General features: G+C 41.6%; 13 protein-coding genes, 4 long non-coding RNA genes, 1 other non-coding gene and 3 pseudogenes across 44 annotated transcripts; 12 read left to right on the top strand and 9 right to left on the bottom strand.

The window, feature by feature from the left end:
* Positions 1–9,002: 9,002 nt before the first annotated feature.
* On the top strand, positions 9,003–10,315 carry LOC131486203 (transmembrane protein 59-like; annotated as a pseudogene).
* Positions 9,947–10,391, bottom strand: LOC131486204 (uncharacterized). Its single transcript, XR_009249233.1, has 2 exons — positions 10,284–10,391; positions 9,947–10,037 (listed from the first exon to the last, which is right to left on the bottom strand). It is a non-coding gene; the product is annotated as an uncharacterized LOC131486204 (long non-coding RNA).
* Positions 10,392–43,572: 33,181 nt separating this feature from the next.
* On the top strand, positions 43,573–134,768 carry ARHGAP25 (Rho GTPase activating protein 25). The gene is made up of 10 exons (XM_058686391.1): positions 43,573–44,022; positions 85,271–85,628; positions 100,627–100,772; positions 114,483–114,690; positions 119,419–119,551; positions 124,206–124,279; positions 125,788–125,909; positions 126,739–126,935; positions 129,489–130,021; positions 132,811–134,768. Exons 1-10 carry the CDS (start codon positions 43,962–43,964, stop codon positions 133,016–133,018), a joined length of 2,040 nt encoding a protein of 679 aa, XP_058542374.1. The 5' UTR covers positions 43,573–43,961; the 3' UTR covers positions 133,019–134,768.
* Positions 134,769–163,555: 28,787 nt separating this feature from the next.
* On the bottom strand, positions 163,556–174,319 carry BMP10 (bone morphogenetic protein 10). Its single transcript, XM_058683858.1, has 2 exons — positions 173,862–174,319; positions 163,556–169,282 (listed from the first exon to the last, which is right to left on the bottom strand). The coding sequence occupies exons 1-2, from the start codon at positions 174,193–174,195 to the stop codon at positions 168,342–168,344; spliced, it is 1,275 nt and encodes a 424-aa protein (XP_058539841.1). The 5' UTR covers positions 174,196–174,319; the 3' UTR covers positions 163,556–168,341.
* A 49,730-nt stretch (positions 174,320–224,049) lies between these two features.
* On the bottom strand, positions 224,050–550,257 carry GKN2 (gastrokine 2). Of its 5 annotated transcripts, XM_058683854.1 has the most exons (9): positions 550,107–550,257; positions 537,421–537,499; positions 460,558–460,680; positions 337,635–337,739; positions 229,649–229,699; positions 229,081–229,218; positions 226,950–227,060; positions 225,919–226,075; positions 224,055–224,790 (listed from the first exon to the last, which is right to left on the bottom strand). In XM_058683854.1, the coding sequence occupies exons 4-9, from the start codon at positions 337,647–337,649 to the stop codon at positions 224,708–224,710; spliced, it is 555 nt and encodes a 184-aa protein (XP_058539837.1). In that variant the 5' UTR covers positions 337,650–337,739; positions 460,558–460,680; positions 537,421–537,499; positions 550,107–550,257; the 3' UTR covers positions 224,055–224,707. The 5 variants fall into 5 exon arrangements, with proteins under 5 accessions (XP_058539835.1, XP_058539836.1, XP_058539838.1 ...); XM_058683855.1 differs by lacking the exon at positions 460,558–460,680 and having other exon boundaries at positions 224,053–224,790; XM_058683852.1 differs by lacking the exons at positions 337,635–337,739; positions 460,558–460,680; positions 537,421–537,499; positions 550,107–550,257 and adding an exon at positions 272,896–273,631 and having other exon boundaries at positions 224,050–224,790.
* GKN1 (gastrokine 1) lies at positions 248,518–254,129 on the top strand. Its single transcript, XM_058683857.1, has 6 exons — positions 248,518–248,643; positions 250,584–250,637; positions 250,967–251,104; positions 252,057–252,167; positions 253,076–253,223; positions 253,881–254,129. Exons 1-6 carry the CDS (start codon positions 248,632–248,634, stop codon positions 253,970–253,972), a joined length of 555 nt encoding a protein of 184 aa, XP_058539840.1. The 5' UTR covers positions 248,518–248,631; the 3' UTR covers positions 253,973–254,129.
* On the top strand, positions 284,994–507,541 carry ANTXR1 (ANTXR cell adhesion molecule 1). Its single transcript, XM_058683850.1, has 18 exons — positions 284,994–285,537; positions 310,487–310,558; positions 315,776–315,847; positions 338,009–338,090; positions 338,667–338,700; positions 339,918–339,997; positions 343,128–343,196; positions 344,970–345,050; positions 359,339–359,399; positions 370,138–370,236; positions 389,138–389,207; positions 390,701–390,779; positions 419,965–420,060; positions 437,012–437,053; positions 445,095–445,190; positions 445,708–445,875; positions 456,774–456,854; positions 503,384–507,541. The coding sequence occupies exons 1-18, from the start codon at positions 285,386–285,388 to the stop codon at positions 503,642–503,644; spliced, it is 1,695 nt and encodes a 564-aa protein (XP_058539833.1). The 5' UTR covers positions 284,994–285,385; the 3' UTR covers positions 503,645–507,541.
* Positions 550,258–550,298: 41 nt separating the features above from the next.
* Positions 550,299–554,722, top strand: LOC131484979 (uncharacterized). Of its 2 annotated transcripts, none has more exons than XR_009248552.1 (2): positions 550,299–550,887; positions 554,120–554,722. It is a non-coding gene; the product is annotated as an uncharacterized LOC131484979 (long non-coding RNA). The 2 variants fall into 2 exon arrangements; XR_009248551.1 differs by having other exon boundaries at positions 554,117–554,722.
* A 13,555-nt stretch (positions 554,723–568,277) lies between these two features.
* On the bottom strand, positions 568,278–620,784 carry GFPT1 (glutamine--fructose-6-phosphate transaminase 1). 2 transcript variants are annotated; one of them, XM_058683848.1, is made up of 20 exons: positions 620,572–620,784; positions 609,658–609,765; positions 607,677–607,784; positions 603,336–603,461; positions 600,278–600,336; positions 598,592–598,726; positions 596,631–596,692; positions 595,701–595,780; positions 595,443–595,496; positions 592,089–592,194; positions 590,022–590,185; positions 589,000–589,095; positions 584,300–584,397; positions 579,909–580,029; positions 579,359–579,516; positions 572,444–572,558; positions 572,056–572,183; positions 571,325–571,492; positions 570,252–570,413; positions 568,278–569,604 (listed from the first exon to the last, which is right to left on the bottom strand). In XM_058683848.1, exons 1-20 carry the CDS (start codon positions 620,576–620,578, stop codon positions 569,560–569,562), a joined length of 2,100 nt encoding a protein of 699 aa, XP_058539831.1. In that variant the 5' UTR covers positions 620,579–620,784; the 3' UTR covers positions 568,278–569,559. The 2 variants fall into 2 exon arrangements, with proteins under 2 accessions (XP_058539831.1, XP_058539832.1); XM_058683849.1 differs by lacking the exon at positions 595,443–595,496.
* A 5,477-nt stretch (positions 620,785–626,261) lies between these two features.
* On the top strand, positions 626,262–626,687 carry LOC131486315 (large ribosomal subunit protein eL32-like; annotated as a pseudogene).
* A 5,375-nt stretch (positions 626,688–632,062) lies between these two features.
* NFU1 (NFU1 iron-sulfur cluster scaffold) lies at positions 632,063–659,168 on the bottom strand. Of its 4 annotated transcripts, none has more exons than XM_058683846.1 (8): positions 659,058–659,168; positions 655,695–655,795; positions 649,817–649,952; positions 644,262–644,328; positions 640,015–640,129; positions 635,472–635,532; positions 633,812–633,986; positions 632,063–632,225 (listed from the first exon to the last, which is right to left on the bottom strand). In XM_058683846.1, exons 2-8 carry the CDS (start codon positions 655,783–655,785, stop codon positions 632,181–632,183), a joined length of 690 nt encoding a protein of 229 aa, XP_058539829.1. In that variant the 5' UTR covers positions 655,786–655,795; positions 659,058–659,168; the 3' UTR covers positions 632,063–632,180. The 4 variants fall into 4 exon arrangements, with proteins under 4 accessions (XP_058539829.1, XP_058539827.1, XP_058539828.1 ...); XM_058683844.1 differs by lacking the exon at positions 659,058–659,168 and adding an exon at positions 658,608–658,737; XM_058683845.1 differs by lacking the exon at positions 659,058–659,168 and adding an exon at positions 658,608–658,737 and having other exon boundaries at positions 649,817–649,889.
* On the top strand, positions 638,515–638,621 carry LOC131486423 (U6 spliceosomal RNA). Its single transcript, XR_009249332.1, has one exon. It is a non-coding gene; the product is annotated as a U6 spliceosomal RNA (small nuclear RNA).
* Positions 659,169–659,265: 97 nt separating the features above from the next.
* On the top strand, positions 659,266–663,712 carry LOC131484973 (uncharacterized). The gene is made up of 2 exons (XR_009248550.1): positions 659,266–659,526; positions 663,093–663,712. It is a non-coding gene; the product is annotated as an uncharacterized LOC131484973 (long non-coding RNA).
* A 4,065-nt stretch (positions 663,713–667,777) lies between these two features.
* Positions 667,778–668,631, bottom strand: LOC131486314 (large ribosomal subunit protein eL15-like; annotated as a pseudogene).
* A 12,253-nt stretch (positions 668,632–680,884) lies between these two features.
* Positions 680,885–847,914, bottom strand: AAK1 (AP2 associated kinase 1). Of its 15 annotated transcripts, none has more exons than XM_058683825.1 (22): positions 847,745–847,914; positions 847,068–847,458; positions 768,673–768,791; positions 753,028–753,136; positions 751,126–751,268; positions 741,799–741,920; positions 740,389–740,470; positions 739,753–739,885; positions 735,659–735,762; positions 733,363–733,442; positions 728,797–728,951; positions 727,640–727,959; positions 723,527–723,802; positions 719,078–719,320; positions 717,652–717,817; positions 715,589–715,693; positions 709,032–709,127; positions 696,544–696,645; positions 695,421–695,522; positions 693,912–694,022; positions 692,061–692,171; positions 680,885–682,121 (listed from the first exon to the last, which is right to left on the bottom strand). In XM_058683825.1, the coding sequence occupies exons 2-22, from the start codon at positions 847,228–847,230 to the stop codon at positions 680,992–680,994; spliced, it is 3,972 nt and encodes a 1,323-aa protein (XP_058539808.1). In that variant the 5' UTR covers positions 847,231–847,458; positions 847,745–847,914; the 3' UTR covers positions 680,885–680,991. The 15 variants fall into 15 exon arrangements, with proteins under 15 accessions (XP_058539808.1, XP_058539810.1, XP_058539809.1 ...); XM_058683827.1 differs by having other exon boundaries at positions 717,652–717,809; positions 719,088–719,320; XM_058683826.1 differs by having other exon boundaries at positions 719,078–719,317.
* A 670-nt stretch (positions 847,915–848,584) lies between these two features.
* Positions 848,585–1,011,953, top strand: ANXA4 (annexin A4). 3 transcript variants are annotated; one of them, XM_058683842.1, is made up of 14 exons: positions 848,585–849,102; positions 915,929–916,002; positions 976,001–976,055; positions 984,669–984,756; positions 989,321–989,415; positions 991,561–991,674; positions 992,924–993,014; positions 995,033–995,112; positions 997,192–997,248; positions 1,002,590–1,002,683; positions 1,006,458–1,006,553; positions 1,007,325–1,007,383; positions 1,008,594–1,008,716; positions 1,010,880–1,011,953. In XM_058683842.1, the coding sequence occupies exons 3-14, from the start codon at positions 976,053–976,055 to the stop codon at positions 1,010,937–1,010,939; spliced, it is 960 nt and encodes a 319-aa protein (XP_058539825.1). In that variant the 5' UTR covers positions 848,585–849,102; positions 915,929–916,002; positions 976,001–976,052; the 3' UTR covers positions 1,010,940–1,011,953. The 3 variants fall into 3 exon arrangements, with proteins under 3 accessions (XP_058539825.1, XP_058539826.1, XP_058539824.1); XM_058683843.1 differs by lacking the exons at positions 848,585–849,102; positions 915,929–916,002 and adding exons at positions 949,456–949,899; positions 983,045–983,142; XM_058683841.1 differs by lacking the exons at positions 848,585–849,102; positions 915,929–916,002 and adding an exon at positions 949,456–949,899.
* LOC131484971 (uncharacterized) lies at positions 991,640–1,002,579 on the bottom strand. The gene is made up of 3 exons (XR_009248549.1): positions 1,002,457–1,002,579; positions 994,331–994,442; positions 991,640–991,734 (listed from the first exon to the last, which is right to left on the bottom strand). It is a non-coding gene; the product is annotated as an uncharacterized LOC131484971 (long non-coding RNA).
* Positions 1,011,954–1,015,894: 3,941 nt separating the features above from the next.
* On the top strand, positions 1,015,895–1,053,880 carry GMCL1 (germ cell-less 1, spermatogenesis associated). Its single transcript, XM_058683824.1, has 14 exons — positions 1,015,895–1,016,394; positions 1,022,742–1,022,865; positions 1,024,683–1,024,779; positions 1,026,130–1,026,227; positions 1,028,564–1,028,676; positions 1,029,324–1,029,389; positions 1,031,183–1,031,267; positions 1,033,659–1,033,749; positions 1,034,863–1,035,000; positions 1,037,576–1,037,645; positions 1,041,072–1,041,147; positions 1,045,722–1,045,867; positions 1,048,074–1,048,161; positions 1,052,751–1,053,880. The coding sequence occupies exons 1-14, from the start codon at positions 1,016,135–1,016,137 to the stop codon at positions 1,052,877–1,052,879; spliced, it is 1,581 nt and encodes a 526-aa protein (XP_058539807.1). The 5' UTR covers positions 1,015,895–1,016,134; the 3' UTR covers positions 1,052,880–1,053,880.
* Positions 1,053,881–1,060,558: 6,678 nt separating this feature from the next.
* SNRNP27 (small nuclear ribonucleoprotein U4/U6.U5 subunit 27) lies at positions 1,060,559–1,071,476 on the top strand. The gene is made up of 6 exons (XM_058683823.1): positions 1,060,559–1,060,705; positions 1,061,707–1,061,827; positions 1,063,560–1,063,672; positions 1,064,494–1,064,573; positions 1,069,429–1,069,493; positions 1,070,505–1,071,476. The coding sequence occupies exons 1-6, from the start codon at positions 1,060,672–1,060,674 to the stop codon at positions 1,070,557–1,070,559; spliced, it is 468 nt and encodes a 155-aa protein (XP_058539806.1). The 5' UTR covers positions 1,060,559–1,060,671; the 3' UTR covers positions 1,070,560–1,071,476.
* Positions 1,071,477–1,081,433: 9,957 nt separating this feature from the next.
* On the top strand, positions 1,081,434–1,107,767 carry MXD1 (MAX dimerization protein 1). Of its 2 annotated transcripts, none has more exons than XM_058683822.1 (6): positions 1,081,434–1,081,751; positions 1,082,496–1,082,595; positions 1,087,480–1,087,509; positions 1,102,182–1,102,296; positions 1,103,906–1,104,065; positions 1,104,297–1,107,767. In XM_058683822.1, exons 1-6 carry the CDS (start codon positions 1,081,679–1,081,681, stop codon positions 1,104,479–1,104,481), a joined length of 663 nt encoding a protein of 220 aa, XP_058539805.1. In that variant the 5' UTR covers positions 1,081,434–1,081,678; the 3' UTR covers positions 1,104,482–1,107,767. The 2 variants fall into 2 exon arrangements, with proteins under 2 accessions (XP_058539805.1, XP_058539804.1); XM_058683821.1 differs by having other exon boundaries at positions 1,081,441–1,081,751; positions 1,104,294–1,107,767.
* Positions 1,107,768–1,123,750: 15,983 nt separating this feature from the next.
* On the bottom strand, positions 1,123,751–1,125,369 carry ASPRV1 (aspartic peptidase retroviral like 1). The gene has a single exon (XM_058683817.1). The coding sequence runs from the start codon at positions 1,125,129–1,125,131 to the stop codon at positions 1,124,352–1,124,354; it is 780 nt and encodes a 259-aa protein (XP_058539800.1). The 5' UTR covers positions 1,125,132–1,125,369; the 3' UTR covers positions 1,123,751–1,124,351.
* Positions 1,125,370–1,129,195: the final 3,826 nt, after the last annotated feature.

Below are 1,129,195 nucleotides of genomic sequence, written 5' to 3'. Positions count from 1 at the left end.
TTGGGCACAACCCTAGCCAAGATCACTCCTGGTCCATGATGACCTGTAAGACACCAACCATCAAATGGTTACTTGAACAACTGAACACTTCAATGGCAAAAAATGAACATCAACACATCAACTCTTATCTCTCTATGTGAACAAAAATTAATTTCAGATGGATCAAAGACTTAAAAATATTAGCAAGAACTATAAGGATTCTAGAAGAAACAGAATATCTTCAGAATCTTGGGGTAGAAACAGATTTACTAGGACATGAAAACTATAACATAAAATAAAAATTTAAATTCAATTCATCAAAATTAAATATTTATGCACATTTGAAGGCACCTTTACAAAAATAAACAGGCAAGCAAGCACAGACTGGGAGAAAATATTTGAAATACGTGTATTAGAGGGGCGCCTGGGTGGCTCAGTCGGTTGAGTGTCCGACTTCAGCTCAGGTCACGATCTCGCGGTCCGTGAGTTCGAACCCCGCGTAGGGCTCTGGGCTGATGGCTCGGAGCCTGGAGCCTGCTTCTGATTCTGTGTCTCCCTCTCTCTCTCTGCCCCTCCCCCGTTCATGCTCTGTCTCTCTCTGTCTCAAAAATAAAATAAACGTTAAAAAAAAAAAAAGAAAGAAATACGTGTATCAGAAAAGGACTTGGGTAAAAATATGTAAAGAGCCCCTAAAAATTAACAATAAAATGACAAACAGCCCAGTAAAAAATGACAAAAGACTTGAACAGATACTTCACAAAAGAAAATATACAAATGGCTAATAGACACATGACAAGGTTCTCAACATCATTATCATTTAGATATCAGGAAAATGTAAAATAAAACCAGATGATGCTAATTCCCACCAACTAGAATGGCTAAGGTAAAAAATTGGCAAAATGATACATTAGCAAGAATGTGGAGAGACTGCAAATCTCATACATTGCTGGTAGGAATGTGAGCTGATACAACCTCCCCCAACCCAAGATGCTGACTTCTGGGTCCTTATCTATAGTTTCCCATAGAAACGATCCCTCTAAATACCTCCACTGTCACATTCTGGACCATCAAGCATGTATAAGCACACAGCTGTATATGAGTGTTGTGCCCCTATGCTACACACACAGAAGGAAGTATGTCTTAGTTACTGTGTATTTGCAGAAAAATACAACATTTCCATAAAAATTTAACCAAATTTATGGTGTCAATTTCAAGTAAAGCTGACTATGACTGCCTTGCCTTTCACCATTTACTCTATTTTCTCCCCTTCAAACTAGATCGTGATCTCTTCATTTCTGAACCTACCATAGTTCCCAGATTATAATGAGGCACAATAATTACGGGTTTGGTCACTTTCATGTGGAACCCACATAAATGGCAGGAAATAAATTGGTTAGAAATGTCACCTGCTTGTATTATTCACTTATTCAAAAATATTCATTGAATTGTTATTTTCTGCATGTTAATTTAAATAAGACCTTGGGCTGTTGGAAGAAAGACCACATATCCACCATCTCTCAACTACCAAGAAGAACAGAAACCAGTAATTAGAAGAAATGTGTTTTATGTGCAATTTTATACTCAAATGGACACTGTAACTGTAGCTGGAATTGACATCATATTCTAAATAAGGAACTAGGTAATTTCTGTATGAAATGTAAGACTGGTGTGAAAATTAAGTGCTCATCAATAACACTTCTAGGGAACCATTTCCTTCCAAGGGGCCATTTGGTTTGCATTCTGGGTCACTGCTGAGTTCAAAGCTTGAGAAATTTAGGTCATAAATTCCTGCATTCCATATGACTTCTTTTACTTCAGGTTTCAGAGTTGGAAGGGATCTTAGAGACCACCTGGTCCAATCCCCCCCTTTTTTCATTGAGGAAACGCTCCAGGGAGGTTAAACACAGACAAAGACCACACAGCTAGTTAGACTTGGGAAACGAATCTGGTCTTGCAACTTTTGGTTCATTCTTTGTCCTCTGCTTCAAGCAGGTAAGATGAGAAATCCTGGGAACAGCTTATTTTGGGGGGCTTTGGGGGACAGAGTGTCAGCTTTGGGGAGAGTAGTTTTATTACAAAGCTTCCCAGAAGCCCTATTCCTCAGAAGCAAACTGCACATGTTCTTTCCTCCTGCCATGGACTCCAGTCTCCTGTGCACATTTAGGTCAAGTGGTGGCAAGGGGGTGTTGGATACTTGGGGGTCTAGAGAAAATGAAGTTCAGCAATTTATTTCACAGAAGAGGAACTGAAACCAGAGAGGTTAAGCAACCTTATTCTTTTTTTTTTTTTTTTTTTTTTAAAGCAATCCTTCTTCACCCTCCTTCTTAGTAAGAACTAATTCTGTTGAAGCTGATTTTGACAATTGCATTTAATCATGATCTCTGGACTATGTGCCTTATTGTCATGAGGCTCTCATTTTACTGATTGATAAAGCAGAAAAACAGAGAAGTGGTGTACTCTGATGAGAATTCTGGCAGGAAATGAGATGGCCATTACCACTTGTGGTTCTCCTCTTTCCCCTCTCTGCAAGGCTCCTTTTGAAATCTTGCATTGCCTTCCCATGGAGTAATTTAGCAGAGCTTCATGTAAATTGTGCTCATTTGCATTAACTTTCATAACGAAGAAGCATATTCCCAACCGGACTGGAACAAAGCCTGTGGTTACTTTGTGCCTTCTGCACTGTGTCCATTCCCTGGGAGCCCTGGGGGGTCTGAATCCATCATCAGAGTTAGAGCAGAGGAAGGAGGTGACTGGCAGGAGCAGGCCATGGGTTCAATAGAATAACACAATATGTGCCCTGATGCCTAGTATTCAATGTTTGCAAGCGCCTGGTTTCATTGCAATATTATCACGAAGCATAATACAGCAAGTCATTTGGTTCAAAGGTGTCAAAAGGCCTTGTAACTATTAGCCAATCTAATGAGCTAATGTTTTAGTCTGTTCTTTTGTTTTAAAATGTGAATATTTCGTATTAATTCCAAACAGATATTTGGTCATTTGTAGGAATGTTACAAGAGTAGAACCTTCTGGAATTGACATCGGACTGACTAAATGAAAGGCCCTTTGAGTCACACATCCTAACTAGTAGTGATTACTAGTAATTACAAGCTCAAGGTCAGTAAGACATGCTTCTTAGCCTCCAATGGGGTACAAGTAGGTATTCAGCAGGGAACTATGCTGTTCCCAACACACCTGACCTGGCCTGGGCTCTGTTATGCAGGTAAAGGGTCATTTCACTGTACTGAGACCCTCAGGGGTAGAACATCTGGGGAAAGAAGCCAGTTCTGTAATGTTGCTGAGTTTGGGGAAGGTCTCTAATTGATTCAGGTGCTTAGCTGAGGACAAAGCTTTCCATAAAGTGATGTTCTCTCTGCACCTGACCTGTGAGTCCTTAGTGTGGCTTTAACCAGCAGGAGCAAATTAGTGAGCCTGACTCCCTGTTGGGGCAGGAGGGTCTCACTCTTGTTTCTCATGAGGACCTGGCCTGAAAATTTTTGTGTGGGTGGACATAATAGCTCTGGACTGTTGTATAAATATGCTATTGAAATTTGAGGGGCCAGGAGCAAATAACAGAGGAGACCAGACCTTCCTGGGTCATTGGTATGTATGGTTCAGGCCACTCAAGGTCTCTGGGACCCCTTGATCAGTAATTTCACTTCAGTCCTCACAGTTTTAAGAATTCTCATACTCTAGGTTAAAGCTTTCATTAATATGGCCCCTTCTATTATTTTTCAGTAAAGCCCCTTCCTTAACAGATATAAAAGAAATGTTTCCTCCCTATTAAAAAAAATTGCACCTTGATCCTTTCCAAGAGATCCCATTTTCCTTGTACAATACAGATGAAATCAAATAATACATATGCACTCATAACCTCTGACCCTCCCTCTGAGCCTCCCCTTGCCCATAAGGAAAATTCTGGAAATTCTAGCATGATTAACTTGATACTTTTCCTTTGATCATGCTCCTCCCACTCTCCTTATCCTCCTTTCTTCTTGCTCCCTCCCCTTCTCCTCATGGTCATTTTTATTCATATGAGGATCTAGTTTATGAGAGAACAGAAGAAATGTTAGCTAGAGAATTTATAATGGAAGTGAAAGGAAAAAGCCAATAAATCTAAGAATGAGGTGAAGTACCAGAAGAACCCAGTAGGGCAGATATCAGAGTTTTAAGTTGGGAGCTGAGTGTGGGAGACAAAAATATTCCCAGGGAGAATGTTGCATCTATATGGAAGATACTGAGGATGGAAGAACTGAAGAGAGAGTAGGCTTAAGATGTTTGAGTCTGGGGTATCCTGGGTGGCTCAGTCGATTGAGCGTCCGACTCTTGATTTTGACTCACGATCCCAGGGTCATGGGATTGAGCTCTGCATTGGGCTCTGTGCTGAGTGTGAAGCCTGCTTAAGATTCCCTCTCTCCCTCTGCCCCCTCCCCTGCTCTGCTCTCTCTGTCTCTAAAAAACAAAACAAAACAAAACAAAACAAAACAAAACAAAACAAAACAAAAAAGATGTTTGAGTCTGGACTAAGAAGGTGGCTCCTCAAGAGTTGGAACAATGTTTGAATTAACTTGAATTGTTTTTAATGACTATTTACTTGTCTAACTGTTTTTCTTTGAATTTGGTGCTATTTTTGGAGTTTGGTTCACTGGTTGGGAGAAATTATATTCATGTTCTTTAAAAAAGAAAAGCATAGTGAACCTATCTTTGCCCCAAGTGCAGAAACTCTGTCTGAAGAGAGAAAGGACATGTCTTCCAATAAACAATCAGAAGTGTGGCCAGTGCCATTGCGTGCAGGGACACCCTGCTTCACGGCTGTTGATGATACTTCTCTGAGTGTGCAGAGGTGCAGTTCCTGGCCAAGAACCAACGTATGCCGTTGTCAACCTGTCCCTCCTCACCTAACTCCTCTCCGGATGGTGCTCCAAAGACTGCTCCAAAAGAGTCAGTTAATCTAATACAATGTAGAAAAAGAAAAATATCAAGGAAAATTTACAAAATTTTTCAAAATATGTTTTAAAAACCTGGTACTCTGAGGGGCACTTGGGTGGCTCAGTTGGTTAAGTGACCAACTCTTGTTTTCGGCTCAGGTCATGATCTCATGGTTCGTGAGTTGGAGCTCTGTGCCAGGCTCCGTACTGACAACATGGAGCTTGCTTGGGATTCTCTCTCCCTCTCTCTGCCCCTCCCCTGCTCATGCTCTCTCTCTCTCAAAATAAATAAACATTAAAAAAAAAATCCAAACATCGTACACTGAAAAAGAGACATAGGGAAATCCACAATTATAGTTGAATATTTCAACACTTCACCTGTAGGAATAAATAGAACAAGTGAGTAAGGATATAGAATACCTGAACAGTGATATCACCTAATTTTACCTTGTAGGGACGCCTGGGTGGCTCAGTTGGTTGGGTGTCCGACTTCTGCTCAGGTCATGACCTCACAGTTCATGGGTTCGAGCCCCGTGTCGGGCTCTATGCTGACAGCTCAGAGCCTGGAGCCTGTTACCGATTCTGTGTCTCCCTCTCTCTTTGCCCCTCCCCTGTTCACACTCTGTCTCTGTCTCAAGAATAAATAAACATTAAAAAAAATTAAAATAAATTTTACCTTGTAAATAACCATAGAAAAATCCCTCGCAAAAACAAAATACACATTCAGCTGTATATTGATCATTCATCAAAATAGACAATATTCACAAGAAACTTAAAAAATTCTAATTATGCAAAGCATACTCTCTGAACAAGTTGAACTTAAGCTAGAAATAAAAAAGTAGAAACATGCCTGAAACATCTGCAAATAATTGAAAATCAAACAATACATTTTAAATAACCCGTGGATGAAAGAATCACAAGGGAAATTAGAAAATATTTTGCATTGAATGAAAATAAAAACACAACAGTAAAAGCAGTGCTTAGCGGGACTATATAGCATTAAATATTTATTTTGGAAAGAAGATAAAAAGTCTTAAATAGATGATTTAAATTTCCATCTTAAGAGACTGAAAAAGAAGAGCAAAAGTAAGAATAGTAGGAAATAATAAAAAATAGGAAATAACAACATTAAGAGCAGAAGTTAATAAAACAGAAAACAAAATACAATAGAGAAAAATCACTGAGAATCAAAGAAACAGTATCTTGTTGCTGTGAAAAGGCACATAAGTCACCCTGACATTCTCATCGGGGCTCTGATTTGCATGGGTCCATCATAAGCGGATTTTGACAGATGTTTAATTTTGTTACCATTCCTCTTACAGATTCTATTCTTAGGGGATCTGTCACACCCATGCAACTAATTGAGTTGTTGAAAGGCTATCCCTTTTCTCTGTGTGCCAATCAGTTCAGTATTAGAGTCCCTCTATAATACTGGCCAAGAGGAATCAGACACGGACAAATCTTAACCACTTTATTGACCTGAGAGATGGTCTTGGATGAGCATATATAGTGAACAGCTTTAGAAGTTACCAAACACCCAAACTTAGTTTTTAAAAGACTTCCTTTTGAAGGGATTACATGTAAAACCTGACTGTTCTATATTCTATTAATGACTTCACAGACATTTCTTTTTTTTATTTGCCCAACATTATTTAATCAGTTTAATTTGCCAATCACAATAGCAATTTAGGCACATCCAAAGTCTGTTGCTGGTAAATAACAATTTTAATGAGAAAGTGTGCTAAATGAATTTATATAATTATAAAAATAGTACAGTTAATTTTTCCAAGTTAGTCTATAGCTATGCTTACTTACATGGCTATTGAGAATTCTGTGGACTTTTCATCTATTAAATTTTTATTGTTATTAATAATTATTGATATTTAAATATGTGTGTATTTCACAGACATTTCAAACTTCTCACATCCAGATGGACCTTTGGATGTCCTCTCCCCCCACTCCCAATTTGTTTGGCTCCCTGTCTTCATTATCTCAGTAAAGGACATTAGTAAACACCTACTGCACTGTGAGAAAGAGGACACCAACTTGCTTTCTCCTTCTTTTTCTCCCTCCTTAAGTTCAACAGCAAGGCTTGTGTCTCCCATTTCCAATATAGGTCTGGGATCTCTCTCTCTGTTCCCACAGCCGTGGCTGTGATCCAAGCCACCATGATTTCCCCCCTGAGCTAGGACAATAGCTTCCTTAGTGGACTTCTCATATCCCTCCTTGTCTTCTTCCAGTCTATTTCCTTTAAACACACAAATCAGGTCATGGTACTCTCTGCTTAAATCTCCACATGGCTATACAATGCACTTAAAAATACTTGAAATTCCTAATTATGGTCTACAAAGTCCTGAATGGTCTGACATCTACTCATATCTCCAAACTGATCTCAATCTGCTTTTCCTTTAGCCAACTGTGTGCAGGTATCATTGGCTTTTTCTTCTCTTCCTGGAGCATGTCAAGTGATCTTCCAGGGACTTTGGCAATACTATTCTCTGCCAGGAAAATGCTCTTGGCCATACCACTGTTCTTGATAATATCATCTTCCAGGTGAATGTATCAGCTCTCCCAAAGAGCAGTCCTGACCATTTTAGGTATGTTCATTTCACTCCCACTCTCATAAGTACCCTTTCATATCACTCTGTGGGCCCCCTCCTCACACGGTTGATAAGTGCCATGACAGTGGAAGTTCACACCCATTTTGCTCATTATTGTATGTGTGGCATCTGGCCAAGTATCTGGAAATCAGCAGTTGTTTGGTAAAGACTTTAGTGTCTTCATGCCTATTGTTTCCTGTATTGAAGAACTCTTCCTCCATCTTCAGAAATCCTGCTACTTCACAGCAGTCCCCTGGACTCTGCTCACCAGTCACTTACCCAGAGAGGTCTTCCCTGACCACCCTGTAAGCCTTCCCATCATACCTATCCATCACTCTCTTTTGCCTCGTTAGCCTTCATTATCTTTGTTCTTACCACTTGATATTTTGTGAATTCTCTTGTTTATTGTTGATTATCCATCTTCCCCTAGGGAATGTGACTCCACAAAAGCAGTGACTTTGTTTAATGCTGTATCTCAGCACTGAAAATAGTGCCTAGAACACAGTAGAGACTTGATAGATATTTATTGAGTGAATGAATGTACAAAGCCAGGCAAGGCCATGCTAAATTCCATAATGAAATGATTTTGAAGAGTAGAAGATGAGTTGGCATTGAGACCCAGTTAAACCGTAAGCATTTGGGGATTTAAACCCCTTTCCTTTGTTTCCTGGCTTCACCCCTGTGCTGTAAGAGGAACAAAGGAAATGATCCAGAGTATCGGTCTCCTCAATTCTTTCTAGTATCCAGTGTATTTTCCCTTTACTTTGGCAGCTCTGTGTGAGTGTGAGTTTTGCATTCATCTTTTAGCTGCTGGGAAGAAAAGATAAAGTGAATGAAAGAATGAACATTTAAATGAGTAAATAGGAACGTTCTCAGTGGATGCTTGAAGATGTGTATCGGTCATCCCCTTGGAGAGTCACAAATGGCCTGCAAAGCATTGTTGAAATTATAAACAAGATTCTCCCAAATCTGGTACATGACAGATCTATAGTATATCTGTAATAAAAATACATGTTTTAAAAAAGATATGTCTTTGAAAAACCCAGAGATCCTTATCTATATTTATCTCAGGACTCCTTCTCCCATATAGAACCTAGATCATTTCAATGTATTGCTATTGGTATTTTTCAGAAGGTCACTCACAGGGGATTAAGCTTGGGTCCTTGTGCATTGTGCCATTAACTGAGTCCGTACAGATATTTTGGGTTACTATTTGTCAAAACTGAAAGATTATTTTCAATAATCAAGAAGCTTATCTTAAAAATATTAATGTTTTTCAAAAAATTTCCTGATTTAAAAGTTATATGAATATATATAAAATGCATGTTTAAGAATACATATATACATATATACACATATACACACAGAGAGACACACACAAATCAATTATAAAAAGCTGTTGTAACAAATCAACATGTATTTGTGGTTGTGAAACTTGATTGTAAAACACATATTAACTTGCTTTGTAAAGAATGAAGGGTGGTCAGAGGGAAACAAAATGGCAGCGCCAAAGGGGAGCCTCTGGATCAGGGCCCAATTGGGGTACCCGCCACTGCTGCTGCTGACCATGGCCCTGGCGGGAGGCTCGAGGACCACTTGGGCTGAAGTGTTTGACTCGGCCTTGGGTGATACGGCATCTTATCACTGGGCCTGTCAGTTGACCTTCCTCTTACATACCTACCCCAAGGAAGAGGAGTTGTATGCATGTCAGAAAGGTCGCAGGCTGTTTTCAATTTGCCAATTTGCGGATGATGGAATTGGTTTAAATTGGACCAAAATGGAATGTTGAATCTGCATGTAGAGAAGCACATTCTCAATCTGGTAAGCAATATGCTTGACATCTTGGTTGCCAGGACCAGCTGCCATTCGCTGAACTGAGACAAGAACAGCTCACGCTCCTGATGCCAAAAATGCATCTATTCTTCCCTCTAACTCTGGTAAGGTCATTCTGGAGTGACATGATGGACTCTGAACAGAGCTTCATAACCTCTCCATGGACGTTTTATCTTCAAGCTGATGATGGAAAAATAGTTATATTCCAGTCTAAGCCAGAAATCCAGTATGCACCACAGTTGGAGCAGGAGCCTACAAATTTGAAAGAATTGTGCCTACGCAAAATGTCCTATCTGCAAACGAGAAGTTCACAAACACATAGGCAGTGTCTTGAAGATGGAGAAAGTGATGGCTTTTTAAGATGTTTCCCTCTTAACTCTGGGTGGATTTTAACCACAACTCCTGTCCTCTCGGTGATGGTATTGCTCTGGACTTGTTGCGCAACTGTTGCTACAGCTGTGGAGCAGTATGTTCCCTCTGAGGAGCTGAGTATCTATGGTGACTTGGAATTTGTGAACGCACCAAAGCTAAACAGATATCCAGCTTCTTCTCTTGTGGTTGTTAGATGGAGAGCCGGACTATGAAGAAGCAGGGCCTCTACCTACAAAAGTGAATCTTGCTCATTCAGAAATTTAAGTGTTTTTTTTTTCTTTTTTAAAGTAAAGGGTAATAGACATCTAAATTTCCATTCCTCATAGAGCTTTTAAAAATGGTTTCATTGGTGGGGTGCCTGGGTGGCCTAGCTGGCTAAGCATCCGACTTCTGCTCAGGTCATGATCTCACGGCTTGGGTTTGAACCCCTGTCAGGCTCTGTGCTGACAGCTCGGAGCCTGGAGCCTGCTTCAGATTCTGTGTCTTTTTCTCTCTCTGTCCCTCCCCAGCTCATGCTCTTTCTTTCTTTTTCTCAAAAATAAATACACATTAAAAATTTCTTAAATAAAAAAACAAATAAAAAATGGTTTCATTGGATATAGGGCTTAGACATCACTATAAAATGCAAATAAATTTACCCAAATCTGTGAAGACTATATTTGCTGTAACTTTATCTGTAAGTTTTTTTTTCTAGTAATTTAAGAGATGGGTATTTGAGATCACATTTTTTTACTTATAGCTGTGGCTATTCTATTATTTACATTGTTTTTCTTTGTTTTCTTTCTTAGCCAAATTCTGTGAGCTGATCATTGCTCTTTCCCATCTCCTAGACCATGATACTGTCACTTTAGTTAATAAATTGAACACTCAGTAGGATTTGATGCTTCTGCTCAGAAATGGCCCACAAGCTGTATTTTGAAATTTAGCAGGAAATGCCCTTTTATGACACTAGATTTTCAGTTGTACTGATGGAAATCATTAAAATTTTATTTGAAAAAAAAAGAGAACAAAAGGTTATAGGAAGGTATTATATTATGTGTGTATAATATTTTCCTAGATAGAAGAAACTACGTAAGTGTTTTGTTCTGTTGTCTTGCGTGTACTTTGACCCATGATTATTTGGACAGATTTTGAGTTATTTCCCTTGGTAGGAAATAACCAAGGCTACGCATCTGCAAGGTTTCAGGCCAAGGTCATGGATATAGCCTAGAGCCCTGAAAGCTTTTTCTTGGGGCAGCTCCCCTGAGGTATAAAGAATTTGAGTGTAAATCATGCCCTGGCTAGCAAGAAGCCATCTCTTAGTCACTGAGCTGACGTGCCAAGACCTCTTCTCTTGCCAGGGATAGGTTTGATGTGTAGACCTCAGGACTGTGGGTTCAGTATGCTGTGTGTGTCATTCAACACCATGCCATATCTTCCCTGTCATCATGCAAAATGAATAGCATGAACATTTTGGGAGCTGTGACCCTTCTGTCATTGAATGGTTGCTCACCAGCTTCAGAAGGAATGCACTGACATTAGCAAAATCCTTAAGGAGAAGAAATGAGGAAACCAAAGATGAGAAAACAGCAAGGCTGCAGAAATGTGAGTGCACACAATGCTAAGTGTCTCTCTGGATTGCTATTATTTATTCCTGAGGATCTTTCAAGAGGATAGAAACTGCAATAAAAAATGAGGGAATTTGGGGGTTTTAGCCTGAATAAGCAAGGCTATAGGTGCCATTTAGATGGCCATTTAAATGGGTCAGGTAAATGCGGATTCTTCCCTGCTCCCAAAGCCTGTAGAATAGATATAAACTTAAACTGTAGCAGCCAGAATACACATTAACTATAAAACATAACTTTTAGGACCTGTAGTTCCCAACCAGGAGGTGCAACAGAATCATCCGGGATTCTTTTTCAGAATAAACCTGCCTGGACCTCATCTCAGGTTAACTTTTTTGTAAGGTGGACTGGAGAATCAGCATTTTAGTTTGGTTTTACCATTGGGTTGACCCCTCTTCCGTTTTCATCTTTTGAAGCACTGGGTTCCTTGACAAGATTTTCCCAGTCAATGTGGACTTAACTTCCTTATTGGCTCACATGTGGCAGGAAGTTGGCCCACTACATATACCCAGCACAGGACCTGGTAGTGAGGGGAGAGATGATTTTTTTTGAAAGGCCAGCAGAGGGAGCTGAGAAACAAGTTTTCCTCTTGCCTCCTATTCCTGTGGCTGTGGATGTCGACAGGTAATTTTTCTCTCCCAGATTATAATTTGGAACAAATTAAATCAAGATCCGAATATTCTGGAATTTGGCAAGTGAGTGCGCCAGGTATTTCAGTCTCACTTTGCCTCCTTGAGCCAGCCATGTTGTCCTTGTCTCTGAGGGATACAAGCACAAATGTAATACACTGTGTCACTGTGGATGTCTGCTCTGCCTCATGACCCTCTTCGGGAGGGAGACAAAGACAGCAGAATCAAGACAAAATGGCCAATACGTTTCTTTTCTCTTCAGGTTTTTTCCCTAATAAGTTAAAGAATGACTTTCTTAGAGTGATAGTGTTATTCTTTTTTGAGAGATGCCTTGTTGACGATCCTGACTACAAGCTCCTCCATTTGACCCAAAAAGGAAACAACAGCTAATTACTCGAGACAGAGAGCAGGTTGCATTTTTGCTACGTCTGAAGATAAGTGAAATAGGTAATTTATAAATGAAAAGGAGAATCAGCCACAGAATGGGAGGAAAAAAAAAGATAATAATTCAACCTAGCCTTACAGTTGCAAAGAGAAATGAAGAAACTTAAAAAAAAAAAAAAAGATAAAACCTGAATTGCAAAATTCAGGTTGTGCTGAATGTGCTGATGAATAGAATCCATTCAATTCCTGAGCAAATGGAATAATAACAGTAAGCTTGTACTCATGGTAGATCTTCAGATTATTTCCTGGGTATTAGTGGGAAATGACCAGAACTAAATGGAACATAAGTATTATTTGAATCAGCATCCCTATTCTTTGGATGGTGAATGCAACAGTGATTTTAGAGTGAATCAGGCTAAAAATAGCTATAGGGCTTTTTTTTTAAATATGAAATTTACTGTCAAATTGGTTTCCATACAACACCCAGTGCTCATCCCAACAGGTGCCCTCCTCAATACCCATCACCCACCCTCCCCTCCCTCCCACCACCCATCAACCCTCAGTTTGTTCTCAGGGTTTTTTTTTCTTTTTTTCTTTTCTTCTCAGTTTTTAAGAGTCTCTTATGTTTTGGCTCCGTCCCTCTCTAACCTTTTTTTTTTTTCCCTTCCCCAATGGTCTTCTGTTAAGTTTCTCAGGATCCACATAAGAGTGAAAACATATGGTATCTGTCTTTCTCTGTATGACTTATTTCACTTAGCATAACACTCTCCAGTTCCATCCACGTTGCTACAAAAGGCCATATTTCATTCTTTCTCATTGCCACGTAGTATTCCATTGTGTATATAAACCACAATTTCTTTTCTTTTTTTTTTTAACCACAATTTCTTTATCCATTCATCAGTTGATGGACATTTAGGCTCTTTCCATAAATTGGCTATTGTTAAAAGTGCTGCTATAAACATTGGGGTACAAGTTCCCCCATGCATCAGCACTCCTGTATCCCTTGGGTAAATTCCTAGCAGTGCTATTGCTGGGTCATAGGGTAGATCTATTTTTAATTTTTTGAGGAACCTCCACACTGTTTTCCAGAGCGGTTGCACCAGTGTGCATTCCAACCAACAGTACAAGAGGGTCCCCGTTTCTCCACATCCTCTCCAGCATCTATAGTCTCCTGATTTGTTCATTTTAGCCACTCTGACTGGCGTGAGGTGATATCTGAGTGTGGTTTTAGATTTGTATTTCCCTGGGGCGCTTGGGTGGCTCAGTCGGTTAAGCGTCCGACTTCGGCTCAGGTCATGATCTCACGGTCCGTGAGTTCGAGCCCCGCGTCGGGCTCTGTGCTGACAGCTCAGAGCCTGGAGCCTGTTTCAGATTCTGTGTCTCCCTCTCTCTGACCCTCCCCCGTTCATGCTCTGTCTCTCTCTGTCTCAAAAAAAAATAAACGTTAAAAAAATTTTTTTTAAAGATTTGTATTTCCCTGATGAGGAGCGACGTTGGGCATCTTTTCATGTGCCTGTTGGCCATCTGGATGTCTTCTTTGGAGAAGTGTCTATTCATGTTTTCTGCCCATTTCTTCACTGGATTATCTGTTTTTCAGGTGTGGAGTTTGGTGAGTTCTTTATAGATTTTGGATACTAGCCCTTTGTCCGATATGTCATTTGCAAATATCTTTTCCCATTCCGTTGGTTGCCTTTAGTTTAGTTTTGTTGCCTTTTAGTTTGTTGTTGCCTTTTACTTTAGTCCTTTGCAGTGCAGAAGCTTTTTATCTTCATGAGGTCCCAATAGTTCATTTTTGCTTTTAATTCCCTTGCCTTTGGGGATGTGTCACGTACGAAATTGCTGCGGCTGAGGTCAGGGAGGTTTTTTCCTGCTTTCTCCTCTAGGGTTTTGATGGTTTCCTGTCTCACATTCAGGCCCTTTATCCATTTTGAGTTTGTTTTTGTGAATGGTGTAAGAAAGTGGTCTAGTGTCATCCTTCTGCGTGTTGATGTCCAGTTCTCCCAGCACCATTTGTTAAAGAGACTGTCTTTTTTCCACTGGATATTCTTTCCTGCTTTGTCAAAGATGAGTTGGCCATACATTTGTGGGTCTAATTCTGGGGTTTCTATTCTATTTCATTGGTCTATGTGTCTGTTTTTGTGCCAATACCATACTGTCTTGATGATTACAGCTTTGTAGTAGAGGCTAAAGTCTGGGATTGTGATGCCTCCTGCTTCAGTCTTCTTCTTCAAAATTACTTTTGGTATTCAGGCCTTTTGTGGTTCCATACAAATTTTAGGATTGCTTGTTCTAGCTTCGAGAAGAATGCTGGTGCAATTTTGATTGGGATTGCATTGAATGTGTAGATAGCTTTGGGTAGTATTGACATTTTAACAATATTTATTCTTCCAATCCATGAGCACGGAACGTTTTTCCATTTCTTTATATCTTCTTCAATTTCCTTCATAAGCTTTCTATAGTTTTCAGCATACAGATCTTTTACATCTTTGGTTAAGTTTATTCCCAGGTATTTTATGCTTCTTGGTGCAATTGTGAATGGGGTAAGTTTCTTTATTTGTCTTTCTGTTGCTTCATTATTAGTGTATAAGAATGCAACTGATTTCTGTACATTGATTTTGCATCCTGCGACTTTGCTGAATTCATGTATCAGTTCTAGCAGACTTTTCGTGGATTCTGTTGGGTTTTCCATGTATAATATCATGTCATCTGCAAAAAGTGAAAGATTGACTTCATCACTGGCAATTTTGATGTCTTTGATTTTCTTTTGTTGTCTAATTGCTGATGCTAACACTTCCAATACTATGTTAAACAACAGCGGTGAGAGTGGACATCCCTGTCGTGTTCCTGATCTCAGGGGGAAAGCTCTCAGTTTTTCCCCATTGAGGATGATATTAGCTGTGGGCTTTTCATAAATGGCTTTTATGATGTTTAAGTATGTTCCTTCTATCCTGACTTTCTCGAGGGTTTTTATTAAGAAAGGATGCTGAATTTTGTCAAATGCTTTTTCTGCGTTGATTGACAGGATCATATGGTTCTTATCTTTTCTTTTATTAATGTGATGTATCACATTGATTGATTTGCAAATGTTGAACCAGCCCTGCAGCCCAGGAATGAATCTCACTTGATCATGGTGTATAACTCTTTTTATATGCTGTTGAATTTGATTTGCTAGTATCTTATTGAGAATTTTTGCATCCATATTCATCAGGGATATTGGCCTGTAGTTTTCTTTTTTTGCTGGGTCTCTGTCTGGTTTAGGAATCAAAGTAATGCTGGATTCATAGAATGAGTCTGGAACTTTTCCTTCCCTTTCTATTTTTTGGAATAGCTTGAGAAGGATAGGTATTATCTCTGCTTTAAATGTCTGGTAGAATTCCCCTGGAAGCCATCTGGTCCTGGACTCTTATTTGTTGGGAGATTTTTGATAACTGATTCAATTTCTTTGCTGGTTATGGGTCTGTTCAAGTTTTCTATTTCTTCCTGCTTGAGTTTTGGAAGCGTGTGGGTGCTTAGGAATTTGTCCATTTCTTCCAGGTTGTCCAGTTTGTTGGCATATAATTTTTCATAGTATTCCCTGATAGTTGCTTCTATTTCTGAGGGATTGGTTGTAATGATTCCATTTTCATTCATGATTTTATCTGTTTGGGTCATCTCCCTTTTCTTTTTGAGAAGCCTGGCTACAGGTTTATCAATTTTGTTTATTTTTTCAAAAAACCAACTCTTGGTTTCGTTGATCTGCTCTACAGTTTTTTTAGATTCTATATTGTTTATTTCTGCTCTTATCTTTATTATTTCTCTTCTTCTGCTGGGTTTGGGGTGTCTTTGCTGTTTTGCTTCTATTTCCTTTAGGTATGCTGTTAGATTTTGTATTTGGGATTTTTCTTGTTTCTTGAGATAGGCCTGGATCGCAATGTATTTTCCTCTCAGGACTGCCTTTGATGCATCCCAAAGTGTTTTGATTGTTGTATTTTCATTTTAATTTGTTTCCATATATTTTTAAATTTCTCCTCTAATTGCCTGGTTGACCCATTCATTCTTTAGTAGGGTGTTCTTTAACCGCCATGCTTTTGGAGGTTTTCCAGACTTTTTCCTGTGGTTGATTTCAAGCTTCATAGCACTGTGGTCTGAAAGTATGCATGGTATGATCTCAATTCTTTTATACCTATGAAGGGCTGTTTTGTGACCCAGTATGTGATCTATCTTAGAGAATGTTCCATGTGCACTCGAGAAGAAAGTATATTCTGTTGCTCTGGGATGAAGAGTTCTAAATATATCTGTCAAGTCCATCTGATCCAATGTATCATTCAGGGCCCTTGTTTCTTTATTGATCCTGTGTCTAGATGATCTATCCATTGTTGTAAGTGGAGTATTAAAGTCCCCCTACAACTACCACATTCTTATCAATAAGGTTGCTTATATTTGTGATTAATTGTTTTATATATTTGGGGGCTCCCGTATTCAGCACATAGACATTTATAACTGTTAGCTCTTCCTGATGGATAGACCCTGTAATTATTGTATAATGCCCTTCTTCATCTCTTGTTACAGCCATTAATTTAAAGTCTAATTTGTCTGATATAAGTATGACTACTGCAGCTTTCTTTTGACTTCAAGTAGCATGATATATAGTTCTCCATCCCCTCACTTTCAATCTGAAGGTGTCCTCAGGTCTAAAATGAGTCTCTTTTAGACAGCAAATAGATGGGTCTTGTTTTTTTTATCCATTCTGATACCCTATGTCTTTTGGTTGGAGCATTTAGTCCATTTACATTCAGTGTTATTATAGAAAGATATGGGTTTAGAGTCATTGTGATATCTGTAGGTTTCATGCTTGTAGTGATGTCTCTGGTACTTTGTGGTCCTTGCAACATTTCACTCACAGAATCCCCCTTAGGATCTTTTGTAGGGCTGGATTTGTGGTGATGAATTCCTTCAGTTTTTGTTTAGTTGGGAAGACCTTTATCTCTCCTTCTATTCTGAATGACAGACTTGCTGGATAAAAGATTCTCGGCTGCATATTTTTGCTGTTCATCACATTGAAGATTTCCTGCCATTCCTTGCTGGCCTGCCAAGTTTTAGTAGATAGATCAGTCATTAGTCTTACTGGTCTCCCTTTATATGTTAGAGCGTGTTTATCTATCGCTGCTTTCAGAACTTTCTCTTTATCCTTGTATTTTGCTAGTTTCATTATGATATGTCATGCAGAAGAGTGATTCAAGTTACGTCTGAAAGGAGTTCTCTGTGCCTATTGGATTTCAATGCCTTTTTCCTTCCCAGATCAGGGAAGTTCTCAGCTCTGATTTGTTCAAGTACACCTTCAGCCCCTTTCTCTCTCTCTTCCTCTTCTGGAATTCCTATTATACGGATATTGTTGTGCTTCATTGCATCACTTAGTTCTCTAATTCTCCCCTCATACTCTTGGATTTTTTTATCTCTCTTTTTCTCAGCTTCCTCTTTTAGCATAATTTTATCTTCTAATTCACCTATTCTCTCCTCTGCCTCTTCAATCCAAGCTGTGGTTGCCTCCATTTTATTTTGCACCTCATTTATAGCATTTTTAGCTCCTCGTGACTGTTTCTTAGTCTCTTGATCTCTGTAGCAATAGATTCTCTGCTGTCCCCTATACTTTTTTCAAGCCCAGCGATTAATTTTATGACTATTATTTTAAATTCATGCTCCATTATATTGCTTAAACCGTTTTTGATCAATTCGTTAGCTGTCGCTATTTCCTGGGGTTTCTTTTGAGGAGAAATCTTCCGTTTCGTCATTTTGGATAGTCCCTGGAGTGGCGCCGAACTGCAGGGCACTTCCCCTGTGATGTCTGGAGTAACTTGTGTTGATGGGCGGGCCGCAGTCAGACCTGATATCTGCCCTCAGCCCACCACTGGGGCCACAATCAGACTGGTGTGTACCTTATCTTCCCCTCTCCCAGGGGCAGGACTCACTGTGGAGTGGTGTGGCCCTTGTCTGGGCTACTTGCACACTGCCAGGCTTGTGGTGCTGCTTCTATGGGATCTGGCATATTAGCCGGGGTGGATCCTCAAGGTGTACAGGGGCGGAAGGGGCAGGCTTAGCTTGCTTTGCCGCCGGTGGTCCCTTGCGGGAGGGGCCCTGCGGCACCGGGACGGAGGCAGACAGACCCGTTGGAGGGATGGATCCACAGAAGCACAGAGTTGGGGGTTTGCGTGGTGCAAGCAAGTTCGGTGACAGAAACTGGTTCCCTTTGGGATTTCGGCTGGGGGATGGGTGAGGGAGATGGCGCTGGCCAGTGCCTTTGTTCCCCACCGAGCGAGCTCCGTCTTCCAGGACTCAACAACTCTCCCTCCCCGTGTCCTCTCGCCCTCCCGCTCTCCGAGCAGAGCTGTTGACTTATAACATTCCAGATGTTAAGTCCCGCTGGCTGTCAGAACTCATGCAGTCTGGCCCCTCTGCTTTTGCAAGCCAGACTCGGGGATTTTGCCTTGCCGAGCTGGCTGCCCCTCCACTGCCCCAACTTCCTCCCACCAGTCCGTGTAGCGCACTGCCTCTCCGCCCTTCCTACCCTCTTCTGTGGGCCTCTTGTCTATGTTTGGCTCTGGAGAGTCTGTTCTGGTAGTCTTCTGGCTATTTTCTGGGTTATTTAGGCAGATGTGGGTGGAATCTAAGTGATCAGCAGGACGTGGTGAGCCCAGCATCCTCCTAGGCCACCATCTTCCTCATAATCGATGATCATCTGTCATGGATGCTGTCTGCAGGCCCCTTTCCACCGCCAGGCCTGGGCTCCAGGCGGCGGGCACCTAGTCCCCTGAGTGGTCTGGGAGAAACCTGAGGGCACCTGCGTCCCCTCAGCATGCAGACCCGGAGGGCGTGCAGAAGCCCCGTCCTCCCTGAGACTTGAGGGCCCAAAGCCTGGACGCCGTGGGAGCCCCCGCGGCCCCGGAGAAGCGCCCTCTGAGGCCCTTGTGCGGCTCGTGCGGGCCAAGGGCCACCCATGCACGCGCCCATCTCCTCGCTGCCCACACAACCCAGGGCTTTTATTTATTTATCTACTTATTTATTTACACAGAAAGACCTCTGTGATGGGTCAGATTTCACTTCTCTGTGGTTTCTGTGTAGATAAATGCCAGCTGAGGAACTCTCGGAGTTGTTCTATCTGAAGGACACACTCAGTTTTTGGCCTAAAGTTTCCAGCACAGGTGACTCTGGACACTGGCAGCCCACCACCTCTTCCAGGAAGATGTCTCTGAGTGACAGCTCCTTCTCAGGAGGTCAGGACCCTCAGGCACCTGGAAGCTTCATAGCGTTGAAATATTTGCTCCCTGATGTGAGCTTGGTGGCCTTTTCTAGAAATATAATATATTATATTACATATAATATATTATATAATATATTATATTACATATAATATATTATATTATATAATATAATCTTATATAACAGGGTGACAACTGGGGGCTAATGTGCTCTTTGAGATGTAGGTGAAATACCTTCTCTGAGTCTCCTTGGCCTTCTGTTCCCTCTTAGGTGGTCTGGGGCATCCCATGTCAAATGTGAAACAGAGATGCTTTAGTTTCCACCACAAAATATCACTCACACAGCATGGATAAGACTCTTAGTTGAAGAGGGTCCTGGGAAAGTGATGAAGGATGTCCATGCGAGCTCAAAATGCAGCCCATTCCTCCCATGGTACCCATTTTTCTCTCTTCCTCCTCTCTGTTCTCCACTGGATTTCCTGGGGAGGTCTGACAGCTTCTCCCCTTGTTTGCAGAGTGTTTTAGCCTTTTTCTCTTGAGCCTGGGTGCTGGCCTTCATGGAGGTATGTGGTGGTGGTGGTGATGGTAGTGGCCTGGGAGGAGTGGAGGTGAACTTCTCCCTAGGTTCTTTTCAAATTATTTTTCCAAAGAGAAAGAGTGCCATTCTTTATTTTTTTCTTTTAAATTTATTTATTTATTTTGAGAGAGAGAGGGTGGGTTGGGGAGGGGCAGAGAAAGAGGCAGAGAGAGACAGGGAGAATCCCAAGCAGGCTTCTCACTGTCAATGCAGAGCCTGACTTGGGCTCGAACCCAGGAACCACGGGATCATGACCTAAGTTGAAGTCAGATGCTCAATGGACTGAGCCACCCAGGGCCCCAAAAGACCGCCATTCTTAAGACAAATTTTGATACAAACCATAGGTTAATAGTTTGTCAATCTCATTATGATGATTTTAACTCAATGACTGGTATCCTTGAAAGATAACTACCCCCACATACATTAAGCTGGATTCACAACCTTGATCTCGATATGTACATAGAAATGGCTGGTTGAAACTCCCCACTCATGCCCTCTCTCTCAAAATAAATAAATAAACTTAAAAAAAAATGGCACTCTTTCTCTTTGGAAAGATAATTTGAAAAGAACCTAGGGAGAAGTTCACCCCCACTCCTCCCAGGTCACTACCACCACCACCACCACCACAGACTTCCATGAAGGCCAGTACCAAGGCTCGAGAAAGTTGAGACTATTTAGTAGGAAAAATGTGCACTACAAAAGTATTCTTATTAAAGAATTAGTATTCAATAACACTGATGAAAAAAAGCCAATCAGTTCAGATGGGCACATAATCATAATAAAATATGTCATCACTTCCTCTCCCCCCGACCTGCTTTCCTGAGGTAGCCACTTGTGACCATTTCTGCTTTTAGCTCTTCTGATGGTTACAATCATAACTTCCCTGAATGAGAGAGATGACTAAGCTTTGAGCATGAGGGCGGGCAGTGTGCATGCGAAGGCTTCACTTGAAACATGTGGGCAGGAAGTCACATTAGAGCCACTCAAAATCCTGTAACAGGATGAGCCCTTTCATTGTTGGTTGTCTCCTTAAGTCCAGGGATTCTTAAACCAGCACCATCGGCATCATCTGGGGACTGGCAAAAAAGGCAAACTCTCCAGCCCCACCCCGAGACTCACTGAACCAGAACCTTTGGGAGTGGTGCCCAGAAAGTGGTGTTTTCACAAGATCCCCAGGCCATTCTGAAGCCCACTCAAGTTTGAGAAGCGCAGCTCTGAGTCAACCACAGAAATTCCATTCCTCTTGCTGGTGACTGGTGTAGGGGCAGCCACGTGACCCAGTCCTGGCTAATGAGATGTGGCAGGAGGTCTGTTGGGGAGGCTTCTGGGAAAAGAGCTCTTGCTCTTAGAAGAGGGGCGTGGAAGAGTGGGAGCCGTCCTCCGTCCTTAGCCCGGAAGTTGTCACGTCTTGCGGTGGGGAGGAAGGGACTGCTGCCGGCAACTTGTGGTCGTGGGTGAGCTGACGCGCTGAGCGGGGCGCCTGAGAGTTGGGAAGAATCTGCAGGCCTGATGATATCCCAGGGCCCTGAAATTAACCATCCTGGAATCATCCTGCCTTGGACTCGTCGTGTGAGTGGGTACAGAGAATGTACAGGAAAATGAATCTACTCCACCATTTGTTCCAGAGGCATCTGTTCTGTTCATTTTCATACCTGCCGTCCCTGAGTTCCTGGGCCTTGTCCTTTGCAGCTTTGTCTTGGGCATGTCCTGAAGCTGATATCCCTTTTGCCAGTGTTCATCCCTCAGTATAATTCTACCTAATGACTGGCTTCCAGAGATTCACAAAAAGCCCTGGTGCTGATCCTCTTGTACCTTCCATTCTTCCTGGTCCCTCTAATACTGTCATGTAGATGTGATTTGGGGAGGGCAGAGAAAGGAATATGCATAATTTGCCAACTTGAATCAGAAGGCCCTTCCTTTGTTTGTTTGCTCTTATTGAGATTTGACACCCATTTCAAAAGAAGGAAAGATGAAGTTTATAAAGAGAAGAGTTGTTCAGTGAGGTCACTTCTGGAACATCCATGTAACCCTTGTGGCACACACACTGATGCTTTGGAAATTATTCTTAACTCTTAAATGCTGTGGCTTCTCCTAAATGTAGATTCTACAAAATAAACAGGGATGCTGCAGTGAGGCAGCAAGGCAGTGAAGAAGGCCAGCTTTTCCTGGACCTTGGGTCAACATCCTTCCCTCCCAAGAAGTAACTCAGAAGATGTGGAATATGGGTTCTTTTACCTTCATAATTCTGTGAAACTGAAGTTTCAGTTGTCCAGCACGTGATGATTGACAGTGTATATATAGTTTTATTCAAATCCTCACCCACATGATGTAATCTTGAGGTAGCACTTACATTGGTGAGAAACCACCATGGGGTCTCTAGGGCCATCTCAGATAGGTATCTGCACTCTACTTATAGTTTTCTGACATAAACTTCCTTCAACCTGATGTGGTTTTGCCACAGCTGCTATTTCACTGTACTCTTTGACCCTCGTTCATCGAACAATACGTGCGATTCTCTCTCTCTTTAAATGTCAGAATGTGACATTCTGTTTACAAGTATTTGTTTTATGTGTATTCCTTACTGCTTCTCTTATTGTTAAGTATATGTTAAACAATTGGTCTTTTGCTGTTTCTCATCAGGGACCCCCTTTAAAGGGTAAGGCTTGACAGAGGCGTCAGATCTGGGATGATCACGTTAAGGCTTTTACTGGTTCTAGAACCGAGTCAATTCACTCCTTTCTGTTTGAGCTTCAAATTCTTCCTCTGCAAAAGACAGAGATTAATCACAGCCTCTGACAGGTTTGTGGTGCTGAGGCTTGACAGGGGTGGTAGGTAATAACTGCAGTGTTGTGTAAGGAAAACCAAAGGTCTAAAGTGTAAGCGAGTACATCACCACCACCACTGAGAATGGCAGCAGTCATTTGACCTTTAATTGTTCACTTAAAACCCAAATGCATATCCTTAAAGCCTTTCTTGTCTAAGTGTTTGTTATCTGTAATGCACTCACAGGGAAATTTTGGTTTCTTTAAAATGGGAGTGAAAGGGCGCCTGGTGGCTCAGTTGGTTAAGCGTTGACTTTGGCTCAGGTCATGATCACACGGGTTTGTGGGTTCGAGCCCCGCATTGGGCTCTGTGCTGACAGCTCGGAGCCTGGAGCCTGCTTCGGATTCTGTGTCTCCCCCTCTCTCTGCCCCTCCCCCACTTGTGCTTGTTCTCTCTCTCTCTCTTGAAATTAAATAAACATTAAAAAAATAAAAAATAAATAAGTGAAATGGGAGTGAAAATTTGAAGGCATATTTTAAAGCATTCTAAGTGTAGAGAGTTTTATAATTCCCCCTCCACTTCTCCATGTGTGACTTGACATGTTTTATAGTGATGTACATTTTCTCTTTCCAAATCTATTAACATAGAACCTTTTTCTTTGCACTCATATTTCATTGGTTTAAATAATCAGCGTCATCATATAATTAAAAAGGTAAGTACAGCTTATATTACATTGGGATGCATTTGCTTGGGGACGGATCCAACTGAGAGAATATGTACAATTCGTTTGGTGGGAGTGGCAGTGAATGATGTTCTTCCAGACATGAGCCTCTGCAGACCCTCAGCATCCCTCAAGGAATTTTACAAAGGACTGGATAAAGTTGGGAAACTGGTTAAGAGTAAGTCCATTAATGGAGCCTCTTCAGAGTGTGTTCCTTCAGCGTGGTCCTCTAGAGCCTGACTAATCAAAGTGTGGTGTGGGGACAAGCCATATAGTGTCATCTGGAACGTGTTAGAAATGCAGAATCTCAGGCCTCACCCCAGGCCTCCTGAGTCAGAATCTTCCTTTAAACAAGAACATAAATGTTTCAAAATCACAGGGAAGTCTAAGAATCACTGCTTTAGGGTCTGCTTTAGGACCTCTGTACTTCTTGCTCCATAAACTGTCCTCAGTGAGTTCATCTACTTTTGAATCTGGTATGAGATAGATATGTCAGAAATATGCGATACTCTTGTTCTGAAAAAGTGAGAAAGGTTGTTCTGTTGGAAATTGCCTCCAGATCCAGCTTATGGGCTACACAAGAAAATACGTTTTATAATTTTTGTCTGAGTTTCTGCTGGCTATTGTAATAAATTACCACAATCTCAGTGGCTTGAAACAACACAGATTGATTCTTAGAGAGTACTGGAGGTCAGAACTCCAAAATTGGTCTCACTGGGCTGAAGTCAAGGTTGTCAGCAGGGTGATTTCCCTCTAAAGGCTCTGAGGGGAAATCTACCTCCTTACCTCTTCCAGCTTCTAGAGGTCATCTGTGTTCCTTGGCTTGTGGGCCTTTTTTCACCTCCTTCCATACTCACATCCATCTCTCTTTGCTTCCTTCTTAGGAGGCCTGTGTGGTTACACTGGACCCACCTGGACAACCCAAGTTGGTGTCCTCATCTCAAGATCTTTGACTTAATTGTATCTGCAAAGTCCCTTTACACATTCTCAAGTTCTGGGGATTAGGATGTGAACATCTTTAGACAGCTATTATTCAGCCTTTCACAACCTTGTTGTCAAATACTGTTTAAAGAAAACTTAGCATTGTTATTATTACTATTTAACAATGACTGCTATGTCTCTAGAGCTTTCCACATACATGGATCCTAATCCTCATAAGTATAGCCCACGGGAGCTATCATCACCCTGCCCTTGTAGATGAGAAGCCTGGGGTTCAGAAATCGTAGTGGGACAGGACAGGGACTGGCACCCAAACCCTGATGAATCCAGGTTTACTGAGCACCTCTTGGTCCCTGGCTCATGTCACCAACACAGTCACCTGATTTATTTCCAAACTTAGCATGCATGATGTCAAATAGGCCAGGGTTGTCCAGTTACCTGTTAATGTCCACGGATCTGAAGTCCATGCTTATTTTGAGAAGGAACCTTTAAATGTTATGCAGAGACCAAAGTGATAGTTTTGGTGAAAAGCCCTAGCAACTTCCTGTACACTATCAGCTGACTGATCAGGACTCATTTCTAGAAATCACACACCCAGACAAGACAGGAAGGGTCCCCATCTTTAAAATCACAGGAGCCAGACAGAAATGCTGTCCCTTGGCAAGAGGTGACTTGGGAGATGCCACTTTGATGAGCTTCTGTATAAATTGTGGCTCAAACTTTTGGTGGAGCAGAGGAATGAAGCTGGGTCAGAATAGAGATCACAGACATGGAAATATTTCAGAAAGCTTTTTTTCTTTTTCTTTTTCTTTCTTTCTTTTTTTTTTTTTTTTTTAAATCATAGCTCCTATACTTGCTCTGGGAACTTTACTATGGGCAGAGACCAAATTCCCCTCAGTTATGTGGCTATAATCACTTTGTTATTGGAATCCTCCAAAAGAGCACGTTCTTGGTGCATAAGGAACACAGTGTGCTTTCACTATTTCCCCATCTCCCAGATTCAAGTGTCCTTTGGTAAGGTGGACAGAATCTATATGGCTTTAAACTGTGAAGGCGAGGGGTGCCTGGGTGGCTCAGTCAGTTAAACATCCTACTCTTGGGGCACCTGGGTGGCTCAGTCGGTTAAGCGGCCAACTTCGGCTCAGGTCATGATCTCGCGATCTGTGGGTTCGAGCCCCGCGTCGGGCTCTGTGCTGACAGCTCAGAGCCTGGAACCTGTTTCAGATTCTGTGTCTCCCTCTCTCTCTGACCCTCCCCCGTTCATGCTCTGTCTCTCTCTGTCTCAAAAATAAATAAATGTTTAAAAAAAATTAAAAAAACAAAACAAAAACAAAAACATTCAACTCTTGATATCGGCCCAGGTCATGACCTCATGGTTCAGTTCATGAGTTCAAGCCCCTCATCAGGCTCTGCACTGAGAGTGCAGAGGGTGCAAAGTGAGAGTGCAGAGAGACCCTGACTGGGATTCTCTTTCTCCCTCTCTTTGCCTCCCCCCGCCCTCGGCTTGTGTGTGTGTGTGTGTGTGTGTGTGTGCACAGTCTCTCTCTCTCTAAAGAAATAAACATTAAAAAAAATAATAAAATGTGTAGGCTATTTTCTTATAAACTATCTCCCAGCCCCTGCCAGTGTTTTGGAATATTTGAAGGTGATCTTGACTCTTCTGCTTGATCAATATCTTTCTAAAAGGAAATAAATTTTTATAGAAATCAAGTTATGCTCACAGATGTGATTGAATGCAGAAATGCTTGAGATACCCCCAGACTCCAAAGCCTTAGTCTTTTTTCCTCATTCTTTTTTCCTTCCCTCTGGGTCTGGAACCACACATGACGTTTCTTGGTAATGACTCTAATACCAATGTTGCATTAATACCACAAGCAGTTATGTTCCAGGTAAAAATGTGTACAAATTTTAATTGCACGGGCTACTCAAAATTCCATAAACAAAGCTTTTTTTGAACAACAGACAAAGCATGACACCGACCAAAGCATGACACCGACTTTATGAAACCGACCAAAACTTATTTGCTCTTTTTACCACAAGAACTAACAATCAGAAATCAATTCCTTGCTTTATTTTGAATTTTATACTTTATTTCAAGGGTTCTATTGTACATTTTCTGACCATTAAGGTTTGCAACAACTCTTGGACAAAATATAGAATTCTGACTTGGCCCTTAAGCAAATTACCTCTCCTGTCCATGCCTCAGTTTTTTCTTTTTAATCTGTAAAATGGATGAATAATATTTGCTGTATTTACATGAGGGGAAAATGGGTTTGCAATGGGTATGGAAATCAAAGTGTTCTCTTTGCCAATGCATGGAATTAGGTTAAAGTGAAGTTACACACTTACAATGACTCTTCTCTTACCCCCGTGGGGTCTGGCTGTTCTTTGTGTAATTTATTGAACGTGAACTGTGGGTTTCATATCTTTGGCGAAATCAGCCGCCTTTGTCGCTTCCTGTTCTGGCAGCGCCCTGCTGAGCATCTTGTGATCTCAGGAGTGGAGAAGCAGGCTGGCGGAGCAGTCCAGGCGCGGCTTAAAAATACAGTTCTCGGACTATTGGTTCAGATTTCCTCCCAGCGAATCCCTAGGTAGACAGATTACAAGTTTGCTTGTCTGCATCTTGGATCCCATTCCCTGCTCTGGTTGTCAGGTTTACAACTCTTCCTTCCTACCTGCCTCTCCCCACAGTACCATTTCCTTCCCCCCTGTATGTCCAAGCTGACAAAATTGGGTGTGTCATCATTTGCACATGTGCCGGCTGCTGGGCGTGTGAGAAGGGGATGTTTAAACCACACCATGGGTTTGTGGTCCAGAATCAGTCTCCATCCTCGGCATCTCAGCACTGCAGAGCTTTGTGGACAGACAGCGGCCTCCCTCACACCCTTCCACACCCCTCCCCAACTGGCCTAAGTTGGCTTTGCAACTTGATAAACCTTTCAAACAAGAAAGGGCAGGTCCTTCCTATTCCCCAAGTTGGAGCAGATATAGCATATTTTGACTTGTTAGTGATCAACTTATTTTCTTATTAAGTCACATGAAATGCAACTTCAAGTGTTCTTCAGGACACATAATGTCACCAGTGGAAATGATCTTCTTTTCTAACATTTATTAAGAGCTTGCTACATGTTGGACACTCTGTTGAGTGCTTCCATTGTGTTATTTCGTTTGATCTCCTCATCGGTTCTATGAGATAGATATAACTCCCTTCATTTAACACTGAGAAGAGTAAAGCCCAGAGAGGTTAGTCAGCATGCACACTGTCACACAGGTAGATAGTGAAGAAGTAGGATTCAAACCCAGGAGGCTGGCTCTGGGGCCTCTGCTCCCAGTATGCTTCTCACCCTCACTCAGGCTCCTGAACTCCCTGAGACTTCCCCATCATGGTGGGCACATGAGTGCTCAGAGACAGATTTGTAAAGCACTGTGCAAAGGACTCAGGGCGAACACGAGCAAGTGTCACTAAGTGCCGACACTCCCAGGCAGGTGGTGAAGAGGCCCATGGTTTTTTCTGGTCTCCAGATTGGGGGGCAGTGAGCTTGGCCTGGGCTCAGCTGGATGCACATGGGTCTGCACTCCAACAGAGGGGCATTACCTCCTCTTTGCTCTCTCTTCTTATGGGGCAACTGTGACAGTGGCTAAGTTTACTCTTGGGCTGGCCATTCCCATGCTCATTTAGATGCATTGGCTATGGTTGGTAAAGAGTGTGGAATAATCAGCAAATTCTATGATGCTGGGCCCACTGGGAGGCAGTGGCCATAAGTGGAGTTTCTGTAGTCAGAGATTCCCAGCAAGTGACAAAGGAGGTCATTTATAATCTAACAATCTGTGGCCATCTACTTGGGAGAGGCGACAAATTCCTGCCCTGAGAATGTGTTCAAGAAAGTGAGGTCCCTGTTAGGAGCAGGGAGCCAAAATTTAATCTGCTAGCTGTGGGCCAGGCTCAAGCATCAGGGGATTAATCCCTGCTCACATAGCTGGGCAAACAGTGCTTCTCAGTGTCCAATAGACTCCTTGTGGGTCCTCCCAGCCCTTGGTGGCTGTCTCATCACTGTGCTGGGTCTGAGCAGGCATCCTGCAGGCCTTTGTGGTCTGCTGTGGGTCTGCTGTGGGTATACACAAATGGCTGCTGCACAAAGCCTCCTTGGGGTTTTCATTCCAAATGCTTTTTTTCAGAAGTGGTCCCTTCTGTAGAGCACAACCCTATACTTGTAGCTGAGAGGAGGGAGACCCTGGGTACCTGCTGACCCCTCCCGCTGTGGTCCCAGCCTTCTATGGCAGAGTGTGCTGATGCGGAATGAACGCTGCCCAGCTAGGCAGGTGTGAGGGATTGACGGAGTCCTCCAGGGTGGAAGATATCTCCCCCAAGGGTGACCGTAGAACAGAGGAGAGTGCTCACAGGGTGACCACAATGTCCGTGAGCACAAAAACCTCTAAGAAGGCAGGTCACTGGCAGTAAGGAGGGTTGTGGTCTGGTGGCCATGTTGTCAGCTGTGGACCAAGCGAGACCTAGAAGGAGGGCCCCTCAGAACCCCTGAGTTGCAGATGATGTGTAGAGGGAACTGGGGCCATGGGCTGTTGCATTCAGTCTTTTGGTTCATCCTCACGAATGTGAAGGACTAGGAGAAAAATGGGACGAAAGGCACTTGCTGGGATGGAGCAGTTACTGTGCAGTTACACTCTGGGGCCTTCTGGGGAAAGGAAACCGGGACTCTCTGGATGGACTCTCTGTGCAGTTGAGTAAGGCCAAACACCCATAGTAGAGGGTTAATGCAGGGCCCTTTATGGCAGAATGAGGTTTCTAGACTGCCGACCTGGAAAGGGCAACACACCCGCCCTCATCCTGAGCCAGACTCTGAGTAATCAAGTTTATACACCTGTGTGGGGTATGTAACTTCCCAGAGACCCTGGATGCAAAGCTGAACACCCCTGCTAAGACCACAGGCATCATACAGACTCAGCCTTACTGTAAGATCCCAGATAGGACGGGTGCAACTGCCAGGCCTCTACCCAGGAAAGAGTTAGGAGACGAAGGGTAGAGGACGCTCAGAAAGGGAAAGTGGGTGGGCCAAACCTTTCTGTGAGACAGCCCTTCACAGAAAGCAAGATGGCTAATGCATTTTTGATAGATGGGAAATGGAGGAGTTTCTAATTCTTAAACCAGGGGAAAACACTGAAAGTCTAAAAGAAAAAACCAGGCTCAGAAGGGTCTGAGAACTGAGGCAATGGCACATGAGTGCTGTCTATCTGGGCACTTGGCCTGGTTGGCCTGCACAGGCCAGTGGGCTTGTGTTCAAGGCCAGGAGGACAAATCTGAGCTTGAAAACCTGCTAGGCACCTTCACTGTGGCTGCTGGTTAGTGGCAGTGGAGGCAAGATGAGGAAAGGGGTTGGTTATGCAGAGTGACAGGTGTTCCAGTGGACTTATGACCCTGGGCCTCTTGGGCAACCTACTTAGGCCCGTCCCTACTACAGGACCAGCTCCAAACAGAAAGCCAGTGTACTACACCAAATTGCAGAGGGGCCTTTGGAAAATCACAGGAGTGAGCTACATTTAGTGAGAACCTGCTTATAGTGGTTTGTAATAATTAGGACAGAGTAAGAAGGGGCAGATACATACTTAGAGGAGTTATTATAAAAGAGGATGACCATCCAGAACATGGTCAAGGAGGAAGAAGGGTAATAAGGGCTCCCTTCTTGCCCTAGGGTTCCATCTAGGGACCAGTGAGCAAGCCCCCACTCCCTTCTGGGTTACAAGGACTTAGAGGGAAAGAAGGGGGAACTGAATCTTGGCATCTTGACCATTTCAGTCCATTTTTGGGATCTGCTGTGAGCTGAGTGCTTTGGAAATGCAGATACAGAGGGCTTGCTGAGGGGGTGGTCACAAGGCCTAGACTCCTCTGCCATAAGGAGACTCCTGGACATTTGAGTGTGGAGATTGGAGGGATAGGAGATGGGAGGGGCTGTTCCCTCAGCTGCTTGCTCACCTGCTCCTCTTAGCCAGGTTGTCCTGCAGCTTGCTCTGATCCCCTGTCCTGGAGGTTAGTGTCTATAGCTTCAGGGCACTTTTTAACGTTGCTTGAGTGTGGGTGAAGGGGAGGAGACAGGCACACCACTGCCTATAGTCTGGGATGGACACAAACTAGACATATCCATGTGCTTTGGGTGATTTTACTAACACACTTCCTGGTCCCTGGAGGTCACCTGTGGTGGCAGGATGGAGAGTCCCAGATCCCCCCAGAACTTATTGCTCCAAAGAGATGAACAATCTGGCTCACTTCGGCAGAAGTGAAAGACCCCAGTTGGTTGGGCATGGACACTTCCAACACTGGCAAGAGGGTGGGGTGGGATACATAATCTTCTTCCTAATCCAGGTACGACAGAGCTATGGTCCTGATTGATGAGCTATTGGGGTCAAAGAGCAGAACCATGAGCTGAGCAGGACTGTCTGATGAGTGACCTGAGGAGCCCTCTGCACAGCCAAGAAGGGTGGCTTCCTTCCTCAGTGGGAAAGTTGAGACCCTCTTGGACTCAACTTCCCAGTGTCCTGGGGCTCCCAATTCTCCCAGTGTTAGGTTGCTGGCATTACCCTAAAGTTCCCTAAACAGCTGGCCTGTAATTTAGACCATTTGATATCTGAATCCATAATGTTTATTTCTCCAGGGCAAAACCTCTCTCATCCTAGCCCCGTAAAAAAAAGAAGAACAACAGTGGACAGCCACCCTGCTGTCTCTTGGTCGTATTAGGCTTGCTTCCACCTCTGGTGAGGCTCTTACACTCACCCTTCCTTGTGCTGGAAGGTTCTTCCACCGATATTTACCTGGCTCAATCCTCCTTCTCCTTAGATCTTTACTGGAATGTCACCCACCCGATGGAGGTTTAATTCGCCAGCTATTCAAACTGCAATCATCCCTCCTGAAACCCACTTTTTCTCTCACTTCCCGTGACATATTTACTTTTCTCCACAGCACTCACCATCAACTAGCTTATTATGCTTATCTCGCTCATTTATTGTGTCTCTTCTCACCAGAATAAGCTTCACAAAAACAGGAATTTTTGTCTCGCTTGCTTTTGGCTGTAGTCTCTGCACCTAGGACAGTGTCTCGTATGTAGTAGGTGAACAATTCATTTGATATTTGTTGAGTGAATATGTGGCAGGAAGCAGAGTGGGCCTCTTACAATGAACCATATGGAACTTGTGTTTGCAGGTTAAAAGTAGTTAAATAACAGCAACTTCATGTGGTTCAACCAAATATATAACCCATAATTGGCCCAAAGGAGGTGTTATGTGGGAGAGCATTTCCCCCTTATTTGCTCTGTGTGCTCTGGTTCAAAAACTTCAGGTTCTGTTTATAATCCCTTGGTAATAAATTTCCTGTTTAAATAGACAGTCCTCTCTCTAATGCCATGACCCATAGAACAGTTTTTGTCTAGTTAGAGCCTTGGCAGCAATAATGCCAGTCAGGCATTGGCCTTCAGGACTCTAGAAAGATTTCTTTCTTTTTCTCTCTTTAGCTGTGGGAAAAGTAAAGGTTAATAGACTATCAAACTGTGACCAGACATCAGAACTTACACCAGGGGCCTTGGCAGAGATGAAATCAGTAATGAGTCACGTCCACCTCAGACCCCAAAGAACAAGACTCTGAGCCAAGATGCTTGTACCTCATCCCCTGAAGTCAGACAGAGTGTTCAGAGGACAGAAATCTCTTCCCCTGCCAGAGTTTTTTGTTTTCGTCTTTGTTTTCTACTTTTCCCAGATAGCCAAGGGACAGGGAATAAAATCTGGAAATTGTGACTCCTAAATTCAGCTTTCTTTTTTTTTTTAAATATTTTTTTAGCGTTTATTTATTTTTGAGACAGAGAGAGACAGAGCATGAACAGGGGATGGTCAGAGAGAGAGGGAGACACAGAATCTGAAACAGGCTCCAGGCTCTGAGCTGTCAGCACAGAGCCTGACGCGGGGCTTGAACTCACGGACCGTGAGATCATGACCTGAGCTGAAGTCGGACGCTTAACCGACAAGCCACCCAGGCGCCCCTAAATTTAGCTTTCTTAAAGATATAGACTGTTAAAATCCACATGAGGGATGCCTGGGTGGCTCGATTAAGCGTCCAACTCGATTTTGGCTCAGGTCATGATCTCACGGTTTATGAGATCAAGCCCTGCATCAGGCTCTGCGCTGATGGCTGGAGCCTGCTTAGGATTCTCTCTGTCTGTCTTTGCCCTTCCCCCCCCCTCTCTCTCTCTCTAAAATAAATAAATAAAAACTTTTAAAAAACCCACATGAAAAACATCTGTCTTTTGGTGTTTCCAAATGCCGGTCACATGTACAAGCAGCAGCCATTGGCTCTATGCACTTTAGTAGCAACTAGAAGTGAGGTGCTAGCTGAGTGCACCCCAGTGTGGGACCCCACTCCAATGCCTGCAGAAGACGAGTGGAGAATATAAACAAGTGAAACTGGCCGACTCACATCCCCAAAGAAACATGTTTTCTCCCCACTTCTATGACCTTTCTCCCAACTTTTATGACCTTCTCAGACTACCTTTTTTCTCCCCACTTCTGAATGGGACATGGAAGGGTACAAAGTATTACATTTTTTCTTCTTAAATCTATTCTAAAGAAAACGACAGTACAAGTGTGACTACAAATGGCATCTTTCTCTGCCTCTAGGGAACGGAAGGGTTTTGGCCTGCTCCACCTGTGTGAGGAGGGTCCGCCTCTATTGAACTTCTCCTGACTGTTGTGGACATGCAGGTATTGCATTGTTGGCTGTTTCAAGATGCCAGAAATCTACATTCCTATATGAATCTCCTATTTAAAATCATGGCAATTAATTCTAATGAAGGAAAAAACACCAGGTGAAGAGACATGGGAAGGGATGTCAAAAAAGTGGGTGCTAGGGGCGCCTGGATGGCGCAGTCGGTTAAGCGTCCGACTTCAGCCAGGTCACGATCTCGCGGTCCGTGAGTTCGAGCCCCGCGTCGGGCTCTGGGCTGATGGCTCGGAGCCTGGAGCCTGTTTCCGATTCTGTGTCTCCCTCTCTCTCTGCCCCTCCCCCGTTCATGCTCTGTCTCTCTCTGTCCCAAAAATAAATAAAAAACGTTGAAAAAAAAAAATTAAAAAAAAAAAAAAAGTGGGTGCTCTACACAGGGGACTTCTAGGCCAGTAAAACTACTCTGTACAATACCACAAAGATGGACGCATGTCATTACACATTTGTCAAACCTGTAATGCGTAATACCAAGAGTGAGTCTTAATGTACACTATGGACATTAGTTAATAATAATATATTAATATCTGCTCATCAATTATAACAAATGTACCACACTAATGCAGGATGTTAATAAGAAGGCAATGCAGAGTGTGTGGTGGGGTTGAGGGGGGAGGTGATATACGGGAACTCTGCTTTTCCATTCAGTTTTTCTGCAGACTTCCATGTCCTTTAAAAATAAAGTCTATTAATTAAAAAAAATAGGTGCTCTACTCAAATTGTTAGGATAAACTCATGAAGATACAGTCTTTACATATATATATATATATACAAATATATAATATATATTATATATACATATATGTGTGTGTATATATATGTGTGTGTGTGTGTGTGTATATATATATATATATATATATATATATATATATATAATTTATTGTCAAATTGGTTTCCATACAACACCCAGCCCTCATCCCAACAGGTGCCTTCCTCAATGCCCATCACCTACTTTCCCCTCCCTCTCACCCCCCATCAACCCTCAGTTTGTTCTCAGTATTTAAGAGTCTGTTATGGTTTGCCTCCCTCCCTCTCTGTAACTTTCCTCCCCACCACCCCTGGTCTTGTGGTAAGTTTCTCAGGATCCACATATGAGTGAAAACATATGGTATCTGTCTTTCTCTGCTTGACTTATTTCACTTAGCATAACACTCTCCAGTTCCATCCACGTTGCTACAAATGGCCAGATTTCATTCTTTCTCATTGCCAAGTAGTATTCCATTGTATATATAAACCACATCTTCTTTATAAGATACAATCTTTTGCAACACTTATTTTTATTTTCTTTTTTTTAAGTTTTTATTTAAATTCCAGTTAGTTAACATACAGTGTAATAATATTAGTTTCAGATGTACAATTTAGTGATTCAACACTTCCATACATCACCCAGTGCTCATCACAACAGGTGCATTTCTTTTTAGAATGGGGTCCTACAGGCTTTCTGACTGAGCCATCTAATTCAGATTCAAGGCTTATGGGACAGCTCACAGTAAGAGAGGGTTTCTTAGACTACCACTGGGGAAAGTAGGGTAGGGGCTTGGATAAGTGTTCAAATCCTTGAGGAGCTGGGGTGGGAAGGAGTGGGGAGAGTGTGGTTTTGCAGGTGGGTGTGTAATCAATCAAAATACACAACACTAGCAGGTTCCACAGTGAGGAGAGAATTCTCCTGTGGAAGAGGTGGGATTATAATCGTCAAAGGTTGTGGGGACCTATCATAGGAGTAGGGATTGGAAGTGGCCCAACTAAAGGGAGGGGTATTTTCCACAGACATTATTTAGAGTTACTATTCAAGGAGATGGTTTTATTTTATTTTTATTTATTTTTTATTTTATTTTATTATAATTATTTTTAATGTTTATTCTTGAGAGAGAGACACACAGACACAGAGTGTGAGCGGGGGAAAGGCAGAGAGAGAGAGAGAGAGAGAGAGAGAGAGAGAGAGAGAGAATCTGAAGCAGGCTCCAGGCTCCAAGCTGTCAGTGCACAGCCTGATATAGGGCTTAATCTCACAAACTGTGAGATCATTACCTGAGCTAAAGTCAGATGCTTAACTGACTGAGCCACCCAGGCACCCTGCAAGGAGATGATTTTAAAAAGTAGATGGCTTTTAGTTATGTTATACTTTTAAAATTCTCTATAGATAATGCATTCTACTGCCTAATTAGGGAAGGCCCCTCCCATGGTTTGCCCTTCCTCCCCCACCACACGCTCACCACTGAAAAAAGGAAGATGTTAGATTCAAGGAGCTACCACGATGGTCTGGGCCTTAAAATTTCACCAAGTGACTCTTCAAGGACTGTAGGAGACAAGCTTGATGGAGCCCATCCTTAGCCACCTCTTTGTATTCCAAGAGTTTTTCTGGTTAAGTAGTAAAATGGAAAGTCCCTTTTGTTTAAACTCCAGCCCCAAGAGGCTCAAGATTCATCTTTGTTCATGTCCTTCCCCCAATATGCAATTAATTCCGTTATAAACAGCATCAACAATGTCATTTGGGGAGCACTAGCAACAAAATTCCTCTTTGTTCTTGATAAGGAGAAACTTACTGATCATAGGGAATCATCCAACTACACAAGGACCCTGGTCCTGAGAAACCTCCTTGAAGTTGTCTCATGAGCAGAGACCTCCTGACAAAGGTGAGCACTCACGTTGTGACTCTCCTGGAGTCTACTCAGAAGCTCACACTGTGGAGAATCTTGAAAACTGAACTCCCTTTCCCTGCTGCCCATTTCTCTGATGCTGATCAGTGAGGCAGCTAGTGTATAGCTCTTCCATCCCTTCCAGGTATTGTTACAAATCCTTGCAGAAAACAACAGCTACAGTAGTAATGCTAATGGAATGATGGTGACAACCACACCTGGAGCAGGCAATGGGGAAAAAGAGGGACAGACCTGGTGGCAGGTGGGTGTCTCCAGCAAATCTAATTGCTGCTGATAAGGTGTGACTGCTTTTTTTATGCAAAGCATCTCTTAAAAATTCTAGAGAGCCATATAGGGGGTTGGGGAAGATGGCACTTCAGTGGAGCAGAAGTACGTAGGAAAAGACTGCTGGAAATCTGGGATGTATGTAACACATCTTTCCCTAAGGAAGGGTTGAAAGGAAACCAAACAGAATAGAATGTAAGTCAAAATTGGAGGCTTAAGTTTTAACATAATGCAGTCTCATGGAAATGCAGGTTCCCTGTGGCTACATCTTTGGACATTTCAAGAAGCAGAATTTATGTCTTGGAAAACCAAACCAGATAAGCACATGGAAAGATGCTCAACATTATTAACCATCAGAGAAATGCAAATAAAACCCACAATGAGGTGCCACGTAATACCCACTCGAAGGGCTAAAATAAGAAATACAGATGATAACAAATGTTGGGAGGATGGATGTGGAAGAAACGACACCTCCTACATTGCTGGTGGGAATGTAAAATGGTGCAACCACTTTGGAAAATGTTCTGGCAGTTTCTCAAAAGTTTAAACATGAGTCACTATATGACCTAGCAATTCCCCTTCTAGGTACATATCCAAGAGAAACAAAAGCATTATGTTCACATAAAAACTTGTACCTGGATGTTTATAAATAGCATTATTCATAATAGCCGAAAACTGAAAACAGCCCATCAACTAAAGAACAGATAAAGTGTGCTACAGTTACACAATGGAATATTATTTGGTCATAAAAAGAAATAAAGTTCAGACACATGCTACAACATGGATGAGCCTTGACAACATTATGCTAAGTGAAAGAAGCCAGAAGCCACATTATGCTCAGTGATACTAAGCATCATGTATTATATGATTCTATTTGTATGAAATGTCTGGAATAGGCAAATATATAATGAAGCTAGACCAGTGTTTGCCCAGAGCTGGGTTGAGGGGAATGGGAAGCGGCTGCTAATGGGCATGGGGTTTCTCTGGGGGGGTGATAAAAATGTTCTAAAATTGACTATGATCATGGCTGCACGATGCTGTGGACACACTAAAAATCACTGAATTGTACACTGCAGATGTGTGAACTGTATGTTATGTAAATTATATTTCAGTAAAGCTGTGAAAAAAAAAAACCAAAACCAGTGAGATGAAGGATAAACATGAGAAATTGTCTCAAAATTCAGATGATAGTAATACAGGTGACAAAATGAAAGACAAGGAGGCAACAAAGTGGAGGGCTAGCATGCAGATAACTGGAGTTTCTGAAGGAGATCCTGGAGCCAGGAGCATGAAAGTCACCAGTGAAGATTTAAGGCACCTCTCCCCAACCCGTTTTGCTGATTCCTTGCAAAGTCGCTCAGACACACAGACACCTAGATGTATCTGCCCCTACAAATGGCCAATAAGCACATTCAAAAATAACTTGAGTTGCACTGTTTATTCTTGGATTGTGAATAACTTGTTCCGTGAGTGTTCCACAAGACAAGCAAACATTTCTAAAAAATTTTAACTTGATAAATGAGTGATGTCTTGCAATGCAAGTAGTATGTGATGTCAAACATCACATGACTCACAACTCACATCAGTTGGCTCACAACTGAGCCAATTTTTCCTCTCTCTCTCTGTCTCTCTCTCTCTGTCTCTCTCTTTCTCTCTGTGGGATTGTGAGTGATTGTCTCCCATGCTTGGATGCTTGGTCTCAGGCCAGCAGAAATGGTGTTTGGCAGAAATCAGTGATTTTTCAGAACGTTGGGAGGTGCCCACAACTGGCACTAGTGTATTTTTTGCCACTTCAAAGCACCTAAGGACAGTCCTTTGCTTTTCCATACAAAAGTAAGCTTAGGAATGCTTCGCTTCATTCTAGGTCAGGCTTCCTGCAGATATAGACCCTTTCCTCTGCTGCCTTATTGCCAGTTACATTAAATACAGTATAAGACAAGAGTTTATTAATACTATACTGTAGTCAGCATCTGTGCGAGCATACACAATGGCCCCCATGCAGAAAAAGGTTGAAAAGAAAGGTGGTAAGAAGAAGGAGATGATTATGGTAGAAGTTAAGAAGGAAATCATCGAGAAGCACAAATGAGGTATGCAAGTGGCCGAAATCACAAGATTTTATAAGAAGCCTATGTCTGCATCTTGTCTGTAGAGAAGGAGGAGAAAAAGGCAGAGGAAGCTCTCATTTCAAATGAGAGTAAAGAGATGTGTAAAATGCGGGGAAAATTTTGTGGAAAAGCACCACCCAAATATGGCTGTAGCAGTGTGAGCAATGAATCTGTTTAATGACAATGCAATGTCATATTTCTGTGAAATCCTCAAAATGAGAAAAAAGCAAGTGTGATTGGATAGATTCCTTGTTAAAGTTGCATGAAAAGAAAAAGATTCCATAGAGTTAATAGACAGCAGTGATTCCATTAACGTTAGTGAAAGTCGTCCTACGCAATAACCCTCCTCTCTTGTCTCCCTCACACCAGCCACAAAGGTTTTCAAGGTAAGTGCAGGTTAATTTGTTAATTTTCCTTATATTTTGTTTTTTCTTTATTATTTTATATTGTATTACAGTATTATAATCATTTTTATATGAATATTTTGGGTTGTGGAACAAGTCATCTGAGTTTCTATTATTTCTTATGGGGAAATTTGCTTTGATATACAAGTGCTTTGGATCACAAGCATGTTTCCAGGATGAATTATGATCACAAACCAAGGTTTTACTGTATTTAGTTACAAGAATATTATGAAAATTTGTATACATCTCACATGTTCAATGATACAGAGATTTGTTGAATAAATTTTGCTCTCACTGTATAATTATGGACTATGAGGCGATTAATGATGTTTTGGGAAAATAACTTAATAAGATAACTATTTATGCTTTTTTTTGGTCAAGGGAAGATAACAGCTTATTAAACAGCATATACACTAATTTTTAAACTTAAAATACATAATCATACGTTATATATATATACATAAATAGAAAGTGTAGGAGAGATGGGAGATTGAGATGGGAAAATTCTTCTTGCACATTAAATGGTAACAGTGATTTTTGTGTTCTTTATGCTTACCTAGAACTTTGAAGATAGTGCATGGACTGACTACTGTAATGGTAACATAACAATAAAAGAGACGTTTCAAAAAGCTTTCCAAAGACTGTCACCTCGGAGTGGAGTCTACTCCTTCAGCCAGTGCATCATGCCTGGGCCTAGCAGCCCTGGCAATCTCTGTCCCTGTCCCCCTCTGGCCTTACCCTGGTACATCATTTCTGGTACTTCCCTAAAAGGGTTCTGTGTTTTGGCAGCCATCTATTGTTTCATCTGCCCGGACATCCTCCTCCTGCTCCCCAACCTTGTTTTGTGCCTGGCTACTCTCTTCTGGGTCATCTCTCCTGGGAAGCTGTCCCTGACCACCCAACTGAGCCCACTATTTCCTGCTATCATCCTATCCTGTGCATGCACTATTTTTATACCGCGAACAGCACTGCCATTATGTTTACACTTCTCTCTTTCATTGACTCATTTGAGGATTAGGCCAGGATCTTAATCATCCTTGTTTACTCAGCATCCAGCCCAGCCCTGGATAAATGTTTATAGAGTGAGTGAATAAATGAATGGATGAATGAATGAATGTGTCTACTGAGCTCTGGGCTCAGGACAGTTGCATCCGAGGGTACTGTAGGTCTCTAAATGCAACATCCCCCAAACTGAGCCCACCCAGCTTCTCCTTGGGGTAACTGACTCCCCATTTGTCATTAGCAACCCTCACTCTTTTTGTGCACTCTTTGTCTTTGTGATGGGAGCTCCATCCCCCTCCAGGGACTGGAGCCAGGGCATTTGAATCTCTTTTCCTTTTGATTCTCTTTGAGAGTCTCTTTTCTTCCCACAGAAATTTCCCCAGGCAGTCAATCCCACCACCAGAATGGCTCTTGCCTCTTCTGCCTCTTTCCCTGCACACTGCTGCTGACTTCTCTCTGTCTCTCAGTGTCTCTCTCTCTCTCTCTCTGTTTCTCTTTCCCTTAGCTGGCTATCTGCCACACCCCTCTTCCCAACCCCAATAATAACTTCTAAATGGCTTCTCTTTCCTCCAGGGTAAAGTCAAAACTCTTTACCAAGACTTACCAGGGATCCAGCTGCTATCCAGCCATCTCTCCATCTCTCTTCCCTTCTACTCCTTTCATCCTTTTCAGGAGGAACCTGATGAGTTCTTTCCTTCCTCTGAGCCTCTTGCATGCTGTTTGTTTTATCTGGACGCCTCTCCCAACCCTCTTGCTTCCCTAAATCATTCATCAAACCTTAATGTAAAAGTTGTTTCCTCCAGGAAGCCTTCCTTCACTCCCCAAGTCCCTATTAGGCACCTCAGATATAAATTCCTATAGCTTCCCTCGCTTCTCCCAACATAACCCTTCTCATGCTATATCTCACTGTTCTTCTTTCTCAACAAACTGTTAGTTGAATGAAGGCAGAAACAAAGTCTGCTTGTTCATGGACATTCCTTCAATGTCCAGCAAAAATTAAGTCCTTACTCAAGAAATGGTTAATATTCAGTAAGCAAATAGATGAATGGATTTTTTTTTGCCTTTGTTTTTGCTACTGCAGATGCCGATTTACACTTTGGGACCAGACAGGACACCCATGTCTTCATTCTCTGAAGGTCAGGAAGAAGGGGAGCAGCCCTGCAGCAGACAGCTGCTCTCTAACCCTGCCCAGGCAGCTGGCTGACCCAGAGCAGGCTCCTCACAGGGAAGGCCGCTGTGTTGGGCTTTTCCAGAGGTGCTTTTCATCTGATTGCCTTTCCAAGTATTCACAACCAACTTCCCCAACAGTCATGAGTTTTTCCAAGACTTACAGGAACCTACCCTGAAGAGCAAAGGAAGTTCTCTGTATGTTTCTAAGTGCTACCTTCAAAATATTTTCAGGGTTCCTGAGCTAAAGGTCCCAGGACTGGGACTTTGGATGGTGTCAGCCTCCCTGTGAAGATGCTGCTGGGTGGGGGCTCAGGATGATTATCCATTGCCCCTCCCCTCCAAGTTAAGAAAGAAAATGAGCAGTGGTGTTAGGCAATAATGTACAGTTAGGTCTCTAAAGTCTCCAGTTGGCTGAGTCAAGTTCAAAGGAACCCAGGACCCCTGGGGAAGTTGGAGGGTAGTTGGGTAAACTGGGTTAGTGTGATGGATTGGAGTCTCGCTCAGCAAATATTCACTCCCTCTTCCCTCCCCCACCACCTCAGGGCTGTGTGTACTTCCTGCCACACTGCCTTTGGACTTGGCCACGTGATGTGTGTTGGCCAGTGGAATGTGAGCAGATGTGATGCAAGCAGAGCCTTAAACTATGTTTATGTGGTTCTTCCCTCTGAAGGCTCCTTTCATTCACAATGAGAATATGCCTGAGGTCACCACTGCTCCTTCAGCTTGGTCCCCCTGAATATAAGTTTTGGACATGTATGTCCAGTATGAGATGTTGTTAGATATCTGAGTGGAGATGTGTATGATTTGGAGTTTGGGGGTGGTCTGGGCTGAAAATCTACACTGGCATGATCAACATACATGGCATTTAAAATCTTGGGACAAGTGAACTCACCAAAGTGTGAATATGGATAGAAAAGAAGTCCACTGGATGAGTCTTGGTTTCCTCTAATATTTAGTGGTCAGAGAGATGAGAAGGAACTAGCAAGGAAACAGAGATGGAGTAGCTGGAAAGGCAGGCAGACAACCAGGCCAATGAGGGGTTCTGGGAGCCAACCGGAGAGAGGTCTCAGAGTTGGAGACAGTGATCAATGTGTCCAAAGCTGCTGGTAGGGCACTGAGCTGACATGCAGAATTGACAGTGCATTTAGTGACAGGGAGGTTGTCAACGTCCTCGATAAGACTATATTCTGTGGAATCCTGAGGGCGAAAACATCAACAGAAGGGATTCAGGAGAGAATAATAGGACAGGCATTTGCAAGTATAGACAATTCTTACCAAAGCTTTGCTTAAAAAAATGAAAGAAAGAAATGGAGTTGTAGCCAAAGGAAGAAGTGGGGTCAGGAAATATTTTTTTAAAACAAGCTTGAATGCTGCTGGGAATGATCCGAGAGAGAAGGAATTGATTCAGTAAAGATGAAGGAGTGATAACATGGTTCATCCATTGTAACTAGGAGAAGGTTGAGTGTGTGGGCTTACATGTAGGACTTAGATATAGTAGAGTGAGCTTGCAGACATTCTCTTCCAGTCGTATCGACTTTCTCAATAAAACAGGAAGTCAGGTCATCAACAGAGAATGAGCATATGGGAGGCAAAGAAGAAAATATGACAGTTATCCAGGAGGGTTGAGGAATGAATGGACCAAGGATGTATAGCTTGTGTGCTGGCTAGCAGTGACCCTTGTGAGCACTTTTACCTACTATCTGACAAAGCCCTACAACTGACATGTGATGTAAGGCCTATTATTTGCCTCATTTACAGATGAGGAAATTGAAACACAGAGTGATCAAGAAACTTGTCCAAAGTCACACATCAGGAAAGTCACACAGGATTTGAGCACAGGCAGTCTGGCTCTGGACTCAAATACTTAATCACTAGATTAAACTGACCCAGTTAAACATAAGAAAGCCTTTCACAGAACTGAAGTAAATGAAATAAAGGTTGAATTAACATTTGTGGTACAACCACCGTGTGTCAAGCTCTGTGCTAGATGCCTTCACAACTCTCTGCAGTCATGGTTGTTATCAACCTCATTTCACTGCTTGAGGACGAGGCCCAGAGAGTCAGTTGTTTGTTAAAAGCTACAGAGCTAGGAAGTGGAAGATCTGCATTTTGAACCCATGTTAGTCTGATTCTTAAACCCATACTCTATACACAATGGCAAAGAACCATTATAACATGTGAGTGGGTCTACCAGCTAAAGCTAACTTATTAGCTAAGTACATCAGAACATTTTCTGCATGAGTCTTTACCCCGAGCAGGTGGAGAACTTACTATTTAGTCCTTAGAGCAGGGAGAATTTAAAAGAAGGAGACTTGGGGCACGGTGGGGGGGGGGGGATGCAAGCTGTCTCATGGACCATTTTTAGACACCTGATCTGCTCAGTTAGGAGGAGGGCTTAGAGGTATATGGTGGGAGTCTTGGAATTTTGCATTTTTCTTTTCACCAAATAGCCTTATTTATATCACAAGAACACTCATTCTGCTCATATAAGCATTTCCAAAAACCATTTTCTCAAGAAAGTGTGCTCATAATGCACCATCTACACTGAACGGCCACCCACTTCCTCAAATGCAAGGAAGCAGACAGTTAAAAAAAAAAAAAAAAAAGCCGAGAGGCAGCAGTTGTTTACCACTACTTCGCCTCAGTGAGGCCTGAGATTCTTTTGAACAGGAGCTCTGCTTCCCATGAGGCAGAGTGAAGTATCAGCTGGGATATTTCTGGTAAAGCTGAAAAGCAGAAAAAGCCAAGTGCACACTTCAGGAAGTACCAGCCCCTGTGGGACTATTGGGGCCTTGGGGAGCCTTGGGGGGATTTGGGGGCCCTTCCCAAGTGACAGATGGATGGACCTTTCCTCTGAAAGAAAGGAGGACACACGTTGGCAAATCAACTTCAAACCCAAGCTTGCTTGTGAAGACATCATAACGGGGAACACGCCCACAAAAGCTAGAAGGAAAGATCGAAAAGGCAAGAAGGGCGGGAATCGAGACAGAGTTGTCCCTTCAAGCAGCTACTCACCTGAACCGGGCACAAAATGTCCCTGAAGTTGCCAAGAAACTGGGATTTCAACCTGAAAGTGGAGGCCGGGAAAATAGGTATGGTCACTATCTTTTTGTTGCCCTCATGGTTCTTATATGTGAGCACTCGCCATTTGCATGTTGGTGGGCAGGGAGCTTAATCTACTTAGAAATGGATCTCTCAGCAAATCTGAGTTTGGGGAAAATTTGCATTCAAACGGATGTGTTGGCTCAAAGTTCCCAAGCACCAGGAGGGGGTTCTTTTCTGTTTGGAGGTGGTGTTGGAATGGAGCCCCCCCCCCCCCCCCCCCCCCCGAGGGCTGAGGCTACAGATGGTGTACTTGAGATGGGCTAAGGCTACAGATCGCACATAAAACTTCACTGCTTGAGCTGTGAACAAACTCAGGGTGTTCTGCTTTGTGAGGCAAAATGAGCAAAAAGCAAACAGTGGAGACCGGGCTGGAACACAGAGACATCCGAAGGTGGAATAAAGACACTTTTGGTTAAAGGGACAGAATGGAACAGAATTCTTAGTGAAGTTGAGAAAAAAGAGAGATGTATTGTAGATTAATTATCTTACGGGATGCTGGCATGTTTTCTGAGATATTCTGGCCTTTAATCTATACGTCTTCTTATTAATGGTGAGGGTGACACATTGATTTTACACTGCTATATAATTGTCACCATGAGTTTCTTTATATGGGTTTCTTTTATTATTAATTATTCTTAATCGATCACAGTAATTTAGGGCAGAGCAGTGGGCTGAAAGTGATTTCCCTGTCTTTCATACTGACACCTGCACAGTGAGCTAACTTCCTTGACATTAAATATGTGGGGAGGTGTTTCTTGTGGGTTGGAAAAGTTTTGCTTGGAGCAAGGTTTAGATTTGGTCTTCTAGTGGTGGTTGATATGTTACTAAAATAAGCGGTCCAATGCAAAGTTACATAATGAAGGGTTAAAGATATAGGTCTGAGAAGAGATTTGAAAGAAAATTGAGGGTAATCAGAGAAGCCATTAATGTTGGTGTCTAGGAAGGAATTAGTGGTCCCTAATGAAGCCAGGAGCTATTGCATGCTGAGGTTGATTCTGAGAATACATAAATAAGCAAGAAATTTTTATCCTAATTACTGTTGATAACTGTGGGCAAATGTTCATGTTATCGTATGGCATAAAAATTAGTTTTTAGAAGTAAAACTTCTATGATTTTGTTCCCTTGTAAGTTCCCTTGTATGACAAGGGGTCATTCTACCATCTCACCTTCTGTGTTTGAACAGGTCTTATTCTCCCTCTGTTTAAAAGTAGGAAACACGAGATTAGTTAATAACTAAATGACTAATTGATTAAATGGTCAAATAATTTTTTCTTCAGGGACATAGGAAATTACCACATTAGAGTATACATCTGCATATTCTCAGACCTGGGATTAGATTGGGTAGGTTTCATGGTTTCTACCTATGTTTATTCAATCACGGTCACCTCAAGTGCTTGCTAAAAATGCAGGGTCCTGGGCATTATCCTAACTCGTGAAATCAGAATATCTGGAGGGAAGCTCATACACTTGCAACTTAACAAGAACCCACCACTCCATCACACCCGATGAAGAAGTCCTGCTCCAGGGGCTGTGGTCTAAGTTAGTAGACTGGAAGAGCTACGATTCATCCAACATAGAGCACAGTGTCTGGTCCTAGTGGGCACACAAGAAGCACTTGTTGACTGAGTGAATGACTGTAAGCAGATGACATTATTTAGTGTTATTTAATGAAAAAATAATAATTATTTAATGAAAAAAAAATCACATAATTACATAAATATTAAGAAGCCCTTCTCATTATCCATGCCATTTACAAGTTTGTCACCCTAAGAGATTGGACCGCAGTGAGAATAGCTTTCATGAGTGTCACATTGATAAGGATTCAGATCATAAGCTGAGTTCTCCCAGGAGAGAGAGTCACTGACTCAGCCACAGGACCACTGGTCCCCTCACCAGCATCCTGTGTCCAGAAGCAACTGTAAGAATTAGCTTAACAGTATATCAAAGAATCCCATAGCTATTAAGAAGACGTGTGGAACATGCAGCAGTGTCAGTGAAGTCAGTGACCGATCTGGGTAGTGAGGAGGAGATCAGGGTTTCTCAACTTGGATAAGATTGATATTTTGGACTGGATCATTCTTACTGATGGGGGCTCTCCTGTGCATTGTAGGATGTTAGCCAGCAGCCTTGGCCTCTACCCATTAGAAGATGGCAGTATTCTTCTACTACCACCAGTTATGACAACCAAAAATGTCCCCAGACATTGCCAGATGTCTGAGGAGAGACATCTGCCCTAGTTGAGAACCACTGGAGCGGATGATCATCAAAGGGTGGAACCCAAGTATTACCTCATGATTCACTGCCTAGGTCAATTTTAAAGAGAATTTTCCTAAGATATAACTTCAGGGGGATAAGCATTAGCATAAGGAGGATATGAGGACCAGCACTTGCTTAGGGAAATAGCAAGGCTCTGACACACGAATGTGGCCCAGGAGGGGGTCCCAGCTATTTCTTTTTGGCCAGCTGTGTTTCCAGTTTCCTGTAATTCTTGTGAGTGCTGAGCCAGGGCCAGAGTGAAAGTGAAAGTCTCTGAGAGTGGGGGAGGGGCTCTCCACTGCATTTTCAACTCAGAGAGCTGAGGTGGAGAGGGGCACTGGCTGGCAGAGCTGGTCCAAGGATCACCACCAGGGGCCTGACAGGGCTGGGAGAATGTGACCTGGGCCAAGCCGCATCTCACCTGGTGATCTTGGTGAACCACCCCTGGAGGAAAGGGGAATGAAAAGCAAACATATCTGACTTGAGGTGGAGCCCAGAGCATACATTTCTTTGATCCTTTATCATCTTCCATTTAGTTCAACAACGAAACTCATGAGAACCTTCCACTGCATTCATGCACTGTTACTCAAATATTCTACTTTCCACATATTTGTCTTTCTCATTGAATCATAAGCTTCAGAGGGTGGGTTGCAGGGCTTAGCATCTTCTCTCGCACACTGTCTGAGGGTCTGGCACATCCAGCGTGCCCAGCATGTAAAAGGGTATTGACCATCCAGGGAAAACCCCCTTCTGCCCTGTGGGTTGGGAGCGTTTAGTTGGAAGATCACCTGTGAATTTCAGGACAGCCCATATTGCATCTGGCTCAGATACATCTTGTCTTGTTTTCAGGTCCTCCAAGTCCAAACAGGAAACAGAACCTAGAGAGCTTTTGGAGCTGAGACACATAATGACAGGAATTGTGGACTGGCGGTTGTTTTAAAGTTTTTCTCCCCTTGAATTTAATGTTGGAAAAAAACTATTCAGAAACAAAATGTCATTATTCTAGTCTCCCAAGTAGTAAAATGAATAATGACAATAGTGGGGTTCCTTTTCCCCACTTGATTTTTTTTCTATTTGGTAAATCATTATTTGTCTGATATGGTTTGTCTCGTTTGGCCCTTTAGAAAATCAGAGTAAAGGGAATGAAAACATTTAGTCCTTAAGACCTCCATAAGTGGGGGTGCCTGGGTAGCTCAGCTGGTTAAGCCTCTGACTTCGGCTCAGGTTATGATCTCATGGTTTATGAGTTCGGATTCTGTGGTGACGGCTCAGAGCCTGGAGTCTGCTTCAGATTCTGTGTCTCTTTCTCTTTCTGCCCCTCCCACACTTGTGCTTTGTCTCCCCAAAATAAATAAGTGTAAAAAAAAAGACCTCTGTAACTAGACCAATTCATAAGACCTAAGGCTTTATGCAGTGGAGGTTATTTTTCTTGTTAAAAGAAGTCAGAGTTGAAAGTATAGTTTTAGATAGAGGCACTGATATAGCCACAGATACACAGAGATAGAATTAATATATAAAACGGTCCTATGAACTAATAAAAATGATAAAAGAAAATAAACAACAGGAATAGGAATTTTACAGAATAGGGATAATGCCACCAGTGAACATATGGAAATATGCTTAATCACAATAATCAGGAAATGTAAGTTAGAAGCTCAACAAACTAGTTCTCACCCACCACATTGGCTAAAAGGAAAGTCTGACAATATTAAGTCTTCTTGAACACATGGAACAATAGTAACTCTCCTACACTGAAGGTACAAACCTTTTTGAAAAACAGTTCGGCGTGTCTTAGTGAAATTGATGATGTGTAAACCCTTGGAAGCAGCCATTTCACCACCACCGAGATGATCCCCTGGAAAAGCTATTGTGCATGGAAATCAGAGAAACTATTGTGCCTATAAATAAGAATAGATGTACGTACATTCCCTAGTATATTGCCTGTAATAATAGGGGACAGGAGGCAACCCAAATGCCCATCAATAATAGATGGAAAAATAAACTGTAGTATTTTTATTATATAGTTAAATGAGATTGAATAGCAAAAACTTAATATTTGGTGGAAAAGAAAAGTCACAGAAGAGCAGAATGGGAGTTATTTATATTAAGGTTAAAGAATAATATCTGTGTCTGGCAACACTGTAAGGAAAAGTGAAGGAGTTGACTAATAAAGTCAGAGTGATGTTTACTTCCAGAGGGAAAATAAGGGAAATCCATTTGGGGAGTTTCAAAGGTACCTAACAACAGTGGTAGATACATAAGAGTTAATTTTATTATTGTATAGAAATTGAACAAAGAAATGAACATGTATATAAGCCCTCAAATATCCAGAAGGATGTACACAATTTATTAGTAGCAGTTAACTATGGGTGAAGGATGTATGGGTAAGATATACTGACCACACATATATATTATTATTACTTTTTTGTGCACTCCTTAATCCCCATCACCTCTTTCACCCATACCCCCCACCCCTGTCTCCTATGGTAACCATCAGTTTGTTCTTTATAGTTAAAAGTCTGTTTCTTAATTTGTATCTCTCTGTCTTATTTTTTCCCGTTGCTTGTTTGTTTGGTTTCTTACATTCCACATATGAGTGAAATCATATGGTATTTGTCTTTCTCTGACTGACTTATTTTGCTCAGCATTATACTCTCTAGCTCCATCTATCTTGTTGCAAATGGCAAGATTTCACTCTGTTTTATGGCTGAATTATATATATATATATATACATATATATATATATACATATATGTACATATATATATATATGCATGCCACTTCTTTTCTTCTTTATCCATTCATCAATTGATGGACATTTGGGTTGCTTCCATATCTTGGCTATTGTAAATAATGCTGCTATAAACATCGGAGTGCATGTATCCCCGTGAATTAGTGTTCTTGTATTCTTTGGGTAAATACTCAGTAGTGCAATTGCTGGATCATAAGGGAGTTCTATTTTTAACTTTTTGAGGAAACTCCATACTTCCACAGTGGCTGTACCAGTTAGCATTTCCACCAACAGAGAGCCAGGTTTACTTTTTCTTCACATCCTCACCAACACCTGTTGTTTCCTGTGTTATTGATTTTAGCCATTCTGACAGATGTGAGATGATACCTCATTGTAGTTTTGATGTGTATTTCCCTGATGATGATTGATGTTGAGCATCTTTTCATGTGTCTGTTTGCCATCTGTATGTCTTTTTTGGAAAATTGTCTGTTCATGTCTTCTGCCCATTTTAAAATTGGATTATTTGTTTTTTGTGTTTTGAGTTGTATCTGTTATTTATATATTTTGGATACTAATCCTTTATGAGATATGTCATTTGTATATATCTCCCATTCCGTAGGTTGCCTTTGGTTTTGTTGATTGTTTCCTTCACTGTGCAGATTTTTATTTTGATGTAGTCTCAATAGTTTATTTCTACTTTTGTTTCCCTTGCCTCAGGAGACATATCTAGAAAGAGGTTTCTACAGATGATGTCAAAGAGGTTACTGCCTATGTTCTCTTCCAGGATTTTTATGGTTTAAGGTCTCATATTTAGGTATTTAATTCATTTTGAATTTATTTTTGTGTATGATATGAGAAAGTGGTCCAGTTGCTTTCTTTTGCATGCTGCTGTCCAGTTTTCCCAACACTATTTGTTGAAGAGTCCGTCTTTTTCCCATTGGATATTCTTTTCTGCTTTGTTGAAGATTAATTGACCATATAATTATGGGCTTACTTTTGAGTTTTTTATTCTGTTATTCTATAATAATAATTCTATATTATATTATTCTATAATAATTATAGAATTATAATAATATAATTCTATTATATTATTCTAAATAAGACCTATGTGTCCATTGTTGTGCCAGTATCATACTGTTTTGATCACTATAGCTTTGTAGTATAACTTGAAGTATACTTGAAGTATAACTTGTAGTATAACTTGAAGTATAACTTTGTAGTATAACTTGAAGTCTGGAATTGTGACGCCTCCAACTTCGCTTTTTTTTTTTTTTTCAGGATTGCTTTGGCTATTCAGGGTCTTTTGTGGTTCTGAACAAATTTTGGGATTCTTTGTTCTAGGTCTGTGAAAGATACTGTTGGTATTTTGATAGGAATTGATTTATTATCTTATAAATATTTTCCAAGCTTCCTATAATGAGTAAGTATTAACTATGCTATTAAAAATACTTAAAGATGAAACAAATTCCATAGTGCTTGGTCAAGCATGTTGGCATAAGGTCTTACAGGTGACATGTGCTGTTTGGCCGTCCGTAGACTTCCTGCACTTCTAGACTCAGGATAGAGGGTTTTCCTGGAAGAGCTACATGGTCCCAAAGTGACTGGGGAAGCCTGCTTGAGCATATTTCTTGCTTTCTATGAACACAGAAATGCTGGTTCCCAGGTTGGAAGCCCATGGTGAGCCTGTCTATACTAGTTGGCATTCAGCTTTGGTGAACACTCTCTTTAAAATTCATTGCTAAACTTACCATGTCCTAATCTGTATCAGCCTGGGTTTGGGACCAAATGTAGTCTATTTTGCTGTGGCTGAAGCCTCTGTACTCCCTGGGTAGCTCCTGGTCCCTGATGGATAAAGATCCCCACATGTGCAGGCAGGGTCAAGGGGAATGCCATGCCTTCATCAGACAGTGAATACTGACATGAGGTGGTGTTCTTCTCAGGCCTCATACTTCGTTTATTCTTTGTTCAAGTAAAAATATTTGTCCTATGTTGTCATCTACTTACCTTTAGGCATAAAGTAAATTCTTTCTGCAAAGTGCATGCCTCCTGTTGCCCAGTGAGAGCCTCCTGGCCATTTGGGGAAAAGAGACTGATGTCATTCTAAATAGCAGCAGAGTGAGGACTGACTTGAGTGGTGACAGGAAGCCAAAATCTTGTTTTCCGCACACTCATTGACAAAGTCCTCCCTGCAGATGCCAGGCAAGGTTGATTTAGATTCTGTACTTTGTTTTTGCTTGGGAACCGAAATATACTTGGTTTGGCAGGGGTGAGCTCAGTGACTTGGTGCGTGTTCTTTGAAAATGGATCCAAAACGAGATACTCCATGGTGCTTGCATGGTATACACAGCCCAAAGTATCTTCCAATCAAGGTACTACTGCTGTGTTGGGCTCACAGTTTATAAAGCATCTACACAGAGTGTCTAGTGGGGCAACCATGTGGTGACTCCTCCTGTCTCTTCAGAGCTGGAGTGTGGTCCTGTGAATAAGGAATGTGCATAATGGGGGTTTTGGAAAGATCGGAGGAATGATCAAGAAGGATAAGTTGATGGTAATGGACCCTTCACACTCAAGATCATTTGAAAGGAAAGAAGTATAATCTCTCATGAAGCAGCACCATGGTTGGCTAACTGGATGCAAGAGAAGGGAGCGTGTGAACAGCTGAAATGCAGCTCTGGCCGTGGCCACAGTGATTAAGGCCAACAGGCAATGGTGAAGAAGCAGGGGCAACATCAGGGGACACCCATGGTCCTTGGAGACAATCCTGAATCGAGGGATTCCATCCAGGGGATGGTATGTAAATTTTGCAGAGTTCCCAGGCAGGAACTGAGATATGGAAGTTACAAAAAGAGAAAAATAATTTACATTTCTTGTTTTATGCTTTACTTGTCACCATTTTTTCTCCTTGAACATTTTTTTCCCTTGAAAGTTTTCTAAAAAACCAAAAATCACTTTACCAATATATATAATACCCATAGGTGTGGTAGCCAAATAGAAAGACAGTCCTGCTCTCTGCTCCTGCATGGCTTACAGGCTAATGGGACACAGACAAGGAGACAGTTACAAGACACCAAGACAAGTCCTGTGATGAGAACAGCTGAGGGGCCAGAGGAGTGTGGCTGTGAGTAGGAATTTTGGTCCAGCCACCTCTCCCCATCACTGCCATTCTTTTCTTTAAGGTACAGACCTGTGCTTTCTTCAGTGAGTCCCACACTTGCCCTCTTTTCTGGCTGGTTTTCTTATACATAGTTTCTGTTTCTTTGGAGAAGAAAAAAATCTTTGTAATTTTGTATGGGTCCTCCTGGTGAAGGAATTAAACTCAAGTTTTTTAGGATCTGGACCCGCTCACCTCCGCACTTGTCCCCGGCTATTTGTGCTTCCCCAGGCACGCTCACACTCCTACTCTAGACCTCAGCCCTGTCTTAGCTTTCTCAGTTCCCTGCTCTGTCACATCTGCGTGAAGCCCTCTCTACTCAGGACTCCCTTTCTATCACCCAGTTCCTACCCATGCTTTGGTCACAGCATAGACATTTTGCCCTCTAGGAGTCTCTAAGTCTGCAAATCTCTGGAAGGAGAGTAAAATAATCCCTTCTCAAGCTGTTTAAACAGAGAGGCTTATAGTTTAGACACTGTGGACTTCCTTCTAGATGAGTTCAATGAATTTTCCTCAACTTGCATATATGAGTCAACTCCACCAACATATGGCTTGGTTTTTGAACAAAGAAATTTGTCCTAATCTGAAAAATGCAACACCAATGTTCTAGGCCCTCCCTAGAGAAAATAAATTTGAATTGCCTGTAAAAAGTGGCATTGACAGAAGATTGTCTAAAGGATAAATTGTTCATTGACTTTTCTCAATAGGAGTGTAGGCGGGTAGGAGGGTGTGTGGTAGAGAAAAAAATGCCTGAGGGGTGCCTGGGTGGCTCAGTCAGTTGAGCGTCTGACTTCAGCTCAGGTCATGATCTCACAGTTCGTGGGTTTGAGCCCCACATTGGGCTCTGAAGCAGGGTCCAGGATCTGAGTCTCCCTCTCTCTCTCTCTGCCCCTCTACTGCTGTGCTCTCTCTCTCTCAAAAACAAGTAAATAAACATTTTTAAAAAAGGGTGCTTGGGCTTAAAACCCTTCTGCTAATTTGCAGTGAATCCCAGGGCAAGTAGCTTACTTATTAAATAGGATAATAATACATGTATTGAGAGGAAAAAAGTATTTTGTGTACATAACATGTTAGATGTTCAGCAAACACAAGTTTCCTTTCTTTATAGATAATCTCTTTCCAACTCCAGATCAAATTAGAGGCTGTCCTTGGACTACATTACCTTGGCACCTTCACAGAATGGACTCCCTGAGTTATGCTTTAATATTACACTCTCAGTTTTTATCTTTACTGCAGGAATGATTTCATGAAATTTGTGCCTGATTGTGTTGTAAAAATGAGAACAAGGAATGGACAATGCCATTGACTCCTAATGAAACTCTGTGAAAAAATTCTTTGAAAATTCAGTGCTTGGTAATACTTTGTCTCCTTTGAGGGACTGATGTGCTTTCTCCTTTCTGCACATTTGTGCAAGTTATTGTGTTTCTCTTTTTGTCTTGGATGCCAGGAAGCTCAGAGCTAAATTGAAGCTCAATCACAACTTTTACTTATTCAGTTAACACACTTATATTTTCCTTTGTCTTTGTTATAAATCTATGTGTTCATTGCAAATGAGTTTTCTACTTGAAAATGAAGAGCCAATTAAGTCTTTGAAGAAGGGTTAGTATAAGCAATATATTAGTACACAACTCCTCAGATAGGCTATGTTTCATACTTAGTAGTAGTAACTGGGCATTACAATTTTTTTTTTATGAAATGTATTGTCAAATTGGTTTCCATACAACACCCAGTGCTCATCCCAAAAGGTGCCCTCCTCAATACCCATCACCCAACCTCCCCTCCCTCCCACCCCCCATCAATCCTCAGTTTGTTCTCAGTTTTTAAGAGTCTCTTATGCTTTGGCTCTCTTCCACTCTAACCTCTTTTTTTTTCCCCTTCCTCTCCCCCATGGGTTTCTGTTAAGTTTCTCAGGATCCACATAAGAGTGAAACCATATGGTATCTGTCTTTCTCTGTATGGCTTATTTCACTTAGCATCACACTCTCCAGTTCCATCCACGTTGCTACAAAAAGCCATATTTCATTCTTTCTCATTGCCACGTAGTACTCCATTGTGTCTATAAACCACAGTTTCTTTATCCATTCATCAGTTGATAGACATTTAGCCTCTTTCCATAATTTGGCTATGTTGAGAGTGCTGCTATAAACATTGGGGTACATGGGCATTACAATTTTTTAAAGAATGTTCAAAGAATGGCAGTGCTGAGAATTAGTTTTTTATTCTATAAATGAAAATGCAATTCTTTTTTTTTTTTTAATTTTTTTTTTCAACGTTTTTTATTTATTTTTGGGACAGAGAGAGACAGAGCATGAACGGGGGAGGGGCAGAGAGAGAGGGAGACACAGAATCGGAAACAGGCTCCAGGCTCCGAGCCATCAGCCCAGAGCCCGACGCGGGGCTCGAACTCACGGACCACGAGATCGTGACCTGGCTGAAGTCGGACGCTTAACCGACTGCGCCACCCAGGCGCCCCTGAAAATGCAATTCTATGACCATTTATATTCTTTCCCTGGTATTGTATAAAATGATGGCATTTTCAGTGCATTGGGATCAATCATTTCTCTCATTCATTCATTTATTCATTCATTTATTCATAAAACCTTTATTTGCTGACGTCTATATGATAGGTCCTTTTCAGGGGGCGTTCTGGATGTTATACTTCTCACACTGATAACATACTCTCACCCACACCTCCATCTTTCTAAAAAAAGTGTTTTCGACTTTGGTGCCACCACATTTTCTCCATAAGCTGTGAGGTGTCAGTCACCAGGACTGTGACTGACTCAGGTGACAGCTGCTTCACTTCCTTGCTTCCTCCTTATGCTACCCACTCACTCCCAAAATGTACGCACACAGATCTTAGTTCCAGATGGGGCTGGTGATACTCTACTGCTCGAGCCCTGGCCTTCGGCTTCCAAACCATTTGTGTGCTTCCTTGTTGGTTTGGGAATTTCAAAGTGAAAGAGGAAGTGTTACAGTATGAAGATTTTAAGTCTCTGTAGAGTCATTTTCATATTTTTATTTTTAATTTTTTTTAATATGACATTTATTGTCAAATTGGTTTCCATACAACACCCAGTGCTCATCCCAAGAGGTGCCCTCCTCAATACCCCTCACCCACCCTCGCATTTTCATATTTTTAAAACAACTCTATAAAGATTCTAAAAAGAATTTTCTGACAAAGTCAGAACTAGCTATAATAAAAGGAGCCAGCTGTGTGTGTGTGTGTGTGTGTGTGTGTGTGTGTGTGTATTACGGTAGTTAGAACTCTAGGTTTGGAGTCAGACTGCCTAAATGTGAATCCCACCATCACTAATTGCTACCTATGTGACTTTGATCCTCAGTTTCTTCATCTGTAAAATGGGCACAATCATAGTGCTAAGCAATACGGTTATTGTGAGGATCATGAGGACATGATCTTTGTAAAATCCTTAACAGAATAGCAGGCATTGGTATGTGCTTCATAAATATCAGTTGTAATCATTACCACATGGGCATTACTACAGTATAGATATGATATCAACTCCTTTTAACATGTCAGTGCTGAAAGCCACAGCCAGCAGTGCTAGGGTTTTGTTTGTCTTGGTCCAGTTAAGTTCTGTATTTTCTTTAAACAAATGGTCTTTAAAACATCTGCTGATCCACTTTCCTGCCCAGTGACTGTCCCTGTCGCACAACAACTGAGCTAGGCTGTTGTTGACTAGTCATTTCTTATTTCTTACTCCTTCTCTCTCCAGCCTTTAAATGAAGAGTCCTTCCTTCATGCATACAAGTTTTATAAATTATGTTTACATAGCTTCTTCTTTCCATTTTCTTTCTTCTTTCTCTTTCTTCCTCCCTCTCTTTCTTTCTTTCTTTCTTTCTTTCTTTCTTTCTTTCTTTCTTTCTTTCTTTCTTTCTTTCTTTCTTTCTTTCTCTTTCACCATCTCTTTCCTAAATCAGGAAAGTACCTGAGTTATAACTTCCCAGGAAGCATTAATGGGGAGTTTCTGGTAAGTTTCCTGCAGAATGCCTGCTACAGAAATGTCACTGTCACTGCACTGTTGTGATTGGAGAAGTTCCTCAAACTTCCCTTACTTTGGGGAGGAAAAGAGTGACTCTGGGCTGTGCATTGCCTGAGAGACCCTCCCCCATCACTGAGGAACCACTTCCTCCAGAGCTGTTAACCTCTGTGCTGTCACATGTACCTCTGGCCACTAAAGTGAGGTTGAAAGTTGTTTGTTTGGGCCTCAGTGGAGTCAGTGTTTAATGTTTGTGATCACTTACATGTGGGTTACAGCACCAGTAGGCTAGTTTTTCCGGTGTGCTATAAGAATCCTACTATTGTGGCTTACTATTCATTTTTAGATAATTATTTTTAGATATAATTTTGAGGAACCAGCAGGACCTTTGACACGAGACTCCCATCTTCCCTTAGCCTCATTTCTGTTGTTGCAATCCAAGGGTTTTTGTGTGAGTGTGTTTTTCCCCTCTGACTATCCTTCTGCATTGTTTTCTGTGTGTTTGGTCATTTAGACTCAGAAACCTGTTTTGCTGGTGGGTGAAAAATGTCTCACCACGCACGCAGCAGAGTTATGATGATAACAGGTACAGAGTATAGTTGTCACCTCTACACCCTTCTCAGCCAAGGCCCTTTGTGCCGTGTTCTGACACTAACCTCCTTCTCTTCATTTGGTACTGACCTTTTTGTGAGCCAATCTGAGTCCCGATTTGCCTGGAACTTAGGGGTTCCTGAGATATGAGAGTCTCAGTATGAAAACCAGGAAAGACACCCTGGTCCTAGTGCTTTGTCTGAGAAAATAAAAGGTATTTTGAGAAAATACTGCCGTCGTTGTGATAGGTGCTCTGTATATCTATTGAATTGAGTTTCAGTGAGGTCACACAATTTAGGGTAAAAATGAAATTATGGGAAAACTTCTTTAAACCTTGAATTGTTCTTTTTTTTTTTTTTAATACCCGTGGTCAGAAGAACTCCTTCCAAATTCTTTCTTCAGCTTATCTGCATCTTCTATACTAGCTTCCTCTATCTGTTTTTATGAAATTTTTTATTCTGGCTCATACCTTCTCTGGAAGGATTGGAAGCCACACCTGTTAGCCAGATGGCTGAGTACTTCCTTCCAGAATCACACAGAAAATCCCTGCCCTGTGGGATCTCTATATCTGCCCCCTGGGATGGCCATTCTACTTTCTGGATTTTCTTTTTGATTCTACTCCTTCCCCCCATCACCATGGCCACACCCATCTCCTCTTGGAAGCCTTCCTGAATTGCCCAAGTAGGATTAGTCCCTCCCATTCTGTGGGATACCGCTGTATTTATTGGGCACGTATTATGTGCTGGGCACTTTACTAGGCTTAGAAGAGAAGATAAAAAAAATTAAGATCTTGACCTCAGGTAGCTGACAGTCTCCATAGGGAGACACTCAGAGGGAAGCAGAGTTCTCCCACTAAAGAGAATCAGAAGTTCCTAAGCAAAGCAACTGCAATTGTGAGATTTTAAAAAGCTGACACAAGTCTCTTTCTGTAACTACAGCTTCCTTGCCCCACTTGAACCACAGCCCCTAAATATCTAAAGGGACAAATTTTTACTTGGTAATTCAAGTCTATTCTCTCCTTCAAAAAAAAAAAAAAAAAAAAAAAAAAAAAAAAAAAAAAAAAAAAAAAAAAAAAAAAGACAAATCAAGTTTCTGATTCCAGGCTGCCATTCTGATTAACTGCCAGTAGAGGGCGCCAGCAGACAGTGTAGTTGCACTTCTATAGGTAAACTTAGTGGTTTCTATGGTTTCTGTCCAGAAAGCCTAGGGTTTAAACCAGTCTCTGGGCAGCACAATGCTGTCTTCATATCTTATCCTTCTATGGCCTGAAATGCTCAACATTATGATGAAAGCAATTAATAATTTAGTCACGTTTGTGTCTTTACAGACAAAAGATGAGGTTCCAGATAAAAAGTGTTTCTTAAAGGAGAAAAAAACGCCACAAACCAACTCAACTAAGAAGCTAGACCTGAGTGTAAGGAGGGGAAGTTCTTTAAGAACACAGCCCTTGAAGTCAGATAAGCCTGCATTTGATATCCAGCTCAGCCTTTGATCTCCTTTTTGAGTTTGGGCAAGTAGCTATAATCTCACTGTGCCTCGGTTTTCTCATCCGAAAAATGGGGGCAATAGTCCTGCCCACTTTACAGATTTGTTATAAGAATCAAATAACGTATGTACAAGTCACTTAGCAGGGTGCCTGGCAACAAACTGTTGTTTTTATTATTGGTAGTATCTCTCGTTTGATGGCCTTATCTCCAATACTTTCTCCACCTAGCTCAGCTGCTCCTAGTCACAAGTAAACTGTATCATCTCCTATAACTGTACCATCCCTGAAAGCTCACTTTCAGGCTTCCCGTGCTGTGGTGCCCAATTTGCCCACTCCAGCAATTCTCTTATCTCAGTGAGCCCCCATTCCATTGGTCCTACTACTTTTTCACTATTAATCACCCATCATGGCCTCTTTACTATAGTTTCCTCATTCTGGCAATGTGGCACTGCTGAATAGATGCCCTTGAGCCTTCTGCCTCTCTCCCACTGCTGTAACCATGGGGAAAATCCCCTAACCCTATTTAAACCCGACAACCCACTTTCTGGATGCCTGTGCGTGGGCAGCTGAACATCACTGGGGAGAATCAGACTATTGAGCTGCCTGGATTTACTTAAAAATTTTTAAAAATGTTTATTCATTTTTTGAGAGAAAGAGACAGACAGAGCGCAAGTGGGGAAAGAGCAAAGAGAGAGGGAGACACAGAATCCGAAGCAGGCCCCAGGCTCTGAGCTGTCAGCGCAGAGCCCGATGTGGGGCTTAAACCCACAAATCGTGGGATTATGACCTGAGCTGAAGTCAACGCTTAACCGATTGAGCTACCCAGGAGCCCCTGGATTTACTTAAATCTGTAACCAATCATATCAGGTGGATATTCAATAGTTCCACACAAGCCTACCACGCCTACCCAGTGAATTTACTTTCTTTTTCCCAAAACCTTTCCTTCTTTCTTTTTTTTAAAGGTTCATTTGTTTATTTTGAGAGAGAGAGAGAGAGCGAGAGCAGGTAGGGTAGGGACAGAGAAAGAGGGAGAGAGAGAGAATCCCAAGCAAACTCCACACTGTTAACACAGAGCCTGATGCAGGGCTCAAATTCATGAACCATGAGATCATGACCTGAGCTGAAATCAAGAGTCGGACGCTTACCCAACTGAGCCACCCAGGTGCCTCATCTTTTTTTTTTTTTTAATGTGTATTTATTTTTGAGAGAGAGAGAGAGAGAGGCAGAGAGAGGGAGGCACAGAATCTGATGCAGGCTCCAGGCTCTGAGCTGTCAGCACAGATCCCAGCGTGGGGCTTGAACTCATGAACCGAACTGTGAGATCTTGGCCTGAGCCAAAGTGGGACACTTCACCAACTGAGCCACCCAGGCGCCCCCCCAAAACCTTTCTTACTCTCTTCGAGGCCTTACTGCCTCGTCCTGCTTTTACCCTCACTTTTATATTTCATAGAGAAAAACATGGGCAGCTGTGTGAGAACCCCCTTCCTTTTCTACCACCGGATGCTTCAGTCCCCCCACACCTTCACCTCCAGCACTAACCCTTAGACCTGAACAAGAGGGCCCCTATCTGGAGGCCCGGATCTTGGAGAGTCCTGCTCTCATCTGGCTCCATCTGTGTCCTCCTTCATGGGGTGAGGTGCCTGGCCAACAGGACATGCCCTACTTGCTTCTAGACCGTATGGGGCCGTGAAAATCCCTACACAGTTAGCCAGAGCTGCTTCCAGAATTCGCACGAATGTTTTCCTGCCTGCCCGCCCCTCTTCCCCCCCCCCCCCCCCCACACACACAAGTGGTTGATTGCAGGGAGGCCCAGAGCAGAGCCTGCGTGTCTGCGCTGATGTATCCCTGGGCATGTGTGTGAGGCCCTCCCTGTGAGAAACAGAGCTGGGGGTGGGAGGAGAGAAAGGGCACGGGCTGCAGGACAGGGCCTCCATTTGTATTCTCAAATGTCAGGGGTGGATCTGGGCATGTCTTATTCTGCGGTAACCTAATTAAGCATCAATGCACATCACTCCACCAAGAAGGTCCTCATCAAAATAGCTAATATCTGTACCTTGGCAAGCCAAGGGTGAACCAGAATTTCACATAGCCATTTCTTCCTGGAGATGACGTCAAGTCTTCCTTGATAGCACACTCCCTGGCTTCCCTTTACCTCATTAGCCACACTTTCTGACTCTTGGTGATGGAGTCTCCTTCTCCACCAGACCTCTTAACTCCGAAGTGTCCCAAGCAGAACCAGCTACTGAGGGGCCTGGAGCATAATGCAAATGTGGAACCCCTTGTGCCAAATTATTAAGACTTTCAAGCGCGTGACAGCAGAGCATTAAACTAAGCACAGGGACGGTCTAAGTGTGGGGCCCAGACTGTACAGGCTGCATGTCTACAAACCCAGCCCTGGTCCCAGGTTTCAATTCCTTTGTCCGGTCTCTCTCCTCACTCACTGGGTGACCTCATCCCTTCCATGGCTTTAAATTCCATCTGCACTCTTCCATGTTAGCCCTACCTCTCGGCTGGGTTCTAGACTCCTTGCTACCTTTACGTGGAGGTCTCCACCTGGAGGTCCAACACAATTCATGTCCAACACAGAATTCAAGAAACTCTCTTCCCACTCTACCCCACGAAGTGCACCTACCTGAATAAAGTCTCCACCATTCACCAGGTTGCACAGGCTGAAAACCTACAGTCCTCTTCCGTCTGACTTCTTCTCTCCTATCTTGCACCTAATCCATCAGAAAAACTTTTGGATTCATTACTAAGTAATGCCTCCGATCTGATTATTTCCATTCCTCGGATACTATAAATATATCATTTCTTGCCGAATCTACTGCAATCTTTTGCTAACTAGTCTTCCTGCTCCTACTCTTGTCCTGTATCTTATATTCTCTGCACCATGGCCAGACTCAATATCTTGAAAGTAGAAATCAGGTTATGTCATGTTTTCTTTGAAACCTTCAGTATGCATGGAATGGACTTCAATCTAAGGATCCCTGGCTATGGGATCTGAACCCTGCCTCTGCCTCCCCACCCATCTACCACTCGTTGGCTTTTCTCACACTGCCCTTCAGCCACACCCACCTTCTAGTTCCTTCAACACGGGTGCTCAAAGCTACTGCATGGCCTGTCTGCTGCTCTCTCTGAAGCGTGCTCCCCCAGATCTTACCATGGTCTTTCCTCTACCCCATTCAGTTTCAGTTCAAATATTGTCTCTCTGAAGTGGTCTTTCCTGACCACAGTATCTAATATGGCCCTCCTACTCCAGTCTGTCTTTATCCCATTATCTTACTTCATTTTCTTCATAACACTTTTTATACCTGAAATGATATTTACTTGTTTGTGATCTGTGGCCTCCAGCCTCCACTAGACTGTAAGCTTTTTGTAGGCAGAGCTTCATTTGTTTTGTTCCCTTTTACATTACCACTGCCAAGAACAGCACCTGACATACAACAGGTGATCAAGGGATGTTTGTGGAATACCTGGGGACTGGCCTGTGGCCAGCTTTCTTCCATCCAGTGAAATGAAGAAAGTTAAAATATGACTAATGCGTGTTTTTTTTCTGCTCTTATTATTGTTGAGCAGCAATTTGATCCAGAGAGACAATTTTGATTTTCTTGTGGAGAAAGAAGTAGGACTTCTGGTGTCTAAATCTAACTTGGAAAGCGTGTGGGTGACTGAGCATTCATCTATTCTTGAGAGAGATCACAGGGCTCAGACTGCTGAATAGGGTCACAAGGGATACTTCTTGCCCCTATGATCAATCTTCTTGATGACTGGTTCTATAGAGTGGCCAACAGATTCCTTTACCTCTGACTCAGGGGGCCGGGGAGCCATGTTCAGTAGTCTGCTTCCTTCCCTCTTCTCTTTAACTGGACGCCAGTTCTCCTCTTTAGCATCCAGGGAGCTCCTAACTCATGCACAAGGCAGCTGTACTCAGGAAATGCAAATATTAAAGCTATGCATTGGTGTTGTCATACAGTCAGTTAGTACAGGTTGAGCTAAGGGGTGAGGATGAGCAAGGGAAATGAGGAAAGGAAGGAAGAGAGTCGGAGAGAGGTTCTAGTCTCCTATAATAACCCCAAGGAGCACTTCTGTGGGTCCTTCAAATGACAGAATCATCAGTCCAGTGGCCTTCATTCTAGTCATCTCTCTCCATGCACCCCCTGCTCTACAATTGGCCGAGATGCCCTCCTCAAGGCTGGCTGTGCAGACACTTGACTTGTGCAGTTGCACATGGCCCCATGCTCAGAAGAGTCCCAAATGTGCTTTAATGCTCTGTTGTTGCTGTCTCGAAAGTCAGTAATTTTTGAACAAGGGGCTTCACATTTTCATTTTGCACTGGGCCCTGCAAATTATACAGCTGACATTATTCCACTGTTTAATCTGGGAAGTGGGTCCTCTGTGAGCCCACTTCTGACCTTAGGACATCTTCCTCCCCCGAGTAGTGTCCATCAGTCTATTCATTCTACCTCCTGACTGTACTGCAAATCTGCCCACTTATATTCTCTCCATTCCAGGCCCAGATGATACTGCAGGCCTCCTAGCCATTGTTCAGCCTCTGGTTTTCACAGTCTTGAACTCGTTCTCTGTGAGCTCCCCAGCGCCTCTTGTGCCAATAGTGTCACTGATCACAGCAAAGCTCCCCAGGGCTCAAGGGAACCATGCACAGGTGACATCTGGCTCTGGAGTGGAAGGTCCCTACACCTCCTGTAAATCACTGCTCCTCAAACTTGGCTGCTTGCTGGAATTGCTGGGGGGGGGGTCTTTAAAAATTCTGCTGCCTAGTTCCCTTCCAGAGATACCAATTTAAGTGACAGAGTGTGGTCTATGTATTTGGACTATTTATTATAAGCTCCTAAGTGACTAGCTACATAGCAAAGTTTGGGATCTACTGCCATGAGTGCTTCCAAAGTGCAGGGCCGGCTGACACTTCACCTGCTCTAAGCACACATTGCCTGGGGAGGGTTCTAGAAGGACTTGCTTTTGGAATAGTATTACAGACTCCAAAAATTGTAGGCCACTTCTCTTTCCATGATTTTCACTTGTACACAGTGTCTCTTCTATCCCCACAGGGAATAAGGAATGCTCATCCTCAGTCAGAGCACAGAGGTGGGGGGCTGACTGACTCATGCCCACCTGGGTGACTTGGGGTGCTGGCCTAGCCCCAGCCACTCTTCCCACTCCCAGCAGCCTTGCTGTTGCTCTGCCAGGGACTCTGGACAGAAACCAGAGGGAATGGGAACAGCCAGGAGAAACTCAGGTATGTCAACGGGGACCCAATGTGAAGGGCGAAAAGGAAAGGTGGAGGATACATAGTGTGAGTAAATATGGCTGAAGAGTCCTATGGGCGTTTGGCACATTCTAGAAGACAGTGAGGGGCTTTAGATCCTTAAATTAGCATAGATTTAGCCCCTGACATTTTCCACTTCTGTTCCAAATGACTTCAGAGTGGCTTATGATTATACATTTAATACCCAACTAACATCCTTATCAGGCCTGTATTTGGGGTCCTTGCCTTTGTGTCCTGGATTGGCTTCAGTAAGCTCACAACCTTCCCCAGATTGTAAGAAAAATTATATATGTACATGCAGATTCTCACAGAGATCTGTAATCTTATACAGGCTAAAGCCTCTATGTTTCCAAGCTCAGAAACGCATCTCAGCAAGGAACTCTGTGATAATTAGGTATAATGTGATGGGCAAATGACTCCCACCCTCTGCCCTGCCCCTCCAGCCCAAAGGTGTTTTCTGGGTGTTGTGTGAAGAGTGATGTGGAGGAAAAGGTAAGGTTGACCGGGAAAACATCACACAGGTTCCCCTGTTCACAGTCTTCTCCTGACCCAGTCTTCCCGGCTTGGGCCAACAGGAGGGCGACAACAGTTGGGAAATTCCCAGAATTGCTTCTTGTGGCTGAACTGCAAGTCCTGGCCAGCCACAGGCCCGCATCCTGTCCCTTGACCGGTAAACTGAAGCTGACTGTGGCCACCAGAGGGCAGCACGCCCAGCCAGGGCCGGGATGGATCCGCAGGCGCCGCCAGACCGCCCCCCCCCCTGCCCCCGCCCCCGCCCCGGGGCTGCTGTTGGTAAACTGAGCGGGTGCCCGGCGGCCATTTCATAAGCTTCAAAAGAACATGACCTTGTGTAGTAGATGATTGAATTTCAGTCCCCACTTCTTGTGTTGGAGCTGGGATTTACTGTACTTTCTGAGATCTCACTTGGTCCTTCTATATCATAAAGGGTAGATAGCAAAATTACCCTCCACAGCTCTAAGGTGTCACTTGGGACAGCCACTACATATACAGAACTTAGTACAGTTCATGCGATCAGCTGTACAAACCGTGAAACATCTGTTCTGTAGCAGTATAAAAATTGCAAACTATTCTTCAAGACAGAAGAGGAAAAAAACAAAAAGAAAAATGAATTCCATTTCAAGGAGAGACCTGCCATTTCCGCTTCCTCCAAGTGACCCGAGGTCCCCAGTCATTTGTTTAACGTTAGGCTTGTAGAGGTTCAGTGGTATTGTTATCACTTTACCGATAAATGTAATAGGCCTCCTTGGGGCTGTTTCCCAGCCCCACCCCTACCCCCACCCCTCGGAAGGCTTCCAACACGGTCTCCGTGGGCGGCCACAGGCTTGGCCTTTGTAACCCCGCCCCCTAGGACAGGACTGACTGGAGCAGGAAGAACAGTCGAGCTGCGTCTCTGGTTTTCTCTCAGCCTCAGGCTCGCAGAGAATGGGCTCACGGAACTGAGCCCTGCAAATCACAGGGTACTAAGAGGAAAGCCCTTGAGCTCTATTTGGAGCTCAAAACTCACAAAATCTGCCTTGATTTCTACACATCCTAATCCATGGGTTTTTTTTTCCCCTGAAATTTCCTTTGATTTTGTTTTGAAATACTATATTATCCTTAAAAAATCATAGGGGTGTGTGTGTGTGTGTGTGTGTGTGTGTGTGCGAGCCTCATCACTATTGCCGTTTTGGGCTAAACAATTCTTTGTTGTGGGGGCCGTCCTGTACATCATAGGGTAGTTACCAGCATCCCTGGCCAACATCCACTTGATGTTAGTAGTAGCCCTCCCAGCTGTGACAACCACAAATGTCTCTAGACACTGCCAAATATTGTCTGGGGAGGGAGGGTAACTGTCCCTACTCTACAGCCAACTGATGGACTGACCTATCTGTTTATCTATCTATCTATCTGAAACCAGTTTGATTCAGAATCTGTTTCTTATAGCCAAAAAATTGTTGACCAAGGCAGTGAAAAAACATGGCAGAAATTCTGTGAACTGCCCAAATCTGAATACAGCAAATTAGCAGCACAACTGGGATTTGATCGATATTAGGTCTCCTGAACGAACACTACCCAGTGGATTACCTACTGCTTTTCCACAAGAGAACCCTATCAACTTGCTTACTTACTGTTGTGCCATTCCTTACACTAAAAACCCAGTACTACTGAAATTAGGAGAATACGTTTATGGAAGGAGACATCCCTGGCTGTATCCCCTTCTTTGTTTGGAACACCAAAATGAATAATCTGGATGAAGATCATGGTCGAACTTTTTCACAGGAGTGTGAGCTTGTTGCTGGGAATGGCATGTCATACCTTCCCTAGCCCCCATGACAGGGACATGCTAAACGAAAGGCATTCCCAGCCCCACTGGGATCCTGTTCCCTTACCAGCTGGAGAGATTTAGCTTGGCATGTTAATTTTCCCCACATTTCCATGTTTTCTGAGGCTACTCACCTCACCCAAGTCACTGCGGGATGGTAGAAATAACTGTTTTTTACATTCAGGACTCCTATTAGCCATGGAAATTTTTGAAGGTCAAAAGGAGGTGAAAATGCCAAATAATTCTACGTAACAAGCATGCAACAAATTTGAGCAGATGAAAAGAATTATTCTGAAATTGGCATCTAGTAAAATCTATTCAGTTTGGTCTGCAGTTATATGACTTTTGGCAAATGCCAGGAGTGGTGTGACAACCACAAAATCAAGATACAAAGGAGTTCCATCACCAAAAAGAACTTCCTCCTATTGTCTTTTCTAAGTCAGCTCTTCTTCACCAACCCTAGGCCTAGGCAACCACTCATCTGTGCTCTGTCCCCATAGTTTTGCTTTTTCCAAAATATCTTATAAATAGAATCATAGAGTATATAGCTTTTGGAGCCTGATTTTTTTTTTACTCAACAGAATGCAGATTCATTCATGTCACTTCTTCTCTCAATAGCTTTGTTTTTACTGTTGAATAGTATTCCACCGTATGGATGTGGCCGTTTGTCAGTTGAAAGACATTAGGGTTACTTCTAATTTCTGGAGATTATGAACAAGCTATTTTAAATATGTGCCTACAGGTTTTGGTGTGAACATAATGTCTCGAATCTCTTGGGCAAACTTTGAGTAGTGGTACTCCTGGGGTATATGATAAATATGTTTAATTTAACTCTGTAAGAAACTGCCAAAATGTTTTCCAAAGTAGCTGTGCTATTTTGTGTTCCCATCAGTCATGAATGAAGATTCTAGTTGTTTTCCTTCCTTATCAGTCCTTGATATTGTTATTTTGTTTTAAAATTTTATTTTAGTTATTCTAGGCACGTGGGTGGCTCAGTTGGTTAAATGTCCGACTTTGGCTCAGGTCAGGATCATGCAGTTCTTGAGTTCGAGCCCCATGTTGGGCTCTGTGCTGACAGCTCAGAGCCTGGAGCCTGCTTCAGATTCTGTGTCTCCCTCTCTCTGCCCATCCCTCGCTCACACTCTGTCTCTCTCTGTCTCTCAAAAAATAAATGTTAAAATTTTTTTAAAATTTTATTTTAGTTATGCTAATATGTTTATAGTGGCATTTCATTGTAGTTTTACTTTATGTAATGACTAATGGTGTTTAGCATCTTTTCACTTGGTGAAGTGTCTGCCCAAATGTTTTGTCCATTTTAGAAATTGATTTGTTTGTTTTTTTATTGTTGAGTTTTGAGAGTTCTTTACATTATTATGGATACAGCTCCTTTGGCAAATATGTGATTTGCAAATGTTTTCTCCCAATATGTGGCTTGCTTTTTATTCTCTTAGTACCTTTCATAGAGAAAAAGCTTTTAATTGCAATGAAGTCGAATGTCAGATTTTTCTTCTATAGATTGTGTTTTTAATTCGAGTTGTTTTTGAGAATCTCAATCCAGGATAATCTGTGGATATCAAATATGTTTTGTAAGTGTTATGAATTCTTTGAGTTTCTCATTCAGCTCCTGCCTGCAATGGTCTGCAAACACTTTCTTTCATTTTTCTTCTCCAGCACTGCCCACATGAACACACCCACACACTTAACCCTTACAAACACAGATTTCCTGTGTCACTCAGAACCCTCAAACCACCCTTTCCAGGCTTCCTCCCAAAGATCACAAAAGTCACATTTTCCAAAGTATGTCTTTTAAAAATTTTTTTTTTCAACGTTTTTTTTTTATTTTTTTATTTTTTTGGGACAGAGAGAGACAAAGCATGAACGGGGCAGGGGCAGAGAGAGAGGGAGACACAGAATCGGAAACAGGCTCCAGGCTCCGAGCCATCAGCCCAGAGCCTGACGCGGGGCTCGAACCCACGGACCGCGAGATCGTGACCTGGCTGAAGTCGGACGCTTAACCGACTGCGCCACCCAGGCGCCCCTAGTATGTCTTTTAATCATGCAGGGGCAAGTGTTGGAAGTTTGGAGTGATCAGTGCTATGTTTATAGTCGAACACTCCAGAATGTCATTCTGGATCCTTTTTCTCAAAATTATGCAAGTAGAAATTATATTCTGGAAACTCATCCCCCTCCCCCCCTACAAAATACACCCATCCCTGCTGTAACGAAGTCATGCTATAGATCAATGGACTTTAATGTTCAGTCAATTAGTTAGCTATGTTTATCTATTTGTTTTTTGAAACATTTCCCATATATTCAAAAGAACAGATGTTTTCAGAGGCTGCTCTTACGTCTGGATACAGTGCCCTCCCACTTAGGTTGATGAGAAGTCAGCCATTTCACAGTTGATACAATAAAGGAATGCCGGGAAAGAAAAGGAGAGGAGAAAGGGTGGAGTTACTGTGTAGAAGAGGAAAAATATGATTCATCCTTGAACACAAGAAGTCAGTCCTTTCTTCCATTTTTGTACTCACATTAATACAATCTTTAGCATTTCTATTGTAAATGTGCCCCATGCCAGTTTATTATAAGACATGTCAGTTATTTTATGTTTGATACATCTCCATTTAGTGCCTCCCTTCAGTTCGGTGAAATTATTGTCTTAAACCCAACCCAACTATTACAAGTTATTATTCATCTTGAAAAGGTCCCTTACACTATAAGGTGTTCCAGGCCAGAGGGACTCAGAATGCAAGTGAATCCCTCATGTCACGGTGTCAGTCACCGAGTCACCCATTCATGGTTCCCCTTCTTCCACTTCCTGTTTGTCCATTTGTGCTTCCTGCTTCTTCAGCGTCTGCACCCAGAACTTCAAAGCTTAGTTTGTCCTTCAGGGATCAGTGGCTAAAAGCAAACAAATGGATAAAGAAAAAAGAAAGAATGATATTCTTCTCGTTCTTCTGTGGACAAGAGACTCGGTACAGAGACTGTGAGAGCCATCCAATGTGGCCAAACACAAAGAGACGTATCAGGGCAAAGGTCTGTGTCTGACCACCAACAAAGCTTGGGTCACACAGACACACTATGGTTGCTCACAGATGCATACAAAATAAATCCTAACATTTTTGTGAGGTCCTTGGGTGATAAAAGAGAACTCCCCCTCCAAAGCATTTTCTTTTCAGACAGCTGATAAAATTTGACAGCTTTGAAGAGGAAATGACTGCAGGATGTCGGTAGCAGAATCACAGGGGAAATGCTGCACTCTGCAAAGCCTCACTCGAGTACCGTGAAGCATAGCTTGAAATGGATAGAGACGCTGGTAAAGGACATCATTTTATAAAAAACTAAAACCTCAGTAATTTCTTACAAGTCAGCAGCTGTAGCCAAGACATGGACATGGATATTTTTCTGTTTGACTGTGTTTCATGAATTTTAGAATGATTTCTTCTGTCAGACCCTAAGATGTTTTTTACCAGCATTGCAACATGCCAGGGCAGTGGAAACTTTCATCCACTCGACAGCCCAGAAGTGCTGCACAGAAGTGCAGAAATTTTCTGCTGTGTCATTTTCTGTTTCTTTGACATACCTCACCTGTACTTCTTCGTTTTTCCTTACATAGCCCAAACAGCTAACACTTGATCTAATTCCCAAGAATGTCGGGCGCTTCCAATCTTCAGGAGTTGACTTTTTAGGAACAGAGTATTCTCTCAATCCCCTCCTATGGGTTTGAGATATACATTCTTTACCACCGAAGAAATATTCTTCCGTTCTTGATAACTGACTTTCTAATATAAATCAGAATTGAACTTTATCAAGGGTAGCTTCACAATCTTTTGAAAACATACGGATTTTTAGTTCTTTGACTTATTGATATAATAAACCATTACAAAACGCTTAGAATAATTTTTCTAATATTGAAGTACTTTTACATTCCTGGAGTTTTCTAGACACTTGCGGTACATGAATGACAAAACAGGCAGCTCTCTAACTTTGTGGAGTTTATGGTTTATTTAAAATGATTTTTATAAAATGAGTGGAATTACTCTATTTTTCTATGCAGAGACTGTTTTGATTTTTAGTCCTTCCAGGTGGGTTTTGTGTGTGTGTGTGCGTGTGTTTGTGTGTGCATGTGCATTCATGTGTGCATGCATATGTGTGTACGTGTATGTGCGTGTGTGCGTGTGCATGTATGTATGTGTGAGTGTGTGCACGTGTGTGGCAACTAAATATACATAGTTCTTGATCTTTCCTTTTATAGTTTACTGAGGTACAAGTTTTTATGGTACAATGCCGTAAAATTCTTCTACTGTCACTATACAATTCGATGATTTTTAGTAAATTTATAGTGCTGTGTAGCAATCACCACAAACTCATTTTAGAACACTTTTGTCACCCCAGAAACTTTCCTCCTGCCCATTTGCAGTCCGTCCCTGCCCTCACCCTTGGCCCCAGACAGCATGCTCTCTGTCTTGATAGCCTTGCCATTTCTGGGTATTTCTTGTATATGGAATTGGAATATGCTGGCTTGTGCATTCGGCTCTTTTACTGAGCACAGTGGTTTTGAGGTTCACCATGCTGTAGCACGTGTTGGTACTTTATTCCTTTTTGTTTTCGAATGGTGCTGCATTAAATGTCACTGTGTTAGTCCATCCACCACGGGATGGACTCTGGATTGTTTCCAGTTTGACCATTAAGAATAAAGCTGCTGGGAGCATTTGCATCCAAGAAATGTGCTTTCACGTCTTCGGGAGTTGATTCCTAGAAGTGGAATTGCTGGGCCCTGTGATAAGCTTACGTGTTAACTTTTTAAAAAGCATCCAGTGTAGGGACAGTGGCTCCCCTGGTGGAGAGTTTCTTTTTTTTCGCCTGGTGGTGGCCCCAGAGAAGTTGGAAAAGTGTCCCCTACTCTCACGGGTACAGTGACCCAGTTTAGGAGCCAGCAGGATGGCACCATCACTTTTTCTCTGGCCAGACTTTCCGCACCTGCGGTAAGCTGGAAATGACACACCCCAGCCAGACTTCTGATCGCTAAGCACTTCCCAAAGTGATTCTTGGGGTGTTCATTGCTCCTTGTCTCCAGCGCCGGTGCCCCTGTCTCAGGACTCAGTGCAGATGCTTTCTGGGACCTTCCCCTCTGGGCGGGCAGCTGTTCCTCTACTTCTATGGCATTGCATGTTGGTCAGCCCTGCCTTCCTACGTCTTACAGAAATCCTCCTCCCCCAAATAGCAGGCAGATAGCATTCTTCTTTGCTTTTGCTTTCATTTCACATTTCCCCATATTGTTAACTGAAGTAATTTTTTGGTCATTTCAATGAAAATTTGGAAATGGGTCTGTTACGCCATGAGGTAAAGCCGCCTGAAATTCTAGGTGGTTCTTCCTTCTGGGCTCCCTCAGTGCATCCCCTGTGCTCCCTTTGGCCTTCACACTGCCTTTTTCTCTCTCCCCAAGGACTGCCCCTGCTTATCCACAAAGAATGTGTTCAGATTTTATGGTTCCTGTGACGTCTTGGCTGACAGCTTTCAAGCCATACGGATCCCTTTCCTTCCCTGAATGCTTTCTTTTTTATTCTTTCCCAGATAATGAATCCCTCATTTCTGCTACCCTTGTCTCTAACTGCAAACTCTGCATGCATTGTGGTATTAAGTAGAAACTGCCGGTAAACAGAGAATAGAAGAATTTGGGGGTCGAGGAGGACCTTAGCAAGCATCTTGTTAAACCACCTCGTATTATATATGTAGCAATGAAGCTCTTCAGAAGTAAGTTCTTCTCGTTAATGATAATAGTAATAAAGCAAAACCTATTTTACATTTAAGAAAGGATCACTTATATATTGTATCCTGCTGGCAAGTAATCCCATGAGGCAGGACGGGGTCATGTGCCCAGGATGACATAGCTCGCTCCTGAAATGTTCTATTTCAAAACTTTTGGAATTCACTCTGGTTTATCTTATGTAAATTCTTCCTAACACTGGGACAGATTCTCCTTAGTGATTTCTCTCTCTTGACTCATTTAGTCTTAAAATTTTCATTTTGAGAGACTCAGCCTGAAGGTCATTGAAGAGAAAGCTAACACAGAGTTATTACAAGTGATTTTTGTTTTCTTTATTAAAAAAATGACAGCAAAGGGAAGACATATACACTCCCCATACTCCCACCTCTCAGGAAAATAACCTTTAACTCTACACCTTTCTGGTGTGAATCTTGCTATTATGATTTTCTGTGCTATACCACATTTGTGCTTGCGATTTTCCTATGCTACACTGTGTGCGTATATGGGTGTGCATGTGTATATTTTTTTTAACAAAATGGAGTCACCTTTTATGTACTATTTTGGAATAAGTGATTTTTAACGCAATAGTATACATTCAACATTTCCCCACGTCCTTATAACCCAATAAAGCATCATTTTTAAGTCTACATAGTATTTTACTTTATGGGCATACCATACTTCATTTGACTGATTCCGTGTTGTTGGACATTTAGTGGTTTATGGTTTTTACACAATAGTGCTGTAGTGAATATCCTTATAAATAAACCTAATACACATACATTATTATCTCCTTAACTAAATTTTTAGGTTTCTTTGGTTGAAAGAGTGTGGATGTGTTTGCAGTTTTTAATATGTAAGGTCTGGTTTAGAGTCAGAGAGATATATCCAGAAGATGATGGGTCCATAATATTTGGGAGCTAAGATATTACTCCAGAAGAAATTGATCACACAGCCTGTTGAACTGTCAGTCCTTGAGTAACAGTTACAGTGGCTTTTGTCTTTGTGCTTCCTGCTCTGTATTATCACCAGGACTTCTCAGGGGATCATCTTTAGCTTAATAATGAAACTCACAAACACTCTACCCAGGGGCATGCCATGCCACCTGTGTTTGATTAAAATCGCCCAGATTATGTCTTTTGCCAATTCCATTTTTCTTGATCAGTTAAATAAATGCATTGCTAGAGGCCTGTGTTCTTGATATCGGATCCAGAGTCCTGCCTGAGTTGACAAATTAAGTTAGACCTGTCTCACCTAAAATAGGATTACAACACAAATCAGGTGCCTGATGGATGTTTTGTAGGTAATCAGAAAACATTTAGAGGTGGAAATGTATTCAAGATGGTTTATTTTCATCCTTTGATTTTATAAATGAGGAAACGAAGGTTCAGGAAGGCCAAGAGAATTATACAGCTGGTTTGTGTCTGAGCTAGAACTTGAACCCAGGTCTCGTGATGCCCAATCAGATACACCTTCCACTACCCTACGTTGCCTGCCTCTCAACCTCAGGGGTAGGGGAACAAAGATCAAGTGGGCTATCTACCATGCTTCAGTGGTGGCCTATGGACTATCACTTTCTCCAACTTCCGTCATTGCAAACACTGATAAGCAGTCACTGCATTTTTCCCATTGAGCCTGTACTAAGCCTCAGACATCCCAGACATCCCCCCTAATCAGAAGGAATTGTCATACAAGATGGAGACTCTCTGCCTTCCTTGCCACAGCTGTTTTTCACAATGGGGCTGTCCATTCTTTCTCCCCCTATGCTGGGGAAGTGTGTGTGTGTGTGTGTGTGTGTGTGTGTATGTATACACATGTGCACATATACACGTGTACACATGCACACACCATCACCACGGCTAACAGTTCCAGTAAAAGTTGACTTTATGGGAAATACTATCCATAACTGGAAGTATCAGGAATCCCTCGTTCTCCCCCTTCATTAAGTGATAAGTGACAGTGCAGTGGAATGGAGGGGCAGGGTCTGTCCGGGAAGAATGTGTCCATGTGTGGTATAACATCTGTGTAGGATCATTCTGCTGTGCTCAGAGGAATAACTAACAGGTCTGGGAATGCAGGCCTGGGAAAATGAGCAAGTTGAAGTTCAGGGCAATAGCTGATGTGTGGAAAAAAAAATAAGACTAATAGAATGTATGTTTGAAAACTTAATAGAATCTTGAAAAAGATTGCTTATTATATACACATTTCAAACACCAATATAGAGTAAGTTCAATAAACTCCTCTGAATGTCCATTACTGAAATTAAACAGTTATCGAGATTTTATCACATTTGCTTTTACTATGTCTTTTTTTTCTTTGCTGGGACATTTTAGAGCAATTCCCTGATGCTATGTAATTTTATTCCTCATCCTTAAACATACATTTTTAAAAATGTGGACATTTTTGGGGTGCCTGGGTGGCTCAGTCGTTTAAGCCTCTGACTCTTGATTTCAGCTCAGGTCATGATCTTACAGTTCGTGAGTTCGTGCCCCATACCAGGCTCTGTGCTGATGGCACGGAGCTGGCTTGGGATTCTGTCTGTCCTCTCTGCCCCTCCCCTGCTTGTGCTTTCTCTCTCTCTCTCTCTCTCTCTCTCTCAAAATAAGTAAATACAATGAAAATTTATGGACATTTTTTTCCCTAACCACATTGACTGATCACATCTAGCAAAACTCATTAATAATTTTTTGGTATCATTTATACTCTATCCATAATCTAAATGCCTCAGTTTTTAATAGAATCTTTTCATCAGGTTGTAGAATAAGAGAAACATATCATGACTTGTATGCCAGGCCCATCCCACCGTACGAATTTTTCATTGTCCACATCCTTAGTAGGACCGCAAGGTTAGAAATCACTGAAGACCAGGTGAAGGCCCTAGAAACACACACATTATTGTTTGTGTTTCCACAAACACACATTATAGAATGGAGTGACATCTATAGGATGGGTGACCCTGTGCTTGGTCATGGGTGCCAGGCTTCAGCATTGCCCTGGCTGGATCACTGCTGTGAAACACTGGAGCCCCAGAATTCATTTGGGCTTATAAAATACAAATACGTCAAACCTTTGAATGTGCTATTTATTTATGAATGTTAGTGACTAAGCAAAACCTGCTAACTAGAAAAAAATGATGAGCAGTGATAATGAAGGATCAATAGTTCTCCTAAGTCCCTTTCTTGCTTTAGCACACCACATGAACACCCAGCAGAATTTGCTGTGCTAATTGTCCCACAGTCCTACATGATGCAAAGTCCTTCCTCACGCTGATGTCTGGGAAGGCAGTTGGCTTCTATACACAAACAGCCACATTCTCAACCCAAGAAACATTTACCACCCGATTGCCAAATCTCCACTTCACCTTGTGCTGAGGAAGAGGCAGCCCTGGCAGTGCTAAGTAGGAAGCATTCACAATTCTGTAAGCTTCTTGTTATTACAGTTGGCTTCCTGTTATGCAAAGGTAGAAAGAGGGGGGCCCTTAAACTATTGCAATGGATGGAGACACGCGCCCACAAGAGGCAACTGTACTCTGAATTCCCAAGAAACATACAAGCTCCAAAATGTGGACACCAGAGGGGTGGCCCTGGAGAGGTACCCTAGGTTGAGACCATTTGTGAGTGCAGGAGACTTTGCAAGCCCGAGACACAGGAAGCCACTTCTCTCCCTCCCTTCCCCCTGTCTCCGCCCCCTCTTCCCTCTCTCTCTCCTTCTCTGACACCACCCCCCTTTCTTCTCTCACTCACTCTCTCTCCTTCATATTGCTACTGAGACCACATTTTTTAACCTCTTCCTGCAAAAGACAGTGATCTGGCCTAAGTGGCTTTCCAAAACAAAATTTGCCTTTTTAGGTTGAAGTGCTTACTTGCCAAAAGATGAAGGGCAGGGGCACCTCGGTGGCTCAGTTGGTTGAGCTCTTGATTTTGGCTCAGGTCATGATCTCACAGTTTGTGGGTTTGAGCCCCATATCAGGCTCTGAGCTTAAAGCATGGAGCCTGCTTGGGATTCTCTCTCTCTCCCCCCACTCAAAATAAATAAACTTTAAAAAAAAATTTTTAAAAATGAAGGACATTTCTACAAGCTATAGAACATGGGAAAATTAAACCTGCTCAGTTCCTGAGTACGGAGGCAGGCGTTCAGAAAATAACTTTTAGAGATTTCTTTGATTTGGGTTATGTCAGTTTGTTTCATTTCAGGTGCACAGAGAAATCCCCTTGGCTATCCTCATCTTATGGCTTGTGGCTTTTGGCAGGTGGAAAAGATTTTCATACTAAAATTAAAAACGAAGCTTAGAATTAAAAGAAAAATCTAGGAGAGTAACCACAGGATACACTTTTCCTAAAATTTAAATGCCAGGTCTTGAAACTGAAAAGATTTTAAAAGTTTCCCATGTCCCGAATGGTATGGGCTTTAAAATGGAGGGCAGTTTGCCTTGGAGAAAGAAAAGAGAAAAAGAATAAAGAAAGTGAGTCTGAAGGTTCTGAGGTTAAAGGCCTAACTTTCTTCTAGGAGGGCCATCTTCCCACAGTCTGGTAACCGGATAGGCAGGTGTGCGTGTACATGCGTGTGTGTGTGTGTGTGTGTGTGTGTGTGTGCGTGGGCGTGCACGCACATGTGCCTTTCACATGATTTGTGTGGCTCCCCACAGCCCCTTTCTCAGCCTGGGTGGTCCACTAGCTGTGAGCTGAGGTGTGGGCCTGAGTAGAGGGCTAGCCTGGGTTAACTCCTCCCTCTCATAGGTCAGTCACCATGGGCTTTGGTCGGAGTCCTTAGGTCTCTTCAAATGAGCTTGGGCAGAGAGCTGGTAAGACATGGCAGGACCACCTAATACATCCATCTTCCTGTAAGACTGTCAGGACAGTCTCCGTGATGGGCTTGGGCTTTCAGCACTGTCTTTTGTCACTGTTTTCTCAAGACCTATTGAGGCTTACAGAGCCTACAATGGACAGGAAAAATAGCACAAAATTATTTATGCATAATATTGAGGCAAAATGGATACAGGCTGAAGCAGGTGTCCCACATGAAGGGCTGGGAATAGTGCCTTTGTTCCCTTGCCCAGGGCAAGGGTAGCACTGTCTCTTCTTCACTTCCCATTTACCGTCTGCCCCTGTGAACTGTTACACATTGGTTCCCAATTTAGGTGCCTCTCTTTACCACTAGAATACATGCTTCCCTGTGGACAATGTAGTCTACATATGGGCATTGGGCTTTGAAATCCAATTTCTAGCAGTATAACTGGGGCCATTCATTTCACCTCTGTGAGCTTCAGATCCTTGTCTGTAAGACAGAGATGACCTTGTCTGTAACACAGCTATTGTGCTTCCCATAAAGAGTTAGCATGAGCATTAAATGAAACTAGATTTATGAAGTGTTTGCACTGTGGCTGGCATGTGGTAAACACTCAATAAATATATCACTATAGATACACATCATTATCAGATCAGGCTTTCTATCTTCTATTGGTCACTCTGCTGGAGTGGGCGCATGTGAATGCATCTAGAAATCCCGTGAACAGGTAAACTGGCCAATATTTGTTGCATATACACAATACCTGATAGTGGCTTGCTTTTCATTCTAAAATGTTTATTTCACTTAACAAATATATATTGGGAAACTTCATTTAACCAGATACTCTTCTAGAAGGTATGTTTAGATTGGTGAAGAAATTGGTAAAACCACCGGGCCCTTGGGAACCTACTTGTTGATGGTTGAGCTTTGATTCCATTGTCTTCATCAGTGCAACTCTTTTCCCATTCTAATTTTACCAGAAGGAAAGCCTCAACTAGATGCTAATCTCTCCTTAACACTTCTTGATTCATGACTGATTATGAATCCCCCTATTTTATACAAGGAGAGTGTGACATGGCTGATGTCATCAAGAATTAGGGCTGGGACTGGGGCAGCCATTGGCAACAGGGGGTGGTGGAATGAATTTTTGTGTGCCAGGGTGCACAGTAAATATTTGAAACCCTACAAGTCTCAATCTTAATTTAGAAGGTTTCCTCTAGTTTTTAAACCCGGCCCATTACCTAGCCCTCTGCCCTGCTTATAAGAAATGCCCAATAAAATTTTCTGATTGGTTAATTAAAGAGATAAGAGAGAAAGGGTTTTTGTTGTTGTTAAAAATCCATGCTATGAATCTTTTATTTGAACATTACTCAACATTATTTTCTCTCCATAACTCTCTCTCTCTCCTTCTCTCTCTCTCTCTCTCTCTCTCTCTCTCTCTCTCTCTCTCACACACACACACACACACACACACACACACACCTCTCACACACACACACACACACACACACCTCCCTAATTTCTTCATTCCTCCCAGTTAACTTTTCTGCGCCAGACACTGAAGCTCCTCGGGATACTGAAATGAATAAGACACAGTTCTTGCTCTCAAGAATCTCTTTATAGTTCCAGCAACTTATCACCTGCAGACTTGTGATAAAAACACAAAGATGTTTATCCCTGAGGCCATGGGGCCTCCAGTTTACCTTTGTAGCCAAATATACCTTTCTGAGAGAAAAAACTGAGATCAGAAACTCAAATACTTCTTCAAAAAGAACCTCTTGCTTTTGAATGGTGCTTTGTATCCTTAAATGAACTCTTGCCGAACATGTGAGGTTGTGTAAGTGTGCACTGTACCAAGGCCTTGTCGGAAAGGATGAATAGGGCTGAAACCCACTGGTGCTCCTCTCATCAAGCTATTTCTCTGGTGTGGGGCTGCATCCATCCATCCAGAGACAGAGGAACCTATTTCTCCACTCAAAGGCACCATCTGCTCCAAACACTGCTCCTGGCCCAGAGATGTGAAATGGGCCTGAACTGGCCCTGGATTTTGCTTGGCACAGAATCACAGCCTCTTTCCTCTCATTTTGCCCTTCCAAGTGGTAGCCCCTGCTCTATCCCCAAACTCTTGGTGATCATGGATTTTCTTGCTACACTTCCTTTTTCCCATATTTAGACTTTCTGTAAGGTCTTTTTAAAGTCCCAAGGAAAACAGTAACCTTTTCTATCCCTTACCTAAGTTTATCTCCATAGCCTAGATTTAAAAGTGCTTCCCTCTGTGCCAGTGCCCTGTGTGCCCAGGCTTTTCTTTGGTTTCTGAACATCTGTTGTGCTACTTTTCAGATCTGAAATTTTCACAGCACTCCAATCTCCTGGCATTCACTTGCACCTCTCCCCCTAATCTCTTTCTTAATTCCCAGGCTTTACCAGTCAACACCAGAGCTCTGGAAAAGTCTACAGCTCTTGGTCCAGCCTTGTATCCTTCCATGCCAGGAACTGGATTCCCCTGTCTGTTCAAACCCACTTTGTCTTCTGACCTCCTTCCCTGCCTCTATGACTAGGTATTCCAGATCCTTGAGCTATTTGGGGACAGGGTTGTATCTGGTTGATCTTCTATCCCAGAACTGGACATGGTTCCTGGTGCACACCACGTGCTCAGCCAATGTATGTCACACGAACAGATGGAGAAGGCTACCTTACTCGAGGTGACCCCAACGCTCACACAAGTCTTCGCCTCCCACTCCTCCTTGTTTGGCCAGGTGCTGAGGTCTGGTGGTTCACCTCACAACTGCCTCTCCTATTCTATCTTTCTCCATTACAACCGTCCAAATTAGGCCTCTGGATTTGCACCTGGAATATTGTACAATGTCCGACCAGTCTTCCCTTTTTCCTTTTCTCCCTCTCTCCTTCCTTTCATCCCTTCTCTCATCTTTGTCTTTCCTCCCATTTAACATAAAATCTAGTCCATTTTAATAATAATAACCTCCATTTAATGCCCATGTTCTAAGAAGCAGACAGTGGTTTGGGTCTGTCCACCCATCATTATTCATTCTTATAGACTAGCCACCAGCATGGTATATATCATTATCACAATTTCACAGAGGAGGAAATGGGTCCTCACAGATTGAATATGACTCACCCAAGGCTACATATGTGGAAGCCTGTGCCCTCTGCCTTCTCTTTGTCAGGCACTGTGTTAGCTGCTGGGGATTCAAAGATGAGCAAGTCCAAAGGAAGAGCCCCTATGTCCTTACAGCATACATGGGAAGGGAAGACAGAGTAAGAAAAAAGGACCAGGCAGGATGAGAAGTGTTTTGATGGACATGTGTTCCCAGTTAAGAGATAACAGAGCCCACGGAGTGACTGAGTCTGACAGGGCTAGGAAGGCTTCTCATGGGAGATGTGGCCTGAAGTAAGTCTTAAAGGATGAACAAGAGCTTTCCAAGAGGTCAAATTGGGGGTGGTTGGGGATGGGCAGGGAGAAGTGCAGTATGTGTGTGGAAAAGGAGCAGGAAATGCAGGAGGAAAAATATGGGCTCAGAACTCCTGGTAGGGAGTTTAGCCCACATCTTTTAGGATGAAGGGGTTGGAGGGTCATCTGAGACTTTAGGCAAGAGAGTAACATGAGCAGATTTGTGTTTTAGAAGGACCATGTCATAGATAATGTCACCAATGGACTGGAGGTGAGACTGGTAGGAGAAGAGACACATCAGGAACTATTGTGGAAATCCAGAAAGAGAATAGAAGGGTCCACAAAATCAGGGAGAGGGTGAATAGAGAGGAAGGTTAGATCAGAGAGAGAGCGTTGTTGGTTGTGGTGACTCTGTGGAATGGGGCAGCTTTCTGGTTTAGTTGGTTGGCTGGGAAGACATCACTCACAGCACATCATGGAGATCAGGGGAGGTAAAGTAGGTTTGGGTGTGTTTGTGGGTGCAAGGCAAAGGGAATGGTGGAGGTAAGGAGGGGAAGGTGATATATTCACTAGCAATGTGGTGACCTTGAGATTCCTACCGAGGTACTTGCAGGCAGTTAGATGGTTGAGACTGCAGCTCAAGAGAGGGTTTCTGGGGGGTGAAGCGTGTAAATTCTACTCTTTTTTCAAAGCCATTTAAACATGGTTCTCAGACTAATGCACCGCTCATATCATCACATTAAGAAAATACCCAGCTTTGAATGAACTATTAGCATCTCACCCATAGATTTGAAGCCATCTAAAATAGAAGAAAAACTGAAGTGGAGTTGAGAGCAGATAGAAGAAATATCTCAAAAGTTGGCCCTAGAAGATTTTGTGATTGATTATTTTTGGGGTTAGGGGTCAGAAGATGGGAAGATGAAGAAAGGAAGTGATCATGCTTCCCAAGATGACTTCTCTGTTTATACTTCTGTCTTGAATTTTCTCTTGCTCCAACTTGGGGCAGAGAGTAGGTAACTTCTACTGCAGAAGCATCATCTGGCACTTCTGGGCATGTGGCATTTCTTCCATTTCTCTTTTCTTTTTGGTGCCCTCCCATAATGCAGAGTAAAATTCAGCATACACTGTATGTACTATTATGTAACTCATCCATATTTTCTCATGGGCCTCCCTTGCCAAGGTACATGGAGTGCCTCCATAGTACCTCTCAGATCAAGGCTGAGTTCCTCACTCAGCCACCTGAAGATACTTCTTCTCAGGGACCTCTAGCTTGATTTTCTATTTGATGAAATGCTGCCCCATCATTTATAATCCATTTTTGTTTCATGCTTAGTAATGATAACACTCAGATTCCAGGAAGTGCTAACCAGTAGAACTTTCTGTGATGATGGAAATATTCTCTATCTGTGTTGTCCAATACTGTAGCTGTGAGCCACATGGGGCTACTGAGCACTTGAAAGGTAGCTGGTGTGACTGAGGAACTAAATTTAATATATTTTAATTCATTTGCATATACATAGCCACTCACAGCAAGTGGATACTGTGTTGGACAGCACAGTATTAGGGGGTCCTTCTTTCTCTCTCTACTAAAGTAAGGGTGGGCTTCTGATTTTATGGAAGCCCTCACTTCCCACTTCCCCAGAGCTTTCTGTAAACACTTAGCAACTGCCTTCTGACTTCCCACCTTGCCTCGTTTGTCCACAGCCCCTTCTCCAGCCCACAGCCTGGCTCAGATCTCCTTCCCCCAGGGCTGGGAGCATGCACTCTGTGTGCAATGACTGGCTCACAAGCAAAGCTTATCACAGTTTTTATTTTCATTATGAGAAACAGCTCCATTAATAGTAACAGATTTCTTTGTTTACTTTATCTGGGAACAAGTCACACCCACAAAGAAGAGAGACTGTTCAAAGGAGCTAACAAGGAAATTTAGCCCCAAACAAGTCAAACTTAAAGCCCATCAGGATTCCTTCCTTGATATTTGAATAATTTCATGATAGGTCTGGCTGGTAAGCAATGCTGAAGGCCAAGGTGGGAGATAGCTCTGACATGGTATAGAAAGCTCCCTTAGCCTTAGCCACTGGCTCATTGGAGCCCTAGCTGTCACTTCTGCAGTGTTTGGGACTAATTCTAGCCTTGTGGAGGCTTGTACAGAGCTATCCACACTCAAACTGTGGTGTGTAGCCATACCACTCACAATGAGGATGAGAACAGGTACTCAAGAAGCATTGGGTGGAGGTGTGGGTGAATGGTATCACTTCTGGAATATAAAAGATGGTCAGTCAAGGCCTTGACCATAATGCAGGCAGACAAGGTGGTTGCCTATAAGGCACACAGGCATCAGAGTCCCTGTTGGCCAGGTCTGAGAACATAAGCTCTCCATACCTCCTCTTGCTTTTGCCAGGCCATCCTATGATGCACAGATATTTCTAAAGGATGTTTTGTTTTCACATATTTGTCATTGTCTTTGCCACAACAGAGCATAAACATTTCACAGAACTAACCGCAGATGAATATCCCAGCAACTAAGTGCTGTGCTGAGTTAATTCTTTTCAATTATAGTGTTTTTTTGGCTTCTGTTTCCTCCATCCCACTCCTTCAATGCTGTTTGAGACCTGTGGTTTCTCCCATTGTGGTTCTAACAATTTCTTTGGGTCTCTGGGGGTGGCTCAGGATGCCTGAGTCCTCAAAACATTCATGTGACATCTGCTTGTTTCTCTTCCTTCCTGGGCTGGCTTCATGTGGTGACATCACCTCAGAAGCCAACTAAAGGCTCCTCATTATGCCCCTGTTAGGAAGGTGGCCGTCCCTCCCAAGTCTGATGCTGCTTCAGGTGAATGGTCACATTGGGCTAGGCTATGCTGAGGCTATTAAGCTGAAGAAGAACTCCCCCAAATTTGCTGGAATGCCTCACTCTTCCATTTTTAAACAAATTCTGTGTGAACCATTCTTTTCATTTCTGCCTACAATCTCTCCTCTTTCTAGGACAGATAGGAGTCTTTGCAAGTAATGGTCTCTGACCTAGAGAGACAGAGCTGTATACAGTTATTCAAATTCCTTCCTCCCATTGTATTCTTGCCAAGACCCTCCTATCATTCTTTTAGATCATTTACACAGACTTACAGTACGTGACTAGCCTCAGAGTGGCTGTTCTTTGAGTGACAGGTGGAAGATTGGAAGATCATGAAGACAGTAGTTAACTGAGGAGCAAGATCTAAGATAAAATTCTTTTTTTTTTAATGTTTATTTTGAGAGAGAGAAAGAGCATGAGCGGGTGAGGGGCAGAGAGAGGGAAAGAGAGAATCCTAAGCAGGCTCCGCCCTCTTAGCACAGAGCCCAACGTGGGGCTCGATCTCACTAACCGTGAGATCATAACCTGAGCCGAAATTAAGAGTTGGCTGTTTAACTGACTGAGCCACTCGGATGCTCCTAAGATAAAATTCTTAACTGGGGTGCTAGGACGCACTGATACAAAGCAAACCCTTTGCAAGCATGCTGCCAAATTGGCATCAAAATGTCAAATGACTTTTTTCTGCAACTGAGTTTCTGCACTGTTAAGATGATATCTGTCTAAAAGGAGGAAGAATCAAGTATGCTTTGTCCCCTGGTGTACCACATGGTATGATCTCTCCAATCTCTAGTGGGAGGTGAAGGGTCACTGCAAGTTACAATGTATGTGACAGGAACAGAGGCTCCTTGTGAGGATCAAGGGAACAGAGTCCTCTGGAGACAGCAATACAGGACTGAAGGGTAAAACATGTAAATAGGGGGATAACTCTGAATACAATTAGTCTGTGATGTCATATAAAATTCTGGTATCCGGAAGTATGCCATGAGCATAGATAAAGTTTGAAAACCACAGGCCTAGAAGCAGATAGAAAGAAAGGAGTCAAAAGCAATAGGAAAAGTTGTCGATTCAATGCATTAAAGATAGGAATGAAGGAAGAGAAGAAGTTGATTACAGAGCAACATTCTCAAATGCAGAGGGAAGTTTAGGAAGCTGTCAGAGATGATCTCCAACCTTGTAGCAGGAAGTAATGTCACCTGTTAATAAAACTAACAAGTGATTTTAGCTTGCTTTGGATCAGGTACTGTCCAAGTTATATATATTTATATATGTTAGCTTGTTTAATCTCCACAATAATTCCATAGAATTATTATCCTGTTAACAAGCAAGGAAACTGAGGCTCAGAGAAGTTGTGTAATGTACTCAAGCGTCCAAGAGCCAGAAAAGGAAGAGCTGGTCTCCAACCAGGCTGGGTGAAATGGGTAAGAGTGAAGTTGGCTGCATTCAGCTGCGTCAAAAATGTTCCACGGACCTGCAAAAGCTGAAGAAAGGGGCTGTAAGACAGAGACTTCTTCCATCAAGGATAGGAGTGCAGGCACTGGGGGCTGGCAGCATGTAGCCAGGATGGCACTCTGATGTGGTGGAACTCTGTAGAAGGGCACTGTAGAACTGGCAGGAAAGAAGGGAGGTGGGGCTCAGAGGATATGTTCAGCAGGACCACAGGCCTGCTGATGGATTGCTGGGGAGGGAAAGAAAGGAGACAGTTATCCCACCCCAGAGTTACCTTGGAGACAAGCTGTGGACACTTGGATCTGATCCAGTGACAGCAGAGCTCTGGTGTGAAAACAAAAACCAACTGCGAGATAACAAGGGTTGAGGGTCTGAATTCAAATTCCCCTGCTCTTTTCTGCTGGCAGATTTCATTTTCCTTTCTAGTGCTTGTGTGTTGTCAGCGCATGGAAGGGCCCATCTGGCTGATCCTGTGGTAGGAAGGCAGCTACAGTGAGGCCCCTGGTGGAGCATAAAGGGCTGTAAACACTCTCAGAGGGCAGGGGACAGAGCGGCACTCAGGGACACTGGGCAGGAGCATTCAAGGAGGTGCCAGCTTCCTGCACGTTGAGGGCGTGGACTGGGCAGGGGGTTCGGGGCCTGCTGGGGAGGCACGCTGCCGGACGACGCGAGGTCCCAGCAGGCGCGCCAGCTCCTGCTCTGGGGACAGTGCCCGGCCAGCTTCCGGCTGCCTCTGCAGCTGCGTGGGAGTCCCCGAACCCTCCGAGCGGGCACTGTTTTCTCTCTTGTCAGATACCGACTCCCACGCAGGAAAAAGGAAGCACCTTTTGTCAGATGCTGCGGCCACTTCCTCTTCAGAAGGCTCCAGCCAGCCTTTCTCTTTGCAGAATGACGGGGCCGGCCTCGGGCTCCGGACTTCTTACGCATCGGGCCTCCGGCTGCCTCCGGCTTCCCTGTCCCCGGCCAGCCCGCGTCCTGAGCAGGCCCCTCGGCTGCCCCTTGGGGGTTCGGGGCTTCGTCCCTCCTGCAAGCCCGGCCCCGTGAGCCCGGCCTGACTGGGACGCGGCCCCCTGGGGCTCCCTCTGTGGCCTCGGCGCCCACCCTCTCTGCACGCCGCTTCATGTCCCTCAGCCAGCCTGCCTGTCTGTTCCTCTCCACAGCTCGGTCCAGGAGCGTGATGACCGGCGAGCAGATGGCCGCCCTCCACCAGCCGTCCGCCCCCAACCCGCTGGAGAGGCCCATCAAGATGGGCTGGCTGAAGAAGCAGAGGTCCATCGTGAAGAACTGGCAGCAGAGATACTTTGTGCTGAGGGCGCAGCAGCTCTACTACTACAAGGACGAAGAGGACGTGAAGCCGCAGGTACCAGACCGGCTAGGCTGTTGGTCCCTGTTGGCAGGGCTCCCCTGTGTGCGCATGCAGTTGGGGGAGGCACCCGCAGGCCTTCTCCCTGGGGCTGGACCCGCATCCATCCGAGAAGTGTTCCCTTTCTCCTTTCCACCAGTTTTTAGGCAGGTAAACTGAGTCGCAGAGATGACAGGTGATCCTCCACGGCCAAGATCGGGGGTGCACACTGAGGAGCTTCCCAACCGCAGCCCTTAAGTCAAGGCTGGCGACATGGTCTTGGAGGGGTCACGGTGTATGAGGGCTCAGAGAGTGGATTTGTGTTCAGGAGAATTGGTTTGTTTGATTGACCAATATTTATTGAACATCATTTATGTACTGGACATAGGTACATATGTCCAGGATGTTCTGGACAGGTTGTTCTGGATACTTGAAATCAACCAGTGAGTAAAACAGATAAAAGTCCCTGCATGTAGAAATTAGAAGATAAGGGGAAAGACAGAAAGTAATAAATAAGGAGAGTATGTGGTTTGTTAAGAAACAACTAGTTCCAAGAAAAAAAAAAAAGAGTTAAGGAGAGATCAACAATTTGGGGGATGTGGTACAATTTTACAAAGGGTGGTCAGTATGGCTGAGGAAGAGAGGCAATTAGTCAGGTGGGTCTCTGGGGAAAGAGGGCTTCAGGCAGAGAGGAAAAGCAGTGCAAAGGCCCGAAGGTGGAACATGTCTGCTGTGCATTGGGAATAGCAAGGAGTCAACATGGAGGCAACAAAACTAGGGAATGAGATGGGGTCAGAGAGGGGAGGGCAGACTTGAGGGTCACAGTGCAGATAGCAAAGAAGACCACTACACTGAGGGCTATGGGGAAGCACTGGGCTATGGGGAAGAAAGGGGATATTCTTTGGCTTATGTTATAAAAAGATGGCTGTGGCTATGGTGTTCAAAATAGATTCAGGGCCAGAGGCAGGAGGCATGGTGGTAATCTAGGTGAAAGGTTGTGTCATTTAGAATGTCGGTGGGAACTGTGGGCTAGAGGAAGATGATCAGGTTCTGGGTATACTTTGAAAGTACAGCAAACAGAATTTCCAGATGGAATGGATGGGGTCAGAGAGGACTTTGGTCCTAAATCTTGGGACTAGTGATTCCTCATGGCCAAAGTAGTGCATGAAAGTGAAAGGGGGTGCCATTAACAATTATCCTGGGACCCCAGGTTTAAACTGCATGTCTTGGAGCAACCAGGATGACTGGCCACCCCATCTAGAGCTCATGTTTGTGGAGGTGGAAGAGCGGGGTTGGCCAGAAGGAGCTTATTCGGGAAGACAGATTCCAGAACCTTCTGGATTCAGAAAAAAAGCCCCAAGAAGGGTAAGGATATTGAGGGTGGATGGCGGGGTAGGTAAAGAAACTAGACAGTCATTTTGGGAGAGTACAGTTCTCTTTAAGAATAAGCTTCGGGATCTGTGACACATCAGCAGCACCTGGTTAAGCAGGCCCTCCACTTGAGGGCTGTGGGTGTTGGTCACTGCAAAGGTTGGAGAAGGGCCAGAGACCCCACCACAGACTGGGTTCTTGCTCAATGTCCTGTGCCTGGTAGCCAGACTTTCTTTTACTTTACGAACAACCCAGGCCCTATCAGAACCAAGCAATTATAGGCTAAGGTGATGGTGAGTAGCCGATGTATGAAGTCTTCCCCTGTGCAGATTGAGGGAGGCGGCACTAATACATTAGCCTTCCCAGATCAGCAGAAAGGATGGCTCAGTGGGGTTTATTTCCACGGGGTGTAGACGGTAAGAGGTGTCATATGTCCAAGCTTGTGTTCTTTTCCTGGCTCTTCTACTGTCTGGCCGTGTGATTATTTCATTGTTCTGGGTCCTTCTTTCTTCTTTTGTAAAATGATACAATCATACCTGGCCTGCACTTATCACAGGCTCAAAATAATATGAAGCATGTGTAAAAAACTGTTTTGTGAAAACATAAACTGATGTCAAAGGTTAAATAAATTATTGGAGGTCCTAGCTTCTCTCCTTTACTTCTGAAGGAGGCAACTCAAAATCCTCTCAGGATTAAAGTAGCCTAGGATAATTAGGTAAAGCTTCTTCTAGGATGCCAACTATGTTTTTTTTTTTTTTCCTAAAGGAAATCTGTTAATATAATACGATCACTAGGTTGAGATCAATAGGGTGAGATCAATAAGTCAAATAAGGAAAAACTACACAACCCCTAAATTGTGGCTACAAGAAGCATTTGATAAAATCAATTACTCATTTCAGATATAAAAAGTTTTTAAAAGCTTTTAGGAGTAAGATGATAATGTATTAGAAAGAAGACTTTATTTTATATAGATGTGTTTTTTTTTATCACAAAAGCTATCTGTGTGCATGGCAGAAAATTTGGGAGATGCAGAGAGCACAAAGCAGAAAATGAAAATTATCCCATTAACAAGAAATAACCACCTAAATCCTCACTTCTTCTAGTTCTTTCTATACATATATAATTAGAAACTCACTTATTCTAAATACAAATTAGTATAATATTCTTTAATTTAAAAATTAATGATAAGTCATAAGTTATTATTAAATATTCTTTTACAATATAATTCTTAATGGTGGCTGAACGGTCTATTGTATGGACATTGTATAATTTATTTGGGCTGTTGTTTTTATATTATTATTACAAATAAGAGTTAACTGGGCATTCTTGTCTGCTTTTTGTATATCCATAATTATTTCATTAAGGTAAAGGAAAATCTATTAAAAATAAGGTACTTTGGGGGTGCCTGGGTGGTTCAGTCGGTTAAGCGGCCAGCTCTTGGTTTTAGCTCAGGTTATGATCTCACAGTTCGTGGGTTCGGGCCCCGTGCTGGGCTCTGTGCTGACAGTGTGGAGCCTTCTTGGGATTCTTTCTCTCTCCCTCTCTGTCTCAGCCCCTCCCCTGCTCACACACACACACACTCTCTCTCTCTCTCTCTCAAAATAAATAAACTAAAAAACAAACTTAAAAATAGAGTACTTTTTTAAAAAAATGTTTTTATTATTTATTTTGAGACAGAGAGAGACAGAGCATGAGCAGGGGAGAGGCAGAGAGAGAGGGAGACACAGAATCCAAAACAGGCTCCAGGCTCTGACTTGTCAGCACAGAGCCTATCGTGGGACCCGAACCCACAAACTGCAAGATCCTGACCTGAGCTGAAGTTGGACGCTTAACCAACTGAGCCACCCAGGCGCCCCCCAAAGAATAAAGTACTTGTTAATGCTATCATTTAATGTTGTTTTGAGATTCATAGACATTGCAAACATCTAGAAATGGCATAAAAGTTACAGACATTAGCTAAATTCTTGGAAAAAAGTAAAGGTATATTTCTATGCTATGTTTCATACCATTCATGATTCTGGATAGACTAAAGACTTAAATGTAAAGAAAAAAAAGTTCATAAAAATCCTAGAAGAAAATGCAGTTATCTGCATAATCTTTGGAAGGCAGGTGTTTTTTAAGCATAGCATAAGCAACAAAGACAGCACATGGGAAAGACTAATTTAATTGCGTAACTAAAGATGTCTGTATCTTAAAAACCAACATCATAAAGTGAAAAGGCAAATAATAAGGAAGAAAATATTATATATATGAATATCATAAACAAATATTCCTAATATTTAAAATATTCTTTCAAATCTATTTAAAAAAATTTTTTTAACGTTTATTTATTTTTGAGACAGAGAGAGACAGAGCATGAACGGGGGAGGGGCAGAGAGAGAGGGAGACACAGAATCGGAAGCAGGCTCCAGGCTCTGAGCCATCAGCCCAGAGCCCGATGCGAGGCTCGAATTCACAGACCGTGAGATCGTGACCTGAGCTGAAGTCGGAGGCTTAACCGACTGAGCCACCCAGGCGCCCCTCAAATCTATTTTTAAAAGTCCAAATAGTTCAATAGAAAAATGAGCAAATGACACAAATAGACAATTTACCAAAGAAATATAAGAGCCAATACGTGTATATAAAAAATTCAGTCTCAGTAATAATTAAAGACATGCAATGTAATCTAACAAGGCATCACTATCCCCTTAACAAATTAGCAAAGATTTTCCAGAAATTTCAGTGTTGGTAAGGACAGGGAACAGGAATTATAATGCACAGCTGATGAAAATGAAAATCTGTACAACCTTTCTGGAGCGTAATACATGCCTTTTTAAAAATGCAAACTCTTCAGTGCACCTGGGTGGCTCAGTCAGTTAAGCATCCAATTCTTGGTTTTGTCACAGGTCATGATTTCATGATTAGTGGGTTCAAGCCCTGCGTAGGGCTCTGTGTTGATAGCATGGAGCCTGCTTGGAATTCTAATAAATAAATAAATAAATAAATAGACTTAAAAATTTTTGCAAAATCTTAGACCTTGCATTTCTGATTCCAGGAATTTAACCAAAGTGTTTGCTTAAGACTGATGTAGATAATTAAAAATCCCTGTACAGATTTTTACCACTGTATTGTTTTTAATAGTGATATTGAAAACAATGCCCAGTAGTAGGGGCTAAGTTATATCAAGGAATTTTTATATATTTATACAATAGAATACAATTCTGCTGTTTGTGTCCTAAATTTATATTTTTTGAAATAGAAAGATATCCATAACATTGCTTTGAAAACAAAACCAGAAAAAGCCAGTTTACATCAGGGGATGATGTATGTACTAATCCCATTATTGAGGGAAAAAATAATGAATCTGTATTTATGGAAAAAGGCTGGGAAAGAAATACACAGACCCGTTCATGGTTATCTTTGAGAACTGGAATTTCACACAATTTTTAATTTTCCTCTTTTTTGTCCATTTTCTAATTTTTCTATAACAAAGGTATAAATTCGTTATAAATTTATTTATTTTTATTAAAATTTTTTTTGATGTTTATTTATTTTTGAGAGAGAGACACACAGAGCATGAGTGGGGGAGGGGCAGAGAGAGAAAGGGAGGCACAGAATCCTGAGCAGGCTCCAGGCTCTGACTTGTCAGAACAGAGCCTATTGTGGGGCCCGAACCCACAAACTGCAAGATCCTGACCTGAGCTGAAGTTGGGTGCTGAGCTGAAGCAGGCCCCAGGCTCTGACCTGTCAGCACAGAGCCCAACATGGGGCTCAAATTCATGAATTGCAAGATCATGACCTGAGCTGAAGTTGAGGTTGGAGACTTAACCGACCGAGTCACCCAGGTGCCCCTAAATTGGTTGTAAATTCAAAAAGAACACGCACACATTCTACCCCTTTAAAAAATCTCAAACAGAAACCCCAGTGATCTTGGAGCATTCAGATGAAAAAGGCTCTCATGTACATTGATGATATGCAAAAAAGTTGGCAAAACTTTCTAGAAAACCCTTTTGGCCAGATTTCTAAGAGCGACAAAAAATATCATATGCTTACACCAAGTCAGTTTGGTTTTAGGAAGTGATCCAAAAGAAATAAGATACATGCAGTGCTGTTTATAATGAGAAACTTTGAACTTAATGTCCAACAAAGGAGAATGACTAAATAAATTATGGAACCTATATGACAGACTCTTGTGCATACTCCCCGGGAAGCTTGGGACTCAACAGAAGGCAGTCTAAGTGCATTTTCTTCCCCTGAGGTCTCAGCAAGGTCTGTCCAGCTTTAACAGCACAATGCTCTGTAAGTCTATAACTTACCTTCATAGAACTCATTCCCAAAGGTTCTTTGTTGGGGAAACTGTTTAAAACAGAACCTCAGCAAACTGCCCTCAAGTCCCTACTACAATGATGGTTCTAGACAATCCTCGATTAGTTGTCCCCTTGGGTCATCTCCCGGCTTTCTGGGACGTTCCCGCAGGTGGCTGTCTGTCACTGGTGGGAAAGTGTTTCACAAAAGGCTTTCTGGTGGTGAGCTGATAATGATGCAGCATTAGCCAATATCCGTGGTGTAAATGCCCCATCATGGCTGATTCAAGCTGCCAACATGACATCACTGAACACAGAGTTGAGAAGAGACATTCGAAGCACAATGTTTCACAGTACTTTTACTGCACAGATAGATGTAAATAACCACACATACAGAAATAATAGTAAAATCTAGTAAATAATTAGGAAACTATGAATTCTGAGTATTACCTTTTTTTTTTTAAAATAAAATAGTTCATTGTAAGCTTACAGAATTTAACTTTTGATACCAGCTGTGGTTAACAGCTGGCTCACATTGTTCTTGAGAATGTAACAGTTTGTTCTTGTGAGCTGCTGTGAGCACACCACTGCCAGGCTGTCCACTCTGCTTCATTGCCCTAGGACTTGTGGCCTCCAGCATACGTGCCCACCTCCTTCCATCTTTGTACAGAGTCCACCCCAGTCGACTGGCTGTGCAGGTGAAAGGGACAGTTTGGTCCCTTCCCTGCCTGGGGCCATTTCCCTCCTCCCCATCAGTGTCCCCACCACCACTACTGTCTCTGTTACCGCTTCCCACTCTCCTCTCTTCATTTATGATGTTCAGGGCTCTTGTGCTCAAGCTGAGACAGGGCTAGGGGCACCTGGATGGCTCAGTCAGTTGAGAGTCCGACTTTCAGCTCAGGTCATGATCTCACGGTTTGTGGGTTCGAGCCCCGTGTCGGGCCTGTGCTGACAGCTCAGAGCCTGGAGCCTGCTTTGATTCTGTGTGTGTGTGTCACTCTCTCTAACCCTCCCCTGCTTGCACTCTGTCTCTCTCTCTCTCTCTCAAAAATAAATAATAAACATTAAAATTTTTTTTTATTTAAAAAAAATTTTTTTTAACGTTTATTTATTTTTGAGACAGAGAGAGACAGAGCATGAACAGGGGAGGGTCAGAGAGAGAGGGAGACACAGAATCTGAAACAGGCTCCAGGCTCCGAGCTGTCAGCATAGAGCCCGACGTGGGGCTTGAACTCACGGACCGTGAGATCATGACCTGAGCAGACGTCGGACGCTTAACCGACCAAGCCACCCAGGCGCCCCTAAAAAAATTTTTTTTTAAAGATGAGGAAGGGCTTGCAGTTTTTCATTTATGTCTTGGTGGGAATAAGTTTAACTGATGGTTATTTCTTCTAGCAAGTAAGTGGGACTTGTAAGTAAAGCCTTACTTGTCATTCTGAAATTCCACTGACTGGGATTTGAATCACAACTTTCCTATTAACTTGCTTTGTGATCTTGGATCAGCTCAGTAACCTCTCTGACCCTTACTTCATCTCTCCATTGGGGAAAACAACAGTCTGCCCTTCACAGAGTTTTTATGAAGATTTAACATGATAGTGTATTTAGGGCATTTAGCACAGAGCCTGGCACCTCGTAACTGGTCAATAAATGGTACTAATATATTTTGTATTTTATTTTTACTGTTTTGGGATGAAGGTGATTTGGGCATATCAAATAATAGTGTAGAGAGGTATTTAGAAGAGGCAGACACCTCTGAAATTATACTTTCCTTTTCTTCTGCCAGGCAGTGCTCTTTCTTGTTTAAAAATAATACAGCTTTTGGGGTGCCTGGGTGGCTCAGTTGGTTAAGTGTCTGACCTCAGCTCAGGTCATGATGTTGTGGTCTGTGTGTTCGAGCCCCGCACTGGGCTCTGGGCTGACAGCTTGGAGTCTGGAGCCTGCTTCAGATTCTGTCTCCCTCTCTCTCTGCCCCTCCCCTGCTTATGCTCTGTCTCTCTCTCTCTTTCTCTCAAAAATAAATAAACATTAAAAAAAATTAAAAAAATAATACAACTTTTTATTCTAATGCCATCACTCATGCAAAGTAGGCCAGCTGCACAATCTCAGGGTCACTTTTTTTTTCTGAGGCCATTGATATTATTTAAAGATGATGATGATCATGTAGGTGGGAGTTATTTTTAAGTAATAAAATTAGAGAAGTGTAGAAAAATGCAGAATTCCCTTTTATAGATATTTTTTTCTTTTTCTTTTCCTCCTTCTCCCTCTTCCTCCACCCCATCCTCCACTTCTACTCTTCCTCTTCTGTCTTATTCCTCCTCCTCCTCTTTTTCTTCTTCTTTTTCTTCTACTCTTTTTCTCACTCAGTCTTAGACATTTTTATTTCTAGACTCTCAAGAAACATTTAGGGGCGCCTGGGTGGCGCAGTCGGTTAAGCGTCCGACTTCAGCCAGGTCACGATCTCGCGGTCCGTGAGTTCGAGCCCCGCGTCAGGCTCTGGGCCGATGGCTCGGAGCCTGGAGCCTGTTTCCGATTCTGTGTCTCCCTCTCTCTCTGCCCCTCCCCCGTTCATGCTCTGTCTCTCTCTGTCCCAAAAATAAATATAAAAAAAAAGGTTGAAAAAAAAAAAAAAAAAAAAAAGAAACATTTAGTCTTTCAGGCTCCTGAGCTGATGAGAGTTTGTTAAGACTGTCAAAAGTTCGGAAATAGCAGAAGTAAAACCAATAAATCACCAAAGTAGTAATTAGTACAAGTTTACTGTGTACACACCAGAAAGACAGTTTGCAAACTGAAAGTACTGAAACCAAAACGTGGAATGAAGCTCAGGGATATATTGTTATAAAGCAACTTTTTAAGTGAGAAAGCAGTGACTGTTTATTCTTCACAGTGATTACTTACAATGTTAGAATTTCCTTAAATGATAGGGAATTGGTCAGTGATTACAGCTCAAGTTTTGCTTATGATTTCCAGAGGCATAAGCAAGAAACGATCCAGGTCAAGTTTGTCTTGCAAAGTCAGTGAAATGGAACCTTGTTTATGACTAAATTGGTTTTATTTGCTCATGGAATTTTCAAGGCTGATCTCTGTTTGTTTTTGATTTTAATAGATTCTTTGATGCCAATCCTGTCCCTTCACACTCTGTTCCAAAGACACATATGTTTACCCAGCTAGCATCAGACACGCTGCTATCATGGCCAGTGAGAAATTCTGACAAGCTAACCCTACAAATAAGCTGTGTCCCTTTGTGTAGTCACTTAGACTTCCAAAGCATTGGTTTCCTCATCTACAAAAGAGAAGTGACAAGTTTTGCCATGCTTCTGATACGGAGCTGTTGTGGGAATCTAATGAGATAGTGCATGTGACCGTGCCCTGTAAGTGGTGGAGCACAGAGCAAACACGTGCTGGAAGTGACTTGTGTTTCTGACAACATATTCGCATAGAAGAGGCCACATGTCCTTCGCGCCCTCACTCTCTGCCATGGATCCATGATCCTCCTCCCCCCTTCCAGGGGCCATTGAGCTGATGGGTCCCCACCACCTCAGCTTTAACTCACTTCTGAGATGAATTACCATTTTGTCACTTACTAGCTCTGTGACACTGGGCAAATGTCATAGAACCTTTCTGATTCCCAGTTTCCTCACCTGTAAACGTGTGTAACGATACCTTGCTGGGAGGATTGTTGCAAAGACTAAATGAATAATACATTCAAGGTGCTTAGCAAAGGGGCAGACACTTGGGATGTGCTGCTCAGCAGCTCTTGCTGCTACTAAGTACCCCCATCTTCTTGAATGGTTACCTGTGGTTCAGCCCCCAGTGGACTCTCTGGCAGCCGGGCAGGTAGAATGGTATGCCACACTACCTCTGTATACTATCTCTGCAAGGCCTACTAGTCTCTGCCCTGCTTACAAAGATCAGATGTCTGGTTTGGCCAGGAAGTCAGGTGGTTGGAAAAGTACGAGGAGACAGGTGTCAGCGATGACACCCTTTCCCCTCATTCTTCTGTCAAGATTCGTTCTTTTCTCTCTAGGCACCTAGCTTACTCTCAGATAGCTGTCACTTAACTTGACAGAGACCTGAATAGCAGAAGGGCCCCATTCAAAACTGGGATGCTAGCTTTTCATGTTCCTTTCCACCTATCTCCCTCACCTATCCCGTTGTTATCCTATCTGTCCTTCAACTTAATTTTATTTTTAAAAAAAATTAATTTTAATTAAAAAATATTAATTTATTTAATTATTATAAATTAATAATATTAATATTATTTTTTATTTTAAATTTTTATTTTAAAATTTTTATTTTTTTTTTAAAATTTTTTAATTTTTTTATAATAAATTTTTTTTTTATATTTTTTTTATTGTTTTTTTTTTTTTAAATTTTTTTTTAAATTTTTTTTAATTAATTTTATTTATTTTTATTTTAATATTTTTTTTTTATTTATTTTTTTTTTTTTAATTTTTAATAGTTAATGAACCTATACTAGTTCATTAGCCTGCAGGCAAACTAAGTGGGCACATACTTGTAAGCCTTTCGTCAGTGCACGCTTGCAGCCAGGTGTTCCCTAGGCCCTGGGACACTGCTCGGAAAAGTACATCATTCCCGTTCACTGAAAGGAGCTCGGTTTTGAAGCTGAGTGAGACACTAAAATTAATAGTTAAAATATGGGGCCCCTGGGTGGCTCAGTCGGTAAGCGCCTGTTTGGCTCAGGTCATGATCTCATGGTCTGTGGGTTCGAGCCCTGCGTCGGTCTCTGTGATGTCAGCTCAGAACCTGGAGCCTGCTTCAGATTCTGTGTCTCCCTCTCTCTCTCCCCCTCCCCTGCTCGCGCTGTCTCTGTTTCCGTCTCAAAAATAAACGTTAGGAAAAAAAAAGAATCAGAGATTTAAAAAAATAGTTAAAATATAAATTGAGTGATGTGAAACTGTCATTTTGGTAGGTCAAAAATGGTCTACAGTCAGTAGTCACATATGGTTCACCATGACCTAATAAGAAATGACAGCCCCAAATTACGGAGCACTTAATACATGTCAGGTGCTGAAATTCACCTATTGTGCGTGTTAGCAGCGTACTAGAGGGTGCTTTTTCCCAGGCTAGAGTTACCTTCCTCAAATACATCTGGGTCAAGGGGAGGCTGTCTTTGTCTCAAGGGGAATCCATGTTTGTGTGAGCCTAGCATGCAACTCTTCCTCTGAGGAGGAGGAGAGATGGATAAACCATCACATAAAAAAGCAAAGGAGTGCAGTTTGGAAAGGAGACCACCTGGGAAGAGCTGAACTTAAAAAAACAACTTGTTTTTCTTTGTTTTCTATAGTAATAGCCGGTTTTAGGATTGATTTCTACATTATAATTTCCTCTAGTTATCCCCCAAATACCAAACATTTACATGGCACTAACTCTGTATCAGTCACTATACCAAGTGTACCAAATATATTTCTGCTTCCCCCTGTCTCTTGCTCCTTTGCCGGCCCCAGCCCCACCGGGAACTCCAGAACTGCTGGTCTGGCTATGCAGCCAGGCTGACACAGCAGGGGAGGCTACGAGTCCCCTGAGTGGGCTCTCCTTCCCTTAACTGCCTCCTTACCACTCACACAAGGCAGCCGTGTGCATAAGAAATGACAAGGAAGCCAACATAGCAATGAGTTTAGAGTGCCTGGTCTGTAGCCATGCCACCCAGCTCCAAATCCTGGCCCTGCCACTTTCTATTTGTGTAACTGTGATCAAGTTATTTAATTTCTTCCTGCCTCTGTTCCTGTATCTGTGAAATGGGGACAATGATGATGACAGTGAGGGCTGATGAAAAGTATATTTGGCACACTGAGTATAGTGACTAATAGTGCCTTATAAATGTTTGTTATTTGAGAGATAACTAAAGGAAATTATAATGTAGAAATCAATCCTAAAATTGGCTATTACTATAGAAAACAAAGAAAAACAATTTTTTTTAAGTTCAGCTCTTCCTAGTTGGCCTCCTTCCCAATGGGCACTCCTTTGTTTTTTTATTGCATTGTATTGTATTGTATTGTATTGTATTGTATGTATGTATTTATTTATTTATTGTCATGTTAGCTAACATACAGTGTATACAGTGTGCTCTTGGTTTTGGGAGTAGATTCCTGTAATTCATCGCTTACATACAACACCCAGTGCTCATCCCAACAAGTGGTCTCCTCAATGCCCATCACTCATTTCCCCCCTCCACTGCCCCCCCCATCCCATCAACCTTCAGTTTGTTCTTCTCATTCAAGAGTCTCTTATGGTTTGCCTGCCTCACTGTTTGAAACTATTTTTTCCCCTTCCCTTCCCCCATGGTCCTGTGTAAGTTTCTCAAGTTCTAAAACATATGAGTGAAAACATATGATATCTGTCTTCCTCTGATTGACTTATTTCACTTAGCATAAGACCCTCCAGTTCCAACCACATTGTTGCAAATGGCAGGATTTCATTCTTTCTCATTGCCAAGTAGTATTCCATTGTATATATAAACCACTTTTTTTTTGCTTTTTAAAAAAAATTTTTTATTACATTTATTTGTTTTTGAGAGACAAAGTGAGACAAAGTGAGAGTGGGGGAGGGGCAGAGAGAGAGGGAGACACAGAACCCGAAGCAGGCTCCAGGCTCTGAGCTGTCAGTACAGAGACTGACACAGGGCTCGAACCCACAAACTGTGAGATCATGACCTGAGCTGAAGTCGGATGCCTAACCGACTGAGCCACCCAGGCACCCTTCTCTTTTGCTTTTTTTTATCTGAAGGTCTTCCCATCTCTCTTCCTCCTCAAAGGAAGAGTTTATTTTTTTTTCAATCTCTCCTCTCTGAGAAACCCCGCTTCTTTTCCCACAAGTTTCTTCTAGTCCTAGGGATCCTTTCCCAGAACAATGCGTGGGATGCAACCATCCATGGTAACATGTGTCCCAGAGCCTGAATTTTCTGTCAAGGGTAGCCCTACCAAGAGCTCTGGCTGCAAATTTGTGGTGGGCTTTGCACCAAAAGCCCAAAACCCTTGAAGATTGCTGTGCTAGGGTGGGAAGATCTAGCTTTTCATTATCAATTACACTTGCTGTGGTCTCCTGATATACGTGCATCTGCACGTACACACATCTCATCAGAACAAACAATTCTAAGGCAATAATAAGGTAGGGAACCATTTTCCGGAAGGAGCCATGATTCTCAAGTCTTCACCCAACTTAAAGTGAGGTACCTTTTGTATTATGATGTAGAGAATGTTTAGTTCTTCTTTTTGTCCTGCTCTTATGCAGGATGATTTCAGGGGCCAGTGCTGGCATAGGAAATGGCCTTCCTACTCAGGGCCCTCTCTCTGTGATCACCAGTGTTAGTTGCACAAAGGCCATGGAGAAGACTTTCACTGTATTCATGCTATGTTTTTTTTTGTTTGGGGAAGGCAAAAATTTAGGACAAGCTTCCCTCTCCCTACTTACCTCTAGCAGAATAAACTGTTCTCCTTCCACCAAAGGAAGTCATCAGGGATAGAGAGAGTTATTCCTTCTGTTGCATTTAATTCTTATACTGCCTTGTGGGTTGTTACAAGTGTATTGAGTACCTGTTACGAACCAGGCACTATTGTAGGAATTGGGAATCCAGAAGAGAAGAAAACAGCCTACATGCAGATTACAGTCTGATGGGGAAGACTGACAACAAACCAAATAAATGAGTAAATGGAACAGTTTTTATGATGGAATAAGCACAATGGAAAAAATTAAAGGAAAGAAAAAGAAAAAATTCTGATTGAGGTGGGGATGGTTGTGGTTCACTTATCATTTTGAACAGAGCAGGCACTCCAATGTGCCCAACATTAATTGTTCTGTAGGGCAACACGAGATTTTTGAATTCTCTTTGGTTTTGATCTCTTGAGCCTATCTAATATCATGGAGCTTCACCTTTTTTCACCCTTTGGGATCAGAATCCTTCCTGTTATCAGGTCATCAGCTTTTTTGACCAGAAAGGTCAGTCCATATAAGCCCTGGCCATTCAGGAGCATCCTGAGAGCTGGATGTATCTCAATGAAGTAGAGACAAAACTAATGACAAAACTAAAAGATCTCCCAGGAATCAAGGTAAACTGAAAAGGCATGTTTTTGATAGCACAATAGAGTGGAGAATAGGTATTATGGTGGAGAAGAGTACCAGATAAATTTTGGCCAAGGTCGAATTGAAAGCAATAAGGGCTAGTGGCAATTATTGGGAGAAAGACCAGGGGCCTTGACTTGAGTTTGGTGGTAACTTACTGGATTCCAATGGGCAGGTCTCTTTGCATCTCTGGACTTGAGTTCCATTAGCTGTAGAGTTGAAATGATGCTAGAGCCCATTCTATTTCAAAGGGATATTGTGATTCTTACTGGATTCTTTACTTTTGCTCTGAACACTTTTTACTTCTCATTTTACTTCTGGAAACACCTAGCTCACAGGAATAGTCAGGGCCTCATGGACTGACTGTTCTGGTCAAAAGAGCTGATGACCCAATGATAAGATGGATTCAGAATCAGGTTGTCCCAAAGCATAAAAGAAGGTGGAGCTCAGTGATATTAAGACAGGCTATGTAAGGAAACCAAAGGGAACTTGAAAGTCTTTTGTTGCCCTGCAAGAATATACAGGTTTGGGCACAACTGGGGTGCCAGGACAGGCTTTTTTTTCTTTTTTTTGAGAGAAATGCCCTGACATTGTGAGAAGAATGGGTTGATGTTTACACAGACACTTTGAAATTTAATAGTATCCTGTAATTGAAAGAGGCTGCTGTTATGTTCTTATCCTTCCCAAGACCTATGTTTGAGGCTTTTCTGCCCCCTCACTTCTCCCTCTCTGTCCCAATTTTTCTTTTTGTCACTTTCCCTTTCTTTCTTTCTCTTGGTAGTCTCTCCTTGCTCCACCCCCTTGTCAATTCCACCACCCTTTTATGCATTTGGTAACAAGAACCCAGGAAACATTACATATGTCTGTGAATAATCATGGGTTTAAATTGAAAATTGTAAGGAAAGTCTTAATAAAATTCATTTGTCCATCAACTATCTATGGAGAATCTACCATGTGCAACGCCTTGTGTAGGCAGGAGAGTAGAAATTCTGGATAGGAAGCACTGATTTTGTGAGTAAGACACACATGTGCTCATTGTCTCTCCTTTCTGAGTTGCTGTTACCCTCCCCATCACAACAGCTGAGCTTATGAGTAGCTTAGGAAAATGTCTGTGATGGTGTGAAGGACTAAAGTCCATCTCATACAGGCTGAGCCTGTCTCCTCTAACTGACATTGCCCCTTGAACTTCCTCTTCCTTTCTGGGAGGAAATCGCTTCTGTCATCCATAGGAGCAGATCTCAGCCCAAGGCATCCCAGTTGCAAACCACTGGTGCTCAATAGTTTATCTATAGAATTAGAGTTTCAGGTGCATAGCTCTTCAGTTCCCTTGAGGATAAGTAGACAATGCTTTGTGTTGTTTGACTGGTTGTTTAATTGAACCAAGGAAGCAGCTGAAGTTTGGCTTCCCTTCACTTTCCTTGTCCTGGCCTCTTACCACTTGAAGACCTTCATTAGTGTTACTTCTTCCTCCAGCCTCATGGGACCAGAGTCGCACTGGACAGGACTCCTATGTCCTCATGGCCAGCTCTCAGGCGGAGATGGAGGAGTGGGTTAAATTCCTTAAGAGAGTCGCTGGCACGCCCTCTGGAGGTAAGGACCCTGCAGGCTTGCCTGGGCAGGTGTCTGTGACATCTCAAAGATGGGGAGACCACCAGAGGACAACTCTGAGGCCACACTCATTGCCAAGCATCTAGCTTCCCACCCTCTGTGACCCCAGAGAGCCAACTCTAGATTAGCTGGACAGACTGCAGCCCTTTGTACCTCATCGGCAAATGTGTGTGATGCCCTGAAGCAGCCTTTTCTCCTCTCTGGGCTGCAGTGTTGTCATTTGTAAAATGGATGGGTTGGACCAGTTGACCCCAGTCCCCAGCAGCACCAACATTCCGCGGCACCATGATTCTGCCTGGTTATGGCCTTGTGGGGCCACAGAGGATGGATGGCAAGAGCTATGCTGAAAGCTAAGAGGAGATGATCAACACAGGACAGTTGAGTGGCTGGCCAGAGTAAGGGCGCTCAGACTGGGAGAGGTTCAGGAGATGCGTCCGGACTCTCAGGTTCTCGGTGAATTCAGGGTGAGCACTTTTCTGGGTTCCATAACTCAGGTGTTTGAGTTTTCTGGGAAACCTGGTGTTGGGTCTGCACTAGAGGAAAAACCGCTGTGAAAAAAGAATCTGCAATTAACAAACAAGTGAATCCACTATGTGTTTTTTCCTTTTATAAAAATATGAAGAACTGATACGGGTGATCTCCACTGACCACTTTCCTTCAACTTTTTAGGAATGCACTTATTTGTGTCAGCTCCAGGATAACTGTATATAATTGTTTATCGACTGTGCTGACTGTTATTCTGGAAATCATGGCAGTGGCGGGGGGAGGGGCTCTTACAGCTCAAATATTAAATATTTATTGGATTGCCCAATGGTTTCTTTAAAAAAATTATGAGCACCGTAACAATTTTGTGGAAATCTGAAAAAATATGGGAAAACAGTCACCCCTACAGCCAGCAGAGGAATTTTTACGTTTTCTATCCAGTTGGTATTCATATATACATTTCTGTTTTTCCCTCAGAATGACAAGCATGGAATATATACAATTTAATACCTTTTATTTTATAGCTAAAGGGGTTTTCCCATGTTGTTAGATACTCTTAACTCATTCCAGGGATTATTTGGTTACAAAAAATAGAAATTTCATCCAATGATGTTAGGCAACAAAGAAGGATTTACTGGGTAGGTACAGTAGCTACTCAAAGAAACCAAGGGAGAAGTGATAAGAGGGCTCAAGAGATTAGGGCCCAAGAACTGAACCATCAGCCCAGAACTTACCCTGTCAGTTTCTCTGGGGCCAATCAGCTTCGCATTCTGCTTTTCTCTGCCTGCCTGATTTTGCGTCCTTAGCAGCGCTCTGGAACTTACTCCTGGCCCAATCCAGCTGTGCCAGCCCCAGCTTTCCTGTATCTCTCTCTTGAGCACAGCAGAGGCCGAGCTCAGCCTCCACCACCCCATTCCATACTCCTGAGAAGGAGGATCCATCTGGATAGCTGGGGGCAGGAGAGCACTTTAAGACTCAGGAGCTGGGGAAGGGAGGTGGTCCTGTAGCTGGTGATCTGCCCTGCTGGGCCTGGGAGAGAAGTTACTGATAGGACACCCAAACTCAAGAGTGCTTGCCATAGCCATCGTGAGCAGCCACATCGTATTACAAAAAGAATAGCTTCCTTTCAGTAACCATTTCCCAGTTCCCAAATACGGTGTTGTTTTACTGTGCTAATCAGTCCAAGATGAGGTTTTCATTTATGAAAGCTCTCTTGTATACCATTCAGCCTGGATAATCTTAGCTGTGACCCTCCTTATTGCCCCAGATTGTAAGACTGTGAGCCCCATCGACGTTTCCTGCTTTCTTCAGTCCAGTGCTTTAGGCAGCCTGCATTGACAAGGGTAGTGGACATTGCCTAATTATGCACTTATTCTGAGTCAAAATGCTGTCTCTGTACTATAGCAGTCTCTGTGCCTTATATGGTGCTGGGCTCAGCCTTACCATGATGAGCTGCTGTACTGAGTCCTAATCTACATGGGGATTTCTTCCTTACCCCACCTCAAAAGGCCACCACTTGAGAAGCAAGTCAAGCATAAATCCTGCAGTCAGGGGAAAGTCCAAGGGACGAGAAATAAGAGCACAGCGTATTTACTTATTCAGAGAACAGGATTTGTCTCTGACGTGGCATTTCGGATGTTTCTGAAGCCTCTCATGGAATCTGAATGCTAGATCTCAGGATGAGAAGGCATTTTAAGACTGAGGCCATGAGGCAAGCCAGACATTTGCTCTTCCTGTTTGTAAGTCAGGAAACTAGTGTCCTGAGAAAATAGATGATTAGTCCAAGGAGCCCAGCTGCCGAGGAGCGGGGCTGAGTCTCCTACCTCTGTAGGCAGCTCTTATCACAGGCTGGTCCCACTTGTAAAGTGCCTCCGATCTGCGGTCCACTAGGTCTGCAGGGCATGCCCCCTGAAATAGTGGGAAGACACTGAGATGTGTTGCTGCTGCCTCTTTCCAGCCCTTCCTGAAGCTTTCTATGGCTTTCCCCACCCAGAACCTGCTCCCTTCTTACCATCTCCACTACCACCATCCTGGTTGACGTACCATTCTGTCTCGTCTGAATAACAGCAATGGTCCCCCAACTTCTTTTGCTCTTCCCCAAATACCCTAGGCATGTTCCTGCTTCAGGCACATTGCGGTTTGCTCTGTCTGGAATCCTCTTTCCCTAAGTAGCTGTGTGGTTTGGTACCTTGCTTTTTACAAGTCTTTGCTCAAACATTACCTCAGTGAACCTTCCCCCAATCATCCCATTTGACATCGGACCCCTTCCTTGCCCTACCCCCAGCCCTTACTATCTCTCTTTCCTGCTTAATTTTTCTCCTTAGTACTACCCTCTTATAACATGCTAAATATTTCACTCATTTGTTCATAGTTGGCCTCCCCTGGCTAGGAGGAAATCTTCAATCTACTTTGTAGGAATTTTTTTCTCTGTTTCATTCAGTGCGGTATCCCAGAATCTAAACAGTGTCTGGCACAGTAGATGCGAAGGAACGGCCTTCTCTTCCCATGCTGGTACTATGTTCTACTCCCATTGGCTCTCTTCTTTGCTAAATGACCATGTGGGAAATTATTTAGTCAATGGGTTGCTGCCTCTAGAATGATCTCCTCCGAGTGTGGTAATGGTGAGCTTTGGTGAAACTCTTCATGGTTTGTAGACCCCTTAGAGAATCTGATAAAAGTTATGGAAACTCTCCCTGGAAAAATGTTCAGACAGAATAATTTTGTGTTCAACTGCATTCGACTGCAGATGCCTGTAGTCCATTTGTATGACCTGGATAATGGGTCCAAACTGTTCTAGAAGTCACTCTAGTAACAATTTTGCAGAGCTAAGACCCTTTTTGCCCCAGTCTCTGTCTGGCTCCCTTTCTCCCTTGACAAGAGAAATGGCCCACATAGTTCCCACGGCACATCCAACTTTTCCCCCTTGGCTCCTCCTGCCTCATAGCTGGCTCTGAACATTCCTCTCACTTTGTCCCATTCTGTGACCAATTCTAGTGTATTTCTCCACACGTCCCAGAAATTCTTGGACACCAGCTGGATGTCCTACAATTTAACTAAACTCTGACGCCATCTACCTAGAGATAACATCAGATTCCACAGCCTAAGGGCTCAGTCCTGCAGGACGTGTCCCCTTCCACGCATGTCAGGTGCCAAATTCAAGTCCAGATGGTCACTTGTACTTCTGACCCAAAGCTGTAGATTGGAGGTTCCAATGATCCCCTCTTTGTCGTCAATTAATTTGCTAGAGGGGCTCACAGAATTGAGGAAACAAGTTTACTTATTAGGTCATCAGTTTATGATAAAAGGATATAACTCAGAACAGCCACATGGAGGAGATGTGCAGTGAAGGCTGTCTGCAGGAGTACCACTCTTCTCCAAATCTCCACATAGCATCAACCCAGAAATTCTCCAAACCCCATCCTTTTGGGTTTTTATGGAGGCTTTACCGCATCTGTATGATTGATTAAATCATGGGCCATTAGTGATTGAACTCAATCTCCAGCACCTCACCCCTCCCTGGAGATCAGGGGGTGGGACTGAATGTTCTAACCTAGGAATCACTAAGTTGGTTCCACTAGTCAATTAGTCCCTTATCTTAGGTGCTTTTCAAAACTCACCTCATTAATGTAATAAAAGATACGTTTATCTCTCTCATCACAGGAAATTCCAAGAGTTTTAGTTAGGAGTTCTGTGCCAGGAAATGGGTGAAAGACCAAAAATACATTTCTTATTATAAATCACCATGGAAAGCACCACCTTGGTGTACCTTGCTTTTCCAGCCTTTTCCTTCGTAGCCAGCCAGTTTATCTCTTTTTCCCCCCACTATTCTTTCCAAAGGACCTGACTGGAAAAGTTAGATTAATTTTTTCCCATAAGTTCTGGATGTAATTCCAAGTTTTCCTGATTTAAGTAGAAGAAAGGGAAGAGAGGTGATCACATCTGGACTTCTAGTGACTTGTCCCCTGGCTCACAGCTGCCCCCTTTTCTATAAACCACCTCCTCCCTGAGTAGGAGGGCTCTGTCCTTCCAGGATCCCCACACTGAAACCAGGTGTCTGTCCCACTCCCAGGGAGCAGGCAGGCCACATTGCAAACTGCTGTTTAGTGGGAACCTGCTTTGCTCTCTTGCTCTGGAGGCTGGCCTCTCCGTCTTTTTCTCAGGCTACTGCTGGGTATATAAGCACTGCACTGAATTGTGCCTAGCTATTCTCTGACCAACCCGGTTGTAAGACCTGGGGCAAGTCCCATGTTTTAAGCATCTTTGTGTGTTTGCCAACACTGAGCATAGAGTATATAAACATTGTGCTTTTACATGCCGTGGGTTCCTTTCCTTCTTCTCATTTCTTAAGTTGTCTGCATCCTTCAGAGCATGATTTCACAATCTACAGCAGGGTTTAGGCTGTGGGAGTGTGGTATCTCTGTTGATTCATTGTGTTTCCAGGTATTCTGATTCTTTTTCTTTTAGCTAGAGCTAAACTGGTCGTTACCAAGGATGATTTTTACTTATTTTTGGTAATCCCCCTCTCCCCAGATCCTAACACAAGACACAAGCCAGTTATTTATTTATCCATTTACTCAACAAATATTTATTGAGCATGTGTCTTGTGCCAAGCACTGTGCTAGCCCTGGGGGTACAACAGTGAGAAAAAGACTAAGTCCCCTCTCTCGAGGAGCTCACAGTCTAACAGAAGACACAGAAATGAATCAACCCCCAAACCATAATGTTACAACTGTGAAAAGTACCATGAAGGAAGAACATATAATGCACAGTGGGGGGAAAATGTCTTTGTCAAGAAGTTCAGGGAAGCTTCCCTGAACTAGTGATGATTAAGCTTAAATCTGAAGGGTCAGTGGAGGCTAAGTAGACAGAGGAGGGGAAAGAGGAACAGTATATTCCTCAGTCAGAGGAATCGCATATACCAAGGTCCTGTGACAGAAAGGAGAACAGACTCTAGAGTAAGAGGAAGGTGAAAACAGTGAATATTGCTTGCTAACGATGTTGGTCTTCATCCTAAGGTGGCTTAGATGAGGGTGGTGGTGGTGAAGATGGAGAGAAGTGAGCAGGTTTGTACAATGTTTCAGAGGTGACATTGCCATGACATGGGAGTGAATTTGACATGGAAGGTGAATGTGGTGTCAGTCAAGTCCTTTGTTCCCAGCCTATGGGTGAATGGAGGGATGAACATTTGGCTGGCAGCATCCTGGCATTACTCCTCCTGGCAACCCTTCCCTGCCCCCGCCTGTCCCTTCATGATGCTAAGAGTCCATTTCAAGTCTCCTGGGTATGTCTGGCAGGGTTGCTGCACTATTTGCTAAAATCTCCTCAACGAGAGGGGGGCAATCATCTCAGTTTGCCCAACAACCCACCTCCAAGATCATTCTTTCTGAAGGCTTGACTGAGCACATGCAACTCTGAAAGCACATGCACTCAGAGAAGAGTGGGCTGGCTTCATCAACACTAAGTGAAATCCTGTGTTCCTGCCAGACACTTTGATATATGGAGCAATGCTGGTAAGGGCTTGTGTGGGGGATTTTTTTTTTTTTTAACCCACCTACACGGTATCCCTTGAATGGCAGTTGACAATTAGCTGCTAAGTAAAAGGAGGCACTTATTTTTATTGCGGGCCCTGACAGCTTTATGTTCACTCTTTAAAAGCCAAGACTCATGTGTGTAAAGGTGAGTGGGGAGGGGAAGTGGTGTGGGAAGGAGGAAGGGAGGGCCAGGGGCAGGTGCCGACAGATCCCATGATTTCCTGGAGTCAGAACCTGAGCAGTATTTACAAGCATGTGCTGATCTGGAAGCGAGAGAAGATGGTTCTTCCAGGTTGGAGAGGAGGGAAGGCGTGAGGCTGGCTCTGCAGAGACTGTGATTCCTTGGCCCCCACCATGCCTCATATTCTTAGGATGCCGCGGTGGGACTCGGGCTGTGGCTTTACTGCCCTGGCCCTGCTCTTTTGCTGGAATTTCAGGAAGAAAACACCCAAGCACCGAAAGAAAGGTATTTCGTCCCTATTTTGTGATTCAGTTTTTCCACCAAAAGAAACTTGCCCAGCTCCCCTTCCCTCTCCTGCAGAGATGGGGATGGTCCTGGAACTGAGCCCCTGGGAGGCAGGTATCAGTTCTGGGCCAGTGGGAAAGGGGGGCAGGGGTGGGGCGGGCCCTTCTGGGCACCTGGGCTGGACCAGAGGCAGGGTAGGGGGAGGAGCTCTTGTCCTGAAACTAGGAGCATCTGTGTGATCAGAAAGGGAGGATGAGGTTAGAAAGGAGGTGACAGCTAATCCTTCCACTTTCGCTTCCCTAAAGCAGTTCAGTGTCCTGGGGCTGCCTAGCAAATCTGAGGAGGGGGCTTAGAAGTAAAGGGTGGAGGATGCCCATGAGCAGAGATTAGGCAGCCCCCTATGCCTTTCTTCTTCCCCTTGAGACGTAGTGATGTCTGAAGTTTCACCTAGACAGTTGTATTCCACTGGCTTTAAACAAGAGAAATTAAAGTGTTGAATTTAGAATCACAAGGCAAATATGACAGTGGACAAATTCCTAACCTAAGTCTCAATTTATCAGTCTGCAAAATGGAACAATAATATCTATTTTGTAGGGCTCTTCTGAGGACTAAACAAGAGCACACATGAAAACTTTTAGGGCACATAAAATTAGTGTAATTAATCAAATGTATTAATAATTATTACATTATATATTATAATTAATCAATTAAGATTTGTACCTATGAAGATGGCAATGCCTCTATTAATAGTGACTGGTCCAGAGTGAGGAGGTGTTCTGAGTAAATGACTTGCTGGCCAAGGGCAGGAAAAGCAGGGGCACCAGTTCCCTGAAGGAGTGGGTGCAGCCTGGGAGGCATGGCGCCGATGATGGGGGAGCCTGGGGTGGAGAATGGTCTCCAAAGACCTCCCACACCACTGTCTGCTGTCTTCCTCCTTCCCTAGTTCCCTTGGGGTCTAAGCCTTTTCATGTCCACCCAGGATCAGAAGGGGTGATCAGGACTGAGAAGTCAGAGGTACGTGCAACTCAGGATTGAGTCTTTGGAGTTCCAGGGAGGTACTCCAAACTCCTCATATGTGATCGGAGATGGAGATTGACAAAGCCTGATTGAGACAAACTAAAGAAAATCAGGATGCTCTTTCTCTCCTGTTGGTCCTGCTGTCTCTGCAGCCCATAGTGCCCATTTCTTGTTGGAGGGAATAGCTCTGACTAATTTCCAGGCTGGAGGTATGCAGTTTGGTGTCTTCATTGTATGGGTAACATGAAAACAGTGGGTGTGCTAAAGAGCACGTGAGAATGGGGGAAGGAAGTTCCGGGACACTCCAATGTTTAGAGGTCAGGGAGAAAAGGAAGAATCATCTGAGGAGACTGAGGAAGCATGGCCCATGAGACAAATTGAGAACCAAGTGGGAGTGCCAAAAGCCATGTGAAAAGTGTCTCAAGAAGGGGTGATTTTCTGTGTCACATGGTGCTGATAGAGCAGTTCTGAGGAAGACTGAGAATTTGAGTCCTAGATTTTAAAAACATAAAGGCCATTGATCTCCTTGACCAGAGCAAGTTTGGAGAAGTGCTGATCAGAGTACTTTCAGGAGAGAAGGGGCGGAGGACAAGAGGAATGGCAGACAGCCGATGACAGCTCTTCAAGGACTGGCCCATCATGTGCCAGGCTCTGTGCCAGGACATAAAAATAGATGGTGAACCAGACAGGCTGTCTGCCTTTGAGGAGCTCATAGTCCAGTGGAAGAGAGACATGTTTAAAACTAAGCTACATGAGAAGTAGCTCTGTGTGCACAGAAGAGAGAGGGATCGGTTCCCTCTGAGGAGAAGACAGTTGGAAATTCTGCTGCAGGAAGATCAGGTTTCAAGGTGAGGAGAAGGAAGGGTATTAGCTCCAGAGTTTGCAAAAGCAAAGACCTTTCTTCATTCCTTCTATAATAATCTCCAGCTACCCAAGAGGCAGGTACTCAGTCTGTATTTGCCGAATGATTTTGTGAATTCCAGTGGAAGGAATTTGCAAGAAACAGACTTGCAAAAGCAACCATCACAATAATTTTGACAGTAGCAGCGAGGACAGAGAAGAGATGGTTTAATTTAGAAAGTGCTGATCTGGGGCACCTGGGTGTCTCAGTCTTTTGAGACTTTGGCTCAGGTCATGATCTCACAGTTCGTGAGTTCGAGCCCTGCAAAGGGCTCACTGCTGTCAGTCCAGAGCCCGCTTTGGATCCTCTGTCCCCCTCTCTCTTTACCCCTCCCCTGCTCATGCTTTTTCTCAAAAATAAATAAAACATAAAAAAAGAAAAGAAAGTGCTAATGTGTTTGGAGGGAAAAAGAGGATAGTGCAGATAATCCCGACACTCACACTTTTGCAGATGGGGTTTGTCAAGTGCAGGTACCTTGTGTTAATGGTTTTGTATTATCCATGACTAGGAAAGTGCCTGATGCTTGAGTGCTTGACTGACTGAATGCTATTGCCTGGGAAGAAGGCTCCAGGAGAAGCAGTAATTTGGGAGTGTTGGGGGTGGGACAAGAGTGAGACTGGAGAAGACACTGGGAGAACTGCCATTAGATGTTGAATGAGGAAGGATAGATAAATAGATAGATGATAGATAGATAGATAGATAGATAGATAGAAGATAGGTAGGTCTGGCCCAGACATGTGGATTTACAAGTTACCAATTTGTAGGTGGTATCCAAATGTATGGAATCATATGACCTTCCTCAAAAAGAATGTCTAGAGGGAGGGGACAGCTAAGCTGGAATGTCGGGAAGTGACACAGGAAAGGAGCAGGTGGAGGAAGGAGCACAGGAAAGGAGATTGCAGAGGAACCAGGAGGCAAATGGGAATAGAATGAGAACGATGATTTTGTCATCATGTCGGGAGAAATTCATGAGGAGAAAGGAGAATCAACACCATCATGAGTCTTCAGGGAAGACCAGTGGGGTGTGGAATGAGCATAGGCCATGTCTGGCGATTAGAAAGGCGTTGGAAATTTTATCGAGTGGATTGGGTGGAAAGATGCAGACTGGTGAAACTAGACTGGATGGGTTGAGAGGTGGAGAGTTTGATAAGCAAAGAAGTAGAGCCTGTGAGCATGGAAGTAGACATGTTCTTATGAGTGTCCTGATGAAGAGAAGGAAGGCAAATAGTGGTTGTTTGAGAGCTAGGGTAGGAGGTTATTGTTTGATAAATTGGCAGACTTAGGCTCACCTGGGCTCTTTCAACTAAAAAGAGAAATATTTAAGATACAAAAGTGGGGCGCCTGGGTGGCGCAGTCGGTTAGGCGTCCGACTTCAGCCAGGTCACGATCTCGCGGTCCGTGAGTTCGAGCCCCGCGTCGGGCTCTGGGCTGATGGCTCAGAGCCTGGAGCCTGCTTCCGATTCTGTGTCTCCCTCTCTCTCTGCCCCTCCCCTGTTCATGCTCTGTCTCTCTCTGTCCCAAAAATAAATAAAAAACGTTGGAAAAAAAAAAAAAAATTTAAGATACAAAAGAGAGGGAGTGAAGTCCTAGAAGAGCTGCAAAGGGATGGAACCCACAGGTCAAAAAAGCATCATTTTAGATGAAAGCACAGGGTCCTTTTCTTCCTTTGAGAGAAGACAGACAGAGGAGGAGGGACAGGAAGGGCAGGGATTGGGGATAAGAGAGTTCATTGATGATTTCCTCCACTTGAGGAGAGAAGGAAAAGAGGAGACCAGGTCACCTGCCGAGACACAGAGGGAAAAGGAGTGGGTGGTGAGAGCAAGAGGAGTGGGGGAGATTTGGAACCAAGGTCTTCTGATTGGGAATAAAAGCCTCCGTGATATGGAATGCTGTGTTCCCTTGGGGCTCTTGGTGACCTGGTGAAGGTGTGGAGGGGGTACTAAGAGTCCACAGAGCAGAGATGATGGAGGAGAAAGGGGGGATTGGGAAGTGGGTTTACTGGTGAGAGTGGTATTACAATGACTGACTGTGGGGCCTGGGAGGGATGAAGGAGGAGCACAGGACAAGGCTGAGAGGCTGGGATGGGGAGAAAAGTTACAGGACTTGCTACCGAGAGGATTCCAGGTCACCTGCAAAATGGAGCATTTGCCTTGGGACCTCAGGAATGGGGCTCCCATCTGACTGCTCTGACATCTCCATGCAAATCCCCACATTGTATTGGAATATCTCTCCCTGTCAGGGTACAAGGGGCCCCTTGAGCCTAAGTCTTCAACTGCTCAGAAACACATCTGCCTCCCCCCTTGAGATGCTCCTCAAAGGAATTTTACAAATGCCATGTGGCCTATGTTTTAAGTCAGATTGTTTCAAACTTTTCCTTCCAAGTGTCTATCCAGCACCTTTCACAGCCATATAGGAACCAAATTCTACATTGTTACTGCCATTGTCTAATTGTGTCTCATTATTTTGCATGTGGTCATTTCATTTTCATAGCTCGAGTGTAACTTAATTGAAAGCAAGAACCATATCCTATGTTCTCTTGTCTGTATTACCTATTCCACGTGAGCTGCTGCTGGCACTCAAGAAATGTTAGTGGGAAGCTGAATTCTTCCACTGAGGAGGTCTCTACCAGAGCTTACTCTAAAGAAATGCCAAACTTATCATTAATCATGGAAAGCACTTGCTTAAAGATGAAATAATTCTTTAAGTAATTCAGCAAAATGTGCTACCTACCTTGTGCCAGGCCCTGTGCTGAACACTGGGGTTGAATAGAGAGCACCCCCATATTTCCAGCTCTGGGGAGCCTAGTCTTGCAGAGGGTGTGGGTACATATAGATAATTACAGTATGGTGTCGAAAGGGATTGGGGTATTTGAGAAAGAATACAGGTGCACAAAGTAGGGACAGAATCTCTCAGGCTGGGGTCAAGGAGAGCTTGGCAGACATGATGGTATTTGAGCCAGGCCAAGGAAGACAAATGGAATTCCAGCAGACAAGGAAGGAGACATGCACAGACTGGGCAATGAGAAGACCATCCAAGGGTTTTGGGAACATCAGGGTGAGGTGCCTGTGGGGGCACGACAGGAAGTCAGGCTGGAAAGGTAGGCGGGGGCTAGACCAAATGCGAAACTAAGGAATGCCAGCCCCAACTTTCAAACTGCAGCCACAGAAATATTTAATCAAACAGTGTCACTGAAACGCAATAAGTATAACAGACAACAGCCCAGCAGATGTGGTTGGGAGTAGGAAATACAGGGACCACTCCCATGCTCAGCTCCTCCCAGATCCACTGCTCTCACCTCCCAGCATCTGAGGGTCTGCAGAAGAAGCCCCTAGGACTTTGAGGAGTAATTTAGAAAATGCTACTGTGGCAATTGGGGAAGAAGTGGGTGACAAAAACAGGGTTGGGGGCGGGGAGTGTGCTTAGGGAAATTGGAGACGGTTTAGAAAGGTAGGCAGCAGGAGGGCTTTGAACATGTCAGAAGAGAACACCACAGCTGTCATAGGTGAGAGAATAGTCCAGCCTGGCTTAGGGCAATGGGTGGGAGTGCAGAGGACACGGCAGATTCACGAGCTCAGTATAGCTCTGTACAGGTGAAATCCACGTTAGAGACTGGATACAGGGGACCAACCAGAGAGCGAACCATGGGGAACACCAAAGGACTCTGGGAAGCAGTGTCCTGGGAATTGAAGTGGTCAGTGTAACCAGGTCCTAATTATGACAGAGGGAAAATCAGGCAGGACAGAGCTGAAGCCATGACCTGTCTTCTGAGCCTCCAGGAACCAAAGGGAATAGGGGCCTGGTGGGAGAATGGGTAGCCAACGATTGTCCTGATTTAAAAACTAACCTTGTGGGGCGCCTGGGTGGCGCAGTCGGTTAAGCGTCCGACTTCAGCCAGGTCACGATCTCGCGGTCCGTGAGTTTGAGCCCCGCGTCAGGCTCTGGGCTGATGGCTCGGAGCCTGGAGCCTGTTTCCGATTCTGTGTCTCCCTCTCTCTGCACCTCCCCTGTTCATGCTCTGTCTCTCTCTGTCCCAAAAATAAATAAAAAACGTTGAAAAAAAAAAATTTAAAAACTAACCTTGTTATACTGCTGGGGTGGGGAAATTATAGAGCCAGTACTGACAGGGCTGGGGTGGAGCTGGTCCACACATGCTTTGCTGGAGGCAGTGTAATTTGGAAAAATATTTTTGGACAACAATTTGCATACCACTGAGTCATAAAAATGTTCAAAACACTTGACCTAGTAATTCAACTTGTGAGAATTTGCCCTAAGGAAATAGTTCAAAAGAATGAAAAGCCTGTGATCACCTATCCAAATGTTAATTAATTAATTAAGCAATTAATTAGAAATTATACATTGTGCTGAATACATTCCAGGAACTCTGCTCGGTGGATAAGCATGTTCACTGTAGCTGTTTTGAAAATAGTAAAACATAATAAACAATCTATATTATTAAGAATGCCACAATGGTTTAATAGGGTATGAGACATCCGTGTGATAGACTTATTTTTTAATGCTGTATGACACAAGCAGAATTCAAAACTGCCTGCTTGCTGCCATAGTTAAGAGTACATTCTCTTGAGTTTACTGCCTGGGCTTGAATTCTGACTACTGTGCCCTGGCACCTGACCTTGGCAAGTTCACCAGTGCCTCTAAGGCTCAGTGTCTTTAATGGCAAGGTGAGTATAACAATTCTACTACCTCGTGGGGTTGCTGTTAAGATGAAATGAGAACAGGTGTGCAAAGTGCTTAGCACAATTTCTAGCAGACAACAGGTATTCAGTAAAAGCGAGTTGTTATTTTGAATATGTAAAACTGTGGGTCAAGAGAAAAAGACTTCCAGAGACTCTCCCAAATTTGTAGCTCCAGGAAATATTATGGATGGCTTGTCTCCTATATTTCGTTTAGTATCATTGCGCTAAAACTTTTTTTTTTTTTTAATTTAAAAAAAATTTTTTTTTCTCAACGTTTTTTATTTATTTTTGGGACAGAGAGAGACAGAGCATGAACGGGGGAGGGGCAGAGAGAGGGAGACACAGAATCGGAAACAGGCTCCAGGCTCCGAGCCATCAGCCCAGAGCCTGACGCGGGGCTCGAACTCACGGACCGCGAGATCGTGACCTGGCTGAAGTCGGACGCTTAACCGACTGCGCCACCCAGGCGCCCCGCGCTAAAACTTTTGAGGTTATACACAACACTGGCAAATCTAGAAATAGGCAAAGAAAGCACTTTGACCTATCATTTCATCCAATGGAAGTCAGAATGATGGGAACATCCTGTTTTTCTCTTTCTAGCTGTGTTTGGCCAGCGTTTGGATGAGACCGTGGCCTATGAGCAGAAATTTGGCCCCCACCTGGTGCCCATCCTGGTGGAGAAGTGTGCGGAGTTCATCCTCCAGCACGGCCTGAATGAAGAGGGCATCTTCCGACTGCCTGGGCAGGACAACCTGGTGAAGCAGCTCAGAGACGCTTTTGATGCCGGGGAGCGGCCCTCCTTTGACAGGTACCCTGTCCTCACCATGTCCTCCCCCTGCCATATGTGGGTAGGAGGACCTCTCTCTACCGGCTGAGCTACCGGACTCACACAGAAGTTTCCAAGGCCCTGGCTTGCAACAAAGAGAGCTTTTTATTTTGCTGGCGACTTATGTGAGGAATGAAGTGAACTAGAAGTAGGGCCTTGCTGAGCAGTCAAGAGATGTTTAGGATGTAGGGGAGGCCGGGAGGATGATGGGACCTAGCTTAAGGCCTACACCACTGGGCAGGTGAGGAACGTTGAAGAGTGAGCAGACTGTACAAACAGACTCAGTGTGGTAGAGAACGTAGCACACCTATACCCGAGGGCTCCGATGCTCTCAGCTTTCCAGAAATGGCCAGAAGCAGCACTTCTTGTCAGGTTGGGAGACCATAAGTAATGTGCGGCTCTGAACTTAGTTCTGAGCCTTTTTGGAGAGAGTACATACTGATATCGTGGCAGCCTGGCGTCTTCTTAGGTCTCCCCCATGGAGGTTGCCCAGGTTTGGTTGGGGAATATCAGTTGTGGTGACATTTCTTCTCACCATCGCCTACCTGCCCCACCGCCTCCAGCTACCCAGGCGAGGTTTTCGGCTCTGCCACAGTCAGCTAGTACAGCACCCACGTCGACATTGTACGCACTCTCTGCCTATTGTGCAATATTTGCCTCGGTTGCCTGTGCGCGCTTGTCCCGCTGGCAAGAAAGAGCCATTGTTCTTTCCAAATCAGCAGCCCATAAATCAAGATTTGGTAAGGCAGGCCCAAACTCTGTCCAGTTTCCAAAGGTTGAAATTCCCCAAGGGGTTATTTAGGACCTAGGAATAGGGGTGATCCTGGGAAAATCATGAACAGCTAAGTGCCATTAGTCCCCTCTCCCCACATCCACCCCAGTCACCAGCAATGCCCATTCTCCCTGTAAAGCATCTCTGTTCACTCCAATCTCACCGCCACTGTCTGAGTTTGGGCCACCGCGTGTCTGTCTTTGCTGCCTTCGGCACGGAGTAGGTTAACTCACCAAGGGTGCTTTATTTTTACAGGAAAGCAACGGGTGGAGTTGTTACTGGAACTACAGCAGGTTACGGGCATCAAATTTACAGACCTCTCAGCAGCACTATAAATTGCATTTCATTGTCAGGCACCTGATCAATTAAGCTCACCACCTTTTTATATTCAGTTTCCTTCTTATGTTTTTAATTAGCTTTGAGTTGATCAAAAGATACAGGTGGGTTGTTGCTAAAGCCATGTGAAGAGTCAGCCAGGAGGAATAGAGGTGATTGCAAGGGTTTGTCAGATACTTGCCCTAGGCTTGATTTTATGTTCCTATAAAGTCAGCCTGGGTGGTGGAGTCACAGTCTTGGATACCTATGAAATATTTGGGGCAGGAAGGAGGAAAGTTACCACAGCTTGTCATGACCTCTCCACCCCCAGAATTAAGGAGTAGCGTTTACATACCCAGAAATAGGAACGGTCACCTGGGGTTCTTCAGAGTCTTCCCAGGGCCGATGCTTGGGTCTACATAATCCTTGTGGGTAGTCATCTAGATCCCCTATGTTGGTCATATGTGTGGTTTCACCATGAGATCTCCCAAACTGTCTCACTGGAATGAAAAGAAACAAAGGACCTTTTATTTGGTAGGTGCTAGTGCAGCTGTATCTGATTCTCATTAAACATATATGAATAAAATTTAAAATCTCTTTGTTGAGTTTCTGTTGGACTGGATACTATCCAGTCATAAAGCCGATACACTTCTGATACCTATACTTCCATGAGAAACATACAGATGTGCCATGTTTTAAGGTCGGTGCCACCAGGGAAGTGTTGGCAGAGCCATCGGTGGGGCCTGGGCTAACCTCTAGTGGATCAGGTGTTGAGCTCAGAAGTTCAACCTGGCTCCTGACTTTCTCTTAGTCCTTGACTTAAAAAAAATCATGTTTAACTTGACTTAAACATGTTTCATTGGGTCGAAGGAATAGCAAACTCAGGAAAAATCATGCTGGAAATGTAAACTGTAACAGTGACAAGTGAGTCAGCTCTGACAAAATTAGGGCACAGACATTATACTAAAAATTTACAAAAATAATTGTATAATTTCCATTGTGTTAAGTGCTAAAATGGAAAACTAGATGGTACTATGAGGACTTAGAATAGGGGCTTTTTGCCACCATCTGGTAGATTTAGGGAGACCCCCAAGAAGCAATGACGTTTACACTGAGATGCCTTAGACAAGCATAAGGAGTTAGCCAGGACAAGCAGCATTATCTCCCCCTGATAAAATGAATCGGGAAGGTTTCTCTGGTTTTAAATGTTCCAAGATGATTTACATAGATAATTATGTTCTCTGGTTATAACACTGAAGCATCTACACTATATCAGTGGTTATAACCTTTTTTTCTAATGTTGGATATTTTTGCTGTCATAGTTTCTTCTGATTGAACTATCTAGTAGTTTGTGGTTTTTGTTGTTGTCATTTTTCTTTAAAAGATTCTGTTTTTTGATTCATTGTCTCTACTGTCTTTCTCATTTTAATTTGTTGTTTGCAACACTCGTTCCTTGGGCATATTTTGCATGTTGTATTTTGCCAGGCAGTGGACAGTGCATCAGAAAATGGAACTGTGGAGGCAGAAGGCCAGCTAGGAAGCTGGGACAGAATCCTGGCAAAAGGCCATTGGCTTTTGAAATAGGGCAGTGGAGGGGGGCAGGACTTAGAGCGATTCACGTGACATTTGGATAGATTTGAGGGGATTTGGGAGCCTAATTGGGTGTGGGGTGAGGGAGAGGCCCCGGATTCTGACCAAGACCATGGAATGGATGGTGATGCAGGGGCATGAGGAGAAGCCTCATGGCTCCTTTTGCAACTTTGGGTGAATGCTCCTCCTGCAAAGTGTTAGTTGGTTGTCATTCTGCCATTTTCTTGGGAATGTCTCACGTATTTTGACAAGAGGACTTTGTCCAGGGATATTTTTAGGTAGTGACTCAGCAGGGAAGGCTTTTCTAGAATCCCCACCTTAAGTGAATGGTTCCCACCCCCGTTTCCTGAGGCAGCAGTGGAGCACAGACAGGGCTCCGTGCCAGTTCATGTTCTCATTTTGAGGTAGAGAGCTGACAGGCTGCAAAGCTGGGGCCTTTTCAGAAGACATCTCCAAACACTGGCTGTCAAAAACAAACAAAAAAACTTACTCAGGATACCAAGACAGAGCTTTACAGTCAAGTCCTGATGCTCTTATTTCTGCTTCCTCCAATGCCTCCCTTCTTTTCCTTCTGCCCAAACCAGCCCATCCTGTCCCTTCTCCAGGAGGCACTCCTACCCAGTGAATTCTATATTCCCCATCGATGAAACTGAGGAGCCATTCAGATTGTCTGAACCTCTCAGCACATCCTCGCTTTTCAAAGTACTACCAGGACAGTCACTTAAGAATACCAGTTTTTTGGGGGGTTTTTTGATGTGAAGTAAATAAATATGAAGTAAATAATTTCTTCACTAATGAGCTTTAAGCATATGGTAGATTCAGACTTATTTTCTCTTATAGAGTTGCATAATAAATGCAATAGCTCTATAAAACAGGGGTCAGCAGACTTTGATAAAAGGCCATATATGACATATTTAGGCTTTGCAGGCCAGAGTGTTTCTACTGCAACTATTCAGTTCTGCTTTTAGCAGAGTTATAGCTCAAAATCAGCCAAAGACAATCCAAAAATGAATAAGCATGGCCATATCACTTGATGGATGCTGAAATTCAAATTTCAGATAATTTTCACATGCTATGATATCTGCTTCTTTTGAGTTTTGTTCCCAGCTATTTAAAAATGTAAAATCCATTCTTAGCTCATAGACTGTACAGCCAATGGGCCAGATTTGGCTCCTGGGCCATACTTTGCCCACTCCTGTTATAAACTGGACAAGCTGAACTGAAAAGTCCAAGCTTCCTTCAGTTAACAGGAAGTCATCTGAATGTTGTCTGTGTTTCTGCAGCTGGGCCTCTGCTCCCCACCCTCTAGGCTCCCTTCCTCATACTGTAACTCCTTGTCATTCTTCAGATCTTGTCCCCTATGGATCCTCAGCTCTGCACTGGGTGTCCCTTTTACACACCTCCATACAGTCCCAGGTTAGTCATGGCACTAGCCTCACAATTTTGTAGTGACTTGGTAACATTTGAGTCTGCACAGCTCTGTGGCTCAATGAGGCCAGGTGTCCTGTATATCCCTCAGGTTCACTGCTGAAATCCCAGTGCTTGAGGTAGTATCTTTCACCTAGTAGGTTCTCTCAATGCTTATTTATTGAACAATTGCACAAATATATGAATGAATCCCAGAACTGTTTTGAGCTCTCTGAGGGTTTAAAGAGATCATGGGCCATCAATATAAATGAGTTATCACATGAAAAATTAGAGACTAAGCAGAAAATGCAAAATTGTGAGGTACTAAGTGACTTGGAGAAAATAGAAAGAGATGAAGACTAAAATAATTTAATAGGATTAATGAAAAAGTAGACCTTGAACTTACTTTTGAGGCAGTTGGGTGGAAGAGATAAAGAAAAAAGTGTTGAGGGTCATGATTCCAGAAGATTAGCAAAGATGTTTTGTTTGGATACATCTTTATCAGACTCTGCTCCTCTGCAAAACTCCCCTTTGGAACCTGGGATTCTATTTAGTGGACCACAAAGGGGAAGGCAAGGAATGTTCTGGAGCTTTATTTTCAAACAACATTGCTTATTTTCTTGCAGAGATACAGATGTACACACCGTGGCCTCCCTGTTAAAGCTTTACCTCCGAGACCTCCCAGAGCCAGTGGTTCCCTGGAGCCAGTATGAAGGGTTCCTGCTGTGCGGGCAGCTCATGAATGCAGATGAGGCAAAGGTTTGTATCTCATTAGAGTTAGTTGTCCTGCTTTGGAAGGTGATAGTTACTGAACACTCTTCTGGTAGGCAAGCAACAGTGGGTCAAGGGACTCATACCTTTTAGTGAGATACTTTGTCAAACTGGAACTTTGTCAACAACAGAAGGCAACTGAAGCCAGTCATCGTGACAGCCTTGCTGGGATGTAACAATCCAAAAAAGAATTGACTATAATCAAATATACCCAAGCCACTTTAATGAGAAAGAGAAAGCTTCTGAGAAGGCTTTCAAGCAATATGGCCTTGCTGAGATCACCCAGTGGACACAAGGACAGGCTGACCAACCTGGAAGGCTGGTGAGAGGGGAGAATGTTCTAGTTCCACCATGATCAGGAGTGTCAGCCATGGGCATACAAGGAATGCAGACACCAGAGAAAGGAAGGACAAGGAACTTTTCTTTGTTCTTTTCAGCTGCAGCTGCTTAAGGGGGTGTGGTCAGTGTCTGCAGCATCATGCTTGTTAGAGTTCACAAGTTTGCCTGCAGGATTTGTGTTCCCAAGTAATTTGTTTCCTGAAAGGTCTTAAAGTCAACAATCACCACACTAGAGTCATGTTAATTAAACAAATTAACCGACCAACAAAAGCCACCAGGAAAACCCATCTAACAACAATAAAACCTTCCTGGTTTTTAACCAGGATTTGCAAAACCAAATGCCCCACGAATATGTTTGTGTTATACTGCTGATAATTGGGGTCTAACTCCCCACTTCTGGGAGGTTCGCTTTTAGCACTCCTATGTTTAAAATTTTTTTTTAATGTTTACTTATTTTCGAGACAGAGAGAGACAGAGTGCAAACAGGGGAGGGGCAGAGAGAGGGAGACAGAATTCAAAATAGGCTCCAGGCTCTGAGCTGTCTGCACAGAGCCCAACGTGGCGCTCAAACCCATGAATCACGAGATCATGACCTGAGCTGAAGTTGGACACTTACCTGACTGAGCCACTCAGGCACCCCTAGCGCCACCATGTTTAAAGCTCTCTCTGCCAAAGTGTTGCACAGAAAAGCCTACAGTGAAGACATGGATTTAACTTTGATTTTGCCATTACACAAATTAAGCACTTTCTGTGAGACTCAGTTTATTTCCTTAGACCAACAGAACGTTCTATAATGGTGGAACTGGTACATAGCTACAGTGATCAATATGGTAACCACTAGCCACACATCGCTATTGGGCACTTGAAATGCGACTAGTTCAACTAAAGAAACAATTCCTAATTTTATTTTATTTTATTATTTAAATAGTCACATGTGCCAAATAGCTGTTGTGTTGGATAGCACAAGCTTAGACAAATTTCATAATAGCATCTGCAATACTTAGCATTGTTTTGAGGACAAGGGATAGGAGATAGGTGAGTGATATTTTTAAAGTATCAGTTTAAGGAGAGGCTTATTCTCTATTTTAGCATTTATTATATAATATACTCCCAGAAATATATATATATATATATATATATATATATATATATATAATAATTATTATTATTACTATTACTATTATTATTTTAAGCAATGGAGTGCCCTAGACCTGGTAGAAAACATAGCTATGAGAACTTCTCTCCTAAGAGTGAGGAGCCTCATGATTTAAGTAGATCTCAGCACAAGAAAAACGGCGGTTTTATATTTCAACGTTAGGAAAGGAAGGGAAGAATAATGATGCAGCTAATTATGCTGTAGCTATTGTAGCTATTTGCCTGCACAAAAATGAGGTTGCATGATCTCATACAGGTCTTCCTCAGCAACAAAAGGCAAATGAAGCCAATCAGGGTGACAGCCTTCCTGGGATGTAACGATCTAACAAAGAAAGGGACTATAATGGGAAATACAAATCAAAACCACAATGAGATACCACCTGACACCTGTCAGAATGGCTAACATTAACAACTCAGGCAACAACAGATGTTGGCGAGGATGCGGAGAAAGAGGATCTGTTTTGCATTGTTTGTGGGAATGCAAGCTGGTGCAGCCACTCTGGAAAACAGTATGGAGGTTTCTCAAAAAACTAAAAATAGAACTACCCTACAACACAGCAATTGCACTACTAGGTATTTATCCATGGGATACAGGTGTGCTGTTTCGAAGGGACACATGCACCCCCATGTTTACAGCAGCACTATCAACAATAGCCAAAGTATGGAAAGAGCCCAATGTCCATCGATGGATAAATGGAGAAAGAAAATGTGGTATATATATATACAATGGAGTATTACTCGGCAATCAAAAAGAATGAAATCTTGCCATTTGCAACTACGTGGATGGAACTGGAGGGTATTATGCTAAGTGAAATTAGTCAGAGAAAGACAAAAATCATATGACTTCACTCATATGAGGACTTTAAGAGACAAAACAGATGAACATAAGGGAAGGGAAACAAAAATAATATAAAAACAGGGAGGGGAACAAAACAAAAGAGACTCATAAATATGAAGAAGAAACTGAGGGTTGCTGGAGGGGTTGTGGGAGGGGGGGTGGGCTAAAAGGGTAAGGGGCATTAAGGAATCTACTGAAATCATTGCTTCACTATATACTAATTTGGATGTAAATTTAAAAAAATAAAAAATAAAGTTAAATTACAAAGTTAAAAAATAAAATAAAATAAAATAAAATAAAATAAAATAAAATAAAATAAAATAAAAAGAAAGGGACTATAATGGGGCACCTGGGTGGCTCAGCTGGTTAAGCGTCCGACTCTTGGTTTTGGCTCAAGTCATGACGTCACGGTTCGTGAGTTTGAGGCCTGCCTCAGGCTCCGTGCAGACAGTGTGGAGCCTGCTTTGGATTCTCTCCTTCTCTCTCTCTGCCCCTCCCCTGCTTGTGTGCTTTCTCTCTCTCTCAAAATAAATAAATCAACTTAAAAAAAAAAAAAAGAATGGGACTATAATCAAACACCTCAAGCCACTTTAAAATTAATAACCAGGGGCACCTGGGTGGCTCAGTTGGTTAAGCGTCCAACTTTGACTCAAGTTATGATCTCACGGTTTGTGAGTTCAAACCTCTCGTTGGGCTCTTTGCTGACAGCTCAGAGCCTGGATCCTGCTTGCGATTCTGTGTCTCCCTCTCTCTCTCCCCTTCTCCCACTTGCACTCGGTCTCTCTTTCTCTCAAAAATAAACATTAAAAAAATAAATAAAATAAAATAAGTAACTGAATGATTTTGTGCATGATTTATAAATTTTTGGGGGAGAGAGTGAGATGAGGACATGCGAAGTCTTAATTAATATAGGTATATCAGCTCACCCTTGTGAAATTAATAACATTTTATAGAATGAGGTTTAAAAGTTGGCTAAAAAGCATCATTGTTTCAGGCAATCTCTCACCCCATAGCTCCAGGAAAAGCAAAGAGGTATGCGGATGCAGATCTGACAATAAGACTCCCACCCCTGAACTTATTCGCTTTAGACCTGCTTCTCCCAACTTTTCTCCATCTCAAAATATTTGGGTTTCTTTTTTTTTAATTTTTTTATGTTTATTTATTTTTGAGAGAGAGAGAGAGAGAGAGAGAGACAGAGCGTGAGCAGGGGAGAAGCAGAGAGAGACGGAGATACAGAATCCGAAGAAGGCTCCAGGCTCTGAGCTGTTGGGTCTTGAACCCACAAACTGAGATCATGACCTGAGCTGAAGTAAGATGCTTAACTGACTGAGCCACCCAGGCACCCCTCAACATGCTTGAGTTTCTGATCTGTGGTAACGCACATCTGGGCAGGGCAGAGAGACCACAGCCTCCCTGATTGGTGAAAATGTGGCAGGAGTGGTAGTTGAGAGCAATGAATCTATAGCAACCTTTACAAAGAATTCACTCATTAAGCTGGAAGAGGGAATCCTAATATGAAGCAGGCATTCTAGATACAGAGGGTGTGCACCAAGTCACTACATGCAGGCTGACAGGCCATAGGGTGCGTTTTCTCCAGGAGGAGCTGCTCAGGTTTGAGGGAGCCTGCGTGTCTCATGTTAACTGGCACACTTTTACAATCGCGATGTTACTGACAGTGACTACAGACCCTACAGGCAGCTGCTGGTGAAAAGAACTAAGAAAGCTCTCTGTCCTTCCTCTCCCTGGCACATGAATTTCTTCTCTAACATTCATGGTCGTCATGGAGGTAGAACATTCCAACATTACCTGCCTTTCCCACGATTGGTCAGCTTGTCCTGTGTCCCCGCAGATCTCAGCAAGGCCATAATGCTTAAAATCCTTCTCTGAAGCTTCCTTCTTCTCTCACTACTTTTAAAGTGACTTGGGGTATTTGGATGTGATCCAGTGCTTCACTGGAGTGTTATTATCTTAAGCATTCGCTAAGCAAACAATTACTGTGAGTATGAGCTGTCAAATCGTCCTTGCCTTAGAGTAGTTCTGAGTTGGGGAAGAGGGCATGATGAGAGACAAATAAAGAAATGTGCTGTATAAAAACCTGTGAGCTTCTCCATACTATTTTTGCAACTTCCTGTGAATTTATAATTATTTGGACATAAAAAGCTTTTAAAAAACACACAAAACTATGGGAACAGGAGTGAGTACCAAAGTGTTGCTTTCTGCACAGATACATCAGTTATGTTCCCTATGTTCCAGAGTCTCATTGCTGGCAAGTGAGCAGGCTCATTTAGGGTGTTCAAAATCTCTTCCCAGGCTCAGCAGGAGCTGGTGAAGCAGCTGTCCATCCTTCCTCGAGACAACTATAACCTCCTGAGCTACATATGCAGGTAAGAGTCCCCTGGTATCAGTTTCCAGCCATATCAGAAAGAAGCACCTGGTTAGAGGAGGAAAGAGTGTTCCTGTGAACTCAGAGCTTCTGGTCCAGACTTTGGGAAGGTCAACTGTATTCACATAGCACTGAGTTTGTTCCCTATGTCCACAAGATAATTTAAAAGATCCGCTGAAAATCTGATTGGCACATGAAGTGAACATGTTCCTCTTCCAGGCCTGCCCAAGTGCTACCTGGAGTCCTGGGACATGTATTAAAACCCAGAATCCTTATGAATGTTTCTAGAATGATCTTCCATCTTCCTGACGCTGGACCATAACTTAGTGCCCTAGATTCATTCCTGGCCACCCTTCTTATTTCCCTTTCTGAGGACCTGCGTGCCTTCTCTGCGGCAACATGTAGTGTGTAGATGGACCCAGGTCTGTCTGAGCTGGGAATCTGGGTCTTCTTGCCAGACAGAGCTGAAATTTGCTTTTATTTAAAAAAATTTTTGTTGTAGTTTCTAGATTATAAAAGTGATGCATGCTTTGCAAAAGGAAAATACAACATACTGTAAATAAGAAATAAACATAATGCCTTTTCCTCACTCAGCAAAGATCACTATTATTATTTGGGCATGTTTCCTTCTGGACGTTTTTCTTTCTATGATAGATCTTTACATACATCAATATAAATATAGGGGAACGATTTCTTGTACATATTTGTGTCTTGCTGTTTTGGGCTTAATATTATATTGTGAACATTTCTGCCTGTCCTAAAGTAGGATTATAAATGAGTCTGTAGTATTTCATAATGTTTCCTCATTTGAAAACACCACCATTTATTTGATAATTTCTATGTATTTGGAATTCTATGTTGCTTCAGCCTATTCATTTAAAAATGGTTTTTAGAGAGAGTAGAAATTCCTTTGCTGATGTTTTCAGTTTTTTTTTTTTTTAATATAGTGAATCTGAGGAGAGCTTCATGTCTCCAATGGGTAGAATTATAGTAAAAATTCATTGCTAGTTATTGAGCACCCACTGAGAATTTGAGATGCTTGGTGCTATAATCAGAGGATGAAGCAAGAGTCACTTCTTCATTCCCCTCTGTGACATCTATCTCCTCATGAGAAAGTTTTCTTCTCTGGAAACTTGGGTGGGATGGATACTGAGAACCTGGGAGATAAGCCTAGGAAATTGGGACTAGGGATAGTCAGATACCCATTTGAGTCCTTCTAGTTTCCTTTTAGCTCCCTGCATTGGACCCTGCCTCCTGCCAACACCCCATCCCCAGCCCCAATGCCACCACCAGAAGCTGGACAGGCCCCTCTTGGCTTCTCTTCTACCTTGATCTTGAGTCTTTCAAGGTGAAGCTAAACTCATGTGGGCAGAGCAGACCAGACTGGTCCCCTTCCTGAGACTAGAAGGAAGGAGATGAGATCCATCTCTGAGATCTCATTGATAGCTGGAAGTGCTTCCTTCTGGCAACTTCCTGTTTCCTACTATGGGATTTCCTGGTTGCCCACAGGTTCCTACATGAAATCCAGTTGAACTGTGGTGTTAATAAAATGAGCGTGGATAACCTGGCTACTGTGATTGGTGTGAATCTCATCAGGTCAAAGGTTGAAGACCCTGCTGTGATCATGAGAGGTAAGACTGGTCCTGTGGGGAAGTCGAGTGCAGAGGAAGTAACGACAATTACACAGCTACCGAAGTGCTCTGCAAATTGCCAAACATTTTCTGTTGACTAACTTGCCCAAATTGTGAAATAGCCCTGTGAAAGGAGCAGGGCAGGAATTATGTCCATTTTCCAGATCACAGCAGAGCAGAGAGATTCAAAATTTACCCAATGGTCACACAGTACAATAGGCTAGCACAAAAACAGCTAGTGTTTCTTAGTCTTTAACTACTTTTAAATAGCCTTAGCCAGAGAAAGCGAATTTGCAAGAAAGTGGAGAAAGCAAGTTTGATTTTATAAGACAATTCACAAAAAGGCCACTTGTAAGAATTCACAAAAAGGCCACACTTGTGGCTTCGTCTTGGTTAAGTGAGCAAAAGTCCTGGCATAGAGTATTGCTGTCTACCATGCATTTGGGAAGGCAGTACTCCTAGCACATATTTATTATGTGTGCAATAAGAAATCAGATGTCATGTTGAGGACCACATGAGGGGAGAAAGATGTCTTCATTTTCTCTACTATTATACTGCCTATTTTCTGATCAAAGACTGACTAAAGGACCATCCAGGCTGAAAATAACCCTCTTTTACCCACTCCTGTATCCTTCTTCTATCTCTTCTCTTCCACCACAATCTTCTACCTCAAGCAATTCAGAAGTGTCCCATGAGGAGCAAAATGACGTTTTTTTCGGACTCTGTGGTTTTAGAGCCAAGTTTAGAGACATCCCATGATGGAGACCCTTAGGAATGTCTGCCTCCTGCCATGGTACAACTCTACAGATCTCTTTCTTCTTTCTTTCAGGGACTCCTCAAATCCAAAGAGTGATGACCATGATGATCAGAGACCATGAAGTTCTGTTTCCCAAGTCCAAGGATACACCCCTGTCACCCCCTGCTCAAAAAAATGACCCCAAGAAAGCTCCAGTGGCTCGAAGTTCTGTGGGCTGGGATGCCACTGAAGACCCCACGATGTCTAGGACAGACAGCTTTAGTAACACGGTAAGTGCGGAGAGCCTTCTTTTTGCACCTGACTCTTCCTTTAGCCCAAGTCGTTCTATGTAAGAGCTTGTCTAGTGTGGCAATATGGGGGAGTTTTTGATGATGCTGTGACAATGGGCACAGATGGTAGATCCCCATTTGAATACGTCTTGAAAGTCTGGCCTCTTTCAAATCTAGTCTCTGTTGGCATCCTGGAGGTGGGATTAGTGGCATGTGTGCCAATCTCCTAATGGCTGAGCAATGGGAGTCCTCAGTAAAGTCCACTCAGAAAGGGAAGCCATTCCAAGCACAGTCCAGGGAATTTCAATAGGGGAAATTATATATCACATTGTAAGTGTTTTAGCAAGAGTTGTTGAAAACTCCGGGTGAAAGTCCAGAGAGAACTGGTTTCCTGCTAACCCATGAAACGTGATTTCTTTCTCAGAGTATGTGATGTGTTCGTGTAATATTTCTCATTCCCTGATAAGCTGTCTCAGCAATGTCAACCCCCTCATTTGTACTGAAGTGTTGGGGCTCACGTTCCCAATGTCAAAAAACTCTTCAGCCTCTGAAATGTAGACTAGTTACAAAGCTCAAATATTTTCATATATTGATGGAGACAAATACTTTTAAAAAAACCATGAACTTGATGTAACAGCTTGGTTCTTTATGTGTGGCCAAGAAATGAATTTAAAATTTCTGACTGACTTGGTAATGTCAGTTGCCTGCAGTACTATTAATCCTAAGGATAATTAAGAAAGTATTGGGAAAAAAGGTAGATAGTGGTACTGATTTTTCTTAGGTGATGTCTATACACAGTGCATTTTACTAACACTCTCAAATGAAATTAATATTTAGAAATGCTCATCATTCCTATAATGAAGTCCTACTAGCAGTCCTTGAGAGTAGTCATTGTCAGGCTCATATGACAGGTTTCTGCTATTTATTATAATATTGTGGGTAGCTATGAGCAGCCACTGTGATGACAAACATAAATAGGTCACCTCTGGGGTTCTCACCATAACTTTGTAGGGCAGGATTTATCATCCACATTTTATCATTCAGGAGCTGAGTCTCAAGGAGGTTGACCAGCTGGCCCAAGGTAGCAGCACTAGGATGTTGAAGAATGGGATTTAGCTCTGGTTCTCACCTTGAGGCGCAGGTGATTCTGACTCCAGGTGGGGTTGCAAAAGCTGGTGATTAGCTAGAGGGATTAGAAGGAGAGCTTGAGTCTTGATTTTCTGATTTTAGGGCTCATTCTTTTTCTTTTTCCTTATCTTTTTTTTGTTTTAAAGTTAATTTCAAAATATATATACACATGGTTAAAAAAAATAAGAAAGAGAAAAAGATATAGATTGAGAAAGCTTGCTCCCTCTGCTATCTCCATCTACCCCATCCTTCCCCACCTTCATTAGTTTCGTACTTACCCTTCCAGTGTTCCTTTATGCCAATACAAGCAGATATGAATGTAAATTATTTACTTCTTTTTTTTTTATACAAATGTAAGATCTCTTGCTCTCTCTCTACACACACATGCACACACACATACACACACGCTGCTCATGTCTTGCATTTTTCTACTTTAGAGTATATCCTGGAGACCCTTTTATGTCAATACATCGACAGGTTTCTCATTTGACCAACTTGTTTTCATTCCTTTGTACAACAAACAAGGCTGCAATGAATAATATTGACCATACTTCATTTTATACTCAGGAGATGTATTTCTAGGATAAATTCCCAGAATTGGGATTGCTGAATCAGAGGGTAAGTAGATTATTGTGTAATTTTTATTAAAATTGTTAAATAGAGGTTGTGCCATTTTGTACTTCCACTAGCAATGCACGAAAGAACCTGTTTCCCTACAGTTTCACTAGCAGAATGTGTTTTCAAATTTGGGGACGTGTCCTATCTGAGAGGTGTAAACTGATATTCAGTAGTTTTAATTTTGATTTGGGTTTCTTTGATAATGGCAGAAACTGAACATATTTTCTTATGTGTAAAGGCTTGTTGCATTTTTCTTTTTCTCTGTGAACTGTCCGATCTTGTCCTTTGTCTAGATTTTTGTTGGTTGCTGGTCTTTTTCTTTTCGAGTTTTAGGAACTTTATATATCAGAGAGAGTAGCTTGTTGTCTGTGATATGTATTGCAAATATTTTTGCTAGTTTGTCATTTCTTTTTTGATTTTATATGCAATTTCTTTGTTTATTTTTTTAATTTAGGGGGTCATGGAAACCCATGTGGGTTGAATTTATCAGACTTGCATTTTATGCCTTTTGGATTTTGAGTTCTAGCTAGCAAGATCTCCTCATCCTAAAGCTATGAAAGAATCCTAGTTTGAGACTCTCTTAACCACTAATAAACCATTGATTTGAGAGCATGAATTCCTCTTAAGTGCAATATCTTCTTAAAGAAACACCACACAGATCATGCACATCTAACTAACGTGATGAATTAAGAGATGGTCTTCTAATTAAGAGTTTCACGGGTGTGCAGCCAAGTCACTACTCCTTATCTTGGGAACATGATACATATGGGAAAAACCCACATGACATCCATGGCCATTTTTTTCTAGACCAGCGACTCAGACGTAGGAAGCCCCACTGGACAACAGCCGAGTGATGGGTATTTGGAAGAGAGCAGTAAAGCCCCCAAGGAAAAGCTAGGAGATTGGAAGCTGCAGTCGAGAAAAAGGACTCAGACGCTCCCTAATCGGAAATGCTTCTTGACATCGACGTTTCAAGGTGCCAACAGCAACAAAGTAGAGATCTTTAAGAATGAGTTCTGGTCGCCCTCTTCAGGGGTAGAGGCAGGGGAAGGGCACCGGAGAACAATGTCTCAAGGTATGCCCCACTTTTCTGACTCCCAGCGGACTTCCACCTATGATAACATCCCTTCCCTGCCTGGGGCCCCTGGGGATGGGGCAGCTGCGGTCTCTTCCCATGCTTGTGACTCCAAGAGAGAAACTCTTGCCAGCCCAAACTCTGAAACCGGACCTGGAAAAAAGAACTCTGGAGAAGAGGAACTTGAATCCTTGCAGAGGGTGGTCCAGGAACTGCAAAAGGAAATAGAAACACAGAAGCAAATGTATGAGGAACAGATCAAAAAGTAAGTCACATGCAGAGGGGTCCTGAGCAGCCACCCGGCCTCCATCTTCAGCAGTAACAGGGACTGTTCTCATCTGCTAAGAAATGATGCTAGAAAGCTTGAGCTTAGAGAACACACTAATCTACAGCAATTGGGCTTAATTACGGGAAGGGGTAAAGGGAGTAATGAGATGACCAAATTAGTGAAAACTCTATTTAGGTTAAATTCATGAGAAGTTAAGTATGTAGCTTACAAGGCTTAAGCAACCATTTCCAAATAGTTGTTCCTTAAGGATCGGCATGCTGTAATGAATGAAGAGGAACTTTAAATTTTGTTCATCTTAATGTAATACATCCATTCTGAAAATATTTATTGAGCACCTATAGTGTGCCAGACACTATCTTGGCTGTTGGGAAACAGCACTGAACAAAACAAACAAAAGTTTTGTCTGTGCTTATAGAATTTTCCTTCTATAGGAAGGCATAGCATAATTAAAATATATGCTATGTCAGAGGATGGAACATGCAATGGAGAAAAATAAAGCAGGGCAGGAGTTGGGGAAGGGTTCAAGAAGGGGGTTCCTATGTTAAATAATGTGGTCAGGAAGGCTTCACTGAGAAGGTGGCATGAGAGCAAAGGGCTAAAGAGAAGAGGGAATGAGTCAGGTCCACATACTGGGGAAGATCAGGCCAGGCAGGGAGAAGCAAAGGTGCAGAGTCCATGGAAGGGAGCAGGTCTGGCATGTTAATGCACAGGAAGAGCCGTGGTGAGCTGGAGAAGCAGGGGGTGACTGAGAGGAGAGAGGGCAGACAAGTGCAGGAGGCCTTTCCAGCCCCCTTAAAGCCTGTGTGGAGCAGAGTTTCTAGGAAGATCTACCTGACTAAAGCTTCACTGAATCACTGGCTTCCTACGGAGTATAGGCTGCAGGGGTGAATGGAAGGCCAGTGAGGCAGCTCATGCCACAATTTTCATGCACATCCCTAAGATGTCTGGACACAATTTGCTCTCTTGGGTAGCTAAACTACTTTCTTGAAATCTTTTTCACACCACTAACTTTTCATGAGAGGAAAGCTCAATCCGGCTTAATCCATATTAACATTAATCATGACAATGAAATATGAACTAGTAGGGTTTTCCCAATCATGACCACTTTTCAGTCCATTGAGACTCAGGTACATGACAGGAAGACTTTTGTGAGCCCTCATTCTTTGTTCCCTACATAGAGGGGTGCCCGTCTAAAAGCAAAATGGAGATCCTTTGTCTAAGATCCTGAAGTCAATCATCTGTAGGGCTACAATACTCATGTGCCATCTTGACTCTGAGGGAAGCAGCCCCAGAGAAGTTTCCCACTGCACTCTGACCTGAATGTCACTGACAAGGTAGGGAAAGACCCAGCTGCCATGGAAGGGCTGCTCCTTCTGAATGGAACCAAGTTCTCTGAATTCACCCATCAGAAGGGTCCTCCATTTTCAACAGAGAGAGAGTTAACAGTCCATAGTGCCTGCTCTGAACTTTGTGCCCCAGATACACATTTTCATGTAATCCCCACAGAAATCCTGCAAAATAGGTAATATCCCCATTTTATAGAAGAAATAGGGGCTCAGGAAGTATTAAAAGATTCCTCAGGGTCACACAACTAATCATCAGTATTTGGTGTAATCAGGTATTTGAACCTGAATTAGTCGGGCTCCTGAGCCCGCTCAGATTCTACCTCTCCACTGGAATCAGTGGTCAAAATCTGGCAGTATTCTCTCAATTGAGATTTCTCCCAAAGCAAGATGGAAGCAAGAGTAAACTCTGATAAGAAAACTAGATTTGTAATGAGAGGGCCAGAAGGAATGAGACTAGATTATCTGTAGGAAGAGATAGGCAGGGGTAGGCAAGGCTCCAAAGATGGGCTGTTACATGCAGAAGGGGCCAAAGCCCCTGAAGATAGAAGCCAGGCTGGGCTCAAATGAGAGCTCAATTTTCCATACAAAATATGCCATTTGGAGGCAGGTGGGCAGGGAGGCAGCATCTCATAGAATGGAATTCTGAAGCAAACTTCCAGCCACACAATCTCCCCACAGTCCTGAAATTTCCTCTTTGGGCTTAAAAATGGCATTGTACTCTCATTCCTAGGAGTTAATTCAGCATAGCCTGCAGAGCAGGGAGCACCTGGGACTAGACTAAGATTTGGACCAGTAACAGTGAAAATTCTGGGAATTCGGGAACCCAACAGATTTTTCACCTGGAGCAGATTCAGAAGTGGGGGTGGGGCTGTCAGGACCTCTGCTTCCAAACGGCAGTTCCCCACACTTCTCCAAACCTCCACCCCTAGGGGGTCTTGATAAGAGATGGAGCTGGTACTCTCCATGGAAGCAGGATGAGCAGGTCCTCATGTGTGCAAAGGTGTTGGGAATCTGGAATACGGGGCCTCAGCAGTCAATTAACATTTCTGTTGAGCAGGACATGTGCAAGGTGCTGTGGAGGTGAAAATATACATATGTTAGAGGTGGTTCCTTCTTTCAAAGACTTTATTATCTGCTGGAGGATACAAAACATAGAATGACATGAGAAGGAACAACACAAGAGATGTCACAAGATGGTACTAAAATGACAAAAGAGAGGTTCAGACATGCCCTGGGAATTCAGGCTTACTGAGAAGTCTGCGTGTGTGGGGGTGGGTGGAACATTAATAAGAGGTTCAGGTTGGCTATAGGTCTTGTGATGTAGAAAGGAAAATGGACAGAGGGTGTTGTGAGCAAGGGTGAAGGGACAGTCTAGAGGTCCTACCCTGTTCTTTCATTCTGCTATTTTCTTCCTTGCAGCCTTGAGAAGGAAAATTACGATGTCTGGGCCAAGGTGGTGAGGCTCAATGAAGAACTGGAGAAGGAGAAGAAGAAATTCGCGGCCTTGGAAATCAGCCTCCGCAATGTGGAGCGCTCCCGGGAGGATGTTGAGAGGAGGAACAAGGCCCTGGAAGAAGAAGTCAAGGAATTTGTCAAATCAATGAAAGAGCCCAAGGCCGATGCTTGAGGGTCCCAGGAAAACATGGAGACAGCCCACAGAGGCCCACCTGACACGCTCCCTTTCTCAGCGCTACCTGATGACTGAGAAGCAAAATTACTCCCTATGAGGGAGAAGAAGACATTTTGGGGGGAAACACCACATTTCCCAGTAAAATAAATCAATGGAATTTGTAGGAAGATGAGGGTGAGCAGGGACATGTGGGGACATCTATGGCCCCCTGTGGCTGTATTCAAAAGGATTACATTATTCCACCGTGGTCTCAGGCTGAGTGAGATGGAACCTTCCATGGTTGGGTGACTATGTCCAGTGGAGACATTTGAGGCCATGTGCCAAGGACCTAGGCAACATGTTGGCCCCAACCGAAGGTGGACTGAGGCGTTAGTTCTTTTTCTTTTCTTCTTTGTGGAACAATTCATCCAGTCAGATGGCTTCATGGTGTCCCTGAGACATAGGGGCAGAAAATGATATTTAGCTTTCTTGTATTCACCTGTGGTGAGCTGTATTTTGGGGAGCTGCACCTGTTGACTGGAGCCCCATTCTGCCACCCCCTCCATGATGCACACTTTCCAGGGACTGGAAACTCAAAATTATTATTAGACTAAGACAAAACAAGCAATAAATGTGTATTTATGAGAGCAGGGCTATTGGTAATCCTTCCAAACACCTTTGTGAGCCTTAGTGAAAGGTGCCCCTTCCTTGAAGCAGACACACCCCTCTCCAGGCGCAAGGCTTGGTGAGCAGGACATGGGCTGGATTACATTGCCTTTCCATGGCCACAGTTGTGTATGGTCGGCCTGTGAAAGAGGCCTTCTCACCACGATGTGACTTCCTCAGAGGCTGGCTGGGGGTTTTAGATAGTAGTAGTCCCAATAATATTTTTTCTGTTTCACCAAAATGCCAGTGATTTCACTCTTGTTAGGGATAAGAGGCACTAGAAAGTAGCTAGGAGAGGAGCCTTCCTGGCAGATTTTTCCTCCTAGAGTGAAGCCAGCCTGGCAGAGGGCCTGGGTGAGGCCCCAAGCCTCGCTAGGAAGGATAGTGGAGGCTTTAAAAATTTTTGTCATTATCCTGATTAAGTGGTCTCCAAGCTCTTTTGACTATGTACTCCATGAGTAGAAAATATTTGAGCAGACACCCCCCCATATATTTCTTTACTTATAAATTATATCATGTACTGCCACATTGCTATATCGTGTAAATCATAAAACATATACAGGACAGACATTGAATAAGGGTAAGAACAAATGTGCTTTCAGCTTTGGGGGCCACTGGCCAGATTTCCCAGCAGGTGTTACCTGTTCTCGTTTCACATACGTCATCCCCATTGCTGTCATACATTGACTTGACTCTTGAAACCACATGACTTCATCAGAGGTCTGAAATCCATGGTTACTGCGGTGAGAGTTTAGTCTTCCCAGCGTGTGTCTCCTCAATTATTTCTTTTTCTCCTTTTGTTTTCTCACCTTTCCTCCTCTTCTCTTTGTTCTCTTCGCTCTGGTTGTTTCCCCCTGCCCCACCCCTGCCTGTGGCCATGACACATTAGCTACAGACCTAGTGGTACAAACAGTGACGTCAGTGTTGCTCAGTCCTGCTACTCAGGTCCTGTTTCTCCTGCCACCAGTCACCAGACTGATGGAAGGCAGGGACAAGACCTGGCATGTTTGTTTTAGAGACCTGCTAATGAAAGATCGGGGTGTGGGAGGGGGTTGATTTGGAACATCATTAAGTAAAGCAATAAAATGTTTGATTTCCTGGGGTTTACTTGTTTTTTAATTAGAGTGGCAAGCAGGGAGACACTTATTGAACACCTCATTTACACCGATGAGAGTCTACAATTCTGCCATAGTGCCCATTTTCTCCCATGGATTCCTCACCCAGACTCTTTAGGTGTTGAAACACAGCTGAGCAAGGAAGCAGTTGGCTTCATAATTCTAAAGGGAACATTTGTTTGAAGGTGCAAAGAGGAGGACCTGAAGACTGTTTGCTTGCAGGTCCATATTACAGGAACTTGCTGGGCATGGGAGCATGAGCTCAGACTGAGCAGAAGGGCTGCATTTGAATTCCAAGCTCCTCCTGGCCAGGTGATGCCTCTTGTTCTATTTCTTCCACCAGTACTATGAGATACCAGAGTGGCCTCTCCGCTCAGCCTGGGAAGCTGGAGTGTCTATTCCTCTTCATGAGCAAGAGGGGAACCTGGCTTGCCTAAGCTAACACTGTCCATATAAAGAGAACATAAGAAACAGAGTTTTTCCAGCACTCTATACCCTGTGAGTGCAAGGAAGGGCCAGGGAAGAAGATCTGGAGTCTGATGTCACTGGCTTCAATGCCCAAAAGACTACATGTGAGGTAGACAACAGGATAGCTCCAGATCTCACCTGGACCAAGGAGCCAGGATCTGGGAAGCAGCACCCAGAGACAGACCTCTGTCATTGGTGTTCTGCTGACCCTGGAGCCCCCACCTTCAGCTCCTCCATGGACAAGATCTACTCAGTCTGCCTTTTTCCAGCCACCCACCTCCTCTTCCCTTTACCTCTCTTCTACCTGTGCAGATGTTGAGAAACTAAAAACGACCTGCAATATGTACTTTAAAACCCCTGGCCATCTTCCCTACCAAAATTTTTCATTTACCACACAGCCCCAAGCATGGTGCATATCAGGTCACTTTTGTCTCAAGTTTGAGGCAGAGCTGATGGGTCTCCCAGTAAGTCTGTGCACTGGATAGGACATTTTGCATTAAGGGATTGGCTAAGATGATCCCTGTCTTCATGCATGCAGGCTGCTATAACAAAATACCACAGACTTGGTGCCTCATAAACAACAGAAATTTATTTCTCACAGTTCCAGATGCTGGAAGTTTGAGGTCAGAGTCAAGTGTGGACCTCTTTGGGGTTGCAGACTTCTTATTGTGTCTTCACATGGTGGAGGGATTAGGAATCTCTCTTCTTTTATAAATCATTAATCCCATTCATGAGGACTCCACCCTAAAGATTTATACACCTTCTAATGCCATCATCTCTGAGGGTTAGGATTTCTACATATGAATTAGGGGTAGGGGCACAAACACCCAGACCACAGCAATTCCCTTCCAGTGAATTCTGGTCAGAGTCTGAGGTCTGGAGACATGGAGCATGACATTCCTAGTACAGAGCCTGTGCAGAGGCTGTAAGCACCAAACGTGTTTTTGTTTTGATCAATTCCTTAAGCCCTTTTTCACAGCCCATCCATTGAAAAAAAGCGCAAAGCAGGAGACTCCAAGGCAGCTCAAGGCTGCCGAGATGGGGCAGACAGGGAGCACCGTGGTACAGTTGCTGTTGGCTGGGCTCCCTGGGCTAAAGACAGGAGGATGTGCGCACACTGATATCGTGTAAACTTCCGCATTCCAGCACTTCCTCTGCAGATAGCATCAGTGGTCAGGCGTGTGCTTGCTGTGGAGCAGAGAGATCACTTAGAGGCTGCCCCTGCAATTCAAATGAGTTGTCTTTATAAGAATTGCACACAAGCCTTCATCCTGCTAGAGAAGGCCTCATGGATGGAAGTCTTGCTACTGCTGGAGGAGGCCAGGGTGGCATTTGGCCAGCAGCAGAAGAGCTGGAGCTGTAGGGTTTGTGGTTCAGTAGGCTTCCCAGGGTGGGTGACCTCAGAGGAGGAATGAGCAGAGAATACCAATGCGTAGGTGCATCTTTCCTGTGACGCTCAAAAATTATCTTAGAATCAGAGAATTACAACATTGGAAAACACCCAGGAGCTCAGGTAATCTAATCAAATCTGCTCATTTAATGGATAGGGAAACTGAGGCCTGAAGACAAGCTGAATTGCCAAGTGCTCACATAGCGATAAGGAAAAGGATTAGTTAGGTGGTTTTTGAGCCTCCTCTAGCACACTACCTACTGATTCTTGACTTCTATCCAGGAGTTCTTTCCCCTAGGCCATGACCACCATGTGAAACCCATTGAACGTCACTTGCTGAGTACTTCCAGAATAGAGAGCCAGTCTCATATCTTGGTCACAACCAACGTTCATCTAATATGATGCTAGTTTCTACCTCCTTTGTATTACTGATGCTGTTTTAAGACAGTGGTTCTCAGTCTTGGCTGCACTGTAGAATTACCTTAAGGAGATTTTCAAAAAATCTGATGCTAAAACCCCATCCTATGTTAATTGAATCAGAATTTTGAAGGGTGGAGCCTAAGAACTTTTAAAAAAACATTTTTTTAACGTTTATTTATTTTTGAGAGACTGGAAGAGACAGAGCACGAGCAGGGGAGGGGCAGAGAGAGAAGGAGACACAGAATCTGAAGCAGGCTCCAGGCTCAGAGCTGTCAGCACAGAGCCTGATGTGGGGCTTGAACCCACAAACTATGAAATCATGACCTGAGCTGAAGTTGGACGCTTAACCGAATGAGCCACCAGGCATCCCAGAACTTTTTTCTTTAAAAAACTTTCCAGTTAATTCTAATATGCAGACAGAATTGCTAAACATGTTTCTAAAACTGGTAAGTTTGGCTCAGGTCATGACTAATGATAATATTAAATCTACCTACTCCTTTTTTCTATCCCCAGGCAACACAACTACACGCTCTGTCCCTCCTATTTGCTAGTTTATCATGTGTCCACCCATTTAGGATAAGAGATGCTTAAGCGATGGAAAATGGATCTATGATATTTATCCATTTTTCAAATGGGGAAAAAAATGAACCCAAAGACGTTACCTAAAAAATCTCAGTATAATAATAGCTTAGTCATGAACAAATTTAAGGATCTTGAGATTTCCTTAATATACAGGAATTCTCTCAACTTGCTTTAAGCCTTGATCCTATACATAGGCAAAGAAGGTCAGTACTGGAGGACTTGATTTATAGAGTCTCAAGAAAAGCTCTGATTAAAACCATCTTCCTTTCAAATTCATAGCAGGTTGAGAAATTTCTATCAGGAGCCTTAGGGGAATTAACCATGAATGTGATATATCTGGGAAATAACCATGAAGCTTCCATTAATCATTAATACAATCTTAATATTAGTATATTGATTCCGAGCAGAGAGCTGTGTAATGAAATGATGACAGGAGGATAAGATGCTTGTGGGTGGAGGGATAGATGGAGAGTGTGAGATGTCACCAAGGAATAGTGTCGTGTAGGGGCACTGGCCACCTGAGAGCACAGGGCATATGATCTGAGGTGAGGCGAAGGGGCAGGGCTTTAAAAGGGGTAAGGGGGATTTAGGTAGCAGGGTGGAAAGCTGACTTGCCCTGCAGAAAATCTGACAACTGGTCCGAGTTGGCACTTGGACTTCTTCCTCTGCCCTCTGTTCTTGATTAGCACCATTACCAATATCATAAGAGGAACTACCATTCATAAGCAACAAATGCCATTTGTTCTCTGTCAGGTACTGTGCCAAGCATTCTGTGAGTGTCGTATCCTTTAAATCTTAAGAAGACTCTTTGGATTAAGTACTACTCTACCTATTTTACAGATGTGGAAATGGAGGTTTCAATGCAGCAGAGCTAAGAGCTAGGTTGGTCCAATTTGTTCAATGCTATGTTGGCCTCGCACTCGTGGGGAGGGAATGCAGCACAGCTATCTCTAAGTGATGATGGACCAAAATAAAATTTCTAAGGTCTTTTTAATTTTTTAAATTACTTTGGTTATTTTTTATTTTTTAATTTTATTTATTTATTTATTTATTTATTTAATGTTTGTTTATTTTTGAGAGAAAGAAGGAGTGTGACTGGTGAAGGGACAGAGAGAGAGACACAGAATCCAGAGCAGGCTCCAGGCTCTGAGCTATCGGCACAGAGCCTGACTGGTGGCTCGTACTTAAGAACCGTGAGATCATGACCTAAGCCGAAGTCAACGCTTAACTAACTGAGCCACCCAGGTGCCCCATGGACTTATTTTTTTTAATTTTTTAACTTAAAAAAATTTTTTTAAATGTTTTATTTATTTTTGAGAGAGAGAGGGAGAGAAAGAGGGAGTACACGTTGGGGGAGGGGCAGCGAGAGAATGAGACACAGAATCCAGAGCAGGCTCCAGGCTCTGAGCTGTCAGCACAGAGCCTGACATGGGGCTCAAACTCACGAAACCGTGATATCATGACCTGAGTCGAAGTCAGATGCTTAACGACTGAGTCACCCAGGCATCCTGGGGACTTTTTTTTTTTTAAAGAATACTGGTGCAGATCCAAGAAAGAACCACTAATTTTGCTCTGATTCAGCATCAAAGGGGAGAAATATCTGCAGGCAGATACCTTTGCCACAGTCCCAAGACACAGCCTGCCTGCTTGCCCTGAGAGTGGCTGGAGGCCACGCGCCACACCAGGCCCTTGCCCGGAGTAGGTTCAGTGTCCTATGTTATTAGCTCCACACTTGAAAAATCTCTTGGGGGCGACTGAGTGGTTCAGTCAGTTGAGTGTCTGATTTCAGCTCAAGTCAATCTCATGGTTCATGAGTTCAATCCCCGCATTGGGCTCTCTGCTGTCAGCGTGAAGCCTGCTTCAGATGCTCTGTCCAACCCCTCCTCATCTCTGACCCTCCCCTGCTCATACACAATCTCTCTCTCTCTCTCTCTGAAAATAAATAAACATTAAAAAAAGAAAAGAAAAGAAAAGTTTCTTGGGAGTAACTCTGGGATCAAGGTCTCTCAAGAGTCTCTGCTCCACAGTGCTAAGGAGTGAGTGCCTCACATATTCTCCTCTCTCCTTTCCATTTAGAGAGAATTTTTCTCTTTCCATGAGCTTAGAAGGGCCCTCAAGTGGGCTTATTGGATAAGCTTGAAGGATGTACTGCCACTGAGTCCTTTAAGAGAGAGAAAAACCTCTTCCTATTCCACGTAGAAACTTTAGGGCTTCTGCGTGAAAGAGGTGGTATTGGTGGGAGGAAATAAAGACACAATTCCCCATCCTTTCCGTATCTTAAGATGTGTCGTAAGTTAAATATAGGCTCTGCCCTGTGGATGTTTACAGCCTCAAAGAGCCCATTCTGCCTGGAGGCTTGCAGCTTCTGAGCAAAAAAGCACTGGAATGTCTTCAGCTTGTTTCATGTGGTCTGATTGTTTTCAAAACACTGCCAGTAGATCAGCGAGCAGAGCAAGTGTCAATACATGACTCCTTGGGAGACAAGGCCCATCTAATGATGCATTTACTTGGACTGGCCCTCTGCTTCTTGCATTTTATCATTACTTATTTTCAGCTAAGCTACGAAAGCCTTTATTTTCCTTAGAAGTCACTCTTTCCTGACTGTGAAAGAAGGCAGTGGTTTGCCGGTCGGTGTCCTTTTAGGGAAAGAGCTAGATGAGCACGTGGCCCAGCTCAGCTGGCTGGGTAGACATCAGACACATTCTGTGGGAATTTGAACTTGATTACCAGGAAGCAGGTGGTTTGGATTACGTACTGTGTCTATTTTAGGGCTGGATAAATGGAAAACCAACCCCAATCAGAAAAGGCCAACACCATGCTCTGCAATACTGAGTTTACTGAACTGTTAAAATGCAAAACTAATACCCTCAGAATTCAAGCTACAGCCTTCATTAAGATTTCCTACATAGGGTTTCATAGACTCGGTTGGAGTCAGTTAGGTGCACATCAATTGTCTGGCTTGCTATTCATGCTACTTATTTAGTCGCTGACAGTCACTCTTGTGTGTCTTTCTTACTGTTCTGAGAGTATTGGGATCTATCTCCCAAAGAATTTGAGGGTTACTGGAGAAATAAAACACATGAAAATCACACAGCATCTGGTAGCTGCCACACCAGTCTTGAGAAAGCTGATCTCTAGTATCTGAGAGCTATGTTGCCAATCATATCTTTACTTACCACAAGCAAACTGCACTCATGATGCAGCAAAATGTTACAACACCAGTTCTTCCTCCTGCAGGTAAGTGTTTTAGAAGAACTACATTTAACTAGGGACATTTAAATAATACACTTATTGAGTGCTTTCTATTCCTGAAGCATGATATACTCTGCTTTACCTGCAATGTGTCAATTAATTCTCACAGGAAACTATGAGGTGGTTGCTAGTTTTATCTCCATTTTATAGATAAGGAAACTGAGACTTTGAGAGGTTAAGTAATTTGCTCAGACTCATAGGTAATGTCTTATTTCTGAGACACATTTTTTTTTCATTTGAACACTTTTGAAATTAGTATGTCCAATGAGTGTTTTCCCCAACATAGCCAAGCAATTACCTCAAGTCTGACACTATCTACCTGGAAACAGCATCAGACCCCACAGGTTAAGAGCTCGGTCCTGCAAGAGTCCCCCTTGCCCCAGATATTTCAGATGCCAGTTGGGAGTCCAGCTTGTCACCTGTGCTTCTGACCAACTGGCCATAGATCAGAAGTTCCCTCGAATTCCTCCTCCAGTTTGATTAATTTGCTAGAGTGGCTCACAAAATTCCGAAACGTTTTACTTATTAGACTACTGTTTTATTATAAAATGATATAACTCTAGGGCAAAAAATGGGGAGAGTGGCACGGAGCTTTAACGTCCCCACGTGTTCACCGACTTCAAAGCTTTCTGAACCCTGTTCTTTGGTGGTTTTACGGAGGTTTCATTACATAGACATGGCTGATTAAGTCATTGGCCATTGGTGATTAAACTCAGTCTCCAGCCACTTTTCCCATCCCCAGGTAAATGATGAAACCAAAGGTATGGACCACTGAAGTGGCCCTAGTGATTTCTATCCATCCTCTTTCCCAACATTCCCATTTAAATTTGTTTTGCTTTGTTTTGTTTTTAAGTAGGCTCCATGCCCAACATGGGGGCTTGAACTCATGATCTTGGGATCTAGGAGTTGGATGCTCTACTGACTGAACCAGCCAGGTGTCCCTAAATTGTTATCTTTATTTTTCATCTAGCATATAGTTTAATTCCTATAATTTAAATGCACATGAAAAAGTAAAAGTAAAAATTATTAGTAGTAATTGCTAACATTGAGTGCTGAATATTGCCTGCCAGACTATTCTAAGTGCTTTATCTGTATTAACTGAGTTAACCCTAACAAATCTCCCTGAGCTAGATAGTCATATTCCCTTTTCACAACAAAGTAAATTGCTTCTGCTTTTGCTCCTGCCTTTGGCTGTGGCTCTGCTAATTGTCTCCCATTTGGAGGAAAACATTTTTCTGACAGTTTCTAGGGTTAGAGACAGAGCTGGGGCAGGTTTAGGGCAATGTTAATGCTTCAAAAAATCTCCAGTAATTGGGTGAAATGCTCATCTGACAAATTGGCTTTTGACAAAGTAGTCTGCTTTCACATATTAATAGCCAAGCCGGCCAACCAGAAACAGAGATTTACTAGAAACCAGAGTGAAGTGAAGAGGGAGGCAACAACATAAGTAAGTTTACACCTGACGGAGAGACACACACAGTGTACAAGGCAAGGCTGAGACCTCTTCCAGGACCACTGAACTGAAGGTCTGGCCAGGGGTGGGGTTGGGCGGGGCAACGGTTAGGAACCCCCCCCCCCCAGAAGGTGGAAGGAGCTTGCCATGTGGAACTGGGGGTGAGCGCTGCAGCCCTGTGCAGCTGTACAGCTGAGGGCATGAGGGCAGCTCCCACTCTGCCCACACTCTGCCCCTGAAGCCATGGGCCAGATTACTTACCCAGGGGGAACTTTCCTCCACACAGAGGTACAGCCAGCTCAGTAAGCCCAGTGCCTCAGGGCTGAGCCAGCCCACAGCGGGAAGTTTTCAGCTCACACCAAGGAGCTTCCAGCAGACTCTCCAACAGACAGCCTCAGTGGAGCAGAAATGGCAGCATAGCACGTTGAGAACAAGGAAGTTCAGGCCCGCCACCCTTGTTGTAAGTAACTAGGTAAAAACTCAGAGACAGAGGGGATAAGAGGATTCTTAGATCTCAAGAGATTTTCTAAGAAGTCCATCTTAAGATAACTCTTTAGAGGCGCCTGGGTGGCTCAGTCGGTTAAGCATTCAACTCTTGATTTCTGTTCAGGTCATGATCTCACAGTTCATGAGATTGAGCCCCCACACTGGGCTCTGCACTGACAATGCAGAACTTGCTTGGGAATCTCTCTCTCTCTCTCTCTCTCTCTCTGCTCCTCCCCAGCTCATGTTCTCTCTCTCTCTCTCTCTCTAAAATTAAAAAAAAAAAAAATAGCCTTTTAAAAACCATTATTGTGAAAGTCATTGTTTCAAAGCAGCCCTAGGTGGTAAACAATTAATAACATTTGCCATATATGGAAAGTCTCCAGAAAGAGAATTACCTGAATTTGAATCCCAGTTCTACTCTATTCAATGGTATTATTTTTGACTTGACATCATCATTGGTGATGAAAAACTCCCAACCTTGGTGCATTAGTTTTCTGGGGCTGCCATAACAAAGTACCATGGACCCGATGGGTTATTTACTTCCTCACAGTCCTGGAGGTGGGAAGTCTGAGACTGAGGTGTCAGCAAAGCTGCTTTTCTCTGAGGTCTCTCTCCTTGGCCCCCAGAGGCCACCCTCTCCCTGGGTCCTCACATGGCCTTTCCTCTGTGTCTGTCTGTGTTCTGACATTTTCTACTTATAAGGACACCAGTCATATTGGATTAATGTCGAATGACCCGTATGACCTCATTTTACCTTAATCACCTCTTAAAGCCTTGTCTTCGAATGCAGTCACATTTTAAAGTACTGGAGGTTAAGATACCAACATGAATGGGGAGGAAGGCGCAATTCAGCCCACAATACTTGGTAACATTTAAAAAGTATCATCACTTAGATCTCCAATGAAGAGAGATCCTTATCTCTCACAATTTCTGCAAATCAGTAAAAATTTCAATATGTTCATAACTAGAAACTGTTATTGTTGCATTTTGTTTAAAATTTTCTACACAGAAGATCAGTAGGAGTAGAACTTTAAAATCTTGCTGACCCATGTGTGCTGTGAAAAGGGCACTGAATGGGGGTCAGGAAACCTGGCTTTAAATGATGATAAACAGCATTTTTATTAGATTATTTATTAAACTATTATTATTAATACTTTTATTGGTTAGCTGTAATGAGGCGGTACCTAACTTGGCCCAGGAACCCTGAATGCTGAACTTATACTTACCCAGTTCTTACTGTGGTAGGTTTGTGGGGATGTGCCAGACAAGAGCACATTCTTTATTTCTACTAAAGTTTTGGCCCAAACTACGGTTTAATCCCCCTGTGTCCTGGGCTGGACATCATGGCAGCACCAGGCCCTTGGTCCCTGGGCTAGAGGTGGGTTTGCAGCCTGTACTCTGAGAAGGCTGGGCGGCCTCCTTGGCCCCTTCCTGCTCCCTGCTCCCCACCTCTGCCAATCTCACCACCCTGACACTGAGAAAAAGCAGACCTATGAAGAAGCATCAACAAGAAAAGGAGGGGGTGGGGGAAGTACTTTTCTTAATCCCTGAGTGGAGCTTTCCTAAGCCACTCATTGCAGACCCCCCCAGCAGCCCTACCTATCTCCCTGCTGGTGGAAGGCAGTGTGTATGTGTGTGTGTGTGTGTGTGTGTGTGTGTGTGCAAACTCCACATGTCTTGATTCTGAACAGTCCCCATAAAAAGAAGGGAAGAGAGGGGAGGTGGTAGGGATACGGTGACTTTATACTTTACTCCTAGTAGCTTTGGCTTTGGGGGTCAACAATGGAAGTGACATTCATAAAAGCCTGGAGCCATCCATTGTTCCCTGAAGGTCTATAGAAAACTGCCAACATTTGGGTAAATGTCCACAGAAAAGTGAAGGCGGCATTTTTGAATATTTCTGATAGACCATCAGCCTAGCTGGTAAACTGAATAAGAACGAGGGAAGAAACAAATGGCCAGTCAGGCAAGGGTGGTGGCCTCCTCTTGCCACTAGTGGGAGCTCTAGGTTCATGTCTCTCCATCAACCCGAGGAGAGTTGGAGCTCAGGGTGAAAATAATTTTGGTGGGCCTAGAAAGAGGGGCTGAGAAGCTCAGGTCAAAACTCTCCTCTGCAGCATTGTCTTCTGCGAGTCATTACTGCACACAAGTAGTTTGGTAAGAGAGACCTGGGGCCTTCCCTCACCTCTTCAGCTCCTTATACATTGTGAGTTTAAAAACTAGAGACCTAGAGAAGAGGGCAAGAGCCTAGGGTACAAGGGCTCGAGATGCCAGGCAGCCTGCTTCCAGGATGTAAGCTTTAGCCTGTCCAGGACCTGGACAAAAGGCATCCATCCTAAGAGGCCCAGACATGCACCCTGGCCAGACCTGTAGGATTTGTTGCGAAAGGCTTGTTGAAATAGTGATTATTCCCCTCTGAATGTCTTCCCTGAGAACCAGGGGTAATGAGATAATGCTGAGGTAGGTAGAGTATCCTTGACCCCAACAGATGCATCTCATTAAAGCTGACATTGCTGTTTTTAATTTCCTCGTTCTAGGCACACCAGTTTTCTTCTCTGTCCAAGTCATTGTTTAGGACGGATGGTGCTGAGTACAACTATAGGTTTGTAGCTGCCAAAGGAAATACCTGCTGGACCGGGGCGCCTGGGTGGCTCAGTCGGTTAAGTGTCCGAATTCGGCTCAGGTCACCATCTCGCGGTCCGCGAGTTCGAGCCCCGCGTCGGGCTCTGGGCTGATGGCTCAGAGCCTGGAGCCTGCTTCCGATTCTGTGTTTCCCTCTCTCTGCCCCTCCCCCGTTCATGCTCTGTCTCTCTCTGTCTCAAAAATAAATAAACGTTAAAAAAAAAAAAATTAAAAAAAAAAAAAAAAAAAAGGAAATACCTGCTGGAATCAAATGAGGACAGATTCTCCTCTCAGGTCTGAGAACAAGGCCCAGCCAGGAGCAGGCTGGTTTCACTTCACTGCACTTGGTTTGTAATAATGGACTTTTCGGTAAGATTCTTTGATTAATGTTGGTCTCATCCAGTAACGTGTAAGAATCATGGGGCACGGACTGTATCCATCTGGTTCATGCATTAGATCCAGTGCTGGCAGAGTACCTGGGACATGGCAACTGACCCAACTGGTGGTTCCCAAACTGTGTGCTGAGGCACCCTGCCCTCGGAGCTGCAAGAAATCCACAGGGCACCACAATATCTTACCTGTCTGAGGGAAACACAGTGATCCTCAACATCTGTGGGACCCAGAGCAGACTACCAGCTGGAGGTAGTGCACAGTTTCAACGTCATATCACCTGCATTCCTTTCGATGACGTCAATGACATCATCTTTGAACCTTGGCTTCTGGCTGTTCCTGTGACAAAATGCGAGAGTTGCACAAAATCAATGTGGAACAGCAAACGGGGGTGGTGGGTCCGAGCTCATGCCAAGGTTTGGGAAAGCAGACAGTGCCCAACAAGAGCACAGCCCGCTAGTAATTGTGGTGATTTAAAAGTGAAATTAAAAATGGTATTGTTTTTGTTTCAATGTACGAGCATTTTTTTTTTCCAAACAGCTACTACATTATTAGATAAATAAATAAATGCTTACTAGTTTGTTTGTACTTAACTACTCAATAAATGGTGCCATTAGGTAGTTCTTTTGGCCCAGGGACACGGAGAACCACTTACTGAGAAACTAACAGCACCGGGAACTGAGAAGGTCTGGGAACCTCTGGCTTGGTCAGGATTGGTTGATTGACTGATGGCCTCGGGATTGCAGTCCTGTGTCTACAAAACAACTCAGAATGAACAAAAAGACACTGTCAGAGAAAAAGGGTCTCTGAACTCTTTCCTCCCAGAGGAGAAGAGACTTCTGTCGCTGAGCTCTCTCTTTGAGCAACTCCCTGTTTATTGAACACTTAACTATTAGCCAGGCCCTAAGCTTTTACTTATTTGTTTTTAACTTGCCCTCCCTTTATCCTCTCGCAGTCTTCCGAGGGTGATTGTTGCTCCTATTTGCATAGGAGGAAAAGGGCACAGAGGTGGTAAGTGGTAGACACAGACTCAGAAGCTGGTTTGCTTTATACCAAAACTCATTCTCTTTTTTTTTTTTTTTTTAATTTTTTTTTTCAACGTTTTTTATTTATTTTTGGGACAGAGAGAGACAGAGCATGAGCGGGGGAGGGGCAGAGAGAGAGGGAGACACAGAATCGGAAACAGGCTCCAGGCTCCGAGCCATCAGCCCAGAGCCCGACGCGGGGCTCGAACTCACAGACCGCAAGATTGTGACCTGGCTGAAGTCGGACGCTTAACCGACTGCGCCACCCAGGCGCCCCCAAAACTCATTCTCTTAATAATTATCATAACAAGGATGATGGTGGTAAATCTTGATAACTTATCATGCATGATTAGCTATCATTTTGACTAATTGTATTTTTTTATTACTAGTGCTAAAATGTAAGCTTCAGCGGTACATTAGACGTGGTAGAACGAGTTTATGTGGAGTATTCCATTTAATAATAAAATCTTAAGAAGTAGGTATTATTAGGACAATGACTCCTATTTCACTAAGCGATAATACACGAGCCAACAAGAAACGAAGGAGGTTTGGCGAGGCCACATGCTTAGCCCAGCATCGCACCCTGTTGCAGGTGCAACCAGCTTTTAAATTCAGACTGAGTGTGCTCTGTGCTAACAAAGCAAAATACGAGGAACTTCCAGCGCAAATTTGGTTACCAGACAGAGAAATTACTACTCGTGTCAAGAGTGGGGGATAGAGAAGTAAGATTCGTTAAATTCTAGTATTTTGACGTAGTTCTGGGTGCTGCAGTCCCAAATGAGCTGGAAGTCTCAAGAAATATGAAGGCAAGGGAAGTCAAAGTTCTCTTCTTAAGAGTTCAGTGGCTCTTTCAGAGTTGTAGAGGCATCTGGGAGCACATGGCACTTAATCTCAGCACCAGGGCACTTAATCTACGTACAGACTTCTTTGTTCTGGGAGAGTGATTTGTGTTAAGTGACCAGGTAAGACCAATGAGCTGGGCATCCTTGGGGCCTCTCCTCATCCCACCTTCTTCTACAATCTCCTGGGCAGTACCTTAAATGACAGTTATACTAAGAAAAAAGTACATAGAAAAAAATCATGTCTTATCTACTCCATGGTGACAAACAATATTTCTCTTTGCTGGAGGAAATATTGAGGAAACAATCATTTCCTGAGTTCGTCATCCGCACCTAAATAGGTAAGTGGAGGTGAGATCGTAGATCGATAGGGTATGGAGCGTGGGGCTGGAGTGAGCCTCACAATTACACCAACACTGGTTACAGGATAGGCTCCTTGGGCCCGGCCCTTGCTCTAAAACCTAGAATGGAATGCCCAAGGGTGTTTCCAATAGTTTTAGAAGGAAGGGATTTTAAAGACAACATGTTTTGTCTCAAAGCTCTGAAGAGCCAGTACTCTCCAAGAAGCGTGCCGCTCTTGCCATTTGCAGATGCCATCACACCGAAAAAGCCTTTTGCAAGGTTTCCACCTAAACATTTGTGTGTGTGTGTGTGTCTGTGTGTGTGTGTGTGTCTGTGTATCATATTAATGATATTGGTTGGCATGAAATAAGAGTTTTCCACAACAAAAAAATGCAGATAATTAGCTTTTGGAAAGATATGCAGTAAAGCAGCTCTGGATTGAATTCTAGGCATTTTTTACTATTATGCATGTGCAGGGCATGTTATTATTTATTCTAGCTAATATTTTTGGAGCACTTCGTGAAAGCCAGGCCCTATGATGGAGATGAGAAAGCAAGGTCCTTGCCCTCACCCAAGGGTCCTTCCAAAGGGAGAGAGAGATGGATGCTAGAAAGCTAACAAAAGAACTGCAGATGATGATTAATGCTATAAAAGAAGTAAATAGGGTACTCTGCAAGGGAATAAACGGATTTTCAGAGTGAGCCTTAAGAAGGGCATTCTGTCAAAGGAGACAGCAGAGACAAGTTTCCTGGTAGGTATGGGATGAAATGATTAAAAAAAACAGTCCTTTTGAGAAGGCTTTTCCAGATCAACAGGACAGGTACTGTCATGGAAACATGTACAGGTTGCAGATAGGCCACACAAAAAAGAAGAACCCAACACCAAATGTGGGGGAGCCACCCAGGGACGATGGCACTTGAATGGTAGTCTTTTGGTGGGTGGTGGTTCGAGGTGGAGACGATTACACATGCAAAGCAGAGCAATCAATTAATTCAGAAACCAGCCATCAATCTGGCTGGATGGTTCTAGGTCCCAGAAGGAGTAAGGAAGATTGGATTGAAATAAAGGTGGCAGGATTTCATGCCAATTATTCAAAATTCACATATCTGAAGAGACCATTCACAGTTCTATGCCCTTACTTCCCAGCCCAGACTTTTAAAAATTGGCCACTGAGTAAACTGGTGCAAGTCTGGAATTTCAAGGCTTTATTTTCCCTTTTTGCTAATTGCCTGGTGCCAGCCAGATTTTTTTCTTTCTTTGACTCCGTTGTCATCTCTCTTCACTCTGCCTGTGGCGATGCAGCTGGAAAAGTCACACGGTCAGATAAGGAATTCTGGGGAATAAGTAATTACCTTAAGTAAGTCCAAGAGCAAGTACAGTCAGTACAGTCAGTCAGTGAGGCAGAGAGAGCACTAAAAGAGTGGACAACTCAGCCAAGTGGCTAGAAGGGCAGACCAGGCAGAATCCCTTACAAAATAAGAACTAAATACAGTAAAACCTTGGACTGCAAGTAGCTTGTTCTGCAAGACAAACAAACATTTTAATAAATTTTAACTGGATTAATGAGCCATGTCTTCCAATATGAGTAGTTATGTGAGTAGCCTAATGTCACATGATCACAACTGAGCCAATGATTCTTAAAATTCACTTTAATATACAAGTGCTTTGGATTACAAGCATGATTTCATAACAAATTATGCTCACAAACCAAGGTTTTACTATACATCTATTTCTATCCGCCCATGTCACACATCACAGATCTACTTGGCTTGACATCTTCTGTTTCTAAAAAATTGTTCACAAGTGTCCATTTTTCTATCAAGATTGACAAGTGCCCACATATTTTTTTAACGTTTATTTATCTATTTTTTTTTTTAATTTTTTTTCAACGTTTTTTATTTATTTTTGGGACAGAGAGAGACAGAGCATGAACGGGGGGGGGGGGGGCAGAGAGAGAGGGAGACACAGAATCGGAAACAGGCTCCAGGCTCCGAGCCATCAGCCCAGAGCCTGACGCGGGGCTTGAACTCACCGGACCGTGAGATCGTGACCTGGCTGAAGTCGGACGCTTAACCGACTGCGCCACCCAGGCGCCCCATTTATTTATCTATTTTGAGAGAGAGAGAGCATGAGCGGGGGAGAGGAAGGGACAGAGAGAGAGAGAGAGAGAGAGAGAGAGAATCCCAAGCAGGCTTTGCACTGTCAGCACAGAACCTGACACAGGGCCAGAACCCACAAACCGTGAGATCATGACCTGAGCCAAAATCAAGAGTCAGACACTTAATGGACTGAGCCACCCAGACACCCCTCCCACTTATTTCTATCACATTTTCACGGATATGTTCCACCTCCTGTCACCTCACCAGCAGAGCCAAGCCTGATAATGCTGGAACCCCTGCCTCCTCTGGGATCATGGTCAGGGATGAATCTTTAACTGAGGCTGGGCCAAGTCCGGTGGCTTGACCTGTCTTTCCCACTGAGACTGCCATAACCACTACCTTACTTGACCCAGAGACCACAGGCACTGTGGTCATTTATCAAGAGAGAGGATCTAGGGTCCCTACCCCAGGATCTTGGGTAAAGAGCCAGGTAGTTGACTATGAACAGAACATCCTTCTAGGGGTAATTGGCAGTTTCCCCGTATAGGTCTCCAGCCCTGACCTGTCTCCAATCTCTGCATTCATATTTCTAACTGTTGGACACACACATCACAGCAGTGGGGATCTCACACTCAATATTTTAAGACTGGAGCTCTTGTTTTTCCCCTTCATATATCCTCCTCTCTTTCATCATTCTTAGTTAACAGTGTCCCCATTCAGGCAGTCATCCAAGCTACAAAACACTGAACTGTTTGGGGTTCTCCACACCCTGATCTCTATTCCCATCACATCCATTCCCTCACCAAGCTTAGGTGACTCTCTTCCTCAAAATATTTCTGGAATTCATCCTTTACTCTTCTCAAGCACTTTTGCTGACTCACATCAGGCATCCCCTCCCCCCCTTTTTTAAATCGACTTCCTTGCTGGACTCCTTACCTCAAATAATTCTCAACTAGGAAATAAGACAATCCTGGGCATCAGTGACCTTGGTGGTAAGACATGGCCAAATAGCCTGAGTCACAGTGAGAGGCCACTGGGTCTGAAGAGTCAGTGACCTGCATCTGTTTTAGCTTCTGGAAGTAGGCAGCAGGAGACACTGGCCTGTATCTGGTATGAAGTGAGTTGCTGATATTCTGGCAGGCCAAGCACCATTGTTTCTGGATTGGAGCAGAGTAAGCCAGGCATCTTCAATTACTACTTTGCTTGGCTTAGGAAATTGAATTCTGTTTTAATTAAACACTATTTATTACCTACCATGTTCTAGGTTCTGGTCAAGGCATCAGAGATATCAGGTATTGAGACCAACATGAACCACTCCTCACAGAGAAAACTGACAGCATAGCTGGGAAGGCAGACATGAACCAAGTGTGTTGAAGGCTACAAGTTAGGAGCGCAGGTTTAATAAAGCATAAAACTGGAGGATTTCTCTTAGTCTGGAAGTTCAGGGAAGCCTTTCTTGGGGACAAAGTAAGAAAAGGTAAAAGATTATGTAGTTAGGTGGAAAGGGGAGGAATTTTGTCCAACAGAGACAAGAGAGACAATGTTCTCATTCATCCCATTTCAAAATACAATGGATTTTGGTAACATATAGAAACATGGGGCACAAGGCCACAGTCTAGCTGCTTCTTTGAGGCACCTGGTTTTAGCATCACTATGGTCTTCTCAAATATTTCCACTGACATATCTCTAAGGCCTTTGTAAGCTACATTTTTTGATCAACTGTGCACACAGCTGCATGGCTCAAGGGGAGCACATGGGCCCCAATTTCAAGAACCCTGGAGCAAGTAGTAAAAAGGGTTATGGTTTGGACGTTCTTGGCTCAGTCTTGCTATGAAAGTGATTTCTGATCCAGGACATTTTCATGTCAAAAAAATAATAGAGTTCAACTAGATGAATTCTGAGGCCATCTCCAGTCCTGCAAATATATAAATGTATACATGTACAGAGCTGGAAGAGACCCTCAACTTGAAGACACCCTAAATGTATCTTGCCCATTAAGTACTTAAATTGGTCATTAGTAGTATCTTGAGGAAAGAGTAGCTAAGTGTCTGGGCCACTCAAAACAGACATGAGAAATACAGACCGAGAAGCTCTACTTAAGAGTGTTTATTCAGAGACACACATACACAAACATACAGAAGCTTTGCTGTGAGATCACCTTCCTCTTATCTCTGCAACGCGGATGGAATATACACATCTGTCAGAATTCTTCTCTCAGGACTCCGTGAGCCAGCCGGAAGTCAGATTGCAGATAGGTCCACAGTCAACCCAAGAGGTAGGTGCCTTTGCTTTCTTATCTCTTCACCACCCTCATTTCTCTGGTGATGTGAAAGTGTAAATTCTCTGGAGCCCAGGGGGAGGTTCTGCAAAGAGCAGAGTGCGCAAATGTAAATCAATTTCCGTGTTTCTGGAGGAGGAAGAGGAAGACAGTCGACCTCCAGGATTCCCCTCCAAACCTTTTCCAGTGCTTACTGTGGAAAAGTCCTGGCAAGGTGGTCTCCCTGTTAAATCTGGAATTTTCTTCTCACTGGTCATTTGCGAAGCCAAACATCTTGGGAGTTCCATTTTGGTCTGTTTCTGTGGGATTTTCATTGCCAGCAGAGACAATTTCAGATCAGCCCCATTTAAACGTGTGTGCTCCAATCCCCCCAAATTCTGGTGCACCAGCTCTACTGGGCTTTGGGAAATGTCTCTGCCTTTACTTAGCGTGGACATCAGGAAAGCAGCCTGAGATCTCTTCACTGAAACCATCCAGGGTTATAAACATGGAGTTTCTCCCTTTAACTGTGCATGTATTCACATGAAAGTATGATAAAGTCAGCTTTATAGTCAGCCTTATGAGAAAAGAATGGAAAAATGTAACAAGGAAAGGTAAACAAAAGTTTTTGTTCAGAGGGGGATTTTCAGCAGAGAGCAGTGGGCTTCCTGCCTTTACTTATTAACACTATCAGTTGGCATGTATTGCTTCCTTACCCACTGGCACACGCTGTTCCAAATACTTCGTATACGTTAGCACACTTAATTCTCACAGTAGGTCTATAAGGTAGGTGCTTTATTTTTCTTGCTTGGCAAATGAGGGAACACAGGCATAGAGAGTTTAAGTAACAGGCAGGCAGGCTGGCTCTGGCACTCAAGCTTTTAGTCACTTCACGCACTGCCCTTTCAGGAGCAGAAAGAAGGCAGTGTTGGCTGAGGGATGTTTATGTGGCTGTCTACAGGTTCCCCAAAGTTTGGTAGTCTAGGGAATCTTAGCTCTCTCTTCCCACCCCTCTGGTCAGCTGCACAAGTGATTGTACAACACACTATCAACTATTAAAGATTTTAAGAATTCTTAGTTTGTAAAAATGTGGCAGGAGAATGTGAATATCTTTCCTACCCCTCTTTCCCCTTCCTACCCCCACTCTCACTCCTCTAATTATGTTACCTTCTATGTCACTAGACCAAAATGGTCATGAACATTTGTTCAAGTCAGGTATATTTAAAAAAGAAGTGTACACACACACACAAACACACAGAGTCATGCACACATACACACAGAAAGCAAAGGAGAAATTCAAAATATGTTAAATTATTTTAGGTCATTTTCTCACTTTTTAATAGAACTGGTTTCAGAACGAAAAGGAAACTTGAAGTTCATTTAGTCCACTAGATCTCAACTGGAGGCAATATCGCCCTCTAGAGGGTTCTCTCCAGGGTTCTGGGTGTGTTACAAGGATTAAATACGGGCTGTGGTACAACTTGTGTTTCATGAGGGAGACAGAGATGTGAACTATCCCACAACACGAGAGACAGTTCCTCACAACAACACATTTTTCTGCCTTGAATGCCAATGGTGCCCCACTGATAAACACCAACTCCAGTTCCAAACTTCCATTTTAAAGTTGAGAAACTGCCATAGAAAGGTGAGGAAACTGTCTTAAGGTCACTTAGCTAGCTTGTAGCACCATATACAGTAGACTTATATAGTTCTAGAAAAGGGCTCTTTCTGATACACCAGAAGGTCTGTAGAGGTCAAAACCATGTTTGCAACAATCCAAGATATTCCCTTTTACTGTTTTCATTCTCTCATGGAATGTGCAATGCACTTTTCCAGAGGCTACGTGATGTGTGATGATGTCTATGTATAAGGAAATGTGTCAACATGTAAAAGATCTGTGAACAAATATTTTCCAAGTGGCAATGTGTGATGTTATAGAATCATTCTTGGGTAAATATGCATTAAAAGTGCAAGAAGACCTCCAGTCATGGAATGAATAAGGCACAGAAATAAAAGGTACAGCATGGGGAGTATGGTCAATGATACTGTAATAGTGTTGTGTGGTGATAGATGGTAGCTACACTGTGGTGAGCACAGCACAACATATAGAGGTGTTCAATCACTATGTTGTACATCTGACACTAATATAACACTGTGTATCAACTATAGTCAAAACATTTTTTTAGAGTAGAAGAAACCAACACTGCTGACACCTTTATTTTGGACTTCTAGCGTCCCAAACTACTGTGAGACCAAAAGAGAAAGAAAGAAAGAGAAACAGTGCAAAAAGGCCAGTGGATTTTAATGTAACTAAGTTCAGAGTTCATTAATATGATTTAAGATTTCACTTTGCCATTAACATTTAGGAAACTACCACTCACTGAGTTTTAGTATAGTATCAAAGAAGAAGATCCACAATGATCTGAAGAGGCTATTAAAATGTCTCCATTTTTTTAACTGAAAATTTGTTAGGAGGTCAGATTTTCTTCATCCCTTCAACCAGAACAACATATGGTAATGGACTGAATGCAGAAGCAGATAGGACAACCCAGTTGTCTTTTATTAAACCAGACATTGAAGACATTTGTAAAATTGTGAAGCAATGCCAATCTTCCCATGATGTCAATTTTGTTTGGGAAAATATATCTATTATTCACAAAATACATTCTTTTAAATTAACATACAGTGAGTTTATTAATTTTGAAATGGATCAATGAATATATGTTTAAATTTTTTCAGTTAAAATTTTAATATAGTAAATATAAATAGATATAACCCACATAAAGTTCTTTGTAATTTTCAAAGATGCAAAGGGGTCTTGAGGATAAAACATTTGAGAACAGCTGCCCAAGATCATACTCCTTTGACTAAATCTGATTCTCCTGGGTAAGACCAGAGACTCTTTCTTAAAAAAATATTGCTCAGATGATTCTGATGTAGCCTGAGAACAATTGGAATAGAATGCCTCTTTGTTGGAGAAAGTCCCATCCTAATGTTGAGCTGTAGGAACAATGCCAGGATCAAGATCAGGCTTTAACAGGTTACTGGGACTCTAAAGATGCTGCTGACTTTGCATCACCAAGGAGCAGAGGTACTCCCCAGCACTGGGGAGCAAGGAAGTACCCAACCCAACTGCTGATTCTTCTTAACCAAGAGAAGCAGCTGACAGTCAAAATGAGCCTCAAGAGGAACAGTTCCAGCTCTGGACACAATTGCCAGAGTATGGGCTTGGTAGGAATCAGGGGGATTGCAACTCTCCCATGTTTCCAACCTCAATGCCAGAGGGGTAGATTGTGGGCCAAATTTGGCTCACAGATATGCATCATTTGTACTTCCCAGAATGTAGACACTCTCTGGAGTCAGATGGAAGCATTCAAAAAATTTTAAATTCCAGATTCCTAGTTTGCCTTAAAAATTGGGAGATCTTGGGGCGCCTGGGTGGCGCAGTTGGTTAAGCGTCCGACTTCAGCCAGGTCACGATCTCGCGGTCCGTGAGTTCGAGCCCCGCGTCAGGCTCTGGGCTGATGGCTCGGAGCCTGGAGCCTGTTTCTGATTCTGTGTCTCCCTCTCTCTCTGCCCCTCCCCCGTTCATGCTCTGTCTCTCTCTGTCCCAAAAATAAATAAAAAACGTTGAAAAAAAAAATTTAAAAAAAAAAAAATTGGGAGATCTGGTATACATGGGCCTAAACCCTACCATGGCAACAGTTGCCTGGAACTGTACTGGTACTGTTGCCAACAGGTAGAACCTAAGCCCTTCACAGCCTCCAGGTCACCTCACTGCTTATGTCACTTGCTTGGCCCCTCGGGTTGCCAGCCCTCCTCCAGAAAGCTCAAAGAGAATGATGGGATCCTTTGGTGGTCTAAGAAGAAGACAAGGACTAGGGCTGTACCAGTCCCTATGCTGTACTTGTCCAGAATGACAAGATGGCCACACAAACTCAGGGTGGCACAGCACAGTCTAAAATCTGGCACTAGAACTTGAGGTTGATCTAATATGTGTGGTGTAAGGGTTAGAGGCCAACAGTTTGACCTTTCTATTATTGATTTTTTTTTTTTTAAGAGAAAGAGAGCATGAGGTGGGGAAGGTCAGAGAGAGAGAGAGAGAATCTTAAGCAGGCTCCATGCCCAGCAGGGAGCCCAAAGCAGGGCTTGGTCTCACAACTGTGAGATCATGACCTGAGCAGAAGTCCAGAGTTGGGTGCTTAACCAACTGAGCCACCCAGGTGTCCCTTAATAAATAATAATAATAAATAATAATTGACTTTAAGTTATTGTGGTAGTTATAGCACTAGTAATAGCTCTAAAGGGCTCAGATTAGCTGTATGGATTAATTGCATCTTATTTGTGAATATAAGAGTGCAGAGAAACCAGTATTCTCTATTTAGTGTCTTTTTGACATTAAAAGAGCAGTTATAATATACCCCTTAATATCCTCTTTCTAGAAATCTCTTGCTCTGTTGCTTCATTTTCATCTTCGGCCTTTGTCAATCCAGTTCAGAAAAGCCACCTCCTCAAGTGTCAGCTGTGGATCCAAACACATCTACCAAAGATAAGCTGTTGTCATGGCAAAACATAACAAACCTAAAGGTGATGCATCACGGGACTTGGTTACTGTACTTGCCCTGTGAACCCACACTGCCTCCAACCTTTACTTAACTCCACATGTAGCTTTTCAACACCATGCTCCTGGGTTGTTTCAGAAGCACTTTGCTTCTCACTTTGCAACCCCTCAAGCCAATGGCATTCGACCACATTATGGAGATCCGTACTCTAAATAATAATGCTTGGCAATATTTATTTGTTAAAATCTGGCTTTTGTTCAAATACATTCATAAAAGCTTGGAAAATACAGAAGATAGTCTATTAGGATCTGGAATTTTTTGTTTGTTTTCTGCTTGTTAAAAACAACAACAACCAAGTATTGAGGCAAATCTTAGGATTAAAAGTTTGCTAAAAACATCTTGTTCGCGTGAGGTTGAATCCTGATGTAAGAAGTTACAGTGTCTAGGTCTTAATGATTAATTCTTCCATTGACTAACTAGTTGATTTCAGTTAACTTGATTTTTCTGTTATTCCTTTGTCCAAACAGCAAGAATTCCAAATTAGAATTTTTTTTACATCTAGTAAGCAAAAAGAACCAAAAGAGGCCTACAGCTCTAGATTCAACATCATGCTTACCATGTAGAGACACCAAGGTTTTAAAACCTATCACAATTTGACTTGATTTCAGAAAATATTTTCCTATGAAGGAAATATTTTCCATGCCTACATGTATGCAAAACATGATTTGTGACTGTGAATTCATTTGGACTGTCTCTGCATTTTGGAATTAAGGGGAGGGAAGCGCGCCTGCCCTAGACTTGAAGTTGAGTAAGAGTTGCTTCAAACTGTGCCTGGCAGAGAACTTGATAGGCTATTCCTAGGTTATGAGGAGGGAGATCAAGGACTCAAGTCTGAGCCCCACCCAGGAAATCCAAGTTCAGGAGCCATGATGGTGACTCCCTCTGGTGGAGGAGAATAGAAGTTACTGTTGAGCACCAATGGGCTGGCTCTCTCAGGGCTAACAGGGCAAGGAATTCAGGAGTATCCCATGGACCCAGGAAGGACAGTGCACAGAAGAGAGAGAATCAGTTTAGAGAGTTCTTAGATACTATTGATGGGGGTTTTCTAGGATGTCTGAAAAAATCATCAGCATACCTCTATTCAGAAGATGGGTCTAATTCCCATCCCACTAATCATGAGCTGGCCTTAGTGACTCACTCCTACCAAATAGAATGTGGCAGAAGTGATAGCTACATGTCTTTCAAAGCTAGATAATAAAAGACAAAACAACTTCTGCCTCACTATCACTCTTGGGACAGGCACTCTGGAAACCTTCTGCGACCATACAAGAAGTCCAGTTACCCAGAGGTAGCCATGTAAAGAGACAGAGAAGTGAGAGAGACTCAAAGAGCCACTGGCCAAGTGCCACCCCTGTGAGTGAGGAAGGCTTCCACTTACTGTTACCGGTCTGAGCACTGTTGGGTCTGGTTTGTTACCCAGGGACAGATAATGGGAACATCCTTCAGTAAGACCACCTAAAGACATGATGGAACATTAGCACAGGAGAACCCGGGGTCAATTCCTGGTTCCCTGGGCATTGTAGGAGGAGTAAGCAACCAGCTCCCAGGTCATAGGGACTGCAGACTGAGAGGCAATTGCAAAATTGGAGATTTTCAAAGAACTTAGAAGAGAAAGTGAGACTTTAAACTTCTTCCAGGCCCAGCATGAAATTGGTTTATGATGGTCTGAGTCAGGAAAAAACTTTCCTATTCCCTCCACCTCTTCTTCCTTTGGCTGTTTCACTAAGCTAGGCCAAACGTTCCCTTGCTGAAAAAACATGTCCATAATTTTGAGACTGAAAAACCATTTCTGAGCAAGATGCATAAAACCAAGAAGCCACAAAGGAAAAGACCACATAAAACTGTAAAACTTTTGAGTAGCAAAACACAATATATTTGAAAAGTCAATAGATGAGCAACAAATGGGAAAACAATTGACAGCATATAATGAATTGATTGCACACAATATATATGGCATAACATGTGCCAATGAATCAGTGAGAAGAATATGAACAATGGGTGAAAGTCAGGAAGTCTACTGATAGAATGAAGAGAATTAGTCATGAAATATACGCAAATATATTTAGACTCACCAATCATTACAGAAATACATTTAAATTTATTCATATTTATTGTACTTAGCATCTGCATTAGTCTTCTAGGGCTGCTGTAACCTAGCACCACAAACTGGGTGGCTTGGAAAACAGAAATTTATTGTATCACAGTTGTGGAAGCTAGAAGTCTGAGATCGAGGTGTTGGGAAGGTTCGTTCCTTCTGAGAGCTGCGATATAAGATCTCATCCATGCCTCTCTCCTAATTTCTGGTGGCCTGCTGACAATCACCAGAACTCCTTGGCTTGGAGATACACCATGCTGACCACTGCTTTTATCTTCACATGGCGTTCACCCTGTGTTCATGTCTGTCTCTGTGTCCAAATCTGCCTTATTTCATAAGGACCCCAGTCATATTGGGTCAGGGTCTGCCCTGAAGACCACATTTTAACCGACTACTTCTTTGAAGACCCTGTTTCCAAATAAGTTCACATTCTGAGGTACTAAGGGCGAGGGCTTCAATGTATGAACTTGGGGGAAACAATTCAACCATAGCAGCATCCATTAAGAAAAGGGGTAGTGTTGGGGCACCTGGGTGGCTCAGTCAGTTAAGCGTCCAGCTCTTGGTTTCGACCCAGGTCATGATCTCATGGTTCGTGAGTTCAAACCCCGCATTGGGCTCTGCACTGACAGTGCAGAGTCTGCTTAGGATTCTATCTCTGTCCCTCCCTCTCTGCCCCTCCCCTGCTCTCCCTCTCTGTTTCTCTCTCAAAAATAAATAAATAAAAACTTTTTTAAAAATTAAAAAAAAAAGAAAAGGGGTAGTGTTGAATGTTGGAAACTGTATAGAAACAGTACTCTTGTATACGGCTGGTGGGGTATAATTTGTGTAACATTTTGTAGATGAACTTGCTAGTATCTCTCAGGATGATATATTTTAAACGTGCATGTCTTTTCTCCAGCAATTTCATTTTAATGAATATAACAAAATCTGAAACAGGCAAAGTCACCATGAAAAAGAGAACCTTTAAAGGTAAGATCTGGGGGGAAATGGGGGAGGAGGGCGTGTTAGGTAATGCTACTGTTTTTGGTATAGCATGTATCATGCTCAAGTAGATTTCAACTTCCAACCTCAAAGCTGTTCTTTAACAATGAACTCTGCCAGGCATGATTTGTGGTCCATGTGGGAACAGAAGGACAGTTACTTTATTTTCCTCTGACTCTTTCCACTCCTGTAACCTGCTGAGCAACATCTGGCTAAGGCTGAAATTTGAATTTCAGAAAAACAATGATCCTGTTTTCAGTATAAATATGTCCCATGCAATATTTGAGACACACTTATACCAAACAAGTTATTCATTGCTTATCTTAGACTCAAAATTCACTGGACTCCTATATTTCATCTGGCAACCTGATACTTGGCTCCATACTGCATGAAGCAGGTGGGCATGGCCCTTGGGAGCTAGGATGCTGTGATGTGATTCCACTATATATATCCCTTATTTGGGCAAGGTCGCAGTTCTGCTTTTGCAGGAACTTTATAAAAAAACAGAGAATGAAACATGTGACAGTTGCAGCAAAAGATGTACCAGGAGCTGGCCTCATGTAAATATTATGTTAATTAAAACAGATGGGTCCACTGCATAAACAAAACAACCGGAGGGGGCTGGTTTTCGTTCTGTCTGGGTTTCTTAATATAGTAACTCAGTTCCCCTCTTGTTCGCACTCTTTCCTTATCAAGCATTGAACTAGGGTATAAGGAAGTTTAAATTACCAGGGATTGGAGATCTGTTTTCTAAACAGTTGAAACAGATGGTTGATTGCCTGAAAAGCATTCTTTTTGGGGAATGGAGGGTTGAGCTTGGTTCTTTCAGGAAAATGTTTTGTGGCAGTTCATGTACTGACGTCAGGTTCGCCACGCTGATTAAGTGCCCCAACCCCCCCCCCCCCCCCCGGCTCTGTTCCTCCCATTGAGTTCGCCTACTGGGCAAAGGTTTCATTTTTTAGTGCAGCCTGCTTGCTTCTTCAACATCAAATTGGTCAAAAGCCTGCTTACTCCTCCCACACAAACCTCTTACAGTTTCCAAAAAAGAGCAATAACCATGCAGGAGATTTTTGCAGGTGAATGTCACTTGAGAGTCTACAGATGATAAAGCTGAACAGTCTCCCAACTGAGCTGCAGTGAGCCTAACAAAGAGATAATTTCCTTTTTGCCTATTTTTTAGCGATCTGGGATCAAATCCAGGATCACACGTTCCAGTTAGTTGTCACATCTTTTTCATCTCTTTCAGTCTATAACAGTTTCTCAATCTGTCTTTGCCTTTCATGGATGTGTTTTGAAGACTACAGTAGAATGTTCTTCAAATGGGCTCATGTGATGTTTCTGCATTCTTGATAAGGTTAGGTGAAGCATTTTAGGCAGAAATACTCATAAGGTGTTAGAACTGGATTTTCTAACACTATTCCCGTGCTGCACCAGAAATTTGGCCCTGTGTCCCGTGAGTGAAAATTTTCTGCCAAATCCTGATTTGACCGTGGTGCTTCATGCTTCCCACCAAAAATCTCAACTTGAACTGAAGAGCCTAAATCTTGTGTAAGATTTTCAGAATCACATTTAAGAGTGAAAAATGGATTGAGATGTCCATGTGTTTTGGGGCTTCCTTCTTGGAAAGATGAGAATTTTGGATCTGTGCTAACGGTATGAGGAAGGTTAAGAGAGGGCAGGAACTGGTTCTTGTAAACTGACAGTTCGGGAGAGTGAGTTGGAGATAATCGCATAATCCATTTATAACCACCCAAGTTAACAAGCTCTCACCTTCTCCAAATAGGCCCCTTATTTACAAATAGTCACTTCTGCGCAAAAGTGGGCTCTCATCCGTGTGACTGGAGTCACATGCAGCCCGTCTCATGGCATTATTTTCCCCCAACACCACGAAGTTAGACACTAATAATCTGAGCTTTGAAAACAATTTTTTCTCTTACTTTGTAAACACACCACCCCCCAAAATAACTTGCAGCCGTGTCTTCCCAAATCGGTCCCGTGCTCTCTCTGTAGATAAGAAACTCCTAGAGCAATGGTGGCTGGTCTTATGCTGCCATGGTCAGGTCGACCACAAATGGAGAATGGGTCCAGGCACCATGCTGTGAGAGACCACTGTAAACAGAATTATTTACAGAACAGAATGAATAGGTTGCTACAGAATTCAAAATCAAGTAATAATGATGGGTTTCCAGGCCTTTTTAGTCAAGGCTGGCCCATGACTCATCTTTGGTTCTTAGCTCCCTTTCCTCCATGACTAGAACTCTTATCTTGCCCTTGTCATTTCCCCTGATACTGAGGGACAAGAACTGTGTGCTCTCTGTTGAGGCACTTGCCAGATAAACCCTGCCAGTGGGAATATAGAGGATTCACCCCAAAAGCGGTACAGGATGATGGTCTGATGGAAGGAATTTTAGTTCACGTGGCTCTGTCTCCATGCCCTTCAAATCCCACATTTTGCCACAGAAATGAACTTCCTTCCAGAGCAGGCAGCGGGATCTTTCTGGTCACCAGACCTGCTACCCACTCAGGGGGCAGGTCTAGTCCAGGTACAGACATTCCATCTATTTCCATCTGGCTGAGGGAGTTTACTACGTGTGACTGTGTTCAGACACACACCATTGCAGGAAATGGGGAACAGGGGATCCAGAAGAACAGGAGAACTATTTGCACGCCAAGGGCTGTCATAAAGATGGATTCGACGCATACATGCCGCCCCAAGAGTTGTGAACTGGGAAGTTATGAGGGACAACAGGAGACACATCAATTTCATGTGAAAAAGAGCTCCCCACAACTTTCTGCTTATCTTTGTTTCTCCTGCAGTGACCTGTGTGCATACTGACCTACACCATTGGTTAAATACAGTACAATTGAAGCGGTGCCTCTAAAAATGTAACAGGTGCCTTTAAGGAGGTAGGGCACTCTCTTCTCCTTACTGATATTTGCAGTAAAGATTAAAAGTGCTTTGGTCGGCTGCTGGGGGCAGTGGAGCACACTAAATAATGTTTACAAGTCCCTTGTAGCCTGAGATTCAATGAAGTTCAATAATCATATTTCAGTGAAACTTAGCCTGAATGTTCTTCCCAAAGTAATCGCTCTTTAATCTGTGTCATTCTAAATTCGAAGAAGAAATATTTCCCAGTTATTGACAAAGAGGAGCTCATTTTGTTTTCTAGGTACGTCTCTGGCATTCATGGGATTTATAGAAAGCTGTGTGAAATGGGATAATCACATAACACTCACTCTCTGGTGAAACCACTTAGAATCTAGAGCCAACACATTGTTTTCTCAGGCCATGTTCTACTAATATAGCATGAAGTTTTAGTCCACCTGGATTTACTGTGAAAGAGAAATGTAAAAAAAAAAAAAAAAAAAAAAAAAAAGGCCAAGGGTGGTGGGCGGGGGGAGCGCAAAAGACATTTCATCCAAAAGAAAAATAAGTTGCAAATAATAATCGTCAAAATAATGGTTCCATTTTATTTCACAAGATGACTCTGAATGTACACTTTTGGCTTATGAACACAGTGTAAAGTATCTCCATCTTCCTTTCAGTCTAGTAATTACTACATACATTTGGAAATAAATGATGAACACATTTTACACAAGAAAAGAAATGCGTGTGCTTCAGCTGGTTCTGTGTGACTGTGGCGTTAGCTGGTTTCCCGTATCTGTGGAAGTTCGTCGGGTGGGCACGATCACCCCCACTTCCCAAGTGCAATCAAGCCAGACACACACAAAACAAGCGTTCATGTGCGAGAGAAGCGTGTTGATCACAGCAAACGGTCATTCCTAGATGAGGTTATTAACTTACGGGTACATTTCCACACCCAGAAACACTTTTTTCTGCTGCTGGTGTACAGTGTTATATGCTTTCCTTCCACCTAATGTGTGAAGTCAAATGCGTTTGTCGGGAATGAGAAAATGCAGAGAAAATGCACAACAGCGTTCCTTTTTCACCGGAACTGCAAAGGGCCAAGTATGACCCATGGTGACTCTATGAAAAGATCTACAGTCCTTAGGAAGGGCAATATCCACTATGCATTACAGACAAACTGTAAATGGTTTTGCCACAACGCTTCTGGGCTTCATAGGCTGTTGATGGGTCCAGTAAGAAGTAATATGTAAAATTCCATTCTGTGAAAATCTGTTTTACTTGAAGAATATAGATTTCAAAGAATAGCAAAACATTTACTCACAGTGCTGGGAAAAGTATTTACCATGAATTCCTTGGGTCAAAAATTACACACAGGGAAAGAATGAAGCATTTCGAGGCTGATTCTTGGGGGAATCACTAACTTAACATTGTTTCTGCTTATAGAGTAATTGGACTAATTACAAATGGATTTGTCCAACTGGGTCTCTACATTGCTGGTCAGTGAAAGCAATGGATACGGTCAGGAGGAAGCACCTAGTTTGGGGAATGAAAAACCCCCATTAAACACTGCCTCCGCTCACTGGCAGGCAGTCACAGTCCCTCACAGCCTGACAATATTTGCCTGTTGTGGAAAAATGACAATGTCAGCCCAGGAAATGACATGACAATGCATTGGTTAAATGTTTTCTGGAACACCTACACTATTCAGTTAGAACTGTACTATTTGCAAATGAGTAAATATGCCAAGGGGCTCACAGCATGCCTAACAGACGCAAATATACACAGTTATGGCAAGCTTATTACAAGTCCTCTTAAAGTAACAGGAAATGTTGATGCAAAAAAGACGGATGAAAATACAGGCCGTAAATTGTAAAGGAGCCATACTCCGAGGAAGGTATTATTTGAAAAGCACAGAAGACTATTTTATCCAAGAGGGAATCACAAACATTAAAAATAAAATATTTGGTATTCTACACTATATTACAAAAAATAAATATATCCATCAATAAATAGTAAGAAGCCTAGAAACTTTTACAGGAATATTTTGGTTGTGGGCTGTCAAAATCCCTCTGCTACAATCCTCCTCAAGAATCATTTAGGTGTCAACTTCAGTGATGATAATTCTTCCATAATAAAAAAGACTGGCACAGGATGCAGCCAAGGTCTGTGACCAGCAAGGACGTTAGTGACCTCTACCTCCCGAGGATCTGACCATTTCATGGCTTCGTATTAGCGTAGGGATATAGGAGAGGTGAGACACATGGCAAGAGGCCTGATGGGGGTCCCTATTTAAGGCTTGTGCCTTTGCATTTCTTGACGAGAAAAAAAAATGCAACTAGCAACGTTTGAATAACCAACGTGTGACTTGCTCTACTCTTTTTCCATAGTGAAGAAGCAAATCATAGAAATGCATGATTACGTCTGGCCTGTAGTAAAAGGACAAACATCTGGGATACACAGCCTAATCACTGACGACCTAGACGTTCACGTCTCTTTAACAGAAGAGTGTGCTTGCCACAAGATTTCCCCCCAAACCCGGCTGAGTCAGCAGAGGGCGTGAAGGAAACAGGCCCTGGCACATCTTAGTGTTCTACCGTCAGCACTCTAATAGCAGCGGGGTGTAGGGCCTGTTCGCGTGGCTCCTGAGAGCAGCCTGCTGAGTTTTCAGGAATTTTGCAAGCCGTTTGACATCACACTGGTAGCTTGAAATAGGCTACAGTGAGTTACACCTTTGAAACCTACAAATCAGGATTGCTGGTTGCAAAGCATTCACCAGCACGTCACTGTCTTATGTATTTTAGACATAAAGAAAATGTTGCTGGATTTTTATCTAACCAGAACTATCTTGTTCAGCTGAGATTTTACTGTATGTCTATCATAGACAGTGTCCTTTAGAAAAGAGAAGCAGTACCATAGAGTAAGTGAGGATAGAGTGTGTACCGTGGATATAAAGGATGCACTATGTCCCTCTGAGGGCTCTAAGTGTCACTATCCAAAGCCAGTTTCCCATGTGCGCGCGTGCACACACACGCACACACACACACACACGCACACATGCACGCCACTTTATATGGAAGCTCTTTCATAAACGAATGACCTGAGTTGCGTGGCCAACTCAAATTGTCAATCACTGTATACTCACTGAAGGTCAAAATTCCACTTTTCTGGGGCAGTGATTTCCCAGAATCTGCCCTCTGGACATCAGTGGACAATGGATATACAGAGCAGAGGTCCAAATCGGACAAAATGTCCTTCTAGCTTCCCTTACCTCTATTTTCTAGTGCAATTTGAGTTTATCACCCCAAGAGGTTTGTGAAAGGGAGGCTGCTGGTTTCCCATGGTAAAAAAAAAAATGCAAGACTTCTTAAGGAAGCATTCAATGGGGTGAGTGGGGGACAATGTACTGGAAACCATATTCCTAGAAGTGTGAACCTTCAGTGTCGGCTTCCTGGAGGAGTCAAAACAATTTGAGACCTATACTGCTCTCGTTCTTCCCGCACAAAGCCCATGATATCACATGGATGGTGGTGCTGGGAGGAGCTAAGATCAGAGCCTCAGTGTCCCTCCATGTAGCCAACTGCTGGCAAGCCCATTGGACCATCTGTATCAGGAACACTTCCCCATTACCTTAGCCCTGGCCAGTTCCAAACTGGGAGACTGCAGCATGGGAGAGTTGGGAAGCCTACCAGGGGGCAAACCTGATTTCAGAATTGAGGCTTAGCTCTTGAGTCATTAGCTTGTGTGTCTCTTTATGAATCCATTTATTTAGGTGTATCTGTTTGGACCCTGGTTTTCTTTTTTCTTATACTTAAGTATTCTTCATGAAAAAACCTTTCATAAAGAATACTTATTAGAGTAAGGTCAAATTAAATCTTGGGAGGAAATCTAGAAATTAGAGCACTAACCCCACTCACCCTGACAGCAAATGCTTTTGGGTGTTCCCTCCCAACCCCACAGCAAGGGCAATAAAGGCCAATGAAGACAGGAGAAACAAGAATGACAGAAGGGTATGAGATGCTGGGACAAGAAAAGAAAGAAGGAAGGAGAGGGGTGGAAAGAAGCAAAAGCAGGGGTGCAGAGGCAAGGGAGAAATAGTAAGAATTAAAGAAAAATATTAAGAAGAGTCCAACAAACGGATCCCTTCTGATTTTCCTCCTCTTGGTCTTGGGTAATTTTATTTTGTCCAAAAGATTTAAATCTCCAGTTAAAACTGCTTATAATTTTACAAACACATCCTAGGTTAGCATCTATATCCTTTTCTCTCTTCTCCTGCGAGCACCGTCCCACCTCCCACCAGTAAAGGCCAACACACATGGCCTTGCTGTCCTGTTATCTCAGGAACATCCTGAAGTTCCCTCTTTGTTTTTTCTTTCTTTTTTTTTCTTGACCAGGCGCTGCCCTCTAGAGCGCAGTGGTGTTCCAGGGACTCATTCTTTGGTAATGTAGCTTAAGGCCACTGCCTCTTGAAGCCCTTTGATTTCTGTATCAGATAACCCCTCTCCTTAAACAGGCAGCACCCTTTACCTGGTCCTGTTGCCCTGAGCAATGGCACAAACTCAACTGATAAAAGCTAATCTACATTTCCGGGCGCCTGGGTGGTTCAGTCAGTTAAGCCTCCGACTCTTGGTTTCAGCTTAGGTCATAATCTCGCAGTTTTGTGAGTTCGAGCCCCACATCGGGCTGTGTGCTGATCATGCAGAGCCTACTTGGGATTCTCTTTCTCTCTCTCTCTCCCTCTATCTCTCTCTGCCCCTCCCTTACTCACACTGTCTCTATCTCTCTCAAAATAAATAAATAAACTTTAAAAAAGTTAAAAAAAAAAAGCTACACCTACATTTCCAATAGTATTTAGGAAATGTCATACTTCATAGGATGGTCAAATTCCTGGTGCAAATTATCTTGACATAAATCCTACTCAGAGAAGAGTTGACTGAGAATATACCATCAGTTTTTAATATATACACATTTGATTGAGTCATGCATATGTGTGAGTATAATGTACCTCTATAGAACCAGGAGAATTTTGTAAGTTTATCTCTGTACACATATACATACACGAGTATCTATCACTGACACTCTATTTCTGCTTAGGGCCTGTTGTTTTCAAATTGACATAGAGGACAATTAGTGTGGCTTGCCACTTGCTATTGGAAATGGCATTGACAAGAAACGGCAAGTCCAAAGAAAAACATATTGGAAGGGATGATATTGTATTAGCAAAACATGCATTTCCTACAATAAACTGACCTGCCCATTTCCCTAAGGCAGCAAGCCTCTATCATCTGTACACTCTTATTAAATAATCTCATTAAATAGGAACACAAAATATACACATTTACAGTTATTAAATTAGCACAGGACTCCTCTTCTATCTACAGCCACATTCAGAGACTGCCATGCCTTCATATTTGAACTTGTAGGTGACCACGCCTTTGTCTAAGTAGAGGATGGAGATGGGCTCTAGCTTGGTGGGCACACAGCAGGCTTTGGAAGCCTTTTGGGAATTCTTGAGGTGGACCAGGGCCTGGATAATCGCATGCTTTGTGGGTGTGAGATGCTCTGCAAGGGGGTAGTTGCAAACCCCACGGCATTCGTAGGCTTCATATCCAGGTGGGGCGATGATCCAAGAGTCCCAGCCAATCTCCTTGAAATCGATGTAGAGCGGGGTCCTCTTGCAGTAGTTTCCTTTAGCATTCCTTCTGATGCGGGCAGTGGAGTCATAGATGATGTTTGACCTCATTTGCAGCAAAGCTTCTTCTCCGGGTCCGCTGGAATAACTGTCCATGCCCAAGTTGTCAAACTCCAGAAGTTGCTCATGGGCGATCATTTCATTCAGTTCTTCTGTCCGCTCCTTCTCGCTGCTTTGGTCATCAGAAAACACGACAAGCAAAGGGACATGCTTATTCCTGGCACTGGTGTCTATTTCCAGTTGTCCCCTGCCAGCATCGTCAACTCCGTCGTGTCTACTCTCAATGTGGACCTCCAGCTGGTGGGTGGATGAACCTGACTTTTGCCAACGTCTAATGGCCTCAGTGACATCGAAAGTCTCCCACTCACTGTTGGTTCCATAGATCTCCCCTGACACCAAGACCAGCATGCTTCTTTCACCCTCACTGTCCCCTCTGCTCTCTAGTACCTCAAAAATGGTAATTTTTCGGTCTACTCCATCATAGATCATGCGATCTCTTTGCACCAGCGTGTACAACCTCAGTTCAGCCATGATAACCTCTTCATGGTGAGGAATGGACACATTGAAGAGGAGAGGGTATTTTCGGAGCCCATTAAAACTGGCTGGCTGGGAAAACAGATCTGAAAAAAAAAGACAAAAATCAGAATTGCTGTATGTCACTGAGAAAAACAGATGCTTATTTATGTGATAAAAGGGCCTGTCTGCACGAGAAGCTTGACACTGAGAAATCAATGAGAACAAACACAATGTTAACATTCTCTGACAGAAAACACTGAAAGGTCAGTGGTAGAATACTAAGCTGACTTTCGCGGCCAAGGCTAAGATGGAAAATGGCTGCCTGATGAATGGGACACCGCTCTCCCGGCCTTGCTTGCGTAGCTTATCAGCCACAGAATGACAGAGCTGGGAGGAAGCCTGGAGACTGTGCAGGCAAGCCCCCAGTTATTCCAACCAGTGAGGAGCCGTCAAATTGGACATGGGGTGGTTGTTCTTTCTTGGAAGTTTTTCAGAGATGAGGACTTCATGGCTTTTCACATGTGCATTTGTAATGGGTGGAGATTGCCCACATGGTTGGCTGAGCATTAAAAGACCTCCAGCTATATTGGGGGTTGGCAAACTATAGCCCATGGGCTATATTGGGCTCTACCTCTGGAAATAAAGCTTCATGGGTACATAGCCTGACCCGTTTATTTCTGTGTGGTCAGTGGCTACTATTGTACTACAATGGCAGAATTGTGACAACAACATGGCCCCCAAAACCTAAAATATTTACTATCTGTCTGGCCCTTTACAGAAATATTTTGTTGACTTCTGCTCTAGACGCCAAAATCTGACAAGGTAACCAGACAGCCAAATACCAAGGGGGTCACAGTGGATGAATTTTGGATGTGTGGTTGTCAACAAGGAGGAATGGGAGGAAAGGAAACTTGGGATAGAAGTCTTCTATCCCAAGGTTAGTCTTCTACCCTTAGCAAACATCACGGAGTTTGGTACATAAGAATCACTCGGAATGTTTATGAAACAAATTTTTAAAAGTCCTTTAGTCTCAGAAGCATGCCTCCAAATGTTAGCATGTTGACTTCCTATCTGAGAATTTTACGGGAGCCCAAAGCCTCTGTACACTTGCCCCCAGGAAATACATGATTACAAAATGTCCCTGAAGGCATTTGTCAACCAGCAAAGGGTTCCGTGAAACCAGGGTACTAAGGACCCACCAATGGAGGGGTTCTCTATCACCTCTGGCAGTTTTCCCAACTCTGTAACCAATTCCTGATTTTAGTGTGGTCCTTGTTCCAGATTGTACCCTTTAATATTCTTATTTCACTTTGTAATATTTTTTTTAGTACTTAATATCTCTTTTAGTTCTGTCCTAAGCAACAACATGCATGAAATGAGGGCATTGAGGTGATAGCCATGTGGACTTTTTTCTGATCCACGTTAATGAAAATATATAATAAGGTCTCATAATTTACAGCTTTCTCTGGGTACCACTAAAATCATCTCAAACACCAACAGTGGGAAATACTGGTCAAAGGAATGAATTTGAATTCTCTAACATGACTCTTAAAAGCAGCTATAACCAGGCCTTAACCTCCTGATCGACGTATAGCTGCCATTCATCCCCTACAGTACATGGAACATTGTAATTGGCCAACTGATATTTGTTGAAAGTTTAAATCATAAAAATTCCTATCGAAAGGAGACTGAGGGGTGCCTGGGTGGCTCAGTCAGTTAAACGCCCAACTCTTGATTTCAGCTCAGGTCATGATCTCATGGTTTGTGAGTTCAAGTCCCACATCGGGCTCTGCACTGACAGTGAGGATCCTGCTTGGCATTCTCTCCCTCTCTCTCTGTTCCTCTCCCACTGTGCTTGCTCTCTCTCTCTCTCTCTCTCTCTCGCTTTCTCTCTCTCTCTCTCAAAATATATGAATAAATAAAAACTTAAAAAAAAATAAAGTAGGCTGATATCTTCACCATTTGCCAAAACATTCCTTTGCCTTGTTGTGTATTGCACCTTTGGAGATGTTCCTCTGACCTTTTGGGTGTGTGGCCCTTCCTCGTGGGCCCCTCTTCTCATCCCTATCTAGAAGTTCACTCCCTTCTGGGTCCCTTGAATATTTACTCTCTGTCTCTCCTTTGAGCTTTGCCATTTATATCCTTCAATTTCAGGTTTCTTTTTATGAATGGGTCTTCCCAACTAGATCATGACCAAGCTGGCAGGTACTGTGCCTTAAACTCCTTCTGTGCCTCCATGCTACCATGATGCCTTAAACAGAGGCAACACTTTCAAAATATTGATTAGTTGATGATTGTGAACATCAGATCAAACTGATTTATGGGCATGGCATATGTTCTTAATACATCAAGTAACTTGGGAGTTGTCCCTCTTATAAGAATAGAGAGACTTGACTCTCCTTGGACAGGGAACATGAGAAGATCAAAAATAGGAAGGTAGACAGGTTGCTCCATCCATGACAAAAGTGCAGGATAAAAGCTTATGGTGGTGGGTGGAAGAAATTCCAAAGGAGCACAAGGAAACTTTGGGTGGTGATGAATATGTTCATGATCTTGATTGTGGTCATGGTTTCAGCGGATGTTTATATATGTCAAAACCTGTCAAATTATATACTTCAAATATGTGCAGTTTATTGTATATCTATTATACTTCAATAAAGCCATTAAAAAAAATAAGTTCGCAGAGCATGTACAAATATACTAAGTAGTGGATGGAGGTGTTGCATTCTAGGCAAGGGAACTGACATTAGTTGAGCATATTGTAACGTGCCAGGTGTTTTGAAAACATTGTTTTATTTAGTACTTACAATGACTCTTTATTGCTATTGTGCTCATTTTACACCAGAACAAATCAAGCCTCAGTGCAGAGGACTGACTTCCCCAAAACGGTGAAGTGAGGTCAGCAGCGGTAGGAATTAAAGTCATGGTTTTTTTTTACCCTAGAGGTGCGCTTGTTTTCCCCTGATTAGTTAGATTTGGAGGAGGTTTTTTTGTTTTGTTTTGTGGGGATGGAGGGGTTGGTCTTTGTCTCCTAGGCAGCTGCACTGTGCAGACCCAAAGAGTCAAAGGAGGTACAGTTAACAGCCACTAGGGCTAGCCCAGTGCACACTCCACCCGCAGACTGGCAGAGGACGCCACAGCCGGGGCGTCCACGGAGAGATCCGCTCCGGCTTTCGCTGGTGTCCAGTGATCAGATGCTCTGTAAACTCCACTTCCTGACCTGCCTCACGCAAATCCTCCACGGAAGAAGCGAGAACTGAAGCACTCCTGTTTTCCCAGGGGATGTGAACACTTTCCCACCTGCACTCTCAGCCAGGCACCCAGGGCTCAGTGCTTGGAAACACTAGGAAGGTTTCCCATGGAAGGAAGCTATTTATTTTCAATCCAGACTCACCCCCAAAAGGAATCTGTAACTTCAGTTTGCCATTTCCATTATGTTACTAAATGTTACTAAGTAACATTTCCAGTGTGTTACTAAATATCTGAAATTTGGGCAGTTACCTAAATTTTAAAGGCAAACGATATCTTTAGCACTGAGGAACACCCACTCCCCGTTTCCTCCAGTGCCTAGAATTTAAGGAATTCATTCGTAATATCTGACGTTTATTCAGCAATTCATAGTAAATGCAGTGCTTTCTTACTCAGAACCTCTTTGAAATAGCTCAATTATGTTACATAGGTATATTATACCCAATTTACAGATGAGTAAATTGAGGCCCAGAGAAATTAAACTAATTATCTCTAGCTACTAAGTCAAGCGTATCTCAAAATTCCAAATCCTAAGCTATTACTTTGCTGTTGCCTTTCTGCTTTTAAGAACGTCTGGTCAATATCAGTCAAAACCCTCTTTTCTACCTGGTCAATGATTATGGTAAATATTAAAGAATTCATTTCTTTGGATCTACAGCTTTTACCATACATATGCCTACTAGTACCATATTAACTAAAAGATTAACTTGCTAGGTCATTAGATTTAGTCACTGAATAAAGCTGGGGGAGATACCATAGGTTTCCTACTGATATTTAAAACTTGCACATTACTATTCATAAAGACATTGAAATAAGCTGGATCATTAACTGGGTCATACATTATTCCTGGGCATTATAAACAGTGATTCAAGGATAAACATGTCACACAAACACACCAAAACTTTAGGAAGAACCTCTAAAACATACATTTTCAGCCTGTCTGAATATTTCTTCAATAAGGTCAGAAAATAGAAACTCATTCAAAATTCGAAAGAAACACAAATCACAACTTTTGGGTGTTGTCTGTTTTCATCATTTACATTCCAAGCAGAAGTTCATGCATTTTTGAGTCAATCAAAAGACAAACGGAAATTGAGATGTATCTGGACAATGACACGCACAAGTATAGTGGTCGACCAACATAATTTTTTTATCAGTTACTGTTCAAACTTAAAAAAATTTTAACAACCCAATCATGAAGTCAAAATGGCTTTGGATTAAAAGATATTCTTTAGTACCTTTTAATAACATTTGGGAAATGACCATGAAAATGGTATAGACCCAAAATGTGAATTGTTTTTGAGTATCTATGTACATACACCCTTATACAGAGGCATTCACCCTTATCTATATTATTCCCACGCATTGTAAATTTACTTACCCGCCTCTTGAAAAAAAATCCAAGCAGAATCTATCAATAATATGTAAACTTACCTTCATTTTTGAAGCTCCTAATGATGTTGGCAGATGGCATGGAGGTCCGATCTGTTGCAAACTTGTTGTAGAGCTCCAGCATGTACTCTGGTGGGTCAACCTTGGCTGAATCCTGCGAAGGGATGTCGGAGAGGTTCAGTGTCTTGAGGAATTCATTCTTCATGCTCTGCAGCAATGTGTTAAAGTCGACACCATCTTGCTCTGAGAAGACATCATCGAAGAGGGGCATATCTTCTTCCAGAGGCGACTGCTCCAGACTCATGATGGGGCTGCCAGAAACTGAGTGAACCACCAGGCAGACGAGAGCGCACAGTTGCAGGGCCAGAGAACCCATGACTCTGCTCAAGCCCCCAGGCCAACCCGGGAAGGTTTAGCTCTCCTGGGCTCTAAGTGGCAGTTTTATCTTGTAGCGCGTTAATGTCTCGTGTCACTGGAGACAAGTTTGGAAACTCTTCCCCTCTCTCTCCCTCCCCCTACCACTCTTCCTCTCCCCTCAAAAGTCAGGTTGCAGTAATTGGATAACAAAATCCCCTATAGGGGCCTAGCCTTTCTTATCTCCCTAGTGTAAACTTGTGCACCAGATTTTGTTTCTATCTTGCGATCCTTTTTTCTTTTAATGAGCATTTTGTAAACATTTCCACATTCTGACACTGGCGAAGAGATAGGACAATTTTCTCTTCACAGAAGCTCTGCTTCTCTTCCTTTCAATCCACTTCCTTTTGGCAGGAATGTCTAAGTTCTGCTTTTATGCGGTTCACTTTCACACATGCCTAGAATAGATACTAAGAATCAACACAATACACATCAGTGGCAACACGTATTCATTCAAGTGATAGGGCTTCCGTCCTCACATCAACATTTCTGAAGTCAGATCAAATATCCAGCATCTCTAAGTTAAGCTAATAGATATAAATGAATTTATATAAATTTTTAGAAGCTTACGTTTTTAGAAACAGGGAAGTATAAACTTTGTGGTCAAGGGCCTTTTCATACAGATTTAATCTGGTTAAATGGCTTTTGAAACATAGGGTGAGTGTTTCATTATAATAGCAACTAAAATTTCTTAGGTGCTTTCCTATAAACAGGCATTGTGCTAAGTGCTTTGTGTATATCACCAAATGTGCTCCCTCTAATAACCCTATTATTATTCCCATCACAGGTATGGGTCACTAAAATTCAATAACTTGCTAGAGGTCACAGAGCTACAAGGTGATAGAGTCAGGATTTGAACCTAGGCATTCTGACTCTTATACAAGGAAGAAAACAGACTTTTCAACCGGTGTTCCCTGAGGTTGGGGCAAGGGCTAAGTAAGCCCCAGCTGAGCCTTCCCTAGAGAGTCCACAGTCAGGAGGCAGGCAGCGATTTGCAGCTGGACGTGAAGCCCAGGTCCTTCACCCTGGCAATGAAGTATCAGGATGGCCAAAATCTCTGCCAAATCCATCTTCATGGCTAAACCAAACTGATCAGGTGGTTCCAAATAAAATTTTGGCAAACAACATTATTAGGCAGATGAAAAATGCCAAATGCCTTTGTCTGAGAACCTGGTGAAACTGATTGTGTGCCTGGTTTAGGAAGGACAAATCAAGTTCATATCACTTTCCAGCCCTAGTTAGTGGCAGTATTGGTGTGGTGCGGTCAGGCTGGGTGGAAAATTCCAGGGAGTGCTCTCTCCCCTGAGGTGGTGGGACTGGTGTCTCCTGACTTGTTCAGTGCACTCCCTGTGCAATTACAGGCAGCTGGCGTTGTGTCCAGAAGACTGGATCCAGGTATTTGATACACTGGAATACTCTCCTCGTTTCTGAGTTAAACTTTCCTATGTTTACCCCAATAGGTTAGCTACAATATCTCCACTCTCCTTTTTCTTGTAAGCTCCCTGCGCAACCATTCTTTCCTCCCCTAAAATGCAACTTTACAGCAGTTTTCTTGAACTACCATAGAAAGACTTGTATTTTGAGGAAAAGTCTCTCCTCAACATTGTGCCTTTGTTGAGTAGTTGTTGATTTTGATTCGGTGTTCTATCTTGGTTAAGGCTCCGGCTCCCACATTAAAAAGACAATTGTAGAGTAGAAATAGATTATACCCTAACAGGTCCATAAGCAAGAGAGTCCAACCCGCCCCGGGGATGGGCTTTAACATGAGGTTTCTGACAGCATACCAGCGGGGCCCTTGTATCATGTCCTGCATCAAAACAAGCACCCGTTTCTCTTCACACACACAGAGATGTCAACGCACACTCCAAAACTCTGAATGGCAGGCATGTGCGTGTAACTGCCTCAGGACAGCAGAGTAAGTGACGGTACTTACAGCCCGGGCGCACTGGCTTCAAAGGTCAGGAGGAGGGACGGACATCCCGCATCACAGAACTCCAGCGTTTTGCATTCTTAGGGGGAACACATGCAGCGGAGATTTCCATGAATCCTCCATATTCGGTGTTGGAGTAACTGTTGGGGTTGAACATCTGGACCAGTTGCTGCATCAAGAATGTTTATATTTTTGGCTGACTTAAATGTAAAATAACAAAATGTCTATAACCACATCTCAATGCCTATGACTTCTTGAAATGCAATGTCCCTAAGCCCCACATCTGTGCTGGGGGTGGACAAGGAAGGAGATTGGACTCCATGCATGGAGGAGAGAGGCAGAAGCCTCACCCTCTTCTAGGCCTGGGATACTTTGCATTTTAGCTGCAGAGTGTCTTTATCCACATGATTTTACCTAGAAGCTTCTCCTGATGGCTCTCACCTGACTTTAAAAGGTCCAAATATCTCCACATTCCTTCCCCTATCTTGATTTCCCAGACACAGTCTATTCTATTACTTTGCACTGTCTCATTATTTTGGATCCCTTTCATTTGGAACGTGTTATAACCCGTTTAGAGTAGATGGAAGATGACTATTTTCTGAGTCAAAGATGAAAGGCACGTCTAGATGTTTTAAGAGAAGCTCCATGGGTGGAGAGCAAAATATTAACTAGCATCATGCTTATCAAACCCACTGTAAAACGCTCCAGAGTCTCCACTTTACAAAGTGTGGGCCAACTTTTAAGACTAGTTCTAGTTACTGTACATACTCGAAGGATCTGACTGAGCTCCATTGGAGTTTTCAAAGGGATCTGTGATCCGGGGAAGGTAAGATCCATTGGGCAACACCCATGTGAATGCTGCTGTCCCCTGTTAGGACTGAACATGTCCTGAATAAATGCGATCAACAAAATTGTCTTGACTGACAAATGGTCAGTGAAGTCAGGAGATCTTTGGACATGACCCCACCTTCCACCTTGGACCCTACTTCAGAAGCCTGACATTACTCTTGCTACTTAGGAATTTTCAGGACTTTGAGGTATACCTTCTCAAACCAAGTATGATAATAAAAACATTCAGCAAGCCATATAATGGGTCCAAGCCAATCAAAACAGATACAAGCCAGAGTGCCAGAGCAGGATTGCAGAGGCCTCAAGTTTCCCTTAATGAGCTCTAGATCTTGGGGAGTTTGGGGTGGGGTACTGGTGGAGGGGCTTAGGCAACAGCTATTTACCAACCTGTATGGAAATATTTTGGTATTTTAGCACTACATATTACCGTTGTACTATGTATAACAGGTGCATGTTAAGTATTGCCTAAAACTACTAAGCCAGAGCTCTGCAAGCTACATGCCGTTAGAATTTGCTAACTCAACACGAGGATAGATAGTCTGCACTGATTATTCCCTTCCTGCTACTAGAATCTGCTTTCTGGCTGCCGTCTCGCTCTCCAGTCCAGATCTTGCCCATGGTACCGAGACTTAGGAAACCATTTGGGCTGCCTTTGTCCCTCGGCTGGGTCAGAGAGCTCCTGCTCTTCTCCTCTGATGTCATCTCCCCCAAAATCTCCTCTAGGATTGGAAGCTGCCTCGACAGTGGCATTTCTCATCAATTCATGTTTCAGAGTCCACATTTTCAGTCAAGGAAGTGTTTCCTTGCTTCTTCTGAGCCCTCAGCATTTAGGTTGCTGCTTACCTGAGGCTTGTCAGTCTACCAAGTGGTTCTCACACAGCAACGCACAGGGGCCATCTCCTCAACTCAGCTCCTCCAACGTCTGTGGTTTAAGTAGTCCCTTACCTCCTTCTTTCTATAACCTTCCATATGAGCCCTTCATTCACCAATCAGGCTTCTCATGTGAATTTTCATCAATAATTAGGCTAGTAATAGGGGCGCCTGGGTGGCTCAGTCGGTTAAGCGTCTGACTTCAGCTCAGGTCATGATCTCACAGTTCCTGAGTTCTAGCCCCACGTAGGGCTCTGTGCTGACATCTCAGAGCCTGGAGCCTGCTTCGGATTCTGTGTCTCCCTCTCTTTCTGCCCCTCCCCGCCCCCACTCATGCTGTCTCTCTCTCAAAGACAAATAAGCATTAAAAAAAATTGTTTTAACTAGTAATTAGGCTAGTAATAAAGAAATTCAGTTCTTTGTCACAGTTTTCCCCTCAAGATTTCTTGTACATACCTACTATGTACGGATCAAAAACAAAACCTAAAGAAAACAGACCAAACCCCTGACCTTATGGAGTTTACTTTCGAGCTAGGAGAAGAGAAATAATAAACAAATATACAACTAAAATGAAGTGTCTGTTTGGTGGTGATAAATACAGTGGGGGGAAAAAAAGTAAGAGGACAAGGAATGCCAAGGGGAAGGGGTTGCTATTTAATTGTCAAGTCTAGGGAAGGCCTCCCAAGTGGAGGTGAGGGAGCCAGCCATGCAGGTCCACGGAAGGAAGAGCATTGCAGGCAAAGGGAACTGCCCATGCAAAGACTGTAAAGTGACAGCATGTTTGGGAGGCACAAGCATCAGTGAGAAGGGCAGGATGGTTATTAAAATCAAGTGAGGGGGAGAGTTACAGACGATGAAGTCTAAGAGGAAGCAGGCAGGGGCTGGACCACTTAGGAGGTCCTGGATTCTTAACAAAAAATTTTTTCTAATGTTTATTTATTTTTGACAGAGAGAGAGAGAGAGAGACAGAGACAGAGCATGAGTGGGGGAGGGGCAGAGAGAGAGGGAGATACAGAATCCGAAGCAGGCTCCAGGCTCTGAGCGGACAGCACAGAGCCCGACCCGGGGCTTGAACTCACGGACCATGAGATCGTGACCTGAGCTGAAGTCGGACGCCCAACCGACTGAGCCACCCAGGCGCCCCATGGATTCTTTTTAAATAGCCATGCTACACAGATACATAACTTTGCCTTTTCCTTTTTTGTCACTCACCATTTCATCTCAAGGGTTTTTCACATTCCCACATGGTCTTCACAACCAGTAATGTATTCATATATTTGTTTACTTGAAATTCAGGTCTGTAAAAGAGAAATTATGGAGTGGTCAGATAACATTTATTCTCCATACAATACCGCCAGTCTCAGAAATACATGGAAACTAATAGTCTGTGCCACATCACCTCTTGCCTGGATTGTGGTAATAGGCTACTAACTGCTTCTGTCCTCACCTCCTAGCAGTTCATTCTCAACATGGCACCTAGATCCTGACATGACATCATATCATCACTCCTTTCCTCACTCAGAGAAAAAGACAAAGTCTTACAAAAGCCCACATGGCCCTCTATTACATCTCTGATGTCATTGCCTCTTACTCCACGCCAGCCCCAGTGGCCACCGTGGTATTCTTTAAACACCCCACGCGTGTTCCCGCTTTACAATCCTTGCTTCAATTGCTCCTCTGACTGAAACAACCTTCCCCCCTCCTCCAAATCCACATAGTCACTCTCACCCCCTTCTAGCCTTTGCTCAGAAGTAACCTCCTCCATGAAGCCTGCTCTGAACACTCTATTCACAATGGCAGTCCGCCAAGCAATCTTAAACGTACTTACCTGCTCTAGCCCTCCTAATCACCTCCCAACATAAGATACAATTTATTAATATAATCACCTCCCAACATAAGATAAATTAATAAAATTTAATTAATATGCACACGTTTTTCTGTCTATCTCTCTCTGCCACCCACTCTTTATTCCCCGGCAGGAATACATGTTCCGCAATGTCAGTTAAGTGCCTAGAGCTTTACCTGGCACATAGTAGTTAATTAATAGTCATTGAAGGAATAAATCATAGCAAACATCCGAATATTTTCTTCCTTAAGATTACTTACAATATTTCATAACAGTACAAATTCCATTTAAAGTAAGTATCCATTATTAAAGTAGGCATGCATTTCCTTGAGACCCCCTTCGACATATCTGGATCGGTTTTTATGCCATCTATACTACTCATTTAAAACTGCAAATAATTAATTTGTCATTCTAAAATCTTATTACCATGTACACAAAGTGTTTATATGAAGTACATAAAAATTAAAAAAAAAATTTTTTAACGTTTATTTATTTTTGAGACAGAGAGAGACAGAGAATGAACAGGGGAGGGGCAAAGAGAGAGGGAGACACAGAATCTGAAACAAGCTCCAGGCTCTGAGCTGTCAGCACAGAGCCTGACGCAGGGCTCGAACTCACGGTCCGTGAGATCATGACCTGAGCCAAAGTCGGACGCTTAACCGACCGAGCCACCCAGGCGCCCCTAAAAATTTTGATGAAAATAATAAAACTGAAATAACCGTGGAACCAACACCCAGTTTATAAGTGGAAAAGGCCTGGGGCACTTGGGTGGCTTGGTCAGTTAAGCGTCTGACTTCGGCTTAGGCCATGATCTCACAGTCCATGTGTTCGAGCCCCGTGTTGGGTTCTGTGCTGACAGCTCAGAGCCTGGAGCCTGCTTCAGATTCTGTGTCTCCCTCTCCCTCTGCCTCTCCCCTTCCTCTGTCTCTTTCTCAAAAATAAATACAACATTTAAAAAAAGTGCAAAAGCCCAGTTACCTTTAAAACCTACAGTGAAACCCTTCCCAATTTGTCTCCTTCTCCTCATTAGATATAACTACTAGACTGAATTTTCTGCTAATCAATCTATTACATTTTTATGATTTTACTACATATGAACAAATTCCTAAAAATATGAAGTTTAGTTTTGCCTATTTTAACTTATATATAAATAATCATGCTGTAAAGTCTCTTATGTGACTTGATTTTTTGCACTCAACAGGATGGTTATTGGTTTTATAAATATATAAGAAAGATTTATTTGTTCATCACTCTGTTGATAAGACACTGGGTTTCTTTTCTCCCTATTCCATACAGTGCTACTACGAATAATCTTATTGCCAAAGTGTTTGCCAAATGATTTTCCCAGTTCTGTTTCTCGTGGGAGTTCTTATTTTTCCACATCCTTGCCAACATTTGTGTTGGTTGACTTCAAGGACTCTGGTTGAGCCTTGGGGGCTCTCTCTTCTCTTGCTCTCCCCATTCATTCCTGGTATCTGCAACAGAGCATGAGATCGTCTTCTGGACAAAAAGCATAATTTGAGTTGGGAAGCAAGCACTGTTTTAAAGTATTGTGTTGGTTCCCACAACTCTATAATGAATGATTCAACCCATGTAAATTGCGGTACCCAGGAGCAAAAAATAACGTCATTGAAGGACAGGAAAGGAGACTTACATGAACGGAGCAACATTCCAAGTTCACGAATAAGGCAATATAATAAAGATGTCAATATTCCCTAAATCCCTACATAGATTCAATAAAATTTCAGTGGCAATCCTAACAGGACTTTTAATAAAACTTGGAAAGACGAGCCTAAAATTTAAGTGTAGAAACAAAGGGTTAAGAATAGCTAAGGCAATCTTGGGAGAATTCGATGGCAGAGTTTTCTTACCAACTATTAAAACCCATTAAAAATCAGCAATTATCAAGACGATGCTGTGTTTTTGTAGGAAGAGGTCAAAACAGAAAAAAGCCCAGAAAAAGACTTCCAAATATGAAAAAATGATACATAATGGCTTGCATTTTGCAAGTAAGTGGGAAAAAGAGCGATGATTTGATAAATGGTGCTGGGATCATTTATTGGAAACACTGATTGCCTACTTCACTCTTTATGCAAAAATCAAATCCAAATGGATTAAGCCCTTACTATGAAAGAGCAAGTTTGAACCTTTCTCTTGGTGCTCTAGAAGCCCTTGGGAAAAGTTCTGAGAGAAGGGTGCCTCTTTTCCTAAGAACTAGTACCCCACCTGCTATCTCCAACTCTTGAAAATAACAAGAAGATAAATGATTATCTTATCCTCCTTTGCTCAAAAAGGAAGAAAAGACAGCCCACATTCAGAAAAAGTATATAAATTGATCCAAAAAGATAAAATATTATGCTGATGATTAGCTCAAAAAAAGCTTCACAAAGAATGTCTTAGAATAGTGAGGGGGCCCCTGGGTGGCTCAACTGATTGTCCAATTTCAGCTCAGGTCACGATCTCGCAGTTCGTGGGTTCGGGCCCCACGCGGGGCTCTGCTGACAGCTCGGAGCCTGTAGCTTATTTCGATTCTGTGTCTCCCCCTCTCTCTGCCCCTGTCTCGCTTGTGTTCTCTCTCTCCTTCTCAAAAGTAGTAAATAAACATTTAAAAATTAAAAAAACAAATAGAATAGTGAGTTTCCCAGTTGCATTTTAAATCGGGTTTCTCACCTTTCACATTTATTCATTGAATGAGGCGAGCTTTTACATGTTACAGAAGATTGTATTATCTGTGCCTTAAGTGACATTTTCACAGTTCTTTGAGCCTAACAAAATCTTTTTGGGCATGTGCTTCTTAAGGAGTAAATACTAGAAATGAAAATGCCCGCTGGCCTAGGAGATCCTACGAGCGGAATAGGCTGTCCATCAGTGTGCTCTTGGGATCACTCGAGGTGTTTGACAGCTGTGGTAAGCAGCCATGCAGGGTGCAAAGACAAAGACGCACACCCAGCCAGGGCTCTCTGCCATCACACTGAGATAAGTCAAGCCCTTTAACACCAGAGGCTGCTAAGGGTTTATTCCACACTCTCAGCAAGATAAGCTGCCATTCACGCCTCACAAGACACTCAGACCTGGCAAGCAGCTTAGAAGAAAAACTAAGAGACACGAGGTAAGGAAATTAGTGGATTTCTAGTTGTTTGGACTCCAGTTCCATGAGGAACCATGAAGAGCATGTTTTCTGGGCTTTCCAAAGCCCATGTTAATGTGGAACAGGGGAGAGGAATAACCCCAGAGTTCTACACTAAGTCCCGCAAGGTGTCAGCCATCTGCCCTGGTGACCTAAGCCTCATTTTGTGAAGGTGGCATTTGTTTCCCCATTTTACAGATGAAACTCAGGTTCAAAACAATTGAGTGAATCCCCCTGACATCACAGAGTTAGGAGAAACTTAGATTTAAACTAACTTCTCCCTCTGATTTGTCCAAACAGGCTGATAGTCCATATAGTTGGGCTTTGAGAAGGTGGATAGGGCATGACCTAAAACCTTGACTGCATGGTTATATGCATAAATCAGGTGTAGGGCTGTGGGCTTCTCTGTACTAGCTGTTAATGTGTACGCCCTGAAGGCGGAATGCGCACTTAAATATTTTTAGATTTCCTAGGAATGTTTCAGTTTTCAAATGTTCTCTCCTGTTTCCCAGAGGGACAGGCAAAAAATGAGTTCCCCTTTCTTTTTTCATTAAGAAGATAGGGTCAGGTCTATAGAATTCGGTGTGCATATATTCAGAATAAGTGACACACACTCCTTCTTTGAGATTACCACCAGGACCGTCCCTGGAGAGCTGCAAGGTCTGGGCAAACACACTCATGATATTGAACTTGGAAAGTGACTAGTATAAGATGATGGATACCTGGAAGAAAAAAAAATAACAACACATGGTTTTATTTAAAAAGATTTGTTTCAGCCAGATCAGCGTGTGAATATCGGTGTCATAGTCTGAGAATGTATAACCATATAGAATGTTACAAAGTAACCCCTTGTTCCCCAGTCTCCCGAGCCACTGAGGCAAATCCCGTAACTGAGAATCGTTGCCTCTCAAAGTGGGAAGGAACATCAGAGGTCAGCCCAGCTGGACCCAGATACTCTGCAGGAAGAGAGAAGGAAGGAGAGAGAAATAACTGAGACCCCCTTATCAGTGGGCAGCCACTCTTCTGAATACTTTCACTTGACAAGTTCAGAAGGTTGCATGCCAGAAGGGCTTCTTGGAGAAGGTCTTCCGTATCAGCGTGATAGCCTAAGTGTGTTGTGACAGAACCGTTGCTGGGCATCATACATTTCCTTGTGAACTCACAGTCTACATGTGACCCATCTTCATTAAATGTCATGCATACAACAAAGAAAAAAGAAACTTGAAGCAATGAATAACCTTTGGATTTATAGGTAATGTCGGAACAGCATATCTATTTGCAGAATCCAACTTCTGTTTTCTAAACAAAAGGAGATGGTCACTTCTGCCTTAAAAGGCTCAGTCACTCCCAAGTATATCTCTTTTTGTTACTTCCCTTCAATGGAAAAAGGTCAGGTCACAGAGTCAAGTTCCAACCTAATTATATGATGTCATAAGACAGCAATTCTGTGTAAGCAATCTTTACAAAGCGATGTGAATATATGACTGGAAAAATGATAAAGTGAATTTTAGATAAGTCCCTTCAGTGAAGCCTGTTCTGATGCAATTTACTTTGTGTGGAAGTCCAGGAGACCAAAGCCATTTATATGGACCTTCACACGCTCTCCAAAATTATTATTAGTGATAATAATTATTATTAGTAATAATAATAATAATAATATTATTATCAAGGTTTTATGTTTAGGACTTGTTGGTTAATTGTCCCTGGGGATTTTGTGCAGTTGGGATTGGTAACAGCATCTAAAAGGAATTCTAGTAAAGAATAACAACAGAATTCTTTAAATAGTCAACCAGACAGCTAAATGGAGTTTGGATAGATGAACAATAGACAATTGTAGGATTTTCTTAAAGGAGATTTCTGTGGTCACCTGATTCTGCCACTCTCACCATATAGCAATCATTGGCTTAGCTAACATGAAACACCAGAGCAATAAAGCCAAGTGACCAAATCTGTGATAAAGCAGGTTCCAAAATATGCAGACCCAAGCTGTTATTCTAGGCACAAGAATGGTCATTCTCTGTTGCATGGTTAACATACTTGTGAGTTGTATCAGCTTCCCTGAGATAAGGTTAGAATGCCTGTCTTCGAATACCACGGACAACTTAAAGGCAGAAGCTGTATTCCATTCATTTATCCTTGGAAACTAGTATGAAGCTTGGCACATAGTATCTGCTCAATGAAATCAATAAACAAAGGAGGACATTTTTGATGTGACACCATCCCATATTTGTCTGCTTGGGTTTTATATAGTACAGAAAATTAAGCTGAAGGTTGTTCAGAAGAATCTATATTTAAATTAAGGATACTAGCATCGCTAAATGTCTCAATCTTCCTCAACTCTATGGATGCATTCTAACCTCTAAAAGCACTTACATCTCTTAACTCTTGCCATCCATCCACCCACTTTCTGTCCCAGGCCATACCTACCTACTCTCTTTCCTTTGAGGGGTCTCCTTTGAAAATATTGAGGTTCTCTTTTTGACCATTTTTAAAAATTGATTATGTTAGTTATCCTGGCAGGGATTCACGAGAATTCTGGTCCTCACATGACTGATGAGACAAGAAGGGTCTGGGCATCTTCCAATTAGGAGGACACATCCTTCCCAACCTACCACTCCTTTTCCTAAGTCTTAAAGATTAAGGTCTCTGGACCCCTTTTTGTTCTTTTGTTAAAATTAATTAATTTGTTTATTTGAGAGAGAGAGAGAGAGAGCATGCGCGGGGTAAGGGTAGAGAGAGAGAGGTTGAGAGAATCCCAAGCAGGCTCCTCTTGGGATTGTCAGTGTAGAACCTTATGTGGGTTCTAACTCATGAACCTTCAGATCACCACCTGAGCCAAAAACAAGAGTTAGACACTTAACTGACTGAGCCACCCAGGCACTCCTGGACCCCTTCTTGTTCTTAATGTGTTTTCTACATGGTTGTTTTTCTTCTCAAATGGATTGAACTGTGACCCACGGGGAGACAAGGAGACTGTTGCTGCCCCCTGAACTTTGAACCTGTATACAGCCAGAGAAAAGGTATTCTTCTGCTTGGTCTAGTCCAGCTCACCAGGAGACTGCATTAGGTTTGGGGAAAAATCCTCATAGAAATAAAATGGTTTTGGCTGGAGCATCCCCTTGCTGCATAAATGCTGCTCTCTGGAGCTTGCAGTGGTGACATCAGGCAGCTCTCTGAGGAGTCAGGAATCTTGAGTCCCAGCCAGAGGCAAGTTATCATGGCTAATAATTCATCATTCACCACCACCACTAGAACAAATGTTTGTTAAGCACCTACACTGTGTAATGCACAGTGGCACGAGGCTGGCAACCCTAACAGACATAACAGTAACAAAAACAGCTGCTATTTATATAGGTCCTTCTTTGTGCCTCGCATTGAGTCCCACGCTTTTAGGATCAAGGTGCTCCCCACCCATCGTCTCCATTTTGCAGATGAAGAGTCTGGTCGGAGGGCCAGGGAGAGGCAGATCTAAGATTGACACCCGCTCTCTTCAACTGCAAAGCCCAGTCATTCCCTTCAACACCGCATCCCCCAGGAGGGGGCAACTTGATGGAAGGAGGCAGGTAGCAAAGATAGCACAGCCAGGAGGAGGAGGAGACATCATAGAAAGGGGAACGTTGGCTGTGATGGAGGGAAAGAGGAAAAGATGGGTGGAGCCAGAGTCACATGGAAAGTGGTGGAAGTTAGGGAATTTCATACCTAATACCCTCCATTTCCTCTGGGAAGTAAGAGGCAGCACCATCGGGTGAGTAAAACGAGTGTAAGGATGGAGCAGGGATGATGATGGTGATAGTAATAATAACAATAATAGCAACAAATGTTGAGTCCCCTGTGTGTCTGGTAATGTCTCATTTCTTTACACGAGTGATTCTCTTTCATCCTCACAATGCCAAAAGATAGACAGCGTTTCGCCACTGGAGGAAACTGAGGCTCAAAGAGGCGAAATAATATACCTACTGTGGAACATGTACCAAGTGGTGGGACTGGGACTTTAACCCAGTTGATAGTTGGCCTCCAGAGCCCAAGCCACTGACGGGCAAGTGAGAAGCCTGTTGGGGACCTGTGGAAAGATGACTCCTAACTTGCTTTTCGCTTAGAAGATAAAAATTGGGGAGCACCTGGGTGAATCAGTCAGTTGAGTGTCCAACTCTGTTTTTAAAATTTTTTTTAAATCTTTATTTATTTTTGAGAGAGAGAGAGAGAGGCAGAGTGTGAGCTGGGGAGGAACAGAGAGAGAGAGACACACACACAGTATCCGAGGCAGCACAGAGCCCAACACGATGCTCAAACCAACAAACCAGGAGATCGGATCTGAGCCCAAGTCAGATGCCTAAGCGCTGAGCCACCCAGGTGTCCCATGAGCATTCAACTCTTGATTTCAGCTCAGGTCATGATCTCACAGCCCCGCGTTGGGCTCCACACTGAGTGTGGAGCTTGCTTAAGATTCTCTCTCTCCCTTTGCCCCTGTCCCCAGCTTGTTTGCTCTCTGTCTCTCTCTCTCTCTCTCTCAAAAAATAAATATAAATAAATAAATAAATAAATAAATAAAAATTAGAAAAATAATGGTCTGAGAGGTTGAGTGGAGGGCAATTTTTAGCTTAGCACACTTGAACTGAAAACGGCACAGCAAGGCCAGCATGTCAAGGAGGTAGCTGAAACTGAAGTTCAAGACAGAAATGAGATGTAGGGTTTGCACAGTGATGCCACGTCATATACATAGGATACATTGTGGGTTCCAAGATCTCAGCTTAGTGAGCAATACAATTCAACACATACATAAATCCCAACCTTCGTGAACACCACTAAAACCTATTTCCATCCATAAAATACAGTAAAATGTAACGTAAATTTTAAGCCACCCCTATAGAATCTTAACCAGTCCGTACAAGTAGGACCAGAGTCAATTCTATATTTACCAAAGCCAGCCCTGCTTTGAGTTTCGGTAATACCATAAACTTCAGGAGTAAACTGGGCCTGCGGAACCACAGGGATGATAGCAAATATTGTGGGCTCCTCTGAGAGAGTACCTGAGCTGAGCAGACGGCTGAAGAATGTTGACTAATGGGCTGTAGCACCAGAAGCAGTCAGCTGGCCGCAGGAGGCAGCCCTCAGTGGAAGCAGCCAGAGATCAACAGTGAGGAGAAGAGGCGGGAGGGCAGCTGGGCAGGAGGAGGGCAGGGGCCAGAGGCCTGGAGGGAAGGTCTTCTCCTTCCCTCAGATAAAGAGCAGATAAAGACAGGCTCCCGCTTTATTTCCTTTACTACTTGCTGTTCGTTACTTGGTATGGAGCCAACGAGAGGTTAACTTCCCAATAAAAAGTTCGTCTTCAGTGCTGGATTATTGTGGATGAAAACGCCAGGTTCCAGTGTCACTCACTCAGGTGTTTTATGAACACCTCAGGTAAGAACTGGCAAAATGCTTTAACACGATCTTCATTTTTTTTTCTTTTTGTCCTTATCGTTGCCATTTCTCAGCCTGTTTCCACGTGCTCCTCCCGGCCACCCTCCACCAATCTCCCATTGTTCCCAGACAAGGCCACAGACCCCCTCGGGCCTGCACACGTGTGGCACACCGCCTTCTGAGCTCCGCAGAAGGAAACTTCTGCAGGGCCTCACTCCTTCTGTGGGGTTCTCAACAAGCACACGGCATCCCGGTGTTCTTTGCCACATCTCAGTCTTGGTGAGGCCAGCATGTGGTGGCACTCCCACGTCAGCTGTTAACTGAATCTGTAGATAAATTTCTACTTTTTTGATTCCTAGGAAATTCTTCTGAAACTGTAAAGATTTTATTTTCACCTTCATGGCTTGAAACCCCAGTTTGAAATGTATTGCCCAGGGTCCGACACAATTTAGCTCAGGACTTCCTGCCCTTTGGAGTGTAACCCTGTGGCCAGGTAACCTTGATCCTCGTTCTGATTGAGCAACTTTCTTAACCCCTCAAAGCCTTACTTTCATCATCAGCAAATAAGGGGAAATAGTGCTGGAAATGATAAGGCTTGGTCTTAATTAATCATTGTCATTATGAAATTAGAGATCTATTCAGCTCCATGCTTTGAAACTACTTATTCTCCCTTTTAGGTATAATCTTATTTTAAAATTTACTATCTTCTCTATCTTCTATCATGTCCTAAGTTATGAATCAAACCCTTTTTAAAACTCCTTAGAAAAAAAATTTTAAATCATTAAATGAATACACAGCTGACTCTCATTTAATGAGATGGTTTCATTCATTGGAACAGCCTACTTCACTCATGCTGGCTAATGTAGCCATTAGGATATTCCATACGAGAGAAGGTAAAACCCTGAACTCCAACCAAGTCTCCATTTTGTGTCTGCAAAGGGAAAAAAGTTAATGAAAAGCTCAGTCTGCAAACCCAGGAGAAGTATAAAGTATCTGCCACACTGTCCTCCCTAGCTGTGTGGGTGAGAATGATATGATCAGAGCCAACAGAGGGGAAGTGAAGGAGTGAGGGTATAAGAAATCCACAACCTTTACCGTATCGGCTTAGGAGTAATTTATTTGTTATATCCTCTCTCCCTCCTCTCCTTCCCTCTTTCCTGCCTTTTCTCCTTCCTTTTTCCTTCTCTTATCTCTTTCCTTCTATCTTCCCTCCCTCCATTCCTAAATATATGCTCTGAGTGTTTCAGGTTGTTAATTTTTTTAATGTATACATCAAGGAAGGAAAGCTTGCCTAGTACAGTACTCTCTGTTCACTTCCATGTCATTGGACCCTTACAGTAATCCTATGGAATAAGCAGGCCAGACAAAATGATCCTCTTTATGTAAATAGGGAAACCAAGATGGAAAAAGATGAAATGACTCTTTCCCAATAAACCCCTTGTCAAAGACCTCTTATAGTGATCATAAAAGTCAGGACTGAGGGTTAACAGTTAAACTAGATCTAAGCTAAGTGAATGAGGAGTTAGGCAGGGATTTTATTTTTTTAAGCAAAAATAAAATGTGCTGGACAGCATAAGAATAATAAATGTAGTAGGCTGGTTAATGGTTTTAATAATTTCAGATACTTGATATAGGTTTCAATATTCTCCAGAATGTTTGCTGACTGTATTTTAACACTTGAAATCAATAATTCGGGCAAAACTAGGCACAATGACATCCCATCTCCCTCATATATATGACACCTGACTTTTCTCATATTATTCTACAGATATATCTCACATACTATGTTTCATATAAGCCCAAATATAAGGTAATTCCCCCTGTTTTTTCAATGAAAGGTTAAAAACAGAAATACACTGGGGGGAGGCATCTTGAATACATATCTTTTAAGAATATAGATGACTGTAACAAGAACCATAAAATACCTAGGAATAAACCTAACCAAAGATGTAAAAGATCTGTATGCTGAAAACTATAGAAAACTTATGAAGGAAATTGAAGAAGATACAAAGAAATGGAAAAACACTCCATGCTCATGGATTGGGAGAATAAATATTGTTAAAATGTCAATACTACCTAAAGCAATCTACACATTCAATGCAATCCCAATCAAAATGGCACTGGAATTGTTCTCGAAGCTAGAACAAGAAATCCTAAAATTTGTATGGAACCACAAAAGATTCCAAATAGCCCAAGTAATATTGAAGAAGAAAACCAAAGCGGAAGCATCACAATCCCAGACTTCAGCCTCTACTACAAAGCTGTAATCATCAAGACAGCATGGTATTGGCACAAAAACAGACACCAATGGAATAGAATAGAGACTCCAGAATTGGGCCCACAACAGTATGGCCAACTAATCTTTGACAAAGCAGGAAAGAATATCCAGTGGAAAAAAGACAGTCTCTAACAAATGGTGCTGGGAGAGCTGGACAGTAACATACAGAAGGATGAAACTAGACCACTTTCTTACACCATACACAAAAAATAAACTCAAAATGGATGAAAGACCCAAATTTGAGACAGGAAACCATCAAAACCCTAGAGGAGAAAGCAGGCAACAACCTCTTTGACCTCAGCTGCAGCAATTTCTTGCTCAACACATCTCCAAAGGCAAGAGAATTAAAAGCAAAAATGAACTATTGGGACCTCATGAAGATAAAAAGCTTTTGCACTGCAAAGGAAACAATCAACAAAACTAAAAGGCAACCAATGGAATGGGAAAAGATATTTGCAAATGACATATTGGAAAAAGGATTAGTATTCAAACTCTATAAAGAACTTACCAAACTCAACACCCGAAAAACAAATAATCCAGTGAAGAAATGGGCAGAAGACGTGAATAGACTCTTTTCCAAAGAACACATCCAGATGGCTAAAAGACACGTGAAAAGATGCCCAACATCACTCATCATCAGGGAAATACAAATCAAAACCACAATGAGATATCACCTCACACCAGTCAGAGTGGCTAAAATGAGCAACTCAGGAAACTACAGATGCTGGCAAGGATGTGGAGAAACAAGAACCCTCTTGCACTGTTGGTGGGAATGCAAACTGGTGCAGTCACTCTGGAAAACAGTGTGGACGTTTCTCAAAAAATTAAAAATAGAACTACCCTACAACCCAGAAATTGCACTACTAAGAATTTATTCAAAGAAACAGGAGTGCTGATTCGTAGGGGCACATGGACCCCCAGGTTTATAGCAGCACTTTCAACAATAGCCAAATTATGGAAAGAGCCTAAATGTCCATCAACTGATGAATAGATAAAGAAGATGTGGTTTATATACACAATGGAATACTACTTGGTAATGAGAAAAAATGAAATCATGCCATTTGCAGCAACGTGGATGGAACTGGAAGGTATTATGCTGAGTGAAATAAGTCAGTCAGAGAAGGACAAATATCATATGTTTTCACTCGTATGTGGATCTTGAGAAACTTAACAGAAGACCATGGGGGAAAGTAAGGGGAAACAAATAGTTACAGAGAGGGAGGGAGGCAAACCATAAGAGACTCTTAAATACAGAGACCAAACTGAGGGTGGATGTGGAGGTGGGGGAGAGGGGAAAATGGGTGATGGACACTGAGGAGGGCACTTGTTGGGATGAGTACTGGGTGTTGTATGCAAGCGATGAACCACGAGAATCTACCCCAAGAACCAAGAGCACACTTTACACACTGTATGTTAGCCAATTTGACAATAAATTATATTTTTAAAAATTAAAAAAAAAACACAAAAAACCCAACAAAAAAGAATATAGATGATACATTGGTATGTCTGGGTGGTTCAGTAGGTTGAGCATCCGACTTCAGCTCAGGTCATGATCTCAGGGACCGTGAGTTTGAGCCCCGGATCGGGCTCTGTGCTGACAGCTCTGAGAGCTCTGAGTGTGGACCCTGTTTCAGATTCTGTGTGTTTCTCTCTCTGCCTCTCCCCCTTTCATGTGCGCTCACTCTCTCGTTCTCAAAAATAAATGAACATTAAAAAAAAAAGAATATAGATGAAAGGGTCAAATGCTTACTTGTAATTTCATTTAATAATTTTAATGCACATACATTTTTAAAAATTTTTTTTAATGTTTATTTATTTTTGAGACAGAGAGAGAGAGACAGAGCATGAATGGGGGAGGGGCAGAGAGAGAGGGAGACACAGAATCGGAAGCAGGCTCCAGGCTCTGAGCCGTCAGCCCAGAGCCTGACGCGGGGCTCGAACTCACAAACCGTGAGATCGTGACCTGAGCTGAAGTCGGATGCTCAACCGACTGAGCCACCCAGGCGCCCCAATGCACATACATTTAAAATGTTATGGGGCATCTGGTTGGCTCAGTCAGTTAAGCCTCCCACTTCGGCTCAAGTCATGATCTCGCAGTTTTTAGGTTCGAGCCCTGCGTTTGGCTCTGTGCTGACAGCTCCGAGCCTGGAGCCCGCTTCTGATTCTGTGTCTTCCTCTCTCTCTACCCCTACCTCGTTCACACTCTGTCTCTTTCAAAAATAAACATTAAAAAAATGTTTAAAAAATGCTACATAAAATAAAACGTGAGCTTAGAATTGTTTCCATTTTAAAAATGCGTTCAAACTCTGCATGTGAATCTTCAACATCAGTATCATGACTTGAGCCATTTTTGGGGGCACTTAGCATAGCATCTAGACTTCCCCGTGTCATTTGAGACATCTGCAACATCAGCCTTCCACTAGAAAACTGATCCCAAACATGAATTTGGTAAACACTCGCTGTTAGATTTTTCAGCTGTCCTGTGGGTATATGTTTATGACTTACCTAAGGTGACTACTTATTTTATTGTTTTTTAAGCTGACCTTTAAAAGTCTTCTCCCCCCCCCCCCCCCCGCTCTTGTAACATTCAATGGTTGCAATTGGGAAGCATACTTCCAGGAATAATTACACAATTTGGGTTAAATTTCTTTGCCTCTTTTTTTTTTTTAATTAATATAAACAGATAGACCTCAGTACGTATCCACCTGAGGTTGTTACACTGTCTGAGCAGTACTTTATTAGTCACAAAAAAGTAACTGAGGCACTAAGTGTAGACTTTGTAAGACCTCAGGATTTCAGTTGCTTCTTCAGAGAAGTTGACACCTAGGTCTCTGAATAGGGATTATTTCAGAATGGACCATGTATGGGGAAAAATGTGGATAATGACAGTCATCCCAGAGAAACAGAAATGAGGATCTCAGATTGGAAACTAATTTTAGTTATCCTGCACATGCTCAACCCCCTGTCACACTCCTCTGTATCTCTCCTCTCCCTGAATGGTTCGCTCATGTAGCAGGCAGTGCCTGATAGCATTTATGGACATCTTCGCGATGCTCTTCCCAGAATGCTTTGAAAGAACTTAGCGTTGCCCTTTGGTACTAATGACTTATGAGAACGACTTGTATCATTCCATTGCCCAAAAAGCATTGATAGATGTCAGGATTCTGAAATAGCTGCAGAAGCAGTTGCCAGCACGCATCTCGCGAGCAAAGCTTATAGAGTGGTGGATTAGAATGCCAGAACTTTGGGAAAGTGGGTTCATCACAAGGTGGAGTCAAGTGGCTCACACATTGGTGTTTTATCAGTTGTTGACTGTTGTTAATAAACGCAGAGGTATCCTACCAAGCAGATCGCCTCTGCCCAAAGACTGCCTGAATCATAGATGCAGTAGAATTCCAGCCAGGATGTATTAGTCAAGATGGGACCCCTTCACAGTCACATATCTCTTCTGATGTTTCAAACTGCTCCTCAATTTTCATGAGCATATATCTCATCTCTTAACTAGTTTATGGTTGGATCCCAGGACTGTCTGAGGCCCATTGGAAAGAGAAAAGCTTCCTGTGGAAACTCTTGCCCAACAGGTTGAAGATTCTTGGTAGTGATCAGAGATTGCTCACTAAAGGGGAATTGAGTGAAGCCTCCATTTTTCACAAACTTTGGGAAAAAAATCAAATGGAGGTGGTGCCCCGTGGGAGATGTTACAGTGTGAGGGGACAATGTTCAGTACCTTTTGGAATATAAAAGAAAGAAAGTTAAGGAAGAGTTTTCATATTTGGGCATTTTTTATTAGCATTAGTCATGCCTTACTCTGGCTTCTAATTGTATTAAACACACATTACACACCAGACACTTGGATAAGAACTACTCTATTACTTAGCCTTCGCTTCTCTCCAACTCCTTGAATGTTTTCTTTAGTACGGTACTTAAGAGCATAGTCTTTTTGTGTCACATAGAGTTTTTTGTGTATCATGCAATAAGACTGCTTATTGGCCCTATGAACTTGAACTGATTACTGAATCTTTCTGAGACTCTGTTAAGTCATCTGTAAAATGGAGATCAAGAAGCACTTGGCTAGCTCAGCTGTTGGACCATGTGACTCTTGATCTCAGGGTTGTGAGTTTGAGCTCCATGTTGGATGTAGAGATTACTTTAAAAAAATAAAATTAAAAAAAATAGATAGATAAATAAATAAAATGGAGATCAAAATACTCCCTACCTCATGGCGTTGTTGTAAGACTAAATGAGATGATGCCTATAAAATAGTTTAAGCCCAATGTGCGTAAATGGTAAACATTGGTTTTCACTATGTGGTGCAAAGTTTTCATTTTTCTATTAGATTGAGCCATTTGAAATTGCCATTTTCATATGTCAAAAATGACAGAATATTGGTGACTTCATATGGTTCAACTTCATGTATGTTGTGTTTCCTAGAAAGACATATGTGGGTTGTCATTCCAGTCAACTAGAGGTCTTTTGTAAGTTTGTTTCAAACTGTAAGTCTGTTTCATTCAGGATTATTCTTCTTTGTACAACTACTTACTCGGCGTTCTTTACGTAGGGGATGAGTAATAAATATTAGGGCAATGAATTCATATATATCAAAAATCTGCACTTGAGGAAACAGGGAACTACTTTTTAAAAAATGACCCTATTTCCTTGGTTATAAAATTCTATTTCTGATACCTAAGATCAAGTTGACACAATCATTTCAAAAACATGAATATAGGGCATATTTCTGATTTGAGTTGACCTGGCGAGTTTGGGCACTAGATCTATCATATACAAACCATTTCAGTCCAATACAGTGATTCCTGATAAAAGATAAGGCCGCGCAACCCACAGCATGGAAATGAGTGTCAGGTTAAGGGTGAAGGTTGCAGTCATATCTCTGCTCCTCTCCAAAAAAAAAAGAAGAAAGAAAGAAAGAAAGAAAAGAAAAAGAAAAAGAAAGAAAAAGGAAAAGGAAAAGGAAAAGGAAAAGAAAAAGAAAAAGAAAAAGAAAAAGAAAAAGAAAAAGAAAAAGAAAAAGAGACCCCAGATCAGGAATAGAAGAAACCAGAAGTTTACAAAGCTCTGTCTCCAGCCAGGAATGAGAGTACCATGGAAAATCAAAGTGGGCTTAGTTTCTATACTCCTCAACCTACATGTCAAGCGGCATTACTGAAAGGTCTAAAACCACTCATAATAAGAAATGCAACTTTGGTCCCTGGTTTTGGCCCAGAGGAAACAGTTAAGTGATGGTTGCTTTGATACGTGATCATTAGATGCATTCAGGTGAGTTCCAATGAAAAGCAAATTTAATATATAAATGTGAATTTAGGATATAAATCAAGAGGGTGTTGGTAAATCTATAGAGACAAAAAATAGATTAATGGTTGCAAGGGGATGGGTGGAGGTAAGGACAGCCAAAGGATGTGAGGTTTCTTTTTTGTGGTGTTGGAAACCTCTGAGGTTGCATAGCTCTGTGACTATCCTCAAAAGCCCCAGATTATACACTTAAAAAAAAATTTTTTTTTAATGTTTATTTATTTTTGAGAGAGAGATAGAGCATGAGGAGGGGAGGGACAGACAGAGAGGGAGACAGAGAATCCGAAGCAGCTCCAGGGTCTGGGCTGTCAGCACAGAGCCTGATGTGGGGCTCGAACTCACGAACCATGAGATCATGACCTGAGCCGAAGTCGGATGCTCAACCAACTGAGCCACCCAGGTGCCTCTGGATTATACACTTTAAATGGGTGAGTTATATGGTTTGTGAATTGTATCTCAATGAAACTTTTTTAACAAGCAAAGAAAAAAGTGAAAAAGAAATTTATTTTACAAACCCTTACCCCTACCATGAAGATATACAACCTTGGTAAGCATTTTGGTGTGTAAGCCTTTTGGAATTTTTTCTTATGCTATGAGCTCTGCTCAGTAACCTGTCTTTTTAAACTTAACAATATAATTTGAATATTTTTATGGCAGTGTACATTTCCATTATCATTAAATGGCTGCATAAGACTCCACTTATTTATGTATACCTATACTTGCCTAGCCAATATCTTATGATTAAATATTTAGATTGTTTCCTCTTCTTTTCTTTACTATTAACTTAGTTCTTTGGACCTAAAAAAGAGTAACAAGGAGAATCTCTGATAAACAGACAGACGAACGCATAACATTGTCAGTGGCACAAGCAGAAAAGTTGACGTTCTCTTCCTTTCAATGCAGCTCGCGCATATGCACATGTCTCTATAATACTAAACATTTAACTGTGTTCCAGGCATGGTGCGGAGAATTCTACAAATCACAGTAATTGTCTGTCCTTAGTTCAAGCCTAAATTACCACTTCATAGACAATTATTTTTTAATGTTTATTTGCTTTTGAGAGAAAGAGAGAGAGAGACAGAGCTCAAGCAGGGGAGGGGCAGAGGGAGAGGGAGACATAGAATCTGAAGCAGGCTCCAGGCTCCAAGGTGTCAGCACAGAGCCCGATGGAGGGCTCGAACTCATGAGCTGTGAGACCGTGACCTGAGCCAAAGTTGGACATTTAATCAACTGAGCCACCCAGTCTCCCCCACAGGCAATAATACTAATTCATTTTAGGTAACAATTCAGGATAATAGTACATCATAAACCAGACGGTAGCTCATTTTCTAAGGCATATTTTGCTATCACAGTCTACACCATAGAATCCAAGAATGTTAGTGACCACAGATCATCTTTGAACCCATCATTATATTGTAGATGTGAGCCTTCAGGCGGAAAGCTTTTCCCAGATGACTAAGTCTCTAACAGAGCTGAGATTTGAACCTAACTCTGTGAGTCCGGGGCGTTTCTACCACATCACATTGGCATCCCACAGCTAATTCCTGCTCTGGGTTACCTCTCCTGCCACTGCCTGCCTCTGGAACCCCTCTCACCGTCAACTGGTGGTGTGAGAGTAGAAGCTGGATCTGAAACAAAATTCTCTTTTTCCCACTGCTAATTATAGTTACGAATTGGGAGAGTGCTATCTGCTAATGCAGCTAACACTAAGATGTGAATGATAATAGGTTTAAACCTCCAGGAAACATGCGAATTTTAGGAGAAGTCACCAATGATAATTAATACTTCTTGCATATTTGTAGCCATGGGTCACTTACAAAGCACTTTCCTATTAAACTGAATCATAGTAGGGTATTTATTGTACAGATGGACTAATCTGAGGCTCAGGGGCAAGTCTTCCTTTTTCTAGACAGAAATAGCACGTGGCAAAACTGGAACAGACACCAGATCTTCCCTCACTTGACCCAAAGCTCTTTCCACTAACAAAATATCCTAATGGATGCGTGGGACGCCTATCAGGGCATTTTTGGGTGGTCTACACTTTCCCTTCCTCCAACAAGAATAGGAATCAACCACCTGGCTCTTTACTTCAGAAAAGTGTTACCCTCCCCACTGCTAACCTGAAAAATCTGGGACCTGTGGACTGCCGTCTTGCAGAATAAGATGACAGACCATTTCTCTATCTCAGCAGGACTAGTGTGGTCTTTATAAAGTCCGCCAATGAGCGTACCAGGCATTGCTAACCTTACGCTTATTTAAAACTCAGTTTTAGTGGAGGCCAGGTTGAAAGAGTCAAGGAAAATGGGTATGAAATGTTAAAAAGAGATAGATTTTGTATTTCTTTAAAAAAAAAAATTATGCCCAGGGAAGCAAGAGTCCCTGAGCCTCCCTGCATTCTTCCCCACGACCCCGGCTGCCACTTACTGCCCGCATGAGGATCACGCCCTTTCCATCACGGGGAATCATCCGCCCTGACACGTCCTGGGCTCTGCTTCTCCTTCCAGCCTTTCAGCACCAAATATTGGACACACATTCCTTGAGAGGCTGCCGGCTGCTGCCCCGTGCGACAAACGGCCGCGCATTTTAGATGCACAGCACAGTCCACCACGAGTGGCGGAACGGGTTATCACAGATCAAATTCCTGCGGCAGTCACTTCCTCTCCTTATCGGGGAATCGGGGCTTTTTATGAGAGATGGGCTGGATGGAAGCCCTTGCAGTGCACCAGCAGTCCTAATAAGCGTGACTTCTCGGCAGTGGGGTCTGGGAGGGAGCCCTCAGCTGTGCTAACAGTGGATGCTTCCAGAGAGGGAGACCTGGCGAGCCTGGGGCCATCGGTTCTGCACTCACCCACAAAAGCCAACTGAATGCTTGTATTTGCCAGAGCCCAATGGGCACAGTGGAGATGACATTGAGGCCTGGTTCTTGCCCTGCAGGAAGGTGGGTGAACAGTGTGATAAATGTAGAGTGCCCTGGGGATCCTAGACCCCCTGACTGTAAGGGGATCTGGAGATTATCAGGTTTTTCTCACAAGAAGATGGGCACTCAGCGGTTAAGACTCTGTCTCCTGGCCTACTTGAATGGGTTGTGCAGTTAAGATTAGAACCCAGAGCCCAATCTGGCTAAGCACACTTCCTACCTTCGCCGCAAACAGCAGTGGAGGCCAAGTCTGAAGGACAAATCACAGAGAGAGATTCTCACAGGGTCTTTATTCACAAATTGCTTTTTACCATTTCTGGTTCAGGTCATCACAGCTTGTGGAGGCTGTCTTTTGAACAAAGCTTATCTTCTTGGTAACACTTTTTGGTGTAAAATTGTCAGGGTGTCATTCGCAGATTTATTCCCTTCAACTCCAAGCCAATTCAAGCAGTCACCATTACAAACATTCAAATAATACAGTGCTAAAGAAGAAGAACTCTCCTCTCCTTTATGTTGCAAAAAATAAATAAGTGTGTTCTTTCTAGTGTCTTTCCTTCCCTTCCTGAACAATTTCTTCCTAAATCCATTAGTTGGGGCCCAGCAAAGTAGGCCTCCATGCCAGGGAGCATGGAGAGAGGAGGGAAGCTTGGTAGCCCAGAGCAGGGATCCTGGGTCTGAGTGGGGTGAGGGGGTCATCCCACTGGGGAAGGAGTGGTGGCTATGGGGAAACAATCAAATAAGCAAATATATTAAAAATAACCAGAGCCAGGTCCCTCACGGTCAGAGAAGGGAGTTACAAATATGGAAAGAAAGAAACTAAAATGAAATCTGTGGTGTTAAATTTAAACTGGAGGTATTGTTATAAACTACAGTTTTCCACAGATGTTGATACAGATATGAATAATATACGATTGATATGGACGATATATAAATTATCAGCATCTATAGAAATAAAATGTGACACATTTACATCTCTATGTCTCCATCTAATTCTAACTATGTATGGATATTTCTAACTATGTGTACACATACATATACTCCCCAGCTCTGACCACTGAGAAGACCTGAGAGCAGAGGCACTGAAATAACAATGAGCACATCTAGACCTCAGATCGGGGCTTCTGAACACCTCCTCCAATAAAAGGAACCAGTATCCCTTGAAGAAATGGCTCCAGGACTAGACCAGAGAAATGACAAGATGAGCCATCTCAAAAGACAAAAATCGGTGCTCAAGGAATGATGGGACACCTAAGAGGAAATAGAAGCCAGTGTGAGGCACTCCCTCTGGCCAAACTGGGGAGAGTTTGAGCATCAAATAAGTAACGATTGTGATGGATTTCAACCCATTGAATAAAATAGGAAACCAGAGTCCATACAGTAGAAAGAAAGAAAGAAAGAAAGAAGAAAGAGAAAGAAAGAGAGAGAGAGAGAGAGAGAAAGAAAGAAAGAAAGAAAGAAAGAGGTAGGGAGGGAAGAAGGAAGGAAGGAAGGAAGGAAGGAAGGAAGGAAGGAAGGAAGAAGGGAGGGAGGGAGGGAGGGAGGGAGGGAAGGAGGAAGGAAAGGAGAGAGGGAGGGAAGGAGAGAGGGAGAGAATATTCGATGAGAAATGGAATATTTACATAGTTCCCAAGAATCTCTCAAAGGAATCCTCATTAAGTATAAAGAGGAAAAAGAGTAACCATGGTGGAAAAGCTTGACAGAGGCCACCTTAATCGGAGATCACAGTGAGCATGGTCACTGATGGGTGCAGCAGGAAGAAAACAGCATCACTTCAGTGATGTTCCTACTAGTGAGGTATACTATGAAAGTAACCATAAGGAGACATCAAATAACTGCGAATGGAGGGATGCTCTACAAAATAATTGGCCTATAACCTTCAAACATGTCAAGGTCATTAAAGTGAAGGAAATACGAATTGTTCCAAACTACAGAAAACTTAAAGAGACATGACAACTAAACGCAATTTGTGATTCTGAACTGGGTCCTTTTTCTATAAAGAACCTAAATTTGACGGCAAAAAGTGTTTGAGGGCTTAGGGTTAGGATAATAATGTGCCAATGTTCATTTCCCGATTTTGATGGTATATTGCATTTATGTGTAGGAAATACAAATAAGGTTTTGCGGGTAATGGGCATCAGAGTGGTAATTTACACTCAAATTGGTCAGGAAAATAAAGTGCTATTTTCTCTGCTTGCAACTTTAGTATACCTCTTCTATTATGTGAAAATAGAAATAAGTTATAAATAAATAACATGGAACTGGTACTCACCTGTGGGCAAATGTAGGCAATGCTCTGCCTATTGTCCTGTATTTACATTGGCATTTGAACACCATTGTTCCCAACAAGTGAGACCATCAAAATGGGGTGTTAATTCATTTGATCAATCTTGTGGTATTACTTTGGACAATGAAAACCCCTAAGTGGTAAGGGTTATAGCATTTACCTTTTTAACAAACGTATGAGAGGGAAGAACATTTGAGCAGCCAGTATTCACTTTTTAAAATTAGACCTCTCAACCAAAGATAACTAGCTGTGGTTCTCATTTTTGTCTCAACACTGGTGAATAAATCTGAGTAGACCTCTTGGTCGGGATATAATGATCAACATGGGAACAGAGTGGAGCTCTGTTGGCTCCCTGAGAATGTTTTTCTCTATGGCAGATGACATTGAAAAATCTGTGCTCCGTGGGTGTGTGTGTGTGTGCGCACTTAGGGTCATTGTAGAGGAAAATAGGGGTGGTGGGGAGGCCCTGTAGTGGCAGGCACTCAATGTCTTCCAGCTCTGACATTCTAAAATTCTCAAATCTCTTTTTGGTTGTACAGGATCTGAATTCACATGTACATGGTACAGGGTAGCTCTCAGACTCGATTTCTGAGTTTTATAACATGGTATTATGATTTAAAATTTTTCCAAGTGTTTATTTATGAAAGAGAGACAGAGTGTGAGCGGGGACGGGCAGAGAGAGAGGTAGACACAGTATCCAAAGCAGGCTCCAGGCTCCGAGCTGTCAGTGCAGAGCCTGACGCGGGGCTCAAATTCACGAACCGCAAGATCACGACCTGAGCCAGAGTCAGACGTCTAACCGACTGAGCCACCCAGGCGCCCCGGTATATTGTAATTTTGTGATACTAAATTTTATAATACAACTGTATAGAGTGGGTGATAGAATCAGTTATGGAATCAGATTTCAAGCAAGCTATAAAAATTTTCAGAGTCTCAGTTTCCCCATCTTCAAATTAATAATAAGACTCACTTCACATAGCTGGTGTAAGAATTAAACGAGATAATATATGACAAGAGGTTAACGTGGGATTGCATCCATAAGGAAACATTCAATAAATTGTCACAGTTATTATTTGGCTTGAAAGGAAGCATAGAAATAACAGCCATGTGGCCTTCAATAAGTCACATGACCTCTCTAGCTCTCATTTTCAACATGAACATGTATTTAATGTTATTGAAAGCTATTGTCCTATCCCAATGGAACAGCCTAAACCAATAGCTTTAGTAGCTTGGGGTGGAGGGTGCCACGCAGTGGTCTATTTCCACCACCACTCAGTCTTCCTGGGTTAGTTCCTCAGAGGGAGGGAAACATGACTGCTAAGTGAGGCAGATGACACATATTGATCTTCTAACTGAATGGACCTGGGCCAAGAGGTGTGAACCAGAGGTGCAGTCCAGGACCTCTTCAACCATATATCTGAGTCCTTATTTTGGGTCATTGAAGCAGTTTGCTGAGGGATGTCATAGCAAGTCAGAAACACGATGCCTTCTGAGTTTTTATCCATCACAAACAACAGCCCTATGATCCCCTACATGGGCAGGTTCTTTTCTCTGGCGGTCAGGACAGTAACAGCTATCCAGCGTGTGCCCTCTAGTGTTTATGGATGGCCCACAGATCCCCTAGGAACAGCTTTAGGGATGTCACTGAAGCTGTATGAGAAGATGGGGGAATAGAGTTGGATCACATAAATGTTGTATATTGGAGTCTTAGGGGGCAAATATATAACACCACTGTTTCCTAGTTCAGATATGAGAGTTAGACACAGGACCGGATATATAGAGATTAAAATATCATCTTTTCATATTAAAAGCTGGGTTGGTTTAGATGTTTTCCCACAAGACTTCTTAGTATTTTACCAACCAACTTGCTGTCACCACCGGTCACCACAGGCCAGCTCCACAGGGCCTATTCCTGGGACTTACCCACACAGCTGAGTACAGGAGATGCCAGTTCCCTGTAGACAGACAGATCCTGACAGGAGCCTGGAAAGAGTGAGCTGCCTATGCCAGCCCATCTCCCTCGTAACAATCAGATAAGATACATCTCTAGGGAAGAGGCTGGAGGATGGGGAAAAGCTGGGAGTGTCTCTACTATATTGCTTCCCTGCTGAAGAATGGAAGAAATGGCTGCCCCTCTGTGCAAACCTGAGGAGTTGAGTCAGTGCATCCTCCTGCCACCATGCTGCAGGAAAAAACAACCCCAAAAAGCTGAAAACAAAAGTGTGTTTCTTGTTCATAATGTATGTCCGTCATATGTCACCTGCCTATCTACTTGTCATCTTCACTCTGGGATTCAGAGAGACAGAGAAGCCTCTGTTTGAAATTCACTATTGCTTGTGGCGGAAGGAAAGGGAATGTGGTGGAATGAATCTGGCTCTTGAAACTTCCACGTGGGATTCCCACTTGCATGCAGGGGCCAAAACGAGTCATTTGGGCAAGTCTGACGTCAATGGGGCAGGGAGAGAAAATGCTTCCCTCCATTCCCCGGAAGGGCAGTCAAAATTTGGAACAATAATAATACTCCTATACTATCCTTACACTGAGATAAGGGGAGATCTGGCTGGGTGAGCGCAAGATGACATCGATAAATTCTTCTGTGATGAAGAGGCTGGAACAGTCCTATGGGGACAGATGGTCTACCCTGGAAGTGTATCTGTTAGCCTTGGATTGCTTCCCTTGACAATTAGTCTGAAGGTCACAGGCAATGGACTGGTAATTGTGAAGGACCGTGAGCAGCACTTTCTAAACCAGGACGCAAACTAGGGACAAAGGTTGGATATTGAGTAATGTGGAAATCCTGGGGATAAAAGAAAGGGGTGGAGGAATATCACACTAACAAGGAGTTGCAATGTGTGGCTAGGCAAGGAGATAAGACGGACTTTCTTTATAGGAACAGTTATGGGAGAGTATTGAATGTTGGGTGGATACCTTGGATCTAAGATACGAAGTACAGATATCTCTGGACCATGGATACGGGCAAGGCTTGCAGCCATTGTCTGGGATGCCTGAGGTGGTCCTTGACCTTGAGCAGGGACACAGGTGGAGCTGCACTGGCCACAGCTGCCAAAAGTCTCCATAGGCCACACCCAGTGGTTTGAATGGACAGCACTGTCTATGCAGGGAAGTGACCTGATCCAGGAGAAACACTTGGGTTTGGGTTTCCAGCCCTAATAGTTCCAAACCTCTTTGTCCTTCTCCAGGAGCCAGACGATTCCCAGATTAACTCAACAAATCATCTAAGACCTGCCACTGCCAGGCCACAGAGAAAACTGGATCCCAAAAGAAAGAGGGGAAAAGGCTTTTTCAATCTCTTTGTTTTATTCCACTTACCTAGGGTACTTGCTAAATGATGCCAAGATTTTGAATACAGGGTTGATGGTCCTGCACCCATTCTCCTGCTGTTGCTTTGGATTTGAGTTTCCATTTATTTTGTATTCCTTTCAGACACTGTGGAGAAGGGAAACCTGAAATTTGCAGTTGGATGCAGTGGAAAGAGTGATAGGCTTGATGTGGGTGGATGTGGGTTCTGCATGATACCGTACTGGCTGCATAGCCTAGAGAAGCCGTTTTGTTCACTTCTCTCGGCTTCATTTTTTGTCTCTAAAATGGGGAAATGCCACAGCTGTTGCCTATTCCAAGGGAAATAACAGAAGTGAAATGTTTGTAAGGTAAACAGAGTATAAGGTATCCTGTGCAGATAATTCTAACCTCATTCCATCCAGGGCACTCATTTTCCTCTCTGAGTCTCTTACCAGGCATCTGAAGATGGGACTGAGCTACACCTTCTTTGTTCCTACACCCACCTTGTGGCTGCTTTGTAAATGGCATTCTCCATTTAAGGGATGAGAAGGAGGAAGAAAGAAGAAAATGACAAAATTTATAGCAGGAAAGTATATCATTCTCTCCAAATTAGTTAATCAATCAATGCATTGCTAATCCAAAGGTCTTGATAACTTGATTCCAGATTCATGTGGAAGACTGAATAGGAAAGAACAGCCAAGACAAATCTGAAAAATAGCTATAAAGCGAAGGGGAAAAATAAATTAGAAAGACGTAGTTCTAAAACCTGCGGTACAGTCACAAGAGCAAGCAAATAGATCCATGTAGCACAGTGAAGAGTCTGGAAGCATATCTGCATATATAGGAATTTGGCATGCAGGAGGGATACAATTTCAAATCGGTGGGGAGAGAATTTAATATACGGAATTGGAACAACTGACTGTCCATTAAAACCTAAGTCACACATTCATAAAACTAAATCCTAAATGAATTATAGATCAAAACTCACAAAAGTACTAGTATTAAAGAAAAATATTTTAGGGGAAGGAAAGGCTTTTAAAGAAAACAAATTTTTCAAATGCAAAACTAAGCCTTATACTAAACAATTGATAAAGTTGATTACATCAGAGTAAAAGAATTCTGTGCAACAAAAGACCATAAACAAAGTTAAAAAGATAAGTGAAATTCAATAGAAGAATTTTGCAACAAAGGAATAGTATATCAAGAAACTCTTATAAATTAATTTTTAAAAGACCCAATTGAAGAGAGCTAAGGATATTTTTTTGGAAGTGTAAGCAATTTACAGAAGAAAAGTAAATGGCCCATATAATTTTTAAAAGACCCAATTGAAGAGAGCTAGGTATATATTTTTATTTATTTATTTTTTTTTTTTAAATTTTTTTTTTCAACGTTTTTTATTTTTTTATTTTTGGACAGAGAGAGACAGAGCATGAACAGGGGAGGGGCAGAGAGAGAGGGAGACACAGAATCGGAAACAGGCTCCAGGCTCCGAGCCATCAGCCCAGAGCCTGACGCGGGGCTCGAACTCACGGACCGCGAGATCGTGACCTGGCTGAAGTCGGACGCTTAACCGACTGCGCCACCCAGGCGCCCCTATATTTTTAAAGTGTAAGTGATTCACAGAAGGAAAGTAAATGGCCCATAAACTTATGAAAAGATGTAAATATTCACTGATAATCAGAGAAATGCGAAGTAAAACAATTGTGTCATTTTTACCAATGTGACTGGCAAAAACTGAAAATATTGTCTGTAACTGTCAGAGGGAAGCTGGAAACTGGCATTCTCAGTCTCTGCTGGTGACTCAGGGAATTATTCAGTAAATTAAGTTCTATCTATATGATGCTCAGATGCAAAGGATAAAATAGATCTCAGTGTGTGACATAATACAATGTCTAGACATACTGAGTGAAAAACACATTGAAATGAAATACATACAGCACGATACTATTTATGTGAAAGGTAGAAACACACTACAGATTTTCCATGTATGTAGGCACATACAAACAACGTCCACCAAGCAAACTACGGCGGTCACCTTCGGAAAGGAGATTGGAACTGAGGTGCTGGTCAAAAGAGACTTTAGGCTTAACTTACATGTTTTAACAGGCTGCGTTGTTTGTGCAATTAGAGACTTAGTTAAAGATAAAAATGATTACTGTGACAGATGGTATGTTTCCATCTACATGGATGGATACATCCATGGCTCCATTTCCCCTCTCTCTTGGCAGTGTGACCTTGCCTCCCCCCATCAGCTTCCAAATGTAGAGCCAGCATCCAACACCAGGCTCAATGACATCCAAACTAAGCTTGTAACCATCACCTAACCCTGCTTGATTAGTCAACCCTCACAAAACCCTCCAAGGTAATGCTGCCGGTATCCCCATTTTACAGAGGAGCAAGCTGAAGCTCATTTCAGGAATCAGAGAGCAAGCAACCAGGAAAAAAAGAAACAGGAAAAAAATCATATGGAAAAATATTCAATCATCTCATCAATCATCAAGGAAATAAAAGCAAAACAAAGTTTTTGTTGTCACACTTATTAACCCATAAAACTAAAAAAAAATGATAATATTTATTACTATGAGATTTGTATACACAAACATAGGTGGAAATGCAAATCAACACAATACTTTGGGAAACAATTTGGCAATGTGCATCAAGAATCATAATGTGTTTTGGGGTGCCTGGGTGGCTCAGTTAGTTGGGCATCTGACTCTTGATTTACATTCAGGTCATGATCTCATGGTGCATGGAGCTTGCTTAAGATTCCCTCTCTCCCTCTTCCTCTGACTCTTCCCCACTCACGCTGTTGCTAAAAAAAAAAAAAAAAATTAAATCATAATGTGTTTCAAATAATAGATTTCGATCTACTTCTGGGAGTTTATCTTATGGAAATTATACAAAGAAATAAAAACGTTTTCACACAAAGATGTTCTTTGTAGTATCATGCATGTAATTAGGGGAAAAAAGTCCTCTTTGTCCTGGATTTGTGTATTTCCCCCTTCTTTGTTAACTGCTTTGAATGATTAATTGAAATATATAACTATAAAAATTCAGGACACACATTTTTTTTTTTTTTACAAAAGTTGGGGTTTTTTTTTTTTTTAATAGAAATGATGTTAATAGTTGAATGCCCATAAGAAAATACCAGGAGGGATTACACGAGAATAATCAAACTTTATGAGAGTGTTAGGGTCCATTTTCTTTTCTTTTATTTAAAAAAGTATTGTTAATGTTTATTTATTTTTGAGAGAGAGAGAGACAGAGCACGAACAGGGGAAGGGCAGAGAGAGAGGGAGACACAGAACCTGAAACAGGTTCCAGGTTCTGAGCTGTCAGCAAAGAGCCTGAGGCAGGGCTCGAGCTCAGAAGGGTGAGATCATGACCTAGGCCAAAGTCAGACGCTTAACTGATTAAGCCACCCAGGCGCCCCGTGTCCATTTTATTTTCAAGAAGCTTAGTAATGTTGTCATCCTGCTTAAAAATTTATTTTTAAAAGGACAAAATTGTGTGGATGTTGCTTTTCTGTCTACCAGTCTCTCTTCCTAGATCACAGCTTATGCCTGAGAGAGTCCACACCAGGATATCTGTCCCTACAGTCCAAAGCATAATGGGTTTCTCCCTGCCCCCTACGGTAAAATGATGGCAGCAGGACAGTAGGTGCCCAGGCCCATCCGGGAGTTCAGGGCCCTGCCCCTGGGCCCATGATGGGGAGTCGGGCCTGGAACATCCACGGTCTTGCTGCATGAGTCTGGCATTCATCATCCAGGCCTGTCTGCTGGCGGCTGAGGTCCTTGACAGTTGGTTAATCTGCAGTGCGATTTAAAGCCAAAGTCTGCAATTGAATTATTCTGTTATCTAGATTGAGGATTAACACCTCTACTGATTTGATGTAGAAAATGGCTCAGAAATCCCCCTTGACAGTCTCTCTCTTTATCAAGAAACCACTCCGATCTCACCCACTTAGCAATTCACAGTAAGTGTCTATATTAACCGAAATTAGGTAGGTCCCAATCTGCCCACTCTGTCCAACCCAAGGACAAGGTAGTAATAACATACACCTGCCACCTCCCCACCCCCTACCAGGGCCTGGAATGACTCTGACCTGAAGTTCATAAAACGCAGACCCTTTCATAACCCTTGCTACCAGGAGATAATAAGCCTCCACACGGCACTCTTACCAGCCTTCCAGCTCATTCTCCCAGGAGAGCTGAAAAGGATTTTTTAAAGATCCTCTGGTGGCTTCCCATTGCACAGATAACAGAAACCACCCCTGGCCCAGCCTCCAATGGCTGACCGGCCTGGCCTCTGGGGCCTCCCCGGCAGGCATTTCCAATTGTCCCTGCCTCTGCTGGGACAATCTTCCCTCTCCTCCAGAGTGACCAGGACGCCCTGGTTTGCCTGGCACTTTCCTTTTACCACTGAGGAAACCTCTCAGTCTCTTGCAAACCAAAATGGTTAATCAGGCTGCTTCCCCCCTCTCCCCACACTAACCCACACTCCTAACCAGCCATGCTCATGCTTCAGCAGGTCTTAGACCTAATGCCACTTCTCAGAGAGGCCAGATCCCTCCCTACCACAATCCCTGCATCTAAGTTGGGTCCTCATTGTGATTCTCTCTCCAGACACTCTTTTCTTTTGCCTGAGGGCACTTATGCTAATCATTCACAGTCATTTATTGAAGGTCTCCTAGGTGCTATGCACTGTGTTCAGGGCTGGGGATAAAGTAGCAAATATGCAGAAAGTCCCTCACTTCATGGACCTTACTTACATCCGAGTAGAAGAACCGGGTCTAATTACATAGGTAAGATGACATGGTATGTTAGGGTGTGATCAGTATGACAGAGAAAAGTAAAGCAGAGAAAGGGACAGAGGGTGTGAGGAGTGGAGTCTGCAGTTTTAAACAGGGTGCCCAGGGGAGGCTGACTGAGGTTACATCTTGAGCCTAAAAGATGAGGGGGGCAAAGCAATGATCCCTGGGGGAAATATTCCAAGCAGATGGAACAGAACATGCAAAGCCCTGAGCAATGAACAACAAAGAAGCCAGAGTGACTGGAGCAGAGTGGTGAGAGGAGAAGCAGGAGGTACAGTTGGAGAGATAATGGAGGTCTGACCCTGTAGGGCCTGGTAGGTCCCTATAGCTCATGTGGTTTTTACACTGAGGGAGACAGGAAGCTATAGCTAGGTTTCGGTGAGGGGAAGAACATGATCTGCCTTAGGATTTAATAGGGGCACTCTGGCAGACACCTGATAGGAGGCTTTCAAACTATTCTGGTGACAGATGGGGGTGAATTAAACAAGAGTAGTAATAGGAGAGTTGAATTTGTCTAACCCTGTATTGTGAAGGTAGAGGTGAAAAGGTTTCCTGATAGATTGGATATGGGTGGGAAAGAAAGAAGAGTCCAGAAGACTCCAATGGCATTGACTTTGGTGAGCAGATGGTGCTTCCATTTACTGAGATGAGTGGGAAGGGCTGTGGGCTGTAGACTGGTTGAGAACAACTGGAGCATGTTGATCTTTAGATAATTCGATATCAGGGAGAGAATTAGATAAATGAGGCTACAGGTCAAGAGAAAGATGGAGTTGTCAAAATATAGATTATATTTAAGGCCATGACACAGTAGATGGAGTCATTAAATGAGCTAAATGTAGACAGAAAAAAGAAATGTCCAAAGACTAAGGTACAGGATGCATCCACATTTTGAGGTTGGAGAAATGAAAGGGAGAAGGAATGGCCACTGTGGTGGGAAAAATGTTGTCCTGGAGACCCCCTGAGGGAAGGGAGGGGGCTCCATGGAGTCAAATGCTGCTGCTTTGTCCAATAAGAGAAGAGCTAAGGATTAACCCACAGTTATTAGACTTGTTCAAGGCAGTTTCAGTGGAGTGTTTGGGGTTAAGCCTGATGGGAGTGGGCTCAAGGGGAGTAGGGAAGAGATAGTATGGATCTTTTTTTCAAGGAATTTTGCTCTAAACGGAAAGAGAGAAAAGAAGCAGTATTTGGAGGAGAAAATGCTGTCAGGAGAGGAATTTCTTTTCTGTTTTATTTCTGTCATTTATTTCATTCGAATGTGGGAGACACAGCAGCGTGTGTTTCTGCTTATGGGAAGAATACAGAACAGAAGCAAATATGGATGACGCCGGAAGAGAAATTGATGAGATAGAGACATGCGTAAATGGGAGGGAAGAAAGGAGACCTAAATCAGAAGCGGAGGTGGGCCTTACGTGGGAACGTGCAGAGTCAGTCCTTGGGACTAGGAAAGAAGCTCGAGTGTCCCGGCCACACACACACACACACACACACACACACAAGGTGGTGGATGAGCGGACCCGGCGGTGGGAGCATATGGAAATTCTTTTCAGATCGCTTCCATATTCTTAACGAATAAGGAGCAGGGTTTGTTAGCCAGTGTCCAATATGGAAAACAGGAAACATTCTCAAGCAGAGAGAAGTTTAATGCAAAAAACTGGAAGAGCTGAAGAAGTGGTCCCTGTAAGGGGACTGTTGGTTTGCTGGTGAAGTCACCGCCAAGGTTGAGCAGAAGCCACCCTCTCCATCGGCTCCAGCAATGCTGATTGCCTGGGGCCTGCACCTGTGAGCAGCTGCTATTGCACGAGCCCAAACTGGGATGACCTCTCCCCTCCTCCTGCCTTGCAACCTAGAGTCAATGCCTCCTCTTGGCGGAGGCTAACAGCAAAGCAGCTAGAGAAGGTCTGGGAGACGTAGTTTTGAAACTTCCTGCCTGCTGCAATCCGGGAAAGATCTTGGAAGACCACGAATGGAGTTAAGTACTACCAACCACACAAGATCATCATCCGAGAGTGAGGATGAGGGAGAGATATTGGACGTTTAAGGAGAAGACAAGGGCATGCGGTAGTTGTCTAGCAGAGAGAAGGCATGGCTGGGCCTAAGGAATACAATACAATTGCTTGCCAGTTTTAAGGCACACTAGAGGTCAGTGAGCAAGCTTTTAAAACTAGAACACTTAGTGTATCCTCCTCCAGCTCTGTGTCCTACTCAGTGGAGTAGGCAAAGGTGTGGTTTAATCAAGAGGTTCACTGCAACAAGAGTAGAGCAAGGGAATTGAGGGTGTATTTAAGGTAGGGATTAGAATACCTGGCTGGAGAATTTAAGCTGAGTAAGGGAGGACGTGAAGACACAGGGAGGGTCAGACAGTGGACGTGCTTATGCACTAAGTTCCTATCTCTTCCATAACCGAGTTTCTTGTCATTAAAGACCATCCTATTCAGCTCACTGCTGTATTCCTAACACCTAGAATGTTGCCTACCCCCCAGTAAGAATAAATATCCTTTGGATAAATAGCCAAGGGGGTAAATGGATGAATGTGTCCAATCCTATGGCCCCTTCTAGAGTGTCAACTCTGTGAAATCACAGACCATGTCTGGCTTGTTCATTTCTGTGTCCTCAATATGGTCATAGCGCCTAGCACATTGTAGGTATTCAAATGTATTTGTTAAAATGAAATGAACCATTTTGAAAGGCAAGAAAATGAAACTCGGCAAGCAGAAGCAGATTATGTCATAAAGTATATGGGCAAGCTGTACAGGACCCATAGACTCCAGCCGGGGAGGAAGGGACAAATGGAGGCCTGGTAGTAATCAGCATAAGCAAGTCAAGTGCCAAATTCAAGTTCAGGGTAAGCACACCTTACAATTCCCAATCCGTTTAAACTAAAGGAATGAACAGAAATATGGCAGCACCAGAATAGGCAGGGGTCACTTTTGTGCAAAACTGTGTTAGTGGCAAGGATGAAATGAAGTGTGATCTAAAGCCCAGGCTCAGGGTTTTGGAATTTGGAGTTGGTACAAAAAAGCCAATTCTTTCTCCCACTGACTGCCCCGACTCTAGACCAACTCCAGCCAAGCAGGAGTATTGTCAACCGAGCTGTCTTCCAGCACAGAGAGAGCCAAGTCCAGCCCAGGTGAGTTGAACGTGCCAAGAGGTGGGGGAGAACTGAGGTGGGGTGCCATAAGCACGTGCCCATTCATTCAGCCTGGGAAGGTGTAGCCCTGGACAAATTTGTGAATTTGGCAATGTTGCTTCATGAACTTCTAGAATCTTGGCTCCAGGCTTCCACCCAGGTTTTTTAACTGGTCTCCTTAATGTGAGGTTAAGTCCGCCAACACTTCCTCACATATCCTTCAAAACTGCTTGTAGTCAGGATAGATTCAAAATTCATGTGAAGTTAAACACCTCATTTCCCCGGTTGACAGCAAGCTTTTTGGGGGCAAAGACTTCACCTTATTCACCTTTATTCACCTTGCCCCAACTCACATTCTGTCTCTCTCTCTCTCTCTCAAAAAAAAAAAAAAAAAAAAAAATTAAAAAGAATTTTCAATAAAAATAAAATTAAAATAAAAATTAACTTTGTAGAAGATGCTATCAGCTGCCTATCAAGATAGGGTGCACTGGTGATCCTGGCTGCCAATTTACCTGAAGTGAATTTCAGGAAGAAGTGGGAGCAATCAAGCAATTGCAAGTTGGGTGGATGTGGGGAGAGGTAAGTAGCTCAGGGTAGATATAAGATGTAGCAAGATAATGTTTGCTAGAAGGTTGTATTTGCTCAAGAAATAGAGGCTCAAAGTTGCCTGCTTTGGAGAAAATATTTGAATCTGGGGTCCAGGGAGAACAAAAGAAAGGGCAGAGGCAACATCCAGGGAAACTGAGGCAGACAGGGAAGAAATAACAGGAGCAGAGGGGGGCCTTGGCAGTCAGTGTCCTGGAAAGGCAGATCCTGGATTCCAAGATGTATGAAAGGATGCTCTCCTCCTCATAACAGGCCCGTGGGAGAGGGTCCCAAATTCTTGCTTTACAGATGGGAAACTGAGGCTCATGGAGGCAGCTGAGGACATTGAAGGCTGCTCCATGGCAGACAGGTGATGACCACCGGTGCCCCTGCCCCCGACCACCATCTTCTAGGCTCACCAGTCCTGCAGCACTGGACAGGACCACGGGCCCCAGGGGCAGCAGAGCTCTGTGTGCATTACCAGTCCTGAGGCTCGCCCTTCCCTGGGAAGCACAGGACCACACTCTGTCCGGTGCCCTATGTCACAGTCTAAAGAACAGCTATGTGCCAGCACTAATGGTGAGTGGGAGTCCACTAATATTGTGACGGAGTGAATGACATGGATCTGCTATGTTGCTTTAAGGACCTCTGGGCGGCTAAGCTGTTTAGCAAGATAGCCTGTGTCCTGGCCGAGATGGACCAAGCTTCCTTCCCAACTTTGGCTGACAAGGCTCTGGACCACCAGGTAAGGGAGACCAGCTCACTGTGGCCCCCTCCTTGTTTGGTACTTTGAACTCTGCCTCCAGACCTGCTAGGATGATGCTGAACACATAAGGAGATCTCAGTTTATAAATACATACACACATATTATCTTTGGTTGAAAGTAAGCCCAGGACTGCTGAAGCTCTCTTCCTCCCAGTCTCTTACATGACAAGGGTAGTCAAACAAATTAAACATCAACAGAAAGTCCTTGGCAAGTCATTGAAATCTGCCATCATTTGCTTAAGTAACCGGGCCAGCATATTTGGACAACACTAATGTCCATGGCAGGAGGGTCACTGATTCTTGAGAAAAAAAGATGGACTTCAGGGCACATAAAAAAATATTAAAATATATATATATATATATATATATATATATATATGCAAATATATAGCAGAATTGTTTTGTCATTTCTAAAAAGGTGGTTTTGAAGTATTTAAGTTTACCTAAAAAAATAATTATCGAATTTTTAAAGAGAGAAACTATTCCACTCACCTGATTTATAGCAAGTAAAAACATAATATAGATGCGAAGACAATTTAAAAGCATTCTATGTTGTCATTAGAGATGAGAAAAGCATTGGAGGCTGGAAAAGTTGAGAAATTAAGGGTAAAAGGAATATATAGGAGTCACGAGGATATGCAGGCTCACGCTCAGATTTTTTTTTTCCTAGAGTAAGGTCGCCACCTTGTGGCCATATAGGATATGGCTGCTACAGACAGAACAGGGGCAAGTTTGAGTTCCTGCCAACTTTTATAGATTCAATCCTCTGGATGCACTGGAATGTGTTCTCTCTTCCTCCTTGCTGTACCACTTCTACATACGGTCTTACCGTTTTGGAATGCTACCTATTCCAGGCTTTAAAGCATTAGCCATGCACCTGTGGCCTGACCTACACTGTATTCACTGCTCAGCCAAGTCAAGAACTTAGCCCAGTATGGAATGCCTTTCAAGGACATGGGCCAAGTGGTCACCACCTACTTTATCCAACAGCAGAAAGAAGGTGTGTTAATAATTTGACTAGAAACCTAAGACCATGGGCGAGACCAAAAAAATGCAAATTTTAGGTCACTGGCAAATTCTAATGAGCATTTTCTGGTCTATTTCATTTCTTTGCTACTTGGTATAAAAATAATGTGGCTTGGGATAAATTTCTCTCTGGTGGCAGAGATAACTTCCTGATACCAGAGCTCATTGAGAACAAGAGGCAGGGTTATCTTAGCTTTCCCAGAAGGTCAAGGACAGCCCTCTCATTTGTGGGATTTGACAGTTAGTGGATACCCTCCCCTGACCCAAAGGTTCATCACCATTCCACCATTAGAGGCCCATTGCCTTGGGGTTTGGGGTCCTCCACTTTCTCATGCTGCCCAGAGGTTAGAAGGCAGGACCCTAATAGTAGATTTCACTGGGAAAGGAACATCTCAGTGGCCAGCATCCCTGCTGGGAAGACGGTGGGAGATCAGTGGTGACTGGCTTGGAAAGCTATGGGATAGGACTTCAAAATCTGCCTGCCATTTCAGATACAGTCAGTATTCCATTAGGTTGCTGCCAGTCACTTACATCTTAGTATAAATTAACCTAATGAACAAAGCTTCTTCATAACGGAAGGGTCCAGCAGGAGAACAGGGAGAACTGGCGGGGCTGAGGTGGGGGAAGGGGTCAAGGAGGGTGATTACATGTCAGTAAAAGAAATAGAAATAGAAATAGAAATAGAAATAGAAATAGAAACAGAAATACAAATACAAATACAAATACAAATACAAATACAAATACAAAGAATGGTGTGAGGCCATTTACTGCAACACAAGGGCAATTCTTCCAGGTTAGGCCCACAGTCTCTTGATAGTAGAGCTGTTCTGATCACCTCATCGGATTTAGGTGCAACTCAAAACATATCCATTCTACTTTGGGGTCTTAAAGCAATTAAATGATCTTTTTTATAACATGCTTCTCTTTCTCTTTAAAGGTACTGCACTGGAAACTGACCCTGGTTCCTGTTTTGTAATCCCACTTCTGTCCTTTATGGGACTCTCCATCTGTGGTGAGGTACTTGGGCTCTGAACCTCCAGGAGGGCTGTGGAGAGGATGACCTCCCTGGACAGGGCGACCAGCCTGGAACCAGCGCTCAGGGCCCCAGTCCCACCTCTGCTGATGGGAAACTGCTCTCTTCAGTCCTCTACCTTTTCCTTTCGACCCCGGATCCAGCTTTGTAATCGGGAAAATTGGGTATGCTTTCTCCCTCCAGGTTAGAACAATAAAGTTTCTTGCCTCATTGGGCCAGAAAGCCCCCGACCTGCACTCCTCTCTCTGGACTTACCAGCCATCTCAAACGCATGCAGTCCACAGCAGTGCCTGCCAACGCAGTGTGAAGGAGGTGCTGCTCTGAGAACGCCTCCTTTCTAAGGGCCTCTCTCCAGGATGTCCCTTGAGGAGTCCCTCAAGAATTCAGAAAGACAGAGCGCAACACAGACTTAAGCCATTAGGTCTGGGACCACATCTCTGGTGCCAAGATTCTGCATAAGCCTATTCACTGTGGTGGCCCAGCTGCAACCATGAAAGCCCCTGAGAGAGATCCAAGTGAAATGAGGCTTCCCAGACCTCCTCTTTGGAACTGGCCTAACCCCCTTAGTGGCAGCCCCCTGGTATTTCTCTCTGTTACCAATGAAAAAGGGACCTGATCTCTTAGCACTGGTTCTTTAACTGCCCATTCCTACAGCTGGAGGGACAGAGACAGCCCCACCCACCACACAGAACACCCCCGGCTCCTTTCACCTCAGAAGCAAGAATAAGTGAGGAAGGAGTATTGGGGATACAGACAGATGTCCATGGAAGGTCGTGTTGGAGTTTGGAGGACTTTACGTAAGGTGGGGCTGGGAGGGGTGGGGTGGGAATATGTGTGCATGGAGAGAAGAGTCTAGGTGGTCCCAGCATCAATTTGCAGGTGACAGAGCTGAGCACCAGGTCTCAGAGTCGTGATGTGGTGGATGTGGTGTGGCCACCTACAGTCATGAACTGGCAAGGCCAGAGATACACCTCTAATTGGGCTTACACAGGGTCTGGAGGAGCAGGCTAGAGGCTCTGAACCTATGGATTCAGTCACACACAGCTTGTCAAGGGCAAGGAAGGTGGGGATATGTGCATAAACACAGGGCAAAACCATCACATGTGACAGGCCAAGGCTTGGTCAACGACAGGCCCTAACTGGATCTCAAAGCACGGCCTGGGCTCTTACAGCTCTGTCCTGAGAAACAGCAAGCACAGTCCTCCAGACCTGACAAGGCTTGTCAAGGTGGCTTTTGGTCCTTTGGGTTACAAGCTCAATTTTTATCTTATGAAGAATCGTCCATGCATGCACCAAGATTAAGTCCTTTAGGATTTGGCACTGGGGTGGAGAGGTGTAAAATTCAAAAATTCCATGCATTGGGGCTTACAAATGACAAACGTTTATTCCTCACAAATCTGAAGGTGGGGAAGTCCAACATCAAGGCACCAGCAGATTGGGTGTCAGGAGAACTCTCTTTCTACAGACAAACATTCAGTCTACAGCCCCCATCATGCTGATGACCACTGTCAGTGTTGGTCCTTGAGGCCATCCAGTCTAGCACTCAATGAAATTTACCATATCGGAATCTCAAGCCAGCACCCCTGACCCAAACATATTCCATGTTTATGAAGGCCACCAGCCTTCTGTCTTCAATACGATCACACTGTCATTAATAACAGACGGTGTCCTCCACTTGTGATGGAAGGACCCTATCTTCTTGCCAAGTCCATTGTACTAACCTCAGAGCCTCCCCGGCAGTGCCTAAGAAGTGACTAAGACTTGTCCCATTGATCTTCCAAGTGGGAAAATCTATTTTCTTTCCTTTCCCGCCCCCCCCGCCCCCCTTAGGGCGCTTGTTGTCACTGATCTCTGAGAACGGGGAGAAGGGGACTGGGAACCCGCAGCCCCCAGTGCCCTCAGCTGAGTTGCCTCCCTGCCTGCTGTGTGGACCACCATGCCTTCCCCTGACTGGGGAGCCGCTAGGGGTCAGAGGAGCAGAAATCGGGAGAGGGCGTTGACACCATTGGTGTGCATGGTTCACGCTGCTGCACCTGCTGCACCACGTGCCTAGTTTCTTGGAGAAACTGTAGTGAAAAAGGCTTTCTATTCTGTCACTTCTGTGGTTTCTACTTCAAGCCCCACTCACCACCCTGAGGCCCCTAGCATGATCCCACGGGGGACCACTGGGGACAAATCTGAGCATGAGACCTCATGATGTGGCTGGCCTCCTGCAAACAGGCACGGGGAGGGATCACCAGAAGTCTTCTGTCAGGACTAAATCCCAGCTGGAACCACACAAAATGCTCCCTCCAAGAAGTCACTGAGATTCTTGCAAAACTTCCACCCTTGCCCACAAGGCGCTTCTCAGAGAGCGGAGATCCAAGACAGGGGTCAAGTGCCCTGGCCTCCTTGTTTGGAGAGTGACACTCCACTTGCAGACTTCCCTTCAGGGGAACAGTCTTATCCCTCTGTTGCCCTTGCACCCTGGGCAGTGGTGCTCCTAACTCTTGCCACCATCCTTCCTCTCTGCAGCTGAGGGAAGAACCAGCTGGCCTGGAGGGAGCCTTGGGCCTGAGGGTATGGGGGCCGCCTCGCCAGCCAGGGGTAGTAGCTGTTGCATGTTGATTCTCTGCTTCCCTGCCTGCTCCATGCCTTGGGTTCCCAAGGTGTAGGTATGGAGCCCCTTATCCTGCCTGGAACGTGCCTCATCTCCTCGTCCCGCGGCGGCCTGCTCGGGGCAGAGAGACTAGCTCCACCGTTTCCCCCGGCTCTCCCGGCAGCTATTCCTATGGAGCCTTTTCATCGGCCTGCGCCACGTTTGGTGGTGCTTCCCATGCAGGCTGTCCCCCAGCCATCCTCCTTGGGCAGAGCTGCTGCTGCCCATGGGCCCACAATCCCCTCACTGCACTCAGCCCTCTGGCCTGACTCCAGGCGTGAGCATGAGCCTTGCAGCGCTGCTGTGGCCCATCTACAGCAGTGGCCACCTTGTGGTGTCTCCTGAGACTGCAGCAGACTGGGTAGGCCTCTGTATTCAATTGCACTTTAATTAAAAAAAAAAAAAAAAAAAAAAAAAAGATATATATATATATATATATATATATATATATATACATATATATGGGGGGGCTTGGGTGGCTCAGTCAGTTGAACATCCAACTCTTGGTTTCAGCTCAGGCCATAATCTCATGGTTCGTGGGTTTAGGCCCCGTGTTTGGCTCTGTGCTGACAAAGCTGAGCCTGCTTGAGAGTCTCCCTCTCTCTCTGCCCCTCCCCTGCTCATGCTTTCTCTGCGTTCCTCTAAAATAATATATATGCATATGTGTATATATACTCACATACATATATATGTATACATATATATTTGGTGAGGTGAGATATAAAGTGCATAGATTTTAAGCACGCAGCTCAGTGAATTTGTACACGAAGAGACCCTTGTAGCTGTCACCTAGGTGAAGATGTGGAATGTTCCCACCACCCTAGAAAGTTCCTTCCTGCTGCTCCCGGGCAATGCCCACCCACACCCTGGTCTCAAGGGAGTGGAGAAGGCCAGTAATAGAATATTCTGAAGATCTCCTGGCAAAATTCAAATACACCCTGGCAGTATCCTTGGCGTGGGGGCCAACTTCAGACTGTTCCAGGCCGGCAACTACCCCAGGATTTCCCCCTTATAACAATTGAATCGGGTCAAATGGGAGAAAAGTGAGGCTGCCGAAGTTCGTTAATAAGAGAACAGGATGGTTGGCCATTGTCCTGTGTACCTAAGACCATGCCCTTATGCATGCGGCAAAGGGAACTTTACAGAGGAAGGCCAAGAGGTGGTCTGCATCATTAAAAGCATGAGGGGGTGACTTCTCAGGGGATCGTTTCATAGGTCACATGTGACAGCATGAGCAGGAGGGACCCCTGCTCCAGCCAGAGGGTCCTCCCTTGCAGTTAAAAGCACACTGAGCAAGTGGGCTACCACCTTACAGTGAGGGTAGACCTAGACCCCAGAACTCCAAGAAGTATTTGATTCAGTTCCTGTATGTGTCCTGAGTCCTTTGCAAGAGCCTTGCTGCAGCCTCATACACTGTCTTGGAGCTGAGGGAGTAGCCAGGGACGGTGTCTGGACCAACAGAGGGAACAGCAAGCAGGCAGAGCCCCCGAGTACAATCCGTTTCTCGGTTGTTCCACGAGAGGTGCATAGCATCTGGTTTCTGCAGTGTGAGGGCAAGCATGTGGTAAACCTGGAACTTCCAAAGGAGTCGTGGGGTGAATAGAATGGGGGCACTGGTGCTGGGTTGGGCCCAGATCCTGAGATATGTGTGCCGAGTGGACTAACTCCACCTCTTTCGTGTGTTTCTGTAAGAAAGGCTTTTAGCTGCAGTCACAGTGACTCAAGCATCGAGACTTTGTTCTGTCATATGAATCCAGGGAAAAGATAGTCCCAGCTGGAGCTGCTCTAGAATGATGTAATAAGGCACCCTGGCTCTCTCTTCCCTGAACCTTTCCTCTCCAGGATTGTTGCCTGGTGGTCCCGAAATAGCAGATGCATCTCGTGGAATCAGCGTCCTGTCCACGTTAAAGGAAGGATGATGGGAGAGAAGAAAGGGCAGATCTGCATGTTGGCTGAGTCCACCTGTTTTTATCAGGAAAGAAAGACCCTCCCTGGAAGTCTCCTTCTGCAAACTTCCACTTAGATCTCCTTGACCAGAACAAGGTCACCCACAGACCAGCCACAGACTGAGGACACCTATCCTACCTTATCTTCTTAAGGGAAACAAGATAGATGTAGCCCAGGCCCACGCTGCCTCGGCACCCCTAACAGTTATGCAGCTGCCATTTGAACAAATGGAGGTTCTGTTAGCAGGAAAGGGGGGCAGGAATAGAGACTAAAAGGGGGAATGAGTACTCAGTGGATTTTTGTGCTGTGTAATACTGGAAAACTCTGATCAACAATAGATGATAGGGTGCCTGGGTGGCTCAGTTGGTTAAGCATCTGACTCTTGGTTTAGGCTCAGGTCATGATCTCATGGTTCATGAGTTTGAGCCCTGTCAGGCTCTGTGCTGACAGTGTGAAGTCTGCTTGGGATTTCCTCTCTTTCTGCCCTTCCCCTGCTCACGTGCTCTTTCTCTCTCAAAATAAATAAATAAACTTTAAAAAACAACAACAACAGCAGATGGTGAACGTTTCTTTCAAAGGTCTTATCCTCTTTAGTTTCTGCTGCTTTGGGTCACTCTCCTGTGCCCCCAAACACCTATATTTTTAATGTCTTATCCAGGTTTGTAATTGTTATGTCAGTAGGGTTAGCCTATTATGAGTTAATTCATCATTATCACAAGCTAGAAGCCTCCATATTTTTGTGAGTTCATCAGTTTATATTTATTACGTTCGGGTTAACTAATGCTTAAACTCATTCAATCAGTTGTCTAAACAATGACTTTGCATAATAAAGTATTTGTTTGGGCTCACATATTCTACTCCTGGGAGCTCTGAATGAACAAATTACATTTGGTTCTACCTCAAGGAGACCAAATGAGTATACAGGACATATCATTTACTGTGAGGAGAAAAATGTCATAGGAAATAAGATCTCCACCTGCAAGCCTTACGAGGATTCCTAAAATCCTCCGTTGGCACTCGTGCCATGACCATGCCTGCTCTCTCAGGCCAACTCTGGTAGCCAGATCAACTCTTCCAGTAGCCTTGATGTGTGTTGTGTTGGGTCCAGACTTGCTTCTCCTCCCCAATGGCCTGGAGAAGGTCTGTGCGCAGACCTTGGGTGTATAGTGACTTAGCAGAGTAACTTAACAGTAACTGAACAGAGCTGATAGCCCAATAAAAAAATACAGGGTAGATAAGTGGACACACACCAAAAAATCCAACTATATGCTATCTACATGACACTCACTTTAGATTTAAGCACACACATAAGCTAAAGTTGAAGGGATGGAAAAAAATATTCCATAAAAATGGTACCTAAAATAGAGTAGGGGTGGCTATACTTATATCAGACAAAATAGACTTTTAGTCAAAAACTGTCACAAGAGAAAAGAAGACCATTACATAATGATAAAAGGGTCAACTCACCAAGAAGATATAATAATTATAAATATAAGTGCACTCAACATTGGAGTACCTAAATATGAAATGTAAACCTGGGTAGATCTGAAGAGAGAAATGGATAGCAATACAATGATAGCAGGACACTTTGATATATCACTTTCAATAATGGATAGATCATCCAGACAGAAAATCAATAAGATAACAGCAGAGTTGAATAGACCAAAGGGACCTAAGAGACATGTACAGATCATTCCATCAACAACAACAGAATAAGATTCTTCTCAAGCTCACATAGAAGAGATCATATATTAGAAGAGATCTCCAGAAGAGATCATATATTAGGCTACCAAACAAGTCCTAACCAATTAAAGAATCATTTCAAGTATCTTTTTCAACCACAATGGAGTGAAACTAGAAATCACTAACAAAAGGAAAACAGGAAAATACATAGAAATTAAACAGCACACTCTTGAATAACAACCAGATCAGAAAGAAGTCAAAGGGAAATTAGAAAATATCTCAAGACACACAGAAATGAAAATAGTTGATATCTTCCCTCCCCAGCCCTTAAGAAGGAACTCCTTTTAAAAAATTTGTTTTCAAGTGTATTTATTTTTTGAGTGAGGGAGAAAGAGTTCACGTAGGAGGGGAGGGGCAGATAGAGAGGAAGAGAGAGAATCTCAAGAAGGCTCCACACTGTCAGCACAGAGCCCGATGCAGGGCTGGAACTCATGAACCATGAGATCGTGATCTGAGCTGAAGTCAAGAGTTGGACATTTAACTGACTGAGCCACCCAGGTGCCCCTAGAAAGCACTCCTTTTGAAGAAGGTTTCATGGAGCCCCATCTTCCTTGTAACTTCTGTTTGGACGCATTCCTTTTAGGCATGTGCTGGCCCACTCCACCTGCTGCCCCTAACAGGTATGCAGCATGATACCAGCACTGAGCAGGGTTGACTGACCTGATGAAAGCAGAGTCAGGAGAAAGCAGAACTTAAAAGTTCTGCTTTAACAATGGGACTAACTTTGTAAAAATGGGACTAATGTTGTAAAAATGAATGAAGATAACATAGTTCTAAGCAGTAAATTCCAGAGTAGGTTGCCAATCATAACACTCCCTCTGCCCACCATCCTCCACCTCCCACCAGTCCTGGCCACAGGAGTAAGAATGTGCCCCAGGTGGTTCAGTCAGGCTCCTTTCCAAAGATTTTTAAAATTAAAACTAATTGAACTTAGAATGAGGAAAAACCCCTTCCTTTCTGATAATGACACTAGGAAAGTAGGGATGTTGGGGCTCCCAGTGGTGGTGTTTCTATCGTCCTGGAGAAAGTTAATGTAAGATACCAAGGTTGACATGCAGAGAGGAGGAGAGTCCAGAGTGGGAGAAGAGTCTGGCCACCTTCAGGCACCTAGGTCTAGCCACCCAAGACCAGAATATCCCTATCTGTCTACAGCAAGATAAGACAATAAATTCCACCCTCCTTGCCTTAGTTAATTTGACTTGGGTTCCATCACTTGCTAACACCAAGCTCCCAGCTAGTACACTGTGCCACTCATTTGGCATGTTATTATACACTCTTTACTGTTGCTAGCAAATGCTTTCATGTAAATGTCTCACTTCCCCAAGAAAATAATTGCCTTGGGGCGCCTGGGTGGCTCAGTCGGTTGAGCGTCCGACTTCAGCTCAGGTCACGATCTCACGGTCCGTGAGTTCGAGCCCCGCATCAGGCTCTGGGCTGATGGCTCGGAGCCTGGAGCTGCTTCCGATTCTGTGTCTCCCTCTCTCTCTGCCCCTCCCCCGTTCATGCTCTGTCTCTCTCTGTCCCAAAAATAAATAAACGTCAAAAAAAATTAAAAAAAAAAAAAGAAAATAATTGCCTTGACAATGGTAGTTTGGCCCTCATACCTATCCCAGTGCTGAGCACCACACGGGTAAGTGCTTGACATATATTTATTAAAGGTTACTATGAAGCAGATGCACGGCGTTAGGAATAGGAGCAGTCAACATCAGGAATTCTCGTTCAAGTAATTCCTCTGTGTTCTGAACCTGCGCCCAGGTGGCCAGTCCACAGGAGAACCAGCCATGTGATCTGGGAAGGTGCCCACATGACACAATTTATTTGGAAGATTGGGAATTGCTTTCCTTCCATATCGTGACTTGGCATTCCCGGTTTCTCACTCCTGTCAAGATTTTCAGTAAGGTTCATCTTTCACTGGGTCATGGGTGTTCCCCACGACCTCTCCCCTCACTCTAAGACCAAATATATTATAATAGTATTTATTAAGGTTGAGTCTAGCGTTTTGATGAGCTAAAAGGCATTTTCTGAAAGGCATGTGAATGGCCCTCCGAGCTGGGTGCCTTGTCATAGAGGATAGTTTCCTTCACCTGAGCAGTCAAGCCGTTTGATAACAGTACGGCAAACCCACCCCCCTCCCAGGGTGGAGGCCGCTGCCTCCTGCGGCCTGTACAAGTGGTTGTTTTTTGTTATTTTTAATGAATATTTTGTTTTCTTATTTTTTTATTCAAGTACAATTAACATACAGTGTTATACCAGCTTCACGTGTACAATGTATTGATTCAACAATTCTATACATTCCTCAGTACTCATCAGTATAAGTGTACCCTTAACTCCCTTCATTTTGGTGGACAGATGGGTGGCTGGTCTGGTGGGCAGAGACAAGATGTACACTTGCACCCAGCAGACCAGCCTGCAATGACTCAGCGTTATTATCTGGGAGCTTTCGCACCTTTTGTGCTTCACTTGAAGTTCTGGTAAATTCTTTCCTTCTGTAGGTTGACATCAACATTGTTTGGCTTCCCGTTGCTGTTTACAAAAAAAAGCAAACACCCATATATCTGGAAATATAGGATTTATGTTTTACTACTGAGTCTCAACATTAGTTAGGGTGTTGGGAAAGAGCTTAATTTGGCTGCTGAGTGGAAACCAAGGGGCTGTGTCTTTGAAAAGATGACACCAGTGGGCTCAGTGCCTAAGCATCAGTGCCCGCGCAGATGGAGATTCCAAGGATACCCAGGAGTCCGGTCTTTGCGCAGGCTTCAGCACGGATGTCATCTGAAAAAGGGAGACATTTTTAAAGAAAGAACACTAAGAAATATATTATTAGAGCGCGGCAAACCAATGCCTTTTTGTTAATGTTTTGACTGGGGGTGGGGCTGTACATGTATTTTCATGATCCCCAAGTTTTTAGCTATCCTTGTATTGCAAAGGATAGTAATAGCTTAACTTAAAGAAGACTGACAATTCCTAGAAGTGCTTTCTGGCTCTCTTTGATTGATGCTATGACATTCTGCATTGGGGACCTGCCTGTGTGCTTTTATTTATGAGTACTAATGACCCTATCAAAAGAAAAATGTCTTAAATTTTTTTTCCTGGAGGGTAAAAATGTCATAAATGCTAATTATTGTCTTTTTTCTCTACCTTCTGCTGTTCTGGGGAGTTTACCTTTTTGCGTTCTCCATCTGTGGCCTGGCCTCTCTTTCCCTCTGGCCACTCTCCTGTGTTTGGAAACTTTGCATAAAATGCTAGTAATGTCTGTAGTGATACACGTTACCCGGATGAATCAGGGCTTTCTACCTGTTGGTCAGTGCACTTTGCTTGCGCTTTCTAAGACTATCCTAGATTCCTAAATGTTTTTTAAAACTTTTTTGAAGAATAATTGACAAATGTATTTGCATGCATTTAAAGTGTACAAGGTGATGATTTGATATACAGGCATATTGTAGAATGATCACCAAGATCAAGATAACACATCCATCACCTCACAGAGTTAACGTAAGTAACTTGTTTGTATGTGTGTGTGGTAAGAATGCTTAAGATCTACTCTCAGCAACTTTCAAGTATACAGTACTGTTTTATTGACTCTGGTCACTATGCCTCATATTAGAGAATACAATAGTTTTTCCTTGGCACCCAGGACATTTTTAAATTTCGTCCTCTATGTTAACCCATCAACTTCTCCACCAGACTATGTGTTCCTTAGGGGCAGAGTTGTATTCGTCTCTGCATCTCCCTAACATTTAGCACAATTTCCACACATGGCAGGGGTATGAAATTCCCAAAGTAAACCGAATTGGGTCATGTTCCATGTTGATTTGCATTTCACACAACACCTAGCAGAGCACCTCACACATTGGAGCTTTCAGAAAATACGTGATGAAGGATTAATTTATTGGTACTCACGTGTCTTCTCCACCACGTCTCCCTTATACAGGGGGACATGACTGCAGAGCTGCTTGATGGGGGAGCCGAACAGGAACCAGTCTACATGAGTGATCAGAGACTGCAGTGGGCTGTACTTGACCCAGATGTATTTGTCCGAGTACATGTTTGTCAGAGCCTACAGTAGTATGGTAGGAGGGGATAGGATAAAGTAAGCTGACATCAACATGTGTGCCTTATGCTAAACTGACTTTTTCTTTTTCGTTTAATTAAGCAGAAGGCGGTCGGGAATCTCAAGACACCATCACTTTCTGAGCACTTAGTCTGCAGAGGGACCTCATTATTACCAATGTTATTTTACTGCTGGCGACAATAAAACCCAGAGAGGGTAAATCCCACGGCAAAGGTAGCACAGATGGGAAATTAGAGAGGGAGAATTAAACACCAGGTTCCTAGCCTTGTGTAGGGTTTGCTTATTCTCACTACCCTGTATTGTTTCTTCGCACCTTCATGTTGTTGGATATTATAACTTCACTCATTTTTCTGCCAATCACTATTTCTGAGAGTCCTGCTGTTCAGTCCTTTCTACAAAAACACTGGAATTTATTATAGGCTCTTGTATCGGGGGCTGTATGGTAGAAGTCAAGCTAAGAGGGGTGCCTGGGGGGCTCAGTGGATTAAACTTCCAACTCTTGATTTCAGCTCAGGTCATGATCTCATGGTTTGTGAGCTCCAGTCCAGCATCCGGCTCAGTGCTGACAGCATGGAGCCTGCTTGTGATTCTCTCTCTCCCCCTTATTCTCTACCCTTCCCTTGCTCTCTCTCTCTCTCAGAATAAATAAATAACCTTTAAAAAAAAAAAAGAAATCAAGCTAAGAGATGTACTCCTGCTCCCAAAAACAATAAATGTGAAAACACTTGAACAGGTGGAAAGTACATAACCATGGTAAGATATATATCATGATCTTCCCCCTTACTCTCTTTGTTCCCGTACAGGTACCAGTTTTCCCCTGCTCAAGAACAGGAAATATGCAAGGGTACCGCAGAGTTACCTTCCTCTCATAGATGTATCGTTTTAGTTGGTCCAGAGCAGGGATGGCTTTATGTTTCATGTCCAGGATGTAGCAGGCTCTTCGGGAGAGCACCCTGGATGCGATGTAGCCCTGAGACAGCAAGAGCACAGTTACTGGCCTTCCTGGTTCCCTGGGTTCTGAACTGGTGGGGATGGCATTTGAGCCTTGAGCTTGAACAATGAGTGCCAGTGACTGCTTTTCAATCTGCAATCCATTCCAGCCATGACTTCTTTTACACAGTAGTTTTGTTTTTTCCCTTGCCCTTTCTATCTCTAAAATTGTGCACCCCACTAGTCATGCTTTGCAACGAGGGCCTGTAGTTTGGGTTTAACAATTAAGAAGCATCAGCTCTCCGGAAGCCTGGGTGGCTCAGTCCGTTGTGCGTCTGACTTCAGCTCAGGTCATGATCTCACAGTTTGTGAGTTCGAGCCCCACAGTGGGCTCCCTGTTGTCAGTGCAGAGCCCCCTTCGGATCCTCTGACCCCCTCCTACCCCCGCCCCTCCCCTGCTTGTGCTCTCTCTCTCTCTCTCAAAAATAAATAAATATTTTTTTTAAAAAAAGAAGAAGCAACTCTCTGTCTCTTTCTGTTGATGTTGTTCTGCCTTTTCCTCAATTTGGAGTAAATTCAGTATTCTTTAGAACTGTGCTTTCCAATATGTTAATTACTAGCCACATGTGCTATTTAAATTTAAATTCAAGTTAAAGAAAATTTAAAACGTATTTCCTCTGTCACATATCTCACGTGCTCAGTAACCACAAGCACCCAGTAGCTTCTCTACTGGAAAATGTAGATACAGGACATTTCCACCATCGTAGAAATTTCTACTGGACAGCGCTGCTGTCCTTGACATAACTTACCGCTAACACACACACACGCTTCATCTATTCTCCCCTCCTTCACTGTCTTCTCTCCATCCTTTCTCCACCTCAGACCCAAGCTGGCCAGACAGGTATGAGCTGGAGGAAGGTAGGATGAAAACAGCAATGGTGCGTGGGGCCCGTGGAGCCAGAAGGAACCAGAAGCCATCTAAGCTTCATCCTGAATGGAATTCTCTCTATGGCGTTCCAAATAATTATACAGTCTGTGAGGCTGCAAGTAATTAAAAAAACAAATTCTTCTAGTTCCTATTTTTCAATTCTCACAAACTGACAGTTCCTAAAATTCAAAAATAGACTGAGGCAAAGCCTGATGACAGTTGAAAAGGCTTAAACCAAGTCTTTACCACTCTTTTTTTTTTAAAGACCTTTTGGGGATTTCCTTGAAATCTGTTTTTAAAAACAACTTCAGTACAGCTTCCTTTAAAACTGTGTCTTCCAAAGATTCTATACTTTCAAATGTGTCCTAGAACTCCCAACGCCGATGAGGGGGAGGAAGTAAGGAGGTTTCTACAAGAAAAGGAGAAGGAAAGCGTGTTCAAATGGTCAGTCAGAGGGACTACAACCACAGCACATAGCTCTCTCCTGCAGGTCCCTAGTCAGGTGGTCCAAATGGAAAACAAACAAATAAATAGATAAAGGACCGAATAACCTTTCTGAGCACGTTTGAGACTTGTTGTTAATACCAGCAACTGAAACTTGAAAATAGTTTGGAGTTGTTGGTTAACATGCTTTCCTTCTTCCCGAAGAAGTATGATTTATTGCATATCCTACTTACATAGTTAAATGTGTACAGTTGTTCTGGATTTCTGCTATTCTGTGATGGTTTATTCTATAATCATTCTTTTTCTGCATAAGTGTCTGTATTAGAAGCCCTAAGTCATTCATTTATCCATTCAATGAATATTTCTGAGTGTGCCAGGGCTTGCTTTGTGCTTGGTCACCCTTCTAGGCACTTTCTGAGCCTGTAGTGAGACAATATCATTATGCTTCCAATTTCCACCTGAAAAGGTCAAACAAGTGTGTATGTTTCCTGTCACACTTTTTTTTTTAGAAATGGTTTTGTTTGTTTTTCCATCAATCGCTTGGTTATCTAAAGGGAAAAGGAGAAGTCAGAAAATTCTGAAAGCATTGCCAGTATAGTTCTTGGAATTCAGATGCATAGGAAATGGCTACCCCATCATCCTTGAGAAACCCAGTCTTGGGGAATGCAAAAATTCCCTTGCTGCTTACATGTTTATAGTCAAAAACTGTGGTAGAGGAGCATGATCCTGCATGGATGTTAATGATGGCGAAATTTTTTTCATTGTCAACTGTCACTGTCTCCTGAAGATTGCCGCCATTATTGTTTGGGCTGATGATGTTATAAACCTAGATTAACAACAAAGACATAATGGTTTCTCCATAAATCATATGCATTGGAAAGGCAACCCACCAGGTAAAATAAAGTCATCCACTTGCTGTGAATGGGAGATCGAAGCCTGAAACCTCTTCCCTGGCATCCTATACCAAAAGCCCATGCTTAAATAAGAATGTGAGGCTCTTCTTCATCGTTTACTATGTTATATATGGGAGAAGTAATGACATCACAGGAGAAATGAAATTGACCACATTTTACAGCAATGGGTTGCATTTTTGAAGGCATTCCAGTTAGAAATAACCAACCTTATTGATTGCACTATTGGGTATTTCTAGGATTCCATCCCAAACAGGGCTCTCTCCTGTCCTTCAGATTATCTTGTATCTTCCTTTTCTTCTCCCAATATCTCCAAGATATAAAGTCCATAATGAACCAACTTACCTCGTATCCATGAGATTGTGTCCCAAAGATGGCTAGCACCAGGCATACCACCTGAAAAACAGACGAGTTGCATCAATTCCACTGAGGGCAAAGACATAAGGAGACACTGGACAGGACAAATACAAGTATCTCACAAAGTATCTCACACCTAGAGACACAAGTGGGTGGTCATGAATGGTCAACAGTACATTTCCAAAATGTGAAAACGCATTCACTCATTTGACAGACATTTATAGAGTTCATGCTATTTGTCAAACATAAGATTCTACCTTTAATACCCAATTCCCAACGCTTCCCAACATTATAATCTTCTAGGTAGCATATGTTCTTACGCCAAGAACAACTTGGAGCAGGTGAATAGTGAGGAAGGATTTATTTTACTATGGGAATACCCTGGTGTGATCCACACTAGATTTGGATTATAGGAGTCAAGTTGTGTTTTCTGGTCAAAAAAAGAATTACTTAATTCCTTGGGGTTGAGAGGGGAAAATAGATTTAAAATGGATTCATGGGTGACAGAAATACAATGGATTCCCAAGGAAAACATGACAATAGGGTGCTTGGAGGCATGGTTAATTTTTGAGGCTGACATTAAGGAAAGTTCTATATTCTTCTTAGTGATGCCATCAGACAAATAAATGTTAGGTTAACCGGCTGAGACTGACACTGAGGCAGTTCTGAAATTTTGCTGTAGTTATGTTAAGAATTATCCAACATGTTGATCCTAGTTTTGTGCTCTCTTTTCTGAACATCACAGTGCATGGCACTTTCATTGCAAACCGTTTATGAAGGGAATCTGCAGGGAAGCAGATATTTTTAAGAACCATCAGTAGGACTTTTCTACTCCCCTAACAATCACCAATAACATTTCTCTTCTGATGACTGGGGGTGAAGTGTCTGACGAAAACCTGTGTGGAGATATCCAACCTGCATACCTGCATAGCCACATACCTTCTCTGACTCCAGGACAGCTCTAGTAACCTTTGATGCTCCTCTGGATACTATAAAATGGGTCTACAGAGGTTTGAACAGATGGGTGGAGGACTGACCACCATAGTGACATAATTAGAGAAAGCTCAAAAAGTGTCCCCTGCCCCCAAATAACCACCCACCCAACATCATGATTAATACACCACGGTTACAGCTTTGTTTCGGTGATAGATCTCCTCTTGGAAAATCAAGAGACGCCTGGGGAGAGGGAACTTTTTAAGTCAACCATCTTGAACACTTGATGGGGAGGAACTTATCATTTTGCTTTTTCCCTCAACAACTAAATGAAAATAGGGGATACATGACTGGGGAAAGGAGTTCTATTCTGGATCAAAACACAGTCCTCTGTTCATGGAGCACAGCAGTGTGGAACCATGGGAGACTGAGACCAGGGCTGGGATTGGCAGGAGGAGAGGTGGTCATAGCAGGAATGTTCCTGCCAGTGGGGTCTGCGAGGGGTACATTTCAAGTCTAAACCTCACATTTACTGGCATGGGAAAATCACATTCCTCTGTGCCTCAGTCTCCTCATCTGTGGAATGGGGTAATACTACTCAGCTCACAGAGTTGTGGAGTGAATAGATCAAAGTATTTATGTGAAGTGTGTAGCATAGGACCTGGTATGCACTTAGAAAAATGACAGCTATTATCTTTTTTTTAATTACCACTTCTTTTTTAAATAGTAAATGTTGCTGTCCTAAAATGCCTACAATCTTCCCAAGCTAATAATTATTTAAAATTCTCCAAATTAAAATTCTCTAGGTATTTCCAAACTCTTTCCTTGCATTTTTAAATAAACATCTCAGAAAATAGACGATGGACAAGTAAATATCTGATTTAATATTCAACACTATCACTGCCAAAGATACTATTTAATTCAATCATAGAAGCTTAGAAGCATGCACAGTGTTCATCTAAGTCTTCTGAAATCAAAGGCACATTGGATTTGAACATTCTCTGCAAGAGCCACCACAAGAGTATAAAGAAGCATAAAAAATACTCACGAGGATTTTCATTTTGCCTGATGGGAAGAAGGTGCCCAAGCAAGTGAGGCTACCGGTGCAACTTCTACACTTTATATTAGCTTTAAGGTGTGGAAATCTCTTTCCAGAACAATTAATTTGGAAAAGGCCATGTCCATATATCTGACACACCCCAGCAAACACCTTTATCAGGATTGAGACCCAGTCACATAACCTGATATCAATAAAGTTCATTAGTCAGTAGTAAAAATTTACCACTTGGTCACTCAGTAAATATTCCTTGCTTATCTGCATTATGTTGCAGTTAAGATTTCAATTCCACCCTTTAAAAATATTACAGGATGCTTGTTCTACACCAACATCTTATAGACATACAAGGACACAGTCCTACTATCTGCCCCTAATGTTAAAGTCCTCCCTTAAGAATCTTCAATGTCTTTTCGGGTCTGTCCTGCATTTTGAATTCTTCTGCCCAAAGACTGGACATAAGACAAGAGTTGAACACTGGCTGGGGGAGGGGGTCCCTATGACCTTATTTCTTCTCCCTTTTGAAGTTGGTCCCAATTTCCAGAGATTCATGAGAAACAAGATTCAGATAGCACTCTGCCCGATTACCAGGATTAGCCAAATTTTTACATGTAGCATTGCCCAAAACTCCATAAAAACTGTGTTATATATCTCTAGTTATCCTGAAATGCACTGAAAATTTCTCAAATTCAAAAAAATAGAATAAAGTTGGATTTGTGTAATTTTTATAATGCCACGATAAAAAAAAAATTTGGCTAGTGTTACGGTAGAATCATTAATTCAGAAGGCGGGGAAATACAAAAACAAACAGTACCTGTAAATGACAAAACTGTTAAATATTGAGAATCGCTATGGTCAGCAGAGAAATAACGTAAATGATGTTCCTGTTCTACAGCTGGCATCACTTCCTAACTAGCTGCTTAAAATAAGAGGTTTTTCAAAAGCAGACATTGGGCATTTTGGGGGTTACCGACTTTACTGGAGTTCCCCTACCCTGGTTGGTTAGCTGGCGTGCATGTAAAACGTGCTGCTTTATTCAATCTTTTTGAGATACTGGCAGCAAGAAGGATTCCAGTGTTGTAGTACAATTGCAAATTTTCTCCCCTATCTGGTTCCCAAGCCCCCCAAAATCAAGCCAGCTCCCACACCTGAGGCAGACAGAGGTATTACATACTTGCATTTCTTCCTATCTTTGTCTGCCTTCTTTGTATTGATAAAGACTTCACATTCTTTTTTCCCCTTTTATTTCTGGAAGTTTTCAACTTTTTTATTATTTAGTTCTAACTTTGATATTCTAGCAGGCATACTTAATTGATCACATTCCTTACAATCCAAAAGGTATCCTGCATTTTCGTCTTCTCAACAAAGACAAGAACTCAGTAACCTTTGACTACCGAGCATTTTTCCATCCCCATATTGGTATATTTGTGCAGCATTTTACCTTCACCTTTATTAATTTATTTTTATTTTTTTTAATGTTTATTTTTGAAAGAGAGAGAGAGACAAAGTGTGAGCGGAGGAGGGGCAGAGAGAGGGAGACATGGAGTCTGAAGCAGGCTCCAGGCTCCCAGCTGTCAGCACAGAGCCAGATGCAGGGTTTGAACTCACCAACTGCGACCAACTGCGAAATCATGACCTGAGCCGAAGTCAGATGCTTAACCGACCGAGCCACCCAGGCGCCCCTTACTTTCACCTTTAAAAAATAGCACAAAAGGGGCGCCTGGGTGGCGCAGTCAGTTAAGCGTCCGACTTCAGCCAGGTCACGATCTTGTGGTCTGTGAGTTCGAGCCCCGCGTCGGGCTCTGGGCTAATGGCTCGGAGCCTGTTTCTGATTCTGTGTCTCCCTCTCTCTCTGACCCTCCCCCACTCATGCTCTGTCTCTCTCTGTCCCAAAAATTAAAAAAAAAAAAAAAAAAAAAAAAAAAAAAAAAAATAGCACAAAAATACTTGTTTCCCATCAATAGATAATTAAATTAATCAAATTTTTGTGCTAATTCTCATTTTTTATATCCCCCAAGGTTTGTTTCCTCTTGGCTTAAGTATATCTTTTATAGTTCTTTTATTGAGATCCAATAGATACTAATTTTTTTTGTCTTTTTATGTTTAAAAATACCTTTATGGGGGCGCCTGGGTGGCGCAGTCGGTTAAGCGTCCGACTTCAGCCAGGTCACGATCTCGCGGTCCGTGAGTTCGAGCCCCGCGTCAGGCTCTGGGCTGATGGCTCGGCTCGGAGCCTGGAGCCTGTTTCTGATTCTGTGTCTCCCTCTCTCTGCCCCTCCCCCGTTCATGCTCTGTCTCTCTCTGTCCCAAAAATAAATAAAAAACGTTGAAAAAAAAAAAATTTTAAAAAAAAAAATACCTTTATGTTTTTATCATCCAATATTGTATTTATTTAAAAAAAATTTTTTTTAAGTTTGTTTATTTTGAAAGAGAGAGTACAGGCAGGGGAGGGGCAGAGACAGAGGGAGAGAGAGAGAATTCCAAGCAGGCTCTGCACTATCTGTGTGGAGCCCAATGTGGCACTTGAAATCATAAACCACAAGATCATGACCTGAGCAGAAGTTGGACGCTTAACCAACTAAGCCACCCAGGCGCCCCACCCCCAACAAGATTTTATTTAAATTCAAGTTAGCATATTGTTGGTTTCAGGAGTAGAATCTAGTGATTCATCACTTACATACAACACCCAGTGCTCATCACAAGTACCCTCCTTAATGCCCATCATCCATCTAGCCCATTTCCCCACCCATCTCCCCTCCAGCAACCCTCAGTTTGCTATCTATGGTTACGAGTTTCCTATGGTTTGCCTCTCTCTCTTTTTTAATCTTGTTTTATTTTTCCTTCCCTTCCCCTATGTTCATCCGTTTTGTTTCTTAAATTCTACACATGAGTAAAATCATACGGTATTTGTCTTTCTCTGACTGACTTATTTTACTTAGCATAATGCATTCTAGCTTCATCCATGTCATTGCAAATGGCAAGATTTCATTCTTTTTGATGGCAGAGTAATATTCCACTGTATATTCCACTGTGTGTGTGTGTATATATGTATATATATATATATATATATATATATACACCACTTCTTTATCCATTCATCAGTCAATGGACATTTGAGCTGTTTCCATAATTTGGCTATTGTTGATAGTGCTGCTATAAACGTTGGGGTTCATGTGCCCTTTTGAATCAGTAGAAAATGTCTTTATTTTCTTCTCACTTTAGAATTGTAGTTATAGGTTGACAGGTATTTTCCTTCTAGCACTTTAAAGATGTTACTCCATTGCTTTCTGGCATCCACTGTTGCTGATGTGAAACACGATATCAGCATGGTTGCAATGTTCCTAGTTTGTTCTTTTCCACAGTAATATGCTGTTCTATTTCTGCCAATTTTATTCTCATAATTTATTGGTCTTTTTTACAAATTTAATGCCTTCATTTATATCTGAAAGTATCTTAAACACATCCTTAGTTAATGTCTTTTTCTTACTATTTTGTTGTTCAAACCAAATAGTAAATCCATTTATTTCCACCTATTTACTGGGTTAGTTACCTTTATGTAAGTTGAAATCCACTTTAACTCTTACCTTGTTTTTTATAATCTTTTCTTTATTATGACTCTGGCCATTCTTTATCATGGTGCAGCCAATGAATTTATTACCAGGTCATTTTTGCCATATCTAAGAAAGGGCTGAAAACCTGCTGTTAGGGGGGAAAAGAGTTTCAATTCTAAATGGCCCTGGGATGAGGGTGTAGTTATTTAGGCAAGCTAATGTAGATCCTACCATAAGAAAAAAATTAATTCCAAGTTAATTTTTTAAATACATATAAGCATTGTACATATAATAAAAGAAGTCAAAAACAAAAGGAAAAAGGAACAAACTAGAGGAAAATACAGGTGAACTTTGATCTGATTTTCACAATGCGAAAGATTTCCTAAGCCTAAAAGTATTGGAATATATCACAAGAAAAAAATGTATAAGCCTCACTAATAATAAATGATCATTAGTTATTTAAAAAAAATTAAAGGCACATTTGGGACACCTGGGTGGCTTAGTCAGTTAAGCATCCGACTTCGGCTCAGCTCATGATCTCACAGTTCATGAGTTCAAGCCCCACTTCAGGCTTTGTGCTGACAGCTCAGAGCCTGGAGCCTGCTTCGGATTCTGTGTCTCCCTCTCTCTCTGCCCCTCCCCCACTTCTGCTCTGTGTCTCTCTCTCTCTCAAAAGTAAATAAACATTAAAGAAAATTAAAGGCACACTTAAAACTCAGGAAAAATACTTTTAACACATATGAGAGACAAAGAGTAATATTTTCTTTGTTTATTTTTTTAGGATTAAATAACCTTTCTTATTTTTATTATTAAATAAACAGCCAAATGTTTATTAAAAATCTCCAAAAAATAATAGTTTCAAGTTATAAACGGCTTTTACAAATTCAAAAGAAAATAGTGAATGCATGCAATGTTTTTTAATGGGCAAAGAACCTGATTACAGGAAGGGGCATTAATAGGAGATGATACAGAGTGAAGCTCGGAAAACACTCTGCCCAGATTTGAATTTCGAGTTCTCTAATTTCTCACCATGTGCTTCAAAATCTTCGTGAGGACAGAAGGAGAACAAAGTGCCTCTTCAGAGCATCCTTGGGAACGTGGATGAGCTCATATACACAACATACTTATAGTAGTCACTGGCGCAGAGTGAGCTTGCAATAAAATTTACCCAATATTATTAAACTATTTTCATAAGTAAAACATGTTCAAACTTGTAAATTATTAAATAATTGCAAATTCAAGCAGCTTTACTAAATTAAATATAAATGGAACTAAGATATCTGGAAAATCCCTAATTATCTGAACACTTTTTTAAAAACCACTTCCAAATAAATCATGGGTTAAAGAGGTAGTCACAAGGAAATTAGAAAATATTTTGAAGTTAAGGAAGTGAATATGCAACATATCAGAATTTGTGGATACAGAGAAAATCGTAGCACTGAATACTCATATCGGAAAAAAAAAGACCTAAAATAAATGATCAAAGTATTCACCTTAAGAAACATGAAAACAAATATCAAATTAAACCTAAAGCAAGCACAAAACAAGAAATAATAAAGATAAGGACAGAAATAAATGAAATTGATTATAGAAAAATCAGGAAAAAAATCAATGAAAAATGCCAATGGTTTAAGTGATCAATCGATAAATCTCTAGCCAGACTGTTTAAGAGAAAAAAGGCATGAATTATTAATACCACCAATAAAAAGGGAGCATCAATACATCAGTGCTGATTTTATACCCATTAAAAGAATAAGAGAATATTCCAAACAACTTTATGTCCAAAATCAACAATCACATGAAGTCAACAATCTAAATGAAATAGACAAAATTCTTAAAAACCACAAACTATCAAAATTTACTCAAGAAGAAATAAATACCTTGAGTGAGCCTATATCAATCAAAGAAATTGAATTTGTAGTTAAAAACTTTCCAGGGTGCCTGGGTGGCTCGGTCTGTTACTCTTGATCTTGGCTCAGGTCATGATCTCACAGCTCCTGAGATGCAACCTTGTATTGGGCTCTGCGCTGATGTCACAGAGTCTGCTTGGGATTCTGTCTCTCCTTCTCTCTGCCCCTCTCCCACTTATGTGGTTTATTTTCAAAAAAATAAATAAATAAACTTTAAAAAAAAACTTTCCCACAAAGGGTACCTGGGTGGCTCAGTTGGTTAAGTGTCCGACTCTTGATTTCGGCTCAAGTCGTGATGATTTCAGAGTTGTGAGATCGAGCCCCATGTGGGGCTTCACGCTGAGCGTGGAGCCTGCTTGGGATTCTCTCCCTCCTTCTCTCTCAGCCCCTCCCCTGCTCACACATGCAAGCATGCCTGGGTGGCTCAGTCAATTGAGCATCTGACTTTAGCTCAGATCATGATCTCATAGTGAGTTCCATCCTGCATCAGGTTCACTGCTGTCAGCACAGAGCCCGCTTCGGATCCCCTGTCCCCTTCTCTCTCTGCCCCTCCCCCACAGGTTCTCTCTCTCTTTCAAAATAAATAAATAAACTTAAAAATAAAATAGGCAAAAGATTTATATGGTGGTTTACCAAGAAGGTATACAGATTGCAAATAGGTATATAAAAAGATGCTTAACCTCATTGGTAATCAGGGAAATGCAAATTAAAACCACCATACACCTATTTTGAATGGCTAAAAACCACAAAGAAGCAAACAAGAGTGAACATTCCAAGTGTTGTCAAAGATTTGGAGCGAATAAAATTCAAGATATTATGACCACTTTGAAAAACCCTTTGGCAATTGCTCATAAAGTTGATATAATTATCATAAGACCCAGAAAACTCACTTCTAGGTGTTTACCCAAGGGAAGCAAAACTATACGTGCACATTGGAACCTCTGGGTGAATATTTGTAATAGCTTGATTTGTAATCACCGAGTTTAGGAAACAACCCAAATGCCTTTCAACAGGTGATTGGAGAGTTAAACTGTGATATGTTTGTATAATGAAACAATAATAAAGGACCAACCCAATGATACATGACATAGTTGAATCTTAAATGCATTATACTGAGTGAAAATAGCAATAACAAAAAAGGCTCCCTACTGTTTAATCCCATTTATATGACAATTTGGAAAGATAAGAGTAAAAGGGCAGGAAACAGATGAGTGGTTGACGGGGCTAAGGATGAGGGGTAAGATTGGCTCTAAAGGGCACAGGGAAGCTTTGGGGGTGGTTCATGTTCTGTACTTGTTTTCCTGGTGGTTCATCACTGTGTGCATTTGCTAGAACACAGAACCATAGAGTCGTAAGGATAAACTTTACTGTTTACAAATTCTATTTCAATAAACCTGATTAGAAAAATACTATTCATTAAGTATAAAAATATAAGCAACATTTAAAAACAAATTGAAAGCTGAAATATTCAACATATAACAGAAACAAATGGTACTATTCTCAACTTACTAAATGTTTTCTAAATCCACAGGAGAACAAAAATGAACACAGGTAATTTTTTTTTAATGGGCAATGACCTGCTTTGAAGGAGCAAAGTAACAGGAGATGGTTAAGAGTTGAGGCTTCTGACATTCTGCCTGAATTTAAATTTTTTAGGTACTCCCTGTGTGATCTTTGGCAAGTTATTTGGTCTCTGTGTACCTCAGTATCCTCATCTGTAGGTAAAAAGCAATAAAATGGCTCCTCACAAGGTTGCTGTAAAGATTAAAGGAGGTCATGCATCTAAAGACTTGGAATAGCAGCTGACATGGTGGGTTCACAGTAAATGTTGTCAATTTATTGGTCACTATTTATTATAAATAAATATTTTTTATAAATAAAAAACATTCAATACCATTAATTATTAAGAAACTGAAATTCAATAATTTAATAAGATACCACTGGTTTTAATTCTATAAAAAAATACCACACACTCAACATATGCATGTACATGCTAAAAATCAGATTTAAAAAAAATATGCAACTTCAGGTTTTCATTCCAACATATAATAGTGCTTAGACGTGACCACTCCTCTCCTTGCAAGAAATAAGCCAAATGAAGATCAACCAACTTTCCTTGAACCCATCAGAGAGTTGAAGTCACTGGGCACACTGCCATGGCAAAATCGGAAGAGACAGGTGAACACAAAGAATCATAGCTAAGAGTACCTGGAGCTGAAGCCACCAGAGCCAAACTGATGGGAACATCTAAGTGGTAATTTTCACAAGCTTTTGAAGTCTGAGTGTGGACCAGGGTGAGAGTGACAAATTCCTGAACACCAAAACCATTTGTGGGTTTTCACTCCGGGAACCATACCAGGTTCTCATGGTGAAAAGACAAGAAAACCACCTCGGTTCTCTGTCAGGGAGATAGGAAAAGTAACCATCTTGAAATATGCCAAGAACATTCTCTACAGCAAGACCTGATCTCCAGTGAAAAAAATTTCTCCAGAGCCTTATCTCATCTAGATAGAAAAGGGCAAATACCCAACTCCAGTGCCCTCTCGCTTTCTTGTTTCATCTCATCTAAGGAAAATAAGAAAAGAAAAACCTGGGGTGCCTGGGTGGCTCAGTCGGTTAAGTGTCCGACTCTTGACTTCGGCTCAGGTCATGATCTCACAGTTTCTGAGTTCGAGCCCCACATCGGGCTCTGTGCTGCCAGCCTGGGATTCTCTCTCTCCCTCTCTCTCTCTGCTCCTCTCTCTCTCTCTCTGTCAATAAATAAATAACTAAACTTAAAAAAAAAAAAAAGGCTAAGAAACACTTGTGAAGGTCACAGCCCAAAGACTCAGGCCCACTAAAAGACTGAGATTCAAATTATAGAACACTTCTCTTTTGCAACTTCTTACTACTTCATTAACAGGGTTCAAGTTTCACAACAGTGAATTACAGCTTTAAAACACTGCAAGGCACAGACTCTATTTAAGAAGAAGATTTTAGAGAAACACAAAGGTGAGGGGGGGCTGGGGGTGGGGGACAAAAACTATGGGACTAAAGAAATTTAAAGCCCCTGAGGAGCAAATCTTAGCAACAGCAAACAGTTAACAGAGCCCAACTCCAGCCACATTGACATAAAGCCTCATGCAAAAGGCTTATTTACCCCAAATCCTGATACCTTATGTCCTGCTTTCAACAAACAATGAAACATGAAGAGAAGAAAAGAACTAAAAGAAAAGATGGTGGAGAATATCCAAGAACTGTGGGACATTTTCTTTTTTTTTTATGTTTATTTTTGAGAGAGTGCAAGCAGGGGAGGGGCAGACAGAGAAAGGGACAGGGGATTCAAAGCAGGCTCTGTGCTGACAGCAGCGAACCTGATGCAGGGCTTGAACTCACTAACTGTTAATTGTAAAGTCTGGACTTTGGGTGATAATGAGTTGTCGGTGTAGGTTCATCAGTTGTAACAAATGCACCACTCGTGTTGACGTTGATAATGGGAGAGGCTGTGGATGTGTGGGAGCAGGGGGATACGGGAAATCTCTGTACCTTCTGCTCAATTTTGCTGTTAACCTAAAACTTCTCTTTTAAAAAAAAAGGCTATTAAATAAAACTGTTTTTAAAAACAGAAGGTGAAAAAGAAGAAACAAAAACCAAGGGCAACAAGTACAAAACACACCTATCTTGATTGTCTAGCAGTTAAAAATGGTAGATAATAGTCCAGCTATACCTATAATCCCTTAAATGTGAATGATCTAAATACACCAAGTAGAAAACAAAGACTGTTTGAATGGATCAAAAAATAGGGCCCAACTGAATGCAAACTGGTGCAGCCACTGTGGAAGACAGCATGGAATTTCCTCAAAAAGTCACACTATTGGATATTTACCCAAAGAATACTAAAACACTAATTCAAAGGGATAACTGCACACCTATGTTTATAGCAGCATTATTCACAATAACCAAGATATGAAAGCAACCAAAGTGTCCATTGATTGATGAATGGATAAAGAACAACTGATACATATATGTGTATATATATATATATATATATATATATATATATGTGTGTGTGTGTATGTATATATACATATGATATATATTATATATATATATAAAATAATATATAATAGAATATTATTCAGCCTTAAAAAGGAATGAAATCTTGCCATTTGCAAGGATGGATTTCCATGGATGGATCTAGAGAGTATCATACTAAGCAAAATAAGTCAGTCAGAGAAAGACAAACACCATATGATTTCACTCACATGCGGAATTTAAGAAACAAAACAAATGAACGAAGGGGAAAAAAGAGAAAGAGAGAGACAAGCCAAGAAACAGACTTTTAACTATAGAGAACAAACTGATGGTTGCCCGAGGAGAGGTGGGGGAGGGGGGCGGCATGGATGAAATAGGTGATGGAAATTAAGGAGGGCACTTGTTGTGATAAGCACTGGGTGATGTATGGAATTGTGGAGTCACTAAATTGTACACCTGAAACTATTGTAACCGTGTATGTTAACTATACTGGAATTTAAAATTTAACAAATAAAAATAAAAAGAAGACCGAACTATATGCTATATACAAAAGAAAAAGCCCTTTTAATATAAAGACACAGATAGGTTAAAAGTAAAGAGGTGAAGAAAGATATACCATCTAATGTTAATTTTTTTAAAAAGCAGAGGTGCTTTTTTTATATTAATTTTAGACAAAGCTGACGTCAGAACAATAACAACAGCAACAAAAAAACATGATCAGGGATAAAAAGGGTGAAATCTTCAGGAAGATATGATCTTTGATACACATGTACCTAACAAAAGAGTATCAAAATACAAGAGGTTAAAAACTTAAGAGAAATGCAATGAGAAATAAAGAAACCCACTCTTCTAGACTTTACTACCTCTTTTTCAGTATTGATAGATCAAACAGGCAGAAAATCAATAAGGAAATAGATGAACTGAACAGCACCATCAATCAATTGCATCTAATTGATTTGTAGAGTATTGCATTCCGTAACATCAGTATACACATTCTTCTCAAGCTCTTAGGAAACATTCACCAAGAAAGACCATATTCTGGGCCATAAAACACACCTTACCAATTTTAAAGAGTAGAATCATACAAGGCATATTCTCAGACCACAGTGGAATTAAATTAGTGATCAATAACAGAAAGGTAACTGGAAAATCCCCAAATATTTGAAGCCAAAATGATATACGTCTACATAACACATGGATCAAAAGAGGCTCAAAAGAAGTTAAAAGGAAATATGGTAAGAAGTTAATGAAGATTATTTCTCCATTGTAAAATGATATGTCTATTATTTGCTTTGATAATTTTCCATATTCTCCACAATTTCCTATGAGTTACTTTTATGATCGGGGGGGGGAAGGTTTTGATTATTTTTAAAAAGAAACACTGAAAAGGTAGCATTTACAGGCTCTGGGGACCAATTGTGTAAGGGAGAGAGGTGGTGAGGAAGCAGAGTTGAGGACAGCTGAGGTGCTTGTCTTGATGCGCTAGTAGTTAAAAATGCTATGAAACTAAATATAAGTTATAGAAACACAGCATGTTGGGGAACTAATGAAAATGTTTTGGTTTGGAGTCATCTAATATGCACATTTGTAAACTCATATCTGAAGCTTGGTAGGGTCTGATCTGTTCTTCAATCACATAGAGGTGGCTCATGTGTTCAGAATGGAGGAGCTTCCAGGGAAAATAAGAGGGAGGAGGATCAAGGGTAGGTCCAACACCAACATTAAAGGGACAGATGGAAGAAGAGAGGCAAGCAATTGTTCGGGTGGTGGAAGGAGCAAGTGGAGAGCAAATAGGAGATGTTAAGAGAGAAGAGAATTTCAAAAAAGAAGAGATGATCAGAGCAAAAAAGGAGAAAGAGGTCTAGTCACATGAGTACTGAACAAATTGCAACACATCCGAGGTTTCAGGGTCAGTCTCCCTGCCCTGCTCGCTCTGAGTCCCAACATCACCAGCTGTGCCTGGGAGGTGAGGAAATGGAATCAGAAAATCTACATGATTCTTTTAAGAGATGTAAAGGGAAGTGGAGAAATAAGCTTCCTATATGAAGAAGGCAGGGTTAAGGGGAGGTTTTTATGTTTGGCTTTGGTTCATTTTTTTAGTATCGGGGAGATTTTCCATACAAACCAAAAAGAAGTAGCAAACCAACAGGCGGATATTGAAATTTGAGGAAAAAAAGACATTTCCTGATGGAGAAAGGTGGGAATCAGCGGTGGAAGAGACAGAAAGTGGAACCACTTTCTGGTGCCTCCTCCATTGTCCCATTGGATTTAGTTATAAAACACAAACCAAAAAAAAAACAAAAAAAACCAAAAAAAAAAAACAAAACAAAAAGAAAAATTTCCAGATGGTGACTGCAAAGCATTAAACTCAACGTATAGGGCTCTGAGTGTGAGTGCCGTGTGACTGCACTGGTCACATGTCCAGGAAGCCAGCCCTGTCTCTCATATGGATTGTAGGATCTTGGGGCATGAGCACTGGTTGTTTGGCAACTTTGAATCTTCTGTGGCATTGCATTAGCTGGAGCATGGCGAATTGTATTTAATTAATTATTTTTCAGTATGAGGAAATGAATAAAAGGATTATAGGCTTGGTGACCCACTGCTGAGCAGCAAATGAAAAAATTTTTTCCTGGCCTGGATGAGGGGAGTTGGCTCTTTATTTAAACCCTGTGGGATCTCAGAAGAAAAAGTACACTCCAGAATAAGCCCCAGTGGATACGTTTCGTTAAGCATTTCCAGGAATTGGAGGCTGGGGTGTGGATAGGAAGAGTACATAATTGAATAAACATGGGAGCTCAGAATTCCCTGAGATACCTCTGAATATCCAATATGTTCATCTGAGCATGTGTTCCTCCAGAAGTGAAAACATACACGTGTGTATATTTTCGACCTGGGATGTAGAAAGGAAAACCATTTCAGGTAAGTCACCCTGCACGAAACAATGATTCACAAAATCATGCTTTGCTGCTCAGTGGCCCTAAGGCAAGTCCTTTGCTTTGGCCTTCTTCTGCCAGGAAAGCCATGGAGGCAGTTCATTGCGGGGGTGCTGGGTCCTCACAAGACCTGGGCCCCAGGCGTGGCCCTCACAGCTGCTGCACGGTGGTCCTCCCCATTTGGGATCAGGTTTGCATCTTCCATGTTGAGTTGGGCTCTTCCCACACTTCCCTTCCCACTGCTGTGGTTGAAGGAACACACCTTCTGCGTGAGTGTTTTTACACCACTCTCTCTGAATTACTTCAGGGTGAACACTGAACAGGGAATACTTGTTCTTATTTCTGAATTATCTATGAAAGAATTATAAAAGCAAACATGTTACTTATCACTTTGTGATTCTGTTCCTCATACGGTCATATTTTCTCCGACTCCTTTTTAGGATAGAAGTACTTAACCAGGTTCGATTACCCTTCCTGATGATGAAAAATGAAGTTATTTATCAATTTTGTCATTATCCCTATTTTCATATATTTTATACAGGTGATGTCATCACTCAGGAGACCTTTTGGCAAGAATTTTCCAAACCATGTTCAAAATACTCTAACGCTCAAGGTTAACAACCGATCTGAGGCATAATATATCATGGGCTGCCTCGAAGAGGATCCCAAAGCTCTGGCAAATGCAACTGGACAGACACGCAAGCAACGACAGAAAGGCAGAGTTACATATATTTTGGAAAGCAGTGGTCTCTTGGAAACAACAAAAAAAGAAGGGCTCTAAGATGCCACAGGGGAGAGCTTCCTCCACTTTGCTGTAATTTGAAAAGAATTTCTTTCCTATACAAAAACAACTATGTAATAAGCATGGCTTTTCTGGAATTAGAAGCTTTCTAGCAATGATTAGTAATATGCTATTTTACACGTCCTTATTGCTATTTTTTTAGACATGACGTTCCTGTGGCCACAAGTACGTATGGAATATTTGACACCATAGAGCACTGGCCAGAGCCCTAGAAGCTGCAGCCATGGAACCATAAGGAGGGTCTGAGCTGCAGGCCAGTACAGCAAGGCCTTGGGAGCAAGCAGGAGTTTCCTACTCCCCCGGGGGGGCCAAGTGTGTTCAGACCTCACAGTCACCACCTGACTTGGGACCGTCACAGGAATGTCAAACGGGTGTGAAGGGTGCTCAGAAAACAACAATAAAGGCAAAGAAACTGAAAAAGAATCTTTGCAGGAAGGGGCTTCCACACTCAAGCCAACACATTATAGAGGAGGTCAACTAGGCCAAAAGCTAACTGAACCCTAAATTTTAGAAAATGGAGGAACGGTTAAAGGGAAAAGCAAGATTACTAAGGACGTCATGGATGCTAATCACTGCAAGGTCCGCCCATTAACACGTCTACACAGGAGAGGAATCTTGAATGAGGAGACTTAATGATGGAAAGGGCCCTGTAAGTAAACATTCCCTTCTACTCAGAGAAAAAGAAGGAAAATAAAAGGTTGATTTCTGGGGGGAAGTTCTGAAAGGCTCTCCAGATCTATGGGATGAGCATATCACATGCAGACTGCATTCACTGTTTGTTCCACATGTAGGGAGTTCCCACCCAGCTTGACACGATAGGGTGTGGGGTAAAATGAGACCTTGGGTGTGTGAGCCCTGAGATAAAATGATGATAGAGGCTTGCTCCGTGATGTGGCTCAGCAGCCAGCTCTGTGGGCAGGGCAGGCCCTATTTACTCATGGGTTGGTTTGCCCCACACTAATCCTGGGGCACTGGGCCACACCATCTTCTGGGACTCCCTGGGTAGGTAACCACAACCAATGTAGGACAGCACCTCTTCAGCTGACTCCAAAAATCAGAATAAGTAAACATAATGCTCTTTTAATTCTTCTAGCCTGAGCACTCCCTTTAAGCAATTCTGTTTTTTTTTTTTTTAATTGTTATTGGGAGCACCATGCATGTGCCAGTATATTCTAGGTTCTATGGAGGTGACAAAAAAAATTCACATGTTCTGTCTTTCTCCCATGGAAGGACAAGAAACATACAAACATAGGTGGGAGGGAGCAAGAGACTTGCTCACACTTCCTTAGGACTTTTGGCCTTAGACGAGACAAGGGTCTTGCGGTTAGGGTTGATCCCCTAACCCTCCATCCACCGCCCAACTCTGCCACATTCATAAATACCACACCAAGTATAGAGGAAGACGTTCTGGTTTCTGGAGCCATTGAAATAATATTGTATATAGGAGGAACTTCTTCTCTTTTACCCATAGGGAAACTAAGGCCTTGAGGGTAAAGGAGACTCCTAGAAAGGAAGCAGAACAGACTCTAGGTCTCCTGGCCCTTAGTTCCAACCAGTAGCTCCCCAAATGGATTTTCACATCCAGGATACATCCTCAGAGGCAGCACAACTTGTTGTTTCCCTAACGAAGTTACCCCCCAGGGATACTAACAGGTGTTAGGAAAAATAAATCAATAAAAAAGAAAAACAACCAGGTTCTATGGTCCATTAAGTTTAGGGGAATCTGAATGAAACAACATGACATAGATTTCTCCCCTAAAGATTTCACAGCACATTTGATGTATCAATGTAAATTGTCAATCTCTTAGGAGGGGCATTATTGGACTTTGAACACTACCTATCTATCTATCATCTACCTATCTATCTATGTTACTGTCTGTCTATTTCATGGCGTATCCTCCACATCAGCATTTCACAGACCTACTGGAAAAAAATGTCAACCTTGAATCTTTGGTAAGGTATGGCATGCAAAAATTGTACTAGAGTGTACCCATATACCAAAGTGAGCTGGGCTTGAAGCCACCATGCTGTCCCCTCTTTGACTTTGCAGTGATGTGGCAGTTCCTAAGGCAGATGAAAATCTCTTCACATATGTCTTCACATATGCCTACTGATCTTTCGCAGCTAAAGGATAAGTTTGAAAGAAATTAGTGGACACATTAAAAAACAAAATCTAACCACAGCGATACTAATCCACTTACCTTTTCAAACAGGTGTTGCTAGTAAATCAAGATTTTTAACTATGTAACCCCATCCTAAGGTTCCAGTCCACACAGAAGAGGACAATCATGAACTCAAGAAGGCTTTCAAAGAGGAAACTTATTAATCAGTGATGACTGAAATACAGTTTTCCTCTTTAGCAAGTTGCTTTACTAGGTTCAGTGTATCAGAGAAGGTAGAAAAAAATAAAAACTTTAATTCAACCCCGAGACTGTTTTGAGCATTTCCTTGCTAGCCCAAGTGACAGTTTCTACTCTATGCTTCTGATGAAAACATTTTTTAATCATTTTAACATAATTTCTGAAAAGCAAGTTTTCTATAAGTGAATAAAAGAACAGAGATTGCTTTCATAGCTCCAGGAAAAAAAAGGAAGGTCCCCCTGAGATATGGGGAAGGTGTGTTGGGAGCAGTGGTATTTAAGCTGGGCTTTGATGAGTGAAAGGAAGTTTACTAACTAAAGAAAGCCGAGGGGGTAGTTCTCCAAGGTGGGAGAACAGCGTGTGCAAAAGCATAGAAGCATGAAACATCCTGAATATTCCAGCAATAGTGGGAACTCTGGTGTAGCTGGAATATAGGAGCTGTATCGCATGGAGCGATACAGCTGGGGGAGGGGCTTTGAAACATTATTAGGGACATTCTATGCCGTTCCAATGAGTATCATGTCCATCTCGCAGGCTGCCAGTGAACATTTCTAAGCTTCGTAGAGTCATGTTTATTTATAGATGTACTTTAGAGAGATAACTTTAGGGAAAATGGAGACGAATGTGCTGGAGTATGAGAGACTGGTGACCAGAGTGATTCATCACACAACTATTATAGAAGTTCTGGTGAAGGAAGCTGTAGGCAAGACCAGAGTTGAGAGGCACATCTGGGACCAAATGACATGGTTTAGCACCTGACTGGATGTGGTGGTCAGAAGAAATTGCTGAAGACAGCCCCCAGGTTTACTGGCGGGAAGTACGGTACTCTCTGTGTACTATGTGTGGTACATGGAACCACTGAGAGAGCTCAAGATTGCAGAAAAGGGTGTAAGTTTGCTGGGAGTAGCTAGTAGAACATAGTTTGCTTAAGCAAAACCATCAGATGGGTTCGCATAAAGGTACAAAGAGGAAACCATTCCCACATCCTTATAGGAGCTATCTGCAAGGCCCAGCGTACCCACAATTTCTCATCTGCAGTCTTGTTTGATTTTAGGGATTATTCTTCTCCTGAATCTGAGTGATCCCAATACATAAAATGTCCACACCCACAGCTTCAGTTGACCCAGAGGCTATCATTAATCATATTGAGTTTGCGGTGATATCTTCAACTTCAACCAATGATGAGTCAGCTCAGCTCCATGTCAAAATGCCTTGCTGACCAAGGAGATATTCCCAAAGGCTTCCTGGTATGCTGGATCATGGCACAGATATGGAAGCTGGAGAAAGATAAATCTTTGACCCCACCTAGTCACACCTAGTTTGAGTAAAGCTGGTTAAGTACAAATATGAGAAGGGCTCTCATCTGAGTTCATACCTGCCTTCTTCTCCACTCCATTGCTTTGGTGAAGCCAAGATGAAGCTCACAGTGAGTAGATTTTTCCTTTTGAATTCATTATCTGATGGCTAGAGACTGTTAATGTTCTGAGCTAAGTGGGTCTGCTTCTTATGACAATCTCACCATAATGGAAAATTTATTTTGAAAAGAAAAAAAATCTCCTTTCTTTTCATTGAATTGTGGCAAGTAAAAACATCTCTGAGGGCAGCCATAGTTATACTGGGAGCAGACAGCTCTGTGAGCATCGTATACCATGCTATCTTAATAAAATTACCTTTCAGTTCTCCTTGTTCAGGTCTGGTCATAAAGCAAGCAGTCCCTAAGTCCTAGAAAATATCAAATCTTTCCCCACATTGCTGAATACCTCTTTTGACCAAACTCCTGAACATATTCAGGCAAGATAAAAGCTCATTATCAAATTAGATGGGTGAGAGACTTATTGTCACATTCTCTGCTGTGAAACAGAGGTCCAAGTGAGAAAGATTTGCTTGAACCCTGTCCATAGTCATTTACCCATGAAAATACCTGAAGCGTGAAGCTAGTACAGTCTCTCACCTATGGCTCCAGATAAAAAGCTAAGAGTGGAGTAGGTACACCGTGAAATTCCACCAAAGGAACTGGTGGTGCTGTGTGTCACTTATAACAAGATGCAGAGGGGCTAGAAACCCGATGAATATTTTCATGTTTCAACATACTAAACACTATGTTACAGCAGTGTCTGCTTCGTCGTGGAGTTGCAAATGTAACATAATTATCCAGAAATTAGTTCTAATAACAGCAAGGTCAAAAAAATTAAGAAAAAAAAAAGTTCCCAACCCGGGTCAGATCTGGTTTCTCTCCTGGTTCTGCCGTGAACAAGGGGTACAATCTTAGCCGATACAACCTTGGCCACGTTACTGAACATCTGAAGCTCAGTTTCCTCATATGTGAATGGATTGTTATGTACTAGAGGATCTCTAAAATTTCTCCCATCTCTCACCGTTTAGGAGACTAATTTTTACCTCCTTCTTAAGCTATCAGGAGAAAAATTAAGCAAATAAAAGAATTACCTTAAATCACCAGGGCAGATCTCAAACCATTTTGTCCCAGGTAAAGGAAATGAGAACAGGTACTCAGAATTGGGCCCCTGCATAAAGCTCCGTATTCTGACAACTAATGTCATGTACCCGATGACAAATGACTAACCTAGGTATCCCGGGACAGTTACTGACTGCCTTTCTGCTAACCACACTTGACAGCCGGACCTTTCCATCCTCGGTCTCTCAATAGCAACAGCTAGCCTGCTTACCAATCCATTGCTTTGAAAAAATTGTTTTAGATAAGAAGAGTCTTTTTTTATTAGGAGGTCGATGAAGGGAGGAAAGTATCCCAGATCAAAGAGGAAAATTAAATCGTTTTCAGACTTAATTCTCAGAATGTATATCCATCTTCATGTTGTATATGCTATTCATTTTCAAATGTACTTTTCAATGTACTGATACTACATCAGTTTTTTATAAGACCTACATTGACAATTATTATTTTTCTTTTTTTTAAAAAATGTTTATTTATTTGGAAAGAGAGAGAGTGGGTGTGAGCAGGGGAGGGGCAGAGAGAGATGGAAAGGATCCCAAGCAGGCTCCGCACTGTCAGCACAGAGCCCGACATGAGGCTTAAACCCACAAACCGTGAAATCATGAGCTGAGCCGAAACCAAGAGTCAGATGCTTAACTGACTGAGCCACCCAGGTGCTCCTACATTAACAATTCTAAAACTATATACCACAATAACATGATTACTACAGTAATTAAGCTATAATCTTACATTATCATTAAAACTTTCTATGGTTGAAAAAAAATACAAGGTCAAAGAAGAAAGACAGATCATTTGACAGAGTGGTAAAATCGGTATTTTTTATAAGCTTGGGTAGAGAAAGAAGAGGACATTGTTTTGCCATGCGATAGTAAACCAATGTTATTTATGATTTTTAGATTGTCTTTGCCGGACTTCTTGGAGTCTTCCTGACCCCAGCCCTTGCTTTCACTGTAAGTATTACACTTTTTATTTTTAAATTTTTTTTTCAACGTTTTTAATTTATTTTTGGGACAGAGAGAGACAGAGCATGAACGGGGGAGGGGCAGAGAGAGAGGGAGACACAGAATCGGAAGCAGGCTCCAGGCTCCGAGCCATCAGCCCAGAGCCTGACGCGGGGCTCGAACTCACGGACCGCGAGATCGTGACCTGGCTGAAGTCGGACGCTTAACCGACTGCGCCACCCAGGCGCCCCAGTATTACACTTTTTAAAGCGTATTATTAAAATGCATTTGCAAAGAAATGTGGTCTTAAATCACCGTCAATTTCTTGTAAATTTCAGGATATCAACATTGGCGGTGCCAGCAACAGTGGTACAAGTGGGCAGCAGTCAGTGAGTGTCAACAATGAACATAATGTGGCCAATATTGACAATAACAATGGATGGGACTCCTGGAACGCCCTCTGGGATTACAATACTGTAGGTAGCCAACATGCAATTTCCGTTCTTTACAAATATGATGTTTCTTTTTTTATAACAACAACAAAAATGTCTGCTAACCATAAAAGAATTTAAAATAAAATAATTTCTAACTGCACATAAGCATAGAGTTGTAAGTCAAAGTGCCTACTTTGGTCACCCAGTTTCACTACTAGATATAACACTATTAATGTTTCCCACAATCAGTTAAAATTCAAAGCAACGAATTAGGGTCCACTATGCCCACAGAATTGTGGGGCTGTTAGACAAATACGAACAACCTTCTGCCTTCTCTCGAGATACCCTCAGTAATGAGGAAAAACCTGCACAATATTACTGCTCCCTATTTCAGTCTATCTTCAATTTCCTTCCAAAAAGCCAGAGATGGACATTTCACCTGTAACTCGAAAGAAAAAAACAAACAAAGGAAATGTAGGTGACAATATTAACTGGTAAGAGAAACATAAAACAAAAACCAAACAAAAACAACACTTGCCTCTGGTTAGGAGACCCACCTCTGCAATCACCAGCTTTGTATGTAACAAATTTTGTACTTTTAATAAGCCCATTCTTTATTGTTTCAGTTTTATCCATGTGGTCAATTAGCAAACTAATCCCTGCCTTACCTGTCTCCTAGAAATGTTGTGAAGATCAAATGAGACTCAAATGTGATAGCAATTTGAAGTTTATTTCAGCAAAACGGACATATGTAGAATGACTCCATGTTAGAACTTGAAGAGAGAGCAATGAGTTAGACACTAGGTTCTTACAAACGTTAGCTATAGACATGATTGCAAAACAGGGCCAGATCTGATGTTCTTATCTAGGTTCATCCTTGAGTTCTATTTCCCTCTGCTGGTAAAACTGATGTCTGATAAAAAACAAAAAAACAAAAAAACAAAAAAAACACCTCCTTGGAGAACCTACTTCCTCCTACCTTTTTCTTTAACAGAACTTTGCTGCGATCAGACTCTTTAAAAAGAAGGTATGCATTGTGCACAGAATGAACAAGGATGTCATGCCCTCTCTTCATACTCTTGATGCACTGGTCAAGGAAAAGAAGGTATAAATAAAAGTCTTTTTGATTTTGTTCAAGGGAGGTCTTTTGGTTGCCAGTAAATAATGAGGTCACAGTCATTTCCTCTTGACCACAGTACGTTGTAACGTGCAGCACAAAAAGGGAAGAGGAACTAGTACTTTCCTGAGGAGAGGCAGCTGCCACCACACTCAGTGCTGTGGCTCACACCTGCCTTTACTGTTCAAGGAGCAAAGCTCTGCTCAAGCCAACGGGAGCTGCCTGCACTTCTCCACTTGGAGTTACACAAAGTTACACAAAAGTTGGGTTGGGGTTATTAGATTTAGAAATAAAAATAGAGGATACCCAGTTAAGTTTGAGTTCCAGATAAACAATGGATAAGTTTTTGTTTTTGGTTTTTTTTAGCATAAGTATATCCTATGCAATATTTAGGACATACTTACACTGAAAAAATGATTTGTTTATCTAAAGTTTAAATATAACTGAGTGTCCTTTGTTTTACCTGGCAACCCTAGTTGGGTGGGGACAGAAGATGCATTGCTCTTTAAAATGTTTGCTTGAGTTCATATTTCTGTAACTGACAGATAGGTACCTTTCACCAACACAGTAGAGAAGATAAACTCCATTCTCAGAATCTGATTATTATATAGCTCAATCCAAAAAATGCCAAATGACCAAATGAGGTCCAAGCTTCAGAATAAATTTAGCCTCAGATTTCTGCTTTTATGAGAAACTGAGGTTTCACACCAGCTAAATCTTTTGGGACACAGAAATTCTGAGATACACGGGGTTGGAGTTGGCTCTTCAACTCCAACAGTCATTTTGATTATGAGAAAACGATAGCCAAGCAATACCCCGTATTGGCCTTGTACCCGTCCCTCATCAACAAACTACTGAGCTGGGCATTCATTCCCTCTTTTCCTTTCCACACTCAGCTTCAGGGTAAAGGACCAGGGGGACCACCTCCCACGAGTCTGATATACTCAATCAACCCTAAGAGAGTCAGTGATCTGGAAAAGTTAGGAAAACCCATCGCTGGCATGTGCAGAGGGATTCCAACATACACAGCTGATGAGATTGAAGGTAAGTAGGCTTTCTATGGTGCATTGTGAGTTATTGCTGCTGATATGGTCAGACTATTCTCGGGCATGTCTACAGAAGACACCGGTTACTTAGCACTTGCTCTGTGCTTTAAGTGTGTGAAATTATTAACTCCTGCCAGCAGTCTTATGTGATAGGTATTGTTATTCCCACTTTCTGGATGAGGAAACTGAGGCACAGGGATAGGTCACAAATCCTTTGTCTGGGTCAGTCCCACGCATTTTGGCGTTGGATTCTGTGCTCTTCACCATTTGGAAATACGACCTTTCAAGAGTGGATCTGGAGTTACCACAAAATATATTTAAAGTGTTGCATGAATTTCTCCGTGAAAAAAGAATGCTAATAGAATCTATTGACTTGTTATAGCTCATTCACTTAATTTCTGGGCCTTCAAAGAGTAACTTGCACAAAAACAAAGTATCCACCTACTTAACCTAATGGCAACTTTCCAGATCTCTGAAGTGATTGATTTAATCTAAATAGATAGATGATAGATAGATGGATAGATAGATAGATCTTGAAATCTGTGCATAGCTAGTTTGGAAACTGTAACCCCTTCCCCCCCCCCCCAAAAAAAAAGTCCTTGAAAAGACATTGATATCAGTTTCTTTTCTTTTTCTTTTTTTTTTTTTAAATCAGGGGCAAGCCTGTTCTTTGACTCAAAAGCATGCCTCCGTGCTGATATACTCTGGGTTCTGAGAATTTCCTTATGTGGAGAATTGGAGGTGTAAAAAGAAAAAAAAAAGTCACTTTGAATTTAATGATCAGAATATTTTATGCAAAAAAAACCACATTGGGTTCTAAAGGTTTTTATCATGTCATTCTGAAATGTATTCTTCCAGTTATGTTTGGTTTCTTTAACTTTCAATAAATCTACTCAGCACTAAATTCCTTATGATTTCTGTTTGGAATGCATAGGATCAAAAGTGCCATGTGGTGGTGGGTAGGCCGTCCAAGTGTATTAGACCCAACTGTTAGCCTATATTCAGGGCCTGTCCCTTATAAAGAACCCCTTCAGATGCTTTGGATACGACTAACCACGGTTCTGGGAATGAATCCAAGGCAATCTGACTGCTCTAAAAACTGTTCCACAGTTGATGTGCACAGTAACATTTCAGATCAGCAAGGGCAGAAATCCACTCACACAAGCTTACGCCAGAAAGGGAGGTTTACTGCAAGGATATTGGAGTATCTAAAATAATCTTAGGGCAAGAAAATCAAAGACACTGGAACCAGGAACCATATTGAGATCAAGACCCAAGTCTCCTCTCTCCTGGAAGCCACGTATTAGTTCTTCTCTGCTCCTCTTTAAATTCTGCTTCTCTCTTCAATAAACATTTTTTTTTTTTTTTAATATTCTTTAGGGGCGTCTGGGTGGCTCAGTCTGTTAAGCATTTGACTCTTGATTTTAGCTCAGGTCATGATCTCACAGTTCATGAGATCAAGAACCCAAGACCGGCTCTGCTCTACAGCACAGAGCCTGCTTGGGATTCTTTCTCTCTCAGCCCCTCCCCTGCTCTCTCTATCTCTCTCACTCTCTCAAAATAAATAAATAAATAAATAAACGTTTAAATTCTGCTTCTATCCTCTTTCAGTCTCGCAGATGGCTCTTTCCTTACTCATGCCAGAAGATGGCTGAGCCAAAATGTTAGCCTCACCTCCCATATTTCTACCTTTCCAGCTCAAGAGGTAATGTCTTATTCTTTTGACTCTCAATTCCAATTTTCCTTGACGCTGTTAAGTTCAAGGGCCCACAGCCTCCACTCACTGGCCAGTACAGATACAGCAATGCAGTCTCCAGTGAAGGAAAAAGATCTCAGAGAAAAATAGTCTCCGAATATTGTATGTGACGGTATGAAACTACCATTCAGTAAAAACAAACAAACAGGGGCGCCTGGGTGGCTCAGTCGGTTAAGCGTCCGACTTCGGCTCAGGTCATGATCTCACGGTCTGTGAGTTCGAGCCCCACGTCAGGCTCTGTGCTGACAGCTCAGAGCCTGGAGCCTGTTTCAGATTCTGTGTCTCCCCCTCTCTCTGCCCCTCCCCTGTTCACACTCTGTCTCTCTCTGTCTCAAAATAAATAAACGTTAAAAAAAAAATTAAAAAAAAAACAACAAACAAACAAACAAACAAAACCCAAAAACTCCTACGCGTACTTTTTAAATCCTGATGCCACAAGAGGATAACTAATCCATTCTAATGTTTTCAGATGGGATACCCCTAAATAGCCATAACAACAACAACAAAAAAATGAGGACACTGATTCTCGTCATTTGTAAAAATGCAACATTGACCAGGCCTTATTGGAAAGCAATTACAATAATTTTCTTTATTTTGAGGCAATTTCATTGATGTTCACATGATGTGTACTACCGGAGCAGTAGAAATTTCAAAGTACCCTGAAGCCATGAAATGAGGACACCCATCAAAGATCAAGGCTTAGATACTGCCCTATCCCTGTGATCGAGAGACAAAGAAACCTGCGAGTCACAAACTGGATACAGTGTCATGTATCTGACTTTTGGGAGCTGATGAATCCCATGTTTCCTAGAATTGTCTAGTCACTATTTCAGGATAGGAAATTAAATTCACTAGGAAGATACAACAATTCTAGATTATATACACCTCTCAGAATATATTACAGAAAAGTTATACAAATTACAGGAGAATTTAATAACCTAACTGTTCTAGTTAAAGATTTTAACACATATTTTTCAATGACTTACAGATAAAGCAGCTAAGGATATAAAAACATTCAACAAAATTAACCAGCTTATTTTATTTTTTTTTATGTAAAAAAATTTTTTTTAATGTTTATTTATTTTTGAGACAGAGAGAGACAGAGCATGAGCAGGGAAGGGGCAGAGAGAGAGGGAGACACAGAATGTGAAGCAGGCTCCAGGCCCTAAGCTGTCAGCACAGAGCCCGACGCGGGGCTCGAACTCACAAACTGTGAGATCATGACCTAAGCTGAAGTTGGACGCTTAACCGACTGAGCCACCCAGGCGCCCCAACAAGCTTATTTTAGTGAACATATGTATAACACTTCAGAATACATATTATTCTAAAGTACTTATGGGACATTTGCAAATACTGATCATATGCTAAGACAGAAGTCAGATCTCAAAAAATTTCAAATGATTGGCATTATGAAACACACATTTTTCTAACTTCAATTTCATTAAGAGAACAAATATTCCCTTCCAAATAAAACAAGATAGCTGCATTTGTTTTGAAATTAGGCAGCATATTTTTAAATAACAAATGAGCCAAAGAAGAATTATGATGAAAGTGGAATGCATTTGAAACTGTGCAATAAGGAAAGCAGTACGTAGCAAAACCTGAGTAGTGGCTACAGCAAAGGATAAAAGAAATATTATTGTCTGAAATGTTCTATTCATCAAAGAAGAAAAGCTGAAAATTGAGTCAAAAATTCAACTTTAAAAATGAGGAAAAGCATAAAATATCCAAAATAAGTAGGAAGAAAGAAGTATTATTGACAATATCAGAAGTTAATAAAATAGAAAAAAAATGTGCAATAGTTAAGACTCAACAAACAAAGTCAAAACTTGGTTCTTTGGAAAGGCATAAAATTGACAAACTTTAGATAGAATTGACCATAAATAAAAATAAATAAGTGGAATCTAAACAAAAACAAAAACAGGAGCTCCTCGGTGACTTAGTTAAGTGTCCAACTCTTGATTTCAGCTCAGGTCAAGATCTCAGGGCTCGTGAGATCGGGCCCTGCATCCGGCTCTGTGCCGACAGCACTTAGGATTCTCTCACTGTCTCTCTCTGCCCCTCCGTCTCTTTCTCTCTCTTATAAATAAGTAAGTAAGTAAGTAAGTAAATAAATAAATAAATAAACATTTGAAAAAAGTGGGGCGCCTGGGTGGCTCAGTCGGTTGAGCGTCCGACTTCGGCTCAGGTTATGATCTCACAGTCTGTGAGTTCAAGCCCCACGTCGGGCTCTGTGCCGACAGCTCAGAGCCTGGAGCCTGCTTCAGATTCTGTGTCTCCCTCTCTCTCTGACCCTCCTCCGTTCATGCTCTGTCTCTCTCTGTCTCAAAAACTAAGTAAATATTAAAAAATAAATAAATAAATAAATAAATAAATAAAAGAAAAAAGTAAAAAAAAAAAAAGCTTAAAAAACAAAACCAAAAACAAATGGATAAACAAACAAAAACCAGAATTAGATCTAGAACTACAGAGAACAAACCGAAAGTTGCCAGAGGGGTCGGGGTAGGGAACTGGACAACACAGAAGGGGAGGGGGTGGCCCAGGCTTCCAGTTCCAGGATGAATAAGTCACAGGAATAAAAGGCACTGCCTCAGGAAGACAGTCAATGATACTGTAACAGCAACATAACAGGACAGAGGGTAGCTGCACTTGCGGTGAACAAAGCATAATGTACAAACTTGTCAAGCTGCTGAGTTACACATCTGAAACTAATGTAACATTGTGTGTCAAGTACACTCCAATTTTTTAAATTAATTAATTAAAAAAAAGAAACACTAAAAAAAAGGAGATAATTCGCAAGCAATGCTAAAAAGGAAAAAAGGATGCTGAGCTACAGATGCCATAGATTTAAAGATGTTCATAAAATGATATTGTGAACACCTTTATATCAATGAATTTGAAAGCTTAAGTTGAATTTCTTTTTTTTTTTTAATTTCTTTTTGTTTTACTGTTTATATTTGGAAGAGAGACAGAGAGCGAGCAAGGGAGGGGCAGAGAGAGAGAAACAGAATCTGAAGCGGGCTCCAGGCTCTGAGCTGTCAGCACAGAGCCCGACGTGGGGCTCGAACTCACAAACCACAAGATCATGACCCGAGCTGAAGTCGGGCTCCCAACTGACTGAGCCACCCAGGTGCTCCCAAATTTCCTAAGAAATAACCTACCAAAGATCACCCAAGAAGAAATATAGAGCCTGAATAATTCTACAACCAGTAACGGAAATGGTTCAGAAGTTTAAAAACTTTACACAAGAAAATTCCAGACCGAGGTGGTTTTTATACTGAGATTTAACAAACATCGAAAATACAGATTATTCTAATCTTACATAACTATTCAAATGTATAGGTTTGGGAGGAGGGAAGAGCGGAGTACTCTCCAATGCATTTCAGGAGAATATGAGTAACTCAATTCCAAAACCTGACAAGGATTGTATGGGAAAAGAAAAATACAAGGCAATCTCTGTTATGAATACAGATTACAGATGCAAAATGCCTTAACAAACTGATAGCAAATGAACTGAGCCAAGTGTTGAAAAAATTGAATACAGCACGACTATGTTGGATTTTTCCTAGTAATGCAAATGGTCTGATACTAGGAAATTAATAACGTAATTTGCCACATTGAAAAATCAACAGACAACAATCTTATACCTCAATAGTAGCAAAAATAGTAATAAATAAACATAATAAAGTTAAATATTCATCATAATAAACAAGTATTCTCAGAAGACTTAGAATTAAAAGAAACTAATCTAAGATTATCTGAAAATAAAAACTACTGTATCATGTAAAACAATGAAAACATTCCTCTTAAGACAAGAAATAAGACAAATGCCCGTCATCAAAACTTCTAGAAACATTGTACTGAAAGTTAGTAAAGAAAAAAAAAATTAAATATAAAGATTCGAAAGGAAGGAGGGAAGAAAAAAAAAAACTATCCTTATGCCCAAATGACATAGTTTTCTGTGTAAAAATACAAACAAATCTGTAGATAATTTATGGGAATCAGAGCATTTAGAAACTTGCTATCAAATATGAGCTGCATACAAAATTTGCTATCAAATATGAGCTGCATTTCTATATATCAACAAACATATAGAAACTTTATTTTGTTTGGGTTTCTTTTTTAAATGCTTACTAATTTATTTTGAGAGAGAGAGAGCACACACGCACATACACAAGGGGGGAGGGAAGAAAAAGAGGGAGAGAGAGAATCCCAAGCAGGTTCTGTGCTATCAGCAGGGAGTCCGACATGGAACTCAATACCACAAATTGTGAGGTCATGACCTGAGCCAAAATCAAGAGTCAGATGACCAACCTAATGAGCCACCAGGCACCCCCAGAAACTTTATTTTGAAATAGTGTTTATATACCCGGAAAATATACGACAAAATTTGGAAAAAAATTACTTAATTTAAGTAATGTTTCTTAAGCAGTTTCTACATGCATAGCACTATTGCACACACTTGAAATCCATCAGCAAATAGAAATGCAAAGATCCTTGCCTCGTGTAGCTAATATTTTAGTTAAAGGAGGCAGAGATAAACAATCAATACAATTAAAATATAAATGAACAAATACATAAATGAACGGTGGGAAATTTGGTAGGATAGTATACTGTCCTACTATAGGCATGTAATACTATCCTACCAAATAGAAAATGACAAATACTAAGGGGAAAATGCAGAGCAGGGTAAGGGAAATCAAGAGTGACAGGAGGGAAGAGGCAGTTTGCAATTATTAACAGGTATGTAGGATAGGCGTCATTGAAAGGTGACATTTGAACAAAGACTGAAAGAGATTAAGCAGTTAGCCATGCCAATATTTCTGGAAAAAAAAAGCATTATGGGCAAAGGAAATAGTGCTACATGCTAAGACAGAAGTGTGTCTGGACAAATTAAAAGTACAGCGTGGAGGGCACCTGGGTGGCTCAATCAGTTAAGCATCTGACTTTGGCTCACTTCATGATCTCCCAGTTCATGAGTTCGAGTCCCATGTCAGGCTCTGTGCTAACAGCTCAGAGCCTGGAGCCTGCTTCAGATTCTGTGTCTCCCTTTCTCTCTGCCCCTCCTCTGCTCACACTCTGTCTCTTTCAAAAATAAAAAAATTAAAAATAAATAAATAAATAAATAAATAAATAAAATAAAAGTACAGCATGGAAGTCAGTGTGGCTGAGGAAAATAAGTGAAACAGAGAGCAGAAGGAGATGAGAGCAAAGAGGCAATCGGGGACCAGATTGTGAGGAGTCCTGTAGGCCAGTGTTAGAACTTCAGGTATTATCCTGGGTAAAAGAGGGAGACACTGCAGGAATTTGAGCCAAGATAGGATATGATCTTACCAAGTAATATATTAAGCAAAATATGTGCTATACTGCTCTGGAAACTTTATTGAGAGATATTAATGTAGACTAAGTAAATGCAGAGAAACCATGGCTATGAATTAGAGGACGTGTTACTAAAAGAATGTGAGCTCTCCCTCAATCTATAGATTCAAAGTGATTCAAAACAAATTCCCAGCAGGCCAAGTGTGTGCATGTGTATGTGTGGACATAACAAGCTAAATTTATAATATGCATTCAAGATCAAGGGGCCAGTTGGAAGACAATTCTCCATGCATCCTTGATGGTTCTATACATCTTATGAGTAGAAGCACTGACTCCTCTTTGTTCTCAACTTTTTTTTGCAAGGATGTTTGTATGATAAGCAGTCTTGGAAAATAGTGATAGTGTCTCTTTGGAGAGCAAAAAGTAGGCATGTTTACTGCCTATTATAAAATATTTGAGTTCTATAAGCTTACACCCTACTATGTAATATACCCCACAGTGTGTGCAAGCTTCCCTCTGGGAAGCTCATGGACATGCACTGCCCTGTGAAGCTCATGGACAAGGAACCCTGACACAGACATGCTCCGGTGCAAACTACTTGCTGGGCTGTGGCTAACAAAGTCCTTTGTGTCTTAGCCAGGGGGCTCATGTCTTCTGTCGTCAACCATGAAACTGCAGCAGGCAACTTTACAGCTTTCAAGTAGGGTAAAATCTCAGACCCTTCTTGAAAGGGTCAAGAATAGCCAAATTACTGCCGTAGAACAACAAAATGGGTGAACTTGACCTACCATAATTATCATAAAGACATAGTAGTTAAGACAATGCAATGTGAGTACTGGGATATACAAATATATCAGTGGAATAAAATAGAAAGCCCGCAGATAGATCCACACATCTATAGGTGACTGAAATAGGATATAGACTGCCTTCCAAGTCTGTGGGGGAAAGATGGGCTTCTTCCATAAGTGATGTTAAAATAATTAGGTAGCCATATGGAATACAAAGAAATGGGAAAATACCACCACACACCCTGCCTTATACCATATATTTAAAAAACAATTTCATGTATGTTAAAAACCTAAATAAAGAAGGCAAAATAAAAAGCCTTAGAAGATAATATAGAACAATAACTTCAGGACTATTGACAGAGGGAAGGATTTGCTAAACTTTACAGAAAAAGCTCTAGCCATAAAGCAAAATATTAATAGATTTCTCTACATTAAAGATAAGAGTGTCCTTTTATCCATAGACACCAAAAATACAGCAGAAAGATAAGCTGCTGTAGAGATATATGCAACACATAAAGTGGATAAAAGTTCATTTAAAAAATTTCATAAAGAATTCCTACATATCAACAAGAAAAAGATGAATAAGAAGTAGAAAAGTAGATACAGGTATGTTTCTAGAAGAGGAACCCTGGATGGCGAATCTAGACAGGAAGAGATATTAACTTCATTATTAATAAGAAAAATGCATATTTAAATCATAGCGATAGATCATGTTATATGCAACCTATTGGCAGTTGAAAAAGTCTAGTATCGGGTGTTGGAGGGGGGTACAGAGTAACAGTACATGGCCAAGGCAGGCATGAATTGGCATAACAATTCAGCATTGTCCAATAACCTGAAGATATGAATTTCCTGCGATCCAACACTACCACTTTTAGGTATAGACCCCAAAGAAATTCTTGCCTATGGGCATCCAGAAACATGTACAAGAATGCTCATAGCAGCAGTGTTTGGAACAGCAAAAAAACTAGAAACAATCTGAATCTTTGCCAATAGAAGCATAGATAAATAAATTGTGATATGTTTACTTAGCAGAATACTAAACATCACAAAAAGAAAACCAAATTAATCACAGCCATACACAACAACATGCATGACTCTCTGGAAAACAATGTTGAGCCTGCCAAGCAAATCCTATTTACATAAAGTTCAAAAACATGCGAAACTAAACAACACATATATTCTATTTTAGAAATACCTTAATATGCGGTAAAACTATGACACAAAGCAAGGGAATGCTAACACAGAGCTCGCTATAATTGTGCACCCCTGAGGGGGATGGAAGGGTCCATGGAGGGGCAAATGGAAGGCTTCCAAGGTAACGGTAATGCCGTCCCTCTCCCTCAAATTAGATCGAGGGGAGGGGTGTTCGTGGGTATATGCTGTGTCATTATTCTTTATACTCGGCCTACATTCCTAAATAGTCTTATGCACTAACTCAAGACTTAAGGACAAGTTTTAAAAGTTAAAAGCACAAGAAGTAAGATAATGTTACGAAGACAAACAAGGGGTACACCTTTGGGGAAAGAACTGCCCTTTCTTTCCAACATAAAGCAGAGACCTCTCGCCTCTTGCTCAGCTCTGAGGCTTGTGGTTCCGAACACGCAGCGTTTGAGTCACGTCCCTGGAAGAGTCAAGTAAGCGAAAATGTGTTCACTCAGCACCAGGATGCCAAGAGGTCCGTGGAGAGAGGCCACCGTCCCTGTGCTGTGCTAGTGCCAAGCCTGCCCTCTGCAAGGCTCGAAATCGCTGCTTGGAAGCTTGTCACACAGGTTCCCATTTGCAGTTTTGTCTGCCTTGTGGATAACCCAAGTGACTCATACCGAACTTTGGCTCGCCCTATGCGCCTCGGCCCACTGGGGTCAGGAAGAGATGTAGGGAGCATGCAGGGCTGGCTTGCAGGGTCTTCAGAAGTTTTAGTGACTTCATAACCCCAAGAGGCACCAGAGAGGAGCAGACAATATCCTGTTACAAGCCCTTGCCCATTATTAGAATATCTTTCTGGACCTCCTCCCAACTGCACTTCTGATGTAACTGAACAGTTTAAACCAAACCTCCGGCGACTGATCCTTCTAGAACATCAACGAATAAATTTTAACCTAAAGTCAAATTTTCCAAGGAACTTTCATATCAAGAGACACATACATCCATTAACTTATTTTTACACTCACCAGATATCCAAAATAACCAATCAAGAATATCAGGAAGTACAACCAAATTAGAGCGAACGTATGCCAAACCTTACAGTTAAATCACTGCTACCCAGATGTTCAAATTAGGCTTTCATCATCCTCTTTCCTGGTGTTGCTTTGGTCCACAAGATTCAAATCAGACAATAAAAATCATGGCTCGGCCCCCTTAACTAAGAGCATTATCAATAGCACACCCCATTTCAACTCTATGCCATTTATCTATCTATCTATCTATCTATCTAACAAGTATTATTGAGCACCTCCTATGTGATAGACTTTTCTAGGCATAGAGATAAACTATGGGGAGAAAGCAATTAAAGTGCCTGACTTCACAAAGTTTACATCCAGTGGTGAAGAGAAACAATAAATACATAAGTACACAATACGAATAATGATGAAAACTCTTAAGAAGGGAACAGAATAATATGAGGGAAGAAGAACCATCAATAGAAAGTTGAGATGGGGGAAGGTTGCTGTTTTGTACTAGACAGGCAGGTGTATAATAAAGAATTTGGCTGGCCCCTGTCCCAGTTTCCTGGGAGGTGTTTTTTAAGTGATTGAGCATCTTTGTTATTGGGTAGTGGTCCTCTCAGGCCACACCTGATAATTTATCTTAATGATGTGACTCAGGACCAGAGCAAGTTATGCCAGAAAGATTAACTATGTGATTAGACAGTTGGGTCTATAAGTCACATGTTAACAGCCAGGAGGCTAGAGACTGAGTCACATGACCAGTGATTTAATTAATCATCCCTATATAATGAAACCCCAATAAAAACCAGGGACACCAAAACTCAAGTAATCTCCTCTGGTTGGCAATAGTCCACGTCAATGTCATGAGGGTGACAATTTTGACTATTGAGAAAAGCAAAGGTATTAACTCTACTGAGAAAGGACAAAGAAAGCTTCCCAAAACTTGCCTTATGCATCTCCCTTTGGCTATTTCTGCTTTGCATCCCATTGTTATAATAAAACTGTTATAGTAATAATGCTTTGCTGAGTTCAGTTGTTCTAGTGAATTATTGAATCTGTAGGGGCAGTGGGAACTGCTAAATCTGTAGCCAGCTGGTCAGAAGTGAAAAATGACCCAGAGACTCTGGAACTCAGAACTTATATCCAAAGTGAAGTCATTCTTATAGAGATAATAAAATGTACAAATTTAACCATGTTGCTTTCTTTATTACATCATTTATAGTCCATCTCTTCCACCTCCCCTGCCAATTGTATTGGCTAGAACATTAGGAGAAATATAAAATACAAAGCTAATAGCAGATATACTCAACTTATACCTCCATTTTTTTCACCATTAAACAGCATGCTAACAATCAGTTTGTCAAAGATGCATTGTTTTGTCTCATTTATGTAATAATTGTTAGATTGCCTTAACTTGGAAAAAAAGAAATTAATAAGATAACTCTAAAAAGTTTATATTTGGAATGAACTATCTTAAGTGATATAGGAGAATAAAACCTTGGTCAAATAGGAAAATGTTTTTATGATTTCAGTATCGTTAAAAAGTCTATTTCACAAAGCAAGATAAAACATGTAACTTAATCAGAAATGGGTCACAGCTTCTAATGAATTGTTCTTACATAATTTGACTGGCCTGTTATGGGGCAAATAATGGCTCCCTGATCATATCTCAAAGTACCATACTTAAACCCCTCTTCCAACATTAGCAAAATTCCAATCTTTTTATCTCTATGGGGTCTTTCCCCTTCTGTATCTTGACTGTGCTGGGGGTGTACTCACATTAAAGAGTTTTATTGGTTACTCTTAACTTCTGCATGGAACCAGAGCCCCAGACATGCCTCACTGAGCCTAGAAGACTCTTCTATGGCTACTAGAACTTACTGAATTACAACCACCACTGTGCCCAAACAGGAGGTCTGGTTTGATGTGAAAATCTGGATACTCAAAAGAGGTATCTTTGTCTGCTCTCGCTTGCCACCCACAGTGGAGTCAGTGCTCAAAGCTGATTCTTCTGAAACTTGTAACTGTCCAATGTGAGGCTAAGGCTGAACCTCCAGCTCTGCCAAGGTTTGGCTCCTGGTGTAGATTCCTGCTGAAGCTGCAATATAGTTCATCCAGATGACTTCTACAACCAAGTATGTGTCATCTAAACATTGGGCTCTGCTCCAAACCAAAGAATTAGCTCTAGGGTTTCTTTATTAGTTCTTCGCTTCAGTTTTATAATTTATCAAATTGTGCTTTTCAAAATATTATTTGGTAATTCTTACTCCCCTTAAGTTTATTTTGTTCCTTTCCTAAATTGTTGAGTTGGCTACTGAATTTATTTTTGCCTTTCTTTTCTTGGTTAAAGAATACAAAAATTTACCATTATTAATTTCTTCCTATCTGTAATTTGACCTCCTTCCTTAATGTTTGATATATATTCTTGACATTATAGTTATTTATTTAAATAACCAATAATTACATTTTTATTTCCTCATTGACAAAAAGACAGTATCTTGAATTCTCAGTTTTTTATATGTTATTTGTTCTTTAATTATTAATTTATAGTTTTATTTCATTGTGGTAAATGAATGTACCCTGTGAAATTTCTACTAACTGGAATTAAAAGAGTTTTTTTTTAAGCCTAGGCTATTAACAACTTTTGAAAACATTCCAGGAATGTTTCTTTTTTTCTTTGTTTTTTATTTTATTTTAGAGACAGAAAGTACATGTGCAGGCAGAGGGAGAGGGAGAGAGAGAATCTTAAGCAGGCTCCACACTCAGCAGGGAGCCTGACATGGGGCTCAAACCCATAACACTGAGATCATAACCTGAGCCAAAATCAAGAGTCAGATGCTCAACTGACTGAGCCACCCAGGCTCAGGCACCCCCTTGAAAAAGAATGTGTGTCAGCTCCAAGATTCAGAGTAGAATGCAGAGTTATACAAGGTGGATCCCTTGAACATGGTTTGACTCAGTGACTTGCTTCTAATAAACAGAGCATGGAAAAAGAAAAAGAGTAACTTTACAGACACCACCTTAATTAACTAAGTGATCATGGTCGACATCACCAGTCATGTTGATATCATGCACCCTCTGATATGATGTGTCTTTCACCAGTCTGGTATTCCTCCCCCAAATCCATAACCCCAGGACAATCATAAGAAAACATCAGACAAACCCAAACTAATGGACGTTTTGCAAAGCATCTGGTCGCACTCTTCAAAGTTGTCAAGGTCTTTGTATTCGTTTTTCAGAGCTGCCACAACAAATGTGGCTTAAAATAGCACGTATTCAATCTTTTATAATTTTGGAAGCCCAAAGTCTGAAATCAAAGTGTCAGCAGGGTCACCTCCTTCCAAAGGCCGTAGGAAGAATCCCTCCTGGCTTCTTCCAGCATCTGGTGCTCCTGGTATTGCTTGGCTTGTGTCTGCATCACTCCAATCCCAGCCTCTGTCTTCAGGTGGCTTTCTTCCTTCTGTTTCTATGTCTCAAATCTTCCTTTCCTTTCTCCTATCAGGACAGCAGTCATTGGACTTCAGGTCCACCCTAAATCCCAAATGATCTTATCCTAAGATCTTTAATTACATCTGTAAAGACTCTTTTTCCAAATAAGATCATATTCACAGGCATCAAGGGTTAGAGAGTGGCCATATCTTTTTGGAAGACCCAATTCACTCTACTCCAAGGAGTAGGAGAAACTCTGACAGATTGCAGGAGACTAAGGAGATAGATGAGTCAACACAATGTGGGATCCTGGATTGGATCCAGGGACAGAAAAGGGACATTAATGGAAAAACTGGTGAAAGCTAAATAAACTCTGCTGGTTAATTAATAATATTATGGCAATGTTAGTTTCTTAAATTATTTAATGTCATCTTTTTAATATTGCCTAAACATCAATTTCATGCTTCTGATCATCATGTTCTCTGAAAGATGTTCAGAAAGATGCTCTGAAAGATCATCATGATCTCTGAAAGATGTTCATTTATATCAGAGGAAGCTAAGTGAAGGGTATATAGGAACTCTCTGTACTATCATCACACTCCTCTAAAAATCTAAAAGTATTTGGAAATTAAAATTTTTAAGTGATAATATTAGACTATTTTATTAAAAGATAAAGACTCAGATTTTGTTTAAAAATCCAGGTAGTGGGGCGCCTGGGTGGCTCAGTTGGTTGGGCGTCTGACTTCGGCTCAGGTCATGATCTCGCGGTCCGTGAGTTCGAGCCCCGCATCGGGCTCTGTGCTGACAGCTCAGAGCCTGGAGCCTGTTTCAGATTCTGTGTCTCCCTCTCTCTCTGACCCTCCCCCATTCATGCTCTGTCTCTCTCTGTCTCAAAAATAAATAAAAACGTAAAAAAAAAATCCAGGCATTAGACAAGAAGAAACTAAAAGAAATACTGATACATGGAAAAAAATGGCAACAATATAAAAGTACATTTTAAATAATAAAGTTGGGGGTTAATATTATTGTCAAAAAAGTACAATTTAGGGCAAAATCAGTAAATAAAATAACAGGAAGTCATTTATGATGCTAAAATATGCAATTCACATTGAAGACCTACCAATCGTAACATTTATTATAGACCAAATTATGCAGATTCAAAGTATATAAAACAAACAAAAAACCCTGTTGGAAATGCTAATAGAAGTCAGCAAAACTACAAAAGAGGGGAGACCTCATCATACCTATCATTTTTGACAGATCAAATACCCAAAAAGAAAATACGAAAAACTTTAATATTTAGGTGTTTTCACCTGGACATGGAATCACCATGAAATGCAGACTCATATAAATATCTGCAACCAATAGTGGGAATAATATGAGCATTGGTGACGATTATCCTCAAGTGGCAAACATTTCCTGATAGAATTCTAAACTAAGAAAGTACTGTCTTCCTTCAATTTACACCCCTTCCTGCAAGTTACAGTGCCAACTAAGTGATTACAAAGTATCTTTATGTTTAAAACAAATAAGTATCCAGACTCAGAAAACCATAAACAATCACAAAGGACAAGTCTTCTCGGCATGTGCTATTAAGAACAACTGAATGGGGGCGCCTGGGTGACTCAGTTGGTTAAGTGTCTGACTTTGGCTCAGGTCATGATCTCTCAGTTTGTGAGTTTCAGCCCTGCATTGGGCTCTGTGCTGACAAGCTCAGAGCCTGGAGCCTGCTTCAGATTCTGTGTCTCCCTCTCTCTCTGCCCGTCCCTTTCTCGTGCTCTGTCTCTCTCTCTCAAAAACAAACATTAAAAAAAAATGTTTTTAATGAAAATTTTAAAAAAAGAAAAAAATGAACTGAACAGAGTTCACAGAGCATCCCTCCAAATGACTTTAGTATGAGTTTCCCCCAATTTAATTTTGACAAATAAAATTCCCCTACAATTTTCTTTTCTTCTTTTTTTTTCCCTTAACTTTCTTCATATGTGTTACCTGTGAGTAGTAAGGAGGAAGCTCCAAAACACAGCCTTAGAATGGTTGGGATATTTCAGTTGGGCACAAGGTTTTCTTTTTATGTCTTACTGCTTGAAGTTACCTGGGTCTTCTAATCAATAGGATTCTCTAGTTAGGGGATCATTGAAGCAATCGACATACTTGTTTTCTTATCATACTTTACCTGGTTGACCTGAGTGTGAAACTCCATCGCACTCTGTATGTCTTTTACTCTTGAGAACTCTGAAATAGCTGGCAGAACCATGCTTTGCCCCAAAGCACCTGCTCTCAGCTCCATCCTCCGCCATTCTGAAAATGGCAGTTTTTGCATTGGGATAGAGATCTGGCCAGAGGCAGCCTTGGTTCTAGAAATGTCCACACTCCACCAGATGTTTTCTTTACTAGGCTTTGGTGGTAGTGCTGAAGTTAGCTTGGGCACTGGGCTCTTCCCTGCCTGGAATGGCAGTTTTCATTACAACTCTGTGGTTGAAATGTCTTGCAAGCCATCTGAGTGAAATGGAAACTAGGTTTGTTACTGTAGTCAGATGTTCTTGGGCCAGCATGGACCCATTCCTGAATCATTTTTATATTAGAGATTTGACTACATCTAAATATGCTCCTCATTACACCTTCACTTCCAGCCTCCTGGATTTGGATATTTCTTTATATCCCATAAGTGCACTGTTTAGGCAATGTTTTCTTTTCTTTGCTGGAATCATGAATTGGTGGGTACTTCTCTCAGTCTGATCCTTTATCATACTACAGGTAACAACATCCTTCCGTCTTTTCTACTGCTAAAACCAACACTAGAGTTTGGAGGACTTGGGAAGGAGAGCCTTCATGGGGTTCCTGCAAGCATTTCTCGGATTAATGTCACAGCTAAGGAGACATTCAAGTATCAAATCCTCTAATGTAAATGTTATCATTTTCTTGAGGGGACTCTCAATGCTATGATTGGACTGAGGGGGTCTGGGTTCCTAATCCCTTCCAAGGACCCCAGTGGTCTGGAAGAGATTGATTGGCTTTCCCAAGGTCCATAGAGATAGATAGATAAGGTTTAGAAGTAACTCCTCTGTCTCTGAAACTCAATTTTTTGGATTATTTGGTCAGTTCAAAGGGAATCTGGAAGAGACAGGAGCCAATATATAGGCTTTCAATGCCACCTTGGACCAAGAGCTGAAAAGGAACCGGAGCCAATGTCAGATCCCACCAAGGCCTTGCCAAGGGGCTTTGAGGATGGCAAATGGCCAACGGGCCCAGAACCTAGGACAACCTGTGGTGACTCTGGAGCTGAGAGATGGGAGGGACAATTGTTAGAGCTGCTGATGTCTCTGTCTACAGGTCTTACCTGGCTTCAGTGGACAGTGACCATATTAGCATTGGCCTGAACAGACTGAGGCCAGATAACAATAGAGGTAAGCCCCAAATGCATTTAAAAAAATGTTTTAATGTAAAATAAGATAATTAAAAATCATCCTTCTGGGTTCTTGATATCCATTAATACGTTTTTTCCAGAAATATACAGATTCACTCACCCACTGGCAGTTTGATGAAGGTTTTATTTCTCCATCCACGGTGTCGTTTGCCCTTCATGGTGTTGGGTAGTTAAGGCAAGCATCATGATGCTTGAGTGGAAACTGAGCCCCCATGAGGTTAAAGGATCCATTCAGAACCAGGTAAAGGGATTTCTCTCACACACTTCATCACATAACATCATTCACTGAGAGAGCGAGCATGAGATGTGGAAAAGAGAACTTTAATCTGCATACATGTTAAAAGCCATGCTTAGATGAAAGCCAGCTCCTCTGTTTATTCTCATTGTGTACAGTATCAATGTTAGAGCTATAAATTCCCAATCACACACACACAGAGTTATTCTTTATGAGACCAACGCCTTCCCAGGGCGTTCTGAGTCTTTTAGTTAACCACACAAGGCAGTCAAATCAACAATGCTGTCTTTCATGCTTGAGCTCTGTAGACGGGCCCTCCCTCCTCAGCTGTTCATCTCTTCAGTGGAAATTCCTCAGGAAACAACAAAACTCAGTGCAGCATCCCCCCAAAACCACACACACCCCAAGATAAAAGTGCTCAGCAATCTTTAAGAACTTCCTAGGGAAGCAATACAGAGAGGAGCCTTCCCACTCAGCTCTCCTCCAGCTTCCCGCTACATGCCCACCAGGGCTGGGTAGGAGCTTGGTCACACTACCTTAGCCCATTTCCCGGAGTATCAGTGTAGCAGACAGTATGGGCTGCTAGATTAAGCCTAGCTGGATTTAAAAGCTGATCGGGGCCTCAGGGGGAAAAAAAGGAGCTAATAATGCCTACTCTATTACTCAACAATGACAAACAACCACAGAATCTGAGTAGCATTCAATAATAAGCATTTATTTTCACCCATCTATGGTCAGCTAGCTGGGAATTGGCTGACCTGGGCTGGGCTGGGCTGAACATCTCTGCTTCGAGTTATGAGTCCAGCTGGCTCTCCAGTCTGTTCCACCTGTCTGCTCCAGCTGGAAGAGGCACCACCTCCCTGGGAGGAATTCTCATGGTAAGGACAAAAGCACCAGAGAGCATAGCCAACCATACTCTCAGAAACAATGCAAGCATATTTCAAACCCCTGTTTGCCTGACATCTCCTATCTTTCCATGGGCCAAAGTAAGTCATATGACCAAGCCAAAAGTCAAGGAAGTACAGGGACGTACAAGCCCTGTGCTTTTGTACAGGGAGATAATAATCCCCTTGTGCATTTCTCATGTGAGAAGCACTGAAAGGTTACATTGCAAAGAGCTTGGATCCAGGGCCCAGTGAAGAATTGGAGCTGAAAAAAATCAATCTGCCACACTATTTTTTAGGGCTGTTGAAAATGTCAAATGTAATAATGTATGCAAAGATGTTGTTGCATCCTGAGCATTTAATGACCATTTGTTTCATTCCATTCCATACATACGCTGTTACTCTCTGACTGAAGTTTATTCAGGCCGCAGTAGATGCCTGAAATCTGGCCTCCATCAGTTCCTGACGTCACTATTTGGGCATGTTTTTCCTTGCCTCAAAAAGTAGAGCTTAATTCTCACTTTTCAGATCTAAGGTGACCTTAATGACTTCCCTTAACCAACAGAGAGAATCAGAAGTAATGCTCTGAGAATTCTGAAGGTCACATATAAGAAGACTTCCCACCTTTGCCTGAGTCCCTTGGAATGCTCACTCTTGAGCCACTTTCTCAGAGAACCCAGTCACCAAGAAGCCCATGCCACCTGTGGAGGACACATGTACACCTGAGCTCCCAGCCGGCAGCCGTCATCATTTGCTAGTCTTATGAAGGGGCCATTTGGACATCCAGCCCAGCTGATCCTTTCAATGGCTGCAGCCCAGCTGATACCTTGCTGTGACCACATAGGAGACCCCAAATTAGAGGTGCCCAGCTGAGCCCAAGTCAACCCACATTGCTGTGAGCAATGATAATCAATTTCCATTAAAGTCATTACATTTTGTAGCAGTAGGTGACCAGAACGCTGGCCAATGCTAATATCTCCACTGGCCACTGAAGTCAGGTAAGACCATGGTGGACAGAGAACCTGACACTTGATAATCTTCCCTTTCATCTCTGACGCACCACAGTTCACTCCTCGTTCTGGTCCTGCCTCCTTTTTACAGGACTGCCAACGTTTTAGCACTAGCTCAGCTCCTTCCCCAGCCATTTTACTTCAAAGATAGCGACAGTGTCCACAACGTGCGAAGTAAACACGATTTGTTTGGCAGAACTCAGGGACAAGTGGACACACACAGGTTCAGTCCTCCCAGGAGCTGAAAGGGGACGGCTGTTGAGAGTTCTGTAAGCATGTACATTTCCCCGTCACTCCTCCTACAGGAAGACTCAGCCTCAGATGGACTGAACTGACCCTTAAGGCTTTTGACTCGTAGACAGTCTTTGCCTTTGACCCCAAACATACTTACTGCCATATTCAAGAGGCACTCTGAGAAGCTGATTCTCCAGAATTCTACATTGACCTTTCCTGTTTGATATGAGCTCTGAGAAACACAGGCTGACTTATGCGCAGCCATACTGGGCTCCACGGAGTGTGTGACAGCACCAACAAGGCCCTGGTGGATCTGGCTGCCTCTCAGACTCCATGAGGCCTCACCCGTCAGACTGGGGGCAGGGGCGGGGGTGTCCACAGGAACCCATTGACATTCTTGGAACCTGATGCAATTAGAACGCTTACCTTCAAGGGGTTCTTCCCTGTTTGCTTGCTCTGTAGATCTGCTCTGCAGAGATGATTTTGCAGTAAAGAAAGCAGCAACCCCATGTTTGAATTCAAGGATGTTTGGCCCTGAGATAAGCCAAAAGAAGAAGCTTCTTCATCCACTTACCTAAACGCAATACAGTCATTTAAATGATTGAAAACATTTAGGTAGACTGTACAATGACGAGACAAAACCAATGTCCTGGCAGTAGAATAAAGAAATGTTAAAGTAAACACTCTGTTATGCCAAAGCACTGTGCTATAAATGGAATCCAGAAAGCAAGTTCCCAGGAACTCAAGTAGTGGATGAAAATTGCACAAAAAAGATTATCAGGTTTAAACTTAATCTTTCAAAACGTCTTCTGTTCCTCATCTTCCCTCTTACAGATTTGTCTGCATCCTGCACACCGTCTCAAAGGGTCACACGGTGGAAAGAGCATAGATGAAAAAGCACAGGCCTGCATCCCAGCTCTATTGCCTATGGGCTGCATAGATGTTTAGAGAAAGTTATTTGACCTCTCTGAGCCTCAGGTTTTCACTCATGAAATGAGGATCGTAATGTCGAAGTCATAGTTGTTATGAGTGTGACATGAAATACAACATCAGTGACCTCCTAGTAGAATTCCTGACATATACCAGTTCATTTCCTTGGCCCATGCTAACCTCTCCTTCTGTGCTCTGAAGGTCACCTTCCTCTTCATGCCAGCACTGCCTCTCTCCCCATCTCTCTCCCTGGTACTCTTTTTTTCTCCTCCTTCTTCTACCTCTCTCTCTCTCCCTTCCTCTCTCCCTCTCCCTTCCTCTTTCCCTCCCCCTCCCTCTCTCTCCCTCTTTCTCTCTCCTTTCCTCTCTTCCTCTTTTCCTCTCTCTCCTCCCTTCCCTCTTTTCCTCTCTCTTCCTCTCCCTCTCTCCCCCACCCTCCCTTTCCCTCCTTCCCTCTCTTCCTCTCTTCCTCACTCTCCCGCCTCCCTCTCTCCTTCCCTTCATTTTTCTCCCTCCTACCCTCTCCCTCCCTCTTTTTCCCTTCTTTCCTCCCCTTCCCTCTCTCTCCCTCTTTCTCTCTCCCTCCCTCTCCCTCTCTCTCTCCCTCTAACCCTCAGCTGATACATTCCCTTCCTTCCTTCTCCAGTCCTGAATAGCAACTAAAGCAATCTCCCAACTTAACAAAAAATCACATAAATGAGCAAACACAAAATCTCCTTCAACCTTGCAGGAGTGTTTCTTTCCCCCTCCACCTCCGTTACCCCAGCCGTTACCCCTTTACAGCTACACAGTTAATCTGTGACTAACTACATCCACGGTCTCTCCTTCAATTTACTCTTTTTGTTTCCCAAACTATTTGATTTGTAAAACTTACTTTTGTGCTCTTATCTACATGAATATTTTTCCTACTTGCCATCATAACCTACATATATTCTAAATGTTTCATGTAATAATGCACCATGAACACTTCCTCATGTTTTAGTCTTCATGTGTTTTATTTTTAATAGCTGAGTAATATACCATTTTGTTAATGATCCAAAACTTTTTATTTATTTTTATCATATTATTTTTTTTTATTTGAGAGAGGGAGAGAGAATCTCAAGCAGGCTCCACGATCAGTGAGAAGCCAAACATAGGGTTCGATCCCACTACCCTGGGATCATGACCTGAGCCAAAATCAAGAATTGGATGCTCAACCAACTGAGCCACCCAGGTGCCCCATGATCCAAAACTTTTTAACTTTTGAAATCATTCTCCTAATGTTAGGAATTACTTTATATTTTAATTATAATTGGGTGTGGTTTTGTGTGTGTTTACTTATTTATTTACATATATTTACATACATAAAAACAGTAACTTATAAATATTAAAGGCAACACTAAAAATCATGTATAGAGTCATATATACTATGTATACCTATGATATATATATATAAATAGATTGTTTTTATGTTGCTTTTTAAGGTTGTATGTTTCCTTTAACACATACATATATATGTGTGTATGTGTATAGATATGGTTTTTATTGCTTTAATGTTTATAAATTACTCTGTGCTCCATGTTTCAACTTTTCCATTTTTTAAGCCATATTTTATAAATATCTCTGTGTATTGATATCTGATCCATATGATTGTTACTTTTAAAGACAACATGGCATTCCATTGTGCTAATAACTATATAGAATGAAGCAAACTTAGCAGAATCTTTAGCAAAATCTGAAATATCCCATTTTAAAAAATATTTTAAGTTTTTACTCAAAATAATAAAAGCACATAGTTTAAAAACCAAACTGTCTAAAAGCACTATAACAGTGTTGCTGTTTTTTGGTCCCATGAACTCCATGGCTCCCAGGCCCCATCCCCTTTCCACAATTTAGCTAATTCTGGCATTTACACATTGCCATGTTTCCAAATGATATGTACACACTGACCTCTTTTCATTCATAAATCTCAAACATTCTCCACTGACTTTCTATTTTAGAGGTAAGATTTAGCTCACCTGTGTCAATCACATCAAGGTAACTATGGGTTTCTTTTTCCTCTGTGGCAGTATACTTTTAGATCTTTGTTCTCCTATGTGGATTGGCACTATCAGCATCCTGGGAGGTCCCTTTGCTGTCATTCTAAGAATTCTTTGCCTTTGTCTTCACTTGATCTTAGCCAAAAGGCCGAGAAGCGATCTTTGCCTTTGTCTTGAGTTGGTACATTAGTCAGTGTTCTCCAGAGAAATAAAACCAACGAAATATATATAGAGAGAGAATCTATTTTGGTGAGATTTCTTTTAAGGAGTTGTCTCATGCACTTGTGGGGGCTAGAAAATCTGAAATACGCAGAGTAGGCCAGCAGGCTGGAGCCCCAGGGTAGTGTGGAGGCAGAATTTCTTCTTTTTCAGGGAACTTCAATCTTGTCTCTCGAGATCTTTAAATGATTGGATAAGACCTAACCACAATATGAAATGTAATCTGCTTTATTCAAAGTCTATTGGTTTAAATGTTAATTACAGGGGCGCCTGGGTGGCGCAGTCGGTTAAGCGTCGGACTTCAGCCAGGTCACGATCTCGCGGTCCGTGAGTTCGAGCCCCGCGTCGGGCTCTGGGCTGATGGCTCGGAGCCTGGAGCCTGTTTCCGATTCTGTGTCTCCCTCTCTCTCTGCCCCTCCCCCGTTCATGCTCTGTCTCTCTTTGTCCCAAAAATAAATAAAAAACGTTGAAAAAAAAATAAAAAGAAATAATAATAAATGTTAATTACAACTAAAAAATACCTTCACAGCAACATCTAGATTGATGTTTGACCAAACAACTGGGCACCATAGCCTGGCCAAGTTGACAGATAGAATTATCCGTCACAGTTGGGCTCTGTGTTTCCTTGGTATTACATCTTCCCTCTTTGGTTTACTCCTTTATGTTGTTGGAGCTCCTCCAGTACCATCTTGAGAAAGTATATAAATATGTGGCAGGAAAATTTCTTGATATCTTCTGTGTTTGAACATGTCTTATTCTATACTGACATTTTATTGATAGTTGGCTGTGTGTAGAATTCTGGGCTGTAAATCATTTTCTTCAGAAGTTCAAAGGCTCGATTAACTAATGGATTCAGATGTTACTGTTGAGGAGTCCAAGGCTGTTCTGATTCCTGTTCCTCTGTGTGTGACCTCATTTTTCCCTTGAGAGTCCTATGAAACCTTGTATCTGTCCCAAATTTCCTTAAATTTAATAATGAGCTTGAAGTAGATCTATTTTTAGCCCTCGTTCCAGAGACTCAGAGGGTCCTTTCCAAACTCCAAACTCATGTCCTTCATCCAAGAAATTTTCTTTGTGATGATTTCTTCTTTTCTCGCATTTTATAATTCTGTTATTCAGATGCTGGAACTCCTGCCCTTGTCTGTTACTTACTTAGCTTATGTTCTCTTGTCATCTTCATCTCGTCGCTTTTTGTTTGTTTGTTCATTGTTTTTTGGTTTACAGTTTTTGGGGTTTTATTTGTTTTTATTTTTTTATTGTATTTGTTTTGCTCTGTCTTCAAGACTATTTTCCATTTTTTCTGTTGATTTTTTTCTTCGATTTTACAATTGTGCTTTAATTAGTAAGAGTTTTCTCTCTCTCTCTCTCTCTCTCTCTCTCTCTCTCTCAATGCTCCTTTTTTCCTGGCATCATTTCTACCTAGCTCTTTTCATGAAGGTCACCAAAGAACTCCTCGTTGTTAAATATTTTTTAAAGTTTATTTATTTTTGAGAAAGAGAAAGCACAAGTGGGGGACAGGAAGAGACAGAGGGAGAGAGAGAATCCCAAGCATGCTCTGTGCTGTCAACGCAGAGCCTGATGTGGGGCTCGATCCCACGAACTGTGAGATCATGACCTGAAATCCCAAGTTGGATGCTTAACCAACTGAGCCACCAGGTGCCCCTCCTAGCTGTTAAATCTAATGAATAGTTTTCAGTTTTTATATTCTCATACTCTCTACCCCAACTGAGACTCATGACGATTCCCTTCTAGAAATGTCTTATTTCCCTTCTTGTTTCCTCTCTGTGGAGCTCTGTAAGACTGCTAGTATATTCCCCTGGGCTCTATCCTTGACTCTCATTTCTTATCATTGTCTTCACTAGCCCAGGGTAATATGCAAGCTTCCACTTATACACTCATGGCTTCAGCCTAAGCATCGTCCCTGTGTATAAGAATCACATATATAAGTGTCTTTCGGATTCTAATTTTCCAATTAAATATGAATGACTATCAATTAGGAGTGAAGGAGGGAATATTGAAAACTTTGAGAGTTTGAGAAAACTTTCTCAGAGAGGAAGGAAGTAACCCAACTAAAGATACATAGTAGGACCATCAGTATATAACTGAACTATCGCAGTGATGAAGACTAAAAAATATAGCTATTGCTGCTTGCATTTTATGTTAGGAGAACCTGGTTTAGGGGAAACTATCAAAATGTGGAAAAAGTATTCCAAAAACGCTACTATATATGCATAGAGTTTGCCAGATTTGGATGTTTTTCTTCCTCTTTTTTTCCCCCTCTTTCCCACAGTCTTGGAATTGACCACGTGATTAAGAACAGCATTTTAAGCTGATCTTATTACTAAATTTGTGATGAACTCCCTCCATACTTCAAGTTTATAGTTTCTGTTTTTGAGACACCAAATCATAAACTTTTCTTTTCTACCACTTGATTTCCCCCTGCCTCTGGGCAAATCTGATTTGTAGAGGACAGTATTCTGGGAATGGATTTTATTTCTTCCTTGTTAGCTCTTAGATTTGTAACAATGACATTGGATTTTTCCTCCATTTCAACTCAAAATGATTCTTCTGTGCTTTAGGGGCTTTTAGTCATTTTATGTGTTTATTGACTGACTTTGCTATGTTCTTTGGCTTAAACTCACACTTTAAGTGTCTAAATTTATGACCATGATTAAGACTTCACAGATCAGTCCTCAAACCTTGATGACAAATATGATTGAAAAGAAAACAAACCTGGGTAGTAGCACCATCCATGTCTTGAGCTCTATCTATTTTGAAAGGAGACGTCTCTAGCTTTGGGCATCAGTCCTATCCTAGCAGGTGTAGAGGCCCTCTCACAATGAACGACATAGGACTTCCCCACTGTTACTTTGGCCACAGTAAGGGCAAATGCTTTCATACTTGAGGTTCCAGGATGAGCCTGCTTCTTAGACATCTACCTTGGACACACATTTAATGGAGCCTGAAAACCTATGCCAGAAAACTAACCTAGGTCTGACTACCTGCCAAGCAGTTCCCTAAGGAGTCAATGCTCAGAGGCAAACTCATGAGGTGAATGCATACCTTGTTACTAGTTACAGCTGTACCCCCAAGCCCTTCTGTACCCTGGTGAGCTGTGATGGATTATGAATAGGAACAAGGATCCTGGGGATTCCTTAAGTAGCCCAGGCCTTGCTCTCTTTGCCATGGGCTCCTTCCTGATCACTTTTGGATCTACTTAAGGAAGGAGTATCTCATTACCAGTAGGAAAAAACATTTATCATGTCTTAACTCATTCACATCCTGAGACAATCCAAAGAGTTATGGTTCAACAGTGCATCTCTGAAGATTCCATTATGTCAGACCTAGTTATCCTTGGAATTGGCATGGTAGGGCAGAAGGGACATGTTGAGTTTCCTCTAGAAGAGAGATTAAACACACTGTTGTACCAATACCTTCTTATGCATTTGTATATCCCAAGTAAATTATGCAAAGTCCAAGTTTTATTCATCGTTGTATCTTCATGTAGGCATAGGGCCTGCCCTAGAGTAGTATCCAAAAACAATTTTTTTAATGAATGAATGAGTTAATAAAGAGAAAGAATAAAGATTCTTTTCTATGGATTGTTAGATCTCAAAAAAAAAAAAACAGCATCGGAAAAAGTGTCAATTATTATAACATTAGATCTCAAAAACCAGCATCAAAAAAAAAAAGCACCACTGATTATAACCATTTTCTCAGACATTTCTTTAGAGTTTAGCTATGTAGCATTCTTGGCTAGCAGAAACAGCATTGCTGCCAATAGATTTTTGATAGCTCCAAAGTATTTTTTCTGTTTGTTTTCTGCATGTATCCTAGGAAATCTTCAATTCCCAATAGTTCCTAGATGAGCCCAAATCTTCACTTTTGCATTTCTCAGAGTTGATAATATGAATGTCCATGGTACAGAAACAGCTTTGTTTCATGGGTGGTAGAAAACTCAAACACCCTGAAAGTGGTTCTTCTAAATTATTCTTCCCAACTCTAGAAGAATTTCACATGCTATTTCCCAGAATCTCACAATAACAATAAAAGCCAACATTTATTGTGTGTTTCCTGAGGGCCACACATGACATGCATGATCTCACTGAAACCACGTAACAACCCAATAAGGTAGGTAGTATTTTTAACTTCATTTTGCAGATGGGAAGCTATGTTATGGACACATCACGTAACTTGTTAGTAATGTCACCCTGTTAGTAATTTGCCCCAAATAGGCTGGTGTGCAATTACGATGTTAATTAGTATGCTTTCCTGACCAGTACACAATTTATGGGAATTACCATTAATTCTACAATAAATCTAATCAGAGCTGTGTGTGTGAGGCAAGAGGGAAAAGAAATTGCTCACTGTAAGATTGTGTGTGTCCCTGAAACCCCCATATCTATTTCTGATATTGTACAGATACATGAATCTTGAAAAAGCTTCCACTGGTTATTACAGAGTGAGTAAACTTCTTTGTCTCCATCTTCCCCGTACCCCTTCCAAATATTCTTATCCATACACATATTCACACATGGTGAGAACCACTGGATTCTCTGGCTTGGGCGTTGGACACATTAGCAAAAGTGTCAAAGGAGTTATGGGCTTGACAGGCTTAGGTAGATTTCTTCTGATATATTCCACAGTAAAGTGGTCTGAAGTCTCTGAATAAGACTTTGGTCTTAAATATGCTTAAATATGCCAGGGTTGAGCAGAACTAGGCAAAAAAAAAAAAAAAAAAAAAAAAAAAAAGGGCTTAAATTGGTCTTGTGTTTTGCTTTTTGCTAGCCTTGAGTTGTCTGATATAGTCTTTCATTGGACATTTGTAAACTCTGGGCTTGTCAAGACCCTAGACTATACTGGTCCATTTTATCCCTCCTCTGGGTTCTAGGTTGGATTGGCCTTGTCTCTGATCTAGATGAAATGAACATTTTATTCAGCGAGGTTTTGAGTCCTTATGAGGATCTGCAATGGATTTTTAGGATATGTTGGCATGAGTTATGGATTATTCTCTTGGTTGAGACCTTGTAGGAATGTACCTTCCTACAAGCAAGCTGTGTTTGCTGTGTTAAGCTTTGAACTTTGGCCAGACTCTAGCTAGATTGGGCTAAGAGTAAGTTGGTGATTAAACTTCATGCTGGGCTTAGATGTGACTTAGGATGGATTGTGATGGTCTATAGGTTTAAGTGAGCTGTGTTGTAAACCAGATTAAACAGGATCTGTCTCTGGGCTGACATTGAATAATATATGAAATTAGCTCATTTTTTTTTTTTTTACTCTGAATTGATCAGAGTTGGGTTGAGGCTGTGTTTAATAAGTTCTACTTATGCATTTGGGTGGCTGTTAACAGGATTTCAGGATGTGTATGGAACTGCCCTAAATTGAATCATGGGAGGTACTGGATTAAACTGATTTTCAAGTTAGACTGGGCTGGGTTTTGGGTAGGGTTATTAATGGAATACTGGATTCAATGAGGCTTTGTTTCTGAGCTGAGGTTGTGAATAACCTGGCCTATGCGATGCCATCAAGGTATTTGCTCTAGGTTACGATTTTGCCCTTGGGCTTAGAGTCATTACTAGCACCTTTGCTTTTCCTTTGACCAAAAGGAATTATTTAGCTAATTTAGATTCTTTAGAAACTTTGTTGTTCTGAATGATAAATTCCTTCTAGGAAGGCTGCCTTGGCTTTTTGCAAACAGAAGTCCTATGGAGGACAAGCATGAAGGAAATATCATGACAATGAAAGACTATTTTTACTAACTGGTGTTTTGCCTTAGGAAGTTTTGGGGTGCCACCAAAACCCAAAGACCGGTGGGACCTGCAAGAACTTGGCAAATATTGGACCTACTTGGTTGACCCAAAATATGGTACAGGGTGTCAGATATGTACATATTCTGTTCTTATTGTGGACAAATATTTCTAAGGAAAAAATTTCCCAAGTTTTCTTGGGTAGTGTGTGTTATCTGGAGCATTTTCCAGAACTTGTGTCAAGAACACAGACAAACGATTTAGTGTCCCTGAGACTCTTGAAGGTTTTTTTTTAACTTTTTTAAATGTTTGTTTATTTTTTAGAGAAAGAGAGACACACACACAGAGCATGAGCAGGGGAGGAGCAGAGAGAGAGGAGACACAGAGCTCGGAGATCTCACGAGCTATGAGATCATAACCTGAGCTGAAGTCGGACACCCAACCAACTGAGCCACCCAGGTGCCCCGAGACTCTTGAAGGTTAAGTGGCAATGTTATCAAGACAACAAAATTTGCTTTTTGACAGCTTGGCAAAAGGGGCTTAGTCACATTTTGGAGGTGGGGGGCAAGTATGGGACAGCAAGTCGCTGGAGGCCTGTAAACAGGCAGGTCATTCTTAATTTCTACCTCAAAGAAGGGAACCTGGAATAGTCAATTACAACAGTAGTGCACGACCAAACCCTTAAGATGATCAGTCTTGTAAGGCAAAAACTCTCCAATCTTTTGGAAGGCAGGGAACTTGAAATTCCTGGTATCCCTAAGTATCCTGGGATCCTTCCTTATAGCATTTAAACATTCAAACATTCACAAGTTACCACCTTATCCCACTCTATACTTGAAAGAGAAGTTCCCCTTCCTAATAACCCAGTGCAGTCCAACATCCAAAAGCACTACATCATTGGAATCTCCTTGGTGACACAATGACACGTTTCACATCATTGGGTTTTTCTTGGGGCTTATGTCCTTGACTTACACGACATGCGACACTCTTGACTGCTTCTTCCTCCAGGAAACTTTCCTTTGCCTTAGTTTCCAGGTTACCATTCAAATGCTTCCATGTACATGATTAGTTTGCCCTTGCACTTCTCTAACTCCAGAAACTTTTCTCCATAGCCTCAGCATCACAGTCTATACCATTCTTCCACTGACTTGACTTTGAGGGGCAGAGGAGTTACTTCTAACTCCTTATTTACTACTTCAGATTCCATGTCTCCCCCTCTCTCTACCCCTCCCCTGCTCACGCTCTGTGTCTCTCTGTCTCTCAATAATAAATAAACATTAAAAGAAAATTTAAAAAGTGGGGGGGCACCTAGGTGGCTCAGTTGGTTGAGCAACCAACTTCAGCTCAGGTCACGATCTCACAGTTTGTGAGTTCGAGCCCCACGTCGGGGTCTGTGCTGACAGCTCAGAGCCTGGAGCCTACTTCAGATTCTGTGTCTCCCCCTCTCTCTGCCCTCCCCTGCTCATGCTCTGTGTCTGTCTCTCAATAATAAATAAACGTTAAAAAAAATTTAAACCTTATCTATCTATCTCTGTGGACCTTGGGAAAGTCAGTCAATCTCCTCAGAACACTCCTCCCAGAGCACTGGGATCTTTGCAAGAGATTAGGAACTCAGACCCCCTCAGTCCAATCATAGCATTGAGAGTCCCCTCAAGCAAATGATAACATTTGCATTACGGCATTTGATACTTGGATGTCTCTTAGCTGTGACACTAATCTGGGAAATGCTAGCAGGAAGCCAAAGAAGATTCTCCTTCCTAGGTCCTCTTCCACCCCATTTCTCGACATGCTTTAATTATAAGGCTGCTATACCCCAACAACCAAAGGAAAATGTTGCCAGTTCAAAGAAGCTGATGTCTCCCCCTGCAGACTTGTTGAGCCATCATATTGCTAGTATACCAGGAGCTTCATTCACCCCTGTTATTGACTCTGGATATCTTTATTCTACTTTAAAGATATGGAGGAGCAAGAGTTGTGCAGTTTAGAGTATTTTAATCTTCTGCCAATTATTTTTTCCTGAGAGCAGTGATTCCCAAAGTGTAGGTGTCAATAGGTGTTATTTGAAAAGAACAGTTTCAGGATTGAGCAAGTCTAGGAAATACAGTTAAAGTTAAAAAAAAAAACTATCAAAGCTTTAATGTATAGGTATTTACTAGCTATCTATTATTGCATAACAAATTAACCCCCAAATTAGAGGCTTAAAACACCAATAAACCATAATTATCTCAAAATTTCTGTGGGTCAGGGCTCTGAGATTGGCTTAGTTGGGTGGTTGTGACTTGGGGTCTGTCATAAGACTGCTGTCAAGATGCTGACCAGGGCTGCAGTCATCTCTCAGCCTGACTAGGGCCGGAGGGTCCACTTTCAAGATGAGTCACTCACATGGTTGGCAAATTGTTGCTGGCTATCAGCAGGGCATCTCGGCTTCTTGCCACATGGATGCCTCCATACAGCTGCTTGAGTGACCTTTTGACATGGCCACGGGCTCCTCAGAGCAAGTTATCCAAGAGAGCTAGAAGGAAACCACAATATCTTCTATGACGTAGCCTCAGAAGTCACACGTCATTTCTGCAATACCTTATCAACTACACACAAGTCAGTCTTATTCAGTGCGAGGAGGGGAGGGTGTGTTTGAATACCAGGGAAGGAAGGACATTGAGGATCATTTCGGAGGCAGGGTAGTGCAATGCTTTATGAATCCCCGAAACTTATCTGACAACAAAATTATTGTTTAATGAAGCATTCCGAGACACTAGGATTCCATGGTACACTGGTGGGGGGAAACCACCATGGATGGTAAGTGTCTTAGAGGATTACAAATGGAGGGGAGAAATCATGCTGGAAAATGGAGTGTAAGTGTGCACTGAGGACTCTCCAGGGGGCATCTATGAAGCTAAAACTGAGTTCCTGCCTTGATCAGCTCTTCCCTGCCAGTCCCAAACTATTCGGAAGGTCTATACTCTTGTGAGCTGTTTACTCTCTCTGCCCTAATAGGGTGAAAAAGTCAAAGTTCACAGGCTGAAAAGAAGAACTTCTCACAGACTCTCTAAAATCTGGAGATGGAGACAATCTAGAATGCCCGGCTGTTCCACGCCGGGAGCAGCCTTTTCTTTGGGACTGTTTATGCTATTCCCAGCCACGTCACTGGACCCCAACAGTCTCTTTTATGATCTGCACTAATAGTGCAGTAAGGTCACTGGAATGAATCAGATCACAAAGGCACCGTTCATCTCTACTTCATTTGCACAATGGCTCCTTTGCAAAGGTCCCAGCCCCAGGGTCGGAGCCAAGGTGCTTGGAGGAAGTAATTTCTCATCAAATGTTTACAGTGACCTTATCAACAGACGCAGCGTAGGAAAGCAGAGGACTGGGATAAAAAGGCTAGAGAGTGAGCAAGAAGTAGGAGTGGGGAAGAAATAACGGAGAATGAAAGGGAAGGTGCATGAGAAGAAGGAAAGAATGAGAAAACACGCACAACCACACTCACGCGAATGCCAAAGGGCGCTTTCGCCATCTTCGGCCACAAGGTGGCACCCTTTGAACTTTCTTTCCGCCCCCCAAAAAAGGAGAAAGGGAGGAGAGAGGGGGGCAAGAGGAGGGAGAAAAGGCAAGGCAGTCTCCCAACCAAGAACAATCTGAAAACCCACCCCATAATATTTAAAAGCTGGGACAAAGAAGCGTCAGGACGAAGCTGCTTCCATTGCAAAACGTCAGCGCAGCCTCCCGAGCGGTCCGCCGCCAGAGTCTGGAGCAGCCCCTTTAAAAAAGCGGAGTACAGTATTGGGATTTTTGAAAACTGAAACCTAGAAACAGAATCGAAGCGGAAACCAGAAGGAAAGCCTTGAACTCCTCCAGACAATTGCTTCCGGGGAGTTCCAGGAGCGCCAGGGGGAATAAAGGGCCCGCGAGCAGGGCCCCTCGGATGGCGCGTCTCTGAGGGTCCAGACGAATTCGAGGCGCGTGGGAAGCAGAGGTCCCTACCCTCTCCCTGGGCTGCAGGTCATGGCCACCGTGGAGCAGAAAGCCCTCGGCATTGGCTTCAAGTGTCTCTCCTTGGCCACTTTTGTGCTCATCTGCGCCGGGCAAGGGGGACGCAGGGAGGAAGGGGGTCCAGCCTGCTACGGGGGATTTGACCTGTACTTCATTTTGGACAAGTAAGTGCCATGAGTTGTTGCACCCTGGGCTCGGCTGATGATGCTCGCTGCCGGGCTGGGCTTGTTGGCAGCGAGGCTTTGAGACAGGCACGCGTCTCCAGGGACCCAGAGGGACCGCGGGGGTGGCCGAGGCCCCGCGCTGCGCCTCTGTCGGGGAGCGCGCTTCCCCATCCTTCTTCGCTGCAGCGGGAGCCCGCAGGGGCGTCGCTGCTGGTTCGAGGGGAAAACCTACTTTCCGCCTAGCTTTCTGTGAATGAGGAGCCTGCAAAGGAGTGTGAGGATGTGTTGACCTAATACGTTTCTGTGAATCCTTTCCCTTTGCTTTAGAAACCTGGTGAGAAGGGCGTGCTTTGGAGAGGCAGAACTTCCAGGCAAGGCTGGAGTGGGCTTTTGAAAGTCAGTCCTGTCTTTGAAAACAAACAAACGACAACAAGAAAAACCCCACATTCTGTCCTGCATAATGCATTGCCTTTGTTCCTAATAATACAGTGCACGCTGACTGGGCAATTAGTGAAAATATAAGGCGGATTTCTCAACTTAGACACTATTGGGTTTTAGGCTGGGGAATTCTTTGTTGGGCACCCTTGGCCTCTCCCAGTAACCCAGTACTTCCCCGCTCCATGCTCCCTCTCTTCTGCCCCCTTTCCCCCCTGTCCCGCATTGGTAACAACCAAAATTGTTGCCAAACATTGCCAAAAGTCCCCTGTGGGTAAATTCCCACCTGCCCTGCCTTGGCTTGGGACCTCGGATACAGACTGAGTCAAGTTCTTGGTAATTCCACTGGTGGGCTACCTGGGAGGTGCAGGAGCCCTGGTTTCCTTAACAAAAAGGATGAGAGTTAGACTTCAGGTCTGCTCAAGGGAGAGCTGAACTCTCACCAATTAAACATTTCCCAAATCCCCTTAGATTTGCCAAGCCCACAGTCATTCCAGGAAGCTTTATGCTATCTACTAAAATCCAGCTTCAACAATAAAAAGCCCCTCAGAGAAGATCCATGCTCATTAAAGCTATGTGAGCTCTCCGGTGCCAGGAGAGGCGCTTGCTGTTAACAGTGGTGGGGAGATGAATTTCACAGACTGGAAAGTATTTGGGAGTTGGAAAAAGAGTCCCGCAAAATAAGCTGGCCAGCTAGACACCAAATGTGCTTTGCAGTTGCCCCTGGAGTTTGATTTTTCCGTAAGGGCTGTTTTGAACTCCAGATTCTTTGGATGAAAAATGAAATCTCTTTCTTAGAGATTTATGAGAAGGTGGATACTGAGAATATACTCTAATACTAAGAAATGGAATTTCTTTTGTTACTTCTAGTGGCTGGGGGCAGAAGCTCACAAATTCAGAGACTGTCTGAAAGCAGTCAGAGGTGCCCATCATGGTGCTTCCCCCCCACCCCAAAAAGGCAGTTCAGAAGGACAAACAGGAAGACTTGAAAAAATGGACAGAACCACCATGCCCCTGAATGGATTGACTCCACACGGGAGAGATAATCAGTTCTCCCCCAAATTAATTTGAAGTGAATTAAACATTTAAATCAAAGTTCTGTAGGAATTTATTTTGGTGGTGAGAGGAATTTAATAAAATGACTCCGAGTTTATCTTGGAGAACAAAAAAACTGGTGAAAAAGAGGTAAAACATTTTTAGAGAAAGATAATGAAGAAGTACTTATACCTCCAAATATTAAAATGTATTACAAGGCAAATGATTACAAACAGGATGGTAAAGGCCAAAGAATAGGTAGACAGAATAGAAAATCTAGAAGGAAATCCAAGAACATGTGAGCATTTAGTGGAAGTTCAAGTCAGTGGGGAATTAATTTGTTACTTTAAAAAATGATTCTTGGACAAATGGTTGGTAACATGGGGGGGGGGGAGGTGACATTTTTGTTTTACACCACAAACCAAAGTAAATTCCAGAAGGACTGAAAATTTAAATGTTTGCAATGAAAGGATGAAACAACCGGAAGAAAATTTAAACAAATATTACTGTAACCTAGGGTTTAGAGCTTTTAAAACAGGAAGACAGAAACAACAAAGAAAACTATGAAAATATTTAAGTATGTTCAAATTTTCCATTTCTATAAGCGAAAATATGTCAGAAATAAAAGATAATAAGAAGCTACAAAAACTTTGACAGCATAAATTATTGCTTAAAGATTGACCTTAATATATAAAAAGCAGTTTTAAAAAGATGATTCCAGGAGAAAATAGGCTTCGTACATAAATAATTCACCAAAAAACATATGAAAATCAGTAAATAAACAAAAAATTTCAACGTCACTAGTAATCAAAGAAGTGAAAAAAGCAAACAAGATGTAATTTTTATTAAGTTAGTGGAGATTTTTTTTAAATTACAATATTCAATATCGGCCAACTTGTGGGAGGAAAGCACTGTCATATCTTACTAAGGAAAATACAAATTTGCAGGGTCTTTCTAGACTGGTGATGTCCAATAGAACTCTCTGTGATGATGGAAGTGTTCTATACCTGCTCTGGCCAGTATGGTGTCTACTAGCCATATGTAGCTATTGAGCCCTTGAAATGTGGCTAGTGTGAACAAGGAAGTGAACTTCTTATTTTATTTATTTTTAATCAATTTAAGTTTAAATAGCATGTGGCCACTGTATTGGATAGTGCAGGCAAAGAGGTAATTTGGCAACATGTATCAAATGCTTTTTTAAAAAATGGGGTTCTACTTTTCCATCTAACAATTCTGTGTCCTAAAGGAAAAGTCAAATATACTCTCCAGCAAGTGACTAGATGTATGTTCATGGCAGTGCTGTTTATAATAATAAAGCTGAAAATTACCTAAATGTCTAACAACAGTGGATTTATTAAGTTAGGCATGATATTAGCAAAGCATTGAATATGCAGACTGTGCATGCTTGTAAGATATTTTAGGAGAAGTATCTAATGCTCATGATGTACTCTTAGGTGAATATTATATTATTATGTACTCTTAGGTGTATTAATGTACCAATATTATGTACATTAAGATTCTATCTTTGTAAAAAAAAAAAAAAAGGTAAACACACACATGTGTATTTCTTGATTTACCTAATATGTAAGAGTATTCCTGTCTGGAGGATAAGATTTTTAAATTCTTTTCTTGTGTTTTTCTGAACTCTCAAAATTTTCTACAATGGGCATATGTTACTTCTGTATCCAACAAAAATAAGTTACTTTGACTTAAAAAAAATATTTCAAGTGTGAGGAGGTCTCTAACCAGCGTGCTGAGCCCCAAGCATATGATAATTATAGAGGCTGCTGCTTCTTTTGTATTTAAACCTGGAGAAAATTTCTAAATGCATCATAGGATGCTCTGCAGTGCATTGGGGACCCAGAAATGCTCTATGAAAAAAATGATGGGGGCCCCTTTGGAGGCACCTGCCTTTATATTGAGGTGGACTCCTCTGACTTCTTTTAGTTGTCCAGTGGCTTGAAAAGAGAGGGTATTTTTGTGCTGAATGAAAAAATTGCTAGCACTTGATGGTGTGCACACTTCAGCTTGTGCTCTTGACCCAGGCCAATCGATACGATTGTTGAACATAGGTGGGGGATGAGCCCAAAGGCAGTGATTGCAGGAGGCCCCTGGTGGTCTCTAAGACATGGTCTTCTGTCCTAGAAAGAACAGTGCTGTCCAGCACCCAACCACAGCAGAGCGGAAGGGAAAAGAATGCTGACTCACTTTTTCCTTGGGCATCTGAGATACTTTGGCTGGCTAGACACTGTCTACAGGCTGAAACTAAGGAATCCCAGGGCACTGAATTCACCTTTCTTCTCCCCACCCCTCGACTCCCTTTTCCCTGGTGAGTGGTCCTCTTTTTTTCCATGACATTAAAACTCAGCCCATTCCACCTTTAAGCAGGATGCATCTCTGGCCTGGAGAGAACCCAGATTATACATTTAATGGAACGTCGTGTTTTCCCAACCAGGAGCAAGACTTCATAATGATAACCTAGACTACCACAGTAACACAATAGGGCATTATTAGCGGCTTTGGCGATGGGGCTGGTGGACTGGGCTTCACAAGGCTTTATACTGATGGAATTTCATCTTCATTTAAACATGCTTTTCTGGTTACAGTCAGGAAAAGTAGATTGCTGGGAATTCAATCAGGGATTTGAGGAGTCAGATTTGGAAGGCTTTATGCAGACAAAAACAAGGAGAAGCTAGCTTCCTTTCACTTTTCCAGGGGTCCTCTAAGATTCATGCATCCTGTTGAGTGGTCCATGGACATAAATGTACCTTTCCTCTCTCCCAGGACTCCCCTGCTATGATACTATACATTTATGTATCATACATGGGTCAGTTTTATAGGGAATGGTTAGTTACTTAAATGGAAAAAGTGGATTTTCCATCATGAGTCTTGGGAAAGTGCTGGCTATATTCATGAGTGCCCTAAAGACTTCAAATAGGGGCAACTGGGTGGCTCAATCTGTTAAACATCTGACCAGCTCAGGTCACGATCTCACAGTTCGTGAGTTTGACCCCCATGTCGGGCTCTGTGCTGTCAGCTCAGAGCCTGGGTCCTGCTTCTGATTCTATGTCTCTCTCTCTCTGCCCCTCCCCCCACACATGCACTCTGTCTCTCTCTCTCTCTCTCTCTCTCTCTCTCACTGTCTCTCAAAAAAAAAAACCCACATTTTTTTAAATAAAAAAAAGGACTTCAAATATAGGATGATGTCGATAGCAGGAGGCGTGGAGGAGACAGGGGGCTGGAGGGGACAGTAAGCACCAAATAACTTTATTGATAGGACTTTCCAAAACCACAGCCAATAATATATCCTTACATTTGTAAAGGCTCTCCACAGGCTCAGCATGTCTTCTTTTACCACTAGAGCCCTCTGCTATTTCCTTCCTGTTTGGTAGGAAAGAATTTTCTCTTTCTCTTCTCCCCATACAAGGAGACCCCATTGCCGCTCACCCAGAGTTCTACCCTCAGCACCACAACTGGATGATCCCATAGTGGTGATGATCTGTAGGACCATTACCATGTGTTATACTCCAGGGACTTGGCCGTTAAATAGATTCTTGTAGCATTAGACTGGGAACTTCACCACCGGGTATGGTATCGTTTTCCTGAGAAAATACTTCTGGGTTCCCAACTACCAACTTACAAAAGAAATCTTTAGAGTCAAAACTGAAGTCTCCTGATACTTACACATTCTCACAAGTGCCCCAAAGACAACTTTTCTTGGTAGCTAAGGCAAGCACTAGTGTCCTTAGTTTACTGATGAGCAAACCGTTAAACCTTTGTTCAACCCACTGGATTAAGTGACCTGCCCGAGGACCTAGGATTAGCTCATGACAGAGCTGGGCTGATGTCTGATCCTGACTCCGAGCCCCGCTTTCTCCACTCATCGCTGCCCTGTGTACTTGGGTTATAATGAGAAGCACATGGCAGTCCAACTAGAGGAACTGGGTGGGTTCCAGGAATGAAAAATCCCTGCATCAGAGTTTCAGTAAATGATGGTACATAAGGCAACCAACATTACTTAATTGAGGAACTACTGCTTTGCTAAATCAGCTATAGTTGATTGAAAGTTTCAAGGACTCCAGCCCCCTGCAGCCCACAGAGATGAGAGCTGATGGATAGGACTCTAAGGTGCATTCAGGATATCTGATTAGGATGCAGTTAACGGTCCAATAAATTGTTAATTTGTTCAGATTGAATCTGATGGAAAAAGGAAATTCAACTCTTGTAGACGTGTTGAATGTTTTCAGATGTAGCTTGTTTTCAGGAATACCTTGAAAGAGGGCTTTGAGTAATAAAAATGCAAAATTAGCTCTGAATAAGGAAAACAAAAAGTCCATTATAAGATATCTTGAAAATGCTACAATAATAGTTATGAGAGGCCTCATTTAAAGAAAAAAAAAATTTCCTCAGGGGCCAGGAATCAATCAATCTCTCCCTTTCTCTTCTCTTTCTTCCCTTCCTTTTTCTCCTTTTTTCCCTCCTTCCTCCTCCCTCCTCCCTCCCTCCCTTTCTTTCTTTCTTTCTTTCTTTCTTTCTTTCTTTCTTTCTTTCCTTTTCGTATTGAAATGGACTTTATGGTTGGTTTTAAATGTTTCTCCAGTTAGGCTCCAGGTTTGAAAAGGGCGTATTAGACTAGTTAATAGTTGGTAGAGCTGCCTACAAATTGGAGATTGGCATATGGGTCAAAAATAAAAATAAGGCATAGGTGTTTTGTTTTGTATTTCTGTCTGGATTAGCCAAGTAATTGCTTCTAGTTTCCTTAGCTATGGAGACCTGGTAAAACCCAGTGTCAAGTTGAGAATAGAATCCAAGAGTGTTGGAGGAAGGCGCCTGTCCTAAGATAACCTGTAATCATCTTCAAGTGCTAAAGGACTCCCAGAGGTCCAGAAACAAACTCTGGCATCCCTTAGCAAGGTTTGGCTGTCACATAAATGCAAATGGGATTTTCTCTCTGCTAATTTGGAATGTATGTCTATTTTTGATTTGTGGCCAAGAGACTGGATTTTGCCTTTCCCAGCGATCACTCAGCAACAAAAGACAAAATAAGTATTTGGACATCTCCTGACATGTTTCCCAGACATGCCAGTTTCATACTGAAAAAAGTAATCAGGTTTCTTCATTTTGGCTGATTCTTTCATTCATTTGGCATAAATACTTTCTCAGTTCCAATCACAAGTGTGTACTCAATTAAAGATATAGGTAACACAGTGTCTATTGCAAGCATGTCCCGTTCTGGGAGCTGCAAGGAATGGAAAAGAAGCAGGAAGCAGTTCCAGACTATTTGCTTTTTAGGCAGAAGGATATTAGAAGGATTCTAGGCAGCCAAAGCTAAAGGCTCCTGAGGATTTGGGGCAGGGGGCAAGTAAAGTCAATTTTAGATCAACAATAAAAAAAATAGTAAGTAACATTTACTGAGCCCTTGCTACCTGCCAGACACTGTGGTAAGTGCTTTTCTTGTATTACTCCATTTAGCTTTTACAACCACGTAAGGTTAGTACAGTCATGATCACCATTTGACACATGAGAAAATTGAGGTTTAGAAAGGTTAGCCAAGGTCACTCTAAGTGGTGAAACTCAGCCTCAAACCCAAGCCACTCTGACTCACGATCTACGCACAAAGCTGAAAAAAATCTAAACATGCAAATGAACGTTGAATCAATCAGGATAGGTTAAGTTATGCTGTAATAACAAACAATTCCCAAAATCTCAGTGACTGAAAGCAACAAAGGTATAAACTTTTGTTTATAATCTCTGCCTACTCCACATGTTGGATGGGAGTCAGCAAGGGCTCTCTGCTCAGGGTAGTTGTTCTGGGAGCCAAGCTGGTGGAGACGTCATCTTAACACCAGCTTCCACCATGACAGCTACAAGAGAAGAAAATGCTGGAGGGTCTCTCACTGGCAATGAAATGCTCCAGCAGAAACTGATACACATCCTTCCACTCACAACACATTGGTCAGAACTAGCTACTTGGCCTCAGCCTATGGAAAGAGGGTGAAAAAGGTCATCTTCCCATGTCTAAAAGGAGAGGAAAGCCAGATATGGGTGGGCATTAAAAGCCTCTACTGCAAACCTATAATTATACACGGGTTTGTCCTGAGTAAGCAAGAAAGGAGTAGTCACTGAGAGAGGGCAGAGATACATAAGACAGATGGGAAACGGTTGGTTTTGAGCTAGATCTTGTATTTATTCATGAACCTGGGATTCCTGTCAGACATGATAGTTCAATCTGCCCATGAGGCAGTGATGGCTCCTGCTCTTTTCCCCCCTTCCCCATTCTTCCCACATCTTAGTGGGTAAGGAGTTAAATTAGATTAAATGGAAAGCAGAAATGGAGATTAGACAAGCTTTCCTGCCACCTTTGTATTACATGAACATCTGAAAACTAAGAATCTCTTTTTCCATAGTTTATAGGATATGAGGGAACTTGGGAGGCTGGCAAGGGAGAGCAGCCCCCGGACACTGCAGCAGCTGAGCCCAGAGGATGCCCATGTATTGAATAAACTTATCCAAAGCTTAAATCAAACACCAAATGTGTTTCTCAGTGAGGGTGCTGTTGACAATGTTAGTAGGACATTTTTTCAATGTGGGGATCTGTAGGATGCTTAACATTACTGATCCTTGCTTTGTAAATGCCAGTAGCCATATTGATCATTGTGATAACCAATAAATAAATGCTCCTATATTTATTTCTGAATGTCTTCTTATGAGATAGTACTGCCCAGGTCGAGAACCCCTGACTGAAAGACGGTCAGGTAGAGCAAGGCATGGCAATGATGTTGATTCCTAGCATCCCTGGACTGCAGCTGAGCAGGACGAGCATTTTGTCTGGAAGAAATGGGAAGGTTTCATTGATAAGGACAAGTGGAAATTGTAGACCTTGGAAATGAATGTCTTCAACCAGTAGTTCTTTTTTTTTTTTTTTTAATGTTTATTTATTTTTGAGAGAGACAGAGTGTGAGCGGGGAGGGGCAGAGAGAAAGGGAGACAGTCTGAAGCGGGCTCCAGGCTCTGAGCAAGGTGTCAGCACAGAACCTGACACGGGGCTCGAACTCACAAACTGTGAGATCATGACCTGAGCTGAAGTCAGACGCTTAACCGACTGAGCCACCCAGGGGCCCCTCAACCAGTAGTTCTTAACCAAGGGCCAGATCAGAACCTGAGAAGGCCAAGGCAAGCATGTATATTTTGGAAAAAATTCCCAGGTGATTCTGATGTGGGTCTCCCTCCCATAATAAATGGTAAGAGTGAACAGGAAGACAAGGAAAGCTGCCCCATAATGATGTCCTTTCTCCTCTATGGTGAGATGTCGCTGAGGCAGCAGGCACCTCAGAACTGGACACCAAGCAGAGTTCTTATTTTAGGCAGTGGTAGAAAAGTCCAACCTGATGAGGAGAAGGAAGAGCAGAGATCAGACAGACTATGCACTGCCCTTTAGTGTTACCAGGCCCTATCATGTATGCATATATATCTAAGCCGTGTATTTGCCAGTACAGTCCTTTGTTCCCTTTCTATTGAGATGTCACACATGAAATGTGGCTCCAGTGCCTCAGGAGAATGAACCAAGGCTCAGGCATAAGCGTTAAGAAAGCCAACTTTGGAATCAGACATTTCTGGCTTTAAACACCAGCTCAGCCTTTTCACCAAGCTTTGTGACCTTGTCGAAAATTACTTAGCCTCTCTGAACCTCAGTCTTCTTATCAATAAAATAGGCCTTAAATTTCTGCCTCACAGAAGTGTTATAGAATAACATTAGATTAAAACATGTAATGAAGCATTTGGTATGTGAGTACCCAAATGACAGATGGTAATGGTGATGGTGATGCTGCTGCTGGTGGTAATTACCCCCTGGAAAAAGAGGATGTGGGTCTCTAACAAAATACACCTCCCTAGATTCCAAGCAGGACTACCTGGCTAGGAGAAGGGATACACCGATTTAATGCAGAATTTTCAAACCGTGCTAAACTTCTGGAGGTCTCTGGTTCTCAAAGATTTCACATTTTGGTAGAAGAGACAAAGGGCTAGGGAAACAGAGTTGGTAAAATAATTTTGGGTGAGATGTGAGAGGCCTAGGAGGCTTCATAGAGGAGGTAACTTTGGAGCTGGAACTTGAACATTGAGCGGGATTTTGCCAGGTAACCAAGTAAAGAAGAAGACATTGCTCGCAAAGGGGTAACATACAGGATAGCAAAGTGACCCACCTCCCTTGTGGTGTAAACATGACAGGGAGAGTGACAGGGAAAGAATCTAGGAAGAGTGGATTTTTTAATGTCAGCAATAGGTTATGGGATTAAAGTTTTCTAGAGACAAAAGTGGCAAGCTTCTATCTATATCCCACCTATTCTTGTAGTAGGAATGAGGAAGAGAATAGATGAAATTGAGAGCTCTTTTGTAGCAACAGGACCTGATGAACATGGGATGTGGAAGAGGAAAGAGTCTTGAGAGAGTAAGGAGGAGGTTTCAGAAGGAAAGAAGGCTTGGTGTGGATGTGTTGAGTCTGAACACGTAGGGCATTTGGGTGGAGATGCTGAGCAGGCAGTTGGATTTATACCCTGAGACTGAGAATAAAGATTTGAGTGTTGTTAGCCCAAGGGTAGTAGTCGAAAATGTGGATATGAATAATAAATAATACCGAGATGATACCAAGATAATCTCAGGATTTTTAAAATGTCAAGAAGAGGTGGAGTTTATTGACAGAGATGGCCAGGGTCCAACCTTAGAGGAGTTGCCAACAGGAATATCTGTGCCAAAGAAGAAACTCCACTAACTGAGAAGAAGTTTCCAGAACAGTCAGAAGAGAACCAGAGAAGAATTGTACCACCGAGGCAAGGAGAGAGAGAATTCCAGTGGAAGAATAATCCACTGTTTACCCCTTTATATCATCTTTTCCTCTATTTCTAGTCTTGGTGAATGACATCACCACAAACCCCAGCCACTTACACCAAAGATCTGGGAGTATCTTTCTCATACTGCAAGGCTGGACAACACCTGCCCTGACATCTTTCCTGTGATCATCCCACATGACCCCATTCTCTGCCTCCTCGGTGCCTTAGCTCAGGCCTTTCCCTTTTCTCAACCAGTTCGCTGAAAGAGTCTCTAAATTGGTCTCCTTACCTGCTTTCTTCGCCCTTCCCCCACCCCATGTATTCTTGACAGTGGCACCAAATTAATCTTTTTAGAACACACATCTAATCTTGACATCATCTGACCCATCCTTTGACCTTTAAACACTTACCCAGAACTCTTTTAGAGTAAAATGTGAACTCTTTAGCAAGGTATTCAAGAGCCTTATTGCTCAGGCCACTATTTCCCTAGTTTCATCTCTTACCACAACCTATACCTTTGTAATTTCCAACAAAACTGTACCATGTGGTTCCCCGAACTAACTCATGCACTTTCTTGCCTTTAGCTAATGCCCTTTATCACCACTCCCATCTTTACATAGGTGATGCCCTCTCACCCTTATGAGATGATCATTAGTACTTGGCCCCCTCCTATCACTAGTTGTGGGCTCTCTGTAGTACAAAAAAAAAAAAAAAAAAAAAAAAAAAAAAAAAAAAAAAAAAGAACAATCACCTCTCTACATCACATCTTCATTCAAAATCCCTTCCTTATTCAGAATGTCTCAACTCCATAACAACTCACATTGCATGATAAGCAGCAGGATGGTTGATTATCAAGAGATGGAAAGGAATAACCCTTAGTGTTCATCCTCTGGGGTCTCATTCAGTGGCCTTATCTTCTTTGCCTCAAATCCTGATGCTCAACCATGTACAGCTCCAGTTAATAAATACCTGTAGGAACCACCTGGAACAGAGCTTTCCCAAGATCTTGGTGGCAAAGGATTATGATCAGAATCATAGTCATTCTGACATCATTTCTCACATACAAGGTAATGCAAATACCAAATTTATGGAAATCACATAGCAAATTTAAAAAGTGAAGTATCCTAACTGTACCTATACACCAGTCAAAATAATAAAAGGAAATTCAAGATGCCATTGGACAGCCATAATCTAACCACTAATCAATAAATCACGGCCCAGGACATTACTGGCTTATGCTTCTTGTCCCAGCACAATTATTAATGGTTTTATTTTACTTTTGAAAATGTCCGTTTGGATTTTAACGTATATGGCCATCCTGATTGTTAATTGTCATAAAAGACAATATCAAAGAAACAAAAGGGGAGATGATTAAAGGCCAAACTGGTGAAGCTCCTTGTATGCTTTACTCCATTAAAATGGTCAACCAATACAGCACTCCTGGTTCTCCCCAAGTGCCCCAATTTTCCTGGGATACCCACTCCCACATTCCCATAAGAATTTGTGGAGATTTTCTAGCACTTCTCACTATTAATAACTAGCATTATAAATTGTAATTGTGCATTTCCTGACCCCTCCATGGGGAGGCAGTGTTGCATAGGTGTTAAAAGCCCAGGTTTAAACACCAGAAAGGAGACTGAACAGTGTTTAGACTAAGAGTGTGGACTCTAGAGCCAGACCACCTGAGTTCAGATTCCAACTCTACCATTTAACTAGTTGTGTGTCCTTGAGCAAGCTACTTAACCTCTTTGTGAACTCCGTTTCCTCATTTGTAAAAAGGGAGATAATATTATCACATGGGGTGGTTGTGCCTAGAACAGAACCCTATGAGCATGTAGAAAGTTCTCATGAAGTGTTAGCTACTATTACTAAGTGGTAATGTGGGTAAAGTGCTCACCACAATACCTGCTGCTTAGTAAGTACTTAATAAATATCAAGCGTTGGAATTATTAATCTTTATAGGTTCGAAAGGACCTAGTAGCATTCAAAAATCCATTTGTTGAAACAATAAATAGAGTGTGTTGTATTTATGCATATTATAAATACATCCAGCAAGATGAGAACTGAGAAAGGCCATATATTCTAGCAGAAATAAAGCATTGGCGACTTTTGGAAGTGCACTTTCAGGGTATCATAAATGCTGGAACTAAAATTTAATGAGCTGATGGTCTTAGTAGGAGATAAGAAAGTTTGTTTAGGATTTCTGAAAAGAAAGATGAACATACACAACTTCTCCTTCACCACCTCCCCCACTATCATCTACAACTGCCCCAATCCCCTAATAGAGAAAGTCTTAAGGAGGCATCTGGGGGCGGCCTGCATCAGGTCCAAAGACTAAAGATAGTGACATTGACATGCAGCACACTTGTAAGAAATTCCACTAGAAACAAAACAGATGGACTGAGTTTGAAGGATGTTAGCCAGGCTCTACTTTCAACTCTGTTGCCAAGTTGTAGAAAACAGGGAGAGTAAGATTTGGGAGAAGGTACAAAAACAATCCCAAATCTAGAAGTGAGTTTGAAGTAAAGAGTGGGACATAAGAGTGATGAGAACCATCTCCTTGAAGCCCTTCTGCATTGTACAGAAGCCACTACACTGGATAAGGAAGGGACAATTAAGCCACAAAAGAGAGATCCCATGAGCCCCAGTCATCTTCATGACCCTGGTTCTGTCCAGCTTCACTGAGTCCTCCCCATAGATCCCGGACCTTCATAGATCCTGGACCTCCAGGGAAATGGCAGAGTTCTGTCTTTGATTCTGTAGATACAGTAAGGGCCAGGAAAGATGTCTGGTACAACAAAATATGAACCTGAAGTGAATACCAGGCCAAAAACCCCTACCAATGACAAGCTGGAATGGATGTAACCATGTCCAAATAAAAACATGCAAACCTTGTGAGGATGAAATTCATCTGTGGCAAATGATAAGAGTCTATTCCATTCCCTATTCTTCTCTAAGTGATGGAACAATAACCTAAGCTTATTTTAGCCATCAAAAGCAACTCCCTTCTTCCGGATTAAGTTCCTAGAGAAGTTTATGAGTGTGAAATGAGGCAAAACAAAAACAAAAACAAAATATGAGCAGTTAACAAAATATGAAATAATAGGGAAAATGTAAACTCACCTTAGAAGCAGTAAAGAGCCAAACCAACAATGGAGAAAATGAAATGAATTGATGAAGCCTTGTTTGAGAAATTCTCCAAATTTGAATAGGAAAATGGGTTAGATAAAGTGATAAGAGAGAAGGTAAGAAATATTGAATGATGAAAATAGATATCCAATTATCCAACATACTGGATAATTTCAGTTGCTAAAGAATAGTCTAGAATAAACACTCAAAGATTGAATAGAACTTTCCTGATTTAAGAAAAACCTGAAAATGAAGATTGAATAGGCTTATCAAGAAGCAATAAAAGTTAGTTAATTAAAAGAGATGAGTACGTAGGTATGTCCTTGTGATCCTTTTTAATTTCAAAGACAAAAGAAGAATTTTACGAGTGGTAAAGACACAGGTTACCTACAAAGGTTCTGACACATTAAATGGTGGAGAATTTTGATGGATAAATTTATGACCTACAATGTTATATTCAGCAAAGATGTCACATGTGAAGAAAATAGGAAAACATTTTCAAATACATATGGATTCTTCTAAAAAAAAAGGGAGTAGGGATAATTTTCAGGAAATTACCAAAAAGTGAATCAAGATTAAAGAAAACTTTAAATATAATAGTTATTATATAAAAGAAGTGGCAATGACCATTGAAGCCATTTAAGCAAATATATGTCCAGTTAGTATCATCAGTAAATTTTAGATAATAATACATCAACAAACAAGAGCAGCCTGTCAGGAAAAAGGAACATGCTGAAAATAAGAAGATTTTGGAAAGTATATTTCTGACTATTCAAATCGATTGGAAACAATGACCACCATACTGCAGAAAATAAATTCAGTTCATCAGAAGACAGTTTAAGAAGTTATTCCCAGAACTCAAGCAGAAAGAATATAGAGTTGAAAATGATGAGACAGGGCGCCTGGGTGGCGCAGTCGGTTAAGCGTCCGACTTCAGCCAGGTCACGATCTCGCGGTCCGTGAGTTCGAGCCCCGCGTCAGGCTCTGGGCCGATGGCTCGGAGCCTGGAGCCTGTTTCCGATTCTGTGTCTCCCTCTCTCTCTGCCCCTCCCCCGTTCATGCTCTGTCTCTCTCTGTCCCAAAAATAAATTAAAAATGTTGAAAAAAAAAATTTAAAAAATAAAAAAAAAAAAGAAAATGATGAGACAGGAGATAGGTGCTAGGAACAGGATATATAAACACACACACACACACACACACACACACATATATATATATACACAATAAAAAATATATCTATATAAACTATATACAATATATTTACTATAAAAATTCTAGGAAAAGAGAACATTTAGAGGACCTACCAAATACTCAAACTAATTAATTTTTAAAAGGATCCACAACATACACAACCTTATAGATAAATTCTTAAAATATAAGATTAAATAGAAATGTCTACATTCCTCCAAAAAAGAAAAAAATTAGATTTCCCTCCCCCCCACAAAAAAAGCAAGACTCAGACTGATACTAGATTTTTTTTCTTTTTGGCCTACAACATTAAATGCTCAAAAAAAAAAAAAACCCTCAGTAATTATAGAGTTCTGAGTGAAATGTGATATTTAAATTTCATAACTAGACTTTCAAAATTCAAAATGTATGCCATCCACATACCCTTACTGAGAAAAATTGCTAGAAAATATTGACATCAAAATGTAGAGTATATTGGAAATAAAGAGCAAGAAAAAGATGTAGCATAAAAGAAACAGAGGTAATTGGCCCCAGAGAAGTTAATATGAGGTTATACAGACACGTAAAACTTAATGGATAGATTCTCAAAAGAGGAAGTGAAAAATAGAAATTTTTTACTCAGGATATAAAAAAAATTACTTCCACTACATTCATATACAAACAAAACAAAACAAAACAACAACAACAAACCAAAATGTAGTTTACTTTTAGCTCCCCAAACCCTCTTCTTCCTCCCAGGTCCACCTACTGAGTAGTAAGAGTTATGGAAATCCCTAAATTTTGAACCAAAGTGATAATAAGAGTCCAATGTTGCGATTTTAGAAAATTCAGTTAGGCAAAATGCTCGATCTTTCCAACTTTGCCTCCTCCACCCCCTCCCAGTAGAATGTGGACATTTGAGAGGGACTAGTTTGCCTTTGTGAGTAGGTCCTTTGGTTTTGGACCAGTGGGGTTTCATGGAAAGTTCTAGAAAAGTTCATCTTCAAGGAACAGAAAATTTCAGTATCACACTTTTCCAGAAAACAGAAAAAGATGGAGTCTCCCAGTTTATTTTAGGAAGCTTGTATATATCTGATATCAATATCTACTAAAGATAACATGTTCATATGCAAACCTTCTGACCAAACTGAATAAAAACTTTAAATCCAAAATCAAATATCATCAAAATAATACTAACAGTGTAGTAGAAGAAGAATATACCAAGACCAAGTAAAGTTTATCCTAGAAATGCAAGGGTGCTTCAATATTTAGGGAATGTATTAAGATAACTCTCATCTATTCTTGACTGCCGCAGATGAAAAACAAATCATTTTCTTAGTGGAATCTGAAAAGACATCTCTCTGAACACTTAAGTGCTCAAAGGACATAGAGGGTATGAATAATGAGGCTGTTTTAATACATATATTTTGAACCATATACCCCACAGAGAATAAACTTTCTTTTCAAATATCCATGAAATATTTATTAAGTTGCAAAGAATGCCTCCGTATATATCCCAAGGCACAATTTTTCTAGTCCACATTCTCAGCAATAAATAACAGGAAATAAGTAGCAAAATTTTAGCTACCAGGAAAAATACACTAAAGTTTAGCTACACTCAAACTTTAGCTACCAGGAAAAATACATAGATTTTTGTGATGAGAAAAACTGAAAGAAAGTCACTGTCTAGGACAGAGGTTGGCAAACTATGGCCTGCAGACTGTTTTTGTAAATACAACTGTAGCATCACCACACTTTTTAAATTTATGTATTATCAGTGGCTGCTTTCAATGGTTGCTTTTGTGCTACAACAGCAGATTTGAGCAGTTGCCATGGGGACCATACTCTGCAAACCTGAAGTATTTACTGTCTGGCCCTCTACAGAGAGTTTGCTGACCGCTGGGCTACGAAAACATTTGCACCCCAGTAGAAAATGGGCAAAGGATATTGATGGCAGGGTCAGCCTCACGGGCACATGGGACCTGTGCAGTCACCCAGGAGCCCGCACTTACAAAGGTCAGGCACTTGGTTTAATGCTGTGCTGTCACCATCTTGAAATTTTTAGTAATTTTTGAACAAGAGGCTTTCCTTTTCATTTTGCACTGATTTCTGCAAATTATATCGTTGGTACTAATTGATATTCAAGGGACACCTGGGTGGCTCAGTCGGTTAAGTGTCGGACTTCGGCTGAGGTCATGCTGCGGTCATGATCTCACAGCTTGTTGGTTCAAGCCCCATGTCAGGCTCTGTGCTGACAGCTCAGAGCCTGGAGCCTGCTTCGGATTCTGTATCTCTCTGTCTCTGTGCCCCTCCCCCGCTCACACTCTGTTTCTCTCTCTCTCTCAAAAGTAAACATTAAAAAAAGAAAAGAATGCTTATTGATACTCAGTGTTTTTAAAACAGAAAGTGCACAATAAATATGAAAAAAAATCTGTGGCTTATAATTAAGTCCATCCAAATAAAAATTGCAGTGAAGATCCATTTTCATCTATAAAACTTAGAGATATTTCAGAAAGAGATAATCCCAGGTGTCAGTGATGGATAAGAAACAAGCACTTCAGATCTTACCCCTGGGACTTTAATAATCATGATGGTGGGAAGGGAGGTAGAGCGGCCACTGTCCTGTGTGCTCACTGTGTTTCAGGCAGGATACTTGGCACCTTGGGATCATTAGATTTAATTCTTAAAACAATCCTTATGAGATAGATACTATTATCCCCATTGTATAAAGGAGGAAGCTGAAGTGTAAGAAAGGAAAACATCTTGTTCAAATACCATACTAGTAAGTGGAAGAACAGGAAGGAGTCTGAACTCACATCAGGAGTTTAAACTCACATGGGCATTCACCAAGTCAGTGTTCATAACTGCTGGTCTGAACAGCCTCAAGAGTAAATTCCTGTATAAAGAAATGCAGTAATTACAAATATATGTATCCCAGGGTAGAAAAAAAACCCATTTTTACTGTACTTGGATATATAGAAAATAGTTTAAAGCTGCTTTTTTAATCCAAAAAGACCTTCCTGCTGGGTGCAGGTGGGGTGAGCAGAAGAGACCACTTTTTTCCAAACTGGAAATCATAGCCCAGTGCAAGAATTTAAACAGTCAGTATATCAAATTTGAGGTTTTGTCCCTCCCCGCCCTCCACTTCTCTCACTCACATGGCTTATTGTGTCCTCCTGGCATGCATGTGAAGGGGGCCTCTGACTTCCCTGGCAGCCACGTTACTGTCCTTGTCTGGTCATGGTCACCTAGTGGTCATCCACACATCATGTTGGTGGCTTTGGCTGGTAACCTGGGGGGGGGGGTCTCACCTATCACATCTTAGTGTTCATTTTAATGAGGGGAAATACCTTTTGGACAACTAACCAATTTCTGTTTTCCAAACAACTATAGTTTTGTGTTAAATTTGCACCAAACGTACGAATAGTTGGTATCAGATAATATTTTAGGTTTTTCCGTGTGTGTGTGTGTGTGTGTGTGTGTGTGTGTGTGCTGGAAAAGTCAAATTAATAGAGATGAAAGGAGTACTTATTTTGCTATAATATCCTTTTGCTCTGATTTGCAAGAGAAAATAACAGTTTACATCTATCCATCTATCTATCTATCATATTACTTACATATAATTGACAAGAAGTTCCACACAGAATTACGTTCTGTTATAGCATGCAATAGATCCTAATATTTCTGTTCCATTCTGCCTCATTTTGTTTTTAATGTTGGCAATATCCTACCAAAATGATTTCCCAAATCACTAATAGGTTGCATTCTGCAGCTTGAAAGTCATTGTTTTTACAGCCATCAGTTAGATTGACTAAAGGAAAAATTCCTCACAAGTCAGCAGGGTGGGGCTGGGTGTCCTGGGCTGGGGTCTCCACAACATAGAGAGGAGCCCCCAAACTCAAAGTGGAGTGCTCAATGGTTTGGTTTGGGTCTGGACTGGTATCTGAAGAAGTTGGAATAGAGGCAAGAGTCAAGGTCAAGCTTTTTAAGCATGAGGAAGGCTTGGCCATGAACCCTGTCAGTAATAGGAGGATAAGGCGTGGGCTGGGTTTCGGGCTCCAGCCAATTTGAGTGCAATGTGAGGTTAGGAGGAATGAGGGAGGCCACAGAAGAAGCTGGGGAGCAGAGGGAGGGGGCCAATGAATGCTGGGCCTTTGACGGACTAACTAATTGCTTGTCCCACTTAGTGGCGCCTGAGCCTGCGCACCCTTCCAGGATTAGCTGGGGACCTGGGTGGGTCACTTAGGACATCAGTGACTTCAGTTGGGTGGGGCTAAGGAAGAGTGGGACTGACAGTTTTATAATTTCCATCGTTAGAGCAACTCTCTCTTCCAGGATTAAAAGACTTGTGGGTGATGGCTTCAAAAATAAGCTCTGTTTTCCCTTTCGTCTTATTCTAACCCATGCGCAAAAGAAGGGGAGACAATTTAAACTCAGTTTGGCCCACTTGATTCTTTCTGACTCTGGTTGTGTGTGTGGCTAATGGAAAGAGCCTGTGTTTTCTAAGGAGCTTAACCACAGGGAGGTTTGGAAACTCACATAAGCACAAAAGAATGTATTTCAGAAAACAAATCAGAATGAGATTTAGAGTTCTTATTTTGCTCCTACTCTTTGCATATTAGACCTTTGGAAGTAATTGAGCAGTAATCTGAGGGTAATGCCAGGTTACATGTGAAATCCCTTGCTGGGAACTCATAATGAATGCAATGACACAAAAGTTTGTTGATTTCTTACTATGTTCCAAACATTGGAGAGGGCACAGAAAAACAAAAATAAGTAAGAAACTTTGGAGCTGCCCCCAGCACTTACTTCTTGTGGAGCTAGCAGTAAGGACTGGTGGCTTTGCCATCCCATAATCTGGGAAACCCTTCTCAAAGTCAAGTTAAAAAAATGGTGTGAAAAGGCATTGACTCTGATTTTTAGTGGACCCATGTGTATCGAATGGATCTTCAAGCACGGAACTCTGTAGGACTGTATTCAAGCAGAATTCCTGGAGGCCCCTTGAATTCCAAATTCTGCTGAGACTTATACTGAACCAAGGCACAAAATCCCAATAAGGAGCCTGAATCCTCCACATTGTCCTGATACCCAGCTGAATTATGGAAATCTTCAGGGACTAGAATTGTATTTGAATTAAGATTTAATTAAGTCAAATATCAGGGACATTTCACATCTGCTGATTTTCTACAACATGGACATTTCAGCTCTCCATGACTATAGTTTGCCACCGACTTTGTCTTAAAAGCAGTTTTTTTAAACCCATAACAGAGTCCAGTGAAACATTTGCAAGTTCCTACATAATCTGGGCTAAGAAGCAGTTTTTATTTCTACCTTGGAGCTTTGGTAACAATGGCTGGGTGAGCCATTACTGCCTGAAGAGAACATCAGGACTCCATAGCTGGGATTTTAAGATCATTAACTATTAAATAGGTTGATATGATTAATGGTATGTTTTATACATTGTAGGGTGGATAGAAGCTGGAATTGAATCCACTCTCTACCATTTCCCCATCTAACACCCTATTTCTGGCTATGACCAGGAGGAATCCACTTAAGTCCTCAGGGTTGAGAGGAAGCCAATGATCCAAATATGGACACACCACCCTGGGTTGTACCTACTAGGTACAACTAGGTACTGGGAGTACCTACTAGGGCATATTCCAAGCCAGAAAACCAATTCATAAGGCAAAGTACAAGTGACACATGCATCTTTTAACACAAAGTCCAAATTCAGTCAAAGACCTATATCTATCCTAACATATCTATCCCATGTGGCAGAATGACAGAAGTCTGGATGAGGTCACAGTGGATGGTTTCCAGAGGCCCCATGAATGATGTATTTAGAGTTCAGGGTTAGGAAGTCTAGCTATGACCACTGGGTGGTGATGAGGCAGGGAGCAGGACTATGGCACCAGGCAGTTAAGCCTTTTGCTCCTGCAGATTTGGGTTAAAGAAATACAAGCAGTACCCCCAACAAGCTCACCTCCATGGCTAAAACCACAAGCAACTGACATGGGGTTCTTTCCCTTCCCAGCGGGTAATATAACCTTGGGGTGAGACAGAGTGTGATTTTGCCAGTTAAGAAGACTCAGTAATAAGGACTAGAAGGATTCCAAGGCAGCGATATAGATAACCCTATATTCCTCTGCTCCTTGAGTAGGTTAGACCCCTTGGGGTCCCATGGTAACCCAGAGAAGACAAAACCAGTTTGGTTCCCAGAATATGAGAAGGTTATATTTACCCACACTTGAGGTAACAGACTAGGTACATTTCAAGTGTGTCCCCAAAACGGTATATTTTGGTCAAGGCTTATATAATTGCATAAAGAATGATGATGTTTAAGTATGAAACAACAAACTTCAACAGTCTCAGGGCAATTATTAGCAGAGTTGGGATAGGAGAAGCAAGCCTATCAAATATCTCCTTGCCTCCAGTTTTGTCTCAGGGGTCTCATTTTATTTTCTTCTTGAGAAAATACAGTCCCTGCCCATTAGCAAGAAGGTTTTCAGATAGATACAGACTTTTCTTTAACACCCGAGGTGATTTCTCAGATCTTGCCCTATTTGTGGCATCAACAAATCACATGAATACCAAATTGCATACATTTTACATGCCAGTCAGATAGAAGAATCATGAAAAAGGAATGTTTTAAGACAGTGTGAAAGTATGAGTTATTATTGAATGACCTATTTAAGTAAAGGGATGCAAATAGATTTGTAGCTGTTAAATAAAGACCATCCTTGAGAACAAAGAAATGGTAACCTGAGAATTTACTCCAAACCTCTCCTCCTTAGGCAAACAACCAAGAATAGTGCCTCAGTTCTGATTCAAGTCCCTATTTCACCAACACTTTGCCTCCTCCTCTCCCTCCTATAGAATTCCCATGCTGTAGGACTTCTCTACTAATGAGAAAATCAAACTTGGGATGAAGAAAGTAGGGGATTCCTCTCTAATCACTAGGCATCTTACACTATCCCTCAGATAGACCTTGTCCTGGTCACCTGGACCAACATACAACACTACATTTCAGAAGAGGTCACAGATGACCAGTGTTCAAGGAAATCTCCTGGTTCCAGTGAAAAGGATTTGTAGATTTCTAGATCGGACTATGGCTTATCATCAGTCATGTGTTGCCTCTTCTGAGGCACTTATATAGCATTAACCCCAGAACCAGACCATTTACCCCATGGCTGAAGGAAAGCAGCTAGGACCAGTCTTTGAGATTTGAAGTATACAATTGAATCCTGTCCAGGATGATGTCCTGGATTCTAATGAAAGAGGATTTCCAAAGTTTTGAAAGCCCAGGGCTAGGATATGCAATTCTGGTGAGCTCTTGGGAGACTTCCAGCTGCCAGTAGGTTCTTCTGTTGATGATTAGGTAGGTCCATTGACCAAGGAGCTGTGCTCTAGAGTCACTGGCTCATGTGGGAAGGCTTCTCGGGTTCACACAGGGTCACAGGAATTGGCTGGAGCTGTCTGAGTACCAAATTCAGAGTGTTTACCTAAATGAGGGCTGAAGAGCTGGTGTCCAGCTGGCAAAAGATCAAGAGGCTTCCTTGAGCAATCAAGGCTTCTTCTTTTCATGCTCTTCTTTCTTCCGCTGTACAACCAGGTTGATGCTGGAGAGGCAAATATCCCTAAATCCCTCACAGAGAGAGCAGATAGTAATGACTGAGAGATGTACATGGTTCTCCGAGAGCATGGAGCAGGGGCGATGAGCCCCATCTATGTCAGTCAAAGGCAAGAGGCAGAGACTGAGTTGAGTCTTAAAGAATCAGTAGGAGTTTACCAGTGTGGACCTGGAGTGTCCCAAGCAGCTGGAATATGTATAAAGGCTAAGAGGCCAGAATGGAAAAGGTTTATTTTTGAGAGGAGGGGTCCCCACCCCTCTCCTTGCCAGATTCCTTTCGCCATCTGTCCATCTCTTCACCCCCAACTCTGCAGGGCTCTATGCTGCCACCAGAGGAAATTTCTTGTTTTTCCCCAAACAATTGTTTAAATATGTATTTCTGTATTACCTAGAAGAGTTAAATGTTGTTCAAATGCTGATTTACTATCCTTTAGGGGATTGTGTGTTCTGATCCTTTGTCTATTTTTCTATTGTTTGCCTTTTTAATATTTACTTGTACCAATTATTTACACATCCTGGACACAAATTTTGTCTTTTTTATTTGCTGCAGACATCATTCTTTTCTTTTCTTTTCTTTGAACCTGTTTATGGTACCAATTTTTCATTCAGAATTGTAGATGGTTCAGGTAGTCAAAATTATCCTTTTCATAAAAAATAATTCCTACTTTCTGTACCTGGCTGGAGAAACCCTTCACTAACCTGAGGACATAAAAGCCTCCTTCTATAATTCACTCAATGGTTTAAAGTTTTGTTTTTCCCATTAGGTTCTAATACATCTAGGGTTACATTTGGTATGAGACAGTGATCTAACTGGGTTTTTTCCCCAATTAGAAATCCACTGTCATAACATCATTTATTAGGGGGTTAGTTCTCTGTCCTCAGTCTGAGTTACTTTTTCACTATATAGCAAGACTTCATGTAGGTTGAGGTTTGGGTTCTCTCTTCTACTCCATTGGCTCTACAGTTATTTCATGTGTCATGCATATGGGGTCATTATATTGGATAGGGCAAGCTTTCCAGCTTTATTATTATTTTTCACAATTTCTTTAATTATTTTTAGACATTTAATCTTCATTTCATTTTTAAAGTCAGTTTTTGAGTTTTACAAAACATCCTTTCAGAATATTTCCTAGAATTGAAGTTACAGATTAAGTTGGGGAAAATGAGATAGCCTTATGATACGGAGTCTTTCACTGTATGACCATAACATATTGTGCCCCTTTCTTCAGGTCAGATAAACACATCATTTTTGGATGTGGGGCAGAGACAAATAAATTCTCCTTATAGAGATGGAATATACTCAATCAGAAGAGAATTCTTGGGTTGTTGTGCCATGAAAATGAAAGCACAAAATCTATTGCACAGATCCATCTTAAATTTCCATAGGCTAGGGATGCCTAGGTAGCTCAGTCAGTTGAACGTCTGACTCTTGATTTCAGCTCAGGTCATGATCTCAGTCATGGAATGGAGCCCCACAATGGGCTTTGCATTGAGCGTGGAGTTGCATGAGTCTCTCTCTCTCTCTCTCTCTCTCTCTCTCTCTCTCTCTCTCTCCCTCCCTCCCTCCCTCCCTCTCCCTTTGCACCTCCCCTGTGTGCATCCTCTCTCTAAAAAAAAATAAAATAAAAACATTAAAAAATTTATAAAATAGTCTGAAACAAAGGAAAAATAGCAACGAATAACCCTTTAGAAGTTAAAATTAAGGTAAATGAGTGAATAAAGTAATCTGAAACAAGTGGAAACTCTTTGTACAAAATGTCAGGGTAGAATGAATAAACTCTTAACCTCAACAATTATTAGAATGACAGGCAGAAATGCAGTGCTCAGCTGAAACATATCCTCAAGTGAAAGGAAGTGCCAGCGTAGCTACACAAAGAATGAGTTAGAACAGAAAAACCTACTATAAAGTCACTGCAACAGATTGAGAGTATTGGCATTGTGGAAAATACAAGCTGAACTGAAGCAGTTAATAAATGATATCAGTAAAACAGAAGTCAATCTTGGGAAGTAAAGAAGCCCCCTTCCAAATCTAAAGTTCTATAATTCCATATGTCCTAGAGAAAGCTTCCCTCTGCTTTAGGAAGAAGATTCCTTTTGAATATAATGAAAGGCTGTATAGTTTTTCTTCGTTTTTTATTATTATAAATAGTTACATTAAATGTTCTTAAACGTTGAACCATCCATGCATTCCTGAAATAAACTCCACCGGTTAATTAATCATTATTCTTTTGGATTCCTGCTGGATTTGTTTTGCTATCATCTTATTTAGAGATTTTGCATCTGTATTTGCAAATGAAACCTGACTCTTTGAGGAAGGGGATTTGTTTGTCTTTGTGTCTTTGGGCATCTAGTTTGTGCTAATTTCTTTAAATAAACTGGAATTGTTTTTCTTCCCTAATCAATGAATAATTTAAATTGCACAGAAACAATGGTTTCTTAAAGATTTGAAACCGACCTGTGAATCTGGGTAGGTCCAGGTATTGTTTTAGTGCATTAGTGTGTGGAGTGGAGGTGGAAGGGATGGAAGGGGGAGGGAAGGGAGATTCTTTAACAAAATTTTCAAGAATGCTAACATTGAGTCTAAACACCTTTCCAAATGATTGCCAAAGTTATAGAAGCTTCTAATAATGAGCCCAATTAATGTAAGATAATAGAACATAAAGAGAAATGATACAAGGTAAGGATGAATGAACACTTGATTAAGTGCCATCTGCTTTTATTTTCCCAGATCAGGAAGTGTGCTGCACCACTGGAATGAAATCTATTACTTTGTGGAACAGTTGGCACATAAATTCATCAGGTGAGAAACACAATGTATATATATATATATATATATATATATATATATATATATATATAGTGCTCTGCCATGAGTAAAACTAGCCTACGTTTGCTATTCTGCTAACTACCAACTACTTTGGGCATGCTTTTTGACAAAGGTAGACTCTCAGATCTTTGACCAGAGACTTGACTTTGTTTTAATCTTTGCCGTGTTAGAATAACTTTTGGCTTTGTGCTTTCAGAAGGACCCTGATTTGGTTATAAGACCAAAATTTTACTGCTATCTCTCTTATTGAACAATATATTCTTTCAGAAGGATCAGTAACATTTTCTTCCACAGTGCACCACACTGGGCCATTTGGCTTATTCTAGCTGGACTCAGGTGTAAAAGGTGTAGGGTGAAAGGTGACCAATTCATTCCAGTGTGCCCAGAACTTTCCCTATGATAGCGCTGAAAATCTCACATTTTGAGATCTCTTCAGTCCCAAGGAAACCACCATGTTGGTCAGCCTGGCTGTGTGTCCTAACAGGTAGAATTCTCCGAGCATTCTTTTTTTTTTTTTTTTTAATTTTTTTTTTAACGTTTATTTATTTTTGAGACAGAGAGAGACAGAGCATGAACGGGGGAGGGGCAGAGAGAGAGGGAGACACAGAATCGGAAACAGGCTCCAGGCTCTGAGCCATCTGCCCAGAGCCTGACGCGGGGCTCGAACTCACGGACCGCGAGATCGTGACCTGAGCCAAAGTCGGACGCTTAACCGACTGAGCCACCCAGGCACCCTCTCCGAGCATTCTTTATACCACTTTCCAAGGGAGGACAATGCAGTTTTGAATTGCACTATAAACGTTGCAGAGCCTGGGAGGTCCTACTTTCCAGTAAGTATCGATGTCCACTGGTAAAGAAAAGGAGGTCATTTTACCCTCCTTGGGTATAGTCTCCAAGGGAAGACACAACTGTGATAGCTTTCATGGATGTGCTTGAAGCCAGTTGTCAAGGTCTTTGGTAAAATTGTTCTGATCATCGTGAACTCTAAAGCAGCCCCACTCCTGTGTCATGGCATCGGTAAAGTCTTCCAGCCCATGTGAGTAACCATAAACTTCTTCTTTGAATAAGATTCTTTATCTCAGAAGACCCCTGAGACCAATATAATGACAAACACATTCCCTCCAAATTCAGTTGACCTCTTACCTGCTTGCCTGATTGGAGGGGAAGGGTTAGGAGGTATCCGCTCTGTGATGTCAAAAATTAGAAGCTGCAGCAGGCAGCATCTAAACCCAGATTGTTGGAAAAAGCAGATGCCAAGAGGAGAGAGAGGGAGGGGAAAGAAGCAAATACATGAGTGGTATTAAAATCAAAATATTTGGGAGAATTGTAGAAGCCTACAATTGAAAACAACGACTTCCCAAACTATCCTAAGAGACATTCGCTACCCTTAACTTGAATAGCGTTGGTGAGAAACTGCTACCTTTGGAGGCAAACAGCTCAATAGTTGGACAATTCCAGTTTCCAGAAAAGTCTTTTTTTTTTTTTTTTTTTTTTTTTTTAAATTTTTTTTTTCAACGTTTTTTATTTATTTTTGGACAGAGAGAGACACAGCATGAACGGGGGAGGGGCAGAGAGAGAGGGAGACACAGAATCGGAAACAGGCTCCAGGCTCCGAGCCATCAGCCCAGAGCCTGACGCGGGGCTCGAACTCACGGACCGCGAGATCGTGACCTGGCTGAAGTCGGACGCTTAACCGACTGCGCCACCCAGGCGCCCCCAGAAAAGTCTTTTTGTCGTTGAGCCAACATGTCCTTCCTATACTCCCATCCATTATATCCATTATATCCTTTGAAGTGATATAAAACAAATCTGCCTCTAGACACTTGACAGTATCTGCTCTGTTTCTATTTGCCCTTCTGGTCTTCTGTTCTTTCTGAAGCTGAGGAGTCTACTGGAAAAGGATTTGAAGTTAGGCAGATGTGGATTTGAATCCAAGCTCCATTGTGCAACCATAGCAATTGACTTACCTTGGTTGAACCTTGGTTTGCATGTGAAAATTAGAAGAGAAAACATGTGCAAACCAAGTAGCCCAGCACCTGGCTTAGAGTGGCCACTCAGCACTTATCTCTCGCTGTTCCTTCAGCAATTCCAGATGCCTCACTGTCTTAGAATCAAAGACACTGAGAGGTAGGGGTGGAGGAACTAAGAAACTACTTAACCCAATCCTTTCATTTTATTGATAAAGAAACTGAGGAGGAGAAAAGTCGACATGGCTTAATCCAGACCACAAGACACTTTCCTCTGGTTGTCTCCTCTGGCCTTTCTTGTCTACGGACGCCCTCAGAGTGTAGCACCAAGATATCACTGTCACTGTCATGCAAATTCCAAGATTGAGGTACTGTATTTTGACTGCTGCGGCCCAAGTGCCTGTAATAGTATCTGACACATAGTACATGCTCAATCAATATTTTTGAATAAATTGATAGATTTTGAAAAGGAATGAATGATTTTTGTTTATTCACTCTTCTCTGTTTCCTTCAAGACCTCAACCCACACCTCTCACCCATCACTCTCAGCAAAGAACTTCACCTCCCGGTTTCACCAAGAGCCCTGTGAATAACAGAAAAGTGATTTCCTAAAGTTCCAGTCCTACTCTTAAAAGATGCATGCATGTCCTTCCCCTTACCTCTGAGATTCAAGTATTCCCCCTTTGAAGGCGACCCCTCCATTTTAGTCCATTTCGTCCCATTGTCTCCAATCTTCTCCGGGTCTTTGTTTTTCTCTTGTGTTTTTCTCTACCATTTCTACATCAATAGACATAAACAAATCTCACCTGCCCCACATCTGAAAAAAAAAACACAGAAAAAAACAAATCTCCAGATTATGTTCCTCTGTAGACACTATAGATACCTATTTCTTTGCTGGTTTCTCACTCAAATATCTTTAAAGACTCAGTATCACCATATCCTTACTTCCTATTCATTCCTTAACCCACTGCCATCTGGCTTCCATCTCCCCCTCCACCTGCTTGCTCTCACCAAAGTCCCTAACTAATACCCTAAGAGGACAAAGACAGAGAGTGTCTTGCAGTGCTTATTCTGCTGGATGCAGGAGCTTCGTTTGATTGAGAGCTCCCTCTCTTCGAAATTCTTTCCTCCATCTTCTGGTTCTCCTTTCATCTCACTGACTAGAGCTGGGCCTTTAAATGTTAGTGTTGGTTCTAGATTTGGGTCACTTCCCTTCTCACTGCTGACACTGTCTTCGGACAATTCCACTCACATTAGTATGCTGAAAACTCCCAAATTATGTCTCTAGCCAAGACTCATATATCAAATATACTAGTTGCCTCTTGGAGCTGTACATTACCCACATTTCAAATTCAATTTTTCTAGAGCTGAACTCTGTATAATTGTTTAGGAGCCCAAGTTCTAGAACCAGGAGCTTGGTTTTAAGTCCTGGGCCCACTACTTTCCCACTGTGTGACCTTGGGAACATTACTTTGTCCTTTAGAGTCTCAATTTCACTTTCTGGAAAACAGGAACAATAATAGTACTGATCTCATAAAGTTGTTACTGGTTTAATGAGCTAATATGTGCGCATCACTTAATGATAGTGCCTGATACATAGTGAGCACTTGATAAGGTTGACTGTTATTATATTATTATGATAATTATGGTGTTTTGCTGATTAGCGGCAGTGAGGTGGTAATAGGAAGAATTGTGCCATGGACAGAGAACCGAGGTCTGTTTCAAGATACCGGCATTCAATTCATACTCCTTAGGCTCCTACCAAGTATTAAACACCATGATAAGGGTTTCCAAAGATGCATCAGATGTATGGTATTGAATGTAGACTTTATCCTAGAGGCAGTAGGAGCCATTGGAGATTTTTATAGCAGATGGATGACAGGTCTGACTTATATTTTAGGAAAATAGCTCGGGAAGCAGTGTGGAGAATGAATTGGAACAAAGACTGTTGACAGGCAAGGTCACTGGCCAGGAAATAATTGCAGTGGTCACATAGTTGAGGGCAAAGTCCTAAGCTAAGAAATGGAAAAGGAGGGAGGGTTTAGGAAATGTTGGAGGAGGTGGGAACTATAAGATATGGGGGCCAGATCAGGGGTGGGAGGGTACTGCATGGTGAAGAAACAGGTTGACATTGTGACAGATGAACCAGTTGGCCACCCAGAGACAGTGCCTGACAGACAGCACTCTATTGGTGAATCCACTACAGTCTGATAGTCCATCTTTTCTTTTCTTTTTTTTTTTAATGTTTATTTTTGATAGAGAGAGAAAGAGAAAGCATAAGCAGGGGAGGGGGACAGAGTACCTGAAGTGGGCTCTACACTGACAGCAGTGAGCCCGATGCGGGGCTCGAACTCATGAACCATGAGATTATGACCTGAACCAAAGTCGGATGCTTAAGCAACTGAGCTCCCCAAGTGCCCCATCTTTTCTTTTCTTTTTTTTTTTTTTAATGTCTGTTTTGCTTTTGTTATTTCTGGACAGTCCATCTTGCAGACAGAGAAACACGTTTGGTCCTCAACTGAGAGTTGTTCTGCCTCTAAGAGTGTGGATTTTACCCAGGATAAAGCTCCTGAGCACTGCCATAAACAAGCCATGCCACCATGTTCATTAATAATGAGCAGTATAAAACTACCAAGTGGAATAGATATTCTTGTGGCCCATCAGCACCTTCTCTCCTTCTGGGATCACCTCCTTGGGAAACCGAGCAGAAATTAAAAGTTGATGGTGATCCTGCTTTCAGAGCAAAGGGTGTTTATAGTATGATCTTAGCGGCTGATGGCACCAAGCTGCAACAGGTTTAGCCACTCCCCTCGTTAGAGGATACACTGGACTGCCGTGGAGACACTATCAAATTTCACCAATCAGGGTCCCCTTTTTATAAACACCATGCAGACCAGTCGTCTTCTAGAGTTACACTTCTTCAGACAGAGCATGGGGCAGTGATGAATGTTAGCTTTCCTATTTGTCACCCGCTGTCACTGAGCGGTGGTGTCAAATTCGAAGCAGCGCCCCCGGAAGACACTGCAGGTCTTCCCACTGGTCCACAGTTTCAAGTCGGCTACTGGCTAAATACTTGCGACACCAGCTGCGGGGTCTCTCTTAGGGTTGTAGGTCCTCAGCTCTGGCAGCCAGATAGGAGAGGAAAAACAGGGAAGATGACTGGAAGGAAATGGCATTCTATAGTCTTTCTATCTGCCCTAATAGAATTTCTTTTCCTTTCCAGCCCACAGCTAAGAATGTCTTTTATTGTCTTCTCTACTCGAGGAACAACCCTAATGAAGCTAACAGAAGACAGGTAAGGATGCTTCCCTTCCCTGTTGCTAAAAAGCCCACGTTTTCCTGAGTAGTTCTGGTATATGTGCCCTAGTGCCAGCCTTGACTGTCAGTCATTTTAAATTTAAATTTTTTTAAATGTTTATTTATTTTTGAGAGAGAGAGAGCACAAGCAGGGGAGGGGCAGAGAGAAAGAGGGAGACACAGAATCCAAGCAGACTCCAGGCTCTGAGCTATCAGCACAGATAGCTCGAACTCAAGAACTGAGAGATCATGACCTTAGCCGAAGTCAGATGCTTAACTGATTGAGCCACCCAGGCGCCCCATCAGTCATTTTAATCATATAGTTCTTTCTTTCCACTGAAGCCTTGAACTTTGTACATTGACCCATCTGCTAGTTTACTCTGTGATGACTGATAGAATTTCCTGATGTTGGTGAAATTCTGTAAATGACTAAATCGCATTAAGGTAAATCTTACATTTGATTGGCAACTCAGTCTGCTAACTTCAAGCAGAATGTTAGCAAGCCAAATCCTTGGAGGATTATAGTTTCTTTTATTTAAATTAGATTTATTTTGTGGGTTAAGGTTTCAGAGATATAATAAGCATACTGTGAGAGAAGTAAGAACGTGAAATATTATTAAACATAATTGCCAAGGCAGGGAATAGAAAGGGAGGGTTTATGGTACCATGGAAAAAAGGAAATTTGAATCAGGTGTGGCAAAATGTTGTTGACATACAAGGATTACTTAGACGTAGCTTAACAAAGATATTATTTGGGGTTTTACCACTTACCCATGAAAACTAGCAAAAATAGAGACATACCATTTGTTCATAATTAGGATGGTATGTTGGAAGTGGAGATAACAGTTTTCTTGAGTTAATAACACTTTTGTCCACTTTTTAAAAAATGCAATAGTGACATGAGAGAAACATCATGGGGTGGGGGAGACACATGTGGGACTACTGACAGACTGTGTATGGACATGTAGGGAAAAGGAAAGGAGGAAGGGCAAGCACAGAGGACAGGGAGACTTTATAACAGTCTTCTTCCAGAAATCAGACTAGGACTAACAGGATGGAGTAAGGTTTTCTGGATTTTGCACTAACACAGCAAATCTGAGTTAGTCCTCATTTTTTCTCCATGTCTTTGTTTCCCATGTGTAACAAAAAGAATTCTCTGTACCATGTAAAAGTTTTCAAGTCCTATTTCTTTTTTTTAAATTTTTTTTAACATTCATTTATTATTGAGAGACAGAGAGATACAGAGCATAAGCAGGGGAGGGGTAGACACTCCCCTCACTCTCACTCACTCCAGGGGTAGAGAGGGGGAGACACAGAATCTGAAGTAGGCTCCAGGCTCTGAGCTGTCAGCACAGAGCCCAATGTGGGGCTCGAACTCACGAACTATGAGATCATGACCTGAGCCGAAGTCAGTCGCCTAACCAACTGAGCCACCCAGGCGCCCCTCAAGTCCTATTTCTCCTTCAGCAGTATCCATTATTCATGCATGCCATTTGAAACCCCATTTTAAAAACAGGGGTTTCTTATTTCCTATTAACAGAAGAAGAAACTGAGGCCATATCGTATTCCTAAGGATACCAAGCAGAATGCACACTAGATGCAGGCTCCACATTCCTTCCACTCTCCCTTGCTGCCTTCTGTTAAACAGAGAATCTTAAAGCCCAAGAAACTTGAGAGATTTTTCCATCACTATTGGCCAAGGATTTTAAGAAGCTCTGAGAAAGTGTCTCTAGCCTATGAAAGACTCCTACTTTCTCTCAGTCTTTACATGATGACATCCATTATGCAGAGATGGCTTTGTTCAGAGAAGACTCCCTTCTCACCCATTCTTCACATCCTCCTACAACCCAGGCCGCCCGGTGCTGCTTCGCGCTGACCCCACTCACTCCATTATTGAGTTTGGCCCAGAGACCTAGATCTCACACCTCTTGTGGGTATTTTGTGTGCTACTGCTCACAGCCTCTGGGAAGTGGGGAGGGCAGCCGAGGGGGTTACAGATTTATAAACGTTGTTAAAATGCTTAGGCTTTCAGACTCGTTTTGGTTATGCTAGCTCAAATTAGTCACCTGAATCCAATGTTTTTCACTTGAATCTAATGTTTTATGCCTTAACTTCACTACTCCTAGTTTCCTGTACCACGGAGAAGACAGAGGTTATGATCTCCACTTTGCTAGAAACAGCACTTAATATTTAAGGGCTGCATATGCATCAAACAGCCAAAAAATGCCTTCCTAAAAAGGATGTTTTGGTTTCATGTGGTGACTGCTTGGCCTAACCTATGGGTCAGCTGGCAAAGCATGAATGGATTACTGACACATCCCCAACATTATCAGCCTAGGGAGAAATGTGGACAAGCCTTCTCTCTCCAAAATACTTTTTCATGAGATTGGCTAAAAGAACTAGGCTTTCGGAGCTTCCAAACTGGTACTGTTTCTGAAAGATATGACTTCCAGTGTTTTAGTTGGTCACAGGAATGTTTACGTTTTTCTCTATATCTCATCAGATTTTCACAATATCCCTATAAGACAGTAATAGATGCATTATTGTACCGATGTAATGACTGAGGAACCGTGTAAGTTAAAAAAACTTGCTCAAAAACAGGACGTGAATTCAGAGACTCTCATTTCCACAAGAGCAAGAGATTGTGGGTAAACCACAAGAAATAATATCAAAGACATATTTGCATCCAGTTCTTGGGATCAAATCCATATAAAGGAAACCACAGGAAGGCTGAAGAAATATAATAGAAAATAAATATGGTGTGTTGAGAGGTAGTAAAGGAATTACAATTCGAATAACAATACTTACCATTTGTGTCTTTTATCTGCTGAACATTTTACATATCATTTCTCACTTAACCTCATATAACCATTCAATCTCTAATGGGGTCTCCTTATTTTATATGGAATATACTATTTATCACTAACTGCTTTCAGCATTTTTTTCTTTAGCTCTCAGCAGGTTGATGTGATCTATCTAGGCATGGTTTTCTTGGAGTTTTTCCTATTTTGGATTTGCTGAGGTTCTTGAATGTATAATTTGTCTTTCACCAAATTTGAGAAATTTGCAACCCTATTTTTCAACTATTTTTTCTGCACCACTTTCTCCTCTCCTTCTGGGACACCAGCGACAGAGATGTTAGACCATTTGATATGATTCCACATGTGCCTGAAGGTCAGTTCAGTTCTTTTCCAATCTTTCTTCTTGCTATTTTTCAGATTAGATCATTCCTATTGATGTGTCTTCATGTTCACAGACTCCTTCCTCTGTCATCTCCATCCTGATGCTGAGCTCATCTATGGAATTGTTTATCATAGACATTGTGACTTTTCAGTCCCAAAATATCTATTTTGTTCCTTTTAAAAATTTTACTCCTCTGCTGAGATCATCTATCTTTCCACTTATTTCAAATGTATTTACCTTTACCTCATGGGAGCATAATTATAAAATACATATATAAATACTTAAATATATAATATATAAAAACATATAATAAGATATAACATATAATGAAATATATCATATATATTTAGATATACAATGAGATTACATATGAGGTAAATATTTATGAGATCAACTATATGTAATATAATTAAATATAATATATAAAAACTATAAAGTAAACATATAAACCTTATATGCTTTAAATGCTTTGCCTGACAATTTCATAAGCTCAAGATTGGCATCTTAATTGTTTCTTTCCTGAGAATTGGTGCATTTTCTAGGTGCTTTGTATGTCGAGTAATTTTAGATTATATCCTAGAAACTTTTAATATTAGGTTGTTCAGACTCTTGAGTCATTTTCAAATCCTCTAGAGAATATTAATTTGTTTTCTCTGTTTGCACGAGGTTCAGACAACATGTTCTCTCTCTTCTTCTGTGGTTGGTGGTTTTTTTTCAGTTCAGTTTTCAAAGCCTTTGCTAAGCAGCTTCAAGCCTGTCCTACACATGTGCAGCTCAGAGATAAGCCCAGGACTTACACAGCTTCATACACAGAATTATTGGGACCCCCTTCTCCAGCTCTCTCTTCTGCAGGATTCCCCACACACTGTTTCCCACTGAGGCCGCCCTTTCCAAGTCCTCTAGTAAGAAAAGTGGGGTTTATCTTGGAGTTTGGCCTCCACATTGTCTCGTGTAGTTCTCTACTGAGGTCACCCATGGGGCAAAGGCAGAAGTAATCAAAGAGAAATGAAAGTTGGGATTCTCTCCACATTCTTTGAGTCACAGGGGGTCCCTTCCCCAGGGGCCTGATATATGGTGACCTCCCAGGCCACTACCATGTGACTGAGACCCACCCTCAGGTTAAAGCCATGAAAGAAAAGAGCAGGGGGAATGTGGAATTCATACTTGTCTGGGTTATTTGTCCAGGTTTTAACTACTCTTCCCAATCCATCTGCTTTGTTTACTTTTCATAGTCCTTATTTGTTTGCATTTTTATTTTGTCCAGAGGTTTTGGCAATGATTGCCAGGAGAGATGAGATAGCCAGTAGCAAGTTTACTCCATCTTGCCTGCTATTGCTTCAATTTTGTAGATAAGGGGCACCGAGAATCTGATTCTAGATAACTTGCTATGGCCAAATAACAAAAATGGCAGAATTAGTAGTATGATTCTGGATTCTGGAATCAGTCCGACTCATATGTTTTGCATCATATCATGTTGCTCTTCCAAGATTTCATAGCTTCATCCGTTTGCAAAATGATTGATAAACTGCAACACATTTTTCAGGTTTCTTCAACAGCATCATAAAGGATCTGATGTTAATTTAAGTACTATTGGAATACATTATTTTAATGTTAACTACTGCACATGATTCCTTATGTACTCCCTGGACAGTCTTTTTCCTGATCTTGATTTAAATATTTTAGATGTCTCATCATTTGGAATGAGATCATGTCAAGGAAGTCCAACTCTTCCTTTAAAAGAAATCAGGAATAGATATTCAATTTAATCAAATGCATTTTTGGCATATATTAAGATGATCCTATTTTTTTCTTTGACCTACTAACACAGTGAAATGCATTTAAAAAAATTTTTTTAATATTGGATCATTCTTGCATTTCTGGTTACACTTGGTTGTCATAGATTATTATTTTAACGTAGAGTCGAACTCTGTTTTCTGCATTTTATTTAGAAATTTAACATCAGTGTTCATAATTGTGATTGGGCTGCTATTGTCCTTTTATGACTACTTTTACTTACAGTATTTTTTTATACTTTTTTTTACACGTAGATCATTACTTCTAGAAATTCATCTCATGTAAGGTATAAGGCCAAGATCCATCCATTTTCTCCGAGTGCTTAGCCAGTTTTTCCAACATCATTTGCTGAATAATCATTTACTACCAATTTGAAAAATTAAACTCTTTGGTAGGTGTGGATCTACTGCTGTGTTTTCTATTCTGATACACTGCATTTCTGTTCCTAGCTAGGGCCACACCATTTTTATTAGTTTTAGCATCTGGAAGACCAGTCCTTCTTCATTTCTTTTCTTTTCTTTTTTTTTTTTTTAACGTTTATTTATTTTTGAGACAGAGAGAGACAGAGCGTGAACGGGGGAGGGGCAGAGAGAGAGGGAGACACAGAATCGGAAACAGGCTCCAGGCTCTGAGCCGTCAGCCCAGAGCCTGACGCGGGGCTCGAACTCACGGACCGCGAGATCGTGACCTGAGCCGAAGTCGGACGCTCAACCGACTGAGCCACCCAGGCGCCCCTAGTCCTTCTTCATTTCTAATCATGAGTGAAAATCTCCCTGGTCTTTTGTAGTTTGTTTTTTTGTTTGCTTGTTTTACCATGGGAATTTACATAATTTGCTTAATGTACCAAAATATTCTTGGGGTTTTCACTTGAATTGTATAGAAAGTACAGAATCATCTTAGCAAAATGGCATTGCAATTTTATTGTATATATTTTCTTATTTAAAGATATATCCCTTCACTTATGTCTCTTACTAAGGTTTTATTGTTTTTTATTCAAATCCGTCTCATACAGTGTTATTAAGTGTTTTCCAAAGGCATTTTTAAGTTTTCCTTCCATTGTGAATGAGTTTCTTTTTTGTTTGTTTTCTTTTCTAAAATACTGGTTTATGTAATTTCTACTTTTAAAATTTATTAATTTTTGTTGGTTGATTAGTAAGTGATTAAATTTTACTTATCATCCATGGATGTTAGACCATATGTATACCTGATGGATAAAAATTTTTATATAAGAAATGTATTGATTAAATTTGTCAAATACCTTATATTTTTGTTTACTTGATCTGTGAGGACAAAGAGGTATTTTTCAACTTTCCACCATAACTTTTATTTGAATCTCCAACACATTGCTTTATAATTTATGTCATATTGTTTAGTTCACATGGGTTTTTATTATGGACTATATGTCTAATCAACATAGAATACCTTTCTGTTACCTTTCATGCTTTTTAAGTCCTTTGTCAAAAAAATTTTTATAAACTTAAATTTTTAAAAACATTTTTCTGCTATATCTGTGTCCACTCATTTATCTTTTACCCTTCTTTGATATTTTAATTTTGCACCAGAAATTTGAAAAGTAGAATTTGAAGACGTATAATTTCATTTTTATTCTAGCAACAGTTCCCAATGAGTTTTGCTTGTCTTTACAATGGCAACAATTAAGTAATCTCATTTATTCTCCTCGCTGAATTTCTTTTTTTTTTTAAGTTTATTTATTTATTTTGAGAGAGAGAGAGAGACAGAGAGCACGTGCATGCAAGCAGGGAAGGGGCAGAGAGAGAGGGAGAGAGAGAATCCTAAGCAGGCTCAACGCTGTCAGCATGGAACCCGACATGGGGCTCAATCCCAAGAACCATGAAATCATGACCTGAGCCAAAACCAATAGTCAGAGGATTAACCAATTGAGCCACCCAGGCACCCCTCCTTGCTGAATTTCTTAAGAACTATTTGCATTATGTCTCATAAATACATACACATGCACACATACACATACATAGTTCCTTTCCAGTACTTGAAATTTTTACCTGATTTATTTTTTAATTTTTTAGTTGGCTGAGTCTTTTTTCAGGTAAAATCTTCCTGAAAGGTATGTGAATATTAAGCTTTCCAAGTCCCAACTTATTTGAGAATTATTGCTATTCACCTCCATATAAACATTTTAATTGAATATGAAGTTCTTATACTCTATCTTTTCCCCTAAATTTACTGACAATGACACTATGCTAACTTGCGTATATCCTATTCTACATTGCATACAGAAAAATGCCAATTTAGTACATTTCTCCTTTGTGAATAGTCTTTTTCTGCTTCTGGATGGATGCTTGTAAAAATATACTTCCTTAACCTTGGAATTAAAAAAAAATCAAGAAAAAATATCTAGGTGTATGTTCTTTCATTAATTTTGGATAATACTTTGTATAGGATTTGAACCTTTTCATCAGGATATAACAAATATCTTGAACTTCAGAAATATTTTTCTATAATTTTTTATTATTACTTTTCTTTCATCCTTAGGATTTTTAAATGTATTCTAAACTTTTTTGTGTTCTAGGCATAATTTTTTAATCTTTATCATTTTTCTTTGAGTTCTTGGAGAATTTTTCACTCTTGTCCTGTAATTCACCAATTTTTAACTTTGTTTGTATTCAACTTATTGTTTGCAGCTTCCACTGAAATTTTTTTATCATAGTAAAATATACATGTCATAAAACTTACTATTTTAACCATTTTAAGAATACAATTCAGTGGCTTTACGTTGTGCCACCATCACACTACTATCCATCTCCAAAACTTCTTCATTATCCCAAACTGAAACTGTTCCCAGCTCCTGGTAACCTCCATTCTACTTTCTGTCTCTATGGATTTGTTTAGTTACCTCTTATAAGTGGATTCATATAATATTTTTTTCTTTTCAATCTGGCTTATTTCACTTAGCATGTTTTTAAGGTCCATCTATGTTGTAGCATATTTCAGAATCTCATTCCTTTTTGAGGCAGAATAATATTCCATTGTGTGTATGTTCCACATTTTGTTTATCCATTCATCTGTCAATCGACATTTAGCTTATTTCCATCTTTTGTCTGATGTGAATAATGCTGCTATGGACATTGGCATGTAAATGTCTGTTGAAGTATCTGCTTTCAATTCTTTTGGGCATGTACCTAGAGGTAGAATTGCTAGATTATAGGGTAATTCTATATTTAAGTTTTTGAGGAACTACCAGACTGTTTTCCACAGTGGCTGCACTGTTTTACATTGTTACCAGTAATGTACAAAGATTCCAATTTCTCCACATCCTTGCTGACACTTGTTACTATGTTTCTTGTTTTTGTTTTTTAAATAACAGTCATTCTAATGGATGTGAAATGGTATTTCATTGTGGTTTCAATTTATATTTCCCTAATGTTTAGTGATATTGAGCATCTTTTCATGTGTTCATTGGCATATTTGTGTATCTTTAGAGAAATGTCTGTTGAAGTCCTCTGTCCATATTTTATGTGAGTTTTTTATTGTTGTTAACTTCTAAGAGTTCTTTATATATTCTGGATATTAATCCCTTAGTAGATATATGGTATGCAAATATTTTTCTCCCATTCTGTGGGTTACTTTTTCACTCTGTTAATGGTGCCCTTTGACACACAAAAGTTTTAATTTTGATGAGTCTAGTTTCACCAGTTCGTTACTTGTTGCCCATGCTTTTGGTGTCATCTCCCAAGAAACTGCCAAACCCAACATCATGAAGCTTTTTCCCAATGATTTTTCTAAGGGTTTTCTAGTTTCAACTCTTACACTTAGGTCCGTGATCCACTTGGAATTAATTTTTGTATATGCTTTAAATAGTGTCCAACTTCATTTTATTGCAAATGGACATCCAGTTTTCCCAGACCATCTGTTGAAAAGATTGTCTTATCCCCATTGACTGGTTAGCACCCTTCTTGAAAGCTACTCAACTATATATGCAAAGTTTTCTTTTTGGGCCCTCTATACATCTGTCCTTATTCCAGTACCACACTATTTTGATTACTGTGGCTTTGTAGTAAGTTTGAAATCAGAAAGTGTGAGTCTTCCAACTTTTGTCCTTCTTAGACAATTTTTTGGCTATTTGGGGTCCCTTGAGATTCCATATAAATATTAGGATAAGTTTTTCTATTTCTGAAGAAAGATGTCATTAGAATTTTGATAGGGATTGAACTGAATCTGTATATCACTTCGGGTAGTATTATCACCTTAACAATTTTAAGTCTTCTGAACCATGAGCACAGGCTGTCTACTCATTTATTTATGCTTGCTTTAATTTATTTCATCTTTCATTTACTGTTTTCAGTGCCATTGCATTTTTACCTGACAAATAATCTCTATGAATATCTATGAATCAACCCTATGAATATTTTTCTGATCCTAAATTTTTCCTTTTGTGTATGTGTGTGGCACCCTGCTGTTGTGTTGGAGATGGAATATCTTCATCATGAATATGAATTAGAATTGCTTTGTGTGCTCCCCTGTTTTTCAAATGAGTTTCTTTCAAAGGGGAAATTTTCTTAAATTCCTCAAATTGGTCCTCTTCTTCCCAACTCCTGAGACTTTCCTTAGCATAGTGACTCAAAACAGGAGCAACCAGGTTTTTCAGCACTGGCATTTGGGGTGAGTTCTGTCAGGGGTCATGAAAAAAATCTTTGTTGAAAATGTGAAGATCCCAGGCGAAAGACAATGGGCTAACTTAGATGTGGTATAATTTTTGCTTGGAAAGAGTAGAGACCCAGTAGTGTGTCCAAGGTAAGAGGGAAGCTGGAGCCAAAAGAAGAATGTCAGGTGTAGGTTTTGGATCACTGTGGTAAGAAATGAACCCATCACCAACCGCGGGCTTTTCATGTCCTAGAATTCTGGGCTGCTAGGCCCTTCCTCAACCTGATCTCAGCAACTCTACTTCTTGTAGGAATTATCCCAGGTACCTGGCATGTGTGTGGCACTCTTACCTATTTTCCACCATGGAAAAAACATTTCCCTGTATTAAACTAGTTTAGCTGTTTCTATAGCCTTTTGGAGGGAAAAAGGGGGGAAGTTAAATGTGTAGACCCAGAGCCACTGTTTTTACCTGGAAATTTCACCTTCCTTCTAAACTTTGCAAGATTAAAAAACAAAGCATAAGCAAACAACCATGAGGCAAAGAATTATTACATCTTATCCAACTCTCTCACTGGCCTCATTTCACTGCTCAGGAAAATTATTCTCAGAGAGATTGAATTATTTGCCCAAATTCATACAAGTCGTCAGTAGTGGTAGGATTTTTTTTTAACCAACAAAATTAAAAATTTTTAATCTAGTGATTTTTTCTGCTACATTATTATATAATCCACCCAATCCACTGTGCTGCTATCTTTGGTTTCTTGTCTGTGAAATAGTTAAACAGAACCAGCCACTATGTATATGTGCAAATGCATGAGTAAACCTACTTTTGTGTCTATATACAATCTTTTATTAATGAATTATAATGTACCAATAACCTAGAATACTTTTCTCAACTCTAGTAAGAGAAAATTGGTAATACCTACCTTGTTAGGTTGTTATGAGAATCATTTATTACATGTATTATGTAGATGGAGACTAAGTCAATGAATGCACAAGACCACTCTGCTGTAAAAGTGTAGGAACTTGGATTTGAATCCAGGCATGCTGTCCCCAATGTCCACATTCTTAATCACTATACTATAGAGTTTCCCACAGTTTTACAATTACATACAGTTTTAAGTTAAAAACAATTCCTAGCATAGACAATTCACCACCCAAACCCTCAGACTTCTTCCAGAAAACACGTCTCTGAAAACACATGCCCTCCACACATTTTATCTTCAGGATTTTGTAACAACTTGAGCTTGGAAATACTCCTCACAAAGAGGTAAAGAGGTAGCATCAGCATTTCACAGATGGGGTTAAGAGGTTAAGCATTTTGCCTATTGCTTAAGGAGTTGGAGTGAAAGCCAAGAACTCTTGGCTCAAACTGCTGAGTGGAAACCAAGAGACCACACTTCTTCATCCCTCTCAGTCATCCTTTGGTTTGGTTGAGAGTGTGGTTTTGCCATTAGTGTCACAGGGGAAAATGACATACTCTGAACACATCGCTTGATTCCTGGAGCAGAATGATTACAGGCTGTCATTACCAAGAGACATAGTTCTAAAAGCCTTTTCTAAATTTAAAAATAACAAGAGAGAAAAAGAAGCTCCAGATACTTTGCACTTGAAAGAACCTGGATTTGCTCCATTTTTAGGTACTCTTTATTTAGGTACAAGAAGTTTGGATGGCAAAATTAAGAGAAATAGAGGGAAGCATGTGTTTATTCTCTTGTCCTGTTGACTGAGAGAGAATATCCCAGGAGCTGGGTCCATGGGAAATTTCCTTACCTCTCTGTGCCTGTTTCTTTGTCTATAAAATGAATATAATGGTAGTCTCTGCTGCATAGAACTGTTAGAAGGATTAACAGTGCCAGGCACACAATAAGTATTGTTACTGTTGTGGTTGGGGTTTTGACAAACAGCTAAGGAATCACCCCAAATCCTCCTGGACACACCCTACTCAAATCATCATAGTAAATCCAACAGCAATCCAGAGAGCAAGCTCCCAGTTCTCCGTGGCTCACATCCTTCTCCGAAGTTTCTAACATTTGGCCAGTCTATCCCAATATAGCGGGATATAGTTAGAAAATACTGCTTCAGCATGAGGCTAGAGAAAAGGTTTTTTTTTTTCTTTTGTGTAATGGTTCTAGCAAGACTTCTTCCAGACAGGAGCTCACAGGCAATATCTCTAGAGGAAGTTTGTCTAAGGCCTCCTTATACTGAATCTCAGTGATGGTAAAAAGAACCCACCTTGAGGCAATTCAGCTGTTCCGGGAGCAGACTGATTTGTGAGAGTAGTGAGGTCCTGTACTTCTCACACTCTTCCTCTGGGGGTACCCTTATTAGGAGAAGAAAGTAAAGTATACCCCTGGGGCCCTAGCATATAGTTTGAATTGGCTTATCAAAAGTAAACTTTTTCTTCAATACCCTTTCATCTTTAAAATGCATGTACATTTGTATCCTATTTAATAATATACCAGTGTTTAGATTTTATATAAAAATCATGTTGAGGTCTTTCCCAAATTATAGAGTACAACTTACACTCTGAAAAAAATACATATACATAGTGTGTGTGTGTGTGTGTGTGTGTGTGTGTGTATCCTGTGTCTTTGTGTACAGTAAACTGTCCCTAGTCCAAGTATGGACACCCCAGATGCAGTAGAGACAATACAGACTTTGTACCCAGATCAGTTTGGGTTCCAGTCTGGGCTCCCCCAGCACAGCATGTTACTGCACTTCCCTGAATCTCTTTTCTCAAACGTACGATGAAGATAATGACGCCCACCTTGTGGTGTTGCTGTGAGGCTTTTGTAAATTACTGTATGGAAAGTGCCTGGCAGAGACCCTGGCACAGCCCAGATGCTCAGGAAATATCACCTCCCTTCCTCACCTGCTGTCCCGCGTGTGGCAGGCACACAGAAATAATAAAATCTGACAGAGCAGCTTGCAGAAACATTCTTGTCAGGATGAAGCCAGCAGGACAGACGACCCAAGTGGGCAGTGGAACCAGAGAACGGCAGGGTGCTCATATCTGAATGAAGCAAGACAGCCAAAACCAACTGGTTCTCGGTGGCCTGGCAACGGCAAACCGCTATCGGCCGACATAGGCTAGCGCCACAGCACCGCCTGCCCATCACCTCATAGCCCTTGGCCTCTAGGGCTAAGCCTAAGATGTCCTGCTGCCCTTGAGCAGCTCTGACTGCCTCCTCATGAACTGCGGGCTCAGCCGCTGCTACTCACCCTCCACAACTTTTTTAAATTATTAAATATTTCAAATGTAACAAAAGTATACCAAAAAAGCATAGTAGACCCATTATTCACCACCAAGCTTATGAAACAAAATATTACAGGGGTTGACACCTCTGTGTACATTCCCCTTTCTTTTTCCTCACCAGAGATAATCACCATCCTGAATTTGGGGCTTATCATTCTAACGGATGCTGAATATTTTTGTATACCTGTGAGCAATACATTATATTTTTCAGATGAAACTCTATAATAAATGGTCATATTGTATGTATTTTTCTTGAACATGCTTTTACACTTAACATCATGTTTTTAAGACTTTTTCTGTGAAGATACACATAGCTGTGCTTGGTTCATCTTAACTAATGTATACTTTTCTCTTGCATCATACTGTATGGCTATGAGGTACCATCAGGTACTTATCTGTTCTCTTCTTCATGGACAGTTAGTTTATTTCTAACTCTTTGTTGTCATAAACAAACTTGCAATCAACATTCTTATACCTGTCCCCTTGGGGGTCAAAAGCAAGAATTTCTCTCTGATATACAACTAGGGATTGAATTGCTAGGTCTTGTGGTATGTGAATGTATAGCTTCACTAGGCATGATTTCATTGTTCTCCAAAGGGGCTGCACCAATTTTCATTCTCATTAGTGATTTATAAGAGTTCTCTTTGCCTCTCGACATTTATTTCATCCTCCAACTCTTCTTTTCAAACAGATTGTTCCCACCTATGACTTGTGGGTTGGGTTATCTGGTGTGAACATAACTTCTACCTCCTCCTGCCACCAGCCCAACATTGCTCCAAAGTGTGACAGGGAAGTCCTATCTTTGGAAGAAACTGTAACTCCCACCAGCCTATACTTAAAGAAATGTGGTCTGACCAAAACAAGATGCTTGCCTATCATCTCCCCTGGGGCACTTTCAGCTTCCATCCAAGAAGGCGATTCTGGGCTCCACAGTCTCTGTTGCACAGGACTTGGCAGAGTGCCATTCCATCTTATGCCTCTGCAAACACTTGTGGTCAGTGGTCCTGGGCTCAAGTACCTCAACCTGACCATTTTAGTTACTACCAGCACCCAAAGAGATCTAGCCCCTATTGAACTAAGAGGAACATGGAACAGAAGGTTCTCACAGGAGAAAGCTATATATTTGTGAAACCCTAAATACAGAACCCACTTTCCATCACTCCCACCTGCAGAATTTGGCTCAATAGGGGAAAAGGGATTTAGTGATGGGAAAGTTACAGATTCATTTTGAAAGTGAAGTGGTACCATAGGGACCTGCATGGTGAAAACCACTGCATGAATGAATAACCAACCAAAACAGAGTTGTGTAAAGAGGAGTTTCTTTGGACAAATTCATCATGTTGCCCTGTGATTAAACCGTCACTCCTATTCTTTATGCCGGCTTAGGCTTAAACCTTTGGAAATTCCCTGATGGGCTCCTCTTAGTGAACTTCAGTTACGGGTTTGCACTTGACCCTGTGCCACCCTGTGGACTACTCCTATCTGCCAAGTATAGCCTTTCCGGTTCCCAGCAGATGCCCAGGCTCTTTAGTCCCTGCATAAAATCAGATACAGTATTCTGAGCTGGAAGGGAGCCACTATATCTTACAGTTCCACACCTTCATTTTTACATTTGAGAAATCTAAAGTTGACATCCCTAGGAAGTGGCAGAAGTAAGATTGAATCTTAAGTCTATCTTCTTCTGCAGGCCATGCTCCCTTGATTAGCACCAAAGTCTTGGGAAGAATGAAATTAACTACCTTGTAAAACAGTGTAGGTGTTGGGAATGGGGGAAGTCTGAGGGGAGTTCTGGGTCACTCAATCTTCAGAGTTCTAGAGGAGAAGGAAACCCTACAAGTGAAATATGAGAAAGAACAACTGATGAGGGAGATAAAGAGTGCACACCATAATGGAAATCAAGAAAAGAAAGCATTTTAGCTTGAAGGAGAGGATAACTGTGTCTGATGTTATAAGATGTTGAGTAAGAAGAAGCCAGGGAGGTGACTATTGGGTTGGCAACGTGGAGGTGGTTGGAGACCAGCAGAGACGTGGAGATAAAAGTCAGAGAAGAATGGGTTAGAAGGGAAGGTTTTCCATTTTCGAATGGGGATAAAGACATTTTTACCCTTTCACATTCAGGAGAATGTGAAACAAAACCACAAAGCCCATCTTTGAGGACTCTAAGAAATATGTAAGCCATAAGAACACTATACATATGAGGGCAGAAAGAGGACAGAGGAGTGACAAATGAAGCAAGCAGTGTAGAGAAAAGTCAAATATAATCCTGCAGAATGAGATGCTGAAGAGAAACAAGTCTGAAGCCTAGAAGAACCCTAGAAAGATCAAAACCTGGAACTGTCAGATACTGCAGAAAGCAAGGAAGGGCTAACAAGGTGAAAACTGGACTATTGTTTCAGAGTTTATCTTAGGAGCTGTTCAACCTTCAGAACCACCACCTCCACTACCTGTGAAAATTACCTCTTCTCTAGCTGCACCAGAGAAGAGAGGTTTATTCTCTGGCAAAATTAGACAAGGATGGTTTCACCATCAGACACCAGGCCAGGGAAAGTTATGAAGACATCTGCATAACAAATGTGATTGCTTCCAGCCCTCCCCCTTGCCAATTCCGGACTAACAAGTAAGGAAAGAGTTTGAAAACTACTTTTATGTAGAAATAAACATCTCGGGGTGGGGGGCAGAGGAATTTACATACACTGATGTTTGAGGGTCCCCAACCAAGAAGCCTGTTGAGAAAAGCTGGCCATCCACCAGTTGGCATGCCCCACCATGCACGCAAAGCTTTCAGCAAGTTTTTCTGTCTTGCTCATGTGCTATGAACAGACAGAACAACAGTAATCTCTGGATCACTCTACATTTGAAGAAAGTCTGCACCAAGAAAGACAGGGAAGTGGGGAAGCAAGTACTATTTCAGGAAGTTGTGCTGTGAAGAGAAATGCAAACAAATTGGTCAATAGCTAGAAGGAGATGTGGGGTCACAGATGATTTTTTTTAAGATGAGAGATACTAGAGTATATTTATATGCTGGTAGTCAGCCTCTAGTTTTTTTCTTCCTGACTTGAAACAAATGTGTAGTCACAAATATTTAGAAAAAGCCTTCACAGTATTTCTGCTTCTGGTTAGGATGTAGAGGAATGTGAAGAACCTTCATTTCCATGGTCAACCAGAGAAGTCCTGATGAAATAAAATTCATATGGTTCTATGGGGCTAGCAGACACACAGGAAGCACTGGTGAACAAGCCCTTTATAGCTGAGCAGAAATCTACAGAAGCTTCCATACTTGGTGATGGATGAGGTCTGGGTATGGGCAATTGGAAAAGTAGTTTAGCCATGGACAGAGACTTCTCAGAAATGAGGAAAAGTCAACTGAACTGACATTGTTAATCAACAATGTGTGCCAGAGGGATGGATTATCTGAAGGAGCCCCAAATGAAAAAAAAAAAAAATCTGACAATTCTCCAGCTCACCTGCACCTCTGCATTTTTTCCAAGAAAGTAGCAGTGGAACTGCTTTTTTACTTTTTTGCTGAAAAGGAAAGAGAAATTGCATGATCCTATGGATCCTTGCAGTGCTTGAATTCTGGAGTTCTATCAGGGCTGAATCCAAAAGCCAAGCAAAAAAATAACTGAAGCTGTACCCAGCTCACTCCCAACTCAAATACTGAAAAGACCACAAAGGCAGGGCAGGGCAGAAGTCTGAGAATTAGGCTAATAACAGGGAACATACTCTAATTAAAGCTGTGACCCAACCCAAGCTCAACTTAACTCAGGGAGGAATCTAAATAATCAGCTCTCCCAGCCCCCACCACCCTAGCTCACAAAGATAAAAGAGTCTGCAGTGAGTGAACAAAACAAATCAATGTTGTACCTAAGTTTCCACTGTTCTGTTTTGTTTTGTTTTTATTCACAATGTTTGAAACACAAATTAAAAGATTATGAGGCATGGGAAAAGAGCAGGAAAATGTGACCCATAATCAAGAAAAAACACAGTAATGGAAGCAAACCACAGATCATTCAATGGTTGGAATTATCAGACAGGGATTTAAAGCAACTATTATAAACATGTTAAAGAATTTACAGGAAAAGGTGAATATAATGGAGACACAGGATATCAGAAAGAAAAAAAAAAGAAAATTCTGAAGAACCAAGTGAAAACTACGGAATTGAAAAATACAACATCTGCAGAAAAGTGATTGATAAACTTAAAAACAGGTTAATAGAAATTATCGAAACTGAAAGAGACACGGAACACCTTGATGGCAGTCAGTTAAGTGTCTGACTCTTGATCTCAGCTCAGGTCATGATCTCACAGTGAGTTCAAGCCCCACATCATGCTCTGTGCTGATGTTGTGAAGCCTATTTGGGATTCTGTCTCTCTTTCTCTCTGCCCCTCTCCCCCACTCGTGCTCTCTCTCTCTCTCAAAATAAATACACTTAAAAAAATTTTTTTAACTGAAAGAGACAGAAAAATGATCAAGAGGCAGAGTGGGGAGATGAACCAGCTCCTATGATTTGTGGGATAATATCAAGTGGTCTAATATATGTGTAATTGGAGTACTTTACATGGTATTCTGCACAAAGATTCAAAAATCTCAAAGAACCCCAAGCAGGACAAATACAAAAAATAAAAACAAATAAATAAATACCATCACCTAAGTCAAAATAGTTGAATTTCTGAAAACCACAACAAAGAGATAATCTTACAACATAGGGAGAAGGGAAAAGATATATTACAAAGAGAGAAGCAACAATGAAAATCACTTACTTTTCATCAGAAAAAAAAAAAAGACATGCAACCCAGAAGACAACAAATTGATGTCTTTAAAAAGATGAAATGAAATAAAGACAACTTAGAATTCTATATCTAGTGAAAATAACCTTAAAATTACAGACAAAAATTAAGACATTAAAAGGAAAAAAAGCCTGAAAAAGTCATCACCAGCAAACCTGCACCAAAAAAAAAAAAAGACTACTAAAGGAATTCTTCAGGCTAAAGGAAAATGATACCAGATGTAAACTAGATCTACAAAAAAAGGAAGGAGGAATAACAGAAATGATAAACATTTTCTTAGTTTCATAAAATGATGATTGTTTAAGATAGATATAATGACTGTATTTTTGAACTTATTTCATATACAAAAGTAGAATATATGACAATAGTAGCATAAGGGGTGAGAGGTGATATATGGAAGAATATTAGAGGGTTCTTTAATTATATGAGAAGTGGCATAATATTAACTTACGGTAGCCTGTTATATAAAGTAAGGATGGAAATTGCAATCCATAGAGCATGCTACAGAGAAGATGTTACTACAGATCCTACAGATGTTAAAAGGTATTGAAGGAATATTATGACAACTTTATAGAAAGAAATCCAGCAATTATAAAGGAAATGAATAAATATCTGTATGGATTACTGTATATAAATTATAGCTCACTAAAAATATATATACAGAGACAAAAAAGGATCTTTGGTTCAGCATGCATCATGAAATTATTAATCATGTTGGCGTCTCCTTAGGTAAAAGTCCCAAAGAGGCTATGATTTATATACATTATAAACAAATTATTAGAGTTGACTGTGAAACATTATGACTCCAGAAGTAGCAAGAACATGTCTTTAATTAATCTATGATCTCTTGTTCTGTTCACTCTGTTCTGCTCACTCAGCAACTGGAGGCATAAGTCCATCTGGAAATGTTGTAAAGGCAGCATTAGTGGTAATAAATAGCGATGTGTGCTTACAATATAAGTTGAGGCTCCGAAGCCAATAACTGCCGGACAGTTGAGAAAAGTCCAACTCCACAGAAGCTCTTTTACTAAGAGGCAAGAAGTCGACAATGCAGAACTGATGTTGGGTTATTTTGGGGTGGCAGTGGAGATTGTTTTATAGACTGAAAATGTGGTAGACATTGCATAAGCCCAAGGAGGATTTTGCAGTAGGAACATCACTAGGACACTTAGGAGAAAAGCTTGTTGAATGAAATGCTTCTTGACGTGCTTAAGTGTGTTGATCCTTTAATGTTTTCGTCGGAAAAATAATATCTAAATGTCACATCACTACCAGAATCTCGGAAAGTAATCTTCATTAAGTATGGGAAAATTCACTGTTCCCAAGGCAACAGAAAGTACAGCAGACACTGTGACTGTTCCTCCCACCTCCTACCCCTACCAACCAGTGTGGTGACGGGTGCATGGTGCATGCTCAGCAAATAGTTGGGGAAATGAAAGAATGGATGCATGGATGCATCTAAGCTGGAACCATTCATTCGACAACAGATCATCTACTCTGTGCCCATCATTAAGTGTTGCAGGGATTGTACAAGAAACACAAGACATGTGGCCTGAAAACCCTTCACTTATATGTAGGAACACTGGCAGACATGAAACCGCTAAGGAAAACAGGAGACTCTTTAATAGCAGCCTCTCTGTAGGATTCCCTGCCTCTCTCATTTCCCAGGAAGATAACATTTCATTTGGTAATAACCAAATCCTCAGAGAGGTTCTTATCAACCCCTTTCAAAGATCTTTCTCCCAGTTTGCTTCCGTTTCTAAGAGAGCATTTAAAAAAATAGGCCCTTATTAATAGTTCTATTGTCCCACAATTAAAACCAACCCACCATTCCCATGAAACCGTCTGTTTTGTTTGCTTAGATGTTGTAGGTGCTTTTAGAGAAGACGAAGGGAGTAGGGAGGTGGGGGCCGTAAGTCATTTGATCTTCTAACGAGGAAGGGTATTTTATGGAGAGATTGTGATCACTGCCTGGGCCTCGTGAGCTCCTATCTTGCCAGGCACCAAGTGTCAAGGAGAAGGACATTTTCCAAAACAGCTTTCGCTTGTTCTGGTACCAAAAAAATGGAAAGCTCAAGAAAATACTTGTAAAGTAAAGGAAATAGGCTTAGAGAAAACACCCCGGTTCCCAGACTTTATTTGGCAAAGAAAAAATACAATGAAGCCAAGGAACCTTTTCCACACCCCCAGGATGCCTTTTTTAACCCTCTTTTTTTAAGCTTCAGCCTTAACGTAATATTCCAATTTTAGTGTTGCCAAAATGTCCCAAACTTCACAAAGATAAGACCACATTTGCTTTTCTTTTTCACATTTACTTTTAATTCCCAATCTTTCTCACCTAATTATCAGATTAGCCCCTCCTCCTTAGTGCTCCCAACTATTCTAAGGGGCTCCATGTGCCACCTCTGTGTGCTCGGGAACCATTTTCCTATCCCAACCTCACCTTCATATCCCAGTCTCACCCTCTTGCCACACTGCCATTGTCATTACCCTCACGAAACTGCTGACTGGCAGGGCAATACTGCCTCCTGCCGGGTGACTGATAATGCCACCCTCTTCCCACCCAATGGTGGTAGCAGTGAGGGACACGGCTTTCATCTTTATCTCCCCTTCTAATGCGCAGATATATGCCCTTTCCTATCACCAAATAACAGCGTTGAATTCGAGTCTAGAACTGGTAAGGGGAGGGGGGTAGCTAAACAAATCATGACATAATCAAATGTTATTGGTCATAAAATGCCCTAAGTGCTATGAAACGAAAATTGTTGGGTGCCATGAGAAAGCCTAATTGAGGGAGTAAATCTGAATAGGGGAAGTCAAATAAAGAAAGCTACTTTGAGCAACTGATATTTAGGTTGGGACTGAAGTCTGGGTAACAATTAGCCCAGTGAAGAGCTAGACAAATGGTATCTTCGGTCCACAGGCAGCAGTGATTGTAGGCGTCAAGGGCCTGTTGAAGAAAGTTGCTTGGGAAGACTTGGGTGGGGGGCACGGGGCTCAAGTGAGGAGACTGGGGGCAAAGTCATACAGATAAGGCTGAACAGGGATGCAGAGAAGTCATCCCATATAGACCCTGGAAGCCATGGCAAGGATTTCAGATTTTATACCAAGTGTAATCAAGTGCTATTGAAGGATTTTGAGGAGGAGAGTGAATGGCATGTTTTGATCTGTATTTTAAGAATATTATGACAGCTATGTGGAGAATGAATGGAAGAAGGGCAAGAGGGCGGTCAAAAGATAGCAAGTGTCTTAATGGTCTAGGAAAGAGATGCTGATGGCTCAGACCATGGCATTGGCAGAAGAGATAGAGAAGTAGAGAAGTAGTCTAGAGTAGCACTGATGGACTTGATGACAGATTATGTAGGGGAGAGGAAGGAGAGAGGAGAGTGAAGGTGGACGATCCAGGAAGGCTTCTGGTTTCTGACTTGGGCAACTGGGCATGTGGTCTGATATCTGGGCACTGATAAGAAAAGTAGACAGGAGCACCTGGGTGGCTCAGCCAGTTAAGCATCCGACTCTTGATTTGAGCTCAGGTCATGATCTCATGGTGGTGAGATGGAGCTCCACCTTGGGCTCCCTGCTGACAACTTGGAGCCTGCCCCACTTGGGTTTTCTCTCTCCCTCTGCCCCTCTCCCCTGCTCATGCTCTCTCTCTCCACAAAAAAAAAAAAAAAAAAAGGAAGGAGGGAGGGAGGAAGGAAGGAAGGAAGGAAGGAATAAATTACACTTTCTTGCCCTTTGAGCATGGTATGGAGCTATTTAAAAGACAGGAACATGGATATAGAATCTTAAATCCCAGAGAGAATGGTCCACAAAGATTCATTTTGGTCCCCAGACCATCCACATTTCCCACTACCAGTTGGACGTTTTCCCAGTGCCATAACCACTTCCCCTTTCTACCCTCCCCCACCACCTTGAGCAACCAGAGTAAGAAAACACAGGCACCAGCCCACAGAAAACACTCTTGGTTGTCCTGGAAAGCGTAGATTGCCTGGACTTTTATTTTCAAAGCTGACTACATGGTTTCCTTTGGCACATCCGTGCGGGTGGCAGAGTTTGCTCCGGACGCCCGCCACTCCCAGCCGCGGTCCCTGTGGCAGCCTTGCCCTGAGCTCTTGGTGTTCCCCTCTTTCCAGCTCACATGAGCCATTTGCATCTTGATACAAAGTTGCCCGAGTTGTCATGTGTCCCCTCAGGAGCAGTTGCATTTTAGGATTCATCTCCAATGTAGAATGAAAACTTTATCCTGTTAAGGACAGAAAACTCTTCTGAGCAGGTGGATATTCCTGCAAAAGGCTCCTTTCTCTCAATCCTTGAGATTTCACTTACCCCGCACTACGGCTGACCCTGAATGGATAACGTACTATAAAGACTTTTTCTCCGATAGGCTTTTGGGGGACCGTTGGGATAATATGGCAGTACCCACAGAGATAAGATAAAGGTTAATGCATCTGTCTATCCACAGGAAAGCATAAGAGGCTCTAAGAAGACTAACAGGGTGTCTTTGGATTTCAGGGAACAGATCCGTCAGGGCCTAGAAGAACTCCAGAAGGTCCTGCCGGGAGGAGACACTTACATGCATGAAGGATTTGAAAGGGTAATTTTAAAACCGTTTTCCACTCTAAATATAAAGTGTGACAGGGAAACATTAATATAAGGTTGGCTGATGAGATAAGACACATGTACCAGAACAACACCCAATGGCAAGAAGGTAAACAAATTTTTCCCGCAAGCTTGTACACTGTTAACCCTATCCAAAAGAAGTGAGTTTCCTTGATTCTTCCCTGATCCTGGTAAAGGACTTGTTAGCTAATGCTTGGCTGACACTTACGAATCATGCCACACACAAGTCCCCGGCATTCCCGGGGTAAACTTTTCTATATGGTGCATCGGTGGTTGAGACAGAATGTCAATGACTTCAGTCTTAAGGAAGACAGGTCCAAGTCTGTGACAAGTAAGACATGGATCCACATTCACAGGTATACGGGTTAAGTGTCAGGGTAACTTCAGATGAATGCCGTCGATTGATATTTGAGCGAAGCCTGGGTGCATCGCATAAAGAATCAAGACCGAGCCAGCCTATATATCGAGCATCAGAGCCCGCTGCCCACTATGGCGCTCGGAATGGCAAACAGAGGCTGTGTGTCTAACGTCTCTTCCGTGTGTTTTTCAGGCCAGTGAGCAGATTTATTATGAAAACAGTCAAGGTGAGACAATAATATGAATTATCCAACTTTTTTTTCTGTGTTTGCTTCTGATAAAGTGTCTCAGTAATTTCATGTTACAACAGGTTTATGTGACATTGCCCATAACCCTACACAGATCATCACATAGAAGGAAATGTATAGCAAGGTGACGCACACCAGGTCAAATTCTGTCTTGTTGATGCCAAAAAAAGTTATATAAAAATAATGAAAAAATTATGGGCCACAGTCTATAAGGCCCATGAACAGCTTGCATGTTGAATTCATTAAACTAATAAATACTTGGAAAGGTTAGTAAAGTCTTGGATTCTTATGTCAAATTTAATTTTTTTTGTCCATTCCCAAGCTCCAAGCCTCTTCACTACTGTGATTGGCTATGATATTAAGAAGATACCAGTGTGATTTACATGAAAAAAAAAATGCATACGATGTACTTAACAGAGTATTTAACATATAGAAAAAATACTTGTTATAATTTTAGCTGTTATTACTATTACTGCAGTGTCCTTCAGGGATAGTATTGCTTTATCTGAGGCAAATCTTTTGAAAGAGATCCAATATTACAGTGGGGACTTTTCTCCCAAGCCTGTAGAGGTATCTACTACCTATTTCCCTCTCAACTACAACAAATAGAACAGACCCGGTATCGACACAAACACTTGTTAGTATAAACCAATCATCAGCAATGTTACTAGAAGTCTAAAAATCACTGAAAGAATTCTAGTAGGTTTTGCCAACTGCTATGATAACTTCCATTCAGCTTGTAAATCATGACGGCTATAACTCCTTGCCCACTTCTTCAAGGGGTGATGTATAAGGTCAACTACAGCATGTGAGAAAGACTCCTGAACAGCCCAGGTGGTAGAGTTTCCTCCCAGGCCTTGACCTCAGTCACATGTGCTGTTAATAGAAAATAATAGAAATTTGATTCACTGAAGCTACTCCCAGATATCAGTCCAGGGACCATTCCAGCAGGTTTGGCCATTTTTTGGGATAAGACTGAGAGATCCACAAACAAAACCTACTCCCCCAAGAGTCGTCCCCACACGAAGATGCATGCTTCTCCATGCTGAACTTGCTTCTAGTCCTGAAAAAAAAGTTGCTGGTTCTCACGATATTGACCTCAGGTGATTGAGCTTATAAGAGATCAACCCCAGGGCTGAGGGGGTTTCCCTGCGTGCGGCGGGATGGACTGAGTGGGTCTGTGTTGTGTTGAGCAGGATACAGGACGGCCAGCGTCATCATTGCTTTGACCGATGGGGAACTCCATGAAGACCTCTTTTTCTATTCAGAGAGGGAGGTAAGCAATGGCCTGGCCTGTATCTAACACAGACATGGAAACAAGGCTTCTTCCTCCTCAAATGGGCTGCAATCTTTCTACTCAGACAACATGATCGGTGTCTTTGTAAAATCCCTGGGTAAAAATAGTGTGTCATTTGTAAAAAAAAAAAAAATAATAATGATAATAGTAGTAATAATTCATTTTTAAAAAGTGAACCCTTGTATCTTACACATGATAGGTATTTTTCCCCTTTCAAAATATTTGCCTATTACTCTGTGTTTGGGGGGATAAAAGTTGTCTACCATGACTTTATTGAAAGCATTATATTTATCCGGCAGTTTTGAAATACTATATATCACCTTTAAACAAAAACATTGGTACCATTTTCTCTCCATTTCTACTAAAAACAGGAGGAGGGAAAAGAAGTACTTGACATATGTAAGAGCCAGTCTTGTTAGAACATATTAATCATGGAGATTCTCACTCTGAGAAGCAAAGTCGAACATTAATTGGTACAAAGGACATTGTAATTGCTCCTGCGGTGTTTCTTCTTCCTTTTCTTTATGTTCTCAAAAAGTACTCTTCAAAGCAAGTGAAAGAAAAAAATACTGTTTAAAGCAAGTGAAAGATTCTACATGAAGCCTTCGGTTTGTATAAAGAGTTTCAGGAAACTCTTTTATATTTATGTATTTATTCAGGAATTGAAAAGTAATGCTTATATTTAGGAAATCCTTTCCTTTTTAGTCTTAGATTTGAACTACATGTATAAGTGGCCCAAGAAGCTAGTTCACCATTACCGACAAGGTGACAAAGGTTCATTCGGACCAAGTTAGAAAGAAATACAATAAGGAAAAAGGCAGTGAGGAAGGACATGCTGGCCTCTGGGGGAGCAGTTAATTAGAGCATTACACTTACCTCAAGTTCTTGACCATTGTTTGATTTAAAATTTTTTTTTTTTTTAATTTTTTTATTTTTGGGACAGAGAGAGGCAGAGCATGAACGGGAGAGGGGCAGAGAGAGAGGGAGACACAGAATCGGAAACAGGCTCTAGGCTCCGAGCCATCAGCCCAGAGCCTGACGCGGGGCTCGAACTCACGGACCGCGAGATCGTGACCTGGCTGAAGTCGGACGCTTAACCGACTGCGCCACCCAGGCGCCCCTACCATTGTTTGATTTAAATTCAGCTCTCTTGGCAAATAAGTATACATTCATTCATTCGTTTGTTCATTCATTCATTCAGTGTTAACTGAGAGCTCAGCCATGTGTTGGGCACTTTGCCTGATACTAGGGAAATAGGTGAAGTTGCTGCCCATTACTTACCATGTAATGATGTTTGGCTTTTGGAAGCCTCTTCTAGGAAAGGGCATGAGGAAATGCGGTAGGTAAACGCGTTCCTTCCCCCCTACCCATAACTAGTACAAAAGATCTTTCACAATGGGGAAACACACAAGTAAATGTGACAGACCCTGCCTGAGCATTTGGAAAGTAATATATTTCTATACTCTGAAGTTGAAACTAACTATACAATGGGAATGCAGAATGCTTATTTTGGGTGCTAAACAATCATCAAAATAAAGTGAAAACCCTAATAAGGAAGTAACTGAATATAAAATAAATGATGGATGTCAGAGGCTTAAAATAGGGGTTAGTAGAAAAGAATTTTAGGTATGGCACATACAAATTTGGAAAAATATTTGGAGTGCCAGTGCCAAGAGAAGGAGGCTTTCTGAAAAAGAAAGATAAAGCCCAAGATATATAAAGAAATAAATCATCCCATTTTTGATAATCCTATATAAAATCCAACTAGAGGGGAAAAGTCACAGAAGTTATTACAGATAAGTCTGAAGCTAGACTGTGTCTAAACATTTGTTTTATCCTTAAAGCAACAAGGCATATTTGGAACATGAAGGAAAAAAGATATATATATATATATATATATATATATATATATATATATATATCTGAATACCAAGTAGGTCTGAATAATAAAGTGAGGGATGGGAGAGGAGCACAATTCAAATCAGTATGCATACATTGAGCACCTACTACATGTTTACTACCAATGATTTATTAAGCACCTACTATGTATTCCAATGATTTCCAATTTTTATTTTCTATTCTGAAACACAGAAGAACCTGGAAATAAGATATCAGAGCCTTTACTAAAGCAAATATTAAAATCAAGCCAAAATATGGATGTTAATTCATTATGTTGTCCTCACAATACTTAATTGTAAATAAGGTCATGGGTTCACCTATTCAAATATAGACCGTAATTCCCATACCATTAAGCCAGTGTATTTTATGGGAACAAAAAAGGCCTTATTCACAAAGGGTGCTGACATTTATAAGTATCTGTGTTGTTCTAGGACTTGTATAGGGAGTTCTGCATATGTTATCTTGTTGAATCTTCAAACACTTTGCAGAGCAAAGCCAAACCTAGGTATATCAGGTTCCAAAGATCACATCCTTTCTATTAATACCATGCTGCTATTACAAAGGAAGAAAAATATGTCAATAAAAATTCTTCAGAGGAAAAGAATAATAATTTCCCCAGAATATTTTGTAAGACTTACCTTAGCCTATAGTCCCTTTTCCTACCCTCCCCCTCCCCCCCCACCCCACCCCCAGTCTTTCAAATCTTTTCATCAAGACTCTACTTCTATGGCTCTTTCCTAGTGCTTCCTGTTAGACTAATCTCTCCCCTCATGTCCATCACACATTACATTAGGTTGTGATGTTTACTGGAGAATGAGCTCCCTGGGAACAGGGATTGCCCTCCTCACGATGGTATCTGGCACATGGGGAGTGCTTAGTAAAAGCTGATCATTGGGGCACCTGGGTGGCTCAGTCAGTTGAGCATCTGACTTCAGCTCAGGTCACAATCTCACAGTTCATGAGTTCAAGCCCCGCATTGGGCTTTGTGCTGACAGCACGGAGCCTGGAGCCTGCTTCAGGTACTCTGTCCCTCCTCCACTTGTGCTCTGTCTCTCTGTCTCCAAAATAAGTAAACATTAAAAAAAGTTTTTTTAAATAAATAAATAAATAAATAAATAAATAAATACCTGATCATGGAAGTTAGTATGGTTAATCCAAAAGGAGTATGTTTGCCACTTCTCCTTCTAATGGCTTTTCTTCATTGACCCAGGCTAACAGATCCCGAGATCTTGGTGCAATTGTTTACTGTGTCGGTGTGAAGGATTTCAATGAAACACAGGTAGGTGCATGGATTTCCTCAGGTTAGGGAGTATGCTAAGCTTGTGAAGATAGAGAACATGTATTCGTGCAGAGGGTATATCAGCAGCATAAACAATCCTTAGATAGGTTATTTTTCCACAAATGTTGAGTAGATGAGAATTATTGGATGTGTAAGGAACATGAAGCCACGCCAATGCACTTGGGGCCTTTGCACACAGACTATCCAGGCAGCATCTTCCTTGGTTGACTTTCTTGGTAGATATTAAATTGCCAAGGTGTCAAAACAGAGCTGAATACAATTAGAAAACTTGTTGGTTGGGTTTTTTTTTTTTCATTTAATTTAATGAATCTAATTTTGTTTAAATGTCAAACATCTCTTTTCTCCCATTAGAAATTCAGTGCATTTTCAATACGAGAAAATAAACATATGGTTGGGTCTTGAACAATGCAGGGGTTGGGGTACCAACCTCATGGCAAGTCAAAAATCCATGGACAGCTTTTGACTCTCCCAAAACTGAACTACTAACAGCCTACTATTGACTGGAAATAATATATAAACAGTTGATTAGTGCATATTCTGTATGTTATATGCATTATATACTGTATTCTCATAACACAGAAGCTAGACAAAAGAAAATGTTGTTGAGAAAACCATAAGGAAAATGCATTTGTAGTATTGTGCTGTATCGATTTTTAAAAAATCACATGTTAAGTGGACCCACTCAGTTCAAACCCGTTGTTCAAGGGTCAGTTGTAATTGGTAAGTGGACAAAAAGTATGTACTAGTATATATATGCAAAATGTGAAATTTTGCTAACAACTTATAAATGTTCCTCGATGTAGTTCATCATTTCTTTTTGCTTTAATGACATGGAAGAATGCTTATAATAAGTTATTAGGTCAATAAAATAGGGTTACAAAATAGTGGGAACAGTATGAATACACTTTTAAAATAAATGTGTACCTTTGGGTAGGGGAAGTATGAAAGACTACATAGTGTATCAAATTAACAGTAATAGAAAAATGATGGATGGATGTTAGATAGATAGATGACAGATAGATAGGTAGGTAGGTAGATAGATAGATAGATAGATAGATAGGTAGGTAGATAGAAACTTTTTTCCTTTATAACACTCCTGGGTTTTCTGAAACTTCCCATTGATTATGTGTTACTTTTGCAATCAGTGAAAGTCCTGGAACTGACTATGACTTATCAGTGACAGAACTATAGAGATTTGGAGCACAAAAGTCCACAGATCAGATATTCCTTTCTCCTGTCCTCTGCTCCATAAAGCAGGAGAGCCAAACCAACTGCAAGGGTCCTTTCCTCAATGAGCAATTTGGGCAAAAGGTAAGGGTCTCCATTCATTGACCTCACCCAACACCAAAGCTTGAATTTATTTTTAAAGTTGCTCTGAAAGGAAATTTGAGTCTATTTGATTCAAGCACAGTTGCCAACAGAAATTTGAGTGAATGGGAGAAAAATGAGCCAATGGCCAGTCCCCAAATCCATAAATACATCAACCCAGGCCAAATGTTCATCTAGCTGAGCAATCTTACCTCTTGTCCCAAGGAGAAAAGTATTAAAACAAATGTAAAAGCTGGAGCCAATCCTCTAGTCCTGCTCCAGAGAGGCTGCTGGTAATCTCATTATTACTAAGGGCTTTTCAGTGAGGCCCAAGGCCTCAAGTTCCTCTGGGTTCTAAAAGTAGATGGAGCCCCCTAGACTAAATTCTCTGTGGCCAAGCCTGACATATCTCCATGTGTGTTTGTACGTTTGATGTGTTCTCAGCTGGCCCGGATTGCGGACAGTAAGGACCATGTGTTTCCTGTAAATGACGGCTTTCAGGCTCTGCAAGGCATCATCCACTCGGTGAGTAGAGCACTTCCTCTAAAACTGGACATTGGGCACATTCTGACCCTTGATCCACTGAAAATTCCCCAATCTCCTCCCTGGTGTTCTCTACTTGAGACAGCACTCCTCTGAACATCTTTGTTATCTGTTATGTCTCACTTCTCCCTCCTGCCTTTCACGCATGTCTCTCTTCTCATTTTCCTATGCCAATTCTACCCTACAAGGTAAATTAAAAATTGAAGGAAACTGTGCTGTGGCAAGCCAAACTTCAGGTGCCTCCAGTTCTCATACTAGAAACATTGGTTGATGGTGTGCACTTGACCTCAGCTTTCCCAACCATGACTGAATGCAAACTGCCTTCAGAGCATTTGCAGGCTCAATCTATATCTTTTGATCACTGGAGGTAGTTTTGACCAGTGGTTCTTTACCTTGGCTGCCTACTGAGGTCATCTGGAGCAGGATTTTTAAGATCTTCTCAGGTGATGTTCCTGGAACCACAGCTTTAGACCTATCGTCCCCACATATGAGGGCTTCATTGTTCTCCAGGTTTCACAGTCACCATTCCTTCTTTCCACCCCAACCTAGGTTGGATGGAACAATCCCTCACACACAAAAGTGGTTTTTTAGCACCCCTTTCCTGTCAGTGAACTAGACACTGGCTTCCATGGTTTCTCTTTTCTACTGCCATACGTAAGCCAGGCCCTTGGTTCAGCTGGACTATTGAATGATGCTGGTCTTGAAAGCCACAACCAGAAGGCCTGTTTGTGTGCTGGACCTGTAATGAAGTCTAGAAGCACTGTTTCCTCCACTTTTAGGTTTTGTGATTGGGCAGACGGCCAGCAGTTTCTCTAGTGGAAGCCCACCAGACTCTAGACTCAGGGTCCAGAACGCAAATTCAGAGCTCAGAGGATCACTATCTCCTTCAGATGTCAAGGGGGTCTTAATCCAGAGGTTACTAGACAGTACCAGGATCTGTCCAGCTCCCCCAGACTGACCTAGGAAACCTCCGACGTGGCTGTACCATCAGGCCCCCTCTCTCTCCCTCCAAGGTTTGCAAAGAACTCCTGCAGGGTGAGAAATAAAACCTTTGGAGCTGATCATCTGAGTTTAAATACTGGCCCAATGGCTTAACCATTTGTAGATCCTTGGATGGGTTATCTCACTTGTTTCCTTATTTTAAAAAAAGGGATTGGTGGTAAGTCCTGTTTGAGGATTAAAAGGGATAACACTGGTAAAATTGCCTAATATTTTTCCAGGCACATAATAGGTACTCAAGACATATGAATCATTTCCTCTTCCACTTCCCTTCCCCATCATAAAATGGACGTTAATGTCAACTTCCCCCAAACCTCTAGATTTTCTTGAACATACATAAAAATCACCTGGGAACCTTGTTCACAATACCAATTTTCAGGCCCTACCCCAAAAGACTCTATTGCAGACAGTATGAGATGGTGCTCAGGAATCTGCATTTTTTTAATGTTTTTTGTTAATAAATCCCCCAGGTGCACTTTCAGAACATTGATACATGTGACCTTAAGTTTTCAGAATTGTGAAAAATAATCTCATCTCAGGTTGGGAACTCCTACCTTAAATATGTACAGATGACAGTCATCTTATTCAAGGTGTGTTTATTTATAAGGAACAGAAATCAACTCGAACTGCTTTCACCAGAAAGTGGCAATTATTGAGAGATAGAGAATTATCAGTCCCAATAATGGATCCCCAGGTGAGGGAACCTTGCTCCGAATAATTTCTGGGATCAGTGTGGCATACTTGGTAATGTAAGCAACAAGAACTGCAATAAACATATAAAACAATACCCACATGGTGCAAAACATGATTAATAGCAGGTTCGGGGCTGATCATGAAGCTTAGAAGTGGATTATTGTGGGCTTGAGCCATCATGAGAAGGTGGGGCAGACCTGAATCCATAAAAGACCAAGGAGGAATGATGGGTAGCACCAGGGAAGAGATGACATGACCTCAGCCCAAAGTCTGGGAAAAGGAAAGGTATACTCTGAGGATAATAATAATAATAATAATAATAATAATAATACCTGTGTGTCTGGGGGTAGAGTTTGGGTAAAGGATCAGGAGTAATAAGAAATAAGCCTAGACATTGGTTTGGAACCAGACTGATAAAAGCTTTGAAGGAATTTTGATTCCAACTTAGTAGGTGTGATCACTGAAACATTTGGAACATCTAACAAGTGATATTTAAGAAGAGAATCTGATGGTGGTGTCCATGTGTATAGGAAGAAGAATGGGAGGGGGTGGGGGGGGGGAGGGGACATCTAGAGGTAAGAGCCCCCTGCAGCTACTGCACAGTCCTGCCTTCAGATGGCCGGATTCTGAACAGGGACAACTCTTACCTCTTCAAAGGTTCCTATGAACCATGTGCCCACATCATTCAAGAGTCAGTTCCTACCCAAAGGATTAGAATTGATGTTGTCCTTGAATATTTCAAGCTAAGCAACTCACCCAAGCTCAATGTGAGCCCGGATGTTTGGAAAGCTCTTCCCACCCCCAAAAGGAAATAACTCCAAAGTTGTTTAAGGAATTTCCACAAAATGGTCTCCCAAAAACAGGGGGGAAAATAATAATTTGAGACTCCAGTCTCCAAACTTGAGCTGAATGATAACATTCTTATGAGCTTTTATCTGGGAGTTATGCTTGTGGTTTCCTTCCTTCCAACACTTGAAACCCGTGTTTATGGCAGTTGTTAATTCATTTGCTTGGACAGAGAAAAGGGGACAAGTATGGCAGGGCTCATCTTTCTCAAGCCAGACAGAAATAATTAAGGCCTACAGTTGGCTATTTTTAAGACGTGGGTTCATTTCTCCTCTGGATACTAAAAAGAAAGCTCTTGTTTTCTCCCACCCCCCAATCGGAAGCATCCACTCCAGATTGTTCCCATGGATGTTGTTTTGTGGCTGGTTATTTTCTCATAATAAAATAGGGCTGGGCTTAATTATCCAAAACAGGAGTACAGAGCAGCTCTCAGCAAGCTCAGATGGTTCATACGGTTTCCAGCCCATAATGACCTTATGTTTAAATCCCAAATCAAGATGCAGAAGCTAATATATACTCTTTTATCCAGTACTCACTGAAAACCTTCTAGAGTACACTCTTGCCATTCAGCTACAAGTAAAGCAGATGGAGCCCCTGGCCTGGTGGAGCATAGCAGCTAGTGGGAGGGATGCATAGAAACAAGTAACTAAACAAATATGTACAGTTAACATGGTGATAAAAGGCATAAAAGTAGTAACAAACTACCAAGATGGAGAGTAAAGGGGTTGCCAAAGAGCCCAGGCCCCTTTGAAGAGATGACCTGAAAAAAGCGGTAGCACCATCCCCTGTTCATTCCTGGCCGAGCACAGCCCTATGACGGAGCAGAGCAGAATCAAAGGAGAGCAGTGCTGAAGCGGAGAATGGCAGGACCGGAAGTGAGAAGGCAAAGGCTCGATCCCACACAGCCTAGAGGGCCATGCTATTTTACTCTAAGGACGGTGGGAACCTGTAGCCTGTAGCCAATACAAAGTCTGACAATAGAACAGTGATGCCTGAAATGAAGACTCTCAGGGAATCTAGAATCGTGGCAGTTTATCCGTATCTCCTCTAAATAACGAATAAACACACACTCAGTATCAATAGTGACGTTAGCCTGTGAAGAAAGGAAACTCGCAACGCCTGATAGAGCATCTTCTGTCCACCAGCATTTCTGCTACACGCTTCCACAGCCACTCTCTGAAGAAGGTTTTATCCCAGTTGTACAGGCGAGGAATCTGAGGTGCAGGAAGGTCGGAGAAATTGCCCCAAGTCTGCCTGCCTATAATGGTTGAGAGGGGGAATTTGAACCCCGGCCTGGTTCCAGAGATCCTGCTCTTTCCATAATACTTAGCCGTGAATGTCAGGAAGTGGAAAATTACCACTGGATTACCAAGAGCTGATTATCCAGGGCCTGGATTCAGCAAATCCCAGGATTCTCTGCTTCCACAAACTGGTTCCTATGTTTTGGTCTCTCAAAGTTCCCCAGTCCTTTCTACTCTAAGGGAGATATACTTACCTATTAGATTTGTATAATGTGTTATTTTCACGTTCTCACTTGTTTCCCGTTTTAGTCTTTCTTCATTAGGACATAGGGAAAAGGCAGAGAGAAATCGACAGCTGCAGATAACGTATTTGGGACCAGACGTTGTTCATTTATCCCATTTCATATGATCCCATTTTAGCATCATAACAACACTGTGAAGAAAATGTTCTTATTCCTATTCCACAGATGAAGAAACTGAACCTCGGATAACTTTCCCAAGAACACATAGCTGTTAGGGGTCTGGGTTCATCCTGCCTCTATTGCCTTAGGAGAGTAAAAATGACAGTGAGTTCTGAGGTTCTAGACACTGTGGAGATCATTTTACATAGGCATCTCATCAGATTCCCACGACCACCGTTTAGCGTGGATACCATTATCTCTTCTACGAAAGTAGATGCCATAAGGACAGAGATTAGCTAGCTTATCCAAGGCCACATGGCAGTGAGCAGTGATCCAGAATACACTCACCTCCATCTCTAATGCCCACAATGTGAATGGCCAAAGGGCTCTACTCAATAGTGTGGGTAGGCCAGGAAGTAGCTCCATTTCAGAGAAGGGGACACTGAGGACCAAAAATGTGAAATGATGTGATGCAGTGCACATAGGCACAGCAGAGGCAAGGCCAAACCCCACGTGGTCTGACCAGAGTGCACAGTGGGTGGGCAGGGGAGCTCCTCACCTTTTACTATTAGATGGGGGAGCACTTTGGAAAATATCGATTTCTACTCAATAGATGAAGTTCTACCACCATGAGAAGCTGGCAGCTCAACACAGGCTGAAAAGAACGTCTTTCCTTCCACACATGCTCAGGACTCTACCTCTGAGGACAGAATTTCTACTTGCTTTTGCAGAATACGGTTGATAAATTTTAAGACAAACTTTGGGTGGTTGAAAGATTGTAGCCTTTAAAGCCGGTAAAACTGTAAAGGAAGAAACTATTCCTTTGCCTTCCCTTATTGTGGCTTCTTCGGGGAATTTCCACTGACCACAACTGGTAAGTGTAGCGCCAGCCCTCAAGCAAAAATATGAAGCAAAGGTCCAGCAAGTCTCCTGGGTCTTTGTTTGCCTTTGCAAAAGTGCTGCAGGCAGTGAAACGGGAACCTGCATGAAAGCTGGGTTCAGACACCACTGAAATAGGTCTTCAACTTTGAATCCCAACACTTGGCCTGGTTACCATGATGCCAGCTCCTCCCCCAAGCTGTGCCCACTTTGTGTGCAGTCTATGAGAAGGAGAACCCAATGGCCGGCACCAAGCCATGCCCATCTAGGAGTATTTCCCTGGAATAAATATTTCAGCCTGTCTTGGGCTTCCTATTAAGCGAGGGTAAATCAGTGCATAGAACATTCTGCATGTTTGATCAACAATAAACAAGTATTGAGCAAACACAACTATATTTGCAAGGATTTCTCACAAGTTTTGGCACAAACATTCCAGTTATCAAGGAAGCTGTAAGATCAGTGAAACTGAAGAATAAATCTATTCCATGATGCATATGAAATAATTTTATTTATGAAAACCAGATTCTGTGCTGATTTCTCCCTTTCACTCATGGGAACTAGAAGACCTGTACCCCCTAGTCTGGCCCAGGTCCTAACAAAGCTATGACAAAAGGCAAAGCCCATCTTCCAAGACCTTTTCAGGAATTGCTAAGGGTTTTCCTCCAATCAAAATCTACATCGGATTCCCACAGTCCTGGAAAGTACCTGACTTTACTGAACAAACCCTTTTTCTAGAGCTAGCAGAGGGCGAGTCCCAATTCAGCAACAGCAGCCATCCTCTTAAGTCAGGCTTGTTTGTGATCAGAGGAAATCCCCTTCTTTTCCTTTGCCCCATCTGAATCCTGTCCCAAAGCCTGTCTGGACCTCAAGGCCCTACTGAGTCCTGTCTTCTCCAAGGAGCCTGCCCTGGGCTCTCCTCTACTTTGAACCCTCCCTGCCTTGAACCCCAGTGGCACTAACTGTTGGCATCATTGGCTTGGCACTTGGACCTTTTTCATGCTACCTGCTGTTCATCCTGGTAAGATGCTAAACAGTGCAATCACAGAGACTGCCCCATTTGTTATATTTTTCATGGTGTCCAAAGCTATGCTTTGCATATTTATTCATTAGAAAGCAGCCCAGAGGGCTGCATGGCATTTGTGACCTACACTTCATGACAAGTGGGCAGCTTTGTGGCTGTTTCTTGCAAAATCCTCTCGGTCCTCCCCCCACCCTCTCTTCCAAGACTGCATCTATAAAACGATGGCATTTGGGGCTCCGTTCACATTAGCAGGCCTGGATACAAAACATAAATTAAGAATCAACTGTAGTTTCTGTAGTGAGCAGAAAATCTTTCTAAAAAACATTTGCCTCAGCAGTTACTAATTAGACTCAGGCATTGCAGACATTCAGGCCATTTCAACTAAGCTATTATTTCTATTTGGCTTATTGAAGGGTCCAAATGTAATAAAAATTCCCATAGCTTGACACAGCTCCCAAGGTTGCAGAGGGGATGTTCGGTTACTCCTCAGGTCACCCCCACTCCTCCAGCGATTCCTCCTCGTATCTAGGAATCTGTTAAGACCCATTGTAAAAGCAACACCAGAATTCAGAACAAAAACCGGTGAAATGCTGCAGGGTTCAGCTCTCAAGGAGGGCCACTGACTTTCCCAATATTCAGGAGGTCAGCAAGCTCATCTTCCTAAATAAACCACATTTTGGAGTTCACAGCTATCTGAGCTTTCCTCCTGCAAACAGGAGAGGAAAGTAGTTTAGTGGGGGGGAAAAATGAATTTCCTCAGTTTCATAATCTTGTTTGCGCTATGCTCCTTCACACCAGACCCTCACTGAATGTGAAGCTAATGGAGAGAAGAGTCGTATTTATTTAAGTGAGCTGGGTCCTCTCCCCTCAGACAAAAACTTGTGCATATTTTGAGGATAAGCCTTACTGTCTAAAATTCAGTAATCCATTTAAATTGTGTTTCTTGTGTCTTAGAGTATTTATTCAGCATAATGTCTGAGTATATGTAAAATCATATGTGAATCCCAAAAGGATGAGGGTATAATAGTAGGTTTTTATTTTAAATGCAGATTTTATACAACAGACAAGGATCTAGGATAATATCCATAGTTAACAATAGCTCTGATTATTGGTTTAAAGTGTGGAGTGGAATTTAATTAGGAAAGGTGACTATCTTTTTTAAAAAACACTTTGTTAGAGGGGCCCTGGGTGGCTCAGTCGGTTAAGCGTCCGACTTTGGCTCAGGTCACGATCTCACGGTATGTGAGTTCGAGCCCCACGTCGGGCTCTGTGCTGACTGCTCAGAGCCTGGAGCCTGTTTCAGATTCTGTGTCTCCCTCTCTCTCTGACCCTCACCCGTTCATGCTCTGTCTCTCTCTGTCTCAAAAATAAATAAACATTAAAAAATAAAATTAAAAAAAATAAAAATAAAAAACACTTTGTTAGAGATCAAATAAAGTGAAAATTCATGGAGGCAACATTGCAAATCCTGAAGGCATGAATGACACAGTTGTATGTCCTAAGCGTTTTCTAAAAGCCGTGGTCCCCAGGCTTAGCCAATGTGCATTCCACCATCAGCTATAATAGTGTATGTGGCCCTCTGTGAGAGCCTGAGTCTCATCTCCCAAGCCCAGAGCTCTCCATTTTTCTCAAGCAAAGGGGTCAAGGCCTTTTACAAAATGGGCCAGTTTAGATCTTAGACATGGGGCCATGATAGACCTATAGCATTACTGTTTGAGAAGATAAGCCATTAAAAAAAAATAGAGTTATTGAAATAGGTCATCTGGGAAAGCAGTGCCCAACAGTGGTGGTGCTTCATAAGAAAAGCGATGTGTGGGGGGCCTGGGTGGCTCAGTCAGTTAAGTAATCAACTCTTGATTTCAAGCTCAGGTCACGATCTCACGGTTTGTGAGATCAAGCCCTGCATCAGGCTCTGTACTGACAGTGCAGAGCCTGCTTGGAATTTTCTCTCTCCTTCTCTCTTTGCCCCTCCCTAGCTCATTCTCTCTCTCTCTCTCTCTCTCTAAATAAGCATATTTTAAAGATTAAAAATAAGAGGGAGGTGTTACAAGTATAGTATATGGCCCTGTTATTTAAAAGACCCTAAAATTGCATTTATAGAGAAAAAGGAAAACCAATACCTAATATGCTAGAATGCCAGTTTATGAAGCCATGTAGATACAGCATTTATTCATTTATTCAATAAATATTTATTTAGTGGGGCGCCTGGGTGGCTCAGTCGGTTAGACGTCCGACTTTAGCCCAGGTCACGATCTCGCGGTCTGTGAGATCGAGCCCCACGTCGGGCTCTGGGCTGATGGCTCTGAGCCTGGAGCCTGCTTCTGATTCTGTGTCTCCCTCTCTCTCTGCCCCTCCCCTGTTCATGCTCTGTCTCTCTCTGTCTCAAAAATAAATAAACGTTAAAAAAAATTTTCTTTTAATAAATAAATAAATAAATAAATGAATATTTATTTAGTGCCTCTTATGTTCCAGGTAGGCATTGTGATTGTAGTGATGGCTAAAACAAATGCAGTCCTCACCTCTAGAGTTCATAGTCTAAGGAGAAAGATAGACAATGACCAAACAATCAAAAAATATATATATAATTATAAACTACAATAAGTCCTCTGAAGGATGACAGTCTATACGAAAATGTGGATGGATGCAAAAATATTTTATTGGTAAAATCACCAGGGCATAGGCGGGGTGGCAAAATCTATATTCGGTTTGAAGGGTGACGGTGAGGTTAAGGACAGCTGCTAAGTTTTTTCTTGGAGAACCACATAGACGTAATCAGTCAAGAGGTGGTTGAACCACACTTGGACCAGCCTACTTCACGCTCCAGACACCTTAAAACCAGAATGTGCCTTTCATGACAATTAAGGCACCAAGGAACATGCTCTGAAAGACTTTCTGACAGATGCATGGAAGCAAAAGGCCCTATACTATGAATGGGTGAAAGAGGCTGGTCTTTATTACAGACATAAAAAAATCTTTTTTAGAAAATGTTTATTTATTTTTGAGAGAGAGAGAGAGAGAGAGAGAATAAGCAGGGGACAGGCAGAGAGAGAAGGGAACAGAGGATCCAAAGCAGGCTCTGTGCTGACAGCTGAGAGCTCAGCGCAGGGCTCAAACTGACAAACCTGAGCTGAAGTCAGACACCTAACTGACTGAGCCACCCAGGTGCCCCAACAAAAAAATATTTCAACAGAGGGGCGCCTGGGTGGCGCAGTCGGTTAAGCGTCCGACTTCAGCCAGGTCACGATCTCGCGGTCCGTGAGTTCGAGCCCCGCGTCAGGCTCTGGGCTGATGGCTCGGAGCCTGGAGCCTGTTTCCGATTCTGTGTCTCCCTCTCTTTCTGCCCCTCCCCCGTTCATGCTCTGTCTCTCTCTGTCCCAAAAATAAATAAAAAACGTTGAAAAAAAATTAAAAAAAAAAAAAAAACTTCAACAGGAAATTACCAAGTAGATAAAAACCGGTTGTTTATTGGGAAAGGAGGCAGAGTAATTAGGGGGAAAAAATTAGGTGTGTGTATGGTAAGGGAGGGGTTCCTGATAACTCTATGTGAATATCCACAATTATTTAAGGATTCTTCAGAAATCCCTGCAGAAACTGCAAACTTTATAAAAAAAAGGACACTACAGTTTTAGGAACCAAAAAAAATAATAAACCTTTATATACAACCTGGACTGGTCCACAATAGATTTCACTTTAAATATATTAAATAGCTCTTATTACTTGGCAAAGTTCTTTTATATCTGTTGTTCCTCTTACTCCCCCAACAATCTAATGAAGTGAGCAAAAGTAACCATACCACATTGCATTTATATAGTTCTTTGTGGATTTCAAACGTGCCTCCCCATATCTCTTCTTTTTGAAATTGGTCCAAAAGGTGGCAGGAAAATACTATTAGCCATCTTTTGGGTTTCTTTTTCAGCAGATATGATTAAGCAGGAGCCAGGGATGGGTGATGGGATAGAAGCATAGAATGAGCTACTGTCTTTGCCCAAGAGAAGTAGAAATAATAGTATTAACAAAAGTAATAATAACAGCTACCATTGTTTGATGGTATATATGTCAGACATTCTCCCAAGTGCTTTACTATTAAGATTGTTCTGATCACATTTCTTGGTACCTTATTTTCATGAAGGACACTTGTTGGCTGGTGGCCCAAGAGTCATTAAATGACTATCTACTGACCCTTTACATCTGTCTAGATCTGTCTGTAAGACCAAAACCCTTGCCAGTTTTCCTTGAACTCACTCCCTTCCTGACTCTCCAATCTGATATGAATTTGACCACCAAAGTCCAGTTGAGTTTACAAACTAAATGTCTCTGCATTTATGTCAGTCATTCATTTTACCATCATACAGCCCTTTGAGGTCAGTGTATTTCTTAATCCCCCTTTTACGGAAAAGGAAACTGAGCTTTAATAACTTGCCTAAGTCCACACGGCCAGTAAGTGGTAGCTCAGATTTGAACATAAATCTTTTCAGAGCTCAAACCTATCTCATCTGTCTCCAGGGCCCAAGTTCTTCAGAGTAATAGCTACCATTAGTTGAGAACTTTTGGGATTCCAGGTACTGTGCTATGGGCACTGCTGGTATTCCCATTTAACCATCCCAACTCAACAACCTTATGCAGTAGGTACTGTTTATAAATGAGGAAACAGAGACTCAGAGAGGTTATGGAACTTGTCCAAGGTCACACTGCTCATGAGGGAGTTAACCCAAGCCATTTGATTCCAGATTCCAAGCTATCCTCAGTATGTTAAACTGCTCTCCAAAATTGGGATTCAGAGAAGTGAAAGGATTTGTATGACGATAGTTTAGGGCTTACAATCAGGGCTAAGACCCACTCCTCACGTTGGATTATACTTGAGACATATAGTGGTCTTAGCCCAGTCTCCATAAGAAGCCAGTTATACTGTCACCTCTAACATCACCCTGACCCTGTATGAGTCCATTCCACTCCCTCAAGCAATTTCCCAATGTTCTATGCGAATCCTCCATGGCTACCACTGTTCAAGGTGGGGACAGATCCCCTGCCCCTACCACTCCTATCCAGTCTCCAGACCCTAAGCTAATCTATTGTCTACTGCAGCTCAGACAGACTGATTATAGTCTGGGCTGCTAATAACCAAGGGAACCCCCCAAATCCACCTACTGCCATTGTGACTTCCTACCTTTTGAAACCAGACATTTCAAACTAACATAAGCCGCAGTCCCAGACAAATCCTGCCCATCCCCCTCACTGATAAATTTTGCTCTATTGGCTGCAGTGTATCCCTTCCAGATGTTTTAAATTAAGATTGGGAAAGCTGTGTTTTTACTGGATTGAATCATAGAGCTTGGCTGACATTTTTTGGCCCTTCATACACTCCTTAGATTTATCAACTAATTGCAGACGCTTTGAGAGAATAATACAGCATGTGTTTATTATGACAAAACCTGCTAGTGTGTCTTTGTGGTCAGAGATTCACGGGTGTTTCCTCTACCGACCCCTGATTCAGTATTAAAGTTGGTTCAAAAATGTTGGTTCCAAGTCAGGAACGTACATGGGTGAAAATTTCATTTGTGTGTTTTGATGGAGATTGGGAATGGGGACAGGATAGATCCAATAGCTCAATTTTTATTCTTGGGCTATTTTGAAATCTTTAGTTGTGGATGATAAAACGATTTATTAAGAGATGCCATGTGCCTGAGGAATTTGATTTAAAACATAAAAAAAAAATAGCTTTGTGTTGTTCTGATGCCACTGTTTACTAAGTTTCTCCATATGGGTTAATTCTGTTTCTTCCAATGTGGCCTGTTTGGAGGTTTGTGCCTCGGGACATGTGGAAAGGGGTGGCTACCTCCCTCAGTCAAGGCATCCACCAGCTGAAAGCAGGAAGAGCCCAGTGGCAGCAAATGTGGTTGGGAGTGGACAGTCATCATGATTCAAGTAGGACAATTGTCTTCTGGGATATGAGTCCCTGCACGCCAGTATTCTAGCAAGCCCCAGCCCTAGGATGTTGCTACCTACGTAAGAGACCTAAAGGTCTGGATAAACCATGGAATGGGAAAGGTGGAGAAGCCGGAAGGGAAATACAGATGCCACACATACACCCTGATCTCAAGTCAAAGTGACAATGAAGGGGACTCAGGAGTTCAGTGGTGATACCAGGTACCCAGAGCCAGGTGTGTGAGGACCACTCACCCTACCCAAGATGGACACAGACGTGGGAATTTCGTTCTGCTGTCAGAACAGTCCCCGGCACTGGTGGGGATCTGAGGCTCTACCTGTGTTTGAGGTGGGCAGGAATGGCTGGGTAAAGCAGAAGCCAGAGAAACAAGGCAAATGCGGACAAAAAGGAATAAATTGCTGCCTACTGTGGTATCCTGTAGAAGCTGAAAACAAATAGAGAAATCAATGTACGACAATGCCTTTAAATTGTACAAGAGCGGGAAGGAATAAAAGTAGCTGGAAATCTGAATTCTAGAACTGTCAAAAAAAAAAAAGAGATATTACTTCTTAGGACTTTTGGGTCTATAGAATTACTTAAAACACATGATTGTGAGAAAGCCTGTTTCAATGACTAAATTTTAGTGTGTTGTCATCTGCACATGAGATAAAGATTTTCTGAAGTATGGTCTTCATTTTATCCATTTCCTTTCACAATGCTTCTCTATGAGGATGCCCAGATTTCTCTCTGGAATGGGTAAATATTATCTCTTCTGAGAAACTGATTTGTTTTTTATTCCAGTGATTGAGAATCTCATAAAAATTGCCTGTCCTTCTCATTTGCTACTGGAAAGCTTAGAACTAAATCCATGAGCCATTCCTAGCAAGGACATAAGTTCTTCACAGTATATATTTTTTATGCTCTTCTCATTCTTTACTTCATCTTCCCCTTATTTTTTTCCTTTAACCCATTTTCTCCCCTTTTGTAATTTATTGTGTCTTATGGTGTGTGTATCACTTAAGCTGGGACAAAGAAGCATATATAAATACATCAATGCAAACAAATGGGTGTTTCCTAAAGCCAAAAGAAGCTTTTTTCCTTTTACAGATTTTAAATGTTATAATTTCACTATTAATTCCTTCAACAAATGCCCCTTTCATAAATAGAGACATAGTTTCCTTCAGCCCTCCGAACCATCTCAATTTCCAAATTAAGTAAGGCTCAAATAAGGAGATTTCATTTACTTGGTAAATTAACTCAGTGTCCTATACTTGTTTAAAATGCTTGGATGAAATTTGAGAATCAATATTCAACCAGACACAAGATTCATTAATGGTGGAGAGAAGCTTATGCCCTACCAGTCAGATAACCTGCTTTGACCAGAATCAGCTTTGATTAACTCCCTGTGTGGTGATGGGGTTGGTTCCTTGACACTCTTCTCTCAACCCTACAAGCACTCTTTTGGAGGGAAGAGTCCATTTTCATTTAAGGGAGGCTATCAGGATCCAAAGAGTGAGGCACAACAAGCAGCCTTAAGTGTCGTCTCTGGAAACTTCTTTCCAGACTTTTCTAACAAAAAGGGAATTCTGAATGATCTGAAAATGATTCTCCATCTTACCTCTCCAGCTTTATCTATTATCACTCTTTTATTTTTACTTTTCAAGCTCCTTGAAAGAGGTTCAGCTAAAGAGGTTTATATATTTCTACTCCCTTGCCTTTGCTTAGGCCATTCCATGACTGGATCCCAACCTTCCCCTAAACTCACTCCTCTCCACCTGACAGAGTCCTACCCTCAGCACCCACCTCTTCCATAAAGTCCTTCCCAATTACTAGCCCTCCCTCGGTGATTTTCCCCCATGAACTCCACAGTTCCTAGTATCTGCCCTTTCACCCTGCACCTACCACAATGACAAGGCATTGTTATTTATCTTTTCAAGTGTAAGTCCCATTTCCCCAACTAGATGTTAAACCTTTCATAACCAAGGCTGGCATATCTTAGACTCCCTAAGTATCTGCTGAAAGAACAAATGAATGAATAATTCTCATGGCATTTGGGACACCCAGAGGCATCTATCATAATGTTGGCTCATTAAATGTTTGATGTTGGCTCATTAAATGTTTGATGTTAATATTAGTAAAGATGTTACCACCCACCCACCCACTACAACATAATGTCCTTGAACCTTCCTATCATGGTAACTAAAAGCAAAACTCTGCTTCTAATAAAATAAGCTGTGCTTTGACTTTTTGATTTCCTCTCTTTCTAGATTTTGAAGAAGTCCTGCATCGAAATTTTAGCAGCTGAACCATCCACCATATGTGCTGGAGGTAAATTGAAATTAAGTGTTAATTGGTCTCATACAAATGATGGTATTTTGAGTTCAAATCACATGTTTATTTCATTGGTGGGGAGAAGGGGAGGGTGGAAAGAGGAATAGAAATTGCTAAATAAATTTGCTCCTAGGGAAAAAAGAAAAGAAAGAAGCAACATGACAGTTGTTTGACAAAGTCTGTCCAAATTCTCTTCTTTCACGGGAACTAATTACGAGAGTATCGCAGAAATACTGCATTCCCACACATCACCACCAACACCCTGCTCTGACTAGACGTGGAACTGATCCAGAAGAACCTGTTAAGAAAAAGAATCGAAAAATCCTACCTTCTCAAATTTGACAAAAGCGTATGACCACATGTACCCAGTGCCAGGGCCTTCTAAGAGGTCTGTGCAGTGAGGAGCCTCAATTAGGGGTCATTAGCTCAAAGTAAATCCACCGTCCCAATTTTTATACGTCCTTCATTTTAAAATAATTAGAAAATAGGGAGGTTCCTTAATTACGCAATTACCGCATTCATGAAGAAAACCCAGACTTGCAGTTTAGCAATGTGCAAACTAGGTGTGTGGCAACCTTTTAGTGAATCAGAAAGTCTAAAGACAATTAAAACAATTCCTGTTAATTCATAACATAATCAATTCCCCTTCTGTAGGGTTCTTGCAGACAGAGAAAGAATCTTACCTGCCTAACAGAGTACCTGGCACTTAATAGATGGTCAGTCACTTAATGTTGGCTGAGTATCTTGATTCATTATTTCTCCAACAAACAATGCACTGATTTTTGCCTATTTGACCCTTACTAACTCCTTTCACTTAACCACAAGAAATTAACCTAGTACCTTTGAACTAATTAAAAATGAAGCAAAATCAGAAACTAACAGTCAAAGAGAGAACAAGGCCAAAGCAAGCAAACAACAAAAATCCCAACTACTTGGGCAACAGAGAATAATTCTTGAATCACAGAGTAGTCAACCAACCTCTCCTTTATATATCACTGAGATTTGAGACAATGAAAATACCACATATATAAACTTGATGAAAATGGCACAGAAATATCAGAGTCTGATCCTAGCAAATTCACATATTTCAATGTTTCTTATGAAATGGAAAAGAAAAATAAGTAATTAAGAATGAAGTAAAAGATTTTTTTTAAACTAAGGAACTACAAGGAAAAAAAATTAAAATGCATTAATAAATTTAAACAGATGAGACCAATTCAACTGCAAATCATTGCAAGAGCTATTTCTTTGGTAGAACCCATAAAATAGACAAATCTCTGGTCAATCCAATCCAAGGGAGCTTTCTTTCGACATTTTTTAAATCTTTGGCATATCTGCAATATTGCATATTTTATAAACAAACAGTAATTTCCTGTATTAGAGTAAACTACCCAATTCGGTTTTCTTTTATTTTTTATAAAGAAAAAAAGATAAGACACAATAATGGAAGCTAGCCCTTGCTGTTGAAAAAGGCAAGCTCCCATCTCTCTTAAATGAGAACCATAAGGATTGAAACATGCTAATTAGAGAATAATGTTACTAAGAAGAGGAAACTTCTGAAAGAAAGATATCCTTACACCAAAAGTTCTTCCATGGATTTTCCTGAAGGGCTACTGCTGATCATTCTCTAGAGTAAGTTGGGCTTTCCTGAAGGACTGGCACCCTTTTTATTGTCCACGGCAGTGAGCATCTGTCAGATAGACCTGAGCAGACCCACTGTGTAATTTTCATTAGGCTACTGCAAAGATCCAGGGATTTACATCAAAGTGCTTTGAAAAACATAAACTGTTGTACAGAGCAAGGTGACATTATCATCAACATCATTGTAATGAGGATTGAAGGTCAATGCAAGAATCATGATGTTGATAACATACTTAGATGAGAAAAACATGCCCGTATTTTTTCTTTACTTTATTTCTTTACTTTATTTCTTTCTTTACTGAAAGAAAATTGGGGAGAACATCAATAAAGCTCAGAGTACCTGCAAAAGGATGAACCCAATATATGTGGGAGGTAAAAAGAAACAAGAAGTAACTGATTGTTCACATTTCTAAAGTAGAATGGTGGGACTGAGCCCTAGAAAAATTTGTGAAAAAAAGTAAAATTCACTTTCACCAGAAATCTTTCTTCTCAGCCCCCTCCCCTCTCTATGAATTGCGTCCCTTCCCTGGTCCCCAGAGCAGCCCCTGCTTCAGAGCTCCACCCAGGCCTGTCCTGGTCAAGGCACTCTATGCTGACAGTCCTGTTCCCCCAAGACAATGATCTCAGCTGGCTCTCACCGACAACTCAGCAACAGCCATAGTTCTGACAGCAAACTGAGCTCTGAGAGAGGCAGAGAGATAATGCACTGGGCAGGCAACAAAACTGAGATCCAGCAAGATCTTTATATGTCAGGCTGCAAATAACAGGGTGAAATTTAATGGGGCAGATACAAAGTGTGGAACTTGGGTTCAAATGCCAATTTAGGGAAACCTGACTTAGTAGCAGTTCATGCAAGGAAAAAGAAAAAACAAGGACAGATAGCTATCTTCATAGCCAAAAAGAATACCTCTGAGGGAAAAAAAAAAAAAAAAAAAAAAGCTGACAAGATCTTTGGGTAAGTGTCCAGGGTAAGAGAGCTAATTTCATGTCTTACAATTCCATGTTTTTTTTTTTTAATATGAAATTTATTGTCAAATTGGTTTCCATACAACAACCCAATGCTCATCCCAAAAGGTGCCCTCCTCAATACCCATCGCCCACCCTGCCCTCCCTCCCACCCCCCATCAACCCTCAGTTTGTTCTCAGTTTTTAAGATTCTCTTATGCTTTGGCTCTCTCTCCCACTCTAACCTCTTTTTTTTTTCTTCCCCTCCCCCATAGACTTCTGTTAAGTTTCTCAGGATCCACATAAGAGTGAAAACATATGGTATCTGTCTTTCTCTGTGTGACTTATTTCACTTAACATAACACTGTCCATATTTAGACCATGGCCCAAGTCACACATTTTAAAAATGGCATTGACAAAGACATGCCCATAGAAAAGGTGGTGGTGGATCTGGAAACAATACTAAAAATTCATTCACAGATTCTTTCCTTCCTTCCTCCCTCCCTCCCTTCCTTTTTTCCTCATCCTTCTTTCCTCCCTCCCTCCCTCTTTCTTTTCCTTGCTTGCTTTTCTTTTCCTTTATTTCTTTCCTTTCCTTCTTCTTTTCTTCCTAGCTTTCTTTCCTCTTTCTTTCCATCGATTCTTAGTGTCTACCATGTACCAAACAACATGAAAAGACATGAGTACACAAATGCATAGAGCTTGCTCCCAACCACCCACGAAATTCACAGTCTACTCTGTAAGATAGTCTTATGTTCAGATACAGTAGAAAACCACACATGAAGCTCTGCCGTGGAGATCTGCTCAAAGAGCAGTGAAACAGTAATGAGATGCTGGTGGACTGAGGAAGGTCTGAAGTAACCATGGAGATTCACACACAGGATTGAGACCCTTGCAAGAGCATCTTCAGAAACTTAAAGAATCCCCATGTGGAAAGGAATTATTATGCTTACTATGTGTAGCTTCTGGAGACCACCATGGAGAAGCTGGGGAGGAAATCAGGGAGGCGAATTTGGGCTTAACATTTACAAGGGAACATTTACAACTAAAGCTTTCTAGCAATGGAATGGATGGTCTGAATTTTCCACCCTTAGAATTATGTGAGCAGTGGCCATCTGTAACTAGATACTATCCCCCTTTGGGTGTCCTTTATAATTTTAAGTTTCTAAAGTCTTAATTCAATTTCAGCTAAGGCATAATTTCAGCTAATGGCTGATTTTTTTTAATGGCCAAGAATCCAGTATACCTGGAACTATTTTGCATTTTAACACAAAGTCCTAATGGGGAAAGGGAGTGAGAAGAATATTAATCTGCTCTGATCAGAAAGAATTTCATTCAGGGGCACCTGGGTGGCTCAGTTTGTTAAGGGTCCGACTCTCAATTTTGGCTCGGGTCATGATCTCACATTCATGAGTTCAAGCGCTGAATAGGGCTCTGCACTGACAGCACGGAGCCTGCTTAAGATTCTGTTTCCCTCTCTCTCTTCCCCTCCCCCACTCACTCTCTCTGTCTCTTTCTCAAGATAAATAAATAAACTTGGGGCGCCTGGGTGGCGCAGTCGGTTAAGCGTCCGACTTCAGCCAGGTCACGATCTCGCGGTCCGTGAGTTCGAGCCCCGCGTCAGGCTCTGGGCTGATGGCTCGGAGCCTGGAGCCTGTTTCCGATTCTGTGTCTCCCTCTCTCTCTGCCCCTCCCCCGTTCATGCTCTGTCTCTCTCTGTCCCAAAAATAAATAAAAAATGTTGAAAAAAAAAAAAATTTAATAAACTTAAAGAAAAAAAAGAATTTCCTTCAATGTCATGGGTTTAACTACTTGGAGAGAGAACCTTCCCAGAGGTTACAAATGGGCAGCCTATAAGCCCTCTCTGGTCTCCACACAGGTTCTTTTTGATCCACACTACATTTAAAAAAAAAAAAATCATAACTTAACTTTATTACCAACATTTAAGAATATGATTTTGCCTAAAAATTCAGATTTCTATCATGTCTTGAAAAATCATATCTAGTAACACTGGGCTTGTATTTATTGCAAGATAAAGATTATCGGAGACTGAATAACTTCCCTTTAAAAGAAGCATGTATTCTTTCCAGTTCACCATACTCCCCACCATTCCCCACTGTCACCCCAAGACACGGGCCAAGCATATGGTTAATATTTAGCACGGTGCATATGTCACTGTATTTATAGTTCATGTTCTAAAACATGTAGGAATTCATCTGCTCAAGCACCTTTGACATTACCTGCATTTAAATAATTCTGTTTCCCTTCCAACATAGACTCTTTTAAAAAGTTCCTAATCAATATTTTTACAGATTAGCCTCTGTAATTAGGAGAGTTGACCCCTTGTTAGAGTGGCCCTGCCTAATTTAGCTCCTCCTCAGGAAATGCATGCTTTTGCCTAAGTACAATTTTCCTCTGGTCCCACTCAGTTGGCCTCAAACTTGAATAGCTCACAGTGTTCGATATAAGCAAGTTCTCCAGGAAGGAACTAATTGGAATCAAGTGTGCAAACTGCCAACTGTTCTACATTTGATGTTGTTGTACTCCAGAAACAGAAGATCATATTTAACTCCTCACATTGTCCTCACCATTCCTACTGTGCTGTTTCCCACCGTTGGTAGTAAAACTGCGTGGGTTCGCACAGAAAGAAGGTAGTTTTAGGCTTCATGTTTATCATTTGGAATTGGATGCTTAAAAGAGACACATTTAAGCTACATCAAACAGTGGTTTCATTTCTTTGACGTTTCATTGTTTTTCAAAGAGCTCGTGCCTGGCCCTTAGGCACCTCTTGGGAATGGCTTAATTCTCGGCTTGGCCTTTCCTTCTCATTTAAAGATGTTTCTGTTTGGAGGAGGGACTCTCACACACTATTAGTGGAAATGTAAAATGACACAATCACTTTGGAAAGTAGTTCTGGCCGTTTTCTTTAAAAATGAAACATACACCTATCATACGACCTGGCTGTTCTACTCCCAGGTATTTATCCAAGAGAAAAGGCAGTCTGTGTCCAGACGGAGACTTGGACACAGATGTTAATAACTGCTTCATTTTTAATAGTCAAGAACCGTGAAGAACTCATGTTCATCAACAGGCAATGGACAAACAAATTGCGGTTTATCCATATAGTGAATGATACTCAGCAATAAAAAGGAATAGACTATGCATAAATCTCAAAATAATTATGGGTGAATTTTTAAATAATTATGCTGGGTAAGAGAAGCCAGACAAAAAATGTATTTATTGTATGATGCCATTTACATAAAATTCTAGAAATTGCAAGCTAATCTACAACAACAGAGAGGGGATCAGTGGTTGCATGGTCATGGGGAGGGGCAGGAGGGAGATCTTACGAAGAAGCACTTGAAAACTTTTGAGAGTGATGGATGTGTTCAGTGTCTTGATTGTTGTATCGTCCATGATTATATACATATGTCAAAATTTGTCAAGTAATATACTTTATATGCAAGTTACTTATGTCAATTATACCACACTAAAGCTTTTATAATTAAATAGCTATAAAATCAGAAAGTTCTAGAATAATTAAGACATCAGAAGGTACTTCATACACACCAGTCTCTATTATATTTATGTTTCACATCACATTAAGCATCTAATAGGAAAGAAAATTCAGACTAACTCACAAGGTGAAATATCAGTAACAATAATTTTGCACAAGTCTTAGGCAACCAGAGCAAATGGAGAATGTAAAGATGTCTCATTTTCAATACAGTGAATAATAAGTGATCTTTACTGAGATCATCGCAAAACTATGTGTTCCACATTTCAAAAAGAAAAGAAAGGAAAGGAAAGAAAAGGAAAGGAAAGGAAAGGAAAGGAAAGGAAAGGAAAGGAAAGGAAAGGAAAAGAAAAGAAAAGAAAAACAAAGGGAGGGAACAGAATAAATTAAGTTTATCCAACTATTCATGGACTTTATTTTTTATTTTTTTAATTGAGCTATAATTCACATACTATAAAATTCACCCTTTCAAAAAGTGCAATCCAGTGGTTTTTCAAAAAGTGCAATCCAGTGGTTTTTGTTACATACACGAAGTTGTACAACCATAACCACCATCTAATTCCAGAATATTTTCATCACCCCAAAAAGAAACCCTATACCCATTAAGCAGTCACTCCCCATTTCCCTTCCCTCCAGCCCTGGCATCTGCCAGTTGAGTTTCTGTCTCTATGGATTTGCTGAACTTTTCGTATGGAAATGAAATGGAATGGAATCATGCATTATGTGGACTTTCACGTCTGGCTTCTTTCATTTGGCATAATGTTTTCAAGATTCATCCATGTCATGGCATGTGTCAGAACTTCATTCCTTTTATGGGTGAATAATATTCCATTGTATGAATACCATCTGCATAGTTGATGAACATTTGAATTGTTTCTGCTTTTTTGCTATTATGAATAATGTCATTATGCACATACATGTACAAGTTTTTATGTAGACATGCACTTTCAGTTCTCTTGAGTACAGACCTAGGAGTGAAATTTCTAGGTCATAAGAGAATTCTATGTTTACCTTTTTGAGGAGCCACCACACTATTTCACAGAGCAGGTGCCCCATTTCGCATTCCCAACAGCAAGGTAGAAGTGTTCTAATTCACTCACCAATGCTTGTTTTTGTCCATCCTTCTTATCACAGCCATTGTAGTGAGTATGGAGTGATATCTCATTGTGACCTTGATCTGCATTTCCCTAATGACTAATAGTGTCAAGCATCTCTTCATTCATTGACCTTATTAAGCCTCAGAAAACAAACAGGATTAGACCTGACTGTACATGAATAAATGACCATCTTTTCCCTCCTATTTATTCCCTTCCTGTACCAAGATGTGTCATTTATTTATTCTTTCAATACTGAGACTGGCTCAGCCCTGGATTAGGCACAGTCAAAAATTTTAAAGAACTAGGAACAATGGCCTCTACTCTCAGGAAGTTTAAATTATAATTGAGAATGAAGTGAAGAAAGAATCATAATAAACATATATCTTAAAGAATGTATATCTTAAAAGATGAGATTAAAGATCATTTCCAAGTAGAAATTCCTCCCTAAAGCCCTACAATCCCTAGGCACTTCTTATAGGAGCAGTTACCCAACAGGCAAATCGCCTAAAAACACTTGGCTGTACATATTGTGAAAGGTGGGTTCGGGGCTCTCTGGATAAATGCACTTAAATCATCTGTCCCGGTTCTCGCTTACTGGCAGATTCGCGAGACAGAGTTTTGTTACATAACTTGCATGTGTGAAGAGCTGACATTCCAGTCGGGCTGCAGGGGCAGATGTTTGGGCCCTTCTGGAAACCAAATGTGCGCACGAACACAGAAACCATACCCGGCAGGGTGGGAGCATGCCTCTGCTCTGGTGTGGCTCCCAGAGTGTCATTTCCTCCATCTTCTCCCCGGGGCCGAGGGGGTTAAGTTGTTCGCTTTCCACCATCGCCACGTCATGGATCGCGGCTGCCTTTCTTTCTAAACACCCTGAGGTCAGGCCAAGCAGACATGTGGGCAGCCTTTTTTATAGAGGACTCAGCAGCTGAACTGGTAATGCTAGAACATGGTGTTAGAGAAGAGAGGTTGGCATGTGGCCTGCATTTCCAGAGTCTTGTCCCCCACTGATGTTTGAGGAAACAAGAGAAGTAGCACAGCAGTGAGGCCGAAAACATTTTGCATCAGCAAAAGTGTCCAACTGAGGATTTCTGGATGTCTAACGTTCAAAATAAAAAACAGGAATAGGTTTCTATAGGCTTAAATGAGTAAAGGAGATACAATAAGATTCTTCCACAATGTTTGACACTTAATAGAATGCTTGTTGAAGTAACTGCATCATCAGTCACATGCCTGGCAGACATCTAGAGAAAATCAAGTCCATCCTTCTAAACTTAGCAATTGCATAAAGATGCATATGTAAATTCTTAGTATTCATAGGACTTGTGGTCCTGAAAAACCATTTGCCCATGACCTTAATTACCATAGTTCAATACTAAAGCAGTGAACACTTGGATAGAGTTCCAGTTTTGCTGCCTACAAATCACATGACCTTGGGCAAGTCATTTAAAATGTCAGAATCTCAGTTTTCTTATCATTAAGGTCCTTTTTACTTCTACAAAGCATTCTGTTCTAACTTGTACTCTTTGTGGCCATGTGGTGCCTCTGGGTTCTCTTGCTTGGGTTTTAATTTCTTGCCTCCCTATCCAGGCCAGCCCCACTTTTCTGCAAAACACCAAACCCGTCTAAAACGAAAATAAAATAAACTTTTTAAAAATCGCAACTTCAGTCTTGAAGCTGATCATAGGTCACAAGACAATGAAGATCCTTTTCAGCCTAATGGCTGAGGCCTGGGGGGATGGCATTTGATGCCTGCCTGACAGACCAGGATTCCGGCTCACCTCTGACAGCTGCTAGCCTGTGATGTGGGACCAACTACTTAACCTCACTAAGATCAGTTTTCTCATTTGTACCTCTCTGGACTGTGGTGAGGCTGAAATGACATTGGACATATACAAGGCTTATCACAGGGCTTGGCACACAGTGAGGGTGCGATTAGCATCCAGTATTATTATCTTGGCAAACACGATCTTTAAATTCGCTTCCTGGGAATGAAGGGGACTTTCACTCATGACATTTATTAAGTCTGGGAGTGATCCCTATGCTAGTTCTCTAACCCCCTTCTTCCTCCAACAAAAATGTCCATTTCGTATAGCAATTTACCATTCAAGATCCACTTTCACAAATATTGCATTTTCCTCTGACTTTTAGTCTATTTCTTTTTCATATATCACACATTTTTAAAGTTTATTTATTTTGAGAGACAGACAGAAAGCGAGCAGGGGAGGGGCAGAGAGAGAATCCCAAGGAGGTTCTGTGCTGTCAGCTCAGAGCCCAATGTGGGGCTTGAACCCACAAACCTGTGAGGTCGTGACCTGAGCCGAAACCAAGAGTCATATGCTTAACTGACTGAGCCACCCAGGCACCCCCTAAGCCCCAATTTTTATACACAAAAGAATGAGAAAGAAAGAAAGAAAGAAAGAAAGAAAGAAAGAAAGAAAGAAAGAAAGAAAGAAAGAAAGAAAGAAAAGAAGGAAGAAAGAAAGAAAGAAAGAAAGAAAGAAAGAAAGAAAGAAAGAAAGAAAGAAAGAAAGAAAGAAAGAAAGAAAGAAGAGCATGGACTATTAGTTACTATCAAACTTACGCAAATATTTCTAAATATTTAGTTAACAAATTAGCTGTTTTTTTCTTTTTGTAAGACTATCATAAAGGATCATGTTTTTTACTTCATAAGAATTTTCTCAACCTACATGAGTTCTACATGCATTATGCCAATGTGAAATTGATAGGCAGGGCCAGAGACCTGCAAAATATGTTCTTTCTATATAGAGAAAAGCAAGTACTACATTGAAGGGCCAAAGTCAGTTCAAGCAGATAAGGCTGGACAATGACCACTAGATAAGCAAGATTCTAATTTGTCGCTAAGTACAACTATTCCTACATAATCCTAGGTGTGCCCAGTAGAGACAGGAGGACCTGAAGCAGCATCAAATAATTCCTGACCTAATGTACCATTTTGCTAGTTGTGGAAGAAAAGACACCACCTGACAGTTACATAATCACCTGCCACATCGTTGAGGACGGACCGTGAATGCCATAAGGCAGTGATTTTCAAAAAATTTGAGGCACCTTGGGCTCTAAAGAAAGCCTTTCAAGGGAACCCAGTATGTAAAACAGACACAAGAAATGCTGAGTTGATTGGAGGAGAGGTGGAGAGCCCCCTCCTCTGTGCCCCCACCCCAGCTGCAGAGATCACAGTTTCTTAAGCTGCCAGGACTTGAGAGATAGGTAAGATTTGAAGGGACAGAGAAGCGGGGAGGAGGGCATTCCAGTAGGAGGGAGAAGGCAAAGGCAAGAAGGCAGGAATTTAAAGCAAGAAATCATACACCTTCCCCATGTGCATCTGATGAGACAGATGTGGTAAGCAAGTGGTAAAAGGCACCCTCGTGGCTGCTTTAGGTTTCCAACCTGAACCAACTTCCTAATATTTTAAGCCTGGTGAAACAGTTAACAAATGCCCTGCATCAGGGCAGATGGCAAACTTAAGGTTAACGGTCTGCAGTCAGATGACATGGCTTGTCCTTCCTCCTTTCAGAATCATTCCAAGTGGTCGTGAGAGGAAACGGCTTCAGGCATGCCCGAAACGTGGACAGGGTCCTCTGCAGCTTCAAGATCAACGAGTCAGTCACGCTCAGTAAGTTCTTGCAGACTTGTGGGTTTCTTCAGCCAGCTTTGGGGAAGGGTTTCCCAGCTCTCCATCTGCCAGCATGGCCTCCCACAGGGGACCACACAGAGAAGGGCCTTCCCCACCAGAGAGGTGTCCCGCAAAGGCATAGGTAGCCCTTAAGGTGTCCCATCAGGAAAGGCAGCAGGGCACTTGTTTCTCAGTCCACTGACGTCTATGCTAAGCTACTCCCTCTATGGTGGCCATGCCGGTGCTGCTTGGTTAGAGCTTGGGAAGCTTGATGTTCCTGAACAAAGTACTAGGTACTGTCAAAAGTGAAAAATAGATGGTCTAAATTCATTAATTCTGAATAAACCAAAAAGCCAAACTGTTAGGCTTGCATGTGTAGATTCTGGAAGTCTTTCCAATCTGGATGATTCTTGCCTGGAGTAGCCAAGAAACTCTCATCATGGTGAATACCTGACATGAAATACAGGAATACGGAAGTAAAACTAAGGGCATTTCATGCGAACAATGAATTATTATAACACTGGCACTGTTACAAGACATTTGTAGCAGGCAAGTTCTTAATTTAAAGACATGTGTGATTCATGTAGCTGTCCAGGAGAGGTGGGGAAGTCTGGTTATGGAGGGGACAGATGGCCAGGAGCCCTGGTTATTATTCACATCTGACATCCATCACACAGATAATTATTGATTCAGTATCTACAGTGATAAATGGTAATACACTGCATTTTGTATAATGCTATGTTCTTTTAAATGCTTCACATCTTTTTGCCACAATAGCACTAAGAGGTAGAAAGATCAAGGAGTATGGACAGACACATGTTTACTGACTCAGCAGTGGCTCCAGTGTCGACCTGATAGCCTTATAGCACAGGTGCTATTCTGCTTTTAAAAAGGAAGAATTGGGGGTGCCTGGATGGCTCAGTCCACCTCTTGATTTTGGCTTGACCTTGAGCATCCACTTCTTGATTTTGGCTCAGGTCATGATCCCAGGATGGTGAGATCAAGCCCCACGTCAGGTTCCACAGTGAGCCTGGAGCCTGCTTAAGATTCTCTCTCTCTCGGGGCGCCTGGGTGGCTCAGTCGGTTAAGCGGCCAACTTCGGCTCAGGTCATGATCTCGCGGTCCATGAGTTCGAGCCCCACGTCAGGCTCTGTGCTGACAGCTCAGAGCCTGGAGCCTGTTTCAGATTCTGTATCTCCCTCTCTCTGACTCTCCCTCACTCATGCTCTGTCTCTCTCTGTCTCAAAAATAAATAAACGTTAAAAAAAAAGATTCTCTCTCTCTCTCTCTCTCTCTCTCTCTCTCTCCCTCTCTCTCCTCCCCCACTTTGCCCTTCTCCCCCGGTCATGCTCTCTCTCTAAAATAAAAAATAATAATAATCAAAATAAAAAGGAAGAATTGAGGGGTATGTTTTTTTTCCTCCTTAACATCTTAAAACCCACTTAAATATTTAAACAGAGATAGGCAATGGCTTCCTTACAAACATCTGGAATTCCTGGCCTTGGAATAGTTCCAAACATTTGAAACATTCAGTTAGTTTTCTTGATACTTGCCTTGAAATGCTCTCACATATCTAAAAAGTACATGCTATTTGAAAACATTTTGAAAAGTCCCTGAATAGCCATAGTGTGAAAGTTAAATGTGTGCTCTCTACTGAGTTCTTCCTTTTTCTCCCCTTTCAACTGTGATGTTGCTCAAGTACACATTCCCTCTCTTCTTAGCCAAAATCTCAAATCTAACTAAGATCAGAAACTCTTGAGGGTTAACCTCCAAGACATCAAGCCTTCAAAGAAGGTTTCACACACAAGTGAGCCTTCAGACCCAGCCCTTCTATAAGATGGATGGAAATGGGGTGTAGTGTTGCTGTTGCCTGAAAGGTTAGACAGAGATGCTATGTTAGCATAACATGAAATGCAAATTTACTTTGGATTTGTAGAGTGACATTCTGAAGGCCTGTTTTTCTAGCTTGTCCAGGAAATTTTCTTTCTTGGGAAACCCAGCTCATTCTCTTTCCCCTTCTTCCCTTCCTTTTCTAATATATCCTTGTAAACACCTGCACAGGCTTTCCATCTCATTCATATTCAAAACAAATAAAGGCCATAGCAGTAGGGATTTGGCTGAGGCCACAAGCCTAACTGTGCTTGCTGCACAGTGCTACCAGTTTGGAGCAGAGGAGGGCAGTGACTCAACCATATTTCATCCCCCAAGCAACATTCCCAAACTCAAACATATGATTATTAGAAACATTCCAAGGGGGAGGGGGCGCCTGGATGGTTCAGTCAGTTGAGCGTCTGACTTCAGCTCAGGTCATGATCTCACAGCTTGTGGGTTGAAGCCCCGCATCAGGCTCTATGCTGACAGCTCAGAGCCTGGAGCCTGTTTCAGATTCTGTGTCTCCCTCTCTCTCTGCCCCTTCCCCACTCATGTTCTGTCTCTGTCTCTCTTTCTCTCTCTCAAAAATAAATAAACATAAAAAAATTTTTAAAAAGCATTCCAAGGGGAAAATGTTGGAATTTGAAAAAAAAAAATTGTCCTTCATATATTAATTCACCTGCTCATGTCCATTCAGTAAAGAATATGAACAAGAAACTACGGTGGACAGAAAAGATAAATAAATTTTAAAATACAACATAGTCAAATCTACACTCTTCTCTCAACCTTATGAACGTAACAGTCTCTATTGAGTCACCTCTGTGAAATAAAACAAATTTAGACCCCTTCACTTTTCCCATTCTCCTTTCCTATCTCTATATCCCAAGTTTTAAAATGTTATCCATTTTCATTTTTACAGTATGCATTTCCTCTTTCAAGATTTTTTCCTAAATGCTGCATTACCTTTTGTAACAGAAAGAGAACACAATGCCATTATTGATCAGAAAAAGATTAATTGATGGCTCAGTAATGAAGCTAGGGATGTTGTGACTCCAGCCAATTCAAACATGATTCAGGCCCTGGAGTCCTCCACAAATAACACAAAAGCAGATTATATGAAGCCAAACTGTTAAACAGAAAAGAACAAACTGAAAAATTATATTTATAGTGGGAGATGCTAACATGACTTTCCAAGTCTTTGAATGAATAATAAAAAATTAAAGATAGAGAGCAGATATATAGATATGTTTTTAAATGGCTATGAATATCCTTAAACATTTATGGCACTGACACAAATAAAATGCCAACATAGTAATGCCAAAAAGTAGAAGTTATTTAAATATGGTCTTTGATGATAAACATAACCAGAAAATAAAAATCATAGGTTAATACCTACTTCTCTCCCACTTTCCTTGCTTTCGCTTAAAAATAAAATAAACAAATCAACCACTTAGAAATCTAAAACAATTTCTGGACTTGCATTCAATATAATAGATCCAGGGGCGCCTGGGTGGCTCAGTCGGTTAAGCGGCCAACTTCAGCTCAGGTCATGATCTCGCGGTTCATGGGTTCGAGCCCCATGTCAGGTTCTGTGCTGACAGCTCAGAGCCTGGAGCCTGCTTCAGATTCTGTGTCTCCCTCTCTCTCTGCCCCTCCCCACTCATGCTCTGTTTCTCTCTGTCTCAAAAATAAATGAACATAAAAATTTTTTTAATATAATAGATCCAGAAATTCTGGATGAAATATGATTTTAAAAATCGTAATGTATGGCCCTGCTCAAAAGAAGGAAACCCTCAGGTATAGGAAACAAAAAGAAGGGAATGCAAAATCTAAGCAGGAAGCAAAGCCATGGAAGGTCCAGTCCTAGTGGTCTGAAGGCTGTGATCCCAATGCTGATGCAGACATAGAACATCAGCCTGTGCAAGGCAGTGGGCAAGAGCAGAGCAACCCTGCAGAAATCCAGCTCTAAGGGGCTGTACTGTACATTAACTAAGACTGGAAAAGTTTCTCAGTGACTCAAATAAGCAGAGGAATAAAGATAAGATATTATACTACTCACATGATACGGAAACACCAAGTCAGGGCACAAACCCCAAAATGTGTCCACGATCATTCTGATCCCTGTGTCCCTGGCTGTGGCAATGCACAGCTAGTCCAACCTCCAGCACTCCTGCAGCCAACAACCCCCTCTGAGGTAGGGCTCACAGCACCAAATGCAAACATATGAAGTTGGATGGAAGAAACAAGAGAACAGGCAAGAAAAAGGGACTGGAGAACAATTTGAAAGAGAATATAAATAAACACATTTGAAGTATGTAAAGCGATTGCTTAGACCAAAGGGGAAGAATGTTCAACAAAGGCAGAACTGCAAAGAACCTAGTATAAATTCTAGAGCTGAAAAAATGTATTCACTGTAATACAACTTAATGTATGAATTTAGCAGTGTGATTAGACACAGGTGAAGATGAAATGCATGAACTGGAAGAGAGAGACAAGAAAATCCAGCTAAAGCACTGAAGCCAGATTTGTTTTACCCAAGTTCTACAAGACTTTAAGGGACAGACGACCCATATCTAAAACATACAAAAAATAGAGAAAAAGCATCTTAATTCATTTTATAATAATTATATAATCTTCATTTTTTAATTGGACAAACACACTAGAGGTAGAGAATATTTGAGGATCAAGCTCATTAATGACAAACACCTAATAAAATACTGACAAAATCCAATGATGTATCTAAAAAGAACCAGAATCGGTAAGACAATTTTGAAGGATGAGTGGGAATTTGTCTCTCACAGAGAAAAACTTTTTCATGCCAAGAAGATATGAAAATTCATTATCCATTCCAAAATTTAAAAATATGTGGTTTTACAAAACTAGGAATAGGGTCAAACTTCTTCAGCATAATAAAAAAATATATCTAGATATTTGAATTCAAAACCCAACATCATTTCATAGTAAATCACTATGTAGAGGTATTTATAGTTGGGAAGAAAAAAACAGGACAACCCGTTTCACCATTATTATTTAATGTGGATGTGAAAGTTCTAGCAGCTGTCCAGTAGAACTTTCTGTGATGATGTAAATGTTCTAAAATGGTAGCTAACTGGTCACCACAGGCCACATGTGGCTACTGGGGACTTGAAATGTGGCTAATGTGATGGAGGAACTCAAGTTTTAATTTCATTTAACTTCAGTGAAATTTAAACTTGTGTCAGTAGTCACGTGGCTAGTGACTATTATCACTAACCAGTAGTCACTGGGCAATGCCATAGGTATCACGAGAACACAAGAAAACTAGTGACAGGTGTCAGTACAGGAAAGAGGTCCAAACATCCTTACTTTAAAATGATGGTTGTATTCTTCTGAAGAACTAAAGAAAATCAATAAACCACTAGACTAGTTTAACAACTGGATGATTTCAAAATAAATACCTCCCTTATAGTAATCAATAGCTTTTCCAGAGTTCAGTAATAATCAGTTAGAAGGCATCCCAGGAGAAATAGAGCCACAACATAAAAAATTTAGGGGCGCCTGGGTGGCGCAGTCGGTTAAGCGTCCGACTTCAGCCAGGTCACGATCTCGCGGTCCGTGAGTTCGAGCCCCACGTCAGGCTCTGGGCCGATGGCTCGGAGCCTGGAGCCTGCTTCCGATTCTGTGTCTCCCTCTCTCTCTGCCCCACCCCCGTTCATGCTCTGTCTCTCTCTGTCCCAAAAATAAATAAAAAACGTTGAAAAAAAAAAAATTTAGTAAGAACTAATATAACCAAACTTGTGAAGATATAGAGGAAGAAAATCACAAAAGTTGGTGAGGGGTAGGAAGAAAGTGTAAATAAACGGAGAAACAGTACAGATTCATGCACAGGCACTGGAACCAAACCACCCAGGAAAAGAATCCTGGCCTAAGCCAATGTGACCATGGCGAGGTATTTAACATCTCCATGCCTCAGTCTCTCTCTCTGTAAAATGAGGATAGCAGTAACCGCACCTCTCTCATGGATTGCTTTGAGGTTTAAATGTGGGAAACAGGGCTTAGAACAGGGCCCTGCACACAGAAAGCAGTCAGTCAATGTTGGCTGCTGGTATTAATTAATAATTATGATTATCACTTTTATTATTAAATTATTATTTAATTATTAAATAGGGCAGCAAATGAGTATTGTGAAGACATCGATTGTCTTCAAATTAATATTTACTTTTAAAACAATCTCAATGAAAATTCCAAAGGGACTTTTTAAGTTAACAAAATAATTCTAAAGTTTATATGGAAGAATAAACATTCAAGAATGGCCAAGAAAAATGTGGAAACCTGCCCTTGCTGATTTTAAGATGTATAAAAGAACTGCCGTAATTGAAATGATGTATAAACTGGTGCCACAAAAGGCAAACTGAGCATTGGAGCAGGAAACAAAGTCCATAAACAGAGCCAAACACTTACGTGAATTTCGTATAAAATAAAGTGACCTTTACAATCAGCAGGAAAGGAATGGATTATTCCCCCAAAATGGTGTTGAGACAACTGGCTAACCACTTGGAAAAAACAATTCAGTTAGATTTTTATCTCACACCTTACATCTAAACAAATTCCAGATGAAAATTTTAATGTGAACATGAAACTATAAAAGTTTTAGAAGGAAACGAAAATAAATATTTACATAATTTTCTAGTAGGGAGAGGCTTTTTAAGCCTTGGAGGGGAGATAGAATAAAGGGAAATTTTAATAGTTTGAGTATATATCTTTTTTTTATGTTTCTGTTCCCTCCCCCTCAAAATCTAAAGGAAAAAAGAAAACTACCAAAGTCTCTGTAGGGCATATAACACACAAAGAGTCAATAACCTTAATATATAGACTGCTCTTAAAATCAATAAAAAAACAAACAAAAAACAAAAAAGTAAGCACACCTCTGGGTAAAAGATATGAAAAGGAAATTTACAAGAACCATAGTGGTCAGGAAGCATATGGAAAACGCTTACCATAACCAAAAGAAATAACCAAATTGAAATAATCTATCAACCTGGCAAAGATTAACAAAAATACAATGCCTGGTATTAGCAAAAATATAGAGGAACAGGTGTTTTCATTCATCATTGGTGAGACACCACTAAATCTTTTAGAAGGCAGCTCTTAAAATGAAGCAACTCCTTTTATACATTTTTGACCCAGGATTTCCCTTTCAACTTCATCAAGAAGAAATGATTGGGAATGTTTACAAGGACTTGGGTACAAGATGTTCGTCCTGATACTACTTATGATAGCAAAAGGAAAAAGAGAAAAAGAGAGAGAGAGAGAAGAAGGCGGAGGCAGCGGAGAAGGATAAGAAGAAAGAGGAAGAGGAGGAGGGAGAGAAGAAAAAAAGGAGGGAGGGAAGGAAGGAAGGGAGGGAGGGAGAAAGGAAGAACTGGAAGGAAGGCTGACCTGGGAAAATGTTAATAATATAGTTACAAAAGTTACAAAACAATACCTCCATGTTATTTCTGTTTTACGCACATACATTTATATACAGAAAGAGACTTGAAAACACATCAAAATGTTAACAGTAATTACCTCTGAATGAGAACACTGTTAATTTTTTCTGTTTTCTAAGTTTTCTACAATGTGTCTCTTATGTAACAAGAAAAAAATCCACAACAGTTGTTTAAAATTTAATTTTAAAATTCTTCTTAATTATTTAGGCCTAGCACACATCTTTAGCTCTCCAATCACCAGGCTGAACTCACTCCTGTCCAAGAAAATATCTTGGAAATCTTCACACAAACTTTATTTATTCTGGCTGCACTTTTTCCTACTCCAGGATTCAGCATATTGTGCCAAGAAAAGATCCACTTTCAACTGGACATACATTTGCAGAGAGATCAGAATGCTAAAAAGGAGACACTGGGATATGAGCTGAGAAATGATCCACTTTAATAAACAGTAAATTAAAAATGGGGTTTTTATTGATGCAATAATGAAAAACAACCTAGACCATCCCGGTGCTGTGTGGTGAGGTAGGAAGTAGGACTATAAACAAAGAGACTGATTTTTAACAAACTCACTAAAATTCAACTTCTAGGCCATGTGAGAAATCAGTTTCCTGGTTTTGTAGGCACACTTACTTTTTGATACAAAATATTATTTCCCAGCTTGATCTCCAATCTTATTCACTACGCATGGCTCTGATTTACCTTTTGTTCACACTCAAAGGATAAAACTTTTCCTCCTTTGAAGATATTTTTTTCAAACTGAACATTGGTCATGGAGGCAGTTCTAAGAGTTCCAAAGAGGGGCTCAGCTTCCCAAGGGGATGAGAGACAACACTCACTCAAATGCAGAAGTTCCAGTGCGTTTGTTTTTTAAAATCTGTCCAATTATCTAGAAGCTATACTTCATCTTAGAAAACATCTGGGCCGTGGGGCTGCAGTGGACACCCTAAGGAGATCATTGATGTGCACCTCTGGTGGCAGATGGGGAGGGAAGACAGAGGGAAAGAGAATATTAACTTCCCAAAGTTTCCCTTCTCACTGGTTAGAGTATTGCATCTGTTGGTCAAAGGTACTTAGTGCAATGTGGATGCGTCCCTGGGGGGTTGATGTCATATGAAGATGGTGGAATGTCACTTTGTGTAACATAAAGGAGGATCTCCTCTCGTGGTGCCAAATCAGGCTGCACATCAGACTCTCCAGAGACCTTCATCTAAGTGACAGCAGCAATTGATTGCTGGGCCCTGTGCATTATTCTGTCTCATTCTGTCTATCTCTATCTCATTCTGTCCTCACAGCCCCCCAGTGAGGGATGAGTTATGTGTATTGCTTTTTGCGAAGTAGGACATGAAAACTCAGAAGTGCCCAAGGTCAACCAGATGGCCAGAGGTAGAAGCAGTTTGGACCCTTGGGTGATCCAGAGGCTTTTGGCTACTTCTTGACTTTGCTTCCAAAACGAGGATCCCCACAGATCCTTGGGTCCCCTGATCCCAAATGCCCACATAACTCTGATGTATACCTGATTGGGAGGTGCTGATTCCCATGACTCCCCCACATTTTGTAGACAGGAAACGTCAGCTCAGAGAGATTTAGCTACTTGGCCAAGGTCACAGAGCACATTAGTAGGGAGCCAAGACTAGAACCCAGGTTCAAGTAAAAAAGCCCTGGACCATGGAAGGAAGAACCCAGGCTTCAGCATGTCAGTGTGTGCAGCTGACTGTATGTTCACAGGTAAAGCACATCTTCCGATTCCCTGACTGGCCTCTCTTTCTTGAACGTCGGGAGTTTTGTGTTATCTGGCAGTGTTTCCCTCTTGCTCCCACTTTCAGAATGACTGGCTTTGCCAGTCATTTTGAAGTGGCTCCTGCCAAGACTGTATTAGTGGGTGTTCCCATCTTTAAGGTCCAAACAAAAATGTAGATAAGTGGAAATTTACTGGAGTTTTGCTTGGTCAGACAAAAGCCCCGGTAATCTCGGATGGAGTAGAAATAAAGGAGGAGTTGCTACCGGAGGGTAACTAGCTGGTAAAGATTTTCATTCTGGGGCAAAAGACCTTCTTGCAGGGGTGAGTTGACACAGCCCAAAGTTAGCTACAGCAGCGCCTGATAGACTCACCCTTGACAGTGCCCCTGCTCTACCACATGTGCAGTTGCCTCCGAGCGAAAATTGTAAGCTACACATGGACTTAGCGTGCAGTGCACTTCTTTTGAGGCATGCCTAGAGGAGAGAATTGCTTGTGAACTTCCTGAGACAGTCATTGCCCCAGCCCTGCCTATCCTGCTGGGGAAAGTTGGCGCCCTCGACTTCTGCACCAGATGGCTGGACTTTCATGAACGCTGCTTGTTCTCACAGAACACTGCTCCTTTGACACTTCAACACAACGGGGGAAGAGAAGGTGGCAAACACAGAGCTGGGCCAGACTTGTGAGAACCCCAGGCAGGCTAACAATCCATGCCACCTTCCAAATGACATTCTTTAAATATTGGCCCAACACCCATCTAGAGGAAAAGGTGGGGGCAGCTAAGGGAAAGGAAGAAAAAGAATGTTCTCTGTGGACCTCTTCCCCATGCCATTCAGCTCTTGCCCCCAGCATGCACACTGCAGCAGCTTGCTGGCACCCACTATTACTCATATGTGTGCCTGGGGTCTCCTTCCCACCTCTTCTTTGAGTTTCTATATAGGTTTGTGTTCTTTAAAAGCAGTCCACATTTGCCATAATTAATAGTCATGACTGCATGGAGGGCTCTAGCCATTTTGGTAGACTTGCCCCTCAATACCAATTCCAAAGGTAAAACCCTCCCGAACCTAATTGGGCACAGCTGCAAGAGTTTGTGTGTCTGGAGACACATACCTTGTGCATGAAGCCTGAACTGTCTCCAACCAAGTGAAAACAAAGCTTTCAAAAATACATTTACTCTTAGTAAATTATAGCTGTCCTGAGTGCACCACTTGCTCTGACCTCAATTTTTAAAGGTTGGTGCTTCGCTTAGAAGATAATTTGTAAATTTTATAAACGCCAACCAGTCAAGAATTTTTTTGGTGTAGATTTATTGAGAGGACAAAATATTTTGCAAGAGTCCTGGGCCCTGTTACCTTCATTTAGTTTTCTTGCAATAACCCACACTGCCCCTTTTAACTTCAGATGAAGATGAGTGCCAGATACCACATTATGGGTACTATGATCCCAATTATGCAAGAAATGATATGCATAGAAAACAATTCTGGAATAGTATATCCCAAAGCATTGACAGTGTTTGTCACTGGAAGTTAGGATTACCAAAGGTTTTCATTTCTTTTTTGTAAACTTCTCTGTATATCTCAGACTTCTCACTTCTCACTTCTCTCACTCTTCTTCTGAGTCTTCTATCACTAAACATGTATTACTTTTATAATTAATAAAAATAACAGAAAAATATGAGCAGGAAATAATTTACATCCCAAGAAATCAAACTAATTGTGCCAACGACCAGTTCCAAAAGCTGATGAGCCTAGGACCACAGAGGTCATAAGCATGTGTGGGACTGGGGAATGTATAAGCCCAAAAAAGGCAATCTGGAGGCCAGCAAGGCTGCTGGATCCCATCCCTGCACTCCTCTGGGAATGGACTCATGGTCCCTTGCTATTTACTTCCTCTCTTTCTGGGGCCATGATGTAATCTTGATCCTCATGTACACAGTGACCAGGATGACACTTCATTTTCTTCTAAGACTGCACTCAGCTCTGAGTCCTATATTACTATTTATAGATAAGGTGTTCTGACTCTACAGCCTTCCCACTCACAGCAGCTTAGAACCTTGGGCAGCAATCTAAGCCCCGCTTCTGGAGTGCCCCCATTTCAATTATAAAGCCCCACCAAGCAGAGTGGCTCAGGTGCTATCCCACCTACCTACCACCAGGAAAATCTGGACCTATGAAAGCCTGCATGGAGGCACTCGTCCTTACCCCAACCAAGTGTCTTGCAGTAGCACTCAAGCTGTTACTCCCTCCTCTGTCTATCACTTTATGACACCTCTGAACTTGTCTGGACATTCTAACAGTACCCTGGGGGCTGTGAACCATCCAGTAATACCTAAAGGACCCTCTACAATGGGCAAAATAGATATATAAAGCCATGATAGACATTATACCAGGATTTCTGACCTTGGTACTATGGGGCCAGATAATTCTTTGTGGAGGGAAAGAAGGATGCCCTGTGTAGTACAGGATATTTAGCACCATCTCTGGTCTCTACTCACTAAATGCCAATATCACTTCTCCCCCAGTTTGGCAACCAGAACTGTCTCAGACATTGCCAGTTGTCTCCTGAGCTGCCATCAGAGAACCACTGCATTATATACATGTCCACACATCCTATTTGGATAGATGACTTGCCTCTCGTCACGCCTTTACCATATAGCCCTGACACAAGCTGGCAGATAAGTTATAAGACATAGTTTGCGCACGCATTCACATCTCGTGTTGTACAGGTGCCTCAGAGAAGGAGCCTAGTGGTACCTCACTTTAGTAATAATAGTTGACATGCAAGTGCTTATTAAGTGTTGAGCATTTAATCATATCATTTCATTCAAACTTACAACAGCTTATGAAATGAGTATGATTCCCATCTGATAGGCGAAAACTCTGGGTTGCAGATGGGGTGACCTAGGCAGTGGGTGGCAAAGCGGTGATGGAACTGAGCCTTGGCTCTTCATGTGCTCATTATTTCTCCATCCTAGTGCAATCTGCCCCAGAGAACAGGGAGGGAAACTAAAAGACATATCCTGGATACCCATAACCTACAGGGACTGGTAAAATAGTTACACGTAGGTGCACGGGACTTATCTGGGACCTGTGGGCCAAGCTCTTTGCCTGAGCTCATAGTAGTAGCCACTGAGGGCTTCCAAGGAAACCTTGCAACAATTCCAGGCTAGGGAAGGGGTGGGTAGATGTGGGTCATGCCTGAGGCAAAAGATGGTGGCCAACTCAGGTCTGCAACATTCAAGGTACTCCTCTGGCTTCAGCCGGGCATGAGAGGACATGCCAGTGGATGCACTATGTTCTGAGGATCATTCCCAACTTAGTCCCACCCACCTGCGCTTCACTACCATCTCTTCCCATTCTGTTTTGACTCTTGTTTCTCATTGCTCTGACCTCAGAACCCCTGGTCAGCCTCTCCAAGTAGAAGCCACTCTTCCACTTTCAAAATCTCTGCTCTGGCCCCTGATGTAGTTTACTGTTTAATGTCTTTCATCAAAAAATCCATAGGCTTGTTATCTCACCCGTTTATGAAAACCTCCCCACCCAGGGCCTGACACGTAGGACATGCCCAAAAAATATTAATCTCCTTCCACTCTAAGCAGTGGGTTCCATTAAGCTTGGCAGTAAGATCCCCGTGTTTGTGAATTATCATCGCAGGAGCCCCAAGAGGGCAATCAACCACCTCCTTTCTGGCTGGGGCTCCAGAAAGCTCAACCCAGATGCTTTGAATTGCACCAACTTGGAGTCCTGCTGAATATCAGTTTATTTCAGGTTTTTGCACAGTATTTTAAAAACTTAACTTTTTAAAAAGCCGGTTACTTGAGAATTCAGTGAGAAGGTAGAAACATCCAGCGTAACTCCAGCCTGTCTATTCTCCATTCAGACACATTCCCAAACCAGCTGATAATTTGGTGCTGAACAGTTATGCTTGGCTCGAGGATGCCATGAAATGCTCTCTAGACCCAGTGGAGATTGGGAGAAAGAGCAGAGTGAGCTCATTTAGTCCCCTAACTTTCATTATTTTGTAACAGTAGGAATGTAAACTCTACTTTGGAACTTACATCAGCTTTTGGAGGGTTTCAACAAGCTCTCCCTGATAAGGCTAAAGGTTTTTCTTGTGCTGTTGGCCAGAAATAAATATTTATATCAAGAAAAGATTGCCAAGGCTTGAAAAGCATTTGAATTATTTAATCAGCCTGTAAAAGGATTCACTGTGATTGGTGTTTGAATTAACTAATGAATTTTAATCCTGGTTTTATCTCAAATCTATTAGATAGTCACCAATGGCAGGGAAGAATTCTGGGAATTCCTTCAATCGTCTGAAAAGAATTACATTGATCCAAGGTCAAAACCTGGGAGTGTACATATTTGAGTGTATGATTCTGGAACATGGGTTCATTACCGTAGATCACTGTCTCTCAAAAGGTACCTGAACCTTACCACAGAGCTTTTCAATTCCTGTTCCCCTCTCATAGAAGACATGCCTCCTACGATTATCCAGCCTCACCCATGGAGCATCTTGACCATTTGCCTCCAAAGTGGTCAGGTATAAAAAGACTTAGCTCCTAGTATACTTCAGGCTAGCTATATCACAAAATTAGCTGTGACATTATGACAATGTAAGATGGCTAACTAGTTTAAATTACATCTGTAAAAAAACTAGCTGGGTTGACCTTGGGTAAATCATTTCAACAAAACCTGGGTTTGACTTTCAGCCCTGACATGTACTAGTGGTGCAACACTGATTCAATTAACTAACCTCTCTGAGCCAGTTTCCCAAATTGTAAATAATGAATAATAATAATGTCAAATGAGGCCATGAGTATCGTGTCAGACAGAATCAGAATAAATATATAGATATGGATTTAGATGTAGTGGATATACACATTTGTGGGAATATAGATGTGTGTGTGTGTGTGTGTGTGTGTGTGTGTGTGTGTGTACTCTGCCCCCCTCTGTGCCCTCTGTACTCATCTTCGGGGATGCCCAGCTCTCAAGCTTTGGGTGTTTGGCAATTTGGTATAATGATACTCATTGATCCCCCAAACCTGGGTTTAAATCAAGCTTCTGTTCTATTATTAGACTCTTACAAGCAGGTGTTTTAGATTAACCTATGTCGAGTGTATGCACTGAATTCTGAAATATCTTTGGTAAAAGGCAAGGAAATTTATATTTACAGATCATCTAAAAATTCCCTTAACTTCTGGTTTCAAACTCCCACCCCTCCCTAATTCTCTCCCCCTGTTGCCAACAAGCCAAGCGCTGGTCTCCTAGGTCCTGGTCTCCACTCCCCTGCCCACTCAATGCTAACGAACAGTGAAATGGCTGCCCACTGGACAGAGGAGCTGGGACTCAGTCGTCCTTGGGGTGGCTTATGGCCCCATAAACACCACTGGCTTTGGAAGAAGTGGCGGCAAGGTTGGCAGCGTCCCTGAGCCAAACGTGGCTCAGCCGAGGGGGAAGGCTTTGTGCCCTGCTTCCCAAGAGGACGTTCCAGGAAGAAGTCAGATGATCTGCGTTATGGAAACCAAATGGCCCTTCTTTGTTTAGAAAGAGAGAGAGAAAGAGAGAAAAAAAAGTCACTCATTTTTGTGGTAAAGTGAAAACAGGCTCCAAATCAAACAATCCCTCTCGGAGCAAAAGATGCCAGCTCCCCAGAGCAGGCCCACAGGCACAGAGGCTGATAAACTGACAGAAGGCAGTGTTAAGGCTGCACCACAGCCTCAGCAAAGTGTCCTGAGTCCTCCCAGTGAGGTTTTCCTCTGCTTCGCTCCAGAAATATTTGGTCTCCTAAGCAGGAAAGGAAAATGAAGGGAGGGGGGAAAGAACCATCTGATTGACCTAGGCCAGTCTTGTCCTCTCACCCCCTTCCAGTGGGATGGAGGGCAGGGAAGGAGCTGTTCAGAGAAAGCTCTAGAAGTGGCTTGGGCACTAATAGCCACATGGGCATACTGGGCCCGGAGGCCTCCCTTGTGTCTCTGACTTGGATGCCCATTCTGTGTGACCAGCTCTTCCCACAGAATGCAGCCAAGAGTCACGAGGCCTCCTGTGGCCACTCTGTGGCTACCCCGTGGCTCCATGGGCAGGGATCTGCACTCCCAGGTATTACTAGCGCATGTGAAGCAGGATAAGCCATGGCCAAGAGAAAATAAATACAGTTTCTAGTCAGCCATGCCTGTCCTGAGTTTGGTTTATTGTCTAATATAAGCCTTTCCTGGAATAGAGAGGCTCTTGGCAAGGGAAGAATAATGGAGAATTCACATCTAGTCCCGGCTTTGCCTCTGACTTGCTGTGCAACCATGGGTCACTGTTGCCTCTCTGAGCCTCCATTTTGCATCTGGGAAATGCGCCCAATGCCCTTGCCTTGCCTCAGTTCACAAGATCGTGTAGAAGGTGATAACGCATGGCTCTTATCAAGAGGTGGCAGCCAGACTGCCTAGGTGTGGATCCAAGCTCCCCTGGGTAATGTTGGGCAAGTTTCTTCACCTCTCTACGTCTGCTCCTCACCTTTAAAATGAAGGGAAGTGGGGCGCCTGAGTGGCTTAGTTGGTTGAGTGTCCGACTTCAGCTGAGGTCATGATCTCACAGGTTGTGGGTTCGAGCCCTGCGTGGGGCTCTGTGCAGACAGCTCAGAGACTGTGTCTCCCTCTCTCTCTCTGTCCTACCCCACTTACTCTTTCTCTCTCTCTCTCTCTGTCTCTCTGTCTCAAAAATAAACATTTTTTAATTTAAAAAATAAATTAAATAAATAAATAAAATAAAATAAAGGGAAAAATATTCTTTCCTGGGAGCACAGCTAGCAGGTTATAAATTCAATTATGTAGTACGCTCAAAATGCACGGAGAGCACCGACACACAGGATGCCCTGGGAGAGTCTCACTGCCATTATTGTCACCAGAGACTGGGAAACACCCTGAAAATAAAAATGCTCAGTTCAGGATTGTATAATCCATCACTGTCACCATAAAGCTTCATAATTCCATTCAACATGCCTCCACTGCCCCAGCAACATTCCGTAATCTGCAAATGCTAGTTCTAAATATGAGGAGGGACCTCCAGTACCTTCCTGTCGCCCCACCATGGCCCACAAGGCCTTGATCATCTGGCCCTGCTGCCTTTTCTAGCCTCATTTTGAATCACTGTCTCACTCAACTTCAGCAGCCTTGTTGACCTCCTTTTAGCATTCAAAGCTAAAAGGCTCCTTCCTGCCCCAGGACCTTTGCAGGGCTTCCTGCCTCACTCCATGTCCTCTTCACCTGACAATGGGTGTTAGCTTATATGGCTTCTCCTCTGGGAAGCATCTCCTGACCTTCTTTCTCTTTCTTTGCGCTCACCACAATTATAATGAAATAGTAACTTGTGTAGTTACTAGCATGTCAGCTCCTTAAGCGAGGTGCTTTCATCTGTTTTGTTCATTGCAAGGCCCTGACATGTGGAAGACATTCAAAAGAATATATTTTTCAATAAAAATGAAAGTACTCAATAACTATCCCCCCCCGCAGCTCCTATAAAATCCATTAAATCAGAGACCATGTTTCTCTTCTCGAAGCCTATGTCTCTAGCTCAAAGTAGGTCTTTAATAAGTATTTGTTGAACGAATGAATGAACAAAAGAATGAATGAATGAATGCATGAATAAATTAATGAATGGTTTGGAATAACCGAACTTTTCACCACTTGGAAATTTGCTTAGACATCAGAGGAGACTGTAATGGACCATCCTCTTCTTCCTGCTTCTATGGAGACACAGTGCTTAGCACTCAGACGTGTCCTCTAACTCCCACCCCCAGTGGCTCTGCTCCTTCAACCCAGGCATGGAGGGCACGAGGCTTCCTAATCCCCACTCAGGCAAGCATTTCGTGTCTGCCACAGTCCAATGTCATTAGACACATCAGTTTCATAACATGCCAATAGCAGAATACTGTCCTTCAATTATACATGTATTCCTTTCTGTCTTCTAGTGCAGGCATTCATATTCACAGCTGATTAAAGGGACTCGTTTTATTCATCTCCATCTCACCCACAGGTCCTACCGCAATTCTTGGCACAGAGCATGCACCCTTAAATGTTGCATCATGAAGGAACAAGTGCTATATACTGACTATAGTCAGTAACTTCTCAGCCCTGCTTCTGGCCCCAGAACCTGGGACACAATGACATTTTTAAGGAGCTCAAGATGAAACCTGCTTAAGATTTCCCCAGTCAACCCATAGAATAAGAGCAAGAACTTCCCACCTCTAGTGTCCCCCCACTTTCATCCATCTTTCACAGCTGCATCTGCTGAAACTTCTGAAATCATCACTTCAAGTTTTTCTCCCAAAGTCTCCAAAGATCTCTTCATGGCTAATAGACTTATGTCCAAATGCCTCAGTCTCATTCAAACTTCTTCCTATACTGATCTTTTCAAATCCTACTTCCCTCCTACCCTGGCATATGTCTTCTTTGTGCTCTGCCTTTACTCATGCAATTCCTCTTGCCATTCTCTTCACCAAAGTACATCTCAGGTTTTGTGTTTCCTGTCGCCTCACCACATCACCCACCTAAAGGGAGCTCTCTGTCTCCTGAAGTCAAACGATATTTTGGCTTAGCCACTTCTAATATGTCAGCAAACTTTTTCTTTTTTAAAAAATTGAGATACAATTGATAAATAGGTTTATGTTAGTTTCAGATATACAACATAGTGATTCAATATTTGTGTAGAAGGCGAAATGATCACCACAATAAATCTAGTTAACATCCATCCCCATACATAGCTACAAGTTTTTTCTTGTGATGAGAACTTTTAAGATTTGCTATCTTAGCAACGTTCAAATATGCAGTACAGTATTGTTAACTATAGTCACCATGCTGTATATTACATCCTCATGATTTATTTGATAACTAGAAGTTTGTACCTTCTGACCACCTTCTCCCATTTCGCCCATCCCCCACCCCCACCCCCACCCTGGCAACAACCAATCTGTTCTCTGAATCTATGAGTTCATTTTTTTTCTTTTTTAGATTCAACAAAAAAAGTGAGATCATATGATATTTGTCTTTCCTCATCTGATGTATTTCACTTAGCATAATGCCCTCCAGGTCCATCCATGTTGTTACAAATGGCAAGATTTACTTTATTTATGACTGAATGATATATGTTGTGTGTGTGTGTGTGCGCGCACACACACACGATATATCATTGTGTGTATATATATATATATATACACAACTATATATATATATACACTATATATATATATACACACAATATATATATATACCATATGTGGTATATATATGATGAAACCTGCTTAAGATTTCCCCAGTCAACCCATATGTGGTATATATATATATATATATATATATATATATAGTGTGTATATATATATATATATATATATGTAATATATATATGCCACATTTTCTTTAGCCATTCATCCATGGATGGACAGTTGTTTGCTTCCATATCTTGGCTATTGTAAACAATGCTGCATCAGCAAACCTTCTCCATGAATATGACTTCTCTCTCAAACTAGACTCAGACCTGAAGCTCCCCTGGGGACCAGTCTTGTATCTTCTGGTTTCCCCTTCGTTATGCTTGGTCTATGGTAAGAGCTCAGTTTCTATTTGTTCCCTGATTGACTCATCTGGATGTATGAAGTCAGAGACTAGTGTTCTGGCAGGAGACTGTAAGTGCGTTCACTTGAGTGGATTTTATGGCTCAAGGCTAGTTTCTATTTCAAATAGTTACCGCTTTTCTAGTGTCTCCCAGGAGTCGGTCTCTAGGAGTCACTGAATATGAAATTATAAAGTCACTTCACTCCTCTTAATCCAGTGACTTCCTTTTTACAGATGAGAAGCCCTTCACTGTGGAAGATACTTATTTGCTGTGTCCAGCACCTATCTTAAAAGAAGTTGGCATGTAAGTTTCCACCAGCAACTGAACCTCACAGCCAGGGAGGAGAGAGAAGGTAGAGGGGACAGAGGGAGAAGAAAACGTCTCTCTTTATTGTCATAATGCAGTCTTTGTCTAGACCTTTCCAGGTAATGATGATGGTGCCCATGTTTACAGTGAGCAGGGCACCAGGACAAATGTTTCACAAAGGGGATCTCACTTTATCCTCCCAAGTTCCCAAAGAACCAGGTACTCACGTCATCTCAGTTTTACAGATGTGGAATCTATGGCTGAGAGAATTTAAGTAGAATTTAAGTAGTTTGCCCAAGGTCACACTGCAGTAGTGGAACTGTCTAGATTTGAATAAAGGTGTGTCTCACACAACTACATTTCTAGAAAGCTCTCACACTTCCCTCTCACAAACTTTACCTTGCCCCGTCATCGTAATTTCCCTGCTAGATGATTATCTCCTCCTTAGAGATATGGAAGCTCAGAAAGGAAGCTCAAAGGGGCTAAGTGGGTCCAGAGCTGGTTGAAGACCCCAGGTTCAGACCTTCTGAGGCCAAGCTCAGTGCTCCTTCCTCTGGGCCTCTGCAGGACATTGGGTGTTCACCCAGACTGCACAAGGTTCTGTGAACTAATTTATGGGGGGAAATTCCATGGCAGTGCTATTATAATAGGTGGTGGTGAAGTGTGATGAAAATATTCAACAGAAGCTAGACAATTAGTACCCTAAGCAAGAAAAGAACTATGTGGGGAAGCAGAGAAGCTGTGTTTGTCAGAGAACACAAACTCATTTCTCTGTAAACATGTCTACAGCAGGCTGAAGATAGAATGGTGGTCTTGAGGAAACAATACTAAAAACATTTTCATCTAAATTCTGCTTTCGATCATTTGTTCTAATGGTAAAGCCTCCAACTCTGGTTGCCTAACACTGGTCTCCAAGTCCACTGATTCCACCAACTAACCCTGTATCCATACGGCCAAGTACAAGCAAAATGCAAGCTCAGGTTTCAGTGAGTCTCACAGAGATGGAAGGTGGGTGGAAGGTAACTCACCCACTGCTGTACCTCCGTGAGTTTGCCAGGATGGTCACAAACCCCCTCATCAGAATCAGTTACTGATAGCCCCAATAATAACAACAGAACATTAAGTTTACAGCGTGACAAGTTTATCCCCATAGACTCGAGCCATGTTTGGGGAACACTTCTTCCTATGACAATGTGACAGGTAAATTAAATGGCAGCAGGCTTTTCCCATTCAATGCAATTTGCTGCAATGTAAGAAGGGCCGAATGCAATGCCTTGATACACTAGCCAAGGGTATCCTGACGTCTCTAGAAGGTTACAGTCGATGGGCCCTAGAGACCTCTTCTACATTTTACAGGCCCCAGGGGAAGAGACCACAGTCTTTCCCCTGGGTAGTGAGGAGCAGGGCTTACAGGGGACCTCAGTGTCAGCTCATGGGCCCCTGCTCTTTGTACACCTTGCTGAGCATCTCTGGCTCCTTTGTCATTGCAGGAAAGCAGCGCTTCAGGTCAGCATGAACGATGGTCTCTCTTTCATCTCCAGTTCTGTCATCATCACCACCACACGCTGTGTAAGTCACTTTCCCTTTCCTGAAGGCTTTATTGTCATTCTCATTTCCCTGGGAAGTTTCCAGTTCTGCATTCTGTTCACTGAGCTTTGATCCCAGCTCCGCAGGGCCAGCTGTAGGCTAGACTCCAGAGGGTATCGGGAATGCCTGTGCTGGGCTTCTCCAGGTACCTCATCTCTGAGCAAGGGTGAGAGCTGAACACACCTGCATGTCTGGATGGTAAGATAGGGCCATTGTCTGTGCAGTAGTGACGGGAGATATCTGGGTAGACTGTGTCTAGGAGGAATTGTGCAGAAAGAAATTGGATGGCACACACAGAAAGCACATCTTAGGGAGTTTTTCTCTAAAAGGAAGCAGGGCAATAGGGCAGTAACTAAAGGGCAATGTGGAGTATAAGGAGAGTCTTGTTTAGAATGGGAGAAATTGCAGCTTGTTAATATGATGGTGGAAATAATCCTGGAGAAAATGGAAAATTGATGAAGCAGGGTGGGGGCTATGCCAAGGGGATTGTGAGGCAGGAGTGGGATTGTATTCTACCAACTCTTCAGACACTCCTTCTCTGGATCCTTAATGGCAGGTGGGTTTTTTTCTGGCTACATATAAAATCACCTGGAAGACTTAAAAAAAAAAATTATGATGCCCCCAGACTCGTCCCAGAACAATTGAAGCCAAGTCTGGAGTGGGCCCTAGCTTTGGTGGTTGCAAGGCCTCCTGGGAAGGTTCTTGCGTGTGACCATGGGTGGGAACCCTTGCGTCAGTGCAGCTGCTCCCTCCCGCTGTCAGTATGTCAGAGCTCAGCCCATCAGAGGACTGTCAGGGCTAAGTTAGCTTTTATACAGTCCTCAGCCCCTAGCATGAGTAGTTCCAAAATAACCTTTGTCTGAATATTCAGTTGTTGTCACCAAGTGCATTTCTTCCACTGAATCATTCTAAAGGCTAATGTGTTTGACCTGATGGTCAGCGTGGGCAGATACTATGGTCACATTCTGCCTGGGCACTGGAGGACATGTCATTAGAGCCCCCCACTAATTGGGGCTTGTATCCTTCATACTGTCACAGGTGGACAAGAACTAGCAGGCATGCACTGAAGCCAGACAAAATAAAAATGAGTCATCTCATAAATGAGCAGGAGATCCGGCCTCAGGATGGACAGTCTTCCCTCCCAACTTGCCCCTCTGCCCACCTCCCACAACACAACACATTTCCATCCTGTGTTAGGAGCAAACCAGTTTTCTTAAAAGCAGGGTAAGCCAGTGCAATGGGTATGGAAAATGGAAGTTTTACTTTTGTTTTTTAATGTTTTATTTACTTTTGAGAGAACACAAGTGAGGGAGGGACAGAGAGAGAGGGGCAGAGGATCTGAAGTGGGTTCTGTGCTGACAGCAGCAAGCCTGATGTGGGGCTTAAACTCATGAACTATGAGACCATGACCTGAGCTGAAGTCAAACACTCAACCAGCTGAGCCACCCAGGTGCCCCAATGGAAAAGTTTTACTGGACCAAAGTAAGAAATTAGGGTTGTCACAGAAAAGTGTCACCACTGAGAAATGTCTGAGTCTCAGACACCCCTCAGTGGAACATCAAATCTGGAAACCAAATATGAAAACTTTCTGGAGAAGCAGTGAAATTTCAAGTGTACCCGCCTGCTTCTTTTAAAAATTGACCCTTCTGGAACTTGCCAACCTGCAGGAAATGATTAAAATACCCCAAACCTAACAACTCCATTCCAGATTCCTCCCTGCTTTGGAGTGATCCAGCAGTTTGGGCCTGCATTTCTCATTATGTCTGACCATACCACAGAGAAACAGCCATGCCCTTAAGGCCACAAGGGCATGAGGAGGCGGAAGGGAAATATCTCAGGACCAAACTTGTGGTATGGCAGATATAGGACTATGACTGATGGCTTAAGTCCTGGGCCTGTAAGCCAAGAAGAAAGGGTGTCCTCTAATGTACTGAAAAATGAAAAGAGCTCAGAGCCAAGTCCCCTCTACCTTCCCATCCCACTCCAGCCTTCATTTACATCTTATATCTCCCTTACCTGAGTGCTCATCGCTCAGTTTTCTGCTCAGTTGACCCTTGATAAACACCACCCCATCACATCTTATGTGCTATTGCCCTTTTCACCTGAAAATGCTATATGTCTACAACAAAATTATGAACACCCTAAGATTTGAGATCCAGGACCATTCATTCATTTATTCAACAAATATTCATTGATCATGTATAACATGCCAGGCACTGTCCTGGGTATCTAAGTTGACTTTCACTGTCAGTTAGTTGTGTGGCCTTGACCAAGTGATTTAGCCCCTTTGTGCATCAATTTCCTAATCTGTAAAATTGTAATAATACTACTTTATCACTCTTAGCAGCATCATGAATATTAAATGAAATGAAAAAGTTCTTGGCAGAAGGCCTGGCTCGTAGTAAGTGCTTAATAAATGTTAGCTGCTGTTCTAGTGGAAGCTGAGTTAAAATTATTGAACTCTTTGGAAATTCTCTCCAGAGAGTTGGCTCCCACTTCAGAGTCCCATAATAATAAAGGAACTCTTCTTAGATAAGATGGATCCCTAGGGGTATATGTTTGTTACTCAGCCAAGTCCAGGTGATTGAAAGGAGGTAGGCGAGATGGTCAAAATCATCCAGAGAAAGAAATGGACCTATATTCAAACATAAAACCCCCATCCCCAGCAGGACCCTACACAGAAGCTCCAATTAAAAAGACTGAAGCCACCTCTGGGCAAAACAGAGATGCAGGTGGAACGTGTGGTCATCCAGAATATGAAGTAAGGTCTTGGACTTGACGTTTGTTTCTTCAGCAGCTGGTTTGGAGGACAAGGTTTTTAGATCAGAAGTGATCCCCTGAGTCTGAGTAAAGGGTTAGTCCTGTCTGTGCCAGTCACAGCCTGCCCAGCCCATCACCTGGAACCAAAAATAATTCTAAAATATGTAGTTGAGTCTTTTCTTTTCTCGCTTTATTTGGTGCCCATTTGGATAACCATGCCACAGTTTTCAAGATCCACAATGAATAACTGTCACCCCTGCCAGGAGCAGAAATTCCATGAAGTTTTACAGGAAAGAGTTTTTTCCATCCAAGAGCTAAAAGATTCCTATACAAATGGTAAACTTTACTGAGCTCCAGGACTCTAGAAAATGGTTTAACATCCAAAGTCCTCTTTCACCGGCATATGTGAATACATCCCCTTTCTTCCCCAACCTCTAGCAGTTGGGAGGGGAGGATCACTACTATGGTGGTGCTTTAGGGGAAATAGTTAAAAGAAGTTTGTCCTTTTTAGAGCAGAGCAAACAAATGTTAGCCCCTTAATGAAGTGTTCATGAAAGATTGTCCTCATTTAGATAAATGCCTTCAAATTTGATGATTTCCCAACCGAAGTGTATAAAAATCAGAATCATTCAACAAGTATTTCTTGACTTCCTACTGTGTCATCAGTGTTCCATTTACTTTTACAACATTGCTACCCTTAAGGAGCTTAAAATCCAGTTGGAGAAAGGAGCCCAACAAACACGTAAAAGAATATGTGAATAAAGAACAAAATTGTGTGAACCAGGTGTAAATGCAATAGAATTTCAGAGCGGGGAACAAGGAGTGAATTCAGGAAGAGACACAAGGGCTTCACGGAGGAGACAACCCAAGTGGGGACTTGAAAATGCTAGTTTCAGTTCGTGAAGGTGGGAAGAGGCCATCCACTAAACAGAATCCAATCTGAGCAAGGACTAGGTATGTCTATGAGCACAGTTTGTTTGTGGTCCCTCCTAGGGACCATTAACTCTTTTTCTCTTTTTCTCTCATTTTGTATCAGTTTCTGGTGCCTTCTGATTTGGGGCCGTCTCTCAGGTTGGCAACCATTTTCCTGGGATGCTCTAGTTCACACAGTATGTACAATGAGGCCCAGCTGATGCTCCTCCCTATTAACTATGATCAGGCTTTGATTTGTGTTGGTTTCCAGTGTATTAGAGCATCACCATCTTTGAAGAAAGGAAAGAGACAGAACATAAAGTTCTAAAATCAACACTAAATCAGCCAAGAACTCTGCCTTTTCCCCACTAACTTATATGGAAAACAGCCTGGCTTCAAGGGGCAGCAAGGTTGAGCAAATTTGAGAGGACCCATGTCAAGTCACTGTTCAGAGAAATTCTTTTCGAATGAAAATTAAAATGCCACCTACTCAGCCTTGAGAGATCACAACCAGAACAACTGCTTTGTAATTGTAGCACAATGGAGGAATAAAGAATACAGGATATTGAGTCAAAGTCCTAATTTCGAATCCCAGCCCCTCCACCTTGTAGGGTGATCTTGGGCACATTTGCCTGAGCTTGTCTCTGAGCCTGTCTGGCATGGTTGTTGCAAAGATTAAAGGCAAAGTGTATAAGGGGCTTAAGGTACCTGGTAATAAGTCAAAGAATGACAGTCGTTTACTAGTTTATTAAGATTGTCTTTCCTTGCCAAGTGAAAGTCTAATGGCCTGTCTCATTAAAAGATTTGCTGCTCATGCCCTGCAGAATATAAACAGGCAATGTTTCCCTGATGAAAAGTTATGATTCCTTTTGGGTCTATGATAAGCCTGTAATCTAGGAAGAGGCTAGGGAAAACTTTGAAGATGTTGCCTGCAGGCTAACTAGGGGAAACACCAGTAAATTAGATCTGGTGGTAAGTCAAATAGGATTAGGTTGCAGTCTCTTCACCATTTTTGAAAAAAGATTTTCTTAGTAAATGAATCATGTAAATAGTAACATAAGGGGAATATTTAGACCATTTCAAAGAATGAATTGAAACAACTATTTACTAAGGTTTATGCATCATTACCAAGTAAAAACTATTATCATTTAAAATGTTCTATCACGCCGAGCATGTTGGGGGGCATTTTATCAGAGGAGGTAACATTTCATGCAGAAGAGAAACACAGCTTCAGGAGGCATTTCACAACAGACTGAATCTTCCAGTGTTCCCCGAAATAGCCCCAACTCACCATGGTTTGGGAGTATGGTTTGGTTTCTATGAGGATGAACAGGATATTAACTTATTTCCCAAGGATTTTTTGAACCATTTTATCCTTCATATTTTCATGAATTCACACTGTTCTTTCTGAAGCTAGTAGTATTTTTCTACTTATATTTGTTTGAAAGAGAGAGACATCAACAATGCACAGGTGGGCCCCCACCCATGACAAAAAATTATCTTGTCCAAAATGTCAATCTAAAGAATCAGAATTTCTTGGAGGGAGCCCTGGATTCTGCATTCTTTTTTTTTTTTTTTTTTAAGTTTATTTATTTATTTTGTGAGAGAGGGAGCAAGAGAGAGCATGAGCAGGGGAGGGACAGAGAGAGAGGGAGAGAGGATTCCAAGCAGGCCCTGCACTGCTAACGCAGAGCCCAACGCAGGGCTCGATCTCACAAACTGTGAGATCATGACCTAAGCCAAAATCAAGAGTCAAACACTTAAGCAACTGAGCCACCCAGGCGCCCCCAGGATTCTGCATTCTAATAAGCTTGCCAGGTAAATCTTGAACACACAGGACTCTTACATTATACTTACCTGACACTAATTGTCCTCCAAAGTTTAAAAAAAATCATTAAAATCTATTTAAGAAAAATGATTTATTCTCTTGATTCACTCCCAATCCCATTCATTTAAGAATCCCAAGATTTTAAAATCAGACCCTCTGTTTTATGTTGCTTCTTTTGGACAATATTTTCTGGTATAAAAATAGGAATTTGCTGAAAAGGATAATTTTAGCTCAATGTGACCAGTCTAGGATCTTCTCCCTTTTGGGTTGCCAGGCACAGACTGTAAAACTTTGTCTCCAATTGCCCCTTTCCCATGTTCCAAGTCTTCCCTTTGTTTCCACCTCTCACACTAAGGCTTAGGGAGCCACAGACTTGGCTTCTTGTTTCAGGAAGAGAGAACCCAGTTAGCCTCAGTATTGTTTTTAACACTGAATGGCTCCCAATATCTCACGAGAAAGTGGGCCTCCAACTGCCAAACAGAGATAGATTATAAGTTTGGAAACAAGTGACGACTTGAAGTAAAACAAACAAAACAAACAAAAAACTCACAGACATTGGAAAGAATAATTGTCTCCCATGCACAGCATAGCACATGTGCTTCTTGAGGAAAAAAAGCAAAGATTGTGTCTTGTTCGCCATTGCAACCCAGCACCTGGCAGAATGCCTGCACATAGTATTCAGCAGATAGTTGATGGTTGAATGAATGAATGGACTCAATCAAGGGTCATACTGAGATCATGATGGTACCTGATGGTAGGAGAGAAAGGGAGCCAGAACACAGCAGGATTAGAACAGGGAGCACTGAGTTGGTTGAAAGATAGTTCAACAAAGAGGATGGCCAGCCAAGGAGCATGGTGCAAGATGCACATCCAAGGAGCATGGGGAGCTTGAGCATGATTTAAGAGGGACAAATCTATCAGCTAAGAAACTACAACCAGTGATTCCAGACAGGGCAATAGTCAAAGACCTCCTCAGAACAGCACCAGCTCCACTAGGAGCAGACTCTTGTCAGGGGGTACAGACCTGGAGAAGGGGTCTAGAAATAGCCTTTTCAACTGGATCAAGATTCAGGCAGGCCTCCAATGCATGAAGGTGTATAGTACCAGGCTGGAAGCAAGGCAGAAACATAGAGACTGATACAGAATCTAGGTAGCTACATTTTTTAAATTATTATTTTATTTTTTATTTTTTAAAATTTACATCCAAATTAGTTAGCATATAGTGAAACAATGATTTCAGAACTAGATTCCTTAATGTCCCTTACCCATTTAGCCCATCCCCCCTCCCACAACCCCTCCAGTAACCAAATGTTTGTTCTCCATATTTATGAGTCTCTTCTGTTTTGTCCACCTCCCTGTTTTTCTATTATTTTTGTTTCCCTTCCCTTATGTTCCTCTGTTTTGCCTCTTAAAGTCCTCATATGAGTGAAGTCATATGATTTTTGTCTTTCTCTGACTGAATGATTTCACTTAGCATAATACCCTCCAGTTCCATCCATGTAGTTGCAAATGGCAAGATTTCATCCTTTTTGATTGCCCAGTAATACTCCATTGTATATATATACCACATCTTCTTTATCCATTCATCCATCGATGGACATTTGGGCTCTTTCCAAACTTTGGCTATTGTTGATAGTGCTGCTATAGACATGGGGGTGCATGTGTCCCTTCGAAACAGCACACCTGTATCCTGTGGATAAATGCCTAGTAGTGCAATTTCTGGGTCATAGGGTAGTTCTATTTTTAGTTTTTTGAGGAACATCCATACTGTCTTCCAGAATGGCTGCACCAGCTTGCATTCCCACCAACAATGCAAAAGAGATCCTCTTTCTCTGCATCCTCGCCAACATCTGTTGTTGCCCGAGTTGTTAATGTTAGCCATTCTGACAGGTGTAACGTGGTATCTCATTGTGGTTTTGATTTTATTTCCCTGATGATGAGTGAAGTTGAGCATTTTTTCATGTGTCAGTTGGCCATCTGGATGTCTTCCTTGGAGAAGTGTCTATTCATGTCTTTTGCCCATTTCTTCACTGGATTTGTTTTTTTGGGTGTTGAGTTTGATAAGTTCTTTATAGATTTTGGATACTAACCCTTTATCCAATATGTCATTTGAAAATATCTTCTCCCATTCTGTCGATTGCCTTTTAGTTTTGCTGATTGTTTCCTTCACTGTGCGGAAGCTTTTTATTTTGATGAGGTGCCAGTATAGGTAACTACATTTGTTAAGTCCAAGGAGCACAAAGATATGAGACATGGGAAATAGACAAGTCTGGAAGGAATTGCAATTTAATGTGATAAGTTCTCTAATAGACAATTTAGCAATGAAGTAGAGTGTCTAGGAAATCCACAAACAGAAGAGATAATAAGTGAACTCAGTCAGAAGAGAGTAGGCATGGGCAAAGGCATGCTTTGGGCCACCATGGCTGTGATTGGTTGGGATGGGGTATTAGAAGAACAGGTCAGAGATGAAACTACTGGGCCCAGTTGGAAAGGCCTTCCTTATCTGCCATAGTTTGGAGTTTCTTTAATATTTAATTTAAACATTATATGTGATGCAGTTTTCATGTTAACTTCCAGTCTTTCCTAATTCAAGAAATAAAAACCTCTTATCTTCAGAAAAAAAAAAAATCTAAGTAACTGCAGAAAAGCTGTGACTTGGAGAGCATTGGCATAGCCCGAGCTCACAATGGAATACCAGAAACTTAGGCTGTGGCAGTTTACCCAGTCTGGATGCTGCCAATAACAGCTGAGGGGTGCACAGATTGCCCTGGTCGGGGCTGGCCCTGAAGGGGGTGTGCTGGAGCTCACAGGTAGAGGCTGCAGTGGCTTTACCTAAGACAGGCTGCAGAGAGGGGGTAAGGACCATTCCCCAGAACTGTCTTAAGAGTTCTGTCCTAGGCACCTTCCCAGGTTCACTTTGTAAATCAGTTCAATTCTGTTACCAATTGCTTTGAAATAACTTGGGAAAATACAAATCCAGCCTGGTTTTGTAGTCATATGGCTATCTAGGTAAACAGACAGTTGGCATGGCTGTCCTTGCCAAAATGTCTTGAATTTCACCAGCCTGTTAGGGAATGAGTCCAGCAGCCTGTGCTGAGTGGCAATCTAGCCTTCCAACATAATAAAATATTATTGCATACTCCTCAGAAAAAAAGTAGAAATCATAGAAGACTTTTTTCTTCTATTTCTTTTCCAAGGTCAGCAAAACAGTCCATCAATCAAAATAGGTAGCTATCTTTGGGATAGATACTTCATACCAATAGCTATGTAGGTCTCTTTAGTAAGGAAGGATGGGAAGGAAGGAGGTTGCTGGTGGCAAATGGGGCCAATGATCAGGATCAATGGGTATTAAAACAGTACTATAGGCAAAATGTTAAGGACTCAAAGAAGAATAGCCATTCAATACCCTCCAGAACCCTACAACATAGGTGCCAAGGCAACATATACACTCCAAGAGGTAAATATTTTACACTTTGGGGTACAAAAGGCAAATATCACACAGGAATCAGAAATTCCTCCATCTGTTCCAAAGACTCAGGAGGCTCCTCACAGGCCTTTGGAAAACTCACTTGATACAAGCACTACACACTTTGAGGAGTGTCTACTTACTGGACCTAGTGCATTACATCACAGTTACCCAAGAATGTGTTCCCCCCATTCTTGCAAGAGAGAGCTGGACAAATGATTCCAGAAATTCAGGGAGAACAAGTAAGAAGCTCATGATTTACTCAGCCCAAAACCTTTACCCCATGAGTGTCCTTTCCCCAGTAAGACCCTCCCCAAACTGTTTCCCAATTCTAGGAAATGGCCCCTGGAGAAGACAAGTCCTTTCCAAACACCCAATCAAGGAGGACAGGACTAGGGCCCACACTCTGACTTTCCCCTATAGGTTTCTTCATCCTAACATTATTCTGGTTCCTGTGCAACTCACTCCCACACCCACCTCTCTCCTTGTTCATTGAGCTGCTGCCTATTCACACGGCCTGGAAGGGTAAGGGGAGACTGGATTGGAGGGAAAATAGGAGACTGACCTTGAAGAGGGTTTGAATGACAAACAGAAGGTGGAGTTTGGACAACGGGAAGTCATTCAAAAGAAGCAAAAAGCAATATTTTAGGAAGATCAGTCCCTAATTCGTATGTTCCAAGTATATTAACAAAATAGCATTAATTTGGATTAATTGATTTATAAATGTGTTCATTTGGAAAGGGAATAGGCTCTAGTTTACTTTTACATTATCTGAAGGGAACTTTGTACCAAAAATGGCCAACCCACCGCCCCAGGGCTACAGGTGACTCATTAACGTTTCACACTCAGCCCTGAAAAAGGATGGCCTTTACTTTATTGTTGTTGTAATTATAGGTAATATGTCCTTTGAAAGATGTGGCTTAACAAAATGTAGGAAACAGACTAGTTGGAGAAGTAAAGTGGGAACGAACAAACTTGGGATCAGATCAATGTGGTGGCTGAAATCCTGGCCCTTAAACAGCTGGCCTGGTACACAGTAGATACCCAGAGTTGGCTTCCTTACCCTGATGTTGTAAGCTCTGTGAGAATCAACACAGTGATGTGGTTTCCAAAGAGGCTCTGGCTTCTGAATTGACAGAAGTATCATATCCATGACTAAGAAAGTGACAGAACCTCTCAACTTGGTAGAGGTAAAATCTCATTTGCGTATTGTATGAAATACCAAGACACTTCAAGGGAGATCCTAGAGAAACTGAATATGTGAAAAGTATTACCAAGTATGGTAGGTTATGTAGAATATTCTATGGAAAAAATTAATAATAATAATAATAATAATAAAGAATATTCTATGGAATTGGGACTCTTTGATCTCAAGACAAGGAAAGACTTTGGCTATTTTTAGCATTTGCAGGGCTGTCCTGAGACAGGAGTGTCTGCTTTTATTGTATAGATCCAAGGACTAGAATAGGCTGATAGACAGTTTGTGGCTCAGTTTTTATTTTTTATTTTTTTTTTATTTTTTTTATTTTTTTTTAATTTTTATTTTTTAATATATGAAATTTACTGTCAAATTGGTTTCCATACAACACCCAGTGCTCATCCCAAAAGGTGCCCTCCTCAATACCCATCACCCACCCTGCCCTCCCTCCCACCCCCCATCAACCCTCAGTTTGTTCTCAGTTTTTAACAGTCTCTTATGCTTTGGCTCTCTCCCACTCTAACCTCTTTTTTTTTTTTTTCCCTTCCCCTCCCCCATGGGTTTCTGTTACGTTTCTCAGGATCCACATAAGAGTGAAACCATATGGTATCTGTCTTTCTCTGTATGGCTTATTTCACTTAGCATCAAACTCTCCAGTTCCATCCACGTTGCTACAAAAGGCCATATTTCATTCTTTCTCATTGCCACGTAGTATTCCATTGTGTATATAAACCACAATTTCTTTATCCATTCATCAGTTGATGGACATTTAGGCTCTTTCCATAATTTGGCGATTGTTGAGAGTGCTGCTATAAACATTGGGGTACAAGTGCCCCTATGCATCAGTACTCCTGTATCCCTTGGATAAATTCCTAGCAGTGCTATTGCTGGGTCATAGGGTAGGTCTATTTTTAATTTTCTGAGGAACCTCCACACTGCTTTCCAGAGCGGCTGCACCAATTTGCATTCCCACCAACAGTGCAAGAGGGTTCCCGTTTCTCCACATCCTCTCCAGCATCTATAGTCTCCTGATTTCTTCATTTTGGTGTGGCTCAGTTTTTAAAACGGTCTTTATAACTAGCTGCTTCAGGGGGGAGTGAGCTCCCTGTTACAGCTGTAGTCAAGCACAGGTGAGTTGACAAGCTGGCAGAATTATGTAAACACCATTCATGTATCAGACAGGCAATTGGACAGGAAAAGCTCTCAGACTCCTTCCAACACTGAGAGTCTATAATTTTAAACCTAAAAATCAGCTGGTGAAGGAGTAAGGTGAACATTATCAGTCCTATATAGTATAACAACTGAGTTTGGCTTTTGTATTCTGAAAATAAATATGAGATCCTTTTGTTGGCAATGCTAGAGACAGTGGGTCTTAGTGCAATTCAAATTGGCCAACCTCCACCTAATACAAAAAGAGATTATACTTCAGACCAAAGTGTGGTCCTTCTGAGCTCCTTCTGAGAACATCTTGTTTTCAAATAACCTCAAAACACACTTTCTAATTTACAAACATTGATATCCTAGTCATAAATCATTCTCATCTCTTTATTAGTCTCAGTAAAGCCATACTTAATTCAAGGTCTTTTTCACAATATCTAGTATTTTTTATTATTATTTTTTTAACAAAATGACCTGTGGTTTCTTGTACTGTCATTAGAAAGGGCAAAAGACCACAGGAGTATCAGAAGGCAGAACTCAGATATCGAATGTTGTTTATGAACTGAAATAAAAATAGTTTGCCAACATCTTTATTTTGATAACGCTTGTATGCATAAAAAATATCTTTTCAAATATGTTTTGGAGGATCCGAGCCGATTTGTTTTTCTTGGATGTTTGAGCAATTGACTTTCAATATTTTTATCTCAAAGTATTTTAAAGAATATGTTTTCCCTAAGTTTGAAATTTCCTTGTGTTGAGAATAAATGAGGGGGAAAAATTTTCTGAATCTATACTCTTAAGAAACTCTGAGATAAGCACATATAAGATAGTAAAATTTATTTTTAGAAATAAGAGTTAAATCCAAATAATCCATAACCAACATAAATATAAAGGACCAAACTCAACAGTTAAAAAACACAGATTGAGGGGCTCCTGGGTGGCTCAGTCGGTTAAGCGGCCGACTTCGGCTCAGGTCATGATCTCACGGTCCGTGAGTTCGAGCCCCGCGTTGGGCTCTGTGCTGACTGCTCAGAGCCTGGAGCCTGTTTCAGATTCTGTGTCTCCCTCTCTCTGACCCTCCCCTGTTCATGCTCTGTCTCTCCCTGTCTCAAAAATAAATAAAACGTTAAAAAAAAAAAAAAAAAAGATTGAAAAGTTGTGTTTAAAAAATATGCCACTGTACACTGTTTACAATAAAAAAATACATTCAATAAAATATAAGGGCACAGAAAGGTTGAAAATAAAAATATTAGAAAATTTATATCAGGAAAATACCAATGGAAAGCTAGTGTGGCTATATTAATATAAGATAAAACAAACAAACTTTATAGTAAAAAAAAAAGTTATTGGTATAAAGAGAACCATTACATAATATTAAAAGGAACACTTAACTTAGAGGGTATAATTCTGATCTGAGCTTAATGCTATATCCTCAGCATATATAAAACAAATATTGACAGAACTACAAAGAGAAATTGATAAATCTGCCACCACAAGAGATTTAAACACAACTCAGTAATTTATAAATTAAGCAATCCAAAGAAATTTAAAAAAATATAAATGTTTGAATAATGCAGTTAAACATGATCTAGTAGGCACACAATGAGGCTACAGTAAAATGTTCTAAGAAGGGTCCAAAATTTTTTGGTTGCATAAAATAGGGCCTATGCAATTACAAGATTAATGGGAAAAAAAACTTATTTTATACATTCTGAGACCCACTTTTTGCACATTTTAACATCTCTAAAATTAGGATGTTTCAGATAATCAATAATGTATCATGATTTAATTGGCCGTGTTTTTCCCTAATGGCTAATAATCGGTTATGCCACAAGGATGCATTTTAAATTCAGTGAAATATTTCCCGTCGGTCTATACTGTGCCAAAAGTAAAAGAAAACTTGAACAAACGCTGAACAAAACTGATCAGTCACCTCCTCTCCACCATCCACCCCATCCACCATGGAAAAAGAGAACTCTAGCCACTATATTTTGGACAGTGAGAGATAGACAGAGGGCAGGAGCTGATCACCTACCACATTACAGCCAACTTCATGAGATAGCCGGTTAGCACTATTGCAGGGCTTACCATACTTAGGAAAAGCTCACATTTTTTGAAATACCAAACAGACATCTAACTTTTTTATAAGTCAAAGCAAAGTCATAATGGAAATTAGGAAATACTTAAAATTAGTCAGTTATGAAGATGCCACATCACAAACCTTGTGCATGCAGCTAAAGTGGTTCTTAGAGGAAAATCTATAGTCTTAAATGTTTATATTAGAAAGGAAGGAAGTTGTAAGTCAATTAGCCAAGCACTGAACTCAAGACATTAGATAACAACAGAGTAACCCCTCTAAAAAATAGATAAAAGTATGAAAGTAAGAACAGATTAGAAAACAAGATAAATGGAGAAGGGGGCCCCTGGCTGGACACAGTCAGTGGAGCGTGTGACTCTTGATTTCAGGGTTGTGAGTTCGAGCCCCACACTGGGTGTAGAGATTGCTTAAAAATAAAATCTTTTTTTTAAAAAAAGATACATAGAGAGGTACATAGAGTAGTACATAGAGAAGTAATAGGAAATATTATTTATTATATGTATGTAATAGGAAACTATTAGTTGGGGGCAAGGTAGATAAAAAAGAAAAATAGACAGTGTGTCTGATAACACACTGGTCAGTTCTGGATGGGGGACAGGTCACACTCACTGCTGTTACAGGTTGGATCAGTGCTGGAGGGAGATCATTAACCAAGGGAACCAAGAAAACACATGCTGATTGAGTTTATCTTTCACCTATGTCTGGGTCTATGGAAGCCTTTGTACACAAAATGGATGTTATAAAATACTGTACAGTGTTTACATGTTACTCTCCACCATTCTTATCATGAGCTATAATTTGCCAGGTTACTACAAAACCCCCGATTTCTGAGGCTGTTTGCCCTTCCAATCACTATGGTTTTTGAAGTTTATGGTTCTGCTTTTTCCAGCCTCTCATCTCTCAGTATTATACATGTGTCTTCTATTCTAGATGTCCTCTTTCTAATTTGACAGTTTAAGATATCAGATATCAGACAAGCTTCTATAATTTGTATATAAAGTGAGAAGTCCTAGTCTCTGACTAAGAAAGAACTTGAGACAAAGCGTATGCCCTAAGTATACAACCTTTAGTGTATGATCAGTGTGTCCATTCATGCCCTGCTCCTGGGTTATTAAGGCTATTACGAATGCTTGAGTCTTTTGGGTTGAGTGTTCTAGATTAACGAATCCAGTTGTGACAGACACAATTGTAGGAAGACGTGCACAATTTAAAGAGGATCCAAAAAGTGTGTATGAGTGGAAAGGAGGAGAAGGAGAGGTGGAATGACAGGGAGTGGGAGAGAGAAAGAGAGAGAAGAAGGAGGTGGTGGAGGAGGAGGAAGAGAATAGAGGTGTTGTAAGGAGAAGGAAGGAAGTGGAGGAAGAGGAGGAGGAAAAAGGAGGCGGAGAGGAAGGAGGAGGCAGGAAGAGGTGGAGGAGGAAGGAAGAGGTGGAGGAGGAGGAGTGGAAAGGAGGAGCAAAGGAAGGACTGATTACCAGTTTGGGAAATGGGCCAAAAAGAAGAGAGAGCCTGAAAGGATCTCCTTTCTGCCAACACTGAAGTAATTGCCAGTTCCTTAAATGGTCCAAAATTGGCAAAATCCATGGACTAGGCTATCACAGAACAGGAGGAGACAGCAGCCAAACCCAAACCGTATCATCCTGGTTGGCAATTTATGGTCACATTGCACCAAATCACAAGCTGCGCCACGGTCCTCACATGTCTTCTGATCTGGACATTGTTTGGGACTGATGTGACTTACATCATTTGCAAGCTCTTCCTTCTGCTCCCTACAGAATGATAAAGTCTCACAAGAGTATATAAACACCTTTCCTTTTGCAAAGCAACCAGCTCTCACCTATTCAGTAGGAAATTCAAAGGTCAGTGATTTAATTTATATTTCCCCAAAACAAGAGTCAGTCTGTGCCACAGGCAATACATAACTAGCATTCCTTTGCCATTACTGTGGTTGCTAGAACAGATGTTAGTGTAGTGCCCAAAGCAGTGGGCTTAATGTTTTGTTTCTTTAAAAAAAAAATTAAAAAGTATTTGAATAAGTGACAACTAAAATATTCCTGGGTTTCTTTTACACACAACCCGGTGTCAGGAGAACTACTTCATTTGCAGGCCAAGGAAGTATGAAAGGTAACTTATTCTAAATTTATTAAATTGCTAAGGCAATTTATTTTACCTTCATTGCCCAAATTCATAGAATTGGAAAAAGATATCTAAAAGCTCAAGGTTTTGAGCTTGTGTATAAAAGGTACAAACTCAACCTAAATGAATATATAACAAATGTGGCTGATAGAGTCCAATCTGGCAACCTTAGGTGGCCTTTACCTGCTAGGCTTAAAATTTGTCAATGCACTGACTCCTAATAAAGATGTTTGAGGATGATCAAAAACTTATATTCCATACTTCCTCACTCTAAGTAAAGTGATGTCTGTCCCTCCTTCGGTGCCTTTGATCACATTTCACTTTCCTTCTGGAATGCCCTCTCCTTTTCTCCACCTACCCACATTTCACTGTGGCTTCAAGGCCTGCCAAGTACTGCCTGGACCTGCCCCAGGATGCCTCACTGACCTTGGCAAGCCTCCTGAATGCTCTCTGCTCTGAGCTCAAGCATTGTGGTTTGTAGCATCATTTCAAGTTTAAGCACACATACCCCATAACTGCTCCTTGAGCGAGCTCTGTGAATCAGTCCTGAATAACTAACTCGACACTGGTGACATCTTCCAAGAGAGGATACTGACTGTGTTCATCTTTCTGTGTCTCCTGCTGCTGACCATGTGTTAGAAACTCAACAGAAAATGATTAGTTGGTTTCCAGATACTCTGTAATTCAGTTTAGAGACATAGTTTTGAGGAATCAATCATCATGGTCACCAATGGTAAGCATCTATCTCCGTGAGGCACCATCCAAATCATAGGCCTGGCTTCTACCTTTCCAAGTTTATAATCTAAGGCTAACAGTATACAGTAGGTATGCTTACTTGCTGATAATAGGTAATAATGATACTAATATGGGAGGGATGGCCAAGAAGGCCAGTTGAGCACATACATTAAATAAAGAGCTACATTAAAGGCAAGTAGACCAGTCCCTGTAATGGAACAAAAAATGAAAACAAGAAATTAGCCTTTCTTTTCCAGTGTCATCATATTTGAATATTACCAAGTAACTTTCTCTCTAATCCTATTTCAACAGCCCACTCACAGGAACTAAGGCATTTTGAGTACTAACGAGCCACATCTTGTCTGCATTATTCTCTAAAAACTGGTTTTGATTAACGAGCTATATGCATTTTAGGGAGAGAAAAGAAAGTGCTGAATGAATCCAAGATATATTTATTATCACCCTTCCCATCATAAGTGAGATGAAGTGTCTCTACTAGGTCAGGGTGACAAGAAGACCAAGATGATACTGGAAAACCTTGATATGGAGGGTCCTTCCATGACAAAGGACCTCAGAGCTTGAGTTTGAAGGAATATAGCATCAATTTTTCCCTTAATTGCATACTGACGATGGCTTATCTAGTGCTTCTGGTATTATTCATATAAGGCATAAAGCCATAAGATTTATAGCAAACTAGAATTTGCACATCCAAATGATTGCTGCTCCTTCAAAATATTTACCTTGGAAAGCCGTATACTTTGTCCAACAACTCTGTCACAATGCCAACTATGTTCTGCACTCCTGCTCTGAGATGACCATAACTTCAAAGTCACATAACTTTGAATATCCTCAATAGGGGAATAGGGAAACATCATCATCTGATATGAAAACCATCTCTAATAGTTGTGGGAACTGGGTCTAGTGAATGGTAGTTTATCAAGCTGGGAACCTCCTTGGTGAAAAGAAAAGCATGACTAAGAAGGTATAAGATTTTCTTTTCGTGGCCTACAAATTGGTTTCAGAAACAGTTCCAAGGGAGGTGTTTCAGAATGGCTTTGAGCAATGGCTGTGTCACTGGAGAGTCTCCAGCATCCAAAGCCACTAGTTTAGAGGGAATTAGATTCACTTGGATGTGGGGGGTTTGCTACAGCACTATAAGAACAACCTCATTACTTTATAGCCATACTTTTTAAGAAGAGTTCCACTAGGGTTTAGGTAATTCTCACCTCATATTTTCTCTATACTGCTTACTCTGTGGGTTAAGGAATCCAATGTCTTCGATGCCTATCAATTTGATTGCCATTTCTAGCCCAGGTAGATTACCTCTCAGGTGGCAGGAATGAAGCATAATGTTTGCTTATGTTTTACCAACATTAATATTTGATCACCTTTAATGAGAGCTATTAAATTTACCATCGGGAAACCCACTTGTGCTTCCCTTTCCTTGACACTGGTATGGATACCTGAGGTCATGTGGTTTCCCAAATACCTAACCTGCAGCCACCTAGTGACACCATAGCTCCAGCCACAGTTAGCAAGAGATTGTTTACAGGAATCAAATTCATTTGCCTAGGCCAAGCCCGGGCACATCACCAGGAACATGACGTGGTGTTGTGTGAAGCAAGGGGTGAAGCAAGGGGTGAACAGAAAGGGAAATCAGATCTATTGAAGGATGGCCATGTGTCAGGAGCTTTACATCTCTTACCTCATTAAGGATCAAATCAATCCTGGGAAGTAGGAATTATCTCAATTTCATATACATAGGGAAAAGGAAGTTTAAGAGAAGTCAAGTAACTTATCTAAAGTCTACATATTAATAAGTGGAAGAATGAGGATTTAAATGATCTTTTACTGGGTTACCTGGGCAGCTCAGTCAGTTGAGCATGTAACTTCTGATTTCAGCTCAGGTCATGATCCCAGGGTCATGGGATCAAGCCCTGCATCAAGCTCCACGCTCGGCGTGGAGCCTGCTTGGGATTCTCTCTCTCTCTCTCTCTCTCTCTCTCTCTCTCTCTCTCTCTGTCTCCCTCCTTCCCTCCTTCCCTCTGCCCCTCTCTCCCACTTATGCTCTCTCTCTTTAAAAAATCAATCAATTGGGGCGCCTGGGTGGCTCAGTCGGTTAAGCGGCCGACTTCGGCTCAGGTCACGATCTCGCGGTCCGTGAGTTCGAGCCCCGCGTCGGGCTCTGTGCTGACAGCTCAGAGCCCGGAGCCCGTTTCCGATTCTGTGTCTCCCTCTCTCTGCCCCTCCCCCGTTCATGCTCTGTCTCTCTCTGTCTCAAAAATAAATAAACGTTAAAAAAATAAATAAATAAATAAATAAAAAAAAATAAAAAATCAATCAATCAATCAAATAAATAAATAAATAATCTTTTCCTGATTCCAAAACCCAAGCTCTTTGCAGTGAAGTTAGTTTCCAGGGACAGGGCCATGGTGGGAGAGGTGAACAGCCTCGGGCGACATCGGCTCCAGTGCCACTTCTGCCACCCACTAGCTATGGAAGGTGTTAGCCTGCTAAATTCGAATTTTCCTCCGTCGAATAAACACTTGAGTGACTGGCCCTTTAATGTTTGAAACACTATGCTATGTCTCAAAATTACAAAGATGAGTAAAGTCAGACTTGAGTCATCTAGGGGCTCAGTGAGAGAGACAAATACGTAATGATATCATTTCTATAATATACAGTAGATGCTAAAGTAGACATATAAAATGAGAGCACAGACTCAGAGTTCATTGGTAGTATTTACTTGTCTGTGTTCCCCACTCAACTACAAGGTCTGCGATTGCAAAGACCATGTCCATCTTTTATGCCAGTGCCTGTAGAGGGCCTCACACAGTAGATGTTTAGTAAGTAGGCAAGGGAGGAATTAAAGGAGTGTTGCCTGAGCTAAGACTCGAAAGATGAGAAACAGCTACCCAAACAATACAAGGAATAAAGGGTGTTTCAGGGAGAAGAACATGAGAGAACAGTACAGTAAGGTGTGCCTAGGTTTACTTTTGTCAAAGCACAAAGTATAAGGAGGCAAGTGAAGAGGAGAGGAGGTTGGAGGAATAAGAGAGGCCAGGTGGTGTAGGGCCTTCAGGTAAGGGCCCATAATGAATTCTGGGGATTTGATGGACGCCCTGAAACTGTCATCAAAATTTGCGAGCTTGTGCGTAAACATGAATGTGTACTTTTCTGAGCAAAGGGGTGTATCACTTTCATCAAATTCTCAAATGATACAAACCTGTGCAGACAATGAGGAGCTGTTAGGGCTATCAGAACAACATTCTAGACAGATGACTCTAGATGCAGCTGTAGACGATGGAATTTGGGATAGCAAGATGGTGGCAGAGAAACCAGTGGAGAGCTGCCACTGTCCAGGAAAGAAATAATAAGGTTCTAACCCTGACCCGTAGTGTTGAGGGGGAGTAGACAGAGGCAGATCCAAGAAGAGGTTAGGTTGATAAGTAGTGCCATTGAATGAGGAGAGGAGAACAAGCAGGCTTGAAGGGGAGAACAACGAGCTCAGTTGGTTGACTCTGAGGCATCAGTAAGACCTGCCAGATACTTGAATGACCCCGATTGTAACACTGAAGCATAAAGAGAGATCTAGGCTAGAGATAAAGATGCAAGTCCTCAGTGTTGAGATGATAGTTTAAACTCTGAAGGGAAATGAGACAGCCCGTGGAAAGTGTCACACACAAAAAAACCAGCACAGATCAAGAGTGCATCCATGGGTTGCACAACACTGTAGATGTACTGAACGCTCCTGAATTGTACACTTGGAAACGGTTAAAATGGCAAATTTTATGTGTATATTTTTTACCATAATTTTTCAAAGCGAATTTAAAAAGCAGACACACTTCAAGCAAAATAAAAAGTATATACCTTTCTAAAAACAAAAAATGGATCCATAGTGCATGCAAATATTTAAGGGACTGCGTACAAGGAGGAGCCCGTGAGGAAGGTGGGTAAGGGATAGTCAGATAGGAGGAATGAAGTTCAGGACAGTCCAGTAACTGTCACAGATGCCAGAGGAATAGGACTCCAATAAAAATGCAGGGCGGTTTGGGTGGAGATGTTAGATAATCGCTAAGGTTGCTTCCAGAAATAACAGTCAGAATATATAAGCTATGAGAGAGAGAATCTTGATCTCTGGGGCTTGCCTATCCGGACCATCTCAGCAGCAATAAAATGACTTAAATTTCATCTTACAAAATAAAACCTGCCCGTGCTCCGCCAGTTTTGTCTGGGCAGGAAACAGAGCTCAGAGCAGCTGCTGAGAATGGTTCTATATTCCACTTCAGAGCACTGGAATGTGACACCTCCCAAGCGCCAGCCTGTGCCCTGGGAGGGAGGAAAGGAGCCTGGAGCCAAGGGGGCTGCAACAGGGAATGTAGGACCCCACCCCCCACCCCCCACAGCCTCCGTGGGGTCTCTCATCTGGAGAGGACAAGTCTCTTTGACTCTGCACATTTCCCTCTCGCCACGATGGCCTCTTCGGTATTTAGAACAAGCAGGTTGCCATGAGATCACAAGGTCATAGACCAGAACTGCCCCTGGAGAAAGGGTCATTTTCCCCTGAGGGCTTTCCAACAGTGCTTCAAACTCACCCTCACTCAGTACCAGAGAAAGAGGGTCAGGGGCTGGGGCGGGGGCGGGGGGAGAAGATGAAGAGGGGCCACTGGGTAGCCTCATGCAGTAGCAAACCCACCCCCCGCGTCCTGGACTGCCCTGTGGCATCATCAGTTACCAACTGAATCCAGGGAAATAGCATTGCCAGCTTTTAAGAAGCTTGAATGGATCATCAGCTATTTTCTTGTCATATTTTTGGCAGGGTTTGGCTGAGAGCCCTTCAATGTGGCAGAATAAACCTGCTAATTCATTCTTTCGTGTTAAATGTTTAAAAGATAGCCTAGTCTAACCACGTGGAAGGATCTGATATCTTCAGTAATTCAGTGTTAATACGCAGGATCTGTTAGACCTGGCATAGATCATTTAGAGCGACCGCAAACCCACCACCGTCACTGAGGCTCTCATAACCACTTGGTTAATAATCCATGTGAGCTGTTGTCAAACATAATAGTTACCATTGCCAGGGCCCATCCTGGGAGAAGTTAAAATAAGATATTAGAGGGGACATTGTAGCGGGGGCAATAGAGCATGTGAGCAAACAGAAATGAGACACTCCCCCCCAAAATGATATGTGAACTTCAGTATTGCCTTTACTATGGTAGGCTAAAGACTGACTGAGTGTGGCAGCAAATGGGCTGGAAACTGAAGCCCAGGATTAAATAAGTTTACCAGCCTCATCATGGGCAGGGGGCCTGTCCAGGGAAGACTTCAAGCCAGCAGCAGAGTTACTGGACAGCCGAGGTTTGAGCTGCAAGGTTGCTTATTTGAACGGGTCCTTCCTAGTTCTCCTACAGCTCTGGGAGGGGCCCTCATAATTGTGCAATTATACTTTTATGTTCTTTCTCTTAAAGAGGCACCCCCCTCAAAAAAATTGTATAAGCATCAGACCTCCTGGCAAAACCAGCTTGATATTGCAGAAGAGGAGAGAAGGCCCTGTCTCAGATGGCTAGCTCACAAGTTCAATGGGAGCCAGCCTCCCTGGGGGCTGCTCCCTGGGGGCAGCATGTTCTAGGAGTGACAGGGGGAACAGATCACATCATGCTTGGTTTACTCTGGCCTTCTTTACCTAATGAGTAAAGTGGAAGAGAAGGTCTGCACACAGAGGGAGCCCTCAACATGGAAAGACGCACAGCAGTGGGGAAGAATGTTCCCTCCTTACCTAAGACACCTCACTGGCCACATAATAACCCATGCCGGGCAGCAGGCAGGATCCCAGTCCAAACCCAACTGTGAGATGGGGAATAGCACAAAGTTTCTTTAATTTGAGTCTCCCCCAGTCTCCCAATGATTCTTCTCAATGTTATCCTCCTCTCTTAACCATGGCAACCCACAAAACAAAACCGAAAGGAGCAGCAATGCTTGGTGCTCTGTTGTCCAGAGGCCTGCTTCTCTCTCATCACAGCACAAACAGGCCCAGGCCAGATCCCTCACACTCATGCCCTGCATCAGAAATCCAAAATTACCTACAACCTACCAAGTAAGAGATGCTTCCATTATTCAGGTTTCCAAATCTATATCCTTGAAGACAGTGCTTCCTTGTCTTAAAAGAGATGCCCTCATTTGGTGAGCTGGCAACAGAAGGAACTAAAGAAATCTATGATGCAGGGATTTGGACTTTCAAGCCAGGCAGCCCTCCGGGATGGTTACCCTAACAATGAGGACCTGGCTGGAGGAAAGGAGCAGGGCTGAGCACCACGCCTTCATATTTAAGAAGGCATGAAATTATTCACCGAAGGAAATGGATGATTACCCTCCCCCCGAACTGGAAGAGGCACCACCGTAGACTGCCTGCGTTCCCACCTGCCTTTCAGCTCTATTCACATACCCCAGAACCACCCCCCCACACACCTGTAATTATTGTTTAATTAAAGGGCCCTGTTGGTGTTTTACAACTTTTCATTTTTTAAATAAAACAAGAATTTAACTTGTGTTGAGATTTAGGCTGTCAGAAAAATCACAGTGGTAGGAATCAATCTTTGCTATTTATCTGCTTCTTTTTTTTTCTCTGAAATCTTTTGAAGGTTTCCGGAAAATTACACACAAGAGCTGCCCAGCAAGGGCAGGCATCAGAGTCTAAGAGTTTGCTAAGCAAGTCAGCTCCTGCTCTCTTTGTGTCATAAAATCAGGTCCCTTCCCCTCCCCAGTGAGGGCTCTCAGAGAGCTTGGAGTATGTGTCTACGTCACCCTGGAGGCTGGTACCTGTTGAAATTACAAGGTCTCAGAAGCCACTTTGCTCTCTGTCAGCTAGCCATCCACAACAGGGCCTGTACAGACACAATTCCATAACAGGGCCAGACCTAAATGGCCCCACTCAGTCCTGTGGTGCGACCGTGTGGGCCTGGGGGCGAGGGGGTCTCTTCAGTCTTGACCATCTTTGCCCTGGTGAAGGGGGAGAGCAGAGGCTAAGCCCACACACCTGTCCTAAGTCAGGATGAGAGAACAGACAGCCCACAACCCTCCTGGAATTATCCAGCAATAAGCTTTGGGGAGCAGGCCCACAGGGCATGCCAGCAGACCGTGAGCTGGGACACAGGAGGGCAGGCTAGTGGCTAGAGCCCAAGGAGTCAAGGCAATTGGTACCAGAGCAAAAGAATGGAGCCGGGCTCCATTGTGGGGGCTCTGAAACATTCCACATGCCTTCCAGCCAATGGCAGAGCCTGCTCCTTAGCACCCAAGAGGGTTCTTCATTTTGGGACTTGGTAAAGATGCAAAAGAACTGGTTTAGAATAAGTGGCTAATTTCGTGAATGAAGCAAATACCATTTACTAAACAGTGCAGATGTGTACGTGTTTGTATACTATATACTGATACATATTCAACAGGTTCTGTAGGGCCATCCTCACGTATGTTGTCAGTCCCTCCTCAACAAGGTAACGGAGTGAAACTGCAAGCCAAGACTATAAGGGGAAGGCGGGCCCTGCTGTGGTCCATTCCAGTTTTGCAACATTAAAATTGTGGGCATATAAATATGTCTGTAAGTGGTTTGTATGTGGGAGGTCCCGGCTAAGGTCTTCGCTGAGTTTCCATTTTCCTCACCTGCAAAAAGGGAGTAACAATTCCTATAAGACTGCTTTCACAAGGTGCATTTAATTAAATGAGATAATACATACATCCACTTTACATAGCACCAGCAACACAGGCAGCACACAATAATGGTCAGCCATTGTTAGTAAAATCAGGGCCGAACTTGTCCATGAAAATGTAAACGTTTCCAAAGGGTGACCCTGTAAAGTGTCATCCTGAAAGAACCGGACAGCATTGTGGCAGGCCTCCACCTGGGCCTTTGACCCCCAATCTCTCCCTCCTTGAGGCCATACTCTAGAATGTCGAAAGCACTTCCTTCCCAAGAAACAAATCCAATAACGGTGCACCGGAGTCCCTTTGGCTCCAAATAGAAGCCATGCTCCTCTGCTCAGCTTGCACAGCCTCTCACAGTGACGTCCCCACTTCCCTTCCACTCCTACCCAATGCCTTTCTCTGCAGGAATGCCAGCTTCTCCTCCACCCTGCAGGCCCAGAGCTCAGTGCCACCTCCCCTCGGAAGTAGTACCTCCCAAGCACTCGGTTCTTAGCACTTGCTGAAAGCAATAGACTGCTGGTTACACCTGTGAAGTGTGGAACCAAACATCCCAGGTTCAATTCCGCTTTCTTCCTGTGACATAGCGAAGTTTCTTTACCTGTCCTTGCCTTAGTATTTCTATCTATAAGATGTGAGAAATAATATTATTAAATTCATTTGGTTGTTAATGAGAATTAAGTGAGGTAACATACAGAAAGCCTGTTAGTACATACAGTTAGTCCCTGACACATAGTAAGTACTCAGTAAATATTACCTGCGCTTATAGTAATTATCATCATCATCATCATTCCACAAGAATGTAAATTCTTTTTTTTTAATGGTTATTTATTTATTTTGAGGGAGAGAGAGAGAGAGAGAGAGCAGGGGAGGGTCATAGAAAGGGAGAGAGAATCCCAAGCAGGCTCCACACTATGGGCACAGAGCAGATGAACCGTAAGATCATGACCTGAGCCAAAATCAAGAGTTGGATGCTTAATCAACTGAGCCACCCAGGTGTCCCGAAAATGTAAATTCTATAAGAATAGAGACTGTCTATATCGTTCACTGCCTGACACATGAAAGGTGCTCAGTGTACAGCTATTGAATAACATCCAGCCCCCAGCATGTGGTTCACTGTTTCTACAACTCCCTCAGCAGACTATGAGCGCCTTGGTTCTGACTAATCAATCCTGCATCTCTGAGGTCTGCTCAGTGGGCACAGAACAGATCCTCAATAAACGCTTGCTGAATGAGGATGCGAAGGAACTCTGAGGTTACATGTGCATGCTATATCCCAGGAAAACATTGGCTCCAGGTCTAGGTTTATCAAAAATTCATTCCCTAAGTTTGATGGTGACCCTTTTGCACTTGGTATATATGTAATGGTTGCGGGAAGATCTTGAAAAGCAGGCGGTGCATTTGGGGGCTGCTTTTGGGGCCTGTCTCCAGAGCAGGACAAAGTGCCTCCAGGAGCTCCTGGCCCTGTGCATGCTCACTCCCCCCCGCCCTGCACCTTGCCCCCTCCTGAGCCCCACAGCTGTGCTCCTCCACAGCCGGGGAGAGCTGTGCCTGGTAAGGGGCAGACCAAGCCTGGCTGGAGGGAAGCCAAACATAGGTGGCTTCCTGGTCTCAATCCAGGAAGTCTTCCCCCAGTATGGAAGCTTCCTCTCTTTCCTGGTGGGCCGGGTCTTTCTCCCTGCCTGCTTCACAGGAAACCTTCTCCTTCTTCCAGAAGGAAGTATAAACATTTCCCCACAGTATCTGAGCTTTTCTGCTTCGGTTCTTCTATGTAAAGTAAAAAGAAAATCAGGAGGGTGGAGAGATTGAGTATAATGTGAATAAATGCAGTCTTTGCTAAATTATAACTCAATACCAAAAGACTGCTGTTTTATGAGACTTTCAGTAACCAAAACTATTTATTATTCTAAGTGCAAGCAGATTTATGATCTGAAACGCCCACCACGTTTGCTGTTCTGAGGAACTGGAGGGAGGGCGAGGTACAGTGCAGTGTTTGACATGATAGCCTCATGCCAGCTGTGCAGCTGTGTCTACCGGCCCCTGAGGTAGCTCATCTGTCTTCCCGTCGGTGCAGTGGGGCAGCTGAGGGTTAGTATCTCCATTTATGGGTGTGGAACATAGAGACTGAGAGGTTAAGAGAGTTGTTCTTGACTAACAGTAAGTTTGGGAAACACACATGTGTCTCGCCGAGAGCATCCCTCTTGCTCATGCATAAGTGTTGTGGGTCCAGCAGCATCCTCCATACCATGGCCATGTCCCTCCTCCGGCCCCTGTGCTCTCTCCCCACCCACTGCCCAGCCCTGCACCTGCACCTGCGAGGGTGCACCTCCCTCAGGGGCCATCTGGCATTCCCAAGCCTTGGCTGGGCGGGGCCAGGGTGTTTAGTTCCCTGGCTTTTTGGTCAAAGACATTCCAGGGAGTAAGAGCTACCTTTAAACGGCTTCCAGTAGCCCCCGCCAAGCGCTCAGAGTGGGAGTGAGTCAAGTCCCAACTCTGCCATTAACCTGCTGTGCTGCCCTGAATAGGCCACCCAACCTCGCTCCTCATAAATGGGCTAGGGGGTGGGGGGCAGCTTGGAGAATCTGGTCATGCTGTGTGCAGTCTCCCCCTGAAAACACAGGCCCTGGAGATCATGAGTGTAATTTCAAGAGGGTCACAAGCTTCCATCCCCTTGAGCCGCTCTGTGTACCCCATAGGTCCACTGGCCCTGCGTAAGAACCTCTGGGCCAGTGAGCTTGGGCACCAAAGCATCCACCTGGAGCCCCAAGTACAGATTTTTAAAGAACAACTTCAGTAGTTTATCTTCTTACTACAAGTTGTTTTAAAAAAAAGAAAACGAGGGGCGCCTGGGTGGCTCAGTCGGTTAAGCGTCCGACTTCAGCTCAGGTCATGATCTCGCGGTCGTGAGTTCGAGCCCCACGTCGGGCTCTGTGCTGACCGCTCAGAGCCTGGAGCCTGTTTCGGATTCTGTGTCTCCCTCTCTCTCTGACCCTCCCCCCCCCATTCATGCTCTGTCTCTCTCTGTCTCAAAAATAAATAAACGTTAAAAAAAAATTAAAAAAAAAAAGAAAAAGAAAACGATTGGGACACCTGGAAGGCTGGCAGTTAAGCATCCGACTTCGGCTCAGGTCATGATCTCACAGTTCGGGAGTTCAAGCTCCAAGTCAGGCTCTGCTGATGACTCAGAGCCTGGAACCGGCTTCAGATTCTGTGTTTCCCTCTCTCTCTCTGCCCTTCCATCCCCCTCAAAAGTAATGAACATGAGGGGCGCCTGGGTGGCGCAGTCGGTTAAGCGTCCGACTTCAGCCAGGTCACGATCTCGCGGTCCGTGAGTTCTAGCCCCGCGTCAGGCTCTGGGCTGATGGCTCGGAGCCTGGAGCCTGTTTCCGATTCTGTGTCTCCCTCTCTCTCTGCCCCTCCCCCGTTCATGCTCTGTCTCTCTCTGTCCCAAAAATAGATAAAAAACGTTGAAAAAAAAATTTTTTTTTAAAAAGTAATGAACATGAAAAAATATTTTTTTAAAAAAGAAAACGATTTACAAAAAAAGAAAATTATCATAAACCCACTGCCTGCAAAACTACTATTAATAATATCCCTCAGTCTTTCTCTCTCACTAATTTATACATAAATCCACTTATGTCAGAAATGGTTTCACATGTCATTTAACTATTATTTGAAAACAGAAAACAATGTCTATACAGTAATTGGTTGCATGGGAGTTCTGTAATGTATTGTTAGCCATTCCCTAATTCAAAACAACATTTAGGTGGTTTTCCATGGCGATGCTTATGATCAGTTGTCATCATCTGTGCAAACATACCTGATTATTTTGGGGAACTAAAAGTGGAATTTCCAGCTTTACTCAGAAAGGGTACCATGACAACTAATACCTATGACAGTTTGCTCCTCAACTTGCCCTCCCCCACCCTCACCCTCAAAAGTTGTGCCCCTTTTCACTCCCGCCAGCTGGAGGTGAGGGCGGGTGGAGGGGGCTTAAATCTGCTTCCTTGAACCAGCAGCCCTAGAATACTGACACCGAGTGGGATCTCTGCTAAAAGGTAACAACCATCTCAGACACAACCGTGTCTATTTGCAGTAACAACCGTGTCAGTAACAACCGTGTCTATTTGCAGGACCGGCCTAGGCACGTTTTGAAGTGGGTAAAATTTGTCTTTGGTGCCTGCCTTGCCCCCTGGCCGGAACTTGACAGCCACTTGATCTGACAGCAGCCTTGACTCAGCCACCACTCCCCTTGCCTCCCGGGTTCTCTATCAGCCGCGCCACCCCCCGTGCCTGGAATCCATCTGCCCTTTATTTCATCCTATCAGCTGGCTCTAGACTTTGCCTCCTGGATCAGTTCTGGGCATCCCTGGGAACGGGATGGGGGGAGCAGGCTGAATCCTGAGCAGAACTGTCCACAGCGCAAGGCAGGTGGTAGCAGGAACAGCAGACCCAGGGAGTAGGAGGATGTCACCAGGCAGAGGGTGATGGGCCAGAGGCAAAGGCAGTCGTCGGCCACCTAAATGCCTGGTTATGTGGGCAACTGCCCGCCCTGGCTTTTGCAGGGTTGGTCCTTCAGAATGCTGTTCCTAGAGGGGGCGCCTGGGTGGCTCAGTCAGTTGAGCATCAGGGCCTCCGACTCTTGATTTCGGCTCAGGTCATGATCTCACCATTGGTGGGATCGAGCCCCGTGTCGGGCTCTGTGCTGACAGTGCGTAGCCTGCTTGGGATCTTCTCTCTCCCTCTCTCTGCCCCTCCCCTCTCACTCTTTCTGTCTCTCTCAGAGTAAACAAAATTTATATTATAGATGTAGATATAGATATAGATATAGATACAGATATAGATAGATAGATAGATTTTGATATATATATCAAAATAAACAAACATATATATAATATATATATGTGTGTGTGTTCAGAGACGAGCAGGGCCTTCTGAAAAGACAAATGAAGGGCCATTTCTCGAGAGAATTGGCTATGTGGAGTGTGTTGTCCAGAATGTTCAGCAGAGTTTCAACCTCCTGTGTTTTTTGGGTTTTTTTTTTTTTTTTGGCAAACTCTGCTCTTCTCTGGGCCTTAAGTCTGCATATCAGTGATGGGAATGCGGGGAGGGAGAGGCTACAGGTGTCTCTGGCTGCCCACATGGCCGACCCGCTGCTGACCACCCTCTTTCTTGGTCCCACAGTCGGATGGCTCCATCCTGGCAATTGCCCTGCTGATCCTGTTCCTGCTCCTGGCCCTGGCTCTCCTCTGGTGGTTCTGGCCCCTCTGCTGCACCGTGGTAAGTGCCCCAAGCTCCTCTTCCTCACCTCAGGCCTCAAGCAGAAGGTGACACAAGGTTAACAGGACCATCAGTAGGAGACGGTGACAAAAAACTACGTAAAGCTTGAGGACAAATTTTGCATTGTTTATGTAATTTGTACAAAGTTGGCACAAACTAACATTGCTTGACGGAGCCACAAGTCATTGGGAATCAGTACGGGTAGGGAGTGAGACTGCCAGCCTTTAGGTAGGGCCGCCCAGGTGGCCGCTCTGGTTCTAGTGCTCAGGAAGGACCCCCAGAATGTTGTAAATGGCGAGCGTTATTTGACATGAATCTCACACACACGCGCATGCACGCATGCACACACACGTTGAGTTGCACCCGCTAATACTCTTTCAAGACGACGCTGGCCTTAGCAGCCAGTCTGCCCATCTGCGGGAGTGCCGTTGACCTCTTTATTTTTAATAACAATGAGTGGCACCTGCCTTCATTTCATTACTTTTAGCTAACATTTATAGGACACATCTACCCCGTGCCCAGACTAGTCTAAACACTTAGGCTACGAGATGGATAAAAATCTGTTCCCTCCCCATCATGCTCGTCAGGAGCCACCACATGGCCCTGGCTAGTGTCTCCGCAAATAGCTCCAGGCCTGGCATAACCTGCCATCACCTGCTGCACCCAAAGGAGGAAATATGCCGGTTTATCAATTTTTATTCCCTGGCCCCTAGACTAGGAGAAGCCCAAACAAAATCATATCCAAATGAAGGAAAACACCGTTTGCTTTCACATGCCTACTCCCAGCCCACACTCGGCCTTTATGTAGACTCGGAGGGTGCACTGTAAGCCCAGGCGGATTTGAAGTGAGCGCTGCTGGTCTGCCCGCCATCTGCCATTCCCTGTCTCTCAGTTCTTCCCCAGAGGGTCCCTCAGGGGAGGCAGTGAGCCTCTCCAGGCAAGAACTTGTCCTCATTTTCTCTCTGAGCATTCAGTCCACAGCGCGAGGAAACTCACATCTGCGTGTGGAACTGAGCTCAGCAAGGGCCCCAAACTCACAGAGCGCTGGGCTCAAAAAGGCAGGGAGAGGGCTTCGAATGACATTGGAAAGAGGTGGTGAAAGAAGGAGATGAGAAGCTTGACCGGGATGTGGATACATGTGGCAGGGACTTCTGGAAAGAAAGAGGCTCTTGCACCAGCAGAGGCCCTGGGTGTTGAGGGAAAGAGATGACTTTCAGTAGATCGGAACGTGTGCGCAGGCGGGACCCAGGACAGACTTAAGTCTCTGGTCAGCCGGTGCAAGCCAGACTGGACTGACTGGACTGACTCACCGCGACTGTGCACACATTCTTCCAGCAGCAGCCCCAAAAGTGAAATGGTGTTTTCAATACTTAAGGCTACACAACTGTTTTATTTTGAGGATAAAAACAAAACAAAACAAAACAAAATGCCATGAGTCAGCCAGGGTGCTTTCTATGGTGATTCAAAAACAATTTTCAAGTCTGAAGTTCTAAGGAGGGAAAAACCCCCCTCAGTGGGGTTCTTAAAGAAGAGGGTGGCCAGGGTCAGTGGTAGTGATGGTGGCCGGCAGTGAGCACCAGACCTTCTACTGGAGGCATCACCCTGTTCACTCAGTCCCTTGCATTCTTAAAAACAGTTAGTCCTGGGTGGGGATAGCTGGGAACAACAGAACAGCTAGCAGTCCTCCATCACGTATTAGCTGTGTGATCTGGGGCAAGTTACCTAACCTCTCTGAACTTGTTTCCTCATTGTATAATGAAGAGGATAAGAGCATCTCCTCCTCATAAGGAGATGGTGAAGATTAAAGGAGTCATATATACACTGCTTAGAACAGTACCTTTGCACATAGTAAATGCTGTGTATTATTATCACTATTAAAAAATGTTTACTATAATAGGAATATACTACTGTATGTCATGGCATTCCATTCATATTGGTGCAAAATGTCTCTTTCTGACATATAACATTGCATAAGTTTGGGGCGCCTGGGTGGCTTGGTCGGTTGAGCGTCCGACTTCGGCTCAGGTCATGATCTCACGGTCCGTGAGTTCGAGCCCCGCGTCGGGCTGTGTGCTGACAGCTCAGAGCCTGGAGCCTGTTTCGGATTCTGAGTCTCCCTCTCTCTGTGACCCTCCCCTGTTCATGCTCTGTCTCTCTCTGTCTCAAAAATAAATAAATGTTAAAAAAAAATAACATTGCATAAGTTTAAGGTATCCAACATAATGATTTGATACATGCATATATTGCAAAATGTTTACTATAATAAGTCTGATCAACATCCATCACCTCACAGTGTCACAAAGTTTTTTCCTTGTGATGAGAACTTTAAGATTTACTCCCTTAGCAGTTCTTAGCAGCTGTCAAATATACCATACAGTATTGTTAACTACGGTCACCATACTGTACCTTACATCCCCAGATTTTATTTATCTTAAACGTGGAGGTTTGTACCTTTTGACCCCCTTCTCCCAATTCCCCCACCACCCACCCCTCCAACCCCACCTCTGGCAACCACAAATCTGATCTGTTTCTATGAGTTGGGGTTTTTTTTAGATTCCACATATAAGTGACATCACACAGTATTTGTCTTTCTTCATTTGACTTACTTCACTTAGCATAATGCCCTCAAGTTATGTCCAGGTTATGGCAAATAGCAGGAGTTCCTTCCTTTTTATGGCTGAATAATATTCCATTATATGTGTGTACTACATTTTCTTTACCCATTCATCTATCGATGGACACTTGGGTTGTTTCCATGTCTTGGCTATTGCAAATAATGCTGCAGTGAACATGGGGGTTCAAGAAGAAGATACTTCTTCAGGATAATGATTTTATTTCCTTTGGAGATATACCCAGAAGCGGGATTGCTAGATCATATGGTAGTTCTATTTTTTATTTTTTAAGGAACCTCCATATCCAATTTATATTCTCACCAGCAGTGCACAAGGGTTCCCTTTTCTCCACATCCTCACCAGTGTTTGTTATCTTTTGTCTTTTTGATGACAGCTGACCATTCTAATTGTTGTGAGGTGATATCTCATTGTGGCTTTAATTTCCAGGGAAATGTCTCTGAAATAATGTCTTTTATTACTGGAAGCAGTGTCACCCAAGGCCAGATGTTTTGCAATATTCAAAATATTTTTCAATGAATTTATCTAGTTAAGTCCATGTTGCTTTGGAAAGCAGCCAAAATGTCTTAATGTGATCTGCTTTTGTAAGTCCCAAAGGATCTCTTTACAAGGGAAGATCTTGGAGATTAATTTTCCTGTTTATGACGTGTATAAAAACTGCCCTCACCCCTATTTCTGAAAGCTGGCCAGGGCTCTGATGCTTGGTATGCCCCCAGAAACTACTTGTTGACCAGTGGCTTTCTTGAAGAGTGATGAGATACGAGGCGACAAGATAAAGTCATGTGTTTTCTAACGGGAGTACACAGGAAGAGGGCAAACATCACCTCCCACCCCATTCCAGGATCCTGGTTCAGAAGATGCAGGAAGTTTCTCTCCCTTGAAGGATAACACCTCTAGCCACAGCTCTGGGACTAGCAGAGAGCATCGTTGTAAATGACAGTCCTGAAAGCTTCCTCTGTCATTCTCCCTGCCTTGTCCCAAGGAAATGCAGGAAATGCCCCCTGACCAGATACTAAAGCAGCATCGTGATGATGGGAAACAGCCAGGGAGCAGAAGGTCTTGCGAAATGTGGAGTACAAGAGGTTTGTCTCTGTTGCAAAGTTTTCTCCAGGAGTGATATGCAAAACATTTAACAACCTGCAAGGCTCTCCACCCCAACTGAGCCAAATATCAACCCTTTAGTGGCTGGATATGGGGCAGGGGTGGGGGGCAGTCCACAAAATCCTGGAGGGTTGCTGGGGGTAGAAGGGCAGGCATTCAGATTGCTATTTACTGATCATAAGGAGCATTTTAAAATGTAATGACCAGTATGAGCAGACCAGACACAGTGGTTACTATCAGTCCTGCCCTCTGCCTCAGCATCCTTGCTTCTTGCTGGCCTTGTCTGGCAGAAGAAATCGGAGGGTGACCTGTGCTGCCTATTGCATTTTGTCTTTCTTAAAGGACCCCATTCCCTCTGGGCTCTTACCCTCCAGCTGAATGGAACCTGGGGTGACTTACTGCCCACATAGCATAGTATTGTCTATCCATCACAACTGATGGGAAGAGACAGGTAATTGGCCAGATAGATCCTGAATCAAAACTTTTCAGTGTTTCCCGAATCGGCCCTCAGGATCCCCAGGTAAAACTTTGGCTTCTAAGATTTCTACATTGATTCACTGGCACAAAAACACCCACACTGAAAGGGAAAGAGGTATTGGACTATATCACACTGGACTTATTTGCATTTTCAAAAAGGGAATTCAAGGGTCAATACTTTACCAGAAAGAAATAAAGCTCTGCCTCAGTTCCACAAGGGGCATTGCAGAATGCCCCTTTAAATCAGGTGGTGGCCACTCCATCTACTCATAAGTTTGATCCAATATTACTGAAATCTCTAAGTTGAACTTTAAAAAGAAGAATATTAAGAAACCTAAATGAGAAGAGAATCATGAAAAAAAGAGCTGAAATATATTAGAAAAGTAAATGTTTTGAATGACTTGAATGTGTAGAGAAAAAAGGTCAACAATGAATCAGTGATATGAGAGCACTACTATTCTAGAAAATGCAGGCAGTCCTGCATTTCATAAATTACATGGATGTTGCAATGTAATGTTTTATATGTATCAAATTACATAACAAAAGACATTTATGGCAGTTTCTTAAATAAAATCGTAGAAATGTGCCCACTTTCTTGGGAGGTTAATGGTATATCAGGAATCCCAAGTAAAAAGATCTTGCTGTATTTTGCCAGATAAAAAATTCTGGTGAGGCAGCTGGCTGATTCAATCGGTAGAGGATGTGACTCTTGATCTCAGGGTTGTTAGTCTGAGCCTCCTGTTGGGTGTAGACATTACTTAAAAATAAAAATCTTAAAGGGGCACCTAGGTGGCTCAGTCGGTTGAGCATCTGACTTTTGATTTCAGCTCAGGTCATGATCTCACAGTTCATGGAATCGGGCCCCTTGTCAGGCTCTGTGCTGACAGCGTGGAGCCTGCTTGGGATTCTCTCTCTCCCTCTCTCTCTCTCTCTCTCTCTCTCTCTCTGCCCTCCCCCACTCGTGCTCACTCTCACACACTCTCTCTCAAAATAAATAATAGACATTTTTAAAAAAATAAAATAAAAAAATAAAATCTTAGGGGTGCCTCAGTGGCTAGTCGGTTGAGCATCCAACTCTTGATTTTGACTCCGGTCATGATCTTGCCGTTCGTGAGATCAAGCCTCACTTCAGGCTCCGCACTGACAGTGCAGGGCCTGCTTGGGATTCTCTCCCTCTCTCTCTCTGCCCTCCCCCCATTTATGCACGTTCTCTCTCTCTCTCAAAATAAATAAACTTTAAAAAAATAATAAACTCTTTTTAAAAAATTCTGGAGATTGGTTGCATAACGATGTGAATATACTTAACACTACTGGACTGTACACTTAAAAATGGTTAAAAGGGGCGCCTGGGTGGCTCAGTCGGTTAAGAGGCCGACTTCGGCTCAGGTCATGATCTCGCGGTCCGTGAGTTCAAGTCCCGCGTCGGGCTCTGTGCTGACAGCTCAGAGCCCGGAGCCTGTTTCAGATTCTGTGTCTCCCTCTCTCTGACCCTCCCCCGTTCATGCTCTGTCTCTCTCTGTCTCAAAAATAAATAAACGTTAAAAATTAAAAAAAAAAAAAAGAAAAAAATGGTTAAGATGATAAGTTTTAGGTTATGTGATTTTTATCACAATTAGAAAGAAAAAAAAAAAAAAAGAGACCCTGCTATAAAGTTACAGTTCTTCTGATCTTCTGAAATCCAACTATTTAAATGATGCTCTTTAGGTGAAATCAAATCATTATATTTCTGTTCATATAAAGGCAAATATTTTTATTCAGTTTGTTGAGATAGGATAGTGTGCATGCATCCAGAGTTTTTCCCTATATAAGCAAAATTCTGCTCTGTTTTGTTTTGTTTGTAATGGCTTCGTAGGTATCTTATGAACAGTTTTTAAAGCACCGTAAAAAAGATCATGTCTCATTCACTTTATTAAATTTCAAGAACAGTTTAACAAATTAGGTCCCTTCGACATCCCCAGTGACAACTTGCAAGGGAAAAAAATTAATCAAGAACTTGATATGCCTTATTGAAATAAAGTCTTCAAATAATGCTTTCCACACCTTAAAGTATAATATTTAATTTGTAGGGCCAGGCAGCCAAGCTTAACATCAGCAAAGGGATTTACTGATAGTCTGTTTAATAGAAACCTGACTGGTGCAAACAGCTCCTTAGCCAAGCATCTTGAGCCTAGACTCATCCTTCTCTTTAGGTCCCTTTCCAGCCTCCACCCATTTCCATCTGGACACTCCTCACTCTGCAGCTTACAAGATTATTTCTCACTAGCACACGGAACTCTGCCATGGCCTGTCCTCAGCCCTGCAGCTCTACACCACACACCGCATACACCCAGTCTGTTGCCATCTCTACCTTGCTTTGTGGCTTCCCTCATCCCTGCCAGGCTGGCCTTGTGACTTGCCTTATAACCCAGCCACTGCCATCCTCCTGCTTGCTGGGTGAAATGAAAAGAGGTGAGCTGTCATTAAAGACAACTGGGTTCCAGGAGGTATCTGCCTCTTCACTCACAGGATTGGGCAAATCCTTCCACCTTAACTTCCCCACTTGGAAAATGTAAAAACTGGAACCATATTGTCTCTAAAGTTGCTTCTTTATATTCTTACCTCCTATAAGTAAATCTATTCCTCCCTTTCGAGATTCCCTGGCCTGTGGTTCTCAAAACTGGGTACACATCAAATGACCAGAGGATCATATGATGTAAGTAATCAGGACAGCATGTCCAAACTATGTCCATGGAACAATAGTACCTACAAGATGTGAACAGGTATGCTTCAGAACAGGAGTATTCAGACAATGAGTTTGAAAGACACTATTAAACTAGATTGAATAACTGCCTTCACTGCAGGACTTCTCAGAATGTTTCATAAGATAATTTGAGCTGTGAATCCCCAAACTTATTTTGATGCTGGAACCCTTCCTTAGCCTGTCCCTATCCCCCAACCCTTCCAAATACCTATTAACATACAGACACCTGGAAGGGCACTAGTATTCTACCAAACACTGTTTGGGTAACATAGTCCCAGAGAATGCTCAAACAGTAGAAAGGGCAGATTCCTGAGTTCTGAGGGGCTGCCTCCTTCCTGGCCTGCTCAGAGGCTGCATCGAAGCCAACAAGCTTGACATGCTACGAACATCATTATGCCTTCCTGTTCCCTATGTGCCCTGCTCAGATCCTATAGGCACTACTCATGGCTGGAATCACCTTGCACGTAACCCAGGCAGACCAGACACTCCTTCTCCAAGCCTCAGGGAATCTGAATTCATGGATTTCTTTGAACTGTTTCACTTAATAGAGTTTTGTGGTGATGGGGACATATTATCTGATGGGGAATATACACAGTTATTCTTTTAAGTTACCATATAAGCCACATAGGCCTAATTGACTAATGTAAAATGCCTGCCACTCACTACTCTCATTTTAATTATCGAGACATTTGCCCTTTTAAGGCAAATTAGGCAAATAAAACCAGATGAGTCTTAAGAGAGATGAGTTGGGGGTGCCTGGGTGGCTCAGTTGGTTAAGCATCTGACTTCATCTCAGGTCATGATCTCATGGCTGGCGAGTTCAAGCCCCGCATGGGACTCTGTGCTGACAGCTCAGAGCCCAGAGCCTGCTTCGGATTCTGTATCTCCCTTTCTCTCTGTCTCTGCCCCTCCCCTGCTTGCTCTCTCTCTCTCTCTCTCTCTCTCTTAAAAATAAATAAACATTAAGAAAAAAAAATTTTTTAAGACAGATGAGTTGGGAGGCCAAAAACATTTGAAGTTTGAGTTCCAAATGCAAAAAAAGAAAAAAGTTGACCTCATTTCTTTGAAAATTTCTTGTACTACATTCTAGATCAACACCCTTGGCATTAGCCTTTGCTAAACAACAGGGTAAAATTACTGGGTCCAGGCAGTACTTGGACAGCACTAACCCACTCCAGTCAGCTGTGAGGTTTCTATTACATTTAGGTTGTTCGTATAGTAGAAAGATTGACTTCTCTGCCATTAGCTGGAATATCCTACTTCCTCGATGTTTTCCACATCAAGTTGCCCATTTTCCCTTGTTTTTTTTAGTTTTAATTAGAAGAATAGTTATTATAAAGTTTGGGTATCAGAATGGAAGTCTAGAATTTAAAGCATGAGAGCAAGCATCCCCTTCTACCTGTGAAATTGAAGCCCTTGTTAGATGGCTTTCAGAGCTCGACTGGCATTTCTTGTTTACACAGCTCTGTTCTGATAGCTTCTCCTCACACAGAACCTATGAGGCCATGAGCCAGCAGAAGAGTTAGTGCTAAGAGATCAAGCCAGAAGTCTCAAGATAAGCAGTGTTTTAGATCTAAGGACCCAAAAATCTTTAGCCATCTACATACAATATTTATTTGAGCTAACCCCTCTAAGCATGCAAGAAGTAATCATTTGTGAAAAATAAATTACTCTCAATGGTGATGTAGTGAGGACTACATAGCAAAACAAAGAAAAAAATTCCTACAAAAAAATATAATAAAAGTTGTTTCAAATATATATCCAGGCTCATCAGAAAACAGAAGACATTTCCAGGGCCAAAATAAAGAAGGATCTGGAAATCAGATGGTTTGCTGACCCTATAGCAGTGGCAGTCCTAGAGGGGGAAGATTTTCTGATCTCAATAACCTAGACATTTGGTTTAATAGTATACATAAAAGTTTGGGAGTTGGAATGGAGTCTTCTGCCTAAAGCTGGGAACTTGCATATAAGGCTAGGCCATGGGCTTGGTGCATGTGTACATGTATGTCCCTAAGAACTCAAAACCATAATCTCTCAGTTTTAGAGTTCAAATGTGTCTTACCTGTGATTCTGTAAATTGCAAACCGAGAAAAGTTGTCAGTTTGGAAGTACTTAGGAATCTGCAGAAGGAAATTCGAATCCTCTGTGGCATGTTGATCCCTCAATGCAATCTTCATAGGATTCCCATAGGTAAATGCAAATTACCCATGAGCTCACGATCCCAAATTACCAAATACCCAAGGAATATTATTACTCAGATTCCTTGAGGTTTTATAATACACATGGAAAGCACAAGGACCAGACTTTAGATAAGGAAGTCATGCCCAGTGAGTGGTTCCTTTGTCCTCTCCAGAGTTAACAATGGTTAAGTAGCAGGTACATCAAAAGTTCTCTAAATACCATCATCTCTCCTATAACATGTGTCCCTAAAAATACCACTGCATTATGGAATTTGGGCTGCATGAAAATAACAGGACTAATGGGGGAAATGAGTTCAGAGGAGAGCATTCAAACCTGTGTAGTCTAATAAAACAATACACTTCAAAAAAATGAATAATAAACCCAATAAAACTCCACCATTTTAAGCATCTTAGATTCTTAATTTAAATTATGCTACAGGGGCGCCTGGGTGGCGCAGTCGGTTAAGCGTCCGACTTCAGCCAGGTCACGATCTCGCGGTCCGTGAGTTCGAGCCCCGCGTCAGGCTCTGGGCTGATGGCTCGGAGCCTGGAGCCTGTTTCAGATTCTGTGTCTCCCTCTCTCTCTGCCCCTCCCCCGTTCATGCTCTGTCTCTCTCTGTCCCAAAAATAAATAAAAAATGTTGAAAAAAAAAAAAATTTTTAATAAATTATGCTACAGTAAATATACCACTTTGCCTCGATTTGTAAAAATAAACTCCTGAAGTTTCCCGGGGCATGTGAGTATGATGTAGCACTGTGGCTTTGAGTTACGGAGGCAGAACGGAAGGAAGGACATTCTTAGGACGAAGTGTCACGACACCAGAGGTGGACGGCTGTGACTCACTGTCTTGTTATTCCTTCTGCGCCAGCTTAAAATAGGAGTCCAGCTTTTGTTGTTTTGCCAGGTTCTTCTTTTCATAACAAAAAAAGACAATTTCTGTGGTTTCCAGTCAGACCTCATGCCACGAAAGTGCTGTTCTGCTGCTCACGGTGCGATAACCTTTTCTTCAATCCATGGCACGTGCCTCAATCCTCTTTAAGGCCAATGATGGCTCCCATTGAGTTCCATTCTCCTTTCTTTTGGTTCTTCAGTGTGGCCTCTGACGAAGCTCAGTGTGGGCACTTTTACTCGTGTTGGTCACAGGATGCCCCATCTTCTCTCGTGTTACAAGCTTCTCCTCCACACGCTTAAGCCTCTCCTCCTTCATTCAATCCCTGGATTCTTATGAGCAGGACACACACTGGTTTTGAGGATGTATATTCAATGCTTTCATGAGGAAAAGCACATAAGCTCAGGAGCAAATATAACTTGCATTGAACAAGGGTAAACGGAAGTGAGAAAGCAGCCACGGTGTGTGGGGGTTTGTGTGTCCCTCCCAGGCCACTGCTGGCAGCTGGACAGCACCTTCACATTCACCCGATGCTATTCAGTGGCACCAAATATAATTCCCTCACACTTTAATATGTTTAATGTTATGTTATGCGATTTTTACCACACAAAAAAACTAATATAGGGGGGCCTGGGTGGCTCAGTCAGTTGGGCGTCCAACTTTGACTCAGGTCATTATCTCATGGTTTGTGGGTTCAAGCCCCACGTCAGGCTCTGTGCTGACAGCTCAGAGCCTGGAGCCTGCTTCGGATTCTGTATCTCCCTCTCTCTCCCCTCCCCTGCTTGTGTTCTATCTCTCAAAAATAAATAAACATTTAAAAAGCTAATATATATATTATATATAATAAAACTATAAAACTAATAAAACTGTAAAAACTAATATATATATGTATAAAATATTCTCTTTTGCCTCATGAAAAATCAAATTTTGAGGTACACTGATCTCATAGTTTACTGATTTTATGCCAAGTTTACCTACCACATATGAACAGATTCACATATTACATACCTGTATTGTAATAAAAGAGACTGCAATTGTCACCTTCAAATTTTCAGGAAGCCTTAATAGAAATTTAGTTTGGGACACTATGCTTGGAAAGTGGATTCTTGAACTACAGGCAAGTGAGCTTACTCAGAGGCTGGGGCTAGGGAATAGAATGGGGTATAGATGTATCCAATGAAGTACTATAATTAATATAAATCCAACCTATGACCCTAATGAGATCCTCGTGATGCATCTAAGTGTCACAACCGACTCTCGGCAGTTGGCACTGTTAGCATATTAACTGCTAAAGAAGCATTTATATGGACAGTTGAGAGACCAGTCCTGAATCTTGAATCATTCAAGTGCTTATCTGAGAGGCAAGGAAGTTTAGAATAATAAGGAATGCTTTCTTTATTTACCTTTTCCTCCGTGGGAATGCAAACCCATTCTTCCCAGAAATAGTGACTGAGTAACAAGCATTGAGCCCCATGCCAGGAGATAAAAGATGGCCAAGAACACACATGTCTTCTAGGGGCTGAGAGTCCAGTGCAGAAGAAAGATGCGAAGATGCAAACATGAACAGTTCAGTGAGTTCACTGCTGACAGTGCAGACTGTGAAAGCTAAGATCTGTGTCCTAACTCCCAGGGAACTATCTGGCTAGGATTGCTCCAGGGCCAGGTCCAAGAATCCAGGCCCTGCCAGCTCTGCAGGCAGATGAGCACAAATGCTCACTAGAGGAAGCAAGAGAGTGCCTGCAGGCAGAGCTGAGAGATTCCTCCAGAAACAGTTCCATGTCTTCCCCAGTGCGCTGACAAACGGGCAATCGAGATCCCATAGTTCCTGACAATAGAACAGGACACCATAATTGTTAGACTGAAACATTTTCAGAACCAGTGTTTTTAATCAGCCATAAGCAACTCTCAACAGGAATGTCTGACCTGAAGCAACAACATACCCCTGAATACCTAACTGAAGCTAGCATTGTTAGAAATAAGCTAATTCATAATTCTCAAAGTGTGGTCCATGGACCAGGAACATAAGCGTCATTTGAGAATTCGTTAGAAATACAAGGACCTCGCTCCAGACCAACTAATGAGAAACTACAGAATGCAGCCCAGAAATCTGTGTTTTAAGAAGCCCTCCAGGTACCTCTGACACTCAGTGAAGTTTAAAATTGAGTTCAAATTAGAGGACATGTTCCTAATTTTGTTAGCAGAGTAGTATTTTTTAAGCGGTTCTCTTGAACTTGGTCTGGACAACACAACTGGTTGTGCATCAAGGAAGTGTCTCCTTTGCAACAAGAGAACCACACCTTCAGTGTAGAGGGGGTTGCGGGAGATGCTTCTCATCCAGGTTGTGTAAGGATACTGAACCCCTAAATACAGTTTATGGAGAAAGGGAACCCAAAAAGAAGTCCTCTGTTTTGTCCCACTTCTCAAGCCATAAGATGAACATCTGTCTAAAATGAGCTCATACAGCTTAGCCTACAGCCAACTGCTGCCACAGAGAGGAGTCAGAAAAGATAAAGAGGAGAAATGTGAAATGGTGGTGGGGACATAGCAGGGGACCACGTGGGAATAGCCCGGCCTGGCATCCTCCTGCTTCTCATGAGCATGTTGACCTGACTCACGGCTTTAAATGGAATGTCTGGTGAGCCGGTGTGGTTCTCATCTGGTAGAAGAGAGGTGCCTGTGTGAAAAACTGCATAGATTACATTCTGCATTCCACTACACAGGACGGTAGCAGTAAAGTTAGCAAGAGCAAACAAAGTGGCAATGATCAAAATATACAAATTAGGAGCAAAACTTGAATACTGCTAGAGGAAAAAAAAAATAAGCAAAATAAACTCACCAGGTGCTATATTTCACCTTAACATTGTATACATTAATTTTCAAAGAGAGCATTACAGAGACCTAAACGGTTGAACTTGACTCATAAGACCAGAGTAAGGTTCCTAGGTATCAAACAGGACCTGGGTATATATGATCTTCCTACTGTGTTCATATCATGCCAGCTCTACCTCCACACCTTCATCATTACCATTTCCAGTAGCCAGACTCAGGGGTGTAAGCAAAACTTTCATTTGTTTTGACTCAATGAGAAGTTGTCAGTAAGATTTCAGTTTAGTAAGTTTCTACCTGGTCTTTTCTTTCCTTTATCCATACAACAGCCTCTGTCAAATCCAACCCTATCTCATGTCTACCTATGCAAACATGGCTAAAACTGATAAGAGGGGAGAGGGGGAATTTCTCCCAAGTCACAGCAGAGATAGTTTCAAGAAATTCTCAGATAGCAAAGAAACACTAATAGAATTCAGAAGTCCATATTCCATCTCATTTTTCTTATCCCTTTTACCTCAAGACAGAATTTACATCAACGCAGAAGGATTTCCAGGGCAGTTCTCCCAAGGAAGCAAATGGTCACCTTCTACCCATTCAGAATACCCAAGCTAAAGACGGTAGTAGGTGGAGAAGTGCTGCCGGCCTCTGGAGGAAAAGCATGTCCCCAGATTTACCCCCAATTCAGTTCTGCCATGTTATTCCATAAATATGTTTATTGAATGTTCTCCTTTGAAACATTAATTAAGGAGCTCTTCAACCTACCATCTTCTATGTGTCCCCCTAATGGGGAAGGATCTGACGAGCCCACTAACAACCAAGAGGAATCTCCCAGAACCTTCTAAGCAGGGCAGTGGGCCAAATCAAGCCTTCTCTTGGCAGTGCTTAGCGCTGGTTCTAACTTGCGTTCTAGTTAGAAATAAACACTTTCTAGTCACACTAGTTGGAAGCAAAGAAGTGTTGAATTAATCTGTTAATTAAAAGTGCTACAAAAGACACTGGGCTATGTGAGATCCCATAGAGGAGAGCTTGAGGGATAGCAAGCATTTAGGCTACAAGTGAGAAGCAATGGGGTGCATGGAAGAAGCAGAAAGGTGACCGAGACGCTGAAGCTCAAAAAGTGAAGGGAAGAGTGAAGAGGGGTGAAGTGGAGAGGTGGGGCCACATCACACAGGCCTTGTGGAGATGCAGTTTGAGTTTTATCTGGTGGGCCCTGGGCCACTGTGCAGCAAGGCTGTGGTGGTACCGCAGGCTCAAGAGCGACACGGTATGTTGCCCGGCTACTCTTCTAGGCATGAGCTCTGGTCTTCCGCAGGGGTGAGGTGGTGAGGGCCATTGTGCAGAGCACTCCTTTGGGGGGCCCATGTGCCGGTCTTGGCACGGGGCTTTGGCTCATTCACAGACAGCCCATCCAGCTTCGCAGCTTGGAATAATCATGTCATGACTTCAACTTTGCCTGTCTGGACCAAGCTTTGAAACGCTCTCCTGCTGTCCTATGGCAAGCTGCTCCCTGTCCCAGGGGAGGAGGCTGGGTGGTGGTGGAGCTTGAAGCACCAGGAAGACTTCTTCCTCATTCCTGCTCAATGCAGCCAGACACCCAACCGGTAAGGCCAGATTGGAGGTGCCTAATCCTGTTTACCTGAACATGGTGGCATTTTTCCAGAAGCTCAGGTGCCCATTCACAGTGCGTAAGCATGGAATCTGGATTACAGATTAATACTTAATAAATTTTGTATCTTGGCATTGTCTTGTAGGTCCCCCTTCGGACATTCAATAGTGGATGTAGATGTAGAATTCAATAAATACTCAGTAAGTGACACTGAATGGCAACCGCAGTTGGGTTGGTCTGAGTGATAGGCCACGTGGTGCTGCACTTCCTGGCTGATGTCATGTGCCTACACATATGTGGTGAAACGTACTGATGCTCACCACCCTGAAGTCCCTGGTCACTCTCAAGCCCCCTGACCACTTTCTGAACTCCAGCCTCCTGTCTTACTCATTTTATGAAGCTCTGGCTTGGAAACCACCACACATAGTCATTTAGTATACGCAGGGAGTCAAGTGAAACCTTCCTTAAAGGGGTAATAAAGGAGAGACAGAGAAAGGAGAAAGGAAAGAAAGGAAAAGGAGAATAATAATGCACACACCATTTACTGAACACCCACTCTATACCAGATGTTTTACAAACGTTATTGTTCATCGTGACGCTACAAGGTCACATTATTCCCATCTAACAGATTAGGAGAGTAGAGCTCGGGGAGGTTCAAGGATTTGTCGAATCTTCACAATCAGAAAAAGGCAGGTCTGGGGTTCACATTGGACAACGATGCTGCACTTCCATGCAGTGAGGGAGGAAGCTGGTAGCACTGTGAAGACAGAAGCCCAGCTCTTCTGCATGGAACCTCTCTGTATGCCCAGCATACTTGCCATGCACACTGCCCACAGCACCCTTGTCAACATCTGTCTGGGTTTCCCAAATATCCTGCTCTCCCTCTCACTCCCCTCCTAACCCCGCCCTAAGAGAAGAGATGCATTCCAGATTGCCATCCCCAGCTCCTCACTCCTCCCTCCAATTTCTGGACATTTCCTGTTTTAAAATCATCACATTTCCTGTTTTAAAATCAGGAATGGCCCTCCTCAGAGATTTCCCTTAAGGAATTCAGAGCCAGTGTTGAGTGGGTGAGCAAAATCATGGCTTCGTGCTTTCCAAAGACCTTCAGAAGGCTTCCCACAGTGGCCAGGAAGTGGGGGCAGATGAAATGGCAGCTTGAAACCCCTGGAGCCCTTAATCTCTGCCTCTTAATTAATTGAATACCATCCTTTTAGATGGCTGGAGTCTTCGTTCCCTGACTGGTGTTAATACAACGTCAAGTCAGTAGCCTGTCTCAACATACAGAGATGACATTACAGATAATGGTAGTGTGGGTGAGAGCAGTGGGGATCAGAGCCCAAATGAGGCCCCAAATAATCATCAAATCAAAGGAGACATGTGCTCGTGAGGGAAAGGTGAGGAAGACCTTGATGCCCAATAGGCAGCCAGGTCAGCAACCGGGAGAGCTCTCCAACTAGAAGATTAAGGATCTGGTTCGTCCTGTGGGCAGTGCCTGAGCATCCGGGCACAAACAGCCCTGACACTAGGACATCAAGAGATATATAATAAGTCTGTATTTACCAGAATTGCCTAAGGAAAAGACTACACGTAGGGGACTCAAAATTCTAATAAGCATGGGGGGAGAGGAGGGAGCCCCCAGGGGACACGGCCAAGTCGCTATGTAAAAGACTCTAATATAATTAACTACAGGGGCTTTCCTTTTATGCATGGGGTGAGCAAACTGGGGACAAGCAAGAGGAGAAGCTGCTCACTGTCACAAACCATCCTCCTCCCATGTGTCGATCATCCTCTCATTGATTAGAAGGGGTTCCAGATCGCTTTCCCTGCCCAGACTGTCCACATATCTCTCTTCAGCCCTGATGATGGGGAAGTTGCAGCATACAATCTTATAGCATTGTAATGTAAATCTTTGTACCCCTTAAATGTCAGGGTCCTGAGAGAAATCCCTGGTTATCCATCCTTTGCTGCCCTCTGTCGGGAATAGATCTGACCATCACACTCTCCCTCCTGGGGCAGGTACCATTTGGGGCCGGCGACAGTTAACAAGACTGCCAGTAGTTTGAGTGTGGTCCATACCTGACCCATTTCTTCAGCATCATCTTAACTTATATTGGGTGTAGCTCTTTGTTAAATGTGTAGCAGTTTGGATGGGTAGATAGAGGATTTGATGCATGAATGACTGGATGCATAAGTGAGCGAATACATTTGCAAGATAGCAACCCTGGGATAAGAGATGAAACTTACTTGTGGAATATTTTTTCTCTGTATAAAACAGACACAATTGAAAATGGAACCCTCAGTCTGGATCATGCTCTAACTAACTGAGCTATTCTGCCCAGAAAGACACATCATGGCATTGATTAAGCCTTTCTTGCTTGGGCCCATTGTGGTGGTAATTATGGCCATACTACCAAGGCATTTCTTGAGGACAGGCCTGTTGGAGAGCAGGTGGCCAAATATTTCCACTGACTTGTTCTCTTTTTTTTCCCCCTTTTCAGATTATCAAGGAGGTCCCTCCACCCCCTGCTGAGGAGAGTGAGGTAAGTGACCAGAGCAGGGTGCAGCGGGATGGACAGAGTGGTAAAGTGGAGCAGAGAGTGGGCTGGGCTGGCCCAGGACTCAGGCCCCTGCAACACAGAGCTGAGTCAGGCCCAGGCTCCCATTGTATCTGAGGTAGCAGGGAGGGAAGTTTTTGGCCCTTTCCAAACCAAGGTTGAACAAACTGAACTGACCAAGGTTGAACAGAAACTGAACTGAACTGCAGCCATGGACAGAATAGTTTGGGAGCGTTTTCCACCTGCAAAGATAAAATCTGAGATGCAAATATAAATATTTTTATCAATACAATTTTTCCCTTTAAAACGGACATTTTAGGTTTCTCTTTTCCCTGCAGAGACTATGCTTCATGTATGTAGATCAGGGCAAATTTGAAACATTCTCCAAACAATTAGTGATTCTAGGAACAGCCTGATGCTGAAGTATTCCATTTTTCTTTAACACAATGCCTAAAGATTAGCCAGGCAGTAATAATAATGTAAGGGAGGGCGGGGGAGGTGGTGGTGGGAGAAGATATGCTAATATCCTGGCCTTGCTCCCAAATCTTCATCATTTGAGGGGGGAAAAACATCTTAGACTCCACCATAAATGGGCCAGTAAGCAGTTCTGGTGCAAGCGTGGCCTAGGGCAGAATATGGTAGAGGCATTAAAGGCTAATGGTGAGAAGGAGAATCCCTGGGCAGGAGTACCCGGCTGGTGGCTTTTCTGATCCTCTGATCACTCTCAGAGCAACAGGCCTCCTTTGGATGCATCACTCACCAATTTAGAAACCAGGGTACAGGTCTGAAAACTGTGGGCTCAAAAGACATAGGGGTGACGATTCAAGTTCACAGTCCTCAATCCCTAAGGTCTATTGTATGCAAACTGAGCACTGCCCCCTGGCCATTCCTCTAACCAATGCTTTCATCAAGTTTCCTGCATACAGAAAGAATAATGATTGAATTTAACATTCCACGAGTCTGTTATATCCCGAACCATATGCATGTAAGCCAAGGGATTTAATAGCTGCACTCAATTAAAGCACATATTGTTGGAATGCTAACTTTTTGCCCAGAAATCAAGGGAGGAAATTACATTGCTGCGCAAAGAGGGAGGATAAAACCCTCTTTACATCCACAAAAGCCTTTCTTAATCCTTCAAGAGAAAGCACCGTGGCTAGTTCCACGGGTTCCAATTTGGCTGTGTTTCTGTTTTGTGCAGCTGTCTCTTATATTCCCAAAGGAAAATAGGGCAAGAGGCTTTTGCTTGATGAAGTTGCTCTGTTTGCCCCGAGGTGAAGAATGTTCCCTCCCCTTATTATGTTCAGTTAAAGGAGCTGTTGCCCTTTTTTCTGGTGCTGACTCTGCATTTGCCTTTGGAAGCAGCCACTGTGGTCGAAACACACCAGGAGACTTAGGTACAAGACCGTGGGGTGTGGTTTACCCAAAACCACCTAGTTTCATCTAATATTTCTATAGAAGTCCTACTTTTACCTGAAGAAGGCAGACCTGGCTTCTGAAACAGAAGGACAACCCTAGGATGCTTGAGATCTAAAGGGTTGTGTTAGACCTCAAGGAGCTTCTGGGCTGGCTGGGGCAGGCTGCAGGCTGTGCTGATCACTCAACATGTGTGTTGGCCTTGAAAGTTCCTTGGCCTTGTGAGTTAAGCAGCCCTAATCTCCTTCCTAATATGTTTCAGCAGAAAAAAAGAAAGAAAGAAAGAAATCCCACAGGAACAGATAACATAATCTATACCTACATAGTATCTTACACAGTGCCCTGAAAATCATAGTCTGAATCTAGACTTCTAGAACCCTCTCCATTCCAGCTCCCTGCATTTAAATCCTGTCAATCCTTCAGGTACAGCTCATGTGCTATTATCTCCACAAAACGCTCTATAATTCCTTCCATCAGGACTAATTTCTCATTTCCCCCTTCTCTGCATTCCCAGGGTATTTTATTGATCTTTTCTTCTGCATCAAAGGTTAAGTTCATTAGCTACTTGAAGGTCAGGATCTATATCTCATTAATCATGGATTTATCCCCGAAGAGCTTAACACAGTGTCTAACACTCAATAGCTCTCTGAAGTCAAACGCTCTGCCATATATGTGAACAAGTTCAGTATTATTTATCCAAGCTTTTATCAGTTCTATAAGCTTCATATCCTAAGGGAGACACATGTACTATTTAAATAGCTAAACTTAGAATGAACACAACTTTATAACGAGCTCTCAGTGGTCCTCTTTAATAAGGAATTATCAAAATGCATAATATAAAAAAGCATGACTCTTCAAGATTCCATGCAACCAACAGTGATACTTCTATATAAAGAGAGGACAAAGAAAAATTTTGAGACCTCAACAAAAGCAAGAAGGCTCAATTTTAACAACTAAGATGCGTATTTCTTGGGTTGAGAATCCTCTCTAATTGGCAGCAGAGTGAGGATTCCTCATGAAGCCTCTAGCTACTCCAAAATACTGGCAGCTTAAGGGGGAACCCAATAGTGGAGTACTTCATCTGATGATTCAGTTCTAAATCACCTTCAATGGTTTTTCTGTTGGGGAGGGAGAGGGATGCATATTGAAGGCATTGACGGTGGGCATTCAATTAACCATAAGCACCTGGCCTTGAATAATGAACTTATTTTTAGGTTCATTATCATGCTCACTCATCCTAACAATTTCTCTGTGGCAAGAATGTTTTAGATGTGAAAACCGAACTATGGAAAAATTATACAACTTGTCTAGGAACAGACAAGTTGAACCCCTTCACAGCTATGTCTACACAGATAGCCAGAGTAGACCCCCACTCTGAAAGGTGGAAGGCCAAGCTACTGCCAGGCATCTTCTTTCCAGTGGTCATCAAGTACACACTCTCATGCGCACACACACACACACACACACACACATACACGTACGCCCCAAGCAGAAGTCCTAGAACAGTCCCAGAATTCAATATTCTGTATGTCAATAGTTTGAAAAAGGAACATCATTATTAAAAAAGTAAATACACTATCCTTCACTGAAGAATACAGGACAATCACAGTGCTGTCCTTAATCATTGCGTGTATTTGAAGAGATAGGATATGGGGTCATGACATGTTAAATGCAACTCAGAAGGGGGAAATCTCAAGTCAGTTGGGATTTTTTGTATTTACATAGAGAAGTGTTGTTGGATTTTTCTGACTTGCCAATTCACTCCTAGGAATTTATCTCCAAGACTGCCATTGAGGGTGACTTCTCTGGCTTCTCCCCAAAGACTTCAGATGAGACAGGATAGCTAGTTCTACCTCGGGTTCTGCCCCCCCCAGAGCCTTGTGGGCCTGGGAGTTTCAGTGGCCTTGGTCCTTTACTCATGTCATCACCCTCACCAAACATGTTCCTCTATAAACGTGGACAATCTTGTTGACAGTTGTATTCCTTCCGTTGTCTTTATTTTTCTCAAAATATAGCACTGTGCTGGCAAGCAGTGGGGGCTCAACTCCAGTTGCTTGAGTGAGTAAATGAAGGAATAGACAAATAAGGGGCCGTTGTCGGTGGCCATATAGGGCTTATCATAAGGGTTTAAAATGTGTTACAGGGGCGCCTGGGTGGCGCAGTCGGTTAAGCGTCCGACTTCAGCCAGGTCACGATCTCGCGGTCCGTGAGTTCGAGCCCCGCGTCGGGCTCTGGGCTGATGGCTCGGAGCCTGGAGCCTGTTTCCGATTCTTTGTCTCCCTCTCTCTCTGCCCCTCCCCCGTTCATGCTCTGTCTCTCTCTGTCCCAAAAATAAATAAAAAAGGTTGAAAAAAAAATTAAAAAAAAAAATAAAATAAAATGTGTTACAGGTCAATGAAATGTTAAATGAAACCATTTCCTTGGGCTCAATTCTGTTTCAGGTCCATTCTCCTTTCCATAGATCATTCCCACTGGTACGTGCAGTGCAGTGAATTGAGGGTTGAGAGTCTGTTTGGCCCATGATAGAGCACTGAATCAAAGACTTCTTCACAGAATAGGTTACATGCCAGCGATATTCTAAATGATAAGTAGACGTAGAGGAAGGATGTTCTGAGCATATGGAGCCATGAATGCTGAAGCATGTGCTTGTACCTAAGCCTGGTATGACTAGAAAGATGGCAAAATTCAGTGTCCAAGGGCAGCACAGGACAAATCCAATTACGGGCTAACCAAATGCCTGTGTCAGATTCCATGTTCTAGAGCTATTTCTTCTGGGAGCAGGGCTGCCTGAGGACAAGCAGTTCAGAAGGGGCCTCTACCATCTGAGTAATGGTGCAGCCACTTTTACCCAAACAGCAGCCAACTACATGTCTGGGGCCACCACATCCGTTAAGATTTATACACAACTTCCCCTGATGGGAAACCAGCATCCTTCCCTAATCTCTGCGGTTTCTTCCGGCACCACTGACTCCTACCTCTTGCTTAGGCCTTATCTCATCTTCTTCATTTGCCAAACACCATCTTGCAAACCTGATTCCCACACTCCCCCCAAGGGATCCCTGGCACAAGACCGTCTGCAGAAGGGCCTTAAAAAAAGTACAAGGGTGAGTTGCAACACAGTTCACCAGGAGGCTCTTGGGGCCCTCTTCTCAGGTGGACCCTGGCAGTTTCCTGGCATCTCAGCTCCACTCTCTTGTGCCCATTTCTGCTGGCTGCCCGCAAACCCTCCATCCTTACTACTTTGCTCACGCAAAGCAATGTGGCTTAGCCTGTCTGTCCTCCAGTAATCACAGAGGATTTGTGTACCAGAAGTTCTATCTCACCCTGCTAATGTTCTTGAAGGGCAGTGTGAGAGGGCCTCTGCAAGAGAGACTTTATACTTCATTCAAGGTAGAGATTCACTTCAGGTGCCGCCGATTTTCTTTGTGGCATTGCTGGGGACTGTGATTTTACTCCATCAGTTTTTGGCCAAATGAAAAGACACATCAAAGATTCCCTTCTCTTCTGAAGATTGCAAAACCCTCCCGTCTCTAGAATGTGTAAACAGAGCCATGGTAACTGCAGGGAAATTCTGACTCTCCCGTTGGTCAAACCCTGGGCCTTTGTGTTGTCTTTGCTGTTGTTGTTGTTTGAGTTTGGCAGGCGAGCTCGGGTCAGGGGATTACACGGCAGGCTTGGTGGAGCAGATTGAAGTCCCGGCATTTCCTGTTGTGGGAAGGCCAGCCCCTGCTGCACATGCTCAGGAGAGCGCAGACCAGAGGCTGCAGCAAGTCCGTGGTGGGAGGGAGGATGTAAGGAAGAGCAGCTCTGGGTGCAAATAGGGGGGAGATCCAGGCATCAGGGAACAGGACCAGAACTTCAACTCCACTGGTCCCTTCATTTCTCTGGATCTGACTGTCCTCTCCTGTGCAACGAAAAGGCCCTAGTAAATGGTCTCCAATGTTTGTACTCCTGTTCTTTAAAAAAATTAGGAGACTCATGAGACGATTTCAGTTCCCTGCTGAATAAGTCAGCTTTATTCTTGGAGTTTCTTACACGCTTGGTGCTGTTATGTTCAGTTTTGGGTGATATCATTTCATTTATCTCCTTTGGGAAAGAAACTGCACTAGACCAGGAGTGAAGCCACATTTCCTATATGACACACAGACACATACACCCACCTCCAGGGATACTTGAACCGTGTGTGTAAGATACGTAAGGGTCTTGGTTTAACATCCTAAGCCTTCTGAGATTCTATCATAAAGTAAAATAGTGTGAACGTGTTATTTGGGGCCCTTTGGTGTTATTTTACTATTTTATCATGTGCTATAGTCATAAATCTTCAAGATTAGCAGGTACAAGGGGGAAGAAGTAGAAAAGTAGCATTTATTTGGTACCACCAAATGACTGGAAAAGCAAAACCAAAGGACAAAACCCAGAACTTTGCCAACACTGAGAAACAAACGGGAGTGAGGCTACCTGGACTCGAAAGCAGTTCTGTCACCTATAAACTGGGTGACCTGAGACCCTTAACCTCTCTATTCCTCCTCCCTAAAATGAACATAATAGCACCACCTACCATGCCGCCTGCTGTGAGATTAAAAGGTTAATGTCAAGCACTTGGAAGAGTGACTGGCACATACATGGTAAAGATTTCCTAAATTCAACTGGTTATCATGAATTCGGTATCTGGTTATTGATCACCTCCTGTGAACCAGCTCCATACAAGACCTAGAATACAAGGGTCAACAAAATACACTCTGTGTTCAGGACCCACAGTCCCTGGTGAAGAAAGACAGATCTGTTTTAAAGAGACAGAAAGACCAGCCCAGTATCAGCTGCCAAGATGTTGCAAATCCTCTGGTCTGCTGTGATCGTGTCTTTTAAGATATATAAATTTTTTTGATTTTCTAAAAAGAAGCCTGCCCACCCCAAGCACAGTAAGTCACCCAGAGAGTCTCCATGTGTTACTGTTGTGTTTTGTCATCTCTGGGTCTCTGTATTGCTGACCACTTGTCCTTGCTTTGTTCCTTGCCTCCTGCATGGGATCCCCTTTCCACCCACTGATAGAATTGGCCCTACCTAGGACTCCAGTCTGAGTCCTGGACTCTCCAGTACCACCAACACAGGCTGTGGGAAGCAGGCTTGTTCTGAGGATTTTCAGCCTCTTTGGCTTATTCTTCTGTTTTGCAGACTCCTTTTTTGCAGCTTCCTTTCTTTACCCAGGAGGGAAATCATGCTACTCCTCTGTCACCCACCTGTGACTGTAGACGGTGGAGATTTTTCTCCCCTCAACAGGAATAATTACGGTGCCAGGATAAGGAGCAGTTTTGCTAATTATCCTTCTCTTTTCCATCCATAAAGTTACAAGTTCCTCTTGTTTTCTCCCTTCATCTTAAAAAATACAGTAAGTGCTAGCTTCCTGTCACTGAACTAAGTGGCAGACACTGAGTTAACTGCTTTATTTGAATCACTTCATTTAATTTGTTTGTAAATTCAACAGATAACTCTTGGGCACCTCCCACATTCTAGGTGCCATTCTAAAAGCTGAAAATGCAATGGTAAACATGACGAGTAAACAGAGGCTTCCATGGAACTTACACTCCAGCCAATAGTAAATAAATATGAAGGCATGAAAGGGTCCATAACTGAAACTGAAACAGGCTGATGGGATGAGGAGACTGGGGCTGCTTTAGACGGATGTCCAGGGAAGTCCTCTCAAAGAGTGATAGGAAGGATCCGGCCATGAGAAGAGCAGGGCAAGAGCATTCTTGGGTCAGGGGACAGCTTGTGCACAGGCCTCGAGACAGGAATTTGCTCTTTGAGGGACAGAGGGAGGGCAAGCAGGCTGGAGTACAGGGAGGTGGAGTGTGGTAAGGAAGAAGGCTGGAGAGGTGAGCCAAGGCCAGAGCTCACAGGGCAGAGCTGGGTTTGGATTTTCCTCTGCTGCTTTGTGGAGAACGGATTGTAGGCGAGGAGCACAGCAGGGAAGCCAGTCAGTGGCTACTGTAGTATCCTACAGAAAGCGGAGGGGGCTTGGGACCAGTGTGGTGGGGTGGGGATGGAGGTGGACGTGGAGAAGTCATAGCTGTGGGGTCTTTTAGAAGTAAGGTCAACAGAATCTGCTGGCAAATTGAGATGAGGTGGGGGGAGGGGGGATTCAAGGGTGCCTCCAGGCAGTGGGGAATACTGCAGGACGAGCAAGTTTAAGATGAGGAGATGATGGGGAGACTCCTCTTTGACGTGGTACTACTGAGATGGCTATTAGTCCCCTGAAGGGAGATGTCAATGTCGAGTCAGCAGTTGGGTTCAGAGGAATCGGGGATAAAGATAGAAACACAAGTCATCAGCATGTAGATGGGATTAGGTGAACTGCCCTATGAAAGAGTAGAGATGCAGCAGAGAATGGGTTCCTGGATTGTGCTACAACCTAAGGAGGCAGGAGTGCTTTTACCCCCGCTTTACTGATAAGGAAGATAAACTCAGATAGCTTAAGTGACTTGCCCCACGGACGACCTAGGAAGCTCTGAGGTTTAACCCAGGCAGTCGATTCCCATCCACTTTGCCAAAGTGGACACATACGTACAGCAGTGGTGCTTTGCTTCCTTCATATATGACAATCTCTCTGCAGGAAGAAGATGACGATGGTCTGCCCAAAAAAAAGTGGCCTACTGTAGATGCCTCTTACTATGGTGGGCGAGGCGTTGGAGGCATTAAAAGGATGGAGGTAAGATACAGCTTCAAGCACTCACATCTCTGTGCCGACTACTCCGTGATGGAAAACCAGATAAAACTGGTGAAAGCTCATACTTGAGGTCTGGTGGGAATTTGGATTATAAGGCGTCAGATGGAGAGATGCCAGGTACACCCCTTTAACTGTGCACCCCCATATCTTGCCCACCACTTACAGTAATTTATCTGCTCAAACACCTCAGTGGTTTCCTCTCCCACTGGAATACAGTCCAAAGTTCTTTCCTGGGCCTGCAGGGCCTTTGCACATGCTGTCCCCAGCCTGGACAATTCCTCCCCTAAACATCCATCTGTGTGATTTGCTCTCCCTGCCCCTTCAAACCTCTCTCTTTCCCTTTTTCCACACCCTCCTCTTCCCTGGCCCTAAAAACCCAAAGGAATTGGGGAGTGGGTAGCACTCACATTGCACATCACACATGTATGTATGATGCCCATCTCCAGAGGCATTTTACTGTATTTTGTCATTTTGTTTTATTATATGTTATTTATTGTAGGTTCGCTGGGGAGAAAAGGGTTCCACAGAAGAAGGTGCTAAGTTGGAAAAAGCAAAGAATGCGAGAGTCAAGATGCCAGAGCAGGAGTACGAATTCCCCGAACCTCGAAATCTCAACAACAACATGCGTCGGCCCTCTTCCCCCCGGAAGTGGTACTCGCCAATCAAGGTGTGTCCCTTTCTACTCAGAAACCCATCATCTCTCCCGATAAGACGCTCACATAGTAAGACTCAGATACTTTTGACATGATAAAATATCAAACCAAATCCCAGGTATCACAAAGGAACAAATTTCTAAAATCATGGACTTAAAAGTACACGTACTTATTTTCTCTATTTCCACATTATCAAAGTTGAAACTAGGCTTTTTAAAATCACCACAGCTGGGGTGCCTCATGGTTCAGTTAAGCGTCTGACTCTGAGTTTGGGCTCAGGTCACGATCTCACGGTTGGTGGGATTGAGTCCGGTATCAGGCTTTGCACCGACAGCACGGAGCCTGCTTGGGATTCTCTCTCTCTCTCTCTCTCTCTCTCTCTCTCTCTCTCTCTCTCTCTCTCTTTCTCTCTCTCTCTCTGCAGCTCCCCCACTCATGCTCACTCTCTCTCTCTCTCTCAAAATAAATAAACATTTTTTAAAAATCACCATGGCAAACTAGCAGAATCCAAGTGGACTATGAGTCAAGAGACCGGAGTAGTAACCCCAGAAGATCACATAAATTCCTGTAACATCTCTCAGCTTCATTGGAAGACAGTTCCACTATCTAACAAAAATGGCAGCATTCCCCTTGATGCCTTATCTCTCTTCCTCTTGCCATAACACAAGCCAATTCCCCTTTCTCCAAGCTTCCCGCCAGTGCGTCATGTGTTGGCCATGGATTTAGGACTCACTCGTCCTGTCTGTGAGCAAAACCACCCCCCCCCCTTTTCTTTTCTCCACTATCTCTCTTCCCCTGTATATCTCCAGAGCTTAAATCTCTTTGGCTTATTAGGGAATTTCAGCTATAGAAGGTAGCTAGTGCTTCCTGAAGACTTCTTTTCTCTTCGTCTTGTTCTTCCTCTATTTCTATACTGCAAACAGAAACTGGGCCAATTCCAAGGCCTCAAGTCAGAAAGACCCAGTTTAAGAGCCAGCTCGCATCACGCACATATACACATGCACCCACACAGTCTTACCCTTCTTCCAGTAAGAGCAAAAATACTATTCATCATCATTCACTGAGTTATTTGCTAATTAAAAAAAAATTTTTTTTAATGTTTTATTTATTCTTGAGAGGAAGAGAGACAGAGCATGAGTGAGGGAGGGGCAGAGAGAGAGAGGGACACAGAATCCGAAGCAGACTTCAGGCTCTGAGCTGTCAACACAGAGCCCGACATGGGGCTCGAACTCACGAGCCGAGCAGGGAGATCATGACCTGAGGCGAAGTCAGATGCTCAACAGACTGAGCCACCCAGGCACCCCAGTTATTTGCTAATTTTAGAGCAGCACTTCTCCTATGAAATCAAAAGAAATACATTTTTTTAAATTTTCTTTATTGCTTATTTATTTTTGAGAGAGAGAGAAAGAGACAGTATGAGCAGGGGAGAGGCAGAGAGAGAGGGAGACACAGCATCTGAAGCAGGCTCCAGGCTCTGAGCTGTCAGCACAGAGCCCGACGCAGGGTCGAACTGACAAACCGCAAGATCATGACCTGAGCCAAAGTTGGACGCTTAACTGCCTGAGCCACGCAGGCGCCCGCAAAAGAAATAACCATTTTAAACAATGGAGTGACATTTCATTGGTAATTGTCTCTTCTCAGCCAAGCTGGCTCATGCTCACGCTAATTGCAGTGTATTTTCGTTTTGGTTTGCTGTGTTTAAAGCAAGGAGATTCTTTTTTAAGATAAGTGTACCCACCCCCTCCCACCCCACCCCACCTCACCCCACCCCAGCCAATGGCTTGAACTCTGGAAAGATGTGGGCGAGACGTAGCTTGCTTAACTAACAGCTGGTTGCTTCTAATTATTTTCTAATGCAGAACATGCAATGGCGTGCAGACAGGAAGGAGCCAAATAGAACCTCAGAGATGAAGGAGAAAGGGAATTTTCTATTAGGTCGTTTTTAGGCATCTGTACCTTGTGACTAACATGACATATTTGGTTATCGCCAGGTTTTCATTTCTGTAATCCTGGACTTTGAAAGAACATTAATTCTGTTTGAAGAATCCAATTTCTGCTTGAGAGAATGTTATTCCTCCATCACCAGTGGTTTAGGACTGAGTTTTAGGAAGTAAATAGGGATATAAACAACTAGATGCATACGTCTAAAAACATTCCCAACACCCACTTGGAGTTAGCATCAACGAGCGTTTGTTGTGTACCTAGTATGTGCTGGGTACTGCCAGATACTAAGTATACAGAGGTTCTCAACCCTGGCTGAGTATCAGAATCACCCTGAGAGCTTTAAAAATACAGATTCCCAGGCCTAATGACTTACTCTCACAAAAGGCTTTCATAGGCACACAGGCTGTCTGTCAAAACTTGCTTTGCTTTTTCTCGGTGAAACTCCTTTTCCCCCCAGTGCTTCCCTTTCTAACATCAAAACTCCCTAAGCCACACCCCTCTGTGGCCCCCAATTATCGTTACCTCCACAGCCTCTGCTCATGAGCCTCCTCCTTAGTCATTGTGTCCCACTGCTGGTTCTCACAGTGTGGTCCCTGGACCACCAACATCAACATCCCCCAGGAACTTGTTGGAAATGCACATTCTCAGGCCCAACCCAGATGTACTGAATCAACAACTTCAGGGGTGGGGCCCAGCCATCTGGGATTGAACAAGCCCACTTAAGAAATTGTCACCGAAGAGGCGCCTGGGTGGCTCAGTCGGTTGAGCGTCCGACTTCGGCTCAGGGCATGATCTCACAGTCTGTGGGTTCGAGCCCCGCATCGGGCTCTGTGCTAACAGCTCAGAGCCTGCAGCCTGCTTCCAATCCTGTGTCTCCCTCTCTCGCTGCCCTCTCCCCCACTCTCACTTTGTCTCATTCTGTCTCTCAAAAATAAATAAATGTAAAAAAAATTAAAAAAAAAAATTGTCACCTAAGGTTCCAGCCACACTGCCGTATAGAAGGTTCCCTGAGGGCAGGAACCTTGGCACCTGGCCAAAAGATCATGACCATACCTCAGTAATTTGTCAGAAGTCTCTGCAAGGAGGCCCACGTTAGATTGCATAGCCTATTTCTACCACAGACGCAACTGCGGGATTAATGTTAAATGGTTGAGAATCTGAGTGTCAAGGAAGCCCCGGACAGCCAGATGGGAAAGACGTGTGATGTCAGTGGACGGGCACAGCCCCTCAGCAGTACTGTCATATTCTGACATGGGAACGGTCACTTTGCCTTCCTGCTGGTGGAGCAGCTCAAGCCAAGGCCTGCTCGGCTCCCTCTATACAACAGTCTGCTAGTGTGATTGCTCATGTGTGAGTCTTCTCTCCACCAGATTTGACCCCCTGGGGGCACCACTTCTGCTTAACTCATCTTTGAACCTGCAGGAAACAGCACTGTACCTGGCATAGCACAGGGACTCTGCCATCTCTTGTTACAGAGCTGACACATAAGTTTAATTACAAAACCACTCCCAGAGTGTCCTGCTGGTGAGACTATCTCCTGTGACGTGCACAGATCGCTTTGGTACCATCAGTTCAAGGAAGGTGACATTCTTCTTGCCATCCCTTTGAGGGGAGGAGAGAAAAAGAGGTCACCTTATGTGTTGAGGGAAGGGTGAGAACAAGGAGGTTTCAGAATAGAAGCACAGAAAGGAATTCAAAAGTAAAATTGCATACTGTCTCTCGAGAAGAAGGGCAGACTTGCTCCCAGAACGTCAGCATTCATATTGTTTAACAAGTTTCATGCTCCATGATGAGCCCCATCTTAGCCATGGTGCCTGCGGATGTCACTGGGCCTTGGAGAAACATTTAGCCTCACATAGTGCTGTAAACTCTGCTTCCTTTTCATGAACCCTCTCGCTGGATTTGTCACAGTCTGGGCAGGAAATAGAAGCACACTCAAGAGGGTTGAACTTTTGGTGAGGGCAGGGTTAAGAGAACCCACAGAGATGGCCAGGGATTCAGGGACTGGCAACCAGTGAGAGCTGTTACCTCCCTAGGCCTGAAGGATAAGGACGGGAGATGGTATCATTTGAGCCAGTGACCAGAAGAGGCCACCCAGTGGGAGCTGTGGCCATAGCAAGGGAATCAGCAATCTAAATCTGCCCTACCGCCTGTTTTTTATATGACCCACAAACTAAGAGTGGTTTTTATTATTTTTAAATGGTTTTGTAAGTTCCTATATAATACCCTAGAGTTTGCCTCAAGCTACAAAGCTTAAAATATTTACTCTATGCCCTTTACAGAAAATGTTTACAGATCCCTCTCCTAAAAGAATGCAGCCACCGAGGAAGGCAGGGGGTCAGGGAGGGAACAGAAGGAATAAATGCCCTGACCTCTCCTTCATCTTGCCCTCATCTCCTTCTGGTACACCTATCGGCCAAACCAAAGGGCAACCAGGTGGTGTTTTCTGTAGAGGTCAGGCCTCTGGGGCATAGAGCTAGGAGGACAGAGAAAGGCAGAGAGTGGATGGGGGCATGCAGCTCATGCAGAATGACCAGTCCATTCTCTGCCCCCACTATAAATAGGGAGAACACTCCCACCCAATGTAAAACTTTCAAGAGACACTGGAAAGACTTAGCTCCCCAGGGAAAGTGGTCAGAATCATACACATCTTTAAATGTATTGCATTCGACTCACTTTTTTCATGCATGTTATAAAATCGATATGAGAAGCAGAGAGGCAGGTGAGCGCATCTGCTAAGCAAACCCAGGAGGAACTCATCAAGAGACGAAGTCCACATCGGGCTTCTCTCCCCCATTCCCCAGTCTGATTTAGGGCACTGACCACAGCAACCACACTTCACCCTTTCCTCATTCCAGGCTCATGACCAGGAAATTTTCCGATATTCGGCCTTAATTTTCCTTTGCTCCGTTTTCACCCCCTGGATTTACAGTACCCCATGCTTCTCATTAAATTGGGACTGACCATTTCAGACAAGTGAAGTAATGCCCAGATATATGGCCTCCAGATAGATTAAAACCAGGACTGTTTTCAGGTTTGCTGGAAGGCTTGCAGCCTTTAGAGAAACCATTTTCTCCCTTTCCAGTAGCTCCTCCACAGGACTGAAAATGGCAGAAGTGACAGCTGAAGGACAAAAGCCAGACCCTGGATGGCCAGGAAGACTGGCTGTTCTTTGCACGAGAGCCAGACCATGAAGGGGCAGGGTTAGGTCATACTCATTGTGAGGCCTGGGAGGGGGTGGGGGAGGGGTCTTCTGTTCTCTTCATTTTCTGTCAGGCCAACCTTCATCCCTGGCCTACAGCACCTTGACCTTATAATCAAGCAGCATTCAGTCATGAAACCATACTGGATGGAGCCCTATGTAGCCCAGTAAGACATACCAAAGCCTTAAGTATTGTCAGATGGGCTGTTGATGTTAAACAGACGTTTTTTTATCCCTTTCTGGCTACTTTTTATAATGGCTCCAAACTTTTTTTAAACAAAGACCAAAACTAAAAAAGAACAAAACAAAAATCACCCTGTGTGAGTGTGTGCTAGTGTGTGTGTGTGTGTGTGTGTGTGTGTGTGTTTCCAACGTTATGCATTAATTCATTTTATCTGAGGAGAAGCATGGGCTGCAATATTTACCATAGATTTTAAAGTGTAAAAATTCAGATGTTAGTCTCTAACAGCTCTATCGTTGACCTACCCTCAAAATTCTCCACCTCTGACTAACTTACAAGCAGCTCAGGCAGACAACCCAGAAGAGAAGACACAGCTGCTGCTTGGCCAAATTTTTTAAAAAGGAGAGAAAAAGAAGCTCAGCCACAAACCCCAGGCACCACGATGCTTTGAATGACGGCTGCGTAAACATTCCCCACCCTGCCTTATTGTTTAGGAAGAAACAAAATGGAGAGTTGACCTAGAACTCCCAGTTTGCCTGCCTTTGTGGATTGGAAGGTAGTCTGAGCATGAGGTACAGTGTGGAAGCCTGAAATTGGTAAATTTCTCATTTTATAGTGAAAATGTATCAATTTCCTATGAAAGAAAGCTATATTTAAATTCCAGCTAATATATTCTGACAGAGGGTCCCAAGGTTAATAGGGAAATCTTTATTTCCAGCTTCACAGAAGCAGTTGGGCATTTCTCCTGGGGAGGGACCATGTCTTGAATTGGGTCCTATGTAGAGGCCTGTGCATGATGTTCACTCAAATCTGAGATAAATAGGGAGTCAACTCAAAGGCTCCTTCCCTCCACCCCCAGACTTCGGGTAAATCCCAGGAACCGGTTGGAAAAATCCCCTGAGGCTCTTCACACCCCAAAGGGATATTATTAAAAACCTCATTAGCTGCTGTCTTGAAATGACAGCTTTCTGCCTCCATTCAGAAAAATAAAGGCACCAGCAGCTTTTGTTATGCACTTCTCTTTGACCTTAGGGGGTAATTTTGTATCCTCTTCTTGGTTAGAAACCCACTTTTCTAAAACTTCCTTCAGCTCTTGCATAAAAAGCTATAAAAAGCTGACGAGGGAGCAGAAGGAGAGGTTGGGTGTGTGGATTACCCAGATGGTGTCCTATGCCACAGAGGTGGGACTTTGGGCTCATTGGTGGCACCGCCAGAACTCAGAACACTGAGAATACAACTGGAACTAACTAACTGGTCTCACCTTGGCCAGAGGAACCCAAGGACAGCAGCTCACCTGGGTGAAATGCATACTGCAGGCCGGGCACAATTCCAGAGGCTTCCCACACACCACACTCTCGCTCCTTTATTTTACAACAACCCTCAAAAGTAGAAACTACTACTACTCCCATTTACAAATGGAAAAATTAAGGCACAGAGAGGTTAGGTGACTTGCCTAAATTCATACTGCTAGTAAGATGTTTCCTGGTTTATTTTATTAACTGCAAAGCATCCATTAGAGCTAGCAATGAAATCCATCATTAATCAAACAGGAGAGAGGACTGGGGGGGTGGGGGTGGGGGGTGCCCGGAGGTAAAGGACCAATCAGGAAACCGTTGGCAGGATGAGTGACAGATGATGAGGGTCTGGGCCAGGCAGTAGCCATGGAGACAGTGGGGCAGGATGGACAGGAAGCAGTGACAGGAGAGCTGTGACAGGGAGAAAGTCCACAAGACATGGTTGGAGTTGAATATGAGGAGGTGGCAGAGGGCAAGGAGGTGACAGTGAGTCTCTGGTGTCCAGCTTGCCCGTGTGGATGTCGGCAGTGCCAGGAACCAAGCAGGGTATGCAAAAGGAGGAACGGGTTGGGGAAAGATAGCTAGTTCCGTTTTTAATACCTGTGATAACTTCTGCATGACAACTAAGATTTGGTAGGTGACTGGATTGGGAGCTCAGGAGAGGACTAAGCTGAAGGTAGAATTTGTGAGCCATCAGCAGAGAGATGGAAGTTAACCCCAGAGACTAGGTGAGAGCCTTCCAGGTGGATCACTCAGCCTGAGGGAGAGGCTTGAAGAGGGCTGAAGGGAGGACCAGGTAGAAGCTGAAGAGGCCTGTCCGGGGAGGAAGGAAGGAGCAGGCAGAGGCTGATGGCACTGAGGCCAAGGGAAAGTGTAAAGAAAGGACAAGCCCAGTGCATCAGATCGAAGAATCAAGTAAAATGCTGGGGCACCTGGGTGGCTCAGTCGGTTGAGCCTCCGACTTCGGCTCAGGTGATGGTCTCATAGTTTGTGGGTTCGAGCCCCGCACCAGGCTCTGTGCTGCCGCTTGCTCAGAGCCTGGACCCTGCTTCAGATTCTGTGTCTCCTTCTCTCTCTGCCCCTCCCCCGCTCACATTTTGTCTCACTCTGTTTCTCAAAAATAAATAAATGTAAAAAAAAAATTAAAAAAGAAAAATGAGACCCAACGGTGGCCAAGGCACTTGGCAGTTGGGATCCATTGGTGGCCTTAGCAAGTGCAGCTTGGTGAAGCACTGTGGCCAAACGCTGCAAGAGAGGCCAGCCCACAGCATGCTGGAGGGGAGTGAGAAGTGTGGCCTGAAGGAAGTGGGCAGGGGTTGGCCGAGCACAGAATGGAGGATGGGTGGATACACGCTTGTCAAGTTCACATTATTGATTTCTTACACTCTATATTGCATTCTTTTCCATCTTTCTTCAGAGCCTCCCAAGTGATCATTTTCATGACTTTGCCATGATCATAGGTAACATTTAACGAATACTTTCTTTGAGCTAAGTATCTAACTTCAATATCTAACTGGGTAGTTACCTGATAGGGTAGATAGTACCATTGTGTCCATTTTAAAGATGAGAAAAGTGAGGCTTAGGGAGATGAAACAGCTCATCCACAGCTGCAGAACTGGGAGGGCCAGACCCCAAATACCAACTCAGGCAGTGTGAATTGTCACTTTTGGCTTAAACGTCACACTATGACCTGTTGCCACAAGAACACCTAACTTACTACCGATTCTCATGGTATTATGCATCCAGGTGGTCTCTGCTCTTTTGCTCTGCCCATAGCTTCAGATATAAGTTTCTGCAAATATTCTTCCCATCCCCATCTTACTGCTCCTCATTTGTCAAGCAGTTGAGTGATTAGCACACAGAACGCTGTGGGTGGGCTGATTTACAAGGCTGAATACTGGGAGTCCCCCCAAAATAGGGAAAGAAAAAGAGGCATTCATCCAGGAAATCCACCTGGTTTCATCCTGAAATATAAATGCTTACCCCAAGGAACCTTCAAGGAAAACACTTAACTGATGATTGAAATGGCTTAATGCAGAAAACCGTGCTGAACCCAGCAGCAGTCCCCTCCAGCTTTCTAAAGTCATTTCAAAATATTTTTAGAGGCTTTTGTAAATACTTTGCCAAAAGAGATGAAAAACATAACACTTAGCAAGACAAAGTTTAACCCACAGAACTTGAGCAACAGTTGATAGAAGTTCAAGAGCACATTTTATTTGAATCTAACCCACCAGAAGAGAATGCCAGAACATGAAGTCTTCAAGATGACATTCTTAAATTGATGCTTCCTCTACAAAAGCTTTGTATCAAGGAACTTGAAGTCTCTGGACTTCCCCAGCCTCTCAGCACCATCCTTCAGGGTCCTCTTCCAGATCAGTATCTTCAAACATGCCTCACTGAGACCCAGTAGGAAATACAGTTTGGCTCAGTACATAAGTATGTGTGCGTTGAATGTGCGCTAAAACACTCACCAATATACACACACCCATACACATTTAACTGATACAAATTTGTCGCAAAATAATAGTTATCTTCGTCGTGTGCAAGTGACTCAAATATTCTCTTTCCTATTCTATTTTGTTTCTTAAGAATTCTGGTCCTAATACACAAAACTGCCTCATGAGGGATTGAAGAGTTGCAACCTACCATTTAGAAACCCTATTCTAAAGGATCTAAGTCCAAGTACTCCAGCCAGAAGATCTGCACAAGGAATATAATAGAAAGTATATGAGCTCTGGAATCACACAGCCATAGGGTCCAATCACACCTCCCAATTTACCAGCTGTGTGCTTTAGGCAAGTTAGTTGTTAGTCTGACCTTCCATTTCCTCTCCATAATCCTTTGGGAGTTTGGGAGAAGACGCATGTGAAAGCACCTAGCCCAGCACTTATTCAGTAGCACTGAATGCATGCATTCATCCAACCAAAATTTACTGAGCACTAGGGCTGGGAGTACAGCAACTAACAACCCAGTGACACCTCCGCTTTCATGGAATTGACATTCCAGGTGGCAGAGACAGACAATAGGCAAATAAACATAGAGTACGTCAGGGATCAATAAAGCCTGTATTTGTTTCCTATTGCTGCTGTAAAAAACTACCACTAACTTAGTGACTTCAAACAACACAATTTTATTATTTTACAGTTCGGGAGGTCAGAAGCCCAAAATAGGTCTCACTGGGCTCAAATCAAGGCAAGGCCAGGGTTGCATCTCTTTTGGAGGCTTTAGGAGAGAATCTGACTCTTTGTCTTTTCCAGAGACTAGAAGCTGCCCACACTCACTGGTTTATGGCCCCCTCCCTTCCCCAAAGCCAACAACTGTGGGTTGAATCTCACTCACGTGGAATCCCTCTGACTCTGTGTCTGTCGGCACAACTTCTCTGACTCTGATCCCCCTGCCTCCCTCTATCAAGGACCCACATGCTTAGGGTCCACCTGCATAACCCAGGATAATCTTCCCATCTCAAGATCCTGTATTTAATCACATCTGCAAAGTCTTTTGCCATGGCAGGTAACATATTAAGGGTTAATACGAAGAGCAAAATTCAATAAATGTCATTGTTGCATTTTAGTATTTGAGACAGGGGAAATGAGCCTCCATTCAGCATGTCTAGGGGACAAGAATGGCTAGAGGCATTAGGCTCCCTTCATCATATGCTGTGAAAACTTCACTCACAGACTCACCCTTCTCACATTCAGCCAATTACCTACAACTCCAAAGGGGTTGTGATTTTGGGTATTCTGAGATTTTGGTAATCTGTCCCTTGAGCCTGGGATTCCTGAGCAAGTCATAGGTGCCGAGTGAGCCCAGGGATCTGCATCCCAGGGGCCTTCAATGGGTCTGGCCCCATCAATAGTTCTGTTTAGTAGTTTTCCTGAATTTGTCATCATTGTTTCATTTGTGAACTCTGGGCATTAAGTGGGAAGAAAAAAACTTCAGTGGAAGTTGAAAAGATTGACTTTGGTGTGAGGATATGCCCAGAAACGCAATGAGAGCAAAAGCTGAGAGCCTGAATGCACTTCTCTGCGTTAGCAAATTTGGGACAGTACCGAAGTCTCATGCATGTATCCTGCATGCACATCAGGGTCTTGTTACATGTCTCTCCTGCAGCCCCCATTTTGAACTTAGGGCCTGGAGAGTCACTTACCCCGTTACGACCACATTGCCAGCGGTACGTTGTTCCCATGGCTGAAGAAGCATGGAAAGTTCCACATGTCTCTGTTGGCCACTGCTCTGGTTTCACTTGTAATCTTGATGCATTTGGTGTTTTGTTTTGTTTTGTGTTTTCAGGGAAAACTGGATGCCTTGTGGGTCCTACTAAGGAAAGGATATGATCGTGTGTCTGTGATGCGTCCACAGCCAGGAGACACGGTAGGATTCATTAATGGTGTCATACATACTTTGTTTTTCTCTCTCACTCTGAATTTGGTGAGCTAGAATAACTCCAGATATATCAATCTAGCTGTTATTTCCTGTTGTGACAAATCAGATACTAATTTTCAAAATTCTGGGTTCTTTACAAGACCTTAAGTGTTGACTTGCTTTTCTGGAAAGGATCTTGACAGAAATAAGTTGAGTTAAACTTCCTAGGACTTGAGCTTCTTATGTTATAGGTACAGCGAGTGAAAGAGGCAGGAGTGGCCCTTCCCTAGGCTGTGCCAGGAGAGAGGCCTGCTGCTCCCCAGCAGCGGTGGCCGGTGGTGACCAACAAGATGCACAAGATGCCAGAGATACAAGGTGGGGCAAGGGAATGGAGGCCACAGAAAACATCCACCCTCTTCCAGCAGGTGTCAGACCCAACTGGTCTAAGACCTCAGGAGGTCCTTTTACCCTGGTAAGGATTTGCCCCAAAACTGTCAGGGCCAAGCTTAGAGTGTCTCCAACTACAAGGAGGCAGAAAAGGAGGAGTCAGTAGAGACCGCTAGGAACCATCTAGTCCATCTCCATTTTGTGAATGAGAAAACGAAGGACAGGAGAAGCTGAATAACTTGTTCTGTTCCCAAAGTAACAGTGCTGGAAACAAATCCTGTTCTGCTGAAATCACACTGTTGCTCTGTCTTCTCCCTAAATTTTACAAAACAAACTTGGGACGAAATCCTCCCTCAACTACCAGCAAACCACATCTTCCATCCACTTCTCTGGATGTCAGGCACATAACCCAAAAGCAAAATAAAAGTGTCCGATTTGAAATTCCTTTCAAATCAGGTAGAGAACTTCCTTCTTGGCGGAAAAATTCCAGGCAAGTTACTTAACCTCTCTGAGCTCCATCTTTATAAAGTAAATGATGCTGTGGCTGTTTGGAGAAGATACTTGTAACGAATCTGGCCCAATGCTGAACACCTAGGAATGCTCAATCAATGGTGATTATGATGATTATTTACGTCACGCTTTTCTACTGCCTGTGAAGGGCTGATACAAAAATTCAAAGCATATTGCAACTGACATGTATCAGGTAAGCCCACAGCTTTACTTACCCTGCCCACTGTTCAACGAGGCACAGCTCGTAAAACACAAGAGCACAGCCTGTTAGGCAGGCCCCTCTTCCTTTGCACTGATGACAACGGGTGGTTTGTGGCTGAGGGGATTTGGTCTAAAGTTTCATAGCTTGTGCAATTAGCTTTCCTGCCCCCAGGTTGTGGCAAAAAGAAACCAGGTCATATAAATGCAGGGCTGACTTGGCCCTCATGGCATACGGAATTTGTATTTTGTCTGTCAAAGTCAACAAGAACACACTGCAATGGCAAATGGTAAAGTACAAACTCTCCAGTTAACAAAAATGAGCCCAGGCCATAAACTTTGTACTCAGGGTGGTATTTGGCCTTATAAGTTATACATCTGGTTTCTGTGGGAAATTAAGGAATTGTTTTAGCATGCATGAGACTCATCTAACAGATCAAGAAAAAAACAATAAGATACCCTAAACTCAGGTTCAGCCATACTATTTTTCCGTGGCAGACTATGCTGGTCAAGCGTACAAGAACATTTTTTTCAGAGCACCTGAAAAACATCTCCACTAAAATTTGTTAACGTTCCATTCTCCACTGACCAGATTGGCAGAAACAAATTCATAAGCTGAGTCAACCTGAGAAGGAGTAGGGGATGTTATCACGGATAAGATACAGAACCAACACTGTTTGGCATGAAAAGGCTAAATGGATAAATCCAACAATGGAATGCAAACCGATGGAATGTCCTCCAATGAATCACGCCTAAACGGAATCTCTTGCTTACTAATTTTGACCAAACGTTTGTATTAACACTTGAAGATGTCCTCTACACTTTTGAGAAACCCAATGCCACCTTGAATTTTCATTCTCCGATCACACAAAATAATAGACTTGAAGTACAGAAGGTCTATGAATTAGGATACCTTTAACCATATGCTCAGCGTTGTCACAAGGTATGATTGTCCAGCCTGCTTTTAAATGGGCTTGCTTTATAGAAATCCTGATAAAATGTTAAGACACGTGGGAGGAACAGATGCAGAGAACTTTGTCTTTGTAGGTCACGACACAACGATGGCCACAGACATCTTGATGTACACGGAGTTGTACAACAAAGGTCACAGATTAGGAAGGAATGGGCATTCAAAGCTGCCTTGTGGCAACTCAGGAAAGAGTTCCAGGTGAGGGAGGACTATGTCATAGCTGTGTCTACATGTGTATTCTTTTTTGTCCTGCATAACTGTAGGAGACTCCCTACAGATCTCCATTACTTGCATGGCAATGACTCTGTAAGAATTCCTCAGCACTGATTTATGGGGCTGACCACATTTTCCATAAACTCAAAATGACTACATCTAGGCATGTGCTCGTGAACAAGAGTCACAGGTTCTGAATTTTTCCTTTAAAACAAAAACAAAAACAAAAATCACCTAATTACATTCTCAGTTACATTCTGAATGGTTTCAAACACATGTTGACCTCACAGAAACCTGGCAATGCTTCCTCCTCTGTTCCTGTGTGCCCCATCCTCCCCACAGTTAACCCACCCCAGCCCTACAGATGCAGACAGGGGCCCACCAACAGAGCCTTTGAGGCTGCCTGCCGAAAGGGCTGAGTGCCTCCAGCCTCTACCACAGAGTTGAGGGCTGGGGGTGCCTAAGCCCAGAGCCACACCCTTCCCTGGGACTGGCGCCCACCTCCTCAGAGCCGTCCAAGCCCCAAGTCAGGGAAAACACGAATGGGGCCACAGCAGGAGACATGAGCCTTCAGTCTGCCATCACCCTGTCTTCCTTCTTTCCGGGGTGGGCTCACAGTCCTATTGTTCCTTGGTACCCACCAGGAAATCCCTGAGCCAACATCCAACATCAAGTGCCAGAAGAAACCACTTAAATAGCAGGCCAGCAACACATCTGATCCTACAATGTAAAGAGTTCGCTAAGCATTTGCTGAAACCATCCCTCTGCTTCCAGTATATAGCTATGCCATGCTCTTTCTAAAACACATATGTGAACATGACATTCCAAGCCTTCAGACTTGCAAAGACCAGGAAAAAGCCCCCCGAAATTGCTTGATTTAGAAAGGCTCACCTAATTTTAAACAGAGATGTAAGGGAGCTTCAGAAATCAGGGTTCGTGGAATCTAGTGGTTTTCAACCTGGTTGCACGTTGTGATAACCTGAAGAGCATTCAAACGCTGATACTGGGATCCCACCTCAAAGGTTCTATTTCACTTGTCTGAGATGAGGTCTGGACATTTGGGATTTTAGAAGCTCCCCAGGTGGTTCTAATGGCAACTGGGATGGAGAATTAGTGATCTGGTCCAATTCCCTATTTTTCATCCAAGACTGCATCTTCTCTTTCCTTCCCCACCAATTTGAAGGCAACTGTCCACACTGCTCCAGAGACAGGCATAAGGGAAATGGATGATTACCATCTTCATGGGCTTCCACCCGTCCCTTTCCTTCTAGGAAGATGATTAACACGATTCAGGCTACTATCTTATTGTTACTGCTTAGGGGGAAAGGATGGAGAAAAGGAAATATAACTCTGCCTCACATGTTTGGGTTTTTTTTCCCGGATGGAATTCAATCAATATATGGACCAGTCTAAACCCTCTCCAGTTGTTTTTACCTCAGTTTGAGCCATCCCACTTCACGTGCTCTGGGAGGGACCCACTGGAGTTGGATGTCTTCTTTGTTTTCAGCTCCTCGGTTTCTCCCAGATCTGACATCAGGAGGCCGGTACATTCCATGACTATCAGCAAGAACAAAAAACTCAGGCACATTCTGAGCTTGTTTTGCAAGGCTGGGCCTCCTTGCAATCAGAAGAGACCCAGGAAAAGTACACACATAAATGTACATAAACAACGTTTGAAACTTATTTGAAGCTCAGCCCCAGAGGTTGTGAAATCCTCTCCTGGAGCTCCAGCCTCAGGCTGCTGTCTGTGCAGCTGCTTCCAGTAAGGGAGCTAGGCCAGTCACATGGGCACCATGTCTCCCTGCTGTCGCTGAGGCCGGAGTGAGCTGGGCAGGTTATCTCGTGCTCAGCCCAGTCCTTCGAAAGCAGATGAGCCTCCCGTAACATAAGCAAGTCAGAGAAAAGTGTCTGCATTCTGCTTCTCTCTGTCTCTTTTCTCCATTTTTCACATTCCCTGTGTTGCCTCTTTCTTCTTCCCTCTTTAACTTGGCTGCCTTCCCTCAAACATTCTTTGATCAAACAGCTATTATGTTCCCACTAGGAACCCATCATAGGGCCGGTACTAGGGATACCAATTAGAACGGGACTGAATTCTGGCTTCCTGGAGTTGAATGTAGGACTTGGAAGAGAAGAAAGGGTCAAGCATTGTCTCAACTGAAGAGGCTTATAGAAGCACAAACCCATTCAGAGCAACTTGGGGAAGGATGTCGATCTCTGTTTACAGAGCAGAAACTGGGGCTTAGGGTATGTTATTAACTTTCTGGAGGGCACACTGCTAGTAAGGGGCAGATGAGGGGCTTGAATTCGGGACTGTCAGAGACTAGGGATTCCTGAAGTCCTTTATGCATTCGACAGATCCTTGTTGAGCACTTTCTATGCGACCAGCACTGTGGTTGTGCTGGCTGCTCACTTGCAGTGTCCTCGCCCTTGAAGGTCAGGGACAACAGTCAAGTCTCCAAACATCGCCCATGTGAAAGGCTGTGTGATGGAGATGAGCATGTGAGGTATGAAGGATACACCTCATGTGGGTGTGAGAGATACACCTAGGAAGGGCATTTCACCAGACTGGAATCAAAACCGACTTCTAGAAGTGACATTTAAGCTGAGAGTGGGAGAGTTAAAAAGGGACAGTTATCCTAGTGAGAAGGAAGCTTAAACAAGGACCCTAAGGGGTCCTTCTGGGAGACACCAAGAGCGGGGTATGTTGGAAGACAGAGTGTGAGGCAGTGACAGCAGGCCACGTGGGGTGCTGGTCGTGGGGGCCCACTCTGAGGACAGTGGAGAATTACACAAGTGTTTTAAGCAGTGAAGTGATCAGATTTGTGTTTTAGAAAAGTCCCACTGGCTGCAGCGTGGAGACGGTGGCAGTGAGGGATGGTGAACAGAAGCAGTGGCGAACAACGAGGAGAGTCTGGATTCCATCCAGAATGCTGGATTTGGTAACCGGCTGGCTGTGGAGGATGAGAGAGGAGGAAGTGTCAAGAAGGACCCCCAGAGTGTGTCTGAGCCAACAGTGATGCCACCAGGATGAGGGCGGGAAGACAAGAGCTTTGGGGCTGAAGACGAAGAATTAGCCTCATAACTTAGCAAGTTTGAGGCACTGTGGGAGCATCTCCAGGCAGAGATGGCCAGGCATGGGGCCAGGAGGCACTCATTCTCAGGGCCGGCACCTGCTGAGACCCAGGAAGGAGCACCTCCTTCGGGTCTGTGCCCTAGACGCCCCACCGGCCTCACGCTAGTCCCCGCCTGTGTCGGAGGCAGTTCTGCTCAGTAAGAGTTCGGAGCTGGAGGCAAAAATTTGGGAGTCGTCAGCATGGCAGTTGTGACCAGTGTGAGTAGATGGGGAACTAGGGAGTGTGCGTAGACAGAGAAGAGAAATCGGTTAAGCAGTGAACCCCAGGGCCATGTCCTTTAAGTCAGGGTGGGGAAAGAAAAAGGGAACAAGAAGAAAACTAAGAGACCAGCCAGAGAATGAAAAGGTGCAACAGGAGAGTCTGGGATCATGGAAACGGAGAGAAGAAGATACATCACTGAGGAGGTCAGTGTCAAGTGCTATAAAATTTACACACAAGCTGGCACCGGTTCTTTAATTACACAAGGTTATGGTGACCTTGGTGACCTTGGTGACCTAGGTGACTTAGGTTCGGTGGAATGAGAGGGGCAGGAAGGAAGCTTTGTGGAAAATGGGAGGGGAGAGCCAAAGCAGTAGCTGGGATAGCGCTGGAGTTGAAATGTGTTCTTCGTTTTATTAAGATGGGGCAGTAGAGCTTGATTAAGTGCTCGTGACAGGCCCAGACAGGGAGAGGTTGAGGAGAAGAGCTCGCTGATGGGCTGGAGCCCTTAAAAGCAGGGCTTAGAGGACCTGGAGCCCAGGAAGTGCCACTCTTCCATGTGAATTAGGTAGCAGAGCCCAGGTGGGCTCTCAGATGTGGGTGAGAGGGCAGGAAGCCGCAGCACCCATTTGATGACTTCTGTCTCTCCCACGATGATGCTAGAGGAGAGGGGTGAGTGAGGGCCGAGTTCCTGAGAAGGTCGGATGAGGAGAACCAGCCATACATTTGGAATCCCGTCGCTCTTGTGGGTCAGTGCCTTCTTTAGTTCCAGGGTGGACGTCTCCACCGCATGCAAGAAACATGAGTAATTCCGGATGCAGTGTTACAACCAATTCACTTCAAAACTCCACCCCCAAGCGAACCCACTTTCTGGTCCCTTGAATATATTGCTGTAGGTTTTATTTCTCACACGCAGAATGGAAATAATGACCTAGTTTACCCACAACACTTAAAGAGCAGTGCTAACTGCTTTGGGGCTTTTTGTTTCGTTTTGGCACCGGAGGTCTCCCCCTGTCTAAGAAGTTAAAACCGTAATACCTGACAACTACTAACAAACTAGTTTCATACCGGTTTATAATCAGCTACGGTATAAATTACTAAAGAATGGGATCCTTGTCGCATATAAATACTGTGACGTAGCACCGTGTCCCACAGAAGAGGCATCAATAACTATTCTTGATCAGGATTAGCTTAAAGCAGCGATTCTGGAATCACTCCATTGCTTTGCCATGTACCAGCTGGGTGACCTTTTCAGCTCACTTTCCTTTTTAAGATCACTTCCATTTTTCCGAGGAGTTGTTTGCAGGGCACACGGGTGCCTAGTAATGCAGGCTGTGCCCATGTCGGAGGGCCAGCCTGTGCACGGCTACACATACAAGCTCCCCGGTACGGGCACACATTCCGCCTCAGACAGGAAGGCCTTTTCCTGATTCATTCAAAGGTACTGTGTGGGTTAGCGGTGGCCCCCACCATCTGAACACAGAAAGCAATTAATTTCCTCCCAAGCATTGCTTTAGATAAACATTGGAAGATATTGCTCAGTCCAGTGGGTTCTCCCAATATGATCATCCCCGGCAACATTTTTTTCACTATTTCTTGTGCTCACCAAAAAAGTGTTTGCTTAGTTAATAGAGTTTTTGCCCTATCTTATCTTTTTTCTTTCTTCAGTTGTGATCATACTGCAGATGAGTTAGTATTGCATTCTTTCATTTTATCCTATAGGCATAAGGGGGAAATAATTTTTTAAATCACTTTGTTTCCTAAGCAATTAAAATAATTTAAAACTTTTATGTGTGCTGATAAGACGTCCCTTCCTGAATATTGGCAATTTTAAAGCAGATGCATGTCTGGGTCAAGAAATAAACATTCCCGTTTGAGTTGCTTGTTGGTGAAACCACAGATCCAATTGGCTTATGTGCGGACACATCAAATTTCTAACACACGCCCAAACAAGCTGGTGAAAATTGATAATGTGGGCATCCAGAATAAAAAGGTTGGTTGACATACTCTAAGAAGTTCACCTAGATCCTGCAGTTCTTTTTTTTTTTTTTAAGATTTTATTTTTAAGGGGCACCTGGGTGGCTCAGTTGGGTAAGGCTCAGGTCATGATCTCACGGTTTGTGAGTTCAAGCCCTGCATCAGGCTCTGTGCTGACAGCTCAGAGCCTGGAGCCTGCTTCGGATTCTGTGTCTCCCTCTCTCTCTCTGCACCCCCCCCCCTCAAAAATAAATAAACATTAAAAAAATCTTAAAAAAGAAAAAAAAAGATTTTATTTTTAAATAATCTCTGACTGAGCTAACCAGGCACCCCAGACCTGCAATTCTTGTCTCATTTCCCTTTCACAGAGAAACCTTTTGCATCTGAAACTCCTACCTTTAGTTTTCCTCTGAATTTGCTTCATTGCATCTCTAATAAACTCTATTCTGACAACACTGATTGTTGAAAATAAAATGGAGGGTGGCTCAGTCTGTTGAGCATCCAGCTCTTGGTTTCAGCTCAGGTCATGATCTCACTGTTTATGAGTTTGAGCCCCAATTGGGCTCTGTGCTGATGGTGCAGAGCCTGCTTAGAATTCTCTCTCTTTGGGGCGCCTGGGTGGCTCAGTCGGTTAAGCGGCCGACTTCGGCTCAGGTCATGATCTCACGGTCTGTGAGTTCGAGTCCCGCGTCGGGCTCTGTGCTGACAGCTCAGAGCCCGGAGCCTGTTTCAGATTCTGTGTCTCCCTCTCTCTGACCCTCCCCCGTTCATGCTCTGTCTCTCTCTGTCTCAAAAATAAATAAACATTAAAAAAAAAAAAAAAAAAATTAAAAAAAAAAAAAAAAAAAAAAAAGAATTCTCTCTCTTTGCCTCTCCCCCACTCATGCTTGCTCACTCTCTCTCACTCTCTTTCTCTCTCTTAAAATAAATAAATAAAAACTTAAAAAAAAAAAAAAACGAACAGGGCAAATCCAAAAGCTGGAAATATTTACTCAGTTGGCTAAGTATGATCATTATCAGCAAATGGCTGCTGAGGTGCCAGGAAGGGCTCTGTGGAAAACGCAGACAAGCATGAGATGTGGTCGTGACACCAAAGATTGGTTCAGGATATAGAACAGATGGCGGTCAAGGTCACTCCCTGGACAGACCAAGAGAGAGCTGAAGGAAAGGAGAGCAACAGAGAAAGGGCAATCACTGGCAGCCTAAAGGGACAGGAGGCCTCCCTGGGGACTGGAAGGACTTGCCCTGGTGTTGGAGGCAAGTTGGGACTTAGTCAAGCAGACAGGATATAGAAGGGCTGAGGTCACAGGGCTCCAGAACCAGGATACAGCCCATAAGTGCACATGGCCGACAGTGAGGACACATCTCAGGCTGGAGTGGAGGGAGTACATGGTCCCCCTAAGGCTGCAGGGTGCACATGAATGAGATTTCACCACCTTGAAGGTCAGACTAAAAAGTGTGGACCTAATTCTGTTACCATTGCGAGCTAATCTTCATCTGGGATAAATATTACGGTGCCAAAGTATATTGTATTTTAAGACATTTTATCTAATACAAGTTTAACTAGGTATTAATAGTGTTTGTAACTTATATATAAATTTTGGCCACAGATGTTTTGTCTTATAGAACAGCCAGATGAAAATTGTTCTACAACTCAGGAACAGTGGGTCTAATAATGTTGGGAACCAGTTAATAGGCTATTGTGATGAGCCAAGCATGGATCATGAGGCTTGAATTTAAATGGTGACACAGGGAATGAAAAGACAGATGGCAATGTCTGAAACCGGCTGCAACATTGCATGGAGAAAGAGATAAAAAAATTTTAGTATCGGGGGTCACCTGGGTGGCTCAGTCAGTTGAGCATCTGACTTCGGCTCAGATCATGATCTCACAGTCTGTGAGTGTGAGCCCCGCGTCGGGCTCTGTGCTGACAGCTCAGAGCCTGGAGCCTGCTTTGGATTCTGTGTCTCCCTCTCTCTCTGCCCTTCCCCTGCTCACATGCTCGCTCTCTCTCTCTCTCTCTCTCTCTCTCTCCCTCTCTCCCTCAAGAATAAATAAACGTTAAAAAATTTTTTTTTAACTTTTGTAAGAGTAGATCATTTAAGAAAAAGAAAAGAAAAGCAAATTATAGGAAATGTTCCTAGAGGGTGTGATTTATTTTGGCAGAGCACCTTCCCTGAATATTTGAATTCTCAGTAGTATTTATCCAGTTCTCACCCTTGGAAATCTTTCCTTCACTGTCTCATTGGAGAGGGACATGAGTACTTGGAATTCTTGGCTCACTTTCCTGAATTTAAAAGAGAAAAAGTTCAAGACACCCTATGTCCACAGCAAAAACCAAACTGCACCCAAAAGCTGCAGTTAGCTTTTTTCAGAAAAGTCAAACCCAAAGTTGATGCTGCAAAATACACCATCAAATATACATCTTGAGGGTTTTTTTTTTTTTTGCACCAACTTCCTTCCCTACAGTAGGAGGTCTTTCCAAATAAATAGATGGGGAGGCAGCTGATGTGGTTGAAGACTCTCCCGCCTCCCTCTGCTCCCTCTACCTCTCTCTTCCAGTCCCCCACAACTTAACCTCCCTTTTTCCACATGCGCGCGCACACACACAGACACACACACACCCATCATCATCATCATCATCATCATCATCATCATCATATTATAGCTCCTCTTAGGACTTTCATGTTTGAATTGCCTCATCTCCCAAACAGCCGCAGCAACAGAAGCTCATGTCTTGGTTTCAAGTTGCAAATAGCAAACAGAGGAGAAGTAAATACTAGAAGCTGAACAAGACAGGGCTGGGTGATAAAGACATTCCTGTTCAAATTATCTGACCTCACTGTTTCCTTCCAAACAGAATCAGGATTGAGCAGGGCTTGGTTCTAGAGTCAGAATTGCACCCAAGTGCGTAACATTTCAGGAAGTTTGCTACTTTCCTCAAACACGATGTTTATGTCTAGCCACTCGGCTGCCACGAGCCTGTCCCTCCAGCTGAGGGCATTGGGAAAGATCATCTCTAGGGACAGCCTGCAACTCTGCAATAGGCTTCGGTTGAGAATCATCCTAACCCCAGCTGATGAGGAGTTCTGTTCTGGCTAGAAGTGTGGGTTGAATCATAGATGACAAAAGCTGACCCAAGAGATAGCCTTCCAGAATTCACAGTGTGGAGAGGAGCCAGCCTCCTGTGGAACATCCAGCACTCCCAAGTACATTTCTTAGTTTCTCCCTACCACCACCTTACCTTATCTCCTTTTTACATATTGGGAAGATGAGGCTTGGATAATAAGGTCCTTGCTCTGTTCAGGGTCACAAAGGGAATTAGTGGAAGTGGCAAGACTAGACCCCACCAGCCCTATGCTGCCTGGCTGTCCTGTGTCCTCACCCCAGGCCAGGAGAGGAGGGTAGGGATCGTGAGTGGTCTTGATCTCTCGAAGAGAAGGTAGGACAAGATCCAATTTTGGAAGGCAGGGTGAATCCATGCCAGCTAACCAACCACCTCCTTTTCTGTCCTTCTCCCTCTCCCACCTCCCAACACCTTTCCATCTGCATCCTGCCTAAGATGACATAACCACTGGTGTTCCTTCCACACTGGTCTGCTTTCCTGCACAGTGTGCTGTGCTCGCAAATTACCTCATGTTCTTTGCACTTCCTGATTCCACCTCTCCCTGTCTCCCCTTAACCACCAACACCATGACTAGGACAGAGTGCACCCACTCGTTCAACAATTAGATCTTGAACTCCTACTACATAGCAAGCACCAAGCTCCACAGCAGGGATTTCGCATGAATGAGGTGGAGTCCCGACTACTACAGAGTAGTCAGGAAAGGACTAAGATATACTCAATGTGATAAGTGGTGTGGAAGGGGAGAGTTGGGGATTCCATGGGAGCATAGAGCAAGGAGAGGTAACCCAGACTAGGGGATCAGGGAAGACTTACAAAAGCAGAGATCATTTGTGACCTGAAGAATGAGCTTTCCCAGTGAAGAAAGGAAAAGGACTTTCTGGTTGGGAGGAATAGCATGTGTGAAGCCCCAGGTAGGAAAGGAACAGAAAGAGGAGGCCCAGGCTGACCTTGGAGAGAGGAAGGGAAAAGCAGTTCCACCCACCTCCTGGCTCTGGCTTCTCCACCCTTTTGTCTCCTCACATGTTTCGGGTGCTCAGCACTCAGCTGCAGCCCCACTTCCTCGAAGACTCTCCCCTCATCCCCATCTGGCCCCTCCTTTCTCGGCATTCACAGCTACTGCTGCAAAGTTCAGCGCCATTGTAGTTTAAAGTCAATACTGACTTTCTTTCCTGGACACGCTGCGATTAGAGGAAAGAGACCAGGGCTTGTTTTCCCCCACTTTCTCTCATGGCAGTGAGGATGTCTCACTTTGCCTTCTTGTCCCAGGGATTGTGACTCTCTGCAACCCCCAGGTGGTCACAGCTGATTGTCAACTTTTATGATGTTCCCATTTGTATTTTCATAGTGGGCAAAGATGTTTCAATAAGCCAAATCCTCTGCCTTTTAAAGAAAAAGAAGGTTCACACTGTCTTCTAGGGTTAAGCTTTCTAGGGCGCATCTTCCAGTAAAACAAGTAACCCTTTAATAAGGGTTATTAAACATTAAACTTTCATTACAATTGCTAGTCATATTTTTTGTCACTGCCATTTGTTAATAACGTTGACTTCTTAAAAAGTTTAGTAGAAAAACAACTCTCTGACTTTACTAGTCTCACTTTACAGATTCATTCTTATGATATTTGCTTAACGTTTCAGTGTTTTTCCATTTTTTCTTTTTGGCTAATACCACTGAAAGCAGTCATGTTCAGAGTCCACGATGCTAGCAGAGTTAGGTCCAGGGATGCTTACTCCTCTAGCGTTCGGCACCTCTGTGCCTTCTTGTGTTTCCTCCCAACATCTGGACTGGGATGCCTCATTGAAGAGCGTGGCCTTAGAGGCTGACACCTAGGCACTGGCATATCCACTTTTCAAGGACTCTGACTTGAATACAAGCCCTAAATGGGAGTGGATCTTGAGTAAGCTTTTCCATATTTCTGCTGCTCACTAAAGGTGATTTGTAATGGCAAACTCTTAAATGTCACAGAGTCTGGAAAATTGGACATCATAACAGACATCCATTCGCCTTAGTGGTACAACTAACAAAAGTGAGACCACTGGAAATTCCACTGTGGGATCATCCCTGTTGCTACACAAGGTAGTGTACCCCTTCTCTTTCTAGCAAGGAAAGCAGTTCTGATTAAGAAAGGTGGAGTTTCTTAAACATGGAAGTAGACAGAAATAGACAGGAGACTGAGTGTCTTGCCCTTTGGTAGTGGAGGCAAGCTTACCAGAATCTATGAAGCCATTGCCTCAATGCCCCCACCACGCCTATAGACTGAGGGGTGCTATATGGTTCTCCAGAGATGGCCAAGGTACCTGCAGAACTGAGGCCACCTTCCGTGCTTGTAAACAGTAAGCATCCCTCTAAATGAGGACTAAGTCCATGAGAACTCCCCAGAGGCCATGGTCCCCACTGCAGCCCATCAGCAGCACTACACTAGATCCTCTGTTGGTGGCCTAGTGTTGCAGGTGTGTTTGCTAATGGATCAAAGCAGAATCTCTTGGCAAAACTGGGCCTTCCGGGTAATTAGCATCAAGCAAACAACCCACATGTCTGCCATCCACACCAGGCCACTCATAAGCAACGTGAACAGAGGCTTCCGAAAAGGTTAACATGCCCACGTGAAAATTCCAGGCTCATCCAGCAGGGCAGCTGTGCTTTCAGCTTGCTGTAGACTCTAACGCTGGAATGAGTCTTCGGTCCCTCAGAGGATCATCCATGGCCAGGCTGTGATGCCTGTCCTTTATAAAACTCACCCAATCCATATCTAAACGGTCCAAGACAATTAATAAGAGACTTTTGTGTCAAAGGTGAACAATAATCTCTGGATAATTTTATTCTATAATAATTTTCTTGCTCTCTCCAGCCCATTCTGTTGATGACATGTTTAGTTCTAATCCATTTCCAAGTTGACTCTTTTTTAATAGCAACAATTTGATTAGTGAAATTCTCTAACTTTGTAAACCATGGAACAAACTGTCCCTCCCTGAAGAAACACGGCTTCTCATAAATCTTCCCCAGAAACACCAGAGTTAGAGGAGAGAAACACGATTTGATTTTAAATGAGTAGTCTTCCCAACTGTCACTTCCAGAAGATAGATAGATACATAGATGATAGACAGACAGATGCAATTTCAAATATAGTTTCACATGCCTTTAAAAGTCCCTGGAGATCAGAAGAGTACAAAATATCTTTTCAGTAATTTTTATATCGATTACATGTTGAAATGATAGCCTTCTAGACATATTGAGTTAAATAAGCTATATTATTAAAATTAACTTCACCTGTTTCTTTTCACTCTTCACAAATGTGGCTATGAGAGCCCTGAAAATTACCCACGTGGTTCACACTGTTTCTTCTGGACTAGAGGACTGACCTGGAAAATACTTATAAAGAGTGGGGGTGACATGACTTCATACAGGCCTTAAGTCCTCCAACCACTTGTATTTTGTGGACACAATGAAATTTTCAGAAATTATGAGCATCTGCCTGCCTTTCCTGGTTTTCTACTAGGTCAGCTGTGACTTTGCCTTTCTGGCCCAGTTCCTGTCCCAAACTTCATTTTCTTAGCCAGAAGTCTTGTACGCTCCAAACCGGCATGTTAGGGTTTTGTTTGATGCAAACAAGCATTTAAGGAGGTCTCTCTACTGCCTCTTTTCTCCACTATCATCACAGGGAAGAAAGGGCTTGCAACATTTAAAACTCTCTTCTAAGTATGAATAATGGGACTATCTTTTCTATCTTTGAAAAATTCCTAGAAAGCAAATATTATCCCCATTTTACCAAAAATGAAACTGACTCAACTTGAGCAATAATGTTAACTAGGACTTGCCAAGAGCCTTATAATTTGCAATTATTCTTTAATGTATTTTCTCTGATAACCTTTTGATGTAGGTGTTCTCATTCCCATTTTACAGATGAGGAAATTCTCCTTACAGAGGACTCAAGAGCGTAGGCTTTACAACTAGCATTTATTCATTCCACATGGGATTTATTTGTCATTCTAAGCCCTGGTGAACCAGGGGAGCTATGGTCCTTTCATGGCATCTATACTCTGAGATTCCCAGCACCCCAGTCTTCTATTAAGAACTAAATGACAGTTGTCTCCCCACCCTAACCCCAGGGGATATGTCCCAAGACCCCCAATAGATGCCTAAAACCATGAAACATACTCTCTATTGCTTTTTCCCATACATACATACCTATGATAAAGTTTCATTTCTAAATTAAGCACAGTGAAAGATAAATAACAATAATAAAATAAAACAATTATAATACTATATTGTAATAAAGTTATGTGACTGGTCTCTTTCTCTCTCTCAAAATACCCTATCATACTGTACTTACCCTTCTTGTGATGACATAAGAGGATAAAATGCCTACGTGATGAGCTGAAGGGAAGTGAATGACACAGGCACTGTGACAAAGTGTTAAGCTACTACCAACCTTCTGACAATACATCAAAAGGTCTGCTCTTGGAGCAGTGATTGGTGGAGGGGGTGCAGGGGGGGAGGGGACCAAAACTGTGGAAAGCGAAATCACAGAAAAGGGGGCACTACTGGAGGATGACAGGAGAGAAGGAGAATGGGTATCTTGCCTGCATGGTGAGAAAAGCCAGCCATGTCTTTGGAGAGTTTGACGTTGAAGGTGAGATCGGAATGACCAGAAGGAACTGGCCACGTCAAGATCACAGGACAAACAACTAGTGCAAAACCTGCAAGGTTAGAGAGAGCGTGGCACGTTGGAGAAAGTCAGAGGCTAGTACTAGTCAAGTGTAGCGGGAGACAAATGGGCAGGAAGGCCAAAGAGGAAGGCAGAGGCCATGGCAGGCAGGGCTTGTAAACCCAGGAAAGACATTTGGATTTTACTCTGGTTGTATCATGAAGGTGTGGAGGATTGGTGTGGAGGATTGGCACAGGAGGGTCATGATCTAATTCATATTCTACAAAGACTGCCCTTGATGCTGTGGGAAGAATCAGTTGTAGGGAGACCAGAATGGAAGCCAGGAGAGGAGGTCTTACAACTGTCCTGGGTGATAGGCAGTGATGGTGCCCTAGCAGAGATGGAGTGGAAGCGACCAGGAGTGGATGGATTCTGGAAGTTTTGTGGAGATACAGCTGATAAGACTGGTTGATGGATACTTTATCTTTCTTTTGACCTGATGGTCCATCCGGTGCTCCTGCACTGCCCAACCTCCTGCGGCTCTCTTCCTGACAGGCTCTGCTCTGGGAAACCTAATCCCCGTTCCCCCAGTAGTGGCCTCGCAATAATGCCTGAAAGCAGAATGAAACTCCAGCAGATCGTGTTGTCTATCACCCCGTTTTTTTTTTGCTGTGTTAATTCATTGTCCTGCCTAGCTGTTAGCCTCTTCATGGTTCATACTGACCTTCAGAAACATATCCATGATGAACGAGGACTTGCTATATTCCAGAATCACTTCAATGGAAATAAAGCGAAGTGATTCCATTCTTTCTGTCTCATTTGGGGCTAGCAGGAGAGTGGATCCCTCGCACATTCACTTGCCCTCAGCAGTAAAGGTACTAGACCCCTGGGGGCACAGCACAGGGTAGGCACTGCTGAACTGGGAACAGAGAGGAAGGGGAAGGGAAATTGTATTTAAGAACCAGGTGGTGTATCATAAAGTGATTATTCGTGGGCTGCTGATAGTAAGATGAAGAAGAGCGAGACTGTGGGTGGAAAGGGCAAGCCAGAGGCCAGGATCAGTCCGCAAAGACTGCAGAGAAGAGAGATGACTTCAGCTTTTCCTTAAAGGATGCTCAGGCTTTGGCTAAACAAGGAAAAGCAGGAAGGATATGAGATCCAAAAGAGTTGTCAGTCAGCAAGTTTACATGTGCATGCGTATGTATACGCAACTCCTCGGGCCAGTGAAAACATTTTCTTGGCTTGTGCATTGAGTTTTCATTAATACCCCAGGGCAATAGATGCTCTCAGTGGTAAAGAAGGAAAACTTGCCCTTCTTCACCTACACAACGCAGTCTCTTCCCAGGAAAACAGAGGGCGATCGACCGCTGTGGTAGCAGGTGTCTGACTCATCTGCATACACTCCACACCCATCTCTCAGATGAGAGGGAGTTTTTATTCCTTCACAGCAATGAACTTCGCTCCCTCTGAAACCTTCACTGGCTCCCACCGCCTGCCCACACAAGGTGTGTTTTTGCTGAGTGCTTATTCCACAACTGGTCATAGGATCAAATCAATTTGGAAAATGCCACACTTAACAATGTTAAACAGGGTTTTTCCTTTCCTCTGTCGGACATTTAATAAGCCAGTGTACGGTATTATCATGCAGGATTTCCCAAGCTTATGAATGACCGATCTGTTTTTATAGTACATCACTCGGGACTAATGCCCTTCAGAAGGCACTCTGGGAAATACTGGGCTAATCGGCATTTCGTCCATCACCCTCCACGGTCAGTCAGACCCTGCCTGCTTCTCCACAAGTCCCGACAAAGAAAACTGCCCTCTGAGGCACTGTTTCAGCTGACATACCTTACGTATCCCCACCTCAAGAGCTTCACCAATGCCGTGTGCTGGCCCAAATTATCCTGGCCCTTCCTCCCCTCTCCTTGTAACTCAAATCAAGTCCTATCTTCTCTAGAAAGCTTCACTGGCCCCTTCCAGGACTTGGAGATGCCTCCTGCCTGTGAACCCCATCAATTGCTTCATGTCCCGTAGATTTAGCATTGCATAGCTGGTTTCTACCCCTTTCTGTCTCTAGTACCTTGCACATGGTAGGTATTAAAGAAGAGTAGAAGCAGGAAGGAGCTAAAGGAAGTGGAGAAGCACAGGGAAAGAGGACAGGGAGGAGGAGGACAAGAAAGAGGTAGAGGAAGAGCAGAGAAGAGCACAGGTGACAAAGTGAAAGAGAATTCCATAGGATCTTGGACGTGGCACTTCCAGTGAGTGCAGGTGGAAGGGACCACTTCTGGAAAAGAAGATCCATAAAGTTCTCTTCTGTGACCCAGGGACATGGATCTGGCCCCAGGCCCCACTTGTAGGGCATCAGCTCTAACCAGAGGTGCTGTATCTGAGAATGGCACCCACTATGGTCCCTTAACCTGTGTTTAATAATAATAATAATAGTAATAGTAATAATAATAACACTGTACATAAATGCACTATTAAGAAAAGTCTATGTATCTCTTTTTGTTTTTGAAAACAACATAATACAGTATACAATACACGTTCAGTACTAGTCAACCAAATAAATAACCTTCAAAGTAAAAATTACATAATCCTGAAGCTATTGTTTCTGCTAAAGCCAGTGCCTGCCTTTTACACAGGAGAGCCTAAAACGCATAGAGCAGCTTGAACTGGGGCTTAATCCTTGAGTTTGTAGACCAGCACACTCACTACCTAGACTGTTTGAAACTCTGCTTCCCATGGCTGAAGAGTCTGTGATCTCTCTCTTGGTCAAATGGCCACCTGCCAGAGACAGAGACACAAGAAACATACCCATGCCTGCTTCACGCTTCTAAGTCACACAAAAGTGGCCACTAGTTTAACAAACCTGCTTTCCTAAACCAGACATTCTCTTCTTTACCCCTGTACATTTAGAAAATGCCAAACACAATGGCGTATGTTGTAAATAAGATTAAAAGCGCATCTTCCAAAAGAGCCCATCCTTTGTAAGTTGTCCGTCCACTTCCATTGACTTAGTTACCTTCTGCAAAGGCCAGGGGCCTTGCCAGGGTTCCACCCTGGAAAAGCTCATCCTATGGAAGCATAGCTTGGCGGGTTTACTAGACCCCGTCTCCAACACTCTGTTAAATGCCCAGATGTATTTCTTTTATGCTTGTGCAAAAATTCCATTTCAGAGTGTCAAGGCAACACCTAAATCAGTCTCCCAAATGTGGTTTGTGGAAAGAGCCTGAATGCCAAAAGGCCTGGGTTCCAGTCAACATTTCCTCTGACTTTTACAAGTTGTGAGCAGATGACCATGGCCCAAGTGCCAGCAGCCATGGGACGTGGGTGGGGGCACTGAACCCCAAACATAGTGGGCCAGTGCGGGGCGTGGGAGAGCGGTCGGCCCAGCTCCTCTGGTCCCTCCACCGGTCCCCAGAGGACTCGCAGTCAGGCAGGGCTCCACTAGGGCAGGATTGAGGCCAGAGTGAGAGCAGTCTCCACACTAAGTCACAGCCAGCCATGGAGGAGAAAAAGAGTTGAATGTGTGTGAGGAACTGAGTGTCTGTGAGAGCCTAGTCCCAGAGAGCATTTCTGTGCTGTGAGGAGGAAGAAGGAAAAAGGACACTGGAGTCTTCAGGTTCAAGGAAAGCAAGCCATCCCCCACCCTGTGGGTTAGATTAGTTCCTTGTTACCAGTACCACATAACTGTGGTTCTCTCCTTCTGAGCCCTGCTACCCTGGTATATGGAACAAGAAGACTTGTAACATGATCAAAATAAAACTTTCCTTTGTATTTGCTTGTATGCTTTATTCGCTGAGAGATTTTTCTCCAGCCATCATATACAAACTTGGCAGGCACCATAACTGTTCAGCCCACTTAGGTTTCAGGCAGGTCCGCAATCAAAACCACACTCTAAATTCAGTAGTTAGAAAGTCCAATCTGAGATCAATCAAGACCTCAAACCTGACTTAGCATTAAATCTTCCCTCCTCCCCCAGCTGGGCTGGACTCCCATTGTAAAGGAGGCCGATGGGTGTCTCTCTGTTTCTCCACTTTGCTTTTCTCCTCCCAGCCCCCGTCCCAGCTTCTTGGCCACTTTCTTACATCTCCTTGGCTGGGACAGGTGAGCAGAGGTAGGGAGGAAGTAAGCTCCTCCTTGAACTGGGACCATCAAGCTGGCTTTGTGCTCTGTGGGTCCAGCACGGGTTTAATGTTGACTTGTTTCTCCTGTGGGGTGTTCTTTGGAGCTTCCTTCTGGATCCTCTCTCCTGCAATGGACAGATGTCTCTTTTTGACATGGACAGATGTCTCTTTATACCCAATGTTTGCTTGTGGCTGCTTCCTCAATCTCTGGATTGAGGTGGTCACCTCTATCTTCTTGCTGCTAAAGTCCTTCTATCCTAGTCAGTGGCTTTGGACAGGATCCAAGAAGACCCCACATTGACCTCCTTCCACACGGCCACCTCTGCTCCACAGGAGACACACACACCACACGTGGCCAGGCTAACCCTGTCACAGCTGTCTCTATCCAGTTCCCACAGGCTGCTCCTGCTTTCTCAGATATGAGACCTCTGTGTTCACTCTGGGATCAGTCTCATTCACCTCCCTGGGCTTGAGGGGAAGCCCATGGAAGCCTGCCCTCCCTAAGCCCCTCTACCTGGTGGCAGAGCCACTGGGGACTCACAGCACAGGGGCAGCTCTCTCCAAGAAGTACCTCTGCCAATCCTCCCCACCCTGACCCCTTTTAATATCTTTCACCTGGCTGAGGGGTCCAAGCATCATGGGGCCAGTTTACAGACGTTGCCTTGGAATCTGCTTTGGGTGATTAGGCTCCTCATCAGAATTGTTTGCACCTTGGAGCCTAGTCAAAACTTCCATTTTAACATTCATTAGACACTTATGTCAGATTTTTAATTATGTGCTCATTTAAATATAAGCCCCATGGGGGCATGAACTTCATCTGGTTGATTCACTGCTATAGAATAGGCACTCGATGAATAATTGTTGAATTAATTAATTTTTAAGCAAAGTTGGCCACCTTCCCCCAGACTATAAGCTTTGTGAGCAGAGCGACTGCAATTATTTTTACTCAATTTTTATCCCCAGTGTTTAGTAGCGTGCTGGCCAATAGTAGATAATTTAAAAAATAATCTTGAATGAACTAACAAACCTGGTGAAAGCCCATATTTCTCTAAGCAAGATTCATGCAGGCTCCACTGGCTGGCCCAAAGCATCCCTCCCTCCCTTCCTCAAATTCTTCACATGGCCACATGGCTTAAAACTCTATCAGTCAGAGATCCTCTCTGCCATCTGAGTCTTCTTTAACAACATAGCGGCTAAAGGGAAGCCATCAGTCGCTGACACTTAAGAAAGGCCATTTGCTACAAGGAGCTTCCAGGAACCTAGCTGTTGGGGACCTGCTAGGAGGGAGCACTACCAAGAGAGGAGATGCCGGCCTAGAGGTAGGGACACCTTTAGAGATTCGCCAGAGAGGCCAAGGACCAGGAGGTGAAAGGCAAATGGGAAATAAAGCCAATATTTCTTTGGAGACTGCCTTTAGCATTCTCTCCTCCTCCAGTACAATTTTTAAAAAGCACTTAAGGAGCGCCTGGGTGGCTCAGTCAGCTAAGCGTCTGACTTCAGCTCAGGTCATGATCTCGCGGTCCGTGAGTTCGAGCCCCGTGTCGGGCTCTGTGCTGACAGCTCAGAGCCTGGAGCCTGTTTCGGATTCTGTGTCTCCCTCTCTCTCTGACCCTCCCCTGTTCATGCTCTGTCTCTGTCTCAAAAATAAACGTTAAAAAATTTAAAAAAAAATAAAATAAAAATAAAAAGCACTTAATTTGGGGTGCGCCTAGGTGGCTCAGTCGGTTAAGCGTCCAACTTCAGGTCATGATCTCGTGGTCCATGGGTTCGAGTTCTGCGACAGGCTCTGTGCTGATAGCTCGGAGCCTGGAGCCTGCTTCAGATTCTGTGTCTCCTTCTCTCTCTATCCCTCCCCTACTCATGCTCTGTCCCTGTTTCTCTCTCAAAAAACATAAACGTTAAAAAAACTTTTTTTAATAAAACCACTTAATTTTTAGAGCTAACAGGAATCTTAGATATCCTCAGAGTCTGCAGTTTTCAGGCATTTTTAGCCAAAAAAAGAACTCCTTATTTAAATGAAATCTTACCAGAACCCCAGTATGAAAAACAGATAAGACAGATGATCTGGTTCTAGATGGGCAATGGGCAGGAAACCAAAACACACACATGCAATCTTCCCACAGTGGGTCTTGGTACCTCCCCCTTAGAATGCCTAAGTGCTCATGAAACACAGCGTGTCCTCACATGGTACGAGACCTGTGCTCGTCCTGCCTGGATCATCACCATGACTGCGAGGCTGGGCACCAGAGGCCAAAAAAAAAAAAGACAGTACTAGACCCAACTTCTCTTTCCCTTTGTCAAGAATCAGACCTGCTATTCCCTCCACCTCCCAAACTCATCTATTCTGTAATGTTTGCTAAATCAAAGAAAGAGCCCTTTCACGGGGCCACTGAAGACCTCCCCGGGAGTTTAATATGACCAACAAATATTTACTAAATGCTTGCTACACCCTTGACCCTGTGTTTGGCCCTCAGAACAAATGCCCACTGCTACATTAATCAGCACTCTGAACCTTCTCAGAATCATCTCAACTGCAACTGCAACATCCAACCCACATCTATCCATCTTTTCTCTAAATGTGCTGTGAGACATCGTGTGAAACGATTTGCTGAAACACAGATAAACTCCATCTGTCAGCCCCCATCTACAAATCTAGTAGGACTTGCAAAACTAAATGAGGTTTGGCACGATTCTCTCTCTGCAAACCTTTGCTCACAGGGATGACCACCGTTTCCTGTCTTTGGAACTTAGAAGCCATCTGTGTAATAATCCGCTCTAGTTTCCTGCCAAGTTCTGACGTCCCTCTCACCAGTCAGCAGTTCCCACCAGAAATGCTCAGGGCCTCAGGGCCTCCCATCCCTCCACTGGCCCATGTCCAGGTCACAGAAATGGCTCCCTTGTCCCTCTTCATGTAACAAGACTGCAATGTGAAGCGTGGAGAGTTCAGTTTAGTGTGATTATTTCTGTATCAGCTCAGGATCGCTCAGCATAAGAACAGACTTCACCAGGAAGCACACTAGCTTTGAAATCCAGCTCTGTCATGCATTGTGCAGTTTTAGCTAATTACCCTCCCTCTCTGACTCCACAAAATGAGCGCATGAGAAGGTTGAAGGATTGAACACAATATCGTACATGAAGTGCTTAGCACAGGAGTTGGCACATGTCATTGTCACTATAAGAAAATCACCTATTACAGGTCAGGGATGGAGACCAGGCAAGGCACAGGCCCAGAAGGAGGGTGTATGTGGGAGGGGCATATTCACAGGTATGCAATTTACGTATTTTTCTACACGTTAGTAAATCTACAGAAAAGACCCTCTTCCCTATGAAGCCTGGAGTCTCATAGAGAACAAATGATGAAAGATGTCTGCCCCCTTTTAGTCACATGGTTGTGAATTTACTGTCTTCAGGTCAGACTGAAGTCCTCAAAGACTGCCCCAGGCTGGTTCCTGGAACTGCTGTTCAGATGGGCACATGGGTTATTTCAAGGGCAAGTTCTTCAGGTGGCTCCTAAACACCCAGAGAGCTCAGTACAAGGGATTCAGTGCCTTTGAGCACTCCTAAGGAGACACAGAGGAACAGGGTAGAGGCCTCTCAAAAGAATGTCAACCCAAGAGGCAAAAGCTATCACAGGCCATGCTCCCAGTCTTCATGGGAAAACTGCAAAAGAGACATGCTCTGTGCCTTTGTTGATTACAGTTAAGTTGGCAGGACTCAGCTACAGTGGATTTTAGAAGGTCTGGGTCTGTTTCTAAAGGTCATTTATCTTAAAAGTACTTGAACTAAAGGCTATAGTAATAGATAACAGCTGGGAATTTTAAATTTCATTTTCAGTTCCGAAAAAAAATAAGAGGGTTGGGTTTCCATTTATATTTTCATACTGAGGATAAGTCATAAGGGAAATTTCATTGTGTTTGTCAGTCTAAAAAACCATCAATTCAGTGTGCATAGTCATGGATTCAAGCTGCTTAGAAAACCCAGGAGAAGCAGCACTCCTCACCAGTCGCCATGAAAGTGACATGCGGAGGGTAAGAGCAGCAGATGCAGGGAAGATCCTCTGAAGGGCAAGAGTCCCTGCCAGGTCCCTTTTTCATAAAGCTCCTCCTATTCCAGAACACCTGGAAGAGCCTGGAGCTCTGCTAGGAGGGGTGGTACTTCCAGACTTGACTTCGACCAACTTTATCAGGAGCCAGAAATCACAACGGGAACCAAACCACAACAGCCAGGAACCCAGCACCAACAGGGAGCCAGGAGCAGCCAGGTCCAGCCAGGAGCAGCTGGCTGCAGTGACTTACAGCTGTAGTGAAAGGCTAGCAGAAAAGCAGGGCCCTGCCCCACCTAGACTCACCACCTAACTGAGAAGGGGGCTCTCAGGGCAGAAGGGATATAAATGGTCCCAAAATCTAGAGAGCTTGGTCTAAAAGGCCCAGGTCCAATGAAAACAAGCCTGGAGCCTTAACAGCCGCCCTATTGTGACATCAGAAACCCATTCTTAGTTTTGCTAATGGCTGAAAATGTACAAAGTTTATGTTTTTATTTCATGGACTTAATGCTTAAAAGAATTAAACCAGTAAGGCCCAAGACCACAGCTTCCTGGTCCACCATGGATGGGCTACTTTTCCCAGAGCCTGCCTCTTACTGAGAAGTCCTCCTGTTCCTTCTCAGGGTTGTGGTAGCCCTACTTTAAGATTTGAGGTGTGGTCAGAGCCTGCGTGAGCCCAACAGGCTGTGGGCCCCTGCTGTGATCAGAAAACTTCTCTGTACATATGTATCTCCTCAAACTAATTACCAGAAATTCTCCAAAAGAAGGGTTCATCTTCTTGACTTAAGGACTTGAGCCTAGCTAAGATCCCAGTGTCCACCAGCAGGAGAAATACACACACACACACACACACACACGCACACACACACACACACACACACACACCACTGAGAAAAATTAGGGTATCAGTTAGTCTCCCTTAACCAACTAGCAGAGTAAATCTTGTTCTTTTATTCATTCACCATTTTTTATATAGCTAATAATTGGATCCTTTACAATGAGCCAGGGACTATGCTATCTGCTTAAAAAATTTCATGATCTTCATGTATCACAAAACTTTCTGATTATAAGTACTTTCAGAGTATACCGAAGTGACAGATCCCCTTGGTGATCCTGATGCTGTAGGTCCAGGCTTGGGTTTGGGCATTTGCGTTTTTAACAAGGAAGCCAGGTGATGCTTATGATCACGTAGCTCTTCTGGGAGGCTTCTCAGTTTGTCCACCTTGCCTTCTTGACTGAGGTGCCCCCAGTTTCCCAGCAGGTGTGATCTCATCACTGCAGAGCAAAATAAAGAAGGCTGGTCAGCTGAAGGAGGAGCGCCTACCTCCCAGTGTGGTCTGAAAATCCATTGGCTTCCCTTGGGCAGTCACACAACAGCCTCATGTTGAACAGACAGCCTGAAGCCCCCAGATCTTCTTCTCCTAGGCTGGGACTGGGCTGGGAGTCACCCATAACAGTATCGATTTTCTTTACCTAAGTGGTAGACCTGGCTAGTAATCCTAAATAAAGAGTGGTCTCACAACCTCTGGCTCCAGCTTGTCCAGTTCTCTGCAGCATCCTTACTCCATTCTCCCCTGCATGAGGCTCCTCTCACCGCCAGGAGTCGTCAGTACATGTGGTAGAAAATGCCCATGTACCCTGTTGTCCATCTGAAGCAGGAGCTGAACTTGGCCACAGCCGCCTCCACCATCAGGAACCTGTCCAAAAGCTATCCTTCCTGTGTATTTTTTGAACAGGCTTTTAGCTATTAAAAACCAAAGTAGTACTCTGCAAGGAAATTTTTAATGGAGACAAACTATCCCAAACTGTACATACTGCCTTTTTTGATCTTATTAAATTCTCAGCATTAGTGCCATGATTTAAGGAAACGAAAGGCCAACTCACTTGAAGTCTGTTTTGGTTAACGTTTATGTTGTTGATGGTCCCACCTATTGAAAAGGCAAAGAAATGTCTACGGAGGGAGCCAAGACAGTCTCATGGCTGCGAAGAAACCTTGGACCCGTGCCCTACCTTCCTCTTTGTGGCTCAGTTTTTCCAGCCACGTAAGGGAGCGATGATTCCTGTCACCTTCTCCTCATGAGGAACTCCTGAGGTAGCCATATGCAAGGCCATGCTGGACTTTGAATTTCTGGGGCAAAAATTCAACAGTTGCTGTTGTAGTGTGGTTCCCCGAAACTGGGTTTCTTCATCCACCAAGTGTTACCACTGGTGTCTGGAATGATGAGAAATGCCTCAAAGTAGGTAATCAGGCAATTGAAGGAGACTTTTCCCACATGTTGTTGATGGAGCAACAAGTCATTGGGTCTGAAATCTCTAGGTCTGAGACACTAGGAAAATTACAGCTTGTGTCTATAACAGAAAAGGCCTCTTTGAATTATATAACATTTATAAATTATAATAATTGCTCTCAAAGCAAGTCTGTGTATATTGTTCTTTATTTTTTTAAAATAACTTTTCAACATTCCTTAGCTTCCATTGAATGTACTGCTTAGAATGAATTTGTGTAGCAAGCATGTGACTCTCCTCTGATGGAAGGTGAGGCCAGTGTCCACTGTGTTCTCTCTGAGCAGAGACTGTAAGGGGCCGATCCTAGCTAACTATAAAACTGAAAGATGGAGCAGGGGACCCCTGGAGGTCCCTACGCTCCAATGATTCCTCTCCTCTGTATCAAATCTCTTAAAGAGATCATCATTACCTCAAATACAAAAGGTGATTTCATTTGATATGTTCTGGGAATACAGCTTATATGAACCATGATAACAAAATGATGACTGATTAAATCTATTAAATAAAACATCATTCAAGCAATATAGGAGATGGATGGAATGCCACAGGAGACTTAAACAATATTTATTCACTTATACACTGAGAAGTGGAAACACCTGGGAAAACACGGTGTGAGGCTTTTAAATAACACCACACATTTATAACAGCTGCTTGTTGACCAAGCGCTATAAAGAAACCCACCCTCAATTACAGAGGACCAAAAGCCAGTGGACACTCTCCCACAAAATAGTCATCACCCACTGAGACCTACTTAAGTAACCTTCCAAAAGTTTCCATATAATTTCATGCATCTAAAGTACACTAAAATCTCACATTAGGAGATATCAGAGTCTGGAGGTTTTATTAGTCGCTGTACCCAAATGAAAGATTATTTCTTTTAAATTCTCTAGATAAAGCCCCATCTTGTTCCCATATCATAATTCAACTTTTAAATTTTTTAAATTTTATGTATTTATTTTGAGAGAGACAGAGCAAGCAGGAGAGGGGCAGAGAGAAAGGGAGAGAGAGCATCCCAAGCAGACTCCACACTGCCAGCACAGAGTCTGATGCAGGGCTTGAACCCACAAACCATGAGATCATGACCTGAGCCAAAACCAAGAGTCAGACACTTAACCGACTGAGCCACCCAGGCAGCCCTCATAATTCAACTTTTAATGTGAGTGAGAGTAAAAAGGGGACCTATATATAAAGTAGAACGCATTCAGTGGGGTCTCAGTCCTAATCCCAGGACAGCTTATCCAAGAGACACTGTCAGTTAGTCAATTAAATTTTGCCTGGACTCAGTTTCCCATCTAGAAATAAAAAAAAAGAAGGAGAAGAGGAGGTGGATCCTTGTTTCCCTTGCATCACCCAAAATCAGTGGATCCACTGAAATGTGAAAATGGTGAGATGTGGAAATAAACAAACAAACAAATAGTCCCCAAATATTAATAGTTGTCATGTTAGAATAGTGAGCCTGGGGTTTTCTTTTCTTTTTCTCCAAAAAATGTTAATGCCCTTAATTGCTTTTATCTAATGAGAGTGATGGTAATTTAAGAAAAGAGGGAGAAAGAAGCAGATGTGAGCTTTAAGGCATGATTGTAGAACTGGGCCTATGATGTCTGAGCTAGGCTCCCCAGTGGGTAGAAAAATGTTCTGGCTGATTACATCAGAAGGAGGAGGTGTGAGTGGTTGGTCATGCCAGGACACAGTGGTTCTCAGCCATGGTCCCCTCTGCTTACAGCACATCCAGCCTCCAGCACCACCTTTGCTCCCATGGCCCAGGTCTCCTAGGACTCTCATTTGCAAGGTCACTGTCATTAAAACTTATCCTCTGGTCTTCTTGTCACTCTATTTGTTTAGTGGTCTCCACGAGAGCCCCACTCAGAGCTGTGGGATGAAATTCAATCTTCATTCAGTTCATAATTTTTTTTTCTTTACCCAGGGACAGAGTATGATGAGGTAATATTTTCTGGTGTGCTGGCCCAAGATCTGAACCGTTAAAAGTGAAAAATATTGAGAGCTTAAAAAGCCAGTGTCCAGTATTCTTTCAATGGTCTTGAGTGGACAGTGATGTTTTCCCAGATGTGAATTCCAGAGTCACAGAACCATCATTGTCCCCATCTGCCCCCATTGCAAAATGATAGTCACTGTCTATAACAGTAGCAATGAACTCTAGTAATGAACAAACAACCCAAGAAAATTCTCCTTTCCCCCAGAGTCTGTTTAGTGGGCTATTCTAATATCAGTCAGAATAATAGCAGACTGGAAGGGAGTAGGGAATGACCCTGAAATCACTTAATGGTGAGGAAGAGGATGAAGAGTGAAAAGGTGCCTACGTAGACCAGTAAATGCCCTACTTCAAAGTTTCAGAAAATGGGCTTGCATTCCATTCTTCTAGAAAGTGCCTACAACTCCCCACCATTAACTTGGGCACTCTCTCCACAAGAACATAAGGATTGTCAGATGTCCTGCCACAACCCTGCATAGCAATCCTCAGATGCATACATCTCTTCGTTCATGTCCTGTTCTTCCCTTCTGGAAACATGTAGATGTGACAGCTTTGAAAACGTCATTTTCCTCCGAAAAATGACACAAGGGGTGGAGGAGTTCAACCCCGATCCCTTTGATGAAAATATTCCTAAAATATTAACAACTTTGTGACTAGTCCACATTATACTGTGTGACTAACATAGGAACAAAAATCTCCTTGGAGATTAAACCAGTCTCTCTTGGGTCTTTGAACAAATTTGGGAAGGTAAGCACTAGATCGAAAGACGCATGGAATCTCTTTGTCCCCCTTTGTCTAGGACTCTCCCAGCAGAGGTGGATGAGCTCATGTGCTAACTTCCTTCAAATGCTCACCTCCCGCATGTGCTCACTCCTCTTTAAGTGCTCTGTGGCACACGTTCATCCTTTGCCTCCCCTCCATTCCCATCCACTGGGTCACTTTCACCACCACTCCCAGATTTAACGATCCTGAGTGACCTTTCCTTGGCCTCAAAAGGATGGCTCATTGTGCTGGGTGTCAGCATTGAAGGGGTTTTCCCCCCAGGTAACATTTTGGCATTTTAAGAGGGATCTCCATGAGATGCCCACAGAGGACCCCTAATATTGAAAACAGCAGACCCAGTGACAGGCTGGACTTGTCTGGGGTGAAGGGTAGGAAGAGGATGTCTCAAGGCAAACAAGTTGGAGTTCTATTCAGCCGACTCCCAGAGGCATCCACATCCTACATGGGGAAGGCAAAGGGGAGAGGCTGGGGGAGAGAGCTGAGCTGAGAAAGAACAATGAGTTGGGAGAAGCCAACAACACAGGCCTCTTTGCAATGTGGTCTGTAACCCCTGTCAGACAGCTTATTTCTTGAACCCCTAGCAAGTGTCTGATGCTATTCCAGAAGCTTCTTTTAGACCAAATAATATGACAAAGTCTCTGTACTCAAAGAAAGAAAGCTGGAAAACATGGAGGGACCAGGTAGAAATCACGATGGCCAAAAAGGGGATAAGGATTATTGCAATTGCTACTGGGCTTTGTGCTGATTCCTTATTTTACCACTTCACAGCTGAAGCTCCCAGAAAAGCAGATAAGCTGTGGAGAACTGTGGCGTGTCTCCAAACTGCCTCAGTTTGCATTGCATTCTTCTGCCTCAGTCCCAGCCACATCTCTCAGCCTCAAGAATCCTCTTTCTCTCTGAACTGGGAGGAGGTGGTGAGCATGGCAGCAGAAGGGGGAGTGGGCCAAACCACTATACCCCCTGCACATTGCAGGGTCTTTGGAGACAGAACAAAGATGGCTCTTACTCAGCATGAGGTCACCTTTCTTTTCTCTGGACTGTCTGGATTCACAGGGTTTATTTGAGTTCTCTGCCTGAATTCACTCTGGAGCTGATCACTGTGAACAGGCCCGGGACCCAGCTAGGAGGCTCCCCTCCAGGTAGACACACATACACAAACACACACGCGCGCATGCGCGCGCGCACACACACACACACACACACACACACAGAGTCTGTAACCAGGAGGCTGGGAAAGTACGAAGGGACACAGTTCAGAAGCAGCAGCATTAAGGGGAAAGCACAGAAGCCCCAGAGTCAGACCGACCTAGGTTGAAACCTGTCCCTGTCATTTACTATTTGTGTGGCCCTGGTCCTAGCCTTTGAGAGCCTCCATTTCTTTGTCTTTGAAATGGGGATAGTAATTCCTACCTTACAAGGTTGTGGTGAGGTTTTAGGATAACATAGATAGGGATTAGATAAATCATGGCTATTATAGTTATAACAGTGACCACCCTGTGCCCATTAGATAGGCTTTTAAGAGGCACCTGGGTGGCTCAGTAGGTTGAGTGTCCAACTCTTGGTTTTGGCTCAGGTCATGATCTCACGGTTCGTGAGACTGAGCCCCACATCAGGCTCCACACTGACCATGCGGAGCCTGCTTGACATTCTCTCTCCCTCTCTCTCTGCCCCTTCCCCACTTGTGTTCTGTCTCTCTCTCTCTCTCAAAATAAATAAATAAACACTTAAAAAAAAGATAAGCTTTTTTTAAACATTTTTATTTATTTTTGAGAGAGAGAGAGAGAGAGAGAGAGAGACAGAGCATGAGTGGGGGAGGGGCAGAGAGAGAGGGAGACACAGAATCCCAAGCAGGCTCCAGGCTCTGAGCTGACAGCACAGAGCCCAATGAGGGACTCGAACTCACCAACTGTGAGATCATGACCTGAGCCGAAGTCAGACGCCTAACTGACTGACTGAGCCACTCAGGTGCCCCAAAAAAGATAAGCTTTTAAGCTTGTTCACAGGATACAAATAGGATCATAACATTCACAGGGCTTAATGCAGTATTTGACAAATGTTGCCCCATGTTCCTGGAAGCAAGACCTGCTCCTTCATTGCTATATTTTCCAAATGCTTTGGCAGCCCTCGGTGTGCCAGGTCCTGGGTGGTGAGGGGAATTCAATGGTCCAAAAAGGGCTCGCAGTATCATGGCAAAGAGCAAGACAAATAGACAAATAAATTATGACAAAGGTTGAAGAGGAAAGGGGCAGGAAACCATGAGAGAGATTACCAGGTGGGCCTGAATGAGATAGGATGTGGGCAGGCAAAACCTCTGTGAGGAAGTGACTAACCTGAGACATGAGTTATGAGTAGAATTTAGCCAAGCAAAGTTTGGAGGTAGCATGTTCCAGGAAGTGTATACGCAAAGGTCATGAAGCACACATGTCCATAAATTTGAAAGGAAGCCACAGGGCTGGCAGGTGAGGAGAAGGAGGGAGCATGGCAGGGGGTAAGGCTGATCATTCAGCACCTTGTCAGCCATGTTGGCATTTGGGATCTCAGCAGTAGGATGGACTGGGACAGGAGACCAGCAAGGCCTCAGACAGGCTAGCCAGGAGGCAGGAGATGATGGCAGATGGACCAGCTGGAGGAACAGGGTCTTTACCTTATGCTCACATCCAGTGTGGACCAGAGCCCCTTGGAAAACATGCCTATCTCATGCTCCTCAGAGGTGAAGAACTTGGTCTTTACCTCTTCAGAGGTAAAGACAGCGTCTTGGAGACCTTCGCGTTCACACCTCTTACTGAGTCAGGAGGTGAAGGCTCTGTCTCCTGTGGTCCATGCAGCCTCCCCATCCCCAGCTCTCAATCCTTCCAAATCAGGTGAGCAGGAAGATGGCTTCTTTCCGCGTGGCAACTTACATTCCCAAACTGCCCTCGCCACACCAGCAGATGGATGTGTTTATACAGTCTAGCCTTCCTGAGTTAGATTTAAATTGAAGTAAGAGCCGAGGGGGCACAAGGCACATTAACCAAAAGTCTGGTTTGTCTGTGTGTCTCCGAAGCAGCCTCATTCCCGGCAGGTGAAAAAAAAGCCCCTGCTCTAGCCCAGTCCGCAGCCACCCTCCCATAGAGCAGGGCCTGGTGAAAGGCTGGTTGACTGGGGAAGACACAGAGCAGGTCATGAAGCAAGGGGAGGCAAAGCTCAAGCTGGTTCCCAGGGTCTCACCGACATGCAGGAAGGGCAGAACCTGGGAGCCAGAGCAGTGTTCAAGAAGTGTGAAATGTTACCAGTCAGAAGCAGCAACATAACTAGTTGGCAGGAGACTGGGAAGAATTCTGAAGTCAGGCCCACGCAGGCCCCTGGGGTGACTTTTGCTATCCTTATTAAGGCTTTGCAACCAGGAGGGAGCATTTAAATAGACGGAAGTGAAGCGGGGGATGCAACTCACGGTCTCTCCAAGTGGAGGCCTCTGTTGAGTCCACTTTTTCTGAACAAATAAGATTAACTGGTTATTGACAACATCTTTGATTTACAGTTAAGGTGCTGAGATCCCCAAAAGCTTTGCTATATTTGATAGTCTGCCTCTTTCCAAAGGATTCAAGGTGTACTATTTCTTCCTCTTAAAGATTCTTCCTACATTGTCACTAAATTATTAGTGTAACAGGCCATTTCTTCCAGACCCTACAGAACATAAGCTCAGGTCAGCCTGGGGAGAATTATCACAAATATTTCATTAGTGCAGCCTGAATTCGTGAGATGTTTCCAAAATGGAAAGGAGGCATTTTGATACTGGGTCATGGTCTCACTTCAGATCCAACTCTACATGATCTCGTAATTAGGGAGAATATTGGGTCCCAGTGGAGGCCTGAAACCAATTTTGAGGTTGGATAACTTAAATTAATACTTTTTACTCCTAAATGAAACCCAGATTTTGAGTGCTATAAATTTTCCATTTGTGTGTCTGGCAAGTCTCAAACAGCAGCCATGATATTTCAGGGTTCTGACTACTGTCTTCCTTTAGTTTAGATTTGAGAGGCACTCTGGCAGGATCATACTAGCCCTTACCTGAAGAGAAGATGAGTCCAGGAAAATTGAGAAGGCTTCTCCAGGCCAGCTGGGTAGAGATCAGCCTATGTAAATTTGGACTAGGTACCCAACTACACGGTCAAAACTGAAGGGGCATGCAAAGGCCCAGCTAGCTCCCAGAAGACCAACAGGCTAGCCTGCCACAGCACTCCAGATGCCCAATACTGGGGAAACTCCTTTAGAATACCACACTGTGTTCAGGAGGTTCCTTTTAGGAATAGTATTATTGAGGTTAGAGGTCCGGCTGATCTAGCAAAATCTCAAAATAATATAAGGTTTGAACAGGATAAAACTTTTTTTCTCACACACATAACCCTCTGGGGAGAAGCTGTCCAGGGTCGGTATGATGGCTCCATGCTATTGGGCACCTAGGCTTCTTCTCATGTTTCTTCATCCCTACAGTGTGACTCTCATCTACACAGCCAAAAAAGAAAAAGGAAAAGAAAAAGAAAAGGGGAAGGTATACCCCTTCGATTTAAGGCACAACCTGGAATTTGTACACATCACTTCTGCTCATATCCAACTGATGACAACATAGGTTACATAGCCACACGTCAGTGCAGAGGAGGCCACCCCCATCTGCAAATTCATGCACCACAGTAGGTCAGACCTTTGAGCATCATTCATTGCCTCTTGAACTGATCTGTGCAAGGGAGGCTGGGAAATGTAATCAGTGCTAGATGGCCATGTGCCCAATGAAATTCGAGGGTTCTACTACTGAAGGAAGAATGTGAAAATGGATATGGAAGATAACTGGCCATCTCTCTTACATGGAAGGAAAGCACCTTTGAGGAATAAACCTTCATAGTGGATCCAGCTCACGGATCAGATTAGAGATATGTCACATAGAAAGTAGAGAGAAGGAGTGAAAGGGACAGGCACACAGGACAAGCAAGCTTTGATTGAAAGGAAGAGTAAGACTCTGGGGCCCTTTTCCAGGAAATACAGCTGAAGGGCACTGAAATTCTGAAGAAGGAACAACCAGAGACGTGGAAAAAGCTGGAAGAGAATGATGGCAGCGGGGAAGTACTGGGACCCAAAACAAACTCTCCAATGTATATTATTACTGGTGGCCAACTCTTTTAAGTAGCCGTACTTCTTGATGCATTTTGCCCTACATGCATTCCAATCTAAAAGCACACGTTGCTCAAAAGAAAGAGAGTCAAACAGACCTGGATTCAAATCTCTACTCTATCATTGACTTGCAGAGAGACCCTGGGCAAATTCCTTTGTGTTCCAAGCCTGTTTCTACATTTTTAAATTGGGGTAGTAGTACTAACCACTCTTTCTATTAAGAGGGCAAAATGAGATGATGTATATAAAACAACTAGTGTCCAGCATGGCACAGTAGAAGCACTCAGCGAAAGGTAGATGTGGTTAGCATGAAACTTTTTGCTTCATAACCAGCACCAGTCTCTCAGATAGGGGGCTTAGCCTTGCAGACAGGGCTGTGGATAGGAAAATGGCACGTGTGTGAGGTACCGAAAATCTAAAGAACACATACCCATTTAGGATGCCACTCACTGGCACAATATAGTCATCATAGAAGTAAAATTGTTATCTTTTTAAATTAATATTCCCTCCACTCTGGGGAAAGCACTTTGGCAGCAACAGGCATAAGGGAAGAATTCATGCCTCACATTATACAAAAGAAGAAAACAGGGGCGCCTGGGTGGCGCAGTCGGTTAAGCGTCCGACTTCAGCCAGGTCACGATCTCGCGGTCCGTGAGTTCGAGCCCCGCGTCAGGCTCTGGGCTGATGGCTCAGAGCCTGGAGCCTGTTTCCGATTCTGTGTCTCCCTCTCTCTCTGCCCCTCCCCCGTTCATGCTCTCTCTCTGTCTGTCCCAAAAATAAATAAAAAAACGTTGAAAAAAAAAAAAAAAAAAAAAGAAGAAAACAGCCTTCATCCATGAGCTTATATAAATGGAGCAGGATGAGGTTGGGGCTATACAGCAGATGAATAAGTAATTTCATAATTTTACATTTTGACAGCCAAGCTAAATAACGCTGTTGGCCAAGCCATCTCTGTCAGCTCATCTTCTGGCACCAATTTTTTTTAATTTAATTTTTTAAATATTTATTTATTTTTTGAGAGAGAGAGACAGACAGACAGACAGTGCACGAGTCAGGGAGAGGCAGAGAGAGAGAGAGGGAGGTACAGAATCCAAAGCAGGCTCCAGGCTCCAGTCTCTGAGCTGTCAGCACAGATCCTGACCTGGGGCTTGAACTCACAAACTGTGAGATCATGACCTGAGTCAAAGTCGGAGGCTTAACCAGCTGAGCCACCCAGGCGCCCCTCACACCAATTTTTTAAGGCAAATACATCAACACAAATGAAATAATGATTGTATTAATGACAGTTCTAAGTAGTCAGAGCCATTTAACTGGGGGACAGGGCAGTAAAACAAATTCTCAGGATTATTAGCTGGGAGAGAAGACTCTGAAAAAAATTAGTTAGTCCTGGGTCAGTCTTCCACTCCTCAGCATGACCATGCCGCAGTGTTTTTTTAAATCTTAGAAAAGTACATTAAAACAACATTATTTCTCAGACTCATCCAAAATGTCAATTAAAACCAGGCTCTTTGGAGAAGTCACTGCTGCACTGCTTAGCAGGACCCATGGGGCATACGGCGGACTCCATGCAACCGAGGAGGAGAGGATGGTCAAGAGCAACGGCTGGTTTTTAAAAAGCAAAATGAAGAAACAGTATTTAGAGTATACTACACTGGCTCAGACCTTTCAGACCTACTTCCTCTTGAGCCAACAAACGTTTTCAACGAATTCCACCTCTCAAGCGTACTCTCCATGGTATCTCCGCACACATCTCTGTCTTGCTCTCCTGAAAGGGCTGAATTTTAGAGCCAGTCCCACTAACGACACTTTGGCCACCTGATCACTTTTCCTGGATCTCCTGTCTCCAATTCTATTTTGTCTTCTTTTTTTAATTTGTCAGAACCAGACAGATGCAGACGAATGTGCCATGGTTTTATAGGATGATGAGACTTGAAAGAGAGAGTATTTAAGCATCAGAGTGTGAAGATTCATTTATAAAAAAAAAAAAAAAAATTCCTTATGGTACCATGTGTGTTTCTGTCTTTGTCAGCTGCAGTGGTTCACTGAACTTTAAAGACTGTCAGGCCTGAAGGGCAATTTGAACATACGTGTTTCACTTGACTGCAGAATCAGGGCAGACTTTCCAACCTGGAGCTACCCACTGGCAGATAGGGTGTCTCCGGCCCAGCTCACATGAATGCATTTGCAGGTGTGGACACAGGCAAAGTCTTCTCATTATTGCAACACCTTTCCCAGTCCTCCCCCAGTTCAGCCTTTACTCATCATCATAACAGCCTATGTTTCATAATTAATAGCACGGGGTAATATCAAGAAACAGAAGGGGAAATGTGTGATAGTTGCCTTTGAGGTACTATCTTTCTCTCATCCAGTGATCTTACCTCTCTCCAGGCGGCCCTTGGATTCTAGCGATGTGATTTTCTAGCTAAGGAGGCAATAAGGAGAGCGCACAGATCTGGCTCCTTCCCAGCAACTTTGGAAAAGGTGCCAAGTTAAGAGTCCAAAAAAAAGGGGGGAAACCTACAACACCTCCTATTTTCAGCTCCACAAACCAGGAATGACCCTCCTAGACAAAGACAGGAGTTGCTGCTTGTTTCTGTATTACTCTGTAACAAACCACTGCAGAGCACACTGGCTTAAAATAACAATTTGCTGTTTTCTCTTACAGTTCTGTGGGTTGACCAGAATCAGCTGTATAATCTCGTTTGGCATCTCTGATGAAGTTGTAGTCAGAGAGTGGCTAGGGCTGGAGTCATCAGAAGGTAGATTGGGGCTGGACGTTCAAGAAGTTGCTTCCCTCACTTCTCTGTCGTCAGTGCTCCTCCACACGGAGAAGAGGAGAATAGAGTAGCCTCAGGGCACCAAATCCAGGAAGCAGAAAATTCCAGGCCTCTTTTTATTTTTTATTTTTTAATGTTTATTTATTTTTGAGGGTGTGGGGGGAAGGGCAGAGAGAGAGGGAGACCGAGGACCCGAAGCAGAGTCTGCGCTGACAGCAAAGAGCCTGATGCAGGGCTTGAATTCATGAACCATGAGATCATGACCTGAGCCAAAGTCGGACACTTAACTGACTGAGCCACCCAGTCACCCCATTTGTTGAAAATTCCGGGTCAGGCACAAAGCTAGCATATCACTTCCATCACATTCCATTATTCAAAACTCTTACAAATCAACCCAGAGTCAAGGGAGTGGAGAAATAGACTCCTTCTCACGCAGGAGAGAAAGAATTAATGGCAGCCATCTTTTCAGACAAGCTACCACCAAACAGGAAGAGAGAAATTTTTAGAACATAAGAAATTCTCTGCCTCAACTGCTCTGAGGGAGGCCCACTCCCTGCTGCTCTTGAGTGGCCCGGTGACTAAACAGCAAAGTAAAATTTGAGCAAATATAATTGTTTAAAATATCAACAGGGAGTACTTAATAAACCCTTAGACTTTACTAGATCAAGCAGATTAAGTAAACAAACAAACAATATAAAGGCTTTACTCTAATAAACAATGATTAATGAATATTTATTTAATAGTGCAGCCATCAAATTAAGAACTCACATTATTTCTTAAATTTATAAAAATTACTAAGTCTAAGAGGAAATCAAAACTATAGTTACTGGGATTCTAGAAAATAATGACAGTTGGAACACCACAATTAAAAACTTCTGGAATTTGAAAAAAATCATAGTCTTGAATTATTTCATTATTAAACAAGAAAAATGAAAATAAATGAGCTAAGTATTCAGTTAAAACTTAGAAAATAATATGGAACAAATCTACAGAAAGCAGAAATAAGGAATCTATGAATATAAGAACAATTAATGAAAATAAAGCAAAATCTGTAGAACTGAGAAATAAGTCTTAAAATTTTTTTGGAAATGCCAATATCATTGGCAAATTCTTGAAAGCCAAAAAAAGAGAACATACAAATATGTATATTAGTGATTACAAAAGAGGTAACACCACAAATAGATCTAACTGTGAGAAATTTCCTTTGTGCAAAGCACAAACCTATGCAAATGCTTCAAAAGTCTTGATAAAATGGGGCAACTGGGTGGCTCAGTCAGTTGAGTGCCCAACTCTTGATTTCAACTCAGGTATAAATCCCAGGGTTGTGGTCTCAAGCACTACTTCAGGCTCCAAGATGAGTGTGGAGCCTGCTTAAGATATTCTCTCTGTCTCTCTGTCTCTCTGTCTCTGTCTCTGTCTCTCTCTCTTTCTCTCTGCCCCTCTCCCCCATTTGCATGCTCGCTGTCTCTATCTAAAAAAAAAAAAAAAAACAACCTTGATAAAATGAATGGTTTTCTAAGAAAGGATAAATTATGGAAATGGACTCAGAAAGGGTACAAAACCTGAGTAGGTCAATACCTATGGCAAAAACTTTTAAAGTCATCAAAGAACTGCACTCTAGAAAAACAGCATGTCCAGGAGCACCTGGGTGGTTCAGTCGGGTGAGCGTCCAACCTCTGGTCCGGTCATGATCTCACAGTTCATGGGTTCAAGCCCAGCATCAGGCTCTGTGCTGACAGCTCAGAGCCTGGAGCCTGCTTCTGATTCTGTATCTCCCTCTCTCTCTACTCCCTCCCCTGCTCACACTTTCTCTCTCTCTCTCAAAAATAAATAATAAACATTAAAAAAAGAAAAAGAAAAACAGGACATCCAGAACGATTTTGAGAGAATTTTCTCATGCTTTTAATGAACAAAGAATTCTTACACTATTTCAGAAATATAGAATATATTAGAAAATGAAAATCCTCCCCATTTCTTTTGTAAAGTTAACATAATCTTGATGACAAAAATAGCACACAACAAAAGAATAATGGCCAATCTCATATGTGAAATTGGATACAAAAATCCCACGTCAAAGGTTAACTGTTGATTCTAGAGCTTACCAGAATTTATTACAGATGTGTTAGGGGAAAATTAGAAATTAGGTGGACTCTTAATGCCCACTAAAGAATTTGATAACTGCATTTTGTGCTTTCATATGATAGAAGATTATGCAACCATTGCAAATCATATTGAAAATGGCAGGGGAGAAATGGTCACAGCATAGTATTTTAAAACTGGTTCAGAATGATCCCATTTTTGTAAATACATGCACCTGTGTGTGTGTGCGTGTGTGTGTGTGTGTGTGTGTGTGTGTATGTGTGGCCTGAAAGGAAGAGCACAAATGGTAACTCTCTGAGTGTTAAAACTTAAAATTCTTCTCTCCTCCTCTTCCTTCTTCCTTCTTTTGTACATTTTCCAGATTTTCCACAAAGAAAATGTGTTACTTTGTAATCAGATGAAAAACAGGGAATTTTATTCTTAAATAAGTCTTATCTCAGTAGTAATCCTTAACAAGTCCTATGTTTGCACGTCCCACTAAAGATGAGCCATTTCATTTCTGCCCCTTCGTTTTTCTAGTTTCCTCTTGTTACCAAATATTTCCTTTCTGCTTTCATCTTCCCCTCAGTTTTGGCATCCAAAGAGGTTACTGTGGAAAGCGTGCCAGTATGTGTGTCAGCAAAATGAATCAAACAACTGAAAGAATTGACCTTGGATCCTTTTGCATGAACAGCACATAAAAGGCAGGCTGCTGTATGAGATTTATAGACAGGGCAAGTTTGAGGTGGAGGAAAGGCAGTCAAAAAGGACTCTGGCATCACCACTCACAACACACCCTTCCCTTTGGCCCCGGCTCCAGCTTTGGGGAAGGGGAAAGAAGCAAGACAGGTGTCTCTGTGGCATTTTGTCCCTGTCATGGGCCCGGGAATGAATGCTGTCAAACAAAAAGCCAGAGTATGGTGGCTTCATTTCAAATGATGGACGAAAGCTGAATGTAGGGTTCAAAGAAAGAGGAAGAAATAGGATGGCTGAAAAAAATGCAAAGGGAGCAGGGACCTGTGCGTGCTGAGGACCTTGGTGATTTTCCTACAGAAAGTGGGGAGGCATTGAAGAGTTTATGCAGGAAGGCAACTTTGAATGTGCATCTATGTATAAATGTTTACATATATAGGCATATGTACATCTTACATACATGTGCAAACATGTATATATGTATGTACATACACATTCTTATTTATGTGTGTATGTGGATACATTTTATATGGAAACCAAAATATAACTGGAAAAGAGAAAGGCTGAAAACAGGAAGGCCAGTTTATGTAGTAGCCCAAGTTATAGAAGACTGGCCCAGGTTGGGAGAAGTGAATGGATATAAAGGATCTTTTTTTTTTTCCTTCTATTTAAAATTTTGATTTAAATTCTAGTTAGTTGACATATAGTATAATATTGGTTTCAGGAATAGATGAAGGATCTTTTCAATATAGAATCAGAACTCTGCTTCTCCCTGACTTTGCAGAAGACAGCCACCCCAGTTCCTACTTTCATCCCCTCTATTCAACGGATCAACCCTAACCGACTGCCTCAGCTGGTAACTCAGTTGTAATTCCAAACTCATAAGAGAGAATCTGATTGGCCTAACTCAGATTAGGTGCCCACCTCTTGTCCAATCGACTACGGCCAAGGCCAGTGTCACAGAATGCAAACATGGTTGCTAGGGTCCATTTGTTTGTGGGATTAACAAACTGATATCTCTCTCCACCTGTGGACTACATTCTTCAATAGGGCGGGGACTATTTTTGGTTCCTTATCACTGAATTCAGCACCTTATTAGGTACCCGGGATGTAACCGGCACTCAGAAACCATTTGTATTTGTCAAAAGGATGAATGTACAAATAACAAATGGAGAGAAACATAGATGGGATAGAAGGCACTATTAAGTCATCCAATCCAGCCCTCCATCCATTCATTACTCATGTGTCTCGTTTATCACTGGAGCACCAATTTCAGCAGGATTACGTCAATTGCCTTCAATACACCAGTGAGCTTTTGTGGTCTAGTCTAAGGACCAACCCCCATTTGCAAGAGTGACTTAAATGAGAAACTATGCTCCTAATTCTAAACAACTGACTTAAAACAAACTGTGGAAACCCAATCCATTTGTAACTTAAAAAATACCTCCATACAAGACAATCAATGGAAGAACTAAGCTGGAGAGAAAAGGTATCTGTCAGAAGAAATTTGGCATACATGTTACACTTTTTCCATCTGATTCTTTCAGTATTCTTCCTGTGGAATCCAATTTCCTTAAGTGACCTCTGTTCATAGGAAACTATTTGGTTTAATCTCTGGGAGCCATGGCATATTTTTAACCATCTCCAAAGGCCAGCTCCGTCTCCAATGAGCATGCCTGATACCCAAACAGATGTTTTATAACACTCAGCACACATGAGCTCACCACTGGCAAGTCTTTTGCACACAATCAGCCCACAGCTCTTCTCAATCTCCCCTTTCATACCACAAACTAAATTCAGGGCTCACAGGCAAGCTTGAGTCCTTACCACAGTAACCAAAGAGCAGAAGATGGAGATCCCAATTTTGAATTTTCAACTTATAAATATTTTAGAAATCTAATGATGAACCAAAAACTATGCAATACAAAGAGTTAGCCAAATTCAGGAGTATAAAAAGACTTGCAAACTGGCTGCCCCAAAAGAATTCAGATTCAAGTATCTGGGTAAAAGGTTCAAAAGCAACTCAAATTTTGATGGAGTTATAAAGCATGTTAACATTTCTAGTGTGGAAATCAAGGAGACCACATAGGACTCTTGCCACCCCTTCCCCAAAAGCCTAAAAGATCCCCAAAGAGACCACAAGGGGGTGACTAAGGAGACCTAAATAAACAATTGCAAGCTCATGGGGCTTTGATTCCTTGAGAACCTAAACCTGCAGGGAAAAATCTGAGCTTTTTAAGAAGGCTTGCTCCACCTCAGAAACCCTCAGAGATATAAGCAGTAGTTGTTGAGCACCAACTTAAACTTGAACCTATAAATATTTCAAGAGGAGAAGACCCAGAGGCTGCCTCAGAGACACTCATCCACACGTTGGGACCTATATATAAACTGGCACCTTAAAATGACAGCTATGTCAAGAGCTGATGGCTTCTGGCCAAGAGCTGTACGTTGTGTGATACCGTCTACAAGTGATCAAGAAAATATTTGCAAAAAAAAAAAAAAAAAAGGAAAGAAAGAAAATATTTGTGTTTTTAGTCTATATTCAGGATAATGGAGTGAAGAGAGGATAAGTGCCTAAGGCAAGCAGAGCTGGTTTTAATCCCACTTTAACCATTTACCGCCATATCGTCTTGGGTGCAATATTTAAATAAGCCTGAGCCCTCGGTCTCATGTCTGTACAGCGAAAATAATGAATAAAAAATGACGTGCCTGGACAATTCTAATAATGCTTTCAACACCATTACATTCAGTCGTATCAAAATGGAACTTTCCAGCCTAGGAGAAAAGCCACCTAGCATCCTGCTAAGCCACCACTGAGCAGGAGATATTGCTGCATTTTCTCCTTTGAATTTAACCAGAGTATTTTGTTGCTAACGTGTGACAATAATTGGCACTCATAACTTTGTAAATGAGCAAGCTGAGGTAAACTGAGGTCAAAGCCAAATGTTGGATCTGAATCAAACCACCCAAAAGCAATACTGCAGAGAATTTAACAGGGTTACAAAGACCAGTGTGCAGACTGAGAGCTTCGGTCGTCCTAGCAACCTTTTGAAGCAAACACTGGTGCAGATTTGCTGGCATATATGACACTGAGAACATCTGGTCTTTCTATTATCTTCTCACAAGCAAAAAATGATGTCGTGTAAACTGATCTTTAGGCCAATTATATGGTCTAAGTGTTACAGTGTTTGTGTTGGCTCTTCTGGCTCCAGGTTTTAAGAACTTAATCTGTAGCCACACCCCTCCCTGAAGTCCTAATTGCATCTTACTGTAACTGACCCCAAGGATTTGTTTATGCCAAGTCTGCACCTTCCTTCAGGACGATAAGTATGTGTAAATGCATCATCAGTCAACTGTGCGTGCAAAGCGTGGTGGGAGGTCCTATAAGAATCAGTTACAGGAGTTTTGTGCAATGGGAAAGTAGAGACAGTGCCTAAGAGAGGAGGCTCTGGGGACTGCTCTGGTCATATATCCAATGCTACATTTTTTCCCCTGTATACCAGTTTTGTTATGGAAGCCAGGTGTGGAGTATTGAGGCTCTAGTCTGCAGCTCACTTAGAAGGCACTAAACTAGGAGTCAGAAAACTGATACTACCTCCCACCTGGCCTTCCTACCCTAGACAAGGTCATTGTTGTGTCTGAGCATCTGTTTCTCCATCTAGACTCAACTTCATTTACAAACTCAACGTGGCAGGCACTGTTCCAAGGCCTTCATCAACATTGATTAAGTTAATCCTCATAATGACTCTAACTGGCAAGCAGTATTATTATTCCCACCCAATGTCACACAGCGGGGGCATGGCAGAGGTTGTGAGCTTGCCCCCCACCCTGCTCCAGCTGCTCGCTAAGAGCTCTGGGCTTCTGTGCTCAGCCCTAATGGACTGGGGTCTCTAATGAACCACAGCCTAGTGCTCTGGAGCAGGAGACCCATGGGTGCACCCCTGGACTCGTACTGACCACAGGAAAGGGGCTTCTTGCCTCTCTCCCTCCTCATCCCACCCCATCCTTCTGTTGCTATGGCCAAGAGGCCATGGCGGCAGCTGATGGGGCTGACCTAGGGAGGTCTTTCTCCCACTTCACTCCAACCCTCACCCCTACAGCCCACAGATAGATGTGAGGGGCCATCTTTTATTCTGTGGATCCTTTCCCACCTTTTTGAAGACATCTGGGGATCCTAATCTGGGTTATGAACAGAAGTATTGGTAGAAGAAGGCAGGGAGCTCCTGATTTTGTCTTTGGACAAAATAGCCTCTGGTAAATGTATTAGCATTACAGTGTGTGAAATAAGTAACTAGGCCTCTGAATTAACATGCTTCCTTGATCTACCACAGCCCCTCCCCCATCACTGACCCCTAAATGGAGGAAGGGAGTGCGGGATGGCCAGCCCTTAGGGAAAACTGAAGCCTTATGGGGACTTGACCCCAGGCTCCAGCAGCACCATCTTCAGGACCAGAAGTTTCCTTCACCTTTAGAGGAAATGAATCCCTCGAGTCTCTTTGTCTGACTTAGCATGTCTAGGAACAAAGGGCAAAATATGTAGTACAGTAAATCCCAACTCTGAGCTGTCCATTACAGGAATTTATCACAGATGGTAACCATTAGGACTTTAACATTCTTGAAGGAAAGAGCTTTATCCAGAATTATAAATAAACTATTCCCAAGGCTTAGATTTATAAAGCTGTGCTAAAAAAATAAAATTCAAGTGAATAAAATTTAAATATCTCATTGGCTTTATTTAACGATTCGTGAATCAGGCTGCATCACATCTAGCAAACAGAAAGGAGCTCCGAGAAGCTGTACTAAATGGGAGACTTTTATAGGCAGAAGCGGGCAGGGATAGGGACAGGGAAAGAGTGGGTTACTTCATATTTCTTTGGGGGACAAAGGGGTCTATCAGGCATATTACCTCATTTATGCTAACCAGGAAATCCCAGATTGACTGGTTTAAGATTACATTTCTAGGAAAGTCTGAAACTGCAATTAGCCTAGATATTGAGTCTTAGTTTGTGGACATGGGGCTTAGCACAAGTGACTCCATTTGGAGCCTGTTGTTTCTCTCTCTCTCTCTCTTTTTTTTTTAACAGCTGTTAGAGAGGGTTGCTTGGACAACTAGGACTTTACAGCCTGGGTTACAAAGTCAACCTAACTTGTGAAAGCTTGGCATTGATCTGGGAGTTCTGGGTAATGCCAAGAGAAGATGGGAACTTATTTTCTGCAGTTAGTGGGCTCCCAATCAGAACCTAACAACGTTAGGTCCTGGTTTAAGCTCATGAAATGGAAGCTCACAGAAAATGGGTGCCAGCATCTAAATATGGCATTATAATTCCTAAACCAATAGTGGAGCAACAGTGTGCAGAACAAGGATGCTGCCTTCCAGAAGTTTCTCATCTAGTCAGGAAGGTAAGGCATTTACCAACCAAACAACTAGAGTTTGTAGGCTTCTGCATGTGGCATAGACTGTAACTAGAGAATGCAGGGAGGAAAGCAAAGGACACATGGAGGCTGGAGTCATCAAGAAAAGATGGGGCGGTGGGGGAAGGGACTGACTTAGGACTTGGATGAGTGGGGTGTGCACATGTAAGGCAAGGTTTGCTCAGCCCCACACCTCCGACAAACATGCATCACGTCCCTGCTGTGACTCTCAGTCTGAGCCAGGTCTCAAATCACACACTTGTGTCTCCTACAGGTGACTGAGCCTTAAATTCCAGACTCACCCTCTTCATTCCCCCTCGAACCTTCTTCTAAAGGCCTGAAAAGGGAAACTCCAGCCTCTCTGGACATATCCTATGGGGCAGATGCCACAGGATGGGCATCCATCCTGGAGGGTGAAGCCAGGGGAAAAACCCACACGCCAGCCACAGGCCCAGTGTAGAGCTGTATGGGGTTAGGGTGAGCAGGAGAGGGAGAAAGGGACAGAGCAGCCTTAAAGGCATGTGCCCCCCTGCCTCAGCTTCCGTGTGGCAAGATTCTGTAGGCATCCGGGAGATACAGTTGAGGGGACAATAAAATGCCCTGCAGGCACAGGAAGTTTGAAGGGAGGCTAGGACCCCAAAGGGTGGTCCACAGCCTGTCCAGGCAGTCCAGGAGGTTCTGATGGGAAAAGTGAAGGGCGCACAGGCACCAGAAGGAGAACGTCATCTGTTGGGGGTGCAGGGAGTGCAGGACTGACTTTGAAGCGCCAAGAGGTGACATCACAGAGGAGAATTACATAGGACTGGCTGCAGATTCTGGACTCTCTAAAGGCTGCTGTAGGGGCTCTAGGTATCTTCTCTGCATTGTCCAGTCAGGTGCCCAGGAAGGATGGGGAGAAAAGTAGAATTCAAGGTAGATGTGTGCTTTGCAATAAAATGTCCCCAGAACCTAAGGGTGCCTGAGCAGGTGCAGCAGTATCTGGAAGAAGAGGGACTGCCTCAACCAGAGCAAGGGGAGGATAAATTGTTCATTACAGAGCTTTGGAGAAGGCAGGGGCATGGAGGGAGAAGCTGTATCGACTGGGGTCCTATTCACATCAGTAGGGAGAGCTGCCTCCTTAATTTACTACCCAGCACGAATGGTTGAAGGGAGCAGATGTTGATGAGGAGAGACAAATGCATGAGCGCCCCTGAGAATCACCCCAGTTTGCCATATCGGTGACAATGCAGATCACAGATTGATTCAGCACCCTTGAAGTATAGTATAGGAGAAGCTCGTGTTGTTAGCCTTCTACTGCCTCCAGAAATGTAACTGAAATCAGTTGAGACAAGTTCCTTTCATTTAAAAAAAATTAGGGAACCCTCCTTAGAAGACATTAAAGTGTGGCAGGAAGAAGAGAGGTTCTGGAGCCTATCAGGGATTCCAGTCACCAACCCCACCTCTTCCTGGTTGTGTGGCCTCGGGAAAATGATTTCATCTTTTTGAGCCTCAGTTTCCCCATCTATGAAATGGAACATATGATAAAGGTACCTGGCTGGCAAGGCTATTGAAGAGATTAAATTTGATAACCTCTGTACATAGCTTGACCGCATGCATCCAACCTAGTTAAGGTCAGTCCCCTTCTCTTCTTCCTCTTTGAGAGAGAGACTCCAAGAAAATGAATTTTGACAAACAATTTTACACAGAAAGAAGAAATTTGTTGTCAAGCTCTATGGTATGCCAGAAGAGCACTGCCATAAACATCACGTCTGCTTTCTACATATTTCTTTCAAGCTGCCCACCGTGCTTCCCAGCTGCCCTGCTCCAAACAGCAAGCATCAGCTCACATCCTTCTCTCTGATTCTCTTACAGGGGCGCTGTATCAACTTCACCAGAGTCAAGAACAATCAGCCCGCCAAGTACCCCCTCAACAACGCCTACCACACCACCTCGCCGCCTCCTGCCCCCATTTACACGCCCCCACCCCCTGCTCCCCACTGCCCTCCCCCACCCCCCAGTGCTCCCACCCCTCCAATTCCATCCCCACCTTCTATCCTTCCCCCTCCTCCTCAAGCTCCACCTCCCAACAGGGCGCCACCCCCCTCCCGACCTCCTCCCAGGCCTTCTGTCTAGAACCCAAAGTTCACGCTCTGGGCTCTTAGAAACTTTGGGGAGGAGGCTCCTCTGTGGTGTTAGAATAAGTCTTTCCAGTTAGGGGAGGCTTCTGCTTTGGAAATGAGTGGTGATAAAGCCCACTGATCTTCACACACCTTAAAAATTGGTTTGTAATGCCAATACATCGACAATTGTGATCAGCAGAAAGAAAGAGAAATTTTGAAATGCCTCTAAACAAATGATGAGGCAACTACAGTCACAATTATAGCCAGCCAGCCATCACCTCTAGAAGGTTCCAGAGACAGTGAAACTGCTGAGATGCTCTAAATGGGATTGTGTCTCATGGAGACCAATAAGAAAATCATTTCTCTGAGGGTGAAATGCAGAGTCGGATGGATGAGAAATAACATTGCTGGGTTTCTAAATGCTGCCTTCCCTCCTCCACTCCACCTCCATCACTTGACCCTGGACCCTTGGCCTAGGAACCAAGGAACCCTCACCTAAGAAAGTGAAAACCCTTTGCCTACAACTTTGGGAAAAGCTTGGGTTCTCCACTGTGGCAAGAAACTCAACATCAGACAGGTATCTGACAGGTATCTGAACAAAAGCATGTTCGCCTGGGATTTGCAGAGGAATAAAAACATATGCTTTATTTTACTTTCAAATTCTCCCAGTTTCCAAGTGAGGGAGAGAGCAGGTGTTTACAGATGGAAAAAGGTATGTTGCCACGTTGCTGTGTAAGTGAAATCAGGTGTGTGCATTGACAGGAGAGTACTGATGAGAGCATCAGACAGTTTCTAAAACCCACAGGCCATCAGCAGCTAGAGGTGGCTGGCTTTGGCCCGACATGGTCCGCTAAATCAACAGACATGGCATTGTTGAAGAGCAACCCGTTAATTATTCATCTTAAAAACCAAGATTTGGCTTCAGTTTAAATCACTTAAGATACGAAGAAGTGACTGATCCCATTTTTTAGAGACAAACATGAGTTGATCTTCCCAAAATGGTGTCACTAGCACCTACCATACAATTTTGCTGGGTTTTTTTTTTCTTTCTTTTTTGGTAAAGTTGTGTACCAGAGACTTCTATTCCAGCTGAGAGACAAGGGTCCTAACATAATATGGAAACCATCCCCACATGCTTTAATTAACCACCAAAAAAGTCATGTATGTGTAGATGTAAATATATTTCTCCTTGGCTTTTCAACATTCTCATAAATATCAGCTATCAACCCAGGAGGAATACACTAGATGTTCTGCCTGAAATTCCCACCAGGCCTGGGATCCACCCCATTCCTCCAAGTCTTTCTGAATCTGTTGTCATAAGTAAATCCTATAATCACTTTGTAAACATTGGGCTTCATCAACCAGGGTAAAAACAGAGGGCCATTGTTGAGCACCTCCTATACAATCCTATTCAAAATTATCTTCCCCTCCAGCTTCCCACAGGTCTTAAAATTCCTCTCCCAAAGTGCTCAAAGACTTAAATCTTTTCTGGAACAAAGCAGAATATAAAATAAATATGAACCTAGCACTTTGGGTTATGGTCTCCAAAGATCCTTTAAGAACCCATCAAGCCAGCCTGATTCTTGGACCGTACTTAGAGACATAAGGACCTGGTAGGCATTCCATAAACACCAGTTCTTGTAGACATTGTAGATATGGCAGACATTACTTATCAATCACAGCACTATCCATGAAGCCCAACAATTTCTTCAACAGTCCTCAGATCACAACTACAAAGAGCCTCCATTCATCAGTCAGAATTGAGAGAGAGATGAGCCCTATTTTCCATCCCTGCTTTAGAAATCAGAAACAGGAATTGCATGGAGAAATGGGGAACTCTTGGGCAGCAAAGGTACAGTCGGGGGAAAATAGATCTAGGCAGAGTGCCTTATTGGGGGGCCATACGCACTAAATCTGCAGTGCCAATGCCAAACTGACACTTCTCCAAGTGTACTTCAGACCAGCCCTTCTCCTGACCTGCCACTTCCGAAGAATCTCCCAGCCATCGTCTAGAGCGAAAATCAGATATGGTTTCCAGGACTTATGAAAGCAACCTCCCTTTGGCACCCCCTCAACCTGGCCTACATTATCTATTTTTAGAACACTAGGCTTCTTCTTTAGTATAGTCCCTCATGAAGCAGGGGCCAGAATGTCTCAGCCAACTTGCAGTGACATTGCTGGACTCCAGAAAACCATTCCATAGGAGAATGGGTTCCCCAGGCTCACAGCGTAGAGACGTTGAGCCCATGGCAACTGTTTTGACTGCTGGCAGTACAAAACGGTCGACCCCCCACCACTAGCCCCATGACTCACTGCGGCCATAAGAAAGTTCAAGCCAAGATGCTGACGTCATACAACAAGATGGCGGGCATCATTCAGGATCTCAACAGCACATCAGTCAGAAGCCCTGTGCAGTTTCCACAATGTTTTGGTGAACTTTTTGATGAATAGGGAACTGCAAATATATGATGATTTTGAAGAGGATTAGCAGGGTTTGTCCTTCAAACTGACTCATCATGTCATCCCTACTCATTTAGAATTACAGTTAAGAAGGTGAAACTTCTAGACTGTATGAACAAGGCAATAGTAGGCTAGTACAGACAAGAAAATTCTTTAACTGGTTTATAAAATCTATCAGTACTTGTGTCATTCCCTGTCAAAGGCAGCAGACATATGATTGTGATCAGACAAGAAAATTCTTAACTGGTTTATAAAATCTATCAGTACTTGTATCATTCCCTGTCAAAGGCAGCAGACATATGATTGTGATCAGGAAACTGCACAAAACTATTGTTTCAACCCCCATGTTATTGTCCTTGTGAAGTTTTTTTTTAATAAAAGCCAACTTTTTGTTGTATATATTCGTATTCCATGTGTTAGATGGAAGCATTTCCTATCCAGTGTGAATAAAAAAGAACAGTTGTAGTAAATTATTATAAAGCCAATGATATTTCATGGCAGGTTATTCTACCAAGCTGTGCTTGTTGGTTTTTCCCATGACTGTATTGCTTTTTGAAATGTACAAATAGTTACTGAAATGACGAGACCCTTGTTTGCACAGCATTAATAAGGACCTTGAGTTTCGTGGTCCCCTCTTTTGAAGACCAGCTCACAAGCAGTTTCTGGCCTGGAGCTTTGCACGTATTCCAGTGAGACTGGAAAAGTTCTCTGTTTTACCAAGATCAAGAACAGAGCTGGTGGACAAATTAATTAATAGTCTTGGATATCTGGCCATGGGTAACTTCATTGTAAATATCACTAAAATGGGCAGAGATGATTTTAATGTCTCATAAACACTAGAGTCCAAACACTGTCAGATGAGAAAAAAACCTATCAAAGAACTAGGAAAAAAATAATAATTATTATGAGATAGTGAGCAAGTTTCAGCCCAATGCCAACTCAATAAAAACAATTAATGCTGTGTAAAATGGGTTGAATTAGCTTGCAAACTATATAAAGATATATGCAGTGAAACACCTGTTAATGCACACAAGATGGGAATGAGGTGTTCTAGTCAATTGCCTTTTCTAGTTATCTGAGCTCTACTATATTATCATACTTGGATAACCAATTTAAAACAATTAGAATATGATTTTTTTAAATACACTTAACATTAAACTCTTCCTCTAATTCTTTCTCCTTTCTGTGATAATTCAGAACACAGTTATGGATCTCCAGTGAGTCATTGTTATAAAAAATGAGTTATCACTGTACTATGCTATAAGAGACTGGGCTAACCCTGCACAATGACAAACTCTGGAAGTTGCTTTTAAAAAAAATAATAATAACAATAAAATACTAAAATCATCTCTTTTACGGTTATTTGTCTCTTTGTTATAAAAATAAAGTGTAGACTGTTCAACTACTTAACATCTTGATGATAATAAAACAACTGTTGTTATGCAAATTATATTTCTGAAATCATTATTATATTTCCAGTAAGTTCTTTACTCCCTTGATTATTGTCATTTTTTTCCTTAGCTGTCCAACATTCAAAATATTCTTTATTTCTTTTTTTTTTTTTTTAATGTTTACTTATTTTTGAGAGAGAGGGAGAGAGGCTGAGAGGGGAGGGGCAGAGAGAGAGGAGAACAGAGGATCCAAAGAGGGCTCTGTCCTGACAGCAGAGAGCCCAGCATGGGGCTCAAACTCACAAACTGTGAGATCATGACCTGAAGTTGGACATTTAACTGACTGAGCCACCCAGGCACCCCTAAAATATTCTTTATTTCTAGTAACAGTTTTTTGTTGTTGTTTTTTTTTTCAACGTTTTTTATTTATTTTTTTTGGGACAGAGAGAGACAGAGCACGAACGGGGGAGGGGCAGAGAGAGAGGGAGACACAGAATCGTAAACAGGCTCCAGGCTCTGAGCCATCAGCCCAGAGCCTGATGCGGGGCTCGAACTCACAAACCGCGAGATCGTGACCTGGCTGAAGTCGGACGCTTAACCGACTGCGCCACCCAGGTGCCCTTCTAGTAACAGTTTTAAAATTTAAAATGGAATCCAAGCTAAATGAAAATATAAAGTAAAAAGTCGAGACGGAGAAGCACACAGAAAAAAAAAAAAATGTAGTGGACCAATCAGGATTGTTTCTGGCTGCCTGTAACAAGATTTGGGGCCATGACTGATTTGATTCTCACAGCAAGGACTCCAGAGGTTTGCAGCTGCTCAAGAAACCAGGCAGCATTACAGCCAGTGCTGCAGTAAGTACCTTTCCTTCCGTATACATCTCAAAATATTTTTATTATATCTGCAATTCTGATACAAACCACTTGATTCCTAGCATCTTCAATCCAGCTCCTTCATTGAAATTTTTGTGTAGGTAAGAGTGTCTCTTACTAGTTCCTGAATTTGTTTCTTTTACAAGTCTTCCTTCAACCCTGAATTCATCTTAATTGGAATAAAACCATCTGCAAACAGAAACCCATGCCACATTTTTTCCCAAGATTGCAATAGTATTTACTTTTTAATAGCTTTTTGGGCACATGCACATTTTTAAATTACGTTCTTAATCATTAAATGGTTTTGCGATAACCAGCTAGCAATTTGGAAGGAAAAAGAAAACTTGGAGCTCTACTGCACTCCTTACACCAAAATTAACTTCAGCTGTATTTAATTTAAGTGTAACAAATAAAATGAAGAAAGTACTAGAAGTGGAAAAAATATTTACTGGATCATATGAAGAATTCTTAAATCCTGCATATTACCAACCAACCTTCTCATGAAATCGCTTCAACTACCCTGAGTAATGCTCCAATGCATTAAGTTGAATAAACAACAGAAATAAGGTCATTGATCAGGTACCGTGAACTTGAGCAGATCTACAATTTTCCATCACTAAATCCAATGTTCTGCCCTCAGATAAATGTATGTTTCTCTGGAGTCTCATTTAGGTATAGAACAACCAATACAACACTTTGTCCCTCTAAATACATTACAAACAAGGTCTAAGTGCTTACAATTACCAAGCACTGGGTATAAAGCTATAGAGTTGGTATCCACAAAACAGATGAGTTTACTCTGATTACAATTGTTTTGTTATTTTATTCTGATTACAACTGTATTATGTTGGTTTGAACCACCACATCCTCATCAAATTTATACCTAAACAAATTAGAAGTAATCTCTGATTCCTCCCCTTTTTATGTAACATTCAAATAGTCAGTTATATAGATTCTCCCATCTCTACTAAAAATGGGACCATTTTAATTGTTGGGGTTCGAAACTGTGCAACATCTCCTTTATTTAGTTTTAAATATCATCTCACAATGTACTTACAAGGCAACAGCTAACAAAGCTCTGCCTAAGTCACTTGAGAGCTCAAAACAAAGTTCTGTGTACCTTAGCTGGCATCTTTAGTTGCTAGTTGCTTATAAACATTAAAATAAATACAACTCGTAAAAGACATTTTCCTTTGTGTAGTGAAGTGGTTTGCATTCTTGCAAAACATTTTAAAGTTTATTTATTATTTTCGAGAGAGAGAGAGAGAGAGAACCAGTGGGGGAGGGGCTGGGGGTCCAAAGGATCTGAAGGGGGCTCTGTGCTGACAGCAGAGAGCAGGATGCGGGGCTTGAACCCATGAACTGTGAGATCATGACCTGAGCCGAAATCAAGAGTCAGATGCTTAACTGACTGAGCCACCTAGGTGCCCTACAAAACTTTTCTAAAGTACAAGAAATGTGGGGTATGAGTGCTAAGAGTCCAGAAAACATTAATTAACATTAATTTTCTTCTGAAAGAGAAGTCATAAGACAGGCCATCTCTCAGCCACCCATCACTAGTCCCTTTCAAAAATGCACCTTCAAGAGCCATGGAAGAATTACAGCCCTCTATCACATTTTTTAAAAAATACAAACATTTTGGGGCGCCTGGGTGGCGCAGTCGGTTAAGCGTCCGACTTCAGCCAGGTCACGATCTCGCGGTCCGTGAGTTCGAGCCCCGCGTCGGGCTCTGGGCTGATGGCTCGGAGCCTGGAGCCTGTTTCCGATTCTGTGTCTCCCTCTCTCTCTGCCCCTCCCCCGTTCATGCTCTGTCTCTCTCTGTCCCAAAAATAAATAAAAAATGTTGAAAAAAAAAATTTAAAAAAAAAAAAAAAATACAAACATTTTAACTTCCCCCTCCCTCTGAGGCACACCCTAACTTTGCAGGATACAGACCATCTGTCTTTTTGCTTAGTTTTACTCTTGAAAGTATTACAGGACACCTATAGATTCTCTAAGAGACTGGCTCAAAATTAATGATAATCTTCATTTTCAACCAACATCTTATAGAAACAGATAAATATTCCACATGAATGGAAAGAGTGTTTCATAGATACGGTGATGCAGAAGCACTGACATTCATCTGAACTTGGAGGAAAGGGCTTCTCCCCAGCTGGGGTGGATTCCAAAAGGGAAGCAACCTGTCTCTGCCGCGAGTGGCCCACAGCGGTATTCAAAGGTCAGGCTCCAGGGGCGCCTGGGTGGCTCAGTCGGTTGAGCGGCCGACTTCGGCTCAGGTCATGATCTCGCAGTCCGTGAGTTCGACCCCCGCGTCGGGCTCTGTGCTGACAGCTCAGAGCCTGGAGCCTGTTTTGGATTCTGTGTCTCCCTCTCTCTGACCCTCCCCCGTTCATGCTCTGTCTCTCTCTGTCTCAAAAATAAATAAACGTTAAAAAAAAAAAATTAAAAAAACAAAAAAACAAAGGTCAGGCTCCAAAGGGTGGAAGGAAAGACAGCAGGAGCTAGGAAGGTGAGAGGAGCCAATCCAGGCAAGAGAGGCAAGAAGGAGGAAGTAGTGAATGAGGCTGCATAATTTCTGGCAATCCAAAAACTGGAATTAAGTAGGGTGCAGATAAACTAGGGCTTGGGAGGTAAGCTCAGCTACATGTCCTGCTGGCTAAAAACATCAGGCATGGTAATATAGTCACTAGCATATAACAAAAAACCAGGGCACCTGGGTGGCTCAGTCAGTTAAGTGTCCTGACTCTTGGTTTTTGGCTCAAGGTCATGATCTCACATTTCTTTAGTTCAAGCCCCTCCACAGGCTCTGTGCGGACAACATGGAGACTACTTGCGATTCTCTCTCTCCCTCTCTCTCTCTCTGCTCCTCCCCCCTCATGCAGCCTCTGTCTCTCTCAAGTAAAACTTAAAACAAACAAATAAACAAAGAACCAAGGGACTATTTTTCTGGCAGCAATAACCATACTGTTGAGTACGCCCCGGCTGAGAACAATACTGACATCTGATGACGTTGAGCAAAGTGAAAGTGCAGACAGACCCTGTTCATTCCTTTCCTTTCAAATGGTCCTATAAAACCTCAGGTGAATAAATCCATCCTTAAGGGGAGTAGTGTGAGTTCAAGTCATCTCTTTAGGAAGAGAATTTTCTTTCCTGCTTCAAACAAGCATGTAAGTTTTTGCTACAAATACTCCCTTCTAATGCCTCTGTTGACTGCCTTCTCCCCTCTCTGTGCAGACCTGGGTGTGGTGATCACCTCTAGGTGCTCACACGGACACATGGTCAGTGTCTGTGTAACACATGTTCCATTTCTGTGCTTTTGCTTCCTGTGTTTCATTAAGGCCATACAGACTTTCAGACCCATTTACATTTGTATCTCCTCCAATGATGTAATCACTGCTATAAGGAATATGACCTGCAGAGCTCCAGGAGAATTTGATTCCAACCTGACCCTTGTCAGACATTTCCAAGAGCCCCCAAAGCTACCAAAGTGAATGCTCACTCTGAATAGGCCCCTCCCACTCCCTATGTTACTTGCTGAGACTGTTGTTTCTTATAGCATTTTGATGTTTAATTGGTTTTTTTAAATTTTTTTTATTTTTTTAAATTTACATCCAAATTAGTTAGCATATAGTGAAACAATGATTTCAGGAGTAGATTCCTTAATGGCCCTTACCCATTTACCCCATCCCCCCCCACAACCCCTCCAGTAACCCTCAGTTTGTTCTCCATATTTATGAGTCTCTTATGTTTTGTCCCCTCCATGTTTTTATATTATTTTTGTTTCCCTTCCCTTATGTTCCCCTGTTTTGTCTCTTAAAGCCCTCATATGAGTGAAGTCATATGATTTTTGTCTTTCCCTGACTAATTTCACTTGGCATAATTCCCTCCAGTTCCATCCACGTAGTTGCAAATGGCAAGATTTCATTCTTTTTGATTGCCGAGTAATACTCCAGTGTGTGTGTGTGTGTGTGTGTGTGTGTGTGTGTGTGTGTGTGTGTGTATACCACATTTTCTTTAGCCATTCATCCATCGATGGACATTTGGACTCTTTCCATACTTTGGCTATTGTTGATAGTGCTGCTATAAACATGGGGGTGCATGTGTCCCTTCAAAACAGCACACCTGTATCCTGTGGATAAATACCTAGTAGTGCAATTGCTGGGTCGTAGGGTAGTTCTATTTTTAGTTTTTTGAGGAACCTCCACACTGTTTTCCAGAGTGGCTGCACCAGCTTACATTCCCATTAACTCTGTTTTTATAGGCTTTTCAATATTTGTTTTTAGGAGGTTCCTAAAAGATAATTATCTTTATTTAATTTTGAACCATTAGTAAAAACAAGAAGAGATCCTGTCCAGCACTATGTGCAGGATATATTTTCTTGCTTTTAATTAATAGGAAATGGTAATTGATTTTTTAAAATGACTTTAATTTCCTTAGCAAGTTAGGAATAGGGGAAGAAAAAAAAAAGCTTCCTTAACCTGATAAAAAGGTATCCTCCGAACATTATACTTACTGTCGAATGCTAGGAGTATTCCCTCCACAATAAAAAACAAGAAAAGATTCTAACCATCACCATTATTGTTCACCTTTGGTTCTAGCCAATGCAGTAACAAAAACAAAATTAAAAAGCAATTATAAATATCAGGAAGTAAAAAACTGTCATTATTTTCAGACAACATAACTGACTACCTGAAAATTCCATGGGAACCAACTTAAAACTTACTACAACTAATAAAAGAGGCCAGTAAGCTGGCCAGGTAAATGATCAGCACCATCACTGACTGTGACCAGTTAGAAAACTATCCATTCAGAATAGAAAAAATACATCAATCGTACATGTTTATATTATTAAATTATATGTAAATTCTATATAATTATATTATATAGTTATATTCTATATGTAAATTATATAAATATATAGATTAATTAGAAACAAACCTACCAAAAAATGTACAAAACCTATAGGAAGACAACTATAAAATTTTATGAACTCTCCTTACTACATGGAGAGTGGTACTGCATTCCTGAATTGGAAAACTTAACACTGAAATGACATTAAGTTCTCCCACAAATAATCTACAAATCTGAATGAAGGCCAATAAATCACCAAGCAAGATTTTGAAGTAATTTCAAATGCAGATTCTAAGTTTTAATTAGAGGGGTGCCCGGGTGGCTCAGTTGGTTAAATATCTGACTTCGGCTCAGGTCATGATCTCACAGTCCGTGAGTTTGAGCCCCACATGAGGCACTGTGCTGACAGCTCAGAGCCTTGGAGCCTGCTTTGTCTCTCCCTCTCTCTCTGCTCCTCCCCTGGCTTGTGTGCTTGCTCTCTCTCTCTCTCTCTCTCTCTCTCTCGTCTCTCTCTCTCAGAAATAAATAAACATTTAAAAAAATTAAGTTTTAATTAGAAAAGTAAATGGACAATATAGCCAGTATATGGTAATACGACAGAACAATTTTCAGAAACAGACCTATAAATATATGGAAGTTTGTTTATGATAATGGTAGAATATCGAAGGACTAATTCTTTAATAACGAGCTATCTAACCGGGGAGAGAAGATGAAATTTCTATCTCTACTGCATAGGAAAATAGATTTAAAAGAGAATACAAAAGAAGTACTTCTAATTAATAGTGACTGTGCCCTTAGAAGCACTATCCTGTGACTTGAAGCTTCATTTAATCTTACCAATTAGACAGGTCTCAACTCCTAGGAAAAGCAAAAAAAAAAAAAAAAAAAAAAAGGGTAGAGAGAAAAATGGAAGGGCAGAAGTTGTCAAGGTGAGGGTAAGGAGGAAAAGAAAAAGGGATCTCTCACCCCCACACTCGGGCACTATACTAGAACATATATTGGTGTAGCCTCTCCAGTAACAATTCTACACAATTGGTGCCTGTCACATGGTAGTTAACCAATGTTAGTTAAATGAACAAACATATAAATGAAGAATCTCAACATGTCCAAATGTTTATGAAAATCAACAATAGGAATGGAAGCTGTATCTGAGACAACGTTTTCTTTCAAGAACCAGAGGTAATAAGCAAGTTCTCATTTCCCCATTGCCTTTGAGCAAATATTCAAAGCATGGACTCTCACTGGGTGGTATTGAATGAATTCCTATAAAAATTCATTAACTTCGTCAGCTTACTGGATTGCTTTTCAATGCATACACATTCTTCCACATGCTATGTCAGTTGAGGTCAAGTCCTTTTTTGCAGTTGGTCTGGGAGGAAAAATAAGAATAGATGCCAGGAAGTTAGGGTAGGTGCCAGAAAGAAAAAAAAAAAAAAAAAGGCGCCAGCCCTGGCAGTCACCAGAACAATCCACTCCAATTTGCCTCGTTTGTTTATCAGATGTCCTGTCTCAGGACCAGATTCCCTGCCATTCTACAAATGTATAGAGCAAGACCCAACAGTTGTGTAATGGCTCATTGAGGAAACAGCAAGGATCCAGAATCAGCAGTCAAGATGTTGTGATCTTCATTAATGCATCCGTCAATAAAGCAGCTGTTTATTTGTAGATTTATCTTCTGATACTTCACAACTACCTGAAAGGGGCTTTGTTGAGCCCATGGTAAGGAGATCTCCTCACCTTGGCTTGCTGAGCACACCATCTATTAAATTCAGTCCCAACTACTGCTAATGTTGTTGCCTCTAGAACAGAAACTGATACTCACTTTCTTTTTTCTTTTTTTTTAATCAAAAGATTTTGGTTTTTTAGAAGAGTTTTAGGTTTAAAGGAAAACTGACCAGATAATGTGGAGAATTCCCACATATCCCCTCTTCCCTGTACATAGTTCTCCCTATTATTAACATCTTGCATTAGTGTGGTACATTTGTTATAATTGATAAGTCAATATTAAGAGTCCATAGTTTACATTTGAGTTACTCTTTGTGTTACAAATGCGCATGTATCCACCATGCATCACACAGTATCATGCCGAATAGTTCCATCACCTGTTCATCCTGCCACCTCTCTCCCCTTGAATCCCTGGAAACCTCTGATAGTTATACTGTCTCCATAGTCTTGCCTTTTCCAGAATACCATATAGCTGGAATCATACAGTGTGTAGACTTTTCAGATTGGTTTCTTTCCCTTAGCAATATGCATTTAAGCTTCTTCTATGTCTTTTCAATGCTTGATAGCTCATCTTTTCACTGCTGAGTAATATTCCACTGTCTGGATGTTTATCCATTTACCTACTGAGGGACACTGACATTCACTTTCTGACCGACTTGAACAGCTCATAGAGAGGAATCAGTGGTGTGGCTTTATGTAGTCCATAAACTACCTAAGATGTGTGTGTGTGTGTGTGTGTGTGTGTGTGTGTGTGTATGTGTGTGTGTGTGTGTTTAAAAGATACAGGTTGGGAGAAAATGAAAGTTATCCGTTATTTCAACACCAACACAAAGCCTCTTAAACATCTTACTTTAACCCCTCTCAGTCCTTTTTTTTTATACATATGCCCATTTTAAAATATTGAAATCAGGAGCAATGGCTGGCTCAGTCAGTAGAGCATGGCGACTCTCAATCTCAGTGTCATGAGTTTGAGTCCTACACTGGGTATGGAGCCTACTTTAAAAAATAATAAAAAGTAAAATATTGAAATAATATTATAAATACATTTTTAACCTTGTGTTTCTTAACATTATGAAAATGTGTAGTGGACAGTAGGATACTCTGCCCAGATCCCCTCTTCAAGGCTAACAAATGACATACCCACCCCCGGTTGCTGGGAATATCAGCTGCTGTCCATAGTATTTTGTATTCCCCAGTCTCACTGCTATTTGTCTAAGGACAATTTTTGTTCCTATTGCTATAAATTTATTGGGCTTCCTGAAACTAAAAGTATGTATCTGTGTATTCATCAATATGAATAGTTTTCAGCCATTATGCCTTCAAAAATTGCCTTTCTTCCTTTCTCTTTCCTTTCCTTCTGGACTTAGACCTATGTTACACCTTCCCAGCCCGTCCTCCATATCTCTTACCCTGTATTTCATATTTTCTACCTCTTTGTCTCTCTGTTAGGCATTCTAGATAATTTCTTCAGATCTCTGTTCCTGTTCATCAGCATTTCACCTACATCTAATTTTCTCTTTAAATCCTCATTTGAGGTTTTTTAATTTCAGTTTTTACATTTGTCTTTTATTAAAAGTTATTTTTTGTTGGTTTTCAAGTATGCCTGTTTATCTTTCATAATCGCTGTACCTTACCAGTTTTCTTTCTTTAAATATATTAAACATGTTTAATTTGCATTTTATATCCAATAATTCCCATATCTAAAAGCTTTGCTGGCCTGATTCTGTGGTTTGTTGTTCCTGCTGACTTTTGCGTATAGTGCCTTGTCTCCTTAAATGCTTTTTGACTTTGACTCTGAGCCTACATTCCTCAGAACTTTATTCATGGAAAACTCTGAGGTTTGTGTTGTGACTGCATTTCACCAAAGAAAATTTATGTTTGTTTCTTCCAAATATCTGGAATCATTACCAATCCAGAACTGTTTAAAAACAAATTCTAACCTAAAGGTATTTAGAATCATGCAGGTAGTGTAAATTTGGGTTACAAATTTGAGTTAATGCCAGCCTGTGGTTAAGAATTCTCAAGAGAAAATTTTCTCCCTCAACCCAACGCTGGCAAGCAAGCTATTCCTTGCTATTACTAGGAGGAATAGTAGAGTAAGGCAGAGTATATTTCTAGTTCATTCATACACTAAGTTGCCTTATAGGGCCCCAGCTTGTTACGTTGGCTCTTGTCTCCTATGCACTCAACCAACATCGATCATCAAAATGAAAGCTGGTCCTTGAAGAAATGACTTATTCCAGAGTTGGTACACAAAAAAGTGCAAGATGAGCCTGGAACATAGATGTGCAATACAGATAAGTAAATGATGAAGATAGATAGATAGATGGATGGATAGATAAAAGATCTTCCCCCCATAAAAGAAAAAAAAATTCCTTAAAATAGAATGTCCACAAATAAATGCCAACTACAGAAAGAATGATATAATTAGACAGTTGGCATTTTGGCAACCACAATAGTAACAATTGTTTCAAACAAGAATGATAAATAGATATTTAAACTAATGAGCAAGAGTATGATTGGGAAACAGGATATTTAGTGACAAAATATATCACCAGATATTCTTAGTAATTACAAATTTATAGTAACTTTATCATGGAGAAACTTGACACACACCTTCAGCAAGTAATCACAGATGAAAAGTTGGCATCATGTGCTTCTGTATATGACGCACTGAGGACACAACATCGCTTCCGTGATACTCTTGCCAAAAATGTATAAGCTAAATCCAATCATGAGGAAATATCAGACAGACACGAATTGAGGGAAATTCTAGAAAACAGCTGACTGGTGTTCTTCAGAAATGTCCAAGACCAAGGAAATGCAAAGAAAGACTGTAGAACTGTTGTAGATTAAAGGAGAGTATTGAGATAAGAAAAGAGATGCAGCCTGTGATCCTGGGTTGGATACTAGATCAGAGGCTTTTTGTTGTTATTATTATAAAGGACATTATTGAAACAACTAGAAAAAAATTGAATGAGGTCTATATATTGGATAATAGTATTTTATTCATGTTAATTTTATGAATTTGATAACTATACTATAGTTACATAAAAGAATGTCCCTGTTTTTAGGGAAGGTATACATACATACATATGTATGTATATGTGTATATGTATGTATACACACACCAGTATATATGTATATGTGTGTATATATATACACATACAGAGAGTGTATACACACACACACACATATACACACACAGAGATGGATAATAGATATAAATACAGATATAGATGTAGATATTGGTATACAGAAAGGGAGGAAAGACTAAAGCAAAGGTGGTAAAATATTAACCACGTGAACACATGGGAATCTGGTGAAGAACATACTCCAGGATTCTTTGTACCATTATGCTATTTGGAACATTTTTGTAAATCTAAAATTATTTCAGAATAAAAGTTAAAGACATGAAAGCTGATTTGGACAGTCCAAAACCAGGATTGGAATCAGGTCTGGCCTTGGTCTCCAGTCTTGCTCATCTCCCAGGGCAAGGCTGTGCCAAAGTGGAGGAAGACTAAGGACAACCGGAATTTTACAAAGTCAGAGTCAGTGAAGCTGGAGAATGATGAGACTGAGTGAGCTATGAGGCGAGGGACAATGAGGGGTGCAGGCGGACGTGCCACAAATACCTGGTACTTATTAACAGCAAGAGAATCACAAGGATATGCTGACTACAAACAGCAGATTAACAGAAGCTCTCGGAGAAACAATAGTCTGTACAATCGTTTCCAAACTATCCAGTTTCTTATATTACCTTCAGATTTCAGGGGGAAAAAAAGCAAATAAATCAGTTGCAATTTAATATGATCTCATTTGATTTATTAAGACTTGTTGAAACTCTCCCAACACATATTGGTCTAAATACAGTAATCATTAGTCCCATGGGGATATTCTAACTTAAATTATTTTTAAGAATTAAAGAAAATTTAAAATTCAGTTCATCAGTCACACCAGCCACTTTTCAAGTACTCAGTGGTCACATGTGACTACTGACTAAGAGCTACTGTTCTGGGCAGCATAGCTATAGAACATTTCCATCATTGCAGAAAATTCTGGACATCCTGGAATTCTGCAGAAAACATGGTACCTCACTGTTCTAGAAGCTGAAGAACTCATCACTGATGAAGATGGCTGTGATTTTTTTTTTTTATTTCATTGTCTTTGACTCATGGAAAATACCAGGCAAAACATGAGAAAAAAATCTTCAATAAAAAAACCCTCAAAAACCTTTAAACATTCCACTTCCTGTAGGATTTAATATTAGGAGAGTTCTTTCTGCCAGATGGGAGAAACTCATCGAGAAGAAGTGGGAAGAACCTTGAGACTGTTGCAAGCATTGTCCAGAAGATTCTGGTGCTCCTATGTCCTCTGACTTCTTGGTTGATCCACATTTCCACCCACCTTCCACACCCACCTCTGCTCTTTGGAAAATATTGTTCATGGTTCATTCACTACACAGAATGGTTTGGCAAGAAAGGCTTGAGCAAGACAAACTACCCATAATAAAGCCTGTAATATTATCGAAGGAAGTAAGGAAATTGACTTAAACATCCAAATTAGGAAGCTAAGGAGTTAGAATCTGGATTTAACAGGACTGGAAGGGAATTGTGAAACATGACCCAACAATGGCTGATTGCTCAATGCACAAAAATATAAACACTTGCATAGTAATAATAAACATCAACTTCAAATAGTAGTTATTTCTAAAGAGAAGGAGGAGAAAAAAACATCAGAAAGGGACATACGGAGAGCTTTAACTGGATTTGTTAATATTTTCTTTTAAAAATCTGATGCAGGGGTAGCTTAAGGTTAAAGTCTTATAGAGCTATCATATGGTATTCTTGGAATGTTCCTCTGTGTTTGAAATATTTCATAACAAAAGAAAAGTTTAATAAAATAAATTCTACTTCTCCTGCTTAGTATTTGTGTGATCCTGAGTTTCCTTTTTTTCTAGCTGCAAATGAGACCAATATAATATCTACTAGATGGGCTGTTGGGACGGGTTCAGGAGACACTCAGAAACCAATCAAGACACCTGTGTGGAGTCTGGCAGGAGGCCTCGGGAGTGGCCGGGCACCAGGCTGTGTGGTGGTCCAGACCAACCAACCGGGCATGTGGCATGGAGTCGTCATGCTCTGCTCCAAAATGTGAGACCAGAGATGGCCCATTTTCCTTTGGACTGGAACAGATTGGAGGAATGAAGCTGGGTCTTGACGTTCCAGTTTAAACAGAAAGGAGGTTTGGATTTGTAAGCCTCTCTGCTTATTTTGGCTGCCTGCGCTTACTGTTTCCACATCTGTCCTGGGGTCCGGGGAAGCCAAATATGTGGATGTAAACGTACACATCAGCACTTCAGGGACCCAGATTCAACGCCACGGATCTATAAATGCAGCGACAGGCAGCCACCTGAGTAACTAGAGGCTGGAAATAGCTGAGAGAAGAGGGGCCAGTTTGGAATGGTTCCCAACCCTCCCTCAGCCACCCTCCATGGTGCCCTTGGTCACTGAACTCTCAGTCAAGTGACCTCTTTCCACCCCAACACTTCTGAACGCTATCCTCCCTTTCTTCTTTTCCCCCTGGAGTCCTCATTTCTGGGAAAACCTCTCTCCATCCGTGCTTCACCCCTGCCCCTTCCCCCTGTCCTTCAGAGACCTGGCTCTCCCCTGAGGCTGCCTCCCTTACAGCCTGGCCCCACACACCAAAGCTGCCCAGAGGCAGTTCTGGAATCTTCCTAACTTCTCCCACTACCCAAACCCCTACACCTCTTCTTAAGTATGTCATCAACCAGCTTTTTGGCCATGGTCTTCATAAATTCTGATGCTTCACAGGACTCTGACCTTGGCTTTCTTCGTACCACATACTCTCTTCATATCCATTCCCATGATTTCAATTTTCCTTATGGGTTAGTGAATCCTAAATCTGTAGCGCCAATGCAGACGTCTCCCCAACATTCCAGATCCATCCTTCCAAACACGTCTGGACATGACTACCTGAATATGATACAGTCACCTCAATGGCACATCCTCTTCCTCTCCCATCTCCAAAGAGTGCTTATCTTAAACACCATTGTCTCAGTCACCTAATCTTGACCCCATCTCCTCCTAACTCTCACATCTAGTTAGTGACCAAGTTCTGTTGATTTTGCTTCAGGAATAAATAATAACCTCTTCCACTGCAGCCCCATGTTCCTTCTAAATTCAGGATTCATCATCCATTCCCTGATACATGAAGCAACCATCCCCTACTTTGCTCTATGGTTCTCTCACTTTGGCCTTCCAAATAGGGGCTCCAGAGTTATGTCTCTAAAACACAACGTTGATCTTGTCTCACCCCGACCCTAGGGCCTGTTTGTAAAAATAAGCCCAAACTCCTTAACAAAACCCTTGATCATCTAACCCCTAAACAAAAAGAATGAGCTCTAGAACCAGACTGTCAGGGATCTAACCCCAGCTACCCCACTTACAAATTGAGGGACCTTAAGGTCAGTTTCCTCATCTGTAAATGTGTATGATAATTGTACATATAAGACATGTTAGCTGCCATTGTTAACTTTCTAGTCTCACTTCTCATCCCTCCTGCACTAGCACCTATGCTCCATCCAGTTACATGGAATTATTACATGTTCCCTGATAGCACCAAGCTCTGTCATGATTCCTGGTACATCTTATCCCTCTTCCTGGAATGCCTTCCCTCTCCCTTGTCAATCTAGAGAACTCTTATTTAAGCTTACATATTACCTCCTCTGTGAAACCTTCCATGATTTCATCTTCCTCTATTATCTGTTACATATCTCTATCATAGCACTCACCGTAAAATCTAATTATTTTGTCTCTGCTCAACTCTTACCCCAACTAGCTGATAGGAAAGGACTGTGACTAATTCATCTTTGTTTCTCCAGCACTTAACGCAAAACCACATATGTACCAGAGGTTCATTAATTGCAAGAATGACTTAAAAGTGAGGAACCTGGGCCCCAGAAAAATGAATTGTTTAGCTCACTCTTCTCAGTGCTTCTCCAGTCTTCCACATAATAGCAATGTTGCAGCGAGAAGGGATGAAGTAGCATAAAAATGCACTGAGCTATGTAACTGCAACCCAGATCTGTCAATAAACCCAAGATCTATCAAAACTAACAGGGTTTCCAATCAAGATAGCATACTACTACCTTTCATTCCCTTGAAAGACCTCATTAAAATGACAGTAAAAATATTTAAAAGTTCATCACAATAAAGAGAGTGGGAGTATCCATCAGTGGACAATGGATTGCAATACATTTCTGAAGGACAGAAGACAAATACATGAGGAGCTGGCAAAGGATGAAACAAGATGGAGGATGCTATGGTCTACAGGACCCATGGAGGGGATGGAGCTGAAGATTGAGACCCCTGCCCTGAATAGCCCCAGAGAGGGTCTCAACTCACAAATGCCAGGTGTTAGAGAATGGGAGTAAGATGAAGGGCTGAAAACAAGGAGATTAATGAAAAGTCTGTATACAAAGAGTTGTCCCCAACTTGTGCAGAACTAGCAGACTTGTATTCTCTAATCATACCCTCTTTACTCCAAACAAACACAACAGAGGGTTCTTCCCTTTAAAGAGTAGACAAGCTGGGAAAAGCTAGGGTGGCCAGAGTAGGGCATTTGGAGTCTCCTTGGTAAGATCCAACTTCCTGCCCACTCTCATTCTTTAAACAAAGCCTACCAGTTGAAAAGCTCCTCCCTCACACACAGACTTCCCAATCACCTTTTTCTATTGCTTCATCCTTGAATATAACTAAAACCTCACTAGACTTTTGAGAGAAGCCTAGACTGTGAGAAAGACCAACATAAACATTAAGATATGGGTAACTCAGAGACAAGAAGGTCTCTAACTAGTATCCTCAGTAAGATTTGTGACATCACATAAAATAATAACAAGATACTATGAATAAAGGAAACAATTCAAAAAGAAATTTAAAAATCATCAGAATGATTGGAAAATAAAGAAAACCCCCTAGCAAAGAAAATAAAAGTAAAGGGAAATATTATATAAAAGAAAAAAGGGGCACCTGGGTAGCTCTGTTGATTAGGCGTTTGACTCTTGGTTTCGGCTCAGGTCTGATCTCACGGTTTGAGTTCGAGCCCCACGTTGGGCTCCATGCTGACAGTGTGGAGCCTGCATGGGATTCTCTCTCTCTTCCTCTCTCTCTGCCCCTAACCTGCTTGCTCTCTCTTTCAAAATACATAAATAAACTTAAAAAAAAACAAAATTCATAGAAGATCAATCCATCTGACCCATAGAAGTCCCAGTGAAAAAGAGAGGGAGTATAGGAAACAGAAAGGGAGTAGAATTATTTTTAAAATAGTACCCCACTCACCCAGATTTGAAGGATACAAGCCTTCAGATTGAAAGGTCAACCAAATGCAGTACCAAAAATGAAAAAGAAAGCAAAATAGACAGAGGTGAAATTTCAAGACCCCCAAGGATAAAAAGAATAATCCTAAAAGCCTCTAGAAAGGAAAAATAAAATTGTCTACAGGGGAGCAGGAACCAGACTGGTATCAGAGATTACATTAGAGATAAGGGTTTCTAGAAAACACTGGAATAAAGCCTTAAAATTTCTGAGAAAAATTTAGTTTCAACATAGAATTATATACCCTGTCAAACTATCATTGAAAATATAAAATTAAGACAAAGATATTTTGAGACCTTCAAGGAAAGAAAATTTTACTACCTTTCTATTAATATACTTGAAAATGAGCTCCAGCAAAAAAAAAAAGAGTAAAATGAGTAAGAAGATGACACAGGATCCTAGAAACAAGAGATTCAACCCAGGAGGTTAAGGATCCAAGATAAAAACTATTTAGCACAGTGAGAAAGAAATAATTCCAGATTCAAGCAAGATAGCAGAGGACCCAGAGAATGAAAACCAAGGAAAAGGGTGGATTCTATACATATGATACTATTCTTGATTACTTAGAAGAACTTAAGCTTGTAATTCAGAAAGACAATGCAAGAAGAAAAGAAAGTTCATTGAAAATTCCAGAAAAAATTAAAATTGAACAAAAAAATATATATAAAATATAATCAGAATGCTCTAGTTGAATATGCAATGAAAATATGTACATATTTATAATATAAACAATTTTTATTATTGTTTTTAACTTTTGGATCAACATATAGGCAAAGCATAAAAATTAATGATGGTTATAGTTATGAATATATTACAAATATATGAATATATTAAAAATACAAAAGGAGGGGCGCCTGGGTGGCTCAGTAGGTTGAGCATCCGACTTTGGCTCAGGTCATGATGTCACGGTTCTTGAGTTCGAGCCCCACGTAGGGCTCTGTGCTGACAGCTCCCAGCATGGATCCTGCTTCAATTCTGTGTCTCCCTCTCTCTCTGCCCTCCCCCCATTCATGCTCTGTCTCTCTGTGTCTCTCAAAAATAAATACACATTATGGGGTGGCTCAGTCAGTTAAGTGTCCAACTTCAGCTCAGGTCATGATCTCAGTTTGTGAGTCTGAGCCCTGCATCAGGCTCTGGGCTGACAGCTCAGAGCCTGGAGCCCACTTCAGATTCTGTGTCTCCTGCTGTCTGCCCCTCCACTGCTTGCATTCTGTCACTCGCATTGCCTCAAAAATAAATAAACATTTAAAAAAAAATTTTTAATAAATAAACGTTAAAAAAAAATTTTTTTTTTAAACACAAAGGGAAAGGGGCACCTGGGTGGCTCAGTCGGTTAAGCATTCGACTTCTGCTCAGGTCATGATCTCACAGTTTGTGAGTCCGAGCCCCGCGTCAGGCTCTATGCTGACAGCTCAGAGCCCAGAGCCTGCTTCAGATTCTATGTCTCCCCTTCTCTCTGACCCTCCCCCACTCATGCCCTATCTCTCTTTCTCTCTCAAAAATAAACATAAAAAACCTAAAAAAAAATACAAAGGGAAAAAATGCAAAGGGAAAATTATAGATGACAAGCTGAAAGACATAAGTGAAAGAGAGGTAAATGAAAAAGAAAAGAAGCAAATCATATATATATATATATATATATATATATATATATATATATACACATACACACACACACACACACACACACACTGTTAAGAGATGCCATCTATAATTGATAGAAAAAGAAATAAAAAGGTGACCAAAATCTTTAAAGTTACAAAGATAATTAATGACCTAAAAATAGTGCTATAACTATGTAACTGCGTTCAATTTTCATCTATTATTGCAAGAAGACATTAAATAATGTCTAATTTACTAAATCAGAAAGTGATATGTAGATATGAAGTAGATGCTCTGATGATATATGACAGATAGAATACATGTGTTAGCCTCCACTAGCTTCCAAAATCCCACTACAGATGCAGTAAAAGACGTTTTAAGGCATAAACACACCAAGAAAAATAAATCATAACATTCTAAAATTGATTGAGGTGATGGAGGCCCCTCTGTGAATATATTAAATCCACCGAATTGTACACTTTTTTTGAGAGAGAGTGTGTGTACCAAGCAGGGGAGGGTCACAGGAAGAGGGAAGGATATGATATTAAGCAGGCTCCATGCACAACGGAGCCCACCTTGGGGCTCGATCTCATGACCACCTGTGACATCATGACTTGAGCCAAAATCAAGAGTCAGTTGCTTAACCAGCTGAGCCACCCAGGCGCCCCCCACTGAACTGTACACTTTAAGTGGTTGAATTGTATGGAATATTAATTATATTTTAATAAATTTTATTTTAAAACAAAAGAATGGATGATGAGAAAATAGTGACAAATTTTCAGAAATTAGCAGATGGATGAGTGAGAAATAACCCAAGGGTCACCTTAAAAAAAAAACTGTATTCCAAGACCACAGTGGAGACAGCCTCAAAACACATTTCACTACTCTTGATGCCTCAAAGATCTAGAAATCAGCCATGCCTGATACTGGAAGTGGGGGTGAGGGAGGGAAAAAAATAGGAGGCTGACCAACTAAGAAACCTTCCTTCATGCCACACAACTGAGCTGCTACCCATGGAGTTTTTGTCCTAATACTGATGTAAACACAGAAAACTGAGCTAACCAAAATATTAATAACACTGTATTAGAAAGATGGAGGATGAGAAGTGTGCGAGTAGAATGGTAGGGGCCAGGGTAAGTAATATGAAAGAAGGTTAAAACCTCATCTTTTTTTAAGTCAATAGTAAATGACTAGGGGTGCCTGGGTGGTTCAGCCAGTGAACCCTCTCGCTTTGACTCAGGTCATGATCTCACGGCTCATGAGTTTGAGACCCGCATCGGGCTCTGTGCTGACAGCTCAGAGCCTGGAGCCTGCTTGGGATTCTGTGTCTCCCTCTCTCTGCCCCTCCCCTGCTTCACACTCCATCTCTCTCTCTCTCTCTCAAAAATAAACATGAAAAAAAATTTGTTTAAATAGTAAATGACTAAAACCGAATAATCAAGAAATAGCATTGCAAGCAAATCAGTTTAGAAACGTGGAGGAAAATATCACACTAATTGAAAGCGGTTGCTTCCGTGAAGTGGGAAAGTGGTTGGTGTGGGGGAGGTGGTCAGGAGACTGCTTTTCTTGGAAGTATTTATTGTCCTCCCTTTTCTTAACAGCTTTATTGAGATATAATTAACATGCCATAAAGTCCTTCCATTTAAAGTGCACAATTCAATGGGTTTTAGGGTATTTACAGAGTTATGCAACCATCGCCACATTCTAATTTTAGATTATTTTCATCATCTCAAAAAGAAACTTGTACCGCTATTTTAATAACAAGCCTTGTAGAACTAGTTCACCCGTTAAACCTTGATAAAATAAAATAAAATAAAAACTAAATTTAAAAAAGAAACAAAGCAACAATTAAGAGCGGTTTCCTCTGGGAAGCAGGGCTCAGGGTGGGTGGCCATGGCCTGAGAGACAAGAGCTTTCCATTGTTGGCTTTCTGTAACATTGTCTGCTTTTTTATTTTAAGAGCATACATGTACTGTTTTTATTTTATCATTTTCTTCCAAAGTTATAGCAATTCCCTAAGCACAATGGAAAGCGATTACAATTGAGGCAGCATGTGAGGCCTTTCAGAAGCCCTGTGAGGTGAGAATTGTCCCTCTGGCTGACTTGAGCAGAAGTCACCACAACAAAGGTGCTTCTCAGAGTTCCCTGGGGCCGGAGTCTGGGTGAGTCTGTCTTTGGAGAGGATGAGGCAGAGGACCGAGCCCCAGAGCACTCAAATGTGCAGCCTCCACCATCAGACACCCAGGCCAGGGACTGTGATGTGGGAACCGAAGATCCTCCTCCCAGGAGGAAAGAGAAATGTAGCATCTGACATCCCAGCCACAGTCTTCTCTCCCCAGAGGCAGTTTTCACTCCTCTGGAGATTAGGCCCTTTTTAAGTTTTGCATTTTCCTACACTTTAAAAAAAAAAAAAAGACCAAAGAATGTCACTGGCCACATGGGCATTGTTCTCGCCTCTGCCTTAAGTTCTGTTTCTCATCTGGCTGCAGAGAGAGGTAGCCATTACTTGCCAGCAAACTGTCTCTGGGAAGAAAGGAATGGAAAATGTGAGGATATTTTCTTCCAAAATCCCAAAGAATCCTCACCTCAGCATAACCAGTGAGAATTAGCTACCCAACGAACCACACTGGAAAAAAGAAAAAACAGTCATAATTTCTCAGTGCCTGATGGCATCTGAATTTACAGCAAGATCTCTCTTCCTGGACCCCAAGATGCTGCCATGTAAGGGGAAGGCTTCCCAGATAGGACTAAAGGAGTGAATCTCTCGGGTGAGGACCCCTCTGCAGGCAGAGCCTGGATGGAGAGATAGGATGAGCCGCATCAGAAATGACAAGGAATTTGAGACTTGAAGTTAGAGGTGGTAAACTGCTCATAACCTCCAAATCGTGACCAAGCCTGCCCAGTCACAACCGCTTCTCACTTGTTCCTAAGTGTAAACCCCACCACTCCTGTTCCCAGGCTGTCAGCAGTGCAGCGTTTGGGAACCCACTAGGGCTATAACACTATATGCCCCAGGAAAGTTCATCTCATAAATTTTTTTTTTAACCAGGATACCTGGGTGAAAACCCTGTTATAAGAACGGGACATAGAACAGATAAGTTTTTACTGGGGAAAAAAGAAAAACAGTGGGTAGGAGACCTTATTAGGTGGCCAGCCCTGATGAGATATGGGTTCCAGCTTTGGGCAATACTCAGTGGAGCAAATAGCAAGGAGGAAAATGGAGCATGAGTGATACAATACAATAAACATGTGATAGGGAAAATAAGAGAAAAGTAAAATGATGTACTAATTTATACATTATTTTTCCTTTATTTCATTTTTTTTTTTTAATTTTTTTTTTTTCAACATTTTTAATTTATTTTTAGGACAGAGAGAGACAGAGCATGAACGGGGGAGGGGCAGAGAGAGAGGGAGACACAGAATCGGAAACAGGCTCCAGGCTCCGAGCCATCAGCCCAGAGCCTGATGCGGGGCTCGAACTCACGGACCGCGAGATCGTGACCTGGCTGAAGTCGGACGCTTAACCGACTGCGCCACCCAGGCGCCCCTTCCTTTATTTCATTTTAATTACTGACAGCCATTTTATCTTAAATATGGTTCTTGAAAATAAGAAATTTATATGCAATGTGAATATGCAACAAAAGGATTAAACACCATGAAGAAGTGGGATTTATCCCTGGGATGCAAGGATGTTTCAACATACATAAATCAATAAATGTGATACATCATATTAAAAGAATGAAGGATACGGGGCACCTGGGTAGCTCAGTCTGTTAAGCATCTGACTTCAGTTCAGGTCTGATCTCATGGTTTGTGAGTTGGAGCCCTGCACTGGGCTCTCTGCTGTCAGCACAGAGCCTGCTTCAGATCTTCTGTCCCCCTCTCCCTCAGCCCCTCCCCCACTCATTCTCTCTCATTCTCTCTCTCTCTCTCTCTCTCTCTCAATAAATAAATAGACTTTAATAAAAATAAAAATAAAAGAATGAAGGATAAAAAACATATGATCATCTCAATACATGCAAAAAAAAACATTGGTCAAAATAAAGCATACTTTCATGATAAAAACTCCCAACAAATTGGGTACTGAAGGAACATATCTCAACATAATAAAGGCCATACATGACAAGCACACAGCCTACATCATACTCAACAATGAGAGGTTGAAAGCTTTTCCTCTAAGATCAGAAACAACACAAGGGTGCCCACTCACACCACTCATATTCAACATAGTACTGCAAGTCCTAGCCAGAATAATTAAGCAAGAGTGAGAAATAAAATTCATCCACATTAGAATGGAAGTGAAATTGTCTCTGCAAATGATATGATCTTGTATTTAGAAAATCCTAACGAATCCACAAAAAAACTGTTAGAATGAATCAACAAATTCAGTAAACTTGAGGGATACAAAACCAACATACAGAAGTCAATTGCATTTCTATACACTAACAATGAAATATCTGAAAAAGAAATAAAGAAAACAATCCCATTCACAATAGCACCAACGAAAATGAAACGCTGAGGAGTAAATATAACCAAGGAGGTGAGAGATCTATAGAATGAAAACTATAAAACTTTAATAAAAGAAATCAAAGAAGACACCAATGCATAAAAAGGTATTCTATGTTCATGGATCAGAAGAATTAATATTGTTAAAATGTCTATACTACCCAAAGCCATCTGTAGATTCAATGCAATCCCTATCAAAATTCCAATGGCGTCTTTCACAGAAAGAGAAAAAACAATCCTAAAATTCAAATGGAGCCACAAAAGACCATGAAAAGCAAAAGCAACCTTGAGAAAGAATAACAAAGCTGGAGGCATCATATGGCCTGATTTCAAAACTATATTGCAAAGCTATAGGAATCAAAAGAGTAAGGTTTTGGCCTAAAAATAGACACACAGACCAATGGAACAGAATTGCAACCCCAGAAATAAACCCTAACATATACAGTCAGCTAATATTTGACAGGGGAGTCAAGAATACTCAATGGCGAAAGAATAGTCTCTTCAATGAATGGTGCTGGAAAAACTGAATAATCATATGCAGAAAAATGAGATTAGACTCTTATCTTGTACCACTCACAAAAAATTAACTCAAATGGATTAAAGACTTCAACATAATACCTGAAATCATAAAACTTCTAGAAGAAAACATAGGGAAAAGCTCCTGGACATTGGTCTTAGCAACACTCTTTTGGCTATGACATCAAAAGCACAAGCAACAAAAGCAAAAATAAATAAATGGACCTACATTATAAAACACACCTGCACAGCAAAAGACACAATCAACAAAATGAAAAAGCAACATACAGAATGGAAGAAAACTATACTGCAAATTGAAAATTATATATCTGATAAGGAGCTAACATCCAAAATACATAAGGAATTCATACAACTCCTAGCAAACTAACAATTCAATTCAAAAATGGACAGAGGAAATGAATAGACATTGTTTTCAAAGAAGACATCCAAATGACCAAGAGGTACATGAAAAGATACTCAACATCACTAATCATGAGGGAAATGCAAACCAAAACCACAATGAGATAGCACCTCACACCTGTTAGAATGGCTATCATCAAAAAGGCAGAGGCAACATATGTTGTCCAGGATGTGGAGTAAAGAGAACTCTTGTGCACTATTGGTGGCAATATAAATTGGTAGAGCCACAATGGAAAACAATATGGAGGTTCCTCAAAGAATTAAAAATAGGACTACCATATGGTCCAGCAATCCTAATGCTGGGTATATATCTAAAAAAAAATGAAGTCATAATATCAAAGAAATATCTCCACTCCATGTTCACTGCAGCATTATTCACAATAGCCAAAACATGGAAACAACCTAAGTGCCCATCTACAAACAAATGGATAAAAAAAAAGATGTGGTACATATATCCATGGAATATTATTCAGTAAAGAATAAGAAAGAAGGGGCGCCTGGGTGGCGCAGTCGGTTAAGCGTCCGACTTCAGCCAGGTCACGATCTCGCGGTCCGTGAGTTCGAGCCCCGCGTCAGGCTCTGGGCTGATGGCTCGGAGCCTGGAGCCTGTTTCCGATTCTGTGTCTCCCTCTCTCTCTGCCCCTCCCCCGTTCATGCTCTGTCTCTCTCTGTCCCAAAAAATACATAAAAAACGTTGAAAAAAAAAATTTAAAAGAATAAGAAAGAAGGAAATCTTGCCATTTGCAACAACACAGATGGAGCAAAATCTTCACACCCAGACCCCATGGCTTCTTCTTCCCTCTCACTCCAGTGATAACCACTATCCCAACACTGGTATTTATCACTCCCATGAATATTGTGGAATCTGTAAACTTATAATATTGTTTCACACTTTTTTTGAGAGAGAGAGAATGCATGTATGAGAGGGGGATGGGGAGAGAGACAGAGAGAGAGAGAGAGAGAGAGAGAGAGAGAATCCCAAGCAGGCTCTGCAATGTCAGCACAGAACCCAACATGGGGCTCAATCTCATGAACCATGAGATTATGACCTGAGCCAAAATCAAGAGTAGGATGCTTAATGGACTGAGCCACTCAGGTGCCTTCTCACACTTTTAATGTATAAAAAACGGTGGCTTTTGTATTTCTCTACCATATTCATTGTAAGAAATGCATTTTGCATTTTGGTAAACACACACATGTACACACATGTATATGTATCCATATATACCTGTATGTGTGCATGTGGATGTAATATAAAACAACACTGTCATTGAAATACTTACTGTTTAACTACTTCTAACACATTCAGATATTTTCTTTCTATTCTAACTTTATTTTGTAATGCTGGCAGTGACCCACTAAACTGATTTCACAACTTATGGATGAGTCATAATCAACAGTTTGAAAAAATAATAGGATGTAACTATAATATCATCTTACAGGTTATTTTCTCACTTCTAATATTCTTTGAGAGTTAAAACTATCTTGACATAGGAGATCTAGTTCATTCATTTTTATCTAAGTAAGCTCTATGCCCAACACTGGGGCTTGAACTCACAACCCAAGAGTGAGAGTCCTGTGCCCTACCAACCGAGCCAAAAAGGCACTTCTCAAAACTTTATTCTATTTATGGATGATTAGATTGATTCTCTATTTTCTCTATTCCAAAATGTCCTGTGGTGAACTCTCTTACACATAAACACCAATGTTTGTCTAGAATACATAAGTGGGGATGAAAATGCTTAAGTCAAAGGCTTGCATCTCTTTAACTATAATAGATACTGTAAAATTTTCCTAGAAATTGGTGTATGAATTTATATTGCCACTATGAAAGAGTTTCTATTTCTCCCCATCCTAACCACCACTTAGTGTTATCAGACTTTGCATTTTTGTCAATCTGATGATATTGTGAAATTATTTTATTTTGCAATCACCTCATTAACTGACAAAGTAAGATTCTTCTCTTATCATCAGCATCCATTCAATTTTCCTTTCTATAAATTTCCAATTTTGTTGCCTGTTTCCTTATTACTAATTTTCAAGACTTTTTGTATTTCTGCACACTATTTATTAGCTGTAGATATTGCAAACTTCTCTCATTTTCATGAAAGTTTATCAAAATTTTCTCTTTAACTTTTTTGCCTATTTTGTCTTGTTTAATTTTGCATTTTGCATACTCTGAAGTTATAAAGATATTTTTCTATATTTTCTTATTAAAATCTTAAGTTTTACATCCTACATTTATATTTTAATCCAGCTAGAAGTGTGTATGTGTCCGAAAAGATGCTCAACGTCACTCATCATCAGGGAAATACAAATCTAAACCACACTGAGATACCGCCTCACACCGGTCAGTGGCTAAAATGAAAAACTCAGGAAACCAGGTGCTGGTGAAGATGTGGAGAAATGGGAACCCTCCTGCACTGTTGGTGGGAATGCAAACTGGTGCAGCACCTCTGGAAAACAATGTGGAGGTTCCTCAAAAAATTAAAAATAGAACTACCCTATAACCCAGCAGTAGCACTACTAGGAATTTACCCAAGGGATACAGGAGTGCTGATGCATAGAGGCACATGGACCCCAATGTTTATAGCAGCGCTTTCAACAATAGCCAAATTATGGAAAGAGCCTAAATGTCCATCAACTGATGAATGGATAAAGAAGATGTGGTTTATATATAAAATAGAATACTACTTGTTAATGAGAAAGAATGAAATCATGCCATTTGCAGCAACATGGATGGAACTGGAAGGTATTATGCTGAGTGAAATAATCAGTCAGAGAAGGACAAATATCAAATGTTTTCACTCATATGTGGATCTTGAGAAGCTTAACAGAAGACCATGGGAAAAGGGAAGGGGAAAAAGTAGTTACAAACAGAGAGGGAGGGAGGCAAACCAAAAGAGACTCTTAAATACAGAGAACAAACAGGGTTGATGGGGGGAGGGGAAAATGGGTGATGGGCATTGAGGAGGGCACTTGTTGGGAGGAACACTGGGTGCTGTAAGCGACGAACCATGGGAATCTACCCCAAAAACCAAGAGCACACTTTATACCCTGTTATGTTAGCCAGTGCAACAATAAATTACATTTAAAGAAGAAGAAGAAGAAGAAGAAGAAGAAGAAGAAGAAGAAGAAGAAGAAGAGGAGGAGGAGGAGGAGGAGGAGGAGGAGTGTATGTATGGTGAGGTAGGAATCCTATTTCATCTTTTTTATAGTTTATTGTCCAAGACAATTTATTAAATAGTCCATTCTTTACCTGCTGCTTTGTAATGTTACCTCACATAAGCCAAATCCCTGATATACATGAGTCTGTTCCTAACACTCTCCATTCTGTTCCATTGGTAGATTTCTCTATCCTTATGCCAATATCCCACTGTTTAAATCACCATATAGCTTCATATAATTTTTTTAAATTCGGTAGAATAAGTCTCTTATCATCATCACGACTTAAGATTTTTTGGATATTTTTGGCCTTCCTTCTTTTGTTTGAATTTTTGGATCTATTTTGTCAAGCTCTGTGACAAACTCTCCTGGGAATTTGTTTGGAACTAAATTAACTTATTTAATTTGGACAAAAAAAATTGACATCTTTTATGCTACCAAGTCTTTCTGTCCATGAATATGGAATTTTGTCTCTAACTCCTTAGGTCTTATTTTATAATCTTTCAATAAATAGTTTTGATTTTTCCATAACAGTTTTATACTCTTTTATTATATTTATTTCTAAGAGCTCATAGGTTTTTTTTGTTGTTGCTGCTGTTATTATAAATAGTATTTTTAATTAAATTTTCTCAATTTTGTTACCAATGATTTTGTGTATCAATCTTGTTCCCAGTGATCTTTTTCAGCTCTCATTGTTTCTAACATTTTGCCTATAAGTTCTCATGGATGTTCCATGTTGGCCATCATACAATCTCAAATAATAATCGTTTTTTCTGCTTTCCCACTTTCTTCTTTGTTCTACAGCCAAAATAATCCCAACCAAGCTCAGGGTACTAACAAAAGTGGACTCTAAATCTAGCAATACTATAGTGGAACATGAGCTGGTAGGGGAGGTAAAGCTAACACTGATTCATTACACTGATGGTGGCTGATTATCAGGCATGTACCCACATTCTCTACTATGTAAGCTTGAATTGAACAATTATACAATTTTTAAAAACAACACACTAAAAATATATATATAAATGAAAATCAATCAATCAATAAATAAATAACTTTTTTTCCATCTCATGACTCCACTCAGATTCCCCATTCATTCTCTCCTACTCTATACTCTTTTGGGGCTGCTCATAGGAACCCTATTGGCCCAGCATTTCCAGATCTTTCCAGTATCATGTCTTTATAATAGAAAGATTATTTTGGTGTCCTAGGCAACCAAGCTTAGTGTCTACATTCTTATCCTCATGATAATCGTAACGCTAGCTAGCTTATTTTCCAAGAGTATATAGACCATGCTAAGCCCCAGTGGGTTGAAATATGCCAGGACAAGAATGTATGCCTCCCATTTTCTCTTTCCAAGTTCTGGCTTTTGGACTTTTTTGGTACTTTTTGGTTTTGTTTTTTTGTGGGGGGGGGGAGAGGGACACAGTTCAGAGGATGCTGAACCTTTTGTGTTTTATTGTTTTGTTGGTTAGTGGCAACCTGTTTTCCTCAGCTTAAGTCTACTTATTTTCAAATCTGAACATGAACGTTAATATGTTTTATTATCAGTGTTACTTCCGATCTTTCCCATTAGTGTTAATACTTCCACTGTGGCTTCTATTTTTCCCCTTTATCTGTATAACTATTGAAACAACCCTGTATCCATGGTCCCTTTCAGATTCTATGATTTCAAGTTTGGGGTTGCTGATCCTCCGGCTCGTTGTGCCTGCAAGTTCTTGTAGTGGATCTTCCAACAGCTGTTTTGTAATTTTTTACTGAAAGCTCATCTTCAACTGAGCTTGATTTTTCAATGGAAATTTCCTATGACGCATGATTTTCTATCTGCTTCTGCATGTGACCTAGCAGTAACATAACCGGGACCAATTTTTATGTGCATCTCTTAATTTAGGATGTCTACAACTCATGAACAGTATACACTCAGTCTCCAGAACCTCTCAAAGCACAATCACAGGATTTCATTTTTTTTCTCAAAAGGCTTTTATTTTTTTCTACTCGGAACCCAACCAGAGGCAAACTTTCCTGGCTTCTTCCTGATTCAATGGCTAGATTTTTTTTCTAGTCCTCCTTTCATGGAGAGTTCAGCCCTGCAACTGCCCCACCTTTTTGCTTTCTTGTTCAGGCCTCCAAATGGCACTGGCCCAAGGCCTTAACTCTCATCTCTGCATGGGCCCTACCCCAGCCTAATAAGAGCAGAGGCAGACACACTCACATCCCTGGCTTGCTGTAGCACCACTCACCACTTCCGGCTATGTTTTTCTATTCCTTCTTCACTTCCAGCAGCTGAACTAATTTGGTTTTTGTTTTATCCCATTTTTCTACATAGTAGGAAGGAGTCCACGTTAGCCCTCTCCTGAGTCCCCCTTTCCTTCACAGAGGCCCAGAAACCAACCAGACCTCAAAACCTCTTAGACCAGAAGCAGATGCCTCTGGGGTCTCAGGTAAATCCTACCTGTAAGAGTGTCTCCGGAATTTGACCAGAATCTTTTTGGGAAGAAGGGTCAGGGCTTGTCTGATTACTGACTGGACAATTTCTGCTTAACAACCACCTTTCTGTTCTTGTGCTGGAACGAAATCGGAATGCTTCTTCTCTGCCAATTTCAGAGGGTGAGATCATCCTTACAAAGTCCTTGGAGAGATATAAAGTCAGGAATCCTTTACAAAAGAAATGCATGTAGCATCTGAGACTTGATGAAGGACTGTCATCTTGAGAAACAGACCCAATGGGTCTCTTTGTTGTTGTCATTATTGTTGCTTTGCGAAGGAGGCTCCCCAAGTTGTTTCTTTTTTTTTTTAAGTTTATTTATTTTTGAGAGAGAGTGTGTGTGTGCATGCGAGTAGGGGAGGGGCAGAGAGAGAGGGAGACAGAGAATCCCAAGCAGGCTCTACACTGAAAGCACAGAGCCCAATGCAGGGCTTGAACCCACAAACCGTGAAATCATGACCTGAGTCAAAACCAAGAGTGGAATGCTTAACTGACTAAGCCACCCAGGTGCCCTTTTGTTTTTATTTTGTAAACAAACATAGCAATAAACCAGGGAGCTTGGCTCTTCATGGAGGGAACACGTATGTTTATGGGTCAACAGGCTAACGGGTCACAGCAAAGTACTCTGACAGTGTTCAAAATGATCTCTTTCAAACAGGATTGTTGTGGAAGTCAAGATGAAAGTCAGCAAGTATCTCAGGAAAGGAGAGTCATGAAAAACAGAGCCCAGCTTTTAAAGTCCGTTACAGAGACAACTCCCTTACCAACATTCCCAGTGATGGCTTGCTTCCAAGGGACATGAATGTTTAAAGCCCAGTGAGCACCACACCTATGCACCCAGGCTTGAGAGTAATCAGCTGGAGACTAAATGTGAAGAAATCTCCTTAATAGAACTTCTGGCCTTTAGCCTTACTGACGTCTTCCTCTCATGGTATTTCCTCCAGTCCTGTTCTTCAAAGCTCAATACCCTCCTTAGAGTCAGAGCTGGCTCCAAGGGAAAGTTTGAGTAATCAGTCATCCACACCTTAGTGGGAATTTAACCCAATGTATTATCCTTCTAGAGATGCTGTCTCTTGAAAATTATCATCTCAGTGAGATAAAAATTCTCCTGAAATTATATGGTGTAGTATGATGAATCAGATGAGACACTCCAACTCCAAATCCCAACCTCTTTCCAAACCTCACCACTATGCCAGAAAAAGTAGGTTGGAATCTCTTCTCTGAACTATGAGGCTCAGACAGGCCTGTAATCATGAGCTTTCTCTGCCTCAGGGAACTGCAGCTCTGGGCAGACATTGGTGGTGAACATTCACAGGCTTAATTTCTACCAACTTCTCCACCAGTCAGATCTATCTGCTGGAGTCACAGAGAAAATAGGAATGATGAGAAAACTCACTTACTTTTTCTTAGTGAGTTCCACTTCATGGTGAAGTATCTTCAGGGAGCCATCAGCTAACTGCTGAGGGAGATTTCAGCATCCTAGAAAAATAACCAAAGGAAATTTCCTGAAACAATTATATTCACAGCAATCCAAAGCCTCATGCACTGAACTCTTTTGAGGGTGTTAATCTCCTTAGGAGCCTCTTATATAAACTTGCTCATACACCATCCACAATTTCTGCTGAAGGGCGAGTCTGTGGGCCCATGTTTGTAACACTTGACAGGTGGGCCAGAGCTGACTGAAACATGAGTGGACACCTGGCTCAGGAGAAACCAACCCACTGGCTCAGCTGAGCCAACCAGATTCTTCCTTTTATTTATTTTTTTTTAATTTTTTTTAACGTTTATGTATTTGTGAGACAGAGAGAGACACAGCATGAATGGGGGAGGGGCAGAGAGAGAGGGAGACACAGAATCAGAAGTAGGCTCCAGGCTCTGAGCCATCAGCCCAGAGCCCGACGCGGGGCTCGAATTCGCGGACCGCGAGATCATGACCTGAGCTGAAGTCGGACGCTTAACCGACTGAGCCACCCAGTGGTGGCTTCTAAAAGAGAGGCGCACACAATCAAAAAGAATGAAGTCTTGCCGTTTGCAACTACATGGATGGAACTGGAGGGTATTACGCTAAGCAAAATTAGTCAGAGAAAGACAAGTATCATATGACTTCACTCATATGAGGACTTTAAGAGAAAAAATAGATGAACATAAGGGAAGGGAAACAAAAATAATATAAAAACAGGGAGGGGGACAAAACATAAGAGACTCTTAAATATGGAGAACAAACAGAGGGTTACTGGAGGGGTTGTGGGAGGGGGGATGGGCTAAATGGGTAAGGGCCACTAAGGAATCTTCTCCTGAAATCACTGCTTCACTATATGCTAATTTGGATGTAAATTTTAAAAAATAAAATTAAAAAAAAATAATAATAAAAGAGAAGCCCACAACTAAGATGAAGGCAGCCACTGGATCTGGAATTCCAGACCCTCCAGAGTTCTGTCATGGTGAGCTAAGCCAAATGCAAGATGCAGACAGATGCCCACAAATCTGAGAAGGGGAGCTGCAGCCTAAGGTCAGCCAGCAAGCAAACTGCTGGGGGACTCATGTGCTCCACCATGTTGGAACTGAGGGGGAAAGGAGGAGAAATCTGAAAGACAAGTCATTACCCCACAAAGGCAAGAGCCCTCACAAGGACAGTGCATCCACTGTGGAACGCTGTGGCAGAAGCGTTCTCTCCATGAGAGGAGAGAGAATGGGCAAATGCATAAAGGGTGCCTACATGGCGAAGAGATCAGGGAGGGATCACAGAACACAGAAAAGTCCCCGTGGCTGCTACCTCTCGGTTCATTTTCCTTCAAACGTTTCTGGTTTCCCCCCTAACAGCTTTTACTAAACTTCTTCCCCACCCCTATCGCATCACTTTAAGGTGGAGATCTGCTTCCTTGTCATTAAAAACTCAAAGCACCCAAGAAGAGGTGCATCCATGCTCCTTGCCCCTGCACAAAGTCCCTGTTTCCTCACTCATCCATCCTTTCCTCCTTATCTGAAGAAACACGCCTCCTCCTTTACAAGTCTGAATCTTCCACATTGTGCATTGATCCTGAGGTCTTGGACCCCTGGGACCCTCCATCCATCTTCCATTTCTCCCTCTCTGACAGCACCTTCCTGTCTGCCTGTAAGTGTGCTCCAGGGTCTCCAACTCTACACTCCCCTTCCTCAACTCCAGGATTCCTTCTGCTGACTGCACAGTTTCCCTCAGTCTCCTCAGAGCTGAACTTTCTGAAGGAGTAGTTAGTCTATGTTTCCCCAAGTCTCATTCAACCCTCAACTCACTATGCCCGTCGTATTTGGGAAATGGCTCTGGGGAAACCAGGAGAGCTCTCCACTACCTCTTGCAACATCTGACCCTGCGGACCCTCCCCTCTATATTGGTTATGGTCCAAAAGGGACATGGAGGATACACAAGCTTGGTTGCTTTTCTCAAACCAGTGCACTCCTCCACCAGTAATCCCTTCAGTCACAAGGAATGGTGCAGTATACTGGGGCCAGTTACAGAGACCTACCAGAGTGAGCAGCTGTGGAGGGGGTTACTGGCAGGAGCAGAGGCCTGTGATGGAGGGGGAGAGCCCGGCAAATACACTCTCCAAAGTCTCCTCCTTCCCACCAGCCTCCTACCTGCCTTCCCCAAGGTTCCCTTGCTGCCGTGTGGCAGGCACTCCTCCCGACTTCTCGACTTCTCACTTGGTTTCCGCCCTCCGACCTGGCTGTTCTCCTAATATTCTAACCACTCCTGGCCAGTCTTCACTCATCACTTTTCTTCCACCATCTTAAATGTCCTGTCTCAGATCCTGTGGCTGTTCTTTCTTCTCTTCATAAACTCCTCTCTCTCTCTCTCTCTCTCTCTCTCTCTCTCTCTCTCTCTCTCTCCCGCCACCTCTAAGCAATTTCATTTCCCACAAGACACCCACCATAACCTCCAAGGTGGTGCTGACCCAGAACTGCATCTTCACTGTTGACTTTTTGCTGACCTCTCGCTGACCTCTCACTGACCTCTCACTGACTTCTCACTGACTTCTCGCTGACCTCTCGCTGACCTCTCATTGAATGCTAACCCCACTAGTCATCATATAATTTCGCACAGGAAAAATGTGAGTGCCCTTAGCACTACACATCCCAAACAAAATTCATTCTCTTCTCCCTCAGACTCTTGTCCATGTTCCCCCTTCATTAACCACAGGCACCTTGCTTCTTTGCCCTTACAAACTTTTGCTACTCCACGAGTGGTCCAAACCCTGTGGAACAGATGTCCTCTGGGAACTCGTTAGAAACGCACTGTGGAACAGATGTCCTCTGGGAACTCATTAGAAACGCGAAATCTCAGGCCCCAGCCAGCTGACTGACTCAGAACATGCACTTCAAGAGACCAAGGTGGCCGATATTCACGGTATGATTTAGATGTGCTAGCTTACAGCATGTGCTGCAGCCATTCCTCCTTCCACGTAACACTGGGATGAATATTCCAACTCAGAGGCATGGCATTCAGACAATTCTGCAACTCGCAGGAACCCCTCTACCCATTCACCACCCTGGCCTGGAGGATGGTGTGCTGACAGACTTCCTATTGTTTTTAAAAATCTTCCCTGTCCCCTCAGTCCTTCCTGCCTATATCCTTGGAGCACTCTGAAAGTCACCCAGATTACCCTTTTGTGAAAGAAAGGAAAGAAAGAAAGAAAGAAAGAAAGAAAGAAAGAAAGAAAGAAAGAAAGAAAGAAAGAAAGAAAGAAAGAAAGAAAGAAAGAAAGAAAGAAAGAAAGAAAGAAAGAAAGAAGAAAGAAAATGAAAAGAGAGAGAGACGATTTGGGATTTCCAAAATGAGAAGCCCATCTGTCTGAAAAAGCCCCAGCTGACATTTGTCACGGGACACCCTGTAGAATACAGGACACTCTACTCAATTTTATCAGGATTTTTATCTCTGAGCCTCAGTTTCCTCATCTATGAGGAGATTATAGTAGCTCCTTTATAATGTTTCCACTTATAAAAGTGGCTGAACGTGTAAAATATGCCCTCCACATGGAAGGTGATCAAATATTCACTGAATGAAGAAAGGAAGTTATTTAACATATCAAAGCCTCTGGGGCGCCTGGGTGGCTCAGCCATTAAGGCTCAGTTCATGATCTCATGGTTTTGTGAATTCGAGCCCCACATCAGGCTCAAAGCTGATGGTGCATAGCCTGCTTAGGATTCTGTCTCCCTCTCTCTCTGCCCCTCCACTTGCACTGTCTCTGTCTCTCTCAAAATAAATACATAAACTTAAAAAAATTATTAAACATATCTTTAAAAAAAAAAGATATCAAAGCCTCAGTTTACTCAAATGTAAAAGGAAGAATACGAGGGTGACTAAAGGTAGGCTCCCCAGCCCCGCTATCATACCCTCCCACAGTTCCCACACACGCTCACATACATGCACAAGCATGCACTTCAGGCATGCACAACCCACATGCATGTGCACACGTGTGTGCAGGCACATGCACTCACACACGTGTACTCGCGCTCATACATGCACGTGTACCTGTGTGTACACACAAAACAGCCACAGGAACTCTGGCCCCTTTCCCCTGATGTCTCCCCCATAGCCTCCTGCTCTCCAGATTCACTCACAGGGTCCATTACAGAGCATCTACTGGCCTACCCACTGCTATCCCAACCCTCCAGCCCTCCTTCCACAGCGGACACAGTGATCATTCCAGAATACAAGACTGAATGTTCATTCCTGCTTGAAGTCTTTACACTAGAGCCAGGCCAAACCCACTCTACATTCCCAAATGTGCTGTGAGGTGTCAGGCCTCTGGGCTTTCACACACATTACGTTTTCTCTATTGAAAATCTTTGGCTCCAGGGAGCTAACTCCTACTTGTCAAGACTCAACTTAAGCATGGCCTCCTCTGGCTTTCCCTGCTGCCTCCCACCAGAGTGGCCCCTCGAGGCCCTGAGCACCTGTAGCAAGAGATGCGACACTCTTGATGTCACACTGTCCTTCTATCCTTAGACTGTGAGGCTTCTGCTGAAAGGACGGGCCTACGCCAGCTGACTCCATCTTTTTCTGTGCCCTTTACCTTGACCACACCTCCTCCCCTTGAGTAACCGCCCCCCTTCACCTGCCTAACAGGACTCGGACCCTTCCCCAGCCAATCGGCTGAGGCCACAGCCATTACCTCACCAACTGCCCCTAGGCCCCAATAAAACCTTTGTCCTTTTGAAACTCGCTCCCCACCCCCCCACCCACCCCCCCCACCCCCCCCACCCACCCCCATCTCACCGCTGCATCGGTGCAGGTAGGGGATTGAGCTCGAGCTAGCTCGAATAAAGGCTCTTTTGCTTTTACATCGGACTCGGCTCCCTGGCGGTTTTGGGGGATCACGAATTCTGGGCATAACACCGCCAGAGCAAGGACCCACTATCTCTGACTGCGTGTTTCCAGTGTCCACCATCCCAAAGCAGGGAGCACAGTGGGTGCCCAGTAAATGCTGGTTATTAAGTGCTGGTCCCGGGAGAACATGAGGAACACTACTCCCCAGCCCAGTCCACCCCCCACAACCAATCACAGTCCCAGGAGACCAGGGTTCCACCAGAAGGAGCACACAGCCTCCTGTCCCCGGTGACTAGGGAACAGGACTAGACACTAGGACACATTAGGTCTTATCCCTTGAGTTGGCAGTGCAGAGCTGGGGACAGAATCCACGGAATGAAACTTGCAAGAGGCCAACTCTTATGTCTGCACCACTGCACCCAGACTGCCTTGGCCCAACCCCTAGGCCCCACCTCCCTGCAGCTCTTACACACATTTCCCTCTGCTTCCTTCAAAGCAGAAAAACAACCACCCTTTCCAAAAGGCAGGAATGTTGGGGGAGGCGGGATTTGCTTGCCCAGAAATAAAGATCCAGATTTCCTTTCCCAGTCGGAGAGATTTCTCCAGACTGGGCATCGCCACGAGGGCAGCGCACCCCCAGGCCCTCAGGACATTAAGTCTGACCGAGATGCCCCACAAGTGCCCGCATCACAGGGACCCTGTGGTCAAGGATGTGTGAAAGGAGCAGTGTGGAATGGAAACGAGTTCTGCCCACAGCACTGCTGCCTGAGGGAGAAAACAGTCCTGTCCCTCACCCTCCTCGGTAACAGGTGCCATCCCTGCAGATGTCACAGACACATCAAATTTACATTAGTTCAGGGAACGCCTGCGGCGGACAGGTGCAGTGCAAGGAGCTTGGGGAGGCTCAGCATATGAGACCTGACAGGACCTCTGCCCTCAAATGTCCCTGAGCTCCACCCTGGGTGGGGTACCAGTGCGGGTCTGAAGGAATCGGACAGCAGTTCTTGCCCTGGGGAAGCTGACATCTCATTGGAGGCAGGGCACGAGGCCCACACAGAAAATAAAGAACATCACAAGGCAGGATGTAACCAGGAGCTAAACTGGGGGCATGGACGTGAGCTGCTCTAGAAGTCTGAGAAGAGATGGGAGAAGCTATGTGGACAGGGAATATCAGGAAGGTTCATGAAGGAACACCTAGAAGGATGGATGGACAAGGTGGAAAGGACATTTCAGATGGGGAACAGCTCATGCAAAGGCACAGAGAACGGTCTGTCATGGTGCATCTGTAGCAAAGACATGGGTTTCTGCTCATTACATTGGCTATGGCTTATTTTGACTGATGATTCACTTTGAAATCAGCCCTGCCAGGGCTCTATGCTGCCTAGAAGCCTAGGCGGGTTAAGCCATCTTCCTGCCCAGCCATGCAAACAAACCACAGAGCATAGCCAAACCACGGGGAGCGAGTCACACAAGGAGAGGAAAGTCAGCTTGGGAACAAGCGTGCTCTACCTCTTAAAAGTCCAAGGAGGAAACCTTGTCCTTCCAACCTGTATGCAACGACACCATCTGTGCTTAAAAACACTGAAATTGACGCTAGTGGGAGAGATAGCTGCAGAGAACCGGGGAGAGCTATTCAAAGATTTGTCAGCTTATTTATCCGCCTAGTCTTTCATTGGCTTCACTGATCCATCGAAGTTCCCTGCAAGATGAAATACCCTGAGCTCTGTGGTGGGCAGCTTCTAAAATGGCTCCCCATGACCCACACCGCCTGGAATTGGTGCTCTGCTGTAGCCCCTCCCCTCAAACGTAGGCTGGACCACAGTTTCATACTTCTTTTTTGTTGTTTGCTTTGTTTCGTTTTAAAGTTTGTGTTTAGTTATTTTGAGAGAGAAAGCACGAGTGGGGGAGGGGCAGAGAGAGAGAATCCCAAGCAGGCTCAGCACTGTCAATGTCAGGCTCGATGCAGGGCTCGAACCCATGAACCACGAGATCATGACCTGAGTTGAAGTCAGACGTTTAACCGACTGAGCCACCCAGGCACCCCTCATACTTCTAATTAGGAGAAAATAGTGGGAAAGTGATGAGATGTCACTTTTGAGATTGTATTTTGTCTTGCTCACACTTTCTCTGGCTCCTCTAACTTGCTCGCTCTGATGAAGCCAGCTGCTACATTATGCGCTGCCCCTCAGAGAGACCCACATGGCAAGGACCTTCTGGTGGCCTCTGGCTGATCAATGAGCTAAATCCTGCCAACCACCACTGAGTGCACTTGGAAGAAGATCCTGCCCAACTGAGCCCAGAGGTGCCTCTGGCCCCAGCTGAGACCCCGACTGAAGCTTGTGGGGCCCTGAGCCTGAGGACCCATTCAAGCCGTTCCATTCTTGACCCACAAAAACTGTGGGTCTTGTTTTTCACCACTAAATTTTGGGGTCAGTTGTTACACAGCAACAGATAACAAATCCACTCTCCAATCAGGTTTTCGGTGGTTATTAACGAGATCATATGTGTGCCTGAGCTGATACAACCACATACAACTAGAAATGTCCCCTGAAGCTAAATCTTTTCCCCCAAACTCACTGTTAATTAGCATGTCTCGCAGTAAAGTTAGTGCACAGTTTTCAGATTGTCCAACTTGAGAATTAACTTACGTGTGTAGAAAAGGATGGGGGAAGCTGGGAGCTTTACATTATGCTGACGTATGCTGACTCTTTCACATCTAGGCAGACACTGCACATCCCTTTGGAGAAAATCTTCCTTCTCATAGGAGGCAGAGAACCACCTGTTTCCAGAGAACAGGTACCCGCAGACTCAGGTGGGGTATATTCAATATGTCTAACAGCAGGAGTGGGCATGAGAGCTGACCAAGACAGGTGCCAGCTGATCCATCACATCCCAGGTAAGCCCCTGGGCCTGAGGACAGGGTGTGCCAGAACTCTTGGAGGCTTGACAAGGCTTTCCCCCTCTCTGACATTCTGTGACAGGCAGCATTCTGGAAAAAGGGAGTGCTGAGTGCCAAAGGAGAGCCCAGATGGCTTGTCCCAAACCTGGCGACATGGACAGGATGGTCGTCTCTGAAGATCAAATTGGGGAAAGACACCAAAGGCTCCAAAGAGGAACTCACCAGAAAGTAAAGAGGAAGCTGCTGTTTGTGTGCTTGTTTGAATGTCTGTCTGTTGGAGGGGAAGTCATCTGGGCTGGCCTGAAGGAGCCAAGGGTCATAGAGGAGGCAGGGAGCTCCAGTCCCTTCTGTCCTGGTTTTGCAGGTTAGTGACTAAACTTATGAGTGTGTTCCCACAGGGCTAAAACTTAGAGCCCAGCATGGGACCTCAGGAGTTCAGTTCTGAGCAGATTTTGGAGGTGAGATCTCCAAGTTAAAACACCCAGTACCTGAAGAAACGGGTCTTGAAGTCATGGGAGCTCAAAACTGGAGAAAAGGACTTTTTTTTATTGTGGTAATATATACACAACATGAAATTTACCATTTTAACCATTTTTAAGAGGACAATTCAATAGCATTAAGCATATCCACACTGTTTTGCAATCATCACCACATCCATCTGCAGAACTCTTTTCAGCTTGCAAAACTGAAGCTCTGTGCCCATGAAATAATAACTCACCACCACTCCCTCTCCCTTGCCCTTAATAACTACTCAGTCCTATTCTACCTTCTGTCTGTACGAGTTTGCCTATTCTAGGATCTTCATATAAGTGGACTCATGTAATATTTACCCTTTGTGTCTTAATTTCACTTAACATAACGTCTTAAGGTTCATTCATGTTGTAGCATGATCAGAATTTCATTCCTTTTCAAGATTTATTCTGGGGCGCCTGGGTGACTCAGTTGGTTGAGCATCTGACTCTTGATTTTGGCTCTGGTCATGATCTTGTGGTTCGTGGGATTGAGCCCCACTTGAGATTCTCTTTCTCCCTCCCTCTCTGCCCCTCCCCTGCTTGTGAACACACTCTCTCTCTCTCAAAATAAATATTTTTTAAAAAGATGTATTACTATTATATTGTACATATATAGCTGACCCTTGAACAACACTGGGGAGTGGGGTGCTGACCCCCTGCACACACAAAAAATCTACATATAATGTTTACTCCCTGAAAACTTAACTACTAATAGCCTACTGATGTCCAGAAGCCTTACTGATAATATAAACAATCAAGTAACACATATTTTGTGTATGTATTATATACTGTATTCTTATAATAAAGCTGGAGAAAAATGTTAAGAAAATCATGAGAAACTTCATTTACAGTACTGTATTATATTTATTTTAAAAAAACTGGGGTGTCTGGTGGCTTAGTCAGTTAATTTTTTAAGTGGATGAATTGTATGTAAATAACACTGTGATAAAAAAAATAATTAAAATGAAAAAGTGCTCCTTTTTTAATAAAAAATATTAAGAAAAGTAAAACTTTGTTGTTATTTTTCAAGGCATATTTTGAAAAATAAAAAGTGGCAACCTTATGTGCATCCCAAATTTTTTTCAAAATGTTCAGGTCTGAAAATCTGACAAGCCTGTGCATTATCTATAGTTATATATAAATTACTCCAAAATTTAGCAGTTTATAGTAATAGAAACTTATTATTTGATAATTCCTGTGAGCTGGGAATCTGGATGGGCTTCACTGGGCCCTCTGGCTCAGAGTATTTCAATCAAGGTATCTGCTGGGACTGTAGTCTCATCCGAAGGCTTGACTGAGGGAGAGTTCACTTCCAGGCTGACTCACATGGCTCGTGGCAGGACTCAGTTCCTCTCAGACTGTTGGACTGAGGAAATCTGTTCTTGCTTTGTGAGCCTCTCCATTGGGCAGTTCACAACATGGCAGCCAGCTTCTAGGATAGCAAGCAAGTGAAGGACCAAGAGAGGGCAAGACAGAACCAGAGACTTTTTAAAGGCTGCCTTCCACAGCCATCAGTCTGAATATGGGGGAGCCGGGTTTGTTGGGGCAGCAGACCTCCTCCAGGATGACAGGAGAAAGGGGGCAGAGGCTGGGAGCAACTACTCCTGAACCTGTGTAGTTATGCGGATGGAAGCTGAGGGGGGTGGTTCTATTTTCTCCCAAAATTAGGGCAGCGGCCAAGAATAGAGAGCAGGTGATACAGTAGAGGGTTGAAGGGAATGGAGAGCTTTCAAATAGATGGTGTGGAGAAGTGGGGACAGACATGAGCACAGCACCACACGGGGTGCTCCAGCCAGGATCTGAGCCTGGAAGCTTTAAGCTCCGGATAAGCTACACCCCAAGGCTCCAGGCAGTTTGTGTCCAAAGGAGAAGTCGGTACTGAAATCCACCCCCGAGGCCGATTTGCCTTCTTCTGAAAAAACCACCTTGTGTGCGGCCAAGGCCCATACGTGATCCCAAGGGAAAGTGGGCAGCCACCAGGAACCTGAATGTGGATGTTCTGGGCAAATGTGAGCTTCACCTGATGGTGAGGGGCTGTGCTCTTGACGTCCTCCATACACAGATACGGCCACGCGGCTCGGTGAGCTATGGCCCTGCAGGTGCCCATCCTGCAGGGCCACTCTGCCTGGGGGCTGCCGGCCCTCTCCAGAACTGGATGAGCAACCTCTCTGTCAGATGTCCTGGGAAAGCAGATCCGAGCACAGGAAATGAGAGGATCTGAGTCCCAAGCTGCAGTAAAACGGCATTTCCTTTCCTCACTGGGCCTGGGGACAGAGTAAGGCCTGTCCCAAAGGTGAATTCAAGTCTCCACTCTCTCTCCTGCTTGAAGGCCTGGGTGCAGCAAAGGCAGAGAGGGCCCTCTCTTTGGAAGAAAGAGGACGACCGTCACAACTCTGCATGGAGGCCCATGCTCCCAAGGACAGTCTGGTGGCCCTAAAGAGCCACCATTTCTCGTGGAGGGATACACAGGATGTTCTGCATCTCACTGCCCTCCACTTGTCCGGGCCTCCAGTACAGCCCTATTCAATATGCCTGATTTCAGCCGCATTGCTGGGCATGAACAGAAAAGCTTCCCACCTGCAGGGAATAGCAGGAAAGAGAGCAGTGTCCCATTTCCCAGGCCAGGGCAGCCTCATACTGACAAGGTGTGGAGGCAGAGCCAGGACCACCAGGACCACTCTTACACGACAGCACGCTGAGTGAAGCTCAGGAGAGGCCAGCCATGCTGCGGGGATGGAGGCGAGGGCCCTGCATGGACAGTGGGTGGTGAAGTTGACCGAACCGTGGTTTTACACTAGCGGGGAAACTGCTATGAGTCACACGTACCGGTCAAACAGTGGCAAGCCGGTCGGGCATTTTGGTCAAGACCAAGGCACAGTCGACCCATTTGTATCTACTGTTGGGTGTGGCCGGCACTCCCTGCCCACATCTTCTAGCCCAGGCCCTTTCACATCACCTCTCAGCCGGACCTTGGCCAAGCCAACTCCTCCAAGCCAACCATAAAGATGAGCGTAGGAGCTGGCCGCCTCAGAGGCTGCACATCTGCCCTTCTCTCCACCAGGACCGTTGCTCACTGAGGAAGAAGCAGGCGTTAAGTAAGACCTAAGGTCCCAAGGCTACCTCCACATCTAGTAATTCAGAATTGTTTTGAATAACCAGATCCAATTTCTAAACCAAGGCAGATTCACTTTGGGCCCTCGTTTTAGGTACAGCCAGAGACTGTGGAATCGTATAAAATTTCTGGGCATAGGAGACTCCATTTTGAAGCTCTGTTTTCTTTTCCAACTAATGAACTCTTGAACCGGGCCAGAAGTGGCAATAGCTTTACAAGCAGTTGCTCATAACATTTCAACACAGTCAGACGCCTGGGTGTCAGTTAAGCATCCGACTCTCGATTTCGGCTCAGGTCATGATCTCACTACTCATGAGTTTGAGCCCCGCATCGGGCTCTGTGCTGACAACTCAGGGCCTGGAGCTTCCTTCAGATTCTCTGTCTCCCTCTCTCTCTCTGCCCCTCCCCTGCTCGCGCGCTCTCTCTCTCTCTCAAGATAAATAAACATTAAAAAAAATTTTCAACAGAGCAACTGGCATTTGGGTCATGTGAGGTAGGTAATGTTAATTAATACCAGGGACAGTTTCATTTGATAGCACCGATAATAAAATAATCAATAACAGTAATGAGAAGTGGCTTAATCAGTCAGCACCAAATTAGAAGGGGTTTTTTCTTCTCTTCTTTACCGAAATCATGTCATTACTCCTTCCTTCTTTCTCTTAAAAAAAAAAAATCCTTGCTTTCCCCCCATGAGCACTTTTCTGGTTACTCCAGACTCTCTGCTCCCCAAACTGCAATTCTGAGACCCAAAATAAAGGCCTTTGTTCTTTTTCAGTTTTGCCTTTTTTTTTTTTTTTTCCTTTCAGTTGACAAGACAAAGGTGCTCTGGTCACACCACAGCCCAGGACCTGAGACAGACAACACACTGACCTTGGGGACACCAACATTCTTTTCTTGTCCCCCCTGTAGCTGTGGACTGAAAAATCAGCCCAGCCTTGCTGTGTTCCTTGTGCCAAAGGAGTAGGAGCCAAAGAGAAAACAGGCAGGAGAGAACAATTTTGAGCAAGCTATTTACAGGCAGATTCACTTTCTTGCTTTCAAAACCTGAGCTATAAACCACCAGAAAACTGCAATTTGCAATCAAATGGCAAACGCTCATACTTATGGCTGGGGGAATGTCAGCTTCCTGAGGATCTAAAATGGTGGGTACGACATGGGCTTTAGCCACCAACAAGTAGGAAAGAGAGAGGGCCTGGGGCTTGGCACAACCGTAGGGGGCCTTTTGTGTGTAAACGCAGCACCTAATTTAAGGCACGCACCTGAGTGGTCATCCACCAGCCCAGCCGGAAGCCAGAGCCCAATTCTCCGCTGCTCCCTTTTCGGCAGGAAGCCAGGACTCCAGGCCCAGCTGTCCCAGGCAACAGCCATTTGCTGCATCCAGTCAAGGGGGCAGCAAGAAACCACAGAAATCTAAAAGGGCAGAGAGAAAGTTTTCAGTCTAGGGGCCGGTGCCCTGACACAAGCTCGTTTACTCCTGCCCTGACCCTGGGCGGGAGGCAGGATGGCCTCATTTTACAGGGTAATATTTATCTCTTGTGTTCAGAGCACTCTTGGGGATTTTCCGAGCGAGTAGCGGGGAAGGAGCTGGTCCAAAGCGATACCGTGCTTGCCCGGTCACTGTGGCCGACTGGGGCCTCAAAGAACCACTCTGCTACCAGCGACCATTGCCCTTTTGGAGTCTCCACACGCCCCCTTGTGGTCACTGCGCGCCCCTGCAGCTTCTGTCGCTCGGGTCACAGTCCCCGTTATCCCGGCCACACCCGGGGGTGCCGGAGACAGATGTGGCCCGGCGGGAGGCCCGGTCAGCCTTCCTCCCAGAGGCAAGTCTGGGCTGACTGAAGCACCATCCGGTCGACCGGGTGCGTCCGGGGCTCCAGACACAGGTGGAGGCGGCGGCAGCGCGGGAGGAGTCGCGGGACGACCTCTGCCCCTCTCCTCCAGAACCGAAATCCGGGACGGCCGGCGCCCGCAGGGCCTAAGAAGTGCCTGACGCCTGGCGGTCGCTCCCCAGCTTCCCGGGAGGATCGGAGGGAGGCCGCGGTGCGTGAGCGCAGGGAGCTGGGGGAGGCAGGGGGCGCGAGGGCTCGGAGGGCGCCCCGGCCAGGCCCGCAGCGCGCGCGGCTCCCCAAGGCGGCCCTGAGGTTCCGCGCCCCCTTACGGCCGGCGCGGTGCGCCCCGCAGGGAAGAAAAGGACAAGAAGACGGAGAAAGGGCCTTGCCTGGTGACTGCGTTTGTCTCCTTCGTCCCGACTCCGCGGTACTTTGCCCGCTTGCGCTGAGACAGGCTTGGGGAGGCAGTGCCCCCTGGTGGCCCCTGGCCGTCATGGCGACTGTCTTCTTCCTGGGCACAACTCGGGTTTCCCCCAGGTTTATTTTGTCCTCCTGAGCAAGCCAGTGCTTCCAGCCAGTCACACCTTCCTGGGGCGCGGGGGTACAAGAGGGGCACAATAACAACACAAAATAGCTTTTTTCTGGTTCAACCCCACCTGCAGAATTGTGCATACTGTAGACCGCGACAGGTTCCAACAATTAGTTCAACATACCCCAGGGAATCTGGGCCACCTTGTGACATAAGCTGACCCTTTCTCTGTCCATTGGTCTCCCTCTATCGCCAATACTCAGCTCTGACCTTCAACATGGCCGCTGGCGGAGGCCCTCAGGGATAAAGCTCTGGTGCTCTGTGCCCCCTGAACTCAGCCTTACTCAAAAGTTGTCCTTTCCCTCTCACCTTAAGTGACTTCCCTTAGGACCCTCATGCAATTAGCCAGTCAGTATTATTCCACTGCCTCCCATGGGTCTCAAATTAGAATACCAAAACTAAAACCCTTGCTATATTGGCAAGGTACCTTTTTTTAAATTTTAATATTTTAAACCAACAGTGCTCTCGAATACTATTTTTTACTGAGAAAGTGCTAATTGGTTATAGAGGGGAAAAGCAGAGAATGAGGACATCTGGATACCAGCCCTAGTGGTCACCAAGCGACTTTGTGATTCTGGAGGTCTTTCTGTGCCTGGCGGGTCACCTGTTAAAATGGCAGGTAGTGAGGACAGAAGCCGGGAATAGTAGGGCCTGTGGTGTTCATATGGGGAGAGGGAAATGGAGATACCTGGAGAAGGAACTTGAAAAGGAGACGGTAGAGCGAAGGACGACGGAGTGGACATCATGGTGTTGTTTCAGCCCCACCCACCCCAGACACTGAGCCCTGTAGCACATCGAGGATCTGGAACGGTGGGGTGACCAGGGAGGTGCTCATGAAGCCAGGCGTGACCCTGAGGAGAGGGCACAATATGGCAGACATCCAACCCAGACCTGGCGGAAGACATGGATGGATTTGTCCCCAAACACATGAGTAAAACTCCAGAGAACTTTCAGAAATGCCTGTGTCATTTGGGGGGGTGGTAGACACTGAGGTCCTATAGTTGTAAGGGACCCTGAAGTTGAAGAAATAAAGCTAATGGATGGACCCCAGATTAGCTGCTCCTGAGGATACCCAGGGGACACAGTCAGGTTTCATCTTGATCACTGGAATCCTGGTGCCATGCATATATACATCGTGCACTTTGCCACCCTTGGAATAGAACCAGTTTATTCATCAGGGAAATGCTGGAAGGGCATCAGTAGGGAAGTCTGGTGCCCATAGTTGGACATGGCCCCTCAGTGCTCCCTGCTGGTCTTGGAGACCCCAGAGGCAACAACTGAAGAGCCCCCCACAGGCTGCTGAGCCTCTACACAGGTCTAGAGATGTGTCCGGATATTCAGGAGGGAGAAAAATGCAAACAGCTTTACCCAAGCTTGTGGAGATTCCCGATCACTCCATGTTCCTTGGAAAAAGGATGGCTGAAAGCACTCTATAAGTTTCCTTTCTCAGGCCTTAAGTTTCTAGGACTGTCTTCCTGGAGACTGTGGGGAGCAAACAATATCAGATGTGCCAGAATCTGGGACCCTCTCCAGATAGGAGCATGCAAGCTGGATCCAGCAGTTCCTGAAGCCCACTAGATCCATCCTGCCTTTCCAGTGACATGCTCCAGTAAATCCACTTTTGTGCTTCAGTGCAAAAGAGTAGGATTTTTCTTTACTCATAACCAAATGAGTCCTCTTGCAATATAAGAGCTTGCAGAGACTTCACAAATGATTGGATATGGGCCAACAAGAGGGCGACATCTCAGGCAATGGCAATATGAAGCATGATTGTTTGGGAGGACCCCAGTGCTCTTAAGAGCGACAGAAAAATTAGGTAGTTGGACTACAAGTCTGTGCTTCTGAATTGTCGGTGTAGGCTGATCCAATAGACTTTAGATCACAAAAGGTCTGTTTTACGCTTTCATCTGGCAGGTTAGTCTCTCTTGCAATCACTAAACCCCTCCCACCCTTGCACTTCAGATATCGGAACTCCACACTTAATTTTGAAGTGTATTGGGTGCCTGGAAAAACACACACACACACACACAATAATGAAATTCTACCCAAGTCCAAATGGCATGAACTAGCTACACACAAAGAGCAGAGGCCCCTGTGGATTGAGGATTATTAAACATGAAGTATGTTTGTCAGGAAAAACCTTTGTTTATATAAACAGTAGAAGCACCACCATGGTAACCCTGCTTGGTTTGCTCTGCAGCCCATAAAGGCCTCCCCACCAAAATCCCGCCTCCTTTTTCACTGCTAGCCTACATTTTTTAAAAACATCTCCAGCCAAAATTCCATGATCTGCCTGCTTGGTTTCCAGGCTCAGAAAATATCATTTTAAAAGTGCTGGGGAACTGGCTGAAACCACTGCCAAAGCTTCTAAATGAAAGCTCATTTCTCACACACACACACTCTCACACACAAAGACACATTTTGTTTGCCAACTACAGTATGCTTTTCCTTTTTTATGCAACCCAAGTTTCCTTGGGCCCCACAGGCCTGCTGGGCCAATGAAATAACCTTAACATACGGCCAGCAGTAACCCACATTTGCTCTGGGTTTTTCTCCCACCTGCTCACAGAGGGCTTTGGCCTCCAAGGTACTGTTCCTGAGTAAGAGGTGTACTTCCATGAGGCCCTTGAACAAAGCCACTGCTAGACTATGCAGCGCAACCTCTCTCTGTGGTGGCGTCCACCCACAGAGCTCCCCCAACACCTCTATACTCTGCCCGAAAATCAGGCCACTTGGTGATGTGTGGTGAATCTGGGTAGAATCCCCTATTTTCCATTGTGTTCTTCTCAATTAACGCACCCCAAACCAGGCTGCTGTGCTCACTGTCTTATCGTCTTGTTGACATTTTTAGCAGAAGATGCCCCTGCCTTCCAAAGAACCCAGCCACACATCCAAGGGCTGGCCCACGTGGGGGCACCTGGCTCTACTCCGGCAGCTCAGCTCAAAGTCATCCTGTCTGATCCACAGGGCCTCACCTGAATAGGCTTCCGGGGGACCCAGCCCACCCATTCTCCACGTCCAAACACATCTGACCCATGTATACCCGAGTGGGGATCCCTGATCCACCTAACAAGAGAGACCATTAGGAATGCAGCAGTGACAGCTGCCTTCTCGTCCGCCGCCTGAGGCAGAAGATCCAGGCTCAAGCACTGGGGAAAGGATGGCTCTACTCCGAAGAGAACAATAAATTGACATCAGATCATTTTCCAACAGCTTCTCCCACTTCTTCACATTTGCCACATTGCATTCTACATTCCAATTTCCAAAAGGACAGGAGCATGAATAATATAAGAGAAAGAAAAAAAATTAACTGGAATCAAGAACTTTATCATTTTCAAGCATGAGATTTATGGCTGAGCATCGGGTATGGCTTTTACCCAAAATGTTCTCCTCAAGATACCAGGGAAACCAGACCTGCACAGACACAGTGATGTTGCAATAAATCGAGTTAAAGTCATTTATTAAGTTTGGTCAAATTCCAGTTTGTTTTTTTTTTCTTGGCTTGCTATAGTTTTTGCTGAATTTTTAGAGTTCTGAATTTGATAGAGAATACATAGTTTCTCCTCTATCGATTACCTACTTCCCATTCACATTTCTGGTTAAGTTTTACCTTCCATATGCTACATGTATTACATATGTTACACATAGCACAGGATTAAAAGTCCTTTCTTACACATTCTCTCGAGTAATAAGTGTTTAAGAGCTTGAAGGCCCCAGTTCATTCTCAACTCAGGCTTCAATTCACACATTTCCAAATCAACCCAGGGTAGGTGGGAGCCAAAAATGACTTTTAGAGAAGGGCAAATTGGCTTCCCCTGGTGTGTTTCAGTCCAAGCTTCACACCGAGAAAATGATGCCTCTGCTTAGTTCTAGCCCCAGCCAAGGAGCAGGAAGAGAAGGTACACAAATTTCTGCATCAATCAGGCCTTTTCCATCATTACTTTCTTCAAAGTGTAAATATCTATACCAATTCCCACACCACTGCTGGGGGGAACAAAGGCAATAGGAAATGTAGATAAAATTAAATTTCCTTATAACTTGCAGCCCATTGACAGATACTTGAGGCGGGCAGAATATGACCTTCTTCCAGGAACTCCCAACTGTCTTGATGTTAATGCTTTGCTACAGGGAAAAACAACCTGAGCTTGACAATTGCTAGGCCTCCAGGGTTCTGAGTCTTCTTTAGTACATCCTTTCGGGAACTTCCCCTTATCTTTACTTCCCCCAGTTCCCAAGTATGTAATCAGTCACAATCCCAGGGCAGCTCTTTCTGCCCATGGGTCCTGTCCCTGTGCTTCAATAAAACCACCCTTTTTGTACCGAAGATGTTTCAATTCTTTCTTGGCCATTGGTTCCAAATCCCAACACTTCAAACCTCGTCATTTCGGTGTCTTAAGTGGGACTTTGATCCTTGGTGCAAATTTGGTGAGTATTTCCTCTCCTCTCTCTTTACTTCCATTTCAGGGGGTTTTCAGGGAGTATGGTCTTTTTGGAACACTTTCACGTCGTTTGCTCAGGCTGCAGTCCTCTAACCCATGGCTACTCTGTGGGGAGGAGAAAGCCTGCTTTTTGGCCGGAATGGTAATAAGACCCAGAAACTTGATGCCTCTCTTTGTTTCTGTCCTTATACAAAAAGTGGTCAGTCTCGGTCACAGGACAGCCACCAAAGTCACAAGGATGGCTGCCAATCTTAAGACTCCCGTATGAGGGTTGCCTGGGTGGCTCAGTCGGTTGAGCGTCGGACTTCAGCTCAGGTCATGATCTTGTGGTTCGTGAATTTGAGCCCCGCGTCAGGCTCTGTGCTGACAGCTCAGAGCCTGGAGCCTGCTTCGGATTCTGTGTCTCCCTCTCTCTCTGCCCCTCCCCTGCTCGTGCTCTCTCTCTCTCTCTCTCTCTCAAAAATAAATAAATGTTAAAAAAAAAAAAAAGTTTTCCTCCTCATTGGTCTAATGTGATCCCCTCCACATCTCTGGTCTAGCCGCTTCTGGTCCCAGGGGCCTCCACTCAGAGCTGACCAATTCCCAACCAGGACCATTTCCTAGGAAGTTGATTGTAAAGACGACATGTGTGGGAATATTGCCTAGACCATGATGGATTTCTATCTTTACTGTTTCCTGTCAATGTCCTCTACTGACTACTTAAATGACAAAATTGGGTAATTTCACCTTGTAAAACTTTTCCAGTGTTTTCCATGGGTTAAAAACGGTGGGTTCTTACACAGCCTTCTCAGCAAAGCAAGCCAACGTGCAAGCATGGCCTTCTCAGCAAGAATTCTTTCTCGGCTGTCAGCCCCAAACTCCCAACATTTCCACATCACCACCAAGCAATTAACTCAGTTCTGACGCTGTCTACCCAGAGATAGCATCAGATTCCACAGGGACTAACCTCACTCCAGGTGCCAATTGCATGCCCAGGCTGTCATCCACACTTCCAACAAGACTGGCTATAAATCAGAGGTTCCCACGACCCCTTCCTTGGGTTTAATTGATTTGCTACAGCAGCTCACAGAACTCAGGAAACCCATATACTCGCTAGATAATTGGTTTATTAGAAAGGATATTAAAGGATATGAATCAATAGCCAGATGATGTGATACCTGTACATAGGGCAAGGTATGTAGGGAGGGGCACACAGCTTCCCTGCCCTGTCCGGACACACTGCTCTTGCTGTACCTCTGTGTGTTCGCCAACCTCGAAGATCTCCAAACCACATCCTTTTGTGTCTTATGGAGGCTTCATTGCATAGGCATGAGTAATTCACTAGCCATTTTGACGGATTCTGCCTCCAGCCCCTCTCTCCTCTCTGTAAATCAAGGGGTGGAACTGAAAGTTCCAGTCATCTAATCACATGATTGTTTCCCCTGGCAACAAGCCCCCATCCTTAGGTGACCCAGGGGCTTTCCACATCACCTCAATAACATAACAAAGGACATTTAACAAAAGATAGACTTTAGGACATTTCTCACTTAGGAAATTCCTGGAATTTTAGGAACTCTGTGCAAGAAACTGGACAACCAAACATGTATTTATTATAAATCACAGCACCACAGTATGCAAGGTATTTTTGCTCTTATTATTTCACTCAGAGTCATATCTGCAGGGTACATGGTTAGTGCTCCTTCCTATACCATGGTCCAAACAATAGACTTAAGTAGGTGGGTCCATGCATATAAAGAGATAAGAAGCTATTGAACTGATGTAATGAATGTTTTCCCCTCCAGGGAGACAGAGAGCCACGAGGTTGTACAATTGATGTGGTTTGAAGTGGGGCTCAGGAGCCAATGGCCAAGAGAATTCTTGAGACATCTTCAGTGCAAAAAGGGTGTTTTTATTACAGCACGGGGACAGGACCCATGGGCAGAAAGAGCTGCACTGGGATTGTGAGGAGTGACTGATTATATATGATCTTCTAACCTACGGAGGAGAGAGTGACGTTAGGGTCCCAGGAAATTGAGTCTATAGATTGCTGGAGATTGCTTTTTTCTTGTAAATCGTTAAAATAGTTCCAAGTTGATGGAGATTCATGTCCTGCAAAACTGTGATCTCTATCAGTTAACCATTTGTTTTTCCCTTTGTTCTTGGGGAGTCAGGAGTGCCTGAGGAATGTCACACACATCCCACCCAAGTGGTGTTGTGGTGTATTAGCTCGTGCTTTGTCCTCAGCTTGCCTTTTGCCGTCTCACCACAATGGACCCAATGAAGCTACGAGATCTAAAGACTAAAGACTGTTTCTTACAGTGTGTGGACTTTTGCCACCTACACACAGATCATCTTTGATGATTGTTAAGAATGCATATTCCTGGGCCACAACTCCACCCGCTGAATCATAATCTCAGGTATTGACCTAAGAAACTGCATCTTTTAATGGGCTGTTCGGACATGTTAAAATTTGAGAGCTACTTTCCCAAGGCCGAACAGGAGACATTGTGTCTAAGGGAGACGCGATAGTCTCTTTTTGCAAAATTGTGCTCTCCTGGGAAACAGTGATGACCAGGATACCAATCAGGTCCTTTAGGAGTTAGAGTTGTACGGCTTTAAGCCCCAAGTTCACATCACCTAATGGCACAAAATCTCAAACCATGAATGTAGAAAGCAATCCTGGACTGGTTAATTCCTAGGCACCTCACAGAAATAAATGCAGACCTTCTCTGAAGAAAGAAGCCACCTTTAACCTAGGCCTCAAAGAATTCCCAAAAGTAATTCTCCGAGGAACTCACGGCTAAAACGAAAAAGCACACAAAGAAACAAGGCACCAGGAGTGAACATCAGCAGAAACAAATGGCAATCCAGATACAGGAAATACCAGGTATAGACTTAAAAAGATAAGTCTGCATATCATATTTAAAGAAGTAAAAGACAAGGTTCAAAATAGCTTCAAGGGAGAGAAAATAGTGACCAAAGTTGAGAAATAACAAAAAGAATTTCTAAGCATATAGTTGAAATTTGAAAGTCAGTGGATTAACTATAATCAGGCACAAAGGACCCTTCTAGGGAGATAGGCAGAGTTATTTTGAAGGAAGTTTCCATTACCATTTTTATTCAAATTGTACTGGATGTCCCGGGCAGCAGAGTTAAGGCAATTTTTTTTTTTTTTTTAATGTGTAAGGATTAGTTGGGAAGAAACAAACCTGGTATTATTCATGGGTAAGAGAATAGTGCACATAGAAAATATCCACTAGAGTTAATAAATCAATTTAGCAAAGTTGCAGTGAACAAAAGTCAACATAGAGAAGTTCATTGTATTTATTTATTTTTTTAATGTTTATTTTTGAAGGAGAGAGAGACAGAGTATGAGCGGGGGAGGGGCAGAAAAAGAGGGAGACACAGAATTGGAAGCAGGGTGGAGGGGCGCCTGGGTGGCTCAGTCAGTTGAACCTCCGACTTCAGCTCAGGTCATGATCTCACTGTCCGTGAGTTCGAGCCCCGCATCGGGCTCTGTGCTGACAGCTCAGAGCCTGGGGCCTACTTCAGATTCTGTGTCTCCCTCTCTCTCGGCCCTTCCCCTACTCATGCTCTCTCTCTGTCTCTCTCAAAAATAAATAAACATTAAAAAAAAAAAAAAAAGAATTGGAAGCAGGCTCCAGGCTCTGAGCTGTCAGCACAGAGCCCGAGGCCAGGCTCAAACTCGTAAGCTGTGAGATCATGACCTGAGCCAAAGTCAGATGCTCAACCCTTGAGCCACCCAGGCACCCCCATTGTATTCTCTATACCAGCAACGAATTGTTAGAAAATGTAAATTTATGTCTTTGTAAAAATATTTTTAAATACCATTTACAAAGACAACAAAAATTACTCAGAATAAATACAACAAAAGAGAATGCAAGTTCTCTGAATCCACTTGCTTGTGGCTACTGTAACAAGTTACCACAAATGTGAAGATTTAAAATAACAGAGATTTACTGTCTTAACAGTTCTGGAGACGGGAAGTCCAAACTCAGCATCACTGAGTTGAATTCAAGGTGTTGGTAGGGCCACACGCCGTCTGGAGACCCCAGAGCAGCCATGTCTCGCTCCTTCAGTGGCTGGTGGCTGCATCGTTACAGTCGCTGCCCCTGCAGTCAAAATGGCTCACATCTTCTGCATCAATTCTTCCTCCCACTTAAAACGTCTTTACAAATTTGATTCTGTCATTTGCCTTTTTTTTTCTCTCACTTATGATAGCATGTCTGTGATTTGGGATTCTGAGCTTGTTTTTTGGAAAGTGCTTTGAGGCTTATATTGAAAGTTCCCTGCTCCAGAAAAAGATGTGGGTTGGCTTCTGCCAGGTGCCTGGAGGCTCCATCAACTCAGGATCACTGTAAAATAACCTCTCAGGTTGAGGCTTTTTTAGGACAAACAGGTAGGGCAAATGTCTGCACAAAACCTGCATGATTCTAGCTGTGGTAAGGAATTCCCGTGGGAGATTTGTCCCCGATCCACCACAACCGAGGCTGAGGCCTGCCCTTTCCCTTGTCCTAACCCTCTCTGACATATTTCCTGGGTTACTCTTTTGCCAAGAATGTTTTCCATTCTGCTGACTTCCCACCTTTCTCTAGACTGTGGCTTTGTCTCCTGCCCGCCATGGGCAGCCCACTGGAATTAAAAAGATCTAGCCTCCAGGAGAACAGATGCCCCCACCCCCCAGAATTGCCACCAGCTTCCATACTTGTCACTTCTCTTCCTAGGGCTTTCTTACTTTTTGCTTCTGAGAACTTTTTTCTTGATAAGAGATTGTTTTCTTCTGCATTCCCACCCAACATTAACTTCTCTATCCCAGGAATTTCCTGTTATCTAGTCTCAATATTGCCAAAAATTCCTGCTGCCACCTCTCTACATATATGGGCCTGCAGTTTATATACAAGAATAGAGAAGGTAGGGTCCCAACCTTAGCTACAAGAGAGAGAAGCAAAAAGTTCTGGCAGAGAGGCACCACTACCTGGGTGCTCATGGAGGCCAAAGGAAACACAAGATGGGTAATGGAAGAGAAAATGTATTGGTATGTGTGTGTACACGTATGTATTTAAGTAAACTATGGACTCTTGACTAGTTGTACAAATGAGGGTTTAAGTAGCAGTGCACGTTCTTTCCCTGATATGTATACATTTATATAATTAATCAACTTGGCCCCTCCCCCTTCTAAGTATTCCACTTAAGACTATAAGACTTTTATACTAAGGGGGATTGTGACTAAGGGAGAGAAACGGACAACACATAGAGAGAAATTTGTGAAATTTATCTCCTCTTCTTGGGAAGAGGGTGTGTCTTTATTTCAACAGGGATTCTTGCAACATATCAACCAGAATCATATCCTTTTTGATCCTCCTTGGAAATTTAAATATGGACACAAGGATGAGTATAGATGCTGGGTAATCCCAAGGGTGAACTGCGCTGGACACGGTCTGTTGAGTATCTTGCGCCAGCCCACCCTTCTAAGTTCTCCTTTCTACTGTATACCTATCCACAGAGATCCAATTAGATTTCACCAATGAGAGCCACTTGCACACAATCTGGAACAGGAAAGTAGAAATAAGTATTCTCCAGTGGTAAACGGCAAACAGGTTAATGGGCATCAGACAGCTAATGTGGGATCTGCCAACAGCTCCCACGCATCTTTCTGGCAGTCACCCACCCTGGTGCCACAAGACCTTCCAACAGTTGTGGCTCCTTGCAATTCCTACACGGGCAGATTGCACAGGGGCCTCATTCCCCCTTCCCGAGGCCTCCTCATGGCTGTGTAAGCCCCAATTCCCCATATTAAATCCTTTCCCACTGGAAATGCCAGTCAGTAGTGATTTATGACTTCTTGACCAAACTCTAACTCAGCAAATAAAAGCACTGAAAGAAAATAAATTAAAATGCTATTTAGAGTGTAACTTAAGGTCAGCAAGTGGTTTATTAAGCAACTGCTATGGCAAAGTCATTGTGCTTAGGCAATGAGAAACACAAATATCGTGTAAGCAGAGCCCATGTGTCCACAGGACCTTCTCATATGGTGTGTGTGCCTAGGAGACCCACCAGGATGCTAGGCAGCTCAAGGTAAGAATGGAAAAGCAAGAGCTGGCTGTTACTTTTTGTGAAGGGTTATCCATTTAAATAATGATCCAAGTTTTGAAGCATCCTGTTTGGGCCTAAGTCAAGCCGTAACAGATTCTTTAATTTAAAAAATAACTTAGGGGAGCCTGGGTTGCTCAGTCAGTTAAGCGTCCAACTTCCGCTCAGGTCATGATCTCACAGTCCGTGAGTTTGAGCCCCGTGTCGGGCTCTGTGCTGACAGCTCAGAGCCTGGAGCCTGCTTTGGATTCTGTGTCTCCCTCTCTCTCTGCCCCTCCCCTGCTCATGCTCTGTCTCTCTCTGTCTCAAAAATAAATTAAAAAGAAATAAAATAAAAATAACTTAAAAATCAGCCTTGTCTTCTGATAGGATATCAACATTCTCCGAGCTGCCCTTCCTTAGTTTCAGCAATGTTCAGCCCAAAGGAACTGAGTGAGGACCAATAACATAGCAACATCACCTTTTGGGAAGGCCAAGTTGAGGAGACCAATATGTCTACAAGTCAACTAGCTTTTGTCTGTTCTGGGGAACTCCAGACTCCGTGCTTTACTCCTGGAACCAGGCATTCACACACAAATTTACACAAATAGGTCTCTGCTGAGAAAATAACTCAAAGTACTTAAGTTATTAATGTTGTATCAGTAAAATCAATTCTGCATTAAGAAGCCAGAGTAGTTTTCCACTTCACTTAAAACATCAAAAAAAAAGAAAGAAAAACAAAACCCCACACACACATACATACATGCAAAAACCGTACATATGAAGAAGTTTTAAGTTAATTTGTTTCTTTCAAAGAAACACTTTGAACTTTAGTAACAATCAATACATGGGTCCAAGTTAAGAACCAAGAACATAAGATAAAAATCTTATAAGGATTTCCCACAGTTCCTAGGTTTCTACACAGCAGCAAAAGTAAATCCAATTTTGGGTTTACCTTTTATTCAAAGGATAAATACAAAATTAGGAAGCAAGAGATAGAATTCAAGGCAAATGTGCTCAACATTTCAAAATAATTCTACATACAAAGTATGGGGGCAAAAAGCCCCCATGAACCAAACTGGTTAACTACATTCAAGTCTAACAGGAACTTGAATTTACTGCTATTTCCCTTGGCCAGGAACTAAAAGCCTTGTCTCAGGTATTTTCCATCCCATTAGGGGCACTGTTTGAAGACCAAGCTTTCTAATGAGTCCATCCCACTTTGCACTTGCCATAGAACATCCGTGACTGATGCTGCCACACTGGCATCAGTGAGGACAACATGAGGACAGGAGTGTCACCTGAAAGGGCTTGTTGGCAGAAACAAACTGTAGTGACCCTGATACATCTAGACCTTTGCAACCAGGATGTTATAGGACAACCCAAAACTAATGGGTATCAACCTTTGGGTCTCACAAATTAAGAATGTATTAGGGGCACCTGGGTGGCTCAGTTGGTTACACATCCGACTCTGGATTTTGGCTCAGGTCATGATCTCATGGCCTGTCAGTTTGAACCCCATGTGGGGCTCCATACGGACAGGACAGAGCCTGCTTGAGATTCTCTCTCTCCCTCTCTCTGCCCCTCTCCCACTCACATGCACCTTCTCACCCTCACTCTCTCTCTCAAAATAAATAAACATAAAAAAAAAAGAGAGAGAGAATATATTAGTTAAGAAGTACGAGGTCATTTGCCTTCTACTTATAATAAATCCAGAATTCTCAGTGAGTACTTCTATCATAGGCTTTGGGAAGTCTGGCAATTCTCCTTCTAAGACCTTACCATATTTATCTCCATTCCAGAACATACAAAGCTGAGTGACAGAGACAAAAATTAACTTCTAAAGATCCCCAAGGTATGCAATAGTTGTGAGTTCCAGGATATACCTTATTAGGCTCTATTTTTAAACTGATGGATGCCTCTAAATGCCTCTAAATTTCTTATACTGCAGAAATTAAAAGCATATAAAACATGTCAAGAGCTTTCATCTTAATAAGTATAAATAGCCTTTTTAATCTTATACAAACCAAGGTAGACTGATAAGTGGGTGGAAGGAAATAACTACAATTCTATCCAAAAAGCATTTCTCTAATTGTTTACAAGCTCCATTTTTTATTCCATATTTTCAACTGCACATCCAGACTTCATTTTCAAAAATCTTTTGAAATACGAAAAGGTACATACGGCTACATAACAGCATTAGGAGAAATACATTTGAGAAAACACAATAAGTGAACCTTGGAATTTCAGCCAACGAATCACATTAATAATATGAAGTTCAAAAACATGGCCTTTCAATCTTAGAAATAATCTCTTGTACACATGCTAACCAAAAAAAAAAAGAACAATGAATTTTTCTGATTACACGCATACTTCTGGGGAACAGATCAGCTGGTTAAATAACCTGTAACCTGGCAATCTGTCTGTATATTATTACAAGATTAGTTTATAGCTCCAGGATGTTTAAGCTAATAAAGTTCCTACACCATTTTTTTTTTTTAAGGAAGAACTATTTACGTACAGAGAGCAGTGAGGGAGACTTAACCCTTACTTCTTTCCTCATCCAAAAAACTGAAAGAATTCCTTTTTCTTAAATGCCACTCCCAATGACAAACTGGCCTCTAAATTTTTAGGGAAATTATTTCTTGGCCTTTACTAAGTACTCGGTAAATACTTACTGATAGCCAATTAAGGTGATTTTAAAGATAACCATTTAATAAAAGTAAAGCTGGATTTTATGCCAAAACGTGGCCCATGGAAAAAGTGATCCGTGCTGTGTGGCAGCCCCAGGCTTTGCTGTAGAGCAACACGGAGACAGAGCTGAGAGACTGGGCTCAGTTCTATGGGAAGGCAAAACAGCACAGCTATTCATTCAAACCACCCTGGCAGAACTCTGTCTCCTGCAGAACACAGCGAGTGCTGTAAGAACTAGGGATAGAGATTTTAGCTTGCTGTTTATAAAAGGATCCTGTAAAAGGAAGCTTTGTTCTATAATTAACAGATTGCCAGATACTTCAGAAACTTTAGATTTAGAGGACAGGCTGTCTTGCTACTCACCCATTTTAAATATCCTTCTTTTGCAACTATCACTTAAGTAAAGTGTCGATCACTGTATACACCAGAAATCTGCTAGAAACACATTCTTACAAAAAAATTCAAAACACTTGAGAAGGTACAGTATCTATGGAGTATAACATCAGAAAAAATAGAGCCTTTGCTTTATCTAATGATTCTTTCTAAAACAATTGGCAAGTTGAAGTGGAGACATGTAACTTTTGATTACATTTATGCAATCATCTCTTCTTTTAAAAAGCAACAGTAATGGATTAACTCCTAGCATTAGAGAAGTTTACTAACAACTAAACACTGGCTACATTCTTAGTGCAATACAATCTTTAACACATCTACCAACATGTACACACTTCAAATATTGGCAAATTGCTTCAAAATGTAATTCTCACTAAGTTTTGGTAACTTATTCACAGTTCACTGTTAGAGTTCTTGGACTTACAAGACATGAAGAAGAAATGACCAACTGGCTCAGGAAACTAAACATTCGTCTTAAAAGAACAGAAAACTGAAACAAAGCAAGGATTCTAAAATCTCCAGCTCACAAAAAGTATAACTTACACAAATATGAAAAGTTTTATTTAAGCGAAAACAAAATAGCCACAGAACATTTTAAAAAGCTAACAGGATCATTCCCATATTCATTCTGAGTACCGTAAGAAAGGTAATTCAAGAATTTCCTAAAATGTTCTCATTAGCCATTATTTACGGTAGATTCCATAATATTGATTATCAAGCTATTACAGACTTACAAGTTAATACAGCATAACCTTACAGTCTTGCCAGTTAACTATGATGTTCATTTTAACCCTGGAAATGACTGGTTCAAAGCTAATGTCATCAGTCCTATTGGTTGTCATGTCATAGATCTGAAGATAAGGTTAAATTCATCAAGCTAGGGAAATACTGATGTTTTAACTATCCTTAAATATTGTGAGGAAAACTCATGTGTTAGTATTTCTAAACTTGAGGTTAAAAAAAGTAATCTGAAATATGTTTTCATGGATAAGACACTCTATCCGGTGGTCTGGTATACAAAATCCACTAAATTTGTGGATATAAGGCTAAAATATCTTCCTCTACCATTTCCTTCCATTTCTTTGGCCTTCACAAATTCTATGCAAGCTATGATTTCTTTTTCAATAAACACTTTCCAATGACATTGTGCTTTTAGAAAAATCACTTACATTGTAATATACAATAGTTAACATTAGTCTTTCCCTTTTATTGCTACAGTATATCCTAATTTTTTTTAAGATAAAACACTGACTCCAAAAGACTTCTTAAAATGTTTGTTAAAGCAAACACTTCAGCTGGTCTTCCTTCTTTGAAGGTTTTAATATAAATAAGCGCCAAATGAACATCACCAAGGAGCTTTAAAGCAGGGGGGTGGGGGGCAGGGGGCTCCTTTCCCCCTGTCCTCATTATTAGCTTAGGCCAAGAGACCTGTATTCAGAAGGATAAGACACTACCATCTTAAAAACAACTTTCCACAAAACGTGAGACAGAAAATTTGTGTTAGCTCTCTTAACCCCCAGCCCCATCTGCACTCCACCCTGTGTCACCTCCCCTTGAGTGCTATCTATGCTTGCTTTTTACCTGCTTTTCGCCTTTGCTATTCCTTGGAGTACCACAGATACATGGTCTAACCAGCCCGTGATAATAGCTAACTCTACAAAATGCATTTTAATAACCTCTTTTGAACATAATACGCCCCCTAAACTTGGACCACTGTCTAAGTGAACAAATCTGCTAACAACATTTAACAACCCAGCTCACCTCCATTTTTCCACTCTCTCACCCTGTGCCTTGCAATCATCTTAATCTTCACCGGTGATAAGACGGCCTGGTGACAAGCAGACTTTACTTTAAACAAGATATCCTTTTCAGTTTCTTGCACACTGACTTGCCTGTAATAGGACGCTGACATATAGCAAACTAAAAACAGTTAACATTAATTTTCCTCTTATCATTTATAACTATGGCATAGGTAATTTAAAAGAGATAGAAAAGCTGACTGACTGCAGAGTAACAATCATTTACTGGGCCACGTGTTAGAGGTTATACATGACCCCAGCCTAAAAAGGGCTCATGGCTGAGGTAAGAAACTCTAAGTTACATATGAATGAATTTAAACTTTAAATGTACTACAAGAAAGAACTTTTTATATAAAGGACTCCTTTTGTAGAATATCTTTCTTGAAAAATCAGGTTTTCTTATCCTAGATTACATTGGTTTTAATTGGGCATGTGTACTTGTTAGTGATTTGCCTCATTACAGTATTTTTTGTGTTCATAATTAATGTGTAAAAGCATTTAAAAATCACTACATTAAATAAAATAAGAAGAAGGGATGAAGAGAAACCATGTTTATTTGGAAAATACCACTTCTTTGTTAATATCAGCTTTTGATATTCAATTCAGAACATATCCTAGCTTGAAGTGTGTGTGTGTGTGTGTGTGTGTGTGTGTGTGTGTGTAAGAGAGAGACAGACAGACAGCCATAGAAGAGAAAAACAGAGAAACTGAAAACTAATGATTGATTTCACATATTTGTTCACTTGGGATGCTGATTCAAACTTTTTAGGCCATTAGGAAATGCCAAACCCATACAAATCAGAAACATAAAATGCATAATTTAACCAACAGAAGAAATGACTCTAAACATATACTAAAATTAGCAAGCCTAAACAAAATAATCTCAGAAACATTTAAAATACATAGATATAGCCATAGTAGCTATATATAAGATGTAAATAGTAACCTTACTTTATTTTTAGAAACAATCAGGTTTCTAGTCTCCATCTATGACAGTCCTTCCAAAGTACCTCAAAATATGCAAAGTACTTTTTCTAACCCTAATACACAAGCAGAACTCTGTGCCGCACTTGCAGCAATTGCTTTTAGAAAATCTTAACCTCATCAAGAAATTCAAACACAGAAAAAAGAAAAAGGCTGAATTTACTTAAATAATTATGCTAAGTATCTTTACAATTTAAAAGTGAAAACTTTAAAAAGAGAAGGACTTCACCAAAACACAGACACGCTGCCCTATAACCCCCAAGATTTGGCAAAAAAACCCCATGGGGAAATTATTACTCAAGACATTTTGGGTGTCAAACCAATATTCTACTCTATTTTCTTTTTTTTTTCAACTTTTTTTTTTTTTATTTATTTATTTATTTTTGGGACAGAGAGAGACAGAGCATGAACGGGGGAGGGGCAGAGAGAGAGGGAGACACAGAATCGGAAACAGGCTCCAGGCTCCGAGCCATCAGCCCAGAGCCTGACGCGGGGCTCGAACTCACAGACCGCGAGATCGTGACCTGGCTGAAGTTGGATGCTTAACCGACTGCGCCACCCAGGCGCCCTATTCTACTCTATTTTAATCTAAATTGTTAATTTCCATTTCCGATGTAAACCAGATGAAGGCACCTCGATTTCACTTTATTTATTCATATCTTCTTCGTTCCTAAATATATTTCAGGAGTAAAACACAGATAATAGAGAAAAATACCTAGGAAGTAACATTATATTTGATGCAATCCTTCACTAGTCTCAGTGTAAAGCATACGGCTTTCTCGAAGCCTAGCCCAGCATACACACTTAGAGTCAAGTGATTAGTCAAAAAACTTGCAAATCTTCCAAACTACAGAGAACTTCCACCTGGCGCAAAGGTACTAGTTTATGCAACAAGGCAGTAAAAAGCTAAAATTCACTACAAGACAATTTTCCTCAGGGCAAAATTAAAGAGAAATCTACATATATCAATACTGATTTAATCCCAGACATTTGGTAACAACTTTGTGTGGTAATTTCAAAGAATAAGGTAAACTAAGTCATTCAGCAGTCATTAAACAAAACAAAACAAAAAACTACAGATATTAGAAAACAGAAACCAGTTTTAGAAAATGGAAAAACCAGGAGTAGGACACCCCATCTGTATGTCCCCCATCTTCACACTGAAAACCATGTTGTCAGTTGTCTAAAGCAGCTCAAATTTAAAAGTTTGTGCTATGAGATTGTGCAAATAACTTGCTGTTAAGAACTGGAGAAAAACCAATGCACTACACACTCTAGCTTCCTAAGTGAACTCAACTTCCACCTAACAAGCAACAGGTCTGAGAGACTTAGGTTAATGTAACTTACATAGAAATCCCACCAAGAAATTCCACCAAGAAAAGCTTTCACTTTTTAAGTTCTACAGTTTGATTTAAAACCAAAACACAAACAAACTTCAAAACAAATCACAGCATCTTCTCTTTACACGTAAACTTAGCAAGACCTTAATTAAATGTCCAAGTATTAGCATACATTGTTGCTGGCTTCAGATATCCAACTAAATGTACTACACTTTCTTTGAGCTGAATGAATAGAAGCTCGGTAAAACAAAGGCCAATTATTCTAAAAACACACAGTCCTCCCAGGCTGAAGTGGAGGACCCAGAAATCCAACATCCAGCATCCTTTAAAGAAAATGAGAGCTAAATCTCTTTGTGATAACAATTCCAATATAAATTCCATTATTTAAACTCCCCCACAAATTACTGGAAAAATATGAGGTAATTTCACAAAAATCACAAATTGAGTGGAGTAATTATAACCGATATATAAATAAGGATTTACTAAAAAAGGCTTCAAGGGGTGCTATTTTAAATCAAGGTGTTAAATACAAAAGGTGTCTTGTGTTGCTCAATCGCCCAGAGTTGCAGATGCTCCTTATTCTACAGTTACAGATTTGGCAAGGTTCCGGGGGAAATCAACCTGCAAAAAAAAGAGCGATATTTGAATATTGTATAGACTGGGGGGAGAGGAGCAGTTACTCTAAGCAAATTATTTTTGTATATAAAACCAGAAAACAACATGTTCATTAACCATGTTAGTTACACACTACAAATAACTAAAATGGGAAAATACAATCAAATAATGTATCTCAAAAGTCTTGAAAAGAGGAAAAAGGATCCTGAAGGAGCAGGTTCGGCACAGGAAGTGCTCCTACGGTCCCCCATAAAGGTGGCAGCCGTCTCAGGGGACACTGGAAGTGTGGAAGAGTGGGATGTTCGATGGTCAGAGTGACTGCGAGGCCAGGAATGCTAGGTCCTGTGGTGCGTGGGGGCGTCCCAAACAAGAACTGCCAAGAGCTACCCCAAAAGAAACAGGAAACACAGAGGTGTTCCCCAAGGAGGTCATCTCTAATCTCGGAGTTAGGGTCCAAAGTTCCTTCAGGTTCTATATGTAAGAAAAGGTTACGATGTAACTTACAAATCGGGCCATGCCGCTGTAACAGGTGACAGATAAATATCTGAAGGATTTCCCAAATGCTATTGCTAAAAATTTCAAAGGAAAACGCTGAAAGTGAACTGGGTAAAAAAAAAAAAAGTCCAAGATTTCTGCAGGGGCCCATCACGTACATCATAGCCTCTCAGCACAGCAAGGTGGAAAGCCAGCAACTGTAAGGGGATCACACTGAGAATGCCCTGCAAGCAGTCCACGGAGTGGGGCACCTTGATTGTTCTGTTTGTGTTCTTAATGGTCTCGGTATCTTCCTTATCACATATCACCACTGGGCGTCCCTGGGAAAGAAACACACACACACAGATGCACCATCACTGGTAAGCAAAGGCAGGGCTGTTGCACGTGAATGTGCAAATTTTGCACTGCACATCTGCATGTGGCCTCACTGACTCACAATCCCACGTGGTAAATCAGATTGATCTCACTTATAGCCAAGGAAACGGAAACTTTGTGGGATTCAGTAATGGGTTTAAACTCACACAAACGAGGGGTGCCTGGGTGGCTCAGTCGGTTAAGCGTCCGACTTCGGCTCAGGTCACGATCTCACTGTCTGTGAGTTCGAGCCCCACGTCGGGCTCTGTGCTGACCGCTCAGAGTCTGGAGCCTGTTTCAGATTCTGTGTCTCCCTCTCTCTCTGACCCTCCCCCGTTCATGCTCTGTCTCTCTCTGTCTCAAAAATAAATAAACGTTAAAAAACAAAAAATAAACTCACACAAACGAGAAATACCCGGCTCAGTGCTCGAATCCAAGTCGGCCTGCCCTCAAAGCTCAACCTCATGACCACTACATTGTGCCCAGACAGTAATATCTTTGAGGCTTTATATAAAAGCCAAATGATCTGAAGAAAACTGTTAAGCACAGCACCTGTAATATTAATATAAAACCTAGTTCCTCCTGAAATATACTTTTAAGAATATTAACTTAAGAGGGAGCAGCATACACTAATAAATAGGAGATCTGGAGACGAGACCTCAGTTTTGGTCTTGGCTCTGCTTATTATGAGATCTAGCAGCTGGGTCCCGTCAAAACTCTTCAGCATCTCCGATTCTTCACATGTAAACTTAAACATGTTTTCTAAGCCTCCTACCAGGCACTGGATTATCACTTTAAATGTCATAAAATTCAAATAAGCCTTAGTGACCCAACTCTTAGAGAACCCCAGGTCCCCTCACAGCAGCCCCTAACTTACCTGCCTAGCAACCACCTGCTGAAGAGCATTCTGACACTTGGCGTAAGTGTGATCTCTCATGATAATCATGATGACAGGCATCAACTTATCCACCAAAGCCAAAGGGCCATGTTTCAATTCACCAGCAAGGATGCCTTCAGAGTGCATATAAGTGATTTCTTTGATTTTCTAACAGGAAAGAACTAGATTAGTCTTCAGTTTGTTTTTCAAAAACCCATTCTTAAGTAAATATTACACAAAACATCTGGTGTCTGAAGTCACTATTTATCCAGAAGTATTAAAGGACCACTGACCTGTAAATACAGGTTAATAGATCATTATTTCTAAACTCTCAACAAGTAACTATAAGTTTTAAAACCACAAAAACTTTTTGCAGATTTTAGGTGACCATGAATATATTCATATTACTCGGTGGCTGTTCTCTACTTGCCTCATGCTTGACCTCAATTAAATCTCACACCTAGAAAAAATTCAATCTTTTATTTATTCATATTTGGACAACAAATTAACCAAGTTACTTGCTAAACCCAAATTACCACACTAAAATGTACTTTTCTTGATTTTCACTTTTGAATTAAGTATTCTGTTACCCTCTCTCAAGATAACAAATCAGAGTACATAAAAACAAAGGCATTTTCAAAAGTTCCACCTATTTCATTCCATTTAAAAATTATGGCTATGTGCCAGGTCCTCATGTCCAACAGACTGAAATTACAAGTGAGAAGACTTACTAGTGCCCCTTCAAGACAAGTAGCATAATGATAGCCACGTCCCATTATCAAGACTGACTTCTGATGATAAAGTTCCGTTGCCAGTTTCTGAATTTCATCATCCATGCTCAATACTTCCTTGATCAAATCTGTTAAGAATATTAACAAAGTCTATGAAAGAAGGACAATAAACTGAACTGATATAGTAACAATAATATACTGGTAGCAACCAACAAAAGACCGGTGCTTCTATCTTCTGTGATCTCAGTGAGGGATTTTTAAATACATAGGCAAAAAATATCTTTTTGACTAAATAGCTATAAACCACAGCGTCAAGGACAAGAAGAGAACTTCGCCCGTTAGCTACTTCCTCGGACAACAAAAATGTACTGTGTGAGGATCTTCGTACCAGGCAGCCGCTTCAATCCAAGCATGATCTCTTTGCGTCTCTCTTGCATGGAGATCCTGTCATCACACATCATGAGGGCAAACATCACAAGGGACACAAACTGGCTGGTGTAAGCCTGGAACAACGCAAAAAAGCACAATTAGCTGCAGCTGCATTTTAAGAACTTGGAATTTTTAATGTAAAACGATGAAAATAAAGACTTTCCTCCCATTAGTTTTACAAATATGTATTGCCCATTTTTTAAAATAGCATTAGTAACAGCAAACTGAACCAGTACTTGAGAAATCTATCACTATTCTCCCTTTCTGAATTTGAACAAATGACCTAACTTTTATTTCCAAAGACAAAAACAGAAGTTCCTTCTAATGCACTAGAAAGGAAAAGCGAGCAGAGAGTAACTCTGCACATGCACGACCAATTTAAGTTTTTGATAGAAGTCAAAAGCAAGGCACTCACTGAAGAATCCCTGAGGTACCTACACTGGTTTGGTTGGATTTTTTTTTTTTTAATTTTTTTTTTTTAACGTTTATTTATTTTTGAGACAGAGAGAGACAGAGCATGAACAGGGGAGGGGCAGAGAGAGAGGGAGACACAGAATCTGAAACAGGCTCCAGGCTCTGAGCTGTCGGCACAGAGCCCGACACGGGGCTCGAACCCATGGACCATGAGATCATGACCTGAGCCGAAGTCGGACGCTTAACCGACCAAGCCACCCAGGCGCCCCTGGTTGGATTTTTAAAAAATTGTTCTTTGAGGGGTGCCTGGGTGGCTCAGTCAGTTAAGTGTCTGACTTCAGCTCAGGTCATGATCTCGCCATCCGTAAGTTTGAACCCCGCATTGGGCTCTGTGCTGATAGCTCAAAGCCTGTAGCCTGCTTGAGATTCTCTGTCTCCCTCTCTCTCTGACCCTCCCCTGTTCATTCTCTCACTCTCTCTCTCTCTCAAAAATGAACATTAAGGGGCACTCTTTCCCAAGGAAGAGTGCCTTCTTTCTTGTTTACTACCGTGTGAGGCACAGTTTTGAAACTTGAGCAGCTTTCCATCTCTTTAGGCCTCAGATGGCCCACCTGTCAAAGGGACATTTATTTTCAAAGTTATCATGAGAATGAAATGAGACCAGTGTAAAGCACTTGGCATGATAGCTGACACACAGGCTCAAAACAAACTTTTACTCATAAAAGTTTGAACTAAAAGACATTTATTTTCCTAGGCCATAAAAATGGTGAATGTTTAAAACCTGCAGTCAACTATGGGGCACCCGGGTGGCTCAGTTAGTTAAGCATCCAACTCTTAATTTCGACTCAGGTCATGATCTCACAGTCCACAGGATTGAGCCCTGCATCAGGGGCTCTGTGCTCAAAACTAACTAACTAACTAACTAACTAACTAAATAAATAAATAAATAAATAAATAAATAAAACTTTCTGTCAACTACCAAGACTATTTTCATTCCCATTAGCTGTATGAGAATGTGAGAGATGCATAGATGCGTATATGTTTACCATTTGCCTGCTAGGTAATGGCCTTTCAATACTACTTTATCACAAATATCCTGAATCTGACAAGTTACGATTGTTTTCATGTTCATTGGCCATTTATGTTTTCTCTCTGAAGACTTAATTTCATTGTTCTTCACTTGTTTCTGCACTTGGGGTGTGGGAGTTCTGTTTTGTTTTTTTTAGTTGGTCTTAAGGTCTTTATTGTTGTTTCAAATACTTTTTTCCCAGTTTGGGGTAAACCTTTTTTTATAATGGATTTATTAACTTAGAAGTTTTATTTTTTTAAACTGTTAAGTAGTACTGTTAGGCTTAGTCCTTCCATTAGCATCAGTTAAGTACTATTAATTTTCTTAATTCTGTTGTTTTCGTTGTCCCTTTTTATTTAATTTTTTTTCTTTTCAGTCCATCTGAAATTTATTTTAGTGCAAGGTGTTAACTTGTGTTTTATTCTTACAAATAGCCAATTTTCCCTCCATTTCAGCCCACCCTTCTCTACTGGCTCATGACATTTCCTGTAGCCTCAGTTCTCACAGCATACTAGAGTTATGTTGCAGAACTACTAATTCTGTCCCACAGATCTGTCAGTTGTTTACAAAACAATCTTCCCATCCAGAAACACAGCATTTCCATCAATTTGTGCTAAAAATTTAAAAGTCCATAAAGTTACAGTTTTCATCTACTCAGTAAGTATTTATTAGGGAGCATTAGACACTGCTTGGTAGAGTTCTAAGTATTTTTATAGCTATTGAAAACAGAATCCCTCCTCCAAACACACCCCTCATATCTTTTCTAAGTAGCCACTGTCAATTTATAGGAAAATATCTTGTATATATTTTATATAAAGCACTTTGTATGAATTCTTCTTCATTCTAAGAAATCTTTTACTTGGTATTCTTAAGCTCTGCAGGTAGTCTGTCCTGTCGATTGCAAATAAGGAGAACCTTGTTTCATTCATTTTTCTCTATTATTTGTCTCCTGCTATTTTGGGTTTCTTTTTTCTTTTTTAGTAAAGCATTTAATGCTATGAAGTTACTTCTAATGATCATTTTGGCCACACTTTCTAAATTTTGAACCATGTTTGTTCATTGTCATTATTTTTGCATGAAGTCTTTTTAATAGCAGTTTTGAGACCTTTTTAACTCACCAGTCATTTAGAGAAACTGTATTTTATATTTCAGGCATTTGAAGTTCTTATTTATTTATTTACTTTGAAAGAGAGACAGAGCACGCACACATGAGGGAGAAGGACAGAGGGAATCTTTTTTTTTTTTATGTTTATTTTTGAGAGAGAGAGAGCAAGCAAGCAAGGGAGGGGCAGAGACAGAGGGAGACAGAAGATCCAAAGTGGGCTCTTAGTTGACGGCAGAGAGTCTGATGCAGTGCTTGAACTCATGAACCGTGAAATCATGACCTGAGCTGAAGTCAGATGCTTAATTGACTGAGGCACCCAGGAGCCTCAGGAGAGAGAGAATCTTAAGCAGGCTCCACACTCAGCAAGGATCCTAGTACGGGACTCTATCCCACAACCCTGGAATCATGACCTGAGCCAAAATCAAGAGTCGGACACTCAACCAACTGAGCCACCCAAGTGCCCCCTTATATTTTATTATTAAATTACTAGGAATAGTGCGGCGTGGTCAGCTACAGTGCTATATATAATTTTAACATTAAGAAATTTATTCCGATTTTTTTTTTTTGTAGATTATAGGCTGAATTTCTACTACTCTTCTCTGGGTAAGGAATCACTTCATTAGTGAATATTTTCCTGTCATAATGTGGAAAATGAGCCTCCTGTATAATAAAAATCACAGTCTGCTAATGCTCCTTACCTTCCCAGTTGTTAAATGAGACTCCCTATTGTCCCTTGCTGGACCTCCCAGCTGCTAGCTGCTCATACAATTCCTTCACAGCTACCTGTCCCTGTGTTCCCAGGTGTCCTACCAGTAGGCTGTGATCCCCGCCACCCCCAAGGCACTGAAGTGGATTTACAGCCCCCTGCCTCCAGGCTAATGAGCACATCTGTATTCTTAAACTCCAGTCCCTTCCAGTCTACCTTTTCCTACTGACAGTTATTTTTCAATAAACCAATTAATCACAAAACATATGATCAGGACAGGGGGAGAGACCCAGTATCTGGGACCCATGGGATCCCTAAACTGTTTCCAATTCAAACCAATCAGATGGTTTTTACCTGAGTAAAAATGTTATTTTACATAGTAACATTTCCTTATTTGGACTTAAGACATCTCAACACTGGTTTTTAAATATAAATATTAAATAGAATAACTTTAACCTAGAATAAAATAACGCACATATTTTTCCATTGCATTCTTATTACAGCTTAATTTACAATTTCATGCTTTTCATTTCATCAATATATACCAGAAAACAAATTATGAGGAAAGCAAATTACACCTCACGCTTCGAACTTACTGAAGTTTGAAAGAATTTACCAGGAAAATGTTGACTCTGAACTTTTAAACTTGGTTTTACTTTTTATTAGGCCAAAAAGTTATTATCAGTTTATTTTTAAAATTCAACAAAAGTCAGTACTGTGGTTAAATTTTAAACACCTGCAATAACATACAAAAATTGCTAAACCTGCATATTTATGCCCATCAATTCCTACAGAAACACAAACTGTCTATGATCTGAAATTATGAGAAACTTACCCTCTCTCTAGCCCTGACAGTTTTTTAGGCAAAGTTGGGGATTTGTAATCAAGATTATAGAATTCTTGTGCTAGCTCCATCACGGGGCCAGGGATTAGGACCAATAATAAACGTTTTTGATCACCTATTAACATGTAAACATATCTGCCATTCAGAAACAGCCTATTACTAAAAACTGCAAAACTTGTACAACTCCAAGCCTAGAATGTCTAAGGCAATTGAAGAAAACAAAATTTAGAATCCAAGAAAACTTAAAGAATCCAAGAAAAATTAAAGAAAGACTAAACTGCTAGGCTTACTAAGAATTTTAAGGAAGTCATTTTTTAAAAGAAATTAATTAAAATATCTACTATGAAAAGATGCTTATTTTCTTGCATAAGATGTAGCCATTGGAGAAACTGGGTGAAAAGTACATGGACTTCTCTGTACTATCTTTGCAACTTCCTATAAACCTATAGTTATCCCAAAATAAAAAGATTTTTTAAAAGGACCTGCAAAAAAGAGAACTACTGCTAGAAATAACAACATGAAAAAAAATCTCAAAAATGTCCTGTTAAGTGGAAGAAGCCAGACACAAAAGGCATGCATTATACAATCCCATTTATAAGAAATTTCTAGAAAAGGACATAGTATAGCAACAGAAAGCAATTATAGCTACCTCAGGCTGAGGCTAAGAGGCGGGAGTAGGGGTTAACTGGAAATGGGCACAAAGGAACTTTTTTTTCAAGTAAGTCTTCTAAAACAGGTCTGTAGTGACAGTTACACAAATTTACTAACACTATACACTGAAAATTAGTGAATGTTATGGTGTGAAATTTATACCTCAATAAAGCTATAGAAGAAAAGGTTAATGGTAGAATCTAGGTGATAGGTATATGGGTGTTAACATAAAATTCCTTTAACTCTGCTGTGTGTTTGAAAATATCGTAATAAAATGTTGAGAAAAATTAAAGTTTCTGTGAGAAACAGAATTAGAAATCAAAAAAATTGTAGTTCCCCTGGCAGCTCACAGTCCAAGAAAGATTTTAATAAAAAGGAAGTCAATAGCGTCCATTCAGTGGTGTGACCCCACATCCCACATATCCCATGGTGAAGCCCTTGTTTCGCCATGTGTTGTGAATAAAGGGGCCTTGGAATGCCAATCCCTGATCAAAGCTGTCTGTCTGGACACTGTTCCAAAACTCTGTATGCTGCTGCTGAGGGCGGCTGGTTATTTATTCAGGCACAGAATGGAAACCCAAGCACAAACAACGTACATGTTTTAATTACCACATGGAGAAAATTCAGGTTTCAGCTTTCTGCAAATTATAGTGTTAGCAACATCAAAGTAACCAAGAAACAAAAAACCACACTCAGAGTTTTTACAGAAGAATCACAAATTTCTCCTTCCCCCCAAAACTTCTGAGTTTCTTTAAAATGAAAAAAATTCAGGGGCGCCTGGGTGGCTCAGTCGGTTGGGCATCCAACTTTGGCTCAGGTCGTGATCTCACTGTTGGTGAGTTCAAGTCCTGCGTTGGGCTCTGTGCTAACAGCTCGGAGCCTGGAGCCTGCTTCAGACTCTGTGTCTCCCTCTCTCTCTGCCCATCCCCCACCACTCACACTTTGTCTCTCTCTCAAAAATAAATAAACATTAAAAAAATTTTTTTCTAATGAAAAAAATTCAAATGTAGCTATGCACATGTTAACATCTTCTTCTACACACCTTTAATTAGAATCAAATTCACTGATACCTAAGTATCTCATTAAACAATCAGCAAGAAATATTACACACTTAAGCAGAAAAACAAAAATGCTAAAATCATAAAGAGTAATGCATTTGTGCAAAGAGAATATCTTTTGCATTTATATATCTAAGATTCCTATTTTTTTTTTTTTTTTAATGTTTTTTATTTATTTTTGGGACAGAGAGAGACAGAGCATGAACGGGGGAGGGGCAGAGAGAGAGGGACACACAGAATCGGAAACAGGCTCCAGGCTCCGAGCCATCAGCCCAGAGCCTGACGCGGGGCTCGAACTCACGGACCGCGAGATCGTGACCTGGCTGAAGTCGGACGCTTAACCGACTGCGCCACCCAGGCGCCCCTCCTATTTTTATTACTAATACTAAATTTACATATATCCCAATTTCAAAGAGCAAAGTAGTCTAAGGCCCTAAAAAAAGTGTTTAAGTCTCCACAGATGTAGTATCCAAAGAGGAATTGATACTGTCATAGGATATTCATTTTTATTTTTTTAAATAGGCAAATTTTATACCAAAGGTGTATCTCCCTTACAAACTTTCAAAGGTAATATGTACATTTTGTCATACTTATTAGAAACTATAAGTGTGCAAATAAAATATGTCAATAAACTATTGTCAAAATGTCAAAAACTATTAGAATAGAATTGAACTGGATGTTTTAAAAAAAAACTGGATGCTTCTAAATTTGTTATTTTTTTAATTCCCTAACTATCCTTAATAAAAGAAGAGAACATCATATTTACCATGTACCCCACGGCACCGGCAGGAGGAAGAGAAGTGATAAATGGATAGCCAGCAGAGGCCCTTTCAACCCCTCAAGATGGGACTGAGGCAGAGAATGACAAGTGTTTTATCTATTACTCACCATGAAGTCGTAAAATAATTACAATGATTAGTAAACTTGATGAGTTCTGTAAGTGCTAACAAATGACCCAGAAGATACAGATTAGTGTGCTCCACCACAACTATGATTAGATAATCATGACAACAAAGTCAAGACTTACTTTTGTGCTGGCCACGCCAATCTCGGGCCCGGCATTAATGTGAACTCCACAGTCTGTCTCCCTTGATATGGAACTGCCCACCGTGTTTGTGATCCCCACAGTTAAAGCTCCTCTCTCCTTACAGTACCGAAGACCCATCAGGGTGTCTGCTGTCTCACCTGTGTAAGAAGGAAGATAAAAGTAACACACAGAGCAATCAGCAGACCCTGTTTCTTAGATGCAAAAACAAAAAACTGACTATACTTTCAAGAATATCATTTAAGTAAAATTTAAAACATGCACTTAAAATAATAAGTTTGCCAAACTTTTAATAAAAGCTTCCTACTTTTTAGGATCTCCTTTCCTACTTTGTCTTTGAAAATTCAGCTCCTTGAGAGTAAAATGTTAATTTTACAAATTCATAAACAATTATGTAATATCAAAATAAATCTGGACTTGTCAAGTCATCTGTAATACCTATTTATCTTCAAATAGCAGTTTCTGCCAAGATATGCTATGATTATGAGCAAGAATGACTTTCCTTTCCTTCAAGTTTTTAAAATTAGCATACCTGACTGACTAATGAAAAAGCAAACATCATCTCGAAAAACTGGTGTGTTTCTATCCAGGAAATCACTGGCAAGCTCCACCATAACGGGCAACTCAGTCAGCTCTTCGAGAACTTGACGTGTCTGCAAGGAAAAGATGACCTGGTCATATGACCTTACTTCAAATACTCTTGCTCACTGGACTTCCTTGGATTCAATGTATACTTTTCATAAAAATGATACAACAAGCATTGTTAGAAAATACAAATACAGACTATCCCACCGGCCAGCATACAAGCACTGTTAACATTTATACAAGTCTCTTTAGACAGTTAGCAATGCATATATTCTTATAAGCAAACACACCCACACATATAAAATGTTTTGAAGCTAGAAAAAGCACTGTTCTGAGTTAGCTTGAATGTTATCTCTAACTTCCTAATTCCTAATTTTTTAATGACAATTCCTATTTCAAATGAGATAGCCCCAGATATATAAACACCTTGTGAAAAATTAAACACTTCAAAAATACTATGTATCCACAAAGAGTACCATTTTCCAAAAAAATCAATACATTTTAGAAATCTTGTTTAAGAAAGCTTACTATTTCCAAACTTTGCAGCATGGAGGGTGAAGTAGGGAAGTAGGGGGCAGTGTGCTTCTATTCAAAGAATATCATAACATTTCTTTTACTAATTTCTCTTTCTTTTCTTTTCAAATTTTTATTTAAATTCTAGTTAGTTAACATATAGCTAATTTCTACTCTAATTCAATTCCTTTTACTCTCATCATCAGAAAATGTAAAACAATAGACAAAAATAAACTCTTAGGCAGCAAAATTTTTAGGCCCTACAGATGCATACATTTGGTTGTTGTGGAGACCACCTGCTTCTTTATGCAAGCACCCCCTCCCCCATCTCTTGCCCCACCAGTGCATTTCTCCTTCACAGTAGTGAAACAACTGTAAAGGTTTCCTCACTTCATAGCCCTTTAATTTTTTTTTTTTTTTTTTTTTTTTTTGAGAGAGAGAGAGAGAGAGAGAGAGCGAGCGCGCGCGCATGAGCAGGGGAGGGGCAGAAGAAGTGGGAGAGAGACAATCTTAAGCAGGCTTCGCACTATCAGTGCAGAGCCCAGACGTGGGGCTCAATCTCAAAATCATGACAAGAGCCGAAATCAAAAATAGACTATCAAACACCTCACCTACTGAGCCACCTCACCTACTGAGCCACCAGGGTGCCTCAGCCCTTTAACTTTCTTTCCCACAAGGGCAGACTAAGGGGTACGAGCTCTGCCTGCTTGGGATTATCTCTCTGCCCCTGCTCACATGCACCCACTTGCTCTTTCTCAGAAAGAAAGAAATAAACTTAAAAAAAAAAGTAAACTCAATGGTTTTGTTCTATCTTTGGTCTGGCACTTTTTAACAATGTTATAATATCACATACAGAAAGTCTTCAAAGATAAAATCTTATTTTTAACTAACCTTTTCCATTGATGTATTTTACTTACTAATTATACGCAAAGTTACTGACCCTAAATGCTAAATGTTTTCCCTCAAATAGAAATCAAACCTCCCCCTCACAATATAATATTTATATTGGAATTATATTCTTCAAAATAAAAAGAGAAAGATACAAATCTGGCAACTTACCAGATATTTTAAAATATATCCCACAAAAGTAATCTCAAGATATATATATCTGTGCTAATACATGTCTTTTTCTTTCAGTGGAAGCAACTCTTTATAAATAGACAGAATGACGTATTTTCATCCTAAGAGACTAATTTAGTTATAAATTCCACTGACTGCATGTCACTGTAAAAACCCAGTGACAATTAACATTTTGAAAAGCAAACTATACTTAGAATGATTTTAGTTGATTGTTATTGTTCAGGATACATATTACATACATACAAAAGCAGCTATGCGTATGTGTCATTCATTTTCGACTCCACCAAAAACCACACAAAACCAAAAAACTAGATAGAACAGAATTAATGACACTATTTTGTATGACAAACCACAAAGGGACTTCTAATGTTTGTTAACTACAGTAGTTTCAGTATCTATCAAAAAACAAAACAAAACAAACCTTACATTTTTTCAAATTTCATAATTAGAGAATTCTAACATAGCATAAAATTTCTGTCCTAAAATTCACGTCTAGCATTAGATGAAACATTTAATCAATTTTTTTTTTTATTTCTGAATAAAGGGCTTACTCAGTAACAATAGATCTAAGCCACCAGTGAACTGCCCAAGCCCTTCATTTACACTCATGTCTTTAACTCATTCTTTTATTTCCATGATCAAAACAAACACTTTCTTAGGACTCTCCCCTTGAATACTGCTTAGACTTTCCTTTTTTTAGACCATGTGATTTGGGAGTGGGTGGGTAAGAGAACTGCGATGCAAGCGCTAGACAATCATCTAATTTCTGTCCCTAGTTAAATGACTGGCTCCCACAAATACAGATAATAAATACTTACGCCCCAGCAAATAAAAAACTACTACGTCATAAACTTCGCGATCAATCCTAGAAGCAGAAACTGAGTAAGGGTCTTCTATACTTATGGGAGTTGACATCAACAGCATGATAAGACATCAACAGTATTATAAATGGTCTCTTCATAAGAAAACTACACATGGATCTGATTTACTGGACTAAAAGACCATTATACTCCTATGCTTCTGCATGGACAACCAACACACATCTTGGATGCAGAATTTCAGCTTCCCAAAAATTAACTCAAAATGAATTAAAGATTAAACGTAAGGCCTGAAACCATGAACTTCCAAGAAAAAAACACAGGAACAAAGTTCCTTGACATGAGTCTTGGTGATGATTTGTTGGATATGACACCTAAACCACAAAAAGCTAGTTAAAAAGTAAACAAGTGGGATTATATCCAACCAAAAAGCTTCTGCATGGCAAAAGAAACCATCAACAAAGTGAAAAGTACACTACAGAATGAGAAAAAAATATTTGCAAACCAGGTATGTGAAAGGGACTAATATCTAAAATATATAAAGAACTCATTAAAATCAACTGCAAAAAAATTAAATAACCCAATTAAAAAACAGGCAAAGGACCTGAACAGACATTTTCCCCCTTGTGCATTGTTGGTGGGATTGTAAACTGGTACAGCCACCATGGAAAACACTATGGACGATCCTCAAAGAGGGAAAAATAGAACTACCATATGATCCAGTAATTCCACTTCTGGGAATGTATCCAAAGGTAAGGAAAACATTAACTTGAAAGGATATCTGCACCCCCCTGTTCACAGCAACATTATTTACAAAAGCCAAGACATGGAAACAACCTAAGTGTCCATCAATTATTGAATGGATAAAGAAGTTGTGGTACACACACACACACACACACACACACAAACAGCAATACTATTCAGCTATGAAAAACGAGGAAATCCTACCACTTGTGACAACATGGATGCACCCTGCAGGCATTATGCTAAGTGAAATATGTATCACAAAGAAAAACAAATACTGTATGATTTACTTATATGTGGAATCTAAAATAAATAAGAAAATGAATAAAAATAAATTCATTAAAAAAAAAAAAAGGATCAGACCTGTGGTTACCAGAGGTAGGGGTGCGGAGAGGTGGGGAACTGGAAGAAGATGGTAAAAGGTACAAACTGCCAGTTTTGTACTGGCAAAAAAAAGCACTAATGATATAATGTACAACATGATGACTACAAGAAACACTATTGTACAGGATATACAGGAAAGCTGTTAAGAGAGTAAATCCTAAGAGTTCTCAGCACAGAGAAAAATCTCTTTCTATATTCTTTTCTTATGGTATCTCTATGAGAAGATGGATGTTAACTGAACCTTCTGTGGTAATCATTTCAAGATATACCTAAGTCGAACCATCATGCTATACATCTTGAACTTATACAATGATGTATGTCAATTATTTCTGAATAGAACTGGAATGCATTTTCTAAGTAAAATTTTTTAAAAATTTACTTTCCAAAGTAATTAAAGAACAAAGTCTGACAAAAAGAAGACTTTGTTTGCAGAAATGTGCCTACCAAGTAAGATCCCGTTGAGGCTCAACACATTACCAGCCATCTGTCTGAGTCAAGAAAATAATAATAAGCAAAACCTAACGACTGCTCCTACAGAAGTTTTTCTTACAGAAAACCTTTCCGACCCTTGGCCTTCCATGAAGTCACTGCAGGTGGTCTACCTGGATATCTAAGGACCTTTCCAAAGCAAATCTTCCGTTGATAAATAATTCCAAGCAGCTGTTAACATTTCTGCCCCGAATGCCTCCTGATTTTGGTCTTGACAACATAATATAACAAAGCATAATTTTACATGGTGTGTTACAGACACCTTCTAATATCCAACATCAAACAGTGAAAATCTTAAGAATCCACTTACTGCTACACCAGCATGATAACTTGTCCCACAAGCAATAAGAATCAAACGCCGACACCTCTGGATCTCCTTAATGTGATCCTTCAAACCGCCCAAATTCACTGAAATAAAAGTTTGTGTATATAATTATTTAGGAAAGAACCATATTGAAATAGGTAATCACTTTTCATGAGTGTCCACAGCCAATCTGGGAACAACACTACCATTTTAAAGAATTTTCACTCCTCTTGGGAAGCACAGTTCTGTATGGTTTTTAAAATGAAATTAAATAGGTCACAACTTAACTGTCTCCCCCAAACTTATAACTAACCTTACCCCGCCGGGATCCCACACACTTCTGGTTTTATCACACTCTACCCTGTTTGGTCATTTTTCCATTCCTCTCTTCAGATTAAAATTTCTCTCAAAGGCAAAAACCACAGGACACAGACGAGATTGCTAGATGGTGATGGCTGGGGTGGGGAAGGAGCTGGCCACAAAGGGGCATGAGAAGGTTTCTAGGGTGATGGAACCGTGCTTCATCTTGATGGCTGTAGAGGTTATGGTTATGATCATGTTGTGGAAGTTTGTCAAAACTCAGAATTATACACCAAAAATGGTGAATTTTATTATATCTACTTATATCTCTTTAAGCTACCTGGGAAAACACTTAGTTACGTTAGTTTCCCACACAAACAGTGCTCCCACCCAGAACAGTGCACTGAACACAATATAAAACCCTCTCCTTTCAGTCCTTCCCATCTCAGTAAATGCCACCCCCAAGCACCCAATGGCAGTGCCCCTCGACTGCCCCTATCCATCCTCACATCCATCCCCAGCAGGTCCTGTGAGCACACCTTCAAAAGGAGCCTCTAATACCATCATGTGGTCTAACATCTCTGCCCCAGACAAGAGCAACGCTTCCCTAACTACTCTCTCTTCTATCCCCACCTCCCAGAGCCTGTTCTCCACACAAAGAATAAAACCACCTTGTAGAGTGATTCTTTAAAACCATAAAGTGATCTCAAAACCTTCCAATGAGTCTGTCCTCTTTCTGTCTCCATAGCTATTTATGTGTTCTTCTAAGGGCTTCTTGTGTTAGAAATACTTCAACGAAAAGCTACTTTTCTACCTATGAGAAATTTTCATTCAACGTCCATTCCGTTATTCAACTAATATTTCCTGAGCACCCACCAAGTGAATTTGCTACCCAAGATACTGTGGCTACCAGAGTTCAGGGCAGTTCAGGGGATGGCTGAGAAGACAGACCTGCACACCACAGGGCAGCATCCTCTGCGTCTGACACTTTTTTCTGCACACTTTTTTCTACCTTACTTGGACATAATGTAAAACCAAGGCATATGTTTTGCTTTTTATTTCTCTGAATAACTTTATGTTCTTTTTAAATTTCAGTACTGAGAGAGTGTATTATATTTCTCCATTAAAAAAAAAAAATCAGAAAATTGGAAAATAAAATAAAACCACAAAAAGCTTCAGCAGCTTCCCAAATAACCTGGAATAAAATCTAAACTCCTTATTATGGCTTCAAGTGCCCACATGTCCCGTCTCCTGCTTAACTCTGACCTCATCTCCTAGTACTTTCCCTCCCACCCTGGCCACTGCAGCCAGACTGGCCTCCTTGTGGCTTCTGCACTAGACAAAGGTTCATGCACCTCTGCCTACAGAATTCTTCCACAGACCTCGGCATGTATTGGAAAGGTCTGGGAAGAAAGCAGACAATATCAAGAGGTTGTGTTCAGGTCATCCAACGGCAACAGTGTGAAGATGACTCAGTATAAAAGCAGAAAGACTACCAGGGAGACTTGTATTCCAGGTGACCAATGACAGGGAAATAAGATGGTAAGCTCAGCTGCCTGACAACTCGTTCCCTAAAAACTAGCAAATTCCCTGCTGGCTGAGGGAGGTTTGAGGTAGTTCTGGAAGGAGTCATCCAAGGTCTGAATGGATGATGCTTTCAAGAGAAGCCTAACTCTGATAAGGTAGGCCATGCTACTAGAAGCAATAAGAGTGCCCGGAGGCCCGGAGCAGGGATAGAGCATTTCAAGATCACCACTGGACACCGAACCCTAGTCCGGCTCCAAAAGGGACCAGCAATGTGACCTTTGGCAAGACACTCAAACTGACAGAGCCTCGATTTCCTTGCCTTGATTAAAAAAAAAAAGTTAACAGCTATCCTGTTTGTATTACAGAACTTTTATGAGGAACATAACATTGAGAAGAGTGCTTTTTAAAATCATGAACTTCTCAGGGGCGCCTGGGTGGCTCAGTCAGTTAAGCGTCCGACTTCAGCCCAGGTCACGATCTCGCGGTCCGTGAGTTCGAGCCCCGCGTCGGGCTCTGGGCTGATGGCTCAGAGCCTGGAGCCTGCTTCCGATTCTGTGTCTCCCTCTCTCTCTGCCCCTCCCCCGTTCATGCTCTGTCTCTCTCTGTCTCAAAAATAAATAAACGTTAAAAAATAAATAAATAAATAAAATCATGAACTTCTCAAAATTTATCTGTCTTCCTTTATGAATTAAATCTTTTCCCCGATCTTCCTTCCATAAATACCATAAGGCGGTCCTTACTGCGACGCTCCCAGTCCTTCCAGTGCAACCACCTCTAACAGCCCCACACTGGCAGACGCAGCTCCCGTTTCTCCCCTCTCCTTCCCCTCGCTTCACCCTGGATGGAACAACACCTGAACTGGTGACTGCTTTTCGGCCTCTCGTCCCTCCAGTGCACACTGCAGACTGCTACCCAGTTCAATCCAGTGAAGCTCTATCACCCTGGTTTCTAAGCCTCCTGCTAGCTCTACAACTTCTACACGAGGCAGTCCCCCTGCACCTCCCACTTTAGAGCATTCCAGGCCCCCCTTGGCAGCTCCTCCCACCTTCTTTCCCAGACTTAATGTTCCTTACTCCGCTTCAAGTGTTAGATGTGGACAACTGGACTACACGTTATTCCGCCAACAGCTTGCTGATGGTTTTCCACTATCTCCCCTTCAGCTAATGCTGTTCTTTCCAACTGCAAGGCTCCCACGTCATCTCCACCTATTTAAACCTTTCAGATCTTTCAAACTCATGCCTGCCTGCTTCATGAGACCTTCCCTGGCCCCAAAGCCCCTAGCCACAGACTGATTCATTCTCTACTCCTAATTCAACATTAAACTTTGTTTCCAATGCCAGGTATCATATTTACCTTTCTTTAAATACTTATATATTCACTCCACTTCTAGATTTATAAAAACCTCGAAGAGGAGACCATATTAGAAATAATTTCCCTATAGTCCCTGTTATGTTCAGCATGGTGTCCTGAACACAGATGTGGAGCTTATAATTCAGCTTCAACAAATCTCTCCTGTTGAGAAAGTATGATGCTGCTCAGAAAAAATAAAAAAATAAAAAAATACAGAGACAGCATTTACTCAGAGAATTCAATCAATTAACAGGACACAGCATAAAGAAGACACTTAATACCGTCCATATGACACACGGATTTGGGAACAGATCTTTTGCACACTAGCTATTATTTCTCAAAAACTAATTAATGCTAAGAAGCTTAGCCCAGTTGGTTTGTTAAACTGTTTACTAAACTGTCATGATGAATGAGCAGGGTTCCAAAAATGTGATTTCACAATAGTTTATCTTCTGACCACAGAGAGTCCATCTCAAACTCATCTATGCAAGGTGTGCACACTCGTGTGACACAAGGTCCAGACAGAGTGTCCAGAAATACGACCAGAGTGGCACTCTCAGCTCTATCTTAAACAGGCAGGAAGGTACAGGTTTTCTCAAAAGGCATTAAGCAGACACCCGGAAAACCTGTGAGGAAGTTCACACCTTCACTCATCTAGAAACTGGTAAGAGAAAATCTAGGCTGAGCACATACGTGTAAGCTTCCCAATGAGAGGAGAACCAGTGCCCAGAACAGTCCTTGGTATATGGCAAGTGCCCATTAAAGGTTTTCTGAAGTGGAAGGAAGTTCAATGTTTTTAATTATACACTAGAGGACTCCCCCCCCCCCGCCAGGAAAATCACCCTAATACTCTTTTAACTGACAACTTTCGAATGTGACTTTCCAGCCATTTGTTTTTACATTTTACATTTACATAACCACCTTATTGAGATGTCACATACCATAACATCTCCCTTTTAAAGTGTACAAATAGTGGGTTTTAGTATATTCCGAGTTGTGCAACCATCACCACTACCTAATTTTAGAACATTTCATCACCTGCCCCAAACCCCATCCCCATTAGCAGTCATTCTCCACCCCCTCCCTGCAGCCTCTGGCAACCATTAGCTATTATCTCCCCTGTTTTATTGTGGTAAAATACACAGAACATAAATTTAACATTTTTTAAGGATTCAGTTTAGAGGAATTAAGCACATTCACACTGTTGTGCAACCATCACCGCCATCCATCTCCAGAACTTTTTCATCTTCCCAAACTGGAACTCTGTATGCATTAAATAATAACTCCCTCTTTGTCCACTCTCCCTGCCCTGGTAACCACTAATCTACCACCTGTCTCTATGAATCTGACTATGCTAGGTATATCTCCTATCAGTGGAATAATGCACTGAAGGACTTTTGAAGGATGATTGGACTCCACTGATGGCTGTAGTCACAGTTTTCTATAAAGCTATAAAGGACAATGAACTTTCAGGCTGCCAATGTCAAGCCCCACAGAAGACTCTGAAATAATAACTCGCATGTAGTTACCAGTATAGTCGTCAAAGTTGACTCTTCCTCTCATCGTGTTTACGACGGACTCTGGCTGCTCAAAAATTTCCTTCTGCATAAATGAACTGAAGTTGCCTAAAGTAATATAAATTACATCATTAAAATAACAAATTTGTACACAACTAAAAGTCTGCCTCCTGTAACATCATCTTAGTAAATGAAAAGAGGGCTCATGCATTAGAGTACAATATTCACATATGACATTTTACCCTATGTGAAGAAAAATAAGCAAGTAAGGAGGAAAACTCACTTTATTAACTTCATACCTAAAATATGCAGTGAGAGCAAAACAGGGAGTGGGAAGCTTAAGTTTTAGAGTCAGATCTAGGTTTAAATCATGGTTCTATCCTTTACCACCTAAATGGCTCTGGGGAAATTCTTTATAAAGTAAGAACAGCAACTACTTCACAGCATTGTCATGTGGATTAATATAGGAAAGACCTGACATATAGCAGTTATGCAATAAACATCAGCATTTATCCCACGTCGACCCCATGACAAAGGAGGAGAATAAAAACCATGATGGCAATAATCATTAACAGTTAACAAGAGCAAACAGTACGTAGGGCTCACTAAGCATGTCAGGCACTGTTCTGAAGGCTTTACATAAACTAATCCTCAAAACAACCTTAACAAGGTAGGTCCTATTTTCCTCCTTCTGTAAAAGAGAAAACTGAAGCAGAGAGAATAAGAGAGGAATAAAGAACAGAACAACAAACTATGCTTATAAAGTATCTTAAAAATATCAAGAACCATTTCAATGACCAATCTGTGTTTTTAACATCAAAAACAACAAACCATGAATTAGTTTGAAGGACAACTACTTTAAGACCAGCAGATAATTTTCCAAAGAAACATCCCTTTCTCTGGTGTTATCCCCTCACTCATCATGTGGAAGGTTTCAGTCAACACCGTGTCATCAGATTCCTACACTACAACAGGAAGTAGAACGTCTCCTTCCCATTAAGAACACCAAGCTATAACACGACAAAAACTTTCACCCTTCATGATCTGCTGGAGTTCCATCTGGAGGGTTTGCACAGCTCGTCCAGGGTGATCTCCTGCAGTTCGTTTAATTCGATGGATAGAAAGACGGCCGTCCACCACCGCTGCAACATCATCATCTTCAAGAAAGATGACGCGATTGGTATGTTCTATGACAGCACTATAAAATGTTCAAGGAGATAATATAATCAACAATCAAGGATGATTATTACAAATAAAACTATCATCAAGACACAGAAACCATGATTAAAATACAAACCTATCATCCTGGAGTATCTCTGTTAACTTTCTGGTTACCAAGGCCATTCCCTACAGGGCAATGGGCAGTTAACTAGGGACAATGAATAAAAGGATCTCTGTGCAACACCCTAAACCAAATTAAATTAGATCAGATCAGAAAGCATGGCTATTTCTTCCTCATTCTATCACCAAATCTTCCAATTTTAACTCCTAAATATTTTTCAAAGCTTCTATGTCCACCACCACAAACCAGTTCAAGCTACCATCAGCTCTTGGCTAGACCAAGAGCTAGGAACCTGCTAACTTACCCAACCACATGCCCTCTAATCTCCATCTGTTTTCCATTTCTGCCAAAATGAATGTCAAAAGGCAACTCCAACCAAGATTTCCCCCTCACCCAACAAAACACTTGATGGCTTCCCTTTGGCTCTTCAGAAAACCACAAAGCACAAAGCATGACCCCACTTTCTTCTCCAGCCTCCACTCCCACCAAACTTCCTCTCTCTATGCCAGCCACACTGCTACCCATCCTGAGTTCTCACATACTGATCAATTCACAGAAAGTGAATGCTCTTCCCTCTACCTCTTCACCTAATCAACTACTAATATGTTTTTATCTCTCAAGTGTCATTCCCTTAGAGAAATTTACCCATAGGAGTGTAAGTCACCCTGGTATAGGCATTCTGTAGCTCTTGTCACAGGTGGAATTCTACACTTGTGTGACTGATTAAAATTTGTCTCCTCCAATAAGAAAGAGCTCCTTAAGGACAAGTTGTGTGTGTGTGTGTGTGTGTGTGTGTGTGTTTAAGGATTATTTTATTTTATTTATTTATTTTTATTTTCTTTTATTTTTTGAATATCTCCACCCCCAACATAGGACTCAAACTCACAAACCCGAGATCCGGAGTCGAATGCTCCACCGAATGAGCCAGCCAGGCACCCATGGGACAAGTATATTTTTATTTTTACTCACCATTATCTCCTAAGCCTACCACATGGCTTTGCTCAGAGTGTTCAATATGAGTGTCTGAGCGAACGACAAAAGGATAAGCTTCTGCAATTTCTAGTTTAAGCCATAACTGTCAAGTCTGACCAACCTACTTAACGACAACAATGAAGCATCCCAGCACTAACTAACCACCTGCAAAAATTAGGCAACAGTGAAGCTTGTTCTCCGACAGAGACAATGCATTCCCGGCATGATCTAACCTGCGACCTATCTCATCATTAGATCCCCTTAGGGCACAACAAATGACTCCAAATACTTGTTGGCAATGTGAACAATTCTGCTTTATCCTCATCACTATTAGTATTCCATTTATAAATGCATCTAAGCATCCCACAGTATTTTTCACTCAAAATGTCTTAGTCTAGTACTATTTCTTTTATAAAAGTGATTATAATCCATATTACTTCTGAATTAAAAAGGTGAGTCCTTATTGGACTAAAACTACAGTGGTTTAGCAACTATACTGTAACTGGTGGGACACTAACCCATTCTATTCTAAATTCCAACCTAAAATCTCTCCTCCCTGTAAGACCTGGCTAAGGCTCCAAAAAGAAGACGAAAAATATACAAGATATCAGTTAATATGCTAGAACAAGTCTCAAGTACTGTTATCTTTTCTTGGAAAACTGACCTACATGCCTTGAATTGAGAGAAAAAACGTTCTTAGGAAGCCCATTTCTAAAAAGGGCACCTATATTTCCCTAATTGACAAAATTCTCTTACACAGCATAACGAGATATATACAAAATGACTTCTGGTTTCTAAAACATGAAAAGTTTTGCTAAGATTCTCTGAATCAAGGAAGGAAGTTCACCTTGCATCAGATGCAAAGTAATATTCCACTGCTTTTTCTTCAACAGGGAAAAGGCAAGTTGTGCTGTCCACACGAGAGAGATTACAGCTTCCTTTCTTGTCCTTCCCTAGAGCACAGAGGTAACACAATCAGCAAACACGTAGATCATGGCCAATATAGAAATACACATAATTTTCTTCAAAATCAACAAAAAAACATAGCAACACAAAGTAATTTCAGCAATTTAAAAATGCTAGGTAGGTCACCTTATTTCCATGCAATAAGCCAACAAGAACAGACAAAAAGTGTAGAGTGAAATAGCAACTATCAAAGAGAGCGTGGCAGATAAGTGTTACATTACAAATGTTTTAACTATTTCTTTTCCAGGTAAAAGGCAAATAATTCACTAATATCACTCTTTTTTTTAAATCAAAAGTATATATAGGCCTAATCTTAATTTAACCTTATACATAACTTGACAGAATACATATAAGTTTGTGTACCTAAACTTATCATAAAAATTACATTAAAAATGTCAAAATTATGCAATGAAAAATAAAGTGAAGACTAGTGGCATACTAATTTTTACTATCTGATAACAAAACTTCTCTAGGTTTTAAAAGTCAGCATAACAAATCAGGTTGCAGTCTACACTAATTCTGATTTTAAAACAAAGATACTTAAAACTCTCTAACCATGGTATACCATATATAGCACCTACTGCTAAGGACTGGAAATATTATAAAACCAGAATATCTTCTTTCTTTAAAACTGGATTTTCTTACATTTCTTGTAAGTCAGGATAAAATACGATCCTTCTGCAATAATAATATACTTTTTTTTAAGAGATACAAGTTTATTGAATACACTAAAAAGGACCAGTGGGCAGGACACCAAAGGAGAGACTAGCTGCCTGCAATAATATCCTTTTAAATCTAGAACTTTAGAATTATGGGATCTCTACTTAATATATCAAGTCGTGAATGAATTTTTTTTCCTTTTTGCCCATTCGCAACTAAAGTCAAAACTGGAAAGCAAAGTGAAGTCTGACACATTAGAAAGATATTTTTTAAAAATCACATAAATTAAAATCTATATTAATGTCAGAGAGACAAAAAAGCACCTTTACCTGAGATCAGGACATACCAGACCTTATAACCTACGGACACAATGGCCAGAGGACACTATAAATATACCTGCAAAAATTCATATTGTGTCTGTCGTCTAAAATGCATGTCTATAAAAGACTTGCTTATAATTATTCTTAGAAATGCACATCCAGGGGCGCCTGGGTGTTCAGTCAGTTAAGCATCCAACTCTTGGTTTCGGCTCAGATCGTGATCTTGTGGTTTCGTGGGTTCAAGCCCCGCATCAGGCTCTGCACTGGCAGCATGGAGCCTGCTTGAGATTCCTTCTCTCCCTCTCTCTCTGCCTCTCCCCAACTCGTGTTCTCTCTCAAAAAATAAACTTAAAAAAAATTTTGTAAAAATGTACACCCAAAGTTCTCCACAATCCATGCTTATTTGGTGTGTTTCAGACATGAAAATAAAACAGCCCTTTCCATCCAAATTCAACAGCAAAAAGATATTACACTTTAAAAAATACGTGTAAGGTGACATCCTAGAAAAAGTAATGCTACAGAAGGGTAAAGCAGATTGGTGTTTGCCAAGGGCTGGGAATGGGAACAAGGAAGGGCTGGCTACTGAGCTACAGCTGGAGGGAACTTTCAGAGGACAGGATTGCTCTATACTTTGATTGTGGTGGTTATACAACCATTGGCACTTGACAAAACTCATGAAACTGCACATCAAAAAGAATGAATTTTACTGGTGTAAAAAAAGTAAATCAAAAAACATGCAGAAGGATAGCCCAGCACCTACATTTTCAAAATAAATACAACCAGTTTTGGTTATAAAATGCCCTAAAGGTATCAAGTTTCACTATACTCCTTCTCCAAATGTCATTCTTTGAGTGACAAGGTATATTTAATTATATTATTTAGAAGGATTTAAGATAGCATTGCCTATTTAAATGAAAAAAAACATTTACCACTTGATACCTATACAACCGTTACAATCTATAAAATGCTTTGCCGTACAATTATCTCATCTGATTTGAGTGGCACACAACTATGACCATCCCCTTTATTTTGTCCGTTGTTACACCTGGAGAAAATAGCAAAAGCCTAAAAGCCATCCCGTGTTCTCCCCTTTACACAGCCTCTTCAATAAGAGGCTAAACTCTTTAAATGAAACTTTGCTAAGCCACACGTTATCTACATACTAGCAACCAGAGAAATAAAGGTCACTAAAATACAATGCCTGATCTTAAATAAAATGTCTCATGGTAAGTTTCTCGTCTAACTTCTTAAGACCTTAGCCAATGTTTTTCCGTTATTTCTAAAAGCAGTCTAAGAAAATGTGCAAGATAATAACACAAAGGTAATGTATACAGGAGCAGGATTATTAACAGAAATCTGCAACTCTGGATCCAAAATTCTATACCCTCATTGGTAAACTAGTTTTTCTTCTGAAAAGGGAAGGAGAGGGAGGAGAATGTAAGAAGAGATCCTACCATTTCAAGGTCGAAGGCTATTTAAGGAAGTAACTTTCTGCTTTAGATAAAAAAGCTAAAGCAGCCACTATCTAAAGATGAAGAGGTTTAGAGTCCTTTGCTATTTTTTTTCAAGAAACCAAGAATTATACATTAATAATATGGGTTTCAATTCTCCGAATTTACCACTCCCTATCTTTTACATGGAAAGCTTTTAATAAGTAAATGAAAAGAGCATGCCATTTTGGGGGTCTAATTATATCAGTAAAATGATCCATAGTTTGTATGGCTGAAAGTCCTATAAAAAAAATAATAAACTTCAAACATAAACAATAAAAAAGACTCCAATTTCAAACAAAACAAAGCAATCAAGATGTTGAATACAAATCTAAAAGTAAAGTGTCATGCATAAAATAAAGACCATTTAAACATAATTTTATGAGAAGTTAGGATACAGTATTCAAATAACTACCAATGAATTCGATCTACAATAGCCTAACACACAATGCTCTTTTCTCAATGTAAGCATACTTACAATAATGTATCTTACATGATTTCAACTTAAAACAAAAAAATAAAGTTTATAATTTCAATCTCAGAAATTTTAAAGAAACAAATTATTAAAAGCAGTTTTCTAAATGCCAAAAGCAGACAGACAAAATATACTCTGCAAATTAGAAAAATGTCAAAATATGTTTCCCCATTAAAAAAAGCACATTTTTAGAGGCCCAGCACATTCATTCACTCCAAGAACAAAGAATTAGTAAAGAAAGAACAAAAGAGGTAAGATTCCTCCCCATCCATGCAGAGTGCATTTCCCACCTCTTTCTCCCTGTGATCCCCACCGTGAGAATTTTGATCCAATCTGAGTCCTAGCTAAGGATATACAACAGAAAAAAATTCTACTCGTCAGAGAAATTACAACAACAAATCCTTTTCATGTCTAGACAGAACTACATATACATATGTGTGGATCTAACCAAAGAGGCATTCATTTCAATTTAATGGAAACAATTCTTTATATCTACTGCACTCAATTTATACAGTTTCCTCATGGCATTATGTAAGATTAATTTTTACCTGTTCTGTAGAGAATCGGAATGTGATCAGTAGAGAGTTTATGTTCACTTCGTACACCAATCAAGAGAGGGCTACCTCGTCTGTTGGTGCAAAATTAAGACAGAATTAAGCCATTTTCATAAATAATGCAGTGATACAAATTTTAATGAGCCAACATTTTTCAAATAATGTTTAAACTATGCCTCCAGGCTCGACTTCAGGTATAACAAAAGCACAGCATAAACAGAATTTGCAAATATTAGGGCTTCTCACTGTTCTAAAAAGAACATCATGATCAGGCCTAAATATCCTGACAATGGGGCGCCTGGGTGGCGCAGTCGGTTAAGCGTCCGACTTCAGCCAGGTCACGATCTCGCGGTCTGTGAGTTCGAGCCCCGCGTCAGGCTCTGGGCTGATGGCTCGGAGCCTGGAGCCTGTTTCTGATTCTGTGTCTCCCTCTCTCTGCCCCTCCCCCGTTCATGCTCTGTCTCTCTCTGTCCCAAAAATAAATAAAAAATGTTGAAAAAAAAAAAAAAATTTAAAAAAAAAAAAATAAATATCCTGACAAAAGTAGTGATAGTACAATTCTCTAGGAATCTGTTTAGGATGTCTGCTTCCAAAAAATATGGAGAAAGTTAAAGTTGGGGGCCTGAAATTAGAGAATATTCAATATCCAAATTCACAAAGTAACCACAGTGTCCCACTAGAGACAAAAGGCCAGTTATAAATGCCAAAATATATTTGCTTTGTGAAGGGGTTCTGTGAAATGGAAGAGTGGTGAAAAATGGATAAGGAAGGGCATATGAAAATAAACATCGACATATGGCATGCAGATCTAGGAAAGGGCAAGTCTTTACAGTAAAGGTTAACCATCATGTACAGAGAATACACTTATAATTCAAATGTTTCAAAATGCATACAATCATTAGTCATTATTAAATCTGCATGTACCTTGTGCCAACTGCTTGGCCAGGAAAATGAACACTCTTAAATACCAGTGCAAAAGCACCTTCCTATAAAGGAAAAAAAATACATTAGCGATATTTATTACCATCAATTACCAAAATGTGAAATGCCTAAAACATACTGGCTTCAGCACAGAAATTTTTTGTTCACATGCTGCTCTTTTTAAAGTTAAAAACAAGTCTAAATTTTAGGTAGACACTCATTCCTGAGCTTTGGTGTATCCAAGACACTTTTTAACCAAGCCCACTCTTGAAATACACCCAGTAGATAGTAGCTCCAAAACAGACTATTACTTAAAACACTATTTTAACACACTGCCAACACTTTTCAATAGATACCTCCTATCTCGGATGTTAGAGTGCAAAGAGGAGAGAATTAGAAAAGACCCCTAGCTCAATATCCAAAAACATTCTCTGGTCCAGTGATTTTATACCACTGTTAACCTCCATGCTTGTTGACCTTGTTACTAGAGATAAAAATATACACAACCACAATCATTAACATGCACACCATACCACTCCCTCAATCCAATCTCCTCAGGGACAGGACCTAAGGAATTCAGGAGTGAATAAAGAAGGAACAAGAGGTAGGAGAGATAAGGGACCACCACAGAACACAAACTGGGTTATATAATGAATAGAAACAAGAAAAGGCTGGAAAGGCATAGTACTCTGTCTTGAGTAAAGAGAAGGAACAAGCCTCTATTTTCTCCATCTTCCTGACTCCTCCTTTTGTTGCAGACATCATAAGATTTGGGTAGAAGGAGGAAGTGAGGGCTGGACCTTCAGAGAAAAGTGAAGGGCTTTTAAATGAGAAAGCTAGATTTATGAGTGGGGAGGACAGTAATCCCTATGCCTTTGGATTTTTGTGGATCTCCGATATCCTTAATCTTTAACTAGGACAACTGAGACGGGATCAAAAAGAATGCCATTTTTTTTTTCTTAAGCTGGGAAATACTTTTCTATAGTGTTACAAGGCCAAGGAAAAATCCCCATAAGGAAAAACACAGAATTGACTATACTGGCTCAGAGACATGCAGACATTATACCAGAACAGAGTGTGCATTTCACTGAAGCTACCCTTGTGCTATGTTACTGACTGAGAAGAACATTTGAGTGAGTAGGAAGAAAGTGATGAACCCCTGAATGCATCTATTGTGTACATGTTTGTGTGTGGTATCTATGGGTTCATGTGTTTTTAGAAAAACTCTTTGATTTTGCATTATTTTTAATTCTCATGACACAAACTACTGAAAAAGTAGAGTTTTAAGTGTGTGGGAAGGGAGTGGTCAGTCAGAGTCTCTCGAAATTATTCAAGTTGAAGAGCACCTTCGGTGGCTCAGTCAGTTAAGTGTCTGACTTTTGATCTCGGCTCAGGACATGATCTCATGGTTCGTTGAGATCAAGCCCCATGTTGGGCTCTGCGATGACAGTGGAACCTGCTTGGGATTCTCTGTCTCCATTCTCTCTGTGCCTCTCTCTCAAAATAAATAAACTTTAAAAACAAAACAAAAAACATTCTCAAGTTGAATGGTAATATATATATGGGAAATAAAAGCCAAAAATACTTAAGAAATTAGCACAGTTCCTGCTTATCTTAAGAGTTTGTGATAATGTTGGCGATAATCTTAAAAAGCATGGTTTAGGGGCGTCCAACTCTTGATTTTGGCTCAGGTCATGACCTCACCGTTTGTTGAGATAGAGCCCCGCATTGGGCTTTGTGCTCATAGCACAGAGCCTGCTTGGGATCCTCTTCCCTCTCTCTCTGTCCCTCTCCTGAGCTTACTCTCTCTCTCCTCACTCTCTCAAAATAAATAAATACATTTTTTAAAAAACTTAAAACTTATAGTTTAGGAGCACCTCAGTGGATCAGTCTGTAGAGCATACGACTCTTGATCTAGGGATTATAGTTAAAGCCATCTTAAAGAAAAAAGTGTGGTTTAATACCAATTGTTGGATAACTCTCTCCACCAACGTAGTAAAACTGATATCTTGACTTTCCCGGTTGTCATACATGTACTTAACAAGCTTGGCAATTGTCTCTGTGTCTGTTTCAGATTCAAAATCATAGCCTTTGCTTTCCTGTAATTAGAAAGGAAAAAATTGACACATTTAAGAAAATGTTCATGATATCCAAATCTTTTCTACAGAATTTTTTTCCTCAAAAATTTCACTAACCAACTTCTAATATTTTTTGACCACCATTTCCCATTATCCATTGTTCAAAATGAAGGTCACCATCTAAGTGTAGCAAACCCAAAATAGTGAAGTATTTTGTGCAACTGAGTATGTGCTTTTAATTATATATACTTATATATGCCACATATAAATTAAGAAAATTATAGGGGCACCCAGGTGGCCAGTTAAGCTTCCGACTCTTGATTTCGGCTCAGATCGTGATCTCACGGTTCACGAGATTGAGCCCCACATCAGGCTCCGCACTGTTAAGATTCTCTTTCGATTTTCTCTTTCCCCCTGCTCCTGCTCTCTCAAAATAATTTTTGAGATTTTTAAATAATTAAATAATTTTAAATAGTAACTTTATTTTTATATAATTAAATTTTAAATAATTAAAATATTATGGAATATATAACATCCACAAAACAATAATTCCATAATGAATATAATGATTCTTTCTTGGGTAATGATACCACACTATCCAAAACAATAGCCATTAGCTATACGTGGCTATTTAAATTTAAACTGATTCAAATGAGGGGTGCACGGTGGCTCAGTCAACTGAGCTTCTGACTTTGGCTCAGGTCATGACCTCACAGTTCATGGGTTCCAGCCCCATGTCGGGCTCTGAGCTGACAGCTCAGAACTGTCCTCGGATACTCTGTCTCCCTCTCTACCCCTCCCTCCCTCGCTCTCTCTCTCTCTCTCTCTCCCTCAAAAATAAACATTAAAAAAAATTTTTTTAACTGATTAAAATGAAGTAACATTTTAAATTTGGATCTTCAGTCATACCAGCTCAATAACCACATGTGGACAGTGGCTACTACATTGGATAGCTCAGATACAGGCTTCTAACACTGCAGAAAAGTTCAACTGGACAGCCCCAAGAGGCACTCATGAAGGTTATCATCATGAACAATATTATACAGTACATGGCTATTTAGGGCATAGAACCTTCATTTAATCTGTCCTAATTCTTCTTATATACCCTGAAGCTTTTAAAAATGCCAAACAATGGGGCACTTGGGTAGCTCAGTCGGTTAAGCATCTGACTTCGGTTCAGGTCATGATCTCACACTTTGTGAGTTTGAGCCCCACATCAGGCTCTGTGCTGACAGCTCAAAACCTGGAGCCTGCTTTGCATTCTGTGTGTCTCTCTCTCTGCCCCTTCCCCTGTCTCTCGTGCTCTGTCTCTCTCTCTCTCTAAAATAAACACTGAAAAAAAAATAAAAAATAAAATGATTATTTTTAAAGTAATTATTTGTAAAGCAATTATTTGTCATTCACATAAAAAACAAAAATATTCCACTATCACAAAGAAAAGTCCAGTAAGCCACCAAACCCTTGTAACCATCTTGGGAATTACTTGATCATACCTAGATGGTGCTGCTGCAACCCCAACAAATAAACTCACTGCTCTCAAAGCCTGGTGTCTTTTCAAGTTACTTTACTTACCAAAAACTTTTTCAAGTCTTTGTAGTTGGTGATAATTCCATTGTGAATAACAATAAATTCTAAAAGAGATAAAAAGTATTGATGATAAAAAATTACAGGTCTAGTAAACACTATCAACAGCCACAACTATCAAGCCACATGCTAGAATTCCAGGTGTAATCAAGTATCTTCTACTTTTCATTACCAGATTATCCTTGAGTAGATCAGCAGCATTATTTACGTGGTTTAGTGGAAGCACACAGTGCTAGAGAAGTGGATACAGAGTATCCAGTATAGAATATAATAAACTGGGGTCTAGAGACATCAATTTCATTTGTGGCTAAACTACTAATCTAATCTCACCCTATGAAAGGGGTAAATTTACTAGGGCTTCTTCATTTGCAAAACAAAAAGGTGACCAATACAACTATTATTTTCACTTCTGTGTTCATTCATTCTTATGCATAAAAAATTCCTAAATTTAAAGAGAAAGACTTTCAAACTAAAACAATTACCTGATTTACATTAAATGAGCTTAAGAACTGAAGTTAAAGAATAAGAAAAACCAGCTATCCTGAGCACGGAGCCTGCTTGGGATTCATTCTTCCCCATTCTCCCCCAATCTGCCCCTCTCCCTGGCACATGCTCTCTCTCTCTCTCTCTCTCTCTCTCTCTCTCTCTCTCTCAAAATAAAAATAAATTTTTAATTAAAAAAGAAAAAAGAAAGATCAGCTATCCAGATCTATAGTATTTTTCACTATTTCACTCAGACTATTGTCTGAGATCCAGACAATTCTTAAAATGTCAGATAAATTAATGTTAAAACAGCATTCCAAGATCAAATACATATGTGGCAGGATAATTTTCATCTTCTTGATTAGAGGAGTTGGCAATATTTATAGCCCTCAACAGTGTATGTAAAGACCACTAATATGGATTTTTATTTAAAATTCTTAAAAATTATTCTTTAAAATTAGAATACTGGGGCATCTGGCTGGCTCATTGCTAGAGCATGTGACTCTTGACCTCAGGGTCATGAGTTCAAGCTCCAAATTGGGCATGGAGGCTACTTAAAACAAAAAACAATTGTAAAATTAGAATACTAAACTATCAAAATGTTTTTAAATATACTTAAAGAACTGACATTTGGGGCTGATATTAAATGAGCTTGACTTAAATTAATTACAAATCAAATAATACACATTTTTCACTAGATTTTTAAGTGAAAAAAGATACCACCAAATGATACTACAAAAATAAATCTAAGAAAAACATTTTATTGCTGGAACACAGAATCATAAACAGCTGACTGCTAGATACAAAGCCCTAAAGCTCAAGCCCCGCCTTGGGCTCTGTGCTGACAGCTCGGAGCCTGGAGTCTAGAGCCTGCTTCGGATTCTGTGTCTCCCTCTCTCTCTGCCCCTCCCCTGCTCTTGCTCTCTCTCCCTCTCTCTCTCTCAGAAATAAAATAAACATTAAAAAAAATTTTTTTTAAGGACTAAAAAATGTGTTAAATGGTTATCTACAGATAAGGAATAAGGATGAGGAAATACGATACAAATTAGACTTCTTTTAATAGGACTTGTTTTATTGATACGACTTCAGAATTATGCACATAGTTCGAAATAAAATTAATTTTGAAAGATGGTCAATCCCTAAAAATTAAAATAAAACATATCAACATAATGTATCTGATTATACCACGACCACAGAGAATTATTCCAAGTGACTCAAAAACACAGTAGTTTGATTATATATTTCTAAAGAGATACACTCTAAGGACAAAAATACTAACAAAAAATTAACAAAGAACAGTAAACATACTTATGGTGTTGGTATTAGGATTCCATTGTATGTAGATGACATAATAAATCAAATAAGTTATGTTGCAGGTGTTAAGAATGGAGTTTTTAGGTGTGATTGGAAGGAAATCTATCAGAGCAAGGAGGTCAAGTAAAAACCTTCCAGCGTTGGATGTGAATAGGAAGTGTTAGTGTAATATTATGCCGTGTTTTATCTTTAAACTTCCACATGCACGCACCCACCCACAGAGTTATGTCCACCTAAAAGGCCTAGGTGCATGAGCACTTCTAATAAGCTAGAAACCTGGTTTCTAGTCTTTCTTTATATACCATTTCCACTAAAAGGAACTAAGGGTCCTTAGAGAAATGGCTGATTCCAAGTCTGGGGCAAAATTAGATGAACCTGAAACATCTCAACCTACCAGAAAATAACAAAGACTGTTAAGCCTACCGGTGTCATGTCAAAAGGACTCAGGAACCAACCTATTTAAATTAGCTCCAAAGGCCAAAGATGGGAAAATTTGTACATCAATATACATTATTATTTCCGTGTTTTTAAAAAATGCAATATTTTAAATCTGAGTTTATAATAATAAAAAGAAACTCATTTATCTTAGAACATGAGAACCACTTCATCTTTGAAAAATGGTAAAGTGAAAATATCAAATATTTATCCTGTCTCTCGTATATAATCTGTAACTCTGGGTAACTAAGCAGTTGATATGGAGAAGTTTCTTTTTATAGAAGTATTTGAGATAAGTGAAAAATGAATGACAGTATTTGACTATCACCATTTTACAAATCCCTAAAGAAATAATTAATGTTGGCAATGATCTATGGCCACTAATACAAAGAGAAAAATGCCTAAACGTTATATACCTCCACACGTAAATCAATACCATACCAATTTATAGTAAATAGAAGGGGCAGAGAAACATGTTAAATGACACCATGGGATGCATACAAATAGCAAGATCTAGACTGCAGGAAACTCTACAGGACAAACAACACAGTAAACTGCAAGGGAAAGGGAGAGAAAGGGAGAACTGCCAAAATAATCTGAGTGGAGGAATATAGAGAAATAGAACTGATTTTGTATTGATAAATGTTAAAGCTGGGTAACAGATACATCAGGCTCTACATACCGTCTACTTCTGATTATGTCCGAAACTTTCCAGATTAAAAAAAAAATTAAAATAATGAAAACATAAGAGTCTTCATTCTCCCATTAGCCATCTCTCTATAATCATTCCAAAGCATGCAGAATGTGTTCATACCATTATTTTTATCAGAGCGCTGGGGATGGCTATTGACAGGATTGGGTTCTCCATGTGTTGCCCAACGGGTATGAGCTATTCCAAGGTGTACATCAAATTCTATATCCAAATCCATATCCTGTTGCTCTGAAGAATATAAAATGAAAAATTCCAATATTAAATCATGCTGTAGAGATAATGCTAGAATCTATATTTAAATATAATCATTACAGGACACCTGGGTGGCTCAGTTGGTTAAGCATCTAACCAGCTCAGGTCATGATCTCGAAGTCTGTGGGTTTGAGCCCTGCTTGGGCTCTGTGCTGACAGCTGAAGCCTGGAGCCTGCTTCAGATTCTGTTTCTCCCTCTCTCTGCCCTTCCCCTGCTTGTGCACTCACTCTCTCCCTCCCTCTCTATCTCTCAAAAACAAAGAAACATTGGGGCGGCTGGGTGGCTCAGTCAGTTAAGCGTCCAACTTTGGCTCAGGTCATGATATCACGGTTTGTGAGTTAGAGCCCCATGTCAGGCTCTGTGCTGACAGCTCAGAACCTGGAGCCTGCTTTGAATTCTGTGTCTCCCTCTCTCTCTCTGCCCCTCCCCCGCTCATGCTCAGTCTCTCTCTCACTCTCTCAAAAATACACATTAAAAAAAATTTTCTTTTTTAAAAAAAGAAGAGCAAACTGCTCAGAAGTCTCAAATAGAAAAGTCATGCATTTTACTTTAGCAGTCTTTGTGGTTTTTATACTGGCTAATCAGGAGTCCTTTTAAAACACAAATCTGATCAGGAAACAACGCTTAAAATCCTTGAACAGATTTCCATTGCTTAAAAAGTGGTCTGCATCCCTAGCTACCCATTTCAATCATCTTAAACCTGGTCACAGGGATTTATAAAAAGATCCTCAAATTCTAACATGGAACCAGAGAGCCATTTTCTCACAAGATAAAGTCCCAGTACCTTTCCATGGGATACAACGCCCTTCACCATCTGGCCCCTACTTACCTTTACATTCTCATTCTCTCCACCCCTCTACAATTACACATCAAAGCTCTCAATACATCTTTTACAAATAACAACAGCTACCATTTACTGAGAACTTACTTGATGCTAGATACTAACAACTTCTCATCACTCTATCCCTATCAGTATAACCCAAGCAACCACCAACCAAACTCCTTCAACAGAATTCTAACTGGTCTCCCGATGTCCAATTTTCCTTTGTACAATCTAGTCTGCACACTAACCAAAGTGACCCCGTTAAATCATGTCAATCCCCTATGCAAAATTTTCTGATGGTTTCCCATGGCATATGTAGTAAAATCCATCATTCTTTTTTTTTTTTTTTAAATGTTTATTTATTTTTGAGACAGAGAGAGACAGAGTGCAAGTGGGGGAGGGGCAGAGAGAGAGAGGGAGACACAGAATCTGAAACAGGCTCCGGGCTCTGAGCAGTCAGCACAGAACCCGACGCAGGGCTCGAACTCACATACCGCGAGATCGTGACCTGACCCAAAGTCGGACGCTCAACCGACTGAGCCACCCAGGCGCCCCAAAATCCATTATTCTTAAGACCCTATATGACCTAGCCCTCAGTCACCTCTCCAGCTCATCTCGTGCCACTCTCCCCGTCACTGACTAGCCCACTGACTTTCAGCCCACATAGAGTCTTTGCACTTGGTGTTCCTTCTGCCTAAAATCTCCCGCCTTCAGACAATAATGTGGTCTCTGCTCAGATGTCACCTCTACTGTATTTTCTCCTCACAGCACCTATCACTACCTAACATTATATATTTGTTTGTTGTCTGGCCATCTCACTAGACAGTAAGTCCCACTGAGCCAAGGAGTCTGCCTATCTTGTTCTCTACTGTGTCATCAAGGCCTAGCACAATGGCTAGAATATAGTAAGCACTCAAGAAGTATTCATTTTGTTACTGAATCCTCACAATGCTCTATTAGGTACTACTGTCCCCATTTTATAAAGAAACTGAGGCTCTAAGAGGTCAGAGAACCTGCCCTAGGTCATAGCTAATAGGAAGCAGAAACAGGATTGGAACCCAAGTCTGGATGACATCCAGAGATAACAAATGTTAACATATAGCCATTCGTGCTTTACATCTCATGATGTAAAATGTAAAACAATCTTAAATTTTTATCACGTCCTAGAATAACAGCCTTCTTTCGCCACCAAATCTCACTGCCTTTACTATCGACACCACCTAATGACAGCACCTACTCTCTATGACAGTACTTCTGTGTTTCAATTTCCTCATCTACAAAATGAAGATGATAGTTTTACCTACTTCATGGGTTATACTAAGCACTAGTAAGGCACTCAGTGGAATGTCTGGGACACACCAATAATAAATGTTACCTATTACTATTGAAGTCAGAAGTTGCTGATAACCAATCTAATGGCCTTTTCTGAAATGACTTCCTTTCTCTTTTGTCTTAACGGGTCAAAAACTGAAACTTGCTACAAGTAACAAGGTGAATACCATAAACATCCAAATACCCACCCCCAGAGTTAACAAATGTTAACGTCTAACCATTTGTGGTCTAGATTTTTTTAAGATCTAAAATGTAAAAAATGCAATTGGTGCCTCCTTTATGCCCTGGCCCCATCCCATTCCTCCCCAGGGAATTCTCAGGTTAATGGAGCACTCCTCCACCTGTGCCTTTGTACGTCTAATAGAGACAGTAACATGTGTCCACAAATGATAGTATTCTTTTGTTTTTTAAATGGTAGTAACTTTACACATCTCTAAGGATGCTTTTTTCATTTTTTCACTCAACATTAGGTTCCCACAACCTATCCATGTTCCCATATGCAGAACCAGATCCAGTATACTCCTTTCAAAAGCTACATGTGTTCATTCACTATACCACATACAACTTAGTCTCCTGCTGTCTTACTGGTAGACATTTAGATTGTTTCTCCATTTTGCTGCAATGAATCTTGTCCTATCTCCTTATCCATAGAGTTTCAAGTATACGCCCAAGAATGGAAGCACTTGGTCACAGGGTATAGGCATCTCCATTTAGATACTGCCAGCTTCCTCTCCAAAGTGATTTATCAGTTACAAATTCCCCAGCAATGTCTGCAAGTTCCCAATCCTCCACTCTCTTTCTGACTTTCCTTCGGGAGGTGGCAAGTCTCAATATGCTGTTATACAAAAATGGTGATTCTGGTCACAATCTGCCTTCCAGCCTCCCACACTCAACTACCTATAATGTAGAGTGAAAGGACCATTCCATCAAATTTGGCTTCCCTATTCTTACCTTTGCCGACACTCTTCTATTCAGAAGGTCCTCCCTTCTCACCCTCTTTGCCCACATAGAATCAGTAGGCATTCCTTATATATCCCAAGTCTCTCCAACAGTGCCCAACTTCAAGTGGGACCTAGCTCTCCCCTGAATCCTTAAGCAATTTGTTTGTTCTCTCCTATGGAAACTATATAATCAGCCTGGTATACAGGTACACACAGTAGACTGAATAGTTATACTACAGTTTTTGAAGTATAGTTATTTGGGTGCCTGCCTCATCCCTAAACTAATCTTACCCACAATACATGCAACGTAAGTATTGATCTAATTTGTTAAACAAGTACTACAAGGCTAAATGTTTGGCTTATGTGGAAAAAAAAGTGACTAAGTCTATCGTTCTCCTCTTCTACCTGCACTCCTTTATCATGACATCCATTTGAGCAGGTACATAAAAAACCTACTGCTTCCTGGGGTTTGTGGAAGATTTTTTTTAATGTTTTTTTTTTTTTTTTCCAATTTACTTCAAAGCTTTCGTTTTGTTTTGAAGTTTCCTGTGAAAAATTAAAATGTTTAAGCATAACGTTATGAACTACATATTGAGAAGTATATCCTCTTTAATGCAGCATGTATCTCTGGGCAACTACTTTATACCAGGGAAGTAAGAAAATCTGAAAGAAAACATGATAGTTACCTAATTATAGCAGACCTACTAAAAAGGGCAACATCCAGACTGACTATAAGTCCAAACTAGGCATTTACTCCAAAGTGAAGACACTAGAATAAGTGCACCACTAAAAACACCTTTGCCCTATGAAAGGCCTTCCTCAGGGATGGTGTTTCCTTCATTTTCGGATACTGAGCTTGCTGTGAACACAATGTACCTAGCTAATTTCCTCCCCTAGTTACTATGGTCATTTTTGAAGCTAAGGTATACTGCACACTAGCAGAGATAATAACAAAACTACTTTTCTTCCCTTCCTTCCACTTTAAACATCACTTTTCTTAAATGAACCCCAAATATGGAAAGGGAATTTGTTAGGAGAGGGAGAAGGAAACAAAGGGAGGGGAGAGGGGACAAAATTCAAACTAAGTACATTACTGTGAACTTCTTCATCCAGTGCCTTAACTTTCCCTTTCTTCTTAATGAGCTGGATCTTGCAGGCATTGGCTTCCCAATCCTTGTCATTGCCTCCATCAACTCCCACACCTAAATCATCGAGAGGCAGAAAAGCTAGATTTAGAAACTTAGATTATCATCGTGAGACACAACTTTTAATTACAAATTATTTTTTCATCTAACTCATTCATTTGTTCATCAATTCACATTTACTGAAAACCTATTATATGTCAAGAAACGTGATAGCTGCTAGAAACAAAAATGAAATTAATTCAATTTTTATCTTCAAATTTCTAATGGGTCTACTCAGAAGAGAGGGAACAAATCATTACAATACAGTGTGGGTTTGGATTATATGATACAAGTACCACGGATTGGGGGGGAAAAAAAAAGCACTATGGTTTGGGTGGCACCCTGAGCACCATGGAGAAACCCAGAAGATCGGCACCTACCTCAGAAGCAAAATACACAAGGACAATCAGGGAACACATTCCTCGAAATTCTACTTAAGTTTGTAAGAATTTGAAAAAGTTACCCAAAGGTACTAAAAAAGCATGGAGTAGTTTTAAGTAGAGAAACCAAAAATGCTTAGAAGACTCTCTTTGGAAATGGAGTAGACTGAAAGGGAGGAACAGCTGTCAGAAGATGATAGCTACAGGAAAGCAAAATGAGGAGGCCCTGAACCAAACAGTGGTGATGAAGACAGAGATCAGTGATACTGAGGGTAGAACTGGCTGGATGCAATGTGAGAAGGCAGGCTGGGTCTGGGATACCTTCTAGGCTCACAGGACTTGTTGAATGATTGCTGATAAAAGGAATACAGAAAGAACAGCGTGGGGAGTATGTTCATTTCACTTCTGGGCATGCAAAGTTTATAATATCATGGTTTATCCAGGAAGAAAATTCTAAGAGGCAACTGGAAATACATGTCTGCAGCTTGGGAAATACATGTGGGTTATTCATCATCAACATATGGGAGTGCCCATTACATTCGGCAATGTCAAAGGTACAGAAAAGGCTTAACATAGCAAGCCTGACACCGCTTTCCTTAGAAAGGTCTGCCTGCAAAGTTGGCCCTTGGCTGGCATCTGGGAACCTGGGATTTCAGGAGGGTTACCTAACTGATGAAGAATGGTTTACTGCACCTTATTAACTGCAAACAATGTGGCTTATACTAAACATCTGCTTCCACTCTGGGAGTCTAGAATTGTGGTACGTGTTAGGCAGATGGGATCTATGCGAGCAGCCTCAAATAAAAGCTTGGGCACTGAGTGGTTTCAGTGATACACATTTCACAACGTTGTCACAGCTGGCTGAATTAAGTGCACAATGTGTGACTCCAACAGGAGAAAACGCTCAGAAGTTGTGCCTCATATCCTCCAGACTTCACCCCATGTGTCTTTTCTCCTTGCTGATTTTGCTCTGGATTCTCTTGTTGGAATAAATCCTAGTCGTGAGTACAACTATATGCTGAGTCCTCCTTGGGAGGTGGTCTTGGGGACCCCTAACATGGTTAAGGAAAGGAGCCAGAATACACCATTAAGCTGACAAAAAGGTATTTTTATTTGCTTTGCCATTTATTTAAGGTGGAAGAATCTCAGGCAAGTTTATATGCCAAGAGCAGGGAATCCTTAGAGAAAAAGAAATTAAAGTTACAAGAAAGAAAAAAGATAATTTATAAAGTAAGGCCTTCAAGAACTTTGTTCTACCATGAACATGCCTCAGGTGATTTATGTTTTTATAGTAACATTCTCAACAAAGGAAGATATCCATAAGAAGTAATATAAATGGTAATACTGTGGAAATTACATGAATAAACCCTTTGAACATAATAAAAGATAAAAATTCTTTTTATGTTTACTCAAAAATTAACATTACTAAAGAATCTAGGCAACGAACAAAACCTCTTTATATAGATTCAAGAATCATGTAGAACCTATAATATTTTTTTAAAAGGAAATACCAGCAGAATCATATCCTCTGTACTCCAGTCTCTGAAGGCCTTTGATTAGCGTCTCCAAGATTTCTCGTCTTGTGCGAGGAACATGGTAGTTTAAGTAAGCAAATATACCTGCAAATGAACAAATATTTAATAAAAAATTTGACTAATGAAACAAAATTGACACAATTATGACAAAATCTTCATCTGCATAATTATGTCTAAGATGTGCAGAAATATGAAGCTAGAGTCATCTTTAAAAAAGAGAGGCACATGGGTGGCTCAGTTGGTTAAGCGTCCAATTCTTGATTTTGGCCCAGGTCACGATCTCACGGTTTGTGGGTTCCAGCCCCATCAGTCTCTGTGCTGACAGGGTGGAGCCTGCTTGGGATTCTCTCTCTCCCTCTCTCTCTGCCCCTCCCCAGTGCACATGCACTCTCGCTCTAAACTTTAAAATAAATAAGAAATAAAGAAATAAGAAAGAAACAAAGAAACAAAGAAAGGAAAAAAGAAAAATTCTCACTTCAAATTATTTAAAGGTGGTGAAACATTTATAAAGAGGTATTTCTCATTAATATAAAAGACTAAAGCAAATAAATGTTTAGTTTTTGCAAAGCTTATAAAGCTAGTCACATATCTTCCATCACTGCCACTTTGTCAGGGAAAATTTAACTTAAAAAAATGAACCAATCAGGGGTGCCTGGGTGGCTCAGCTGGTTGAATGTCTGACTTTGGCTTAGGTCATGATCTCAAGGTTTGGGAGCTCGAGCCCCGCATCGGGCTCTGTCCTGACAATGCAGAGCCTGCTTGTGATTCCCCCTCTCTCTCCCTCTCTCTCTGCCCCTCCCCTGCTCACACTCTCTCTCAAAGATAAATAAATAAACTTAAAAAAAAATTTTAGATTAATCAATCAACAAATTCGTGGTTTATGTCCTATATATTGAGCATTGTTTAAAACATTTTCTGAAATATTTTAAGCAACACATGGATGCTACAAAACTATATAGATGGAATAATTTTTCTTATAGCCAATGATCCTGGTATCAGTATCAGTAACAATAAACAACTTATAAATATCAAAGATGTGAAAAATAAAACCTAAATAATTTAATAATAGGGAAAAATGGACTAAAATATTTCCTTAAGGGAAAACGGCTAGAATCTTTTGTTCACCAGATACTACCAAAGATAAACAACTATTATGGTACATGTTAACACCTACTGAGAATTCATAAAAAAAAGGAGTACTTATTTGGAAAAAACAAAATTAGAATAAAAAGGACTAGTACAATGCGAACTGAACCAGAAAAGAAAACAAGCAGTAGAACATAGGTAAAGGAAGTCTACATTAAAAACAATTCTTTAGGGGCATCTGGGTGGCTCAGTCAGTTAGGCATCCGACCCCGGCTCAGGTCATCATCTCATGAGTTTGAGCCCTGCGTCGGGCTCTGTGCTGACAGCTCGGAGCTTGGAGCCTGCTTCGGATTCTGTGTCTCCCTCTCTCTCTGCCCTTCTTCCCCTGCTCACGCTGTCTCTCTCACTCTTAAAAATAAATACACATTAAATTTTTTTTTTTAATTTTTATATGCTTATTCACTTTTTAAAAAAATTTTTAATGTTTATTTGAGAGAGAGAGAGAGAGAGAGAGAGAGAGAGAGCAAGCACATGAGCAGGACAGGGCCAGAAAGAGGGAGACAGAGGATCTGAAGCAGGTTTTGCACCGTGAGTGCAGAGCCCAACTCGGGGCCTGAACTCACAAACCATGAGGTCATGACCTGAGCCAAAACCAAAAGTCAACCACTTATCCAACTGGCCACCCAGGGGCCCCCATTTATTCTTTTCTGAGAGACAGAGCATGAGTGGGGGAGGGGCAGAGAGAGAGGGAGACATAGAATCTGAAGCAGGCTCCAGGCTCTGAGCTGTCAGCACAGAGCCCGACGCGGGGCTCGAACGCATGAACCCGTGAGATCATGTCCCGAGCCAAAGTCCGACACTCAACCGACTGAGCCACCCAGGCGCACCAGAAGTCCACATTTTAAAAACAGCAGCATGAGGAATGCCAACCACATCTCATATTTGATTGTCCTGTCTCAAAAGTCTCTCTGAATCCAGAATGGTCTCCCCTACTGCCCTGTCTTCCCCCCAGACACCAACTTACTGGCAAGCTGAGGCCAATTTTCTTGTTGAATGTCTCACCTTCTGGCTGTGTCTAATTGCTTAAGCTAGAAAGAATCTAACCAATTCCTCTATTCCTTGTAGTTCCTGTAGATTGGGAGACAGATCTAAAGAAAGACTTGATTGAGTTAGGTTAAAATTTGAGGGCAAGAATTACTCACAATGTACGTATTTTATACTGTCCATAAGTCCCTTATTAGTGATGTTCAGGTTGTCACTAGTAAAGACAATCAGATCATCTAGCATATCATATTCTGAAAGCATCTTCAGAATACTTTTCAGGGCTTTAGATATTGACAGCACTGATTTTAAGACATTCATATTCTCTTTCTTCGTGATCTATATAATAATGGAGCACTTCCCAATCGGTGGCATCTTAAATTCAATAAAATACTATATATCGTGTTCCAATTCAAAACCTGCTTTTTCCTTGAGAGGAAGCACTACTATTATCGGTAATTATCACTGTCATTTTGGGGCTCACTTTTGGAACAAAGAAAAGAAGACGAAGCATAGAGGAAGAAGTCAGAGCAACATTTCTCCATACATAACCAGGCAGGAATTGAAAGGAAGAAAAGGACAACGTATGTAGAAAAGTTTTCTAAGATCAAAGTAACAGAGCTGGAAAAAGAAAAAACAGAGGGGAGGGGATTAATCTAAGTCTTCCGTACTTAGAGAAATGAGAGATAAAAGAGACTGAACCTGTCAATTTTACAGACCAGCCCCTCGCCAGGACTCCTGGCCCGAGACAAGTGCACCTGCTGGCATTGGTGGGTTATGTGTACTCATGGGGTAGCTGGGAAAATATAATGGCAAATAACCAGCCAATCAGACATACAGGACATGTTCGCAAGGGAGGCATTCATAACTCAAAATGGTGCTTATTCGCATAGAAATCACTAGAATGAGCCCCATTTCAGGTCTTTGACTTGTCTTCTCAAACCTCCCACAAACAGTTCTACTTTAGATTAACTACTAAAAGCCTAAAAATCAACTCTCCACTGCTCTTTGGTAACTCCTTCAATACCACACACACTAGTTTTATGGAGCACAGATTTTCCTCTCCTATTATCACCATGTGCTTCCCAAGTATAAGTTTTCTTATTTATTAATGGAATATTCTTGAAATAAATATCCCCCTAAATGAAGTGGATGCTTGCACCTACAGGGATAATTCTTGGAAAACTGCAACTTAAAGTCAATGACATAAAATACTAATGAGCACCCTGCTTAACAAAATATACAGATGCAACCTGGGTCACAGACACACTTGGTTGAAAGGCTGTTAAACGGTACTGAAATGAAAACTGAATGCAACTTAGTTGACTAATTAAATTATTAAAGTTCCTATGCCTGGCTGAATTTATGTCCTTATAAATGAGAATACTTTTACATGTTTTTCCTTTGACACCTTCAATATTTTGAGACTTCAGACAGTATAATTTACCAGTGATAAGTGTTCAAATTCATTCTCTAAATTTTATACTTTCTGTATCAAAATCCATCTGCAATGCCACTTAACTTTCATTTTGAAAGTTATAATCCATTCATAATCATCATTAAAGATTCAAAGTAAACAAATGCTACAGGATAAATTGTGTATATCCATACAAGGGAGCTATCCATTGTTAATCCCATACAAACTGAATCCTTCAGCTATGAACCTCTGTATATGTACAGTCCTTTAGCTATACATATATAAAACTAGATGTACATAGCTTTAAAGGGCACTTCTTTAATTTTTTTTTTTTTTCAACGTTTTTTATTTATTTTTGGGACAGAGAGAGACAGAGCATGAACGGGGGAGGGGCAGAGAGAGAGGGAGACACAGAATCGGAAACAGGCTCCAGGCTCGGAGCCATCAGCCCAGAGCCTGACGCGGGGCTCGAACTCACGGACCGCGAGATCGTGACCTGGCTGAAGTCGGACGCTTAACCGACTGCGCCACCCAGGCGCCCTAAAGGGCACTTCTTTAACACATAAATGTGACGACTCTATATATACTGTTTCTTTTACTTAGGATGTTGGCTATCTTTTTATGTCAGTATATACCTATTCTATTTAATGGCTGCACACTACTCCCTAATAGATTTATTTTACCTAATCATTTCCCTCCTGGTTGAGGTTTTTCTGATTCTTCATAGCTACAAATAATGCTGTAATTAAACATACATATCAACTTGATGCTTGTCATAAAACATATTCAGCACTATAATCACAGAGGCACACTCTACAGGTAAGAGTCCTTTAAAAGAGGAAATATTTGAGATAACATTTTCTACAATCCTGAAAACACCAAGAAAAAATTATAACATACAGAGTGACAAAATGAGGAATTTCAATTAGTAGTGCTTTTTAAGTGTTTAAAATCTTTTCCCTATTTACAAAAATGCTGGTTCAAGTGTCCCCAACTTTGTTGTAAATACACGCTGCCGCTGGAAGGAGCTCTGTAACACTTCTCTCTTACACATTTAACACTCTGGAACTCAAAGCACTGTTTAAACCCTGACATCTCTAATTACACACTCCCTCACAGCCTACCTATGGCATCATCTTTCTGGAAAAAAAGCACGCACTTCCTGCCCGCAAACCGTCCAACATTCCATCCCTCCCACTTCTGTCTAACCAGTCCCATCAGACCACAATTTTTCATCATCCTGACAACCAGCCCCTCTGGGCCCACTGTGTTCTAACTCCGGAGTCCCCGAGCAGGCCTACAGCAGAGTCCATCCGCTTCAGGTCCATCCATTTCAGGCCCACTTCTGTAGGGGCCCTCCCAACTGCTGGCCAACCCTGTTAATTCACTGCTGGTCCAACTTTCAAACTTCTCCAGATATTATCCTAAAGCTTAGAATCTAGACTATTCTCATATCCCCATTTCTCTTCCCGCTTTCTTCCTCAATTTTTAGTAGATCCTCACCTACAGAATTGAAGCTTTCATCTTCATCTTAACAGTATATACTCTCTTATCCTTCCTACATTGTTCGACACGGCAGAGGCTGTTCACCTTATCGACTTACTAGGGATATGGATACAGTCTGGTGAGAGAGAGAGATCCACACCCTCCCCTGGGTTTTCAAGGACCAGCAAGAGCTCATCAGACACGGCTGCGACATCTTCACTTTCCCAGGCACAGGTCCCCCCCTCATGGCAAACCCACTCCAAGGTGCCTTATTCCTCATATGAGCTCAAAATAGAGAAACATTTCCCATACTACTCCCTGAAAGCCAGTTTCTCCTACCTGTTGTAACTCTTGATAAGCGATTCCTCAACTTTCTACATACAGAACTTTTTATTAACATCAAAATATTTTGAGGACCCTACATAACAGTGGGTTGAATTTTTATTATCCAATGATGTAGAACATCTTTTGTACAATTTTATAGAAAAGGCTTAAAGTATGAATTAAGCAGGGAACGCCCTGTAGTAACTTCACAGTTTACAGGTCAAGAACCACCGCGCTAGAACTCAACTCTTCAACTCTATCAGGGGACCTCAGTTCCACAATACTCCCACCTCCTCAATACAAACTCAGATCCCTCTGCCTTCATACATGCAAGTTTTCTAATAATTTCTTTAGAGCCAAATACAATTTCTCTCTGTAATATTAAACATGAATGACATTCTTCTTGTTTTGCAGACTCTGTCCAAGTCAATACACTACTTTGGAACTCTTCAGCCTCTAAATATGGTTTTTGGCCCTTTTTCCTAGAATTTTTATTTCTTCTTTCAAACCCCATGGCAACAGTTCTCAACCTATTTCTGACTCCATTCACTGTTGGGTAAATGCCATCAATGAGATCTCTCACAGTCTACCAGCTGGCACTATTCCTCAACATAAGAGTACTGCTCCTGTGGTGCCTGGCTGCCTCAGTCGATAGGGCATGTGACTCTTGATTTGAGGATTGTAAATTGGAGCCCCACGTTGGGTACAGAGATTAGTTAAAAAAAAAAAAAAAAAAAAAAAGAGTACTACCCCATTACCTGAAACATTCTTGGCCTAACTAGTCTCTGAATTTCTATTCATTCCACTCGTAGTCTATAACATGGTAATGAATGATGAACAAAAAATGCCTGGTATCATCCACACCTGTTGCATTCCTTGTATTGCACTGGTGTATTCACTGTTTCTTCCAATCCAACAGCAATTCCTTGAAGGCAATTCCCTTATTTTAGTCATCTCTCTGAAGGGCAAAGCACCAAGTATAAAGCCATCACTTTAAATATCTTCTAATGCTTTCTAGGTACTTGAAACGTACAGTCAAAAATTCCCAAACCACAGAAAAAGAACACCATTTTGCGGGATGCTAAATAGGGACAAAGTGAAAGAAATGTTCCATAATTAAAGGTTTAAGAAATACTGGGTTCAAGTTAACAGGTTTATTTCTAGAACTTTCTAGAAACTTTAATCTTGCTAATTGTGACTCTCCAAAAGCCGAATTTCCCACACTTGTGTTATAAAACTCTCCCACCTTCTATTGCTCATAACCAGCACCTATTAACTTCTCCCTTCCAGAGAACACAACTGAGGAAATACTTACTAAGCAATTAATCATTTTCTTTCACAACTACTTTATATCCAGTATAATTTCTAAGAATATATTAATAGTACTGGTTCTATGATTTACCCTATCGGCCAGTCTCAGCATCCCTCAATTACTTCCAAAGCTTTTAGTATAAATGCAAAAATCTTTCTTTTAATGTTTACGGTGGGGGGGGGGGGGGGGGGAGAGAGAGCGCGCGCGCGCGCATGCACGCACGTAGAGGGAAAAAGAATCCCAAGCAGGCTCCTCGCTGTCAGTGCAGAGCCCAATCTCATGAACTGTGAGATCATGAGCTGAGCCAATACAAAGAGTCGGACGCTTAACCAACTGAGCCATGCAGGCACCCCAATTACAAAAATCTTTTTAAGGAGGCATTTCAGGATACTTTTATTTCTTTCCAAGGTATTTTTTAGGTAACCTCTATACCCAATGTGGGCCTCGAACTCATAACCCTGAGATCAAAAGTTATATGCTCTACCAACTGAGCCAGCCAGGCGCCCCAAGGATTTAAATTATAAGCTCCCTTACTGCGTCTAAACAGGGCCTCATTTACAAAATTCCATTTATATACACCACTGGATCAGAAGGGTATTCCTGCTCTTCCAGGGACAACGTCTAGAGGTATTCAGAATGGTCCTGCCTTTGACATACCACTATAGGCTATTCTATAACACAGCCTCTTAACAATGCTAGGCTATCCCAAACCCCTGGTAATATAACTGTTTACCTTTATACCAAGGAGGTTGGAAAAGCCCCAAAATCCACATGTGGTGTGTGCCAAGGCCAACTTTGAGGAGTCTGTGCTGTGAGACCTATAGTTCTTAGAGATTGTCTAAAATGAAAAAAACATGTCAGCGGAGACTGTGGTGATTCCATGTGTGCTGTGTCAGTGACTGGATCAAGCATGCTTTCCTTACTGAGGAGAATACTGTTTTGAAAGCGCGAAAGGAACAAAGAGAGTCAGAAAACTAAATTGAGAAATGCAGTTTTGAGGGGGGCCTGGGTGGCTCAATTGGCTGAGCTTCCATCTTCAGCTCAGGTCATGATCTCATGGTTCGTGCGTTCAAGACCCACATCAGGCTCTGTGCTGACAGCTCAGAGCCTGGAGCCTGCTTCGGATTCTGTGTCTCTCCCTCTCTCTGCCCCTCCTCTGCTCACATTCTATCTCTCTCTCCCTCAAAAAATAAACATTAAAAAAAAGAAAGAAAGAAATGCAGTTTTTATTAATAAAAAAACCAGGCGCCTGGGTGGTTCAGTCGGTTAAGCATCTGACTCTTGATTTCAGCTCGGGTCATGATCTCATGAAAGGTAAGATTGAGCCCATGCTGAGCTCTGCACTGACAGCATGGAGCCTGCCTGGGAGTCTCTCTCTGCCCCTCCCCTTCATTCTTGTTCTCAAAATAAATAAACATTTAAAAAAATGTATTAAAAACCTTTTTTAAAAAAGAAAAGAAAAAGAACAGTATTACCCTACATTTATAAAAAAACAACAGCAAATCTGCTAAAAGTTAGGGGTAGCTTAAGTGACTTTCCATCTCTCACCAAAACAAAAGGTAGTACAAATAAAAAAGGACAAAATGGGGGCACCTGGGTGGCTCAGTCGGTTAAGCATCTGACTTCAGCTCAGGTCACGATCTCGCGGTCTGTGAGTTCGAGCCCCGCGTCAGGCTCAGGGCTGATGGCTCAGAGCCTGGAGCCTGCTTCCGATTCTGTGTCTCCCTCTCTCTCTGACCCTCCCCCGTTCATGCTCTGTGTCTCTCTGTCTCAAAAATAAATAAACTTAAAAAAATATTTAAAAAAAAAAAAAAAGGACAAAATGTATTCTAAGAACCAAGAATAAGAAGATAAAATAAATTTGGAAAACAGGCACACTATTCTCTAGGAGATTCACAACACTTAATAGCCCACTAAAGGTTCCAAGAAACTCTCCAATAAAAACAGCCAGTTCAACACTGTTTAATCTATTGCTTACCTCATTTACTTGACCATATAATCTTTTTTTTCCTGAGCAACACTATTAACATCTCAACACAAGCTGGTAAACATTATGACAGTCTTATCAGTACATCTGATTGGAAAAAGCATATCACAAAATCTTCATTCTTCTGCTTCAACATTTTACAGTGTTGAAACAAAATAATCTTTTGGGAAAACTAGGCAGCAGGTAATCAGAAGGTAAAACTATGAGTGGGGGGATGGGTAAAATAGGTACTGGAGATTAAGGAGGGTACCCGTCTGTGATGAGCACTGGGTGATGTATGGAATTGTTGAATCACTATATCGTACAGCTGGAACTAATATAATACTGTATATTAACTGTACTGGAATTAAAATAACATGGCAAAAAGAAACTTCTAAATTTTCCCATCTAATTTCATTCCCACTCACTTCCTCTGTCTAGAAATTTTATTTCAATGATTGAGATGCGGGAAGAATATAAAGACCATGTCTTAACAGTTCAGTTTAGAATTTACATTAAAAAGGAAATACATTCTGAACCTCGTTCCTAGAATCATGCAAAACTCTGTTCTGGGTTACAAGCAGGACCTTAGAAATGCTTCCAATACTACTTTTTGTTGTTGTTTTAATATGAAATTTGTCAAATTGGTTTCCATACAATAAACCAATTGGGGCATCCCAACAGGTGCCCTCCTCAATGCCAATCACCCACTTTCCCCTCCCACCCATCCCCCCAAAATACTACTTCTTTACAACCCATCAGTTTCCTCAACAGTAAAACTCTATGGAATGGGGATGTTGGCTGTGTGAAAACTCTTACTTATCTAGTCTCCACCCTCACAGCCTCACCCTTATCTGAACCTTTCTAAAGCAAATCTGACTTTTTCTTTTATGGTACTCCGACTCCCTTTTTTCCTGGAACAAGATGACCTGCAAGCAGAAAGCCTGGTATTTAACTAGGCTCACACCTCATCATTCAGGAAAAGTCATCTTGGGGATTAGCCAGTTTTGCAAATTCACTACTTCACAACTACAAACTAATGTGTTTTTCAAAGCCACTCTACTAATCAGACATAACAAAAGTATACATGATCGTAAAGTCAGCTCCAATCCAATAATTTCAGAAACTATTTATAGATGTTTCTGTTTTTGAGGTTTTTTTTTAAATCTACTCTAAACCTGCTCCTTATTTTCAGAAGCTGAAATTAGCATAAAGTTAAATACAGGAAAAATATAAACTAATGAGTACAAGCTACCTCCTCTGGGGTATTCTTCCAAAAGGCTATAAAGAATGTTTCCCAGATAGCTTCAATTCCATTACAATCCTACTTCCCTTCTTAAAAAAGCACTCCTTCTTCCAGGGATAAGGTTAGTTGTAAATTTCAATGAAAGAGGTAAGAATACAATTATTTTTACTGACAATGGCCAAGTTAATACCTATTTTAGTGCTTATCAATCATTTCAGATATAATTCTGACAGTTCCCTTTACTACCAGTTTTAGGTAACATTAAAACTACTAAGTCTCAAAACATAGCATACAAGGACATATGTTTTAACTGCTCTTGATAAAACATTTATTAAATGTGCACCAACAATGTTCATAGGTAAGTGTTTTAAATGGGTGCAAATGCACGTGATAAAGCATGTTATGGTCACTTTCAGGTCTCTTCCACTAGAGGATTAGGTCTAAGCCCATTCACCAACTTATTGATTAGCAATGGTTTCTGTTGAGACAGGGGGTAGCAGGAAGTAAGACTGTGTATTATAATGCCATTGTCGTAGCTCTAGCTATGTATAGTTCTGTCTTCTACTGGGCCTGCCCGAAAGAAAGCAACTAAAAATAAATGTATTTAAAAGATAAATCCTAGAAGAATGCAAGATAAGTTCGAGAGATCTCACCTGATGTTCCACAGGTTGCCTCACTCACCTGATGTACTCTTTTGAAGGCAAACCCCTCCACACTTCAGTTCCCTCTGCCCTCTCTCCTTTTCCAAGACATTTATCTACCTTCTGTTTCCCTTCTCCGCGCAAAACCGGTCCCTTTGGCCCCCCAGATCCCCTCTAGGGCCCGCCCTCCTCTCAGGTGCCCTACTAGGTCCACCACCCCCACCCCCGCTCGCACAGGCCGGCCTCCGCACCCAGCACCCAGACTTCACACCCTCCCCACTCCAGCTCCCGCCAGCGCCTCCGGCCTCGGCGGCGCCCGTACCGCACCCCAGCACCGCCCCGCAACACGCCCCCCGCCCGCAGCCCCCTTACCGCACATGATGCAGAAGGCACGGTCCGCAGGCGAGCGGCGAGCAGCTGGCGAGGTCAGGTGCGTACACAGGAGCCTCGGGGGCGATCGGCGAGCTTGGGGGTCGGGGGCACGCGAACACGACTCCCTCGGGGATGCGACGGCCGAGGCAACGACAGCCTTTCTCGGCCTCCCGGGCTCGCCAGCAACTGCCGACGGGCCCCGCCCCTCGGCGCGCACCGCGCCGCCGCCGCCGCCTCCCGCGAATCCCATTGGGCCGCGTCCGCGCCGCTCACGCGTAGCTCCCGCCTCCCCGCACCGCCCCGCCCCGCCCCCGAGCCCACGCAGGCGCTGGCCTGCTGGCGGCGAAGACGTGGCACCAGCCAGCGGCCGCATCCGCTTGGAGTTCCTACAGCCGCCTGGCCCCCAGGCGAGCAGCTGGAGGAACCACGCTGTGGGGGAGGCAGAAACTCGGTGGCTGGCAGGGAAAGACGGGCGTTAAGGAAACAGGATGGAGTTGTTAGCAAAGCAAATAGCCTGGGAGCACGCGCCCAATGCAGCCCAAGGCCCCAGGCTCCGGCACCCCACGAAGCGGCGGAAAAAGGAGGAAGAAAGCGGGAGGCCTGAAAAAAGGGATCCTGAGGGACAAATAAACAAGTCAGGATGAAAAAGGAACATAAGGCTGGAGAAAAATTGCAAAGAAAATTGAGCGAAGTAGGGAAGAAAGGTATCAAAATTCTTGATGCAAAGCGCCATTCAGGTTCGGCCAGTCTTTCGGGTGACAGGCAATTCAGTTACCTACTTAAGCTCTATGTAATATGCTTGGCCTCTAAACGCCCTCCTCACCCTATCCTCACCCCCATCCATTTCCTCCCTAACCCCCAGTTTTTTTGCAGAGGGGGTAGGGTGGGGAAATGTAAGGCAAAACGATACAACACTGCTCCTGGACTTATGAAACTCTGCTGGCCCAGACTTCTGACGGCCCACCTGAGAAGACTAGTAATTGCTTAGATTTGACAGCCTTACACTTGACTCACTGACGATTAATTCTGTGAATTAATGAACCGGTCCTGCCAAGACAGACTTAATCAGAGAGAGATGATGTTTTTGAGAATTTATTACTCAAGCATTTGCTCTAGGAAGATTTAAATGGTATCTTTAGTCAAATGTAGATGGTTATCATAACTATTAATGGCTCCAGATTGGAATCAAATAAAAACTTGACTGGCATACAGAACATGGCATGGACTTCTGACCCCAGATAGCTGGCCTTGCCTCACATTTGCTGTCTTTCTACCCCACCTCCTGGCACTTTACATTCCAACAATGCTACTCAGTTTCCCAACTGGGCCAGCATTCTCAAATATTTTGTACACATCGGTTTCTCTTTGTGGAATCCCCACCCCGTCTCTACTTAAATGCTACTACTTCTTGGGGAAAATCTATCTTGTCTCCTCAGACAGATTTAAGGACATGTATTAACCTCTCTCATTCTCTGACCTGCTCCCTTAAAATCAATATACTACTGACATTTTATTTCTTGTGTATTTCCCTACTGGGCTAATTTTATTGAGGCTAGACCAAGCTTTTGCATATCCAACACCTAGTATAAACCCTAGCACAAAATAATAGATCAAAAATGTTTTGGGGGCTCCTGGCTGGCTCAGTCTGTGGAGCATGAGACTCTTGACGTTGGGGCTGTGGGTTTGAGTCCCATGTTGGGAGAAGAGATTACTTAAAAAAATAAAATCTTTCGGACTTCAAGCTGTATTACAAAGCTGTAATCATCAAGACAGTATGGTACGGCACAAAAACAGACACTCAGATCAATGGAACAGAATAGAGAACCCAGAAATGGACCCACAAGCTTATGGCCAACTAATCTTTAACAAAGCAGGAAAGAATATACAAGGGAATAAAGATAGTCTCTTCAGCAAGTAGTGCTGGGAAAACTGGACAGTGACACGCAGAAAAATGAATCTGGATCACTTTCTACACCATACACAAAAATAAACTCAAAATGGATGAAAGACCTAAATGTAAGACAAGAAGCCATCAAAATCCTCAAGGAGAAAGCAGGCAAAACCTCTTTGACGTTGGCCATAGCAACTTCTTACTCAACACATCTCCAGAGGCAAGGGAAACAAAAGCAAAAATGAACTGTTGGGACCTCATCAAAATAAAAAGCTTCCGCACAGCAAAGGAAACAGAAAAACTAAAAGGCAGCTGACAGAACGGGAGAAGATATTTGCAAATGACATATTGGATAGAGGGTTAGTACCCAAAATCTATAAAGAGCTTACGAAACTCAATACCGAAAAAACAAATAATCCAGTGAAAAAATGGGCAAAAGACATGAATAGACACTTCTCCAAAGAAGACAACCAGATGGCTAACAGACACATGAAAAAATGCTCAACATCACTCACCATCAGGGAAATACAAATCAAAACCACAATGAGATACCACCTCACACCTGTCAGAATGACTAACATTAACAACTCAGGCAACAACAGATGTTGGTGAGGATGTGAAGAAAGATCTCTTTTGCACTGCTGGTGGGAATGCAAACTGGTGCAGCCACTCTGGAAAACAGTATGGAGGTTCCTCAAAAAATTAAAAATAGAACTACCCTACAACCCAGCAATTGCACTACTAGGTATTTATCCAAGGGATGCAGGTGTGATGTTTTGAAGGGGCACATGCACCCCCATGTTTACAGCAGCACTATCAACAATAGTGCTTCCAAAGTATGGAAAGAGCCCAAATGTCCATCGATGGATGAATGGATAAAGAAGATGTGGTATATATCTACAATGGAGTATTACCCGGCAATCAAAAAGAATGAAATCCTGCCATTTGCAACTACGTGGATGGAACTAGAGGGTATTATGTTAAGTGAAATTAGTCAGAGAAAGACAAAAATCATATGACTTCACTCATATGAGGACGTTAAGATACAAAACAGAGGAACATAAGGGAAGGGAAACATAAATAATATAAAAACAGGGAGCGGGACAAAACGTAAGAGACTCTTAAATATCAAGAACAAACAGGGTTACTGGAGGGGTTGGGGAGGGGCTAAATGAGTAAAAGGCATTAAGGAATCTACTCCTGAAATCATTGTTGCACTATATGCTAACTAACTTTAATTTTAAAAAATAAATTTAAAAAAAGAATTGAAAAAATCTTTAAAAACATGTTTTTCAATGAGTGAAAAAAGAGCCATATTTCTTAGCAGAACTGACTTCCTATGGTTGGTTATATGATCAAGTGAACAAAGGACTTTTCAGATTTTCTTAGAGGGAAAAAAATGCCTTTTTATTAGTTGCCTCAAGGAGAGGCTGAAAAATATAACATTTCACTAATCAAAGTATTTATCACCTAAGAGCCCTTTAACATTTCAGGCCCTTAAACAGGTCCTTAAATAACCCCAAAGTTTAAAAAAAACAGCTGTTTGTTAACAGACAACACATTTCTTACTTCAAGACGTAAAACACTGCAAATGTACATCTTAGCCTCAGAACCTTCATCCAAGAGTTTCTAGTGAGACCACAGCGATATTACCAAGGAGTCAAGGTAACAAACAAGAGAAAAGCAAGAGGTTCAATAGTATCTTAGTTTGAACATGAGAACTGTGGTGGTACTGCCAGCACTTTCTTTGTGGCATCAGCAGGTTTGGTAGCAGTGCAGAAAGGTGTTGTTCAGACACTGGAATCATACTTTGACTCCTTGGTGACTATAGTTAATAATACTGTTGGTTCTCCATTTCTTTATAAAAGGCAACTGGAAGCCTTGATGGCCTTCTGCCCATCAGGCTGTATGGCAAGAAGGAGGTTGAGAGAAACTTTGAAAGCCAATATTTTCCTAACCCAGTGCAACAAAGAGCCCTTTATAACTATGCTCCATTCAAGACACTAATGTGAAAGAACTCTGTTTGTCTGACCCCCATCTCTATAGAGCTTTGCCTTAGCTGGACCTTTGGGACTAGGGGCTGGAGAAGAAAATAAATTTTCTGTGAAGGAAAGGGAACATCTGGGTCTAATTCAAACATCTGAAGATATTGATTCTCTCTCATCAAAAATTCTAAACTGTACTTCAAAAAAAAAAAAAACAGGAATGGTAAGGAGGGCGTCATGCATCATCTCTTTATGTAAGTCCGTTTCCCTGCTCACAGATTTGTCCTGTTAAACCTGATGGCTCTTGGTCTCCTCCATGTACTACAGCCTGATGAGCAGAAGGCCATCATGGCTTCCAGCTGCCATTTCTAAAGAAATGGAGAACCATAATTAAAATAGCCTTATAAAGGGTGCCCGGGTGTCTCAGGCAGTTAAGCATCTGACTTTGGCTCAGGTCATGATCTCACAGTTTGTGGGTTCGAGCCCCATGTCAGGCTCTGTGCTGACAGCTCAGAGCCTGGAGCCTGCTTCAGAAAGTGTCTCCTCTCTCTGTTCCTCCCATGCTCAATCTCTGTCTCGGTCTCTCAAAAATAAACATTAAAAAAAATTTTTTTAAATAATAAAATACTTTATAAGATTTTTAAATGCCCCCATGTTTGTGAATTTTGTTTGCCTTATCTGAATCCCAATAATGAACAGCAATAAAATTATTAAAATTTAAAAGTCCTAGATACAAACTTCCAGTTATAAGTCCTAGGGATGTAATGTACAGGATGACAACTATACTGAGTAATACTGTACTGTATATTTGAAAGTTGCTAAGACAGTAGATCTTAAAAGTCTGCATCACAGGGGGACACCTGGGTGGCTCAGTCATTTAAGCGTCCAACTTCATCTCAGGTCATGACCTCAAGGTTTGTAGTTCAAGCCCCGCGTTGGGCTCTGTGCTGACAGCTCAGAGCCTGGAGCTGCTTCAGATTGTGTGTTTCCCTCTCTCTCTGCCCCTCCCCTGCTCACGCTTTGCCTCTCTTTTCTCTCTCTCGATTGCTCTCAAAAATAAACATTTAAAAAAATTTTTAAAAGCTTGCCTCATAGGAAAAAAATTATAACTGTGTTTGGTGATGGGTGTTAAGATTTCTTATTGTGGCGATGTTTTGCAATATATACACATATCAAATCATTCTGTTGTATACTTGAAACTAATATGTCTGTTATATCTCAATTTAAAAAGCAAGGCCTGTGCAAGACAAGAATGTGGGGAACAGGGACACAAATGTCCTGATTTTTAGTGGAGAAATGTACCCCAGTGTTCAGAGAAGATGGTGGTATCCAAGGAAAAGAAACAGGTGAAATCACTGACACCTATGAGATGGAAGAAATGGACACAAGAACAAAAGGCAGCAGTCAAGGCCTCAGAAAGACCTCTTAAGTGAACCCCTTTGGTTCCACCATCATCCCAATTCATCATACATACCTTCACACCAAAGTGACCTTTCAAAAACACAAATCTGATTCTGTTTCTCCATGCTTCAAGTTCTGTGGGTATCCTCCACCTGCAAGATTAAGTCCAGACCCCTACGTACACACACATAGTCACTCAGGACTTCATTCCTGCCAGTTTGATCAGCATCATTTCCCACCCCTCTAGTCAAGTGTCTTATAGTCCAGGTCTACCGAAGTTCCCTAAAAAAGGCCTATGATTCTCCTCCATCTTTGCATTTGCTCCTTTTTGAAAGGAAGCATTATAAAGGAGACCAGCTCTTCTTTTCCTTAGCACTTCCTGTGGAAGTGGCAACCATCTCCTACTCAGCATCATGGCCATCCTCAGACCTCTGGTGAAGCCCAAATTGTTAAAAAGAGGACCAAGAAGTCCATTCAGCGCCAGTTAGACTGATATATCAAAATTAAGCACAACTGGCGGAAACCCAGAGGCACTGACAATAGAGTGCACAGAAGACTCAAGGGCCAGATCTTGATGCCCAACATTGGTTACGGGAGCAACAAGAAGACAAAGCACATGCTGCCTAGTGACTTCCGGAAGTTCCTGGTCAACGTCAAGGAGCTTGAAGTGTTGCTGATGTGCAACAAATCTCACTGTGCAGAGATTTCACAATGTCTCCTCCAAGAACCACAAAGCCATTGTGGAAAGAGCAGCCCAGCTGGCTATCAAAATCACCAATCCCAATGCCAGGCTGTGCAGAGAAGAAAAGGAACAGACAGCTTATGTGCATGTCATATAAAACCATAAAACTACAAAAAAAAAAGAGAAAAAAAGGAAACCAGATGTTAAATAGTTAGGGAATGACTATAGAGAACTAGATAGTCACAAAATGAGGTCTTAAGGGCACCAAAAAGTTCCCTCATCCAGAATTACCTCTGCTCCTTACCTATCACCTTGCTTAAACTATCTGTACTTCTGTATTTAATGCAGAGCACCTCCCCTTTCCCCAGGAGATATACATTATGTCATTATCATCTAGTAACACTTTACAGTGACACTACCTATAGAATTAGTTTTCATTTGGATATCAGGTATGAAAAGGTCACTAAGGAAATGAGAGTTTTGATGAGGATGAAGTTGATTCCGAAATCAGTAAGAGGTCAGATGTGGACAGATCACCTTGGTTCATGACACTGGGCAAGAAAGGGACAACATAAGGGCATGTGGAATTGAGTATGATAGTGTGGAGAGAGGGGGCTAAGATATGGAAGAAGGAATCAGAAATAAGTTGGTAATGAAAGCAAACTTTATCCACTGTAATGGTTAATTTTATGTATCAACTTGGCTGAGCCACAATGCCCAGATATTTGGTCAAACACTATTCGGGATGTTTATGTGAGGGTGCTTTTGGATGAAATTAATATTTACATCAGTGGACCTTGGGGGCATCTGGGTGGCTCAGTTGGTTGGGCGTCTGATTCTTGATTTCAACTCAGGTCATGATCTTGCAGTTTATGGGTTCGAGCCCTTCATCAGGCTCCACGCCAACAGTGCAGAGTGTGCTAGGATTCTCTCTCCCTCTCTCTCTCTCTGCCCCTCCCCCACTCAGGCACATTTTCTCACACTTTCTTTCAAAATAAACAAAAACAAAAACAAAAAGCTTTAAATCAGTAGACTTTGAGTAAAGCAGATTGCTCTTTATAATGTAGGTGCGCCTCATCCAATCAGTTGAATAGAACAAAAGACTAAGAAGGAATTAGCCAGCAGATAGCCTTTGAACTTGAACTACAACACTGGCTCTTCCCTGGTCTCCAGCCTGACAGCCCACCTTGAAAATTTCAGACTTGCCAGCCTCCATAATTACATGAGCCAATTCCTTGAAATAAAGATAGATAGATAGATAGATAGATAGATAGATAGATAGATGGATAGAGATACATACATTCATGCATACAATTTGTTTTGTTTCTCTGGAAAACCCTAATACATCGACTTAAAGTTGATCTTACTGATTTCCTCAAGGCTGAATATATGTACTTTTAATTTCTAAAGGATACCTCTCAATGACAAATAACAGAAATCCCCTCCAGGTAGGTGAGGAGGGGATTTATTGGCTAATATCATTGGAAAGGACAGGGATACAGCTTCAGGCACACCTATATCCAGAGACAAAAACAGTGTTGTCAGAACTCTCTTTGATTCTCTCCCTGACCTTATGTACAGGGAAATGACCCGCAAACAACTCTGGAATCACATGTTAACAGCTTACAGTCCAAGGGGAGAGAGGCTATTCTTCCATCCTCCCTTTTCATATTCTAGGCAAGGATTCTAATCAGTCCAGTACAGACTCCTATACCCCACTCACTCCTGTGGCAGAGGGTAGGACGCTGTGATCAGACAGTCCTATCAGCACCGCATAGCCTCCTTTTCCTTAAAGGAAAGGGGAAGGTGTTGCTAAGAAAATGAAGAAGGGACACCTGGAAGACACAAACAAAAGATGCCCACGATAGCAGATGAACACAGCCTTGACTGCTCTGCTAGGAAACCTCAGGTTTAGGAATAAAAGATGCGGACTCCGACTAGAACTAGTATACTCCCCTATATTCCTCTCTGGGGTGCCTCCAAATTTTCCTGGTAGGCGGAACCTAGGGCAGAGCTTTCTAGCTCTGCTAGAAGGAAACTCATTCTACTGCCAAAAAATTGTCCACAAATGGGGAACTATGAGATTAACTAGTCCTACGTACTATTTCTGTTCTGTAGGAAGTGACCAGAGCTGGAATGGAAGCAGACCATTCAGGGAGGTGCCTAAAGCTGAAAGAGCACTAAAAATGTAAGGTGACAGAAAAAGCAAAATATATTTTCTAGTTTCTTTCAGGGGACACAAAGGCACTTGTGCAGAGCCTGCAAGCACCCTGTGGAGATTCCACAGATAACTCTGCTGTGGGGAAATGTAAGTATAAAGCTGGTTTTTCCCAAAGGGATGTAAATTCCCACTGGACTGAAGAGCAGCTAGCTTCATATTGCTGGGAAAAGGAAAACAAAAAACAAAAAACAAGATGAAAAGGACACACACGCACATACCACCACTTTGGCCCGCTCAGGGTCAGGAGCAAATAAAAGATGGAAAAGACTTGGCCCACTAAAAAGCAGCGGCTATGAAGACAAGGAATGCTCTCTCCCCTCTCAGGTAGGAATACTCAGGAGGGGTATGTGGGTCCAATCCCCTTAAGGCAAAATAGTATAGTAGCAATGCACATAGGCTCTGCAGCCAGAATGCCAGGGTTCATGTTCCTGGCTTTTTCCACTGAAGTTGTATGGCAATGGAAAACGTACTTCTCCCTGTGCCTCATGGGGACAATAATAGTTACCGATCTCATAGGATTAAATGATTTCATAAATGTAAGGTGCTTAGAATAGTGTTTGTCACATAGTGAATGCCAATGAAAGTTTGCTATTTTTAAATATTTTGTTCCTTGTCATTCTGGATAGGGCCCCATCCTAATTTTCATTAGCGAAAAATTCTCCAAGTGCTTGGCTGACTCTTAGCCAATGATCTTAGTTTCAAATACCTATTGAAATGTCCCATATTTGTAAAGTGTTTTCAATAATTATTGCAAGATTTTCTACATTTGGGGGGATTAATTTTTGTGTTCACCAAACACAACTAATGGTGATTATTACTTCCTTTCTTTGGGACTATTTAGGAGAATATTAAGTGTAACTTAAACATCCAAAATAAAAGCTTTTACCTGATAAAACCATACCTTCTACATTAATCTTTGATTAAAAACATGGCTCAATTTAAAAATAATTTATTTTCTTTTTTTAATGTTTATTTTTGAGGGGGGGGAGTATGTGCATGTGTGCACAAGTGGGGGAGGGGCAGAGAAAGAAGGAGACACAGAATCTGAAGCAGGCTCTAGGCTCCGATGCGGGGTTCAAACCCAAGAACCCCGGTATCATGACCTCAGCCGAAGTTGGGACACTTAGCCGACTGAACCACCCAGGTGCCCCAATTTGTTTTAAGATTGGTATTTGGCACTATCTGCCAAAAAATAAAGCAGTAAAATTAGGTACCAAGTCCTCCATGTTTTACCAAGGTTCTTTGTTAAAAGGCAGTCAGCCTCAAGTGACAGAATACCTGACAACAGTAGTTGTTAATAACAAGAAACCTCTTATCTCACATGATACTCTGAAAATGGGTGGTTCCCAGGCTAGCTCAAAGGTCAATAATGTCCTCAAGGATCCAGGCCTCTTTTCCTTCCTCTTTGCCATTCTCAGTGGACCGGCTTTTCATGATTCCAAGTTGACTCTCAAAGCTTTAGACATCGAGTCTTCATTCTACAGTATATCAAGCAGGAAAGGAAGTAATTGATGGGGAAACAGCCTTCCTTATGCAAATTAACTATCTCTTTAATTAGGGAAGAAAATCTTTTAAAAACACGCCATTAGGGGCGCCTGGGTGGCTCAGTCGGTGAAGCATCCGACTTCAGCTCAGGTCATGATCTCACGGTTTGTGCGTTTGAGCCCCACCTCAGACTCTGTGCTGACAGCTGGGAGCTTGGAGCCTGCTTCAGAGTCTGTGTCTCCCTCTCTCTCTTCCCCTCCCCCACTCACACTCTGACTCTCTCTCTCTCTCTAAAAAATAAACATTAAAAAAAAATTTTAAAACATGTCATTAGACCCTCTCTTCCAGCTCCTTGGTGAGAGCTGTGTCGTATGTCCACACCTAGACAAATGACTGGCAAAGAGAAAAGGAGTTAAAATGGCTGGTTTAGATTACTTATAATTTATCCCCTGAGGTGGGACCTACCTTCCCTGGTCACATCACAATTTAATGATCATTGGGAGGGTCTCTCTCAGTAAGAAGCAGGGGTATATGCCGGGTAGGCAACCAAGTTTCGGCAGCACTCTCCTCCACCCACTGCCTACTTCTGTACCATTTCCAGGTAAGCACTCAGGCCATACTTAGCTTCTTGCAGTTCCCAAAAACATTTCACAGCCGCCAGATTCTGTTTACACTGCTCTGTATGCCTAGAATATTCTTCCCCCCACTTTTCCTCCTTGTTCCCCATGGCTGCTCCCTTTTGCAGAAAATCTTCCCAGTATCTTGGCCTCTCAGTTCCATGATTTCTTCTCCTCCAGTAATCTAACTCACCACCCCCCACCTCTGCCATCTATTTCATGGCCATACCCAAGACTCGTCATTAGCTGCATCTTCTCCAGTCTCCATTTCCTGTAGCTTCTAAAGGGCATGTTAACGTGCCTAGTCTACAGAGCAATCACCAGAGTCTGACCTAAATTCATCTATACTAGCTCAGGGAACAAATTCTCCAACCCCACTGTCTGGTTCTACGAACCAAAGGACAAAAATACAACCCTTATTCCAGCATTCACAAACGCTGGAGTTCTTCCTGTTTCCATCCCTAGCTTCCTATCCATACTTTTGGAGACCAGAATTCCAGAAATATAAGGTACCACTGTTATTTCCCTCTTTCCTATCCTGATAATGTCTGTGAACTATTGTCTCTGAATTGTTACAAAAAAAGAGAGAGAAGGGTAATTTACTACTTTGGCTACCTCTATGGTAAAAAAATAACTGTCTATATTTCTTGCATGGCACAGTCAGGAGTCAGGAGAAGCCAGTGGAAGAAGGACCAAAGCAGTTTCTCACCTTTTTTTCCACAGACTGTGCTTCATAAAATAAAGGCTGAACATAAGGCAGTTTTTCCTCAATTCAGCCTTATGTCAATGGAAATTCTGTGTATATTCTAGAACTGGGTTATCAGTTTTCAGCATTATGTTTGTTTGTTTGTTTGTTTGTTTTGGTCTTTTAGTGAGAAGTCATGTCCTATGTACATTGGGAACTACTAGCCACATACCATTTTTTTTTTTTAATTCAGTAAAGATAGTTTCAAGCATTACACAAAAAGCTAACCCATTTTAGAATATTTTTAAAAGCATTCTCCTTATTTACTTCTGTATAAAAAAAAAGTAAATGAATTAAATGGGGGCAAATGAACTACTTCACACATTATGCAAAGAAGGAGCCATGAGAAATGAAGAACAAACATTAAAATATCCCTGGATAAAATCCACGTGTACAGAAGATGATTCAGGATGTTATAAATAACTCATATGAGGTAAAGCAAACATGCAATATTTATACATCAGTCTCTGAAAAAAGGGCATATTTTATTAATCCTCAAGTTCCTTAGCAGATTAATAATAAAAGCTTGGTATATATTATCAAGAAGTCCAACTGCTGGGCCCAAAGAAAACTCTAATTATTTCAAGGTGAGTTTGCTTCTTTTTCATCAGATTCATCATCCATAACCTAAAACAAAAAACAAAAACAAACAAACAAAACAAAGAGAATTTAAGAATTAAGAAAAGGATTAGAAATTGCTATTTTCCTGATTTTTACTCTTACTTGCTTACCTGAAATACTCTATAATAACACATGTCAATCCATTAACAACAAATCTATCAATAGTCCTCAAAGCAAAAGGTCTGTCTTATAACCTGGAATCGTAACAACACAAAAGCCAATTTAATATTAACAAATTAGTTAAGTAGTGGTCTCTTTTGCTTGTCTCCCCAAAAATCTTTCAGTAGCAGAGTCTGAGCTGGACACTGACTATAGTGATTAACTAAATGGGATTTCCTAGCCACAAGACTAATGTAACGGACTGTATGTTTGTGTGTTCGTTTGTTCTTCCCAACAGTATTCTATTTACTTAAATATATTCTGGGGAGCCACACCAAACTGTTATTATAAAAATATATATTAGAAAAATGAATCTCTAAAAAAGTAAAGAAATAAAAGATCATACTAGCAACTAATTACTTTGGTCTTACTCAGATAAAAATTCATTTTAAACCTTAGAAAAATATGAAGACATTTATTTCTATGAAGTTAAAATATTAGAAGAATACTAACAAACGCCTGATTTAAAAAATGAAAAGATTAACATCTTTTCATGGGTTAACATATTACTCAGAAAATAAAGACCAGCTCTTTTGAAGAAGAAAAGAGTTATATAAACCTAAGGAACATTTTTTTGTCTTCAACACACCTACTATAATTAAACACCAATTCAAGTTTATAATCTAACTACCAATTCATTACCCCATCCTGGACAAGTGAACAAAAATGTTCCTTTGTCAATCCACCAAAGTGTCAAATAATCCAATTCTTTAAAAAGGCACGTAAGGCACAGAGAAGATAATGGAACAAAAATAAGTTTTTCTCTTTCTTTTTTTTAATGTTTATTTTTCAGAGAGGGAGAGCGAGTGCATGCACACAGGAGGGGCAGAGAGAAGGGGGTAGACAGGATCTGAAGTGGGCTCTGCACTGACAGCAGAGAGCCCGATGTGGGGCTCAAACTCACGAACTGTGAGATCACGATGAGCTGAAGTTGGACACTTAACCAATTGGGCCAGCCAGGTGCCCCAGTTTTTTGTTTCTTTAAATCTAGAAGAATCTGGTTCTGATCCGACACTATCATGGAAAAATAATTCTCTTATAGTTTTTCTTTTGGGTTGAGTAAAAATTACATCCAAGGAACTGATATTTTATAATCAATCCCAGCAACACTCAATTCGGAGACATTTGTCAATCACTTCCTATTTTAGGCAGAACATTCCAAAATGTGGAAAAATATTTCCAAATACTTACTTAATACAAACAATGTATACAACGTGCATAACACCCAGGGCTAAGTGTTGCAGAGGAATACAAAGACCTGGATACGATTACAAGTCTCTCAAGGAACTTACCCATAAACATAACTCTGAAACAGACACACTGAAAGAGGCTTTGGACCAAAGCAGAGCTTAATTTCAAGCAGAGGACTGATAAGGCCTTCAAAGAGGAAATGGCAGGCATTGAGTCTCAACTGTCATATAAAATTGGCATACCTGTTCCACACCCTCTACTTCTGGAATATAAAACTGCAGCATGTTCTGAATTCCATTTTTCAGAGTAATCATTGAACTGGGGCAGCTGGTACAAGAACCTTGGAGTTTGAGCTGTACAATGCCATCTTCAAAGCCTTTATAGATAACATCTCCTCCATCTTCCTGCACAGTTGGCCTGCGGTCACGGAATATTTGTGATGTATGTAAAAGAACTGATGTATCCATCAAAAAAATTTAAAACAACTCAGGACTTAGATGGTATACTGGTAAAATTCACAAAGTTAGAGCTACCTATACAATAGAGAATGAGAACTGTCGTTAGTCTCATTGGTAACTCTCTTTTTACTTTTGGATAAAATGCCAAAATTCATTCAAACATTTTCCAATTATTATATTTTAATCTTGCTTGTTAATAATCTTTTCAGGCATTTAAGATTTCAAATTTCCTAATAATTACAGGGATTACTTAAGATATACTCATTCATTTCTTTTGAATGAACAGAAGCAGACTAACATGACACATGCTGGCTTTTTCTTTTTCCAGGTAAACTAAGTATCAAAATATAACATTAATGCAGAAAAATGCATAAACCATGTATGAACAATTAAATGAATTTTCACAGTGTGAACACACATTTGTCCCAGGCCAACACACAATTTTAGCACCCCAGAAGTCCCCTTTGTACGTCCTCGCAACCAAAGGTAACCATTTCCTAATTGTTATTACCATTGTTTAATTCTGCCTGTTTTTTAACTTTATAATTTATAAATATAAATTCTATTTAAAAAACACACAGTATTTACTTTTTTGTATTTGGCTTATTTTACTCTTTATGAGATTCTTCCACATCATCACATAGTATTATTCCATTAAGTGAAAATGCCAGAATTTATCCCTGCTATTGCTGACGGACTTCTGGGCTAAATCAGGTTTTGGCTTTTACAGATTCTTGCAGATGTGTTTTGCTATACATATATATGATTGCTGGGCATACACCTGAGCATGGAATTGCTGGGTCAGGAATGCACATACATTCAGATGTAGTAGAAATGGCCATATAGTTGCCCTCTGCCCAGCTTCTCATGCTCTAGCCTCACACCAAAAATCAGCAAAATGTCCCACGGGAAGCCTTAATGAGCTTCCCTTCTCTCTAGGATCTTGTGTGCTTCGGCAGCTCTCTACTGTTTTCAAACGAAAAAAAAGTTATTGCATTTTATCTAGCTTTTCTGGGAGTTCTCACCGGGACCACTGCTCTGCTACAAGCAAAAGGGTAAGCCTGCGGTTCTCCACTCATTGAAATTTACTCTTTATGGGCAACAGCTTGAAAAAAGTACTTCCCTTTTCACAATCTTCCCGAACACTGTTTAACTCATTTTTTCATTTTAAGAAATTTGGTATTACAACAAATCAAACCTAGATGGTGACTGTGAACAATAAAGTCCTTTGTTATGTTTAGACAGACTGTTTTAACATTTTGAGTGAACAGATACAACGTACAGACTTTAAATTCAACTGCCAGGGTTATCGATTGTGGTTTACATTTACTTGTACTTATTAGAGTTTTGGTTTTTTTCCCTCATGGACAACTAAAAGTAAACTGCTATTATGAACATTGCCTCTGCAGTATATTTGATTTCGGGCAGAAAGATGAGCACATACCGTATTCTGGTATCTAACAGTTCCTTAATCATTGCCACAACTTCATCATCTTCTTCAGATCCTAGAAACGATTACAAATAAAATATATTAACAGTAGAAATTTTATATCCATGCAAATACAAGTATTAAAACAGGATGATTTTAACTTAATGTCTCATTAAAAAATAAAAGCACAGAACATGTAACTTGGTGTGGTGATACAAGAAAAATGGAAATGATGGTTGGGGAGATGAAAAGATCATTCATTTGATTCTCTGAAGAAAAATTAAGGAGCACGTCAACTTGACACATGGCAATACAGGTGAGTAACGGACATAACTTGACCTACTAATGATGTTTAGGGTTTGAATTTTTTTTAGTTAATACATTTGTAAACTTTCATCATCTTCAAGGATTGAAAAATGGCAGAGAAAAAAAGACTGACTGGATTCTGATGGAAACTTTGAGACACAAAAAGAACACCTACTTCATTAGTTAAGTTACGTTTTTAATTTTTAAATTCAGTGGTTTTCAAGATGACAATGACACTAAATATAGATGTAAGCTTTGTGGAAATTTCCAAAATGTGCTACAAATGTGAATAAAAAAAATCAGTTTTTTCATTTTGGGTCATTTTTGTTTTTCTTTTACTTCATAAGGTTATATACCGATCTTAGCCAATGCCTTTTTAAGGGTTAAAAAACAATTTTTTGAAAATAATAAATAAATAAAATAAAATTTTTCTGAGAAATTTACCTTTAGGAAAACTAAAAATACAGGTAATTCAAATTATACTATAATATACACTGGAATTCTGACACCAATGTAAGTAATAATTATCAATATTAAATTATATTAACTTTGCATCTTTTTTTAAAGTTTATTTACTTATCTTGAGAGAGACAGTGTATGCACACGCCTGCACACATGGGAAATGGGCAGAGAGAGGGGAAGAGAGAGAATCCCAAGCAGGCTGTCAGCACAGAGCCTGACTTGGAGCTCAATCTCATGAACCATGAGATCATGACCTGAGCAGAGATCAAGAGTTGGAAGCTTAACCAAGTGAGCCCCAACTTTAAATCTCTTTTTTTTATGTTCTTTGCTTTTTAAGTCTATTTATTTATTTATTTATTTATTTTATTTTTTTTTTTTTAATTTTTTTTTTAACGTTTATTTATTTTTGAGACAGAGAGAGACAGAGCATGAACGGGGGAGGGTCAGAGAGAGAGGGAGACACAGAATCAGAAACAGGCTCCAGGCTCTGAGCCATCAGCCCAGAGCCTGACGCGGGGCTCGAACTCACGGACCGTGAGATCGTGACCTGGCTGAAGTCGGACGCTTAACTGACTGCGCCACCCAGGCGCCCCTATTTATTTATTTTTGAGAGAGGGAGCGAGTAGAGAAAGGGTAGAGAGAGAAAGGAAGAGAGAATCCGAAGCAGGCTCTGCTGTCAGTGCAGAGCCCTATGAAGGCTCAAACTCATGAACCATGAGATCAAGACCTGAGCCGAAATCAAAAGTCACATACTTAACTGACTAGGCCACCCAGGTGCCCCTTAAATCTTTTTTTAGTAAAAGAAATGAAATATAATAAAGTTAAAATTCTCTTTTGTCAAAACCTAAATTCCATTCCCCACTGTCACTTCCATAAACAACCACTACCATAATTTAGTGTGTATCTTTCTAGTATATTTACATTAAATTTACATGTACAAATTTATACAGATGAGATCCCACTACAAATACCATTCTATACCTTTTTTCTATCTAATATAGCCTACAGTTCCTTATCAGCATATATACATATGCCTTAAATTTAAAATTTATTTTTATGTTATTTTTAGAGAGACAGAGTGTGAGTGGGGGAGGGGCATAGAGAGAGGGAAACACAGGATCCAAAGCAGGCTCCAGGCTCTGAGCTGTTGGCACAGAGCCTGACGAGGGGCTTGAACTCATGGACCATGAGATCATGATCTGAGGTGAAGTCAGACACTTAACCGGCTGAGCCACCCAGGCACCCCGATATATCTCAATTTTTAAAATAGCTATACAGTAATTGTATAGATTTCTTTTCATTTAGCTAATTTCTTGGTTATTTCAGTTGTTTCCAGTTTGCTACTATTTCTAACAATCTGCAGCATATACCTTCTGGTGTAAAGAATGATCAGTGTACTTTTGCAAATGTATCTATGAGATAAATTCCTAGTGGTGGGATATTTGAGTCAACACTTGTGTATTTTTCAATTTGGGGAGCTGTAATCAAGTGGCTCTACAAACACTCTATCAATTTTACATATATATCCACCAAGAACACCTATAGCTGTTTCATGCATTATTTGAAGTTTGCATAAATGGTATATATGTAAGAACCTGTAAATAAGCATATCCTTTGATTTTCCTTTTTCAATTAGTATTTTCTTTTATATCTTTTCACATTGTATCTCCCAATCTAGTTCATTCCTTTTAATTGCTGATGTATTTTTTTTTTTTTTTTTTCAACGTTTATTTTATTTTTTGGGACAGAGAGAGACAGAGCATGAACGGGGGAGGGACAGAGAGAGAGGGAGACACAGAATCGGAAACAGGCTCCAGGCTCTGAGCCATCAGCCCAGAGCCTGACGCGGGGCTCGAACTCACGGACCGTGAGATCGTGACCTGGCTGAAGTCGGACGCTTAACCGACTGCGCCACCCAGGCGCCCCAACTGATGTATTTTTTAAATATTTCAATGAACATGCTTCATGTACTGTTTTATGTACATTTATAAGATTCATTTCGGGTATGTATCTACAAGTGGAAGTGCTCATCTAAAAGTGACTATACAAATATTTGTGTGTGTACATATACATGTATGTAAACACACACATGACAGTATCTTTGTGATACTAGAGAAAGGACAAATTTCATCAACAAATTGCAATAACCACAGCTAATACTTATTAAGCTCCATGTGCACTTACTCTTCCAAGTGCTTTCCACAAAATTAACTTTTTCAAAAGGTACAAAAAGCACAAACCACAAAGAAAAAGGTGAATATATGTGACTATATTAAAAAGAAAAACTTCTGTGCTTGCTTCAACAGCACAAATACTAACACCGGAATGAAACAGAGAAGATTAACATGGACTCTGAGCAAAGATTATGTGCAAATTCATGAAATGTTCTGTCTTTCAAAAAAAAAAAGGAAAAAGAAAAATTTCTAAATGACAAAAATCCTAAACACAGTGAGAAGGTGAGGAATGGTTAGGGAGGTTATTTGCAATGAATATACCTAACAAAGGACAAACACCCAGAATATGTTTCAAAAACCTGCTAAAATCAACACAAAAGAGACAACTTAATTTTTAAACAATGGGAAAAGATTACGAACAGGAAATTTACTGACAAGAAAAATAATGGCCAGTAAACATATGAAAACCTTCAGGCTCAGTGCTGATCAAGAAACTGCAACTAAAACAGGATATCATTTACACTTAACATACTGATTTAAAAAAAAAAAAAAGACACTAAGTGATGATAAAGATGTAAGTTCAAATTCTTATATATTGCTAATTAGCATATAAATTAAAATAATTTATAATACAGCAATTCTGGTTTGAGGAACATATTATAACAAAACTTTTCACATATGCACAGACTTGTACAAGGTTGCCCACTGCAGCAATGTTTGTAATAGAAATTAGCATAAATAATTCATTTGACCATAAGGAACAAATTAAGTGTAGTTTATTCATATAATAGAATACTATCTAGTACTTAAATAAACTAGAACTACATTTTTTCAAAATGGATGTATTTCAAAATATGCTCAGTGAAAAAAGGCTAATTGCATATAATATACATTAAAGTTTAAGAACAAAAACCAATACTATATATTCCCTGCAGAGACTTTTATGTGTGTAAAAGTTTGAAAAACAAACCAAGTTTACACAAATCTCTGGAAGTAGAAAGGGGAAGGGATGCGGGTTGTGGAATTTTGGTTGTGTCTTTAATGTTTTACTTAAAAATGGGTATACAGCAATTGTGGCAAAAAACTAACATCTATGAAATCCGAAAAGAGAGAAAATTGATATACATTGTATTATTTTCTGTATGTTTGAAAATTTTTATAATTGAAAAATTTAGTTTTAGATAATCAATTTATACACAAGTTTTCAAAAATAATGGATGAAACTAGTATATGTGAAGTTCTGTTCCGCCTGGAATTGGTTCCAGAGTTAAATATGGTACAATGATAAAAATCTGCGTTCTCGTGACTACTTTTTTTTTTAATGTTTATTTATTTTTGAGAGAAAGAGAGAGACAGAGTGTGAGCAAGCAAGAGGCAGAGAGACAGAAACAGAATCCAAAGCAGGCTCCAGGCTCTGAGCTGTGAGCACAGAGCCCGATGTGGGGCTCAAACTCACGAACCATCAGATCATGACCCAAGCTGAAGTCGGACGTTTAACCAACTAAGCCACCCAGGCGTCCTAGTATTCTCATGACTTTTGAAATCAAGACAAATGTGAGGAAAGTAGAAACTTTTTTTAGAAAATGAAAATAAATATTAATTATCCAACATATTACCTGCTTCTCCCGAAGATGTTTCCTCAGTAACTAAGGGTAAGCCAGAAGCAAAGAAATCCATGATTGTTGCATAAATATCTGGTTTCAGTAAATTCCAGTCTAACTCTTCACTTTCCTGTAAATATTTAAAGGAAAATGCTATATTTCTAATCAAAAGCAAAGACTAATACCAAATAACACCCTGAATCTTTTAAGAATCGTTTCCTATATATATCCTATACTATGTAATAGCACTCATTTCTGGAGAACACATGTTAATTCCAGTTCTTAATAGATCTAGTCTATACTGACTTTTAGAAGATATAATCTTAGAACATTCCTCATACATTTATTCATTCATTCATCAAACTTGTGTTAAGTGCGCTGGATATACCATGTCTTGTATAGGGGATAAAGATATTTTTTCAGTGGTGAAGAGAGTTAAAATACTGCATGAATTCTGTGTTTAGAGAGAATGATAAAGAGATTTCCCATTCTTTTAAAGAAAACAGGATACAGTTACTTGACCAAATATACAAGATAACCCCCAAGTATTCAAAGAATTCAACTTACTATCTTACTCAAGAGTAGAAGAAATCCAATGACACAACTGTAGAAGCAAAACATATAATATGGTGTCTTATCTATGGCCGTTGTGCTAGAGGGCTTGTGGACCTCCAACAAGCCTGGCATCCTTAGGAAAGAATACTTAATTATGTGACCTCTGTGTCGGGTCAACTACTTGATTCCATTAAAAAAAGGCAGGATTGGGGCACCTGGGTGGCTCAGTCGGTTGAGTGTCTGACTTCGGCTCAGGTCATGATCTCACAGTTCATGAGTTCAAGCCCCACAACAGGCTCGGTGCTGACAGCTCAGAGCCTGGAGCCTGTTTTGGATTATGTCTCCTCTCTCTGCCCCTCTCCGACTTGCACTCTGCCTTTCTCTCTCAAAAATAAATAAACATTTAAAAAAAAAAAAAGGATTATGGGGCACCTGGGTGACTCAGTTAAGTGTCCAACTCTTGATTTTGGTTCAGGTCATGATCTCACGGTTCATGAGATGGAGCCCCGAGCCCTATGCTGGGCTCTGCTCTGACAGCATGGAGCTTGGTTGGGATTCTCTTTCTCCTCTCTCTCTCTGTCCCTACTCCATTTGCACCTGCATTCTTTCTTTCTCTCTCTCTCTCAAAAATGAATAAACTTAAAAAAAAAAAAAGGATGGGATTATTAAATACCTAAATAGTACAAACATCTGAAAAGAGAAAGGGAGCATGTTTTGTTTTAGTTTTTTAAAGGGGAGCTCTTTAGGAGGAAAAAGTATTAGATGCAATCCATTTAGATTCTCAGGAGATTATCAGCTAGTGCCTATCCATAAATACTATTAAAAATGAGTCTACATGCATAAAAGGGGCTATTTTTGTCATGGACTAAGAACCAACTTAGAGACAGTACACAGAAGACAAGATAAATGCGCACTGCTGTGGATATAAGAACAAAACTAGTGAGTTGCCTTAGTGATTGGGAATGGGAAATAGTTCTAGGTAACATTTTAATAAATTATTTGGAAGATGGATCAGAGGGCTACCTCAAAATCTTCATCAAATAGTGGGTTCTAGGGGCATCTAGGTGGCTCAGTCAGATAAGCGTCCATTTCAGCTAAGGTCACAATCTCACAGTTCATGAGTTCAAGCCCCACATCAGGCTGTCTGCTATCAGCACAGAGCCTGCTTCAGATCCTCTGTCCCCCTTTCTCTCTGCCCCTCCTCTGCTTACACATGCTCCCTTTCTCTTTCTCACTCTCTCCCAAAAATAAACATTAAAAAAAAATTTTTAATAAAAATAAATAATAGGCTCTACTGAATAGGGAAATATTGATAATAAAAAAAAGAAAACTATTCTGAAGTTGTCTACATGGGGGGAAAAAAAAGCAGTTTATTTATTTAGAAAAAAATAAGAGGCACCTAGCTGGCTCAGTTAGTAGAGTATGTGATTCTTGATCCTGGGGTCATGAGTTCAAGCCCCATGTTGGGCATAGAGCTTACTTAAAAAAAAAAAAAAAATACTGCAAGTATCAAAGTTATTTCAAAGGATGGAAGAATAGAAAACTATTTTTACTCTGCTAAAGAAATGAATGATTCAGGGGAGCCTGGGTGGCTTAGTCAGTTAAGCATCCAACTTCAGCTCAGATCATGATCTCATGGTTCACGGGTTTGAGCCCCATGTCAGGCTCTGTGCTGACAGCTCAGAGCCTGGAGCCTGCTTCAGATTCCGTGTCTCCCTAATAAGCATTTTTTAATAAGCATTAAAAAAAAATTTTTTTAAAGGAATGAATGATTTACTTTAAATAAAGGGAAATGGGCAATAGCCAAAGTTATCAAGTAGATGAGATAGTCTATAATGAGGAAGGGAACTGAAAGAAAACAAATCTACTACTCTACCTATTAAATATCAATATATGCCCTAACTTAGATTATTTATTAGTTATATCATGTCACTTAAGGAAAAATAGTGGAGCTAGAGAAATTCCAAAAAGAGTAACTAAATTATAAACAAAAAAGGAAATAAAAGATGACTTATCAAAATCAAATCAAAGAAAAAAAACAACTCTGAAAGACATAATCACATGTTTTCATCTAAAAAAATTTTTATATGCCATGGCCTGTATATAAAAGGACTAAAAAAAACTTGTTAAAATAAATACATAATTTGCCATTTATAAAATGAAGACAAGAATACCTAGTTCTAAGGATTAAATTAGATAATATATATAAAGTACTTCTGCTATGTAAATGCCATATCAGACACGTTGGAAATATTAAACAAAAGCTGGTCCTCCCCCGACCCTTAAAAAATACCAAAGAAAGCAAATTAAAGAATAGTAAAGATAGGCCAGATGTCTCTAAACTGGTAAAGACATGGGATCAGTCAACACAGATTTACACACCACAATCCTTTTGACAGAAACCTGAAAATTTAATCTACGAAATCTTACATCATTGTTTCGTTCTACAAAAATTTCTCAAAGTGCATAGTATGTGCCAGGCATTGTTCCAGGTGAATTTAACAAGATGGACAACCTCTATCTTTAAGGAGTTTACATTCCAGTATAGGAAAGACAGGTAATAAAATTAACCGAAAAAGAAAGTGACTAAGTGACAAGTACAACGAAGACAATAAACAGGGTAATGAGCTCCTGGACAGATGGCCACTTCAACCAATATGGTCAAGAAAGGACTTTCTGAGAATGTAGGGCCACTAACACTTTCAACAACAGGGAAAAACATTTTACAATCCGGATATCCGCAAGAACTATGGCCATTGGGATTGCCATCACAGAGGAAAACCCTCATTCTCCTCCACACATAAAGAGCTACAAGAGAATGCTGGATTATTTGTACCATGTCACTAAACCAGTCCACTGTTATCAGTCCGATCCGTGCATCAAGAACTCAGAGCAATCCTTTCAAATTGCTTAAGAAGAGTTAAATGGAAACTTTCGATTTTGACAAGATACTGAAAAGTGATTAAGTTCAGTGCATACATATCAACGGACAGATGTAAAAGTATACATAGTTCAAATTTAAACAATTCATTTCTCACTAATCTAGTAGACTTAAAAATGAAACCACCTCTTCTAGCAGATACCACTTCAGCTGTTGGATCGGGTAGCATATTTACATAGATTTTTTTTTGACACTTAGAGGTTAACCAAGTGCTACAGAACTACACAGTGCACTGCTCATATTACAGCAGGATGTATAATGTGGGAGATGCCATGATGAAAAGAGCCCATTTTGAATGGAGACACATATTCATGCTGTTGGTCAAATATAGAAACATATAGTTTGATTATTTGTTTCTTTTTACTCTCTCATTTTAAATTAAGAACTAGTAAAAATATCAAAGCTACCAATAAAATTTCAATTATGAAATAAAAAAGGATTAGTAAAAAAATAATTGGAGCCTAAATTCTAGTTCTGCCCAGGTTGAGTCCTGGCCCTGCTGTAGAGTAGATATATAATCCTGGATGCTGCATTTAACCATCTGAAGCTAAAGTTTTTCTCTTTTGAAAAACAAGGGATTTGGATAATTTCAACTTGAAAATTCTACTTAACAATTACCTTGAGAAATGCGAGAAGTAAATTTAACTTGAGATTTTTAGTACCAATATGCATAAAATACATTAAGAAAGGAAATTCGGAAAGGAATGTAGGACTCGGAAAAAACTAAAAGAACTTCACATCTTATTTTATATAATCCTATGTTTACCTTTGTAACAGTGATGAAATCTGGTCCAAAAAAGACACTTTTTACTCCTTCAATCCTAAATAACTGCCTGTGAATAATAAAAAATAAGAGATAATAAAATGCTTTATTATAGAAAAGTTTAAACATAAAGGTGGAGAGAAAAGTAAAAGAGCATTTACATACCCATCACCAGCATGAACAATTCACAGCCAACAATTATCAATTCATGGCTAATCTTGTTTCATCCTCTTACCCTCTGATCTAGCAATTACTCTTAGGTATTTACCTAAGAGAAATGAAAACATGTTCCACAAAGATGTGTACATGGACCTTTATAACAGCTTTATTTATAAAAGCCAAAAAAATATCTGGACACGTCCATCAATTAGTGAATAACTAAACAGACTGTGTGTACCTGTACAATGCAGTACTACCCAGCAATAAAAAAGAATAGACTACTGGCACATGCAAAAACAAAGAGGACTCTCAAAAGCATTGTGCTAAATGAAAAGAAGCCAGGGCTGCCTGGGTGGCTCAATTGGTTAAGCATCTGACGTTGGCTCATGGTCTCATGGTCTCATGGTTCGTGAGTTTGAGCCCGACATCGGGCTCCACGCTAATGGTATGGAGCCTGCTTGGGATTCTCTCTCTCCCTCTCTCTCTCCCCCTCCCTTTCTCCACTCTGTCCCCACTTGTACTCTTTGTCTCTCAAAATAAATAAATAAACTTAAAAAGATATGTAAATAAAATAAATGGGGAAGGAAGGAAGGAAGGGAAGAAGTCAAACACAAAAGACTATATGGTGCCATTTATACGAAACTCTAGAAAAGGTAAAACTGTGGTGGCAGAAAGAAGATCAACAGTTACCAGGGTGACAGATGTGTGAACTAACTTTACTGCGGTAAGCATTCTGCAATACACATGTATATCAAGTCAGCACACTGTATACCTTAAATTTACACAATGTTTTACATCAATTATATCTCAGCAAAGCTGCAATGCATTGCCATGAAACAAAATAGTTACCAGGGTATGAAAATGAAACAAGAAGAATGAGTGCAAATAGAAATGAGGGATTTCTGCAGTGATAAAAATGTCCCTATGTTTTTATTTTAGTGGTAGTTATACAATTATATATATTTAACAAAACTCTGGACTGTACACTTAAAATTGGTGAATTTCATTTCATATAAATTATACCTCAATAGGGACGCCTGGGTGGCTCAGTCGGTTGAGCGGCTGCCTTCGGCTCAGGTCACGATCTCGCGGTCTGTGAGTTCCAGCCCCGCGTCAGGCTCTGGGCTGATGGCTCAGAGCCTGGAGCCTGCTTCCGATTCTGTGTCTCCCTCTCTCTCTGCCTCTCCCCTGCTTGCTCTCTGTCTCTGTCTCTCTCTCAAAAATAATAAACATTAAAAAAAAAATTTAAATTATACCTCAATAAAACTAATTTTTAAAATCCTCTAAAATAGGAGGAAGGGAGGATTATAATTTGAAAAGCCCCTACGGGATTTTGAAATGCACCTTCCTTCCCGCATCACTGATACATGTACCATACATACCTAGTATACACTCCAGAACGATTTCCTTTTTCCCTTATCCCCTTTTAGGAATAAAAGCTGATATACTTCAAAAAAGGTTACAGTTTACCTTTTCTTTGTCTATCATTGAAAGAGTGTTACTGGAATTACTATTTTTTTTTTTTTTGACGTTTATTTATTTTCAAGAGACAGAACAAGCAAGCACATATGCACACAGAAGGGAGAGGCAGAGAGAGAGGGAGACAGAGAATCCCAAGTAGGTTCCCGCTGTCAGCACAGAACCTGATGCAGGGGTAGATCTCTCGAACTGTGAGATTATGACCTGAGCCAAAATCAAGAGTTGGACACTTGACCGACTGAGCCATCCGGGCGCTCCCTGGAATTACTATTTTTAAATTATTTAGGAATTTGTCTGAAATGATGTCACCCAGGTCCTCTACACAACCATTCAACATTAAATTTGTAAGAAGTTACAAGATACTTGGTTGCATAGTATGATCCAATAAACCCAAGCACAGACTTACAAGTAGGTCCTCTGATTGGCTCTGTATATCTGCACTGTTAGCAAAGCTTTTTTTTTTTCAAATGAAAGGATGGTGCGAAAAATCAACCCAATCTTTGGGCCATGTCAGTCAGGGGAACTGCTGTAGGCAAGAGTTCATAGGTTCTGTCCCTAAAGAAAGAAAAAGCTGGAAAAGTGTTTCAAATAGAGTAAACATGCTTTGCCATTTAGGTTACTTTCCTTAGGACAATTCCAACTCCTACAATGTCCAAGATATGACACCCAGAACTGAACACATATCCCAAACGTAGTCTGACTTACTCAGAGTACAAAGACTGTTACCTCTCTTGAGCTGGACACTAGGACTCTGTTAATGTTTGACTTTTTTGAGTACTGCATCATATCCAACAGAAATAACTGAAAGGTCAGATTCTTCCGTCCTGTAATTGTGCTATTCATTTAAAAAATTTAAATAACAAGGCTTAACATTTGTTCCTGTTAGATTTTACCTTACTTGCTTTATCCTATCATTTTAGCCTAGTGAAACTTCTTAAAAATTCCTCTGAATTTTGCCATGTAACATACAATTCCTCCCACCTGAAAATTGATAATTTTATCATTATTAATGCTGCTGACAAAGAGAATTATTGAATAAACATGGCAACCACAGAAATACTACAGATACTACGGATCCTCTTACATGTCTCTAGAGACAGATTTACACTCAACTTACATTTCATTGTCAGTGTCCATAAGGATAGTGAGAAACAATTCAGATGCCTCTCTGAAGTAAGATACACTATCATTTACTCATTCATTCAGTTACTCATTCAACAAATATTTGAAAACTTGCTAAATATCTGACACTGTGCTAAATAAACACCAGAGATACAATGATGAGCAAGACAAACTGGTCTCGGTTTTTCAGGAAGCTTACATTCTAGCCTACAGCAAAAACATTCTCTGTTAAAACAACAAAAACGAGATTAGTTTTGCTTGACTGAAGATAATAAATTCTGTGAATCCAGGAAATGAGCTACTAATTTGAAAAGGGCTTTTGCCAACTGAACATCTGACAGAAATAATCTCCAACTTATCTGTAAGTGAACAGAGTCTTCTTACTTTTATATTCTTCCTAAATACAAAAATATATGAATTCATTCTTGATGCAAACATTTCAAACTATTTATATAAAGTGAAAATGACTCTTGACCAACCCTGCCCCCAAGTTCACTGTTACCAGTTGGAGGTACATTCTTCTAGACCTTTATGTTACTATATTTTTGTTTTGTGTTTTTTAGCTTTATATACATAATAATCATATTGTACTCACTGTTTTTTTTTTAATGTTTATTTATTTTTGAGAGAGAGAGAGAGAGACAGTGTGAGTGGAGGAAAAGGGAGAGGAAGACACAGAATCTGAAGCAGGCTCCAGGCTCTGAGTATCAGCACAGAGCCCGACGCAGGGCTTGAACTCACAAACTGTGAGATTATGACCTGAGCCGAAGTAGGACACTTAACCAACTGAGCCACCCAGGTGCCCTGTACTCACTGTTCTGCAACATGCCTTCTTCACTTAACTGTATGTCTTAGAGGCCAGTCTGTGATAGTAAATGAGGGTTCTCCTCATCTTTTTTAATTATCTGCAGACTATGGATGAACAAAGTTTACTGAATTCCTATTGATGAATATTTAGGTTGTTTCCAACAGGTTACCATTACCAACAAGGCTGTAAGGAAAGGAACATCCTTGTATCACCTTGTGTACATATGTGGATGTTGTCTAAAGTGGTTTTCAACCCCACTAGTAACTTGTGAAATCAATTAGGTATTGAACGGGACTTTAATACAATACAACAGAATAGAATAAAGAGAACAAGAAAAGAAATAAGAATGTATTACACACTGTCAGGATGAAAATTGTCCCACTGAATACCTGTGTGTAATCTATCTAAATACATGTATATATATGTACTGGGTTGTAATATAAAATGTTTCTTAGTGTCACCTGCATCAAAAAGTATGAAAAACAAATGCTCTAAGATATATTGTAATAAGTGGCATCTGTAGGTCAAAGGAAATGTGCATTTTTATTAATGAGAAATTTAAAAAAACACACCTGACATAAGCATATTTCTGGTTCCCATAAATAAGACATATAAAACAGCTGTGTGTACAGAAGTAGTTAGTCTAAGCTTTACTTTCCTTTTTTTTTTTTTTTTTTTCCAACGTTTATTTATTTTTGGGACAGAGAGAGACAGAGCATGAACGGGGGAGGGGCAGAGAGAGGGAGACACAGAATCGGAAACAGGCTCCAGGCTCCGAGCCATCAGCCCAGAGCCTGACGCGGGGCTCGAACTCACGGACCGCGAGATCGTGACCTGGCTGAAGTCGGACGCCCAACCGACTGCGCCACCCAGGCGCCCCTAAGCTTTACTTTCCAAATATCCCTGGCAATAAGTATCAGACTTACATTACCAAAAATTTTAATTGATGTGGACTCTAATATTTTTTTAGGTTTATTTATTTATTTTGAGAGAGAGAAAGAGAGAGAATGCACGCACACAATTGGGAGAGGAGCAGACAGAGAGAGGGAGAGAGAGAATCCCAAGCAGGCTCTGTGCTATCAGTGCAGAGCCTGACACAGGGCTTGATCCCAGGAACAGTGAGATCATGACCTGAGCTGAAATCAATCAGATGCTTAACTGACTGAGCCACCCATGCGCCTCAGGACTATAATATTTCTTATTATAATGTCTCTAGCTATTATTAAAAAGAGGTTCATTCTAATAATTTTATCATTTGTCCTTCATCTGACATACATTTAACATGTCTTAATCTAGTGAATTTTATTTTTTTTAATGCTTATTTTTTTATTTTGAGAGAGAGAGAGAGAGAGACAGACAGACTGTGGGGGAGGCCAGAGAGAGAGGGGGACAGAGGATCTGAAGTGAGTCTGTGCTGACAGCAGACAGCTTGATGCAGGACTCAAACTCACAAACCGTGAAATCATGACCTGAGCCGAAGTCAGCCACTTAACCAAATGAGCCACCCAGGCGCCCCTCTAGTGAATTTTAAAACGGTCTCCCAATGACTGGTCTTTAAAAAATCATGGCAAACCTGATAACTATTATTATTTATAGTTCTGAATGGAATATTTTAGAAACTATTTCATTTTGAAATATCTAAAAATTTAGCTATCCTTAGGGAAAAAAATTAACAAGTTTTCACTTTTTTTTAATAAACAGTTTTAAATATTTGGAATGAAAATTTATATTATCATTTTAATAAATTTTTTTAAGTAAAAATACAAATTCTTATTTAGCCATGATATAGATCTCTCAAATACATCACTTTTCAAGGGTTCCCTAATATCAACTATTATTTTCCTTTATCTCTTACCTGAAAAGAAAATAAAGCATTCTTTACATTGAAAACAGTGCAGTACACATAAAAATGCGATTACTAAATGAGGCTGCCTCACCCCCAAAGTCAGTTATGTTTCTTGGTAAAAGCAAATAAGAAATTGCAATATACCTAGCCAGAGGGGAGCGAAATGCTGCAGCTGGTGTGGGAAAATCCATGGTCCTTGTCTCAAGAACTGGTTTTCCTGGAATAAATTTTAAACTGTTGGGATTTGGGGTATCTTGTGTTTGAATAAACATGTATCTCACTAAAAGAGAAAAAAGAAGAAAGAATGTTACTCCAGAAAAAAACGGTAGTTACGTTTATGGACTATGAAGTGCTCATTTTCAAAGAATCAAAAGAAGTAAAAAAAAGAAAATAAAGCTTTATTGTCCAAGCTGATGAAATAATTTTTAAAGACAACAATGAACTTTATCAATATAGGATAAATGCATTGAATTTTATATTAATACTGATTATTTGGGGCTCCTCGGTGGCTCAATTGGTTAAGCGTCCGACTTTGGCTCAGGTCATGATCTCACGGTTCATGGGTTCCAGCCCTGCGTCAGGCTCTGCACTGACAGCTCAGAATCTGGAACCTGCTTCAGATTCTGTGTCTCCCTTTCTCTCTGCCCCCTCCCCCACCCGTACCCTGTCTTTCTCTCTCAAAAATAAACATTAAAAAAAATTTTTTTTAATAAAAGAAAATAAGGCTTTATTGCCCAAGAAGCCAAAATAATTTTTAAAGACAACAATGAACTTTATCAATATAGGATAATTGCACTGAATTTTATATTAATACTGATTATTTAGTTTTGTTACTCAACACTTTCTACCAATATCCTACTTTATTTTTTTTTTTTTTTTTTTTTTTTTTTTTTTAATGTTTTTTATTTATTTTTGGGACAGAGAGAGACAGAGCATGAACGGGGGAGGGGCAGAGAGAGAGGGAGACACAGAATCGGAAACAGGCTCCAGGCTCCGAGCCATCAGCCCAGAGCCCGACGCGGGGCTCGAACTCACGGACCGCGAGATCGTGACCTGGCTGAAGTCGGACGCTTAACCGACTGCGCCACCCAGGCGCCCCTCAATATCCTACTTTAAAAAAATTTTTTTTAATGCTTATTCATTTTTTAAGACAGAGAGAGAGAGAGAGAGAGAGACAGAGAGCACGAGCAGGGGAGGGGCAGAGAGAGAGAGACACAGAATCGGAAGCAGGCTCCAAGCTCTGAGCTGTCACCACACAGCCCAACGCAGGGCTTGAACCCACAAAGAGTGAGATCATGACCTGAGCCGAAGTTGGCCACTTAACCAACTGAGCCACCCAGGCATCCCAGCTGTATCCTACTTTTAATGACGAAGGCATATCATCATTCCAGAGTCTTAAATGTATTTTATTTGTTGACTTAGTACTAATGGCTATCATAATCATAAATCATCATCACCATGATATTAAAGACAATAAAATGTTAATTCTTTTCTTTCCAAAGTGCTTCCATTCTTTTATTATTATTTTTTTAAATGTTTATTTATTTTTGAGAGAGACAGAATGAGAGTGGGTTGGGGCAGGGAGAGAGGGAGGCACAGAATCTAAAGCAGGCTCCAGGCTCTGAGCTGTCAGCACAGAGCCCGATGTGGGGCTCGAACTCACGAGCTGTGAGATCGTGACCTGAGCCGAAGTCGGACGCTCAACAAACTGAGCCACCCAGGCACCCCTCCATTCTTTTATTTCTTTAAAAAATGTTTACGTATTTATTTTGAGAGAGAGCACACGCATGTGCATGTGTGTGCACAAGGTGGGGAAGGGCAGAGAGAGAGGGAGAGGAATCTCTAGCTGGACTGTGGACCCAATGTGGAGCTCAACTCCAGAAACCATGAGATCATGACCTGAACTGAAATCAAAAGTCAGATGCTCAACTGACTGAGCCACCCCAGAAGTTACTGGTTACCATTCTTTTAAAGACAAATTTATAATAGTAACTAATATTTATTGTGTATGTACTTACTACATGCCAGAGACAGGGCTGAGTGCTTTATATATATTTAAGCCTTTAATAATACTATGAAGAACCCCTATTACAGTAAAACCTTGGTTTGCAAGCATAATTCATCCTGGAAGCATGCTTTTACATCAAAGCAAATTTCCCCATAAGAAATAATGGAAACTCAGATGATTCATTCCACAACCAAAAAAATATTCATATAAAAATGATTATAATACTGTAATATAATATAAAATAATACAGAAAATACAAAATATAAGGAAAAAATAAACAAATTAACCTGCACTTACCTTTGAAAACCTTCGTGGCTGGTGTGAGGGAGGAAGGTTATTGTGTAGAATGACTTTCACTATCACTAACAGAATCACTGAGCTGTCTACTGGCTGAATGGAATCTTTTTCTGCCTGGGGGCCAATGTATATGCTCACACAGATGTTGACTACACTACAGTATTAATAAATTTTTGTCATATACTGTATTTAATGTAACTGGCAATAAAGCAGCTGAGGAAAGGTCTATATCTGCAGGCAGCCTGACCTAGAATGAAGCAAAGCATTCCTAAGCTTACTCTTGTATGGAAAAGCAAAGGACTGTCCCTAGGTGCTTTGAAGTGGCAAAAAATACACTAGTGCCAGCTGTGGGCCCCTCCCAACGTTCTGAAAAATCACTGATTTCTGCCAAACACCACGGTCTGAGACTGAGCATGTGAGCATGGGAGACGATCACTCACAATCCCGCAGTGAGAGAGAGAGAGAGAGAGAGAGAGAGAGAGAGAGAACTACTGGCTCAGTTGTGATCATGTGACATCTGGTGTCATGTACTACTCATATTGCAAGACATCGCTCGTTTATCAAGTTAAAATTTATTAGAAATGTTTGCTTGCCTTGCAGAACACTCGCAGAACAAGTTACCCACAATCCAAGGTTCTACTGTATTCCCATATTACAAATGAAGAAACTGAAGCTTACAGTTAAGTAATTTGCCCAATGGTATAGTCAGTGACATTATAAATTATCATGAAAGTGGAAATCTATGTGAATTACTTTCTGGAATATTTTTAACTTATCTTTACAGGTTCTTCTTTGCCTCTTCTAGGGCCAAGAAGGAATTAAGAATGAATTCATTAAAGGAGTAAAAAATGAACAGAATCTTCACTCTCCTACCTTGCTATTATGATAATAGCTTGTAGGACAGAAGATAGTACTGGGGTTTTAATAGTCTTAAAACTACTAAACATGTCCTGATTATTTATTATGAAAATAAACCTTCCAACCAAAACAAGACAATTCTCATCTTAGAGCAGTACACTGAAATAGATTAATTTATTTAATAGTTATCATGTGCTGGGCCACGATGCTAAGCACTCTCTGTAAATTACATAATTTAATCCTTCCATTCTCTCAAGGAAACACCGTTTTTATCCTACTTTATAAATAAGGAAACTAAAGCTCAAAGTCACTCAGCTAATCAAGAGAAAGAGACAGGATTCAAGCCCCACCAATCTCCTACCATGGACTTGCTTGACCACTATACATACTGCCACTCCACACTTAGTGTCAAGCATTCAGAGGAAAATACATTTAAGATCAGTCTTCCTATCCTGTCATAATCCTCGTATCATACGTCTAAGGAAAAGCAGTAAAATATCAAAAAGCAACAGTTTTATTTTTTTTTAAGTTTATTTACTTATTTTGAGAAAGAGAGAAAGCGTGAGTCTGCTTCAGATTCTGTGTGTGTGTCTCTCTCTCTGCCTCTCCCCCACTCATGCTCTGTCTCTCTCTCTCTCAAAAGTAAATAGACATTAAAAAAGAAAGAAAGAAAGGACTATCATCAATTTCTATAAATATAAAGACAACAAGCTTCTTTTAACCTTGGTTATGACCAATCATTTGGTAAGGCCTTTCTCAATAATTTATTGGTAACCAAAATCTCTGCACACATTAAACACTCTACCACAATATTTGAAGAATTAAATCTGGCATCTTTCTTTCTTTCTTTTAAAAGCTTTTATTTGAGAGCGAGAAAGAAAGAGTACACAAGTGGGGGAGAGGGGCAGAAGAAAAAAGAGAGACACAGAGAGAGAGAGAGAGAGGGAGAGAGAGAATCTCAAGCAGGCTCTACGCTCAGCTCAGAGTCTGACGTGGGGCTCGATCCCACGACCCTGGGATCATGATCTGAGCTGAAATCAAGAGTTGAATGCTCAACCAACTGAGCCACCCAGGCACCCCATGGCATTTTTCTACTCAGTCCATCTGTGTACAACTATACACGCAGTAAAAAAGGTTTTTAGAAATACTTGAAGGTAATAACTGTAAACATGGGGCGCCTGGCTGGCTCAATCAGAAGGGCATGCCCCTCTTGATCTGAGGGTCATTCAACCCCCATGTTGGGTGTAGAGATTACTAAAAACATAAAAACTTTAAAAAAAACTATAAACGTAAAAAAAAATTTAGGACAGCATAATCTATATATACTTTTTGAAGTAGAAAATATATGATAACACAACATAAACTTTCTCTCTTGACAACGAGCAAAGCTATTTCAAAATAGTAATTTGACTAGGCATTAACAAAATCATTCCAATTATAGTCTAAACTGGATTTAATTTGATATTTCAGAAATGACACCCAGGTCCATCATCCAGAAAGATACCCCTGAATGTGTCATAAGGGTTCCAACAAAATAGACTGATCTAAAATAATTTTCCTATTATGCTTGGTCTAATAGGTAATAGGTAGGCAGAAGCTCTTCCAAAACTATAGATGTATGGTGCTTAAAGTTAGTATCAAAGACTATGATCAGTGGGTTTCCAATTTGAAAAGCATGAGGACCACATAATTCCACCCTACAAAATTTAAAAGTCCAATTAAAGTAGCTTAACATGCTGAGTTACTATTTATGCCTAAATTTTCATTCTGTGATTCAAGGAGACATGCAAGGTTCTCCTCTTCTTGCCCCAATATACAAAGGACGTAAGGTCTCTTATCTACCCAGATCTAGATCATGTGGTTAGCCAGAGTCAGCCACCTGCCAGAGTACAGCCACAAGGTGTTCAAGGCAGTGATAGAAATGGGAGAGGGCCCAAGAGCTAAATCCAAACTCTTATAGCTCCATAAGTACACAAAGGCACAGATTTACACACAGACACACAGAGACAGCTCCCAAGGTTCCCTAACCACATGACACTGGTCACAGTTCAATAATTTTCAAATCCTGTCTTCATTATTTCCAATATTAACAAAAATAAAAGAAAAAAAAGCATGTAACATCAACAAGATTATCAAGAAAGCCATAGTTAGGGGCGCCTGGGTGGCGCAGTCGGTTAAGCGTCCGACTTCAGCCAGGTCACGATCTCGCGGTCTGTGAGTTCGAGCCCCGCATCAGGCTCTGGGCCGATGGCTCGGAGCCTGGAGCCTGTTTCTGATTCTGTGTCTCCCTCTCTCTCTGCCCCTCCCCCGTTCATGCTCTGTCTCTCTCTGTCCCAAAAATAAATAAAAAACGTTGGAAAAAAAAATTAAAAAAAAAAAAAAAAAAAAAAGAAAGCCATAGTTAATTGATTTGGATGAAAAAAAAGAAAAATTACATCAAAAGTACTATTTCCTGAAGCCTTGATGAAAGCTAGAAATTTACTGATTTTAGGTGCATTCTTGTCAAAATAAGAAGGGCAGGAGCTTAAAATACATACAAGTTTTTTAAACAAACCCATTTGTAACTTCTTTTTATATTTTCATTTCAGAAATCATTTCCTGAACAATGCTCCAGAAGATGTGTTATACAAGATACCGAGATTTAATTGATCTATTGGACACTGTGCTCAGGATTCTTGAAATCTAATGCCAAGCATACCTGTAACAGTCAAGCATGAAGTTATGATACAAAAAAACGCCATGTTCTTTTATGCATCTGAATAGGAAATTTACAAACTCTCATCTTTTATGATCCACAAAATTTTGAGCAGTTTCATTAGTTTCTGAAACATAATTTGTTTTAAAGAGATGAAATTTTACCTGTGTTACATAAGGTTGCAGGCAGTGGGAAAAGTGGTCTTTGTACAAACTGATGCAGAGGCTGTTTTGTCATGGTATACAGATTCATCATAGGACAGAATCTACATTTAAAAACAAACAAAAATGACATTTCAAGAGATAATCTTCTAAGCTCAGTTTCTACTTCTTATACACACACACACACACACATATATATACATAATGAAAATAACAACAAAGCTGAATTTTCATTCTCCATCCATATTATTTCCCCTTCTTTAGGCAAGCAATATCTGCAAACAATTTAAAAACATGAGCTCAAATGGAAATTTATAGTCTTGATAACTGAGTGTACACAGGATTGTGCAATATCCAGTGTAAGAAACAGAAATGCAACTACATTTGTGATTTATAACCTGGATTCCCAGACTCTTAGCTATGTATGAAGGATGCAAAGAACTACCAATTGCTTTTTTCCTTCTTTTCAAACTTTAAAAAAACTAGGTGATAGAGTCACATGGTTCAAAATTCAAAGGGAACAAAAGTAAATACTTTGAAGTCTCCCTCCCTTTTCTGTCTCTACCATCATGCTTTCCTGGAGAGAACCAATACTACCTGTTCTGAAAGGTATCTCAATACTTCAAAAAGTCTAACAGAAAGTGTACTGTTCTCCTCCAAACCGCTAAAGAAGGTAATAATCCATATATGCTTTTATTTTTTTTTTTAAGTTTATCTATTTATTTTGAAAGAGAGAGAGAGAGAGAGAGAGAGAGAGAGAATCCAAAGCAGGCTCCAGCTTTCATCACGGAGCCCGATGTGGGGCTCGATCCCACAAACTGTGAGATCATGACCTGAGCCAAAATCAAGAGTCGGACGCTTAACACACTGAGCCACCCAAGTTCCCCTATATATATGCTTTTAGACTGGAAACCTCTTAAGCCAGTGTTTGTAACTTTGGTTATTTCTCTGTGATAGAGAAGTACCAATTGGTTATTTTTTCATGGTTTTAACAAGTTAAAAATGAAGGGAGAAGGGAAAACAAATATTACCAAAAAAGGAAAAAAAAACTTCAGTAAAAATTTTTAGAAATCTGATGCAAGTTACTTTAAAATCCAGCAATAGAATACTATTGCTATCAGGACGCCTGGGTGGCTCAGTTGGTTAAGCATCCGACTTGGGCTCAGGTCATGATCTTGCAATCTGTGGGTTTGAGCCCCACATCAGGCTCTGTGCTGACAGCTCAGAGCCTGGAGCCTGCTTCAGATTCTGTGTCTCCCTCTGTCTCTGCTCCTCCCCTACTTGTACTCTGTCTCCAAAAATGAATAAACATTAAAAAAAAATTTTTTTTAAGAATACTATTGCTTTCTTCAGTTTTCATTTCACAGCAGTTGCTAAAGAATTTTAAATATATATATGATCACTTAAAAATATTTTCTCTGATTATTTTTATCTGCAAACTCATTAAGGAAAGGGGTGTCTCCATTTCTGTGCCCCTCAGCAGCAAGCATGACGGATGGCCTCAGTTCTTCATTTCTAAAATGAAATATTCACAGCTACCTCAAAGACTGAGCCATAAAAGGATCCGGATAATCCATGTAAAGTGCATACATCAGTGCCTAGCTTTGTAGTTAGAGTTCAGTAAATGTTGGCTACCACTATTATTATGTGATAGGTGCCCAATTAATTACTGAATGAGGTTTAAGGCTTGGGGTGAAAACATTTTTATCCATAGCTCACTGCCTAAATCTTGACTATGCTGGAATATGGGAATACACACTGAAGACCGGTATTCTTATCCCTTAGGCCCACAGAAAAGGCAACAAAATGGATGGATACTGTGACACATATGGGTTTAAAGTGACAAATAGTAAAGGAGAGGGGGAGCCTCGGTGGCTCAGTCGGTTGAGCCACCAACTACTCTTGATTTGGGCTCAGGTCATGATCTCAAGGTTCAGGAGATGGAGCCCAGTGCCAGCCTCTGCACTGGCAGCATGAAGCCTGCCTGGGATTCTCTCTCCCTCTCTCTGTCCCTCCCCTGCTCATATATTCACTCTCTCAATCTCTCTCTCTCTAAATAAATAAACTTAAAAAAAAAAAATAGTAACGGTAAGTTAAATTCTTCCAGTAAGACATCTACCAAAACAGCACAGGGGGATAGTAGGTGGCTAACAAATCTTTCAGCAAACTTAATGCTTTTAAATTTCAAGGACATCGTTAGCACTAAAATCCCTAACATTCACTAGGTGAAACCCTGTAGGCCCTTTTGTCCTTTTGTTCCAGTGGCAAAATCAGGGTGACACCTACTTAAGTTATCAATCCTTTTCATCTAACCAACGTTGACAGATGTCACTGGGAGGCCAAACTCAAAGGCGGGTTGCACAAAAGGGGAAAAAACAAGGCAACAGAGTGGCTCTAGGTGATACGGAGGAAATCTAGGGGTCTAGATTCTCATCAGAGTTCCATCACTTAGAAGCTATATGACCTCATACAGGTCACGTCCCCTTTTCTGGGCCTACTGAGAAAATGAGGAATTGAGGTATTTTCTCCCATTCTGTAGATATTTTGATTTGTGTTTAAAAAGCAGAGGGACTGCACATGATGGAAAGGCTGGAGGGGACCACACTGATTTTTAAAATATCTCCTCCGTGGGGTCTCTGCAGCCAGTCTCTGCGGGCCTCCCCACCGCAGGGATTCAGGCGCCGGATTTCAGCTCCTGGGACCGGGCGCCGCAGATCCCGCCCGAATTGAGGGCGCAGCGCCGCCTCACCGATAGGCGCCCACCTCTGGGCGAGACCCCCAATTGAAGCGACGGGGGCGCACCCGAAAGCTCGGTCAGGGGCACTTCTGCCCACCCCGCTGCGGGGGCAGCGGCCACTCCGCTGGTTAACTAAGTCCAGCGGCACGCCTGTGCGGAGCTCCTGGCTCGTCACCTACCGCCTACACAGCCTTGCAGCTGCAGCCGCAGCTCCCCAACCCAGCCGGGCCGCCGCTGCCATCTTAGTCCGAGTGCGCAGCAAGTGGGGCAGCTCTCGCCGCTTCGCCGACGGGCGGAAGCCCCGCGCAGGCGCAGGCCGGCCAGAAGCGGGACAGGCTCCGTGGAGAGCGTACCCTGCCGGCGGCGGGCGGTGCTGCTGCGGGTGGGACGGGAACCTCGCTCCCGGCTCCCGGCAACCATTGCCCACCTACACAGTAAGCCTGGACCAGGGCTGGGAGAAGCCCCGGAGACGCTTGCGCAGGCGCCCTAGGTAAGGCACGACTCAGCACACATGCGCGCACCAGTGCTTCGCTTTCCCTTGATGGGAGCTTCTGCGGAAGGATGTGTGCACCGCAATGCTGCTCTCCAACCGTAAACCTGCCCATTGCCATTAGTAGGATCCTGCTCACCCTTGAGCTGGGGCTCAATGACTGCGTCAAAAGACTCCCTGGAGCATACCCTCGAAAGAGTTGTCACCTTCAGCGAGATGCCTGCTCTTCTCTCTTGGGGCTGCGGTTGGTTCTCTTATCCTTCTGTTAGGCTGGGCTTATAGACCCACTCATCTTGGACCAGTCCCCACAGGACTCACCTCCTGCAGTGCTGCCCTTTGCTTTATAAACACGAGTATTTGACTAGCTTCCAGAGCCAAGTGCAAAAGCCTATTAACTACTCTCCCAGAACTTTTCTCGAGTATTTCGCTTTCTCCAGGACAACGGTTCTCAAGATGTAGACGGGGGGCAACAACAGATGGGAACACATTGGAAATGCAAATTAGCAGGCCGTGCCATAAACCCACTGAATCACAGTCTCTGGAGGTGGGGTCCAGTCTCTGTTTTAATAGGACCTTCCGCTAAAATTTGAGAGCCACTGCTCTAGAAGGTAAGCACAGTACTGGTTTCTGGACCAGAAACAACACACCTATTGTTGGACAGATTGAAGCCACAGGCACAATAACCTTTGTGGTTTCTGTGGCCCAGAGAAGTGTCCAAGAGGGTGGGTGGGGCTGCAGGCTTGCGTTAGGTGTGGGTTTGGACACCGAGCAGGCTGTGCTTCCTTAGTGCAGTTTACATTCTGGAGGCCACAGGTTGGCTTCCAACTGCTGGTTCTTCGCGGAACATTCTAGACCTCAGTGCAGTCCAAGGCTTGCCCCCTTAATCTCTTTTAGATCCTGACTGAAGTGTGACTTTTCCACTCAGGAACAGGCCCTGGGTAGGGGCCAGTCTTTCTTCCCTATCTTTAATTTCCTTCCCAAAAAGAAAACTCCTGCCTTGCTCCAAATCTGCCTCCAGCCACCACTCTCTCTTTTCTTCCCTTCAGAGCCAAATGGCATAAAAGAGTTGTCTACACTTTTAATCTCTAGTTTTTCACCTCTCACTACTCAAACCACTGAAACCAGTTTCTGTGTCCCAGTATTCCCCCACTCCCACCCTGGCTGCTCTAGTCAAGACTGCTCACAACATCCATGTTGCTATACCTGAAGAATCCTCAGTTTTTACCTTTCTTGACCCCTGGAACATCGAATGCTGAAGATTTCTCCTGCCTTTTAATAATCTCTTTCCTTGGCAACACAACTGCCAATTTTTCCTACAACTTTAATGGTTACTCCTCTGTCTCCCCCTGCAAGGTTTCATCTGCCAGCCTCTTAAATATTGGTGCTTTTTGGGACCTCCTTCCAGGCACTTTTCTTTCCCCATTCTTTTGTGATTGAAAAACTTCAGTAAGTTTATACCAGTTACCATTTCTTCTTTTTTTTTATGTATTTTAAAATTAATTTATTTTTTAATTTACACCAAGTTAGTTAGCATATAGTGCAACAATGATTTCAGGAGTAGATTCCTTAATGCCCCTTACCCATGTAGCCCATCCCTGCTCCCACAACCTCTCCGGTAACCCTCTATTCGTTCTCCATATATGAGTGTCTTATGTTTTGTCTCCCTCCCTGTTTTTATATTCTTTTGCTTCCCTTCCCTTATGTTTATCTGTTTGTATCTTAAATTCCTCATATGAGTGAAGTCATATGATATTTGTCTTTCTCTGACTCATTTCATTTAGCATAATACCCTCTAGTCAGTTAGCATTTCAGTCAGCCATCAGAATATGTGTTTCTTGCCCTTAGAAAAACTGGATTAAAAAAAAAAAAAAAAAACCTTTGCCGAGTATTGGTTATTTACATTAATGATGTGGTGAAAAATAAAAAATAAAAGTTTAGAAACTGCATACAGTATGATCCCATTTATGTAAAATTATTTGTGTACATATTTGCATAGAGGTGCCAGCTTCCTCTCTTTTTCCCTTTCCCTGGCTGTTTTCAGTTCCTTAATATGTCAAATTATTTCCCACCTCAGTGCCTCTGCACAAATTGCTCCCTCTGTGGGGAATGCCTCCCTCCTCCCACCTCTCTCTTTCTTTTCCTTTTCCCCTCCTTTTTTTTTTTTTTTTTTTTGAATACCTTGTATTAATTCCCCCCGGTCTGAATATAAGGTAGGGATATTTTCCTTAAATATCCTACCTTAGGTGGCCTTTCCTGACGCTTCTTTTCATCCCCATTGAAATAGTCTCCTCTGTTATTCTCTCTGAACACAGTCTCCTTTTCCTTCATAGCGCATTATCACAACTTAAAATCATGAATTTGGGTATTGATTTTTCTAATGATACTTTTCCCTGCTACACCCTCAACTTTAAGAATGGCATGTCTGTCTCTTTACTCTTGTACCCCAGCTCCTAGTATAATACTTGGCACATAGTAGGTGGTCAAAAAAAGAACTAGTTGAGTGAATGAATGTCATCACCTGAACCCTTTGTCAAATCCAGTACACACATTCAATCCGTGTGATGACTGTGCAGACAGCAGAAAGAGAGGGCCTGGCCTCATTCATCCCCTACCTGGTACTGTGCCAAAGCAGGGTGTAGCATCTATGGAGAGGATTGTAACCACTGGCACATGAAACTGGGGACAGCAGCCAGGTGGACAACTCAGGAACAGATGTGAAACAGCCTTCATTTTTTTCCCCAAATATCCTAGAGGGAGGGTGACTCTTTTAGGAAAAAGTAAAACTACTACTTGAGATATCTGTATCTATTTATGCTACCCTTTTTCCTCTCCCACTGTCTCTACACCACACATGTACACACACACGCACACGCACACACATTCACCATGATAATCAATAAACAACTGATATTTTCCCTAAAACCATTTCAATAAGATGTCAATTCTGTTTTAATTATTCCCTGGGAAGATTCCCAGACCATGTGACATGGGCCAAAAAGTCATTTATTTACCATTCACCATTTATTCAATAACTATTTAAGGACGAAACTTTCCATTTCGATGACATGAATGGAGCTAAGGAGTATAATGCTAAGTGAGTTAAGTCAGTCAGAGAAACAAATACCATATGATTTCATTCATATGTGGAATTTAAGAAACAAAAACAAAGGGAAGAAAAAGAGACAAATGAGACAGACTGTTAATTATAGAGAACAAACTGATGGTTACCACAGATAGGAGGGAAGGATGACTTAAATAAGTGATGGGGATTAAGGAGTACACTTGTCATGATGAGCACAGGGTTATGTATGGAGTGTTGAATCATTATATTGTATACCTGAAACTAATATAACACTTTGTTAACTGGAATTAAAATGAAAACTTTTGAAAATGATTAAAAAATAACTTTTTAAAATGTTTATTTTTTGAGAGAGACAGAGCATGAGTGGGGGAGGGGCAGAGAGAGAGAGAGAGAGAGAGAGAGAGACAGAATCTGAAACAGGCTCTAGGTTCTGAGCTGTCAGCACAGAGACTGACACGGGGCCCAAACTCAAGGACCTGATCATGACCTGAGCTGAAGCTGGAGGCTTAACCACCGAACCACCCAGGTGACCCCAAAATAACTATTTTTTAAATAATTAATTTATTTTTAAAATTCAAGTACATTTAACATATATTAGTTTCAGTGTACAATGTAGTGATTCAACAGTTTTATACATCAGTCAGTGTTCATTATGATAGACATACTCTTCATCCCCTTCACCTATTTCACCCATCCCCTCACCCACCTGTCCTCTGGCAACCAACAGTTTGTTCTCCATATTTAAGAGCCTATTTTTTGTTTTTCTCTTTTTCCCTTGTTCATTTGTTTTCTTTCAATAACTATTGAATGCTTTCTCAATAACGGTCCCGGGCTCTATGCTTTGTACTAGGGGTTGAGGCAGACAATGCTAGATACCTTCCAATAATCACTTTCCCCTTCTTCTTTACTAGCCAACACTGACTTTACTCAGGTGGCAATGTGTCCAATCTAATAATGATAATGATGATAACAATAATAATAATTCTAACCTCTCTTGCAACTAGGGCTTCTCATGTGGCCCAGTTCCATCCAATGAGACAAGTGTGGAAGACTGTCAGAAATGTCTGAAGAGGTTTTGCTTTCCTGCTGTAGGTGCTGGCCCTTCCTCCTGCTTGCACGGGGTGGGAATATTGGAGTCAAGGCAGCCACGCTTCAGCCATGACATCCCTGAGGAAGTGAACCAACAACTACCGGCAACCACCATCTTCCAGACTTCTTGTCGCATGAGAAAAAATCGGCCACAATTTTGCCAATGCCACTGGTTAGTCAGGTTTCCTGTTACTTACAAATGATCAAAATCCTTGGTTCGAGGATACAAAGATGAGCAAAACAATTCCTGGTCTCAGGGAACTCCTAGAGGGGAGACGCTGTAAATCAATGAAGGCAGCCCTGGGGAACAAGGGCTATGTCGAGGGCCCACTGGTGGCAGGTAAGAGAAGTGAATGATGATTTCTGGGTGAGAAGGCCTCACATAAGAGGAACTCATTGTGTTGGGTGTTTAAAGAGAAATAAGACTAAGGTGCTCCTGCCATGGACGGCAGTGCCAGTGCAGACCTGGACCACCAGCACTGAGTCCCGGTTCTGCTGCTCACACTGGTCTCACTAGACTGTGAACCGCACACAGGCGCTCCAAGTTTATCTTCTTCTTGATTCTGTTCCCAGTGCCTGGCATTTAAGAGAGGCTCAAAATATACTTGCTGAATTGAAACCTCTCTGAAGTCCCATAGTCACCTTCCACCATATTTTATTTCATTAGTCTGCTAATTATTTAAAGTCATTTACTCCCCCTAGAAAGTATACCACACAAGGGTGCCTACCTTGGTAACTGAGATATCTCATCTGCCTAGAACAACGCCTGGCACACAGTACGTACTCAACAAATACCTGTTGAGTGAATGAGCCCTAACTTTACTGATCTGCAAAATGTGGATAACAATATCTATCAAAAATGGTCAAGTGGAATAGAGAAAAATGCATTTCGAGTGTCTTGCACCGAGCTTGTCATATGGGTAGGTCTAACAACGCTGTTGTCTTCTCCTGTAAAACTTTGAGACCCACTCCTGACACGTCTATAAGCAACAACACCTGAGGTCAGCAGCCTAGTCTGTTCTTCCTAGAACAGGTTTGAGCATTTCTGGGGGCCAATGTGGCAAGTTCCAGCAGATAAATGTTTACCTGAGGCATTGGAAAGCCTGCCAGGAAAGAATTTGTCCTGGGAAAGAATTCCTCTCTGGGAAAAAGTCAGTATTCAAAAGTTTGATTCATGGGGCACCTGGGTGGCTCAGTTCGTTAAGCATTCGACTCTTAATTTCGGCTCTGGTCATGGTCTCATGCTTCGTGGGATCGAGCCCTGCATTCTTTCTCTCCCTCTCTCTCTCTCTCTCTCTCTCTCTGCCCATCCCCACTAGTGCTCTCTCTCTCTGTCTCTTTCTCTCTTAAAATAAATAAATAAACAAACATTTTTTTTTAAAAGTGTGATTTAAGATCAGTGAACCTTGCTGTGCAGACGGTCTTTGGTCTAACACCCATGGACGCTGCCTGAGGCCCAGGAAGGGGGCTTGAAACCAAGGTGACACACAAAATAAGAGAGCTGCTTTGTTAAAACATCCAAGACTGTGTCCAAGACTGTGTGAGCCTTGAGCCCTGGGTCATGCGGCTTTATTAGCAGGCTGCAGCAGCCCGTCTGGACAGGAGTAGTGGGAGGATTCTACATGGTGGGTGCCTTGGCCTTCTGGGGCTGATTTGGCAGCAAGTTGCAGAGCAGTTGAAGTAAATATGTAAATGATAGCAGAACAGAATCTGTTCCAAGCACATGTGATCCCAGGAATAGCTGGAAAGAGACGCAGGTCATTAGAGTTTCTACAGAGATGGTAGGGACAGAGAAATATTGTAATGTGGCCCTATTTTTACCCAGAGATTGATTAAAGTTTCAAGAATGTTGAAGAGGTAACAACAGAGATGATGCCATCTCCCCCTCCTCTTCCTCACACCCCTCCTCCTCCTTCTTCTTTTTGGAGATAATACCTTCTAATTATCACTCTAATTACATATAGTTCTCTCTACTCTCTGGTTTGTTGCTTAAGAGAAAAAAAATCTGTTCCTTTTTCTTAAAAATTCTAGAATACACATGTTATTTTTTTATCTTGAGAGAGTGGGGAAGGAGCAAAAAGAGAAAGAGAATCACAAGCAGGCTTCTCTCACAAACCGTGAGATCGTGACCTGAACCACTGGTATAAACATTTTAAAAGCAAAAGTCGTACTACTTTCGAATTTCCCCATATCACTACACAAGCCTTGGAATTCCTCTGCTATTTTATGCTCAAAGGCTTATACCAACAGCCACCAAAACCTGGGCTTCCTTTATCATACTGCACCTGTCTGCTTTCATCTCCAAAGCCAGGAAAGTGTCCTTAGATTTGAGATCTGTGAGGAAGAGAAGACATGTGGGTCATTTGGGTTTGTTGCTGTGTATATGTAGCCATAGGAGCTTGGCTTCTGGCCATGCAGGGTGTGCCCTGTATAATAACCCTAGGGGCCACAGTAACATAGGCCTCAATGTGAATCACACCCCCTGAAGTTGTACACCATAATACCCTGTGTCACAGGGTATGGTCTGGGACTTTTCCTGTTGTTTTAGAGTTTTGGCTAAAGCCTCAAAGTCAAGGACATTGGATAATAAGGGCTCCAACATTTTAAAGTGATTAGAGACAACCCTGTGGACTTCCTAAAAGATGTAGAAAAATGGTGACCACCCCCTCAACTCATCCTGGCAGGCCAACTGAAAATCATATTTTATTTATTTATTTATTTATTTAAAGCATACTTTTTGTAACGTTTTATTTTTTTATTAATTTTTTTTTAATTTTTTTTTTAATGTTTATTTATTTTTCAGACAGAGAGAGACACAGCATGAATGGGGGAGGGGCAGAGAGAGAGGGAAACACAGAATCGGAAGCAGGCTCCAGGCTCTGAGCCATCAGCCCAGAGCCCGACGCGGGGCTCGAACCCGCAGACCGCGAGATCGTGACCTGAGCCGAAGTCGGACGCTTAACCGACTGAGCCACCCAGGCGCCCCACGTTTTATTTATTTTTGAGAGAGAGTGGGGCGGGGAGGGGCAGAGAGAAAGGGAGACACAGAATCTGAAGCAGGCTTCAGGGTCTGAGTGGTCAGCACAGAGCCCAATGTGGGGCTCAAACTCACAAACCATGAGATCATGACCTGAGCCGAAGTCGGATGCTTAACTGACTGAGCCACCCAGATGCCCCTGAAAATCATATTTTAAGGCCCCAGGGTGCCCACAAGGAGTGTGGTGTCTCATCTACTGGCCGCAGGCTTCCTGAACTATAGGAACTCTGGGTCTGCCTCTCCAGTTACTTGGGTAAAACATGGTGAGGGAGTCTTTGGAGTATCCCCAGGAGTTTGGGGGGTGAAGCCTAAAGGTAGGAGGCTATCTGGAGCCTCCCACAATGGCACAGCAAAGAGGGAAGGAATAGGGGACCAGCTTGCACTCCTGACATTTGGAGGGACAAGGATGCAGGACTTTCCATGGAACAAGGAGATGCTGCAGAAGTGAGCCAGGTTGAACTCCTGCTCACGAGGGTCCCCAGGAGGGCAAGGGGCTCCAGCTTGCTGCGTGGGTTATACCACCAGTGGCAGAAGGTGAGGGGAGTGGGTTGCAAGAGTGAATGAAAGCAGGGCTCAGCAAACTCAATTGTAAAGGGCAAGAGAGGATATATTTTAGTCTTCCTAACCATATAGTGTCTACCACAACCACCCAACCCTGCCATTATAGAGCAAAAGCAGGCATGAGCAATACATAAATATATGGGTATAACTGTGTCCCAATACAACTTTATTTACGGACACTGCCATTTTCGTTTCATCTAATTTCATGTCATGAAATATTACTGATTTTTTTCCAGACATCAAAAAATGGAAAAAACCATGCTTCTCTGCTGCTCAGATTTGCCCCGTAGGCCATTGTCTGCCAACCCCCTGAGCTAGAGGGTGTGTCACCCTGGACAGGAACAGGGCAGAGAGCCACGGGCAGCCCCAGCCAAGGAAAAGGATGCTGCACCTTGATCCCAAAGCCCCTCCTCCTGCCCCAGCCATAGGAGGCAGGTGTAGAAAGAGGAGGCTGGCTTCTGAGCCCAACCTAGGGAAAGGAGGGAAGCTCTCTGGTAGACGGAAAATGGAAGGTGTAAAGACTTAGCTAGATTTCTTACCACTGGAGAGGACTGTGGGAAATACGATCATGTTTAAAGCTGAAGGAGACCAGAAAGTGATGGGACCTGCAGGCATTTCTTCAAGGAGGTGGGAAGATCACAAGGACCATAGTTAAGCCCTTTCCTGAACTCTTACCTTATCTTACTGAACTGAGTCTATTCAAAACAATGGTTGCAGATATTTTAACAATTCCCTTTACTAGCTACTCCGAACTTAACCTCTTGTGTCGTCGTTCTTAGCAGATTTAAATAAATTTAAAAAATTTTATTTTTGAGAGAGAGAAACAGAGAGTAAGTGGGGGAGGGGCAGAGAGAGAGGGAGACAGAATCCGAAGCAGGCTCCAGGCTCTGAGCTGTCAGCAGAGCCTGACCCGGGGCTTCAACCCATGAACTATGAGGATCATGACTTGAGCTGAAGTCAGACACTTAACCAGCTGAGCCACCCAGGTTCCCCACCCAATTTATTATTTTTTAAGTAAACTTTTTATTCTTTTTTTTTTTTACTGTCCTAAATTGTTTTTTAGGTACGAATTTTACAAACATTACTTATATTAGAGGTAATGGCAGACCTGGAGAGTACTGTGTCTTCTCCATGCCACACAGTGAGAACCACCAAGAACGTGGTGGAACTTGTGGCCCTTTTCAAGGCCACATTCTTTTTTTTTTTTTTTTTTTTAACATTTATTCATTTTTGAGAAACAGAGAGAGGTAGAATGTGAGCAGGGGAGGGGCAGAGAGAGAGGGAGACACAGAATCTGAAGGAGGCTCCAGGCTCCGAGCTGTCAGCACAGAGCCCGACGCAGGGCTCAGACCCACGAACTGCAAGATCACGACCTGAGCCGCAGTTGGACTCTCAACCAACTGAGCCACTCAGGTGCCCCTCCAAGGCCACATTCTTATGGCCAGCACATGGCAGCCCTCACAGCTCTCTGTGCTTGTGGACTGGTTTGGTGATTCACTGAGCGTCAGGACTTTTTCTGATAGCTTTACGGAATGGATCGATGAGAATGACTTCAAAGAATCTGTACGTGGAATCTTCACCAACCCGGGACAAATTCAAGACTCTCAGAGCCCCACAGTGGCATCTAGCTCACTCCTCTGTGACAGATTGAAGGCTTCAGGCAAACTTCAGCTGGTCAACACCGTGATGGACAGGCTTGCCATGGGTGGCGCCCTGAGGAACTGGGCATCTGCGGCCACCGCGTCGCACACGAATATGATATGTGACATAACCTTGCTTGGCCTTGTACCCCAGTCTGTGAGCTTTATTGAGCTGGGCTGGGTGGGCGGCCCTGTGGAGCACAGAGAGCTGGCATTACTGCCAGCAGCACACACTGAGAAGAAAATGCATCACATGGGACTACTTCTTCCTCCATAGCTCCTGGATGTCATAGTAAGCGCCCATCTTGGCTTGCCTTTGAGCTGATTGCTGCCAGCAGAGAGAAAGCGGTAAACTTTTTATTCCAAAGTCCTATTAGATTTACAGAAAAGTTGCAAAGACAGTACAAATTGTTTCTATCTGTCCCTTAATTGGCTTCCCCTGTTGATAGTGTCTTACGTTACAATTATACATTTGCCAAAAGTAAGGAACCAGTATTACTAATTATTATAACTAAGGAACCAACATTAACAAAACTCCTCCATGGTTTATTTGGATTTCACTACTTTTTCTTTAATTCTTTTTCTGTTCCAGGATCCTATCCAGATATATTACATTTTCTCGTCATAGCTCCTAACACCTTCTGGCCTGTGACAATTGTTTTGGTGACTTGGTGACTTTTACCAGCTTTGAAGAGTGCTGGTCAAATATTTTGTAGAATGTCCCTCAGTGGGAATTTGTATGATATTATTCTCTTGGTTAGACTGGGGTTATGGGTTTTGGAGAGGAAGACCACAGAGGTCAAATACTCTTCTCATCACATCATGTCACGGTTGTCACAACAGTGTCACAACATACCACTGTTGATGTTAACTTTGATCCTCTGGCTGAGGTGGTGTTTGTCAGGTTTTTCCACTGCAAAGTTACTCTTTCCATCTTCCCTTTCCATACACTACTTTTTGGAAGTATAGACAACATTCAAAGTCTGTGGAATTAAGCTCTACTTTGGAGGCAGGAGAGTCTACACAAATTAGTTGAAATTCTTCTATGTGCGATATGTCTTTTCTTCCCCCATTTATTTTTTCAATGACTTTTATATCAGTATGGGCTGATATCAGGTTGGTGCCTGTGTCTCTGTGACTTTTTTTTTTTTTAAGCACTTCTTTACTTTCTGGCAATACCAGGTGCTCCGAGTTCACCTTGTATATTTCCTGCCCCCAGCCCTAGAATCAGCCATTCTCTGTGGAGTCTTGGTTCCTTTCATTTAGAAACCAAGATCTGGGTGTAGTGCTGAGTGTGCTTGTCCATTTACTTTTCAGTCTCTTATTCCTTCATCTTCATCTGTTCCTTCTCTACAGGTGGTTTCTCCTTAGCTGATAAGGAACAACCATATTCAAGCACTTCCCCCATTAATCCTCCTTCATCCATGTCCCCCACTGGCAAGCTCCCTAGCTCTCTTTTCATTTCCATTCAAGCTCATAGCATGGTCACATCTTATATGAATTTGAAAGGGCTACATAAAAAGAGTAATAAAGTGTCACCTCATATGCAAAATATGAAATAAATGCAAATATTAAAAATTGTCAGATAAAGCACAGCTTCGGAGCTGGTAGGCTCAAGGGAATTGTGCCATTACCACATGGTGGTGCCACCAAAGCTGGTGAGTCAAACAGCAATCAGTAATACTGAATGAGCACTTAAAATGGGCCGCTCTTCTAAGTACAACTCATAACAATCTGTGATGTGGGCATTAAATGTTATCCCTGGTTTACGGATGAAGAAACAGACTCAGAAGTTCAGTGGTTTGTTCAAGTTTACACAGCTAGGAAGTGATGGACGAGGAATGTAACCCTAAGCAGTTTCAACTTGTGTTCACCTCCACTCCTCAACACAAGGTATCCGTTGCCCTTTGTCAGTAAGAACGGTGCTGTTGTTAACTTGTCTTAGAACTTTGGGAGTAGCTTTAGTGACTAGATTAGTTTCCTACTGCTGCTATAACAAATCATCACCACTGGAATGGCTTAAAACAGCAAATTTATTCTCTTATAGTCTGGAGGTCAGATACGGTCTGATACAGGTACAGGTACAGCCTGAAGCCCATTTTCACTGGACTAAAAGTCAAGTTGTTAGCAAGGCTGGTTCCATCTAGAGGCTCTGAGGGGAGACTCTGTTTCCTTGTGTTTTTCACCTCTGGTGGCTACCTGAATTCTTTGGCTTCCTACATCTTCAAAGTATCACTACAGACTTTGTTTCTGTCACCACGTTGCTGTCTTCTCTTTTCCTGCATCTTTTTTTTTTTAATGCCTCTTACCCATTGAGCCCATCCCCCCTCCCACAACCCCTCAAGCAACCTTCTGTTTTTTCTCCATATTTAAGAGCCTCTTATGTTTTGTCCCCCTCCCTATATTTATGTTATTTTTGCTTCCCTTTCCTTATGTTCATCTGTTTTGTATCTTAAATTCCTCATATGAGTGAAGTCATATGATATTTGTCTTTCTCAGACTAATTTCACTTAGTATAGTATCCTCTAGTTCCATCCACGTAGTTGCAAATGGCAACTCTTTTGATTGCCAAGTAATACTCCATTGTATGTATATACATTTTCTTTATCCATTCATCCGTCGATGGACATTTGGGCTCTTTCCATACCTTGGCTATTGTCAATAGCGCTGCTATAAACATTGGGGTGCATGTGCCCCTTTGAAACAGCACACCTGTATCCCTTGGATAATTACCTAGTAGTGCAATTGCTAGGTCATAGGGTAGTTCTATTTTTAATTTTTTGAGGGACCTCCATACTGTTTTTCCAGAATGGCTACACCAGTCTGCATTCCCATTTCCTGCATCTCTCTTGAAGCTGTGATTATGTTGGGCCCACCTGACTAATTTAGAACTAATTAAGGGTCCCATTTTAAGACCCTTAATCATCACATGTGCTAAATCCCTTTGGCTATATAAGGTATCCTTCACCGGTTCTGGGGGTTCTGACATGGATGTAGGAGGCATTATTCAGCCTACCATAGTGAATACAGTGTTTTGTTTTTAATGTTTTTTTACTTTGTGAGTGCACGTGCATGCTTACACACGGAAGGGACAGAGAGAAGAAGAGAAAGAATCCCAAGCAGGCTCTCTGCCATCAGCACAGAGCCCAACACATGGCTCAATCCTGTGAACCATGAGAGCATGACCTGAGCCAAAATTAAGAGCTGGATGCTCAACCAACTGAGCTACCCAGGTGCCCCCATTTTTTTTTTAAATTCACTGATATTATAGTGTAATTTTCCTTTTCTATCCTACAAACATTTATTCTGTGATGTTATTAGTATGAGAACTGGAGGGAAAAAACATCCAAATCAATGATATTGGAATGCAAGTTAGATATAATAAGATATGGAGAAGGCTGTTAATTTAAGAAGGATAAATCTTTTAAGAAAAAAAAAAACATATAATAAAAAAAAAATTGGGGACCAGGTTGCTCTCCTGGGGAAAAGAACAGTGCAGCTGTGGTGCCCTTAAATTGTGGGTTATTATTTATACAAGGTCCTTGTATAAAATAGAACCACCTTGTTCTTTAAAATATATCCTTCCTTCTTTACACCCCACTCAGTCCTCAATGCACTGCAGTCTGCCCTGACTATTTTACTGAAATTGCTCTTGCTTGAGTTCACCTCTGGCCTCCAAATGACAAATCCAATTAACATTTTCCTATCTCTTTTGATCTCTCTGTGGCATTTAAAAACTACTGACCACTTCTCAGTCTGGAAAGGGTTCCTCTCTTAGCTTTGGTATCCGCCTTCTGTTCGTCTACGTTTGTGACTCAGTTTCCTTCATGGCTTTGTTTCTCCACCCGTCCTTGAAGTGTTGTCATTCCCAAAGGGTGTTGTAAATGTTCCTCTCATTCTACATTCTCCTCATCCAAGACTCACTGATAGACTCACTGATGACTTTCCTCTACCAGCAGTCAAGACTTCTCTCCTGATTCATACTACTACTGGCCATCTGGACAACTTTACTTCAACAGCCCATGTGCAGGCACAAGAAAGACATACTGAACTACTGTGGCTGTTTCACCTTGTGTTTTTGAACACATATTTTAACTGGGCTAGCATTGATGAATTTTCATCAAGAAATTCTTCTAAGAAATCCTACTAACTCTATTAGGCTAATTTAATTTTTGATCAATTTCCTAGGCAATGTATTTCCAGGGATCCAGTCTTTTCTTTTTATTTTTAATGTTTATTTATTTTTGAGAAAGAGAGACAGAGCATGAGCAGGGGAGGGGCACAGAGAGAGGAAGACAACGAATCTGAAGCAGGCTCCAGGCTCTGAGCGCAGAGCCCGACACAGGGCTTGAAACCACAAACCACAAGATCATGACCTGAGCCAAAGTTAGATGCTTAACCGACTGAGCCACCCAGAAGCCCCAGGATCCAGTCTTTTCTGTATACATTTTATAATGGAGACTTATTAGTCAATTTTTGGTTCATTTCAAATTTTACCAATGTACCTTCTGCTACTAAGTTCTCTTGTGGCTACTAAACCTACTAAATTCAAATTTCCTGAGTCAAGATTTTGATTCAAATTTTGTCAAAATTTCATTCTTCCATCAATTTTCACTGATGCGTGGTTTTAACTGATTTGAATTTTACTTGAACTGAATATTTCTACTAGTAATAGTCATTAGAAACTGAACAAAGTCTGACAGTTTATATTTAATTTTTGGTTACTCCATTAGAAAACTGTGATCAATTCCCTTCCAATAACCTAGGGTTCTCTAAAGAGTAAAAACAGAGTCTGTCCTTGGGTTAAAGGTCCTGCTCAGAAACAGGATGAGGCTGGGGAGATCAGGTAGAAATACTAATTTCACCATATGTGACTTCACCATATTCTCTCAGTGCTAGAGAACTGAGCTGCCTCTGAAGAGTATACTTGGATTCTTTTGGGCCCTCTAGACTTAACTTGCATAAAAGGTTGAGGAATTATTTGTCTTCTTCCATGTAAGCTGAGATGCTAACTGAGGCCCTCTAGACCTTACTACCCCAATATAAGGGTAGATAAACTCAAGGAAAAATTCTTATGATGGAAGGAAAAAGATCTCTGTCTCCAAATCCAGAGAGATGGGTCTAAATTATCTGCTCGCGGCTTTTCTCTGGGCCTCACTCGGGTTTTTCCCACTTGGTTTTCGATTAGGGGGTAATACTTCCCTGGCTGGTCTCTTATTAACCAGTCTCAAAGCTAGCAAAAGTAAGCCACAAAAGGGTGAATGCAAACGATAGCGTCCTGTGGGAGCCAGAGTGTCTAACTCTGGCTCTCCCTACAAGGAAGGCAGAGCTAAGTCACTGCAGGTGAGTCGGTCCACATGTGCAGAAGGCTCTGATTCCTGCATCTATCTTAGTGGGAACAATGCATCTATCTGAAATGGCTTCCCCCAGAGCAGTCCAAGTCACAGACAAGGAAGATTGTACTCTTGGTTAATAATACCTTGAAATAGAAAAAGCAAAGGAACTTCACACTGTAGAACTAGGCAGGGCATATATTTAAAGACAGGTGAATCAGATGTTAAATGAATCTTCAGAAAAAGTAGGCACCTTTGGTTTTACTTATATATATTATACCATAACTCTCTGGATCCCTGGATCTTCTTTGAACCATTATCAGTTTGAACTCAGAACTGAACTCAGCCCTTTGCCAATTCTCCCTGAATGATGGATGTCAAACTCGTTAAAGCTCAAATGTTACTATTATTTTCTCAAATTTGGAGAGGAAACAGGCAGGCAGTTTCTCTCCCACAGTATAGATTTAGAAATTGTTGGGGCGCCTGGGTGGCGCAGTCGGTTAAGCGTCCGACTTCAGCCAGGTCACGATCTCGCGGTCCGTGAGTTCGAGCCCCGTGTCAGGCTCTGGGCTGATGGCTCGGAGCCTGGAGCCTGTTTCCGATTCTGTGTCTCCCTCTCTCTGCACCTCCCCTGTTCATGCTCTGTCTCTCTCTGTCCCAAAAATAAATAAAAAACGTTGAAAAAAAAATTTAAAAAAAAAAAGAAATTGTTAGGAATAACTCATTTCCCCCCAAGACTTCTCTTTGTGTGTGTGTGTGTACTTTTTAATGTTATTTTAATTCCAGTATAATTAATGTACAGTGTTCTATTCGTTGCAGGTGTACAGTATAGCAATTTTACAATTCTCTACATTACTCAGTGTTCATCATGGTAAGTGTACTCTTAATCCTCTTCACCTATTTCACTCAGCCCCCCACCAACCTCCCTCTGGTAATCACCAGTTACTTTTCCATAGTTAAGACTCTGGCTTTTTTGTTTGTTGTTTCCGAGACTTCTTTCTTTGTTATGTTAACGCTGGTCTCTCTTAAGGGATTTTTGTGTGTGTTTTTAAAGACTGAATATTGATGCCGGTCATATTCAAATAACATATTTTAGGAGCTCACAATAAAGTTTACAATAGCAGGGAGCTCTGTGTTTTTTCTAGCTCAATCCATATGGCCCCATTGTCTTGTATTATTTCATTTACGTCTCCATGGAACATCTAGAATGGAAAGAAGTTGTCAGGAAATAACAATGTTGGCATTGGAAACCTAGCAACCAACCAACCAAAAGTTGTCCTTTGAAACTTAAAAACATAAAACGAGGCTTGCTACTATAAAAGGTGCTTTTGGAGCCCTTCAATCCTAGGAAGATCTGGCTTAAGAAATAATACAAAATATAAATCATTTATTTTTATTAGGTCCATTTTAATAAAGTGTATAAGAGTTTACAACTCAAAAAATTATTCATAAAAACTATCAGATACATAAGATAGATCACACGAAGAGTGCAATAACATAAATCCAATAGTCTGCAAATAAGAGGTATTGCAAAAACTGTTAAGATTGACTTTATAAATGTCTTTTTTCCCTTCCTTTCCCATGTTCACAGCCCTTGAGATTGCATGCACATATTGTCTTCTGAGGTCTGAGAACTTCAGTATTCCTTATAGCTGGGTTGACTTCCTCATTCAGTCAACTCAGAATGTTTTGTCAGCAAGGGGTTTGCCTCTTCTCCATGGAATGAGCATGGTCCTTGGCCTTTATTTGGTTTCTGTCCCCTAATAAATGGCATCAAACACTTTCTCTTTCAAAGGAACATCTTGCAGGCCTTGTGCTGTCTGGTCACTGTTGCCAGTCCAACACCACACATGAGCCAAGGGTTCAGGTCAAACCCTACTGAGTTTCATCTTTGTGGATGAGACGAGCATGCTTACTGTGGAAACAGGCTGAGGCAATGGCTGATTTTCCCACCTTTATCTACAACAACTCCAGTTCTAACTCAAGAGTTGTTGGCCAATGGGACTAAATTCACTCAAGCCAGCTACCTACTGTCACCACTTGGTATTCTTTGGATGCCTTCATAAGGAGGTCTTCACACCATGGCAAAAAGCATGAGGACACACACACACACACACACACACACACAGACATCGACACAGACACACACACCTTTCTCCATTCACAATCCTCAAATAGGAGTCTTTGGTAGACTCAGAGAATACAACTGGATTTGCCATTTCAGAGTGAAAAGGCTACATTGTTTTCTCTCACTCCCAAAGTCTCACTTTAACTGACATGGTTAAAAAGCATTTCTGCAATTCCTTGCCAAAAGGAATCAGACAGATCCCTTTAACACATATATGCAGTTCTATTACAACGTAATGCAGATAATATCGACTTGATTTCAAGAACAGAACACTGTTACTATAAACTCAAAACAGTGCCACCCATACTGAGACTGCTGGGAAATAGCTCAGACTACATTTCTTACAGAATCATAAATTACCGGAATCCTGGACTAAGCCACCCGTGTGCTGGTTAGCATTTAGCCATTTTTTACAAGCTATTCCAGAGTCCCTTCACACCTAAACTTGCCCCTGCATTCTGGAGCGCATTGGGCCTGTGTTAGATCATGGTGGAGAGATGCCTTTGGGTTGTCTCCAGAGTAAGGCTGGACTTCTGCCAGCCTTCCTTCATCTGTTCTTCTAGTCCATAAGAAATGGGGAAGGTGAGCCATTTCATTCTTATTTGGAATTATTCCAGTGTGGTGAGATTATCATAGGTTAGGCTGAAACTTAAGAAACTGTTTACAGTAACAAAGGCACATAAAAATTAACATGATCACTCGGTCCCACCTCTCTCTCATCCACTTATTGGTATGGTCATAATAGGGTAATGTTAGGTGAGGAAATGAAGGGGTGGGAACAGGTACAAGGAAGGTGAGCCAAGAAGATTTGCAGGAATAAAGAAGCAGGAAAGAGCTGTGTCTGGCTGTGTCTTAGTGATAGGATCTTGGATACCACACGTGGGAGGCCTGTTTCCTAATAAAGGTCAAGGTACAAAGGAGGCAGTAGAACAGGAAGTCGGAGAGGAAGGTGGCACGTGGGGAATCAAGACACCGCCAGTGTGGATTTTCACATCTAAGCTGAGGCAGCTAGTTGTTTGCAGCAACCTAGAAAATTTATTTTTGTAGGAAAAGAACACAAAAACAATTCCCAACCAGATACTACTTTTATTTTCAAGCATCTTGAAACCCTTAAATGAACTTCACAAGTTTGCAAATATTCTGATGGTTTAAAAAAACAAAACAAAAAAACCCAAAAACCACAAGTAGTAGTTCACAAAGGGACTGAAAAATGAAGAATTTAAATGACATGATTCCATTTAAACTCTTCATGTTTACTCCATCAGGCAGGATGGGAGGACTGGAACCCAGGAGTGACTGCAGGCATTTACAAAGCGCTTCCACCTCCTCAAAAGCTGCGGTCTTTCCAGCGGCTCTCCTATGTTTCTTTTATCAAAATAACTCGGGTTCTAAATTTCTCAGCTAAAACTGCACCTGTGTGACCAGCAGCCATTCCACAGTTGACTGGCATGTGTTTTCCAATTTCAGTTCCAAAGACACAGCAGAGAATGACATCTTCCTTTATGAAAGGCACCCAATGACTCCATTCTCATGCTGGAGAATGAGTTGGCTCTCACCCTTCTCCCGTTTCCTATAAAATTTCCTATTTGATAAAATGCATACAAATTATATGATCTATGTTCTGATGACGTTTCCTTATGGTATCAAATACAGCATGGTTCAATTTCTATTGTCAGATCACTCTGGCGATTATTTTAAATAAAACTGAGATCTGCGACTTTATGAGTCAGTGAAATATCCACCAAATAGCTGAAAACACTGATGTACATGTACTCTAAAACTTACTAAATCAACAACGGGCAAATAAGATGCCGATATTTTTCTTGAAAGTTTAGAAAGAAACGCTGGTCACCAGATTAAACTCAGACCTAAAGTGGCCACGTGAACATGTACACACCAGTCCACACATAGGAAGTTTTCAACTCATTAATAATGAGTGAGCCCAAAATGAAATTGAGTTTAAGATCCATGTTCCCTTAGGCTCTGCCCAGCATCTGCTTCCACATCAAATTTTGTTCATTCCACTTCCCAATCTAACAAGGACTGGGAGCCTAAAGGGTCATATGTAGCTCAAGAAACAGCTATGTTAAATATTTTCCACCACACATAGTAAAACTTCATTAATTTAATAGTGACTGTTAGTCAATTAACATAGATTCTTTAAAAGTTCATCAGTGCATGTTGTGGTTCAATGCTTTACATCTAAATATATTCTGGCTCATCGCGCTCCACTGAAATGAAAGATCACAAGTTCCCGCATTCCCTACCAAATGTGTAAAAGCAAATAACACATAAAAGTAGAAAGTACAGTATTTTGTTGACTATATATCTTCTTTTTCTCTTTAAAGTTAACCTGTTGCAGTATAGTTTTTGGAAACATGCATTTGGTACTAACTCAAAGCACCCTGAGCACTCCTAATTCCCTTAATGCTAAATTTTCTAGAATTCCAGATTCAGAATGGCCTCTGGCAAGAATATTTTATCTTTATTTTTTTAAATGTTTATTTATTTATTTTGAGAGAGAGAGAGAGAGAGAGAGAATGAGCAGGGGAGGGGCATAGAGGGGAGAGAATTCCAAGCAGGCTCTGCACTGTTAGCATGGAGCCCGATGCAGGGCTCAATCCCACGAACCTTGAGGTCATGACCTGAGCAGAAACCGAGAGTCGGACACTTAACCGACTGAGCCACCCAGGTGCCCCAGCAAGAATGTTTAACCTTTAAATGATGCATTTACCCTATATGATCCAAAGATCAGTGCAGAATTTACTAGTTATTAGCTAATAATTAATGTAATTTAGTCAAACAATTTTCATGCATCACTCAATAAAAACACAAAAGTAATTTGCATGTTTTTACATTCATTTCCTATTCAAAGAATGTATTTAGAGTCTCCACCCACAATAGGTCTCCAGTGAGAATAAAAAACGTTGCAAGCCCATGCTTGACAAATGATTCAACTATGTGATAAAATCACCATGATTTTATCTATTTTACCTTGAGAGCTAACATGGCTACTTGATTAGGAAGAAGTGATCAAATAACCAAAGGAAAGACATTTTGCAGGGCTATTACGGAGGTAATCCCGAATATCTGGAAGAGTGAGTGAGAGCGACCTTCTCCTTTAAGAGTTTCTGACAGGGGGTGAGTACCTCCCTGAATATTCCTATCCTCTTAGCTCCTGCTTTTGAGGCCTTTAATTGATAATGGCCAAGGGAAGAGTTTGGGGCGCAAAGTTCCATATGCATTAGCTCAAACTACTTATTCAACTGAAAAAATGATTTTGCATCAATTGTTACACAGAAAAATCAGAAATAGTCACTGGGAGAAAAGCAAACTTTTAGAGGGAACATTTCGCATTCCCCAAAGTGAAAAAGACTGGTGTGGCTGAAAACTCGGTGGAAAACCACTGCTGATAGCCCTGATCCAGTGCCAATGATCAAAGTTTATCTTTTAACATGGACATTTGAAATAAGTGGAGACTACACTAGAAAAAGTCTTGAAAAGTTGCCATTCATATCCTACCACCAAGACCCCTGAGCTTCAAATTTAAACAGTGTGATACCTAATCAACTGCAGTATGAGTCTAGCATTCTGGCTTGAACCTTGGATGAATTTCCAACTCTTTTACACCATTAATTTGGTTTGGTAAGTAACCCTCCCAACTTCTCCAGCTAACAGAGACATCACTAACATCTATTATTCCAAGTAACAGGAAGCTTTTGGGTTGAAACATGGCCCAGCAGCTCTTTCCATTAAATTGAACTTCCTCAGCAGAAATCTTCCCATGGAGACACGAATTTCACCTTAAGGCACTATAATAAAGGGTATGAAAACAGCCAGGAACGAGTCAGATCTTTCCAGAAATAGAAGACATTTCAAAACCACAAGTCAGTCACCTACCTGGCCTACTTCAACATCTAAAGAGGACAGAGAATTGAAAGGTTTTCATGGCTAGCTGATTCAGCTCTTTTCTTCCAAACTGACTTACATGTCTCAGATTTCTATTTCCTCAAGAGGCAGTGGAGAAAGAAAGCAAGGAATTGGAAAAAACAAATAAGGAAGCAAATCTAGTTTGTAGCCTAGTCTCATGATGAATTCCATAGTGACAGCATGGAGTGCTCACAGGTTTTTAAGTAGTTAATAAAATATTACTAACACCATATACCCCATGGTTAGAGCTGTAACAAGGTGCTCTTTTCTATCGTTCTGGGGGCGGGGAGAATTATAAAGATAATTAATTTTTCAAGACCATGTACAGGGAATTTGTTAATAGCAAATAGCACATTTTGGAGAAAGAAAAATCTATTCTAAAGCCTCAGTTGCAGCAGGATTTTCCTACACATTCCAATGAATTCAATTTTGCCACAAGAAAAGAACTAAATAAAAACAGGGCTCAGATCAATTAGGTCAGGAGACAAATGCCAGTAAATGAGTGATTGTGGAGGTAGGTATAGTATGACAGGATTTACCTAAAGGAAAAATGCTCCCTGTGCACACACACATGGCACACACATACCTGTGCACTCCTGGTGATTTAAAAAGCATGGGCATGGGAAGGCTCAACACTGTTAGACATGAGCACAGATATCTCATCTGTTTGCATTTCTATGTAGGAAAGAATCTGACACACGTTACACACCCACACTCCTGTGTGAGAGGCCAGCCTGGCTCGCACAGACTCAGAAACAGATCCAGAGAATCCTTGTAGAGTTGCTGGTTTTACAGGAATGATTAGTATCTGCAGGATCACACTTCCTTTTGATTTGCAGGATTTTTATCTTGCATTTCCTTCCAGAAATATGCCCTTTGCAAGAGCATTAAGTCAAGTCCTGAAGGGACTAATCTTGTGTCCTCCAATGAACATGACTCAGAACAGAAACTGCAGGAATAAACCTTGCAGTAACATGGCCCCTTTTGGTTTGGGGTGAAGTATTTCTGGATTCAAGCAGTTTTGGGGCAAACAAAGAAAGCAGAGTTCTGGGTGGAGTCCAGAAATCAATATAAACAAAAGAAATGAGCATAACTTAAAGGGGTTTCAGTTAAGTATCACTGCAACGGAGTTTGTTGAGCACACAAGTTCTGCTGATACGTGGAACTGAAAGATAATAATTGGTGTATTTCTTGAGATAGGCTCAGCTGGGAGTGATGTGGTAGGTACTGAGGGTGGGGTAAAGACAGACGCCTAAGGCTCAGGTTATCGCTCCTAAGGTTTCTGCTTGCCTGATTTTGAAGGAAAGGGTGCTAAAGCAAAAGGATCTGCAGGTGGCAGCTCCATAGTCCTGGAGGAAAGGGATGTGATGGAAACAGAGCCAGCTATCGACTGTTTGTTGGTCTGTGAAACAATTTTGTAGGCAGCAATGGGCTGGGCTTCTGGATTTGGCTCATCTTCTGGGCTATAGTGACGGGAATATTTGGATAAAGACTGAGGGCGGAATGGTTTGCCAGCCATGGAGCCTGAGACAGCTTCTTTCTGGGGCTGAGGTCCTTTGTTTCTGTCGTTAGGATGACCCCCAGGTTCCAGGGAGGATCCCCTGGGAGAGATGCTGTCTAGATGGTCTGCTGCTTGTACAGAATGGGAGGGGTGGTTAGACTGTTGGACAAAAGCAGCCATGGAATACTGAGCTCGGACGGGGGCATACGCTGCCCTCTCTAGGCCTGGGAGCAAAGGAACATCGTCAGTCTGGTTGAGGAGACTGGCCTGCACGGGCAACTCCTGGGAGGCGCTCTGGGCAACTGCTAATTCCTCCATGCTCTTCTTCTTGGTAAAAGGAGCTCTCAAGAACACGTCCGCCTCCTCCGGCTGGGAAGGAGCCACACTGCCCTTGGAGACAAATGGAGCTTTGGAGAAAATATCCATGTCATCAGTTGGAACCCTTGAGCTCCTGAAGGGAGCTGTGGCAAAAACATCTGGCTCCCCGAGACCATCAGTGGTCGGTTGTGTGAGGGCTTGGAACTGGTTCTTTCTTCCACCTTGGCCTGCTTTTGCTTGCTCAGTAGAGACTTCTGGCTGAGTGAATGGAATGGCTCCTCCCAGTTTCCCTTGCGGAGGCCTGCAGCTCTCATCCTCTTCTTCAGACTCCATGAGGAGAGGTCGGGACCCACTGCAGTCTAGCATGTCCCCCTCGAGATCAGTCCCTTCCTCTTCGCTGCTGTGGAATGAACTGTTGCTTGAAGGGCCATCTCGGGCCAAGTAGTCAGATTCTAAATTGTTCTGAGTTTTCATGCCAGTTACTCTGGAGGGGTCTGGATACAAGGGAAGGCCTTTAACACCCGCTGAGTCTTTAAAGTGCTCTACAGTTATTACAGGACAGGGATTGGGCTCTCTCTGGAGACCTAGAAAAGCACAAAATGCAGAATTAATGCACAGATCAGTCCAACTCTCCTTGGAACATTTAACGGTCAACCCGCGGCAGAAACATTGTGGGACCAAATAATAAAGGTTGAAAATGGAAAAGGAAAAACAGAAAAATAAAAGTCAGGCAAGGAAACTGCACACAAACTGGAACACAAGCAATCACTGTATCACATTTTGGAACATGATCGGCACAATGTACAGGAAAGGAGATGAAGATGTTAGGCACACAGACATTCAGCATAACTATGAGCTGCTCCTACTCGCGGGGCCAGACACGGACACCTGCTCTACCTGGCACTGGCTCACAATGGAATGAAAACAAACCCAGTCACTCATGTCCACATACACCATGGCAGTTCTGCATTATGTAGAAGTACTGTCTGGGGACAAATGCAATTCAGTATCTGACATGTGGTCATCTGCTCCATGCTGCCTGTATCTGAGGACAGATTCCTCCCAAACCACCCCCCTCCCCGCCCCCACCACCACCCTGGAAAAGCAGCAGAACACGGCTGCTTGATAAATACAAGATTTACATCATAAGCACTACTCAAAGAGCACAAGAGTGCCCCAAATACCAATACTGAAGGCACTTTCTAAGGGGAGGAGACATAGTCAAAATCATATTAAATAAATCACCTTCAGCTGGAATTGCTCTGGAATTTTGTTTTCAGTCTTCTAAGTTACCAAAGATCTCCTCTGCTTAAATGAATCTATGATAAAGTCCTTTAAGCAGAAGGAGTAAAATACAAGGATAATTACAGAAATATTTGCAAACTCTAATCTACCAGTCTTCTTCTATCTAGATAGAGGTGCCTCAGGGTGCTCTGGCTTTTAAAATCAAATAGACAATTATCAGAATGCAAGACAGCTTACCTTCCAAGAAATATTAGCAGGTTAGGAGTATGTCATTGGGCACATGTTAGCAAGAGGGCAGGAAAAAGGCATATGTAACTAAGCAAGAAGAATCCAGAGAAAGGGTGGTTGGGGGTAAAGATATCATTTCATCATGGGTTTCCCAACCCACCAGGCATTTGGTACAATGGTTTGGATTCTGTAGACGACTTGGAACCTCTGTACAGAGGTAATTCCATCATCCCCTCCCCACATTACCCTCTCCCCTTCCAGGCAAATCATTAGCTAGTAGAAACTTCTGCTAACAATTATCCCCTGCTAAGGTTTCTGCTTGAATTAAGCACACAGAACACAGCAGAAGCGGCATCAAAATCAGTTTATTGGGAAACCAGTCACTTAGAGGCATTACATTGTATGCAAAGAGATGTAGAGAGAGATCGGAACATTTTAGAAGATACGGTACAAAAATACTCGTTTCTCGGAATTCTATTAACTTTTTAGCAGTGCTTCTTTTTAAACAGCTCTGACCTTAAATATCGTTTTCAGAAAGAAAAAAAAAGGTGGGTGCCCCCCTCATTTTCTAAGAGTTCAAATGCATTCAGTGAATTCCTGATTAGAATCTTTAAGTAAAATTCTGTACTGGTGCCAAATGGCTTTCTGAGTAGTGTTTGAAGAATATGATTTTGAAGAGGATAAGTTTTTTCTTTGAGCGACAGCTTTAGTATGTGTACCCACATGGTGACTTGAAAGCATTAGTCGGCTGACAGGAAGTAAACGGAACACCTTCTTTCTTGCATGGTCAAGCTAATAATGGCATCATAGCCATCAATAATGAAAACTGAACAGTTTGACAGGAGTTGGTGTTTTGGGGAAATTTAAATTGAATTCCGTCAGATCAGTTTGTGTGTAGAGAAGGCGAAAAAGCAGCTACCTATAGAACCAGGGGCACTTCGGATGCCTGCGGTCTTAGATTACATTTCAAGAACTATCAGGTACCAAGTAGAGATGCCCACATCCAGAGCTGGACAGGATGGAAGAACATGCTTAACCTTTCTAGATTACTTAAAAAGTGGGTTCTTGGTCGGCTGGAAACCTGGCACACTAGCATATTCTAGGATTTTGATGGCAATAGGAAAACTACACTTAAAACTTCAAGAACTTTTAAAAATTCACAAGCGCAGTCACAAAACCCCTATAACATTGAGTTTGCAGGGAAAACTTACTTCCTGTTCTTCAAAACAAGGCCAGATCCATTTCTGTTTTTCAGCATTCTTCTGCCTTCTAGGGTTGGAAAACTAATTTAAAGGATTTTCCTGAGAAGGCCAAGTCTCTGAACCTCTTCATTCTTTTTAGAGAAGGTGTGGTGTGACTACAGCAGAGAGCAACTACCCTTTGCAGCTCTCCAAGCCGGGCATTCTGGAGACCAAAGAATGCCGGTGGGTTTGGGGATGCACAGATATCCATGCTCTCTCAGCGCAAGAAACAAAATGGTCAAGAGAAGGAGAGGTTCTAAATAACTGTGAGCAGAAGATGGACATTAAGTCTTGTTGGCAGTTACAGGTTCTTTCTGGAATGTGAGTATGTTCTAGTACGGTAGGGAAAGCACACGTTTTCAAGGTGAACAGTCCTTGTAGATGAGGATGGCCTTGCACAATTAGGAAAACATGTTCGCAGAAGTCTGGCTACTAGCAATGAAGGAATTGCACTAATTTAACCTCATGTCTTGGCCCCGTTCCTCTGGTAACCAACCACGCATAGCAGATGCCCTATGACCACAGAGCTCAATGAAGTTAGCCCGTTGTCCCTGAGGGGCGGAGGGCTTAAATCCAGGACATGGTCCTACAGTCTGCACAAGGGTCTTTCATATCATAAAGCCTAAAGTAGGGCATTTTGTTCTCATTCCCTCAAACTGTGTTACGTCCCTTTTCATTGTGGTTTTGTGCGTTAAATTAAGCAAGAAGGCAAGACACGCTTCTTTTTCTTGCTCTCATGTAGGGCTGCGTGCAAAGTTAAGGTTAAGCACACTTTTTGAAACTTCTTTCAGGGATAATGCCATTTTAGTCTATTTTGAGGCTCCAAATTGTATAGATTTCCCTAAGAGTTCATATGCTTGACAGAGTAGGAAAGAAGTCCCCAAAAGTATCTGATGACTTAGCAACTCTCCTAACTGCCTATTAACTTCCAAAGCAACCATCAGTGTTGAGTGATTGGGGGTATGTTTACCCTCGGAATTTTATCTGATGGACATAGTGAGAGGGTCATCAGAGTGCTTTCAAAAAAATCAAAATCTGAAGACTTAAATTTTAGGCTGGATACTCTTTAGTGCAATATATCATGCACAATCCAGAATTTTTCTTTCCTCCATACTACAAACTGAAATAACAGGTACAGGGAGTATCAAAGACATAATTCTTGCTAAAAACGGAAAAATGAAGACTTGGGGAGTACTGAGAAACCTTCTCATACATTTAGCAAATAGCAAAATATCCCTTCATAAGAACGCCAGAAATGCAGCACCAATTGAAAGTCACACTCTTGGAGCCAAATCAGGGAATCAAGAGGTGTACATCAAATTAATAATTTCCACGACCTTTTAGCTTCGATAATAAAATTAAGGGTTCTACCATATGTTGTGCAGTGGCATTAAGACCCATGACTGGGGAATAGGGATTTGACGGGAGCCAGCATGGGCCAGTGATGCCGTGCCTCTCAAGCCAGTGGAGCAATTAAATGAGATTTCTCCCTGGGCATAAAACTGCTGTGGCCAACATAAAATGTTTAATTAAACTGGCCTGGGTATATTAAAGATTAAATTAGAGGAGGATAGCTGCAAATCTGTGCTCCGTTTTCAAACCCGCATCTCGTCATATCAAATGCAGGCTCACGAGGGTTTTATTCTCCCTGACTCCATGGTAGCCATGACTCATTAAAATGTCCTCAGCAGGTGTCCGCACTTCCCTTGTGCACAGCTACTTACTGCCACTCAACAATGGGTTTAAATCCTTCGTGCAAAAGTAGGCTTTCAGATTAGGAAAACAGCAGCTATTTTAAGTTATTTACATCTGTGAACATCAGGCTCCTGGTTGAACAGATAAGTCTTTATTCCCCTGTATGTTTACATAATAAATTGTTTACAGACTTTTTTTTATACAATATTTGCGTAGCAGTGTTTAAATTTCATATTTTTACTGTACAAGGTAGCTTCGTGTACCTGTTTGCTTTGTCTTCTTAGGGAGGACATGATAAAGACCTGTGGTAAATATACAACCATGTGATAAGGGGGGGGAGGTGCAATAGGGTAGAGCAGAATACTCACAGGAAGAAGAGTAAGGTCAGGATACTACCATCAAAGTGGGAACCAAGGAAGTGTCTTCCATTCAAGCAACTACCACCATTTGGCAACTCTGCATAAGTTAGCATTACCCAAAGAAACTCCTTCCTCCACCTTGGCGAAAGGAAACCCGGGATAAACAAAGTAGTATCTTGTTACAGATTATTTGAAATGGAGGCCATCTGGGATTCATTTTGACTCAAGAAACCCAAGTACATCCAACTTCAGGAACATGACTAGGGTGGAAAATGAAAAGACTAACTTTGTGTTGGTAAAATTATAGTCTCTAGAGAGGAATAAAAGACAGTTTTATATTATCTGGAGTGTTTCAGTAAAGATTTCATTTTAAATATCCCTCTGCTAGTATCTCTGTTCTGCCTGGCAGCCTCTAATTCACTTAATTCAGTACTTTGGCCAATCCTATCATTTTTGTCCCCAAACTAAGTTAGTGGCTACACGAGCCTGGTAATCTTACAGTCACAGAAAGTTAAAGACTCCTGGAAATTTAGACAAACATCATCATGGGAGACTTTACTTTGGCCCAAGATACCTATAGTGTGCATTTATTCAGGTGAACTCAGATCCCTCCATACTTCTGGGCTAAGGTCAACCCAGAAGGTCCTCCCCTTCCCATACAATTGCTGTAGGCAGACTGTTCCTGACTTGGGGAAAACTGTGTTAGTTCAAATCAAAATGATCAATTACCTGTCAGCAGAGCAGGAAAAGAGTATTCTAAACAAAACTAATTATTTCATCTTGAGAAAATTTTTCTTGAGTTTGTTTCCCTGTAATTATTAGCAATCCAAGTTCTATAATTCTACTTCAGAAAGAGCCAAGTCCAGTATCAAATGACACTGAACAAAGTGACAACCTCTTTCGGAGGTATTTTAAAATCCACATCTTTCCATTTTCTAAACTACTAAAGACAGGTGAAATTATGGAAGTTCCCTTAGTCAGAGGATCAAGGAAATTAAGAATGATAGTTGTCGCTTTCCATTATAAGCTGCTCTCTGGGAATTTTCTGTGGATTATTCCTTTTACTGTCTTTAATAGTAACCACATTTCATCTGAGGTGGGTGGGTGATTTTGTTAAATGTTACCCTAAACCAGGAGTCATGGAAAAAGATCAAGAAAGAGATGCTTCCAGATGCTGAAAGCAATACTAATTAGATAATAATTCAACTGATTTTCCTATACCTTATTACCTTCCTTGATGGTATTTCTAAAGAGAGGAGTTTCAAAATAACTTAAATGATGGCAGCATCATTAGAGTGAGTATTAGCTTCCCAAGTAAAACCAGATGCCTTTGAATGGAACAACACTCAATTAGCTGTCAAAATTCTGGTATGTCTGCTAAAGAAGTCATTAATTATGATCAGAGTTAGAAGTGTCTATTTAAACCTTATCTCCTCCGAGTCCCGTGTTTTTAGAAACACTGGGGCCTGAATTTGGTGATCTAGTTATTTGAATGCTTTAAAGAAAAAAAAAAAAAAAACGCCAACAATTTGTTATGTGTTCTGGTATAGTTACTACTCTTACACAGTTGGATTAAAGCAAATCAGAAACATATGCTTATAGTATCTGCCCATTTTTAAGTGTCAGATCACTGATTTTATGTTTTAAAAGAATTGAAATCTTCTGACACTGTTTTGTTGGAATAGGTAGGGGTGTGTGAGTAATATTAAAAAAAAGAATCTATGTCCCAAACTGTCCAGTAATGCAGGCTTCTATTCAGTTAACCAAGAAAGAGCAACCCAAGTTAGTAAAAAGTCCATTATAATTCTCTAAAATGTAAATACTGCTACAGTAACAGTAAGAACTACAGAAGGTAACTGAAGAACATCCGGATTATACAAATCCTTCATAGTCCTTCCAAAGCATAATAGTATGTACGTAGAAGTCTAGAATTCCATACGCTTAAAGACCATCTAGTCCAAACTCATCATTGTATAAAAAAGGAACAATAGCTCCAGAAGTGAAGAGCCTGCTGAAGGCTGCTTGGCCAGTGACCGGAAAAGGTCAGGGAGAGATCCCAGGTGACCTGGCCTGTCCTGCCCAGGCCTCTTCAGCTGGCCCGGCCTCAGGTTCCATGTGAAATGAAGTGGATGGACTAGAGACTGGTCTCTCCCATCCCTCTTGTGGAGTTCGTATGTCTACCAGTTATCAGCATACCTCACTCATATCAAATAAACCCTTTTAGCTTAGGGATGAAGCTATAAACTAAGGGAGGTCCCATTTGCTGAGTCACTCACATGGATACCTTAGCAGAAAAACAGTTCTTCTCTTTGAGGCCCCATTCCTAAAGAACAAACCCAAGATGATTTCATGTCATTATCTCCCTCAGACTTCCTCCAGTCTCTGGCTGCTAGTCTGTTCATTTTCATTAACAGTCTCCATTAAGCTTTATTGAGCCAGATGACTAGATAATATATCTCAATGTGATTACGGGTAATACATGAAAGGAACAATTTACAGATACCTAATTTCTAAACTGTACTCTTCATGGTTTCAATTAAATGGAGAAACTAGATATTTCATTATATTTCTAACATGTATATGTATGAAAAAAATCAAATTGGAAAACATAGGCATAAAACATTGTTCTTATTTAAAAATAAACATTTCCTTCATTAGATTATACATTCTTTCTATGTCCAGGAAAAAGAATACAGTTTTGATCTTCAGTAATATTCCTGTCCACAAAGGTGCAAACCGAGTCCCATTTTCACTGCTATCCAATCATGGAGAGCTCTTCAAGGATATCTTTTTTTTTTTTTTTTATCTTCAGCAGGAAGGTGGTGCCTCCCTCAATTTTGGAAATTATCCATTATCCTAATAGAGGGCTTTACTTAGCTCATCTAGTTTCAGCTGGCACAGGAGGTATTTAAAGTCAGGAGGAAGACTGAAAGATTCAGACTTTTCCTCCGCTGCCTTTCAAAGGCTGCTCTCACATTTCTGGGGTCAAAGCTTGACCTCCAAAGTGCAGTGTTTTGCAGGCTGTTGTTGCTGCTCAACTCCCTCCCCCACCCCACCCCCCCACCACCACTAAAGTGCAAACGTGAGGAAGGAGAAACAAAAGTACTAGATAGAGAAACAGGCAAGTGGGCTTGGAATTTTATTTGTACAAATCTGATCAACTAAGAGTTTCCCTTCTGATCATGGAAAACGGCACTCGAGGAAGAGAACCACAGTGGGTTGCTCTGTGCCCACCTCTTTTTCAAAAGGGCAATTTTATAAAATTGCTTTCTATGTAAGGAAAAAAAGATACACTTCAATGAGTAAGTACATATACAGAGGGTGACCATGAGGCATGTTGTCATGTCAGTGCAGGGTCCTTTATTTATTTTATGAACAATATTCTAAGGTTAGTGAGGAACTACGCTTTGTTTTGTTTTTTAATCTAGGAAGCCAAGGAAAACCAACTGAACATATTTCATTGGCTGCATCCTTCAGTTCCAACATCAGAGAGAAAGAAAGGTAAGTAGCCAGAGTCAAATTGTGCCCAGCTTGTAGGCACACTTATTTCTGATTATCTGAAAATAAACAACATGCTTATTCTACAAAGACAGAGGACCTGCTGAAAGCTTAAAGCAACACACAAGTCTACTCAAAATGATTCCATATGTTACACTGTAGGATTGCTGTGTAGTTATACAAGGGAAAGAGGTCAAAACCCTGTACAGACACCTGATATCAGACTTGAAACGCCAAGTGGAAACAGAACTATTCAGCGTCTTCATTTATACACAATTTACAATATTTGATTCAAAATAAAAATCACAAGAAAAATACATCTGTTTCTGCTACAATTCCTTCCCCTCCCCCATCCACCCCCCAGTGAAAAGTCTTCTAATAAAAGGTATCATATTACCACCATTGTCTTGTTTTGGTCTAATTCTGAGATCCCGGCTTGGGACAGTTAACATGAAAAGGAATGGCAATACTTGGGTTTTATATAATGTACACATTTTATCCAAGGATCTCAAGTACTTGCAGTCACGTCTCCAGATCTGAGAAATCACGGTTCAATGGAAGCCAGAATGCTGGATGAATGCTGGGCAGGTTGCATGGGGTGTAAAATCCCTTGGCTAAGTCTATGATCAAACAAGGTCAAAGCTGGTTGGCTAGAGCTGGGCTCAATTTCTCTTTTCAAACATATCCCATCCGTCAGTCAGTTTTACCCTCTCTTAAATCACACACTCATCTCCAGGCTACTGCCTAGAGTTAAGACCAACTGAAGAAGCCATGTCCTCATGATAATGCAGCAGCGTAAAAAGCAAAAACAGAGAAACACATTCATCAGCATCTGGCCAAAGGAGACAGGGGTTGGGAGGACTGGCGTGGGAGGCCATTCCTAGCAAGAATGAGACAAAGGTGTCAATTCAGTAGTTTCAGTTACAGTTAAGCTTTTGATGGAGTTGATTCCAGCAGAGGTGAAGCTCATGGCATCTAGCGCTTGATTTAAGATAATGCTATTGAAGAGGGGTAATGAGAAAACACAGCAAACTAACAGGGAGGAACTGGCCAAGGAATATCTGGAGGGCCAAAGTGATTTTCTTTCCTTATCATTTCTACAGGAGAAGGCAAGGGGTAGGAGATAAGGGCTGGAGGGCCCCTTATTAGCAGATTTTTTAAAAAATCATTTTTCTTATAACTCCGTAATGAAAATGTATATTACGGTATGAAGGTTACAGAACTGCATCTGCTACTGGGTCACGGCTACAGGTCTATGAGCTGATCCACCAGCAGTAAAGACCTGGCTAGGTTGGGAAGACTGGACTCAGAGCTCCCACTGCTGTTTCTAGAGTGCCCACCTGGAAGTGGAGAAATAGGAGTTCAGTACAAAACACAGAGGGTTAAGGTTTAGATGTGCAGAGCAAGCAAAGGAGAAACAAAACAAAACCCTAGAGAAGCAACAATTTACATCTGCAAACTCTTACGTGTTGATTTTTAAACATATGAGTCTGATATGCACCACCTCCCACCAGAACTTCAGGCACTGTGTGCACACCATACCACAGGCAGAACACCTTGCAGAGAGGATCCTGTTTTCAAATGCCTATACATTTTGCCTGAGAACTGCTGGCTGTACACTAACTTCCTCATGATATCGACTCATCTCCCTGATAAAGTAAAAATCAACAGCTGTTGCTTTGGGGAAAAATCTGTTATTAAGACCACTGTGATAGAAACATGCTTTAAGAAATATAGAGATGGTCCCATGGTAATTCAGTGTCTCATGGCACATTCAAATGGTTATAATCCATCAAAGAGGAAAAAAGATGCTCCACAAATGTCCAAAAGATACAAATGATATCAAAGCACCATGCTTAATCTCTTTGGGAAGAATATTTATCATAGGTTATTCAAATCGTGCTAAAAAATGTTCAGTGCTTTTTTTTTTTAATATATGTATATATGACTTCAGGTTTCTACTGACTAAAGGTCACTTTATTTTTGGCTTGATACTTTGTAAAACCGGGTTTTAGTCAAAGAGTTAAATACTTTTCTTCTCTCTGAATAAACACCACAGTGACGTTTTAAGATAACTACATCTCCATCTGTATATGTGTCTCTATCTTATACTGGTCCAGCCCCAAGGCCTGTCATTACCCCAGTTCCCTTCACTAAGTGTTGATGCTTTCTTCCCTCTTGCAGATTAGGCACATTACTATTTTGTAAACAGCTGTGATGCCAAGTTCTTCTCTTTTCCCCATCCTCTCTTTCTTACCTTGTGGGTTTTTGGTTATCAATACAGGAATAGGGTCAAACTCATCTTCTGCCACCTTGTCCGAGCCCTCAGGGACATCAAAACCTGAGATGAGATTACTATCTTCTGCAGCTTAATACAGAATGCAAGTACACAAGCAGAAACAACAGAGGCAGAGATTAGCAAATGAGAGAACATGTCAGAGGCATAAAGTTCCACCTATACAATCACTGTTGTTTTTGAAGATGAAAATGCTTATTTTCATGAGTGGAAACAAAGGTAGCAAAACTGAAAAATAGGGAAACAGAAAAAAAATGGTTTCAGGCTGGCCATGTTAAGACTTTCATAAATGATTAGGGAGAAGGGTTATAGAACGATCTCTACTACCATTTTAAGACCTTTAATTGTAGTTATTGTGAAATCTCTCTTCAACGTCAGTAATTCACAAAGGCACAGGAGTTAGTCATTTATCTTCCTTATTGAGCAAACAGGGGCCTGACTAACAAACAATATTCAAGAAACTCAAAGTTAGGGGCAGGGGGGAGGTAATTAGTAGTAACTGCTGTATACAAGGCAAACAAAATCTTTCTGAAAAGACTTGTTGTCCTATGATTGGGAAGAAAGACTTTCCAACAACTCTGATGCCTCAGGGAATGTTGGGGCCCAAGATCACAGGCACTGAGATTTCAAGCAGAAGTCTGTTAGATATCCTTCTCCATTATGATAAAGACTATCCTACCAGCACAAGCGCTAGCTGAGCACCTATTCTGCAAATGATGCTTCTCTGTAATTACACATTACTGCTGACACACTCCTGCCAGACATAATTGGTTAAAAACACATCCTCTATAAAAACATAATCATTTTAATGTTGTCAAGGGTAAAAACAAAACCTCAGCTCTTACCACTGCAAACCATAAACTAATTTTGTTTTGTTTTGTTTTGTTTTTTAAGTAGGCTGTATGCCCAGCGTGAAGCCCAATAAGGGGCTTGAACCACAGCTCTGCGATCAACACCTGAGCTGTTGTCAAGAGTTGGACACTTAACTGACTAAGCCACCTGAGAGCCCCAAACTAACTGTTTTTTAGTCATCTCAGGGAGGCTTACTTCTTGAATTTCCTTCAGAAGAAACTTACATTGTTCCTCTTCTATATATGTGCTCCTTCCAGAAAACCAATTTCACTACCCAAGTACAGAAAGAAGGTTAGTGAATGCCTGCATAGAGTAAGCCAGGCTCTGTGCCTCTCACTTCTATGAACAACTCACTGAAGAGAGCCCAATTCAAGCTACTTCTGTCCAGGAGCATTTCGCACCAGTATTAACCCAAGAGTAAGAAGTGAAAATGGTAGATCAGAAAGAGAAATCTAGTAACCAATCATGACTCAAAATCCGAAACGTTTATAAGTTCAATCTTTGAAGACTGACTTTGAGGACTTGGCCTGCTTCTTTAAACATAGCAATCCCTACTCAAAAACTTTAAATCGGATTTGATGAAACAACTTTAAGGTCTCAGGCTAACAAGTATCGTATTAATTAATAATAAAAGGGAGTCAGTGGATAGTCAACGCAACCATCTACATGCGCGGACCGCAAAGGTACGTAGCTCTGCCTTTAATGGAGACCATGGACTATGTGCATTCCAGGAGACTGCCAGAAAGCAATGCCTACACCAACCTGTTGTCTGAGCCTTATTAGGTACTCTTCCTGAGAGGGATTCTAACACAGAGGCTAAGAGTACAAACTCAAGTTTTCCATATAGAGGAGGGGGCTAAAAAACTTCACTGCCAAAGACTTTTGGTAAGAAAAATTCTCAGAAATCATTCAGATCTCCTTTAAGGATACACGTGCCCCAGAGGACAGGAAAGCATTTACCTTTATGGGCTGGAGCGGATATCGCTATGGGGGCAAACTCTTCCAGCAGGTCAGTAGTAGGGTTAGAAAGCAAGGAGCAATCAATCAGGGAATCTTCCCCGGTGAGAGAATCTGAGTCCAGATTAACAGCATCCCAGGTCAGTGATGGCATTAAATGGCACACACAATACCATGAGATTAGATCTTAGCCTTTAAGTTACTGCATTTACATGTTATACATATAAGCCAAGGCGAGAAAAGAAAACCAAAAGTAACATATTAAGCCCGCCGAATTTTCATCTATAGTAAGATATATTTCTAGATTCTCTTAACATTAACATATAAATATGGAATAATTCTTTGCTCAGAGGTTGCTGGGTAAGCAAGTATGTGATTTGGATGCCAATAAAACTTTAGCAACTTAGTTCTCAGCAAATGCTATTTGGGAAAAAGGACTTTGCAACTAAAGCGTTTCATTTAAACTTTCCCTAAACATTTATGGGAAAAGGTACTATAGGATGAAGTATCTAAGCTGACTAGGAGGGGACTGTCCCTGACTTATTATTAGCAGAATATGACACAGTTAAAGAATACTTTCTAGAACTCAACTAGATCCCCATTTGAAACAAAACAATCTTGCTTCTTACTAGTATTCTTTAAATTTGAATTGCCCCTCTGGACACATGACTTTCACTTTTAGTTAAGGAACAGAAGGAAGGCAAAATTCAGAGTTCAAGTATTTTCACATGCAAATTGTTCTCTGGGAAAGTTTTCTAAGAGAAAACAGTCAAGTACGCACAAGAGAAAGGAACCACATTATCTTTTATGTTCATTTTTTTTCCACTTAAATGTAAGTTTATTTTCACAGTTCCTAGACTTCCAATGGTTTCTGTTCCAAGTTAGAAAATCAGACTCTTTTACCAAGGTTGACTATGGACTCGATAAAAATGCAGGTTATCAACTCTGTGTTTATGGGCAGTTGAGGAATTCTATTAAGAGCGAATTTTGAAATTCGGGTGAAAGCAATGCTGAATCCAAGGGAAGATTTCAACTCTGCCTACAATTTAACAGCAAACCACCTATCTAGGATTAAAGCACTGTGCTGAGGACAGAATGTCAACACACAGAGCAGTAGCTCCATGAAGTCACTGACACGGTTGTATAGAAAGACTGAACAGACACCTTAGCGGAGTTAAGGCCATCCTTGTAGCTCAACGGAATTCTTTGGGGAAGGAGGTGGAGGGAACCTAGCACCAGTGAAAAGAATCTTGAAGGAATAAACACTGTAACCAGAGAAAGCCCAAGGACCACTCTATAAAGAACATGGCTCCAAAAAGCACTCTGCTCTTTAGCAAGGAAACACGTCACTAAACAGCGAGAAGCTGGGGCTGTAACCATATAGAGCATCCATTCTAGGAGGAACTAACCAGGCTGCAAACTAAGCCCAGGATCATCTGCTACAGGTGGAAAGGCTGGCTCCGAGGGCCACAACAATGACCAGTCCCTGCAGCTGCAGGACACCTGACTGACCTGTGCGGTTCGAGGTCACAGATTCCGTCTGGGATGGAAGGCGCTGGGGTACTGGGGGCTCCAGTCCCGGTATGAGACTCTCAACAGCAACATCGGCTTTTTCTTTTGTGACAGAGCATTAAGAAAGGAGAACAGATGGTAAGGGAAAAGGAGTCAAAACGTTCTTCAGACAATTCTGTGAAGGCTTCCTTCTACAGGTGTCTAAAATGCCAGTCTCGGGCAAGATGGACAGCACAGTAAGTTACTTTATTTCTGCTGCTTTGAGTGTCTGGGCTTCACTGATTGAGCAGGCATGTGCAAGGTTGACCACTATAACTAATCTTGGTGAGTTTCAGTTTTTATAGATAAGTGTAGAACACGAGTCACCCAGCAGATTTCTTCCATGTCAGAAGACATAGGCTGAAAGGCACCATAGTATCTTCTGGTAATTTTGCTTTTCTTAAGGGATAAACTTGGGGACAGACATCCTCTGTGCCTGGCGAAGGTAACTAGTCCATTTGAAATCCCACCCCATGATGTGGCCGGGAGGTATTCTGCACTGTGTCACATCCTGCAGCTGAAGGCCCATCTCTACAGGGTCATGGCTTTCCTGGGTTCAAGGACTATGTGCCCTGGAGTACAGGAGACCTGCACATCTTGTAGTTCATGCCTGCCTTGCTGTAGAAGCACAGGGAAATACCAAACTGAGCAGACTAAGCCCCTGTCCCGGACTCTACTCATGGGGCTTCACCACTGGGTAAGTGTTTTCTGTTTCTGATACGGGGCACATACAGAGGCCTTCTAAAGAAGAATCTGCTAAAGGTAAGGTCCCAGCTTGAAAGCAACTTCTTTCATGAAGCTTTTGTAATTAAATGTGAATTTTTCCATTCCTCCTCATTCATAAGAAATTCCTTTTGGAAATCTCAGGCTATCAAGCAAAGCAAAAATAACAGTGTGGTGCCCCTGGAAAGGCAGGGGAAAACACTTCATTTGGGGTGATAACAAATGAGATTAAAGGAGGCTTTGTTGCATTTCCACTCCCCAGCAGGGCCATTCAATAGGGATCTGTTAACCAGGTAGTTATCATTCTCGAAACAGACACATAGATCATGCAGGGCTGAAGAAACAGAGATGATGACTTTACCAATTACAGCATCGGAAGTGCTACCAAAAGGGTCTGTCATAGGCAAGAGGTCAGGGAGCAGGAGAGAAGTGTCAGGAGATTTGAGTCCCTCAATTAGTTTTTCTAGGTTGGGCAGAGAGGTAAAGAGAAAGCAAAAATGCAGTGAGATATTAAAGCAAGCTGAACATTTATCATTTTCTATGCAAACACATTTTGGGGTCAAAATTTTGTATAGATTCATCATAAAAATAAATACTGTTAGTATCTTTTACTGTTAATCACAAATAAGCTTTCAAAGTTCAAAGTTTAAAAATGATTATTTCCCCAACTGAGGTTCATTTTGTAAGTCATTCAAGATACTTCCCTAGGTTTGTTTGTTTTAAAATTTGAGATATAGGGGCGCCTGGGTGGCTCAGTCAGTTAACCGTCTGACTTCGGCTCAGGTCATGATCTCATGGTTCGTGGTTTTGGGTCCTGCAGCAGGCTCTGCGCTGGCAGCTCAGAGCCTGGAAACTGTTTCAGATTCTGTGCCTCCCTCTCTCTGCCCCTCCCCGTTTGTGCTCTGTCTCTCTTTCTCTCTTTCAAAAATAAACAGTTTCAAAAAATTAAAAAAAAAATAAAATTTGAAGTATAAAAATTTACCCAAAGGATACAAAGATACATATTCGAAGGGGCACATGTACCCTGACGTTTATAGCAGCACTATCAACAACAGCTAAATTATGGAAGGAGTCCAAATGTCCATTGACTGATGAATGGATAAAGTAGAAGTGATTTGTGTGTGTACACATATATACACATACACATGTATATATGCATGTGTATGTATATATGTATATGCATATGTATATATGCGTATATATATATTTTATATATATATATATATACATACATATATACACAAACAATGGAATATTACTCAGCCATAAAAAGAATGAAATCTTGTCATCTGTAACAACGAGGATGGCATTAGAGTGTACTATGCGAAGTGAAATAAGTCAGAGAAAGATAAATACCATATGATTTCATTCATATGTGGAATTTAAGAAGCAAAACAGATGAACATAGTGGGGAAGAGAGAGAGAGAGAGAGAGAGAGAGAGAGAGAGAGAGAGAGAGAGAGAGAGAGAGGCAAACCATAAAACAGACTCTTAACCATAGGAACAAACTCAGGGTTGCTGGAGGGGAGGTTGGAGGGGGATGGGTTAAAAGGGTGATGGGTATTAAGGAGGGCACTTGTTGTGATGAGCACTGGGTGTTGTACATAAGCGATGAGTCCCTAAATTCTACACCTGAAATTAATATTACACTGTATGCTAACTAACTGGAATTTAAAACTTGAAAAAGAAAAAAAATTTTTGAGGTATAATTTACACTGAATAAAAGTCAACTATTTCAAGTGCACAATTTGCTGAGTTTTGACAAACGTACACACTCATGTAAGCACCACTGAAATGACGTAAAACATTTCCATCACCCCCCAAAATACCCTTGTGCCTTATTCTGGTCAGTGCCTTCCTTTTACCCACAGGCCCTGGCAACAACTGATCTGCTTTCTGTCCCTACAGCTTTGCCTTTTCTAGAATTTCCTATAAATGGAACCATGCAGTATGTCGTCTCTTCGGTCTGATGTCCTTGATTTAGCATAATGCTTCTGAGACTTCTCCCCGGTGTGGCATGTATTGGTAATTTGTTCTGTCTTATGTGGTAGGAGTGTTCCACTATATGAACGTACCACATTTTATTCAATCATTCACCAGTTGATAAGACATTTGGTTGTTTCTAATAGTTTTTAGCTATTAAAAATAAAGCTGCCATAAACATATCCATGTACTTAAGTATACGTTCATACCCCTTCCTTAGTTGTGAACATTTTTTTTGGACTTGCATTTAGAAATGGTTTATAACTCAGCAAGTGAATCAAAATATGCCTAAATTAACTTCAACCATCACTTATTGTCTGCCAACGGAGAGTGTGTGACAGGCTGGCACTCTTATCATTCTATGGTCAAATCTCATGAAATTCACATACACCTGAAGATGGATTACTTTTGATGTCATTTGGCTAAGAAACAAAAGGACGTAAGAAGCCACCAGATTTGTCACACCTAATAACTTAATGTGTGATAAGTGCACACATTAAGATTCCTTCATGATTCTTTCAGCCTTGATCCATCAATAAATCTCTATTTACCTTCAACTTATTAATGGTAGAGCATTAACTTGAAACAAAATAATGAGTCGTAGAATCTTACAGAAAGAAGGGAATTAGGTCTCAAACCTCCTTTTACTTGCAAGGAGGTTAAGGCCACATAAATTCTATAACTTGCCCAGTTAAAGCCTGTTGACATTTTTTTTTTCTATCACAGAAATACCATGCCATTAAGATAAAACTAAAATTAAAATGTTTGAGAAAAAGAAGTGACTTAAAGTTCAAGTATGTGTATATAACGTTTTAATGAATCTGCATTCTTCCAGGCTATCAGGAATCAAGTAAAGACGAAATTGATATTCGTTGAGTGACTGAAACTGAAATTTAGGTGATCTGTAATTTAAGGTGATCTATAACTACACAGATGAAACAAAATAATGGATTTTAGTGTCTTGGCAAGGTAATTTGCTTTCGTCCACTTAATATACTGCCGAAAAAGATATTTTTATATGTGAGACCAATTTACCATCTTTGGAGTATATGGCATGTAGGTTATCTTTAAATTAAATGACAATATGCTACATTGCTCATTTACACCTGATTTATATTGAAGAAAGGAAGGAAGGAAAAAAAACAACTTTTCAACAGCAGGGAAAAAAACCCCAGGGTACTAACCAAGTATACCAGTGTAATCCCATCAGCATTAATCTTGCATCGTGCATAACATTCTATTAGCAGACAAGATGTTAAAAATATCTGACAATTTTTAGCATACTGGCAAAAAGAAGATGTTTTCCCAAAAAGTCCACATTTTGATTATTCTGAACACTGGCTTTTGTTTTAGTCCCAAAAGAGCCTCTTTCACATACAGAAACGTAATTATTTGCTTCTTTCACTTTCAGCACGCCTATATTTGCAATCTTATGAAGCAACGGATAAAAAGCAATGACCCCAAATTACTTATCTTTCATACAGCAGTTTATCCAGGTGCAAAACCTTAGGCTAGCCACATTCAGAGTGTGAATTCTAGCCACTGCAGTGACTGGTTGTGACCATGAGGCTGTTCCTTTAACTTCTGTCATTACCTCAACTGTAAAATGGGAGATACCTCCCACCATCCTTCTGTATTGGTCACTCAAGTATCATCTCTTCTAAGCCTTTCCCTGTCCTCCCTGCCACATCAGGAAACTTCTGGAGTCCTCTGCACTCTCTTCTCTTGCAGCCCTTACAATGTGACTGAAGGCACAGAAGGTATGTTATTAATCTCTGTATCCCCAGTTCTCAGTTTCCTCTCATACCCTATGTCACATGTCTGTGGCCTCACTGGGGAGATGGGGAGAATGGGCGATCAAGTGGAAAGTCAGGTACCTCAGCAAGAATCGACTATTTTCATTAGCCGTTAGCAAAAAGCTGATGTGAGGGGATAAAAAAGTGTGTGTGTGCATACATGTGTGCATGTGTTGTGTGGTGAGATAGAACAGGGTGGGGATGGGCTAAGCTGCCAAATGTAGAGAGGCTTATCTTCTGACCAAACAGTAACATGCTATTCACATGGATGATCTGTGATGACACTCGAATACTGGAATGTGGGAAGGAGGAGCAGGGACAGAGCAATAGCAGACAGAGGACTAGGAGTGGGAGCACAGAGCCACGGCCTAAGTAAGGTGGACAGCATGTACAAAACCAGCCTGTCCCACCCTCAGCACTACTGAAATGACAGAAGACTCTCAGTTACTCCGTGCAGGTGCCCAGGTGTCACCGGAACTACCGTCATCACTTCCATTTGCAGTTCAAGGTCAAACATTTTCATTCATTATTCAGAAAACACCCTGGGTGTGGGAATACTGATAGAGTCGAGAAGAATGGACATAGACACCGTGAGAATGTGTGATTTGCCCAAAGTCATAGATGGGACATGGTAGAGCCCGCACTTGATTTCACGGTTTCCCTCATGTGCTGCCTACAGGGTTTGCCTGTCTCCATTGACATAGGAGAACAGGTCTTCACATAGACATGGTCCCATGCCCAACGGCCAAGTTATCAAAGACATGTTGGCCCTGGAAGGAGCCTCGGATCTTATTCAATTAGCCTTCTCATTTATAGATGAAGAAACTAGCTCCAGAAAGGTGAAGCCACCTGCCTGAGAGCTAACAGCGGGTCAGCCACAGAGCTAGCTAGGACTGTGGCCCAGACCTTCTACACACTAGAGATTCAGTCCTCTGGCTTAACTAAAGCTTTGGTTGCTTCAAAATGTAAAGCCATGAGAAGAAGTCACACCTCAAGCTTTCACGGCTCATTTTTGGTCACTGTAAATGAAGAACTTTCTCATGATACCCTTGAGAACAGGGTATCATGGGAGGCACGAGAAAGGCTACAGGAGGCTGAGAGTTTATAGCCACAGCCTGCAGGCCTCACACGTGAATCAAGGGCCAGCCTTGATATCATTTGTGTTAGGACTTCTGTTTTATGAAGACACTCTGAGACTATGTGGCATGAAGGGGATGGGTGGGGAGGAGCAGTGCAGAGAAGAGAGTGGTAAATTTAGGAACGTGTGCAGGAAGCATTAAGATCCCAAACCTCAAACAAGTTCTCCACAGGCATTTTGCAACCTGTTGATATCTAATGGCGCCACAGATGCCTGGGATAACACTAGTGAGAATGGGTGAGATTCCAGGTTTTACTCAAATGCCTTGGTATGAGACCAGAAAAAGCAGAATTCCTTGAATGAAGTGAAATGTGAGAGGAGGCAGCATGGTCCGCCAGACAGAAAGAAAAGGCACAAAGAGACAGAGACCTGGGCTCTGCACTAAGTTGATGTGACACTTTGGGCAAACCATCATTGTTCTCTGGATCTAAGTTTTTCTTATTGATAATATGATAAAATGAAGATACACTTAAAGGTCCTATCCACCTCTAAAAGCCAATCGTCCAAGGGAAAAACAGGGAGCAGGAACTAACCAGCTACTTAGAAGACGGACTGCTTAGAGAAGAAACTGGAGATCTGAACTGGCAGCGGCTGTGGGGAAGGACCCTTGGAGGGCACCGTGGCAGAATGGGCAGGAAGGAAGATGACTGCCCCAAGACAGCTGTTCAACACACAAACTCAGCCCAGACACCCATGGCCAGGGGAACAGGGTGAGAAGGTGGGGGAATATTTAAGCTAGATCCTCATTTGAAAAAAGAATGGATGTCTTTAAAAAAAAAAAAAAAAAAAAAAAAAAAAGCAAAGGGAAAAAAACCCAGAAACCAAGAAACAGAATCTTTAAAATTTTTTTTAATGTTTATTTATTTTTGGCAGAGAGAGACAGAGAGAGAGACAGAGCGTGAGTGGGGAGGGGCAGAGAGAGGGGGACACAGAATCCAAAGCAGGCTCCAGGCTCTGAGCTGTCAGCACAGAGCCCAACACGGGGCTCGAACTCACAGACAGCGAGATCATGACCTGAGCCAACGTCAGATGCTCAACCGATTAGCCACACAGGTGCCTCGCAGACTCTTAACTACAGAGAACAAACTGATAGTTAGCAGAGGGGAGGTGGGTGAACTAGGTGATGGGGATTAAGGAGTTCACTTGTGATAAGCACCGGGTGACGGAACTGTGGAATCATGATATTGTACGTGTGAAACTAAGGTAACACTGTATGTTAACTATACTGGAATTTAAAATAAAATTACATTTAGAAAAAAGGGAAAAAAACATGTTTCTTGTTTGATCCCTTATTACTTTTTACTTTTGTAAAACATGTTTATTGTGGAAACTTGGGAAATACGGAGAAAACAAAGGGTAAAAGTAAAAACGACCCATAATCTCACTTCGAGAGATACCCGCTATTAACAGTTTTTAGAGAATACCCCTCCAATCTTTCCCTCTAAATTCTGATTGTTTGATAAATATTTCAGCATACCCATATTTTCTCAGAATAATATTTTAGGAAAGAAAAGAGAAAGTAAACTATTAGGATCTGAGTGTAGTCCATTTTATTACACGTTCATCAAGCCCGAGGTGGTGGGGTCTTCACTCTTTACCAAGCTAATGGCAGAGGTTATGGCATCCCATTGTTTCATAATTGGCTCTTCTTGGATTCATCATAATGATGAACTTTAAAATATATATATATATATTGTTGGTAATTTCTATCTCTTCTTTTATGAAGAATATCTACTCATATTTTTCTGTTGGTGGTATTTCTTATCACATTCCCATTACTATACTCAGTTCTTTCTGAAGTTTCTAGGGTTCCCAAATAAGAATGAGTCAGGTTAAGAGCATGGAGTTGGGCTGAAATCACGGTGAAAGGACCGAGAAGGTGGACCCGTGAAGCAAAGTGGGCACAGAGTGAGTTAGCCCGGCCAGTGGAAGCTGAGAATGCTTTTAAAGGAGAGCGTTGCTAGTACTTTGAAAAATTAAGAGCAGACTTAGAAAGAGGATCTTTTGAGCACCTTCCTCTCTCCTCTCAAGCATAATAAGTCAAGTGGCACTGGGGACTAGGGAAGAGAGGAAAAGGTAGGAATCAATCCACTCCAAAGTCTTCTCTTAGGTTTCTCTCAAGACTTACTTACTGAAAGTATCAACCACAAAGCAAGAAGGTAATAAATCCTTCATAAAAGCATCTAAGGTTAGATAATCAAAACTGCTTCCTGATGGGGGACTGGAATATAGTACAAGTTGTGAGCTTTCTCTCTTTCCGAACATCAAAAGAGAGGATAGGTATCTATTTAGAGGCTAAAAAGGTTAAGGGTTTGCTCAAGAGCCATTCCAGGCCTAATGAGGAATTTGACCACGAACAGTAAAGCAGGGTGATCTAATGAACAGGAAAAGCCTGATGCCAGCCCCCATCAGAAAAGATGATTTGGCTGCTACAGCTTTGTGGCTTTGGAAATTTACATCTTGTCTGAAGTCTTGTGATGAGAGATGCTGTTTTTAAAATGCAGTCACTCTAAATAGTTCCTATCATTGAGAAACTAGACACTAAACCGTCTGTAACATCTGCAAGATGGAAGCAAAAGTCAGCCACCATGCCCCATTCCAGGTTCATTTTAGGGAACTGAATCTGCGGAAAGAGAAACTTTCCAGAACAAAGACACATAGGTGATCAACCTTGGACTTTCCAGTATCATGAAATAGCAGTTGGAAGTGAGGAATATGCCAGGAAGATAGCTCTGAGAGGAATGCTTATCTTCACAACAAACCACTAAGAAAACACAGCTTCTCCTGTGGACTTTTTGAGAGATGATGAACTACCATAAACCAGGAGGTACATTTTTAAAAAGCTGTTGATTCTAGGAAGTGGCACTTATGGGGCAACCAATGCCTGCTTGCTGAGTCTTGTGGAACACTGATGTTGAGAAGTCAGCATTAAGGAGCTGCTATGAAAATCTTTTCCTCAAACTCTAGTGTTCTGCCCATGGGGATGTAAAAAGATGTAGTCGCTATGGAAAATAATACGGTAGTTCCTCAAAAAATAAAAACTAGAATTACCATAGGACCTGGCAATTCCATATCCAGATATATACCCAAAAGAATCTCAGGTCTTGAAGAGACATTTGCATACCCATGCTCATGGGAGCATTTTCACAATAATCCAAGTGGCTGTGGAAGCAACCCAAGTGGCCAACAAAAGAGGAATGGATAAACAGAATGTGGTACACATATACAATGGAATGTTATTCAGCCTTCAAAAGGAAGGAAATTCTGACATATTCTTCAACATGGATGAACCTTGAGGACATTATGTTAAGTGAAATAAGCCAGTCACAAAAAGACAAATACTGTATGATTCTACCTATATGAGGTATCTAGAGTAGTCAAATTCAAAGAGGAAGAAAGCAGAATGTGGTTGCCAGGGGCTGCAGGAAAGGAGGAAGGAGAGTTACAGGTGGAGAGTTTCAGTTTTGTGAGATTAAAACAGTTCCGTGGATGGATGGCAATGGTTGCAAAACAATGTGAAGACTAAATGCCATTGAACTGTCCACTTTAAAATGGTAAATCTTGTGTTATGTGTATTTTACCAGTTTAAAAAAAACAAAAGATTAAATCCTTCAGCCAATTTTCAGAGAAAATTCCCCATTCTCTTCTACTGTATTTTCAATTTGGTACCACCTATAGCTTATCTAACACAAAGAGAAGGAAAAATAAACACACAGCATATGAGCATCAATGAAATACTTTGAGACTCACCAGAGCTAGGCTTCATTTGGCAGCTCTGTGAGCACACAAATGCTCATGGCTGTGATTTTTTTTAATGCCAGATTTTCTAAGAAAATGTGTTTTATGATGCTTTGGAAAATAGAAATGGTCCTAAAAAAAATAAAACCCAAACAAATCCAATCACCCAATGCCCTTTTACCCACAGTTTAATAATCATTATATCAAGGAAGTCTATTTCAATGGCTCTGAGTTGTGCAAGGTCAAAGGTTATAAAGCAAGTTTAATTTCTGTAAGAGAAAAACATTATTGTCTAAGACTTTTCATAACTAGGACTGCCCCATGGGGAATAAGGGCTCAGAACCAAAGTCTACAACATTTCCTATCTTTATACTAATTTAAAGTTTACAGAGCAATTCCAAATACATGCTTCCATCTGGCCCTCACAAGCCACTCCATGAGGTAGGTTTTAAAATAGTTTTAATTTTGAGGAGAAGAACACAGAGTTTAAATGATTTGATCAAAATCACCAAGCCACTATGTGGGTAGAGCCCAGGTCTGAAAAGTTCAAGCCCACTTTCGTATTTCCCTAAACCTTAATTTTAGCTTTGCAGTCGAAGGCTTTATTGACCCCCAGACAGGGAGGTTTCACTGGCTGGGGCCTGGGGCCATTAAAAGGAATGTGTGCAGCAGCACAGTCCCAACAGCACCAGTGTCTCACCTTCTCACCTGGAACATGAGATTATTACTTGACAAACCTACCAGTCAGTCTTCTTTGTAGAATCAGAGGAAATTACATGGGAGGGCATTTTATTTTATTTTTTTAATTTTTTTTTTTTTTTAACGTTTATTTATTTTTGAGACAGAGAGAGACAGAGCATGAACAGGGGAGGGGCAGAGAGAGAGGGAGACACAGAATCTGAAACAGGCTCCAGGCTCTGAGCGGTCAGCTCAGCCCGATGCGGGGCTCAAACTCACGGACCGTGAGATCATGACCTGAGCCGAAGTCGGACGCGTAACCGACCAAGCCACCCAGGTGCCCCAGGAGGGCATTTTAAAAGCATCAAATAAAATGTTAAGTCATTAAAAGGCATAGAGTGGTCAGGAGACAAAGATTTCATGACTCTTTTATCATCAGGAAGGTAGAGTGTGGAGGGAAGCATGTATGCAAAACAAACAGCCCTAAAAGTGTGACTGGTACCCACGGTGGTCTGGAAGTAGTGACAAACTGGGTGTTTTAGGGGGGCAGGAAGAGGGGAGAAAAACTTGCAGTTTGTTGAGGTCCCAGAGCCCTACACTCTCAGGCCTCGCCTCAGACGTTTCAAGATGCTAAGGAAGGAGGTAGGGTAATCCCATCCATATCCTATCGATATCCTTGGATTAAAAGGCTACAGAATTGAATGGTGTTACAGGCAGAACATTACAGTACATACATTAATCAGACACAGCTGCAAGACACCATGCTCAGCCCAGATTCTGGAGGGCTCGACAAAGGGCTGGAGGTGAAGAATCTTCTAAACCTAGCTACTGCTTTCACTCCAGGGTTTGTGGGCTGTACCTTCATTTATTCACCCTCTGAGAGTGGATGAGAGGCCTGGCTGGGAGTTGGCAGAGGCCCAGGTAGAAAACTATGAAGCCAGTAGTCTGGTGTTTGGGAGTTGGGGACACAAATGGAGAGTAATGGGGCTGCCATAAGCCTTTCAGCCTCAGGTTTTACTTTGTTCATTCATCCAATCTGCAAATATTCATAGAGTACCAATCTACCCGCCAGTGTTCTTAGCACTGGCAAAGCAGTGCTGGATCAGACAGCAAGGTCGCTCCCTCAGGACACTGACATCCTGGTGGGGAAAGACAGATAATGGACCAATGAAAACAATGTCATGACAAATGCTATGAAGAAAAAAGCCAGGAAGTGTGACTGCGAGTGCTGTGGGATCACGACAGGCCTGAGAAGATAGCATTTAAGCTGAGACCCAAATGTCAGATGATAAGAAGGAACAGATATAGAGAAAAAGCTTTCCAGGCAGAGTATCAGCACGTGCAAAGGCCCTGAAGTGGGAACAAGCTGAGACTGTTGGAAGAAAGACTAAAGAAAAGAATATTATGAGCTCAGGTTAGAGGGGTGGCCAGAGAGCTAATCAGATTAGTTAGGGCCTTTTAGGTCTTGGTAAAAAGTCTGGATTTTACTCTCAGTGATATGGAAATTCATGGGAGCACAAAGGAGTGACATATCTAATTTATGTTTTCAGATGAGTTTGGTCTGACAGATCATAAAACAAATAAGATACCCCTGTAATTCTCAATTAGAATATTCCATTAATAGATCTCTTATTAAAATCCAAGAGGAGTCATGGCTTAATTGGCACGAAAGTGTATACCAGTATCACTTTAGCAGGAATCTACCAGAAAAAGAGAAATATGGAGGATCAGGAGACAGGAAAGATAACAATGTAGAAGGCAGGATGGCGGCCGGCTACCTATGGTGCCTCCCAGGCTTATCTTTACAACTCATCTCTACAACTGGGAGTTGATATCCTGAGCCACCTCACGTCTGTGCCTGGCTCGTCACCCCGATCCAGAGGGTACCTGTGACAGTTGTGCGGGACAGCTACCTGCCTGTGGGCCCTCATCTTCCGGCCTGTGCCAAGAGGTGTCCCTTCCAGCGTCTGCAGCCCATGGGCCATCTGGGAAAGAGCAAGGCAAGAGCCTGAGGGGTATCAAAGGGAAAATGCCTCGATAACCCCTTTTCTTTGTCTGGTCCCATGACTGCCACGACAGGGAGGAAAAAGAGGCCAGTGGGCTCCAGCCTGAGTTCGCAGCCCATACCTTTCTAGCTTGAAAATGGCTTGTCTAGGTACTGCCCAGCATGCCTGAATGATACAACAGAGAAAAGGACCTCTACTTGATTCCTTCTTCCCTTTCCTTTAACTATCCTATACTGAATCATTTCTCAGCGACCTTAGGTATTTTTGACCTACATCCAGCTCGAGCAAGCTATGAAGTTACACAATACTACTTGATCAAGGCAAGTTTTTGCTTCCCCTAAGGAGGGTCAACAGATTGCCTAAAGAAATAAAAACTGTCATGGTACCCTTGCTGCAGTCTGTCTTAGTACATAGATGGTACAAACGTCACAATCATTTCCAATCTTGAATCAATCAAATACCTTTAACATTCTGGGAGAGAAGAAGAACCAAGCAGATCCTATTAGTTTAAAACCAAGAGAATAAATAGGCAAAGGTAAGAATAAGAAGAAAAACTACCAGAAACAAAATGGCTGCTAGATGCTTCTAAAGAGTTGGATCTATTCAAAAAGACTGGTAGAGAAAAGAAAGGGTGGCTTCTGTGTCTCACATCATGCTCCCCACCCCCACCCCTAAAAGGATGGGGAAGAGCATAGGGAGAGAAATCACTGGCAGTCATGAAATGCTAGTATCCAATTGGCAAGTATCCAATTATTGTTTCAAAAGCTATCTCAATCAGAACACACTAACAATTTCTTCCTTTTTTATTTTTTTTATTATTTTTTATTTTTGAGACAGAGAGACACAGAGCATGAATGGGGGAGGGTCAGAGAGAGAGGGAGACACAGAATCGGAAGCACGCTCCAGGCTCTGAGCTGTCAGCACAGAGCCCGACGCGGGGCTCGAACTCACAGACCGTGAGATCATGACCTGAGCCGAAGTCGGACGCTCAACCGACCAAGCCACCCAGGCGCCCCAATTTCTTCCTTTTTTAGACTGCTCACTTAAAAATCAGATATGGTAGACCTAAAGCGATATTCGAACTCATGCAGTCCAAATTACTTCACTGATGAAGAGTCAAGTCCAGAAGGTTTTCAGATAGGTGAAGTGCCAGGAAGGGAACCTGGGTCTCCTGACTCATATTCCCTTTAACTTTTATTATGTATTTTTATTTAGAAAATAAAAGCCCATTATAGGAAAATCAGTACTGGCCAGGAAATTATCATATAACCACTATTGGCATTTTGTTCCTTCTATCACATGCTTACAGGTCCCCCTCAACATGTTATAATCATATTAGACTAATGTTCTTTCCAATACACAGGCCCTCCCATTACCAAAAAATATACAACAGAACCTATTAATAGGCCTTGAAATTCACATCCTTTTCATGGAGTGTTTAAACAACTCTCAAGAAACCCTGGAACACAAGAATCAACCTGCTTAGGCTCAGAGCAGCTCTGTTTACCTACCTGGTGCATCAGGTACTTGAAGAGGGATAAAAGGATCAGATACACTTAGAAGTGGGAGGCTAGAGTCCACAGTCTGCCCACCCTTCCTTTTTTCAGCTGGAGTGGGTTGGAGGGGAAGAAAGGGTCAAGGTGAGAAAAAAAAAAGAGAAAAGCAGAAAACATCAAGTAAATCTAGATGAATTTAGCATCTATTAACCCAACAGCTCAAATTGCAGAGTAAATCTAAACTCAGAGGCAGAATAAAGATGGATGAGTGGATATAATCCAGGGGAAAGGCAAAATACGTATGAGATATATAATCCAGTCCTTGCAACATACTCAAAGATGTAATTAATGATAAAACTAGTACTATATTCATACCCCTGAAATTCTACTTCTTCTTTGTGTGGAAGCCTATGGTGGTCTCTTCCAGAATTCCTGTAGCGATTATTATCCATATCACACATTTTGGCATATAAACAAACACTGCCTGTTTTGTAATCTAGCACATATGTATACATACTTCCAACGTGCCCTTTACCCTCTTGAGGTCATGGTATCACCAAATGTCTAGGCATGCTAGGCAGAAAGACAGAAAGAAACAGAAATAGACTTCCTGCCTGTTGCAAGCCCTAACCTCTGGACTACATCTAACATTTATTGACATTTATTCTGTATCTGGCAAACTCACAGATTTATAGAAATCTATACACCGTATGGGATATGAGGGCTTAAAGGGATCTTAGGATTTTCTAGCACAATTTTCTTCCTTTACAGAAAAGAAAACGAAGCCCAGAAGTTAAAAGACTAGCCAGAGGTCTATCAGCAAACCCAGGGTCAGAACACAGGTTTGCTGGTTTCTACTTTACTATTCTTTACGCTGCATTTTAATATTCAGTTTGCTCAGTAATTAAAATCTCTATAGAGTGGATTTTTAAAAACTTTTTATTTTCAAATAATTATGAAATCATAGGAAATTGCTGTACATAGAGTCCTGGGAACCTTCTTCAACCAGTTTCCTTCCATGGTGAGATCTTTTACAACTGTAGGACAAAATCTCTGACATTGTTAAAATATTGTTAACTAATTTTATTCAGTTTTCACATACACTCGTCTGGGTGTGTATAGTTCTTTGCAATTAGACCGTATGTATAGATTAGCATAGGCACCACCACAACGATATAGAATTGTTCCATCAAACAAAAGGACCTCCTTGTTGTTCTCCTTTATAGTCACACACTCCTTATTCCAGTCCCTACCTCTTGGAATTCACTAATCTGTTCTCAATCTCTATAATTTTGTCATTTTGAGAAGGTTATTAAAGTGGGTTTTTAGGTTGCTTTAAAGGTAGATGGAGGAAGACAGGGATAAAATCACTGCTCTTAAAATCTCTAAAAAATTTTTTAAACGAGACACAATGAAATATATTAAAAGAAAAAAAAACAAATTATATAACTGGATACATTCATCTTCAAAAAAAGTATATATGTGTAGAAATAAAATTATGGACACAAATATTGTAAAATGTCAGCAATGTTCTCCTCTTGGAGTGGGATTGTGAGTTCTTTTATCTTGCTTCTTTGGGCTTTTAGTCATTTTTCCAAAATTACACTAACGAATGTATATAACTTAACAGAAAAATATGTTAAATAAAGAGGCACAATGTCAAGTTCCAGATGTCTGTTGCAACATATGGACACAGTTCATCAACATTTTTGCAGCTTTTACCATAAAAAATGTTTAAAATAACCCTTCTGCCATCCTCCCTGACTTATGAAATTTCCTGTTTATTTCCTTCCTTGTTGATCAGATGGTTTAAAATCAGTGAACAGTCTGAGCTTGGTTAGAAAACTTGTAGAAAATGGTGCTATCCTATATTTCATACAAATGAGGACATATTAATTTCTGGGGTTTAGATATAATTTTCTTTCTTTAAAAATTTTCTTTTAACGTTTATTTATTTTTGAGAGAGAGACAGAGAATGAGCAGGGGAGGGGCATAGAGAGAGGGAGACACAGAATCCGAAGCAGGCTCCAGGCTCTGAGCTGTCAGCACAGAGCCCGACGCGGGGCTCGAACTCACAAACCATGAAATCATGACCTGAGTTGAAGTTGTATGCTTAACTGACTGAGCCACCCAGGAGCCCCTATAATTTTCCTTCTTGTGTAAAGAATGAAAAGTGTCACAAACACAAAAAGTTTATACCACAGACAAGAAAGAAGGAAAAATACCACATGTTCATTTAAAAAGACTGGATAAGATGAAAAAAATACGAAGATGTTTTATAATGTTTGTAAAAAGCTTAGTGTCACTGATTTACAAAGGTTCTTGAGATATGGTTATGACTACAGCTGCTGGACTGGGCTGTTCGGGTTCAAATCTCTATCCTGTCATTCTCCAGTTGTGACCTTGGGCAGGTCACTTTAATTTCCCATGGGCTGTTTTAAGGGTCACCTGAGATAATGCATAAAAAAGCACTTAACCAGTGGGCTTATTAGCACGTAGCAAGTGCTCAGTACATTTTCGCTGCTGTTACTGTCATAACTCTACTCAAATGTGTTTAAGGTGTTTAAGTCCCTCAAGAAAAATATGGCCATTTATAGACTACACAGTAAGCATAAAGGGGAAGAAGATGCTAAAACAAAAATAAAAACTGTTTTAAAAACAGTTCATACAGGGGCACCTGAGTGGCTCAGTCGGTTGAGCGACCACTTCGGCTCAGGCCATGATCTTGAGGTTTGTGAGTTCGAGCCCCACGTCAGGCTCTGTGCTGACAGCTCAGAGCCTGGAGCCTGCTTCAGATTCTGTGTCTCCCTCTCTCTCTGCCCCTCCCCCCACTCATGCTCTGTCTCAGAAATAAATAAACATTAAAAAAAATTTAAAAAACCAGTTCACACAGACAAATGAACAACAAAACAAACAACAAAACATGATAAGTAGGAATCAAAGGCACTGAAACTGGGAGCAGATGGGAAATGTGTAGGGGCCTCTGCCATTAACAGTGGTAAATCCAAGCTCCTATCCTTTGGCAAAAAGTAGCTTTTCATTCATTCAACAATCTGTACGGAACCAAACACTATACTAAATGCTAGGATTCAACAGCAAAGAAGACTTTCCTAAAGCTTACTTATTCCATGACCCCCTTTCTGGGGGAAACTATATTCTACCCAGTACCATAGCTGGACATTATTGTGATACTTTATCCCAAGGACAACAGTCAATGCTTCATACATTTGGTACATTTAGGCAACTATGTGGCATATCAAACTTTAAGCATTTTAAACCAGATCGAATTATCAGTGCATTTAAAAATCACACAGGCAAGGGGCGCCTGGGTGGCTCAGTCAGTTAAGTGTCCGACTTCAGCTAAGGTCATGGTCTCATGGTCTGTGGGTTCGAGCCCCACATCGGGCTCTGTGCTGACAGCTCAGAGCCTGGAGCCTGCTTCAGATTCTGTGTCTCCCTTTCTCTCTGCCCTCTCCCTCTCATTCTCTCTGTCTCTCTCTCTCAAAAATAAACATTAAAAAAAAAATCATACAGGCAAGAGAACAAAGCTGAAAATGGAAAATAACACAAAGAGCTTTAACTATTTAATATTAAAAAGCACATCCCCCAAAGAAGTCCAATGTGCATTCCAAAATAATAACATGAGAATATCATCTGAAGGCTTACAGGATACGGTTAAAACTCCAGTTTTTTTCTGACGAGGGAAACACACACCTATTAGAAAGCACTCTCAATAATCAGTTTAATCTTCAAAGGTCTGGGTGGGGTAGGCAATTAAAGAGAGGAGAAAAGAGAATATTGAAATATCTGTGGAGAAGTCTTCCTGCAGATTATAATTAGTCTCTCTCCCCACTCTCACGCTGGTTGAAAATCACTGCTATAGTGGGAGAAAAACTCTAAACACTTTTATTATATTTTTAAAAATTTTACTAGATGTTCCTTTTAATACTGGCAAAGCAAACCTAAGAAAAACAGGGATCTGTAATTAAAAAAAATAAAAGTTAAAGAATTAGAAGACAGAAAAACGGTAGATTTTATAAATCTAAGAGCTGTCTCTGAAAGATACTAAAACAGCAAAATCTCTACTAAAGTTACTAAGAAAAAGAGAAACACAAATACATACAATTAAAATTGATGTATACAAATATTATAAAAGGTTTAAATGCACTATCTTATTTTACTTGAAAAAATTTAGGGGCGCCTGGGTGGCTCAGTTGGTTAAGTGTCTGACTTCGGCTCAGGTCATGATCTCGCGGTCTGTGAGTTCGAGCCCTGCGTCGGGCTCTGTGCTGACAGCTCAGAGCCTGGAGCCTGTTTCGGATTTTCTGTCTCCCTCTCTCTCTGCCCCTCCCCTGTTCACGCTCTGTCTCTCTCTGTCTCAAAAATAAATAAACGTTAAAAAAAAATTAAAAAAAAAAATTTAAACCTGCAGATGATTTTTAAAAAAGATATTAGTAAATTTGCCTCATTCTGTGGCAGGAAACTTGAGAGAGGAACTTCTGGAGCCAGAGGGTTGGTGTCCCAGCTCTGTCACGTCCTAGCTCTGTGACCCTGGAAAAGAGACTAGACTGTGCTCAGTCACCTCAACTGTGACTAATGTAGAGATGGTGTTGAGGGTCAGAAGAGATAATAGGGTTGTTGAGAGGGTCACATGAGATGATACTTGTGTAGGACAAATGACAGGCTGGGGAAAATGTTTACAATATAGGACATATGAAGAGCTCTTACAAATTAATAAGAACAAAATGAACACAGGACCAAAAAAAAAAAAAAAAAAAAAAAAGCAAAGCAAAAAAGGCAAAGGACATGAACAATACGTATCCCAGAAGAAATAAAAATGGCCAGTAGACACTGTCCTCTGTTTACAGCCTCTGAACTGGGCTGGGTGAGGAAATGGCAGAAAAATTACTCTCATTCACTATTGATCAAAATAAAATTTATATAGCATTCCCAGAGGCCAATTTAAAAGCAGGTACCAAAGCCTTAAAAGACACATATCTTCTGATTGAATAAATAATCTCCTACAAGTTATCTTAAAGAAACTGTAAAGGATATTATGTAATGACAGCCAAAGTTCCAATAAGAAATGTATACATGAAGTTAGAAAAACTATCACACACCTAAAGAAAGCAGGAAGAAAGAAAGAATATAAGGTTAAAATCAGAAATTAATCCATATAACTAAAATGATCAATTTCAGAAGTATATCACATTCCATGTGTACACAGAATATATATATATACACATATACATATATACGTACATATATACGTACATACATATATATATACATACATCTACATATATATACACACACATACACTCAAAACCTCACACCTGCCGCTGAGGGAAATATAACAGTAAAACACTGAAAGCAAATTAATGTTTAAAAAAGAGGTTACTTGGTTAAATACATTAGGACAAATGCATATGAAGCAATTTAATGCAGATCTTTTTAAAATTTAAGAGCTTCTTTAATGATGTGGGAAATGTGCCAGATTTAGTAAGTGAGAAAATTTGGTTTTAAAATAGGACTATAAAGATGTACATTAGAGTCTTCAGCTGAGGTTAAAAACTGTGTACAAAATTGTGGTCATGTATTTTCATGAAGGAGAAGATCTATAACTTTCATTAGATTCACAAGATATCTGTGACCCTAAAAATGTCAAATGCCACTAACAGGAACCAAAATGGTATCCCTGAGCTGTTTCTCAGTGGTGAGATTATGGGCATTTTAACTTTCTTCCCTATGCTTTTCTATAAATGTTACTTTTATATAATAAATATGTATCATTTTTTAACTTTTTTTTTTTTTTTTTTTTTTTTTTTCAACGTTTTTTATTTATTTTTGGGACAGAGAGAGACAGAGCATGAACGGGGGAGGGGCAGAGAGAGGGAGACACAGAATCTGAAACAGGCTCCAGGCTCTGAGCCATCAGCCCAGAGCCCGACGCGGGGCTCGAACTCACGGACCGCGAGATCGTGACCTGGCTGAAGTCGGACGCTTAACCGACTGCGCCACCCAGGCGCCCCTCATTTTTTAACTTTTAAGAAATGTTAATCGAAGTACAGTTTACTATGTATAATTTCTGTTAATAAAGGAGAAAATTAATTTTTTACTATTGCTTCTTTAATTTAAAAAAGGCCTAATTTTTTAAAAAAGATATCTCCCTCTCCCCATAAACACACACACATGCACAAAAACACAGCTCAGTAGAGTCTTGGATACAGGATAGAACATCTAATTCTTAGAATTCTTCAAGTCATTCCACAGAACCTAAATAACTAACCTAAAAGAGAGTAACAGAATGATGTTCTTAAATTTAGAAATATTTGCTTAAAGTATGTATGTGAACCAAAGAGAGCAAATCCTGTATATTACTGACATATCATCCTGTCATTTGAATTCAAGTGATTCCAGATTTTTTTTTCCCCCGATCTTTAATATTGGAAATCTTCTGAATAAAAGAAAACATAAGTTAACACCAAGATTTGGGGCTCACTAGTGTGCCAGAGTTATCTGTGGAGGTTAACAACGGTAAGCCCTGTGTTTCACATGTTTGCTATACTAACCTGTTCCAGCAGAAAATGAGGGGGTGGCAAAGGCATCACCTTGAGTCGCTTGAAAGCCTGGGATCAAACTCTCAGCTGAGCCTCCAAGCTTCTCAGGATGTTTGCCTGGAGAGACAAAATACCACTCAGTTCATTCCAGCAAAATCCCATGATGTGCACATACATGCAGGAGATGAAGGGCACCTTCTGAAATGACTTCTAGACTTTTTTTTACTGCATTATGGCAACACGTCAGCTATTCAGAGGTCTCTGTCTAGTCACTGCAATAACGGAGACAACAGTGAGAATAGGAAGGAAGTTTTAAGAATCAAAGATCGCACATTGGTTTTGCAAGGCAAAAAAGAGTTCTGGAGGTTGGATGCACGACAGTGAGTATGTAACTAACACTACTGAACTGTACACTTAACAATGGTTAAGAAGCTAATGTTTATGTTATGTATATTTATTATCACTAAAATTTTTTTCAAATAAATAAGTAAAAAGCAACAAAAGAGATGGCTGGAGCGAAAGCCCGAAGGTTCAAGCACCTTACTCAGAGCAGGGTGCCTCCAGTCCTTATTCCAAATCCATTTATTTTTATGTAATTCTAATGAGTTTGCCAATATGTTTTCTGTGGTGGAAACAGTTCAGGAGTGGACATGAGAAGGGGGCGTGGGGGAAACGGCGGGACTGAGACGTCACAAGGGACAGGAACAATGGTAGCAGTTCAATGTGACAGAAGAGAGACAGGAAATTATTAAAAATAGACACAAGAATTTTAAAACCTAGGAGTCTCTTTTTTTTAATGTTTACTTATTTTGAGAGAGAGAGAGAAAGAGAGAGAGCATGAGCGGGGGAAGGTCAGAGAGAGAGGGAAACACAGAATCTGAAGGTTCCAGGCTCTGAGCTGTCAGCACAGAGCCTGACATGGGGCTCGAACCCACAAACCACGAGATCATCACCTGAGCCGAGGTCGGATGGTTAACCAACTGAGCCACCCAGGCAGCCCTAAGCTTGGCAGTCTTTTAATCAAGCGCAAAAATACTAGAGTTTTCAACAGCCCATGAAGGTATTTCTGTTATTCTAGAACAATAACTGGCATACATAACAATGAAATAATTTGACAATGAGTTAGTTGTCTGTCAGAGTTAAATCCTATACCCTATCTTTGGCTTAAAAGGATAAGAAGGCGCACGTGGATGGCTCAGTTGGTTAAGCATCCAACTTTGGCTCAGGCCATGATCTCACCGTTCATGAGTCTGAGCCCCACATCGGACCGTCTGGTGTCAGCTCAGAGCACACATCAGATCCCCCCTCTCTGCCCCTCTCCTACTTATGCATGCATTTGTGTGTGTGCTCTCAACCCAAAAATAAATAAATAAACTACAAAAAAAAAGTAAATAAAAGGATAAGAAAGTAATACAAATTTTTTAAAGATATCTATAGAATAATAGCTAAAGTTAAAATGTCCGGTCAAAGTCCATATCATTCACTCGGTTCTGATCATTCCTTTACCCTGTGCTCTTGTCTAATGCTGAGGTACTCTTCTCGAAGGATTTTCCCAACATGCTGTTGTTTTCCCAAAGTGCGTGTTGCATGCCTGTGTGTGTATCTGTGTCCTGCCTTCCAAAACAGACTGTGGGTTTTTGAGAGTAGAAATGGTGCCTGCTATTCATTTGATTGCCTTTTCGCAGTCAGAATTCTAATCATGGTGAGAGATTCAATGTTCACGTGAGGGCAGCACACTCTCCTGGGTGAGCAGTAACAACTTTCTGTGACAATAAACACACGTAGGACAAGAAACCCATCACACTTGTCTGACGAGTGACTGTGCTTGACACTACTATCCTGAGCCCTGCTACCAAATCCTTCCTAAAAGAGTCCCACTCTCCGTGCCCCTGCCTGCAACCGGCCAGGAGTTCCTGAGGACGGAAAGACGTCAGTGCCCTGGTAAACATGCCAGTTTGCACACATACTTCGAAATCAAGCCTTTGAGGGAAAGAAAGAGCCAACCCTCCATTTTCACAGGCATGCCCCTCTGGAGCTAGGGTTTTAAGAATCACAGAAAGACACCAATCGCTCACCTTCCCCCAGCTTGGCAAAGTCCTTGTTCAGTAGTTCTTCAGCGGTGAGTTTGGAGAAATTGTCGTCATCGAAGGGATTCCACGTAGAACCTTCTGAAGCATTATAAACATTTTGCTGGGAGGTCCGAGGAGAGCCTGATGGAGTGGTGGTTGCAGACCTAGGTAGGTTCCCACCCCCACGAAATGAAAAAGTTGAAAAAGGGTCAATCTGCTTTCTCTGTTTGAGATCAGTTTGTTTTCTAGGTCCAACCATTATTATCAAGCGCTTTCTCCAGCCATCGGACACTTTCCACAGATACTTTTCTCGCTGTGTGAAATAAATATCTCCCGTTCCTTCATGATCATTTATCTCCCACTACTTCTTTCATCTCTTGCTCAGATTTTTGGTCTCATCTGCAAGTCCTTTCAATCCAGAATCCCAAAGCAACCTGTTCTTAGGCTTGTGCCTCCTATGGCACCCACTGTAACATCCACAATAACTGACCCCAGAGGGGCCAGGGCTGGTGTCTTTTCAGGTGCCTCCCATCTGTCAGGATCTAGCCCGCAGAGAATGAAGGGCCACCGTGAGTGGTCATCATCACAGTTAAAGGGAAACAAAGACGGTTATCACTATCTTGTGGTATCATTACCTAATTTTCTTCTAAAGTCTCTCTTGAGACTTTGCATTTAATTAATGACTTAAAGATTTTTCACATTAGAGTACATGATTCCAAGAAAGCTGAGGGTCTGAAATTGCATTTACCTAGCGAGCACTCACTGCTATCTACTTTATTTCAGGCACAAAGCCAGTCACTGGATTTACAAAGGTTAAGACACGGTCCTCGTCTTGGAGGAATTTACAGGCTAGATCAGCTGGATATACAAACAAATAATGATGATACGATGTGATGCATGCTCAAAAAAGGTTGAGACAAACTTATATATGATACCAAGAGGTCAAAGAAAAGGTCATCTCTGCATGGATCTTGATGAAAAAATAAGCATTTCCTAGGTGGACAAGGAGGGTAGTGGCAGTCTGGGGAGAGGGCACAGGATGAACAAAGTGCTCGCGATGATGGAGAGTGACAAGTCCACCAATGTGATACAACAGCCTTTGGTCTGTTAACCAATGAGTTCAGATATTACCCACAGGCAATGGGGAGCCAAATGAGAGATTTTCAGCATGGGGATTTGGTCAGACTACAAGTTTAAAAAATACTCTGTGGAACATGAAATGGGTGAGAGAATAGAAACAGTCAAGCAAATGTGAAATTATTCCTTAAGATCAGTATGGTCTACGTACTACAGGCAAATTCAGTTTCTTAACAAACACAGACACCTACCATTATATGTCCATCTACACACATCGACACGCAGATGCCAAGAATTACACAGCCCTGGCACACAGCAGCCCTGGCCCACAGCAGTAAGAAAGATAAAGAGGAAGCACCGCATACTTGGACTTATTGAGGCTGGCCTCAGCTGCAGCTGCCTGGAGCAGCTGGGTTGATTTGCTGGCAGGGACCCCGAAGACCGCACTATGGGTTACGTCACTGAGAATCCGCCTGTGCCCAGCACGCTGGGTCTTGGGGGATGATGGAGGAGTGAGAGATCCGAGTTTCTGTCCCTGGACGGCAGGAGGTGGGGTTGTTTGAACCTTTGGCTGTTGTCTTACCGGGGCTTGAATCTGCTAGGAAGAAAAATGATAAGTGTTCCCCAACCCCCCCCCCAAAAGTGGGGGGGGGGAGGAAAAACAAATAAACAGACAAGCATAATAAAAAATACCACATGAGAGCTACTATGGGATTCAAATGGCTGAATTTACCAATGACAACCAGAAAGAAAGAAACCCAGTTTTTGACAATCTGAGCTTTAACTCTGGGACTGATACCAACATGCTATTTATCTGATGCTTCTATGTAAATTTCAGTGTTCATCAGCAATGTTATCCAGACTAATCATGCATACAGTCCAGAGCATAAGACTGCAGAAGCTATTTCTAACTCCAAAAATCGAGAATGTATCCTACAGGACCACTTTCAGCTTCCAAGGTCACAAAGGAACTCATTCAGAATGCCTCCAAAGAGCGTGCATGTTTTAAACAATCTACCACCACGGTCAGAAGCCAATGACGGCACACCTCCCGCTAAAACACATTTGAGCTGAATAATTCCTGCTAAGAGACCCCCGACTCTGATATAGCTCAGACTACTGGTTAGGAATACGTTAGGATTCCACTGTGATTCATAAATGGTAGTGCTTTTTTTGTTCATTTTGTTCTTAAGCCTCTTTATTTCATTGATAAGGTGGGTCTACACGATTCTATTTCTGTGCCTCCCCTGAGAAAATGTGTACAGCATCGGGGTAGTGGGGTTAACCTGTTCCACCCTTCAGTTTGGAAAAGGCACTGAAGAACCAGGTAGATAATATTAGTAAGAAATAAAAAATTTGAAAAGCGCTTGATGATAATTGATCTAATAACACAAGGAGTCTTGAGATTTGGGCCATTTTCAGGAGGCAGAACAAACCATCACCACAGAAAAGCCAATAGGAACATCTTTGTGGCCACTTGGTTACACTTGAAGCCTAAGTCACAATCTACAAAGTGCTATTATCAATAAGAGGAACAAAAAATAGTATTAACAAGGTCACCTAACCCTTTAATTTTGTCAGTCCAGAGACAGAATTATTTAGAATCTTGAAGGCCCCAGGTATTTCACTATCGCTTCCCTCTGGTCCCTCATCTCAGATTAAGATGCCCCGTCCATGCTATAGATCAGTTTTCACATTCTGTGTCTTCGAAGGTAGGTCCTGAGAGGGAAAGGGAACCAGAGGGTCCAGCTACTTGGGTCAGGATGCTGAGCAGCCTGGGACTTTCTGTCCTTATATTGATTCAGAGTCTGAATTTTACTGAGGTAGGTGATGTGCACGTTTGAGTACACAATCACCCACCAATTGAATGGATGACAATATAAAGCTCAAACATCAGTCAAACGAAGGTCAGAGGGTAAAACAGCTGAGGCACCTCTGAGGGAGAAGCAGAATGCCCTGTAAAGACCAGAGCTCTGGCTCCAAAACTTCCTTCAGGGGTTCAGGATGTGCCTGCAACAGCCAACCTTAAGCCAGTACCCACGGAGACCAGAATGGCTTTACAAACAGAACTGGATTAGCTTATTTTTTGGAGGTTAAGATAATTCATTGCTTTGAGAAAGGTATACTTAACTGTTGAGTCTCTTTATTTTGAAGAGTCCAGACTCCCTGGAGAACACTGTCCCTTCCTCTTACCTATCCCTGTAAGCAGCACACTGAAGAACAGAGCTTCTATCGTCAGGACACCTTACCTATCACAGCAATCTATGAATATAAAATGACTCCAACCCATTCAGCTACTCCTCCCAACAACCATGTCAGGCAGACAGGTTTTTTTTTTGTCTTATTTTGTTTTTTAATTTTAGAGAGTGTACAAGTGAGCAGGGGAGAGAGAGAGAGAGAGAGAGAGAGAGAGAGAGAGAGAGAGAGAGAGAGAGAGAGAGAAAGAATCCTAAGCAGGCTCCACGCTCAGCACAGAGCCCAACACGGGGCTCAATCCCAGCTGCTCAGGAGCAACTGACTGAGCCACCCAAGCATCCCAGGCAGAAAGTTTTATTGCCATTTCAAATCTAAGAATGTGAGAGTCAAAGGGACCTTGGAGAGCACAGATTCCAACTCCCACACTTCAAAGGAACCGAGACCAAGGCACCCTAAGGCTATGTGCTTGCTTGTTCAAGGTCACAAGGTCAACTGGGGACAGAATCCTTGTCTCCTTACTAGGCTCAGGACTTTTTTCTTCACCATCATGTCTCCGCCAAAGATTAGGAAGCGGGAGGAGGAACACACAAACCACGGTGGGAGGGGAAGTAAAGCAGACTCAGACTCAGATGTCGGTCTTGCTAAAGATTTTTTTAAAGAACAAAATATGTAATTATACAAGGAGTACAGTCAGATCTAGGAACGCAAGAATACATACAAAAGGGGGAAAAACACTCCAACTTCCATTCCACAATTAGTACTGTATTCTAATACAACTCTTCTTATCTTCTTGGTATCTTATATTTAAGTCTCTTGTCAAGTACATACTTTCCCCACAATCTCAACATTACCTCATGAGTGCGTTCGTACTGTTGTACAGACTTTATAACCATGATTTTTAATGGCTGCACAGTTGGGTTCTTGAACAATTAGGTGACTTTCATTCTTTTGGCTATTACTAATAAGACTGCAATAAAGTATCTACGTTAGGCTGCCATTTTCCCTTTGCAGATTATTGCTTTAAGGCAATAATCTTTTACATGCACTCACTTGCTTCTCCAGGGAAGTCCTGCCAAGGGTCACTGGAGAAAGGCAAATTTGGAAAGCTCTCTGGCTCCTGGCTAGAAGCATGCTCTGCTCCCGTTCCTTCTTCGTCCCCTCAACAGAATACTCTCAAGCCAAGTGCTCAAAGTATGCTTTCAGCCAAGGAACATGGAGAAGGTTAATAATTTCATTCCCAAAAGAGGGACAGCAAGGGGGAACCTTATAAGAAGTGTAGTCAATGGCTGTTGATCATTTCATCCCCCTGGATGAGCATCTTTGTTATTATCCTTGAACGCAGATCAGGATTCTTTGGTTCCTTCCCTTGCTCTGCTGTTGTCAGTCTGTGTGTCTTGAGTAATCCCTTGCTGGCCTGGGCCTAGTTTCCAATTCCATTAAACAAGGGGATTAGACTAGACAATTAATATCTCAACTACCTACATCATATAATAATTTTTTAAAAACCCTTTTTCCATTAACAAAAGGAACTTTAGGTCTTGTTAAAAACACAGAGAGTGGCTGTCTACCACACGCCTGCAGGAAGACTGTGCTGTTTTAGAAACGAAGGTGTAAAGACAGTGAACACACACTTAGCTGAGGCTCAAAGAAGACAATCTATTTACGGTACTGCTTCCTTTTGAAGGAATAAAGTTTTTTTTTTGGTTTGAGATGGGCGACAAGACTCTATTAGAAACCAATCCTCAGAAAGATGACTTCTTACTTTTCTTTCATTTGTCTAGTAGCTGGACTTCCCTGGGAATAAGAGAGTAGCCGTGATACTCTATTGGCTGGATACCTAAAGTGCCTTTTTTCTATCACTGTGATATTTTCTTCACTATCACTCAGAAATACGTGGGTACAGAATTAAGAGCACTTAGTAGAGGCCAAACACCATGTGCCTGAAAATGCCAAAGCTGTACAGATCAATCAGGAGAGGAGGCAGGGGTTCTGATGCTATAGTCAGGCAGGATCTAGAAGTGGACATGCCCAGTTTCTAGCATGACAAGGCGGCTCAAACAGTACTCAGATGCCTAGAGACCCAGAGGGTTAGGCCGCGGTCAACAGTCCCAGCAAGGAGGCCCCCGAAGGTGGCTGCACAGTAGACTTCAATGAGGTGGCTGGTAATGTCATCCAAGACAAAGACTAAATAAAGCACCCTCAGGACTCAGGGTAAAGCTGGGAGCCCACACTAACCTCCAGAGATTGAAAAGGTCACGATGGCCAAACTGGCCCTTGAAGGGAAAGGGGTTAGCCCTAATCCTACCCAGGCCCTTGACTGCTCATCAGTGGCACTGATAGAGACAGCAAGCAACTCTTTCTGCCAGTCTAATTTCAGAATTACAAATAAAAATGTTCACTTCATCAGTGGCCTAGGATCATCTTTTTTAGAACCTCTATCTTCTACAGAATACTTCATCATGACCTTGGAAAATATCAAGAAAAAAAAATCAAATATTTAAACTATAAGAATGGGGAAGAGGCCCAGCGTAAACAGAGGCCCCGCCCCAGCCTCCCGCCGGGTTTCCACCTTCTCGCCCGCCCTCACTGTGTGCTCTTCTGCTCTTACCGCTGGCTCCTGGGCCGGTGGTGGCTGTGGGGCTGCGGCCGGCTGTGTCTGGGGCTGCTGTGCTGCTGCCACAGCACTCTTCTGCTGCAAGGCGGCCTGCTGAGTCAGCAGCTGCTGCTGATGCAGGGTCGTGGCCAGCTGCTGCTGCTGCTGCTGCTGCTGCTGCTGCTGTTGCTGGTAGAAGTTCTGTATCAGCTGCTGTTGAGAGCCTCCTTGGGACACCACGGGGAACTGGGCAATTGCTGGTTGCTGGGCTGCGGGGTGTACTGCCTGAAACTAAGCAGGGGGAGCGGCAAGAAAGCGGGAGGTGAAGAAAGCCCGTCTCTGAACAATGTTCCACAAGACACAAATGTCTCAGTCACAACTAAGCCCAGTCCGAGGCCAAAGGCAAGGTGGGCAGAAGTCTTTTAGCTTGGCCTGACAACTCACGAGGGGAACCTTGGGGCATCACAATGGACCCGGCGGCACCTTCCACTGCCAGGCTGCATCCACTGCACGGTGCTGCCTCCTGCACTGCACACTGGCTTCCGGGTGGGTTTCTACGGCGAGCCTGAGGGCTTCCATTTGACTGTGCAGCTTGTGACTCCCCATGCTGGAGTGTAACAGAAGCTAATAAATCATCTCCCAATCACAGAGGTAATCCCGCTTATAAAGGGATTTGGGAGCAGCCACGATCAAAATGCTTCGTGAACAGGATGAAGCAGCGATGACACCGAAAAGAATGACCTAAATCCTAGCCCAGCTAATAGAGTCCTTCCAAGCCCTTCTGAAAATTATGTCCCGACAGCTCTATCTTACTAACTCTTCCACCTTGAAACATTCAAAATGTTCAGTACACTCTACCGCACTTACGGATAATTGATCTTACACTGATAACTAATTGTTTCAAGTTATATTCTCCCTGCCTCAGGATACAGATACTTCTTATCCATCCCTCTACTCTGCACTGCTAAACACTGTGTGCCCCCCCCCCCACACACACACACTCACGCACGCACGCACGCACGCACGCACAGAATAAGCATACACGCACAGAGGTCAAACAAGGGCCTACTGGTTAACAAAAGTCAAGATCTTGTCTTTGAACTTCCCAAACACTGTTACTTAGTTGTAGAGTTAACTGAAAGGACACTGTTTGCCTCCTGGGGCAAAGGTAAAGGGTTAGCAAAGAAGCTCAGATGTCAATAAATAGCTGCCTGTTTATAACTGCAAAATGCTGGAAACAACCAAATGTATATCAACAGGGGACTGGTTGAATAAACCATGCTATGTGTCTTTAAAAGGGAATACTCTCAAGTTGTAAACAGGAATGAGAGCTCTCTCTCTCTATTACAGGATGGAGGGGACAGAATTCTGTAGATTTAACTTTGAAATTCTGTTACTGTTTCATATTTTAATGAAACAAAATTAAACCAAAATTCAGCAATAACTATAAATCAAAAGCAAAATGAAACAAATAAACCTGTGTATCAAATTTATAGCCAAACTCTGCAGAAAATAATGAGCTAAACATCCTAAGAATGAAAAAGGCAAAGAAATCTTAATACCATGGATTCATGGTGTATATTCTATTAACAGAACAAAACGAACAAAATACATTTCCCAAGTATCCACTGAAAAGGCTTAAAAACAATAACCAACCTATTAGCAAATAAATATCTTTAGTAACAAGATTGTGGTCTCTAAATACGATTTCCATTAAAAGGAAATGGAGCTCCTTCAGAGAAATCCAGGTCGAGGTCAAGGGCAGAGTGACCCTGGAAGGGCTTGTTACACTAAATAGCAAGGAAACCATTAAAGACAGCTGGGTCACCACCAAAGGACCCAGGAGTCAATCTGAAGAGACTTCCACTGGCCAAAGCTGGGGCAATTCAAGCATCAAAATAAAATGTTTAAAATGGCAATGCATGGAAATATATCAAATATGTTAAAATCCCTGAGTTCATGATGATGCTAAGACAGAACAGAAACCTCTTGGTTCACCATCAGATGACACTAGGAACAAACCCATTCTGAAAACTGGTAAACACAGGGGAAAAGAATCAAGCATTTTTTCTACCTTTTCCGTATAAACAGTACTTCAGCATCATCAAGTAGTTGAGAAAAATTCTTCCCAGAAAAATTCCAGCCCCTCAGGGAAGAGGGGGAAGGTTAGCATACCACCATGTTGCCGTCCCTAAGGAGTTAATGGACTTCGGAAATGATCAGCAGTGGATGCGAAACTGATCAGGGGCATTAAACGAATGGATCAGACAGACACCAAACTCACTGACTGATCTTAATCTTAATAAAAGAGAAGACAACCAGACTTTATACGCCTCCTGATGTGATACAACCAGAAGAACAAAGAATGAGTCAACTGAGTCAAATATGGAGCAAGCCTCAAAAAATTACCAGTTTACACAGAGGATGGAGGAACATATTAAGTGACCACACAGATGCATCAGCCAAATCCAGAGATGGAAAATACTACAGGGCAAATGACCCAGTTTCTTCAAAAAACTGAATGGCAGAGGGGGGAAAAAAAGAGGGAGGGAGATGGCATATGTGAATAAAAGGAGACTTAAAAGATACGTCAATCATTATGAAATGAATATGCTCATAGTAAAAAAATGTAGAAAAGATATATGAAAAGATAATGATAGAAAAAAGATATATCACAACTGATATAACATGTGGTGGACGTTGTTTGGATCCTGAGTCTAACAAACCAACTTAAATCATGAGACATCAGGAAGAGTTAAATGTTACTGGATATTTTATAATAATAAGAAATTATTTTAGTATGGTAATGATGCAGTTGTATTAGAAAAAGAAGAGAGAAGAGTCCTTAAAAATATATTTCCCTTAAATACAAATCAAAACCACGCTCAGATATCACCTCACGCCAGTCAGAGCGGCCAAAATGAACAAATCAGGAGATCATAGATGCTGGAGAGGATGTGGAGAAACGGGAACCCTCTTGCACTGTTGGTGGGAATGCAAATTGGTGCAGCCGCTCTGGAAAGCAGTGTGGAGGTTCCTCAGAAAATTAAAAACAGACCTACCCTATGACCCAGCAGTAGCACTGCTAGGAATTTACCCAAGGGATACAGAAGTATTGATGCATAGGGGCACTTGTACCCTAGTGTTTATAGCAGCACTCTCAACAATAGCCAAATTATGGAAAGAGCCTAAATGTCCATCAACTGATGAATGGATAAAGAAATTGTGGTTTATATACACAATGGAGTACTACATGGCAATGAGAAAGAATGAAACATGGCCTTTTGTAGCAACGTGGATGGAACTGGAGAGTGTGATGCTAAGTGAAATAAGCCATACAGAGAAAGACAGATACCATATGGTTTCACTCTTATGTGGAACCTGAGAAACTTAACAGAAACCCATGGGGGAGGGGAAGGAGAAAAAAAAAAAAAGAGGTTAGAGTGGGAGAGAGCCAAAGCATAAGAGACTGTTAAAAACTGAGAACAAACTGAGGGTTGATGGGGGGTGGGAGGGAGGGGAGGGTGGGTGATGGGTATTGAGGAGGGCACCTTTTGGGATGAGCACTGGGTGTTGTATGGAAACCAATTTGACAATAAATTTCATATATTGGAAAAAAAAAAAAAATATATATATATATATATATATATATATATATATATATTTCCCTTGAGGGGCACCTGGGTGGCTCAGTCAGTTAAGTGTCGGACTTCAGCTCAGGTCATGGTCTCGAGGTTTGTGAGTTCGAGCCCCACATCAGGCTCTGTGCTGACAGTGCAGAGCCTGCTTTGGATCCTCTGTCTCCCTCTCTCTCTGCCCCTTCCCTGCTCATGCTCTTTTGCTTGTGCACTCTCTCACACTCACTCTCTCTCTCTCTCTCTGTCTCTCAAGAAATATCTCCCTTGCTGAGGTTCCTCCATCCAGGTGAAGAGAAAGAGGTGTGAGTGTCCCAGTGACGGCTCCACTACTCAGTGTTTTCTAGTATTTACCTCTGGGAGAAGCAATGATGTCATGTCTAGTGGCTCTCTGCCTTCCCAGGGCTTCTCAAGGAAGATGCCTGTACCTACTGGGCCTTTTCGCAGCACTGTCTCAGATATGCCAAGCAAAAGAAGACTGTGAACAGCTTACCTGTTGAGCCTGCTGAGCCTGCTGCTGCTGCTGCTGCTGCTGCTGCTGGTAAAACGTGCCTGCAGGCTGCTGGGAAGATGGCGGTGGCTGCTGCTGCTGTGGCTGTGGCTGCTGTTGCTGCTTGAGGAAGAGTTGCTGCTGGTGCTGGGGGGTGGCCTGGGCTGGAGTGGGCAGAGCCTGGGCTGGAGTGGGAGGCGTCTGCTGTGGGGTGGGTGGAGCCTGTGGCTGCTTGGGCTGAGACTGCGGTAGAGGCTGGCTGGGTTGGGGCTGGGTTTTGGGTTGGGGAACACTGGCTAAAAGGCCAGGCTGATTGCTGGATCCTGTAATGAGAATAAACTCCATATAAAGGCCCCAAATTCTTCCAGACGAAAACGGCTTGCTTTCTCTTGCCAAAGCAATAAAGAGGGGGGTGATAAGTGGACCAACAGCCCCAAGATCCACATGCTCCTGTCTTCACACTTCTTCTTGCTAAACTATGTGCTTCATATTTTTCAAAACAAGGTTCAGTAAGATGCCCCTGCACACAAACATGATCTTTGCACTTACTGGCATGCTTTAGGACAAAAGCATTCTTTGATGTTTTACGTGTAAGTTATGCAACCCCAGTCTAGATGCCTGGCTATAAGCAGATAACTACCAAATTCATCAAAAACAGCTTCCTAATAGGGGAAGTAATGACTAAGTTCAGTTACTTGATAATTTAGATCCTCTAAACTAAGTTATCTTATTAGAACCAGAATACCAAAACAGAGTAGTAACAGATACTTTAAGAGACAGAACATTAAAGAAACAATTCCTCTGTCAAAAAGAGGAGAGTCTTGTTTCTTTAAAAGCAAAGAGAAATATAGGAAATAAAAAGGAAGGCATGGGATGAATGGACCAAGCCACAAAATCAGGACCAAGACTAGAAAAAATGAGTTATCAGGCTTCAGTGGTCATGGAGGTCCCCCACCAAATTCAGTGAGAGGATTCTCCTTTGGACAGCCACTTGCCATATAATTTCAATGGGAGCTCACCTCTTGTTCCTGAAGGCAAATCATTATTTCTTTTGTGCCTCTGAATTCCATTCCTGAAGCAAGAGTAGGCTTCCCAAGACTTGTGTAATGTCCAGGATAACAAAGAGGTGTAACAAATTTCAAACCAACCTAGTTACTGACCTGCAACCTGGGGCAGGGGCTGAACTGTGGCCCTCTTTCGAGGTGTCAAAGCTGGCTGGATGGGAAGGATTCCTGGGTTTGGCTGAGTCTGCCCAGCCTTAGGCCTCTGACGTGGTGCAATTGAAGTCTCTGTTGTGGGAATGGGATCTGTCAGTCTAGGAATGGAAAGGGGAGAAAACAGATTCGTGTTAAAGTGTGGGAAAGTGGGGGAGGGGTAGACAGAGTACTTGATAGATTGATTGGCTTTCCCATCCACACCTATCCAAATCTTCCAGATCTGCTTAACCGACATCTGCCAAAGGGTGTTCCACAGGGTATTATGTGTTACAAGATGTTATGAAGAAAGGTTTGGTGGGAAATAAGTTTTAACACACTGTTCAAAATATACCAAGCAGACTTCTTTCCAGAAGAACTTTTCACCTGTGAATGTGTATGCAGAACTTCGAAGACAGCACTATACAGAATACAATGTTTCTCTAGCTAATCTGACCTTGGGACCCTTCTAACACCATGTCAAAATAGTCTCTCTACAATAAAAAGCATGCAAATGAGTGAATCCAATAAGGCAACTAAAAGGAATAAGTAAGGGGCGCCTGGGTGGCGCAGTCGGTTAAGCGTCCGACTTCAGCCAGGTCACGATCTCGCGGTCCGTGAGTTCGAGCCCCGCGTCAGGCTCTGGGCTGATGGCTCGGAGCCTGGAGCCTGTTTCCGATTCTGTGTCTCCCTCTCTCTCTGCCCCTCCCCCGTTCATGCTCTGTCTCTCTCTGTCCCAAAAATAAATTAAAAAAAAAAAAAAAAAAAACATTAAAAAAAAAAAAAAAAAAAATAAAAGGAATAAGTAAATAGTTTAAGATAAAGGATTTGGGGAATATGACACATATCTATTTCCTCCAATACACGTGTTCTTCTTCTTTCCAGGGTAATAAAATGCTTAGCTCTTGTACACATTAAATTTATACAATGTTATATGTCAAATATATTTCAATTAAAATTTTTTTTAGCTGGGCACTGCGCCACAGAGTAAAAATCACATTGCCTAGCCTCTCTTATAATCAGGTGTGGCCAATGCATCTAAGTTTTGGCCTTACATGGGAAACCAGATTGTTACATGGTAATTTCTAGAAACCTTAAGAAATAAGTCGTGTATGCCATTTGTCTCTCTTCTTCTTTGGCTGTTCCTTCATCCTGTTGCTTGGAGCAGGGATGCCATCATCTTGGTCTGTGAGGTCACGGCCACAATCATAGAGGTGGCATGGACTACTTACCTCCAGACTTTGCTTACTTGAAAGAAAAGGTAAATATCTATCTTATATGACCCACTATCATTTTGGACTTTCTTTAACTCACAGCCAAATCTAATCCAAATTAATACAGGGAGGACTGCTGTATGGTCTACTTGCTCCTTATGATGATGCTAAAGTTCAGATGGTAACTTCCATTCATTTAGAGCAGTCCAGGCAGCTGGCTACTACCTAACTCAGATCAGATTAGTTGACTTTTTTTTTTTTAACATATTTTAAGTTAAAAACATTTTTATTTTATTTTTAAAAATTTTTTTAAAGTTTATTTATTTTAGAGAGAGAGAGAGAGACAGAGTGAGCAGGGGAGGGGCAGAGAGAGAGGGAGACACAGAATCTGAAGCAGGCTCTAGGCTCTGAGCTATCAGCACAGAGCCTGACATGGGGCTCAAACCCATGAACTATGAGATCATCACCTGAGCCGAAGTCGGATGCTTAACTGACTGAGCCACCCAGGTGCCCCTCCAAGAATATTTTAGAGAGAGAGCATGAGCAGGGGAGAGGGGAAGAGAGAGAGAGAGAGAGAGAGAGAGAGAGAGAGAGAGAGAGAGAGAGAGAAAATCTTAAGCAGGCTCCATGCTCAGCACTCCAATGCAGAGCTTGATCCCACAACCCTGGGATCATGACCTGAGCCAAAATCAAGACTCAGACATTCAATCAACTAGCCACCCGGGTACATCACAGTAGTTGTCTTTTGAAAAAGCACTTTAGAGTATAACTAAAGTTAAGGCCAAAAAAGCTTCATTAATATTTCCAAAATATGTCTGGCACAGCCTCCATGAAATGCAAAGCAGGAAGCAAAGCAGCCAGCCCCATGTCCTTCCCTATGACATATCTCCATTGTGGACCCTGAGGCTTTTCCTCTGAAATCCTGCTAGAAGGATGTTCTTGTGCGGGGTAGAGAACTGATAATATAAAAGCTATTTTATTTAGGGAGGCTGTAACCTGGGGAAGGGTAGGAGGGAAAACGGGACGGATTTGGAGAAGAGGAAAAAGGTGTAAGAAAAATACAGCCAAGGGTGAGAGAGTCAAAGAGATTTCTATAGAAACCAAATACTAAGAACCTCCACACTGGATGGATTTCTCTTAAGGGTAACATCCTAGAGATAAAGGGATTTGGAGTCAAACAAAACTATATTTGAGTTTAGCTCCCCATTAACTGTGCAATAATAGGTATGTCATTTTACTTCTTCTTGCCTTGGGTCCCTTATGTGTAAAAACGAGAAAATAATACATCATGAGGCAGATGTGAACATCAAATGCATCAATGACTGTAAGCCTGTTCTTAGGAACTGTAGAGTACTCAAAATGTTAGTCTATATGACTTCAATGTGCTGTGAAAAAATACAGACCCTGAGGCCAGGAGCTCTGGCTCTACGTTGTCCTATCTATGTGCTTGTGAACAAATCGCTTAACGTACAGAGCAGAGTATGGATGCTGAAGTTCTGGGTTTCTTACTAACCACATTGATTAACTGCCTTGGGCAACTTATAATTCGGAGTCTGTTTCCTCATCTGTAAAATGAGAACAACAACAATAACTCATAGATTCATTTCAAGGAAAATAAAGTCATCTTATTTATATAAAGAACTTGGTATGGTCTGGTACACATGATGCCTCAGTGAAGAGTGGTTACTTCAAAACTAGAGTTAGAAAGAAAAACTCACCTCTCGGGACTGGGGAGTAAATATGAGAACACAAATGAAATCATTGTAAATTATAGATCACCCAAATCTCTTGGCTGTAAGGTCTGTGTATTCTCGCAGCATTACTGAATCCATACAAACCAACAGCTTGGGCACTCTACAGCTTATAGAACAGTTTCACGGGACTGATGCATTTGCTGTTCACATCTGCCATATGATGCAGGTGTTATTTTCTCCATTTTACACTCAGAGCACCACTCAAATGGTAGGTTACTGTCACTGCTATAAATGTGTGGGCTTTGCGGGAATGGATCCTTGCTTAGCCTCAGTACCCACCATATTTGGGCCTGGTGAAACATGCCCATAAACCCAAATGCTCAGCTAAACAAATCAGCCCCCAAAGAAATTTCCAGAGGTGAGCATGGCAGAGTTAGGTAAGAAAGACTACAAAATAACAACATGGATATAGTTTGCTAAGTTTGTTAAAAAGAAGTATTTTAGAGCCACATCAGCATTTATATTTATTCTATGAATATTTAAGAATGTTTTAAAATGTAGAAATTATTTTACTCTTCTATGAAAATTCACATATTCCCATGTAAGGTACCCTGTTGATAGTTTGCTGGTAATGTTTCCTTGGCATAGAAACACGGTAGAAAAAAAAAGGCATAAAACATCTCCTCGACTACCCTCAGCATTTGCCATTTGGAAGCATGGCAGCCATGAGGATATGCCCTGCAGACCTTCAACATGTAAGGGGTGCAAAGACCATGTGCCCCAGCTGCTGTGCTCCTGAAATCCACTGCCATGTTCGCTCTGAGGCCATGCTTCCCACAGGCTGCCAGCCTTCGCACCCCAGTCACAGGGATATTAAAGTTGGCCTGTTTCTGGAACACCGGGACTCCTCTGGTAGCTGACCTTGGCTTGAGGATTCGCGGACACCTTTGGTGAACCTTCTTTAAATTGTGTGGCAGTTTCTAGGTCACTTCCACCCAATCTTCCTTCCTCTCTCTGGTCTCGACTTCCATTGCCTTCCGATGATTCTCCCAGCCTTGTGTGGCTCCCTCCCTAATTTCTCTCACAGCCAAATGAAATCCTAGCTTCTTCAATCCTCTCTTGGCATTTGTTTCTTCAAAGACCCCACACCCCATGGTATGTGATTAACTAAGCTCCACAAGCTCTCCTGCTGTTGTTCATGGAGTCAGTGCCTTAACCTGCACCCTCCTGATATGGCCAGGGCCACAGGAAGTAAGAAAGAAGGGGAGGTGAAGGACTAGGGTGGCGAAGCAGGCTACACGAGGGTCAGGACACACGTCTAGGACCCTCTGGTACTAGCAGCATTTAAAGTCTGCTGTTGCCTCATCTCTAAATGCCCCTGTGCCTCTTCCCAAGCAAAAGAAACAGCTGCGGAGTTCTTGATTCTCTTTCAAATGTCTATCACTGTGTTTCACTATGTTCCTCCCTGCACTCCCACAGAACAGTTTCTGCCTAGAAGAGACAGAACTTGCTCTCCTGCTCTGTGTGGCCTCGGGCCGCAGCAGTGTAACAGTCACAAGGCACCTTCCCTTGCCACTGTGGCAGCGGGTGCAGGACATGTGCATGCTCAGGCAGGCACTTCTTACCTGGCCTTTGGCTGGGTCTTTTTTGCAGCTGCCTCACTGGCTTTCACTGGTTCAGGAAGCTTTGCAGGAATGGGAGAGTTCTAGAAAATTGAAAGGAAACCAGAAAAGGACACTGCAGATTTCTTTATAAAAGAATAACCAGTATGACTGGGCCGATGGAAATACATGTCAGGGTGTTCCAGAGGGGCTTCCAGACCCTGATGTCTATTAGAGGGAAGGGAAGTCAACCAAAGGTAGATCGCACCAGACTCAGCCCCACTCAGGGAGGCAGCATATCGGAGAGGAGTACAGAGCAGCCTGTGTGCAGCACACTCCACCCCTGCCTCCTCCCAACCTTCTGGACCCTTCGCTTCCTTGTGCACAGCTTAGAGGTGATGTTACGAAAGGAATGGGAAAGAGATGTCTGTAACCTGTGTTAGCATTTAAGCTATCAGCTAGACCTTAGAGAAGTCAGCGCTAACCATCAGTGCACCCAGCCAGGGTTCACTCTGTCTTCTGCTTGAACGCTGGGAGAAAACTACGGCTACGACCCATCCGGTTGCTGAGCCAGTGCCTCTCACGGTGCGTGAGGCACCCCTCAACCCACAAGGCCAGTAGAACTCCTCCCAGCTGGATTCTGCGCCGGCCACCTAATACCAGCTCTCAAGGGAGTCCTATTGTCCCTGACCACATGACAACTGCGTAGCACTGCTGAGAACCAAATGGCCTGAGACTTGTGAAGTTTTTTCTTTTTTTTTTAATGTTTATTTATTTGAGAAAGAGAGAGACAGTGTGAGCAGGGGAGGGGCAGAGAGAGAGGGAGACAGAATCTGAAGCAGGCTCTAGGCTCTGAGCTGTGAGCACAGAGCCTGATGCGGGGCTCAAACTCATGAACCGCAAGTTCATGACCTGAGCTGAAGTCGGACACTTAACCAACTGAGCCACCCAGGTGTCTCATGCAGCTGACTTTTTAAAAACTGGTTACCAGTCTGAATGCTTTCAATTATGTTTCAGGTTATTTAACTTTATGAATGGGGAAGGAGGACAGCAAAAGAAAAACAAGGCCATGTTGGGTTCCTGTACAGGATTCCTCATTTTAATCTGGAAACCCAACAAATGGAATACTAGCAATAGTACATATTTAGGCTTTTAGGAGGGACTGCCCCTTTCCTTCATGTTTCCAGGTGGGGAGAATTTCTGCTAGAATATCTCTCCTTGCTTCTCTTCCACTCTCCAAACATTCCTCTCCCAAGAGAGGAGCATAACTTATTTGACTGATAGGACCAGGAGAAAAAAGTGAGCTTGCCTGGCTCACCTGTGCGCTCCCTCCTTTAGGGTAGAGCCTTCTCTCCAGAATCAGGCACTCCCAGCTCAGTCATGTGGATCCAATGTTAGGGAGCCTGACTGGTCAAGCTACGTTCTCTGACTCAATCTTATTAGTAATAAAGCCAATATTCTGAGTTCCGTCTGAATGATTCCCACATCTGATTCCAAATGTGGGAGTGAAAGAGGAGTGTTCTTTATCAGCACCCTCAAGCCCCCACAGTGACATCAAAAGTACACTATTGGGAAAACTGAGAAGATAATTTCAGATTAGAACTTATTTATTACGGCAGCCATTAGTAAGATGTTCAAGGGAGCTGGATCACAATATGACATGAAAAATATGCTAAGACCATAAAAAGGGTGTTTGCAAGCACTGTACTCTGAAAGCTGCTGAGTGTAGAGCTTAGGATTACTAAAGTGTAGAAAACATTCCTATGGCCTGATGTGTGTGGGGAGGGTGGTGGAAAAGGAGTGTGTTATAGGTGGCAGACAGCAGAAGCAGAATCAAGAAAGTTCTGCTGCAATAAAGGAGAAAAGGGACAAGGGACAAGAGGCTTGCGTTCCAGTAGGTATGTGGGCAAGTCCAGAGGCCTGCCTCAGGAAACCAGCCTGCCTTACCACTGCTAGGTAAATACAGTAGGCACTTGGATCTTAGTGAACTGAGGAAGTTGACAAGACAATAAGTTGGTCAATCTTCACCCAAAGTGTTCAACTCAGTCCTGAGGGAGCTTTCTCTCTCTCTCTCTTTTTTTTTTTTTTTTTTTTTTTTTTTTTTTGGTGTAACTGCCTTAGTTTAAATTGCCATAGTTAAATTCTATGGGAAAATTGGGTTCTCTTTAGAGTAATTGCTTCATACTTAGCTTTGCTTGAACACCTCCTATCAGATAAAACAAAGGACATCTATAATTGTTAAGCAGCTGGTTAACACCTCAGGAATTTTAAACAACAATTTGATAATGTTTACTTCCCCTAAAAAGCATCTTTCACATACCTGTACATTAGGAATTGGGCATTCTTTCTTGAGTAGTTTGAATGAGAAGTAGGACACCTGGTAAATATCTGGCCTTTTGTCAGGGTCTGGTTCCAACATATACCCTAAGGCAAACATATGTGAATTTACTTAATAATATTCTAATACTTATTATATTAGCTAGGAAGTATAATTTCTGTTACCAAATGTTATTTTCATTTTTATTTCTCATAAAAGTCAGACAGTATAATTAGCTCTTTTCCTCCCCTCTCAGAAATGAAAGCTATAACTTCCCGAACATTTGTAACATCCACAAGAAAGTAACAAAATTTCTGAACTGTACCCTTCTGTGACTTGTGCAACAGGGACTCAAACAAACTCTCAATATGAAAGTTACCACCTTCATATTCTGGTACCTAGGAAGTTATGGAGTCTTGCTTCTGCCTTCCTTAGTTCATGATATCTTGCTAAACAAATGATTATCCTTGATAATTATAATCAAAACTCAGTGGGTTTTTTTTCACTTTCTTTTCTTCTTCCTCTTCCTCCTCCTCCTCTTCTTCTTCTTCTTTTAGTAATCTCTACTCCTTACGTGGGGCTAGAACTCACAACCCTGAGATCAAGAATCTCATGTTCCACTGAATGAGCCAGTCAGGTGCCCTTCAAAACTCAAACTTTAAGAACTGACTATAGACATTGGGGTACAAGTGCCCCTATGCATCAGCACTCCTGTATCCCTTGGGTAAATTCCCAGCAGTGCTATTGCTGGGTCACAGGGTAAATCTATTTTTAATTTTTTGAGGAACCTCCACACTGTTTTCCAGAGTGGAGTTTGCATTCCCACCAACAGTGCAAGAGGGTTCCCGTTTCTCCACATCCTCTCCAGCATCTACAGTCTCCTGATTTGTTCATTTTAGCCACTCTGACTGGCATGAGGTGGTATCTCAGTGTGGTTTTGATTTGTATTTCCCTGATATATACACAATGGAATACTACGTGGCAATGAGAAAGAATGAAATGTGGCCTTTTGTAGCAACGTGGATGGAACTGGAGAGTGTTATGCTAAGTGAAATAAGTCATACAGAGAAAGACAGATACCATATGTTTTCACTCTTATGTGGATCCTGAGAAACTTAACAGAAGACCATGGGGGAGGGGAAGGAAAAAAAAATAGTTAGAGAGGGAGACAGCCAAACCATAAGAGACTCTTAAAAACTGAGAACAAACTGAGGGTTGATGGGGGGTGGGAGGGAGGGGAGGGTGGGTGATGGGCATCGAGGAGGGCACCTGTTGGGATGAGCACTGGGTGTTGTATAGAAACAAATTTGACAATAAATTTCATATTTAAAAAAAAGAGAAAAAAATTTAAGAACTGACTTATTATTCCTTTGTTGGAGATATTAACTGGTTTCCATTCTAAAAGAAATTACAAAATAATAAACACATCTCTACTTTTACATGATCTATAGAACACTTGTTTATTTCCAGGTCCTTTAAGCTTTTGCCCTGAAGCTGGAAAAATCCCCAGGAAAAAACCTTTCTGAAGACACAGAGACAGACACATGGATACACACCAACAACAATGCAAGGCAATTTACTGTTGAAGGAATCAAATGAATGGTTTGAACACCAAGTGCAGGCAAGACTGATGAGGCTGCAGTCTTGCGGAGGACTTACAGAAGAAGCAGGGTTTGGGCTGGGCTTTGAAGGCACTAAAGAGTTTAGTCAGTCAGGGGAAAGAGGAGAAAAAGATATTCTCGATGAGAGAACAGTCTGTCTGGGCAAAAACAGACTTGAAGAAAGGCAAAAGAGTGCCCTGTTGTGAGGAAATGCAGGTGCCAGAAGGACAGAACAGATTTCCTTGTCAGGGAACACAGGGAAATAAGGCCGGGTGGGTGGGGGTGGGGAACCAGAGTATGAAGGGTCTGAAATGCCACGCTGAGAAGCTGGGCCCTACTGTAGGACCACTGGCAAATCATGACGTTTACTAATAGGGACCCGACAGGGTGGCATTCTGTAAGACTAATCTCATGGTGAAGCGGTGCTCGGATGACTGAGGGAGGAGGGAGACAGCTGGCCAGTCCACCAGTACAGGCATGAGTTGGCCAAGTCTCTATATACCGTGGTGACAGTGATGGGAACAGAGAATGGGATGGGACCAGGAGAAACTCCAAAGAAAGAATGCTGCTTAGAAAATGGCTGACTCTTTACTCTGTCTTATGAGCCAGATCTAAACTTTAAACTTCAGTTATCCAGGCTTGAATGGTGACACCACTGATAGAAACTGAAAACAGAGGGGGAACTGTGTATTGGGAGTAAATGGGCAATCACAATAAATTTTAGAACTGTGACGTTAGAGAGACCATGGAATCTTCAAGTAGTTTGTAAAGTGAAATAGGTCAGAGCTTGGAAAGATGTCAGTGTCAAAGACTTGCTTTTCCCAGTATGAACGTGCTGTCCAAATGTGAAAAAAAAAATGTATTACAAAATTATCCTACCATTCTAGCATCAAATTTTGCCATTTTCTTACCTATCTCCTTCCAACCTTCATTTATGAAGCTGCAATTCTAGAACAGTAGTCCCTCCTTATCCATGGGGGACACGGTCCAAGACCCCCAGTGGACGCCTGAAACTGCGGATAGTACTGAGTCCCATATATACTATATTTTCTCTTCTACATACACACCTATGACAAAGCTCAATTTATAAGTTAGGTACAGTCAGAGATTAACTACAATAATAAAGTAGAGCCATTTTAACAATATGCTGGAATAAAAGTTATGTGAATGTGGCCTCTCTCTCTCTCAAAACATCTCATTATACTGAACTCACCCTTCTTGTGACAATGTGAGAGCACAACATGCCTACGTGGTGAGATGAAATGAGGTGAATGACACAGGCACAGTGACGTAACATTAGGTTACTACTGACCTTTCTGACTAGATGTCAAAAGAAGGACCATCTGCTTCCTACTGCAGTCAACTGCGGGTAACTAAAACCGTGGAAGGCCAAACCACGGATAGGGAGGGACTACTCTAATGCTTTACCTCTGAAAACAATTCAACAACCATTAAATGCCATAGTCCATTTGTTTAAATACCCTCTCCCTCCTTTTTTTGGTTAATAAACAGAAGAAGTTGATTGATAAAATTGGCACAGTGGAATAGGTAGTCATCTCAAAGCTGTAACTATGTTTTTATTTTGGGGGTTTTTTGTTTGTTTGTTTGTTTGTTTGTTTTGAGAAAAGCTGTAACTATGTTAACTTGGGTAAGTTACCTATACTGTCTCAGCCTCAGTTTCCTCATTTGTATAACGGGGATAATTATATTTACTACATAAGACTTGAAGAATTAAATAAGGTACAAGTAGGCCCTCAACAAATGTCAGGTGCTCCACCCGACATTTGCTTCTGTTTTCTTCAGTACAGCCCCACCCAGGACCCAAACTGGGTCACTCAAGATTTATAACGGTTAAAATTCAGATGCTGAATCCCTTGACCAATGCAAAAAGATGACAAAATATCTCTTTCACATTTGCGCACAAGGGCTTGTGCAAAGATTGCTTGTTCTGCCATCTGGTTAATGAATTAGTACATATGCTTGCTGTGACGATGCAAAAGAGTGGGGAATCTTACAAAACATTTTAAACAAAGCGTTGAGCTTAAATGCTTGTTATCAAAATCCAGGGATTAACCTAAAGAGAGAAAAAAAACCTAGTCCCACAGAGTTATACAGTCTTAATTATGTATTCACTCCAGCCAACGCACAGCAATCATTTCAATTTGAGTTGCTTCCAGTTTTGCAGAGATGAATTTCTTATCACTTGATAGGAGTCAGCTGGACTCTTTCATACTGACTGCAAGAGAACAGAGCGGTACTGTACTGCTCAAAGCACTGTTAGGATTTCTGCTCAAGCCTAAGAGAGCTTAGATTTCTAGCAAAAAGACCTACCGCTCTAACTAGACACTGTGGTATTATCTTTGAGTGACCCACTATTATCGACTTATCTATCTTTGCATCCAACCCATCACTCCTGGGATCTAATCCCTTTGTCCCCCCAGTTCATTCCTAGAGATTGGAGATAAAAATATGAAACCAGAAACTTGAGATACTTACTAATTAGGCAGTGCATGTCTTGGGAATATCGAGAGTTATCAGGAATTGTGAAGTTTCCGTCACAAATTGCCACCTGACTCTCTCCAAATGGCAAAGTGAAGTAGCATAATTTATACAACAAACATCCAAGAGCCTAAAAAAAATAAAGCAGATTGCTACGAGTGGTTTATTTACCATAACTGCAAATGGGTCTACTGAGACATACTGGCATCATCCACGCTTACTAGCAGATATAAAAGCTATGTACTATTAACCTATTAGAAGAAACCTGAATTTAGAACTCGGCACCACTATTTAGCTGCTGAGTTACGATATTTCTACCAGTGTTACCAAATGGTGTTCCGAAAAAGAACAAGTATTTCAGTTATTTTGCTCTTAGGAACTAGTAACACATATATGAAAACCACCTAAATAACGGGCAGGTCACCTGAATAATTTTCACAGAGCTCTGAAATAATTTCCTTTGACATGCTTCACGGAGCAGTGGCAGGTCACCCCAAGAATAACTCTGAGAGATAGGGAGACAGTGATATGGTACAGTGGCCACGCTTGCTATGGCACTGCCTGGATTAGACTTGGGAATTTACAGTCAAGACTGCTGGTATCTGAGATGCGGATAGGTTAGTTGACACCTACCCAAATGTCTGCCTTCGTAGTGATGATTTTGCCACTGTACAGGTTGACCATTTCTGGTGCTCGATAGGACAGCGTTGTGTATCTACAATCAAGAGATTTGGTTTTTGTTAAATATGTCAATGCTATCGTTAAAAACCAGGGGTAGCAGAAATACTTTTTAAATACACTCATGTCTATATTAATAAAGTCTAGTTCCCTGAGAGCAATCTGCAGAAGAGAGTAGGAAATAGTAGTGTAGATAAAATGAAAAGCTGTCCTGGGTACACACCCATGGCCCTTTAGAAGCAGCCCTTCTATCTGAGAGCGTGTGGCAACCCAGACGCTAAGGCACTTAAATAAACTCTAAAAGCAACTTTTCTTGGGTCCTCAAATGAAAAAATCTTCTTCTGCAAATCCTTACTGTTCGATATCATGTCTTGCTGATTTGTTTTTAAATATAGTAATTTCCTTAAGTGTGGCTCAATGCTGATGTGTAATGCTGGCTGAGACACTGCACAACAGCGGAAAGAACAGCTGAAGTGGGAGGTGGACGAATCTCTGCTGCCGGAAGAGGAATGAAACAAGAGTTTTCCCCTTATCTCTGGCTCAAGGAAAGAGGAGTACAAGCTCCGCTTCAAAGAGCGTCTTGGTGTGGTCAAGCATGTGACTTATGCTGCTTGAGTCTCTAAAGCCCACAGGGCACCGTGCTCTAGGTGTCCACCAGAGCCTTGGACCGGAAGTCTTCCCACCCCAGGCTTGGCTGCCAAGAGTGATGCAGGAAAGGAGACTGAGGGTCAGGATACAGGCGTGCATACTAGACTTCTGGATTATTAGTAGTATTATGGCCTGTGAAAAATCTAACATTCTTGACAATAGGGGAAAATGGGTCAGGTTCTTAACTGGAGCCAGAAATTTAAAGAAGCTTTTTCTCATGGCAGTCAGTGATTCAGTATCTGTAGAGACTTCACATTCCTACTTACCATTAATTCCATTAGATTGGTGACCTCCTTAGGAGCAAGAAGGAATACACAGCAATGCAGGGTTCAGTGAAAAGCACATCCAACTGAGTGATAATGTCATAGTTGTTGTGATTCCGCTTAAAAACATCACAGTACCTCTATGGTTTGTGTACCATTCAGCTTTTTAAGGGCTGTGTGACTTAAGTCAAAATATCTATGTACAGTGACCACTGGTCCATTGATAAAGCGCTGTATGATTCCTTCATTTTACGCTATTGACCAACACTTGCAAACCACTTCCACAGCCTCCTCTTAAAATCAAACAATCCCACTGCCCAACACGATGCTCTGAGACAAGGGGGGCCATGACTAGCACCCTGGTCTTTCCACCCTGACCTTCTCATCCAGAAGCTGAGAGTAATGTTGCTGATCTGCAAATGGACGAAACTCCAAGAGAGGAGGAAAGGCTTACTTCTTAATCTCATCTTCTACTGCATTGACTCCCTCAGTTTGTGGATTCTGAAATTTGTTGGTGGCGCTTCCAAAGTCACACAGGACGTAGTGGCCTCGGTCATGCAAGAGGATATTTTCAACCTGAAAAACATTCCCCAACCACCCGATCCAAGATATTATTTAGTAATGCATATGAAAATCTGGTTCATAGTCACATAAATATTCTATTTCTGATAATCCCACTAATATGCACTGGAAAGTTCTTCCCCACCAAGTATCTCGCCAGGGGTCATCCCAAGTGAACAAAAAGAAAAGCACAGTAACAGGGTAAAATGAGAGTAGAGGGGGTAAATAGAGGAAAGTCCACACTGGGGAAATGAGTCCCACTTACCTAGATTTCCAGCTACATTTCTCACCTTGGCAGAAACAGTCCTAATACTTTTAAGTCTCTGTATCTTTTTTCATGCTTTTCTCTCCATCTAGAATACGCTCTATGACCTCCACCCCCTTAGCCAACTATCAATATCCCATTCATCTTCCGAACTCCAGTTCAGATGCCACCTCTTCTTTGAAGCCTTCCTCAAGCACCCACTCAGACAAATGTCACTCTTTCCCCATGGCCCTTCAGTACTTCATTCTTCCTGACGTCAGTGATTTCACTGGAGTCTTATACGTGCATATATCAATTTCTTTACTACACTAAGTTAGAATTTCCAGAATTAATAAACATTTGCTGTATTTTAATTACTTCTCAAAGTGATTAAAGGCTTGTGGGCAAATGTCCAGTTTTCCTGTTGAAGTATTACCTTATCTTTCTGTAGATGAATTCTTTGGACAGTGAGTTAGCAGTTCCAGGTAGAAGGGAGCTTACAAAGACCAGAATCTACAGAAATCTCTGGTATCAAAGGAGTATGCCAGTGCAAGAATAACTCCAAAATAGTGCGCACTTCTGTACTCAGGATGTACTGAGTCATTTTTGGTCTAGGTGAATTGCGTTGACCGGTATGTTGGAGGACAGACCTAGCTATGCGTGGGCAGTAAAATGGCGGCCAAAAAATCTCGTTGGGCCAGTAAGTCTATAGTCTCCATTGTCTTTTGTCTTCAGCCTTCCAAAGACTGATCACCTTCGGAAAACAAAGGCCAGAGTCTACTATCGGCTCCTTAAAGACAAACACCATCTCGGGGCGGCTCAGCCACCCACCTGGGTGGCTCAGTCGGGTTGGGCGTCTGACTTCGGCTCAGGTCATGATCTCACGGTTTGTGAGTTCGAGCCCTGCGTCAGGCTCTGTGCTGACAGCTCAGAGCCTGGAGCCTGCTTCGGATTCTGTGTCCGCTTCTCTCTCTGCCCCTCGCCAACTTGTGCTCTGTCTTTCTATGTCTCTCAAAAAATAAATAAATGTAAAAAAAAAAAAAAAAAAAAAAAAGACAAGCACCATCTCTTCATTGCGTTTATAGTCTTCTCTGCCAGTGCCTACCATTGTGCTTGGTACAGAAATGTTGGTTGAATGGTATAAGTTAAAAAAGAGGAACACATTTAATACTGTGTTTGTGTGTATGTGTGTCTGTCAGAAGCAAGATGGGAGCCACCAAATACCCAGACCCTATTACTGCACATATTGGTTCTTTAAAAAAACAAACAAACAAAAATCCAGTCAACTGTGATAGTCTCTTGTTCCAATACTCGTTTCTACCTATACTTGCTTTAATTCTCCTAAAAATTACATTATGTATTATAAAAATGTTTATAGTTTGTATCTGCTAAATCTAATACCTAAAGTCTTTGCTGCAAACTGATTCTTTTATTTGTTGTCTCTTACTCCTACTGAGTCTCACTCCTGGTACTGTTATGAGGGGTTTTGTTACTGTTGCTGTTAACTCATGTTCCTTGGAATTCATCTGGGGGAAGCCTATGAGGCCTGAGTTTAAAGTCTATTGTTCTTCCAGAAAGGACATGCTTTTGCACCTGGGGCACTGCTAACCTACAATCACTTTAACCTAGAATTTTGACCTTGGGATTTTTAGCCACATAAGGCAGTATGAACTACAGCTATCATCTCTCATGGATACGCTCTTGTTCTCCAGAGACAAGGCTAAGGGAAGCAAATATTTCTACCATCTACAGCTTTTCAAAAACTCATCAGTTTAACCTATTTACACAAAGTAAAACAGTCAAGCTATCCTGAACATATACTCACTTTAGGAATCTAAAATAATTCCGACAAAACAATACTAATATTTCTAATCTACTTTAGAGGTTATAAACAGAACAGCTACGATTTCCTGAGCTTCTACTATTACGAGTACTACTGTACTCATCACTTTACATGGATTATCCTCATAATAATATAATAATATCCCTGTTTTACAGATGTGGAGAGTGAGACTCACAGTGATGAAGCTGGGAAGCAAACCTAGGCAATTTCATTCTAGAGAAAGGCAGGTAATTACCTTTCTGCCAGGGTAGGAAGCAGATGAATTACTCACAGTCCCCACCCGTAAGTATCCACCAACTGAGGTGGGTATGATGACTACATTTGCCCAGTGTACTGGATACAAGCTTAAGGACAGGGCTGCGTTGGTCCTTTATGTTCACAAATATCCCATAATAGGAATCTAGTCAATGAGGAACCAGGTGTCTAACCACTAGCTAGGCTGCTTTGCTCAGTGTCTCGTAAACATTCCCTGTATCGCCTGGTTTATCATTTTATTCAATTGGTCATTCTCTACCTGTCAAATCGTAGCCATTCTTTAGGGCTTTGCTCAAGTCACAAGTCCTCAGTAAAACCTTCCATGGCTATCCTACAAAATCTGCAGAACTCACTGTCCATAGGAGGGGCTGCCAAAGTAAGACCTTTGGTCCAAATACAGCCATGCCCATTGGTTACTTATCCTCTAGTCTATGGCTGCTTTTGAGCTCCAGTGGCAGAGGTGAGTAGTTGTGACAGACTATCTGGCTGACAAGCCAAAATATTTACTATCTGGTCCTTTGCAGAAGTTTGCCAACTTCTGGTCTATAATTACACTATGCCTGTGTGTCTCCTGCAATACCCAGTCAAGTATTTTACATACACCAGATACCCTTCCATCCCTTATTCAGTATCCATTAGCAGTGATCTTCCTTCCTGGTCTCACGTGAAACCATGCATCTCCCATTATATGTGTTCAGTCCCTTCCCAAATTAGTTTCTATTCTTCTAATGCTAGATTGTACATTCTAAAACACTGTTAAGTGAGTTCACATCAAAATACAAATGAGGTAGTTCCAGGGACCAAAATCACTGGGTTGGGCCAGAGGCAGTGGGGGTGGGGGTGAGGGGGTCAGCGGGAAGGAAAACTGAGTAGACAAAAGACAGAATAACGATGAGGCACATAAGGGTTTTTGTCTTGTTTTTATCCCCCTCACCTAAAAAACTCGGTTTGTATTTCTGGTTAGCTCCAGAGTGGCAGCACTCAGCAGTTATACCGTTATCAACCTTCCCATAAAGATAACATTGCACAAGACTGTATTTGCAGGAAAAGCAGTTAAAAAGTAAAGGTGTGTACAAAAGTGGACCTAAAGCCAGAAATACCAATGTAGGGGAAAGTCTTATCGATATCAAAGAAATACTAATGCAGGTAAGAACCATAAGCCCTGCTCCGGTGGCTCTGCAGGTTTGCTGGGAGGATCATGAGACTGCGAAGGTGAACTCGCTTAGCAGCAGCCACCTCAGCAGCAGCCACACCCTCTGCGCCTTCTCAGTCTGTCCCTGTGACTTGTAACACCCGTGGAAACCTCCAAGATCAAGCTGGCCGCTGCCCTTCGTCACCACCAGCACACTTAACACAGAGCCTGGTGCGCGGCAACCACATTGGACCTGGGGGTCAGAAGAGCTCAGGGACTATTTAGATGTCTGACCTTGGACAAACCTTTAAACCTCTTTGGGCTTGTTTCTCATCTGCAAAGTACAGCTAATACTATTTCTATCATGGTTGTTATGAAGCAAGCAAGAGAATGTATGTGAGAGCAAACTATAAGTCTCCCTAAATAAACCTAAGAAGTTATTACCACTCATTTTAGAGAGACACACACACATTTGAAGTCCTACTATATGCCAAGTAACTTCTGGAGATAAGGTTATGAACAAATCTAAGTTCAGCTGCTCGTGTCGTGTAGAGTCTAGTGGAAGAGAGTAAGGGAGTAAGTATAATTGCCAGGTGGTGATAACTGTTATAAAAAAAAAAAAAAGGCAACAGGTTAAATACATGTAAGGGGTAAATACTGTGCAAATGGCACAGTTGGAAAGGTCACTGGGATGAGGTGAGCAGAGACCCAAATGAAGGGCAGCCACAGACCCCCTGGGGGAGGGGCACTCTCAGAGGAGAGGAGGGAGCAGGCCTGAGGCATCTGAGGCACAGAAGCAGGCCACCTTGGCTGGGACAGTACTGTGCTGGGCACCAGTGCCACAAAGAGAACTGAGGACATGGGACTGGGCATACTAAGGGCTAGCGTCCTTGTGAATGGGGAGGCCGGATACTGCTGGGCCTTGGGGAAGTGAAGGACTTAGGTGAGTGAAACTCATAACAGAACCAAAGGCAGAGAAGCAGGAATGATGACAATAACAATAGCAATACAATAGTATCAGCAGCTAGCAGCACTCACTAGGAGGCACTTTTACCTACAGGATTTCATGAAATTCTTACAAATTCTTACAAAGTCTTATTGTCCCCAGTCAAGAGATGAGAAAGTGGAGCCCAGTTACCTAACATGCCTGAGGTCACTAGGCTGGTAGGGCAGGATGGGGCTCGGTCTGCCTGCGTGCTGAAGCTACACCCTCACCGCTGCACTGATACGCATTATGCCATCAAGGAATGAGGGCAGTTCACACCGGCAACCATGAAGGCAGAAAGAGAGAGGACCAGAGCAGCTGACAGAGGGCAGACTGAGGAAGGCCACTAGGGAGACACTCAGCAGATGGAAAGAGGTGTTTTAGGAAGGTTAGCATGGTGAGAGAGGAGAAGGGAGAACACGAGGGCAGGTGCAATTGTCTAGAGGGGAGGCGACTCAGGCCAGGTCTAGAACAGGGCCCAGAGGAATTAAGGTGGACAAGGAAGGGAGACAACCAACTGGACATTCGTGTATCATCTTCTGGAAGCTCCAGAGAACTTTCCTAGTGATCTGTTTTTGGCAAAGTCCCTTAGGATGTAAGCCTAATGGTGGTGACCACTGCTTACAATCCTACAGTCTTCCAGCTCTTTGAGGGTTTAATGCTGCTGACCTTATTTCCCAACCCATCGGCTTAAGAGGGTTATTAAAGCTGTCACTCCCAAACTCTGCTTACAGCTGTAGCTAAAAGGTCTGGAAAGCCACCTCCTACTGACCCTTCCTCTTCACATTATTCCAAACAGATATGGCATTCAGGCATTTCAATCACTAGAAATTTTGGAGGATTAGATAAATGGAGATGTTCAAACTTGTGATTCTAAAAATGGGACAAGAATCTTCATCCTACTGTACTTCACGAAATCAAAATCTCTTTTCTGATGAAAGAGGAGACATTCGTGACTTTCTCAATCTGAATGCACTTATTAAATCTTAACCCCTTCTTAAGTGCCTGGACAGACAGCATGGTGTAACAGAGCAAAAACAAACAAACACCAAAATGGGGAGTAAAAACCCTTGGCCTTTGTTCTAGTTTGACCACAGAATTAGCTGGGCAGGTCACAGCCTTTCTGGGCAGAGGATTCCTCATTGGTAATAGGAGAGGGCTGGCTTAGGTGACCTTCCCAGCTCTATGACCCCATGATCTGCAATGATCTCTTTCTTTCCTCAGAGAGATAAAAATTAAACAAAAACAGGGAAATGATTAATATGCTAAATTATCGTATTTGAAGAAAGACCTCCAATAACGAACAGAACTTTGGTAATGGTCATTTTTATAACATAAGCTGCTTCAGGATAGGGACCGCTTTCAGTTTATTTCCCGCACATAATTTGAAAGAAAGACCACACACGTGGCAGGCAGGGCAAGAGGGGCTTTTCCTCTGTTCTGCGTGTGAACAAGCAGACCCAGGGTGGCACTGACTCCACAAGGGGATCTGCAGCTGGCCTGGCCTGTGCTCTTTTCCATGTTGTACTGACTTTTATTCAAGATGGTGCCTCCTCACCAAATGTAAATCTGCTTAGAGAAGCAACTACAGATCAGCAACCAGCACCTCCTCTGGCCAACAGGAGAATTAAGAACTTCTAGGCTCTGGCTACCGCTAGGACTGTAGTGGCTGGACATGAAGCTCAGAGTGTCCAAGACTACGTGATGGCAAACAACAGGTACACAGGGACTTTTTGGTCAGGCCTTAGGAGGCTGGCAGTGCGGGAGACAAACAGACTGACTGCCCACCGGGCACATATTAGTAGAAATCAATAAAATCTAATTTGCTAACCAAAACAGCTATACGGCACAGAGTATAAGATATGGGGAGTCTGGGAAACCTTCAGTCAAAACAACCAGGAGTCAATAACTGCAATTAACAGCCACAGGACTTTTTGGGAACAATCACAATCGAGGCCTCCTCCCAGGGGCCCCTATTTACATTCCCTATTTCCAAGGTAGAGGAGAAATGGAAACAAAGTCTCCTGAATCACTCCCCGCAGCCCAGCAGCAGGCCTGACGGTCTTCACCATACATTAAAACACAACTACAGAGCCCCACAGCGTGTTGCCAGCGCTGTGCTGACTTTCAGGAGCACCGAGGAGGGTCAAGGGGTTACAGGGCTACGGATGAGCTGGGAACCAGCGTGGCAGCCTCTCCTCCAATTCCACTTTGCTCCACATTCTTCTGCTAAAATATCTCATGGACCATTCAGGGCAGCGAAGAAAGAGTCCAGGGCTCCTACTCCCATCCTACTTCCTGTCCCCAGGTGGACCCTGAGCTCTGTACTTCAGGCTCCTATCACTGGACGACACTTAACCAACCGCCTCACAGCAGCACTGAGATGCTGGGAATGTGCAAATTAGGTAGGTGTTATGTACAGGTATGAAATGATTCATCATTGAGGCCTCATTTAATCCAGTTAAAATAAAGGAAGATTCTGTTTGAGAACACGGGATCAGCACTCTCTACAAGGGTGCTCAGTGGCCCTCTCTGCCTCCTTCCTTTGCCCTCACCTTCATGCCCTGGCAGGCACTTGCTGTGTCACAGGTGTGCCTGGAGACGGACACGCATGCTCTAAGGCCTCCTTGTCCCCTTCTCTAGGTAGCCCTCAGCATCTGCTCTCTGCCTGACATGTCCTTCGTCCTCTTTGTGACCACTTAAATCCCACAAGCCTGTAAAATCCCACTTTTCCAGAAGATCCCAACTTCCGTTACCTGGTCCCGCGACCCGATCGTACGTTAGGCAGCTTGATAACTCTGCTTGTTCATCACTTTGTTCTACAAAGTTCTGTATTTCACCTGTCTCTGTTTCAAATCTAAATGTTTCATTTGTTTCATTTATATCCTGTCACTGATACCAAAGCATCTGGGAAGTAGGAACCGTATTATACCGTGTTACTGTACCCTGTTCCACAGAATTATGTACTTGTACTCTGCTAGGCTCATAATACTTACTGAAATATATTCTCCCTTTCCTACTAGAAAAAGGGCTGACTGTGAGTAGAGGGACACTGGAGGAGGCTATCTAAGGCTTTTGAAGTTATGTACCTATGTTCCTTTAAGCTCACTGCTTTACTACAGAAACGCCGGGATGTAAGTACCACTTTTCACTAACCAGAATGGCTAAAATAAAAAAGGACGGTAAGGGTTGGTGAGGATGTGGAGAAAACGGCACCCTCACGTGTTGCTGGTGGCATAGAAACAGCACAGCCACTCCACAAAACAGTTTGGCAGTTCCTCAGGGAGTTAACCGTAGTTACCACACGACCCAACAATTCCACCTCTAGGTAGATGCTCAAGAGAACGGACATGTGCCCACTTGAAACAGGTACACAGGTGTTCACAGTTTCGTTCGGAATATCCAAGGTCAAAACAACTCAAATGTCTATCAGTGACCAGATAAACAAAATGTAGTCTATCTACACTGTGAATATCATGTCATGAGAAGAAATGAAGTGGTGCTACACGCTGCAACACCGATAAGCCTTGACAACATCATTACGTTAGGTGAAAGACGTCAGACACGAGAGGCCTCTTACTGAATGAGCCCGTTTGTATGAAATGCACAGAACAGGCAACAGAAAGCAGATTAGTGTTTGCCTGGGGCTGAGGTGAGGTGGGAGTGAAGAGTGACTGCTGATGGATACACACGGTTTCCTTTGGGGAGACGAAATGTTCTGGAGTCAGATAGTGTGATGGTTGCACAGCCTGGTAAATACAGTAAAAGCCACTGAACTGTATGCTTCGAAAGGGTGAGTTTTATGGTGTATGAATTATATCTCCATTTTTTAAAAAAAGCTAAAAAGAAAAAAAAATCCCTCAAAAGAGAAATGCTGGCATGCCCCTTGTGTTCCTCAAACTTTAAAACACACAAAACCCACCCAGGGCAATTATTAAGCTATGAATTCCTGGGCTTCCCTGACACCACCATAAAAATTATAGCCCAACAGATTCAGTGCAGAATCCAGTAGCCTGCACTTAACAAGTACACCAGGGGCTGCTGATATAAGTTATTAGCCATGAAGCGTGTTTCTCAAAACACAGGGATAATGAAAAGAAATTGTAATTTAGAATCAGAAGAGCTAGCTTCACATTCTGGTGCTGCTCCTTCCCGGTTGTATGACCTCAGTCAAGTCATGTGACCTGAGTTTCCTTGATTATACAGTGTAAAGAAGAACATCTTCCTCCAAAGAGTGTGCATAAAGCGTCTAGTAGGGTACATGGCACGTGTCAGTGAATCCTACCCGGCTGCCAATGCCATTCAACAAACGCTGTCAAATGACTAGAATACGAAAGGCCGGCTACAAGGAGATGGTAATTAGTAGAACAAAATTTTTAAATAATCACTTAATGGATTTTGCAAAATACGAGAGAGACTTTAAAAACCAAGCATCACTGTTCACAAACCATTTAAATGAGCATATTATTTTCTATAACCCTGGAAAAGTAAAACTAGGACTCTGTCAGGAAAAACAAGAATAGAATGTATTCAGGCAGTTGATGATTATAAAGAATTTCCAAAGGCTACCTAGGTAATAAAAGTGATACCTGTTTTATACTTTCTTTATTTTAATTTCTATTTTCTCTCCCCAGGCAGAATGTAAGACATGTAAGGTTTCCATGCCTTAAGCTTCTCTCACATGCCCAAAGCATCTCCCCCATCCCCAGGGCAGATGGAAAATACCCTGAACACACTTCATGAAATAGTGCGGCCTGTTACCTTCAGGTCACGGTGGATAATAGGAGTTTTGCACTGGTGCAGGCGGGCAACGGCTTCACAGGTGTCACAAAATATCTGGAGCACTTCATTCTCTGTAAAACCTGTCTGCAGGCGCTGATTCATCAAGTTGACCACCTGGCCTCCTGGAGGGGACACAGAGCAAGGGAGAGGTTAGAAACACTCAGACTCACGACTTACCCAAGACAATGAACGGCTGTCCACAGAGAAGCAACCTGGCCCAAGGTAACAGAGCTGATTGCTGGCTGAGGCACCCAAGTGTCTTGGTTCCCGGGCCCATATTTGTCTTCTTGCGATCCAGTGCCTCTTCTAACGCATCAAAAACAGTCTATTTTAGAAAGCACTCCAGACGTGAGCTGCCTTCATTACATCTTCAAGATTAGTAGAAGCGACAATATGGACCTGCTATAACCACTTGGGTCTACTGTCCCCATTTGTACGAGATGAGGCCCCAAGGTTCAACCTGTCATATCTTTTAGTAGGAATCAGACTACACAATAGACTCCAAGAGCAAGAAGAAGACAGCTTTTTATTTATTTTTTTTTATTAAAAAAAAAAAATTTTTTTTAATGTTTATTTATTTTTGAGACAGAGAGAGACAGAGCATGAACAGGGGAGGGGCAGAGAGAGAGGGAGACACAGAATCTGAAACAGGCTCCAGGCTCTGAGCTGTCAGCACAGAGCCCGACGCGGGGCTCGAACTCACGGACCGCGAGATCATGACCTGAGCCGAAATGGGACGTTTAACCGACCGAGCCACCCAGGCTCCCCAGAAGACAGCTTTTTAGCCTGTGCTTTAGGAACGGCGTGGTATCTCTGGCTTCACTAACTACTTGCTGCCAAGAATGTAGAAATGCTACCCCAACATTTATTCTCCAGGACAGTAAGATTGATGACCTCACTTACAAAATTATCCAGATCCCTGGATGCTCCTACTGCCACGTCTCTAAATATTTTAACACCCAAAAGGGAATGGACAGGACGAAACAAACTGTCAAGTTCAAATTTGGTAGTATTTTATAAAATCAGCTTAAGAGTTCTTACAGGACAGGCTAAAATTATTGGTTAACATCACATTTTGAGGGTTAACAACATATTTAACTTACAGACAGTATCTTTAAAGGCAAGGAAAATGTCAGTGGAAGTAAGGATGATTATAAAACAGGGCACCAAACAGGAGACAGTGACCCAAGCCTATAAGTGGCAGCTGCTTAAGCCAAAAAAAAGTCAAACCTCCAGGCTGGCTGTTTGAAACGCAGTCAAATCTGAATCAATTCATGCTACAGTCTGGATTTCCGGAGATAAATGTGGCTTGAAACTCCAAGCTTTCAACTACTTAACTCTACTGGTAACAGCAGCATCGTTTGAATGGAGCCTTACTGGCAATTACAGCTTGCAAGCAAGGAGAGGAAAGGTCATTTCCATTAGACAAAAAGGATTATTTCCCACCCACCCCCTCCCCAACACAAGGTGGTGTGGGTGGAGAAGAGAACACAGGAGGGAGGGAGTTGAGAGGCTGAATCGTTTCTTCAGTCCATCTGGAGTTGGGTCTTTATTATGTGCCTTCATCACTTGTTTTAAAGCATCACAAATAACACATTCATTCTCCCCCTCATCCTTTCTCATTCATACACAAGCACCAAACCTTCCTAAATCTAACAAAAAGGAAGTTTTGTATTATCCACCATTTCAAATTGTTTGCCACCATAAGAATAACCAAGACGTGACAGCATGCTCTGTATCTTTTAGCCTCACAGTTTCCACATCTTTAAAACCACAACAACATACATTAGGGCACAGTGCACATTAACTGAAATGACCCCATGCCCTTGACAATCAAAGTTCCAGAGCAATGGGAGCTTAAGGTATGGGACATATACTCACCCCTACAGAAGTCCATCAGAATGAGCACTTCCCATACATCACCACTGCTCACGTTGTTGATACTGGAGTCAATGTAGCCCACAATGTTCTTGTGCCCCGACAGGTCTCTCTGTAAAGAAGAGTAGAGAAATATAGTATTAGTTACAGATACCAATACAGACAAAATGAGCCAGTCAGTTCCATTAGCACAGATAATTTAAATACAAAGAGGGGGAGCCTGGGTGGTTCAGTCGGTTAAGCGTCCAACTTCGGCTCAGGTCATGATCTCACAGTCCGTGAGTTCGAGCCCCGCGTCAGGCTCTGTGCTGACAGCTCAGAGCCTGGAGCCTGCTTCAGATTCTGTGTCTCCCTCTCTCTCTGCCCCTCCCCTGCTCATGCTCTGTCTCTCTGTGTCTTAAAAATAAATAAAAACATTTAAAAAAAAATTCGGGAAGAGGGGAGTGGAAAAAGAAGTGGTTCTATGCGTCACCATACAAACATGGCAGTTTAGACCATAAAAACGGTAACTACCACCACACTAACCAGAGATTTGGCTGCTTAGAGTGATAAATAAAGTCTCTTTTAATTTGAAATTATATACCAAGACAAGAAGAAATCTCATAGTATCAAATGAATATACCTGAACTCTGAGCATCAAAGTTAAAACTCATTAGAACTTTCCCCTGAGTGAAGGAGTAAGAATGACTGTTGCCTCAGAAAGGTAGACAAAAACAGAAATGTGACACTGGAACTAACAGTGGAAAGTCACTGGAGCCCTATGAGAGAACAGTTTCAGAGAAGGGATGGGATGGGGGTGGTGAGGAGAGCAGAAATGGACTTGCAAAGAGTTGAGTACATAGAGCTGGTGACTACAAATCAGTCCTCTAGAACATCTCGTGCTTCAGAGAGGAACAGCATGGAGAGAAGGAATTCTTAGGATGGGAGAGAAGTGAGCCTGGGAGAGTGGAAGCAGCCAGGAGCAGAAACCTTTAGCATATAGGAGAGGACAAAGGATAACTGCTGGAACCAAGTCCTGCAGGAAGAAGGGGCAGGGACTGAGAGCACTGTTAAAGGGACTGGTCTTAGAAAGAAGAGCAGGAAGGAAACAAAGATGGATATGCATACTGGTTTACAGCTGGAGACAAGGGAATTTCATTGAGTTCCGATCTATTGTTCTGTTTTTGGTAGAGAGCAAGACCACGTTTGCAGTGTAAGGGAATGAGAAAGAAGCTTGATGAGAGAAATAAAAGGCTTCGAGCAACTACTTTGGATAACAGACAAGGGAGATGATGAAGCAGAAAAGCGGTCTCTCTTCTTCAAGTTCCTCCACAACAGAAAATGACTTCAGGGTTCATGTCACAAGGCCTGTTCTTCCCGCTGCTTTTCAGTCTCATCACCAACTCTTCAAAAACTTGATTTCGTTTACACAGTCTGGGAAGTAGGAAGAACTGGAGAGAAGTTTTTGAAGCCAAAATAGAGCAGAAGATCATGTTCTCCAAATGTTCACAAGACGAATGAAAAACTAATGTTTCCACATTAGTAATTCATCTACATTTAACTGTTTGAAAAAGAATCAGCAGTGTTACCTCTGATTTGTCTCACCCCAAGAGGAATAACAAAAAATCAGGAAGGAAAAAAAGCATTTGGTAGAGCCAAGAGGAGGTCAAGAGCTATTAGAAGACCCAAACTGGATAATTAACATCTGCAGATGGCATCCTAGAACAGTTGCCAAGCTGTCTGCTGATCAGTTCAAGCCCAAATTCCTGTTCATTTGTCTTCTGCAGAGTTCCTGAGATATGCCCAAGCAGAAAAGATCTCCTCTTTGGAGAGAGACGATGGAACTCACTTTTAACGACTTGATGATACAGTAGCATCTCAGATTTTACAGTAAAACCTCACTAGTCTGTAACTGATGGAGAAGATCAATTTGAATGGATGTGAAATGCAGAAAAGGTCAGGAGAAAAATCTTACCGCAAAGTGAGACTGACTCACACAGGGGGTACACTGCTCATTTCTCCATATTAATAGGCCAGAGGAGGTCCAAGATTCCCCGACTTTCATTACAAGCCCAGTCCTAGGCTTGGAGAACAGAAATGGACATAGAGGTATGGGATGGAACCCACATGGTATTGGAGCTCAAGGCCTCAGGAAAAGACAGGATATAGGGAAGATGCCTTGATGCCCTTGGCTACAATTATTATTTGTGGTATTGAGATAAAAGTCTATATGATGAATCTAAGTCAAAACCTGATTTTTAGGGGAGTGGGAAATGTTCAGTTAAATTACAGGTCAGATCAGTTTATATTTTACAATTTAATCAGTGATAAGTCTAAGGAGTTTGAGTTGTTATTTTAAACCTTATTTTTAAACTAACGTTATATAGGGAGTTCCTGGGAGGCTCAGTCAGTAAAGCATCTGACTCCTGATTTGGGCTCAAGTCATGATCTCATGGTTTGCAGAGTTGAGTCCTGCATCAGGCTCTGCACTGACAGATTCTCGCTGTCCCTCTCTCTCTGCCCCTCCCTGGCTCACTCATGCTCTTTCTCTCTCAAAATAAATAAATAAACTTCATATATATAATGTATGTATGTATACATACATACATATATGTGTAATATATACACATATATACATATATGTGTGATATATACATATATGATATACATACATATATATAATACACACATACACACACACACACACACACACATACATAAAGAATGGGAAAAGAAATATGTGCAAATCATACACATGATAAGGATCCAGTATCCAGACTATAAAGAAGCCTTAAAGCTCAACAATAAAAAGGCAACACAATGTAAAAACTGGTAAAGGATATGAATGTAAATTTCTCCAAAGAGCATATACAAATGGCTGATAGGCACATGAAAAGATGCTCAACGCCATTAATCACTTGGAAAACACAAATCAAAACCATAATGAGATATCACTCTACAACCACGAGGATGACTATAATTAAAAACAGAAATAATAAAAAATGTTGGCAAGGATGTGGAGACTGGGACCTTCATACATTGCTGATAGAATATAAAATAGTGCAGCTTCTGTGGAAAATGGCATTTTCTCAAAGAGGAGAGTTACCACTTGACCCAACAATTTCACTTCTGTGTATATACCCAAGGGAAATGAAATATCATATTCACACAAAAATTTGAACACAAATGTCCTTAGCAGCATTATTCATAATACCAAAAAGGAGAAACAACCCCAATGTCCATTAGGATATACAAAATGTTATATATACATAGAATGGAATATGACGTAGCCAAAATGGGTTAAATATACCCACTTTCAATGACACGTTTTTTAGTTGCATCACCATTTTGGCTGCTCCCATTTAAATGCTTTGCTTTGTCTATATCCTTTTTATAAGCATGGCCCCAGTTAATACTCCAGGTGTCGTTGGACTCCTGCAGAGTAGACGAGTACTATCACCTACTATTAATTTTATTAATGTAGCTAAAAATGGTATTCTTTTTCTTTTGGCAGCCACATTACACTACATATTCATACTGAGTTAACTGACCACTAAAATACTTGAGTCTTTTTCCACTTATGCTGCTTTAAATCTCCACCTTCCCAGAACTATGCTTGTAAAGTTGTTAAAATAAAATAAGAATCCAAGTGTATGACCTTGCCTTGCCTTGTTATTTCATCTCATTAGAATCACTCCATTGCTTTAATTGGTAAGGATTGTTTTAGACCCTGATTCTATTACCCAGTGTAGTTGTTATATCTTCCAACTTTGTATTAGGTACATAATTGATAAGTATGTCTTCTATCTCTTTAATTAAGTTCTTTATTAAATGTAAAATAACATAAAGCTAATGGTAAGCTGCAGGGCTTTTTTCTTAGAAAGTTTCTAAGATTAATATCAAATCACTGGTCAGAAATCATTACACACAGTAGCTATTATTCCTGGCATCCAGCCTAAACTCTCCAACTTGTTCACAGATCTCTGGTGAGTGTCCTTACCCAAATGATACGATCCACAGACACGGGACCTAGTGCACAATCCTGAGCTTCCTATCCAGAAACCTTCCCAGAGACACCATGATGTTGATATGACATGGCCTGCTCTTATCCAACCTGAAGGCTCTTTGGATCCCTGCTTATTTACCCGAGTGACTACAAAATAACTTAAAATTTTATTTTATTTTAAAAATAAAATATATTGGGGCGCCTGGGTGGCTCAGTTGGTTGGGCCTCTGACTTCGGCTCAGGTCATGATCTCACGATTCGTGGGTTCGAGCCCTGTATCAGGCTCTGTGCTGACAGCTCAGAGACTGGAGTCTGCTTTAAATTCTGTGTCTCCCTCTCTGACCCTCCCACTCCCCTCATGCTGTCTCTCTCTCAAAAATAAATAAACATTAAAAAATTATTTTAAATAAGTAATATATTAACATTCAAAAAGAAAGAAATATATAGTAGGAAATTATTTTCTACTCCAATACTCATCCCCTATAAGGAACCCTCCCTTCCTCCCTTTTACCTTCCCTCTCTCTCTCTATCTCTCCTTCTCCCTCATCTTTTCAGTGTTTTGTTCAGGCAAATCCAAACAGTATGTATTATGTATGTACACACACACACACACACACACACACACACACACACCTTTTCTTACACAAAAAATAGCATCAAAGCATCTTTTATACGTTCCAGATTCTTGTTCCCCATCTATCTCGATGTCCCTACTGTACGCATTCTACCTTTCTCCCTTTTAGGAATATGGAAACATTTTCCTGCCTCAAATCTTCTGATATCTCTTTTGTTGAAAGAAGGTCTGCAAACATGACTGATGGCACCTCAGTGTCCTCACTATCAAGCTCGCTGCGGATGTAATCTGTCTGGGCCAGGAGATGTGAACACAGAACAGCACTTGATCCATCTTGAGCTAGAGATCTTATTATCCCTTTAAGTCTGAAGATAATTAATCTTTTCCTGCCTTTAGGCAAAGGAACCTGAAGCCCAAAACCCAACTTCCAACTGTTCATCAGAAAGCAAAATCCTTTTGGTTTCATCAGGGCACATATCCCAGATGTACGCAAAGACTCATACCACACTCTGGTAAATGGCACATAGCATTTGTCAAAATTAAATGTCTCTAGTGAAACCACTGATCATTCTTGAGTTTGGGTGAGATGTGGGTATATATCCTTACTCTGGGGTAAGTGCAGAGAGGACTCTGCTTCTTTGATCACTAACACATAAGCTTTAGCATGTTATAAAGCACATTGTCCCTTCCAACTCCTTTCACAATCCTGACACCATTTGAGAGAGGAAGGGCTAGGGTATGGCCTATATTGCACAGAAGTCTGAGCCTAGAGGGTTAAAGACATCATGCGGGGCTTTTGATTAAAAATGGTAGGAAAAAAACTGTAAGTAAGTTGAATACTTGCTTTAATCTCTGCTTCCTTCTAAAGCCTTACTAAATGTTGTAATGAATTTGTTTTTTAAAAAGCATAAACTGAAGACTTCCATTTCCAGGAAAATGGAGACATATTTTCGCCTATTCTTCCTTCTAAGAACAACTAAACACTCTGGACACTAGTATACATTTTAAAAAGCATAACAAAAAGGGTCTGAAATGTGGACAGAAAGCAGACAGACTAGAAACTTTGGAACCCAAGGAATGAGATGATGGTGAGCTCTCTGTGTTATCTTCTTGTCCCATACATCCCAGACTAGAAACTGAAGAAGCCGGCTAACTAAAAACATTAATGGGCGTAGATAAAAAAAAGCCCCAGTAAAAGCCTGCTCTCTCTAGCCAAACCCAGGAAGGGGGCAGCCGGCAAGACAGAAACGTACAGCCACTAACTACTCTACTCCAGCCAAAACCACAGAAAAAACTGCAGCCCCTCCCCACAATGTGCCAGCAAAAGCCAAGTGCAGAGCCTAGACTTCTGTCTTCGCACAAACACACGGTATATGTATAAAACATTAATATCTAAAAAACATACGTAAGTACATATTACATATAACACATATATCTAATATCTATATTAGATATAACATTGATTAGAATAAATATTTAAAAGTTTTACAAAAAAATGGCTAACAAGTATAGGAAAAGATGCTCAACATCACTAAGCATCAGGAAAATGCAAATCAAAATCACAAGGAGAGAACATTTCATGCCTATTAGGATGCCATCATTAAACAAACAAAAAATAACAAGTGCTGGCAAGAATGTGGAGATATTAGAATCTTTGTGGCACTGTTGGTGGGAATGTAAATTGGTATAGCCACTATGAAAAACAGAAAATTAAACACAGAATTACCATATTACCCAGCAATCCCACTTCTTGGTGTAAATCCAAAAGAATTAAAAACAGGATCTCGAAGAGATATTTGCACACCCACGTTCATTACGTTATTCACACTAACCAAGGGGCAGAAGCAGCCTAAATGTCCATCGATGGGTAAACGGCTAAAGAAAATGTGGCATATACATATAGTGGAATATGACTCAATCTTAAAAGAGAAAGAAATCTTGTCATTGAAATCTTGTCATTTCTACAATACGTATTGGATGAACCTCGAGAATATTACAGTAAGTGAAATAAGCCAGTCATAGAAAGACAAATACTGTATGATTCCACTTACATGAAGTATATAAACAGCTGAACTCATAGAAGCTGAGACTAGAATGGTAGTTGTCAGAAGCTGGGGCGGGAGGAGAAACGGGGAATTGCTATTCAATGGTATAAAGCTTCAGTTATACTAGATAAATAAGTTCTACAGATCTGCTGCCTAACACTGTGCCAACAGTTAAAACTATACACTTAAAAATGGTTAAGTTGCTGGGCACCTGGGGGGCTCAGTCAGGTAAGCGTCCAACTCAGAATTTTGGCTTAGGTCATACAATTTGACAGAGCCCCGCATCAGTGCAGAGCCTGCTTGGGATTCTCTCTCTCCTCTCTCTCTGATCCTCCCCCTGCACTCACGCACCCATGCTTGCTCTCTCGTGCTCTCAAAATACATAAATATTTTAAAAAACGGTTAAGATGGTAAATTTTAAGTTGTATGGTTTTGACCACAATAAAAAAAAATATTTTTAAAAGTTAGAGTAAAATTAAAATAAAATAAAATTTAAATATTGGCTTACAAACAGAAAGATCTTCAAAATTGAAATAATAATTCCTTAGTTGATAATCTATGAAATATATCCAAATGAGTTGAAAATTTATACCCACACAAAATCTGCACACAGATGTTTATGACAGCTTTATTCACAATTGCTAACACTTGGAAGCAACCAAGATGTTCTTCAACAGACCAATGGATGAACTGTGAAACATCCATACAATGGAATATCATTCTGCTCTACAAAGAAATGAGCTATCAAACCATGAAAAGACATGGAAGAACCTAAAATGCGTATTAAGTGAAAGAAGCCAATCTGTTAAGGTTACACAATGAATAATTCCAACTAGGGGCGCCTGGGTGGCGCAGTCGGTTAAGCGTCCGACTTCAGCCAGGTCACGATCTCGCGCTCCGTGAGTTCGAGCCCCGCGTCAGGCTCTGGGCTGATGGCTCGGAGCCTGGAGCCTGTTTCCGATTCTGTGTCTCCCTCTCTCTCTGCCCCTCCCCCGTTCATGCTCTGTCTCTCTCTGTCCCAAAAATAAATAAAAAAATAATAATAATAAAAAAAAAAAAAAAAAATAATTCCAACTATACGATGTTCTGAAAAAGGCAAAACTAATAGGGCAATAACATAAAAATCAACGGTTATTGGGTGTTGGGAGATTTGGTGGAATAAACAGGCAGAGCACAGGGGATGTCTGGAGCAGTGAAACTGTCCCATATGATACTATAATGGTAGATACATGCTATATATTTGTCAAACCCCTAATACAATTCCAAACTCAATGTACAATACCAAGAGTAAACCTTAATATAAACTATAGACTCTAGGTGATAATGATACGTCAATGTGTCAACTCCCACCTCAAGTATCTAGGAAAAGAAGAACAAAATAAACCTAGGGCACCTGGGTGGCTCAGCTGGTTAAGCATCCGACTTTGGCTCAGGTCATGATCTCGTGGTTCATGAGCTCAAGCCCAGTGTTCAACTCTGCACTGACAGCTCAGAGCCTGGCGCCTGCTTCAGATCTGTGCCTCCCTCTCTCTCTGCCCCACCCTCACTTATGCTCTGTCTCTTTCTCTCTCAAAACTAAGTAAACATTAAATAAATAAATAAATAGATAAATCAACCCAGAGCAAAAAGAGAGAAATAATAAATATAAGAATAAAAATCAATGAAGCAAAAAATGAAAAAATAGAGAAATCAATAAAACAAAGAGATGGTCCTTTGAAAACATCAACTGGCAAATCTCTAGCAATACCAATAAAAAAAGAAATACAAGATATAAGTTATCAATAACAGGAATGAATCAGGGGATATTGCCATAGACGTGGCAAACATCAACAGATAATACAAGAATATCACTAACAACTAACTCTACATGCATACATTTGACTTAAATGAAATGGACCAATTCCTCAAAAATACAAGCTATCACAATTTACCCAATGTAAAATGGATAATCTGAATAGCCCCATAACTGTTTTTTTGTTTTTATTTTTGTTTTTATAATTTATTGTCAAGTTAGCTAAAATACAGGGTGCTCTTGGCTTCAGGAGTAGATTCCTATGATTCTTCACTTACATACAACACCCAGTGCTTATCCCAACAACTGCCCTCCTCAGTGCCCATCACCCATTTTTCCCCACCCCCATCAACCATCAGTTTATTCTCTGTATTTAAGAGTCGCTTATGGTTTGCCTCCCTCTCTGTATATAACTTATTTTTCCTTCCCTTCCCCTATGGCCCTCTGTCAGGTTTCTCAAATTACACATATGCGTGAAAACATATGATATCTGTCTTTCTCTGACTGGTTTATTTCATTTAGCATAGTACCCTCCAGTTCCATCCACATTGTTGCAAATGGCAAAATTTTATTTTTTTTTCATCGCTGAGTAGTATTCCATTGCATATATATACCGCATCTTCTTTATCCATTCATTAGTTGATGGACATTTGTGAATAGCCTTATAACTATTAAGGAAACTGAATTTGTAACTTAATAACTCCCAAAAAAGAAATCCCCAGGCCCAGATGGTTTCACTGGAGAATTCCAACAAATGCTTAAGGAAGAATAAACACCAATTCTACAAAATCTCTCTTCCACAAAACAGAAGAGAAGGGTACACTTCCTAACTCATGTTATAAATCCAGAATTACCCTAATACCAAAACCATAAAAAGCTGAATAAAACCAAAAATCTGCATGCCACTATCCCTCATGATTATAGATGTAAAAATCCTAACCAAAATATTCACAAACAGAATTCAAAAACATAATAAAAATAATTATAGGCCATGACCAAGCAGGGATTATTGCAGGGATGTAAGGCTGATTCAATATTTGAAAATCAGTCAATACGATGCCCTATATTAAAGCTAAATAAGAAAAATCATGAGCATATCAATCAATGCAGAAAAAATATTTAACAAATTTCAACTCCCATTCATGGTAAAAAAAAAAAACAAAAACCTCTTAGAAAAATAGGAATAGAGGGAAACTTCCTCAAATTTATTTTTTTTAATGTATTTTTAAAAACTACAGGGGCGCCTGAGTGGTTCAGTTGGTTGAGGTCATGATTTCAGGTCAGGCCATGATCTTATGGTTCATGGGTTTGATCCTTGCATCAGGCTCTGTGCTGACAGCTTGGAGCCTGCTTGGGATGCTCTCTCTGTCCCTCTCTCTCTGCCCTTCCCCCAGGCGCTCGCTCTCTCTCTCTCTCTCTCTCTCTCTTAAAATAAATAAATATTAAAGAAAAAATTCTAGGCATGTCTGAATGGCTCAGTTGGTTAAGTGTCCGACTCTTAGTTTCAGCTCAGGTCATGATCTTGCAGTTTTGTGAGTTCAAGTCCCCCATCGGGCTCTGTGCTGGCAGTATGGAGCCGGCTTGGGATTCTCCCTCTCTCTGTCTCTGTCTCTCCCCCACTCATGCTGTCTCTAACTCTCTCAAAATAAATAAACTTTAAAAATAAAAAAATAAAATAAAGAAAAAATTTCAAAAACTACAGCTAACCATATGCTTAATGGTGAAAGTCTCCTTTCCTCCTAAGACTTGGGAAGAAGACAAGGATGTCCACTCACCATTGTTACTCAGCATAGTACTGCAAATTCTAGCCAATGCAATTAAGGCTAGAAAAGGAAATTAAAAGGATGCAGATTAGAAAGGAAGAAATAAAACTGCCTCTCTTTGCAGATGACACAATGGTCTATATAGAAAATCCTAAGTAATCTAGAAAAAAATTCAAGAAGTAGTAAACAAGTTCAGCAAGGTTAAAGGATATAAGATAAACACAGAATGATCAATTGGTTTTCTATATACTAGTAATAAACACAGAGACACCAAAATGAAAAATCCAATACCATTTATAATCACTCAAAACAAAACAAAGAAAACCTATGTATAAATCTAAGAACATGTACAAATCCTACACAACACTGATGGAAAAAAAAAATCAAAGATGCAAATAAGTGGAGAGATGTACCACGTTCATTTATTGGAAAACTACACAGAAAAGATGTCAATTCTCCCCAAGTTCATAAAAAGGTTTAATGGATTTCCTATCAAAATACTTGCCAGAGGGGCGCCTGGGTGGCGCAGTCGGTTAAGCATCCGACTTCAGCCAGGTCACGATCTCGCGGTCCGTGAGTTCGAGCCCCGCGTCAGGCTCTGGGCTGATGGCTCGGAGCCTGGAGCCTGTTTCCGATTCTGTGTCTCCCTCTCTCTCTCTGCCCCTCCCCCGTTCATGCTCTGTCTCTCTCTGTCCCAAAAATAAATAAAAAACATTGGGAAAAAAAATTAAAAAAAAAAAAATACTTGCCAGATATTCTGTAGATAAAGATTATTCTAAAATTTATATGAAAAGGCAAAAGAACTAGAATAGGTAAAACAATTTTAGAAAGAAAAAAAAGAAGTAGGTGGAATCAGTCTGATTTCAAGACTTATTATAAAGCTACAGTAATGAAGGTTGTGTGGTACTGGTGGAGGGACAGACATATAAATTAATGGAACAGCATAAAGAAGGGTCTGGAGATGGACCCTCACAAATACGCCCAACTGAGTTCTGACAAACATATTCAATGGAGGAAAGATCGCCTTTCTTTTTTAAAAAAACTTTTTTTTAACGTTTATTTATTTTTGAGACAGAGAGAGACACAGCATGAACGGGGGAGGGGCAGAGAGAGAGGGAGACACAGAATCAGAAGCAAGCTCCAGGCTCTGAGCCATCAGCCCAGAGCCTGACGCGAGGCTCGAACTCGTGGACCACGAGATCGTGACCTGAGCTGAAGTCGGACGCTTAACCGACTGAGCCACTCAGGCACCCCGTAAAGATAGTCTTTCAACAAAGGGTGCTAGAGCAAATGGAGACCCATAGGCAAAAAGAATGAACCTCAACCTAAGTCTCATGCCTGCCATAAAAATTTATTCAAAATGAATCACAGACTTAAATGTAAAATGTAAAACTATAAAACTTTTAGGAAAAAAACAGGACAAAAATCTTCAGAAGCAAGGTGTAGGCAGAGTTCTTAGAAATGACACCAAAAACATGTTCCACAAAAAGGAGAAATGATAAACTGCACTTCATCAAAATTAAACATAAAACAAAACAAAAACAAACACAAAGGTCTTAAACATTTTAAAGCCTGATAAATAAATTCAACGGCATGGCTGTAAAGCTGAGGAAATCACCAGAATGTAGAGGGGGGAAAAAAGAAAACAAAGAAATGAAAAATAAAAGGGAGAAAAGAAGAAAATTAGAAAATCAATTCAGCAAGAACCAACATCTGAATAACAGCAATTTCAGGCAAAAGGAAGACAGAAAAGGAAATCACCAAATGAGACAAACTAAAATTCCTCACAGTGCAAGGATGGGAGTCTCTGGATTACATGGGAACACCATTTATTAATAAATAAAAAGTGTATACAGCAAGGTATATCATCAAGATATTTCAGAACACTGTAAACAAAAGGGAAATTGATAAATTTCTAGGGAGAAATTTCTAGGGTCACACCCAAAGGGCCAAATATTAGAATGACTCAAGACTTCCTATGTACAACAATGAAAGCTAAACTATGGTACAGTAATGCTTCCAAGAAATATCTAAATGAAATGATTTCTAAGCCAGAATTTTTTTTTTTTTTTTAAATAAGATTTCACATGGGATGCCTGGGGTGGCTCAGTCAGTTGGGCGTCCGACTTTGGCTCAGGTCATGATCTCGCAGTTTGTGGGTTCGAGCCCCGTGTCGGGCTCTGTGCTGACAGCTCGGAGCCTAGAGCCTGCTTCCAATTCTTTGTCTCCTTCTCTCTCTACCCCTCCCCCACTTGTGCTCTGTCTCTCTCTATCAAAAATAAATAAACGTAAAAAATATATATTTTTTTTTAAATAAGATTTCACGTGTGAGCATAAAATAAAGACACTTCTAGACCTCGAAGGTCTCAAAACTTTACCTACCATGCATAAGGAAGCTACCACAGGATAAGCTCCACCACAATGAGGAAGTAAAACAAAAAACGAGTCAGGAAATCTAACCAAAAAATGAGGCAAAGGGAATGACTAAGACATTCCAAGATAAGACTGTAACTCAGGCCTAGAGAGCAACCAATTCAGATTTCATGGAGTTAGAAGACAGATTTCTTCAAGAAGATAAAATGCGCAGAGCACATAAATGCATTTAAAAGTATTAAAAAAAAATGATTTCGACAACCTAGAGAGAGTTTGGGGTTAAACTGCTGAAAAGTACACAGAGAAGACAGACAAAAAAATTGAAAAAGATCGTTAATTCCAATGGAAAGAGAGTTATATAGAAAAGGGATAGTAATCCTAGTCCACAAGAAGATTCTGCAAGAATAGTGTTTTCTTACATGTAAAAACTCATACTACTGTAACTAACACACTGCCAAAATTTAACTGCTGTTGTAGCAGAATGGAAAATGAGAATGACTGCAAGGTATCTGGGGAAAAGGGTATATAGGGGATGAAAAAGCTAAATATTTACATTCCATACCATATAATACCTAAAAGGGAGAAAAAAAAATCAGGAGCTGGCAATATCAGCATGTTATTCAGAAACATATCAAATAAATCAACAAAAAGGGGTTGCCCCTGGAACCTTGAAATGACAGAGGAGGGCCCCTCAGGGAATTGCTTGAAGTTTTTAGTAATAAGCTTAGTTCGTCTATTTGAGTATTTAAGTCTTGAAAAAAATATAAACTAAAAACAACTCAAAACAGAATATTTCACAACTATTATATGGCTGAGCCAGAATTTGAACATACATATTTGTGAGCTCTAAGGGGCCTGTGTCTTCTTAGTTCCTCTATTCCAAAGCCTGCCTAGCACAAAGCCAGCTCTCAAACATGTTTCTGAATGAGTAGGAGAAAGTTAAAGAATAGGATTACTTTCATAACACTAGAAAATGAATGAGAAGGGCACTCTAGGCAGAGGAAATAGCAGAAGCAAAGACAGGAAATGGAGTGTGTGAGAGCTTAGCAAGGCAGGGACAAGGGGGAGGAGGGGCAAAGAGAAGCAGCCAGAAAACCTAATGCTGCTGAAGGGAGATGCAGTGAGGCTAGTCATTTGGAGTCGTGGGGTAGGGAAGTGGGCGCTCACTGGTGCCTGTGGACAGATCCATGTGGCCCTGAGTATGTACTTGGGGCCTTGGGGTTTTTTGTTTCGCAATCATGACAGCAACACTTCCATCAGCAAATGGTTTCTTCTCAAATGGTTTCAGCTTTTTGAAATCTAAAATAGTACCAGACTCTGTAAAATCCTGAGGTCTTTTTCAGTAGCCCAACTACAGTACAGCTAGTTACTCTTAAGTAGCCCCTGAAAGGTCAACCCCACAAGGGATGGACAGGGCCAAGGAAAGCCTGATGAAATTCCTACAATGGCACCTCCACCCATTTTTTTGGACCCCTTTCTTCTCTTTATAAAAGCATTAAACTCCAGGGCATAGAGAAATCATCACCTCTAGGTGAATATATGCACCTGATATTACCATTATTCATACATTCATTTCATCCAAAGCCCACTAAGTACAGTTAACACTTGAACAACATGAGTTCAGACTGTGCAAATCCAGACATGGATTTCTTCCCCTTAAATACAGTACAGTGCGTAAATGTATCGTCCTTATGATTTTCTTAATAACATTTTCTTTTCTCTAGCTTACTTTATTGTAAGAATACAGTATATAATACATATAACATACAAAATATGAGTTAATTGACTGTTTATGTTAAGACTTGCAGTCAACAACAAGCTATTAGTTGTTAAGCTTCAGGTGATCAAAAGTTAATATGTGGATTTTCAACGGTTCAGGGGTCAGCACCCCCACCCCCATATTGTTCAAGGATCAACTATATTATGTCACACAGTCTGCTGGAATGTAAAGCTCCTGATTTAAAATGAGTTACTTTCTGATGGCAAAATTACTTATAAGATTACGCACAGGCAATATAAACAAAATTTTGCTTTGGTGAAAACAAAAGTATTTTGTGGAAGCAAAATGGAGTAAAAGACTATTTAAATTTTTTATGTATAACGTCAAACAGAAGTGAAAGTGAGAAACTCCCACATACCCAGTGATCTGCTTCGATCAGTAACCCTTTGCCAGTTTTGTTTCTCTTCTATATCCACTCATTAACTTCAAGACATCATCTTATTTCATCCATAAATATTTCAGCACATATCTCTAACAGAAATGTACTTTCTTTAAACATCATATGAATATGAATTGTGAAAATGAAGTTTTTAAGATATGAGGTATAATTAACATATAATAAAATGTACAGATCTTAAGGTATTCAGCTGAGTTCTGACACTTATATGGTCCTGGGTAACCACTACCCAAAACAAGATATAGAACATTTCCATGGCCCAGAAAATTCCCACATGCCCCTTTCTAGTCCATTTCCCACACTCAGATGACCACTTTCTGATCTGTTATCATAGATCACTTTTGCCTGTTCTTGGACTTTTATATATGGGATCATAGAGTATGTGTGAATAAGAGGTTTCTAGTCCAAAAAAGGAGAAAACCATTCCAGGAGGAAAGAACTACATGTATAAAATATAAAAGTGTAGAAGGATATGTTCAAGGAATGCTGAAAAGCTCAAGATGGACAAAGACCAGGTTTGGGAACTGACAAAAGACAAGACTAGCAGACGAGGCTCACTGGAGAGCTGGGGTTTCTGGATTAAACCCCATACTTAATTCTGGGAATGAATTTATGAAAGAAATGTTTCCCAGTGCCCAAACTTCTTCCTCTGACCTAAAAAATTGGTCAGTTCTCTCAATACGCTCCTTTCTCTTCAACCCTCCAGCTAAGGGTGACCAAGATGGGAGAAGCATGTTGCACCCCATGACTCTTCATTCTCATTTTGTGTGAGGCTCCTCTGCCATCTCAGGGAAGGGAACAAGACCCACTGCCCCGAGACACACAGACACACAGACACACAGACACACAGACACACACACACACACACACACACACACGCCTTTCTTATCAGAGGGCACATTTTAAACAAGAAGTCCCAAGTCTGAGGGGCAGCCTTACCATTATCTGGATTTCTCTCTTGCACACCTGGAGATCATGCTCATTGTTGACAAACATGCGTTTCAAGGCACATTTCATTCCATTGCTTGTCCTCACCAGAAACACGATAGCAAATCCACCTGTGAAGGAAACACACATACAAGCTCTTTTGAGTGATGTTCAAAAAGTCAAATAACCACAGTGGCTATAGCTTTCTGCTGTTACTGTTAATGGTACTGATGCCATCATCAGCTAGACCTAGGGCTTGCCTGGGCTAGAAGGCACTCTTACATTAAAGGGACTCAGAGATATTACCATGGGATTGGGTGGCAAGAGTCAGAAAAATTGTTCCTGAACACCTATATCAGGAAGAAGGAAGAACAGTAATTATCTTCCAAAGTACCTACAAATAAACAGATAAAAGAAAAAAGAACTACATTCCAATCACTGTCCTAGGCACTTTGAGCTCTTATTTAATTCTTACTACAATCCTATGAGGCTGGGTATTATTTTTCCCTTGTAGACGATTATTAGCTAGAGAAAACAGAGGCCCAAAGAGATTAGATTCAACCAAAAACTTAAAAAAAAAACTTGTAAGTCCAGCACTTAACCAGAGAGGCCTGGAAGTTATTTTAATAATTGTTATAATAATAGTTGTCAATTTCAAGAAGCTTTTTCTTCCTTCCTTCTAATCCCTCCTCAGAGCTAACAATCGACCCTGAGGATTCTTCCTGCCTTTCCTACTTCACAGGCTGTTGAGAAGACACAAAATATAGGTATGAAAGGTTCCTCGACACAGCAGACACCAGGAAAGTATAACTCGATTACAGGGCAGATGTTTTAATGTTCACACTAACCTTTCTCTTAAAGACAGTCCAAAATTCATTAAAAAGTTTTATGTAACTCTAACAGAAATTCTTAAATGCTCTGGATTGGTTATATTTTAGCGTTTCACAAATTCTTACAACTCCTTACTTCAATCTCATCCCCCAAATGCTGTATGAGGTGTTCAGTACCATTGTTAACAGGGGTTATAGATAGATAAGGTGCAGGAAAGCTGTCAAAGCTGAAGGCTTCATAAGCAGTATAAGCAGTAAAGGCAGTATAAGCAGCAGTTATACTGGGCACTTTGTCCATCTACTTGCTCATACACCATCATAATTTAGCTTGAACTATCCTGTGCAATGACCCTGGGGAGCACAAAAAAAAAAAAAATTCTTTTGCTAGGCTATTATTTGCATATAGGTGATGACTAATTGGATGAAGGTGAACACAGAGGGAAGTCCCTAGTGTGGGAACTTGAGCTGAGGCTGTGGCATAGTGCTAAGGCTAGCAGCCACATGCAAAATTGATAGGGAGCAAAGTAGTGATTCTAGAGACTTCACGCCCGAGACAGAGACTTCGGCCCTATTTAATCTCTCTGCAACCTCTGAGGCCCAGTGGCACTTCAGCAACTGTCTGCTGATGTCCATAGCATTGCCTCGTGTCTCTTCACAATGTTTACTCTTTTTCAAGTCTGCTTGGATAGGTTTTTCTGCTCCTTGTAACCAGAGAGCCTTAATCATAGAGCACTGTTGTATGTTTTCATACAATACACACAGAATTCTGTTTAAAAAAATGTTAATGGACTCAAATGTTCCAAGTGTGCATTTTGATAATGATTTAGCAGCCATTGCATGTTTGTGTATCTCTTGCCACACTGTCCTTCTTCAGTATTCAGATAAACACTAAAATTTGCCATGAAGTCTTTTTTCCACTGTCATCTTGAATCTTGTATCTCAGTAACATTTTGCATTTTCTTATAATACTTTAAAGTCTACTTGCACTGTTCAACTGTCAATTTTAATTCTAGAAATTTACTTTAAAAATACGTTTAAGGGCGCCTGGGTGGCTCTGTCGGGTGGGCGACCGACTTCGGCTCAGGTCATGATCTCACCATTCGTGAGTTCAAGCCCCGCATCGGTCTCTGTGCTGACAGCTCGGGGCCTGGATCCTGCTTCAGATTCTGTGTCTCCCTCTCTCTCTACCCCTCCCCTGCTCACGCTCTGTGTCTCTCTGTCTCTCAATAATGAATAAACGTTAAAAAAAATTTAAAAAATAAAATAAAATAAAATAAAAATATGTTTAAACCCCTACCACATATTGGCTAGCAGAGGTCTTGTAACACACACACATACACACAAAGTCTCAATGTTAAGATGCATATTTTTTACATTTTAATTTTTAGGATATCAGAATTTTTTTTGTAATAAGTATGTACATTTAATGCAGTAGTATTTAATCTTCTTTTCCCCAAAAAGCTGTTAAATTCATGATGTGTCTTATTATCAATCAGAAGTGTTAATTATAAAGTTTCTATGTGTATTCATAATTATTTTGTAAACAGTTCAAGTGAGTATTCATTTTATAGGTATTTGAATGTGTTTAAAGAATCACAGAACTACAGACTTTGTACCAATATGCTCTTAGAGAGCATTAAATCCAAGCATTTTGCTTTATGAGTAGAGGAATGGAATGAGGCTTAGGAGTCTCATGGCTAATTATGTACAACCTGGAATGGTGTCACTCTGCTGGCTGTCCACAACGTGTTCTTCCCACTTTACTTACCTTAGAGAAAACCTGTGTCACGCCCCATTTAGATAATAAGGAGACACGTGATCGGGCTGCAGAACACAAGTTGGGAATGACTATTTCCTACAGTGGAATGCACAGAACCACTAAAGGACAGGGCAGCCCTTTCAGCAGGCTGATGATACAGCGACCTAAGATACCTGCCAGCAGATGGGAGCAGTGCAGTTTTCTTTACCAGGTAGCAAGATGACCTTTCCAGCCTGCACTCAAGAAATGAGTCAGATGCCTACCACACAATCCAGGCAGGCACAATGGGTTGAGAAGGGCCAGCCGAGACTCTCAAAGCCTATGACCATCACAGATCTAAAGGCAAAGCAATGAACCTGCGTTATCCCTAACACAGATGGAACCACACTGTTTAGCATCTATGCCCATAAAAGGGCTTATGTGCAGATGGGACGCATTTAAGTCACAGGTCCTTGATCATGAGACAAAATTCAAAGTCTGATAGGATTTGTCAGTTTAAAGATATTGGTCACTATCAATGTGTAACTGACCAACTGGAGATGTAAATAACCCAGTTAGAAAAAAGAGGGCATACAGCACCACTCGAGATACTTCTCTGGCACAGGCCCATGTCCACCAGACAGATCAGGGTATGAAGATTCTTGGCCACACCTAAACAGAGTTCGGGCTGTTAGAGAAGAAGGCAATTATAAGACTGTAAATAGAGAGGCTTATTTCAGATTGAGTTGCATCCCGAGATCTGGATTAAATGGAAAAATCTAAAGCTGAGCTGGGCATAGTTTGGACAGAGGTAGAAAAGCTAATATTCACTAGAGCCTGTGCCAGTCTGCCCACTGGAACCTGGGCCAGTCCTTTCGCCTACCTGCATGTTTTTTTGAAACGCTAAGATAGGGGCATCTGGGTGGCTCAGTGGGGTAAATGTCTGACTTCGGCTCAGGTCATGATCTCGCAGTTCGTGAGTTCCGGCCCCACTTTGGGCACTGTGCTGACAGCTCAGAGCCTGGAGCCTGCCTTGGATTCTGTGTTTCCCTCTCTTTCTCTGTCCCTCCCCCATTTGCATCTGTCTCTGTCTCTCTCTAAAATAAATAAAAGCATTAAATTTTTTTTTTGAAAAGCTAAGATATTCCCTATGATTTCCCTGGAATCCCTTTTGGGGGAAAACTCATGAATTTACTGAACCACAAAGGGAAAAAGGATTCATTCCATTATGTGAGGTAAGCAAGTAAAAAGCAATGGTTCACGTAAAGGAATAGCCACTCCACAACTCCAGATAATGGGTGCCATGGGAATACGGACCCAGCTTTGTCAGATGTGCTAGTATCTAAAGATAAGCTGGAAACCCAAAATTTTATGTGAAATATCTAGATGTAAACACTGGCAACAATCGCATTTTAAATTAACACTGGACAGGCCAACACTGCAGAGGCTAAAGGAAACACATCTGAAAGGCTGAGTCTCTGAGCCTACAGTTTCTTACTCTGATCTAATCTAACACCTCATCTTACTGAAGGCCAGGGGATGAAGTGCCACAGCCAGTGGTACACAAAGTGAAAAAATATATACACATATAAGCTCATACACTGGTTGTCACAGTTCTTGACCCTCTTCCCTGAAGTGGAGTTTTTGGAATTTGCCTCCACCCAGCATTTGTATTTGACTTTATACTTTTTCAAAGGCATTTCAAAATAGGGGCGCCTGGGTGGCTCAGTCAGTTAAGCGTCTGGCTCTTGATTTTGGCATTTTGGCTCGGGTCATGATCTCATGGTTCATGGGTTTGAATCCTGCATCAGGCTCTGCACTGACAGTGTGGAACCCGCTCGGGATTCTCTCTCTCTGACCCTCCCTCTGTCTCTCCCTCTCTTTCTCTCAAAATAAATAAGTAAACTTTTTTTTTAAAGGCATTTCAGGTGCCTGGGTGGCTCAGTCAGTTAAGCCCCCGACTAGCTCAGGTCATGATCTTGCAGTCCATGAGTTCGAGCCCCGTGTCAAGCTCTGTGCTGACAGCTCAGAACCTGGAGCCTGCTTGGGATTCTGTGTGAATAAATGCAATCATACAGTATGTATCCTTGTGTCTGGCTTCTTCTGTATAATATTTCTGATATTCATCTTCATTGTTACATGTATCAGTAGCTGGGTTGTTGGCTTTTTTTAATTGCAGACTAGTATTCCATTATATAAATATTCCATGATTAGTTTATCCATTCACCTGTTGAAGAACATTTGAATTGTTTCCAGTTTGGGACTATTACAAATAAAGTGTTCATATAGACGTCCATTTTTTTGTAGATATAAGTGTTTATTTCTCTTAGGTAAATAAGTAGGAATGGAATTTGCTGGGATATATGGTAAGTGCATATTCAGCTTTATAAGAAACTACTAAATAGTTCTCCACAATAGTTATACCATTTTGCATTCCCAACAGCCACACATGAGAGTTCTGGTTGTTCCACACCCTCATCAACACTTAGTATGGTTAATACAATTGTTAATATTGTTTTCTTTTAGCCATTCTAGTGAGTGTGTAATGATATTTCATCATGGTTTTAATGTGCATATCCTTACAGATCCTTCAACATTTAAACTCCTAGGATTAGCTGCTTTCTAACACTTTCCTGCTAAAAGGCTATTAATAAGGACAGGATCACAGAATTACCGATGAAACTACTGCGGTAACTTGGACTTCTATCTCTCAAGCAAAGATGAGAGAAGTGCCTAATTCTCTTCTGCGAGAGGCAGACAAGTGAGACTTGTATACAGAGGGGGAATTATATAATCTCTAAAAACTCAACTCTGATATCAACAAGAGATAGATCATGGTCCTCAATATCATTACCATGGCTGACCCTTTTTAAGCAGAATGTCGTCAGGAGCCTAAGCATGATATTCGACATCAGCAACGGGGCTTTTGAGGAACTAAGTGCAGTACCTCTCCTGGCTTCGTCTCAAATACTGAATCATGCTAGATAGCACCAGGCCCCAGGGGCTGCTCTGAATGAATCAAGACACCAGTGGCTTCCACTTAGCAAAGAAAAGTGAGGGATGGGGGCAGTAAGGTGACAGGGAAGAGAAGAAAAACACCAAAGCGACAATCTCCATAGCGGTGTGCGCACAGATGGGGACCAGCTGGGCAGACAATGAGCATGATTAGACCCAGGACTGAGATGCAAAAGAAGCCCAGCATGGTGCTGAGACAGGGTTTCTGGATTTGCTGCCAAAGAGGTTTGGGTGGATATTTTAATATCGGGCACAGATTCTAGCCACTAAAAATCTGCTACCTGCTTATTTCCTACAGGGGAAGGAAACTTCATTTCGTAACATAAGTCCCATCTACACTTTTAGAAATGCCTTCTACTTGTCTGAGATGAAAGGAGACACAAACCAAAGGAACCAGAGGGTACTGAGAAAAACCTCGTCCGGATCCATATTCTGCTCCTGTCTTCCAGTTTTTCGCCCCACAAACTCTTGTTTCTCTTCTAAAATAAGATTTAACCCAATGAATGCTGTTGACTTAATGCAATTTCTCTCCAAATGACATGAGGAAGAGAAAATAAGCATACAACAACCTTCAGAAGCTGGTCTAAAGAATCAGACAGAGAACCCAGTTAAAGTGGAATTTATCCAGGAGCTATAAAAGAAAGGGCAATACTAGACAAGTTGCTGGATCTCTTTGGCCTGTTTTCTCAATGGCAGAAATTAAGACTAAATAAGTGGTTTTTAAACAGTTCCTCAGAGCCTTAGGACACAGGAGGTACTTCCAGTGGCCCCAGGAGGAAAAAAAAATATTCCATTTAAGGGTGGGATGCTCCACACAGCTTCCTTTTATCTGTTTAATTCTGAAAAAGACACTGGGGAAAAAAGCGGGGGGCTCCTGCTTTAAAGGAGAAGGAGAAAAGTAGTTCTTTATAAAAGAATGTTCTATAGCTCTATATAAAAGTATTTTATAAAGAAAAAGGACCACACCACTACTAGTCCTACAATGGGCCCTTGCCTACATGACTACTGCAGATAGAAATAAGTACAGGCAGTTCTGGGGCGGGGGCTGTGCCACTACATCCCCCCCCACACCCCCCACACCCCCCACACCCCCACCCCCCACCCCCGCTTACATTGAGATCACATAGTATTCCTTTACAGTCCAACGGGTTAGGCTCAAACAGGCCACAATCTCCATGAAGCCCTGTCCTCACATCTGCCAAGGGTAGCTGATATCCACCTCATACTTTAGGGGAGGATTACATGATAAACAGAGCACCAAGAACAGCAAAGATATGTGATGAATATTAAAGGTTCCATCTCCCCCCCCCCCGCCCCCAACACCAAATCCTTTGTATTTGTATGATACCTAATTTATCGTAAAGTTCTAAATCTGGAATATCTTCTGGAAATCAAGGGCATAAATCCAAACGCCAATAGGGGCCAGGAGATCATGCAAAGTAGGGAAACAGTCCAGGTATAGCAAAATGTATAGACAGAGTCCAGGCACACAGACTCACTGTCATAAAGATGATGAAGAAGCATGGGGACTGCACAAACCAGAAAGTGCATGCCCCAGCTCACAGGCAGCCACTCCTCAAATCCAGCCGATAATTGCCATGGAGGAATGTGGGCTGAGGGTTGCCAAGTTTTTTTTTACTTCCAAGAAAAGCTAGAGTTTTCTCTGAAATCTCCTGATTTTTAAATCCGGGCAACAAACTTTAAAAAGAAATCTCTTAAACCCTGTGCAGTGAAGGAACTCTATTTCTAGGCTAGGACTGAACTAGAGAACCCTGCTTTGATCTTTGGGAGCCTTGTGAAGTAAGCAGGGCATGTATTACAATCTGCACTTGACCGGCTGGAAAATTGAGGCATAGAGAAAAGCCTACGTGGCTTTAGTTTTGCCACTTAGCGGCAGGGCCAGGGCTAAAATGCTGGTGTGCCAGTTCCTGGCCCTCATCTCAGTCTACACTCTCCCCTGCCACCATCCCCTCCCTGCAACAGTGAACCACACAGGCACACCTCCACTATCAGGGCAGGGGAGGGAAAAGACACAGGGAAAAGCCAGGGGGCCTCTCCAGTGGACCAGGCAGGAAAGAATCCTCTGTTCGGGAAGAATTTGGGTGCACAGTCTGCAGTGTATGTGAGCTCCCACAGGGAGTGACAACCAAGAGGCCAACAAACACCCATGTATCGAATATTCACATTGAGGACAACTTTGTCAAAAGTTGCAGGAGGAACAAAAATTTTCACAGCTCTGTAACAGATGGCAAAGAGCACAGCAAAGATTTTATAAGAGAAAAGGGCAATCTGTATCAGTTGTCAACACTGATTTCAGTGGGGACCCGGGGTTTGTTTTTTAACGTCAATCTCTCCTCACTTGCTGCAGATTAAAAACCACCATGTGCCAGCTCCTTCTGGGGGAACATGTCTAAGCAGTCCTTTCCCCAGGCAGAAAGAACACCCAGATGGGGGAAGACTAGAGACATTCACCTCCCTCTCCCATCAGGAACCATGGGCACAAAGTCAGAGACTGGCAAACTTTGGCAGCGGCACTGAAACAGCAACCGGACCCAGTAAGCCCACAGCCCAGGCTGAATGTGGGGCAGCTCATATTGGCTCTTCCTTTCCAGGACTGGGACTCTTGGAGAGCATCTCCAGTTCAGGCGGTTCTCTTTAGGGGTTTGGCAAGAGTCTTAAAAAAAAAAAAAAAAAAAAAAAAAAAAAAGACATTTCTAGGGACAGTACCTGTCTGCCTGGGAACAAAAAGTTAGAGTTCAAGAAATCAAGTTGGCTCACACACACCACAGGCGTGTGAAGTACTGCACATAGGACCAGAACCAGAGCACGTGGGGCCTCATCTGTCACCAGCTCCAGCCAACCAAAAGAGAGCCTTCCCAGAGCTGCCCGGCCCCACCTTCGCTGCAGCGTCACCATGGGGTTAGCTCTTGGACAAAGGGTGAGAGACATCAGTAGGGCCACATTCTGTGTTCACTTAAATCCACTGAGCAGCTTTCCTGGGTCAGAATGAGCCATTTCCTCTTCTCTATACCACAGCCAGGGGGATGATCTTTTAAAAACCAGAAAGTGACTATCATTCCTCTGTTTGGAACTCCCCAGGGGCTTACTGCCCCTCTCTGAATAAAATTCCAAACGCTGGCTCCAGCCCACAAGGCCCTACATGAAGTGACGTGATCTCTCCGCAGCCTCACTCACACACCACAGCCCACCACTGCTCACTCTGGTCCAGCCCTGGTTGCGTTCTTTCTTCCTCGGTGTTGCTTATACTCCACCCTCCCTAAAGATTTCTGTGCCTGCTTCACCCTTTGCCCTGTTCGTTCTTGGCCTGACCAGCTCCTACTAAGCATTCTTTAGGTTTTAGGCTGTGACTCCGATGAGGCTCCCTTGATGCCCTGGCCCCACCCCCTTCTTCTGATTTAAATTAAATCCCTTGTTACTCACAGTACCCTCTACTTTTCCTTTGGGACATGTCAGGAGTATAATTAAATATTTAGGTGGTAATTCCCGGTTTGATGTCTTCTTCCCCCCAAATCCTATAAACGGCACAAAGTCAGGGACAATGACGGACTTACTATGCCCTCTGTCACCCAGTACCATGCCCACCGCATGGAAGATACTCAAGTGCGTGTTACACACTGTGTTTGCCTAGCACCATAAAGGATACGCTCCCCCCCACCACCGCCGCCAAAAAAACCACAACAACAAAAACAAACAACAGAAAACATTACATGGTCCTAGGCTTTCAGAAGGTTAAACTCTAGTTTGGAATAGAAGGGACACACTGGAAGAAAAGTGGTAAAGTAGTCTACCCCTAACGGGAAAAGCCCTGAATGCTCAGCCTAGCACAACCGAGAGCTGTGTGAGACTAGAGCCGACTAGACACTTAGGTCCGCAGCATGCTCACAGTGCGGTGTTATGGAGAGTTGTACAGAAATCTCTGTGCTGTTACAGAGTGACACTTAATTCTGTGTGCTGTCCCTTCTTTTGAAAGTAGCACTTGAGCTGGAAACGAAAACCCTCTTCAGTTAAGAAGGAAAAGAAATCAACACCCCCCTGCTCCATCCTGCGTCATCCCTCACCTGAAGAAGTGGAGAGCCTCTTGGGCCCGAACTGTCTCACTCCCCCTAAGCCACTGGTGCCAGCAATCTTCTAATAAGTGGTGTGCAACCAGAGCGGCTGAGGTCAGATCCGCCAGCCCCTGCCTGCACACACCCAAGCTCTGGCTCTTAATCATCTCCACCAAGCCGTGATGTGTGTTACTGGTCCACACTCTCCAAAGGAAAACTGGGGTTTTGGGAGAGGCAAATATGGCTGACATTCTGTCAGCTCCCAACTGTTCATTCTAGAACGTTCCATTTTAACTTCATGCTAAAGCCTTTTCTCTGAGGTTAAAGATTTCTGAATGTACTACCCATCACCGCATAGACCAGCTCCTAGGTCGTGGTCCCTCCCCCAGGACTTGTGCACCAGTTCACAATTTCCTCCTCATCCCAACTCCTGCCATCACCAAGTTGATTTCACTGAGACTTAACAATTCTATGCCTTAAACTTCCTCTACTCCATCCTGGGTGCTCCTTCATACTCTCCTCTTTTCTTACCAAGAGAACTAAAATAGAATCCTCGGCTTCTGTGCCTTGGACCTCTTTCTCTTTTAAAATTCACATATAAGAAATCCCCCTAAAAGTATTCACTAGTTCTCCAAAGCCAGAATAAACACCAAATTCTTCACACAGTAGTATGTAAGAACCTTTATATTTTCCCCCATTTTATAAAAAATGTCAAACATACAGTAAAGTTGAGATCATACTTCAAATAGCCACATATCCACCTCCTAAAGTGTACAAATGTTAACATTTTGGTATACTTATTTTATCACATATATATCATCCATCTATGTAAACATAACTCCTCTTACTTTTGACCCATTTCCAAGTAAAGTGCAGACCTCAGTGCTCTTCACCCTAAATGCTTCAGCATGCACATCTTTAACTTGTGTTCAGAGTTCACAGGTATTTTGGTGGGGGGTGGGCGGAGAGTAGAAATAAAAGTCTATTTACAGTGAAATATACAAATCTTAAGTTTATTATTGGATGGGTTTTGATAAATACATTTATTGTAACCCAGACCCCTACTGAGATATCAAACCTTTCCATCACTCAGAAAGTTGGCTCATTACCCCTTCCAGAGAATCCCATCCTTGTATTCCCCCTAGAGACAACCACTGTTTTGCCTTTATCATCTATTACTAGTTTTGTGAACTTTAGAACTTCATATAAATGGAATCATACAGTATAGGCATTTTTTGCATAAGGATCTTTTACTCACCATAATAGTTTGTTGAGTGTATCAGTATATTACTTTTACTGCTGACCTGCTTATCGTTTTCCTTACAGAAAGACATTGAATTATTTCAAATTTGGAACTATTATGAAGGAAGCTCTATACACATTCTTCTGTAAGTCTTTTGTATCATAAAATAAATATTTCTCTTGGGTAAATACCTAATATTCAAGAGTGTAAGTGCTGGACCACCAGGCAGATACATAATTAATAAGAAACTGCCAGAACTTTTCCCAAAGGGGTTATATCATTTTATACTCCCACCAACAACGTATGACAGTTCTAGACTCTTTAGAATCTAAAGACAGCCCTGCCTCACCCAGCTCCATTTCCCAATGCTCTTTCCTCCTCCACCACCACGGTATCAGAACTTGAACCTTTCTGTTGCTTTATTCCCAGGAGGTTTACATGTGCTATTCCCTCTGCCTGGAACATCCTGTCCTAATCTTCTGCTTGATAAAAGGAGTTGAAGATTGTCAAAATAACACCTCTTCTGTCAAGTCCTCCCTTTCCCTGACAATCATCCCCAAGCTTTCTTATTACCACCCATTTGGCCATTACCTCCACTGTCATACTTATCACAATGTACTGTGATTATCTGTGAGACGTTAATCTCTTCACTAGATAAGCTGAGGTGAAGAGGGAGCCACTCTTTTCTGCCTTGGTAGAATAATGCTTGTTATGTTATCATAATGCTTTGTGACATACTAAATGATACTTTGCAAAGCATTTTTTTTTTACATAAAGTGTACTATTTATACTTTATGATACTTTAATATTATCATTAAACACCAGTTTAAGGACTCTGAATACTGTGAAATCCTAAGGACAACATTCTACATTGTTTTCCACAGGTGGGACGCTTGAAAAATGGATCACCAAAGAAAATTAAAATGGCAAAAGAACTTCTTGGAATCCTCAGGACTAAAACAATGCTTGGTACATGATAGATGATTAACAGATGTCTCATAAATAGCAAATCCAATAATGTTGTTTCCGTGCTTATAATTCTCTGCTAGCTCTCAACCAGCTGTGAGATCAAAATTCCAGTCTTCATGTGGCATACAAGGCCCATCATAATCTGCAGCCCACATTGAACTGAGTTGCCTGGATAGCATCCTCTGATGCCTCTATGCTTTTTCCTTATATTCTCTATCTGGAAAACCTACCTTCTGTTTATTAGTAAACTTGTAGCTGTAAGGACAAGCGTCGCTCAAACCAGGACTCCTATGTGAACGTTCACCTCACAGAATGTCCATCTTCGCATTATTTTCTTACCCTGATTATATCCCACTTGCTTGCATACCAGTCTGTCTCACTAGGACTACATTCTCTCAGACGGCAAAGATTTTACTTTATTATTATGCATTGTAAAAAAACAGTGGTCCGGCTTACCATACTCTTCAACCCATGCTGAAATAATGATTAGATATGTTGTATCAAGTGACCCCCTTCTCCTAGCCACACCAAAGTGGACCAGGAGTGGGCAGCTGGTGCACATTCTCCCTTGAGCGCCCAAGGCAAGAAAATGGCTTCCAGTCATGAAATAAATAAGTTATGAGGATAAAAGATATAACACAGGGAATGTAGTCAATGGTGGTGTATGGTGACAGATGGTAGCTACACTTGTGGTCAGCATTACACAATGTACAGACTTGTAAAATCACTATGTCGTACACCTGAAACTAATGTAACATTGTGTGTCAGCTATACTTCAATTAAAAAAAAAAAATCCTGGGGGCGCCTGGGTGGCTCAGTCGGTTAAGCGTCCGACTTCAGCTCAGGTCACGATCTCACGGTCCGTGAGTCCGTGAGTTCGAGCCCCGCGTCGGGCTCTGGGCTGACGGCTCAGAGCCTGGAGCCTGCTTCCGATTCTGTGTCTCCCTCTCTCTCTGCCCCTCCCCTGTTCATGCTCTGTCTCTCTCTGTCTCAAAAATAAATAAACGTTAAAAAAAAATTTTTTTTTTAAATTCTGTAAAAAAAACAAAAAAAAAAGCAAGAAAATGGAGCACTTGTAAGAAGTTGCAATCCAAGACTATGTGCCTCCAAGGGGAAAGAGACGGACAAAAGAGCCATCTGATAACTTTCCAACACTCATAAAATCCAGCTTCATTTCCTACTGTTGGATTCTGTATTTATGCAATAAATTCCTTGTTACTTAATCTAATGTGGATTAAATTTCTGTGTCTTGACCCTGATGACCCTAAGAAAACTTGTACCAATATGATTATAAAATACACGCTCTGGTACAATCTAAGGTTTAATCATTTTAACCAATTCAGACTCCTTTAACAAAAAGTATCCAGAAGAGAATGTTAAAACAGAGTACTGAAAACCTCACTTGAAGAGTGAGAATGTTTAAGTTAAGACTACATTTACATTAAAGTAGAACCTGCAATCATACACAAAGATCTATGGCAGAAAGTGGTCAAATCTATTTGGGAAAGGACAGCCACAAGGAATTTGAACAGGGGAACATGGTCTGCATTATAACCTTTGTTGGGCTCACAGATCAGGGTCAGGGAATAGGGGACCCTCAGCTCTCAGAACACTTATTATCTGGGGAAGCCAGGAAGATGGTTTTTACCTGGGTTTATCAGAAAGCAATCATAAAGAAGAGGACTTAGCTCTCCAATGAGAGGAAGAAAACAGGGTGGAACCTTTCGTATCAAGTGAAAAGAAGAGCTCAGGCATGGACAAGAGCTCCTTGACGGAGAGGCCTGTCAAGATCAGGTGTAACCGGCAGCGACTGACGCACTAAATTACACGCAGGGAAAACTTCCTCTGCTTTGCTATACAACCAGGGTCGGGACCAGGATGAGCAGAGAGAGACACATGCCATAGACACAAAAGACAAAGTCCATATTGATGATTTTTCCTTTCCACCCAGGCTGTGGTATGGCTGGACACAGCAATGTTATTAAACTGATCCTGTATTTTAAACTCTGATACTTGGTTCATCATTGCATTCATTTTTATTTAACGTTGCATAAAATATTACTTAGGCTGATTACTGAGTTTTAGGGTGCCCCTAAATTCTGTACTTGACATAAGCTCCTCACTCTAGTCTCAGCTCTACATGAAACTGTTGTCTGCATGGGAGAGAAATCTGCTCGGGCACCAGTGTCCACACTGTCCTTGTACTCTACTCCACAGCAGATCTCAGAGGTCAACACAGTAGCGGGGGAGGGTAGAGAAACTCAGTGAGTGACTCTAAAGGGAGTGGGGGCTGGGCCACAGGAAGAAACGCAGAATTGTGGAGTCTGTTTCTGGCTCTCTGTGGGAACTACCGTGATGCCGTAGAGCTCCAGGGACAGCCTACTCCCAATCCCTCTTGGACACAGTGGGGATCAGACCTGACTCAGGCACCAAACAAACATAAAGAAACCAAGTCTCACTGAAGCAGAGATCAAGTACTAACAGCCCAGATACCAAATGTGTATAAGCTCATGGACTAGACTAATAAATGAGTACCAATCACAGCACAACAGAGAAACGTAAGTTAGGGAGAAAGGTGGGTCTTCTAATAACAAGCCTCTTTTAGCTCTCAACAAAGGGTTGACGAAAGAGGCTACAGGGTCGAGTGCAACCAGAAGCTTACAGAAAAAATATCTGAAGCTTAATTAGGGAAGTGTTCACTCTCTCAGGAACCCACACAGGGCACTAGCAAAAACCAAGATGTCACAGGATTCCAAGAGGTTTATGCCAAACAAGGAAGGGAAGTAGATCTGAAGACCAGAGGGTCCTACCCGACCTGGAAGAGGAGGACAAGGATCCAGTACTCCTATAAAGAAAGTTGAGGAAAGAGTTCAGCACTCCCTGAGCTACGTCAGCGAGCAGGGCAAGTTAGGCAGTCATACTTTCTAGTAGGAATGGCAGCTGGCATGTGGCTAAAAGCAACATGGAAGTAGCATAAAAAAACCTGACAGATCTTTTGACTCATAAGTTTCATTTCTGGGGACGCCTGGGTGGCTCAGTCGGTTGAGTGCCCAACTCTTGATTTCAGCTCAGGTCAGGATCCCAGGGTCTTGGGATTGAGCCCATGTCAGGTTCTGCACCGAGCATGGAGCTTGCTTAAGATTCAATCTCTCTCTCTCTCTCTCTCTCTCTCTCTCTCTCTCTCTCTCTCCCTATGCCTCTCTCCTCCACTTGTACACATACTCTCTCTCTAAAAAAATTAAAAATTAAAATTCAGAATATTAAAAAATTTTTCATTTCTGGTAATCTTTTTAAAGAAATAATCTGAAATATATTTTGTACAAAATGTGCAAAATGTGTACAAAAATGCTCAAGACAAAAAAAACATGAGAAAAGAACATTACCTAAATGTCCAATAAAGAAAAATTTGGTTAAAAGATTAGTCTGGTCAGACACAAAAACACTGTATAGCTATTAAAATATTTACCATTAAAAAAATTTTTTTTATGGAAACCAATTTCACAGTAAATTTCATATATTAAAAAATAAAATTAAAAAAAAAAAGAAAAAAAAATTTTTTTTAGTTGATTTATTTATTTTGAGAGAGAGAGAGCAGGGGGAGGGGCAGATAAGGAGAGAGAATCCCAAGCAGGCTCCGCACTGTCAGTGCAGAGCCTCAGTGGGGCTCCATCTCATGAACCATGAGATCATGGCCTGAGCCGAGATCAAGAGTCAGATGCTTAACCGACTAAGGCACCCGGGTGCCCCTATTTAACATTTTTAATATGCTAGCATGTACACAATATAGCAAATTTAAAAAACAAGATAAAAAGTTCTTTGTTGGGAACACAGCTATGTGAAAATGCATATGTGGAAAAAAAAAGAAAACATATACGTATAGCAAAAACACTAGAAGAAAATAAAACGAAATGTTATGACTAAAACACAACAAGATGTTATGACTAAAACATGCAAAAATTTTCCAAGACTGAGTTGCCTATAGATGATGGGGTTACAGATGATTGCTTTCTTCCTTATCCTTTTCTCTATTTTCCAAATTTTTTAATAATGACCACATATTACCTTTCTTAAGTTATAAAAAAAAAAAAAAACAACTTCTAGTTGTTTGTTTGTTTGTTTGTTTTTTAATTTATTTTTGGGACAGAGAGAGACAGAGCATGAACGGGGGAGGGGCAGAGAGAGAGGGAGACACAGAATCGGAAACAGGCTCCAGGCTCCGAGCCGTCAGCCCAGAGCCTGATGCGGGGCTCGAACTCACGGACCGTGAGATCGCGACCTGGCTGAAGTCAGACGCTCAACCGACTGCGCCACCCAGGCGCCCCTAGTTGTTTGTTTTTAAAGAAAAGCCTGCCCTCCAAACCTGGGGAGGCATGTTGAGAAGCTAAGTCTCCAAAAAGGACCAGAAGCACACCAGCACCAACCAGTGCACTAAATTACCTGTGGAGAAAATTTTCTCTGTCTTTGATGTAAATCTAGGGCTGGGACTAGGGTGTGGGGAGAGAGGCACCTGCCTGGGGCACAAAATTTAAGGGGGTGCCAAAAAGCTCAGTATTCAAAGTAAATAATCCTTCCCTCCAGCTGGCGCTGCTGGTCACATCGCTAGTCACCAGATGAAGTGAGGGGCTCACCCCAAGGCGGCCTTAGCTTCCTTGAAAGGACGGAGCACCTCAGCAGCGTCTGAGAAAAGCTCAAAGTAAATAATATTTTTAACATACTTTGTAAATGAACATTAATGCAAAAAATTCACAAGTTTCAATTTTTTTTTTCAAGTTTCAAATTTTTCAATAAAGACAGGGTCAGTGTTTATTTTTTTTCCTTCTGCCTCAGGTTCCAACATGGCTGGGCACAACACTGTTATTGATCCTGTCTTATTTAAAAGTCCGATGTTGGGGCGCCTGGGCGGCACAGTCAGTTAAGCGTCCGACTTCAGCCAGGTCACGATCTCGCGGTCCGTGAGTTCGAGCCCCGCGTCGGGCTCTGGGCTGATGGCTCGGAGCCTGGAGCCTGTTTCCGATTCTGTGTCTCCCTCTCTCTCTGCCCCTCCCCCGTTCATGCTCTGTCTCTCTCTGTCCCAAAAATAAATAAAAAACGTTGAAAAAAAAATTAAAAAAAAAAAAAAAAAAAAGTCCGATGTTTTGCCCATCAGGGATACTTTGCATTAATTTGTTTCTATACTTACCGTAGTCCTGACTGGCTAATTTCCTAGGAAATGCTTCCACCCCTCCGTCACGGTAAGGGCAGTGAGGTGGACCAGTGCCTATCTGGTCTGATGGCAGTACTAAGCAGGAACACAAGAGTGGTGATGGCCTTGAGGGGAATAATCTGGTCCAGAGTGCCCCACGCACTCTCCCAGGTTCCCCTGACTCAACTCTAACCCAGTCTCTCTCTCCAGTGATATTCTGGGATCAAAATAGAAAATGCCTTTCTATTAAGAAAATTTACAATACACAATGACTGACACCCCCATTCAATTATAAAAGGAGCATCAGTCCTTAACAGAATGCTAGTTTAAAATTTTGCATGTTAAGGGACTGCCTGGGTGGCTGTCGGTTGAGCATCCGACTTCCGCTCAGGTCATGATCTCGCGGTCCATGAGTTTGAGTCCCATGTTGTGTTCTGTGCTGACACTGCAGAGCCTGCTTGGGATTTTCTGTCTCCTTCTCTCTCTGCCCTCCCCTGCTCACGCCTGCCTCTCTCTCTCAAAAATAAACATTAAAAAAAATTGCACATTAACAATTATGCTTGAGTCCAATGGTGGTATAAAAACATGATGCACAGATAAACATCCAGGACGCAAGGGAATGACGATGAATTATAATAATGAGCTCAACTAACCATGCTTATGAGAAGTTTATCAAGGCCTGGGTCCTCATGGTGACAAGCAGGGGCACATATCTAGATGAAAATGGCCTCCAGAGCTCAAGAGCTCCAGTCAATGATCACAGAAGCACCATCCCTCTGGACAGCAGTCTGAAAAACTGCTCTGTCAAATATAATGTGACTATAAGGGAAAGAAACATACACCCAATATAATGTGGCATGGTCTTTTCTCCGTCAGACCTTCACATCTTCCAGCTACTTCATAGCACATCTGTTTAGGACACATCCAGAAATAGCACTACTGAGATTCAGCTCTGTGCCAAGCACTTTCACATGCATCATCTAATTGCATCCTCATGACAATCCTGTGAGGCTAAGTATTATTATATGCATTTATCCGATGGGGAACCACAGGTTCATTCTGTGAGCAGCAGGACCCCAATAACCTGGGCATGTTTGGGCCCAGTGCCCTGGATCTTTGCCTCATAGGCTCATTTCTCAAAGCCGACCTACAAAACGGGCTTCCAAAGCACCCCCCACCCCAGCATATTCTACTCTTCACCCACTCAGGGACTCAAATCTCATTTCAGCAATAAAGTCATGAGAGACACAGCAAAGCAGAAACAATTCACTAAACATTCTATGACCTGACCCCTGGTACCATGCACCTAAGAGTGGGCCACTGTGCTGTCCTGAGGAACCAGGGGGAGTGGGATTTACTCCCCCACTGTAAGAAATGGTGCCCTACACTCCCATCGGGTTCCATTCTAGGTAAAAAACAAAAAGGAACAACAAAAAACCCCACACCCCATCGCAAGGAGAGCTGAGTGACAGTATGGGAGAGTGCCAAGTCACCCCCGGTGCGCCAGCTTTCAGCACATCATCTTCTACCTACCAGCACGGTGGAAGAGATCATTTTCCTGGACCTGCTGCACAAGCAGACTGTGGGAGGGACTTGAGCTACAAAGCTTCGGTTACATTCCGTCCTTCCAGGCCCTAACCCCTCTCCTCCTGCCCTTTGTATTCACTCTAACAGCAGGAGGCCAGGTACTGGCAAGAGACCTCTTCTCATCTCTACCACACTTGTTTCCACAGGGGACATAAGAGACCCAGACCCAGCAGCAGCAGCACCTTTGGCTGGGGACTAGCACTTTAGGTGGGGAAGGTAGTGAGATGGTGAAGACGCTAATCGCATTCTTAAATTCTACTTCTTTTCACCGGCCTTGAGTATCTCCCTCACCTTCACCTTCACTAAGGCTCCCTGAGGAATTCAGCCTCCCTGGGCAATGTGGTCTCAGTTGAAGGAGAAGGCCTGCGTTCTCCTCCTCCTGGCAGTTCTTCCCTCCCGCTCCCAGGGCTGTAGAGGGAAACGGGGTGCCTTACCCCTCCGCTTTCAAGTAGTAATTATATGCCAAAGTCAAGGGTTTGGGCTGAAGCAAAAAAAAAGCATTAGACAAAATCAGAGCACACACCTCCCAATGGGCCTATATTAGTTAAGAGTATGTGGGGCTGTGGGAACTATTTCCACTGAAATTTTGAACAGATAAAGAAGCCTTTAGACTTTTCTCTGAATGCTGAATATTAAGAGATGCTGACTGGTCTGAGCCTGCTTCATTGTAATTAGTGATTCAATCCTAAGGAAACCTGAGAATCCAATGCTGAGCACATCTACAACCTGGCTCAGATAAGAGTTCAAGTGCAAGGAGATCCTACTCCCGGGTGTACTACCTTCCCCCCAACTCCCACTGATCTATGCAGCCACTTTCACTTCTAAAATTATTCTCTGGGTCAAAAGCATCATTAAAAAAAAAAACCTTAACACTAAAAGGGGCCTCAACTCCTCCCTTTCCACCTCCCCAAACTACCAACAGTTCTAGAGTCCCCAAAAGTCCTGAATCCAGCCAGTGTCCTCGACTTTCACAACCCTCCCTCTTCCAAGTTCCTTCCATCAGCCAGCCTGCCTCCATCCCTCCTCCTGTCTCTGGAGCCCTTCGCTGTGTCTTTAAGGATTTCACGCCAGGGGCGCCTGGATGGCTCAGTCAGTTGGGCTTCCGACTTCAGCTCAGGTCACATTTTCACGGTTTGTGGTTCGGTTTGTGGTTCGGGCCCCGCGTCGGGCTATGTACTGACAGCTCAGAGCCTGGAGCCTGCTTCCGATTCTGTGTCTCCCTCTCTCTGGCCCTCCCTGGCTCATGCTGTGTCTCACTCTCTCTCTCAAAAATAAAATAAAAAAACATTAAAAAAAATTTAAGGATTTCACTCCAGAAACTGTCCCTCCTCTCCTGTATTTACAGTGGCTCCTCTCCACTGCCTCTTTCCCACCAGTATTTAAACATGCTCTAAGTCTCTCTGATCTTAAAAAGAAAAAAGGAAAAAAAACCTCTTCGCCCCCCCTTTTTTTTTTATTTTTGAGAGAGACAGAGCACAAGCGGAGAAGGGACAGAGAGAGAGAAGAGAGGGGCAGAAGATCCGAAGCAGGCTCTGTGCTGAGCCCAATGTGGGGCTCAAACTCAAGAGCTGTGACATCATAACCTGGGCCGAAGTCGGACACTCAACCAACTGAGCCACCCAGGTGCCCCCTTCACCCTTTTCTTAATCCAACTAGCTACCACCTCTTTCCTCTTTTACACTCAGACATTTTTAATGGCCTAATACTCTTCTCTCTCTCCACATTCCACTTCCCACTCATTCAAAAGCCTCTTGTAATCTGGTTTCTGCCCTTTGCAAGGCCCTCTCCATGGCTCGGTCAAGCACACTGCTTTTCAGGCATTGTCTCACATGTCAGCCACACAGCACATTTCAGTGGCGACACTCTTGAATCATGCATTCTTTCCATTGGGCTTCCAAAAAAATAGGACATTACATACTCAGCTTTCCTCTTACATCTCTGTCCACTTCTTGATCTCCTTTAGAAGTCCTCACCTTCAGGGTGCCTGGGTGGCTCAGTCTTTTAAGCGTCTGACTTCAGCTCAGGTAATGATCTCAAGGTTTGTGAGTTTGGGCCCCGCGTCGGGCTCTGTGCTGACAGCTCAGAACCTGGAGCCTGCTTCGGATTCTGTGTCTCCCTCTCTCTCTGCTCCTCCCCCACTTGCACTCTGTCTCTCTCTCTCTCTGTCTCTCTGTCTCTCTCTCTCTCAAAAATAAACAAACACTAAAAACAATTAATAAAAAAAAAGAATTCCTCATCTTCCTGCTTCTTAAATACTATAGTGTTTCTTCAGGGTTCAGTCCTGAGCCATCTCTATTCACTCTATAAACGCTCCCTGGGCGAGCTCACCCATTAAGAATCCTTTAATTACATTCTTAATATTGACAACTCTCCCCAGAGGTCCAGACCCATACATTTTTGACTTACTCAATTAACCTGACAGACATTTCCACCTGTAATTTTCATAGGCACTCTCAACTCAACATATTTAAAACTGAAATCAAGCCCCATATGCCCCCCTCACACCTCCCAAGCCCTCCTTCCTGTTTTCCCAGTTACTGTGAATGTGACCACTCCCTACCCCATTTCCCATCTTCAACAACTCCCATTCCCCAATATCCAATGCCTTACCTCAGATCATTCTCATTTTTCCCCTAGAATACTACAATTTATTAGTTGTACTCTCAGAAAAAATGTGGGGTATCTGTCCAACTCAGTGACTCACCTTCCTCTGAACATTCCCTCTCCTCCATCAGTCATGTCTGACTAAATAATACCCTCACCTCCACCTCGTTACAGTTGATGGAACCAACTGACCCAAGCTTGGATCAATCAGACTCTTTCTCCCACAGAAGTGGAATTATTGGTATAAGTCTAGGCAGGCAACTTAAAGTGTAAGTAAAAGTGCGAGGTATGCAGTAACCATAGTGAGCCACATGAATGAATGAACAGAGAAAGTCCACCTGCAAGAAAGAAAAGACCAACACAGAGGCACAAAAAGGCAGAGATGAGAGAGAGAGAGAGAGAGAGAGAGAGAGAGATAGCCAGACAGCCAGACAGAAACCCCTGAGAGCTTTCTTGTTCCTAATCTCTTCCTAAGGGTCAGCGACACCCCTGCTCCTAGGTTCCAGAACAGACCCCTCCCTACCTTACCTTTTTATCATTTTCCTTTTTAAATGTCAGCTAGTTTAAGTAGGTGACTACTATGTGCCTATAGAAACTCTTGACTAGGGGTGCCCTGTGGCTCAGTCGGTTGAGCGTCAGACTTCTGCTCGGGTCATGATCTCACAGTTCATGAGTTCAGTTCCCGTGTCAGGCTCTGTGCTGACAGCTCAGAGCCTGGAGCCTGCTTCAGATTCTGTGTCTCCCTCTCTCTCTCTGCCCTTCCCCTGCTCATGCTCTATCTCTCTCTCTCAAAAATAAATTTTAAAAAAAATTTTAGAAAGTCTTAATACTTTTGGATTAACTTACTCTTCCTTCCTGGGTCTTAGCTCCCCCATCCATAAAAGTAGAAGATTGAATTAGATAAACTTTATGAAGACAGTAAACATTAACATGCTACAATTTTCATATTCAGTCTATGTACAAAATCATGGACAACCAAATGAATATTTTAGAACTCTGCTTTCTTTAAATGTTTATTTATTTTTCAGAGAGAGAGAGAGAGAGAGAGAGAGAGGACAATAGAGGAAGGGCAGAGAGAGAGGGAGACACAGAATCCAAAGAAGGCTCCACTCTCTGAGCTGTCAGCACAGAGCCTGATGTGGGGCTCGAACTCATGAACTGTGAGATTGTAAGCTGAGCCAAAGTCGGACGCTTAACCAACTGAGCCACCCAGGAGCCCCAGGATTATGCTTTTTAATAATCAAGTTTTTAAAAGATGTGCTATTTAAAAGCAAATAAAATATCTAATTTAACTCAAAGGAAGTGTTTTATTTGTGTCAATTTTCTACCTATTTATCATAAGTGTATTTTAAAATTACTTCCTTTTTTTTTTAAAGCCCTACATTAAAACATTTCTCTGTACTTTAGTGGATAACATTTAGCACATTGCAGGTAGCGCAGTCCATTTTCAAATGGCCCAATTCAAAAGATATTTAGAGAATGCTTTCACTATTCATTCTTACATTATTGCAGAAAAAAATAGATCCACTTTACAATGCCACATTGAAGTGCACTAAGTGTTCTAAAAAAACAAAACCTTTTGTCCTCCCAACAGACTCTAGATAAATTCGTAAGCCACGTATTAAGTACCCAATATACAAAGTACACCTTACATCACTGATAACGTACTTGGTAAATAGCTAAATGCTGATAAAGAGTCTGATTCAGTAGGCCTGAGTAAGGCCCTGAGATCTATTCTTTTTCTTAAAGCCTCCCAGGCAATACAGATCATCTGCCATTTTGGGGAACCACTGCCCAGGATCAGAGGCATTTCAGATCTTTTTGAAATAAGTAAAAACTGCAGTATACTATGAACACTTAGGATATAATCAGAGTAACTCTTTATTTGAAAAACGTGTCTGTGTGACCAAATTAAGTAAAGCCTATCAGTGGTTTAAAGGTAAGAGAAGTGGCAAGGAAGTCTGACCATGCTGCCTGTCTTTGTGGAGGAAAGGAAGCTAATGACTGCAAATTTCTATTCTCCTGAAGAGATCTGCCACTGGAGAAAACAAAATATACCATAATCTACATTTTACATAGCTATTCAAGATCCTACAGAGAAACCTCTTTGCTGGATGTTTGCTCAAGCTCAAGTTTGAATGCTAGGAAAGTCAAGCAAAAGAGAAAGGCCATCCCAAAGTTGTTCCAGAAACAGGGTCTGATAAGAAGTGGTGGTCAAAGGGAAGATGAGAGGCAGGCTTAGTTGTGGAAATAAAACTTTCTGTTCCAAAGTCTTGGCAAACTCATGGAAAAAGAATGCTGATGTTCTAGCGCCTTAAAAGTCTTTCCCGCTGGGGCGCCTGGGTGGCTCAGTCGGTTAAGCGTCTGACTTCAACTCAGGTCATGATCTCACAGCTCATGGGTTCAGGCCCCATGTCGGGCTCTGTGCTGACAGCTCAGAGCCTGGAGCCTGCTCCGGATTCTGTGTCACCCTGTCTCTCGGCCTCACACCCCCTGTCTCTCTTTCTCAAAAATAAACATTTTTTAAAATTAAAAAAAAAAGTCTTTCCTGCTGCTCTGAGAACTGTGCTGGAAGTTGAACCAGTGAGAGCCCTCATAATGTCCAAAGGGTTATGTCCACAAACTGTGTGTGATTACATACTCACTGTGATCAGGTGTGACTGCCACCGCCACAGAAATCCTGGCAACATTTCAAATAAATCTCCACGTGAGAGATACCAACGGGCAACAGAAAGAACAGGCTAGGAGTCAGGAGACCTAGTTGTGGTCCAAGTTCCACAAATGACAAGCTATGACCTTGAGCAAGTCACTACACTTTTCTGGGCCTCCACTTTCTCATCCGTAAAATAAAAATGTGGCACTGGTTTAAAGGGACATGAAAACCTCTGACCCTGGGAGGTGGGTATCTGCCATATTTTGGTGATTCTTTAGGGATACAAAACACATCAAACAACCTCCTCAATTCTGTGCAGGACTTTGAATTATTATTCTTTAGAAGACAGCATTGCTTTCATATTGGAGGGTAGTGGGTGGAGCAGAAGAAAATAAATTTTAAAGAACTCTCTCATAGGTGGAAGTAGGGGTAGGGATTGGCAAAACATTACTCCCTCTGGGATGTTTGCTACAATCACTTGCTAATTGTCCCGACATACACACATTTCTTAAACCTGAAGGCAAAGAGATTTTCTGTTAAAGATTGTCCTAAAGAGTGTTCGGAAAGTTTGATATTTAAGACAAAAAAAAAGTCTGAAATTTTCCCTATATGTCTAGTATACCAGCAGTGTGTGGATACCCTCCTGGGTCTCAGCCTCATGGCTCATAGTCCAAAGACTCCTTTCCAGCTGAGCACAATACCCACAGCAGGCCCAAAGGCACACTCCCTTCACCTGACACCTTCCTGCTACCTGCATGATTTTTTCATTGATTCTTGGACCTAAGTCCCTTCAGAAGCAACTGACTCATCAGGTGCCCTGAGCACAGTGGTTTACATTTCAGTTCTATATTGAATATTTTTCCTATTTTTCCAGGATCCTGGATTTAATGTTTTTACCCCTAGTAGGAAACCACCCACTGAAAAAACAGCGCATTTTTCATTCTTTCTCCTTCATAGAGAAAAATGTCTCGGTTGGCTCTCCAGGTAGACTTGAGGTCTCTGGCCACATCCTGACAGCCACCTTCACCTGACTGCCCCTCCCCTAATATGTGGAGCCCCTTTTACAAAATAATTAACCTTCCACTAGTGTTCTCTATGCTTACGGGTAACATCTGCTTAGAAGCCCTCCAAGGCTGTTTCGACTCCCTCCCCCCAACAACCTACCAACCTCCTTCAAGAAAAGCATTAATATTTCTAGTGCCATTTACCTAGACCACACACACACACACACACACACACACGTATACACACACAGCTCCCTAAACAATCTAGCATCCTCCTTGAAAAACACAATCAGGGAACCCTAAGCAGACAGGCGTGACTCCTAAGCAGATGGCAGGCCTCATAATTAGGTCATTACATAATACCTCTTCTCTAACCAGCTTCTCTACTCCACTTGGAGACCCTGGGTTGATGAGCTTTACACTGTGGATACGTTAATTATAATTCGCTCTTGAAAACACAGTAATACCATGTTTTGATAAAAGAAAAGAAACAGGGTGAGAGAGTGTGGGAGACGGTAGAGTCAAATATTGCTTTTAGCTTCAGCTTTGAGTAGTCCCGACTTATATAGATAACTGTCTTGGTACCTTGGTCTTCCAATTTGTCACAGAGACTCATGCCAATCCCCAGTCGCAACTGGTTCCACTATAAGACTCGCATATAAATGTTATAGTACATGATTCAATTTCTATAGGATACTCCAACACGTTTAGGTATAATGTCAGGCTCTCAACAACTCATCACTGAGCTAAAGACTGCACAAGATGGTGTCCACAAGCACATGGCAACAGCTACTTGGAGTAAGACCCCAGGTCAGCATCAAATCAGGTTAAGTCTTTGATCCCCCAAGACCTCCAACTCCAGGCACTCAGAGATCTTATTTACAGCCCCTCCACCCCCAGGAAATCTAAAGCTTTCCACCCCACCCCCAGTGCAGCTTCCCACTCTGGTTTTGCTTCTCCTGGAGTATTCACACTCTAAAAATTACCTCTCCCTTCACCCAATATCAAAACTGCTGTCCTTACCAGTCTGTTAGTTTTTAGGGAAGCTGGGGTCTCATACCTGGTATCTGTATGGATAGTCTACAGTTTGCAACAATCATTCACATATATGTTCTCATTTCCTCATTACAATAAACTTGAATTATTTTCAATTAAAAAAATTTTGTTACTGTTTATTTCTTTTGAGAGACAGACAGTGCGAGCAGGGGAAGGGCAGAGAGGGAGACGCAGAATCTGAAGCAGGTTCCAGGCTCTGAGCTATCAGCAGAGAGCCTGACGCGGGGCTCGAACTCACCAATGGTGAGATCATGACCTGAGCTGAGGTCGGACATTTAACCGACTGAGCCACCCAGGTGCCCCTGAATTGTTTTCAAGATTCAAAATTATTTCAGATTCAAAAACTGAGAGCCAGGTAAGTATACCAAAAAAGGCAGATATGTAAAAAGTCAATCTATAATTTAAGAATAAAAGAAAAGACTATTCTATTAAAGGAGAGATTAGTGATCTCTGTTTGGCATAAGGTGTAACAGGAGATACTTCTGAGATGAAGGCCCATCCCTCCATACCACTACCCCAAGGCCCTCAGCTTAGCATTTATGCTTTGGTCACACTGAGTATTCCAAGTTCTGACACTGGCCTGGGAGCATGGCTCTGTTGGCCCCTGGTTCTGATGGACTGGCTTGTGGCCTCAGTGTCTAGCCTCACCGCAATTCTCAGACTATGACACCTAATGCTACCCTGTCTGGAGTCCCGTCCCAATTACTATATCCCTCCTGGACGTTAAATCAAAGCCTTGATTTCTAAAACTTACTGAGGATATCAGAAATCAAATTTAGAGGGGCGCCTGGGTGGCGCAGTCGGTTAAGCGTCCGACTTCAGCCAGGTCACGATCTCGCGGTCCGTGAGTTCGAGCCCCGCGTCAGGCTCTGGGCTGATGGCTCGGAGCCTGGAGCCTGTTTCCGATTCTGTGTCTCCCTCTCTCTCTGCCCCTCCCCTGTTCATGCTCTGTCTCTCTCTGTCCCAAAAATAAATAAAAAACGTTGAAAAAAAAAAAAAAAAAAAAAAGAAATCAAATTTAGAGTCACTTATCCAAAAAGTAGGTTTGGACTAGAGTAAAAGCTTTACATACGATGTGACATGTGGTATAAGGAAAAGAGCATGACCCTTAGGTCAGAAGCTTCTAAGGCTGAATTTCTAGCAACAAAACTTGTTTACATAACCTTGAAAAAGTTACTTAACTCCTATAAGGCTCACTTATTGTCCCTATTTTGCAGATACAGAAACTTTCTCTGCCAAGGCTACTGAGAGAAAAAAAGGGCTACGAAAGAAAAAAAATACACAGAAAAGAGTCTAGCACAGTGCTCGGCACACACATTGCCTTCCTTCCCCCTTCCCCCCTCCCAGTGACTGGGGGTAATGGCTCTCTGCTCTCTGCTGCGTTCACTGCCCGGAGAGGTCTGGGGAAAACTCTGAAAAACATGCAGCCCACAAAAACACTGTAGGATGAGTCAGATGCCTGTGAACTAATTAGAAAGCATAGCAAAGAGATCAGGATGACCACCAGTAGGGCAGGTTTCATCCAAGCATTGCATTTCTAAAATAATCATTCTGCAGCTTTTCAGGCCTTTTCCAGGTGAGACACTTAAAAATGAACCAAGAACAAAGAAGTCAACTAAAAAGCTGTGGGCTTGTGAACCTAAGGCAAAATGGGTGGTTGAATACCAGGCTGGTAATGAGGCAGAAAGGCAGGCAGGAGACTTCTGGAACAGGGAGCCATGGGCTTTGGAGGCCACTTACCACAGTGTTAACAGGAACCATTGACACAGCTTGGAGGGATCTCAAAGAGGACCTGGCAATGATAATATTCAAAAGGCTCTGTAACACCAATGAAGTCAGGAAACCTGGATTCCAAATGTGGCACTCCATTCATCAACTATGTGGCCGTTAGCTAAAAACTCTTCAAAGGCAGAGAAAGCATTTTTTCCTTGTTTTCTGAATCACCTAAAATAACAAACAGTTAATGCTGGGTAAGTGCTATACTGAATAAAGAAATATCTGGCTTCTGAACTCTCTGGGCCTCAGTTTTCTCTCACAAGATTGTTGGAGATATATCTCCAGGATCACTCCAGGGCTCATAACCATTTCATCGTTCTCCATATATAAACATTTCTCAATCCTAAAAGCACAACAGAATCACCTTGGCAGTCAGCCCCACATCCAGAAACCACTGAGATTCAGAATCCTCGGGGTGGTGGGGTTCTGTTTTTGTTTTTTGAAATCTCCATAGGTGATCCTAACAGCTGGTGTTGGAAACTAACGTACCCTGCTTTCAAATGCAGCAATCTTTACGAAATGAGGGAATTCAGACTGAGTCCTTCCTATCGCCCGCCTTTCTGCCAAAATCAGCAGCTTTCATTTTCAAAAGCAATCCTGCCTCATTCTAAGGAGCAAGGGTTTGTCGTTAGATCTAGAGTCAAAGCCCAGTGCAAACACTCCACAGTAATGTGACCTCAGCCTATTTATACAATGAGGAACCACCAGCTACTCCACTGAGGTGTTATAAAGATTATATAAGATAGCATCATAAAGCACGTAGCACATGTCTAACCACAGAAAACGGCCAACAAATGTTCATCCCCATCTCCCCTAACCCCTTCCTTCCTAAGTAATGTCCATTAGGTGCGTGTCTCACCCTGCCTGCAGCCCTCAGTAAAACTCTGGTTACAGGAGTTTTGCTGATATAAACTTTGCTCCAATTTCAATATTTGTCATGAGCATCAGTTTCTCTATTCCTTGTATTAAGAGGGAAGTCTAAATGACTCTCGATATATTATACTGGTTTGTTGTCAGTAAAAGATGGCTTCGAATGATGCAAGCAGTCAGAAATCCAACTCTCTGAATGGTCAAGATGAGTCCTCGTACTGGGTGGCTGCGGCATCTGAGCATCTGGGAAACGTCCTTGGTGCTGAGCTGTGCAGTTTTGTGACTCCTCAGTTTTGACACCCGTTTTATACTTGCTACCACGGCCACATGCTTTTTTTGTTTTTTTCCACACAAGTTTTTATGATGCTTCCATTAAACAGGTTAGTTTTATTGAGTTCATATACATTATTTATTTTTATCAAATGGCACACCTGATCTGTGGATCAAGGTTTACTATTGTTAGTACATTATATGGAAGAAAATCTTACAAAGAGCTCAACCTGGATCTCCAACAGAATAAATGAAAGAACTGCTACCAAAAAAGGCACCTTCTGCTTTTCTGTGGCTTTTTAGATGTCTTTTAGAAAAGGCAGACTCAGTCTTGAGAAACATATAGGCAATATGCTCATATGGTATACAATACGGGTCAGTCTCATAACCCAATCACAAAGCCATCACTAGTGTCATCTGGGGTCGGAGTACAGACAAGAAACCAGAATTTTCACTGAATGCCTTGGTCAAGATTGAGGCGCAGAGATGTATCAGGTTGTTAAAGAGTTAAACAGTTCTTAGACTAGTTAACACTAGTTGGGAGACCCGTCAAGGTCAGGAATAAATCAAATAGAGCCCAGACAATTAGCTAATTGTGTGCTGGACAGGGCAGATGATCCAATTACTGGACTCCGAAGCTGGCTAATGGTTAAGCACTGAGGTACTGATCCTAGACCTAGAAAGAAAATCAGCAGGAAAAGGAAGCCTACGGGGTGTGAACAGAATAGATATACAATATTCAAAATTAAAGCAGGCAAAGGAGTATCAGGTCAGGGAAGCTAAGGGTCCTTGAAAGCAGAAACAATCTCTAGGCATGACCCGCCTCAGGCATTCAAGTACAGATAGTAGAGCACCTACACTGGGTAGTTCAGGCACAGGGAAGTTAGCAGCTCCTAGTTTGTTTCAAGGTAGCTTCCATTTTAGCTCACAGAAGGAAGCCAAGCAATATGATTTAAAAACAAAACAAACAAACAAAAAAAGCACTGTCCAACTGGTTTGGATAAAATAATCTATACAAACTAGCTCTGCCAGGCCACAGGAATAAGTCAAAACCTCTACATGACTCTGTTCAATGCATGGGACAACCAACAACAGAGGTCAGACATGTAGACAAGCTGGGAGCTTCATTCTCCACTCTGTGAGCTGAGCTAAAAACAAGGCTTCATCCCCTTACACCAGCAGAGTTATTCTCTGTGGTTTCCACGCTGGTTGAGGCATACTAACTTCCTGGTCAGGGCACACTGGAGCCTGTCCCTAAAACATTCAGTTTTAGCTGGTATCATCACAAAGCTATATCAGTAGCAGCAGAAATGCTGAGGATTAAAGCAAAGGACACTGGGGACTTTGGTCAGCAAAGGTGCCTAAAAACAGGAAAGAGCACACCTTCCAAGAAGGCTTTATAGAGCAACTGTGGTATGATCAGAGTCTGCGTACCCACCCCCAGATTGCTATTCCGCAGTGCCTGTCCTTCCTGGAGGACACAGCCAGGGCAGGAGTGATTCAGCATAAGCCATCCCCACTAACCTTGTACACAGCCTACTTAATATAGCAGGCTTAGATGTCTCAATACTTTAACAGGCAACACTAAGATTCTGTACCTTGCAAACATAATGGCAAATCAAAAACAGTTTTTAGGTTTGAACAATTTTTCTAGTTAGGAATTCTAATACCTAATGGGTACTATCCTTGGTTTAACCAGCTATTAACTGGATAACATTGGATAAGTCTTGACTTCTCTAAAACTCCATTTTCACAGTTGTAAAATGGGAATAATTATATCTGTTCTAACAATCTTAAAGTTAGTAGGAAGCTCAAATGATATAAAGTATTAAAGGGATTTAATATTGCATAAAAATGTGATGTCCCTTCCAATTCCCACTCCTACCTCCCTAAAACAAAAACAAAAACAAAAACAAAAACAAAAACAAAAACAAAAACTTGCAGTTTTGTTGGAGAGATAAGACACAAAACCTTGAGCAAAAAATGTAAGCCTATGGAAAGACCCATATTAGCTAGAACTGTTAGGGAAAGTTTCTTGAGACAAATGGAACTTTGGATGAATTCTGAAGGACTGGTAAGATTTGGAAAGGCAAATCCATTTTGTATGTCCAGATTTTACAGAGCATTTACTCACACTGCAGTTCGACTATTTATAGTTAAGAGGGTAACATTATAAATATCACTGCAATTTTATTATTATTCTCAATGACTTTGAGAAATAGGTAGATTTAAGGCATAAAGTAGATAAAGGACTCAATTCAAAAGGTCACAGTCACAAAGCAAAAAATGAAGTCCGGTTCAGCAACTTATGTTACCTGGCTCAGTTAGAGCATGAAATAACTGGAAATCATCCAAAACTAGTAAGGTCTACCGATCATCCACACCACCACTCTGATCCTACGTGAGAGATTCTACTGTGCGCCACCAGAGTATATAAGTACCATTCCTCATAGTGAACCAAGGCAGGAGAAATAAGACTATGTTTGAGGAAGTCTGTGTAAATGACTTATAAATCACTTTAATCTGGAACCAAAAGAGTTAGAGTTGGTTCTATATTTCAAACCACAGCAACCACAGACAGTTTAATGGAGCTTAAATAGGAAAGTTGGGGCAAGATGTCATCAAGGGATCTTCTGATAACTTTCCTAACATTTTATCAATAGCTCCCAGTTACCCTCTCCTGGTTCTCCTATTCCACAGAGGGGTCAATAAAAGAAGATGAGGAAGTGACTCGGGGAATCCACAAACTGGGACAAAAGGAAGACTATTCCTCCAAATTCCCAGTTCCTCCAATCTCTAGACTAGAAGACAATTCTCAATAAATGGTCCATTTGGGTATTCAACGAGCCACTGAACTATCATGTGTCCTGCCAGTATTTCTAGTTCGGTAGTGCCTAAACCCACTTCAAGATCAGTCACACCACTGTTTCTCAAGAGAGGGCTACTTTGCCCGCAAGAGGAGATATTTGCTAAAGTCTGGAGACATTTCTGATTTGGGGGGCATGGGGTGGGTGGGAGGGTAGTAGGGACCTACTGGCATCAAGTGGGTAGAGGCCAGGAACGCTGCTAGCATCCTACAATGCACAGGACAGCACAACACAACAAAAAATTATCCAGCCCTATATGTCAGTAGCCTCAAGGTTGAAAAATCCTGCTCTAGGGGCACCTGGATGGCTCAGTCAGTTAAGCATCTGACTCTTGATTTCAGTTCAGGTCATGATCTCAGGGTTCATATGATTAAGCCCCTTGTCAGGCTCTGGGCTAATAGTGTGGAGCCTGTTTGGGATTCTTTCTCCCTCTCTCTGTGCCCCTCCCCCATTTGCATGCATGCATATTCTCTCTCTCTCTCTCTCTCTCTCTCTCTCTCAAAATAAACATAAAAAAAATTTTAAATAAAGAAAAGAAAAATCCTGCTCTAGGCAATGTTCTATCACATATATATCCCAGAATCACAAAGCCATTACCTGTTAACTCATAAATGTTGGCAATGACTAGGACAAGCAGGTAATAACTATTTATAAAAACTGAACATATACCTTTAAAAAAAATCCATCAGAGAATTTCTACAACATGTAACAAAAAGGTACGTTAAAATGCTTTAAGGGGTTGTACACACTTCTGAACTTGTCATGGGGATAAACTTAGAGAATTCATTTATCCTTCAAAAGTTTGTATTTAATTGATAATGAGCTTACAGATACATAATAACTTAGAAAGAGCTCACTCACACTACATCACTAAAGAATGAGTTTTTTTGTTTTTTTTTTTTTAATTTTTTTTTTCAACGTTTTTTATTTATTTTTGGGACAGAGAGAGACAGAGCATGAACGGGGGAGGGGCAGAGAGAGGGAGACACAGAATCGGAAACAGGCTCCAGGCTCCGAGCCATCAGCCCAGAGCCTGACGCGGGGCTCGAACTCACGGACCGCAAGATCGTGACCTGGTTGAAGTCGGACGCTTAACCGACTGCGCCACCCAGGCGCCCCAAGAATGAGTTGTTTTGAGTTTTTCAACTGACTCTTTCAAAGAATGCCAACATATTTGTATTTTAATTATTTTGATGAAATTCTTTTTCAAATTTATTAAACCTATTTTGGAAGTTTAAGTCAATGAGGTTCAGCTGGAAGAAAAACTAAAGAGAGAAATACTGAAAATGTTCAGATCAAATTTCTATTACTTACAGATGATATGGTTGTCTACTTGGAAAACTCAAGACAATGAGATCAGAAACAACTAATAAAAGTTCAGTAAGAAAACTAATATAGAGGCACATGGGGTGACTCAGTTGGTTGAGCATCCAACTTCAGCTCAGGTCATGATCTCGCAGTTGGTGAGTTCGAGCCCCATATTGGGCTTGCTGCTGTCAGCCTGTCAGTGCAGAGCCCCCTTCATATCCTCTATCCCCACCTTCCCATCCCTCCCTGCCTGTGCTCTCTCAAAAAAATATATATATATTTAAAAAATAAAGAAACAAAAGTAGTTATAAAACCAACACAAACACACACAAAAAAAAAATCCATAGCTTTCCAAAAGTAAAAGGCTGACAATCCAAGAACTTGGTGAGAATGGACAGCAATAAAAACGTTCATACATTGCTAGCATTAATGTAAAACCGTACAACTTTATAAAAGACTATTTTTCCAAAGTTAAATGTACACTTACCCTATGAACCAGCAATCCCACTCCCAGAGAAGGGAAACAAATAGTCACACACAGACTTGCGTGAGAATGTTAACAGCCAAAACTGGAAGAATTCAACTGTCTTTCAAAAGTTGAATGGATAAATAAATTGGGGAATATCAATATAATGAAATACCACACAGAAATAAGATATCATATTGATACTGAGTCCATGGGTGAACCTCAAAATGTGTAAAAGTAGCCAGGGAGAAAAAAAAAAAAGTACATGCTAAACACCTCAATTAAATGTAGAGATTGTCAGACTGGATAAAAAATAAAGATCCAACTATATTATGCCTATAAGGAACCCACTTTAAATATAAAAATACAGATAAGTTAAAGTAAAAGGATAAAAAAGACATGCGATGCTAACACTAATCAAAAGAAAGCTGAAGAGACTATATTAATATCAAAGTCGATTTCAGAGCAAAGCTATTACAGGGCTATTTCATAATCATAAAGAGGTCAATTCACCAACAAATGTCTACCTAATAACAGAAATTCAAAGTACATGAAGCAAAAATTAATAGAACTACAAGGAGAAATGAACAAATCTATAATAATAGTCAAAGATTCTAATACCCTGCCCTCAATAATTGAGAGAACAAATCAACAGAAAATTAATATGGATATAAAAGACTTGAACAACACTACCAACCAACTTGACCTAATAACCATCGTGACCTAATTGACATTTATAGAACACTCCATTTAACAACAGAATACATTGTTTTCAAGTGCCCACAGAAGATCAAGATATGCCATATTCTATGGCTATAAAAGAATTCTCAATAAACTTAAAAGGATTTAAATCAAAGTATGTTCTGTGACTAATATGATCTTAAATGGAACTAAATTAGAAATCAGTAACAGAAAGATCTCTGGGGAAAGCCACAAATATTTGGAAACTATTTAGTTTCCAAATACTCCTATAACTTATGGGTCAAACATGAAATCAAAAGGGAAATTAGAAAGTATTTTGAACTGAATGAAAATTAAAACTAAAATTTCAGTAGGTTACTTTTGTTTTTGGGTGAAATTATTCAAAATTTCACCTAGGAAAAAAAATGCACTGGAATACTGACATAGTCAAATGAGAGCAGGGGTGGGGTCCCACCAGACATTAAAATTTAGAAACATATAATTTAGATATAAAATTATAAAATGTGATTGCTGCAACAACAAACAGAAAAGTGAAAAGACCTCAAGAACATGTAAGAATTTAATATGTATGGGAATTATCCAATAAAAACGGTTGGTACCATTAACTAGTCCCTGGGGGGGGGGGGGGGTGGAAATTTCAAGTCAATTCCCTCTATCACCCAAATACCAAAATAAACTCTGGATTAACTAATTATGGGTCACAAACTCAAATGTCCTTAAGGATCATGTAGGTAAAATAAAATGTTCAAATCTAAATATGTGAAGTATAAGACAAATAAAGCTGTGAGGACTGGGACAAATCAGAGGATAATCCCAACTGAGAAAAACACTATGGGGGCAGGGGGAATCAACAACCCCCACCTCTTCTAACCTGTGAAATTCAACCTATTAGAAAAAAATGTTTGCAATTTCTGACATAAATGTAAAACCTGAAACTAGATCAGTACTAAAAGGAAATTAAGGTAATACTATAACCTTGAGATAAGGAAAGTTTTCTATAAACATACTATGAAAGGAATAACCAAAATTTTATTGATTTCCCCTCATTAAAATTTGAAATTTACTTGTGGTGAACAAAACACACTAAGAAAGGGGCACCTGGGTGGCTCAGTCCATTTAGCATCCCATTCTTGATTTCAGCTCAGGTCATGATCTTGTAGTTCATGAGACTGAGCCCTGCATCAGGCTCTATGCTAACAGTGAGGAACCTGCTTGGGATTCTCTCTCTCCCTCTCTCTCAGCCCCTTCCCTGCTTGCTCTCTCTCTCTCTTTCTCTCTCAAAATAAATAAACATTAAAAAAAAGTTAAAAGCAACAGAAAAAAAGTTTTACCATAAAAAAGTTACACAAAAGTCAATACATCCTGGGGCACCTGGGTGGCTCAATCGGTTAAGCATCCGACTTCAGCTCAGGTCATGATCTCATAGTTCGTGAGTTCAAGCCCCACATCCAGCTCTCTGCTATCAGTGCAAAGCCTGCTTTGGATCCTGTCTGCCTCTCTCTCTGCTCCTCCCCTGCTTGTGCTCTCTCTTCCTCCCTGCCTCAAAAACAATCATTAAAAAAAAAATCAATACATCCTACCTTGAGACCCACCCATTTGGGTTATGAGAATTAGACTCACTTAAACCTCTTCTTCAAATTCTGAGGCATTTCTTCTCATTCATGAGGACTGGTTCAGATTTTGTATACTCCAAGAATATATGTCTGAAGAGAAAAGTTACCATGCTTGTGCACTGAGGAGTTAATCTGTTAAATTCTTCTTGTAAAGAACCAATAATTTGCTAGTTTATAAACCATAATAATCTCATGCATCCCAGTCCCTAAAATGCATTTTTTCTAGGGGTGCCTGTGTGGCTCAGAGCGTCCGACTTCGGCTCAGGTCAGGATCTCACAGTTTGTGAGTTAGAGCCCCACATCGGGCTCTGTGCTGACAGCTCAGAGCCTGGAGCCTGTTTCAGATTCTGTGTCTCCCTCTCTCTGCCCCTTCCCCACTCATGCTCTGTCTCTCTCTGTCTCTCAAAAATGAATAAAACGTTTTAAAAAATGCATTTTTTCTAAATGACTTCTTTAGCTTTTACTCCTGTTAGCGTATTTTTTGGCATTAACGATAGTATTACATAAACACTGATTTAAAAGAATTCTAACATCAAATACTGGCAGGAATACAACAAAAGGGGCACTTAAACATGGTGATAAAAGTGCAATCTGACAATATACATTGGAAGCCCTGAGAAAGTCCACATCCATTAAGCCAACAATTCTCCTGGAACTTTATCTTGATGAAAGGTGCAGTTATATATATTTACATATATGTATGTATATGTAATGCTTTATGCAGCGTTAATATCCAAATCAGAAACCTAAATATTTGACAATAGGAAATTAACTCAATTACTGTACATCCACACCCCTTCAAAAATGAACGTCTGTACTCACGTATGGGAAATGTTCACACTATATTGTTTAGCAAAGAAAAGCATACTTCACAATGTGAATATTGTTAATACCACTAAACTGTACACTTAAAAACAGTTAAGAGGGTATATTTTACATTATGTGTTTTTTACAATTTTAAGAAGAAAAAAGAAAACAAAAGCAGGCCTCAAGTTCTCACAAATTTGGCATAAATATCTATTATATAATATATAGTTCCTATATAATATAAAAATACATAATATATTTTATATTTCATATATTTATACATAGAAAAAGGCTAGAGAGTTAAATACTAATATGCTGTGTAGTAAATCTGCGGATGTAAGATGTGGGCTGTTTTTCGTATTTTTTCTTTTTTTAAAAAAATTTTTAGGGGCGCCTGGGTGGCTCAATCGGTTGAGCAGCCGACTTCGGCTCAGGTCATGATCTCTCAGTCCGTGAGTTCGAGCCCCGCGTCGGGCTCTGTGCTGACAGCTCAGAGCCTGGAGCCTGTTTCAGATTCTATGTCTCCCTCTCTCTGACCCTCCCCTGTTCATGCTCTGTCTCTCCCTGTCTCAAAAATAAATAAATTAAAAAAAAAAAATTTTAATGTTTATTTATTTTTAAGAGAGAGAGCATGAGTGGGAGAAAGGCAGAGAGAGAGGGAGACAGAGGATCTGAAGTGGGTTCTGCACTGACAGCAGAGAGCCGGATGTGGGGCTCAAACCCATGAACCATGAAATCATGACCTGAGCCAAAATCAAGAGTCGGACACTTAAGTGACTGAGCCACCCAGGCACCCCAAGCAGTGATATATTTCTGAAGTCGAATCTATTTTAGCCCACCAACTCAACTGTCTTCTACCATCATACACATGCCCAATAACAGTCACAAATAAGACATACACCCCTGGACATTCGACACAAGGGCTAGTTCAAGCAGGAACATCCTGTAGGCTGTGTTTAACTCCTAAGGGGTAAAAGCTGTACCTCCACATCACCCTTTGGTACTCAAGAGAAGTCAAAATGTGAGGGACAGTCAGGTTATGGAAGGGATAACCTTGAATTTATTCAGGTGCCTATACATGACTGTGTTTCAAAATAAACTATAAAATAATTATAAAATAAAATAAAACAAAATTTGGTGTTTTGTATCTAACAACATGACAGAGGTGTGTGGTGACACCATGGCAGAGAGCTGTGTTTTCAAGGTCACATCTATCAGGAATGTGGTTGCTGAATACCATGGAAATTAATCATATCTTACTTCATTGATGTCTCGTGAATAGAAGTCACCAGCTTTCCCCAAAAGGACTCTGGTCCTGGTGAGGTCAGAAACTTACAAATTCTGAGAAACCGTGCTCTAAAAAAGGGTGAGGTAGCTTGTTGAGTAAGTGCATGCGTTTGAGGAGGGAGTGCGGCAAAGAAACCAACTTTCTTTGTCTCAATCTGCAATATAACCTCTGGTTCAACTAAAAAGCTGGAAGGCACTACAACCAGAAACCAGAAGCAGTGTGGCTATTACAAACGCCTGCAAACTAGCCCAGAAACAACTAGCATGTGGCTTTCTGAATGTTCCTGGTGCTAGAAGTCCACCAAACGGAAGTACTACCACTCTGCCTCAGCACCCTACTTCTCAGCTTCTGGTTCAGGTGTGCTAGAAAGGATGGATTCCTCTCCTCGTGTAGAGGCTGCACATCCCTACCTTTGTGCCTTTTCTCACATCCCTACCAATCTTATCATTCAAGGCTCACTTTCCCCAAGGAGTCTGCCTTGGTTATTTTTGCTTCACTCACCTCTCTCTTAACTCCTACAGCATCTAATTGTAAGAACTGGAGATTAATTGTATACCACATGTTATCTTTTAAAATTTCTCCATATTACACTTTATATCTTGTGCTGGACTCTAATGTACCCAAAACTGGCTTCTGTGACTCATACAACTGCAGCCTTAGCACAGCATGGCATACGTAACTGGGGCTCAGAACATAGTTGTCTGATTAGAAAGGCCTGGTAGGGGCGCCTGGATGGCTCAGTCGGTTAGGTGTCCAACTCTCAATTGTGGCTCAGGTCATGACCTCAAGGTACCTGGGATCGAGTCCCTGTGTCAGGCTATGTGCTGTTGGCATGGAGCCACTTGGGATTTTTTCTCTCTCCCTCTCTCCCTGCCCCTCCCATGCTTACGCTCCTTCTCTCTCTCAAAAGATATAAACTTTAAAAAAAAAAGAAAGAAGAAAAAGAAAAGAGGGGCACCTGGGTGGCTCAGTTGGTTAAGCATCCGACTTTGGCTCAGGTCATGATCTCACAGTTCGTGGGTTCGAGCCCCGCGTCGGGCTCTGTGCTGACAGCTCAGAGCCTGGAGCCTGCTTCAGATTCTGTGTCTCCCTCTCTCTCTGACCCTCCCCTGTTCATGCTCTGTCTCTCTGTCTCAAAAATAAATAAACATTAAAAAATAAAATAAAATAAAATAAAATAAAATAAAATAAAATAAAATAAAATAAAATAAAATAAAATAAAATTTCTCCATATTACACTTTGTATCTTGTGCTGGACTCTAATGTACCAAAAACTGGCTTCTGTGACTCATACAACTGCAGCCTTTAGCACAGCATGGCAAACGTAACTGGGGCTCAGAACATAGTTGTCTGATTAGAAAGGCCTGGTAGGGGTGCCTGGATGGCTCAGTCGGTTAGGTGTCCAACTCTCAATTTTGGCTCAGGTCATGACCTCAAGGTACCTGGGATCGAGCCCCTCTGTCAGGCTATGTGCTGTTGGCATGGAGCTGCTTGGGATTTTTTCTCTCTCCCTCTCTCCCTGCCCCTCCCATGCTTACGCTCCTTCTCTCTCTCAAAAGATATAAACTTAAAAAAAAAAGAAAGAAGAAAAAGAAAAGAGGGGCACCTGGGTGGCTCAGTTGGTTGAGCATCCGGCTCTTGATCTCAGCTCATTTTGTGATCTCACTGTTAGTGACATCAAGCCCTGCGTCAGGCTCTGCATTGACAGTACAGAGCCTCCTTGGGATTCTGTCTCACCCTCTCTCTGCCCCTAACCCACTTGCTCACGCGCTCACTCTCTCTCTCTCTCTCTCTCTCTCTCTCAAAATAAATAAATGAACTTTCAAAAAAAGAAGGGAAGGGAAGGGAAGGGGAGAAGAAGGGAGGGGAGGGGAGGAAAGGGGAGGGAAGAAAGGTCTGGTAGTCAGAAGCAATGCTTGTTCACAAGTGATTCAACACATAAGCAATTTACTCTGGCCTCCAACTGATGGCATCTTAATCAGATGCAATGATAAGGGGTCAAAGACCAAATAGAACCATAGGCCAAAGACCCAAAGGGCACTTTTGACCAAATTAACTGGTTGGATGGATCTTGGGCCCTGAGTGACCAAACCAGGAGCCCAAAGGGTATAGGTTACAGCCAACCACTTATTCTCAAGAGTACCACTAAAGTTAAATTAACAGATGTAAAGACAAAACTCAAACACAGAAGGCAGTGGTTTAAAAACAAAACAAAACAAAACAAAACAAAACAAAACATGGCTGATCTGCCTAACTGACTGAATATGTCACTTTCTCCTGGCTTCACTTTAGCTCCAAGGGAAGCAAGTCAATATTCACTTTGAGCATCCTTGCTTGTTGCCTCAAAGATATTTTGCATGCTAAAAATTACTGAGTGAAAGTTTGGTGAGGAACAGGATATTTATAGTCTGTAAAGTACTGTACCACAAAATACTTATTAACTACAAAGTAAAAAATAGTAACCTCACAGTAGAGAAGCCTGGCAGATAGCATTTAACCAGGTGATTAAAGTTAATCACCAGTGACAGGACAGACATCGTGTGTCTCTTGATATGTTGCACTGAGAAGGACACAATGACCCTGTGGTATTCCAGCCAAAAACACATGACCTGTCTCTAATCATAGGAAACATAAGACTTAGCAAATTAAGGGACATCTTACAAAAAAGGAACTTATCTGTACTCCATAAAAATCAAATCATGAAAGCCAAAGCAAGATTAAGAGCTGGCCCAGATTTAAAAAGATTTTAAAAGATTTAAGAGACAGGACAACTAAATACAATGTTTCATCCTGGATTAGATCCTGGACTGGGGGGGGGAATGTTTTTCTTTTCCTATGAAGAACATTGGCAGGACAACTGGTAAACTTTGAATAATTACATAACAGTATTATATCAAAGTTAATCCCCTGATTTTGACAACTGTACGGTGGTTCTTTTTTAATTTTTTTCAATGTTTATTTATTTTTGAGAGACAGAGAGAGACAGAGCATGAGTAGGGAAGGGGCAGAGAATCTGAAGCAGGCTGTCAGTTGAGAGCTGTCAGCACAGGGCCCGACGTGGGGCTCAAACCCATGAACTATGAGATCATGACCTGAGCCGAAGTTGGACGTTTAACCAACTGAGCCACCCAAGCGTCCCTGTTTTTTTTTGTTTGTTTATTTGTTTCTTTTGCTGTTTTGTTTTTTCTTAATAAAACAAAAAATGAAGTACTTAGGGGAAAGGGATATAGCTGTAACTGTCGGATGGTTCAGAAAAAAAATGTATGTATATATAGATAGAATGAAAAGCAAAGGTAGCAAAACGTTAGCCTTTGGTAAATGTGGGTAAAGGGTGTATAGGAATTTCTGCACTATTTTTAAACTGCTTCTGTAACTCTGATTTATTTCAAAATCTGAAGAAGGAAGGGAGGGAAGGAGGGAAGAAGATGGAGGGAGAAAGGGAGGGAGGGAGGAAGGGAAAGACAGACAGACAAGGTGTGTTAGAGACCAGGCCTTCTGAGCACAGAGACCCAGATTCCAAGACTGGCCTTTCTCCTTTGATGTGGGCAGCAATGATGAACTGGAGGAGTACACAGATCTGGGTGCTAATCACTCTGCTTTGCACAAACTAAGCTTACAATAAATGATATTTATTATTTCAAATTTAAAAATAAAACAAAAAAATGTAAAGTGCTGACAGCACTTTTATTTTATGGGAGCAAGTATGTAATTTTACAGAGCAAGAAAGTAAAGCCTTATTACCAAAACTCTGGCTTTCAATACAGGAAAAAAAAAAAAACCTACACATTACCCATTTATGAATAAAGATGCAGAGATACTCAATAAAATGCTAGCAAATTGAATCTGACAGTATGTTAAAAGAATAATAGACCATGGCAAAATCAAGTTCGCTCAGAAAGGTAAGGTTGGATGAATGGATGGATGGATGGGTAAATAGATGGATGGATGAAATCAAGAAATTCATAAAAATAATTCATTAGTTATAGAGGTCAAAAAAAAGGAAAGGATTTATAGATTTCATAAAGAGAAGTTCTCAATATTTAAACATCTTTTCCTGGTTTTTAAGTGTTTATTTTTCCACTGGGAATACCTGTAACTTTTCTGATTATAAAAGTAATTATGATTATTATGAAATTTTTCAAAATATGCAAAAGCAGGTAGAGTAGAAAGTTTTCTGACTAGTCCATGATAATGTGGAGTAAGTCTTTCCAGTTTGTGGAAGCATATTTATAGGTAGATAGCAAGCCACTGAGCAAGACAGAGAGAAAAAACCCCATTCTGAGAACAAAACATGGACCCTGACCCCACCAATTACTCTGTTAGAACTGGGGGCTCTCAAGAAGCATGCCACTGATAAAGTAGAATCCCATATCCTCCCCCTTCCTGCCTGACCAATCACCATCAATCCAGACAGTAGCAATCTACCCATGAGTCATTTCAGGGAAGCTCTCATGACAAATAGGTCCCCACCACTCAGTTACTAGCCATCCTCAGTTATCAATGAGTTCTGTTGTAAAAAGGTAAGAGGATGAAGTTAAAAAAAGAAAAAAAAAACACTTTTTTTTAAAAGAGAACATTTAGGAATAACATTTAAAAGTAAAGATGGAAAAATTAAAAAGAATTAAGGAGATCTTGTATAGTAGAACCCAAGCTAAAATCATCATCTTCATTGTCATCTGCTTTGGGCACTACACAGTGTAAAAAGCATATTATTCTGAGTACACTTGTGTTTCAGGAATAGGAGGTAGTTTCTCAGAACTCAGACAACACACTTTATCATTCAAGTCATGGACAGAAGAGGAAGTGGTCAGGGGAGTAGAAGTCCCAGTCACTGATACTCTTCTCTATCTGTGGCCACAAAATAAGGCATTTCCCAATAATAAAAGGCACAGCATCCAACAGGAAGCATACTACTCACTCCCAATTCCAAATAACTTGCCCTGCAAAAGGTGAAGAACCTTCTGGAACCAGGGAAGTTAAAGAGTCTGATCTCATCCCTTCAGAACAACCAGAGCTCAAGGTCACAGTAACTTAACTCCCCAGTATTATTTTGACGAACTTCATAAAAACAAAAGCTGCCATTGATACACTTCAATGCCCAGCCACTGCACCAGAGAAGCAGATATTAAAAATTAATCCAGCTAGCAAAGCACCATTCAATGTCAGGCAGCTCTACATAGGAGATGAAGCTCCAAATAGGCTTGGACTGAATACTGATCGTCCGTTGTCAAGAACTTCTACAATTTAGACCATGGCCTACTTCTTCTCCTTGTGGGTCTACTTCTGGTTGGTCAGCTCTGCTGCAGCTGTGCAAGCAAACTTCCGTTTGGCCTCACTACTTTCCTGGTTCTTCCACTCTCCCACTGTTCATCTTCCCTAGGGCTCACCACCTCCAAATGCAGGCTGCTAACTCACCTTCTCTTCATGCCCTTCTGCAGTATCCGTGGCAAAATTCACACACTAACAGAGTGCCAGCCATCACCCCTATTCTGGAGTAGACATTAATGGGAGTAGGATTTTACTATATGGGAAAGAAAGACAGGGAAGGACCAGGCCAACAGAGACTTAAAAACCATGCTGAGGGTGGATGATTGAGGAAGTAGCAAGTGGTTAAGCATGAATGCAGCTTAACATCTAATACATCTCCACCTCTAGGGTCTGCTTGTCCTGAGCATCACACCAAACACACACCAGGCTCTCCGCATGGGGGTCTTCAGATACCTCAAACCTAACATATTCTTGCCCAAACTTTTCTCCTTCTCTACTCTAAATCTTGGCTAATAGAGCCACCATGCATTCAATCAAGCTCAAAACCTCAGTCATATCGTATCAGACTCTTCCCTCTCTGTCCAGAGTACCTCAACAACTGGTGTCGATACTATTCCAAAATGGTCGTGAATCTATTCCCTGTCGCTTTCTACTACCACTAATTTTAGCCATATCTTTCACCTGGACTACTGCAGAACCCAGTGTGTGCTACCCAAACTCCCACTCTTCTCTGAATCCACTCTGTCACTGTGTCACTATGAAGCCTTCCTCACCACCAGCAGTTTGTCCCTTTTCCTTGCTTTCATAGTGCTTCATCCCTATCTTTACCAGTACAAAACCAGAACGTGGTATGATCACTATTTAAAACATGTCTGTCTCTCACAGAGAGGAAGGGAGGCAAACCATAAGAGACTCTTAAATACTGAGAACAAACTAAGGGCTGATGGGGGGGCGGGGGGGGGAGAGGGGAAAGCAGGTGATGGGCATTGAGGAGGACACCTGTTGGGATGAGCACTGGGTGTTGTATGGAAACCAATTTGACAATAAATTATATTTAATAAAAAAATAATAATTAAAATAAAATAAAATAAAAAACATGTCTGTCCCCTTCACTCAATAAATTCCTCAAGGGTAGGCACCATGTTTTATAACTTCTCAAGCATCTTACGTAGTATCTGAACATAGCATTTTACAACAAAATATTATTAAATAAATAAAAATCCTAATCAGTCTCCCTGCTCCAGCTTCTCCTTCATCAAATTTTTCCTTCTTATACATTTTTTTCTAACTTTTTACTTTGAAATAATTATAGATTCATAGGAAGTTGGAAAAATAGTACAGAGAGGACCCATGTACCTTCATCCAGTTTCCCCCAAAGGAACATCTTACATAACTATAGTATGATATCAAAGCCAGGAAATTGACATTGGCATAATCTTCAGACCTTATTCAGATTTTACCAATTTTTACATGTGTTAATAGTTCTGTGTAAACTTGCTACGTATATAGATTCACATAACCACCATCACAATCAAGATACAGAATTGTTCCATTGTTCTATCACTACAACGATCCTTGCGCCTCTTTACCGTCAATTCATCCTGCTCCCTACCTTCCTCCCACCCCACCTTTGGCACCAACCCTAATTCCCAACAACCACGAATGTTCTCTACTTCCACAACTGACATTGTTTTTTGTTTATTTATTTGTTTGGGGGGGGGAGAGAGAAAACAGCAGAGGGGCAGAGAGAGAGGGAGAGACAAAATCTCAAGCAGCCTCCACACTGTCAGCACAGAGCCCAACACGGGGCTGGATCTAACAAACCTGAGATTATGACCTGAACCAAAATCAAGAGTCGGATGCTTAACCAACTGAGCCACCCAGGCACACCTCCAAAACTGACATTTTTAAGTGTCCCACTGCCTACAGAATAAAGTTCACAGATCTCAGCATGGCATTCGAGGCCTTCATGATGTGGTCTGGATCTACTGTTCCAGAGTATTCCTCACCTCCACTCCTATGAAATCACTATTCCAGCAAGAGAAGACAGCACACTCCCTAGGAACATGCTTTGCACTTTCCTGCCTTTGTATCTTTGCTTGTGTTGTTCCTATGCCTATTCCGTTCCCTCCCTGGTTTTTCCACTCAGAAAAAAACATTTCCAAAGGCTCAGTTCAAATGTCATATTTACAAAAAACTCTTCCTGACCTCCAACATCCCCAAGCAATTGACTTTTCTCTTCTCTGTAATCCCTCTGTTATAGAACTCAGAGCACAGAATTGTTGTGTGTCCATGTCTTCCCCACTTTACCACAACCCAGCTAAACACAAGGGATATGGATTATTCATTTCTGTCTTCAAGACCCAGTAGTTTGGTTCAACAGACTTTCACAAATCCTTCCTTTGTGCTGTCACTAGCAGCACTTAGTACTGGAAATGCAAAAATAAATATGCTTTATAAGGGGCTAATGAGCTGGTACCTCAGTGCCTGACTTACTGAGGATATACACCAGAAACTTCTGGAATGAATGAATCCTGAAAATCTGCAGATCAACTGAAAACACTTCTAAGACACAGTGACCTAGAGTAGGAATACATCAGCCATGATCCTGATGCTAAATGACACAGAAGCCACTAATCACTGATCATTCAATAAATGCTTACTGAGTGACTATATGTCAGGTACTTTTCAAGGTACTGGGGACACACAGTCAACAAAACTGACAAAAATATCTGCCCTCATGGAGTTTTCAAGTGCAGGGATACAGGAAATAAAATACATATATAAATTTAAAAGATTAGATTGTGGTATGGAGTGTTTTGGAGAAACACAAAATATGAAGGTTGACAGGGGGTTATGTATGTTGAGAGGAAGGTGGACAACTTTAAATCAATGGTCAGGAAAGGATTCCCTGAGGTGACAGTTGAACAAAATCATGAAGGAGGTGAGGGAGCATGCCATGGGGCTACTTGGGAGGAAGACTATCCCAGGCAGAGGGAAAATCAGGCAGGAGCACATCGATCATATTCAAGGACTAGCAAGAAGGCTCACAAGTGTTAGGAAATGAGCTCAGAAAGGTGGAGGATTGGGGGGTTGGGGGAAAGGGAGAAGGAGGGGATATCATGCAGGACCTTGTAGGACAGAGAAGGACTTTGCCTTGATTACTGATGACACTTTAACTCTTTATTCTTTTCTACCTGTTATGTCTTTGCTATGTAATTTGGCTACTCTTTCCTACTCCCTCAAGCCCCCAAAATAGCATTCAGTGGGTATAATAATTTATCAAATACAGGTAACAAATACTACTAGCTACCAGCATGCAAAACCTATTGGACATGGCCATCAAAAGGTGAGAATGCATCATCAAAGCCTCCTAGATTAGACTTACACTAAATCAGCCCATTTCTAAATTCAGTAATTCTTTTCTAAAAAAAAATCATTATTCCCTGAAATACTGGAGTAATACAGTAGAAGCTCTCTCTTCTACAATTAATCAGTGCTTGAAATCATTGAAGGTGTGGGTATAGCAGAGACTAGACATCATGACCACTCAGTCTGTTGTGAGCAGTCATGCATTTTACAGAAAGAATGAGGGGAGCCTGCTAATCTCATCATGTGGATTAGTTAAGAGAACTTCTATCTAACAGAACGTCTGGGCAAGATGGTAACAGGAGGCAGGTGTCTCCTGCCCCCAGTTTCCTATAAAATAAACTAAAGGAACAGAAAAATTAGAGAGAAACCTGTATCTGAGCTAGAAACCAGGAAAAATGCCATCCTGCCTCCCCAGAACATTGAGGAATTTCTGCTAGATATTGTCAAGATGGAGCAGGAGCAAAGAAGGGCTAGCAACCTCTTATGGAGAAACAAGTGTTCTGGCAACAAATGTAGGCAACACCAGCAAAACACACAAGAGGGCAAGAGCAGCACACACAGAACTGCTACGGCATTGGTCAAGGCCCACACTCAAGGGCCTCTCTCAGAGCCTTGGGCCTGAATTATTCCACCCAGGCCAGGAAGCCTGGCAGAGGGGATAGCACAAAAGGGCATGGGCAGCCCCCAAATAAATTCAATCAACCTAAAATGTTCCTTTGTTCCTTTACTTGGATAGACAGGCACTCAGTTGTCTGTGTAAGAATCCGTCCCTCATGAGATTATGGTGATGGTTGCAAAACTCTGTTCATAGTAAGATTTAAAGAATCAATGTAACTATGGTACTAAAGTAAACTGTTACTTTAAAAGGAATTTCTAGGGGCACCTGGGTGGCTCAGTTGGTTGAGCATCTGACTTCGGTTCAGGTCATGATCTCGCGTTCACAGGTTCGAGTCCCACCTCTCAGGCTCTGTGCTGACAGCTCAGAACCTGGAGCCTGCTTCAGATTCTGTGCCTCCCTCTCTCTCTGCCCCTCCCCTGCTTGTGCTGTCTCTGTCTCTCTCTCAAAAAAATAAAAATAAAATGTTAAAAAAAATTTTTTAAGGAATTTCTAAACCAGGAAAGAATGAATGGTACTTAAAACTTTGAATGCCAATTTAAACAGTCATAGAGGAAAGGAACACCAAATTGAGATCTATAGAAAATCAAATTAGTAAAGTAAAACTTAAATTCCTCAAGAACTCAGAGAAGTTAAAGAAGATAAAGATGAGGTAGAAAAATGTTAAAAGGACAGGATAGGGAAAGAGCACAGCATGTTAAAAGCCTGGGCTAAACAAAAAAAAAGGTTAAAACTAATAACTTCATTAAAGTTGCAGGATACAAAACCAACATGCCAACATCAGCTATATTTCTATACGCTAACAATGAACAATCCCAAAGCATATTAAGGGAAGAATCCCATTTATAATACCATCAAAAAGAATAAAATACTTAGGAATGAACTAAACCTAAACAGTCAAGGAGGTTACAGACTTATAAACTGAAAATTATAACACAATTCTGAAGGAAATTAAAGACACAAATAAATGGAAAGACATCCTATGTATGTGGGCTGGAAGACTTAATATTGTCTTCCAATAGATTTTTACATGGGAAAGTCAATATTACCAAAAGCAATCTACAGATTCAATGCAATTCCCATCAAAATCCCAGTGAAACAGAAAAATTTATCCTAAAATTCCTAAATATTCTCAAGAGACTCTGAATAGCCAACACAATCTTCAAAAAGAACAAAGTTAAGGGCACCTGGGTGGCTCAGTTGGTTAAATGTCTGACTTCAGCTAATGTCATGATTTTGCAGTTCATGAGTTGGAGCCCCACATCGGGCTCTGTGCTGACAGCTCAGAGCCTGGAGACTGCTTTGGATTCTGTGTCTCCCTCTCTCTCTGCCCCGCCCCTGCTCACGCTCGGTCTCTCTCAGTCTCTCAAATATAAAAAAAATAAACGTTGAAAAAAATTAAAAAGAACAAAGTTGGAGCTCTCACACCTTCTGATTTCAAAGCTACTATAAAACTATGGTTAATAGAAACAGTGTGGTACTGGCATAAAGACAGATACAGAAACTGGTGAAATAGACTAGAGAGCCCAGAAATAAACTCACATATACAGTCAAAGAATTTTTCAACAAGGGTGTCAAGACAATTCAAGGGGAAAATGACAGACTTTCAACAAATGGTGTTGAGAAACTGGTATCCACAAATCCACAAGAAAAAAAAAAAAAAGAGTGGTGCCTGGGTGGCCCAGTCAGTTAAGCATCCATCCATTTGAGCTCAGGTCTTAATCTCAGGATCCAGAGTTCAAGGCCTGCGTTGGGCTCTGTGCTAGGCGTGGAGGCTACTTAAAAAAAGAGGGGGGGGGGGGGGCGCCTGGGGGGCTCAGTGGATTGAGCATCTGACTTAGGCTCAGGTCATGATCTTGAGGTTTTTGAGTTCAAGCCCCACATCAGGCTCTCTGCTTTCTTCTCTCTGCCCCTTCCCTGCTCTTTCTTTGTCTTTCTCTCTCTCAAAAACAAATAAACAAAAAAAAATTTTCTTGAAAAAGGAAGAAAGAAAGAAAATGGAGACCCTTACCTTACAACATATATAAAAATTAACTCAAAATGGAACAAAGATCTAAACATAAGAGCTCAATCATAAAACTTTCAGAAGAAATCATATGGGAAAAGCTTCATGAAAGTGAATTTGGCATCAGGATCTTGGAAATGACACCAAATGCACATAAAGAAATATAGATAAATGGGACTACATCAAAATTAAAGTTTTTTGCATCACATGACCCTATCAACAGAACGAAAAGGCAACCCTCAGAATGTGACAAAATATTTGTAAATCATATATCTGATTGAGTTAATATCCAGAATATATAAAGGAATCTTACAATTCAACAATAAAAAACCAAACAACCCTATTAAAAAATGGAAAAGGGACTTAAAAATACATCTCTCCAAAGAAGATATACAAATGACTAATAAGGCACATGAAAAGATCCTCTACATCATTAGCCTTTTGGGAAATGCAAATCAAAATAACAATGACATACTATTTCACACCCAGTGGCATGGCCATTAAGAAACAGCAACACTAGGGGCGCTCAAGTGGCTCAGTTGGTTAAGTGTCTGACACTGGTTCGGGTCAAGCCCTGCATTGGGCTGTGCTGACAGCTCGGAGCCTGGAGTCTACTTCAGAGCCTGTATCTCCCTCTCTCTCTGCCACTGCCCCGCTCACACTCTGCCTCTCTCCCTCTCTCAAAAATGAATAAATACTAAAATAAATATTTTTAAATTAAAAAAAAGCAACATAAACACTACACACACACACACACACACACGCACACAGAAAATAACAAGTATTGGCAAGGATGTAAAAAACTGGAACCCTTATGCCTTGTTGGTGGGAATGAAATGCTGTAGCTGTTGTGAAAAATTAAAGAAAAATTAAAAAAATTAAAGAAAAATGATCATTTGATCCAGCAACCCTACTTCTAGGTATTTACCAAAAAGAAGTGACAGTAAGGACTTGAACAGATATTTGTATATTTGTGTTCATAGCAGCATTATTCACAATAGTCAAAAGAGAAGCAAGCCAACAGATGAATGGACAAACACAATGTTGTATATATGTACAATGGAATATCAGTCAGCCTTAAAGAGGAAACTCTGACACCTGCTACAACAAGGATGAAACTTGAAGACATTATGCTAAGTGAAATAAACCAGATACAGATATCATATGGCTCCACTTACAGGTGGTACATAAAGCAGTCTAAATTCATAGAGACTGAAAGTGGAAAGGTGGCTGCCAGGGGCTAGGGAGGGAAGAGGAAGTTAGTATTTAATGGGTACAGAGTTCAGTTGGAGAAAATGAAAAAGTTGTGGAGATCGATGGTGGTGATGGTTGCACAAAGGGAATGTACTTAATACCACAGAACTGCACACTTAAACATAGTTAAAATGATTAATTTTACAGTATGTGTTTTTTACAACAGAAAAAAAAAACACAAAAAACAAAAAACAAGCCTTGGGCTTAGGGTCGGCAGTCCCTTTACCCACAATAGATAACTCTGCGGCCTCAGGCAAGTTGCTTAACCTCTCTCAGATGTAAAGTGAGGTAATATCAGTACCTACTTCATAGGGCTGAGATAATTCCAGTAAAGAACTCACCACGTAAGCAAGCACGAAAAGTCAGCTTCCTAGTATTTTAAGATGACCCTGAGGGTGGCACAGCTGACTCCTGGGAGTCTGACCAGAAAAGGACTGTACGTTTCTGAGTCACCATCTAGGGAAGGATGCTTTCATTCTTGTTTGGTATTTTACTGATTAAGATCCTTTGACCCTTTCCCCCTTCACCATTCAACCCTTCTAGGATTGAACTACATCCTGTATAATTTTTACCCAGCAAGCCTCAATGTTGCCTAAGGAGGCAACACATTCCTCAGAAAAATTAAGAACTGGCACCTTCATACCACAGCGGAAGATATGATCCAGTTTATAAAAAGCAACTCAGTGATGATTTCCAAGCTAAGCAAAGATTTCAGATCCTCTGTGTCCTCCACTCTACCTACAATGTCAACTTCATGGATTTGGCAGTGTTTTGTCAATCTTAAAGTGTTATTTGGAGAAGTGCTGACTAGGTTTTGGACCTTTAGAATAAAAGTAGTATCATCCCTAGGGCAGATTTGCATTTAACCATATGTGATGGCCAAGCTCTGGAAGGGGGTAGGGGGGTTGGAGGGGCAGGAAAATCTAATGGAAGTGGGTAATTCAAGGTCTCTGGAGGCCCATCCCCTCCCCAAATTCAATGGCTCTTTTAAGAAAGGTACTCTTGTCAAGGAAAGTGAGATGCAAACATCTGAAGGCACATGCTTTGTGCAGTCCCAATAGCTCCTAGAATCACATCCCAAATCATGTGGCCAAAGATCAAGACCCTAGGAAGGAAGGCTCTAGCACCATCATCTGCTCAGTCAGCTCAGAAAACAAGAAGCAAAGAGTTACTTAATAAACATTAAAATTGCTAACATGCACACTTCTGTTTCATTTATCAACCATGATGAAGACAGAAAAGTATCAAAGGAAAACAAAATACCAGAGAAAACACCTGGCAAGGAAGGAAAGAGAAAAAAGGAAGGGCTCATAGAAGACAGACATAAGGTCACAAGGAGACAGGTTCAATAGGTATGAGGCAAGGTCTAATAAACTATCTCTGGTGAAGCCAGGCCTAGTCAGGCTGCCACAGTCCTTTCCCTGTGGAGCTGACATTTCAAGCTAAGAGCTTCCAGGGAGGGTAACAGCAATGTTGCAGTAAAATATGCCACTCGCCATCATAACCTGTCTCCTTCTCTACCAATCGGGAAAACAAGGCTTTCCTGTATTCCCACAACCTTGTCTCCCTCACCCTTAGAGTGAGATGGATGGAGATCCATGTCCTAACCCTAAAATCCTATAAATGTGACCTTATTTGGAAGAAGAGTCTTTACACTGTAATTATGTTAAAGATCTCAAAATCAGATCATCCTGGATGATAGGTAGGCCCTAAGTCCAGTGACAAGTGTCCTGAGACCAAGGCACTTAGAGGAGAGACACAAAAGAGAAGGTCATGTGAAGACAGGAGCAGAGATTGGAGTGATGCAACCAGAAGCAAAGGAGCCACCAGAAGCTGCGAGAGGTAAGGAAGGATCCTCCACTTGAGACTTTAGAGTGAGGAAGTGTGGCCCTGTCGACATCTCAATCTCAGGCCTGGCCTCCAGAACTATGAGAAGGCAAATCTCTGCTGTGGTCATTTGTCACGCAGCCCTAAAAAAATAATACGACCCCAAGCATGGGAGAAAGAAAGACAAACACTATGCTGTACTCCTTCATGAGCACTATCAAAAGCCTTCCTTCCAGGCAATCTTCACTTACGTGGTCTAGCAAGGAAATTCCATGTTCATTGGTATTGTGCTTTCCAGGTGGACTTGGACCTTGGCTTCGCCTACGTCCCAGGGACCTCCCAGGGGAAAGAAACTCCACACACTAGAACAGTTCAGTCCTGCCAGGCACCTAGCCCACCACATCTCACCTGGACTCTGATCCTTACAGAAGACACAGATGGGGAAAGGGGGGCGGGGTATGCAATTCTGCTTTGAAACCAATTGAAAAGAAAATAAGATTGTCCCGTCTATATTGGCTCAAAAGATAAAAGACATACCACAATGGAGGATGTTCTAAGAACCAGCTTGGGAAGTTTCTAAAGGAATGTGAAACACAGGAATTTCCCAGCGGACTATGGGGCAGGGACAAATGCCACTGCACCAGCCCTCCTTCCTCCTCACTGCTGTGTCTTGTATTTCTCTTCATTTACTCTTTCCCTATGTCTTGTATACTCTGAATATATGAAAGGACCGACACACGCAATGTGGAAACCAAAATATTGTGACAGTCAAAACTGATGCAGTAGCTACACCTAGACTTTTTGCTGAAACCACTTCCAGGATTTGACAGTTGGTGAGAGTTCACTAAAGTCTTGCCTCTTCAGGGCCTATACCTGTTCTGCTCATCGTAATTTAAGCAACATTTGCCCTCATGAATAAGGCCTCAAAATATGTTCGTTGAATGGCCAGTCTGTACCATAAGGTGAAATATCAAAATGGTAAATTTTATGTTATGCATATTTTACCACAATAAAACAATTTATAGCCACAACGAGATACTACTTGACATCTAGGTTATTATCAAAAAGTAAAATCAAAGAACAAGTGTCGGCGAGGATGTAGAATCATAAGAACCACCGTGCCTTACTAGTGGGGAGGTAAAATTGTTCTGCCGCTACGGAAAACAGCTTGGAGGTTTCTCAGAAAGCTAAACATAGAATTACCATCTGACCTAGCAATTCCACTCCTGGGTATGTATTCAAAATAAATGAAAAAGAATTTTGTTTTTCAAACAAAAGCATGTACACTAATCTTCACAGCTACATTATTCACAATAGCCAAAGGTGGAAAACAACCTAAATATCCATCAGTGGATGAATGGATTAACAAACTGTGATATAACTATACAATGGAACATTATTCAGGCATAAAAAGGGACAGGCTACTAATACTACTACAACATGAATCAACCACAAAAATATTATGCTCAGTGAAAGAAGCCAGTCACAAAAGACAATCGGATATTGTACGATTCCACTTACATGAAATATCCAGAATACGTAAATCCATAGAGACAGAAATCAAATTGGTGGCTTCCAGTGGCTGGGGAAGAAGGAATGGGGAGTAACTGCTTAATGGGTACACGTTCCCTTTTACAGTGATGTGAAAATATTTTGGAACTAGACAGAGGTGTAGGTGCACAACACTGGGAGTGTACCAGATGCAAATTATTTAATTAATCATTAATTAAATGATTAAATGTGGGACGCCTGGGTGGCTCCGTCAGTTAAGCATCCAACTCTTAGTTTCAGCTCAGGTCATGATCTCAAAGTTCGTGAGTTCGAGCCCTACATCGGGCTCTGCGCTGACAGTGTGGAGCCTGCTTGGGATTCTCTCTCTCCCTTTCTCTCTGCCCCTCCCCTGCACATGTGCTCACTCTCTCTCTCAAAATAAATAAACTTTAAAAATTTTTAAATGATTATATGTTATATGAATTTCACTCCAATTAAAAAAGAATAAAAAGAAAAAGGTGAAATAAATCCAACTTTGCCATTTAACCACAGAATTCAAAGTAAAGAATACATACAGGGGCGCCTAGATGGCTCAGTCAGTTGAGCGTCTGACTTTGGCTCAGGTCATGATCTTGTCGTTCCCGAGTTAGGACCGCGTCGGGCTCTGTGCTGACAGCTCAGAGCCTACAGCCTGTTTCAGATTTTGTGTCTCCCTCTCGCTCTCTGCCCCTCCCCTACTCATGCTCTGTCTCACTCTCTCTCAAAAATAATAAACATTAAAAAAATTTAAAGAAAAAAAAAGAATACATATAAAACATCTGTTTTAATGACTGAAGTAATCATCAGGGTTTCTCAACCTGAGCACTCTTGGCTTTGGGCTGGATAAATAATTTGTCATGAGGGGCTGTTCAGTCTACTGCAGGAGGTTCAGAAGCATCCCTGGCCTCTACCCATCTGATGCCAGTAACACACACACACACACCACTTGCCAAATTGTGACAACCTAAAATGTCTCCAGATATTGCCAAATGTCCCTTGGCAGGCAAAATAGCCCCCGCTTAAGAAACACTGGTCTAAATGGAAAAAGGGCTCTCCCAGCAATTACTAAGAATTTGTTCTTTTTCAATCCCCTGTCAACCTGCCAGTGTGACTCACTATTTCCTGCCAACCCTACCAGCCACAAATGACCTATCTATGAACTTCTGGCACCTGATTATAATGTCCTTTCTTCTAATCCCAAGTTCCCCCAAACCACTCACAAGTGTCCCAGATATGCTGCTTTCTGTCTGCCAGGCCAGAGATTATCCAGTACCCTCGACAGGTTCCCAGTGTATGGCTCTGGCCTCCATGAGCACCCCTGAGACAGAAGGGCACCCTGAAGGTTCAGGTCAGGGAAAAAGCAAACCTACCAGTTTTACAAGTAGGACAGAACCTTCCTGCATCCAGGCCCTCATCCTCCAATCTCAGTAATTAATTAAAGAACAATGAAAGTCCCACCCATCATCCCATCCCCCAAACAGGGTGACAGGTGAAATGAGGCTGACAGGTGAAATGAGAAGCTAAAAGCCCCTAACCCTAGGAGATATGATTAAATTTTCAAGAAGTTCAATTATCTCTAGCTTTGGAGAACACAACCAATTTAGGCCTAGTTGTTCTGACAATAATCTTTCAGAAAGCCCCAAACCCTGAGAGGAGAATTGGATTCTAATTCCATCTGAACCTATGTAGCTTTGGACAGGTCACTGAATCCTCTGGGCACAGTTTCTCCTTTGCAAAATGTATGAGTCAGGTTGTTTGAATTCTAAGGGTTTTTGTTTTTTGTTTTTTAATGTTTAGTTATTTTTGAGAGAAAGAGAGACACTGAACCTGAAGCAGGCTCCAGACTCCGAGCTGTCAGCACAGAGCCTGACACGGGGCTCGAATTCACGAACTTCAAGTGGCTCATGACCTGAGCCAAAGTCGGATGCTGAACCGACTGAGCCACCCAGGCACCCTGAATTCTAGGTTTAATGCATTAATTCAATACCTACTTACTAAGTATCTACTTATTAAAAGCATATAAAAGATGGAAAGCTAACCACATCTTTTAGGGGCCCAAGTTGGGTCGGGGTGGGTGGAGAACAGCTTAGATGACAGAGAGATAAATAAATACAGTACTATGGAACAAAAACTAAAGAGATATATGCCAGGCACTCAAGTGTATGAAAGAACAAATACTGGGAACAACTAAACACGTGTAATATAAGTCAACAGATATTCCCAGGAGCACCCTTGATCTGTGCAGGAAGTGAAGTGAGGTGCTTGAAGTGTTAGGGGTATGGGGGAGGCAGCATTTAATGGAGATTTGTCAGCTAACTATTTTGGTTCTTGAATAGCTGGAAATATGCAAGATACCATTTCTAACTCACAGACTGAGCATTTTTGCTGACACAGACCTTTTCCTTTATCTAGAGGCTGGCAAAGACTCAGGGAGAAGTGGTCCTTCATCACTCAGCAACCTCTGAGGTAATGGGCTCCCATAAGAGTTAATCATTAATCCAGTGCGACAAAAGAACCAAGTGGCAACCAACCTGACCAGGAGGGCTGAAAAGTTAAAGGTGAGCAGAAAGTCCCAGCAATTTGCAAAATACAAAAGGTAAGTACTGAGGTATCTCTATAGTGACCATGACAAGTCTTTTTTTTTCCCTCAAAGTCAGGACCCAAAGGAGAATTTTTTTTAATCTAAATGTAAGTGCATATGTAAATAAAGAAAATGTAAGTAAAAAACAAGTTTGTTCCTTTTAATAATAAGAGGAAACACAAAGCTGTCAAATAAATGCCATAAACAACAACTTAGCTCCATAACCTGGCCAAAAGATACATCATCCAAACTGCTCTGGCCTGCTTCCGCACCAGCCAACATTGCTTGTATCACCAGCCCTCTCATGCCAGATTTTTCTACACCTCACGAATCTCAGGGCAGGAGGTCAGGATTTTCCTTGCTCTCTTAATTCCAGATCATTAGTGCTTCCACCTTCCACTCTCATGTAAAACTTCCTGCCTCTCTGGGCTCTTGCCACCGGGCCCCAAGGCTTCCACTCTGCCTTGCCTCTGTACCTCCAACCTTCTCCTCATTTCCCCAAATTCAGTGAAGATTTGGCATCTTGGCTTCCTCTCTGCCATAACTCTTAACACCATCTTAGATGGTTTCAAAATCTACAAGGATGATTTACTCCTATACTTTAAATTTCTTCACTACAGTGACCTTTGGTCGTTTCAAACACCTACATCCATGGCCACACCTTAGACCTTGTCAACACAAATCTTAAATGTCAGTTGTTTACTTTCTGACACACCTTCCAACCCTTCTGATCTCTCATGCCTTCACTCTGGTCTGATGTGTTCTTCAAACTTATCCATCCTCCAAGCTCTGACTCTTTCCATTTTCTCCCATCAAACAACCTGCTTTTTAGACAGTTTTCTCTCCCCATTCTTGCCCCATGGTTGACAATGTGGACTGCTCCTTTGATTCTTCTGTACCCCTGGCCTCCCATCACATCTCCCCAACCCTGGATAATGTTAAATCCACCTACTCTGCTCCTAACCCCAGTCTCCTGAGTTCTACCAGAGAAAAATCACACAATCTTGCAGAACTATATGACTATCAATTCATGGTCTTCATTGTGGCCTAGGTCCTTTACTTGTCTTTGGATAGCTCCCAGTCCTATTCCTCTCAATGACTAACCCAAACCCTCAGGAGTCTCCTCAGCCCCACACTCATCACTACCCTCTGTGGACAACCTTGCCTCCTTATTCCAGAAAAGTGAAGGCATCTGCCATGACTACCTTCAAATTCCTATCTCCCCCATACAACCCCAGCCCTCCCACTACAAACTTAACTACATCCACACTGATTCATTTATGTCCTCCTGTCTCTGAGGGTGAAATTTCCTCCCCCTTTTCCAATGACCAGCCTTGATCCCATTCATTCATTCACCAATTTAATCAACAAATATTTACTAAGCCTACCCTGTGACAGCCTGTGAACAAGGACACACTCATGAAGCTTACATTCTAAAGAAGGAAGACAATAAACAAATAAATAAATTACAGACCATATAGAAGCAGGGAAAAGGAATAGAGAGCTGAGGGAATGGAGGCTTACGATTTTTAATAGAATAGTCAGGGAATGACTCTCTGAGAAAGTGAAATTTAAACCAACAGGTAAGGGAGAGCAAATTTTGGGGTTACCTAGAAGAAGAGTATTGTAGGCAGAAGGAACAGTGAGTACAAAAACCCTGAGGCAGGGGCATGAATCTACCCTGCTTTAAGGAGCCATGAGGAGGCCAGGGTGAAGACAGTGCAATAACCAAAGAGAAAAGTAATAAAATAGGAGACAGGAGAAGCAATTGTGGGCCAGAGCAGAGCACTTTCTAGGCCCATGTCAGGATTTGCAGTTTTACTTTCAGTGAGATGGGCAGTCACTGGATGGCTCTGAGCAGAGGAGTCACATGAAACGATCTGCATTTTGAAGGATCATTCTGGCTACTTCAGTGGAGTAGACTGAGGAGGCTCAGGGAGAAGTAGAGACCAATAAAGAAACAGCTTGTGCAATCCAGGCCAATGACAGCTTGACCCAGGGAGACAGCAGGTGAGGAAGTTAGAAGTGGTTGGGTTTGGGGATGTATTGTGAATGACAACCAGGGTTTTCTTAGAAAGCAGATGACAGATAAGAGATTTGGGGCCTAAGAATATGGAAGGACCCAGTTAGATCACTGGAGGAAATTTTTGACCTGAATAACTAACAGAATAGAGTTGCAATTCAAAAAAATGAAGACGTCATCTCCTCCAGTCTCTTCTGGAACCTCATTCCAATAGGCAATTGCCCTTACTTTTGTTTTAATCTCTTTCTCTCTCCCCCTCTGCCTCCTGGTGCCTTCCTATTAGCCTATTAACATGATCAAGGATCTCCCAATCTAGCTACCATACAATCCGCCCTTTTGTCTTCTTTATTCACACTTCTTAAAGAAATAGCATAATCTTGGTGCACCCACCCATCAACTCACTATTCTTCTGAAACCACTCTTGTGGAGGTCAAGGCCATCCCACCATCCAATCCGGAGGACACTTGCCAGTCTTTATCCTAGCCGACCACTGTAGGGGCACCTAATCCTCTTATAGACTCCAGTTTTTTACCTCTGTAGGATCCCATGTATGCAAAACACTGCAATCCACTGATTCTCTTCAAACTTCTCTGGATATTCTCAGTTTCCTTCGAGGGCTTTCCTTACCAAGCTATTGCTTAAATCTTGCTAAACCTGAAAATTCCATTTTCAGCTTATTGGTCTTCTCACTCTCTACTTTTCAAACTTGAGCACAAGTATCTCCACATGGACAACTCCAAACAAATGAATTTCATAATATTCAACTTGCCTAGGTACTCTCTCCTAAAAATGATTTGCCCAAGTTCCCCAAGGCCCTTATCCCACTTTACCAGAAATAAATAAACAAGCAAAATTTTTAAAAGGCACACCTTCACTCAATTCTCACTGTGGTACATCCCAGAGAGTGTAAAAAAACACCAGAGCTCTGTGTATAAAATCCATAGGGTTTCCCTTGTTTCTCTAACATATATATTTTTGTTAAGGATACAGCAGGGTGTTAGAAATGTGATGTACTAGTCCATGTTGGGATATTCTGAATCCAGGTATAGAGTGGTAGGAGTAAAGACAATTAAAAAAAATTTTTTTTAATGTTTATTTATTCTTGAGAGTGACAGAGACAGTGCCAGCAGGGGAGGGGGCAGGGAGAGAAAGGGAGACATAGAATCCTGAGCAGGCTCCAGGATCCAAGCTGTCAGCACAGAGCCCGATGCAGAGCTTGAACTCACGAGCCTTGAGATCATGACCTGAGCCGAAGTTGGACGCTTAACCGACTGAGCCACCCAGGTGCCCCAGGAGTAAAGACCATTTCAACAGATCCCAAATTAGATGAGAACCCCCAGCAGAACCTCAGCTGAGCTCCCAGTCAACCTACAGAATCATGAGAAATCATAAATCATTGTTGTTTTAAGTCACTGGATTGTAGGTAGTTTGTCACACATCCCAGAAAACCCAAACACACCCAAACACAATGCAAACTGATCATATTAAACTCATTATCTCCCTCATTAAACCTGTGTCTTCCCTCTTTCCACCATTCCTCTCTTCCTGAATAATACAGCTCAGCTAGTGCCACTTGTGTCTCATGTACCTAGGCACTCAAACTAGAAGCCTAGAATCATTCTTGATTCTATACCTCTCTTTCAACCTCTAATCCAATCAAGTACCAAGTCCTGACAATATGACCTAAATATGTCTGCCTTCTCCTCTGTCCTGTTACCATTCTGCCACTTAGACCCTCACTGCCTTTAACCTGGATCATGGCAACAGCCTCCCAGATGCCCTATACTCAGCTTCTCCATGTCATCCTCCACAAATCCAACTCAACTACAAATCTGATCACAATATCCCCTCTTAAAACACTGACTGGTTGACGCACCTGGGTGGCTCAGTTAGTTAAGCGTCCGACTTTGGCTCAGGTCATGATTTCATCATTTGTGGGTTTGAGCCCCACGTCGGGCTCTGTGTTCAGAGCTTGGAGCCTGCTTCAGCATCTGTGTCTCCTCTCTCTCTTTCTGCCCCTCCCCCACCTGTGCGCACGCGCGCTCGCTCTCTCGCTCTCTCTCTCTCTCTCTCTCTCAAAAATAAATAGACGTCAAAAATTTTTTTTTCAATTTGACTGGCTTCCCTACTGCTCAAAAATAAACTTCAGACACACAGAGTCCCTGTCATCTAGGCCCTATCTTTCTCCTCAGGCCTTTCCAGGTATGACTTTAGACAAAAATCATAAAGGAAAAGATCGACATACTTGATTCCACAAGAATTAAAAATATTTACAAAGGGGCACCTGGGTGGCTCAGTTAGCTCAGCACCAGACTCCTGATTTTGGCGTGGGTCATGATCTCACAGTCGTGAGATCAAGCCCCACATCGCACTCTGCACTGAGTTTGGAGCCTGCTTGGGATTCTCTCTGCCTCTCCCTCTGCCTCTCCCCTGCTTGCACATGCATGTGCTCACTCTCTCTCAAAATAAACAAATTAATATATAAATGAATAAATAAATCTACAAAATCCCACTTTAACAGAAAGTAAATGACAAAATGGAAAAAAAGGCTGCGATGTATACATGTATGAAAGGATTAACATCTTAAATATGTAAAAAACTGTAAATTGTTAAGATGAACACTCTAACAGGAATATGAGCAAAGAAACATAAACAAAAAAATCACCACAGAAAAATATAAAAGACAGATAAAAAGACATACACACAGATGGAAAGAAAGAAAACATGTCCAACCTCATAAAGAAGATACTTCTTATGGGAGTACGTATTGATTTAATCTTCCTGGAGGCTGTTTTATTATATGTATCAAAAGTTAAAATATGCTTATCTTTTAATCCAGCCATTTCACATTTAGAAATTTATCCTAAGGAAGTAATAGAACAAGTGCCCAAAGGCTTGAAAAATACTCATTGTGGTTGTTCTGTAATAGCTATAAATAACTTCTAAATCTCTAATGTAGATTGGCTAAATAAATCACAACACATTCACATGATGAACTAAAATGGATGATGCAGACATTTAACACAAAAAAAAAAACAGGTAGGTATACTACTAAATGAGAAAGCAGATTATAGGGGATAATGTGAAATATATTCTTAATTTTATAAAAATACACAGGTCTGGAAGGCACACACCAAAATGTTAACAATGGTGATCTTTAGGGTTACAGGTAGTATTTTCTCTCTTAGTCTGACTTTATCTTCTAACTACTCTATTATCTTTATGGATTAACATGTGTTAAAAATATATATTTTTTTTAACGTTTATTTATTTTTGAGACAGAGAGAGAGCACGAACGGGGGAGGGGCAGAGAGAGAGGGAGACACAGAATCGGAAGCAGGCTCCAGGCTCTGAGCCATCAGCCCAGAGCCTGACGCGGGGCTCGAACTCATGGACTCACAGACCGTGAGATCGTGACCTGAGCTGAAGTCGGCCGCTCAACCGACTGAGCCACCCAGGCGCCCCAAAAATATTTTAAGACTTCATGATAGCTTTCTTCCATATCAACCACAGATTATATATGGAACTGTGTTCATTTCATTGTTTCAAGTCTACCAGCCCTCAACAGCAAATACCAGTTGAGTCTCCAGTAGGACCCTTACTGAGATACAAACATATAGCACTGAACAGTGAATTATAATCCTGGAAACTTTTCTACGGTTTCAAGTACATGGAAACTGAATGACTGGAATAATGTTATAATGGTGCCTAGAACGTTGCCTTACATTGGAAGTGTGGAGAAGGGATTTCTGTGTATGAGGAGGGCAGGTGGGAGAGAGGAGAAGAAAGGATAGAAAGTGAGAAGGAAAACGGAAATAGGTTAAATCCCTATGGCATTGATACTCAACGATACTCATTTTCAGACAAATGCTTATAAGCACATTTAATTAATAAGAAATATCAAGTGGTAACTCGTCATCTCTTCAGAACTCAACCTTTCTGGAACACAAGGCACAAAAAACTAATTTCTGTGCCAACAGGAGAGACAAAGCCCATGGTCAGCAGCTCATGTTCCTTAATCACAGACAAGACCCTCAAATTCTCACTAACAGCCTCTTCATTGTTGCACACGGTTCTAGAACAGGCTTAGTCATCTAATTTCCAAGTCCATAGCAGATTAAAAGCAGCAAATTAGAGAAACACTAATTCAGGAAGGCACGCAGATAGCAGTGAGAGGTAACAAGGGACAGTCTCATAAGAAAGAAACCAGAAACATGAAATTCACAAACATGAAATTCAAAAAGCAGTGCAAGTTTATTCAGGAGCAAACTGCCTAACCCCCATCAAGCAAAGATCCTAAGACATCTAGTAACAATGTATTTGAGAAATAAAGGATGGTGAGATGTTACTCTTGGAAAGAAACTTCATCATCATCTCGTTTTACAGAAGAAGGAACATGATAGGCAGGGTGGGGAAGCAACTGTCCAGAGTAAGGCGTAGGGGTCACCAGACAGGCTCTGATCAGGCATATTTTCTACCTATATCATGCTGCCTCTGTGACATATAATCTAGAAGACAGGAAATATATAATGTGTTTCAGAAAAAGTCCTATCCAGGGACGCCTGGGTGACTCAGTCAGTTAAGTGTCTGACTTTGGCTCAGGTCATGATTTCATGGTTTAGGAGTTTGAGACCCGCGTTGGGCTCTTTGCTGTCAGCACAAAGCCTGCTTCAGATCCTCTGTCCCCCTCTCTCTCTGTCCCTCCCCCACTCACTCTCTCTCAAAAATAATAAACATTAAAAAAAAGAAAAAAGAAAAAGTCCTATACAAAATAGTACATTTCCAAAATCAATAAACCCTCAGGGGTCAGGAAACCGGTCTTCCGATGGTGACTTATCTTGAATGGGCTTTCCAAATGACCAGGCCACTTTCCTATTTTATCCTTTGTTAGTTCTTCTCTTCATAGACTTAAGGAAAATTCTCCCTGTCCTTCCTTACTCTCTTTAAAAACCCCAATTCAACTCCCACCCCACAGCATTCGATAGAAAACAAAAGCCATGAGGCAAGAACTCCTTCAACCTGTCAGACCTTACCAATTTCTTATCTTCTGTATCCATTCTTTCTCCAGTTCCTTCCAAGTCAGTGAATGGAATCCCCTTTCTCTTGTTCAAAGTCCTCTCCTGCACCTGAGTTGAGGATTCTATCCATGACCTGTCACCATGTTCTCAGTCCTATTCTATCAATAATCCCCCTATACTATATTTCCAACCTCTTTCTACTAGCTACTTTTCTGCTTAATGTGCTCAAGACTCTGCCACCATTAAAAATAATAAATCCCTCCATGACTCAGCATCCAACTGACTTCCCATTCTCTCATTTCACTGCCTCCTGACTCCACTCCACTCTACCACTCCACTTAAACTGCGCTAACAAAGCTCATGAATAATCTTCATATTTCCAAATCCAATAAATATACTTCCATCCTTATCATGACCTTACTGATTGCTAACACCCCAAAGTATCCACACCCTCCTTCTTTGAAATCTACTTAGTATTCATTGCCATCACTTATTCTCTCCTGGTTCTGTATCTATATCTCCAATCATTCTTCTGCCTCCTTCACCTGCTTACTCTTTCCTTCAACTGGCTTTCACTGAGTTCCTCAGAGGTGTCAGGCACCACACAGGGAACAGGGGATATACAAGGAACAAGTCAGTGAAGGTCTCTGTTTTCATGACAGTGATATTCTTGTGGAGGGAGATACACAACAACCAAGAATCAACTGACACAGGCCAGCTGGCAGAATAAAACATGATGAGTTCCTTATATTGGATGGTGAAGGAAGGTCTCTCTGAGGTGAGTCTTAAGTGAGGTCTGAATGGCAAGAAGCAGCCAGCGATGGAAAGATCGGGAAGAAGAACATTCCAGGCATTAAAGACCTAAAGAGACCTCAAACTATAAAACTCCTAGAAGAAAACATGGGCAGCAATTTCTTTGACGTTAGTCGTAGCAATATTTTTTTCTAGATAGGTCTCCTAAGGCAAGGGAAACACAAGCAAAAATAAAGTATTGGGACTACACCAAAATAAAAAGCTTTTGCACAGTGAAAAACCTTTGTATTGTTTCGTACAAAACAAAAAGACAGCCTACTAAATAAGAGAAGATATTTGCAAATGATATATCTGATAAGGGGTTAATATCCAAAATATATAAATATCTTACATAACTCAACACCAAAAAAACACAAATAATCCAAGTAAAAAATGGGCAGAAGACCAGAATAGACATTTTTTCCAAAGACAACACACAGATGACCAAGAGACACAGGAAAAGATGGTAAAAAAAAAAAAAAAAAAGCTCAACAGCAAACATCACTAATCCTAACGCAAATCAAAACCATAATGAGATATCATTACACCTGTCAGAAAGGCTAGAATCAAAAAGACATGAAATAACAAATGTTGGCAAGGATAAGGAGAAAAAGAAACCTTTGTGCACTGTTAGTGGGAATGTAAATTGGTGCGTGCACTGTGGAAAACAGTATGGAGGTTCCTCAAAAAAATTAAAAATAGAAATACCATGTAATGCAGTATTTCCACTATTGGATACTTACCCAAAGAAAACAAAAATACTAATTCAAAAAGATATAAGCATCCCATGTTTATTGCAACATTATTTACAATAGCCAAGATATGGAAGCAACCCAACTGTCCATCAACAAATGAATGGATAAAGAAGATGTGATATGTGTGTGTATGTGTATATGTACGTATATATATACGTGTGTATGTATATATATGTATACACACACACACACACATACACACACACACACACACACACACACACACACACAAAATGGAGTATTACTCAGCCATAGAAAAAAAATGAGATCTTGCCATTTGCAACACGGATGAACCTAGAGGGTATTATGCTAAGTGAAACAAGTCAGACAGAGAAAGGCAAATTTCACTCATATGGGGAATCTAGAAAACAAAACAAACGAACAAAGAAACACAAAAAAACATACTCTTAAATACAGAGAGCAAGCTGGTGGCAGTCAGAAGGAAGGTGGGTGGGGTTGAAACAGATAAAGGGGATCAAAAGGTACAAACTTCCAGTTATAAAATAAACGAACAGCATAGGAAATATAGTCAATAATATTGTTATAACATTGTTGGGTGACAGATGGTGATTACACTCACCACCAGTGAGTGAGCAGTGAGAAATGTACAAAATTGTTGAGTCACTATGTTGTACACCTGAAACTGTTAATTATACTTCAATAAAAAATTAATTTTAAAAATAGATTTTAATATATTTTTCTATCCAGGTATCTTTCTTCCTTCTCTCTTTCTCTTTCCTTCCTTATTTCATTCCTTCCTTTTATATTTCCTTTGTTCTTTTCTTTTTTCCTTTCTTCCTTCATTTCTTCCTATCTTAAAAAAAAAAGAAAAGAAAAGAAAAGAAAAGATTCCAGGCAAAGGGACCAGCCAAGCCAAGCCTAAGATGCCAAAGAGGAAACGATGTTAAATGCTCAAAAAAATAAAGGGGAATCACTGTTGCTAAAGAGTCACAGGTTGAGGTGAAGAGAGATACAAGTTCTTGCAGGGGTTTGCAGGTCAGAGTGAGGAGTTTGGATATCCCTCCAGGTGTGCTCCTCTTCCTCCACCTCCCCACAGCCCGCTTCTCTCTTTTTCCACACAGTCTCCTTGTGAGATCTCATTCCATTTCACTTTACATTAATATCATGTGGTTATAGAACAACTCTCACCAAACTTTTCTCTAAAATCCAGGCCAGTCCTATCCACCAGTGTCCTAAACCATATCCACACTTGGATTTTCATTGGTGCTTCACGCTAAAAAGTCCTAAACCAAACTCATCCTCTTTCCCTCATACACTGTTCTTTCTTCATTCTGTTGACACCATTATCCACCAGTCACTTAAGCCAGGATTCATCCCAGCTTCCTCTCACCTCCAACATCTAATTATGAACACTGATTTTTCTAGTTTAAAGGAAAGATATGGAAAAAGGTAAGTAGAAAAAGAATGGGATCTTTTGCCTCACTGATATTGACACATCCCAGTACGGCTCATACATAACCCAAGGTTAACAACCCATCTCAAGAAGGTTGTCTTAGTCCCAGCTACACAAGTCTAACACTTCAGCCTAATCAACCCCATGTCACTGTCCCTCTCAAATGGTCTCAACAGAAACTAGAGAACTTAAAAATCATGTCTTCCAGTTAGAAGGTATCTTTGAGGTCATCCAGTGATCTCCATATTTATATAAGGAAAACCATAGTAGTGGAAGGGAACCCACGTGTCCCAGATCACTGAGGAGACTACACAATCTACTTTCCTTACTTTATACAGCTCTTTGTTCAGATGAGCTAAACCTAAAACCAGAACTTGAATATGCATAGACCTGGACATTATTCTATCATACCACCTTCAAATCACTTTAAAATTGCTGGCTGAGCCACTTATATGACCCATTTTATGTTATGAACATAACATTAATATTCTAAAACTATTATTTTAAAAGAGAAAGAAATACTTCATTTTCTGGGAAAGTTTATCTTATCCAAAGTAACTTTTTTCAAGTGAATTCTCATCATTGATCAGAGAGCCACCAAGATCTGATCTTTCAACAAGGTCACAGAACTCATAGGGCAAACCACCAGGAAAGGCTTAAGGACGAGTCCCCTTTTCACTACTCCTCTCTGAAAGCAGCAAGAACAGGGAGAAATGAGTTCCTATCTATGTTCTAAGAGCTACATATAGTGACCAGTTTTAGGAACTACCTCTCTAGACTCAATTTATAACTGAGCTGCTAGTGCCATACCTACAAACCTTTTAAAAACAATATGCCCTCTGATAAACATAAAAGTCTCATATCCTCTCCCTCCCCCCAGCGCTTAAGACTACAATGTGCCTCTCTAAAGAGGGTATACCACCATTCCCCATACTATTTGAGGTCCCTCCTTTCCTACCTAGGCCTGGGGTTAGTATGTGCTTTTTCAGATTATGTATTCCTTTCCTATCTGTCCCCTGCTCCCATGCCCACTACCCTAAATGTAAGTTGAGAATCACTGTCCTAATTTACCACAAGCCAACAACCACCACAAGCTAGAAAATTAATGCATGCTTTGCTTAAAGAGAAACTTTAGTAACTTCTGAGTTTTTGATACTTGACCTAATCTTCTCCATCTTTACAATATAGCACTGAAATCGTTTTAGAATTCTTTTATATAGTTAAGATACTTGTATTTTATATCTCTACTTTTGAGATTGATAGAATTAGTCATCCATAACTGAATTGAATCAGTAAAGAAATTTACACAATTTTCAGGAAGTCTGGAAGGTGTTCTATTTTGCTTTGAATTTTGTTATTTTTCAACTTTACCAAAAACCTAGATTTGAGAGCTCTTATCATTGTATTAAGGTCCCAAACATAGATCTGTTATATTATTGGAATAGGAACAGGGAGGTCTATATATCTCACATCTGTCTGGTCTGTAGTGCCTGCCCAGTGAATGTGATTTAGTGCTGATTTACTGTATTATTTCTTCAGTTAATTTATTCTCCAGTACCCTCTGTTACAGTGTTCAGATTTAAGAGTCCTTAATTGGATACAAAATAAACCTAAGGTTTACACCTTGCCTCCTAAAAATTATCTAACACTAGAAAGTAGACACAAATGAAATAAATAGCAAAACACAACTTTGGGATTATGGGCCCAAACAGTCCACAAAGGCAGCAAGTATGACCAGCACCCACAGAACAGAAGGAGAGAGGGATCAAATGTGCTGCGGTTAGGTGGGAGTAAGGTAGGTGAGCAGGGCAAAGCAGGGGATCCCAGGTACAGGGAATGCTACGAGGAAAGCACTGGAAAGAACTAAACCCATGATTCATGGGAGAGGAGGAGTGCACAGGCCTGAATGAAGCAGACGACCTATATTAGAGCCTAAGAATGTGAAGCTGGATAGGCAGCTGGGATCAGGTGTTCCTCAGGGGCAGAGAGGCAGAGGCCCTTCATGCTAATCGCAACATGACAGGCTGGGGAAATTTTCCAACACACAGGTGGCTTTCAAGCATGAAAAAAAAAAAAAAATCAAACCACAACATTCATCTGAGATTCTCTTTCTTATCTTTATTCCTCATCTGTATCTATCTACACAATATAGCACTTATTTAAATAGTTTGAGTCCCTGTATATAGTTAAGATACTCATACCTTACATTTCTACTTTTTAGATTAATAGTTTTATATATATATATATGTATATATATATATATGTATATATATATATACATATATATATATTACTAACATTAGTTACATGTATATATATATATATATACACATGCACGCGCACATATATATATATATATCTGCACATATATATACATCTATATGTATATATATATATATCCATGACTAACTTCACCAGCTTATTCACACAGCAAAGCAAATACTGCCTGATTAAAACAAAATTCATGCACTCAAATGTTAAGAGTTACCATTTGCAGACTGCTAACTATATGCTAGGCACTATGCTAAGTGCTTTACGTAATTTCATCTAATCCTTACAACCAACCACAACATTATCCACATTTTATAAATGAGAAGACTGGATGTTAGTTGCCCAACATCACAGGGACAGGTCCAAGATTCAGTCCAAGGGCTGCCTACCCCCAATTCCCATGCTTTTAAACCACCGCACATGGGTCTAACCTTGGAGGTCTTCTCCTGAGAACATCACAGTGCTCCCGTTATTCTGGGGGACAGGGAAGGAAAGACACTACTGGATAGCAGGTTTTTCCCAATCATTACTGAGTTACTCCTTCTGGTCAAACCAAGATTATTCCATAGCTGAAAAGCCAGTTGGAATTATTTCTCCCAACACTGCCCACTCTCCACCAAGAGGCCCAGGCTTCTAAAACTAGAGGACAAAGGTCTGAGGAGAAGGACTAGGCAAGTGGAAATTAAACAAATCTAACAAACTGGTAAGATAATCAGCACTTCCTGAACAAACAAGATTTCATGAGCAGGGAAAATGATGAGTTGAGGGTCCTAGCAGGAGACCTGCCCCCTCTGTAAATGCTGCTCAACCCCCAGTCCTCCAGGAGGGGACCAGCTGACAAGGCCTGAGTCCTCTCCTTTTTTTTTTTTTTTTTGTTTCTGAAGGGTAATAAAGTCTCCGTTTTGTTCTCAAATTCATGCTCAGTAGCACAGGGACAACAATCTCTCTCTTACCCTAAAAGTCCCAGTACAATAGCTGTAAGCATCCTCAAAAACAGGCAGCAAGCAAAATTACATGGCATTATATTGCTTTCTCCAAGATTCAAGTCCTAGATGAAAGGCATCATTATTTAAGATCATTATAATTACAAATGATAATCTAACATCAATGCTATGCTATGCTAGGCCTTCTATAATAATAATGTGCCATAAACTCTTGCATCCAATAAATAATCTCTCAGCTCTTCAGAAATCATAAATAACAAAGCTTCAATTGGCATTGCCATCCACTGTCTGCCAAGGTTAACTCAGGACCCAAGGAGAAAACTGACCATGGTGTTCAAGCTGATTCACTCACAGCAGCCCTCGAATGAAGCTCCAGATTTGCACTCTTTCAACTTTGTTCCAACTTGAAGAACTTGCCCTCTGCCAGGGTGGAAGTCTCGTTCATAAAAAGGACTCCTCTTTCCTAACAATTGTTCATAACTCAAAAGAAGAACTGAGATTGTTTGAAGTATATATAATACACTAAAAATAAAGATAGCAAACTGGTAATAATAAAGATACCGGAGGGGGGAAGGAGGCACAAAATACTGCAGCCAGTATTGCTGAGTGATTCAAAACCACATGGAATAAAAAGGCTTTTTTGCTTTGGTTATAAGCACAGAACATATGATTTATTTATGTAGGCAATTTTGTTCCTCAAAAGAAACCAAAAATGTTGCAATACTTACTTCAACTTTACTAAGAATATAACATATGCAAACGTGCAGAACTAGATGTGTTCCCTAAATAAAACAAGGTTACTCGAAGAAGGGGTTCCAGAGAAGACTCACAGTTAAGAACAATCCAGCTTCACAAAATCTTCCTCACCAATTCAGTCCTCACTGATCTCTTTCCCCTCAACACCTCCAGAATTTAGAGACTACGCCACCCACCCTATTGTCTTATAGGGCGTTTTTGTTTCTTGTGTGTTGGTCACATTATGTCAACAAAGAGGGCAGGAGCCAAATCTTCCGTTATTTTTCTATATGTCACAGCATCTTAGAGCTGAAAATACCATAGATGCTCAATAAACCTTGCTACTCCTGGCTGGCAGGGCAAGCTGTCTCATGCACTCTACATTATACCTACATCTTCTCAGAGGAAGAGGATGTTTATTATAAATGAGGAACCAGTGGCTCCTATTGGTTAAATTACTTCCCCAAAGCCATACTGGCAAACAGAAGTCAAACAACTTGAACCCACTATCCCTAATTGCAAGTGCTAGACTCTTCCTGAAAATTCTTCCTGTACAAAGGATTATCTACACCTTCTCTCACAACATTCTGATTTTTAATGACCCTTCCCAACTGAACCTCCCTGTGAGCAATTCAAGTCAGAAAATGCTTCCACAATATTTTGGGGTTGCTCAGATATGAGCAATGAGAACATTGGGAGAATTTTCTAAAACTCATAATCCATACTCAGCCAGTGGTAGAGCCTACAAACCCTTGCCGTTCTACCTCCTTTAGTTTACTGGTTTATTTCTGGAAGTAGCTATTTTACACAGAAAATGACATAAAGATTTTTAACCATATTAGGTTAAGAAAGATAACTGCCTCACTGATCCTAAGAAAATGAATTTAAAAATTAAAGGATTTGCCTAAAGTCAGATTAGACCCTTCCGAGCCATCTCCGACTCCTCTCTCTTTCCCCACATTGGTCAACACATCACGTTGTGCCACCTTGGCACAACTGACATTTTGGGCTAGATAATTACTTGTGGTGGGGAGGGAGAGCTGTTGGGTATGCTGTAGGATATTCAGCAATATCCTTGGCCTATACCCACTAGATGCCAGTATTACCTCCCACCTGTAACAATCAAAAATGTCTCCAGACATTATTAAATGTCACCCGGGATAATCGCTGTTGGGTGAGAACCACTGCTCAAGACCAGTGGTCTCCAAACAGAGGGCCACAGAACAATCCACTGGGGAAGAAAAAAATATATATGAGACTCTCTACTTACATTAATTTCCACCTTAGAAAATAAGATTTTATCTTTATTTACTAGATGGCCCAACACTAGTGCTGCCATCCAGTCTCTATATCAGTCACATGTCTCATATGGATCTGATGGAATAATGAGGAAAGAGTGGAAGCTCCAAAGCACGGGCTGCACAGTTCATGCGCTTGGTTAAGTGGATTTACTGATTACATCTGTTTTAAGTGAATTAATCTTCATAAAGCAAACAAGGGGCAAAGATTCCTGCAAAGATATATTGGATTAAAGATAATAGGGGCACCTGGGTGGCTCAGTCGGTTGAGCGTCCGACTTCGGCTCAGGTCATGATCTCACGGTCCGTGAGTTCGAGCCCCGCGTCGGGCTCTGTGCTGACAGCTCAGAGCCTGGAGCCCGTTTCGGATTCTGTGTCTCCCTCTCTCTCTGCCCCTCCCCTGTTCATGCTCTGTCTCAAAAATAAATAAACATTAAAAAAAAAAAAAAAAGATAACAGAAGCATACATGAAGAACAAGATAATGGTAGAGCCTCAATTCTATCTGTGGTATACTTAACTCTCTATCAGTCACATTACGATGTACAAACGGTCACAATCTAATATGACAAGAAGTTTACCAAAACCTATCTAGAGGACTTAAAAGACAGATTTGCATCTATGATCAAAAATGATGAATTTCATTTTAAGTATATACTGTGTCTTCAGATATTAGTTAATGATAGCAGGACATAAATAAATAAGCATGTACATAATGAAGGAATTAAATGTTTAACTGATAGTGCCATTCTATCCAAAGAGTTTAGAGACTATTGCTCTAAACCAACACTGTCTAATAGAACTTTCTGTGATGATGAAATATCTTCTATCTGCGCTGTCCAAAATCATAGGCACTAGCCACATGTGGCTATTAAGCAACTGAAAAGTGGCCAGTGTGCCTGAAGAATTAAAGTTATATTTTAATTTAGGTAATTTAAATTTAAACAGCCATATGTGGCTCTGGCTACTTTATTGGACAATGTAGCCCTGGACCACTAATAGATTATGCTATCTCAACACATAAAGCTCCCAGCAAGCAGTGCACTTCCCTAAACTTTTGTCTTGGGCCATGTTATTCTGCCTAGAAAATTCTCTCAATCTTTTCCATCTAGTAATAAGTTCTTGTTTTTGAAGACATACCTCAAATATCCCCTTTCTTCAGCTTTTCCTGACTATTCCTGACCCCACAAAATTCATGGCTACCTCTTATCTGTTCCCCTCCCCTTTTTACATCCTTCCATTATTGCACTTGGAGGTATTGGCTCACGTACCTGAAGTGCTCTCACTGTGAATTCCTCAAGGCAGTCTTATTTCTCACTGGCTGATGCCCAGCACATATGAGGGCTCAGGAACAGTCACTGGATATGGCAATGAACGAACCAACAAACCTTGACCTCCCCACTTATACTCCAGTGCTCCTTCCACCACACCAAAAAATGGCTCCAGAAAAGCAGACTGAAGGCCACTCTTTGCTACTTCACAGTGCCAGATGCTACTTCAATAGACAATACCATTTCTATTATTGTCACTGTTTGGCTCTTTCAGATGCAGATGTCACAGTTATTTCTTCAGCAGGCTTAGAAAGCATTTATCCTTGCAAGAGTGCAAGATGAAGGTACATGGTGGTGTTAGTCCCCTTTCTGAGATGCCAACTTTCAAACACTGCGACGACTGCTCTGGTGCCGTAATGTTTCGTATGTACTTTATGAATGTTTATCAAGCTGTCCCCATGTACTCTACATGCAGTTTTAGCTACTGAGGTACAAGTATATGTCTCCCCTCATAATTTCCCACTCAAAACCCACGTGAAACTGTTTCTCTTCATCATCTCTCATTAAAGGAGTGTGACTTTGCTAGACCAAAAGAAAGGCTTTGACCATGCAACTAACTGCTTATTCTGGATTTCATTTCTGAATTCTAGATTTGGCTATATTTAGCAAAGCTATAACCGTCATCATGCCTGAAGCCAGGAAGAAGACACCATTCACAAACCACCCCCTGAAAATCTGCAGTTGCCACTAAAAAACCAGACTTCCCAGCAGGCAAAGACATCTGAAGTGGGAGGGATCAAATTGGTGTCTGCGTCAGAGAAGACCTCAGGTGCTTGTAACTAACTCTCTGCCTGGCACTAAAGCTCTCCATAACCTTATTTCCTCTTTTCTCTCCAACCTACCTTCTGCTCTGGTCAATCATCGTCATTATTTCCCCCGTCCACTCTCTTCTGTAACACTGGTCATCCCTCTCCCCCACCTACTTCTCCTTCAAGCTGCCTGCTTCTCACGGAACCTTCAGGACCATCCTTCTCCCCGACACTATCCCCTCCCTTGCCCCACAAATAGCACAGGGTTGAGGCACACAGGGTAGCAGTGCATAATGGAGAGCTACTCAATGGTTACTCAAAAAACCCAGCAAGTGAAGAAAGTGAACAGCAAGGGAATAGCCAGGGAACAAATGCAGAATTTCCTTCTACCATTCTATGCCCTTCTTTCCTTGATTCTGGAAGGGAAACTTGTGCTAACCCAAATGATAACCCTGGACTCGTCAGTGTTCCTGAACGCATCATACTGTTTCACCACTCCACACTTGCATAGGCTCCTCTTTCTGCGGGGAAGGCATTGGGCAACCCTCATCTGGACCATCTGCTGGGCAATTTCCATTCCTGTTCAAACCAGACATCATCTATAAACCCTCACCCTCAGGCCCTCTCTTTATCACCTCATAACATCTTTTTACCATCTAGTATGTACCAAGAGCCATGCTAAGTGCTGGCCACTGATCTTGGGGTTATTTGTTGGTCTGTGAGCACCTGAAGACCCAGGCCCACATCCTGTTCTTCTCAGTAGCTCTGGAACGTAATGCAGTGCCTACCACAAAGGCCTAACGAAAATTCACTAAATGAGTACATGTATGTATCACATCAATACCAACACAATAGAATTATGCTGCATATGCATGTGTATACACATACATACATACACGTATACATATGTTTGTTTTAGGTCGTTTCACACACACACTTTTAAGCCTCACTACCTTGTGATGTTGGGAGGAGAAATCGTCAGCTTACTGGTATGGAAACTCACTTAGTAGTTCTTGTTAACTCTAGACCTGGATTCCTTTAGTATAAGTAAGGAAACTGCTTTGCAGGGGCACGTGACCCACCTTATACAGAACTGATGCAATTCTGGAATGTGGTCTTAGACACAGTAGGAATTCGACAAACATGTACTGTTTAAAGCTTAGAACGTAAGGCCTCACATAGCTAAGGATGTATGACAAAGGCACTACTCTTCAGTCCTTCTCTGAGCACTGCTCCTATTTTCCCATGGAGCTTATTCTGGAAGCTTAAACCCAGTCTTTCCTTGACATCACATGCCCATTACCTCAGACATGATTAGGAAGTCATCATGGCATCTTTACTAAGGAAGCTAAAGAGAAAATATCTCCCTCTACACTCAGCCTAGAGATAGCCATATCCTTCTGAATTCATGGTGTAGAGCCTTCACTTCTTCCAAACAAGCCCTCGGTGACTAGTTAGTGAAAGCAGATGAACAGTGCTGATGCTGCTGATGGAGATGGCAGCCCAGACATTCTCCTTTATTACTACAGCAGCTCCTCCTCGGTGTTCCTGCATTCCTCACTATAAAGCAGAGACCAACACCCACATTAGAGAAACAGGGGTGATAGGTGGGACGTGGTGGGAAAAGAGTCTATGTTTAAAGCCCACCCTCCCCATACTGCCTGGCCACTGTCCTGGGCACTCGCACAGTTGTCCTCAGACAACTCTGGCTGGGACTGGTGGTTAGGGCAGCACCTGGAAACTCAAAAAGGAAAGGGTACAGGAAGGAACGTGGCTACCCAAAATATCTATTGACCCTTGAAGGAGCTAGTGAGGCTTCTGCAGAAAAATATCTGACTCTGTCCACCCACAATAGGGAACGGGATGGCTGCAGATCGCTGTAGCCAAACTAGCCTTCACAATGCCCCTTCACTTCCCCTGAACTATATATAGGATGTAATGTTGCTGCCAAATAATGGCTGCCGCTCGTTGAACACCTGAAAAATGTTAAATAATTCATATACATTGCTTCATTTAATCTTCACAACCACTCCATAGGACAGGGGTTCTTGATCTTTTGCTTGCATCAGAATCTCTCCAGAAATCTGTTAAAGCCCCACACTCTTGGTTTATGGGGTGAGGCCTAATTCACATTTCTAATAAGCTTCCAGATGATGCTGATGCTCCTGATCCAGGCTCTACACTTTGAGAACCACTGTCATAGGGAAACAGATTTGAGACAGGCTTGAAAAGTCTTATCCAAGGTTTCACAGCTAGTAAAGAACAGATGCAGAATTCGAACCTAGATCTGCCTGACTACACAGACACTGCTGGTAACCGTGCTGTACTGTATGTGTGAGTATCTGCCTTGTCTTCCCAAATTGTGACAGCTCCTTAAAAGCAGACATCACCCTTCAGAACTCCCCATATCCCTCTCAGAACCTAGCAGTGCCTTTTTACTTAGTGGACGCTACATAAATACTTTGTATACTGACTCCTACATAGCTATATACTTCTAAGAGCCACAAATGCAAAGTCTCAGTTAAAGAACATAAAAAGAACATTATCACCAGACCCAGTTTTAAGTGAGACTCTCTCCTGCTGCTCTGAGTCTTTGTCCATGCTGTCTCCACACTTGGATAACTCCTACTCATTTGGTCAGTCACTTCCTGCAGAAAGCAATCCTTGGCTCTCTAAAACTGAGGGCCGCTGCACCCTAAGCTCATCTCCATAGCACATATCACTCTATCCTAACTGGCTGTTTTCCATCTCTCAAAGTAGTTTGTAAACTCTAGCATCTAGTTTTATGTCATACCTCCAGGGTCTAGCACAGTGCCTGGTACGTCATAGACACTCCAGAACTGCTTGTTGAATGAACAAATAAATGAATACAGAGCTGCAAGCCCTAAGTTCCACTTAAAAATATCATAATGCGTGATGTGTAATTCTCAGGGATGAATTCCAGGGAAGAGGAGGACAGCCTAGATGACAAAGACCAATTTTCCTTTTATCTTCCCCATCATTCAGATTCCGAGAACAGGTACTGCTTAGGGTAGCCCCACGTACAAGGAGACAATATCCTAGCTGAACCAGATGCTCCCGGGCTATAAAGTCAGCAGAGGCCACTCAAAGAGAAGGAAAGAGCTCTGTGCCCCTCATTCCTCCTGATTTCTCTCTCACACACTCCTTCTCCATTTCTCCATCCCACTGCAGTCAAGGGCTTTGGCACGGGAATGAAAGAGACAGATCAGACTCAAGGGTGCGGATCTGGCAGCGGGCACAGAAGCATCTCCCATCCTGCACCAAAGCCCACAGGGAAAGATCCAGAGGGACAGTGACTCAGGACCCGGATTAAGTCCAGCTAGAGCAGTGCTGAGAATGGAAAAGAGCAACAATTTCACAAGGACATTAATTGTCAGATCTTTTTTTTTCTAAAGTGCTTTTAAAGTAATGGCTTCCACCCTAACCCCAGAAAACTGGGCCCGGTTGAACCCAGTACTTGCACAAGCTGAGAGTCAAACAGCTTTTTCCTCCTCCTAACCCACCCGCCCACAACACTCACCATGACAGGGATCTCCCAGGCCCAGGTTAGGACCCTTGCTTCAACCTTAGCTTGCAAAAAAGGCTCCACTCCAGCTAATAAACTGTCCCCCCACAACCACCATGCTGCAGTAACAGTGGCATCCCCCTTCCCCAATCCCCTCTCAACCGATAACACAACCTACAGCAGGTTGGCCCCATTCAATTAGCTTGAATAGCTTCATGCCAAGGAAATCGCTGCTTTTATTAAAAATAAAAGCACACAAAGCAGGCAATGGGCTGTGAAAAGTATGAGTCTGGTGTAATTATGAAGGTCGAGGTTAAGGTTACCAAAAGAGACATGCAAAGATTTCCAGAAAGCCTGGAGGATTAAAAAACATATATTTACATATCTATAGATACACAGATGAACACACATGTAGGGAATTTACACAGCAGATCTAAATAACATCTTCTCCAACAGAAGAAAAATAAAAATCAGATGTCACTCTCAAGTAATTCTTTTGGCTAAAAAATAAAAACTAAAACAGGAGGAAGAGGGGCCTAGTGGACTGGTTTCAAAATAACCACATTCATCTCATGTAATTTCTGTTATCTTAGCTACATCCTGGGGACCTGATTACAGTTGGGTCAGGAAACAAAACTAGTCAAATTCACCAAGAGCCTTGGCTATTAGAAAAACATATTCCCATTCTTTGAAAATCCTCTCTTCCTCCAGTGCGTGCTCATGGGAGTGGGAAAGTTGGGTAGAAGGAGAAACCCCTCTCCCTTCTTAAAGGTACTCCATCTCCACCCTTCAGCCCTCACATCAATATTTCAAGTTTAAGGAGGATGACAACCCCAGCACCCTACATTTGATGTGAAGCTTTACACTTTCACACATACGTTTTCCCTCTGATCCTTGTAATTCAGTGAGGCAGACAAGAATTGGCTTGTCAATTTTTTAAAAATAATAAAAGGTCACTGAGGTAAACAATTTCCAGCAACGTCCTTCCATCCCATAAGCCCTGTCACTTCCAAACCTCAGTTTTAAATTTTTCAAGGACAATGATTCACTGAGCAAGGGAAGGGGGAAGGGGGAAGGGAGGGTCAACTGGTCAAAACCCATTCATACACTGAACAACTAGAAACCAGTCTTGCTGCATCAGCACAAGATTTTAATTCACGGCGCACTGAAAGAGTCCCACCATACCTTCCGCCAACACCTCGTCCACAGTGACCTGCTGTCGCCCAATGCCAAAGACCCTTCCGATGTAGCCACTGCCCAGGCCCGAGGTGCTGCCCCCACCTCCGCTGGAGCCAGAGCCCAGGCCAGAGCCGCCCTGCTCTCGCCGGGAGTCGAAAAACTTCTTCATCTTGAGAATAGGAAGCAGTAAAGCAAAATACCGAAGGTTTCTGGATTTTTTTTTTTTTTCTAAGAAAACAAGAGATCCAAGGATTTCTTCTCGGATTTCAGCTCGCAGAGGAGCCACCCGAATCCGGCCGTGGGGGTGGGGGCTGAGGGAGGATGCCAATAGGAATATGCGTGTCAATCGCGCCGCGGTCCCCTCCTCCTCAAGAGAGCGATTCGCGTAAGTTTAAACCTGTGATGACAGAAGAAGAGAGAATGAATCAGTAACACACTTACGAATTCAACCGCTGAGTCCTAGAGGGAGCAAAAGCCATCATCCCGGGGAAACGCTTCATGCATTTTCCTAGCGAGAAAAATTCTGGTGCTGAAATCCCGGCAGAGCGCCGGACCCCGTCCCCGCGGCTCGGAAAAAGGAAGGATCTGGCCGCCTCGGGCAGCGCCGACCCAGCGGATCACTGCCTTCCCCTCCTCCTCGGTCTCCCCGCCGCCCCGCGAGGCAGCATCCCGGCGGCACCCACTTGAGAAGGCTCGGCGGCTGGCGCCCAGCTACCAGCCCTGCAACATTGTCACGGCCGCGGGGCCGGCCTGCGACGCGGAGAGGAGGCGGCGCTGCAGCGAGAGCCGGGGCCGCGTTCGGCGCCCGCCCGCCCGCCAGCTGATCCCCGGAGCGCCCAGTGGAGACTGACCCGCCGCCCCTCCCCCGCGCGCGCTCCCGCCCGGCTCCAGCCACCCAACCAGGAAGTGAACCGCCGCCGGAAGTGCCTCTCGGGACGGCGCGGCGAGGGGCCGAGGCCCTCCTATTGCTGCCGCCCGGTCGCGACAGACGAGAAGGAGTCGTGGGAGAGAAGGGGACCCAGGAGGGGGGTGTCTCAGTGTGTACAGAGTTTTGTAAAAGAACTTTTATCGCCCGATCCGCAGTGCACCATGGGAAAGGTAGTTCGGCGCAAGCCACCGGCTGGACTACAACTCCCAGGATGCCCCTGACGGAGCGAGCAAAGCGGCTGCGGTGGCCTCCTTGGCCTCGAAGGTGGTTAGTGGGGTGGTGCATCTGTGGGGATTCGGTTATTTAAACATATCCGGTAAAGAAACCGCCAAGGACTAGGAAACTGCTGTATGTTCCACCCTTTTGAAGCCATCTTATTTGCGGTTTGAGCTCCCTGCACAAGGGATTCTGGGGGTTGTTGTTTCCAAACGGATCGAGAGGCTGACACCTGAAGGACGCGGCTTAACCGCTTAGCCTCTGGCAGGTCCTGCGGGGCTTACCGACGTCACCTGGGCAGAAGGTGGAAGACGAGGGGTAATCGGGAGAATTTTGCTGGCAATTGGTCCAAAGCCACAGTCGAACGCCAACTCTGAGTAGAACCTGTGCCCTTCCGCCGCCAACCTCAAAAAGCCGTTTTTGCTCCCAGATGTTGAGAGCCGCTCAGCGGTCAGCTCTGAGCTAGGCGCAGTGAGAGCGCTTAATAAGACAGTGTCTCGGCTGGGAATCAACAGGCAGGACTCAAACCGAGAAACTTAAACGTTGTGTTCAGGGCAGATTCTAGGGTACCAGCAGATCCAAGCCGTTGGCTGTGACCCCAAACTGGGGCTGGCTCGTCTGCCGACAGTGACCCTCAGTTCTTCCACGTTTGCTGATGCTGTGGGTGAGCCTTACCTTCACATATCCCCTCACACAAGAACCCAAGACTGATCTGTTGTTACTTCTTTTTCACTCAAGATTCCCTCCTTCCCTGATGCTGATTTTTACCCTGATACCGCCTGAGTGCCAAACTCCACTTGGCGGACAATGTGATTTTCATCTGCCAAATGCAGAAGACTTGGAAGGCCAGTTACTACCCTTCTACATCCCTAGATTTCCTGATGGACGGTGCTTAAGGTAGTTCCAAATCCTTGCTCCCTCCCCATCCATGATTTTTCTAACTACCCGAATATAGGTTCTTTCTCACCTCCACCTGCTCTCCCTAATTCTCCCACCGCGTTCTTGACTTGTACTTCGTCCCAGAACTTTTCAACAAGCATTTAAGGAGAGGAGAAAAGGGTACTCTGGGGGGGGAGTGGAGGCCGGGGGCGGGGATGGTTCTTGTTTTCTCTAATCTGAATATTGAACTGAGCTGTGACTGGGTTGGCAGCAGCGTTGCTGTGCTTTCTCTTTTCCTTCTTCCTCTCCTCCTCCTCCTCCCCCCCTCCTCCTCTTCCTCCTCCTCCTCCCCTTTTCAAGTAGTGCCTTTGCAGTTAAGCTTCCTGTGTAGAGACAGCATTTCTTCTTCCAGAGGGAGTCAATGTTGTCACCTCAGTTCACAAATTCATGCAGCCACCTCCAGGGTGGAATGCAGCACCTGCTAAAACATTCCCTGAAAGGAAGCCCAGGGAGCATTTCTCTGCACTTGCCTTAAAAGGCTAGATTTTGTCTTAAGGAAGTTTGAAATAGACCTTAAAATAGACGGGAAATCTCATTTGGAATTAGATTCATTGACCTCCAACTTTCTCTACATCTATTGATCTTGACTGACTTTTTAAGTTTATTTATTTATTTTGAGAGAATGAGTGAGTGTGAGGGCTCTGGAGCAGGGGAGGGGCAGAGAGATGAGAGAGAGAGATAATATACCAAGCAGGCTCCAAGCCCAGTGTGGAGCCCAACGTGGGGCTTTATCTCACTACCGTGAGATCATGACCTGAGCCAAAATCAAGAGTCAGTTGCCCAACTGACTGAGCCACCCAGGTGCCCCTTGACGGACTTTTTTGAAGAACTTCTGTTGGTCCTAGAATCTGTTTCTATCTCACTTTTTACCTTCCTAGACATTCCTGTTACCAGACTAGGCCAGACTTAGGCAAATTCCCACTCTCACTTCTGAGATACAAAAACTTGTTTTTATCTGATAGGATTAAGGTAGCTAACAAGCAGCCATCTGGACGATTTAAGGACGTTTTTAAAGAAGCAAAAGAAAGAAAAAACCATTAGAACACTGGATTTCTTGCTTTCCATTCTCTCAGAGACTACTAGCAATTATAATGATAAAACTACAGTTTTTCATCCTTTACATATAACAAGTTATTTGTTGGTAATGTTGAAATAAGGTAGTATTGTTTTACTCATTTTATTTTTTTTTAATTTTTTTAATGTTTTTATTTATTTTTGAAGGAGAGAGAGAGACAGAGCATGAGCTGGGGAGGAGCAGAGAGAGAGAGAGACACAGAATTCGAAGCAGGCTCCAGGCTCTGAGCTGTCAGCACAGAGCCTGATGCAGGGCTGAAACTCACGAACTGGGAGATCATGACCTGAGCCAAAGCTGGACACTCAACCGGCTGAGCCACCCAGGCGCCCCTGTTATACTCATTTTATAGATGGGGGAACTGAAGCATAGAGATAAACGACATGCCCAAAGTCACACAGATAGTGACTGGCAAAGCCAGGGCTCAAACCCAAACATTTTGGCTTTAGAGCCCAGTGCTTAACTAGCTACACTGAACTGTCAACTTAGAAAGAACAACTATAAACTGATTAAAATACTTTAAAATATTTAGAAACATATTTAGAAACAACAACAGACCAGGAAACAGAGAATCTTTGCCCTCCATAGCTGTGCCCCTAGACCACTTACATCTCTGGACCTATTTTCTCAGCCATAATACCAGTGCTGTCCTGCAACTCTTAGTAATTCTCTTGTTCCTGAGTGTAGAATAATCAGATTTTTTAAAAAATCAAAGATCAGCCACGATAATCTCAAACTCCTACCACACTTACTTTCTGTATAATTTGCCCCACCCTTCCTTGTGTTCCTTCCTATTCATCTTTTCATGTATATTGTCACCTCAAGTACTAAAAGTCAGAGAGCAGTCTTCTACTTATCTCCACTTATCTCCTCGAACACTCAATACAGTAGTTTGTATCCTTACCAGTTCTTAAATAAGCCAAGTAATTGACTTCAAATGAAATGTGACATAGAAGAGAGCAGTCTGATTAAGGTAGAAAAAATTGATTTGAAGTAGTCTGAACTAGGTAAGCTTGAACTCAGTCCAGGAGATACTATGGATAAATAATCAAAAAGAAGAGGGAAAGAGACATTACTGTGTATTTTCCATATGCTAGTTACTGTATTAAGCACTTAAAATATTATCTTGTTTAATCCTCATGTTTGCATCTCTGTGAGGTAGATACTATTACCTATTATTAAAGTAGATACTATTATCCCCAGTTTTATAGATGAATGGTGAAGATTGTATTAGTAGCAGAGGGATGTGTATGGTTTGTGAGGTTTGCAGAAAATTATTTGTTCTGTGATGTGGCTAACTCATGTCACAGTAAACCCAGTTATGGCAAATGTGTGGTGCATCCTTAGAGGAAATCAAAGGGAAGGGGACCAACATGAATTAACTACCTTAACTAAGGCCCCCACTGTGTTGGATATTTAATTATATCATATCATAATACACCTATGAGGTGTTCATTGCTTTTATTTTGTCAATGTGGAAACAGGCTCAGTGGGGTTAATGTATGTCAACTGTTGCTACATAGAGCCTATAAAGGGCAGAGGCAGAATCAAAACCTGACTCACCTCAAAACCCTCGTAATTTTCACTATACCGTGTAGCCATTCTATATTGCCAGCTTTTAGTCCAATGGAATTTATTAGAAATGCAGATTATCAGGCCCTACTCAGATCATTAACTGTTTGATTATTAAATAATGAACTAATCTAATGCATCACTTAAGGGAAAGAACCATACACATTTTTCTCCACTTTTGGTTTAACATTTTTAAAAACTTTTTTAAATTTAAATGTTTGTCCTGTTCAACTGAAGTATAATTGACATATTTATCATCGTTGTCTTTTCTCCAGCACTAAAAATGATACACAGGGATACAGTTCTCAGAAATTCATTTTCAGCAATTCCTTAATGCTTAATATGAGAGCAGAGGGTTAAAAGTGAATAAAATATAATCCTCACTTTCAAGGGATTTCAAATATCCTGTAAAATTAAGTGTATTAAAATGATAGAGGGAACTAACTCTGGTAAGAAAGGCACAATCAGAGTAAAAACAGCTAGAATATATTTATGTAGGGACAGGGGCAGTAATCCCCTTTCACCAACCATCCAGGTGATTCTGATTCATATTCAAGTTTGAGAACCACTGTTTAGCAGAAGGGAAATTATGACAACCATCTTCCTCCTTTGAAAAGGACATTCATTGTTTTTTGTTTTCTGGTTAGAAGAGTAATTACATAATCATTGAAGAAAGTAAGTCAGCTCAGAATAAAAATCACTCAGAGATAACTGCTATTGACTTTTTTCTTTTTTTTTTTTTTTTTTTTTTTTTTTTTTGCATTGACTGATTTCGCGAAGCTCAAATTTTTCAGGGACTTTTCAACATATCCAGTCCAACAGCCTATTGGAGGTCTTAATCCCCTTTCTCTTTTTAGTTGCCCTATAAATCTTTCAGCTATTCCTCCTGCTGTGTTTTGCTACTTACTGTTACTGCAGAACTTTGAATGTGCCTCCATTATAGCCCAAATCAGTTTGTACTGTCATTGTTGGTTAACCTGTTTATCCCTTCAGGATTACATTACACTCATCTTTCTTTTTTTTTTTTTTTAGATTTTTAAAAAATGTTTATTTATTTTTGAGAGAGCGAGAGAGAGACAGAGTGAGAGCAGGGGAGGGGCAGAGAGAGGGAGACACAGAATCTGAAGCAGGCACCAGGCTTGAACTGTCAGCACAGAGCCCAATGTGAGACTGGAACTCATGAACCCCAAGATCACGACCTGAGCCAAAGTCAGAAGCTTAACCGACTAAGCCACCCAGGCGCCCCCACACTCATCTTTCTGTCCTAAGCAATGGACTCACACATACGTAGCAGATGTTTAATAAATATGTTGAACAAATGACTTAGTAACTCAATGGAAAAAAATCTATCAAAATACTGAAATGTATTTAATGCTTCTTAGCAGCGTCCTAATTAGATTTGAGCTCTAATAGTCTAATTAACCACAGAAATGTTCTTTTAGAAGAATTTTTTCTAAAACTTCCTAGACCTGAAAGTCCACGTTTAAGATCAGTAAATCTCAGAGGATTAATAAAGAAAATGTATGGGTTATTCAATCCTCCCTAACAACATAAAAGGCACCTGAGACATTCTAGGTCACTCATGGTTCTACTTTCTCCAGCAGTTTATTTCGATGTCATTAGTTTAATATCAATTTACCTTGAATTTTCATTCTCCCCCAGCAACTACTGCATTTTTCTGCACCTCTTTCCAACAAAGTACCTCAGTGCAACTGTCTATCCTTGCCATCTCTACCAATTCTCATTACTATGTCCAATAAGCAGTTCTCAGTCCCTTTTGAAAGAATTCATTTTATTTAAGGGCGCCTGGATGGCTCAGTCAGTTAAGCGGCCAACTCTTAATCTCAGCTCAGGTGTTGATCTTAGGGTTGTGAGTTCAAGCTTCGTGTTAGGAATCTATGCTGGGTGTGAAGCCTACTTAAAAAAAAATAAAAATAATTTTAAAAATAAAAAATAAATAAAAACTCATTTCAATTTATTTAAACAAACAGACAAAAAACCCAGTTCACCCATTTCTCCCACCCGTCACCCCCTGCCTCTGGCAACCATCAATCTGTTATCTGTACCTATGAGCTTAAAATATATGTTTTTTAGATTCCACATGTAAGAAAGATCATATGGTATTTTGTTTTGTCAGACTTATTTCACTTAGCATAATGCCCTCGAGGTCCATCCATGTTGTTGCAAATGGCGAGATCTCATTCTTTTTTATGGATGAATAATATTCCATTGTATATATACCACAATTTCTTTATTCATTTTCCACTGATGGACACTTAGGTTTCCATATCTTGGCTATTGTAAATAATGCCGTAATGAACATGGGAGTGCAGATCTTTTTGAATTAGTGGTTTTGTTACCTTTGCATAAATACGCAGAGGCAAAATTGCTGGGTCATGTGGTATTTCTATTTTTAATATTTTTGAGGAACCTCCACACTATTATCCATAGTGTCTACACCAACTTACATTCCCACCAGCAGTGCATAAGTGTTCCTTTTTCTCTCCTTCCTCACCAACATTTGTTATTTCTTGTCTTTTTGATATTAATCATTCTAACAGGTGTGAGGTGATACCTCATTGTGGTTTTAATTTGCATTTCTCAGATGATTAATAATATAGATCATCTTGGGGCATCTGGGTGGCTCAGTCAGTTAAGCATCTAACTGAGGCTCAGGTCATGATCTCATAGTTCATGAGTTTGAGTCCTGCATGGGACGAGCTTGAGCCCCACATTGGGTGAGCATGAGCCCCACTTTGGGTGAGCTCTGCTCTCTCTTTCTCCCTCCCCTCTCTTTCTTGCACCTGGAGGATTCTCTCTCTCTCTCTCTCTCTCTCTCTCTCCCTCCCTCCCTCCCTCCCTTCCTCTCTCCCCCCCCTTCCCCTCTCCCCCTCTCTCTCCCTCTCACTCATTTGCTCCCTCTGTCTCTCTCAGGAAAAATAATAATAATAATATAGAGCATTTTTTTATGTACCTATTGGTTATCTGTATGGTGTGGGTTTTTTGGAAAAATGTTCAGATCTTCTGCCTATCTTTTAATTGGATTGTTTGAGGGTTTTTTTTCTTTTGGTTGTTGTTGTTTTTTTGGTTTTTGTTTGTTTGTTTGTTTGTTTTTTGCTACTGAATTGTATGAGTTCTTTATGTTGTGGGTATTAGCCCAGTATCAGATATATGATTTGCAAATATTTTTGCCCATTCAGAAGGTTGCCTTTTCATTTTGTTGATGATTTCCTTTGCCTTGCAGAAGCTTTTTAGTTTGGTGTTTATTTTTGCTCTTGTTACTTTTGGTGTCAGATTTTTAAAAAAATCACCTCCAAGATCTATGTCAAGGAGCTTATTACCTATGTTTTCTTCTAGTTTTATGGTTTCAGGTTCAAGTCTTTAATCCATTTTGAGGTAATTTTTGTGTATGATGTAAGATAGTGTTCCAGTTTCATTCCTGCATTCTTATGCATGTTTTTCCAACACTATTTATTGAAGAGAGTTTTTTCCCCATTGCATATTCTTGGCTTCTTTGTAATAAATTAATTGGCCATATGTGCATGGGTTTATTTCTGGGCTCTCTGTTCTGCTCCAGTGATATGTTTGTTTTAGCTCAATACCATACTGTTTTAATTAGTGTAGTTTTGTAACATAGTTTGAAATTAGGGGGCGTGATGCTTTTGTTCTTCTTTCTCGAGATTGCTTTGGCTATTTGGGGTCTTACATGGTTCCATACAAATTTTAGGATTTTTGTTCTATTTCTGTGAAATATGCCATTGATATTTTGATAGTGATTGTCCTGAATCTGCAGATTGCTTTGAGTAGTATAAATATTTTAACAATGTTAATTCTTCCAATCCATGAGCATGGAATATCTTTCCATTTATTTCTGCTATGACATTTTGATCAATTTCCTTTTAGAATTTTTTTCTGTATATAAATACAGTTGGGTTTTGTTTGTTTTTTTTGCCATATTGAATCCCATTACATATTTGACATATTCTGTTTTTTCATTTAATAGTTTCTCACTTCATTATATATTCCCCAGAAACATTATTTTTAATGAATGCTTAATGATCAGTTCTTTACTATTGAATATTTTGTTTTATTTTCAAATTTTTACTATTTTATGTATATATTATATAAATGTATATTACATTTACATATTATATATGTATTTAATTATGTTTCCTCCAGGAAAATTATACTGATTTGCTCTCCACTCTTTGATTCAGTTAATATATATTAAACACTTACCATGGGTTATACCCCAGAAATTTTATTGCAATGAACAAAATTCACTCCTTGACCTCAAGGAACTTTTGGTCTGAAAAGAAGACATTGAATCCTAGGTATTCCCATACCCTTGCAAAACACTGAATTTGTACAGTTAAAAGAGAAATCTATCCCATTTTGATAGGTAGAGATGGTGCTCATTGTTTTAATTGCCATTGTTTAAGTTGGTGAGCTTGGACACTTTTTCATTGACAGGGACTCTCTCTCTGTCTTTTTTTCTTTTTTTTAATGTTTATTTATTTTGAGGGAGAGAGACAGGGTGTGAGCAGGGGAGGGGCAGAGAGAGAGGGAGACACAGAATCCGAAGAAGGCTCCAGGCTCCGACTGTCAGCACAGAGCCAGATGTGGGGTTCAAACTCGCCAATCGCGAGATCATGACCTGAGCCAAAGTCGGACACTTAACGGACTGAGCCACCCAGGCACCCCAGGGACTCTCTCTTTAACCAAATTTAAGGCAAGTTCCTCTGAGTCCTCTTTTTGACTAGATCTCGACCTTGGGCTCTGTGCTTGGCCCACTTAGTCCAGATTTAGCAAGAACCCTGCTGAGTCAGTTTAGAAAAACTCCCCCACCCTTGATATCTGATCAAATTTCTCATCCCACAGTCTCCATATCTTATCACCTTGGCCTGCCTTCAGTAAGAATCCTATTGAGTCTGTCTAGCAAGAATCCCCCTAACCTTGATGTTTCTCCTCATAGTAATTTTCTATCCACTGACCCCCACCCTTGACTATAAATCTATACCTCTCCTGGTTGAATTTGGACTTGAGCTCCATCTCTCTCCCCTACTACAAAACTCTTATTGCAATAGTCCCTCCTGAATAAAATCTTCCTTACTGTCTTTGACAAGCATCATGAAAGTTTTTTCTTTAACATCATATTCATTCATCAGTTGTTTAGTTAAGTACCTGTTACATGCTAGGAGTTGGAAACATGATGATAAATAAGATAAATGTATCCCTTCCCTTACAGAGTTTATAGTCTAATACTCATTGAATGTGTATATTTCTTCATTTTAAAATTAAATCCTTTTTCTATTGGAGCATTTCTTCTTAATAGTTGATTTGAAAATGTTCTTTATGTATTCAATTCAATCAGTTTACTCAATATTGAGCTCCTCCAGTGTACAAGGCACTGTTCTAGGTTTAGAGAGGATGATAGGGTACAAGATAAACAAGGTTTCTTCTTGTAAGAGAGTTTACATTGGGTCAGGGTGAGAAGAACACAATGAGCAAACAAGTCAAGGAAAATGTTAGATAGGATTGAATGCAATCCTATTGCACTGTTCTAGGTTTAGAGAGGATGATAGGGTACAAGATAAACAAGGTTTCTTCTTGTAAGAGAGTTTACATTGGGTCAGGGTGAGAAGAACACAATGAGCAAACAAGTCAAGGAAAATGTTAGATAGGATTGAATGCCATACAGATAATTAGACTAGGGTGATGTGATAGAGTGTGTGAATGACTACTTCATATTGGATGTTCAACTCTTTATATATTAAAAAAAAAAGTTTTTTGTTAATGTTTATTTTTTAGAGAAAGAGAGACAGAGCATGAGCAGGAGAGGGGCAGAATCCCTCCCCTGAGAGAGAGGGAAACAGAATCCAAAACAGGCTCAAGGCTCTGAGCTGTCAGCATAAAGCCAGATGCAGAGCTCGAACCCACAAACCTTGAGATCATGACCTGACCTGAAGTCAGACATTTAACCAACTGAGCTACCGAGGTGCCCCTCACCTTTTTATATATTAACAACATTAATTAAAACCCACTTCACATAAATGGGAAGCCTTTTTCCCCAATTTGATCATAGGCTTTTTTTTTTATAAGACTTTTTCTAGTTATAATACATTATCATTTTGTAAAATGATTGGAAATATAGAAAAGCAGAAAGAAGAAAATAAAAATAATTGATCTTATTATTCACAGGTAAACCCTACAACAGTCAGATGGATATCCTCCTGTCATTTTCAGTATGCATATAAATTACCTATGTACTTGTGTGTTAATAGTTTTGAAAAGAATATACTGTACTACAGCCTGCTTTTTCCACCATGCCAAGGACCTCTAACAGGCACTGAAAAATTTTTAAGTGATAAAATGATAAGCAAAAATAGACATGAGGTTTACATACTTAAAAAATTGTAAATTTTTCAGTTTAGCTTAGATAGAGTAGGCAAGAAGATGGTTGGGCTATAAATGTTAATCAAATAAATAAATGTAAAATTTGAAGGTAAAAATTTTATCTCATTAACCACTCTATCCTCAGCACATAAAATAGTTCTAGGGAATCAGTGGTTTATTTTCATTCATTTGTCTTTCTCATTCTCATGAGTATAAAAATATTCTGTCTCTTTTTTATTATATCCATTTCTCTTTCCAATTTTGTATGTTTATGTTTTCTCTCATTTAATAATTTATCAGACCAATTGTGTTTTCAAAGAAACTCGTAGATTTTTAAAAATCAACTGTGGAGAGTTTTCTATTTTCTAATTCATTATTTTCTACTTTTGTATATGTTTTTCCTTTAGCTTTACTTAGCTTTATTTTGTTATGTTTCTAATTATTCAGATGGATATTTGGTTTATTTCCTTTTTTCTTATTTCAAAATAAAACCATTATAAGCTCAAAGTTTCGTTCAATCAATATAGCTTTCATGTGTCACAGAAGTTTTCACTTGTCTCTCATCAAATAAATTCTAGATACTCTGATGGTGCCTGGACAGTGCCTGAGCCCCACATTAGATGTAGAGATTACTTAAAAATATATATATATATTAAAAAATAACACACACACACACACACACACATACACACAAGAAACCTGTGGATGTGTCTTTGTTGCCCTTACAAGTTAGAGAGAAGATACATTGGTTAACTATAGAATTCCTGAACATATTTTTTTCCTTCAAATCTTTAGAAATTTCCCCATTGTCCTCTAATGTTTATTGTTACAGAAAAGTCTAAAACCTTCCCTTTTTTTGTTCCTTTATAGTAAATTTTACTGTGGGATTCTTTATCCTTAAAATTCAAAACTTACAAGGGTAGGTCTAGGTAGCAGTTTCTTTTAATTAACCATGCCTATAGATTCAGATGTTTTTTTCTCCTTAAGGAAGTTGTGTTCTATTATATATTAAAATACAATCTTTGATTATTTGCTTTAATTTTTTTAAGTTTTTATTTATATCAAAGTTATATTTGTCATAGTTTAAAGAGTCAAAGAGTTCCCTCTGGTTTGTTGCAAAAAAACAGGAGTCCCCCATTCCCTTCCCTCCTATTTCTCCCTTCCAGGAAGTAATTATTCTCACCTCTCTTGGCTGATTGTTTTGGTGTTTGTATTTAAATAATATGCCTTTATTGCCACATTTAGATTTTTTAACTTTTTGTCATAATCTATTAATTTCCCACTATGGTAGAAAATAACTTTGCTTCCTTTTTTCTCCAGCATCCACCACATTCAATTACCGTTCCCATGTCCATCTTGCAATATGGCTATATCATAATTATGGTTAGATTAGTAGTCCGTGTTTACATTATCATTAATAAGTAAACATTATTCACAGCTGAGCCACAGGGTATGATTACTTCTTTTCTTTTGTCATATAATGTTTTGGTTTTCCTGGAGTCAATAACTGCCTTCTTTTTTCATTTTCTTAGTTTTCTATATACTTTTTACTAATTCAACTCCAAACTCTTACCCAGCTGTCAAGATGATCATTCACTTTAGGTGTCCTATCAATTTCAATGTCCTATCAATGTCTATCAATTTTATCTTTCTATATATTTCTAGGAGTCTTCTGACTGCTTTAGTTTGGCCTGCTTGCCTTCTGAGCCTGATAGGCCGTTGACATCCTATGATTTTCCTTCACCATCATCTTGGGAATTCCCTTTTCCCTCCTTCTATGCTGGAACCTCTGTTTTCTGTATCCCGTGTCTTCTTCCTGCTTCATCCTCTCATTTTGATGGAGCATACCCCCAGTACCTTCTCTAGAATAGTGTACAGAAGGTAAATTTTTGGAAAAATACTATGTTTGACATGTTTTTATTCTACTCTGACATCTAATTATTTGGTTAATATACAATTCTCAGACAGAAACAATTTTTTGCAGAATTTTTAAGGCATCACTCTGTTATCTTCTAGCTTTCAGGGTTGTTCTTAGGCAGTATAAAGCCATTCTGATAACTGATTCTTTGTATGTGAATCTTCTGCTCTCTCCCTCTCTCTCTTTCTTTCTTTCTCACTGCCTATAGGATTTTCTATTTGTCCCCAGTATTATTCTAGAAATACATATCCTGCAGTTTTGGAAATTTTTCTTAAATTATTTCACTGATGATTTTTACTCATCTCTTTTTTCCTTTTTTCTTTCTTTTTTTTTTTTATTTTCTCCTCAATTTTCTATCTTTCTGTTTAAAAAGATTTTTTTTGGTGGGGCACCTGGGTGGCTCAGTCAGTTAAGTGTCCAACTCTTGGTTTCAGCTCAGGTGATGATCTCATGGTTCATGATTTCGAGCCCACATCAGTCTCTCTACCAAGAGTGAAGATCCTGCTTGGGATTCTCTCCCTCTCTCTGCCCCTCCCACACACACACTCTCTCTCTCAGAATAAATAAACTTAAAAAATAAAAATATTTTTGTTTGTTTTATTTTACTTGTAGAATAAGTTCTCACCTTTACCTTCCAATTCTTCCATAGAATATTTGAGATATTTATCATATTTTTAATTTTAAGAACTCTTTCTTATTCTTTTCTTTTTTATATGATTCTGTTCTTATTTCATGAATATAATATCTCCTTGAGGATTAATGATTTTTGTTAGTTTATTTTCTTTTCCTTAGGTGGTCCCTTAGAGAAAGATCCTTGCCTTTTTCTATTTATTTAGCTGACTTGGTCTCTTTATTTCATATCAAGATTTTGCCTAACATGTGATAAACCTTGACTGTGTATTCAGATTTAAGACTGGGGATTTGATAAGCTGACTGGAAACTGAGTGCTTAGATAGGATTTGTTGACTGTAATCAACACTACAGGGTAGCTCTAAAGTTCATTTCTTTAGACCTAAGCTGGTCAGATATCCCCAGAAAAAATGCTTCTAATATACTGCCTGAAGGCAAAGACCAAGTCATCTGTGTTAGAGAACCCCGTCAGGGGAGAGACCGAGAGGAGCCAGAATGCAGCATACAGTTGCTTAATCTCAGCATCAGCGCTGTGCTTTGGTTTGTCAGAGGAGAGCGCCTCTGTTTTACTCTTCTCAGAGAAAAACTGTTAGTCTTTTACCAGGACTGGAGAGGGCAGTCGCCTGGCCACTCAAATGCAGGGGGAAGATCCAGACTGCTTCTTAAACTTTCAACCAGTTCTTCCACAGGTATCTTTTACAGCCAACTCCAGAGTCTTTTGGAGACTCGGTAGTATACATAAAATTTATTGTCAGCTTTCTCCACTGCTGCCTTTGGAGGTACTCTTCCCTGGTCTGCTAAATATCTGCTACTGTTTTATTCTCTCAAAAGTTTAGTGCTGTTGTCCCCTGTACTTTTTTGTCTTGCTTTTATGGGTTTATGCCCCTAAAATCTCATATTTTCTTTGCAACAACTGTGTACATGTCATATCTCCATTCTCTGTCCTTTTGAGTCCGTGATCTCATCTCTCATCAGTGTCATGCCTTTGTTCATTTCCTCTACTTTCTCAAGTTTGCCCAACATACCATTCAGCTTGTTATTGCTTCTAATGTAGCTTTAAATTGTACATTTTGGTTTCCTTATATGTTCCCCTTACCTTACCTGCCTTCCTTTGATTCTTACCTACCTGACTCCCAGCTCCCCCTTTTCATGTCCATTTGTATGTTTGATCTATTATCTCCTTTTTGTGTGTGTGTCCACTTCTTTTGAATTTTTATTACAAATATAAAGTCGATGCTTTTTTAAGAAATTGCTTTTAGTAAATCTTGTTCAAAAGGTAGCCTTCTACATCTTGAGTGCTGAATTTTCCTTTTTTATGTGGTAATGGGCCATTAGCCCAACAACCTTAAGCGACTCAGAAAAAGATTAAGACTCATAATAACATTGCTTATCTAAGGATAACTAAACAGGAAAAAAAAAACTCTGATAGGTTTATGAAAGGATTCTACCACATAAAAAAGGAAAATTAAAAATAAAAGGAAAAAATAAAAAAGTCCAATGGGACTTTGAAGGTGAATGGTCTATGTCTAGGGAACAATAGGAAGCTACCCCTCATCCACATGGGCATTAAATCTAGGACTCTGGTCTAAATGCTTGAGCACTATTTGCCTGAATACTCATTGAACACCAACACGAAGGATGTACTCCTAGGCATCTTATTCTGACTGCTTAGAATTGTGATACTGAAAGTGTGGTCTGTATACTCGTGCCACTCCTTTAACCCTTCCTGGTGGGTCCACAATGAGATAAGCCCAGGAATTGATAATCAACACTTATAATATATACATTACACATAATTTACAATATCACCAATGTACATCACCAACACTTTGGAGATGAAAGGGGATATGATTCTGCATCCCCAGTTCTAGTATGTGGTTTTTTTCCCCCACACCACTAATTCTCTGACACCAGCTGGGTATCCTACAGTTTTACTCAATTCTGATCCTATTTACCTACAGATAGCATCGGGTCCCACAGGTTATGGGCTCAGTCCTACAAGACTGCCCACCCCTTCAGATGCCAGTCACAAGCCGGGTTGACCCCTGTGCATATGACTGACTGGTTATAAATCGGAGGTTACAAAGACCCCCCTCCTTGGGTTCCATTAGTATGTTAGATGGGCTCACAGAACTCAGAGAAACATTTTACTTTCAAGATCACCATTTATCATAAAAGGATATAACTCCAGAATAGTGAGATGGAAAAGATGTGTAGGGCAAGGTACATGGGAAGGGGCACAGAGCTTCCATGCTCTCTCAGAGTCGTTCTCATGGCATCTCCACATGTTTACCAATGTACAATCTCTCTAAAGCCCATCCAATTGGGTTTTTATGGAGGCTTTATTACATAGGCATGATTGATTAAATCATTGGCCAATGGCAATTATTCAACCTCTGGCCCTGAGCCTATCCCAGGAGGTAAGGGGAGGAGGGTACTGAAAATCCCAACCTTTCAGTCACATGGTTGGTTCCCCTGGCAACCAGCCCCAGTCTTTAGGTGTTTTCCAAAAGTCACTTTACTGACCTAAACTCAGGTGTGGTTGAAAAGGAGTTGTTAGGAATAAAGACACCTTTATCACTCCTATCACTTTGGAAATTCCAAGGGTTTTAGGAGCTCTGTGGCAGAAGCAGGGATGAAACCCAAATACATATTTCTTATTATAAACCACAGTATCACAGGGGACAATTAATACTTATGCCAGAACAGTAGATATCATTTGTGCTTTCCACGCAAACTAGAATATGGTTTCTTCATCCTTAGATTTTACTAGTGGTGGAGCCCTGTGGACACACCTATCAAATGACCTCCTGAGTCTGTCTTTTCCTGAGTGTAATATACCCTAATTCCAAAATGCCAGACCCCACACACTGATAATATAGCTCCACAATTACACTTAAACCCCTTGTGCCTACCACTTCCTAAACCATTCCTGGAAACTGACTTGATTGGACACTGGGCCTTGCCCACTGGACCCAAGGAGAGATTTTCTCCAGTGACTGTCTTTCCCCAAGAGGTATCTTTGAGGCTCTAGTCCTTAGCCATACCTCAATGAGGAGTCTTAATATATCATTCAAGGTCATGACCTTTGAATAAACCATTGAATGCTGCATTGACCTCAATTCAAGTGCTTCTCAGAAAATATTTTCCAAATAGTTCCTTTTGGACTTGGTATAACAAGAGAGGAGATTAGACCATGTTGAAATCTACAGTCTTTCAGCTGGGCCTCTGCTAGGAATATCTGTGAAATATCATGCAGTACTTGGGAATTATTACAATGTTCTTCAAATGTTTTCACTGACATAATCACTAATTTCATTCATTTATTTTTTTTTAACATTTATTCATTTTTTAAAAAATTTACATCCAAGTTAGTTAGCATATAGTACAACAGTGATCCCAGGAGTAGATTCCTTAATGCCTCTTACCCATTTAGCCCATCCCCCCTCCTACAACCCCTCCAGTAACCCTCTGTTTTTCGCCATATTTATGAGTCTCTTCTGTTTTGTCCCCCTCCCTGTTTTTATATTCTTTTTGTTTCCCTTCCTTTATGTTCATCTGTTTTGTCTCTTAAAGTCCTCATATGAGTGAAGTCATATATTTGTCTTTCTCTGACTAATTTCACTTAGCATAATACCCTCCAGTTCCATCCATGTAGTTGCAAATGGCAAGATTTCACTCTTTCAGATTACCAAGTAATACTCTATTGTATATATATATACCACTTCTTTATCCATTCATCCATCGATGGACATTTGGGCTCTTTCCATACTTCGGCTATTGTTGATAGCACTGCTATAAACATTGGGGTGCATGTGTCCCTTCGAAACAGCACACCTGTATCCCTTGGATAAATGCCTAGTAGTACAACTGCTGGGTTGTAGGGTAGTTCTAGTTTTCGTTTTTTGAGGAACCTGCATACTGTTTTCCAGAGTGGCTGCACCAGTTTGCATTCCCACCAGCAGTGCGAAAGAGATCCTCTTCCTCCGCATCCTCACCAACATCTGTTGTTGCCTGCGTTGTTATGTTAGCCATTCTGACAGGTGTGAGGTGGTATCTCCTTGTGGTTTTGATTTGTATTTCCCTGATGATGAGTGATGTTGAGCATTTTTTCACGTGTCGGTTGGCCATCTCGATGTTTTCTTTGGAGAAGTGTCTATTCATGTCTTTGGCCCATTTCTTCACTAGATTATTTGTTCTTCGGGTGTTGAGTTTATAAGTTCTTTATAGATTTTGAATACTAATCCTTTATCTCATATGTCATTGGTAAATATCTTCTCCCATTCCATCGGTTGCCTTTTAGTTTTGCTGATTGTTTCCTTCACTGTGCAGAAGCCTTTTCATTTTGATGAGGTCCCAATAATTCATTTTTGCTTTTGTTTCCCTTGCCTCTGGGGACATGTTGAGTGAGAAGTTGCTGTGGCCGAGGTCAAAGAGATTTTTACCTGCTTTCTCCTCGAGGATTTTGTTGGCTTCCTGTCTTACAGTTAGGTCTTTTTTTTTTTTTTTTTTTTTTTTTTTTTAATTTTTTTTTTTCAATGTTTTTTATTTATTTTTGGGACAGAGAGAGACAGAGCATGAACAGGGGAGGGGCAGAGAGAGAGGGAGACAGAATCGGAAACAGGCTCCAGGCTCCGAGCCATCAGCCCAGAGCCTGACGCGGGGCTCGAACTCACGGACCGCGAGATCGTGACCTGGCTGAAGTCGGACGCTTAACCGACTGCGCCACCCAGGCGCCCCACAGTTAGGTCTTTCATCCATTTTGATTTTATTTTTGTGTGTGATGTAAGAAAGTGGTCCAGGTTCATTTTCTGCATGTCGCTGTCCAGTTTTCCCAGCACCATTTGCTGAAGAGACTGTCTTTGTGCCATTGGGTATTCTTTCCTGCCTTGTCTGTGGGTCCATTTCTGGGTTCTCTGTTCTGTTCCAGTGATCTGAGTGTCTGTTCTTGTGCCAGTACCATACTGTCTTGATGATAACAGCTTTGTAACACAGCTTGAAGTCTGAGATTGTGATGCCTCCAGCCTCAGTTTTCTTTTTCAAGGTTGCTTTGGCTATTAAGGATCTTTTCTGGTTCCATACAAATTTTAGGATTGTTTGTTCTAGCTCTGTGAAGAATGCTGGTGTTATTTTGATAGGGGTTGCATAAAATCACCTTTTTTGCACCAAAGATGTCTTCAAGAATTATTTCTTGGGCTCTGGAAATCCCCCACCACCACTCCAAAACCCCATCAGTTATATTTCACTACAGCAAAATAAACTTAAGTTTTTAATCTCTTATAAGTTGAAATCTCTTAAGTGTTAAAAAAATTCTTCTGGGGGCACCTGGGTGGCTCAGTCGGTTGAGCGGCCGGCTTCGGCTCAGGTCATGATCTCACAGTCCGTGAGTTCGAGCCCTGCGTCGGGCTCTGTGCTGACAGCTTAGAGCCTGGAGCCTGTTTCAGATTCTGTGTCTCCCTCTCTCTGACCCTCCCCCGTTCATGCTCTGTCTGTCTCTGTCTCAAAAATAAATAAACGTTAAAAAAATTAAAAAAAAAAAATTCTTCTGGTTGGCTTTTCTGTTTATGATGACAATTATTAGCTTATACAATTGGTTAAAACAACAAATGTAATACAAATTTTAGTAATTTGATAAAAAGCAAAAATGGGAATGCACTTCTTCACAGAGTAAATGGGCTTTTTAAAATTTAGTTCATTAATTCCATCAGTTCTATGCCTGTTCTTTATTTTTAAGATGGAAGCCCTGGGGAAAATATTTTTTCTTTTTTTTTTGAGTAGGCTCCACACTGGGGCTTGGACTCATGACCCTGAGATCAAGACCTGAGCTGAGATCAAGAGCTGGACACTTAACCAACTGAACCACCCAGGTTCCCCAGAAAAATTTTGTAAATACATAAATGGATGAAACTTGAAGAAATTTTCCTTTAGCCCTATCACTTATTTCTTTGCATTCCTGAGATATTCACACACACAAAATTCAAAGGGATCTACTCTCAAAAATTACTTCTAACAATATATCAACTTTAACTTAATTAGTTCTCTTAAAATTTGACCAAAAGCAGAAAAATAGAAATTATCACTTATAGAAATTTGTTATTCAGTCATTGGAGCCACTTTCTTCCTCCACTTGTGGGAAATAAATAAAAAAGATTTTACCAAGATTTAGCACAGTACTGCTATTTCTTTCCCTTAGACATATCTTGTTTAATCTAATATTCTCAAAAAGTGTTAAGAAAATGGAAGTAATGTTAATTTCTTTTTTTTCTCTATCCAGAAGTAATATTAATTTCAAAGTACCTTTGCCAATATAATATTTCTTAATAAAATGCTATTTTCATAAGGTGATTTAAATATATTTTTGTTAAAACCATGGATATAAATTTTACTCATTTAATTTATGAAAGTATTTGTCACATAATCTAACTAGTGAACTCAGTCCTCTTTGTCAAACCACCAGGTAAGTCAGACTTACTTTGTGAGTCAAGTCTAGCTTCCTTTTTTCCCCAACTTTATTTTCAATACAAATATGTGTTTAAATGTATCAAAAAAGATTATAAAACATTGAGAAGTAAATTATAGATAGTATCTAACAATATTACTAAAAGTAATCAAGTTTTAAATAATATAGGTCTACTATAGCTGGCTTTCCATTTTAGGTTAAAACAAGGTGAAAAGAATACACTATTTCTTTGTTACTATTTTGAAATAATGAACTAAAATGTGTAGCTAAAGTTATAAGTAAGTCTAGTTAACTAACTAGAATTTAAAGTACAATTTTAAGGAAAAAAATAGACATTAAAAAAAATTTTTAATTAAAAGAAATTTTTTTTAATTAAAAAAATTTTTTAATGTTTATTTCTGAGAGAGACAGAGCATGAGTGGGGGAGGGGCAGAGAGAGAGAGAGAGAGAGAGAGAAAGAGAGAGAGATACACAGAATCCAAAGCAGGCTCCAGGCTCCAAGCTATCAGCAGAGAGCCTGACGCAGGGCTCTAAATCCCGAACCGCGAGATGATGACCTGAGCTGAAGTCAGACGTTTGACAGACTGAGCCACCCAGGTGCCCCAAAATTTTTAAATTAAAAAAAATTTTTTTTAAGAATTTAAAAAATAAAAATAAAAAATAAAGTTACAAGTAAGTCATTTATTAAGCAAGGGGTAGGATAAGAGGCACTGCATGCATTTTGTTAAATTTGTGGAATGTATGAAATATAAGTGTTTAGCTTTTCAGAATAAGAATCATGTATCAAAATCAGAAATAGCCCTGTTAACTCTTTAGATATCATGTTCAAACTTTGTGTGTATTTAACAAGAGAGAAAGGTTACAAACTAAAAAATTATAGGCCTGGTAGCTAGCATACACTTTAATTTTCTAGTTTAAATAAGAGATAGAAAATACTAAGCATTTAATTGGATGAAACAGATATTTCATTGTATTATTTATAAAATAGATTTTAATTTATAGAATCACACTGAATTTTTTTTAAATAAGTTTTTCATCAAAAATCATGTATAGTAGTCCCAAAAAACACTCAACTTATATTTAAAAGAGTTAGTGTCACCAGCTTATCCTGCTTATTCAGTATGAAGATGCCTTTCTTTCCAGCTACTGACGTGTCCTAAGGATGAGTGTTAAGAGTAGCCCAGTGGAAGGGGCACCTGGGTGGTTCAGTCAGTTAAGAGCATCCTAGTGGATGGGGCGCCTGGGTGGCTCAGTCGGTTGAGTGTCTCACTTCGGCTCAGGTCATGATCTCACAGCTTGTGAGTTCGAGCCCCGCGTCAAGCTCTGTGCTAACTGCTAGGAGCCTGCAGCCTCCCTCAGATTCTGTGCCTCCCTCTCTCTCTGCCCCAACCCACTCGCATTCTGTCTCTGTCTCTCTCAAAAATAAATAAACATCAAAAGAAAAGAAAAGAGTAGACTAGTGGTACCTGGGTGGCTCAGTTGGTTAAGCATCCAACTCTTGATCTCAGCTCAGGTCATGACCTCATGGTTCGTGGGTTTGAGCCCACATCAGACTCTGCTGGCAGTGCAGAGCCTGCTTAGGATTCTGTCCCTCCCTCCCTCTCTGCCCCTTCCCCACTTGCGCTGTCTCTGTCTCTCTCAAAATAAATAAAACTAAACTAAACTAAAATAAGAGCAGCCTAAAAGAACTGCTTATGTTTAAAAAGTTCCTTATAGCCTTCAGTATTTTTTACCAACACTTTGTTTTTCCTTCATGGGACTCCTCAAAAGTGATGCCTCCTTTGACAGTGGTGGGGGTGTGGGTAGCAGAGGCAAAGTCATTAAATACAAATTGTCATTACTCCTCCAGACTCATACTGAATTAGGTACTTCCCAACATGAACAAAATATTCCTTTTCTAACCTAGCTTCACCCTTAAAAGAAATAAGTATAAAATACAAAGCCTTCAAGTATAGTTTTGGTGATTTGATTAGTAATTAAACGATGCCTCCTGTATACCAGTATTTCCCATCATTCTTTTGTTTGGCTGTCTGGAGAGTTTTGCACAACGAGATAAATGATGACAAGTATGCCTTCCTTTTTGTAAAGTGAGAAAGGGCTATTTTGAAAGGGAAGGTGGGACAGAGTCAACATAAACCTTTATCACAGGTCAATTTTAGGATACAATTCATATGAAAATGGAAACAAGTTAATTCCCCTAAAATTATATGCTCATGACCCCCTTGGCTTACAATGTATGCATTCGTCCCAACTTTACCACAGTTAATGTGTTCCTAAGACATTTTTCAGAAAACGTAGAAATTAATAGGTGCCGATGGTTCTGGAAATATGGAACATCTCCCATTATAAATACTTAGAACTGCTGGATAAAGTATAAGAAAAAGTCTTTAAATAGACAGCTGAGCTTGCAAGAAAGAAAAGCTGCAGATAACAGAAAGGAAGCAGGTGCTGAAATCTGAGGGAAAAGGCCCTAGCTACCATTGCAATTTCTGGGGGTGTAGAGGGGTGGGGAGTGTTGCCATAAGCTAGGGACTTTAAGGCATATGCAAGAATAAGAAACATGGTCTTGGACCTGCTCTAGATAGGGAATTGAACAGAAGTCTCTATGAGAAGCTAGAACTTTCAAACAGTGACATCCTCAATGAAAAGGTAGTAAAAAAAATCTCACCAGCATGGGGAGGTGACAAGAAAATATATATTTCTTTGCCCATGCACAGGGTAAGATTTTTTCACTGAAACAACAGTGATTTTTTCACTGAAAAACAGTGATTTTTTCACTGAAACATCAAAAACCCAGGCCTACTTCTCACATTGGTTTTGGCTTTGACTTAACACTACCCTTGTAGTCAGGAATCCCTAAATTAAGAAATTAACATTATAATTGATCCCAAGACAATGGAAAACCCTGAGGCACTTATAGAAGCAAATGTAAAACCATCCTGGAAGGGTGCTCCTTCACAAGGTCACATGAGAGTCTCAGGTAATAAAACCAATCCAGGCCAAAAAAAAAGAGTTTTATAATAAAAAAAAAAAAAAGCATAAGACACAAAAAGAAATCAACAGTGAGCTCAGTTAGGAGACATAAAACATAGACATAAAAGGAGAGATCAAAACCCTAAGATTAAAGGAAAGACCTTATGAAGAAACATCAGATGGATGTAGGGAACCACCAAAGAGAAAATTTAGAAATGGACAAAATCCTAGAAATTTAAAACAACTGGTTAAACAGCAGATTACACAAAATTGAAGAGAAGTACTAATTAACTAGAAGCTGACTCTGAGGATCTTAGAAGGCAGCAAAAAAGGATATAAAAAATATGAATGAAAAGTTTAGTCATGGAGAAAAGGTGCATACTTATAATAGAAGACAGTAGGGAAGGGGTGCCTGGGTGATTCAGTCTGTTGAGCAACGGACTTCAGCTCGGGTCATGATCTCACAGTTCATGAGTTCGAGCCCCACATCACGCTCACTGCTGTCAGTGCAGAGCCTGCTTCAGATCCTCTGTCTGCCTCTCTCTCTGCTCCTCTTTGCTTGTACTCTCTCCCTCAAAAATAAATAAAACCTAAAAAAAAAAGAAGAAGACGACAGTAGGGGAGACACTATCTTTAAAATGATAATGGCTGACAGTTTCCAGCACTGATAAAAAGATGTAACTCCTCAGATTCCAGAAGCACAATAGGTCCTATAAAGTAGAAATAAAAGTAAATCCATATGTAGCTACCTTCAGTAACAAAGACCTAAAGATTTAAAAACTCAAAGAGAAGAAATAATTATCCCCCAAGATACAGCAATTAGAAGACCATTCACTTATAAAAATTAATCCAGAATTATGTATCCAGCTAACGCATCTTTCAAGCATAAGCATGAAATGAAGGAAACTTCAGACCAAAAAAAAAAAAAAAAAGTCTGAGAAAATTTGTACTTATAGACCTCCCCCTAAAAGAGCTACTAAAAGTTGTATTCAGAAGAAGCAAATTAGTCTCAGAGAAAGAAAAGGGATGTAAGAAGGTGATTAAAAGAAAGAAGATTAGGACTTTGCCTTTGTAGATAGGCACAAACACCAAAGGAAAAATAAAAAAGATTAATTGTACTTCATCAAAATTGAAAAGTTCTTCGAAAGACACTATTAAGAGAATGAAAAATAGCCCACAGAATGGGAGAAAACATTTGCAAATTATATGTCTGATAAGGGACTTGTATCCAGAACATATAAATAACTCCTACAACTCAACAATAAAAAGACAACCTAATTTTAAAATGTGCATAATATCTGAATTGTTATTTCTTCAAAGAAGATATACAAATGACTAATAGATACATAAAAGATGTTAACGTCATTAGTTATTAGGGAAATGCAAATAAAACCACAGTGAGATACCACTATTAGAATGACTAGTAAATGAGACAAACAGTAACAAGTGTTAGCAAAGAACTCTCATATACTGCTGGTAGAAATGTAAAATGTGCAGCCAGTGAAAAACAGCTGGCGGTTTCTCAAAAGGTTAAGCATAGCATATATATCCTAGCAATTCCACTCCTAGTTACATACTCAAGAGATGTATATACATCTGTATACAAAAATATACATGAATGTTCAGAGAAGCATTATTCTATATTATACTATATATAGTATATAATAGCACATATAATATACGTTGTAATATGTATTATAGTACATAACAATATATAAGTATATATACTATAAACTAAATACAGTATATTAGTATATATTGTATATTATGTAAATTAGTATATAACATATTAGTATATTATACCAGCCAAAAAGTGGAAATAACTCAATGTCCATCATCTGATGAATGAATAAGTAAAATATAATCCATACGGTGGAATATTATTCAGCAATAAAAAGGAATGGAGTATTGACATGCTATACTGTGGATGAGCCTGTAAAGCATTATGCTAATTGAAAGAAGCCAGTCAGTCACAAAGGACCACATATTCATTCAATGTATATGAAATATCCCCAATAAGCAAATCTATACAGGCAAGAAGTAGATTAGTGGTTTCCTAGGGCTGCAGTTGGAGCGTTCTGTTGGAAGGAAATGGGGAGTGGCTGCTCACAGGTACGGGATTTCTTTTTGGAGTGATGAAATGTTCTAAAACTGATTGTTATAAAGGATACACAACTCTGCAAATATACTAAAAACCACTGAATTGTACATTTCAAATGGGTGAGCTGTGTGGTGCATGAAAATCTCAATAAAGCTATTGAAAAAAAGTCCCGTGAGAGTGTTATAGACTACAGGGCACCTGGGTGGCTAAGTCCGTTAAGCATCTGGCTCTTGATCTCAGCTCTGGTCTTGGATCTCAGGGTCATGAGTTCAAGTCCCATGTTGGGCTCCATGTGTCATAGACTAAGATTTAGTCTAACTTACAAAGTACTCCAGCCTGTCCTTAGAGAAAAGGACAGAATATTCTGTAATGTGATGTCTGGGAATGCTGTGACAAAATTTATATAAACTCTCTCTCCTTTTTGTCTGTTGGTTTTCTCCTCTCTACACAGCGTATTATTTATTCTTTGTTGTATCAGTTATCCCTGGACACAATAATCTGATGGTAAACCAACCTGAAGACTTATTCTTGTTTCTCACATGTCTATGGTAGCTGAGCCATTATCTGATCTTGACTCATTCATGCATCTGCAGTCAGCCATTGATCTTGGCTGGGCTCTCCCACATGTTGGAGATTGGCTGGCTGTTTTCTGGACTAGGATGGTCTCTGCTTTTCTTCACCTCTCTCTTACATTCCTCAAATGGACAAGCTGGGGCAGGTTCTCATGCTGAGGCAGAGATGCAAAAGTGAACAAGTTCAGTGCACAAGAGAGCAAGCAAAAATGCACAGGTGCTTTTCAAGCCCCTGCTTGTTTACGTCTGTTAACATTCCATTGGCCTAGATAAGTTACATGGCTTAGTTAGAGGGTAAGGGGACTACAAAGTTACAAGGCAAAGGGTATGGAGACAAGGAGCCCTTAATGTGGACCATTAATATAATACACAGTTTGTGTTTGTATAATTTTTGCTTATCTGTTTAATAAACTCAATATAGTTGGGGCACCTGGGTGGCTCAGTGGGTTAAGGTCAGATCTCATGGTTTATGAGTTCAAGCCCCACGTCAGGCTCTGTGCTGACAGCTCAGAGCCTGGAGCCTGCTTCGGATTCTGTGTCTCCCTCTCTCTCTGTCCCTCCCCTGCTTACACTCTGTCTCTCTCTCTCAAAAATGAATAAACATTAAAGAAAAATTTAAGTAAAAGATAAAAATAAATGAACTCAATATAGTTTATTTCACATTGTGAATTTAGTCTTGAAGTAAAGAATTACCTCTTGAAGTAAAATTTCTTTTGTTGTTACTTGTTATTACAGAAGTATAATGAACAAAGAAAATATAGAAAAGTGAAATAAGCATAAGGAAATGTGATAATTTCCCCTACCTATAGCGACCATCTCTCTTGATGTCTATTCTTCCAGATCTCTCCTTTTCCATCTCTAATAAAAGTTACATGTTCATTATAAATTTTCTTGAGAAATGAAAAATAAGTATTTAATTTTTTATTAAACCTGCACTTGCTTTTTTTCCCCCCTTGAGCTCATTTTTGGCAAAGAGCTTGTTGCACAAAATTAAAGTGTTACCAAATAGTAACCTAAAGAATGGTTTATCATCACCATACAATGAATGACAAAATCACTGTGCCAAGAGTGTCCAGTCTACTTTCTATATACTTTGTTGCAGCGCTGTTCAGCTTCTATTTCTTGTGCATAGTTCACGTGATCTCACCTCGAATTTCCCATGTTTCCCACTGACTGGTGGCCCAGCAGGACTGGCACGACTGCACAGTGCACCAAATAGTTGTCAGGGGCAGCAACCTCTAACACTTCTATCCCCACCACCCAAGATCACAAAGAGTTCACTGTCCTTGCCTTTTTAGTCATTTCCCAGCATGTTGTTGAAGGGGAATTAATAGGTATCTTGACTCTGGAAAGGGTTGGAAGAAGACATACAGATTATTGCTGGTTATATTTCTATTTTAACCATGAGTTACAGAGAGAATTCTGTTTGCTGCATATGTCTCCCACACTAGAGATGGCAGAAGCTGAAATATGAAGTGGAGGTTTACCAAGTTCATTCCAGCATATTACAGTGCAACTATTAATGATGGTATGTGGTTTTAAAAAAATGACAAATCTGAGACAAATGCCAAAGCGGATGGCAGCTGGACCTCAGTAAGCCTGAAGTATTGTTGCTCTCATGATAAAGCTGTAGAAATTAAGACAATGCAGTGTGGGCACAGAGACAGACAATCAGGCCATTGGCACAATCGAGAGGCCAGAAACTGACCTACAGATAAATGGACATGCACTATATTATAGATCTGTAGGGAAAGAGCAAATGGTACTGGGAAATTTGGTTATTATATGGGAAAAAATGAAGGTGGGCCTTTGCCTTACACCAATCATAAAAACAATTCAGAATGGACTCAAATGTGAAGGGCAAATGTTTAAAATATTTAGAAAAAAAAATGAATAGAAGAGCTTTATGACTTTGGGGTGAGAAAGAATTCCTTTAAGGAAAACTAAGGGAAAAAAGTGATAAATTTGACTACATTAAAATCAATAACTTCTGTTCATGAAAAGATACCATAAAGAGCAAAAAGACAGACTACAAACTCAAGATATCTGCAACTCACGTAACAGAGGTTTAGGATCCAGAATATGTAACGAATTCTTATGAGTGAATAAGAAAAAGATAACACAGTAGAAAAATGCACAAAAATACAAGTGTCAGTCAGAACACAAAAAGATGATTGACCTCATTCATAGTTAAGGGCATGGAACACAAAACCATAGTAAGATATTTTATCATGGGGCACCTGGATGGCTCAGTTGGTTAAGTGTCTGACTTTGGCTCAGGTCATGATCTCACGGTTTCTGGGTTCAAGCCCGGAATTGGGTTTTCTGCTGTCAGCACAGAGCCTGCTTCAGATTCTCTGTCCTCCCACTCTCCGTCCCTCCCCAGCTTGCATTCTCTCTCTCAAAAATAAATAAACAGTAAAAAAAAATTTTTTAAGGTATTTTATCAGATTGGCACAAAATTAAAATGTCAGAAAATGCCAAGTGTTAATGAAGATGAATGCTCATTCAACTGTTGTTGAGACTGTACAAGTTTGGAAAATAGTTCGAAATTTTCTGCCAAAGATACACAAACATTATGACTAGTGATTCATTTTTATGGTTATATGTCCTAGAGAAACTTTTGTACATGTGTAACAGAAGACATGTGGGAAATGATCTAAGTGGGGTGCCTGGCTGGCTTAGTCAGAAGAGCATGTGACTCTTGATCTCAGGGTTGTGAGTTCGAGCCCCACATTGGGTATAGAGATAACTTAAAAATACAATTTCTTTTTTAAAAAATGATAAAGAAAACGACCTTAAAGTACTGTTTTTAATAACAAGCAAAAATTATCGGAAGCAACCTACTTTTTATAGATTGGAGACAAATCGTGGAATATTCTTAAACTGCAGTTACATGAATCAACATGGTTGAATATAAAACATACTACTGAGTAAAAACAAAAAAGTCTCAAAGAAATAAATAATAATTTAATTACACTTTTACAAACATACATTTCAGGGGCACCTGGGTGGCTCCGTCGGTTAAGTGTCTGACTCTTGATTTTGGCGCAGGTCATGATCCCAGGGTCCTGGGATCGAGCCCTGTGCTCCATGCTGAGCATGGAGCCTGCTTAAGAGTCTCTCCCTCCCTCTTTCTCTGCCCCTCTCCACTGCTCATGCACTCTTTCTCTCTAAAATAAAAAATTAAATAATATACATACATTTCAAAGACAGCAAAAACAATATCATTTTTCTGCATGGACAGAAATGTTTAAAAGCATACTCATGGGGCACCTGGGTGGCTCAGTCAGTTGAGCGTCCAACTTTGGCTCAGGTCATGATCTTGCAGTCTGTGGGTTCGAGCCCCGTGTCAGGCTCTGTGCTGAAAGCTCAGAGCCTGGAACCTCCTTTGGATTCTATGTCTCCCTCTCTCTCTGCCCCTCCGCCGCTCATGCTCTGTCTCTCTCTCTGTCAAAAATAAATAAACATTAAAAAAAAAAATTTTTTTTAAGCATACTCATGAATAACGCCACTTTCAAAATCATAGTTACCCATGGGGATAGAAGTAAGGAAATGGATTTAGGAAGAAATTAATACACTTTTTCAACTGTGGTATTACTTTATTTCTTTTTCAAAAATCTGAAACAATTATGGGAACAATAAAAGATTTGATAAAGCTAGTGGTAGATATCCGATACTCAGTGCATTATTTTTTTTTTCTATACAATCAATTGATATACATAATAAAAACGTTTTCCAAAGAACAAAATGCAAAAGAGAATAGCGCAGACCTGCTGTCTCCTTCATTGGAAGCTGACTTTCGCACCATCTCTCTCCTTGGCCCAGCTGGCCCCCACGCCTAGCACCAAACATGACTGAGCTGGAAGGACCCCTTAGGATTCTTTTTTTTTTTTTTTTAAGTTTACTTTTATTTATTTTGAGAGAGAGAGCGAGCAGGGGAGGGGCAGAGAGAGAGGGAGACAGAATCCCAAGCAGGCTCTGCACTGTCAGCACAGAGCCCAACTCAGGGCTTGAACTCACGAAACGTGAGATCACGACCTGAGCCAAAGTCAAGAGCCAAGCACTTAACCGACTGAGCCACCCTCTGTTCTGGGATTCTACCTCCTTGCAGACTAAGGCACAAGGCTGGACTGAGTCTAGCGTACCTTGATATTCTGAATGTTTCCCAAGGGTAGCCAGCGGGGCTTAGGGGCTTGAAGGAAACTGGCTTTCCACCATGCTTTTTGCACTATGCCTGGCACCAAGGAGGTGTCCAAGATGTGTTTGTTGAGTCACCCCGAGGATTGTCAGCACTTCTGTGAGCAAGTGGTAGGACATGAAAATAGCTATATGATGAAGTGGTGTTTACTAGCGTCTGTCGCGTTTGCCTACCTCTGCCAGCACTCTCGCTAACATTCTCCGGGAAACCTGCCCCATTTGCAGGAAGCTGACAGCAGGTATTCAGAATTTTTAGGATTTGGGCTTAATTTCAGAAAAGCAGGACAATCTGGGCTCTATGCCAATGAGAAGCAGATTCTGCTGTCTTTTCCTGCCTTTTTAATATTTCAAGCCAAGTTCTTACACCCATCCATCCATATAAAACTTTCTTGTTCAGAAAGTCATCTGAGTAACTGGCAAAAACACCATCTCAGAGGTTTCTATTTTTATCCCTGTGTGTAATCAATGGGAACATAGTGTGACAAAAATGGAGAATTATGAATTGATAAGAACAAACTATTCACACTTGTTTTTGTTCCTGGGCAAGCTAACAAAGGAAAATGTACCTAATGTGTAGAAGTATAATGGATATTATATGGGTCAGCCTTTCTACAAATATACCCGGTGATTTCTGTGTCTATTTTCAGGAAGGAAAAAAATATATATGCTTTCAACATTCAAATTGGTTAGGCTTGGAAAAAGTTTTCACAAGAGCTGATTTTCTAGAAACATTAAGATATAAGTTACTATTAGTACCTCTAAATTATTAACCTGTGATTTCAGTTATCTGATTTCTGCCATCCTCTTATAATCAAAAAATATCTGTTCTCCAGCTTGATAACACTATTGATAATTTTTTAAAATCTCATTTCAAAAATTGTACCACTTTAAAAATAAGCCATTTTTATTTTCCATGGTCTTCCTTTCCATTCTTGCTCCATACAAAGGTATTCCTTTTACACAGTGCAATCACAACATGTAGATTTGTCTGCTATTTCATTTAGGTGGATAATTTGACTTCAAAATAAAATGGCACACAAACCTCATGACTTTATAGTCATGCTGACATGTACATTCCCATAATATAGATAAAAATTTGTATATTTTTGGGGCGCCTGGGTGGCTCAGTCGGTTAAGCGGCGGACTTCGGCTCAGGTCGTGATCTCACGGTCCGTGAGTTCAAGCCCCGCGTCGGGCTCTGTGCTGACAGCTCGGAGCCTGGAGCCTGTGTCGGATTCTGTGTCTCCCTCTCTCTGACCCTCCCCCGTTCATGCTCTGTCTCTCTCTGTCTCAAAGTTAAATAAACGTTAAAAAAAATTAAAAAAAACAAATTTGTATATTTTTAAGTATCTATGAATTTTATTATATGTAAGTATCACCTTTGTTTAAAAATTTTTGGACTTTTTAAGTTGACTCTTTCAAACTAACAATATTCTCAACCAAGATAGAGAAGAGATTTATTTAGGGCTTAAAACTGAATAGGGGCACCTGGATGGCTCAGTCACTGATTTTGGCTCAGATCATGATCTCACAGCTCGTGAGTTCAAGCCCCCAGTCAGGCTCTGTACGGGCAGCATGGAGCCTGCTTGGGATTCTGTCTCTCTCAACCTCTGTCTGTGCCCCTCTCCTGCTCATGCACGTGTGCACTCTTCTCTTTCTCAAAAAAAAAAACAAAACAAAGCAAAACAAAAACAAAAACTGAATAAAGTTGAAGAACCTAGAATAGTGAAATCATAGAGATGGAAAGTACAGTGGGAGTGGTGTAGGTGGCAGGATGGGGAGCTACCATTTAATGGGAGTTTCAGTTTGGGAAGATGAAAAAGTTCTGGAGGTTGATGGTGATGATGGTTGTATAAACATGTGAATATACTCAATGCCACTGAACTTTAAAATGGTTAAAATGGTAAGTTTTACGTTTGTATATTTTACCACAGTAAAGGATGTTAAAAAAAAAAAAACCTAAACAAAGTTAATTGCCAAATAATAACATCTGCTGCCTCATATTTATTTTGAAATGTGACCATATGTAAATAATACATTAATGTTAAAATGCATTGCATTTCAGAAAAATAGGTTCAGAAACAAATGAATAAAGGAATTTAACCTTAAAATTAAAAATTAAACAGATATGGTTTGTAGAGGCACGAGAATTGAAGAAGATTTTGAAATTGTGGGAGGCCCAGAATGGATAATTAATTCACTTGTTCAAAATCTTAGTTCATTCAGGCTGCTATAACAAAATACCAGAGTCTGGGTGGCTTATAAGCAACATAATTTTTTTTTTCTTTTTTGAGAGAGAAAGCGCACACCAGTAAGGGAGAGACAGAGAGAGAAGGAGAGAAACCCAAGCAGGCTCCACACTGTCAGCGCAGAGCCCAATGCAGGGCTTGAACTCACAAACCATGAGATCATGACCTGAACTTACATCAAAAGTCGGATGCTTGGGGCGCCTGGGTGGCGCAGTCAGTTAAGCGTCCGACTTCAGCCAGGTCACGATCTCGCGGTCCGTGAGTTCGAGCCCCGCGTCAGGCTCTGGGCTGATGGCTCGGAGCCTGGAGCCTGTTTCCGATTCTGTGTCTCCCTCTCTCTGACCCTCCCCTGTTCATGCTCTGTCTCCCTCTGTCCCAAAAATAAATTAAAAACGTTGAAAAAAAAAATTAAAAAAAAAAAAAAGTCGGATGCTTAACCGACTGAGCCACTCATTAATTTATATCTCACAGTCCTGGAGGCTGGAAGTCAGAGACCAGGGTGCCAGCATGGTCAAATGAGGGCTCTTTTCTGGGTCACAAACTTCTCGTTGTGTCTTCACTTGGCAGATGTGGGTAGGTACCTCTGAGGGATCTCTTTTATAAGGGCACTTATTCCCCAGGGCTCTCCCCTTATGACCTAATCACCTCCCAAAGTCCCCACCTCCAAATACCATCACATTACAAGTTAGGAATTCAATGTAGGAATTCTGGGGGGGACACAAATATTCCATCCGTAGCAAAGTCTAACCCTTTGTGAATGACAGAGAAGTGAAAATCCAGGCAATTTTTACTAAACGGTAAAAAATGATTAAGATTTTTAATACTGTCATGGATTCAGATTTTTAAATGTTGTTTTATTGTGTTTAAATTTGTTTTTAAATTCATTAAATATGTATTAGCTTCAATATGTTTTTAAAAAATTATTTTTCTGGGGGCGCCTGGGTGACTCAGTCAGTTGAGTGCCGACTTCGGCTCGGGTCACAATCTCGCGGTCCGTGAGTTCGAGCCCCGCATCGGGCCCCTGTGCTGACAGCTCGGAGCCCGGTGCCTGTTTTGGATTCTGTGTCTCCCTCTCTCTGACCCAACCCCATTCATGCTCTGTCTCTCTCTGTCTCAAAAATAAATAAACGTTAAAAAAAATTTTTTTTAATTATTTTTCTGGTTATAAGAGTATATATGATCTTTGTGGGAAATTTGGGAAATAAGAAAATTTTTAAAAAAATTTTAAATCATCCATACTCCCCCCCCCCCAATAGGTACTTGTTAATATTTTGGTATATTTTCTTCCCGGCTATTTCATATACATAGCTGAAATTACTGTACATAAAATTTTGTGTTCTCTTTTTTTCACTCAATATTATATCTTTAGCTATTAAAGCATCTTTATAAATATAATTTTAAACATCTTCAACATATTCTAACTTATGGCTGCATCATACCTTGCTTACTCATTCCTTTATTATTGGACATTTAGGCCATTTACAATTTGTGTTATAAATAACATGAAATGCTTCTTTGTGCCAAAAGGTGTTATTTGCATTTCAAATTATTATTTAGGAGAGAGTTCTAGAAGTAGAATTACTAAGTAAAGATTATAAATATTTTTAAGATACTTGGCTTATATTGAGCTATATTTTATTTTTAAGCCATTTTAAGTGTTATTTATAAATCATTAGTTGCCTATTTTTCTATTGTGAGTTACTGTCCTTTTTGGTTTATATGAGCTCTTTATGTATTAGTACATTAACTTTTGTCATATTTGCTATAGCTAATTTACAAGTTGTTTCTTATTTTTTAATTTTCTTTATGATATTTTACCTTTCTGTGTTATAAAAACTATTGAGTTTTACTTTGTAATTCATCCTTGCTTTTTAAAATGTTTAATTTTATTAATGGTTCAGTAATAATAAAGCTACATCTTACAGGTCTAACTCAACTATTTCCATACACTATTTCAAGCTTTTGCAGTAGGAACAACCAAACCAGATTCTTGTGCAAATGTGTTACTTTACATAACTTTGTATTTTTTACATAACAGTTCTTTTGAAGCTTAAAAAAGTTCCTTCTCAACAACCTATATTTTCATCCATATGGAATTGACTAAGTATATGGAACAAACAAAATAAAATGGAAAACTACAGATCCTTTCAAAGTCATGCAATATAGCTATATTTGGTGACACATAAAGATGTTAATGACACTATAGAGGAAGAAGGAAGAATATAATGCAGGAAATAAGGAACATGCCACTTGTGTAAAATTTAACATATAAATACACAGAAAAATGTCTGGAGAGACTTTACCAGAAATCTGTCAGTGTTTATTTCCAGATCATGAGACTTCAGGTGATTATTTAATATTTTCTTTGTGCTTTTCTGATTTGTTTCAGTATTTTACAATGAGCACGAATAATTTTTACTAAAACAACCAAGTTATTTTTATTTCTTAATTTTTTTATTATTTTTTTTAATGTTTATTTTTGAGAGAGAGAGAGTAAGCAGGGGAGGGGGCAGACTGAGAGGGAGACACAGAATCACAAGCAGGCTCCAGGCTCTGAGCTGTCAGCACAGAGTCCGACACGGGACTCGAGATCATGACCTAAGCTGAAGTTGGATGCTAAACTGACTGAGCCACCCAGGCACCCCTAAAACAACCAAGTTATTTTTAAAAGGGTGTACAAAACTTTTTTACCTACAGAGGGACAATATCTCCCTATTTTTTTCCCAGTCTTAAACTAAATATTTACACACACAAATAACATTTTCCTTAGCATTTGAGCACCTTTCAGAAAGGCATATACATTTCTACACATGATCAAATATACACACATATCAATAAATACATTTTCTGAGAAACTTGGGACTTCTAAATACTAGATAAAACTTCTGAATAAAAAGAACTCTTAGGTGAACTATTCTTCTAATCTGAGACCTTCATACTGCATAACTCTCTGAATGATGTCATACAAACTTCTTCCTGAATCTGGGAATGTTTCCAGTGGCTACACGTGGGAGCTTCCCGTTTTTGTTCTAAGGAGTGATGTTTACTGGAAATGAAGGTGCACTAACAAGATCTCAGTTGAGATTGCTTTGTGGGTGCAGGAAAGAATGATTGTGAGGTGAATTTGGCCAAAAACGTTTACTTTCTCCCTTGTCATTATCTTGTTTTGATAGGTTGACTTAGTTTTGTTTTGAAATTACCTCTTGTGAAAAACCTAGGAGGAATGGAGCTCCTGGGTGGCTCAGTTGGTTAGGTGTCTGACTCTTGATTTGGGCTTGGGTCATGATCTCACAGTTTGTGAGATCAAGCCCCACCTCCGGCTCTGTGGTGATGGTGTGGAGCCCGCTTGGGATTCTCTGTCTGCCCCTTCCCTACCCGCTCTCTCTCCTTCTCTCTCTCAAAAATAAATAAATAAACATTTTTTAAAATGCCCTATGAGAAAAGAAAAAGAAAATCCTTTGGAGGAATATATCCTATGCCTAAACAGAATCATTAAAAAAAAATTAAATGAAACCTAGGAGGAATTATGGGCTATATTCCTCCCCCTCCTCCTCCTTCTCTCCCTACCAAGACTCTCAACTCAAATCTTTCTTCCCCGTTCCTCCATAGAAAACCTGGACGCTCATGTCAAGTACAGAGAGTACATTGTGATGGCCCAGAACCGACAGACAGGATAGCTGGGTATTTGACTGTTCTCTTAGAGATGAAAGGGACTTACAACAATAATTAGATGTGAACAAAAGAGGGGTTTGTCCAGGATTGTACAGTTGAGTGGTAGAACAAAGTGGAAAACCTAGGTTTCACATTTCTTAGTTCAGGGCCCATAAACATTGTTAGCATTTTTTTTGGAACTGTGCGTAAGGGCAACATAGAGAGTTTCATGTAAAAGAATGCCATATAACAAGAGTTGATTCTATTAAGAGGTTTTATGTTAAAGATCAGCTAAGTGAAATTAAAGAAAAAAGCACCTAAATATACTGAGTTCTTCTATATTTGCAGGCCCCCTTGATTGTGATTTTGTGATATCAGAACTGTCTATAGTTTTTTTGTCAAAAAACTTCAAGACAAAAAATTCCCCAGACCAAATTAATTAAATTCTAAAGATTAATATATACAATGTTGCACTTTAGGAAATGAGGAGCTTGCTGCAAATTCAAACAAGGATATGATTTCACAACTTCTGAAAAGGTCATGAATCTCTTATCAAATATCTATCCTACCATCAAATTGCCATGATCTGTGCTGGACTATCCATGGGACACATTTGTAAGTATCAGAGAGGCTAAAGCTACGAATAGCTCAAGTTATTCCCAAAGCACAACTTCATCAACTTCATGTTATGTTATTTGGGTGTTCCACTGCTTTTAGTGAAGTTTGAGGAATAACTTCAAGTAAAGGACAGACCTACACCTTGGGGCCCACAGTCAATGGGAGATAGAGAAAACAGAGCTCTTCCATTTTCTTGTGTTACTGATTTTCAGGGTGAGGACACTTCTCCACATGGAATGAGTAAGGTGAAGACGAATAGAAAACGGAATGAACCCAGACTTTAAGCTGTATTACAAAGCTGTCATCATCAAGACAGTATGGTACTGGCACAAGAACAGACACTCAGATCACTGGAACAGAACAGAGAACCCAGAAATGGACCCACAGACGTATGGCCAACTAATCTTTGACAAGGCAGGAAAGAATACCCAATGGAACAAAGACAGTCTCTTCAGCAAACGGTGCTGGGACAACTGGACAGCGACATGCAGAAAATGAACCTGGACCACTTTCTTACATCACACACAAAAATAAAATCAAACTGGATGAAAGACCTAACTGTAAGACAGGAAGCCATCAAAATCCTCGAGGAGAAAGCAGGTAAAAATCTCTTTGACCTCGGCCACAGCAACTTCTCACTCAACATGTCCCCAGAGGCAAGGGAAACAAAAGCAAAAATGAATTATTGGGACCTCATCAAAATGAAAAGGCTTCTGCACAGTGAAGGAAACAATCAGCAAAACTAAAAGGCAACCGATGGAATGGGAGAAGATATTTACCAATGACATATGAGATAAAGGATTAGTATCCAAAATCTATAAAGAACTTATAAACTCAACACCCGAAGAACAAATAATCTAGTGAAGAAATGGGCCAAAGACATGAATAGACACTTCTCCAAAGAAAACATCGAGATGGCCAACCGACACGTGAAAAAATGCTCAACATCACTCATCATCAGGGAAATACAAATCAAAACCACAAGGAGATACCACCTCACACCTGTCAGAATGGCTAACATAACAACGCAGGCAACAACAGATGTTGGTGAGGATGCGGAGGAAGAGGATCTCTTTCGCACTGCTGGTGGGAATGCAAACTGGTGCAGCCACTCTGGAAAACAGTATGCAGGTTCCTCAAAAAACGAAAACTAGAACTACCCTACAACCCAGCAGTTGTACTACTAGGCATTTATCCAAGGGATACAGGTGTGCTGTTTCGAAGGGACACATGCACCCCAATGTTTATAGCAGTGCTATCAACAATAGCCGAAGTATGGAAAGAGCCCAAATGTCCATCGATGGATGAATGGATAAAGAAGTGGTATATATATATACAATAGAGTATTACTTGGTAATCTGAAAGAGTGAAATCTTGCCATTTGCAACTACATGGATGGAACTGGAGGGTATTATGCTAAGTGAAATTAGTCAGAGAAAGACAAATATATGACTTCACTCATATGAGGACTTTAAGAGACAAAACAGATGAACATAAAGGAAGGGAAACAAAAAGAATATAAAAACAGGGAGGGGGACAAAACAGAAGAGACTCATAAATATGGAGAACAAACTGAGAGTTACTGGAGGGGTTGTAGGAGGGGGGAATGGGCTAAATGGGTAAGAGGCACTAAGGAATCTACTCCTGAAATCATTGTTGCACTGTATGCTAACTAACTTGGATGTGAATTAAAAAAATAAAATAAAATAATTTAAAAATAAATAAAAAGCGGGGAAAAAAAAGAAAAATTAAATGAACCTTGGTAAGGGAAGATGGAAGCCCAAGATGGAGTAATAGAATGTGACAAAGCCCAGAGCTGCTCCAAGTGAGTTCCAGTGCTCAGCTCTGAGGAATAATGTCATAGAGCCCTGAGAAAATGTTATTATGGGATCACCAAACAATTGTCAGTGATCTTTGGGCTCCATGGAGAATGTGATACATATCAGAAGACTGGAGACAGTGGTATATTCTAATTTTCAGAAAGAGAAGCCAGAGCCAGAAAAATTGCAGTCACTTCAATCTCAGGCAAGACTCTACAATGCATTACTAGAGAAATAGTTTCAGGCGCTACGTGAAGAAGTAATGATTAAGACCCAGAATGAATTCACTAAGAATAAGTCAAGGCTGATTTATCAACTTCCCTCTTTGACAGGGTTATGAGCCTTGTAGCTTTGGGAAAGCCCATACACAGAGAGTATTTTATCATTGGTTAGATATTTAATGAGCTTTTAGGGGTGCCTGGGTGGCTCAGTCGTTGGGCGTCCGACTTTGGCTTAGGTCATGATCTCCCGTTAGTGGGTTTGAACACCACATCGGGCTCTGTGCTGACAGCTTGGAGCCTGGAGCCTGCTTTGGATCCTGTGTCTCCCTCTCTCTCTGCCCCTCTCCTGCTTGTGCTCTGTCTCTCTGTCTCTTAAAAACTAAAATAAAAAACGTAAAAAAAAAAAAAAAAAGGATATTAGTGAACTTTTTATTATATTCTTTAGAAAAAGAAGGAGAAATATGAATTGGACTCTAGCATACTGGATAGATTAGTAACCAGTTGATTATATGCTGACTAATGAATGCTGACTAATGAATTGATACTGACTACAAAGAAGTATATAATGATGAGTGCTAGGGCTGTGCCCTTCCTCTGCCCCTCATAAATGCTTTCGTAATAAATACACAGAAGATATGCTCATCAAATTTATAGGTAACCTGAAATTAGAGGTATAGTGAATACTTGGATGACAGAATGAGAATCAGTGACTTCAATCTACAAGGATGCATTTAAAAGCAATTAATACGAAATCTAAGGAATTAATTGTATCAGTAAGAATGGCTTATACTTGCTTAACAGTAGCTAAGAGCGTTAGCCCAATTTGAGTCAAAAGTGTAATGTGGTTGCCAAAAAAACCCTAAGATTTTAAGCTGTATCCAGTGGTAAATGTTTAACTGGCTCTCTGGAGGAAAAAGGCACCTTGATTTATAGCACTTGCCAATTTCTGTCATGTAATTGCTTTCATCATGGCCAATTTCAAGCTACCAACATAATGTCACTGAACACAGTTTGGAAGAGATTCTTAGTAGCACACTATTATATAGTATTTCCACCGCACAAATGCAATAAATGCCAATAAGCTCAAGAGAAGAGATGATAGGAATATGTAGTAAAATAATAAGGAAGTGATGAATTTTAAGGAATATAAGGAAATTTATATTTATTTCCTTTGTTTTTAATAAAATGTATGTAACTGTAAGTTTATGTAATTTAACTTTTAATAATTGACTGCATTTAACAATTGGTTCAAAGAATTCTTGAAAATTTAACACTCAGCTCTTGGAACTTTGTTTATGCATGCTCCAGCCCGTGGTAAGAAGAAATGCCGTAACTGGCACAAGGGAGGCAATAGCCCTGTTGTTCTCTGCAATTGTCAGGCCACACCCAGATCTCTTCATTCCAGAACACATAACTTAGAAGTCAAACTGTTCCAAGATCAGAGCAGCCAGGATGACAGGGGACCAAAGTCATAGGTCTATGGAACAGGGGACAGAATGAGGGCTGGAGCTCAAAAGCCCTGTGTATGGGATTAGGGGGAGAGGAACAGGTGAATGCCGTTTTCAAATATCTGAGGGACTGTTTTGTGAGGAAGGGCCAGGCCTAAAATCTATGGGTAGAAGAAAGATACAGGGAGACAAATTTCTGCTCAATATAAGAAAGAACTTTCAAAGCTGTCACAGGGAACGGGCTGAGGGCAACCCAGCAGAATGTGGGAAACAAACTTCAGGAGCAATGTAGGGGTGGTTCAAGCCTTGGAACTTCAAACTTCAAACTTCAGAGTCTCCCTGAAGTCTATGATTTCCTGATTTTGATCAACTGCCCTTTCTAGGTACATGCAAAGAGGCACCCCCCACTCCTGGCTTTCTTGGCTTATATTAGAAGGGTGGCACTGTGCACTTTAAATAAAGACTTCTTATTAAGGAAAATAAAAGAGTAATATAATGAATTCATCACCATGTTTCTACAAGTATCAATTTATGTCTGATCTTTTACCGTCTATACCCACACCCACCTCCTACCCTGGATTGTTGTGAAACAAATCCCTGACATCATGTCATTGTTGCCACGAATACTTCAGTATGTTCTCTAAAATATAAAGACTGTTTGAAAATATACCCACAATACTTTTATCACATTGAAGAAATTAATTTTTGTTTTTTAGAGAGCGAGAGGGCACAAGTGAGTGAGGGACAGAGAGAGACAGAGGGAGAGAGAAGTGGGACTCGTGCTCACCACAAGCAGGGCGTGAGCTCACCCAGAGCGGGACTTGAACTGACAAACCATGAGATCATGACCTGAGCTGAAGTCAGATGCTTAACCGACTGAGCCACCCAGGCACCCTGAAGAATTTAATATTGATTCCCTAATATCATCTAATATCCAGTGTTTAAATTTTACCAATTGTCTCATGAGTTTTTATTTGAATTCGCTCAAATCAGGATCTAAGGCCTACAGATTGCAGTTGGTTGTGTTTCTTGAGTTTCTTTTAATCTATAGGTTTTCTTTTCGTTATTTTTTCCCTTTTCAATTTATTGAAGGTGCTGAGTCGTCTATCCTCTAGATCTTCCCTATCTGGATTTTTCTAACTGCATTATCATGGTGTGTTTAACATGTTCCTCTCTCCCCTGTGTTTCCTGTGAGCAGATCCATGTTTGATTTGGGGGAGCAGAAACACTTCGTGGGATGGTATTGTTTATTTCTCATTAGGAAACAAATAATGTCTGGCTCTCTTTTTGCTATGTCAACAGCCACTGATAAATGTCTAGACCCATTAATTAATTAGGAGGTGATATTCTAATTCTATCATTCCTTTGTTTATTAAAGTACTTCTGTAAAGAGAAATACCTGTTCCTCAACTATTTCTACCCTGAAATGCATATTACACAGGAAACATGAGATAAATGCTTATTTACTGATTTTCAAACTGATGTATTGGTTTCCTAGTATCTGCCAAACTTGACCAGTGAGGTATTTGATTTTTTTTCATGTGTCCATGGTGTAGTTATCTCCTGACTTGCTTTATTTTTTTTAATTTTAATTCCAGTATAGTGAACATACAGTGTTACCTTAGTTTCAGGTGTACAATATAGTGATTCAATAATTCTATACATTACTCAGTGCTCATCAGGGTAAGTATATTCTTAATCCCCTTCACCTATCTCACCCATCCCCTCACCCACTTTTCCCTCTTTAGGATCCTCCCTATCTTCCCTGGAAGTTGGTATTTGATTTTAAGTATCATTGTGAACTCACGGATTTTTTTTTAATTTTTTAACGTTTATTTATTTTTGAGAGAGAGAGAGAGCACAAGTTGAGGAGGGGCAGAGAGAGAGGGAGACACAGAATCCAAAGCAGTATCCAGTCTCTGAGCTGTCAACACAGAGCCCGATGCAGGGCTCAAACCCACGAACTGTGAGATCATGACCTGAGCCGAAGTCGGACACTCAACCAAGAGAGCCACCCAGGTGCCCCTTGTGGATTTTTTTTTTTAATACTTATTTATTTATTTTGAGAGAGAGAGAGAGAGAGAAAGAGCAAGCATGAGTGGAGGAGGGGCAAAGAGAGAGGGAGAGAGAGAATCCCAAGCAGGCTCCACACTGTTAACACAGAGCCCGAAATGGGACTTGATCCCATGAACTGTGAGATCATGACCTGAGCTGAAATCAAGAGTTGGACACGTAACCAACTGAGCCACCCAGCTGCCCTGTGAACTCATGGATTTTTTTAAATGTATTTCAATCCATTGCTATTTTTATTCTTATTAATATTCAACTTGTGCCATCTTTGACCAGTGGGAGTTTATTCATATTGGCTCCTGAGTATTTTTAACAAGATCCTAGTAATTTTCTTGACTTCTAGTATGAAAGATTCCTTATATTCTAGACTCAGTTTATGTATTTTCTGCCTCAAATCTGAAATCAGCCATTTCTCCAAGGACCCCAATTCTTTTTAATGGGAAATGAGATTTAGAGATAATACTCTGGACTCTAGGGTTGTCAGGCCACTGAGTTTATTATAGTTTCTAAGCCATTTCAAGTAGAAAGAGTTGGGAAATACTTTTCTTCTCTACCTCCTCCTTTTTCTTTCCTTTTTTTTTTTTTTTTTAATGTTTATTTTTTAGTGAGAGAGACAGGGTACAAGTGGGGGAAGGGCAGAGAGAGAGGGAGACACAGAATCTGAATCAGGCTCCAGTCTCTGAGCTGTCAGCACAGAGCCCGATGTGGGGCTCAAACCCCACGAACCATGAGATCATGACCTGAGCTGAAGTCAGACGCTTAGCTGACTGAGCCACCCAGGTGCCCCTTCCTCCTTCTTTTTCAAGAGAAAATACATAGTGCGTTCACATGACGTTTTCAAACAGGACTGTAAGATGCCTCCTGAACTTCACCAATGTTGCATTTATATTTTCTTTCTCCCTTATCAAAAATCCCAATTCTCAAAGACATTAGCACCGTTACTTATTTGCCTTCTTTCACAATAAACATGCAGCAACTGTCTTGGAATAACTGTTCCAACACCATCACTAGTAATATGATTACTGAAATCCATTTAGTATTGTTATGTAGTTATTTTTATTTTTAGGGTTCACAATAATGAAAATCACATTAAAGTCACTTGAGGTAGTTGTTGTGTGGTTATCCCATAGACTCAGAGTATACATTTCAGCTCATTGGTTTCATTTTGATTTTGGTTTTTAGGAATTGCTTTTTATATTTTTTAAATCTATTATTATTTATTATATTATATTATATTATGATTTTTGAGAGAGAGAGAGAGAGAGCACGAGTGGGGGAGAGGCATAGGGGGAGACAGAGAAAGGGAGAGAGAGAGAGAGAGAGAGAGAGAGAGAGAGAGAGAGAGAGAGAGAGAGAATTCTAAGCAGGCCCCACACTCAGAGCAGAGCCTGACACAGGGCCGGATCGCATGACCCCAGGACCATGACCTGAGCCAAAACCAAGAGCCAGACATTCAATTGACTGAGCCACTCAGGCACCACTTTGGGAATTGTTTTTTTTTTTTAATTATAAAATTATGTAAAATGTTTACAAGTTTCCAAATCTATGATACCAGGGGTGCCTGAGTGGCTCAGTCGGTTGAGTGTCCAACTTCGGCTCGGGTCATGATCTCGAGGTTTGTGGGTTTGAGCCCCGCATCGGGCTCTGTGCTGACAGCTCAGAGCCTGGAGCCTGCTTCAGAATCTGTGTCTCCTTCTCTCTCTGCCCCTCCCCTGCGCACTCTCTCTCTCTGTCTCAAAAATAAATAAACATTTAAAAATCTTTTTAAAAAATCTATAATACCAGGTGTATTCAGAGGAGTGTGTGTTCTACTCTAATCCTCTCCACCTTATTCCTCCTCTTCCACATGGATAATCTTTTTTTATTTTATTTATTTATTTTGAGAGAGATAGAGATCAGGGGAGGGGCAGAGAGAGAGGGAGAGAGGGAGTCCAAGCAGGCTCCACACTGTCAGTGCAGAACCCGACACAGGGCTCAAACTTACGAACTGTGAGATCATGACCTGGGCTGAAACCAAGAGTTGGATGCTTAACCGACTGAGCCACCCTGCCCTCCCCCCAGATATTCTTTCTTAAAAACAAAGTTTTATGGTTTATTCCTTCATTAAAAAAATAAGCAAATATTTTCATATATTGAATATTCCTTCCTTAGGTATAGGAGCACGCTATAGATACTTTTATCTACTTTGTTTTCACTAACCATATAGTTTCAGGATTGCTCCCTGTAGTCCTAATTCATTTTACAGTTGTGTAGTACTCCATTGTGTGAATCGAACATAGTGTTATTTGAATGTTAGACACATTTAATCAAACGAGAAATCTAAACCATTTTAGCACGTGGCGTGGTCTGCTGAGATAAAATTTAGGCACCCCTTGAAATATGCCCTCAGTTTCTCACTCCCACGTGTTTAGAGGCCCTGCTTTTTGTCCAGTTCCTGTACCCTTATCCCTGGAACACTCTGTAGCCTGAGCAAATGTCCTATATTTTTCAAATAATTCTTCCAGGCATCTAAGCTAAGCTTTCTTTTTTGTCCATCCCTTAAAGTCCTGCTCTTTTTCAGGTGACAATGCATGCTGAGGAGTTCATTTAAAAATAACTCCTGCAAAAGCTTTACCCACCTAATGAGTCACCTCCCCAGGGTAACATGAGGCCTTGACTTCAAATGTGCATATGTCAGGGCATCACTGGTTGCTTTATTAAGCACCATATTTTAATTAATAGTGCTTTATAAACAAAGTAACTCACAGTGAAAATTATCCTACAACCTTATTGGGCACAAACATCCTGAAATAACTGATAAATAACAATAATAGTAAATTACCAAATGGTACATTATGAATGCTGGGGATGGAGGTTGTAGCAGCTATTTTTCTGGCCTTTAAATATGGCAAGTTTTTTTGCCTTATGTAGGTAACAGAAATACAAAGTTTACTAATCCTGTGCCCAGGAGAACCACCACTCGGAACTTCATCTTCCTAGTGTAGTCTTTGCACTGGAAAACAGGTGACCCGGGGTGCCTGGGTGGCTCAGTCGGTTAAGTGTCCGACTCTTGGTTTAGGCCCAGGTCATGATCTCATGGTCCCTGGGACTGGGCTTGTGTTGACCGTGCAGAGCCTGCTTGGGATTCTCTCTCTCTGTCTCTCTCTGCCCCACCCCTGCTCTCTCCCTCTGCCTCTCTCTCTCAAAATAAATAAACTTAAAAGAAAAAAGAAAAGAAAAACAGATAACCTACCACAGGATAAAGATGAGAGTTTATTCTGCAGACAGAAGAAAAAAGGGAACTAGAATAAAAATTAGAGGCTCAAAGTTAAAATATGAGAAGCCTCAGTGATTTTGCACACGCACACACACAACCATAAGCTACTTCATCAGAACCAGTCACCAAACCCTGAAAGCTGCCATTGGAAGCCAGAGAGCTGTGGAGTACAATCTGGAGAGGCCTGGGGCATAGGGTCTGGAGTAACCCTCCTGAGACATCCAGACGTCGCACTAGAAGGACAGAAGCTAGCAAATAGGATCAGCTAGCAGGGCAAAGCTGCTTGGCTACCATGGCTGGACTTCTTGGCACATGTAGACCTTAAAGGGAAATGGGATAAGTTATGATCCAGCAACTTGTTTTCCTTAAGAAAAGCCCAGACTGTTACCTCAGATGGAGCCACTGTATGGAGATTTAAAACATATGGAGTTCTATATATTAACATATAGAACTCTGAATTTAAAAATATAAATTTGGGCATGATCATTTGTATTATGCAATTTACTACAACATGTATAAAGTTAAGGAATTTAGACCTAGAAATGTCTTAGAAAAATTTTGTGCTTTAGACCTCTAAGCGTTTATACATTCTGTGTACTTAGCTGGGAATTCCCTTTCCCCACATCTTTTCGTCCTAACAAACCCCTGATCATACTTTAAGACCCAACTTAGTGTTACTTCCTCTCTATTCTCCTATAACACTTAGTATATATCTCTTGTAACAGTATCATATTGTATTACAACTATTTGTCTATTGCTCATTTTCTACTAGACTGTGAGTTCTTTTGGAGGAGGAAACTGTTCTTTACACCTTAGTGCCTGGCTAAGTGCCTGGCTTAAAAAACACTGAGTATTTATTAAGTGGCTTTAGAGACCAACTCAGGACCAACTAATCCTCTGAGTATAAGAAGCTGAGACCCAAAGAGTTTCTTTAAATTCAGTAATGCAGCAAGTATCTGCTGATTATCTACCTCCCTCCTAGTTGTAGAGGCTAAATGTCTTTAGTGTATTTTAAATGTGATTCAAAGTAAGCTTAATTTCTACTTGTCCACAGATCAAAAGGTAAATGCCAGAATCTTACAAGTCCTCAAGGAAAGATTAAATTATATTCAGAATTGGTTTATATCAATTTATTATATTCTAAGTGAGCATGACCCAAGAAGACTATTGCAGAATGCTGTGTGTGTGTGTGTGTGTGTGTGTGTGTGTGTGAGAGAGAGAGAGAGAGAGAGAGAGAGAGAGAGAGAGAGAGAGATGGGGGGGGGGAGGGTGAATGCCCAATTTAATTTAGGAAACACTGGGTTAGTTTCTTCCCTGAACTTTCAACATACTTAATAGCAATTTATTAAAACCCCAAGAAAAACATCTAATTTGTGGTGTTTCCCAAATTCATTTGACTAGAGAATCCCCCTCTTTGTTGTTGTGCTTATTAATAAACTCCAGAAATGGTGCTCTGAAAAGCACAGAGCTGTTCTTTGAAAACTGCCCATCCATGGTTAGTGAGGACCTGAGAGGAAAACAGGAGGTGGAGTCAAAGGGCTGATGATAAAGCTCTAGGGTAGAAGGCAGAAGGTGGCTGGAGAAGGGGAGGTTTACACCAGAGGCAGGGGCAGGGAGACTGGGGAGGTAGCTGGTCCTATCTAGGGTCTGAGAGAGGGGAGAGAGGCCACAAGCAGACATTTGAGAAGCTGTTTTCTTGCTGAGCTCTGTGAAGGATGTGAGGCACAAGCAGATGAACTCCAGGATGAGATCTAAAATGCGTCACAAAGAGAGCCCTTCTGCAGGAACATGCAGCATGACTCCAGCCCTCTGAGGACTCCAGAGGACATAGGCACCCTGCTTGTAGCTCCCCACAAGCTGCCACACATCCCAGCCACGGTGTCTGTCTGTGGGGGCAGGAGGGGAAGGAAATGCAGTGACACAAAGTAGATGACCAGGTGATTTTCATGAAATCTGTGAAACCCACCCACCAGGGAGCTAGCTGCCGGACAGAATTGGGGTTGGTTTTAACAAGGGGTTGTCACACTCAGATATCACCTCATGCCAGTCAGAGTGGCCAAAATGAACAAATCAGGAGACCATAGATGCTGGAGAGGATGTGGAGAAATGGGAACCCTCTTGCACTGTTGGTGGGAATGCAAACTGGTGCAGCCACTCTGGAAAACAGTGTGGAGGTTCCTCAAAAAATTAAAAATAGATCTACCCTATGACCCAGCAATAGCACTGCTAGGAATTTACCCAAAGGATACAGGAATGCTGATGCATAGGGGCACTTGTACCCCAATGTTTTAGCAGCACTTTCAACTATAGCCAAATTATGGGAAGAGCCTAAATGTCCATCAACTGATGAATGGATAAAGAAATTGTGGTTTATATACACAATGGAATACTACGTGGCAATGAGAAAGAATGAAATATGGCCTTTTGTAGCAACGTGGATGGAACTGGAGAGTGTGATGCTAAGTGAAATAAGCCATACAGAGAAAGACAGATACCATATGGTTTCACTCTTATGTGGATCCTGAGAAACTTAACAGAAACCCATGGGGGAGGGGAAGGAAAAAAAAAAAAGAGGTTAGAGTGGGAGAGAGCCAAAGCATAAGAGACTCTTCAAAACTGAGAACAAACTGAAGGTTGATGGGGGGGTGGGAGGGAGGGGAGGGCAGGTGATGGGTATTGAAGAGGGCATCTTTTGGGATGAGCAGTGGGTGTTGTATGGAAACCAATTTGACAATAAATTTCATATAATAAAAAATAAAAATAAATAAAATAAAAATAAATATTACAAAAATTAAAAAAAATAATAAAAATTAAAAAAATAACAAGGGGTTGTAACAATGGGCAACAAAAGTAGATGGAACCAGAGCCGGGAAACAGGATTGGCTACAGAATTTGCAGGGCCCAAAGCAAAAGTGAAAATGCAGACCTCTTGTTTTTACGTTAAGAATTTCATGACAGCCACAGCGGGGAGTTAAAGCACAGGGCCTGTCTGAGTGTGGAGCCTACGTGACTGCATAGGTTGTTCGACCACAAAGCTGACCCTGCCAGAGAGTTATCGCTGGTCCTGTGACCCCATTCAAATCGTCTGGCTAATGTGGCCTGGAGAAATCAGGTTACACATGTGTTCTGTAGAAGGTAGGTTTCCTTCTCTCAAGATACTCGATTATCATGGAAACCCTATTTACCGGTCATGCTGGGTAGGCTTGACTTTGCTGCAAGATTAATCCATGTACACATTAAATTTCAGGCACATATCTAATGCAAAAATCCATGCACATCGAGGCTATTCCCATATATACTGCTCACATCACAATATCCTTTCTTCTCATGCCAAGAATAAAGACAGCTTTACAGCTGCATAGTAGAAATGTACAACCTTTGACTTTGTCCTGGGGTTAAATACCAGTATTTAGTAGGTGCTGAGGCAGCACTCAGCGCCGTGCTGCGTTCGCTCAAAATGAAAAACAAGCTCAGGTGGAAAATCTGGGCAAGCAATGTCATCTGCTATTTTTGGAGGTGGGGGAGAGAAAGTTGTGGAAAGTGTTATAACAAACAACATAGAGCAGCACATCATGAGTGTGAAATAAAACAACACCCGCATGCTCTTCTTGTTGATTGGATGGAAGCCACTAAGTTAAGGAAAAACCATCCTGGGAGAGCTGGTATCTTCTCGTGAGTGGCCACTGGCCTCTCAAACCGTGGAATGAAAGCATGACTCACCTGACCCTGTAAGATTAATCTCCAACTAACGAGCAACCCTATCTCTGAGATAATTCAGAATGTCCATTGGGGAAATAGTGTGGGGCCTTAGTGGGCATTAGGACCAGCCCCCCAGGGAGCCACTTCACACTGAATGTTTTGGGACTGAAAAGCTGCCTTCACCTCCTCTCATTCATCTCCTTTACACCACCTTCCACCTGCTCCTCCCCATTGTTTCTGCACAGAGAGCTCCAGCTGGCTAAGAGGACAGGCTATAGTGTAGTAAGCAAGAAGGTGCAGTTACCGGGAGAGGAGAAGGAATGCCTATGAGCCTGGGAGCTGGGGGGTGTCACCTATAGAGAGGACGGATCCTAGGGACAAACTGAGTTGTAAGCTCTGACTAGGTAGGGCAGGGCAGGACTGGGTGAGGGGTAAGCCTGACAATTTATTGCCCATAATACAGATGGCCCCAGACTTACGATGGTTGGATGAACAATTGTTTTACTTTTTAACTTTACCATGGTGCAAAAGCAATACATGGTCGGTAGCAACCCTACTGAATTTTGAATCTAGATCTTTTCCTGGGCTACTAATATGCAGTAGGGTCCTCTCTCGTGATGCTGGGCAGAGGCAGCAAGACACAGCTTCCAGTCAGCCACGTGATCACAGGGTCAACAACCCATACACTTACCCCCGTTCTGTACCCATACCACCATCCTGTGTTTCACTTTTCAGTACAGTATTCAATAAATTACACGACGTATGCAACACTTTATTATAAAATAAGCTTTGTGTTAGATGATTTTGCCCAACTGTAAGCTAATGTAAGTGTTGTGAGCATGTTTAAGTTAGGCTAGGTTATGATGCTGAGTAGGTTACTTGAATTTTTTGAAATGTTTATTTATTTATTTTGAGATAGAAAGTGAGAGAGAGCAGGGGAGGGGCAGAGAGAGAGGGAAAGAGGGAGAATCCCAAGCAGGCTTAGCACTGTCAGTGCAGAGCCTGACATGGGGCTTGACCTCAAAAACTATGAGATCATGACCTGAGCCAAAATCAAGAGGTGGATGCCTAACCAACTGAGCCACCCAGGTGCTCCAAGTAGCTTACTTGCATTAAATGCATTTTTGACTTAGGCTATTTTCAATTTATGATGGGTTTGTTGGGACATAACCCCACTATAAGTCAGGAAAGATCTGTACGATGATGGACCGGAGGCCCAGGGACATCAAGAAAATAAATGGTAATATTAGAGTCTGTTTTAGTCCTTGTTCCTCTAGGACTCACGCTCTTTCTGCCGTATCGAGCTTTATCCCTACTTTCCAACACTGTAACGTAAGCTACAAATGATCTGCAAGGGGTGGTTTTGAGTTGTAATTTCACTTAAGAGTGTAAAGAAAAGATAGAAACTAGCTTTGTTTTTATGACTTGAAACATTGAATAAAGGAGTCAGCATCAAAGGAGTCAGAAGGAAATAAGAGGCTAAGAGAAATCAGGAAAAAAATGCTAAACAACAAATTCTGGAAAATAGACTGTTCTGATATCTCAGAGAGCTAATGAATTAAAAGAAAGACTCTGGGGGTGAGGAAGATACCCCAGAATAAGATATGTATAAGGTGATGGGTAATAAGTTGGTGACCATGCTGGGACTAAACTCTGGTCTGCTGGTTCAGTGGTCCAGGGCTCTTTACCTTGCTTATCCTGAGAAGGGAGCTAACCCACCAAAGACGTGGGAAACCATCCATGAAAGGTTAGAGGATGCCCACACACAAAGCGGTGTAGGCTTACCACTTGCAGTAAACATGACACTACTAAAAACGGAGGGGGCCCTGAGTGAAAAGAGGTGCAGGGCTAAGGTGCGGGGAACAAAGTTTCAGGACTACCGCTTGGAGGCTTTCAAAGCAAGAGCACCAAGAAAAATTTATTTTTCGAATAGGTATTGAACTTTCAGTACATGCTATGCATGTACTGGCTGTAAGGAGAGCTACAGAAAGTTCGAGGCAGCGTTTCCAAAGACGTCCCAGCACAGCGTCTGACAGCCACAGGCAAGGTGGTAGTTAAGTTTAGACAGGGAAGTGAGCACCCAGGAGGAATGGAAGGAGAGAAGGAAAAACAGAAGAAAGGTATTGCCAGTCAAAATAATGTTCAACATTATGATTTTGAAATTTGGCCTTTTTAATAAGGATGGTTAGATAAGACACTCAGATGGAAATACATCTTGCAAACCGTATGCGAAGACTCAGCATCTGAGTACAAAACGTTACGTTTCATTTATACTTAGAAAAACTAAAAACTAATACGTTCAAATGGGGGAGGGGGGAATCCACGCACTACAAAAAGGTTTAATGTTCAGTCTTACTGTCACCTGGACCACCATCACTACCCTTCTCCCCCAATATTATTGATAATTGCAGAAAACTATTTTATGGTTGTATAAAAATTATTATGAATAAATCTCGCACACGCAGAGCACACATGCTTTTAAAAACGTGTACACGGGGCGCCTGGGTGGCGCAGTCGGTTAAGCGTCCGACTTCAGCCAGGTCACGATCTCACGGTCCGTGAGTTCGAGCCCCGCGTCAGGCTCTGGGCTGATGGCTCAGAGCCTGGAGCCTGTTTCCGATTCTGTGTCTCCCTCTCTCTCTGTCCCTCCCCCGTTCATGCTCTGTCTCTCTGTCTCAAAAATAAATAATAAAAAAACGTTGAAAAAAAAAAAAAAAAAAAACGTGTACACATGGGCCATACAACACACACTCTGTGGAACTCTATTGCCTTGATTACATAGTCACATATTCCAGAATTCAATCTACCTTTTAGAAATCTCTGCAGAGGTGCTGTAACATTTATTTAACCAGCTTACTATTGTTGGACACTTAGGCGGTTTGAAATTCTTGCTGTTGGAATGGGGATGAAATACTTTGCATATTTCTGCTTTCTAACATAAGGTAAATGTTTGGAAGTGAAACTGCTGAGTCAAGGGGTATTTTTTTCCCCAAATTTTAAAAATTGTGGCAAAATACGCATAATGTAGAATTTACGGTCTTAAAGACTAAGTGTACAATTCAGTGGTATTAAGTACATTCATACTAATCTGCAACCATCACCATCATCTACTTCCAGAACTCCTTTCCTCTTGCAAAAACGGAAGCTCTAGATCCATGAAACCGTAATTCTCACCCATAAATACAGAGAATGCACTGATGGCTGCCAGAGGGGAGAGGGATGGAAGGATGGACAAAGTGAGTGAAGGGGAATGGGAGATACAGGCTTCCAATTATGCAATGAATAAGTCATGGGGATGAAAGATACAGCATGGGGGAATATAGTCAAACTTTTGTAATAGCATTGCATGGTGACAGATGGTTAGCTGCACTTGCAGTGAGCACAGCATAAGGTATAAACTTGTTGAATCTCTATGTTGTACACCTGGAACCAATGTAACATTGTGTGTCAACTATACTTCAGTAAAACAAACAAATGTAACAGCAACTCTCTATGACCCCCTGCCTCTAGCCCTAGCTACCACCATTCTGCTATCTGTCTCTATGAATCTGACTATTCTGGGTCCTCATAGAAGTAGAATCATATATCATTTTCCTTTTGTGTCTGGCTTCCTTCACTTAGCATCATGTCTTCAAGGTTCATCCATGTTGTCTTATATGTCAGAACTTCCTTCGATTGTAGGGCTGAATAATATTCCATTATACATATAGTGGTACGTATTTTTAACATGTTGACATATATTGTGAAATTGTCTTTTTAATAGGTGGTGCCAACCTACACTCCCACCATAGTGTGTAGGTCCAACTATTTCCCTCCTATACCAATACTGCTTTTTATCAAAACTCTTCATGTTTGCCAGCTTGCTAGGTGGGAAGTGGCATCTCGTTACTGTTTTCCTTTGCATGTTTGAGTGAGATTGATAATCTTTTCTCAAGTTTATTGGCTATTTTGTTTCCTTTTCATTGTTCTGCCTGTTGATATTTTCACCCACTTTTTTTCTTTTGGGTCATCTTAGTGATTTTTATGAGCTCTTTATAAATTAAGGAATTAGCCCTTTTAATATCTTATGCTGCAAATATTTGTTTCTAGTTCATCTTTTAAATTTGTACATAGATTTTTTTTCTTGCCATTTATTTTTTTACTTTTTATTATGGAAAAAATCAAACGTAAAAAAGCAGGTAGAAGAGTACCTCATGTACTAATTACCAAGCTTCAACCCCAAATTATTCTTGTTTTTTTTTAATATATGAAATTTATTGTCAAATTGGTTTCCATACAACACCCAGTGCTCATCCCAAAAGGTGCCCTCCTCAATACCCATCTCCCACCCCCCATCAACCCTCAGTTTGTTCTCAGTTTGTAACAGTCTCTTATGCTTTGGCTCTCTCCCACTCTAACCTCTTTTTTTTTTTTTTTTTCTTCCCCTCCCCCATGGGTTTCTGTTAAGTTTCTCAGGATCCACATAAGAGTGAAACCATATGGTATCTGTCTTTCTCTGTATGGCTTATTTCACTTAGCATCACGCTCTCCAGTTCCATCCACGTTGCTGCAAAAGGCCATACTTCATTCTTTCTCATTGCCACGTAGTATTCCATTGTGTATATAAACCACAATTTCTTTATCCATTCATCAGTTGATGGACATTTAGGCTCTTTCCATAATTTGGCTATTGTTGAGAGTGCTGCTATAAACATAACCCCAAATTTTTCTGAAGCAGATCTCAGATATCATCTCATTTCATCCACAAGTATTTCAGTATACATCTGTAAAGATAAAACCTTTTGTAAAGCAATTACAGTATTAGCACAAATATGTGTCTTTTTAACATAAAAACTGCTGATTTCTATGCAAACGCATCAGTCATTTTTCATTTGACTTGTGGGTTTTGGCTTAGAAATGTCTTTATGAAAAGATTATAAACGAATTCACCCATTTTGTCTTCTAGCATTTTTTTAAAGTTCATTTATTTATTCTGAGAGAGCGTGCACGCAAGTGGGGGAGGAGCAGAAAGAGGAGAGTCCCAAGCTCTGTGCTAACAGCACAGAGCCCAACATGGGGCTCGATCCCACGAGCTGTGAGATTATGACCTGAGCCGAAATCAAGAGTGGGACACTTAACCGACTGAGCCACTGGTCACCCCTCAACCCAAAAACAATATAGTAAGTTTAAAATGATTATCCAGGACATGCAGAGTCCTCAGTTCTTGGAAAAAGGCAGAGTCATGGAATCATCAGAGCCAAGAGAGGTTAATCCCTTTTCTCCCCGGCTCACCTATAAATTGTAACATCTGCTTCTTGAAAACATAACATTATAACATCTGTTTCCAGACCCAGCTCCAGTGTCCCTGACCTAACACCTGGGGTCAGAGTCCCCTGTGGACTCTCCAGTCTCTGGGTTCTTTCTTCTTCTTCTTTATCTTCTCTAAATGTAAGTTTTATTGAAATAGAATTGACATACTGTTAAATTTGCTGTTTAAAAGTGTACAGTGCAGGGGCGCCCGGGTGGCTCCATCAGTTAAGTGTCCGATTTCAGCTCAGGTCATGATCTTGCAGTTCCTGAGTTCCAGCCCTGCGTTAGTCTCTGTGCTGAGAGCTCTGAGCCTGGAGCCTGCTTCGGATTCTGTGTCTCCCTCTCTCTCTGCCCCTCCCTTGCTTGCACTCCATATGTCTCTCTCAAAAATAAAGATTAAAAAAAAAATTTTTTTAATAAATAAATAGGGGCACCTGGGTGGCTCAGTCGGTTGAGTGTACGGCTTCAGCTCAGGTCATGATCTCACAGTTTGTGAGTTTGAGCCCCGCATTGGGCTCTGTGCTGACAGCTCAGAGCCTGGAGCCTGTTTCGGATTCTGTGTCTCCCTCTCTCTCTGCTCCTCCCCCGTTCGTGCTCTGTCTCTCTCTCAAAAACAAATAAACATTAAAAAAATTTTTTAATAAATAAATAAAATAAAAGTGTATGATACAGTGGTTTTTGGTGTTTCCAAAGTTGTGCAAGCAGTGCCACTAATTTTACAGCTTTTTCTTTACCCCCAAAGAAACCTCATATACATTAAGCAGTCATTCCCCATTTCCCTGTCCCCCCAGCCCCTGGCAAATCAGTAATCTACTTTCTCTATGGATTTTCAGGACATTGCCTATAAATGGAATCATACAATATGTGGCCTTTTCTATCCGGCTTCTTTATTGCTGGTACCTTTGTTAGTTTCGTTTTAACATTTTATTACTTTCCTTTGGAAATTTGCTTTGATGAAATGAGTGGGGTTATACAGCTTAATTTTTTCCCCTAAATAGTCCCAACACTGTTTTAAATAATCCATCTTTTCTCCCGTGATTTGGAAATGTCACCTATCATCTCCTAAAATCTCATGTGTATTTCAGTCTATTTCTGGATTCTCTATGTTATTCCATTGATCTATCTAAATTTTTTCTAGAACCGAATTTTTTAATCTAGTATCTTTAAAATGCATTTAAGTATCTAATCTGACCACCTTCTTGCCAATATCTTTCTGTTCAGATTTTCCTGTTTATTTCTACAGATAAACTCGGTATCTTTTTTTAATGTTTAAATTTTTTTTGATTGAGACCACACTGAGTTTATAGATTAATTTATCAAGAAATAATATCCTATAATAGAGATATTACATTTTCTTTATTTAGGTCCTCCCTATTTCTGGTTAAGTTTATGTTCAGATAAATTGGTGGTAGTATTGCTATTGTAAATGAGATCTTTTCTTCCGTTGTATTTTCTAAGAGTGTATCAATTCTGTGTATTAATTGTACAAAAAGAAACCAACCACTTTAATAAATTCTTAAATCGGGACACCTGGGTGTCTCAGTCGGTTAAGCGTCTGACTTCGGCTCAGGTCATGATCTCACGGTTCGGGAGTTCGAGTCCTGCATCCAGCTCTGTGCTAACAGCTCAGAGCCTGGAGCCTGTTTCAGATTCTGTGTCTCCTTCTCTCTCTGCCCCTGCTCTGCTCACACTCTGTCTCTGTCTCTCAAAAAGTGAATAAACATTTAAAAAATAATAATAAAAATAAAAAATAAACATTTAAAAAAATTTAAAAATTAAAAAAATAAACATTTATATAATTTCTGTTCCAGTTAGCTTTTGCTGCATAACAAACCACCCCAAAGTTTAGTAGCTTCAGATAACAAGCATCTGTTACTTCTCTCAACTCTGTGAGTCAACTGTTGTTCTTCTGGTCTAGGCCAGCTTGGTTTATCTCTTCAGTCAATTGACACCTTAGCTAATATAGCTAGTCCAGGATGGCCTTACTCATTTATGTGTTTAGTAGTTGGTTCTGTGTCCGCTGGGCCTGTGGGGTGACTTAGCCATATGTCTCTCACCACCCAGCAGGCTAGCAGTAGGCTCAATTCACAGAATAGTGGTTTTGAAGTTCCTTAAAATGGTTAAAGAGGGCAAGTTCCATTGCATAATAACTTTGCAAGTTTCTGCTTGCATCATGTTTACCAATGTTCCATTATCCTAAAGAAAGTCAATGGTCCAGCTCGGATTCAATGTGTGGAGAAATAAACTCCACTTCTGAGAAGAGCTGCAAAATAGTGTAGCCATTCTTGCAATTTCCCACAACTTTCTAGTATTTCTTTGGCCTATTCTCTTCAGATTTCTAGTTATTCTTTTGTATCATTTCAAATAATACATCTTTCTTACTTTAAGAAGTACTTTACCTCTTAAATTATTTCCTTACTGAATTATGTTGGTTAGGATCTTCAGAACACTATTAAGGTATGATATCTTCTTCCTTACTTTCATGGGAATTAAAGTATGATGCCAGATTTTTATGATGGAAAAAAAAAATCTGGCTATTCCTAAGATACCAAGACTTTCTGGGTTTTGTTTTGATTTGGGGTTGTTTGTTTAATCAGGAATGGATGTTCCACTCTGCTAAGTGACTTTTCAGTATTTACTGAGATGATTGTATTGTTTTTCTCCTTTGATCTATTAATTCAGTGGCACATTAAAATAAATCCCAGTAATGAGCCAGACTTACACTTCTGGAATGACACTTGCTTGAGGTGTGTTTTTCTGTTACAACTGGGGTAGAAAACTTTTGTTTCAGTGGATCTGCCTATTCTGGACACTTCATATAAATAGAACCATATAATTTGTGGCTTCGTCTTCTTTCACTTAGCATAATGTTTTCAGGGTTGTTCCATCATTCTTTTTCATGGGTGAATAATATCTCATAAATGGGAATAATAATCCATTTATGTGTGGTATGGATCTGTACTTCTGTGTTGTCTACTGAGTGGTGATCATATCATCTTCTTCTTTTATTTTGCTTTTCCAGTGGATTGCATTCTAGGCATTCTGGTGTTGAAACACCTTTTCATTCCTGGGATAAATCTTTCTATTATTACCATTTTCATATGTTTTTTTTAGAGAGGGAGAGAGGGCATGGGGGAGAGGGGTAGAGGGACAGAGAGAGGATCTGAAGCAGTCTCCATGCTCAGCAGAGAGCCTGATGTAGGGCACAATCAATCCCATGACCCTGGGATCATGACCTAAGCCAAAACCAAGAGTTGGATGCTCAACCGACTAAGCCACCCAGGTGCCCCTCATTCCTAGGATTAATCTTATGTGCTCATAATTATTATTCTTTTAATGAATTGCAAGTTTTGACTTGAACAACAAGAGAATTAGGGGTGCTAACCCCTGTGCAGTTGAAAATCTGTGTATAATTTTTGACTCTCAAAAAACTTACTACTAATAGCCTACTGTTAACTGGAAGCCTCACTGATAACATAAACAGTCTATTGAGACATATTGTGACTGCTATATGTATTACATGTTGTATTCCTTCAATAAAGTAAGCCAGAGAAAAGAAAATGTTATTAAGAATATCATAAGGAAGAGAAAATACATTTACAGTACTTTACATATATTTATTGAAAAAAAATCCCTGTATTCGTGGACCCACGCAGTTCAAACTGATGTTGTTCAAGGGTCAAGTGTACTTTATTTAGAATGCTGGGATCTTTTTACAAGTGAGCTTAACTTGTATTTTTAATTTCTTTTGATTTTCTTATTTAGTTCTGTTATAAGATGATGCCAGCACAGGAACAGTTGTATAAGATAGGAAACATTTGTTCCTCGAAAGTTTGTTAGAATATAAAATTTTTTTTAACGTGTATTTATTTTTGAGAGAAAGAGACAGAGCGTGAGGGGGAGAGGGACAGAGAGAGAGGGAGACACAGAATTGGAAGCAGGCTCCAGGCTCTGAGCTGTCAGCACAGAGCCTGATGTGGGGCTCAAACTCACAAACTATGAGATCATGACCTGAGCTGAAGTCAGATGCTCAACCGACTGAGCCACCCAGGTGCCCCAAAAGTTTGTTAGAATATAAACGGGGATGTCTGGGTGGCTCAGTTGGTTAAGCATCTGACTCTTAATCTTGGCTTAGGTCATGACCTCATGGTTCATGACATTGAGCCCCCATATTGGGCTCTGCTCAATGCTTGGGATTCTCTCTCTCTCTCTCTCTCTCTCTCAAAAATAAATAAATAAACATTAAAAAAAAAAGAATCTAAACATAGAGCCACAAGATATGGTTCATTTTAGGAAGTAGATCTTTGGCTACCATCTTCTATGGTTATTGGTTTACTCAAAATTTTCTCTATCTTCTAGGGCCCGTCTGATACACAAACAGTAAAGTCTATGAAACAACTTGCTGACATTTCACAAAGCAATACCCAGATCAAGAGTTCCAAAATTGCCAATACTCCAAAAATCCCCAAAGTCATTGCTCCCAATCAGTATTTCTTTTCTTTTCAAAGATAATTATAACCTTAACTTTTGTGATAGCTATTTTCTTGCTTTTCTGTATAGTTTCATCTTCTAAGTGTGGAACCCTAAACAGTATTTTTTTTTTTTTTGCCTGTATTTAACTTTATATAAATAGAATGATGCAATATATATTCTTGTTGATCTGGTCTCTTTTATTCAAGAATATATTTTTAAGACTCACACAGGTTATGTATAGCTGTTGTTTTTACTTTGCTTAATAGCATTGTATTATATGAATATACATGCTCTTTGTTTATTCATTCTTCTGTTGATGGACTTTGAGGCAGTTTCCAGTTTGAGATGATTACAAACAGAGATGCTATGATCATTCTTGTATATGTCTTATAGAGAACATGTATGCATATTTTGTTGGGTATATTTCCTATCAATGATATCAGTATTTGTAAGTTATATGTAACTTCAATTTTATTAGATACTATCAAGAATTTTCTAAAGTATCATACTAACTTACACTCCTGTAGCAGCAGATAAAAGTATTCCTTGTTCACAACTTCAGTTGTGGTAGAGCTGGTCTTTTAATTTTAGCCATTCCTGGTGTCTTGTTATATTATTTACATTGCCCTGATTATTAGTGATGTTAAGTATCTTTTCATATGTCTGTTATCCATTAGCTATCCTTTTTTTCTCCTAAAAAAATGTCTGTTCAAGTCTTTTACCCATTTTTCTTTTGGGTTGGCTGTCAGTTTCTTATTGGTTTGTAGAATTTCTTTAAATATTCCATACTTGAGCTCTTTGTAAGTTGTAAGTGTTACAAATATCTTATCCATATTCCATATCTTTTAATGAATAGTTCTTAGTATTAATGTTAAATTTATATTGTTTATAATGTTAAATAAATGCCAAATTTATCCACCTTTTTCTTTATTATTAGTTCTTTTGTGTCCTATTTAAAAAGTTTTTTCTTATCTTTAATGAGGTTTAAATTTTAATGTATTCAAATGTATCAATCTTTTTCTTTATGGCTAGTACTTATTAAGTAATCTTTCTCTACTTTGAAGTCATGAAGCTTTTGTTTTATATAGCCCTCTAGAAGCTCTATTTGCCTTTTGCATTTATGTCTATGATACGTCTAGAATGAATTTTTATGTATGGTGTAAGGTAGGGGTCAAGATTCCCCTCATAATTATCCAATTGTCACAGCACCTTTTATTGAAAGTTATCTTTTCTTCACTGCTTTGCAGTGCCTTTTTTTTTTTTTTTTTTTTTTTTTGCAATGCCTCTTTTGTCATAATTAAAATATCCACATATACATGGATCTCTTTCCAGATTTATATTCTATTCCACTGGTCAGTTTGTCCATCCTTGTGCCAAAATTATTTATAGTACATATAAATATCCAGTAGAGGAAGCCTTCCTATACTTTGTTCTTCACAATCGTGTGGGTTATTCTTGGCCCCTTGCATTTCCATCATATCAAGCTTCAAACAAAAAAAAAATCTTGGTTAGATTTTATTGGCTAACAAATTTTTAAAAAATAAAATAAACCTCTACTAGATCTTCTGAATAATCATTTAAATATCATTTCTTGTTTTCATGGGTGACTCATCAGCAAACATATATACTGTGCCTGCCTTAGGTAAAGTAACTGACCAGGTTCAAAAATATCTCTGCTATGAACTGATTCATTGACCTCAAGACATATTACCTTAGGAAATTGCCTTCTTCTGACATCTGAGTTCCTTCTTCTCAATAAACCCAGTAGTAAATGTACTTTCTTTCCAGGCTTCATAAGATAACAACTTCGGAAGGAGAAATGAAAATGAGTAAAAAGTTACAAATTATTTACAGGCTAAGACTTCACAGGTGTAAAATGTATCTACAAAGTTCTGATTCAGAGTCTGAACTTTCTCAGTGCAGAGACCTCTTTGCTTCCATTCTCCATTCTTTCCTCCATTTCCTCTTTCCCCTCTTGTCTGTCCTCTTCTTAGCTCCAATATCCTCTTCAACCCAAGCTTTTCTTTTTGCCTATACTGTGTTCCCTACAGCTCTCTGGGTCCGCATCTCTTTGGTCTTGTTCTCTATTGACAAACACAGATTTTCTCTCTTCTAAATATTAAAAAAAAAGTCATGTCTGACTGCTCAAGGTCTTCCCAAGTCATTGAACATAAGCTCAGGAAGTTTTGCATATTTTAGAGCACATACTTGGGAAGCAGTTCCTCAGAAAGCTACAAGGCAACCTTGCTAGATACTTCACAGTTCTGAATCCCATTTTAATTTTTTTTTAATGTTTATTTATTTTGAGAGAGGGAGAGAGAGAGAGAGAGACAGAGTGCGAGCAAGGGAGGGGCAGAGAGAGAGAGGGAGACACAGAATCCGAAGCGGGCTCCAGGCTCTGAGCTGTCAGCACGGAGCCCGAAACAGCGCTCGAACCCACGAGCCAAAGTCAGAAGCTTAACCGACTGAGCCACCCGGGTACCCCCTGAATCCCATTTAAAAAAAAAATTTTTTTTTAAGTTTATTTATTTTTGAGACAGAGAGAGACAGAGCATGAACAGGGGAGGGTCAGAGAGAGAGGGAGACACAGAATCGGAAGCAGGCTTCAGGCTCTGAGCCATCAGCCCAGAGCCCGACGCGGGGCTCGAACTCACGGACCACGAGATCGTGACCTGAGCCGAAGTCGGACGCTTAACCGACTGAGCCACCCAGGCGCCCCCTGAATCCCATTTTAGATGGGAAAGAGAACTGCCTAGAGTTCAAGGACAGAGCTGGAATTAGAGTTCAAAGCTCTTGGGCAGTCTGTGAAGCAATTAACAAACTCACTTGGTACTAATGGTGTCACAAATCATGCCAAAATTCAGATGAGCTTGTAAAGGAAGTGTGAACCACTCCTTTAACCATGTACTTTATGAGATGCTTTTCCTTTTAATTTAATTTAATTTAATCTTATTTTATTTTATTTTATTTTATTTTAGTAGGCTTCATGACTAGTGTAGAGCCCAACACAGGGCTTGAACTCATAATCCTGAGATCAAGACCTGAGCTGAGATCAAGAGTCAGACACTTAACCAGCTGAGCCACCCAGGCACCCTGAGATGCTTTTCCTTTTTTAACTAAGGCATGCTTCCTGTATAAATCTTGAAAAATATAGAAAATAAGACTATCATTCTTATTATTTCAGCACATACTTCTAGGCTTTTCAAATGCATGGCTGATATTATATGTAATTTTATTTTCTTCTTAAAATTATATCAAAAGCAAGTTTTCAAATCTTTACAATTTTAATATCATTAAATGACTGTAAAATATTTCTTTGAATCATAAGGAAGCAGACAGGCTTCATTTTATTAGATTGTAACTTGCTTCCAATTTCATCATGATTGTAAATAACATTGATGGGAAAAACTTGTTCATGACTCTGTATTTCAGGTTACTTTCATAGGCAAAATATGTACCTGATAAAGGACTTATATACAGAATATGTAAAGAACTCTTAACAAAATCAATAATAAGAAAACAAACAACCCAATGTTTAAGTGAGCAAAGAATCTGGACAATTTACCAAAGAAGTTACACTTAAGACAGATGAGCACATGAAAATATGCTCAACAACACGAGTCATCTGGAAAATATAAATTAAAAGGACAATGGGGTAATACTACACCCCACAAAATGGTAAAATTTTAAAAACTGATCATATAAAGTGTCGACAATGATATGGAGAACTGGAAGTTTCATATATTGCTGGTGGGAATGAAAATAATGGACTCCCTTTGAAAAACACTTTATTCATGTTTTATAGAGTTAAACTACACTTACCATCCAACCCAGCAATTCTTTCCTATAAATGAAACAAAAATTCTACTCCCAAGAGAAGTGAAAATATATGTCCATGAAAGACCTATATGTGAATACTCATTGCTGTTAATTCACAATGACCCCAAACTGAAAACAATGCAAATGTCCATCAACAGGTGAATGGATAAACAAACAACTGTGATGTTTCTGAACAGTGCAATGTTTCTCAGCAATAAAAATGAATGAGTTACCAATACGTGCAACAACATAGACAAAGCTCAAAAGCAACATGCTGAGAAAAGAAGCCAGACACAAAAGACTACCTACCACTTAATTCCATTTGTATGACATTCTAGGAAAGGCAAAACTGTGGTGATAGAAAGAAAACTTTCTGGACTGATGGAAATATTTTATGTCTTAATTATACTGATGGTTATATGACTACATACATTTCTGGAAAATGAGTTAAGCTGAACACTTAAAATGGGCGAGGTTTTGTTACAGGTAAATTACATCTTGATAAAGCAGATTTTAAAAATAAGGAATGATTCTGAGTTTTTTTGTTTTTTGTTTTTGTTTTTTTTTTTAACTTAGGCAGCTGACCTAAAGTGGAACCTGAGAACAGATGGAATTCAGACAGAGAAGTAGGACTTGAGGGCAGCGGATGGTGTCAGGATAATGACTTCTGGTTTTGGAAGTGTTAATGAGGTTGAGTTAATGAGGGCACAGAGAGAGAAAAGAGACATATAGAAATGAGAAGAGAAAAAAATCCTGAATTCAGTAAAAAAGGAAAAAAGACAGCATGAAATTGAGAAAAGGAAAAACTTGGGTTTTGTACATAGGCTTTTCCATGTTGCCTATCTTCGTCTCAGTTTATTTTCATTTTTTCCTTCTTTATTCTCTTGGTCTTTCCTTTACCTGGGGTGTGTGTGTCTGAGGTTGGGGGGGGGGGGGGTGTTACACAACATGTGTTACCATTGTGTGCTTCTAAAGTCTGTCTCCCTCTAAACAGACCACATATAAGCATTCCTGTACACACATACACACGTGTGCCCATGCACACACGCACACACACACACACGCACACACAGCAATAATACTACCAAATGAGAACAGTAGGAGGAAAGAGTAAATCGGGCCCCTGGGTGGCTCAGTTAGTTAAGCATCCAACTTCAGCTCAGGTCATGATCTCACAGTTCATGAGTTTGAGCCCCGCGTCAGGCTCTGTGCTGACACCTCAGAGCCTGGAGCCTGCTTCGATTTCTGTGTCTCCCTCTCTCTCTGCCCCGCCCTGCTTGCTCTCTCTCTCTCTTTCTCAAAAATGAATAAACATTTAAAAAAGAGAAAGAGTAAATCAAGAAAACAAAAAGGTAAAGAAGTTTGGCACCTGCCCTAACATGCATTGGTAGGGAGGGTTCACTTTTGGTCCTTCACATTCTGTGGAGAAAAGCAATAGAAAAAAAGTACCAGGTTATTTAAACCAGCTTACCAACTGTTTAAACTCTGAGTAGGAAAATAGCTTTAACAGTTCCATTAGGATCTGGGCCAAGGACTTTTCCTTTGGATTTGTGGTGAATAATTAAAGGTTAATGGTGGTATTTTTCTTTCAGCCAAGGAAAAGCAACCACACCAGTCATGATCCTAATTTAATCCAACTGGGAAACTCTAGAAAACCTCAGTAACAAATTTGCAATGGTTAAAAGGTTCTGGGCCTCTTAATTTGTATCCACAAAAGGCAACGAGGCTGTATTTTTATTTCCATCCTATGGATGAGGAAATTAAAATTCAGAAAAGCCATGGGATCTACCAACTCCCTCATTAAGAAGAACCAAAGACATTAGGGGCAGGATCTCCACTTTGGCATTTTGTTTTTGGATGTGCCTGGAAGAGGCAGACAAGAGAACTTCTTGGGCTTTTGAGGCCTGAGTTCTGCATGAATTGTCAGGCTATCACCTGGATCTATCCACATTTCTGTGGACAACTACCACCATTCAACACAGTGGCTCCGAGAAGGTGTGGGCAGGACGGGCTCCTTGGGACCTGACAAGATTCTCTGAGAGAAGTGATGAACAGAGCATATCATGGTATTTCTCATTCTAACTCTCCTCCACTTTATGCAACATCACATGGAGAGTGTGAGATCTAGGTTGCGAACCCAAATTCTGTCTGACTCCAAAGCCGTCCTCTCAACTGCCATACCCTGCTGCCTTCTATTCTTTTCTAACATTTCCAGTATGTGTGAGGTAAAAAGGAAAAAGAAAGGAAGGAAAGACAGTGGTAGGACACCCTCTATCTCCATCTCATTTGTTTCCATGAGGAACCTTCCAGTCTGCTTTTTAGGAGAGAAGCACTGTTAGTGATCTCTCCCACCCCTGTCACTCATTCTCCCCAAGGAAAGAGCCATTTACCTGAAGAAGATTGGGAAAAGGTCACTCTTGCTTTGGTTTGCAGGTAAATGTTTAGCCAACAAGCTTTGGGACAAGGGCGGAGCCCTGACTTACAGCCAATTCTCCACTGTTGTCACTTCTTCCCTGAAGGCATCGCCTGTGTCTCCCCTTCCCCTGAGGCATCTAACTCTTTAATGAGTTTAAGACTTTGAGGAGTTTAGCGTTTATACACAACACCCCCACCCCAAATAAATTAAAAAAAAAAAATGTGTTTTAGCAGCTTTTGCTTTCTACCTTAACAGCACTACTGCACCTGATGAAAGAACACAAGGGCCTGGCTGCTTGCCTTGAATAGGAGAAAGAGACAAAAGACCCCACTTCAAAAAAACGTTACTTTCCACTGTTCTGTCTTCCACTAAAAAAAGGGGGTATAAACAGCCTTCAGTCCTCATCTCTGTCCCAAATGAAGTCCTAGTGGGACACCAGTGTCTGGTGGGTGACATCTCTCCAAATTTTTTTTTTAATTTTTTTTCAACGTTTTTTATTTATTTTTGGGACAGAGAGAGACAGAGCATGAACGGGGGAGGGGCAGAGAGAGAGGGAGACACAGAATCGGAAACAGGCTCCAGGCTCCGAACCATCAGCCCAGAGCCTGACGCGGGGCTCGAACTCACGGACCGCGAGATCGTGACCTGGCTGAAGTCGGACGCTTAACCGACTATGCCACCCAGGCGCCCCATCATCTCTCCAAATTTTTAAAGACACCTGAGCCTGGGACACCTGGGTGGCTCAGTCAGTTAAGCGTCCAACTTCCGCTCAGGTCATGATCTCATGATTTGTGAGTTCGACCCTTGAGTCGGGCTCTGTATTGACAGCTCAGAACCTGGAGCCTGCTTCAGATTCTGTGTCTCCCCCTCTCTCTGCCCCTCCCCTGCTCATGTTGTCTCTATCTCTCATAAATAAAGAAACTTAAAAAAAAATTAAAAACAAATTTAAAGACAACTGAGCCTAGATTCTCAGCATGTTTCTCCCTCTTTTTGAGACTTCTCCTTCAGGTCTGCCTTCCTATAAGCCCTGGCTGTTTCCTGCTTTGAGGCTGGGGTCAGGGTGGATATGTGAGAACATTGTATTGTCAGCCCCACTCGAATCCCATAGACTTTCTCCAAAGGAGGGGACTATTCTGTTTCCAGGAGGAAGGAAGGATGCTGTGGAACCCAAGGCACCCACCCCAGGATTCAGGTATAAACAAGTCTGTACAATATAAGCACATATTCCTGAGAATCAAAGCAGGAGGAAGCATAAAAAGACTGGACACTGTGGGGGTGCCCGAGTGGCTCAGTCAGTTGGGCATCCAACTTTGGCTCAGGTCATGATCTCGCAGTGCATGAGTTCAGGCCCCGTGTCGGGCTCTGTGCTGATAGCTCAGAGCCTGAAGCCTGCTTCAGATTCTGTGTCTCCCTCTCTCTGTCCCTCCCCCGCTCACGATTTGTCTCTCTTTCTCTCCTTCAAAAATAAATAAACATATAAACAATTTAAGAAGACTGGACACTGGGGCTGAAGTGAGGGCATGTGACTGAGACCTGTCACAACACTCAAGCCTCCTCCAGTGCCAGTCTGCTGTCCATAGTGTGTCCACCCCCCCCCCCCCCGACCCACTGCCACCCCTGTGGACACAGGCTTTATCAAATATTAGTATTTTATTTCCTGAGACTCAGGCAGGGTTGAAAGGCTGGCTGGGTTCCCACTGAACATCCTGTGTTGTCTGCTCAGCTCATATGCATGGGAGAATGTTTACACTGGGTAAGGTCCCAGGGCTGGGACATAATTTGTGATGAGATGTCCTGAGAGGACAACCATGGTTCAGCTTGAGCCCAACCAATAGTCAGGCCATTGGTATGATGCTGTGCCTGCTCCAGGTCTAAGTTCAAAACTACAACCCTTGGATTTCCCAAGGCTTGTTCACAGCGCCCCCTGCTTACCATTTTTTGTTAACCCTGTGTCTTTGGATCCCTGGTCAATTCTGTTCAGGAAATCTAATTCAGAAAGGAAGAAAGAAACGAAGGAAGGAAGGAAGGAAGGAAGGAAGGAAGGAAGGAAGGAAGGAAGGAAGGAAGGAAGGAAAAGAAAGAAAGAAAGAAAGCCTTCTGGGATAACACAGTAAAATCAAGTAATAGATGTGAAGGTGCTTTGGAGAATCAAAAAAAGAAGACTACATAAAAATGGATCGTTATTATAAAGCCAAGATTGAGAAGGATAGAACTAAATGGCTCCCTTATCCTCAAAACTTGCCTTATCATACATGCCTTTTCAGTAATGTCTTGGGCAGAAGTGAATTCTAATGGGCTGAATTGTGTCCCCGCAAAATTCACATGACCTCCAGTACCTCTGAGTGTGACTGTGTTTGGAGATAGCACATAACACACATGGAGGGAAGACCATGTGAAGACATAGAGAGAAGGCAACCATCTACAAGCCAAAGAGAAAGTCTTCAGATGAAACCAACCCCATCGACGTCTTGATCCCAGACTTCTAGCCTCCAGATCTGTAAAAAATAAATTTCTGGTGCTCAAACCACATAGTCTCTGGTACTTATAGCAGCCCTAGCAAGCTGACACACAAGTCTATGACATATTTGAGCCCTGCTAATATAATTGAGTTTTATTGTACCTAAAACAAGGCCCTGCCTAAAGTAATTCTTGGGCTAGAAGGAGGAGACGGGCAAATACAGACAATTAAGTGTTACAAGGATTAATAATATTGGTACCTGTTGTGTACCAGTCACTTTGCCTTTGTTGTCTTTAATCCCCACAACTATCCTAAAATACTGTATAGATGAGAAAGTAAAGGCACAAAGAGGATTAAAACTTTTCTCAAGGTCACACAGTTACTGTAAAGCTAATAATTGAATCTATGTCTGACTCAGAAATCTGTTTTGTCTCCCATTGGTTCCTCTGCCTCTGCACAGAGGACAATGGGAACAAGAAAGGCGAAAGAGGGAAGGGTGAGAAGGTGAGATTATAGGTAGACATATAGACATCATAGACATCAGTGATCTATTCTGTTTTCCTGATAACAGTACTCTCTTTTATTGGAGAATGCCTCCACAACAAAAAGAATACACATTCTCCCTCTTCACGTCAAGAGGAACAGTCCAAGTCCTGGCCAATCATAATGTTTTCCCTCCAGCCACAGGTCAATAGCTGGGTACATGTCTACAGCTAAGCTAATCTTAGATTCTCCCATAATTTTTATAAGCTGAAACCAGGGGTAAAAAAGACTTCATTCTCCCCTGGGGTGACCAAAGTGTATGTAAGCCTGGATCTCCCTTGACCACATTTTCCCCTAACAAGAGAGAATGAAGTCAACTCATAACAAGAAGCCAAAATATGTGTGTGTGTGTGTGTGTGTGTGTGTGTGTGTGTGTGTGTGTGTGTGTAGATGAGACAGAGAGAGCGATAACAGCTTCATTTGAGTATCTGGATCCAGCCATTCCTGAGGCTGCCTCCATCCAGTCCTTACTGATATGAATTAATATATCCCCTTTTAAAAGAAGCTAGTTTGTGTTGGGTTTCTATCGCTCAAAATCAAGAGTCTTGAGAAATACAAATACTGGTCAAACAAGTTTTCATAGATGAAGTGACCCAAGAAAGAAGGGATTCACCAGAAAGGTAAAGCGGAAGAGAGGCAGAGGCTGAGGAATGTAATAGCAGCTACACTTGGAACCGCAAGCAGCTAGCTCAGTATGGCTAAAGCTGAGACGTGTGGAATGGCTAGAGAGGTGGGCAATAGCCACATCAGCAAAGATCTTTGTGCCCTGCCAAGATAATTTGGGGTCTGTATATGGGGTCGATCAGGATCTGCCGAAGAGTTTTAAGCAGTGGTGTGACATGATCAAACTTGGGTTTCAGGTCACTCGGGAGATGAATCTGAGGGAGAACACAACAGGAGGCAGTTTCAGCAGGAGTCTGCTACAGGAATCCAGGTGAGAGGTCCTGGTGGAAAATGGCTCTCAAGGTCTTGGCTTAGCCATTGGCTGGAGGGAAGGGCAGGCACAAAAAGAATTGCACTTTGGTCATTTTGAGGTTGAAGCATCTGTGAGACATTTAGGGGGAATTGTCCAATTGGTATATCAAAAGAGGGGCCTGAGTTGGAGATTTAAAGAAAATGTTTTTGCATCATTCATTCAGCTATTGACTGTGTGCCTACTACTTGCCAGGCACTGTGCTGAGAAAAATACGGTCAGATCTCTGCTTCCCCAGGGTTACACTCTGGCAAAGACAAAACAGATAATAAACACGTAAAAAATAAAGAAACAAGGTAAGTGCCTGATAGACAATAAAGCAGTGTCGTGTGGTAGAGGCCGTGGAGTAGGGGCCTCCATTAGTTTGGATGCTCGGCTGGTAGCAGATGCGGAGGCCCTGAGGGTGACAGAGGCAGCCACAAGATGAATATTCTCAAATTCACACAAATATAAACACGTCCATTAAAAAATTCCATCTGTTTTGTGAAGTTGCCTTCTTTGCCTGGTCATGCCCTCAGGGCTGGCCAGGACGTGGTGAGAGGCTTCAGTGCCAAAAGCTGAGGCTGGTACTTGGGAGACACCTACCAGAGCTCCTTTGTTCTTACCCAGCGCCTTTCATCCCACATTCACAAAGCCCATCCTGGCATCCATGCTGTCGGGCCTGGTTCATTGACACAGACAGGTGGCTTTTGATCATTATCCCTGTGTCATAAATAGGGGCAACAAAGGTCTGAGTTTACAGAGCACTGGCCAAAATTATTTGATGAGTCAAGGACTCTTCCTTTGGGTTGGACCAGTAATACCTGATGTCCGGGCCTTCCAGCTTCCTGAAATTTCCAGCTGCTGCATCTTTCTATTACAGTTGTTTTCTCTTTTACTCCATGCATCTGACTAAAACCTTAGTTTTTCTTCAAGGACCCTGAAGTCATGTTGCTTAATTCCACCTACCCCAGGCCTGCTACTCAAGCCAATCAGCTTTTCTCCCCAGAATACCCTTTAAATTAAAGTGCTATGTAAAATTCTAACTATACATTATGACTTATTTCTTTTTTTAGAGCCCTCAGTATGATGGCATAATTTACATTACACTTATTTTTTTTATTTTTGAATTTATTTTGTGTATACGTGTATGTGTGTGTGTGTGTGTGTGTATTTTTTTTTTTTGAGAGAGAGAGAGTATGCAGGAGGAATGGGGGAGAGGAGCAGAAGAAGAGAGAGAGAGGAGAATCTTCAGCAGGCTCTATGCTTGGCACAAAGCCCAATGTGGGGCTCAATCCCATGACCCTGGGATCATGACCTGAGCTGAAATCAAGAGTCAAATGCTCAACCAACTGAGCCACGCAGGCACCCCACATTACACTTATTATTTTTTTTAAGTTTTTTATTTATTTATTTTGAGAGAGAGAGAGCATGCATGCGCAAGCATGGGAGGGGCAGAGAGACAGAAGGAGAGAGAGAATCCCAGGCAGGCTCCATGCTGTCAGCACAGAGCCCGATGCAGGGACTTGAACTCAGGAACCATGAGATCATGACCTGAGCCAAAATTAAGAGTTGGACGCTTAACTGACTGAGCCAACCAGGTGTCCCTACCCTTAGTGTTTAAATGTACAGTTTTTAATGTACAGTTTAAATCTTTTTAAATGTTCAGTGTGTTTTAGTACTTGTGTATACTGATATAACCACTACCTCATTTAGAACGTAGAAAATATTTGCAGTCATATATTTGATTAGAGTCTAGTATCCAGAATCTACAACTCAATGGTAAAAAGACAAGTAACTTAATTTTTAAATGGGCAAAGGATTTGAATAGACATTTCTCCCAAGGACATATACAAATGGCCACCAAACTCAACATCATTACTTTTTAGGAAAATGCAAACCAAAACCATTTGAGATAGTACTTCACACACACACATGATTAGAATTTTTAAAAATGGACAATAACAAATATTGGCTAGGATACGGAGAAATTGGAAGCTTTGCAAGTTGCTGTTAGGACTGTAAAATGTTGCAGCTGCTGTGGAAAACATTATGGCAGTTTCTCAAAAAGTTAAACATAGAGTTAAAACATGGCCTAGCAATTCCACTCCAAGGTATATATACCCAAGAGAATTGAAAACACCTGTCCATACAAAAACTTGCACACAAATGTTCACAGTAGCATTCACAATAGCCAAAAAGTGGAAACAACGCAAATGTCCATAATCTAAGGAACGGATAAATAAAATGTGACATATCCATAGAGTGGAGTATTATTCATCCACAAAAAGGAATAAAGTATTAATAAATGCTACAATTTGGATGAGCCTTGAAAACAATATGCTAAACAAAAGAAGCCAGAAACAAAAGGCCGCCTGATACTCCATTTATAAGAAATATTTAGAATAAACAAATCCATGGAGACAGAATATAACTTAGTAGTTCAGGGGATGAGAAGAGGAAGGAATGGAGGGTGACTGCTAATGGGTAAACGGTTTCTTTTGTGGATGATGAAAATGTTCTGGAAGTGGATAGTGGCAGTGGTTTTACAACCTTGTGGCTATACTAAAAAGCATTTAATTGTACACTTTAAAAGCATTTAATTGTACACTTTTTTTTTTTTAATGTTTACTTATTTTTGAGAGACAGAAAGAAACTGCATGTGCATATGCATATGAGGGGAGGAGGCAGAGAGAAAGAGAGAGAAAGAATGACAAGCAGGCTCCGTGCTGTCCGCACAGAGCCTGACTCGGGGCTCATGTGAGATCATGACCTGAGCCGAAACCAAAAGTTGGATACTTAACCAGTTGAGCCATCCAAGTGCCCTAACTATACACTTGAAAAGGGTGAAATTTGAGGCTCCTGGGTGGGTCAGTCGGTTGGGTGTCTGATTTCGGCTCAGGTCATGATCTCACAGTTCATGGGTTCAAGCCCGGTGTTAGGCTTTGTGCTGACAGCTCAGAGCCTGGAGTCTGCTTTGGATTCTGTGTCTCCCTCTCTCTCTGCCCTTCCCCGGCTCATGCTCTGTCTCTCTAAATAAATAAGTAAATAAATAAATAAATAAATGGGTGAATTTTATGGCATGTGAATTATATACTGATAAAAAATAGTTTAGGGGCGCCTGGTGGATCAGTCGGTTAAGCGTCTGATTTCAGCTCAGGTCATGATGTCATAGTTCGTGCGTTGGAGCCTCGCATCGGGCTCTGTGCTGACAGCTCAGAGCCTGAAGCCTGCTTCAGATTCTGTGTTGCCCTCTCTCTCTGCTCCTCCCCCTCTCACGCTCTCTCTCTCTCTCTCTCTCTCAAAAATAAACATTAAAAAAAATTTTTTTAATAAAAAAATAGTTTAAAACTTTGCACTTCAAAAGAAATCATTAAGAAATGCAAATACAGGGCGCCTGGGTGGCTCAGTGGGTTAAGCGGCCAACTTCGGCTCAGGTCATTATCTCTTGGTCCGAGAGTTCGAGCCCCGCATCAGGCTCTGTGCTGACAGCTCGGGGCCTGGAGCCTGTTTCAGATTCTGTGTCTCCCTCTCTCTGACCCTCCCCTGTTCATGCTCCGTCTCTCCCTGTCTCAAAAATAAATAAAACGTTAAAAAAAAAAAAAAAAGAAATGTAAATACAAAGTAGATTGGGAGAAAATATTTATGAAGCATATATCTGATAAAGAACTACTATCCAGAACACATTAAGAACTACAACACAATAACAGAAAGACAAACAATCCAATAAAAAAATAAGGCAAAAGACTTGAGTAGACATCAGAGAAGATATTCAAATGGCTAATAATCATATGCAGAAATCTTCTACAGCATAAATCCCAAAGGAAATGAAAGTTAGTACAACAGGGAACTACAGACTCACGAGAACGCCTGTAAGCAAAAAGACTGAAAATAAGCACGGGTGAGATTGTGGAGCAACTGGAACTCTCAGCCGTTCCTGGTGGGAACGTAAAGTGAGAATTACTTGGGAAAAGTTTGGTATTTTCCTAAGTTAAATACAAATACAACCTAGCAATTCCACTTCTATGTATGTATCTAAGAGAAATGAAAATACATGTCCAAATAAATACTGGCTCACAAATATTCATAGTAGCATTATTCATAACAGCCTCAAACTGGAAACAATCCAAATGTCCATCAATTGATGAAGAAACTGTGTGGTATATCTATACAATAATATATATCTTAGCAATAAAAAGAAACAAATTACTGACACTTGCAACAAATGTATGAACTTCAAAAATATGCTAAGGAAAGAAGACAATGATTCCATTTGTATGAAATTTCTAGAAAAAGCAGAACCATAGAGATAGAAAGCAAATCAGTGGTTGCCTGGAGCTGATGCCAAGAGGGAACTTTTTGGAATGAGAGAAGTGTTCTAAAAGTGGATTGTGGGAACACTTGGGTGGCTCAGTTGGTTAGGCATCCCACTAGATCTCAGCTCACGTCTTGATCTCAAAGTCAAGTTCAAGCCTCACCTTGGGCTCTGCACAGGGCATGAAGCCTACTTAAAAAATAAAATAAAAGTGGATGGTGGTGATGCTTACACAACAGTATAAATTTACTTAAAATCAATGAACTGTTAACCAAAAAGAACAACAACAACAAAAAAATCACAAGGAAATGGACACAGAGAAGCTTGGGGATAAAGAATAAAGGTAATATTCTTTTCCTTGGCTTGGATGGTAGGTGGCTATTTGGATGCGTTCACTTGATGATAATCCATATGCCTATATATAAATTTTTTTCTCAAATGTATGATTTATTCCCTTTATGTATGTAATTCTTTTAAAAAGTTTAAAATAAAAAAATTAACCATTCAGGCAGTCTAAGCGATTCATTGATGAAAGAAAAATCAGGATGAAGTTTAGTGTATTGCTGATGCCTAGTGGGCCTGATTTGTGCTATCATAAACAGCCAAGATCATCCATTCTACCCATAAATTAACATTAACACATTTTCTACCCATGGTGTCTGTTTACTCTTCTCTCAGGGGGTCATCTCACTACATTTTTTGCTTTATTTCCATACGTACTGACTCTTACCTGTTCTGAATCTTCTAGGAGAGGAGACAGGCAGATGCTTCTCACACAGATTTGTTTGTTTTGGTTTTTGTTTTTTAGATATAACTTGTAGACAATAAAGTGAGCAAATCTGACATGCACAGCAAGGTGAATTTTTATGCATGTATACACCTGCGTAACCATCCTCTCTATAGAAAGTATTTCCAACACTCCAGAAACTCCTTTGTGTCCCTCTCAGTCAGCACATCCCCACCAAGTGTAACCACTGAATACCCAGACCCACCAAGTATAACATCCTGACTTTTGTTATCATAGGTTACTTTTGCCTGTTTTTGAACTTCATTTGAGGATCTAGACATGTTCGCTTCTGTCTTCTTTCATTCAACTTTATGTCTGTGAGATTCATCCATGTTGCTGCATTGTAAGAGCAGTTCACTCTTTTTTTATATTGCTATGTTGTATTCTATTGTATGACTATGTCACAGCTTACTTTGATGGACATTAGGTTTTTCTAGTTTTTGGCTTCACAGATAAAAGTGTGCGTATCTTTTGATGGATATAAGCGCTCAGTTCTGTTGTCACCTAATGATATTTTATACTAGGTTTTATTTTATTTTTTACACCAAGTTTTAAAAAGGAAGGTGCAGCATCCAGATCAGAGTAGGTCCATGGCATTTGGACTTGGAATACCTGATCTCTACCATGTAAGAGTAACACCAAAAGGCTACTGATGGCGGTAATTTTGAAAACAGAAATAATACCCATATCGCAAGTCTATATGAGATCTAAATAAGAAGGAAACTGTGAAGATCCCAGCACAAATTGAAATCTGTCATGTCTTTTCTCAGCTAGTATCTAAGACTTATTGCTTCACTAGTGAGTGAGCCCAAGACTTCTCCGCTAAAGAGGAGGGACAAAGACAATGGCTTTAATAATGACTCAGGTATCGGTCAGTCCTAGAGAAAATTGTAAAGTAGGTTAGGTGCCTTTAAGGACCTTCTCCACCCAAGCTTTCCTCTTCTTTGGAATATCTTCTCCCCTGTGACCCCCTCCTTCCAAAGCCAGGGTCCTTCCTAATGCCAAGGTCATAATGCCCTGGACTGGTACTTCATCCAACCTGCTCATCTTAGGTGACTCGTAAACTCTGAATCTGCCTGCAACCCTACAGCACACACCTTTGGAGCTTGGCTTTCTACCAGGTGACAGGAAATCTGAGAAACTCACACCATCTATGTGATCCCTTTCCTCTAGGATATTTCAGTAGGAGTCATCTAGGAAGAAAGCTAGAATTTAAAAGAGCTGTTTTAAGGGTGGACAATCTGGCTGGGGATAAGCTCTCATGGGAACCCCAGGGCTGTGTGTCTAGCTGGCTAGCTCAGGCATAGCTCAGCAGGTCCTGCATTTCATTGCAGATGTTTGGTTTGGAAAGTCCCCCAGCTATTTGGCTTCTGGAGTCCTTTCTCACCATGGGGCTCCTCTGTGGGAGGACAGAACTCATCAGTCACATTCCCCAAATGTCAGGCTCCTGCTGTGTGACCCCAGGAGAACCTTGCTTTCCATCTACATAACAGAAGCAAGGACTCTGCAAGTTTGAACTGTTGGGCAAAGGTCCTCCCTGATGGTTAGAGTTCCCAAACAAGGTGACTGTTGGGAGATAAATTGCAATGTAAATGTCACCTCCATCCTCTGACTGTTTGTCATTTCACCCTTCCTCCTTCTCTTCTCTACGGTCTCTTAAGACATTCTTGGGGATGTAACTCACCAGCCAGAAACTAAATTATATTTAACTTTTTCAATTAGATGCTATTTCAGCTATGTTAAACCAGTACTTGAGGTGGTAAGCCAGAACATGAGATCCCTGAAAAGAGGTCCTGGAATCATTCAGGTTCAGACTTGTAGAATTATTACTTTCACTTTCTAGAACCCACCACCCCTTCCTTTAACTATAAAGCTTTAGATCACCTGCCCCCTTTGCCTGAAATTCCCTCCTTTCCACCAGGCCTATCCAACACACACACAAACACACACACACACACACACACACACACACCCCACACAGACCTGAGACTTCAGCTTGTTCCTCAGGACTCAATTAGGCATCATCTCTTTAGTAAAATTTTCTCGGATATCCCAAATCTGAGCTAGCTTCCCTTCTTCCCAACCCTTTGCACAGTTTTCTTTTTTTTTTAAATATAATTTATTGACAGGTTGGTTTCCATACAACACCCAGTGCTCATCCCAACAAATGCCCTCCTAAATGCCCATCACCCACTTTCCCCTCTCCCCCACTCCCCATCAACCCTCAGTTTGTTCTCAGTATCCAAGAGTCTCTTATGGTTTGCCTCCTTCCCTCTCCGTAACTTTTTTTTTCCTTCCCTTCCCTTCTCCCCATGGTCTTCTGTTAAGTTTCTCAAGATCCACCTATGAGTGAAAACATATGGTATCTGTCTTTCTCTGACTGACTCACTTCACTTAGCTTAATACCTTCCAGTTCCATCCACTTTGCTGCAAGTGGCCAGATTTCATTCTTTATCATTGCCAAGTAATATTCAATTGTATATATAAACCACATCTTCTTTATCCATTCATCAGTTAGTAGACATTTAGGCTCTTTCCATAATTTGGCTATTGTCGAGAGTGCTGCTATAAACACTGGGGTACATATACCCCTATGCATCAGCACTCCTGTATCCCTTGGGTAAATTCCTAGCAGTGCTATTGCTGGGTCATAGGGTAGTTCTATATTTAATTTTTTAAGGAACCTCCACCCTGTTTTCCAGAGTGGCTGCACTGGTTTGCATTCCCACCAACAGTGCAAGAGGTTCCTGCTTCTCCACATCCTCGCCAGCATCTATAGTCTCCTGATTTATTCATTTTGGCCACTCTGACCGGCATGAGATGGTATCTCAGTGTGGTTTTGATTTGTATTTCCCTGATGAGGAGTGACGTTGAGCATCGTTTCATGTGTCTGTTGGCCATCCAGATGTCTTCTTTGGAAAAGTGTCTATTCATGTTTTCTGCCCATTTCTTCACTGGATTATTTATTTTTCGGGTGTGGAGTTTGGTGAGTTCTTTATAGGTTTTGGATGCTAACCCTTTATCCGATATGTCATTTGCAAATATCTTTTCCCATTCTGTTGGTTGCCTTTTAGTTTTGTTGATTGTTTTCCTTTGCAGTGCAGAAGCTTTTTGTCTTCATGAGGTCCCAATAGTTCATTTTTGCTTTAAATTCCCTTGGCTTTGGAGATGTGTCGAGTAAGAAATTGCTGCGGCTGATGTCAAAGAGGCTTTTTCCTGCTTTCTCCTCTAGGGTTTTGATGGTTTCCTGTCTCACATTCAGGTCCTTTATCCATTTTGAGTTTATGTTTGTGTATCGTGTAAGAAAGCGGTCCAGTTTCATTCTTCTACATGTTGCTGTTCAGTTCTCCCAGCACCGTTTGTTAAAGAGACTTTTTTCTAATGGATACGCTTTCCTGCTTTGTCAGAGATTAGTTGGCCATACATTTGTGGGTCCAATTCTGGGCTCTCTATTCTATTCCATTGGTCTATGTGTCTGTTTTTGTCCTTTGCACAGTTTTCTAATCATTGATGGATTTTCCAGTCTTAACCAATTGGCAGTAAACCCCCTAATTGTGTTTATAGACCCAACATGCCAGGCACACAGTAAATGACCAATAAATATTCGTATAGTTGAATGAATAAACAGCTTGTTACTGCTACTGTTGTATTCTGACTCTCATTCTGGTTAAAAATGAACCTCCTCCCTAGTTTGCCATTATTCCCAACAAGAAGCTTCACAACAAGACACCAGGGTATGTCATATCTGATGAAGCAGATTCAGAGAGGCCTGGTGAGAGGGATCTCCATCAAGCTGCAGGAAGAGGAGAGAGAAAGGAGGGATAATTACAGATCTGAGGTCTCAGCACTGGATCAGGAGATCATTGAAGTAGATCCTGACACTTCAGGAAATGTTGAAACTCTCAGACCCTGAGAGTCTATCTGCAGGTCAGTCAGCCTGCAGCTGGAATGAATCTCAAAACACCACAGGGAGCCGATGAATCTTTCTGCTGTGCTGTAATATCTTTAATAAACCTTGGATGATAAAAAAAAAAAAAAAAAGAATGAGCCTCCTCCCAAAATAACCCAGCAGCCTAGAGAATATTTTTTGAAAATATAATTCAATTGTATTCACTTCAATTCAGAATTTGCTACATATACTCAAGGCTCAGCCCTAGAGGATTGGGAAAATAGCAATACTTATTATAATCTCCGCCTTTAAGAAGCTTTCCATCTTTGGGGCGCCTGGGTGGCTCAGTCGGTTAAGTGTCGGACTTCAGCGCAGGTCGTGATCTCGCAGTTTGGGGAGTTCAAGCCCCGCATTGGGCTCTGTGCTGATGGCTCAGAGCCTGGAGTCTGCTTCGGATTCTGTGTCTCCCTCCCTCTCTGCCCCTCCCCTGCTCATGCTCTGTCTCTCTCTCTCTCAAAAATAAACAAAATCTATAAAAAAAAAAAAAAAGCAGCTTTCCATTTTTTTGAGGATGACACTAGTGTTGGTCTCCTCCCTATACCATTTCAGATCCTCTCACCTGCCCCCCTCACCCCAACTACTCTCATGCAGGCTCCTCCAATTGTACATATTCCAAGGCTCATGGGTGAAAGAGTACAGCATGGATCATCAGAAGTTCAGGGCAGCTGAAATAAAGTGCATTCCTAGTGGGGAGGAGCAGAGACGATAGGGAGAGATGAGGCTGGAAGGCTCAGCAGGGGTCAGAGCTTAAAGGACCTCCCAATCATGCAAAGTAATTGATCCTGATGTCAAGGAGCAACCCGGGTAGGGTTTTGAGCAGGCAAGTGACTTGATCAGATTTATGTTTTAAAAAGATTCCTCTTGCTGCAGTGCAGAAAATTAACCAGAGGAGGGCAAAGCTGGAGGCAGAAGTCTGGTTGGCAATTACATACTGTCGATCCTGCCGTACCTGAGAATCACCTGGGGAGCCTTAATGATAAATACCTAGGAGTGCAACCCAGGCATCACCTTTTTTTCCTTCCAGCTCCCCAGTAATTCTCACAGGCAGCCAATGTCAAGAAACACTGCATTAGAAGTATTGGAAGATGTCCAGCAGGGTCAGAGAATAGAGGGACGTAGGCCAAGACAGGAGAAACATGCAGGGAGAGAGCTGAGGTCCTTGTGCCCTGTGGGTAGCATCTAGCCTGTTCCATTTTCTCGGATTCACATTCATTTTGGCTCAACTGATTTTTATTTTATTTTAATTGTTATTTTTTACAGTAGGCTCCATGCCGGGAGCACCTGGGTGACTTAGTCAGTTAAGTGTCTGACTTAGGTTCAGATCATGATCTCATGGTTCATGCGTTCCAGCCCTGAATCAGACTCTGTGCTGACAGTGCAGAGTCTCCTTGGGATTTTCTCTCTCTCTCTCTCTCTCTCTCTCTCTCTCTGCCCTTCTCCCACTTGTGCTCTTTCTCTCTCTCAAATAAATAAACTTAAAAAAATTTACCTGTGATTCTTTAAAATTTGGAACACCCATCAGTAAATCAGAGCCTTCGTTCACTCTGCAACATAACAATGTTAGACATTTAAAATGGAAGCATCGAGTGAACATACCAGTTAATAATACTTTGCAGTGTAGTTTAGTAAGTGCTCTGACTACCATCACTTCTTAGCCGTTTCAAATCTCACTCCTCAAAAAAGCAGCCACTGGACCTCTTCAACTTTCTGTGTATTCAAAACACAAGGCGTTATGGTTGCAACAAAATATGTCAACAAAAGAAAGCAACTGTTACTTACTCTTGTCCAAGATCAGCCTTAGGAAGAGGACAGAGTTCAGACACAAATCACTTGGGTCTTTCAGAAAGGTGGTGGCTGGATTGGCATGTTTTCCTGGTGAAACACTGAGAGGCAGAGATGGAGACACCCAAAAGCGTCAGCCTGACACTTTCCACTGCGAGATCCCCACCGCTATGATAGACACTGTCTCATGATGGGGCAGATGGAGACAAGAGCTGGCTAACCTGTTAGATTTCTCCTGCATTTAACTTCTCCAACAGAAAAATGAGCCCAGAAAGATGAATCTGTCAAGTCTTCTACTTTAAGGGTGTTTTTACCTATTTTTAAAGTAAATAATATCTGAAAATATACAAAGAACTTGTTCTGTCCTACCCCAGGAGTGAGGAAAGTGAACAGCTCTTTGGACCTGCTTACTCAGTGGAAAATGCTAGAAGACCTCCCCTTTGGCTATTCCATATCCCTCGGATACTGAGTGTCTTCTCTATGGTACATCTTTGCTTCAGAGGAAACGAAATGGCAGAGAAAAAAAGTGAGGTTTAAAGAGAAACCTAAATCTTTCAGTGCCTTAGAAGTATTTTGAAGAGAGCTTTGTTTGATGAGAGTACTCATTCATTATATAAACTTAAAATCTGAATTGTATTCATAATGAAAGAAATAATTCACCTGATTGTTAATGATTAAAACAAAAAAATTTTTTTTTAAAAAGGTAGGCTCCATGCCCAATGTGGAGCTTGACCTCACAACCCTGAAATCAAGAGTCACACGCTCTTCCAACTGAGCCAGCCAGGCACCCCAAGCCCAACTAGGTTTTTGTTTTGTTTTCTTTCGTTGTTTTTTTTAATGTTTATTTATTTATTTTGAGAGAGAGAGAGAGAGCAGGGGAGGGGCAGAGAGAGAGAGGGAGAGAGAATCCCAAGCAGGCTCCATGCTGTTAGCACAGACCCCTATGTGGGACTTGATCTCATGAACCATGAGATCATGATCTGAGCAGAAATCAAGAGAGGGATACTTAACCAACAGAGGCACCCAGATGCCCCCAAGGGGTTTTTAAATTTAAATTAGTTGCACAGAAGATTTTAGGGGATGCTATGTCCATGTAGATTCATCAATTATACCAAATACACCACTCTGGTAGAGGATGTCGATAATAGGGGAGGCTGTGCATGAGTGAGGACAGGAGGTAAATGAGAAATCTCTATACCTTCCTCTCAATTTTGCCGTGAACCTAAAATGGCTCTAAAAAGTAAAGTCTATTAAAAATATATAAAATTCACACAAAATATCCAAATTTCTGTTTCTCTAAGAAGTCTGAAGATCTGGCCACACTGGGTCTGATTGCCCCCCGGGCAACAAACCAAATCCTGGCTGACTGCTTTAGAAGTAGCCCAAGTGAGCCAAGCCATCCCAGTCTCCACCACTCGCTGTCCGTTCCCACCATTGCTGCTGGGTGTCAGGGGCTATGCCACCTCACCTCAGAGCCAGCCCACTCATCTAAGTGAATTGCCTGGTCCCTATCAGGATTGGAGTTTAGAATTTAAGAGCTAGACTCTACAGAGTGGGTAAACTTGTTAAGGTTTTGTGTTGTTGTTGTTGTTGTTGTTTTTCACCTTGGGAGCAGTGTGAAGCCTTGAAAGGTTTTACACAAGGCAACGACACAATCAAATCTGCAGAGTTAGATGATCAGTCTGGATTGTTTAAATTCCAAGTACAGGAACTATTTTACTAGGGAATGAGGACAAATCAAGACACCTCAGACTCCCCTGCTCTTTTACAGACAAGCCTTTATCACGTTCAGGGTATGGGCAATCAATTTTCAGTAAAAATGGACGCTTTCCACCAGTGATTTGTCCAAAATAATAGGCAAAATAACAAGACAGGATGAAAATAGAGTTGAGCCAGGAGGCAAAAGACCTGGATTTGAATCATAAGTGTCTTAGACACTGATCCTCTTCCCTTCACTGTCCTTCTCTGGAAAATGGAAATAATACAAGCAGATTCTCCTACATGCTTCATAGGGTGAAGATCAGAGTAAAAAAAAAATGATACTTTATAAACTGAAACATGATTCATAAATGTAAAGAATTATCATTATTCATTTATTTATGAAACTCATACCCCTTTCTACTGTGGCCTTGCTAGACCTGGGGACACAAAAATGAATGGGACAATCCCTGGGGGTCTATGGTCTACTAGAACTACCAATGATATAAAGAGGTAATTATACATATATACCCAAAAGTATTAAAAACAAAGATTTGTTGTATGCCCGGGTATTAAAAACAGAGATGCTTGGGGCACCTGGGTGGCTCAGTCGGTTAAGCATCCAACTTCGACTCAGGTCATGACCTCACGGTTCATGAGTTTGAGCCCCACATCGGGCTCTGTGCTGACAGCTCAGAGCCTGGAGCCTGCTTCGGATTCTGTGTCTCCCTCTCTCTCTGCTCCTCCCTCACTCATGCTCCCTCTCTCTCTCTCAAAAATAAACATTAAAAAACAACAACAAAGAGATGCGTGTATGCCAATGTTCATACCAGCATTATACGCAATAACTAAAAGGTAGAAACAACCAAAGTATTCATCAACAGATGAATGAATAATCAAAATGTGGCATGTATATACAAAGGAATATTATTCTGCCGTGAAAAGGAATGAAGTTCTGATACATGGATAAACCTTGAAAACATGCTAAGTAAAACACAAAAGAGCAAACAGTGTATGATTTTACTCACGTGCAGCATCTAGAATAGACAAATCCATAGATACAGGAAGTAAATAAGAAGTTACCAGGGGCTTGGGGTGAAGGTGGGACTGGGGACTTACTGCTTAATGGGTACAGAGTTTCCATTTGGGGTAGTGAAAATTTGGGGCAATAGTAGTGACGATGGCACAACATTGCATATTTAATTAATGTCACTGAATTGTACCCTTAAAAATGGTCAAAATGTCAAGTTTTATTTTATATATATTTTACTACAGTAACAAGGAATGAAAGACTGACAGACTGAGTGAATGAATGAATGAATGAATGGGTCAAAGTTCAACTAAAGACACCAGAAGAACAACAGAGTAAATCTAAAGAGAGTATAATAAAAGAAATAATGGGGAGCCTGGGTGGCTCAGTCGGTTAGGCGTCCGACTTCAGCTCAGGTCACGATCTCGCGGTCCGTGAGTTCGAGCCCCGCATCGGGCTCTGGGCTGATGGCTCAGAGCCTGGAGCCTGCTTCCGATTCTGTGTCTCCCTCTCTCTCTGCTCCTCCCCCGTTCATGTTCTGTCTCTGTCTCTCTGTCTCAAAAAAAAAAAAAAAAAAAAAAAAAAGTTAAAAAAAATAAAATAAAAGAAATAATAAAAGTAAAAGCAAAAACGAATGAAATAGAAAACAAACAATAACGTCAAGAGACCAAAAGCTCATTCAAAGGTAGAGGAAAGCTAATCAAATAAATAAACATAAACAAATAAAATAGAAGTAACTATATTATGATAAATGCTAAAAGAGATGCACTGTGAAGAAGTCCTAATTGGAGGGGAAAGTAGGAGAGGGCTCCACAAAAGATATGCTTGTGGAGGTGTGAACTCAGGAGGGGAGAGAAGCGGTGTTCTATAGCACAGAGTTGGGCTGGTGTGTGTGTGTGTGTGTGTGTGTGTGTGTGTGTGTGTGTGCTGGGCAGAGGGACTCCTGTTGGAGTCACCATTGTATACCCTTCCTAACCTGGTGTCTCAAACCAGGGTTTTTAATAAATGTTTGCTACATGTATACATGTCTCAGTGTCATATTCTACAGTGTGCCTTTTATCTGTTCATGGGTTTTAAAGTATAAAATTCCCTAAGCTCTTTATCTATCAATTATGGATTTGGGCACTCCATGCTATGCTCTTTCATGACAAATCTATGTGATGTTATTCTCCTTAGAGGCTCCCAAACTTTTCTTTATTTCACCTGAAGTGAGGCCTTCAACACATAGGCCTGAATAGAAAGCTAAGATTGACAGCGACTGTTTAAAAGAAAACTGAAATTCAAGTGTAACAGTGGCTGCCCAAGTACGTATCTTAAGGATGCACATGATGGTGGGATGTGTCTATCTTCTGCCCCAGTTTTTAGGTATTGGTGATGCTGTGGGCATTTGAGGGGCAGGAGAAGGTACTGTTGTTGCATCAGGGATGCAGTGCATGGTTGTACAGGTTGCTCACTGCACAAGAACTCCTGGTAGAGGTGGGGAGGAGGGCTGAAATGTAGCCTATTTTCCACTTAACAAGCCATGCAGTCTGGGGCTTTGTCCATCCAGATGAAAGAATCCTTTTTTTTAAATTTGGTACAGATGTGTCAGGGAGTATGGGAAAATTGCAGCCCTGTTGCCCTTGGTCGTCATCACTATTGCTGCCCTGGTTGGGAGAAGGGTCAGTGCCTGAGAGTCTCCCATCTGTCCTTTCAAAAGAGTTCCCTCGATTCTCTTCAGCTTCCAAGCATCTTTTCAGATCTTTTCAAGCCCTTTGGTGGGTGACTAACCCATCACTGGCAATCCATAGATGGAGAATTATCTTCTCCAGGAGACCTCGTAAGTTCTGTAAAAAAGCAAAGATAAGCTCACTTCCCCCACGCTGCTTTTGGTCCTGTCCCACCACTAGATGGCAACCTCCCCCAGGTACTGGAAGATGACTTTCCTGAAGACTGAACTGGGGAAGCAGGAAGCGGGGAGGCAGGGCTGCCTGTATAGAAAGTACTTTAGTTTGATCTCAGCTTTCTTAGTATGTGATTTGGAAATACGTTATCATTCTGTCATTCAATTTTATTAAATTGAATACCAGTTTTACAGCACTCATCAAGCTCATATAGAGCCTCTTCTTTTCTTGTTCATCTGACTCTGTTTCAAACTGTAGATGTTTAAATGCAGGAGACACAGGGGCACCTGGGTGGCTCAGTCAGTAAAGCCTCTGACTCTTGATTTCACCTCAGGTCATGATTTCTCAGGTTGGTGAGTTCGAGCCCTGCATCAGGCTCTGCATGACAGTACAGAGACTGCTTGAGATTCTGTCTCCTTGTCTCTTTGCCACTCCCCTGCTTGTACTCTCTCTCTCTCAAAAATAAATGAATAAACTTTAAAAATAAATAAATAAATTAGGGGGACACAGGCCAAATTATAGAGAACTCAACTCCCTGAGAACTAGTATTTCTGGGAAATACCGAAGGCCTTATTAATAACATAATGGGGTATTAGTTAAATAAATTCTGACTCCAGGCAAAAAAAAAGCTATTAATTATTTTTAACATTCTTCTTTTTTATTTTACTTCTTAAGCTTTTTTAAAAGTTTGTTTATTTACTTTGAGAGAGAGAGAGAAAGAGAGAGAGTGCGAGGGAGGGGCAGAGATAGAGGGAGAGAGAATCTCAAGCAGGCTCTGCACTCTCAGGGCAGAGCCCGATGCAGGATTCGAATTCACGAACCATGACCTGAGCCAAAATCAAGAGTTGGACACTTAACCGACTGAGCCAGACAGGCGTCCCTCTTCTTTTTTAATGGGGGCATAATTTATGTTACACTCGAAGGTGTAATTTTTAAGTATACAGTTAAGTGAGATTTAATAAATGTATACACCAGTGTAACCACCACCCCAATTAGGACACAGAAGGTTTCTGTCAAGATGGTAAAATCTCTTGTCTGCCTTCAAGTCAATCCCCATGACCTGAAGCAGTCTCAAGGCCCAGAGGAATACAAACAGTTGGTTGAGCAGGGAGTCTGTAGCCTTGAGGATAATGTGCCCTGTAAGAGGCTAAATACAGCTCGTAATTACTCACAGCTTTTGCGCTTTTGTGTTTTCCTGGTAAAATCAACCATTTATTTTTAAGCAAGAAATGACATTTTAAGAATCAGTTTATTTTACACAGCATCTTATAACATAATTTTCTTCCAAATAGGTAAATACACAAAATTCGCAAAAATATGCTTAGTCCTTGCTTCATGATTTGTTTCTTATGAAGTTTTTTTACTTTGCAGTTGTTAGGCTATGGCTGGGAAATTTATCAAAACCATTCAGTGAGGGGCGCCTGGGTGGCGCAGTCGGTTAAGCCTCCGACTTCAGCCAGGTCACGATCTCGCGGTCCGTGAGTTCGAGCCCCGCGTCAGGCTCTGGGCTGATGGCTTGGAGCCTGGAGCCTGTTTCCGATTCTGTGTCTCCCTCTCTCTCTGCCCCTCCCCCGTTCATGCTCTGTCTCTCTCTGTCCCAAAAATAAATAAAAAACGTTGGAAAAAAAAAAATTTAAAAAAAAAAAAAAAAAAAAAACCATTCAGTGAGACTATTGATTTGTTTTAAAGGTCTTTTTTCCTGAAGGACCAATCAAAGCATTCTTCAGTCCAGGAGTTAAATTTATTTGTCAGCTTGCACCAGACTGTGGCTTTATTACTATGCTACAGAAATGCATTGATATCTCTTTTATTTTTTATTTAAATCTAAGTTATTTAACATATAGTCTAATAATGATTTCAGGAATAGAATTTAGTGATTCATCACTTACATATAACACCCAGTGCTCCTTAATGCCTCTCATCCATTTAGACCATCCCCCCAACCAGCACCCCTCCAGCAATCCTCAGTTTGTTCTCTGTATTTAAGACTCTCTTATGGTTGTCTCCCTCTCTGTTTTTATCTTATTTTTACTTCCCTTCCCCTATGTTCATCTGTTTTGTTTCTTAAATTCCACGTATGAGTGAAATCATATATTTGTCTTTCTCTGACTTTGCTTAGCATTATACACTCTGGTTCCCTCCACGTAGTTGCAAATGGCAAGATTTCATTCTTTTTGATGGCTGAATAATATTCCATTGTGTACACACACACACACACACACACACACACACATATATACCACATCTTCTCTAACCATTCATCAGTCAATGGACATTTGGGTTCTTTCCATACTTTGGCTATTGTTGATAGTGCTATTATAAACATTGGGGTACACGTGCCCCTTCGAAACAGCATTCCTGTATCCTTTGGACAAATCCTTAGTAACACAATTGGTGGGTCATAGGATAGGTCTATTTTGAATTTTTTGAGGAACCTCCATGCTGCTTTCCACAGTGGCTGTACCAGTTTGCATTCCCACCAGCAGTACAAAAGAGATCCACTTTCTCCACATCCTTGCCAACATCTGTTGTTGCCTGAGTTGTTAATTTTAGCCAATCTGACTGGTGTGAGATGATATCTCAAGAAATGCAGCGATTTCTACTAAGAGATTCTTCTTTTATTGTCGACTTCTGATGGAAGCATAGCATACATGCAGAAAAGTGCATAGCTCCATGAACTTGCATAAAATGAACACACCCATGTAATCAGCACGCAGGTCAAGTAACAGACTAGTAGAACCATAGACTTCCTTCTAATCACTCCAGAGGTAACCATTACCTTGACTTCTAAAAGCATAGATGCATTTTACCTGCCTTTGAACTTTCCATAATAGAATCATATATTAGGTGCTGTGTTATGCCTGGCTTCCATCACTCAGTGTTTTATTTGAGAAGGACATTCATATTGTTACGTTGTGATTTGTTCTTTCTCTTGCTGTGTAGTATTCCATGGTGTCACCATCCCACCATTTAATTATCCATTTCATATTGATGGATGTGTATATTGTTTCTGGTTATTGGCTGTTACAAATAAAGCTGCTATGAAAAAATTTTAAACACCTCTCGATGCATATTACCTACATATGGCCGGGATCTACATTTGTTGAGCTTGAACTGATGCTGCCAAAGTGTTTCCCAGTATGGTTGTACAAATTATACTCCCACCAGCAATGCACGAGAAGAGTAGTTGTTCCATTTTGACAACATTTGTTATAACTAATCTTCTTCATTTTAGATATTCTGGTATGTGGAGTGATATCTCATCAGGGCTTTTCTCTGAAACTAAAGCTGAACGCTTTTGTCATGCTAGATTGGCTATTTGTATATCTTCTTTTGTAAAGTGCCTGTTCAAGTCTTTTGCCAACTTTCTGTAAAACACTTAAATGGGTACTTTACATATGTTTTTAATTTCTCTTTCATTTTAACTTTTCATTATGAAATAATTTCAGACTTTTGCAAAAATAGTACCAAAAAATCCTATATTCCCTTTACCTAACTTCGTATCTCCATATCTTGCATGACTTTATAATCCGCTTATCAAAATCAAGAAATCAACATTACTCATCTATAGACCTCTTTAAAGTGTCATCAGTTGTCTCTCTAATATCTTTTTTCAGAACAAGATTTAATCCAGAATTACACATTGCTTTTCATTGTCACAACGTCTTGGTCTCCGTTAACCTGGGATAGTTCTTTAGTCTTTGTCTTTAATGACTTTAACACTTTAAAAGAGTATTGACCATTATTGTGTAAAATGCCCTTGATTTGCATTTGTCTGGTGTTGTCTCAAGATTAAGTTCAGGTTATGCATCTTTGAAGGAGTGATGCTGTATTCTCAGTGCATGGTAGCAGGAGGAACATGATGCCAATATATCTTACCAGTGGTGATGTGTACTTGACCACTGGGTTAGGCTGCTGTCTGCCAGGTGTCTCCACTTTGAAGTTACTGTTTTTCCCTTTGTAGTTAGTAAATATCTAGTAAAGCATTAGGTACATATCCTGTTTCTTGTCATTCTTTTGCTCTACAATGTTTTTAATTTATAGTATTCACTCATGTCTTCTGAAAAGTTTGTTTTTCCTTTCATGTTTGGATCTACAGTTCATCTGCAATCGATTCTCTTTTAGGTAAGTATCAAGATTTATTATTTTCTCATCTGATATCAAATTGACCTGGCACCATTGGTGGAAAATCCATCCTTTTCCCATGGTGCTGCCACCTTTGTTACAAATCAGGTGACTATATGGGTGAAGGTCTCTTTCTGCTCTCTCTTGTTACATTTGTTCATTTGTCTGTCTTTGTGCGACTACCACACTGACTTAAGAACCATATTACTAACTCTTTTTTTAAAATTTTTTTTTTAATTTTTTTTTTATTTTTGGGACAGAGAGAGGCAGAGCATGAACGGGAGAGGGGCAGAGAGAGAGGGAGACACAGAATCGGAAACAGGCTCCAGGCTCCGAGCCATCAGCCCAGAACCTGACGCGGGGCTCGAACTCACGGACCGCGAGATCGTGACCTGGCTGAAGTCGGACGCTTAACCGACTGCGCCACCCAGGCGCCCCCCATATTACTAACTCTTAATATCTTCACATTTCTGGCTTTGATCTCTTTCAAGACAGACTTGCTATTTTTGGCCTTTTTCATTTCAGTTTAAATTTCAGAATCTGTTTGTCAATTTCTTTCTTTTTTTTTTTTTAACATTTATTTATTTTTTTTGAGACAGAGAGAAACAGAGCATGAACAGGGGGCGGGCAGAGAGAGAGGGAGACACAGAATCTGAAACAGGCTCCAGGCTCTGAGCTGTCAGCACAGAGCCCGACGCGGGGCTGGAACTCACGGACTGTGAGATCATGACCTGAGCCGAAGTCAGACACTCAACCGACCAAGCCACCCAGGCACCCCTGTTTGTCAATTTCCACGTGCACACCATAAACCTCTGATAGGATGATTTGGATTGTGTTAAATCTTTAGGTCGTTTTGGGAGCATTACCTACTTACAATATTGAATCTTCAAATTTCCAACGCAGTACTTCCCTCCATTTAATTAGATCTTTATTTCTCTTAATGTTTTATTGTTTTCGGTGTAGCGGTCTTGCGCAGCTTTCATTGATTTTTTTCTATATATTTGAGGTTTAACAATTAATTTTTGAAATATGACTACCTGAGAAGAGAATAACATAGATCAGTGGTTCTCAGTGGGAGGTGACTTTGCTCCCAGGACAACTCTGGACAACTCAGGACAACTTTTGGTTGTCACACTGGGGATAGTGCTACTGACATCTAGTGGGTAAAAGCTGGGAATGCTGTTAAACATCCTACAAAGCCCAGGCCAGTCTCCCACAATGAGCCTGTCATACAGCCCAAAATGTCAAATAATGCCACTTTCAAGAAACTTCAGTATAGAATTAAGAAGTTCCAGAAAAATGTCACTTAAGAGTCATTATTTTTTATACATTGTTTATGGATTTTTGTATGTCACGTACATAGCGATCTACAGTGACAGTTTCATCATATTAAAGTTATTCTTTCCTACTGGGGTGTGAATAAAGCTTGACAGTTTCAGAACTTTATGAAAAGAGTTTTATAATTCTTGGGAGATAATTCTCCATGGGTTCTGGGTTTCCACACATTTTCTGAGAGAAAGACATAGGCTGTTTTTTGTTCAAGGATGTTTGCGTAACAGACAGCCTTAGAAACATAAAGACAGGGGTGCTCTCTAGAGAGTTGGAGACAACTCTTCCTGGAGATATTCCAGGGTAATAAAGCTAGAGACCTTGTTATTCCTTCTCTGGAGATTATTTGCTTACACTCTAGGGTAATAAAAGATAATACCCCCTCCGAGGAGGGTAGGCAGGTTTGTTAGCAGTCCCCCATATAAGATTATAAGGGGTTTCCTGGGCTCACTGTTCCTCAGCTATGTCACAGATCCACAGTTTGCCCAGCATCACCTCAGCCTACCTCTCCATGGCCCCCATGGGACTTGGAGGCAAGGTGGAGCCCATGCTTGCCTGCTATGCTGTAATAAAACTGTCTAAATCTATTTGGGCTGGTTGTCACTTCACTGGCTGAATCTAGCAGGCCTAACTAGAAGCTGCAGTAATCTTGGCTGCATAGGGATTGCTGGATAAAGTCCCGTCAGCAAGGCTTACCACCAACGTAGGAAAAGGAGGAGGCACCATTAATGCCATACATGTGTTTTCTCTCTCTTATATGATGATAGGGAGTTGGCAGTTAAGTAAGGCAAAATCATCTCCATGAAAGGTTCCCACGATCTGCCTTTTAGGTAGATGGGTTTGAGGTGCTGGTCCTGAGACAGCCACAGAAACAAACAGCTGCCATATTACTGTCTCTATTCAAATTCGCAACATAGTTGCTGTCATCAAAGGCCTACCTGTGTCTTCAAGGATGCTGACAGTGACAATACAAGGCTTGGTTTGATCCCACTCAGTATTTTGGACTTATTTCCTAGAGGCTGGGTCCTAGTTCTGTTCTTGGGGTCCTGATTCCCCTGAAATGACCAGGTCTTTGTTATTTACTTAGATTCACCATGGCCCCTTTTTCCCTCTTGCACGAGGTTTCTCGGATCTTTGGTGGACTTTTCCCACCAATTTGCGACCAACCCAGACTTACCCGAACTTACCAGTGGCCACAACCTCAATTCAAGCTAAAAGCCTAGCCTCTACCAAAACAGAACAAAACAACACAAAACAAACATACTATATATATATATATATATATATATATATATAGTATGTGTGTTACATTGGTAACCCTCACCTTGTACTATTTATTTGCAGCTGCTGTGTTTTTGTGAACGCTAACTTAACTGAAGTTAACATCAGGGCTGTCCATATTCACTTCAATATTTGCAAAAACAAATGAGACCATGCTGATTACAGCTAATTTTCTAATGATGGTTTGATTTCACAAGGAATATACGGAGCTGTAGGACAGCAGCAGGAAAGGTCCAAGTGAGAAGAACAGACGTTAAAAGTCAACATTCTTTTTTTCTTTTTTTTTTAATTAAAAAAATGTTTATTTCTTTGTTTTGAGAGAGAGAGAGAGAGAGAGAGCTCATGCAGGCAAGAGTGGGGAAGAGCCAGAGAGGGGCAGGGAGAGAGGGAGAAAGAGAGAGAATCCCAAGCAGGCTCCGTGCTGTCAGCACAAAGCTGGATATGAGGCTCGAACTCACGTACCATGAGATCATGACCTGAACCAAAATCAGGAGTTGGAAGGTCAACTGACTGAGCCACCCAAGCAACCCAGAAGTCAACATTCTTGAAGTCTTCCTTCTTCTGTAGCTGCCATGCATCTGAGGGGGGTGAGGGGTGGGGGCGGGGCAGTGATCTGCAAAAGCATTGTCATTGGATTATAAATCTTTGTGAAGTTTCTATTCATATGATGCATATGATTAACCTCCATGTGATCAAATCAGGTTTCTATTTTGGTTGAGCTGTAGCAGCTTATGGTAACCAAAAGAGGTTTTGGAGAAGAAGGAGAAAAAAAGGCCTTCTTCTTTGGAAGAATGGAAAAAGGAAAATAGTCAATGTTGCTACTTTTTATTAGATGTATTTCCTATAGAATATTAGACTACTTCTTGATGAAGAACGGGGTTCATAGAAGATTGACTGCCTTTGCTCATGCTGTCAGCAAACACAAATTCTGAGATCCTAACGTCTAACAGTGCAATAAATTGGGCAATACCTCTCTCCAAACACCAGTGAAGTTTCAGGTAGACAGCACAATGATTTGATATTTATATACATGATCACCACAGTAAGTCTGATTAACATCTGTCACCATATATAGTTACAGAAATTTTTTTCTTTTTTTCTTGTGATGAGAACTTTTTGATCTATGCTCTTTTTTTTTTCTTGTGATGAGCAACTTTTAAATATGCAGCAGAGTACTATTAACTATGGCTAATAATGCTGTACATTACATCTCCATGACTTACTTATTTTATAGCTGGAAGTATGTACCTTCTGACACCCTTCACGCATTTTGTCCCCAGTCCACTCCCCACTCCCTGTAGCAACCACTGAGCTGTTCCCTGCAGTGAGGTTTGTTTTTTAGATTCCACATATAAGTGAAATCATATGGTATTTGTCTTCCTCTGTCTGATTTATTTCACTTAGCATAATGCCTTCAAGGTCCATCCATGTTGTCACAAATGGCAAGATTTCATTCTTTTTCATGGCTGTATAGTATTCCTGTGTGTGTGTGTGTGTGTGTGTGTGTGTGTGTGCGTGTGTGTGTGTATGCATATGTGTATGCACACGTGCACATATGCCACATCTCTGCACTCACCTATCAGTGGACACTTAGGTTGTTTCCATATCTTGGCTATTATAAAAATCATGCAGTGAACATGGGGGGGTTCATATGACATATCTTTTCAAATTAGGAAACAGATTTTCTGCATGAGCATCCCTCTTGTAAACCTTTCATATACTGTTTTTTAAGCAAGCTAATACACTGCTGTGACCTGTGATTGGGATGCCCTGTTATAACCTCAGGAATTGGTGGATATTATGGTCCCCGGATGGGTTTGTGCCTAAAGCAGTACTAGTTGCCTGGCAGAAAGATGGAGGAGAGGAGATGGAACACTGCTGTTCTTGTTGGAACATGCCTTGCAGAACTATTTGCCTCTTAAAATTCTGTACGTTTGCAACTTTGATAAAAATGAAAGCTATCTTTTAAAAAAATTTGGTAGATGGGCTGAATAAAATGGACAGAACTGAAAATGGAATGAGTGAACATGTAAGGTTAATCCTAAAGAGTCTCTCAAACTCAGAGGCAAAGGGCTAAAGCAAAAATGAAAACAAAAGAAACAATAACAACCAATAAAAGAAAGGTTAAGTGACATGGAGGATAAAGTCAAAAGTTCCTACAGCATCAAACAGAAATTCCTGACCAAAAGAATGGAGATAATGGAAGAGAGATAACATAATAAAAGACCTTTTCTGAATTTGGAAAAGATTCAAGTCTTTGGAGTGAACAGACCTACGAGTGCCAACCAGGACTAGAGAAACAAATCCCACTCCTAAACACATTCTTCAATGGAAAGGGAAAAAAAAATCTTAAATTTTTCTAGTGAGAAAAACTAGATTACCTACAAAGGAACAAGAATCAGTTTAACATCAGATTTTTCTTTGATCCCAGTGGATTCTAGGAGACATGGAGAAATATTTTGAAGGATGGTGTCAAAATTTGTTTTCTCTGGAATCCCCAAACATGACATTTATATACATATTAGGTAGTAGCAAATACTGTTGATTGAGGAAGGGAGTCATTCATTAAAAGTTTTGTTATTTAAGTTTTATTTAGCTCTGATCAGATAAATAGCCAACACCAATATAAAGCTTATAATGGACTAAGAACTCTAAAAATTTACATATATTAAGTCATTTAATTCTTATGACCCCTATGAGTTAGGTAATATCATTATCCCCATTCTACAGATGAAAAAACTGAGGCACAGAAAAGATAAGTGACTTTCTTTTTTTTAATGTGGTGTATACATACAATGGAATATTATTCAATATTTTTTTTTAAAATGTTTATTTTTGACAGAGAGAGAGAGAGAGGGAGAGAGAGACAGAGAGTCAGTTGGGAAGGGGCAAAGAGAGAGGGAGACTGAGGATCCGAAGAGGGTCTGTGCTGAGAGTGAAGAGCCCGATGTGGGGCTCAAACTCATGAACCATGAGATCATGACCTGAGCCGAAGTCAGATGCTTAACCAACTGAGCCACCTAGGTGCCCCAATAAGTGACTTTCTTTAGGCCTCCAGCTAATAAATGGTAGAGCTGAGATTGAAACCCTCATTTTATTTTGGAATTTAATAAGGTTTTCCTTGCAAATAAATATTTTGTCAGTTTTTGTAAATATACAGTAGATGATGGGAATGAAGGTGCTTTCTCTGTAGAACATGTAGTCCAGTCCTGCCCATAACTATTAATTCTACATCATTAAAATATTGTTCAGATTACTGCTATGTTTCTTGGTGTGTTTTCTCTATGAAAGTCATAGCAGAGACAGTTTAAAATTTATTTCCGCTTCATATTGTAAAAACACTTTAAGTTTCTTCTTCTACCTCTTAGATGCTGTTTTCTTTTCTACGTTGCAGAATTTTGTCATAGTTCTAAATACTTTTTTTGTGCTTACTCATCCTCAAATGTTAAAAGTTGTATATATGCTTTGCATTTGTTCCCAAACAGGATGAGCTAATTCTTCTTGGCTCCCAGCCTGTCTATTTGGATGCTGTTAGAATCTTCTTCTCATATCTTAAGCTGAAGGATTGGTTACCTTCTGGCAGCCTGAAGAGATTGTGGAGGGAGCCAGCTGGCAAGGAAGGTCACCCCTGCAGGATTTCTTCCCAGTGTTCTACAAAGCCACTGTCCCAAGGGGCCAAAGGTTATCTGGCCTTTGTCCTTGCCTCTTTCCTGGTTAACAGCCAGACTGAATATCAGAGAAGAGCTTGCTACTCAGGGTAGAAGTTCTCCCTTTTTGCCTTGGGCCACTTCAATAAGTATTGGGAAGGGAGAGTCAGAAGACTGGCCTAAACCCCACTCTTATCTGGAAGTGTTCTGGTTATCTATTGCTCTATAAAATAACACCAGCAATCAGTTACTATTGTTACCCCTCATGATTCTGGTGAGTGACTGGGCTCAGCCAGGTGGTTCTTATGTAGGGTCTCTCAGTTGACTTCCATGAGACAGAGAAGATGCTGGAGTCATCTCAAAGGCTCTTTCATCCACATGTCTGGCACTGGGACTGGGGAAGTTCAGACTACTGGGGCTGGAAGAGCTGGGGCTTCTCTGTCTCTCTTCATGTGGTCTGTCCATGTGCTCTCTGCAGCATGGTGACTTCAGGGCGGCTATACTTGCTACACAGCCACCACCCAAGGGTCCTCAAGCATTTGTTCTGAGTGAGAGAACTAGATGGAAGCTGTATCACTTTTTAAGACCCAGCCTTGAAAGCCACATAGCATTACTTTTGTTCTGTACTCACAGAAGCCCACCCAAGGAGCCCACTCAATTTCAAAGACACCATCTCTTGACTAGGGGTGGGGGGGCAGGGTATTAGAAGAGCATGTGAGACTGAATATATTGTGACCAATTTTGAAAAATACAATCTGTTACAGGAAGTTTAATACAATTTTGTTGAAGTTAGTAAGGGATTGTAGGGGCGTCTAGGTGGCTCAGTAGGTTAAGAGCCTGACTTTGGCTCAGGTCATGATCTCGTGGTTAGTGAGGTCAAGCCCTGTGTCAGGCTCTGCACTGTCAGTACTTAGGATTCTCTCTCTCTGCCCCTCCCCCACTTGTGCTCTCTCTCTCTCTCTCTCTCTCTCTCTCTCTCTCTCAAAAATAAATAAATAAACTTAAAAAAAATGATGGTATACCATCCATAGTAATACTTATCGGCACCTACTCTATGCAAGCATCTAACTGATAGAGCTGTGAGAATTAATTGATTAAAACTGTATATCTGAAGTACTTGGAATAGTGACTGTCACATGGTAAGTGCTTATATAAATATTAGCTATACTCTACAGTTAAAGAAAATTAGAGCTCAATGACTATAGTGTCAACCCTGCCATTCATTTTCTGTTGTCCAATCCACTATTCAAGAATTTTTTAAAAAAATCTTCTTGGTTTACCTCCTTATTTTGATGGAACATACCATCTGAAAGCTTCTTAAGAAAAGGCACATGGGGGGCGCCTGGGTGGCTCAGTCGGTTAAGTGGCCGACTTTGGCTCAGGTCACGATCTCGCGGTCCGTGAGTTCGAGCCCCGCGTCAGGCTCTGTGCTGTCAGCTCAGAGCCTGGAGCCTGTTTCAGATTCTGTGTCTCCCTCTCTCTCTGCCTCTCCCCTGTTCATGCTCTGTCTCTCTCTGTCTCAAAAATAAATAAACGTTAAAAAAAAAAAATTAAAAAAAAAAAAAAAAGAAAAGGCACATGGGAGGGGACCCTCGGTGGTTCAGTTGGTTAAGTGTCTGACTCTTGATTTCGGCTCAAGCCATGATCTCATGGTTTGTGAGATCGAGCCCCACATTGGGCTCTGTGCTGATAGTGCAGAGCCTGCTTGGGATCCTCTCTCTCTCCCTCTCTCTCTCTGCCCCTCCCCCACTTGTGCCATCTCTATCAAAATTAATACATAAACTTTAAAAAATAAAAATAAAGAAAAGGTGCTTGGGAGATCAATTTTTTGAAATCTTACATGGCTGAAAATATCTTTATGAACCCCCACATTTGACCAATGGCTTGAGTGGCTATGAGAATCTATGTTGGAAATTGTCTCTCAGAATTGTAAAGGCATTATTCCATTGTCTTTCAGTTTGATGTGTTGCAATAGAGAAATCTGATGCCATTCTGGTTCTTGATCCTTGGTTTTGTAGGGGTCAATGGCAGGTTGCTCCAAGATGGGCTGCTTTGGCATGAACATTATTTTCAGTTAAACACTCAAAACCCAGGAGATTTAAGAAAAGCTCTTTACCTCCCCCTCAACTGCCTGCCTGTACCAGGAAGAGCGCTATTAACATATTCCTCTTTACCCAAGAAACTTATCCACATAATAGGGCAACTTTTGTTTTCCAAACACCTCCTCTCACCTTCCTGCTAATGGTCTTTCTCCCCTTTGTATCCTCAGACCCCTACCCCTCTTCTTATCTCATATGTGTCATATAACACCACTGTCTTTGGAATTTCCATGTCTGTGTGGATTTTGTGTATGTATGCTACTAAATTTGACTTTCTCCTGTTAACCTGTCTCATGTCGATTTGATTCTTAGTCCACCTAGAAGGACCCTGAAGGGCAGAGGAAATTCTTCCCCACTTACAGTACGTAATCTCATTTTTTTCCCTCTGGGTGCTTGTAAGATCTTCTCTATATCCCTGGTCTTCTGAAATGTTATCATGATGTACCTTGATATGATTCTGGTTTTTTCCCATTGTGTTGGACTCAATGAGCACTTTCAGTGTGGAAAGTGGAGATAGGCTAATCACATCAGGGACAATAAATCAGTGGTAAAACTCCCAGGGCTGATTCAAAAGTGAAGACTGACCTGATGTAATTCTTGAGTTAACTTTGTAAGCTCTTAAACTCCTTTGAGTTCTCAGATACCAGGCCAACTGGAGCCAGAGAATTGATGATGTTGACCCTTGCCAGCCTTTTTGTGACTTTGAGTTGGACTCTATTACCCAAAGATGACTTTTGCCGAAATTCCTTGCTGAATGCATCACTGCACAAGCCCCTTCTGAATGTCTATGAACTCTTAGCTTAAAACTTCCCCAGTGTTGTTCAGGGACACACTACTTGGTGAAATATTCCAATGTTCTCCTTTACATGTTACAAGTAGAACACTTCCTTTTCCTATTCTTTGACCTGGTTGTGTCTGTTGGCTCCACACTCACCAAGAGGTAAACCCAGTTTCGGATAACAATACCCTGCAGTTTTAAAAATATATAATTGAATTATTTAATTGATATCTTCTCTGTTTCCCAGATGTTTTGGGCTGGCTTTCAAATTTTTTATCATTTCTTACTTCTTTTTTTTTTTTTTTTTTTTTTTTAATTTTTTTTTTTCAACGTTTTTTATTTATTTTTGGGACAGAGAGAGACAGAGCATGAACGGGGGAGGGGCAGAGAGAGAGGGAGACACAGAATCGGAAACAGGCTCCAGGCTCCGAGCTGTCAGCACAGAGCCCGACGCGGGGCTCGAACTCACGGACCGCGAGATCGTGACCTGGCTGAAGTCGGCCGCTTAACCGACTGCGCCACCCAGGCGCCCCTATCATTTCTTACTTCTTTCTCTTCTTTTTGCCTTTTTCTATACATCCTAGAATATTTCTTTATCTTCCTACCACTCTATTGAGTTTTTCATTTTTGCTATCATATTTTTAATTTACAAGAGCTCTGTTTGGTTCTCTGAGTGTTTCATTTTTAGAGAATCTGTTCTATTTTTATTCTCATTCTTTTTATTTCTCAAAGGAAATTGATAATGGGTTTTTTAAAGTTTTCTTCTCTCTCTCTACTCTGTTTCTTCAAAGTTCCTTTTTTTCCATTCTGATTTATGTCAGATCCTTCCCTTAAATTCTGATGACCTTCAGTTGTCTGTTCTTATTTAAGAGTGTCAGAGCAAAACAAAACAAAACAAAACAGGACACTAGTTAAATTTGAATTTTATTTATTTATTTTATTTTTTTTTAATTTTTTTTTTATTTTTTATTTTTGGGACAGAGAGAGACAGAGCATGAACGGGGGAGGGGCAGAGAGAGAGGGAGACACAGAATCCGAAACAGGCTCCAGGCTCCGAGCCATCAGCCTAGAGCCTGACGCGGGGCTCGAACTCACGGACCGCGAGATCGTGACCTGGCTGAAGTCGGACGCTTAACTGACTGCGCCACCCAGGCGCCCCTAAATTTGAATTTTAGATAAAGGACATACTTAGAGTAGATATGTATTTAAACTTTAGTAAAAAGTTTTTGATTGTTTATTTGGAATTCAATTTAACTAGGTGTCCTCTATTTTATCTAGCAACCCTAGGAGTGAGATCTTAAATGCTACCTGGAGGCTCTATGCATGCAGGTAGGACTTTGCTAAGGGAAATTCACTAAAGGGTTGTTCCGGTTTCATTGAACACCTGATGACAATCTCTTTAGGTCTTTACTCTCCCCAAAGAAGAATATTCCCAATTCTGTACTCCGGCTACCAATGCTGTAGGAGCCCTTTGAAGGAAGAATACTGACAAGTTCAATATTCATCATATTAAGTTTCATATAGATCGTCAATATCAGTACAGTTTCCCTAGCTAAGTATGGCCACTGTTAAATAGAAAACCACAGGGCCAAAATGGCATCATGTAGGACAAGGCCCCAAGTCATTAAGCCAAGACTTAATACCTAACCGGACTGCAGTTTCCAACCTCCCAGGAACGTAACCTTTAACCAGTCATGGAATTTCCTGGTCAGCACTAGGAAATTTACTGATAGACCCCTTCTGTTCCCCTTAGGAGGGAAACCTTGTCTAAAACAATGGACTCTTTGCTAATAATTTCCTTTTTTACATTCCCTCCCTACCTTTAAAAGCCTTTCCTTTTCTGTGGGCCTTTGGAGTTCCCCCCTACTTGCTAGACAGGATGCTGCCTGATCCATGAATCAATTAATAAAGCCAATTAGATCTTTAAAATTTACTTGGTTTAATTTTTGTTATTTAACATAGCAAATTTTTGTTAGTCGTCCCGTTCAGGGATGGAGCCTAATTCGCCTTCCCTTGAATCCGAGCTGGCCTTAGTGACTTGCACGAATTATAGAATGCAATGGAAATAACATTCAGGGGCTTTCAAGCCTAGGTAATAAGAAGCCTAATAATGTCTGCCTAGACAAAGGATCTCTTAGAGTATCCTTTCTGGGAGCCCCGAGCCTCCCAGTAGGAAATACGACTACCCTGAGACTGCCATGCTTAGATGCTCTGGTGGAGAGTGCCAGCTGAGATCAGCCTCCCAGCTCATTTTGCTATGATACCAGACACGTGAATGAATCCTCCAGAATGGCCTATCTGCCAGCTGAATACTGCTAAGTGACCTTTGCTGATGTCATGTGGAACAGAAGAGTTGCCCAGCCAAGACTTGTCCAGATTCAGACCTGCAAGAACATGAGATACAATACAATGATCATTGTTTTAGGTTACCAAGTTTTGAGGTACTTTGCTAGGGAAACTTAAATAACCAGAATAACTTGACTATACCTGGTAAGTCCCATTCAAGAGATCCTCTGCTTTATGCCCTTGAGAGAATATATTTTCAGTCTTTTGCCGAAGTATGAGAGGGGCAGTGGCAGCTGTGCAGTACTAGGGATTCTACAGACTTAGAAAATATACACTGTTTTTATTCTTAAGTATATATCTACTTTCAGAAGCACATGGTACATCAGTACGTATCCTGAGAAATTCTGAGAATCCTGAAATCCTGAGAAATCCTGAGAAATTTCATGTTGCTTCCGTTTTTTAAGTTTATTTATTTTGAGAGAGAGAGAGAGAGAGAGCATGAGTGGGGGAGGGACAGAGAGAGAATCCCAAGCAGGCTCCACAGGGTCAGTGAAGAGCCTGACGCCTGACGTGGGGCTCGAACCCACAAATTGTGAGATCATGACCTGAGCCAAAATCAAGAGCCAGAGGCTTAACCGACTGAGCCACCAAGAGCCCCTCTCATGTTGCTTCTCACGTTTACCTACTCTGGGCTTGAGAATTCTTTTTCTCAGCTCTGCTAAGTCAATTACCACATGCCTATCTGCTTTCCAGCTTCCAAAGTTTTGTTCTTTTTCCTCTCTTGTTACCTTGTTCTTGTGAGATTTTTGTTTTTAATCTGCAGTTGCTTTAGTTGGATTTCAAGAGGGAAATGAGGCAAATGCATGTGCTCATTCTGCTATCTTTAAAGTTTCCTTCCAGTCTTTAATTTCAACAATTACATTAATTTTTAAAATACACTATCTTTGGGGCATCTGGGTAGCTCAGTCGGTAAAGCTACTGACTTCAGCTCCCATCATGATCTTGCAGTTCATGAGTTCGAGCCCTGTGCTGACAGCTCACAGCCTGGAGCCTGCTTCAGATTCTGTGCCTCTAGCTCTCTGCCCCTCCCCCATTCATATTCTCTCTCTCTCTCTCTCTCTCTCTCTCTCTCTCTCTCTCTCTCTCTAATGCAGAACAATTTTAAAAATTAAAATAAAATAAAATACATTGTCTTAGATCAGGCTCCCTAGAAGCAGAACCAGAGATGAAGATTCTTGTGTAAGTGCCTTACTCAGTAAGGGAGCACTCTCAGGAAAAACCTGTACTTGAGACAAGCAGGGTAATGCAAAGGAAGATGCAGAATACAGGAGTGGTTTCTGCAGAAATTTAGCCCAAGCCTAAGCCCACAGGAGCTCTTGAATATGAAGGGTATCACAAATGTATTCCTGGCCTTTTGTACCCCATAAAGTTAGCTTTGACTATGTCTCCTCAACCTGATGTGAGGGCAGTTATGGGAGAAAGAGGCAGCCGTCAGTAAAGGTGATTTTGGCAGAGTGCATCAGCTCCATTCCCAACCTTTTACTTTTTTTAGAGTAGCCTAATTGTTAATTTTTCAGGGATGCAATAGTCTTCTCTAGTCACTCAGGAAATGAATTATCCCATTTCATTCTTTTCCTCCTGATTTTGTTTCCTCTAGGTTAGTTCAGAAACGGAAGCTCAGAAACTTTAAGTTACCAAGCAGAGAAAAGGATCAAAACCAGGGCTAGAATCTAAACCAGTCTGATCCTAAAGCTCATTTCTTAACCATGTTAAACCACGTCCTTTTGGTACATCTTAATGAAATAATTTAAATGTTACCTCTCTGGCTTTAAGGGTGTAATAGTCTCTTGGATTTGGTCTACTGGATAGCAAACACACTCACCAAAGCTACCTACCCTCTGTCAAATAGAATCCGTATTTGCCGGTAGACTCAAAAGATTTATTCTGCAAACTTTCACTGAATACCTACTATGCGCTAGAAGCCACACTAGGCGTGTGTGCAAAGACGGCCTAGACTCAGTTGGTGCCTTCAAAAAGCCAGTGTTAACTCGAGGAGGCAGATACGAGCGCACGTGAAACTGTTTTTACAAGGCGTGAGCGCGGCTCCCCGGCCCAACCTAGAGGCTACCGACCAGCACCAAACCTGGGAATTTACTGGGGAGAAGAGACGGGTCTGGGGGTGCTCCGAACTCCTGTTCCCAAAGGTTTCCCCAAGGAAAGGGAACTCCATTTTCCTCAAGGGAGATGTGGAAGTACTGGGAACCTTTTGGGGTATTTGTTTGAATGTGCAAGAGGGAAACAAAATGTGCCGCTGGGATTTCACTTCCCACTTTTCCGGCCGCAGGCTGGGCGAGAGAAAGTGCAGTTTTCCGGGGAGGGAGCTGTGATTGGCGGCGGGACTCCGGCCTCTGCGAGCGCGGGGAGGGTGCCGGAATAGCCCGGGGGCTCAAACTTCCTAGAGTGTAGGGGCGCCCGGACGCCGCAGACCCGGAGAGTCCAACTGCTCCGAGTCTGCGGGGGCAGACGAGGAGCTGGGCGGTGCCCGGCAGAAGGTGCGATCCGGACGGGCACCGAGGCCGGGGAGCCTGGACAGCGAGACCTGTCACCGGCGGGGCGCGGGCACGTGCCCGGTGCAGCCTCAGGCCTGGGGGCCAGATTGGCCCCTCGCTGGGCCGTGGGGCGCGGCGGTGCTGGCCCCTGGCCCCAGGTGCGCTACGCCCCCCGGAGGATTTTCCGGTCCCGTGTGCAGAGGGACGACCAGGAACTCGGGCTCAGTCTCCACCCCGAAGTGGGGCGGGTCCGCCCGGAATAAGACCCGCTGTCCGGCCCCGGCAAGGGTGTGTTCTGCGCGGCCTCAGAAGACGAGCGCTGCCCATTCTCGGCACTAGCGGTAAGGGGGCGCCAGGACGGGGGATCCTGGGCTCGGGGAAGGGGGCGCAGCAGCCTCGGGGAGCCTCGCGAGGACAGCCCTGCGCCGCGCCCAGGAGGGGGTGCCCGCCGTCGGCCTGCGGGCGGGGCTCGGCGGCCACGGGGTGGAGCTGGCGCCGCCGGGCCGGGGCTCGCTCGTGGTGGGCCAAGCGGAGGCAAACGCGTCCCACATCCACCGGTACCTTCCAGAAGGAGCAGTTTATACGGCTCAGAAAGTAGACCAGAGACCACAACAGTTATTCATTGTGCCAAGCACTGTGCTGGCTTTGGGAATTAACTAGAAAGGATTGAGTTAATACTCCCTGCAGCTGACTCCATCTCATACCTAAGTTTTCTTTTGAATTCTTTCTTTTCTCTTTTTAAGAAACTACTCCCTTTCCCTAGTTTCTTACCCTTTTCTTGTCGTGTATCTAATGCCCCCAGCATAATGTCTGGCTGGCACATGGGAATCAGTTGTTATTATGAGATACATGACTTGAGCCTGAGAGTGGCACGGTCTCACTCTTTTGTCTTGGCTTTGACTAGCGGGAGATTTGGGGCCCAAGAGGCTATTGCTTTTCAACAGTCTGCCCCACTTGAAGTGTTTCCCAGGTTGATGCAAGTCTGTGAGGTGTAACGAGTAACCCACACCTTTTGTGACAAGTGGCCATCTGCTCTCTCCCGCTGACGGTGGGAAGAATGGATAGGGTCCCCCCCTCCAAATTATCCATCCCACCTCCTCCTTAAATTGCAAGTAACACGACTGATAGCCAAACCCTCGCTATTTAGTTGCCAGGGAATTGTCAGATGACAGAGAGGCGAAAGAGCAAGCAGGAGAGGAAGAGAACAGGAACGAGAAAATGGGTACAAACAGCCACCCGAAATCTGCTTCCTTCCTTCCTTGCCAGAGCCCAGCCCTATCTGGCCAAGGCCAGATCCCTTACATTCAGCTCAGGCCAGATTTCTCTTGTTTTGGGGAAACACATGCGCGCACACACACTCAAACATATGACTATTAGATCTAGGGTGTCTATGACTTTCCCTCCCGAATATTTTTACATTTGGTTAGGGATCGTTTTTTCTCTGAAAGCAAGTTAGAGAGTAACATGCACAGTCAAGTCAAACCACACCAGTCCTCAGCATCTTGAAGAGTGAGCCTTCTGGTCATCCATAGACTCCTATCCTTTGGCCCATTTCTTTGCTGATGTCTGGCCACTCATTTGTTTTCCCCATCTTGATCCTCTGCTTGTAGACTAAGCCTGCTCCTCTTAGGGGGACGAGGGGGGATGGAGGTGAGTGTCAGGCACTGCCAGGGAATACTAGGAGCTTCAGAATAAATAAGGGGGGGTTCCTTGGGTGTCAACTTTACCCAGACATTTGAAGTTAAAATACTTTTTATGCTAAAACAATCATATATTTTGGAGTAGAATTCAGAATTTGTATACTTTTTAAATATAAAACAGGAAACTTTAAAAAAATTCTTCTGCTTGGGCTTTGGGCTATGCTTTGGCCCAAAGCTAGCCCTTGAGGGTTTCTTTTCTTTTTTCTTTTTCTTCTTGAGGGTTTATTTTCACTGCAGTTAGGGCTACAATGGCGGCAATTTGATAGGCACTGTGATGTCTTCCCTTGAGGGACTTTGAATAACAGTCATGCTTGGTTAATAATTTAATCTTCATTTCCACCTGAGGTAGGGTTAGTAACCTTGTGTTACAGATGAGGGGGGCGTGGAGACACGTATTAATAATGCCCCTACATTCTTGAGGGGCTTGGCCTGCAGATGAGAGAATAAACTCACTCATTGTGGCGTTGGGCAGAGCTGGGTTGGATGGTTGGTTCTGTTGAATTTAAGTTGTGGCCTTTGAAACCCGTAGGCTGGGTGGACTTGGAGACGGAGAGCTTTCTCAGCAGAGGTGTCTAGGCAGGGGCCTGGTAGCCCCTTTTGGATGGGGCTGTGAAGGGCAGTAGGTTAAACTAATATGACCTATAAAGCCATATTTTTCCCTTCAGGGTACCTCAGAATCCCTCAGGAAGCTTGCATAGCATACAGATTCTTGCCCTACTCCCCGCAATTCTGATCCAGTATAACAGGGCTGGGTCCAGGAAAATGCATACTTAATAGGTTCCTTGGATGATTGTGATTCAGGTGTTTCTTGGACCTTGTTTTGAGAAACTAAGCTTTGGAAACACTTAAATGAATGTGCATGCCTGATAAATTGAGTAAAGCATTAACAGAAACAGGACTTCGGGGAACTTAGCCTGTCATTGTGCTGTAAACTCTAATAATGTGGTAAAAGCTGGAATTGTCCCCATTCTCAAGGACAGCTCTTTATTATATCTATTACATCAAATTCACCCCATAGTTTTCCAGTGCTTGACACCCCGAGACCAAATAAAGGGTCTAAACTAAAGGGGTTTTGTTTGCTTGTTTTTAAGCTTAATTGAAACTGAGATGGATTACTGTATTAAGATTATTTTCCCTAATAATTTAGGATTTCTAAGGCCCGTTGCTTGTTTAAAAAAATTTTTTTTAATGTTTATTTATTTTTGAGACAGAGCACAAGTGGGGGAGGGGCAGAGAGAGAGGGAGACACAGAATCCCAAGTAGGCTCCAGGCTCTGAGCTGTCAGCACAGAGCCAGACGCGGGGCTCGAACTCACGGACCGTGAGATCTTGGCCTGAGCCGAAGTCGGACGCTCAACCGACTGAGCCACCCAGGTGCCCCCACCTTGCTTATTTTGAAATTAGGAGTGACATGTTAGTGTTCAGTGTTTGAATTGGACTAAGAGCTTTTGCTATGGGAACCTGAAGCACCACTTTGGAAGAATTCTTTTTAAATGTTCAAGATACTTAAGGTCAGTAAATTGCCATACTGCTTCTTGGTCTGTTTTGCTAGGCATAAGAACCCAAGTGAATGTTTGCACTAGAATGAACCATAACAGCAAGAGGGGAGAATTGCAGCTATAGGCCAGACTGTAAATTGCTTTGGAAACACCTTCATCCAACCCTACTTCCCCTTTCCCCTTTAAGACGTAGATATAACACAGCATAAGCAGGCTGACTTAGAGCAGGAGGCCCAGAGAGTGCCCTTTGTCAGATCAATAGAAAGACCTCCCTACCCAGTCACTGTGGATTCATTCCTGGGTTGAGGCATTCCCGTCACTCCTCCTAAGAGGTAACATTAAATTATTACCGGAAGCTAACATAGAAGGACTGGTTTGTGAGTGGGAACAAGTTCTCCTAATTTATGTGTAATTGAGTCATCTCCCCTGGAAGAAGTCCTTAATAGATACAAGCCTGTTGGTATAATCAGTCCCCAGCATCTTCCCTCTCCTCTCCAGGGGGCTCAGAAAGTTTCTGGGTCCTGCCTAGCTTTAACTTCTGCTATTGATGCTTTTTGGTGCTATACAAGAATCTCTTGACTCAGTAATTCTTATCCTTGTTAGTTAGGACCACTTTGAGAATCTGATTAAAGCCATGAAGTTCTCTTGAGAAAAAGAAACACATATTTGACATTGCTCATACAATTTCAAGGGGTTTATAGACATCTGTCTAAACTCAATCATGGATACATAGCAGTTATGTAGGTATACTGTTCAGGATTGCCCTAAAAGTTGTCAGTTTGTCAAAATTTAAAAAATGGTTTTGCCTTTGTTCTGGCAATTTGAATTCTGAATTTATCATAAAGATATACTTGGATATGTATGTAGAGGCATGTGTATAAGGATATATAGGGGCGCCTGGGTGGCGCCGTCGGTTAAGCGGCCGACTTCAGCCAGGTCACGATCTCGCGGTCCGTGAGTTCGAGCCCCGCGTCAGGCTCTGGGCTGACGGCTCGGAGCCTGGAGCCTGTTTCCGATTCTGTGTCTCCCTCTCTCTCTGCCCCTCCCCCGTTCATGCTCTGTCTCTGTCTGTCCCAAAAATAAATAAAAAACATTAAAAAAAAAAAAATAAGGATATATATACTGCAGCCTTGTTTGTAGCAGTAAAAGAGTGGAAATGAACTAAATATCTATCACCAAGGGGCTGGTTAAATTATGGAACATCCATTCAGTGCAATACCATGCAGCTATTAAAAAGTGATGCAGGTTGAGGGGCTCCTGGGTGGCTCAGTTGGTTAAGCATCCATCTCTTGATTTTGGCTCAGGTCATGATCTCGCAGTTTGTGAGCTCGAGCCCTACATTGGCCTCTGCCCTAGCAGTGTGGAGCCTGCTTGGGGTTCTCTCTCTCTCTCTCTCTCTCTCTCTCTCTCTCTCTCTCTCCCTCTCTCCCTCTCTCTCTCCCTCCCTCTCTCCCTCCATCCCTCTCTCTCTCCCTCTCTCCCTGTCTCCCTCTCTCCCTCCCTCCCCCACTCTCTCTGCCCCTCCCCCCCTTTTTCTTTCTCTCTCTCTCTCTCTGCCCCTCTCCCTGCTTGTGCTCTCTCTCTCTCAAAAAAAAAAAAAAAAAAAAGTGATGCAGGTTGATAGGAACAGATACAGATTGGTATTGAAGATACATTTTTTAAAAAGCAAAATACAGGTGTGCAGTGTATGCTGTTTCTTTTGTAAGAATAATGGAAGCTATTTGTAGTCTATATGCTTGTTAATGCATTAAATATTTCCAATAGTATGCACTATAACAGTGGTTGCTATAACCAGGTAGGGGGTAAAGTTCATCCAGATTTACCACTTTATACCTTTATACGTTATTTGAATTTTTATCATATTTTTTTAAAATAGAGAGTTACAGCTATCATCTACCCATTTAACATTGTTTGTGAAGAGGGAGAATGAAGTAGAAATGAAAAGTAGGTGGGCCAGGTGACTTAGTTAGCTGAGCGTCTGACTCTTGGTTTTGGCTTGGGTTATGATCCCAGGGTCGTGGGATCAAGCCCTGTGTTAAGCTCTGTGCTGAGCATGAAACTTGCTTAAGGTTATCTCTCTCCTCTGCCCCTCTCTCCTCTCCCTCTGACCCTCTCCCCAGCTCCTGTGCTCTCTCTCTAAAAAAAAAAAAAAGTATATTATCAAATTTTTCCAACCTCAAAATACATGATCATATACTTTCTTATTTGTATACAAAGAGCTAACATGCAATTATGCTTCATTTTCCAATGAGATGTAATAGCAATTGCTCATTCTTGTCATACATTTCAGTTGGATTAATTATTTATTTGACTTCACTCCAGCTAGTTCCAAAAGGAATGTAAGGTGCCTTGAACTGCATGGTGGAGAAAGCTCTGATTTAAATGGTCTGATCAGTTCCATGTGTTTAGCTGCAGAAGCAGAGAGAGGAGGTATATGGAATATGTCCCAGCTTGTAGACTAGATAGACCAGCTTGCAGGGCCCTAGGTTGAAGTCCTAGCAGTGATATCAGACCTTGGCACTGAGGGGCCCGGCCTTGGCTCCAGAGCCTGGACCTCGTCTTCAGCCAGATGTGTCTTAGTCAATGAGAGCTCTGCCTCTGCATGTCAGAGCCTCCGTGTCACAGATATTAATAGGTAATGTTCACCAGTGTTTCCTATGAGCCTGACCCTGTGCCAAACAACTGGCATGTTATTTATTAAATTTTCATCCATATTATGGGGGTGCTACCATTATTGCCCCATTCTATAAGTGAGGAAACTGAGGCACAAAGGGGTTGAGCAATTTGCTGGAGGCCACATACTAGCAAGTGGTAGAATCAAGATTTGAATATAGCAGTCTGATTCAATATTTTGTGCTCTGTCACTCTTTTATACCGTATAACGGATTAAGAATGGGGAATCAGCCTGAATAGGCAGGGCTGGGACATTAAGATGACTGTGGGGCTGGACCCTTTCAGAGGGGAAGAGGTAGAGCCTGTGTCCATACCACTTGTCCATGATGAACTCGATCCTAACCTTGTAAGTATTCAGGGGGTCCCATGTGATAGATGAGTGAGGAGTGTGACAGGCATGGACCAAGGCAGTGTGCTGCTCTTGGTTCCATAGGCCCATTCATGTGGTAGCAACACTTGGGGCAGCATTTAAAGGTAGGAGAGACAGGTCAGCACTTTGGGGAAGGGTCGTTAGGTGCTAGGCAGGCTGTCAGCAGCCCCTGCCACATGGATAAAGTTTCACTTATTTATTATATAATGTGACAGGCACTAGAGATTCAAAGATACAGCACACAGACTCCATCCTTAGGGAGATAAACAAGCAAATCAATAATTCAAAGCTCCTAGGACTGCGTGATAAATGATTTGATACACTATGCACAGACTGCCGTGGAACAATAGAGGAGGTGTACCTAACTCCATCCATCGTGGGTGGTCAGAGAAGGCTTCCTGGAGGTGGGTAGGAGAAGAAAAGTTTATGTACAGGCTTGAGGATGACAAAGCAAGACCATTATTCACTGGAGGTGTGGCATATTGATCGGAGCTGGTCCCAGACGAAGAGTGAGAGGGCGCTCAGAAGTTAAGGTCATTCTGTAGGCCTGTGGGAGCCGGGACCAATCAGTGTTGGGGGACAGGTCCTAGAAGGTCCAAGGATTCCATAGTTAGAACTTCTATCCTGGATTGTAGATCCCTATTTTCTTTCACATCTGTTCTATTGCTTAGTACAGTTATCTTTTTATTTTTTATGTTTTAAATGTTTATTTATTTTTGAGAGCGTATGCCAGCAGGGGAGGGGGAGGGGCACCGTGACAGGGAGAGGGAGAGGCAGAGAGAGGATGGGGACAGAGGATCTGAAGCAGGCTCTGTGCTGATAGCAGACTTAATCTGGGTGAGGGGCCTCTCCAGTATGCATGCTCCTGTCTCTCTGTGATTCTCCTATCACGGGAACGGTCACACCTTATTGTGTCTAATTCTAGGCCTGGGCCGACCCCTCAGCTCTGAGTTCCTCTGAGGGCAAGAACTGTACAACCTCCATCTCCTGGCCTAGCATATAGTGTGTATTATTGTGTGTGCTGAGTGAGTGTATGATTTCCCATGGCCTGGAAAATTTAGTCCAGCCTCCAAGCTCACAAAATGAACCATTTGTGAAAATTCTCTCTCCGGCCTTTGTCTCCCACCACTCTCTCCATGGTCTAAAGCTCCAGCCCCACCCTGAATGAAATATTTTCCAAAGCATAGCTGAAGCTTCATTTTTACTATTCTCTCTCTGCCTGCAAAACTCTTTTGTCATTGGAATCCTATCTGTCCTTGGAAGCCTAAGTCACATGAGAGCATTTGACTGGGGAGAGGGCAGGGTTGGGGTGGGGAGCTTTGTCTTCTCCCACCATGCAACTCTGATAAGTTACCACATGCCGCTTTGTCTTTGAATTGGCTGTGTATCGGTTTATTTCTCATACATGCTCCTTGACAGCAAGATACTGTCTCCTCTGTCTTTGTTTCTGTCACAATGCCTGGACCTGATGGGGCAAAATCAGTATTTATGTAAGGACTATGAGTGCCTGCATGCATGGTGAGCGGCAGTTTTGGAACTGAGATCTCACACAAGGGACCACCTCTGTGAGAAGCAGGGCCTGGAACAGGATTTGAGGGGAGTAACCAGAGGTGCTTATTGTAACTAGATTCAATAAGGGCTTTGGGCCCCACCCAAGATTTACTGACTCAAGCTCTAGAATACAGCAGCTCCCAAATCTGTATTTCTAAACACTCCCCAGGTGATTTTTGTGCTCACTAAAATTAAAGAATTTTTTCCTGGAGATCATGTTTGGTGCTTTACAGTGTGTATTATAATTAGGATCCTTTTGAAGCCATAGCTACAGATGCGGTATCCCGACATCATCCAAGGCCAGAGGAAAGGAGGAAGGTGGCAGGCTAACTTTGTCTTTTTAGCCTGGGGGGGAAATCTTTCTCCAAGCCTCTTGGTAGGTTTGTTCTTATTTCTCATCGGTCAGAGTGGGTCACGTGGCCACTTGAAAACTGTTTGTTGCCGTTGGAATGGGGTTGCCTTAGACCAATCATTATTTCTTTCCTGGTTTTCCAAGCCCAACCACTAAACCCATGAAAGTTCTCTAATGAGGAAAGAAGGTATGATGGGGATTGACATTATTACTAATCCTCTCAGAAATCCTGCACAACAGTCCCTACTATGTCAAAATTTTATGCCAGAATAGAGTAGCCGTCTTAGGTGAGGTTAAATCTGGAGGGCAGAGCAGAGACTGGAATTTGGCCCTTGTTCCGGATTCCCAGCCTGCTATGTCCAGCACAGAATGAGCTCCATTACAGCCCCTGCCAGCATGTGGGAAGAGAATTGAATTCAGAGTTTCACAGATATCATAAAATAACAGATCGGGTCTGCCAGGAGTAATACATGTTTGCAGTGAATGTTTTTGAGAACTCTACTATTTAAATAATCTTGGTCGAATACATTTCCTGAGTTATATTTATGCAGATATTTGAAAAAAATGTTAATGTTGGGTGCCTGGGTGGCTCAGTCAGTTAAGTGTCCGACTTGGGCTCAGGTAATGATCCCATGCTTTGTGAGTTCTAGTCCCTGCATGGGGCTCTCTGCTGTTGGCATAGAGCCTGCTTCAGAGCCTCTGTCTCCCTCTCTGGCCCTCCCCCTGCTCATATGTGCTCTCTCTTTTTCTATCTCCCAGAAATAAGTAAGCATTAAAAAAATGTTACTTTGACTTTTCCCTCATTGCTATAATTTTTCCTGTTTTTACCCCCACTCCCTTATGCTTGATGTATGATCATGAATGGGAATCTATACTTAGGAATGACCATGAAGCATTTTGAGGACCTTTCTGAGCATCAGTAGTTGGAATCTAGAATCATTACTGTAGGGCAATAGTTCTCAAGTTTGAGAATGCATCAGAATCACCTGGCGGGCTTCTTAAAAACCATATTGCTGGGCCCTGCCCTCAGAGTTGTAGATTCTGTGGTATTGAGTCCAAGAACGTGCACTTTTTTTTTTTTTTAATGTTTATTTATTTTTGAGACAGAGAGAGACACAGCATGAATGGGGGAGGGGTAGAGAGAGAGGGAAACACAGAATCGGAAGCAGGCTCCAGGCTCTGAGCCATCAGCCCAGAGCCCGACGCGGGGCTCGAACTCACGGACCGCGAGATCATGACCTGAGCCGAAGTCGGACGCTTAACCGACTGAGCCACCCAGGCGCCCCCAAGAACGTGCACTTTTAACAGGTTCCCAGCTTATGGTAACATTGGTCTGGAAACCACACTTTCATAAATGCTGAGTTATATGAACTTCTTTTAGATTGAAATACTGGTCTGGTATTTATTGAAAGGATAACATAATGAGATTTTAATTGTGCACGTGGAACATTCTATTCTTTCCAGGTTCTCTTGAGCTCCCTATTATAGCTGCCCTGGGGTCTCCCCACTGAGGCTGTGATTTGGACAGACTGGATTCCCCAGACTTTCTTTGGTTTGGTGAATCTGTGGGAGGCTTATTCCTTGGAAGTGAGAGGGTGGAGTGACACCCACATGCCCTCCCTCCAGGCCAGACATGGTTGTGAAATACTCGAGACACAGCAGTGGAATATGATATGGTTCCACATATGAGATACCTAGTAGCCAAATCCAGAGACAAGAAGTAGAATGATGGCTAACAGAGGCTGAGGTAAAGGAGAAATGGGGAGTTACTATTGAATAGGTACAGGATTTTTGTTTGGGATGATGGAGAAGTTCTGGAAATGGATAGTGGTGATGATTGCATGACATTGTGAATGTAATTAATACCACTGAATTATACACTTAAAATTGGCTAAAATGGTAAGTGTTGTTATGTATATTTTACCACAATTTAAAAAAATATCTTGCTTTCGTTACTGTCTCCCAGTGGTCTGCTGGAAGGTCCTTGTATTAGCCTATTAGAAGTGATTGTTAAATTGTCAGGGGTTTGTGACCTGATGGTTAAATATAGTCACTATTTAAAATTCAATTATATGAATTTAGGAGCAAATAAATTACATTAGGGGCGCCTGGGTGGCTAAGTCCGTTAAGCATCTGACTTCAGCTCAGGTCATGATCTAGCCGTCTGTGAGTTTGAGCCCTGCGTCAAGCTCTGTGCTGACAGCTTGGAGCCTGCTTCAGAATCTGTGTCCCGCCTCTCTCTCTGCCCCTCCCCTGCTCGTGTTCTGTCTCGCTCCCAAAAATAAATAAATAAATGTTAAAAAAATTTTTTTAAAGTATCTCTTTCCCGGGGCGCCTGGGTGGGTCAGTCAGTTAAGCATCCAACTTCAGCTCAGGTCATGGTCTCACGGTTCATGAGTTTGAGCCCCACAGCAGGCTTCCTGCCATCAGCACAGAGCCTGCTTTGGATCCTCTGTCCACCCCTCTCACTTCTCTCTCCAATATAAAAAAATAAACATTTTTAAAAAATGAATAAAAGTATCTCTTTCCCTTTGCTAGAACAATCACTTTATTTTATTTCTACTAGTTTTTCTTCCACCCTTTTCATGTTCCAATTGAGGGCACTCCTGCCCAGGATGTTAAAGTAACTCATTTACTATATGACTCATTTTGTTTACCACCCACTCAACTTAACCACAACCTCTTCTTTTCTATACACCCCAAAATACTCAAAGGCACGGCTGTTTGGAAAGGGCTAGAGTTCAATTTAAGAAAGTTTCCCTGGAAGATCCCAAGTAGCTGGTGCGTTATTCCTACAAACATATTCCAATCCTGCCCCACCAGAAAGATATGGTAAGGCCAGCAGTTTGCTGATAAACTGAACAGGTGGGCCTCCAAAGAAAGAAAACCCTGATTTATGGCCATTTCTTTGGCATAAATGCCAACATAACTGATTTCAAGTTACAATGTTAACGTCACTGAATTTAGAACTGGAAATAGGTAGTACACTGTACACCATTATATTGTGTTTCCAGACAAAATAGACATAAGTAATCACAAGAACATATATGATAATAAAAGGTAGTAAAGTAATTAGAAAGTGATGTGATTTTAGGTATAACTTATCTATAAATATTTATATTTTAATTTTATTTATTTATTTATGTTTATTTTTGAGAGAGAGAAAGAGACAGAGCATGAGTGGGGGAGGGACAGAGAGAGAGGGGGAGACACAGAATCTGAAGCAGGCTCCAGGTTCTGAGCTGTCAACCCAGAGCCCGATGTGGGGCTTGAACTCCTCATGAACTGACTCAGGCTCCAACCGACTGAGCCACCCAGGCACTCCAAGAGATACTTTTAAAGAAAGTTTTTATTATGGATGTTTTCCATCATATACCAGAGTGAGAGAATAGTAAAATGTATCTATTCATCACCAAGCTCAACATTTACCAATCTTTCACCAAAAAAGAGACCTTCTAACTACTGAAGTAATAAGAGGGAGGAGTACAAAGGAAAAAAATGGCTAGATAGATTGAAAATTTTCTTCCAAATTTTGGCTGTACTGAATTAAAAGGATAATGTTAAATTGGTAAAATACTTAATAATACATTTAGATATAAAATATTAAATTTTATAACATAATTTCTATAAATGTTAGTAAAGAACTAAGATGCTAAAAATGGGTGAAAAATGCCAACAGATAATACACAAAGAGGGATATGAGTTGAAAAAAGGGAGAAAGATTCAGTGTTCCTATAACTAATCTAAAAAGCAAGTTAGGAGCCCCTGGGTGGCTCAGTTGGTTAAGGGTCTGACTCTTGATCTCAGCTCAGGTCTTGATCTCAGGGTTGTGAGTTCAAGCCCTGTGTTGGGCTCCATGTTGGGCAGGGAGCCTACTTAACAACAACAAAAAAGCAGGTTAAACCAATAATAAGGCTTAATATTACACCCAAATATTATGTTATAAACACATAAATAAAGCAAGCAAGCATATGGCTGGCTGGGCTTTGGATACCCTTGTAAATTTGGAGGACAAGTGGAAATTTTCATAAATATCAGATATCATAAGAAATAGGTCAAAAGAAGAATGAAATATCTCACAAAGATAATTATAAAGATTGTAGCCTTGTTTATATGTGTGTGTGTGTGTGCGTGTACTATTTTAATATATAAATATATAAAATATGCTTCAGGGGCACCTGGGTGGTTCGGTCAGTTAAGCGTCCAGCTCTTGGTTTCAGCTCAGGTCATGATCGAGCCATGAGTCTGCACTGAGCACAGAACCTGCTTAGGATTTTCTCTCTCTCCCTCTCTCTCTCTGTCTGCCCCTCCCTTGCTATCACATGCTCTAAATAAATAAATAAGTAAATAAATAAATAAATAAACATATCTATCTATATCTACATATATAGATATAGATAGATATAGATAGATATACTCTTCCCAGCATGCATTTGTGCAAAGGTTCTTCTCATTGGTCACCTTTCCCTGCATCCATTTTGCCGTGACTGTGTCCACCTAACACCTCTTTGCTCATTTGGAGGTGAATAGGGTCAGTAACAGACCCATCTCACAACTCCTCAAGTCGGATTGGTGGGCTGGGATGAGGTTTTCTGGATGGATCCCCTTATCAGACAGAGCTGATAGGGAGTTATAACCCATCTCCCCACTATCATGCACACACATACAAACACATGCACATACACACACTCACTCTCCATCTGTCTTAAATTAGTTTCTATTCCTCTTGGCTTCTGACATAATCTCATGTCAGTCCTAGGCTTTTCAGTTTTGCCAGGAGTTTCTTCCTGCGCCTCCCCATGCCTTCATCGGGTTTTTAATGAAAAATTGGGAGAGGCTACGTCAGAAATAGCAAGTTCCCTACGTGAATCAGAATCCACTGTGGAAAAATTTGAACAGTTCTGTTTTTGTATTCTTCTGCCAGAGTCAGCTTGAATTCTGGCGAGATTTGGAAATAGAACCCCGCCCTGGCCCACCGAGGGAGTGGCTGCTCCAGGGGCTGTCAGCTGCCCACAAACTTGCATATTTTCAAGGCATGGGAGGTGACAGGAGAAAATGTGACATTTAAGAGAGCAGTGTTTATTCTCTGCTCACTTCTAGATCTCAGAGGCTGAGCCACTGTAAATCTACGAAGGAAAACTCAAAGCTTTCTCTGTGCATCTGGGAAGAGAGTTTTTCTTCCCTCCTGGGCAAAAAGTGGTGGTGTTGATAAGGAAAGGATTGGACTGCATTGTACTCTGTTTTCCTACCTACAAATAAATAAAACCAGCCAGACAACACGGAGGCTGGCTGCATGTCTGGTTTCTCACTGACTCCTTTCCTGTGCTTCAGTTTCTCATTCAGATCCAGATGTCTGTTCCCTTCCTGCATCGCAAGGCTTTTGTAAAGAAAGATGGAGTGGATTTTAGTTCTCTGGGAAGGAGTGTAAGAGAAAGAGTAGATGCTAGATTCAGGGTTCTTTTTTCTGAAGAGGTCCTCCTCTTACCTTATCTCTAAGACTCATGCTTGCTGACACAAGAAAAGATACCAAGACCTTGGAATCTGGGCCTTGGGACATGGCAGCCTGAACTATGATTCATAAGGAGAGGCCGGGGTGACCCAAGTGCAGATGGACACATGAAGACATGATGCTAGAACAGACCAGAACTGGAGATCGGTGCAGGAGCTTGTGACCAGTTGCGGTTTCTGCATCAGATTCTCACTTGCCTGGAATAGTTTATTTCTGGTATTTCTGAAGAAGGAACATGGAATAAAGTGACCATTCACTTTTCCTTGAAGTCCTCTGATTCCAAAATAACTCTGAAAATGGGTCAGTAAACATAATGTAACCTGTTGGCAAAACCTAACCACAAGGAACAGATTTTCGCTTTAAATAATTGTTATACCTGAGGAGACATGATTTTGCCCATGATGCTGTTCAAAAGCTATATGGAATTTTAGGTTCCACAGAGTGAGGTTTTGCCTTAAAAGTGGGTATTGCTAAATGAAGGGTAAGAGCAATGTGCTTGCCCTGAGAGGGTACTATCAGCATACAAAGCTGAGACCTTGGCCTCTTAAGCTGTAGAGATGTATATTATTTTATTGAGGTATAATTTACATACAATAAAATGCGCAGGTCTTAACTGGTTAGTTTAGTGAGTTTTTTTTTTTTTAACTTTTTTTAATGTTTATTTATTTTTGAGAAAGAGAGAGAGCATGAGCAGGGGAGGAGAAGAGAAAGAGGGAAACAGAATCTGAAGCAGGCTCCAGGCTCCGAGCCGTCAGCACAGAGCCCAATGTGGGGCTCAAACCCATGAACCGTGGGATCATGACCTGCACTGAAGTTGGACGCTTAACCAACTGAACCACCCAGGTGCCCCCAAGGAGGTGTTGTTTTGTTTTTTTTTTAAAGCCTTCACATTTTAAAAAATTATTTTTAAAAATTTTGGTAAAATAGACATAGGATAAAATTTACCATCCTGACCATTTTAAGTGTATATAGTTCAGTGGCATTAAGCATATTGACAGTGTTTTACAACCATCACCACTGTCTAATCACAGAACTCTTCATTTTGTTAAACTGAAACTTTGTACCTGCTAGACTATAACTTCTTATTCCTTCCTTCTTTCACCACCTGACACTGCCATTCTACTTTCTGTCTTATGAATCTGACTTCTCTAAGCACCTAAAATGAGTGGAATTATATAGTATTTATGACTTTTATTACTGGCTTATTTCACTTAACACAATGTCCTTAAGGTTTATCAATGTTGTAGCACATGCCAAATTTCCTTACTCTTTAAGGCTGAATAATACTCCATTTTGTGTATATATGTACCAGATTTTGCTTATCCATCCACCCGTCAATTGAGACATGGGTTGCATGTGGTTCCACCTTTTGGCTACTGTGAATAATGCTGTTGCGAACATGGGTATACAAATATTTCTTCAAGGTTCTGCTTTTCAGTTCTTTTGAATACCTATGTACCCAGAAGTATATATATTTAGAATATATACCCAGAAGTGGAATTCCTGGACCTTATGGTAATTATTCTATTTTTATTTTGGGAGGGGGGAACTGCCATACCGATTTTCACAGTGGCTGTACCATTTCACATTTTTTTTTTTTTTAAGTTTTTGAGAGCGTGAGCAGGGGAGGGGCAGAGAGAGAGGGGAACAGAGGATCCAAAGTGTGCTTCGCACTGACAGCACCGAGCCCAGTGCAGGGCTTGAACCCATGAACCGCAAGATCATGACCAGAGCTGAAGTCGGACACTCAACTCACTGAGCCACCAAAGCACCCCTGTGCCGTTTTACATTCTTACAATAGTATGCAAGTGTCCCAATTTCTCCACATCTTCACCAACACTTTTTTCTCTGTGTGCGTTTTTTATAGTTGCCATCGTAATAAGTATGAGGTGAATTCAGTAAGTTTTGACGAATGCATACAGCTGGGTACTATTGCCTCAGTCGAGATAAGGAACATTTCCATCCCCACCTAAATTTCCCTCTCTCATGCTTCTCTACCGTTAGTATGTCCTCTGCCTCGTCACCACCTCCAACCCCTGGAAAGTGAGGGCCCAGGATGGAAATCTGGTGAGCAGAGTCCAGGGGGGGTGCCATCTTAGAATTCAGACAGCTGTGAGGACCATGATCTTGTCAGAGGACAGACACACACAGACTTGGTGGCCAAAGGAAACATGTGGGAAATGTGGTTTGACGTGTCAGTAGACGTGAAAGCTGAACTCTGTACCTCTCAGGTGTTTTTAATAAGGGTAGAGTTGGTAACCCATACCTTACACAGCTCACTATACAGGTAATGCTAGAATATGTAGATGTGGCAGTAAAGGTTACTTGGAGAGAATAGAATAATAAAAAGAATAGCTAACGTTGTTGAGTACATAATGTGTGTACCATTCTAAATATTTCATATGATGTAATGACTTGATTAATCTTTGCAACAACCCTATAAAGTAACTATTGTTATGAATTCCATGTTGGCACACCTGGGTGGCTCAGTCGGTTAAGCCTCCGACTTCAGCTCAGGTCATGATCTCATGGTTCGTGAATTTGAGCTCAGAGCCTGGAGCCTGCTTCAGATTCTGTGTCTCTGTCTGTCTCTCTTTCTCTCTCTCTCTCTCTCAAAAATAAATAAACATGAAAAAATAATTCCCTGTTACTAACGAGGAAACTGAAGTGCAGAGAAATAATAACTTGCCCCAGGTCAAATAGCTATGAGGGTGTTTAGGAGAGTTATAAACCCAAGCGGTTGGGCTCCAGGCTGCAGCCACTTTGCGATGGAGGAAATATGACATGGTCTTTGAAGGAAGAGTTCCTGCCTGTCTGAAGGCCATCGTGTAAAATTAGCAGTTAGACCACGAGGCTGGCTACACCACCCTCAGTGTGGACCTTCCTGTTCTGTCTCTCGTCAGAAGGATGGCATGGATTCTCCCGTCCTCGGGGGAACCTGTGCTGCCCACCTCAGGTCAGACGAGAGAACCCAACCCATTATTACCGTGCACATTACCCAGAGGCCAGACCCACCACTTACGTGTAGACAGGGCTGTTTCCCATCTGCAAACTGAAGGGGTGGGTTGGGCATTCTCCGAAGTCTTCTCTACCCTGACAGTCCTACACTGTCAGGAATGAGCTCTTTCTGGAGGCAAGTGTTTCCTCCCATTTCTGCTCCTGCTTTCTTTGGGCACTTATATCTCAACCTTGAAATTACTCTCTCACCTGTGGTTTGGTGGACATTTTGACCTGAAATAGGGGAGAATCAACTCTGGAAGATCGAAAAAATACTTGTTTTGAGTCTAGAGGTCACTGCCATAGCACATAGCATAAGTAACTGCCATCTAGGGCTTGAGAAAACATGTCATAGCTGTGCCAAACCCATCTTAGGCTTTAAATGAAAGCCTGTAATGTTTTTGGTTCATAGCGTAAGCCAGAAGAGCTATTTCTGTCATTCCATTTTTCTCTCTACTGGTATGTACTGGATAGTCTTAATATTGCTGGCATTAGGGGGGGTCTGGGTGGCTCAGTTGGTTGAGCATCCTGTGTCAGGCTCTGTGCTGACAGCCCGGAGTCTGGAGCCTGCTTCAGATTCTGTGTCTCCCTCTCTCTCTCTGCCCCTCTCCCACTTGTGCTCTGTCTCTCTGTCTCTTTCAAAATTAAATAAACATTGGGGCGCCTGGGTGGCGCAGTCGGTTAAGCGTCCGACTTCAGCCAGGTCACGATCTCGCGGTCCGTGAGTTCGAGCCCCGCGTCGGGCTCTGGGCCGATGGCTCAGAGCCTGGAGCCTGCTTCCGATTCTGTGTCTCCCTCTCTCTCTGCCCCTCCCCCGTTCATGCTCTGTCTCTCTCTGTCCCAAAAAATAAATAAAAAACGTTGAAAAAAAAATTAAAAAAAAAAAATTAAATAAACATTAAAAATTTTAAAAATATTGCTGGCATTAGGATACACATAACAAAATGGGGTCATTATTTCTAACCTCCTTTGATACTCAATTCAAACTACTCTAAGAGCATGATGCATCCGTCTCTGACTCTGGGGGGTGGGGAAGGTGGACACAGAAGGTGCCTGGTTGGAATCCTTATGTGTCTCCCTAGGGATGGCACCACTTTGACCATGTGTCTGCTCTGAGAGATGTTATCACAGAGCCGTGTTGAGTTATTCTCACACCAGAGAGGCTGGGTGGGTGAACTGGGCCAGGGGCGTGTGGGTTAGAAATGTGCTTTCTCTCCAAATAGCCAACAGTCTTGTACAACACTTTGGACTGGGGGTTGTCTGCCAAAGGGTAGCTAGTTTCCACCAGATAAGTCTAGGAGAGGAGTATTTTTTTTTTTTTTTAATTTTTTTTTTTTTTTCAATGTTTTTTATTTATTTTTGGGACAGAGAGACACAGAGCATGAACGGGGGAGGGGCAGAGAGAGAGGGAGACACAGAATTGGAAACGGGCTCCAGGCTCCGAGCTGTCAGCACAGAGCCCGACGCGGGGCTCGAACTCACAGACGCGAGATCGTGACCTGGCTGAAGTCGGCCGCTTAACCGACTGCGCCACCCAGGCGCCCCTAGGAGAGGAGTATTTTTGTTGTTACTTTGTTTTGTTTGATTTTGTTTTGCATCCAGCTTGTTAAAGATATAAAGAACAAGAAAGCACTTAGCCCAGCAAAAATGTGACATTTCAGGTTTTTAATTCCATTGTTACTCTAAAAGCTTCTAGCATTGCCACCTGCCTATATACACATGCACACCTGTGTGCGTTTGGCATGGTATAATATAAAGGTCTCTAGAGTCAGGCAGATCTGTGAAAAAACAACTCGTACCACCTACTACTTAAATGATCTTAGGCACTATGCTTAACTTTTCTAAACTCACGTTATCAGGCCCAGTTCACTGGACAGTGAAAGGGCAAAATGATACCATATGGATAAAAGCACATAGGGACTCAATATAACTAAGTGGTCAATAAATATTTATCTACAAATAAAGTCTCTTTAGCGCCAATTCACAAAGTAAGGAATACAAGGCTAGCTTTCCTGGTGCTGAGCCACCCGCAGTGGCAGAGCCCACCCCGTGGCAGGTGAGTCCCATGACCAGAAGAAGGATGACTAAAGGCTGGAGGTGACCATTCAGGAACCTTTTGTAGAGAGTCCCTGCAATGGGAAGCAAGTTCAATGGAATTATCTCTAGCAGCCTCCAGGATTTCTTTTTAAATGATAGACTACTCTTGAATAGGCAGAGCATAGGGGATATTTTCTGCCTGCAGGGTCTATAGGTGGAAATTAAGATATGCCTTTTAGCACCTAAAATGGTCTCTGGAATGGGGCAAGCATTCCAATAATGTTTATTGAATGAATGAATGGACAAATGTGCATGAAACATCAGTGAAACTATCATGTAAGTCCCATGATTATGAGCAATAATCAGCATTGTCAGTACATCAACTTCTTGTTTCTATGTTCACTGCCCCGAGACCAGGGGAGTTCAAACAGTTTGTTTGCAAGTAAAAGGCGTAAGAGTTAGAGAAAACAAAAAAAACACTGCCACCAACAAAAGACCAGCCAGTGAGAATGCCAAAGGTCCAGTCCACAGGTGGGACTGGGAGTTGCTCAGATAACAAGAAGAAAATCACTTAGGAAAATCCGAAGCCTTTTACTATGCAGGCTAAATACACTACCCAGAGAAACAAGGCAGGGGAGCTACACATTTACAAAGTTTATCAGAATTTGCTTTGATTGTGCCCTACTCGAAGCTTGTGCCTGGGGAAACTGAGGTATTATGTGAGGTACAGAGACATTTAGCAAGGCAAGCATTGAACTAAGAGTACAGGACCCAGCCAGTCTCCCAGCCAGCGCTTAGGCCATCTCAGCTGCCTTTTTATTTTTCTAATCTCATCTCTTAATACAATATAGAACTCACCATAGGCAGCTTTCATTATTATGTCATCCAGCTGGATTGTAAAGTGGAGATAATAATCATGACTCCAGGGACACCTGGGTGGCTCAGTCGGTTAAGCATCCAACTTTGGCTCGGGTCATGATCTCTCGGCTCAAGAGTTTGAGCCCCACATCGGGCACTGTGCTGACAGCTCAGAGCCTGGACCCTGCTTCAGATTCTGTGTCTGCCTCTCTCTTTGCCCCTTTCCTGCTCGCACTCTGTCTCTCTCAAAAATAAACAAACATTAAAAAAAAAAAAATCATGACTGCAAAAGTTACTGGGTAGATTAATTAAGATAATGTAAAGGAGTATTAATAAATGTACCTTCCCTCCTTCCCCCTGCCTTTTGGACAAAGGAATCGTTGGAGTAAAGAAAAAACTTTAATAGACTTTGGCATGATGTGGAAATGGTAGAGGAGTGGGGATATTTTAAATTCAGTGTAAAGCATGTGTTTTAAAATCATTTGTGGATTGAAATTACTATTATTGTCCCCCACAGTGCTGTGAATAAGTGGCTAAAATTTGGACAAAAGATGTCAGTAAGTTATTTGCCAGGTCCTGGGTTGGAATAGATTCTTCCTCGAGATTGCTTAGCAGACAGGTTTCCAAATTCACCTGCCTTCATTTAGCTTGACACACTTTGTTTTTGATTAAATGTTTGAAAATTCTTATTTCTCCAGACTCAAACCCCATCACGGCAACAAGACTTCCTTTAACTTTAGAAGGATCTAAGTTCCAAGGGAAAAGGGTTACATTCATTTTCCTATTTCATGGACAGTTTTGAAAGCCCTTAGTGCTTGGGCGGGGCCCAGTCACACCCTTCACAAATCCCCAGACTAGAAGTTTAATTTTGTCATCCTGTGGCATGTAAAATGAAACCACGTACCATAGAAAAATGATGAGTGACTCACTCGCATGTGATCTTCCAGGGAAGAGAGGGATTCAGTAAGAATGTGCCACAAGGACAGCAAATCCTTTCATAAAGAATGTTCTGGTTGCCTGTCCTGGGACCTGGGTCAATGTCATGAATCTGAATGGAGGCCACCAAGTTAAGGTGGGATCTCAAGGGGAGCATCCGGTACTGGGGTGAGTTCGTCACTGTGCCACATCCAGCAAGACCAGAGCAATTGCATTCATCAGCACACTAAGAAAGGGTTCAACTCTCAGGGGCAGGTTCATATTTACAGGCCCACCACACACATGCCGTCAAATGCAGACACACACATGCTGATAATTTATTTATTACATTGAGAAATATAATTGTTACTTAGAAATACCCTGTACTTTGAAGACAGGTCCACGTGGGAAGCCAAACTCTAGTCCAGGGGTTGCTTTGCAATCACGGAATCAGAGCAAAGGGTATTAGATCTGTAACAGAGCAGGGGGAGATACCTGATTATGGACCATTGGTTCCTAAGGCCAAGCCACCCTTTCCTCAGTACAGGGCTTTGATGAATATTTCAGAGTAAGCCTCTCAGGATTTTTTTTTTTTTAATACTCTGGTTTGTTTTTTTTTTTAAGTTTATTTGTTTTTGACAGAGACAGAGTGCGAGCATGAGCTGGGGAGGGGCAGAGAGGGAGGGAGACACAGAATCTGAAGCAGGCTCCAGGCTCCAAGCTGTCAGCACAGAGCCTGACGCGGGGCTCAAACTCACGAACTGCGGGATCATGACCTGGGCCGAAGTCGGACGTTTAACCGACTGAGCCACCCAGGCGCCCCAAGCCTCTCAGGATTTTGTGTGGCGTTTGCATTGCCTATGGACAGAATCTTTCTTTAAAAAGGCTAATACTTTCAGCAAGCCAGCTTTAGTTCAGGAGCCATTTTTTCTCATCGAAATAAATTTGCATATCTTTGTTTTGATGGTTATTTGCTCATTTTGCTAGTCTAATGCTCAGGAAACAATCTAATTTGCCTGTTTTCAAAATTGTGGGTGAGCGGGGAGGAATCCACCACACTGCTGTCCCCATGAACGGCCTACTGAAATATTACATGAAATCAGAGATCCTTGTTCCATGCACCTGCATCTGCCGTAAGGGCATAAGAATCTGGCAGGTGATACAATAGGGCAGTTTGTGGGATGGTGTAATAATTTCCTTTCGTACTTCCAAGCAGAAAACTATATGGATCCGTTCTCGACATATCTAATTTTTCATTAGGAACCCATCATAAATTACTTCTGCAAATTTTTGTAATCTTTCCTGAAGTAAGTTGAACTCACTTACAAATTAGTGTTCCCTTATGTAACTGCTCTTGGGATAGGTCTCTTCCTTATTGTTCTTTTAACGTTTATTTGTGTTTGAGAGAGTGCGGGGGGAGGGGCAGAGACAGAGGGGAAGAGACTCTGAGGTGGGCTCTGCGCTGAGAGCAGAAAGCTCAATGCGGGGCTCAAACTCAGGAGCCCTGAGATCCCAGCCTGAGCTGAATCAGACGTTTAACCGACTGACCCATCCAGGCGCCCCTCCGGGGATAGGTCTCTTATGTTTAGTTCCCAGCTTTCTTTCAGTTGCTCTAAAACTATGTCTTAAAAATTTCAGGGGCCCTATCATGAGCCCTAGTTGTAGAGTTCAGATAATTATAAAGAAATTGCAGGGGCACCTAGGTGGCTCAGTCGGTTGGGCATCCGACTTCGGCTCAGGTCAGGATCTCATGGTTTGTGAGTTCGAGCCCCGCGTCTGGCTCTGTGCTGACAGCTCAGAGCCTGGAGCCTACTTCAGGTTCTGTGTCTCCCCCTCTCTCTACCCCTCCCCTGCTTATGCTCTGTGTCTCTCTGTCTCTCAATAATAAATAAACGTTAAAAAAATTAAAAAAAAAAAAAAAAGAAATTGCAGTTTCCCACCCACATAGTGCATGACCCTTAGATTTTTTTCAGGTATCACTAACATATGGTCCCTTCAGTCTTCATCTTTCCATCTTGAAGAGTCCTCAAGGTGGAAGGTCATTTGAGCCATGCCCCGAACCTCAGGGTTTGCCTTTTTACTAAAACTGCAGCACAGTTACCAATTATTTTGCCCCGCCTATGAGCAGCAAAGAAGCTTTTAAAACCCCAACACTAAGTCTGAGTCCTTGTGAACCTGGTGATATTATTCAGTTTATGGACTTGCAGGCTGGCCTTCAGAGAGACTGAATGAGTGAATCAAGGAAGCTGAGGCAGGAAAGGGTTCCTGTAAAGAGTCCTTGGCTCTGTGGGCTGGAGGAAAATGTGGGAGGACTTTTAGAGGTTGAGCTCGGGGAAGAAGGGCCTGGCATTCTTTGGGAGCTGATCATTTTGTGCTGTTAGGAAGAGGCCCGCAACACTTCTGTACCAGGGGAACCTAAGTGATTCCTTCCTCTCCCAGGGGAACCTAAGTGATTCCTTCCCCTCCTTTCTGCTCCCCGCCCATCCTTGCGGAGAGTTACTCACACCCCACAGGTGCCAGACATGCTAGTGAGCGTTTGTGTGGGTTCACTTTACACGTATTTTCTGGTACCTAATGACAGAATCAAGGGGTACCATTTTCTGCATTCATTTCTATACTCGACTGAGAAACTCGTTTGGTACTAGTGAATAATAAATATACAACAGCTGTCTCTATAAATGGACTTATGCTGTGTGCTGTCCAAGTTTCAAAATAGATTGTCTGGCTAAAAGTACCCTGTTTTCAATTATGATACATTTTTTTTTCCTTTAGTAAATTATTTCTAGCTCTTTGAATAATGGCTCTCAGTATTTCCATAAGGTTTTGCTCAAGCATTTTTTCCACCTCTTGCTGTGGTCAGGAGGACTGGAAGTATTTATATTAAAGGCTGGCTTTTTGAGGAGGTGTTTCCCTTTCCTGCCCCCTTCCTCACTGCAATTACAATAGTTCCCCCTTATCCACGGGGGATACATTCCAAGAACCCCAGTAGATGCCTAAAACCACAGGTAGTGTGGATCCCTATATATTCTGGTTTTTCCTATACATACAGACCCTATGATAAAGTTTAACTTATAAATTAGGCACAGTAAGAGATTAACAGCAAGAACTAATATTAAATTAAGACAATTATATTGATATACTGTAATAAAAGTTACATGAATGTGATCTTCCTTGCAAAATATCTGGTTGTACTGTACTTACCCTTCTTCTTGTGATGATGTGAGATGATAAAGTGTCTACGTGATGAGATGAAGTGAGGTGGATGATGTAGGCAGTGAAGTGGCATTAAGCTACCACTGACGTGATGGCAGGAGAATGACCTCTGGACTGTGATTGAGCAAAACCACAGATAAGGGAGGACTACCTTAATTCCCAAACCACATAGAAACAAAGGGAGGGCACTTGCTTCTTAAAGCTGGGTCTGCTAGGTTGTCCACAGATTAGCAGAAGCTCAATCCTACTCACATATAAATTATACTTAATGAGAGATATGGGCACATTTTGATTATTCATAGGATATGAAACAAGACCTCCAGACAAATTTGAGGCTAAGCTTCAAAGAGCCCTGCTCATGGCTTCCCCTGACACATTCTGGACAGACAAGAAATACCCCTTCCTGTCCCCTGTAGATAGTCTTGTCTCTACTCCAACCCCATCTCATGCCACTCTGGTCCTTGTTCATGACGCTTTTGCTCATTCCTCTAACACAGTAACTTCATTGCTGCCTCAGGGCCTTTGCATTAACTGTTTCTTCTGCCTGCAATAGTTCTCCTCGAGCACTTTGAATAGTGAGCCTCTTCTCCTCATTCAGGTCTTAGCTCAAGTATCATCTCCTTGAAGATGACTTCCCTGGTCACCCTGTCCAGGCTAGCTCCTTCTCAGTAACCTGATCACATCATCTTCCAACCCAGGATTCAGCAAACTTTTTCTGTGAAGGGCCAGGTATTAAATATCTTCAGCTCTATGAACCATGTAGTCTGTCACAAACTCTCATTGTAGCCTGAAAGCAGCCATAGATAATATGTAAATAAATGGGTGTGACCACGCTCCAGTAAGTATTTATGAACACTGAGATTTGAATTTTATATTATGTTCACGTGTCATGAAATATTATTCTTTTAACTTTTTGTCCACCATTGAAAATGTAAAAACCATTCTTAACCTGTAGGCCATACAAAAACCAGATTTGGCCCATGAGCTGTGGTTTGCTGATCCCTGTTCTATAGCATTGTCCCGTTGTATTTTCGTCTTACTGATCTGAAATTATCCTATTTATTTGTTTATTTGTCATCTGTCTTTCCTTGAAAGCTCCTTGAAGTCACATTCTTTGTCTTATTTGCTATATTATCTCTGTCAACTAGAATAGTGCCTAGAATACAGATGTATTTTATGAAAGTTTGGTGATTGAATGAATAAATTCATATAGCCCGTGAGCCACAAAATCCAGTACAGAATTTCTTCCAAATATTTTCCATATATATCCTGTTCCAGATGCCACACCCTGCCCAGGCCTCTGCCTGTGTCTGTTCCTTAGCGCTTTCTCAAGATTTTCTGACCTTCCTCTCACTCCTGTCTACCCTGTAGAATAGAGCCTTGCTGAAGCATGTCTTTTGTTATATCATTTCTCTGAAAAAACCAAAACCTTTCCACTATTTTACTTACCATTACCTACAGATCAAGTCCGACTCCTCAGTTGGGCATAGGAGGCCTTGCCTAATCAATCCCCACCTGCTTTTCCAACCTTATCTCTGAACCTTCCCTCAAATGAGACCTCTGCTCCAGCAGCCTCATCTCTTCATTGTCCCTGAGGCCACTGCTCATTCCCACCTCTGCACCTTTGCTCAGGCTGTGCCCCAGAAGAAGTTGGCATTCCCCTCAGGAAGGAATTGAGCCCCTATGTAGCTGTAAGGGAAGTGTGCAGTGAGTGATGGGAGACAAGGAAGAATGGAACTGAGCCTCAGGAGAGCTGCAAGATAAGAAGTGAAGGTGAACAGACCTGACTCAATTGGTAATAAAATGGGTTAAGCAGGATTTAGTTATTCTCAGGGAATAATTGAAAAGTGCTGCTTGGTAGGGCGGTCTAGGCCAATGCTTTTCAAACTACTGTGCAGACAGGTATTGGGGGAATTTTGTTAAAATGCAGATTCTGGCAGTAGGTGTGGAGTGGGGGCCTGAGACTGCTCCCAGATGATGCCCATGCTAATGGTTCCAGGATGATTCTTTTGAGGATCAGGGAGCTAACAAAATGCTTAGGAAAGAAACCTTTCCCATAGGACTCAGATATGGAAACAGGAAGTCAGTTGGCCTATCCCTCAGAGACCTGCCTATCTATCATGAGGCCAGGACTCGTAGCCTACAATCAAGGCTCTCCTTGCCTTTTGAATGACTGAGTACATGTGTGAAGATCTGAGCGACCTTGCTGAAGAGAACCAAGCACAAAGCTGAGTGTATAGGGAAGAAGCACCTGTACGTCCTGAGAGAGCGGCAGGGAGAGGTCATCTGGAAATGAGTCTAATGTTGGCTGGGCCACTAGCCATCACACACACGCACACACACATACAGACACGCACAGAGTGTGGGTTGGAGTGCGATACTTCTCCCTAATGCAGTTGGATTATCTTTTCTCCAAGGAGACACCTCTTCTCCACTAGAGCTTACAGTTCAGAATCCAGGTATGGCTTGAGTACAAGTAATATACTTCATCCTAACAAACAATAGCAATCACTTCTGTAATGTGTTATCTCCAAACAGAAGAGCAGGTAGGGAAGTATTTTGTTGGAGTGATACATTTGCCTGTTTGAGCAGTTTGTCTTTAATTATTACCCTGACGTTTCTATCTTTGGCTAATCAACAGCTGGCCTTCTGATGAAAGTGGATGCTATTTCCTAATTGTTTAACTTTGTGTAACTACAAGTTATCCTGTTTAATGATTTTAATGCTACATCTCTCATCACAGTAATTTCCCCTCTGCTTTTATCACAGAGGAACTTCTGCTTGGGTGACTGAACTCTGATCCTGATCTAGAGTCACGGCCATGGTAAGTTGGGGAGTGCCTCACCCTACCTGGTGCCAGGCACAGACAGGTACAGGATGTGTATGCAGGGACTGTTGACTTTACAGAGGATTGTTTGCTTAACAGAGGGGAGAGAGAAGGAAATGAAAAGGCAGTTTCTTTCTTTCCTTTTTTTTTTTTTTTTTAAGCACTATTTTAATTCTTTCAGGGGTGGTGAGTAACTTGACCCTGAAAATTAATTCAAAAGATAATCCATTTAATCTATGTGACATCCTGAGATACAGAAATAAGTTGTAGTTTTATCTCTGCGGGGGTACTACATGTTCATTTTAGGAATTTTCTGCAAATAAAAAAGAGAAAGAAAAACCCCACAGGTTCTACCTTTGGGAGACAAGTGCCATTCACATTTTGGTGTAACCTCATCAGGCTTATCAAGGGTGTTTGTTAGCCATATGGTCTTGTCATCTGCCTCCTGTTTTTGGCTGTGACTGGACTCCTCAGAGTTTCATTATCTGATCTTTGGGACAGACAGGGAATTGGATCCCTTTGAGAGTTCCACAAAGTTCAATGCTCTTGTGGAAGCTGAGCCTCCTAGCTGCAAATAGGCTCTACCTGAGACTGGCCATCTGCTCTCCTTCTCCCACCCAAATAAGGTTATCTGAACAGGCCGGTGGTTCTGGTTCCTGGTCTTCTCAGCAGAAATAATAGCAATAGAATCTTATACTTGGAGAGACCCAGAGTTTCCACCAGCGTTAAATGGCCTCCTTTAGGAAGATAGACGTGTAAACTATCTTGAACAAATGGTAATATACTCATAACATTGTTTTACATTAGACATTCTACAATTTTCTTCATCATCCCTGACAGTCAAAACCTTGCTCATATCTTCTCCAAATCCCTATGCATTATTTTAAAATTCATTTCCTTTAGGGGTGCCTGGATGGCTCAGTCGGTTAAGCGTCTGACTTTGGCTCAGGTCATGATCTTGCCGTTGGTGGGTTCGAGCCCCGCTCTTTGCTGATAGCTCAGAGCCTGGAGCCTGCTTCAGATTCTGTGTCTTCCTACCTCTCTGCCCCTCCCCCACTTGCTCTCTATCTCTCTCTCAGAAATAAATAAACATTAAAAATTTTAAAAAAGAAAGTTTTATGGTGTCCTGACTTTGTGCCAGATGTGGTACTTGGCTCAGGGGACTCAAAGTTAATGGGACAGTCTTTCTGTCTGCAGTAAGCTCACAGGCTTCCGATATGCAAAGCCTGTAACCAAGTGACCTTTTAGTGTGCTTTCCACTCGAGGAACATTACCTCAGTTGGTCTCATCTTTCCTCCTAGGGCCTGTTTTCCATCATTGCTGTTATTTATTGGACAGATAAAAGATTTTTTAAAGAGTAAGAAAAACACAACATAGTCACAATATTGTAATTCCCAGTTGTTGTCCATCATTTTATTTTAGACCCTACTCACATGTATAATAATTTTCAAACAGTAGTAATAAGCATAAATAACAGTTATGTATTCATTATAATCACTTTGCTAACATGTTTATATTATATTTTGTGGCATATTAAAATCATTTATTCTAGATGGTGGAATTATGGCTGTTTTAGTTTTCTTCTTAATTCTTTTTTTTTTAATTTCCCAAATCTCTACAATGCCCATATGATACATTTCTAAAAACAAAATGTTTTTGTGTTTATCTATTTTATTTTTGAGAGAGAGAGCATAAGGTGGGGAGGGGCAGAGAGAGAGAGCGAGACACAGAATCCAAAGCAGGCTTCCAAGCTCTGAGCTGTCAGTGCAGAGCCTGATGAGGGGCTAGAACCCACGAACCATGAGGTCATGACCTGAGATGAAGTTGAATGCTCAACTGACTGAGCCACCCAGGTGCTCTGAAAATATATTTTAAAAGCTACCAGAGGCGCCTAGGTGGCTCAGTCGGTTAAGCGTCCGACTTTGGCTCAGGTCATGATCTCGCGGTCCATGAGTTCGAGTCCCGTGTCGGGCTCTGTGCTGACTGCTCAGATCCTGGAGCCTGTGTCAGATTCTGTGTCTCCCTCTCTCTCTGACCCTCCCCCGTTCATGCTCTGTCTCTCTCTGTCTCAAAAATAAATAAACGTTAAAAAAAAAAATTTAAAAGCTACCATATTCAAATATTTAAAAGATTTTTAAAATAGATGTTTAATTTACATATAGTGAAATGCACCACTCTTAAGGTTACTGGTAGATGAGTTTTGACAAATATATGGACCATATAACCTACTCCTCTATCAAGATAGATAGAACAGGGGCACCTGGGTGGCTCAGTTGCTTAAACATCCAACTCTTGATTTCAACTTGGGTCATGATCTCACAGTTTGTAGGACTGAACTCTGCATAGATCTGTGCTGTCAGTGCAGAGCCTGCTTGGAATTCTCTCTATCTCCTTGTCTCTCTGCCCCTCCCCTGCTCATGCCCTCCCTCCCCTCAAAATAAATAAATAAACTTTTTTTTTTTTTTTTTAAAGAAGCTAGAACATTTCCTCACTCCAGGAAGTTCATTTATGCTCTTCTGAGTCAGTTCCCATGCTACTTCCACTCCACCCCAGAAATGTAACCTCTCTTCTGATTGTTATTACCATGGATTAGCTTCAACTGTTCTAGAGCATTCTATTAATGGCATCATAGAATATGTACTCTTTTACGTCTGGCTTCTTTTGCTGGGTGTTATATTTTTGGCAATCCATCCTTGTTGCTGTAAGTATCAGCAGTTTGTTCCTTGATTCCTTTTTTATTGCTGATTAGTATTTGTTGGGGGATCATCATCAAAAAAGACATGACCACTGACTGACCCATAAGCTGGACCTGGCCAATTGAAGGCTCCTCACTCCCTCTCCTGCTTTTGGAATGTGGGTCCCACTTATGCTCCCAGAGGCTGCTCCAAGGATATAACCCTGAGATGGCAATGTGTTGAAGACAGCTGCACAGTGTATGTGACTGAGCCCATTTAGGACCTCTTTATAAACTTTTAAGATTTGGAGGATGAGTGCAGGGATCAGTTTGTCTTGCTGCAGCCCAAGACGAGCCTCATATGTAAGTTCCTTTTGCTAATGTTAAAAGTGTCACCTATAGACGTGGAGTGGCCTGCCTCTTTCTTCAGTCTCTGCCTGCTCTCTGCCTGTGGGGCTAGGTTTCAGATTATACCCAGAAAGCTCCTGAGGAGGTTGTGAACCTACAATATTCCACTATATTGTATTCCAGTTTTTGACATTATTACCTTCCTGATTATTGTAATAACTGAATAATATTTCATTGATTGTGATCTAACACCTGTTTCTAGCTGCTCATTTTTGTTATTCTTTCCTACATCACCCCTGTTTCCTTTGCTGCCACAAGAATCCCTCCTGAGACTCCTTTGGCTTGCCAGAACGGATAATAGTACATTATGCCTTGGAATTTGATCAATACAGTAACTTTAGAGCTAACCAGAACAAATTTTCTCAGCTTATCTTTTTCCGGGAAGAATGAGTCACTAAGAATGTTAATTGATAAGCTGAAACATCTTTGCAAATCCCTCCATCGATTCATCTTGTTAGATATTAGTTTTAATCCCACGGTAACGTCCCTCAGCAATGCACTTTGTGTTAAAGTCGACTGCAGAGTTTGGGCACCATCCAAAATTTTTTCAATACTGAAGCTCCAAAAGAACCCTGTGGGGTATTTCACTCGGAAAGCTGTCTCATAGTGGAGCCAGAGGCTAAGTTAGGCCATGTTGGAATTTTGACAGCAAATCACCAGTTTGCTTGTTGCTACTGATACACAGTGGAAGAATTAAAGTACCTGTATTCATTTCCTAGGGCTGCCATAACAAAGTCCTACAAACTGGGTGGCTTAAAATAATAGAAATTGGATGTCTCACAGTTCTGGAGGCCAGAAACCCGAAATCAAGGTGTTGGCATGGCCAGGATCCCTCTAAAACCTGTAGGGGACTCCTTCCTTGCCTCTTTCTAGCTTCTGGTGGTTTGCTGGCAGTCTTAGGCATCCTTTGGCTTGCTGCTGCTTAACTCCTGTGCGTGTCTTCATGTGCCGTCTTTTTTTTTTTTAATCTTTTATTTTTTTTATGTCTACTTATTTTTGAGAGAGAGAGAGAGAGAGAGAGCGAGCATGAGTAGGCAAGGGGCAGAGAGAGAGGTAGACACAGAATCCGAAGCAGGCTCCAGGCTCTGAGCTGTCAGCACAGAGACCAATGTGGGGCTCAAAGTCAAGAGCCATGAGATTATGACCTGAGCCGAACTTGGATACCTAACCAGCTGAGCCACCCAGGTGCCCATGGTTTTTTCTTTTTTCTTTCTTTCTTTCTTTCTTTTTTTTTTTTTTTTTTATGCCTTCTTCTTATAAGAACACCAGTCATATTGGATTAGGGACTCACCCTACTCCAGAATGACCTCATCTTAATTTAATTAATTACATCTGCAATGACCCTATTTCCAAATAAGGATACATTCTGAGATACTGGGGTTAGGACTTCAACATATCTTTTGGGGAGGTTACAATTCAGCCTGTAATAGTGCCCAAGGAAGTTAATTTCATTGATTTCTACTTCCCTCTGTCAGGTGTATAGAGGGAGGTGACTAAGTATTAGATGCTGATTATATTAGATATCTAATATATCTAGTATTTTACCTAGATATCTAGATAAATATAGTAGGTGAAAGCTTGGATTTTCAGCACATAAGGCCCACACTCTCTGGTACCTAAGGCCTTTGGATGGACTTGATGTGAGCCACAGTGATCAAAGTCTGACTTACTAGAGAACCACCCTAAGGGCATAAAAATCTTCTATTCCTTTATTTTTTTTTAATGTTTATTCATTTTTTTTGAGAGAGACAGAGCGCAGTGGGGGAGAGGCAGAGAGAGAGGGAGACACAGAATTCAAAGCAGGCTCTAGGCTTTGAGCTGTCAGCGTAGAGCTGGATGAAGGGCTTGAACTCACAACTGCGAAATCATGACCTGAGCTGAAGTCGAACACTTAACCGACTGAGCCACCCAGGCACCGCCTCTATCCCTTTAGATGGTTGATGTTATACCTTTGGATCAAGTTAAATCATCAGAGAGCCTTAGATATATTCTACACTGTTTTTGCTACCTGTACAAATGCTCTATTCTGGATTTTGCTTTGGCATCATTGCCACATAAGCTTATGTTAAGAGATATTGTCAGAAATAGATATAAGAATCTCACTCTTCTATTTACTGTAGAGATGTTGTTGAAGTCATATTTTTTTTAACGTTTATTTATTTTTGAGACAGAGAGAGACAGAGCATGAACGGGGGAGGGTCAGAGAGGGAGGCACAGAATCTGAAACAGGCCCCAGGCTCTGAGCTGTCAGCACAGAGCCCGATGCGCGGCTTGAACTCACGGACCGCGAGATCATGACCTGAGCCGAAGTCGGCTGCTTAACCAACTGAGCCACCCCGGCGCCCCGAAGTCATATTTAATAATAGTGGTGATGATGATAGCCCTTGAGTTTGAGTTTTTGTTTTAGGGTATTCTGTTTGCTTGACTCTGTGCTAAGTGCTTTGTTATATTATTCTGCTTCATTATTACAACAACTGTGTGAGTGGATATCATTATTCTTAATGTACAGGTGAGAAAAATAAAACTTCCCCTATAGACAACATAGCTAGAAAGGGTTGAAGCCAAGACTCAAAGCCAGGTCTATCCCCACTCCAATGTCTGTGTCCCCTCCTACTAAGCTTTACTACCCCTCACTGTAGCCCACGGTGTCCCCTTTGCAAAGTACCCACAAATGAAATCTCCCCCAATATTAGAATTCCCTTTGTAGTGTTTGTGACCCCCAGAGTGATGTAGAAGAGACAGAACTGTCTCCATGAATATTAGATTTTACTGGATCATGGGCACAAGGCTATGGGTACATTTTAACCAAGGCTTATATGAGATGTAATACCCTTCTCCCTTTGCAGTAATTCATATCATCTCCCTGTTCTGTTGCCTCCCATCACCATAACATCCTACCACCATTTAACAAAAGGGGCATTATCAGGAAAGTCAGGAAAACTAGACTTACTATGTGACTTGAGCCCTAAATTTAGCCTTGGCTGTCTCTTCTTACCCTCAGCTTGTGAGCTCTTAGCATCTTAAAAGCACATAGCACCAGCTAAGGACAAAGAAAGGTATTTATCTCAGTGTAAACTCTATTGACATCTGGGCACCAAGAATATCACTTAGGGGTGCCTGGGTGGCTCATTCCATTGAGAGGCTGACTCTTGGGTTTGGCTCAGGTCATGATCTCATGGTTCATGAGATAGAGCCCCACGTCCTGCTTGGGATTCTTTTTCTCTTTCCCTCTTTCTCTGCCCCTCCCCTGCTTGCATGCATGCTCTCTCTCTCAAAATAAATAAATATACATTTTTTAATTAAAAAAAAAAAGAATATCACTTAGATCCTTCTCCATTGCAATCTAAGCCAATCAAATGCACACCATAATGGCAGACACCTGACAGATTAACTAAAGGAAAGGAGATGAGGCAGAACAATTTTAGTGCTGTTATGAATAATTAGGTCATTTAAAAATTATTGCACTTATTTATTTTGAGAGAGAGAGCAAGTGGGAGAGTAACAGAGAGACTGGAAGAGAGAATATCTGAAGCAGGCTCCGCACCATCAGCACGGAGTCTGATGCAGGACCCGAACCCACAAACTATGAGATCATGACCTGAGCCGAAACCAAGAGTCAGACATTTAAGCAGCTGAGCCACCGAGGCACCCTAATTAGGTCATTTTTAAAGAAAAGAAAACAGAATTCAGAATATCAAAATATAGGTTGCTAAAGGCCTTTATAATGCTTAGTGTCAGACACAGAGGGAAAGATGTATTTAAAACCAAAGCTAGTTTGATTCTACCCCCTACTGCTAAATCAGGGAGCCCAGAGAGCTCTAGTAATGCAGATGTCCTCTCTGTAAACTCAGTACAAAGAGAAGCTGGGCGTTTCTTGGACAACTGGTCTCTTTTCCTTTTATAGACCCAGTGAGTCTCATTGCCGATTACAGTTCCCTCTTACTTTGGCTTCTGTGCAGAAAAATCTGTGGCTTCCCTCTAACAACTACACAGGCTCTTAAGGTTTGCATTGTTTTCCTTCCCACCTCCCTAGTTTTACCTTAGTTTTCTGTGTTTTATACCCTGTCACTGAATTTCCACAACTACTTATTTATTTTTTATATTTAGTTATATGTATTTCTTTACACTATCTTCCACCACATAAATCACATATAAATACATCAGTAAATACATTCACAATATCCAGGGCACCTTGATCTTAATCAGTAAATTATCTCTAAATCATAATCCAACTGACATGGTCCCTACTGGTCATTAGCCTATGTTTTGTTTGCTGATGTTTTTAGTTTTTAATTTTTATTTGAAGAGGGTCAGGCTAACTAATTTTTATTTTTTATGTATTTATTTTTAAAAATTCCAGTATAATTAACATACAGTGTTACATTTGTTTCAGGTGTACAATATAGTGATTCAACAATTCTTTACTCAGTACTCATAATAATGAGTACTTTTAATCCCCTTCACCTATTTCCCCCAACCCCCCCCCCCACCTCCCCTTTGGTAACCATCAGTTTGTTCTCTAGAGTTAAGATTCTGTTTTTTTGTTCATTCATTTGTTTTGTTTCTTAAATTCCACATGTGAGTGGCATCTATAGTATTTGTCTTTCTCTGACTGACTTACTTAACATAATACTGTCTAGATCCATGCTGCAAATGGCAAGCTTTCATTCCTTTTTTATAGCTGAGTAACATTCCATTGCATTATATATACCACATCTTTTTTATCCATTCATCTATATGGATGGACACTTGGGTTGATTCCATATCTTGGCTATTGTAAATAATGCTGCAGTAAACATAGGGTGCATATATCTTTTTCAATTAATATTCTCATTCTTTGGATAAATACCAGTAGTGGAATTACTGGATCATATGGTAGTTATATTTTTACTTTTTTGAAGAACCTCCAAACTATCTTCCACAGGGGCTGCACCAGTTTGCATTTCCACCAGCAGCAATGAGGGTTCCTTTTTCTCTACATCCTCACCAACACTTGTTGTTTCTTGTGTTCTTAATTTTAGCCATTCTGATAGGTGTGAGGTGATAGCTTGTTTTGGTTTTGATTTGCATTTCCCTAATGATGATGTTGTGATGTTGAGCATCTTTTCTTGTGTTTGTTGGCCATACGTATGTCTTATTTGGGAAAATGTCTATTCATGTCTTCTGCCCATTTTTAATTGGATTTATTGGTGTTCTGTTTTTGTTTTTTGTTGGGTTTTTTTTTTTTTTTTGGTGTTGAGTTGAATAAACAATGTATATTTTTTGGATATTAACCCCTTAATAGACATATCATTTGCAAATATCTTCTCCCATTCAGTGGGTTGTGGCTTTGTTTTATTGGTGGTTTCCTTCACTGTGCAAAAGCTTTTTATTTCGGTGCAGTCCCAGTAGTTTAATTTTGCCTCATCTCTCACGCTCACTGCCGTATCCCCAGCAGCTAGAATAGTGTCTGACCCACGGTAGGTGCTCAGCAGGTGTGTGCTGAATGAGATGATGGCTCTCAGTCACATCTTTCTCTGTGTGCTCAGGCATCCAAAGGAGGCACCGTCAAAGCTGCTTCAGGATTCAGTGCCACTGAAGATGCCCAAACCCTGAGGAAGGCCATGAAGGGGCTTGGTAAGTGTCCCATGGGGGTAAACACTCTCTTGTGTATTGTATATCACAGAGTCACACAAAGGGTGCTGTGTCCACTGGCAAAAAAAATGAGGAGGTCTCTAAGAAAATCCAGTGGGAACAAGTTGGCTTTTCAAGACAAATGGGACAGGAGGACATTAATTACTCACTTATATTACAGAATTTAACATTTAAGGCACTCATTCTGGATTGCCCCAATTATTTAAATCTGTTTTGCATTACAACCATATGAATCTATATGTAAAACTTCAGAAATGTATTTGTTTTCCAATTAGTGCCATATATGTACAGTGTCGTAAGGTTTACAAAGCACTTTCACAAATATTATTTCAATGGGTATACACAACAACCCAGTAATTTAGTGAAAGCGGCTATTGCTATTGTTATTTTCACCCCATTTCACAGATGTAAAACTGAGACCCAGAGAAGTTAAGTCGCCTAAGAAGTGAAACGAAGCCACAGCAGGCAGAGGCCTCTGGTGGGTGTAGTCATGTGGGCATACCGCAGGCTGCCCTGGGTTAGCCTCTTGCCTGGGTGGACATTTGGCCAGAGAAGTGCCCATGGTTTGTAGCTGCTATTATAATCTCCTTGAGATATTTGGATAAAAACATTTGGTCACACAACTTTATTTCCCAATTTTTCTCCTCCCAAAGAGCTCATTTTAGTTAGCCCCAGTGTTACTAACAGCAACAGCGACAACAACAATAATAGAGAATGTTTATTAAATTCTACTATGCATCAGACACAATGCATTACATAGATTATCTACAAACACATTATGGGGATTATAACAATCAACAGTTTGTTTTACTGACGGGAAGTTGAGAGTTAGAGAGGTTAGCTAATGTGCCCAACATCTCGGAGCTAGTAAGTGTTAGAGTCAGGATTCTAGGCAATTCCAGGCAGTCAGACCTAGGCAGTCTGACTCCAGAGCTGTAGTTTACGTCACTATACTATCCTGCTGCCCACCTCTGAACAGATTGTTGTTCTGAATCTAACGTCCTTCTCATTTTCCCTTCTTCATAAATAAGATGGAAAATGTCCATGGCCCATCCTTTTTCCATGTTATCCTGCTTCTTTGGTATATAGCAAGAACACTATAGTTCAGAATGTGGACCACATGGCATTCAGAATTCTCAAAATGAAAGTCAGGAGACATTTGATAGCCAATTCTTGTCAGTGTCTGCTGTGTGGGCCAATGCAAGGCAGACAGTTGGAGGAGACAAGCATTTTAAAACCTAGTCCAGGGGCGCCTGGGTGGCTCAGTCAGTTAAGCCTCTGACTTCAGCTCAGGTCATGATCTCAGTTAGTGGGTTCGAGCCCCGCATCAGACTCTCTGCTGTCAGCACAGAGCCCCTTCAGTCCCCCTCTCACTCTGTCCCTACCCCACTCGTTCCCTCCCACTCTCTCTCTCTCTCAAATAAGTAAATAAAAACTTAAAAAAAAAAAAAATGAACCTAGTCAGCTAGTCCATGGATGCTAGATGGGTAAGGCATGCATGGAAACAACTATAATAATATGATAATAGCTATCACAATATGATAGTGATAGGAAGGGTCAAATAAGATCCCATTAGGTTAAGAAAGGAGATCGCATTTAATTTGGGAGCATCAGGCAAAAGTTCTTGGAGGATGCAGAATTTGAGAGGGACTTTGGGAGATAAGTTGTTTCAGTAGAGATAAGACAGAATGTGTTTCGGGTGAGTGGAATAGCATAAGCAAAGGGCATGGGGTGAGTGTGAGCACTGTCCCATTTTCCAGTTTAGCTGAGGCTTAGGGGGAGTCACAGTAAATACACAGAAAGGTGGCTTGTGGCAGGAGGTACTTGCAAAGCAGGAGGTGGCTGCTACCAAAGGGAGGTCCTGGGGTTGCTACTGAGAAGACCATCTGTAGAATCATAGGCATGGGGGGGATGGCCCAAAGGCACTGGCCAGGAAACCAGTGCCACAATCATGACACTACGTGGAACAGTTAGGGAGACACACAAACCAGTAGACTGAGAATGAAGGAGGTCAGGAGAAAGGAGTGTAGTACAGTTGGATCAAGTATAATAATTGAAGAGCTAAGTCTGTGAATTTGGCTGCCTGGTATCCTTTCGTGTGGATAGTTACAATAGTGAATGGGATATTGCAGAAAGTCTCAAATGCCAGACTGCCATTCCTGTAGTAAATCCAGCAGACAGTGGGGGGCCCTTGTGTATTCCTGAGCAGGGGAGAGACACCATCAGAGTTTTTCTTTATAGGAAAATGAATCTGACAAGACTTTGGAAAGACCAATTAGGAGGGAGGTAAGAATACCAGTTAGCAGACTTTGCAGTTGTCTAAGACCCTAAAATCCTGAATTGAAGTGGTAGTGGTAGGAATCAAAGAGGGGGCAGATGGCAAAAAAGATTTTAGAGTTAGATTTTGTATGTCTTGGCAAGAAATTTGAATGTGGAGGATGAGAGGGCAGTAAAAAAAAAAAAAAAAAAAAAAAAAGCTATGGGGTGCCTGGGTGGCTGACTCTTGATTTCATTTCTGCTTAGGTCATGATTTCACAGTTCATGGGGTTGAGCGCCACCTCAGGCTCGGTGCTGAGCATGGAATCTGCTTGAGATTCTCTCTCTGCCTCTGCCCTTCTCTCCTGCTTGTGCACTTGCTCCTTTCTCTCCCTCTCAAAATTAAAAAAAAAAAAAAAAAAAAAAATCAAAGCTGTTTTGAGGGTTCAAACTTGACTGACTGAAAGAAGAAAAATGGTGTTTTTTACAGAAACAGGGGTGGGCATAAAATGGACCTTTCCCCGCTGAAAGTTCTGAAGGAGAACAGGATGGTTGTATGTACTATACCTGTTCTCCTTCTCCTCCTCCCCCTCCTCCTCCGCCGCCACCACCTTCTTCTTCTTCCTTCTTCTTCTTCTTCCTTCTTCTTCCTTTTAAGAGAACAGAAAGTAGGTCCCTAAGATGTGTAAACAAAGTTTTACAGCTTCCTCCCTATAGCTTGCACTTTTCTGGATCTCTAATCTTGCAAAGAATGACTCTGGTAAATCTATATTTTTTCATTTCTCTCTGAAATATCCCAATAGAAGTTCTTCTCTAGTCCATCACAACTCCCCATACAGGATGAACCATGGGGAAGCAGAAAACTCACCCAACATACATGAACATCTAGCTGTTACTAAGACGAGGCACCAGTTTTGAAAAATCAGAATAAAGCCCCCCCCCCCCCACCCGTCTCCCCTGGTAAAAGCTGCTTCAAGAAACAGGCAGGCAAAATTTAAGCCATTGAAAACTTGTAATTCTCATTATAAAGTTTTGGTAGGATATTGCGTGGTGGGAACTCATCAGCAGTTATAAAAAGGGAACCATCTGAGGTCAGGAAAGAGAGCTTTGAAATGAAAAACACATTAATGGATCTCTAAGTACAGTGCATGCAATGAGCAACCCATAAAACCCTGCACGTGCCAGGTGAAATAGGTGAAGGGGATTAAGAGTGCACTAGTGATGAGCACTCACTGATGTATGGAAGTGTTGAATCACTATATGTACACCTGAAACTAATGTCATACTATATGTTAATTATACTGAAATTAAAAAAAAAAAAAAAACTGCAAAGTGCTGAGAGTCTGAATTGTTTCCAAACTCAGAGGAAATGATAACAAGATTAAAAATAAGGAGAGAAGGGGCAAGTGGGTGACTCAGTCACTTAAGCTTCCAAGCTCAGCTCAGGATATGATCTTTTGGTTCGTGAGTTCAAGCCCCATGTCTGGCTGTGCACTGACAATGTGGAGCCTACTTGGGATTCTCTTTCCCTCTCTCTCTGCCCCTCCCCCACCTGCACATGCGTGCGCTCGCTCTCTCAAAATAAATAAACTTTTTTAAAAAATGAGGAGAGAAAAGGCAAGAACATAGAAGATCCAGGAGAACCAAAGACATGAAGAGAATTGCAGAGGAGGGGGAAAAGCCCGATCCCAGTCAGCATTTAGTGAATATTTAGTAACTGTGGGGCATTGTGCTAAGGAAGTCACGTGCTTGTTTTATTGACCGCTTGCAGCAGCTCTGTAAGGGAAAGTGCTGTGGTCACTTACATTTACGGGTAAGGAAACTAATGCTCAGACAAGTTAGCTTCTTTGTTCAGTGGTAAAAAGTTGATTAAAGGAGGGCTAAGACTCACATCTAGTGTCTGGTTCCCCCAAAAAATAGACAAACCTACTGAACAAGGACCTCTTTTCTTTTTTTTTTTTAATTTTTTTTTTTTTAACATTTATTTATTTTTGAGACAGAGAGAGACAGCATGAACGGGGGAGGGGCAGAGAGAGAGGGAGACACAGAATCGGAAGCAGGCTCCAGGCTCTGAGCCATCAGCCCAGAGCCCGACGCGGGGCTCGAACTCATGGAGCGCGAGATCGTGACCTGAGCTGAAGTCGGACGCTTAACCGACTGAGCCACCCAGGGGCCCCAGGACCTCTTTTCTTAAAAAGGTGTAAGTTTGGGTAACGCCAGTGTCCTCGCAGGAACCTGTTTTCTCATTCCTCTCCAAAGCACCTCACTCACTGTCCCCGCTCTCTGCCAGGCACCGACGAAGATGCCATCATCAGCGTCCTTGCCTACCGCAGCACGGCCCAGCGCCAGGAAATCAGGACGGCCTATAAGACCACCATCGGCAGGGTAGGCCGCAGCCTCTCCGGGTCTCTTCCCGATCTAGATTCTTGAAGTGGCCTTGTGTTTTCAAAAGGTGGACCCTTGCCTCATTTAAAGATGTTCTTAAGAAAAAACAGTTTCAGCATGTTACCTCCACTGTCCTTAGCCAGGAGTGATTTCTGGGAGCCCTTGGTTCCCAGAGCTCAAGCCAACCTTGGTGTCTTCCCACCCAGCCTCTTGTAGGGACTTGGTTGCTCGGTGGATTCCACCACCGCCCTTGTGAGCCAGGCAGGGCTGAGCCTCCAGCGTTGCTTTCCTGATCCTGGTCAGCCTTCTTTTAGGCCACGGTGGATAAAGCAGTATTTAAATCTAGTTTGTTTTGAATACGCTCTCCTAGGATTTAGTCTATTTTGACTCTTCCACATAAACCCATCGTTCCTTTGATGATTCTCAGTTGGGGGACACCCCCTCAAATTCTAGAATGGGGTTGTGACTATGTATATAATTTGTTAGCTTATGGATGCACGGGGTGTTCACTCACGCCTTCTGGTTTGAATCCTGCACCCCCGGGGGACCCTATTTCAAACTCTTGTTTTCAATAACTCACTCACCAGAGCCATTCCACCCAATCTTTCCTCATCACTGAAAACCTGTCTGTGTGGTGAATCTTTTTACTGAGTGAGGAAATGTTACCAATGAGTGTTCTAGGTCTCAGAGTACAGTAACTCTGATAAAAATTTCTATCCTGGAGAACCTTACAGCCAGACTGCAGCTGTTTCTCGAAGACTGGCCCTAAGCTCCTGGCTGGGACAGAGCTGGCTCAGCATTCCCCAGCACACCTGCAAGCAAACTTTGAATGGGACCCCAGTAGGGAGTGGGATTATTCATAGCTCAGACTATCTTTTGAGCATTTGAAACTCTTCTCCATCCCAGAGTCCTTTAATGACCATAAACGAGTGTGAACATGCATGTAATGCGTGAACTGGAATAGTTAGCCTCAGAACTAAGCTAATCTGATGACAATTTGTTAAGATGACCAGCATTAATGAGTTGAGCCCTAATTTATTTGTTCATTTATTCATTCACTATGTGTGGATGTGACCTAAAAATATGCACAAGAGATTGAAATATAGGGAGGGCTGTGCAGTCAGGTTTGTGAGAATCAGAGATCTGACTTAAACGGTATCTCAGCTCCTTATTTTGGTTGATCTTGAGCAGGGTCTTAAACTCTCTGACCTGTTCTAGGAGGAAATGTAAATGAACATCTTTAGAATTTGGTCCTTTGTCCAAAGAATTACATTTCTTTTTAGGAATTCAATCTTAAGAAATAATCATGAATGATCCCAAAGATATAGCTAAATGCGTGTGTACATAATGGCACAAAAATAGAAACAAGGGACTGATTAAATAAATTATATTGCATCTACATATAGAAATTTCAGCAGCTGTTAAAAATGTCTTATGTGATTATTGACTTGGAAATATATTCAAAGTATATTGCTGAGTGAATACATTTAAGTCAGTGTCTACAGACTTTTTGATCTCAAGACCCTTTTACACTCTTATTGAGGACTTTTTTTGTTTTTGTGGAATATATCTATTGATATTTACCATACTAAAAATTAAAACTGAGGCATTAAAAATATGTATTTGTTAATTTATTTAAAAAACAATACATATGTTACATATTAATATAAATAACATTTTAATGAAAAATAGCTATATATTCCAAAGCATTAACATTTAGTGAGCAAATTGGCATTCTTTTACATTTTGCAAAGTTCTTTAACGCCTGCTTTAATGGAAGACAGCTGGATTCTCATATATGCTTCTGCATCGTTTGTTGTGATACATGGTTTTGGTTGAAGTATAGGAAGAAAATCTGGTCTTGTATAGATATGTACTTGGAAAAGGGCATTTTAATAGCCTTTTAACAGAATTGTGGAAATGTAGATATGTCAAGTAGCCTTTGCAAAACTTCACTGTACAAATGGGAGAGAATGACAATGAAAAGGCAAATAATGTCTTAGTGTTATCATGAGGAGAGCTCTGACCTTGCAGGCCTCCTGAAGGAGTCTGGAGACCCCAGGCATCCCAGACCACACTCTGAGAGCGGCCGGGCTGGTTTAAGTTAGCATGGCAGTTAAACAGAGCCACTTGCTTGCCTTGCAGGACCTGATAGACGACTTGAAGTCGGAACTGAGTGGCAACTTTGAGCGGGTGATTGTGGGAATGATGACGCCCACCGTGCTGTATGATGTGCAGGAGCTGCGACGGGCCATGAAGGTGTGTGTCCCTCTTCTTCTGCAGCCATGGACCTGCTTCCTCAAGAAAGTGACAAAAACCCTGTGGGAGTGGGGAGGGGGAAGTTCAGGAGAAAGATTTTCCTTCACTGATGACAACTCGAAAACATGACATTACATTATAGCAATTGTAAACTTCAAAGCTGTTCTCCATAAAGTTATGCAATCATTTGCTCTTTCCTGTGGCTCCACGGGGAGTGGTTAGAGTTGTGCTTGTGGTGCAGCTTCAGGACCGTTCTTGGCATGTTAGCTGCTTTTGAGACACGAAACTTCATGGCTGACACAGTGGAGCCTCTGGGGCTGCCGGAGGCTCACTACTGGCAGAAAGGGTTTTCAGCCTCCCTCAGTGCTAGATCCACTGTGCCTTAGCCCTAGGCTGACTGTTTTTAATGACCAACTACAAAATTCAAATACAGTTACCCTCCTCCCCGAACATGCCAGTAAATAGCCTTGTGGAAGGTTCTCGGCTAGGCTCTGGGAAAGCAAAGAGGTAACAGTCTTTGCCAGAAGATACTGCCTTTCAAAGGAAAAGTATGGGGATGGGGGAGGCAGGCAACTGGGGGGCTTAGTCAGACTCTTTTTAAATTTTTTAATGTTTGTTTTTGAGCGAGAGAGAGAGAGTATGAGCTGGGGAGGGGTGGAGAGAGAGAGAATCCCAAGCAGGCTCCACGCTGTCAGCACAGAGCCGCATGTGGGGCTCGATCTCACTAACCATAAGATGATGACCTGAGCAAAAATCAAGAGTCAGACGCATAACAGACTGAGCCACCCATGTGCCCCAAGCATTGGACTCTTGATATCATCTCAGGTTGTGAGATTGAGCACTGTGTCAGGCATGGAGCCTGCTTGGGATTCTCTCTCTCCCTCTCTCTCTGCCCCTCCCCTGCATCCACATCTGCACGGTCTCTCTCTCAAAACAAATAAATTAAAAAAAAAAAAAAAAGTACAGGGGAAGTCAAGGAAAGATTAAGCCTCTAGAGGGCAGACACTGTCCATAACCTGGCAAGATAATCAGCTGATAGAAACAGCCCATAAATGTTTGTTATTATTAAAAACAGTTATGGTAAACACGTTGGAATTTGGGCAGGACAACTTAAAAATTAGCAAATCCTGTTGCTAGAACCCAATAGGTTGCCTTTTTCTCTGCAGATTCCTGGTTATATGCCTCTGTGTCTGGGATTCAACATTATAAACTGACTCATAACTCCCTCTTCTCTGGGTTTCGTGTTTAGGGAGCTGGCACGGATGAGGGCTGCCTGATTGAGATCCTGGCCTCCCGAACACCTGAGGAGATCCGACGTATAAACCAGACCTACCAGCTTCGTATGTAGCATTCTCAGGGGCCCCACTGAGGTTTCACTGTGATCTGAAAAGTAAACTAGCAGTGGGTAGTTACCTACTGATTAAACTTTCTTCTTAGAGGGGCACCTGAGTGGCTCAAGTCAGTTAAGCATCTGACTTCAGCTCAGGTCCTGATCTCGTGGTCTGTAGTCCATGGGTTCAAGCCCCATGTCAGGCTCTGTGCTGACAGCCTGGAGCCTGCCTCAGATTCTGTGTCTTTCTCTCTTCCCCTTCCCCACTACACTCTGCCTCTCTCTCTCTCTCTCTCTCTCTCTGCACTCTCTCTCAAAATGATACATAAACATTAAAAATTTTTTTTAAAAATACTTTATTCTTACAAACACTGACCATGAGGGATCCTTAGTTCCAAGCTCCACTTTTAGGCAGTTTCCTGTCTAGGCAAATGACAATCTGTTTGCTTCTCAAGACTTCTTTTTTTTTTTTTTTTTTTTTCTTTTTTTTTTTCTCAAGACTTCTTAGGTGAAGATGCCACTCCCAGTGCAGTGTTTTATTACCCTGAAAGTTGTTCCTTATTATCAAGCAGAGAATCAAACATGTTTGTTCAAAAGTGGTGGCACCAATGAATCTTAGCATTTCAGGGAATGCCCTGGAGGGGCTCTCTCGCCCAACTTCTTACCTCCACACTGGACTGTATACCCTCCAGCCACCTAAGAAAGATAGCCATTTATTCCTCTCTTAAAAATCTCCAGAGGATGATGTTTCTGAAGAGTCTTTAAAAGATAATATGCCTTTTTGCCCTAAGAATGTAATTAAAAAAAAAAAAAACTGCTCAAAGGTTTAGGTCCTATAGTGCTTGTTTGGTATTGTTTATATTAGCTAAATATGTCCATCAGTAGCAGGTTGACTAAACAAAATATGGTGCACCCACACAATGGAGTATTATGTAGTCATCAAAATGTATATTGAAGGATATTATTAAATTCTGTTAAATGGTATGGTATATGGATAAGTGAAAAAGACAAATCATAAGATAGCATGCTATGATGCCATTTTTTTTAAAAAGAAAAAAATAACAGGGGCACCTGGGTGGCTTAGTCGGTTAAGCATCCTATTCTTGATTTCAGCTCAGGTCGCGATCTTGTGGTTCACGAGTTCAAACCCTGCATCAGGCTCTGCACTGACAGCGTGGAGCCTACTTGGGACTCTCTTTCTCTTCCTCACTCTCTGCCACTCCCCTGCTCATGCTGTCTTCCCTCACCCCAATAAATAAACTTAAAAAAAAAGAATAAAAGAAAAATAACATACGTATATAAGGAAAAATGAGGAAGGAGACTCACCAAGGTGGTATCAATGATTATTTCTGGGTGATTAGATTATGGTGGAGTTTTGTGGAGTCTTTTTCCCTCCATTTTACTTATTTGTTTTTCCCTGAGTTTTCCATGTACTACTCTGGTAGAAAGGAAACAAAACAGTAAGAGTTTTGGTAAGTGTTCAGGGCAGGAGATACTAAACCTTGGGAGCTTCGTTCGAACACTCCAATCCCCATGTCTGCCGAATGGATCTTCTACCCAAGGGCTGTGAAGGGCTGCAACTTCTCTGGGGAAGCTCTTGGTGGGAAGCTGCTAGAATTTGGGTCTGACATGCCCCCTGCATGTCCCCAAACACAGGCTCAGAAACTCTGCTCTGTTTGCCTTTCCATGTGCCAGTCAACAGTCACCGTTTCTTCCATCACTGAGAACCACGGTGGGGGCAGACTCCTGGACAGTAGTAACTGCAGGAGGAGGAGTACAGCCCCAGCCCTCTTGACCTTTCATTTTAAGGACCAGGAACATCTTGCTTCTACTATAATGACAAGCTAAACTTGCCTTGACCATTTTACAAGAGTTCAGTTTTGGAAAAACTGTGTGTGGGGTTGAAAACCCTCATAACAAACTGCTTCGGTAAACTGGCTGATCCTGGGGAGGACAGATGGTTCTGGAGCATGACGCAGCACTGGACAGGACTCTACTCTGCTGCAGCTAACTTTGCTCTCTTGCCAGAATATGGGAAGAGCCTTGAAGATGACATTCGCTCTGACACTTCATTCATGTTCCAGAGGGTGCTGGTGTCTCTGTCCGCTGTGAGTCGCGCCCTCAGTGGGCTGCTCCTGATGGGGGTTGAGTTCTATCGGGATGCTTGCTCCAAATCCCCTTTTCCAGCCTTGCTCACCCTTTCATCCTGCCAGATGTGAATATTCCCCAAGTGTTGTTCTTGGGCCTCTCTGCTATTTTAATCCTCTCTCTTTTAGAGACTCTGGCTACTCACGCATGCCCATTTATTCAAATTTATATATATAAATACCTAATACATGCCAGGTACCCTTGCTACTCAGTGCATTGAGACAACTTCTAGGCTTTAAGAGTTTATGTTGTCATAAAGGAATATATCAGGTACACAGATTGCTATAATAAAGGCATGAAAAGTGCCAAAGGAGGAGCACAGAGTAAAAGGAAGTTTCAAGGAGAGAGTCTGGTTGCAGAAACAAAGAGCAGCCTTCATGACAGAGGTGCTGGTTCAGAGAGGACTCGGAGGGTCTCTAGGATTTCAAGAGGCACAGATATAGGTGAGTGCGTTATAGGCAGGAAGAACAGCCAGAAAGAGGCAAGGAGGCAGGGGACATGGGGTGTGGGGTGTGTTCAAGGAATTGTTGGCTGAGCAGTTGGTTGGTGATTCTAGGAACAAGGTGGAAAGATGAACTGAGATCCCTTGTTGGGAGAGCAGTAGGGAGCTGCTAAAGGTTTGGGATCGCTGGAGTGAACTGCATTTTTAGAAGAGTAATGTAACAGTGATGTGTAAGATCAGTTGAACTGAAGGCTGGGAGGCCTGGTAGGAAGTTACCTCAATATTCCAGATGAGAAGTAAAGCAGGACTGGGCTAGTGTGGGAGGAGGGGTACCAGAAAATAGAAGATGCATACATGTGACATTTCACATGACTCCCCAATTTTGTCTTTATCCTGACGTCCTTCCTGAGTGTAGGACTCTCATTTCTCTCTGCTTTTTAAGGTGTTTCCTTATAGTCTACAATCACCTCAAATCAGTCCTTCTAAACTAAACCTGAACTCATTTCCCCCCCAAACCAGCTCATCTTCCTGACTTCCTGTTTCTGTTAATATTGTAAAACAATAATATTGTTTCTGTTAATATTAACAAGGCAGGACCCCAGAAATCATCTCCAACCCCACCACACTCTGCCTGTGATACTTAATAATGCTGACCTGCTTTACTTGTTTCCTTATTTTTTTCCTCACTTCTTATTTCTTAGCATTTCTTAACTCATTTTGTTCTTTGCCTTTCAGATTTAGTACTCTGCCAAGCCGTGCCTAGACCATAGAATATTGAGACAGCATAGCAATAGAGGTAGTCTAACAAGGGTGCCTGCGTGGCTCAGTTGGTTAAGCATCCAACTCTTGATTTCAGCTCAGGTCATGATCTCACAGTTTATGAGTTTGAGCTCTACATTGGCCTCTGCACTGACAGCTCAGAGCCTGCTAGGGATTTTGTCTCCCTCTCTCTCTGCCATTCCCCGTGCTCTCTCTCTCTTTTCTCTCTCTCTCTCTCTCAAAAATAAATAAATAAGCATTAAAAAAAATAGTCTAACAGTCCAGAGGAAAGTACCTGTTACTCCTTACCATTCCTCCCAGACTTCAACCCTGCCCTTCCCATGAGCTGATGTTGGTGAGGGGTGAGGCATTTTCACATGCTCCTTAAGCCCCACTGCTGGTCCTAGACTCTTGATTCTCCTTTGTTCCAAGCCCTTATTTGGCAGAATTGATCAATGTAGATTTGCCAGCTAGGAAGGCCTTGAGTCAGCTGGGAAGACATAGGAGTGGGGTGAGCTGGCAAAGGGAGGAGACAGCAGTGGAGGGAGCAGTCAGCAGGCAGTGTTTCTCTGCTTCCCCTTCTGCTGGCAGAGACTGCCCAGGCAGCATGAAGGAGCCGCTGGCTCTGGTTGGTCATGTTCTCTAGGCACAGACCAGAGCCACAGGAATAATGCAAACACATTCAGAGGACATCTGCCCTCTCTCCCTAGGCTGGAAGTGTGACCTCTGTGGGCATTCTAATTACCATGTCCTTGGGTTCCCAGACATTCTGTCCTAACATTGTGCCCCACCACCATCTTCATGGATACTCTCTCATTCTCTGTTTTGCTTTTCTCAGGGTGGCAGGGATGAAGGAAATTATCTGGATGATGCTCTCATGAGACAGGATGCTCAGGTTAGTAGAACTGAAATTTCTTTCTTTTCTTTTGCCAGTAAGACATGCCTTAGTTGGTGGATCCCCCTCTTATATTTCAGTGTATATTTCCTGGCTGGGATATATTATAAAAAAAAAAAAAAAAAAAAAAAGATTCCCATAGATAACCTTTAATGCAGAAATTTCTTGCAGAGATACTTGGGGCTTGGGGGTGATACAGGGCATCATTATATAAGCCCCCCTGTGTTCTTGACATTGGGACCATGGTATGGCCACCCCAGAGAACCATGGACCATCTTTGGAATCACTTGAAGGTGAAGGGACCTGCCTTTGCTTTATTTACCTTGCATTTTTACTTCCCCAGAGAGAACATTTGACAGCACCTGTGTTAAACAGCTTGGCGCAGTGTGTACCCCATTGGGGTAAAATTAATATCAAACCCCAAGAGGCAGTTGTTTCCCTGGTGCCCAGCCCACTGATGCTGCCCTGGCACTGATGCCTGATCTATTTACTGCAGCCAGGTAACACTGACAATAAGAACTAATAAAAAGTGGGTCCTTACCAAGTGCCAAACACTGTTGAGCTCTTGATACAAAGTATGTCATTGAATCCTTGCAATAACCCTGTGAACCAAGTATTGCTATCCCCGTTCTATGGACAAGAAAATTGAGGCTTACAGAAGTCCAGTTCCTTGCTCAAGTTCACAGATAATACATGGCAGAACTGGGATTTGAACCTAGGCAATTTGGATCTAGATCCTGTACTCTCAACCAATATACAACCATGGGGAAGAACTGTTCCCATTCATTATGCAAGGTAGGAACCACTATGGATTCTGCAGGAAAGAACCCGTTGCTTTCACCAAGAGGGAGAGGGGTATGTGTGTCATAAGAGTTCTGAGGATGCAGGGAGGCCCATCCCATACTAGAGAAATAGGAAATTGCCTCTAAAACAAAAGCTTTGAGGAGGGAGAAGGTATTGAAAACGCTGAACTCCTGGTTGCTTACATGAATTTCAGCTACCTCAAAGACAACATTTTTGGGTATGTTGGAAGGAGGCTCTGTAGCACAGGTGTATCTCAAACTAAATGAAGAGTTAGCAAGCAATTTATTCCTGAGACATTATAGCCACTGTCAATTGTTGGTGCATTTCTTAGATGCCAGGCATTGCATTAACTGCTTTGCGCTTTTTCCTCACAACACATCTGTGAAGTAGATATTTTTACTTCTGCTTTAGAGATTAAGAAACTGATGTGAAGATTTAAATAACTTATCCAAAAAAATCATTCCTAACTACGGTAAATGATAAGTAAATAAATAAATAACTTGTCCAAGATCTCATAGCTGGTAGAATTGGGCTCCTTGAATCCAGGTCTGTCTGATTTTTTTAAACAAATGCAGTTCAATCAACTGTTTTGAGGGCTCTTCAAGGAGCCTCTTGGAAGTGATCAGCTGAAAGGGGTTTCCTACCAAGTTGGGGCTGGGAAAGTTGGACGGAGGAAGTAGAACTCAGAGTAGGTTTTTCTGGATCCTTCACCAACAGGTGAGGAATTTAAGACCAACGCCCACTGATATTTCAGCTCTTGTAGGATAAGACGGTAGGAAAACCTTGTCAGCCTTTGCTGTGGCTCGTATCAGCAGCAGGGGGAGTGGTTGCAACCACTAGGTATTATAGCTGGATTTTGAGGAAAGTAAATGAGTTTGAGATGAGAAGAATGATCAGGGCAGGTGGAATCAGGTCATGGTAACTTACAAAAGGTAGAAATCTTAAAATTTAAAAAGGCTGTTATCCAATGAGTCCAATTTCATCCGTTCTTGGGATGAAACTGGCACTGAAGGACATCATAGGGAGTGCTCAAAATTCCCACTTTAAAAAGAAACTCATGGGGCGCCTGGGTGGCTCAGTCGGTTGGGCAGCCGACTTTGGCTCAGGTCACGATCTCGCGCTCCATGAGTTCGAGCCCCGCATCGGGCTCTGTGCTGACAGCTCGGAGCCCGGAGCCTGTTTCAGATTCTGTGTCTCCCTCTCTCTCTGACCCTCCCCCGTTCATGCTCTGTCTCTCTCTGTCTCAAAAATAAATAAGTGTTAAAAAAAATTTTTTTTTTTAAATAAAAAGAAACTCATGATATGCTAAAACTACCCTAGGGGCGCCTGGGTGGCTCAGTCGGTCAAGTGTCCAGCTTCGGCTCAGATGGTGATCTCAAGATTCGTGAGTTTGAGCCCCACGTCAGGCTCTGTGCTGACAGCTCAGAGCCTGGAGCCTGCTTCAGATTCTGTGTCTCCCTCTCTCTCTGCCCCTCCCCTGCCTGGGCTCGGTCTCTCTTTCTCTCTCAAAAATAAACATAAAAAAGTTTTAAAACTACAGTAAAAATGCCCTTCAGAACTTTGGCTGGATGACACATTTTGGTTCTCTTCTCCTGAAAAACAAACAAACCAGCAAATCTAAAAAAGGGAAAATCTGCATCAACACTGGAAACCACGGAGGAGGGCCGTTAAAATGCCAGATGGGCAGCAAACCTGGGCCAAGGATGCAGGAAGGACATTTCTGCCACAGAAAGGAGGCCAATGCCCCCAACCTCAAAGCCCAGTGGCTTTGTGCGAACAGGAAGAAATTCCTCAGGGAACTCCTGTGTCTCAGCAGCCCTCCGTGGACTAGCAACTGGTGCTCCTGCTGGAACTCCATCCATATAAAAAGTGAGGAGCTCCGAGAAGAATCCCCTCACCTTGTTCTGGAGGAAAAGAACAGATCTGGATAGACTGCTCATCACTTAAAAATGAAAAAGCGTGACAGTCTGCAAACCCTCAGCTCAGACGCTATGTGGCCTGTGAACAAACAGAAGCAGCAAGGGAGGCGAACAGGGCCACACTGTCAGGAAGAGGCAGATTTCACATGGCTTTGGACCCTAAAATACACAAGAGAAAAACAGGTTTCAGTGAAACAAGAGCTAAATAAAAAGGCAGTGAGAAAAGAACAGAGATGAAAACGGAGCCAGATGAAGGGCAAGAAAAGATAAAGGAGCTAGATGAGCCGACAAGAAGTGATCTTAGACAAAACAGGAAAATCTGAATTTTAAAGCTTATTACTTTATTACTTAGATGAACTCTTCGTGCCCTCTGAGCTTTAAAATTCCATGGTTCTGTGAATTGACTCTAAAGCAGTGAGGAAATTAGACAAAGAAGTGAAAGAATAGATGAGTAGATGGAGGGAAGCCCAATGAGTGACAAAAATGTGTCAGTTAAGGGCATTTTGAGAAACTTAACAAGCCAGCTGCTGATTATAAATAAACGGTAGGGTTTTAAATTAAAAAAATTAAAAAAAATTTTAATAAATGTTTATTTTTGAGAGAGAGAGAGAGACAGAGTGTGAGCGGGGAGAGGCAGAGAGAGAGGGAGACACAGAATCTGAAGCAGGCTCCAGGCTCTGAGCTGTCAGCAGAGTCCAACGGAGGGCTTGAACCCACGAGCTGTGAGATCACAACCTAAGCCGGAGTCAGACACTTAACGGACTGAGCCACCCAGGTGCTGCAAAAACATTTTTTTTTTTTTTAGTTTTATTTTTTATTTTTTTATTTTATTTTTTTTTAATATATGAAATTTACTGTCAAATTGGTTTCCATACAACACCCAGTGCTCATCCCAAAAGGTGCCCTCCTCAATACCCATCACCCACCCTCCCCTCCCTCCCACCCCCCATCAACCCTCAGTTTGTTCTCAGTTTTTAACGCAAAAACATTTTTAAAATAAAACACACATAGGGGAGGGGAAGGAAAAAAAAAAAAAAAGGTTAGAGTGGGAGAGAGCCAAAGCATAAGAGACTGTTAAAAACTAAGAACAAACTGAGGGTTGATGGGGGGTGGGAGGGAGGGGAGGGTGGGTGATGGGTATTGAGGAGGGCACCTTTTGGGATGAGCACTGGGTGTTGTATGGAAACCAATCTGACAAATTTCATATATTGAAGAAAAAAATAAAAATAAATAAATAAAACACACATAACATAAAATTTGCCATCTTACCCATTTTTAAGTGTACAGTTCAGTAATGTTAACTATGTGCATATTCCTGTGCAAACAATCTCCAGAGCTTTCTCACCTTGCAAAACTGAAACTCTATACCATTAAACAACTCATTTCCCTCCTCCCAGCCAGTGACAACCACTCTCTGGCTTTCTGTTTCTATGAGTTTGACTAGACACCTCATACAAGGTAATCGCACAGTACTTGTGTTTGTGTAACTGGCTTATTTCACTTAGCATAATGTCCTCAGGGTTCATCCAGGTTGTAGCATGTGCCAGAATTTCCTTCCTTTAAGGCTGGATCATATTCCAATGTTTGTATAGCCCACATTTTGTTTATCCATTCATCTGTCTGTCGATGGACAGTTGAGTTGCTTCTAACTTTTGGCTGTTGTGAATAATGCTCTGTGAATATGGATATACAGATATTTCTGTAAGATCTGCTTTCCATTCTTTTGGCTATATACTCGGAAGTAGTATTGTTGGATCATATGGTAATTCCATTTTTAATTTCTTGAAGCATAGCCATACTGTTTTCTATAGAGGCTGCGTTATTCTACGTTCTCATCAAGAGTGCACGGGGTTCCAGTTTCTCGACATCCTCGCCAACAGTTGCTATTTTCCTGTTGTTTTTTTAAAATAGCAGTGAGGTAATATGAATAGTAGTTTTGATTTATCAGTAATATAGTTAAAGTGGCCAGAGTCAAATTCTTATAGTCCTACCTGTTTGGAATATAAACAATTACTAATGGGGTCCTGGTTCTACTGTGACACCTTGTGTAGCTTTCGGCAAATCACAGATCATTCTACAGTAGTGTTGTCCAGTAGAATTTTCTGCGATGCTGAAAATGTTCTACATTGGCACTGTCATATGGGTGTCCACTGGCTAATTTTAATTAACTAAAATTAAATGAAATTTAAAAGTCAACTCCTCAGCCAGAGTAGCCACAAATGGCCACAGAGCGCCTGAAATGTGGCTAGTCTGACTGAGGAGTTGACTTGTAAATTTTCATGAATGAAAATGTAAGTAGTCACATATGGTTAGTGACTTCTGTATGGTAAGCCTAGTCTAGGGCATTCCTTTCAGCTCTGATGATAGAACCATGTAGTCTGTATATAAGGAGCTGCTGCTGGTGCTTGCCCTCTCAAGGAGATAGTAAAAGGTCCCATTAGTCATACACCTAAGGAAAAGTCTTGAGTCATTGTTTGCCACTCACCAACACCACTTCCACCCTCATCACCAACAAAATAAAACGCAGCCAGCTCAGCTCTTTGAAGTTCTGGAAATATTTATATATTTCCTGGCACCTTCTCTGTGATGTTTTAAACTTGTGCTTTGTTTGGCTTCAGGACCTGTATGAGGCTGGAGAGAAGAAATGGGGGACAGATGAGGTGAAATTTCTAACTGTTCTCTGTTCCCGGAACCGCAATCATCTGTTGCATGGTAAGGCACTTGCCTCATCTTCCAAAGAAACTGTTTGAAAGACAGTGAAAACTATATTGTCCATAATTAATTTAGAACCTTTTCCCCTTTACTTGGTACAAAGAACTGATTGCACTGAACTGTCTTAGATATCTTACCTTGGAAATGTAGGAGTGCAACAGTGTGCATGAGAGCCAATTTCTGAAATATTAATGATGAATAATTAGTGGATATACAATGTATTCATAGGGGTTTGGCATTCCTGTTTGTAGGAAACCAACGTTCGCGGTCAGTCCTTTTTCTAAAGCAGCCCCATTTAATTAAAAAAAAAATTTTTTTTTAAGTTTACTTATTTATTTTGAGAGAGAGAGAGAGAAAATGAGTGGGGTAGGAGCAGAGGGAGAGGGAGAGAGAACTCCAAGCAGGCTCTGCACTATGAGTGCTCGAACTCACGAACTGCAAGATCATGATCTGAGCCGAGATCACGAGTCGGACACTAAACCGACTGAGCCACCCAGGCACCTGCCCCATTTAATTTTACTTACATAAGAAAAAATCTTCAGTACATCAGTGAGTGATGAAGTAGAATTGTTGGTTGATATTTATTCCTATTTAATATCCAAGTTGTAAAGCTAATAGAAATGATTTCTTTAGGGAGTATGTGGCATAAGATAAATAGTGGATAGTTTCACATTTTATTTCCTATGTGTAATGTTTTTAATTTGCTTCTGGTAATGCTAGTCTTTGTAATGTGCTTTTAAACTTCTTTGGGAAAAAAATTGTGGAACATTTGTCATCAGGTTTATTTTCTTGTAAACAGCAATAAGGATTAAATAGGATAGTTCATCTTTTATATAAGCTCTGTAGGTCTTTATGTTACAGTACAATTTTATAAACCCACCGTGCTGTATAATCACACACAATTTACAAAACCTATGGGAAATTTGAGGATGAGTTCGCTAAATTGAAAACATAAAGTAATTGAAAATTACAACACATTTGGAAGTTGCAGTGATTTCAGATATTCCACAGTGCCTAAAAATAGGTAATTCCACCTGTTAATAAATGTCACGGGCTACCATCAGATGCACCAACTTCTGACTCAGCTCCTTATTTCTTCCCCTTGCCAGATTACTAATTACATAAATCTCCACCTGGTGGTATTTCCCAAGAACTGCAGGTCTGCTAAAGACCATGCAAATACCTTTGTAACAATTTTCACTTCTCAGCACAATTGTCGGGAAGTTATAAAATATCTGCTTGTAAACGACTGGAAGAAAATCTAAGCACTATTTGGATAAAGAAAACTTCATAATTTTCTTACCAACAAACAATAATAGTGAGGATTCAAATAACTAGGGTTTTATTAATTATCTTCCCAGTGCAGTGCTAAGCATATGATAAGCATTGTTTGTTGCAATATCCCATTGGAGCAGCCATTATTTCCCCCATTTTACAGTGGAGAAAACTGGGACTTTGAAAATGTGTCAATGAGATCTTTTGATTCCAAGCAATAGACACTGACTCCAACTTAAGTAAGAAGGAGAAATAATACAGAATGGGACAAGAGGGAAAATGGAAAAAACTGGTGGCTCATAGAATTGAAGGAAGAGCTGAACAATTCCAGGAAGAACAGAAATCAAGGCAGTTCTAGGGATCACAGTGGAAGGGAGTCACATATTTTACTTGTAAGGCAGAGTTTCTCAGTCTGGTCTTCGTTGAAAATGCTGGTTCTTGAACCCCTACTTCAGACTGGCTGATTTAGAATCCCTGAAAGTGACATTCAGGACGTTTCCCAGGTTCCCCAGTTAATTCTTCTGTTCTCTGAGGTTAAAGCTGACTCAGTGCTTTTGGCCATTCCCATTATCTGCTCATTTATAAAACCCCCAGGAGGGGGAAAGCCTGGGTGGCTCAGTCAGACATCAGACTCTTGATTTCAGCTTAGGCCATGATCTCATGGTTGTGAGATCGAGCCCCACATCCCACTCCATGCTGGATGTGGAGCCTACTTAAGACTCTCTCTATCTTTTTCTCTCTCTTTAAAAATTAATTAGTTAATTAATTAATTAATTAAATTTTAAAAATCCCCAGGAGGGTAAGACTGGCTGTGGTCCGATGAACTGCCCACTGATTTGGTAGAGCTTATGGTATATGTTGGGGGGCAGGGATGTCTGTGGGTTGACAGCCATGTGAAAATCACACTGATGGGGCCTGGGGCAATGCCCCAAAGAGAGCAATGTTAAGAAGAAAAAACAGATATCCACTCTAAGAAGGCTCCAGAAGGAGACAGCGAGAGGAAAATAGGTTCATCGCATTCGAAAATGCTTGGCAAAAAGTGAAAGAAAAACTAATTATGTTACAGTCTATTAAAAGAGGCAACCATTTGTGTCAAATGTGACTCAGTATTCAAGGGGTTGACTTACTCTAGTTTTAAGCCAAAAGGAACACACAGGTGATTGCCAAGGCCAGAATTGCAAAAAGACATGTTCTGCTCATTAAGAGAACAATGAGAAAAGAAAGCACATCTCTCTAGATGTTAGGTTCATTTTATGTGTGAGAAAACAGGGTCCCAAATAAGGAAAAGGACTCACCTGATCTCCTCCGAGAGTCACAACATTCCTTCATCCTCCCCTCGCACCCATTCCACTTGCCTGTGCCTCCTGGGTTCTCACTGACGCTGCTAATTAATTTCTTCCTGGTATGCCAAAGAATAAATAGTGACTGTTTTGGATTCCGTGTCTCACTCTGTCTCACTCACACTCTGTCTCTGTCTCTCAAAAATGAATAAATGTTAAAAAAAATTTTTTTTTCGGGGCACCTGTGTGATTCAGTCGCTTAAGCATCTGGCTTTGGCTCAGGTCATGATCCCACGGTTTGTGGGTTTGAGCCCCACATCAGGCTCTGTGCTGACAGCTCAGAACCTGCAGCCTGCTTCAGATTCTGTGTCTCCCTCTCTTTCTGCCCATCCCCCACTTGTGTTCTGTCTCTCTCAAAAACAAACATTAAAAAAATTTTTTTAATTAAAATAAAAAATGGGGGTGTCTCAAATGTCCATTGATGGATGAATGGATAAAGAAGATGTGGTATACATATACAATGAAGTATTACTCGGCAATCAAAAAGAATGAAATCTGGCCATTTGCAACTACGTAGATGGAACTGGAGGGTATTATGCTAAGTGAAATTAGTCAGAGAAAGACAAATGTCATATGACTTCACTCATATGAACACTTTAAGATAGAAAACAGATGAACATAAGGGAAGGGAAGCAAACAGGGAGGGGGGCAAAAACATAAGAGACTCTTAAATATGGAGAACAAACAGAGGGTTACTGGTGGGGTTATGGGAAGGGGGATGGGCTAAAATGGTAAGGGGCATTAAGGAATCTACTCCTGAAATCGTTGCACTATATGCTAACTAACTTGGATATAAATTAAAAAATTAAATTAAATTTTTAAAAACTACTTGTAAAAAAAAAATGGGGGCACCTGGGTGGCTCAGTCGGTTGAACGTCCAACTTCAGCTCAGGTCATGATCTCCTGGTCCATGAGTGCCAGCCCCACATCAGGCTCTGTCATGACAGCTCAGAGCCTGGGGCCTGCTTTGGATTCTGTGTCTCCCTTTCCCTCTGCCTCTCCCCCACTCACACTCTGTCTCTGTCTCTCAAAAATGAATAAATGTTAAAAAAAATTTTTTTAAATAAACAGTGATCTCTAGAATGCTCATTCTCTCCATAAATTTCAGTTTCCTCTATTCTTTTTATTATTTATAATTCCATTTTGTTATTGTTTGTAGTGTTTGATGAATACAAAAGGATATCACAGAAGGATATTGAGCAGAGTATTAAATCTGAAACATCTGGTAGCTTTGAAGATGCTCTGCTGGCCATAGGTAAGCTGGTAGAGGGTGGGAAGTAGAGAAACAAATGTTTACCGACTTTTCCCCTTACTAGTTTGTTGTCATGGGGATATAGGTGTTTTCAGGGATTTAAAAAAAAGTTTCAGTCACTCATAATGAGATGCAGAATTTTAAACAAGAAGTATTATATATGATCTGATTATTATTATATTATGTAGCTTTATATATTTTATATTCTCTGTGCCTTTATATCTTAATATACCGGAGAGATAATCCTATACTAGCTGCATCTTGTAAGTCTATGGATGGTTAGAACTAATAACTGTTTCATATGGTAGGCATAGTAATCATTTTGAAACTATATGCTGCCTAGGGGTGCCTGGATGGCGCAGTCGGTTAAGCGTCCGACTTCAGCCAGGTCACTATCTCGCGGTCCGTGAGTTCGAGCCCCGCGTCGGCTCTGGGCTGACAGCTCAGAGCCTGGAGCCTGTTTCCGATTCTGTGTCTCCCTCTCTCTCTGCCCCTCCCCCGTTCATGCTCTGTCTCTCTCTGTCCCAAAAATAAAACATAAAAAACGTTGAAAAAAAAAAAGAAACTATATGCTGCCTTTTGCTTTAATTGCCTTTATTAATTATTTCTCCATGGTCTATGTTCATAAAACATAGACCTTGGCTAAAATTCTTCTGACAAGGCAATCAAGAGAATACTACTTCATACCTTGTAGAAACAGAGGGAACAATTGTCACTTTTTTCTCATAGCTTTTATAATTTTTTTATTTCCTTTTTTTTTTTATCTCTTAACAGTAAAGTGCATGAGGAACAAATCTGCATATTTTGCTGAAAGGCTTTATAAATCTATGAAGGTAAATGGCTCATTTTTAGCATCTGAATGACTCCAACATGTCTTATGTCCACCTTCATGTTTACTTCTGTTTCCCATACAAATTAACCAAAATCAGCTTGAGATAGTTCAACTCATCAAATACTTCACCGAGTGCCTGCTAATGATAATACTAGGTAATACTTATTGAGTACTTATAACATGTGATCACCATTCCTAATGCTGTATACATATGGATTAATTTTATCCCTATAACAGCTCTAAGGGGAAGGTCCTATTATTAACCCCCATTTTACAGATGAGAAAACTGAGACATAGGGAGGATGTGCAGTTTGTCCAAGGTCCTCAGTGAGGAAGTAATGGAGCAAGGATGCAAATATTGGCAATTTGGCTTCAGAGCCCAGGCCCCTAACCATGCATCATACTCTGTGCAGAGACTGCTGCTGGGAACCATGAGAGGTACAGGAGAGATTGGAAGGTAGGAAGGGGAAGACACATGTGTGCAAAATACCAGTAAGAACAAAATAGAATATAAGACAGTAGTTGAGGATCCAAATATATAGGAACACAGAAAGAAGAGTATCTTCCAGTATTTGTTTAGGGGGTGAAGATCAGAGAAGAATATTTAAAGAAGTTGGTATATTTCAGCAGGACCTTAAAGGAAATTTTACAGGGGCACCTGGGTATCTCAGTCAGTTGAGCGTCCGACTTCGGCTCATGTATGATCTCACAGTTTTGTGAGTTCAAGTGCTGCGTTGGGCTCTACGCTGACACTTCAGAGCCTGGAGCCTGTGTCACATTCTGTGTGTATCTCTCGGCCTCTTCCCCACTTGCGGGGGCCCTCGCTCTCTCAAAAGTAAGCAAGTAAACGTTAAAAAAAATAGATAAAGGGAGTTTTACGTTGGAGGATTTCATCTGGTAGGAAGGATGGAAAGGCTGGGGAAGGAAGGATGACATTCAGTGGGGAAGAATCATTGCAGGTGAGGCAGGCAGTCTGAGAACACCAGGTATGTGTCTCGAATGGCAGAGAGCAGTCTCCTCTGGTTCGAACACAGAGTGTTGGAAAGGTAGGTTGTGGAAAGCCCTGAACACCATGGTGAGGAACAGTATTCCACAGGCTTCTACAGGCTTTGTGGTGCAAAAGATGTCATCAGGAGAGCCATGCATAGGCTTGCCTTGATAGGCTAAAGAAGAGCCCTGAGAACCAGCATGGATCTTGTTTTCTTCCTTAGGGCTTGGGCACCGATGATGACACCCTTATCAGAGTTATGGTTTCTCGAGCAGAGATTGATATGATGGACATCCGGGAAAACTTCAAGAGGCTTTATGGGAAGTCTCTGTATTCCTTCATCAAGGTAGGTCATGAGAGCCCTGCCTTGGCCCAGGGGAAAGCTCTGAGAAAAGAAATGGGGTTCTGACCTAGGTATTCAGACACTTCTTATCCGTTCCCTGGCAGATAGCACCACTTTTAAAGATCTTACTCTAATTCAGGTATTTCCAGTTTCTTTCCTTTCACACAGATGTTTAAATCTCTGCCAGGTTAGAAGCTGGAAATGTTTGCCTTCTAAATATAGTAATTATGTTGACCCCGGACAGAGAAAGAGTATATTGTAATGAATACTTTTAAAACTGTCACTTCCTTGCCTGCCTGCTTACAGTGGAAGATAAGCAACCAAGTCAGTCATCCAGAAACCCAGGGCCAGCTAAGATCTACAGTGGGAAAGCCTGTTAGTTACCCTGGATTTCTGCCTTTATTTACCTGGCAGCAGACTTCCCGGAGTCCTAACTGGGCATGAGAATGACAAGAAATGATTCACATCCAGGGGCGCCTGGGTGTCTCAGTCGGTTAATCGGTTAAGTGTCTCACTTCAGCTCAGGTCATGATCTCAACAGTTCGAACCCCATATTGGGGGCTTCAGGCTGACCGTGGGGAGTCTGCTTGGGATTCTCTGTCTCCCTCTCTCTGTGCCCCTCCCCTGCTCGCATGCTCTCTCTCTTTGAAAAGTAAATAAACATTTTTTTTAAAAAAGAAAAAATGACAAAAGTAAGAAAAATGTAAGTTATAAGGAACAACTAGAATACAGTGACATGTAAGCAGCTGTAAAAAAGAGGCCAGGGAAAAGAACATTATGCTATAAGGAAAAAGGGATTATGCTATAAGGAAAAAGAATTTAAGGAGAAAACACATTAAATAGGAAAAAAGTGATCACTTTATATTAATAATTAATATTATAAAGTGATTAATATAATCACTTTATATTAATAATTATTAATTAATAATTAATATATTAATTAACAAAGATTAAGTCAAGAAACTTTTAAGTGCCAAATAAGTGGTTGCATTCAAATCTATAAATAAGAAATTTGAAGCTCCAAAAGAAGACATTGATGGAAATATATGCCAGATAGAATTTAACACATCCTTATTCTTTGGCAGATTGATGAGACAAAGCATAAAGAAAGATATATTAAGATTTAATTTAAGAGATATATATTAAACTTTGAATCCAATAGACAGAGATTCCCTCTTTTCTAGTGCCCATGAAGCACAAATAAAAATTGATCTAATAATTAGACCATAAAACATTATATGTAGAAATTATAGCACCTTTCTGGAAGGCTATTTTGCAACATGTACCAAAAGGCTTAAGAAAATGTACAATCATTGGGGCACCTGGGTGGCTCAGTCAGTTGAGCACCCAGCGGCTTTGGCTCAGGTCATGATCTTGTGGTTCCTGGGTTTGAGCTCCACGTCGGGCTCTGTGCTGACATGACAGAGCCTGGAGCCTGCTTCAGATTCTGTGTCTCCCTCTCTCTGACCCTTCCCCGCTTGCATTCTGTCTCCATTTCTCTCTCTCTCTCTCTCTCTCTCTGTCTCTCAAAAATAAACATTAAAAAAAATGTTAAGAAAATGCACCATCATTAATCTGGTAATTCTCATTTTATGAAAATCTATCCTGAGTAAATCATCAAGAAAATGCACAAAAATTTAACTACAATTGCTTATTATAACAGTGTTTATAACAGTGAAAAATTAGAAAAGATAGAAATATCTAACAGTGGGGGAGGGTAAGCAAATTATTTTACCTATATAAAACGGAATACTATTTAACCATTAAAGAATGATGTTGTAGAAGAACATTTAATAAATTAAAATAGGGAAATAATCTCTATTATGTAAAAAAGCAGAATACAAAATACTATACCCCCTCACATAGGAATCTATACACATAGAAAAAGGTCTGGAAGGATATTGCACACACCAAAATACTAAGAATATCTCTAGATGGTGGAATTAGGGTTTTTATGTTCTTTTATGTCTTTATTTCCTATATTGAACAGGTATTACTTTTGCAATAAAAAAAATAACAAGTGTTATTAAAAAAAAAAAAATTAAAAAATACCTCTCTGAGAAAAAGCCAGAGAAGACTGAAAAAGTTAACATGGTTGACTCCGAGCTGTGTATTCGTTTCGAAAACCCGCTTATCAGATTGTTCCTTTGCTTCCCTTGCCCCCAGGGTGACACATCTGGAGACTACAGGAAAGTACTGCTCATTCTCTGTGGAGGAGACGATTAAACTAAAATCCAGGAAGGATAGGAGGATTCCCAACACTTTGAATTTTTTTTTCACTTCATTTTTCCACACTGCTATTAGTATTATCGCAGAATGCTTATTTCCAATTAAAACGCCTACAGATGCTCCTTAGGATATAGACTGTATTATTATTCATCTACAATTACTCATTATGATGCTTTAAAGCTGTACTTGCATTTCAAAGCTTATACAACTTAAAAGGAGATTTTAAATTAGAAATAAAAATGTACTCCATGGTTTTAACAGATTTCTTCCTTGTTTGTGTTTCACAGAAATTGGAATGTATTAAATTTATTTCATGGTTTTGGTGAAAAACTATTAAAGCAGAAGACTCAAAGACTGCTGTAAAATCACTTTGCTTCCCTAATTCTGTTTTCAAAGTGGCTAGTAATTTCTTTATTTGAAATTGTGAGCATGTAGTTCTTAAGAATATCAGTCCGATTAGCTGTTTTACATGGTCATACTTTGAAAACATCCACTAATCTCCTTTGTTTAGATTTTGTCTATACTGTTAGTTGATCTCTACAAAAGTTTGCATGGGAGACTTCCTTTCTCACATCTTATATTAAGATTACTTGCTCTCTCCAGGTTGAAATATACCAAAATCACCAACTCGTCTGAGCAAATTAAATTCTAAGTGTGGTTTTACAGGTCATATATGTCAGGTTAGCCAACATAAATGCTGAACATTCCACAATATTATGGTTAATGTCTTAATCCAGCTGGAAGATGAATGGAAAAAAACTAAGTGTCCAATCAGGTATTATACTGGTGATGGTGTAATGTTCTGAATTTACTTTTATTTACAGGAATTTTTTTGTGCTAAAAGTAATTTTTAAAATATTTTTCAATTTTGTTGATTGTAATAATTTACATTTGCACTGTGCCTTTCAACTCTAAAATTATTCTGAAGTTGTACTTGATTTTATTCAAAGGTTCAGTTTATATACGATGTGGAAAAATAATTTTAATAAAACATGGTGTCTTTAAAATGTCTTTAAAATATTCTTTCTCTAATTGACTTTTCCATTTTGGAGATTTTTCACCCTGGCCCTGAAAGAAGATATCTTTAAAAAACTTGTGTTAGTCAGTTTCTGTTAGAAACTACAACCTAAAGAAGACATCCAGATGGCCAACAGGCACATGAAAAGATGCTCAACGTCGCTCCTCATCAGGGAAATACAAATCAAAACCACACTCAGATATCACCTCACGCCGGTCAGAGTGGCCAAAATGAACAAATCAGGAGACCATAGATGCTGGAGAGGATGTGGAGAAACGGGAACCCTCTTGCACTGTTGGTGGGAATGCAAATTGGTGCAGCCACTCTGGAAAACAGTGTGGAGGTTCCTCAAAAAATTAAAAATAGACCTACCCTATGACCCAGCAGTAGCACTGCTAGGAATTTACCCAAGGGATACAGGAGTACTGATGCATAGGGGCACTTGTACCCTAGTGTTTATAGCAGCACTCTCAACAATAGCCAAATTATGGAAAGAGACTAAATGTCCATCAACTGATGAATGGATAAAGAAATTGTGGTTTATATACACAATGGAGTACTACGTGGCAATGAGAAAGAATGAAATATGGCCCTTTGTAGCAACGTGGATGGAACTGGAGAGTGTGATGCTAAGTGAAATAAGCCATACAGAGAAAGACAGATACCATACATTTTCACTCTTATGTGGATCCTGAGAAACTTAACAGAAACCCATGGGGGAGGGGAAGGAAAAAAAAAAAAAGAGGTTAGAGTGGAAGAGAGCCAAAGCATAAGAGACTGTTAAAAACTGAGAACAAACTGAGGGTTGATCGGGGGTGAGAGGGAGGGGAGGGTAGGTGATGAGTATTGAGGAGGGCACCTTTTGAGATGAGCACTGGGTGTTGTATGGAAACCAGTTTGACAATAAATTTCATATATTGAAAAAAAAAAGAAACTACAACACTTGATTTCTGCTCAGTCATGATTTAATGGTTCATGTATTCAAGCCCTGCATGGGGCTCTGAGCTGAGTGTGGGGCCTGCTTGGAATTCTCTCCCTCCCTCTCTGCCCATCCCCCCCCCCCCCAAATAAACATTTTTTAAAAAGAAACTACAACATTAAGAAAAAATAACATATTTAATCTTATGTGCAGTCACTGCTATAAAACTAATGTTTACACATACCAAACACTACTTAATAATATAAAATAATGTATTTAATTTATTCTCTGGAAATAAGTGATACTCTCTTATAAGTGGAACATTTGTATTAAATAAGACTACTTGCCTTCTGGGGTACCTGGGTGGCTCAGTCAGTTAAGCATCTGACTTTAGCTCAGGTCATGATTTCATGGTTTGTGAGTTTGAGCCCCACATCAGGCTCTGTGCTGACAGCTCAGAGCCTGGAGTCTGCTTTGGATTCTGTGTCTTCCTCTCTCCCTGCCCCACCCCAGCTTGCACTAGCTGTCTCTCCCTCAAAAATAAACATTAAAAAAATTAAGAAAAAGAATAGCTGCCTATTTTTTTCCTTCTATACTATCTATTGTATTTTGATAGATGAAATACAAAGATTTTTTTTTTCAATTTGTTTTTACTTGCCCATTATAAGTGCTTGAGCTAATGGTGAAGGCTATTTGTACAAATACTTAGTCATTCCAATTAATTACAGGAAATAGTACTGCTGCTTTGATATGTACCTAGAAGAGTATGGAATCTCCAACTTTATTTGGCTTTGGAAGCATTACAAAATTTTAGTAGTTTTAGCTTTAAATTAGATATGATTTAACCAAATTTTTTAAAACAAATTGCATATGGTGACTGGATATTAACATTTGTTGACCGGAAGCAGGATAAAGCCACCTTGGAGGAATGTTTGTTTATTGTGAAGAACAAGCATGACTTTGGAATATAATTATGAGGCAACTTTGTTCTTTGTCCCACTGTTTATTTACATTTATTCATGAGTCTACTTCTCCTGTCATTAGATGAAAATTCTGATAGTGCTGGGACTTTTCTGGTCACCCTTAGGTTTTAAAAAGTCCTACTGTGCAGTCCCTTATGGTCATTTTAGTAATTAATATGTCCAGTCAAAATTCCAAACTTGATTTATAATTGAGGCTTCTTCAGTTCTGGCCTATTGTTCAGCTCTGGACTATTGCCCGCAGGAGTAAGGAATATGGTGGGTTTCTCTTCTTTCTCCACTTTGGTTTCCTTCCCCACACTCATCCCTCCACCACAGCCCAAACTTAGCCAAAAGAGTAAAGGGGAGCAGGAAAGTTCTTACCCGACTGTTCTTGCTGTGGTGATAGAGGATCAGTACTGTGAAACAGCAGCAGATATTTAAAGCTGAATCTTAGGGACATTCTCCTGGGGTGCCTTTATCAATTCCTTTCTCAGCCCCTAGGAATCTGATAATACTTTCAGGTTCTTTGCTGAAGTCAGTTTGACCTTCCACCCAGGCCTCTGGGACAGAATCTAAGATGATCCCATGCTGGCTCTCTTATGGTGGCCCACACTTGCTCCATGGGAAACACGTGCGCGCACATCCCTTGTGCTGACAAATTCTAGGCATGAAGACTGATCCCCTTGCTGCCACCATTGTCTGCTCCCCCCCCCTCCTGCCCCCACCACCCCCCACCAAATTGCCTCAGCCAGCTTCTCCTGATTCAAATTTCTCAGGCATGAGTCAGACACCAGTCCACTCAGGCCCCCAAACTACATGTGGTGCTGATGAGAGTATAAATTGGTTTCATCATTCCAGAGAACTTGGAAATAGCTAATAGAGTTGGAAAGTTCCCAGGAAATCTACTTCTAGGAATCTATTTGGTGAATCTTTGTACATGGTGTTCATTGCTACTCTATAAGAACATTAAAGTAGAAACAACCTAACTCCCTCAAAAGATAAACAAATTGTGGATTAGTGACACAATGAGCAATGAAAATTAACTGGAGATTAACTGGATAAGTCTTAAAAGTAAAATTTTGAGAAAGAAGAAAGGTGCAGAATGATAGGTACAATATGATTCCATTTAATTACATGCCTAAATGTGCTAAAGAACATATAGTGCTTATGGGTATATGTTTAAGAACATGCATGGGAAAACGATAAACACTATTCTCAGGATAGTGGTCACCACAGTGGAGGGAGAGACAGAGATGGAGAGGGAACTTCTATCTATAGTGTCCTATTGAAGAGAATGAATCAAAGCTATTTTAATTTTAAATTATCATACGTGTGGTGGGACCATAGGTGTTTACCGTATTACTCTGAGTAATTCATTGTAAACACTTTATTTAAAAAGTAGCAGAATGGTGTCAGGGAGTGAAAGCTGGCTGTCCAAGGCAGACAGCTGTAAATTTTGCTCCGGCTTCCAGAAGGCACTGTAAGCCCTGCCAGTACTGGTACAGACCCTACTCAGACGTTTCACTGCAGCTAGAAGGGAAGCTGGGAAGTGCAGGGAACCTTTGCCATAACCTGTCTAGGGCGGCAGAAGGCCGATATTTAAGAAACACAAAGGCCTAACGAAACTCCACATAGTAGGTCCTCCTCCCCGAGGAAGCCTTGCCAAATGCCCGCAAGGCGTGATCCCAGCTAGTGGTGAGCTCCGCTAAGGAAGAGCCCAAACAGCACCATCTTTTTTGCCCCTACTTAGCACAGAGCCTACTAGGTATCCGGAACTCAAGGAACTTTTGCAGAAACAATCAATGAGCTGGAACTCCCGGTCAGGCTAATACAAAGAGGTGTGTGAAGTAACGCTAAAATCCAGATTGGCCCCAAATCTCATGGCAGCGCGAGACCCAAACGGAGAGCAGGCCGCTAGCCGCCTACGCGCCGACAAGCTTCCCGACTCCAACCCCCTTTACCTTTCAGTGCAGGCCCCACCCACCACGCACACTCGTCTTCCCCCGCCCCTTCCGGAGGCTCGCCGCGCGCACGCGCCTTCCGGTCCGCGCTTTGTTGCGATAGCGAGGGGGCGAGGTTCTGCGGTCCCGGCGCGCCGCGCGGCTGGACGCGGCGGGCGGGGCGGAGGATGGAGGCGGTAGCGTCCGCTGTGACGGTTGGGGCTGCGCGTGAGAAGGTGGCGGTGTAGGCACCTGGACTGGGTGGAGGCGGGCGGCGGCCGGGCCATGGCGGGAGACCGCCTCCGCTGGGCTCCCTGAGGTGCGCTCCCTGAAGTCCTGGGGAGCCGTGGTCCATGGGCTCCCTGAGCAGCCGAGTGCTACGCCACCCGGGGCGAGCCCGAGCCCAGCAGGAGCCGGGTTCTGGGGCGGGGGGCTCGACCCGCAGGCCGGAGTCTGGCGGCGACGCTGCGGGCCACGGCTTCTGTTACTGCCCAGGCAGCCGCAAGCGCAAGAGGAGCAGTGGGGCCTTCTGCTACTGTCACCCCGACTCCGAGACAGACGAGGATGAGGAGGAAGGGGACGAGCAGCAGCGACTCTTCAACACCCCGCGCAGGTACGTGGAGGGACGCGCCCGCACCTGTTGGGCAGCTCCAGGGCCCCGCCTGGGGACAAGCCCGGCGCCGGGTGCGCTTGGGGGTGCGGCGCTCCCCAGCGGGTGAGGAGCGGACGTGCCCTTGACCGGGAAACGTGGGAGCCAGCCTGATGCGGGGCGGATGGGGAGCGCCTTGGGAGGCGCCTGGTGTTCTAGATTATAAACCACAGACGCTGCCCGAGTGGTGTTACAGCCCCAAGATGAGACTGGCAAACGCCAAGCCAGAGCTCGCGCCTCATTAAACCTTAGGCTCCAAAGGCTGGCTGGCCTTCCGTAATACACCTTTGTCCTTCTCTCTGAGTGGGTGGCAGGAGAAGTTGTTTTGCATCCGGTTACCTTAAGGGGCACGTCCATCAGTGTAAAGGGAAGTTATTACACACACGAGAGTTCTCTTTAACTGTAAAGGTGAAATTTATCAGTAGTGTGCATTTGTTCCTTATTGGGAACAAAGTTAGAGCCTCTAGTACTTGAACGTTGACCGTAGATATGTGTAAGTCAGTGCTGCAGCTTGCTTAACCTTTTTTCAAAGAGTTGAAACACAGGATGTTTACTTGTGAATTAGAAAATTAGAACGTAGTTTATGCATAGGATACGTTTCCACATAAAGCAATCTGATTGCCTTTTTTTTTTAACATCAGTGGGATAAATGCAGTATTTTAAATGAAACTTCAAAAAAAAAAGATTGAAAAACTTTGCTACACAAATGTAACATATTTATTGTGAAATAAAAGTATCATGGATAGCCTCTGTTAATAGTTTGTTATCTAAAAATCTTTCATAGAGTTTTATGTATGAATGCTTGTTGTTTATTTACAGAAATGAACACCACCCACCCCCACCCCTGTCAAATTCTTCAGTTACCTTTTTGGAGAGTCAGTATAGTATAAAGAGCTCAGATTCTGAGCTTAATAGCCTTTTTTCCTCTTAAGTAAAATGGAGAAATTAATACTTGCCTTTTTTAAAGTTTGTTTATTTTTTGTTTATTTGTTTACATATTTAGAGAGCATGAGCAAGAGGGGGATGGGGGCAGAGAGAGGAGGAGAGAGAATCCCAAGCAGGCTCAGTGCTGTCAGCACAGAGTCTGAGGTGGAGCTTGAACTCACAAACCATGAGATCATGACCTGAGCCCAAACCAAGAGTCAGATGCTTAACCAGCTGAGCTACCCAGGCACCCCAATACTTGCCTTTTAGGGTCCATATAATGCACAGTGCCTGGTATTGAAGTGCTCTGTAAATATTATGTCTCCTTGGTAAATTGACCTCCTTTAACATTACAAAATGTCTCTCTTTATCCCTGGTAATATTTCCACTACTACTCGGTGTTTAAAATGTATATCTTTTCCATTGTTTTCTTTTTTACCTGTATCTTTATATTTAAAATAGGTATCTTGTAGAAAGCATATAGTTGGGTCTAGCATCTTTTTTAATCCATTAGGATAATCTCTGTCTTTTAGTATTTAGACCACTTATATTTAATGTCGTTGAAATATATATGTCAGGATCCATTCAAAAGAGAAATCATGCAGCAGTTTGAAAAAGGAAAATGTAATATAACCATTAACAAGGAAAGGGGAATTAATTACTGAAGGTAAACTACTAAGGTAAAGAGATTTCTAAAAATGTATAGGAATAGAAGATAGAGGGAGCAATTCAGCACTTCTCAGACTGAGAACATCCAAGGAAGGAACAAATTTTGAATAGAGCCATCTTTCCCAGAGTGAGATTCAGATATTGGAGGAGGTAAGGCTGTAGCCCACTAGATGGTAGAGAAGCTGAGATGTGGTAGGCTAAGGCTGGTAAGCAGGCAGCTTCCCACTGGGATGCCAACAAATTTGCTTAGAGTCTGTCTGGCCCACAAAGCTGAAAATATTTACTGTCCAGACCTTTACATAAAAGGTTTGCCAACCCCTGAACTACATGAGTGGACTAGAATGGAAAGTCTTTAAAGCAAACCTTTATTAGAAAATACATGCAGAATTTAGGGGTGCTTAGATGGTTGAGCATCCAACTCTTCATTTCAGCTCAGGTCATGATCTCACGGTTTGAGGGTTCGAGCTTTGAGTTGGGCTCTGAGCTGACAATGTGGAACCTGCTTGAGATTCTCTCTCCCTCTCTCTCTCTCTCTGGTCCTTGTGTCAACATGGTCACATGGTGTCTCTCCCTCTCTCTCTCCCAAAATAAATAAATTTTTAAAAATTAATTAAAAAGAAAAAATACATCCAGAATTTAGTATGTTTTATATCAGTGGAAGAGGCCTGGCTATTCAGCCCAGTGTGCTTGAAGTGTGTAAAAAGATACTAAGACCTGGAAATTTGTGTGTTGACGCTAATTATGCTCCCTGAGGTTGTTCTGAGCACTCTCCCACCTCAACCAGCTACTCCATGAAAAGTTTTGGCTACCAAGCCCACCTTCCATTTCATTCATACCTTTTGACAATTGCATATTTTACTTTTACATTAACATGACTGTTGAAACTCAGCTGTTCTGCAACCAGATCTTGGTTGTTTGCTGTGCCTTGATTGTAAAATTTGAAACCTAGTAAACAGTATTTGTTATTATAACCATGTAAATATTGTTCACTACAAAGTCAAGTAGTGTGCTAGGATTATAAACCATACTTCCTGGATCCAGTGTCACAACGCTTTGTTTTTCTATGGGAGAAATTTTCTAACCTTGTAGTTAAATGGAATCTTTTTTCTACATTCCGTCAAGTTTTCAAAGTCAGACCCTGTTTTCATTTGTATCTTTTTATGATAGTTGGTTTGTTGTTGTTTTTGTATTGCTTTTTAATTTTCCTAGAATTTCTAACTGCCCCCCACCACCATTGACAAAAGAATAATATCCCTTCATTATATATTCACATTTTCCTATCTTTCTAAACACGCTTGCATGGTGTCCCCCTCTAAACCCAAGACCCCCCTCTTGGGTCCCTTCATCCTCCTGTTCCATTCTGGAACCATTGCTTTCTGGGTCTGTGCTTATCCTGGGGCTTACTTTCATCCCATCTCTAGGATTGGATCTACTGTTTTCTGTAGCTTATATCTTTTTCTTTCTCACCCATTTTGGAGAACTGTATCCTCATGTATTTTACTCAGAAGGGATGCAAAAGGAGGTAATTTGTGCATATCTGAATGTAAATTTAGTCTCTAACTTTATTCATCCTTTGAGTATGGAAATCTAATCTAAAATAACTTCATATCCTTTATGATATTACTTCGTTGTTTTCTAGCCTACAGTGTTGATGAGAAGTATGATGCTGGTCTAACTCTCTTTTTAGGTGACCTTTTTTTTTCCTCTGGAAATTTTGGAATTTTTTCATCGGTGTTTTGGAATTTAACTAGAATGTGCTTAAGTATGGGTTTTTTAATGGCCTCAGTACTTGGTTGATTCTTACAATCTGGAGACTAGTTTGGAAAAATTTCCTTCCATTTTCTCCATAATTTCCTTTTTCCTGTTATCTTTGTTTTCTCTTTCTTGGACTCCTCTTACACCAGATTTTGGATTTCTTGGATTGTACCTCTTTCTCTCTTCTTTTTGTCCTTTCTAGGTCTTTTTTGCTTTATGTTCTAGGAAATTTCCTTAACTTTCTCAGTATCCTCTCTTTTGGCTTATTAATTTTAGCAACCATGTTTTTAATCTCGAAGAGCTCTTTTCTTTGTTTCCTTTATCATCGTATCCTGTTGTTTTATAAATGTAATAATCTCAGATATCTATATCTAGATGTGCTAATTTTATTTTTTTTTCAACTTTTTTTTTTTTTTTTGGGACAGAGAGAGACAGAGCATGAACGGGGGAGGGGCAGAGAGAGAGGGAGACACAGAATCGGAAACAGGCTCCAGGCTCCGAGCCATCAGCCCAGAGCCTGACGCGGGGCTCGAACTCACGGACCGCGAGATCGTGACCTGGCTGAAGTCGGACGCTTAACCGACTGCGCCACCCAGGCGCCCCTAGATGTGCTCATTTTAGAGTGTTTTAAGTTCTCTTTTCCCTGAATTAATGTGTTTCCTCTGGGGCCGGTTTGTCTTTTTAATGGTCTTGAATACTCCAGATTCTCCTCATGTTGGGTGATCCTTGGTATTTAGAATGAGTAACATGTGCGTGCGTGCGTGTGTTTTAATTGAGTAAATTAAACTAAGCCTTCCCTTTAAGTAGAAAGACTGATTACTAAATTGGATATGGGTGGGGCATGCTTCATCTTAGAGCAGAAATTCCCAAATTTTTTTTGTTCACAGCACCCTTAGAGTCTCAGTAGTTTTTTAAATGGTACCTCTGGTCCTAAAGAAATATCTCATAGTTAGTATGACTATGATAGTAGTAGGTAACATGGTATCTCAAAGATCTTGCTGTGTTTCCTTCAAATATAAAATATTCCACACACTTCCCTGAGTTTGGTGCGGTGCTCTAGGTGCTTTAACACATAGTTTGGGGACCATGATTCAGGGTGAATGGGTTAAGAGCTAACAGGCTACAGATTCCCCAAATGTCAGAATAAGGATTGCTTTGTGTGGGGTGCCACCACCTATACTAAAGTCTCAGCTTCTCCTCATAGATTTGTCCTCTCTCTCCTTTCTAGAAGAGCATTGGAATCTTTATGCCTGAGTTGTCTGTGCTCTGGTTATCTGTACTCTGTGTTCATACATTGTGGAGGAGGCCATTAAAGGAACACATTTCCCCACTTTGTGCCTTACTTCTGCCTTTTATTACCCCTGAGATCTCTCCTAACCCACACACACTTCTGAAGGGCAGATGGCCTTCATCCTTCATCCTAGACCTTCAGAATATATTCTGGTCTCTTATCAGATGATAAACCCACCCTTCCTTTTTGCTATTGTGGGCTTATTCCTTTCTGTACTTTTAATCTTTTAATGCAATCTGGGGATGGTGCTGTCAGGAACTAGAAACTATATTGTCTCATTTGTTTCTCATAGTAACCCAATAAAGTGCTTACTATTAATATTCTCTTTGCATCTGGAGTAACTGAGCTGTGGTAGAGCTGGGACTCAAACCCAAGCCTCTACTACCAAAGCATGTGCTGTTTTTACTGTCTGTTGGGAAGACATGTCAAACACATTGGTTCAAGACATCATCTGAAACAGTTACTTCATTTTTAAAAAGACTAAAAATTTTGGGGTGCCTGGGTGGCTCAACTGGTTAAGTGTCCAACTTCCGCTCAGGTCATGGTCTCGCAGTTCAAGCCCCACATCGGGCTCTGTGCTGACAGCTCAGAGCCTGGAGCCTGCTTTGGATTCTGTGTCTCCCTCTCTCTGTGCCCCTTCCCTGCTCGTGCTCTGTCTCTCTCTCTCTTTCTCTTTCTCTGAAAACTAAACATTAAAAATATTTTTAATTAAAAAAAAAAAGACAAAGAATTTTTAACTACTAAGAAAGCTTGTCAGGATTGGCCAGGAACACAAAAAGGTATTTATCGGCCTCTGCCTAGGGCTTTTCTTATTCATTGGACCATCTTGAGCAATGATTATCAAATTAAAATTATATATATGTATATATATGTGTGTGTGTGTGTGTGTGTATTATATATATATATGTATATATATAATACACACATATATATATACACACACACATATATATATATATATATATATATATAGTTATCTTTTAAATGAAATTTTATGCAGAAATTCTCAAAATGTGATGCTGCCCTAGTTGAAGTTAGTGAGGATGTTCAGAGTTCACTCCTCAGCTATCCCTGGTGGCTCCTAAGACATTTCTCCATTGAGCAAAGTTTTGAAAACCTTTGATCTAAGGCTGCAAACCATTTGACCAATGAGGGTGAAAATGCTTTTAACGAGTTTAGGAATAGTTTGATACCAAAATAAGATTAGATATAAATTATTCTCAAAATTACTTGGATAGGTAAAATTTTTATTCTTGTTCTGCACTTTGTAGTTGCATAGCAGTAGCATTGAAGTTGTACTGAGATCCTCCATAGTACTCTTTTCTAAATGAGGAAATAAGCAAAAATCACGTGCTGACCTACAGGTAATTCACTTAGTTCAACAAACACATATTGTAAGAGTGTACAGTGAAAGGTCACCTGTACATGCTATCCCATCTAGCTGGCCACTATTAACCCTCTTGGCAATAGAGTACCCTAGAGATTACTACTATTAGTAGTTTCTTATGTACTAATGCAAATTTGAATATATAATATCCCTCTTTCCTTTTACACAATGAATAACTTGGCTCTATTTAATAGAAATTGAACAAAAGGAATATTTTGAGTTTTATGCAAAATCAGTAAAACACTCAGTTTTACACATATGTAACATTTGCATTTCTTTTAACAGGAAAAAATTAAAGAGTACATCCAAATATATTTATCAAACCTTATTTTTGAATGGAGAAAATAGTGACATTAAGATATGTGCTCTAGGAGAAGAGTGGAACTTACACAAAATATATTTATGTCAAGTAAGTATTTTATTTTTCTATTTGAGTAAGCAAGGTAGTCACTTAAAAATAGCTCAAACTCTTTCAAGTCCTGTTCTTTCTTATTGCATTTCACAGTAATTGTTTTGTGTGGATAGTGGTTGTCTAAATCCTATCATCTCACACAGAGTCTTGTTTTATCAAAATATGGCACACTCTGTTAGTGAAAACTTAGTTTAGTCTAGAAAACAGATTTTGAATTTTCATTGTCATACCAGCCTAGCAAATACCTTTTTGTCATTACTTCAATAAGGTTCTTATTTTAGTGCCCTCTGCTGACAAGGGGGGGGGGGGGGGGAAATGCCTAAAATTAAGATTGTTGAATTTGTTTATTTTGTATATAGTTATTTAAATTGAATAAATTTAGCTGAAATGTTCCTTTGTAGTTATGGTTGAATGGAAAATGCAGTTAACTAAAAGACAAGACCCAACAAATATAGACCAACTTATTTAGCTGATATATCTGTTTGGTTTGTGTGCTGAAAATATTACTATCTGCCATCCTATTTTAAAGATTCAAAACTCTCAAAAGGAAAAAGAAATGTTGCTCTAATGGCTCAAATATTTTACTCATTCTTTCATCAAATCTATCTATTCTTTCTTCAAATCATTGTTCTAGGCATTGGGAATAGAACAGGGAACAATTCAGTTTTTATCCTATGGAGTTTATATTTTCTGTCTTCTTCACTATTTGGCAATAATTATTGGTAAGACAGTATAGTATAAGATTTTCCAGTAGAAGTATTTTAAGGGAACTTTTTCTATAACATTTTAATCATAATCTATAATCATTTTAATCATTCGATCATAATCATTATCGTAATAGTCAAGTTTAATTTGGCCAGAGGTATATAGCCCAGGAAATATATCAGAATATTGCTCTCAACTTGAGAATAGGGTCCTATCTGTTTTTAATCTCAGAGAGCACTTTTGTGAATTTAAGGATGAGAATGCCTCTGTGTAGGCTTTCACTCTCAAGAGGAACTGTACTGATTATAGGACAAACTACATGCTACAGTCTAATAAGCCCCCTGAGGACAGAAACAGTGTCTGTTTTGTTAACTGTTATATTCACAGAGCCTTATACATACTAAGTATTCAGTAAAATTGTTAATATTTGATCTATTCCAAAGTAATTCTAGTTATGAGAGGTGCTATCTAGAAGGTAACTAAAGACTTCATCCATTCTGGTACCTTTCCAAGAATCAGGTTCATTCTGGAATTTTCTGATTAGATAAAACTAGACTTTAGATTTATCCTGATATCTGGGGATCATCCCATTAATGCTGACTTCGGACTGGCTTGGACCCTTTACAGCCCATAATACAGTAAGGATTAAACAGTATGAAGGTTCTTAGCCTTCTGTCTTCCCCAGTACATGATTGTGTATTCACCTTGTGTGTTGTCATATGTTCATGAGAGACTTAAATATATATTTTCTAAGCTTGAATTTAGAATGCCATTGAGAAGGAAAACATACCTGTAATAGACTCAGAAATTGTTTTAACTAAGTAAAAAGCTAATGGGAGGCTCAAATAGTAATATAGGAATTCAGATAGTAATATGAGAATTTGGTTTTGTTTTCATTAAACTAATACTAAACAAAGTATTTTGACATACTTAAAAGTGTCCTTATCTTAATTTCATTTTTCCTGTAGACATATTTAGCAATTCTTTTTCTCCCAAAATAATATGGGTTCATTTTGATAGAACAGTTGTTTGGAATTAGAAATGGGAAAATAATTCAGAAGACCCAGAAAGTACTGGATAATCATTTTGTTTTGTTTTGTTTTTTTAAGTCTGGCTACTTTTCTAGTATGTTCAGTGGTTCTTGGAAAGAATCCAGCATGAACATAATTGAACTGGAGATTCCTGATCAGAATATTGATATAGAAGGTAACCACCACTATAATTACTACTATGCAAAAATTATAACATATCCTTTTTATTCTTTTGGTAGAAAATAAATATTTTCTTCTAACTTTGCAGGCTAGATAAAAGCTCCATTTAACACCCCAGCGTGACAGCTTTGTACTGATTTGCTCCATAGTTCTGTCAATTCTGTTCTTTTTTTTTTTTTTTTTTTTAACGTTTATTTATTTTTGAGAGAGAGACAGAGCACAGGCAGGGGAGGGGCAGAGAGACAGGGAGACACAGAATCTGAAGCAGGCTTCAGGCTCTGAGCTGTCAGCACAGAGCTCAGTGCGGGGCTTGAACCCACGACCCATGAGATGATGACCTGAGCTGAAGTTGGACGTTTAACTGACTGAGCCACCCAGGCGCCCCTTATCAATTTTGTTCTACCTATCCTTAATCTACTTAGTCATATGGGCCTTATCGGTCTGTTTATTTATTGTTGTAAATATATCCGCCTGGGGTATTGAGGATGTAGGGTGAAGGAAGGAAGAGTGTGACTGTTTTTTAAAATTACATAGTTAAATGTAATGGTTTAAAAAAAGGAAAAGAAAAGCGGGTAAATAGTGTTTATTGATTATTCCCCATGTATGAAGACTTTCTCTGGGAACAATAGGGTATGAATCATGTAATCAATGTTGTTTTAGAGCTATGAGTTCTTAGATGAGGAAGCTGAGGCTCAGAGGATTTAAGGGGCTTACATTCATCAGTCAGCCTGTACTCCTAATTTCTGTTCCAGTGCTCATTTTCTGTTTCCCTCTTTGATAACCCAAGTGGAAATAACCAGTACTCACCACATAGGCAAAGAGAAAAGTTAAGAATATTTAAAACACAAGTGTGGCAGTGGAGAGAAGGAAGGGCAGGCCTAGATAGCTGGGGTGACTTGGGGACCATGTGGCATGGATAGGAGCCAAGAGCTATTCCCCACTCCCCAGCAGTGAAGCACTGGAAGCACCAGGGTTAAGATATCATGGGGTCTGTGTACTTACTGATTAGTCTACTCAGAGGTATATTTATAAAACTTTTTCCGAGAGTGTCTTAACTCTGACCACCAACTAATGTCAAGATTAGATGTAGAAGAATCCAGCTCTTTTATTTAGCTAGAATAAATGGAAATTTATAACATTGTTATTAAACTAGCTCCATTAATCAGTAACCATTACTAACATTTTAATTAGTGTACTTCCCTTCTCCTGTTATGTACATCCTAAATTCAGATGCATGCCTGAATTTAGGCATACATCTGAAGAGTGGGAAGATGGTCATTGTTATTTTTGTAATAATTTGTAGATAACATTGTATTTCATTCCATGCCTGTGCTTTTGCTTTCAGCACTGCAGGTTGCATTTGGGTCACTGTATCGAGATGATGTCTTAATCAAGCCCAGTCGAGTTATTGCCATTTTAGCAGCAGCTTGTATGTTGCAGTTGGTGAGTATGTACCTTATTCAAAGAAAGGATCACAGTTGGACCTTTGGTTCAAAGTATCTATTCCAAAAACAAGAAAAAGCTTAGCTCTTTACAGCTTTTAAAATAAAAATGAAATATATAAACATGTCACTTGTGATAAGTCATTTAAAAAGCTTAACCAAAAATATACTAATAAAATAAAATTTATTTTTTTTCATTTTTTTCATTTTTTATTTTTTTAAATATATGAAATTTATTGTCAAATTGGTTTCCATATAACACCCAGTGCTCATCCCAAAAGATGCCCTCTTCAATACCCATTACCCACCCTCCCCTCCCTCCCACCCCCCATCAGCCCTCAGTAAAATAAAATTTAAAAGCAATTTATTATAGCTGAGGGGATCATCATGTCTGTGTAGCATGAGTGCAAGGTATTTGGATGTAGATACTGTAGAATTACTATAGTGTGGTAAGAATTTATTTGTCTAAGTCCATTTACAGATTTCAGTTCATTAATGGTTTATCTTGACTGTTAATAAGCAGATTGCTTTGATTACTAATTCATTTAGTTCATGGGTTTGAAAAACATTGAGTGCTTACTTTGTCAACTTTTTCTTAATTATGAAATAGTTGTGGTAAACCACATGAATATATATAATCTGTTGGTAGATTGACAGATTTGTTCATTCAACAGAAGTATATTGAGCAACATGTTAAACTTGCATAGAGATCCAAAGGTAAACGAATATATAGTCTGCTTCAAGGAACTCATAATATAATGTGTGTGTGGAATGGGGGAAGGGAGGGTTGATACACAGACCCAGAGATAAAGTAAGAACTGTCCAGTGTATCATGAGTATGCTAATAAACATCCCGTAGGATTTAGCAGATGAACAAAGGAGCGAGTGGTCAGTTCAACCTGGTGGTGCAAAGAAGGAAGTTGAGTCTTAAAAACTGGAAATGTATTTATGTTGCAAAGAAAGAAGAAGGAAGGAAGCTTTTTATACAGAGCAAATTAAGACCTGGAGATGTGTGACATGGAGGCCTAGAGAATCTGAGTGGAACATGACGCTAGCACAGAAAAGAAAAAGGGTTGGAGAGAAGGAGGCAGAGTCCAGATCATGAAAATCCCTCTGTACCTTTTAAGAAGTTTAGATTCGAATGTAGGTACTTTTGAAAGATTTTAATCAGAAGAAAGACAGTTATGTTTTAGAAAGAATACTTTGGAAATAATGTAAAGGATGTATTGAAGGAAAGAGGAGTACATTAGAGACAAAAGCTTACTGCAGTAGTCCCAAATCAGAGTCTGAAGTAGGGCAGTAGCAGTAAGAATGGAGAGGAGAAACTGGATCACAGAAAGATTAAGCAGGGATAATCCACTGGACAGATAAGATGTTACGAGGAAGGTAGAGGGGGCAGGAGATGGGTAGTCTCCAGTGACTTCCAGGTAAGTTTAAAATCCTAATGGAGTCAGTGTTTTATTTTGATCTTTAAAAAATGTTAATAAAGTTTCTTTTTATGTGACATTTGTATACTGATTTATTTGGAGTATTAGTTAATAGCTTGCTCAGTATACTTGGCTGAGATCATTTGGTTTTTTAAATGTTGTGATCCTTTCAATACTTACTTCCAACAAGTACACTTTGTTTTCTAACTTTAGTCCTTTTGGTTTTGTCCTAAATCCCATTTTCTGCATTACCTTTATGACTTAACTAACTAATTTAATAATATACTTGCATGATGAATATATTTCAGAAATTTAAGTAAAAAGTGACATTCTTCCCATATATTGAATAAAGTTCATTTGAAATCTTACATATAAACATTTTAGATTAATATTGCAGTGTAAGTTTAAAATAATGTGTTTTAGGTGCATCTCTTAGAAATTGATGAGTGTTTTATACTTTAATAAACACTTTATGATGATTCATACTGTTTACTTGCCTAGCTCCATCACATAGTCAACTGAGTATGTTAAGAGATCTTAATTTAAAAAGAACAGGCAAAACAGACGGAGTGCCGCTTAAATTTGCAAAGGTCCCAGAGTGTGGAAGAATAGAAAAGAAAGAGAAAAGCAATATTCATCTCTACATTACTACCTTACTGCTTTTACCCCTCGCCCCCTTCCATTTTTAATTCCAAGTATTCAGTTGAATACTTGCTGGATTTTTTTTTTTTTCAGTATTTTTACTGGACTTAAAAATTTAGTCTTGCTGCACTTAATGAGTTTTCTTTCTTTCCTTCTTTCTTCCTTTTTTTTTTTTTTTTTTTTTACTTTTTAATATGTAAAAGCACATATTCAGAACTAATTTTTCCCATGTGAGATGGGCCTTTCCAGTGCTTATTTATATTTACAGGATGGTTTAATACAGCAGTGTGGTGAGACAATGAAGGAAACAATTAATGTGAAAACTGTATGTGGCTATTACACATCAGCAGGGACCTATGGATTAGATTCTGTAAAGAAAAAGTGAGTTACCTTTTTTATTTTTCCTCCCATCCCACTTTTTGGAATTTGGCTGCTTTGGTTTGTTAAGAGAATGTATAGCTATAAGAAAGAAAGCGGGAAAAAAAGATAGGGGACTAGAATTTTGTTCTAAAAAGTCCCTTTTTACATTTGGATGAATTAGTAAATTCCTTGAAAGTGTTGTCTTTGTAAGTGACCATGAGTGGGTTATACATGTTTATATGTGGCTTATAAAAACTATGGCCATTCTTTACAGGGAAGTTTCTATTAATTTTTTTTAAGTAGTAGGCATCATAGACATTGTATCAGTACAGTTACTGGCAATGTTTTTAACTCTTGAGAATTGCAGGACCTGTTTTCAAATTATAAAGAAGGTAATAGAAGTTTGTAAGCCCCTTCCTAAATGATTTAACACGAACTTGAAATGAGGTTTTCTTAATTAGAAATGCTCTTATTAATATAAAAGGAATATTTCCTTAATAACTGCTGACAAAAATAATACTAAATTTTCAGTTGTTAAATTTAAAACTTTGAGCATGTTCTAGCAAGACTAATATTCTGTTTTTATTTTAACTGTAAGTCCTACTAAGTAAGTCATAAATGCATATTTATGTATCATGTGGTAAATAATTCCATGTTTTTAATTTCAGGTGCCTTGAATGGCTCCTGAACAATTTGATGACTCACCAGAATGTTGAACTTTTTAAGGAACTCAGGTATTTTAATTTTAAATAACTTTGCAATTAATTATCCTAAAGTAATAGTTATTTGTTAAAGTGTTTATTTGTTTCATACAAAAACATATTCCTTATGAAAAAGTCAACAATTTAATGAAAGGTATCTTGACTGTATCTATGAACTAAAGAAATGCTTCAAAATTTCTTTGTCATAAATAATGTATATTATGTCTAGTATTTGAGCTAATTTCTATAGAAAAATTCATTGCTGCTATAAAACCATAGAAGAAATCTCAAGTGTTACTTCATTTTTGCTGGGCTCTTAGAGAATGTACAAGTTTTATTTTAAAAACTATCTTTACCATTCATTGTAAAAGTAAGTTTGAGGAAGTTGTTTTAAACTTTTTGCGAAGCCTAATGATATTAAATTCATAATCAGGTTGGCCTTTTGAATTACCTTTGCTTGTCCTTCCTTCCTTCCTTCCTTCCTTCCTTCCTTCCTTCCATAAACACTTCCTGAATGTCCACTGTATATAACGGTACTCTATCAGGGGCTGTGAAGGATGCAGAGATGATTATGTCATGGTCTCTGCCCTTAAAGGGATTGTTCCTGTGATGTCAATTTTACTAATTTTTTATTTATTTATTTTTTGTCAGCCGTGGGTGGGGAAAAAGATAAACATTTTTATGTTTAAATACAGTATGGAATATAGAGAATTCTGGAATATAGAGAATTCAAGTTTCTTTGAACCTTAAAGATGAAATACAAGAAGTAGTAGAAATGTTATTTTTATGGCTAGACCATCTCCTGGATTCTTGGATCCATTCCTTTCCTCTGCCTTTAAGAGGTCCTTTGGCAGAAAAGTTTGAGAAGCATTATTTTACACAGAAAAAAAAAAAATCATTTCCTAGTGCTATCAAGGTATAAATGAAGTTCTACATTATATTTGGTTTGGAAATCATTAGAAATAATTTTTCTCTTTTATAATTTCTCATTGAGCTTTTTCAAAAAAAAGATAAATTATAGTGGTCTTCTTAAAATCCTAGATGTTCTTCTGGCTTTTTATGGCTTAAAGGAAGGGGAAAAAAAGCTACTGGTGATATCATCCCACTCAATCTAAGTTTAAACTAATATATACTTCTTGATCTTACTGTCTTTAATAGTAATAAATACATAATTTATGATTAAGCAGTTCTCTTAAGCCTCAATGTTAAAGGTTATTTTGAAGATATAGATGATTCACTGAAATTTGACATTTTTTTTTTTTTTAACCAGTGAATGAGTAGGAAAGGCAAAAGAGGAACACTGCCACTTTATCAGAGCATACTAAAAGTTACCTTCTTGAGGGCCACCTGGGTGGCTCAGTCGGTTAAGCATCTGCCTCTTGATTTCAGTTCAGGCCATCATCTCACAGTTTGTAAGATCGAGCCCTGTGTGGGCTCTGCGCTGACAGTGGAACCTGTTTGGGATTCTCTCTCCCTCTCTCTCTCTTGCCCCTCCCCCGCTCATGCTCACTCTTTATCAAAATAAATAAATATTTATAAATAGATAAAAGTTATCTTATTGAGTCCTTGTTTTAACTTTGATTACTAGCAGATCAGTGCTCTTTGTTTTCCTATGAATTCAAAGAAAGACCTTTCATCGTATACTATCTGAATTAAAAGTGTTCAGATAGGTTATTTCTAAGATTCTTTGTCTTGAGCAAAAAGACTGAGGTAATTTTAAATTCCACATTTGTTTTTCATAAGAAAGACTTAAATTTTTTAATTCTACCAGGGTGGTTTAGCCTGTGCATGAGGAAAACTCACTACTTCTATTTTATCTTTTCTAGTATAAATGTCATGAAACAGCTCATTGGTTCATCTAACTTATTTGTGATGCAAGTGGAGATGGATGTTTACACAGCTCTTAAAAAGGTATTGGCATAATATGTATGTAAGGGTATCACCTCAGCATTACTTATAACAGTGAAAAGCTGGAAGCAGCTAGTGTCTATTGATAAAGGAATAGTGTAAAAGTAAGAAAAGTAAAAGGAAATATGCCAAAATATTAAAAAGTCTTTGTTTAGAGATTTGTTATCCTGAGTGATTTTAATTGCATTCTTTATACTTGTCAACTTTAAAAGTAGAGCCAGTTATTCTACCAACAAAATGGATTTATTTGTGAATAGCAGAGGAATTGCAATTTGGGACATGTAAGCTATGGCAAACCATAAGCAAGTCCAGATCTCAAAGGAGAGGAACATTACTTTGTAGAGAAAAGGAGGAAGTCGGGAGGGGCTGCTTTGAATGAAAGTTGGTTGGAGGAAAGTGAGTTCCTTTTTGTCTGAGTTGTGGTATTTTCTTGTCGGCTGATCTTATAGCTAAACTGGGAAAAATTCTTTCTCTTGCTAGACTAGTAAACTAGGCCTCTTCCGGTTGGGAATGCAAGATACCTCTCTTCCTGTTGGGGTCTGCACTTGAGAACAAGTGGTGGGCCATGAGAGCTCCCATCCTGTTCCTTTATTTGGTTTCACATACTTTTCTATCCTAGGAATGTGGTTGGTTTTTTTGTCCCAGATTCTTTTCAACAACAAACATATTATTATTTACATACAAATGTTAAATATTTTATATGGTTTTCAGAAATGTTTTCAAAGTTGAGCTTTAGTTGAATTAATGACTTTATGAGGAAATTTTCACACTTTTTCTAGAAAATGTTAACATTCTGGGACACCTGGGTAGCTCAGTCGGTTAAGCATCCGACTCTTGATTTCTGCTCAGGTCATGATCTCATGGTTCATGGGTTCCAGCCCTGCATCAGGCTCTGTGCAGACAGTGCGGGGCCTGCTTGGAATCCTCTCTCACCCTCGCTCCCTGCCCCTCTCCTGCTTCACCCTGTCTCTCTCTCTCTCTCAAAATAAATAAATAAACTTAAAGGACAAAAATGTCGACATTCCTTGAAGACCTTATTTGCACTTCAGGTATATGTTTCACTTCATACTTTTGAAAAGTTTTAATATTTTTAATGTAGTTTTATTTTCACAACTCTGAAGAGACAAATTGGCTATCATTCTTGTTCTATAGATGATAAGACTTAGAATTCTTATAGCTTTTAAGTGGCAGACTTGAGGCAGAACCCAAGTCTTGTGAGTCCTACTCTTACTGCTTTTCCCACTTAATAATTTTGCCTTTAACCCTTTGTCCCCAGCAGCAAAGTCTGCATTTAACACAGCTTTGAAATCTGGGAATGAGACACTGTCTAAGTTGTATCATGGCAGTTGTTTGGTTTTGTGGTAGGAATAAGATTCTGTTACTGTTTTGTTGTTTTTTTTCAAGGAAGTGTAGTAACTAAGTTACGCAATCATTAAAGAAAGAGCAGACAGCCCATATCTATCTCTGAGCCACTGGTAGGATTCATTGTTTCCTGTTGTAATTGCTTTTGTGCCAGTAATGATAAGTGCTTACTATGTGCCAGGCACTATTCAAAACATGTTACACTTGTTTTGTGTAACAAATTCTTTCAGTGCCCTTTGAAGTTTCATGCTCATTTTACAAATGAAGAAATTAAGACCCAGAGAATTGGGTAATTGGCCCAGCTGTTGATTGGCAGGTCCAGGATTTAAAAGTCCATGCTCCTAACTACTCTGCATACTGTCTCAAGAGTAAGAAGACAATAATGAGACCATAAGAAACTCTTTTTTCCCTTGTTTAATTTATTTTTATAATCTTATACAATATTTAGCAAAATTTAGTTAATTAGTAGAATAAATTAGTGTAAAATTACTAATGTAATGTATATTAAACCTTTTGATTGTATGAGTGTACTGTTTGATGCCTTAAATACTTTTCAGGAATTAGTTTATTCCTTCTCACACACTTTTAGTTCAATCATTAATCATTGGACCATGATTAATGCCATGATGAATTTAAAGCTTGTAAGTGTGTCATATGATAGTTCTACTTCTGTCGATTGCATGTACTGGAAATTAAACTTTTTAGATACTATTTTTTTTAATTTTTTTTTTTTTCAACGTTTATTTATTTTTGGGACAGAGAGAGACAGAGCATGAACGGGGGAGGGACAGAGAGAGAGGGAGACACAGAATCAGAAACAGGCTCCAGGCTCTGAGCCATCAGCCCAGAGCCTGACGCGGGGCTCAAACTCACAGACCGCGAGATCGTGACCTGGCTGAAGTCGGACGCTTAACCGACTGCGCCACCCAGGCTCCCTAGATACTATTTTTTAAGGTGGAAGCAGTTTGAATAAAAAATCATAACCTGGTGAAATCTTGTAATTTTTTTCTTAAATTTACTTTTTCAACCTAGTGGATGTTCCTTCAACTTGTGCCTTCATGGAATGGATCTTTAAAACAGCTTTTGACTGAAACAGATGTCTGGTTTTCTAAGAGGAGAAAAGGTATGCCTGAAAACTTTTTTTGGAACTTGTTTTAGGGGCCTTTTTAAATTGAAATTTATTAAAATCATGTCCTAACTTATTTGTAGACCTAGAGAATTTTAGGTCTGGAGAGGACTTTAAGTAGTTATCTAATTCAGCCCCTAATTTACACTGAGAGAATTAAAGCTGGATAAGAAAAATGCTTTGCCAAATATTAACTGAATTATTACTCCTTGAACTACCACCATAGTTTGATCCCACAAACTATTATTTTTCCCATTTTATCACCAACATGTCTTGTGATTAGTTTACAGTAGCAAGTCTCAACTTTTTTCTCCTATCCTAAATAGCAGCAGGACTGAGTATGCTCCCATGCATATACCTTGTTTAGTAGAAAACAGGCTAGAGCTTATGCACAAGTTCCTGTTTGATAGTAGTAACTCTAGACATTTCCTTTGCACTCATGAAAGCACAGTGGAATGCTTTCATTGGAATGCTGAGAGTAACTATTTTTCTAGAAATATCCTTAAACTCTCCCTAAAAGAAAAAAATTCATGTACTTCATAAATGTGAATTCCTTTAATAATAAACACTACCCATGTGTTGCAAATCAGTGGCTGCAGTGTCTTTGTATATTATTTTCTAGTTTGAAGAGGGTGAATGTGTTAACTAATGGTGTTCATCTCATGTAGCTAAAGTATAAATTAGATGAATCCCAAGAGACAAATCCATGTCCTGTGTATCTTATGAAGACCCTTCAGGTTGGCATTTGAGCTCTGGAGTTCCAGTGGAGTGCTCAGTCCCTAGGAGAGGGGATTCTGGAGAGATACCATAACCCAAACTACTATTCTCCAGACTTCTTTCCCACCTTGCTGCACTGTAAGCTCCAAACCCCAGAAATAAGGTGCACAGCTGAAATCTCAGTCCAAGGGTCACTTGGGACCAAAGTTAATTTCCTGGAGCTACTTCCTAAATCTCCCTACGTTTTTATCCATACACCTCAAGTTTATATAATCTTTGAAAACTAGCTTATTTATTTTCTAATAGATGTGTGTGTGTGTGTGTGTATTAAAAACATTTAAGGATAAAATAAATAGATTTGAAAAGAATGCCTATTTAAATTGTTTTTTGTAGATTTTGAAGGTATGGCCTTCCTGGAAACTGAGCAGGGAAAACCATTTGTGTCAGTATTCAGGCATTTAAGGTTACAGTATATTATCAGTGATTTGGCCTCTGCAAGAATTATCGAGCAAGATTCTCTAGTACCTTCAGGTAAGAGAACATGATGGAATTATGATTTTAAGTGACATCTTTCTGATTGTAATCGTACTCTACGTCATTGAAAAGAATAATAAATAGAAATTATCAGGGTGCCTGGGTGGTTCAGTAGGTTAAGTGTCCAACTCTCGATTTTGGTTCAGGTCATGGTCTCATGGTTCCTGAGAGTTCTAGCCCCTCATTGGGCTCCATGCTGGCAGGGCAGAGCCTGCTTGGGATTCTCTCTCTCTTCCTCTTTCTCTGCCCCTTTCCCCACTCCTGCTGTCTCTCTCTCTGTCTCTCATCTCTCTCTCTCAAAATAAATAAACTTAAAAAAAATAACAATATAATGATGAACCTGTTTTATTTAATTTCATCCCATATTTCTCAAACTCACTTTAGCAGGGATTCTTTTTTCTCAACATTGCATTTGAACCATATTCTGTGGACTTCCTTTTGGGCTGCTGGATGAACTACCAGTGACTAGAAAGATTTCCAGTTCAGCTTTTTACTCATTTAGATTAAGGCAAGAAAAGGGAGACAAAACTACGTACCCATTTTTTTAACTTGTTGAAGTGCTTTTAGTTCTAAAGGAGATTATTCAAAGGTTGTGAGAATCTTAAATTTTAAAATTAAATTAAAAAATTTTTGTAATGTTTATTTTTGAGACACACACACACACACACACACACAGTGCGGGCCAGGGGGAGGGGCAGAGAGAGAGGGAGACACAGAATCTGAAGCAGGCTCCAGGCTCTGAGCTGTCAGCACAGAGCCCAACATGGGGCTTGAACTCATGAACCATGAGATCATGACCTAAGCCAAAGTTGGATGCTTAACCGACTGAGCAACCACCCCTAAAATTAAATTTTAAGACATTTTCATGGGCTATATCTTACATGATATTTGAGAATATATATGTATAACCCTTTCATTCCAATTTTATAAATGGATCATGAAAAACATATTGTTTCTCTAGATCAATGCATTTTAAACTACAGGCATAACCATTAGTGAGTTGAGAAATCTATTTTAATGAGAAAGGATCAACTCTTCTTTTTTTTATAAAATACATTAGAAAAGAATTTAAAAATCAGAATGCATTCCAGTAAGATACAGAGTATATATATGTGTATACTGACTCACATAAACTTTATTTCTAGTCTTTACCTACTGAAGACAAATGATCTGTGGCCTAGATATTTAGCAGTTTTCTGCATAATAGCAAGGATATTTTGAGAGAAACATTCAAAGTGTGGTTTCTAGAGAGGTTTAAGGAGAGATACCAATAATTCAGTGCAAATCGTCTGGATACCTTTTTTGAGTAGAGATTTAGGAAGTGAAAATCCAGATTTTAATCATGCTAGGGTTTGCCTTCTTCCTTCATGTAGAGATTGAGAAATCATTTAACTTAAAAAAGTAGAAAAACCGTTCATTTGGTTGGGATTAAATAAGAACAGAAAACCAAATATGGTACTAAGCCAATTCTACCTATATTTTTAACAAATTTTTTAAAGTTTTTTTTGTTGTTGTTATTTATTTCTTTTGAGAGAGGCAGAGAAAGAGAGAATCCCAAGCAGGCTCCACATTCAGCATGGAGCCTGATGCGGAGCTTAAACCCACGAGCTGTGATATCATGACCTGAGCTGCCATCAGGAGTCAGGGGCTTAACTGACTGAGTCACCCAGGCGCCCCTTTAATAAATTTTTTAAAATAAAATTTCAGTTTACCAAGACTTACAGAAAAAAATTGTATGCTCGTTAAAGGAAAAATATAACTTTTATTCCATTTATAATAACTTAAAATGTCTTTTTAATGAGTTACCTAAATCTGATATGCCAAAATTATTTTTGACTATGCATGATTGATCTGATAATTCAGAGATGGTTTATCTCCCATTAATTAGCAATTATTTTTAGGTAATTTAATAAAGATACTATTTAATATCCAGCTTTCTTCTATTAAAAGTTATATAAAAATAAAATACTACTTTAGATATGTTTCTCATAAAAATTAATATGAGCTATGAAAAAGAAACTATTAAATGCAAGAATCTACTTTCAACTAAAGATTTAAATTCTAATTTAAATGCATGTAATCTAAGCAAAGTCCATCTTAAAGCAAAGCAAAATAACATTTACCACTCTAAAAATCATTAAGCCATATTGTTGTAGCATATTTGTAGAATATAAACTACCAGCTTTATTGCTTTCTATTTTAAACTTGACTTTAGGGGCGCCTGGGTGGCTCGGTCGGTTGAGCGTCTGACTTCAGCTCAGGTCATGATCTCACAGACCGTGAGTTCAAGCCCCGCGTCAGGCTCTGGGCTGATGGCTCAGAGCCTGGAGCCTGCTTCCAATTCTGTGTCTCCCTCTCTGTCTGCCCCTCCCCCGTTCATGCTCTGTCTCTCTCTGTCTCAAAAATAAATGTAAAAAAAAAAAAAAAAAAATTTAAATAAATAAATAAATAAATAAATAAACTTGACTTTAGAAGTGGTAACAATTTTATCAACTTCTTAAAATTTTTAAATGCTTTATGTTCTTCCACATTTACCATTCTTCTTTTATCTTTGTTTATTTTTGTATCTTAGAATGGCTATCTTCTGTGTACAAACAGCAGTGGCTTGCTATGCTTCGGGCAGAACAAGACAGTGAAGTGGGGTAAGTATATTAGATGATATCATTGTTCATTAAAAAAAAAAAAAGAAACTTCTGCTATGAATTTTTAAATGCATTTATTGTATTGAAAAATCAAGAGGTGTTAAAGTAGAGAAAAGATTATTAATCAACTTTTATTCTTACATTTCTATAACATCCATATTATTAATATCTTTCTGATCAATTAATGGAATGTTTGAATAGTCATTTGCTATATTTGTAAAAATTGAATAATTCATATACTTTGTTTCACCTAGTGTTATGATTTTCTTTCAACATACTTAAATATTGCTTAGAATAATGCTTTCACAAAGCATGATTTTCATATTTATATAATAGGTAAAGCTAATTTCCTTATTTTGTGGTAGTGGGAAATTCTGATTAATTTTTATTAACTAATAGGTGTTTTTGAAGACCTTTGAGTCTGAAATGAATTAACATAATCCAGTTACAAGGCCTCTGTAACTGTAACCCCAAAAGCATATGACACACAAAATATTTCTGTTTTCTTCATTTTAAGGGAAAGCAGATTATCTGTTCTTTGAATGTGCTTTGCAGTTCATAGAAGTACTTCCATATTTATTATTTGATCTTTATACTAGCTCTCTGGTGTAGGCTGTGTGAGGAGACAGTCCATCCATGAGTGTATATGGAAGAGGCCTTAAGTTTGGCCTTTTGGGGTGGCTGAGCGGCTCAGTTGGTTAAGCGACCAACTCTGAATTTTGGCTCAAATCATTCAGCTCCACTGCTGTGCGCTCATTGCACGGAGCCTGCTTCAGATCCTCTGTCTGCTTTCTGGCCCTCTCCCACTCGTGCTTTCTCTCTCTCTCTTCCCAAAAATAAATAAACGTTAAAAAAAAAAAAAAAAGGTTTGACGTTTTTTGCTCCTGACCTCTTTTAAAACATTTTTTTTAAATGTTTATTTATTTATTTATTTTTGAGAGAGAGGGATAACTAGAGCAGGGGAGGGGCAGAGAGAGGGAGAGAGAGAGAATCCCAAGCAGGCCCATCGCTGTCAGTGCAGAGCCCTGTACAGGGCTCGAACCCACAAACCATGAGATTATGACCTGAGCCAAAATCAAGAGTCTGATGCTCAACCAACTGAGCCACCCAGGTGCCCCTGTTTTAGCTAATTTTTATACACCAAAAAACTTTCTAAAATATATGACCTAGTTATGTTTATATTCAAACAGTGAGTATATGAAAGTGTTATACAAACTCATGGTAATGATTATGAGGTTGTTATCCAGGACTCTTAGTTTCTATTTTATTTATAATTTATATTCCATCTTTCTCCATATATAGTCACAGCATACTTATCCTGCACAAATAAAGTCAGATTGTTGAAATAGAAATAACAAAAAAAGGAAGTTAACTATTTAATGGAATTCAGATTCAAAGCATTTTATAATGTATGAAATATTTTCAAAATCATCCTACTTCTTTTGTATCCAGTTTTGAAATGTTGAGTGTTCTTATTTTTCAAGATTTTCCTCATCTGTATCTTTACTGAGTTCAACATAGAGTCTGACCTAAGAGACTGAGCTGAAAAAAGTGGGTTTCCTCCCCTCAGAAGTGTATGTATGATTGTAGTAACCCAATGATTTGCTCTGTTTCACAGATACAGAGCATCTGCTCACTGCTGCAGGGCTACTAACGTGAGGAAGACAGTGTATTTTCTGGATGTTAGGTTCTAATCTAATAAAGTCTATCTCCAGGGTTCTCCTCTTCCATACTCTTCCACATTTCCAACAGGTTATCTTTCTGAAGCAGAAATACAATTGTGTCACTTCCCTGCTTAAATATGTCCAGAGATTTGATGACAGGGACAATTGTTATTCTTTATGTTTGATATATATTATGTTAACGTATTTTAAAAGTCCCCATCTTTAAGAAATACATTCTGAGGGGCGCCTCGGTAGCTCAGTGGGTTAAGCCCACAGCTTCAGCTCAGGTCATGCTCTTACAGTTTGTGGGTTCAAGCCTTACATAGGGCTGTGTGCTGACAGCTGAGCTTGGAGCCTGCTTCGGATTCTATGTCTCCCTCTCTCTCTGCCCTTCCCCGGCGCGTTCGTTCTCTCTCTCTCTCTCTCTCTCTCTCTCTCTCTCTCTCTCTCAAAAATAAACATTTGAAAAAAAAAATACATTCTGAACTATTTACAGATTAAAGGATGTGATGTCTGGAGGATTAGCCTCAAAATGATCAGTTAGGAGGGATGTGGGGGAATAGTGGGCTTGGAGTAAAATTGAAGCAAGAGTACTGAAGCTAGATGGTGAGAAAATGTGGCTCATTATACTATTTTATTTATCTTTTTGTTTGAAATTTTTCCTCATAAAATATAAAAATAACCCAAATATCTTTTACTTCGTTTCCTCTCATGCTCATCTTAGGCTCTGGTTCATACATTTGGTATTCTTTTATGCTCCACATTCTTTTTACCTACTATTCCTTCTACCTGGGATGCCCTTCCCCTGCATAGAATCCACTTCTGATCTCTATGCCAACAAACACTCTTCTCTGTGAAGATCTCCCCTCTAATCCCAGACAGTAAATCTGTGCTTTCTTCATGCTCCTAACATCACAACTCTCTCCGCATTATTGTCATTATTACTTATGTCTTTAGTTCTCTACTAGACTGAACTCTTGGGTGTTGAGGATGTGTTTTATTAGTTTTTTTTTTTAATTTATTTTTTATGTATTTGTTTCAGTATTTTAATTTGATGAAGTTTCTAAGCACTTAATAAATGTTGCCTATGATGAATATATTGTATTACTTTTATCATTTGGAACTCCAAGCTAATAATAATGGCCTTTTCTTATAACTTGAAATACCAAGTTTCTCTTAGTTGATTAAGGTTTTTAAAGTAGGGAACCAAGTAAAGATCAATTGATAAAATTCTACTGTTAATATTACTATATATTATATTATATATAATATTATATATAATATATATATATAATATAACAGCTAGAATATATTATATTCTAGCTGTTAATATTAAATACTGAATTTGCATGGTTATACTGCATAAAAGATGGCTTGGATGTGAAACAGTAATGTCCAATGGTAGTTAATACAAAGTCACATCTTAAATAATAGATTTTAACTTATTTTGCTTAATAGTTAGACTTTTAAGTGTTTTATTTTCTTGATGAGCACAATTTCTTATAGATTCCCCCCCCCCCAGTTTAGCTGAGCCCTAATAAAAGTATTCTAGAAGTCAGGGCAATAAATGAAACATTAAAGTTTAATTATTTTTTTTTATTTAGCAAAGGCAATGGACTAAATTTAATCAGTATATTCTAATTTTATACCACAAAAAGGTATTTTTATATCTGTTAGCAAGTTTTTCTCTTCTTTTAATCTTATTCTTTATTTAAACTATTGCCTATTTTTGTGAGATTTCACATCTTATGTGTATTTCTAGGCCTCAAGAAATCAATAAAGAAGAACTAGAGGGAAATAGCATGAGGTGTGGTAGAAAGCTTGCCAAAGATGGTGAGGTAAGCATGGGCTAAGACTCTTAATATTTTCATGAAAATTGTACTATTAGTGCAAAATACACTTTCAGTAACAATCATGACATCTGCCATACCGCAGAGCTTTTTGGTGCAGTTTCTATACCATGATCTCCTAGGCAAGGAGTTAGGTGCTCAGTGGTAATTGGTTATTCAGCCCTGCATGAGAATGTTGAGCTTTCTGTGTCCAGCTAAGAGGCCTAGAGAATCCCTCAGCAATCCAGAAATTACGATAAATAAGAAATTATATGGAAGCTTTTATGTAATCTTAAAAGTCCATTCTTTGTATAAGTACCCTAAATCAGTGACATTCAATGAGCACTGGGTGTTGTATGTAAGCGATGAATCAATCATGGGAATCTACCCCCAAAACCAAGAGCACACTGTATACACTGTATGTTAGGCAACTTGACAATAAATTGTATTAAACAAAAATAAAAACAAACAAAAAAAGACACTCAAACCCTTTGATTGCTACCCACATTTAGACTTTTTCATTTTTTTTTCATTTTTTCATTTTCATTTTTTTCATATTTTTCATTACCATATGTAAGTGTATATAAATGAAACAAAAGTATTATGAAACAGTATCTACTGCTGCTGTGTCCAAAGATCCTATTTTGTATTTAACTTTTTTAAAAGCTAACTGTGACTCATTAAATTGATTTCAATAGGACATGGACTACATTTTTTAAAAATCCCACTCTAATTATAATTGTCATCTTAAGAAATCATTCAGCCTGGGGCACCTGGGTGGCTCAGTCGGTTAAATGTCCGACTGCAGCTCAGGTCATGATCTCACAGTCCATGAGTTCGAGCCCCGCATTGGGCTCTGTGCTGACAGTTCAGAGCCTGGAGCCTTCTTCGGTTTCTGTGTCTCCCTCTCTTTCTGCTCTCTCATCTGCTATCTCTCTCTCTCTCAAAAAATAAACATTAAAAACATGTTTAAAAAAATCATTCAGCCTAATTTATTTAACCATTCAGTTATTTTTCTCCCAGATTTTCCCTCATTTTAACTTTTTTGTTTTTAGAAGTTAATTATTTTATGTTTGCATTCATAATTGTGATGTGTGAACAGCATATGAAAGGGGAATAGGTAGGTGGCTTCTTTATTCCTTAGTCTTCCTTGTTGCCTCTTCCAGACCTTGTGCCTCCCTCATGCCTAATTGAACCACAGCTCCTTTGAAGCATGCGCTTTCTACTACACTACTCACTACTTACTATAGCCATCATGCACTGGGCTATCTGCGTTTATCCTTGTTCTTGTTGTCAGTCTTGGTGATTTTTGACCATCTTCCCCACTGTGGTCTTATGCTCTACCCTACCTCAGGCACCCATTTCCTGGAAGCATATCCTCAGTTTTTGCATTACTAAATAATACACCCCCTTCAAAATCACCTTTTCAAGTATACCATTTTTAGACTCCACCTCCTTTTATCTTTCTAACACTCTCTAGTACCTAGACTCCCAACAATTGTTGAACTCCACAGGGATGTACAACACATTGTTCTTATTCTTTTTTTCCCATTATCCTCTCACCCCATCCCTACTTTCTTTACTTACATTTTATGTTCCCTCTTAAAATTGGTCCCTGGCTAATAGTCTTAACTTCCCTTTTTACTCTGTCAAACTTAGCTGGCTAAACCCCAATTCTTATTAAATCCTAACTTTCTTGCTTCCAGACAGATAAATATGATTAAAGAAAAACAGCGTACCCCACAGGTTTCACTTGAATGGTTGTAACTGTAAACTTGAAACAGGTCTTTAGTGCTGCATGGTGATCTTCATTTCCCTAGTGAATTTATCCTGCCATTCTTTGAGTACCTCTTAGACCTTCTCAGAAGGGGCAGTGCTACCTGCCTTATTCTTAATCTGATGACCTTGTTTCTTTCATCACTCAGAAAATAATAGCAATAGGAAGAGAACCTATCCATCCACCTACCAAACAGTTCTGCCAGTCTACCTGCAGCTGTACCTGTGTGCTATGCTTTTCCTCCTATTAGAATGGATGAACCATCCATCCCCTCCCCTCATTACAAACTCCATCCCTTTTTACCTATTCAGAACCTTTCAGTTTTTCTCTTCTACTGTGTCATTCTCACTTAGCATATAACATACTCTACCACCACGCATCTGGGACCACACCCTGACCCCACATTCTTTCCCCCCCACCCCCACCCCAGCGCTCCATATCTCTGCATCTCTTTTAAGCAAAAAACTCATTTAAAAATGTGGCCCATATTTGTCTATACTTCCTGTTTTTTGATGCTCTCTTGAATTCACTCCAATTCATTTATCCCAGTAAATTCCAGTGAAACTGCCATGCTGTTTGTTGTCAGTTATTTCCACATTGCCAAATAAGCAGTTTTAAAAGCTTTTTCCAAAAGCTCTGGGCAACGTGACATATCTGCACTCACTCTTGGGGTTTTTCTCTTATTTGACTTTCAGGACAGTGTGTTCTGCTGGTTTTCTTCCCAATTCATTGGTTGCTCCTTCTAAGTCTTTCAAGCCTTCGCCTGCATCCTTCTCTTTCTCAACAGATGTTGGCATGACTTGAGGCTGGGTACTTGGACTTCTTCTCTGTCTGTGCTTACTCTGAAGTGATCTCATCTACTTCCTATGACTTTATACTGATGACTTCATATAGCAGCTACCCACTTGACAACTTTCTCAGAATCCTAATAGCATCTTGAGTATAATAGTCCCAAGCTGAACTCTTTGATTTTCACCCCCAAACTTTCTCCTTCCCAAGTAATTCTCTAACCCACAAATGGCCCCTCTGTTAATCCATTGAATAAGCAAGCTCCAAACTTTGGATTCTTCTCTCTTAAATACCACACCTGGTGTTCATAAAAAGTTCCTCCAGACTCTACTTTTGAAATACATTCTAAGCATGTCTGCCACTACCACCCAAGTCCAAGCCACTATTATCTCTTGCCCGAACTATTGTAGTAGCCTCACAGCTGCTCTCCGTTTTTACTCTTGCTCTTCTACGTTCTATTATCCTTACAACAGCCAAAGTCATCTTTTGTAAATGTAAGTTAGATGGTGTTACGTCCTTCCCCAAAACTTTCCATGAGCCTCTTACTGCACTTAGAAGAAATCCATGTCCTTACTGTGGACTACTAAGCCCTACATTTTCTGGCCCCCAGCTGACTCTCTGAACTCATCCCCATCTTCTGTCTACCTAAGTGATTGCCCTAGTCACATAGCCCTTTTTGCTCTTCTTCAGATATGTCAAGCATGTTTTTATCTCCAGAGCTTTGTACTTGCGGTTCTCTTTGCCTAAGTCACTCTTTCCCCAGATAGTTACTGATCTGCTCCTTAGTTGACTCAGGGCCTTGCTCACCTAGTATCACCTTAGACTTTCTCTGACCACCTATCTGAACCAGTAGGCTCCCCAGCTACAAGCTCCCCTTCTCTACTGTGTCACTCTCTCCTGACAGTCTATTCTGTTTTGTTCTCTTCCATTCCATTCCATCAGTTCCTTCCACACAAACATATACACATATTAAAATACACATTTCCCAGGACAGAAACTTACTGCTATTCAGCCTAGAGCAGTACTTGGCACAGGATATGTGCTCAGTAAATATCTGTGAACTGTTGAATTAATGTTGTAATTCAGAGTGTCAACCAAATACTTGAAGCCCTAACTTTCCTTTGCTATACCATACCACATCACTTCATAGTCTCTCATTAACTATTAGGTGATAGAGTAAACAAACAAACTTGTGAACCTCATGATGGTATTTAAAATAACTCAGTTGTGGGGTGCCTGGCTGGCTCAGTCAGAAGAGCATGCAACTCTTGATCTCTGGGTCATGAGTTCAAGCCCCACGTTGGGTGCAGAAATTCCTAAATAAACTTAAAAAAATAAGTAACTCAGTCGTGACTCTGTTGGTTAGATATTTAAGAAATTTAGGGTGTTTTTAAAGGTAGATTTTAATGGGTTCTTATTACCTCCATTAACCTCCCAGCCCCCTAAGCTATACCTACTTAGAGTTGCAGTGAAAAGTCATATTTCTTTCTTTTTTTAATTTTTTGTTTATTTATTTTTGAGAGAGATAGCAAGCAGGGTAGGGGCAGAGAGAGAGAGAGAGAGAGAGAGAGAATCCCAAGCAGGCTCTGCACTGTCAGCACAGAGCCCAATGTGGGGCTCGAACTCACGAACTGTGAGATCATGACCTGAGCTGAAATCAAAAGTCAAACACTTAACCAACTGAGCCACCCAAGCACCCCAAAAAGCTATATTTCTTATGATAGAATTACAGTGTGGAGAGAGAACGAAACAGATCGTGAAGAGGTGATATTAGGAAAGTCCCTTAAAGAATGATTACCATAGAGCCTGCTTTTCTGGCTTTGAAATATACTATGCCTGTGTGATAAGCCTTTATATATCTTCACAGATATATTCTGTGTGGTAAGCTTTAAGGGAAAGGGACCCATGAGAGAAATATTTGGAATGAGGCAGAGAAAGAAAAGACATTTTGAACTTCTAATTTGTGACTTGCTAGTATGATGAACTGAAGTAAATCTTTCTCTTTTATATTTCTTAGTACTGCTGGCGGTGGACAGGTTTTAACTTCGGCTTTGACCTGCTTGTAACCTACACCAATCGATACATCATTTTCAAACGTAATACACTGAATCAGCCGTGTAGTGGATCTGTCAGTTTACAACCTCGAAGGAGCATAGCATTTCGGTAGGATGAAATTTCCCTGCCCCACACCTCCTCTAGGGCGGAAAAAAATGAAATAAAACCTGACAATTTACACGAACAATAGTAGAGTTTTGGTAATACAATATATATGAATGTGCAAGGAAATAATAAAGCTCCATTCCTGTGAGGTGTTAGTAATAATCAAAATCAAAAAGTCTGAATCTAGTATGTCAGAAAGAATAGGCTGGAATATGAATGATATGGGATTGATAACTAGACTTAAAGCTGTTACCTTGCTGCTGTTCTTGCAAATAAAAGGTCCAAACTGGAAAGACAGCACAGTATTTTTCCAGGAAAACACGTCTGGTATTGTCCTTCACCCTATGGGATTTCAAATGTCCAACTTTGCTAGTTGAGCTGGCTGTCTTTCTGGAGAGGATGCTGACAAATTGGAAAATAGCTTAATGAACAGATTTTTTAAAGTCATATATTTATGCCTACCTTGACTCAAAATGGATCAAAGACCTAAACATAAGAGATAAACTAAAACTCTTGGAAGAAAACATAGGGGGAAAGCTTGTTGACATTGAATTTGGCATTGATTTCTTCAACATGACACTGAAGCACAGGCCACAAAAGAAAAAAATAATTTGGACTTCATCAAAATTAAAAGCTCTTGTATATCAAAAGACTCTGTCGCCAGAGTAAAAAGGCAACCCATGAAATGGGAGAAAATATTTGTTAACCATGTGTCTGATAAGGAGTTAATATTCAGAATATCTAGAGAACTCCTAAAACTCCACAACAAATAAATAAACAACCCCATTCAAACATGAACAGGACTTACATAAACATTTCTCCAAAGAATATATACAGATGGCCAATGCGCATTGTTTCATCTTTGAAAGATCACTAATCAGAGAAATACAAATCAAAGCCACAATTAGATACTTCCAGACCCATTAGGATGGCTGTTATCAAAAACAAAGCAAAACAAGTGTTGATGAGGATGTGAAGAAATTGAACCTTTGTGCCTTATTAGTGGAAATGTAAAATGGTGTATGCTTTATGGAAAATGAAATGACATTTCCTCAAAAAATTAAACAGAACTACCATATGATCCAGCAATTTCTCTTCTGGGTATTTACCCAAAAGCAGGGACTGGGACAGATCATCTTCATACATTCATCATGAACCTGGTACATTCATCTTCATAGCAGCATTATTGACAATGGCCAAAAGTTGGAAGCAACCAAAGTGCCAATCAACAGATACCTGTGTAGATACTGTCCATACCTACAATGGAATATTATTCAGCCTTGAAATGGAAGGAAATTCTTAAACATGCTACAACATGAACCTTGGTGACCTTGTGTTAAGTGAAATAAACCAGTCACAAAAGAACAAATGTTATATGATTCCACTCATGGTACCTAGAATAGACAGGTTCACAGAGCAAGTACAGTGGTGGTTGTTAGGGGCTGAGGTAAGGGAAAATGGGGAATTCGTGTTTACTGGGTACAAAGTTTCAGGTGGGAAGATGAAAAGGTTCTGGAGATGGATGGCAGTGATGATTGCAAAACACTGGGGATGTATTTAATGCTGAGAACTATCCACTTAAAAATGGTTAAAATGGTAAATTTTATGTATATTCTACAATAAAAAAGACATAAATTATTTTCTATCTTAGGTATGTATAATAGCACAAGCTTATAAATCTAAAGAGGATCAGTTTAGAATGTGAAAAGACTTAAAAATCTTTTATCATATAAAAGAATATGGAAGATAAAAGTAAATATTAAAGTGAGGGGGAGGGCTTGTTAAAATTAATCTGTGGTTTTAAAAATCATGTTTAGGGGCGCCTGGGTGGCGCAGTCGGTTAAGCGTCCGACTTCAGCCAGGTCACGATCTCGCGGTCCGTGAGTTCGAGCCCCGCGTCAGGCTCTGGGCTGATGGCTCGGAGCCTGGAGCCTGTTTCCGATTCTGTGTCTCCCTCTCTCTCTGCCCCTCCCCCGTTCATGCTCTGTCTCTCTCTGTCCCAAAAATAAATAAAAAATGTTGAAAAAAAAAAAATTTTTTAAAATCATGTTTAAGGGCACCTGGCTGGCTCAGTTGGTGGGGCATGCAACTCTTGATCTCGAGCTTGTGGGTTTGAGCCCTACACTGGGTGTAGAGATTACTTAAAAATAAAATCCTAAAAAAATCATATGTTTATTTTTTTATTTGTGTTGTTTCTTTTAAATCCTAGATTACGCTTAGCCTCTTTTGATAGCAGTGGAAAACTAATCTGTAGTAGAACAACTGGCTATCAAATACTTACACTTGAGAAAGATCAGGTATGTCTGATTACTTTTCTGTTGTTTGGTTATAGTATTTGTCTTTTGAATCCTCTTTTGAAAATTCTTAAAGAATTAACATTTGATTTAAAAATCAGTTTACAGTTTTTTTGAAGGTAGAGATGGAAGCACCATGTTCACTTATGCATAATTTACTCCCATGTTATTAGAAGTGTAACTAAGACTTGTAACTAAGTGTAAAAAAGAAAACTCGGTTTGATTTGAGGGGCAGGGGAAAGCTGATAATAGAGAAATAATTGTTTACCCTGAATATCTTCCCCCAAAAGTTATGAATTTTAATCGCTTTATCCATTTGTGCATAAATGCATTTATTTATACATTAATAGCAAACACCATGAGGATAACCCAGTGTGTCTCCATAGCTCCTGTATGTTAAGAGAACATTATCCTCTAGCGCAATAGGTTTCTAAAGTAGCATCTGTAATTCTAAGTAGCATTCCAAAATTCTCTCTGAAGCCATTTGTTCCTTTATATATCACATGCATGTAGAAGTTTCAAAATGTCATGATGAGAAAGTAAGCCATTTTCGAAAAGTTACATGAGAGCTGTTAAAATATTAAGGAAGTTTACTTCTATTAAAACTAACCACTGGGGGGCACCTGGGTGACTTAGTCGGTTGAGCATCCGACTCTTGATTTTGGCTCAGGTCATGATCCCAGGGTTGTGGGATCGAGCCATGCTTCGGGCTCTGCACTGAGCCTACTTGAGATTCATATTCTCTCTCTCTCTCTCTCTCTCTCTCTCTCTCTCTCTCTTCTACCCCCCCCTCACCTCCCCTTTCTCTCTCTGCCCCACTCCCCCACTCTTGCATGTGTGCACTCTCTCTCTCTCAAGTAATAAAAATTAACCACCATTCCAAGGGACATACTGTTTTAATAAAGGGTTCAGAGCCTATAGTTCACATAAATTATTAGAAGTTAGCAGTTTTCCTCACACAGAAGAGACTTATAGAACATTAGAATTTATGGGGCACCTGGGTGGCTCAGTGGGTTAAACGTCTGACTTCAGCTCAGGTCATGATCTCACAGTCTGTGAGTTCGAGCCCCACGTCGAGCTCTGTGCTGACAGCTCGGAGCCTGGAGCCTACTTCAGATTCTGTCTCTTTCTCTCTCTGACCCTCCCCACTTGTGCTCTCTCTCAAAAATAAATAAATGAGGGGCGCCTGGGTGGCTCAGTCGGTTAAGTGGCCGACTTCGGCTCAGGTCATGATCTCTCGGTCCGTGAGTTCAAGCCCCGCGTCGGGCTCTGTGCTGACCGCTCAGAGCCTGGAGCCTGTTTCAGATTCTGTGTCTCCCTCTCTCTGACCCTCCCCCATTCATGCTCAGTCTCTCTCTGTCTCAAAAATAAATAAACGTTAAAAAAAAATAATTAAATAAATAAATAAATGAAAAAAATTAAAAAAAAAAAAAGAATTTAGCATTGCAAGGAACCTTGGAGTGATCATTCTGGCCTCACATACCCTGTATGAGAACTCCTTTAACAGCATTCTTAATGGGATCCTCCACTAGTTGCAATTCAGGCAACAGAGAGCTCTCTCACATAGTAGGTAATATTTGAGAAGGTAGATATATAATAAGAAAGTTCAAATCTGCCTTCAGTAGGTCCCTCTGTTGGTTCCTCTGGTGCCCTCTGGAACTGCATGAACAATGGCTATCTTTGCCTTCTACCTGGAACATCATAAAAAAATACTGTCATGGCTCAAAGCCAGAGATTTTTTTAAAAAGCACCAGGCCAAGATAATAGTTGTATTCCAGGTGTTCCTTGAGTTGTTTATTCAGCGAACATTTGAGTCCCTACTGCATGCTAGGTTCTGTACTAGGAGTTGGGGAAATAAAGAGGAGCTTATGTTATATAGCTTAGGATAAGTTGCATGGTGGAGATGAGCTCAGAGTAGTGTGTAAAGTTGAAGAAGTCTCTAACCCTTACTGTGGGATTGGGGGCAGGTGTGGTTGTTGGGAGAGGAAGAGAAGGGACAACAGCTCATGGAAAATTCCCTCTCCTGGAAAAGTTGAAAAGTAAATGGATACCTGAATCAAGCTTCAGATGATGAGTAAGATAGAAGCAAGGGAGCACAAGAGTCATTCAAAGAACTGAAAGAGATTTGTAAGAGTTCAGTAGGACTAGAGCAAGGGCATGATGGGCTGTGGATGGAGTTTGGACCTTTTCCCGAGATTCTAGTGATCTGTAGAGAAAAATTGCAGTGGGGAGTTGTATATGTGTTTTTTACATAGGTTATAGATATTTGTTATAGAAAAAATAGAAAATATAAATAAGCAGAAAGGAAAATCATATGTATCCCTCTTACAGACGACACCAAAATTAAATGTGTAGAGAATCTGACAGGACAGAAACCTAGGGGTGGGCCAAAAAAGGTAACCTGGTGAGACTTTCAAGAGCTGGGATGGGAAGTCAAAGCCAAATTGCAAGAGTGAATGTATAGATAGCCTATAAAAAAGGAAAGAAGAGGTAGAAGCCAGTAGCTGATGGTTTGAATTTGAGTTGCTTTATATCCAAGTGAGGATTTCCAGTAGACAGTTAGATTTATAGATCCTGGAATTTAGACCTGTATGGTAGAATGGGGGGGAATAAGAGAACTATAGTACAGACTAGTGGTGTGAGCCTCAGAGAAGCAGGGATTGGTAAATGAAGATGGAGAAATAATGGTCTGGAAGTAGAAATGGACGTAGAAAGATGCCACCGCTGTCTGGTGCTGTGATATGTGGGATCCTCAGCTTCCACTCTGTAATGGAAGAAAGAAAATGGAACTTCATGGTGCTTCAATGCAAACATGGAGGTAAAGTGAGCCCTCAGGTGGAGTTAAAAGTTTAGTAAAGCTAGGATTAGATCTGTCTAGTTTGGGGACTGAGATTGGGAATTAATACAGTCTAATATTCAGAAATCTGTGTGTCCTTTCAGCTCTCAAGTGATGTCCACCTGGCGTCCCTCTTTTCCCCAAGTTGGGAAAAGAACTACCCCCACCCCAGCCTTAACTATATTCAAATACTAGAATCTTCCTTGGAGTCTTTGTTTTGTTGTGGCACTGAATCTTGGTTTTTATCATCAAATATACCTATTGTCAAAGCATATGTCCTCAACAAATTTAGTAAGTGTGCCTTCACCTGGGTTATTGCTACAAACTTCGTCTATGCCAGGGTGACTCAACGTCTAAAGACCAACTATGTTTGATATCATTCCTCTCTACTAACCCTGTTAGTGCCATCAGCCCAGGTGATCACCTCACTTGACTCATCTCATCCGTCTTGTTCACTAACATTTTTTTTTAAAAAACACTATTTTCCCTGTTTGGGGGTATATAGAGATAATGTATGTGTGGAGGGGTCACATTTGTATTCCGTACCTTCTTTATCCAGTTTATCTGCTTCTCCCCCAACACACAAGCTGTGTCTAGTTAAGCCTACATCAGTCATTTAAATGTTCCAGTATGTTAGTTGCTCTTCATCGCAGGAGCATTTTCCTCGTGAAAAAAACAAAAACTCTAGGTTTAAACAGTGTTTAATAGTATGTTCTTCAAAATGTATAAAATAAGGCAAAGCTGATATATATTACTGCAGAGAATGTATCCCAGTATTTAAAAAGTAGAAGTTCCAGGGGTGCCTGGGTGGCTCAGTTAATTAAGTTTCCGACTTTGATTTCAGCTTAGGTCATGATGTCACAGTGTGTGGGTTCAAGCCCCACATCAGGCTCTGCACTGACATCATGGAGCTTGCTTGGGATTCTCTCTCACCCCCCCACTCTCTGCCCCTCCCCTGCTCATGCTTTCTCTCTCTCTCTCAAAAATGAGTAAACTTAGGGGAAAAAAAGTAGAAGTTCCAGTGCTGTTCGTTTTAGTCTGAAGACTTACTCTGTTCACCTAATGCTGTTCATACATGGTTCCAAATAGAGATCTGTAGAATCAGAGATGGCTACATCTGTGTCTGTCAAGTATAGGATCAACTCCTATCTCTGAGATTTCAAGGCATTCTCATGTGTACTGATATAACTGAACCTGGAATTGATTTTACATGATAATGTATTTTATATTCCAAGAGACAAATAATATATTTACATTAGAGACAGTGGAAGATCCAGACAAGAGTAAGAACCATGCTTGTAGGTGCTAATAGTGACTTCCACCTTCTTCTCAACCATTTGCTATATCTAAGGGCCATCAGGAAATGAAGCCAAATGAGAAGTCTATATTTCTGGACTATATCTGTTCATAAGATATGTAGGTACTTGATAGAAATTTTTCAGTAACGAAAATAACTACCATTATTGAGTACTTCGTACATGGCTGGCTTTGCTGAGCCCTCCATGTGCCTTTTCTCATTTAATCCTCACTATAATCATATGAGGCGGGTATTTTTACTCATTTTACAGTAAGGAAGCTGCAGTTGACAAGTCATTGACTTGCCCAAGGATTGGAGTTTTGAGATTTGAGCGGTGACTTTGAGACTTCAGATACAAGCTCTCTTAACCACCATGTGATCTCCTTCAGTTCACTCAATTCAATAGTTTGGTTTTCTGTTTTTTTGTCTTGTCATTAAAGCTACAAATTTGTTTTATAGGAACAAGTAGTGATGAACTTGGACAGCAGGCTTCTGATCTTCCCTTTATACATCTGCTGTAACTTCCTGTATATATCACCAGAAAAAAGAACTGAAAATAATCGTCATCCAGAAAATCCCGAAAACTGAGGATCTTATCAGTTGGAAACAGTAGCACTTTGAAAACTTTATCGGCCAGCTTTAATTTAATGGCCCTACTGATATTCACATCTAAGGTGACTAACAATGACAAAGGCCTTATGAACTGTACAGATGATACAGAAGACTTTTCTTATGCTCATTACATTTCTATGCATATATGAAAAACCATTTTGAAGCCAAGAAAATATCTGTCAAACCATTTCTGTGATAAAGATTTTGACTCATGCTTTTAATTTAGCATCAGTAGAAAATTGCTGTAGGTAAATTTCACATTTCTCTGCAACCCAATATAGATTTAATTTTTAGTTTAAACTTTGATCTTACCTGATGTTAATGAACTTCAGTTATCTATCTGTAAACTTATTTTTATTTGGCTAAGACAATGCTGAAGGAACAATTTGGCCAGTTATAAATGCTCTTTCAATTGGTGCATTTAAAGCTGTCCTTTAATGTTTTCACCTGCTCTTTATGATTTCTCCTCATATTCTGATAATGCCTCCAAGCTATGCTTGTTTTTAATCATTAAATACTTTTTTGTGGTTTTGGAGACTAAGCTGGGGAACTTTTTATTTAATGTGAGCATTTTCATGCTATTTTATTTTGCTTTTAATTTAGCTTTGTTAGGATTTTTAACAAAATCAGCTTCAGACTTTCAAATGAACTTGAATGGGAGAGAAAATCCATTTGAATCTGAGGATATTCCTTTGCCTTACATGGTCATTTCTTTGACATTCTATACAACTTTATTCTTAGGTCATGGATTATTTATGTACCAAATATTACACTTTAAACATTTTCATTTTCTCTGGAGTTATTTATGTTCAAATTTTGGTTGGGAATCCTATTTCCTACTTAAGCTCAGGACCTTATAACCTCTGAATTGAGTGCCTTTGAGTTATACATGCTAATAGAAATTTCATGGTAAATGTAAATAAAGTCGGAGGATCTCATATAGAAGCTTATAATAAAGCATTAATGTAAAAATTGAACTTATTTTTGTCAAAAATTAGATGTATGGTTGTCATGATTTATATATGTTTGCTCCTTGGTTTACTGCTATTTTGCAAATAGCCATGCACATCTTCTTTCCTGTCAGAGTAAGTGCTATTTGTGATTAATGTATATTTTTAGTATGTTTTAAAGAATGGGAATCATTTTTATGTATCTGTATAAATAAATACCCATTTGGAAAAAGAATAAATAAGTTCTTATATAAAATGGACAAAAAAATTTAGTTGAAAACAGAATTTTTTTTTCTTTCTAGTTAGATTTTTTTCCAATTAGATTTAACTTTTGGAATTTGATAGTTTTCTTCCCCAGTAATATGTCCACAGGTTCATAAATTGCTTTTGTCCTTTCAAAATTCATCCCCTTTGACTTAAAGGAACCTTTTAAATGCCCCCCTCCCCCACTCCCTAAGCTGTAGTTTAAATGTTTCAAATACAATAATGTAGCTATATCAAGAGGCTAATTTCTTTTTAAGTTTATGTATTTTGAGATCACATGTGCATGCACTTGCGCGAGCTGGGGGAGGGGCAAAGAGGAGAGAGAGAGAGAGAGAGAGAGAGAGAGAGAGAGAGAATCTCAAGCAGGCTCTGCACTCTCAGCGCAGAGCCAGACACAGGGCTTGAACTCATCGTCCGTGAGATCATGACCTGAGCCAAATCAAAAGTCAGATGCTTAACCAGGTGAGCCATCTGGCACCCCAAAGGGCTACATTTCTCAGTTTTATATTTGACTATAATTATATCTTTCATGAGATGCTTTTTTTTCTCTTATTCTAGCATCAGAGGTTCCTTGCTAAAAAATATAAGTAATAATCTTAATTTGAATTATGTGATTAATTGAATTTTTAGAGATATTGGGAGAAAGAGAAAGTTTGAATATATTAGTAAAATTAACTATTTCATTTTATAAATTAACCAAATTGGAATTCTGTATGGTTCTTGTCCATTGGTTCTTTCCTAGCCAAATTGCTTACATCATCCGCAAACAATAACTACTTCTTCAATCACAAGTAGGTTGTGTTCTAATCTGAAAAACTGGTAATTGTCAACTAGTGGTAGTAAAGATCTGCTTTTGTTTTTGTTTTCTTAGCAACTTTTCATTCTTTCCAATAGGAATATTTTCACTGAACTATTAATAGTGTCAGCTGAAGGTATCATATAAACCATTATATACAAAAGCTTTTGTGTTTGTCTGCCTTTGCCTTATAGCCTTTGCCAAGCCTTTTTTTTAAGCTGTCAAGGCCATAAAACAATATTTACCCATTAATAATTATTATCTAACTTGGTTATTAGAATCGATTAACTGGATTATCAGTAAAGAAGAGGTCTCTAAGAAAATATTCTAGAGTCTCATGCTAAATTATTTTTTTAAGTTTATTTATTTTGAGAGAGAGAAAGCACGAGCAGGGAAGGGGTAGAGACAGAGAGGGGGAAAGAGAATCCCAAGCAGGCTTCTCACTGTCATTGCAGAGCAAGACAGCAGGCTCAAATCCACGAACAGTGAGATCCATGACCTGAGTCAAAATCAAGAGTCTGCCGCTTAACCAACCGAGCCACCCAGGTGCTCCTCTCATGCTACATTATTAGAGGACTATAAACGTACCCTTTTTAAAAAAAAATGGATTTGCCTTGGGGCGCCTGGGTGGCTCAGTGGGTTAAGTGTCTGACTTTGGCTCAGGTTGTGATCTCACAGTTCATGGGTTCAAGCCCTGCGTCGGGCTCTGTGGGGACAGCTTGGAGCCTGGAGCCTGCTTTGGATTGTGTGTCTCCTCTCTCTGCCCCTCCCCTGCTCATGCTCTGTCTCACTCTCAAAAATAAATAAATGTAATAAATTTTTTTAAGAAAATGGATTTGACTTGAAACTTAGCAAGATATAGGCAAAATAACAGTGGTAGTCAGTAGCTTTATTTATTGAGTGTTCAGTGGCTAACACTCTATCACATTTTAAGTCTTTCAATGGGATTGCCATTATATAAAGATAATTTTCAATATCAAGTGCAAAAGGTTACCAAGAGTCACTGTGGCTATTTAAATTTCAGTTAATTAAAATTAAATGAAAGTTAAAATTTACTTCCTTAGTCACACTAGGCACACTGTGACTAGTAAGCACAGGTAACTAGTGGCTACAATATTTCCACTAGTGGCTGCTAGTGGAAATACAGAATATCTCCCATCTAGTTGCAGAAAGTTCTATTGGCCCAGAATATTGGTCTATTACAATATTTGTATTTAACGTAAGTTAATTATAAGTTAATATTGGAATATTTATGTTGAAACTGTATCAGTTATAGTCCCTTAAAGATGACCCATGTAAATAATAGAAAAGATAACAGAGCCAGGGGTGCAAATGATAGATAACTTATCAGTCACCTGAAATGATATGTTGAGTCATGATTTCAAGCAATGTGGACCTAAAAAACAAAAGGCATAGTACATTTCCTTCCCAGCCAGAGAGTTTGACATTTTTCCCAAGGTCCAGGCATAAGAGTATAAAAGCAAAAAGCCTCAAACATCATCAGTCACTGTTAACTAGTGGCCAGACTGCATCTAATTAGGGAAGAGTTAGATGGCTTAATCAACAGCGTGCATCCACATGTAATGATAAAGTAGGATATTTTTGTAAAAGCTGGTGATTCCTTGTTAAATAAGATTAGCAATGCAGAACAAAATTCAACCAAGGCTAGAAAATAGTACATTTGAGACAATCACAGATTGTTAATGTTGGTTCTAATGTAAGGGACATGTGTACTTTAAATACAGTTTGTTGAAAACTGGTTGGGGAGGGAACTTAAAAGTGTGATCACAGGGGCGCCTGGGTGGCGCAGTCGGTTAAGCGTCCGACTTCAGCCAGGTCACGATCTCGCAGTCCGTGAGTTCGAACCCCACGTCAGGCTCTGGGCCGATGGCTCGGAGCCTGGAGCCTGTTTCCGATTCTGTGTCTCCCTCTCTCTCTGCCCCTCCCCCGTTCATGCTCTGTCTCTCTCTGTCCCAAAAATAAATAAAAAACGTTGAAAAAAAAAAAAAAGTGTGATCACAGGTGTTGACCTGACCCCACTGAAATTCCATTAAAATGGAATGGGGGAACCTCAAACTATCAAAAATATAGAGGATTTTCTTCCAGATGCTGTGCTGAAAGAGACACAGTGCTCAATAATCTACATCCTGAGGGAAGGCAACTTGATCAGTAAGGAAGCCCTGCTGAACCCAATTTCTGTCCCACATATTAAAGGGGAAGAAGCCTTTTGGAGACACCATCCCTTTTCCCACATAAGGTTTAGTCTCAGGACTGTCCCTTTAGGGAACTTATTCCTTTGGTTTTTTCCTTTTCTCTTCTGTATCTTTACTTTTTTTTTTTCTCTATACTAACTCACTCACATGAATACTTAAATGCGCTTAAATTTCTCCCATCTTTGAAAAAAACTTCATTTACTTCCACCCACTGCCATTATTTTACTTGCATCAGCTAAACTTCTCAAAGGGTTCTTCAAATTTCCATCTCCACTTCAAAAGCCATTCACAAACACTGAGTCAACAACTTTGTTGCTAAATTTTATGTTAGATGTGGTTTTATTGTTTTTTTTTAACAGTTAAAATTTACCACTTTTTGGGCGCCTGGGTGGCCCAGTCAGTTAAGTGTCCAACTTCAGTCATGATCTTGCAGTTCGTGGGTTTAAACCCTGTGTCCGGCTCTGTGCTGACAGCTCAGAACCTGGAGCCTGCTTCGGATTCTGTGTCTCCCTCTCTCTCTCCCCCTTCCCTGCTTATGCTCTGTCTCTGTCTCAAAAATAAACATTAGGGGCGCCTGGGTGGCGCAGTCGGTTAAGCGTCCGACTTCAGCCAGGTCACGATCTCGCGGTCCGTGAGTTCGAGCCCCGCGTCAGGCTCTGGGCTGATGGCTCGGAGCCTGGAGCCTGTTTCCGATTCTGTGTCTCCCTCTCTCTCTGCCCCTCCCCCGTTCATGCTATGTCTCTCTCTGTCCCAAAAATAAATAAAAAACGTTGAAAAAAAAAATTTAAAAAATAAAAAAATAAAAAAAAATAAACATTAATTTTTTTTTTTAATTTACCATTTTGTCCTTAAAAAGGAGCCTTTTTTTAAACTTCTCTGACATCACACTCACCCAGTTTTCATTCTGTTTCTCTGGCCACTCCTTAGTCTCCTTTTGATGACTTGTCTTAGTCACCTCTGGCTATCTCTAGGCCCTTTTCTGCCCTGAGCCTGCACCAGGTGATTTCATGCACTCTTATGACTTCAAATGAACCTCTATATTCTGATGATTTATTTTTCTGTAATTCCAGGCAGGATTCCTCTTCCGAGCTTCAGATATACATCTAGTTGGCATCTCCTCTTGTGTGTTCAAAATGGCACCTTAAATTAGCTTGTCCGTATCTGAACATCCTCTTTCTCCAGAATTTATCATATATGCCTTATCTTAGCAAGTGATGCTACCGTCTATCTACCCAGTTTCACAAGCCAGAAACCTGGATGTCATTGTTAAATCTTCTAATTGGCTCATCCACTGTAGCCAAAATCATCAAATTTGTCCAGTTGTAGCAACTATTTCTCAAATTCGGCCACTTTCCACCTTACCTACTGATACCATTCAAGTACATGCCACTGTAATTTCCGATCTAGATTATTTTGCCAGCCTCCTAATATATTCTGCCTGTAGTCAAGTATCCATTATCAAGTGTTCTCTGAATACTCAATCTGATTCTCTCCCATCCTTACAACCCTTCGAAGATTCCCTGTTTCCTTTGCCTCAGGATAACACTTTACCATAGATTATGAGCCTATTCTAGCCTCACTTGCCTCTCCCTTGCCCCTTATCCTTACACATTCAGTGTCCTCTGCCTGAACAATCTCTTCCATTTCTCCACACAAATGTCACCCCATTTCCCCTGGCTAATTTCTACTCATTTTTAAGGTCTTGTTTGGACATTATTTCCTCTTGGAAACTTCTTGACAACCCTCCCCCTCAAAACCAGTTAGGGATCTGTCTCGTGTGTCCTCACAATCTTGTTTTTCCCCTATCAATGCACTTTTCACACTGTTTACTTGTTTGTATCCCTCACTGGACTGCAAGCAGCTCAAGGGCAGACTTTTGTCTTTTCACTGATCAATCCTCTGCTATATAGGTGTGCAATAAATGTTTGGGTGAAAACTGTATTTGCCTTTTTATTTCTTTTTTGATGTTTTGCTATCTGGGGCCCTGCTGAGACTGCCCTTCTCAGGGCTAACTGTTCCTGGAGATAGCAAATGTCTCTCCTTCTAGCCAATAAAAGCCCAAACACTCTGACCACCTTCTTTATCAAACTTTCACAAGTGAAGGCAATATGGCTCTGCCCCAATGACCTCAGAGCCAGGTACCAAACAACTCCGGATAGCCCCAACATCTCAAAGCTGGCTGAAATTTTTCTAACCAATCTCAAACCTCTTAGTCAACTTACCGCGTCTCTGCTATTCCTGCCTGCAAAAACCACAATAAAGTCTCTCATCCATGCCTGGCCCTTGCCCCTTCTGGTTCCTGCCCCACCCTAACGCTTGCTTGTGTGGACTCAAACTTTGCATATGTTATGTGTAGAATTGGTTTGATATAAAATGTTTTATGCATGTCGGGGCGCCTGCGTGGCTCAGTCGGTTAAGCCTTAGACTCTTCATTTCCACTCAGGACGTGATCTCACGGTTTGTTAGATGGAGCCCGGAATCTGGCTCCACAGTGCCAAGCTTACTTGCCATTCTCTCTCTACCCCTCCCCTGCTCATGGCACTCTTCTCTCTCTCAAAATAAATAAACTTTAAAAAAAAATGTTTTATGCATGTGGACAAGAACTGGGAAGAAAAATGGGGGTGGGAGGAATAAGAACAGTATCGGGTGTAGTATTCAGCTTTACCAGGCCTTTCCATGGTATCTAGCACATTTTAACACCCATCGTGGGCACAGAAGATGGGGAAGCCACTGGGAAAGTGTGGCTGGAGGAGCGGAGAGGACAATTCTCTTCTCACCAAAATCTTGTTACCAAAGTGGCAGGGCTTTTTTTTTCTTCTTTTCTTTACTACTCAATACCGTTTGCCAAATAACCAAACATATTTGATGGCAAGCAAGTAATTTATTCAGTGGCCAGAGAATAGAGAAGGGGAGCTCATGCTCCAAAGTCACTTTTTCCCCATTTGGTCTGATGGTCAGGGTTTTATGGGGTTGGAGTAATTACGGGGCTGGTGAACAGCTGACCTGGAGGTTTTGAGGGGAAGGGAGAGGAGTCCTCTCAGAACCAGAGTGCCAACTCTTTTCTTCCCCAGAATGGTGCCCTCGAATCTATCAAGGCACTGCTAGCTGTGCTTTTTGTTATTACGATTAGATGGTAATGATCCCGAGGCCATCTGGAAGGTTCCCAGGTAGGCTGCCCTGAATCAAATCGGTGGGTGGGTCACGGGGCGGGAGCAGGAGGCTTGTTTGTGGAGTTTGTGGCTTCCGGCATTTGGCCTTAGTTTCTGGTGGCAAGCAGCACCTGTAAGCGGGGCTCAAAAACTGGGCTTGTTTGGAACTTGTTAGCGAGTCCCTAGTGACAACCTCTGGGCTCAGGAGCCGTGGAATCCGGGAAGGCCGCTTGATTTCTGGGCAGGCTCAGCGCAGCCTGCCTTCTTCAGACGCCGGAACCTTCCAGAGAGACCTTTCTACGTTTTCCAGTCGGCGGTGAAAGCTCAGCGCCCGGCGCTCCCGGAAGTTGTTGCGCAATCGTTTCCGGGGCAGGGTGAGGTGGAGGAAGATTCCTAATGGGTCGTAGCCGCAGCCGTTCTCCACGGAGGGGTGAGTCCAGAAGGACTTGGGCTAGTCTGGGGCTTGGTCGGAGACGTGTCCTCCCTCTTTCCTTCTGCAAGTACGAACGTAACGGAGACAAGGGCCCTTTTCTCCCGAGAAGAGTGAGAGTGGACAGGGGAACGAGGACCTGAGCCTTATACTCCAGCGGTTTGAAGGCAGTTCCTCCCCAGCCCCTAAGTTAGAGTTCATGGACACCTTGTCATCCTCATACAGTAATTTGTTATATTTGTGACTGAGGGATTTGAGTCAGACCACGATTCGCTCAATTTCTGGTGGCATTGTGCAAGTCATCCATCCTTTCTGTGTCCGAATTCCCGTAATTGGACATTGGGGGTGGGGGGTAATACTACCCATCTTTGAAAACTGACTTGAGAATTAATGTCGCATGCCATAACACTCAGCACGTGATAATGCCTGGTTCTTGAATGTTCAATGTTAGTTTCCTTCCCAGTTTATATAATAGGAAAATCGACATTTAGAATTTTGCGTTCAAGGAGCTCACCTCGTAATATCTTCTGGCTCCCACCCCCATAAATGAAGCAGTGGGATGTAAAGAACCCAGGACTTCGATCAGGAGATCTGACTTAAACCCTTGATTCTCCCCTTTCTGGTTAGTTTTTATCACCTTCAACTAGTCAAGACTTGATTTTTTAAAAAGTTAATGAGGCCACGATGCACATACGACGATTGAGCACTTAAAATGTGCTCAATCCGAATTAAGAAGTGCTTTTTAAGTGTAGAATACACTCCAGATTTCCTATTTAATACGGAAATAAATGTAATATCTCAATTTTTAATATTGAGTACATGTCGAAATCATAGTTGGGATATATTTGGGTAAATGACATAGTGTTAAAATTAATTTTACCTGTGTTTTTTTAATTTGACTATTAGAAATGGCTGGCATTATATTAATATTGATGGCACAGCTCTAGATATTTGAGGTAATATTTAGACTCTGCAAAAAGATTTTGCGTGTTTGTATTAAGAGCGCAGGCGGTCCAGGTCCACGTCTCGTGAGAGAGAACGCAGGCGCCGAGAAAGGTCCAGGTCCCGGGAGAGAGATCGTCGAAGGAGCCGCTCTCGATCTCCGCACAGAAGACGCTCCAGGTGAATGCAGAAAATAACCAGAAGTTTTACCACAAGTCCCAAAGAAACTAGTCGCTGCCCTTAATTTTGTTTTTTTATCACTAATAAGGCATTTACAGTTTCATGAAATGAGGGGAACTTAAGCCCACCTTATTTTATTTTATTTTATTTATTTTTAATTTTTTTAACGTTTATTTATTACTGAGAGAGAGTGAACAGGGGAGGGGCAGAGAGAGAGGGAGACAGAATCGGAAGCAGGCTTCAGGCTCTGAGCTGTCAGCACAGAGTGGACGTGGGGCTGGAAACCATGAGCCACCATGACCTGAGCCGAAGTCCAACGCTTAACCGACTGAGCCACCCAGGCGCCCCTTATTTTATTTTTTTTAAATAATTTATTTATTGTTTAATTTACATCCAAGTTAGCATATAGTGCAGCTATGATTTCAGGAGTAGATTCCCTAATGCCCCTTACCCATTTAGCCCATCCCCCCTCCCACAACCCCTCCAGTAACCCTCTGTTTATTCTCCATATTTAAGAGTCTCTTATGTTTTTGTCCAACTCCTTGTTTTTTTTTTTTTTCAACGTTTTTTTTTTTTTTTTTTTTTTTTATTTATTTTGGGACAGAGAGAGACAGAGCATGAACGGGGGAGGGGCAGAGAGAGAGGGAGACACAGAATCGGAAACAGGCTCCAGGCGCCGAGCCATCAGCCCAGAGCCTGACGCGGGGCTCGAACTCACGGACCGCGAGATCGTGACCTGGCTGAAGTCGGACGCTTAACCGACTGCGCCACCCAGGCGCCCCAAACTCCTTGTTTTTATATTATTTTTACTTCCCTTCCCTTATGTTCATCTATTCTGTATCTTAAAGTCCTCATATGAATGAATTCATATGATATTTGTCTTTCTCTGACTAATTTCACTTAGCATAATACCCTCCAGTTCCATCCACTAGTTGCAAATGTCAAGATTTCATTCTTTTTGATGGCAAAGTAATACTCCATTATATATATATATCCCATCTTCTTTATCCGTTCATCCATCGATGGACATTTGAAGCCCACCTTATTTTAAACCCAACATTTCCATTGGTAAAATTGGGTTAATAACACCCTGACCTAGAGTTACCTTGAGGAGTAAATAAGAAATAGTACATGAAAAACATTAGCATTGGGCTTGGCGGGAGTAAGAAATAAGTGTATTGTATATTGGGGGTTTTCTTTTTTAATTTTTTTTTTTTAAAGTAATCTCTACACCCAATGTGAGGTTTGAACTCATAACCCCAAGATCAAGAGTCACATGCTCCACTGACTGGGCCAGCCAGGGGCCCCTGTTTTGTTTTTACTGACTTTTGGGTATTAAGAGTTTATTCAAGTATATAGCCAAGAATGTGAGATCTTGAAAGAACCTTAGAAATTGACTCTTGATTCTTAATAAGTGTCAGTTGCTGTTTTAGTCAACTTTTTGTGTGTCTGTAACTATTAGAAACTTAGTTACATTTTCTGCCTTAAAAAAATTTTTTTTTAGCCCTAGCTGATGATTAAAGCAGTAAACTATATTTTTGGGTTTTGGTTAACAATCAAAGGGCCTAGGCAGAACCTTCTTCCTTATTCTGCTATGGGGAATGGACTCCTCATTCTCTGGAGCCTGGCTTTTGTTCAGCCTTTACCTTTTAGGAACTCGTATATCATTGCCAGTCAACACAAGTCACCAGGTATATCTCTGCTTCTGACATCTTTACTTCTTCAATATTAGATCCCCAAGACGGCATAGATCCACATCTCCTTCCCCTTCTCGACTAAAAGAAAGAAGAGATGAGGAAAAGAAAGAAACAAAAGAAACAAAGAGCAAAGAACGTCAGATTACTGGTAATGTTATTAGATAAATAACTGTAGGAAAAGTACAGCCTTGTTTAGATAACTTTAGTCATGATAAAATTATATAAGTATAATTTGGGCACATTTTAATATTAAATTTTTTATACTGTTCATTGCATATGGTTTTGAGATTTTGTTATCATTTGTACCTTAGTGAATTCGTATTTAGCTGTGGTACTCCTGAGATAGGAAGGACAGTTAAAAACATGAGAATATTCTATTTTGGAAGTACCTTTAAAACTAGTGTCAAAAAAAAAAAAAAATTAGTGTCAAATCTGATATTAAAGTCTCCAAATATGTCCTTTTAAAGCAGACCTCTCTGGTGGAGGATAGAGAGCACATTCCTTCTTAGCATCTTAAGTTATATTGTGTCCAGACTGAAGAAGAATTTTTTCCATTAGACCCAAGTCTTTAGCTAATTATTTTGTGTATTCTCTGCTGCTGAGGTGGAATGACTATTAACCTATTGCTACCTTTTTATACAGATGTCCCCCTCCCCCCATACAAAAGTCAAGCATTCCTATGAAACCTTACTTAAGCCAAAATGGCATAAAGCAAAGAGTATCCCTTACCTTCTGAAAATTTGTGATATGCCAGTTTGCTTTTACAAAAGACCTACATTAGCACAGTAATTGCTTTTTTCTTAAAATTAAAAATCCTCTTTGGGTGTCTTTTGGTTAGCGAAAATAAGTACTAATGTAGGTCTTTCATAAAAGTAAAGTGTTGTACCACAAACATTGGGAAGGCGGGATACCTATATATAATGATGATAGAGTTTTCAAAAATATTTTATTTTTCCGTTATTTTTGCAGAGGAGGACTTAGAGGGCAAAACAGAGGAAGAAATCGAAATGATGAAGTTAATGGGATTTGCCTCTTTTGACTCCACAAAAGTAAGTAAAACATGCAGCCAGTTAAACATTCTGATTTGAATTAATCTATTATGATTATCACATTTTCCTATATTCTTTTGCTGTTGCTTGTAATGTCTTCCATTGATATGAGTCTTGTCTTTAGAAGACATTAAGTATCTACGTGAAGGGCATTGAGAACACAAAGAAGGAAGCAATGAACTGCCATTAGAATTCAGGGACTGTTTGCCTGATATTTGATTTTGATCTTAAAGGTGATCAGATGAAGAGGAGGAAGATCATTTCAAGTAGAGGGAAAGCTCCTAAAAATGCCATGTAGGCATGAAGAAGCATAGTATATTGCAGGAATTTCAAATTCAGTGACTGGTAAAAGGTGCTGATGGGATAGTGGCTATGAATGAAGCTAGAAAGAGGGATGAGGGGTGCCTGGGTGGTTCAGTTGATTCAGCATCTGACTTCTGTTCAGGTCATGATCTCACAGTTTGTGGGTTCATGCCCCATATAGAGCTCTCTGTTGTCACCGTGGAGCCCATTTCGAATCCTCTGTCTCCCTCTCTCTCTGCCCCTCCCCTGCTCGCTCGCTTGCTCTCTCAGTCTCAAAAATAAACGTTAAAAAATATCTTTAAAAAAAAGAAAAGGATAGGAAGCAAATCGTGGAAGGCTTTTGATACTCTTAGCCATGCTAAGGAATTTAGAGTTGATTCTTTAGGTGTTGAGGAGAGGAAGCAAATGATTTTTAAGCAGGATTACATGTGTGTTTATTTTTTTTTTCGAAGTTATTTTCTTTAATGTTTATTTATTTTTGAGAGAGACAGAGCATGAGTGGGGAAGGGCCAGAGAGAAAGGGACACACAATCTGAAGCAGGCTCCAGGCTCTGAGCTGTCAGCCCAAGACCAACGTGGGGCTCAAACCCATGAGCGGTGAGATGACCTGAGCCTAAGTTGGACACTCAACCAACTGAGCCACCCAGGTGCCCCTATATGTGTGTTTAGAAAGATGAGCCAGGAGGGGCACCTGGGTGGCTGAGTCAGTTAAGCATCCAACTCTTAATCTCAGGGTCATGAGTTTAAGCCTTGTGTTGGGCTCCGAGCTGCGTGTGAAGCCTACTTTGGGAGAAAAAAGAAGAAGAAAGAAAGATGAGCTAGGACAACATGGAGGACAGATGGGAGACAGACGGTTTAGATTGGAGGCAGGGAGAACTGCTGGGTCATGCAAGTGAAAGATGATGAAGGTGTGAACAGAGACCAGAATATTGAGTCCCAGTCAGGAAGCAGAGTTGGTGGTGGTGGTGGTGGTGGTGGTGGTGGTGGTGGTGGTGGTGGTGGTGGTGGGAGTGGAGTGGGTATGAGAGTGAGTAGTCATTGATGACTCTCAAGTGACAGGCTGAGAGACTGGGGGATAGGCTTAACTAAGAAAGGTCCTAGGAAGGGGAAGTGTTGTTAAGAATTAAATTTAGCTGTAGAGAAAGATGCCATTGGGTACCTGCATGCATATCTCCTATCTCAGAAGAGAGGAAGATTAGAGAGTGAATGCTGTCTAGCCTTGATCATAACACTGGAGAGAATAAGGAAGTGGGGGAGGAAAAAGAAAGAAGGTTTGTGGAGAAGGAGATGAAGAGGGATAATAGGGAGGGAGAGGGGAAATGGAGAGAGGATGTGAAAGGAGAGAAGGGATAGAGAGAGGGAGGTAGTAAGAATAAACAGGGAGAGGGCTGCCTGGGTGGCTCAGTTATTTAAGCATCTGACTTTGGCTCAGGTCATGATCTCACTGTTTGTGGGTCCGAGCCCTGCGCTGGGCTCTGTGCTGACAGCTTGGAACCTGGAACCTGCTCTGGATTCTGTGTCTCCCTCCCTCTCTGCCCGTCCTCCGCTTACACTCGGTCTCTCTCTTTCTCTCAAAAATAAACATAAAACAATTTTTTTTTTAAATAAAATAGGTGAGAATTCATAGATCCCATAAAAATTAAGGAATACCATGAAGACAAATGATATCAGTTATTTTTGTAAGGACATCTACAAGGATGTTAGTTTAGTTTGTATGCAGTTGCCTTTATGGCTGTCATCTATAAAGTCTGCTCCTTTGTGTTTTTCAGTAATGTTTTTTGTGACATTTCATCATTGATCTATGGTGATACCTTTTCATATGCCAATGTATTCTCTTATTTTCCCTTTTATTTTCACATTCTGGAAAGCTTCAAAGTTTGGTTATGTTTATTAAATGATAATTTTCTATTTCAGCATGTAAATCAAAACAGGCTAATAATATACAACTCTGCAAATAGTTTTCAAAAGTCAGTAAGCCTTTAGGAAATGAACTTAGTAAAAAGGTTAGCATCGTTTACTTTTTTCTAAGCCAGTCTTTCCAAGTCATGCCTATTACCTATTCTTGGGAAGGCAAAATTATATACCTCACGTAATTTCTCCCTCTCCCCGCCTCCCCCCCGCCTCCACACACAATATAGTGAAAACAGGAATAGAAAAATAAGACCAAGGGGTGCCTGGGTGGTTCAGTTGGTTAAGCATCCAATTCTTGGTTTCAACTCAGGTCATGATCTCATGGTTCATGGGTTCAAGCCCCACATTGGGCTCCGTGCTGACCGTATGGAGTCTGCTTGGGATTCTGTCTCCCTCTCTCTCTACCCCTCCCCTGCTTACTCTCTATCTCTCTCTCAAAAATAAATAAACATTAAAAAAATTAAAGAAAAGTAAGACCAAATATATTCATTTTTAGCTCCACCTCAAATATGTAGCTTACCTGTGCGTGCCTTTAGGCTAGTAGATAAAAATCCTGTTTAACCTAACACAGATACCTGGTAAGTGTGCTACACAGAAAGGGTATACTCTCATGAGCAGTAATGGGGGAGGGAGGGAGTTGGAGGTCCCATGTGTTTATGCGTGCATGTATGTGTGTGTGTGTGAGATGGCATTACCCAGTGATGTTCATATATTTAATAGTCATTGTCTGAGCACCTGCAAGTACAGTGGCCTAGGATGTGAGAATGCAAAGGTGACCCACATCCATATCCCTCCATCAAGGAGCTTTCAGTCTCATGGGGAAGTAACATCATGTATATATGCATCATGATAATGCAAGGTAGAAATGGAGGGTATTGTGAGGGAAGCACAGTTAACATTCTGCGGAAGGGTAGAGTGTGCTTTCTGGCAGCTGAATCATTTGAACTGGGCCTTGAATGATGGATAAGAACCAGATGGTTGGGGTTCTTGGATGGGGGTTGAGAAGGCAATTCAGGCATGAAGAACAGCAAGTAGTAAACTTGGCTAAATCAGAAGACCCATAAAGGAATTAGTGAAAAAGAGGGTAGATGCCACCTAAGAAAGGCCAAGATGTAAAGTGACACTTAACAGTAGCCTCTATTACTCTGTATTCTGATTCTTTTTATTTCTTATTTTATTTATTAATGTTTCTTTAAAATTTTTTTTAATGTTTATTTATTGTTGAGAGACAGAGCATGAGTTGGGGAGGGGCGGAGAGAGAGGGAGACACAGAATGCAAAGCAGGCTCCAGGCTCCAAGCTGTCCCCACAGAGCCCGATGCAAGGCCCGAACTCACGAACTGTGAGATCACGAACTGAATCAAAGTTGGACAGTTAACCGACTGAGCCACACAGACGCCCCTAATGTTTATTTTTTGAGAGGGAGCATGAGCAGGGGAGAGGCAGAGAGAGAGAGAGAGGGAGACACAGAATCTGAAGCAGACTCCAGTCTCTGAGTTGTCAGCACAGAGTCCAACATGGGGCTCAAACTCGGGAATGTGGGGCTCGAACTCGGGAACGGTGAGATCATGACCTAAGCCAAAGTCGCACGGTTAACCAACTGAGCCACCCAGGCGCCCCTCTAATTCTTTTCAAAAATCAAAATTTGGGGGGCACCTGGGTGTTTCAGTTGGTTGAGCGTTTGACTCTTGATTTTGGCTCAGATCATGATCTCACTGTTCACGAGTTCGAGTCCCACATTGGGCTCTGTGCTGACAGCATGGAGCCTGCTTGATAGTCTGTCTGTCTCTCTCCCTCTCTCTCTCTCTCTCTCTCTCTCTCTGTCTCTCTCTCTCTCTCTCCCTCCCCCTCCCCCTCTCTGCCCCTCCCCTGCTCGCACTTTCTCTATCTCAAAAATAAATAATACATAAAAAACTTAAAAATCAAAATTCCAAGGCTATTCAAGAAATGGGATATCAATGAATGGTGACTATTCCAGCTGTGATTTGAGAATGCTATGAGCTAAAGTCCTAAGTTAAATTTTACATGAATATGAATTTTCCTAGAGAAAATCTATAACTGGTATTTGGTTTCAAAGAATTCTTTGACCAAAAAAGGTTAGGATCAGGGGCACCTGCGTGGCTCAGTCAGTTAAGCTTCTGACTCTTGATTTCCGCTCAGGTCATGATCTCATGGTTCATGAGTTTGAGCCCCTTGTAGGGCTCTGGTTGACAGACAGTGTGGAGCCTTCTTGGGATATTCTTTCTCTCCCTCTCTTTCTCTCTCTCTCCCTCCCCCTCTCCCTCTGTCTTCCCTCCCCCCTCCCTCTGCCCCTCTCCTGTTTGCTCACTATCTCTCAAAAATAAACATTAAAAAAAAAAAGGTTAGGATCTGTTACCCTATTTCTCTGCATGCCTTGCACATAATCTATACATCATGAATGTTTGTTGGCTTGAATATTTGAATATGTTGCATTATGTGACTAAAATTGTGAACAGAGTTGTAACACTTGAGAATTCATGGAATATCATCAGGATTTGAAAATTCTCACTACCTTATTCATAAATGGATTTTGCCATGTAAGCATGTCTATAGGATCTAGCTCTTTGAAGCACTTAATATATCCTTTCCATTTTTTATATTTGTTTATTGCTTTTCTCCAGGGGAAAAAGGTGGACGGCTCTGTAAATGCCTATGCCATAAATGTGTCTCAGAAGAGGAAGTACAGGTAGGCTTAGCCCCCATTATTACATTTGAACTAATGATACAAATTATGTGCTTGAGAAAGAATTTATTTATGGGATAATCATGTTTGTAGGAAATGTACCAGTTTCCATATAGTCCTTTGTTTTAATATTCTTTGCTTCTATTCTGGTGTGTTAAAATAATTTCCAATTTATATGTGAACTAATTAACTATTATGGGGAAGGATAGTTAGCTTAAATGTTTTAAAGCTCTACATAGTTCTTCAAAACAGCATAATCTCAATTCTTTAAGCTTTAATTTCATTATAATTATAGGTTTAAAATAGATCCATCCTGAGTTATTTACCTAGATTGATTGTTTAAGGATTTCAACTGTAAATATATTTTTCTGTTAAGTATAGGCATATTTTATTAATGCCACAGAACAAACGAGTCCATATGTGAAATCTCACAGAATTCCTAATGAATTGAAAAGTTAAGACATTATCAAACATTGCCTTTCTCTTCTACCTTTACCATGGATAAAAGACTAATATTCTGATTAATTTAGAATATGAATAATGTAATCTGAGGATGCTGTGAGTTAAAGTGATGACCAGAATCATCATTAACTGTTCCTTGTAAAATTATCTTCAAATAGAGTCTTATGAGGAGAACTAGTACAATATGCAGTTGAATTTACTTGATGGATACCTATTTTGGAGCATTTCTTCATTTCTTAAAACTAGGTGTTTATAGGTAACAACCTATAAATATGGGTAACAACCTATACATACGGATTTTTTTCAGTCTGTAAAATCTTTCCAAATAATTTTGAAAGTATGTTTCCATACTTCTATTTGGATTTTAAAGAAATCTGAAAGGCTTTAGATTATTTTGAAAGTGAAATATTATCCTTAATTTGAATTAAATAACCATGAATACTTTTTACCCTAGGCTTTGCTATTTTAAAGATGATTTATGTTACTATTTTTTTATAAGAGGAGTTCAGAATTTTTTTTAAATAAACAATGAGTTTTCTCTTCTCATCATAGGCAGTATATGAATCGAAAAGGCGGATTCAACAGACCTTTGGATTTCATTGCATGAAAACTAAAATGTTAAAGAATGGGTTTTTTTTCCTCATCTTGCTCAGAAGAGTGGATTTTGTATTTCGTATTTAATATTCATAAAAAAAACATGATCACAGTCTTTACTCCCTGTAAAAGTAAGAAAATGTTATTTATGATGTGTGCATTTCACTTACCCTGACTCAAAAAAAGAAAGGTTAATATTTTTTCCTTTTAGGAAATGTCATTTGGGGCAATCATCAACCCCAGTTTTTTGTTTTTATTGTTGTGGAAGCTGTGTATGTTTTCTTCTTGGATGCTCGTTAGGACTTTTGAAAACACATAAAAGTAATTTGGATGTAAGTTTCTCAAATAAAGCAATATTTCTACCCTTTTGTATTTGATAAATATTTTTATTACTAAATAAAATTATCCCCCTACACATTTTCTTTTTTTCTACATAGATTTATATTTCATTAGTAATTTAAAAATAACTAGATTTTTGTATCTTCTGTGGTTCTTTCCCCAACTATTTGCCCCATTTATTACCTTTCCCCCAGTTATTATTTCCCTCATTTATTTTTTCCCCTTTTCAAAAGCAGTACATGCTTATTATATAAAAACTTAGAAGAAACCAAAAACTAAACAGAAAGGCAAAAATCGCCTATAATCTACCTGCAGAAAAATCAATATTTTGGTATATGTCTTTCCAGCCTCTATGGTGTATATTTATTGACACCACCCATGATAGTGGAATTTATATGCTGTTCTCTTGCTAATCTTTTTTCTCCCATGTACTGTGAACATTTTTTAATATTCTTAGATGTTCTTTAGAAACTTTTAGTAGCTACTTGGTTGTATAATAATTTATTAACTAATCTTTTTTTAGTAAACATTGGCTTCCCTCCCATGACTTGCTGTTTTAATTAAAACTGAGTAGTATCCCTGTTACATATATCTTTTTGTGCTTGTTGCATTATTTCCTTAGGTTTATTTCTTAGAAGTGGCATTGCTGGGTGAGAACAGGGGTGTATGTGCATGTTTTAGGACTTTTGATATATATATATATATATCGATATATATATCGATATATATAGTTAGAAAGGTAACAACCAACTCTCACCAGTAAAATATGAGCATTCCCATTTCATGTATGTACACCAGTATTGGGTGTAATAATGTGTTTTTTTTTTTAATTTCCAACCTGGTGGGTAAAATAATAGTTGGTTTAATTTGCTCAGTTTCTAAGGAGGATGAACATTTAAAAAATGCGTTAGCCATATATATATTTTTGTGGAATGCTAATTCCGAATCTTGGATCCACTTGTCTTGTGTCAAGACTTTCTTTTTCTCGTTTGAAGGAAGCCCTTTTTATATTGAAGATAATAGCCACTACTCATTCTGTTTCATATCTTGCTGATATTTGAGGCTCTGTAGTTGGATTTTATTTTATTTTGAGTAAATAATACAAACACATGGAACACAATTCAGATAGAAGAAACGGTATATAGTGATGAGCTAATTGTGTATCCTTTCAGAGATATTCCATATATGTACAAACGTGTATATATCTTATTCAAATGTAAGCAGACTCTACACCCTTTTGCATCTCACCTTTTTTTACTTACTAGTATATCTTAAGATAGTTTCTTATCAGTACATATAATACCACCTCTTTATTAAGGGCAGGAGTTCTAGTTCATTATAGGATGGACTATAATAGTCCCCACTGATGAGCATTCATTTTTTTTTAATCTTTTACTATTTTTTTTAAGTTTATTTATTTTGAGAGAGAGAAAGAGCACAAGCAGGAGAGGGCAGAGAGGGAGAGAGAATCCCCAGCAGGCTCCGCACTGTCAGCACAGAGCCTGATGGGGCTTGAACCCACAAAACCGTGAGATCATGACGTAAGATGAAATTAAGTCAGATACTTAACCAGCTGAGCCACCCAGGTGCCTCCTTTTACTATTTTTAAAAATTCTAAATAAACCTTTTTTTTTTTAATTCTATAATCACTATTATATGTAAATTATTTTACAAGACTTTTTAGCTGGATTTTTAAATCCTTATTGCATCTGAAATTTGACCGCCTACTGTAGTTCTTCAAAAACTTTCCTGACAAGTTCATTTCCTATAAAGAAAATAGTAGTACAGGGGCTCCTGGGTGGCTCAGTTTGTTAAGCATCTGACTGGCTTAGGTCATGATCGAATGGTTTGTGGGTTCAAGCCCCACATCAGGTTCTATGCTGACAGCTCAGAGCCTGGAGCCTGTTTCAGATTCTGTGTCTCCCTCTCCTATTTGTGCTCTCTCTCAAAAAATAAGCATTTAAAAATTAAAAAAAAAAAAAAAGAATAGTATGACTACATTATATAATATAGTGTACAAAGCACCTTGGTTTATATAATCCTTATAAGATAGAGCAGGTACCATGATCTCCATTTCCCAGATGAGAAGGCTGAGGCTTTCAGACCAGATATTCAGACTAGAAAGCCCAAAATATTGGCACTTATGCTACATAATGCCTTCAGTGCTTAAATATTTGAATGTGTTACATTAGTTGCACAACTTTTAGTGCCCATTGCACAAGTGTCACTGTCCCAGGTGGTTAGATTATTTTGCTTTGAATTTTTGCCAACTGAGCTAAATAATTACTACCCTACCCCTACTTACCAAAAAAGCTGTCTATCTCTAAATTATCCATGATAAAGACTATTTCTGACCACATTTGTGTACACTTAAGGAAGGCAAATCCAACTGTGGTTTTAATAAGGAAGCTAAAACTTCTGAGATAAAATAATATACCCAAAACCAAATTACAAGTTTTTGGATTGTCATCTTAGTGTGGTGTTCATAGGGATTTGACCTGAGATCCTCAAAGCAGCATACTTTGTGAAGTATGTGAGGGTTGCCTGGGTGGCTCAGTCAGTTAAGCATAGGACTTGGCTCAGGTCATGATCTTACAGTTTGTGAGTTCAAGCCCCTCACTGGGTTGTCTGCTGTCAGCACAGAGCCTGCTTCAGATCCTCAGTTTCCCTCTCTCTCTGCCCCTACCCTACTAGCATGTACACTCTCTCTCAAAAATAAACAAACCTTTTTTTTTTAATTGAAAAAAGAAAGAATGTGAGAATATCTGGTAGGTGAGTAGGTTTGCTGTCCATAGCTAACACCAAGAAATGGAAGAGGAGGACATCTTTGAACATCCAGAGATAAGACACCTATGATCCTAAGGGAAGTCCTGGTTTAAAGGAACTTTTATCCATCAGATCATCTGATTCTGTAAGAATAACAAATAAGGAGCATCTTTGTCTTCCTGTAACAAGTTGCTACCTCTCCGAGACATAAATTGTGCCATATCTTCTGTTTCCGAGTGTCTAAATATTGAAATTCTCTGGGACTCAATTCCTGGACTCTCCATTCTCTCCCTTAGTGAGTCTTCAGTGTGCCTTCAGATGTCTTCTGTCACGGCTCTCAAATTTATACTTCCAGCCTGGCCATTTTACTGAATTACAGGCTTGTATGTGCACCTAGATTATTAGGCACCTCAAAGTTAAGGTTAACTGAATTCTCATTTCCCTGCACAGCCTTCTCTGATGCTTCCGCAACTCAGTAAATGGCCCATCCATTCACTCCTTGGCTCAGACCAAAATCCTTAGGGTCATCTTTGACCTCTCTTTTTCCCGTGCCCTGCATTTGGTTCATTAACAAACTTTTTGGCTCCAACCTCAGAGTATATATTTTGAATCCAACCACTTTTTCCCCCCAATTTATTGAGGTATAATTGACATATAAAATTTTAAGAAATGTAAGTATCCCATCACAGTGATTTGGTAGGCATTGAATCCAACCACTTACTATCTATGCTAACGTAAGCCATCTCTCTTGCTCAGACTACTGCAATAGCCTTCTAACAGCCTTCCTTCTTTTACCGCCTTAGTTTATTTGTATTCTTCACCTAGCAGCAGAAGCGAACCTTTTAAAATGTGCACCAGGTCACGTTGCTCCTGGCTCCAGTGGTTTTCTGTCATTTAAAGCCAGTCCTTACTGTAGTGTACAAGCCTATACAGTCTGGACCCTGGCTTCCCACAGCCTCATGCCCTTGCTATTGCCCTTGGCCATCCTGCTGACCTTGCTGTTCCTTGAGAACAAGTGTGAGTCTACCTCAAGAGTCTTCCCACTTGCTCTTCCTCCTGGAATGTTCCTTTCTGCTCCCCCACCTCCACCCCAATTTGTGTTTGTAGCTTCTTTAGGTCTCTGCCCCAAATAAGGTCATTCCTGACCACCCTATCCAGAACAGCAACCCCCTTCCCTCTCTGCCTTTTTTTTACTCTGTTTTACTTTTTAAAAATTACATTTAAAAATTACATTAAAAAAAATTGAGATATACACATACCACAGAATTCATCCTTTTACAGTAGTCCCATTTCAGTGGTTTTTAGTATGTTCAGAATTCTGTATCACCACTGTCTCATTCCAAAATATTTCATCACCCCAAAAAGAGACCCAATAATTAAGGGTGCTGAAGTCACTCTTCAGCACCTGGCCTTAAACAGGTCTATTGATTCCTTCCTCAGGAATTTTGAAACTGGAACTGAGTGGAACACATCCTCTCTCTGTAAGTGGCTGCACTATAAATGTTAACTTGGACACCTTCATCCCCCACCCCAGAAATCGCTAATGTACTTTTTGTCTATAAGATGTGCCTTTTCTGGACATTTCGTATGAATGGAATCATACAGTGCATGGCCTTTTATATCTGGTTTCTTTTACTTAACAAAGTAAACAGGTATGAAGTAGTGACACAATATTAGCTTTGCTCATATTGTGTCACTACTTCATACCTGTTTATGGTCAAATATTCTGGGAATATACCATATTTTTATAATTCATCAGTTGATGAGCATTTGTATTTCACTTTCTGGTTTTTATAAATAATAATGCTGTTGGGGTGCCTGGGTGGCTCAGTCAGTTGAGCATCCAGCTTCGGCTCAGGTCATGATCTCACAGCTCGTGAATTCAAGCCCCGCGTCAGGCTCCAGCTCAGAGCCTGGAGTCTGCTTCAGATTCTGTGTCTCCCTCTCTCTCTGCCCCTAACCCACTTGCATTCTGTCTCTGTCTCTCAAAAACAGAAAAACATTCAAAAAAAATTTATAGTAAAATAATGATGCTATGAACATTAGTATGTTTTTGTATGAACATGTTTTCAGTTCTCTGGGGTATAGAACAGTGGAATTTCTGGGTCAGGTATGGTTTGGCTTTTTGAGGCATAAACCGTTTTCCAAAGCAGCTGCACTGATTTTCCATTCCCACCAGCATGTGTGAAGGTTCCAGTTTCTTCACATGCTGTGCGAGGTTTCCTTTTCCTTAGAGTGCTTATCATTCACTGCCCGACACACTGTATTCATTTATTACAGTCTGGTTCTTACACTAAACATCCAGCTCTGAGGATTGGGACTTTTATCTTGTTTGCTGCTGTAGTCCCAGCACCACACAGTGCCTGGCACCAGGTAAAGCACCCGATAAATATTTGCTCAATCCATGAAAATAGTTCAGTAATCTTTTTTTCTCTTAACCACTTCCTTTGATTTTTATGTTAACCCAAGTAATAAATGGACACATTTTTCCTAGAAAAAGTTTAAAACATGATGACAACGCTGAATGCCTTTTAACAGTACCCGTAAGTCCCGGTCCTTTTGCCCCATCTTCACTATGAATCCTTTGCGGTGAATCCAGACCTTTGTCTATGCAGCTATGTATGTAACAAAGTTGCAGATAAGGAAAATGCATAGTTTGGACTTTTTTTTTTTTTTACATAAATAATATACTGTAGGAACGTTTTGCAGCTTATTTACTCAACACCGTCTTGGAGGTCTTCCCATGCCAATATATATCTCTACTGTTTTAAACTGCTACAATAGTGTTTTGTGTAATGTACCAGCACTGTTTAGCTATTGCTCTGTTTTTAAAATCACAAATATATGTGGAGTAACCAATTTTTGGAAAGCAGAATTTTAGCTTTTTTTCTTTTATATTTATTCAGTTTTTGAAAGACAGAGTACAAACAGGGGAGGGGCAGACAGAGAGGGAGACACAGAATCTGAAGCAGGCTCCAGGCCCTGAGCTGTCATCACAGAGCCCGAGGTGCCCCAGAATTTTATAGGTTTTTAAAGCTTAACATCATGATACTAGATCATCCAATAATATAATATGGGAGCATCCGAAGTAGCCACAAAAAGGGAATTACTATTATGAAAGTTGCAAATTTTGGTCCTGATTTTTACACATCAAAGAATAAAATCAATTCCTCAGAAACGTATAAAACAAAATTCGCTATTTAATGTTTATTTTATTTTATTTTATTTTATTTTATTTTATTTTATTTTATTTTATTTTTAAGAGAGAGCAAGACAGAGCGCAAGCCGTGGAGGGACAGAGAGAGAGGGAGACAGAATCAGAAGCAAGCTCCAGGTTCTGAGCTGTCGGCACAGAGCCCGACATTGGACTCACAGACAGCGAGATCATGACCTGAGCCTAAGTCGGACACTTAACCCACTGAGCCACCCAGGCGCCCCTAAAACACAATTCTTTTTAATGTCATAGTGGTTAGGTGTCAAACTCAGTTATAAATAGGGTTTTTTTAAATTCCCACAGTTTGGGAACTTTTTAGACATTTTGGGATTATAATACAACAGTTGTCTTCCCTGTCACCCTGAGGTACTCACTGAAGAGCCAGCTCAGCGTCACAATCCCCGTAGCATTTTTAATGGACCTGCCACTGGCACTGGCATTTACATACTATCCTATGCTTACCTGGAACATAAGCCCCTCAAAAGAAGGAGGCTGGGTCTTAGCCTCCTAGAAGATGCAGTAAAGGTTATCTAACAAGTATATCTTCTGTGTTCATGCTTCCCCATTTTCAACATTTTCTTTTTCCTTCCCAATTCTATTAGTTTATCTTGACAGCTGCTTGAAAATGTGAACTATTGTTGGACAGCCCATGTTTATGCATAACTTTTTAAAAATATTTTTTATTTATTTTTGAGAGAGTGCAGGCAAAAGAGGGACAGAGAGAGAGAGGGACAGAGGATCTGAAGCTGGCTCTGTGGGCTCTGCACTGACAGCAGTGAGCCCGATGTGGGGCTTGAACTCACGAACCTCCAGATTGTGACCTGAGCTGAAGTCAGACACTCAACCAACTGAGCCACCCAGGTACCCCTGTGCATAACTTTTTATTTAAAATTCTGGTCACAAAATGTAGGTTCAAACATTCTGGAATTCCCATTTTTTATTTTTGGGTTTGTGTCTCTTGGTCAATGCTTTTGTAATACCTTTGAGGCTCTGTGTACTGGGGGTCACCACTTATACTTTGTCTTAGGATTTTCACTTCTTTCTTCAAAATTTGTACTTTTGGAGCACCTGGGTGGCTCAGTTGGTTCAGCATCTACCTTCGGCTCAGGTCATGATCTTGCGGTTCGTGAGTTTGATCCCCACATCAGGCTCTGTGCTGACAGCTCAGAGAGTGGAGCCTGCTTTGGATTTTGTGTTTCCCATTCTCTCTGCCCCTCCCCTGCTCATGCTCTGTCTCTCTGTCTCTCTCAAAAATAAACATAAAAAAAAAAAAAAAAAAAAAAAAAACAACTTGTACTTTTAGATGATCTTAACTGCATTGTATACATCTGTGTAAGATAATTTCTAGAAAAAGTCTTTGTTTTATAACTTACTACTTGACGTCCAGTAGATGGCACTAAATCCCTTTGAAATTTATGACACTAATTCCTAGTAGGTGTTACTGGCTAATGGATAATTCCTTCCACCACAGCCAGGGAACAGAAAGGGTCCATTCTTTCATCTAATTCTGTGATTGTTATATAACTTAGTATTTTTGTTCACGGTTTAAGATAAACCTGGTGATGGGCACCTGTTGGGCTCAGTCGATACAACATGCATGTCTGGATCTCAGGGGTATAAATTCAAGCCCCACGTTGGGGGTAGAAATTACTTAAGAATAAAATCTTTAAAAAAACAAAAACAAAACACAACAAACGTGTTGGTATTTAAGTTATTAATTTACTATTTCTGACTCAGATTTCAACCTCTTTTCCTTTTTATGTGTGGTTTTCAATCAAGTTGATTCAAGGGGAAGGATCATGGTATTGAAATAAGACTGGGCTAAAGGAGTTGAGGATAAGAGAGAGGATAAAGAAATATGCTGAATATTCATGATAAAATCACAGAGAAAATATAAAAGTATACACAATCCAAATTTAAGATAATGAAATCAAAGTGTTTTCCTATTGTCAGTTTTGGTACTTTAGTAAAATTGTATTCATTTCATTATGATTTTCAAATTTGTTTTACAAATAATTTGCAGTTAAAAAATACTCATTAAGGGCCGCCTGGGTGACTCAGTTGGTTAAGCGTCTGACTCTTGATTTTGGCACAGGCCATGATCTTCTGGTCCTGAAATCGAACCCCACATAGGGCTCTGTGCTGTCAGCATGCAGCCTGCTTGGAATCCTCTCTCTCTCTCTCTCTCAGCCTGCTTGGAATCCTCTCTCTCTCTCTCTCTCTGTCCCTTCCCCACTCATGCTCGTTTAAGTAAACATTTAAAAAATATATAAAATGGCCAGTTAAACTTGAATTTCACATAACAACAAAAATACTTGTAAAAAATGTTATATCTCCATTCTCATCTCTAGTTCTTTATGCTTTCGTGAAAACCTTTATCTTCACTGTGTTCATTAGCTTTCATAAAGAATAACCTTTTAGGGGCGCCTGGGTGGCGCAGTCGGTTAAGCGTCCGACTTCAGCCAGGTCACGATCTCGTGGTCCGTGAGTTCGAGCCCCGCGTCAGGCTCTGGGCCGATGGCTCGGAGCCTGGAGCCTGTTTCCGATTCTGTGTCTCCCTCTCTCTCTGCCCCTCCCCCGTTCATGCTCTGTCTCTCTCTGTCCCAAAAATAAATAAAAAACGTTGAAAAAAAAAATTAAAAAAAAAAAAAAAAAAGAATAACCTTTTAGATTCAATTAACCATTAAAACCAGAAAATGTTTCCTATGTGTCAGGCATGATTTACTACATTTATTCTACTTGTTAATTCTATTGAGTTCATTTAATTTTAATGGATTTGTCAAACATTAAAAAAAACACGTTTAAAAAATTCCCATCATGCCTACATGCGCATGTTTTTCGCCCCGCCCCGCCCCAGCGTTTGAGTGTCAGTGTTCTGTAACTCGGTCTGGAAACCTATTTCTTAACTCTTGTTTTTAGAACAACTACCAACCGAAGCATTGGTAGCATGGCCTCTAGGTGAAACAGACCTAGGTTCAGTCTCCATCTTTGGCAGAATGGATGACAAGGAAAGCCATTTAGCGTCTCTGGGCCTCAGTTTCCTTGTTTGCAAAATGTAGATAATTAACCTAATGGGGTTATTTGGAGGATTAGCGATAATGTAGGTGACACATAGTAAGCTATTATTTTCATGTATTAGCAACAAACTTTTTTAAAAAAAGCTTTATGAAATATGTTCAAGCTTACCAATACATTTCTTTTAAAAATGGTGATGTCCATATATTAATGTAACTTGGGTCTCAAGATAGTTTTCATCTCAAAAATCTTGATAGGCTTAGGGAATAATACTTAAATTTCTTAGTCACGGGGGTGGGGGGGTGGGGGGGGGGAGGCTCCATGCCCAATGTGGGCTTGAACTCACCACCCTGAGGTCAAGAGGCGCATGCTTTACTGACTGAGCCAGCCAGGAGCCCCAGTTCTGTATTTTTATATTGGTACCATAATTTATAGACTTGAACAGAGGAAGTTTTTTGTTGTTGTTGTTTTGTTAATCTTTTCATCCAGAATTAGAAGGTAAGAAAAGACCCTGAACGAGATTTAGGTCAAAGAACCTCGGGATTCGACGCCACTCCGCAGGTACAGTAAGTTTTTGAGCTTTAAAGCCCCCTCGTGTAAGGGAGTGATTATGCCTGCACTTGGGGGTAGGGGTAGGGGGTGCCATTGAAGAGACGCACAGGACTGTATACAGCCGCCCGCGATTCCACTTTATAGGGAGAGAAAAAACGCTGCGCGGCGAGCATTCAACGAAAGCCAAGCTTTTCCCTCCTCAATCCCAACAGCCACGTGGCGCCCGAGGGATCTCCGGGCCCACCAGCTTGCAGGCGTCGCTCTCCCTTCAGGGGGATTCGACGCGGGGCCCACCACTGCCTGGGTCCGGGGAAGCCTGGAACCTCTGGGACCGTGGCCGCCACACCACGGGCTACAGCCCGGGACCCGATTGGGAGAGAGCGTCCGGCGACGCACGGTACCAGCCTTCAACTCTAGGGATACACGGCAAGCCCTAGGAACTTTTCCCCGGGGACAGGTCCCGGCAACAGGTCCGAGGCGGGGCCGGGATGGGCCGGATAGACCATAGCTCCGCGGCGGCCGGTGAATCAGCGCCGGCGCCCAGGTCAGCCCTCCCCAGCCAGTGCCAGATCTGGGGAGGAGTAGCGGCGCCGCGGATCACGGGCCACTTAGGGCTCGCGGGTACTGGAGAAAGGTGACGTCACCGTAGCTGGGTGGGGGGGTGGTGTTCAGCCGGCTCCACCAATGGGAAACAAGCAAAGTGGCTTGCTTTCTGTAGCTCTGAGCCAATACTAACAAAGCAAAAGGGGGTTGTCGGTATAGAACCAATGGAAAACAGGGAAGGAGCACGAGGCGGAGTTGCGAATCCTGTCACCAATTGGAGAGAGGAGGTGGAGCCCGGGCCTTGTCAAGCGCAGCCAACCAGAGAGAGGAGCGGACTCTAGGGGGCGGGGCCGTAATGTTTTTCCCCAATCGGACAAGGCCAGGGGCGGGGCATTCTCTAGGGTGCCCAATGAGGAACGCAGCCGAAGCGGGCCTGTCAAGAGAAGGGGCTGGGGGCGGGGGGATGGTGAGTCGGAGATAAACACTCCGCGGCGGTGGCGGCTGCTGCTCTTCTTCGGGTTCTGTCACGGTGTTGGCGGTGCCCAGCTCACCGGCCCCCCTCCCCCTTCCGGCGAGCGCGGTCGCCAAAGAGGCTTTCTCAACCCTGCTCTGCGGGGTCCACAGCAGGGTGCGGGTGTCCGGCGGCGGCGGCGAGCCCGTGGGCAGTGGGGGTTGGTCCCGCGGCTCCGGCCCCCGGTGCAGAATGGCGGCGGCGGTTCGGATGAACATCCAGATGTTGCTAGAGGCGGCCGACTACCTGGAGCGGCGGGAGAGAGGTGCACGGGGATGGGAGGGGTCCGTCCCGAGCCGGGGCCGGGGGCTTTGAGGGGCCCCGCCGCGGGTAGGGGCTCCCAGCCGCTCTGGGGGTGGTTGGAAGCGCGGAGAGCGCGACCGCGAGCGCTCCCAACCCCTCCAGCTCTCCCCACGCGCTGTCCGAAGGGAGGCCACTGCTGCCCCAAAGGCGATGAATGGAGGTGGAAAAGGGGCCGCTGCCCCCCGGGGTCCCGAGCTCCGTCCCCACCCTGAAGCGAATGGGGTGCCCGGGGTCCCCTCGGCCAGGCCCTTGGTTTACCTCACTGGGGCTCGTCCCGACCGGCCCCCGAGTGGGCCTGGCGTCCCGTCCCCCAGCCGGAGGAGCAGCGCCTGTCTTACGCGCCCCCTTCCCCGCCCTCTGGGCTCCGGGTGTTTGCCCTGCACCTTTGCCTGAGGCTGGTCTCACTTAAAGCACACCAACCTGCTGGACTTTGCCAGTGGGAAACCCAGGCACCACGAGCTTAGCGACTTGCCGTGTCTTTCTCAACAATGAGCAGCTGGAATGCTCCTTACACCTGCTCCGAACTGAGGGTATTCACACAATTTTAAAAAACAATCATTGTTCTAAGAATTCCACCTTGCTTCGTTTATTTCTTTCCACGATATTCTTGTATTGAAAAATAAAATTTAAAAAGGAAATGCTGTGGAGGGGAGAGAGTATTGAATGTTCTAGGCTCATTCATTAACTGGATCCTTCGGTTTTCTAGAAGCTGAACATGGTTATGCCTCCATGTTACCATACAATAACAAGGACAGAGATGCCTTAAAACGGAGGAACAAATCCAAGAAGAATAACAGCAGTAGCAGGTAATTTGGTAAATATTTCTTTTTCTCTTTTAGATTATACTGCAGATGACACAAACTGCAGAATGGAAGTTGCCTGTTGTGATTATAACTCTGTAAATACATTAAGTAGCAATCATGATTCAGTGAGGCACACATGGTCTTAAGCCATTGGAGGAAGCAGCCCTTCTGTTTGGGTTGAGCGGACTGAAAAGAGTAATGGAAATGTTTTACATTTCTTTATGAACTTTTAAAATTAATTTTGCTTTTCTTCCCTTTTGGAACAAAAATTTTTGGAAACTTCCAGTGGGATTAGTTAACGGTAACTGTATTTTGCCTTCAGAAGTTGCAGATTCAGGGCAAGTTTTCTGTAATTGAAAATGCTGGATATTATCCATTTCTTTTACTTTTCATAGTGAAGATTTTATAAACATGTTAAAGTATCTGATTTATCATAGGTGGTAGGATTTCATATTCAACATGTAAATTAAATGCAGTTATTTGTCTGATAATCTGTCAACATCTATTTATAATGGCAAAGAGGAATGGTTGACGTTGAAGCCTGCCTTTTTGGTGATGGAAGAACGAATAATATTAAAATATTAATATGCCACAGTCCTTTTAGGTTAGCCTTATAGTTCTTAAAATCTGTGAATCTCTCTGGGGAGTATGTGGTTAATGTCCAGTGAAGTCACATTAAAGACCTGAATATAGTTTTTCTTATTGATACTGCCCTCTTTTTTCTTCTCTTTCCCCTTAAAATATGTTAGCTAGGAAATCTTCTAGATCTGTTTAATTACACTTTTCATTCCACTAAATTAAGTCATTCACATCTTCATCACTGATTTAGAATCCTTATTCCTCTCCCGTTGTCATGAATAACTCCCTGCAAGTAACTGTATTTGATTAGCCTCTGTGGCATAATACAGACCACTTAAACCTAAAACTTGTTCTTGCTGTTGCTTCTGTCCTTGATTCACCCCATTGTTGGTAAAAACACAGGATGCGAGCAGCACACATGTGCTGAGCTCTTGAATAGGAAGGCACGTGAAGGATGAACCTGGTAATTAGCTACCCCTGTGGTTTTTCCTTTCCCTCCCATCTTTCACATTACCTGAAGGTGGTGCCCAGTAGATCTGTGTGTGGGTCCTAAGGGCTTTTAAGAAGAATGTTAATACTGATTTGTATTGTGCAGCGGTATAAAACAATTCAGCTGTCTTGCATTTTGTTACATTATTTTTAAACTTTTGGAAGAACTTTGAAGGCTTTTGGTTTATTTTTCTTCAAAAATGTAGTCCATTTGTTGCTTTTATGCTTATCCACAGGTAATTTGGGAGGAATTGTCCACACTAATAGTCAAGGTTTAATCCTTAGCACTTTCTTTTTCCCTAAGTTTCACAGGAAAGTTGGAGGAGGTTCAGTGGTGGGGAGAGGAATATGATGTTGTTGAAAGAGAAAGAGAAGGAGGCCGGTCCCAAAAGGTGATTAAGAAACAAAAATAATGATAGTTAAGAATTGCAAGCCAAGAAACAGATTCGTTCTCTTTAATATCCAGCGTTATTATTGAAGAAATAGCTGTAACTTCTGTTTTGGAAAAGCTCTTTTCTTTTAATGAGCTTGGTTTGCTTTCCATGGTTATCACATGTTTCCCATATTCTTGACTAATCATGAATTAGTGTAATACCCTCAGTGGTGCAGGGATCTCTGAGAAACCATGATTAAACCTGGAGATGGCACCAAGCAGATGTGAAGCAAGAGCAGGTTGTTTTAAATGTGATCACTTCCTTCATGCCCTGTTTAGAATGACCCTTACTGAGCAGTAAGACATCTCCCCAGAGAATGCAGTTTGACCCCTTGATTTGAATTCGACTTCTATCCAAGGCCATGTATGGTCAGGATTTTGAACTGAGGTGAGGGCTATGGAGAGATTACTTCTGGTTTACATAACCACTGGATAACAGTGTATTCTTGTTAATTCAGGTTGAAATGCTGTGCTCATTGCTTGTAGAGTCAGAGGGCTACTTTTTTCTAGGACAATTAAAAAAAAAAAAAAAAAGATTTAGCCACATATCCAGCTTCTTGGGAACTGAAAATGCAGATCTTAATCCAGTTTCTCTAGTTGCTTGTTTAAAAAACAACCAAATGGGGCGCCTGGGTGGCTCAGTTGGTTAAGTGTCCGACTTCAGCTCAGGTCATGATCTCACAGTTGTGAGTTCAAGCCTCGCATCGGGCTCTGTGCCGACAGCTCAGAGCCTGAAGCCTGCTTTGGATTCTGTGTCTCCCTCTCTCTGTTCCTCCCCCACTTTCTTTCTCTCTCTCTCTCTCTCTCTCTCACTCAAAAATAAAGGTTAAAAAAAACTTTAATAAAATAAACAAAACCAAATGAAATTTTGAAATTTTGAATATTGATTGTTTCAGAATCATCCAGAGAACTACTGGAATATAGGGAGGTGGAATCTTTTTCTTTTTTTTTTTTTTTCTTTCCTACTGATTTTTGAAATGAGTTACTAATTATTTAGAATTGAAATCCAGAGTTTTTAAAGGTATATTTTGTTAAATTGGTCAAGCAGGCTTTGGCATTCATGTGAAAGAGGAAGTTCACACCTGCCACCTAGCTCTTTTACGCAACCATGGCCATATAGCTGAGCTGATGTGGAGTCTTTTTGAACCCAAGGACTTTTTCCTATTCTCATACACTCTGTAGTCTGGCTTAGTTATCTTTTTGTTAGAATATATTTTTAATGGTGACATTCGACCTTTACCAGTGATTTCAGAGTTATCAAACATCTTCAATAATCACATGAAAAATAATCTTGACACAAGGTATCTATGTGTTCTTATAATGCTTTAATTAAAAATGTTTACCCATTAACAGAGTTGGCAAGCAATCTCTGGACTGAGGATTTTTGAAAGGCTTACTTTTATTAAAGACACACTCCGTTCCAGTCACCCAAATGCACTTCAGTATTGCTGTAGCCATTAAATAGAAGTCCCCTTGTAAAAACCATGATGTGTTCAATACTCTTAAGTAATCGAATAAGATCTGTAGTTTCAAAAACTGTTCAAAGTTTGGAAGGAGTTGTACTTCCTATGGAATTTGTTAAAAAGTTTCTCTTGGGGATTCAGAATTTTTCTTATTTGTATCTTCAAGGAATCCAGAAATTTTTGGTAAGAGTGCCCTGTGTGCCATTTTCTGTAATCAGAGATTCTATTTTCAAATATTCACACTTCTCTACCACTGTCCTGGGATGGTCCTTGTCTATAGTTAAACAGGGAAATCCTGACCAGCTGCTGTTATATACTTTAAAAAATCTGTCAGACTTTGAACTTGCTATTCCCTGTTAAAACTAAAATGCCACGTGCTTTAAAGCCAAAGGTTTGCGGTGCAGGCCTGACTCTTGTTAACTATGATATCCTGCTGGCCGTTGCAGGAAGTAAACCCTCAGAAAAATGTAACTGAAGAAGGCTGAGGGAAAACCAGGTGAATCAGTGTAAATCTTTTAAGGCAACTAATTGTGAGGTCCTTTATCTAGAAAACAAATATTCTAAAACTTAAAATGTTGTTATTTTTTTGGTTTTCTTGGTGAATAAAAATTGGTGTCCCAGATCCTTGTGGAAGAGAAGTTTTAGTGCTAGATTGAAAATTTCTCTTCCCAAGACTGCAAACCCACATGTACACCCTGCTCCCCTTCTCTGGTGTGAATGAACTTGGTGGTGGTTGTCCACCTGATACAAATGAGTGGCTGAGTATTCGTGGAGGTCCTGTTTCTCCGTGATTACTGTGAGAAGTTCTCTGTAGGCCCAGTAAGGTTCTGATTGTGGCCACATAGAATTCATGTCCTGAGCTAGGGTGTTATCTCCTGAACTGTTTAGATTCCACAGAGTTTCCATTAAGAAAGGTCAAGATTCAGCTCCTTTATAATGCTGGGAGGTTCCTCAAGCTTATGATTAGTTAGGGAGGAGTTGTGTAAGGATAACGCCGAAGTGGCCATGTTGACTGGCTTCTCGGGATTTCTGTGTAAACCTGTCCACAAATTCTTTGACCAGACCTTATATTCAAGGTCAGCTATAAACACATTAATAATGGTATTTCACATTCACCATAGCTTTCGTCCAAAGCTCTCTAATCACTTTTACAGTTGCTACCTCATTGATCCATGCATGTTCAGTAGATAATTGACAGTAATTTTTACTCCCATTTTACAGAAGGGTTAACCAAGGACAAGACAGTAAAGAATGTTATTTCTTCTACAGTACTGGTCAGTGACAAAACTGGACTTCAGATTTCACCCTAACTGTTGCTTTAACCAGTCTATGCCATCTTTAGGTTGAGCTGAGTTTTAGAAGCCCCTTCCTGAAATCATTTGGTAGCTAGTCATCAGTAGCATTTGTCAGGTTGTACGTGATCAAATAATTACGTCAGGGAGTAGAAAGGTTGAGGGAAGAGGTATTATTTTTATCCATTTAAAATTGTGTCCTCTCGTCAAACAACTTAACATAAAGTTTTGGCATATATACCCCACCTAGAAAAAACTGCAGGACTAGGAGGGGGCTCCACCTCCACTGTTGTAACTGCAGCCTGAAAGCTTCGGTGTTCTATAACCCGAATTCGTATCCCATTGGGCAACTGCTTTCTTCTTTGTACGTAGAGACCCTTGATATTTCCACCAGGGATTGCACACCTCTTAAGTTTGTACCTTCTCCTTGAACTCTATTTTAGATATTTACATTTATCTAACCCCTCAGAGGGACTAATTTCTTTAGCAGAGCCCACCGAGTTTTTCTCCCTTTGTCAGTTTTCTCTACTACCAACTTTGGAGAGAAAGAAATTAAAGAATTGTTCTGGTGTTGAAGTAGTCCTTTAAGACAGGAAGAATCTTACTCTTTTCTTCTTGTTCCCTCTTTCAGATCAACTCACAATGAAATGGAGAAGAATAGGTGAGTTGGGGATTTTGCGGGTGGGATAGGGGCCATTTTGATGTATACTCTGTTCGTTGAGACTTGGTTGCTTTTCTTGTCTTTTCCCACAAATAGCACCTGATATGAGAGTTTACTCAGGCCGTCTAAGCAGCACTGCCCATAAATCACTTAGGTAGATGAGGGCTTGCAGGTTCCAATAGACCACACCCCACCCCTCACTCCTGCAACCTGCTTCTCCTGAGGAGTGCCTTTCCTGGTGACTGTTTCACAGGCCAAAGCATTTTAGGTCATGAGCAGTGTTTCACAAATAGTGTTTTTAAAAAAATTACATGCTACTGAATATAATTGGTAGTTCTGTCTTTAATCATGTACACACCCAGATATATATAAATACACATACATATGTGTGTGTGTGTATTTACAGTTGTGAATAAAGATTCCAAAATTCAGGCAAATCTATGCATAGCACAAAATGGTGATTCACTAGAGGAGGCCTGCCACCCTCACTGGGATCCATCTGGCTGAGCCTGAGTTGATCTCTCTCACCTGGATTGCCTCTTTGCTATTTGTTTAAATCTTTATTTTCTAAATCAGCTTTGCCCCACCTTCAACAATGTAGCCTACTGGTTCTTGACTCTGGTCGTACATTAGAGTCGTTTGCAAAGTTTTTATTTTAATGTTTTTCTAAAAATATTTTTGGGGCGCCGGGTGGCTCAGTTGGTTAAGCGTCTGCCTTTGTTTCAGATCATGATCTCTCAATTTGTGAGTTCAAGCCCCACAGCATGCTCTTTGCTGTCCATGCAGAGCCCGCTTCAGATTCATTCTCATTCTCTCTTTCTCTCGAATAAATAAATAAATAACTTAGGGACGCCTGGGTAGCTCAGTCATTTAAATGTCCGACGTCAGCTCAGGTCATGATCACACAGTCCATGGGTTCAAGCCCCACATCAGGCTCTGTGCTAACAGCTCAGAGCCTGGAGCCTGCTTTGGATTCTGTGTCTCCCTCTTTCTCTGCCCCTCCCCTGGCATGCTCTGTCTCTGTCAATGATATTTAAAAAATTTTTTTAATTAAAAAATAACTTAAAAATATTTTATGTTAAATACATTATATATGCATTTATATATTTGGGGAGAAAAATTTTATTTCTGCTGATTTTATAAAATAACTTAGAGAAATTTTCAGACACATGAGAATGAATAATGTAATCAAGTCCTATGTGTCCATCACTCAACTTGAACAATTACCAACATTTTGTAAATCTTACGTAATCAAAACCACCCTTCTCCATGGAGTATTTTAAAGCAAATCTTTTATCTCTAATAAAGACTTTTAAAAAAAAAAGTAACCACTTGCTTTTACCATGCTGGGGGTGGAGGAATTAATGGTAATTCTTTGTAGAGCTTTTAAAAGAAAGAGAGAAACCAATGCCCAGACCTCACCCCTAGCAATTCTGATTTAATTGGTTTGTGTTGAGACTCTGCTCTAGTATTTTTAAAAGCTCCCCAGGTGATTCTCATATGCTGCCAGGGCTGAGAACCATTGAGCAAGCCTCATTCTGGTCTCTGAGCGCCCATCAATTTGAAATACAGGCTACCCGTTCAGACTGAGTGGCTTTCTCAATGCTCTGCATGAACAAGATGATGATGTGTAATAATGGCTCTGTAAATACATATGGTTATTTCATGCAAACCTTCTATGAAGTGGGGGTCTGACTCTGAAAGTCAGGATCTGAATGACCTGTTTCGTCAGTGAAAGGACAGATCAGACTTACTAGGAAAGAGAATCTTGGAACAGAGTGAACATTTAGCATTCTTCCACTGAGGAATTTTGTGTGTGCACATGCGCGGGGTTGAGGGGTTGCATGTGCCTCGCCGCACATTTGCCTCTCCCCAGCCCTCTTCTTCCCTTTTAATTTCTCTGTGATTATGACTGACTGTTGTAAGTCAGAGCTTCCTTTATGCTTTAGGGATTTACATATCCTGAATTGGGAACTCAAAAGTATCTTTTAAGGTGGAAAAGTAGTCAAATGTGGCTTCCCTTTCTCCTCTTTAGATTTTCTCTCAACTTTATGCCTTTTGGTGAACTGGGGACACTGGGACTCTTTGTGCTGAAAAGTCTTCCAGTTCTCCTCCCCCATTCCCAACCTCTTAGGCATTTATTTTTTTATATTTCCATTAGGCACTTATTTTTATTATTACTAAGATTTTAACCCTTCAGATCAGGGCTCTTACACTTACTACAACTCCATGCCTTTTACCTCTGCAAGAATGTCACACGATGTCAGTCATAAATAAAGGTCATTTGGACCTTTTATTTTAGCAGTTCAGGGATATTTCTTTTTTGCCTACAGTGTCTCAAGAACTTGTGCTCCATCCTAGGTACTAAATGAGTTCACGCTGGGGTATTAAATCAGCATGGTCCCCATCCTAGAGAAATGTAGTTTGTCTAACGAGAAAGACACAGAGACCGTTTCAGTGAGTATACTATGTGCTAAGATGGAGGTATGCACAAGAGGCTCTGGAGGCAAAGAATCTAGAAAACTGGAGTGGAAGTCACCACTGGGCAAGCTGCTTTTAATTCAGACTGCTTCTGTATGACCAGTCAACTTTTGCTTGTTGAAGGGTTAGATATCTGGTTTCCATATTGTCCTTTCTGTTCTGGAATTTGGTCTTTTAAAGTCTTGATAATTCCTTCTCTAGTCTAGAGCACATGAACAGAAGAGAAGGAAGTAAAGACTCAAATTTCTTTAACCAAGCATTGGTTGCTGCAGTCCAAGTGAAGAACAAAGTTATCAGGCTCTTCTCCCCTTATTAGTGTAGATGCTTAAGAATCTTCCGGTTTTGAAGTCAGTTGAATAGTTGCTCTTGTAGTCTCCCTGGTTTTAGTGGTTGATTCCTGTAAAAGAATCCTACCTAGCTTCATGCGTATACACTTTAGCCATTCTTTACCTTAAAACATCACATAAAAAAATTGACCTGTCTCTCAAAACCTTAGGAAAAGAACTTCTAATGATGGGAATTATTTTTCTCTTTGATATTGCAGAGTTGATTATACTTGGGTTAGATTTTTAAACAGAAACCTTTTCTGTGACACTTCAGAGATTCTGAATAATTATATTTGGTGTTCCTTTGGACTCTACTATGAGAATATTAGACTCAGCACCACCATATTGATAACCTTTGCATTGGTGAGAAGATAAAAGCCTTCTAGAATGGTGGAGGTGGGGGTATTTTCCATTCACTAGATTAGAAGATGTTAGAAGAAGCTGTGTACTAGGTGCTGGGAACACAGAACCGGATGAAGATGAAACCCCTGGGGCGGAGGGTTCAGTAATATCACTATAGATATGAGTGCCTGTCCCTTAGCCTGTGTTTCTCTTAACTGTAACGAATTTTGTGGCTCTAGCCTCCTAAGGAAACACCCTTAAGTGAGTGTGTGGTGTTTTTCTTTGTAAAACTAATCTTCTAGAAAATTTTGAGAAATATAGAAAGTCTTTCTAAAAACAATGTATATCATCCATAATTCTATCAGCCAGAGGAAACCAGTGAACTTTGAAGTGTATCTCAACAGTTGTTTTGGAAGATATAAAAATCACCTGTAATAGATCTTGGGACAGTTGATAGCTGCTGACACTCCTGCTAAGTTCCATATCCATCTAGACTTTTGTGTATACTTTTTTTCATCAACATGGGATCATATAGTAAATATTTTGTATCTTCTTTTCAAGCTACATTATGAATATTTTCCAGTGTCCTTAAGTCTCCTTTTCTAACATTACTTTTAGCAAAGGCCAGTATTTACCTCAGACGGATGTACCATAACTCGTATAACCAATCCCCTGTTTATGTTCTTCCCAGTATTTTGCTAATATGAAAACCACTTCCTTAAACCACCTTGTAGATAAATCTCTGTCCAATATCATAATTATTTCCTTAGGGTAAATTTATAGTTGTGAAATTAACAATAATATACATTGTTCTAATTTTTAGTGTTGACAGCTGGATTGTCCACCAGGCAAGTTATAGGCTGTATTTTCTGTATACTTTCACAAGGTGATACTCTAAGACCTTTATGAATTTGGTAAATAAAAAACAAAAACAGACATTTTGTTTTAGTTTGCATTTCTTACATTATTAGCATAGTCAAATAATTTTCGTATGTGTGTATCACCTGTTAAATAACATTTGCCCAATTTTCTACTCTGACGTTTCTTTTTCCTTCTTATGAAGAGATTATATAATATAAAGGATATATATGAAAGAGATTGCCCCTTTGCATATCACATAATTTTCTAATTTATCATTTCCTTTAACAGAATATTTTCTCACTGTTTTCTCTCACTGTTTGAAGTTGCTGCCTCTATTGTATATTAAATTCTTGTTTACTGCTGAGTCTGTTTCTAGACGACTACTTCTGTTCCGCTGGCCATCTGCTCTTCCTGTGCCAGTGTCCATTGTTTTAGTCACTGAGGTTTTGCCATGCACTTCAAGATCTGGTAAAGCAAATCCCTACTCTTCCCTCCTCCTTTTTTAATTTTACCATGATCTTAGCTATTTTCACTAGTTTTTTTTTTGTTTTTTTTTTTCCTGATGAATTTTATAGTCCATCCATCTCCCCATCCCTCAAATTCTTTGGGGATTTTCAAAATAAATAAAAAATTTAATAATTTCAATATAAATTAACTTTAAAAGTTCACGTCCACATATTAGCTCTTTCCATCCAGGATGTGATGTGTCTTCAGTTAGATCTGTTTTCTGTCTCTAATGTTTCATGGTGTTTCCCCATAGATCTTGCATGCTTCTTTTTTTTTTCTTTAATTTTTTTAATGTATGTTTATTTTTGAGGAAGAGAGACAGCATGAGCAGGGGAGGGGCAGAGAGAGTGAGGGAGACACAGAATCTGAAGTAGGCTCAGGCTCTGAGCTTATCTGCACAGAGCTCAACATGGGGCTCGAACCCACAAACTGAGATCGTGACCTGAGCCCAAGTCGGACGCTTAACCGACTGAGCCACCCAGGCGCCCCTTGCATATTTCTTGTAAAAGGTATTACTGCATTTATGTTTTTTAACATTTATTTATTTTGAGAGAGCGAGCCTGTGTGTGAGTGGGGGAGGGGCAGAGAGGGAGAGGGGAGAGAATCCCAAGCAGGCTCCACACTCTCAGCAAAGAACCCAATATGGGGATCGATCTCACGAACCACGAGATCATCATGTGAGCCAAAATCCAGAGTCAGATGCTTAACAGACTGAGCCACCCTGAAGCCCCTACATATTTTTAGATCACTACTGGATTCCCAATGTAATTGCTAATTAATTCTTGTTGGAATATAGGAAATCTTTGAATCTTTTGTTGTTATTATATGGCTTTGTTGATGATAATTGTATTTCCTTCTCTTAGCTGGGAATTCCTCTGGTCTGAATGCCTTTCAGTAGCATTTCAGCAAATGGAAACTGAGGGAATGTATATAAGCTGCAGCCAGTGGGTCAGGAGTCAGGTGCTAGAATGGACTCCCCCTTTCCCCCACCCAAAGAAGGCTCTGGTATCTTCTTTAATAATAGACACTCATTTTTCTGGAATGGTACGTATGCAGGCCTTGCTGGAATTAGGCAGCTGGTCTAGAGAGATTACCTCTGCTAGAGTCTTCTGAGCCTATGACAAAAGATTTTTGTGTGTGCTCTGTGGGGAGGACTCAGCAGCCTGATCTAAGCTATTATTTTCATTTGGTCTAACAGTATTTCAGTGGCATCTGGTCTGGCATGAGAAACCATTGCAATCAGGTCTCTTCTGGCAGGATATTGTAATTGATTGCAGATCCCTATAGTTATTTCTTTTGGGTTTTGGCTTTGCAAATGGCCAAGCTCCTTATATCAGAAGAGGGTAGGGGCGTAGCTTTTGCATCGGGTCCAAAGTTGTGGTAGGCATTGCACCATTCTTACTGCTTCTGAACTTTCTTGACCACGTTCAGATTGCACTCTAGGGTGTTGTAACAAATCCACATTGCTTTGTTGCCACATGAGGCTAAGGGCATGGCCCGGTTATTACAAAGAAGGGATGTAGTTATCAGTGTACAAATCTGGTCTGTGTTGATGGTGTGGAGGAGCCCCCAGATTTGTACCACTAGAATCTTTCTTTCTTGGACTGTACCTCTTGAATAGATGGCATCTGCCCTTGGAAGAACTTGGGAGAAGAGATGTATGCTGATTATCCAGTGCCTACTGGAGCACTGGGAGTATTCACTGACCTTGTTGTCGTAGTCATTAATAGTCAAAGGGTGAGAGAGCTATAGCAAGTACTGACTATAATATGTACTTGGATGTTTTTAAAATTGGGCTCCAGAAAGGAAATATTAATGGATATACTTATGTATTTCATACTTTTAGTAGAGAAATGATTTTATAGCTTTAAAATGTAACCGCCATGCTCCCACATAGCTATAGCACATATAACTACCTTTGTGTTTTTAACAAGGATTACTTTCACAATTATGAGAAAACTTCAAAACCTTCCAAGGTTCCAGTTAAGTTGGTAATAATGATGCTTTGGGCAGTTATTTATAAAGGGATCAGTTTACAGAAATAAGGCGAATACTTTTTTACCTTAAAGCATGACCTGTGGTCTTCACGTGGACTTTTTGTATAACCTGGCGAGGCTCTTTCTCAACCCCAAACCTGGCGAAAGTTAGTATCTCTTGTGACATAGAATCACTTTTAGGGTCTAATTTTTGACCCCTTAAGATTGTTTGTTTCTTCTTACTCTATACTAAACCTGTTTTTCTCACTATATAGCTTATATGTACCATCTCTGAAATTTTTATTCAACCCCCAATTATCCTGTAGGATTTATGAAGCTATTTAATTGGCTGGATCTGTACCTACACAAAGATAGGAAATAAGAGGGTGAAATTTCAGCGTTAAATAGGCTATTGTTTACGTTTGGTGTATTTTTTCTTCTTCTTCAGTTAAGAATCTGAAGCCCAGGGGCGCTTGGGTGGCTCAGTCACAGTTAAGCATCCAACTCTTGATTTCAGCGCAGGTCATGATCTCACAGTTCATGAGTTCGAGCCCCACGTCGGGCTCCATGCTGATGGTGAGGAGCCTGCTTAAGATTCTGTCTCCCTTGCTCTCTGCCCCTCCCCTGCTTGCACGCCTGCACGCTCTCTCAAAATAAATACACCTTAAAAAAAAAAAATCCAGTCCAATTTTAATGAAAAGTAGTCCTCAGTGAGGTCCAGTGTATTGTGTTTAAGTGGGGTTTTTCTCAAAGAGAAGGGGCATGAATTGCCTAAGATACCAGTTTCTACTCTTGGATCAGCACCTGCAGATGCATTGTTATTTCTAGGCTCCAGTGGGTTAACAGGAGGTAAAGTCTTGGTCTTTTCCATTATTTGATAATGAAAGAATAGTCAGATACATAGGAGGGCTGCAGTGTATGAATGAGTGAAGAAATGAAGGTGATCAATTTGGAAAGGGGAAAACAGGTGATGATAGTCTATGAAAGCTTGACAACCTTTGCGAAGAAGTTAAGTCAAACAAGATATGGGTGAGGGCAAAGAATAGGTTTGGTAGAGGGCCAAGAGGACCCTGTTCTAGAACTTTCAGTGGGAGCTGCTATTTGTCATGGTCTGAAGGTAGCTCAGATCAATAATTCTGCAATAATATGTTTACATGTTTGATCCCCAACTAAATTTTAAGCTTCAAAGGCCAGGACTTGGTCTAACTCGACATCATATCCCAGCACCAAGTAGCAGTGCATAGTAATCCTTTGGAAACGCTAGTGGAGTAAATGAATGAGAGAGCCAGGTGTGTGTCTCTAGATTTCCACCTATGAACTTATTTACTTATCTACCCTTTTCACTGGCTGCCTAGCCGTACACCCTGCTCTGACCTAAGTCATCTTTGTTTTCTGCGCTTTACTGTGAGAGGAGAGTGTTCAGTTATACCTTCAGTTAAAAAAAAAAAGTAATCTCTGATAACCGTGCCTCCCTCACAACACAGACATGTGCCTGATTTGATACCATTCCCAATCGTGATCACATTCAAGTCAGGAAGGACTTTTGGGATAACAGCAAATTCAGGAGCACTGTCTGCAGATAGCACAGTCCACCTATAGTCTTAGTCTTTTCTCATTTATTCCCCAGTTTACAAATCTGCTGGCCTGAGAGGGAGAGAGACCCAGATAGAATTGAGGAAGCTGAAGTCTGGAGGCAGAAATAAAAAGAGCCGCATTCAGAGCTAAGGGCACGCCACCTAGCCCAGATGCCCTCTGTGCCAAAGCTCCAGTAGGAGGTAGTGCCTCTTCGTTAATGACTTCCTTTCACTTGGATATTTAGTTTCCCATAAGTCATGGTCGAACAGAGTTAAGGAAAACTGACAACAGAAATTGTGGTATCCAAATATATTTTATTTATTTATTTAAAAAACATTTTTTTAACCTTTAATCATTTTTTGATACAGGCAGAGCGTGAGTGGGGGAGGGGCAGAGGGAGAGGGAGACACAGAATCTGAAGCAGGCTCCAGGCTCTGAGCTGACAGCACAGAGCCCGATGCGGGGCTCGAACTCACGGACTGTGAGATCATGACCTGAGCTGAAGTCGGACGTTTAACTGACTGAGCCACCCAGGCTCCCTGACCAAATATATTTTATATTTAAATCTTTAATATATTTGGAATGGATTTTGATGTTAATCTCCCCACTCTCCTATTTTCTGAATAATCCATTCTTTTCCCAAGGACCTGCAGTGTTCTCTCTGTTATAGGTTCAATTCATACCTATTCTTAGGTTTATTTCTGGGAATTTTTTACTCTGTGCACTTGATTTGTATATCTATTCCTGTTTTAGTGTATACTGTTGTTTTTTTTTTTTAATTATTGAAGCTTTATAATACGGTTTAAGATCTGGTACAGTACATTCCTCCTCATTCTTCTTCTTTTTCAAAAAGTTGGTAATCCCTCACACATTTATTCTTCTAGATAAAGTTTAATTTCCCAGCATTAAGAACACTGTTGGGATTTTTTTTTTTCTTGGAATTATGTTAAATTTGTGGACAAACTCGGTAACATTGACATTTTTACTTTTAGGTTTCATATCTAGAAATGTGCTTTTTTCCATTTAGATTTTCTTAGATCTCTCAGCAAAGTTTCATGCTTTCCTTCCTAGACCTCCTTCCGAAGCTGTTTTAAGTTTATTCCTAAATATGCTATCCTTTCTTCTTGCTATTGTATGGGAGATATTTTAGGTTCTTTGAATGTAGATAGCACATTCAGAGATGTGCTTGCATTTCCAAGGTCAGTATTTGCCCCTGTATTTTCCTTTGGCTGTTGTGGTGCTGCTGTAGCTGGGAGAGGAGTGGGTACGCTTCAGACACTTCCCTCCCAACCTTTGGGTCCCTTCTATCCAGGCCTCTACATGATGTGTGGCCATGAAAGAGTCTTTTCTTTCACATGAATTAGCTGTATAAGATCCTTGCTTATTTTTATTTTTATTCCAGCATAGTTAACATACAGTGTTATATTAGTTTCAGGTGTGTAATATAGTGATTCAATAATTCTTTACTCAGTGCTCATCATAAGTGCCCTCTTTAACCCCCTTCACCTGTTTCACCCATCCCCCAATCCACCTCTCCTCTGGTAACCACAGCTTTGTTTCTAGAGTTCAGAGCCTGGTTCTTGGTTTGTCTCTTCTTTTTTTTTTTTTTTTCTTCACGCGTTTGTTTCAAATTCCACATATGAATGAGATCATATGGTATTTGTCTTTCTCTGACTTATTTCACTTAGCATAATACTCTCTAGCCCCATCTGTGTCATCGAAAATGACAAGATTTCATTCTTTTCTATGGCTGAATAATACTGTGTGTGTGTGTGTGTGTGTGTGTGTGTGTGTGTGTGTGTGTGTATACACACACACACCACGTTTTCTTTATCCATTCATCTGTTGATGGCCACTTGGGCTTCTTCTATCATTTGGCTATTGTAAATAATGCTCCTGTAAACATAGGGATGTGTCCATCCCTTTGAATTCGTGTTTATTTTGGGGGTAAATATCCAGTAGTGCGACTACTGGACCATAGGGTAGTTCTATTTTTAACTTTTTGAGGAAGCTCCATACTGTTTTCCACAGTGGCTGCACCAGATTGCATTCCACCAACAGTGTAATAGGGTTTCTTTTTCTCCACACCCTTGTCAGCACTTGTTTCTGTTTATTTTAGCTATTCTGACAGGTGTGAGGTGACCTCCTTGTGGTTTTGATTGGTATTTCCCTGATGATGAGTGATGTTGAGCATCTTTTCATATGTCTGTCAGCCATCTGTATGTCTTCTTTGGAGAAATGTCCATGTCTTCTGCCCACTGTTAATTGGATTATTTTTGGCGTGTTGGATCAGTTCTTTATATATTTGGGATACTAAGCCTTTATCAGATATGGTATTTGCAAATATCTTCCATTCTGTAGGTTGCCTTTATGATTTGTTGATGGTTTCCTTCTCTGTCCTTGCTGGTTTTTTAAATGTAAAAAATAGTACCTTTAGCATAAGCAAGCTCTGTATTTCCATAGAAAATAGGTTAACATTTTCCATTAAATTTCTTTAATGACAGAAGATAGCTTTTCTTTAAGGAAGAATTGGATTTTACCAGATAGCCTCTATCTACCTAGTGAGACACTTTGAGTTAACTATTGATTTTAAAAGGAATTATAGTGCTATAAGTATCTGTTTGTTCCTGGTAATTATCAGTCTACAGAGGAAGCTAGGATTGAAAGAATAACTGCTACCAGCTAGAGAGCACTCCTGTCAGACCCTGGCCAGGGGCTTCCATACCTTGTCTCCATTAATACACTGGCCCTCTCAGGTGTGGCCATCCTCTATCTGCTGCTGAGGAAAGTTGTTATCTGCTGAAGGTCACACAGGGAGTGAGTGGCAAAGCCAGGATCCTAAACCCTTACTCTTACATACGACACTAACGCTCGGTTGTATAGTGACTGACCTATTCAGAATACTAAAATAACTAAAAACAAAAACGGAAATTGAGATCCTTTTCAAAACCTTACTGAAGAAAAGCTATAATTTGATCTAACTTAGTTATCCCTAGTTATAGGGCACACTTGATTCTGAGCTTTAGTGATTATAGCTCAGATCAAAGATTGGCCTCTTTATGCTACCATAGACCAAAGGTATATCAGTCCATTCAGAGTAATTAAAGCGATATTTCTGAAGAGTCAGCACATGAAGTTTGTCAAAGTTCGTGACCTAGGTACAAAGCAGTTGGGTCAACGTAAACAGAAGAGGCAGCTGGGAGCAGGAGGGAGCCAGGACCTGGCACAGCCCTCCTGTGCTGGGGGTGGGAGGCTGGTAGGCAGCTCTTGGCAACAGGAGGAGGACTGGCTGAAGAAGATGGGATGAGAGAAGGTCTAAGTAGGGATCAGACAGGAGTATCGAGTGGCTTCCTGTTAAGTCCATGTGGCAGAACCTCTACCGGTTCCCCAAAGGGGAGTTAGACCAGGTCCAGAGCAGGACATGAAGCCCCTCCTGGAGGACCAGAGTCCCGGGCAGGGGAACAGTCAGTATTGGGGAGGAGAGCTGAGACGGATGTTTGTGTTACTTGCTTTGGATCTTGTGCTTCACGTGTACTGTCATGTCAGACTTGGCTGAGGGATTCCAGATCCCAGGGTGCATGCGTGTGTCTCAGGGTCAAGGAGCTGCAGAGGGGCTATTTGCTTGCTTATCTGGTTCAGGAATTGACTTTCACGACTATGTGATAGAATTGAGACTGCCCCCGTAGACCTCACCCCTTCCCTGCATTGGCCTAGGTTCCAGCCTGTGGATGTCTGCAGGCAGGTGGCAGGTGGGCAGGGCAGCCATCGGGCTGGAGCAGCGAGGCGGCGCCGGAGGAGGCCAAGGCAGGCACTGCCAAAGACAGAAGTTGGCTCTGGATCGGGACAAAAATCCAGAAAAGGCTCTGGTCTTATTTTCATAGAACCAGGCCAGAGAACACTGAATGAACATGTATTATCCTTAGCTTGAATTATCAGATGGCTTATTTCTAGTTTCACAACTGGAAGCGTTCTTTGGAAAACCCACATTTGGGTAGTGAAAATTACACTTCCTGGGCCAGACTCCTTGTGTAACTAGAAATGACGATGCATGGAAAGATGACTTTATTATTTTATTTTTATCAGTAGACAAACTTCCTAAAAAATTTACATACTCATATTTGTAGATAAACCCACATCATAAAATGACTAATAGGACCCTGTTCTGAATCATGAAGTCTTTGCAGATAACAAGCAAGCTGAAAAATGTCTAAATCTAATTTTAATTTTTAAACTTTTTTCCTAACTTGACAATTAGTCTATAAACTTTGGGAAAAATAAGTTGGGTAATTGTGTGACTAGTTTTACTTTCTCATGGTGTTTCTAATATGATCTGTTTTCATGGCTCTTTTTGAAGAAGATCTCATCCAAGGTGAACACGGACATTTTGCACACAGGTTCTGCTTTTTTCCCCTCATGTAGTAGAGGGAGGAGCAAACCTCATGTGAGTCTTCGCTTGTGGCCATTCCACATGGACAGGTTTTTAGGGCAAGTGGAAGTCTTCTAAAATAGTCAGGCATTTTTGTCCCATTAAATCTTCTAGCTCAGGAGTGAAGGCTGTACTCCAGTTTGTTTAGGCTGAGCGGGCCCTTGGAGCGTCTAGGACAGCTCCTTCGAGAGCTAGACAAGGAAGGAGGCTTGGAAGCAGATGAGGCTGGGGGCAGAAAAGGATGTCTGATGCATCACTCGTTAGATCTACCTGGGGGGAACATCCGGAAGTCTTGATGAGAAGGGTGAGAATTGCCTTCCTTGGTCATTTTCATGCGTATTGAGCTCTTAGAGCTTTCTGAAGCAGTTTTCTTCTTTTAGTCTGCATTCCCAACTTTCACTAATAGGTTCAAAAATGTTAAGGCGGGGGAGGGCAAATTAAGCTTTAAGATTGTCTCCCAGTTCCACTGGAGGGTAGCCTCGCAGGCTCCCAAGAGCCCTGGTCCAAGTGGTCGTGTATGGGCAGTGGGCATGTATTTAAAACCCCAGGAGCCTAAGCACTGTTGGTGGTGCAGGTGTAGAGACAGACCCTGTCCTCGAGGAGCTTACAGCCTAGTTGAATAGGTGACATGAGCCATTCAGCAAACATTTATTAAGTAGGTGGGAGGGAGAGGCCCTGTGGTAACTCAGCAATGATTAAGTGGAAGTCCAACTTTCTAAGGAGTTTCTAATGAATGGTTAAGTACCAAATACCAAACAATTCAGGCAGAACAGTGAACTTCCTGATGAGTAGTATGAACAAGTGCTCAGAAAGCGGAGGAATCAACTGGGGGTTGGAATGGCCTGTGAAGGCTTTAAGGACCCAGTAGGCTGAAGCAAAAGCTCTGAATTTTGGCTGTTTCTCCCATTCTTGGGATCTGCTAGGTTCTAAAAGCACAAAGAAGGGTTTCAATGAAGTGTTAATTTCTAAAACTGGAGGGACTCTTGTGCTCCTGGCCAGCTTGCAGTAAAGGTTCTCTCTGGTGGCTTACTGCGGCTCCTGCTTCATGTGGCCTTGCTTTCTCCCCTCTGTCCTGCCGCACCATTCCGCCCACTTCAAGACCTGTGTGTGGTTGTCTCTAGCCGTTCTGTGTGCCTGTTAGTGTAGCAATGCCAGTGATGTGCATTTTCCTTATCTAAAAAAAAAAAAATAACTTTTTGAATAGCAGTTTACATAGTTGAAAAACCAGAAAATATATTCAGGAAAAATCCACTCCCTTGTCCCTGCCTATTCCCTGACTTCTCTCTCCCTGCCACTAAGTTTCTTATTGATCACTCCAGACTTTACGTTCACATAAGAGAACAAAAATATATTTTTCTTCCATTTTACCAATATACAGATGGCATAGTGGATGCATGGTTTGATATGGTTCTTTTCCCAATATATCTGAGAGTTCTTTCCTCATAGTAAATAGAAAACCTTCTGCTGCTTTTCATAGCTACATCCTATCCCACTGTCTAGACCTACCATAATTTAACCAGCTCCCTATTGATGGCGAGTTGGGTTGTTTTGTTCTTTGCATAAAGCAAGCTGTGATGAATAACCATATGTGTCATTCACATGTATAAATACTCCATATAGCAGTGCTAGAGTTCTAGTGATCCTGAGTGGGAAAAGAGGAAATATGGGCTGAAAGGATTCTCACCTTGGCGTGTTCTGTCAGGTCACATCATAACCCAAAAAACTGGAACTAACCTGGTAAATGTGCCTCATAAGAGTAGACAGGAGTCCCTGCCCTAACACTTGTACTATACAGACACTTTACAAAACCCGAGTTTTTGCTTCTTTGTGGCTTTCACCAGAGTTATCCAATTTCCAAACATGTTTGGCCAGAGATTTTTGGTGGCATTTGCTATTACTGGGTCTGGGCAACTGCATACTCTTTAAAAAAAAAATTTTGTTTATTTTGCGAGAGAGGAAGAGAGAGAGAGGAAGAGAGAGAGAGGAAGAGAGAGGAAGAGAGAGGAAGAGGGAGGCAGGCAGAGCAGGAAAGGGGGACACAGAATCTGAAGCCGGTTCCAGGCTCTGAGCTGTTAGCACAGAGCCTGATGCGGGGCTTGAACTCACAAGCCACACGATCATGACCTGAGCCAAAGTTGGACACTGAATCTTAGTGCTACCGTGACCTTGTTTTCATAGGCGGGCCCATCTTCGCTTGTGCCTGGAGAAGTTGAAGGGGCTAGTGCCGCTTGGACCTGAATCGAACCGACACACTACGTTGAGTTTATTGACAAAAGCCAAATTGCACATAAAGGTAGGTATATCCTTGGGATTCCTTTCAGCTTAACCTTCAGTAAAGGTTTGCCTGTTGATGCAGGATAGCAAACGTGTATCTCTAGGACAGTCCTTTCCCCTGAACTCCTCCACCTTGCCTCTTAGATGAATCCCAAGCATCCCAAACCCAACATGTCCAAGACCCCAACTGTTTCTCACTCCTATGTAGCAGAAATTAAATGGCCCATCCAGTTGTCCATTTGATTAAGCCAGGGTCACCCTTGCTAGCTCTTGCTGTGTAGCCACGATGTCTAAGTCACCTCTAAGACCTAAACGTTTCATGGGCTCGTTTACTTCCATTTCACCCTGCCATCATCTACTGTGGTAAACTCCAGAGAAGCTTCCCTGTATCCCTCTGGCCACTGCTGAGCTAAGCTCCATGTTTCCCAAGAAGAATCCTTCGAAAGATCAAATCAACATGTCCCCCTTTTTCAGATTCCTCAGTGGCTCAGGACATACTCTGCAGCAGGCCTGCCCCAGGCTGTCCGACCTGGTCCTTACCTGCCTGTACAGCATCTTGTGCCCTAGGCCTTTTCAGCCCTTTGCACTTGTGCTGTCCTACACAGGGCCTTTGTATGTGCTGTTCCCTCTGCTTGCTAGGCTTTCCCCTCCCTTCTTCACCCAGTTCACTTCTTGTCATCCTTCAGACCTTAACGTAGGTATCACTAGCTCAGGGAAACCTCTCCTGCCCTGGTTACAGGCTTCCTGCCCCAGATGGACCTATCGTTGGAGAGTGTACTCTCTCAGCGCTGGTCACAGCTGACATCTGACCATGATTTGTATGACACTTTGGTGGTGGTCTCTGTTCTTGGAGGGGACCAGGTCTTTATGCTCACCTGCCAGAGGGTCTGAAAGAGAGTCCTTGCTTGGTAGTAGCTTGAATAGCAAAGGGGAGGGGAGGGGTATTCAAACTCCTGAGAGCCACAGCCAAACTCACTGTTTAGCATGTTTTTGTAATCCTTTAGTCACTATTGGACAAATGTCACTTTAGTTGTGGTTAGAGGCCTGTATACAGGACAATTCTGGGGGGCGGGGTGGGGGAAGAACCTCTATTCAGAGCAAAATAACTACAGTTAAACAGACTTGTAAAAACAAGTGGTCTACAGAAACGTGTTTAAGCTCTTATGTTGGACCGTTTGGAATCAGGACTTCAAAAGGGACCGTTTGGTAGCAGGAAACAAACAGAAGTTAATTGGGATTTGGCACGACTCAAAGTGTTTCTCTAATCGGAATGTGTAGCTGAACACCCGTACTTGTAAATGGCAGCGCCTCATGGCTGCCGTTGCACGCAGCGCCCCAGCTCAGAGAGGCGGTCAGGGCATCCCCCCAGCCAAGGGGGGGGCTGCCGGCCATGCCCATCCCCAGGGCCCCGACAGTGCAGGTACCCGCGGCTGAGTCAATACGGAAGAGGTTAGATGAAGGCAGGAGTCACTGGCCAGTTTCCTGCCCTGTGAGAAGCTAGATAAGTGACCCCAACTGGCTTTGGGGAAAGGCTGACACACAGCTCACTGCGAGAGGGGAAGATGCAGAGTCATTGCCAATTTTGAAATCTGCCCATGAGCTCCAACAGCTACCCCTTTGGCTTGCAGAAACTTGAAGATTGTGACAGAAAAGCCATTCACCAAATAGACCAGCTTCAGCGAGAACAGCGACACCTGAAGCGGCAGCTGGAGAAGCTGGGCATCGAGAGGATACGGATGGACAGCATCGGCTCCACTGTCTCCTCTGAGCGCTCAGACTCCGACAGGGGTGAGCCCCCCACCCTGCGTGTCCCCCGACCCAGGCAGCGCAGGGGAGGAACTCGGAGCCCACGGGTGACTTAGACTCGTTGAGTAACGTGACATCTGGTAACAAGTCCCTTTTTCCTTTTTGCACTTAGGCACCAGGTCCAGAGAAGGGCCTGGCGGGGCTGGCTCGGATTTCCGGCCTGAGCTTTCAGAAGCATGGCTTCACCAGTGTCTCTTGTCCTCCCCACAGAAGAAATCGACGTGGACGTTGAAAGCACAGACTATCTCACGGGGGACCTGGACTGGAGCAGCAGCAGCGTGAGCGATTCGGACGAGCGGGGAAGCATGCAGAGCCTCGGCAGTGACGAGGGCTACTCCAGCTCCAGCACGAAGAGGATAAAGCTCCAGGACAATCACAAGACGTGTCTGGGCCTCTAAGAGAGCGTGGTCTCCTCGGCTGCCTCCCGATGGTTCTCTCGGCGGACGGGCTTAGGTAGTGTATTGGACCCGCCCACAGCCCCCCTGCACGTAAGCTTCCGTGTACCACCTCTACCAAACTCAGCTTTGTAAACGTTCTTGCGGAAGTGCTTAGGATTGTGGGTTTCTGATTGCATCCACTAGCTTCTCTCTCTGTCCCTAAAAATTCATCCGAGAGACTGTACATTCCAATCAATTTGAAGCACCCAAGAATTCTTAGACCGAATAAGCAACTTTCACATCTCAGCAGTTTCCCCCTCTTCCTTACCATCCCCGTGTAGTCTAGCAAACCTTTCTTAGAGTTTTCTGGCTATGTTACTCACCTAGCAGAAATGTCCGAATGTGTCTTGTGCTTAGGAACCTGAAGGAAACAAACTTTTAAAGTCGAGATCCTGATCTCAGAACTCCAAAGCAAGCTTTGAAAGCGGCGTTTAAGAGCACTTAACTGTGGACCTCACCCCCCGTGAGGAGTCAGGAATACCTCCAGAAAACACCCCCTCACACACACCCTGCGCTGCTTCCCCGACCCGCGACCCGTGACCCGCGTGTGGATGGGAGCAGTACTTCTCACTTTAGAATGGACATCTTGATGGCAGGTCTCTGGGGCTGCACAGCTTTATCAGAGCTCCAGCGGCGCTCGTTCCCACCCACCAGACGGTACAATCTCTGCGATGTGCTCTGGGCCGCGCCGTCCACTGCTGTCCCAAGACCCGTTTTCCCCTCCAAGTTTGTTATGCTACTTGTCTCTGGAACATTTTTTTTTCCTACCTCAGAGATAAATGAGATCTCCATTTCCCACTTAACACAAAGCGATTATGCCTTTTTTTCACCCCCCAAATAAGTGACACTTGGTCCAATTCTAATCTATTTTCCTATCTAACTTTCAGCAATAACTGAGCTTTGGCACTAGCTGAGCTAGTGTCCATCATCAGTGAAAGGAAAAGTCCACATTTCTACTCTGTTGCAGGTGAACAGGAGGGGAGGGTACAGTGTTATTAGAATTCCTCTCCTTATTTTTGGATATGCCCAGAATCTTCTTAATGGAGGCTTTTGGGTTGCTAGTTTAAAAGGCTGATCTTTCTTTTTGGTTATGATTTCCCCCTTAAGTGGTCTCCCACTTTGTAGCATTTTTATTTAAGCTAAAACAGAGCACATGTATATGTACATAAGACACATTAAATCTATAAATACTATTTATTCATTTTATATAAACTAATGTAATGGAAAACAAATTCTTATGACTTTGTGCTTTTATAGATGTTCTAGAAACTTTGTATGTAGGTATCTACAAAATTGGTTCATTCCCCTTAATATTTTTGCATTCATATTTTTGACGTCGAGGTTTTCCACCTCTGACGAGTCTTTTTCATTGAATTTGAACCATTTGTAAACCCTGTGACGCTGAAACAGAGTGTGTGTCACAAAGTGACGAGAACATTCCTAAAATCCACAGACGCACTGCAACCTAAGGGCTCCAAGGCTGCACCAGCCGGCGGAGGGGTGGGGGGGCGGGCAGCTGCCCAGCGCTCCCTGCCGCCTGCGGTCTCTGGCCCCCTCCCAGCCTCACCATGCCTCCAGCGCCTCCGCCTTCCACACAACTCAGAGTTCAAACGTGCTCCACAAGGAAGCTCATTCTGCACGTGAAGAGCGGGCCAAACAAAGATTACTTTTGTTTTTTCATTTTAATGATTCTCTATTAAAAAAATTTTAATCGGAAGTAGTCGATTCCTAAATGCTTCCAAACTCATCTGTCATTCTTCTGTTTTTGTTTTCTGTTTTGTTTTTTTTTTCCTTCATTTCAGCTTTGGGTGGGGGGGGGGGCAGGTGACACAAAGGATTTTTTTTTTTAATTGGAATCTTTTCCAATGACCAGCTGAAGATTTGCACTGAAATACAACTTGTATGCCTTTTGCATTTTTAAAGCCTGCTTCCTGAATTTAAGCAGAGTGATAGTGTTGAAAGAGCCAGCTCAGCCTGTAACATGTTTGAAAAGATGTATCTGCACTTTGAGGTCCCTTTCGAATGCCATTCATGAGACCTCTCAAGCATTTTAATTGCTACATTCAAGCGCCTCACAAGTCCAAGATGCCAGATGCCTTAAGGCATCGAAAACTCAAGACTTTGGGCAAAGCTTGTGGGCTTGCATCGGGGGAGGGAGGGGAACAGAATTTGTGTATTTGTTTGATTTCAAAATAAGGCATCTGAGAGATGCCATTATTTTCTGTGTTTAAGTTAAACTGCATTTTTGTCTTTTGGTTGAAATGTACTGTCCCAATATAAAACAGTAATTATTTGACCTTTGCACTGTTTGTCTGGTCCTTTTCAATTTGATTGCATATAGAAATGTGGAATTTGATCTATTTTTAATGCACTTGTGATAAACTGACACCAGGGTTAGACATTACTTTTCAAAGCTCGAGGTAGACCGAATCGGCATGCCAGATAGGCCTCTAACCAAAACTGTAAATTCAGGACCAGCAAACTCAGCCCAAGGCAGCTAATCCTCTTCCCTACGAGGGTGATCGGCAGCCCTCATTTGCCAACCTACCCTCTCATTCACTGATCCACCAGCGTGACTGTTAAGAGCTATAAAGTCTTTTTGGTTGTTTTGGTTTTTTTAAGCAAAATGAAAAACCTTTCTATTAGGGTTGTTGGGGGGAGGGGAATGGGCAAAGATATAAACCCCAGCCTTTAAAACTTTGACAATTGTACGTAAATATAGATGTGTGTAAATATAGGCACATGCATATTTTTATGTAAAATTGATTTTTAAAAACTGAAAAGAAATCTATACTCTTACTGATACCATCGCAATGCAGATGGGAAGGTAAGAGTATGTAGTCCAATTTCATGCAGTGAGAAAATACCGGTGCGTGCTGTTAACATCCCAGAACACAGCTTTCCACGCCTGTTGGCTTAGAATGGCAGGTGAAGCACCCAGGGTATTTTGTTTGGGTTTCTTCTGCTAAGCAAAGATCTTGAATTCTCCAAGGTGCTGATAGTGACTGCTGACTCCTTTCTCTAGTCACAGACCTAATGTTAGTTTGTGATGCTCTCTGAATCACTTTTTTGAGCAGGACCTAAATTCTCCTCCCAATAAACCCAAGACTCCAATAATGCCCAGGACGATTCAAAATTGAGCACTGTAATAGGCCCCTGACCCTGCAGTTGGCCACTTGAGTGGTTTTAGTTTTTAAAGGAAGTATTTTCTTTTATCCTCTAAAAAAAAAAAAAAGAAAAAGAAAAAGTCCTTACCTGGGTTTCCTATGGACCTCTCTGATCCGTCCCTTAAGTGGCCAAGAGCAAATGCTGGGGTGCAGGGGGAAAAAATGTCAACCTAGGATGGTGATGCTCAAAGTAATGGTCAAGTGGAGTCTTGGGGCTCACTATGGGTATTATGGGCTTTTTTTCTTCTTGCCTCTGCCCCATCCTTTAAAGAAAAAACCTATTTTTAGACAGCATATACACATTATTTAGGCTTTTATACCATGCCATATTGGCAAGAATACCACTTTCATTATGCTTTCTGACCTATTCCTGAATCTGTCTTCTCTTCCTCCTCCACTTGCTCCTCAAGCTTCCTCCTTTACCTGCCCTGAGTGTTGAACCCCAGGAAGTCAATGGCTGCAAGGTGATTTCCTGCGGGTCAATCTGTTTTTTGTGTGTGTATGTCTAACTCTTGGATGCAGTATGCTTAGGTAGCTGGCTACTGAGTTTTAAAATCCTTTCTGGGAGAAGATGACCCAAAGACCCTTTTAGAGGGGGGTGGCTTTTCTCATTCAGATCTCTGTGACTATGGGATATTTTGTTTGCAAAGATATCCGGGGGTGGGGAGGGGTGTGTGTACTATATGTGACTTATCATGATTTCTTCATTAATATTTATTACATGGATGATTTTCTTATACTACATTCTTCTGAAAGAAGACGACACTGCCTGGCACTGCCCGAGTCAGCTATTAAATGGCTGAAGAAATTGAGTATCTTGGTCTTCTCTCAAAATCATAAAATGAGAATTAGTAAGGCACCCAATTCCAAGATTTATCCACATTTTTAAGTTTGATTTCTTACTCTATGGGGGGTGGTGACTTAATGGGGCATTCTTCAGTTTAGCTTTTACGTGAGAACCAAACTTGCCTTTACCCCCCCCCCCCCCCCCCCCCCCCGTCCCTAGAATTGGTGCTCTGGGAATATTGCTGTTAACCATCAGTGTTGGGGGCCATCTTCCTAATGGTGAACACAGCCTACAGAGGGGAGCAGCAGATGAGAGAGTATGGAATTCTGTTTCCAGATGTTTATTTCTTTATGTAAATATGACGCCAATGTAAATCCTGTGTCAAGATCTAGAGAATGGTGCTTTTTACTACAGTTAGCACATGCATTTTTAGAACTACTACATGTTTTAGAGAATCTTTGCTGTGTATATGTAAACTTCTGTATCGTTCCACCGTTCACAAATAAATTATTTCATTATTAAAGAAATTTGGGTCTTCCTGTTATTTTGTGCCCTCTCGGGGTTTCTTTCTACTTCCAGAACTGAGTTAATCAGACTTTTTAATTTCATGGAAAATCCACTGGCCAAAAGTTTTGAGCGCTTAGGCTCTGTGAGAAGACTTCAGATTGTGTGGCTCGGGCTGAGCTCATGTGTTGATCGGAACCGATGCTGGTGTAGCTGCCCCTCTTACCTGTTTCCTGTTCCACACTCGCCCTTGGGTCACTGGTTACCACGCAGTCACCTCTGCTGACGTGGGCGACCAAGATGGCACCCGGTCTCTCCAGCCCACGATCTGCTGGGAAAGACGGAGATGGAGTCACAATTTAATACCACATAGTTGTGGAATAAAGTTGGGCAGGGACAGTGCCACGAGAAGTCACAGAGGTGGTGCCATTCAAGTTGGGCCCTGGAGAAAGTAGGTATCAGCGAGGACAGGAGCCTAGAGCAAAGGCAGGTGTTAGGAAAAGGGGGCAGCCCCGCAGGGCTGGGGTGTGGCCTGGAGGCCAGAGCACATGGCGAGCGATGGGACATGTGCAGGGAGGACAGACTGAAGAACACATGAGATTTACTGAGAGGAGAGAAGGCACCTGCTTTAGGGCATTAATTTACATTCATTCATTCATTCATTCATTCAACATACAGGGGTTGAGCACCCTCCCTGAGCTGGGCTCTGTCGTAGAGCTGAGGACACATCTGTGGACAAAACACAAAACCCTGACCTCTGGTAACACTTTCTAGTGTCACTGGCTCTGGACCTCAAGTCCCGCCCAGCTAGCCTGATTCTTCTTGCTCCGTCAAGAAAGCACTTGTTCAGAGTCGAGTGGAAAGAAAAAGGTGGCTTTCTCCTTCTTTACTAGGGACCTCCTCTTCTTCAAACCACCTAAAGATTCCAGAAGGTTTCTGTGGGGCCCTGGAAGTTATCCATGATGGTGTACACTCTGCAGGGCTTATAAAAAAAGGATCTTTCTGGTGTTTCTACTTGGGAGAAGTAGCCTTTCTCTTCCGCTTTCTCCAAAAAGCATGGGCCGAGCACTGGGCCGGTCTAGGATGTGAGATTCTAGAACCCACCTCTGTGGACAGACTCCAAACTGAACCCACCAGGCAGTGAACTGTCAGCAAATGGACAAAAGCTGCGCTGGCCCACAGCACCAGGCCCCTGCTCACTGTGGCTGAGGGAGAGGAAGCTCTGGGCCGCAGATAATCACGGAGGCAGCTCTCACATAAAGAGCAGCCCCCACAAGATGACAAATCTTATTCCCAAGGTTTCCTGACTTTGCTCGCTCACGGCAGCCTGGTGAGGTGTCTTTCTTTCTGCCGTATGGGTCCGCATCACCAAAATGGTCAACTCACGGGTCCTGAGGGCTCTGCCTCCACGCCTCGGGGAGCTCCGACATCAGCTCTGCTGGTGACTGCGGCCACTGTCCCCGTCTCTCAGAAGAGGATGCAGGCAGAGGGAGGGGAGGCATTTGGCCCCGAGTCCACAGAGCTGGGGGGCTCGAACACCAGAGCCCACCTTCCTTTGCCTCAATTGTTGCAAGAGCGGTGTCAAACTCTAATCAGTTTTCCATACCTAGCATTTTCTTTTTTAAGCCTTTGGATGCGGCCATTTTCCGAGAAGGGGCCTTAGGCCCCAGTTAATGAGGCAGAAACTGGGAACGCACAGGACAAGTGTGGATCGCCACTGCTAAGTCATCATCCTCACCTCCATCTTAACATCCCTCTCTGCCTCTTGTGAGGAATAACCCCCGACCCTTGAAACTCATGGGGGTCTTGTGACAATAACCCAACATGCTCCTAGAGGAGGACATTCTGTATAGGACTCGAAGGCATTTTTTCTATGCCAAGTCTTCTTGGTTGTAGACCCTGTGACATCATTTCATTCAACTGTTATTTACTTAACACACTTCCACGTAGGCCTTGGAGTTCCCCTTAATCAAGTGCCACTTTGGTCCACCTCTTAGATGTCACCATGACCTAGATGAGGAGGAACACGGCAACCCTCTCTGTAAAGAGACTCTGGAGTAGCAGCCTCTTGTTCCCATCGCCCACTGGGCCTTCCCATTAATTAAGGGCATCGGGCTTCCCATGGCTGAGGGCTCCAGAGGCAGGAACCCTGTAGGAAAGCACTGTTCAGGGCTTGACACGGACTAGGTGGCAAGTCGGCCCTCTGCCCACACTGTCCCATGTGGAATTCAGGGGACATCCTTGTGGGGACCACACAAAGCAGATGGGGATGCTCACTGACTAGGGGTGAACGCTTGCCCAGAGGAACAGGAAGCTGCATGCTGGAGGAGAGTCACTGACACCCTTTCAGCAGACAGGGGGAGCAGGCTGTGCCAGGCCACAGCTTCCGGGACCCTCCCTCAATGTGCACAAAGGCAGCATCTCTGGTGAAGACAGGCTCAGGATTTAGTGGGACAACTGAGGCAAGAGCCGGTACAGAGCAAAGGGTATAGCCCCAAGGCCAGGACGGGGCTGGTGGACTGGGGACTCAAGGGCTGGAGAGGTTCACTGAGGCGCTGAGGGAAGAGAGAGGAGTCTTTTATCAGATGCTCTCGGCCTGACCTGGGGCAGAGGTGAGCGATGACAATCACGGTAGGGAGCTCTGTGTCAGAAATAGGTCTACCTTTAAGGAAACCATGGGCCTGGGAGAGAAGACACGCGGGAGGGCCTGGTGGACAGAGGAAAGGGAGAAACAGTAGCCCAACCAAACTTGCTGGCCAGGCTGGATAACACCCAGCAGCAGTCCCCAGCCCTGCCCCAGAAGGTCTGGGAGACCCAAACCGTCTCCTGGAAAGGTCACTTAAAAATGTCTGAGAAATTCTTGCCTTGCCTTACTGATATTCCCATCGCCCAGAAGGGATAGGATGCTGTTATCATGGAGCACTGGAGTGAATTCTGATCAGCAGTGGAATGAGAGATCGTCTGGGGGAATACAATGTCCTTTAGATACCCTGGATGGGGGGGGTCAAGCACACGGACTCTGGTCAGATGGATCCAAGGGCCAATGCCTGGGGCAATTGTCCTGGACTCCTATTTTCCCTGTTCTGTAAAGTAAGGATAATAATAGTATTTATTTCCTGTGGCTCTTGGGGCGATTATGTGAGACAAGGTATGGAAAGAACCTAGCCCCATGCCTGACTTTCAGGAGCATTCAGCACATGGGAGCAATCAGGATTATTTTACCAGCAAGGAGAGACACCCCGCACTGTCAGAGACATAACTAAGGCTTTCAGAAGACAAAATTCTAACATTCAGAAAAGAAATCAGCCTGGAAGGGAAAATTACATGAGATGGCAGGGAAGTGTTCAAATATGTTGTTCTGACTGTGCTATTTAGACAACAAACAGCAGGCAGGAAGTGGCTAAACTGACAGGAGAGAGAGGAGAGTGACTCAGGGATAGAATATGGCCAAAGGTGGGGAAAGGGGCGTTTTTTTCAGGTTGTACCTCACCTAGATGCTGTTCAAAAAGTCAAAACAAATCCTAAAACCCCTCTAGCTCTGCAAGGCGGCTCAGAGACTCTCAAGGAGAGACCAGGAAGTACAGGACTGGTTAAACCAGAGACACCCTTGCTAAAATGCCTACATTTTGCAGGCACCTAATCAGAAGAGTGGGAGGCGCCTTAGAGACTAGGTCTGCAGGTGTCTTTCCAAAAGCAAATTTACAACAATAGTAGTTAGAGTGCTAGCCAGTCAACAAAGACTCCACATTTCAACTGTGAACTCTGCAACTGCCAGGGCTGTGACAGTTCTCCACAACTTGGCAATTAAAAGCTTTGGTCAAAGCAGCCGCAGGGCAAGCACAGACCAGCACAGGACATGGAACAGCATGGAGCCTAGAAGAGGCATTAGTGGAAACAGATGGCCAAGAGAGGACTTGGATGAGGCACTGCTTTCTCTTTCCCACACTTAGATCCCTCAACGATGGGTGAAACCACTTTTCAGAACTCAGAGCAGGAATCTAATTGCTTTTCCTGAAGAATGGGTGTGTGTTTCCTCAGGGAAAAGGTGAATCATTAAATGGATCACCTTTCTCTTATTGCTTAGGCTGCCAGGAAGCTCAGAGCCAAATTCACACCTTGCCTTTAGTAATTATGTGAGACCTTGAGATTTGTATATCTAAATTCCCCCTAGTCTTTTCCCTGACCTTGATTTTTATTTAAAATTTCTTTTATTTTAATATATGTAATTTTGGAAGTCATTTAAGTTCACCTTTGCAGAGAATAGGGAAGACACAGTTGTATAAGAGTGCTACCTATGTATGATAATAATTTTTTAAAAATGTTCTGTTCCTCTCTTCAGCAAGCAGAGAGAAGGGAGGTTGACTAAGCAAAGGGTAAGGTTATTGGGGTCCAGAGTGCAGAGAGGGAAGGTTAGTATGGGTTTTTGTTTTTAAGCAATGGAAATAAACTTGCCAAAGGCTAGTAGGGAGCTGCATCAAGGCTGAAAGCAATCCTTACTTGTCTATAGGAACTGGGGCTCCTCTGGGGGTTTCCACAGAGGCTGGAGGCAGCGGCAGAGTTGGCCTGGGTCTGAGTCACTTGTCAGAAGCAGAAGGAACACCACCCTTTCTCCCCAACTCAAGAAAGTTCATTGAATTGCAAGTAAATGAGAAAATTGTTTTCACCCCACTAGCCTGGAATCTGCTCTGTTGTGTATTTCCAAAGAGAAAATCAGTATTCAGTAAATTTCAGTATTAAAAAACTCCTTGTGGTCCCACGGAGATTAAATTAGTGGATGCAGGTCTATCTACAAGAAGGCATCCAGTGGCATGAATGGAACATGTTCCCCAAACCTGTCCCATTCAACATGAACACAATAATTTGGACTCAGGTATGGATGGCACGTTCTCCACATCGGAGGATGACCCCAAGGTGGCAAGATGGCACTCAGATTGCCTAACAGAAGCAGGATCCAAAACTTCTTGAGCACTAACGTGAGGGGGCATCTCAGATAAGTGCATCTGAAGAGATGAAGTGCAGTCCCCCACCGCATCCTTGGCTGTGGACATGCCAGTCCCAGAGGGGAGTGCTACCTACTGCCACGGGTCAGAGAGGAAAGGGGTCTCAGTGGCCAGTGTCTAAAAGTGAAGGGGCCACCACAGAGTGAAGCCATGGGGAGGTCACTGGGAAGCTGGTCTCCCCCTGTCTGCCCCCAGGATCTCCAACAAACACCATTATCCTTTTAAAACAAACCTCAGATCCCAGCCTTCCTCAGTGCAAAAGGCAGCTGTGGAACTCTCTCAGTGGAACATTAGAGCCTCCTCAGTGGCAAGTACCCACCTGACCTGGCCTTGGCCACCCTCCTTGACCTCAGGTCCTGCCGCCCTGCCCCATGGGCTGTTCCCTAAACACCCCTGGCCTTTGCACTTGCTACTCCTTCTGCCCAGAATTCCTTCCCCCGACACCTCCGTGGCTTTCCCCTTCCTTCACTCCTGTCTTTGCACAGAGGTCACCTTATCCACGAGGCCCCTGACCCCCTCTGTATAAAACCACATATCCCTCCTCACTTTCTAATCACTATCCCTGTCATCCAGACTCATCTTTTCTTACCACAGGACATTGTTTTGTCTGTCTGATATTAAAATGGGATTCTATAAGAGCAAAGACACAGCTCTCCACACCAGTGGCGCCCCGGTACCTACACCCGTGCCTGGCACACGGCATGTTCAGCTGTCCACATTTGCACACAGATGGACAAGGAAGTGAATAGGAGCAAGAGACAGACTTCAAGCTCCCAGCTGAGGCAGGATGAGAGTCTCTGGGGCCATGTGGCCCAGAGGGCAGATGGTAAAACACGGTGAGTGAGGGGTTCACTACAAATGAAGGAATTTATCACGGGCGGGGTCAGACGAAGGAGGGCAGAGTGCCACGGAAAGTACCTGTGCTTTAGAATAATCCACACGACTTGGTCAAAAACAAAAGCAATTTGATAGAAAACAATCTGGTTTGAGAACAAGTTGGTAGGAGTGTGGGGAACAATTCAACCCAAAGGACAGTTCGGTAGAAAAATATAGTCCACATTATTTTTCAAAAATTGGGATTTGGGGGTGCCTGGGTGGCTCAGTCAGTTAAGCATCTGACTTGGTTCAGATCATGATCTCACAGTTCATGAGCCTGAACCCATCATTGGGTGACCATGAGCCCCACTTTGGGTGAGCCCCGCTTATCTCTCTCTCTCTCTGCCCCTTGCTCACTTGCACCTGCTCTAAGTAAATACACTAATTAATTAAATAAAAAGCTTAAGATCAACTTTTTTAAAATGGGATTTTGATGTAGAATGGAGGTGGCATGCATCATTTTGTACCATCTCAAGTATTTTGCCTTACATTTCTAGTTAATATTCTAGCAACCTGTCTTAATACTGTTCATTTTTAAAAATGTATTGTGAGGCACTCCTGAGTGGCTCAGTCAGCTAAGCATTGACTCTTCAGCTCAGGTCATGTTCTCAAGGTTTGGGAGTTCGAGCCCCACATAGGGCTCTGTGCTGACAGCACAGAGCCTGCTTGGGATTGATTCTCTGTCTCTTCCTCTCTCTCTGCCCCTCCCCACTCTCTCTCAAATAAATAAACATTTTTTTTTAAATGTATTGTGAAATGCCATGCACATAAAGGTGCAGAGAACATAAATGTTCTGATTAGTGAAGTATTGTAAATGCCCACATAAACCCCATCCACTCAAGAATCAAGACACGGCTGGCCCCCAGATGTCCCCAGATGCCCTTCCCGACACATCATCACAGCCACCCTGCTTCTGTCATAAAAGCATATACTTTCTCTTGCCTTTATAAGTCTGCCTCAATGGGTATCTCTACACACCATGGCTTCATTCGGCCTATTTGTTTTGGATTATTATCTAAATGGAATCACACTGCACATGTTGGTGTCTGGCTTCTACTTACCGTTATGGCCGTGAGGTTTGTGTGTTCTGTGTGGCTGCTTTGCATTCCATTTCCTCACTGTGTTGTGAGGTTTGTAATGGCAAAATGTTGAAAACAATCTGAATGTCCAAGATAGGGGATTAGTTACATAAAGTATGGAGAAAATACTATGTCATCCTATTTTTGCTAAAAAGGAAGAAAGAAAAAATAACAGTAGAAGAATGAAGGAAAACGCATCCCTGTAAATGTCCATAATAGAGAAAGGTCTGGAAGAATAGGTCATGTCTGACCTTGGGAGGGGGGTGGCAAGTGGGTATAAGGTCCCTCATGGAGTTTCTTTATAGATTTATGGATTGACCTAATTTTCTGGTTTTCCCATAATGAACACTCACTGCTTTTGTAAAAACACCAAAAACAAATTACTAAAAGGAATTTAAACAATGAAAAAAATTAACCAAACAAGTAACAAAAGGATCCGAAATTTGGGGGGGCCGTTTAGGGGAGTTCTTCCTCCCAGTTTATTCTCAGCCAATTATGTCTCTTCTACTTGTTTGGTAATTTTTATAAATTTTTACAAATTGGAAAAACAAAAAAAAAAGTTTTCTAGCCACAGTGAACATGTTTGGAAGTTTCACAAATACCTTACATACTGTTTAGTTAACCAAGACCTATTTATTGAACATTTCAGCTTTTCACATTCGTTTCCTCCCACTTTGTCTTTCCTTGCTCTATTTATAATAGATGAAAACAAATTCGTTTTTACCAAGTCTTTGCGTGGACTGCCCCAGCAGAATGAATTGAACATTCTGGAGTAAGAGGGCCTTAAACTCTAACTCAGCTCAGCTATTTACCATTTGAGCAATGTTGAGCCAACTAACCTCCCCCAATGTCAATTTTCCCATCTGTCAAATGGAGATAAAACCTACATTCAGGGGGTTTTGTAAGACTTAGAAAGAAACTGCCAAATCAGCAAACTGTGAGTTACCTCAGGCCAGTTTCTCAGCCTTGGCACTGCTGTTGACATCCAGGCCTAGAGGATTCCACATTGGGGGACCACTCTGTGCATTGTGGGAGGCTTAGCAGCAGCCCTGGCCTCTATCCACAAGATGCCAGTGGCACTGACCCCCCACACCTCTCTGAAGTCTGTGACAACCCAAGAGGTCTTCAGACATTGTCAAATGTTCCCTGAGGGGCAAAACCACCCCTATTACCTCAGAAATTGGTCCCCCTTCCCCACTGACCCTGCTTATTAGCCTCTTCACCCTGTACCTGGGCCATTGCTGTCTCCCCAACAGACAACTCCTTCCATCCGGTCTTATGCCTGTGCCCCTTCCACAGGATGCTGGAATGCGCATCAGAGCAGGACATGAAAACAACAGTGTGTGCTTTTGCTCCAGATTCTTCTCCTGACTCTTCCATCTCAGGCAAGTAGCCTGGCCTTTTAGGGTTTGCTTATGTTCCTGGGCTAAAAGCCAGCGTTACCTGTAAGATATGGTACTTTTCCTCCCCAACTTTTGTATCTGCCTAAACCCACGGATGAGAATCTGTCCGAGCTCCCTGGACAGGGAGGTGTGGGATGGGCTCAGGTGCATATGAGATGAGGAAGACAGATGTGCCACAAGGGATGGATGGCGGTCAGTCTTGGAGTGAACAGGCACCCATATGTCACTCAGTGGCCTCACCCTAAAGAAGTGGCAGGACATCACAGGGAGGGGCTGCCTGGTGTCCCTAGGAGCGCAAGACCTGAGACCCAGGCTCCTAGTACCCCTGTGCCTAGCACAGAAAACAGCACAGCCACGTGGCCTAAAGGGATCACGTGAACAGGACATGGGCATCTCCATGATAACAGCATACCAGTTGTCCATGACTAGCCTCCCCTCTCCCCACAAGGCTTCAATGCTGCATAAGGTTCTGAGAAGGCCCCCAAAATGACTGAGACTTCTCGATAGTCCAGATGTAGTCAGCTTTAATTTTGGAAAAACATTTTAAACTGTCATTTCCCACACATCTCTGTGTTTGTGAACTGGGGCTCAGATGCATCACTCATGGAGATGTCATGTTAACTGCCTCCCTATAACACTTCCACAGCTCCCCACTACCTAAGAATGAACGCCCTGATTGCACACAGTAGAGGAATCAGGTGCTCACTCTCCACGCTGGCTCCCAGCGTGTTCTGTCCCAGAACAGACATCACTAATCGATCACAGCATCTTTCTGGTTGTGTCTGAACACAGGCAGGACCAGGATGCTTTGCAGCACCACCCACCAGACAGCTGCATGGATCTGGTTGGTACTAGAGATGAAATCAAGTATTTTCTCTACTTTAGACCTACATCCACCACCACCTCTCTCTCTCTCTCCCTCTTTCACACACACACACACACACACACACACACACACACACTTTACTGCTTCTTTTTTTTTTTTTTTTTTTTTTCAACGTTTTTTATTTATTTTTGGGACAGAGAGAGACAGAGCATGAACGGGGGAGGGGCAGAGAGAGAGGGAGACGCAGAATCGGAAACAGGCTCCAGGCTCCGAGCCATCAGCCCAGAGCCTGACGCGGGGCTCGAACTCACGGACCGCGAGATCGTGACCTGGCTGAAGTCGGACGCTTAACCGACTGCGCCACCCAGGCGCCCCGACTTTACTGCTTCTTGAATTGGGATATACCATTGGCACATACATTTATGGTTTTTTTTCAAAAATAATTATTATATTTATAATGTACTTTTTAACTGAGTGCATCTTAAAGCTGAAGGAATCCATCATCAATTATCCCTGGCCTTCTGGAGCCACCTCAAAAGTCATACAAGACCCTCCACGCCTGGTTCTCTGTGTCTCCCCATCCCCAATCACTCAGTTAGCCAGCCCAGCCCCACTGGTCCTTGCTTCCTTTCCTCACCCTCCTCCCTCCACCCCACCTCTTCTTGGGAACAGCCACTTGTCTTCAGCTTATAGATCTCCTCTGTGAAGCCCTTCCTGATCCCCACCATGTGACCTTGTGCTCCCAGCCCTGCACAGATGGGAGTGGGGAGGGGACACAGCACGGAGCCACTCTGAGGCCTGGGGTTCCTTTACAGAGCTGCCTCCTTCCTCAGACTATAAATCCCCGGAGCTCAGGGCTCACTTCGCACACTTCCTAGGGTAGGAAGATGCTCTAATAGGGGCCCAGAGAAGCAGGGCGAGGGGAGGCAAGGCTGGCTGAGGACAAGCCTCACAGACGGCATGTGCTTTGGAGAACTGCCCCACTCCAGGCTGAGGGGAGGCTGGCCCACAGTATGTGAGCAGGCAGAACTCGAGAGCCAATGTGTGAACTCACACGGAAGAACACAGCAGCTAGTTGGAAGAGGTGGTAAGCGTGGCCTGACCAGAGTTTGCCCTCCTTACAGCCCAGCCAGGGAAGCCACATTCATTACCTGGATTGCTTGGCAACAGTGGACTCTGGATAGGACAGTGACTGATGGAACTAGAGCATGTGGTGGCATCAGCTGACAGCTGCCTCAGTAGCTCTTCAGTGGCTGGGGACCAGGTGGGCAGGCCAGGTGACTCCTCTGGGGCATGGAGGCCAGCTACTCCCTCAGCACTGCCACAAGACGTATGGCCTCCAGTCTCTAACTCCAGCTGCCCTAACAAACACCTTGTGTCCTCAAGACAAACTAATACCTTCAGGCTGACACGTAGGGCCTCACACACCTGGGAGCCTTAGGTCTCCTTAAGATGACTGCAGTCTGATTTCATAAATTATTTTTCTTATTTGCTGCCAAGGACCACCCACACCTGAGTAGGTGATTAATAAGTGGTTGCTTGTAGGTTTGTTTTTCACAGTCATATGGGCTAACAATTCTGAAACTACTTTCTGGGTATTCTAACACTAAGAAAGTAGGTCACTTGGAGTCAGATTTCTCATTGGAGAAAGAAGTTGCAAATGTGGAAAGGGAGAAGGTTAGAATAAACCCTATGGTTCTGGGTTGAAATTGGAGGTATCAGTATGAACTCATTTTTAATACAGAGATAGAAACACATAGAGATATACTGTTGTTGTTGTTGTTGTTGTTGTTGTTGTTGTTGTTGTTTTTCCCTTAGATCTGACCACCCCAGTAGCAATGTAATAGAAGGGTATCCCAGTAACAAGGAACACACCTAACATCCAGATCCTGGTTTCTGAATATCCGACTCCACCAAAAGGAACAAGGGCTCCTTGGAGAAATGGCCTATTCCAAGGCTGGTACAGTGAAGATAGAAGATGAACCTGGAATATCTCCTTACAGAAAAGAAGTAAGGGCCCAGATCACGATGGGGATATGGCCCAAGAAGACAGAAGCCAATTTGAAGAGGTTCCCAAGGCCAAATCTGAAATAATTTGAGGGCCAAAATAATGGTAGTAACCGACCATAACTCATGGAATAAAATAAGAGTCTGAGTCTATGATGACATGAATAATAGACAGTAAGGGAAAACTCAGAGTTGAAGGACTGCATATAAATGCAGGGAGCAGAATTGGAAACATCATCGGCAGACGAAGATCATCCATGGATCTAGTGGTTAAGTCTGACAAGACAAGAAACAAGCTATTTGTATAGTCTCACAGGATCAACCCAGAAAACATTAATTATACACAACAGAATAGTCTACAGTGGATAAACCTGGGCAGACACTTTGACCAATGGATTTAAGTCATCACCAGTAATGAACCAACAGGCACCTCGAGGCTCCCGATGTGCACTGGGAAGGACACATCATCACTTTTCTGGGCATTCCCACCAAAAATGCATGACCCGAATCTAAGCCCAAGAAAGCATCAGTCCGCCAAAGGTAGACTCATGTTCTACAAAATAACTGACCTGGCCTCTTCATAAATGTCAAGGGCATGAAAGACAGACTGAGGACTCATTCAGGTTAAGGAGGCCAAAGAGGCATGGCAACAAATGCAGTGTGTGGCTGGACTGAGTCCTGGACCAGAAAACAGTGGTTTTCTTTTGCTATAAAGGTCACTATTGGGATAATTGGAAAAATGTAATAAGGTCTGCAGATCAGGTAAAAACAGTGGTATACCAACGTTAGTGTCCTGATTTTGATCACTGTATTGTGGTTATGTAAGAGAATCCCTTGTTTTTTAGGAAATAGACACTAAAATCTTTAGAAGTAAATGCATATCTATTTGCAGTCTTCAAACAGTTTATACACATCGATACAGACAGGGAGAGAATGAGAAGATAAGATTAATTGGTAAAATGTTACTATTTGGGGAAACTAGGTGAAATGGATGGAAATTTTTTGCACTGCTTTTGCAGCTTTTCTGGAAGTCTGAAATTATTTCAAAACCAAAGTTTAAAAGTAGAATAAATGTTTGCTGGATAAGGCATGAGGAATTATGTAGCATAGTGTGGGGAATTAGTAGCCATTTAGGGTGTGATGGTCTTATTTGAGAAGTGGGTACCTTGCAGGAGCCATGAGTTGCCCCTTAACTAGATGGTTCTTGGCCAGAGCTTTTCAAACATTCCCGTGCATGAGAATCACCTGGCAAGCTTGTTCAGTGGAGGCTCAGGTGCAGGTCTGGGGGGATGGGTAGAGATTCTGCATTTCTAACATGGTCCGGGGGCCACTGATGCTGCTTTTCTGCTGGCCCGGGTGTCACCCTTTGGGTCACAAGGGGACATAGACAGGTGGGATGTAGACCACAAATTCTGCAGCCTGGCTGCCCGGTAGGACCCTGAAGAACCAGCTTTAATTGATGCTCCCAGGTGATCCTAATGTGCAGCCAGTATTAAACCTTTACAACCTTCCCTGTCTCCTTCCTATCATCTCAAATTCAGACCCTAAGTCTGAATAGTACCCTAGCTTCCAGAGCTACACTCGCCGCTGCTGCTGTACTCCCATCACACACTCAGAAGCTGGAAGGGTCTTTCTGATCCTCCACGGTTTAAATGTTTGTGTGCAGGTTACGCGCAAACTCCTCACAGGCACAAAGCCCTCTGCGATGTGCCCACAACCTACTTTTCCTAGCTGCTCTCCAGGGCTCCCCCCTTGATGCTCTTCTCCCAGAGGCTCATGTCACCGTCTGGCAGCCCAGGCTCCACCTTCACGTATTTGCATTTGTAACCACACGCACAGCATTTGTCTCAGGTCTCTGGCCCCCAATCCCCGCCCCAGGTTAAGAGCCACCGCTTAGTTCCTTCCTCCATGGGAGCCTGTGCTTCAGAAGTCACCGATTTCCCCTCTGGCTGGACCCACCTTGGGGCTCATTTTTCTCCATGGGAGAGAGCTGGTGGCTCAGACCGGCTCCCCTCACTCAGAACAGGGGAGCAAGCATCTCTGCAGCAGAGATACAGGTTACCCTGTTCCTGTTCACATAGGACGGGGCTCAGCAGCTGCTGTACCTGGGGAAGGGCAGAGCAGGGACAACCTGGGTGTTGGCCGGGAGTTCCAACCTGGCACCCAACTCCCCATCCCCTGTCCACCTCCCTACCCTCCCACGGCTCATCCTCCCTTCTTCAGGCTCACCCTCCCTCCTTCAGCCCCGCATGTGCTTCGGATCTGAAGGACCTGAAGGAAAATAGGTCACAGGGAGGTGCCACCTGGGTTGTCCCCTGAGGGGAGGGCTTGGCCTAGGAGAGAAGCCACATTTGTTAGCTGAAAACCAAACTTGAGAAAGGGACCTGGGAGGCACAAGGAGACCATCCCCTTCCCCAGTCCTCCTACCTCCTTCTGGAGTTCTCCCACCTCCACAGCCAGGCCTCTCACAGGGCACCCCCTCTCCAGGCCTCACTTCACCGGAAAAAGACTTCCTTCTGATCCAGCACCGCCCACCGCCTCACGTGCCCTGAGCCTGGAGCCAATTCCTTTTAATACGCTTGGCTGCGCAGGGATGGGCTGCAGTAATCATGAGGATTAGGGCTGCACCTGGGCCTCAGTTTCCAGGAGAATCACAGCTGGACTCTGAGAAGGAAGCAAGCACCCCTGGCTCAGAGCAGCTTCAGGAGGGCCAGGGTCAAGTCCCCAGGGGCTTCTGAGAAAAAAGACTCATCCCTGCCTCTGGCTCCTGCTTAGCTATTTGTCTCTCCCCTGGGGACGGATGTCTGGGTGGAAACTTCCAGGAGAGGCTCATCCCACCCTCATGAAGGGAAGATGGCCTTCATCTTCAACAGCTCTTGAGGCTTTGCACCCTTGGTCTCCCTGCAGATCTTTTCGCCTGGGTGTTTCCAAATTTCCAACCCTACTGAGTTCCAAAGAGAGAGGCAAAAACCTGGGAGCAGATATGAGGTAGAGCCCTAAAAGAGATGAACACCCCATTCCCAGATCTAGGAATGTCCTCCCCACTTCATCCCATCTCTCTCTTTCGGGCCCCAAGTCCCTCCAGGAAGGAGCTGTCCTCCTGATGCCAGAGCGCCCACTGCTACCTGCTCCTCTGTCCTCCAGACTCCCTTGGGCTGCCCCGTGCAGGTCAACACTTGTCCCCTCACCTTTCTGCCTCCAAGGTCACCTCTGTTTCCCCGGTGGCTGTAAGAACTATTTGTCAGGAAGGTACTTGCCCACTTGTTTACAATAACCATAATCTTCCTATCTCCAATCAGCACCTCACAAATAACTTTAGGGTCACTCTTGGGGATAAGAGGCAATTTGGATGCAAACATATTGGAGTTTGAAATAATTAGAGGAATTATGGAATAAATAAGTAAAAATATTTGAAACTGAGGCTATCTTAGAAAATCCAAAACATGTATACAGTCACTGTGTATATATTCTCTTACATCTCCAGGCTAGTCACTCACTGACTAGATCTTCCTTCTCTTTGACATTTTCTCCCTGTTGTACCCAGCCTCTCACATCCATTCCATTCATCCCCAGTCAACACATTATGTGGTTTTTCCATGAGTCAATTTTTATTGGTTTTTGAAGTAATGAATTATTGGCATAAGGCTCGATGGGTTTCAAAGCAATGACAGAAGGAAACTACATCATACAGGTAGGTGGGAAGACCCAACAGGAAAGAATCCCAGAGCAGCTGTGACCCTCATCCGCAAGCGCTGGGTCTTGCCTGTGAGGATCTTGCAGCCAGGACCCAGCCCAGCTGAAATAAACTGCATGCACCTCAAGGTGACTGAGCCATAACTGAGGGGATCGATCTGACGGGGTGCCCCAGTTCTCTCTCCAAGACAGTCACTTCTAGCCTTCTTGGAACCTTCTTCCAGCCTTAAATCTTTGGCAGCAATAACCGCTTGACCACCAAGAGGACTCTCCCTCCCACTGAGATGGCCAGCCTGTTCTCCCTCACCTGTGCCTTTTCAGATAGAAGCCTCCCCCACCAGCGGCAGCTTAAGGCCCCTGCAGAAAGAGGAGGAGGCAAAACCCAGAGGGCTGGCAAAACCCAGTGACCCCAGTGGGGATATCTGCCCTTCCCCTCCATTGTGGTGGGTCTTCCAACCAATGTTTGGGGGGTAAAGAAAAGGGGGCTTCTCAGTAGGAGAGCTGCTGTCCCCCCTCCCCTGAGGAGGGCTCCTCCTCTATGAGCTCCAGGTCGAACTCATCTTCCAGGGACCCTCCAACAGGCAGGAGCCGGAACTTCTTCCCCTTCAGGGTGCACGTGCGATGCTCGAAGTCCAGGACGGCATTGTGGTCCTGGAGCACATCGGTACCAATGATGGCTTCTTCAGCACTTGCATTGGCCACTAGGAACTCTGCCTTCAGCTTCAGCTTGCCCAGGGACACCACTGTATCCCAAATGCCCAGGATCTTCATTTCAGCCCCATTGGCCACTTTTACCACATTTTCAAAGGGCCGCAGAGTGTCCAAGTCACCATCTGTGACCTCCTCCCACAAGTTGGGGTGGACCACAGAGACCTGGGCCCCCGAGTCCACCAGGAACCTCACGGGCACTTTGCCAATTTTCCCCTTGAGGTAGTAGCCCTTACCCATGCTGTTGGCAAAGACGATCTCCTTGGGCAGGTGGCTGTGGGTGGCCTCGGGCCCCCCGAAGGCCTTCAGGAGGGTCTCTTTCACAGCCCCATAGTCTTCCTGGTCCTTGGGGCTGAGTCCACTGTAGACCTCCAGGGCATCTCCCCTGAGGGACTCTTTCAGGAACCTTAGTTTGGTGACATGGTCCCAATGGTTGAGGTCATTGATGGCCTCGAAGCGGTGCAGCCAGAGGTGTGGGGCTACGTTGGCTCCATCAAAGGGCTCCGGGATGAAGGCATGCTCCCGACGGCCCTCCCGGCTCCCGGCTCCACTCTCAGCCATCCCTCTGCCCTCCTCTGGAACTGCAGCAGCAACCCACACCAAGTAAAGAAAACCACAGAGCAGTGTGGGCGCAATCACGCTGGAGAACAAGGCCTCTCTAAGCAGAGTGTTGTTTGGTGCCCGTCTGGGGCAGGCAGAAGGGACCGGCGCAAGCTGGCTGACTGACTGCTGGACACAGAGGCAGGCAGCTGCGATAGCCTGCTCACTCTGCAGAGCCTTTTTGATGCCTAGCCTGGGCCCCCAGGGCTCCCCATTCTCCTTTGTTCTGGAAGCCCCGCCCCTGCTCATCCCCGCCCTCCTGCCAGCATCCTGCCCAACAAGCAGGATTAGTGCCTCACCCTTCTGCATCCATCCTGGGACTGGTACAGGGCAGCCCACGGTGCAAGAAAGTCCATCCTCAGTCCGAGGGGACCTACTCAGGTACCCTCCCCAGCCTGTGTCCCAGAATATACAGGTGAGGACATGGAGTATGTTATGACATCCAGGTATCTGTCCTCAGCTGGAGAGGGAAGAAGGAGGGGAGGCAGGGACCAAAGGCCCATCAGCTTCTAGGCTGGGGAAGCCCCTTTTCCCTCAACCCCAAGTGACCACTTTGAACGGCTAAAGAAAAGGCACATGCATTCACTAGGCTCCTACTTTGTGCACAGCATGGGGTGGGTAGGTGTTTTTCCTACATTCTAAACCAAGCTTGGAATCCCATAAAATTCTCCAGAGAGGCAGAGAGAGGACAGTCCCAGAATCAACAATGCACAGAGATTGTTTTTTAAATGAGGGGACACACACACAAGCATTTGCCATGAACTCAATTGCTACAGTCATTTTCCCTCTTTCATCACATCCGATCCAGAGTCAGCACTTTGTGGGGGACCAGACCTCAGCCGGAGCAACCTTGTTAAGGCCCTACAGTGGGTTGGTGCCAACCCTGAACTTCTGGGAGGGTACACCGGGATCCAGATGGGCTCCAGCTCTGGGCAGACCCCATCCTCTAGCCCACAGTATTGTCTCCTCCCCTCCTGTTCCCTCTCACCTTCCAGGAACTTTCTAAGAGAGCCCCTTCCCCAAGTGCTACAGCCCTCCTTCTCCCCCCTCACCTGCTCATTCATGGAAAGAGCAGCCAGAGAATCTCACTCCCTTATGTTCTGAGAAGGGGAAATGTCCACCATGTTGGCAAAGCCAGTGGTGAGGTTCTGGAAGGCTTTGGATGGAGGAAGTTGGCTGTGTGATCTCTTGCTGAGGAGGGCAGGCTGCCTTGGGCCACCCCAGGGATTCCCAGAAGGCAGATCTGTGAGTCCTAGGGTTGGGGCCAGTCTGTGCAGAGAGACTGGGGCTATGGAGGTGGGGGGGGGGGGGGACCCACTTTCATGACCCCATTCAAATGGTCAAGGGGTCAAATGACCCCTCCATGGAGTCTTCTACTCTGTCTCTCACATGTGTGCCCACTCCCAGCCAAGCATGTGTTGCCGTGCAGTGTGCTGGGTCATTTGTAACTCTGTCTCCTGCAATGACGTGGAGTGTGACGTTCACAGAAACCAGACACATGTGACCATCTCCATCCCCCATAGAAATTTACTCTCAGGTCACCAGGTGTTCCCTGCTGGTCTCCAGGCCTGGCTGAGTGCTGTCACCAAACAGGAGGGATTAAGACAGGAAAGGAGCAGGAACAGCAGAACACCTGTAGCTCTGGGCTGTTTTTCCTGGCCCAGAGCCTGTTTCTCATCGGCTCCCTGTACCATTCATCACCCAGTGTCTGGCTGACTCCCAGAGGACCCTGGCCCCAGTCCTGCCTCTGGACAGTCCCAGGGTCCCTGGCCATACAGAACGATATGGCCCTGCTGCTCTCTCAGCCCCTTCCACCTGACACAGTGAGCTAGCAGAGAGGCAGCTGGGTCAACACCTCTCATCACAGCTGCCTGGCTAAGTAAGGTGGGGCCCTTGTACCATTCCAGAAGCCCAGAGGAGGGAGAGATGGAGTCACTGGGAAGGAGTCAAGTACAGGTGGGTCTCTGAGAAGATTGCACAATGAAAAACCTGCACCCAGAGAAATGGCCTGGCCACAATACCAGGAAGCCCCTTCCACAAGTGGACTTTTGTGGATAGATTCCCAACCCCTGGGATGGGTGTTGTGTTGTTCTGTGGTTCAGGGAACTGACCTAGTGGCTTCCTGGCTACCTGGTGTTCATCACCCTGCACACCTGGTCTCCTGGAAGTGGGAGTGTGTGAGGCAGCTGCATGTGACTGAGGGAGGGGAGAGGCAGGGTGGCTTGTCAGATGGCAAACTGCTAGATGCTCCAAACTAGGGCTTGTCAAACCATTGTGGTTGGCATGGAGTCAGACTTCCCCACTGCTCCAGATTAGAAATAGGTAGTCCCTGGGCCTTGGGCTGTGTTACTTCACTTGACTAGGTTTGCTGTTCACTTTGGCAAAGTCATTTCACATCCATCACCTCAGCAGCATCATGGTAAGCCGCAAGGCTGACCAGCCAGCCTTCCCCCAGGACTGAAGCACAAGGAGCATGAAGGGCTAAATGGCCTGTCTCAAGCCTGGGCTCATGCACTGTCCAATGCGTGCATAACATTTTGCAATACAGCCAGGGAAGTGGGAGCCTGGGCTCAGAGAGGCATGCGGATGGGTCCTGGGGGCTTGTGTTGTTGACGGCCTCTGGTGGGGACAGTGAGCTAATGGGAAGTGAGTGAGAGCTGGCTGTTAAATATTCAAGAATTCTGTAAGCCAGTTGTTAAACCAGTGGCAGCTTGAAATTGGACTTGGTGGGAATATTTACACCACAGACATACATTGGAAGATTCTTAACAAGGGCTTTTTTTTTTTTCCTGGAAAGCCAGCTGGTCATCACACCCCTGCATGGGGGCCTTTGTCACTCCCTCTCTCTGGGGCAGGTCAAACCCCACGGCCAGTGATTAACAACTTTATTGAAATCTCTACTCCTGCTCAATCACTTGGGCCGGAATCCCCTTTCTTGCCTACCTTGCCCTGTACACTTGCCCAAACAACCTTTACACTCCTGGGTCCTTTGGCTTAAGGCCATTGGCTTTCCTCAGGGAGGCCCTCCAGGCATTCTGTTCACACAGTCCCATCTGGAATCCCCAGGACAGAAGACCACAGGAGTCGCATGGTTACTAGGGGAGCTGGAAGGGCTTGAGTTTAGGGACCGGTCTCTGGCTAGGATCAGGAACATGGTGAAGTAACTTCTCAAATTCCCTTAACCCTTGGGAGAAGCCATACCTGGAATACCCCCAGGTATGAGTGGAATACCCCACTCAGGGACCTTGGAATTGCTATGCTAATGCTACAATGATGAGTTAAACCAGCTGGGGCAGGCCGGGTGCCATTGCCTCCTCCCAGAACCTAGGAAATCATTGCTAATTATTGACAAGTATAGGTATTGGGGCGGGAACACCCTCTTTATTATCCATTAGCATCTCCTGAGTGTGCTCTGAAGCAGGCACACCATACTTAACTGGAGAGGAGGTAAATCAGGGCAATAAACAGGAAGGACTTAAGGAGTCCCCACCCTCCACACCCCCTCACTGAGAATTCGGGGCTGTGAGCTCTGCTGCCCCAGTGCTGCCCCAGCAGCAGCTGATCCCCTTTGCCATCTCTTCCCCACAGGTAGTTGTGGTATGTGGCACAAGATCAGTAGAGGGCCCATCAGGGCTCCCAGGAACTGAAGCCCTTGATGGGCAGTGGGGGTCTTGGAGGGGGCGTGCACATCCCCAGGAGACTATTTTTAGCAAGAAGCAGAGAGACACCTGATGGTACCCGTGATGAGGTCCAGACTGAAATGTAAGGAGGACCAGGAGATGCGCAGGCCACCTGCTATAGCTCCTCTCTGGGCTGCCTCTGGCTAGCACCATACACTCCCCAAATCACCCCGGGAACTAGATGGGGAAAGAGCAAAGGGATTCAAGGACTTACCAAGGTAGTAAAGGAAGGCTGAGGGGAGAAAGGAGGTGCACACTCTCCAGCCAGGGATCGTGGGCGTTCAACCTATAAAGTCACATGGGGCTCCGCGCTCAGAAAGGCCAAGCTCGGTTTGACGTGCTGCT

Source organism: Neofelis nebulosa, chromosome 9 (assembly GCF_028018385.1).
Source record: "Neofelis nebulosa isolate mNeoNeb1 chromosome 9, mNeoNeb1.pri, whole genome shotgun sequence".
Classification (NCBI taxonomy): domain Eukaryota; kingdom Metazoa; phylum Chordata; class Mammalia; order Carnivora; family Felidae; genus Neofelis; species Neofelis nebulosa.
Note: the sequence above shows the minus strand (reverse complement) of the source record. Positions and strands in the feature narration are given on the sequence as shown.

Coding starts and splice junctions, on each gene's coding strand:
- ARHGAP25 (XM_058686391.1), top strand. CDS start 43,962: ATGTCCCTGAAGTTGCCAAGAAACTGGGATTTCAACCTGAAAGTGGAG. Junction 114,691..119,418: donor GAGCGGCCCTCCTTTGACAG/GTACCCTGTCCT, acceptor ATTTTCTTGCAG/AGATACAGATGTACACACCG. Junction 119,552..124,205: donor TGAATGCAGATGAGGCAAAG/GTTTGTATCTCA, acceptor ATCTCTTCCCAG/GCTCAGCAGGAGCTGGTGAA.
- BMP10 (XM_058683858.1), bottom strand. CDS start 174,195: ATGGGTTCTCTGGCCCTGCAACTGTGCGCTCTCGTCTGCCTGGTGGTT. Junction 169,283..173,861: donor TAGGAGCTTCAAAAATGAAG/GTAAGTTTACAT, acceptor TTTTTTTTTCAG/ATCTGTTTTCCCAGCCAGCC.
- GKN1 (XM_058683857.1), top strand. Junction 250,638..250,966: donor CCCCAGCCCTTGCTTTCACT/GTAAGTATTACA, acceptor TGTAAATTTCAG/GATATCAACATTGGCGGTGC. Junction 252,168..253,075: donor CACTGGTCAAGGAAAAGAAG/GTATAAATAAAA, acceptor TTCCACACTCAG/CTTCAGGGTAAAGGACCAGG.
- GKN2 (XM_058683852.1), bottom strand. CDS start 272,979: ATGGGGTTGCTGCTTTCTTTACTGCAAAATCATCTCTGCAGAGCAGAT. Junction 229,219..229,648: donor CACAATCTCATGGATACGAG/GTAAGTTGGTTC, acceptor TTGTTAATCTAG/GTTTATAACATCATCAGCCC. Junction 224,791..225,918: donor AGACGTGGTGGAGAAGACAC/GTGAGTACCAAT, acceptor TCCCTTTTTCAG/ATGACATCCGTGCTGAAGCC.
- ANTXR1 (XM_058683850.1), top strand. CDS start 285,386: ATGGCCACCGTGGAGCAGAAAGCCCTCGGCATTGGCTTCAAGTGTCTC. Junction 310,559..315,775: donor TTGGCACATAAATTCATCAG/GTGAGAAACACA, acceptor TTTCCTTTCCAG/CCCACAGCTAAGAATGTCTT. Junction 445,876..456,773: donor AGTGGTACTCGCCAATCAAG/GTGTGTCCCTTT, acceptor TTGTGTTTTCAG/GGAAAACTGGATGCCTTGTG.
- GFPT1 (XM_058683848.1), bottom strand. Junction 592,195..595,442: donor GGGATCACAGGGAGAAAGAG/GTGGGAAATGCA, acceptor TCTGTGCTCTAG/GGAAGGACAAGAAAGGAAGC. Junction 590,186..592,088: donor TACTTTGCATCTGATGCAAG/GTGAACTTCCTT, acceptor AACATTTTATAG/TGCTGTCATAGAACATACCA.
- NFU1 (XM_058683844.1), bottom strand. CDS start 658,669: ATGGCAGCGGCGGCCCGGCTGGGTTGGGGAGCTGCGGCTGCAGCTGCA. Junction 655,796..658,607: donor GCTGCAAGGCTGTGTAGGCG/GTAGGTGACGAG, acceptor TTTTAAATGTAG/ATTCTGTCCTATGATGAATC. Junction 632,226..633,811: donor AAGTAGAGGGTGTGGAACAG/GTATGCCAATTT, acceptor TTTTTGTTTTAG/GTTATGGATGATGAATCTGA.
- AAK1 (XM_058683825.1), bottom strand. CDS start 847,230: ATGAAGAAGTTTTTCGACTCCCGGCGAGAGCAGGGCGGCTCTGGCCTG. Junction 768,792..847,067: donor GGACGAGGTGTTGGCGGAAG/GTATGGTGGGAC, acceptor TTTCCTTCACAG/GTGGATTTGCTATCGTGTTT. Junction 696,646..709,031: donor TCAAGTACCTGATGCACCAG/GTAGGTAAACAG, acceptor TGCCCAACCTAG/AAAAACTAATTGAGGGACTC.
- ANXA4 (XM_058683842.1), top strand. Junction 989,416..991,560: donor ATAAGACCACCATCGGCAGG/GTAGGCCGCAGC, acceptor CTTGCCTTGCAG/GACCTGATAGACGACTTGAA. Junction 1,008,717..1,010,879: donor CTCTGTATTCCTTCATCAAG/GTAGGTCATGAG, acceptor CCTTGCCCCCAG/GGTGACACATCTGGAGACTA.
- GMCL1 (XM_058683824.1), top strand. CDS start 1,016,135: ATGGGCTCCCTGAGCAGCCGAGTGCTACGCCACCCGGGGCGAGCCCGA. Junction 1,045,868..1,048,073: donor CGAAGGAGCATAGCATTTCG/GTAGGATGAAAT, acceptor TTTAAATCCTAG/ATTACGCTTAGCCTCTTTTG. Junction 1,048,162..1,052,750: donor TTACACTTGAGAAAGATCAG/GTATGTCTGATT, acceptor TTTGTTTTATAG/GAACAAGTAGTGATGAACTT.
- SNRNP27 (XM_058683823.1), top strand. CDS start 1,060,672: ATGGGTCGTAGCCGCAGCCGTTCTCCACGGAGGG. Junction 1,060,706..1,061,706: donor CAGCCGTTCTCCACGGAGGG/GTGAGTCCAGAA, acceptor GTTTGTATTAAG/AGCGCAGGCGGTCCAGGTCC. Junction 1,063,673..1,064,493: donor CAAAGAACGTCAGATTACTG/GTAATGTTATTA, acceptor TTATTTTTGCAG/AGGAGGACTTAGAGGGCAAA.
- MXD1 (XM_058683821.1), top strand. CDS start 1,081,679: ATGGCGGCGGCGGTTCGGATGAACATCCAGATGTTGCTAGAGGCGGCC. Junction 1,081,752..1,082,495: donor CCTGGAGCGGCGGGAGAGAG/GTGCACGGGGAT, acceptor TCGGTTTTCTAG/AAGCTGAACATGGTTATGCC. Junction 1,087,510..1,102,181: donor AATGAAATGGAGAAGAATAG/GTGAGTTGGGGA, acceptor TTGTTTTCATAG/GCGGGCCCATCTTCGCTTGT.
- ASPRV1 (XM_058683817.1), bottom strand. CDS start 1,125,131: ATGGCTGAGAGTGGAGCCGGGAGCCGGGAGGGCCGTCGGGAGCATGCC.